The following is a 982,193-nucleotide window of genomic DNA, read 5'->3' on the forward strand; positions in this document are numbered from 1 at the left end:
TGTGGGACAGGAAGCTGTAGATTGGCAAAAGCAAAATTCTGCAGATGCTGGAAATCTGAAATAAAAACAGAAAGTGCTAGAAATGCTCAACAGGTCAGGGGGCAGCGGTGGTGAAAAAGAGAGTTAATGGGGAGAATTTTCTCCCTGTCGGGGGCTGCTGAGTGGGATCGCCGCCCGCGATCGGCTGCGCGCCACCATTTTGCATGGGCTGGCCGAATAAGGCCCGCCCCAGTGTGACACGCACCCAGAAGTGCTGAGCCCTCCCTGTGCAGGTGGGGAGGAGGGGGGAAGGCTGAGTTGGGGCCTGCGCTCTAGCGCAAAAGAGCGCAGAAATCTCCCTGAGACACGGAGCTGCCTCAAGGAGATTAGTTTGATTATGAAGATTTAAAATAAAGAAAAAAAAATATTCAGGCATGTCCCCTCATGTGATAGTGTCACATGAGCTGGGACATGTCAATGAATTTTAATAAAAAATTTTATTCAATTTATAAACACTTCGTGAAACCTCACCCCGCCCGTGGATGAGGTTTCATGATAAATGCGAAGGCCGCCTGGGCTCTTTGCCTGTCGCTAACCTTAAGGTCGGATGGGCAGCCCAGACAACCTGCTTCATTAGATCATTAACGTCCTTAGACAGCTCAGCGGGCGTGCAGCTGACTTCGGTGCGTTCCCGCCAAACTGAAGGTCTGAATGACGCGCGGTGATGTCGGGATGCGCGCCCGATTTCCCAGCGCATGATTTTACATGTTGGCGAGCAGGGCCCGCCCCCACATGCCAACCAGAAGATTCAGGCCTATATTAGCTCTGATCAAAGCCAATCAAAACGCACATTGTACGGTATGGGGTATAGGGCATAGGGTGTTGTCTTCAAGTTACTATTGCTTAATACTTAAAGACACAGAGGCGCAGGCAATCTCCCCAACTTTGTCCATGGTCAACCCTGACCCATCGGGGTTAAATTTGCATGTTTGCTGCATCGTCAGCGATCTGGATCTGTTCATCCAGTCATTACAGGACCGATTCATTTCTCACCCTGACACGGTGCGGGGCTGGAGGAGGTGATCTGCTCCACCAGAATAATGCGCACGTGGTGAAAATGAAAATGTAACCGGAAGCTTGACATACGTTTTCTTTGGAGAATCGGTTCATCAGCAGCAATGGTCAGGATTATATTGGGTCTTTGGGGTCAGGCTCAGAGGCAGGGAGGCTGGAAAGCTGCATGAGGAAGGCGTCAGGTGGCCTGTCCAACGACTTCCCGCTGCAAAGCTATTTTGCCAGAAGTGGGAAGGGTGCACAGCTCACCTGGAGACCAATTGAGTCATATACGTAGCTAATTGAGGGCCTCTTTCCTCCTTTGCTGGCATTTATCAGTAACTGGGGGTCCCTCTGTTGTATTAAAAGAACACCAGATAAACCCTGGTGGCCTTCCAGTAGACTCCAAGGGGAGGATTACTTCCATTTTAGGTGCTCTTTGGTGCAAAGATGGGGCCCTGGTGGTAATGGCTGCCATGACAGCATAGCACCCTGCCCTCAGTGACCAGCCCCTCCCCACCCCTGTACCTCTACCAGGACCTACCTGACTGTCCCCCCGGTGCCCCCAGGCCACACTTCCCTGGTTGTGAGGGTGAACATCCATCGACCTCCATCCCTCGTCCTGCAGGTGCAGTCCCAGCAGTGGCCACAGCTCCTGGTGGCGCTGTTGAGCCACCAACCTGCTCATTGGGCTGGCAGCTTTTGGGGGAGGGCTGCCTTCCTTAATAGGACAGCAGCACCAATAGTAGCCACTTGTCCCTGAGTCCCATCGCCAACCGAAGCATGGCCATTCGCCTTCCCCCAACTGTGACATCTGTCACTTCTGAAAATTCCCAGCTAATGTGCCCATCCCTAATTGCTCCTGAGAACTAAAATAATATTATCTATTTTCCCATAATAAATAATAAAGAGGAATGCGAAAATTCATGGAATGACAAAAATACTTAACTATTTCAGTGTTGCCCATTTTATTTTTGTTTTTACTCCTTACAATTTACTCCAAAAATTACTGTTACTATATAAAATTTAGTTCAAGTTAAATGACTCTGCAACTCAGTCAAATTCCATTTATTTGATCCTGTGCATTGGTTATGGAGGTGAGCTTCATATTCTCTTTCTTTCACTACTCATGTTATCAAATCATAAGTATTATTCTGCTAAGCCTGGAAATATAATTTGCCAATACACTCATGTTATTCTGTTGTACAAATGCATAACTCAGTGTCTGGTTAATGTTTGACTACAGACTGGCAAACTTCAATGTTAATAACTTGCTGGCACACTTAATTTCAAGACTCAACAAAACAGCACAGAATTAGATCAGAGAGGCCTGGCAGATTGTGGAGCAATATACTGGCTATAAACACAAGGCCTTCAAAAGCAAGGAGAACATTGCTGCTGTCCTGGGATCGAGGACATCAGTTGCTGTGCTGAAATAGATTTTTTCCCTGGGCGAGAGTTTGGTCTATGCCTCGAAAGCAAAAAGAAACAGTGTCACTCCGGGTGGGAAACCACACAAGGCTCGTGTCATTTGGTGGAGCGGGAGTGATCTGTGCTCATGGGTGCAGTCATCTGTTCGGTGCCAAGTTCAGCAGTGGCCCACCTGCTATTGGGTCGATCAAGGAATTAAAGCACAACTGTGTATAAACTGAAAAGAAATAGTGTAAGGCCAAATAGAGTCCAACTGCAGAAGCACCTCATGCAATTGTGAGAGTGTTGGTATGCTGCAGTAAAGAGTATCACTTACTTTCTGAGCCACTTAAATCAATTTCTTTTTCTGCATCAATAGTTCATAGAAACGCAGGTTAGTTATGGTGCAGGAGGCCATTCAGCCCATCGTGTCTGCACCGGCTCCCCGAATGGGCTACATACATTTTTGTGATTCATTCACTTTGCTTCTGATTTTGTTCTTAATGGTTTTCAGAGACAAATTGATCAGCTGAAATGTATTTGCCACTCAATTCACATTGGTTGACTAAATTTAAACTGTATCAATCTGAATCATCTATCAGTTTAAACCTTAAGAGAACAAATTGACTCTGATCCATCCTCTTTCTGGATTATTTTCCCATTCAGACACACACTTAGCTTTGCTTTGGAATGGTGGGGCTCCAGGGAATTAAGTCCACATTTTTAAATGAAGGAAAATATAAAAATTAAAATGAGATACTACAACTCGATTTGATAATTTACCGTTTAATTATTGTTTTATTATCCTAAGATGTCTCACAAAGTATGGGGAATTGGTCATGTTTGATTTAAAATTTTTAAATGCTAATGTATATGCTGCAGCGGCGTTTGAGAGAAGGGCTTTCACAGAAGCGAGTCTACCAAAACTCAGAGAGATGTGAACTGATTAAAGTGAAAGGAGAATATAGGACTTGAAAGCATTTATAAAAATTCCTGAGGTAGCTAAAGAGTGGAATTATGCCTCTTAATGTTCTATTCAAATTTACCTCCACAAAAGGTGATATAAAGAAGGTATAGAATCTAAAAACAAAAAGCTACTGCGGATGCTGGAAATCCAAAACAAAAACAGAATTACCTGGAAAAACTCAGCAGGTCTGGCAGCATCGGCGGAGAAGAAAAGAGCTGACGTTTCGGGTCCACATGACCCTTCAACAGAACTTAAGTATAGTTAGGAGAGAGGTGAAATATAAGCTGGTTTAAGGTGGTGGGTGGGGGGAGAGAGAATTTGAGGGTGGGGTGGTTGTGGGGACAAGCAAGCAGTGATAGGAGCAGATAATCAAAAGATGTCACAGACAAAAGGATCAAAGAGGTGTTGAAGGTGGTGATATTATCTAAGAAAAGTGCTAATTAGGAATGGATGGCAGCAGGGCCCTCAACCATGTCCGGCCCATATCCCGCGCATCCGCCCTCACGCCTTCTCCTCCCTCCCAGAAACATGATAGGGTCCCCCTTGTCCTCACTTATCACCCCACCAGCCTCCGCATTCAAAGGATCATCCTCCGCCATTTCCACCAACTCCAGCATGATGCCACCACCAAACACATCTTCTCTTCACCCCCCCGGCGGCATTCCGTAGGGATCGTTCCCTCCGGGACACCCTGGTCCACTCCTCCATCACCCCCTACTCCTCAACCCCCACCTATGGCACTTCCCCATGCCCACGCGGAAGATGCAACACCTGCCCCTTCACTTCCTCTCTCCTCACCGTCCAAGGGCCCAAACACTCCTTTCAAGTGAAGCAGCATTTCACTTGCATTTCCCTTAACTTAGTCTACTGCATTCGTTGCTCCCAATGCGGTCTCCTCTACATTGGAGAGACCAAACGCAAACTGGGCGACCGCTTTGCAGAACACCTGCGGTCTGTCCGCAAGAAAGACCCAAACCTCCCTGTCGCTTGCCATTTTAACACTCCACCCTGTTCTCTTGCCCACATGTCTGTCCTTGGCTTGCTGCATTGTTCCAGTGAAGCCCAATGCAAACTGGAGGAACAGCACCTCATCTTCCGACTAGGCACTTTACAGCCTTCCGGACTGAATATTGAATTCAACAACTTTAGATCTTAAACTCCCCCTCCCCCCATCCCCACCCCGTTTCTTCCCCCTCCCTTTGTTTTTTTTTTCAATAATTTATATAGATTCTTCTTTTCCCACCTATTTCCATTATTTTTAAATCTACAACTAATGCCTTGTCAGTCTTTCCACCCCACCCCCACTAGAGCTGTACCTTGAGTGTCCTGCCATCCATTCTTAATTAGCACTTTTCTTAGATAATATCACCACCTTCAACACCTCTTTGATCCTTTTGTCTGTGACATCTTTTTATTCTCTGCTCCTATCACTGCTTGCTTGTCCCTACAACCACCCCACCCTCAACTTCTCTCTCCCCCCGACCCCCCCACCTTAAACCAGCTTATATATCACCCCTCTCCTAACTATACTTCAGTTCTGTTGAAGGGTCATGAGGACTCGAAACGTCAGCTCTTTTCTTCTCCACCGATGCTGCCAGACCTGCTGAGTTTTTCCAGGTAATTCTGTTTTTGTTAAGGTATAGAATCTGTTTCACACCATGTAAATATTTCTATTGGTTTTTTTTTTCTCAGTAAACATGCTTCCTTTCACATGTTCAATCTTAAATTACATAAAATCCAGCTCCACCTGTTTGTACAGGCTCCTTTCAAGTGACTGTAATTATCGCTACAACAGAAAAAGCAGAATGTTTTGTAATTTATTCTTCTGTTAACGGATATATTCCAAATTTATTATGAACAAAGCAGGCAGTTAATTGACCAAAGTAATGAGAACTAGAAATAGCTCATTTTAAAAGCCTTCAAAGTTTTAATTATTACTTTGTCAGCTGCAACTGTAGAAAAAGGGATGGAATAATTGCCTAGCTTATTCCATTGTAAATCGACTATGTACCAATAAGAATTCAATCCCTTTTTCCCCACAGCATTTCCTTCATTTTACAGGGCTGAATTTCCCTGGCCCCACTTGTGAGGACTGGCAATATGGTTGGGGATGGCATTGGAAGGGGAGGTTGGCATTTTCCCACAGTCATTGCATATTGCCAAGGTCAGAAACCTTGGCAGCCAATTGAGCCACTTAAGTGACCAATTAAAGGACCCTTCCCACCGCTGCAGGCATTTTGCCCAGGTCAGGAGGGTCCTCCGCTGTGTTGTGAGATGGCCAGGTAAGACCGAGTGGTCTCCCAATGGTTTCCTCGGAGAGCAAGACCTCCTTGAAGGGTCTGCCTAACTGGTCCCGGCTTGCCCCTAACCTAACTCAGCTCTCCTTGAGGGCCCCTCGCCATTGAGGCACCCTGACCTTGGTGGGGCAAGCCTCAGCAGCGGCCACCGCTAGTGGTAAGGCTGCTGAGTTGCCAGCCCTCTGATTAGGCCAGCAGCTTTTGTGGGGGGCTGGCCACCATTCTCAATTGGACGGCAGCCTCTTAATTAGTCGCCGCTGGCAAAATGCTGCCCCAGGGTCCTGCGGTCCACCGAAGCATTTGGGGCCCTGCAAAGGGACTTCCAAGTAAGCTGAGAAATTCAGCTTATAACCTTGGAGGCATTAACCACTTTCATCTGCACCTGAGAGGACAAGCAAGAGACATCATTATTTAAGCAGAAAAGAAAAGAACAAAGCTGATAGCTGAGAATGATATAAATGGACAAGTTCCTATAGCACGAAATGGAAATGACCGTAGACTTAATTTATCAACGATACAAATGATAATGCATGCAACAGTGCTGTATATGTCCAAGAAAATTGCAATGTTATTTCGCAGTGAAATGGTTTCTTCTGGTCAGGTGACCCTATAAATTACCCTAGCATCATGATGTTGTCACTGGTAAATCTCATGAGCCCAAGTCTTTGGAATAAAATCTCAGTGGTAACGAAAAGCACAAAGCCCAATGGAAAATGTTAAAGAAGAAATCATCAACAGTTTTAAAAAGAAAACTAGATCGATATTAATCCTTATATTTGCAAAGGAGTTTTATCCCACGCTCATTGGTATAGACAACTCAGTCTTTGCTATTGTGGCGCATGATGTTATCCAGGTTCCTAAAATGTGTTGCAACCTTGAACTCACAAGGCATCCCATTTAGCCATCTGCTATTCTTTATATAAATGATCGTGACACTGATTAATATGGGTCTCTGCATTCACAGCCATTTTCTGCTATTTACTGTAAAGTTAAAACAAGAGTGGACTGGTTCCCCCAAGGTGGGGGCAAGATTCCCATGGAAAATGAAGGGTGGGGTTTGGGGGTGGTGGATGAAATAATACGGTGCTGTGGCACTATTCACAAAGACAGTAGGGAAATCTCCTGATATTCCGTAAGGCTAGTCTGTCAATGATTACAAATTGTATTTTTGCGCACTTATTAATATCCCCTCAAAATGTAAAAGAGCAAACTCTACACCCATATAATTTAAAGGGATTTCTTAGGCTGAAATATCAGCCGTTCATCCTGCAAGAATGTTATGTTACACACGTTTCCAGCTCATTACATTCTCACTGCGTTAAAATCAAATTTGATCACTTTGCCCTTTGCTCTGTTTCACTCTATCTCAAAGCTGTGGAATCGTCGCCTCTCTCAACCTTTTCTTCCTTGGGTTTTTTTTTTTAATTCCAAGCTTGGTGTCACTCAGTCGCTGCTTTCTGAATAACCCTGACTTTGCTTCCACTATTTTCAAAGTTGCTCATGTCCTACATTGTGAATTTCCAGCTGTAAGAAGCCACACAGCAGGACAGTAATGTGTATGCACAGGATATTCTAGGGCTTGTTTGTAAGGGTGGTAAATTCCATAGCCTTCGCCTGATGATGTGGTGCCACTATCCAGGCCCCAAGACTTGGTAGACAGTGACCTAATTGCTGCTTCTAGAGCAAGCCACTTTGACGATTATGCTGGCCAATTAAAATCAAGTTTTAAATTCATCTTAGAAATAGACCATTCAAAATTAATTTCTGGGTCTCCATGTTTTAAACTCTCGTATGAGAAAAAATCATTTCAGCGCTTATTCTAAAACATCACTGTTGTTGAATGCCTTTTACATAGCTTCAATCAAACCCACGTAGAATAGAACAAAGATAAAAGCAAAAAACTGCGGATGCTGGAAATCCAAAACAAAAATAAAAATACCTGGAAAAACTCAGCAGGTCTGACAGCATCTGCGGAGAGGAACACAGTTAACGTTTCGAGTCCACATGACTCTTCAACAGAAATGTTGAAGACAGGTTTTTCCAGGTATATGTAGAACAAACTTTCTTGATTCTCACATTTAAAATTTGATGAATATTTACCAAAACTTAAGTATCTCAGAGGATACCATTGTTGAACTATTTTCACAGTCAAACTAGTTACACGGGACAGAATTTGCCCCTCCAGCCAATGGTGGGCAGGTGTGCAAAATTTGGAAAGAGGCCAAAAATCGGAAACCCGCTGGTGGGTAAAAGGTTTGGAATGTTCCACTCACCACTTTCACGGTGGGCGATTGGCAGGTTCGGGGTTTCCTGCTGATCCCCATTTGCATACATTACCATCTCATGAATGCTCATTAAAAACGCTACTCGCCAGAATCAGGTAGCCCCTCCCAATCAAGCGCCACGTCAGTGGGAAATGAGACCGGTCTGAATCACGTTTGGATATAGGTGGAGTGCAGCTGTCGGCCCTCACTCAGTGCCCGACTTCAAGGTGTGCGCAGCACTGAAACCCTACCTGGGGCAGCGCCACTCCAGGTTCTCACCAAAGCCAGTAAGATGCCACACTGGTGGGGGTGTCGACTTGCGCTGCTCACTGCCTTCCTCCGTTACCCAGTAGGGTGTTCTCTGGGGGCTCAGGCAGGGCAGGAACCCAGACAGAGACCAGCGTTGCCACTGGAGAAGGGGGGCTTGTGGGAAGTGGGGGAAGGAGGGCAGGAGACATGGGGGACAATGGGAAAAGGTGAGGTTGGGGAAGTTGGCGGGGGGGGTAATGATGGCAGGGAGAGGGGAGGCTGAGGATGGGGAAGCTGGAGTCCAACATGGAAGACAGGGACACAGACACAGTAGGGAGTGGAATGAGAGCAGAACTACACAAATTGGAGGGGAAGCGCGCAAATTCAGGAATATGGGGGGGTTGCGTTAGTTTGGCACAAATGGGTAAGGCTTCCACAAAGACTCATGGATTGCACATGAGGGATGGTTGCACAGTGACTCTTGGAAGTGGGGAGAGGAGGTACACTGTGTTGTCAACAGTGAGGAAGGAATGAGAGAGCAAAGAGAAAGACATCCATAGTCCCTAGTCTGGGGCCAAGTAGTCATCATGTGAGAGTGAAGTCTGTCCTGGAGCTTAGTGCACCTAAAAGTCAGGGAGCCAGAGCGAAGTCAGTCCTGGGGTTTTGTGGGCCATGCTACAGGGACATGCATGGCTTGCACATCATCATCCCACTTTAGGAAGGGGCAATTTTGGGATAAGAAACAGCTTGGTGTGCAGGGTGTGGTCATAGTCTTAATGTTGCTGGCTACAGTTTTGTCTGCCTTGGTACTGGGCTGCAGATGGTATGATCAGGATTAGGGGAGACATCTGCAACCTGTAAAGGGAGAAAACATAACACAGGGGTGGGTATATGAAACTTTCCTTTGGTGGGGAGGGATGCGGGTCTCCTCTGTAAGTGACCATGCACGCAACATCAAGATGGGGAGGGGTGAAGTCCACAGTGGGCATTGGGACATTACAGTTATGGGTACAGATGAGAGGGTTGGAATATCGACTACCATTAGGGTGGGACCCAGGATTATTGGGGGAGGCTGGAGAATAACGGGGGGTATTTCCATGGGGTCCCTGGAAGATTGGAGGGACAGTAACAGTCATGGAGGGTGAGTTAAAGCTGGTTTGGGAGTAAAATCTGAGCACCACTGTCTTGTCCAGTCGAGGTTAATGGGCAGTCGGAAATCAAAATTGGAAAAGAATCTGGATGGGGCGGGCGTTTGGAGTCAGTGTGGGAGGGGCCAGGGCTTCACTAGGGGCCCCATTTCATGGGCCAGACTCAAACTGCCCGCACTCAAAGCATTGAAAAATTCAGTCAGAGATGAGAGTAAAGTGGAAGATCTCCTTTGAAGGTTCCATTGGAGCCATTGCCATTTTTATCTCTTTTAAAGAGACTGCAGGTGTCATGGCCTCACAAAACAGTCGCTCCATTTCACCATCAGCACCACAGGAATGTGAAAATTGGGAATGCAGGAAACCGATAAGGAGGCGCAGCTGCTGCATATCTGCCAGATCACTAATGAAAGCCTCTAATGTGCTTTCTCCAATTGGCATAGATAGTGGGCCAAAGGGCATCCCGTCATTACTCATGTGCAGGTTAACTTTAATCAGGATGCCAGAGCTGAGATTGGAGGAGTGAGTTTGGTAAGGTGGCGCATGTAATTAACACATCCAAACCTTTTCCAGCCTCTGTGGGATTGAGTCCGCGTTGGCATCTTGTTCACCTGGCTCTGGAGTTTGTGCCTCAGCTCCAAGGCTGGATCAGCTACAAGGCTAGAAGCACAGACACAGCCCGAGGCCATGACAGTGGCTTGTTGTTTGCGAGTGGGAGGTTTATAATTTTTCCCTGTTATTCATTACTCTGTTAGTCCACAGGGAGAATAATGGAGCCTGGGCTCAATGCTGCTTTCTTGATGGTATTCATGGAATGGAGGAGCAGAAGAAGGGCCCAGCGCCGCTGAGTGCAGCTTCAGGAGGAGGTCCCACTGAGGTCCAGGGTCTAGGCAGCCCCAGCAAGAACTAGAGGATGAGAGGGTTGGACCAATACCTTAGAGACAAATTGCTTGACCAAGGGTCTACCGAAGAAGATTCTCCTATCTGAAGATGAGTGAGGGACAATGCTGCGCACATCTGCACTTGTCCACAGGTCTGGTGGATCACATCTGCCACATTCTGTGGGAGGATCTAATGCCCCATGGAGCGGGAGGATACCCGCTGCCTGTGGCATTGAAGGTCAGCAATTTCTTTGCCTGTGGCTTGTTCCAGGGATCCACAGGGGTCTGTGTGGTATCTCGCAGGCCGCCACACATAAATGCATCATGAAGATGACAGATGCCCTCCACATTAAGGCTCACCGTTATGCAAGGGTCACACTTGATGAAGATAGCCAGGCTGCTGGATTTAATGGGTTTGCAGCTATCTTAGGCTCCCCTAGAGTGCAGGGTACAATCGACTGCGCACATGTGGCTTCGAGGGCTCCATGGCATCAGCCCCTGATGTTCATCAACAGGAAAGGGTTCCACTCCATCAATGTTAAACTGGTGTACAGTCATCAGAAGCACATCATGCACGTACCCTGGGAACTGCCATGACTCATACATCCTGAGACATTCCCAGGTGCCTCACATATTCGAAGGGCCTTAGCGATTACAGGGATAGCTGCTTGGGGATAAAGGGTACCCACTCAATGATTGCTCATGACACGCGTGCATCATCCCCAGAGTACCTTGGAGGAGAGTGTTATTACACAGCATGTGGTAAAGGCTGTTATTTAAAATCCCAGAGGGAAACTTTAAACAACTGTCATAACCTATATTTTCAATGGGTATGTTTGAGATGCAGCTCTGAATTCAGGAATAAGACCAACAGCTCTTAAGGGATTTTTATAGAAATATAGAAGCTAGGAGCCAGAGTGGGCCATTTGTCTCTTCGAGCCTGCTCCGCCATTCAATATGATCATGGCTGATCCTCTATCTCTATATCAAACTACATGAGACATTTATTAATTTACAACAAATTAAACATATACACGTTGCTACAAATTGCTACTATCATAACTGATGTCAAATTCCTAAATTAATCTCCATTAAGGTAACAACAACCCATAAACTTTAAGAGACACCACACAAAGTATTTTCACCTTACAAATTCAAAATGAGGTTACTTTCACTTTGGTTCCTTTGCAGACAGTTGTAGGCTTACAGCTGCTTTGATGTTACATGCCTCTGTTCTGCACACACAAAACAGCCTTCTGTTTTACCCAGCACTTATTTTTGAATGTAAATTCTCATTGTATCAACAGGCCCTTTGAATTCCACCTCTTCTAACAATAAAACTCCTTTCATAGTACCAATTTTGTTAGTAATATAAACATATTGCTTGGTCTCTCCTAGCTAGGTGCAAGATTTCACTCCAATCCTTGACTGCTCTATTCAACAAAATGCAAATGTACCACTGCCTCTGTTTACATCTGAAAATGACTATACATCAAAGCGCCCAGACTAGCTGGCTTTAATCCAATTAAGACACACAAGGACACACCCACAGACTAAACCTCAATTTAAAAAGAATAGTTTCCAATAACATTATATACATTAATAGCTTCATGACAAGAGGTACAAAAAAGCACATATTTCCACATGATCCGTAATCGAGCAGACCACTGGCATCCTGAAGATGTGCTTCTGATGTTTGGACAGGTGGGGTTCTGCAGTGCTCTCCACAGAGGGCCCCCCGCATAATCGTGGTCTGTTGCACCCTTCACAACCTGGTGCTTCAAAGGGGGTTCCCTTGCCACAGGGAGAAATGGAGGAGGCTGGAGCTCTTCAGACAATGAAGAGCTGGAGGGCCTGGAACCTGAGGAGGGAGATGAGGGTGATGATGCCATTGAAGAAGCACAATGTGGAAGATGTGCCCGTGCCACATTGATAGCCACAAGGTTCCAGGAAGAGTAGGGTGCAGACAACAGGATATGGCCACATCCCTCCTGTCCCTCAGTGCCATTCCATTGCTCAGAAAGGGATTTATAACCAGTCACATTGACAGCAAGTTCTGCATTAGCACTTGCACCTTCAACCCACATGATTCACCAGGCCATGGTCTCTGGAAAGGTCAGAGGTGAACGTTGCAAGTGTGCGCCCTGGGAAATGAAAGTCGATACAACAACACAAACACTGCCTCAAAGGGCTCGATGCAGCCGTCGCCACCTTAATGAGAAACTACAGCGGACACTGAGGTGAGTGCGTGGTTGGAGATATCATCATCTCGCCAGGTCTTGTGCTTTGGCACCACCAATGAGGATGCACAACTGCAGCTGCCCCTTCAGGCTGCTGAGCAGTCCTCACCCAATGTTGTCTCACAAGCAACAAGGTTACAACTTCATTTAGACACACTTCCAATAAAGATGTTGACACATCTCCCTGACATCGCACTGGGTTCTGGTAACCATCTTCAGTGGGGCTGACATCACAGGAATGTGAGGCTCATAAAGGGAGGTGATCATTGAGTGGGGGGATGGTCACGCTCACAATAAGAGGGCACACATATGAACACGCATGACACCTTCAAATGACCAAACCATTCTCATTGACAGCAAATGCAGTTACAAAAGTGCACGATATATACAGTGATTGAACACCCGTGGCCCAGAAGTGATGTTCATATCTCTTAATTTTCCTAACCCTGCTGCTATGCCTGGGTGCAGCCCTGACATCCACAGCAGAGGTGGAGGCAGCCTGATGACTGCTGCACCCTGGTGTCTGTGATGACCTTGCTGGACGTCCTCTGGTAGCACAAGGCCTTGCGGGGCTGTAGCCTGATAAGGGTCACCTGCTCAGGAGCAGATATGCCCTCCTCAGCCTGACCAGCTGGAGTTGATGGGGTCACAGGCAGAGGGGATTCTGAGCCGCTGGACCCCCTTGGAGTGTTCTATGTGGAGGCCCCCCGGGGTGTCTGGCTGATGCTCCTCCTCCCTGTGGGTACCTGAGGGCCCTTCCCTCACTGCTTGAGGAGAAGGGGCACCTGGAGTGAGGCCCCGCCCCCTCTCGCCTAGCCGCTGATGGATCCCACCAATGCCTATAGCCAAGGAGTGCAGCTCCGTATGCAAATCCGGCATAGCCTGCTGGACCAAGGTCCCCAAGGTGGTCACCCCCCCACCACCTCCCCCAACCTCCCATGGTGACCTTGAGGCGGTTGCATGTCAGAGCCACAACCTCAGATAGAATGCAGATGGACTTCTCCACCCTTCACTCTAGTCTGCTGAGTGACCCTCACATCTCTGCCAGATTTTCCGCAGCCTGTCGCTGGGGATAGAGCAGAGGTTGGGAAGCATGCAGGCCTCCTGTGTGAGGCCGGAACGGGGTGAGGATGGAGTCTGTGCAGCATGATAGATGAGATGGTGGTGCTGTGAAAGCAACCGTGAGACTATCAGTGCTGATATGCGCCCCCTGCTAATGTTGTGTGAGATCGCTGAAGAGTGTAACCCTTTCAATGCATGATGCTATGATAGGAGTGTCATACTGGAGTGAGCTGAAGGTTAACTTACCCTGGCGAAGCGGATGGGATCATTCATCCTCTTCCTGCATTGGATAGCGTTGTGGGGGCAGTTACCAGCTACGCTGACCAGCTCTGCTATCGCCTCCCAGGTCAGAGAGGTGAAGATAGCGTGCTTCCTGGAGCCATCCCTCGGGTACAGTACATCCCGGTGTTGGCACACTCCCCTTATCAAAGCCTCGAGGGAGGCGCTACTAGACCTGGGCGCAGCCTTCATCCTTTTTTTTTGCAGCCATCTCTATAGGTCTCCTGAAGATAGGCGGGCTGGAGAGAGTGAAATGTGTGTGCTCAGGTGTCATTTAAATATTGGCACCCAGACCTTCAACCCCATTAGGTAACGGCAGGAGAGATGGATCAGTTCGCAACCCGCAATGTGATTCAGAGGGATACTTGCCTCTGCATTTTTAATGAGCATCCGACCACGAAGTTGGGTGCAATTTCCCGCCATCTGACCAAAGGGTAATGCCCAGTGGACCCTGCCCACCACGGCACTTAGTTTCAAAAACTGAAAAACTGTGGGCAGAATTTTCCATGTGTTTGACAGGGAAGATAATACACTTTAGTAAAATTACTGTGCAGATTTATCAGATGACAAAGGCATGAGAATACACTGATAAATTTAAAATAGCTGGTGAGGGCGTACACTAGCTAGGTTATCATTTCTGATACATATGAGTTAATTGTAGAGGATGCATGTGGCACAGCCTAAGTAATTTTCTAACAACCGGGATGGGAGGAGAGCACAAATTAACAAGCCCCACTACTCCGCAGGCCCTACCATTAATTTAAATGAATAATTTTCTCACCAAAATGGTCAATTGTTTACCTATACTTCTAGTACCCAGGAGAAAGGAGAACCTGACCAGGTTTCTTTCAAAAAATTCAGAATGATTAATTTGTTATCAAACAAGACTCCTTTTAAACCAGCTGCGAGAACAGGTTGACACACGACTGTATTCTGTAAGTGTAACTAACCAACCCTTTTAAACTTCCCCAGTGCACACACGGACACACACACACAGGCAAACAAAAGACACACAGATAGTCTCGGCACAGTCAGGCGGATGGAAAAAAAAGCTTTGTTAGAAAGAGAAAAAAATTATAGTTCACGGAGGTTCGATGCTGTCGGTCTGAAGTTCCCTCGGGCGAAGATGTGCTGCTGGGCCCAGTAGACGTTGGGAAGCTCACCAACGATGCTTCAGCGTGGAGGAGAGTATAACTGGACCAATTCTTCCTGTCTCAGCTAGCAAGGTCAAAATTATGCAGGCAAACTACACTCAGATGAGGATTATCTGGGTTAAGGTCGAGAGCCCCACACGGTTTCACAGAGTAGAGAGCGAGTGACAGTGAGCCTGTCAGGGTAGCCTTCTGGTCTCAGCCTTTCCCCAACAAGACAGAAAGCAAAACTGCAGGTTCAAACTGAAGGTTTGCCACTGCCATGTTTTCGCCTTTGTGTCTTCCAGCTTTTCTTCAATTAAAGAGCTTTGCAGTTCAAAACAAACATGCAAACAATTCCTTCTCAAGTGCCATATAGCTCAGGTGATTTCTTGGCAGAAGCCTGCTTGTTGCCAGTTTCAAGGTGAACTCATGGCCCCTTTTTAAAAAAAAACTCTCGGGCAGCCTCCTAATGTCCAAATAACAAAATGCCCTACCATATTTAAAAAAGAAAAACCCAGTTTAAAGAAATATGATTCTAACAATTTTCACACTTTTAATGGGAACATCCAATTTAAAAAGAAAATATATTCATTACAGAATTAACTGTACATTAATATGCAAAATAAAATGATCTAGCTTATGCAAAGAATTTCAGATGCAGTTATGCTTTTATATAATCGATATTAAATATGTGTCGGAAGAGGTTCATTATAATTCCAAAAGATATAATAAGCACTTAGAAAACATTAAAATGTCATCAGCAGAGAGTCTTTAAAGTGAGCTCAGTAGAGCTATTTCAGACCCCCTTTATACAGTAGAGCTACTGCTATATGAAGGAGCTGTACCATGAGCTAGGGTTTTCGTTTCTCTTTAATGCAGAGTAGGGATTTGAGCCCCGGCACTAACTCAGAAATAACTCCATGTGGCATCGTCTCTTTGACGAAGTTTATGCTCATCTGGTCTGAAACCTCCTTATGTGACTTGGTGTCAAATTTTGCCTGGTAACACTTCAGTGAAGCACCTTGAGCTGTTTTGTTACATGAAGGGTGCTAAATAAATGCAGTTGTTTTTTTCAGGTGCTAGTGAACTGAGGAGATGTTAAATTGGTTCCTGCTGCAGGCTGATCTCCACCCTTGTACTATTCATACAGGATCATTAAATTTAATAGGACTGAATAAAGGAAATAATTTGCTTTCACCAAACTTGGTTTAAAGCTGGCATCTTATTGTCTGGACCTGTATTGCTGCTGGCTCCCAATGTTTGGGGTGTTAGCTCTCAACGGTTAGGTGTCACCTCTCAGTGGTTGTGTGCTGGATCCCAATGGATGGATCTGTCTAGTCATCAGCCTTAGTGAATCCATCAAGTTTACTTGGAAATTGCCACTGACTCTGTGTCACCCACACATCAGGAATCAGCAGCTTGAATGTGGTAGTTAAACCAATAACAACTTGTCTCTCAAATGTTTGTTTTGTAAACTGAACCCATAGAAAAAACAACACAACTGCAGACCATTGGTTATTTACAGTTACATTTATAAAATTATAAGTAAAATAATTGGGAAAGGACACAATGTATTTGGTGCCTGAAAACAAATTACTTTGTGAACAATGATTGGCTCAGAAAGGACACCTAACAGTTGCTAAGCACAATGTAATGTATGTTTTCTAATTAAAGCACGTTTTAGGATTATGCAGCCGACACCTCACCACCAAACTGATTTTATTTGAAAGTTAAATTTGAACAAGTTAATCTCAGTTTCCTGTGTATAACAATTATAGCTGAGTTTGTGCCATCCTTTGTCATCATTGTTCAATAACTAACGTTGCTGTTGTGTTATAAAAGCTCAACACAATAAATGTAATGACAATGTTCATTTACTGAGTTTCTGCTTCGTTTTGGATGAAGTAAAATTTGCATAATGGAATGTTAATAACTTTATATATTTCTCATTTCTCTGCCTACAGATTCAAATGTCTTCTTTATGACAAACCCTACTGTTACATTGTAGGAGGTCCATAGATAAATCCTTGCTTCCCTGTGAATTGTTTCAAATGCTTTGTGTGGGATTGCCTAAAAATTGATCCTGGGAGAATTGTGCATGTTCTGCATCTAAGCAACATGCCTTTTTGTGTACAGTAACTTGAAAGATTGTGTTTTACCAAGATAGTAAATTATTAGTTTTTGGAAATAATATGAAATACAGAAAATTGAAAAATTGCTATTTTGAAATACAGCTTGGCAATAACTGAGCTATAAAATGAATATTTCTATCAAAACACAACAATCATTTCATGCAGTTTGGGAACTGCAAAAACCAATCATATTAATTGATTTATTGCAGTGTCCCAAATGGCATTTTCTAAAATGCACAATGAATGTGATTCATTGCAAGAATTCCCAAAAGGGCTGGCCATTTATTTTAAGTAGGCGCATGTTTTGTACATGTACAATAGTTCTGTGCTTTGAAGCCTAATGCCCTCCAAAAATAATTACAATATTTTTTGAGACACAGAGGGCTAAGATGTATGAGAAATTACATTTAAAATTGATTAGCAGAAGCTTGAATGCCTGGAACAGGCTTTTAAAAAGAGTTCTTTCAAGGGTTGTTGGCGTCGCTGGCAAGGCCAGCATTTGTGGTCCATCCCTAATTGCCCTTGAATTGAATGGCCTGTTAGTCTATTTCATTTAAGAGTCAACCACATTGCTCCGGAGTCATATGTAGGCCAACCAGGAAGGATGGCAGATTTCCTTCCCTAAAGGTCATTAGTGAACCAGATGGGTTTTTACGACAATCGATGATAGGCCCAGATTTTCGTCATGAGGGAGGTGTTCTCCATCATGGCAAAAATCCCAGAAATGATCAAAAATCCCAAGTCCCACCCCCGAACATGGAATGCTCCATTTTTGCGGGTCTGGGAGTGGATTCGGGTCAGGTTACATATGCGCCTTTTAAGAAGACAGCTAGCCATTTAAACCACTACCTGGGATTCTGGTAGGCCAGGCATGTGAAACCTGGCGTGTGCAGGTTAGACCAGGTAAGAGGAGGTCTGAATTGGTGAATTCAGTTGGCAAGCAAATCTACCCCTTTGAAGAGCTAAAATACCCCTTTGGATCTGGTCCCAGGACACCTTTGGGGAGGTAAGGCACCCTTTGGGAGAAGTACACTTGTGGTGGGGGTGGGGGGTTGGTGGTGGTAAGGCACCCTTTGGGATTGTTAAATGTAAACATAGTCGTGTGTAAAAATTGCATAAACTAATTGGAACTGTCAAGCTGTCAAGGAACTGTCAAGCTCTTTAGAAACTGTCAAAGAACTGACAGCTTGTCAAAGAACTGTCAAGTTGTCAAGAAATTTTCAAAGAACTGTCAAGCTGTCAAAGAACTGTCAAACTGTCAGGGAACTGTCAAAGAACTGTCAAGCTGTCAGGGAACTGTCAAGCTGTCAATGAACTCTCTAGGGACACCAGGTGAATTGGAATGGAGGGAGCAAGAGTAAAGGGTGGTGGTTGGGTGGGCGGCACGAGTTGGTATAAATTGGCACTAAGCTGTCATAGTGGTTATAAAGGATCATGGTATGTGGGGGGCACAGGGGATATGAGGGACCATGGGGTGGGTAGCAGGGCATGGGTTGACATAGAGGGTATAGTGAGCCATGGGGGTGGTGGAGGGGCATGGATTGGCATAGGTTAGCATGGATGAGGCATGAGGAATGTATGGGGGTGAGGGGGGTGTGGGGTGAGGGCTGGTGTTTTTTTTATACAATTCAACACAGTGTTGGCGTACAGAGGCAGGCCTTCTGCCCAGCCAGTCTCCACAGCCGGCAGCCTCCACAGTCACTCAGGGGCTGTGGGCCTGACATCTAATCCAGCCTGCCCAACCTCAGAACAAAAATCTGACCTGCAGGCAGCCATTTTTGAAGGTCAGGTTCACAGAGCCCAGAATTCTCCCATCTCTGTGGATCGCACCCGGAGTGAAAATCTGGGCCGTGGTTTCATGGGGCAGGATTTCCCCCCCGTCGGGGGAAGGTTGAAGTGCGGGTGCGCAGAGGCAGGCCAATTAAGGCCCACCCAGCGTGACAATTAAGGCCTGCCCAGCGTGACATCCACACGGAAGCACTGTACGCTCCCTGTGCGGGTGGGTGGGGGGAATCCCTAAACCCGAGAGTGCGCTCTTTCGCGCATGCACGCAAGAGAGCACATAGATCCCCCTGAGGCTAAGTGCTGCCTCAGGGAGATCGGCACCAAATTTAACAATGGTCAATGTACAAAAATAAAATTTCCCTGACATGTCCCCTCATGCGACACTGTCACATGAGTTGGGACATGTCCATAACTTTTTAAAAAACTTTAATTAAATTTTTAAAAACCTGCGTGAAACCTCATCCCGCCCGTGGATGAGGTTTCATGCTTTTTCTAATGCCCACCAGGGCTCCCGGCCTGCCCGCCGACCATAAGGTCAGACGGGCAGGTCCATTAATTACTTAAATGACTCTGTCAATGGCCTCAATTGACATTTGACAGGTCGGCGGGCGCACAGCTGCATTTGCTGAGCCCCCGCCTGCCTGAAAACGCCTGACGTCACACCGCGTCGACCTGTGGGCCCCACTGCGCACTGACCGGTAAATCCTGCCCACGGTCACCATTACTGGGACTAGATTTCAATTCTAGATTTATTAGCTAATTAAATTTAAATTCCACCAGCTGCCGGGGTGGGATTTGAACCCATGGCCTCAGAGCATTAGCCTAGGCATCTGGATTACTAGTCAAATTTACAGGTAAATATTTATTGGAGCCATTCTGAAATATTAGATTAGCACAATCAAGATACTAATGTGTGCTCCAATTTTATTCATTTGAAGCAAGATGTCAGGCTTCGAGTATGGGTCCTATGTCTTCAGAGTTGTAGGTGCCAACCCTTAACTTTGGGAGAGTCATGACCTTCCCCACTTTAGTTAAGTAATAGGATGGTACAAATCTGTTGCTCTAAGTGAATCGTACAGCCCTATATTATTAATTATTTTCAAAGACAATCCCTGTGCCATGTTAACATACAAAAGCATTAGATATCATTGTGGTTGTCACTATATGTAATGCTTTAGTTTCAGAAACCCTCAATTATATGTTATCTGATAACACAGAAATGTGCTTTACACAAGACTACTGATAATCATCCTTTCTCCTCCTGCTATCTATTTCCGTTTTTCTTCCAACTGCAGCATCAATATAAACATCAATTGTCACCAAATTACTTACACTAAATGAACCATAGAAATACACTTTCAACTTGCCATTCAGACACGAAAGTGGCATTGAAAATCAGCCGTCTGTTATAGAAACCCTATGACTTTCATATCTGGCAGCATCTTTGGAGAGAGGAAATGGAATTAATGTTTCAGGTCTGTAACTGTTCATCAGAACTCTGTTTCCCTCTCCACAGACGCTGCTAGATTGGCTGAGTATTTCCAGTTTTTTCTGTTTTTATTTCAGATTTCCAGCATCCACACTATTTTACTTTTAATTTTCATGTCTATTGTTTAGGGAGGCCTTGTGGTGCAGCGGTAGTGTCCCCACCTCTAGGACAGATAGCTTTGGGTTCAAGTCTTACTTCGGGACTTGAAGGCGATGAAAGCTTTGTGTACAATGTGGCCAAACATTATCAGCCTCTAAATTGTTCTAACATGCCTGATGGCAGGCAGTAAGAGTGGGAGAGTTTCCTAGTCAGCTGTACTGCAGAAGGCAAAGGCATTGCAGTACTTTACCAAGCATAATCATGGACCAATCCAATGGCAGCCCATGGTCACCCATGCCCTCTTAGAGCATGGTACCTGAAGGAGGAGGATCTATTGGTTTCAGTGATACTGGGTGGTTTCTGTAATGGAGGCAACAGATTGTCAATGCTAGTCTTGCACTCCAAGTGGCAAAATCTAACTCCTTCTGCTACTCTTTCCCCATTCCTCCAGGTCTCACACACCAACTGCTTCTTCACTCTCTCTGATGGCAAATGATGTTGCCAGCAGCAGTGACTGGTTCTCTGGAAGTAGGCCACTCAGCCCTTCGAGCTTGCTCCATCATTCAACTCGATCATGACTGATCGTCTACCTCAACACTATCCCCATATTCCTTGATGTCATTAATCTCTAGAAATCTATCAATTTCTGTTTCGAACAGGCTCAATGATTGAGCTTACACAGCCCTCTGGGTTAGAGAAATCCAAATTTTGGAGACTTAAAAGGTTTTCTTGTTTAAAAATGCAAGCTACATAGGCAATTAACTGGAGTAATTTATGTGCTAATCTTGGTTCCAAACATTCATTTCTATCAAAGATTATGGAATTCAAGATTATGAATTTCACTAAATGTTTAAGCACGTGACTTGGCCTCCAATGGGGAAAGCCTAAGGGAGAGATGACTATTGGCCCAAGAAAGGCCAAAGGCAGTTTCAGAAAGAAGCAGAAAGATAGCAATGGACTAAACATGGATGGAACCTTACTTTCTAGCCCCTCAACACTACTGGATCCTGCATTTCCCCAAATCCTGCTAGACCCCTATAACCTTCACTACTGCCAATTAAGTCTGTAACTAATTTTGTTGGAAAGTCCTTCCCAGTTCCCTTGGTCTCCATCATTGCCTCCCCACACCTCCTTAACTCCAAGATCCCTGGAAGCTCTGCATTACTCTCAAACCTGTGGGATCTCCCCCAGTATTCTCAGATCCCGAGAATGCCTCTAACCCTACCAGATTGTAGGATCCCACCCCACCCGGCACCTCAGATCTCTTGCCCTTAAGGTTCGCAGACAGTGGGATTTACTCCCTAAAGTCCTGAGATCTCAGGCCCCTTTGTCTCGTGATCTCTGATCAGAAAACCTGCCCAGTGATCCCAGAACTCCTAACCACAGTGCTTCTGAACTCCAGGAACAACCTCTCCCCCCACCACCACCCCCACCATAAGAACATAAGAACATAAGAACTAGGAGCAGGAGTAGGCCATTCAGCCCCTCGAGCCTGCCCCGCCATTCAATACGATCATGGCTGATCTCATTCCAGCCTCAACTCCAATTTTCTGGCCTCTCCCCATAACCTTTCAACCCGTTACTAATTACAAATCTGTCTATCTCCTCCTTAAATTTATTCAGCATCCCGGCATCCATTGCACTCTGAGGTAGTAAATTCCACAGATTTGAGAGAAGTAATTCCTCCTCATCTCTGATTTAAATCTGCCATCTCTTAGCCTAAAACTATGGCCTCTCGTTCTAGAATGCCCCACAAGGGGAAACATCCGCCCCACGTCTACTTTGTCTATCCCCTTTAGCATCTCATATACCTCAATTAGATCTCCTCTCATCCTCCTAATCTCGAGCGGATATAGGCCTAAACTGCTCAATCTCTCCTCATAAAACAAGCCCCGCATCTCTGAAATCAATCTAGTGAATCTCCTTTGAACCCCCTCCAATGCAACCACATCCTTCCTCAAGTGCATAGTACTCCAGATGCGGTCTCACCAATGCCTTGTACAGTTGCAACAACATTTCCCTATTTTTATACTCTATTCCTTTAGCAATAAATGCCAAAATTCCATTTGCCTTCCTTATTACCTGCTGTACCTGCATACTAGTTTTCAGCGATTCATGCACGAGGACACCCAGATCACTCTGCACTGAAGCATTCTGAAGTTTCTCTCCATTTGAATAATAAGTCGCCTTTTTTTCCTTCCAATCAAAATGGATAACTTCACACTTATCCACGTTAAACTCCATCTGCCAGATTTTGGCCCATTCACCTAACCTGTCCATATCCATTTGTAAATTTCTTATTTCTTCATTGCAACTTACCTTCCCGCCTATTTTGGTGTCATCTGCAAATTTAGCTATAGTACCATCTATCCCTGAATCCAAGTCATTAATATAGATTGTAAATAGTTGGGGCCCAAGGATCGAACCCTGTGGCACCCCATTAGTTACAGCTTGCTATCCAGAAAAAGACCCACTTATCCCGACTCTCTGCTTTCTGTTGGTTAGCCAATCCTCTATCCAAGCTAATATATTACCCCTACGCCATGTGATCTTATCTTGTGTATTAATCTTTTGTGCAGCACCTTATCAAAGGCCTTCTGGAAGTCCAGATATACTACGTCTACAGGATCCCCATTATCCACTTTGCTTGTCACATCTTCAAAGAGCTCTAGCAAATTAGTCAAACACTATTTATTCTTCATAAAACCATGCTGACTCTGATGGATTGCATTTTGACTTTCCAAATGCCCCATATTACTTCCTTAATAATGGATTCTAACAATTTTCCAATGACAGGCGTTAAACTAACTGATCTATAGTTTCCTACTTTCTGCCCCCAACCCCCCAACTTTATGAATAAGGGCGTTAAATTTGCATTTTTCCAATCCACTGGAACCTTTCCAGAATCCAGGGAATTTTGGAATATTATTACTAATGCATCCACTATCTCCACTGCCACTTCCTTTAAGACCCTGGGATGTAGGCCAACAGGTCCTGGGGACTTGTCACCCTTTAATCCCAATAGTTTGCTCAGGACTCTTTCTCTATTGATGGTGATCGTTCTAAGTTCCTCCTTCTCTATACCCTCTGCATTACCTGTTATTATTGGGGTGGTACTAGTGTCCTCCACTGTGAAAACTGAGGCAAAATATTCATTAACTGTCTCTGCCACTTCTGTGTTCCCCACTATTAACTCCCCAGTCTCATCCTCCAAGAGACCAACATTCACTTTAGCTACTCTCTTTCCTCTTATGTACTTGTAGAAGCTTCTGCTATCAGTTTTTTACATTTTGCACTAGTTTTCTTTCATAATTTAATTTTGCTCTTTTTATATTTTTAAAATAACCCTTTGTTGATCTTTAAAAATTTCCCAATCTTCCAGCCTGCCACTGGCCTTTGCAATTTGGTATGCCTTAGTTTTTGCCTTTATGTTATTGTTAACTTCCTTGCTTAGCCATGGATGCTTTTTCCCCCTCTTAGCATCTTTCTTCTTCTTTGGAATATATTTTACTTGGGAGGAATTGAATATCTCCTTAAAAATCTCCCACTGTTCATCAACTGTCTTACCTTGTAGTCTTCCTGCCCAGTCCACTAGGGCCAAATATGAAGTTACCTTTGTTTAACTCCAGAACACTAGTGTGAGACTCAAGTTTCTCGCTCTCAAACTGAACTTGAAATTTTAGCATGCTATGATCGCTCTTTCCTATGAGATCCTTCACCATGAGATAATTAATTAATCCCATCTCATTACACAAAACCAAATCCAGTATAGCCTGCTCCCTGGTTGGTTCCACAACATATTGCTCCAAGAAACAATCTCTAATACACTCTATGAACTCTCCCTCGAGGCTACCCTTGCCAATTTGTTTAGTCCAGTCTATGTGCATATTTAAATCACCCATGATTATTGCCGTGCCTTTCTTATATGATACCAGTATTTCCTGGTTTATACTGTGCCCTACTGCTGAACTACTGTTTGGGGACCTATAGATTACTCCCACCAGGGACTTCTTTCCCTTGCTATTTCTTATTTCTACCCAGACTGACTCTACACCTTGCTCTCCAGTGCCTATATCATTCCTCACTATAGCACTGATCTCATCCTTTACTAACAAAGCTACACCACCTCCTTTTCTTTCCTGCCTATCTTTCTGAAACACTGAGTACCCTTGGATATTCAACTCCCAAACCTGTTCTCTCTGTAACCACGTCTCAGTAAACCATACCTATTTATCTCTATTTGCGCTGTTAACTCATTAGTTTTATTCCAAATGCTACGCACGTTCAGATACAAAGCCTTTAAGTTTGCCCTATTGTCAATTTTCCCTACTCTTACATGATTCTTTGGAGCAATATGGCGTTCACACACTCTGTCCCTTCCTTTCACTTTTGGGTAACAATCAGCCTCGTCACTAACCTGCACTCTTACCCTCTCCTTAAACTTTGATTTTTTATATTTCCATGCAACTGAACCCTCCCCCCCTCTATTTAGTTTAAAGCCCTATCTACAACCCTAGTTATGTGATTTGCCAGGACACTGATCCCAGCCTGATTCAAATGGAGCCCATCTGAATGGAATAGTTCCCTCTATTCCCAGTACTGATGCCAATGTCCCATGATTTCGAACCGATTTCTTCCACACCAATCTTTGAGCCACGCATTTACCTCTTTAATCTTATTGACCCTGTGCTAATTAGCTCGTGGCTCAGGTAGTAATCCGATTATTACCTTTTTGGTTCTGCTTTTTAATTTAGCCCCTAGCTGCTCGTATTCCCTCAGCAGAACCTCTTTCCTCGTTCTACCTGTATCATTGGTACCTACGTGGGCCACGACAACTGGATCTTTCCCCTCCCACTCCAAATTCTTATGCAGCCCAGATGAGATATCCTTAACCCTGGCACCAGGTAGGCAACACAGCCTTCTCGATCCTGGCTACAGAGAACAGTTTCTATTCCCCTAACTATACTATTCCCGATTACAACTACATTTCTCTGTTCTCCCCCAACTTGAATGGCTCCCTGTACCGCGCTGTTATGGTCAGTTTGCTCATCCTCCCCACAGACCCCGCTCTCGCCCACACAGGGAGCATGAATCTCAAACCTGTTGGATAAAGGCAAGGGCTGGGGCTCCTGCAGTTCTACTTCCTGGATCCCTCTACCTGCCTCACTTATAGTCACACCCTCCTATCCCTGACCACTGGCCGAATTTAAGGTAGTTAATCTAAGGGGTGTGACTGTCTCCTGAAACATAGCGTCCAGGTAACACTCCCCCTCCCTGATGTGCCGCAGTGTCTGAAGCTCAGACTCCAGCTCATCAACTCTGAGCCGGAGTTCCTCAAGCAACCAACATTTGCTACAGATGTGGTCACTGGGAACCACAATGGGGTCCACCAGTTCCCACATCATGCAACTACAACACATCGCCTGGCCCTGCATCTCTATTTTATTTAATTAATTTTTCAATTTGTTTTTAAATTTCCTATTGGTCTTTAGTTTATCAAGCTGTAAAACATTTATCCTATTTACCTTTAATCTGAAAGCAAGCTAGATTAGAGATTCAAAATACAGTTTTTATAATCAACTGGAACTCGCTCTCTCTGCTGAGTTGAAGCTGAAGTGTTAGGCCTCTGATCCTGGGCCCCAGTAGTCACCTTTAATCTGAAATCAACTTAGAATACGTAGTTCAAACTAACATTAACCTACCAACCAATGAACTTATGGTTCTCCTGTGATGTCGCTCTTTGTTTTTTTTCACTTGGCAACGGTGACTGCAGGGGACACTCTTCCCAGGCTGCTTCACGGCGACGGTGACTGCAGAGGATGCTCTTCCCAGACTGCTTCACAGTGACGGTGACCACAGGGGACACCCTTCCCAGACTGCTTCACGGTGACGGTGACTGCAGAGGACGCTCTTCCCAGACTGCTTCACGGTGACGGTGACCACAGGGGACACTCTTCCCACACTGCTTCACAGCAACAGTGACCACAGAGGACACTCTTCCCAGACTGCTTCACGGCGATGGTGACCACAGGGGACACTTTTCCCAGACTGCTTCACGGCGACAGTGACCACAGAGGACACTCTTCCCAGACTGCTTCACGGCGATGGTGACCACAGAGGACACTCTTCCCAGACTGCTTCACGGCGATGGTGACCACAGAGGACACTCTTCCCAGACTGCTTCACGGTGACGGTGACCACAGGGGACACTCTTCCCAGACTGCTTCACGGCGACAGTGACCACAGAGGACACTCTTCCCAGACTGCTTCACGGCGATGGTGACCGCAGGGGACACTCCTTCCAGACTGCTTCACGGTGATGGTGACCACAGGGGACACTGTTCCCAGACTGCTTCACGGCGACGGTGACTGCAGAAGACGCTCTTCCCAGACTGCTTCCCGGCGATGGTGACTGCAGAGGACACTCTTCCCAGACTGCTTCACGGTGACGGTGACCACAGGGGACACTCTTCCCAGACTGCTTCACGGCGACAGTGACCACAGAGGACACTCTTCCCAGACTGCTTCACGGCGATGGTGACCGCAGGGGACACTCCTTCCAGACTGCTTCACGGTGATGGTGACCACAGGGGACACTGTTCCCAGACTGCTTCACGGCGACGGTGACTGCAGAAGACGCTCTTCCCAGACTGCTTCCCGGCGATGGTGACTGCAGAGGACACTCTTCCCAGACTGCTTCACGGTGACGGTGACCACAGGGGACACTCTTCCTGGACTGCTTCACGGCGGCTGTGACTGCAGAGGACACACTTCCCAGGCTGCTTCCCGGCGACGGTGACCGGAGAGGACACTCTTCCCACCAATCCCACTATTTCCGTTAGTACTTTGTAAAATATAGTTCGACACAAGGACCTTTTCCCAGTACTGACATATCTCTGGTCCCTATCTATTACTCCCAGATACAGGGGCTGAGAAATCAATGTCCTCATTGATACCATTTGGAATCACACATTTATTCTTGGGAAGCCCTCAGCTCACTATGAGCAATGATTAGTGTCTTGAAGTGGAAAGAGATAGAGAAGCAGAGAGATTTAGTGAGGGAATTCCAGAGCTTAGGGCCCAGGCAGCTGAAGGCATGGTCATGAATGGTAGAGTGATTAAAATCGGGGATGCTGAAGAGGCCAGAATTAGAGGATCAAAGGTATCTCGGATGGTTGAGTGACTGGAAGAGATTGTAGAGATAGGGAGGGGTGAGGCCATGTAAGGCTATGAAAACAATGATGAAAAATTTAAAAACAAATCAAATCAATTAAAAACAAATAATAATAATAATAATCTGTGATGATTACACACATGTTTTTTCTTCTCTGGGAAGAAAGACAATTACAACACTTCACAGAAATTGTGGAATAATAAATGAGAGACCCCTTTCCACCTTTAAGATATTCCTTTTTGACCAAACTTATGGTTATCTGCCATGATATTTCATTATGTGGCTCGCTGTCATATCTTGTTTAATAATGCTACTGTGAATTGCCTTGGGATGTTTTATTACAACAAAGGATCTATATAAATATAAGTTGTTATTGTACTTGATACATAGGTTTGTTTATATAACAGGGACTTCACGTGGAAAAGTCATCCATTGGTTGCAAAGTGCTTTGGGACCATCCAAGGGTGTAGTGATGCACTATATAAATGCAAGATTTTCTTTATTATCAATGTTAGGTCTGCAAAGAATCATTGGATGCAAACCAATTAGCGATTTCAATTTAGCCTGAGAGAAATTCCACAAGGGATTGCAGGCTGCTAGAAAATGGTTTGGACCCTGTCAAAAAGAATTTAAACAGGTTATAATCTATTTTATGAATCATGGAATTGGGGCAGAAGTCCCATATTACAATGCGCTGTCTATTTAAACAGCTTCAATACGATCTGTATTCCAATTTTACCATTGCTAAACTATTAGAGAAGTAGGAAAAGACCTTCAATTCTGACCATATCATTAGGCAATGCCTGATAATTCTCCACTCTATGCATGAAAGAGTCTGGTTCAAAACACTGTCAGAATCAACTGACAGTTGATACACAACATTGATTACAGAGGCACACACACACACACACCTGATGCACTGAATATTGCTCTATAATGTATTGCAGTCATGGCATCATTCATGAAACTACATTCTTAGCATTACTTGGATGGAGACATCGCTGCTGAATTCCTTATTGGGTTTCTTGGTAACTATCTTACATTGATGGCCCCGAGTTATGTTCTTCCCCACAAGAGAAAGCATTCAATCTGTATCCACTCTATCAAAACCTTTCGTAAATTTAAAGACTTCTATTAGATTATCCCTTGGTCTCCTTTGTCAAACAGAGAAGAGACCCAGCCTGTTAATCCTTTCCTGATATTTATACCCGTACATTTCTGTGATCATCCTTAAAAATCTTCTCTGCAACCTCTCCGGTGCTTCTATATCCTTTTTTATAATATGGCGACCAGAACTGCACTAAAGCCCAGTGCTTAGTTTGCTTTTTTAATAAAAGCAAAATACTGCGGATGCTGGAAATCTGAAACAAAAACAGAAAATGCTGGAAAAACTCGGCAGGTTTAACAGCATGTTCTGAAGAAGGGTCATACGGACTCAAAACGTTAACTGTTTCTCTCTCCACAGATGCTGCTAGACCTGCTGAGTTTTTCCAGCATTTTCTGTTTTTGCTTTTTTTATGGCCTTGGTAACCCATGGCACAACTGTTGCTGAAGAAGGATGAGAAAAGAAAGGAGGAGTCTCAAGTGGAATGAAAACACCAACATATACAGGTTCAGCCAAATGGCCTCTTTCTGTGCCATATATTATATGTACAACAATCCTTTGTAATAACTTACTAATGAACATAACAATTTCTTGGTGATGAATATTCAGTTAACTTGTAGAATATTAGGTTAATTTGTTAAATATTTTCCAGGTCTCAAAACTAACATACATTACCACCATTTTGTTATTCACCAATCTTCTATTGAGATCAGTGACTCCTCTGTCACACATGCTGGTCTCCTTTTGGTGTTGTGTTCAAGGGCCACTGTGACAAAATAAAGCTTGTGCTCCTCTAAAGTATCATGTTATTGGTTTCATTTATTATGTTACAGTATGTATTTGGTTTTTAAATAGTGTTTCAAAAGACAAACTCACTTAGACAATGAGTGAATTTCTTGTGGTCCACAATAGCATCAGAAAAGATGTTGCGTCTGTGACATATATCTGAGGTGGTGGGGATGGGGACAAGCTACTCAATTAAAATACAAACATCCAATGGTCTTAGTTTGAATACATGTTTAATTGACATGTCTATTTGGATTCAAGGCATATTTAATTTTCCTATCAAATTTTGAATAACATGGCTAAGATAGAAGCATCTAGAGAAATTTAGGTAGGACAGAGAAATTCCATGGATGGCCAGCAAAAAAAGCATTTATGCAATATTAATATTTGGGACCCCGAGTCTGCATTAGAATTGACACGGCAATGTCGATGTTATTTTATATCTCCTGTGGAAGGATAGCTAAGCTTGCAACTATTGTAACTGTACAGTTCACTTATTCCTTCACCATTCAATTGGCCTGGAAGCTAAAATACAATGACATGGGTTTTCTGTCCGATTCATGGGCTCCCTGGAAATTACTTGGCTAAAAGTCATGTAAAGGAATATTCCAGCTCATAGGGAGTGAAGACTTCTTTATTGGACTGGTCCGACTTATTAAACCTGAGAAAAGTATCTGGAGTTATACCCTTGACAGTGCAAGTCACCAGGCTAATTAACAATGGGTGGTGGGGTGGGGAGGGGAGGTATCAGAATCAATTTTTGACTCTGTCTTAATCTTATATCCTCAACACATGCACTTTCAGAATTTAGTACAGGCTGACAGATAGAGATCAGGGGCAACAGTTTTAGATGCGTTTCCCTTCCATAATTCTGGAACAATTAAGTCAGCTGTACATTTCTTGCCATCCCTGGCTGACCACAGCTAACTCAACATAGAACAGGGATTTAACCTGTGACGTTCCTCACAAGTGGCTCAGATGCTCACTGCTTAGCCATTGTGGAAAGCTAACATCCATTTATTGTTTGCCTGTGGATTAAATTATTTCCAGTCAGGCTCTGGGAATCACAATTATCTTTCTGGTCTTTGTCTACTGACTGCTCGAAAACCTCAAAAAGCATACGAAAATATCGGCAAGTATGGATAATATTCTGATTTTAATGCATACAGAGTGTTAATTTAAAGATAAATTATGAGGAGAGCATTACACGCGCTCAGACTTCATCTATAGTCTCTTTCTCACCAGCAGTACTGGCTCCACATGCGGCGTCATAACAACAACTATAAATCAGGGCCAGTTACAAGAATGCCATAAATGAAATCACAGAAACACATGTTACCACTAAATTATAGGATTGGTTGTTAAAATAAAATGGGGTTGTTAATCTCCCAATGCAGCTGTGGCAGTTCTGCTTATCCACTTTCCACAAGCTAGAAGTTTGAAAGCCCACAGTGCAAAATGTCCCATGCTGAACATTTGGTGATCATTATTTAAATTCATTAATCCTCAACATTAGCAACAATTCTCCTTAAATAGGATTATATTTAGAGTAGGCACCAAAGATTCCTTTGAAAACCTCAGAACCTTTTGACATTTTCTAATGAAGCTAACTGACTGCCTGCCCAATATCCTGATGTCTCCTCTCATTATTCTGTGACATATCAGTTTGATGTGGAGGGACATGTGAAGTAAAGACTCGTCAGATGTGGAAAAACAGAGACAAAGGAAGTTAAATGATTTGGGAGATGGAGGGGAAAAGGGAATTGTGGGATTAAGCACTAAACCTCAGGCTGAAGGTAATGAATATCTTGGAGATGTGGGAAAGGTAAATGAGAGGGATAGGCTGGGCATGGAATCTTAAGACTCAGGGAAGAAAAGTGATCTTGAAATGGGGGGCAAGGAATTTCAGATTGGAGTAACTTAGTTCAAGAATCACAGAACTTTTGCAGCACAGAAGGAGACTATTCAGCCCATCTTGTCTGTGGCAGCCCCCTGAAGGAACAATTTATCTACTGCCATACCCCCATCTAGCCCCCATAATCCTGCACATTCTTCCTTTTCAGATAATAATCCAATTCCTTCTCAAAAGCCTTGATTGAACCTGCTTCCACCACACTCTAAGACAGTGCATCCCAGATCCTAACCTCTTGCTGCATAAGAAAAGCTTTTCCTCATGTCTCCATTTCTTCCTTTGCCATTTACCTTAAATCTGTGCCCTCTGGTTCTCGATCCTTCCACCAATAGGAGCAGTTATCTACTCTGTCCAGTCCCCTTATGATTTTGAATACCTCTTTCAAAATCTCCTTTCAACCTTTTCTTGTCCAAGGAAAACAGTCCCAGCTTCTCCAATCTATCTGTTTAACTGTTGTTCCTCATCCTGGGGCCATTCCTATGAACCTTTTCTGCACTCACCCTAATGCCTTCACATCTTTCTTAAAATGCGGCACCCAGAACTGGACACAATACTAAAAGCGTATCAAAACTTCCTTGCTTTTATACTCTATGCCCCAATGAATAAAGCCTAGGATCCCTTATGTTTTATTAAACGCTCTGTCAACCTGTCTTGTAACCTTCCATGATTTATGCACATATACACTAGGGTCCCTCTCCTCCTGCACCCCATATAGAATTGTATCCTTCATTTTATATTGTCTCTCTGAATTATTTTGACCAAAATGAATAACTTCACACTTCTCTGCATTAAATTTAATTTGCTGCTTGTCTTCCATTTCCACCAACTTCAACCTGTCTATGTCCTTTTGCAGTTCTACATTATCCTCCCAATGGTTCACAATGCTTCCAAATTGTGTATTATTTGCAAAATTTGAAGTTATGCCTTGTGCACCAAGGTCTAGATCATTAATATATATCAGGAAGAGCAAGGATCCCAACACCGGGTCCTGTGGAACTCCACTATAAACCTTCCCCTAGTCTGAAAAACATCCATTAACAATTGTATCCATGTTGCCACTGTCCCATTTATTCCATGGGTTAGTCTAGTTATTGCTGGATTATGGATGTAGTCTGTTGGTATGATCAACAGTAATGTCAGAAAATATTAAAGTATAACCAGCATATGCCAATCTATACTATATTGTTAATCATTTCTCCATCTCACATCATAATTGTAATTATTCATCTCTATTGGGTTCTCCATGAATAAACATGCATAGTGGAGGTCCTGCAACCAGCCAATAAATGTGCATGTTAACCATGAAAATTGCTGATGGTTCTTTCACCGTTTAGTTTTAATGACACATGTGCTGCTTTTTTGGGGACAGTTCAGACTCCAGGAATCAAATGTAACAAATGCACAGCGGAGGGAAAGAGTGAAAGAAGCAAAGAGGAGAAACAGTGAAAAAATTGAAGAAAAAGCAGTGAACAAAAAAATAAACTAATAAGATCAAACAGAAGACAAAAAAATAGCAGGAAAAGTTTAACAGAAACTGCAAAAGAGAAATAGGAGGGAGCAAAAACAAACAAGATGCCTGAGAAGAGGGCCAATGAGAGAGTTTAAAAAAATTATGGGTGTTACAACTTAACCTTAAACCTTAAAACATCATTGGTTCAATCACCAGCTAATACTGAGTTAACTTCTCTTAGTTATACAGCAAATTGCGGGTGGGAGGTGCAGAATAAGCTGGCCTTTCCATTCTGAACACTGGCCAGTGACTCCTGTTTGGAAGTCCGATAGTGGAAATGCAGGATGAGTGCAGGATCTCAGTCATGTCGCCTTCCATGGTCAATTGGCCTCCAGAACAGTTAATCTTTGGAAAAACAAATGAAGATTCATCACTTGGGTAAGGTCTCATAGATTTTCCGGCACCTATTTGTTCTAGTATGAGTCAGTGCTCTTGATGGTGGGAGGGGGGTGGGGTGAAGAAAAATGAATAAAAATTCAGTGTGTACATGAATCAAACATCAAATTAAAGCAATAAGACATAATAATAGTTTAATATGCCCTCTTACATTTCCACATAAAGGAATGAGAAAAATCAATGGTGGGGGAGATGATGGTGTAGTGGTGAAGTCACTGGGTTTATAATCCAGAAACCCAGGCTAATGCTTTGATGGCACAGGTTCAAATCCCACCCACCCATTGACACTGATGGAATTTAAATTTGATTAAATTGAAAAAACTCTGGAATTGAAAGCTCGTCTCAGTGATGGTGAACATGAAATGATCATTGATTGTTGTAAAGTCACATGGAGGCACATGTAGGCCATCCTTACCTGGTCTGGCCTACATGTGACTCCAGACCCACAGCAATGTGGCTGACACCTAGCTGTTCTCTGAAATGTTCCAGTAAGCTGCTCAGTTCAAGGGCAATTAGGGATGGGCAACAAATGCTGGCCTTGCCAGTGATGCCCACATCCCATGAAAGAATAAAAAGATTGGGGATAAAAGAGTAAGGGATTCAATATAAAAGCAAAATACTGCAGATGCTGGAAGTCTGAAACAAAAACAGAAAATACTGGGAAAACTCAGCAGGTCTAACAGCATCTGTGGAGAGAGAAACAGAGTTAACGTTTCAAGTCCGTATGACTCTTCTTCAGAGTAAGAGATTCAAGTTTAGAACCATAAAAAAGTTACAGCACAGAAGGAGGCCATTCAGCCTATCTTGTCCATGCCAGCCCGAAGACACCCAGGTGCCCTTTCTAATCGTACCTTCCTGCACCCGGCCCATAGCCCTGCAGCTTACAGCACTTAAGGTGCAGATCCAGGTACTTTTTAAAAGAGTTTCTGCCTCTATCACCAACTTGGGCAGCGAATTCCAGACACTCACTACCCTCTGCTTAAAAAAGTTCTTCCTCATGTTCCCCTCTACACCTGCTGCCACTTATCTTGAATCTATGTCCCCTGGTTCTAGAATTCTCCACCAAGGGAAACAATTTTATCCTGTCCACTCTATTTATTCCCCTCATAATTTTGTACACCTCAATCAAGTCACCTCTCAGCCTTCTTTGTTCTAAGGAAAATAACCCCAAACAATCTAATCTCTCTTCGTAGCTACACTTTTTTAACCCTGGCAACATTCTTGTAAACCTCCTCTGCACCCTCTCCAGAACTATTACATCCTTCCTGTATGGGGAGAAGGCGGGAGAATGGGGTTGAGAAACTTATCAGCCATGATTGAATGGCAGAGCAGACTCGACGGGCCAAATGGCCTAATTTCTGCTCCTTTGTCTTATGGTCTTATGGTCCTGTAATGTGGTGACAGAACTGGTGACAGAACAATAAATGTGGCCTCACCAGTGTTTTGTACAATTCCAACATTATATCCTTACTTTTATATTCTATACCTCTGCCAATGAAGGAGATCATTCCATATGCCTTCTTTACAACCTTGTCTACTTGAACTGCTGCCTTCAGGGACCTGTGTGGTATGTGGTTTGATGTGGTATGAAAACATTTTGCTATAGTAAGTCAGTGTGTTATACCCATTCTTTATAGTTTCATATCATGGAAAAATGTTGTTTCTGAATATCATCTTCTGCCATCCTAAACCATTGACTCAGGAATGGATTGAACTCCTGTATCCTGGGAGAAGAAGAGGATAATATTACAGTAGCCTGACAACAGGTTAGAGTGAGATTAAAACTGGGATATGACAGTCTGCAATGAAACAGTGCAGAAAGGAAATGCACTTCCTCATTTTGCAATAGGCCTGGTTAACGAGATCCCTCAGTGAGAATCAAGTGAAGTTATTGTCATTAGCTTCTATCCAGCAGGCTGGGAGACTGCTATCAGTCTTTTCCCCTGCTTTTCTGGTAAAGTCCTGGCCAATGGTGAAAATTGTGTGAAACAGGGACCAGGCTGTCGGAAAACGTGTGCACATAAACTGGGAGAAATGAAATAATCAGGGTACGAATAGTTTGACTTCGAATATTTGCGTGCTCACTACGTGCGAAACTAGACTGTTAGAGTAGGGGCTTCTGCTGACTAATGTCTCCTTGAAATCACCAAACATCGGAGAAGGGATTATAACTGATAATCGCTGACAATATTTCCACTGTGCACCAACACTTCCCATGGGAAGTTGTAATAGACACTATTGTGATAAAAGTTATTCCCTTTTAGGCATAAACATGTTGTCCATGTAAACATGTAAGTACATGTAAATGCAAAAGCTGTGTATAAACTGCGCGCACCTGTAGGGTGTAAACAACGATATTATTTTCTTTCCCACTCTACAGTTGATATTACTTGTTCCATTTTGAAATAGAATATACACAACGGTACTTCGTTCATTTCCTGTGCAGGCGGCGCTAAAGAAAATATCTCCGCGGTTGCCAGAAAGTTGATGATTAACCCAGGAAAAGGGCCAATCAATTGGCTCAGAGCAGGGGAATGGTCAAGATTCTCAGCTGCACTGGAGAATTGTGCAAAGGGACAAAAGGGACCTTCAGAGAGTAAAGCAGGGGCAGCGGCGGAACTGGACTACGTTAAAGGAATGGTGTGAAGGTTTCCCCCAGAGTCAATCACTTCATGCAGCACGGCTAAGGCGAATGGTCCTATTCAACGGGTGGGCTGGGTGGTGACCCTCAGGCTTGTGCTGAGCTGCCCTGGGCTGGGCTGCCTCTGTCACCGGGCACATTTCCCTCAATGGTCAGCGACCTCAGGCCGGGGACGAGGTGGCCAAGCAGCGGGATACACAGCAGGTTAAACTGCAACATTTAAACAAAACCCCCAAAAAAAAACAAACTCAGTTGGCGCCACTGCCTCTCCAGACACGAGGGAGTCGAGTGAAAATTAAATTAAATATAGGAAACCTGAGAACCCGCAGCTAACTTTGATACTCTCCCGTTGCTTGGCAACCAGGAGCGCCTGTATCTTTTCGGTTCCAGATCTTCCCACTTTTCCCTGGTTTTTAAACATGTTTCAATGGGTGAATCAGCACAGAGAAGCAGGTTGCCGAGTCAGGAATACAGGACGTTATCATTCGGTACCTTTTTTTTCCCCCCCAGCCCACTTGTTCCAGTTCTCCTAAATCCCCGTATCCTATGACACACTAAATGCATCGCCATTCACGGTCCAGTTATAAAATACTCAAGACAGGTTATGAAAGGCTCTAGTTAGGAGAGTTCCCATTGGATTCGAGCCCAGTTCTCCCTTAGAGAGACTCGTTCATTAATTTCAAATGATTGGACCATTCCTGCACTAAAACTGAACCAACTCATTCAGTGTGGACAGTCACCCACAGCCACCCACCCAGTCGGAGATATCTCCGGGAGCACAACGTGTTTCAGTCCACGCCATAGCACATTAGGATAATAACAGCCACTCCACGTTCAACCGGGGGGGTGAAAAGCAGACTCTCTCCGGGGCTAACAATTTCACCCCTGGGGAAGATGCCGCTTTGTCAAGGGAAACAAATCTTCAACAGCGAAGCATTGATGCAAAATCGTGCAAACAGTGTGTGGGTTGGAACATCTAGTTTTATGACTTAGTCATAACCTGAACCGATTCAGGTGCTTAAAGTAGGGGGTTGATGTACAATTAAAACACGCACATAGATATAGACATACACACCCACACACATTTCCACATACAGGCGTACACATACACACAGGGACATACAAATACACATAAACACACATATACACACATGCACATATACACGGACAGAAACATACACACAAACACACATGCACACACGCATAAACACATATATACACATCCACAGTCACACACATGCACATATACACACACACGCATAAACACATATATATATATACATACACATTCACATACACACACATACAGACATAGACATAGACACACGTACAAATATATACATATAGACACACGCATGAATATACACACACATGTACACACACACATACAGACATAGACATAGACACACGTACAAATATACACATATAGACACACGGATGAATACACACACACACATGTACACATACACAAACACGTACATAAACACATATATACACATGCACACACACACCCCTCTAAATGATAAGCATGGGGTCGAGTACCACAGTCGACGCTTAATTCGGTCACTTAATTCAAATTATCTGATAATTCAGTTTGTTTATTATCGCCGACTTCCCACTTGATTCTGGTTTTGATGTAGCTTCATTCAAATTATTGGACAATTCAAGCATTTTAATGCAATAAATAATATTTGCATTATGAAGAGACTGAGAAATCGCCCAACGTCCAATACGTTCCACCAAAGTGGTTATCCTAACTGATCATTTTCGAAAAGGGAACTCACATATCAAAACTTGTGGGAAAATGTAACAGGAGCCTGAGTTACGTATGTTGGTAGTAATGGTGTGAAATTAAAAAAAAGAGATGGGAGCAGTAACACTGCCACTTAGTGTCATAGTTATTCCTGTATAGGGAACTGTACTGATCTGATTAGAAATGAGCATTTGAGTGCACTCAGCTCTTATCGTCAAAATACACCACCTTCTGGTTTTTATTCAAAGTTAATATGTATTCATATAATGTGGACAGAAGCTGGAACCATGCAACGCCATGGGACCAAACCTCCTACAGAATTTACGGGGAAGAATTCTACTGATTGCAATGTACCCGATTCGCCTCTTTGGAAGCAATTGCCGGGTTGCTAAAAATTGCAACCAGGATAAGTCGAACGCTTTGAAAATCCAGTTAGGGAGAAGTACATTAGATCCAGTATTAACATACTAGTGACAGATCACATGCCCCACAGGGTGGGACAATGGTGGCAATTTCGCCATGTGTAGCGACATGCACATTTTTTTAAAAGATGAAAAAAATACCATGTTTACCAGTTCTGAAGAAGTCATATTAGAGTCGAAAGGTTAACTCTGCTTCTCTCTCCACAGATGCTGACGGGCCTGCTGAGTTTTTTCCCCCCAGCATTTTCTGTTTTTATTTCAGGTTTCCAGTATCCGCAGTATTTTGCTTCTATTGCCCTGTCCACCGCGCGGCTGAAACTAGAGGCCAGGGTAATTGTTCCTCTTGCCCCCCCAGTGTCCCATCTCACCCAAAATGTACTCGGCCACTGGAGCGCTGGGACATCTAACACTCACCCTCCCAGCAAATTGCTGGGGGATTGGATTGTTTTGTAACATCTGCTGGGAGCTGGATTACCCCCCACCCCCGACACCACCAACCCCCTCCTCAACCCCAATTTCCCACCCAAGATCGCTAAAGGTGACTGTCTAACTCCGATCCATCAGGCTGGAGAATGGAGGAGGCGAAGTGCCTGACATTGTGCTTACTTTCACAACAGATTGGATCTCCTCTGTTTGCGAGCAACCTGTTTATTATTTTTAAAAACATATATATATATATGCAAAGGAATCGACTTGAAGAGGGGCCACATTTCCATGTCAGCCTATGTATTTCCCTGGATTCAGTAGGGCCTGTACCCCAATACAGCAGCACATATTCACTGAGTCTTATAATAATCTGATGTGTAAATTACTTGCACTCGCTGCTCAGCAGCTTCACTGTAACAACATCGGCAGAGGCTCTTGTAGAGATTGGACTTCACGCCCCCGTGTTGTACATTTGGGGGATTTCTGAGTTTGAAGTGATCCTTTCCTGAGCTGCCCAATTCCCGCAATTCCAACTATCCCTCAAAACACCCTACCCCCCACCCCCCATCCACACACCAATCGGTACCCAACACATCGCTTTCACCTGGGCTAGGTTAAGACCGGTCCAGCTGCTGGTGCTGCAGCCTTACAAAAACCACAAGTTATCACTCCTGCACTCAACCTGCTACAGGACAACTCGGATTTCCCTGCAAATAAAGTTTTGCATTGACTCCCCCCACCCCAAGTATCAAGACTTAGAGCAGAAACTGGCCCGGGACCGCCTCTGACCAATAGTTCCACCAATTCTGATCAGTTCTTTTTTTTGTTTTAAAGTCAGGCACTGAGTTTTCATGAGATGGGAGCTTGGTCGATAAAGGATCGACTGTGACCTGCTGGGGTTAGTGTTTGTAATTCTTCCCCTCGGCTCCCCAATTCCCGGTACCAGCCCCACATCGATCTCAGGGAGACAGAACCTCGGCGATGCGGAGCTGATGGGGGTTTTTTCTCTTAAGTCTATATATTTTTTTTCTCTTTTGGAGGGGGGGGGGTGGGGTTGGTGTGGGTGGTTGGGGAGGGGGAAGGATCTTTAAGTAGAAGGCTGTAGCTGAGGCTGTGACGTTCTCTGGCTGGGTGAGCCGTGTGCGTGGGCTCCATTTGTTGGATGGATGGAGGTGGAGCCGGAGCGGCCGGGTTCCCAGCTGCTTCAGCTCGGCTCACTCACTCTCTCTCTCTCCCATCCCTGTGCCAACGTGAGTGTGCGACCAGGAGCGAGCGGAGGCAGCCCTGCGAACCGCGGTAAGTGCTGGCTCTCTCCCTCCCCCCAACCCCTACAGTCAAGAGCACCCAGGGCCACGGAGCTCGCCTTCAACTCACCCCAGGATCCCACAACAGCCTAAGGCACCCGCTCAGGCAGCCGGGATCCTCGGTCTCTTAAACTTAAGATCCCTCCCGCCTTCCATCTCTTTAAACCATGTCACTGCCCGGAGTTCTCTCTCTCTCTCTCCTGCTATTTGCCTCAATCTCTCTCTGTGTGTGAATGTGTGTCTGTGTGTGTGTCTCTGTGTGAATGTGTGTGTGTGTGTGTGTGTGAATGTGTGCCTGTGTGTGTGTGTGTGTCTCTGTGTGTGTGTGTGAATGTGTGTGTCTCTGTGTGTGAATGTGTGTGTGTGTGTGGAGTGTGTGTGAATGTGTGTCTCTGTGTGTGAATGTGTGTGGAGTGTGTGTGAATGTGTGTCTCTGTGTGTGTGTGAATGTGAGTGTGTGTGAATGTGTGTGTCTCTGTGTGTGTGTGAATGTGTGAGTGTGTGTGAATGTGTGTGTCTCTGTGTGTGTGTGTGAATGTGTGAGTGTGTGTGAATGTGTGTGTCTGTGTGTGTGTGAATGTGTGTCTCTGTGTGTGTGTGAATGTGTGTCTCTGTGTGTGAATGTGTGTGTGTGTGGAGTGTGTGTGAATGTGTGTGTGAGTGTGAATGTGTGTGAATGTGTGTCTCTGTGTGTGTGTGTGTGTGGAGTGAGTGGAGATGATTTTTTCTGCTCTCCCTATTCTGAGTTGGGTGCACCGCACTGTCTCTGTATCCAGCCTGTTGTCAGTGTGTCATAAAACGCCACCTCTCCACTTCACACCGCTCTAACCAGCTTTATTTTTTCTGTTCTTGTCTCTCCCTCCCTCCCCACCTCCTTTATTCTCTCCCACCCAATAGACCAATGGAAACTGGCAAGTGAGATTAAATCACCCGAGATGTGAGGAAATGCGATTCCAAACTTCCACATTCCGACAGAAAGGGAGCGATTTTCGCCTGGTATCGACTGACGGGATTTGGAGCGAACCCACCCTCATCGGGACAGACCCCAGGACCCTGATCTCCCTTTGCTGAGGGGGGAGGGGGCGGGTGGAGGGGAGGAGGTGGTTGGGGTGGGGGGAGGGAGGGAGGGGAGGGGGGTGGGGGTGCAGATTGGCCAATTTGCCGCAGTGGAGAGCGACTCCGTCTGATTTATCCCCCCCCTCTCTCACCCACCCCGTGCACATCCATCCCCATCCACCTCAGAAAGGGGGCGATGCTTCCTGCCAGCTGGTGGGCGGTGGGCGTGCGGGATCTGGTGGCCAGGCGAGCAACCTGGGAACAGGGCAGGGGAGGGCACCGCTAAGGGCTGCCCTTGTTTTTTTTTATATATATTATTTGGAGAGATCAACGGGGGAAGAGGAGCGCGTTTCGGAAGGGGAAGGGTTTGCCCCACTTGCCACCGACGATGCAGCATCTCCTCCTCTTGCTGGTCTACATGGACCCCCTGAGCCTGCTGGTCTGCGCAGGGAGGTCCAGGAACAACAGGACGTTGGCATCTCCCCGGCGCCAAGGGCCCAACACCGCCAGGGCGGCACAAGTCAACGCCACCGTGGTGGTGCCCGTCCTGCAGATCAACAGGATGAAGCCGCTTGTCCTGCAGCACTCCGAGAAATGCCGGGGTCACTACGACGTGGCCGGGCAGTGGGACCCCGACTTCGAATGCAACAGGACTTCCTACAATTACTGTTGTGGCACTTGCTACATGCGCTACTGCTGCCAGGACAAGAACTACCGCCTGGAGCAGAACGGGTGCAAGAACTACGTGACGCCCAAAGTGGAAATCCAAGTCACCACCGACCCGGATCTGGGCGAGCTGGAGAACGTGTACGACCCCAGCAAAGACAAGACCAACAGCACTGTCTACATCACCTGCGGGGTGATCGCCTTTGTGATTATAGCGGGGGTTTTTGGTAAAGTTGCCTACGACAAAGCCACTCGCCCTCCTCGTGAAATGAACGTGTCCAGGTAAGACCACCCCTTGTTTGCTTTAATATTATTATTTTGTGTGTGTGTGTGTGTGTGTTGATATGAGTGCAATCTGGTGCCGGGTTGGCCGCTTTCAAACTTGAGTGTCTGTGGGGGGAGACACACCTCTCAGTGAATGTTCGCAAATGTCAGGGGTCCCTAATTTCCCCAAGCTACCCAAAGGAGAGGAAAAATCGCTGCTATTGCTATAGAAATATTCTTTTGTTTTTTTTTTAAATGTCACAGACATGCATTAAAAAGGACACATTAAAAGAAACGTACAGGAATCTCATGGGGGATGAACAGGAATCGATCCGAAGACCTCGGGGACTGTTTAGGGTAGCACATCCCTCGCTTAAAAAAAATAAACACCCATGTGGTGCTATTTAAAATGTCTCCCGTATTCAAAGGTGAAATAGCCCCCTTCAATCTATGATGATCAGGATACTTGCCTGTGTTAACGCCTCTGGTGAGGGAACCCTGCAAGTATCAGGTGGGGTGAAGTTACATACAGTGCGCTGGAAGTGAACACTGCCCTTGGAGGCTTGAGGTGATTCTAACACAGGGAGGGAAAATTTCCCCTACAGCACAAAACAAGTAGAAGCACACAGTCAACCCAAAAATAAGTTAATAATCCACCCAAACAAAATAAGGTGAACTAAAAATATTTTAAAGCGTTGTGAGAACAATTTAAAAGCATGTTCCAACACACAGAAGGAAGTGTGATAACATTTTTGCAGCTTAACTGTCGTCGGGATGCCCTGCTTTGAACTTGGTAGTCTACTGCAGACAGTACATGATACTGCCCATGACTATGGCGTGCTGCTTTTACTTTTTGTCAAACTGCACAAATAAAGTTTCAGTAGAATTGGCCAATGATGAAAAACATCTGTATAAATGTACTGGTTGCAATAGGCTGTAGTGCCCCAGAATAATCATCTGACAGTTCACTTTAGTTGAATACTTCAAGTTTTAAGCACAAACTAAGCAGCACATAAACAGGACAGGCAGCATATTCCTCTTCATGTTTATCCCTAGTGTCACCTAATATTTTAGGAGTTCAAGGAAGGTGAATGTTCACTAGGTAATCCTGACACCACATTCATTGCCTAGACTGTCAGGTGATAACTAAAGCCCTAAAGAGAATTTGCAGAGATGTTGGAGCCATTGGATTACACTTTACAACAAACATACTGATCGATAGAAGTTTCAGACCTTTTCTTGTATATTTGCCTAATTTCTGCTCCCTGGTGAAACACCGGTTACTGTAATATAGTCAGGCAGCATCGTGAATTATTTGCAATGAATTGATACGTTTGTCACTATTTAAAAGTGTGATGTTACTTTCAATATGAAATCACAATGCCTTTTAATTTGCTGGCTTTAATAATATTCCCGTGGAACTTAGTATAATACAGTGAGCATGACCATTGCAATTAGACTGCAGATATACTGCCACTTTCATATTGATGCAATCAGGCTTGCACACTATTGCTAAAGTGACAATATACCTTGGAAGCAGCTCAGCCTCTGATCACACTAAACAAAGACGTGAGACCACCTTAGTTGGACTATCTCACATTGCATGGACTGGGTAACGTGTTGAAAAACTTGAGCCTCCTACAAAACTGCAGGCAGCATCTTATGCCTGCCACAAAGTGTGTAAACTTATGTTTCAATGCTTTTAATGTCTGGGGAAAGCTGAGGTTAGTCGTGCATTCTCCAAACATCAAAATAATGGCTGTATTACATTTGTACAAGCAAGCATTATAGAACTCCTTCATTATGAAGCACAACTGGGGGTCCAGCCAGCAGTATAGCCTGGGGATTGCCATCTGTGACATCATACTTTACAGATACTGGCCTGAAACTAGTAGCAGTTGTACAGGTGTAACCATAATCACATTATCTTTATCTCTGAGCCAATTGCTGTTCTTCCTTTTATTTTCCCAACATGTACATTACTTACAAACTTCACGCACTAACAGGAGGAGATGCAGCAAGTGCCAGCTTTAGCAATAAGTATGACCTTCTGTATTTCCTGCTGAATGAAATATGGCTGGCAGAAATATGAAGCAATACTTGCTTCAAAGGTATAAATGCACAATGTTGCTGATGCTGGAAATCTGACATAAAAGAAACAGATAATGCTGGAAATACTCAGCAGGGCAGACAGCATCTGTGGAGAGAGAAACAGAAATGTTTCAGATTGATGCCTATTTATTTCTCCACAAATGCTGCCTGATATGCTGAGTAGTGCCTGCATTTTCTATTTTTATTTGTAATTGAATCATAGGGTTTTGATGATTGAAACTCATTGAGCTTGGCTCTTGCAGTTCCAGCATCAGAATCCATTTATTTAAAAGTTGTCTTTTGCCTTATTATCAGCAACCTGTGGCCTACATTTATTTTCATGTAGAGGTGATGCACTCATGGATTTTAAAGACTCAAGTAATTAATATCCCATCAGTAAAAAATTGTTAGCACTGGTATTCCAACAACCAGCCAATTCACGAAACTGTAGCATCCCTGTTAATTCCTGCAAAGCACATAGGAATACAATTGGGGGCTTTGTTTACTAAAGCTGCCAACAGCTTACAAATATTCTTTTACTCTAGTAAAGGTGTTTTTAGCAGTAACTTATTATGAATTCAAACCATAAATATTAATGCTAGAGCTTGTGGAGGTTCCCAACACAATTTCAAAACAAAAGCCTTCTCATTGATTGGCTTGTTTCAGTTGAATTTGGTGAATTTCCCCTTCATTTCCTTTTGCACAGACTTTAAAAGTTGCTAATTTCTTTTCAACTTCTGGGTGGATTTCCTTTACAAGGTAAACTGGGTATTTTTTTGAAACAACATTAATGAAGTAAAAAATAAAGGGAAAAGTAATTAAATTTTATATTAGGGAAAATAAATCTATTTTTGTTTATGGAGTTGATTCCTGAAATGAAGCTGTTCCTCATCCTTTTGTATCAGGTGGGTGACTGAAGCATCAGGAAACCTGGTACACTGTCAGTGAAATATACAATGATTGAAGCATCAGGAAACCTGGTATACCGTCAATGAAATATACAATGATTGAAGCATCAGGAAACCTGGTATACCATCAATGAAATATACAATGATTGAAGCAGCAGGAAACCTGGTATACTGTCAGTGAAATATACAATGATTGAAACATCAGGAAACCTGGTATACCGTCAATGAAATATACAATGATTGAAGCAGCAGGAAACCTGGTATACTGTCAGTGAAATATACAATGATTGAAGCATCAGGAAACCTGTATACCGTCAATGAAATATACAATGATTGAAGCAGCAGGAAACCCGGTATACTGTCAGTGAAATATACAATGATTGAAGCAGCAGGAAACCTGGTATACTGTCAGTGAAACATACAATGATTGAAGCATCAGGAAACCTGGTATACTGTCAGTGAAATATACAATGATTGAAGCATCAGGAAACTATACTGTCAGTGTGGTACTGTACACAATGACTGGGTAGGGTACCCAGTGACAATCGTGCACAGGAGTAGAGCGCTAAAGCCTGGGAGGGTAACAGAAGTGCGCCTTCACCGTTAATTCATTAAAACACATGAGAGATTTATAACTGTTCCAATCTTAGTGCGAACAATTGTACTAACCAAAATGTCAAAATAATATATACAGCTTATTTAACTTCATTACTTTCATATGATTATTGAGCTAAAAATATTTCAACAGTTTGAGCAATCTTACGGTTATTAATTTTGAGAGAGCCAGCTGTGAATATCCATGTCACAGAATGATGGTGATGGAACAAGTTGTAAAGATGCTGTGAACATTGATAGATGGAGGCAGAAAGGAGCATAATGTAATAATTTCACTAGCAAAATCTACCAAAAAGGGAAAAAAAGAGCACTGTGGACTGAACTGCTTGGGTTCAATCTGGAACCAGGTTAAGAGAAGAAATCAGGCTTTTCAGACACCATCTAAATGAGAACAGATTGCATAACAAATGTCCATTGGAAAGAACAGAGTTCAAATCTGATCAATGAACACTCAGACTGATTAGCTTCAAACTTCCGTTCGCTCCTACACAGCAGATCTGCAAACCCGGAAGCACGATGGAACCTCTGCGATATGAAGTAAAGCTATTAAGTCTTTCAAAAGCCTAAAGCCTCAAGAAAATACATTCTCTATTAGGTGCCACTGACACAATACTAAATCTGTAACCTTTAGCTACTCAACTCCAACTCAGCCAAGCTAATAAATCCTGTACAATGCAAGTCCACATAGAAATGGAGCACAAAGTGTTATACTGAATTCAGTAATGGGTGATAAGATCAGTGTTATGGCTTACAGAATAATTGATGCAGGAGGTAGCTCAGATGTTAGTTTATTTGGTAAATACAACATCTGGTACAGTACTAAACTACACAGACCAGGAAGGCTACAGCTTAATCTCTGGTCTGTGCTGAGTTAGGAGGGAGACAGTGGGGACAGGATGATTGGCATTAATCCTCCTGTGCTAAGGAGAGGGGAATAAAAAGCCAGCCTGTTCCAGACCACTTTTGGAAAGTGTGCACATGTAAACATTTGATGAGAACTGAATAAGGTGTGTATTTAATGCTTGACACTTGAATGTCCAGAATCATGGGGCAGAGTCTTACCACTTCAGTCCCTGCCATAATGACAGGACCATTTTCCAGCTTGAAACTCAAGTCTCCGCACGTCACACTCGGCAGTTGCTTTTTACCAGAGCAAACCAACTGTTGTTCTGCCTCCACGTTCCCCATCCAGTTAGGATGGGCTGGACCTTTCTATCAGAAGAGGAATTTTAGTTTAAAGGGACTAAGATGCCTGTCAGAAAAGCTCAGCAACATCAGCGTTTTCTAGGCTGCAGCAATCACAGGAATGGTGAGGAGACCTGGGAAGGCTGCTCCCTCCCCACCACCCCCACTTGACCACCACCCCTGTCCCCCTGCCCCCAAACCCCTGGTCTCTCACTCTTATTTGGAGATCCTGCTGTGGGATCTAAGAGGGCACAGTGAGGTGAGCTCTTCCAAGGACTGAAGGTAGTGGACAACTTCTCCAACCGAGCAGACACGGAACAAAGTGACCACGGAAGTGAGCAGTAGGGGTGTGCTCTCTCCAACCTGGAGACAGTGTACCAAGAGGTCTCAGGGCCTCAGGAGGGCATGACAGGTGAGTGGTGCAACATGCTCAGGTGCCAAGCCCTGTGCTCTGACTTGCCCAGCATTCTCCTGTACACCATCTCTCAGATCGGCACACTTTGCAGCTCCACTCTCTCTGTAGGCACCTCCCAACCCCAGCTGAACAGTCAACACTCACATTCACCCTCAGTCTATTACCCTCGTACACCCATACCTCAAAGTCACTTCCAGAAATGATGTCCTTACTCTCCACATAGTCCATTACAAACCCTCACACCTCTCTCACCTTGCAGGAGAAGGGAGTACCCAACTTGACAAGAGGCAGAGAGCTGGGGGATGGGGGCTTGGAGGCATCTCTCCAGTTACAGGCATTTTACTGGCCATCGGCAATGGACGCCCACCTGCTCTGAGCCCTTACTTGGTTTCTGAGAAAATAATTTGTTTGCAATGCTTGTATGAACTATAAATGCATCACAACAAATCTGCATCATTTTAAATTCCTAGGGAGCTAACCATGTAGCCTATTGTATGAGGAAATGTTACTTTAAGAGGGCTATGTTACATTAGTGGAGTCTGTGCTCCATTATAGCTGATCTCTGCAGATCTAGTTCACACAAAAAATTAAAATTCAGTGAATTCATCTATATTTTGAATCTATATTGGCATCTTCTTATTTAAAGAAAAATCTATCCTCGGGAATTCCTATCTCTTCTTGGGTTTAGCTATTACTTTCACTTATTGGACCGTTAAAATCTGACCTAGTAATTTATCCCTCACAGCTGTGTTTGTCTTTCATTTTGTTTTGCTCTCATTGTCACCAACTTGCATTTGTATAGCAACTTGAACACAGAAATGTGTCGCGAAGTGATCACAGAGGCATAACCAGACAACTAGACGCTCAGGCAAATAAGGAGATAGCAGGTGTGGTCAAGCTTAGTCAAATAAATGAGTTTTACCCATCCTTGTGGAGGAGATGGGAGGGTGGAGGAGGGTTAGGGTGGGAACTCCAGAGTGTGGGACCCAGACCGCTGTTGACATGGCTGCCAATAGTGGTGCAAAGTAATGGTAAAGAGTTGGGGTACACAAAAGCCCAGAGTCAGAGGAATCGACTTTAGGGGTTGGGGGTAGGATGGGGAGAGGAGGCATGTGTGTTTTAAGGCTGCAGGAGGTTAAAGAGATAGAAATAAGCAAGATCACGAAGGCATTTAAATAGAAGGATAAGAGTTTAATTCTGAGACATCGCCCTCTTTGTCTGCTGTGGTTTCAGTTTTGCATTTTAACTGCATCCCCGTCTCCTCTGTGCCACGTTTGCAGCTCTTTCCCACTTAGTCCCTGCCTAAACATCTTTACTTCCTTCAGGTATTCTACAAAGGTTGAGAAAATACGGTTTTATAGACATATGCTTCTTTATATGCATTTCGCTGAGCAAGAAAATGAAGGCTTTTGCAAGTGGATTAAAAACATTCAGTGAAACCACAGCATCAGTGTCACCTCTGAACGGCTGTATTCATAACTCGTACCGCTGCCCGGGTGACTGGCAGCCTCACCCAATTTGAAGCTGAATTCATAATACTAAGCACAGAGAATATTAGTGTTTGTGCTCAGTTCAACACTTTTATGGCTCCTGCTTCTTTCCTTCAGAGATTGACAGCTGTAAAACTGCAACAATATAATCACAACTGTACTATTGGACGGAAGGCTGCACCAGACAGCATCTGGGCATAACGCACAGAGAATCAACGACAGATCTTTAATACGCTTACAATCTTACATATTTTTTCTGTTTGGTAGTTGCATTTTCCTGTACTTAGTTTTGCTCTACATGTATTTTGAGCTCTGTTTCTTAAGCTTCACATCACACAATCGGAATTACTTTTCTTTTGAACAATATCACATACAGCCTCACACATGTCATGAAGGGACGGTTTCATTGAATGACAATACAGTATATTGCCACGAAGATTTTCACAGTGCACCCTTCTGTACATATTGTACAAAGGATAAAAGTTGATTGTGGGTGTCGTTTGAAGCTGAAAAACACTTACAGGTTGAAAAAAATTTGATAATCGCAAGGAAATGTGATGATAATATACAGCGCCAAGCAGCTAGAACTGGGTCCGACCGATAGACCAACAGGCCACCTTCTGCGATGTAAATCTTATGATAGCGCAAGCAAAGGCAACATGTTTTAAATGCGTCATACATTGAAACACAAGCCTTGTCTTGTTTTTATAATGTGCACATTTCCCATCTCTATGTTTATAGTTAGTATTTATTATTCAATTAAGTCTTCTGAATATAACCAAAATTGTGATTTGAAGATCATGACACTAAAACATTTTGCATTTTTTACACCTGCTGACCAGGGGACATAAATATAACGACATGAGAAATAAGAGCAGGAGTGGACCATCTAGCCCCTTGAGCCTGCTCTGCCACGCGTTCAAAAAGATCATGGCTTCTCTGATTTTGGCCTCAACTCCACTTTTCTGCCTACTCCCCATAACCCTTGACTCCCCTATAGTTCAAAACTTTATCTATCACAGCCTTGAATATGCACACTCAGCCTCCGCAGCTCACTAGTTGGAGAATTCCAAAGATTCATGACTTTCTGAGAGAAAAAACCCCTCCCTCATCTCTAGCTTAAATGGGTGGCCTCCTTATTCTGAAACCAAGCCCCCTAGTTCTAGATCCTTTCACAAGGGGAAATATCCTCGCATCTACCTTGTCAACCCACCTCAGAATTTTATATGTTTCAGGAAGACCACCTTGTGTTCTTCTAAACTCCAATGAAGTATAGGCACAACCTGTTCAACCATTGCTCATAAGACAAAATCTTCATCTCAGGATTCACACTAGTGAACCTTCTCTGAACTGCCTCCAATGAAAGTATATCCCTCCTTAGATAAGGGGACCAAAATTGTATGTGATACTCTAGGTGTGGCCTCACCAATGCCCTGTACAGTTGAAGCAAGACTTCCCTACTTTTATCCCCTAACTGTTTTGCAGTAAAGGTGGGCATTCCATTTGCCTCCCTAATCCCTTGTGTACCTGCATGCTTTTGTGTTTCATGTATGGGGACATCCAGATCTTTCTGTACCGCAGTATTCTGTAGTCTCTTTCCAGTTAAATAATATTTTGCATTCCTACTCTTCCTGCCAAAGTGGATAACTTGTATTTTCACGCATCATACTCTGCCAAATTTTTGTGCACTCGCTTAACCTATCTACATTCCTTTGTAGACTCTTTATGTCCTCTTCACAATCGCTTTCTCACCTATCTTTGTTTGGTCAGCAAATGTGGCTATAATACACTGGATCCCTTCATCCAATCAGTACTAAAGATTGTAAATAGTTGACGGCCCAGCACTGATCCCCGAGGCACCCCACTAGTTATGGTTTGCCAACCTGAAAATGACTGATTTATCCTAACCTTCAATTTTCCATTGGTTAGCTAATCCTCTAGCCAGTCTAATATATCACCCCAACCTCCCCCACTGCCCGCCGCCCCATTACCATTGGCTCTTATCTTGTGTACTAACCCTTTTATGTTACTTAAGTTTGGAAACATTCTTTCATGTAAAAAGTGGCAGAAGCTTGGAACACTGTCCTGCAAAAAATGTAATGGTTGCTAACTCAACTAATATTTTAAGTGTGAGGTTGATAGGTTTTTGTTAACCAAAGTAGATAAATGGAGTTAGGATACAGGAAACCCATGTTCTCATTGAATGGCAGAATAGACTTTAGGGGTTGAATGACTCACTCCTCCTGTGTCTCCAGTATAAAGGTAGGTCAGAAATGAAGAGGTATTTGTTTTTTTGCAGAAAGTCATTGAGGTCTGGGATTAATTGGTGGTGAGTGCCCAAATTCGTTGCCAGCCTTTAGAATGGAGCTGCGTGAGTTCCTGTGAGCAGCAAACATAGCCACATGCAGAAGGGAGTTGGGACATTGGGAATTGCGCCAGTATGATCTCTGGGAGCTGGATTAGCTTCGGGGGTTGGAGAGCAGTTTCCCGGACATTTCTCCTGTAGTTGCTTGGCAGCACAGAACTTAAGTATTGCTGAAAAAAGAGGCATGCTGCCGAAGCTTTTTCATCTGGCATTCATCAGGACAGACACAAGAATGACAAATTTCAAAGAGAGTTACAATTTATGCTGCATGAGAAGAGGGTGATGATTGGTTGGCAGTGAATTTTGATTGGAAGAACTGTTGCCATGGAGAATGCGCCAGGGAACAGTTAACTGCCAAGCTTTTGTTTAAATTCAAACTAGGCAAGTTGATTCTGATTGGTCAAGGCATTGCAAGGGGGAATGAACCAGGGAATGGCTGTTCCCCAAGCTTTTGTTTAGTTGAAAAAGGTGCAACGAGTGGATGTGCTCTTCTTGTTTGTGTGTGAATATATGTAGCTTCTCGCACACATACATGGGCCACACTTCGAGCCCAAATGATAATTTTAAATTGGTTATTAGCATAATTCTTAGCTCACTAGGGATTGTTTGATAGATTGTTCAATTGCGGAAACATATCTAATGTTGGACACTGTATTCTGAGTTTTGCAAACACAGGCTGGTTGAGTATGGCCAGTACTTTGCCCGTTGTGAACAGCCAATGTTTGACACGATTGCCTAGTTGGGATGTATGGCCTACATACCTGGTAACACACTGGCATGGAAATTCATACACCACAGTTCTTATTTGTGTGTGAGGAAGAGCGTCTTTTTGACTTGATGGCAGCATCCTGTTAGTGGCGAATGCCACTCACCACTCTACTGCATAGTAGCAATGTGAAATGGCTAGCTTCACCTAGTCACTCAAATTTCTGAGATACCTTACCCTTCTGGGGCAACCTGAGGTAGACTGGGCATTTTTCAGGACCACAAGTGACGGCTTTGGGCCTTACTGTTCCCTGGTGCATCCTCCATCGCAACACTTCTACCAATTAGAGTTCACTTGCCAAGCAATCAGCACCCTCTTCTCATGCAGTATAAATTGTTGTTCCCTTTGAGATTTGGCATTCTTGTGTCTGCCCTGCTGAGTGCAGGACAGAAAGCTTTGCCAGCATGCCTCTTTTCGCAGCAATGCACATTTCTCCTAATTTGTTTCCTCCCAAGAAATCACATGATAGTGATTGGGTTCGAGGAGGGCATGAGAGTGATTGGGAAGAGCGCATACACTGTGGGATAGGCTTGAGTAACCAGCGAGCCTTTTCATTTTCATACGTATCTGGTCTTATTTAATCTGCAGGCTTTTAGAGCCCAAGTTTAGTGTCATCCAATCATTATTTTTGATTTATTTCCAACCTTGGCAATGACAAATACCATCGGCTTTGGCCGATTAAAATTGAGGTTTCCCAGTAAAAGCAGGAAAGGAAGAGTATTCCTGAAAATAACACATGGTGGCAGTTTACTCCTGCATGTATTTTATTATGACAAAAGCTCTCCAAAAAAAAGTCAGGCTAAATTAATTGCAAATTTTACAATTTAATTTTAGTTTATTTGAAATAATAGTAAAAAATGGTGAAAATGGACATTGATAACATGAACACTGATACAGGTTAACTTTCATGTGGGGTATGAACAGAATATATTATATAAATATATATTATTTATATATACTTAAATCACATGCTCATACACACTAAAGGACTTAAATAATTGATTGGTTATGAAGCACTTTTGGGCATCCTGAGAATTTGGAATTTTGTCTTTCCTTCCATGCAGTTATAGACACTGAACATCAGCAGCTCTACCAATATGTTTTCAGAGATGTTATTGCTGGCTGATGTGAGGAGTAAGAGTTGTTTGCAAACACCCCACTTATGCAACAACAGGTCTTTAAATTTGCGTATTATATCAACACACAAGTGCAGACGCGTTCATTTTGTGCACCTGAAATATGTCGCTCCCATCTCCAACAGATGCAATGTTTAGTCATAGCTGTCAAGATGGAGGAGCTGTTACGAATGGGGTTGGTGATCATCGAGTGAAACTGATCATCAGTTCATTTAAGCATATGGAGCTCGGGTTATTTTTAAGTGTTAAAAAAAAATCAAGAGAGGTCGCACTTTTAAATTAAATGGCTGAGATTCATTTCGTATGAGTAAGGCTTGGTTGGTATGACTACTGTTACCACAGGTGTGCTTAAGTTGAGCCAATGGTTTCCCTAACAACCACCTTTCTGCATGGCTTCAATTCGGAGGTAAGCCATGGGGAATCAAGAATTCTCAGACTAAATACTGGTGGAATAATTCCCCATAGGTGGACATTTGTTGACATTATTATGTCAGATAGCCATAAAAACATCTTTACCTCTTTATCTATCCTCGCAAGCAACCCTGGAAGACCCCAAATATGACATCAGGAACAAAAACCAGAAGGACAATACCGAGTAGGACATTAAAAAGTGTGACAGAACAAAATAGGGGGACAGTTTGTGCTGATGAAATGATTATTCAATTAAGTGTCCTGATGATTCACAATCAGAAGCTAAAACTTTAAAGATACAGAGAAGTCTGGCTATTTGTTCCTTGCTGCTAATTACATGTGTTAAATTGGTGATTTACTGGTGAAAACTTTCCAGGGGGGAATGAACAGCTCTCAGCTTTATTTTCTGAACTTCCCTCAGCCGGAACGCAGATTATTCTTTATCCTGTCCCAGATCATCATGAAAAATACATTTGGAAACTATCAAGAGACTGTCTTCACAGCTATTGAGCTACTGAGTTTCAGTCCCTTCGATCTTGCTACCTGTGCTTCATGAATATAATCTTATTGTCCGCAAATGCTTATCTTATCAGTGTTAAGAGGGAACATGATATGAGAGGAAAGATCATATTACTGCGTCAGCATATCAACATCTTAATTTCCTGGCAGTGAGAGGTCATCAAAGTTGTAACGAGTACAGTGAGCATGTAGGCATTACTTATATTTCATTAGGATAAAAGCACAAAACTGCGGATGCTGGAAATCCAAAACAAAACCAAAAATACCTGGAAAAACTCAGCAGGGCTGACAGCATCTGCGGAGAGGAACACAGTTAACGTTTCGAGTCCGTATGACTCTTCAACAGAACTAAGGAAAAATAGAAAAGAGGTGACTTATATTTCATTACTGTTTTAAAATATCTGATATAATAGTGCTCAAACTTAAGCTAATCAAAATGGGTCGACATAGTATTATTCCTTTTGTTATTTAGCTCTCTTTGCACCACAATGCTACTCTTTGACAGAAAGCATCAGCAAGTCATCTCTTTTAGGTCGCTGCCACTGCATCTTTCAGATGAAGCATTATATCGTGGCTGAGTTGGCCCCTTGAGCTGGGCAAAGAAGCTTCCACGACACTGCTGTGCCCTGACCAATATGGATCTGTCAAACCAACGTTACTGCAATTCCCCACATATGCTGCCCATCCTGCTGAATATTTCCAGCATTTTCTGTTTTTATTTTAGATTTCTAGCATCCACCGTATTTGCCTTTGAGTTACCAAAACAGATAGGCATTTATTTCCTTGCTACTTGTGGGACCTTGCTGTGCGCAAATTGCCTGTTGTGTTTCCTACTGTTCAATACAGTGACTACACTTCAAAAGTAATTAATTGGCTGTAAAGATCTTTAGAACGCCCTGAGGTCATGAGAGACATGATGCAAGTGCAAGCTCTTTCTTTCTTCCTCAGAAGCCACCAGCAAAAGTGCGGCTGACAACCTATAGTCATTTTCCTACTGTTTCTCGATCTCTCCTGAAATGATACTAGAGGGTAAAGCAATGGTGGGGTCGGTACTTGGCAATGCCTGGCTCTAATCAGTACCTGCACTCATGGGACCATCAAAATTAGGAAGTTGCAATGTTGGCGAGGAATGAGGAAAACCATGATCGTGACATCACACCCTACCTCTAAATCTTAAAACTACCCATGCACTGTGCCAGCACACTGCCCTAAAGCATCTTTTTAATAGGATAGAACTCAACTATTTTACTTAAAGCAAACTGGCACCACCCCCAATTCGCCCCTTTCCGACCCCGCTTTTTCCAATAATTTTTAACAAAATATATTTTTCTTTTCATACCTGTTTTTAAATTTATTTTGATCTATTGTTTTATATCCACCTTTTAGCCCATTTCGATCCCTTCCCCCCACCCCACCCCCACTAGGGCCATCTGCCACTAGCTTGTCCTGCTTGCTACCCTTAATGTCCCCATCAGCACATTCCTTAGATAATATCACCACCATCAACACCCCTTTGTACTTTTGTCTATGACATCTTTGGCAATCTCTTCTTGGCCTCCACCTATCATGGCCTCCTATCTAGCTCTACCTGTCCAACCCCCGTCTACCAGCTTATATTTCACCTCATTTCTCTATTTCCTTAGTTCTGATGAAGAGTCATACGGACTCGAAACGTCAACTGTGTTCCTCTCTGCAGATGCTGTCAGACCTGCTGAGTTTTTCCAGGTAGTTTTGTTTTTGTTTCAGATTTCCAGCATCCGCAGTATTTTGCTTTTACCACCTCCAATTATTTGGCTGCATTACTCTCAGCTCCTGTAATTCATTCCTATTGTCATTTGGTAGTACAGAACTTGAGTGTTGCTGAAAAAAGAGACATGTCAAAGCTTTTTGTCTTGCACTCATCAGGACACTTCACAAATGGGAAGAGGTACTTGCTGAGCTTGAACTCCTTTACTACCAACTATCCCACCACAAACCAGCATCCACTGAAAATGCTGAATCCTTGAAAGCGCGCCTAGCTGATCCAGTGCACACATATTGCGGGATTCCGAATGACCTGTCGGACTTTCACATGCAACCCAAATGTCTCACAGCGCTGTGAGGCCTTAAGATCAATCCAGACATATACATCAGTAAACCTGGCAAAGGGACGGGAATAGTCATCCTTAACAAGTGTGACTATATCAACAAAATGTACCCCATTCTTAATGACAGGTCCAAATTTGTAACCATTGGACCTGCTGCTCAACATGACTGGATAGCCTTGCTGGAAAGTAAGCTGAAAAATGCTTGTTGGACTTGTGTAAAAGCGATAAGTTACCACGTGATATATAGGACAAGACTCATCCTCATGGTTCGCTGCATCTGCATATGTATGAGCTGCCCAAGACACACAAAAATGATGTTCCTTTACACACTATCTTAGTTATGACTGGTTCTGCACAACGTGAATTGGCCAAATGGTTGGATGAATTCTTACAACCAGTTTTGAACAAGTTTCCCACATACGCGGTGAAGGACTCCTTCACATTTGCAAAGGCCATACAGGACTTGCATACCAATAGAAAAGCTGTGTCCATGCACTCATTTGACATTGCCAGCCTATTCACCAATGTTCCACTTAAGGAAGCCGTAAGTATTTGCGCTGCAGCACTATATCATGACGATCTACACCAGCCACCATTGCGTGAATCAGTATTTATTGAACTGTACTAGTTGAGAAATCTGCCAGGGGGTTCTCTACCATGGTCTACTGCAAGCCTACCTTCACTGGTCAGTATACGCATTGGGACTCTTACAGTTTCACACACTATGAGATTGGTCTTATCGGCAACCTTGTAAATAGGGCCTGAGCCATTTGCTCACCATGCAAGCTTGATGTTGAAATAGGGGCATCAAAGGCGTCCTGCAGGACAATGGCTACCCTGATCAGATTATTTCGCATTGTATATCACGCAAACTCATGCAAGGGTCTAAGGCTGTCACTTTCGTCCCTTAAAAGTGCCTAGTCTACCTCAGATTACCCTGGAAGGGCAAGTTATCTCAAAACTCTGAGCAACAGGTGAAGCTAGCTGTTTCACGCTGCTACTATGCGGTAGCAACATGAGTGGTATTCGCCACTAACAGGATGCTGCTGTGAAGCAAAAAGATGTTCTGCTATCACAGAAGTGAGTAATGTGGTATATGAATTTCAGTGGCAGTGTGATACTAGGTATGTAGGTCATACATCCCAAAGACTGCCGGATTGTATCAAACATCATGTCCCAACTGCTGTTCGCAATGGGCAAGATACAGACCATACACAACTAGCCCGCTCTTGAAAACTCAAAACACTGTGTCCAACATTAGATGTGATTCCACGATTGGACCACATTTGCTAAATAATCCTCAATGTGCTAAGAATGACGCAGAAGCCAATTTAAGACTGTCAGCTGGGCTCACAGTGTGACTCATTTGTGTATACCGTGAGCTACATATATTAATATACAGGGGCCTGTTCTTTGCAGACAGAAATAACATGTACACACATTGCGCCTGTTTCAGTTAAACAAAATAAATGACAGCCATTTGCTGACTCATTCTTCAGGGCACTGCCTTGGCCAATCAGGGTCAAGCTGCCTGGTTTAAATTTCAAGCAATGCTTGGCAGTTAACTGTTAGTCACCATCACTGGTGCATTCTCCATGGCAATGCCTCTACCAATCAGAGCCCACTGGCCAAGCAATCAGCACTCTCCTCACATACAGTCTAAATTGTTGTTTTCCCCTTATATTGGTATTCTTGCGAAGTGTCCTGATGAGTGCAAGATGAAAAGCTTCGACATGTCTCTTTTTTCAGCAATAACTCATTCCTGTAATCACTTTCACGATAAACTCCTGATATATTTTTGATGACTTTAATTGCATTTGATATTAAATATCATACATGTCGATTGCCTTTGTTCAAAGTACACTGTGCACAGAGCTGAAATATCAAGACCCAGGGCTACTACTTTTAGACTTAGATTGGTATTTAGCAATAAGGACAGAATTTAAAATAATAGGTGCTTTGACACTGCTTGCAGCTGATTGATGGTCTCCTGGCTATACTTGTGACTGGAATATATTACTGAGATCTGACCATGAATTGAAAACTCGTTATAGAAATAAAATTACTTGTGTCATTGAAAGCAATTTGCCGTGAGAGGAAATGAACAAAAAACAGCATTTGGAAAGAAGCAGAAAAAAAAAATCAATGCCCCGATTTGCCCCGTTCTCTAATTGAGGAAGATATTCTTAAAATCTCAACTAATTGAATTTTGCAATGTCAAACAATGCTAAACTTTAATTACTGATTGATGTGAAGAACATAAAGGGAGGTTGTAGCTACCCTAGTTAAAACATTTTCTGCACACAAGCCGTACTGTCCATATAAAAGACGTGAATTTACCTGTTGTTGTGTCTTAAAATTGTCAAATCTTAGCACCCATAGGTATAAAGTTCAAAGCCACTGCTGGGTTGGAATCCCAGTACATCTCCCTCTCTGTGGTACACAGCACATATGTCAGACAAAGAATTTGACAGGGCAGCACATGATTTGCTTTGTAAAGCTGGGGCAATGTAAGTGCCGGGAACATGGAATTTAACTTGCATCAGGGCTTTCTAATTTGAGTTTGATCACTCCTATAAAAATGACAAAAACATATTCCTTGTTCTCTTGCTTCATTGACCCATAGATGTCATTCATCACGAACATATTGGGAAAATGTAACTTTTGATGTTCATGCCTTGATGGAAAAACCATTTGAAAGTCATTCTACAAAACAAAAAATTGCTTTGATTTAAAGTGCCGGATCCCACCATGGAATGCCTAAGGGTGGCGTTGAAGGAAGTCGAGCACTTGGTCACTCAACAAACCAACACATGCCAGCCATTGGCATTTCATGCCAACAGTTATGCTCTCTTGGCCAGCCTCTCATCCTGCATTGTATAAGTAAACTTGAGCTCATCCAAAGCTCTAATGCCCATATTGTGACTCGCAGCAAATCCCTCACCCATCATTCTTTGCTCGATGAACTGCATTTGGCCCCCGGCCCAGCAACACCCCAAATTCTAAAATCTCATTCTAGTATTTAAATCCATCCATGGCCTCACCCCTCCCTATCTCTGTAACCTCATCCAGTCTGACACCCCTCCAAAAAAAATGTGTATTAGTCCAATTCTGGCCTCCAGTGCATCTCTGAGTTCTTCAGAGATATGGGTGCATGAATGGTGAGAAGTAAGCTTGACTTACTTGTTGATTCTAGGCACTTGGGCACATAGTGGGTTAGGGGGTGAGGCAGGGACAGGGGGACTGAGAGGCAGAATGCCAACATGAATTGAAAAAAAGAATGCTAGAGTGACCTGGAATAGAGGAATGGAATAAGAGTGCCACCACCAAGTCTAAATAAAGCAAGGTGCAATGGAGTAGGAACATTGGAACAAAGGTGGCTATTTATCACATTGAACCTGCTCTGCCATAATGGCTCATCTGTAACTGAACCTTGGGTTATCAGAAATCTATCAATCTCAGATTTAATTGAGTCAGCAAAAGCTGCTGATTGCAGAAAAACCTTCCAAATTCCTACCATCCTTTGCATTTAAAAGTATTTCCTAAGTTCATTTCTGAAAGGCCTGTCTCCAGTTTTTAGCTATGTCCCTTAGTCCCAGATTCCCCAACCAGTGGCAGTAATACACCTGAAAAGGAGTGGAGGAAAACCTAGAAGGGAGATTTAGAATTTATTTTCTCTCTAACTTACTTCCCTCCTTTCCTCAAAGTGTTGACTCAATGCTGTAGTTTTGCTCCACAGGTACTTTCTAGAAACTTTCCCGAGTGCCTGTTGCTCACAAGTGAACTGGCAAATGAGGACTAATAAACTGTTCTGCTACTTGGGGGACAGGTTTAAAATTACCCACATGATAAAAGATACGAAGATGGTGTCGTGGTCAATGATTTAATTGATCTGTGTTTGATTACGCGTCTGGCAACTGATCTATGCTCACTATGCTTGATTGGTTAAGCCTGGGAGTAGACTCAGAGCAAAGTAAACAGATAACAAAGAAGAGCCTAGAAGCTGAGCTGGAAGCATGGATGCAGAAATTTTGTGATGGCAGAGATATTTTAAAACTTTTTAAAATAAACCTGTTACACACTTCATCATCTCTGCATTATTCTGTGATATATATAATGTACAATAGGTGGGATTAAGGTAAATACCTTCTGAAATTAGGGTGAGGACAGAAGAGTTTCTCCTTGTCATTTTGATAACTTATCATGACAACTATACTTAAGTTAATGTTGAGAACAGAGATCAAGAACTTCAACTCAGAATGGGAGTATTTGCGGGAGTGGGTTGCACTTTGCAGATTGGCATTTTTTAGGGCCAACGTGCCTGTGAAAGAAGGAAAACTGTGCAAAAATGCAAGTCAGGCAACTGGGAGCAGAGCGCCATAGAAGGCAGGGGATAGGCAGGGGACAGGGAGAGGTCCCAAAGGCAGCCCCTGAAATTTCCCTTCACATCAGTGTGAGTGGCTAGAAAATTCTGGCCTTGGTTTTTGTAGTGTAGGTTTTCCCCAATAGAAGGGGCAAGATAATCTGGACGACTTTCCTTCTGTATATTTATCACATGATCTTACTTTCTGATTAATGAAATTTTTCAGCATGTCACAAATTTATTGGGATATCCAAGATATTGGAATGTTAGCAAATTCTTCATTTTAAACATATACGGGACAATACCCTAGAATACAAGTAGAAGCATTAACTTTCACAGCAGGACCAGGGTTTCATTCTCTCTCTGAATTTATTTGTATTTTGCTACAAAACAGCAGCATTGCTTTAGTTAAAAACGTTGGTGTTTTGCAAAGCATGTCGAAATAACTCCTTGACCAATCATGGCTTGAAGTTGACCTGATCAATAGTCAGTCTCTGTTTTTATGATCCTTGTTTTATTATAAAGGAAACTGATGAGGCTTGGGTCAGTGTGTAGCTCACTCTCTTAAAATAAGGTATTCAAAGGTCTCTCTCCATGGTCCTTGTTGTTAGGCCTTGTGTGCAAGTTCGCCACAAACCTGATAAGATTTGATTTTTATTCTGAGTTGAACTTGGTGAGTTCATCCAGAGTAGTAAGGCTGGTACAGTTGATCTCAGCATTGTCCAACTAGGAAGACAAAGATCAGCGTGCTCTTGATTCCCACCTAGTGACCTGGAAGGGAAAGTGTGTGCGACTCAGAGGTCAGGATAATGTGACTGGCTGGAATGTTCCTTATTAGGGAGGAATGAGACATTGCTCATTCTGTAGGTTCAGGCACGAAGAATGACTGAGATGAAAGGCAAAATACTGCGGATGCTGGAAATCTGAAATAAAAACAGAAAATGCTGGAAAAACTCAACACGTCTGACAGCATCTGTGGAGAGAAAAACAGAGTTAATGCTTTGAGTCTGTATGACTCTTCTTCAGAGCTCTAAAACGTTCAGGACTCGAAACGTTGACTCTGTTTCTCTCTCCGCAGATGCTGTCAGATGTGTTGAGTTTTTCCAACATTTTCTGTTTTTATTATGAAGAATGACTAATTGTGTTGGCCTCTGAGATTGGGACCCATTGGTTGTTGATGTCGATCATTGGCTGGAATTCCTGATTATCTCTCTGTATCCTGGGGTGGGGTTTAAAAGAAGAAATTTAACTTGCCCCTCCGTCTCACCCTTGGGAGGCCTGCGGAATGAGCTGAGAGGATGGGAGCACCTTGTAGAATGGATGCATCCTCTAGCATGGGTGCACCTTCTAGCATGGGTGCACCTTCTAGCATGGGTGCAACCTCCAGCATGGGAGCACCCTCTAGATGGGTGCAACCTCTTGCATTGGTGCAACCTCTAGCACTGGTGCACCCTCTAGCATGGGTGCAACCTCTTGCATTGGTGCAACCTCTAGCATTGGTGCACCTTCTAGTATGTGGGCAACCTCCAGCATGGGAGCACCCTCTAGCATAGATGCACACTCTAGCATGGGTGCAATGGACCTTACAACAAACACAGGTGCAGACCCAATTCCACCAGAAGTCCCAGGCCGAGATTAATTTCATTTGTCTTGACCCTTTTTTCCTGACCTCTGCCCCTGCAGACCAAGTGAAACAGCTCAGTCCTGGGCTCTGGGTAGCTGCCAGTCAGCAGAAACAAAGCAAATACAAATGCAATATTCTCTTAGTGTTCCCAATGTGGCTGGGAGCAATCGGTTTTACAGTGTGAAATCTGATGTAGCAGTTGTCCCCGTGATAAATCCGTTAACCTATATATTTAATGTACTGCCACATTATTTCATTCTTCATTTGAGGTATAACCATGTTATAAAAAGTTTAATACTTCATTTAATATTCTTTTAGCAATCAGTGAATAACTTCTTCGAAAGGCGACCTGATTTTTGACCCATAATTTATTCACATTTCTATAAGCTTGCCAAATTAAGCTTTTCCCTCTGTGCACACTGTATGTTCTTCCTCTATTTTTACCTAAATCCTTGATTGTTTTCCTACGTATATGTAATAGTAAAAAATGCCCCAGAAAGGTATGGGAACAATGAAAATTAAAATTGTACTGTGGGCAGTTTTGGACTCCTTACCTAAGAAAGGATATACTTGCCATAGAGGGAGTGCAGCGAAGGTTCACTAGGCTGATTCCTGGGATGGCAGGATTGTCGTATGAGGAGAGAGTAGCCCGACAAGGCCTGCATTCACTGGAGCTCGGAAGAATGAGAGGGGATCGCATTGAAACATCTAAAATTCTGACAGGGATGGACAGATTGGATGCAGGGATGATATTTCCTCTGGCTGTGGGGACCTATAACAAGGGATCAGCCTCAGAATATGGGGTAGGCCATTTAGGACTGAGATGAGGAGAAACTTCTTCATTCAGAGGATGATGAAACTGGAATTCTCTACCACAGAAGGCTGTGGAGGCCAAGTCACTGAATATATTTAAGAAGGAAATAGATAGATTTCTAGGCTCTAACAGTGTCAAGGTGTTTGGGGAGAGAGTGGGAGTATGGAGAGGTCACCCATGATCTTATTGAGTGGCAGAGCAGGCTCATAGGGCCAAATGACCTATGCCTGCTCCTATTTTCTGTTTCTATGAAATCGCCTTTGATGACTTTTTCCTCAAATGATTATTGAAGGGGGGAGGGGGAGTGCGGGGGTGGGGAGGGGACAGTGGAAAAGCATGGGCAGGCCATGAGGTTCATATGAGCGGTGCAAGCAAAGCTTGGCACCATTTTATATTCTGTAGCTCATAGGGTGTCCATTTTGGAATCTGACAAAAATTGACGGAGGCCTCAGACCCCACTGACTTTGTCAGTTTTGCTGCCTACCATCTTGCCTATAATTTCAACTTGCTTCAAAGTTGTTCCTGTGATCCCTCATGGGAGTGATGACTTGCAGGTAACTTGTCCAGTGAAGATAGCACCAGCTGCGGCCAAAAAATAAACACAGCTTCCTCCTAATAATTTACAGTCCGGCACATACTCCCTGCTTGTGTCAGTGAGGAAGCAGTATCCTTGTGCAGAGGTTCTGTGTTGTACAGGTCAGGAGGGATGCTATTGAATGAAGTTGGAAATTGCGTATGACTCTGTATCTGTCACACTGAACAGCGCTACCTTTACTAAGAAATGAAATTATCAGCACAGCATTACACCCACCCATTCTGCACCTTTCATTACCCTCTGCTTAAGACTGAAAACAGTACCACTTGCCTCAGAAAGGAACTCAGTTCCAATACCTAAGTAACGGGGCCATTGACATATGAAAATGCTGGGACTGATTTTTTTTTTTAAAAACTCCGCACTGTGGTTTTAGGCAGGTATTTGATGGCCAACATTTTAGGGTGACACGTATTTGCTGAGGCGAAGGGTTAATGTAGTGTCCTCAGCACTCCTGACTGAATTAATCAGCTTGTATTACTGCGTTGAGGATTGCAGTATGACTGCAGCAAAACCAAAAGCGGAACAAAATTTCAATATATTTTGCATCCTGTTTCTCGGCCTTTCCCTAATTCCAGTGGACACATTCGTCGTTAGAAATTTACAGGGAATGTTTTCAGTGTTTTGAAAGTTGGGGGAATGTTTGAAAGAATAATAATCTTGGCAGCAATTAGCTGAGAGGTAACCAGTTGTGTTGGGTCGCCTGAACCCTCAGTCAACCGATTTCTGAAATGGACACAGTTAGTAGGACTGACTTGCCCAAGATAAAGGCTGGAATTTAACTTGACCCGGTGGCGTGGTAGGGGTGGAGTTGGGGACGTGTCGCAAAGGACCTCCCGCCCAGGCCTGTGCCAATTAGCCGCCAGCCATCGGCGTCACTGGTGACTCAGTGCGTGGCAGTTGGGGAGGGTCGTGGCCTGGAAGAAAGGGTTTGCAGCAGGTTTAAAACCTGTCAGTGCCTGATAGCTCTGTGAGGTTGTGGATTGTGAGAGGATTCAATGCGCTGGACTACATCGCTGACCCAGGAGATTGTATGAGAGAACATTTCTGACTGCACCATCTGCGAAAGCATGCCCCCCTCTTCAGCCTTGGAGGACTGCCCTTCAGCTGCCAGTCACCACAAGGCCGCTCCTCTGGGCGGCCAGACCCAGGCTGAGTCCCCCTGGCTGACGACGGGCCTCTGGATAATCCATGAGGCAGCAGGCGCTAGAAGCCCAGCGTAAGGTGTGTGAAGATCTGGTGGAGATTCCAGAGGGTGTGCACACCCTGGCTTCAGCAGGGTGGAGAAGTCCACCCGGGCCCCTGAGCTCTAGGACATCTCATCTGCGTACATGGCCGCCTCCACTGAGAGATTGCTGAGCGCCATGGAGACCAGCCAGTGGCTGCCAGAGATTTGTGCTGGCCTACATACCATTGCCTGGTTGCCGAGTGCAAGAAACCAGTAGCAAAGCGAGATGGAGATGGGGAGCCAGGAGCCACCACCAGACCCTCAGCCCGCTTAGGTTAGCAGGGAGGCACAAGTGTGCCTTACGTTGGTGGAGGAGTGACAGGAGTATCTAGGGGCTCCTCTCAGGATGCCCTGAGTGTGGACATCACTTCCTCAACCCCTCTGCCACTGACACAAACACCTCAGAGAGTCACAAAGACAGACGAGGTGCAGGCCCCTCTCAATAAACTAGGGGCCTTCTGGCCTCAGGCAAGCAGAGGACAGCTGCTAGAGTCAAACCAGGCCACAGGGCAGCAAGGTCAGCAGCCTGCCTCCACCTCATCTGGCAGTGAAGGAGGAGTGCCTTGAAGGGGCACTCGTAAGATAATTAAGATATGTGGTAAAGTGGAGTGCCATGTACCTTTAAGAGAATGGAGTTAATCGACCATGTGACTATCGACCAATCGCTATATGGGCACGGGCTACTTTGATAACTGTAAATCTAGAGCTGGAGGTGATTGAAGAAGCACACAATGTGTTGATGCTCTGTCCTTAGTTCCAATAAACCACCAGTGTTTGTTAAGTAAATCAGTCTCTCCTATGTTGTTTCAAGCACAGGACTAATGTGTAGATATTAAGGGTGGGACACAGCGAACCTGATAATCCAAAACATAAAACTGGCGATGAGGATAAACTGGATTACTTGACGGCAATCAAGAAAGCCGCGATAAGCCAACTACGTTACTTCGCCACTACCTTGAAAGCTGTTTGAAAGCACGGTCTCCTTAGTCATCGAGTGTGCTGCAGTTTGGGCACCTTGAACCATTCGACTCCATTTCTGATGATTGGTCTCATTACCTTGAACACCTAGCGTTCTTCTTTAACACTAGTCACATCACAGGGGAGGACAAGAAGAGGGCGATTCTTTGGTCCGCATGCGGGAGCGAAACATATAGGCTGATCCGTAGCCTCACATCTCCTCACACCCCCGAAATGAAGATTTTCAACGAGTTAGTAAATATTGTAAAAATCCACCTGAAGCCAAAGCCCTCAGTCACTATGCAATGTTTTAAATTCAATTCGAGGAATAGGCTTCCAGAGAGACAATCGCTGGCTATGTAGCTGCTTTAAAGGAATTAATGGAATATTGAGAGTTTGGAACTTCAGTTAATGACATGTTGAGAGACAGATTGATATGCGGAATCAGGGACGATGCTATTTAAAAACGATGGCTATCTGAAACTAATCTAGACTTCAGTAAGGCATTAGAATTGGCAACAGCCATGGAGAGCACTGTTAGAGACTCGGAGGCAATAAAAGATATACAAAATGGCGCCGTCCACCTTGTAGGGCGAGGAGGGCCGGTAACAAATGGCGCAAAACTGTCGAACTCCACAGAAAGGCGGAAAACGCCCCCTATGTACAGACCATTGAAGAACAGCATTACAACAGTGAAAACCCACCACATTAATGAGAGAAATGCACCCAGGCAACCTGCAGGTGATCGACAGTTCAGAAATATCGAATGCTTTTTCTGCCACCACAATGGTCACATGATGCGGCACTGTCAAGGTCGGCTGAGACAGCATTTTAAAAACAAAGGTAGAAAGCGAGAAACCTGTCTCATTGAAGAACAAGAGGAAGCAGAATCTAATATCCATTCATTACACAACCTGAAAGTGGGTAGAACTGAGCCAACCCTGGTAGTCATGAGAGTCAACAAAGAACCCATCAAGTTGGAAGTCAATACTGGGGCATCATTGTCTGCTATAGGAGAACATACGTTCAGACACTTGAATAAGGGAGTCCATCCTTTAAGCTTGGAAGAATTGGGCACTAAATTTAAAACATATACGGATGAAGAAATAAGAGTAAAAGGGATATGTCAGCTCCTGGTGCAGTATGGGGACCAGTCTGCAAGTCTACCCATTATATTAGTAGCTGGAATGGGGCCCCCAGTTTAATTGGTCGCAACTGGCTCAGAAAGATTAAATTGCAATGGGCCGAGATTTTTAAAATCAGAACGAGAAACTTACAGGAATTGTTACGAAAGTGCGCTTCCATTTTCAGTGACGAGCTAGGAAGGATTCGTGGGCTACAAGCCAAAATCCATGTAGACTCTAGCGCAACCCCCAGACCAGTCCCTTATGCTCTACAGGACAAGGTTGAGACTGAGCTAAACAGGCTGGAAAGGTTTGGTATCTTACATCCAGTACAATTTTAACCGTGTGGGCGGCACCCATAGAACCCGTACTGAAGCCAGACCAAAATATTCACTTATGCAGTGACTATAAATTAACTGTAAACTGAGTGGCCAAATTTGATACACACCCGATATGAAGATTGACGAATTATATTTGAAATTGGCAGGGCCATCACATATTCAAAACTAGACATGAGCCACGCCTACCAGCAGGTAGAGTTAGAAGAAAGCTCTAGAGAATTAGTGACCATCAATACACATCGAATTGATACGGGTTGTATCAATATACTTGACTACCCCTTGGGTTCTCATTGGCGTGTGCTATTTTCCAACGTACCATGGAAAATCTGCTTCAGGGACTGCCCCATGATATGCCCCATATCAGGATGATGTCTTAGTCTTGGACTAACTCACGAAGAACACTTAGCTAATTTGGCTGTGGTGCTGAAAATCTTCTCACAAGTGAGGGTATGCTTGAAATGAGAAAAATCTTTTCCAAGCCAAAGAGGTAGTTTAATTGGGCCATAAGGGAGATGTGCAGGGCCTGCATCCTGTGGAAGAAAATGTCAAGGCTATTCACGAGGCATCTGCGCCGAGAAACACTACAGAACTAAAGGCCGCCTTAGGCTTGATAAATTACTATGGGTGATTTCTTCCAAATCTATCAACCGTATTGGCTCCGTTATACACATTGCTTAAGAAAAACCATAAATGGATTTAGCAAGCTCTACACCAGGATGCGTTTCTGAAGGTAAAACAATTGGTAAGGTCATCGGCCCTACTGGTCCACTTTGACCCAAAGAAAGAATTGATTTTAACTTGAGACGCATCCCCTTATGAAGTAGGGACTGTACTTTCACATCGGATGGCGGATGTCTCCGCATGACCCATTGGTTATATATCGCACACGCTCAGTGCTGCAGAGCGAGGATATTCTCAAATTCAGAAGGGGGGCTTGTCTGTCGGGTTTGGTGTTCAGAAATTCCATCAATACCTCCACGGTCACCTTTTTCACATTATATCCAACCACAAGCCTCTGCTGGGATTATTTGGAGGGGATAAGGCGATACTCCCCATCGCACCTGTTTGCATCCAGAGGTGGGCACGGATATTGGCTGCTTATGAATACACTTTTATTCACCAATCGGGATGCCAGATCACACATACTGACGTGCTGAGCTGCCTTGCCCTGCCAGATAACAATGTGAAGGTTCCAATTCCCCAGGAATGCGTCTTGGTGCTACATGTTTTGGATTCCTCCACAACAAAAACAGAATTACCTGGAAAAACTCAGCAGGTCTGGCAGCATCGGTGGAGAAGAAAAGAGTTGACATTTCGAGTCCTCATGACCCTTCAACAGAACTAGAAACGTCAACTCTTTTCTTCTCTACCGATGCTGCCAGACCTGCTGAGTTTTTCCAGGTAATTCTGTTTTTGTTTTGGATTTCCAGCATCCGCAGTAGTTTTTTGTTTTGGATTCGTCCCCTGTCCAGGCCAAACAAATCTGTGAGTGGACAAGCAGAGATCTGCTTTTGTCTCACGTCCAAGAGCAGGCCTTGAATGGATGGTCCGGCGAGCCCAAGTCTGATGACATGAAGCCTTATTTCAATCGCTGATATATGCTCACCTGCCAGGATGGCGTATTGCTCTGGGGAGCAAGGGTTATCATACCCCTAAGAGGGTGAAGGCCATTACTGGCCAAATTACATAGCGCTCACCCTGGCATTAGTAGGATGAAGATGTTCACACACAACTACTTGTGGCAACCAGGGATGCACATGGATATCAAAACCCTAGTCAAAAGTTGTCCTCAATGCCAGCAGGTGCAAAAGCTACCCCCCCTTAGCTCCGTTGCACTCCTGGCAATGACTGGGGCGGCCATGGGTGCGCCTCCACATCGATTATGCGGGGCCCTTCTTGGGTAGGATGCTCCTTTTACTAATAGACGTCCACTCCAAGTGGACGAAATCTGGTCACCCACGTCTGCTGCCACCATAGACCATTTGTGACAGAGTTTTGCAGTGCACGGGTTACCAGAGGTGCTTGTGTCAGACAACAGGACTGCATTTACCAGCGGGGAGTTCCACAGGTTTATTATGACCCTCAGCGGAATAACTTATATTAAAACCTCGCCTTACCAACCCGCCTCTAATGGTCTGGCTGAGCGGGCAGTCCAAACTTTTAAGCCCGGGATGAAAAAGCTGGATGGGGATTCCATCAGCACCGGATTGCCACGGTTCCTCTTCATATACTGGATGATGCCACACACGACCAATGGCATTGCCCCCATTGAATTACTGATGAAGAGACATCTCCGCACCCATCTAACACTTATCAGGCCGAATTTAGGAGGGAGGGTGGAGAGAAGCCAAGAGGCCCAGTAGACTAGACATGATGGCCATAATTATGAAAGAAATGTCACAGTGGGAGACATAGTACTCAATGGGCCCAATTGGCTATTAGGCAAAGTGATTGCCGTGACAGGACCCCTTTCCTACAATGCGTTGGTAAACAGCCGAATAATTAGACGATGCTTGGAACATCTCCGGAGAAGAGAGACAGCCCCACAAGAAGGAATGTAGTCATCATTTGCGTTTGTGTTTGCACCACATGTGGAAGAAATGTCACATAATTTGGAAGCATCGGTTGGGCCTGTTGGACCCAAGAGGGTCGAAGACCCAACTTGTCCACTTCCGCTGAAGAGCCTGGTGGACAGTTGGGCCCAGACAAGGGGGTCTCAGAAAAGCCAGCTGAGGTTGTTGAGCTGCAGCACTCAGCACTTCTGAGGACACCTCCTGAGAGACTTGGCTTGTAAATAGTTATTTGAGTAAATAATAGGGATGTTGTGAAGCTTGTCAATTGTACTTCCAAGTAAAGGGGGAGTTTGATAAAGTGAGGTACCCTGTTCCTTTAAGAGAATGCAAGTGTACTGATTATGTGACAGCACTGATGAATCACAATGCAGTGCGGGCAGCTGGGAACTGTAAGTCTAGCTCTGGAGGTTTCTGAGTGAGCACATCTGATCTGGTGCTCTGCCCTTTGTCTCAATAAATCACCACTATTTATTCTTACATCGGTCTCTCCCCATTATTGATTGCAAGAAGCAATTGATGAGAACATAGGAAGGCGTGCAGTTAGAGTTCGGTTGGCCAAAGAACTCATTTAGTCAAGGCACAAAAGGGAGGGATGTGGTAAAGTGGAGTGCTATGTACCTTTAAGAGAATGTAGGCAATTGACAACGTGACTGAATCGACCAATCGCTATACAGCACGGGCTATTTTGGTACCTGTAGACCTAGAGTTGGAGGTGATTGAAGCACCACACATGGTGTTAGTGCTCCATTCTTAGTTTCAATAAACTACCAGAGTTTGTTAAGTGAATCAGTCTCTCCCTGCCTATGTTGTTTCAAGCATCAATTAGTATGTAGATATCAAAGCGCAGCTTGCGTTTGTGGGACACAGCGAACCTGATAACCCAAAACGTAAAATGATAGCAATGTAACTGCGCTTGGGTTTCATGGCTATCAGATCAAATCTTGGGCCATGGATAATATTCCTGTGTCCCCTCTGTGACCTTCTGCCCACTTCCCCATCCTGAGGCTGCCCTCCAGAGATAGCTAGTGGGATGTTATTGTCTGTGACCACTTGCTTACTCCTCCCTCCTTCTGTGGTTCGCCTCCTCGCTGGCGGAGTCTCCGCAAGAACAGATGATGCCCATGCCATCTGCGTCCTGAATATATATTGGGGAGGCGCCCTTCCAGTGAGTGCTGAGAGTACGCGCAATCCTGCCCCTTCTCTTAGAAACCTCCTAAGGACGGCCCTGCGAGGAGAACCACTTGTTCACATGGGCCTGCCTGGACCCACCACAGATGTCTGCCTTTCTCTTTTCCCACTTAGTCAACGAGAAACCTCAGTGGCAGTCGCCCAAGTTCAGCCACTGCCCCATTGCTGCACTTATAAACTTGCTGAGACTCCAACCTCCCATGTTGCCAGTAAAATACATCCCAACTGCTTTTTGAACTACCCCAACTGTTTTTTTCTTGGAAGGCGATTGTAGTCCCCGTCAGGCTCATCGCCAGCCCAGGTAAAATGGCTTTCAGGCAGCTTGCGTTGGAGTCGGTTCAGAGGAGGTTGACTAGATTGATACCTGGAATGAGTGGGTTGTCTTATGAGGAAAGGTTGGACAGACTGGGCTTGTTTCCACTGGAGTTTAGAAGAGTAAGAGACTTGATTGAAATATATAAGGTCGTGAACAGTCTTGACAGGATGGAAAGGATGTTTCTTTTTGTGGGTGAATCCAGAACTAGGGGGCACTGTTTTAAAATTAGGGCTTGCCCTTTTAGGACAGAGATGAGGAGAAATGTTTTCTCTCAGAGGGTCAAGCGACTTTGGAACTCTCTGCCTCAGAAGGCGGTAGAAGCGGGGTCACTGAATATTTTTAAGGTGGAGGTAGATAGACTCTTGTTAGGCAAGGGAATCAAAGGTTACCGGGGGTAGGTGGGAATGAGCAATTTGAAAAACAGATCAGCCATGATCTTATTGAATGATGGAGCAGGCTCGAGGGGCCAAATGGCTGACTTCTGCTGCTAGTTCATCTGACTTTGAGGAAATGACCTGCATCATTTCACACTGTTTTGTGGTCCCTTCACCTCCGCCACCATCCATTTATCACCAGTAATTTCCAACCATGATAACAAAATGTCGGATAAGACTTCAGTATTTACTTTTACTTTAGCACTAAGTGGATCAGGAGAGATCACTAGCATGTCTAATCATTTTACCATTACTAGCTATTTTGAGTGTGAATTTCAGGTCAGCTGGACTAAATAGCAATGCCAATTCAGAGAGAAATTGAAACATAGGGGGAGGAGTTGGTCATTTAGCCTCTTGAGCCTCTTCTGCTATATAATGAAATCATGGCTGATCTGTGACTTAACTCCATATTCCTTAATACCTTTTGGTTAACAAAGATCTATTCATTCCTGTTTTACAATGAACCTTTGATTGAGCGTCATTTACCATTTGTGGAAGAGATTTCCCAACTTCCACCACGCTATGTGCATAGAGGTGTTTCCTAATTTCACTCCTGAAAGGTCTGGCTGTAATTTTTAGACTGTGCCTCCTAGTCCTAAGCTCCGAAACCAACAGAAATCATTCCTCTTTATCTACCCTGTATGTCTCCCTTACCACCTTGAAAACATCAATCAAATCATCCTTCAACCTTTTAAAATCCAGGGAATTCAGTCCTGGGTTGCATAATCTCTCCTCACAATTTAACCGTTGTAGACCAGGGGCAGGATTTCCCAGCTGGCGAGCGGGGGGGGGGGGCGGGGTGGGTCCTGCTCACCGATGCGTAAAATGACACGGGATGATGTCGGGCGGAACTCCCGACACCACCTCGCCTCATTTCAATTTCCAGGTCGGCGGGGGCTCAGCCGAATCAGCTGTGCGCCTGCCGATCTGTCAACGGCCAATTGAGGCCATTTGAAAAGTAATTGCAGTAGTGAAAAGACCTGCCTGTCCAACCTTAAGCTTGGCGGGCAGGCCGGGAGCCCTGGCGGGCATTAGAAAAAGCAGGAAACCTCATCCACTGGCGGGATGAGGTTTCATGTAGGTTTTTCAAAATTTAATAAAAGTTTAACTATAAGTGCTGGACATGTCCCAACTCATGTGACAGTGTCACATGAGGGGACATGTCAGGGAAATTTTATTTTTCTATTTTTAACATTTTTACATTTGGAGCCGATCTCTCTGAGGCAGCACTTAGCCTCAGGGAAATGAGTGCGCTCTTTTGTGTGCATGCGCAAAAGAGCGGACTCTTGGCTTAGAGAATCCACCCCCTGCCCGCAGAGGGCGTGCATAGCGCTTCCTGGTGGACGTCACACTGGGCGGGCCTTAATTGGCCCGCCCATGTAAAACGGCAGTGTGCCCCCGATTGGGGGCGCCGCCGATCGGATGCGTGCCTGCACGCGTCCACTCCTGAACTCCGCCCCCCCACCACCACCGACAGGGGGACAATTCAGCCCCAGGTATTTTTCTAAAGTATCTACACAGCACTCCTTTTAAAGAAGATGTATCCTTCTAAAGGAGGTTTGCCTACAGATGCTCACTGTAATCTAACCAGGGTTTTGTAAAGCTAAAGCATGACTTTTACCCCCTTGTATTTTGGGCCTCTAGATATAATGGCCAGTATTCCATTAACCTTTCTGATTATTTTCTGCACCTGCTCATGATGCTTTTATGATCTATCTACTTGGACCCTGAAGTCTCTTTGGACCTCCACTGCTTCTAGCTTTTCACCATTTAGAAAGTACCCAGTCCTATCGTTTTTTGGTTCACAGTGGATGACCTCACATCTGCCTACCTTGAAATGTATTTGTCACATTGTACATTCACTTAATCTATCAGTACCTGTTTGTCATTTTATGCTCCTCTTTGATTGCTTACAGTGTCGCCTCTTGTGTCATTGGGAAATTTGCATATGTGGCTTTTTATCCCATTATCTAACTCATTAATAAATGTTGTGAATAGACCAGGGGCAGAATATTGCGCTTGTCGGGGGGGGCGTGCGCCCAACCTGAATGAGCATAAAATGACGCGCAATGATGTCGGGCGAGCGTCCCGAAGCCATCGTGTACTCATGCGGTATTTCAGTTGGCAGGCTTGCGCAGGAGTCAGCAGCGCATCGGCCGACAAGTAACAGGCCTATTAGGCCATTAAACTTCTAATTAAATGAAATTTTTCACTGTCTGGCCAACCTAACGGTTGGCGGCCAGGCAAAAAGGCCAAGTGGTCTTTGGATTTTTTGCAAAACCTCATCCACAGGCGGGATGAGGTTTCGATCAGCGAGTTAAAAAAAAATTTAAAAATTTCAAACTAATTTGTTTCATGTCCCTGCTCATGTCACATGTGGGGACATGTTATTAACATTTTTAAATTCTTTATTTTTTATGTTCAAAAACCTTCAGCTCCCTGAGGCAGTTCTGTGCTTCAGGGAGCTTTTACTGCGCGCAAGCACGAATTTCCCCCCTCTGCCACAGCCCCCTCTCACCTTTCTTAAAGAGCGAAGTGGCCTGAGTCATTTTCCAACCTAAGGGAAGGTTCCCAAATCGAGAGAGCTTATTTGGAAGATTGAAGTTGGGGCATTTGGAATGTCTTCACCTACTTTGTTAAAAGCCCTCAGCAAGGTTCTTTATTGGTGAGATAAAAATGGTGGTCGCAACCCAATCGTGGGCGGCAGTCCAATTCGCGACCTCTCCCGCTGACCCCGCCCGACGACCAGAAAGTCCAGGCCCAAGTCCCGACATAGGTCCTTGCAGGACACCACTAGTCACATTCTGCCAACTTAAGGACCTGTCCATTATCCCGACTTCTGTGTCCCCTGCTGCCCAGCCAACTTCCTAACCGGTTCAATTATTTGCCTTCAATTCCATGAGCTTCAACTTTAGCCAACAGTTTCTCATGAGGGACTTTATCTAATGCCTTCTGGAAGTCCATACAAGTAACATCCGTCGATATTCCCCTGTCCACGACTTTAGTTACCTTTTCAAAAGATTGAATCAGATTCCTCAGACAAGACCTACCCTTTACAAATCCATGCTGGCCTTCTCTGATCAGCTGAACATTTTCAAGGTGTTCAGTCACCCTATCTTTAGTTATAGTCTCTAGCAATTTCCCAGTAACAAACGTTAGGCTGACTCGTCAATAAATCCCTGGCTTCCCTCTCTCACCTTTCTTAAAGAGTGAAGAGGTATGAGTCATTTTCCGACCTAAAGGATGGTTCCCAAATTGTGAGAGCTTATTTGAAAGATTGACGTTGGGGCATCAGGAATGTTCTCACCTTCTTCATTAGAATCCTCCAGCAGGGTTCTTTATTGGTGAGATAAAGATAAACATGCCAGGGTTCCGAAGGACTTGGCAGGTTCTGCTTAACTAAATTGACTGGGGTGTTGCTTTTACTGTTCAATGGATCAGTAACTTGGTGCATTTGAGAAATTTGTTAAATGGAGAGAGTTTTTAAAGAGCTGCATTCTGGTATTGTGAATGCTTCAATTTGGTCAATTGGAGTGATTTATAACCTCTGACCCCTTGTTAAGGTACTGTGAACAAGGCAGATTTATTTGCGAAACTACTTTTGTTTTTAATCAATGGCCTTTAACCCACTGAAATGGCCCTGACATGTTAACAAATGGTAGCCAGCAGGCAGTCATTTAAGTTTCCTAATTAATTGTTGACCACATCTCCTTAGGAGTGTTATGGTCAGAAAGGGGGTTAATTTAAGCAGCACTAATTTCTCCTCTCACCACCCATCCATAAACAGAAAGGTGTTTTTTGATTTGTTTCCCTCTTTATAAGTGGTGGTGTATTTCCCAACCCCTCGGTTTTGGTGTGATCCAATTTTCTATTATAACCTCACAGCAAACTCGAGATAGAATGAACTCAAAGGGTTAGGGTTAGGGTTATTTGCACACATGTAAAATGCGAAAAGAGGGCTCACAACATCCTCTTTGTATTCAGAAAGTAAAAGGAAGATTTACAGTACAGAGCACAGGGAAAAGAAATATTGTTTCGCATAGGTTCCAGTGTCTAGAATCAAAGTCCAATAAGTCATTCCTTCACAGAGGTCACAGAATGGGTTGAAATCCAATGCTGAATAATTCATTTTTCTGGTGGTGTTGATTTTGCATGTTGAGAGAGGCAGAGGTGAATCAGTATTGTAGGCACTGGTATAGACTTCCAGCAGAAGCAGGGTAAATGGGTTCAGGTGTCCAACCTGGGCTATAGGTCATTCAGTGTGGCCTGCTAGTTAGATGTTAAATAGCAGACCGAGCTTTTCAGTTCAGCAAGGAAATATTACTTGTTCCACAAGCCAGAGGCCCATGTCACATGACTCCCAGCTTTCCACCATCTTTGACAAAGGATGTGTATCCATTGTCTGGATTACAATGGCTTTTAAATGTCTCAGCCATTAGGAATTGAAAGGAAGGTTTCAGGGCCTTTGTCTTCGCAGATGACCCATCTCCTTTTGGACAGCCTGGGTTATTGAATGAAGATGGCCTTTGTATAGCTTTCTTTGAAGTTGTGCTATACAGTCCACAGTGGGTTGTTAGTGGCTGCTTAGAGATAATGAGGTGTGAATTTTCCTAAAACTGCCAAGTGGCATCATTTGTTCAGGGGTCACAGAGACACAGTTTCAGTTATTTTAAAAATCTTTGTTCAGTTTTTATAATTTGAGAAATAGTAATGAGCATCTCGATATATATTTTATAAAAATATACAGTGTGAGGTCTTAGTCCCTCACAGGAAAGTCAGGGTCAAGATGAGATCCATAATTGGGATTAACATTTGGCTGATTTCCAATCCCAGTGATCATAGATATTGGTCAATGGCAAGCACTTTCCATGCATTCATTTATGAATATAAGAGGAAATCAAAGTACTACATTAACCTTTGCCTGTTTCCGATGACATTGGATGTTACATTTGGCCAACCAAACTCTGGGGTGGGTGGAATTCAGAATATTTCCACCCGAGCTGGTCAGACCTTGACTTAGGCTTAAGAAGTGTTGAAAAATATACAATACTCTGAGTAGAGTTTATACTAAAATAGCCTTTTCTTTCTTTTATACTCCATAGAAATTCAGAGGAAATTTAATCTTATCTGATGGAATGGTTTTTCACACTGATGTTTCACATCCCCTCCTCTCCCTTAATTTAAAAAAAAAATGCATTCTTTCATGGGCTGTGGGTGCCAGCATTTGCTGCCCATCTGTAGCTGCCCTTGAACTGAGTGGCTTGCTAGGCTATTTCAGAGGGCAGTTAAGAAGGCACGTTGCTTTGGGTCTGGAGTCACCTATAGGCCAGACTGGATAAGGAAGGCAGATTCCTTTCCCTAAAGGACATTAATGAACCAGATGGGTTTTTACAACAATCAACAGCAGTTTCATGGTCACCGTTACTGATGTTAGTTTTTAATTCCAGATTTTATTAATTGGGTTCAAATTCCACCAACTGCCATGGTAGGATTTGAACCATTGCCCCCCAGAGCATTGGCCTGGCCCTACTAGAATACTAGACTAGTGACGGTGTCCATTATGCCCCCATTTAAAAAATTAACGAATTCCAAAACCATGACAAGAAAGTAAGCCAATAAGATTCTAAGAACACCTAGCTGTAGGGCTACTTAGAAAAGTTACAGAAAATCACATCATTAGACTTTTTCAAATTTGGAACTCACTTATCTTTGATTCAGACAACGCTGTCTCCAAAAATGAAAGACCATGTATCATGTAACAGTTACTGCAGCTTATCCTCTCTCAAACTTGTGCAGGGGAACAGGACAGAATGAAAACTTCCAGGCATTTGATATTGATAATCAGAACCCCCTCTGTCCGACCAATCCAAAGCCTAGTTCATATCATACTGCAATTAGATCTCCAATGTCTCATGCCAAGATTGAAAAGACCAGTGCTGCACTTCCTGCTTCCTTCAGCACAAGTGGATAAGGGGGATAGATATCCTGTTAAATTAGAATTATTAGCAGTCAAACTGCAATCCCAGCACTTTTAACACTGACTTGTAAAAACAAACAATCACTTAAAAACAAAATAGACTCATGAGAAGCCAAGGAATACTACCTATCCTTGTAGCAGGCCAGGAACAGAGCCAATGTTAGGAACTGTATCATTGGATTTAACTGAGGGTCAGAAGTGGGCTAATTAAATTTCATCATTGCCCTCTCTTGCTTTTTAATAGATGGATAGAAAACATAACAGCAAAAAAAAAATGTATTTTGTTACAAAACATGTGCAAGTCATTCACTCTTCAGTCAATGCCCAGTGTTGGGCAGACCTTGAGTTGAATGGAGTCCAGATCTATATCCTGGGCTTTTTCTAGCACTGTCTGTTACTTCCAGCAAGGAGAGAGGGAGGGAGAATTCCTCATATCCATTTCCCTCTCAGGGGATTGATTGAGTATAAGGCATCTTCTGTGAACAAGTTATCACCATGTCAGTAACCTCTCTCCCAACTGAGTTCATCCCACCCAGTGCTTTTGTCCTTTTATTTTTGCATTACTTGTCATAGCTATGTAATATTTGTACTAAATTCTTGGAAATGCAGTGGATGAATGTCATATGGAGAAAATGAGCCACATTTACCTAAATGCATTGATTAAATGGTCAAAAGTCTGTTGGTCATCAGATCATAAGAAACAGGAGCAAGAGTAGACTATTTGGCCCATGAGCCTTCTGCGCCATTCGATAAGATCAAGGCTCATCTAATTGTGTCCTTAACTGCCTGTCCCCAATAATCCTTAACTCCCTTGTCGATCAAAGACCTGTCTAACTCAGCCATGAATATATTCAATGGCCCAGCCTCCACTGCTCACTGGGGAAGAGAATTCCAAAGACCAATGACCCTCTGAAAAAAGAAATTCCTCCTCATCTCAAAATGGGCTTATTTTTAACTCTGCCCCCTCATTGTAGATGCCCCCAGGAGAGGAAACATCCTCTCACCATCTACCCTGTCAAGTCCCCTCAAAATCTTATGTGTTTCAACAAGATCACCTCTCACTCTTCTAAACTCCAATGAGCATCGGCCCAACCTGCTCAACCCTTCCTCATAAGACAACCCCTTCATCTCAAGAACGAGCCTAGTGGGCATGATGAGCATGGGTAACGCCATGTGAAATTACCTCAAATTGTGTTTTTAAAAAATAAATGAGTCTTGTTTTTCCAAAAACAATGCCACTTTACATTTTATAGTAGCCCTTATGTAGAAGAATATTTCAAAGCATTTTGCAGGGAAGGTGGGAACACCCTGGGCAGGAGACAGAAATTGAATTACCTTCAGCCCTTACTTTAAAGGGGGGGAAAGGAGGTTTTTATTGAGATAGAAAGATTGCAGCAACAGCTGTAGGACCCACCTCTGAAGGAGGAGTAGAGCAAGTGCCAGCCAAGCAATAGTTAATCTTTAATACAATAAAGATCTTAACTGAAAATAAAATTCATGGTTTGGAGTTTCTGGAACCTGGCGCTGGATGTTTTCAGTGCCCAGAATTGGAAAAGCCCAGAATAAAAGATCCAGGAATTTCAAGCGTAAATTATTTCCAGTGCAGATCAAGTTTACACAATCTTTTGCACTGGTTTAAAAAAAAAACATTGCACCCACCAAAAACCTGGCCCCGCCAACAAAATTGGCCAAGCCCCCAGGTCAAATCACCTTGGCAAGTTTCCGTTCATTTCGTTAATTAGCTTGGAGGCTTTTGCTGAGACTCTGTAAAGTAAGTGTTTTGATTAGGTGCAAGGGCACCAGCAATCATCATCTAAAAGCTTTTAAACAGTGAAAAAATATTACTAAAAAAAAAATTGCACTGATAATGAAATAAGTAAATAGTCCTTTGTTGTTTTATCAAGTCATTTTCAGTTACCCCATATTTAAAATCAGGTTTTTCACAGGGTGAAAGGCTAGGCACTGATTAAACGTGATTAAAAATAAAAGTTTCAATAATCTACAGGCATTATCTGGTTCGTGCTCACATTTTCTTTTGGTGATTTATATGTTTGTATACAAACCAGTTACTTCCATGTAAGAATGGATCAAGTGGAGCATCCTCTTGGCATTGAGTGTGTCTGGGAGAATGAACAGAGGTCACACAGAGCAGGACAAGTTGCTGGAAGAGGGAGGAGAAGAAGGGGGAGAAAGGCTCTCAGCAGGCAGCCATGTTGGCAGAGGGTCTTAAAGGGGCAGATCAGTTGGAAAACAGATTACAGGAGTATTGTGATGCCCTGGGAGAACCTTTGCTCATTTGCACCCAGAGGCATGGCGGCAGAAATCTGAACTTTTATGGCAGCACACTGAGATTGCATGACAGCAGTCAGAGCTTCCACTGCAGCACTCAGGATTTGGGTAGCTGCTGCTGGTGCTACAATGGAAGCTTCAACATGGACCATTAGTTGGGTCCACAAGTGTGTGAAGGGAGTCAGCCACAATTTTCATGCTAGAAAGTGTGGACTCCAAGCTTTGCGCAAGGGCCTGTGCTAAGTTGGTGCTGTACACTCCAAGATTTTGACACTGAACACAAACTTTCTAGTAGGTTTTCCAATGCACCAAGCACATTGTTGTGCATCCCCGTCATCCTTCTTCGGTAGGCTGTCCCACAGAGATGCTCATTTAAGTCCTTGGCTGCAGAACTAATGGGTGACCTCTCCCTCTGGTGAGCTGGCACCTCCGCAGGAGAGGAAACTGCAAAATCAGATTACAGGAACTATGGAGGAAGTCCCAAGAAGACCTTCTAGTCAAAGGAAGCAGCTTTTTGCTATGGGCATGTGAAGCAGTGGTGTGCTACTGGCGGCCGAGTTGGTGGGAGAGAATGTGTGGAAGAAAGTTTGAACGCAGGCGGTGACCCTGGGGAGAGGACCCTTGGAAGGAGAGTTCAAAACCCTGGAGGTGAACCCTTGCGGAAGGTGTCTGAGAGAAAGCATCGGTTTGGGAGGAGATTCCAAAGCGAGTTCTTAGAAAGTAGAGATTGGAAACCCCCTGGGTGAAAGGCGGAGTTCAGTGATACTGGTTGGCTCATGTTGTGACAAGCGTCTGGAGAGAGCTGATGAGAGATTCATAGCATCTGTTTGGGGTGGCACTTGTCACTTGGTTTCAGAGGGTGATGAGCCAATTGGTTTACATGGACTGTGTACTTACTGTGAACATTAGAGTATAAGATAGCTTTTGTAATTTGTGTTATCCTTACAAATCTGCATTTATCTGTAAAGGTATAGTTATAAGTGAAGGAGTAATGTAATATAGTTCATCTTTTCTTGTTGAATAAATGTTTTATTTGTCTGTTAAAAGTTCATCAGCTGACTCCTCTGACTCTGTTCAGTGGCCACTCCTCGTATCTAAACAGAACAATAAAAGTTAGGATTTATCAAGCCAGGTTCCACCCTGCGATCAGGCTTACCCAGTTGGGATCATAACACAAAGCTGCACAGAAGAAATTGGCCATCCAGTGCAGAAAGATCTCATCCGTGCTGCCAGGGTAAGGCAACCATCTCATCACTCTAAACTCACACCCTCAAGCCCATCACACATGCACTGGCTTCTCACTCACTGCCAGCTCAAGGGATATCAACACTCATTCCCTTACATACATTCTCAGATCTCCACCTGACCTCGCCTCCTCTGGAGACTGCCTCCTCAGCCTTTACCCTCTTAAGGCTACTTGCACAGATCAGGATACCCCCCTCCCCAGTAATGTCTTAGCCCTGTATCTTCATCACTTGCCTGAGGCCACTTCCCAAACAAGCCCTAGCCCTGCAGCCATTGAAAAGCCACCCCCGCCTTACACCTGGTCTCGTTAGTAGAGACCTGTCCATGAGCCCCCCTAAAAGTGATGTGATGCTGCCTGTGAAGCCTGGCACTGATGATCCGGAGTGCTGCCCAAAGCAAGGTGGGCAAACAAACCTCAAAGTCCTGAGTGAAGTGCGGCTCTCCAGGTGCACGTCGTTTATGTTCAGCTGTGAAACACGTCCAACGTACCCGGATCATCCAGTGTGGGGGGGGATGATTCTGGCGAGCAGAGCTTATAATGAGATGCAGATGTATTACAATGACGTTCCCGACATTCCCAATGTCCGGCAGCGGGAAACGCGGCCCACCATTGATGGGCAGAGCGGACGATCGCAAGCTGATTTCACGACAGCGTGAAACTGATTTTTGGCCTTCCCGCCCATATTTTCTGCTCATGCCCGCCAAGATGCCCGACGCCAATGAGAGTGAAAAATTCTGCCCTAAGTCTTTGTGGGCAGCTTTCCTTAAGGTTAGCGGCAAGCGTAGTCACTTCCCTGCTGACCGCAAAGCTTGGCCATTATTATTTCCAACTGCTTCTATTCCATCTGCTTTGATGTCCTGAGCTACATCCTTGCTTGCTTCCTTTACTGCTACCACACCCTGCAATGTTTCAATGAGATTACTACCATCCCCTCAGCCCTTTCGCTTGTGTTGTGTCCTGTATTATATTTTCATCTTGTGATCCTATCACTTATTCCTCTTCTACAAACTCTTCACCCTGCGGTTATGGCATTGAAGAACATTTTCCTCATGAGAGGAATCTCCAAGCCTATTCAGGTCCCTTTGTATTTGGTTTCTTTGTTTCATTAGTCGCAGAGCCCTTCAGTTTGTATTATCTGCAAACACAGAAAAATTAATTTTTGTCCTTACTTCCAAACAATGGTGCTAGTACTAATTCTTGAAGCATCTCAATGGTCACCTGGTCCCATTCTGATATACCTCCACATATAATGACTCTTTGCCTACTCTGTTCATGTCCATTTCTGATCCATTTCAGAAGATTCCCATCAATTCCATGTCATCACATTGTGACCAAAAAAGAGTAGCACTGTGTCAAATGCATTGTTTGAATCTAAACATATAACATGTCATGAGTTCCACTCGTCTGCTTAGATATCTTGGCTGCTCAAATAATCCCAACAGATTTGTCAGAAGTGGCCTCTGCCTCAAGGTAGTTGATTGTTCCATCCCCCATTGTGTCCTCCAATGCATTAACCACTACGAATGTTAGACTCACTAGCTGATAGTCCATAGGGCTACCTTTATAAATTTTTTACCTTTGCTCTTTTTCAGCTCCTGGACAATATTTCTGTTTCTAGGCATCCTTAAAACTGTTCATCATCTTTGTTGGTCACTTTGTCCTCTTTTTTGGCCTCAGCCTATACATTATTTTCAATTTCCAACTTTCTTAATATTTACTCATCCCTCCCTGACGTAGGCACCCCTCCCGACTGGAAAAATAAGATATAATTTCCTTTGAGAATACTGAAAGAAAGAAAAGATACTTGATCCACTAGATAATGTCGTCCTTGTAATCATTCAAGAGTTCTACAATTGCACTGACCACCTAATGCTCGGAATGTATGTTTCAGTGTTTTACATCAAAGCCCCTGCAGAGATTTATTGAGGCAGTATACACTACTCATCTCAACAACACAATTTGCATAAATTGCGATGCAAATGAAGCCTTTGTTACTCATCAAAGAACCGATAATTTGATTAACATGTCAAATTAAGCCTCTATATTCTAGTTAATCTGCAGATCAAAAAACTTTCCCATATCTTGAAGCTGGGCTTTGGTCTCCTTGACGTAAAGATGGCTTGCAGGTCTTCCAAATCACGACTGAGTTATGCGTGTCCAAAGAGAGCTACGTCCCACAGTTTTATTTCTGGAATTATATTTGAGATCACATATAAAGGTTTTCTTAGGCAAATAAATTAAAAATAATTGCTTGCCTACTTATCAGACAGACTTCAGAAATTAATGCAGGACCCAGGAGGATTTTCCTTAATGCATAGTTTTAATGGAACCTATCTTTCATTGTGGGAGTCGTCGATTAAACAGTGCAATTTTAAAATAATGAACTCAGGTAATTTCCAGAGAAAATGACAATCATAAGAGGAAAACAAATTTCCCTTGAATGATCAAATAGACTTGGAAATCAGATAAATGATTGCAATAAGGAAGTGATTCTGTGCAGCTGATAGAGTGGTTCAAAAGTGAAAAGGAAAAATTGTCTAAAGTGGAAGAAATTGATTAATGAACAAAGAGGACTTTGCAGAGCAGCAATATAATTATGGCAATATCAGAAGCAATGGGAGTGGCTTGGCCACATTGAGAGTGTCTAACTGGTCAGAACGACCTACTTATCTATTTTTTCAATGATGCTGCATTTTTGGGGTAGAAATTCATTGAGGGCAGTGGCGCAAAGCAGGCAGTATCAGATTGGCTGCCTGTTATATACACAGCATCTAATAATTCCATTGACTGCAATGAAATTGAATGAAAGTGCCTTCGTATGATAGGAGGCTGATCCAATATTGCCTGTGAGCAATTTCCACCTCATTGTGAGTTGCACATTTGTGGTGAGTCGCTTCAACTCAAAGTTGCACTGACTGTAACAATATAAGCATTGGGCTGCTTACAGAAATGATGTGATTGATAGGTATTTACACTGTAAACTCATGGTAGTGAAACATTGGATTAAGTGCGATGGCGATCACCCAAGCCACCTTTCGCTTTACCTGGAGGTCCAAAATGGATCATGTCCGCAGGGATGTGATGTACAAGCTTCTAGATAAAGGGGGAAAAAATGTGCCCAACATTGATTGCCCTCATCCTGATGGCCATCTTAGTGTGCGGCTGCATCAAGCTGTGCGTAGGCCCTCAGTACGCAAAAGCCAAGTGTCACTACATGCTGATGTTCTACCTGTCCCCGGTGTTGCGAAGGATGGGTCTGGCCACGCTGCCACAGAACGCTCCAAGTAGTTGGACCGTGCCATACCACCTGTCCCTCGTGGAAAAATTTATGCAGAGAAACACCTTTGACCACAAGTCCATCAGGCAGTGGTCGGCACGTAAAGTCTTAGAGGCCCTGCGGGAAAAGGAGAGGGTGGATCCTGTGGGATGGTTCCCCGAGCAGACTGTCAAAGTCATTTGGCAGAATGCCTCATCGCCAGAACTTTCCAACAAGCACCAAGATGTAGCTTGGCTGGTGGTGAGAAAGGCCCTCCCCGTCAAATCCTTCCAACACGCCAGGAGTCTCACCCCCTCCGCACGTTACCCTCGAGGTGGCTGTGGTGGGGACGAGACCGTTGTTCACTTCCTTGTGGATTGTGCCTTTGCAAAGAAGGTCTGGAAAGAGTTGCAGTGGTTTTTGTCGAGGTTCATCCTGAGCAGTTCTGCGACACAGGACTCTGTGCTCTACGGGCTGTTCCCAGGGACACACATCGAGACAAACATCAACTGCAGCTGGAGGATCATCAGCTCGCTGGAAGATGCTCTTTGGTCTGCCCGAAACTTGCTAGTCTTCCAGTGCAAAGAGTTGTCCCCAACCAAGTGTTGCAGACTGGCACATTCCAAGGCCCAGGACTACGTGCTGAGGGACGCACTAAAGCTTGGGGCAGCCACCGCAAAGACCCAATAGGGAAAGGTCGCTGTCTAAGACCTTTTGCCATAGTGCACCGAGGGACTGGGAATGGTATAGACCCCTCGGGCTGTACAGCTCACAATAAATGTATGCAGTGAATACTAATTGTATTATGATTGTACTGAAGCACCTCAGAGTGTAACATGGTGGATGTTGATAACTCCAATCCCATTGCACTGTCTGACTGTCTGCAATGAGCAAATTGAAATGACTGTAATATTCATTGATTGTATTGAAGCACCTCGTGATCCATGTATAAAAGTTGAATCTGATTGCACTTTTTGTGATGGCGATTTAGAAATGTTTTGTAATGTTCTTCCAGATATTTTATGAATAAAATATGTTTCAAAAAAAAATTATGAAGCAGAATTTTATGCCCCCCACCTCCCCTCTCAACCAGCGGGTTTGTAGGTAGGGGTGAGCGTACAATTCCTCTGGTGGTTTCCTGCTGGGTTCCCACCTATCCCAACCTCTCTGCAATTTTATGCTGGGATAGAGGAGGCCTTGACTGTCCCACCCACCTTTGTCCAATTGAGGCCATTAAGTGGCCAATTATTGACCACTTAAGGGCTGTTTCCTACCCAGCCTCAATTTTTAGGCTGGTGGGAGGAGTTCCGGGATATGGGGGCAGCCTGAAAATAATCAGATTCAGACCTCGGGCAGGAAAAGGGGAAGCGGGAGGGTCTCCGTCAGCAGCCATCTTTTAACATCAGGCACTTAAGATCCGGTAACCGCAGGGCCTCCCTCCCCTCCCAGCCTCTCCACCGACACTCCAAATCCCCACTGGCCACCTCCTCCCCCTGCCCCCACCCCCCCTAGCCCAGGCCTCCACTACCCTCCCCGCCCTGAGCTCCCTAAAACTTACTGGAATCCTAGGACTTAGGCTCTGGGGGGCTGCACGCAGTCCCAGCCTTGTGCCCTGCAGCTTCTGGCGCTGCAGGGACCAGACAGCTGTCAGCCAATCAGATTGGCTGGCAGCCCTCTGAGGCCGGACTTCCTCCTGAGTGAAGTCCCACCTCCAGCCAAATAATGCTCGCTGGCGTGTGAAACTGCTGCAGAACAGGCAGTGTTGGCAGGGATGTACTCCCTGCCGACTCTAGGGATGGCAGGAAGGGAAACCCGCTATCCTAAAAATCCTGGCTGTGGTCTTATATGGGTGTCAGTCGCGGCTCAGTGGTTGTACTCATGTCTCTGCGTTAGAAGATTGTGGATCCCAATCCAGAGACTTGAGTACATAGACTGGCTGCCCTGTTGCTCCACATTACAACAGTGACTACACCTCAGAAGGATTGGCTGCAAAGCACTTTGAGATGTCCTGCAGTTGTGAAAGTCTTTCTTTCTGTTATACTGCTGTACTTACAGTTATAGACTATCAGTTTGAATTGGGGAACTAGTAAAATGTTGAGCTACAGCATCATAAAAAGTGGACACAACCCCAAAAAACTGACAGTTCTAGAGTGACTGACATGCAAAAACAAGTCATTACAGGGGTTTTGTGACTTTAGCAATAGCTATAGACACCATTCCTTCACTTATCTTGGAGGATTAAAAAATAAATATATCTAAATGATGGATGGTGGAATCCAAATCTTGAAGATAAAAGATTCATGCTGAAACTTTGGTGGGTCTTATTCCCTGAAAGATTTTGAAATTTACACCATGAATTCTAGTTCATTATTTTCAGCATTATATTTCAAGATTATTAAGATTTTTAACATAAGTAGCATTTGGATTTTCAACTAATCCATCACGTTGCTCAAAATAATCTCAACAGACCCTGTCCCACATACAATCCCCTACAACTCTAGCTCACCCTCTCCCCTCTGTGCTGGGCCGAGTTTTACCAGCCTTTTGGGGACAGGCAAGCAAAATGGTGTAGAAAGGCGTTGGGTGGCATAGGATCTTAGTTGCCATTTTGGAAGAGAACTAGGTGGAGCATGTGCTGACCACTCTTCAAGCAGTTTCATTGGTGATAGAGCCCAAGAGGCCCTGAGAAGATTGTTATGATCTCTGCAGAGACCAGCAATGTTTTTATTATTTCAGAATCCAAAAACCAGGTACTTACTAAAAGAATGAAGCCACAAGGTTCATGGTTTTAGAATTTTACTGCGCCAAAATCAAAGAACATGAATCCTAATAACTACACTCTGTCTTAAGTAGTCAGCTATGTTAAAGATATCAGAAGTACAATGAACACAGTTACTTATAATCTGAACTCAGCCTCTTCACTCAACTTTCCTTTTATACCCATTTGATCTACACCGCCAATAACTTAAGTCAAATGCTTATCCAAAAATTGGAAGATTAATCACTTGGTCTGAATACTGTTTCAAAGATTCATAAAGAAGTTGAGATTTCTTGAGCCTGCTGCTTACTTCCGGCAAGGTTGTCCCTTCAAATATCCTTCAACTGTCCTAAAATTGCATGTTCCCTATTCAACACAGGCACCTCTAGCTTCTTAAGCATGGCCATCTTTGGACTGAACTCTCTTAGTTCTAATATCTTTCATTCTGGAGTTTTACTTCAAAAGTGCTCTCTCGCTTTCAGCTTGGCTATACCAGAAATTCAACTCACTGTTAGAAGTCCTTCAGTTAACAAGAGATTTTACTCTCTTTTGGCTAACCCACAAAATTTCAACTGAACTTTGAGGGAGGCATTTTCTTTTCTGCAGCCAGCTTTGTCCAAAGCCTAAAAATTAATCTGCTTGAGCACAGAACCAGCCTCTATAATTTACTTAAGTTGAGTTTTCTTTCTCTATTGTTTATCTCCTTGGCAACCTGGTCACATGATAATTCACTGGGAGCCAGGTGCTTTACCATAAGTCCCCTTTCAGAGAGTCCTAGATCCGAAATGGACCATCATCCCGCATAAAAAGTGTTTTTTTCCCCCCCACTTAAAGCACATGGACCATCTCAAGGGTAAGTTTGAAATTAATGATGCGGGGCCAGAAGGGGATAAAATAACCTGGGCCACTGCTATCAATGGGTTCTCCCCAACCCTCACTCCAGTCATCGCCACTCCTGCTCATCTAGGCTTACCTTGCTGTCTGCTCACGTCAGTTTGAATTTAATAAGGTGCTTTGGGCCATCTGTTTGTGCCGGCCAATCGCTGGCTCTATTTAAATGAGGGCTAGGTATTCAAAATGACTCCAGCCTCTTTGCTGTTGAAATGGGCTTCTTGCTGGTGTATTCTACCTGTCAGCTGCCCAAAAGTTGAAATCGTCCCTCACATGGCACAAGGCTTGAACATATTCCTTTAGTTTGCACAGAACAGGTCCCTGTATGAATGTATGTCACTTTATTAAAGCCTTGCACCTGTTTTGACTTATCCCGGAGCTTGGGGAGCCGAGAGCTCCCCATTGCTTTCTCCATGACAGTGGCTTGGCCAATCAGAGTCAACCTGCTAATCAGACAGCACCCTTTCCTTCTGTAGCACAAGTTGTTGTGATCTTTTGAAATTTGGCATTCTTGAATTTGTCCTGATGAGTGCAAGACAAAAAGCTTTTTTCAGCCAGATTCAAGTTCATTAATAATTGTTATGGCAAAATGGCGATCCCAGTGCCTCATGGGTGCTCTGATTTTTGATTTCAGTAAAGGCTCTTATTTTACTAATGTACAATTTTTAGAGGCTTGCATATCCCCACTGACCAATATACTTTGGGCTCACAAAATAACATAATTGTTGATTTGTGGCATAGATTGTAACGAATTTTCAGTGTACATTTATGCATCCATTTTGCTGATCTGTTGATCTTCTGTAGCAGACGAGTAAATGGCTCACCAGTAATTCTGACTTCCTGTTGGCTGCAATGGTGCTGACTACTTCAGCAGCAGTTGCCTTCCATACATAACATCGGATTACTGACAATCCCGACATCAGTAATTGGGAAAATGTTGGAATTTATAATTAGGGACGTGATAAAAGAGCATTTAGAAAGTTGTAATCTGATTGGACAGAGTCAACATGGATTTATGAAAGGGAAATCATGTTTGACAAGCCTGTTAGAGTTTTTGGAGGTTGTAACTAGCAGGGTAGATAAAGGGGAATGAGCGGATGTATTTGGATTTTTATAAAGCATTCAATAAGGTACCACACACAATAGAATTACACAAAATTAGGCCCTCGTGGGTTTGGTGCAATACATTAGCATGGGTTGGGGATTGGATAATGGACAGAAAACAGAGTAGTAATAAACAGGACATTTTCAGGTTGGCAGGCCATGGCTTGTGCCTTACTGCAGGGGTTAGCACCAGGGTCTTAGCTATTTAAAATCTATATCAGTGACATGGAGGAGGGGCCAGATGTAATGTATCCAGGTTTGCTGATGATGCAAAGTATGGTGGGAAAGTAGGCAATGAGGGGGATACATAAAGGATTTAGACTGGTTAAAGTGAGAAGGCACGAACCTGTCAGATGAAATGAAATGTGGAGAAATGTGATGTTCTTCACTTTGATAGCAAAGTTAGAAAAGCAGAATATTTTTTTGAAATGGTGAGATAGTGGAAATGGTGAAATAGAGGAATTAGGGTGAGCTTGTACGCAAAGCACTGAAAGTTAACATGCAGGTCTAGCAAACAATTAGGAAGGTAAATGGTATGCAAGCCTTTATTACAAAGGGATTGGAGTATAAGAGTAAAGAACTCTTATTCCAATTGTATAGGTCCTTGGTGAGACCACACCTGGGGGAGAATTTTCTCCCCGTCGGGGAGCTGGGCAGGAGCGGGCGCACCAGCCAATCACCGCCCGCGATCAGGTGCGCGCCGCCATTTTATGCGGGCGGGTCAATTAAGGCCCACCCAGCATGGCGCGCACCCTGTGCGGGCGGAGGGGGAGTAGGCTGAGTCGGGGCCTGCACTCTTTTGTGAATGAGTGTGACAAAATGCAGAAATCTCCCTGAGGCACAGATTTGCCTCAGGGAGATTAGTTTGCTTTTTAAAAATTGAAATAAAGAAAGAAAACATTTTTTTAGACATGTCCCCTCATGTGACAGTGTCACATGAGCTGGGACATATCTATGAATTTTATTAAAAATTTTTTACTTAAGTTTAAAATCCTTCATGACACCTCATCCGACCCATGGATGAGGCTTCATGATAAATGCGAAGGCCGCCTGGGCTCTTCGCCTGCCCGGCAACATTAAGGTTGGAAGGGCAGCTATGTTAATTATTTAAATTGCTATTTAAGTGGCCTTAATAGGCCTTTGACAGTTCGGCGGGCATGCAGCCGACTCTGGTGCGTGCCCACCGAACTGAAGATCTGAATTACACGCGGTGATGTCGGGGTGCGTGCCCGATGTCACTGCGCATCATTTTTCGCATTGGCGAATGGGGCCCGCCCCTACACGCCGACCTGAAGATTCTGGCCCTGGGGTACTATGTGCAATTTTGGCCTCCTTATGCTTTGCTTGCCACGAGGAATGAACTATCTTGACCAATCAGAGTCAACTTGCCAGATTTGAATTTAAATGAAAGCCTGGCAGTTAACTGTTCCCCGGTGCATTCTCCAAGGCAATGCCTCTACCAATCAGAGTCCACTTGCCAACCAATCAGCATTCTCTTCTCACGCAGTATAAATTGTTGTTCCTTTTGAGATTTGGTATTCTTATGAATCTGTCCTGATGAGTGCAAGACGAAAAACTTCAACAGCATCTCTCTTTTTTTCCAGCAATGCTCATGGTCTGTACTACCTAGCAACTACAAGGAAGGATATGCTTGCCTTAGAAGGACATCAACAAATACTGATTTCTGGGATAAGGGAATTGCCCTCTGAGGCGAGATTGAGCAGGCCCGGCCTATATTCCCTGCAGTTTAGAAGTATGAGATGTGATCTCATTGAAATATATAACATTTTTCAAAGGCTTGACACAGCAGACGCTGGAAGGATTTTTGCTCATGCTGGAGAGCCTAGAGCAAGGGGAGGGGTAGGGGTAGGGATTGGTCACAGTCTCAGAATAAGGGGTTGGCCATTTAGGACTGCGATGAGGAGAGGTTTATTGGCTCAAGTTTTTGATTATTCTTTCATGGAATGTGGGCATTGCTGGCAAGATCAGTATCTGTTGCCCATCCCTTGAACTGTGTGACTTGCTAGGGGGCAGTTAGAAGTCAGATACATTGCTGTAGATCCAAAGTCACATGCCGGCCAGCTAAGTTTCCTTCTCTAAAGGGGATTAGTGAACCAGATGGGTTTTTACAGCAATCACTGATAATTGTTATGGTCACCATTATTGAGACTAGCTTTTTTAATTCCAGATTTTAGTAATTGAATTTAAATTCCACTAGCTCTCATGGTGGGATTTGAATCCATGTCCCCAGAGCATTAGCCTGGGCCCCTGGATTATTAGTCCAGTGATGTTACCACTACATCATGCTCACCCCCATGGTTGTGAATCTTTGGAATACTCTACCGAGGAGAGAAGTGGATACTCAGTTGTTGAGTATTATTCAAGAAAAGGGCAAGAATTTTTGGATACTAAGGGAATCGATGGATATGGGGATAATGCGGGAAGGTGTAGCTGAGATAGTTGATCAGCCATGATCTTATTGGCTGGCTTGAGGAGCCACGAGGTCTCTCCTACTTCTTATGTTCTTATGAAGAAAGACCACAATCCATTTTGTTCTAAGACAAAAGAAAAATACCGCGGATGCTGGAAATCTGAAACAAAATCAGAAGATGCTGAAATACCTCAGCAGGTCTGACAGCATCTGTGGAGAGAGAAAAACAAAGTTGACGTTTCGAGTCCCTATGACCCAAAGAAGGGTTTGAGGGCTGAGTGTTTCCAGCATTTCCTGTTTTTGATCCATTTCGTTCATCTTTCATCACCTTAATAATCAGATTACATGATGATAATGGAGTTATTAGCTAATTATGACAAGCAATCTCTATCAATTAGTCTACAACAGAACTAGACAGGAGGTGAAGAAACCCCACTGACAAAGAACTATTAACCCATAGGTTCAGTCACCTGTTCTTCCCACACATGCTACATTTGCCAAATGTCATGTCTCAAACCACTCAATTACTGTATACTTGCATTGCTTCCTAAAAGGAATCGATCTTATTTGAATTTAAATGAATCATTACTATCTGCTTCCACCATCTGCCAAGGGAATCTGTTCCACAGATTTATCACGCGCTTGCTGAACCGTTTCTGAAGATTAGCTTTGGTATTTGCCCCTCTTCAAGCATAGGCCACATCTCCTGTTCTGGAAACATAAAAGAGCTTGTCATGGTCGACATCATCAAGTTCCTTTTGATTCCTAAAAACAGCAACCATATCGTCTTTCAATCTTGTTTTCCAGTGAGAACATACCTAATTTGCATAATTCCCCTCCTAATTCAATCTTTCCAATCATCCCCCACCAATTCTTGTTGCTCTCTTCTGTGTCCTTTCAAGAGCTTCAATTTCTATTTTGTACGATTGCAACCGGAACAGTGCTTTGTATTTTAAGTGGGAAGGCACCACTGAATTAGAAATTAGAAGCATCTTTACTGTTTGAGCTCAATACTGACCTTTTAATACATTCCAATGCCTTATTTACTTTGCTTGTTGTTCCCCAGTATTGTTCGATAGCTTCAATTTGTCAATCAAGGTCTCTGGATCTTTAATTTTCCACACGCATATTTTCATTCCATTTAAGTATTAGTTCTTTCCTGGTCATTTTGTTCCAATGTGAAGCACCTTGCATTCCTCTACAATGAAATTCACCTGTCCTTCCAAATATACTCAGGTCCTCCTGCAATTTATTTCACTCAGCTTTGAAGTTTACCACTTTCAATGTGATTGCAAATTTAGGCATTGGGCAAAGTGCTTCACATTTACCCACAATGATGTCAAGCTCACTGGGTTGTAGTTTCCAGCATCATTTTTGGTGCTTTAAAAAAAAAGAGTAACATGTGCCTTTCTCCAGCCCCTGGGCTTTCCTCCAATATTCAGTGATTTCTGGAAGATTTCTGCCAGAGTTCCTGCAATTTGCTCCCATATTTCCTCAAGGATCTTCAGATGCATCTTATCCAGCCCCTGAGATTTATTGACCTTCAGGTTGTACAGCTGTTCAGCGACCATGCCGAAGTAATGTGTAACTTACCTCTGCAGTGCAATATTCTTGTTATTGTTAGACTAATACAAAATACTTAATAGCCGGAATTTTCCATTCCCCCACGCCGGTGGGATCTTCCCGTGCTGCCAATGTGAAGGGAAATTTCAATAGCTCACCGGGGGTGGGGGGGCTGGAAAATTCTGGCCTATGAGTCTGCAGAGATAAATGAAACAGGAACTTTATTGGAACACATCTCACTGCTCCAGCTTACGTCTTCCACGAGGCTGTATGAGAGACCAAATCGTGTGACGTTGCATTTTTTTTCCTTTATGCCTTCATGGGATGTGGGTGTCCCTGGCAAGGCCAGCATTTGTCGCCCATCTCTAACTGCCCTTGAACTGAATGGCTTGCTAGGTCATTTCAGAGGGCAGTTAAGATTCAACCATATTACTGTGGGGGTCTGGAGTCACATGTAGGCCACACCAGGTAAGGGTGCGGCAGATTTCCCTCCCTAAAGGGCACTGCATCCTGTCATGATGCACACAGTATATGATTAGCGTATTAGACAATTAGACCTAACCCATTAACAACCCCCAATATCTAATATGGCACCCTACAATATGTGCAACACCATCTTGTTCTCTTTCCAGGTCGGATACAGGGCAGAATTTTTGGCTCGGTGTGAAACTGCAGGTGATGATGTTGGGCGAGTGTCCTGACATCATCACGCACTTGCGCGATGTTTCAGTCGGTGGGCACACACGCGAGTCGGAAGTGCACCCGCCAACAATTAAGAGGCCTATTAAGGCCATTAAAGTTGTAATTAACGGAGATTTCTCGTTGCCCGTTCAACGTTACGGCTGGTGGGTGGGCGAAGAGACCAGGCGGCCTTTGCAGTTTTCAGGAAACCTCATCCACGGGCAGGGTGAGGCTTCCCTTATCAAATTTAAAAAATAGAAATGTATGGACAGAATTTTCATCTCGTATACGTTCAGGTGGCTGAGTCTGATGCGTGGGCATTTTTTTCCAGATTTTAAAATCTGTTTTTATTGCATTTAAGTTCTTCAGCTCCCTGGGGCAGCTCTCTGCCTTCAGGGAGCTTTTCACCTGTGCTCACGCTGACTACAGCGCTGGCCCTCTCACCGCTCCAACCCCGGCAGCACTGAGCCTTTCAGTGTGCGTTTCACGTTGGATAGCCGTTAATCGGCCACTCAGCATGAAATCGCGGTTGGGGGCTGATCACGGCCGGGGTCCCTTCCCCGTCTGCTCCCTGGCCCCCCGATCATGGGCGCCTGCCAATCTAAAACTCCTGCCCACAGTAACCGTCCCTTCATTGGTAAAGACTGAAACAAAAAGTTTACTTAACATTTTTGTAGCCTGCATTGCATCAGTTGCTGTGACCTCACCTGAACCTAATTTCACTCACCCATTCCACCTTCATTTCTTATAATATGACAAAAAGACTTTGTTATTAACCTCCCTGTCTCTTGCCATGCTCAGTTTAGAATTTTTCATTTTGATGCGCTTTTTATATCTTAACCATCCCTTCTGGAATTTGTCTTAATGCTGTGCCATTTTCCTTCACAGCCTTAAAAGTCTTTTTTATTCATTCATGGGATGTGAGCAGCGCCGGCAAGGTCAACATCCCAAATGACCCTTGAAAATCTGGTGGTGAGCTGCCTTCTTAAGCCGCTGCAGTCCCTGTGGTGTAGGTACACCCACAGTGCTGTTAGGGAGGCAGTTCCAGGATTTTGACCCAGCGACAGTGAAGGAATATCAGTATAGTTCCCAGTCAGGATGGTGTGTGATTTGGAGGGGAAATTTCAGGTGGGTAATATTCCCAGGAGCAGCTGCCTTTGTCTTTCTAGGTGGTAAAGACTGTGGGTTTGGAAAGTGCTGTTAAAGGAGGCTTGGTGAGTTGCTGCATTACATTGTGTAGAGGCACACACTGCTGCCACTGTGCACTGGTGGCAGAAGGAGTGAATGCTGATAGTGGTGGATGGGGTACCGATCAAGTGGCTACTTTGTCCTGGATGGTGTTGAGCTGCTTGAGTGTTGTTGAAGCTGCACTCATCCAGGCAAGTGGAGAGCATTCCATCGCACTCCTGACTTGTGCGTTTTAGATGGCGGAGAGACTTGGAGGAGTCAGCTGTCATACAGAGCAGAATTCCTAATCCCTGACCTGTTCTTATAGCCAGAGTATTTATATGGCTGGTCCAGTTAATTCCCTGGTCAATAGTAACCCCCATGATGTTGATGATGGGGGATTCACTGAGAGCAACGCTTTTGAGTGTCAAGGGGAGATGGTTTGGATTCTTTTTTGTTGGTGATGGTCATTGCTTGGCACTTGTGTGGCTCGAACATTATTTGCCACTTACCAGGCCAACACTGCATATGGACAAGGACTGCTTCACTATCTGAAGAGTCACAGAAGGTACTGAAAACTGTGCAATCATCAGCAACCATCACCACTTCTGACCTTATGATTTCGGGAAGACCATTGATAAAGTGGCTGAAGATAATTGTGACTAGGACACTACCCTGAGGATCTCCTAGGGCTGAGAAGGTGGGCCTCCAACAACCACAATCATCATGCTTTGGGCTCCTTGATACCACACTCAGTTGAATGCTACCTTGATGTCAAGGGCAGTCATTCTCACTTCATTTCTTGAGTTCAACTCTTTTGTCCATGGCTGTCATGAGGTCAGGAGGTGAATAGTCTTGGCGAAACCCAACCTGAGTGTCAGTGAGCAGCTTGTTGCTGAGTAAGTGCCGTTTGATTGCGCTGTAAATGACACCTTCCATCGCTTTGCTGATGATTGAGAGTAGACTGATGGGACGTTAATTAGCCGGGTTGGATTTGACCTGCTTATTGTGGACAGGACATACATGGGCAATTTTCCACTTTGTCGAGTAGATGCCAGTGTTGGAGCTTTACTGGAACAGGTTGGCTAAGGATGTGGCTAGTTCTGGAGCACAAGACTTCAGTGCCAGAGCCAAGATATTATCATAGTCCATAGCTGTTGCTGTGTCCAGTGCTTTCAGCCATTTCTTGATATCAAATGGAGTGAATCGAATTGGATGAAGACTAACATGTCTAATGCTTGGGACCCAGGGAGGAGGCTGAGATAAAAGATTCACAAGGCACTTTCTTCTCTGAATTGCTCGTTAGTCCCATTCAAATAGGCAGGAGAGCCTTTAAGCTTGATAACTCTGCATTGCAACAGTACACATTGGTTCACTGAGTTCAGACTCACCCTCACGAAATAACTCCATAGTTCTTCCACTCTGCTACACATATTCAACTCCCAGGGCCTATTCTCAGAAAATATCTCAGCACTTAGATTTAATCCTCTTAAAACATGTTGAGGTGAAGCCCAGTGACATTTATTGTCTATCCTACCATTCAGGTCTCTTGTAGCTGAGCGTGATAATGTGATCTCCCTAAATCTTGAGATTGAAGGTCTTTGTATACTATACTGAATATGAATGTGTTTGCCATCATAAAGTGTGAGGTAAGAGAAATTAATAACTCTACGCAGTTTTATTTTTTGAAAAGAACTATACTTACAACCATTTAAACAACCAAGAATGGGGTAGCACAAATGTACTGATGATAAAGAAAGTGTGATGTGGGCTTGGGAGGGGGGATTTAAATCTTTGAAGATGCAGTGACGTTTTTTAAATATAATTGCAAATCACCATCATATCAAAACAAATCTTAAACACGGTTAAAGCCTGGATAGGTGAGGTCGCATTGGCTTGAATCCTCCGAGGAGTGGCAGTCACTGTAGGATTTCCACTCTGCTGCTATTTTTTTACACAGAGCTGTAGCACTGTCCTTTCTGGCACGGACTTTTGGACTGGGCCTCTTCAGAAATGCGGAGTGTACCTGTCCTCAAGGTTTTTTTCCATAGTGCAGGATCATCAGGGAAAACCAAGCCACAGCCCACTTTTTATGGCACTAGCTGCTGTATTTTGGTAAGCTTTCATTCACTAACACTGAAGAGATTTGGGACATTTAAGTAAATTTTCAGCGTGCTAGTGAATGAGTGTGCGAGGCAAGTGTGCAGGGTGGGTAGTGTGGTGGGTAGCAGAATGGGTAGAGTGGCAGGGTGGTATGTGGCAAGATGGGTAGGGTAGGTAGAGTGGGTAGGTCGCAGGCTGGGTACAGTGGCAGGGTGGTAGGGTGGTTAAGGTGCCAGCTGTGTAGGGTGGTGGGGCGGTGAGGTTGGGTCAGGTTGGGTCGGGATGATGTTGGAAGGTCATGGGGGAGTTAGAGTGGGAGATTTAGGAGGGAGCTAGAGGGTTGGGGGTGTTGGCGTGTCAGGATGGTTGAAGGGTCAGGAGGGGTCAGAGGGCTGCGGGTGGTTCAAGGGTCAGGAGGGTCAGAGGGCTGGAGGGAGACAGAGGGCCGGGGATGAGTTGGAGTTTCAAGGGGAGTCAGAGGGTCGGGGGTGTCGGAGAGTCGGTGGGGGGGGGCGGGGGGGGTGTTGCAGAGTCAACGTTTCAGTTGTATAGCTACTTAGCAGTTAGATATGTTTTTTTTCGAACATTTCCTGGATAACAATTCTGATAAGTGAATCAGAACCGTCCGAAGTCTCTAACTCTAATTCAGAGTTGGCAACTTTATCGGAGTCTTCTAGAGAACAGAACAATTGCGCATTGGAAACTTCCTGGGGTCCTTGCATTGAGACTGTGAAGGGTCCTTCAGTGCATATCCTAGGGTATCACCTGGGTCTGACCCTCGGGAGACTGGAAGATCTGGGTCATTGTATTTGGCTTAACAAGCAAGTGAAACCAATATGAGTTGCAGAAAGGGGTGATTCGGGCAGTTTTAAGGTTTGACAGCCTGACAGAGAGGTGGATATAGGGGAGATGGTGTACTGACAGCAAGATGCGTTGCAAGATTCTGTTTACCTTAACCTATATGCTTCACAGTAACTGTTAAATGAATACGAGCTGACAGTTAGACTATAAAGTTATAGTAACTGCCAATGAGATGGAACAGATACCACTTAGCAACGTATCTAGAATAAATGTAGAAACCAGGGAAAATGTCCACTTTCAGTACAAATTGTTGACGAGAGAAAGAGGCATTGCAAAATAAAGTGATTCCAAGAACAAGAGATCCATTGACAGCATAGTGCACCTTTCAATAGCTTTTAGCTCATTGCCAATGTCAACAGAGGGAATTCAGTTCGGTTGAGAGCACAAGGAAGTTTGCAATTGTATGTCTAACGACTAACAAGTGATAAGATGAGATGCATTGTAAATTTCTGTCTGGTAATATAAGTGAGAAAAATTACCCACCATTGCATTAAACAAAAATAACATTTTCCAAACTCAAAAGTCATTGCATCAGCCAACTTCTCTATTTCTCTTGGTTGTTAGATGAACTAATGACCGCTTCTGTTGGAGATCATAAGAAAACACTCATTTTCTTCCTGAAGCAATCATTGCTTTTCCCAGGAAGGGAAGCTGGGGCTGGAAACAGTAGAAACCCTGTTATCATTCTCATAAGGTCAACCATGTGCCTATGAACATTTACAAAAGGAAACAAGAGAGAAAAGGAAGACATTTATATAGCGCCTTTCATGTGAGAGAACATGTCAATGTGAGATCCCACCAAATCTTGACAACTTGAAAGGAGGGATGAGAGAGAATTCTCCCTCTCCCAGTCAGAAGAATATCAAATATGGAAATGGGAGGGTTTGACAGGGATGGGAGACAAGCAGAAGCCTAAGATAATATATGCTTTATTAACTGCATTGTCAAAGTTTCCTGCCACCTTCAATGACTTTTGTACATAAATACCCAGGCCCCTCTGCTCCTGCACCCACTTCAGAGTTATATCCTTTATTTTATATTGTCTCTCCATGTTCTTCCTACCAAAATCAATCACTTAACATTTCTCCACCTTGAACTTCATCTAAAACTTTTTTGCCCATTCCACCAACTTGTCTAGTTCCTCCTCACAGTTGCTTCCAAGTTTCGTATCATCCACAAATTTTGAAATTGTTCCTGTACACCAAAGTCTAAATTGTTAATATATATTGGAGAAATAAAGGGTCCCAGCACTGACCCCTGGGGAACTCCACTACAAACCTTCCTCCAGCCCGACAAACATCCATTAACCACTATTCTCTGTTGCCTGTCACTTAGCCAGTGTTGTAATTCATGTTGCTGCTGTCCTTTTTATTCCATAAGTTATAACTTTGTTCACAAGTCTATTGTGTGGCAGTGTATCAGATGCCTCTCAGAAGTCCATGTGCACCCTATCAACAGCATTGCCCTCATCAACCCTCTCCATTACCTCTTCAAAAAAACTTCAGCAAGTGAGTTAAACTCGATTTTCCCTTAACAAATCCATGTTGGCTTTCCTTAATTAACCCACATTTGTCCATGTGAGCCAACTTAGCCTGAGTGAGGGCAACTACTTAATAGGGATGAAACTAGTAAACCAGAGTAGATAATTCTCCATCCAGATAGAACTACAAACCAAGAAAAGTCTAGTCAATGTATTGGAGCAGCTCCAGGATGCGAACCTCCTGAAGACAGGTTGATCAACTCTTGCTCTGTTCTTCTGGTCAATGAATTAAAGATGAGGAGAGATACAGAAAACTCTCAATGATGAGGAATAATACCAAATTGTTAAAATGATACCGTTATGTCAAGTGCCTGTAAAATTGAACTTGAAGTTCATAGCTGGGAATGAAAAATCTGAGCCGGGGATTAAGAACCGCATGAATAACCAGAATTTACTGCTGGAATTGAGAAATGTGCCCAATGCCAGTTGATAGAAAAGTTATGGGAGAAATAAAGGAATAGCAATCTGAAATATCATCTACTCGCCTGTAATAGAGATGGAATGAGCAGTGTTCCTTTTGCGCAGGTAGAAAGGAGAAAACACATACATGCACCCAGCAGGATGCAATCAGACAACTGAGAGCAGAATGCCCTTTAAGGGAATTGGTGTAGTGCAAGAGGTCAAGTCAATATACAAGCAGAGATCTGCTCATTTACTAGAAAGATAAAAACAATTTGACCAGAGAGGAAAGACACATCTCGTGTATTACATCAATAATGCACTAGGTAGGTTAAAATGAAATAGTCTAAAGCAGGCTTGTCCGACCTGTGGCCCGCGAAGCCCCTCCTTGTGGCCCCCGGAGTGTTTGTTGAAAATGCCAGTAGGATGGGTCAGTGAGTTTGAAGATTTGTGCAGGGGACTGCTCCACCAATCACAGCCTCTTTCTCCCCTGCGTTTGCTGCTGCCCAGAGAGGAAAAAAAGTAGTTTGGACCAGTACGTTTATTTCCCCATTTTTACTGTTTTTTCATTCTGGGTGATAGGCTGACTATTGAACCTATCAGCAGCAAACATGGGAGAGAACCAGGTTCTCATTGGAGGAACACTGGCAACTCTGGAGTGCACGGGACTTCAGCTCACCATGCTTATAGTGCTTTGGCCCAGCTCCAGCCGCGCTTCCCCAATTCTCCCTGCATTCCCCAGCTCAGGACTCATTCATCCAGCATTTCCCTGATTCCTCCCTGCGTTCAACCAGCTCTCAGCATTTCCCTGGGTGGGCACCTGCGTTCGGGTGCTGCTGGGCCTCAGGCCTTGCTTCAGGCCCCTCTTCCGCTCTCATCCCATTGCCCCCACGGCTGATTTGGTTGTGAGGGTAAGTGGTTGAGTGGGAATGAGATAGGGTGGGTGAGGGAGGGATGGTGAGTGAGTGGGGGAGTGAGTGTGGGTGGGTGGGGGAGTGAGGGTGGGTGGAGGAGTAAGGGTGAGAGTGTGAATGTGTGAGAGAGAGGGTGAGTGTGTTTATTTTTATTCATTCAAGGGATGTGGGCTTTGCCTAGCTAGGCTGGCAGTTATTGCCCATCCCTAGTTGCCCTTGAGAAGGTGGTGGTGAGCTGCCTTCTTGAACTGCTGCAGTCCATGTGGTGTAGGTAAACCCACAGTGCTCTTAGGGAGGGAGTTCAAGGATTTTGACCCAGCGACAGTGAAGGAACAGCGATATATTTCCAAGTCAGGATGATGAGAGGCTTGGAGGGGAACTTCCAGGTGGTGATGTTCCCATGTATCTGCTGCCCTTGACATTAAAGACGGTAGTAGTCATGGGTTTGGAAGGTGTTGTCTAAGGAGCCTTTGAGTGTTCATGTATGTGGGTCTGAGAGAGACAGTGAGTTTGACTGTGTGCGTATGTATGTGTGTGTGTGTGTGTGTGTGTCTGAGAGAGAGAGTATGTGTGTGTCTGAGTATGCGTGTTGGTGTGTGTCTGAGAGAGAGGGTGTGTGTGGGCATGTGTTTGTGTATGAGAGTGAGGATGTGTGCATGTGTCAGACAGAGGGTGTTTTTGTGTGTGTGTGTATGTGTGTGTGTGTGTGTGTCTGAGAGAGAGGGTGTGTGTGTGTGTGTGTGTCTGAGAGGGTGCGTGTGTGTGTGGGCGCTTTTGTGTGTGTCTGAGAGGATGAGTGCGTGTATGTGTGTGTCTGAGAGAGAGGATGTTTTTGTGTGTGTGTGTGTATGTGTGTGTGTGTGTGTGTGTGTGTCAGAAATGGAGGGGTGAGACTGAGGGCAGAGTGTGTCTAGCTCATTCCCAGTCTCAGTGTTCTCATTCACCCTGAACCCCACACACCAAAAGGCACTGTCACCCACTCTCACAGTGGTGGGGATGAGTAATTGAGCTCCCTCAGTCTGGGAGTGAGCTGGACACACACACGATTGCACCCTTTCACACTCGAATAGTCATCTTAATTTTTTTTAAAATGAGTAATAAATAATCAATTTATTGTTGTGATTATTTTTGCTCAGCATGTTGCTTCTTTTCATAAAGAAGCTTTTTTTGAAATTCTTCTTTAATGTTGCGCCAAACCTTATCGCTCCAAAGTCTGCTCCTCAGCACCTCCCCAGCCGCCCGAGTGTGAGAAAAATTGAAATGTGGTCCGCCATGCAATAAGGTGGGACGCGCCTGACCTAGAGACAGATTGAATTTGTAAATAATGGTGTAAATTGGGCAAGACGTTTAACTCACATATAATAATAGAAAAGAAAGGATAGACTCCATTTATCCTACAGTACCTGCTGGTGCAAATTCCACTGGATAATGATGTCAATGAAGCTGTAAAGCATGAAAGGGAAGCGACAGTCTGACATGTAAAGTTTTGTTCAACTTCCTCAACAAAATCAAGTTGTATGTAACTGCTGTTTTTAGTCACAATTAGTAAACACTACTCAGAACCCTTATAATTATTTTTCTCATGATGTATAGTAGATTTTTTTGCATCAGTTGACTAGGAAAACATATTAAAGTCTATTGAACCAACAGAGGCATAACCCTTCAGGATTGTGTGTCCTGTCAAAAACTGAGGTATCAGCATCTGCTGAACTGCTTGAATAAAAAGCAAGTCTATTGTGATTTGGAATACTGCATTTCTTAATTCAGTAAAAAAAAGGACGTAAACACATGTGCAAATTGGGCTGTATGTACATAGTTCCCTGAAGATTTAAAACAATAGCACTAGTGATATAGAGAATTAATTCATCGCTTTAATTGGTTTTACTCATGGAATATAGAAGCCAAAGAGGAATCATGGTGAGCAACTGACAGAACACCTAAAAAGTATTTCAAAGTAGAAAATGAGTACATGAAGTGATAATGAAGGTGACAATTTGTACAAACTGTTTTCACACAAGGTAGAGTTCAGCTGTAACATACAACAGTGTTATTAAAAGAAAGAGCACAGTGAGGCAGTGTACAGTAACCCACCCAACCAAATGAAATACATGAGGGGTCAAATGAAGAGGGGGTACCACACAACATACATCTTTGGAAACATTCTCCTCCTCCAACCTCCCCTGGGTAAACAGAATAAATGCTAAGGTATGGTGACCAACTTTCTGAAGCTGTGAACTGGGTGTACGTCTTGAGAGCAGTAATTAGGCTGCATGTGGCTATTCGTAAGCGTGAGCCCCATACACAACTAATAAGCCCATTCTTTCCCCATTCTCCCCTTCTCTTTCCCATTTCTCATACTCCCTCTCATCTCAGTTCTCCCTCCCCCACCCCCCCACACCTCCACTGCCATCCTTCAACTTTCCATCTCCTCTTTCCCGGAGCTTAAAGACTTGGAAGTTTCAATCCTTTAATGTTGGAAGATAAGTAAGGAATGGTTCCAGATTGGTACAAAAAGATGACTTCTTACAAAATCCTTATAAGTGGGATCAAGCTTTTCCATGCTTCCGAGTTTAGGATGGTTAAAGTGCTTACAGGGGCTTGATAGACCTGATTTAAGGAACACATTTATTTTGGACGTTTGCCGATTTACACCATCTACCCATGATCATGCGCCACCGGTCAAAGTGTGCACTGCCTAATGCATATTGTACTTTGCATACTATGTATGGTGTATTGCCACTCTCTAATTGTATACTTGCCAAAAAAAAATGTGAGCAGCCATATCTTCAAGTTAATAGCAAAAAACTGCGGATGCTGGAAATCCAAAACAAAAACAGAAACAGAAATACCTGGAAAAACTCAGCAGGTCTGGCAACATCGGCGGAGGAGAGCACAGTTGATGTTTCGACTCGAAATGTCAACTGTGCTCTTCTCCGCCGATGCTGCCAGACCTGCTGAGTTTTTCCAGGTATTTCTGTTTCTGTTTTTGTTCTTCAAGTTAATCACTATTTATTACTGCCACTGCATTACAGAGTTTCTAAATATCAGACTGATACTTGTTAGTTAAAATGGACATAACATTTTTAATGAATTATACCTGCCAAAGATGCAGTAAGGGAAGTAAGTAATGTGACGTGTTCAAGTGGCTATAGCAGTTGCCATACAATGATGTTTCACCCAGTCGCAGCATTAATACTTACAACCACATAGTGATCCCAGCAATTCTTCTGAAAAACCTAGAAACACTGGGACACTAATAGCAAGTGAATGTAAACACATTGTGTGTGCTTTGTTGTAACCTTTCTTTTCTGTGAAATTTCACAGGGCCTTGGCAGACATTTTACGAAACCAGGGACCGATTCCAGTACCACACTACGAGAGAGAGAATATGACTGCAATAGATGGATCGCCCAAGGATAATTCACCTGTTAGAACCTCCAAAAACCATTTCACACCAGTGCGAACATCCAAAGGCAATCACGGTGAGCAGAACCTCATCCCAAAACTGAGATCTTATTTGTGTTTTGTGACTTCTATCATTGAAATAACAGATTTCTGCCAAAGCCTCTGCCACTGTGACTCAGCAAGGCAATGGTTAATGAAAAGCTGTAATTCACATAGCTTCTAATGCATTCGCCTTTGGGACAAGACAAACTAAGGCCTAACTCAGACCTCAGTGCACTAAAATTTGGACAAGTGCACACATTTGAGTTTGAATTTATTGTCATTGTGATATTGCTTACTCCGTGAGGATATTTTTCAGTTTATTTTTAACTAGGCTGACCTTTTATCGCTAGAAACTGATAACTGAGGCAGATCTGACTTAGACTGTAAGAGGTACCTTGCTGAAATTGCTGAAAGGCCAGCGACAAAGGGGCACTAGACATGTGTGGTTGGACTCGTTTGCAGAGCTCTGTTCTCCAAAACTGTCTGTTCATGTCTGGTGAAAGCAATGTCCATTTTCTTAATCACAACAAAATGACTGCAATGTGACATTCTTAGGTTTTTAGGAGTTTGGATGAATCACTTCACTACTTTCGAAATGCACCTGTCCATGCTGTGCAAATTCAAATGAGCCTCAGGCTCCCTGCTGGCAATTGTCTTGAAGTTTCAGCACATCTCAGATCCAATTTGGGAACTGACTTCCACAAGACAGTGCCGCTTGCACACCCAAAACTACCCTGTGTTAACACGAGGGAGACAGTTTAACTGCAAATTTATTGTTTTTGGGTGTAACTGAATAAAATATTTTGAGGTGGATTGAATCAGGGGTTCTTAATCAGTTGAATTCTTAAACTTATTTGTTATCTTTAATTAGGAGCAATTAACAATTGCAAAGTAATTACAATTTACTGTAGGCCAAAGCCTCATATTAACAAAACACAAGGCATGTCACTAACATTTCATTTATATTCCCGAATTGCATCTACTCTACAATAACCTTCCAAAATAAAAATCAATGATACATCTTCGTGTCAACTTCTACTTCGTGATCAGGTCTTTCTCTCTTTCCCCATTTCAAAAATAAAACTGTGTCAGTCTAACAACTGTCTTCAGTTCTCAATGTTCCAGACCAGTAATTCTAAATTCTAACCTCCAGGGGAACATAAAAAAGGCAGTACCTGAAGTAAAAGGAAAACAAAAAAAACATAATTGGGTTATAGCACTGTCCTTGTACTTTGGGGATCTAAGTTCAGATCCAGTCTAGACTCTTGGGATGAAAGCTTTTTCACATTCTGCTGCCTCTGAAATTCTTGAGCGTTAACCCACTTTTTGTACTGGAGAAGTGTGAGTGGCACAAAACTGTCCGTCACTCTGTACGAAACGGTCACCAAACTGGCAGTTTTGATCCAAGAGCAAGCATGAAAGCCGGGGTGGAGAATGCAATGTGAGACTGGTACAGTCTCAGTAACCGCTCTGTGGATGGAACTAACATGCATTGTTTGACATAATGGGCAGGATTTTCCACACCCCCTTCCCCCCCCACCGCCGCCGGGATCTTCTGGTCCCGCCGCAAGTCAATGGACTTCTGGCTGGGACGCCGTCTCGCCCGGGGTGGGTCCCACCCACAACAGGGCCGGAAAATCCCGGCCGATGCCAGATGAAGATTTATCCTGTATATGGCCTGTGCCATACCTAACCTCATCTGTTTAATGCTGGTGGCCGCTGCTGGGGCTACAGGCAGTGATCTATACCTCAAATCCATTTCCTGATGTTTGCTTCATATCCTTTGGAACTTCTGACCTAACAAAAAACTACTGATCTCAATATTGAAAAATGCAATTCACCCAGTCTCCACAGCCTTTGGAGAATATATCTATTACTCTTTGTGTGAAAAAGTGCGTCCTGGTTTCTTCATGAATGGCTTTGATCTACTTTTATCACCCCCTGTTCTGGACTCCCCCATCAGAGGAACTTGTATCTATCTGAAATCATTTTATCATTTTAAGGCCTCAATTAAATCACCTCCAAAACCTTCTTAACTCAAGGGGTATACAACTTCGCATAATCTAGCCCTCTAATCCCTGGTCCATCTTGTTCAAGGCCAGTATAACCTTCTTGAATTCCAGTGTCCAAAACTTAATGCAGTGCGAAAGTTTAACTTACGCCCCTCCCTATTCCAGGTGCCTTGAACTATAGCCTTTTTGCACCTGGGCACCTTTGAATCTCCATAGCTCTTATCTCACTCATTAAGAATTTGTTTTCCTTAAATCCAAAGCGGATAACCTCACACTTTCTCACGCTGACCTCCATCAGACATAGGGCTGAATTTTTCACTCAGCGGGCAGGTGCAGGCCCGAACCGAAAGGGACTAAAATAGTGCGGGGTGAGCGCCCCGACGGCATTGCGCATTTGCGCGATATTTTGCCGGGGTGCCAGAGCGGCGCCTGCTGTTAATTAACAGGCCACTTAAAGCCCTTAACAATCCAATTGTCTATGATTTTTCATTGCCCGTGTGATTTTCTGCTCGTCGCAAGGGTAAAACGGGCAGGTGGCCAGCCAACATTTTCTCAAACCTCATCCAAGGGCGGGATAATAAGGGTCAACAGCATTACCAGTGTGAGCATTGAGCAGTTTTGGAGATAGTTTACTGCTGGTTGCTTGTTGGTACTTGGCAGCTTCATCTCTGTTCAGGGCTTCATTCTTAGCATTTCCAGGTTTCATTTCAGGACTCACTGCTGTCTGCCAGGTACCTGGAGGATTCAGACCGTGTGGACGCTTTCAGGTATCAGACAGCTTTCCCTTACCCTGGGAATGGGGATTGTGGTCTCCGCTGGAGGCACCTCCTCTGAGGAGGAAGTGAGGGGCAGAAGGGAGAGGAGGCCAGGTGTCCCTCTGCAGCTTCCAGGGGAGGGACCTGTGGGAGGAGAGGTGCAGGCACAAGGGGCGCAGGGCCAGCAGGGAGTCCAAGGCAGAAGGGGCTGCAGAAGAGGCCACTATCCTGCTACCAGGGTATACAGGCGGCGAAGCAGCTACCTCAATATGTCTGAGGTGCAATGATGAAGGAGACTCCGCCTCTCCAGGGAGACCATGATCTCCAGTTGCCAGATGATTGGGACTGAGGTCAGCTCCAACTGTGTGGGTGGACACCCCATGCCTGTGGCTCTGAAGTCACAGCGGCCCTCAACCTCTATGCGTCCGGCTCTTTCCAGGGGTCAGTGGGGGGTCTGTGTGGCATTTCCCAATCAGCTGTCCGTAGTTGTGCCAAATGAGTGACAGACACTCTGTTCAGGCGGGTACTGACCTTTATTCTTTACCGTACGGATGAGGCCAGCCAGACTGAGCGAGCCAGAGGCTTTGCAGCAATTGCTGAGTTCCCCCGTGTCCAGGATGCAATAGACTGTACACATGTGGCCATCAAGGTGCCAGCGGGCCAGCCACGTGCCTTCATCAACAGGGAGGGCTTCCACTCCATGAGCGTGCAGATAGTCTGTGACCAAGGGATGCAGATTCTGCAAGTCTGTGCAAGGTACCTTGGCAGCTCCCTTTACATCCTGAGACACTCCCAGGTGCCAAAGCTCTTCAGTGCTCCAGCCCCACAGGTTGGATGGCTGCTGGGTGACAAGGGCTATCCATTGAAAAGGTGGCTTAAGATGCCTCTCTGCCACCCAAGAACAGAGGCAGAGAAGTGCGACAATACGAGTCATGGCTCCACGAGGGCGGTGGTAGAGAGGGCCATAGGTCTTCTAAAGATGCACTTCCGACGACTGGACCGTTCAGCGGGAGCATTACAATACCCCCCAGAGCGGGTATCACTGATAGTGGTTGCATGCTGCGCTCTCCACAATCTGGCACTGGCAAGGGGGGGACCCACTGGAGGAAGGTGATCTTGACGCAGCTGCACAGGCCACAGATGTTGAGTTCAGTGGTGAGTCAGAAGATGAGCACGGTGAGGAGAACGCTGAGGGCATGGAGGCAGACCTCGTCAGCCTTCAGGGAGGCAGGGACACCAGGGAAACCTTGATCCAACGCTCCTTCAGCTAGGCTGCCAAATATCAGCTTCAAACGCATACCAGGGCTGCCGCCTCCATCCCAGATATCTGAAAGGACCCTTTCATTTGAACAAAAAGAACACTCAGTACCTGTGCAATAAAATTCAGAGCCACTTACGTCCAGCATTACATATTGGCATTCCCTGCACCATTAAAACAAAAAGGTGAAGCATACTCAGGCCATGACAACAAAAACAAAGTTTATATCATTTTTACAATTACTGACTATTTACATCAACTTCCCTGGTCTTAGGTCCCAGAGCAGTATACATTAATTAAACATAAATGAACATAAAATCACCCGTGACCAGTCCCTCTTGTGCTTATGATGTCTTTAACTTATGCTTGTGAATGCTACATCCAGGTGCAGCCCCCTTGCTGGCACTGGCTTTGGAGACAGCCGGCTCACTCTTGTTGTCTTGTTGGCCTTGATGACCTTGGCAGTTGTCCTCTGGCTAGTGGAGCCTGTGCTGGCTCCACCTGGGAGGAAGCGGCCAGTTCCATGGCTGACATCTCCCCAGTCGCCGCAGCCTCGTCAGATGCAATGGTCACTGGTGGAGGGCAGAGGAGCTGATACCGTCATCTGGAGCATCCTGAAAGGAGCCTGCAGAGAAGATAGGCAGCTCGTGCGCCAATGCGAGGTCACTCCCTGCACACCATTGAAGGACGGGCACCTAGCTGGGATACCTGGTGTCTCATCCATCTCCTACATTGACAGTGACCACCTGAGCCCAGTGCCTGTGTGAGGGTTTGCAGGCCTGAGCGCAACCCAAGGAACCCCTCATTCTGTCCCTGGAGCTGCCTCTCCATGAGAGTCGCCACTCTCTCAATGGAGGGGGCAGTGTGCTCGGCCATGAGGGTCAACGCAGTGCTCACGCTCTGCGTGGACTCCTCCTTCACGGAGACCATGGCGCACAGACACTCATGAATCTCTGCCAGGTCCTCCCGCACATCTCGCTGGGCGTCCAGCATCTGCTGCCTGATGAACAGTTCCAGAGGCCTATCATCAGCCTTTGACTGAGCATCATCCTGATCCCCAGCAGTCCCCCGACTGCTGGCCCCCTGGGCACCCTCTGCCTCTGCCTGCACTTCAAGCAAGGGTGAAGTGCCCTCACCAATGTGCACCGAGATACTAGCTGCTGATCTAATGCCCACCAAAGTGCTGGTATGTGCGCTGGTGCCTGCTTCAGAGAGTGGGTGTAACACAGGTGACAGTGGTGCCTGGTGGTCCTCTGGCATTGGGGATGGCCCTTCGCCTAAAAGGGAGAAGAAGGACATGTCATTAGCTAAAGTCAACACACTGTCGCTGTGCATGCCAGGCATCCTGGTGAGACAATGGAGATCTGCATCACGGTACCATCGTCTTCCAACAATCAATGGGGATGCCAGGTTCGAGGCTCATATCAATGAAGAGACTGCACGGTTGCACAATCCGAGAGTCTCACTGCTGTGCACTGCGCTCATACCTTCATCCGGCACCCCCAGTCTCTCCACGCCCGGTTGCACGGGGAGTGTGCCGGCTCTCCAGTTCCAGGGCATCTTGCTCGAACCAGGAGAGCAGCAGCAGATTGGACAGGCCTCCGCTTGTACGTCACCTCATAGACTCATAGATGTCTGCAGCACAGAAGGAGGCCATTCGGCCTATCGTGTAAATGCCGGTCAACAAAGATCTGATTACACTATCCCATTTTCCAGTGCTTGGCCCATACCTCTGGAGGCTCGGCAATGCAAGTGAATATCTAAATACTTCTTAAATGTTATGAGAATTTCTGACTCAACCACCCTTTCAGGCAGTGAGTTCCAGACTCCCACCACCCTCTGGGTGAAAAAATTTCTCCTCAACTCCCCTCTTAGCCTTCTACCTCAACATAAGTCTATGCCTCCTGGTTATTGACCCCTCTACTAATAGAAAAAGTGCCTTCCTATCCACCCTATCTATGCCCCTCATAATCTTATCATAATCTATCAGGTGCCCTCTCATCCTTTGCTGCTCCAAAGAAAACAATCCCAGCCTATCCAATCTTTCCTCATAGCTCAGACCCTCCAGCCCAGCATCCGACAGCATCCTGGTAAATCTCCCCTGCACCCTCTCCAGTGCAATCACATCCTTTCTATAATGTGGCAACCAGAACTGCATACAGTACTCCAGCTGTGGCCTAATCATCATTTTATACAGTTCCAGCATAGCCTCCCTGCTCTTTTATTCTATGCCTCGGTTTATAAAGGCAAGTATCCCATATGCCTTCTTAAGCACTTTATCTGTCTGCCCTGCTACTTTCAGGACCCTGTGGATATGCACACCAAGGTCCCTCTGATCTTCAGTACTTTCCAGAGTCCTACAATTCATAGTGTAATCCCTTGCTTTGTTAGCCCTCCCCAAGTGCATTACCTCACACTTTTCCAGGTTGAATTTCATTTGCCACTACTCTGCCCACCTGACCAGTCCATTGATATCTCCCTGCAGTTTATGGCTGTCCTCCTCACTATTTACCACCCTACCAATTTTTATGTCATCTACAAACTTCTTGATCATACCCCCTATGTTTAAGTCCAAATCATTTGCCACAAACAGCAAGGGCCCCAGCACCGAGCCCTGCGGAACCCCACTGGAAACAGACTCAGACTTCCAGTCACAGAAACATCCTTCTACCCTTTGCTTCCTGCCTCTCAGCCAATTTTGGATCCAATGTGCTACTTTGCCTTGGATCCCATGGGCTCTTACTTTCTTGACCAGTCTGCCATGAGGGACCTTATTAAAAGACTTGCTAAAGTCCATGTAGACCACATCAAATGCATTACCCTCATCAACACTCTTGGTTACCACCTCAAAAAATTTGATCAAATTTGTCAAACATGACCTTCCCTTAACAAATCCATGCTGACTATCCCTGATTAAGCCATATCTCTCCAAGTGCAGATATATTTGGTCCCACAGAATTCATTCTAGGAACTTCCTCACCACCAAGGTTAGACTGACTGGCCTGTAATTTCCTGGTCTACCCTTGCCTCCATTTTTTAATAGTGGGACAACGTTAGCAGTCCTCCAGTCCTCTGGCACCTCACCTGTGGTCAGAAAGGATTTTAAAATTACTGCCAGGGCCCCTGATATCTCTTCCCTTGCCTCCCTCAACAGCCTGGGATACATCTCATCTGGGCCTGCGGATTTATCCATTTTTAAGGCTGCTAAACTCACTAGTACCTCCTCTCTCTCTATGTTAATTTCCTCTAATATTTCACAGTCCTCCATCCTGATGTCTATACCTGCAACGTCCTTTTCCATTATGAAGACTGATACAAAATATTCATGGGACTGCACCCATGTCTTCCGGCTCCACACAAAGATTATCTCTATGGTCTCTAATTGGCCTTTCTCTTTCCCTAGTTATTCTCTTGCTCTTTATATATTTAAAAAACCCCTTTGGGTTTTCCTTTATTCTACCCACCAATGCTTTCTCATACACTCTCTTAGTTTTCCTAATTTCCTTTTTAATTTCCCCTCTCCACTTTTTATACTCCTATAAGGACTCTGCCATATTGAGCCCTCGGTATCTGCCATCAGCTTCTCTTTTTTTCCTTCATCCTAACCTTTAAGTCCCTTGACATCCAGGGTTTTCCAGACTTGGTCCCCCACCTTGTCTTTACGGGAACATATTTGCCCTGTACTCTTGCTATTTCCTCCTTGGATGCCTCCCACTGCTCTGACACAGTTTTATCTGCAAGTAGCTGCTCCTAGTCCACTTGGGCCAAATCGTATAGCCCTTTCCCAGTTTAGAACTTTTATTCCTGGCCCAACCTTATCCTTTTCCATAACTATACTAAATCTAACTGAGTTATGGTCACTATTTCCAAAATGCTCCCCTACTGATACGCTTTTCACCTGCCTGGGCTCATTTCCGAATATTAGGTCCAAAACTGCCCCCTTCCTTGTTTGGCTTTCTAAGTACTGGCTAAAAAAGTTTTCCTAGATGCAACTTAAGAATTTTGCTCCCTGCCTACCTTGCACACTAAAACTATCCCAGTTAATATTTGGGTAGTTAAAATCCCTGACTATTGCTACCCCATTATTCTTACACGTCTCTGAAATTTGATTACATATTTGATCCTCTATCTCTCCCTGACTGTTTGGGGGCCTAGAGTACACATCCAACAGCGTGTTTGTCCCTTTTGTGTTTTTTACTTCTACCCATATGGCTTAATTTGATGAACCTTCCAAAATATCATCCCTTCTCACTGCTATAATTTATTCCTTGATCAATATTGCAACCCCCCATTCTCTTCTATCCCCCTCTCTATCGAGTCTGAATACCGTATAACTAGCAATGTTGAGCTGCCAATCCTGCCCTTCTTTTAGCCAAGTCTCCATCATAACTATGATATCATACTCCCACGTGCCTCTCTGCTTGGTTATGGCTTGTCTTCCTCTGAAAGGACAGAGGAACATTGATTAGTCCACTCTCTACCTGCAGCGCCATTGCAGCCTGGCCAACCCCAGCTGAGGAACACCTCATAGGGCATATCCAACTCATGGCCCTTGAGCCACAAGGCACTCACTCCTTTGGCCATCTCTGGCCAAATAGTACCTGAACTTAGTAAAATTAGCCTTTCCCCAGTTTAGAACTTTTATTCCTGGCCCAACCTTATCCTTTTCCATAACTATCCTAAATCTAACTGAATTATGGTCACTATCTCCAAAATGCTCCCCTACTGATACGCTTTTCACCTGCCTGAGCTCATTTCCGAATATTAGGTCCAGAACTGCCCCCTCCCTTGTTGGGCTTTCTAAATACTGGCTACATACTGATTGACAGTTGGCACTCAGACTCTAGCACTCCTGAGGTCCATGGGGGGACAGCCATATCTTAACACTTCGGCACAGTGACCCATGCCAACACGGTACTAACCCTTCCTCAGTGCAGCAGGTCATTGAACTGCTTTCAGCACTGCACCCATGTGCGCCACACCACGTCATGGCTGCTCACCTGGGCTGCCACTTCCTCCTGTGCCCTCTTGGTGAGGTGCGGTGGCCTCCTCCTCTCATCTCTGGGGCCAAGGATGTCCTTCCTGGCAGCCACCTCCTCCAGCAGGACTGCAAGGCACTTATCCGAAAAGCAGGGGGGGCTGAGTGCCCACCCGACCTGCCCTCCTGCCTGGCATTTGCTGCCACCCTCGGGTGCATCATCAGAACAGCAGCCAGACGTCCTTCCCTGGCAGGCTTTCTGGGGCGGCCTTGGCCTTCTTTATACTGGCTGCGGGTCGCCATTGGCCCCGCTCAGCCCTTCCCGGCCAGTGACGAACCACGTTTCACGCTGTGTGAGCCTTAATTGGCCCACCAGCATAAAATCGCTGTTGGGGGCCCAATCGCGGGCGGCAGTCGGTTTCGCGGCCACTTCTGGGCTTGCCTACTGCGCCCGCCTGACAAGGGCAAAATCCAGCCCATAGTTTTGCACAGCCACTTAGCCTGTCTATATCCCTAACTAAACTCCTGCTCCCACCTACCTAATTTACCATGCCTGCTTCCTTAAGTGTCCTCAGGAAACTTGCATATACAAACTTCCATGTGCCTTGCACTCATCAGGACAAATGCAAGAATGGCAAATTTCAAACGATCGTAACAATTTATACTCCGGGACAAAAGGGTGCTGATTCGTTGGCAAGCCAACTAGGATTGGTCGAGGCATTACCACGGAGAAAGGAATGGGAGAACTCTAAGCTTGCCAAGCTCCTGGGTAATTCAAAAAAGATGCAAGGCTTGAAAATATTCCTTTCCTTTGCAGAGAATGGGTGCCGTCATATGAATGTATGTCACTTCTGGCAAGTGTAAATGATCATTTTCTAATCCTTCATCTATGTCATCAATATATATGGGAAAAAAGCACAGGTGCCTGGGGAACAGCACTTGCTACAATGAGAGAATGTTCCCTTTATTCCTTCTGTCTGTTTTTTACTTTCCAACCAATTATTTCCAATTCAATTAGTTTTCGCTAATAATTTCTTGTGTGGAAATTTATTGAGTGCCTTTTGGAGGTCCATATGGACAACATCTATTAACACTCAGCTATTTACCATGTAACTTCCTCAAAAAGATTCAACTAGATTGGTTAGACATGACCTAGCTTTCATAATTCTATCTGCCTTTGATCAACTTTCCTTGTCCCAAATGCTCAGTCCTCCTGCCCTGATATTAGATTCCTTCCCCACAATTTAGATTTCCAGAACTTATTAAGTAGAATTCTATGACCCATTTATTAGTTACACTCTTTCTATATTATGGAAATGGGTCATAGAATTCCACTTAATAAGTTCTGGAGGTCTACAAATCATCAAACATGGTGTAAGGGATTTAATATAAGTAAAAAAGGCATTTTTTTAGTGCTGTGTACAACCAAGTCAAATTTTTAGACGTTTATAATAGAATTTGAAACATGCTTCATATTTGGTGTGAAATGAAGATAAACTGTAACATATGTCAAGAATTCAATTATAAGTATAAATCACGTGAAGATTGACTTTTTCAAAATAGACTAGTGAGTGAACAAAAAATAATCTTTCTAAACCAAAAGTGGGACACTTGCTCCCCACGGATTGTCAATTTCAGGGACGTGGTGTAGTGAACACAAGACACTTCCTTAAACCAATGGGATGTGCACATCCTTTCTTGCCTTTGAGTGAGAAAGAAAATAGGTCAAAGAAATGCACAGCCTTACCTGGGAAGCACAATGCTTGCAGTCTAACTGTTCAGCTTCTCAGTCATCATTTCCTGTTTCTGAGACCATTAAACACAGTAGCTTGTGACCAAGAGTAATAGGGTGTTAAAGCAACTGTGCGTGTGCGATTGTAAGTGTTACCTCGCAGAATTTTAAAACTGTGAAGAGGACAAGAATCCACAATAGTGGCGTATTAGGTACAGAAGATGAAAGGACACATAGTACAAGGCAATTAGGTCATATTTGCTTAACGCTATCCTAACCATAATGAAGCGACAGTAAGATTTTACTTAAAAAAATAGTTAATTTCTTCTGGATTTGGTGGGAAACCAAAGGACTATCCTCCTCACTTTCCCTACGAGAACTCAAATAGCCAGGTCACCAAGGATAGAACACTGGAGCCTAGTACTAATACATTTATTAGCTTTTATTTAGAGGCACACTTTGCATATCCTGCACCTCCAACCAACAGCCATACTTTCAGTGTGCTATGTATGGAAGCATAGGTGAGTCCACAATTAATATCCACCACCTAAATACAATTAATCCCCATCTGATATATAAATAATGTTTACCCACCTCCAGCCCCCCCAGCTAGCTCTTCCAATGCAGATAATATATCCCCACAACAGCATGCCTGGTAATATGGTGCATCTAAGGGCAGGTTTGCCTTCTCCAGCACCACAGGTTTGCAGTTGTCTGGTGACTGTTGCCAATCAGGACCTCCTTAACGCCCCAGAAATTACAGCACAACAGCCTGGGAGGGACTCAAATGTGTGTTCCTCACCCACAAAGAAAAAATGCTTATTCTCACATCTTTGGCCTGCTCTGCTACCCCGTGGATTCTCGAGTTGGTAAGGGCTTGGGGCCAAGCCAGGATGACATATTTTTACCCAGCCTTGGAAACCTAGTATGATGTAAGAGCGGCAGAGATACATTGGGCCAGGTCCTTGCACTTTGTTTTGACCTTTGCCCCTAAGGAAATGGCATTCCCTGGGCATAAATGTCAGGTTGATTATCATTCTGGTTTCAATATCCTTAAGTTTTTCTAAAGGTTCAGAATTGTTCTCTTTTAGGAGATTATTACGTAGCTGCAAAGAGTTCAGTCAGTGGCTGAGTGGATGATCCATCTCGGCCTCCTCCTGAGGCCCCCAGCATCACAGATGTCAGTCTTCAGCCAATTTGATTCACTCCACGTGATATCAAGAAACAGCTGAAGGCACAGGATAGTGCAAAGGCTATGGGCCCTGACAATATTCCAGCAATTGTGCTGAAGACTTGTGCTCCACAAATTGCCACGCCCCTAGCCAAGCTGTTCCAGTACAGCTACAACACTGGCATCTACCCGACAAGGTGGAAAATTGCGCAGATATGTCCTGTCCACAAAAATTAAGACGAATTCAACCCAGACAACCCATAGTAAGTCTACTCCTGATCATCAGCAAAGTAATGGAAGAGGTTGTCGACAGTGCAATCAAGCAGCACTTAGTGATAACCTGCTCACTGACACTCAGTTTGAGTTCCACCAGGGCTACCCTGGTTCTGACCTTATTACAGCCTTGGTTCAAACATAGACAAAAGAGTTGAACTCCCGAGGTGAGGTAAGCGTGACTGCCCTTGACATCAAAGCAACATCTGACTGAGTGTGGCATCAAGGAGCCCCAGCAAAACTCGTGTCAATGGGAATCAGGGAGAAAACACTTCACTGGTTGGAGTCATACCTAACACAAAGGAAGATGGTTGTGGTTATTGGTGGTCAATCATCTCAGTTCCAGGACATCACTGCAGGAGTTCCTCAGGGTAGTGTCCTAGGCCCAACCATCTCCAGCTGCTTCAACAATGACCTTCCTTCTATCAAAATGTCAGACATAGTGATGTTTACTGATGAATACACAATGTTCAGCACTGTTCATGACTCCTCAAAAAATGAAGCAGTCCATGCCCATATACAGCAAGACCTGAACATCATTCAGACTTGGGCTGACAAGTGGCAAGTAACATCCATGCCACACAAGTGCCAGGCAATGACCATCTCCAACAAGAGTGAATCCAACCATTTCCCCGTGACATTCAATTGTATTACCATTGCTGAATCCACAACTAACAACATCCTGGGGATTACCATTGACCAGAAACTGAACTGGACCAGCCATATAAATACTGTGGCTACGAGGGCAGGTCAGAGGCTGGGAATTCTGCCACGAGTAACTCACCTCCTGAATCCCCAAAGAATGTCCACCATCTACAAGGTGCAAGTCAGGAGTGTGATGGAATAGTCTCCACTTGCCTGGATGAGTGCAGCTCCAACAACACTCAAGAAGCTTAACACTATCCAGACAAAGCAGCTGCCTTGATTGGCACCACATCCACAAACGTTCAATCCCCCCACCACCGATGCACAGTAGCAGCAGTGTGTACCACCTACAAGATGCACTGCAGGGACTCACCAAGGCTCCTTAGGCAGCACCTTCCAAACCCGCCACCTCTAGGACAAGGGCAGCAGATGCATGGGAACACCGCCACCTGCAAGCCCCTCTCCAAGTCACACACCATGCTGACTTGGAACCATTGCTAGAATTTTACATTGCCTGTGCTGCCCACACGCACCCCCCCGCCCCCCCGCCCCCGGATGTGACTTTAAATAGCGCGTGATGACATTGGTGGGGATCTCGACATCATTGCGACGCAGTGCGAGATTACGCTAGGTGGGCATGCGTGAATTTTGTAAGCCCGCCTGACGTCAATTAAAGGGCCTATTGAGGCAATTAAAGGGCCAATTGACCGCAATTTTGAGAGGCCTGTTCACTATTACAGTCGGCACATGGGCAAAATGGGCAGGCGAGAATCACACATTGTCAACTGCCTACATCTAAGGCGGAATGGAACATAAGGCTCAGGAGGAATGGAGAAGTGCGGAGGCAGGAGTTCTAAATTCTTTTGGAAGCCTGGGCAGTACTGATTCATCAGTGAAGCATCCTGCTCATTTCCTATGCAGCTACAGAGGCATAAATCCTTTTAGAGGCTTTTACGGACAGGCCTCATCACAATGAAGGTTAAACCTCTGCAAAGCAGAAGGTTAAAAAATGGGCATTGTTTAATCAGCTGGAGGTACTTCCTCAGATAAGGAGGAGCAGGCAAGAAGGAGGAGGAGGCCAGAAGGAAGAAAGGGCAGGAGAAGGCACCGATACCCCACCGGAAGTGTCTACAGGATACGAGATGACTGAGTTCCAGTGCTGAAGAAGGATCCGCCTCTCAATGGATACAGTAGCCTCCATACGTGACATGATAGACCTCGTGATAGCATCCAACTGTGCAGGTGGGCACCCAATGCAGGTGGCGCTAAAAGTAACAGTTGCCCTCAGTTTTTATGTCCCGGGTTCATTCCAGGGCTCTGTTGGTGATCTGTGCGGACTATCCCAATCTGCAGTACACAGCTGTATAAAGCTTGTGACAGATGCACTGTTCAGAAGGGTCAACACCTTTATACTTTACAAGACAGAATAGGACAGCCAGACAGAGCGTTCCACAGGATTTGTAGATATTGCAGGCGTCCCAAGGATTCAAGGAGCACACATGTGCCCCTGAAGTCACCTTCCGGAGAGCCAGGGGCCTTTGTGAATCATAAGAGCTTCCATTCTCTGAACATCCAGCTAGTGTACTAGAGCCAACAGCAGGTCCTGCAGGTTTGTGCCAGATATCCTGGGAGTTGCCATGATCCATATATTCTCCGTCACTCTCAAGTTCCAAAGCTGTTCATAGCCCGTGCACACTTGGATGGCTGGTTGGTGGGGGATAAAGGATATCCTTTGAAAAGGTGGCTAATGACACCTCTCAGGCATCCAAGAATGCCCATGGGGGAAGAACAGGAGCTGTGTCTCCACAAGGGCTGTAACTGAGAGGACAGTCGGCCTCCTGAAAATGGGGTTTCGTTGCCTGGGCTGCTCCAGAGGGTCGCTCCAATATCCTCCACGTCACTCATTGTGGTTGTGCGCTGTGCCCTGCAAAATCTCGCTCTCTCATGAGATCAGGTGAAGGGTGAAGAGTGCGATGTACTTCCACCATCCGCTGAGGAAGATCCCAGCACTGACTCTGAGGAAGAACCTGCTCAGCCACAGGGTCATGATGACCCAGAAATGAGGCAACTTTTGGGAGCCAGAGAGATGAGGGATACTTTGATTGAAAGGAGCTTTCAGTAGGCCTTTAAAGCCAAGACTCCAAATCAATGCAAAGAACCAGTCACTTTATTGCTCGGAGCTCATGAGGCCCTCTTGGCAGCCTCTTTCTCTTCTGCCTCCTTCTGAAATACACCATCCTGCCCAATCAACGTCTTGCTCTGAGTTGCAGGCATGCTATCTTACTATCACGTCAAGCGCAATAAGGGCACATGAATGAGGTCACATTTTAATACATGTGACTGCAATATACAACATGAGACAAGTGGCAATGAGAAAGATTTCACACGTGAATGCCCTTCTTATTACAGCAATATTATAGCAATTTAACAATCCAGCTGTGAGCACTGCATCTAGGTGCTTCCCCCTCGCTGGCAGCTGCATTGGAGGCAGGCTGCTGACTCTGATGCTCCTTTGGCCTGGATGGCTTTGGCGGCCGCCTTCTGGTTGCCGGGGCCTGTGAAGACCCCAATTGGGCGGGAGAGTCCGGCACAATGGCTGGACACTCCTCAATAATGGCGGTCTCCTCAGATGGAACAGTCACTGGAAGAGGGGCAGAGGAGCTGCTGTCATCATAAGGAGCATCCTGAAAGGAGCCTCCAGATCCATGGAGCTGCAGGTCATCTGCCAACAGGAAGTTTGCTCCTACCTCCCTGCTCACCATAGATGGACGAGCAGCTAGCAGTCACTAGGTTCCCCATCCATCTCTCACATTGGCAGTTCCTTACTGAGGTCACTGCGAGTTTATGGGCTCACAGATCTGAACACAACCCCAGAAACCCTTGATTGAGCTCCTGGAGCTGGAGATCCATGAGAGTCACCACTTGGAGGATGCTGTATGTTCAAAGCTGAGGGTCAATGCAGTGCTCATACTCTGCGTTGTCTCCTCCATTGCACAGACCATGGCATGCAAACCCTCAGGAATCTCTGCCAGATTTCCACGTGCATCCGTTGGGCATCCAGCATTTGCTGCCTAATGGACAACTCCAGAAGCTCCTCATCTGCCTGGGGCGCAGCACTGTCCTGGTCTCTAACATTCCTCCGATTGTCAGAGCCCTGGGGACTCTCTGTCTCCAACAGCCCTTCAAGTAAGTGTGACGTGTCTTCTGCAGTGTGCTGAACCATCTTAGCTGGAGCACTCACGGAAGTGCCTGTATCTGAGGTGATGCAAGGTGCAGATCGAGCATGTAACCCAGGTGTATCTGGCTGTTCATCCTCCTCTGATGTCAATGGAGGGTCTTCCAGATCATCAGGTGGTCTTGAAGATGATCCATCTGATGGAGGAAAAACAAGTGTAAGTGTCCATGAACATTTAAGGTTCCGAGTAGGTGTATTCTACTGGATTCTGAAATTGGTAACCTAGCTCAGCAAAGAGTGGACGAACATGAAGGATTAATGGATTTCACTTGCCAGCCTTATACCCGTTGCCCTCCATTTCTCATACCTTCCCCCAATCTCTTCTGTGTCCACTTCACACTTACCCTCCTCAGAGACCCCTCCCTTTCCATGACCAGTGGATCTCACTCCGCGCTCGCACACCTGCTCCAGGATCTCCTCCTCCATTGGAGTTAGCAACGCCAGATTTGGTACTTCCCCACCAGTTCAGCTTCACTCCAGGGCATTGTGACTCCTCTTCTCCTGTAAGGACAATAGTGCTTACATGAGTCCCCTTCTATATGCCCATACATTGCATCTTCTTCCCCAATATTGCTGGTTTGAGTATCCAGCACATGGCAGGACTACCCCCTTCCAGACATGCCTGCCACCCTGTCTAGTCCCAAACAGTCTTCAAGGGCACAGGAAGATCTGCCAACTTTAGCTTGTGGCTTTACACCCTCTAACCCCGACAAACGCAAGCCCACACATACACGTTTAATCAAGGTGAAATGGGGCCTTATTACTCAACCTCGAAGAGCGGAGGAGGTCAATTGCCCTCCTGCGGCACTGCACCCAGGTCCTTCGCATGACCCGCCAACTGCTGACTTGTGCTGCCACCTTGGGCCTTCTTGGTGAGATGCGGATGCCTTCTCCTGCCGTCAAGTGGTAGCATTATCCCTCGGCGATCACCGACAGCGTTGATGAATGCCCACAGGCAGGCATCAGAGAAGCGCGGAGTTGCTTGGCCTCAGGCGTTTCCAGACCTTCTTCCATGGCTTCCAGCTCCTAATGACATTGCAATCTTCCTCCCACACTTACCCCCTAACTTTCAGTCTTCAAATGAACCTTTAACATTCAAGTTCCTCACCACTCTCTCCCAGAGTTATTCCTCATCTACTTCTCATCATAGCTCTTTTTTAAACCACTCCCCCCACCACCCCATCTGCAGCTGACTGCATTCAGGCCCCCAGCTCTTTTCCCGCTGTTCCTCCCCCACACCCCCCAGTCAGCGCTGGCTGTCTTTCCGAGCAAGTTTCCTGTTGGCCGGCTGTTAATTGGCCAGCCAGCGTGTGACTGCTGTCAGCTGCCACTGGAGTTCACATCTGCTTCCGCTCCTGCCGATTGCACTCGCGTGTTGACCTAAAAACTCAGGCCCATATCACCCTTCCTTCACTGTCGCTGGGTCAAAACCCTGGAACTCCCTCCCTAACAGCACTGGGGGTGCACCTACCCCACATGGACTGCAGTGGATCAAGAAGGCAGCTCACCATCACCTTCTCAAGGGCAACTAGGGATGAGCAATAAAAATGCTGGCCCAGCCAGTGACGCCCACACCCCGTGAAGGAATTAAAAACAGTTCTGTGAAACAAGATATCCCTGCAATGGTGAGTTTAGGTATTTAATTGTCACTGCCCTGTAAACCACCCTTGTTAACAAAGACCTAGCAGCTCATAACAGTTGCTGAAGCAGTAAATCAGTATTATTTGTTAATGTTAGATGGCTTTAGTTACCGCCAGTAAGTTGCATTTTGACAAGGATGATAAACATGCCTAAAAATGCAGCCCTACAGAGGGCAACCCCTCCAAAAGTTCTAGTTTTAAATCACTTGGATAGGGGAGATGGTGGCATATTGATATTGTCACTGCCCAGTATCCAGAGACCCAGGATCAATGCTCTGGGGATCCAGGTTTGAATCCCACTGTGACAGATGGTGAAATTTGAATTCAGTAATTAAAAGTCTGATGATGACCCTGAAACCATTGCTGATTGTCGTAAAAACCCATCTGGTTCACTAATGCCTGTTTAGGGAAGGAAATCTGCTGTCCTTACCTGACCCCAGACCCACAGCAATGTGGTTGATTCTTAAATGCCCTCTGGACAAGGGCAACTAGGGACGGGCAATAAATGCTGGCCTAACCAGTGATGCCCACATCCCATGAATGAATAAAAAAGGCATAAATAATGCACCACCAACCTGACAGCTTTGCTGGTGAGTAGATCCTTTGTTCTGAACTATATGTTGCCATTTAATATGTAAACGTTTGGCACTCAGTTGCTTGTGCTACCTCACCCTGCAGTAATTCTATGTGATGCGATATTGAAGCCATTTTGTCTTCTAAAGCGGCTCCTTTTCTTAATTAAAAGAGTGGTTTAATAAACGAAACAGCTAATTATTGAGTTTTTTTATGCTGAAAGATCCATAGCGCAAAGAAGCTGGCTGAAATTATTTATTATCCAGAACGTACAACACAAAAGATCGGTTTTATTTCCCTCAGCAGGAGAAATAAAAACTAGAAGGTCAAGCTCAGGTTTTGCTTTAGTGCATCACAACTTTCAGAGCCACTTGGGAGACGATGTTGTTTATGAGTAAACTGTGTTTTTTATTTCGAAAAGGATTTAATTATTTGTATTTCACAATTGGAATCGGACTCCTTGAATCCAGACTCAATGCTACGTTTGGCGTTTCGCCAACAAACAAGTAAATAATTAAAACAGAAGTGCAGCTTTTTTCTTCCTCAACTTTAAACAAACCTTGACGACAGGACAGAAGGTCAGCAATGGCAGGCCCCTGCTGTGAGGTGGGATATGTGGGCTGCATTCAAAAGTCCAAAACCATTATCCCCAACTGACCGAAAAGTCGACAACATATTGCACTGGCAACAACTGCAAAAAAACACCATCAGAAGTAGCACTGAGTATTAATAATGTGACTGCCCCCAAAGGAGAATCAGAAAACTGGGTCTCCATACATAGACATAAACATGGGCTACTATCTTTCCTTAGCCAAGAGGGAGGGAATAACTTAAATGGATGATAGTTTCTAACATTAATAAATGAGTTTAATGACTAATCATCAAACATAGCATTTAAGCTTTTGCACCTCCCTAAACCTCTCCGCCTCACTACCTCTCTGGCCTCCTTTAAGATGTTCCTTAAACCTCTCTCACTGGCCAAACATTTGGTCATTTGTCATAATAGCTCCTTATATGGTTCAGTATCAAATTTCATTCGCTAACGCATAAGTGAAATGTTTTGGGACATTTTACTATGTTAAAGGCACCATATAATACAAGTTACTACTGTTGTTGAACATATACTGAAGAATTTACAGGATTGCGTGTTATTAGAGTTCAGTGTTATGCTTTTTGGTAGAAATACAATGAGGCAAAACGTTTGTTTTTATATATCACTTTGTCACATCTTTCAGAAAGGTTCCAAAGCATTCACATACAATGAGCTATTCTGAAGTGCAGTCACTGTTGCTATGTGGGGAAACACAGCAGCCATTTTGCATGCAGGTGGACCCTAAGATGGTTTTGGTGGTGGTTGTGGAAAGAATGTTAGCAGGATACTAGGATAATGTCCTGCCCTTACTAAATTGGGCCATGGTGTAGAGTAAAGGGTTAATGCTTATGTTAATGAGACAATGATGTTAATGATAATGTAAGCAATGCACCAATGTCATGTGACCAAGAGGCTCAAGAGAGCAGGACTGTGTCCATAGAACCATGTGCTTAGAATGAAGTCTTGTAAATAGTATAAATAAATAGTTTCTAGAAACATTATGTACTGACTATCTCAAGTCACTCATAGAGTAAGTGAAACATCTGCAAAACAGATAGCTCTTGAATATCCACCTGAACCATTGGAGCATGACAATAGTCCTTAGCTTAATGTATCCTCCAAATGACTTCAGTTGTGGGAATACAGCACTAGCTCAGCGTTACATTGGAGTGTCAGACGGCACAAATCCTGGAGGGGTGCTTGGACCCAATTTTATTATCAATCTAGCCAAGCTAATACTCTTCAGAATATTTATGACAAAACTTGGAGGTGAAAAACCCGAATGCTGCTTTAAAATAATGGTTGAGGCAACAAAATATCCATTTTACATAACTGTTAGATTTATTGCATTGTGTTATTTTCTAAGCAAACTGAAATGGAAGTGGTCCACAAATGAACGAAAGTGATGGATCATCCGTGATATTAAGTTGCTCTGGTTGTCTGGAGCAACATTGCTACCTGTAAAGAATTTCATATTCAAAACTGTGGTGCAATCAAGTAAGGACTTAAAATTAGAATAATTGGAAAGTAATGTTACAGGGAAACCAAAAAATAGAATTATAATAATGCAGCATAGTGACACATCTATAATAGCCACAGTGGGGGACTCACTTTAAGAGTGATGTGTTCAACAGGGGGGGTTTCCTAACGTAGGTGTAAGTCTTAAGTTATTAATTGAAGTGACTGGAATATTTTGATGATCAAACTGAGTCCAGAATGAACAATAATAATAGTTGGGGTCCTTGAAGGGAAGCTTAAGCTGAGATCATTTGCTATTAGGTTTGGAGCTGTCAGGTGTTATTTTGTATGAACCATGAGCTGAATTTTTGTCATGTTTTCTTTTATACAAACCGTTAAACAGATCTCTTTTGTACCTTCTTTATATAAAGTGTGAGAGAAGGTTACCTCCCCTGCACTTCGACCAACTGGAATTTTGTCTTGAGCCTTTTAAGTATGCCAAGGCATTAGAGATTCAAAATTCAGCTATGATTGCCACTGTGATAGTAATCTGCGTTTATTGGGCAGTGTGATGCAGATATATTTCATAAATTCTCCAGTCCTTCATAATAACGCCTATGGAACAACCCCAAATTCCTTACAATTTTCCCTTAATAGAATATGGCGTCTTGTGGAAAGGAGGATCCCTCTGTGTTATTCCACAACAAAATCACATCAACACCAACCGTAATCAGTAAATATACTATATTACATCAAAGAATAAACCACTGTTGTGTTCAGATGGAAGGACTGTGATGAAGATGACAAAGTGCCCTTCGGGTCACTGACTATCTCTGAGTAATGCCACAGAAGAGCTGCTATGAATTATACTAAGAATAACACACTCCAGTGTATGTTCCAAGGCAACAGAACTCAATTTTAAGCTCTATTCTCACCCGTTGTGATGCCAACTCATGCCTTATATATTGCTGCCAAATACCACATTTTGAACAATGGGTTGTCCTGTGCATCAAACAACACCTTCTTGGCACCTGTTGACCCAAGCCCATTTTTTCATATGCCTCCCAAAAGCAGTTTAGTAGAATGCATGTTGCACAGCTTTATGAAGCATGTTCTCAGCACCTGTATAAATGCCACAGCTTCAGGCGTGAAGACATGCAGAACTGCTGCTTGAAGTGCCTCCAGATAATGTAAGATGCATCCTGAGTGTGTTACAATTGGAGACCTTTATTAAAATATACAGTTGCAGCAGAGACCCATCTCGGTCAGTGAATCCCCCAATTATGACATATTTTCAAATCCTTTCAACAAGGGAGTTTTAGGAAATCACTTATTAAATTATTCCTTGTCTCACCTGTACTGAATGTACATCCAAGTATTTCTGTTACTTAAAGCAGGCTAGGTGGATTGATAAATCAAGGTCATGCCCAACACATTACAACAAAGACATATAAAAATGAAAAAGCTGAACCCAGCATTTGCACTAAAGCAATTGTCTCTTGATCATGTCGGCTTTGAACTTCTAATCATCATTTGTTTCTTGCAGAAATTTTACTTTTCCATTGGGGCTAATTAATTGAGCCCATTTAATTGGTTTCTTTTACAAGACACTTATTACAGTGTGAAGACTTCATGCTGTCAGCAGAAATCACCAAAATAATGAAATAATACTCTAGATCTATGTAATAAGGACTTTAATACAACAATAATTTGCATTTATATAGCATCCTCGGTGTAGAAACACCTTTTGTAACATTTTGCCAAGCTTTAGAAGGAAAGTGATATAAGCAGGCAGGCTGCTTACAAAAAAAACAGAATCCTTTCTTAGGTTGGAAAGGCAAATTTCCAATTGTTATAGAGTTGGTTTTCTAGGCAACTTTTCTTGGTGGAAAGATTGAACTATATTTACAAGACAGCAACAGCAGCTACATGTGTGCATCCAACTCTATAACTAAAGAAGAACTCCCTCCTAGCAGTTCCCCACATTGCTAACTCATTGGTTTATACAGATCATGTGATCTTACAACACAGGATTATTCTTAAAGCTACAGTCCTATGTTTATCAAAACTATAATTACTGCATTCCTCCCCCTTTAACTTTTCTGTACATTTTGTATTTGCAAAGATATTTATCTCATGACATTACAATATTTACACAGGTCATGAAATTACAAGTTCAGTCTTTCAGGTGGTTTCCTGATCCGTGTGGAACATCATAGCTCCCTGACTTCCGATTCTTTTGCAGGAACCACATTCTCTGGAACAGCATTAACATCAGGTACCTCATTAGGCACAGTTTAGTGTTGTCCACTCTGACAAAGACACCTGGCATGTCTATCCTTAGTTGAGCAACTTCAACAGGAACCACAGGCCCAACAATGGTTACAGGTGGAACATCATTTTGTTGGGGTGTCTCCCTTCTTCTTAAATGATCTACGTGCTTACGGGTGATCTGAATTTCCACTTCCACGACAATAGCCTGGTCACCAAGCGTACTTTATGAGGTAACCACTTCAGTCCTCCACCAAAATTCTTTACATATACCGCTTCTCCAACAGTAAATTGTCACTCATGACTATGCAACTCATGAGTCGTTTTATGGTTCCCTTGACTTTTCTCCACCTTCCCTCCAAATTGGGAAAAATCAGCCTTGGTCTTGTTCGAAGACAGTGCTGCATCAGTAATTCTGCATCCTCTTCCTATGTGTCTTCTCCTTTCTACCACAGAGTTTAACCTCAGCCTTTTTGTTTTACTTCACTTTCGGCCAGACTTCTCTCAGGTGAAATCTCAACTTCTCTTAGTTCAGTAGTTGACCTACCCGTGATTTCATTATCTACTTGCATCTTGGAAAGTTCTATGATTTTTCCTTTCAAGACCCACTTAGCTTCATTCAGCTGATTCTTCAGCTCTTCTGTCTCCTTGTATCTGCTGGCTTCCTCCTGGAACCTTGGACATTTCTGCATCTTCTCTGCCAACTGGTTCTTCAGTGTGTTCAGAGTTAAATTCTTCCTGTTTCTCTTTGTAATTTTCCAGGGGCACAACCTCTGACCTGAGAGATCCTTGTCATGTGTGAAGGTCTTTCAACAGACTTTCCTTTCCTTTGCAAAGCTCACTCGCTTCATCTTGAATTCTGTCATTCACCAGAGTCTCCTTGAGTTTCTTCTGTTGTTCTTCCATATCATTGTTTAAGACGGTCTTCATTTCTTCAGGTTGCTGAATGGCTACACACTCCATTTTCATCTGGCTGCCGTCCTTGGACTCTCCAGGCTCTTTCCGAAGTACCTTGTCTTGTTTCTTTTCCAACTCGGGAACTCTTCCGGCTTCCTTTTGAAATCTCACTGGCCAATCAGGGTTAATTTCTCTCAACCAATTTCGACCTAGAAGGCTTGGTCCTTCACCTTCTACCACCATCGCTGGTAGTTGTGCTGCTTGGTGTCTAGAATGAACAGCTACTCTGGTGATAGCTTTTACCTGGATTTCTTCACCTGTGTACGTTTTCAACTTGGCAGAAGTTTGTTCCAAATTTAATTGTTGAGCACCTTTATTTAAGTATCTGAAAGTGTGTTCCCCTACTACAGTGGTAGAAGCACCAGTGTCTACTTCCATACTTAATGGTTTACCATTCACTTGCAATGTGACAATAATTGGCTCTGTCTTCCCAACTTCCATATTGAATAAGGAATAAATGTCAGATTTGGTTGTTTCTGGCTCTTCCACACTATATACTTCATTAGACTTTGTTTGTTGCCTGGAAACCTGTGTTAATCTCGCATTGCAACGTTTCGGTATGTGCCCACTTTTGTGACAAAAATAACACTCCACCTTTTTAAGTTGCCAATCGTTAGGAGTATGGTTGTTTCCATGTTGATAAAAATTAGTTTTATTTTTATTCACGGGGTGTGGGCATCGCTAGGCCAGCATTTATTGCCCATCCCTAATTGCTCTTGTTCAGAAGGCATTTAAGAGCCACCCTCATTGCTTTGGGTCTGGAATCACATGTCGGACGGCAGATTTCCTTCCCTGAAAGACATTAGTGAGCCAAATGGGTTTTTGTAACAATCAGCAATGGTTTTGTGGTCATCTTTGGTAGACTTTTAATTCCAGATTTTTATTGAACTCAAACTCCACCATCTGCTGTGGTAGGATTTGAACCCTGGTCCCCAGAGGATTACCCTGGGTCTCTGCATTACTAGTCCAGTGGCAATACCACTACGCCATCGCCTCCCCCTATTTGAACTTGCTGCTTAGCTGTTTCCTCTAAAGTTTTGGTTAGCAAGGGCTGTTTCCTGCTTTGGGGTGGAGTCCCGGCTTTTCAGGTCACTTTTAGCTGACCGTTCCTGCCCAACTAGGAAAACAGCACCATTTTGCGCACCTTGAATTGGTTGTGAATCTCTTACAGCACTTTCCACTTTCAGAAGCACTATTTCTGACGCTTTGTTAAAATCAAGATCCACTTCAGTCAGCAATCTTCACTAAGTAGCGCCCTCTTGCATGCCACAGACTAAACGATCCCTGAGCATGTCATTCAGGGTTTCACTGAAATCACAATATTCTGTTAAGTTGTTTTAATTTCACCACGTAGGTAGCAATGGTCTCCCCCGGGGCTCTATTCCGTGAGTGCATTGTAACTGAGGGTTTGGGTTGAAAGTGTCGCTTAACGAGGTCCTGAAGATCTTTGAATCTGGGGCACTGGGAGCTGTCAAGCTTTGAATTAAACTGTAGGTTTGAGGAGAATCGCTCTCCCCTTTCCCTCCCCCGTGATTTCATTGGCTTCAAAGTAGAACGCAAGACGTTCTGAATATTGAGACCAGTCATCTGTGGCTGGTTCAAAGGGATCGATTTTGCCAAACTGGCATCTCAGATGAGAATATCTTCCTATCTTTTTAATTATCTTATTTACTTACAATCGCTGGGCGAGGGACAGCACCAGATCTGATTTATCCTCATCGCCAGTTTGTTATAGAGTTGATTTTCCAGGCAACTTTTCTTGGTGGAAACATTTAACTTTACAAGACAGCAACAGCAGCAGCAGCTACATGTGTGCATTAAACTCTATAACTAAAGAAGGTCTCCCTCCTAGAGACTCCACACGCTGCTGACTCATTGGTTTACACGGATCATGTGATCTTACAACACAGGATTATTCTTAAAGCTACAGTCCTAAGTTTATCGAAACTATAATTACTGCACCAGTGAAATAATTTCCCTTACTATATTCATTGCTGTATCTGCATTTATTGCATTTGCAACCTTTTGATTCAAATCATGAAGGTTTACCTGTATCTTAAACGGTTTAGTTAGGACAAGTGAAAACAGAAGATGGCAGATGCAATGCCGAGATTAGAAGAAGAATGGACATAGCCAAAAGTAATTTTGTGAAGATGAAGAATGTGTGAACGACAAGAAAACTCAACAAGTAAAAACTCATAAGATGCTACATTCTATCCACTTCCCTGTGTGTCTCAGAAACCTGGACAATAAATAATGAACACTGTGTAAGAAAATAGAGGCCTTTGAAATGTGGATACTAAGACGTTTGCTACAAATTCCATATCCAGACCATAAGATAAATGAAGAGGTGCTTGAAATTGCAAGAACAAAAAGAACTCTAAAAAGTGACATCCAGAAAAAGAGAGCGTCAGTATTTCAACCATTTGATCAGAACTGAAAAGTTACAAGAGATCTCTTCTAGAGGGCAAAGTGGAGGGCAGCAGAAAGACTGAGGCATCAGTGGATGACGGACATCACAGAGTGGTTGCAGACGAGAGGATGTCTAGAGATGGTGCAAGACAGACGAGTGTGACATACCATGATAGATCTCCTTGCAGGAGCAGCAACAGCAGTATGATTAATTTATGACAATCCTGTGTCACTCCGTGCTTTGTCTTCACATGTCAAAGGGTCAATATCCAGGGCTGGTTTTGACTGTTGATCAATTTTCACTTGTTTTCCAGGTTTAGTTTGCATGAAAATCCCTCAATATTGTTACAAAGACATTTTATGGTCCTAACACTGGTGTCAGCAGCTGTGAACTCATGCTTTTCGCAGTTGCTCTCAGCAAATCAATGATTCAACCAAATAAGCTGCAGAGAGGAATAATCCCAGAGAAACATCATCAACATCTGATGTTTCTGGATGGCATATTCTCACTTACACATAACATTATAATAACAGGTGGTTACAAGAGAGGCAGAGCTTGAGATAATCATCAGAAACCCAGCAGTGACAATTTGTACTGCTGCTTGCTGTGAGAACAGTCAGTACCTGCAGGGAACAATTTGGGTGGAAAATCTCCAAGGGAGTTTAGACCTAATCAGAGATGTGTCACTCAGGCCCTCTGACAAACAGAATGAACTATAATAAACTAAATGCTGCAGCATTGTCTGTTCGGCTTTCAGGTAATAGAATCTAGTGATCAACTGAGAACCAAAAGAGATTTTCTCATTTATATTTATTTCTCCCCATTCTCTCTCTCTCAGGGCCCCCTCGCCACAAACTTTCAAAATATTTTGTCTCTCCCCACTTGAATCACCACTTCACCTTTGCACCAGCTTCCATGAGTGACTGACACGAATCACCTGCTTTGTACTGCTTGTCCCTGAAGATGCCAGTTTGCAGACAATGCAAATGACAGATAACGTTTTGCACCATAAACAGATTAAATAAGGCCGTGAGTTAGACAGCTGGGCAAGAAAAATTTCAGTGAAATAGCTCTGAGACCGAAGTTTGAGTGCTGCAGAGTAAACAATTTCAATTTGCTTTTTCTAGGAGGATTGCTTCACAGTTTGTTTGGAAGCGTTAACTATTACATGTAGTTGAAGTCTGATTAAATGCAATTATTTATGGCAATCTGTAGGTGGATGCTTTGGAAGGCGCTTGTTGGTTGGCAAGTAATACCATGAAATCTAAGGATATGTCTAATAATCAGTGTTAGAAACCGGAAGGGAAGGGAAAGACATTTAAGGATATTGAACAGGAGCTGGGTGACAATGGATCGATTCTCACTGAGCGTATTGAGATCTTCATTTTCTTTCTCTGTTGCCTCTTGTAACTGGGCAGTTTTAATTATGTTCATAGTGGGCACAAATATTGAGCCACTGAAATATCTGGCCTGGTACTATCTGGTGCAGCATCAAGCGCACAGATCACCTGTTTCCTCCCCTTCCCCACCCCCTTCCACACCGCAAGGAAACAAGCGAGAAATGTATTGAGAATGTTGGAGAAAAAAATAATGGGAGAATGAGAAATAGGTTAATAGTGGGAGGTGAAGAAATAGACAGACACAGGCAGTGATTGGGAATTTTCTGCGGGTATGTGTTGCCCTATAGCAACATTTAAAATGTCAGGCTGCCGAGAAATATCCTGTAAAATTTACAGTGCTGTGATGGACATTTTCTTGCTAATAAATTCTGGTGATTACATTTCAAAAATGTACTGTTGAGAAATTTAAAGGAGATTTTTCCTATCTCAGCCAAACAGTAATAATACTGCAATATTAACATGGTAAGTAATGGTGTGGACCCGATGAGTATTTCTGCAAAATCCCTGCTAAAACTCTCATTCTCTAGCTCCATATTTCCAGTTGTGTATTCTATATTGATACTCATTGATAGCCTGTTTCTGCAATTTACTCTTTAGAACTCCTCATTTAAACACATATGTCTTGTGGAGCTAAAAGCACCTCAATGTACAAGAGGAGTGACTGGTGATCAAGAATTTACTTTTCCTATTATTTCTAAAATTTGGGGTGTTTTTCTGCTGAAGCATCGTTAAGAATTGCCCATTGGTCTGCTTTGGATTCAGGCCATCAAATGCATTCCTGCAGAGATGAAGGCTGGGATTTTCCGGCCCCTTCATGGTGGGACCCACTGCGGGAAATTCGGTGGCCCAGCCAAAAGTCCATTGACTCATGGCGGGATCGGACGATCCGGGCAGTGGGAGGGGCCGGAAAATGCCACCTGAAGTGTGGGAGCTGGCCACTGCCTGCGCAGTGAGAGGCAACGGGTGTAGCATACACAGGCGCATCCTCGAAGGATCAACATCATGACATCACAGATGTCAACGGGCTGATGCAACGCACAAACGCTAAAATCGGTCAACAGCTCGGTTCAGGGAACGTCTTCGTTATTCATTCCCGAATCCTGGCACTCCCCCGCTTGCAGCACTGTGGGTGTACCTACACCACATGGACTGCAGCGGTTCAAGAAGGCAGCTCACCACCACCTTCTCAAGGGCAATTAAGGATGGGCAATAAATGTTGGCCCAGCCAGCGAAGCCCACATCCCAAGTAAGAATACATTGAAAAAAGCATTAGGATATAAGGATGGGCCTGCTCTGGGGCTGTTTAAAAGGCCATTCAACCCATTGCAGCTGAAGTGCTTTGGATTTACATGTGCTCAGGAGAATTTGGTGGAAACACTATAGTGAGTTGCTGGAGGAGTTAGGGCAGCAGTTGCAATGCCACTTTCTCTGCAACGTGAATAGGAATTGCAGAGGAGGAGGGATATTTGGGAACCTCTGCGAGGAAGGAGAAGGAGGGCTCTCCTTTGTGGGCCCTATCCTGAGAGGGTCTTCCGCAAACACCACTCCTACATTGCAATGAGCCAGGGGCAGTGCTTCAGGAAGCCTCGCTTCACAAGGGAGGTGGTGACAGAGTTGTGCGTCCACCTTCTCAACACCTCAAACCAGGGCAGAGACAGCCCACCCAGCAGCTGTGAAAATCACTGTTCCCTTTTCCTTCTTCGTAACACGTTCCTCCCAGGCGGGGGTAGGTGACTTTAGAAACATGCCACAATTTGTTGCTCACGTGCATCGGAGAGTCAACCGAGGCACTCGAAGGAGGAGACGGGACTACATCCTCTTCTCCCTCAGGACAGCAGAGCAGGATGAAAGGGCATGAGGGTCTACCAGAAAAGCAGGCATCCCTGTGCCATTAACTGTATGTGAGGGTCTGCAGGTCCTCCATGCCAACCGTGAGTGATACTACAAGGGCTGCCACACTGTTACTGTACAGTTGGTGTGCGACCACACCAAGAAATTCGTATCAGTGAATGCCCTCTTTCCTGGCATCACCCCCAATGCTGCTCTTATCCTGCAACAATCAACCACTCTCACTTTCCTTGGGCCTCCAAGGCGCCAGAAGGACAAAGGCAGTAGATAGATGGGAACACCATCACCTTGGAAGCTCCTCTCCAAGTCACTCGCCATCCTGACTTGGAACTATATCGCGGTTCCATCACTGTCGCTGGGTCAAAATCCTGGAACTCCCTCCCTAACAGCACTGTGGGTGTACCTACACCACGTGGACTGCAGCGGCTCAAGAAGGCAGCTCACCACCACCTTCTCAAGGGCAACTAGGGATGGGCTATAAATGATGGCCCAGCCAGCGAAGCCCACATCCCATGAATGGATTAAAAAAAATTCAGAAACTGGGTTGAGACTGCCAGAATCCATTTCACTGGGGACCACTGAAACCTGCAGAGAGAAGAGGATTCTATCTAAATATTTGGGTGCAACAGCATTGAGGGCTACAATGGGGCTCAATGGAACAGGGCTGAATTGTTGCAAAGATAAAACAGGCAATTGTGGATTGGCAGCGCTTTTTACATCACTCCCAGTTTTTTTATTTACAACAAGTTAATGGCAATGACAATTGGCAGAGATGTAATGGCTGCCAAACCATCATTGCCCATTTTACATGATTACACAAAGTCAAGATCGACCCCAATGTCCCAGAGCTACTCAGAGGAAAACTGGCCAGAGCTTCTAGTGTGTAGATCTTGGAAGAGGACATGATTAGGCTCATCTGTTGTGGTCTCCGTGCCTAACACCCACCGGCACTAATCTAGGCTCACACAGGAAAGATGACTACTCAGCTGAGGGAGTGGAAGGTGGCCCATTATGGAAATTAATGATTCACTGTGCAAAGAAGAGATGGGTGAGGGAGCTGCAAAAACAACGAGAACTGAATATAGCCCCAGAGGAACTAAGAGAAACTGTTTTTATAATTGGTAATTCACAGGGTGTGTGTGTTGTTGGCAAGGCCAGTATTTATTGCCCATCCCTCATTATCCTTCAGAAGGTGGCGTTGGTGAGCTGCCTTCTTGAACTCCTCCAGTCTGTGTGGTGATGGGACTCCCATTTGCTGTTAGGTGGGGAATTCCAGGATTTCGACCCAGCAACAATGAAGGAACAATGACAAGTAGCCAAGTCAGGATGGTGTGTGACTCAGAGTGGAATTTCAAGATGGTGCTGTTCCCCTGCACCTGCTGCCCTTGTCCTTCTAGGGGGTAGAGGTCATGGATTTAGGAGGTCCTTTCAAAGAAGCCTTGGTGATTTGTTGCAGTGCATCTTGTAGATAGTACATGCTGCAACCACATTGTACCAGTGGTGGAGGGAGTGAATGTTGAATTGGTTTTCGATCAAGCAGACTGGATGGTACATGCCAAACTCCCCGAGTATTGTTTGAACTGTACTCATCCAGACAATTTTGGATGATGGACAGAGTTGGAGGAGTCAGGAGGTCAGTCACTCACTGCAGGGTTCCCAGCATCTTGACCTGCTTTTTCAGTGACACTATTCATGTGGCTGGTCCAGTCCACACTCTGGTCAATAGTGACCCCAGGATGATGGTCGTGGATTTGATGATAGCAACACAATGATAACTGTGTCAGGGATCTTACATTATTTCCTTTCCAATGTATTCAGCCACATCAATGACACTTTTCTTCTTCCAGCTTCAGATTTTCCATTTTGCAACCTTTTGTACTTTAAGGAACTCTAATTGTTTTCTTCCCTCACAGCTGCTTGCTTCTGTCAGCTTTCCTGGGTTCATACAATGAATGGGCCATGGGCTTTTTCACAGTTTATCCATTGCATCGCTCAAATGACAAGAGGCACACTCATTAGAGACAAAGTGACTGTATTTCCCCAGGGTAGGATGTCACTATAAAAAACGCTGCTGTGTGATGTAGGGTTTAAGTGAAGCCTGGGTGGTTCAGAATGCTGGAAAACTATTTCAGCTCCATTGGGTCTTCAGATACACAAGATTAAAATCTCCTATAGCGATTAACTGTTATAGTCTGAATCAGATACAGCTGGGCAGTCTCAATTGTATCCAAGTGGGCAGAAATTGCCCCTAATTCTGCATTCATTTGTCAAAATAAGGTTTTTTCACTTCAAGCAAACAAAGAGGGAGCTGGTTTAGGAAATTGAATTGATAGGCCAGTGCAGTACATTGAACACTTTTTTGAACTGGAGGTCGATATATACCTTTGACACAGTTTCAGCTTCAACCACCCTTTGATACAATGCATTCCACTATCGTAGCAACTAACTATGTAAAAAAATTCCTCTCATCTCACCAAGTGGTTCTTTTGCTAAATCTCTTAAATCCTTATCGGCTCTCTTGCCAATAGAAATGGTTTCTCTTTAGTTACTCCATCAAAACCCTTCACAATTTTGAACATCTGTATGAAATCTCCCTTAACCTTCTCTTAAGAAGAATAATTCCAGTTTATTCAGTCTGTCCCTATAACCTCACCCCTGGTTTCGTGCTTGTAAATCTGCTCTGCATCCTTACCAAGATCTTCACGCCTCTACTTTTCAAGCCAAGGACCCAGCCTTAAAGATCTTGTTAATCAGCTTGTTCTTCCATGCTCAAAGATTTGTGTATGTGAAACCAGGTCTCACACCATTAAAATTATTCTGTGTTCATGTATTCATTTGAATAAAATGCCTTTGTCTGCTGATTCCAAAATAAAAGAACACCTCTGCTAAACAGGTATCCTTTGACAAAGGATTACATGAACACAGTAAAGACTTATACACAAACAACAACCAACATAATGATATCCCATTGGAATCCGAACACCTGGATTGTGAGTTACTGATTAGCTTATTCCATTTTTATTATATCACCAGTCAAGAATTTGTTATCATGTTGCTCAACCACAGTCAAACTAACAAGACTAATGAGTGAAACTACATTTATTCATGACTTGAAGAATAGAATAGAGAGACATCCAAGTTTGTTGATTATACAAAGATTGGTGACAGACTAAGGGTGGGATTTTCCACACCCGCCCACCGCTGTGATCTTCCGGTCCCGCCGCGAACCAATGGACTTCTGACTAGGGGGGGGCCACCTCGCCCGTGGTGGGTCCCACAGGCACCGGGGCAAGAAAATCCCGGCCTAAGTCGTGTAAACGGATGTATAAAGTTACAAAGAGACATTGATAGCCTGAGTGAGCTAAACTGTGGCAGATGATTTCAGTGCAGACAAGTTTGAACACATCCATTTCAGATCAATAAAAAATAGGTTCGAGATTTTTCTTTTAATTGGTGAATTGCTAGAAACAGTGGAGACTCAGAGATTGAGGAGTCCATGTACACAGAACACTAAAATGTAGCAGCCAGGTACAAAACGAATCAAAAAGACTAATGGAATGTTAGCTTTTATAACAAGAAGGCTGGAATATAAAGGAGAGGAAGTTTTGATCGAGCTGTACAAAGATCTGGTACAGCCACATCTGCAGTATTAGGTACCATTTTGGGCCCCACACTTTAGAAGGATATATTGGCTTTGGCCAGGATGTTAGCAGAGGTGCAAGGGTTAAATTACGACAAAGGATTACATAAAATAGGAAGTTAAGGGTGATTTGATTGAGGTTTCTAGGATTTGAAAAGGAATTGTTAGCCTAGATAAAGAAAGCTTATGTCCACTAGTGGGGGAATCTAGGACAAAGGGATATAAACTTAAAATTAGAGTCAGGCCTTTCAGAAGATAAGTTAGGAAACAATTCTTCATGCAAAACATGCTGCAAGTTAAGTCTGGGTCTCCATCCCACAAAAAGCAGTTGACTTAATTAATAGTAAGCCTTGGATTGATAGATTTCTGCTAGCCAAGGGACTAAGGGATATGGAGTTAAGGTGGGTGGACAGAGTTGGATACAATTCAGCCAGGATTTTATGGGGGAACAGGCTCATGGAGCTGAATGGCTTCTCTGATTCCTATGTTCCAAAACCATGAGACACTGGAATTAAGAATCAAGCTTCCATATAAGGTTGTCATGCTTTGCAAATCTGATTTGTTCTACGGGCAGAATTTTCCCCCAGTTGGGGGGGAATTTTAAGAGCAGGCGCTGGGAGGTCCGCCTCCGATCAGCGCCCCCGATTGGGTGCATGCCGCCATTTTACGTGGGCACGTGCACGAAAGAGCGCACTCATGTCCCTGAGGCTAAGTGCTGCCTCAGGGAGATGGGCTGTCCAATAAAAAATCTGAAAGATAGAAGAAAAAAAATTCCCTGACATGTCTCCTCATGTGACACTGTCCATAACTTTTAAATACACTTTAATTACATTTTTAAAAACCGACACGAAACTTTATCCTGCCCGTGGATGAGGTTTCATGCTTTTTCTAACACCCACCAGGGCTCCCGGCCTGCCCGCCAACCTTAAGGTCAGACGGCAGGTCCCTTAATTTGTTTAATGACTCTGTCAATGGCCTCAATTGGCCATTGACTGGTTGGCAGGCGCACAGCTGATTCTGCTGAGCCCCCGCCTACCTGAAAATTTAAATCGGGCGCGGTGACATCGGGAGTTCCGCCCGACTTCATCCCGCATCATTTTACGCTTTGGTGAGCAGGCCCTGCCCACCCGCTCGCTGACTGGGAAATCCTGGCCTATGACTTTTTAAAAATTCATTCATGGAATGTGGGTTTCGCTGGCTGGGCCAGTATTTATTGCCCATCCCTAATTGCCCTTGAGAAGGTGGTGGCGAGCTCCCTTCTTGAACCGCTGCAGTCCATTTGGTGTAGGTACACCCATAGTGCTGTTAGGGAGGGAGTTCCATAATTTTGATCCAGCGACAGTGAAGGAACGGTGATATATTTCCAAGTCAGGATGGTATGTAGCTTGGAGGGGAACTTCCAGGTGGTGGTGTTCCCATGTGTCTGCTGCCCTTGTCCTTCTAAATGGTAGTGGTCGTGTGTTTGAAAGGTGTTGTCAAACAAGCCTTGGTGAGTTTGTAGATGGTATACACTGTTGCTTATATGCGTCGGTGGCAGAGGGAGTGAATGTTTGTGGATGGGGTGCCAATAAAGCAGGCTGTCTTGTCCTGGATGCTGTCGGGCTTCTTGAGTGTTGAGGGAGCTGCACTCATCCAGGCAAGTGGGGAGTATTCCATCTTGTCAATGGTGGGCAGGCTTTGGGGAGTTAGAAAGTGAGTTACTCGCCGCAGGATTCCTAGCCTCTGACCTGCTCTTGTAGCCACAGTATTTACGTGGCTAGCCCAGTTCAGTTTCTGGTCAATGGTAACCCCCAGGATGTTGATAGTTGGGGTTTCAGCGATGGTAATGCCATTGAATGTCAAGGGGTGATGGTTAGATTCTCTTTTGGCGGAGATGGTCATTGCCTGACACTTATGTGGTCAAATGTTACTTGTCACATGTCCGCCCAAGCCTGGATATTTTCCAGGACTTACTGCATTTGGACATGGACTGCTTCAGTATCTGAGGAGTCGTGAATGGTGCTGAACATTGTGCAATCATCAGCCAACATCCCCGCTTCTGACCTTATGATGAAAGGAAGGTCAATAATGAAGCAGCTGAAGATGGTTGGGCCTAGGACACTACCCTGAGGAACCCCTGCAGTGATGTCCTGGAGCTGAGATGACTGACCTCCAACAACCACAACCATCTTCCTTTGTGCTAGGTAGGACCCCAACCAGCGAAGAGTTTTCACCCTGATTCCCAGTGACTCCAGTTTTGTTGGTGCTCTTTGATGCCACACTCGGTCAAATGCTGCCTTGATGTGAAGGGCGGTCACCTTCACCTCACTTATGTCTATGAAAAGTAAGAAACATCGTATTACTTCAATAACCTACATTCCAGCTTAGTGTTGGTAGAGAAGAGCAGTTACTGGTAACTAGGCAGGAGGGGAATTGGGAGGAGCTGCTTTGGTTTTACTGAAGATGATGTCACAGAATTCCAGAACAATCATTTTTCTCCAGTTTTCTCATCCGAAGTTGCTGCCTCCCACTGGGGTTGTGAATGCACAAGTGTCAGTGGCTATTTGCCTTGTCCAAATGCTCATTGTTTTGAGTTTCTGTGGAAAGCGTCAGTTTAGCCTGTTTGTCCATGAGGGCCACCTGAGCTGGATACAACCAGAGTCAGAGTCGGGCACATTTATATCAGTCTCCATATTGTATACATCTCAAAGAAACCTGTCTTTCAATCAAGGTCTGACTCACACGTTTAGAAAGGGCAGCTGAGGGTCAATTTGGATGGGGGAAGAAAGATGGGGAAGGGCTTTCAGCTGGGCGTGCAGGTGTGCGCCCAACACACCGAAGCGTAAAAGAGTGCGCGATGATGCCGGGCGAGCGTCCCGATGCCATCACGCACTCATGCCATATTTCGGTCGGCGGGTGCGTGTGGGAGTCTGCAGCATGCCCGCTGGCAACTAAGAGGCCGATTAAGGCCCTTAATCAGTCAATTAAAAGCTATTTTTCGCAGCCCGTCCATGAGGTTTCCAACAGTGATGAAGGAAAAAAATATTTTTAAACACCATTTTTAACATGTTCGTGCAACTGAGGCACATGTGGGGACACGTTTCTCTAATGTTTAAATCTTTAATTTAAGGTTTAAAATTCTTCAGCTCACTGAGGCGGTTCTGTTCCTTCAGGGAGCTGTGGGTGCATGCTCCCACCCCCTCCCCGTGCATGCGCAGACTTCCACGCTCGCGGTCCTCCTGCCCTAGCAGCGCTGAGCATTTCAGCGTGCCTTTCGTGCTGACTGGCCATTCATCGGCCAACCAGTGTGAAATCGCAGTCAGGGCCTGAGTGCGGGCGGTGTACCGTTTCCCTGCCATTCCCCCCCCACCCACCACGCCCACCCAGATGACCCGAAAACCCCACCCATGGTGAAATTTGGAAGAATGAAGGTAATCAGAATGTACCTCTAGATATAGGACTGCAGCAAATTCTCAAGTGGGAGCTCATGAGCTCGTAGCCTGCTCTGAAGAATACCGTGTAGAACCACAAATAGAAATGTTGGGCTGCATTTTACCAGCCCCCAGGACAGGGGCTTGGAGGGGGGAGGGCTGGTAAAATGGCGGGTGGAAAGTGTTGGGAGAGGAGCCCGATGTCTTTATGCCATCACCAGGTGTTAACGGTAGCCAAAACCTGAGTGGCATCAGGGGGCATCGCTGCTAGGGCACCTGCAACCCTGGCGGCCTCCCTGCAGGTCCCCAGCGGGGTTTGCTGGCAGCAATGCTCCCTCTGTGGCTATGGGGCCACTGCAGAAAGGTGCCTCTCCCAACCCCTTACCCCACTACTGATCGCTGGGGCCTGCCTGCATGGCCCCAGTATGGTAAGAAAACAAACTTACCTTGTCTTTGAGCGTTTTCTTCCTGTAGCCTCCAGAGTGGCCCTCTGATTGGTTCGGCCACTCTGGGAGGTGGGCATCTGGCCTTAATTGGATGGCAGTCCTGTCAATAGCCTCTTAATTGGCCACCAATGATAAAATGCCACCCAGGGTTCTACCGACCTCCTGTGTGGGCTCAGACCCTGCTTTCTCTCTCGGCCACAGGTCTACTTACCTTCCGAGAAAATCCCACCAGATAATACAGCCCCATCACAGGAGCACTGCTTCCTCAATGATGATGGGAATGAGTATTGAGTAGGTCCTTAAATTTCTAAACCTGTACACCCTTCTCTCCCTTTCCCACCTCACCCTTCACTGGTTAATTTGGTTGCAGATTCTCTTCAACCCTACAGCTAATCCTTTTATAATCCCCTTTTGTTTCCCTGTGTGCTCATTATTCTGTTATCAGTTTGGTCAGTGCTTTTACAGATACCATGACATTGCTATTCAGAATTATATGGATACACATCTATTGCCTGTGTCTGAGCCGAGGTGAGTATAACCAGCACAGAGATTTCATCCATTCTAGATCAATACGATTTAAGCTGAATCTAATCGTCAAACACTGCTTGTATTTTCATTTGAACCTGGGTTTTAAAAGCATACTTTGTGAGAAACAGGAGGATTTAGGAGCACATAATTTAATATCAGTTCGAGGAGGTAAAGAGGTCAGTTGGTATAAGACACAAGGGCAAATAACAGTCACAGTGCCTTTTTATAGAGAAACTCAGCTGGAGTGCCAAGTCCTCTCGTCTTTCGCATTAGGCAGTCCCTTAGGATCGAGGGTGACTTGCTTTGACTCCAGTTCGATAGGCTCTGAGATGGCTGATAAATCTAATGCATGATCTGCAGACTCTGCCACATGCGGAGCAGGCGGTGTTTGAAGGGTTGGGTAGATGGGTTGTTTGGAGATTTGTGCCAATGCCTTGATTTCGCCTCTGTACGTTCCCGACGAAATCTCTCGATGTGTTTGGTGCTTTTCCGAATGAGCCTTCTCCATTTTGGTTGGTCGTAAGCCAGGGATGAGTTGGTGGCTATGTTTAATCTCTCCAGGGATGCTTTGAGGACATCCCTAAAACATTTCCACTGTGTCCTGGGAGTCTCCCTGCCATGACCGAGTTCCATGTAAACCAGTTACTTCGGGAGTCTGGTGTCTGGCATACAAACTGCACATCCTGCTCAATAGAGCTGGATTTGAGTGATTAGCACCTTGATGCTGGGCAAGAAGGCTTAGGAGAGGACATTGCCCTTGCACTGCCTACCTTGCAAGAAAGGCCAAATTCTACAGCATAGGACAATACCAAGACTCGCTTGCAGGAGAGATCAGATAAATGACACAGTCGTTGCTTAACATTGATTTATTTTGCATTTTTGTGACAGAACAGTCTGCTCCCAAATGATGTTTCTCTTTCTTTCAGCACCAATGGTATGGTGCTGATGCAAGGGCTCAGAGGAGGCAAAGTACCCCAGAAGACAAGAGCAATGGGGATGTTTCCCTTTGGTTCTCATTGTCCTAAGTAGGGCTTAGACCAGTTACACTGTAGCCTGATGATTGTTGTATTCACTCTTTGACATCCTGGTGGAAAGTCTGCACATGCCGACTCAAGACAAGGTCAGAAAGGTACTTGGCTCTGATGTCTGCCTCATTAGACGGACACTCATTGTCTATGGTCATGTGTAAGGGATGATTACTAAAGGGCAGATGCAATGGTATCTGGACAGATACAGCTTTCAAGACAATGCAGGAAGGAAAAGGAAAAATATGGAGGTATTGTGAGTGGGGTTTGTTAATGGATTGAAAACACAATCAGAATGTAATCATTAAAACAAGCTTTCTCTTTACTTCTATATCATTGCAATCCATGACAGTGAGAGTCCAGCAAGGAACAAAGAAAAGGGGGCTCGTTTGTTCCTCTGTTTATTCCAGGGTTCTTGCAGTGATTGCAAAGCAGCAATCTAATAAAGGAGAGCTGATTTCAATAATCACTCAGGTTGATGTTTGCAGGGGAGGTCTTGTGGCACAATGGGTAGTGAGTCCCCCTCTGGGCCAGAAGCTCTGGGTTCAGGTCCCATTTCAGGACTTGATGGCTGTGAAAGGTGCCTTCGTAATCTGGCCAAACAGGTTGATTATCAGCCTGTAAATTCCCCCACAATACGCCTGATGGCAAGGGAGAGTTTCCTGGTCAGCCATACTGCAGAAGGCAACAGCAAACCACTGCAGGACTTTGCCAGGCATAATCATGGACCAATCCAATGGAAGCCCATAGATGCCAATACCCTCTTAGGGCTTGGTACCTGGAGAAGCAGGAGAATGTCTGTGGCAAGTGTTATGGCAGGCGAATGATAAATGCCAAGCTGCCCAAATCCCAGAGGGAAACTTGAAACAGCTGCCATGACTATTTGCAATTTGTATTTATTTTGAGATGCGTAAAATTCAGTAAAAAGGCCACCAAGCCTTATAGGTTTCTTACAAAACTAAATTAAACCTTTATTAATAGAATAAATTATTTTAAACACATACATAGATCTACAAATTGCTACTATGATAACTTCCAAATCCCCTAATTAATCTAAACCCCAGTTGCACCTCCATTAAGGCAACAGTGAGACACATAGATTTTAAAGACCCAGGTAAGGCAACACACAATACCCTGAACTGGCGAATCCAAAGTGAGTTTTTCTCAACTTCAGTTCCTGTACACAGCAGCTTGAGGCTTAGGTGCTGGAGGCTTTTTGCACTTGTGTTAGATCTTAGAATTCCTGCCTTTACACACAGCCTTTTCTCCTTTATACATATTTTCCCCTTTGAATGCAAATTCCCATTGTTTCACTATGTCTTTGGACTCCATTTCTCTAATAATAAAATCTATTAAAGTACCAATTTTACCAGAAATCTTTGGGAAAAATAAACACACTGTGTTTCTTAACTTGTCCTGGCTAGGTTTAACATTTCATTCCCTCTTTTGAATTCAAGTTAGTCTGGTTTATTTAAAAATGTAAATGTTCCCTGTACACCTTACATTCTAAAACTTGTCCCATGTTTACCTACATAATATTTCAAACCTGACTTATCTTCTGATACATCAAAGCCTTCAGACCAGCTGCATTTAATTCAATTAAGTCCCACACACACATAGGGCAGCATATTCCCCCCCCCTCCCCAATCTGGGGGGTTGTGCGGGAGCGGGCGCAAGCGGGCAGGTTCCCGATTGGCGCCCCCGGTTAGGGGCGTGCCGCCATTTTACGTGGGCTGTGTGCTTCCTGAGCGGGCAGGGGGGCGAGGGGATTCCCTGAGCCGGGAGTGCGCTCTTTCAGGCATGTACGCGAAAGAGCGCACAGCTCTCCCTGAAGTAAAGTGCTGCTTCAGGGAAATCGGCTCAAGATTCAAAAGTTCATCAAAGGTAGAAATAGATATTCCTGACATGTCCCCTCATGACACATGAGCTGGGACATGTCAATTTCTTTTGTTTAAACATTTTATACAAATTTTAAAACCCTCATGAAACCTTATCCCGCCCGTGGATGAGGTTTCATGTCTTTTCTGAAGGCCGCCTGGGCTCTTCGCCTGCCCGCCAACCCGAAGGATGGTGAGTGGCTTGGAGGGGAACTTGCAGGGTGGTGCTGTTCTCATGTGTCTGCTGCCCTTGTCCTTCTAGATGGTAATGCAGGTCAGGGGTTTGGAAGGTGCTGTCTAAGGAGCCTTGGTGAGTTCCTGCAATGCATCTTGTAGATGGTACACGCTGCTGCTACTGAGCATTGGTGGTGGAGGGAGTGAATGTTTGTGGATGTGGTGCCAATCAAGCGGGGCTGCTTTGTCCTGCTGGACAATGTCAAGCTTCTTGAGTGTTGTGGGAGCTGCACTCATCCAGGCTTGGAGAACATTCTCTTTTGCGTGGAAGTGGTGGACGATTCCATTCGCACAGTTGTGGAGGCAGCCATGATTCAGTGTCTGATGGCCGATGTTGTGGCTTCCATTGCAGTGCAAGCAGCAGCCAGCCAATCTTGAAGTGCTGCAGTGGACGCTCAGGTTGCTGCCATACATGGTCAGATTGCTCCCATCATGGCTGTGGATTACAAAGCGGCTTGTGGGAGGTTGGGGCAGGTCTAGCAATCCTCCCTCAAACAGGTTGCTAGGATTGGTGAGACTCCACCTCAGGGGTAGGGCACTGGCTACATGGAGCACAAAACTGCCTCGCTCAGGGTGACAGAATTCCTTCTTCCAGCCCTACCACACTCCACCAGCGCCCTTGCTGGTCAGCCAGCCAGCCCAGACTGCTGCCGCACCTGCAGAGATGGTGAAGTCTGCAGCTGACACTTGTAGCCCCAGAAGCTGCTCGGGGTCATCCTCCAAGGCAATCTGCAGTCTCCCCCACTGAAGGTCAGCAGCTGTTCACCATCCATACTGCAGTCTAGTGTAGTCCTGTGTCGGAGCAGTAGGACAAGCAAAGGCAGGCTTTAAGGGGATTCACCAGGATGATTTTTTTCATGGTTAGCCAGTCTGTTTTGGTGACCTCCTCTCTTCCTCTTGCTCCTCAGTTGCTCGCTAGAGCTGGTGGCAGTTGGGCTGTCCCCTCAAGATGGCGAGGTTGTGCAGCATGCAGCAATCCACAGTGAATCTTGACACCTGCTCTGCTGAGTACTGAAAGCTTCCTCAGGAGTGATCCAAGCAGTTGGAGCATTGTTTCAGCACACCAACAGCCTGCTCTATCTCCTTTGTGTGGCATCATGGCTCTCATTGTATGCATTATTCCTTGCTGAGGTTCAGGGAGGAGAACTGCTCACTAAATACCCAGGATGGATGTGACCTCCTCCTCCTTCTCCCCCTCACCCTTGCAGAAACATGTAGCTTATCCTGCTCTGCATGGCCTCTGCCAGTTCTCCGGGTCATGCTGTATTCTAAGGGATGCGTGCAATTGCAACCATGTCATGGAATAACTGGTTTGGGCAGAAGTCTTTAGCCCCTGCCACACCATTCCACCTAAACTTTTGCAACTTCAAACCACTATGAATTCACTAAACACTTGCAGAATCGTAGCAACAGCCAGGGAAATTCAACCAGCGCCTGGTCTGTGAGCTGTTAATGACGCCTTTAAATCACACTGGTGGTAGGTGGATCTTCATCCTGCTGAAATGTGCTCACCTGTCCAAGGTTGAAAGAGGGTGTTAACTGGAACGCTGAGCTCCAAAGTGGCACCGCTGGTGTCAGTCAGTATTGCATGCTGACTGGGGCCTTGATCTGTCTGCTCTGCATACCTGCGAACATTCACTGCCTGCGCACTAGCACCCCCACCAACATGGAGCAATTCACCCCACAAGCAGGTGCCACACATGCCGTAGGTGTCATTTTGGAGCTGGAAGCAGACTCAAAGTGTCCAAAAAAAAATCAAGCGCAGTCAATCCCAATTTCTCACCCTCGATATTTTCATTAATACATTTTGTGATTTCCGATGCAAATCGAACACATAGCTCAATAGCCACTTTCATTATTTATAGAGCCCAAATCCTTAATCGAATAATATATCATGCACTTCCAACATATACATGATGTACACTTACCCTGTTATTTCTCCACAAACCACCGGTAATGCTATCACAGATCCCTTATGAATTTCTTCAGTGAATATTGCACAGTCAACTGCACACTTAACAAAGAGAAAATGTAGGTTAAAGATTAAAGAAATTTAAAAAGTGTATATCACAAATGGCAATGGTTCTTTTATAAGTGTAACCTGAACAATGTTTTCCTCAACTCTCACTCTTACTGTTTTTATACATCAATAAGAAATTTAGTGTGCTTAGAGGAACAAAAGCTGTTGAGATGAAACTTGTGCACACCCTCTCCTCACCCATATTCACCACCTCACTGCATGGCTGCTCACATCTTCATTATTTCACAAAACAACCTCATATATTTCTCCATGATTTAGCTCAGTGGTGGCACTCATGCAACTGAGTCAAATTGTCATGGATTCAAGCCTCAATCGAGGATTTGAACACAATCTCAGCTGACATTGTAATGCAGCACTGTTGGGAGTGCTGTTCTGTTTGAGGTGCAGTCTTTTGGATGGGCTGTTAGGCTGTGGTGCCTCTCATGTAGATCCATAGTAGTTTTCAAAGAAGTGATGGGGATTTTCTGTGCTGTTCTGGTCAACATTTTTGACTCAATCAACATCACTTTAAAGCCATTTAATTTGTCGGTCACCTCAATGCTGTTTGTGGGGTCTTGCTCTGTACATTTCCCTACATTATAACAATGACAGTTGCTTCATTCCATGATCTTACATATCTTCATCACCTCACTCCATGACTGCCCCAAACTTTCATAACCTTATTCCATCAATTCACGTACTTTCATTAAACTCTTTCATGGCCCCACACCTCATTCTTCATCTCAATCAATGACCTCACATCTCTTCCAAGATGACAGCAGAAAACAGTTAGAAGTACACTGAATGAAGGTGAAACATGCAAAACGCTTACAATATAAATAATTACTAGCAGATAGTAGTTGCAAAGTTATAATTTAACCTTCAGATTCAGTTGACAAGTATAAGCTGCTGAGGTGTATTCTCATTGTTAAGATGGAATTTGATCGCCTAAATAGAGCAACAATTTTCAGTCACTCACTGCTATTTATATTCATAATTAAAGCTTTTATAATCCCATGTGTACAAAAGCAGTGATATTCACCACCAGTAGCTTGTAAAGCTTATCCATACAGATGAGGCATACCTATGTTTGATTCCCTGCATGTGCTCACTTAGCTGCCAACAGCTGGGTTGACCATAGAGGAATGATGACCCCTGGGATAGGACAAGCAAAATTAGGCAACTCGAGCAGCTCTCTAATGATGCTTGTTGGAAATCATATCATGATACAATTGGACAGCAGCAGTGGATGGCTAAGCCTTCAAGGTTGCATAGCCATCCTGTGACTACTTTCAGGGCTCCCAAACTAAAGGACAAATGGTACCCAGGGAGCCATACTCCAGCAGAGAGCAAATACTCAAAGAAGGTGATTTGGAGGAGAGAAAATTGGTATGGGGAAAGAAAATGGCATGCATTTGGAGTCTTTGACGGGTGAACCATGATGTGACCTTCTGATTTCGTGCACAATATATTGGAAAGAATGGGGCTAGAGTCACGGTTTAACCAACCACAGGCGACACCAGTGTCAAAAGCAGCAACACATTGTTAACTTAAAGCCCAGTGATTTTCAAGAAAACAACTCATATTTCAGTTCAGTCTCTTGGGCAAAAATGGTGTTTATCATGATTCTGGGGACTGCAACCATCCATAAGCTATTGGAGGAATACAAAGAGAGCACAGACACTAAAGTCACTGTAGGCTTCACTCAGATACTGGTTCTTCAAATTAATGCAGGAAAAAGAATAATGCAGCAGCAGCAAGAATTTTCACTTAAAGTAGACAATGAAAAGCTGTAACTGATTATGGCTTTGTGCAATTTATTAGATATGTGTTTGAATCATTTAAATTTGTGAGCTAACCAGATCACATATTTATCATTTTGCTCTTTTGTACGCTTTTCAATAATTCACCAACAGGTTGCATAACTAAAGGAAGAGAATTATATAGTCTTCAAGCCTATTGTTCTCAGCATTGTAAATGACTGAGCCTCGGCTCTTTGTCTACATCTCTCAGTTAAAAAAACTCAACTTTCCTAAGTCCCACGTAATAAATGTTGGAGACCTATTGCAATGTGGCAGCGAATAGAAGTTAATATCATGAAGTTCGCAAAAGGATGCTTTCATTGGGGCTATAAAATTACTATGAAAGACAATCTATGCATGGTAATTGTGCTTTAGAGAGACAACAAGGACACTCATTAAGGTCTTCTGCGCTGTGCTATGAAGTGAGGTGATATTGCACATCATAAATGCAGGATTGATGAGGCTATTGACAGAAGTCAATAAGTGTATGAGCATACCATTAGATCATTCACTCTTTCAGGTTATGAAAGGTCAAGTGTAAAGCGAGACACTACAGTTACTTTACACTATAAAGGATTTAATTTGATATTCAGACACCAGGAAGAAGGTGGCAACTTCTTATATAATCTTTATGCTGGTGAACACAGATCAGGAACAAAGCAGTGATCAAGTCCTTGTCCTGGGAAATGAGAAGGTTCCTCTCGTAGACTGTCTTCCTTAAATGTCGCGCATGTCTGTCTGGAAAGTCCTTGCAGGCTTGGATCTTTTATGCCTAATATTCCTCCAAGTCTGTTCCTGAGCAGAATATCACACTTAGGTTGGCTTTCAGTTCAGTAACTTTCATATCAATTCCCTGTGCCTTGTTCATTATCTCTGCAACTGTCAGCAGTTTTTACAAGTTTTGGCTGGGGCTTAACAGGGCTTAGCCAAACTTGCTAACACATCCTTTACTTTGCAAGCAGCCTGGACTGGGAGCAAGAACTATTATGCACTCTGAGAACTATTATGCGCTCTGATTATAAACATAGGGCGGAATTTTCTGGCTGGCCTGTGGGGGCCGGCCCCGGTATAAAATGACGCGCGGTGACGCCAGGCGAGCATCCCGATGTCACCGCGCGCCATCGCGATATTTCGTTGGGCGGGTGCGCGTTGATCTCCGATGCGCACCCGCCATTAATTAACCGGCCACTTAAAGCCCTTGAGGCGTCAATCGACAGCAATTTTTCGGCCCCCATGCAATCTTTGGGTCGGCGCACAGGCGCAGTGGGCAGGCGGGTAGGACACATTTGTATAAACCTCATCCACGGGCAGGATAAGAGGGCCCAGTGGGGTTGCCAGTGTGCACTGTCAAATATTGATTTCTCAAAGTTACTGATACTTGTCTGTGTGACCTGCAATACTTCAAAACACATACCAGCTGCTTGGTCTGGACTCACAACCTTCAGGTCAGCACTCTGCAGTGAGGAATCTTTTTTGGGCCTGCAGGTTTCAGGAAGCCTTCCCTTAGCCTGGGAATGGGAGCTGAACTCTCCACTAGAGGCACCTCCTCTGAGGAGGAAGGGAGGGCTAGAAGGGGGAGGAGGCCAGGAGTGCACATTCAGCCTCCAGGGGAGCCACCTTTGGGAAGACAGGCGCAGGCACAAGGGTCGCAGGGCCAAGAGGTAGTCCAAGGCAGAAGGAGCCGCTGAAGATGCCACTATCCTGCTGCCAGGGTATACAGGTGGCAAAACAGCTACCTCAATATGTCCGAGGTGCAGTGCCAAAGGAGGCTCCATCCCTCAAGGGACACAGTCAACTATATCTGTCAGATGATTGGGCCTGAGATCTCCCCTAACTGTGTGGGCAGACACCCCATGCCATTGGCTCTGAAGGTCACAGCTTCTATGCCTCTGGCTCCTTCCAGGGTTCGGTGGGTAATCTTTGCGGTGTCTCCCAATCAGCTGTTCACACTTGTATCAAGCAGGTCACAGACGCTCTGTTCAGGAGTGCATTGACCTTCATCCTCTACCGTTGGGACCAAGCCAGCCAGACACAGCGAGCCAGAGGCTTCACGGCCATTGCTGGCTTCCCCCGTGTCCAGGGTGCAATAGACTGCACACGTGTGGCCATCAAAGCGCCAGCAGGTGAGCCCGGTGCCTTCGTCAACAGGAAGGGCTTCCACTCCATGAACGTGCAGATAGTGTGTGATCACAGGATGCAGATTCTACAAGTCTGTGCAAGGTACCCAGGCAACTCCCGGGTGCCGAGGCTCTTCAGTGCTCCAGCCTGGCTGGATGGATGGCTGCTGGGTGACAAGGGCTATCCCCTCAGAAGGTGGCTCATGACGCCTCTCCGCCATCCAAGAACAGGAGCTGAGCAGCGGTACAATAAGAGCCAGGGCACCACAAGGGCTGTGATGGAGAGAGCCATTGGTCTTCTCAAAATGCGCTTCCAATGCCTGGACTGTTCAGGGGGCGCACTCCAGTACCCCCCAGATTGTGTGTCGCCGATTATGGTTGCATGTTGTGCTCTCCACAATCTTGCACTGGAAAGGGGGGACACTGTGGATGATGAAGATGTCGACGCAGTGGCTGTGGCTGCACACGATGAGTCCGAGGATGAGCACGCACAGGGAAATGCTGAGGGGGTAGACACTGACCCGGGCATACTCCAGGGAGGCAGGGACACCCGGGAGGCTTTAATCCAATGAACCTTCAGCTAGCACAACACATTTGGACCTCCATCACAAGCCTGGGCTGTAGGCTCCATACTCGATACCTAAGTGCAAAATCTGCCTGGTTAGGAACATTAACTAAGGTCCTTGTTAATCAAGCTGAATGTCCCACAAATCACTCATAACATTTTTGGAAACCATCCACCTGCAGAAGAAAAGACATACCCTCAGCCATGGTATCATGTCTGAATTTAATATTACAACCAAAGGAACTTAAGAAAACAAAATGACAAAGGTGTTAAAAATCACACCAACTCATAAAGACCTCATTGCGGGCCAACACAAAATCACCAGTGATAAACCCGTGGTGTGCCTAAGGTGCCTTATGTTTACATTTTCCGGGTGCTATGTCTTGGTGCTGACCCCTTGCTGGGACTGGCACCTGAGCCAGCCTGCTGACTCTGCTGTCCTGTTGGCCTCGATGACCTTGGCAGTTGTCCTCTGGCCCGTGGATCCTGTGCTGGCCCCGCCTGGGAGGGAGCTGCCAGTTCCACAGCTGGCATCTCCCCAGTCACCACAGCCTTGCCGGATGCTACGGTCACTGGCAGAGGGGCGGAGGAGCTGCCGCCCTCATCCAGAGCACCCTGAGAGGTGCCCGGAGAGACGACAGGCAGCTGCTGCACCGACGTGAGGTCGCTTCAGACCTCCCTGCTCACCATGGATGGATGGACACCGAGTTGGGAAACTTGGTGCCCAGAGCATCTCCCACATTGGCACTGACCAGCTGAGGTCAATGCCGATGTGAGGGCTTGCTGGTCCGAGCGCATCCCCAGGAAGCTCTGATTGGTCTCCTGGAGGAGCCTCTCCACGAGAGTCACCACTCTCTCCATGGAGGACGCATGGCACTCGGACATGGGGCTCATTGCTTTGGCGATAGTCCGTGTAGACTCCTCCACCATGGAGACCAAGCCAAGCTTAGCCTCATGTATCTCCCCCAGATGCTCCCGCACACCCGGCCGCATTTCCTGCATTTGCTGCATCGCAGACAACTCCAGAGGGACATCATCGGGCACAGACTGAGCATGTGCCTGATCCCCTGCAGCCCTCTGACTTCTGGCGCCATGGGCACTCTCAGTCTCTGCCAGCTCCTCCAGCGACTGTGAAGTGCCCTCATCACTATGCCCTGGCACACTAGCCGATTTTCTAATTCCCACCAAGGTGCCAGTATCTGTGCTGGTGCCTGCCTGGCAGAGATGGTGTGATGCTGGTGAGACTTCAGGGCCCTCAGATGTGAGAGGAGGTCTCTGCTGCTCCTCCTCCCGGTCCTGCTCCACAGATGCTGAAAGGAAGAACAAGGACATTGGATCAGTTAATGTGGAGACAATGTCAATGTGCATCCCTGTCCCCCGGTTCATTATGCGCTCATCCTTCCATAAACAATGGTCAAGCCATTTGCAAATTTCAATCACTGAACATTCAGCAATACCATGGCTGCTGGGAGAACAATGGTGACCTCACTGCTGGGCAAACATACTTGCCCGTGGCACCCCAGCCTCACTGACACTAGTGGACCCGGGTGCATGGTGCCTCTCCAAATCTAGCGCCTCCTGCTTGAAGTGGCTGAGAATTGCCAACTGTGCTGGGCCACCGCCAGTCCTCACCCGCTCAGCGGCATTATGTGCATTCTCCTCCTGAAAAGGAGAGAAGAGCATTGATTGGTACTAATTGTACCTGGACTCTCTTCGTGGATGCCCACCCCAACCAGAGTGGGACATTGCAGGGCTCCAGAACCTCCTCACCCCACTGCTGCCGAACACTCAAACAAAGATGCTAGGCCTGTCCCCCACCCCCTTGGCCAAATGCTTCCTACATCACATTTGGCACCACAAGGTCTAACCTTCCATAGCAAGGAGGCACAAGCACGTGGAGCACAGAGGGCAGCAGATCAATCGGTGCCAATGCCACCTTGAAGCTCCCCTCCCAGCATCTCATCACCCTGACTTTGACATGTCCTGGAGTTCCAGCCCTGCGCCCAGGTGCAGCTCCTCCAGGCTGCCCCCAAAACAGTCATGTGGGTTTTAGTGTACCACATGGGTAGGGGCAGAACCCATCTCTTCACCACCCTCTCAGGGTGACCTCGGCATGGGCAATATCTGCTGGCCCACCCAGCAAAGGACACAAGCCGTCAATGATTCAATGCAGCCACTAGACTCAGACTTGAGGGGTGGGGGGAGGTGCCGGGGGGTAAGCCTACCTGCTGGTTTAAGTGACCAATGTCAACATGGTGCTCACCCTTCCTGAGTGCAACAAATCGTTGAAGCGCTTGCGACACTGGATCCAGGTGTGCCACACCACGTCGCGGGAGCTCACCACCTCCGCCACCTCTTCCCAGGTACATTTGTTCATGTGGGGGGGGGGCCTCCTCCTCCCATCCTGGGGTACGAGCACCTCCCGCCTAGCTGCCACCTCCTCGGGGAGGGCAGCAAGGCAATCATCAGAAAAACGAGGGGCACAGTGTCCCCCTGCCCTACCCCCCTGCCTGGCCTGCTCACCAGCCGCGCTCTGGGGAGCCCCTCCACTGGGTGATCCATAGCCTTTGAAAGGCTGCAGCAACTTTTTAAAATAGGCCACCGGGGTCGCCATTGGACCCGGTGGTCACTGCAGTCCCACCACCGCCCGCCCACTCCCGCTGTCCTCGGAAGCTGCAATTCACGCTGGACGGGCCTTAATTGGCCCGCCCGCGTAAAATGGCGGCGAGGACCCGATCGCAGGCGGCAATCGGGTCCACGCCCGTGCCTGCTCCCGCTCCAACCCCCTGCCAGCCAGGAAATTCTGCCCAGAGGTACAGGTGTAGGGCATTTACCCCATCAAGTTTGCTCTGCTATTCAGACAGATCATTGCTGATATGCGACCTAACTCCAGATACCCACCTTCTCCCCATTTCTCTCAATAACTTTTTGGGTAACAAAAATATATCAACCTCAGGTTTATAATTAAATATTGACTTAGCATCAATTGCCACTTGTGGAAGATAGTTTCCAACTTCTGCTGCTCCTCCTGTGTCGAGGTGTTTCCTATTTTCACTTCTGAAGGTTCTGGCTTTAATTTTTAGATGATGCCCTTAGTCTTAGAATCCCCAAGCATTGGAAATGCTTTATCTCTCTACCCTATCTGTCCCCCTTAATATCTTGAAACCTTCAGCTCAATCAGCCCTTAAATTTCTAAATTCCAGGAAATATAACCCTAGGTTGTTTAATCTCTCCTTATTTAGCCCTTGAAGCTTAGTTAGCATTCTGGTAAATCTACACTGCACGCTATACAAGGACAAATATCCTTCCAAAGATGTGGCACCCAGAACTGTTCATGATAACTCCAAGTGTGGTCTGACCAGGGCTTTGCATACATGTTCCTGGACCTCCAAGTCTCTTTGGACCTCCACTGTTGCAAGCTTTTCACCAATTAGAAAGTGTGCTGTTCTAACCTTTTTAAGTCCAAAGTGGATGATGTCGTATTTACTTGCATTGAAATCCATTTGCCACAGTTTCGCTCCTTCATTGAATCTATTAATTCATTTTGTGATTTAATGCTTTCTTCTACGCTGCTTACAATGCTGCCTATCTTTGTGCCATCACAAACTCAGGCATGTGGCTTTCTATCCTGTAATCTCAGTCATTAATACATGTGCTGAATTCTTGAGGCTCCCGCACACACCCTTGCAGGGCACCGCTAGTCACATTCTGCCATTTAGATACCTGCCCATCATCCTGACTCTCTGTCGCCTGCCGCTCAGCCAATTTCCTAAGCAGATCTTTGGTTCCATGAGCTTTCATTGTGGTCAAGCTTCGTTTGCTGTTCTTACCAGAAGTGGTGTCGAAAACAAATCTAAAATATGTCAAACCTTCCTCAACTGTTAAGATGGAAAATTAGAACCAAGTTAACCCATTGTACCTCACTCAATGGGTAGGATTTTCTCTTGGGCTTTGGGATTCCGATATGAGGAACAAATGGCAGGAGCCAGATGGGCAGAGCCATTTTCCCAGAGACTGCCTCCTAATGAGAGGCAGCCTCCTAATTGGCCGCCTCTGCGACTACTGACCTTAGGACTCCCAGCAGTTCCAGAGCCTCGGCACCCCCACTGGGAGAGGTGGACACTGCTGAGGCAGGTAGGGGAACTCGAGGGCACCTCAAAATGGAGCCGCCACAGAGGTGTAAAAATGATTAAATATTTTAGAGGGGTGAAGGCTGTAGCCCCTTTGGATCAGAGAAAAAACCCTCTAGTTGGATTGTCAGGGCTGCAAGGAAGGCCTTTCTTGCCTGCAGTCCCCTCTTTTGGGGATGGACCTGGTGGTGCCATAAAATCTACTGTGGCCTCAATTATTCAGTTGCTGACTCTATGCAGCAGGCAGGCCGGCTTGGGGAATTTATCCAGTGGCAGGCATGTGTTGGGGAGCTGACCCAACACACCTTCCCCCACCCTCCCCAACCCATGTTCCCCACACCGACTCTACAGGGCTGGGAAAGTTCAGCCCAGTATTTCAGCACCCTAACAGGGCAGGCCTAGAGTGCTTCAAGATGATTAGCCAGATAGACTGGCTCATTAGGCAGACTTGAAGGGTTAGGGCAGTGACTGGTGGATGGGATTCATAACCTTCAACTCCAGGTAACCCTAGAGACCACCATCCAAGTGGCTTCCGGCTGGACATGCAGCATAAAACTCACTGATGATTTATGTCCGAAAGCTGTGTGGTTTTAGTAGGTTAAACTTGAGCTGTACCCAGGGGTACATTTTGAGGTTACTAAGCCTTGCATGTTGCCTATAAGTGCATAAACCCTTTGCACTTAGGTGAGCGAGATACACCCTCAGAGGAAGAGAATTTATATCTAGGGCAAAATAGACTCTAGCTTTGTGAATTGTTTCAGTAGCTTAGTTGGGATACACGTAACAGGTTCTCACATGTTAGACACCTGATTCACTTAAATAAACCGCCCACTGGGTTATTTACATGAAGTTACTAATTGGAAAAAAATTGAAAGGCTTCCATTTATATAATGCATTTCAGATCTTCGGTGCGAACCCAGGCACTTCTCATTAATGAACAATTTTCAGAGAGTAGCTCCTGTTGTCTAATCAAACGCAGCAGCAAATTGGAGAAGACTAAGGTTCACAAACAGGTGAATGAGAATCTGGACTGGGCATTGGTTGAGGGATGGATGATAACCAGCGCAGCAGATTAAATCCCCATTCCTCTTTGAAAAAGCATCATGGGACTTACAACACTCAGCTGAACACAAGCAAGGCCTCTTTTTAATGTCTCACCTGAGAGCTGAGGTCTCTGATAATGCAGCACACCCCCACACTGAGAAATCAGCCTAATTATGAGAACCCCTGGAGTACGTCCAATAGCACTAGTGTGCTACTAGTTTTACTGAGCAGACATCTTTGTCAGTTGTGGAAAGTCAGGATTTGATTTTAATTGGGTAGCAATGTGCAAAACTGGACAACGTAATAAAAACAATGGATGGCATTTAATGGAGGCAATTGGAGTCTCACTGTAGGCTGGAGAGCTCACAAGAGCCCCATGTTGCCTCCTTTAGGGAAATCTGCTGCATTAAGTGCCGGTGAGTTATTTATCCGGCCGGAAGTGGACCTTCCCCAAGATCAGGGACCCTCAGAGGCAGAAGTCTCGCTTGCCAAAAGCTGCCGGCCAGCAGCCCATCATTGATTGGTAGCGCCACTGGCGAGATGGTGAACTGCTGCTGGTACCACACCCACCTGAGGCCGAGGATCACCATGGGCCCAGGCACAGGCAAGTGATGGCAAGAGGGAGGTCACAGGGTGGGGGGTTCACAGCGGAGGAGTTTCGACAGCGAGGGCAGAAGGGTGTCTCTCAGCTGGCAGCCCCATTTCCACAGGCAGGTCCCCCAATCAGGCACTGAGTGCTTTAGAATGAGGAATTCCCTGCCCTACCCGAAAACTGGAGGCCCACAAGCAACCCCGACAGGGTTTACTTTTCAGGCTTCCCACGTGGCAAGTCCCCCTCCCGCCACTGGCTGAATACCACTGGTGGCAAGATTAAGTGGGCATTAATTGCATGCTTAAGGGCTTGAATTGGTGGCGGGGTGGGAAGGCTGTCCATGAGCTTTCTGGCCTTGGACTTAATTGGGACAGTGGCCTGAAGGTGGCAGGTCCCCCCATGCCACCCTCTCCCATGATTAAATGTCACCAAACTTGCTAAGGGGGAAGGTGTTAAATTCCACCCAAGGCAACTGGTAAACATTCTGGACACTATGAGCCCACAGCCTTCTGAATCAGAGGCAAGTGAGCCACCACTGGGCCATGCTGACACATATGTGCCATCTAATATGTGCCAGCCAGTGTGTACCTGTTTAACAGGCTCCTTTAGCCACAGATGACACTTTCAGATGTCTCCGCAGCTTCTGTAACTAAGCGCCTCGGTCACTCAAGTGTAATAATCAGCTGTCAGGTTATTATGCCCATTAAGACGGCAGAAACGTTAAGCCACATTCACATATCTGTCGGTCAGAGCTACAAAATTTGGAGATATGACAGCTACACCTGGTCTTACGGTAATGCTAAGTTCACAAGTTGCTGTTTCATTTTAGAATTCTGTAACACTCCCAAGGAACAGGCCAATTACTCAGCAGTCGTTCTTCACACTTCTAGAGACGCTCAAAAAGCATGACGTAAATCAAAGGGCCATCACTTTCCCTCAAGCAGATGGCTAACAACTGCAACACTGTATTTAGAGGGAGAGATTCTGTCATCGTTCAATCACTTTATATTTGCCTGGGTTGAGTATTCTGTGACAACTGTAACTGTTGCTTAGATCCTGTGATGTAACCTCATTTTTAGACAGCATTAACCAATTAAAAGGGAATCTTCTCTTTTCCATCACTTAAAAGACCAGAATGCAGAAAAATTCAGTGGCAGACGGGTTACAATTGGATTTGCCACTCATGCATGGGTGTAGGGCCAATGCTTCTCAATTACAGGAGTTAGACCAGCTGGCACCAAGCAACATTCATTTTAAAGCAGTCTACTTGACAAGATATCACTATACTGGTGTATGTGCCGCAAGCAATGGTTATCTTTCTGTTTGTGTAGCGTATAGATTGAGAGTATCACATATCTGGCCAGCTGGTTTATACGTCAACGATGAGTATATTATGACCACGAAAGGAGCCAAAAACGGGAGGGGGGGTCACAGTGAGGGATTATGCTGTGCCTGTTGCTGCTGATGCTAATTTAAATGATTATAGTGTGCAGCCAGCGCTAAGTGGGCTGCTTGCCAAAGCAGGGGACACAAAATCGTAAGAGGTGAGCATGAGGTCAACTAGTCTACAATACTAAAAGCCAGCCTGAACCTCTTAAAGGGGAGGTGCATTTTTTTTAAAAAATTTGTTCATGGGATACAGGCGGCGCTGGTTAGGCCAGCATTTATTGCCCATCCCTAATCGCCTTGAGAAGGTGGTGGTGAGCTGCCTTCTTCAACTGCTGCAGTCCATGTGGTGTAGGTACACCCACAGTTTCTTGTCAATGGTAACCCCCCAGGATATTAATAGTGGGGGATTCAGTGATTTTAATGCCATTGAATGTCAAGGGGAGGAAGTTAGATTCTCTCTTGTTGGAGATGGTCATTGCCTGGCACTTGTGCGGCACAAATGTTACTTGCCCCTTATCAGCCCAAGCCTGAGAAGTTGTCCAGGTCTTACTGCATATGAGCTTCAGTGTTGTGCCTGGACGAGTTGCTGAAAGTTGTTGTATAAGTTGTTTTGACATGGGGACCACTCAGTCATGATCATCTCAAGCTCCAATGCTGTGTTCCAAACAGAGGTGAAAGATCAGTTCTCCGAGGTGCTTGACACTATCAGTAGGATTCCTAAGTCATAACATCTTTACCTACTGGGGGATTTCAATACAAGAGTGGGTGCGGATCACGAGGCGCAGCCCTCCTGCTTTGGACATCATGGCCCGCGAAAAATAAATGAAAATGGACAGAAACCACTGAGCTTTGCTGCTACCATGAGCTTCATGTAACTAACTAACATCTTCTTTCAGAAAAAAAAACGCCACAAAGTGTCCTTGAGTATTGGCACCAGCTGGAACTGATCATCACCAGGGTGACTCTGAACAGCATTCTCGACAGACACAGATACCACAGCACTGATTGCCATACAGGTCACTCCCTGGCGTGCACCAGGATTAGAATGCAACCCTTGAAGCCTTTTCAGAAATTCCACCCTTGCATCAACGTCAGCCATACTGTCTCCCCATATAAAAAGCAACAATTCCTCAGCTCGATTGAACAGGTGCCCTTCAGCATTCCCACATAGCGTGCAGGAGTGAAATGGAACTTTGAGACACCATCTACAATGCCGCGCTCTCAATATATGGGAAGCAAGACCGGAAAGACGCTGACTGGTTCGAAGCTAACATCACTGCAATGGAACTTGCCATTGGGAAATATGCAGATGACACAAAAATTGGCTGTGTAGTGATGGTGAAAAGGATACCCTGTTGTCCCCTGAATGATATCAATGGTTTGGTTGAGTGGGCGGTAAAGTGGCAGAATGAATTAAATCCAGAAAAGTGTGAGGTAATGCATTTGGGGAGGGCAAATAAAGTTAGCGAGTACACAATAAATGGAAGGATATTGGGAGGGGTACAGGAAGTCAGACACTTCAGTATGCATGCCCACGCATCCCTGAAAGTGGCAGGGCAGGTGGATAAGTGTTAAAGAAAGCATGTGGAATGCTTTCTTTTATCAGACAAGGTATAGGGTACAAAAGCAGGGATGTAATGATGGAACTGTAAAAAACGCTGGTTAGGCTAAAGCTGGAATTTTGTGCACAGTTCTGGTCTCCACATTACAGGAAGGACATAATTGCTCTGGAGAGAGTACAGAGGAGATTTACAAGAATGTTGCCAGGGCTTGAAAATTGCAGCTGTGAGGAAAGATTGGATAGGCTGGGGCTGTTTTCCTTGGAACTGAGGAGGCTAAGGGGTGATGTGATTGAGGTGTACAAGATGATGAGGGGCTTAGATAGAGTAGACAGAGATGCCCTGTTTCCCCTAATGAAGAGGTCAATTACCAGGGGGCACAGATTTAAGGTGATTGGTAGAAGGGTTAAAGGGGACATGAGGAAAAACTTCTTCACTCAGAGGATGGTGGGTGTTTGGAATTCACTGCCTGGTTTGGTGGTGGAGGAAGAAACCCTCAACTCATTTAAAAGGCACCTGGACCTGCACCTTTAGTGCTGTAACCTGCAAGGCTATGGACCAGGTGCTAGAAGGTAGGATTAAATGGGCAGCTAGCTTTTTAAAAAAAAAAAAATTCTTTCTTGACTGGTGCAGACATGATGGGCTCTTTCTGTGCTGTAACTTTTCTGTGGTTCTATGAAGCCAAGTGATTCACTCTCATTAATTAAAAGAGTAATCGAAGTGAGAAGACTCTGAGTGCACTAAGAGCCACTGAAAGTAAAGCCCAGTGGACCGCTGGGTGGTGCACCAATGATCACTGGTTACAACTTCGCCAAAATATCCGGATGTCCTTTGACAACAGGCGATGTTAGGATCATTTATGAAGGGATCAAAAAGGTAACAGCAAAGAAAACAGCTCCATGGAAAACAAGGGCAACAGAGGTCATTACTGACTACAATAAACAGTTGGAGAGATGGGTGGAACACTACATTGAGTTGTGCTTTAGGAAGAACACTGTCACCGAGGAAGCTCTAGACACCATAGCAAACCAGCCTGTCCTGGCAGAGCTGGATATTGAACCTGCAGTGGAGGAGCTTAGCAAATATATTAACTCGCCATGGACAAAGCTCCAGGTGCTGATGCTATATCGCCTGAGCTCATCAAGCATGGGAAACTGGCACTCCTGCAGCATCTGCACAAAGTTCTCTGTCTGTGCTGGAGGGAGGAGGCAGTGGCCCAGGATAGATGTGATGCAAAGATTGTAACCCTGTACAGGGACACGGATGACCACAACTATTGAGGCATCTCCCTGCTGAGCATCATTGGAAAAGTATTTGCCAGTGTTGCCCTTGTCAGACTACAGGTCCTGGTTAGACCTGCATCCCAGTGTGGCCTCAGAACTCAAAGACCTACATTGACATAATCTTCTCAGTCTGGCAGTGGCAAGAGAAATGTCATGAACAAAGGAGACCATTATGTATTACCTTCAATGATCTCAATAACATATTCCACCACAGCTACCTTGACCACAGCTCCTCACACCCTGCTTCCTGTAAAGACGCCATCCCATTCTCTCAGCTCCTTCACCTCCGTCGCATCTGTTCCGATGATGCCATTTTCCAAAACAGTTCCTCTGACATGTCTTCCTTCTTCCTTAACCGAGGTTTTCCACCCACGGTGGTTGACAGGGCCCTTAACCGTGTCCGGCCCATCTCCCGCGCATCCACCCTCACACCTTCCTCTCCCTCCCAGAAGCATGATAGGGTCCCCCTTGTCCTCACTTATCACCCCACCAGCCTCCCCATTCAAAGGATCATCCTCCGCCATTTCTGCCAACTCCAGCATGATGCCACCACCAAACACATCTTTCCTTCACCCCCTCTGTTGACATTCCATAGGGATCATTCCTCCAGGACACCCTGGTCCACTCCTCCATCACCCCCTACACCTCAACCCCCTTCCACGGCACCTTTCCATGCAACCGCAGAAGGTGCAACACCTGCCCCTTTACTTCCCCTCTCCTCACCGTCCAAGGGCCCAAACACTCCTTTCAGGTGAAGCAGCATTTCACTTGCACTTCCCTCAATTTAGTCTACTGCATTTGCTGTTCCCAATGCAGTCTCCTCTACATTGGTGAGACCAAACGCAGACTGGGTGACCGCTTTGCGGAACACCTTTGGTCTGTCGGCAAGCGTGACCCAGACCTCCCTGTCGCTTGCCATTTCAACACTCCACCCTGCTCTCATGCCCACATGTCCGTCCTCGGTCTGCTGCATTGTTCCAGTGAAGCTCAACGCAAGCTGGAGGAACAGCACCTCATCTTCCGACTAGGCACTTTACAGTCTTCCGGACTGAATATTAAGTTCAACAACTTTAGACCATGAACTCTCTCCTCCATCCTCACCGATCCCCTTTTTTCTAATATTTATTATATGTTATTTTATATATATTTTTTTCTTTTCCCACCTATTTCTATTATTATTTTAAAAATTTATTTCCATCCATTGTTTTATCTCCACCTTTTGGCCCATTTCGATCCCTTCCCTCCACCCCACCCCCACTAGGGCCATTTGTCACTTGCTCGTCTTGCTTTCTACCCTTAATATCAACATTAGCACATCCTTTAGCTAAGATCACCACCGTCAACACCCCTTTGTCCTTTTGTCTATGCCATCTTTGGAAATCTCTCCTTTGCCTCCACCTATCACTGTCCCTCTATCCAGCTCTACCTGTCCCACCCCCCTTAAACAGCTTATATTTCACCTCATTACTATTTCTCTTCAGTTCTGATGAAGAGTCATACGGACTCGAAACGTTAACTCAGTCTTCCTCTCCACAGATGCTGTCCGATCTGCTGAGTTTTTCCAGCAATTTTTGTTTTTGGTTCAGATTTCCAGCATCCGCGGTATTTTGCTTTTAACGTATTCAACCATGCGAGCAGAGACTGTTTAAGCTGCTGGAGAAAATCGGCAGCCCACCAAAGATGCTCAATATGATCTCCTCTATCCATGACAACATGACGGGTAAGGTCAGCTCTGATGGAGCAACATCAAAACTCTTTGAGACCAACAGTGGGGTCAAACAGTGCTGTGTTCTGGCACTGACACTCGTTGGCACATTCTTCTCGTTGCTGCAGTCATACGCTTTCTGGTCATCCACAGAGAATGTCTACTTACATATCAGAGCTGATGGAAAGTTGTTCAACGTTCCTTGCCTGAGTTTCATGACAAAGGTGTGCCAAATCCTCATCAGAGAGTTGTTCTACGCTGATGGTGCGTCCCGAGGAACGCCTTCCCCGGAAATGCATAGACTTTCTCATGTCTGTAAGGAGTTTAGTTTGACCATCAGCATCATGGTCCAGGATGTTGCCATACCGCCATCACAGAGCATTGACAATGTGGCGCTGGAGGTTGTGGATAGCTTCACATATCCAGGCTCCACAATCACCAGCAATCTGTCACTTGATGCTGAAATCAACACACGCAGCGCAAAAGCTGCAGCTGTTATGTTCAAGCTGAGTAAGAGAGTGTGAAACAACAGCAACCTGACTGAAAACACCAAGCTGTGAATCTACCAAGCCTGCGTCCTCAGTGCACTGCCCTCCAGCAGCGAGACCTAGATAACATATGCTGGCAGGAGAAAAGGCTGAACAGTTTCCACCTTCACTGTCTCAGATGTATCCCTGGCATCTCTTGGCAGGATAAGGTCACCAACCTGGAGCATGCTAATTCCATCAGCATTCACTCATTACTAATCCAGTGAGGCCTGCACTGGATCAGCCATGTTCATCGGCCATATACCTAAAGACCTTCTGTATAGTGAACTGGCCACTGGGTCATGACCTCGTGGGCATCCATACCACCTCTACAAGGACACCTGCAAATAAGATCTGAAGATGGTGGACATTGACACTGAGAACTGGGAGCTAGCCACTGGGGGCGGTGAGCTCTGAAGGCTGACTGTTTGGAAAGGCATTGAAAGATGGGGATCAGAAACAAAACAGTCAGCTGGCTGAGAAGTGAGCCCAGAAGCCAGTGAATTGTGCACCTTCTCAGCCCACTGTCTCCCTCTGCAGCAAATGTGACAGTCACTGCCATGCCCGAGTGGCCACACCAGGCAATGCTTAGCCCAGAGATGACCACCATAGTGGCAACCATCATCTTACGAGACGGGAGGCTGCCATTTAGTTAGAACCTACCAAACATTTCTACAATGACAGCCAGTAGAAATCAAAATCACAGAATGGCTATAGCACAGAAGGAGGCCATTCAGCCAGTCATGTCTGTGCTTGCTTCCTGCAAGAACAACTCATCTAGTCCCACTTCCCCGCCTTTCTTCCTTATTGCCCTGCAATTATTTCTCTTTAGATAATTATTCAATTCTTTTTGAATGCCTTGAGTGAATCTGCCTCCACTACACTTTCAGGCAGTGCATTCCGGATCCTAACCACTTGCTACATTAAAAGACCTTTTCTCATGTCGCCATTGCTTCTTTTGCCAGTAGGAGGGGGAGTAGGAGAAGAGTTCTGAGCAGGAAGCCACAATCTGTCTGGCATCCTCAGGAAGCAAAAATGCCCCCCCCCCGCCCAGTCTTCGGAAGAAACAGTGTGTCAGACATGCCTGCTTCACTAAGGAGATCCTCACTGAAATCTGCCAGAGAAGAGTGAAATCAATCAATCAAAATCATTTGGAAGTAAGATGAAAGTAAAAGTGATCTGGAGGAGAATCATTTGGGCTTGAAATGTTAACTCTGTCTCTCTCTCCACAGATGCTGCCAGACCTGCTGAGATTTTCCAGCATTTTTGTCTTCATTTCATTTGAAAGTAGTTGATACCTTTAAATAGCACTGGTTAGGGGCCCCTTCCTGCTCATGAATGCATGCTCAGCTGTGCAAAGAGGGCATTAGATGGGCCATTGAGCTCAAAAATGGCAGCATCAGTGTCAAACCAGCTTTACAAGTAGATTGATGTCACAATCTGCCTACTCTGCACACTTCCAACAGGTGCTCCCTGCATGCATGCTAACACCTTCACTAAAATAGCCCCAGTGTGGCTTGCACCACTAAAGCAAAGGAGGGAGAAAAGTAGACTGACAGAGTTCTGTAAAATGTGGAATGGTCTGGTGGGAATTGACAATGACAAAACGTGAGATAGCCATCCAAACTACAAAGACCATTCGCTTCCAAGGCAGCGTATCAATAATCTTTCTTCCCAAGGACAACCCCACAATGCAACAAGCTGCCTTAGGGGATAGTCACAGCATCATCACTTGAAATCTTCAAGATCTGTCCTTAGATTCTTCCCGTTTATAAGTCTTTCGTTATCAGGGCTACCATCTCAGCAGCTCGTGTCTGATGTAACTCGTGCTAGCCATATAAATTTTGGCGGAATGCAGATGTTAGTCTGTTGATGCCGACACAACGGTAGCAGAAGCAAAAATGTGCAGGTGGGTGCTGCATTTTCAATGCAAAACAGCACCAAAAAATGGGGCGCGACGGAGCCGAATTTTACGGCCTATAAACTTGAAAGAGAGCTCTTAGATCTTTTGCTACGTTTGGGACCTCATGCAAATGGAGGAAGTTGTTTCTTTTACTCAGATTCATAGACCCTTTCTTCACAAATGTTTCAGGTTAATGATCAGGGATTATGAGCACATCGGGCATGAAGAACACAGATCCACTTCTTCATTTTTCAAAATCTTATGTCTAGCTTGAATCCATTAACTTCAGATATTCCACTTCAAAGTGTCAAAAAGTACTTAAAAAATGAAAAATAAAGGCTATCATTTCTCTCTGGTTTCTTCTGACCTGGAACCAGAAATTGATAGGTCACTAGCAATATGCAAACTTCCCTCAGCACCAACAAACAACCTATAACTGAACCTGTACTCCACCTGATTGTCGCAATCGATGGCCTTAAAGTGACATGCCATGTAAAATACAGCTCAGCCTGTGCAGCAGAATAATGCACTGTGCATTACATAGCATAACAGTTTTGCCACTATAACAGTGTATTATCTGCATTACTGTGAGTTACACGACAGGACAGCCAAAGTTGTAATCGATATACATGTAAAATAAGAGGTTTTTAATTCACTTCCTCATTTGCTAATTAATCCAAACAAAGAACCTAGACTGACTTGAGAAGAGAATTAAGGAAGAGCTGTGTCAGGTGTACAATCTCGACAGAAGCATTTGAGCTGTGCAATTAGCCCATGAAAGCTAAATTGGCTGAGATGGCAACTTACTTAAATTAAGTGAGTTAATAATATCCCTCAGCATAATTTCAGGCCTTTCATTTTTAGTTATGGGTTTAATTTCTTTATAAAGTAAACAAATATAAGAAGGTCCGGCAGTGTGAATGAGAAAAATGCCCTTTCCTCTCCGAAATTCAATTAAAGGTGGTAAATTAGTTCAGCACTGCCTCAATCCACATTCGAGCAGGTGGGTGTCTACAGCACAAAACTGTCTATAATTTGGAACTAATTAGCAGTAAATTGGAATCTCACTCAGAGATGTCACAAGGACAGCTGGTGTAAAAAAAGAGAGAAATGAATACGGACATTCATCAAGGTTTTGCTGACATATATTACCATGGTTTTGCTCTAGTGGTTTAAGATTTTATTAGAAATGTTCAACTATAGCTATGCCTTTAACTCACTAGCAGCCATCTTCCATTGGATGTTTATATACATTGACTGCACTGCAATTTGTAGGCTATGTCTGCTCCAAGCCTGTAGCTCAAATAAGCTAATGTATATATGGCATTACTATGTTTCCATAATACTTCGAATAATGTTTCTAATCAGTAACGTAGTGAAAATTCAATTTAACAATGTGATCCACATTGTCAATAAATTCAACTCACTCTTAAGGGGAACCTTCTTTACACTTAACTACAATGGCTCTGCCTTAATCCTGTTCTTTAAATGCTCATGATCGCCAACTAATCGTTAGTGCACACTAGAGCTCAACCTTAACGCTGGACATTCACAGGATTGTCAGATGGCTATAGTATTCCAAAATAATGCACAATGAAGCTGTGTTAGCCTCTCAGTCCATTGAAAGATACTTTATCCACAACTGAACATGAGTTTCCTCCATGTTACACACACTAAGCTATTATGAATCCATTGCTAAGTTAGATCAGTTATTTCAATACCAAACTTGGCAACAGCTTCATGGACCAATGCTCCCCCAAGTCCTGGGAAGTTTTCAACTAAAGTAGCAGCCTCAAAGGAGCTGTTGCAGCCAGCCTAGGATTAGTCAACAATGGCTCACAAGCAGAAAAACAGATGGCATTCATCAAGGTGAGAGATGTAAATGTTGCCAAATAGAAATTTGTTCGATTTTTGCCATTCGGCACTCCCAAGTCAGACATAACAATGCAAGACGCAAAGTAAAGCTCTTTCTGCCCTGGCCCAACAAAGTGCTTCAAAATAATGCTGTGGACCTACGGCCACCGAGAACAGGGTTGAGATGGTGTGGTGAAATTTATGAAGTATGCAGTGGATTTGACAAGATTCCAAATGTGATAGCTGACATTGTACTGGCTTATGTAGGGATTCAGATGTAGGAGGGAAATACATGTGTATGTGTTTCAGGATATGACTAGAGAGAGTAAAAATAATGCAAATGAAATCAAGGTGCATGGATAAGCAATCAGAAGGGTACTCACTGCATATGAAGAAACATCAAAGTCCCTTATTAATAAAAAAAACAATTTTATTTTGGGAAGAATGTAATTTGATGATTAATCACTGCCACTACTTGCCTCTTGAGACTCTAACCTCTTGTTGTTCAGACTGTTAATGGTCAGCGGCTGTCGAAAATTTCCTGTCTTGTTTCCAAATGCTGGAAATGCTGCCTTCTATACACACACAGTTTCTTCTTTCTGCATCTTTGCTGTGTTTCAGTTAAGGCACATGCATCACCATCTTTGCAAACTGGAGATCCTTTAGCCCTTAGAGTCTACAAGCCTTTTAAACCCAACTTCTTGATTTAAAGAAAAAATGTCTTGGCTAATCTTCCCATCCCTATTTGTGTCCTTCCCCCTGGAATTTGGCTGCTTCTCTGGGTTAAAAAAAATGTGTTATCAATGGTACCAATGGAAAATTTCAATAAAACAATTTTTTAAAAAAGTATTACTATTTGCTTTTTTAAAAAATAAACCCAATGTGTTGTGTTAAAACATCAGCTGTCCAATCCCTGTCGTTATTCATTGGAGTCCATTGTATGGATGGATTTCCCAATGCCATCTAATGATAGTTTGGGTTAGTCTTCCACTCACATCAATGAGTGCAGAACCAAGGTGGACATTTAGACAAGGACAAATTCAAGCAGTTGCTTAATGGCAGTCTTGAGGCATATGCTAACCATGATCCAAAAGGTGTCTAACATTTTATTTTTCCAAATATAAATTTTATAGTCATTAAGATGTCTGTGGAATAGAATTAATCCCACTGTTTAGAGTGGTGTCAGGTAGAGTTATACACTTTCCAACTGAATAGGAAGCAGAAGCAGAAATCGGATTGAATTTTCCCTTCACCTGGTGATGACGGAGCCAATGTTAATGTTGCCCAGCAGAGATTGGTTAACGACACTGACCAGGATTCGTACCCAAGACCCCTCTATTTGTATGGCTTAGCACTATCACATACAGCGCATTTATTCATCAAAAGATCAGGGATCAACGTATTTAATTTTATTTTTATAACTGATTGAATATGTTTTCCCCAAGTCTAAGAAAGTTTGAACATGATGGATCTACGGACTTTGTGGGATCTCTCCTTGTTTTAAACGGGGTCTGCTATCAAGGCAGAAGTTGCTTTCTGGATTGATGTGATGGCGCTGCATTTATCCACTTCGCTGTTATGTTTTACCTCTGAATCACACAACCCAGAGAGCTCTGCTCACAAAAAGAAATGAGGAAAACAATGACACAACAGACTGATATGAAGTAGCACAGACTCTGTTCCAAGAGTGACATTTAAGTTTGCTGATATAAAAACAAAAAGCTAAAAGCTACTGCGGATGCTGGAAATCCAAAACAAAACAAAAACAGAATTACCTGGAAAAACTCAGCAAGTCTGGCAGCATCGACGGAAATCATCTCCGCCGATGCTGCCAGACTTGCTGAGTTTTTCCAGGTAATTCTGTTTTTGTTTTGTTTTAAGTTTGCTGCTTGTTCCTCTTTTTCACATTGGTCCCTGGTGCTGATGCAACTCCAAATTAACCACAAAGGAGGCTTACAGAGATTAATCTCCCTCCCTCTCCTATGGTGAACGCCCAGCTCAGAGAAATTGGGTGAGGTGGGGGAATGGGCTACAGCTCTAACATACCTGCTCACTTCATCACTTGCACAAACTGAAACCATTCATGTAATCTTGCATGTTTGAGTTAATATTATGCGTGATGATATTTAGCTGATTTAAAATAATAGGCTGAGCATCTCTGGCTACACAACTGTTAATATTGTAATCTAACAATGAACAATCTATCAATTAATATATAATGTGTATAGCTAATATTATTTTCTTGGAATGCAACAGTTCATTTTGTCCTGTAAACGACAATGACTGCACTACAATCATTAATCCTCCAGGCTGGAAATCATGTGACTCAGTAAACCAGATATAAAATTGAATAAAACAAGCCCCCATAAAGCTCTTTGATGTTTTAGTGGGCAAAGTAAACACAACACCAGGAGCAGTACTGAACCACACAGACTAGGAAGTTCTCCGTTTCATTTCCAGTCTGTGCTGATTAACCTGATTTAAGCCACACAGTAATTGGGGCGTTAAATTGACATCAGCACCCTTGGACTAGAAAGAGACCAAAAAAAAGACTGCTGAAGTTCCTGCACTTGAATGCTATGCAGTGACGCAGAGTAAGGCTGTAATGATTCTGTGATTTTGTTGTTCTATATGTTTAGTTAAAACTTCATCCAATGGCCAAACAGCCTCATCAAACTGCTTGTATTTGGCTTCCTCTGTTGGTAAAGTTCCTTTGAATTTTGTCTTTTGTTTTTGCAGTTTCCCTTTTAGGGGCTGCCTTTTACTTTGTCCCTGATTTTTATCATTTAGTTTATTTGTTTGTGATCTGAAAGAGTTACACAGCTCAGTGACAATATTGTTTATTTCAAGACTTCAAATAAATTGCTTCTTCACGTTTCTTGAGAATCTAACTTGCAGCTACCTCTTACCATTGAAGGCTACCCTTTCACCCCTTCATCTATCAATGTTTTTAGCCTGACTGTCTCCTTCGAGTTTGTGTGGAACTCAAATAGCTCCTTCACTGTGCAAACTGCCTGTAAGAACTTAGTTGGGTCTTTATGCCAAGTATTTATTTTCAATTCAACAACTGTTAATTTGATAAAGGGAGAAGGTGGCTTACTATCATCTTCTCAAGGGCAATTAGAGATGGGTGCTGGCTTTGCCATGATACCCACATTCCACAAATAATTACAACTATGAAGGGGTTTTAAGGGTTGGAATTTGCAGCACAGAAACAGGCCATTTAGTCCAACAGTCTATCTCGGTGTTTATGCACAATATGAGCTTCCTCCCATCTTACCTAATTGCACCCAATCTACATATCAATCCATTCGTGTTTCTGTGCTGTAAACCCTACCCTATCAAATCAATATTATAAACCTCAGTCAGGTCATCTCTCAGATTTCCTTTTTCTATAGAACTGAGTGCCATCTTGACCAGTCTTTCCTGAGAGTTACAAATTCTCAGTTCTGGAATCATCGTTGTATTTTTTTAAGCTATTTGCCAGGAGTTTTGACTGACCTTTCACCAAAGTTATAGCAGGAAATCAGAAGAATTCCCGTGGAAATTCCTGGCCTCTGTGTCTGTTTCAAAAGCTGTGCAGTCAGAGGTTATAATAAATATTGAAAATTGTTGTTGAGCTTCTGACAGAGGAAGCTGATCGCTGGTAAAATGCCATGCACTTTCCGTTTGTGTGGAAGCAGAGGTCATAAATATAAGGTAATCAGAAATAAAGCCAGCACAGCATTTGGGAGAAACTTCTTTATTCAGAGAGGGGTTAGAATGTGGAACCTGTTACTGCAGGGAGGCAATTAACATAGATGTTTTTAAAGGAGAGCCAGATAAGTGCATGGGGAGAGAGTCATAGGAGAATATGCATATCGGGTGAGATGAAGTAAGATGGGAGGAGGCTCATATGCAGCCTTCATAAGCCTGTTGAACCAAGTGACCTGTTTCAGTGCTATAAAGTGTACATAAATAGTTCTGTAAATAGCTGTTAACGCTGTTTCTCCAGGACTTCCTGAATCTTCTTTCAAAGTTACAGGGAGAATGGGACCCCACCCCCAAACTGCAAAAATTCTACCTCATTCATTTATGTATAAATTTCAGAGAGGTTATGGTAACTGAGTCACTACGTGGCAATTATTTTCACAGGGAGCAAGTGATAGGGCCGATTCCCTAATCAAGCACTTGTGTTGATCAGAAAATTACTGGCCCAAACCTCAGATTTTTTATCTCGATTAATTTAAATGGATAGTAAGGTTGACCCTGATTGCGAGACCTTGATCAATGCTCCCTCTGGCATGTGATGAGGCAACCAGCCTTAAAGTGCAACTGCACATTTCTGTGTTAGCATTTTGAGGAGAAAGTATTCTCTTCAGATTTTTATGTCTCTTCAAGTTACACCAATCAATTATGCCACTGTCTTTTAAACAGAAGACTTTATTACACGCATGAGAATTCAATTTCTGCAGTGTGCTTCGTATCAACTTGTAGATCTATGAAGAAGCAGCCTCTGTCTTTCTGGGAGCTTGCAATGACTTTCTGCCCTACATCATTACACCACTCACTTCTTAATGTCGTTATTCCTATTGTACATTTAAAACAAGTAAGGGAGCACTTCACATATCCAAGCTATTGAATGTATTGCCATTTGAGGTTATTATGTACAAGGAGCAAAGGTCATGATGTTTTGCAGATTTAGAATTTACTGTTGGAAGATACCAATGTGTAAAATGGTAAGGGCCTAAATATTTCCGCTTTACTTCAAGATAAGCAGTTTACGGCCTAACGCTATGCCAGTTATGTTTCTAATGCATTGAGCACAACTGTTGCATATCCAAAAAGGGAATTATGAAAATAACTGTAGCATCTTAGTCTGAGGCATGCTGCTTCACAAAATGTCTGGATTATAAATTGATGACTATGTATTCTATGCACGGACTTGTCCAAAAGCTGAATAATGTGCATGAGCCCCAACAAAACAGATCACGGGTGCTTTTCACTCCCTAATTTCTTCAAAGCTGGAGAGTTGGCAAATCTTAACCCCTGGCCTTTACCTCAGTCGAACTGTCATTGGCACAATACAAACAGCCAGTAAGCAGCACAAGGGGTATAAAAAAAAAGGCATAATTTTATTCTCCATCCAACAAATAAATTGGCATTTACTGTTCCGGTGACTTGTTATATCAACATGATTGAGACTCTTGTCGGCAACAGCTGGTATAAGTCCATGGGCGGAATTTTACAGCCACGACGCTTTATGGCCATGTCACAGTGGGGGTGGGGCCATAAAATGCTGCGAGCCATTCAAATGTCCATTGATTTTGGCAGGACCAGAAAATCCCACTGGTGGGTGGGGAGGGGGGGGCATAAAATTCCACCCCATGTTCTATCATTCTACCATGTTCAGACTCCAATGTGACGACCTGGCATGATGCCATATTTCACTCCTTTTCCCTCCATTACTTCTTGCTGTTGCCACACAGTGAACATTGATGGCATGTTAAACTTGTATGAAACACTGGTTCGGCCTCAACTGGAGTACTGCATCCAGCTCTGGGCACCATGCTTTTGGAAAGATGTGAAGTCACTAGGAAGAGTGCAGAAAAGATTCATGAGAATGGTTCCAGGGATGAGGAACTTCAGGTACGTAGATAGATTGGAGAAGATGGGACTGTTTTCCTAAGAGAAGAGTGAAGTGATTAGATAGAAGTATTCAAAATTGTGAGGGGCCTAGTCAGAGGAGATGGGGAGAAGGTGTTCCCACTGATGGAAGGATCGAGAACAAGAAGGCACAGATTGAAGGTAATTGGCAAAAAAAACAATGGAGACATGAGGAGAAACTTTTTCACACAGCGAGTGGTTAAGATTTGGAATGCGCTGCCTGAGAGTGTGGTGGAGGCAGGTTCAATTGAGACATTCAAGAGCCAATTGGATGATTATCTGAAAAGGAAGAATGTGCAGCTCTTCTTCTGGATCCTTCCATCAGTGGGAACACCTTCTCCCTATCTACTGACTAGGCCCCTCGCAATTTTGAATACTTCTATCTAATCACCTCTCTCTTCTCTTAGGAAAACAGTCCCAGTTTCTCCAATCTATCTACTTACCTGAAGTTCCTTATCCCTGGAACCATTCTCATGAATCTTTTCTGCACTCTTCCTAATGACTTCACATCTTTCCAAAAGAGTGACGCCCAGAGCTGGATGCAGATCAACTTAACAAAGACAGCTTGGTCCTTGGTGGAGGCTGCTGTTACATCAGCCACATTGTTGCACTAGGTCAGGCTTGTCCAACCTTTTCGCTCGGTGGGTTGGGGGCTACATTTCCATTTTCTTCTCACCCAAGGGACCAATGTGCAAATTTCAGAAAGATAAGGTTTGGCACAACATTAAACACGGATTTCAAAATAAATTTGTGACATAAACAAAAGAAGTAATTGCTGAGCAAAATAAAGTAATGTCAAAGCAATAAATTGATAATTAAAGAGTAATTAATAAAGATCACCATTAGAGTGCGAGAGGGAGAGAGTCTGTTTGTCTGGCTCACTCCCAATCTCTTGATGCTCACTCACGCTTACCCACTGTGTGAGTGGTGCGATTGTGGTGTGAGGGGTGAGGGTGAGTGGGAATCCTGCAACTGCAAGTGAGCCAGACACACACACACTTCCCAAACACACTCACCCTCTCCCCCAAACACACACACACATACACTCACACTCACCCTCTCCCCCAAACACACACACACTCGCTCTCTCCCCCAAACACACACACACATACACTCACACTCACTCTCTCCCACACACATACACTTCCCAAACACACTCAGTCTCTCCCCAAACACACACACACATACATTCATACTCACTCTCTCCCACACACACACTTCCCAAACACACTCACCCTCTCCCCCAAACACACACACACATACACTCACAGTCGCTCTCTCCCACACACACACTTCCCAAACACACTTACTCTCTCCCCCAAACACACACACACTCACACTCACCCTCTACCCCGCACACACACACTCACTCTCTTCCACACACAAACAGACTCACTCGCTCCCACACACAGATTCACTCTCACACACACCCTCTCACTCTTTCCCACTCACGCACACACACTCATTCTCTCCCACACACACACACAGTCTCCACACACACAAACACACACGCAAACTCCCTCTCCCACACACACACTCTCTTCCACACACATATACGCTCACTTTCTCCCACACACACACAAACACACACACACACTCTCTCCCACGCACACATACACTCACTCTCTCCCACAGACCCACACTCACATCCCCACACACACGCACACACACGCATTCTCCCACACACACAAATGCACACACATTGTCTCCCACACACATATGCGCTCACTCTGTCCCACACACACACACACACGCACACATACACACACATACTCTCCCACACACACATATGCTCAATCTCTCCCACACACACACACTTCCCAAACACACAAACACTCTCTCCCACACACGCGTACGCTCACTCTCTCCCACAGACACACACATACTCACACTCACTTTCCCACACACGCGCACACACACACAAACGCACACACGCACACTCTCCCACACACACACTCTCTCACACACACACACACTCACTCTCACCCAAACACACACACACACTTACTCTCTTCCCCAAACACACACACTCTCTCTCTCCCACACACACACACACACTCTCACCCCCTGCCCCAAACACACACTCTCTCTCTCCCACACACACACACATACACACACTCGCTCACTCACACACACACAGACTCTCGCCCACACCCACACTCACTCTCTCACACAGACACACACACTCACACACTCACTCTCATCCACACACACTCACTGTCTCCCACACACATTCATCCATTCCCACACACCATCCACTCCCACACACACTCACTCCCTCACACATTCACTCAATCACACTCTCTCTCTCCCCCACACCCCTGGGCAGTGAGTCTTTTCATCCACATCACATACCACCCACCCCGCCACTCCTCCGTCTGCACCATCACATCCAGCCTCTTCCAGCCCAGCAGCGAGTCTCTCCTTCCCCCACCCGGCCAGGAGCGAGTCTCTCCTTCCCCACTCAGCAAAGGCAGCCTCTCTTTCTCTCTGTCCTAATACCTCTGTTTCCGGAGTTCACTCGCTGCCGCCAGTGAGTCTATCAGCAGCAAAAATGGAAGAGGAGCAGCCTGTGATTGGAGGAGCAGTTTCTTTAAGAATCTCCCACTGCACTTACCGGCATTTTAGAAACTACCTCCGCGGGCCACATTGGGATGCTTAGCGGGCTGCATCCAGCTCATGGGCTGGACGTTGGACAAGCCTGCACTGGGTGCAATGATCATTCGGAGAGCTGCACAGACACAACGGTCTGAATAGCCTCCTTCTACGCGGCAACAATTCTATGATCCTGCATCACAGCAACACTACTTTAGAGCCTGGCACTGGAGTAGTTTTTCGCCGGTTTAACGGTACCTAAGTAATGCGTAATTATTGATGTTCTGCCATTTTTTTTAGGGCGTGGCCTATAAAAGCAGAAGCCACCTTAATTTTCTAATAAAGTCTGTTACGTGATAAAAAAAAGTGATAATTAGTTATTGCTGTGTACAAATGCATCTGGATGCCAGTTAATCCAAAGCTTTGCCATATTTTTTGTGACGAAAATTGTGACCACTCTTCATCTTGCCAACAGGGCTACATGGAAAAGATTCAAGCGCCAGTCATGGCTATCGTAGTGGAGGACCAGACTTGCATAACTTCATCTCTTCAGGATTTGTGACACTGGGACGAGGACATCTCAAGGGTACAGTAGAAACCACTTCTTTGCAAAAAGTGCTTCATGCTTATAACCTGCCGTCCACAATCCCGCATGATGCCATGTTTGTGTGCCCATTAGATGGAAAGGGAATTTTAGTGTAGATTGGCAGGGGCACGGGACAATTAAAGTGATTGTTTGAGCACACGTGCAATAATAAATCTATTTCAGCTTCTTGTGTTGTGATTACAAAGCATGGGATTCATTCAATATGATGCTGGGCTTTGCATCAATAAAACCCATCTAAATGGAAAGCAATGTTCTGCAAGACTGCAGCCATATTGTAGCAATGCAGTTGCTTGTTTGTATTAAAGATGACATGTTGATGCAAAAAAAAATGTAATGCTATGTTGCACTGTGAGACAATAAATATATTTGTTCATAACTTACCAAGAGGAAGGTATGAGGCCTTCCAGATTGTGGCCGTGCTGCCAGGAAAGAGGTGTCAGGCACTGGCCAGGCGTTTCCTATTGTGATGGTAGCCACTCTTGTGTGTCTCCTAGATGTTGACAACTGATGTTAAAAAAACAGGGAGGGCAGAAATGTTTTTAAAAAGGGAATTCATGCGGGCTCCTCTATGCATTGCCACAACTGCACTTGGATGTTGGAATCTCCAACTCGGCTTCAGCATGCCTCCAAAGTATAATTGTTGTGCGAATCCCCTGTTTCTGATCACCCCAGTGATTCTCAGAGCAGAATGCTATCCTCTGGCCCTTCCCATGCCAGCGCTTCAAGGGCAATGTTTCACGCCTTGCCATCCCAGAGATTCCCAGCGCTTGGACGTCTAACCTTGTGAGTTTGAGATTCCCAGCCACTCCCTCGTGATACCTACACCTTGTGCTCGTAACCCTGGACATGGCTTTGCAGGATTGATGGCGAAACATAAAAGTCACTGCCTACACTAAAGCAAAAATGTAAAACGGTAAGCGAGAGCTTAATTAGCATTTGGAATTGATTTGGTTCCAAATAAGGATGTTTAATTTCTTTTTCTACCACACATTATCTTATCTGTAAGTTCACAAATTCATATAGTTATACATAAATAAAATATTTAAAGACAAATACACAGGTATGTGTCCATATCCAAATGGTTCCATATGCAATTTATCCATTTACCATTTACAAGAAGTGTGTTTATTGAGGTAGAGGGTCGGTTTATTGTAGTTTCTACATTTATTGAGACTTTGTAGGCAGATACCATGACAAACATGCTGTGTTTGATTGCTGCCAGTGAATCTTCGTCTTGTTCTGTGGATCATAATATTACAGACAACAGTGTTGATTAAAGCACGTTTCCTGAAAGAGTGTTTTTATGAGCTGTTTAAATGCCTATTAGAGCACTGTGATTTGCTTGATTAATTGTGGAGCGAATGAATGGACAATCAATTAAAGGCAGAAACCAAGGTTTCCATTTTACTTCTGCCACTTGCACCATCAATCCTTTACCGTGTCCGCCCTAACACTACTTCAGTCTCCTATGCAAAACACTGGATACGATTATTAGAGATTTTGTTGAGCAAAATGTATAGATTTTACTGAGTTTCAGAATTTCCCACAGCCTATAAAGAGCGATTTGAAAAATATCTCACCAAGATTTAGTCAGCCACCTTGACTTGCTGGCATGCCAATGCTTATTTGTTCTTAATAGGCAGATTTACAAAAGAAAGGTGGATGAAAAAAAAACCCTCACAAGCATAACTCGTCCGGTTCCAATGAAGAAGCATTTGGAATCTAGTTCACATCAGAGTGAAGAAGCGGAAAGCATTTCATTATCAATGCAGTGGACCAAGAAAGCTTGTTCTGTCAGCCTGACTAGAAATTAACATTCCACATTGGCATTCTAACTAAGGGAAGAGCTGCAAAGGTCAATTTACACAGGGATTTTTAAAATCTATGTTGGGTGATATGTAGTAATAAGGATGATGCTAGCAACGGATGATCAGGCCTTTGCTGGGAAAATGAAAACACTATGGAAGCAGTCTCATTTATATCTATATTGCACTGCTACTACGGCAAGTGGGCCAGAACAGTTTTCATACTGATATTTTCACAATTGCCAATTACAGGTGTTTTCATCATGGCCACAGAACAGAACATCTCTTTGAAAGTTTGGTTTCACAGCCATAGTAGATGAGTTTGTAAACGGGCTGTTTTATAAAGTTTTTTCTGCTCGTAAATGCAGCCATCAGTCAGAAACTCTGAAATACCAGAGAACCTTATTGAAGAGTATTCACTTTTCCAGCACCGTGGGCCAGTTTACTGCTGGGCTGTAGGTGCTACTAACGAATAAATTCATCAGCTGCCTTCTGCTCCTTTGGATCCTGAAGAAAGGAATGAAGATTGACAAGGATATGTTTCTGACATGTTCTGGCTCCAAAAGTTAACGTTTTAAGATAATCAAATGCCAACATTTGTAATCCCACCACTGAAATGGGACAATGGAGACTGGGGAGCAACAAGAACAATATAATCAGGTTAATATATAGAACAATAGTTAGAAGTCAGCAAAATGTTACATTAAAAAAATAGGAAGGCTGAGATAGTAAACAGGGAAGTGAAGCTAAGAATGTAAAATTATGATTTTGGCGTTTGTTTTTATTAGTGTAATAATTTGATTCATAATGCTTGAGTAGTTTTGTCATGGGAATATTGCACATCAAAATATGGTGAACCTCCATGAGAGAGACCAATAACTAAACCAATAACTGACGCACTTCCAGTTAGAGATTGGTGTTCCCAGTATTATTTACAGAGAGCTGCTATTCCAGCAAGTTTTATCAGTGTACCTGAGCCTTGCTGAGTCCAAATCTGATTTTTGGCCTCTGCTAATTGGCTAGCCTTAAGCACAGTGGTGATCAAGCACTGCAATAGTCTTTAGTATTCCCAAATTCATCAAGTTTCCCACCACTGATTGCTATCCAGGGCCGTCAGATCAAAGTGTGCATGTGTGCATATTACACAAGGCTCGGTTTGGACTCTGTCATCATATTCTGCAGTCTTCCTGATTCCACGAAAACCTGGCCCCCAATCGCTCGGAGGAGTTATCTTTCTTTAACCACTAATTCGCGGATTAAATAAGAAACGTAACTAGGCCTGTCCTGGAGTCCTCAAGTGTCCAGTTGGCAAAACCAACATTCATTCAAAGTCTGTTGAATTTTTAGATGTCTTCTCTAGCTGACTGCAGTAAAAAAAAATCTAGATAATGTTTAATTCTTATATTCTTTTTGTCCGCATTTCCTTTGTGAGTCTCACACGCACGTCTTAATGATTTATTCCTTTAGCCATGCCAATACCCCTCATTGTTCATGGTTGGCTCAAAGCTTTTTGAGGTTACTCCTTCATGCATTTCACTTCTTGCTGCCTGGTGATGTCTTATCTCAAGACTCAACCACTCCATCCTGCTGATCGCATAGCAACCCAAGACTTGTCCTTGGTTACCAAGCTGCTCTTGCCTGACAGATAACGTTCTTTTACATTCCTATTTCTCAGCTTGCACTTTAATATGGTTCAAGCATCATTAAGGTTCTCCTTATTCTTAGGGAGGGTTAAAACAGGTTTTCCTTTCAAAGTGCAGTGGCAAGTAATTTGTGCCAATAGAACTATAAACCAGCAAAGGTTGCGGAACTGACTGGGGGTTGTGGGGAGGGGTGGGGGTGGTGGAAAGAAAATAAGATGCACGAATGTTCCAATGTTGGGATCAAAAGATTAACAAGAATATTTATCGAGGGTCATGACAAATTTATATCCCTTTAATCTTATCAAAGATCAGCTTGAAGTTGACCACTGGTTTGAGCCTCAGAGTGAATGATGCTTAAATTTTGGTCACCAAACTTTCTCATGTAAACCAGTTTGATGATACTTTATTTGCACTTCCAATCTGCCATCAGGATCCACTGAAGCTAGTGAGCAAACAAATCAATACTTACATGCCAAAGGTGAAATCATGCAGCAAAGCCATTAACTAACAATTGTTTATTAATCTTGGAGTTGTAGGTAGCAGCAATTGAAGTTATAGACTAAGTAGAAAAATAATCAGTAGATGGGGTTAATTCAGAAGTCTGTGGCACAGTTGGTAGCATTCCTACCTCTGGGCCAGAAGTCCCACATCAGGACTTGATGGCCACGGAAGATGCATTCGTAACTTGGCTAAATGGGTTGATTATCAGCCTATAAATCCTTTCAGTATGGCAGGTGGTACAAGAGGAAGAGTTTGCTTGTCTGCCATACTGCAGTACTTTGCCAAGCATGGACCAATCCAATGGAAGTCCATGGTTACCAACACCTTCTTAGGTCATGGTACCTGGAGGAGAAGGATTAATTGACAAAGGGTGGAATTGTCCCAGATTTGCACTAAGTGTGGTACCATTTTTCCCACCAGCCACAATGGCGGCTTTTCATGACATATCGTCCCAAACCAGCCGCATCATTTATGTACTCCTGGGATACATGCCGCTCTGACTCACCTGCCATGCTGTCACCGCATCGCTTCATCATGCCAGGCACTGCATTTAAAGTACAGCTGTGCTCAGTGTTTCCAGCCCAGGACTGCAGCATAGAAGACATGGCCCCGAAAGGCAAGAAGCCTGCAGGCTTTGAGTGCCTTTTGGACACCATGGTGGCCCGCTGTGATGTCCTCTAACCCTGCCTGGCCAGGTGGGGCAGCAACATTACCACTCAGGTGTGGCAGGCGATGGCAGTGGTGATCACTGCACAGAAAAGGCTGGTTATCCAATGCAGATAGAGGGTGAATGATCTCATCCGTGCCGCCAGGATATGGCAACCATCTCATCAATCTAAACTCACACACTCAAGCCCATCACATATTCACTGTCATCTCACTCACTGCCAGCTCAAGGGACATCACCACTCACTCTCACACACATACCCTCACATCTCCATCTGGCCTCATCTCCTCTGGAAACTGCCTCCTCAGCCCTCACCATCTTGAGGCCACTTGCACAGATCAACATGTGCCCCCACACACACCCTGGGTTACCCTCCTTCCCCAGTACAGCCCTCGTCCTGCAGCCTCTTCCCTTGCCTGGGGCCAGTTCTCCCCCTTCCCCAAGCAAGCCCTAGTCCTGCAGCCATTGAAAAGCCACCTATATATGGCTGTTCTAGTAGGTAGAGACCTACCCATGAGCCACCCTAGAAGTGAGGTGTTGCTGTCTGTGAGTCCTGGCGCTGATGACTGCGAGTGCTGCCCGAAGCAAGGTAGACAAACAAACCTTGAAGTCCTGAGCAAAGTGCAGGCGCCACTTGTTGTTGTTGTGAAACATGTCGGTGTGTTTTCCCGCCAATGGTGGAGAATGAGACCAGCAGGCTGGCCTTATAATGATATGCTGATATATTACAATGAGGTTCCTGACGTCCGATGGCGGGGAACATGGCCCACCATTGGTGGGCGTAGAGGACAATCGCAAGCTGGTTCCGCGACGTCGTGAAACCAATTTTTGGCTTTCTTGCCATATTGTCCACTCAGGGCACCGGACACGCCCGACACCAGTGGGCACCGAAAATCCCGGCCAAAGTAACAAAGGTTTCAAAGTTACGTCCCTGTCATTCAGCATCAACTGCTCGCTGATTACGAACTCACAGAAGGGAGCAGTGTCCGGATTGACATAATTTGGCAGAATTCTCTAAAATGTTTAGGTATAAGTGGCCCTGCTCTGTTTATAGCAAGAAAATTAACCAATTTCCACCAGTTTTATGCTGAAACATGCGCACATGCGAATTTCTTCAATCTCGGTACTACTTCCTAAAAATGTCTGCTGAAAATTCCCTGTAGGTCATTTACACGACCCCGTCTCTGTACAGAAGGTCAGCTCACACCGGTTTCCTGGATTTACAGGAGTAACGGACTGAGGTAGGCTGGCACCCAAAATCTTCGGGTCAGCACGGCTGCAAGTCACCTGATATCAGTCAGACAGGTTCGGAGCTTGACAGCAGTTTGATTCACAATAGTATTTTAAAATCTTTTCTTACTGCAACCTGCATTTTACTTAAGCCAAGTGCCATAGATTTAGTGCAGCCTGAACCTCCAAATAAATAGACACGTGAGGTTGCCTGTTTACCCCCTAAGATTCTCAGTTCTTTGTTCACAAGGGTTTCACACAAGTCAAATAAGGGAGGATATCTTCTTATCTCCCTTAATGAGCCATTTCTGGGACCGACGTCCTGACTGCCTGCCTTCTATCCCTGTTGAGGAATATTTTATTACCTCTGTCACTGCAGGTGGGTGGAGGTCATATTTTCACCCCTGTTTGTTAGCTTATTCGTCTGTAAACAATATACCTCAAAAATGAATGGGTGGATTTTAATGAAGCTTGGTACATAGCCCAAGGAAGAACTGAAAGCAAGCATACAAGTTCAGCAGGTAATAGGGAAGGCAAATGGAACGCTGGCCTTTATTTCACAGGGAATGGAGTATAAAAATAGGGAAGTCTTGCTAAAACTATACAAGGCACTGGTTAAACCACACCTAGAATACTGTGAACAGTTTTGGTCCCCTTATCTAAGGAAAGATACACTGGCATTGGGAGCAGTCCAGAGAAAGTTCACTAGGTTGATCCCGGGTATGGAGAGATTTTCTTATGAGGAGAAGTTGAGTAGGTTGGGCCTGTACTCATTGGAGTTTAGAAGGATGAGAGGCAACCTTATTGAAACATATAAGATTCTTAGGGGGCTTGACAGGGTAGATGCTGAGAGGTTGTTTCCCCTTGTGGGAAAGTCTAGGACCAGGAGGCATAATCTCAGAGTAAGGGGTCGCCCATTTAAGACAGAGATGAGGAGGAATTTCTTCTCTCAGAGGGTAGTGAATCTGTGGAATTCTTTACTGCAGAGGGCTGTAGAGGCTGGGTCATTAAGTATATTCAAGGCTGAGATAGACAGATTTTTAATCAGTAAGGGAATCAAGGGTTATGGGGAAAAGGCAGGAAAGTGGAGTTGAGGATTATCAGATCAGCCAAGATCTCATTGAGTGGCGGAGTGCACTTGATGAGCCGAATGGCCTACTTCTGCTCCTATGTCTTATGGTCTTATGGATTATGGTTTTGTGAAGATGTGGATCCAGATGCTGGATTTTTTAAGGCTCCAGTAACATTGGGAGATAGAGTGCATTGACTTTTTAAAAAAATGTTGTTGATTGTTTTAGAATGTTGTGTATTGTCTGAACTGCTGTGCTGGAATTTGTCACAGCTGTCAAAATGTGAGCAGAGTTTTCAGAGCCGGTTGTTGGGTGTGGATTGGCCTGAAGCCTCCTCAGTAAGATGGAAGCTCTTAATAGAAAGATTTATTTTCTCTGCTTTGTAGTTACAGAACGTAAACTAGGCAAGGAAAAGCCTCGAGGAAGAGCTGCATAAATGTGATAAAGTTGAGTTGACACAGCGTAACGAATATATGCACTCTCCTGAGTGCCCTCTTCACACAATTGTATAAACTTTCATGGTTAATTAGCATTAGCCTTTCCTTTCCCACCATTTAGCCAGACTACAGACTCAATTTTAAGGGCACATTAAAGGCAATTCTTGGGCACTTCTCCTTTTATTTGGCTATAGTAGCACAAGCATATCATAAAAGTACCAAATATTACTTATATATTGTTTTGGTGGAATTAGAAAAATATTTTTAGAACTAAAATAAAATTTAGGGGTAAGAAAAATTAAACCTGGGCTACAAAGCTAGCAAGCAGCTGGACTGAAGCCAAATCTAAATGATTTGGGTCCCATCAGTAACTGAAATACTCATAAAGGCAGAGTATATGGAAGAGATATAGCCTGCCATTTCAATTTGCTTTACTTTATATGCATATGATGTCCTGTCAATGGAAACACAGATAAGCTCCACAATCTAACCCATAATGCGAAAGAAAAATGAATTCCTGCTACTGTTCCTTGTGTGGTTTTAATGGGACTTGCAATGTTGTTGGGCTCCTCTCCTCATTATTGCCAACAAAGCCGAAAATCTGGACACTGTCTTTGAAAGCTATGCACACACGGTCTCATAGGAAATCAACGTCCTCACATTGCCAAGTTCCCTTATACACTGATGAGTCCATGCGATTCACCAATGTCACCATAAATCTTCACATCAGTGAAACCAGCCACAGGAAATGATGCCTCGAAACCCTTATACTGTGATTCCAAAAACACAGCTCTGAGTACAAAATGATTGAATTCTCTGTCCTTCTTCCCATAATTACAGAAATGTGTTAAATCATTCATAAATGGTGTCATTAAACTCTCATGTAACATCATTAACGCTTTTAATTAGCTAACATTAGCAAAACAAACAAACACATTGCCTAGCAGTTCAGTAATCCTTGCAGTGGGGGGGTATTAAAGAATTGGGGCTCTATCCAGCATTATTCAACAGTCTTCAACCCATGGTCTTCAAACCTGATCAATACAGCTACTAAAGGAAGCTGAGATCTTATATGGAGAAGCTCAACATCACCATCTGTTTAATATCTTGATGCAGAAAATCAGTGGCCTGATTAATCTCACAAACTGCTGTTCAGCAGAGTTGCCAGCAGGGACTCTGCTGTCTGTTTTCGCACACTCACCCATCTTTCAATTTAACCTTTACCTTTTTGTTTTGATATTTTGTGGAAATTTTCTAGCTGCAAATTATTTTTATTTCAGTTTTTTTTTGCTCCCTCCTACAATTTCAATGCTTAGGGGCATCAATGACCAGTGTGGGCTCTTTTTGCTGATCTTAGCCAGGGTGGTCACAGGTGTGCTTGAAATAGGCCTCAAAACCCCAGGGTTAAGAGAAGATTCGGGGCGGTGGGTGGGGGGCAGGTGTTGGGGAGGTGCGGCTGGTATGGGGAATAGAAGAGATATAAGCCAATATTTCCATTCACCAGCTTATCATCTAATGGTTAATAGATACACACGTTGCGTGCGGAATAAGGTGTGGACTGAATGTCTGCTGTTCAGTTTTGATGACCCCGCAAGCCAATAGCTTATACCATTAGCACCCACATGAAGAATGACCACCTGGATGGACTGCCTAAGTGTAGTTGGCAGCCATACAACTGCATTCCAGCATGAACCAACATTTTCAGAAGGATAGGAAAGAAAAACTGGAGAGGGCAAAGTACAAAGAAGGTCCTCTCATTTTCTTTTTACAATGGATTTTCCTGCAAAATGTGGCATTGGACCAGCAGCTGGGTACCTCCTACATGCCTTATGGACATATCAGTCCATGATTGTTGATGATGAAAAAATAAGAAAGGTCCTCTTTTAAGATCCTACATTTTAACAACTAGAATTGTGATCTCTCCATCACCTCTAATCCCACAATCATTGTCAGAACCTCAGACATGTTCCCTCTCTTCAGGTGCCACACCTTGAAAGGGCATTGGTAACCAAGGACTTCTGTGTTGGTCCATGGTTATGCTTGGCAAGGTACTGCAGGGTTTGCTGTTGCCTTCTGCAGATGGACAACTGACCAGGAATCTCTCCCACTCTTACTGTCTGCTATTGGCATATGTTTGTAAGACTTACGAGTTGATGCTCAATCTGTTTCGCCAAGTTATGAACACACCTTCCTTGGCCATCAAGTGCTTGAACCCAGAGCCTCTGGCTCAGAGGCAGGACAACCACCCACCGCACCACAAGGCCTCTTCCTCAGCCATTACACTCTGGAATTTCATTGACCCATCTCCATCTTTTCCCAACTACACTGGACTCCTTAAAGTCTATTTCTTTGATCGGACTCCCCTAACATTTTTCTGAACTCCTCTGATTTCCCTTGTGGAACTTCTTAGGAGACTTGTTACAGGAAATTTATTAATATCTACCCATCAAGCACCCAATTCACACGGTGATTTAATAAAGAGGGAGGTGCACTGCCTCACATCGGTCAGCAGGGGCCAGATTTCCGCCAGTGAGGTGGTTAGCTCGAGTCAGGAAGCTTCCCGACACGCCAGACCCATCCTGGTAAAAAGCACCCTAACACACTCAATTTTTGCTTGGTGTTGGGGGACACGGGAGTGGGGACTTTGCTGCAGGTGCAGGATCGAGTTGGGCCCGCTGACCCCTGAAGCAGAAGATCGGCAGCCACAGAGGCACGAGTGACAGTCAAACAGACCTTGTCTGCCCTTCAAGAACATTTACGTCTACTCCATCAGTTTGTGATTCCCACAGCGTGGGTTAAGACCCTTGCGACAGTCAAACAGCCTGTCTGAACTCAATTTCCAGTGAGAGAACAAACTAATGTTTGTTGCCTTTTTGCTGCAAGAGGTTTAGAAAGCTCTACAAAAGAGATATACAATGCCTGGTGTGTGGTGGCCTGTGGATGAGTGGGTGAGGAGTTTGTTGTTTCCAATTTCCACTATGTTGCCATCAAGGGATAGAGGAATAATCAGGCGTTAGTGCTCTTACGCACTTTCTAACAGCTGTTTCAGGAGTGGAAGTGGGCAAAGCCCGGAAATAGGTCACCTTCTTGGAACATAAAAACACACAAGGAGGAAAATATAAACGATGAAAATAAAATGCCGCCTTAAAAAATGATCATTGTTTATAAGCAGATTTTTCTTTTGAAAATAACTGATCCTAAGGGAGCTGTCCATTTGTACTTGACTTAACATGAAGACCAACATAAGCACTGGATAGAACTCCAAACACAGTATACAAAATAGAATGACAAGCCACTGCAACAACATCTCACCTCTTGCCTCTCTCTTCTCTCTCCCTTCACAGCACCTTCTGGGTGTAGCTTTTATAACCAGTTTCTCCCACATGCCCCATCACCCCAGCTCTGTAAGGTGTGGTGTTCCAATGAGGTTTATAAGATTGTTATGTTTTTGGATTGTGTCTTTAACTGAGGATAAAATGAAAGGGGTTATGTGACCTGTTCTGAGGTCTGCCTAACAACAGGTCTGGACGATGTGACTAGCAAAGATTAAAGGGAGGTCTGGGTTATTTTTCTGGAAAGAAAGCGCAAGATGTTCACACTTGGAGACAATGACAGCTGCAGCTGTGCTTACAATGGTTAGACTGCTAGTCTCCAAAGTCCCAGGAAGGTGTTGAGAATGTTGGGTTGTGAACAGTTATGTTTTAAATTGCCCATTTATTTCCAGGATAAAAGAGAGTTGGGGTCTCCAGGGTAAATAATCAGCATTTCTAACTGGATATAAGGCCCATGTGATTCATGTTGCCATGGGAGATGAACATTGAGAGTGGGAGAAGTTAGTCTACCAGGGTCTGGGAGAAAGCAGAAAGTCTCTATGGTTCAGCACGCGGGAATGTGGATGGGAGCTCGTGCTTGAATTGATAAGACCAAATTTGCAAAGATTTGAAACAAAAGGCTGGAAGATTTGCCTAGCTTGAATAGTGAGAATTGCCAGGAAAAAAATCTCTTACTGTGAACGACAGTTCTAAGTTAAAAGTTACCAGGTTAGGAAAGGAAAGGAACAGAAGTCAAACCTTGGGAGCTAAGAATCAATTTAGACTGGGTCCAGGAAAATCGAATGATTACTTAAGGGGCAATGTAGAGTATATCTGCAGAGTGGGCTTTTTGGTTGTGTTAACAGTGAAAGGGGGAAAGTTCTGTTGTGTAGTTTAAAGTATAAGTTGCCTATAAAAGTACGTTTAGTCAACAGTGCTTTTAGTCTGGATTTAAAAGTCCTAAAACATGAAATTTTGTCATGGGCATCCTTTCGGCTATCAACTGGAGGTTTGAATTTCTTATCAAAAGTTAATGGTCTCCACAGTGATGGTAACAGTGGTTGGATGTCGGCCATGCCCCTGAGAGTCTCCAGTGAATTCATTCTTAAACTAAACCAGGCCGGTTCTGCACAAGGAGGGGAAATATAGAGAGAATCAGCGGAAAGGTTAAACCCTATACATTTTACATTTTGTTATGTGTCTTATCAACCACCTCAGCAGCAACGTAGACTGGGAAAAAGGACTAGCTGCCTACCCATCTCAATGGATGACCAGTATTTCGGAGATGGTCGTAATTGGTGGGGGCCAATTATTACAGGCCCAGGAAATTGTTGTAAGAGTTTCTCAGGGAAGCTTCCTCGCCAATGTGCCCCCTAAGTTTTTTCATAGTGTCCCTTTCATCGTTCCTTTTAGTACAAGGTATCTTTTGCAGTATCTAAAGCGAACAGCATGTGAGTGACCTGTGCAGTACCTTCCAGATTACTGCATGCACGTGCAGCTAACAGGGAACATTGGTCTTTGGCCCAACCATGTCCAGCTGCTTCACTAAAAAGCAACCCTCCATTGTAAAGTCAAGAGTGGGGCTATTCATTTACTATATCTGTGTTTAGCATCATTCAAAACTCTTCCAATAATAAGGCGCCCAAGCCAACCACAGCAGGATTTGGACAACATTCCGCCTTGGACAAACAAATGATAGGCAGCTTTCGTCCAACCATCTACCCCTAATTTTCAACCACACCATCACTGATGTTTCCTCAGTCATTAACACCCTGGGGAGTTACCATTGTCAACATTGTAGCTACAGGAGCAGGGCAGAAGCTGTGTACTCTGTGATGAATGGCTCAATTCCTTGTCCCACAAATCCTCTTCACATCTATAGAGCTCAAGTAAGGAGTATGAAGTAATCCTCACCACTTGCCTGGATAAGTGCCGCCACAACACTCAAGGAGGTCAAAAACATCCAGTGCAGAGCAGCCTACCTGATTGGTATCCCTGCCACTGGACTGAATGTCCACCCTCTCCATTACCCAGTGATCTGCAGGATGCAATGCAACAATTCATCAAGGCTATTATGGCAGCACAGCCCAGGCTGGTGACTTTTACCACAAAGAAGGACAAGAACAGAAAGATCATAGAAACACCATCACTTCTAAGTTACCCTCCAAGTGATACAGAATCGGATTTGGAGACATACATCACTGTCCCTTCGTCGTTGCTGATTGAAAATCTTGGAATGCCTGACCCAGCATCACAGTGGGCACATTATCACCACAAAGATTGCAATAAGGTGACCCAGCACCACAACCACCTTTACTGGGCAATTAGGGATAGGTAAGAAAATGCTGCCTTGTCAGCAGCACCTTCATACAGGAACAAACATTCTTTTTTTTAAGTGAAAACCTTAACTTCCGTCTCTTACGTGTAGAAACAAATCGGATCAGGCAGTATTTCATTCTTTACACCTCCCGCAGTCTCCTGAATTTTGATTACAAAGCAGTGTTAAGTCAAGCTGTGTAAAACCCACTGAACCTGGAATACATATGTCCTGTGAGAGCAACAGCACTGACTCTAGCATGACCCAAGAGGAGACTCACAGGAGGCAATAAAAGTTAATGGGGCGGAATATAAATGCAAAATCTCAAGTCAGTCAGGCAGCCACTGAGCAGTGCAGGCGTTGTGATATACAGCGGACCGCAGACTCAGAGAGACAAACCTGAGCCAGCCTGACTATTGGCATTTTGCAGTGGGGTTATCGAGTAGAAAGCGGAGGCAGGTGGGAGTGCCAGATGCACTGCCTTCAGCTTCATGACAGGAATGCGGCATTATTCCTTTTTGACAGTCAAAGGCACCGGACCCTGGTAAAAGTCATAAAAGCCACACTGCTGAATGGAGTACAGCGGCAAGTGGATCAATTGAATTTTAAGTGGAGCACATCAGTTTCACAAAGCCCAATAGCTGAAAATGGCCACAAGTATTGCACTGTTGATCAAAGCCGTCTGTTTTATTGAAATGAATGGGATCTGGACTCTCATTCATTTCTTGCACTGTCTCAATGTCGAAATGCTGCGGCAGCCAAACTCTACCACTATCTCCGTGTATCCAGATTTGCTGGAATCCAATAGTCAGGACAGAGTAATTTATTGAACGCATCATTTATTAAACAGTCTTATTGTAACAGTTCTAACTTCCTCTCCCCCCGAAGTCTAAAAACGTGTGTTTATAGCATGGAATTGCATTCTGGTGAATTAATCCTCTGAGTGTGGGCTTCCATTTATTTTTTTTAAATCGTGTAAACATATGCAAAATTCTATTTCAATTGCTAAATATCATCCTGCAGAATTAAATTAGATTGGATGAACTGAAAAGGGTGGTGTTTTTGGAGGGGGAGAAGGGTGTTTATTATTTTCATTAAACTGTCACATATGATGATGTGTTGGTACAGTTAAAGTGATTGCATTGAGCATTTGAACAGTTTGCCTTGCCAAACATCATGAAGGTGACACCTCTTCGAAGTGCAATGGTCTCTGAGAGAATCACAATGTACATCTTACATTGTAACAAATGTATTCAAATGACTTTTAGTCCTCATTGTTATGGAGGTTGTTGCAGGGCACACTTCACACATATGGTGCTCATATCATTGGGATTGGATTGTGGGACCCTGCACCCAGGGAGTGATAGTCTTAGTTCTTGATTGGAAATATACATGTTGAAGTCAGTTTTTGGTGCTGATTCAAGAGCATGAGTTTTCTTTCAGATTTTATTTATAGCATGGGAGGCTATGAGAAAATCAAGATTCTTTTATTTTGAACATGACTGAACTACAAGAAAACAAGAGACTAACAATGCATAGTTAAGATAAATGGCAACCCACAATTAGTTACATGGTTTTCAGACACCAAAAGCTCTGGGAAGTGTTTTAGTCATCAGACAAATAGGTGCGGGGGTAAATCTAAATATTCCTATTATTTCAGGCCTTGTTATCCAGTTTGGTACATGGAAAGTAGGATTTCACAAAGCCAACAATCCATATTCCATCGGAACCAACCAGTGAGACTTTGCAGAGCACTTGGGAACACAGATACATCTTGATTATTCCATGAAGGAAAAATATGTTGATCCACAACCAGCCTGGATTCGACACAATTGCCACAAACACTGCTGTTGCAAAAACCACCCATCACTTCAAATGTAAAATTCTTATCCTTGTATTTAAACCTGGCCTCAGCCATCTCTATTTTCTAATCCTCCAACAACCTCAACTCTGTCTTTTGTGCATTCCTCCCCCATCTCTTCATTCAGACATTAACAGTCATGCCTTCAGCCATCGAGATGACACACTCTGGAATTTCCTTCCGAAAGGCTTCTGTCTCATCACCTGCCACTCCTTTAAGACTGCTTAAAACTTTTATAATGAAGTTTTCACCACTCCTAATTGCTCTTTCCTCGGTTCAGCAATTTGGTAATCTTGAGCTTCCACAAAACACCTTGGGACATTTTTCCATATAAATACATGTTATTGTGAGCTGGGAGGAGGCTTGCATGGAGCATAACCACCGGCATGACCTTTCGGGCAAACTGGTCTGTATTTGTGCTGTAAATTCTATGTAATAGTTGGAGTCCAACGCTCAGAGAGATTTTGAAGATCAGGGCCAGTATGCAGCCAAGGTTACACTAATCACTTGCATTGCTCTTCCATGAGGGCTGAATAAAGCTCTCCTTGTAAAAAAAAAATGTTTTTTTTATTTTATTCTTTTCATGAGATGTGGGTGTTGTGGCAAGGCCAGCATTTGTTGCCCATCCCTAATTGATTTGAACTAATTGGCTTCCTAGGCCATTTCACAGAGTGGTTAAGAGTCAACCACATTGCCGTGATCTGAAGTCACATGTAAACCAGACCAGGTAAGGATGGCAGATTTCCGTCCCCAAAAGACATCAATAAACCGGATGGGTTTTTTTTTAACAACAGTTGATGATAGTTTCATGGTCATCATTATTGAGACTAGCCTTCAATCCCAGATTTTATTCATTGACTTAAAATTCCACCAGCTGCCATGCTGGGATTTGACCAGTGACCAGTGAATTCAAGATTACTGCCCAGTGGCATAACCACTATGTCACTTTAAAATAAAACATAGACAGCTCTCACCCTCCAGCTCCCAGTAAAATTCCCAGAGCGAGAAAAGGACCGGAATCATAATATTAGACATTTACAGCTGAGGGCCCAAGTTTTCTTTAAAAGTTTGAACCGTTGGCTTCACATTGGTGGCAACTCCACTGGCAGGATTAGTGAATAATGAGGGTGTTAAACCAGTCTGTTTAGATAAACATTTGAAACATTAGCATTTCTGCAGGTGAGAATTACTGCAATTCATCTAGTGGGTGATTGGATTATGTGAATAGACTACAGAATTATAAAGGGAATAAATATTATTCATACAATAATATTCAATGTATGGTGGCACAACTTGATGCCATGCACACGTTGAACACCTTTTCTTTTAGGGTTAGTATCAAATTGAAAGAAATACAATATTGCAAAGGTTAGTGGTAGGACAGAAAGTCGGACAAATTTTAGAAATTAGCAAAGAATGGCTAAAAAATAATGATAGAGTATGAGTGTAAGCTAGCTAGAAATATAAAAACAGACAGTAAGTATTTAAAAAGGAAAAGAGTAAATAAAATGTGTTGATCCCTTAGAAGGTGAGACTGGGGAATTAATAATGAGAAACAAGGAAATGGCAAAAGCTTTGAACAGGTATTTTGCATCTGTCTTCACTATAGAAGACACAAAAAACATCCCAAGAATATTTGAAAATGAAGGTGTTAAAGGGAAAAGGTGCCCGGGGAGCTAGTGGGCAAAATTTTGCCCTCGTCGGGCGGGCTCAGTAAGGAAGCTGACCCCTGCCTGCGATCGGAGCCAACTAAGGCCCGCCCAGCGTGAAATGTGTGTGACAGTGCTCAGCGCTGCCTGTGGGGGGGGTGGGGTGGGGGAGGAGAGCGAGCGTGCAAGTTCACACGTGCGTAAGTGTGCGCAGGAAAAAGCTCCCTGAGACACAGAGCTGCCCCAGGGAGCTGAAGATATAAAAAATGAAAAATAAAGAATTATAAAACGGTAAAAAAAAACATGTCCCCTCATGAGCAGGGACATGATTTTAATGAAATGTTAATGGAAACCTCATCCCACCCGTGGATGAGGTTTCACTAATAAGTGCAAAGGCCGCTTAGCCTTTTTGCCTGCCCACCAACTGTAAGATTGAACGGGTAGTGCAAAATAACATTTAATTGGGACTTTAATGGCTTTAATAGGCCTTGTAATTGTCAGCAGGCACACTGCAAACTCTCATGCGCGCCCGCCAATCGAAACATCATGCAAGTGAGCGATGATATCAGGGCAGTCACCCAACGTCATTGCACATCATTTTACACTTGTTCGGGTTGGGCGCACGCCCGCCCGACAAGCGTACTATTCTAGCCAGTAGAACTAAACGTAGACAAGTCACATGAACCTAATAGTCTGCATCCGAGGGCCTTAAAAGAAGCGGCTGCAGAGACAGTGGATGCATTGGTGGAGATCTTCCAAAATTTCCTAGATTCAAGAGCTAGTGGATTGGAAAATCACTAATGTTTCACCTCTATTCAAGAAATGAGGGAGGCAGAAAGCAGGAAATTATAGGCCATTTAACCTAAAATCTGCCAGAGGGAAAATGCTAGAATCCGTCATTAAGGAGGGAATAGCAGGACAGTCATGAGGAGCAGTGGGTAGTGTCCCTATTTCTGGGCCAGAAGCTCTAGGTTTAAGTCCCACTTCAGGACTTGATGGCCATGGAAGATAAGTTCATAATGTGGACAAACAGGTTGATTATCAGCCTGTAAATGCTTCCAATATGGGAGGTGGTAAGAGTGGGAGAGTTTCCAATTCAGCCTAATACAGAAGGCAAAGGCAAACCACTGCAGTACTTTGCCAAGCATAATCATGGACCAGTCCATTGGAAGTCCATAGTCACCAATGTCCTCTTAGGGCATGGTACCTGAAAGGGGAGCAGGACATTTAGAAAATCATAATTCAATTAGGCGGAGCCAACGTGATTTTGTGAAAGGGAAATCACATTTGGCTAAATTATTAGACTTTTTTTGAGGAAGTAACAAGCAAGACGGATAAAGAGGAACTTGCAGTTGTGTACTTAGATTTCCAGAAGGCATTTGATAAGGTGCCACATCAAAGGTTACTACACAAGATAAGATTACACGCTGTAGGGGATTATGTATTAGCATGGATAAAGGATTGGTTAGCTAACAGGAAGCAGAGAGTAGGGATAGATGTGTCATTTTCACTTTGGCAAGCAGTGCCACAGGGATCAGTGCTTGGGCCTTGGCAATTTACAATCTGTATCAATGACTTGGAAGAAGGGGCTGAATGTATGGTAGCTAAATTTGCTGATGACACAAAGATAGGTAGGAAAGTAAGTTGTCAAGAGGACATAAAGAGTTTACAGATGGATTTAGATAGGTTAAGCATGTGGGCAAGAATTTAGCAGATGGAGTATAACGTGGGAAGATGTGAACTTGTCCATTTTGGCAGGAAGAATAGAAAAGCAGTATATTATTTGAATGAAGAGAGACTGCAGAACTCTACTGTACAGAGGGATCTGGGTGTCCTGGTACATGAATCACAAAAAATTAGAATGCAGGTGCAGCAAGTGATTAGGAAGGCAAATGAAATGTTGGTATTTATTGCAAGAGGAATCCAGTAAACAAGTAGGGAAATGTTGCTACCGTTCTGCAAGGTCTTGGTGAGACCACATCTGGAGTATAGTTTTTGCCTCCCTATTCTTGGGGTGAAGGGGTTATCTTATGAGGAAATGTTAAGCAAGTTCAGCCTACACCCATTGGAGTTTGGAAGAATGAGAGGTGATCTGATTGAAACATCTCAGATCGTGAATGGACTTGACAGGGTGAATGTGGGGAGGATGTTTCCTATTGTGGGGTTGTCTAGAACTAGGGACAGTTTAAATAGGGGTCTCCTGCTCAAGACTGAGGTAAGGACAAATTTTTATCTCAGAGGGTCATTATTGAGTGGAATTCTCTTCCCCAGATAGCCATGGAGGCTGGGTCATTGAATATGTTCAAGGCCGAGTTAGATAGATTTTTGATCAGCAAGGGAGTCAAAGGTTATGGGAGCAGACAGGAAAGTGGAGTTAAGGCCATTATCAGATCAGCCATGATCTTAGTAAATGGTGGAACAGGATCAATGGGCCGATTGGCCTATTCCTGTTCCTAATTCTTGTGTGTTCTTGTATGTACAGTTGCCAGTCGTGCATTAGAGCAACTACCACTGTACCATGCAACCATTCTGAATTTCTCCTCAATCAGTCACCTTGACTCCCAATTAAGTGCCAATTGTATCGAAGTAACACTGCAGGCTGTGGGCACTTGCTCATTTGGAACTGGATGGAGACTGCTCAAACTCACTATGTGCAAGAATGTCAGCATTTACATGTTTCAATTTACCAGCTTCAATTATGTAGACACTTGTCAGGTAGAGATATGATCCCAAATGTTTTTTTTTTCTCTTCCATTTTGCCAAAAACATTAATCATCCAATTCAATGTTACGCAGTGTAAAATGTTATCTCATAGAAAGGGATGAAGATAACTATGCAAAAAAAAATGCAGATAAATCCTGGCAGAAAAAGTCATTCAAACAACTTTTGTGAATTAGGTGAAATGGTTTTGACAGCTGAATTTTTAGTGCACAAAATGTTGCTTAATATTACACAAAAAGCTATCTTTAGATCAAAAACAACTTGTGTCGTCCCTTTTTACAGTGCATTTTGTTTCAATTAAAAATATGAATTAGAAACAGCCTTCAGATGGATCATTTCCCGCTCGTTGGCTCCCCACTTGCCCGTCTCCTAAAGGTGCTGTCTGAGGTAAGGTCTGTAGGTGCCCGCTGCCCTCCAGTATGATGCCCAAGTTGTCAAAGCCCAGACAGCAGGTATCAACAGTGAAGAAACGTCAGAACCAAGTCCCATAAAGTCTTTGCCCAATGTCCACACATGATCATTCTTCCATTCAGAGCCTTTGAACTTCAATCAGGAGTTGAACTCTGTGGCTTTCTTCCTCCCCTACAAGAACAAGGCATTTAAACTCTTTTGTAGCTTTTGACTATCTTGGCTGAGATCAACCAACTGAGCACTGACTGCGCACCAAACCTCATACTTTCCTGATCTTTATGTCTCAGTGCCATACTGGGCAGTGCACACTGACAAATTGGAACAGATATTTTAAGTGAAACTCAACTGGTCTGACATGAAGGTCCACTTCAGCGACACCATGAATCAGAATAGAAAGCTGTCAACCCCAGATTTGATTCATGATTTTAATAATGAAAGCTCACTGTACCTTCAAGTGGAATAGACAGTATTATGACTGAAATCCTTGAAGCTCCATACTACAATATTATGTAAGAAAGTATGCAATAAGTCAAAGCCACTTGTCTGTCAAGCCTCCGGTTTCTGCAAACTGTATACATTCTGTAATGAATTCCATTGTGTTTAATTTTTCTGAAGGAACATGCTACAGTGTTCATGCTTGACCCCGAAATTATTGAAGTAAAACTTCATAACACCTACCCATTCTAATAATCTGCAACATAGCGGTTTCTGAGACAGAGAGTGGTGGATTCTGACCCCATTTTAGGATTAAGCACATAGTCTATCTAGGCTTACACTTAACTAAACCATAGGGAGTACAGCATTTGAAGTATCTTTTCATCCATGGCCTCACGAATCAGCAATCCCATTCCTAACCAGAATATTTATCCAGAGCATAATGTGGGAACCCATCGAAAGAAAGAATGAAAATGGTGCCCTGTTATCTTGTTATGTTCAAAGCTGAATATACACTGGAAACACAGAAGGGGCAAGGTGGGGAGAAAACAGCATAGATGAGGCAGAAACTTCACTGCGAGCAGTCTGGTTAAAAAAACAGATAAGCTGTGGGCACAGATAACCACTAGGACGTATGATATCATGTCCATTACTGAAATGTGGCGTAAAGAAACTCAGCAATGCAGCTCCCCAGGTCTGGCTACAGAGTCTTCAGATCGGATAGAGAGGGGTATAGAAAAGGAAGGAGTCACAATAAACAATCAAAGAAACAATTACTGTTGTGAGAAGGGAGGATTGTTACAGCACAGAAGGAGGCCATTCAGCCCATTGTGTTTGTGCTGGCCCTCTGAAGAGCAATTCATGTAGTACCACTCCCCTGCCTTTTCCCCGTAGCCCTACATTTTTTTCCTTTTCAGATAACAATCCAATTTCTGTTTGAAAGCCTTAATTGACCCTGCCTCTGCTGCGTTTTCAGGCAATGCATTCTAGATCCTAACCACTTGCTGCGTGAGATAGTTTCTCCTCATGTCTCCATTGCTTCTTTTTCCAATAACGTTATATCTGTGCCCTTTCATCCTCAATCCTTCCACCAATGGGAACCGTTTCTGCCTACCTACTCTGTCCAGACCCCTCTTGATTTTGAATACCTCTACCAAATTTCCTCTCTAACTCCCCTTTTCAAAGGCCAACAGCCCCAATTTCTCCAATACTTCGATATAACTGAAATTCCTCCTCTCTGGAACCATTCTCCTGAATCTTTTCTGCACCCTCTCTAATGCCTTCACTTCCTTCCAAAAGTGTGCTGCCCAGAACCAGATGCAATACTCCATTTGAGGCCTGACTAGTGTTTTATACAGGTTTAACATAACTTCCTTGCTTTTGTACCGTATGCTCCTATTGATAAAGCCCAGGAAATTGTATGCTTTATTAACCATGTTCTCAAACTCTCAACATTCATACCACACAAGTGTCAGGCAATGGCCATCTCCAACAAGAGAGAATCCAACCATTGCCCCTTGATGTTCAATGGCATTCCATCACTGAATCCCCCACTATCAACATCCTGGGAGTTACCATTGACCAGAAACTGAACTGGACTAGAAATACTGTGGCTACAAGAGCAGGTCAGAGGCTAGGAATAGTGCGATGAGCAACCCACCTCCTGACTCCCCAAAGCCTGTCCACCATCTACAAGGCACAAGTCAGGAATGTGATGGAATACTCCCCACTTGCCTGGATGAGTGCAGGTCCCACAACACTCAAGAAGGTTGACACCATCCAGGGCAAAGCAGCCCACTTGATTGGCACCCCATCCACAAACATTCACTCCCTCCATCATTGATGCACAGTAGCAGCAGTGTGTACCATCTACAAGATGCACTGCAGGAACTCACCAAGGCTCCTTCAACAACACCTTCCAAACCGACGACCACTACCATCTAGAAGGACAAGGGCAGCAGATAGATAGGTAGAACCTAGAAGTTCCCCTTCAAGTCACTCACCATCCTGACTTGGAAATATATCGCCGTTCCTTCACTGTCACTGGGTCAAAATCCTTGAACTCCCTTCCTAACAGCACTGTGACTGTACCTACATCACATGGACTTCAGCAGTTCAAGAAGGCAGCTCACCACCACCTTCTCAAGGGCAACTAGGGATGGGCAATAAATGTCGGTCCTGACAGCGAAACCCAAATCCCATGAATAGATTTTTAAAATCCTATCCTGTCACTTTCAATGACTTGTGCACATATACAGCCAGGTCCCTCTACTCCTACACCCCATTTAATTTGAACCCTTTATTTTGTACTGTCTATCCACATTATTCCTACCAAAATGAATCACTTCACAGTTCTCTGCATTAAACTTCATTTCTCCACATATTCCACCAACCTGTCTATGTCCTTTTGAAGTCTTACACTATCCTCCTCATTGTTCACAATACTTCTACATTACGTATCATCCATAAATTTTGAAATTGTTCCATATGTACCAAGATCTAGGTCATTAATATATAATCAGGAAGAGCAGAGGTCCTAACACCACTATAAACATCCCCCAGTCTGAAAAATAACCGTTTGCCACTACTCCCTGTCAATTGGTCAATTTTGGATCCATGTTGCTACTTTCTCTTTTATTCCATGAGCTCTAATTTTGTTCACAAGTCTGTTGTGCAGCATTTTATCAAATGTATTTCGGAAGTCCATGTACACTGCATCTACAGCATTACCCTCATCAACCCTCTCTGTTACCTCATCAAAAAACTCAGGCAAGTTAGTTAAGCACAATTTTCCTTTAATAAATCCATGCTGACTTTCCTTAATTGACCCAAATTTGCCCAAGTAACTACTTATTTTGCCCCAAGTCGTCGTTTCTAGAAGCTCCCTCAACACAGAGGTTAAACTGACTGGCCTCTGGTTGCTGGGCTTATCTCTATACCAGTTTTTGAACAAAGGTATAACATTTGCAATTCTCCATCCTCTGGCACCACTCCTGAGTCCAAGGAAGATTGGGAAATTATGGCCAGTGCCTCTGCAATTTCTCACTTCCCTCAGTATCCTTGGATGCATCTCATTGGGTCCTGTTGCCTAATTGGCTTAAAGTACAAACAGCCTATCAAGTTACTCTTCCTTATCAATTTTAAGCCCTTTTAGAGTCTGAAATACCTTCTCTTTCACCATGACCTGGGTAGCATCTTCTTCCTTGTTAAAGACAGATGCAAAATATTAATTTAGCACCTCAGCTAATCCCCCTGTCTCCATGTGTAAATCTCTTTTTTGGTCCCTAATCAACCTTACTCCTCCTTTTACCATAGTTTTAGCATTTATATGCCTCTGGAAGACCTTTGGGTTCTCTTTTAAGTTAGCTGTGAGTCTCTTCTCACACTCAATCTTTGCTTCTATATTTGTGTTTTCAATTTTTTTCTGAACCTTCTATATTTGGTTTAGTTCTCAATTGTATTATCCACGTGACATCTGTCATAAGCACACTTTATCTGCTTCTTCTCAATCTCTATGGGCAGAATATTGCTGTTGGCATGCGTCCCAACATCATTGCGTGTCATTTTGATATTTTGTTCGACAGGCAGTGCGCCCGCCGAACTGTCAACGGCCTATTAAGGCCATTAACAAAGTAATTTAACTTATTAACAATGCTGCCCATCCAGCCTTAAGGTTGGCGGCAGGCGAGGAGTCCAAGTGGCCTTTGCATTTTCCAGGAAACCACATCTAAGGGCAAGTTGAGGTTTCCTGAAGGTTTTATAAAATAATTAAATAAATTTTGCAAACTTCACAAACAAGTCCCAGCTCATGTGACATTGTCACATGAGGGAACATGTTTAAATAATTTTTTACTTTATTTTTAAAAAAGTTTTATTATCTACTTAATCTCCCTGAGGCAGCTCTGTGCCTCAGGGAGATTGTTGTGAGCACAGGCTACGGCTCTCCCTCCTCCGCCCACCTGTACGAGTAGTGCTGAGTGCTACTGGCCGCGCGTTACGCTAGGTGGGCATTAATTGGCTCACCCCGGTAAAATGGTGGCACGCAGCCAATCGCAGGCAGTGATCGGCTCCGCCCGCCCCCGCCCGCTCTCGCCCAGCCCACCTGCCATAGCAAAATTCTTCCCTATGTCTTTCATCATCCATGGAGTTCAGGATTTGTTTGCCCTACATGGGATTATACCTTGACTACACTTGAACTATCTCTTCTTTAAAGACAACCCATTATCACAGTTATGCCTGCTAATCTTTGATTCCAATTTATCTATAGTCAGCCTAAACCTTATGATACAATGATCACTGTTCCCTAAATTTTCTCCTGCTGACACATAATAACTACACTGCAATTCTTGCACTTCTCTGCAATTTGCTTGCAAATTTGTTCCTCTAGTGGGTGGCCTATAGACTGCACTGAGCAATGGAATTGCACTTTTTTTGTTCCTTAGCTCTCGGCAAATAGATTCAGCCCTTGACCCCTCTGCCATATCCTCTCTAGCACTGCAATGTTCTCTGTAATCATTACAACCACCCCAGCTCCTTTCCTTCCTTTCCTATCTTTCCTGAACACCCTGTATCCAGGAATATTTTACACCCAGCCCTGCCTTCTTTGACCCAGGTCTCTGTTATCAACAGAACATCATATTTTCACATGGCAATTTGCACCTGCAACTCACCAATTTTATTTACCACACTCTGCGCAACCACATACATGGACTGTTGCCCTAATTTTGGCTTTATTATTTTCCCTCTTACCCTGAACCTATCTGCTATCTTACTATTTCCTACCCTACTACTAGCTGTTTCTCCCAATACTCTTTGCCTCTTGGTATGCCTCTCTAGTATTACCTTCTGCTTCCCACACCCCTGCCAAGTGAGTTTAAACCCTCCCTAATGGCACGGGCAATTTCCCGCAAGAAAATTCATTCTGGCTTTGTTTAGGTGCAAACTGTCTAACCTGTACAGGTCCTACCATCCCCCAGAACTGATCCCAATATCCCAAGAATCTAAAGCCCTCCCTCCTGCACCATTTTTCCAGCCATGCATTCATCTGCTCTACCCTCCTATTTCTATACTCACTTGCGTATGGTACTGGGAGTAATCTGGAGATTACTACTTTTGAGGTCCTGCTTGCTAATTTCCTGCCTATCTCCCTAAATTCTTACTGCAAGATCACATGCCTCTTTGTACCTACATCATTATTATCAATATGAAACATGACTACTCGCTGTTCTCCTGCCCTCTTCAGGGTGTCCTTCAGTGACATCCTTGACTCTGGCACCAGGGAGGAAACATACCATCCTGGGTTCATGCCTGCAGCTGCATAAATGCCTGTCTGTCCCCCTAAATATTAAATCTCCGATCGCTATTGCTCTTCCAATCTTCCTGGTCGCCCTGTACAAGCTGAGTCAGCTGTGGTGCTGTGGACTTGACTCTGGCTGCATTCCCCAGATGAACCATTGCTTTCGACAGTATTCAGGAGCGAACACTGGTTAAAGGAAGAGATGCACTCAGGGAACTCCTTTACTACCTGCCTATTCTTCTTGCCTGCCTGGTGGTCACCGATTCCCTTTCTCCCTGCATACTCTTAGCTGCAGGGTGACCACATCAATAAACGTGCTATCCACTAAGCTCTCAACCTTGCGGGTACACCACAGTGATGCCAGCTGCTGCAAAGGCTCTAAAACCCAAAGCCTGGGCTGCTGCAGCTGACAACACTTTCTGCGTATATAGTTATCCAGGACACAGGGAACGTCCTGGAGTTCTCACTTGGAACAGGATGTGCACTCCATGGGCCAGAGCTGCCCTGCCATTACTCTATCTATTAGCTAATAAAACTTACTACTTAAAAGAATAAAGACTCACCAGCAACTCTCTTCTCTTCTATTGTCACTTAAATATAGGGAGATTAATTGAACTGCTTTACTTAATCCTTATCAAAAGACTTGAAGTTTTTTAACTTTCCAGCTCCTTAAACTAACTTCCCAAGTTTGGCAAACAACAATGTTCACCAAACAATCAACTGTGACGATGCAGTTTGATTTTTTTTCTCTCTCATTTCAATGATCCAGACCTACTTCACACTCCTCCTGTTCTGAGTTACAGTGATGCTGACCTGCTTCACACTCCTAGTGGTCTGCTTTACAATGACCCTGACCTGTTTCACACTCCTACCGGTCTGCTTCACAGTAATTCTGACGTGCTTCATACTCCTCCCAATCTGTTTCACAGTGATCCTGACTTGCTTCACATTCCTCCCGGTCTGCTTCACAGTAATTCTGACGTGCTTCATACTCCTCCCAATCTGTTTCACAGTGATCCTGACTTGCTTCACACTCCTTCCGGCCTGCTTCACAATGATCCTGACCTGCTTCACACTCTTCCCGGTCTGCTTCAAAGTGATCCTGACCTGCTTCACACTCCTCCCAATCTGTTTCACAGTGATCCTGACTTGCTTCACACTCCTCCCGGTCTGCTTCACAGTAATTCTGACGTGCTTCATACTCCTCCCAATCTGTTTCACAGTGAACCTGACTTGCTACACACTCCTTCCGGCCTGGTTCACAATGATCCTGACCTGCTTCACACTCCTCCTGGTCTTCTTCACAGTAATCCTGACCTGCTACACACTCCTCCCAATCTGTTTCACAGTAATCCTGACCTGCTTCACACTCCTACCAGTCTGCTTCAAAGTATTCCTGGCCTGCTTCACACACCACCTGGTCTGCTTCACAATGATCCTGACCTGCTTCACACTCCTCCCGATCTTCTTCACAGCAATCCTGACCTACTTCACATTCCTCCCAGTCTACTTCACAGTAATGCTGACCTTTCACACTTCTAGCGGTCTGCTTTATAGTGATCCTGACCTGTTTCACACTCCTACTGGTCTGCTTAACACTCCTCCCAATCTGCTTCACAGTGATGCTGACCTACTTCACACTCCTAGCGGTCTGCTTTATAGTGATCCTGACCTGTTTCACACTCCTAGCAGTCTGCTTTATAGTGATCCTGACCTGTTTCACACTCCTCCCGGTCTGCTTCACAGTATTCCTGACCTGCTTCACACTCCTACCAGTTTCTTTCACAGGTGATCCTGACCTGATTCACACTCCTCCCAGTCTGCTTCACAATGATCCTGACCCTCTTTGCACTCCTCCTGTTCTGCTTCACAGCAATCCTGACCTGCTTCACATTCCTCCCAGTCTGCTTCACAATGATCCTGACCTTCTTTGCACTCCTCCCGTTCTGCTTCACAGCAATCCTGACCTACTTCACATTCCTCCCAGTCTGCTTCACAGTGATGCTGGCCTTCTTCGCACTGCTCCCGATCATATGTCAGCCATAGTTCAGTTAGTGGCACTCCTGCCTCTAAATCACAAGGTTGTGTGTTCAAGTCCCATTCCAGAGCGTAGGCAAATTCAGGGTTGACATTCTAGTGCAATACTGAGGAGTGCTGTGGATAAGATTTTAAACCTAGGTCCCATCTGCCTGCTCAGGTGGATGTAAAATATCCCATGACATTATTTCCAAGAAGAGCAGGGGAGGTTTCCCTGGTGATCTGGAGAATATTTATCCCTTAGTCAACATCACAAAAATACAGATTATCTGGTCATTATCGATTACTTTTTGTGGGAGCAGAAATTAGCTGTCACATTTCCTACATTACAAACAGTGATGATACTTCAAAAAATATTTCATTGTTTGTAAAGCACTTTGAGATGTCTGGTGGACATGAAAAGTGCAATAGAAATGCAAGACTTTGTTTCATCAAATGAGGCCATATGGGTTGTACTGAAAAGGAACAATCATATTGCTGGGAGTATATTCTGGACCACTAAATAGTCAGTGAGGGATAGAAGAGCAAATATGTAGGTGAATTACTGAGAAGTGCAGAAACAATAGGCGAGTAATGGTCCCAGCATTGTAATTTCCCCATTTGTAATTGCCGTATTTTTGTTCCTCAGCTCAATCCATGTGGCATCATTTGATTATCCTTCTAACACATGATCCCTCCTCACATTGTTTCTTTGATTGTTTACTGTGACCATTCCCAGCAGCCTTCAGCCCATCCTGTTTTCTCCGCCTCTCTATCCCATCTGAAAACTTTATAAATAAGAACGTTGAGCTGCCAATCCTGCTATTCTTTAAGCCACGTTCCCGTAATAGTTAATATACCTACTCCCAAGTAGGACAGTAATGGCAGGGGATTACAACTTCAATAGTGGGGGGCACTATACACATCCCAAAGATGACAGATAAGCAAGGAGCTAAAGGGAGGAAAGATCTTGTAACAGTCTCTATCACGATGGACAAAGTTATTTGACAAACTAATGGGGCTACAGGCAGACAAGTCGCCTGGACCTGATGGACTGCATCCAAAGGTTTTAAAGGAAGTGGTTGCAGAGACAGTGGAGGCACTGGTCGAAATATTCCAGAATTCACTGGATTCCAGGAGGGTCCCAACGGATTGGAAAACCGCTAATGTGATGCCCCTGTTCAAGAAGGGAGGGAGACAAGAAGCAGGAAACTGTAGGCTAGTCAGCCTAACATCTGTTGTTGGGGAAATGCTATTGTCAATTATTAAGGAAGAAATAACAGGACATTTAGAAAAGCTTAATACAATCAAACAGTGTCAACATGGTTTTGGGAAAGGGAAATCATGTTTCACAAATTTGCTAGAATTCTTTGAGGATATAACAAGCAGAGTTGATAAAGGGGAACCGGTAGATGTAGTGTATTTGGATTTCCAGATTCGATAAGGTGCCACATAAAAGGTTATTGCACAAGATAGGAGCTCACGGTATTGGGGTTAATGTATTAGCATGGATTGAGGATTGGTTAACACACAGAAGACAGAGAGTTGGGAATAATGGGTCTTTTTCAGGTTGGAAAGACGTAACTAGTGGAGTGCCACAAGGATCAGTCCTAGAGCCTCAATTATTTACTATCTATATTAATGACTTGGAGGAGGGAGCAGACTGTAATGTATACAAATTTGCTGACAATACAAAAATAGGTGGGAGGGTATGTTGTGATGAGGACATAAGGAATCTGCAAGGGGATATAGATAGGTTGAGTAAGTGGGCAAAAACTTGGCAGATTTAATTTAATGTAAGAAAGTGTGAAGTCATGCACTTTGGTAGGGAGAATCAAAAGGCAGACTATTATTTAAATAGAGAGAGACTCCAAAAAAGTGCAGCACAGAGGGATCTAGGTGTTCTTGTGCATGAAGCACAAAAGTTAGCATGCAAGAGCAGCAAGTAATTAAGAAGGCAAAAGGAATTTTGGCCTGTATTGCTAGGAGGTAGGAGTTTAAAAATAGGGAACCCTTGTTACAACTGTACAGGGTGTCAGTGAGGCCACACCTGGGGTACTGTGTACAGCTTTAGTCCCCTTATTTAAGAAAGGATATACTGGCATTGGAGGCCATTCAAACGAGATTCATTAGGCTGATTCCTGGGATGAAAGGGTTGACTTATCAAGAATGGCTAAACGGGTTAGGCCTTTATTTAGTAGCGTTTAGAAGAATGAGAGGTGAACTTATTGAAACGTTCAAGATTCTGAGGGGGCTTGACAGGGTAGATGTTGAGAAGATGTTTCCACTAGTGGGGGAATCTCGAACTAGGGGACATAGTTACAGAATAAGAGGATACTCATTTAAAACTGAGATGCGAAGGAATTTCTTCTCTCAGAGGGTAGTGAATGTCTGGAATTCTCTACCCCAAAGAGCCGTGGAGGCTAGATCGCTGAAAGTATTTAAAGAAGAGGCAGATAGATTTTTGAAATATCGGGGGGTTGAGGGCTATGAGGAGCTGGCACGAAAGAGGAGTTGAGGCCTGGGGCAGATCAGCCAAGATCTTAATGAATGGCGGGGCAGGCTTGAGGGGCCAAATGGTCTTCTCCTGCTCCTATTTCTTATGTTCTTATGTACCTTGCTACTAACTGGAATGTAATCAGTGTAAAAGGTAGAGAAGGTGCAGAATTCTTAAAATGCATTCAAGGGAATTTATTTTTGGCCAGCTTATCACAAGGGAAGGGGCAATTCTGGACTTAGATTTGGGAAATGAAAGTGGGAAGGTGGAAGAGGGGAGAGCATTTTGGCGGTAGTTATCATAATTCCGTTTGTTTCAGCATAGCTGTAGAAAAGGGCAATGATAGTCCAGGAATAAATGTTCTCAATTGAGGAAAAGCCATTTTTACTAAGCTGAGTTGTGATTTTGCATAAGTGGACTGCAAACAGCTAACACTTGAAGATAAAGCAATGTCTGTGTGGTGAGGCATTCAAGGGGGACACAGTGAGAGTTCAGAACAGCATATTTTCCCACAAGGAAAAAGAGTGGACTCCGAAATCTGGAGCCCCTTGGTCAAAGAGCATAAAGGGTACGATATCACAGTAAAGGGAAGCTATGTCAGATACTGAGAACTGAATACTGCAGAAAGCCTAGAGAAGTATGCAAAATGCAGGGATTAAATTTAGAAGAAAATTAAGAAAGCAAAATGAGGCAAAGATTACTTTTTTGGTTTCCAATCGACCCTACTCTTCCTTTAGTTATCCTCTGGTACTTTATGTGTGAAGGAAACATCTTCAGGAAAAACCTGAGACATCTTTTTTTTATATGTAATGTTTAGGTTTCTAGCGTGGAAACTGGGGACAAGCAGAAAGATGAAGGGGCAAGGGTGGGTGAGGGTACAGAGAGGCGTCAGATTAAGGAACAGAGGCGGTTTCCCCAGCTCAAGGAGTGAAGAAGAGAAACAGTGAGATGCAGAGGAAGGAAGCATCAGAAAATGGGACAGAATATCTGAAGTTGTGCTTGTGAATTGGTGTTTGAGTGTATAGTCGGGAGCCCAAGGGAACGGAATCCCGGGAGATGAGATTGAAACCCTGCGAGCTGGTCTGTTGTTGATGCCATCCCAGCTGGAGCGAGTTTCGGAGAGAATTCCAAGGTTAGATCTTCACAGGTGAAGGCTGGAATCCTTCACGTAAGAGACTCTCAAAACCTCTTTGTCTACTTTAAACAAAACATTATTGATCCGTAACCGAATCTAACCAACTTGGGGGTCTGGTCTAGGATCACAACACAGGTCATTTCCTAAGATTGTGTCTGATAATTCCAATTCTGTTCAAATTGTAAAAGCGATGGTAACCAATGGATCTCAGGCATTTCTGAAAAAGAGACTGCATTTGACTCTCAGCTGCAGAACCTAATTTTATCTGTGGCATCCGTTGCTTAATCTGTTTGATCTATGGGATCTGTTGCTTGCACCATTCCTTGTGTGATGGAACAGACAGAAATGCAATTTTCAATTGCTGTCACATGGGACTATAACCTGGTTTGAAAAACAGTGAAGAAATATATAAGGCAGTGTCCCATTCTGTACTAATGTGTTAGATCAGTATCTCATTCCACACTATAGATTTCCTTTTGTTATCCCACACAAGATATAATTCTCATGTGTGTTATGCTGAAATAGATAAATGCACAGAGCTGATGAACCTTGAAGGTGCGACATTCAACCATTGTCATTCTTCAATGAATTGAAGGCAACGTTTCAATGAAGTTTAAATACAGCTTCACAGTGTATGCACAAACAGAACAGTTCTGCCCTCGTTAGAGAAAAAAGTTACTACCTTTAAGGAAACACACAATAGAAAAATATTGGAAATCAGCCAACGTCTGAAAAAGATACAGGTTAACATTTTAGGTGGAGCCTTCATTAGGACTGAAATTCCATCACAGTACAATGTAAGAATATAAAATATGAATGAGAAAAGGCCAGTTCATCGTATGTTCTCTTTGAGTTCTGAAGAACTTGAAATATTATCACTTTTTTTTAGCTCAGTTGAAAGCATTCGTGCCTTTGACATTTGTGGGTTCAAGTGCTAATCTAGCATTTGCGCAAATGCTCTAGGTTGACCATGGCAACGTGAGAACAGCATCTGCAATAATACAGTACCCTGTCAGTATTGCACTGGACAGTCAACCTAGATGAATCTAGATTAAAACTCCACTGAAGCACGACCACTACAATTAACTATTGTGTTAATACAACAGCCTTATTGTTGACCAGCTACTAATTATTGTGGTGTTACATTATACTCTTTTACAGTTATGTTAATCATGAAGTTCACAGCAATTACTCCTTGATCTTACTCCACCTTACCTAAATGATCTCTCTAGTCGTACACCCCAGCCTGGTCCCCTGCTCCTCTGACCACACGTGATTTTTCAGCATCTGTCCTCTGCCCTCGTGGCACCAATCCAGCTAGCTGCCTTAAAAAGCTTCCTGAAATTATGAGATTGCTACAGATGGAAGCGCAACCAACTGGTGAAATAGGAATCAGCCAATTGGCCAACAACAGTCAAAGGTCAACGTGCCGACCAGCTAAAAAAAGCAGTCAACATATCAGTCCGGCAATAAAGCCAGATAACCAGTCAGCTTAGCAATTTTTCAAATGAGTGGAAGGTTTTGGGTAGTATTTTTAATATATCTATTCCTTTTCGTTCAGCAGATCGACCTTTAATGTTTCATCATAAACACCTCACTGGACTGTTAATCTGCTTCCCGTGTCTCGCTGCAGAGTCAGGACCAATTTATTGCCAAGTGCCAAAGATAAAGATTCATTACCCAGAATTTTGCAGCAGTGCCTAGCAGAGCTCTTTATTAACTAATAGAACGAGCAGTGACACAATCCTAATATTAGTAACTGGACCACAGAATATGCTGCTCCAACCTTGTATTATCAATGCATCTCTTACTCCGTTGGGCACTGCCCTAATTGGTAAAGAAAAGAGCAGCAAATAAACTACCTTTGATTGAATTAACCATTTCGAGATGGGAACTGTTTCCAGATGTCCCTGCTCTGTTATGAATACCTCACGTTCACCAACAATTCCAACTTCATCTGGATTGCTGTGACATCAATTTTATCACTTGGGATTAATTAATAATTGTTGGATTATTTTATCCTTCTTTGTAAAGCTTCTGTGAATTGCCTACCCGTAAATACCACCCTCCGAAAAAAAATAATCCAAAACATGGCCCTTTTTTGTTTAACAAGTTATATTTATTTTGCTACCGCCCTTCCCCCCACCGACCAGACACTGACCTCAGTTAAGCTCTGTTATTGGCCCTAATTTTCATATTATGTATACCAGAAATAGGAGCGTGCAAAGTAGCTTTAAAAAAAGAATGAATAAACTTTTTAACTGCCTATTTTTGCATGTCCTCTTAAGTTAGTTTTTTATTTGTACAAGTGGTGGTATAAAAGCAGGCTGCACTATAGGCATCTGTAACTAGGGCAATTGTCTCCTGAAATTCACCATGGCGATTGTTGAGTACATCAGAGTGTCAGGAGTTGAGGTGCTGTTGTGCAATATGAGTAACGAGCACGATTTCAGCTCACTAAAGAATTATGTTCGAACGACTTCCTGTGCAACGGAGCATGCTGTGGCTGAGCAGTTGATATTAAATTCACAGCACCTGAATATCTTCAGAAAGGGAAAAGGGATTCCATGTGATGGCTCCATCTGGAGAAGAGGTCCACAGGCTTATCAAAGTTCACGACAGATGCTGCCGACAGAATGTCTGAATTGAACGCAGCATGCTGAGCTACAGTTACCCAGGAGGCTCATCGTGGTAGTATAACCACGTAGAGAGCATTGTGTCTGTTTTTAAAAATTTGTTCCTTTGATGTGGTCGATGCTGTCAGGACTGCATTTATTGCGCATCCTTAGTTGTCAAGGTGGTTTTGACAGACTGCCTACTTAAACTGCTACAGTCCTTGGCCCAGATTTTCATGGAGTGCAAGATCAGCGATGCTCACTGCTTGTTTAGCTACCTGGTGCACTGGTCTCACTCTTCATAAAGTTCTCCTTGGGCTGGATTTTACGGCCCCTTTGCCGCATGTGTTTTCAAAGGGGAGGCATGTAAAATACAAAGGATAGCAAGCCCATTGCCCGTCAGGTTTCCTGCAAGTGCAGGATTGTTATGATCCCAGCTGGGGTTACCCCTGGACAAGCCTGATCCCAGAGTGGAGTCTGACTTGATTGATCCTAACTTTTATTTTTTATTGTTTAGATACGTGGAGAGTAACTACTGAACAGAGTCACAGGAGTCAGCTAATGAACTTATAACAAATGAATAAAACATTTATTAAACAAGAAAAGATGAACTATATTGCAATACTCCTTCATCCACAACTACACCTTTACAGTTATATATAGATTTGTAAGGATAATACAAGTTACAAAAACCATCTTATACTGTAATGTTCACAGTAAGTACACAGTCCACGTAAACCAATAGGTGACCTGTGTTCAGACACACCACACTCTGAAACCAAGTGACAGATGCCACTCCAAACAGATGCTATGGATCTCTCATCAACTCCTCCAAGACGCTTGTCACACCATGAGCCAACTGGTCTCACTGAACTCCGTCTTTCACATGAGGTTTCTAATCTCCACTCTCAAAGAACTCGCTTTGGAATCTTCTCCCAAACCAATGCTTTCTCTCAGTCGCCTTCCGCAAGGGTTCACCTCCGGCATTTCTAACTCTCCTTCTGATGTTCCTCTCCCCTGGGTCACCAAGTTGTCTTCGATACACTCTCTCTCACCGACTCAGCTGCCAATAGTACACCACTGCTTCACATGCAAAAGGTTACAGACCTTCAGCCATCTCTTTGGACCTTCTGACTTCTCACAAGCCTTTATATCGCTCTGACTCTGCTTCTCTTTAACTTGAAGCTTGGAGCCTTTCTCTGCTCCTCACTCTTAACTGCACTTAACAAGACCTTTTCCGGGTTCTTGTCCTTCCTTTGACTAGAAGGTCTGCTTGAGATCTTTCCTGTTCCACTCCTCTGGATTTGGGAACTTGCTTATTTAGCTTGAGACTGACTATCTACCCCTTTTAGATTGCTTCTGCCTGGCAGCTGCTCCCAACTGAACTCAAAACTGCTGTTTCTTCAGTTTGTCTGTGTGTGTGTGTGCGTGTGTGTGTGTGTGTGTGTGAGGGGTCTGCCTCTCTGAACCCCTGTTACAAGGCAACAGCACAGTTTTTTCTACTCTTGTGTGTGCTTAGAGTCGGAAAACTCATTAGAAATACAGGCAACATTTTAAAGTGAAACCAAAAATCAACATGACCTTTTCTTAACACACAAATACAGAAATACAAATCAAACTTAAACTTTAAAGCTAAAACTCATTCCTAACACCCACAAATACAAATATAGCTTGCTTAAATTATCTCTATTTCCTAACAAGGGCGCCATCGACTGCACACATGTGGCCTCGTGAGCTCCCTGGAAGCATTAATAGAAAAAGATTTCACTTTCTAAACGTTCAGTTCATTCGTGGTCACAGAAAGCAGATCCAGCATGTTTGGGCTAGGTTCCCAGGAAACTCACACAGCTCATACATTTTGAGTCACTTCCAGGTGCCAGTGATATCTGAGGGAGGTCGGCACTTAGATGGTTGGCTCCTCAGTGATAAGTAGTACCGCCAGAAGACATGGCTGAAGGCGCCTGTTCATCGACCACAGAGTGCATCTGACAAGAGATACAATGCTGCACATTCCACCACAAGGCTCTTAATAGACTAGACTATTGGCCTATTAAAGATACATTTCTGGTGTTTGGACTGGTCAGTCAGGACCCTCTAATGCTCACTGCAGAGAGTATCTCATATCATCATAGTTTGCTACACCCTGCATAACCTAGCGCTGCAAAGGGGCGATGTGTTGTGAGAGGGAGACATGGAGGAGCTAGATGCTTCCTCGGACGAGGAGGACTTAGAAGGGGATGAATCTGAAAAGGGCGACAATTCAGACAAGCCACATGAGGATGCCATTGCACGAATATGATGCTTATATGCTGGAGCCACAACATCAGGCAGAACTTAGACGGACTCCTCCATCCTTGGTTCCAGTCTGCTGGTGCCCTCTGACAACTCTGCCTGATGTTTCCCTGCCTGTCTCTGCACCTTCAACATTTCCCTGAGGGCCGATTCCAAAGGCTCATCATTGGACTTGGACTCAGCAGGGGCCTGGTCTCCAGCAGTCCTCCGAGTGTCAGAGACCTCGGCTGCCACTGCCTCCGCCTGCTGCTGACGAGTCTCGGTGAGGCGATCACCAGGTTATAAACCCGAGCCTACCCTAGAATTAGGCCCCACTGCGGTGCGTGTGTCTGCTCTGGTGGAGGGTGCACCTCAAGCAGGGATGGGCCTTTATCTGGTGGTTGCGCTGTATCCTCATCTGAGGTGGTCTGTGGCTGGGACTGAGACCTTTGTGGCAGTCCTCCTCCTGACTTTACTTGCTGGTAGCTAGAATAGAGGGAAGAGATAATTAATGATTGATTAGTTAGGCTCCAACATTATGGGTCACTCACAGTCATTGTCCACATGTGGCCCATGTATACTGGGTGCACCCTCACTGGCTTGTTGAAGAAGGCTGATCTTGCCTTCTGCTCAGGAATGATCTCTATCCTCTCCAGCGAGCTCTGCTGCCTGCTGCTTGGGGGAGAAGAGTGTCCTCAGCTCTGGTGTTCCCTCTCTGGTCTTGGCTCTCACCCATCTGCTGTGGGAGATCCTGTCCTGCATAAAGACAGATGGATTGACTATGAGCACCCTGGATGAAAGAGCAATTCAGAAGCATGCATGCCTGTTGTCTCTGCTGAGCCCTCCCCAGTAAAGGATTAAGATACCATTTGTGCAGGATCTTACATGAGATGGTGATGTTAAGGTGGTTGGCAGACACTCAGTGCTGATGTCCCATCTTCTGCTGGTGTGTGACATCCCTGTGGGCTCGAACCCTTAGACTGCCTGATGCCCTTACGGGAGTGTGAGTTTGGAGTGAGTAGAAGTTTCACTTACCCTGATGGAGTGCATCAGATCATCCATAGGACAGTCCATTTTTGTTGTCTAGGGGCGCTGACCTCCCTGGTGACCTCCTCCCAGGTGGGCATGGTCAGGCAGCTGGACCTCCAACTCCCATTCCAAGGAAGGAAGACCTCCCCACCTTTCCTGGACGGCTTGGAGGAGAAGCCCCAGGGAGGCCTTGCTGGTTGTAGAGTGGAGGGCTTTGACCTTTTGGGTGCCAATGAGAAGTAGAACTAAACAACACAACTGGCCCACAGTGAGTGAATGTCTCTGTGTGGGTGCTGTTTAAATATGGTGCCTTCGACCCCATGAGATAATAGCGGGGCAGATGAATCCCTGCCCTGCCCCCCCACAAGATTCAACGAGCTGCTTGTTGATGCATAACTACTGACTTTCCAGCCCGCCACCACACTTAGTCTCCAGAATGGAAAATTCCACTGCATGCTGTGGGCAAAAATAAGTTACTTTTGTCTTTATGGGTCAACTTGGTTGCTTCTTTTCCAAGAGCAATATCTTACAACCACACAGAATTCTTCACATGACATAGATACAGTTTAGTAAGAAACTGAGTTAAAATCAATAGATAATTATCAGTAATGAATAGACAAAAATCAGTATTCAGTGTGGTAAACTGAATGCAGCTAAAATAATGTGCCATGTAGAAAGCATTTTCACAATGAGAGCAATCACTGCATGCATCAGTGAATAAAGTTTCTGTGACCTGCCATGTTTTTGGTTCCAGAACCCCACGGCATCTGTGAAATTGCCCTTTTGAAGATAGACTGACCAGATATTTATTCTTAATAAATGAATAATGCAGTTATGTTTCTTCATAGGAATATAGGTCAATCATAATATGAAGAAATGAATAATGGGCAGACACTCACTGTCAAATGTTTTGTTTATTGGTGTGTAGGGGGAGAGAAGGAGCCAGATGAAAAGATGTTAAAACACCACAGAATCTGGCCATGTTCTTCTCACAAGCAACAATCTTTGACCTCGTTTCTGCCATCTTCCTTGTCCTTTCCTGAAGCTATTGATTTTCATTAAGGCATGGGTCTCTTGGCATTGGATGTACTCTGATGTTTCTCCCAAACGTCCTTATGTCAGCAAGCTATTCAAATAAACGTTTAGGACCAGGATTCTTGGCTGATTTTCTCATTCCCAGTCATGGGGCACTGCAACCAATTGCAATGTGCATTGTGATTAAGATCAGGTAGCAGAATGTACCTCAGGAAACAAAGCAACACCTTATAACTGTTACAGTCAGGGCTGAGAGAGAACTGAAACTCTTGTTCCCTTCCCTTAAGTTTGCAATCAGTGTGTTTTTGAAAAAAAGGTGTGTGTGTTTCTTAATTCCTGAGCGTACGGTCAATTTGAATGACCACTAGCAAGCTTTCATGGGTTTAAATAAACAGGGTTATTTATTCACATGTTCACCCTGAAAATCTAACTCTATATCACTCACTTCGCCACACACACACACACATAGAGATAAGGAAAATACATTTAGAGCGAAGAGTGCACTTTTACAAGTTGTAAACCAAAGAATAGCTTGTAATTCATATGATTGCCTCGTCTTGAAAGAGAGCATGTGTTGCAGGACAGATGAAGAAGACATTTCCACTCTTGAAATGGAGTTTAGGTGGATTAAATAGTGGCAGCCATGTATCAGAATTATTGCAGGATTCCCTCGAAGAGATGGATTTTCAGCAGATCACAAAGTTAGTTACTTGTAGTCTTGATACCAAGAAGTTAGCTTTATGTACTGTTGACTTGAAAAAGAACAGGCTTGAAGACATTGCGATATTGTTGTTGCCAAGTCTAAGGGCATAAATGTTGTTGTCTTTTCTGCTGCTGCTGTTTCTTACTGTATTGTTTGCAGACTGACTGGTGTCTCCCTGCTTCTTGGAGTAAGCAAGATAGGATATTGGAAGATAGTTTCAGTCAGGTGACCACATGCACAATACTTGAATTGCCCACCTTGAAGTTCGAAGCCAATGTTACACAATGGGAGATGGATGGTGGCCATTCACATTTACTTATGATTTGACTGGCTTTTCTACAGCTAATTTAAGACAACGAGTCTAGGAGTCCATTGATTTTGAGTTTTGGGTATGTTCACAAACAATAGGAGGTGTGAATTCGTCTTGGTATGTCCATTCTAGGGAGGCACTCCACCCATGGACATTCAATTGGGAATTTTCCGGAGACTTGAGATTCTTCTGAGTATGCAGAAATTGTAAAAGTCACCTGACCCTCGACAGCCATATTAGCAGCTTTTTACTGTCCATTTTGGAAAGAAAATGTAGGTCTATAAAATTCTATACAGTCCATATTACAAGTTATGAATATGGCATGCCTTTACTGGGCATGACATAACCCATAGTTATATACTGCCTTTGTACAAAGGGTTACGAAGAAGGTTATGTCATGTTTTGGTAAAGGCCCTACTTGATTATAAAAGAACAAGAGTGGTTTTAGCTAGTTACTGATGCAAACCAAGAATAAAAACATTTGTGACGTAACAATAATAGGATAAAGCATTTCATATGATAGCGAGAGCTAAACAATCCCACACCAACGGATGAAAGCTCTGCAGTCCTGCCACATCCAGTTGTGGATGGTGGTGGACAATTGAACAACTCACTGGAGGAGGAGGCTCCACAAATACACCCATCCACAATGATGGAGGAGCCCATTAGTACAAAAAATAAGGCTGCAGATTTGCAACAACCTTCAGCCAGAAGTGCCCAGTGGATGATCCATCTCGGCCTCCTCCAGAGATCCCCAGCATCACAGATGCCAGCCTTCAACCAATTTGATTCATTCCACGTGATATCAAGAAATGGTTGAAGGCACTGGATACTGCAAAGGCTATGGGCCCTGAAAATATACTGGCAATAATGCTGAAGACTTGTGCTCCAGAACTTGCCGTACCCCTAGCCAAGCTGTTCCAGTACTGCTACAACATTGGCATTTACCTGGCAATGTGGAAAATTACCCAGGTTTGTCCTTTACACAAGAAGCAGGACAAATCCAATCCATCCAATTACCGCCCCATCAGTCTACTCTTGATTATCAGTAAAGTGATGGAAGGCGTCGTCAACAGAGCTATTAAGTGGCATTTGATTAGCAAAAACCTGCTCACTGATGCTCAGTTTGGGTTCTGCCAGGTTCATTCAGCTCCTGACCTCATTACAGCCTTGGTTCAAACATGGACAAACAAGTTGAACTCCAGAGGTGAGGTGAGAGTGGCTACCCTTGACATCAAGGCAGCATTTGGCGAAGTGTGGCATCAAGAAGTCCTCGCAAAACTGGAACCAATAGGAATCAGAGGGGAAATTCTCTGCTGGTTGGAGCCATACCTAGCATAAAGGAAGGTGGTTGTGGTTGTGGTTGTTGGAGATCAATCATCTCAATTCAAGGACATCACTGCAGGAGTTCTGAAGGGTAGTGTCTGAGGCCCAACCATCTTCAGCTTCTTCATCAGTGGCCTTCCGTCCATCATAAGACCAGAAGTGGGGATGTTCGCTGATGATCGCACAACGTTCCGCACCATTCGCGACTCCTTGAATACTGAAGCTGTCCATGTCCAATTGCAGCAAGACCTGGACAATATCCAGGCTTGAGCTGACAAGTGGCAAATAACATTCGTGCCATACAAGTGCCAGACAATGACCGTCTCCAACAAGAGAGAATCTAACCATTGCTGCTTGACATTCAATGGCATTACCATCGCTGAATCCCCCACTATCAACATCCTGGGGGTTACCATTGATCAGAAACTGAACTGGACTAGCCGTATAAACACTGTGGCTATAAGAGGAGGTCAGAGGCTAGGAATCCTGTGGTGAGTAACTCGCCTCCTGACTTCCCAAAGTCTGTCCATCGTCTACAAGGCACAAGTCTGGAGTGTGATTGAATTCTCTTCACTTGCCTGGATGAATGCAGCTTCAACAACACTCAAGAGGCTCGACACCATCTAGACAAAGCAGCCTGTTTGATTGGCACCCCATCCACAAACATACACTCCTTCCACCAGAGATGGACAGTGACAGAAGTGTGTACTATCAACAAGTTGCATTGCAGGAACTCACTAACGTTGCTTAGACAGCACCTTCCAAACCCATGACCACTACCATCTAGAAGGACAAGGGCAACAGATGTATGAGAACACCACCACCTCCAAGCCGCACACCATCCTGACTTGGAAATGTATCGCCGTTCTTTCACTGTCACTGGGTCCAAATCTTGGAACTCCCTTCCAAACAGCACTGTGGGTGTAACTGCACTACAGGGACTGCAACAGTTCAAGAAAGCAGCTCACCACCACCTTCTCAAAGACAATTAGGGATGGGCAATAAAAGCTGGCCTAGCCAGCGACACCCACATCCCACGAATTAATAAAAGAAGTGTGATTTATGGTCTTAGGAGCAAAGGCCTATCTAGTCATGTAAACTAATGACAAATTTGCCCTCTCCAGTTTGTTGACTGATGGGTTTGTTTTAACGGCTGTAGTTAATGATGTGATAACAAATAAACTCAGCGAACTGATTGCCGGATTTTATTCGAACCCACTAGCAATTGTCTGTTTCTCTAACTTCATGAATATCCATGTTGTCCAGAAGCAGTCTTCATTTCTGCGAGAGTATCTCTCCAACAACTACAACTTGAAGAACATCTTGTTTTATTAAGAAAGGGACAGTATGTCATGCAACACACACGTAGCTGGTACCTTTGAGGTCACAAGTTATAAATAGGCACATGTTCAACTTAATTAGAGGCAAATTCATCTGAGGTATACCCTGAAATCAATTGGAGGATAATTGGTGCCGTTCCACAGAAAAACAATAATTGTTTTGAGATTTTTCTTTTATCTGTAACACATCTGCAATGGCATTATTCATGGCAAGTTACGTGGTGTTAATAGTTTACACAGTTTGATAAGGATAATCTAGGCTGAAGTACTGAGGAAGTGCTGCACTGTCAGAAGTGGCATATTTCAGAAGGGAGATTAAAATCCTTCCTTCAGGTGGGTGTGAAAAATTCCTGGCAAGAAGGCACCAGTGAAGGAACAACAACTTGCATTTATATAATGCATTTATCGTAGTAAATCTTCCTAAGGCGCTGCACAGAAGCACTATACAATTAAACTTGAAGCAAGCCACACAATGAAATAAAGAGATAGGCTCTAATTTAGGGATTTAGGGAGGGAATTCCACAGCTTAGAGCACTGGCTGGTGAGGATTCAGCCACCAATGGTCAAGCAACTAAAATTAGGCAGTCTCAAGAGGCTATGACATGAGGGGTAGGATATGAAAGGGGGGCCTAGGTATGAGGATACCATCAGCTTCTATCATTTCAGCTCTGCCACTTGCCACAGCCTCAACAATGGCCGCTCCAATGATAGCTAGTACTGTTTCCTCCATTGGTGTAAGAACATGCAGCCATGCCTGTCCCCTGTCGGTTAGTGCCTGCTGCCTCCAGTTGCATGGCAACTTGTCCGACAAGTGATTAGGAAGTGTGTCAATGAGTGTGGTACAATCTGTTTGGGTGATATGGCTGAAGAGTTGGAGTGTGTGCATGCTTTGCCACGTGGGTGTGAGGCTTGCAGCAATACTAAGTGTGTCAGGATGAGGTGAAGCTATGAATATTGGGTATGAGCTCTGATGATAGAGATTGTTGGGAGATGAGTGATGGGGTACAGTGAATAGAGCAGTGTTTGAGGCTAGTTGGTGCCGTTGCTGGAGTATGATATTTGAACATCCATTCACTGACCTTGACCACTCATGCGATGTCATTGAGCTTTTTGCAGCAGTGCATCCAGGACCTTGTGGCTTGACTCCTGGAATTGATCAGTACAACCCTCTCCTCCCACCACCTTCTTAGAGTTTGCCTGGAGGGTCTCCTAGCCCTCTGTAATTAAAACTCATATTTCCTCCTCTGCACCTCCTCAATCCAGGCTTCCAGTGCAGCATCGGAAAATTTTGGAGCCCATTCTCTATCATGTTGCAACATTCTTCTCTCTTTCCCAGGTCATAATTAATTGTAGAATGACTTCCAGTACCTGCTCTAGCCATATTGCACTTCCCCTTTCAGAGGCATATATAGTGTTCAATGGTTTAATTGATCTGCGGTTGGTTATGTTAGTTTGTTGACTGATCTGTGTTCACTGTGCTTGGTTGATTAAGCCTGGGTGGAGCCTCTAAGAGCTGAAGTGAACAGAAACTTTCAGAAAAGCCTGAGTAGCCTGAGCTGTGGACATGCGTGTAGAGGTCGATTACTGAGATATTTTAAAGTGCTGTAAATAGATCCATTATAGACTTAAACTAATGTCATCTCTGCAGTAAATCAGATACATAAAGCATAAGACTAACTGGCATAGACACAACAGTATAAGCTAGTTCTAAGTGGTGTAGACTAGCATTAATTGTTGCTAGCCTTTCACAGTTTTGTGCCCCTTCTCAGGCATGCAGCCACTCAATCGCACAGTTAGTGATGACTGCATGCTACAATCATTTAAATTAGCAGGCACCATGAAGTTAACGTGCTGTCTACATCGGAAGCAACAGGCACAGGTTAAATTTGCATCACGGTCTCTGGCGGCATTCCGCAGGGACCGTTCCCTCCGGGACACCCTGGTCCACTCCTCCATCACCCCCTACACCTCAACCCCCTCCCACGGCACCTTCCCATGCAACCGCAGAAGGTGCAACACCTGCCCCTTTACTTCCCCTCTCCTCACTGTCCAAGGGCCCAAACACTCCTTTCAAGTGAAGCAGCATTTCACTTGCACTTCCCTTAATTTAGTCTACTGCATTCGCTGCTCCCAATGTGGTCTCCTCTACATTGGAGAGACCAAACGCAGACTGGGTGACCGCTTTGCGGAACACCTTCAGTCTGTCTGCAAGCATGACCCAGGCCTCCCTGTCGCTTGCCATTTCAACACTCCACCCTGCTCTCATACCCACATGTCCGTCCTTGGCCTGCTGCAATGTTCCAATGAAGCTCAACGCAAACTGGAGGTATAGCACGTCACCTTCCGACTAGGCACTTTACAGCCTTCCGGACTGAATATTGAGTTCAACAATTTTAGATCATGAACCCTCTCCTCCATCCCCACCCCCTTTCCGATCCACCCCTTTTTTTTCCAATAATTTATATAGATTTTTCTTTTCCCACCTATTTCCATTATTTTTAAATGTATTTCCATCCATTGTTTTATCTCTACCTTTTAACCTATTTCGATCCCTTCCCTTCACCTCACCCCACCCCCACTAGGGCTATCTGTACCTTGCTTGTCCTGCTTTCTACCCTTAATTAGCATATTCCTTAGATAATATCACCACCTTCGAGACCTCTTTGTCCTTTTGTCCATGACATCTTTTGTCTATTTCCACCTAGCACTGGCCCTCTATCCAGCTCTACCTGTCCCACCCACCCCCCTCCCCCCTTAAACCAGCTTATATTTCACCTCTTTTCCATTTTTACTTAGTTCTGTGGAAGAGTCATACGGACTCGAAACGTTAACTGTGTTCCTCTCCACAGATGCTGCCAGACCTGCTGAGTTTTTCCAGGTATTTTTATTTTTGTTTTGGATTTCTAGCATCCGCAGTGTTTTGCTTTTATCACGGTCTCTGTGCCCGTTTCCTAATTTTTTTCCCTTGATCTTTCCAAAAGGATTTGAGATTATAGAATTTTTCTTTAAATAAAGATAAACAAAGAATCTTCTAAATACTTTCACCTCAGTTTGGTTTTAAGTTTCAAAAGCATTTTTAGGTCTCAGCTGTTGATTAGAGACCAGAGTTAAACGAATGATAAGCTGTAAGTTACAATCCAACAGTCATTAAAAGAATAATAAGAAGTGGAGTCAGATTTTAGGAACACACTTCAGGGACAAAAAATAATTCAAATTACCTATAAATACATTAAAGCCATTGGTGTGCTTGTTCCGCTTGTACAAAATTTACTAATTAACTATTACACGTTTTGTGCATTATCCCGGGTAATGAATTAATTACACCATGTAATTAAAGAAAATACAGACTCACATCTTCAGGAATGTTGCTGTTTAGCCTTATGTGCTTTTACTTGAATGATGGGTTTTCAAGTTTAATAGGACAGCAGCCGCCAGTGTTTGTTATTAGTGAGAAACCATCAAGGAAAGTGGTGTTTCTCAAGAAGAAATGAGTGGGTGTGGTAGGGGCAGCAGGAGTAGAAAATGGTGCTGAAAAATATGGTTGTGAATACAATAGCAGGGACCTTCCAATAGGGCCAGGTCAATTTTATAAATTAAAGGAACAGTGATATTTTGTGTGTGGGATGAATTTTACATTTGCCCCTACTTCACCTGTGCTGGTGGTAAGGATACAAAGGCAAGTAATGTTTCTGTAGGCAAAAACAGAAATACCTGGAAAAACTCAGCAGGTCTGGCAGCATCGGCGGAGAAGAACAAAGTTGACGTTTCGAGTCCTCACGACCCTTCAACAGAACTAAGTAAAAATAGGAGAGGGGTGAATGGAGGGGGCCAAGGGAATCAATTTCCTGCCTTCTGTCTCCTCCTTCTCCACCTTTTGTCAATCTAATATTAAGCAGCCCAGAGGAACATGCTGACTGATTTTTAAGCGATTGTTTACTTTATGTAAGAGTGTTATGTAAAAACTGAAAACCACCATGTTTGTCAGACTGTTAAACCACTAGTGACTTTAGACCAGTTTTTGCCCTGTTGTGAAAATGCTTAATTTCATGATTCATATGTTGTAGGAATACCACTTGTAGTTTTGGGGAAATTAAATCTATAAATGTAAAGGTAATGGAAACTCAAATTCAAAAGTTGCCAGATCACCTAAGGTATTTTCACACCAAAGGTTTTACCATGTGTACTGGCAAGGACGGAGTTAGAATTGTGAAAACAGTAAACAATAGGTGGCCCCTTTTCTGAGTCTTCATAGAGATAAGATGTCCACAGTTGTCTCCATAAGGGGTTTAAATTGTTCATGTAGGTCTCAGATCAAAGAAAGGTCTTAAAGTATTCATACTTTTCAGATCAAAGTTTGAATTGCTTTTTAAAGGTTAATAGTCTCTCCTGAGATCACAAAAATCTTGTATCTTCATGGAATTGAATTAAGCATAAGGATCATGCATTAGAACGCAATTTATATGCACAATTAAAAAAAAAGGCCACAGACTGCAGGTATTGAAAAGGTGTATCGAAGAGAGACAGGCCAGTTTGTGGATTCCCAACCATTACAATGACAGCGAATGGTCTCATCCAAGGTTCATTAGCCACGATGGCCTCCAATCATATTCAGAAAATCAGCAAACATTCTGATTAAATCCACAGGAGTGGAGGGAGCCAGTTCTATTGACGGCTGAGTTTGGTGATGCCCCAGCTATAGAGGGCACACTTCCTGTATATACAATGCCTGTGATGTCAAAACCAGCCACATCCCAGGCAGCTGCCTGCATCAAAGATAGCACGGGTCTAACAGAGACAGGTCCACTGGTGAATCATTGCAGAGAAGCATTTAACATTGCAGCTGTACAGCTGACTGAGAAAATGGACAAATAGACATGGTGCCTGATCCTGGAATTAATGGCAAGGAGTCAGTTTCTGCAGTTAGGAATCTGAAAGAAAAATAATGCAGCAAACAAGTAAAAGTCAGCCGACAAAAAGGCCAGAGACTGTCTGATCTTTTCTACATAAAAGCAATGGCTACACTTCAAAAATACAAAGTAAAGTGCTTTGGGGAATCCTAAAGTCATGAAGGGTGCTGTATCCATCCAAGCCTTTCTTTCCTTCATTTCCTGTTCTGTACAATTTCGACCCATGTTCTTGAACAAAGGGCTGAGATTGAGCTCAGTAAATGGGATTTATGTTTATTATAGCAAAATAGGAATACAGGACTCAGGATCAGGAGTAGGCCGTTCAGCCCTTCGAGCCTGTCCACCTTCAATACAGTCATAGCTGATCTGGTTGTGGTCTCAGTTTTACCTTGCTCTCTATCCCCCATAACCCTTGACTCTCTGGTCTGTCAAAGACCTGTCAGCCTTGAATAAATTCAATGACCCAGCCTCCACTGCTTTCTGGGGAAGAGAATTCCACAGGTTAACGACCCACTGAGAGAAAAAAAATCCTCCTCATCTCTGTCTTCAACAGCAGACCTCTTATTCTTAAACTGTGTCCCCTAGTTCTAGTCTCTCCCACAAGTGGAAACGTCCTCCTGGTATCAAATCCCCTCAGGATCCTGTGGGTAGAAATTTTCGCTCGGTGGGACAGGCACGCGCCTAACCCGCTCGAGCGTGAAATGACACACCTTGATGTCGGCCAAGCGTGCCAACGTCAGCGCACGGTTGCGTGATACTTCAGTTGGCAGGCGCTCACCGAAGTGGGCAGCGCGCCCGCCGACAATTAAAAGGCCTGTTAAGGCCCTTAAGTTATCAATTAAATTAAAATTTTCGCTGCCCATCAAATCTTATGGTTGGCCGGGGGGGGGGCGGGGGGAGGGGTGTGGGGGGTGCAAAAAGGGTTTTTTTAGGAAACCTCATCCACGGGCGGGATGAGGTTTCCAAAAGCAAATAAAAATAAAATGAAAACTTTAGTTTTTCATTAATAGCATGTCCCTGACGGAGTCACATTGGTGGGGGGGGGATATGTTTTATTACATTTTTTAAAATTTGTTTTATGGCCCTTCATCTCCCTGAGACACAGAGCTGCCCCAGGGAGATTATCCAGTGCTCCCTCGCGCGCAGGCGCAAATTTTGTGCTCAGCCTGTTCGCACTCAGCTTCCTGACCGCCCCCACCCACCCCTGAAGAGCCCACCTGCCAGATTCTGCCCTGCATGTTTCAATAAAAGCACCTCTCATTCTTCTAAACTCCAATGGGTGTCGGCCCCGCCTGTTCATAAGATAAGCCCCTCATCCCATGCATGAGTTGACCAAACCTCTGAACTTTTTCTAACGCAATTATATTGTTTGTTTTCAAATAAGCAGACCAAAACTGTACACAGTACTCCAGACGTGGTCTCACCAATGCCCTGTACAACTGCAGTAAAACTTCCCTCGTTTTATATTCAATTCACATTGCAATAAATGCCAACATTCCATTTGCCTTCCTAACCACTTGCTCCACCTGCAGACTAACTGTTTGTTATTCATGTGCCAGGACTAATAGTAAATACCAGGACAACCAGATCCCTCTGCACCATTGAGTTCTGCAATCTCCCTCCATTTAAATAGTATAATGTTTTAATACTCTTCCTGCCAAAGTGGACAAGTTCACATTTCCCAACGTTGTACTCCATCTGCCAAATTTTTTGCCCATTTGCTTAACCTGTCGCCATCCCATTGCAGATTGTCCACCTCCGCTCGACAACTTACTTTCCTATCTTGGTGGCCAGAATCTTCTGCTCCGCACGCTAACGTGTAAAATGACGCGCGGTGACATCGGCCGTGCGTCCTTGACGTCACTGCGCCTCATTCTGATCTTCCATTCGGCGGGCATGCACTGGAGTTGGTTGCGCGCCCGCTGAACTATCAAAGGCCTGTTAAGGCCGTTAATAATCTAATTAAAGTAGTTGTCAGGACTGTCTGTCCAACCTTAAGGTTGTCGGGCAGGCAAAGGGCCCAGGCGGCCTTCACATTTTTCATGGAACCTCATCCATGGGCGGGATGAGGTTTCATGAAGGGTTTATAACTTAAACAAATGTTTTTATTAAACTTCATAAACATGCCCCAGCTCATGTGACATTGCCACATGAGGGGACATGTCTGAATAATTTTTTTAATTCTTTTATTTAATTTTTCCTGATGAAATTAATCTCCCTGAGGCAGCTCCGTGCCTCAGGGAGATTTCTGCGCTCTTTCACGTGCAGGCTGACTCTCCCTCCTCACCCCCGCCCACATGGGCACTCAGGTAGTGCTGAGTGATTCCGGGTGCGCGTCACGCTGAGCAGGCCTTAATTGGCCCGTCCACATAAAATGGCGGCGTGCAGCTGATCACGGGCGGTGATCGGCTCTATGCTCACCGGCGCCCGCACCCGCTCCCGACTGGCCCACCCGACGGGGAGAAAATTCTCCCCGCTCTCTTCGGTAAATTTAGCTACCATACTTCAGTCCCTTCACCCTAATCATTGATGTAGATTGTAAATAGATGAGGTCCCAGCACTGATCCCTGTGGCACTCCATTTGTTACAGCTTGCCAACCCAAAAAAGACCCATTTATCCCAACTCTCTGCTTCCTGTTAGATAACTAGTCCTTTATCCATGCTAATTTGTCACCCCCTCCACCATGTAATCTTATCTTGTGTAGTAACTTTTGACGTGGCACCTTATCAAATGCCTTCTTGAAATTCAAGTACATCACATCTACAGGTTACCCTTTATCCACCTTGCTTGTTACTTCCTCAAGAAAAACTCTAATAAATTAGTCAAACACGATTTCCCTTTCACAAACCCATGCTGACTCTGCCTGATCCCATTATGATTTTCTAAGTATCCTGCTATAAACTCCTTGATAATGGATTCTAGAATTTCCCTATGACCGATGTTAGGCTAACTTGCACTCAACCAGGTAAGTGAGGAGTATTCCATCACACTCCTGATTTATGCCTTGCAGATGGTGGACAGGCTTTGGAGAGTCAGGGGGTGAGTTACTCTGCACAGTATTACTGCTTTCTGTCTCCCTCCTTTCTTGAATAAAGGTGTTACATGAACTATTTTACAACCCACTGAGGGTCCATCCAGAATCTAAGGAATTTTGGAAGCTAATAACCAACTGTCTACCATCCCTGAAGCCACTTCTTTTAAGACACTAGGATGCAGGCCACCTGGCCCTGCGACTTTCAAACTTTAGGTCTATTAGTTTTCCCAGCACCTTATCCCTACTGACGATGATTGTTTTACATTCCTCCTTCCCGTTCACCTCTTCATTTTCAAGTATCTTTGGGAAGTTTTTGAAGTCTTCTACAATGTAGACAGACACAAAATACTTGTTCAACACCTCTGCCACTTCCTTGTTTTCCAATATCAATTCCCCAGATACCCTCTCCAGAGGACCAACACTGGCTTTGGTTACTTTATTCCTATTACTATATGTTTATATATTACTAGCTAGCTTTCTCTCATACACTTCTTTCTCCCTCTATTATTATTTTAATAATTCTTTGCTTGTTCTTAAAAGTTGACCGATCTTCTGACCTACCACTAATCTTTGCAGATTTGCAATGTTTCTTTTTCAGTTTGAAACTATCCTTAATTTCCTTATTCAGCCATAAATGATACACCCTTCTCAGAGATTTTCTTTCTCAGTGGGATAAATCCTAGCTGTGAGTTATTAAATATTGCCTTAAAAGTCTTTTAAAAAATTCTTTCATGGGATTTAGGCATCGCTGGCTGGGCCAGCAATTATTGCCAATCCCTAATTGCCCTTGAGAAGGTGGTGGTGAGCCACTTCCTTGAACCGCTGCAGTTTGTGTGGTGCAGGTACACCCACAGTGCTGTTAGGGAGGGAGTTCCAGGATTTTGGCCTAGCAATAATGAAGAAACGGCGATATAGTTCCAAATCAGGATGGCATGTGGCTTGGAGAGGAACTTGCAGATTGTTGGGTTCCCATGCATCTGGTGCCCTTGTCCTTCTGGGTGGTAAAGATCATGGGTTTGGAAGGTACTGTTGAAGGAGCCTTAATGATTTGCTGCAGTGCATGTTGTAGATGGTATACACTGCTGCCATCGTGCATCAGTGGTGGAGGGACTGGATGCTGAAGATGGTGGATGGGGTGCCAACCAAGCGGGCTGCTTTGTCCTGGATGGTGTCAAGCTTCTTGAGTGTTATTGGAGCTGCATTCATCCAGAACAAGTGGAGAGTATTCCATCACACTCCTGACTTGTGCCTTGTAGATGGTGGACAGGCTTTGGGAAGTCAGGAGGTGAGTTACTCTCTGCAGAATTCCCAGCTTCTGACCTGCTCTTGTAGCCACAGTATTTATATGGCTAGTCCAGTTCAGTTTCTGGTCAATGGTAATCCCCAGGATGTTGATAGTCGGGAATTCAACGGTGGTAATGCCATTGAATGTCAAGGGGCGAAGGCTGTATTCTCTTTTGTTGGAGATGGTCATTGCCTGGCACTTTTATGGTGTGGATTGCCCCTTATCAGCCCAAGCCCAAATGTTGTTCATATCTTGCTGTATATAACCATGGACTGCTTCAGTATCTGAGGAATCACAAATCATGCTGAACATTGTGCAATCAATAGTGAACATCCCCACTTCTGACCTTATGATGGACGGAAGGTCATTGATGATGCAGTGGAAGATGGTTGGGCTGAGGACACTATCCTGGGGAACTCCTGCAGTGATGTCCTGGGACTAAGATGATTGACGTCCAACAACCACACCCATCTTCCTTTGTGCTAGGTATGACTCCAGCCATCAGAGAGTTTTCCCCCTGATTCCCATTGACTTCAGTTTTGCTAGGGTTCCTAGATGCCACACTCGGTCAAATGCAGCCTTGATTTTAAGAGCAGTCACTCTCGCCTCGTCTCATCTCATCTCCCACTACATCTCTACTGTCTTACCTTTTAACCTAGTTTCCAATTCACTTCAGCAAGATCTGCTTTCATACCCTTATAATTTATTCAGGTTTAAAACACAAATCTTAGACTTACCCTATATGCTCAATGTGATTATGAAATAAAGCAACCTAGCCAATTGTCTCTATTTGTACTTATAGATGCATTTAAGTAGAAGCTAGAAAAATGTATCAGGGAAAAGAGAATGGAGGGATATGCTGATAGGGTTAGATAATGAAGAATGGGAAGGGGCTTATGCGGAGCAGAAACACCAACATGGACTGATGGTCCCCGTGGTCTGATTCTTTACTGTACATTATAACCAACCATATCTTACTAAATGCTTCTCAGTTTACCTTTGAAAAACTATCAGACAGGCAGCATGAGAACATGCACAACAGACATGCTGTCTAGTTCAGATCACACAAAGGTCCCTATTGTTATTCCCCATCACCATATGGTGCGATATTAGGTAAGGGTACAACCCTAAATATAAGTTCAGTATTGCTGAAAAAAGAGACATTTTTTGTTGAAGCTTTTTGTCTTGCACTCACCAGGACAATCTGCAAGAAAATACCAATATCAGGGGAATCAACATATTTATACTGTGTGACAAGAGAGTGTTGTTTGGTTGGCAGGTGAACTCTGATTGGTAGAGGCGTTGCCATGGAGAATGCAAAGTTACTGTGACTGACAGTTAACTGCCAAGCATTTTTTGAAATTTAAACCAGACAGCTTGACTCCGATTGGTCAAGACATTGCCCTGGGGAATGAACCAGTGAATGGCTGTCACTTATTTTGTTTAGCTGAAATAGGCGCAATGCATGTACATGTTCTTAATGTCTGTAAAGAAAGGCCCCTGTGTATTTATATATGTGGTTTCCAGTACACACAAATGTGTCACACTGTGAGCCCAACTGACAATCTTTCAGCATAATCCTTAGCACATTGAGGATTATTTAGCAAATGTCCTGATGAGTATAAGATGAAAAGCTTTGACAAAAAAGGTCTCTTTTTTTCAGCAATACTCAAGTTCTATACTACCTAACAACTAAATATAAGATGCTTAGAGCACTTAAACTCAGACAGATGGACAAGCACCAACGAGGAAACATGTAATACAATCAATAAACTTGTAACACTACCCCCAAAACATAATAATGGAAGATTCAATACAATTTTGGATAAGCAAACAAATCTGATCTACCAATCTAATTTCTGCTATATGGTACAATTGTGCATTTCACCTCATTCTCATTCCAAATTTACTGCAGCAGGAATCCAGAGATTTCAATCTGGTGACTCAGAATGCATGCTTAAACAGATTATAAAGTAGGGTAGAGTGATCGTGCAGAGCAGACTTTGAGTATGAACCAGGGATTAGTGAAAGGAGGATTTTTAGCTTGACTCTCGGGCAAGGACCAGTGTGAAGTGAATGGCTTTCTTCCTTTTTTTTAATATATGCATTTCACATTTTGAAAAGTCATTGGAAGTATGACACACAAAAGTTAACAGATATAGACGCTACAGAAAAAGTACTGTTTATGTTACCTCAGCATGTGTCTCAGGTGCAGCTTTTCATCTAAGTGACCAAGCAACAACAAAATAATCAATCACAGTGGCACTTTAGTCGCAGCTCAATTTCATAAGCCTCAAGAATCTTGACTGAAGGTGAAACTTCTGGACTGTGTCTCATTGCGAGGTGAATATGGAGTTCAGCCATCATATTACCATGGTCAATTTTCGCAGCAGCATGTTATGCCATGGTTCTGTGTCCATTCTTTCAATGGGAACATCACAAAGGCATAGAAATGTTGGGCCTAATGGCCTTTCCATGATCCTAAAAATTCTCACCTTGCTATGATACTCAAGGTCCTACATCATTTAGCTCATCAATAACATGATGAACATCAAGGAAAAAAGCCTTTATTTACACACTGTCAGCCAGTAAATTTAATACAAAAATTCACTGGCAGTTCTCTGATGCCCAAGGTGAGCTACTCAGTGTTTAGGGGCCCCTTCGATTGGATTAGTGTTACGAAATTCATTGTGCATTCAAATGGAGAGGGCTTTATTCACACTTAGGCAGATGAGCATTACAGCAACATTTCCATGGGTACTTGCACCTGTTTGAAAAATATTGCAGAACTTGGCAATAATTTATTTAATCTACTTGTCGAAATGCTGCCAGAGCCTTTAAAATATGCACTAATCATTACATTATTGTTATCCTTAAAGTGGGTTAAAAGGAATCTCCTACAAGTTGAAGATCCCCTGAACACAATATAGAGAAATTGTCCGTTATTTTGTTTAACAAAACAAATCATTTGATATCCTCAGCAGGTCTGACAGCATCTGCGGAGAGGAATTCAGTTAATGTTTCGAGTCCGAATGACTCTTCGTCAGAACTAAGGAACAATAGGAAAGAGGTGAAATATAAGCTGATTTAAGGGGGGGGGTGGGACAGAGCTTTGAGGACCAATTCAAGGTTGACGCTCCAGTGCAGTACTGAGTGAGTGCTGCCTTGTCAGAGGTACTGTCTTTCAGGTGGCACGACAGTACTTGAAGAGCAAGGGGGTTCTTCCCAGTATACCAGCTACTATTCCTGCCTGTGCCAACATTAATAAAAACAGATGATCCCATCATTAATTTCATTGCTGTTTGCGGGACATCGCTGTGTGAAAATTGGCTGCCATTTCACAACAGTGATTACACTTCAAAAGCACTTAATTGCCTTTGAAGTGCTTTAGGACATCCTGAGGTCGTGAAAGGCGCTATATAAATGTGTTCTCTCTTATGGATGCGTAGCTGTTACTCAATGTTCTTTTAGACTAGACATTATTATGGTCTAGATTAAATCTTTACTTTCAGGTGGATATATGGCCCGCATAGTTAAAGATGTTGGATGTTTTAGCCAATAAAGCATTTGGGCTCACCTACCATTCTGTCCACTTCTAGTCAAACTACCGTACCTTCCACAAGTTTTATTACAATTTTTTAGTTGATGCAGTAATATCAACAGCGTTACATTCTCTCCCTAATCTACTAGGATTGCCAACTTTCTAAGATTTTCCTGAAGTCTTCAGGATTTGATTAATCTGGAAGAAAATTATAGGAGCATTAAAGAATAATTGTGCATTATATAGAATTAATGGCACAGAAACAAACGATTCAGCCCAATAGGTCTATGCAGGTGTTTATTCTTCACATATCCTTCTATTCTTTGCTCCCTCATGCACTTAGCTCACTTCCCCTTAAATGCATCAAATGCACTGTAAACATTTAGGTTTAATAGTAACAAAATATTGAAGATGTAAACAAAGGTTCTTTAACTGTGTGGGGCAGCTGGAGGCGGGAGGTTATGTAATGAAACCTCCAGGAATGTTTCCAACCAGAGTTGGCAACCCTGCTGCCTACAGGAAATTATAATTAAGTCCAGTGTCTTATTGTAGTCAATGCACTCAGCACAGATCAAGGACCACACTAGGACCTGTTTGGTCTATATAACTGCAAGCCAAACCAGGCAGTGCACTTACACAGTAAATCAAATGATTTAAAAGCAAAAAACTGTGGATGCTGGAAATCCAAAACAAAAACGAAAATTTCTGGAAAAACTCAGCAGGTCTGACAGCATCTGCGGAGAGGAACACAGTTAACATTTCGAGTCCGAATGGGGCGTGGCAGGTAGAGCTGGATAAAGGGCCAGTGATAGGTGGAGATTGCCAAAAGATGTCATAGACAAAAGGACAAAGAGGTGTTGACGGTGGTGATATTAGCTATGAAATGTGCTAATGGTGACATTAAGGGTAGAAAGCAGGATGAGCAAGGTACAGATAGCCCTAGTGGGGGTGGGGTGGGGAGAAGGGGTCAAAATGGGCTAAAAGGTAGAGATAAAAGAATGGATGGAAATACATTTAAAAATATTGGAAATAGGTGGTAAAAGAAAAATCTATATAAATTATTGGAAAAAGAGGGATCGGAAAGGGGGTGGGGATGGAGGAGAGAGTTCATGATCTAAAGTTGTTGAACTCAGTATTCAGTCCGGAAGGCTGTAAAGTGCCTAATTGGAAGATGAGGTGCTGTTCCTCCAGTTTGCGTTGAGCTTCACTGGAACATTGCAGCAGGTCAAGGATGGACATGTGGGCATGAGAGCGGAGTGGAGTGTTGAAATGGCAAGTGACAGGGAGGTCTGGGTCATGCTTGCGGACAGACTGAAGGTGTTCGGCAAAGTGGTCACCCAGTCTATGTTTGGTCTCTCCAATGTAGAGGAGACCGCATTGGGAGCAGCAAATGTAGTAGACTAAGTTGACGGAAATGCAAGTGAAGCGCTGCTTCACCTGAAAGGAGTGTTTGGGCCCTTGGACGGTGAGGAGAAGGGAAGTAAAGGGGCAGGTGTTGCACCTTCTGCAGTTGCATGGGAAGGTGCCGTGAGAAGGGGTTGAGGTGTAGGGGGTGATGGAGGAGTGGACCAGGGTGTCCCGGAGGGATCGATCCCTGCGGAATGCTGCCGGGGGGGGTGAAGGGAAGATGTGTTTGGTGGTGGCATCATGCTGGAGTTGGCAGAAATGGCGGAGGATGATCCTTTGAATGCGGAGGCTGGTGTGGTGATAAGTGAGGACAAGGGGGACTCTATCATGGTTCTGGGAGGGAGAGGAAGGTGTGAGGGCGGATGCGCGGGAGATGGACCAGACACGGTTGAGGGCCCTGTCAACCACTGTGGGTGGAAAACCTCGGTTAAGGAAGAAGGAAGACATGTCAGAGGAACTGTTTTTGAAAGTGGCATCATCAGAACAGATGCGACGGAGGTGAAGGAACTGAGAGAATGGGATGGAAGAGCGAAGTACTGCACTGGAGCGTCAACCTTGAATTTGTCCTCAAAGCTCTGGATTGGGACTTGAACCCACAAACTTCTGACTTAGACGACAAGACTGCAACCACTGAGTCAAGGCTGAATCAGCATTAATTAAGGCCAGACTGGGAGAGAAACTCTAACACACCCAGCCTGACGTGCTGCGAGGGAACAGGGTGGATCAGGGAGCACCACCCTGACCATTTTGTAAATGTCACAAAGCTCTTTCGCCGAGGGAAATCTAGTCTTCATAGTCAGGTGGAATGAACATGATACTGCATTTCTGTAGGCATCCTGCGAGCCAGGGCTAAAGAAAAAGTGAATTAGAATCTTGTGAGAGGGATCGGAGCCAATTAGTAAACTCCCGAAAGATTCAGTCATCAGATCTGTTACTGGTTCATTCGAGAGTTGTCGAAAAATCACAGATTCCATTGCAAGGTTGACTGATGAGGTAAGTCCCCTCACACGTGCAAACTGGGGATGTAATACCTCATGGCCAGATAAGGGAGGAGATCCCACATACTGTAACCCAGCAGAAAGATTAGAAGTACAGAACAATACTAAATAATTGGGTTCTTTGTTCACCACCAGCTTGTTAAAGCTGTGATTGCTCTGTTTCCTCGATTCTGTGTACTGAAGTCATAACTGGGTGATTTATTGACAATTACTTGGTAATTAATAACGGAAGATGACTAAAGGTGGCAATTACTGTTAATTACTGTGTAATCAGCCCTATAGTAAAAGTGACAAAACCTGACTGATGGAATTAACTGGTGAGCTGAGACCATGTCATGCGTTGTTTACAGAAGGAAACAGCAAAGTTAAAATAAAATGTCGTTTCAGGAAAACATATTTATTACAGGAAAAGGAAACTCTGAATTGACTAACATTTTCAAATATGTTAATTCAGCCAAGGAACAATGAGACACAGTGGAGTTTGGTGTGTTGTAGCTGCAGTTTCAGATGTGCCATTATAGGATTGCTCAGAGCAGAAGCAAAGACCTTTCCAGAGGGAGTAAGGAAGAATTACACTCTAATTCTGTTGTGCACAAACACTTCCCATTGAATAATACACACTCTAATTCTGTTTGTCACAGTTGCCATGGTTTCAGTCCCATTTGCATTGCAGGGTAAATTCCATTGTCCCTGCCGCAATTTAAAATACAACTTACACTCACGAGGACAAATTTACACACACGGTCATAATCTTGACTTTCATTCCTGGGCGTGCCCTTTCCTCTGTTGTCTGGAGAAGATCTAGCTAAACCACATCTCTGTATGGGTAAGCAAAGTGGTCGGCCCACTAATGGGTAGAAAAGATTAGAGGGTAACAGAGGCCATTTTATAATTCTCATTCTCGTGTCAAGTCCCTCCATGGCCTCTGTACATACGGTGCTATTTATTTTTCAGCACATTTTATATCCCAGCTGTATGATTAGAAGGCTTCAGTAATATCCAGCCTTTATTGCACTAAACCTAAAGGTCATATTCTCATAATAACTCTCCACTTGAAAAAAGTACATTTCAATTTGCTGAAGAAAGGGCTATTTTACATTCACAAAAAGTGACTGATAATAAATGTCACTGATAACTAGTGGGCAAGCAAGAGAACGCGAGTGAATGAGAATACATAAATGAGTTCATATCTTGGAACCATGATATTGAATAAAATTGCCGAATTGTGTAAACATAAAGGATGCAAATAAGCAGCCAGCATCTGAATTCCTCCCATTGGTACTGGCTCGACCTGTTTATCAAGAGCTTGTCACCCTTTCCTTCTTAACAATGACCCTGAACTTCATTAAAAGAAAACATGCCTATTGTAAAATTAATAAAGGTGGTGAGATCCTGCACTATTTCGATAGAACAACTTAAATACTAAAATATGACTCAGTCTTTCGTGAGGATTATGATAGGTGAGTGATTGAGTATAAGTCAATTTTGATGCGGCACTGTTACAGTACCAAGAAATGAAGCAAGTCGCTTTGTGATATTCCATTGAGATGTATAATTTACCCTTAAATTAAACTGTAAAACTGCCAAAGCAGATATTGATTTCAGTTGCACAGCCAGATGGAGATAAGTTGACAGGAGCAAAGTTGATGACAAATTTATGCAGTACTTTGTGATTACACAGTCAAATTCAAATGCTAATTTCTAAACGTAATATGTTTTGGCATACTTGACCTAATTTAAGTTAGTACACCAGGTTCACAGTAAAATTGAGAGGAAGCTCTGTAACGTCCCTTGAACAATCCTGGAGCTATTAGTCCTGATTTCCCATGTCAACACCCACTTCAGTTGTGCCATTGTGGAGGTTGGTATGGGGAAGTCAGGCACTTTCGCACAAGGAGAGGAGGGACATTGGATGAAGAGCACACAGATGTGGATCACATAAAGTTGTTCATTAAGGAGCATAGGAGAAGCCCTGGGAGTAGGAATTGTGCTTCCCTCTCAGTTGGCATGCTGCGTGGCATGAGGAGATCGGAACAAGAATAGGAGGAAAATTATAAGTATCTTGAAAAATGTTTGCAGATGTTTTCTATCCCCCAATTGTCCTGCTGCTGGCAGATTCCCAGGCTCCACATTGCCACTTGGAACTAGCCTATAAGAGATCTGAGAATAAATGCCTTCTTGACAGCTTCCATATCAGATGGTGTGTGTGTGTGTGTGTGTGTGTGTGTGTGCAGCATTTGCAAAAATGGAAAAAACAAATTGATGCAAATGTCCTGACTCAAACCTTTAATTAGAAAGGGGGTTTAACAAAAAGTGGCTTAATATCTTATCACATAATGGTTATAGTGCAGAAGGAGGCCATTTGGCCCATCATGTGTGGATCAGCTCTCCAAATAAGCAATTCCTTTCGTGCCATTCTCCTGCCTTCTACCTGTAACCCTCGTAAGGCAATTTTTTTTTTCATATTACACTTTGCATCTGAATTTTTCACCGTCCTAAATCAATGTTGACCACCCTTTCAAAGGGTTATAGAAACCGGGTATTAACTCTAAATTATGGTGCCTGTCTTGGCCATTCCCTGAAGGCACAAACTCATATCATCCCATCCCATTCCTCCAAAGCATCACCAATGTAATATAATCGTGCGCAAAGCCTTTGCTGTACATAGCCCTTCATATTGACCCTGCATGGTGATACCGACACAACAACAGGTGGAGTAGGCTTTTCGAGGAACTGGGTATATATAAAACACCCAGTAACCAGTAACCTGTATCCAACAAAACTAGAAGCGAGAAGAGTCATCGGGAGAAACAACTGATGAGTGTGGAGATATGTTTAAGGAAAAGCTCCCCGCAGTGTGGACGAATACAAATTAATTTGTATTACTGAGAAACTCACCCTTTAATGGGGGAGGGAACTCAATGAAGAAAAATGGATTGAAATTATTTTTTATTAGGATGCTATCATTTCAGTTACTCCTTTAAATGACTTGAAGTGGTAGAATAATTTATTACTGGGATTAGATAGGTAGATTATCAGAATATTTGGCACAGTTAAATTTCACAGTAAAGTGCTGCAAGCCTCATCTTACTCTGGAAAGATTGTGGAAAATAAAATTCAAAGCAAAAGTATATTGGATTGTAATATGCTATTACACATTAGCTGGCTGGGCCCCAAATATCCAGACCTTTCAAAAGAATTGATGAGAAATTATGATCATTGAAATACTTATCTGTATTTTGGAGAGGCTCACATCCCCAAGCAATAAGGTGGATTTTACAGTAGATAATTGAAATCAGAGAATGTGCAGGCTACATAATATTGGCAATATTGGTTGCTGTATTTCATCTTGTTTGATCATACATCACTCTGGAAATCAGTAAGACATCAGGTATAATGATAATCACACATTGCAACATTGGGTAGGAGAACCCTTGAAAACCCCTAATCACAATGGTGTTAAACACCGTGACATTAATACATCAAGTATCAACTTTTGCTCAGTGGTAGCGCTCTCCCCTCAGAATAGGAAGGTTGTTGGTTCAAGCCCCACTCCATGACTTGAGCATATAACCCCAATTGACATTCTTCTGCATTACTGAAATATCGTCTTTTTGATGAGATGTTAAAGCAAGTTCTCAGCTGCCCTCTTAGGTGGATTTAGTGGAGCCCATGGCATGACAAAAAGAAGAGCAAGGGAGTTCTCTGAGTGTCTGGGCCAACATTTACCCCTCAATCAACGCCACTAAAGCAATTTAATTGGACATTTAACTCTTCACTTTTCATAGGACCTTTCTGTGTGCACATTGCTTGCTTTATTACAACAGTGGCAACACGTCAGAAGTGCTTCATTGGCTGTAAAGCATTGTATAATGCATGTTCCTTTTCTGTCAGTGTTCAGATACCATTTAAAAAATATTTCAGATTTGCTTTAACACTATAACCAGTCCAATCTTTTTATGAAATTTTTGCTTGGTAATTGCTCCCAAATATTCATTGTTCTCTGTGTCTGGTGTATTAGTAAATCTTACTTTAATCTATAGCTAGAGGTAACTTTGAAATATTGTAATGCCTGGCCAAGTCAATATATCTTAAGTTCTATGTCATTCAGTGAGTAAACTGATTGTGATTCATAACGATCATTACATTTATCTTTTAAGTGCCATTGGAAATCTTTTGTATCAACAGACAGCTTGAAAGATCACATCATACCAATTTTAAAAAAAAATCAAAAAGAAAACCATGCACTAAATGAATTTAAGGCACTAATTCTATTGACAATTAGCTCTTGTGGCTTGAGGTCTCATCTTAGCCCTTTGATCGGATTACTGTCTGGTAATTTACTTAGGCGGATCCATTAACTTTCAGCATAGTGACAGCTGGCAAACTAGCACAGGGAATTGATCAATGAGAAATTGGGCTCATTTTCACCTGTTTTTGGGCACTGTGAATGCCCTGAGAGCTCAGAAATTGAGTCTGTGATACATGCATGCAATTCAGGCACGAGTTGTGCTAGACAACATATTAGTATGAGCATTACTGTGCACACGGTGCACGGATGTCAGAAGGCGGCAGGATTACAACTAGTTTGTGGCAATGATTTGATGCCAAACTTTATCATTTTGGAGCTCCATGCCCCAAATAGTGACCTCTCTTCACCTGAACTCTACACACATTCAGCAGCTGGGAGGGCTACCCAACGGCACAATTTAAAGGAATCATCAAGTAATTTCGGGTTAGCTGTTGCTTGATTTCTTCCGAATGTTGCTAAGATAACACAAATGCTTGGCATCTTCTATTGTTGTTTCAAGTTGCAAAGTCTACAAGGAGCGGTGTGGCAGGTGCTGAAGGACATTTGTTGACTTCAAGGATCCACAGCAGAAGCCATTTTCTCCCAGACATGGATGCACTAGTAGACTTTCCTCTTGTAATACTGCATAACTCGGAGAATGAACAGAGGCCACACAGAGCAGGGCAGACTGCTGGAAGGACAGGAGATGGGCTTTCAACAGGAGATCATCTCTGCCCAGGGTGTTCAGAAAGCAGTACACCTACCTGAAACTTGGATGAGGAGTGATGTGTGAGACCTCTGTGACACAGCAAGAACATCTACCACAACTGCAACCTCACAGTAGAGCAAGGGAAGCATTGCCAGTGATTGTGAAGGTGACTGTGGCCATGCATGTTTATGCATTGGGATCCTTCCAGTTTGAAGCTGAAGATATTTGCAGTGTTCTGTTGTGTAAGGGGGATCACTAAGGCTCTCGATTCAAAGGAAGCTAATGACATTTCATTCTGAAATAAAAACAGAAAATGCTGGAAAAACTCAGCAGGTCTAACAGCATCGGTGGAGAGAAAAACAGAGTTAGCGTTTCGAGTCTGTATGACTCTGCTGCCCTTTGAAGAGTCATATGGACTCGAAATGTTAACTCTGTTTTCCTCGCCACCGATACTGTTAGACCTGCTGAGTTTTTTCCAGCATTTTCTGTCGTTGTTTCAGATTTCCAGCATCCGCAGTGCTTTGCTTTTATCTTGACATTTCAGTCTCTCTTGCCAGAGATCAGTGGGCAGAACAAACACACGGCTTTTCCAGGATTGCAGGCTTTCCCATGGTGCAGCTGTCTCCAAATAGCTTAACAGGCATCCCATGCCAACTCTGTCCTATTGTGGAACTGAAAGGGATTGCACTCCTTCAACATCCAGCTGATGTGCACCCAGACTCAACAAATCCTGCAGATCAGTGCCTGATATCCTGGCAGCACTCATGATGCCTTCATTCTGTGGCACTCAGCTGTGCCAGCTACATTTGAACCACCATGGCCAACCGAAGGGTATCAGTTGGACGACAAGTTCTATCCACTCACCACATGACTGATGACCTCAGTGCACGACCCACACACACATGGATGGAAATGTAACATTACAAAGAGATTAAGTGAATGGACAAAACTGTGGTGCGTTGATTTCAATGTAGACCAATGTGAGGTTTGGATCTATAGATCACTTCAGATCTATAAAGGATAGAACAAGGTACTTTCTAAATGGCGAAAAGCTATAAACAGCGGCGATCCAAAGAGACTTGGGGGTCCAGGTGCATTGGTCATTAAAAGCCATGAACATGTACAGAAAATAATCAAACAAAAAGCAAAATACTGCAGATGCTGGAGATCTGAAATAAAAACAGAAAATGCTGGAAAAACTCAGCAGGTCTGGCAGCATCTGTGGAGAGAGAAACAGGGTTAATGTTTCGAGTCCAATATTGACACTTCTTCAGAGCTGAAAATAATCAAAAAGGCTAATGCAAAACTGGCCTTTACATATAGAGGACTAGAATACAAGGGGGTTGAAATTATCCTTGAGCTATACAAAGCTCTGGTTAGACCACACCTGGAGAGCCGTGAGCAGTTCCGGACACCACAGGCTAGATTTTCAATCTGAGGTGGAGAACCTGATGAATGGGATCATTTCCGAGTCCTGGCCCCTCACTGTGTCAGTGACACAATGTGATTTTTAATTGACCCAGAGACACCCAATTGGTGGCACCGGAAGCAGCCAGGAAGCAGGACCTTCTGAGCAGGGGCAATTCTAAAAAGCAAACAGCAGCCATTATTGGCTTGTGATTGCCTGGAAGAATGGAACAGGCAGGATAATATTTGGCCAGTAACCTCATAGTCCACATAAATGCGCAAGCGCTCACTCCTCAGGTGCTTAAGCCACTCTGTTCAAGCGATGGTACGTTTGTGCCACTCCACAAACACCTCAGTTTGACTATCCCTTTTTTATCTGCGGTTTTTCATCAGGGTTTACAACGATTCATGGCTCTGCTTCCGACAGCTATGCACTTATGTGCCCCAGACTGTTCACTCTTCTAGTCACTAACATTGAAAGGATTGAGGGTCTCTCTTCAGCTCGTTAACAAGCTCTTCAACGAGCTTAACAGCAACTTAATTGGAGGCGTGCGGGTTGCCTGGTTAGAATGTAGAACTTGCTACTGTTTAGACAAATAAGCCTGTTTAATTGGCACCTCACCCACCATCAGCACACAGCAGCAGCAGCATATACCATCTGCAAGATGCACTGCAGCAACTTGCCAAGTCTCCTTCAGCGGTACTATCCAAACTCCATGACCTCTACCGCCTGGAAGGTCAAGGGCAGCATGTGTGTGAGAATACCACTGCCTGAAAATTCCCCTCTAAGCCACAGACCGTCATGACATGGAAATAAATTGCTGTCCCTCACTCACAGCCACTGGGTCAAACACCTGGAACTCCATTTTTTGTAACATTGTGGATATACCTGCAATTCAAGAAGACAGCTCACCACCTCCTTCTCAAGGGCAATTAGGAATGGGCAACAAATGCTGGTCTTGTCAGCAATGCTCACATCCCACGAATGAGTAAAAAAAAGTTGAGGCAAATAGCATAGGTGCATTTAATGGTAAGTTCGAAGTTACTTGTGGTGTCCTGCAAGGATTTATCCGTAAACTTCTTCATTTCTCACCAGCAAACTGCCCTCAGTGACCTCACCCAGAACCATAGTGAGAGTTTCCACAGCTCTACCTCCTCATCAGCTCAACTGCATTACTGCCTCTAAATTCCCTAACTGTCCAGGATCCAGTACAAAAGAAGGAGAAAGTTCCTCCTGCTAAGTATTGGGAAGACCAAAGCCATTGTCTTCAGCCACTGCCACAAATCTGTTCCCTGGTTACCAAGTCCATTCCCCTCCCTGGCTACTGTATGAGGCTGGACCATTCTGTTCACAACCTTGGTGTCATATTTGACCCTGAGATGAGCTTCAGACCACATATCCGCCATTATGAAGATTGCCTTTTTCTGCCTCTTTAACATGGCCCAATTCTACCGCATCTCAGCTCATCTGCTGTTGAAACCCTCATTTCTGCCTTTGTTAGCTATTGACTTGACTAATCCATTGCACTCCTTGTTGGCCCCCCATCTTCCACCATCTCCCATCTTTGTGAACTTGAGGTCATCCAAAACTTCGCTGCCATGTCCTGACTTGTCAAAATCCCATTCACCCATTATCCCTGTGCTCGTTGATCTACATTAGCTGTCAGAGAAGCAGCACCATCATTTTAAAATGCTCATCCATGTTTTCAAATCCCTGCATGGCCTCACTCCCTCCCTAACTCTATAACCTCCTCCAGTCCCACTACTCTCCGAGATACCTGCACCCATCGGGAGCTCCCAGGAAGTGGGAAATGAGGTGGATGGGGGCACTTAATTGTGTGGGATCTGAGATGTTGGCTTCCCAGCAGCAAGGATGAAAGTTGGGAAGTAGGTTGAACTAAATACGGACCGTGGTTCCTGACGGTAAGTGGCAGGAACCTATTTTTAATGCCATGCATATTCATTAAGACAGATAGTTGCCAGATTTAATTGTACCTTTGCAATTAAGTCAGGAACCAATGAGAAACACATGCCTTCAAATTGAAGCCTGGTTGAAGGTGGCATGCAGTAGGCAAGGTAGTATCCCTGGTGGGTTTGGAGTGAGTAGAAGCTGCTTTGCTTGTATGGGGATCTTTGTTGGACCAGAGGAGAGGGGGCTGAGCTGTTGCATTGAGCTCAGGTGGCGTTTGCCCCTGGAGGTTGGGGCATGGCTGTCAGAGGGAGGGAGATCAGGTCAAGGCGGACTTCAGAAGGCTCACTGGGGACAGAGGGAGGGAGCTGGATTGCAGAGGGAAGGTCAATCTCTGCCCAAGGTAGCACAAGCATGATAAAGGGGAGATCAAGGGTGAATGGGGGCAGGTCAATGGTGGAGGCTGGGAGAGTCGAGGGTAACTGAGCGCACATCAGGGTGATAGAAGGAGGCAGGAATGTGATGGCTGGCTGGTCGAGGCTGATAGGGGGAGGGGAGCTCCAGGCTGATAGACAGTTGATCACGGGTGAAGGTGGATGGCTCGAGAGTCACAGAAGACAGGGCTAGGGTGATGGAGGGAAGATCAAAAGTAACTGAGAGAGTGCAGGGTGATGGTTTGCAGCTCTAGGAATCCAAGTGTGGCAGGTGGGGAAGGGTTGGCAGCAGTTCCTGTTCAAAATCCTCCTGTCAGGCAGGCAGAATGACACTGTTAGCTTGCAGGGTGTGGATGCCAGTCCGGGTACCATTAAAATATGGCGCCCAGTTCTTCAACCTCTGTGAGATGATGGCAGGGTAAGCGACTTCCTGCCCGCCCCATGCCACACAATTGGCCATCACCCTCGACTGTGCAGAGCTAATTGGCTGGCAGCCATGTGATTGTGCATGGCCAGCTCCATCCCACTTCTGAACGGAAGTCCCGCTCCCTTCCTGTCCTGCCACCAGGACATTTGCCGCTATAACAAGATTCTGCCCCTCTAATTCTGCCCTCCTGAGCATCCTCGATTTTAATCCCTCCGCCATTGGTGGCCCTACTACAGCTTCTGAGGCCCTAAAGTCTAAAATTATCATCCCAAGTCTCTTACCTCTCTTTCCTCCTTTAAGATGATCCTTAAAATTGATCTCTTTGACCAAGCTTTCAATCATCTGCCCTAGCATCTCCTCACATGACTAGGTGTCAAATTCTGCTTGATAATGCTCTTGTGAAGCACTTTGGGACATTATATGACGTTAAAGGAACTACATAAATATAAATTGTTGCTGCAATTTTGTTCAAGTTATTTTCATAATTTGGCATTGTTTTCAGATTCATTTTTTCTATTTGCAGTTGGTCTTCATGCTAGGCTGGCTGATCCATTCACAAATTTATTATTCAGAATGGACTAGTGAGCTCTGCAAGAACAATGCAACCCAATGATGTCAAAAACTTGTTGCTACGAGCTCTTGGGGATTCCAGAAATAGTTCTTGGCTTCGAAAGTTTTCTTTGTTAAGGTTTAATCTCAGTTCCAGTTTGACTGGAACTGAGATCAAATTTGTACCCCTATCCAACTACTTCTCCTTTATTAAGATGTTCCTTAAAACTTTGTGACCATGGTTTTGGTTACCCTTCCTAATATCTCCTCCTTAGACCTGGCATCGATTTTTGTCTGATTACGTCCCTCTGAACTATCTTGGCATATTTTTCAATGTTAAAGGTGCTATACAAATGCAAGATGTTGTTGACTTTCTCATTACCAATTTCAGGAGAAAATCAACTGTTTCATCCCTGTTTTCAACGGTCTTAGATGTGCCAGAGTTTCATGCAGGAAACACTGGCAGTGGCAGATGTTACATCGCTGCCACTGTGTAGCTGGCCATGGAAGATAAACCCCCCCAATACAACACGCAAATGGGCCATTCTGCTCGTGCTCCACATGAGCCCCCTCCCACCCTACTTCACCTCAGCCTATCAGCACATCCTTCTCTTCATTTCGTCCTCCAGTGCTTATCTAATTGCAAATGTTCTACAGGGGTTGATCCATTTGATCAGCTTGCAATCCTCTTCTGCCCCCTTTTCTTTCCTCCTACCATCTACATGTATTGAAATCTTGCAAGTTTGGTGTTCCTCCTGCTGATTTTCTAGTCTTTTTTGACCTTGCTGGTGTCTTACATTGGGTCCTTAACCTGGGTTCTCTAGCAAGAGGAAAGAAAATGTGACAAATCACAGGCTGTAACTGCAGTTCAGGGAGTTGCCTTCACCAGACTTACTTTCAATTACTTCTTAAAATATTTTTTCTTGCTTTCAGGCACATGCTGAGGGAGATGGAACCTGCATCCCCACCACCAGATGTCTTTCACTAGCCAGAGGCACCTTGACCTATAAAATGTATTATTCACTTTAATCCAGTTTAATATTGAGACAACATCATTGAGACAAACCTGCTTGCGCTGTAAATTGGTCCAGGGACAAATACTTGTTGGTATTTGCATACACCAATTAGTTTGTGCAATTTAAAAAGTACATATACATATAGCAAAACATGCTACCAGCATGCCACACAGGTTAATTTTGGGTATAATTAAATAGTAACCCCAGGCAGCAGAGTGCATTTGAGTCAATGTGCGACTTGCACAAGTTGACCAAATGCCAGGGCCAACATATTCAATGATTACTCACGTGAGGGAAATGCTTTTTCTTCTGCTGCACAATGGTTACAATAAAGAATGAAGATTTGTGCTGAGGAGGAAATGGTTATTGCCTTTCAAAAGCCCAAGCAAACAACACTCTTTTGCAGCCCTTTGGCAAGTTCCATGTTTCTTCTAAGGCAGAATAGGTGACGTGTTTAATTATGTCTTTGGATAAAATCTGGTTGATGATGGGGCAGCATAGATTAGTTGGTCCGAAGGGTCTTCCTGTGCTGTACATTTTATTTACTTACTGATGCATCGTTGTGCCATGATTTCCAAAAATCATGACAACCATCCAGTTCGGAATCTCACTCAGAGTGGTCACAACGGCTAGTGAGGGAACTGGAAAACTCAGGACAATGTTAAGATGGAGGGAATTCTTCTACTGGGACTAAGGGAGTTGAGGGAAATTAACTGTGCTCCTGACTATGCAAAAGTGGATGTGTCTGAAGCTGACATGGGTTGCATGAAATGAGAGCTCGGGCTGTACTTTGTGCAGCTGCTAATCTGATCGGGTGCTACAAGGACAAGAAGGGGGTCGCCCATAAAATCTACATTTATTATTGAGAAGCTACAAATATGTACAGGTTATTGAAGCAATAACTGAATATGCCAAACCTGAACTTTTAGGGAAGGAATATGCTTGAATCACAAAGATATTGTTTAACCAGTCATATGAGTGCAGTCTAATACAGAGTGAAGGTCCATCTCTGCCTCAACCTCTGAAGGGTGTAGGGGGAGAGCCCACCCAACACCACTATTTTGGCCTGTTTTCTAATTCCCACTCTTAGAATTGCCTCTGAAAGTGAGCTTATAGGGCGGTTGCAGGGTTGAGGGGAGAAGTGGGGTTGGCTGGAAATAGACGAGGGGAAAAGCCCCTCCATAAGGCAGGTGAGCATTATTTTGCATGTGCTGAGTTTTAAGGTGACCCTCATGTCTGCTTGTATAAGGCCCCTTCATTCTTGCTCTCTATATGGTTTACTTCTAAATGGCTCTGCTCTTGTACCACCCAGTAGACTTTCACCTATTCTTCATTGTGCGCTGTTCTAGCTACCAGTAAACAACTCTACTTTTAATGATCCAAGTGACCAGTTCCCCAAGTACAGCCACACCACAGTTCCAAGCCCTGTCTGAGCTACCTTCTCTGGATTTCTAGTTCCTATATTATGACCTGATTTCTTCTGCATAATTGGATGGGGGTTGGTATAATCACTGGAGCCGTTTTGATGGCTTTCACAGCTTTTCGACCATTTTTTCCCGCCTTAATCCACCCACTCGTTTATTGATTCCCCCCAAGTGCTTCACCTTTTCTCCAGGCAACCGTTTACCTGCCTGTTCTGGCCTCCATCTGCCTGAAGACTCACCTGAATGCTAATCCATCCATTTTATTGATTTGTGATGATTCACTTACCAAGTCTACGATTATCAACAACCTTTGAACGCCGCCTTGCTTTGCCTGTCTCTGCAGCCTCACCTGAGTCATAACCCTTTTCTTAAGCTCTTTGATTAAAAAAAGACTCTTCTTCCAGCTGTAATTCCAGGCTTTCTAATATGTAAACATTACATAGCAAACACTGTCCTAAAAATGCATCACCCAAAAGCTTCCTTTCATTTTCCCTCTCGAAGGTGTCACCCCTTTTAATTTAGCTTCCTTCAGATGCTTCCCTTAATTTCTGACTCTGCATAAGGTTTCTCTTTTAATTCTTTAGTTGTCCTTTAAAGTTAGCTGATGCCACTGGGATGCTATAAGCTACATTTCTTTGGCTTACTCCTAGTTCCCGATATTTGGAGCTCACGCAACCGATGACAACACCAAAATAAACTTTTTGGCACTAATATGGCAGCAGCATAATAGCAGCTATTGAGAGAACGGTGCATGTGACTCCTTGAGGGAGTCATAAATAATGCATTCTGCTAAAAAGTGTGTGTGTGTGTGTGTGTGTGTGTAGGGATGATGCATATCAGTGATAGACCTCAACTGAATGGCTATTCCTTTTAGATGTATTTTCAAGAACAAAGGCTGGTGTTATTTTGCAGTTCATGTACAGGCAGCTTTTCATTAAATACTGTTCGACCTTTGAGAAATGATTATGTGATATAACAGGAGGCTACTTCAAGCTGTACCTCAGAATGCACTGGCCTGGATGAGTGCAGCTCCAGCAACACTCAAGGAGTTTAAGAACATAAGAACATAAGAACATAAGGAATAGGAGCAGGAGTAGGCCATTCGGCCCCTCATGCCTGCCCCACCATACAATTAGATCATGGCTGATCTGGCCAGGCCTCAACTCCTCTTTTATAGCCCTCAACTCCCCAATCTTTCAAGAATCTATCTACCTCCTCTTTAAATACTTTCAGTGATCTAGCCTCCACAACTCTCTGGGGTAGAGAATTCTAGACATTCACTACCCTCTGAGAGAACAAATTCCTTCGCATCTCAGTTTTAAATGAGTGTCCCCTTATTCTATAACTATGCCCCCTAGTTTGAGATTCCCCCACTAATGGAAACATCTTCTCAACATCTCCCCTGTTAAGCCCCCTCAGAATTTTGTATGTTCCAATAAGATCACCCCTCATTCTCCTAAACTCTAATGAATAAAGGCCTAACCTGTTTAGCCATTCTTGATAAGTCAACCCCTTCATCCCAGGAATCAGTCTAGTGAATCTCTTTTGAACTGCCTCCAATGCCAGTATATCCTTTCTTAAATACGGGGACCAAAGCTGTACCAGTACTCCAGGTGTGGCCTCACCGACACCCTGCACAGTTGTAACAAGACTTCCATATTTTTAAACTCCAACCTCCTAGCAATACAGGCCAAAATTCCATTTGCCTTCTTAATTACTTGCTGCACCTGCATGCTAACTTTTTGTGTTTCATGCACAAGAACACCCAGATCCCTCTGTGCTGCACTTTTTTAGAGTCTCTCTCTATTTAAATAATAGTTCCCTTTTGATTCTTCCTACCAAAGTGCATGACCTCACACTTTCTTACATTAAACTCTATCTGTGAAGTTTTTACCCACTCACTCAACCTATCTATACCCCCTTGCAGATTCCTTATGTCCTCATCACAACATACCCTCCCACCTATTTTTGTATTGTCAGCAAATTTGGATACATTACACTCTGCCCCCTCCTTCAAGTCATTAATATAGATAGTAAATAATTGAGGCCCTAGGACTGATCCTTGTGGCACTCCACTAGCTATATCTTTTCAACCTGAAAAAGACCCAAGTCTCTGTCTTCTGTGTGTTAACCGATCCTCAATCCATGCTAATACATCACCCCCAATACCGTGAGCTTCTATCTTGTGCAATAACATTTTGTGTGGCACTTTATCGATTGCCTTATGAATATCCAAATACACTACATTTACCGGTTCCCCTTTATCAACTCTGCTTGTTATATCCTCAAAGAACTCTAGCAAATTTGTCAAACATGATTTCCCTTTTCCAAAACCATGTTGACTCTGTTTCATTGCATTAAGCTTTTCTAAGTGCTCTGCTATTTCTTCCTTAATAATGGACTCTATTTTCCCAGTGACATATGGTAGGCTGACTGGCCTATACTTTCCTGTTTTTTGTCTCCCTCCCTTCTTGAACAGGGGCATCACATTAGCGGTTTTCCAATCTACTGGGACTCTCCCGGAATCCAATGAGTTCTGGGATATTTCCACCAATGCCTCCACTATCTCTGCAGTCACTTCCTTTAAAACCCTTGGATGTAGGCCATCAGGTCCTGGTGACTTGCCTGCCTTTAGTTCCATTAGTTTGTCAAATAACTTTGTCCCTAGTGATGGAGACTGTTACAAGATCTTTCCTCCCATGAGCTCCTTGCTTATCTGATATCTTTGGGGTGCTTATAGTGTCCTCCACCGTGAAGACCAATGTAAGATATTGGTTTAAATTATCTGCCATTTCCCTGTTCCCCGTTATAAATTCTCCAGTCACGTCCTCCAAAGGCCTCGCGCTCACTTTAGCCACTCTTTTTATAAACCCACAGAAGCTCTTACTGTTTGTTTTTATATTTCTTGCCAATTTACTTTCATAATCAAATTTCTACCTCTTTATTAGCTTTTTAGTCATCCACTGCTGGCTTGTAAAAAATTCCTAATCCTCTGGCCTGTCACTAGTTTTCACCACTTTATATGCCTTAATTTTTGTTTGGATATTCTCCTTGACCACCTTTGTTAATCATGGGTGGTTCATCCTTCTCATCGAGTCCTTAGTTTTGACTGGGATAAATCTATGCTGAGCGTAATGAAATATCTGCTTAAATGACTGCCACTGCTCATCCACTGACCTTCCCCTTAGGTCTATTTTCCCAGCCAACTTTAGACAACTGTTTCTTCATACCTCTGTAATTGCCCTTATTTAACTTGAGGATACTGGTTTGAGACCCAAGTTGCTCACCTTCAAACTGAATTTGAAATTATAGCATATTGTGATCGCTACCCACTAGATGATCCTTAACCACGGTATCTCTTATTAACCCCTCCTCATTACATATTACTAGATCTAAAATAACATGATCCCGGGTAGGTTCTGCAACGTATTGCTCTAAGAAACAATCCCTGATGCACTCTACAAATTCATCTTCCATGTTACCCCTGCCAATCTGAATTACCCAGTCAATATGCAGATTAAAATTACCCTTCTTACACACCTCCATTATTTCCTGATTTATTTTGTCCTACAGTGATGCAACTCTTTGGAGGCCCATAGATGATTCTCACCCATGACTTCTTCCCCTTGTAATTCCTTATTTCCACCCAAACTGATTCCACATCACAATCTATTGCACCTATATCACTACTCACCACCGCACTGATTCCTTCCTTTATTAACAGAGCTACCCCACCACCTTTTCATTTTTGCCTATTTTTCCAGAATGTTGAGTACCCTTGAATATTGAGTTCCCAGTCTTGGTCACCCTGAAACCATGTCTCTGTAATAACTATCAAGTCATATTCATTTATTTCTATTTGTGCTGGCAACTCATCTATCTTGTTACAAATGCTGTGTGCATTCAGATAAAGAGCCTTAAGCTTTGACTTTTAACCATTATTACTCATTCTGGTTCTAATTTCTGCTGCACTCTTCTGCTTATATTTTCTGCCTCTTCCTGTCACACTTTGATTTTCGTTCACCTCTTCACTACCCTGCACCTCTGCTCTCTCGTTTCTTTTTGATTTTTTAAACTCTTCTTCAATTGAGCCCTCCCCCCACCACCACCACCACCCCCCCACTGATTAGTTTAAAGTCCTAACTACAACCCTAGTTATACGATTCACCAGAACACTGGTCCCAGCATTGTTCAAATGAAGCCTGTCCCAACACAACAGCTCTCTCCTTCCCCAGTACTGATGCCTGTGCCCCATGAATCAGAATCCATTTCTCCTACACCATTCTTTGAGCCACACCTTTAACTCTCTAATCTTATTTAGCCTACGCTATTCACATGACTCAGGTAGTAATCTGGAGATTATTACCTTTGTGGTTCTGTTTTTTAAATTATCCCCAAGCTGCTCGTAGTCCCTCAGCAGAAGCTCTTTCCTAGTCCTACCTAAGTCATTGGTACCTGCATGGACCACGACAACTGGATCCTTCCCCTCCCACTCCAAGTTCCTCTCCAGCGCAGAAGAGATGTCCTTAACCTTGGCACCAGGTAGGCAACACAGCCATCAGGACTCTCTGTATTTGCTGCAGAGAACAGTATCTATTCCCCTAACTATGCTATCCCCTAATACTACTACATTTCTCTTTTCTCTCCCCCCCAATCCACTTGAATGGCGCTCTGTACCACGGTGCTGTGGCCAGTTTGCTCATCCTCGCTGCAGTCTGCGCCCTCATCTACACCGGGAGCAAGAACCTCGCACCTGTTGGACAAGGGCGCTGGCTTAGGCTCCTCCAAAGCTAAATTCTGGATCCCCATACCTGCCTCACTCGCAGTTACACCCTCCTGTCCCCGACCACGGTCCAAATCTGAGGTAATTAATCTAAAGGGTGTGACTGCTCATTTTATTAACTGGGCTGGATTTTATGGGCTATTGTATTGCCCACCCGCTCATTGCCCACCCCAACCCGCCTGCCATCTAAAACATCAGACAGGAGTCCATCCACCAAAAAGCTGGCTGTCCCAGAGCCATTTTTGCATTGGAAGAGGCCGAGGGCGGAGAGTTGAAGCGGGCTATGACCTTGGGGAGGAGGTGCTTCAGATCGGCAGAGGGGCCCCACAAAGGAGTCCCCCTCCCCGCCTTGCCCGCACAGTAAAAGTTGCCAGGCTACCCACCTGCCGTGGGCCTTCCCCTGCCAGGGGTAAAAGAGCAGTGGAGGTGGAATGAGGCATTTAAGTGGCTACTTGAGGACGTCAATAGGCCCAAGGGCTGGCAGGCCACTTGATCCCTCCTCTACTCACCAATAAATGGGAGACAGGCCGGGAGTGGATGGAAAAGCAGTGGAAAGGCCATGCAGTGTATTTTATGAGCACCCCCCCCCCTGCAACTTAACATGCATACGAACATAGGACCAAGAAGCAGAAGTAGGCCATTCAGCCCCTCGAGCCTGCTCCACCATTTAATAAGATCATGGCTAATCTGATAGTAACTTCAAATCTGCATCCCGCCTACCCCCAATAACCTATCACCCCCAATAACCTATCATCCCCTTGCTTACAAAGAATCTATCCACCCCTGCCTTAAAAACATTCAAAGACTCTGCTTCCACCACCTTTTGAGGACAAGAGTTCCAAAGACTCCTGACCCTCTGAGAGAAAAATGTTGCCTCATCTTCTTTTTAAATGGCAGACCCCTTATTTTTAAACAGTGGCCTCTAGTTCTAGATTCTCCCTTAAGAGGAAACATCCTCTCCACATCCATCCTGTCAAGACCCCTCAAGATCTTATATGTTTCAATCAAGTCGCCCCTTACTGTTCTAAACTCCAGCGGATACAAGCCTAGCCTGACCAGCTTTTCCTCATAAGACAACCCTCCCATTCCAGATGTTAGTCTGGTAAACCTCCTCTGAATTGCTTCTAACGCATTTACGTCCTTCCTTAAATAAGGTGACTGTACACAGTACTCCAGATGTGGTCTCACTAGTGCTCTGTATACCTCCCTACTTTTGTAATCAATTCCCCTCGTAATAAATGATAACATTCTATAGGCTTTCCTAATTACCTGCTGTACCTGCATACTAGCCTTTTGTGATTCATGCACTAAGGCACGCAGATCCCTCTGCATTTCAGAGCTCTGCAATCTCTCACCATTTAGATAATGTGCTTCTCTTTCATTTGTCCTACAAAATGGACAATTTTTGCATATTATACTCCATTTGCTAGATCTTTGCCCACTCACTGAATCTATCTTTATCTTTTTGTGGCCTCCTTATGTCCTCTTCACAACTTACTTTCCTACCTGTCTTTGTGTCATCAGCAAATTTGGCAACCATCCCATCCATCCCTTCATCCAAGTCATTTATATAAATTGTAAACAGTTGAGGTCCCAGCACTAATCCCTGTTGTACACCACACGTTACATCCCGCCAACCTGAAAAAGACTCATTTATGCCTACTATCTGCTTCCTGTTAGCCAGCCAATCTTCTATCCATGCCAACATGTTACCCCCTACACAGTGAGCTTTTATTTTCCGCAATAATCTTTGATGTGGCAGGGGACTGTAAAATCCAACCCACTGTGTGTTTCTTTCAACAGGGCAACCTGCTCTTTTAAACAGTTTGAAATTTATTTGTGAATAAAAAAAACTTCCCAACTGGTTGCCCAACTGACCACCTGGGAACACTCAGACCCTGGCTTTGTACTACTTGCAGTGTTATTGCAGCCTGCTTGACGGTGAAGGGATGAGAGATTATCTCTTCGGGGTATAACGCCACTTGGCAGAATTCAGCCTGGCTGACGTTGTGATTATATTGTTGCATAACTGATACTGTAAATGATGTAATCTAGCTGGCATTCCACGGTCAATTATTTTCTTCATTTATTTACCCCCATTGTCTTATTGTTTAATTTCCGGCCCCATCAAGGCAGGACCCTGTCGTGGGAGATTCAGCGGCCCAGGCAAAACCCATTGACTTTCGGCGAGTCCGGACGATCCTGGCAGCGGGTGGGGCTGGAAAAATCCCCCCCCACCCCGGCATCTTCACCCTTGGTTCACCCAGTGCTTATAGAAATCAAAAACTAAGAAATAAGTTACTCGAGAAAGCAAGTGTGGCTTTTAAGCAGGCACGTGGGAGCACAACAGCAGACGAGTTAAGATTCTAACGTGACATGAATAATAACTCGCACAAACAGAGAATATTGCACAAGCAAGAACAGAAAGGATAGAATATCAGAGCTCACACAGGTTTTAATTCGGATGTAAAAAGAACCGAGCACCACGACTGAGTGTAAGCAGATTTTGCTGACCAGTTGTGCCAGACACTTTAAGCTTTAATGTTCAGTGATGCAGGCCCATTGAAGCAAATTGCAAATAGCTCCAGCTATGGAAAAATATTCTATGTGGCAAAGCTATTTAGACACTGCTGTAATTACTGAGAGATGTGCTGCTACTCATGTACTGCATTGAAGTATTTTGAACTAGACCACATAAAAGATAATTGTACCTGGAAGTAGGAAAGGTTTTGTAAAATGAAATTATATTGAGTGGCACCCTGGTGCAGCACATTTGAGCTCTTGATGCGCTCACACACACTAGCAATCTCAGGCATTGCGTAGACATTGAGCAGAGGCCTGGGGGAGAATGGGAGATTTGCAGTCAATGCTGGCCACCTCATCTCAGGCAACTCAACAGAACCAGAATTTTCCCAACCCTGTGATCCCGCCTCAGTCTTGGCAGTGCCCGCCCACTGTATTTTCATCCCAAGGAGGCTGCCTCCCAAAGCAGGCCCGAGGTGGCAACGGATGCAGGTGAATGCTGAGGAGGGCAGGCTAATAGGCCGGTCTCCGGCTGCTGGGAAATCAGCCCATTTCTCTGCATGGTTTTCAGACCCCCTCGTCTCACACTTCACCCCCCTCACCCCTCACCCACATCCATGGACCCTCCATACCCCCATGCGTCCTCCATACCACCTATTCCCCTTCCAAAACCCCTGCACCCTGCATACCTACTCTTCCATTGTCCACTAGGTAGAGAACATGTGAGTCCTATAATAACACTGGCAAGTCTTTGAAATGCTCATAAAATTGTTAAAATCAACCAACAGGCAGTCAAAATCCTTCTAAAATGTAAAGAGTTAACTTCGGAAGCATACATGATGCTGATGTAATATTGATGTCAGATCACATGACAGAGAAGTAGGAGAGACCTGGAATGAGGAGAAGCTCCGAACTTGTGTAGAGGTCCAAATGTGTAAATACTTGTTGTAAGTAAAGAATAATGGTTAAATTATAGACTCGAGCAGCTTTGGGAGAATAGACAATCCCCCCAATCCCTGTCTGGACCCTGACCCTTTTCCTCTCTCTGAGAAATCGGAGATTCAGGAAGGTTACACTTTTCTTTTCTGAGAGAGCCACATAAACATAAAACTCATTTTTTTCTCTCTCAATGCTCTCTCAACTGTATTAATTTAGCCCAATAGTCAAAATTCAAATAGGTGAAAAAGTCCTTAAATTAGCCTATAACTGTTGCAAATCTTATTGGAGGGATTTTGCACTTAGCTCATAGACTGTACAGCTTGTAGGTTGAGATATGACATTATAATCCTGGTCCCCTGACGCTCACTTACTGTAAGCATTGGCTTCCAGCAGCAAGAGTAGAGTCGTAGACATTATACAAATATTAAAACACTTGTATCAAACTTTTCCCCCCAGTATTTTTACGTGAAGGGAGAGCAGTGTTAGGGTTTCACATTAGCAACCATGCATTCTAAGCTCTTCCATTACCTGTATAATTACAGAACCTTTTCAAAATCAACAGTTTTGGTCTCCTGACCCCCAGAAGGATACCTATTGCCCTTGAGGCTGTAGAGCAGAACAAGGATGATTCTGCCTGATGCCTATGTCAGTGATAAAGGAGGGTTAACGGAGTTGGTTTAAATAAGAGAAGATTTTGCGACAACCTAATGTAAGCTTCCAAGGTTGGGGAGATATTGGCAAAGCTGCTCCAGAGATTATGGCATGGGATTCAAATAGCAGGGTGTAAGAACTTTTTTTTTTAAATTAAGAAGATTAGGCAGAACTTTTTGATGAAATATTCTGTGAAATTCGGGGAAGGAGGAGGGAAGAATTTGCCTTTCTATCATGCTCTTCGTAGACTCAGGGCATCTCGAAAATCTTTGTAGCCATTGAAGAGAAGGCTGTGAAATCCAAATCTAGAAAGAAAAGGGATTGAGGGATAAACTGCAAAGTCAGGCAAGTATATCTCTCAAAGTGGAAGACAATGGGTAATGGTAATGGTAATGTCCCTGGGCTGGTAATCTAGAGGCCCAGGCTAATTCTCTGGTGACACAAGTTCAAACCCCACCATGGTAACTGGTGGAATTTAAATTCGATTAATAAATCTAGAATTGAAAGCTTTTTTATATTCATTCATGGGATGTGGGCGCCGCTGGCAAGGCCAGCATATATTGCCCATCCCTAGTTGCCCCTGAGAAGGTGGTGGTGAACTGCCTTCTTAAATCGCTGCAGTCCATGTGGCGTAGGTACACCCACAGTGCTGTTTTGACCCAGCGACAGTGAAGGAACGGTGATATATTTCCAAGTCAGGATGGTGAGTGGCTTGGAGGGGAACTTCAGTAATGGTGAATCAGTGATTGTTAGGAAAACTCATCTGGTTTACTAATGCCCTTTAGAGAAGGAAATTCACCGTCCTTACCTGATCTGGCCTACATATGACTCCCAACTGCCCTCTGAAATGGCCTAGCAAGCCACTCAGTTTGTGGGGAATTAGAAATGGACAGCAAATGCTGGCCTTGCCAGTGATGTGCACATCCCATGAAAGAATTTTAAAGAAGTATTATTGATTGGTCAAAATTGGATGTATTGTATTGATTTTAAAAGGCCCTCTCCTATTACTAACAATTCTTATGCACCACTTCCTTATGTATAACCAAGGCTATCACCCTCAACCAGTATCCTGCCATCAGGAAGTGACATTTCTACATCGCTTCCATTCACTTCAGTGCAGATGAATTGTGTGTACTCAGTTTTGCACTTCAGAACATGCACCATGCAGAGACATAGCAGCTAATATATTTAACAAATAGACCATGCACATATTTTTGAAATAATAAGCTGTAGATGAAGCAACCTGCAGCCTTGAATGGTAAGTAGCTTGTTGCACTGACAGGATCTCTCTGCTCTATTCGACCACCTCTGACGTTATACGGGATGACTCACTTATATTGATTTTCTTCTGTAGCCTGAGCACAAGTGAAAGCTGATAACTGATTTCATTGCGATGTTATTGAGCTTCTGTTTTAGATTAGATTTTAACCAAGATATCAAGTGTTAAACTCCTGTTTGCCTTGATCAAACTGTATCTCCATCAGAGTATAACTGCTGATGTGGCTAACACTCCACTGGAATGGAGGATAGTTTTGTGTCTTGGTTTAAGACCACTGAGGGGCAGGGGGAGTAGCGCCATGGGGTTGGGGGGGGGCGCGGTTGGTGTTATTTATCTTCAGCTGCTGAGCAGGGGTGGGAGGGGGGGAGGTGAGAGATAGCTTCAGCTCTTGGGGTCAGTTTAATATCTGAGCGGTGTGGGGTTGGGGGGGAGGCGGTGCACGGGAGGGGGAGTTTAGTGTGACGGGAATTGTTTACATTGCGGAGTTTCCTTTTCAAAAAAGAAACAGCTGCCTTTTCACAGACTTTTTTTTTTGCAGCAGACAGGCCTCAAAGATCTGTCCATTAGACTAGGCCCAGGGAGAGAAAAGAAAACACAAGGGGCCTCACAGTTGTTAGTATTCAGCCTAAGCACCACGACAGCTATTACTGCCTTGGATCTTGCGACCCCAAAATTTCATCTCGCGACCTCAATGGGGTCCATGACCCATAGTTTGGGAAGCCCTACTTAAGCTTGAGGCCTCATCTCCCCTCTCAGGTGAATATGAAAGAACTCTCAACACCATGTTCTCTCAGAGTGTTGTGAGACACTGGAATTCTCTTCCTCAAAAGGTGGTTGAGGCAGATTCCTTGAAAATCTTTAAAGGGAGGCGGATAGGTTCTTGATAAGCAAGGGGATGAGAGGTTATCGGGGGTAGGCAGGAATGTGAAGTTGAAGTTAGAATTAGATCAGCCGTGATCTTATTGAATGGTGGAGCAGCCTTGAGGGGCTGAATGGCCTACTCCTGCTCCTAATTCGAATGTTCGTAAGAGGAGAGTTCTCCTTGGTATTCTGGCCAAAAATTATCCATCAGCCAACATCATAAAAACAGCTTATCTGGTCCTTTGCATAATGACTACCTGTTGGACCATGCTGTGTGTAAATTGGGTGCTGTGTTTCCTTCACGATAATATTGATTATACTTTAATTGTATTTCATTGTCTGTAAAGCACTTTGGGGTGACCTGAGGTCATGAAAGGCACTGAATAAAATCAAGACTTTATTTTCTTTAACAATTGGATTGGTTTATATGTGCAATATCAAGACATATTGGAAGCCCTGGGTCAAACAGAAATTGTTGTCACTGTATTCAGTTTAATGAATATATCATGAGCTCTTTTGTGATCTACCAGTCTTTGCAAAGTGATAGAATTGATTCGCAATGCAGATCAGGCAACAAACCATAAAAACAGGTTTATTGAGAGTATCAGATACATGGCAGAAAGGACAATAAAGAAATTTTCAATGCCTACAAAACTATTTATTTCTCCCTGAATACAGAGTAAAAAATGTGACCCTTTGCTAATAATGCTGTTAACAATAACCTAAAGCGATGTGATTTGGGAACTCACTCCGCCCCATCTCCTCCTGCTTCCAATTAACCCATTGAGACTCTTGTCTTAGAATACACGCCCCAAGATATAACCCCAAAAACCATTACGTTCAACCAGGGAGAAAGGAAATTCAAGATGTAAGATCCAAAATCAAATAAAGCTAGAAGAAAAGAAAGTAAGAAATTGCATTCATAGGGCGTCTTTCCTAATCTCGGGATGCCTCGGAGCACTTTGCAACTAATTAAATACTTTTGAAGTGTAGTGATGGTTTTAAAGCAGCATCCAATTTGCACACAGGCTGCAATGCAATAGGGACCAGATAATTAGTTTGTGAAGTTGTTTGAGAGATCAATATCGGTCAGGATTGTACAGCAACTTCAGGTGAGGGTCGAATGTGCAGCTAAACTCAATGATCCAAAGTTTATGTTCGAAATGCACTGCTCTACCATTACCTGAAAGGCAATTAGGGATGGGCAATAAATGCTGGTCTAGACAGCGATATCCACATCACATGAACGAATATAAAAAAAAACTTCACAAAAATGGCACCTCGCTGTCTGCCTTGCTGTTGAAATGCATTGAAAGGTGTGAAGTTGCTGTATTTATATATAGGTCGGGATTGTCCAGCCCTGCCATGGCGGGACCCGCCTCGGGGGATGCGGCAACCCAGCCAAAAGTCCATTGACTTTTGACGGGACCGGACGATTCTGACAGTGGGCGGGGTTGGAAAATCCCACCCTTTGATATAGACTAAACTCGCTACTGAAAGTGAAGCTTTGCCATTTCAGTCAAAGTGCCTATCGAATGGCGTGGTAAGTGTTAATTATTGCCAGTCAAGCTCCTTGGCACTGAAAAATAACTATTACAAGTCTCATTTCTTCAGGTTTTAATTGTTATTGGACATTTTTAAAAACATTTCAAAAAAATATTTTAAATTTGCTCTTGCTTCCCTTTCTTCTTTGCCCCTTAATTGAATCTTTCTTTCATTCCCTTTATTTCTCTTTCTGCACCTGATTTGACATTGAATTCATCCATTTTGATGTACACTTCCTTTTAGATCCTTGCACTGTTAATTTCACAATCCCTCGTCCTGATTGGCTGAGGAGATATACATTTGCTTGCCCTGTTGACTCAGGTCCCATGCTTCATTACGATGTTATCAGCTCACACTTTCAACAGCTCGCTGCACAAAAAGTTCAAAACCTCTTGGGCAGGATTTTACCGTCGGCGAGCGGAGGTGGGGCCCGCTCGCCGATGCGTAAAATGACGCAGGATTATGTCGGGTGGAACTCCCGACGTCACTGCGCCCCATTCAAATTTTCAGGAAGGCGAGGGCGCAGCAAAATCAGCTGCGGGCCCGCCAACCTGTCGATGGCCAATTGAGGCCATTAACAGGATCAATTAAGCAATTAAAGGACCTGCTCGTCCAACCTTAAGGCTGGCGGACAGGCCAGGAGCCCCGGCGGGAACTAGAAAAAACATGAAACCTCACCCACGGGCGGGATGAGGTTTCACGTAGCGTTTTTAAAATTTTGATAAATTTGTTATGGAAATTATGAACATGTCCCAACTCATGTGACATTGTCATATGAGGGGACAGGTAAGGGAATTTTTTTTCTTCTATTTTTCATATTGTTGAAAGTAGAGCCGATCTCCCTGAGGCAGCACTTAGCCTCAGGGAGATGAATGCGCTCTTTCGTGTGCATGCCTGAAAGAGCGCACTCTCGATTTTAGGGATTCCCCCCCACCCGCACAGGGAGCACAAAGCCTTAATTGGCCCACCCATGTAAAATGGCGCCACGCCCCCAATCAGGGGCGCCGATCAGAAGTGTGTCCGTACCCACCAGCCCATCAACTTTCTGCCCCATGTGTAATGGCAAGTTTAACTAACATCATATACTGTTACATGACCTGGTGCAGCAAAATGATTGCCCATTGTTAACTAGTTGGGATGACAAATTGTCTAATTATCATCTCATGCTGGTAGCTATAGGTTACACTATTTATACGATCAAAGTGTTGAGTAGTGTCAGATTTTACATTCGCTGTAAGATGCCTTCTACGAACTTATTAAATGTTTATTGTGGGTGCCTTGTTCCCTTTAGGCTGTGGCACACTACACAACAAAGAGATATGACTTGCGAGGTTGCTGTGGCACTTGGCCAAGGTTCTTTGTGTTACTGCAGGGAGCATTAGATCAGCTACATTGTATAAATTATTTACAGCACTGACTATAATTCCACCTGTGCTGACTCTTCAGTCTAAGTGTCAGAAAAATCACTTTCTTTGTGTATATATTATGAGTACTTTTTCGATTGGTCTCTTATAAGTTTTATGAAGTTCCAACATTACTAGCATGGATGAAGTGCCGTGGTTGGAACAAAACATTGAAAATTTGTGGTGGTTTCATCTAATTTAAGCTCTCTATATCTTTGTTTTGATTTTTATAGGATTGTATTCTTTCCCTCCCAAACTAATTCTAAAGTATTGAGACATCTGACCTTTGTTATTGTCCTCCAAATAAACCCTTTCTACTTAAAGCCTATCAAATACAAACCAACTCTTCAATTCAATTCATAACCCAGGTAGCATTGGATCCAGATTTTACTGATCGAGTCTCTATCTTGTTAGCTTAACTGACCAGGTACTTCTCCCAATGATTTCCCCAACCAGTTAACAATCCACAACTCTACTATTTCCACCTATCCCAGCTTTCACAAATCAATCTTCTTGTTGGCTCTTCACAATGGGTTCTCCTTTGTGATCCTCATAGCAACTCTCAGTGACTTGGCCAGCGGTAGTTTTCTTAACAAGGAATTAGTCTTCTCAACTAGGAATTAGTCTTCTCAAGTCTTCCAGATAGATAACCGGCCAGTCTCTCCCCACCCTCCATTCCCCATTACATATTGCAGCAATAAGATTTCAACAGCATTCTGATAGTGCTGCAGTAAGTCAGCAACATACAGCTGGCTTTAGCTGTTACCTTTCAACTGAGAATGACACCACATGAAATTTTGTCTGAAACAGAAAGCTGAAATCCAAGCTTTAAAGCAAAAGATAGCAGAGATTTTACTTTCCAACCCAGAACTCATTCTTAAGCATCACTTGAGGTTCTTGGAAGTTCTACAGCATTATTGAGAAAATGATCAAACATTTCTCGCGTCATCTTGGGAAGTCAATTTGGAACAGTATATAAACTCTGGAGAGAAACTCTGCAATGAATACAAGGATAAAGGTTCAACATTTTACCTCATTATTACCATCAGAATTCAATTGTATGAATTGAAATCACTTCATTACACATGTTGTGGTCAAGATACAGACTACTTAATTTGGTTTGGGAGATGACAGTAGAAATATGGGATGGTTCTTCTTAAGTCATCTTAAGGCAGTTCTAATCTTGGCTAAGAACACAAATATTTTACTTGGGCACAGTGTACTTAAATAGACTGGATATTTGGAAACTGGAAAATCCCTTTTTGTTACTGAATTGTATACTCTGGTTGAGAAAGTGTAAGGTCATGAAGGTATTTAGCTCAAAAGCTGACCTTTCAAGCACCTTGAACGCTTTATACTTCTGTTGCACCTCTAGTTCTGGTGCAATAAAGCTGATTATTCACCCAATTCCATTATTTTTTAATGGACTTGAAGTGCCAATAGCAACTCTATGCAACAGGGGAAGGATGGAAATGGCTTGAAATACAAGACCTATTACATCCATGATATCCACTCAGAGGAAAATCGTAACAAAAATACATTTACTGTGGCAGTTGTAATTGGAGCAATCTTTTCTGAAGCCCCATTGAAAGGCTACTGGACCCCCAGGGAGTTTTAATGGATGGTAACTCAACCTTCAGTCACAGCCGTAATCACACGTGACAGTCCCTTGTAATGGGTTCAATCCATCATGAATGATAAATCATAGACTCTTCCTCAGTGAAGTTGTTAAAGGGGTTTGAAAATAGGGGCCTCAACATCTCTGTTCCCCACTTTGAACCTCCGAATATTTATGCAAAATGCTACCGAGATGAAAATATATTCACTGGGGTTTTCCAGTCCCCCACGATGAGTTTAATGTTGGGTGGGGGGGTGAGGAACAGTGCGGCAGGAGCTGAAAAATCGGTAAATGAGAGCGGGAGCGTGCGCTCCCACCCGTCATGGCAGGTCGTCATACCCCTACAGGGGCCGGTGTGAAGCCATGACCTGAATTGTCGCCTCCAGTCCAATTATCCGTGCCACCAGTGGGATACCACGCCAGCCCAGAACACGTCTGGACCAACAGACATGTCGCGAATCACGTGGAAGACGACCTGGGGCAACTTGCGGAGAGTGGAAGATGGAAGCCTTCATCGACCGTGGACCTTGGAACACCACATGCAGTAGTGGGTGGGTGGAGCATCCACCATGTGGATATTTGCACTGCATGAGGATGTGGAGCTTTGTGCTGCAGATGGGTGGCTGCATGCGGTACTGCTGGGCGAGCGGAGCAGCAGGTCAGCTTAACCGGGAAGTTTAAGGGGAACACCAGCATGTAGTGCTGACAATGCTAGGGGCAGGATTTTTAGATCAGCGTGCGGGCGTGATTGGTGGACTTGGGAGTGTCCGTGGAATGGACCGCTGCCCGCAATCGACTGCAATTTCACACTGACTGTGGCCATTTAACAACCAGCCAACGTGAAGCACACGCTGAAATGCTCAGCGCTGCCAGGGTGGGGCGGAAGGAGGGTGGGCGCTGAGGTAAGCGCAGGCGAGCGCTGAAGGAAGGTTTCCTGAAGGCAGAAGGCTCCCTGAAGGCAGAGAGCTGCCTTAGGGAGCTGAAGACTTCAAAACAATTAAATAAATATTTTAAAATCCGGGAAAAAAAAACGACCACGCAACAGAATCAGTCACCTAAACATATACACGATTAAAATTCTGTCCAAAAATTTTTATTTTTGTCTACTTAATAATGGAAACCTCATCCCGACCGTGGATGAGGTTTCATCAGTAAGGAAAAGCCTGCCTGGCAGAATTGCCCATCTGCCACCCGTAAGGTTGGATGGACCACAAAAAAATCGGGGACAATTGGAACTTTAACAACTTTAATTGTCTCCTTAATTGTCGGCGGGCGCGCTTCTGACACTCGCACGCACCCGCCGACCAAAATATCGCGTGAGTGCGGGATGACGTCGGGCTGGAGGTACAGCTGGACAGGGCTTCTTCTTCTGGCCTTCCCCTCCTCCTGCTGGCACCTGGAAGTGAGAGAGGGGAGAGAGGATGACCCTATGTTTCTACGTGACTACATTATGCACCGATCCTTAATGGATGGAGGCCGCCCGCCAGCCTCACCGTCCGCACAGACTCGGTCCGGTTCCTCCACTGTCAGCTCAGCTCAGCTACCCACTCCCCGAACTCAGTAAGACTCCTCAGTTCAAGTGGGCCCCCTCCTGTCTTCTCTCGCTCTCTCTCTCTCTCTCTCTCTCCTGTTGTGCTGTAACTTTTCCTGTGCAAAGAGAGAAGATGGGGTCGAGAGCAATTAAGTTTCATGTATTTTTCTCAAGCTTCCAGTCTTACAAATAACCCAGCGGATTGTGTGCCATGTGATTGATGCACGGCAGGTTGTCCACGAGGGAAGCTGGGCAGCACACTCCAGAGGGGTGAGGCTCACAGAAGCATGTCATTAGCAGTGGTTGCTGGTGCCCTCAACACCTAACCAACCACCCCCTCTCCCCCAACCCCCCCAGACAGCATCTGAGCTCTCTGTGTGGAAGGGTCAGGGACCCACAGTGGCCTCTCCACCTGCAGACTAGATGGAATGCAGTGGGGCTATGAGGCATCACCTTATCACATTGAGTAGCTCTTTAATGCATGGGCCACATGGATGATGCCCACTTGCCACTGAGGCCCACGTCCCCTCGACCATTCAGTGAGGTGAGTGTGAGCAGTTGAGGGCTCACTGACCCTGGCGGCGCGGATGAGGGTCATCCATCTATTTCCGCCACTGCAGGACAGTCCTCTGATGGAGGGCATGGGCACCGACCATGCTGACAACTTCCACCCCCGCAGGATTAGTTACACAGCTCGGCCTCCTGCTTCCATCCTCAGGGTACAGGACACCCCTCCTGGCCGTCACTACGTTGGGCAGCGCATTGCGGGGAGCGTCGCTGAATCTGGGGCCAGAGCTCCCTGGGATCGCCGGGCCATCTCATCCTTCCATAGCGGGTTCGTGACAAAGAAGTTGACGTCCGAGCGCTTTTTAAACGTGGTGCCCGGGTATGACAGTGGGATGTGCGTCATCCAGCCAGCTCCGCCGCTCAGTACATCAGGAAACCTCCAGCTGCACAATTAACAGGCCCAGCTTCGCGCAATTTGGCACGAGTTCCCAGCGGGTTCCGTGGCGGGAAATACTCTCGGTTCCCACCCCCGCCACAGGACTTAGGCTCAGATGGAAAATCCCGGCCATTAAACAGATGAACTCTGAAAGGGGCGTGACATCCCAGGATAGAAATTCATTAGTGCCCAATTTTGGCAAGAAGGCGGTTTATGTGGCTCCAATGCACACCCGAACCGGGGGTGCCCCACCCCCATCCCTGAGTCCAGCCCAAAATTGGGCCTAGCGCCTCAACTGAATAATCTGGGCAAGCCGCTGGCACCTTTGGCCTCTCCACAAGCAATTCGCTTGACCTGTGAATCGAATTCGGGATGCTATTCAGTGGCCTTTGGGGGCAGGGGCACAGGGAACGGGGACAACCAATAGTGGGCTAGGAATGCTTACCTTTCATTTCTAGCCACTGCTTAGGCCATGAGGGCTCCTGGAGAACCTTGATCTGGGTAAGCATGGACCATTTCCCTGCCTCCACTAGTCACGGAACATGGGCTTTGCTGGCAAGGCCATACATAATTGCCCTTGGGAAGGTGGTGATGAGCCGCCTTCTTGAACCACTGTCCATGTAGTGTAGGTACACCCACAGTACTTTTGGAAGGGGGTTCCAGGATTTTAACTTAGTAAAAGAATGGTGATAAAGTTCCAAGTCAGTATCCTGTGCGACTTGGAGTGGAATTTGCAGCTGGTAGTGTTCCCATGTAGCTGGCCAAATCTTTCTAGGTGGTAGGGGTCAGATGTTTGGACGGTGCTGTCGAAGGAGCCTTGGGAATATTAAGAGAGCTAAGATTCTCAAACTTACTATCTGTATTAATAACAAGTATTTTGCCAGTAAGTGGGTGACCATTCCACTGTCTCTTGGAGCCAAATATGTTATATAGAGCTATGATTTTATTCACCGTCGTCAATAAAGCAAGATGGTTACTCACATTCTTAAAATTCATCGCAGAACCCCCCAGTTCAACACAGATTAATGCACAAATATCCCATGGCGCTAAAGGCTTTTGTGCTCAGGGTTTGAGCACTAATTCAGGTCATTTTTGTCTGAAGATCTGATACATATTTCTTTCCTTTCAACTAATAGGAAAAATGCAAATTTCCTTCACATAGCTGTAAAATAATTAAGACAGTGGCGAGTCAATGAAGGTTACGACACAAATGTTTCAGTCTAAGTAATAGCATGGGCACATCAACAGCTTCACTGCATGTTTTGGGATGGTAGTGTCATGGCAGTGTTGCTGGACTAGTAATCCACAATTAACCCTGGACTAATGCTCTGGAGACATGAGTTCAAATCCCACCACAGCAGCTAGAATAAAATGTTAGTCTCATTAATAATGATCATGAAACTATCAGATTGTGGTAGAACCCCATCTGGTTCACTAAATGTGTCAGGCGAGGAAAGCTGCCATCCTTACCTGGTCTGGTCTGGTCTACATGTGACACCAGAACCACAGCGATGTTGTTGACTCTTAACTGCCTGTGGTGAAGGTACCACTGTGGGTGTACCCCCACCCCAGGGACAGCAGCGGTTCAGGAAGGCATCACACCACCTTCCTCTCAATGGTCATTAGGAATGGGCAATAAATGCTGTCCTCGTGTGCGATGCTCACATCCTGAGAATGAATTTTAAAAATATTGGCTGCAAAGCACAAGCAGTAGGTAGAGATGCAAAGCCATAGAATTAGAACCACCAGGATTCACTATTACTTTGAGGTGAAGTATACATTATCAATATTATATTGATCTATTTGATTCGTTGCTGCAATCGTGATGTGAAGGATGTCCTGCTTTGACATGCTGGTCACTACATGAAGATCAATTAAAGGATGCAGCAACAGGAAAGACTGGCATGGTTTTGCAAATGATACAACATTCCAAAGACACAGGATTGAGAGTGGCCATTCACGATTCCATTCAATATTCCATGGCTTCTATTAACAGGGAAGCCAATTAATTCAAAGAACGTCCAAATGGTCTGTGACTATTACTGAAGAATTTTCCATGTGATTCAATGCTTTGTAGGAAATGCCAATGACATCAATATCTTAAGGGAGCCATATTTTCTGAATGTCTTTCATTCTAGGCTATGGGCTGGTTCATTAGAGCTAAGGATTGCCTGCTTGAAATCTGTCTCACCACAGCACTACACAACCCTCCCATAAAAAGCTTTCAGCGATGTGGATTAAAGGGGTACAATTCATTGTAGAGGCATGTAGCATGCTTAAAGGCATAGGGTGGAATTTAATCCAGGATTGGAATGCTTCATTTAATGCAGGATGGGAAACATGGGGCAGGATTTTTATATTGTCGGGAGGGTGGCGGGGTGGGTGGGCCCGGGAACGGCCATGAGGCTGACCACTGGGGTGGGTGGGCCCGGGAACGGCCATGAGGCTGACCACTGGGGTGGGTGGGCCCGGGTGGGTGGGCCCGGGAACGGCTATGAGGCTGACCACTGGGGTGGGTGGGCCCGGGTGGGTGGGCCCGGGAACGGCTATGAGGCTGACCACTGGGGTGGGTGGGCCCGGGTGGGTGGGCCCGGGAACGGCTATGAGGCTGACCACTGGGGTGGGTGGGCCCGGGTGGGTGGGCCCGGGAACGGCTATGAGGCTGACCACTGGGGTGGGTGGGCCCGGGAACGGCTATGAGGCTGACCACTGCTCGCGGTCGGACCCGGCATGAATTTCACGCTGGCTGGCCAATTAACGGCATGAACCGTGCACTGCAATGCTCAGCACTGCCAGGGTGGGGACGAGAGGAGGGCGAGAGTGGAATTTTGCGGGCACGCAGTGGAATCTCCTTGAAGGCACAGAGCTGCCTCAGGGAGCTGAAGATTTATAAACTCATTGTCCCCTCCTGTGACTCTGTCACATGAACAGGGGCACGGAACAAATGAAATTTCAAATTTTTAATTTAATTTTTAATTGCTGTTGGAAACCTCAACCTGCCCGAGGATGAAATTTCATAAAAAACAAGGCTGCTTGGCCTTTTTGCCTGCCCGCTAACCGTCAGGTCGAATGGGCAGCGAAAAATTTCATTCAATTGATACTTTATTGGCCTTAATAGGCCTGTTAATTTTCGGCGGGCGCGCTGTCAACTCCCACACGCACACACGCCGACTGAAATGTCACGCAGGTGCGTGATGACATCAGGACGCTCGCACGACGCCATCGTGCGTCATTTTAAGCTTGAGCGGGTCAGGTGCGCGCCCGCCCGCCCAGCGAAAATTTCAGCCATGGCCCCACTTAATCATGGGAAAGGCCATCCATCTGTCTCCCAGCAGTGGGAAAACCTCCCTCAGTTGAGGTGGAGGCGGGAATGGGCCCATGCAGCAAACTCACCCGCTTGCGCAGGATGGCCTGTTGGCCTCGTTATTGAGCCGATTAACACCAATTATCCCTGAGCCCACCAGAGTTTAGCATTGGCTCCGTGATTAAATGGGAGTCACGGGGCTTTCCTGTGCCTCTTAAAGGCTGCCCAGCAACCCCTGTTGGGTTTGTCAGGGGAGCAACGGGTTCAATGTGGGGAGGGTGGGGTCCCGCGTTGCCAGGTGCTCACTGCTCATTGCCCAACTGGGGGATCCAACATGTAGGGGCGTGGGGGTGGTGGGGTGGGGGATGCGGGGTGCTGAAAGACACCATTCTGCCCCCACCCCCGCGACCCTCATCCTGCCCTCACTCACCTGAGCCTAGGGATCCAGTGACAATCCCTGCGTGTAGTCCCTGGAGCACTACCCACAGCAGCCAACGCCCCCACCGGCGCTACCAACAGTGGAGAGCTCCCAGCCTCTGATTGGCCGCCAGCTCTCAGGTGGCGGGTTTTCCGCCATTGTGGCCCTAAATCCCTGGGAAGGTCAGACGCTGGCAAGTTGTGGACCTGATGGGCACTTCATTTGGTTGACCCTCCCTCACTTAAGTGAAGCGAGTTTCTCACCAGCCCAACAACCAGTGGGGCGGGGCCCAGTGTAGGGAACATTAAAATCCAGCCCATAGTTTCAGTGCTGTAGAGGTTTTGTACAATACGCCTAAGAGAGTTGGTAGAATTACGGCAGTGTGCTTCATGAAGAAGAGGATGTCTTGAATGCTTTTTAATTTTGCATATGTTACAGAAAGGGACATTTTCAGTGGGGAATCACAGTCGCAGCTGCGATTTTACAATGAGGGAACGAGTCAAAATCTGTTTTTAGTGCATGGGATTCCAATTTTTTAAAGCTTTTGGTATCATATACCATGATTCTGTTCATTTATAATTAGGGCCATCGGATTATAGTTACTGAATAAGTCAAAGTCCATTTAAATTCCATGGGATTGTGAGATTCTTAAGTATTTTGGGAATCACATTCCATAATTGTGTACATTTTTCCATGAAAAGCTCAAATCAGTACTCTTGATTATAATCGGGCCACTCTGAGCAATACTGGAAGAGTCAAGTATCAATGTTTGTTAAAATGTTGGTACCTGAGTACTATTCATTACACACAACATGGAGGGAGAGACCAGAAATGAGGAACTGTTCCATCTGTCAGGAAATAGTGTAATATATACTGCAAACTAAAAGCAAGGGGGGAAAAATGAATTCCAAAGCAAAAATAGTCCTTGGGATTCAGCATGTGGATGCAGGGAAAGAAAAATCCAAATCCAAAATAAATCCCTTTACTCTGTTCATTCAAAAAAAATCCCAAATCATGTTCTAATACTTTGAACCATCTATTTTATGTTCAGTTATCAAAGGTTCCTAACATGGAAACAATCTACAACTTAAGTTACATCTGAAGGTGTCTGGCTTCAGTAAACGAGTCACGTATTGTACATTTGTTTTAGGTATAACGCATTAATGTGAATTATAGTTACAGTGGGCAAGATACAGCATCTGTTCAATAATTTTCTATTGCACTCCAGTGGTTCTTTTGACCTGAATAATTGCTTTGACCTGCCAATAATTCCATTAAGAATTTGCAATGTTCAATATTATATGCATTCTGGATTCACACAGCAGTGTGGAATTTAAGCTGTAGTGTACTGCTGGACCCAAGAATTGTGACACAGTAAACGTGAAATAAAAAATGTCATTGATGGATAAGGGCTGGGGTAGGCAGTAAAATATTACACTATTGAAAGATATTCACAACCAATCCACTTGAAAGCAAGTAAAGGCAGGCTAACATCTTAAGGCATTGGTATGACGAGTGGCTAAATTAACAGTCAGTCCGAAAAGCCTACTTGATTGATAAGCATGTACCCAAAGTGGCAACGTTTAGTGGGAGCACAGTCTAAAAAGATGGTCAGGAAACATTTCAAGACCTGGCTGGTGAAAAGTATATTTTCGTGGCTGAGGCTGGAAAATACTTCTGGCTTTATCAAGCTTTTAAAAATACATCAAAATTGTTCTCACGACAACAGCATCCATTTCTGTCTCGGTTTGAGAAGTGTCTAGAATTAATCAATAGGTTTATACGCAATCTTGATCTCTAAAGTCCCTGTTTAATCTGCAGTGTCCTTGGTTAAATGAGATATTAATGCTCCACTATGGTATCATCAAATCCTAACAGCAGATGAGCCAAACCCAGGAAACGAGGAGCCGATTAAAAAAAAAGCTGATTTAGCCCCAAAAAGTGGACTATTCAAAAGCAGCTTAATAAATACCTACAACATAAGAAGACAAGGCGTTGGACTAAGAATGAAGTGGGACATGGGCTTGGCAGAACCTCTGCTGCAGATAAACCCAATCTTCCATCAACTTAATCATTGTAGACCAAAAGTGTGCAGGAATGGCAGAATGGTTTGCGAGGCTGAAGGGGTGAAAGTTATTTTCCAGGGGCGATAGCGTAGCGAGGGGTGGGTGCACGTGCCTCTCCCTCAAGAACACATTGCTCTTGGCACATGGTTTGGCCTTTTCTAGCCAAATGTAATCCTGAGTGCGAATCTTGGCAAAACGAAGCAAAACACATCACTCCAATCTTTTTCCTTTTTCATTTCCAAACCTTCCACAAATACCATGACAGGCCTTGCCAAATAAACCTAGCTAATACATTCACACCAGGGAGCATCAAGTTTCCCCTAAACAAAAAAACCTCCGACTGATAATTAAATAAAGAAACCTTCAGACATGGCAACAGTCTGACATTCACAAGTAAATTAATCTTGAGGAAAAGCAGCAGCATTTTTTAGAATCTATTTATGAATTATAACTAAAATGAACTGGAAATCTCCGAAATCAACAACTCATTTTATTTTTTTTTCCCTCGAGTTTGTGAATGACAAACAATGGGAGGGGGGTTACCCGCGACTGATTCCAATCTTGTCCTCTCACCTTACCTGGTTCTCCCAGAATCCAGGCCCAAGTGATCTGATGACTTTACACAGATCACTTCCAGTAAAACGCCCGGACTTATCCTGACAAGCGCAGGAAAGCTAACACAAGGGGCGGGATATAATGTTATCTCCCAAGGTGAGTGCGGAGGCAGAAGGTGGGGGCGGAGGGCATTTAATCAGCCAGAAGGGTGCTGAGTGGGGATCCTACTACCTTCCTGCCTCTACCCTGATTCAGTCCGGGGCAAACCCTGAAAGCTCTATCCTGCTCTCACTTCATCTGTGGCCTGGGCCCCTCGCCGATCCTGAGACTGGTGGACGTATTGCCTGCGGATACCGCTGCTCCCCCCTGGCACTGCATGTAACGGACAGTTGCCAGCCTCTGATTGGCAGCTCTGAGGGGTGGGACTCCGGGGTCCTTGTGCCTTGAGTGCCGGCATCCCCCGAATGAGGCAATGTGGGGGGGTCTCACTGGCTCTACGGGGACACCTAGCTGGCTTCTGTTGGTGCACTTTGCAACTGGGACTGTTTGTCTTTTAGATCGGCCCCTGTACAAAGGATCTAAGCAGTCCAGGAGATACTTGAACATCTATCGAGATGAATGTGAATAAACATCCTAGTTTCATCAGGGTAACACCACTTTTGACTGACAGTCGGGTGGTGCGGGCATCTCACTTATTGCCCCATTTCTTTCTTTTGCTCTCAACTTATTTTCATATTCTCACCCACTTGTTTGTGAAAGGTGTTGCCATTGCAGTCTCAATTATTATGGACCTGCTTAAACCATTGGTATTTGTTTTTCATTTTTAAAATGTTATTGTACAGTTAGTGCCTTGAATACACACATATTGGAAACAAACCTCACAAATGGGAAACGCTGGTCTGGTGGTAATGTCACTGGTCAGCTAATTCTAAGACCTTGGTTAATGCCCTGGGGATGTGGGTTCAAATCTGATTAGAGCAGCTGGTGGCATTTAAACTCAACTGATAGATTTTTATTTTTTAAAAAGTCTGGAATTGAAAGCTAGTCTTAGTAACAGTGACCACAAAACTATCATCGAAGGAAGGAAATCATTCTTTCCTGGTCTGGCCTACATATGATTCCATGGGGTTAACTCTCAACTGCTTTCAAGGACCATTAGGAATGGGCAACAAATGTTTACATCGGCAATGCCCGTACTCCACGAATGATTGAAAACAAGTCAGCTGAATCTGTAAATTTTACCTCACCAAGAATAAAGTTAATCCCACAAACCTGCACTCTGCACAGGGACCATGATTTGAAAAATTTGGAGATAATCTGTTTCATCTTAACCTCCAGCGCACACTGCCTTTGGATCCAGTCTCCCTACTGGTGGTATCAAATCATGGAGTTATCCAATGTATTTTCAAACTCAAATATAAGTTTACACTCAGCAACACAGAAATTAGCGACCCTTTCCTCAGTTGACAGGGACTGATGTCTTGTGGTTGTGGCCATGAATCTGAAGTAGGAAAACATTTATGATTGACATCAGATTTGGGCAACATCAGTTTCAATTAGCGATATGAAGAATGCAATTACCAGGTTGGATCATTAGAGACAGCCTGATGAGGCAATGTTTCCAGGATCATCAATGACTCTAGGGAGACATGCTTTACAATGCACCCTATCATGAGGAGAGTGCAGAACGTTCTGTTCTCTGATGGATTAATTATTGCCCTGACAGCTATCTGCAGTTCTGAAGAGCACAGATTTATATTGCTGGTCATTAGCCATCATCAAAAGCGAAACCTTTTCAGCCACTATTGCCAGCCATTTGGATTGTTATTGCAATGAACAGTTTAATTGGAGGGACTGATGCGCTGATGGATAAGGAAGAAAGACGTATTGTATATCAAGTCAAGGGAAAGAAGCATTTAAAGAGGGGGACTGGAACGGGAACATTTCAACATCTGGCCTAAACGTGCACGAAGTCAGCAGAGCAGCCGTGTCGCCCACTCAAAGCTGGCATCAGGAGGCAGGAATCATTTGCCAGTCCCGGGTAAATTGTGGGAAACTCAATGAGTGCTCCACTGCAGCTTTCACACAGGTGGTGTAAGGGTGGGAGAATAGTCAGCCCCTATGTGGCCACCAGAGACAATGGTTTTGTCCCCCACTGACCAATCATACTTCAAAATAGCTACTGAGTTCCTCCAAATAGGAGGACCACAATTTGCATATTATAATTATGAAAATTACATTAAAACCACCTATGGGGAGATGGTGATGTAGTGGTAATGTCACTAGACCACTAATCCATTAGGCCCAGGCTAGTGCTCTGGGGACAAGGGTTCAAATCCCACCATGGCAGCTGGTGGAATTTAAATTCAATATAAAGCTAGCCTGAGTAACAGTGACCATAACAATTATCATTTTTTGTTGTTAAAAAAAAACATCTGGTTCACTAATGTCCTTTAGGGAAGGAAATCTGACATCCTTATCTGGTCTGGCTTACATGTGACTCTAGACCCACAACAATGTGGTTAACACTGAAATGGTCTAGCAAGCCACTCAGTTCAAGCAACAAATGCTAACATCCCATGAAAAGAATAAAAAGATAAGCTGAGGGATAAAGATGCTGACAGTGCTTTTAAACAAACCTAGAAATAAAAGTAACTTCTAATTGGTCTCATGAAGATCTTGCCAGTTTCCAGTTTGTAAGAATTAGGAGTCAACTTGGAACTTGGCAATGATTCAGTTCTCAACCTTACTCAAAAACCCAATGTTTGAGAAGGAACATAGGTTGGGAAAACTAACAAGTGGCAAGGTGCATTGACGACCTCCAATCTATTGGCCTACTAATCCGCTTCTATCTGAGAATTGAAAGTTTTCAAAGATGGGGGAAAAGAATAGAAATGAAGTATATCACAAATCCATTTCTGTACGGTATGGAGTATTAGCTGTTAACAATTACTGGAATGACCCTTCTTTGAACACAGAAAGGAAACTGAATGTGTAGAGTGGGAGGGGAGATCTTATAATGACTTTACTTGCATTGCACTGCATGTACTCTTGGAATAATCAATAAACCTGTTGAATTGAAGTAATAGGAGTCTGACTGTGTCTTTATACAGAGATTAGATTGTAACAGTTTTGACAGGCCATGTTGGTTGTTTTTAAAGAAGCAACAATCTAAGAATTTCACTGAACTTGGTCTGTAAATATAATGAGAATTCTGTGGACCATGGTTTTCAGTTGGATGCCTTAAGATTACAAATGTGCCATTTCGAGGCCACTCTTTGTGCTATTACTCCAATGTTTGCACTCATCTTTCAGCAAAGTTACAGTGGAAAGACCTCAGGAAATTCTACTCCTAGCTGTCCAACTTTACAGAGCAAGGTAAAAGTGTTCGATCTGCAGAAACATGAATTAGAAATTGATTAAATATACCAGCCTGTGCCAGGAGGGCACTTACCTATCTGCACTCTAGTGACCATTAACATGGGGATTTCAGCATTCTCAAGCAGTAAGCACAGTTAAAAGGCCCACTGCTGTTTGGCTGGTGTATGCTAGTTGATATATTTTAGCTCTCTAACTTGACTATGCAATGATTCTTGTTGATGAGGACACCAGAGTTTTGCAACTGTCACTAATCAAACACCTCCTCAAAAGACCAGCCGACAGGAACAGAGACGTGTCCTCAGTCAGTCTTGTCACTTTACTATTTTGGCACCTGAAAGACTAAAGGATCTATTGATCCTGCATTAGATCACTGTTGAAACAAAAGCTGTTACAGCCCTGGGACACACCCTTTGAAAATTCAGCATGTCTCTCAGGTTGTCAACTCTGGATGGACACATTCCCGGAGATTTTAACCCACGAACTCCCATCTCTTGATCAAACTTCACCCCCTCCCTCATCCCACCCTGTCTCCAATAATTTTAGAAATAATCCATGAAATAGTTGCTCGGTGGTACAGAATTTGAGTTACTGCTAAAAAAGAGACATGCTATTACAACTTTTTGTCTTGCACACATCAGGACGGATGCGAAAATACCAAATTTCAAAGGGAAGAACAATTTATACCTCCCAGGAAAAGGGGTGCTGATTGGTTGGCAAGTTGGCTCTGATTGGTCAATGCACCATGGAGCTATTATCCCCCATGCTTTACTTTATTAAAAAAAAGGTGCAATGTCTGGACATATTCCTTTTGCCTGCAGAAGACAGGTCCCTGCCTATGAATATATATAGCTTCTAGCAAGGGTAAGTGAGCTATATTATGAGCACGACTGATAATCTTAAATTTGTATTTAGTGTAATTCTTAGCACACTCAGGATTGTTCAGCAGATTGCCCAATCATGCAATCACATCTCACATTAGGCATTATGTTCTGAGTTTTGCAAGCATGGGTTGGTTGAGTATGGGCAGTACTCTGACTAGTGCAAATTGTCAAAGGGATGTGCTATTTGATATGATCTATCAATCATTGGCATGTATGACCAATGTAACCAGCATCACACTGGTACTGAAATACATATACCACATTACTCATTTGTATGGTTGGCAGAATGTCATTTTATTTTGATGGCCGCATCCTGTTAATGGAAAACACCATTCCTGTTGCCACTGCATGGTGACAGTGTAGAACAGCTAGCTTTACCTGTTGCTTAATTTTTTGAGACTCTTCACTCTTGCAGAGTAATTTGAGGTGGACTGGACACTTTTCAGGTCATGAGTATGCACGACGCACAGCAAGCAATGATCTGATTCGGGTATCCATTATCCCACAGGATATCTTTGAAGCACCCTATTTCAGCATCAAGCTTGCACAGTGAGCAAATGGCTCGGGCCTTATTTACAAGATTGCCAATAAAGCCAATTTTCTGGAGCTGTAGAAATCCCAATACATATATTGACCAGTAAAGCTAGGCTTGCAATAGCAGTAGTAGAGAACCTATTAGCGGATTTCTCAAGAACAGAGAGTTTAAGGGCAGTTACTCAGACTGGCAAAAGGTGAGAAGTGATGATCCACAGGATTGGTGCTGGGACAACCATAGTTCACAACTTACATTGTTGACTTAGTCTCAGAAAGCGGAAGAGCCATTTCTAGATTTGCAGAAACACCAATTCGGTGGGGGAGTTAATTAATACAAATGAACAATATGCCAACATACAAGATTATATTAATAATCTTGTAGAATTGGTGGTTAGTTGGCAAACAAATTTCATCATGGATAAATGTGAGGTGGTTTATCTTTGTCAGAAGAATAAGGAATCCACATACTGCTTGGATAATCACAGTCTAGATGGGGTAGAGAAGCAAAGGAATCAAGAAGTACAAATATACAAATTATGAAAAATACTGACACAGGCAAACATCATAAAAGGCAAAAAGATCATTGGGGTTCATTTCTAGAGGGATATAATTGAAAATCAGGAAGGTTGTGTTAAATTTGTATAGAACCTTAAAATACTAGCACCACATCGGCCTCCTTGCAGTGTATGGAGCAATTTCAGTCCCTAATAAGTTGTTAAATAGATGGGCAACAGGATCGCTGATCATAGCCCCATTTCTTTAAGCATGCCATCAGGCCTGGCATCCTGATCTGTTTTGAGATTCCTTATTCTATCAAGATTATACTTGTACCACTATTGTTTCACTGTGCAGTTGGGGTCTAGTTGGGGCTTTGGAGGATTGTCTCTCCTCTCAAAGTATGCTACTCAAGTCTATAGTTTCTCAAAACCATTATTCTTTATTTACAGCAAATATTTACACACGTGTACCTCGACACGAGGTCGGAGCTTCTCCTCCTTCCAGATCTCTCTTACTTCTCAGTCTTGTGATCTGGCGTCATTATTACATCAGCATTTTGTATGCCTCTGATTTTAACCCTTTACTCTACATCTCCCCTAGGTCTTTATCCCCATCATACTTACATCCTCGTACATCTCCCCACAAAGTCTCAGACTTCGCAAGGTTAGTCTCTGAGATGCCTTGACCAATCTCCCTAATCTCGTTCTGATCTCCTTTTGAAGCCAAGGATATTCCATACTCTCTCTTCTCTCAGTGTGTGTATTCTTCTCCTGGGTGGATGTAGACCTTGTAGTAGTTTTTTATCAGGATCTGAGCTGTTAGTTCACTTTTCTATTGGCTTTCTCTCTAAGGATAATAAGGCGCTACGGTTTCTCCTTATGATACCTTGGTCTGTCTCAATCCTGTATAAATCTTGGTTATGGAGTTTTTTTTCCAATGATTGTGCCTTCCTTCTGTTGGTCTCAGACCTATACTGTCTCCCTGGGCTTCGGCACTGTTAACTCACTTGCCCTATGCCTGTGAAGTTCTGAGCCTGGTTGCTTCCTCATGCTGTTTTACCCCCTCGTGGTCATTCATGGTGATGTTGAATTTGAATTTTTGTGTCAGAGATGGAAGCTGTGTTCTAAATGACCTACCTATTTGTAACTCTGATAGTGAGAAATCATTTAGCAGTGTTGAGGTTCAGTAACTCAGAAGAGCTAGTTTAAGGTATTTGGTTTTCTTCAATAAACCTTTGATGGTTCGTACCCATCTCTCAGCTGCTCCATTCACTTGAGGATAGTGTCATGACAATGAAGGAAAAACACTGAATTGCATCCAGAAATATTGGACTTTAAAAATAAGTGGGTTTTTTTTTAAATGCACACAAGCCCCTGAGTGGAATGCTGCAGGGTGACACCCTAAGAGAGGTAATGGAACCCCACCCTGTTGCCACATAAAGTACTTCTAAAGACATCCAGAAACTAATTGCTCTCTCCGGTAGAGACAATGGGACATAATGGGAGATGAGCATCATCTCATCAAGAAATCCTGTGAGCAATGCCCAGACAGATTTGTGAATTTGCTTCCCACTTGGAATGTACAAAGAAAGGGTTAAAAGTGAGCTGAAAAGCTGCCTCTGTGTCTGTCTGTTGGTGGGTATTCTGAGAGACAGCAAATGATGGAAGTTTGGCTCAGAAGTAACAGCCACACACAGTACCCCTGTAAATCGCCATTTTGCAGATATCCCGATCTTTCATCCTCTCTACCAGATTCAACACTACTAGAGCCTCGAAACGAACTATTTATCTACTGGAGTCAATTCTACTGGAATCTTTAATCGCAACAGCTGCAACACTCAATCTCCTACTCCCCATGAGTCAAGGACTGTTCCATATACCTTTTTAAAAAAAAATATATATATATAGATTTACTTACTTCAAGCTAACTTCTTACTATTAACCTGTATGACCATATATGGGTGTGTTTTATCCTTTCTTACCTTTAGTAGTTATTAAACTTACTCTTACCTTTAATACAAGAGAGTCTGATCAAATTGGCTCCTTCAAAACCAGAATGATTGGGTCTGGGGAAAAGGTACCTTGTTGCAACCAACAAAGGGGTGGAGGCTGAATAAAGACAGGGAGCCCGTTCTTCCCTGCTCACCCGGGACACAACAATTTGGGGGTGTCCCAGCCAGACTGTGACAAATTGAGGGGTTTCGCCTGGATCAACAACTTTGGGGAACCGCACCTAGGGGTGGGTCGTAACAATAGTGAGGTGAACTGGTTACGTGAACGAAGCCAAATTCATTTGCGAAACTGTGGATTGGCTCATTAGCAAATTGCAGCCCATAGTCGGAAACTACAATGTCCGGGATGCCAGGTGTTGCATAAATTCTCTTTAGGGATTGAGCGACTGGTCTTTACATTACATAATCCGTTTACTTCAATCCATCATGAGTAATAATCAATGACAATAAGGAAGGCTTTCCCCCTAAATTCAAATGAGCCCATTCCCAGGCTTTCCCACAGCCTTGCTGGGAATATAGTAGATAGGAGTGAAATCAGGTGTGGTGGTAGAAGGTTGGAACTTTCTTTCTCAAATGACAATTGATGTTAGATTAATTGTACATTTTAAGTCTGAGACTGATAAATTGTTAGCCAAAATCTTTGAGGGCTCTGGTGCAAAGGTGGGTGTAATAGTTAGGCCGCAGATCAGCCATGATCTCACTGACTGGTGGAGTAGGCCCAGGGAGCTAAATGGTCTCCTCCTGTTCCTTTGTTCACACTACTTAACAGTATTGGAAAAAAGAATGTTCCTAAAACATACCGTGGAATTGGTTTGTTGTCAGATAGTGCAAGGACATCGATTCAGAAAAGTACAGTTCCGCCTTTTTATTACTCAGTTCATTTGACCAGATCAAAATTTCAGTCAACTCCTTATTTTTATGCTATTAAAATATACTCACGAATAATTACAATGAGCACCCTCTTATTTTCAAGAAATGAGGGTGGCACAATGTGGAAAATCTAGCTCAATGATGGCCAGTCTCTTTATGATGTAACTTCTTTATTTGTTGGAGCTGAAACTTCCATCAAGCTTAACCATGTAAAATTGCAGAATCTCAGTGAAATCTCCTGATGGCCAACCCAGAGTTATACCATGCGTGAAGCTAAAGCTCCCGTGAAATTCTCCTAAAAGGCAGCAACTTGTATTCATACAGAACCTTTAATTTAACAAAATGTCCCAAGGCACTTCACTAGGAGTGTTATAAAACTAGATTTGACACATGAAGAGGCATCATGAAAACAGCCATAAGCTTTTTAAAAGGGTAGTTTTTAAGGAGCTTCCTAAACAAGGAAAGAAAATTAGAGAGATGTAGAAGTTTAAAGGAGAGAATTCCAGCACTTAAGGCCTTGGCAGCTGAAGTCACGGCCATCAAGAGCAGAATGATTAAATTCAGGCATACTGTAAAGGCCCAAATTGGAGGGGCACAGATATTTCAGTGGGTTGTGGGACTCAAGAAAATTACATAGCTGGGTGGGGTAGAGCCACGGAGAGATTTGAAAACAATTATAAGATTGGGTGTCGCTTAACTGGGAACCAGTGTAGGTCAGTGGGAACAGGGGTGATAGGGGGAAACAGGTCTTGGTGTGGGTTGGGCCAGAGTTTTGGATGAAGCCAAGTTTAGAAAGGATAGAACATTGGAGGTTGGTCAGGAATGCATTGTCATGGTCAGTTTTAGAGGTAATAAAGATATGGATCAAGGTTTCAGGAGATCGTGTGAGGCAGGGATAGAGTTGGATGATGTTATGGAGGTGGAAATAGGTCGTCTTAATCAATAGTTCCCCTAAGCTGGATGTGTGTGTGCCTACCTGCAGCAATCATGAAGGACCATGCAGGCCGGTCAGAATCTGCCCTGTTTTTTTGTGGCCATGCAAAATAGTTTAAAGATATCATGCATTGATATAAAGAGGCTGTATACAAGAAAGAATATTTAGTGGGAAAATTGTACTTACTGATGGTGGTCGGAAGTTCATTTTAGATCAGATATGACACCAAGGTTGTGACTAGTCTGCTTCAGCCTCACACAGTTGCCATGGAGATTGATGGAGTCAGTGGCCAGGGAATGGAATCTGTGGCACAGACAGATGACAATGTCTTCAGACATTCCCTATGCCGAGTTGAAGGAAATTTCTGCCCATCCAGTACTGGACGTTAAACAAGCAGTCTGACAATTAAGAGACAGCGTGAGAGTTATGGTGGAGTTATTGTCAGTGTACCTGTGGAAAGTGCCACTGTGTTTTTGAATGATGGCGCTGAGGGGCAGCATGTCGGTGAGAAATATGAGGGGGGGGTCAAGGATAGATTCTTGGGGAACACCAGAGGTAATAGTGGGAGTGGGAAGTAAAACCATTGCAGGCGATTCTCTGGCTATGATCAGACAGGCACAAATGGAACTAGGTGAGTGCAATCCCACCCAGATGGGTGATGGTGGAGAGGGGAGAAGGACAGCAAGGTCAGTCGTGTCAAAGGCTGTAGACAGATTAAGGAGAAATAGTTTGCCTTTATCACAATCACACAAGATGTCATTTGTGACTTTGGTAAGAGCCGTTTTGGCACTGTGGCAGGGGTAGAAATCTGATTGGAGGAATTCAAGCATGGAACCATTTCTGGGGAAAATACAAACTGATTTGGGAAATGACAGCACGTTAAACAATCAAAACTAATCAAGGTCAATCCTAGAATATCAACCTCAATTTACAACCCACACTACTCAACTCTGGCCAGCTGCATTCTACAGATGACACCTCCCATTGTCTCAGTAGCACAAGAGTGTTTGATCATCTATATCTGTGAAGCATGAACTACCTGAAAGACAGTTCTAAATGTACTCTTTAGCTAACCATTGGTTGTATCTTGTTAAATGCCCAGCTCTGATAATGTCAGCTAACTAGGCTATAATTCCTGATTGCAGTTTTTCAGAATACTAGGATCAAAATTTATATTCCTCAAGTATAGTCCTGTACTTAAGAGGATCCATAAAAATTAACTATTGCCTCACTTACTTCTCTCCAGGTCCCGTGGTTACATCCAATGAATTCTTTGACTTCTTTAATAACACATGCTTTATTACCCGATATGAACCTGAACTAAGTTAATTGAATCTACACCCCTCAGGTGGGAAGAATAGTGTGAAGAAATAATTCGGCATTTCTGACATCTCATGATCCTTAATAGTTCTAATCCATGAATCCTTAAATTACTTGGCAATGTAAAGGGAGTATTTTTGTTATTCATGAATTTTTAATAGATTCACGTATAGATAATAGCAAAACACCACAATTCAGATTTTAAAGGCTATGACAACATAGGAACCCATCAATAGGGTGAATAGGTAAAATCTAAGAGACTGTGGTTACATTGAGCATCTTGTCCATCCAGCAGTTATGAAATAGAATAAATTGATCAGGGGTGTGGCACACACTTAGATACTAAGTAAATTAAACAGTTATCCTGCCACTAGAGAAGGGCCCAACTCATTTATAAATTATAGGATACAAACATGGGCAGAAATAATTGTGAGAGAAACATTACAAAGCAGAAATGATAAACAGAAATATGAATACAATGAGGAATAAGCCTAACATCAGGTCTGGAGATGAGCAGACTATGATGTATGCTCAAAAACAACCGACTACAACACAATTGCAAATCACTAACAGACTCAATTGCTCAATAGTTCAAAATATTGGAACCAAACAACCTTGGAAAAGTTACTCTGGGATAATTTAAGTGAATTCATTGTAACCTCAAAATGGGCTTTCATTATCCTGATCCTGACCAGTCAGAGGAAAGCAGTCAACAAGCACAACGAAGGAAAGTCAGGAATAGTGAACAGTTGCCAACAGATGACTACAGAATCTCTTCATGCTGGATCCTGGGGGACACTTTCACGGGGATCTGAAAATATAAAGATATAAATTGAGCTCCAGTATGATGCTCAGTATGGAGAAAAATCATATCTCAATAAATTTGAACTTTTGGATATGTCTATATAATTGCAAATGGGGTATCTGTGCTCCACCATTTCCAACATCATTCAGAAATCTCAGGTTGTCACTATCGGAATCACCCTGACATCGACCATTAATGTTTTTTCTAGCTTTCTCATTAGCCTTGGCACAACAGTATGGTAGCATATGTTAATGGGCTAGTAATCCAGATGTGCAAGCTCAAATCCCACCACAGGAGCTGGGGAATTTAAATTTGATTAATTAAATACATCTGGAATGTAAAATCTAGTGGGAAACATTTACTTGCTTGAAGTGGCACTATTCAGATGACATTGACTCCCCAAGGACAGATAGTGTTGCCTTGCCAGCCCATGTGGTGCTCTTCAGTGGAGTGATATCAATGAGGAAACATGTGTTAAGTAGTAGCACGCAGTGTTGTCTGCTCTCACAGAAGCGATGCAAGTCCGCAAAGCAGTGCTACGTAAGTGAATTCCTTCCTCCCCATATCAGAAATAATAACCATAAAACTACTGGACTGCCTTAAAAAAAAACATCTGATTCACTAATATTCTTTAGGGAAGGAAATCTGCTGTCCTTACCTAGTGTGACTCCAGACCCACTGCAATGTGGTTGACTCTTAAGCATCATCTAGCGAGCTATTCAATTTTGGTCAAGGTGGAGGCTCAGCATCACCTTCCCAAGGGCAACTAGGGATGGGCAATGGAATGCTGGCTTTGCCAGTGATGCCCATATTCAGTGTAAGAATTAAAAAAAAAAACTGTTTATAGATTCACCTCCAACCCATATGTCCAAAGGAAAGACTTAGTTTGGCTACTCATACCTCATATAATTGATGCTAACTCAATGGCATGAAAATCATTAGGGCCCTGCTCTGCTGGCATAACAATGATGCAATGTAACCACCAGCTGACTAGTCCCATGCCAGAGATCTTATCCCGAATATTAGCAGCAGAGCTTTGGGTGAGCTGAAGTTAATGAAAGGTGAAGGTCAGCCATCTGGTTCACTAATGCCCTTTAGGGAAGGTGTCCATACCCGGTCTGGCCTACATGTGACTCCAGACCCACAGCAATGTGGTTGACTCTTAAATGCACTCCGAACAATCCGGAATGGGCAATAAATGCTGGCCTAGCCGGTGACTCCCACATCCCATGAATGAATAAAAAAATCTTCATGTTCCTAATTCCACACTGGAGGCTGCAATCACAAGGTTATGGCCAGCAGCAGTAACAGCGAACTCTCTCGATGAAATCTCTGAAAAGCCTCCATTGCCCTTCATATGCAAATTTCTGTGTCACACCTAAAAAGGAGTATTAGAAAAAACATAAAGAGACAATTCTAACCTATGGAGAAACTGGAAGTATCAGCTAATTATCTTAAGGAGTCACATAAAATGCAAGCATGAAGTTTAATTAATCAGAGGTTCTGCCTAAGAGCAATTAACCTCTAGCTGATCTGAAGGTGGCACAGCAATTGAACCTTGTTGTGCTACAGAAACAAGTTCTGTTACACACGGCTGCACTTCAATACAGTAAAACAGTTTGTGTTACATCATATAATGATCCTGTCCTAATACACAACACATCCTCTACCTTGAGACAAAAGCAAAATACTGCGGATGCTGGAAATCGGAAACAAAAAAAGTTGCTGGAAAAACTCAGCAGGTCTGACAGCATCTGTGGACAGAAAGACAGAGTTAAGGTTTTAAGTCCATGTGACTCTTCTTCAGAACTCACCCTCTACCTTATTGCATGCTTGTGTCATGGTAAAGTGCACAGGGCCTTACTTGAAGTAATACATTTGTGCTGTGTCTATCAGTGTGCTTCAGTGTATTTCTACTTACTTTATGTGATAGCCCTCTCTCTATGGGTAGGGTTGTTGTATAATTGACTCCACTCTTACCAAAAACAGAATTACCTGGAAAAACTCAGCAGGTCTGGCAGCATCGGCGGAGAAGAAATCAGTTAACGTTTCGAGCCTTCATGGCCCTTCGGCAGAACTGAAGCGTAGTTAGAAGAAGGGAGAAATATAAATTGGTTTAAGGTGGGTGGGGAGGGGGGCTGTGGTGGTGGGGGGAGAGAGAGACATTGAGGGTGTGGTGATTGTGGAGATGAGCAGATAATCAAAAGATGTCACAGACAAAAGGGTCAAAGAGGTGTTTTGTCTGAGAAAAGTGCTAATTAAGAATGGAAGACAGGATATTCAAAGTACAGCTCTAGTGGGGGTGGGGTGGAAAGGCTAACAAGGTTTTAGTTTTAGATTTAAAAATAATGGAAATAGGTGGGGAAAGAAGAATCTATATAAATATTGAAAAAAAAGCGGGGGGGAGGGTGGGGTGGGGGGGGAAGAAACGGGGTGCGGATGGGGGGAGGGGGAGTTTAAGATCTAAAGTTGTTGAATTCAATATTCAGCCCGGAAGGCTGTAAAGTGCCTAGTCGGAAGATGAGGTGCTGTTCCTCCAGTTTGCATTGGGCTTCACTGGAACAATGCAGCAAGCCAAGGACAGACATGTGGGCAAGAGAACAGGGTGGAGTGTTAAAATGGCAAGCGACAGGGAGGTTTGGGTCTTTCTTGCGGACAGACCGCAGGTGTTCCGCAAAACGGTCGCCCAGTTTGCGTTTGGTCTCTCCAATGTAGAGGAGACCGCATTGGGAGCAACGAATGCAGTAGACTAAGTTAGGGGAAATGCAAGTGAAATGCTGCTTCACTTGAAAGGAATGTTTGGGCCCTTGGACGGTGAGGAGAGAGGAAGTGAAGGGGCAGGTGTTGCATCTTCTGCGTGGGCATGGGGAGGTGCCATAAGTGGGGGTTGAGGAGTAGGGGGTGATGGAGGAGTGGACCAGGGTGTCCCGGAGGGAACGATCCCTACGGAATGCCGTCAGGGGGTGTGAAGGGAAGATGTGTTTGGTGGTGGCATCATGCTGGAGTTGGCGGAAATGGCGGAGGATGATCCTTTGAATGCGGAGGCTGGTGGGGTGATAAGTGAGGACAAGGGGGACCCTATCATGTTTCTGGGAAGGAGGAGAAGGCGTGAGGGAGGATGCGCGGGATATGGGCCGGACACGGTTGAGGGCCCTGTCAACGACCGTGACTTACTCTTGACTGTGAGCACTCTTACCCTGTCCATATAAACCAGCAATTTGATTTTCACAAAATTCCACAGGCAAGCTGAGTGTAAAGTTGCGCTCGAGATTTTTGAATGATTTTGGGCGCAGTTTTGAGATTACCACCAAGGTTCTGAATGTGTCAAAGTATAAATGATGCAAATTCACAGTCCTTTTATACTACAGTACCTGTAACACGATCTATTTTGATGTACAAATTGCATATATGTGGGTGGTACCATTTTATACCTTGTAAAGGTGAATGGGAACCAGTGGTATATTTTTTTACCCCCAGTGTTCTGGCATTTCTATGTATCAAAGCTCAAATGTGCAATCATTCTGTCAAACAATGTACTGCTGATTTTGACATTTAAAATGGTACTCCTGTTTTCTTGTGTGCAAATTCCTCATGTGTATTTTACAAATAGGCGGTGAGATGAGAGGGAGGAGGGGGCAATTTGAAACTTTGCACAAGCCAATTTACCCAGCAGATTGCACACACTTTTAGCAGCTTTGTCCTGCAGCATTTAAGATTGCCCATAATGAATACAGACTATGGGGGCAGTAAGTAATGATATGCATTTGACGCTTAAACATGTGTCTACAGGGTTGCGGAGTTCCACAGCACAACTCCTATCTCACAATCTCAGTTTGAATCCAAGTAGAAATGAGATGTAAATACTATTGTGCTAGTAAAAAAAAATTGTAATTATTCCTTTAGCCGTGTTTAATTCAATGTGACCCCCAGGATGTCATCTCTTTAATGCCATATTTTTGTTCCTTCTTATTGTTCACTACTCAAAAGCAAATGTCGACTATTAACAATTTAACAATGGAGTAAACAAATGGGATTGCAGGATAGCAGTCAGCAAAGAAGCAGGTCTCCAGAGAATGGTATGCAAATTGTAGCTTTAATATACACTATATGAACAAGATCAAATAACCAATTTCACTGGAACAATAAAATGACATACCCTGACATATCCTGTACTCAGTTGAAAGTAGAAACGAGGTCAGTAGAGTGGATTTTAAACCAGCAAAACATGGAAAATACATATCAGGCTTCTAACAGAGTAATGCACGACAGTGGTTAATAAGCAAGTACACCCTTGATCACACAGGCATACTAACTTCACAACATTTCAAGGAGCGCTTAGACATGAACACATAAAAGGATCAAAGCTAGAAAAGCTCAGGAAATCCTTCTTAAACATCTTGTAAAAAGTTCACTATATTAAAACAGATGCCAAATATAATCTTTCTTTATTTCTTATCATCATTCCACTGCCCCCAATCCATGCATCTCCCTGTGTTTGGATAGGAAATACCTGGTGCTAAATCGATGGGCCAAATGTTCTCCTTCTGTGGTGTACTCTCTGAAAGGGCTTCATTTTCCTTTATTTTCAACCCCAAGGAAAGCTTGATACTATATCTGAGTAGCAAACTTAATTTTGCTTTAAAAAAATTTTGCTCAGGGGAACACCATCACTGCTTAAATTTATAATCCATAACCTGGCAGAAGTGCTTATCCCAGATAAAAAATATCCAACCAGACAGATGTTTGGATGTGTTAACATGAATACAATGGAACTCCATTGGACCGTCATAGTTGAAGACTTGCATTGTGGATGATGTAAAAGGGTAAATAACAGCATTCCAAATTTTGCAAACTCTGAGCTACAGTAACAACTAGGCATAAAGAGGACAACAGCAATGCAAAAAGCAGTTTGAATTTAATTTTTAATAAAACAGAGAATGCTGGAAATATTCAGCAAGTCAGGTAGCATCTGCGGAGAGAGAAACAGAGTTAGCATTTCAGGGCTCTAAGTTTTCATCAGAACTAATGAAAGATTATTGACCTCAAATCTCAACTTTGTTTCTCTCTCTACAGATGCTGCCTGGCCTGCTAAATATTTCCAACATTTCCTGTTTCTCTTTCCAAACTCCAGAATCCACAGTATTTTGCTTTTGAATTTAATTCTCTGTTGGGCTGTGATATGTGTTAGGTCGCGAGGAATTGGTTTTTGCAGATTGTTTAGTGAGGCAATACCTCACAAAACTCTTTGTCTCGTGATAATTCTGGCAAACCTTCTGAATCTACGGCCTTTACCACCTAGAAGGGCAAGGGCAGCAGACTCAGGGGAACACCATCACCTGCAAGTCCCCCTCCAAGTCACACACCCTCCTTAATTGGAACTAAATCACCGTTCCTTCACTGTCGCTAGATCAACATCCTGGAACTCCCTTCCTAAGAGCACTGCGGGTGTACATGGACTGCAACGGTTCAAGGGAGCAGCTCACCACCACCTTCTCAAGGGCAATTAGGGATGGGAAACAAATGTTGGCCTAGCCAGCGACACTCACACCCCATGAAAGAATATGGAAAAAAAAAAGTCAAATAAATTGATGACGCAATTGATCACTAGGTTTTCATTTACACCCCCTTTGAGATGAAAGGAATTTATAATGTAATTAAAAATCAGTAGAACTTATAACAGCTTGATGCCCATTCTCGCTGCGCAAACAAACTTTCAAAAAAATCATTGCCAAGTCCTTCAATACAAACTGTGTTTACGTAATTTGCAGAATAGCCATTTTGGAATCAGCTCTCCAAACAGTTAAAAGCTTTCATTCGCATATTAAAAAGAATAAAAAGTTCACTAATACCCTAATTGTAAATATACAGGAGGTGAACAAACATTATAGCAACAACCCGTTTAAATTTGTTACAGAATTCAAATCACCAAGAATGGTAGGCCAGTGCAATCTTAACAGCTTCTAGACAGATCAGTTAGTTTGGTTGGGATAGAAAGCCTTTTGTTTAATTTTGTGTATTATTGTCAAAAAGGAATCCCATGTACAACTTGTTGGTACCGGTTTAAATGTTTTTTTGAATTTTAATAAGCATCACGTTCAGGAACTTAAGCCTGTTTGCTGTATTTGTGAGTCTGTGACCCAGGATTCTATTAGCAAGATCAATTGAATTTGTTTCACTGTCACTTAAATAAAACACTTAGTGCTTAAAGGCAAAAGCCTTCTAAGGTTTAATGTAATATTAATAATAATAATAATAATAATAATAATAATACCTGAAATTACCCCTGTTCTTGGGACAGCTCTGCTTTACTTTTTGGATATTTTTGTTGCTAGGGTTCAGTCTACTCAATCCCCACTTAAACGCAGGAGATTGACGATCTGGTCAGATCTCAGCAACGGCTTCCAGATGTTGTTGACTTCGGATGAGGCTACAGTCTCTTAGCTACATTTCAACTGAAAAGCAGAACAATGACAAAAGTAAGGAACATTGACCCCATTTCATCTCCCCACATTCTCCTCCAAGAACACCTACACTTGCATCGAAGCAGCTACTCAACACCTTTCGAGCTGTACAGTCTAGTGGTGCATGCACAATGCTCCTATTGCTGAACAACTCCTCCTCTTATTCTTTCACTCCACTCCCCCTGCCCCAACCTCCCCCCCCCACCCCACCCCACCCCCCAGCTCACTCAACAACAACAGTGAATGGCTGTGAGTGACAGACTAATACAAGGGTCAGTAACTGTGAGAGCTCATTTCAAATATCTCAATATAGTCAGTCAGCCTTTTGAGAAGAACCTGTGCAAGAAAAAGAAGCAAGTTTGAAAAAAAAATCATAGAACTAACAATCACAGATGTTCATTGTTTCCATCTGGTTGAATAGTATTCGTAAACAACAATTAGATTCATTTCATTCCATTATCAATTCAACCTCTCGAGGATTTTAAAATGGGATTGGTATTATTTCATTTGTTCAGAGAATAAACCATGAGTCACAAGTGTTCTAAATTTCTTCACCAGTTACTTTGTACTGGTAATCCTGTGAGAAATGCTAAGAATGGGGAACTTATTGATGTCTTCATTGGGAAAGGTACTCCACAGAGTGGAACTAAGTCATACAGACCAGAAAGCAATCAGGTTTGATTCCCTTACTTATAGTGCTCAAATTTATGAGGGATCATCATCCCGGGTTTCTTCCTTTTGATTGCTTCCCATTCTGTTCATGTTGCCTTTGGGAATGAATGGAATTCGGCTCAGCTTGAAGTTTACCACATGGCCAAAGAGCCAGACAACATTTATGGCCCAGGCTCAGATGCCAAATGGATACTTGGGTTATGCGCTGGACAGATGGCAGCTACCCATGGAGTCAGACCCTCATGAAGAGTCACCATACCTTCCAATAAGGTAAATATTTAAGGGAGGAGTTGGACAAGAAAGCCAAATGGAGATTGCAACTTTTAGAAAATATTATTAAATAAAGAAGTTAATGGCAATGCAGTAACGTTAGAAATTCAGGTGATGTGAAACAATGGAGCTTTGTTCTTCTTCCCCATGGCAATTCCTGAATTCCTTCAAAGGCATCACTAACTTGAAACTACTTGCCAGCTAGCCATTACCCTGTAGATACAGGTGGAATTTTCAGGGAGAAGAAAACTCAATAAACAATATAGAATATGTAAGTAAATCTTACAGTAACTTACCTCAGGTCAAAAAAAATAGTTGTACGTATGAAATGATACAATATGCAGTGTATTCATCAAGAAATCTTAAGTCTGAGTTTGAAAATATGTATTTTGTTTTAATTGTTAATGAGTCACTGTGCTAAGATATACAAGTTGGCCATATTTTGTACAGCAGGAGAATGATTAATACCGTCAGGTATTAGTTGGCACCAACTGTCGTCACTCGGGAAGAGTTACTGTGCCAAGCTGCCGTTTGCCAGCCCGTTAGCAGTTACCTCATGTCGCAAGTTGGGCAAGATGCTAATCAGCAAATAGGCACAAGTCATAGATTCTCTGTTGCCAATCAGAATGACTTTCTGCATGTTGCCAGTCTCTTATAGAACCATAAAGTGGTTGCAGCAGAGAAGGAGGTCATTTGTCCCAGTGAGTCAACCCTGGTTTTCCATGGACGGAATCTTCCCGGCACCACAGGAGCAGGCTTGAAGATGGCACTGGGATGAATTTCAGAGATATAAGCATCAGGCCAGTGGGCTTATATGTTTCCGCCTCAGGGTGATTTTTTTTTTCCTGAGGCAGGTCATCACCAGCAGAGCCTACCTACCAGGAGTGGCAGGTAGCCAGTCTGCACAATTAACTGCTCATGTGTGAGCTCATTGAGGATGCTGCCAATATCTTTCCAGTGGTGGATGGGTCCCCCCAGTAAGTCCAAGCCAGGCAGGTGCCTGGAGGCTGGCATCTGGCCTGGGGGGTCCCACGAGGCCTGCTGCACTCACTCCTCACCAGAGCCACAGCCACCAGTGGGTCATAGTGGGATACAGCTATTGGCCCTCCTGTGGGCAGGGTTTCCCCCTCCACAGAGGTGGCCTGGCAGCTGCGGCCACTGTTTATTTTGTCAAATTGAATACTCCTTCAGAGAGCGCCTCACCACCTCTACAGGGGTGGGGCTAATGTCCTCCCAAGGCTGCAGGCCCAATGATTGGACCTTCAGCCTCAAACAGCTGCCCACCCTTCTTATTGGACATTGGACCCAGAGACAGCCTCTTAATTGGCTACCTATGGGAAGGTGTCCCAAGCGGGTAGGAGCCAAAGCAGGATTGGGAGTCAGAAATGGTCCTGACTCATGCTCATTTCTTAAGAGCATAAGATTCCACCATATAAGAGTAACGTAGCTAGTTTCACTCCCATGTCCTTTCCCCATAGTCCTGCATTTTTGTTTTCCTCCAGGTGTTTATCCAATTTCCTTTTGAAAACCACAACTGGATGGGCAGAAATGTAATTTCCACAGATTTAAAGACAACTATATTATGAATCTCTCTCCTGAATGTCTCAAAGGAAGGGAGATAAAGTCAAAGAAAAACTCCAAATGCACAGGACCAAAGGAGCTTTGGGGCCTGGGGCAGCCTGGACTGTTCATCCTTACTTGGGGGTTGAAGCATAAAGAGATGAAAACAGAATCAGCACATTAAAAATTAGGGATAATATTTTAAAGAAACAGTTGGGAGCCACCCCATCCCCCATCCCCACCCCCAGCCCCCGCCATGACTAAATATGCCGAGTCATACAGACTAGGGAGATCCCTGTACTGTCCTTAAGATGAAAACTGTCTTCAGGGTGTGGGTGATGCTGGCAAAGACAAACCTATTTCTTATAAGATGGTCCCAAGTTTGATTCCTGGCTTGTGCATTATGAGAGACACAGGGAAAGCTACACTTATAACCCATCCCTAACTTAGCAGATCATTTCAGAAAGCATTAAGAGCCAATTATTTCACATAGGATAGGAGTCACATACCAGCCATACCTGATCTGGCCTATTTGTAACTCCCCTTCACCGATGATGATCAAAACCATTGTTTCACCTCAAAGAATCTCTTGGTTACTATTTAACAAGTTAAAAGCAAATTTTTCAAACTCAATTTTAGCTGATAAGAGAGACATGTTGCAGGAGCTTCTCATCAGAACAAATGCAAGAATGCCGAATTTCAAACGAGCAAAACAATTTCTCCTTTGAGTCAAACTATACTGTTGATATCTTGAATTTGGTCCTTGTCCCCCTGTCTTAGGTGTAGAAACAGTCGCTTGGTAGTAAGTTGCTGTGATCATTTGAAATTTGATATTCTTGCATTCATTCTGATGAGGGCAAGACAAAAAGCTTCAGCAACATGCCTCTCTTTTCAGCTATATTCAAACTCAAATTTTATAATCTGTCACAATGGGATTTGAACTCTTAACCTCTGAGTTACTAGTCAAGCACCATTACCTCTAGACTACCCTACCCTACTCAATCATTACAAGTTAGCACTATAATTTGCCTCAGTTTAGCCAGGCTAGGGAGCAGTTAAAAAGAGACAGAGCTACGTTTTCTCCTTCCTGCAGAGCAAGCATGCCCATTGAATACAGGATGGCGTTTGATTCTAACGTCTACTGTAATTGAAATGCCTACCAGCAATCGCTGTCTGAACACTGGCATCATGAAAGGTATTCAGGAGATATTGCAGAGGGATGCATCAATACCTGCAGGGGAAGAGACCAGAAAAACTGAGAAAAATGTTCTTAGAAGATTTTCTTCAAATAAAAAAAAAAGCAACAAATTAGCTGGCTAATAAAGCACAAATGTGCTTTATTACGTTTCAAAAGGCCTGTGATCATTTCCTAGGGGCAATTGCAGAACATTATTCTCGCTGAATGCAGAGATAAACAAAATGATCTAAAGGTTCCTAGCAGTAGACAACAAATTACGATACATACTGTCAAACAACGTTACCGACTGATACAGGTGAGAATGGCCAAAATTTGAAAATGCACTCACTTCAATCCAGAATGGGTAAAAAATAAACACAAGATTTCCCCTGACCTAGGATGAATGCACAAGAGGCATAAAGTACTGCACAATGCCTTTCATTTGCGCAGGCATATATGTATAACAAAAATTGGAATAGGGAGGGAGGATTTCCTCAGCAAAAAATGTACCAGATTGATGTCACAACTGATGAATGTGTAAATGTCTCAAGATAAATCAATCAACAGGATCACTGTGTTCTATTGTGACTGAATCACTCAAAATGTCACATTTATTTCTCAGCGTACATATTTCACAATTTTGCCTTTTTGTCCGTCAACAATGTGAATCCATGGCTTTGATCATTTGGATCGGTAGAAACTATTGTTCTAAATTGTGCTGATGTGAGTGAGAAGGGGGGGGGCGGGGTGGACAAATTGTCTCAAATTGGCATCGGAGTTGCGGGAGTCGGGCCAGCATCTTAAAGCATAATAAATGGTTTCATTGTAGCTTAAGTTATACTGTTGTGTGTATCTGGAAGCAGTTTAGCTAAAATCCCCCTCATGCACTCTGGCCAGATTATATACCCGCTACAGGCCTAAGGCATCCCCGAGTGTCATCTGAAATGCAAGCCACCATTATACATGTAAACATCACATCTTGACATGCAGAAAACATACCACGAGGAGCTTTGAGTTTGGAAGAATTGAGCTGTCAGAAAGTATAATTTAATTGTGTAAATATTAGATACACTGACTAATGCTACCAGACCCAGGAATCAGACTTGCTTATGACATGACATGCACTGAATTGTGTGTGATGTGGGCTGTAGTTGTTAGACTGGACCTGACAGGCTATCACTGTGTTGCTTAGCCTTGGGGATGTGGAAGTGGTGCATTTGAATGAGAGTAAGAATTAGGTGCCCCATATTGTGATTTACATACCAAACTGAACTTGGTGGAAAAATAGTAAAACTATAGTGCATTAATGACTCATGTAGGCCCAAATAGATTGTGTTACCCTGTAGGCCCAGCTCTCGCAAACATCTTTGTTGGGTTCCATGAGAAATGTATCTTCGATGGAATGGTCGCCCAACCTTCTGCCCTTTGCAATATATCCGAAATGTGGATGACACGTTTGCTGTATTTAAATCTGCAGCTGCATATAACAATTTCCTTGCATGTCTTAATGGGCTCCATCCTGTGCTCAAATTCACTTTCGGCTCTGAAAAGTGCACAGTCTACCTCACATTACCTTGGAAGGGCAAGGCATCCCAAAAATTTGAGCAACAGGTGTTTCACGCTGCTACTGTGCAGTAGCAACACGAGTGATATTCACCACTAACATCTACCTCCCTGATCATAAAAATTATCATAGTACCAATTTTACCAGTAACCTTTGGGAAAAATAAACACACTGTTTCTGAACTTCACCTAGCCAGGTGAAACATTTCACTCCCTCCTTTGAAACCAATCTAGTCTGGTTTATTTAAAAATGCAAATGTCCTTTTATACCTTACATTCTAAACTTCCCCCATGTTTACCTATTTAAGATTTCAAACCTAGCTCACCTTCTCATACATCAAAGCCTTCAGACCAGCTGCTTTTAATCAAGTTAAGTCACACACACACAGGGCAGAATTTTACGGCCCCGTTTCAGCAGGGACGGGGCTGTAAAATGCGGCGAGACATTCTAAACCTCGTTGGCTTCGGCGGGAACGTAAAATCCCGCGGCCGTAAAATTTGGCACACACACACACACACACACACACACACACACACAACTATTTTACAATAAGTTCCAATAACATTATTATATCTTCCTGACACAGGGCCCTGTTCTTTGCAGATAGAAAGAACATGTACACACATTGCACCTGTTTCAGCTAAACAAAATGAGTGACAGCCATTCTGGTTCATCTCTTAGGTCTGTGTCTTGACTAATCAGAGTCAAGCTGCCTGGTTTAAATTTCAAACAACATTTGACAGTTAACTGTCATTCACTATCAACTGGTGCATTCTCCATGGCATTGCCTCTAATAAGAGTCCACTTGTCAACCAATCAGCACTCCTTTTTTCCATACAGTATTAATATGTTGTTTCCCCCTGACATTGGTATTTTCTTGCAAAGTATCCTGATGAGTACAAGTTGAAAAGCTTTGACAAAAAAGTCTCTTTTTTCAGCAATACACAAATTCCACGCTACCAAACGACTATTTACATTGCATCACATCAAAGAACAAACAGGAATACATTATATATAAGATGGTGGAAACCAGCAGCAGAAGCCTTTTGTATGTATATGTGTTCGGAATGCTTTAGTATTGAATATCATTTTACTTGAAATATGAGGCAAGCCAAAAATTAACTGGGGCAAGTGCACTTCTCAGCAACAAGTGTTCCTTCTGAATGTTTTCAGCTCCACTGCCAGAGTTCTCCCTTTGTCAACAGTATTATTGGCAGGTCAGCTGTGGTATCAAATCTGATGTAATTTGCACAGAAAATCCCCCCTTCTCATTCTAATTTCTGCGAAACCTTATACAGATGGAACTGTACTTTATGCCAGATAACAGAAGAAACCTGGTGTACTTATCAAACCTGATCGACTCATCCTAGGAACAAGTGATGTTGCACCTTATCTTTCACCACATACAGGATAGGAACATCTTTAATTTCAGTCAGTCATTCACATGAGCATCAGTCAGTTACATTTTTTGACAGCATGTATTGTAATTTGTAGTTTAGTGCTGGGAGCCTTCAGATCATGTTGCTTATCTCTGGGTTCAGCACCTGAATAGCACTCTGAAACCATCTCTAGCACTGACACTTCGATACTTCTTCTACAGTTATGCCTTATTATTCAGCTAAGTTGTTGGGGGATTTCTACAGTTCCCCGCATCCACATTGGTATCAGCCTGCTTCAGTTAGTAGGACTCCTGTTCAGTTAGAAGCTTGATGGCAAAACTCATTAACATGCTGCCCAATGTCCCTGGTGCAGTTGTTCAGGTGGGCATAAATAATCTCATGGCACTAGAGAGGAGGGAGCTCTCCCAATGGCTCACCTTCTGCCTTCAGCTAATACCACCAAGTTAAATGGTCACTCATCTCATTACTCTTGTTGCAACAACAACTTGTATTTATAAAGCACCGTTAACATGAAACATCCCAAACGCTTCACAGGAGGTCATAAAACAAAGTATGAGACCAAACCACTGAAGGAAATATTAGGTCAGATTACCAAAATCTTGGTCAAAGAGGTAGGTTTTAAGGAGTGGCTAAAAGGAGGAAAGGGAGGTAAAGAGGTGGAAAGGTGTAGGGAGAGAATTCTAGAGTTTTGGGCCTACGCAACTGAAGGCATGGCTACCAAAGGTGGAGCAATTAAAATTGGAAATGCACAAGAGGCTAGAAATAGAGGGCTGCAGATATCTTGGAGAGTTGTGGGACTGGAGGAGATTACAGAGATAGGGAAGGGTGGGGCCATAGAGAAATTTGAAAAGAAGGATGAGAATTTTAAAATCAAGATGTTGCTTGACTGGGAACCAACGTGGGCCAGTGTGCACAGGGCAAGTAGGGCAATGGAATTCATGCAAGACAAACACACGGGCAGCAGAGTTTTGGATGACCTCAAGTTTGCAGAGGGTAAAATGTGGTAGAGTGTGGGAGACCAGTCAGGAACGCAATGGAATAGTCAAGTCTAGAGGTAACAATGGCATGCATGAGGTTTTCAGCAGCAGATAAACTGAGACAGAGGTGAAAACAAGCAATGTTATGGAGGTGGAAACAGATGGCGTTAGTGAATATAAGGTCGGAATATGATGTCAGAAGCTCCTTTTGGGGTGAAGTGTGGAACCAAGATTACGAACCGACTGACTTAGCCTCAAACTATTGCCAGGGAGAGGGATGGAGTCAGTAGCTAGGGAATGGAGTTTGGTGTGGAGACTGAAAACAATGGCTTCAGTCTTCCTATTATTTAATTGGAAGAAATTTCTGCTCATCCAGTACTGGATGTTGGATAAGCAGTCTGATAACTTAGCAACGATGGAGGAGTCACGGGTGGAGGTGGTGTGGTAGAGCTGGGTATGACAGTGTGCGTGTGAAAAACTAAGCCTTCAGATGATGTTGCCAAGGGCAGCATTGTAGATGAGAAATAGGAGGGGGCCAAGGATAGATCCTTGGGGGACACCAGAAGTAAAAGTGTGGGAGCAGGAAGAGAAGCCATTGCATGTAATTCTCTGGCTATGATTAGATAGATAAGAATGGAATGAGCATTCACATCCAGCTGGATGAGTTGAGAGGTGTTGGAGGACGGTGTGGTCAATCATGTCAAAAGCTGCAGACAGGTTGAGAAGAACAAGGAGGGAAAGTTTACCTTTGTCACAGTCACATTGGATGCTATTTGTGACTTAGATAAGAGCTGTTTCGGTACTGTGTGTGGGTATGGGGGCAGAAACCTGATCGGAGGGATTCAGGCATGGATTTCCATCATAGATGGGATCAAATTTAGAAGGTGATAACATGTTCAAGGACTTTGGAGAGGAAAGGGAAGTTGGGGAAGGGACAGTAATTTGCAAAGATTTGGAGGATTCTTTTCTTGAGGAGAGAGGTGATGATGGCAGATTTAATGGAGAGAGGGACAACAACAGAAGAGAAAAAGAACCATTAACAGCATTGGTTAACATGGGGCCAGGAGGGAAGTTGTGAGATCAGCACTTTAGTAAGAATGAGATCGAAGGAACAGGAGGTGGGGCTCTCAGGGGCACTATGGCCCAGAGGAGGCATGAAAGGAGATAGGAGAGAAACTAGAGGAAGATGCGAGTTTGTGGCTAAGGCAGGGGGGAGCATTAAAGGAAGTTTGGCCAGGTGGGTTACTGGAAGGGAGGGACATGGCCAAGGCAACTGATCAAATGATCTTGATCTTAATGACAAAGAGGCCCATGAGCTCCTTGCTTATTTTTGGAGATGACTGTGGAGGGCACAGGACACAGGGTTTCAGAAGATGGTTTACAATAGAGAAAAGAAGCCATTGGTTATCTTTGCAATAGGATGATCCTGGAGTAGTGAGTGAACAGTTTTAGCAGACGAGAGGAGGACCCGATTGTGTTTTACGCGACCCAACCAGATTTGGCAAAGAAAAATTGTTGCTCCAATTGCCTATGATTGGCAAAGCCACCATTTCTTCTATGTTAACTGTTTTAGCATGTTTCTGAGAACCAGAAAGAGCAGTACAATTGTAAATTTTTATTTTGGAAACATAGAAAATAGGAGCAGAAGTAGGTCATTAGGCCCTTCGAGCCTTCCCCGCCATTCAATATGATCGTGGCTGATTCTCTATCTTAACGCCGTACTCCCACGATTTTTTTTCTTTTTCCATATCCCTTGGCACCTTTAGAGTCCAGAAATCTATTTCCTTCTTAAACATGTTCAGTAACTTGGCCTCGGCAGCCTTCTGGTAGAGAATTCCACAGGTTCACCACCTTCTGAGTGAAGAAGTTTCTCCTCATCTCAGTCCTAAATGGTCTGCCCTATATTCTGAGACTGTGACCCCTTGTTCTAGACCCCCCAGCCAGTGGAAATATCATCCCTGCATCCAGTCTGTCCATCCCTGTCAGCATTTTATATGTTTCAATGAGATCTTCTCTCATTTTTCTAAACTCCAGTGAGTACAGGCCTAGTCGGCCCAATCTTTCCTCATACGACAATCCTGCCATCCCAGGAATCAGTCTGGTGAACCTTCGCTGCGCTCCCTCTATGACAACTATATCCGTTCTTAGGAAAGGAGACTAAAACTGCACACACTACTCCAGGTGTGGTCTCACCAAGGCCCTGTACAGCTGCTGTAAGACATCCTTGCTCCTGTACTCAAGTCCTCTCGCAAGGAAGGTCAACATACCATTTGCTTTCCTAACTGCTTGCTGCACCTGCATGTTTGCTTTCAGTGCTTGGTGTAGAAGGGCACCCAGGTCCCTTTGTACATCGGCATTTCCCAATCTATCACCATTTAAATAATACTCTGCCATTCTGTTTTTCCTACCAAAGTGGATAACTTCATACTTTTCCACGTTATACTACACCTGCCACGTATTTTCCCACTCACTCAATCTGTCTAAATTGCCTTCAAGCCTCTTAACATCTCCTCATCACTCACACTCCCACCGAGTTTTGTGTCATCAGCAAACTTGGAAATATTTCTTTGGTTCCCTCATCCAAATCATTGATATATATTGTGAATAGCTGGGGCCCAAGCACTGATCCCTGCATTACTCCACTAGTCACAGCCTGCCGCTCTGAAAAAGACCCATTGATTGCTTCAGTCTGCTTCCTGTCTGCTAACCAATCTCCCTCCATGTCAATATATCACCCCCAATCCCATGTGTTTTAATTTTGCACACTAACCTCTTACATGGGACTTTATCAAAAGTTTTCTGAAAATCCAAATACACCACATCCACTGGTTCTTTCTTATCTATTCTGCTAGTTACATCCTCAAAGACCTCCAGTAGGTTTGTCAAATGTGATTTCCCTTTCATAAATCCATGTTGACTTTGTCTATTGATATTTTCTAAGTGTCCTGTCATCACGTCGTTTTATAATAGACTCTAGCATTTTCCCTGCTACTGAGGTTAGGCTAACCAGTTTGTAATTCACTGCTTTCTCCATCCCTCTTTTTTTAAATAGTGGGGTTACATTTACCACCCTCCAATCTGCCGGGACTGTTCCAGAGTCTACAGAATTTTGGAAGATGTCAACCGGCACACCCAATATTTCTATGGACATCTCCTTTAGTACCCTGGGATGTAGATTATCAGGCCCTGGGAATTATTGGCTTCCAGTCCCATTAATTTCTTCAGCGCTATTGTTTTAGTGATTCTAATTTCCTTCAATTCTTCCTTCTCACTGGACCCTTGGTTCCCTAGCATTTCTGGGAAGTTAATTGTCTCTTCCTCCATGAAGACAGAACTAAAGTAGTTGTTTAATTGCTCTGTCATTTCCTTGTTTTCTATTATAAATTCTCCTGTTTCAGACTGTAAGGGACCTACATTTGTCTTCACTAATCTTTTTATGTACTGATATAAGTTTTTACAGATGCTTTTATGTTCCCTACAGGTTTACTCTCATACTCCACTTTTTCCCTCTTAATCAATCTCTTGGTCCTCCTTTGCTGAATTCTAAACTGCTCCCAATCCTCAGGCTTGCTACTTTTTCTAGCAACTTTATATAACTCCTCTTTGGATCTAATATTATCCTTAATTTCTTCGTTAGCCATGGTTAGGCCACTTTTCCTGTTGTGTTTTTACACCAGAAAGGAATGTATTACTGTTGCAATGCATACATTCATTCCTTAAACATTAGCCATTGTCTATTCACCATCATGCCTTTTAATGAAGTTCCCCAATCTATCTTAGCAAACCCATGCCTCATACCTTCGCAGAGTCACATCAACATTCACCCCTCCCTGTACTTTACAAGTGTTAACTGTTCAAGGCTAGCTGCCAGTCTCAGCTCAGTGATAGTCCAGTTATGTGAGAAAGTTCAGAGTCCAAGCTCTGCCCCCCAAATTTTGAGCAAATAATTCAGGTTGACACTTTGAACATGAAGCACTGCAGCACCAAGTCTGAAGTTTTTCAGGACAAGTTAAACTGATGCACTGTTTACCCTCTCAAATGGATATAAAAGATCCAAAGGCATTGTTTCCGAGAAGAGTAGGAGAGTTCTTCCAGTGTCCGGAACTATTTTTATCCCTCAAAAGACCTTCCATTAAAAAATACAGATCATTGGTCCTTGCTGTTTGTGGAACCTGTTTCACTACATTACAACAGTGAGTATACGTCAAAAGTATTTCATTGGCTTGAAAAGAACCATGTACTGAGATGGTGCAAGGTGCTATATAAATGCACATACTTTCTTTCTTTCTATTCTGGTTCTGATGTTGCACTTGAATAGAAAATGATCTCTCTCTTTCACAGCTTCACCTGAAAGGTTGAAGAAGGTTAATCTCAGAAGCTAGAGTGCGAATTGTGAATGAGACTGAGGTCTTTTCCTCAGGCAAGTTCAGTAATCTCATAGCTGCCAAATATCCTACATTTATACAATGCTTAAAATAGTAAGTGCAGAAAAAAAAATTATTTAAAAGCCACTGATGTCTGGGAATGCTGAAGCAACATTGACACATTCACTGTTTAAAGGTTTGAATTGCTTTTAAAAAATTCTTCATGGGTTGTGGGCAACGTTAGCTAGACCAACATTTATTGCCCATCCCTAACTGCCCTTGAGAAGGTGATGGTGAGCCACCTTTTTGAACTGCTGCAGTCCATGCGGTGTTAGGAAGGGAGTTCCAGGATTTTGACCTAGCAACAGTGAAGGTACGGCAATATAGTTCCAAGTCAGAATGGTGTGTGGCTTTGAGGGGACCATGCAGGTGGCGGTGTTCCCATGGTACCTGCTGTCCTTGTCCTTCTAGGTGGTAGAGGCTGTGGGTGTGGAAGGTGCTGTTGAAGAAGTCTTGGTGAGTTGCTGCAGTGCTTCTTGTAGCTGGTGCACACTCCTGCCACTGTGCGTCAGTAGTGGAGGAAGTGAATGTTTAAGGTGTTGGATGGGGTGCCAATCAAGCGGACGTTTTGTCCTGAATGGTGTCGAGCTTCTCGAGTGTTGTTGGAGCTGCACTCATCCAAGTAGGTGGGGAGTATTCCATCACACTCCTGACTTGCTTCTTGTAGATGCTGGACAGGCTTTTGGGAGTCAGGAGGTGAGTTACTCACCACAGGCTTCCTAGCCTCTGACCTGCTCTTGTAGCCACAGTATTTATATGGCTGATCCAGTTTATTTTCTAGTCAATGGTAATCCGCCAGGGTGTTAATAATGGGGGTTTCAGCAATGGTAATGCCATTGAATGTCAAAGGGAGATGGTTGGATTCTCTTTTGTTGAAGATGGTTATTGCCTGGCACTTGCGCGGTACAAATGTTACTTGATGTTCAAGTTTATTATTTGGACATTTTCTCTCCTCTCTCAGAATCATTATGGGTATAGTTCCATGGGCCTTTTTCTGCCTTAACCAAGTGAACACTCTTCATGTGTAAGCCTGATTAGCGAGTGCCGAAAGGCAATTCAACTACAGGAGGCAGGGCTGGGGGGCAAACCCAGTTCTATATTCACTGGATATTTGTACATAAAGATCTTCCAAGAAATCCTGAATGCTTAGTTCAGACATTTGTCAATGACTAAGAACATTTCTTGGTATATATTTGTAATTTTTGTGGTTAATTTTCAATGAACAGCATTCAAATTTTCTGATCCATGTAAAATTCCCAACTGGTCAATTATAAAAGTCCACAGGCAGCATGGAATTTAAATAAATGATGCCCTCTCATTAATATTAATTTAAAATACCCAACTGGAACAGGAGTCATCCAACATGCCTGTATTACTGTAGCAAAGAAATTGGAAAAACACCCAAATCAAATCCATAAGGTAATGTATTTCAAGTCACAAACTTCAAACGATGTTGGTGTGAGAGCTAGTTTGTTTATTTAATCAAAACAAATGCGAATACAATCTTACAGCTGAAACTGACATACTTTGGGGAATGGACACCAAGCACATCTATATCACTTCAATCAAGTCAGCCTCAAGGCATCACTGCAGAAGTTTATCATATCAGGGTAGTGTCCTCGGCCCGTCCATCTTCAGCTGCTTCATCAACAGCCTTCCCTCAAGCCATCATAATGTGTTTGCCGATGATCAAACAGCGTTCAGCTCCATTGGATACAGTCTGTTCCGTCATGCAGCAAGGCCTGGACAACATTCAGGTTTAGGCTAATAAATGTCAATAATATTCATGTCACGTAAGTGTCAGGCACTGAAGATCTCCAACAAAAGAGTCCCTTCACGTTGGATGGCATAACTATTGCCTAATTCCCCACTATTAACAACATGGGGATCACCGCTCCCCTGAAACTTAACTGGACCAGCCACATAAATATTATGGCTACAGGAGCAGGTCAGAGACTGGGAATTCAGTAGTGAGTAACTCACCTCCTGACTCCCCAAAGCTTATCCGCCATCTACAAGGCACAAGTCAGGAGTGTGATGGAATACTCTCCACTTGCCTGGGTGAGTGCAGCCCCAGCAATACTCGAGAAATTGATTCCAATTGGCACAAAGCAGTCTACTTGATTAGCACCCTACCCACCACCTTAAACAGTTCACAACTGTGGCTGCAGTGCGTACCACTGACGAAATGCATTGCAGCAACTCACCAAGCCTCCTTCAACAGCACCTTCCAAATCTGTGACCTCTACCATCTAGAAGGACAGCAGGTGCATGGGGACACCATCACCTACATATTGCCCTCCAAGTCAGATGCCATCCTGATTTAAGCATGTATCACAGTTCCTTCATTCTCACTGGGTCAAAATCCTGGAACTTCCTGATCAACAACAACGTGGGAATTTTGTCATCAGACAGACTGCAGCAGTTCAAGATGACCTTCTCAAAGGGAATAAAGGCTGGCTTTACCAGCAATGTTCACATTCTGTGAACGAGTAAAGAACTGTTTGATTGTAGGTGTTTTACATGTGATGGAAAACTGTTTAATGGACAACAAGCTGATAAGATGAAGGGTGAAAGGCTTCAGTTTCTCTTTGCATGTTTATCCTCACTGGAGGTACATTTCCTCAGCTATCCCCTGAACCTCCTCCAAGTAACGATCCTTTACATTTCAGTTTAGATAATGAGCGTTGGCATGTTATTTATCAGTGAACTTCTCAACAACAACTTATTTAAATAGCACCTTTAATGTAATGAAACATCCCAAGGCCCTTCACAGGAGCATTATAAAATAAAGTCTGACACCAAGCCACATGAGGTAATATTGGGTCAGATGACCAAAAACTTGGTCAAAGAGGTAGATTTTAAGGAGTGTCTTAAAGGAGGAAAGCAAGGTAGAGAAGCTGAGTGGCAGAGGGAATTCTGGAGCTTGGTGCCCAGGCAACTAAAAGCACAGCCACCAATGCTGGAGCAATTATAATTGGGAAATCACCAGAGGCTAGGATTTGAGAAGCGCAGATATCTTGTGGGTGTTGCAGTGTTGGAAGAGATTCCAGAGATAGGGAGGGATTTGAAAAAAAGTGAGAATTTTAAAATCACGACAAATCAACCCGATCAACTAACCCTTCTGAGTAGTTGTTCTTATCTTCAGATATTTTTAATTTCAAATGTAGAGGGCATCACAATTGAGCCTAATTTTGTTCTTACCTGATGTCCCCGCACTCACAAGAGTCAGTGCATAGCAACAAGGATTAGGAACCACCTGATGTTTCCTTTCCCAGACCCAGGAGCATGGAGGCCAATCATTGCACATGCTAATGGTGGTTAAGCCAGCACCCATTGGAAACCAAGACTGGGGCCTCCTAATCTGTTGGTTTTTGTACCACATTGGGCTGTGCCAAGACCCACTATGCCATTGGACAGTGAGCTAATGCACAGGATATTCCAGGAATCTTGCCTGATCAGTGGTCTGTGGCAGTCACCATCCCCACCCATCTCATTGCACCTGGACCCTGGCAGGTCATCTAGGATCAGGCTAGTTACAACAACTGCTAGCAGTTACCAGTCCTGCGTCCTAAGACACTGGTCTTAGGTTGAAACTGGGGGTGTGGTACAGGGTTGGGGGGGTGGGGTGGTCTAGAGGGGAAATCGCTGTGGCACAATCCAATTCAGTTAAAAAATCAATTTTCTTTTTAGATATTTACATTCATCCAGCTACTGGAGGGTTAATTGATCATTCTGCTCTGAATTGCACTGGTCTGTAAGCTCTCTTTGAATTGCAACTCTCCCTCAGCTGCAACACTCAATGCTGGGAATGAAAGTGTGGCGTTTGAAGCTATTAAATAAACAGCTTAATCAACGGGGTGAAACATACATTTATGCAGCAAATTTGCAAAGGTGCTGAACATAGAAAATATGCTGGATAACCTATTGCCACCCTCATTTCATTGTGTACACTTAGCCCCCACCATCACTTCCAGAAGCAAATCTCGGCCAGGGAGTCAGTGGAAAGACCATCTGACAAACTAACCAAGTAGCTCAAAAAAATCTAAAACATTGTTTTCACAGGCCCTGGAAATAATATTAAACATCATAATCAGATTTTTTTTTCTTAAAATCTGCAGTGGTTAAGTGAATGGCTTTAAATATCACTGGCATGTCTAAGCTTTTGTTTGAATTGCGGGTACAATATCATCTGGCAAAGTCGATGGCGTATCACTCGATCCAACTTCTAAACACAAAACATGCCTTTAGATTGCTTGATGGACTAACAGAGAAGTAGTTCAGTGAATGTGTTTACCAAGTAGCCAAGTCAGTCGGATCCCTGGTACAATCCCTAGTCTGTACTTAGTTAGCTAATTGTGGGCAGGGTCACAATAAGAGTGCAACAATTGGCTTTTGTTTCTTCCAATTTAAAAGTGGAATATTCTAATTGCTATCTCCCATCTCCTACTGTTGGTGCATGTTTAGATATGGGCTAAGGATAGGACTGGCCACACATGGCCCCATAGCCAAATAAGCCTGTGGACACAGTCAGGGTTCAGATGTGAACAATAGCAGCCAATGGGAGAGGCACTGGAGGAAAATTGGGACCTTGACATCATGAACCAGCAGAAGAAAACTACAGAAGAAAATTTAAAGAGAAAAATCAGGAAGCAGTAGCAAGTGACAGATTGTACTGTCCAGTGGTTGTATGGCTTGTAGCCTTTCTGAGGCCTTCAGGCTACCAACACTATATAGGTGGCGTCCATTCACCAATGTCATTAATACTGGAATATCATGCTACTGTTATTATCATATTGTTGCATTGTGTGTCCAACAGTTCAATTTGATGTGTCAAGTGTGTAAAGAGAGTTAGCATACTTCCCATTCTGTGTGCTAGTTTGTTTATCATATTTGGCCTACAGCACTGGCTAGCAGCAATGTGAAATGTAAGCCAAATGCATAAGTCTTTCCCTAACACACAGAAATGGGGTCCCTTGTAATCCCAGGCTAAAGCTTCAGAGGAACTCAGGAGATTTGGCCCCCAAAATTCAGTGCACTGATGTGTGGACATGCCCGGCACTCATGAACCAAACTCCCAGCTATGGGCAAATAACTCCAGGGCCTTGTAGATAACTTGGGAGAGTTGAAGATTAGGGGAGTAAACATTGACAAAAAAAAAGAATCTGGAGTGGAGCCCAAAGACAGACTGATATTTAAATGTGTCACCTTTCCAGCAACTCCTGCAACCAAGCCGGTGCAAAATGTAATGTTTTGCATTCCTTATGACCCAACCGGGGGTGCCGGAAGGGGGACCCTGACATTTGGGCAACCCAGGGTCCCTGGAAATTTTGCTCAGGCTGGCACCCTGGTGTGGACTCTCTAATTTCACTGCAGAGCATGAACACAACACAGGATACAGTTATGGGTGATAAACCCAGCTGGATTGGCGTAGAGAACAGGTGCTATGTGCTGTGACGGTGGGAGGGAGCATCACGTTGCACTGGTCAGCCACTGCCCACCTCAGATCAGACAGTCCTCGACTAGTCAGGCGCTGACCTGCCATCTCCACCTGCTTCAATGAGTGCTTTGAGTTTAGAATCTCTGCCCCACAGATGGATCGAGTTCATTGTACCAAGCAAACAAACAAAAAAAAGGGGAAGAAAATATCAACTTTTGAATTAGCGAGCTAGAATGTCAGGACGAGGTGCATGGGATTGATGGATGACTTGCAGCTGGTCGATAACTGGCACAAGACAGCTGTGATCGTCACGGAACCTCATAGTTACATCAATGTTCAGCCTTTCCTACAAGAAATAAGGCTGGCCAGGAAGGGATTACTGAAAGAAAAAAGTTACACTTTAATCTAGCAGGGGAAGAGTTCAGAGAAGCAGGGTGTAGGCTTCACTGTATGAACTCACTACTCTCATGATAGAATCCCCCCAAAAATGGTTCAGAACATGTTCTCTCCATCTACCTCTCAACTTGAAGAGGGCTGTTAACCTCATGAGTATCTGTACCCCAACGTTGTTTTCCATTATGGAAACAAAGGACCAGTTGTAGGAGGAGCTTGTTATTGCTATCAACTGAATCCCCAAGACAGAACATGTTTACCTACTGGGAGGATTTCAAAGCAAGACTGGACCATGTGGCCCTCCTGCCTCAGACATCATGGCATGGGAAAGATAAATGAAAAATGGACAGAGATTACTTGAGCTTTGCTGCTACCATGAGCATTGTACAACGAACATTTACTTTCAGAACAAACCAAGCCACAAGGTACCCTGGAGACATCCAAGATCAGAGCATTGGCACCAGCCGAATCTGATCATCACCTGCCATAACTCTGAGCAACATTCTCGACACAGACAGCTAGCGCAACAATGACTGTGACACAGATCACTTCCTGCTGTGCGCCTGGGTTAGAATGCAACCCCTGAAGCTCTCTCTCTTTCAAAGCAGAAATGTTGTCCTTTTATCAACGTCAGCCACATTGCCGTCCCAGAGAAAAGCCAACAATTCCTCAACTCGATTGAACAGGCGCTCTCCAGCATTCCCATACAGTGCAGGAGTGAAATGGAACACATTTTGAGACGCCATCTACAATACCACACACTCAATATTTAGGAAGCAGGAACATCACTGACGGAACCTGTCATTGAGGCGAAGCAGGCCACTCTCATTAGTTAGAAGAGAGATCAGCGAGAAGACTCAATGCACTAAAAGCTGCTTGAAGTAAACAGACTGCTAGGCACTATTGGTTACAATTTTGCCAGAATATCCAGATGTTCTTTGACACAGGGAATGCAAGTGACATGTATAAAAGGGATCAAAAAGACAACAAGTTCATCAGCAAAGGAAACAGTTCCATCAAGAACAAAGACAAGGGAGGTCATCACTTACATTAAACAATTGGAGAGATGGGTGCAACACCACCTTGAGTCATACCAATGTCTACTTGGAAGCTCTAGACACCACAAAAAGCCTGCCTGACCTGGCAGAGCTGGATATCGAACCCACAGTGGAGGAGCTTAGCAAACCTATTGACTAACTTGCCATGGGCAAAACTCCAGGTGCTGATGCTATGCCACCTAAACTCACCAGCACTCCAGTAGCATCTGCACAAACTTCTCTGTCTCTGCTGGAGGGAGGTGATAGTGCAGCAGGGTATATGCAATGCAAGGATTGTGACCCTGTACAAGAACGAGGGTGACCTCAGCAATTGCAACAACTATTGAGGCATCTCCTTGCTTGTCAAACACAGGTCTATCTACCTCAAATCCCAGTGTGGTCTCAGAACTGGAAGATCTATAGTTAACATGATCTTCTCAATCCAACGGCTACAAGAGAAATGCCGTAAACAGAGATTACTACATAATACCTTCATCGAGCTCAACAAGGCATTCAACCGTGTCAGCAATTGTGGTTTGTTTAAGCTGTTTGAGAAAATTGGTTGTCCTGTGAAGCTGCACAATGTGATCTCCTCTTTCCATGACAACATGATAGGTAAAGTCAGCTGTGACAGGGCAACATCGATCCCTTTGAGATCCACAGTGGGGTCAAACAGTTGCGTTTAAGCATCGACACTCTGGCCTACTCTTCTCTTTGCTGCTGACATAAGCCTTCAGGTCATCTACAGAGGGTATCTCCTTACATACCAGAATTGATGGAAAGCCTTTCAGCCTTGCCGTGTGATCCAACACAAAAATGTATCAAGTCCTATTCAGACAGTTGCTTTATGCCAATGCTGCAGCACTAGTCCTCCATAGAGGAACATCTTCAATGGCAAATGGATAGAGTCTCACACCAGTAAATGGTTAGGTTTAACCATCAGGAAGACTAATGTCATAGCCCAGAATGTCGCCATATTGTGTTCAGCATTGACACTGTGACATTGGAGGTTAATGATAACTTCACATATCTGGGTTCCACAATCCCCAACAATCTGTCACTTGATGTTGAAATGAACTCGGACAATGCAAAAGCTGCAGCTGTTATGTTCAAGCTGAGCACGGGAGTGTGGAACAACAGCAACCTGACAACACCAAACTGTGAGTCTACCAAGCAACCTCAATGCACTCTTCTACAGCAGCGAGACCTTGACAACATATGCTGAGCAGGAGAAAAGGTTGAATGGTTCCCACCTCCGCTGTCTCAGACGTATCCTCGGTATCTCTTGGCAGGACAAGGTCACCAACTCCGAGGTCCTAGCATAGGCTAATTCCATCAGTGTACGCTCATTGCTACGCCAAGGACGTCTGTTCTGAATCAGCTATGTTCGTCATTTAGATTATGGCCATTTACCCAAAGATCTTATGTAATGTGAACTGGCCACTGGGTCATGTCCTACTGGATGTCCATACTCCACTACAAGGACCCCTGCGAGTGAGATATAAAGACGGTGGCCATTGACACAGAGAACTGGGAGACAGCCATTGTGACCTTTGGAAATGCTCTGGAGGGGCTTTGGGAGAGGAGAGGAGAAATGGGAAGCTCAGCTGGCCTAGAGGAGAGACCATGCAGAGAAAACAGAGGCCAGTGAATCCTGCACCTTCTCAGCTCACTGTCTTCCTCTGCAGCAAATGCGACAGATGCTGCCATGCCCGAGCGGGGCTCCTGAGCCATACCAAGTGATGTTTAACACAGCTGACCACAGCACAAGCCATTACCTCCCAAGACAGAATGCTGCCAGGCATCATGCTTTCCAGTCATATTTTCACAAAGATTAGATGTAATCTGTTTTTGTTTTATCTGCCTCCATCTCTTGTCACTGGACCATCTGTCTCTTTGCAGAGCCAGTTTTAGAGGCTTATATTTTGTGTCACCACCGGGGGCCTTGAAGTGAGAGCATGTATCTGCGTGTAGAAGTCAGGCAGGTGTCAGGTCCAAAACGGTAAACGGAAATGATAAGAGTAAGGCTATGTGATTGTGAAGTTTGTTCAACTGGCAAAAATGAATTGAAAATATAAATAATTAATACAGTCAAAATTGTTTAAAGGAATTCTCTCTTGGATGACTGGTTGTGTCTCCTTCTCTCCAAAGATGCAATATTGAGAGCCTTCAGTCTTTAAGGCTATTTTCGTCCAGTGTTGGGATAAGGATCTTCACAATATTGTGAAACTCATACTTATCTGCTTGTCGGGAACGGAGGTCAAGAACTCCGAGTACCGACAGTCTTGGACCTCCCGCACATGCATAGGCCAGGAGCGGGCCGCCCATATTAGGCCAGTATCGTCACATTCTTCAGGCCCAGGACAGGCCCCGCACGCCCGCACCTGGAGGAAAAAAGGGGATAAAAATCCAGGTCAGGTGACCAGGTGTGACGTGCCATGTCCAGCAAGTCCCAGGTAGGAGACAAGGGGGAGGAGACAGGGAGAAATCCAAAGAAGTGTCCCAGAGAGAGGGACAAGGGGGTTGGGAAAAGGGAGAGGTCCCAAAAGGAAGTCAAGGTAAGGGACAAAGACAGGTGACATAAACAGGTTCCAGTTATAAGTTAAGAAAATTAAAAGGAGCAGAGAAACAAGTTCCAATTAGCAAAAGGGCTGCGGGGAGTAGACTTTAAGTGAAGTGGGCTCAGGAGAAGCCCTGATAATCAAAAAGAGGCCTCAGAAGGAGCCCTGAAGGCCCAAGAAGGCAGCAGAAGGTTGGTGATTCCCTGCTGTGGGCTGATGGGGCAAAAGGTACCCGTTTGGCCACGCCAAGCAGGACACCACTGACCCAAAGACCTGAAATTGTGTTTGTAAGCTGATGCTCGAGTGTATTCAGGAAGCCAGGGGAGCGGAATCTCAGAAGGCGAGATTGAAACCCTGTAAGGTGGGCTGTCGTTGAAGCCATCCGAGCTGGACTGACTGAGAGAATTCCAAGGTGAGACCTTCAAATATGAAGATTGGAAACCTTCGTGAGTGACACAAAGTTTCTTCAAAATTGGTTTTAACTCAGCGTTATAGATGTTTGGGTGGGTTATTGTGAAATCCATGAATGTGTTTTGATCACATTTGGCATTTATTGTGTATTGTGGTGTGTTTGACCACAGTTGGCTTCTTAATTCACATGACCCTCAATGTTAGAGCATAAGATAGATATTGTAAATTGTTTGATCTTTCTGACCTTGTAAAGTTTATTTTTGTTTGTTCAAAACCCATGGAATCTTGTGGCTTTCTTCACTTAGTAAATGTCTTGGATCTCAAACTTTGTTTACTTTAAAAAAAAAACATTATTGGTCCCTAACCAGACAAAAAGGTATTTGTTTCATATCTTGGTCGTGTGGCCTATCTTATCTTGAGTAACTCTGGTCTGACTCAGGTAGTTACTTCAAACTGCTTTATTTACATTATATACAAGATAGGCTATGAGTACTTATAACTCTCGGAGTACAGATTGTCCCATCTGCTCTTCAAAGTGTCTAGCACATGACTACTGATGTCACTTTTACATCATCATACATTGTTGTATATGCCTGCATGTCATTGTAATGTTAAAGGTGCTCAGCAGAGCAAGGGTTAATATGGGACTGGAGAATAGCACCACCCACAGTATGATGCATAGAGTTACGTGGTAATAGACTGAGAACAGTCTAGGAAGAATACTCTGGAACCAGCCTGCCTGGAGGTAAAAGCACCATGCATGACAATCACCTGGGATCTGTGAATAGTTAAAGACAAACAATAAAAGGGTTAATGTTTAAATATACAAGCCCCAAGACCTCATTGTTGAGACACCATAGTGCACCATGTTACAACCAAGTTGCTAAAAGTGACATAGATAGGTTAAGAGAGTGGGCAAAGATCTGGCAAATGGAGCATAATGTGGGCAAATGTGAAATCTATCATTTTGGCAGGAAAAATAAAAAAGCTTATTATCTAAATGGTGAGAGATTGCAGAGTTCTGAGATTCAGAGGGGTCTGGGTGTCCTAGTGCATGGATCACAAAAGGTTAGGATGCAGGTACAGCAGGTAACTAGGAAAGCTAATAGAATGTTATCGTTTATTGTGAGGGGAATTGATTACAAAAGTAGGGAGGTTATGTTTCAGTTGTACAGGGGCATTGGTGAGACCACATCTGGAGTATTATGTACAGTATTGGCCTCCTGACTTAAAGAAAGATGTACATGCATTAGAAGCAGTTCAGAGAAGGTTTACTAGACTAATACCAGGAATGGGTGGGTTGTCTTACGAGGAAAAGCTGGACAGGTTAGGCTTGTGTCCACTAGAATTTAGAAGAGTAAGAGGAGACTTAATTGAAATCTTTAAGATCCTGAGGGGTCTTGACAGGGTGGATGTGGAGAGGATGTTTCCTCTTGTGGAAGAATCTAGAACTAGGGGGCACTGTTTAAAAATAAGGGGTCGCTCATTTAAGACATATTTGAGGAGAATTTTTTTTAAAGAGGGTTGAGAGTCTTTGGAACTCTCTTCCTCAAAAGGCAGTGGAAGCAGAGTCTTTGAATTGTTTTTTAAGGCAGAGCTAGATAGATTCTTGATTAACAAGGGGGTGAAAGGTTATTGGGGGTAGGAAGGAATGTGGGGTTGAGGTTACATCCCGACCAGCCACGATCTTATTGAATGGTGGGGCAGACTCGATGGGCCGAGTAGCCTACTCTTTTTCCTAATTCGTATGTTCATACGTAACATGGTTGGCAGTGCTCCGATATCAGCATGATACAATACATCACATCACCAACTCATTAGCATAACTATTAACCAATTATACCACAGTATCCTCAGTCAGTTATCATTCTTCAATGATTAAATCAACTGTTAAACCATAATTACCAAGCGCACACATAATATGCAATAGGAAATTAGCAAATCTTCAGTGTCAAATTACCAGTTCCCAATATTTCAATGGGACATACTGCAGCTTATTTTACAGAGCTGAACGCAGCTCTGGAACAAAACAAGTTTCCAAAAATCAAAATGACTTTGAACTTCAACTCATCCCATGAAAAGAACAGCAGAACATAATTCTGTCAAAGCTGCATAATCAAATTCATAGGCCAGAATTTCATGTTCCGAGTTCGGGCGCGCACCCAACCAGAACGCGTGTAAAATTGCGCAAGACGATGCTGGGCCTGCATCCCGATCTCATCGTGCAATATTGAGGTCGGGAGGCGTGCGTGGGAGTTGGAGCAGCGTCCGCTGACAATTAAAGGGCCAATTAAGGCCATTAAAAAAGCCAATTGACTGATTTTATGTTGCCTGTGTGATCTTCAGCTCATCACTGAGGCAAAATGGGTGTGGGGTGGGGGGGGGATTTTGCGCTTTTACCATTTTCTCATGCATGGGCTGGATAAAAAGGAGCATTGGCACGTTTTCTGTCATTGCCAGTCCTTTGCTGTGCAAGTACAGAGTTGTCCCAGAGTTCTTTGGCATCTTGTTTGATTGTCAAGCCTGCCTTTCAGCATGTCAGGTCCTCATCTTCCCTGGAAGGATCCCCCTGAGTATTACAGCACAGCGCTCCTTCATTTTCAAGGCACTGCTCCTCTGCTTCCCATCTCATGGGGATAGTGCATTCTGCCAGTGGAACCTCCTCCGAAGAGGACGAGAGGGGCAGGGGGGGGAAACGAGGAGGCCAGGTGGGTGTGGGCAGCATCCCAGGGACAGACCTTTAAGAGGAGAGGCAGGGGCTCAGTTGGTGCAGGGCCGGTAGGCGGGAGGGCACGCCGAAGACGTCACTACTCAGCGTCCAGACAGCGCTCCAACCACTTCCAGATGGCCGAGGTCCAGTGCTGCAGGAGGCTCCACATCTCCAGGGACACAGTGACAGCAGTACGTCACATAATAGGTCTGAAAATCGCCTCCAACTGCATGGGCGGTCACCCCATGCTGGTGGCTTTGAAGGTCACAGTGGCCCTGACCCTCTCTGCCTCTGGTTCTTTTCAGGGCTTAGTGGGGGATCTGTGTGGTGTTTCTCAATCAGCTGCACTCAGTTATATCAAGCTCGTGACTGATGCTGTCTTTAGACACGTCCACACTTTCACCCACTTCCGGGCAGATGAGGCAAGCCAGGTGGAGAGATCACAAGGCTCCGCTGTGTTGGTTGGATTCCCCCGCACCCAGGGTGAAATCGATTGCTACACTCACGTGGTCATCAAGACACCAGCAGGTGAACCTGGAGCTTTCGTCAACAGAAAGAGGGTTCCACTCATTGACCGTCCAGATCATCTGTGACCACAGGACACAGATTCCCCAAGTTTGTGCCCATTACCCTGGGAGCTCACATGATGCTTACATATTGCAGCACTCACAGGTACCAAGGCTGTTCCTGGCTCCTGCACAAGTGGATTGATGGCTCCCGGGTGACAAGGGCTGTCCCTTGAAGAGGTGGCTGATGACCCCACTCCATCACCCAAGAACTGAGGCCGAAGAGAGATATAACAGGAGTCATGCCTCCACAGGGGCGATGGTGGAGAGGACCATCGGGCTGCTGAAGATGCGCTTCAGATGCCTGGACCGGTCAGAGGGAGCATTGCAGTATCCTCCAGAGCATGTCTCCCTCAATCATCGCATGCTGTGCCCTGCACAACCTGGCTCTGGCCAGGGGGAACCCACTGGAGTCTGAACAAAGTGAGGCAGCTCCACAGGCCACAGAGGATTCTCAAGTAATGGCTCAGAGGAAGGGCCTGGGGAGGTGCAGGGTAGGGCCTCGAGGCAGAGGACAGGAATCTTCATGGAGGCAGGGACTCCAGGGATGCTTTGATGCAGTGAACCTTCTGCTAGGCATTCAAGATATCAATGCCTCATCAAACCAATGGCACTGCCTCCTTTGCTAACAATCAATAAATGAGAACCCAACCCAGTACGCCAGCACCACACAACGCAATACTTTTACAAGCCTGTGCTGCATCTGGCATCTATTCATACCATCCAGCCAACTCATTAAAATAAATATTCATGGTACTTCACATGAACTGTTATGACTGATGCAGTTGGCAAAGCTGAGTTATTTAAAAACCTCAGAGGGAAGCTTTAAAATTATAGGTTTTGACAGTTGTTTAAATGTTATGTTTGAGATGCTACTCTAAATTCAGGAATCAGACCATCAGTTCGAGGTTTTAGAGTAAACTAAATGAAACATTTTATTAATTTACAAAGGTTAAAATATATATACACATGGCTAAAAATTTCTACTATCATAACTTTTAAGAAATTCCCAAACTAATCTCCATTAAGGCAACAGCAACCCATAGACTTAACTAGATACCAGGCACCATTTTCACTTTATGAATTCAAAATGAGGCACTTTTCACTTTGGTTCCTGTGCAGCCAGTTGGAGGCTTACAGCTGCCTTTTGATTTCATATTGCCTCTGCTCTGCACACCCGAAAACTGTAGTTATACCTACCACCGCCCACTGAATGTAAATTCTCATTGTATCACCAGCCTATGAACTAAACCTCTCTAACAATAAAAACCCCTTTCATAGTACCGATTTTATTAGTAATATAAACATATTGCTTGGTATCTGCTAGAAAGGTGTCAGTTTTCACCCCACTTCTGGAATGCTATATTCAAAAAAATGCAAATGCACACTCTCTCTCTTACATATCAAAACTAGGACACATCAAAGCACCCAGACTAGCTGGCTTTAATCCAATTAATACACAGATTAAACCTCTGTTTTAAAAGAAAAATATGTTTCAATAATATTACATACATTAATAGCTTCAAAGAACAAAGTGTCCATCCCTAACACAAGAGTTGAAAAAATTAACGCAAAAAAATGTCACCCATGACACGCACCTGCTGTGTTTAAAATGCCTTCAACTTACGTTTGTGGGTGCTGCTTCTTGGTGTCTCACTGACAGTGGCGTTGGAGGCAGCCTGCTGACTCTGCTGCCCTGTTGGCCCTGGTGATCTTGGCGGTTGTCCTCTGGCTGTTGGAGCCTGAGTAGGCTCCCCCTGTGGGGGTGGTGGGGGGGGGGGGGGTGCATCCAGCCCCAAGATTGGAAACTCCTCCGTCATCGTGGCATCATCAGATGCAATGGCCACTGGCAGAGGGGCAGAGGAGCTGGTGCCCTCGTCCAGAGTGCCCTGTGAGAAGCCCATAGAGACAATAGGCAGCTCGTCTGCCAGCATGAGATGTGTTAGCACCTCCCTGCTCACCATTGATGGATGGGGGCCTACCCGGGAGACTAGGTGCCTCATCCATCTCTCATGCTGACCTCCTGAGGTCGCTGCCTATGTCAGGACTTGCAGGCCTGAGTGCAACCCCAGGAACCACTGAGTCTGCTCCTGAAGTTGCCTCTCCATGAGAGTCACCACTGTCACCATGGAGGAGGCTGTGAGCTCGGTGTTAAGGATCAACGCAGAACTCATGCTCTGCATGGACCCCTCCATGATGGAGACCAGGCACGCAGACCCTCATGGATCTCTGCCAGTTCTCCCCGCACATCCCGCTGGACATCCAGCATCTGCTGCCTGATGGAAGACCACAGAGGCTCATCAACTTCCTCGGATGTAGCGTGGTCCTGGTCTCCAGCTGTGCTCCCACTGTTGGCTCCCTGGGACCTCTCTGCCTCTGCCAGCTCCTTATGAGTGTGTGATGTGCCCTCACCGTTGTGCATTACCCATGGAGCTGAATACTTAATGCCCACTGATGTGTGAGTATTTGCACTGGTGCCTGGTTCAGAGAGATGGTGTGATGTTGGTGCAGGTGTGCTGTTGTCCTCAGAGCTCAATGGGGGGTCCTCGGGGTCACTGGCAGTTCCTGCGGGTGGCGCATTTGTGGGAGGAAGGCAGGGGATCAGTATATTCAATCATCAAAGTCACTATGTATGGTAGGCGGGCTGAGGAGACAGTGGAGACCTGCCGCATGGTGCCATCTGCATTGGAGCTTCAGTGGGCTCTCTGGCTGCGACAGTTCAGTTTCTGGTGAGAGGAGCCCATTATGTTTCCAGTACCTACCACACTCGCATCTGTCACTTGCACTCCGACCTTCAAACCCGTCTCACTGCGACCGAAGGAGCGAGCTGGCCACTGGTAAGGAAGCTCCAGTGTATCACTCTTGTGCTTAGTGAGGATGCACAGATTTGGCCTTCCTCCAACCATTCTGCAAAGCTCTGACTCCTCTTCTCCCGACAGGGAAAAACAGCCTCATTATTGCTGTCTCCCTGAAGGTCCTTTCCTGGTTTCCACCCACCCTTCCACCCGGGTATTAGGCAGGCCATGTCACTGTGGCACATCTCACTCTGCAATGCACTGAGGCCAGTCGTGCTGACATCCCAGCCTTGGCGAGGCAAACTTAAGCGCCAGTTGGCATACACACTCTTGGACCCCTGAACATTCTGAGAAACAGGCACCCACTAAAGTTCTCAGCGCAGGTCCATGCCAATTCTGCACTTGCCCTTGTTGACCGCAGCAGATCATTGAATCTTTTGCAGCACTGAATCCATGTGCGGTGCACCACATCGTGCCCACTGACCTGGGCAGCGACCTCTGTCCAGGCCTTCTTGGTCAGGTGGGACAGCCTTCTCTTGCTGTCCCTGGGCATCAAGATATGCTGCCTGGCACTGACCCTCTTGACCAGCGCTCCCAGGCACACATCTGAGAAACGGTGGGGGGCATAGTGCCCACCCATCTTCCTCTCCCACATCCATGACCTCCAGTTGCTGAGGCCATGTCTGTACACCGGGACACTTGCACAGTTTTCAGACAGCTCCCTCAGCCTCCCTCACAACTCCTGGCAGCCTTCAGGGACTGCCTCTTCCATTTTTGAACACCCCACCGCGTCCCCATTGGATCCGGCACCCAAAGCATTCCCACCTCCACACACGGAAAACACACCCAGCAATCGCTTTTCATGCTGGGCAGGCCTTAAATCGGCCATCCAGCGTAAGATCATGTTCACAGCTCAATCTCAGCCGGGAGCGAGTTTTACACCTGCTTTCGTTTGCTCTGACTTTGTGCACACCCAGAGGGTAAAATTCAGACCATAATTATCCTTCAATTCTGTTTTAAAACTCCAGTTAATGACCCTGATTCCATTGTGTTTCTGATGTAAATCATCTGACATCTAGGTTATGAGCTAAATTTCGGGATTGCAATTTGTAATTGGACAGCAGCAAATTAACATCTCAGCAATAAAGACACACAGGAGCAGAAGAGTGACGCTCACATTAACTTAATTAATGAAAGCATTAATTAATGAACTTTTTGATACAGTTCTCTGTCATCGTACAACTAACTGTTGCAGCCTCGATACCTTGGAAATTGGGCCTTCATTCTACAGCCACTTCCAGCTTTTCTAGAAAGATCCGCTCTCCCAAATCCTGTGCATGTCACAGTACATTAACAATGCTATATATCCAAGCATAAGTTGCACTGGCTGTACTAGGAGGGGAATGGTGGATATAATGTAAAGCTAAGAAAAAGAGCTAAGAGCAAAGATCAGAATACAGAGAGAGATAAGTAACAAATGCTCAGGGAACAGAACAGTTATAGGAGGTAACAAAAAAAAGTGGTTAAAAAATAAAGGAATAATGAAAAATAACATTAAAATTCCTGTATAGCATCAGCAACAAAATGGTGAAATTGGAAGCAGTAATTAGAAGTGAGGAAACAGGTAGAATGTGGATAATGGAAACTGAGCCAGAGAAAGAACAGGACAAATAGGGAAATAGGGCTATATTTACAGATGATAGGGAGAGAGGGAGGGAGGGAGGGAGGAAGGGGTGGTGGTGTAGCCCAATTAATCAGAAATAACACACCACAGTGGTGGGAAAAGACATAGCTAATAAAAAGATTGAAACAGAAACTATATGGGTTGAGCTAAAGAATAGGAAGGAATCATTCACACTGTTAGGAGCCTATTACAGATAATCAAATAGTGAGAAGGAAGTGATGAGAGAAATATGAAGCTGAATGCGTAAAATGAATAAAAGCCAAGGAATCATAATCCACCCCAGGTGGACTGGGATGGTGATTTAACAATGTTTAAGATTCCTTCTTGTACAGCATAGATATAAGGCCACTTGTGCTGGCTCCTTCAAAGAGCAATTCAGCTAGTTCCACTCTCCAGTTCCTTCCCTATTTCCCTGCAACATTTTCTCCTTCAAGTATTTATCTAATTCCCTTTTGAAAACCATTTACTGAATCTGTGACCACTGTGCTATCAGGCAGTCTGCTTCAACTCCTAAATACTCATTACATTAAAAAAAATCCTATTAGAATCATAGAATCACATCAAGTTTATGGCACAGAAAGAGGCCACTTGGCCCATTGTGTCTATGCCGGCTGCAAAACGAGTCATCCAGCCTAAACCCACTTTCCAGCATTTGGTCCGAAGCCCTGCAGGTTAGGACACTTGAGGTGCATATCCAGACACCTTTTAAATGAGTTGAGGGTTCCTGCCTCTTCTACCATTTCAAGCAGTGAGTTCCATAACCCCGCAACCCTCGGTGAAAAACAAAATCCTTCTCTCCCCTCTAATCTTTCTACCAATCACTTTAAATCTATGCCTTCTAGTCACCGACCTCTCTGCGAAAGTAAATAGGCTCTTCCCATCCACTCTATCCAGGCCCCACACAATTTTGTGCATCTCAATCAAATCTCCTCTCAGCCTCTCTCTGTTGCAAGGAAAACAACCCCAGCCTATCCAATCTTTCCTCATAGTTGCAATTTTCCACTCCTGACAACATCTTCATAAATCTCCTCTGTACCCTCTTTAATGCAATTACATCCTTTCTGTAATGAGGTGACCAGAACTGCACACAGTGCTCAAATTGTGGCCTAACTAACGATTTATATAGTTCCAGCATAACCTCCCTGCTCTCAAATTTTATGCCTCGGCCAATAAACGTCTATCGTCATTAGTTCCATTGTTTCTAGTTCTTTTGTTATTCACCTTAAATTTATGTTCTTTGGTTATCAACCCTTCAGCCATTAAGAAACAGTTCTCTTTATTTACTCTATTCAAACCATTTATTATATTAAATACCTCTATCAAGTCTTCTCTTAGCCTTCTGTGCCCTAAGGAGAACAATTAAGCCCAGCTTCTCCAGTCTGTCCATGTAATTGTAATTCCTATTCCAAGCCCCATAGAGACGGATAACTTTAAAAGAAAGATTTTAATTCCCAGTGACCAAATTAAAGGAATCATACGATAAGATTTAAAGTTTTATGAGTTCTACTTTACAAACAACCAAAAGCAACATCGACTAAACATTACCTAGTCAACAAATAATAATCTAAACTACAGAAAATATACCACTTAATGCTTTTTAACACAACAGATAATCCCACACCGCATGCGTATACATTACAGCACACTCCACAGGAAACAATCCCCAGTCACTTCCAGTTTCCAGTGGGTTCATGCTTCCCTGTTTCACCGAGTTGTGACATCCCGTGAATGTCAGAAGGCACTTCCCTCAGTTACTGGAGAATTCCCAAACTGACAACCAGCAGTAAGGTTGATTCCTGCAATTTTTCCTCCAGCCCTTGCCAGGACAAATCATCCGGAGTCTTTAGATTCTATGGGATGGGTCTCTTTGACAAGAGATTCCCAAAGACTCGCAGGGATCTGCAGCTTTCTTCTCTCTAAGCACGCCAGCACCTTTATTTTTCCTGTGAGACACCTCTCTCTCTCATCTATCCAAAAACTTGGGGATTGAAAGCCTGTCCACAGTTAACCTCGTTGTTTACACGTTTGAGCATTTTATTATCCTGCTCCCAGTAAGTCTCAGCTGGCACCCGCCTCTTGCCAAAGCCTTATGTCCCTCCCAAATAATTGTGCCAGAATTGGATACAATACTCCAGCTGAGTTGAATTTGTGTTTTCTATCAATTTAGTATAAATTCCTGGCTTTTGAACTCTACAAGAGGAATTTTATGGAGGTGACGAGGCTCTTGACTGCTAACTGGAGAACCGGCAAGAGGCCGCATTGCCTCCTTTGGGGAAGGCCCAGAAAATTACGAGCCAATCAGGCAATTACTAGGCCACTAGTGGGTCTTCCACAGGATCAGGACCCTGGGAGTGGGAGGTCCCACCCAACAAGAACTGCTGGCAAATCAAAGGCTAGCAGCTCTGTTGCTCAGCAGCACCACTGGGGAGGCGGTGGTTGCTTCAATACATCCATCCAGAATCCCAGGATCGCAAAGTGATGCCAGAGGTAATTAACGGCGAGAGGGGTTTTGAGTGGAGTTGCATGGGAGGTTGGCAGCAAGAGAAGGGCTGTGGCTCTCAGGGGGCACCTGATGCTGGGTCCCTTGATCAGGCACTGATTTCCCCCCTTCCTACCTCCCCCCCAAACTGGGAGACAGCTAGTAACCCAACACAAGTTTCCTTGTTGTGCTCCCTGCACGGTGACTGGCCCACGTTCCACTGCTTTAATAGCAGCGACGGTAGGATGTGGCCTTAGTTGGGCATTGATTGCCCACATAAGGTCTTCAATTGGCAATGGGGCGGGATGACTAGCCTTGGGCCTTCCTGACATGGACTTAATCAGGATGGAGGCAGGAGGATGGCGGGGTCCACACCCGCCACCATCCTGCTCAATTAAATGCCCCTGCCACCAAATTCGCCTCAGGGGAGGGCATAAAATATTGCCCTATGTCTCTCTTTATATAAAGCCCAGGATCCCAGTATGATTTATTAATTGCTTTATTGACCTCCCCTGCCACCTTCAAAGACTTGTGCACAAACACTTCCAGGGTTCCTTTCCCTTGCACCCCATTTAAAGTTGGCTATTTCGCTTGTCTTGTTCCTCCTCAGCCTTCACACCAAAATATATCACCTTGCAATTCTCTGCTTTGAAGGGGAGGCTAGATCCATGCATAAGGGGAAGGGATTGGAGTATTATGGATGCAGGAGAGGAAAGAGATAATCAGAGTTGGTGGATGTATACAGACCAGCATAGACCAGTTAGGCTTAATGCTCCATTTTTGTGCTGTAGGTTCTCTATAATTCTGTGCAATGCCCAATTTGCAACTAAAATGATATTAAGATGCACAGAAGTGAATCACAAAAGGACAAACTCTTTGTGCCCCAATTCCCTAAGCTTTTACAGACCAGTAAAAGAAACAGTTTGACTTTTTCAGCATTTTCACGATGTTGTTATGGGGTGCCTAATCAATAAGCGGAATTCTACATTTATTCCAAATCCTCAGAAATAAAAATGACTGTGCTACAACCATTAATTCGCAAATCACCAGCAAAATTTGTCCTCTGCAGAGAGTTAACCAGAAGATGCTCAATGTGCTCCTATGAATGGTTGCAGTTTCTGAACTGATTACTTTTCTGAGAGCGTAGCTTCTCTCTGGTTAGTACCCTCGGCATGGAGGAACATTGTGAACTTCTCATGCACCGCCTGCTGGGTACAAAGTCCCAGGAAGCTTTTCAGGAGTAGTCAGACACCCAGCTGGTCAGGAAGGATGTGCTGAGTGAGATAATGCTCGTGATGAGCTCGATGTCATCCTGAGTCTATCAGCACCATAATGATCACACCTTCACTTGTCTTCTTCACCTTTAAGTGCTCTTCAGAACAGGAAGCAGGAAAAAAATAGCAGGGTTTGTACTGTACCTCAGGTTAAGTTTATACAGTGTAATTGAAGCGATCGCAATATTTCAGATTTCTGAATTCATCTGGTTTACATAATAGGCAACAACGAGGGGATACTTATGTACAACGCACATCTGCATGTGCAGTTGTTGCAAAGTCAGAATTTCAGCATTTAGGTTTCTGACCATAGGCCTTGCTTGATGTCAGTACAGTCCGGATGAGGCAAAACCTACCTTAACTGGCCCCTGCCATGCAGTGTTCAATTGGTGCTCACCTCAGTCGTAAAATTATAAATCTAAATATAGCATCAGGTGACAAACACTTCCATTAGACAAGCGGAACCTGATGTTGAATAATTGTCACCTGCTTTAAAGATAAGAATGATGACAAATTTATTTTAATATTGTCCTTCTCACTTCCAGAAGGCAATGAGCTGAGGAAGGGTATAAACTTTCTTGGTGGTGAAGGTCAGGCTTTAATGAGTGATGAATATATCTGACCTGAATCAGTAGTTGTGTTTGTTGATATTAAAAGAACTGTACTGTTTTTAAAGTCCATTGGTTTGAAAGTTCAAGCCAGGAATAAAGATAAAGATTGCTAACTTCTATGTTCAGCCCTGTGAAGCAACCCAGAAAGGAAACTGTAATTGATGGCAGACAAGATCAACCAAAGCAATTGAGAAAAAAAAAAATGACTGCAACTAAATGAATCTGAAAATTTTAAGCTGTTTTTAAAAAAAGTGATTTGTAATATTCAGGATCAGTTTATTTGAATTTGGGTGCTATTTTGCTTTTTTTTCTAAGGGGGGGGAACTGTGGAATGGGAATCGAGTGGGCAGAAATAAACTACCAGCTGGTTCTGCTATGTGATCATGTACAGGGCTGATATCTGTCAAGTTACAATGTATAATTGGGCACAGAATTTTGAGTGCAGTAAGATTGAGCACTGCCCTTGCTAATTTATCATATTGGAACCTCTAAAACCCATTTTTTATTGTCTTTGAAAGTCCTGAAAAATTGCCTTAGGCATTGGCAATTTTTGAGATGATTTCTAAAACTATTTAAGGATAACACACCTTGCTGAGAGAATTGTACCGACCATTAAGATGTAATTTACTAGTTACTTCATCAATGTATGATCTCTAGATTTAGTCTAAGAAATTGTATCCCACATCTGTAATTATGGTGCTGAAAGTAGTTATTCTACATTATAGGATCAGGACCCCTTCTCTTAAAAGTACAAGCATTCATCAGGCCTATAGTCATGAATCTTACTATTCCACTAAGTTAAATAGAGCTCAAGGAGTGTGTGACACATTGGTATACTGGAACATTGTGCTGTAGCGGTAGGTACCTGAAGGTTGTATTTTGCAGGGCAAAATGGTGTCAGCTCGAATTTTTCTTGTATTCTTATGATATAGTTAATAATTTGCTATAAGGTGACTGGCTGAGCTGATCTTAGCCAACATATCGTGAAGAGACAGTGGCCCGGATTTTGCAGTAATAAGGATGGTGAATTTGTCAGCGTTCGCTGTCATTATGCATCTGAAACTGACAGCAGCGTCAGCAGTCTGCTCATGTGTAGTCAAATGCGGAAATCAGGAAGTCAGGGTGTCAGTAATTCTACATGTCTCTGTAGGGTGCACTGTTGAATCCTTACAATTTTCAGTCAATTAGAAATTACTGAACTGATGAGAACTTGCCTTCTTTACATCAATAGTCTCACTGTAAAAACCCTTGAAAAAGTTAGGCCTTTTTGAATGAGGTGCAACTGAGTTTTTAAAACAGTGTACCAAGTTGGTGATTACTGCTAAACACCCACACCGCCCCTAGAAAACTAATTTTATGTTTTTGTGGAATGTCAAATTCCTCCATTATGATTAAAAACAATAAAACACGTGGGATTTATTTTTCTAAGTTTATGATATTTCACCTTAATTCTCTCTGTATATCCCGAACATTTATTTCACCGTCTGTAAAACTTTGATTAATCAGTAGGATTATTACTGAAGGATAATCAGTACATTTTACTTCCTGGTTTTCTGTCTGTGAGAATATTTCAATGCGTTTGAATGTTTATCCTACTTGATGTCATCATTGTTGCTGGATGTCTGGAGATTCCCTTGACTTGGAATCTGACATTCAAACCAATCCCGTAAAGGGGAAAGCCACACCACAAAAATCGCTAGCTTTCTTCAATGTCAACAGTGAGCTCTGTTGTTTCAGCACTGATCACAATATCTGAGCCATTGCATGGTGAACAGTACAGGACGCTTCTGAACAGGGAAAGAGTACAGATTGGAGGTTTTGGCCAGGCATATCTGTCAGGAAAGAGAGATAGTTTAAGTAAGTTATATTTGCATTTGTGGGTGTTAGGAACGAGTTCTAGCTTTAAAAGTTTAAGTTTGATTTCTGTATTTGTGGTGTTAAGAAAAGGTCAAGTTGAGTTTTAGTTTCACTTTTGAGGGAGGCAGTAGGTCTGAAGCTCTGTTGTATACCTGCATTTCTAATGAGTTTTACAACTCTTGAAGGTAAGTTAAGCAAACATGAGAGAGGCAGGCCCAACCCACACACGCACAGAAAAACTAAAGAAACAGCAGTTTTGAGTTCAGTTTTAAGACAGCTGCCAGGCAGAAGCAACCTAGAAGGGCCAGATAGCCAGTCCCAAGCTAAAGAAGAAAGTCCCCAAATCCAGGGGAGGGGAACAGGAGAAAGCTCCATGCAGATCTTTTAGTCAAAGGAAGGACGGGAACCTGGAAAAGATCCTGTTAAGTGAAGTTAAGAGTGTGGAGTAGAGGAAGGCGCCAAGCTTAAAGAGAAGAACACTTCAGGAAGCAGGTTAAAAGCTGAACGGCTTACAAGAAGCTCCAAAGAGGCAGCTGAAGGTCAATAACTCTTTGCTATGGGGGCTTGTGGAGCAGTGATGTACTGTTGCCAGCTGAGTCAGTGACAAAGTGAGTGGAAGAAAACTTGAATGCATATGGTGTTCCAGGGGAGAGGAACATCGGAAGGAGAATTCAGAACCCTGGAGGTGAACCCTTGCAGAAGGTGCCTGGGAGAAAGCATCGGTTTGGGAGAAGATTCTAAAGCGAGTTCTTGGAGACTGGAGATTGGAAACCCTCGTGTGAAAGAAGGAGTGCAGTGAGACTGGTTGGCTCACGGTGTGACAAACATCTAGCGGGGGTTGATGAGAGATCCATAGTATCTGGTTGAGGTGGCATCTGTCACTTGGTTTCAGAGTGTGGCGTGTCTGACCAAAGGCTACCAATTGGTTTATATGGACTGTGGACACTAGGGTAAGAGATAACTTTTGTAACTTGTGCTATCCTTACAAATCAGTATATATTTGTAAAAGGTATAGTTGTGGGTGAAGGAGTGATGTAATATAGTTAATCTTTTCTTGTTGGATAAATGTTTTATTCTTTTGCTAAAAGTTCATCAGCTGACTCCTGTGACTCTGTTCAGTAGCCACTCTCCACATGTCTAAACAAAAAAATAAAAACTAGGATCTATCAAGCCAGGTTCCACCCTGGGATCAGGCATGTCCAGTAGTAACATCAGCCGGGATCATAACGTATCATTCCACTGCCAGTGGATACGTGGTGATTGTTGCAGGCAGCCTGTTACATGTTAAGAAAATACTATTTGACACTGTTTTAATAATCCCAAAAAATTCATGTCACCACTCACCCACATGTCACAGCACATCAATCTTCTGAGAAAATGTTAATGGCCTAATTATTAAACATTATTTTCATAATTAAGAATGTTTCTTTGGCAGAAACATAATAGCTACGTTCAGAGGCATGCATCATAGCATAAGTATACTCAATTCAGACTTAACAAAATAGGGTTATTTAATTTGCTTGTCAAACTCCCAATGTAGAGCACACAGTAAGTTTCAGAGTATGGTCAGTCTCTGATGTGTTGGTACTCCTGTTTCATTTTGTGCCTCTCATTCTTTTCTCTACCCTTAACTTTCCTTTTGTTTCCTTCTCTTTTCCTTGTGCACTTCATGCTCTGTGCTTTTTTTCTTTCCTCTAAGCTAGAAAGTGATGGGTGTTATTGTAAAGGAGTCACTAAAAACTGCAGGTTGCATTGGAGGTGGATATTACAGGCAAATGTGGCTATCTTCTTATTCCCTCTCTCAAGCATTGGTCTTGTTCCCATCACTTCCCCAACCTCTCCAACTTACTACTAGTCATTTATTATCACCCTCCTTGTTCATCTCTAGCCCACCTGCCCCAAGGTGCAGCCATTATAAGCACCGCCCTGCTTGCTGTGCTGTCATTCATATTGCCCTCAACACTACCACTTGAAGTACCCCTCCCCAAACATGGAAATCAGCCAACACTCCTATCCCTCTATCCCTTCTGCTTCCCCTTGGGAAAGGACCACATAGTGATAATGTCACTGCACTAATAATCCAGAGGCCCAGACTAATACTTTGGGGATATGGGTTCAAATCCCACCATGGCAGCTGGTAGAATTTAAACTCAGCTAGTAAATTCTGCTATTGAAAGCTAGATGGTAGTGATGGTAATCAAAACTAACAGCAATTGTCATAAAAAAAGACCATCTGGTTCACTCATATCCTGCCTTTAGAGAAGGAAATCTGCCATTCTTACCTGGTCTGGTTGACTCTTGATGATTGATGATTGGTAGTGCCTTAAAGTGGAGAGGACACTTGCTATGGAGCTCAGGCCATGGTAAGAACCTGCGCACAGAGTCCTTTAATGTGGGGAGGCTGTTCCGCTGCAGCTACCACTCAGTTCTGGCTGACCAAGAGACTCACCCATTCTGTCATAGGCATATCTGAAGAATTTACAGGTTGACTATCAACCTGTTTGGCTATGGTATGAACACACCTTCCATGGCCATAAAGTCCTAGAGTGGGACTTGAATCCGGAGATTCTGGCTCAGAGGCAGGAATGCCACCCACTGCACCATAAGACCTCCCATGGTTGAGTCTTAGCTGCACTCTAAAACGGCTGAACAAGCCATTCAGTTTAAGGGCAATTAGGGACAGCTAACAAATGCTGGGCTTGCCAGCAATGCTCACATTCTATGAATAAGTTTTTAAAAAAACGTTTTATTGCTTTCAAGATTCAACTCTTTCAAAAGAAAGAGAGAAACTGCCTGCCTCCCTTTCTCTCACTTTCTCAATGTTGTTAAAAATTAGAGTCTCTAAATGTGTAGGTAATTAGCTGATCCTTTAGGTCCACAACATACAATTAAAGCTAATTAGTTGGCTTTAAAATTCAACCAGCATTTTAACTGAAACTTAATTAACTTAAATGAAGAAATGCACAATTACTTTCCCTCAGTTTAATAAACTTTTCAAACCATGCAAAACACAAGGCTGAATATCTGTTCAGCTTGTCCTCATTCTTTTCTCTTACACAACCTTTCCAATTTGGAAAAAAAATCAGAAGTTTTACCTCACTCAAGGTGTTTTTTTTCAAATGTGTCCTCTTGTTTTTCCAAGACTGTTTGAAGAAAAGCAATTGGGAAGAAAGTGTGAACAATGAAAGAAAATATCCCATCAGAAGAGCTGACTGAATAGCATTGATGTTTCCTGGGAAATGAGGTACACTGCACATGCTCAGACCAGACCATCCAAATTCAACTCAAAACATCACCAGCTCTGGGCTAGATATCAAGTTTAAGCATAGGCTTCTGGGAGAAGCTGAGACCTTCAACTAAGACTATAATAACTCAAAAGACAAAGCAATGGGTAAATTTAGTTATGCCACTGAAAAGTATATAAATTTTAAATTTCTGAATATATAGAAAAAATGGTGGGCAAAAAAATTCTAAAGAATTTTGAGTGATGTACATCAGGATTGGTCAATAACAGGGAGATAGACTCTTAACATTAAACAGCAATTTTTGTGATATATTTCACATCATATAAGTGTGACTGTGGTCCATTATCCCTCCTATTTCTTCTTGATGCGTCTGCAATCTTTGATATGTTTGGCCACACCATTTTCCTGCAGCTCCTCTCCTCTGTTGCCCAGCTGGGTGGGATTGCCCTTGCTCAGTTCCATTCTCATCGAAGACAAAAGCAAAACACTGCGGATGCTGGAAATCTGAAATAAAGGGCCTCGTTATGTTTGCTTGGCTGAGAACTCAGACAACCAATAGAGTACTAAAATACCTGTGCCTCCAGGGAAAACATTGTTTGATCGACAGTTCAAGCTCCCTGTTCTCTGCTATCCATTTCACAATGTTCACAGGAGTTAAGTGGTTCAAGGATTTGTGGTATTTGTTATTGATACTTTAAAGGGTCTGGATGATTGACACTTTTATTAGCTTACAGTGAAATTACTTGTTTTCAACATAGGTGAAATTTATGAATGAATTACTTTTTTAAAAATGTTTTTTTACACATGCCACTATACATTATAGAGTTCATTGGTTCTAGACAGTGTATAGTGGCTCACTGGGCATGGAAGTGCCATAATTAGACACAGAGAGCATGAGGGAGGTGGATGGAAGGGCAGAGCTTGGCATAGGGGGCATGAAGGGCCATGGAGGTTGGTGGTGTCATGAGGTGGCATGGATGGGGCATGAGGATTGATCGGAGGGTTGAAGGGGTATGAGGGGTGAAGGCTGGAAGGTCTTTATGTTTTCATCTCAACTGAGACAAAGTCCCACAGCACCAAGGCAGGTCTTTTAAACAGCCCACCTCCACACCCAGCAGCCCTTGTGGCTGCTTCCAAATTTTTTCCTGGATCAGCTGGTCCGACTCCAGCCTGCACCCAGCTCCTGGCAATGGAGATCCCACCTTTCCGGGCAATTGCTCCCGAGGCAGGTGGGCTGAGCCAGGAATTTTCCTGACTCCCCCCTGCCCGCCCTGAGGATGAAAATGCAGGCCTTCATATCCATGACCTTTGGTTAACTGTTTTTGTCTCCACAGGCAGAATTCCCCGCTTTGACTTGCAGTTGCAGCCACAATATTTATATGACTGGTTCAGTTCAGTTTCTGGTCACTGCTAACTCCCGGGATGTTGATTGAGGGGGAATCAGTGATGGTAATGCCATTGAATGTTAAGGGACAATGGTTAGATGCTCTTTTGTTGGAGATGGTTATTGCCTGGCACTTGTTGCTATGAATGTTACTTGCCAGTTATTAGCCAAGCCTGGATGTTATCCAGGTCTTGTGTTTTTTTATTCATTCATGGGATGTGGGCTTTGCTGGTTGGGCCAGCATTTATTGCCCATCCCTAGTTGCCCTTGAGAAGTTGGTGGTAAACTGCCTTCTTGAACTGCTGTAGTCCATGTGGTGCAGGTACATCCACAGAGCTGTTAGGAAGGGAGTTCCAGGATTTTGACCCAGTGACAGTGAAGGAACGGTGATATATTTCCAAATCAGGATGGTGAGTGACTTGGAGGGGAACTTCCAGGTGGTGGTGTTCCCATGTTTCTGCTGCCCTTGTCCTTCCAGATGCCAGTGCTCATGGATTTGGAAGGCGCTGTCGAAGGAGCCTAGGTGACTTCCTGCATTGCATCTTGTGGATGGTACACACTGCTGCTACTGTGCGATGGTGGTGGAGGCTTTGACACAGACTGCTTCAGTATCTGAGGAGTAACGAATGGTACTGAACATTGTGCAATCATTAGGGATGGAGGGAAGGTCATTGATGAAGCAACTGAAAATGCTTGGACCTAGGACATTACCCTGAGGAACAGCTGCAGCAATGTCCTGGACTAAGACAATTAGCCTCCAACAACCACAATGATGTTCCTCTGTGTTATTCCTTCGTGGAGAGTTTTCCCCCTGACTCCTATTGACGTCACTTTAATAGGGCTTCATACTTGGTCAAATGCTGCCTTGAAGCCAAGGGCAGTCACTCTCACCTCACAGTTTTCTCATACTACACTCACAAGAGAAGTGCTCATTTCTTCTTTTTCTCTAGGTTAGTGTCTTCCGGAATCACTCTTTATTTTCTAAATCTTTCACTTTTCCATTTTATTCAACTTTTCACTTTCAATTTCTATCACTCTTAAATAGTATTTCATCAGATCAAACTCCATTCATTTCAATTTTAATCAGATCAATTATTATTAAAGGCATTAATCTACTCTGAAAACCTCATATACATCAGATGGTCATTTTGGCAATTTCGCAAAAAAGAATCTAAAATGCATCAGATTGAACATCTACTCCACTCTGAAATATTATGGAGTGATTCTTTTTCCTAAGGCTATCTTGGCAATATTTAACAAACTGTGGGAAAAAATTACAATTTATTTTAATAAGCACAACTTGTGGGCATCAGGGAAGATATGTTTGAAAGTAAAAGAGAACGACATGGGTTTTGGTGAATGGTGGACAAGGAGAAGGGAGGGGGATGTGGCAAAGCAAACTGATTGGATGGCCTCAACCTCAGTGACAAAGGTGTCCATAAGCTCCTCTTATTTGTTGGAGGTGAGAGTGAAGGTGCCAGGGAAGGTGGGGTTGGGGGTTGGGGGGCTCATGGTGGATTGTGGTTAAGGAGGTAATTAATATTGTGTAGAGAAGAAGCCAGGGTTTATGTTTACTTGCTATGATTATCCTCGAGTAATGAGCAGATTTGACAGAGGAGTGTAAGGCCCTATTAATGCTTGATGCAGTCCAGCCAGATCTGTCAATAAATGGCTAAATCAGTTATGCATCAGTACAATCTCTGCTGCACTGCCAGTATTACATCCCAACTGCACCATTCTATCAAAAAAATGCAGTGGAAAAATGTTTTTCTAAAGAATATTCATAAACCCAAGAATAAGGAAACTTTTTAACTTTTGTATGTACTTGGTTCATTTGCTATTTATGTTTTTATATTGATATTGAATGTTCCTTGCACCTTGCTTTCCAGACTGTTCCTGAACTCAACCTACTCCAGTTTAATTTTCTGTTTTCAGTTATTTACCATCCTCCTGATTTTCGAGAGTTCAGTAGACATTACTGAGAGTCTGGATCTTTCTTGTTCTCCCAAGTTGTTATCTCTTCTCTTATTCTTATTCTCTCTTTGATTTGGGGCCATCAACTTCATTCCAAATCAAAAATATTCAAAGACTCTCTTCCTTAAGAGGCTGTGGAAGCAGAGTTCCAAAAACTCCCGATCCTCTGAGAGAAAAAAAATTCTCCTCATCTCTGTCTTAAATGAGCAACTCCCTATTTTAAAAGTGACCATCTCCCCTTGACAGTCAATATGAACATATGAAGATATGAATTAAGAGAAGAGTAGGCCATTCAGCCCCTCAAGCCTGCCCTCGCCATTCAATAAGGTTAAAGTTCTTTGAAGGAGTAACATGCGCTGTGGAAAAAGGGGAACCTGTAGACGTGCTGTACTTGGATTTCCGGAAGGCATTTTATAAGGTGCCACATCAAAGGTTATTGCGGAGGATAAATGCTCATGGTGAAGTGGGTAACATATTAGCCTGAATAGAAGATTGGCTGGCTGGCAGAAAACAGAGAGTATGCATAAATGGGCCTTTTTCTGATTGGTAGGATGTTACGAGTAGAGTCCCGTAGGGGTCTGTGCTTGGGCCTCAGCTTTTTACAATTTATATCAATGACTTAGATGAAGGCATGGTAGCTAAATTTGCAAACGACCACAAAGATAGGTAGGAAAATATGTTATGAAGGGGACATGAGGAGATTACACACGGATATAGATAGTGCGAGTGAGTGGGCAAAAAATCTGGCAGATGGAGTATAATGTGGGAAAATGTGAAGTTGTTCACTTTGGCGGGAAGAATAAAAAAGCAGAGTATTACTTAAACGGAGCATGGCTGCAGAATCCCAAAGTGCTGTGGGATCTAGGTGTTCTAGTGCATGAGTCACAAAAAGTTAGAATGCAGGTACAGCAAGAAATTAAGAAGGCTAATGAAATTCTACCCTTTATTCTGAGAGGAACTGAACATAAAAGTGAGGATTTTATGCTTTAGTTATAGAGGGCATTATTGTGTGCAGTTTTCATCTCCTTATTTAAGGAAGGATGTAAATTCATTGGAGACTGTTCAGAGGAGGTTGACTAGATTGATATCTGGAATGAGCGGGTTGTCTTAAGAGGAAAGGTTAGACAGACTGGACTTGCTTCCATTGGAGTTTAGAAGAGTGAGGGGTGACTTGATTGAAGTATATAAGGTCCTGAACGGTATTAACAAGGTGGATGTGGGAAGGATGTTTTTTTCTGGTGGGTGAGTCTAAAACTAGGGGGCACTGTTTTAAAATTAGGGGCTGCCCTTTCAGGACAGACATGAGGAAATGTGGTCTCATCATTTATGCATACTCTCTGTTTTCTGCCAGCCAGCTAATCTTCTATTCAGGCTAATATGTTACCCACTTCACCATGAGCATTTATCCTCTGCAATAACCTTTGATGTGGCACCTTATAAAATGCCTTCTAGAAATCCAAGTACAGCACGTCTACAGGCTCCCCTTTATCATGAATGGCCTACTCTTCTCTTAATTCATATCTTCACACGTTCATATTGCTCTGTCCAACTGAAACATAACCTCTCTACCTTTGTATTCAATTCCCCTCACAATAAACGATAACATTCTATTAGCTTTCCTAATTACATGCTGTACCTGCATACTAACCTTTTGTGATTCATGCACTAGGACACCCAGATCCCTCTGAGCCTCAGAGCTCTGCAATCTCTCACCATTTAGATAATATGCTTCTTTCTTACTCTTCTTGCCAAAATGGACATTTTCAAATTTGTCCACATTATACTCCATTTACCAGATCTTTGCCCAATCACTTAAGCTATCTATACGCCTTTGTAGCCTCCTATGTCTTCTTCATAACTTATTTTCCTACCTACCTTTGTATCATCAGCAAACTTAGTGACCATATCTTCAGTCCCTTCATCCAAGTCATTTATATAAGTTGTAAAAAGTTGAGGCCCCGACACTGATCCCTGTGGCATTACCATTGTTGAGTCCCCCAACGTAAACAACCTGGGGGTTACCATTGACCAGAAACTGAACTGGACTAGCCATATAAATACTGTGGCTACAAGAGCAGGTCAGAGGCTGGGAATTCTGCAGTGAGTAACACACCTCCTGACTCCCCAAAGCCTGTCCACCATCTACAAGGCACAATTCAGGAGTGTGATGGGATACTCTCCACTTGCCTGGATGAGTGCAGCTCCTACAACACTCAAGAAGCTTGACACCATCCAGGACAAAGTAGCCCGCTTGATTGGCACCCCATCCAGCACCTTCAACATTCACTTCCTCCACCATCGACACACAAATGTACTGCAGCAACTCACCAAGGCTCCTTCGACAGCAGCTTCCAAATCCATGGCCTCAACCACCTAGAAGGACAAGGGCAGCAGATGTGTAGGAACACCACCACCCGCAAGTTCCCCTCTTAGTCACTCACCATCCTGACTTGGAACCATATCACCGTTTGTTCACAGTTGCCGGGTCAAAATCCTAACTCCCTTGCTAACAGCATGATTGGTGTACCTATGCCACATGGACTGCCGCAATGCAAGAAGGCAGCTCACTACCACCTTCTCAAGGGCAATTAGAGATGGGCAATAAAAATGCTGGCCTAGCCAGTGATGCCCGCGCCCTGTGACAGAATTTTTAAAAATTAATCTAACCTCCTCACCATATACTTTTTTTCTTTTCTCCCTCACATGTTTATTTAGCTTCTCCTGAAATGCATCTCTCTTATTCACCTCAACTACCCCACAATCTAACCACTCTTTGGGCAAAGAAGTTTCTCCTGAATTCCCTCCTGGATTTATCAGAGACTAATTTACATTGATGGCCCGAGTTTTGGTCTCCCGACAGTGGAAATGTCTTTCATAACCTGAGGAACCTCTATCAGGTCATCCCTCAGCCATTTTTCTAGAGAGAAGGGTCCCAGCCTGTTCAATCCTTCTTGATTGGCATAACCTTTCAGTTCTGGTATCATCTGGGGGAATGCCATCTGAAATGGTCCAGAAAGCCTCTCAGTTCAAGGGCATTCAGCCTGGGCAACAAATGCTGGCCTAGCCAGCGACACCTACATCGCATGAATGAATAAAATAAAATAATTCTGGTAAATCCTTTCTGCACCTTTGTATTTTAGCAAATTCACTTCTAGGACTTGTATTTGAATGCCCACTAGATTGACCTGTGCATATCTTCTCACTGTCATCTGGAAGAGTCCTAAAGGTTTGGCCTCAACCCAGTTTCCTATTTCAAAACTGTCAGCAAATTAACGTTAAATTGACCATCTCATTTAAAAAGCCCATAATGATGTCGGAGCCTACAATAATTCACAGGGGAGCGTGACATTGACAATTTGCTCCTAAAATGTAGTATACAGTTCAGAACAAATATTAAAATTAAATCAGGCAGTCCTTTTCACTCTTACAGTCGAGAACCATCTGAGACTTTGACGATGTTACTCGAAGGTAATGCCTCCCAGATGCCCATTGTTTACCACTCAATCACTGTAATATGCCCACCATCACCATCATCCATCCTGTCACTGTCAGGTGCCATTTACCTCCCATCCAAGCCCCACTTCTCTGTTTTATTATTGCCCTGCTCAGATTCCACCAATGAAAAAAATCACAGTGAGGTCAGACTTCCCTGGCAGTATATATGCGGGATTTAGTCTGTTTATAGTAAAGGATTTGAGGAAGCAGCTGAAGATAGTTAGGCTAAGGATGTGTCCCGACAGAACTCTGGCAGCAATGTCCGTAGGCTTTCGTGGCTGACCTCCGCCAACTGCTGTCAACTCCCTTTGTAGCAATCTGACTCCAGCCTCAGGAGGATTTTCTTTCTGGCCTCCATTACTGTCAGTCTCCCTGACGCAGTTTCAGTAATCAGTCGTGGAGAGTGACAGTCGTTGACAACTGAACTTACTTAAAAGTGCATTTTTAACAGCAAAATAAAATTCATGTCTTACCGCCTAAAAAATAGAAATGAGGTGATGATTAAAAAATTAAAGTGTCATGTCAGGGTTGAGATGGTGGAAATAAATCATTTGGGCTCTACTGATCTTTTTTGATACTTTGACGACCTTAATTTCAACTGCTGCATTAACACTGTATGATATCCATTTTTTAATTCTTTCATGGGATGTGGGTGTCACTGTCAAGGCCAGCATTTATTGCCCATCTCTAATTGCCACTGAACTGAGCGGCTTGCTAGGTCTGAGGGCAGGTAAGAGTCAACCACATTGCTGCAGTTTTGGAGTCACATGTAGGCCAGACCGGGTAAGGATGGCCGATTTTCTTCCCTAAAGGACATTAGTGTACTAAATGGGTTTTTACAACAACCAGTGATAGTTTCACAGTCACCATCACTGACATTATCTTTATATTCCAGATTTATTAATTATATTTAAATTCCACCAGCTGCCATGGCGGGATTTGAACCTGTGCTCCCGGAGCATTAGCCCGAGCCTCTGGATTACTAGTCCAGTGATGATAATTGTTCAATAATACAGGCTACAAAACTATGCTTTTTTTTAATGGCAGCTAGGGATGATGTTCTGTCCAAAACAATCTTTGGGTTTTTCTATTAATATGAACCATGTTTGGATCTTGTGAGGTTTAAGGCTTGTTTGGGCTTCAGATGGTTTAACAACAGGCACATTTTTTTACAGCACTGTATCTGTCAATCCAAGGGCCACAAGGTCTGGCTCTGCACTGCCAGTAGTTTCAGCAGTACGGGTGCTGGTTGTGGTGAAAAATTGGCGGGAGGCCACTCATGATGTGGTCTACGCTGATTGCCACATTGTGGTGGATGATCGTGCAGTCATGACATGTGAGAGCCAGAAGTATGCAGTGCCGAATGCTGACCTGATGCCCAACCTGCCATTTTGACCTCACCATTCCAGTTAACACCTCTTACATATGCACAAATGAACAAGTGTTCACCTGCCTTCAGAGCTATTTAAAGCTCTATCTAACGTGCAGGTTAGTTTCTTCTGGCTACCTACTTTCTGTTGCAGAGTTAGTGGAAATATTGGTTGATGGAAGAGTTGAGAAAAGTTGACTAAGTCAGCAGGGATTGGTGCTGGACATTGGGAAGGTGCTTCTGAAAGGCCTCTGAAAAGCACTTGTTCTGAGCCCTGGAGGCTATAGTTGCCGTTGTTCTTGGTGCAGATTCAGAGGTAGGTGAAGCAGAGGCCGAGGACAAGACAGTCTGCTCATAGAGGGAGGAGCACAGGGCTCTCAGCAAGAGGCTTACCCACCTATGATCTTCAGGGAACATTTCCCCTACCTGCATGGAGAAGTGTGTTCGACGGCTAGGGTTCACTAAAATCTCACAGAACTGTGCCGCCTCTTGGATTCGGACCTATCCTATCAGCCTCAGAGCAGAGCCATCAAGGTGACCATGGCCCTGAGTATTTACACTAACAGATCCTTCCAGGCTGGAACATGTAGCATTGCAAACAGCTTGCAGTTCGCCATCCAACACTGCATCTGGGAGGTCACAAAGGTTCTGGAGAACAAGAGGAGATTTCACTGTCATCTCTCTAATGAGAGAGTAGCAGGAGGGGTGGATGCATGTCTTTCCCAGAATAGTGGGCATCTCTCTGGTGCAGGGAGCCATCAACTTCGCAGCATGTGGCCTTGCAGATGCCACATATCAAACAAAACTGTAAGAAGTGCCTCTCATCCAAGATGCAGTTGGTATGCGACCATGCACAGAACACTGGAGTTTAGAAGAGTGAGAGGTGACCTCATTGAACTGTACAAGTCTGGGCAGGGTAGATGAAGGAAGGATGTTTCCCCTGGCTGTATAAGGGGGTGGTGGTCTAGAACCAGGGGACACAGTCTCAGAATAAGAGGTAGGCCATTTAGGATCAAGATGAGGAGGAATTTCTTCTCTGAGGGTGGTGAATCTTTAGAACTCTCTATCCCAAGGGGCTGTGGAGGCTCAGTCATTCAGCATATACAAAACAGAGATCGATAGATTTCTAGATACTAATATCATCAGAGGATATGGGGATAGTGCAGGAAGATTACCTTGAGGTAGGAGATCACCTATGATCTAATTGAATGGCTGAGGTGGCTCGAGGGACTGAATGGGCTACTCATGCTCCTATGTTCCTATATTCCTAACACCATGGTGGTGAATGCCCACTATCTTGGGATGAGTCATGATGCTTTCATCCTGTATCAGTCAACTGTTCCGGCAATCGTCTAGCAACCAGGGTCAAACCAGAAGGTGGTTGCTCGGCAACAGGAACAAGCCACTGTATGCCTTGCTCATTATTCCTTTCTGCAGCCCCAGCCATGCACAGCCAGCACTCATTATGAGAGCCATGTTGAAATGAGAAAGATTGTGGAGCAGATCATTTGCTTGCGGAGGCGTAGACCTTTCAGGGGGAGCCCTCCAGTAGTCTTTGGAGCAGGTGTCCTGTGTCCTGGTGGTCTGTTGCATCTCCACAACCTGGCCATCATGAGATCCTCCACACTATCCTTACCCGACTGTCCGGGCTATAGCCCACTCATACCCCGTGGCTTACCACGCCTGGATCCCACCTGCATCCTTTTGATCAGGTGTGAGGTAATCACACATGAATTTAGCGGCTATCCAAATTAGCCCCCAGTATCTTTTATTATTGTAGAAATTCCAACTCCATTTTTACCCACCACCATAAAATTACGTGGCATGTACAGCACAGGAACAGGCCATTCAGACCAATTGATTTCCGCTCGTTTTTATGCTCCTCATGAGCTTCCCCACACCTTCTTTCATCCAACATATTATCATAACCTCTATTTCTTTCTCATGTATTTATCTGTGCATCAATGCTATTCACCTGAACTATTCCTTGTAGTAGCAAGTTCCACATTACAACCACTCTCTGCATAAAGTAATTTTTTCTGGATTCTCTATTAGATTTATTAATGATTAGCTTCTATTTATGACCCCTAGTTTTGGCTCCTCCCTTCCATAAACATTTTCATTACGAATCCTGTAACAAACTTATCATAGTCTTAAAGATCACCATTAAGGCATCCCCAGCCTTTTCCTTTCCAGGGAAAGGAGGCCTAGACTTTTCAATCTTTCCTGTTAGGTATAACCTCTCAGTTCTGACATCATTGTTGTAAATCTACCAGAAACATTTAGGCATCAAGCTGGCAGGCAGATCTGCTGATCTCTCTCACTGGCGGGCACATCTACTCATGGTAAGAAGTACTCAGTCTTCAATCTGCCACACAGCTTTACTGATCTCTCTGAGATATAGCCAAAAGCATCACACCTGTTCCCAATAAGAAACACTTAGCTGTCAAGCCGCCCCACTGAGTCCTCTCACACAGACAGCCACTCCCACTGAGAAACCTGGAGCCAACAAACTGCTCCAGTGATCCGCCCACACCTGTAAGGAACACTAAGCCATCAAGCTGCTTCACTGACACCATCTATACCCCTGGTAGTATTATTGCCTGGTGAAGCTCTCTCTTATTCTCTGCTCGCTATCGTTCTATATTCATAAATACTCATCACAGGAATCACAGAACTGCTTATTTAAATCTTTGTTTAAAAGTGGCTACCATACAATGTCCATAAACATCCTCGCCAGCTGAAGCTGACCATATGAGTCATGAGCAACTAGTATAATGACCTTTTGAGTGTAATGTTGTCATGGGGATGATCACAACATAGCTCTGAAACTCGTGTTGGAACTGGAATAAACATTAAATGTATTTTTTCAATGTTTAGAGTTTGAGAGACTCCATTGAAGTGGCTTCTTTTATTTGGCCTTTATTTTCAACATTTTCACAAGCAAGTGTTAAAAACATTTTGCGGAATTGGAGTGTCACAACGCAACTCCAAACTGTTATCGCTTCGGCAAATAGAACATAAGAAGGAGCAGGAGTAGGCCATTCGGCCCCTCAAGCCTGCTCCACCATTCAATAAGATCATGGCTGATCTGATTGTGGCCTCAGCTCCACTTTCCTGCCTGTTCTCCATAACCCTTGACTCCCTTATTGATCAAAAATCTGACTAACTCAGCCTTGAATATATTCAATGACCCAGACTCCACTGCTCACTGAGGAAGGGAATTCCAAGCACTAACAATCCTTTGAGAGAAGAAATTCCCCCTCAACTCTGTCTTATATGGGAGACCTCTTATTTTGAAAATGTGCCCCCTAGTTTTAAGTTCCCCCGAGGGGAAACATCCTTTCAGCATCCACCTTGTCAAGCTCCCTAAGAGTTTTATGCTTCAGTGAAGTCAAATCCCATCACCTTTTCTCTGTTATAAAAGCAAAGTACTGCGGATGTTGTAAAAAAGAAAATGGGATAGAAGGGGAATTTAAAAAGCGGATAAAACCATGAATAAATGAATAAAAATAAAAATAAAAATAAGTGGATAAAAAATAAAAATGAGTGTAGAAAAAAGGGGACTAAAAAGGGGTGAGGATAGAGGAGCGAGAGTTCATGGTCTGAAGTTGTTGAACTCAATGGTAAGTCTGGAAGGCTGTAAAGTGCCTAGTCGGAAGATGAGGTGCTGTTCCTCCAGTTTGCGTTGGGCTTCACTGGAACATTGCAGCAAGCCAAGGACGGACATGTGGACATGAGAGCAGGGTGGTGTGTTGAAATGGCAAGCGACAGGGAGGTCTGGGTCATGCTTGCGGACAGACCGAAGGTGTTCCACAAACCGGTCACCCAGTCTGCGTTTGGTCTCTCCAACGTACGGGGGACATATTGGCACTTTGGCCTTCTTCCCTCCTGATAAAATTAAGTTGAATTACCTCCATCTGCATGGTTTTATTTTCCTAATCTTATCTACGCTTCTAGTTTCCACCCATGTGACTTTCTTAAGTAGTCAAGCTCTGCTTCTTCTTCATCTATGGGTAAATCGTGTGAGTCTTTCTGTTGTAGATCAAAAAACTACCAGATGTTGTTTGGTTCTTCTGATTTCTGAGTTTGTCATATGTCATGCCCAATGAACCCTTTTCAAGCATCTGTTAGTGAAAGCATGCAGTCTCCTCCAGTACCTTGGTTACATTCCAAGTCTCCACACTGTGGACCTTTAGTGCCAGTCAACTGCTGTCACACAACTTTAATGCGGCTTTCAGCTGATGCCTTTATTTGCACCTATACACAGAGTGTGCATTGAGCAATGGCCTTAAAGTGTCCATTCTAGCCTTTACTTCCTGTTTTCTCTTCCCTCTATCGTCTATCAGCAATCTGCCAAGTGAGAAAACTGCTCCATTTTTTTCAATGTGAGAGCTATCCACTTGACCACTGGTCCTCTCATTTTGAACCAATTTCCCCAGCACTGATCTTACTCATGTTTTTAATCCAGGCAAGTCTTTATAAGTCAATGAAAAATGTAGAAAGGTCTCTTGAGCAGCTGCCTTCCCAGACTTGGATTAAACATTTAGGGCTGGATTTTCACAGAGTTGGGCTAGCTCCAAAGGCCTTTAAGAACGGCAGATGGGACAAAATTCCGGAATTCCTACCCCCATTCCCAACACTGGCAACTTTTGCTGGGGCTGGATAAGGGTGTGGGTTGTGAGCCCTGCGCTCCTGTCCTGGTGGGTTCCATTGTGGGAGTAGGCATCCCATACCCAAACCCAACCACCTGCAGTTTTTGTGGAGTTGGACCACCTTCTCAAGGATACGTGGTTTACAGTCCCTCAGAGCTGTTGTGAGGCATTGTCTGGATTCATGTTCTTGAATCCTCCACCAATGGTAATAGCTTCCCTGTATATATTATTTTATTATTCATTCATTCACAGGATGTGGACATGGCTGATATTTATTGCCCATCCCTAATTGCCCTTGAGAAAGGTGGTGGGGAGCTGCCTTCTTGAACCACTGCAGTCCATGTGGTATAGTGCTTTTAGGGAAGGAATTCCAGGATTTTGACCCAGCAACAGTGAAGGAACGGCGAGATATTTCCAAGTCAGGATGGTGAGTGACTTGGAGGGGAACTTCCAGGTGGTGGTGTTCCCATCTATCTGCTACCCTTGTCCTTCTAGATGGTAGTGGTTGTGGGTTTGGAAGGTGCTGTCGAAGGAGCCTTGGTGAATTCCTGCAGTGCATCTTGCAGATGTTACACATTGCTGCTACTGTGCGTCAGTGGTGGAGAGAGTGAATGTTTGTGGATGTGGTGCCAATCAAGCGGGCTGCTTTGTCCTGGATGATGTCAAGCTTTATGAGTGTTGTAGGAGTTGCACTCATTCAGGTGAATGGAGAGTACTCCATCACACTCCTGACTTGTGCCTTGTAGATTGTGGACAAGCTCCGGGGAGTCAGGAAGTGAGTTACTTGTTGCACGATTCCTAGTATCTGACCTACTCTTGTAGCCATAGTATTTATATGGCTAGTCCAGTTAAGTTTCTGGTTAATGGTAAACCTCAGGATGTTGATAGTGGGGGATTCAGTGATAGCAACGCCATTGAACATCAAGGGGCGATGGTTAGATTCTCTCTTGTTGGAGATGGTTATTGCCTGACACTTGTTGGCATGAATGTTACTTGCCACTTGTTAGCCCAAGCCTGGATATTGTCCAGGTCTTGTTGCACTTGGACATGGACTGCTTCAGTATCTGAGGAGTTGCGAATGATGCTGAACATTGTGCAATCATCAGTGAACGTCCATACTTCTGATCTTATGATGGAAGGAAGGTCATTGATGAAGCAGCTGAAGATGGTTGGGCTGAGGACACTACCCTGAGGAGCTCCTGAAGTGGTGTCCTGGAGCTGAGATGATTGAATTCCAACAACCACAACCATCTTTCTTTGTGCTAGGTATGAATCCAACCAGCAGAGAGTTTTCCCCCTGATTCCCATTGACTCCAGTTTTGCTGGGGCTCCTTGATGCCACACTCGGTCAAATGCTGCCTTGATGTCAAGGGCAGTCACTCTCACCTCAGCTTGGGAGTTCAGCTCTTCTGTTCATGTTTGAACCAAGGATGTTGTCAAGTTTCTTGTGTGTTGTTGGAACCACATGCACCCGGGCAAGTGGGGAGTATTCCATCATATTTCTGACTTGAGCATCATAGATGGATGACAAGGTTTGGGGAGTCAGGAGGTGAATTATTTACCTCTGACCTGCTCTTGTTGCCACAGTATTTATATCACCATTCTAATTCAGTTTCAGCTCAATAGTAACCCCAAGATGTTGATAGTCGGGGATTCAGTAATGGTAATGTGGTTGAATGCCAAGGGGACGTGGTTAGATTCTGTCTTGTTGGAGATGGTCATTGCCTGGCACTTGTAACGAATGTTACTTGCCACTTATCAGCCCAAGTCTGAATGTTATCCAGGTCTTGCTGCAGTTGTAGCAAAGCACAGACTGCTTCAGGAGGAGGTGCCAATGGTGCTGAACATTGTGCAATCATCAGCGAACATCCCCACATCTAACCTTATGGTGGTGGGAAGGTCATTGATGAAGCAGCTGAAGATGGTTGGGCTTAGGACACTACCCTGAGGAACTCCTGCAGCGATGTCCTGGGACTAAGATAATTGGTGTCCAGCAACCACAAGCATCTTCCTTTGTGTTAGGTATGACTTCAACCAATGGAAAGTTTTCCCCCTGATTCCCATTGGCTTCAATTTTGCCAAGGCTCCTTGATGCCACACTTGGTCAAATGCTGCCTTGATGTCAAGGGCAGTTACTCTTACCTCCCCTCTTGGGTTCAGCTCTTTTTTCCATGTTTGGACCAGGGCTGTCATGAGATCAAGAGCCAAGTGACCCTGGCGGAACTCAAACTGAGCATCAATGAGCAAGTTATTGCTATGTAAATGCCACTTGCTAGCATTGTCGATGGCACCTTCCATCACTTTGCTGATGATTAAGAGGAGAGGGGTTGGGTGATAATTGGTTGGATTACATTTCTCCTGCTTCTTATGGACAGGACATACCTGGGCAATTTTCCACATAGCCAGGTTATAGCAGTACTGGAGCAACTTGACTCTGGGCGCACCTTGTTCTGGAGCACAAGTCTTCAGTATTTTTGCTGGGATTCAGGACTACTGCATTTACTAAAATGGCTGCAGCATTGAATACAACTTTCAGCCGGCATTATTTAAAATAATTGAGGTTAATGTTTGCCTATTAACATGAAATCTCAAAACGCAGTTTAACTTTTTTCTGGGGAATAGTTTATTGAAAGTAATGATCCGCCGGGAATGGGGTTGATTGGGCACCAGGCATTCTCTGCTATCTCCACCAAGTGACCAACAATAAGTCGTTGACAACCCATTCAGGAGGCATTCCAGCCAAGCTTGATCCTGATCCTGATCCCACTCAACAATTGCAAATGTGTGCTTCCCAGCAGTGGATGCTGGCTAATGATCAGAATGGATTACTTTTCCCACCTATGGCAGGGATGCTGAGGTCAAATATTCTCATGTCTCAGCAGTCTTTTTAAACAATGATTTTGCTAAGAGCTAGAAAAATATAATCCAGTTCACCTTGGACTCCCTTTATGCAGTTCCCAAATAGCTGTGTGGCCAATTGGACTGGCACCAGTTTGCCTCAGCATTTCCTTTACTGAGAAGTATTGGAGGGCTTTGGGGAATGGGAGGTCAAGTTTGCAAGAAGAAAATAACACAAGATCCTGGCCAGTACATGCTTGCAAATAGCAAAGGGAGTCCATGTTGTCAGCGAGGCTGGTCTCATTAGCCAATGTAATGAACATGCTTTTGGACTGCTCAAGATCAGAGGAGTGTGCGATTCACCAGAAACCAAATCTGGGGACTGTCAACACTTGAGTGGTCGATCTAAGTGCAAGACACAGGAAACCTATAAAATAAATCCATGCAAAGAATTACACTGGTTGACAGCAATGCAAAGCAAGTAGTGTTAACTGATCACAAGGATGAGTGTTTTATGGATAATACCACAAATTCACAAGTTTTGTATCTGAACTCTAAGCTTGAACTGATTTCAAATATATCTTTTTGCTTTTATTCAATTATATCTTCTTTGGTAATTGAGTCACATATTTTGTGCTTCCACTTGTCTCCTTTACGAGGTGAATTTGTCGGTAATGTCGGGGCAACAAGCCCTGTATGAAGGCAGTGTAATTTTTGGCTATAACAGCAGATGTTAAGGCCGGAACTGGAAGGTAATAAATTATGGTGTGTCAGGTCCTCAGGTGCCGTATCAGTACATTCTGTGGATTGAACCAAGCATGTCTTGTATTGTTACCGTACATGCAGCCAAAAGTCCGATACAGAAGAGATGCCTAAGACACTTTCACGTCATTTCTATAATAAGCAGTGCATAACGGTAATGGATGATGCAGTTAGGTAACTGTGTCACTAATCAAATTTTCTGTTGCAAATTTTTTTAATTAAAAATATTCTGATGACATTCTTAAATAGGCAAAACCTGCATTACAGAACACAGCAATTATAGGAGCGCAGGTTGTGGATAGGCCAATTTTGTTCCGCCAATTTTGTACCTCACGCTCCTCCATGAAGTTCCATTCCACAAGCACAGCATCACGGAATGACCTTTTGGAATCTGGTCTTCCACAAACTCACCTGACAGTGTGGTGTTTTACGCAGAAACATTCAAAATTGATGGTTAGGCAAAGACCAGCTGCTCCATCAGCCCTGCCGCAGCTCAACAGTTACGCCTATAGAGACATGACAGCCTGCCTACTTTACCCTGCGAAAGCCCTTACTTTGTCTCACTTGCCACCAGAAACACTGCCAGATTATAAATGGGCAATTAATCATGTCTTTCTTTTAGTTTTTAAAAAAAAAATTGTTGTAACTAAGAGGCCCAAAGTTCAACATTCATTCATAAACTCTCAGTGGGGTATTACAACCTAAGTTGTCTTTGGGCAGTCAACTTGATCTGCAAATTGAATTCTAAAAATAAGTGTGCGTACAAAGGCTGTAGTCTTACTGAATGTCAACTCAGTCCCTTGGTTCAGCCGATGTCAGAAATGTGGCGCTGTGTTCACAAGACCCCTCCAACCAGGCAAATGCAAGAGGTTCAATGATCAGCCAGTTTGCTACCTCAGAATGACTGCTGCAAGATTCCCCCTGCTTTACAGGTCATTTGCACTGATATAACATGTGTATGTGTAGCTAGCTCTCTTTGTGTCCATCTGTCATAGTATGCTCCTAACCCAATTTCATGAGTATCATAAACTGGAGATTAACATACTTTGTTGTAAATTGTTGGCATTTGCAATTGACTGGTGCAACAGAAGCTGCTGGCTGAAATGAGACAACAGCTTTTCTCTCAGTGGTACCATTTCTGGGATGTTTAACAACAACACAGAGTCCTAGTAATTAAGGAAAAGGAGGCTGGCATGTACGGATCCCAGGGTTTTAACTGCTCAAGGGTGTGTAAACATGAGTCATTTGAAAATGCAAAATATGAGCTGCCTGTTAAGCGCAGAACTCACCTTAGATTGAATTTTTAGCCTTTGTAATCAAACAAAAGGCGAGATTCATCAAACCTGAGTGTTAACTTCTGTTGTGGGAAAAATGTTATTTCTGCGTGAATCAAAGATGATTGTGCCACCGATTTATAAATTAAATGAGGATTTGTCTGAGGCATTTTGTTTTTTTTTTTACAAAAGAAATGTATTTTTGTGTTTCCCAAACTACTCAATCTCACCTCTATTAATAGTTATTGTAGATTAGTGGCAGTGTTACCTTTGTCAAACGTACTTTTAAAAAACTAAACTTAGTCAACCATAAAATGATGGAAGTCTGGGGCAACAATAAGGTTATAACCTTGGTAAAAAGCTCAAGTAATAACATAATAAATAGGAACTGGAGTAGGCCATTCAGCCCCTCAAACCAGCTTCGCCATTCTATAAGATCAAGGCTAATCTGATTGTGGCCTTAATTCCACTTCCCTGCCTACCCACTCCACCATAACCCTTGACTCCCTTGTCAATCAAAAATCAGTCTAACTCAGCCTTGAATATATTCAATGACCCAGCCTCCACTGCTCTCTATGGAATAGAATTCCAAACATTAACAATCCTCTGACAGAAGACATTCCTCCTCGGAGACCCTTTATCTTTAAACTGTGCCCCCTAGTTCTAGATTGTCCCACGAGGGGAAACATATGCTCAGCATCTACCCTGTTGAGCTCCCCCAAGTGGAAACATCCTCCTGGTACCTACCCTATCAAATCCCCTCATGAACTTATATGCTTCAATAAGATCACCTCTCATTCTTCTAAATGCCAATGGGTATAGGCCATATCACAACCCCTCAACCATGAATTAGCCTAGTGAACCTTATCTGAACTGCTTCCAATGCAAGTTTGTGCCTCCTTAAGTAAGGTGGCCAAAACTGTATATATTAACCTTGAAATAAAAAAAGAATGAGCATAAATTTATATAGCATCTTTCCTAAACTCAGGACATCCCAAAGTGCTTTACTGCCAATGCTTTTAAAGTGTAGTAATTTTTACAATGTCTGAAACAACAGCAGCCAAGTTGCAGACAGCAAGATCCCACACACGGCAATGAGATAATGACCAGATAATTTGTTTTAGGGATGTTGGTTGAGGGATAAATATTGGCCAGGATACCAAGAAGAACCCACTTGCTCCCCCAAAGGAGCCATGAGATCAGTTCTGAAAGACAGCATCTCTGACAGTGTAGCACTCCCTCAGTACTGCAGAGGTGTGTTGCACGAACCTTGAGTGGTACATCACCAACATCATTTTAATTGGGAATCCTAGTGAAAGGCCAGGCCTATGAGTGCAGGGTGCTACCAAATGTTGACAAGAGAAGACAAGGTGAAGAAACAGTGCCATTAACTTGGCACTAATGTAATAAAAGTGTTGGAAAATGTAAAGGAAATTATTTTAAATTTAAAAAATGCCTCAGACACAACTGCAAGATTTTTTTTGGATCTGCACCATCCTTCCTTCCACTTTCTAACCAATTAAAGTGAAAGTTTGTGGTGTGTGGAAATGAAAACGCTGGTCAGTACCTATATGGTCATTTTTTTATTATTATTGAACAAGGGAAGTACGCTCAATAAGAAGGTGCTCCACTAAGGTGTCCTGTGGATCATTTAAACCACTCTGGAATCAATATTTCTTTGCCAGTGATAACTGCACTCTTGGAGGAGATGATGCATTGAAATCTTACATGAAAATAGCAGAAGGTCTACAAAATCAAGTGGCGTTGGGAGTCGGGGGGTGGGGGGTGCTTTGAGTGATATTTGCCTTTTAAAATCTAGGAGCCTGAAATTGAAACATAGGCAGAATAATGAATACCCTGGAGTTATGCAGAGTGGTAATCTAATCAAACTGCTTTCTCTAAGGTTGCTTAGTGCCAACACAAAGACCACAAATTCCAACTCTCAGCCAACACCTCGACGTCTAGCCCAGGCATTAAAACTCTTATAACTAACTTTGCTGCCTCCAGATTTGACTCTCCTTGCTGATCTTCCATCCAGAATTCTTTTAAAATTCCAACTTGCCCAAAACATAGTAAATGTTTCTGTAGTAATCTGATGTGTACTATGCCTTTAAGTAAAGTTATGTAATGTAAGATCACACGATCTTAATACCCAATAGCAGAGTAGTGCAGCCTACCATTGTGAGAGAGTCTTGAGCTAGACACTGAAGAGTGAAGAGAGAGTTTTGAGTTGTAAGCGCACAAGTGTAGCTGCTGAGTTTCATTTGTAAATAAACAGCATGTGTTTATCCTAACAACGATCTAATGATGTTCTTGGTCTCTGTACCAACTCGGTCACACCAAAACAAGTGTGCAACCCGGATCCTTTAGCCTCCAAAAACCAAGGGCACTGGATCCAACAGTTTCCCTTTCCATTCTTGCTGTGATTTCTGACCTACCCCCTATGCCACCAACTTAAATCTTCATCCTCATTTTTAAATCCTTCCCTGAAGTCATTCATCTACAAAATTTGTTCCCAAACCCCCATTTACTCTGACTCTGGTCTCTTGTGCTTCTACCCTGCCAATGCCCTGGGCAAATTCTTTAGTTGCCTATGCCCTTATTCTGTAAAATTAGCCTAAACCATGTCAGCCAAGGTTCATTTGCCAAGATTCTTCTTTCAGGGTCAGTAGATTGTGAGTTCAAGTCCCATTCCAGGGGTTTGAGCATATCATGTGTTGACGTTCTAGTGGAGTACTGAAGGAATGCTGCACTGTCAGATGTGCTGTCTTTCAGTAGTAATGGTAAACTACCTCTGATGGGTGTAAAAGATCCCATGGCACTATTTCAAAGAAGAGTAGGGGAGTTCTCCCTGGTGTCCTGGTCAATATTCACCATTCTTCTATTTTGTTCAGATTTGATTTTAATTTGGGAAAATTGTCCATTAGAACCGCCTTCAATCGTAATCTCATAATATCAGTGAGTAAGAGCATTTGGGCTGGATGTATAATATTGAATTTGACCGTAGTGATTTGGATTTTTTTTTGCACTGAATCCTGACCATGGTTAAATTTAAATGGTGATCAAATATCATGCTGTCTAGACAGCATGATATGTGATCACCATTTAAATTTAACCATGGTCAGGCACCTATAACTGGAAATATCCTAAGAAGGTGTTCTAGCAAAAACCCATCCTCAACCAGTAACAGCAGAGCACTCAGTTTCGCTTAATAATTGTTTATTTCCAAAACTATGATGACTAGACAAACATGGCAGTACCTCAAGTACCAGCAGAAACTGTGTTCAGCCAAAAGTAACAGACCTTGTCTGTACTGTATTTGAGAGCTAATAATGTATGCCTGATCAGAGGCTGTTCCCATTGGACTGACCTATGTATGCTCCATTTCCCAACTTAACTATTGCCACTTAAACATTTATGAGACACAAAAACTCTGATTTTATGGTCCGTTATTGTTCATGGTTGTAAATCCCAATGCATTCCTGCCAGGCTACTGAAAAAAAAGAGAAACTTGCATTAATATATCATCTTTCACACCGTAGGACATCACAAAGCACTCAAGTCAAAGAAAACATTTGAAATGTTAGAGTAGGATTTTCCTGTTGATGAGCGGGGGTGGGGCCCGCTCGCCGATGTGTAAAATGATGCATAGTGACGTCAGGCAGAACTCCCGATGTCACCGCGCCCCATTTAACTTTTCAGGTAGGCGGGGGCTCAGCAAAATCAGCTGTGCGTCTGCCAACCTGTCAATGGCCAATTGAGGCCATTGACATAATTAATGGACCTGCCCGTCCAACCTTAAGGTTGGCAGGCAGGCTGGGAGCCCTGGTGGGCATTAGAAAAAGCATGAAACCTCATCCACGGGCGGGATGAGGTGTCATGAAGGTTTTTAAAAATTTAATTAAAGTTTTTAAAAAAAATTGTGGACATCTCGCAACTCAATGTGACAGTGTCGCATGAGGGGACATGTCAGGGATTTTTTTTTCTCTATTTTTAATAATTTGTACAGTAGAGCCGATCTCCCTGAGGCAGCACTTAGCCTTAGGGAGACGCGCACTCTTTTGTGCGTACGCATGAAAGAGCGCACTTTCGGTTTTATGGACTCCCCCCCACCCCTACCTGCATAGAGAGCGCATAGCGCTTCCGTGCGGATGTCACGCTGGGCGGGCCTTAATTGGCCCGCCCGCACTTCAACTTCCCCTCCGATTGGGGTGGTGGGTGGGGGGGGGGGGGGGGGGGGGCGGTGGGGGTTGGGAAAATCCTGCCCCAAGTACTGTTGTAATATAGAAAACCTGGCCGCTAATTTGCATGGAGAAAACACCCACAAACAGTAGTGTGGTCATGTAATCTGTTTTAGTGATGTTAGTTGACTACCTTATACCCTAGGTTGTTACAAATATTTTGGGAGACCTTAAATGTCGCTGGCGGTATTGAATAGGAAAGAATAAGAAGCAAGCTGACCAATTATGCTCAAGATTGATCAACAACATCACAAGTTCAGTCATTAAGTACGATATGAACAAGTCATATTTCAAAATTTTTAATGCAATTACCACAATGATTCAGTGATGTCTTCTTGGTGGCCTTTTGGTGCAATGGGTAACCTCCCTCTGAGCAAGAAGTTCTGGCTTTGAGTCCCACCCCAGGACTAGAAGACCACAGAAGGTGGTTTTCTGATGTGGCCAAGAAGGTTGATAGTCAACTTGTGAATCCTTCCGATATGCTAAGGCAAGCAGTAAGAGTTTCCTGGTCATCCAGAACCGTGTTGTATTGGCAGCACAACAGCCACCCCATGTTAAATGGGATCCATGAAAAATGTCCTCCTCACTTCAAGGGACTGCTAGAGAGAGAGACCTCCATACTAACACAAATGCTTATTTTCTGTTAAGTACTGATGATTATTGCTAATTTTTTTGCAAAATTTGGAATGAATAGCTTGCAATTCATCCACACAGTGCCAAGTGGTCATGAAGGTTTATCGTTCAGATGAACAGAAACATAGATAAATGTTATTGGCATAATTCCAGATTCACACTTGTGAATTAATTGAAACCACTGCTATCAGTAATTGGTTTGAATCACCCATTGAAATCACCTGAACTCTACAAGCAAATTACTCCCCAAATTCCTCTCACTGCTGTGTTATGACGTGGCAGGTGATGTGTGCCAGATGGACCAAATCCACAAGGGAAATTTGGCCATCCTATCACAACAGTTTTGCAGTTTGTATTTATTATGAGAAGATTTGGGCACTGAGTTCAAAAGTAATGAGTCCACTAACACCTTTAGAGATTTTAAAAACTAAATTAAAACATTTATTAACAAAAGAAAAGATTGCAAGCACATACATAAGATTACAGTTAACTTAATATGATAACAAATCCCAAAATCCCTAATTAAACTGACTCCCACCTACACACCCCCTTTAAGGCAACATTCCAAAATAGATTTTTAATTTAAATAACAAGCCACAGCACCCACTCGACGGTGGAATTCCAAAGGCATTTCTCCAACTTTAGTTACTGGGCACAGCAGACATTTGCAAAAATGGCTAGAGACTTCACCAAGGCTGTTTTACCCATTCTTTTAGATCTTATATGCCCCCCCAACATAGAATTTCATTCCTCTTTATACATGTTTCTCTCCATTTAATCTGTAAATTCCATTGTTCTATGTGTCTTTGGAACTTTACTTTTCCCATATTATAAAACATTTTCCTGTTGCCAATATGGCCAGTACCTTTTGGGAAAAGTAAACATAATAACCTTGCCCTATTTATCTTGTTTGTTATAAACATCCTACCGTCCCTTTGAAACCCAAACAACTCCTTCACTTATCTAAAAAATGCAAATTTCCTTCGCACCCTACATGATACGACCTCATCCATGTTTACTCATTAGCATTTCAAATGCCTTTTACTCCTAACTTCTTTTTATAATTTCAAGCTTGCAGTCTACCTGACTCTAATTTAGTTAAATCACACAGACAGATCCATCTACACTCACACCCATAAACCTACTTTACAATAAACCACAATAATATTATGGAAAATATTATAGTTTCATGACAGGTGGCCATACCACATGCATAAAGTGCTTTCTACATAACATTAACCAATATTGCTGGCTGCATCACTATTGCACTATGGGGGTTAGGGAAAATCATTAGATTTAATTTCATCTCTGAGCATCATTGGTAAGTTGATTGCAAATAAAGATGATATTATTCAATAGAAATGTTCACAAAACGTTCAAGGGACGATGCCTTCTTTCACATGTTTCAGTACCCTCTTAACTAGATGAAGCAACCTGGGTCAAAATAATTTGTTGCATTAAAACCATGATCATGTTCATATTCATGATGCCATCGTGTCAATAATGATCCAAGCCTTTCTGGTCCATTCCCTTCACCATCCCTTCTGGATGCTAATGCAATGGTAGCTCTTGCTTCTGTTGGGTGCGACCAAAATTAAAATTACATTTTTGTCAATTTTTTGAGCGACCACCAGTGGTCTCTCCAAGGACCACTGATGATATTACTCAATGCCTAATACAAATGGGTGGAGCTTGCATTAGAAGAGATCTGTCCTTTTCTGAGAATTGCAATCAGGGTCCTACACTATAGTACAACAATGACTGCACTTCCAAAAGTACTTAGCTGATTAAAGCACTTTTTGACATATTGAGGCCATGAATGCTCTTTGTTAAAGCACGTTTTCTCTCTGCAATTGATGGAGGAACCCAGATTTAAGCAGTCTCACGTCTGTTTCTGGTGGCTGACTGCTCGTCCATTTACAAGCCCACCTGAAAATTGCAAAGGCAGATCTTAGGGCTTCTTTACCCTATTTTTAATTGCTGGCCACCAGTATGTCAGGTGAGTAACAAGTAGCAGGCAGTTGAAATCACCACCTCCCCATCTCTTGAATCCGTCAATTGGCTTATTTCACCAGCAATCTTTACATACTTGACTCTACTTGCTGACATTTGCTTCTGTTTCTCAATGGCCTCCCTGTTGGACTGTTAAGACTTAGAATCTTGAAAGTTTTGGTAAGAGCAACTCTAGGCAGGTGACTTAGATGTTCATCATCAAGAGTAGCTTGGTAGCATCACTAATGACTGAGCTGGTCAAGCCCTGAAGGACATAGCTACCAGGCTGGCCTGCAGGAGATGGTGAGAGAACCAACAAGAGAAAAACTTGACCTCATCCTCATCAGTTTACCTGTTGCAGATGCATCTGTCCATGGCAATATTGATAGGAGTGACCATTGTACAGTCCTTGTAGGGACAAAGTCCTACCTTCAGACTGAATATAGCTCCATTGTATTGTGTGATACTATTACCATGCTAATTTGTATAAATTCAAAACAAGTCTATCAGTTCAGAACTGGGCAACAATGAAACGCTGTGGGCCATCAGCAGCAGTAGAACTGTATTTCACTAAAGTATATAACCGCATGGCCCAGCATATCTCTCACTTTACAATTACAATCAAGCTGAGGCACCAACCCTGGTTCAGGAAGGAGTATGAAAGAGCAATGCCAGCAGCACCAGGTATACCCAGAAATGATGTGCCAACCTGGTGACCACAGGACTACATGCATACTAAACAGTGGAAACTGTATGCTGTAGCCAGAAGTAAGCAATCCCACAACCAGCAAATCAGATCAAAGCTCTGCAGTCCTGTTATATCCAGTCATGAATGGTAATGGACAATTAAACAACTAACAGGAAGAGGAGGCCGCTCAAAGAACATTTACATCCAGAAGTGCCAAAGTGGATGATCCAGTTTGGCTCCTCCTGAGGGCTCCAGAATCACAGATCACAGAAGTCATGAGCTATTTCAATTTACTCCCCGTTATATATCAAAAATGGCTGAGTGAACTGGATAAACTTATCTGGCAGCAGTGCTGATGACAAGTGCTCCAGATCTGCCCCCCCACACCTGTCCAACAAAGTGAAAAATAGGCCAGATACGTTCTGTCCACTAAAATACTGTCCAATCAGCCTTCCCTAGATCATCAGCTAAGTGAAGAAATGGGGTCAAGCACAGTGCTATCAAGTAGCGCTTCCTCACCAGTAACCTGCTCACTGAACCAAGGGCAACTTGGTTCCAAATGTCATTTCAGCCTTGGTTCAAACATTGACAAAAGAGCTGAATTCCAGAGATGAGGTGAGAATAATGCCCTTGACATCAGGGCAGTATTTGACCAGGTGTGATATCAAGGAACCCTAGTAAAATTGAAATCAGTGGAAATCAGGTATTTAACTCCTGACAGCCAGTTGGTGAAGTAAGAGACCAGAAGCTGGTCTTGACTCAGTTTTAGATTTAGTCACAGAGTGAAACATTGCAAGTATATAGCTCCTAACTCTACCCCCACACTAATGCCAATAAGTACCTCTTTATACTATTTTGAACACATTAAACAAATAAAAAAAATGGGGTGCTGTAATTTTACTGTAACAAAAAAAAAACTATAACAGGAACTTGACGAATGAAAGTGAAATAATATTTTGAGGAATAACAATACACTCCAGCCCTCAAGTGTGCTGGTGGGCACTACACGCTCTCTCTCCAGGGACACCCAGGCACAGAAGAGAGGCAGGCAGGATAAACAACCCCCTCAACCTGCATATGTTATTGAATTTAAATTCTAGCAGCTGACAGTGAGATTTGAGCCCATACCCACCCCCCCCAAGCATTAGCTTGGGTCTCTGGATTACCAGTCCAGTGGCATCACCACTACACCACCATCTCCCCATAGGGTTGCTTTATACTCTTTTGAGTAAATCAATTAAACAAATTAACTAATACACAAATTAACTAATTAGCAACAGCTTAAAGGGGCAATGTAACAAAAATCAAAATTTTAAAGGGACTTTATCAAATTAAAGTAATTTTCCCAGGGCTGATAATGCACTCCAGCCCCATGTATCTCTTTACACTCTTTTGAGTTGGTCCAGTTTTATACCCTTTTGTAAAACAAATAAACAAACAGAAAGTGTTTAACTAATTGAAAGTCCCTTAAAGGGGCACCGGAACAAAACACAAAAATCTTCCAAAGGAAACTGATCAAATTAAATTAAAATATGGTATTCGGGGCTGATGATGCACTCCAGTCCCTGCAGAGCCCACCGGTGAAGGAAGGCCTCAAACAGAGGTGGACACCGCGCGCTCCCTCTCTAGGGATCACCTGGACGCAAATGTAGCTGCGGAAGAGGGGCAGACGGTCAGGCCGAATGACCTCCGCAACTGTCTGCTGCCTGGATCTATTAACGTTCACCTTGGCCAGGCCTAGGAGCAGGCTAACGAGGTAGTCCACCATACCCACCCCACCGCTGCACTGGGTGGCCACAGATCAGGAGCGCAGGACTGAAGTATAGCCAAAACATGAGGAGCAGCCCCCTCAATTCATCAAAAATTAGCTGCAAACCCGCATCTGCGTGGAATTGTGTCCCTTTATATGTGCTCAAGAATCAGCCCTCCAGCTATACATAATTAACCTCAATTTATACATTTAACAGATTCCCTTTTTCTTTTAGTTTTCTTAACAATTAATACAAAGAATATTTCAAAACGAATCAAAGAAAAAAAATTCCGTATTCAAAAGATATGCAAAGGGTTACATCACAAGACCATACTCTTCTAGGATCCCCAATAATTTCTTGGTGTAAGCACTTATTCTTGTGAAACAATGAAGTAATTGATCACTTGCATAAACTCATTTGGTCCTGGAGATTTCCTTTCACTCGGACATTTGTTTCATAGTAGCAAAGTCAATCCTTAATCTTTTTTCACTTAGACTTTTTGTAGTATGTACATTATCCCCAAGGGGCAAATAACCAACAACATTCTGTAGGCAACCTATTTTCAGTGCACCCCTTTTATAGAATTTGCCCTAAATTATTTGACAAATAGAATCCCATATCCACTGCTTCGACAAGAGCCAGTGTTTCTGCTGCTAAATTATGTTTAACAACCCTTTATTACTTTTTTATCTTGCCAGGCTGATGGACAACATTTCTCATATTCACCCACCAAAATATTATGAATATCAGTTGCATTTGAATACACATCAGGAAGATTAGCATTTAAAGCATCACTAAAAGTGACTAATTTCATATCCTTTGTGTCATTCAAGGATGGAAACTTAAGTATGCATTTCTCCATATTTAATTTCTTAATGTTTTATTTGCCCTTAAAACATACAAATTAGGAGCAGGAGTAGGCCACTCGGCCTCTTGAGCCTGCTCCACCTTTCAATAAGATCATGTCTGATTTGAATGTAACCTCAACCCCACATTCCTGCCTACCCAAAATAATCTTTCACCCCCTTGTTAATCAAGAATCTTTCTAGCTCTGCCTTAAAAATATTTAAAGACTGCTTCCACTGCCTTTTGAGGAAGAGAGTTCCAAAGACTCACAACCCTCAGAAAAAAATTCTCCTCATCTATCTCTTAAATGAGTGACCCCTTATTTTTAAACAGTGACCCCTAGTTCTAGGTTCTCCAGAAAGAGGAAATATCCTCTTCACATCCACCCTGTCAAGACCCCTCAAGGTTTTAAAGGTTTTAATTTAGTCGCCTTTCCTTACAAGGCAACACGTCCATTCCTGGTATTACTCTAGTAAACCTTTTCTGAACCGCTTGTAATGTATTTACATCTTTCTTTAAATAAAGGAGACCAGAACTGTACACAATACTCCAGATATGGCTCTCACCAAAGCCCTGTACAACTGTAGCATAGCCTCCCTACTTTTGTAATCAATTCCCCTCACAATAACTGATAACATTCTATTAGCTTTCCTAATTACCTGCTACCTGTATACTAACCTTTTGTGATTCATGCACCAGGACACCCAGATCCCTGTGAATCTTAGAGCTCTGGAACCTCTCACCATCTAGATAATAAGCTTCTTTTTATATTCTTCCTGTCAACATGAACAATTTCACATTTTCCCATATTATAATTCCATTGTCCAAATCTTTGCCCATTCATTTGACCTAAGTTACTTTGTAGCCTCCTTATATCATCTTCACAATTTACTTTCCTACCTATCTTTGTGTTGTCAGCAAATTTAGCAACCATTCCTTCGGTCCTTTCATCCAAGTCATTTATATAAATTGTAAAACGTTGAGACCCCAGCACTGATCCCTGTGGTACACCACTCATCACATCCCGCCAACCAGAAAACTATCCATTTATGCCAACTCCCTGCTCCCCGTTAACTAGCCAATCTTCTATCCATGCCAATATGTTACCGCCTACATCATTCCTGCAAAATCCTTTGATGTGGCACTTTATCAAATGCCTTCTGGAAATCTAAGTACAGTACATGCACCAATTCCCCTTTATCCACAGCACATGTGACTCCTTCAAATAACTCCAATAAATTGGTTAAACAGGATTTCTCTTTTACAAAACCATGTTGACTCTGCCTGATTGCCTTGGATTTTTCAAAGTGCCCTGTTATAACATCTTCAATAATAGCTTCTAACATTTCCCTATGACAGATGTTAGGCTAACTTGGCTGTAGTTTCCTGCTTTCTGCCTCTGTCATGAAACTGCTAATGTATATAATTTTATTAGAAAATAATTTGCTTTTAAAATAGAGGTTTAATCTGTAGGTGTGTCTTTATTGGATTAAAACCAGCTACTCTGGGTGCTTTTATGTGTACTAGTTTTGAGATGTAAACAGAGAAGTGGAGGTACATTTGCATTTTGTTGAATAGGGCATTCAAGAAGTGGGGTGAAATCTGGCACCTAGCTAGCAGAGACCAAGCAATGTTTATATTATGAATAAAATTGGTACTATGAAAAGGGGTTTTATTGTTAGAAGAGGTGGAGTTCAAGGAGGTTGGTGATACAATGAGAATTTACATTCAATGAGATATGCTGGATATAACTGATGGCAGTTGTGTGTGTGCAGGGCAGAGGCAAAGTAAGATCAAGGTAGCTGTAAGCCTCCAACTATCTCCACAGGAACCAAAGTGAAAGGAACCTTATTTTGAATTCATAAAGTGAAAATGCTTCACCTGGTGTCTGGTTGCTGTTGCCTTAATGGAGATTAGTTTAGAAATTTGTTAAAAGTTATGGTTGTAGTAATTTGTAGCCATGTATGTGTTTACTGTGTTGTAACTTAATTAAATGTTTCATTTAGTTTAATATAAAACCTCTTGCGAACTGGTGGTCTGATTCCTGAATTTAGAGTTGCATCTCAAACATACCACTTAAAAATATAGGTTATGACAGTTGTTTAAAGTTTCCCTATGGTATTTTTAAATAACTCAGCTTTACCAAGTGTTGGGTCATAATAGTCACCCTCCCTTTTTTGAATAAAGGAGTTACATTTGCTATTTTCTTGTGGCAGGTGGCGAGGGAACCAACAAGAGGGAAAAACATACTTGACCTCATCCTCACCAACCTGCCTGCCACAGATACATCTGTCCATGACAGTATTGGTCAGAGTGACTGCCATACAGTCATTGTGGAGACGAAGTCCTGCCTTCACACTGGGGATACCCTACATCGTGTGTTATGTGGCACTATCACCATGCTAAAAGGGATAGATTTTGAACAGATCTAGCAACTCGGGCATCCATGAGGTGCTGTGGGCCATCAGCAGCAGAATTGTACTTGAACACAATCTGTAACCTCATGGTCCGGCACATCTCCCACTCTACCATTACCATCAATCGAGTGGATCAACTCTGGTTCAATGAAGAATGCAGGAGGGCATGCCAGGAGCAGCACCAGGCATACCTAAAAATGAGGTGTCAACCTGGTGAAGCTATGACACAGGATTACTTGCATGCCAAGCAGCAAGTGATAGACAGGGCTAAGCGATCCCACAACCAATAGATCAGATCCAAGCTCTGCAGTACTGCCACATCTAGCCGTGAATGGTGGCGGACAATTAAACTCACTGGAGGATGATGCTCCACAAATATCCCCATCCTCAATGATGGGGGAGCCCCACACATCAGTGCAAAAGATGAGGCTGAAGCATTTGCAACAACCTTCAGCCAGAGGTGTCGAATGGATGATCCATCATGGCCTCCTTCGGAGGTCCCCAGCATCACAGATGCCAGTCTTTGGCTAATTCTATTTACTCCACATGATATAAAGAAACGGCTGAAGGCACCGGATACTACAAAGGCTATGGGTCCTGACAATATTATCCTGGCAAAAGTACTGAAGACTTGTGCTCCAGAACTTGCCGCACCCCTAGCCAAGCTGTTCCACTGCAGCCACATTGCATCTACTCAGCTATGTAGAAAATTGCCCAGGTATGTCCTGTCCACAAAAAGCAGGACAAATCCAACCCAGCCAATTACCGCCCCATCAGTCTACTCTCATTCATCAGTAAAGTGATGGAAGGGGTCATCAATAGTGCTATCAAGTGGCACTTGCTTAGCAATAACCTGCTCACTGACACCCAGTTTGGTTCCACCAGGCCCACTCAGCTCCTGACCTCATTACAGCTTTGGATTAAACATGGGCAAAGGAGCTGAACTCCCGAGGTGAGGTGAGAGTGACTGCCTTTCACACCAAGGCAGCATTTGACTGAGTGTGGCATCAAGGAGCCCTAGCAAAACTGGAGTCAATGGAAATCAGAGGAAAAACTCTCCACTGGTTGGAGTCCTACCTAGCACAAAGGAAGATGGCTGTGGTTGTTGGAGGTCAGTCATCTCAGCTCCAGCCCATCACTGCAGGAGTTCCTCAGGGTAGTATCCTCGGCCCAACCATCTTCAGCTGCTTTATCAATGACCTTCCTTCCATCATAAGGTCAGAAGTGTGGATGTTCACTGATGATTGCATAATGTTCAGTACCATTGGCAACTCCTCAAATACTGTCCAAATGCAGCAAGACCTGGAAACTATCCAGGCTTGGGCTGACAAGTGGCAAGTAACATTCACACCACACATGTGTCAGGCAATGACCATCTCCAACAAGAGAGAATCCAACCATTTTCCCTTGATGTTCAATGGCATTGACATCACTGAATGTCCCACTATCAACATCCTGGGGGCTACTATTGACAAGAAACTGCACTGGACTAGCCACGTAAATACTGTGGCTACAAGAGCAGGTCAGAGGCTAGGAATCCTGCGACAAGTAACTCACCTCGTGACTTCCCAAAGCCTGTCCACCATCTACAAGGCACAAGTCAGGAGTATGATGGAATACTTCACACTTGCCTGGATGAGTGCAGCTCCCACAACACTCAAGAAGCTTGACACCGTCTAGGACAAAGCAGCCCGCTTGATTGGCACCCCTTCCACAAACATTCACTCCCTCCACCACCAAGCACAGTAGCCGCAGTGTGTACCATCTACAAGATGCACTGCAGAAACTCACCAAGGATCCTTTGATAGCACCTTCTAAACCCACAACCACGATCATCTAGAAGACAAGGGCAGCAGATAGATGGGGACACCACCATCTACAAGTTCCCCTCCAAGTCACTCACAATCCTGACTTGGAAATATATCGCCGTTCCTTCACTGTTGCTGGGTCAAATTCCTGGAACTCCATTCCTAACAGCACTGTGGGTGTTCCTACACCACATGGACTGCAGCAGTTCAAGATGGCAGATCACCACCACCTTCTCAAGGGCAACTAAGGATAGGCAATAAATGCTGGCTCAGTTAGCGAAACCAACATCCCATGAATGAATAAAAAAGTCTAATAGAACCTTGCCCAAAGTTAGGGAATTTTGGAAAATTAAAACCAATGTATCAACTATCTCACTAGTCACTTCTTTCAAGAACTTTAGGGTGACATCCGTCGGGACCTGGAGATTTGTCAGCCCGCAGTCCCAACAATTTCTTAATACCACTTCCCTGGTGATTGTAGTTTTCCCCGAGTTCCTCCCATTTCCTGTTTTACAGCTATTTCCAGGATGTTACTTGTGTCCTCTATAGTGAAGACCAAAGCAAAATACCTGTTTAATTCATCCGCCATCTCCCTACTTTCCATTATCAATTCCGCAGACATATTTTCTACAGAACCAATGCTCACTTTGTTAACTCTTCTTATTTAAATAGCTATAGAAACTCTTACTATCCGTCTTTGTATTACTAGCTAGCTTTCTCTCATACACTAAATTTTCCCTCCTTAATCTTTTTGTCATTCTTGCTGTTCTTTCTATGTTTTCCGATTTTCTGACCTGCCACCCGTCTTTCAGTTTCATACTCGCTGGGATTTTTGTGTCCGCTGGCATCAGGCATGTCCGGTGGCCAAAAATCCGATTCACGGTTTGCAATCGTCCACTCAGCCCACTGATGGCGGGTTCCGTTCCCCGACATCGGGAACTTCACTGTAATACATCAGCATGTCATAAGGCCAGCTAACCGGACTGACCCCCCTCTACTGACTGGATTGTCTGCCCACATTGGCGGAAAAACATGCCCGGTGCAGAACACGTCTTGACAAGTGTGGCGTGCAAAAGTCAGGACTTACCACCAGGGACTTGCTCACATCGCGGTCATCCGAGGAGCAGAAGATGCCGGAGCCTCATGGACTTGGCTCTTCTGCGAAGTAGCTCACAGAAGTAGGAAAGTCACCGTCGATGCTCCCAATGGATGATGGTCGAGGGGGTGGGAGAGGAAGATCTAGGATCAACTGGGAGAGGAAGAGGTGTTGAGGGGGGCGAGGTTGTGAGGTGGGGAATGAAGCTGCCAGGGGTTGAAGTTGGGAGCGGAGGAATGAAGGTGTCGGGCGGGGGGGGATGAAATGAAAATGTCAGCGGAGTAAGATTGGGAGGGGAGAATGAAGGTGTCAGGGGGGTGAGGTTGGGATCGGGGGAGGGAGTAAGGGAGAGGAGGGGGTAACGAGGAAGAAAGTGGCAACTTAGGAGATAGTTGTAAGGGCTTGGAAGGAGTAAGGGAAAGAGTTCGGAGAGGGGTTGAGGGGTGGGGAAGGAAGTGCGGAGAGGGGACGGAGTCCAGTGGGAGGAAAGAGTGCAGAATGCAGAGAGGGGAGGGAGTAAGGGTGGAGGAAGGAGTCGGGAAGGAGTAAAGCTGAAAGAAGTAGTGAGGGTGTCAGAGGGAGTCAGGAGGGACTAATTGTGGGGTGTCCAGGTGGAGGGGGGGCAGGGGGGGAAGTGTGGGAGGATTGTGGTGGGGGAAGGAGTTCCTGGGCGGGGTGGGGTGGGGGGAGAAAAAGGGTCCAGAAGGGGGGCAGGGAATGTCCAGGCGAACATTTGAGGGAGGGACCGATGGATCCATTACTGCATCGTGGGGGGGACTGAGGGGGGGTGTGGTATGAGGGAATGGTGAGGATGACCGAGGGCAGAGTGAGGCGGTAGGGTGGGAGAGTGAGGGTTCGATGGTAACGGTAGACGGGGTGGCGAGGGTGACTGGTGGGAACTTGGAGGCAGACTTGGGCCCTGGTGTTGGGAAGGAGGAGGAAAATGTGGATTAGGGCGGGATTTTCAGGAAGAAAGGGAATGTGCACATTCACCTGGACATTCCTGAAGGAAAAGGGTTGTGGCTGGTAGGTTACGGAGGGGAGGTGGAAGGTGCTGCCAGGGGAGGGGTCAACTGTGATGGGGGAAAGAAAATGGGTGGCTGTGGGAGGGGGAAAAGATGGGGGAGTGCAAGAAAAACTAAATCCAGACCATGACGTCTAAATCGAAAGTGAAATGAGAGTCGTGGTGGGCAAGATTAGGTGCTGCATGGGAGTGTGATCATTGGGTGGGAGGAGATGCAGGTCAGGCTCAGATGGACAACTGAAAGCAAACCCCAGCAGGCAGCACTGAAAATACTCAGGACATGGAGGTGAGAATGATACGTGAAGGATCCACGTGAGTGGGTTGTGAAAGAGCCTGCCACACACACACTTCTCCCTCAGGATCACTTGTGGGCCAGCGACTCCCTCTGCAGTGACAGAGGACGAGGTTGAGAGGCTCACAGACAAAGGGGACTCAGAGGGAGAGGACAGCCTCTGAGATTCCTGAGTGGATGATCCCGGGGCGTCCCGCTGCTGCTCCTCCTCCCCTTGGGTGCCCGGGGGCCCTGGCCTGACTTGTTGAGGAGAAGGGGCAGTTGGAGGGATGTCGAGGTGCCCCGTTTCCCTCTCGCGTTGCCACTGCAGGCACTCGCCCATGTCTCCCGTGATGGACTGGAGGTCTGCACACATCTCCGCGTTCTGCTGGACCAGGGTCTCCTTGGCGTCCACCATCCTCCCCATGCAGACCTCCAAACACACATGTGGGCACCATTTCCTCAGAGAGTTGGTGGACACACTCCTCCAACTCACATGCCACTCTGAGGGCCTCAAACAGCTCTGCGTGATGTTCCCACGCCTTTTGCTGGCTCTCCAGGATGAGTTTTGAAGGCCAAATCTAGAGGCTCATCATCTGATTTGGATCTCACAGATGCCTGATCCCCAGCAGTTTGCACAAACCTGCCTCCTGCTGTGCGGACATGTGTCCATGTGGTGACCACCAGATTATGAACCCAAAGCTGGTCTAGATCTAGGTTCCACCGAGGTGTGTGTCTCTGCGCTGGTGGCAGGTGTGGGTAAGCGCTGTGATTGGTCTTCCAGGCTGCTAGTTTCCAGCTCTTCAAAGGAGGAGTTTCTCTTGGCTGGAGGTGAGGACGTGGATGGAACTTAGGGACTGGCTGGCTGAGGGTGTTGGTCACTTGGCAGAGCTCCCTGTGAACCAAAGTAGAGAATAAGTGCATGGCAACAGAGTTAAAAGCAGGAGAGAGAACACTCACATTTGTGGTGAGGCAGGGGTGATATGGTGCAGGATCCTTACGAGGGTGTTCACCGCCGAGATCACTGTCATCGCAGGCACCGGTGCGTTGGCACGCTCCTCAAAGTGAGGGAGGAGTTTAATGTGGGCCATTCCACTCCTGGTTTGGGACCTCTTCCTGTTGTTGTGATCCAGCTTCTCCTGCATGAAAAGAGATGGGAGAATGTGAGCAGGATGAGTGGCACTGCATGGAATGTTTGTGTGATGAGCGGAGCCATGGACAGGATGAGGACACGAGCACAAGAGGGTTTGAACCTGATGGAGATGTGAGGGTGTGTGCCTTCACTATGAGATTATCAATTAATCCTATCTCATTGCTCAATACCAGGTCTGGAATAGCTTGCTGTCTGTTTGGCTCCAGAATGTGCTGTTCTAAGAAACTATCCCAAAAACATTCTATGAACCCCTCATCTACACTACCTTTGCCCACCTGAATTTTCCAGTCTATATGTAGATTAAAATCCCCCATGATTACTGCTGTACCTTTCTGGCAAGCTTCCATTATCTTTTTTTTTATACTCTGTCCTATCGTGTAGTTGCAATTAGGGAGCATGTACCACTCCCACAAGTGACTTCTTGCCTTTATCATTCCTCATCTCAGCCCAAACCACTTCTTCATCCTGGTTTCCTGAATTTAGGTCATTCCTCTCTAATGTGCTAATATCATTGTTAATTAACAGAGCCACACATCTCCACTTTTTCCTGCCTTCTGCCCTTCCTAAATATCACATACCCTTTAATATTCAGGTCCCAATCTATATCATCCTGTAGCCATGTCTCTTTAATGGCTATCAGGCCTTATTTATTTATTTCTGTTTGCTCTATCGGTTCATTTGTTTTGTTCCAAATGTTACGTGCGTTTAGATACAGAGCCTTTAGTTTTGTCCTTTCATTAATTTTGTAGCGTTTAGCATTATCTGTTGAATTACTCTTAGAATTGTACTCCATCCATTCCTGTGATGGTCTGTTCATCATTTCCCATAATAATACCTGTCTCTCTTGCCATTTCTCTACTCTGCTTTACCACATCTTTCCAAATTTGATCCTTGCCCTCACTATTCAGTTTAAAACTGTCTCTACTTCCCCACTTATGCAACTCAGGAGGAAACCAGCCCCAGTGCAGTACAGGTGTAGACCATCCCAACAGTACAAATCCCACTTTCCCCAATACGGTGCCAGTGCCCCACACGTCAGAACCCACTTCTCCCACACCAGTCTTTGAGCCATGCATTAATTGCTCTAATCTTATTTGTCCTAAGCCAATTTGCACACGGCTCAAGCAATAATCCAGAAATTATTATTTTTGTGGTTCTGCTTCTTAATTTGGTGCCTAGCTCCTTTTACTGACTATGCAGAACCTCCTACCTCATCCTGCCTATGTCGTTGGTATCTACACGGACCACAACCACTGGATCCACACCCTCCCACTGCAAGTTCCTTTCCAGCCCTGAGCAGATGTCCCGAACCCTAGCACTGGGCAAGCAAAAAAGCCACCTAGGCTCTCGCTCTTTGCTACAGAGAACAGTGTCAATCCCCCTCACTATACTGTCCCCTGCTACCACTACATTCCTTTTTGCTCCCCCCACTTGGATGGCTTCCTGTACCACGGTGCCGTGGTCAGTTTGCTTATCCACCCTGCATCCGCTGCTCTCATCCACCCAAGCTGAGAGAATCTCAAACCTATTGGACAATTGCAAAGGCTCACACTCCTGCACTCCTGCCCTCCGGGTCCCCTACCTGCCTCACTCACAGTCACACCCCCCTGTCCCTGGCCACTGACCAAATCAGAAGATCCTACCCTAAGTGGTGTGACTGCCTCCTGGTATAAAGCATCCAGGTAACTTTTCCCCCCTCCCTGATGTGTCACAGTGTCTGCAGCTCAGCCTCCAGCCCAATGACTCTGAGCCAAAGATCCTCCAGCCGCAAACACTTACAGCAGACGCGTTTGCCCTGGATCACAATGTTATCCAGGAGCTCACACATGCTGCAGCCTTGACACATCACCTTAATATGTTTTGAATAATCACTTAATTATATTAATCACTTATTTATGTTGCTTTCTTATATATTTTAACCTTGCCACCAAATTGTGTACCACTTTAAACATTAGAGATAGAATAGAACTTAACCACTTACCAGATACTCAGCAGCTCGCTCCAATCCCTGTAGTAGTGCACCAATTTCTATGGGGTGAGAAAGATAGAACAAGGAAACAAACACACCCTTGACCCCCTGACCAAACTCTAAGTCTGCACTCCGTTTGCAAAGGCTACACTAAAGAATCCTGAATTTATAGTAAACTGACTGGGGCTACAGTAACCAGACTCAACCAGTTAGCTAGTTAACTACTCAGCTCCAACAGATGAGAGTGAGTTTACCCTGTCTAAACTGCAAGAAAGAAAGAACTTAGCCTGCTTACACAGCACTTTCCAGATATTGCTAACTACAGATGAGATTAGATTTTAAGAGCAAAATTTAAGAACCAAATTAACACTTAAAAACTCCCCTCTCACCAAACGCCAAGTCTTTACTCAGTTACCTCAGCTGCATTCCATTTGCCAAGGCTGCACTAAAGAACCCTGAATTTATAACGTCTTCGACTTTAGGGTGTTTTATCACAGTATTTGGTTCCAATATATCAAAATTAGCATGGTCTTGTCTGAGTGCATAACCAGTTCAACTGACCAATCAAGCTTCGCAAAATTGGTGATATTTTCTTTAGATGTGGCATCATTTTTCTGCGATGACCCAGCATGCTTAACCATCATACGAGTAACTCTCTCGAAATAGGATTGTTGATTCAAAGCTACTCCAGACCTATTCTGCTTAATATCTAAACCAATAAAATTGGAAATCAATGAAGTCTGACTTCTGGTCTTAAATTCCACTTTAATCTTATGAGTAACACATTTCTCGAATTCCAAGTATCACCCTATAAGAAATTATCAACATGCATCATGAATATGCCTGAAGGTTTGATACCAATAAAACATTGCAGGGCTGGCTTTCAATTGAGCACAACCTACTTGCAGCAAAACAGATCTCACCAAAAAAAAAACACATGCACAAAACACCATTCAGGCCATAAATGCACCTGTTTAGATTCCATATTTTCCCTTTTGCATTGCCTGCCTCTTTAGGCAGTTTCATTCTGTAGAAACGCTGTTTTTATATCAATTGATCTACGTTCCCAGGAATTTGTGGCCAAAAGAGCTAAAAGGATTACTTTTCTCGCTGTGAAAGAGTCCACTCTAACATCTGTACTGTCCAATCGCTCTTCAAAACTCCTGAGTAACAAGCCTTGCTTTAGCCTTATAGGTCCCAGCTGCAAGGAAATTTCCCAAACAAATCCATCAATATGACACGACTGGCTGATCCTTATCTGGTGCATCAGAATAAAGTCCAAATTCATTCCCGCTATCTAATTCCTTTTGTTGTGCCTCTTATAATTTTATCTTCCAGTTTTTTTGGCAGTCATGGTCATGAGGCCTGCTGCTTTCAGTTTGGCTTTGAGACTGTTCTATAACCTTCATTTTATTATGTACATTGTTCAAACTACCGCCTATACATCAATTTTGATGTCTTTTGGAGCTGCTGTAAAATCTCTCCGTCTACCAAAGGCTGTTTTGCCAATATGTGATAATTTTCTAATGCGAGAGCCACTCCTAGATCCACTATTAGAACTTACACTCTACTTTCTTGCTTTCTATTCTTTTACCCCATTCTGACAGTCCATGGACCTCACTTCTTAGCCATTGAACATTTAACCAATATTGAAACATGATAGTTTTTTCCTGCACGTCCCAATTATTTTTTATTCATTCGTGGGATGTGGGCTTCGCTGGCTGGGCCAGCTTCCCGAATTGCCCTTGAGAAGGTGGTGTTGAGCTGCCTTCTTGAACTGCTGCAGTCCGTGTGCTGTAGGTACACCCACAGTGCTGTTAGGGAGGGAGTTCCAGGATTTTGATCCAGCGACAGTGAAGGAACGGCGATATATTTCCAAGTGAGGATGGTGTGTGACTTGGAGGGGATCTTCCAGGTGGTGGTGTTCCCATGTGTCTGCTGCCATTGTCCTTCCAGATGGTAGTGGTTGTGAGTCTGGAAGGTGCTGCCTTAGGAGCCTTGGTGAATTCCTGCAGTGCATCTTGTAGATGGTACACACTGCTGCCACTGTGCATTGGTGGTGGAGGGAGAGAATGTTTGTAGATGTGGTGCCAATCAAGCAGGCTGTTTTATCTTGGACGGTGTCAAGCTTATTGAGTTCTGTGGGAGCTGACTCATCCAGGCAAGTGGAGAGTATTCCATAACACTCCTGACTTGTGTCTTGTAGATGGTGGACAGGCTTTGGGGAGTCAGGAGGCGAGTTACTCACCTCTGACCTGCTCTTGTAACCATAGTATTTATGTGACTAGTCCAGTTCAGTTTCTGGTCAGTAGTGTTGTGGTGCCTTCTAAGAATCGACCACAGGAGACTCAGATACAGGTTAATGATCATTTTATTCAAGCAAATGCAGGGAGCGTGTGCCTTAGGCTGGCTAAAACAGAACTCTACCAATTACAGGAAAACCATATTTTTTATACACAACTAGTCACGTACACGTTGCATTATTCAAATTATAATCTTGCCAGTACATAGTCACATGATAAACAAATGTCCCTAGTCTCAGGTATGTATCTCTACTCATCCAAGTAGGGCCTCTTTATCTCGTTCTAGCCTGACTCTATCCATGGAATGGGACTGTTTGTCTTTACCCTTATCTGGTGATCCTCATTCCTCCTTCAGTATCCTAACCAATTAACCCTTTATGATCCCCAAGGTTTTCCTGGAGAGTTCTGCTGATATCGGCCCCTATGGTGTACAAGATTCACTTGGAGAATTCTGCTGGTCTCTGGTTTCACTAAGAACATAGAAATCCCTGTTTAACTCTTACAATGGTAACCCCAGGATGTTGACAGTGGGGGATTCAGTGATGGTAATGCCATTGAACGTCAAGAGTGGTTAGATTCTTTCTCGTTGGAGATGGTCATTGCCTAGTATTAGTGTGGCACAAATGTTACTTGCCATGTGCCAGCCAAAGCCTGGATATTGTCCAGGTCTTGCTGCATTTGGACATGGACTGCTTCAGTATTTGAGGAGTCGCAACTGGTACTGAACATTGTGCAATCACCAGTGAACATCCCCACTTCTGACCTTATGATGGAAGGAAGGTCATTGATGAAGCAGCTGAAGATGGTTGGGCCTAGGACGCTACTCTGAGGAACCCCTGCAGTGATATCCTGGAACTGAGACGACTAACCTGCAACAACCACAACCATCTACCTTTGTGCTAGGTGTGACTCCAACCAGCGGAGAGTTTTCCCCCCGATTCCCATTTACTTCAGTTTTGCTTGGGCTCCTTGATGCTACACTCGGTCAAATGTGGCCTTGATGTCAAGAGCAGTCATTCTCACCTCACCTTGGGAGTTCAGCTCTTTTGTCCATGTTTGAACCAAGGCTGTAATGAGGTCAGGAGCTGAGTGGCCCTGGCGGAACCCAAACTGGGCTTTAGTGAGCAGGTTATTGCTAAGCAAGTGACGCTTGATAGCACTGTTGATGACTCCTTCCATTACCACTTCACATTCATCCATTCACTGTGCACTACTAAAATATATGGCACGGATCTTCCGATGTCCAGGTAGTTGGGACCCCAAGGAAGTCTCAACATACTGACTCTGTGGGAATTGCCTGGGACATTTGAACTTCTGAGGAGCAATTCCCCTGCACCCCAGGACCTTCTGAAACTGTCTCTGACTCTGAATTAGAGTCGAAGACTTCAGACAGCTCCGACTTACTTACCTGAATAGTTACCCAGGAAATATTAGACAGAACAATCCTAGTCTAGTGCCTGGGTAACTGACACCCCCAACTCCCCCCCTCAGTCCCCTGATTACTCCCCTGCTCCCCCAATAAACCTACCCACTCATCCACCCTAGCCAGCTACCACCCTACCCACTTATATACCTGCATTCTCATCCGCCACTCACTCATTCACTAACACACTGAGAAGCTTGGGAACCTTTAAACACTTACCAGAATATGGTAGCCGATGCTGTAAAAATGGGGTGTGGTTTCTGCGCAGATTCTCTTCACTGCTCTCCCAATAGATTCCTGCACTAAGAATTGTATGCAGATAAGTGGGTAGTTTTCTGCCTGATTTGTGTCAGACACAGGGGTTCCGGCTCTGATCTATTTGGGCCTATGTCACCGATTACTCACTTTAGGCAATTAGCCTTTGGATGTGATAGCCTGTCCTGTGCGTCATGATCACTTAGCCCCACCATCATCCAGCCGCTCATCGATCAGATTCTGTTCCTCAGAATTGTCATTGCAAAACTCATGGTTATGTGAGGTAGAGGGTGCCTCATCACCTTCCATCAGCTGCTCTGATTCTGAGAGCTTTTAATCAATTCAGATTAACCATGAACCATGAACCTTCACGTTTGATTGTCATTTTGGATAATCACTGTTTTATCACCGTACCCGACTACTCTACCAGCACCTTTCCACTCCCTACAACCCTCTCTTTTATCATACCCCAAATCCCCAAAATTAAAGTCTACTGCACACAATCTTATACAAACCCTTAGAGCTCTCCGAATTTTCCCTGATACCTCAGCCTTGATGAAAGCCCTTCTCCCTGCATGTAAACCATTCAAATATGCAGAAAAAATTTAACTAATTGTAATCCCTCTCGAGCAAGGGGACTATCGCCCAGTAGCAAAGGCAATTTGTGATTTCTCCCATACCCAGTTGACAGGGACTATATCCTCCAACCACCTGAGGTAAATTCTTTGCATGAACCGCCTATGCCAGTGCAGTTGTCAACTTGCAGTTTCATTGTTCAGCTAAGATTTTATGCAGCATTTCATCTATCACCGTGTGATTCCTTTCTCAGAGTCAATTGCCAAAAGGGCTTTCAGCTGAGGTATTCATGAGCACAATATTCATGTTTTCACACATGTCTCTAAACTCATCATTAGTAAATTCCCTGTCATTATCAGTCAGGAACATAGCCAGTGTCCCAAGCCCAGTCCTTATCCATCTCCTGTATCTACAATTACTGTTTTAGCCTTGCCACGTATTACTGTAGAAAGACTAAATCTGGTTGCCATGTCTATGAAGTGTAAAATGAAAATATTTCTGTCCCATACCTTTAGATCCATGGCAGCCACCTCAGTAAAGTCACATGCCAATGGAAGACATGCAATAGGACGAGGTGGCATCCTCTGATACTTTTTACATATTTCACATTTTGCACTAACCTCTTCGATGAGCCTGGTATACTAATCAACCACACCTGCATCCTTTAGCAGGATTTTTAATCTTTGTAAAGAAGGGTGAGCAAATTGTCTGTGTAGTTTTGAGACAGTTTTTTTTTCCCTCTCTGATCCTTAATGCCTGAAACAATTAATACTTCTCTAACATTCTGATGAGAAACATTAGGTTTTGTTAAGGGAATATAATGAAGCCCTGACTGCAGCTCTGCTGACTTTCCAAAAACAATTACTTTTTTATGCTCCATGTCCAGTTTAATTTGTGCCTTTTTCGTGGAAGGCTTACTTAACAACAAAGGTTTCTTATTGGATATCGTAAAAGTACTAATAAAGTGGCTTACTCTAGCAATTTTGCATGGAATCAGCACTCTCTTGAGTGACCTCAATGTGTTGGCATCCCCAAGCATAAAACAAGGAGAACTCTCATATTCCCTGATCTTACATTGATCCTCACTACTGAGTGAATCTAGATAACATTTTACCTAATCAGTTCCACACACTATCAATGTGCAACCACTATCTAACACACACAGTTAAATGAATCCATGACTAACACACTCTTCATCGGACTAAAACTTCTTGCAACTAGTATAATTCTTTCAGACCAATCATTATCATCATCTTCAGCTGCTAAATTCTGTGCAATACATCACTTCAACAATCCTGCTGTCCCACTTTGGGTTGCTTATCGCATGATGATATTTTGAGTCACACCTGAAGTATCAGTTCACTGTTTCCTGCACATTCCTGGAGTTTGTTCATTTATTATTGCTGCTCCAATCCTGTTGTATGCTGTGGTATCAAGATCTGCTCGAGTGCTTTTATCCTCATTCCTTTTGTCTGTGTCTCTTCCATTGAACTGGCGCCTGCCTCCAGTATCTGGACGATCTCAAAATGCCGCAATTACTGATTTCTCCATCCTTTGTGACACAATGGAATGTCCCATAAATATGCCGCAAATGATTGCTTCCCTAGGATGTTTTTCAAAGCAGCAGACATCTGATCCAAAGCGGAGTCCCTTTCTGAGAACTGAACCTCAGTTAAGACCAGAAGCCTGTCCATATCCGACACCTTAGCACAATCCAGTAATTCAAATGCAAACACTGGACATGAAATCTCCACATTGAATTTCTTCAATATTTTATACAATCTGTTAAAATCCATGATATATTCCTCCATGGAATAGCTGCCCATCTTTCGAAATCAATCAAAGCCTTACTTTGCTTAACAGGCATCCAATGGATCATTTTTCTGGCAGATTTCATCTATGAAACCTCATAGAATAGCCAAACCTTCATCAATATCAAACTGATGGGCATCCACAAAACACTTTGCTTCTGATTTTACTCTTTTCAGGAAGCAACCATGCCAAGGCCATACCTTGTTTTCTCTTTGTGAGGGATGCAACCCGTGACCATGTAGCCACTTCATTCTTCCACTGGCCATAATGTTCAGAGTCTGAGAGCATTGGTGGGTAATCATACCCTCACAATTTCCATTTGCTTTCGGCTATTCTTCACAATGCTACTCGGATTGTAATTTTTTTTCTGATTTGTTTTTCTTTGTTCGCAATCTTCACCTTTAGGCAACCATCTCTGCTACCGTATTAAACTCTTGACAGCCAGTCAGTGAAGTCAGAGACCAGAAGCCAATCTTTAGTCAGATTTTAAGTTTATGCACAGAGTGAAACATTACATGTGCATAGCTCCTAACTCCACTCCCATACCAGTGTCAATAAGTGTCTCTTTATATGTGCCCATGTAATCATTCGGTCAAGGCCCTCTACCTATACACACTTAACCTTAAGTCATACAGTTAACATCAGGGAGAAAACCCTCCACTGACAAGAGACATATCTGGCACAGACAAAAATATTTGTCATCTTTGTAGGTCATTCATCTCAGACGTCAGACTGAGGAGCTCCTCAGGGTAGTATCCTAGGCTCAGCCACCTTCAGTCGATTCCTCAATGACCTTCCCTTCAACATTAAGTCAGAAGTGGAGATATTCACTGATGATTGTACTGTGTTCAGTTCCATTCGCAATTCTTCAGATACTGAAGCAGTCATGTCCATATGCAACAAGACCTGGTCAATATTCAGGCTTGAGCTGGTAAGTGGCAAATAACATGTGCACCACAACAGTGCCAAGCACTGACCACCTTCAACAAGAGAGAATCTAATAATCTCTCCTTGACATTCATGGCATTACCATCACTGAATTCTCCCACACTCAACATCTTGGGAGCCACCATTGACCAGAAACTGAACGGGACCAGCCACATTAATGCAATGGCCACAAGAGCAGGTCAAAACCTTTCTTCCATTTACAAAGCAGAAGTCAGGAGTGTAATGGAATGCTCTCCACTTGCCTGGATGAATGCAGCTCCAACAACACTCAAGAGGTTCAAAACTAACCGAGACAAAGCAGCCTGTTTGATTCACCAGCATAAGTTTTCCTCCACTGCCCAGCTTTACACTGTGGCTACAGTATATTCCTTCTACAAAGTACAATGCAGCAGCTTATCAGCTTCCACGAGAGGACCTCCCAAATGCACAGCTTTTACCATCTAGAAGAACAAGGGCTGCAGATGCAGGGGAACACCACCGCCTCCTAAATTTGCCTTTAAATTACACATCATCCTGATTTGGAACTATATCACCTTTCCTTCATTGTTCCAATGTCAAAATCCTGGAACTCCTTTCTTATCAGCACTGTGGATGTACCTATTACACATGGACGGCAGCGCTTTAAGAAGATGGCTCACCACCACCTTAAAGGGCAATTAGGGATGGGCAATAAATACTGGCCTTTGCATCGATGCTCACAATCCATGAATAATGAAAAAATACCTGCCCTGAGGTTTATCTTCTCCAATATAAACTTTCCAACCTTCCAAAGAAATTTTTTGTAGCTCCTGTGTCTAAATCCTGGTAAAAGTTTATTCCCCCATCTCTTTACTTGTCTAAAAGCAGGATGTCCCTCTCCATGGTAGTAAGGTGACCTGTAATTAATAAGAAGGGGAACAATTGAAGCTATAGATCAATTTCATGAAATTATTAATAGAAGTGCCAGGCAAGAGAGAGCAGAATATGCTTGTAAGCTTGTGAGCTATCTCAGTACACAGGCTAGCACATTTGGGCTGCATAAGTTTGATTCTTGCTCAATGTCTGCAAAGGTGAATATTGTACTCATATTGAAGTGGGTTTGCTAACAGCGATGATGAGTCGACATCGATTGAAATTAATTCCATTTCGATTGCTTCCAAAAAAATAGAATCTGAGGTTTTTAAAAAGATGCAGATAAATTGCTTTTGAAAGTACCATTCCATAAAAAGCCCCTTACAAAGCGAGTCAAGAGATCTTTATTGGAAGTTTATTTCCAACCAAAGTGTGTTCTGTTCATTAGCAACATTTACAAGCTATCAGTTAACAATGGATTTGTACTTAAACAAAAAAAAAACTTTTTTTCAAGGCTATGGTTCATTTCACTTTGGCAATTTTGTAAGAAATAATACCAAGGTGTGAAGGGGCACTTAAACTCGGTGGTAACGCCTTGCAGTCCCAAGATGGGGAATGAGCTGTGAGGAGGCGCTCCCTAGTGTAACGGGGAGTACAGTGCCTCTGTTAGAACAACAAAGCAGCTCAATATTGGAGTCAGTGAAATTCAACATTAATGCTGCTGATAGGGACTAATCAGCCTTTAAGCTTGAGTGATGCCGATTCTAAAGCCAAACTGCAGTACTGTGCCACGTCCACGCTTTCCCCAGAGCCCATTTTCTTGGCATTTGTGTAGTAAAGAGAGAGAAAAAAAATGCTGTTAGCAATTCCCTCACCTATTCTGGCAAAATTGAAATATCCTAGCTTTGCGGGGGCTCAATAATTGATCGCACAATTTATTAGTAAATATGAACCGGAAGTATCTGGCAAATATTAACCCTTACATGTTATGAATGCCTAGATCAACTTAAATTGTTGGTCCATGTTTTCTGGTAAAAGGCTGTCAAGGGTTTATCATTGGTTTGACATCAACTGAGCATTTCCACTGCCAGCCAGGAGTTCGTCCTCCTCTTTGCATCCTCAGTGCGTTCAGATCCAGGACCTATTTTCCTATTTTAATTCTTTCTGAGAATCTTTAAACAGTGTAACTCTTTCTATCAGTCTTTCCTCCCTCTCAAATTCCATTAGCCATTAAAATTAAATTTTGGCATTACTTAGCTCACCTCTCCTGTCATTTTGGACCTTAATGTCTGTTTGAGCCTTGGACCTTAGTCCTTCACCTAAACTCTCAATAAAATTTCCTATTGTTGAATATTAAAGTCTCTTGTCAGCAGTAGTCTAGTTTTTTTCTCTGTCAACAGATGCAACAATACCATTAATGGAAAAGCAAAACTGGGATTTCTACCCAGGAGGTAACCAAATGGAACAGAATAATTTAGATCTTTCAAGGCACAGCCAAATGCCATTGAGTCTCATTCTCAGTGCAGATAACACTCCAGACTTGTACAGAGATAAGCCCTTTTGGCAAAGAAAAAATTGCCATGTGAGGCACAGGGCAACACCCTTAAACATCACTGTATTTTTACATTTAGGAAAATAAAAAGGAAAATCAGCCAAGAACCTGTACTTCTGAAACCCTCCCCCTAATTACCCTCTTCTGCCCATGATAGGGGTTAGTCCACTCTCACCAGTGGATGCTCATGTGTAAATGATTTTACTACTAGGAAAAACTTTCAGGAAAATCACCTAAAGGATTTGCAGTAACAGCCTTCTTATTTGACCTGTAATCAATAGTTCCTCATCTGGGTTACATTCAGTGACTGATTACCATCCGTAAGAAACACAAACAAATAGTCAACAAATAGAATCAGCTCCGTTTAAGTCAATACTGTTGCCTAATGTATAGTTCACAGTCAAGATGTTGCCATCTATTCATAGGGGAGCCTTTTCTATTAAGTACAACTAAGGAGAATTTATGCAAAACACTTCAATCCAGATCCAATTCTAACTATGATACATGCTAATTTTCTCTCGAACCCAGAGCCTAGCAGTGTAAACATACTGTAAGCTCCTTAAGCACTCATGAGCTGTCATATTGCTGTAAATCTGATACTTCCATGCAAATTACTTTCCGTACAATAATTGACTTTCCATCGACCCCTTTTAATCTGTATATATCTACATGAATTTGCAGAAAGTGCATTATACATTTAAAAGGAGTACTGCAGGGAAGCTGTCGGGCGCAGATGATGTAGTTACGTGAATCGGGTGGATTCAATTGCTGACTAGAGAGATCATTAAACTAATCTACTGGTATGCCATTGGTTAATTGTGACTAGCTTTAATATAATTAGAACACTTGCCAACAAATCCCATAATGAAGGCTAGTTTTGGACATTTCCAGCACTAATGTATGTAGCATCCATGCCTGTCACAAACTGCCTCAGAGGGTTATTTTTGCAGTTACCTTTCAGAGTAAGCAAACAGAAACAGCTATTTGCTGACAGGTTTTAATAATTAGTCCGCTGACTTATTTTTTTATAATTAGCCAAAGTTTGTTGAATTTTCCACTCTCATTGGTTACTTGGTAAATATACTTTTAGTCATTTGGTAGTACAGAACTTGAGTATTGCTGAAAAAAGAGACATGTGTAAGCTTTTCGTCTTGCACTCATCAGCACTCTTGCAAGAATACTAATATGAGGGGAAAACTACAATTTATACTGTATGTGAAGAGAGTGTTGATTGGTTGGCAAGTGGCATTGCCATGGTGAATGCACCACTGATGGATGTCAGGCACCATCAAACCGCAGCACCATTTTCAAACCTGGTTATTCGAGTGGTGTCGGGGTTAGGGGACTATATCTGGTAAACAAAATGATGGGGGAGTGGAGAAGAATAGTTGTGTTTTATGTTCCACAAGCCAGGATTGTATTGCCTTGAGTATACAGGTTAAAGTGTGATCTTATTGAAGTGTTTAAGATGATTTAAGATGCTGGTAGGTAGATTGGGAGAAACTGTTGCCTTAGATGAGGGAGTTCAGAGCAAGGCTGTTCAGTGGGTGATATCAAGAAACATTTCTTCACACAAAGGATAGTAGAAATCTGGAACTTTCTCTCCCAAAAAGTTACTGAGGCTAGGTCAAAACTGAGGTTGACAAAATTTTGTTAGGCAAGGGATGCAGAACCAAGGCAGTCAGATGGGGTGATTTTTAATGCCCTCCTCTGCAGCAAGTTTGGAGGATGGAAGGGCATTTAATAGGGTGGGATGCTGACTCTGGGGACCCTGCCATCTTCCCGTCTCCACCCCCATTCAATCTGTGGTGGAAAGGCCTCCCGCCATCACTTACTTCTGGGCTGGGTCACTTCTCAATCCTGTACATCTGGTGGGTGTATTTCCTGCACCAGCCACCACCTCCCATGTGGCACTGCTGGGCAAAAGAACTGCCAGCCTCTGATTGGCCCACAGCTCCTGGCAGGTGGGACTTTCCACCCCCGGGGTCCTGATCCTGTGGAAGGCCTGTCGGTGGCCTGTTAATTGCCTGATTGGCTCGTAATTTGGTGGGCTTCCCTCAAAGGAGGCAACGCAGGTCTCTAACTGGATCTCCAGCCGGGAACCGAGAGCCCACTTGCCTCCATAAAATTCCCCCAATGGAGTTAAGATCAGTCATAACCTAAGTAAAAGGCAGACAGGCTCAAATGGTTGAATGGTCTACTCCTGTTCCTTTGTGGCCATGTAACTATTGCCCTCCTCTCCTGACTGTGATAGAAGATGATATTGGATTAATTCCATAGCACTGAGTGCCCTCTGGTTCCATACCTAAATGTCCATTCTTTATGTATGAAACAAGACCGTCAATGCCAGGCTATTTTTCTTTTAAGGCTGAGCCCAACCTCATTCTTGCCACATGTCTACACAGAGGATGACATAAAGCAGGTACACAGTGGCTGAATTTTCCTTTCTTTAGCCTGGCAGTACTGGGGCCAGTTCTACTGCAATGTATATCAACTAATTTAACGCAGGCAAGAAGCAGGATCAGTTGAGGATTGTATAATGAGATAAGGAGTAAGAAATTTCTGTGGTTTCAAAGATATTTAGCTTTATCTATTACTCACTTTTCCAGAACCACTTCATTCAATTCAGGGTCATAGGAAGTCAGAGCCTATCCCGACAGGCAGTGGGCACTAGGCAGGGTACACACCCAGGACAGGACGCCAGTCCATCACAGGGCACATACTCACACAGAAGGACAATTTACCATAGCCAATCCACCTAACCAGCACATCTTTGGACAGTGGGAGGAAACCAGAGCACCTGGCAGAAACCACACAGGCACAGGGGGAATGTGCAAACTCCACACAGAGAGACACCCGAGGTCAGGATCGAACTTGGGTCATGGAGCTGTGAGGCAGCAGCGCTAACCACTGCACCAGTGTGCTGCCCACTTTAGCTATTACTCCATAAGTTAATCTAATTTTTTTTAAAAGCATAATTTTAAATTTGGTATTGTCATGCCTGGAGTCACAGCCAAAAGTGCTGTGAATGTCTGTACCATGGGAGCTATTGGAAAGTGTATCCTATTTCAAAGTACTTGTATCTTGGCTAAGACTGAATACAATGCTTGCTGGGTAACATCACATTCTGTTAAAGGGGAGTTGTTTGCTAATGGCATGGTTGACAAACCATTACTTACAAATACAGAAAGGTACAAACTGTATTGATGTACGTCAGATGCAGAGGGGTGGGATTGAGGAGGATTGAGTGGAGCACAAACATTGACATGGACTAATTCATTCATCTGATCCCTGGGATGAAGTCATGAGGAAAGGTTGAACAGGTTGGGTCGATAACCACTGGAGTGAGGACAGATGGAGCAGGTTGGGCCTGTAACCATTGGCGTTTAGAAGGTCAAGGGATGATCTTATTGAAGCGTATAAGATCCTGAGGGGATTTGACAGGGTGGATGCTGAGAGGATGGTTCTCCCCTTGGGAGAGACTAGAACTAGGGGACAGAGTTTAAAAATTACAGATCTCCCATTTAAGACTGAGATTAGGAGTTTTTTTTCTCTCTCTTCAAGGGTTGTCAGGAATTCTCTTCCTCAGAGATGATTGGTGTCAGGACTATTGAATGTATTCAAGGCTCAGTTAGATATTTTATCTACAAGGGAGTCAACTGTTATGGGGGGTGGATAGGAAATTGAAATTAAGGCCACAGTCAGTTCAGCCATGATCTTATCAAGTGGCAGAGCAGACTTGAGGGGCCGAATAACCTACTCCTGCTCCCAATTCTTGTGTCCTTGAACTACACGGCCCGTTTCTGTGCCTTACATTCCATGGAAGCCTAGGTAATTCTACTTCTTGGAGAAGTCACACTGAAAATTACCCTGGACTCCTGTCACTCCTCAAGTAAACACTTTTTCAGGATGACCAGGACCTTTTATCAATTGAGAAGCTAAATACAAGGTAAGTGAATCCCATATTTATAGTCCTCTATTGTTTGCTGTGCATCATATTCATTCAGGACTTCAGTTCATTTGACAGATGTCAGTGACAGAAGACAACGTTAATTTCTTTTTGCTCATCAAGGTGTGTGCCCAGCTTGCAGAGACTAAAATTAATCTCTTAACCATGCTGTGCCATCTTGCCCTAAAGTTAAAATGTTTGACTACACTGGTCAATCTGCTATTGAATCAAAATACATGTTCAGTTCTCTGACCCACTTCACTTGTGGATGTCAATAATTTCTTAATTGCAATGTACTGAAATTATGTAAGTGGATAAATAATTCCCTGTGCGAAATAGATTTTATTTTTCAAAAAAGGAAATATTTCAAATGTCTGTGGCAATGTTTGCACTTTTAACATGTTGTATGACTTTTGAAACAATGAGAAGAGATGAACTGTAGTTATAAAGTGAGTTAGAACTAAAGACTAAAATTACAATTGGTTTGGGTTTTCATGTTGGCTTTGGCAGGTGCCAAATTTGATTATTCACAAATGGAAATCTGAAAAAGTACAAAATATTCAAACCATACAGCCTTAAGCAGGGGAAAAGTGATTCAAACCACCATCAACTTGAAGGTTAACACATGGGTTGAATGAATGTATCACTAGAACATGATTATCAACTAGGACCCTTCCCCCCACCTTGGTCTGATGGAAATATCATGAGCTTGAGGCCACCTACGACTATTCCTGCTGGATTACCAAGTGTCAGAGTCGTGCTCAGCCATCGCCTTGAGAAATCAGATGGCCTCTACCACACCATCTGTTAGCCTCCAACCACATGCAGCTGTTGCTCATTTGCCGTGTTCTATCGTGGTGAAGAAACCTGCGATACTCAGCTGGTTAAGGCAAAGGCGTTCTATCAGGGAGGTCCCAAGTTTAACTCTGAGTCTGTCCTGAGTTGTCTGATTGCAAACAGGACACATTATTGGGAGTATTGTAATTTACTTCAGCTACTCAGTTTGGAGGAGGAAGCCAAAAACAGGAGAAACATTAGCCAGAGTTTCCTGTCCTTACAGCTATATGTATCCCAGTGAGGACCAGGCTTGTGATGCTCAGATAACCTTACTACGCTCATACTGACTGGACTCATACGAGAAGAAAGCTACATGGTAGGGACAATGGGAGGGTGGATGATTCCTTAGCAAGAAGCAAGGGGGGAAATACATAGAGACAAGGCTCCTTTGTATCAATGTAGTTTTTGACAGACCTATTTAAATTGTTCCTCATTTAAGAAGTCTGCTCATCTCAGAAGTATTGTACTAAATGAATAGTTAATATCTGTGAATAGTGCACGCAAAACAGAAACTGAGAACTCAGCACCTGGAATGTAATCTGTTCACCACATTTGGAACAGAACAGTTTGAATCATAGATCGCTATCTGCTGTTCAAAGTTATTAGCACAAAGTGTGAGATTAATTTCCTGCCTTTAGGGAAAAAAATATTCAATGAATCTACAACATAATCATCCAGAGCTTGCTTTTTTGGTTGTTATTGTTACTGAAGAGAAAAAAGAAAATAAATGAAGACGCTTCAGAAAAATAAGCAAATCCTTAAAGCACATCTGGATTAGTCTTTGAAGCTTCCTTAAAGGTGATCTCCAGATATGAAACCTATGAGATCAAGGGAGTTGGAGAGTGGGAGAGATGGGTATGGGGGAGTTGGAGATCCAGGGAATGGAGGGAGTGGTAAATTGAGTGCAGGGTCGGGGGAGTTGAAAATTGGGGAGTCTGAGATTGCATAGGTGGAGGTGTCGGAGATTAGGTGGGGAGATTGTGGGTGATTGGGTGGGAGGGTAGGAGATAGGAAGGGGAACTGTGCAATCGAGTGAAGGAGTGGGAGATTCAGTGAGCAGAGCGGAAGATTCGGTGGTGGGTGTGGGAGACCGGGAGATGGGGTTGGGGGAGCGGGACATGGGAGATGGGGTGGGGGTGACAGCAGATGAGGTGGGGGGGAGTGGGAGATGGGGTGGGGGGAGTAGAGGATTCGGTGGGGGGGACAGTAGATGGGGTGGGGGGAGTAGGAGATGGGGCGGGGGCGAAAAGCAGGTGTGGTGGTGGAGCAAGAGATAGGGTGGGGGGAGTGGAAGATTGGGTGGGGGTAACAGCAGATGGAGTGTGGGGAGCGGGCGATGGGGTGGGAGAACGGGAGATGGGGTGGGGGGAGCGGGCGATGGGGTGGGGAGAGCGGGAGATCTGGTGGGGGGAGTGGGAGATGGAGTGGGGGAACCGAGAGATGGGGTGGGGGGAGCGGGAGATGGCGTGGGGGGAGCGGGAGATGGGGTGGAAAGAGCGGGAGATGGGGTGGGGGGAGGGGATATGGGGTGGGGGAGCGGGAGATGGGGTGGGGGAAGGGGAGATGGGGTAGGGGGAGTGGGAGTGGGGTGGGGGGAAGGGGAGATGGGGTGGGGGAGCGGGAGATGGGGTGGGGGAAGGGGAGATGGGGTGGGGGAACCGAGAGATGGGGTGGGGGGAGCGGGAGATGGCGTCGGGGGAGTGGGAGATGGGGTGGAAAGAGCAGGAGATGGGGTGGGGGGAGCGGGATATGGGGTGGGGGAGCGGGAGATGGGGTGGGGGAAGGGGAGATGGGGTGGGGGGAGTGGGAGTGGGGTGGGGGGAAGGGGAGATGGGTTGGGGGAGCGGGAGATGGGGTGGGGGAAGGGGAGATGGGTTGGGGGAGTGGGAGATGGGGTGGGGGAAGGGGAGATGGGGTGGGGGGAAGGGGAGATGGGGTGGGGGAAGGGGAGATGGGGTGGGGGAGCGGGAGATGGGGTGGGGGGAGCGGGAGATGAGGTGGGGGGAACGGGAGGTGGGGTTGGGGGGAGCGGGAGATGGGGTGGGGGTAGTGCGAGATGGGGGGTTGGCTGGTTGCTTGGGGCTGGGGCTTTACAGATTTGCTTGTTGAGCCAAGGGAAATTGCAGGTCCTTTGGACTCACAACACTGCTGTAAATTCGTTCATGGCTCCAGCCCTTCCTGCTTCCTGTTACCTGCCCCATGAAACCTGGCCTCCATGGGTTAAAGGTAAAAGACCTATTGAAATGGAGGCACACAGCTTTTACTGCCTGACCCACCTCCTGAGAGTAAGAGCCTGTCACCCAGCCCATCAATATTAAAAACAGAAATGTGAGTGGGATGGATTTGGACTGGGGTCAAACGTGTGGTTTTTGAACATGTTTACTTCCCACCTTCCCCCAACCCACCTCTCATTGGGATTAAAATCATGTCCCCCTTCCCACACCCACTCACTGTATCTAACTGATCTGAGGTTTGACGTAGGAGTGCGCAACTCTACCAGATGATCAAAGCAAAGTATTATGATCACCAGCAGAGGCAGGGTTCGCTTTTGATCCATTCATAAGTTGCAAGAACTCTGAAATAATATCAAATCAGACCAAAGGCAGCCATAACTTTAACCTTCATACAGATCCGACAAATGTCAAAATCAGACTGGATTGAACGAATTAAACTTTACAGAGATGGCAAACTTGTTGTATGTCCCAAAAGACGGTGACCTTCAAGTGTCTCATAACAGCAGGTTTAATTTTGTAGCTACTTTGCACTATGATAACTGCTATAAATCTATGAATTGGAGATATTCAACACACTGGTCAACAACGGATGATAACTGCAGTGTGTTAAAATGAATACGCACCATTAGTTTTTCGGAAGTTGGAAGGTTATCAAAGTCCTGTGTGCTAACATTACTATTCAGAACAGGTTCCTCTGCCACACAGCCTAGAGTGAAGGAGCTGCTAATGGGACAGGGGAACTGCAAGGGCAGAAGTTCACAGTTCCTTGCCAGTGGGCTTGCGGGCATCGGGGTCTGCATGGCCTTCCTACCACCCTCCTCCACTCTCCCGCCTGCCCCTGATCTGTCCATAATTTTATAGGGTATAGGAGAGGCCTGGGGCAACCTTGCCCGCCCTTGTCCCAACTCAGGCCCTTAAGTGGACAATTAATAACCATTTAAGGCCTGTTTCCCACCGGACCTCAATTTTGAGGCTGGCGGGAGGCATTCAGGAGTCGGGGGGGAAGCCCAGTACATCACCTTGCTTGGGCAGGAAGGTGGCGGTGGCTCCTCCCAAAATGCCCCTCTTTCCACATCGGGCACCCCCTCCCCCCCAGGGTCCGTGCCCCGCGCAGTCTCCCTCCCTTCCACATGGTCTCTCCGTGAATACCCCCACCCCTCCCCATCTTGACCTCCCCGGGCATCACCCCCCTACCCTTCCGCGTGACCAACTGCACTTGCCTTGTCCTGGAGCTGGACTCTGGGATTTTGAATCAGGAGACTGCTTGTACTGCCAGTCCTGACCACTACTGCCACTGGATTACAGGGCTGCCAGCGAATCAGATTGGCAGGCAGCTCTCCAAGGTGGATCTTCCTCCTGAGTGAGGGATGGAAATCCTGACTCTGACCATTATCACTCCATGGTGAAGACCAATCACAGAACCAACATAAGGGACTCCCATAAAAGCCTATTGGCTGAAGTTTTCTTTTTCTAAAGATATCTTTATACCCACTTTGGGGAATAGTAGCATTCCTGGGCTGATAAACAAGACCAGCCTGTTAAACTTCAGCATAAACACTCTTGCTGTGGTCAATAAGTCCTGGCATGGGATTTGAACCCAGAGTTTCAATCCCACAAGCAAAGACACTACCACTACACTACAGAAGTTCCATTAGTTAATGTGCTCTTCTGCCACTGATTAGGCAACTTCTATCCTTCTCCACCTGATCCAATGGAAATGGCCCTTTATGGGCTGAGGTTCTGGAATTTTACCATCATCTTGGATACCTTGGCTAACCTGTAGGCAATGGCATTGTGGTATTATCATTGGATGAGTAATCCAGAGACCCAGGGTGATGCTCTGGAGTACCAGCGTTCAAATCCTACCACAGCAGATGATGAAATTTAAATTAAATAAAACAAATTTGGATTTCCTATAGAAATGATTGTTGTAAAAACCCATCTGGTTCACTAATGTGCTTTAGGGTTGGTTGTGCATCTACCCATGGAATGTAAAATTCAGTATCATGGCATCAGGCCAAATATATGGGCCAGGAAACCTCCTGCTAATTACCATATACCGCCCTCCCTCAGCTGATGAATCAGTGCTCCTCCATGTTGAACATCACTTGGAGGAAGCACTGAGGAGTGGCATGGCCCAGAATGTACTCTGGATGGGGGACTTCAATGTCCATCACTGAGAGTGGCTCAGTAGCACCACTGCTGGCTGAGTCCTAAAGGACATAGCTGCTAGACTGGGCCTGTGGCAGGTGGTGAGGGAACCAATAAGAAGGAAAAATGAGAGAGCAGTGGAGAGATCAGAACCAGTGTAAGTGTGGGGAAGCTTCAAAAAGTGATGTCAGCACAAAGGTGATTGGTGGTTAGTGTTTTTCTCTAGATTAAGGAAAGGGTTCTAGTTTATATTTAAAGTACATAAATAATTTAATTTTTTTTTACTGTATTTAACTTAAAGTAAGGGTTTTTTTTTCAACTAGAGGCATGGCAGGGCAGCTCAGTCCCGTGTTATGTACCGCCTGCAATATGTGGGAAGTCCTAGATGGTCCTTGCACTCTGACCGACCACGTGTGCAGGAAGAACCACCTGCTACAGCTACCTGAGCTCTGGGTTTGGGAGCTTGAGTGGCAGCCGGAGGCACTGAGGAGAATTCGCGAGGCTGAGAGTTTCGTGGATAGCATGTTTTTCGACGTGATCACCCCTCAGCTTACGGAAGTGCAGACAGCAAGGGAATGGGTGACCAGCAGTCAGAAGAAAGGTGTTAGGAAATCCCCAGGGTGCATCTTGCTCGAGAAACGTTTTTCTGTGTTGGAAAACGGTGAGAGTGACGGTACCTCTGGGGGGTGCAGCCACGCTTATGGCACTGTGAGTGGCTCAGCTGCACAGGGGGGGAGGAAAAAGAGGGGAAGAACAATAGTAGTAGGAAACTCGATAGTAAGGGGTGACAGACAGGCATTTCTGTGGCCGTAGACGTGACTCCAGGAGGGTTTGTTGCCTTCCTGGTGCCAGGGTCAAGGATGTCACTGAATGGCTGCAGGGCATTTTAAAGGGGGAGGGCAAACAGACAGAGATCGTGGTACATATTGGTATCATCGACATAGGTAGAAAGAGGGATGTGGTCCTGCAAGCAAAATTTAGGGAGCTAGGAAACTAATTAAAAAACAAGACCTCAAATGTAGTAATATCTGGATTACTTCCAGTGCCACATGTTAGTGAGTATAGAAATAAGAGGCTGGTCCTGTGTGGCTGGAGAAATGGTGCGGGAGGGAGGGCTTTAGATTTCTGGGACATTGGGACCGTTTCTAGGGGCGGTGGGACCTGTACAAGGTGGACAAGTTGCACCTGAACCGGAATGGGACCAACAGTCTTGTGGGGAGGTTTGCTAGTGCTGTTGGAGAGGGTTTAAACTAACTTGGCAGGGGGTTGGGATCCTGAGAGGAGGTTCAGCAGGGGGAGATGCACAGCCAAAATTAGAAGAGCATGCAATTGAGTCTGGAAGGCACAGAAGTTATGGGCGAGTTAAGGCACAAGCAAGTTTGGCAAGGTTGGATGGTGTTTATTTTAATGCAAGGAGTCTGACGAATAAGGAAGATGAGTTGAGGGCACAAATTAACACATGGAAGTATGATGTAATTGCTGTCACAGAGACATGGTTGAGAGAGGGGCAGGATTGGCAGCTCAATATTCCAGGATATACGGTCTTCAGGCGAGACAGGGAAGGAGGTAAAAGAGGAGGGGGTTTCGCAATTTTGATCAAGGAATCAATTACAGCAGCAAGGAGGGATGACATCTTAGAAGGCTCCTCAAATGAAGCCATATGGGTGGAACTGAAAAACAAAAAAGGAGCAATCACGTTGCTGGGAGTGTACTATAGGCCCCCAAACAGTCAGTGAGAGATAGGAGAGCAGATGTGTAGGCAAATTTCAGAGAAGTGTAAAAATAATAGAGTAGTAATAGTGGGGGATTTCAACTTCCCCAAGATTAACTGGGTTAGTCATAGTGTGACAGGTTTAGAGGGAGCGGGATGCTTAAAATGCATCCAGGAGAGCTTTTTAAGCCAGTATGTAGAAGGTCCTACAAGAGAGGGGGAGGTCCTGGACTTAATTTTAGGGAATGAAGCCGGGCAAGTAGTAGAGGTATCAGTGGTGGAGCATTTTGCAGATAGTGATCATAACTCCGTTAGATTCAAGGTTGCTATGGAAAAGGTCAAGGATGGGCCAGAAATCAGTGTTCTAAATTGGGGGAAGGCCGATTTTAATAAGATCAGATATGATTTGGCCAGAGTGGACTGGGACCAGCTACTTTTAGGTAAATCTGCGTCAGAGCAGTGGGACTCATTCAAGAAGGAAATAGGGAGAGTACAGGGCCAACATATTCCAGTAAAGACAAAGGGTGGGACCAATAAATCCAGGGAACCCTGGATGTCAAGGGATAGACAGGATTGGATAAAGAGAAAAAGGGAGGCTTATGGCAGATACCAAGGGCTCAAAACAGCAGAAGCCCTAGAGGAGTATAGAATGTGTAGGGGGGGAACTTAAAAAGGAAATTAGGAGAGCAAGAAGGGGGCATGAAGATACATTGGCAGGTAGAATAAAGGAAAATCTTAAGTTATTTTACAAGTACATTAAGAGTAAGAGGATAACTAGGGAAAGAGTAGGGCCCATTAATGATCATAGTGGTAATTTGTGTGTGGAGCCGGAGGAGGTAGGTAGAGTTCAAATTAACTACTTTGTGTTGGTGTTCACGAGTGAGAGGGACGACGTGGGTATGGAAATCAGGCAGAAGGACTGTGATATAATTAAAGAAATTAGCAAGGAAAGGGAGGAGGTTCTAAGTGATCTGGCAGGCTTAAAAGTAGATAAATCTCCAGGCCTGGATGAAATGTATCCCAGCCTGTTGAGTGAGGCAAGGGAGGAAATAGCAGGGGCACTGGCAATAATTTTCAATACCTCTCTGGCCACAGGAGAGGTGCCAGAGGACTGGAGGACAGCCAATGTGGTACTGTTATTCAAGAAGGGAGGACAAGATAAACCAGAGAACTACAGGCCAGTCAGTCTAACCTCAGTGGTGCGGAAACTATTGGAAGCAATTCTGAGGGATAGAATGAATCTACACTTGGAGAGGCAGGGATTAACCAGTCAGCATGGTTTTGTTAAGGGGAGATCATATCTAACCAATTTGATTGAATTTTTCGAAGAGGTGACCAGGTGTGTAGATGAGGGCAATGCAGTTGACGTAATCAACTTGGGCTTCAGCAAGGCTTTTGATAAGATCCCGCATGGGAGATTGAGAACGAAGGTAAGAGCCCATGGGATCCAAGGCAATTTGGCAAATTGGATCCAGAATTAGCTGAGTGGCAGGAAGCAGAGGGTGATGGTCGAGGGGTGTTTTTGTGACTGGATGCCTGTGTCCAGTGGGGTTCCACAGGGATCGGTGTTAGGTCCCTTGCTGCTTGTGGTGTATATAAACGGTTTAGACTCGAATGTAGGAGGGTTGATCAGTAAGTTCGTAGATAACACGAAAATTGGTGGGGTGGTAAATAGTGAGGAGGATAGCCTTAGATTATAGGAGGATATAGACAGGCTGGTCAGATGGGCTGAGCAGTGGCAAATGGAATTTAATCCGGATAAGTGTGAGGTGATGCACTTGGGCAGGGCAAACAAGGCACGGGAATACACGATGAATGGTAGGACCCTGGGAAACACCGAGGATCAGAGGGACCTTGGTGTGCATGTCCACCGGCCCCTTAAGGTAGCGGAACAGGTAGATAAGGTGGTTAAGAAGGCATATGGGATACTTGCCTTTATTAGCCGAGGCATAATTTTGGCTTAATGGCTTAATTTTCCTTAATATTTCAAAGTGAAATTTCTGCTCATGTAATACTGGATGTTGAACAACAAGAATGAAAAACCTGAGGCAGTCGAGAGCTTGAGAGATAATGGTGGTATGTCCTGTACACAAAAAGCAGGACAAATCCAACCCAGCCAATTACTGCCCCATCATTCTACCCTTGATCATTAGTAAAGTAATGGAAGGGGTCATCAACAGTGCTATCAAGCAGCACTAGCTTAACAATAATCTACTCACTGATGCTCAGTTTGGGTTCCTCCAGGAACACTCAGTTCCTGACCTCGCTACAGCCTTGGTTCAAACATGGACAAAAGAGCTGAACTCTAGAGGTAAGGTGAGTGCGACTGGCCAAGACATCAAGGCCGAATTTGACTGAGTGTAGCATCAAGGAGCCCTAGAAAACTGGAGTTAATGCAAATTAGGGGGAAACTCTCCTCTGGTTGGATTAATAGCTAGCACAAAGGAAGATTGTTGTGGTTGTTGGAGGTCAATCATCTCAGCTCTAGGGCATCACTGCAGGAGTTTCTCAGGATAGTGTCCGAGGCCCAACCATCTTCAGCTGCTTCATCAATGACCTTCCATCATAAAGTCAGAAGTAGGGATGTTCGCTGATGATTGCACAATGTTCAGCACCAGCTACGACTCCTCAGATACTGAAACAGTCCATGTCCAAGTGCAGCAAGACCTGGACAATGTCCAGGCTTGGACTGACAAGTGACAAGTAACATTCACGCCATGCAAGTGTCAGGAAATGACCATCTCTAACAAGACCGAATCTAACTATCACTCCTTGACATTCAATGGCATTACCATCACTGAATCCCCCACTATCAACATCCTGGGGGTTACCATTGACCAGAAACTGAATTGGACCAGCCATAAAAATACTATGGCTACAAAAGCAGGTCAGAGACTAGGAATCCTGTGGTTGAGTAATTTACCTCCTGACTCCCCAGAGCCTATCCACCATCTACAAGGTATGAGTCAGGAATGTGATGGAATATTACCCATCAGCCTGGATGAGTGCAGCTCCCACAACATTCAAGAAGATTGACACCATCAGGACAAAGCAGCCTGCTTAATGGGCGCCTCTTCCACAAACATTCATTCCTCCACCACCGACGTACAGTGGCAGCAGCGTGTACCATCTACAAAAGACACTGCAGCAACTCTCCAAGCCTCCTTAGACAACATCTTCCAAACATACGACCACTACCATGTCGAAGGACAAGGGCAGCATATACGGGCAGCAGATAAATGGGAACACCACCACCTGCATGTCCCCCTCGAAGCCACTCACCATCCTGGCTTGGAAATATATCACCATTCCTTCACTGTCGCTGGATCAAACTCTTGGAACTCCCTCCCTAACAGCACTGTGGGTGTACCTACACCACATGGACTGCAGCTGTTCAAGAAGGCAGCTCACCACCACCTTCTCAAGGGCAATTCGGTCAATAAATGCTAAGCCTAGCCAGCGATGCCCACATCCCATGAATGAATTTTTTAAAAAAACTTCATTTGAAAACATGCCTTGTTCCTCATATATACTGACAAAACCCAGCTCCATTTCACCATTATCTCTCAAGCTCTCGACTGCCTCAGGTTTTTCATTCTTGTTGTTCAACATCCAGTATTACATGAGCAGAAATTTCACTTTGAAATATTAAGGAAAATTAAGCCATTGTTTTCAGTCACCATGACCAACTCCATTCCCCAGCCACTGACTTCAATCCTGTCCGTGTTCACTGTCGAAGGCTGAACCAGACTGTTTGCAACCTTGGCACCGTATTTGACCCTGAGCTGAATTTCTCACCCCATATCCTCTCCACCATCATGACCACCTCTGTAACATTGCCTGTCATTCCCTGTCTCAGCTTATCTGCCATTGAAATTCTCAGTCATGCCTTTGTTACCTCTAAACTTGACTATTCCAACATTCTGGCTGGTGTCTCCATTTCTGCCCTCTGTAAACTTAAGCTTATCCAAAACGCAAAGATCCTAAATCATGCCACATCCCAGTCACCCAAAACCCTCGTGCTCGGACCAACAACATCTGAATTTTAAAAATCTCAATCTCCTTTCCAAATTACACCATGGCCTTGCCCCTCCCTATCTCTGTTATCTCCTTCAGCCGTTAAAATCTCTGTGCTCCTTCACTTCAGGCCTCTTGCACGATTTTCATCACTCCACCATTGGCGGCCATGCCTTCAGCTGCAAGGGCCCAAAGCTCTGGAATTTCCTCCCTGAACCTTTCCCCCCCTTCTCTTCCTTTGAGATGCTCATTAAAACCTACCTCTTTGACACTGCTTCTGGCCACCTAATCTTGTGTAGTTTGCGCATCATTATGTTTGATGATGCTCCTGTGAATTGTCTTGGGACATTTTACTCCGTTTAGAGGCACCAGACAAATAGAAGCTGCTATACTTTTTAGATCACCTTGAGTGCTCCTTTTGCTGAGACCAGTAACTCATCACATCATAGATCCAACCTGCTCTACCTGATCAATGTAAGGGAAGGTGATGGTGTAGTGGTATTGTTGCTGAACTAGTAATCCTGAGACCCAGGGTAATGTTCTTGGGACCTGGGTTTGAATTCCCACCATGGCAGATGGTGGAATTTGAAGTCAGTAAGCACCTGGAATTAAAAGTCTATGATGATCATGAAACCATTGTTGTAAATTGGTTCACTAATGCCCCCTTTAAGGAAGGAAATTTGCTGTCCTTACCTGGTCTGGCCTACATGTGACTCCAGACCCACAGCAATGTTGACCCCCCTCCCTAAAAATTAGGGATGGGCAATAAATGCTGATACCCACCTCCATGAATGAATGAAAAAACAAAGTTGTATACTGGACAGTCTGTTTATTAGTGGTATAGTAGAATATGTTCACAGTCCAGACCTTATCTCTAAAACCTGTGTGAGCAGACAGCAGTACTGTTTTAGTGATCCTGCACCAGCACTAGATATGCATGGCACAACTCCTTCTGCCAATGTACTGCTCAAGTGAGAGTCAATGTTATGAAAAAGTACAGTGTGAATGTTAAATATATTTTCTGTTGGATTCTCACCTTCCAGACAGACTTTCTCTGACACCAATATCCCTTGTCACCTATAGAAACTGGAACTCCATATATTAGAGTTGCCAAAACCTTCATCTACAATTCAAATTTATATTCATAAAATTAATTTTGATGTAGCAGAGGGTTTTGCATTTCTATACATGGAGTTAATTGGTGCTGTACTGCAGGATGAGAGTTTCAGTGTGTAAAACCTAACACTGCTATGCAGAATAACGTGTGAACTGTAAGCCATTTGAACATGAGTGATGAATCATTTAGATAGGGGTCGTGTTGCAGCCAAGTCACCGCTATAACCATCTGAAATGTTACACACATGAATATTAGCTTTTCTATCAGCAGTATGGCTTGCCCTATTCTTATAGCAGTGATAATGATCAGCCAAAGGGGTCCTCTGCTCATTTCTCCATGCCTCACGGTCTTGCACTTAATTCTCAGTTGCTTCTAAGAGCCTCCCAGTTCAATGTCAATGAGCAGCATGACTGGGGGCAAAGAATACACGATGTGGTTCCTGTTGCCTTCCTCATGTGTGCTTAAAGGAAACACAAGTCGTCTTTCTGAAGGGTCCTCCACCTGTAAGCAGCTGTTTTCTCTCGAGGTTCTAGCTCTTCTACCATCACCACCGAAAATTCACTGGTCACGCCATTGGCCATGGCTGAGCATGGGACCCTTAACCAGGCCTGGGATGACCACCCCCTTAGGTCTCAAATGACCTATCTTAAAAATTCACTCCACTGATATGGCAGTTGTAGCATTACATAGAAGTTACAGAAAAAGGCCATTTGGCCCAATTGGTCCATGCTGGTGCTGATGCTCCGTAGGAGCCTCCTCCCACCTCACTTCATCTACTCCATCAGAGTATTCTTTTATTCCTTTCTGTCTGATGTATTTATTAAACTTCCCCATGAATACATTCATGATATTCATCTCAACTATTAACACCGTGGCAAATATACAACTTATCCATTTTACAGTGTGTACATGAAAAGGTTGAACCAATGCTTGCTCAAGCCATATCGAGCTCGACACCAGAGATGTATCCACGTTCACCTGTCATGAACAGTACAGTTCACTTCACCATCTTCCCAAAACAAAATGACAAGATCTCTATAAAAACGAGAGATTTTCCTTCTTCCTTTTTGCACCTTGGAGAGGGTGGAATGCCTAAGGAAAAGATGTGTGCTTAGAGTAAAAGGCACTAACGTAGCTGTCACATTGTAAGCCATTTCTCCATTATGCAGTGTTAGTAGCTAAGCAGAAATCATACATTCTGGTCCATCATTGGCAACACATGGTTTTGAATATTAACAACCACTTTCTGCAGAGGAGGAGCCACTGTCCAAATGCTTCATGATTTGAAAAGTTTTGTGGTAGTGCATTTGTTGCTACCTCCCTGCTCTTCAGGGTACAATCGTCACTCACATTGGCAAGATTTCAGCTACAGTGCTCTCCTGACGATGGCTCTTGAAGTTGCTTTCTTGATATCAGTCAAACCCTGACAGTGCATGCTAGGGCAAATATTGAATTACACCAGGGTTACAGACCTGCCACAAAGACCACAGCTCTGTACTACTAGTGAAAATAACAAATAAAGCCAGGAAACAGCCTCTGCAATCTGATGCTCTTAGAGGTACGGGAAAAAAAATTGTAGAATGATCGAATGATTGAAATGTGACTTGATGAATTGTTTGGGATTCTAATATAATTAATAACTAATAACATTAACTACAGGACAATAGCTCAGATTTTGTGGACAGCAAGCACATAACTGTAGCCCTTCATTGCACATACACTTACCTACAGACCTGCTCTGGGCTTTTACACTGAAACTTGGGTCAGGATTTTACGGTCGCTTCCACCCGGAGTGGGGGACATTACGGCCCCGCCGAACTAAACGGAGATTTAAATGGCTCACCGCATCCGCTGGGGAGAGACACGCGCGGTGGGGCTGTAATATCCCTTGTAGCTATTAGAAATCCAAAACAGCACAGCATCCTCTAAAGGGAGTGAAAACAGGGAAAGCAACTGTGGGCAGAATTTAATGCCCACCAAACTGACAGCAAGTTTGGGAGCACAGGGGCATTTAATTAGGCAGCAAGCCTCGTGGACAGCCTTCCCATCTGGACTCTGATTGAAAGGGTCTCACCCCACTGCCCGTGGTGTTCAACCAGTGGCGGATGGGGAGTCACCACATGAGGAGCCTGAAAAGCAAACCCTGTCGGATTTCCTTGCAGGCTCCAAGTCTGGTTCCGTTGTTTAAATGCACTCAGTGCTTGATCGGGGGACACGGCATCGAGAAAAGGGAGACAGCTAGGAGCCACCTCCCTCCCAGCAGCCCCCCCCGCCCGCCCCCAGCCAGCAACTGCCCCCCTCCACGCCTGCGAACCTGGGTTCCTTGCTGATTCTAGGCCTCAGGTGGGTCCATCACCACAGCCCGTGGTGCTGCCTATAATGGGGAGTTGCTGGACTCCAAATGCCCAGCAGCTCTCAGGGAGTGTGGTTTTCGCCCCTGGAATTCTAACTCCCAGGCAAGGCCCACCACTAGCTGGATAGACATTTAATATTGTGGGCTTCCCCCCGCCAATGGAAGCAACACGAAGCTCTCACCAGCTTTCCAGCCAATGAGCCAGACTCCCACCACCTGAATTAAATTCCGCTCCGTGTCTCCTTAACCAATCAGATTGACGAATCTTTACCGAGCCTGTCTAGCTGAATAGTCTGCATCAGATTGTGTGAGATAGAATATGAATTCAATCTAAAATCATAAACAGAAAGCAAAAGGGAAAATTATAGGATCGAGAGGGAGGTAAAAGAAACCAAAAGAGGAAACGAGAAACATAATTTTTATTAAAATAATTTAATTTTAAATTTCAGGCAATATAAAAATCTGTAGGAATGAGACTTCACACTTGTAAAAGTTAATAATCAGTGCTGCTATTCCTTGGCAGTGATTAAGCCTTATCACACTGTTAAAAATTTACTTATACTAGGAAGGACAACCCTTTACTTTTTCCAGCATTTTTCGTGGGTATCCATGTAAATGCTGTTAGCTTCATGCATTTCCATTTGTTTGAATGCTGAATACCTTGATGAGGTCCCATTATAGCAAAGCCTCTGGAGGAGTAGGGAAACTCAGATAGCCAATTCTTGAAATCTGCATTTAACTGCACGTGTCCATTCTCCGGAAGTTACTACTTGATTTGCTATTAACAGTGAGTGTTGCTATTTAACCATTATTCATTGTTATTTCTACCACAAAATCCTGCCCAATATACAATTATACAGCTTACATAATTCTATGTTTAACTTGTGCTTTATGAGTAAAATGAAGGGGAAAAAAGCACTAAGAGAAGAATATAAATGATCCAGGGATAGCAGGCAATGGCAAGTGCGATAATGGGCGGAATGGTCCATAAGACCATAAGACATAGGAGCAGAAATTAGGCCAATTGGCCCATCGAGTCTGCTCCGCCATTCAATCATGGCTGATAAGTTTCTCAACCCCATTCTCCCGCCTTCTCCCCGTAACCTTTGATCCCCTTACCAATCAAGAACCTATCTATCTCGGTCTTAAATACACTCAATGACCTGGCCTCCACAGCCTTCTGTGGCAAAAAATTCCATGTCCAGTCCCAATGGGGGCGGGCGTGAGCAGACAATATGGCGAGAAGGCCAAAAATTGGTTTCACGCCGTCGTGAAATCAGTTTGCGATCGTCCGCTCCACACGTCAAAGGCATTTCCTGCCGCTGCATGCCAGAAACCTAGTTTCAATATTTTAGCATCTCACTTTAAGCCCTGCTCGCTGGAATCATCCCCCCACCCCCCCACATCAAAGTTACCACCCACATTGGTGTGACTTTAGGGCAGTGTGCTTCATGCCTGTCCTTAAAACGCGTGCACCTGGCCAGCTGAACTTGGAGGGGAACGCGGAGGTGAGACCACACAAACTTGCACAGTGCTCGCGAGCATTGGCCATAGGACATCAAGGAGGAGGCACCACGCATTCGTGGGGGGATGTGGGGGGTTGGTTGGCATGGGGATGGGGTCATAGGCAAGTCACTTTTTTCTGGCTGGATTTCGGTGCGGTGCCGGGGCAAGGGTTCCAGTGTGGGTGAAGCCGGTGGTGCGGGGAGTGGGGGCGGAGGTGGCACAGACTGAAGGAAATATTCAAGCACATACCGGGTTTGGGAGGGTGGTGGTCGGGAGGGGTGGGGTGGGGTGGGGGGGAGGGGGCTGTGAAGGAAGTGGCCACTCACTTGGAAAAGCTGGTCAAGAGTGAGCATTCTTCCACAGCTGAGACTATTCAGCAGCAGCTCCATTGACAGGCTTGGAGTGGGGCCTCTGAAGCTTTTCTGCCCATTCAAGCAACACAAAAGCATGAAAGTGCCACCAAATGCTCCAGAATTTTTCACCCCTCAAGCGCAAACTGCAAATTAATGTGCATTTTAGGGGCAGCAGAAGAATTAGCCAACTGGGCAAGTCGTAGAACCCCCTTGCGAAAAGGGCCATGGCCCAGTTACTGGTGGAGGCGCTTACAGCCCCTTACAATGTCTTTATTAAGGTTTGGACCAGTATCCATTATGGTTCAAGGCTAACAGTGCAGCCTTGCAGTGTGGGTTAGGAGAATGCCTGTGCCTGAGCTGAGAGCACAGCATGCAGTCCAGTGGGTGAAGCTGCCGCCAATCGGTCAAGTGGAGTGGGGCGGAGGTGGTTGGGGTTTTGGACAGTCATGAAGTGCACTACACACTGACCAGCCAAGTGGTATCCAGCACTCTCCTGCATGTGTGAAGGGGCCTTCTGACCTAACTGAGAGAGGTTGTTCGGACACATATCCTATCCCACACATCTCTCTCCTCGATCCTACAGGAGGAGAACATCAGGATCATGGAGCCTGGTGATTTAGCGGTATGCCTCATGGCTTACAGGGAGCAGAGAAGAAGAAGAGGAGAGCGGCGGAGGTGCCTGGCTGGAGGAGCACCTCCCTCTGGATGAAAGGGTGGCAGGGCCTGCAGTGCATGCAGCTGGAGATCCATAGAGAGCCATCACTTGTAGGTGCTTCATTAGACCCAGAGTCATAGGTGGCATTCCTGCAGATGACTGAGAAACCAGTGTTGCCGAAGGCTGCGCATGTCTAGGGAACTAGTCAGTCATATATGCCACCTGCTGTAGGATTTGGTGCCATTGGGATATGGAGGGCATTCACTGCCAGTGGCCATGCCAGTGACCATTGCGCGCAATTTTTACACCAGTGGCTTCTTCCAGGGCTCCACAGGTGACCTGTGTGGGATCTTGCAAGCCTCCATGCACAAGTGTATCCAGGAAATCACGGATGCAATCTTCGCAAAGGAACAGAAATTTGTGCATTTCGACCAGGATCAAGAAAGCCAGGAAGCAAGAGCGCTGGTATTTGCGCAGGTGCAGGGTGCCATCCACTGCACTCACATGGCGCTTAGGGTCTCCATGGCAACAAGCAGTCAACTACGTCAACAGCAAGGGCTTCCACTCGCTGAATGTTCACATCCTGCAGGTCTGTGCACGATTCCCAGGGAGCATCCATGACTCCTACATCCTCAGCAGGTCTCAGATCCCTGACATCTTCCAGGGTCCAGAGAGACTGCAGGGTTGGCTCCTTGGAGACAAGGTCTACCCACAGAGGACATGGCTGATGATGCCTGTGTGGCGGCCTCAGACTGCAGCAGAGAGATGGTATAATGATGTCCATGCTGCGACCCGGACTTTGGTGGAGAAAATGATAGGCATCTTGAAAATGAGGCTCCGGTGCCTCGACAGGTCTGGTGGAGCACTGCAATACAGTCCACCTAGGGTGCCACGCATCATCGTAGCTTGCTGCATGCTACACAACCTGGCTCTGCAACAGGGGGAGGACCTGGCTGAGGAGGAGATGGAAGAGCTGTTCGAAGGGGATGACGGTGATGAGGTCCCCGAGGACATAGGATGCCAGGGATCAGGCCATCACACTGGACAGGCAAGGCAGGTGGGCTTGGGAGGACCTCATAGCTACAAGATTCATGGAGGATGATGACAAGTTTCAGTGAGGACAGTCCTGACATCCTCACCTTGCATCTGTGAATGTTTGACTCCTGTGTGGCTGATGGCAGCACACATACCCTCAGTGCTCAGGGTCATGTCATGGAGATGCAGAGGAGGCTCTGAAAGTTGCTCAATTGCAGGAGGATGGTGAACACATGTAGTGAGGACACTCCATAGATCTTCACATAGTTTCTGTGAATGTCTGAATCCTGTATGGCTGAGGGCAGCTCGCGTGCGCTCGGTGATCAGGGTCAAATCATAGAGACACAGCCGTGAAACTTTAAATGCATCTGATCCTTTGTCAGCCTTCAGCACCTGAGCCCTTCAGGAACACAGTGTCACCAGTCACAGATGCTGAAGAGATAAGACCATAAGACCATGAGACATAGGAGCAGAAATTAGACCAATCAGCCCATCGAGTCTGCTCCACCATTCAATCATGGCTGATAAGTTTCTTAACCCCATCCTCCCGCCTTCTCCCCGTAACCTTTGATCCCCTTACCAATCAAGAACCTATCTATCTCGGTCTTAAATACACTCAATGACCTGGCCTCCACAGCCTTCTGTGGCAATGAATTCCATAGATTCACCACTCTCTGGCTAAAGAAGCTTCTCCTCATCTCTGTTCTAAAAGGTCTTACCTTTACTCTGAGGCTGTGCCCTCGTGCCCTAGTCTCTCCTACTAATGGAAACATTTCCCCCATGTCCACTCTATCCAGGCCTTTCAGTATTCTGTAAGTTTCAATCAGAACCACCCTCATCCTTCTAAACTCCATCGAGTATAGACCCAGAGTCCTCAAACGTTCCTCATATGTTAAGCCTTTCATTGCTGGGATCATTCTCGTGAACCTCCTCTGGACCCTCTCCAGGGCCAGCACATCCTTCCTGAGATACGGGGCCCAAAATTTCTCACAATATTCTAAATGTGGTCTGACCAGAGCCTTATAAAGCCTCAGCAGCACATCCCTGCTTTTATATTCTAGTCCTCTCGAAATAAATGCCAACATTGCATTTGCCTTCCTAACTACCGACTCAACCTGCAAGTTAACCTTAAGAGAATCCTGGACTAGGACTCCCAAGTCCCTTTGCACTCCAGATTTCTGAATTCTCTCCCCATTTAGAAAATAGTCCATGCCTCTATTCTTCCTACCAAAGTGCATGACCTCACACTTCCCCACGTTGTATTTCATCTGCCACTTCTTTGCCTATTCTCTTAACCTATCCAAATCCTTCTGCAGCCTCCCTGCCTCCTCAATACTACCTGTCCCTCCACCTATCTTTGTATCATCTGCAAACTTAGCCAGGATGCCCTCAGTTCCTTCATCTAGATTATTAATGTATAAAGTGAAAAGTTGTGGTCCCAACACTGACCCCTGCGGAATGGGGGCCAGCCCCACCTCAGAGGTGCTGAGAGCACACAGAGAGAATGACGGAACTCTGTGATGTCTGCCCACGACATTCTGGTAGCAATGACAAGCACCATCGAGGTGCAGGTATCAGGAATGTGCCCAGTGAGTGTGAAGCCGGACCATCACTTCAGTTTGAAGGTTGCACACTGCACAGGGGAGAGGCCCTAAAATGAGACAACTGCCTTTAGCTTGTGCAGGAACCAAGGTTTCACATACGAATATACATACAAAGCTACGAAATAGGAGCAGAAGTAGGCCATTTGGCCCCACGAACCTGCTCCGCCATTCAATAAGATCATGGCTGATCAGTTTGTGTTTCGAATTCCACATTCCCATTTAACCCTGATAACCTTTGATTCCCTTGCCTAAGAAGAACCTATCTACCTCTGCTTTAAAGATATTCAATGACCCCACCTCCGCCGCCTTCTGAGGCAGAGAATTCCAAAGTCGCACAAGCTCTGAGAGGACAAATTTCTCCTCATCTCTGTCCTACAAGGGCAACCCCTAATTTTAACAAGTGCCCCCTAGTTCTGGACTCAACCATCAGAAGAAACATTCTTTCCACGTCCACCTTGTCAATACTGTTCAGGACCTTACAAACTTCAATCAAGTCACCCCTCACTCTTCTAAACTCCAGTGGAAACAAGCTCAGTCTGACTAACCTTTTCTCATAAGACAAATTCCAGGTATTAATCTAGTAAACCTCCTCTGAACTGCCTCCAATGCATTTACACCCTTCCTTAAATAAGGAGGCCAAAACTGCACACAATATTCGAGATGATGGCCCCACCAATGCCCTGTATATCTGAAGCATAACGTTTATGTTCAATTCTTCTCATAATAAAGGATAGCATTCCATTAGTGTTGTGACTTGTGAATCACACTTGCATGCTTGTTGTGGGGTGACCATGTTGGTACTTTAGATAGAGTAGTTCTACAGACATTTCTTAGGTGGAACACATTGTGTTTATTTACAAGGTACTCAGCTGCTACATATATGTGTTTCTACACCAAATTCTATCTACATACTTCTGCTGCTGACTTGCAGACTACTGACTTCCAACTAACTACAAAGTTAGCCTTCACTATTCCTCTATTGGTTACCTAAGATCATGTGATTTTCTTTTATAACATCCTTCTTAAAGATATACTGCTTGTTAGATAAAACCATAGCTACCACAATTAGCCTTCTTGATTACGTGCTGTACCTGCATACTAGCTTTTTGTGACTCATGAACTAGAACACCTAGATCCCTCTGCATCTCGGAATTCTGCAGCTGTTCTCTGTTTAAGTAATACTCTGCTTTTTATTCTTCCTACCAAAGTGAACAACTTCACATTTCCCTACATTATACTCCATCTGCCAGATTTTTTGCCCACTCACTCAACCTATCTAGTGACCTCTGAGTGACTGAACATAACCAAGGAGCCATAGACGAGGAGACATTCTTGGGAGTTTATTATAGTGAACATTATGTACAAATGATTAACATCCGTGCTCACTCTGTGAAACTATATCTTCTTAACCTTCCTAACTCTACCGCGACATCTTGGTGCTCCCCCAACATCCACAGCAGAGGTGGAGGCAGCCTGCTGACTGCTATGACCTGTCTGTGATGACCTTGGTGGAGGGCTGAGACTTGGAGGGCCCTGGCCTACTTTGCATGTCCTGCTGTGGGCCAGCTGCACCCTCCTCGGCCTGTGGAGCTGGAGATCTGGGGGTCACAGGAAAAGGGGATTTGAATTGGCCGGACATTCCCGGAGTCACCTGGGTGGATAGCCCTGGGATGTCGAGCTGCAGATCGTCCTCCCTGTGGGTGCCCGATGACCTCTGGCTGACTCCTTGAGGAGAAGGGGAAGCTGAAGTGAGATTGAGCTGCCCCACACCCCTCTCGCAGTGACACTGTTGGAGGCCAACTATGGCATCGGCTATGGAGTTCAACCCACACAGCAGTGCAGGGTAGATGTCCTGGACCAAGGTCTCATTGGCGGCCACCATCTTGCCAGTTCTGATCTAGATGCATTGGCATGCCAGCAGTAACACCTCGGTTTGAAGGTGGATGGACTCTTCCATCATCCCTTGCAACCTGAGGAGTGCACCAGACATCTCTTCCTGATGTTCCAGTGATTGCCTTTGCAGCTCCACCAAAGGATTGAGGACCGAGTCCAGAGGCTCATCATTTGATTCAGCCTCAGCTGTTTCCTTGCCTCCAGCAGTCCTCCAAGTGCCAGCGACCAAGGGTGTCTCTGCCTCCACCTGCTGTGGAACAGATTGTATGGTGTGCTCACCAAATTGTGATCCTGAAGCTACCCTACATCTAGGTCCTATCGAGGTGTGTTGCTGTGTTGGTGGAGGGTGTGGGTGAGTGCTATGATGGGTCTTCAATGGTGCTGCCCTCAGGGTCATCATCTGAGGTGCTCTCGGCGCTGAGGTTGGGGTCTAGGTTGCCTGGGGGTGACGTGTCATATGTGCCTGGGTCAGAAAGTGAAGATTATTAGTGCTTGGCATCCACGTTAAACACATAACAGTGGACTCAGAGTAGCATTGAGAGAGGGATGATGTGGTGCAGCACCCTCATGTGGGTGTTCACCGCCGACCTCACCGTTGTTGCAGGAATGGACGATGTCCTCTCCCGTCAGCTCCAACACGAGACTCTCGAACAGTGTGAGGACCTTGATGTCCAGCACTACAATCTCGGCGATTGCACGTGATCTTGACCTGCAAAAAGACAGATGAAGAGAGTGTGAACAAGGCGCATGCCAGGCCAAATGAGAAGGATGCCAGGCATGCGTGTGTGGAGTCATGGAAGTGATGAGGAGGCTATTTCCAGAGGAGATGAGGCCAGATGGAGATGTGAGGGTATGTATGAAAGAGGGTGAGTGGTGATATCCCTTGAGCTGGTGGTGAATGAGATGCCAACGATTGTGTGATGGACCTGTGAGTGGGTGAGTTGAGAATGATGAGATGGTTGCCTTACCCTGTCGACATGGGTGAGATCATTCATCTGTTTTCTGCACTGGATGGCCAACCTCTTGTGTGCAGTGTTGGCACTGACCACCTCTGTCACCGCCTCCCAAACCAGAACGGTGAGACTGATGAGCCTCCTGCAGCCAGAGTGGAGGCAAAGGACATCATGGTGGGCCTCCATGGCGTCCAAAAGCTGTCCCAGCAGAGTGTCACTGAATTGGTGGGGGGGGGGGGGGTGGGGGCTGCACTCTTCTTGGCTTTTGGGGCCATGTCTTGACCAGAACAATCCTGGGCTGCAAACATTGAGAAATGTGCGCATGGCTGCATCTTAAATATGGCACCTGGCATGAGGAAGCAGTGAGGTACCCGTGTGGCAGGCCAATCGTAGGCCGCTCGCCAGCCAGACTGCATGTTTCCCGTGACTGCACAATTTATGAGGCGGGAAGGGGACGATACAGTGTGAAAACCCACCATTGCGGCCGGCCGGTAAAACATCGTTTTTCACACCTAATACCGCACTTCGTGCAAATCTGGAACAATTCCGACATGTTTTTATCTCCTGAGTTACTTGTATAGGACTGTACTCCCAATGAACCCCATCACTTGTAATAATAATTGTAAATCTAGGCTTTAAAAACTGCTAAAAAAAGATATTTATTAAATCAATTTGCAGAACTGGAATTTCCGCAAAAAAATATCTGAACACCTGGTTAACATTTCCAATAAATGAGCTCTGAACACCTGGCAACCGTTTCCATGGAAATCCCTTTGACCAGTTGGCCACTGTTTCCATGGAAACTCCTCTGACCATTTTGCCAATGATTCCATGGATGCCTTTGGCAGTAATCTTGTAAATCCTTCCAATTACTCAAAATTTAGGGAAAATAATGTCAAATAATCTCTTTTGCAGTTCGAATCGTTAGATATCTTTATAAAGTTTGGAGGCAAAAAACCTTCAAAAAGATGGCAGAGGTAAATGTGCTCAAATGGAGCTTCAAATAGAATCCAGATTAAATATGGTACCTAAAAAGTAATGTGGGTAATTCATAAGAAACATAAGAATTAGGAGTAGGCCCTATCACTCCTTGAGCCTGTTCCGCCATTTAATCAGGTCATTATTGAGCTTCTCCACCAACTCTAGATTCGTGGTCAATCCACATATTCTGTGATTCCCTTATTGTCCAAATATCTATTGATCTCAGTACTGAATATATTCATTGACTGCTTCAGCCCTTTAGATTAGAAAATTCAAAAGATTGACAACCCTCTTGAGTGAAGAAATATCTCCTCATCTCAGTCCTAAATGGCTGACCCCTTATCTTGATAGTATAACCCCTTGATCTAGACTGTCCAGCAAGGGGGGATACAGCCTCTTAACATCTGCCCTGTCAAGGACTCTAAAAATGTTACACATTTTAATGAGATCGCCTCTCATTCTTCTGAACTCCAGTAACATAAGACTCATCTCTCCTCGCAGGAGATCCCACTCATCCCAGAATCACGATAATCTCTTCAGCAATTCAGTTTCATTTTATAATGCGGTTTAAGAAAGCTACTCATTGCTCCTCAAGGGCAGTTAGGGAGGACAATAAATACTGGCCGAGCCAGTGATGCCCATGGACCGTGAATTAATAAATTTGACAAAAATAACATTTGGTGGACTGAGCAGACTGGCCTGTACTTTTTGATAAAAACTTATGCTGCTCCAAGACTAACAATTTAATCCAGTGCCCAATTATGTTAATACATTTTAGAGTCTAGAGTGGACGTAGTTAAGTTTTATTGAATAAAATGACAAGGGAGACCAGTTTCAAGTGTTATTCAGTTGCTGAGTTGCAATCATAATGCAATTAGGGGCCTATCTGTTCATTCAATTCTACACACTTGTACCATTTAAATGCAGCCATGTGTCCTGGTGTGCTCAAGCTGATCAATCTACAGAAAATCATAATACATGGAAAGTACCCTTCCTCTCACCTTCTGCTGAACTCTGTTTCTCTAGCCATTACAATGTTATTTTGATGTTTTATTCACCTTCTATAAAATATTCAGAGCACACATTCAGATAAGGAGGAATTTAATTACAAGGTTAGAGTTCCAGGTTAAGTATTGGCATGTAATTTGTCTTCAAAAATGCAAGAAGCTGAACAGCAGACTGAGTGAGCAGTGCTGCTCTATCATTGGTTGCCTCTTTATAAAATCATAGATGGCAGCATTTGACCCACTGTGTCTGTGCTGCCTCTCTGCAAGCACTACTCAGCTCGTCCCACTCCCCCATCTTTTCCATGTAGCCCTGCAAATCTTCTCTATTTAGGTAATTATCCACTGCCTTTTAAAAGCTATGATAGAATCAGTCTCCACTACACTCTCATGCGATACATTCCAGATGCTAACCGCTCGCTGCATAAACAGGTTTTCCCTCATGTTGCTAATTCTTCTTTTGCCACTCACCTTGCATTAGTGTCCAAAGATAAAAGCAAAGAACTGCGGATGCTGGAAATCCAAAACAAAAACAGAAACAGAAATACCTGGAAAAACTCAGCAGGTCTGGCAGCATCGGCGGAGAAGAGCGCAGTTGATGTTTCGAGTCCTCATGACCCTTCAACAGAACTAAGTAAAAATAGGAAAGGGGTGAAATATAAGCTGGTTTGTGGGGGGTGGAGGGGGGGCGGGGGTTGTTGGGACAAGAAGCCAGTGATAGGTGGAGATAACCAAAAGATGTCACAGACAAAGGGACAAAGAGGTGTTGAAGGTGGTGATATTATCTAAAGGAATGTGCTATTAAGAGTAGAAAGCAGGACAAGCAAGGTACAGATAGCTCTAGTGGGGGTGGGGTGGGGTGAAGGAATACTAAAAAGGCTAAAAGGTAGAGATAAACAATGGGTGGAAATACAATTAAAAATAATGGAAATAGGTGGGAAAAGAAAAATCTATATAAATTATTGGAAAAAACAAAAAGGAGGGGGAAGAAAAGGAAAGGGGGTGGGGATGGAGGAGGGAGTTCATGATCTAAAATTGTTGAACTCAATATTCAGTCCGGAAGGCTGTTAAGTGCCTAGTCGGAAGATGAGGTGCTGTTCCTCCAGTTTGCGTTGAGCTTCACAGGAACAATGCAGCAAGCCAAGGACAGACATGTGGGCATGAGAGCAGGGTGGAGTGTTGAAATGGCAAGCCACAGGGAGGTCTGGGTAATGCTTGCGGACAGACCGAAGGTGTTCTGCAAAGCGGTCACCCAGTCTGCGTTGTTCTCTCCAATGTAGAGGAAACCGCATTGGGAGCAACGAATGCAGTAGACTACGTTGAGGGAAGTGCAAGTGAAATGCTGCTTCACTTGAAAGGAGTGTTTGGGCCCTTGGACGGTGAGAAGAGAGGAAGTGAAGGGGCAGGTGTTGCATCTTCTGCGGTCGCATGGGAAGGTGCCGTGGGAGTCAACACCTCTTTGTCCTTTTGTCTGTGACATCTTTTGCTAATCTCCACCTATTACTGGCTTCTTGTCCCAACAACCCCCTCCCCGCTCCCCTTAAACCAGCTTATATTTCACCCCTTTCCTATTTTTACTTAGTTCTGTTGAAGGGTCATGAGGACTTGAAACGTCAACTGTGCTCTTCTCCGCCGATGCTGCCAGACCTGCTGAGTTTTTCCTTGCATTGGTGTCTCCTAGTTCTTGGCCCTTCTGCCAGTAGGAACAGTTTCCTGTCTACTCTGTCTAGAGCCCTAATGATTTTGAACACCTCTATCAAATCTGCTCTCTTGAAGGAAAACAGTCGCAACTTCTTCAATCTATCCAAGTAACTGAAGTCCTTCATCCCTGGAACTAATTTTGTAAAACCTTTTCTGCACTCTTTTGAATGCTTTCACATCTTTCCTGAAGTGTGGGGCCCAGCATTGGAAACTCTAGGGAGTTCCCTTTATTTTGTATTGGTTATGCCATCACTCCATATCATTTTATGTACCAGTGCCCCATCAGTTGACTGAGAGACAAGAAAATGGACACCCTATCCTCTGACAGACAATTCATTATGTATGCTGCTTAAAGGAACTATTGGGAATAGTCAAAAGATTCACTAGAGCTAGTCTCTTGGACCTTTTGTCTTCTGTTGCGTCCCTGGTCAGCTTTGTGCCTAGCTGAGGTCAACAAAAACAAGGCGCTTGAAGGAAAAGATTGTTTAGTGCATCACAACCTTCCCTCTAAAAACTAAATACAATGGCAATGTAACAAAGCTCAAACTATCATAACAAAAGTCATATTAGACTCGAAACGTTAACTGTGTTTCTCTCTCTCCAGTTATCGCCAGGCTATTTTCTGTTTTCATTTCAGATTTCCAGCATCCGCAGTGTTTTGCTTTTACTCAAGCTATCAATACAGCATTAGAACCTACATTTGTCAAAGTTGACAAATTGACCTTACCAACAGCAGTTTTTCTTTTAAGAAAGTTATGAATGGCTGTTTTTTTTGAAGTTTTTCCACACTTGCCATTGTTACTATAGGGCTCATTGGTTCTGCACAGAGTGTATACTGGTTCAATGGTCTTGGAAGTGCATCGAGTTGGTATGGAGGGTATAAAAGGACATTGGCAGGTGGGTGTAGGGGCATGTATTGGTATGGAGAGTATGAGGGACCATTGGGGCTCAGTGGAGAGACATGGGTTGGCATGGAGGGTATCAGGGGCTATTGGAAGTGTGTGGGGCATGAGTTGGCATGGATGGGGTTGAGGGGTAAGGGTTAGAGGAACTAATATTGAGCAAAAAAACTGGGATAAAGTCGCGGAGGACCAAGGTATGCTATTTAACCAGCCTGCCTGGGCACTTTGCTGCCCCTGTGGCCACTTCCAATTCTGCATCTATGGGGGTGATGGGTTTGGTTCCAGCAGGCACCTGCCCCACAGAATGAAAATCACACTTTTCAAAGGATTTTTCCCAAGGCGGGCACGCCAAGCTGCAAGATTTCCTGACTCCTACGACCAGCTTCTAAGATAAAAATCCAGACCAGTATCACTGGACCAATAATCCAGAGGCCCAGAATAATGTTTCAGAGACATGGGTTTAAATCCCACCACAGCAAGTGGTGGAATTTCAATTCAATTAAAAAACCTCGAGTATAAAGCTAGTCTCAGTGACGGTAACAGATTGTTGTTAAAAACCCATCTGGTTCATAAATGTCCTTTAGGGGGAGGAAATCTGCTGTCCTTCCCCAGTCTGGCCTATACGTAACTCCAGACCCACAGCAATGTGGTTCATTAGCTTCCCCCTGAAATGGTCTAGCAAGTGACTCAGATGGCCACATGGACTTCAGTGGTACAAGAGGGCAGTTCACTATTGCTATCTCAGGGGCATTTAGGAATGGGCAACAAATGGTGATCTCTAGTGATACTCACATCCCATAAATGAATGAAAAAAAATACACGGACCTGGAAGTTGGCAGCAAACCTGTGGGGGCGGGAAGGGGCCGGCCAATTGCGATCACACGGCAGTCTGTCAATTAGTGAAAGTGACAGCGTGGCCCACCCATTTATAGGGCAGGGATGGACCCTTTTGCTGCTCTCACTGATAATGGTGCCTCTGGTAACAGACTCTCTAGTCGCTGCTCTGCTCATGCACCCATCATTGTAATCTCCATTCAAAACTTTGAAGGCTGAGTTATACTGTTCATAGAATGATCAGCATTAATCTTTTTCCATACAAGGGTGCCATGGATTACTCTTAATAGAAACACAGATAGGTAATTATATTCTATTGTGTTGTCCTGCTATTGGATCATTTTTGTCGTAAAATATATTTTTCACAACCCAGGCTCCAATGTCAAAGAAGTCATGCAGTACTAAGGTTAACTTGACAAAAAATGTTACTGGTTTTGCTGCCACTGGATTTCAGTTTCTGATCTGTGTTCCACAGACTGTTCCATCAGGCCCTCTCCCTCTGATCTGTGTTCCTCAGACTGTTCCATCAGGCCCTCTCCCTCTGATCTGTGTTCCTCAGACTGTTCCATCAGGCCCTCCCCCTCTGATCTGTGTTCCTCAGACTGTTCCATCAGGACCTCTCCCTCTGATCTGTGTTCCTCAGACTGTTCCATCAGGCCCTTTCCCTCTGATCTGTGTTCCTCAGACTGTTCCATCAGGCCCTCTCCCTCTGATCTGTGTTCCTCAGACTGTTCCATCAGGCTGTCCCCCTCTGATCTGTGTTCCTCAGACTGTTCCATCAGGCCCTCTCCCTCTGATCTGTGTTCCTCAGACTGTTCCATCAGGCCCTCTCCCTCTGATCTGTGTTCCTCAGACTGTTCCATCATGCCCTCTCCCTCTGACCTGTGTTCCTCAGACTTTTCCATCAGGCCCTCTCCCTCTGATCTGTGTTCCTCAGACTGTTCTACCAGGCTGTCCCCCCTCTGATCTGTGTTCCTCAGACTGTTCCATCAGGCCCTCTCCCTCTGATCTGTGTTCCTCAGACTGTTCCATCAGGCCCTCTCCCTCTGATCTGTGTTCCTCAGACTGTTCCATCAGGCCCTCTCCCTCTGATCTGTGTTCCTCAGACTGTTCCATCAGGCCCTCTCCCTCTGATCTGTGTTCCTCAGACTGTTCCATCAGGCTGTCCCCCTCTGATCTGTGTTCCTCAGACTGTTCCATCAGGCCCTCTCCCTCTGATCTGTGTTCCTCAGACTGTTCCATCATGCCCTCTCCCTCTGACCTCTGTTCCTCAGACTTTTCCATCAGGCCCTCTCCCTCTGATCTGTGTTCCTCAGACTGTTCCAACAGGCTGTCCCCCCTCTGATCTGTGTTCCTCAGACTGTTCCATCAGGCCCTCTCCATCTGATCTGTGTTCCTCAGACTGTTCCATCAGGCCCTCCCCCTCTGATCTGTATTCCTCAGACTGTTCCATCAGGCCCTCGCCCTCTGATCTGTGTTCCTCAGACTGTTCCATCAGGCCCTCGCCCTCTGATATGTGTTCCTCAGACTGTTCAATCAGGCCCTCTCCCTCTGATCTGTGTTCCCCAGACTGTTCCATCAGGCCTTCTCCCTCTGATCTGTGTTCCTCAGACTGTTCCATCAGGCTGTCCCCCTCTGATCTGTGTTCCTCAGACTGTTCCATCAGGCCCTCTCCTTCTGATCTGTGTTCCTCAGGCTGTTCCACCAGGCTGTCCCCCCTCTGATCTGTGTACCTCAGACTGTTCCATCAGGCCCTCTCCCTCTGATCTGTGTTCCTCAGACTGTTCCATCAGGCCCTCTCCCTCTGATCTGTGTTCCTCAGACTGTTCCATCAGGCTGTCCCCCTCTGATCTGTGTTCCTCAGACTGTTCCATCAGGCTGACCCCCTCTGATCTGTGTTCCTCAGACTGTTCCATCAGGCCCTCTCCCTCTGATCTGTGTTCCTCAGACTGTTCCATCAGGCCCTCTCTCTCTGATCTGTGTTCCTCAGACTGTTCCATCAGGCCCTCTCCCTCTGATCTGTGTTCCTCAGACTTTTCCATCAGGCCCTCTCCCTCTGATCTGTGTTCCTCAGACTGTTCCATCAGGCCCTCTCCCTCTGATCTGTGTTCCTCAGACTGTTCCATCAGGCCCTCTCCCTCTGATCTGTGTTCCTCAGACTGTTCCACCAGGCTGTCCCCCCTCTGATCTGTGTTCCTCAGACTGTTCCATCAGGCCCTCTACCTCTGATCTGTGTTCCTCAGACTGTTCCATCAGGCCCTCTCCCTCTGATCTGTGTTCCTCAGACTGTTCCATCAGGCTGTCCCCCTCTGATCTCTGTTCCTCAGACTGTTCCATCATACCCTCTCCCTCTGATCTGTGTTCCTCAGACTGTTCCATCAGCCTGTCCCCCTCTGATCTGTGTTCCTCAGACTGTTCCATCAGGCCCTCTCCCGCCGATCTGTGTTCCTCAGGCTGTTCCATCAGGGCCTCTCCCTCTGATCTGTGTTCCTCAGACTGTTCCATCAGGCTGTCCCTCTCTGATCTGTGTTCCTCAGACTGTTCCATCAGGCCCTCTCCCTCTGATCTGTGTTCCTCAGACTGTTCCATCAGGCCCTCTCCCTCTGATCTGTGTTCCTCAGACTGTTCCATCAGGCCCTCTCCCTCTGATCTGTGTTCCTCAGACTGTTCCATCAGGCCCTCTCCCTCTGATCTGTGATCCTCAGACTGTTCCATCAGGCTGTCCCCCTCTGATCTGTGTTCCTCAGACGGTTCCATCAGGACCTCTCCCTCTGAGCTGTGTTCCTCAGACTGTTCCATCAGGCCCTCTCCCTCTGATCTGTGTCCCTCAGACTGTTCCATCAGGCTGTCCCCCTCTGATCTCTGTTCCTCAGACTGTTCCATCAGGCCCTCTCCCTCTGATCTGTGTTCCTCAGACTGTTCCATCAGGCCCTCTCCCTCTGATCTGTGTTCCTCAGACTGTTCCATCAGGCCCTCTCCCTCTGATCTGTTTTCCTCAGACTGTTCCATCAGGCCCTCTCCCTCTGATCTGTGTTCCTCAGACTGTTCCACCAGGCTGTCCCCCCTCTGATCTGTTTCCTCAGACTGTTCCATCAGGCCCTCTCCCTCTGATCTGTGTTCCTCAGACTGTTCCATCAGGCCCTCTCCCTCTGATCTGTGTTCCTCAGACTGTTCCATCAGGCCCTCTCCCTCTGATCTGTGTTCCTCAGACTGTTCCATCAGGCTGTCCCCCTCTGATCTGTGTTCCTCACACTGTTCCATCAGGCCCTCTCCCTCTGATCTGTGTTCCTCAGACTGTTCCATCAGGCTGTCCCCCTCTGATCTGTGTTCCTCAGACTGTTCCATCAGGCCCTCTCCCTCTGATCTGTGTTCCTCAGACTGTTCCATCAGGCCCTCTCCCTCTGATCTGTGTTCCTCAGACTGTTCCATCTGGGCCTCTCCCTCTGATCTGTGTTCCTCAGACTGTTCCATCAGGCCCTCTCCCTCTGATCTGTGTTCCTCAGACTGTTCCATCAGGCTGTCCCCCTCTGATCTGTGTTCCTCAGACTGTTCCATCAGGCCCTCTCCCTCTGATCTGTGTTCCTCAGACTGTTCCATCAGGCTGTCCCCCTCTGATCTGTGTTCCTCAGACTGTTCCATCATGCCCTCTCCCACTGACCTGTGTTCCTCAGACGTTTCCATCAGGCCCTCTCCCTCTGATCTGTGTTCCTCAGATTGTTCAATCAGGCTGTCCCCCTCTGATCTGTGCTCCTCAGACTGTTCCATCAGGCCCTCTCCCTCTGATCTGTGTTCCTCAGACTGTTCCATCAGGCCCTCTCCCTCTGATCTGTGTTCCTCAGACTGTTCCATCAGGCCCTCTCCCTCTGATCTGTGTTCCTCAGACTGTTCCATCAGGCACTCTCCCTCTGATCTGTGTTCCTCAGACTGTTCCATCAGGCCCTCTCCCTCTGATCTGTGTTCCTCAGACTGTTCCATCAGGCCCTCTCCCTCTGATCTGTGTTCCTCAGACTGTTCCATCAGGCTGTCCCCCTCTGATCTGTGTTCCTCAGACTGTTCCATCAGGCCCTCTCCCTCTGATCTGTGTTCCTCAGACTGTTCCATCAGGCTCTCTCCCTCTGATCTGTGTTCCTCAGACTGTTCCATCATGCCCTCTCCCTCTGACCTGTGTTCCTCAGACTTTTCCATCAGGCCCTCTCCCTCTGATCTGTGTTCCTCAGACTGTTCTACCAGGCTGTCCCCCCTCTGATCTGTGTTCCTCAGACTGTTCCATCAGGCCCTCTCCCTCTGATCTGTGTTCCTCAGACTGTTCCATCAGGCCCTCTCCCTCTGATCTGTGTTCCTCAGACTGTTCCATCAGGCCCTCTCCCTCTGATCTGTGTTCCTCAGACTGTTCCATCAGGCCCTCTCCCTCTGATCTGTGTTCCTCAGACTGTTCCATCAGGCTGTCCCCCTCTGATCTGTGTTCCTCAGACTGTTCCATCAGGCCCTCTCCCTCTGATCTGTGTTCCTCAGACTGTTCCATCATGCCCTCTCCCTCTGACCTCTGTTCCTCAGACTTTTCCATCAGGCCCTCTCCCTCTGATCTGTGTTCCTCAGACTGTTCCAACAGGCTGTCCCCCCTCTGATCTGTGTTCCTCAGACTGTTCCATCAGGCCCTCTCCATCTGATCTGTGTTCCTCAGACTGTTCCATCAGGCCCTCCCCCTCTGATCTGTATTCCTCAGACTGTTCCATCAGGCCCTCGCCCTCTGATCTGTGTTCCTCAGACTGTTCCATCAGGCCCTCGCCCTCTGATATGTGTTCCTCAGACTGTTCAATCAGGCCCTCTCCCTCTGATCTGTGTTCCCCAGACTGTTCCATCAGGCCTTCTCCCTCTGATCTGTGTTCCTCAGACTGTTCCATCAGGCTGTCCCCCTCTGATCTGTGTTCCTCAGACTGTTCCATCAGGCCCTCTCCTTCTGATCTGTGTTCCTCAGGCTGTTCCACCAGGCTGTCCCCCCTCTGATCTGTGTACCTCAGACTGTTCCATCAGGCCCTCTCCCTCTGATCTGTGTTCCTCAGACTGTTCCATCAGGCCCTCTCCCTCTGATCTGTGTTCCTCAGACTGTTCCATCAGGCTGTCCCCCTCTGATCTGTGTTCCTCAGACTGTTCCATCAGGCTGTCCCCCTCTGATCTGTGTTCCTCAGACTGTTCCATCAGGCCCTCTCCCTCTGATCTGTGTTCCTCAGACTGTTCCATCAGGCCCTCTCTCTCTGATCTGTGTTCCTCAGACTGTTCCATCAGGCCCTCTCCCTCTGATCTGTGTTCCTCAGACTTTTCCATCAGGCCCTCTCCCTCTGATCTGTGTTCCTCAGACTGTTCCATCAGGCCCTCTCCCTCTGATCTGTGTTCCTCAGACTGTTCCATCAGGCCCTCTCCCTCTGATCTGTGTTCCTCAGACTGTTCCACCAGGCTGTCCCCCCTCTGATCTGTGTTCCTCAGACTGTTCCATCAGGCCCTCTCCCTCTGATCTGTGTTCCTCAGACTGTTCCATCAGGCCCTCTCCCTCTGATCTGTGTTCCTCAGACTGTTCCATCAGGCTGTCCCCCTCTGATCTGTGTTCCTCAGACTGTTCCATCATACCCTCTCCCTCTGATCTGTGTTCCTCAGACTGTTCCATCAGCCTGTCCCCCTCTGATCTGTGTTCCTCAGACTGTTCCATCAGGCCCTCTCCCGCCGATCTGTGTTCCTCAGGCTGTTCCATCAGGGCCTCTCCCTCTGATCTGTGTTCCTCAGACTGTTCCATCAGGCTGTCCCTCTCTGATCTGTGTTCCTCAGACTGTTCCATCAGGCCCTCTCCCTCTGATCTGTGTTCCTCAGACTGTTCCATCAGGCCCTCTCCCTCTGATCTGTGTTCCTCAGACTGTTCCATCAGGCCCTCTCCCTCTGATCTGTGATCCTCAGACTGTTCCATCAGGCTGTCCCCCTCTGATCTGTGTTCCTCAGACTGTTCCATCAGGACCTCTCCCTCTGATCTGTGTTCCTCAGACTGTTCCATCAGGCTGTCCCCCTCTGATCTGTGTCCCTCAGACTGTTCCATCAGGCTGTCCCCCTCTGATCTCTGTTCCTCAGACTGTTCCATCAGGCCCTCTCCCTCTGATCTGTGTTCCTCAGACTGTTCCATCAGGCTGTCCCCCTCTGATCTATGTTCCTCAGACTGTTCCACCAGGCTGTCCCCCTCTGATCTCTGTTCCTCAGACTGTTCCATCAGGCTGTCCCTCCTCTGAACTGTGTTCCTCAGACTGTTCCACCAGGCTGTCCCCCCTCTGATCTGTTTCCTCAGACTGTTCCATCAGGTCCTCTCCCTCTGATCTGTGTTCCTCAGACTGTTCCATCTGGGCCTCTCCCTCTGATCTGTGTTCCTCAGACTGTTCCATCAGGCCCTCTCCCTCTGATCTGTGTTCCTCAGACTGTTCCATCAGGCTGTCCCCCTCTGATCTGTGTTCCTCAGACTGTTCCATCAGGCCCTCTCCCTCTGATCTGTGTTCCTCAGACTGTTCCATCAGGCTGTCCCCCTCTGATCTGTGTTCCTCAGACTGTTCCATCATGCCCTCTCCCACTGACCTGTGTTCCTCAGACGTTTCCATCAGGCCCTCTCCCTCTGATCTGTGTTCCTCAGATTGTTCAATCAGGCTGTCCCCCTCTGATCTGTGTTCCTCAGACTGTTCCATCAGGCCCTCTCCCTCTGATCTGTGTTCCTCAGACTGTTCCATCAGGCCCTCTCCCTCTGATCTGTGTTCCTCAGACTGTTCCATCAGGCCCTCTCCCTCTGATCTGTGTTCCTCAGACTGTTCCATCAGGCCCTCTCCCTCTGATCTGTGTTCCTCAGACTGTTCCATCAGGCCCTTTCCCTCTGATCTGTGTTCCACAGACTGTTCCATCAGGCCCTCTCCCTCTGATCTGTGTTCCTCAGACTGTTCCATCAGGCCATTTCCCTCTGATCTGTGTTCCTCAGACTGTTCCATCAGGCCCTCTCCCTCTGATCTGTGTTCCTCAGACTGTTCCATCAGGCTGTCCCCCTCTGATCTGTGTTCCTCAGACTGTTCCATCAGGCCCTCTCCCTCTGATCTGTGTTCCTCAGACTGTTCCATCAGGCCCTCTCCCTCTGATCTGTGTTCCTCAGACTGTTCCATCATGCCCTCTCCCTCTGACCTGTGTTCCTCAGACTTTTCCATCAGGCCCTCTCCCTCTGATCTGTGTTCCTCAGACTGTTCTACCAGGCTGTCCCCCCTCTGATCTGTGTTCCTCAGACTGTTCCATCAGGCCCTCTCCCTCTGATCTGTGTTCCTCAGACTGTTCCATCAGGCCCTCTCCCTCTGATCTGTGTTCCTCAGACTGTTCCATCAGGCCCTCTCCCTCTGGTCTGTGTTCCTCAGACTGTTCCATCAGGCCCTCTCCCTCTGATCTGTGTTCCTCAGACTGTTCCATCAGGCTGTCCCCCTCTGATCTGTGTTCCTCAGACTGTTCCATCAGGCCCTCTCCCTCTGATCTGTGTTCCTCAGACTGTTCCATCATGCCCTCTCCCTCTGACCTCTGTTCCTCAGACTTTTCCATCAGGCCCTCTCCCTCTGATCTGTGTTCCTCAGACTGTTCCAACAGGCTGTCCCCCCTCTGATCTGTGTTCCTCAGACTGTTCCATCAGGCCCTCTCCATCTGATCTGTGTTCCTCAGACTGTTCCATCAGGCCCTCCCCCTCTGATCTGTATTCCTCAGACTGTTCCATCAGGCCCTCGCCCTCTGATCTGTGTTCCTCAGACTGTTCCATCAGGCCCTCGCCCTCTGATATGTGTTCCTCAGACTGTTCAATCAGGCCCTCTCCCTCTGATCTGTGTTCCCCAGACTGTTCCATCAGGCCTTCTCCCTCTGATCTGTGTTCCTCAGACTGTTTCATCAGGCTGTCCCCCTCTGATCTGTGTTCCTCAGACTGTTCCATCAGGCCCTCTCCTTCTGATCTGTGTTCCTCAGGCTGTTCCACCAGGCTGTCCCCCCTCTGATCTGTGTTCCTCAGACTGTTCCATCAGGCCCTCTCCCTCTGATCTGTGTTCCTCAGACTGTTCCATCAGGCCCTCTCCCTCTGATCTGTGTTCCTCAGACTGTTCCATCAGGCTGTCCCCCTCTGATCTGTGTTCCTCAGACTGTTCCATCAGGCTGTCCCCCTCTGATCTGTGTTCCTCAGACTGTTCCATCAGGCCCTCTCCCTCTGATCTGTGTTCCTCAGACTGTTCCATCAGGCCCTCTCTCTCTGATCTGTGTTCCTCAGACTGTTCCATCAGGCCCTCTCCCTCTGATCTGTGTTCCTCAGACTTTTCCATCAGGCCCTCTCCCTCTGATCTGTGTTCCTCAGACTGTTCCATCAGGCCCTCTCCCTCTGATCTGTGTTCCTCAGACTGTTCGATCAGGCCCTCTCCCTCTGATCTGTGTTCCTCAGACTGTTCCACCAGGCTGTCCCCCCTCTGATCTGTGTTCCGCAGACTGTTCCATCAGGCCCTCTCCCTCTGATCTGTGTTCCTCAGACTGTTCCATCAGGCCCTCTCCCTCTGATCTGTGTTCCTCAGACTGTTCCATCAGGCTGTCCCCCTCTGATCTGTGTTCCTCAGACTGTTCCATCATACCCTCTCCCTCTGATCTGTGTTCCTCAGACTGTTCCATCAGCCTGTCCCCCTCTGATCTGTGTTCCTCAGACTGTTCCATCAGGCCCTCTCCCGCCGATCTGTGTTCCTCAGGCTGTTCCATCAGGGCCTCTCCCTCTGATCTGTGTTCCTCAGACTGTTCCATCAGGCTGTCCCTCTCTGATCTGTGTTCCTCAGACTGTTCCATCAGGCCCTCTCCCTCTGATCTGTGTTCCTCAGACTGTTCCATCAGGCCCTCTCCCTCTGATCTGTGTTCCTCAGACTGTTCCATCAGGCCCTCTCCCTCTGATCTGTGATCCTCAGACTGTTCCATCAGGCTGTCCCCCTCTGATCTGTGTTCCTCAGACTGTTCCATCAGGACCTCTCCCTCTGATCTGTGTTCCTCAGACTGTTCCATCAGGCTGTCCCCCTCTGATCTGTGTCCCTCAGACTGTTCCATCAGGCTGTCCCCCTCTGATCTCTGTTCCTCAGACTGTTCCATCAGGCCCTCTCCCTCTGATCTGTGTTCCTCAGACTGTTCCATCAGGCTGTCCCCCTCTGATCTATGTTCCTCAGACTGTTCCACCAGGCTGTCCCCCTCTGATCTCTGTTCCTCAGACTGTTCCATCAGGCTGTCCCTCCTCTGAACTGTGTTCCTCAGACTGTTCCACCAGGCTGTCCCCCCTCTGATCTGTTTCCTCAGACTGTTCCATCAGGCCCTCTCCCTCTGATCTGTGTTCCTCAGACTGTTCCATCAGGCCCTCTCCCTCTGATCTGTGTTCCTCAGACTGTTCCATCAGGCCCTCTCCCTCTGATCTGTGTTCCTCAGACTGTTCCATCAGGCCCTCTCCCTCTGATCTGTGTTCCTCAGACTGTTCCATCAGGCCCTCTCCCTCTGATCTGTGTTCCTCAGACTGTTCCATCAGGCCCTCTCCCTCTGATCTGTGTTCCTCAGACTGTTCCATCAGGCTGTCCCCCTCTGATCTGTGTTCCTCAGACTGTTCCATCAGGCCCTCTCCCTCTGATCTGTGTTCCTCAGACTGTTCCAACAGGCTGTCCCCCTCTGATCTGTGTTCCTCAGACTGTTCCATCAGGCCCTCTCCCTCTGATCTGTGTTCCTCAGACTGTTCCATCAGGCCCTCTCCCTCTGATCTGTGTTCCTCAGACTGTTCCATCAGGCCCTCTCCCTCTGATCTGTGTTCCTCAGACTGTTCCATCAGGCCCTCTCCCTCTGATCTGTGTTCCTCAGACTGTTCCATCAGGCCCTCTCCCTCTGATCTGTGTTCCTCAGACTGTTCCATCAGGCCCTCTCCCTCTGATCGGTGTTCCTCAGACTGTTCCACCAGGCTGTCCCCCCTCTGATCTGTGTTCCTCAGACTGTTCCATCAGGCCCTCTCCCTCTGATCTGTGTTCCTCAGACTGTTCCATCAGGCCCTCTCTCTCTGATCTGTGTTCCTCAGACTGTTCCATCAGGCCCTCTCCCTCTGATCTGTGTTCCTCAGACTGTTCCATCAGGCTGTCCCCCTCTGATCTGTGTTCCTCAGACTGTTCCATCAGGCCCTCTCCCTCTGATCTGTGTTCCTCAAACTGTTCCATCAGGCTGTCCCCCTCTGATCTGTGTTCCTCAGACTGTTCCATCAGGCCCTCTCCCTCTGATCTGTGTTCCTCAGAGTGTTCCATCAGGCTGTCCCCCTCTGATCTGTGTTCCTCAGACTCTTCCATCAGGCTGTCCCTCCTCTGATCTGTGTTCCTCAGACAATTCCATCAGGCTGTCCCCCTCTGATCCGTGCCCCTCAGACGGTTCCATCAGGCCCTCTCCCTCTGATCTGTGTTCCTCAGACTGTTCCATCAGGCCCTCTCCCTCTGATCTGTGTTCCTCAGACTTTTCTTTCAGGCCCTCTCCCTCTGATCTGTGTTCCTCAGACTGTTCCATCAGGCCCTCTCCCTCTGATCTGTGTTCCTCAGACTGTTCCATCAGGCTCTCCCCCTCTGATCTGTGTTCCTCAGACTGTTCCACCAGGCTGTCCCCCCTCTGATCTGTGTTCCTCAGACTGTTCCATCAGGCCCTCTCCCTCTGATCTGTGCTCCTCAGACTGTTCCATCAGGCCCTCTCCCTCTGATCTGTGTTCCTCAGACTGTTCCATCAGGCTGTCCCCCTCTGATCTGTGTTCCTCAGACTGTTCCATCAGGCCCTCTCCCTCTGATCTGTGTTCCTCAGACTGTTCCATCATGCCCTCTCCCTCTGACCTCTGTTCCTCAGACTTTTCCATCAGGCCCTCTCCCTCTGATCTGTGTTCCTCAGACTGTTCCAACAGGCTGTCCCCCCTCTGATCTGTGTTCCTCAGACTGTTCCATCAGGCCCTCTCCATCTGATCTGTGTTCCTCAGACTGTTCCATCAGGCCCTCCCCCTCTGATCTGTATTCCTCAGACTGTTCCATCAGGCCCTCGCCCTCTGATCTGTGTTCCTCAGACTGTTCCATCAGGCCCTCGCCCTCTGATATGTGTTCCTCAGACTGTTCAATCAGGCCCTCTCCCTCTGATCTGTGTTCCCCAGACTGTTCCATCAGGCCTTCTCCCTCTGATCTGTGTTCCTCAGACTGTTTCATCAGGCTGTCCCCCTCTGATCTGTGTTCCTCAGACTGTTCCATCAGGCCCTCTCCTTCTGATCTGTGTTCCTCAGGCTGTTCCACCAGGCTGTCCCCCCTCTGATCTGTGTTCCTCAGACTGTTCCATCAGGCCCTCTCCCTCTGATCTGTGTTCCTCAGACTGTTCCATCAGGCCCTCTCCCTCTGATCTGTGTTCCTCAGACTGTTCCATCAGGCTGTCCCCCTCTGATCTGTGTTCCTCAGACTGTTCCATCAGGCTGTCCCCCTCTGATCTGTGTTCCTCAGACTGTTCCATCAGGCCCTCTCCCTCTGATCTGTGTTCCTCAGACTGTTCCATCAGGCCCTCTCTCTCTGATCTGTGTTCCTCAGACTGTTCCATCAGGCCCTCTCCCTCTGATCTGTGTTCCTCAGACTTTTCCATCAGGCCCTCTCCCTCTGATCTGTGTTCCTCAGACTGTTCCATCAGGCCCTCTCCCTCTGATCTGTGTTCCTCAGACTGTTCGATCAGGCCCTCTCCCTCTGATCTGTGTTCCTCAGACTGTTCCACCAGGCTGTCCCCCCTCTGATCTGTGTTCCGCAGACTGTTCCATCAGGCCCTCTCCCTCTGATCTGTGTTCCTCAGACTGTTCCATCAGGCCCTCTCCCTCTGATCTGTGTTCCTCAGACTGTTCCATCAGGCTGTCCCCCTCTGATCTGTGTTCCTCAGACTGTTCCATCATACCCTCTCCCTCTGATCTGTGTTCCTCAGACTGTTCCATCAGCCTGTCCCCCTCTGATCTGTGTTCCTCAGACTGTTCCATCAGGCCCTCTCCCGCCGATCTGTGTTCCTCAGGCTGTTCCATCAGGGCCTCTCCCTCTGATCTGTGTTCCTCAGACTGTTCCATCAGGCTGTCCCTCTCTGATCTGTGTTCCTCAGACTGTTCCATCAGGCCCTCTCCCTCTGATCTGTGTTCCTCAGACTGTTCCATCAGGCCCTCTCCCTCTGATCTGTGTTCCTCAGACTGTTCCATCAGGCCCTCTCCCTCTGATCTGTGATCCTCAGACTGTTCCATCAGGCTGTCCCCCTCTGATCTGTGTTCCTCAGACTGTTCCATCAGGACCTCTCCCTCTGATCTGTGTTCCTCAGACTGTTCCATCAGGCTGTCCCCCTCTGATCTGTGTCCCTCAGACTGTTCCATCAGGCTGTCCCCCTCTGATCTCTGTTCCTCAGACTGTTCCATCAGGCCCTCTCCCTCTGATCTGTGTTCCTCAGACTGTTCCATCAGGCTGTCCCCCTCTGATCTATGTTCCTCAGACTGTTCCACCAGGCTGTCCCCCTCTGATCTCTGTTCCTCAGACTGTTCCATCAGGCTGTCCCTCCTCTGAACTGTGTTCCTCAGACTGTTCCACCAGGCTGTCCCCCCTCTGATCTGTTTCCTCAGACTGTTCCATCAGGCCCTCTCCCTCTGATCTGTGTTCCTCAGACTGTTCCATCAGGCCCTCTCCCTCTGATCTGTGTTCCTCAGACTGTTCCATCAGGCCCTCTCCCTCTGATCTGTGTTCCTCAGACTGTTCCATCAGGCCCTCTCCCTCTGATCTGTGTTCCTCAGACTGTTCCATCAGGCCCTCTCCCTCTGATCTGTGTTCCTCAGACTGTTCCATCAGGCCCTCTCCCTCTGATCTGTGTTCCTCAGACTGTTCCATCAGGCTGTCCCCCTCTGATCTGTGTTCCTCAGACTGTTCCATCAGGCCCTCTCCCTCTGATCTGTGTTCCTCAGACTGTTCCAACAGGCTGTCCCCCTCTGATCTGTGTTCCTCAGACTGTTCCATCAGGCCCTCTCCCTCTGATCTGTGTTCCTCAGACTGTTCCATCAGGCCCTCTCCCTCTGATCTGTGTTCCTCAGACTGTTCCATCTGGCCCTCTCCCTCTGATCTGTGTTCCTCAGACTGTTCCATCAGGCCCTCTCCCTCTGATCTGTGTTCCTCAGACTGTTCCATCAGGCCCTCTCCCTCTGATCTGTGTTCCTCAGACTGTTCCATCAGGCCCTCTCCCTCTGATCGGTGTTCCTCAGACTGTTCCACCAGGCTGTCCCCCCTCTGATCTGTGTTCCTCAGACTGTTCCATCAGGCCCTCTCCCTCTGATCTGTGTTCCTCAGACTGTTCCATCAGGCCCTCTCTCTCTGATCTGTGTTCCTCAGACTGTTCCATCAGGCCCTCTCCCTCTGATCTGTGTTCCTCAGACTGTTCCATCAGGCTGTCCCCCTCTGATCTGTGTTCCTCAGACTGTTCCATCAGGCCCTCTCCCTCTGATCTGTGTTCCTCAAACTGTTCCATCAGGCTGTCCCCCTCTGATCTGTGTTCCTCAGACTGTTCCATCAGGCCCTCTCCCTCTGATCTGTGTTCCTCAGAGTGTTCCATCAGGCTGTCCCCCTCTGATCTGTGTTCCTCAGACTCTTCCATCAGGCTGTCCCTCCTCTGATCTGTGTTCCTCAGACAATTCCATCAGGCTGTCCCCCTCTGATCCGTGCCCCTCAGACGGTTCCATCAGGCCCTCTCCCTCTGATCTGTGTTCCTCAGACTTTTCTTTCAGGCCCTCTCCGTCTGATCTGTGTTCCTCAGACTGTTCCATCAGGCCCTCTCCCTCTGATCTGTGTTCCTCAGACTGTTCCATCAGGCTCTCCCCCTCTGATCTGTGTTCCTCAGACTGTTCCACCAGGCTGTCCCCCCTCTGATCTGTGTTCCTCAGACTGTTCCATCAGCCTGTCCCCCTCTGATCTGTGTTCCTCAGACTGTTCCATCAGGCCCTCTCCCGCCGATCTGTGTTCCTCAGGCTGTTCCATCAGGGCCTCTCCCTCTGATCTGTGTTCCTCAGACTGTTCCATCAGGCTGTCCCTCTCTGATCTGTGTTCCTCAGACTGTTCCATCAGGCCCTCTCCCTCTGATCTGTGTTCCTCAGACTGTTCCATCAGGCCCTCTCCCTCTGATCTGTGTTCCTCAGACTGTTCCATCAGGCCCTCTCCCTCTGATCTGTGATCCTCAGACTGTTCCATCAGGCTGTCCCCCTCTGATCTGTGTTCCTCAGACTGTTCCATCAGGACCTCTCCCTCTGATCTGTGTTCCTCAGACTGTTCCATCAGGCTGTCCCCCTCTGATCTGTGTCCCTCAGACTGTTCCATCAGGCTGTCCCCCTCTGATCTCTGTTCCTCAGACTGTTCCATCAGGCCCTCTCCCTCTGATCTGTGTTCCTCAGACTGTTCCATCAGGCTGTCCCCCTCTGATCTATGTTCCTCAGACTGTTCCACCAGGCTGTCCCCCTCTGATCTCTGTTCCTCAGACTGTTCCATCAGGCTGTCCCTCCTCTGAACTGTGTTCCTCAGACTGTTCCACCAGGCTGTCCCCCCTCTGATCTGTTTCCTCAGACTGTTCCATCAGGCCCTCTCCCTCTGATCTGTGTTCCTCAGACTGTTCCATCAGGCCCTCTCCCTCTGATCTGTGTTCCTCAGACTGTTCCATCAGGCCCTCTCCCTCTGATCTGTGTTCCTCAGACTGTTCCATCAGGCCCTCTCCCTCTGATCTGTGTTCCTCAGACTGTTCCATCAGGCCCTCTCCCTCTGATCTGTGTTCCTCAGACTGTTCCATCAGGCCCTCTCCCTCTGATCTGTGTTCCTCAGACTGTTCCATCAGGCTGTCCCCCTCTGATCTGTGTTCCTCAGACTGTTCCATCAGGCCCTCTCCCTCTGATCTGTGTTCCTCAGACTGTTCCAACAGGCTGTCCCCCTCTGATCTGTGTTCCTCAGACTGTTCCATCAGGCCCTCTCCCTCTGATCTGTGTTCCTCAGACTGTTCCATCAGGCCCTCTCCCTCTGATCTGTGTTCCTCAGACTGTTCCATCTGGCCCTCTCCCTCTGATCTGTGTTCCTCAGACTGTTCCATCAGGCCCTCTCCCTCTGATCTGTGTTCCTCAGACTGTTCCATCAGGCCCTCTCCCTCTGATCTGTGTTCCTCAGACTGTTCCATCAGGCCCTCTCCCTCTGATCGGTGTTCCTCAGACTGTTCCACCAGGCTGTCCCCCCTCTGATCTGTGTTCCTCAGACTGTTCCATCAGGCCCTCTCCCTCTGATCTGTGTTCCTCAGACTGTTCCATCAGGCCCTCTCTCTCTGATCTGTGTTCCTCAGACTGTTCCATCAGGCCCTCTCCCTCTGATCTGTGTTCCTCAGACTGTTCCATCAGGCTGTCCCCCTCTGATCTGTGTTCCTCAGACTGTTCCATCAGGCCCTCTCCCTCTGATCTGTGTTCCTCAAACTGTTCCATCAGGCTGTCCCCCTCTGATCTGTGTTCCTCAGACTGTTCCATCAGGCCCTCTCCCTCTGATCTGTGTTCCTCAGAGTGTTCCATCAGGCTGTCCCCCTCTGATCTGTGTTCCTCAGACTCTTCCATCAGGCTGTCCCTCCTCTGATCTGTGTTCCTCAGACAATTCCATCAGGCTGTCCCCCTCTGATCCGTGCCCCTCAGACGGTTCCATCAGGCCCTCTCCCTCTGATCTGTGTTCCTCAGACTGTTCCATCAGGCCCTCTCCCTCTGATCTGTGTTCCTCAGACTTTTCTTTCAGGCCCTCTCCGTCTGATCTGTGTTCCTCAGACTGTTCCATCAGGCCCTCTCCCTCTGATCTGTGTTCCTCAGACTGTTCCATCAGGCTCTCCCCCTCTGATCTGTGTTCCTCAGACTGTTCCACCAGGCTGTCCCCCCTCTGATCTGTGTTCCTCAGACTGTTCCATCAGGCCCTCTCCCTCTGATCTGTGCTCCTCAGACTGTTCCATCAGGCCCTCTCCCTCTGATCTGTGTTCCTCAGACTGATCCATCAGGCTGTCCCCCTCTGATCTGTGTTCCTCAGACTGTTCCATCAGGCCCTCTCCCTCTGATCTGTGTTCCTCAGACTGTTCCATCAGGCCCTCTCCCTCTGATCTGTGTTCCTCAGACTGTTCAATCAGACTGTCCCCATCTGATCTGTGTTCCTCAGACTGTTCCATCAGGCCCTCTCCCTCTGATCTGTGTTCCTCAGACTGTTCCATCAGGCTGTCCCCCTCTGATCTGTGTTCCTCAGACTGTTCCATCAGGCCCTCTCCCTCTGATCTGTGTTCCTCAGACTGTTCCTTCAGGCTGTCCCCCTCTGATCTGTGTTCCTCAGACTGATCCATCAGGCCCTCTCCCTCTGATCTGTGTTCCTCAGACTGTTCCATCAGGCTGTCCCCCTCTGATCTGTGTTCCTCAGACTGTTCCATCATGCCCTCTCCCTCTGATTTGTGTTCCTCAGACTGTTCCATCAGGCCCTCTCCCTCTGATCTGTGTTCCTCAGACTGTTCCATCACGCCCTCTCCCTCTGACCTGTGTTCCTCAGACTTTTCCATCAGGCCCTCTCCCTCTGATCTGTGTTGCTCAGACTGTTCCATCAGGCTGTCCCCCTCTGATCTGTGTTCCTCAGACTGTTCCATCAGGCCCTCTCCCACTGACCTGTGTTCCTCAGACTTTTCCATCAGGCCCTCTCCCTCTGATCTGTGTTCCTCAGACTGTTCCATCAGGCTGTCCCCCTCTGATCTGTGTTCCTCAGACTGTTCCATCAGGCTGTCCCCCTCTGATCTGTGTTCCTCAGACTGTTCCATCAGGCCCTCTCCCTCTGATCTGTGTTCCTCAGACTTTTCCATCAGGCCCTCTCCCTCTGATCTGTGTTCCTCAGACTGTTCCATCAGGCTGTCCCCCTCTGATCTGTGTTCCTCAGACTGTTCCATCAGGCCCTCTCCCTCTGCTCTGTGTTCCTCAGACTTTTCCATCAGGCCCTCTCCCTTTGATCTGTGTTCCTCAGACTGTTCCATCAGGCTGTCCCCCTCTGATCTGTGTTCCTCAGACTGTTCCACCAGGCTGTCCCCGCTCTGATCTGTGTTCCTCAGACTGTTCCATCAGGCTGTCCCCCTCTGATCTGTGTTCCTCAGACTGTTCCATCAGGCCCTCTCCCTCTGATCTGTGTTCCTCAGACTGTTCCATCAGGCTGTCCCCCTCTGATCTGTGTTCCTCAGACTGTTCCATCAGGCCGTCCCCCTCTGATCTGTGTCCCTCAGACTGTTCCATCAGGCTGTCCCCCTCTGATCTCTGTTCCTCAGACTGTTCCATCAGGCCCTCTCCCTCTGATCTGTGTTCCTCAGACTGTTCCATCAGGCTGTCCCCCTCTGATCTATGTTCCTCAGACTGTTCCACCAGGCTGTCCCCCTCTGATCTGTGTTCCTCAGACTGTTCCATCAGGCTGTCCCTCCTCTGAACTGTGTTCCTCAGACTGTTCCACCAGGCTGTCCCCCCTCTGATCTGTTTCCTCAGACTGTTCCATCAGGCCCTCTCCCTCTGATCTCTGTTCCTCAGACTGTTCCATCAGGCCCTATCCCTCTGATCTGTGTTCCTCAGACTGTTCCATCAGGCCCTCTCCCTCTGATCTGTGTTCCTCAGACTGTTCCATCAGGCCCTCTCCCTCTGATCTGTGTTCCTCAGACTATTCCATCAGGCTGTCCCCCTCTGATCTGTGTTCCTCAGACTGTTCCATCAGGCCCTCTCCCTCTGATCTGTGTTCCTCAGACTGTTCCATCAGGCTGTCCCCCTCTGATCTGTGTTCCTCAGACTGTTCCATCAGGCCCTCTCCCTCTGATCTGTGTTCCTCAGACTGTTCCATCAGGCCCTCTCCCTCTGATCTGTGTTCCTCAGACTGTTCCATCAGGGCCTCTCCCTCTGATCTGTGTTCCTCAGACTGTTCCATCAGGCCCTCTCCCTCTGATCTGTGTTCCTCATACTGTTCCATCAGGCTGTCCCCCTCTGATCTGTGTTCCTCAGACTGTTCCATCAGGCCCTCTCCCTCTGATCTGTGTTCCTCAGACTGTTCCATCAGGCTGTCCCCCTCTGATCTGTGTTCCTCAGACTGTTCCATCAGGCCCTCTCCCTCTGATCTGTGTTCCTCAGACTGTTCCATCAGGCCCTCTCCCTCTGATCTGTGTTCCTCAGACTGTTCCATCAGGCCCTCTCCCTCTGATCTGTGTTCCTCAGACTGTTCCATCAGGCCCTCTCCCTCTGATCTGTGTTCCTCAGACTGTTCCATCAGGCCCTCTCCCTCTGATCGGTGTTCCTCAGACTGTTCCACCAGGCTGTCCCCCCTCTGATCTGTGTTCCTCAGACTGTTCCATCAGGCCCTCTCCCTCTGATCTGTGTTCCTCAGACTGTTCCATCAGGCCCTCTCTCTCTGATCTGTGTTCCTCAGACTGTTCCATCAGGCCCTCTCCCTCTGATCTGTGTTCCTCAGACTGTTCCATCAGGCTGTCCCCCTCTGATCTGTGTTCCTCAGACTGTTCCATCAGGCCCTCTCCCTCTGATCTGTGTTCCTCAGACTGTTCCATCAGGCTGTCCCCCTCTGATCTGTGTTCCTCAGACTGTTCCATCAGGCCCTCTCCCTCTGATCTGTGTTCCTCAGACTGTTCCATCAGGCTGTCCCCCTCTGATCTGTGTTCCTCAGACTGTTCCACCAGGCTGTCCCCCCTCTGATCTGTTTCCTCAGACTGTTCCATCAGGCTGTCCCTCCTCTGATCTGTGTTCCTCAGACAATTCCATCAGGCTGTCCCCCTCTGATCCGTGCCCCTCAGACTGTTCCATCAGTCCCTCTCCCTCTGATCTGTGTTCCTCAGACTGTTCCATCAGGCCCTCTCCCTCTGATCTGTGTTCCTCAGACTTTTCCATCAGGCCCTCTCCCTCTGATCTGTGTTCCTCAGACTGTTCCATCAGGCTCTCCCCCTCTGATCTGTGTTCCTCAGACTGTTACACCAGGCTGTCCCCCCTCTGATCTGTGTTCCTCAGACTGTTCCATCAGGCCCTCTCCCTCTGATCTGTGCTCCTCAGACTGTTCCATCAGGCCCTCTCCCTCTGATCTGTGTTCCTCAGACTGATCCATCAGGCTGTCCCCCTCTGATCTGTGTTCCTCAGACTGTTCCATCAGGCCCTCTCCCTCTGATCTGTGTTCCTCAGACTGTTCCATCAGGCCCTCTCCCTCTGATGTGTGTTCCTCAGACTGTTCAATCAGGCTGTCCCCATCTGATCTGTGTTCCTCAGACTTTTCCATCAGGCCCTCTCCCTCTGATCTGTGTTCCTCAGACTGTTCAATCAGGCTGTCCCCCTCTGATCTGTGTTCCTCAGACTGTTCCATCAGGCCCTCTCCCTCTGATCTGTGTTCCTCAGACTGTTCCTTCAGGCTGTCCCCCTCTGATCTGTGTTCCTCAGACTGTTCCATCAGGCCCTCTCCCTCTGATCTGTGTTCCTCAGACTGTTCCATCAGGCTGTCCCCCTCTGATCTGTGTTCCTCAGACTGTTCCATCAGGTCCTCTCCCACTGACCTGTGTTCCTCAGACTTTTCCATCAGGCCCTCTCCCTCTGATCTGTGTTCCTCAGACTGTTCCATCAGGCTGTCCCCCTCTGATCTGTGTTCCTCAGACTGTTCCATCAGGCTGTCCCCCTCTGATCTGTGTTCCTCAGACTGTTCCATCAGGCCCTCTCCCTCTGATCTGTGTTCCTCAGACTTTTCCATCAGGCCCTCTCCCTCTGATCTGTGTTCCTCAGACTGTTCCATTAGGCTGTCCCCCTCTGATCTGTGTTCCTCAGACTGTTCCATCAGGCCCTCTCCCTCTGATCTGTGTTCCTCAGACTGTTCCATCAGGCTGTCCCCCTCTGATCTGTGTTCCTCAGACTGTTCCACCAGGCTGTCCCCCCTCTGATCTGTGTTCCTCAGACTGTTCCATCAGGCTGTCCCCCTCTGATCTGTGTTCCTCAGACTGTTCCATCAGGCCCTCTCCCTCTGATCTGTGTTCCTCAGACTGTTCCATCAGGCTCTCCCCCTCTGATCTGTGTTCCTCAGACTGTTCCATCAGGACCTCTCCCTCTGATCTGTGTTCCTCAGACTGTTCCTTCAGGCTGTCCCCCTCTGATCTGTGTTCCTCAGACTGTTCCATCAGGCCCTATCCCTCTGATCTGTGTTCCTCAGACTGTTCCATCAGGCTGTCCCCCTCTGATCTGTGTTCCTCAGACTGTTCCATCATGCCCTCTCCCTCTGATTTGTGTTCCTCAGACTGTTCCATCAGGCCCTCTCCCTCTGATCTGTGTTCCTCAGACTGTTCCATGACGCCCTCTCCCTCTGACCTGTGTTCCTCAGGCTTTTCCATCAGGCCCTCTCCCTCTGATCTGTGTTCCTCAGACTGTTCCATCAGGCCCTCTCCCTCTGATCTGTGTTCCTCAGACTGTTCCATCAGGCCCTCTCCCTCTGATCTGTGTTCCTCAGACTGTTCCATCAGGCCCTCTCCCTCTGATCTGTGTTCCTCAGACTGTTCCATCAGGCCCTCTCCCTCTGATCTGTGTTCCTCAGACTGTTCCATCAGGCCCTCTCCCTCTGATCTGTGTTCCTCAGACTTTTCCATCAGGCCCCCTCCCTCTGATATGTGTTCCTCAGACTGTTCCATCAGGCTGTCCCCCTCTGATCTGTGTTCCTCAGACTGTTCCACCAGGCTGTCCCCCCTCTGATCTGTGTTCCTCAGATTGTTCCATCAGGCCCTCTCCCTCTGATCTGTGTTCCTCAGACACTTCCATCAGGCTGTCTCCCTCTGATCTGTGTTCCTCAGTCTGTTCCATCAGGCCCTCTCCCTCTGATCTGTGTTCCTCAGACTGTTCCATCAGGCTGTCCCCCTCTGATCTGTGTTCCTCAGACTATTCCATCAGGCCCTCTCCCTCTGATCTGTGTTCCTCAGACTGTTCCATCAGGCCCTCTCCCTCTGATCTGTGTTCCTCAGACTGTTCCATCAGGCCCTCTCCCGCTGATCTGTGTTCCTCAGACTGTTCCATCAGGCCCTCTCCCTCTGATCTGTGTTCCTCAGACTTTTCCATCAGGCCCTCTCCCTCTGATCTGTGTTCCTCAGACTGTTCCATCAGGCTCTCCCCCTCTGATCTGTGTTCCTCAGACTGTTCCATCAGCCCCTCTCCCTCTGATCTGTGTTCCTCAGACTGTTCCATCAGGCCCTCTCCCTCTGATCTGTGTTCCTCAGACTGTTCTATCAGGTCCTCTCCCTCTGATCTGTGTTCCTCAGACTTTTCCATCAGGCCCTCTCCCTCTGATCTGTGTTCCTCAGACTGTTCCATCAGGCTGTCCCCCTCTGATCTGTGTTCCTCAGACTGTTCCATCAGGCCCTCTCCCTCTGATCTGTGTTCCTCAGACTGTTCCATCAGGCTGTCCCCCTCTGATCTGTGTTCCTCAGACTGTTCCATCAGGCCCTCTCCCTCTGATCTGTGTTCCTCAGACTGTTCCATCAGGCTGTCCCCCTCTGATCTGTGTTCCTCAGACTGTTCCACCAGGCGGTCCCCCCTCTGATCTGTTTCCTCAGACTGTTCCATCAGGCTGTCCCTCCTCTGATCTGTGTTCCTCAGACAATTCCATCAGGCTGTCCCCCTCTGATCCGTGCCCCTCAGACTGTTCCATCAGTCCCTCTCCCTCTGATCTGTGTTCCTCAGACTGTTCCATCAGGCCCTCTCCCTCTGATCTGTGTTCCTCAGACTTTTCCATCAGGCCCTCTCCCTCTGATCTGTGTTCCTCAGACTGTTCCATCAGGCTCTCCCCCTCTGATCTGTGTTCCTCAGACTGTTCCACCAGGCTGTCCCCCCTCTGATCTGTGTTACTCAGACTGTTCCATCAGGCCCTCTCCCTCTGATCTGTGCTCCTCAGACTGTTCCATCAGGCCCTCTCCCTCTGATCTGTGTTCCTCAGACTGATCCATCAGGCTGTCACCCTCTGATCTGTGTTCCTCAGACTGTTCCATCAGGCCCTCTCCCTCTGATCTGTGTTCCTCAGACTGTTCCATCAGGCCCTCTCCCTCTGATCTGTGTTCCTCAGACTGTTCAATCAGGCTGTCCCCATCTGATCTGTGTTCCTCAGACTTTTCCATCAGGCCCTCTCCCTCTGATCTGTGTTCCTCAGACTGTTCAATCAGGCTGTCCCCCTCTGATCTGTGTTCCTCAGACTGTTCCATCAGGCCCTCTCCCTCTGATCTGTGTTCCTCAGACTGTTCCTTCAGGCTGTCCCCCTCTGATCTGTGTTCCTCAGACTGTTCCATCAGGCCCTCTCCCTCTGATCTGTGTTCCTCAGACTGTTCCATCAGGCTGTCCCCCTCTGATCTGTGTTCCTCAGACTGTTCCATCATGCCCTCTCCCTCTGATCTGTGTTCCTCAGACTGTTCCATCAGGCTGTCCCCCTCTGATCTGTGTTCCTCAGACTGTTCCATCACGCCCTCTCCCTCTGAACTGTGTTCCTCAGACTTTTCCATCAGGCCCTCTCCCTCTGATCTGTGTTCCTCAGACTGTTCCATCAGGCCCTCTCCCTCTGATCTGTGTTCCTCAGACTGTTCCATCAGGCCCTCTCCCTCTGATCTGTGTTCCTCAGACTGTTCCTTCAGGCTGTCCCCCTGTGATCTGTGTTCCTCAGACTGTTCCATCAGGCCCTCTCCCTCTGATCTGTGTTCCTCAGACTGTTCCATCAGGCTGTCCCCCTCTGATCTGTGTTCCTCAGACTGTTCCATCATGCCCTCTCCCTCTGATTTGTGTTCCTCAGACTGTTCCATCAGGCCCTCTCCCTCTGATCTGTGTTCCTCAGACTGTTGCATGACGCCCTCTCCCTCTGACCTGTGTTCCTCAGACTTTTCCATCAGGCCCTCTCCCTCTGATCTGTGTTCCTCAGACTGTTCCATCAGGCCCTCTCCCTCTGATCTGTGTTCCTCAGACTGTTCCATCAGGCCCTCTCCCTCTGATCTGTGTTCCTCAGACTGTTCCATCAGGCCCTCTCCCTCTGATCTGTGTTCCTCAGACTGTTCCATCAGGCCCTCTCCCTCTGATCTGTGTTCCTCAGACTGTTCCATCAGGCCCTCTCCCTCTGATCTGTGTTCCTCAGACTTTTCCATCAGGCCCCCTCCCTCTGATCTGTGTTCCTCAGACTGTTCCATCAGGCCCTCGCCCTCTGATATGTGTTCCTCAGACTGTTCCATCAGGCTGTCCCCCTCTGATCTGTGTTCCTCAGACTGTTCCACCAGGCTGTCCCCCCTCTGATCTGTGTTCCTCAGATTGTTCCATCAGGCCCTCTCCCTCTGATCTGTGTTCCTCAGACTGTTCCATCAGGCTGTCCCCCTCTGATCTGTGTTCCTCAGACTGTTCCATCAGGCCCTCTCCCTCTGATCTGTGTTCCTCAGACTGTTCCATCAGGCTGTCCCCCTCTGATCTGTGTTCCTCAGACTATTCCATCAGGCCCTCTCCCTCTGATCTGTGTTCCTCAGACTGTTCCATCAGGCCCTCTCCCTCTGATCTGTGTTCCTCAGACTGTTCCATCAGGCCCTCTCCCTCTGATCTGTGTTCCTCAGACTGTTCCATCAGGCCCTCTCCCGCTGATCTGTGTTCCTCAGACTGTTCCATCAGGCCCTCTCCCTCTGATCTGTGTTCCTCAGACTTTTCCATCAGGCCCTCTCCCTCTGATCTGTGTTCCTCAGACTGTTCCATCAGGCTGTCCCCCTCTGATCTGTGTTCCTCAGACTGTTCCATCAGGCCCTCTCCCTCTGATCTGTGTTCCTCAGACTGTTCCATCAGGCCCTCTCCCTCTGATCTGTGTTCCTCAGACTGTTCCATCAAGCCCTCTCCCTCTGATCTGTGTTCCTCAGACTTTTCCATCAGGCCCTCTCCCTCTGATCTGTGTTCCTCAGACTGTTCCATCAGGCTGTCCCCCTCTGATCTGTGTTCCTCAGACTGTTCCATCAGGCTGTCCCCCTCTGATCTGTGTTCCTCAGACTGTTCCATCAGGCCCTCTCCCTCTGATCTGTGTTCCTCAGACTGTTCCATCAGGCTGTCCCCCTCTGATCTGTGTTCCTCAGACTGTTCCATCAGGCCCTCTCCCTCTGATCTGTGTTCCTCAGACTGTTCCATCAGGCCCTCTCCCTCTGATCTGTGTTCCTCAGACTGTTCCTTCAGGCTGTCCCCCTCTGATCTGTGTTCCTCAGACTGTTCCATCAGGCCCTCTCCCTCTGATCTGTGTTCCTCAGACTGTTCCATCAGGCTGTCCCCCTCTGATCTGTGTTCCTCAGACTGTTCCATCATGCCCTCTCCCTCTGATTTGTGTTCCTCAGACTGTTCCATCAGGCCCTCTCCCTCTGATCTGTGTTCCTCAGACTGTTGCATGACGCCCTCTCCCTCTGACCTGTGTTCCTCAGACTTTTCCATCAGGCCCTCTCCCTCTGATCTGTGTTCCTCAGACTGTTCCATCAGGCCCTCTCCCTCTGATCTGTGTTCCTCAGACTGTTCCATCAGGCCCTCTCCCTCTGATCTGTGTTCCTCAGACTGTTCCATCAGGCCCTCTCCCTCTGATCTGTGTTCCTCAGACTGTTCCATCAGGCCCTCTCCCTCTGATCTGTGTTCCTCAGACTGTTCCATCAGGCCCTCTCCCTCTGATCTGTGTTCCTCAGACTTTTCCATCAGGCCCCCTCCCTCTGATCTGTGTTCCTCAGACTGTTCCATCAGGCCCTCGCCCTCTGATATGTGTTCCTCAGACTGTTCCATCAGGCTGTCCCCCTCTGATCTGTGTTCCTCAGACTGTTCCACCAGGCTGTCCCCCCTCTGATCTGTGTTCCTCAGATTGTTCCATCAGGCCCTCTCCCTCTGATCTGTGTTCCTCAGACTGTTCCATCAGGCTGTCCCCCTCTGATCTGTGTTCCTCAGACTGTTCCATCAGGCCCTCTCCCTCTGATCTGTGTTCCTCAGACTGTTCCATCAGGCTGTCCCCCTCTGATCTGTGTTCCTCAGACTATTCCATCAGGCCCTCTCCCTCTGATCTGTGTTCCTCAGACTGTTCCATCAGGCCCTCTCCCTCTGATCTGTGTTCCTCAGACTGTTCCATCAGGCCCTCTCCCTCTGATCTGTGTTCCTCAGACTGTTCCATCAGGCCCTCTCCCGCTGATCTGTGTTCCTCAGACTGTTCCATCAGGCCCTCTCCCTCTGATCTGTGTTCCTCAGACTTTTCCATCAGGCCCTCTCCCTCTGATCTGTGTTCCTCAGACTGTTCCATCAGGCTGTCCCCCTCTGATCTGTGTTCCTCAGACTGTTCCATCAGGCCCTCTCCCTCTGATCTGTGTTCCTCAGACTGTTCCATCAGGCCCTCTCCCTCTGATCTGTGTTCCTCAGACTGTTCCATCAAGCCCTCTCCCTCTGATCTGTGTTCCTCAGACTTTTCCATCAGGCCCTCTCCCTCTGATCTGTGTTCCTCAGACTGTTCCATCAGGCTGTCCCCCTCTGATCTGTGTTCCTCAGACCGTTCCATCAGGCTGTCCCCCTCTGATCTGTGTTCCTCAGACTGTTCCATCAGGCCCTCTCCCTCTGATCTGTGTTCCTCAGACTGTTCCATCAGGCTGTCCCCCTCTGATCTGTGTTCCTCAGACTGTTCCATCAGGCCCTCTCCCTCTGATCTGTGTTCCTCAGACTGTTCCATCAGGCCCTCTCCCTCTGATCTGTGTTCCTCAGACTGTTCCATCAGGCTGTCCCCCTCTGATCTGTGTTCCTCAGACTGTTCCATCAGGCCCTCTCCCTCTGATCTGTGTTCCTCAGAGTGTTCCATCAGGCTGTCCCCCTCTGATCTGTGTTCCTCAGACTGTTCCATCAGGCCCTCTCCCTCTGATCTGTGTTCCTCAGACTGTTCCATCAGGCTGTCCCCCTCTGATCTGTGTTCCTCAGACTGTTCCATCAGGCCCTCTCCCTCTGATCTGTGTTCCTCAGACTGTTCCATCAGGCCCTCTCCCTCTGATCTGTGTTCCTCAGACTGTTCCATCATGCCCTCTCCCTCTGACCTGTGTTCCTCAGACTTTTCCATCAGGCCCTCTCCCTCTGATCTGTTTTCCTCAGACTGTTCCATCAGGCTGTCCCCCTCTGATCTGTGTTCCTCAGACTGTTCCATCAGGCCCTCTCCTTCTGATCTGTGTTCCTCAGACTTTTCCATCAGCCTATCCCCCTCTGATCTGTGTTCCTCAGACTGTTCCATCAAGCCCTCTCCCTCTGATCTGTGTTCCTCAGACTGTTCCATCAGGCTGTCCCCCTCTGATCTTTGTTCCTCAGACTGTTCCATCAGGCCCTCCCCCTCTGATCTGTGTTCCTCAGACTGTTCCATCAGGCCCTCTCCCTCTGATCTGTGTTCCTCAGTCTGTTCCATCAGGCTGTCCCCCTCTGATCTGTGTTCCTCAGACTGTTCCATCAGGCCCTCTCCCACTGACCTGTGTTCCTCAGACTTTTCCATCAGGCCCTCTCCCTCTGATCTGTGTTCCTCAGACTGTTCCATCAGGCTGTCCCCCTCTGATCTGTGTTCCTCAGACTGTTCCATCAGGCTGTCCCCCTCTGATCTGTGTTCCTCAGACTGTTCCATCAGGCCCTCTCCCTCTGATCTGTGTTCCTCAGACTTTTCCATCAGGCCCTCTCCCTCTGATCTGTGTTCCTCAGACTGTTCCATCAGGCTGTCCCCCTCTGATCTGTGTTCCTCAGACTGTTCCATCAGGCCCTCTCCCTCTGCTCTGTGTTCCTCAGACTTTTCCATCAGGCCCTCTCCCTCTGATCTGTGTTCCTCAGACTGTTCCATCAGGCCCTCTCTCTCTGATCTGTGTTCCTCAGACTGTTCCATCAGGCTGTCCCCCTCTGATCTGTGTTCCTCAGACTGTTCCATCAGGCCCTCTCCCTCTGATCTGTGTTCCTCAGACAGTTCCATCAGGCCCTCTCCCTCTGATCTGTGTTCCTCAGACTGTTCCATCAGGCCCTCTCCCTCTGATCTGTGTTCCTCAGACTGTTCCATCAGGCCGTCTCCCTCTGATCTGTGTTCCTCAGACTGTTCCATCAGGCTGTCCCCCTCTGATCTTTGTTCCTCAGACTGTTCCATCAGGCCCTCTCCCTCTGATCTGTGTTCCTCAGACTGTTCCATCAGGCCCTCTCCCTCTGATCTGCGTTCCTCAGACTGTTCCATCAGGCTGTCCCCCTCTGATCTGTGTTCCTCAGACTGTTCAATCAGGCCCTCTCCCTCTGATCTGTGTTCCTCAGACTGTTCCATCAGGCTGTACCCCTCTGATCTGTTTTCCTCAGACTGTTCCATCAGGCCCTCTCCCACTGACCTGTGTTCCTCAGACTTTTCCATCAGGCCCTCTCCCTCTGATCTGTGTTCCTCAGACTGTTCCATCAGGCTGTCCCCCTCTGATCTGTGTTCCTCAGACTGTTCCATCAGGCCCTCTCCCTCTGATCTGTGTTCCTCAGACTGTTCCATCAGGCCCTCTCCCTCTGATCTGTGTTCCTCAGACTGTTCCATCAGGCCCTCTCCCTCTGATCTGTGTTCCTCAGACTGTTCCATCAGGCCCTCTCCCTCTGATCTGTGTTCCTCAGACTGTTCCATCAGGCTGTCCCCCTCTGATCTGTGTTCCTCAGACTGTTCCATCAGGCCCTCTCCCTCTGATCTGTGTTCCTCAGACTGTTCCATCAGGCCCTCTCCCTCTGATCTGTGTTCCTCAGACTGTTCCATCAGGCCCTCTCCCTCTGATCTGTGTTCCTCAGACTGTTCCATCAGGCCCTCTCCCTCTGATCTGTGTTCCTCAGACTGTTCCATCAGGACCTCTCCCTCTGATCTGTGTTCCTCAGACTGTTCCATCAGGCTGTCCCCCTCTGATCTGTGTTCCTCAGACTTTTCCATCAGGCCCTCTCCCTCTGATCTGTGTTCCTCAGACTTTTCCATCAGGCCCTCTCCCTCTGATCTGTGTTCCTCAGACTGTTCCATCAGGCTGTCCCCCTCTGATCTGTGTTCCTCAGACTGTTCCACCAGGCTGTCCCCCCTCTGATCTGTGTTCCTCAGACTTGTCCATCAGGCCCTCTCCCTCTGATCTGTGTTCCTCAGACTCTTCCATCAGGCTGTCTCCCTCTGATCTGTGTTCCTCAGTCTGTTCCATCAGGCCCTCTCCCTCTGATCTGTGTTCCTCAGACTGTTCCATCAGGCTGTCCCCCTCTGATCTGTGTTCGTCAGACTGTTCCATCAGGCCCTCTCCCTCTGATCTGTGTTCCTCAGACTGTTCCATCAGGCCCTCTCCCTCTGATCTGTGTTCCTCAGACTTTTCCATCAGGCCCTCTCCCGCTGATCTGTGTTCCTCAGACTGTTCCATCAGGCCCTCTCCCTCTGATCTGTGTTCCTCAGACTGTTCCATCAGGCTGTCCCCCTCTGATCTGTGTTCCTCAGACTGTTCCATCAGGCCCTCTCCCTCTGATCTGTGTTCCTCAGACTGTTCCATCAGGCCCTCTCCCTCTGATCTGTGTTCCTCAGACTGTTCCATCAGGCCCTCTCCCTCTGATCTGTGTTCCTCAGACTGTTCCATCAGGCCCTCTCCCTCTGATCTGTGTTCCTCAGACTGTTCCATCAGGCCCTCTCCCTCTGATCTGTGTTCCTCAGACTTTTCCATCAGGCCCTCTCCCTCTGATCTGTGTTCCTCAGACTGTTCCATCAGGCTGTCCTCCTCTGATCTGTGTTCCTCAGACTGTTCCTTCAGGCTGTCTCCCTTTGATCTGTGTTCCTCAGACTGTTCCATCAGGCCCTCTCCCTCTGATCTGTGTTCCTCAGACTGTTCCATCAGGCTGTCCCCCTCTGATCTGTGTTCCTCAGACTGTTCCATCAGGCCCTCTCCCTCTGATCTGTGTTCCTCAGACTGTTCCATCATGCCCTCTCCCTCTGACCTGTGTTCCTCAGACTTTTCCATCAGGCCCTCTCCCTCTGATCTGTGTTCCTCAGACTGTTCCATCAGGCTATCCTCCTCTGATCTGTGTTCCTGAGACTGTTCCATCAGGCTGTCCCCCTCTGATCTGTGTTCCACAGACTGTTCCATCAGGCCCTCTCCCTCTGATCTGTGTTCCTCAGACTGTTCCACCAGGCTGTCCTCCTCTGATCTGTGTTCCTCAGACTGTTCCATCAGGCCCTCTCCCTCTGATCTGTGTTCCTCAGACTGTTCCATCAGGGCCTCTCCCTCTGATCTGTGTTCCTCAGACTGTTCAATCAGGCTGTCCCCCTCTGATCTGTGTTCCTCAGACTGTTCCATCAGGCCCTCTCCCTCTGATCTGTGTTCCTCAGACTGTTCCATCAGGCTGTCCCCCTCTGATCTCTGTTCCTCAGACTGTTCCATCAGGCCCTCTCCCTCTGATCTGTGTTCCTCAGACTGTTCCATCAGGCCCTGTCCCTCTGATCTGTGTTCCTCAGACTGTTCCATCAGGCCCTCTCCCTCTGATCTGTGTTCCTCAGACTGTTCCATCAGGCCCTCTCCCTCTGACCTGTGTTCCTCAGACTTTTCCATCTGGCCCTCTCCCTCTGATCTGTTTTCCTCAGACTGTTCCATCAGGCCCTCTCCCTCTGATCTGTGTTCCTCAGACTGTTCCATCAGGCCCTCTCCCTCTGATCTGTGTTCCTCAGACTGTTCCATCAGGCCCTCTCCCTCTGATCTGTGTTCCTCAGACTGTTCCATCAGGCCCTCTCCCTCTGATCTGTGTTCCTCAGACTGTTCCATCAGGCCCTCTCCCTCTGATCTGTGTTCTTCAGACTGTTCCATCAGTCTGTCCCCCTCTGATCTGTGTTCCTCAGACTGTTCCACCAGGCTGTCCCCCCTCTGATCTGTGTTCCTCAGACTGTTCCATCAGGCCCTCCCCCTCTGATCTGTGTTCCTCAGACCCTTCCATCAGGCTGTCTCCCTCTGATCTGTGTTCCTCAGACTGTTCCATCAGGCCCTCTCCCTCTGATCTGTGTTCCTCAGACTGTTCCATTAGGCTGTCCCCCTCTGATCTGTGTTCCTCAGACTGTTCCATCAGGCCCTCTCCCTCTGATCTGTGTTTCTCAGACTGTTCCATCAGGCCCTCTCCCTCTGATCTGTGTTCCTCAGACTGTTCCATCAGGCCCTCTCCCTCTGATCTATGTTCCTCAGACTGTTCCATCAGGCTGTCCCCCTCTGATCTGTGTTCCTCAGACTGTGCCATCAGGCCCTCTCCCTCTGATCTGTGTTCCTCAGACTGTTCCATCAGGCTGTCCCCCTCTGATCTGTGTTCCTCAGACTGTTCCATCAGGCCCTCTCCCTCTGATCTGTGTTCCTCAGACTGTTCCATCAGGCTGTCCACCTCTGATCTGTGTTCCTCAGACTGTTCCATCAGGCTGTCCCCCTCTGATCTGTGTTCCTCAGACTGTTCCATCAGGCCCTCTCCCTCTGATCTGTGTTCCTCAGACTGTTCCATCATGCCCTCTCCCTCTGACCTGTGTTCCTCAGACTTTTCCATCAGGCCCTCTCTCTCTGATCTGTGTTCCTCAGACTGTTCCATCAGGCCCTCTCCCTCTGATCTGTGTTCCTCAGACTGTTCCATCAGGCTGTCCCCCTCTGATCTGTGTTCCTCAGACTGTTCCATCAGGCCCTCTCCCTCTGATCTGTGTTCCTCAGACTGTTCCATCAGGCCCTCTCCCTCTGATCTGTGTTCCTCAGACTGTTCCATCAGGCCCTCTCCCTCTGATCTGTGTTCCTCAAACTTTTCCATCAGGCCCTCTCCCTCTGATCTGTGTTCCTCAGACTGTTCCATCAGGCCCTCTCCCTCTGATCTGTGTTCCTCAGACTGTTCCATCAGGCTGTCCCCCTCTGATCTGTGTTCCTCAGACTGTTCCACCAGGCTGTCCCCCCTCTGATCTGTGTTCCTTAGACTGTTCCATCAGGCCCTCTCCCTCTGATCTGTGTTCCTCAGACTCTTCCATCAGGCTGTCTCCCTCTGAGCTGTGTTCCTCAGACTGTTCCATCAGGCCCTCTCCCTCTGATCTGTGTTCCTCAGACTGTTCCATCAGGCTGTCCCCCTCTGATCTGTGTTCCTCAGACTGTTCCATCAGGCCCTCTCCCTCTGATCTATGTTCCTCAGACTGTTCCATCAGGGCCTCTCCCTCTGATCTGTGTTTCTCAGACTTTTCCATCAGGCCCTCTCCCGCTGATCTGTGTTCCTCAGACTGTTCCATCAGGCCCTCTCCCTCTGATCTGTGTTCCTCAGACTTTTCCATCAGGCCCTCTCCCTCTGATCTGTGTTCCTCAGACTGTTCCATCAGGCCCTCCCCCTCTGATCTGTGTTCCTCAGACTGTTCCATCAGGCTGTCCCCCTCTGATCTGTGTTCCTCAGACTGTTCCATCAGGCCCTCTCCCTCTGATCTGTGTTCCTCAGACTGTTCCATCAGGCCCTCTCCCTCTGATCTGTGTTCCTCAGATTGTTCCATCAGGCCCTCTCCCTCTGATCTGTGTTCCTCAGACTTTTCCATCAGGCCCTCTCCCTCTGATCTGTGTTCCTCAGACTGTTCCATCAGGCTGTCCTCCTCTGATCTGTGTTCCTCAGACTGTTCCATCAGGCTGTCCCCCTCTGATCTGTGTTCCACAGACTGTTCCATCAGGCCCTCTCCCTCTGATCTGTGTTCCTCAGACTGTTCCATCAGGCTGTCCTCCTCTGATCTGTGTTCCTCAGACTGTTCCATCAGGCCCTCTCCCTCTGATCTGTGTTCCTCAGACTGTTCCATCAGGCCCTCTCCCTCTGATCTGTGTTCCTCAGACTGTTCTATCAGGCTGTCCCCCTCTGATCTGTGTTCCTCAGACTGTTCCATCAGGCCCTCTCCCTCTGATCTGTGTTCCTCAGTCTGTTCCATCAGGCTGTCCCCCTCTGATCTGTGTTCCTCAGACTGTTCCATCAGGCCCTCTCCCTCTGATCTGTGTTCCTCAGACTGTTCCATCAGGCTGTCCCCCTCTGATCTGTGTTCCTCAGACTGTTCCATCAGGCCCTCTCCCTCTGATCTGTGTTCCTCAGACTGTTCCATCAGGCCCTCTCCCTCTGATCTCTGTTCCTCAGACTGTTCCATCAGGCCCTCTCCCTCTGACCTGTGTTCCTCAGACTTTTCCATCTGGCCCTCTCCCTCTGATCTGTTTTCCTCAGACTGTTCCATCAGGCCCTCTCCCTCTGATCTGTGTTCCTCAGACTGTTCCATCAGGCCCTCTCCCTCTGATCTGTGTTCCTCAGACTGTTCCATCAGGCCCTCTCCCTCTGCTCTGTGTTCCTCAGACTGTTCCATCAGGCCCTCTCCCTCTGATCTGTGTTCCTCAGACTGTTCCATCAGGCCCTCTCCCTCTGATCTGTGTTCCTCAGACTGTTCCATCAGGCTGTCCCCCTCTGATCTGTGTTCCTCAGACTGTTCCATCAGGCCCTCTCCCTCTGATCTGTGTTCCTCAGACTGTTCCATCAGGCCCTCTCCCTCTGCTCTGTGTTCCTCAGACTGTTCCATCAGGCCCTCTCCCTCTGATCTCTGTTCCTCAGACTGTTCCATCAGGCCCTCTCCCTCTGACCTGTGTTCCTCAGACTTTTCCATCTGGCCCTCTCCCTCTGATCTGTTTTCCTCAGACTGTTCCATCAGGCCCTCTCCCTCTGATCTGTGTTCCTCAGACTGTTCCATCAGGCCCTCTCCCTCTGATCTGTGTTCCTCAGACTGTTCCATCAGGCCCTCTCCCTCTGCTCTGTGTTCCTCAGACTGTTCCATCAGGCCCTCTCCCTCTGATCTCTGTTCCTCAGACTGTTCCATCAGGCCCTCTCCCTCTGACCTGTGTTCCTCAGACTTTTCCATCTGGCCCTCTCCCTCTGATCTGTGTTCCTCAGACTTTTCCATCAGGCCCTCTCCCGCTGATCTGTGTTCCTCAGACTGTTCCATCAGGCCCTCTCCCTCTGATCTGTGTTCCTCAGACTGTTCCATCAGGCTGTCCCCCTCTGATCTGTGTTCCTCAGACTGTTCCATCAGGCCCTCTCCCTCTGATCTGTGTTCCTCAGACTGTTCCATCAGGCCCTCTCCCTCTGATCTGTGTTCCTCAGACTGTTCCATCAGGCCCTCTCCCTCTGATCTGTGTTCCTCAGACTGTTCCATCAGGCCCTCTCCCTCTGATCTGTGTTCCTCAGACTGTTCCATCAGGCCCTCTCCCTCTGATCTGTGTTCCTCAGACTTTTCCATCAGGCCCTCTCCCTCTGATCTGTGTTCCTCAGACTGTTCCATCAGGCTGTCCTCCTCTGATCTGTGTTCCTCAGACTGTTCCTTCAGGCTGTCTCCCTTTGATCTGTGTTCCTCAGACTGTTCCATCAGGCCCTCTCCCTCTGATCTGTGTTCCTCAGTCTGTTCCATCAGGCTGTCCCCCTCTGATCTGTGTTCCTCAGACTGTTCCATCAGGCCCTCTCCCTCTGATCTGTGTTCCTCAGACTGTTCCATCATGCCCTCTCCCTCTGACCTGTGTTCCTCAGACTTTTCCATCAGGCCCTCTCCCTCTGATCTGTGTTCCTCAGACTGTTCCATCAGGCTATCCTCCTCTGATCTGTGTTCCTGAGACTGTTCCATCAGGCTGTCCCCCTCTGATCTGTGTTCCACAGACTGTTCCATCAGGCCCTCTCCCTCTGATCTGTGTTCCTCAGACTGTTCCACCAGGCTGTCCTCCTCTGATCTGTGTTCCTCAGACTGTTCCATCAGGCCCTCTCCCTCTGATCTGTGTTCCTCAGACTGTTCCATCAGGGCCTCTCCCTCTGATCTGTGTTCCTCAGACTGTTCTATCAGGCTGTCCCCCTCTGATCTGTGTTCCTCAGACTGTTCCATCAGGCCCTCTCCCTCTGATCTGTGTTCCTCAGACTGTTCCATCAGGCTGTCCCCCTCTGATCTCTGTTCCTCAGACTGTTCCATCAGGCCCTCTCCCTCTGATCTGTGTTCCTCAGACTGTTCCATCAGGCCCTGTCCCTCTGATCTGTGTTCCTCAGACTGTTCCATCAGGCCCTCTCCCTCTGATCTGTGTTCCTCAGACTGTTCCATCAGGCCCTCTCCCTCTGACCTGTGTTCCTCAGACTTTTCCATCTGGCCCTCTCCCTCTGATCTGTTTTCCTCAGACTGTTCCATCAGGCCCTCTCCCTCTGATCTGTGTTCCTCAGACTGTTCCATCAGGCCCTCTCCCTCTGATCTGTGTTCCTCAGACTGTTCCATCAGGCCCTCTCCCTCTGATCTGTGTTCCTCAGACTGTTCCATCAGGCCCTCTCCCTCTGATCTGTGTTCCTCAGACTGTTCCATCAGGCCCTCTCCCTCTGATCTGTGTTCTTCAGACTGTTCCATCAGTCTGTCCCCCTCTGATCTGTGTTCCTCAGACTGTTCCACCAGGCTGTCCCCCCTCTGATCTGTGTTCCTCAGACTGTTCCATCAGGCCCTCCCCCTCTGATCTGTGTTCCTCAGACCCTTCCATCAGGCTGTCTCCCTCTGATCTGTGTTCCTCAGACTGTTCCATCAGGCCCTCTCCCTCTGATCTGTGTTCCTCAGACTGTTCCATTAGGCTGTCCCCCTCTGATCTGTGTTCCTCAGACTGTTCCACCAGGCTGTCCCCCCTCTGATCTGTGTTCCTCAGACTGTTCCATCAGGCCCTCTCCCTCTGATCTGTGTTTCTCAGACTGTTCCATCAGGCCCTCTCCCTCTGATCTGTGTTCCTCAGACTGTTCCATCAGGCTGTCCCCCTCTGATCTGTGTTCCTCAGACTGTTCCATCAGGCCCTCTCCCTCTGATCTGTGTTTCTCAGACTGTTCCATCAGGCCCTCTCCCTCTGATCTGTGTTCCTCAGACTGTTCCATCAGGCCCTCTCCCTCTGATCTATGTTCCTCAGACTGTTCCATCAGGCTGTCCCCCTCTGATCTGTGTTCCTCAGACTGTTCCATCAGGCCCTCTCCCTCTGATCTGTGTTCCTCAGACTGTTCCATCAGGCTGTCCCCCTCTGATCTGTGTTCCTCAGACTGTTCCATCAGGCCCTCTCCCTCTGATCTGTGTTCCTCAGACTGTTCCATCAGGCTGTCCACCTCTGATCTGTGTTCCTCAGACTGTTCCATCAGGCTGTCCCCCTCTGATCTGTGTTCCTCAGACTGTTCCATCAGGCCCTCTCCCTCTGATCTGTGTTCCTCAGACTGTTCCATCATGCCCTCTCCCTCTGACCTGTGTTCCTCAGACTTTTCCATCAGGCCCTCTCTCTCTGATCTGTGTTCCTCAGACTGTTCCATCAGGCCCTCTCCCTCTGATCTGTGTTCCTCAGACTGTTCCATCAGGCTGTCCCCCTCTGATCTGTGTTCCTCAGACTGTTCCATCAGGCCCTCTCCCTCTGATCTGTGTTCCTCAGACTGTTCCATCAGGCCCTCTCCCTCTGATCTGTGTTCCTCAGACTGTTCCATCAGGCCCTCTCCCTCTGATCTGTGTTCCTCAAACTTTTCCATCAGGCCCTCTCCCTCTGATCTGTGTTCCTCAGACTGTTCCATCAGGCCCTCTCCCTCTGATCTGTGTTCCTCAGACTGTTCCATCAGGCTGTCCCCCTCTGATCTGTGTTCCTCAGACTGTTCCACCAGGCTGTCCCCCCTCTGATCTGTGTTCCTTAGACTGTTCCATCAGGCCCTCTCCCTCTGATCTGTGTTCCTCAGACTCTTCCATCAGGCTGTCTCCCTCTGAGCTGTGTTCCTCAGACTGTTCCATCAGGCCCTCTCCCTCTGATCTGTGTTCCTCAGACTGTTCCATCAGGCTGTCCCCCTCTGATCTGTGTTCCTCAGACTGTTCCATCAGGCCCTCTCCCTCTGATCTATGTTCCTCAGACTGTTCCATCAGGGCCTCTCCCTCTGATCTGTGTTTCTCAGACCCTTCCATCAGGCCCTCTCCCGCTGATCTGTGTTCCTCAGACTGTTCCATCAGGCCCTCTCCCTCTGATCTGTGTTCCTCAGACTTTTCCATCAGGCCCTCTCCCTCTGATCTGTGTTCCTCAGACTGTTCCATCAGGCCCTCCCCCTCTGATCTGTGTTCCTCAGACTGTTCCATCAGGCTGTCCCCCTCTGATCTGTGTTCCTCAGACTGTTCCATCAGGCCCTCTCCCTCTGATCTGTGTTCCTCAGACTGTTCCATCAGGCCCTCTCCCTCTGATCTGTGTTCCTCAGACTGTTCCATCAGGCCCTCTCCCTCTGATCTGTGTTCCTCAGACTTTTCCATCAGGCCCTCTCCCTCTGATCTGTGTTCCTCAGACTGTTCCATCAGGCTGTCCTCCTCTGATCTGTGTTCCTCAGACTGTTCCATCAGGCTGTCCCCCTCTGATCTGTGTTCCACAGACTGTTCCATCAGGCCCTCTCCCTCTGATCTGTGTTCCTCAGACTGTTCCATCAGGCTGTCCTCCTCTGATCTGTGTTCCTCAGACTGTTCCATCAGGCCCTCTCCCTCTGATCTGTGTTCCTCAGACTGTTCCATCAGGCCCTCTCCCTCTGATCTGTGTTCCTCAGACTGTTCTATCAGGCTGTCCCCCTCTGATCTGTGTTCCTCAGACTGTTCCATCAGGCCCTCTCCCTCTGATCTGTGTTCCTCAGTCTGTTCCATCAGGCTGTCCCCCTCTGATCTGTGTTCCTCAGACTGTTCCATCAGGCCCTCTCCCTCTGATCTGTGTTCCTCAGACTGTTCCATCAGGCTGTCCCCCTCTGATCTGTGTTCCTCAGACTGTTCCATCAGGCCCTCTCCCTCTGATCTGTGTTCCTCAGACTGTTCCATCAGGCCCTCTCCCTCTGCTCTGTGTTCCTCAGACTGTTCCATCAGGCCCTCTCCCTCTGATCTCTGTTCCTCAGACTGTTCCATCAGGCCCTCTCCCTCTGACCTGTGTTCCTCAGACTTTTCCATCTGGCCCTCTCCCTCTGATCTGTTTTCCTCAGACTGTTCCATCAGGCCCTCTCCCTCTGATCTGTGTTCCTCAGACTGTTCCATCAGGCCCTCTCCCTCTGATCTGTGTTCCTCAGACTGTTCCATCAGGCCCTCTCCCTCTGCTCTGTGTTCCTCAGACTGTTCCATCAGGCCCTCTCCCTCTGATCTCTGTTCCTCAGACTGTTCCATCAGGCCCTCTCCCTCTGACCTGTGTTCCTCAGACTTTTCCATCTGGCCCTCTCCCTCTGATCTGTTTTCCTCAGACTGTTCCATCAGGCCCTCTCCCTCTGATCTGTGTTCCTCAGACTGTTCCATCAGGCCCTCTCCCTCTGATCTGTGTTCCTCAGACTGTTCCATCAGGCCCTCTCCCTCTGATCTGTGTTCCTCAGACTGTTCCATCAGGCCCTCTCCCTCTGATCTGTGTTCCTCAGACTGTTCCATCAGGCCCTCTCCCTCTGATCTGTGTTCCTCAGACTCTTCCATCAGGCTGTCTCCCTCTGATCTGTGTTCCTCAGACTTTTCCATCAGGCCCTCTCCCTCTGATCTGTGTTCCTCAGACTGTTCCATCAGGCCCTCCCCCTCTGATCTGTGTTCCTCAGACTGTTCCATCAGGCTGTCCCCCTCTGATCTGTGTTCCTCAGACTGTTCCATCAGGCCCTCTCCCTCTGATCTGTGTTCCTCAGACTGTTCCATCAGGCCCTCTCCCTCTGATCTGTGTTCCTCAGACTGTTCCATCAGGCCCTCTCCCTCTGATCTGTGTTCCTCAGACTGTTCCATCAGGCCCTCTCCCTCTGATCTGTGTTCCTCAGACTGTTCCATCAGGCCCTCTCCCTCTGATCTGTGTTCCTCAGACTGTTCCATCAGGCTGTCCTCCTCTGATCTGTGTTCCTCAGACTGTTCCATCAGGCCCTCTCCCTCTGATCTGTGTTCCTCAGACTGTTCCATCAGGCCCTCTCCCTCTGATCTGTGTTCCTCAGACTGTTCTATCAGGCTGTCCCCCTCTGATCTGTGTTCCTCAGACTGTTCCATCAGGCCCTCTCCCTCTGATCTGTGTTCCTCAGACTGTTCCATCAGGCTGTCCCCCTCTGATCTGTGTTCCTCAGACTGTTCCATCAGGCCCTTTCCCTCTGATCTGTGTTCCTCAGACTGTTCCATCAGGCTGTCCCCCTCTGATCTGTGTTCCTCAGACTGTTCCATCAGGCCCTCTCCCTCTGATCTGTGTTCCTCAGACTGTTCCATCAGGCCCTCTCCGTCTGTTCTGTGTTCCTCAGACTGTTCCATCAGGCCCTCTCCCTCTGATCTGTGTTCCTCAGACTGTTCCATCAGGCCCTCTCCCTCTGACCTGTGTTCCTCAGACTTTTCCATCTGGCCCTCTCCCTCTGATCTGTTTTCCTCAGACTGTTCCATCAGGCCCTCTCCCTCTGATCTGTGTTCCTCAGACTGTTCCATCAGGCCCTCTCCCTCTGATCTGTGTTCCTCAGACTGTTCCATCAGGCCCTCTCCCTCTGATCTGTGTTCCTCAGACTGTTCCATCAGGCCCTCTCCCTCTGATCTGTGTTCCTCAGACTGTTCCATCAGGCCCTCTCCCTCTGATCTGTATTCTTCAGACTGTTCCATCAGGCTGTCCCCCTCTGATCTGTGTTCCTCAGACTGTTCCACCAGGCTGTCCCCCCTCTGATCTGTGTTCCTCAGACTGTTCCATCAGGCCCTCTCCCTCTGATCTGTGTTCCTCAGACTCTTCCATCAGGCTGTCTCCCTCTGATCTGTGTTCCTCAGACTGTTCCATCAGGCCCTCTCCCTCTGATCTGTGTTCCTCAGACTGTTCCATTAGGCTGTCCCCCTCTGATCTGTGTTCCTCAGACTGTTCCATCAGGCCCTCTCCCTCTGATCTGTGTTCCTCAGACTGTTCCATCAGGCCCTCTCCCTCTGATCTGTGTTCCTCAGACTGTTCTATCAGGCTGTCCCCCTCTGATCTGTGTTCCTCAGACTGTTCCATCAGGCCCTCTCCCTCTGATCTGTGTTCCTCAGACTGTTCCATCAGGCTGTCCCCCTCTGATCTGTGTTCCTCAGACTGTTCCATCAGGCCCTCTCCCTCTGATCTGTGTTCCTCAGACTGTTCCATCAGGCCCTCTCCGTCTGATCTGTGTTCCTCAGACTGTTCCATCAGGCCCTCTCCCTCTGATCTGTGTTCCTCAGACTGTTCCATCAGGCCCTCTCCCTCTGACCTGTGTTCCTCAGACTTTTCCATCTGGCCCTCTCCCTCTGATCTGTTTTCCTCAGACTGTTCCATCAGGCCCTCTCCCTCTGATCTGTGTTCCTCAGACTGTTCCATCAGGCCCTCTCCCTCTGATCTGTGTTCCTCAGACTGTTCCATCAGGCCCTCTCCCTCTGATCTGTGTTCCTCAGACTGTTCCATCAGGCCCTCTCCCTCTGATCTGTGTTCCTCAGACTGTTCCATCAGGCCCTCTCCCTCTGATCTGTGTTCTTCAGACTGTTCCATCAGGCTGTCCCCCTCTGATCTGTGTTCCTCAGACTGTTCCACCAGGCTGTCCCCCCTCTGATCTGTGTTCCTCAGACTGTTCCATCAGGCCCTCTCCCTCTGATCTGTGTTCCTCAGACTCTTCCATCAGGCTGTCTCCCTCTGATCTGTGTTCCTCAGACTGTTCCCTCAGGCCCTCTCCCTCTGATCTGTGTTCCTCAGACTGTTCCATTAGGCTGTCCCCCTCTGATCTGTGTTCCTCAGACTGTTCCATCAGGCCCTCTCCCTCTGATCTGTGTTCCTCAGACTGTTCCATCAGGCCCTCTCCCTCTGATCTGTGTTCCTCAGACTGTTCCATCAGGCCCTCTCCCGCTGATCTGTGTTCCTCAGACTGTTCCATCAGGCCCTCTCCCTCTGATCTGTTTTCCTCAGACTTTTCCATCAGGCCCTCTCCCTCTGATCTGTGTTCCTCAGACTGTTCCATCAGGCTGTCCCCCTCTGATCTGTGTTCCTCAGACTGTTCCATCAGGCCCTCTCCCTCTGATCTGTGTTCCTCAGACTGTTCCATCAGGCCCTCTCCCTCTGATCTGTGTTCCTCAGACTGTTCCATCAGGCCCTCTCCCTCTGATCTGTGTTCCTCAGACTGTTCCATCAGGCTGTCCCCCTCTGATCTGTGTTCCTCAGACTGTTCCACCAGGCTGTCCCCCCTCTGATCTGTGCCCCTCAGACTGTTCCATCAGGCTGTCCCTCCTCTGATCTGTGTTCCTCAGACTTTTCCATCAGGCCCTCTCCCTCTGATCTGTGTTCCTCAGACTGTTCCATCAGGCCCTCTCCCTCTGATCTGTGTTCCTCAGACTGTTCCATCAGGCCCTCTCCCTCTGATCTGTGTTCCTCAGACTGTTCCATCAGGCCCTCTCCCTCTGATCTGTGTTCCTCAGACTATTCCATCAGGCTGTCCCCCTCTGATCTGTGTTCCTCAGACTGTTCCATCAGGCCCTCCCCCCCTGAGCAGTGCCCCTTGGACTGCAACTTTGCGAACACCTTTCTTTCCTTTTGTGGAAGGCAGCAGAAAAGTGGCTGCCCTTCCACCTGCCCACTTCAACACGGCCAGCTTACACTTGTCCAGGGCCTGACGACCTGTAATTCCTGCTCACCGCTCACTTAATTCCAAAAGGCACTTATAATACCAGCCATCAGTGTGCAAATGAATGTTGACAGCCTTCCGAACTATCTTTTTTTTCTCTCTTTTACGAGATTTGGACATCACTGACTATAGGGCAGCATTTTTATTACCCATCCTAATTTCTTGAACCGCTGCAGTCCTTGTGGTGTAGTTATACCCATTGTGCTGTTAGGGACGAAGTTCCAGGATTTTGATCCAGCGACAGTGAAGGGACAGCGATATAGTTCCAAGTTAGGATGGTGTGTGACTCGGAGGGGAACTTGCAGTTGGTGGTGTTTCTGTGCTTCTGCTGCCCTCGTCTATATAATCAGCTTCCCACTGCCTTGTTGTGGGTTCACTACCTTCCCACCAGCCACCAGTTTCCACCAATCGGGATTCCTACTCACCCGCTCCCGCCCAATTCTATGGCCCTCCGCACCACCAAATCTGCTGTGGCGGGTTGCACTAAATTCTACCCATGTTGTGGTTGCCATTATAACCTGGCCTCAATCAGGCATTTGTTCAGTTGAAAGTTGTCTTCAGCTCTTTACTCAGTTCTTCCAGCTCAGGTATAATACAGCTTGGTGAATGGGGTTGGGTATGACCACTGACCTTAGGTACAAGGACCAGTGGGGACATGAGGAGGATTGTTAATACTGAATGAGTTCTTATGACTTGTAATGCACTGCCTGAAAAAAGTTTTTCAGGCAGGTTCAATAGTAAAGTACAAAAGAGAGCTGGATAAATGTTTGAAAAGTTATCTAGGGTCGTGGGGAAAGGGTAGGACCAAATGGATTGTTCTTTCAAAGAACCATAAGCTCAATGATCTCCCCTTTGTGCTGTATGGTTTGAGGATTCTGTCTGTACAGGTAGAACAATCTACAATTCATGAGTCTTGTTGTGAAGCTGCAGTGCATTGAATTTGCTTGTCATTCAGACTTATGATATCATTAGATTGTATCAACCACTGGCATTTTCTATACTTTTAATTGTTTTAACATTGGAGCTGAAATGCTGTCAGTGTCCCTACGGATCTTAATAAATAGAGTTTTAATTCAGATTCTTATGCATATCATATTTTTATAGACCATAGAAGTTATCAATTGAAGAAATGATCCAGACTAAGGCCTTGTCTCCAAAACAAATGTATATAAATAGCAAATTTTCAAATTAGATAAGGTAATTAGCCATAGTCCACAAAGGACCATAAGAATCTCTCTCCATTAGAAAGACTATTGTTTATGTACAGCTTGAGGGACATCACTGCAAGCATGGGGCAAGGTGAGGAGGCCTGCCTCCATGAACTATTACAATCAGCTAGGGAATGAACCCAAGCCATTAGTGTCATTCTACATCACACTCTAGCCATCCAGCCAACTGAGCTAATCGACCCCCAACTTGTCAAATTAATCTGTCATGTACTTGTCACATCCAAATAATTAAGGATACTCTGCGCTCCCAGTTAAATATACCTTTCCACAACATGCTCAGATCTGAATATGTCTGAATTTGTCTTAACTAATGGTAGAATGTTTCTCGCAGGTTGAAGAAAGTATATGAAAAGAACTTTAAAAGCTGGACATTGTTGAGTATTGTTAACCTCTATGGGTAACATGGAGTATCAGAAGCTTGTGTGCTAAGTGCTAAGGTGTCATGTCTCACTCATCATCCTCTCTTCAGGAGCAATGTGGCAACATGTGAGGCATCATTTGCCTTTCACAAAGATGTTTAGCGTTGATTTGAGTAGTCCCAGAAGTAGGGATTTAGGTGAAAGCTGTGTGAGCCCCAGATATTACATATAAAATAACAGTCATGAAATACGAGGTGTTAATTAAACTTAAGGAGCCAAAAACCTTGAGAACTAAGATTGAATAATTTTTAATCAGTAGATTTCCTTCAATTCATTTATTATTTTATGTCATTGCTAGTTGTAAGATGATGGCTAAATTGCTTAACCTAAATCCTTTTTTAGACAATTATCAAAACCGCAGTCTAATTCAGTCATAATGTTTTTCTTTGCCCATTCATAGATTTTCATACTAATTCAACTGAGTGAAAAGACTCATGTGGCAGAAAGCACTTGCAACTCTCAATCAACTACCTCAGTTTCCCGAGTCACTCCTTCACCTAAATATGCCATAACCGGCGTTATAAATAAAACAAAGAGTCACACACATGACCTCGGGAGACTGGCGCTTCCAACAAATTCAGGCACAAAATTAACCGTTGCAGCCATGCCAGAGGATCTAAGCACAGCAAGCGAATGAGTAAGTGCCTCCTCTGCAAGATTTATCTTGTAATAGATACAGCTTGTACATAAATGAGATAAGTTCACCATTTCTGATTCAATACAATAAATCATTTGAAAGCCATAGCACATTTTTTTTTAGTAGGCAACTTGGAATGGTTCCAGAACATTAGAACAGGGACACAGCAAAAGTTTTTTGACTGATGCAAGCACAAGCGACTTCAAATAAATTTTTGGCACTTGAAATGATGAAGACCTTCGAGCCAATTTTACAAAGAGCAACTCCCTGCAGGGAGCCTCAGCTGCCAGGAGCATGCATTCATTAAATCTTCCTCACGTGGAAATGCTGTGAGAAACTAGTCTGCCACATTTCTATACATTTGCTACTAAATTTAATTCGATGAACTCTGTGATGAGGTACTGATCTTACGTGACTGGATGATTTGGTTCGTAATGCTCTGGGATCGATGATCACTTTTTCCTTCTCTTCTTTGAGGGCAACAGTATGCCCAAAACAGAGCAGACATCTGCTCACAGTAGACATGGGAATCCCAAGTCCTAACCGAAATGAGCGGGGCTGAATTCTTTACGATGTGCCCATATATGCCCAGAAACTACTGCCAGCCATATGGGAGGGGGATGGGGGTGGGGGTGGGGGGGGGTGGGGTGGTGCAGGACAGGGGCGGCGTGGGGGCTGGGTGCAGTATGGCAAACAGAGGAACTAGGCTCTAACCCAAACTGGACTCCATCAAAACTAAGTTGGAATTCCACTCCTGAAGAATTTCCAATTAAGCACCTGTCTTTGAGCTGGCTTTGAGACTGGAGATTTATTGATGTTGTTAAACCACGAGGGCAACGCTTGATTGTTTATGCAGGTCAGATAATGTTGCAGTTCACTGCACATGTACACAGTGGTTTCTTTGGTTGGGCGGTTGGGGGGAATGGACGTGGGTCATGTGGGCCTAAATCTTTATGTTCATCAAGTCAAGGGTACTAGTTCTGAGAAATAGAATATGTCTCCACTTTTGACAGTATTTGGTCTCCAGGCAAGGCACATGGATTTGAAGGAGGATAAGGCTACTTCTCTACATCAAAACCACCTACTTTATCATTGTGACATTTCTTATTTTCACAGCAGACATCATGAAGGCTTTTGCCAGTAAGATTCATTGGTTTGCTACTCTGTGCCAAACGTCTCTGTACCCCTATCTAATGGGAAGAGTTGAAACGCTCTAAACTGTTAGGACTTTTACAGTGGGGGCAGTGGCCTTCATTCCATGGGCTAGATTTGAACCCTGGTACCAAAATAGGTCACAGGACAGTATACCAGCTACCAATAGTGCTCCTAAGGTGGTGCCCAAAGTAGGTTTGCTAAGACCAGACTCCAGTCCTTCCATCCAGTCCCATCACAACCAGAGATACTGCTACTTAATATCTGGGTATTACCTAGCAATACAGCACAGAAACTGGCCATTCAGCCCAACAGGACTATGTTGGTGTTCATGCTCCACATAAGCCTCCTTCTAGTTTATGCCATTTCAGCATTTCAAGCAGGGTATAATGCTCTCTTTCAAAGGTTCCTTTCTTACACTAATCATTTTAGCAAATAATTTGTGTAGTTTTCTCACATGAAAACTGTTTGGTTGAAAGTAATGTGCTGATTTTACCAAAATATTTACTATCCTAAATACATTCTGAAAGAACACAACATTCTTTCAGTGGCACCCTTGACTATAGATGGTTTGGCAGACCATAGAGATACTTCCCATTGCGATTCAAGTTTATCAAGACAAAAGAAAAACTAACACTTAATATTTTAACTCTTTTGAAAACAAGAAACGATACAATGGCTGGAGACATTGATTAAAATAAGACACACAAAATGCTCTTGACAGAACAAAACGTAGTTTCCAAAGTAGCCAGCCTTGCTCAGTAATACAATAAGCATGATTTGACATTTGCCCACCAGAGTAGACATAACTCAGGCTTCAACAGTGACCGTTATACCCAAGAGGTGTAAAACACTAAACACTTTTTTCTAAAAATTCTTTCATAGGATGTGAGCATTTGTTGCTCCTCCCTAATTGCCCCGGCTAGGCCACTTCAAAGGGCAGTTAAGAGTCAACCAAATTACTGTGGATCTGGAGTAACATGTAGGCCAGGCCTGATTTCCTTCCCTAAAGGAGATGAGTGTCTTATGATGAGTGAACCAGATGTACTTCTTACAACAATCAGTGATAGTTTCATAGCACCATCACTGAGACTAGCTATCAATTCCAGGTCCTGTTTTATTAATTAACTACATTTAAATTTCACCAGCTGCCATGGTGAGATTTGAATCCAAGCCCCTAGGGTATCAGCCTGGGTTGCTAGAATGCTAGCCCAGTGACATTACCATTACATCACCATCTCCTCCGAGTTTGATTGTCACACAGCACCCGACTCACCAATGCTGTGGAGAGCATGTTAGATTTGGTCAAAAACAAAAATACCTGGAAAAACTCAGCAGGTCTGACAGCATCTGCGGAAAGGAATACAGTTGACATTTCGAGTCCGTATGACTATTCATCAGTTCTGAAGAGTCATACGGACTCGAAGCATCAACTGTGTTCCTCTCCGCAGATGCTGTCAGACCTGCTGAGTTTTTCCAGGTATTTTTGTTTTTATCTAGATTTCCAGCATCCACAGTATTTTGCTTTTATGTTAGATTTTGTGTTCATTATTTAAGATCATACCACATCATTTACTGTGCAATCATTTGCAGTATGTAGAACAATAGCTGGATGATGAAAAAATGAAATAGCGGATGCAGGCAAACTGGAGTGTAATTTTGCCCTTTTGAACTGCCAAGTACCAAAGTGAAAGTCATAAATAACACTTGTCTTTCCCTGAGTATAACTTCACATTCTTATTGTTTTATTTCAAAAGTGCTTCAACATTCAATGGCTACAGGTCTCCTGGCCCTTACTAGCTTTTCTTCATGGTAAAGAGTTGGGTGAGGTGAGGAGGGAGAAAATCCTGACACAAGGATCTCCTCAGAGGATGTGATTGCATATAAGTACCAACCATGCCTATTTTACCGTTAGCATTGTGGAGTCACCGACCACTTGTCCACTAATGCAAATAAAAAGCAGAACTGCTTTTACAAGTCAGAATCACAGCTGATTTTAAAAAAAATCATAAGACAATTATACGAACAATTAGGAAATAACTGAACAGAGAGTACCATCATAAATCCACAATAAGACACAGGAAATTAGGGTGTTTGTCGCAATCTTTGCCATAGTCTTCCAGTGCACAAATAAAGAAATGTTACAGCTACTGTAATGACAACTCCCCTTTTCCCTCTCACTGTTACTATATAGCATGGGCCTATAGTCAGGAATGTCCTTAAATTGGCTGCTTTACACCACATAGAGATTAGAGGACAAGTGATTCATGGCTAACCTCACACATCCTCCAGGAGACAGTTGGGGATCAGAATTGACAGAGGCCACTCTCCTGGAGAAAGTCAATCTCTTAGCTAGGGAACGATTCTCAGCAAATGCCTGCTTAATCTAAGGGGAGCTGTGCCGTGCCCTGATGGAGAATCGGCAGTACTGTGTACAGGTCTGCTCAGCATATATAAGAACACCACTTGAGCCGAAGAGAAAAACAATGAGGCCAGTTGCTGTATCAGGAGGGAGAACAGGGTGGGACAGCTTATGTAGCTTGTACTCCTCACCCTCGAACAGCGAGGGTCTTAGAAATATCCTATAGGCAATAGAACAGAGTCAGGCTGAGACATCGAGCCGTGTTTAATGCAGCCCATTGTGGCGGGAACCATGACGGCTGGGCTCACTTAACCATGGGAGAGGCCACGTGGTCAGTCTCCCAGCGACGGCAAAATGTCCCCCGATTAAGTTGGAGGGCAGAGAGGACTGATGCAGGATTCCCAGCCACTGCAGGCAGGTTGTGAATTAGGCTCATTAATAAGCCCATTGCAATTTAGTGGTGGCTCAGGAATTAAATGGCGGCTGCACGGCTTTCGTGTGCCCTCGGAAGGTCGCTCTGTTGGGTTTTCCAGGAGCCACCCAAGAGGGGGGGGCGGGGGGTGGGGTGGGGGTGTGGGTGGTGGGATTCCCCCGTTATCAGGTACTCGAGGCAGCTGGCATTGGGAAAGGAGGGGGGCCACTGGAGTGTAATTTTGTCCTTTTGAACTGCCAAGTACCAAAGTGAAAGTCATAAATAACACTTGTCTTTCCCTGAGCATAACTTCACATTCTTATTGTTTTATTTCAAAAGAGCTTCAACATTCAATGGTTACAGGTCTCCTGGCCCTTATTAGCTTTTCTTCATGGTAAAGAGTTGGGTGTGGTGAGGGGCAGCCTGCCCCTGCCCTTGCCTCTGAAACCCTCCCATCCTCTCCTACGACCCACACTCCACAATCCCTACCCTGCATTCACTCACCTTTGGCCTGAGGTCACACAATAACCCTGGTGGGTGCATTGCTGCCAGCTGCCATCTATCATGCTGGCACTGGCGCCAACAGACACCTGTCAGCCTCTGATTGGCTAGCAGCTCTCGGCAAGTGAGCCTTAGACCACCGGGGACTTTAATCACAGGGAAGACCTGAAGGTGACCACTGCTGAAACCAGTTCTGATGAAAGGTTGCCTCAACCTAAAGGGTTAAACTCTGTTTGTCTCCTCAGCTGCTGCCTGAATAGCTGAGTATTTCCAGCATTTTTTGTTTTATTTCCAATTTCCAGCATCTGCAGGACTTTGCTTTTGTATTAGGACTCAAATTGACTGCACGCGCTGCATGGTGAAAAGGTTTAATCTAATTCAGTCACTTTAACAGTACCTCAGTTGTTGAAGTCACTCACAGTTGACCTGCCTCCCAAAACATCAATTCTTCGAGATCCCTTTCTCGCACCTTTATTTTTTTTCTTAATGTGCAATGTAATCATCTGATGGCTTTCCATATTAACCTACTCGCTTGCGAACCCTGACTAAAATTCATGCTAAAACCAAGTGTTTCATCTGCATATGGATTAATTTAAATATTCCTTTGAAATATCACTCGAGAGGAAGAACTTTGTTCAAGTGGGAATGTCAACTTTGACAGATTAGCACAGGTATCTTGGAATTATAAATAGGGTTGAATTATTCTCAACGTTTCATGGAATTTAACAAGCTTTAAAAATTCCAAAAAAACATGGGGGGGTGGGGGTGGAGAGGAGATTACCCTCACCTGTAGTGTCAATGTATTTTGAAGTTTCTGAAGCTGGATATCGAGTTTAATTTGTTACAGCAAGGTGGACCGAACTCTTAAGGAAATAATTCTATAATTTTTAGCAGGAAATGATCAGAAGCCAGTTAATGGAATCAGCCTTCTGAGGAGATAAGGTGTGGAACAGAGGCCTGAGACTGACACACAGTCTGAGTATCTCAGTTCTTTGAAGCTGTATTTTACATTAAAACAGTTGATTCTTTTTAAAGCAGCCTTATATACACGTTTCCTGAAATGCACAGAGAATGAAGTGCTGCCAGAGAATTTGATATAAATGACATGTTTCTGATCCAATTTTTAAAGCCGTTCAAAAACACATATCCTTTACGAAGGGAGTAAATCAGAAGCTGTAAGAAATTACAATTAAAAAAAGTCTATAATGGGGATGTTATAAAACAAGATTTTAGCTAAAGGAAAACTGGAATTCTTCAATGATATAACGGAGTGATGAATAGAAAATTCATTGATCTCAAAGCATTCAATAAGGCCCAGAGGAAACTTATGCCTGAAATGACACCCAATACTGTAAATTGGACTATTATTACAGTTGATATTGGGCCGAGAGGTTAATTAGATATGTTATGCATATATGTTACAACAGAAAATGATACCCAAATTTTCACCTCGACGGAGAGTCTCTCGTTATGGAGAAAATAATGGAAATGCCCAGAAATCGGAAGCCCCTGTCCCTGAACAAGGCATTTCCCATTTTCGCGGGGGTGGGATTGGGGGTTTTGCACTTGTGTGGTGTATGGAGGCAGCTGGTCATTGAAGTCATCAGCTGCCTCCACTGAGGTTGGATTTTGGTAGGCCAGGAGTGTGAAACCCGGCGTGTGCAGTTTAGACCAGGTGAGAGCAGGTCTGAACTTGGCGGATTCGTTTGGATAGCCTGGCTACCCCTTTGAAGAGGTAAAGTGCCCCTTTAGATCTGCTTCCAGGACACCTCTGGGGGAGGTAAGTTGCCCCTTGGTGGAGGTTAGATGCTCTTTGGAAATGTTAAAAGTAGGCATAAATGTGTGTAAAAAGTGCATAAACTCATTACTGCCAAGCTTATTGGAACTGTCAACAGTCTTGTCAAAATCAACTGTCAAAACTGTCAGAAGCACCTGTCAAAGGGACCTGTGACACTGTCAAGGCATTTAAAGGTCAGCCTTTTAAACCTTTGAGAAATAAATATCTAGAGTGGCAAAACAAATTATTATTACTTGCTATTTCACTTTATCTATTGACATAAGCCTGAGGTTTCTATTACTGGATTAGTGTTGTATGACTGATTTCACAGCCATCCATTATCACAGTAGGGTGCCTGTCATTCCACAGTTTGACTGGCAATTACAAATGCTTATAGACTCTTTGATGTGGGACAATGAATTCCAATGTGTTATGATCTCAGCTGATGTTACTAGTGGACAAGTCAGATCTTAGAGTAAAACCCTGGCTTGTTAGATCCTAACTTTTATTTTTTGTTTAGACACGTGGAGAGTGGCTACTGAACAGAGTCACAGGAGTCAGCTGATGAACTTTTAACAAAAGAATAAAACACTTATTAAACAAGAAAAGATTAACTATGGGCAGGTTTTTTCGGTTGGCGAGCATGGGCGGGGCCCGCTCACCGACGCGTAAAATGATGCGGATATAGTTCAGGCGAGCGTCCCGACATCACCCCGCGTCATTTAGATTTTCAGTTTGGCGGGCGTGCAGCTGAACTGTCAACAGCCTATTAAGGCCATTAAAAAACTAACTAACCTCATTGATGGACCTTCCTGTCCAACCTTAAGGTTGGCGGGTAGGCCGGGAGCCCTGGCGGGCCTCAGAAAAAGCATAAAACCTCATCCACGGGTGGGATGAGTTTTCATGAGGGTCTTTAAATTTTTACGAAAGGTTTCAATAAAAGTTATGGACAGTGTCACATGAGGGGACATGGCAGGGAATTTTTTTAAACCTCTTCATTTAAAGTTTTAAATTGGAGCCGATCTCCCTGAGGCAGCACTTTGCCTCAGAGAGATGTGTGCGCTCTTTCACGCGCTTCTTTTCCTGACGGGGGGAAAATGTTGGCCTATATTACAATACTCCTTCACCCATAACTATACCTTTACCAATGTGTACAGATTCGTAAGGATGACACAAGTTACAAAAGCTATTTTATGCTCTACTGTTCACAGTAAGTACACAGTTCATGTAATCACCAATAGGCAACCTGTGGTCAGGCACACCACACTCTGAAACCAAGTGACAGATGCCACCCCACACGGTGTGCTGAGTCTCTCATCCACTTACCCCCCTCTTCCCCACCCTAGACACTTGTCACACTGTGAGCCAACCGGTCTCACTGAACTCCGTCTTTCACACGAGGGTTTCCAATCTCCAGTCTCCAAGAACTAACTTTGGAATCTTCCCCCAAAGCGACACTTTCTCGCAGATGCCTTCCGCAAGTGTCCACCTTCAGGGTTTCGAACTCTCCATCTCGTGTTCCTCTCCCTTGGATCACCACATGCATACAAGCTATCTTCCATGCACTCTCTCTCACTGACTCAGCTTTGCCAACAGAACACCATTGCTTCACATGCCCATAGTAAAGAGTTACAGACTTTCAGCTCTCCCCTGGGATCTTCTGGCTTTTCCCAAGCCTATATTGTTTTAAATCTGCATCCTGCACCCTTTAAGCTTGGAGCCTTTCTCTGCTCCTCACTCTTAACTTTACTGAGCAGGACATTTCCAGGTTCCTGTCCTTGTCTTTTGACTTAACTGTCCTCTTGGGACCTTTCCTTTTCCACTCCCTGGTTTTGGGGACTTTCTTCTATGGTTTTTGGAAACTGCTCCTTGCAGTTCCATCTCCTGTCCTGCTTCTGCTGGCCACTGCTTCCAACTTTACTTTGGGACTTGCTATCTGTCCCCTTCTTATGCTGCTTCTTCTGGCAATTCCTTTCAGCCTTGAAGCACACTGATCAACAGCACTCAAACTGAACTGAAACTGCATTTCTGTCCCTATGGGACCTCCTGTTGCTAGGCAAAAGCACAGCTTTTTCTTTGTGTTTGTTTTACCTTCTCTTCAAGAGTTGTAAAATCCCATTCGAATGCAGGCACACAAACAAAGCCTTAGACCTGTTGTCTCCGCTCTAAAATGAAACTAGATCCCAGATTTCATCTTTTTAAACCCACAAATAGAAAAATGTACATTAAACTTAAAGCTAAAACTTAAACTCAAAGCTATAGCTTATTCCTAACACCCATAAATACAAATACAACTTATTTAAGCAATCTATTTCCTTATAAATGCTTGTTGTTATAAAATATTATGCACTTGAATGAAATGCTGGTTGTTCTAAGGCTTTATGTAGTTGAAGGAATGTAAATGTAGTAAATGACTTTTTAATGAATGAGAATTTTTTCAATTTTGTGAAGTCTGCAATTCATACTTAAAACTTTATTTTGTAGAGCATTATTTTATCTCATCTCTGTGTGAATTCTAAAGTCTGCCCATGGTGGATGCTAGATGAGTTGGCATGATAGGTGTTAGGGAAAAGCATGGTGGGTGGGGTCATGGCCTGGCATGAGTTGGCACTATGTTGTCATAGGGGCTAGAAAGAGACATGGGGGTGGATGGAGGGGCATGGGTTGGCCTGGAGGGTGAGGGGCCATTTGTGTGGGTACAGGGAATGAAGTAGCATGGGTTGGCATGGATGGGGTATGAGGAATGTGTGCGGATTGAGGGGGTGGGAGAGATGAAGGCTGGAGGGATGTTTTATGTTTTAATCTTCACTTTTTATTTTTGGACACTGTGGCAGAGTCCTGAAGCAGGCCTTCCACCCAGCCTGCCTCTGCACACGGCAGCCTCCTCACTTCTTCCAGGGTCACACACCCCAACCACTACTTTAGCACCCCCTCCCTCCCCACTCCTCCCACCCCACCGACCGAAAATCTGATGTCCAGGCAGCCATTTTTAAAAGGTTGGTCTCCTGGAGCCGTGAACTCTCCCCTCTCTGCGCACTCAACCCAGGAGCAAAGATCTGGGTCAGGATGTTCCACAAAACTCAATTGTTAGTAACACTTATTTAAGATCACAAGAAAGATATTGTCACCTCACGACTGAGATTGTATAAGACACAAAGTTGCATGGGGAGACACAGTAGGGTAAAATTGCCAACCCCACACTCCTAGTTGACATCCTTGCTCGAAGGGAGTCAGAGCGGAAGCTACAATAATATAGTGTTCCCTCTCTGACTGACACTGCCTTTGAGAGAGTCTCGCTTGTTGGGATTGCAAGATCAGTAAATTTAACATCGTATTACAGGAGGACAGACATGGGGCAGGGTTTTCCCTATGGGGTTCAGGACTCCACCATCAGGCTAAAACTGTGATCAGAAGCCTGCACTGTATGGGTAACAGTCTGTCATTTTCCTGGAATTGGCTAATTGATGGCCAGAGGATGATTTGCAATCCAATTAAGGAAAGCGGGCATACTCTTGAAGCTGGAGGGTCAATAGGAGGGCGCTCCAGCACTGAAGAGGCAGCGGGCATGTACTCTCAGATAAGTGAGAGAGAGGGAGCCCCAGATGAAGCACTCTCTCTTCCAACTTTTTAAAATTGAAAATATAAAAAGAGCCCTTAGCGGTCAGGCCACCATTCTGCAAGGGGAACCTCTTCACAGGGAACCCTTAGGCCGCAGCTGAAGCCAACAGGCAGGGAGGGCATCTAAGTCTGCCTGGGGGGGCTGCCCCAACATCACACCTTTCCCCTCCCTACCCCCACCTTCCTCAGTCTCCTGCCTCCAAGCAGCTACACTGTTCACCAACTCCTCCAGGGACGCGGAGGCCAATTGGAAAATTTCAGTCACCTTCCGACAATAGACCTTCGAAGGCTATAAACAAGCTCAAGTGGCCACTCGCTGCTTGTGGGCAGGTAACTCTACCACTGCCTCCACCCTCCCCCACCCCCCCTTCCTACTTTCAGGAAAGTGGCCTGTGGTGGGATGGTGCCTGGAAATCGACACACCAGCCAGCAGGCTGTATTTACCTACCCACCTGCCTCTGTTCCCATGCCCGTCGGGGCCTAAAAGTTGAGCCATGGTCTCTTCTTCCAAGTTCCGAAAGGACTGTGCATTTCATGTGCAACAACCCCTGGTGGAAAGTCTACACGAGTGAGTACAGGAGTGGACTCAACCATTATGTCGTCCAGGGGTCAAATTCACCATCCAGGTTTACATGGGATAAATGGCCAATTCAGTAAAATGAAAAGGGCTAATGGTACCAATGAAACCATTCCCAACATATGCCTTAAACAGAAGAAAGATGCAAAGGGAAACAAAATTGTGGGGGAAAGGGAAGAGTAATAACACTCAAATGCAGTTGAATTTTTGGATTCTAATATTTTTGCAAACTGTGACAGGATTAACAATGATATTTTTGTAACAAGTGCTTTTTACTTTTTTCACGCAGGCAAGATCATAGGGCAAAATATTGATGCTAAAAATTTGCGTTGACATTGTATTGCATTTTGACAGCGCAACCTTTTGGTATTTGCACTCTGCAGTTTTAAGTGAAGGGCTCTCTATTCAAAGTCATTGACATATGGAATGTTACTTTACTATAAACAGGCAGACCAGACAAATCCTCATAATATTATGGATTTACTGCAAACTTCTTATTCCGATTCCAAGTTTTAAAAAATCATATTTCAATTTATCATGTCCAACCCAACATGCACTAGTCCAATTTAACATGAACTTTAGGCTGGGTTCATCAGTTTAATTAATCCTTCGCTCTGCAAGATTATCTGTCTTGGATTATGTCATTTATTGCATTAGGAAAAACAACATTAATGTCCGTGTTTTATATAAAAACAGTTCTTTACACACCTGTGAATGTTCTTTGATTAGATTGAATTCTTTTATTTTCAATAATCTAATGGACTCTTATTTTAGTGAAACAGGAATAATAATAGCATGATTAGAGGCTGACCCCCATGCACCTCGCTATTGCTGACTGCTAACGCATTCTGTTACTGCAAAGGACATGACAGAGAAATAATGATGGGCTTGACTTAATAAGCAGAGGAGGTACAATCAATGATCACCACTGGCTCTTTGCCTAAGTTTTAATAAATGCCACTTCACATGGCTTCATGCCCCTCAAACTTTCAACCTCAAACCTTACTGAGTTGGCCCAAAGGTTACTTTCGAGGTAATCTCCTACTGTACAATCTTGTGGGAGGTTGGTGGTGGGGTGGGGGGGTGGAGTGGGGGAGGGGGGAGGTCAGCAGTCCCACGTTCTCACTCCTAATGTAACACTTAACCTCTGCCTTCCTAAATGTGACTTTGTGCTGTCTGCCAGGGTTCTGCTCTGCTTTGTCACCTTTCTAGGATTTTGTGTAACAATTTCGTTTAATGAGCATTCAAATGAGCCAATGCATCATTTGCATGCATTTTGGCATGTTACATGTGTTCACTAATGAGGAATGTGACTGCCACTTTGTACTGGACTAGCATAGTAAATATGGTTTCATTGGCATCAAAAAACCTTTTAGATTGCATACTTGGTTAGGCCCCGGCTATTTTAGTTGAAAATGATCCTCTCCAACAATGAGTGTACTACAGGATTGATCCTTTCACAAATACTGTACCTTTCTAACTGACTGATAGAAGTAAAGAGCTTAACTTTTCCTTTCTAAAGTCAACTGTAGCAGAACTGGCAGATGATAAGTGGTCTTTGACTGTCGCCAAACAGAGCCACCACTCATGTCCTTGTACGCAACTCATTGAATTCTCACAGAGCTTCTCTTGTGTATGGCAAGTAAGGTTTCTCCCTAGGTGCAGGCCTTTGCTAGTTGAAACAGTTCAGATAAAATGAAAGCGTGTGTCAGTCTGTTAAACAGCTTGCACTGGAGACCACCAGCCAGCGAGGAGGATTAAGAGCCAAACGCATGCCTTGGCTCAACATGTTTACAGGATGATGTCACTGCAGAGTTTCAGTCAAACTGCAGCTTAACATGTCTCCAAATTGGCATGCAATGTAGCCATTGGACATAGCTGTCAACTTTCTAACTCTTAGCAGTCTGCCTCTTAGTGAGGTATGCCTGTATTTTTGTTCACTTTTTTATTCTTTCATGGGATGTGGGCATCGCTGGCAAGGCCACTATTTTTTTTCCCATCCCTAATTGCCCCTTGAACTGAATGGCTTGCTAGGTCATTTCAGAGGGCATTTATTGCTGTGTGTCTGGAGTCACATGTCGACCAGACCAGGTAAGGAAGGTAGGTTTCCTTTTGCAAATGACATTAGTGAGCCAGATAGGTTTTTACAATCAATGCTAGTTGTCATGGTCACCATTACTGAGACTAGCTTTATATTCCAGATTTATAAATTCAATTTAAATTCAGCTGCTGTGGTGGGATTTAAACCCATTTCCCTATTAGTCTGGACCTAGAGATTACCACTATGCCACCACCTCCCCCAAACCTTTCAGCCAGATAAAATGAACATGAAATTGACAAGCAGAGAAAAATGAACTAGTTCGCAAACTCTGTCCCACACAATATGATAGTTGGTGCATAATAAACAGAGACTTCCCTGCCCACTTCCCCGCCATCAAATGCTAGGGAGTGTATACTGGGCTATTTCTTTTTCTGCTTCCCAATTTCAGTGTTGTTTCCCCATTCTTATTCTTCAGAAGATAGTCTTATAGTCAAGGGCCAATGCACTAAGTAATTGCTTTGCACTAAATACATTAGTTCTCATGCATTCAGGGCTCCATTCTTTTGTAATACTTACATGGAATGACAAATACCCAGCCCTGTTCAGATATTTTCCTGAAGCTTTGAGTGTGTATTGAATACATTGACCAATAACACACAAAATTGCTAGCATGTGAAACATAACTGATGTGCAATGCTGATACCTTTTAGTGAGAAGGAGTCAAAAACAGAAATGAATGGGGGGGTGGGGAAACTTCACGTTTGAATCATTCTGCATTTGAATCATTGAATATTCTGCATGAATCTGGTTTTGTATTGAGAATGATGCAGTGCATGGATTGTAAGTGATTTTATATGGAGCTAGTTTTTACTTGAGAATAGGGACATCTGCAAAATAGTTGGATTTTGAGAGATTGAAAGACAGTGATAAAAGTGTTAAAGCCAAATGGTGGATTTCTGTTGGTATCATTACCATCAGTGCAAACCTATGTAAGACAAGTAACTTGGTGTGGTCTGAGGCAAAAATTAGGAGAATAATGAACAGTGGATAAGTCATAGAAATAAGCAAGCAAAGTATCATCCATATTTGATGTTAGACCACTGTTATTAAATTGCCAGATCACATAAAGCATCACAAAGTTAAGATGGTTCAGTCACCTCCACCTAATCAAGGCAAAATAGATTGGCATCTGGTCCTGATACTATTACATTTATAATCTGTCAGATTAATGTTATCTCAGTAGAAGAGGCTGTTGGATTTTTGTAGCACATTTCAAGCACTTTGGACATCGCAAAGCATTTCACACTCAATAAGTTATTTTTCAAATAGTCACTGTTGTTTTACTAGGGAAACACAGCTGCCAATTTCCACACAGCAAGGAGTCACATAAAGCAAAGGGATAAATAGTCAACTAATCTGTTTTGGTTGGCTTGCTGAGGGATCCACCTTGGCCAACCTGTCTTCTTCAAATAGCATGATGGAATGTTTTACATGCATTTGATCAGGTGGAAAGGGCCTTAGTTTAATTAGCATGTGTTTTTTTATTCATTCACGGGATGTGGGCTTTGCTGGCTGGGCCAGCATTTATAGCCCATCCCTAGTTGCTCTTGAGAAGGTGGTGGTGAGCTGCCTTCTTGAACCGCTGCAGTCCATGTGGTGTAGGTACACCCACAGTGCTGTTAGGAACAGAGTGCCAGGATTTTGACCCAGCGACAGTGAAGGAACAGATGTGGCCATCATCATTGTGTAAAATGAGGCATACAACAGTCAATCAAAGCTACCTTATATTGGCTAAATACAATGGAGCCAAATTATAACAATAACTAGTATTTACATAGAGCCTTTAATATAAGTTAAATGTCTCAAGGCACTTCACAGGAATGTTATGAAGCAAAATTTGACACCAAGTCACACAAGGACAGGTGACCAAAAAGTTTGGTCAAAGATGTAGATTTTAAGGAGCATCTTAAAGATGGAGATAGAGACAGAGAAGTGGAAAGGTTTCAGGAGATAATTTTGGAGTACTGGAATTAGGCAGCTGAAGCCACAGTTGCCGATGGTGAAGCAATTAAAATTGCAGATACTTAAGAGACTAGAATTGGAAGAGCACAGATTTCTCAGACGGTAGTAGGGATGGAGGAGGTTACAGAGATAGGGGAGGGGCAAGAGCATGGAGATTCAAAGCAAGAGTGAGAATCTTAAAATTGAAGTATTGCCAGTCTGGGGAGCCAATGTAGGCCAGAGGGGACAGGGTTGATGGATGAATGGGACATAGTACAGTTTATAATGGATTGTGACGCTTTGTGCCAGCCCGTGTCCAGTGGAAGGTGACTGAATGCAAAGTCACAGCAAGGCCACTATTTGATTTAATGGATAAGGGCACCGTGATTGTCGCCTGTAGCCAAACCTGGCAGGGAGGTCCAAGGTCCAATTCCCAGACGTTGCTGAGCCTACTGAACTGAACCAGGGTGGCGACAGCACCCTTAGGGAAAGGAGGGGAAAAATAGGCAGAGATCTTGTAATGCTTCACTATTTCAGTGACCTCTGCTGGAACTATTTCAACAGACTTAATTTCAGGTTGTTCTGGTACGCACCATCGTGTCACGAATACAGCACTAAAACTTGAGTATAGAAAAAGTGACATTGCAACGTCTGTGAGAAACCCTTCCACAGCATTCACCACCGCTGAAAGTCCCTAAACTGTTAACGGAGAGTAAGTAATGAGTTGATGGAAACTTGGATAGTTTGAAGCTAATTGCCTCATTATTCAGCATTAATTCACAATACTGATTACCAGAGTCATTAGCATTCAGTAGTCCTCACTTGTCAGTTAGAATCTTCTTTCTTACATTATCTGCCATTTTTGGTGAGCAAACAGGAGCAGAAGAGGACTCGTTTTGACTTCCCAATTTGCTTTCGGTCCCCAAATGATTGCAAATAAATTTGCTGTTGGTCTCTGAGGCAGTTTGCTATAGGAAGCCTGCCCCAATTTAGTGCCATAATTAGAGCTGAATATATTACTGTTTCAGTGCCAGGCCTGACTGGTTATTCACATGATCAATCACCAGAATAGAGGCCATGTCAGGAGCAGTGGGAGACTAATACGTGCAATTGGGATTGTGCTGTGTAGAATTTAGTAAGTTCCTGCTGCTCCTCATGGGCCAGTGGAATTTTATTCGTTTAAATCACGCAGCACAAGAGGAGGCCATCTGGCCCATCACGTCCGAGCTGTCTCTTTGAAAAAGATGTCGGCCGGGGGTTTCCACTCCTGTTTGTGACGGGGGTCATAGCGGGCGGGAGCAGAAAATATTGGGGGATCACAAAAGTCGGTTTCACATCGTCGTAAAACCAGTTTGTGATCGTCCGCTCCGCTTGTCAATGGTGGGCTGCGTTTCCTACCGTTACATGTCGAGAAGCTAATTTCAATACATTAGAATCTCATTATAAGCCCCTGCTCGCCAGAAGCACCCCCGCACGATGGATCATGAGGTCATGTTGACGTGATTACGCTCAGACGTGTTTCACAATGGTACGTAAGCCACTTGCGCCTGGTGACCTACACTTTGCTCGGGACTTCTTGCCTATCTTGCCTTGGGAAGCACACCGGGCTTCACAGGCAGCACCACATTCGCTTTTAGAGGGGCTCACGGGCAGGTCTCCACCTACCAGACCAGCCGTAAGGCAGGGGTGGCTTTTCAATGGCTGCAGGGCTAGGGCTTGCTTGGGGAAGGGGGAGAAATGGCCTCAGGCAAAGGGAAAGGCTGCAGGGTGAGGGCTGTACTGGGGAAGGAGGGTATCCCAGGGTGTGTGTGTGGGGGCACATGTTGATTTGTGTAAGTAGCCTCAAGATGGTGAGGGCTAAGGAGGCAGTTTCCAGAGGAGATGAGGCCAGATGGAGATGTGAGGGTGTGTGTGAGAGAGTGAGTGGTGATGTCCCTTGAGCTGGCAGTGAGTGAGATGCCAGTGATTGTATGATGGGCTTGTGAGTGTGTGAGTTTAGAGTGATGAGATGGTTGACTTACCCTGGCTGCACAGATGAGATCATTCATCCTCTTTCTGTACTGGAGGGTCAACCTCTTCGGTGCAGCATTGGCACTCGTCACCACTGCCACCGCCTCCCAAGCCGGAGTGATGAGATTGCTGGATCTCCTGCGGCCAAAGCGGGAGTAGAGGACATAACGGTGGGCCTCCAAAAGGCATCCTAGTGATGGGTCACTGAACCCTCCTTGGCTTTCAGGGCCAAGTCTTCACTGGAGCAGTCCTGGGCTGCAAGCTTGAGAACTGTACGTGCGGCTGCAGAGTAGATATGGCAGTATGGCAGCCGGAGTGAGTAAATGGTGAGGTCACAGCCTGGCAGGTGATTCACAGGCCGCCTGCCAGCGAGACAGAGTGTTTCTTTTCACTGAAAAGTTAATGAGGTGGAAAGCGGACGCTATGGTGCAAAAACCAGCCCTTGCAGCTGGCGAGAAAAACGTCCTTTCTCACACCCACCACCGCACTTAGTACAATTCAAGGAAAATTCCGACCATCAATTTAGGCCCTCTCCCTTGCTGTTTCCTCATAGCCCAGCAATTTTTTTTTTCCCTTTCTCAAGAATTTTTCCAATTTCCTTCTGAGAGTTACTGTCAAATCTGTTTCCATCAGCTTTGCAGTTCAAGTCACAATCGTCACCTTGTCTCAAGTTTCCACCAAATCTCACCTGAGACTAGAGGTGGGCACCTCAATATACAGGAAAGAGGGGGACACATAATTTGTGACAATGTCACTACTACCTCCTGTTACTTCAAGTCAAGGACTTGCTTTTATATATTAAGCACTCTCAACTGGTCCAGGTTAAACAATCATGGAAGAAACATTGTTCATGGCAGTTTACCAAGTGTTGTATTTCTGTAAATGCAAAGAACAATGAAGAAAAATAACAACCATGAAGTAACAGTTATAATTGATGTGATAAAACATTCAGGCCAGAAGTATTAACAAAAAAGAAGATTTTAAAGAGAAACTTTAATACATGAGGCAGTGCTTTCAATACAATTATTCACCAGTCATGTTGAGGTTGCATTGAACTGGTCAAGGGAGCGATTCAGAGTTTTTAAAGCCCACTAGCCTAGCTCCACCTGGAATACTTTACACAATTCTGCTCAGCATCTTGAAAAAGACCTATGAGGCAAAAACCTTTGAAGAGATGCAATGAAAGACTACACTGCACAGTCGGCAACCATGTTGTCTGCTAAGGGTTAGACACCTGAGCTAGGGGAAGAAGTAGAAGCTGGAACTCCTTACACTAGAGAAAACAAGGCTCGGGGCAATTTTACTGAAACACTTGAGATCCTAAAGGGCCTAAAGAAAGAAAATGTCAATATCTTTAAGGCTGTCACAGATTTTACAAGAGGGTTTATAGAGACTGATGGGAGGGAGAATGTAAAGACCAGTTGGATTTATGCAATGGGTGGTTAAGGGGAGATGTAGGATAATGTAAATGATGTATTGAATAGAGCCAGAGGTTTGTTGGGTGGGAGGGGGGTGGTGGGCAATGTAGTGTAAAAGGTTAATGTTAAATATATAAATAAACAGCCTATATCATCGGTGATGTAAGATCACATGACGGCAGAGCCCACTGAGGGATGGTTCTGTGTGAAACCTCATGCTAAGCCTTATATAGTTAGAAGAATGTTGCCAGCAGCCTTGCCTCCATCAGTGTCTATTGATCCTAACCAAAGGCATCCTAACCAAAGGCAAACTAACCTAAGACCCACAACAATGATAATACCAGAAATATATGGATTGGACTTCCAAGAGAGGCAGTGTGGGCTGATTGCATGGGCAAATTCAAGGGAGATTCGAATAAGTAGCTGGAAGAACAACTGCACTATCATGAGATAAGCTAATTCCTAGACCCTGGGACCATCTAGCTGGACTGTCGTGATCCTTTTCGGTTTTGCACATTCGTACATTTCTATGACATTTAGATGCTATGGCCCAATATCCAGGACTGAATAGGATGCAATTGTTCTATTCTGTTTTTAAAAGCTACTTCTTTGGCCAAGCTTTTGGTCATCTGACCTAATAGCTCCTGAAGTGGATCGGTGAAACTTTGTTTTATAATGCGCCTATGAAGCACCTTGGGGAGTTTCATTATTTTAAGGGCGCTATATAAATATAAGTTGCTGTTGTGATTCCCTTATCACTTCTGAAACAATATATGAAATGAGCAGCTATGCAATGAACTTCAGTTTACAAAATGTCATATCTCAACGAGGCTGAAGAAAGATGGTTTAAATACGGAGTTTCCTCCATCATGTTAAAATAAAGAAAACAGTGACTTCAGTAGAGGACTACCTTATGTTCAAATAAACAATCAAATTGGGATGGTAGTGGTTCTAAGACCTTCTGGAATATTCCATCTCAAAAAACAAAACAATACAAGAGAGACCCTGGCGTGTAATCACTACGATATGCTTACTCCTATCAGAGAGTGTTCCCTTAAACAATATCCAAGTACAATGCACATCACTTCTAATATTACAAAATGAAGATAGTAATCCCCAAGTATGAGCCTGGTTAAGATCTTAAAGAAAAAGTAAATAAAGAATTCAACAACGACATCTTACAAAAACATGTTAACAAATCATAGCAAACTATCGGTAGTACTTTGAAATGATGGATTATGTTGGTAGCAGAACCATAATAAAATCCACTATACTCAGAACTTTCTGCAAATCTAATTGATTGGCAGGTTTCCATGACCATTTTGGGTATCTTCAAGTAGAATGGACAATGGATAAGATAGGACTAATAGCAGAAGCAGCAGATGAGTGTTGCTTAAAAAAAAGAGACAGGCTGTCTAAGCTTTTCATCTTGCACTCACCAGGACAGATCACAAGAATACCAACAGTAAAGGGAACAACAATTTATACTGCATGAGAAGGGAGTGCTGATTAGTTGGCAAGTAGACTCTGATTGGTAAAGGCATTGAATTCTCAGCCTCTCTTTCTTCAGCATCCAAAGGTTTGTCATCAGTTTGGTGGGGCTAATCTCATAAAGAACAAAATCACTGATTGCTGGCAAACTACCTGGATTTCTGGATACAGGCAGTTATGAACTGAAAACCAAGGAGAAATTTGCTGTCCTATTGCATCCTGCCCTCTTGACTGAGCACTTTCTACAGCTTTTCTTTGAAGCCATCCACCAGATTCTAATCATGACTTTCTTTGACGCTAATCACAGTAATTCCACTTTCAGAAACCATCTCGGACCCACTCTGCTGAGATGATACCACAGGTGCACTCAGGCTTACCTACTCATTGTGGTCTATTTTCTTAATTATGCCATACAATCCAATTCCACTGATGCCTTTTTCTTTAGAGTGTCAGGTACCTTCACATACCGGCATGATAAAAATAACTAAATATTCAGTGACAAGGTAGACAACAACCCAAGTAACATGTGTCCAGTAGTCAATCTTTTAACAATGCACAGTCCTTTTTCCTTGTTGCCACTGTTACATCTGCATAAATGAACACCTTGATGTGGTAAACCTAGTTCCCTTTATTTCCAGACTCTATAGAATATTCTGTTAAAGCATACCAAAATAATCTTAAGAGGGTTGTTGGAATGAAATTGCTAAAATGTGCGCCTGGTGTTCAGCTTAAAAAATGCAAGTACCATACATGACGGAATGGACTGGATGATAGATTAGCACACAACTCCTGTAATATCCCAACATCTGCTCAAGTACAGCCTGCAGTAATGGAATAAAATTCTCTCTTTGTGAGTGTCCCATGTGGAACGAGCCTCAACCCAGAATGCTAATACGACAACAGTTGGGCATAATTGGGCAGTTTCAGAGAAACTGTAAAGACCGTGCTGGAAATTTTACACTGGTATATTAGGCTATGTTCTTCTATGGCCACAAGACATTGGTACCAAATAGTAGGGAGGCTTACTCTACTTGATGTTTGCCTGTAGTAACCTGATTTACATAAAATGCAACCAAAGAGAAAAAGAGAAGCGACCTCATCTCCATACTATGGCCAAGGAAGGAGGAAATATTTTTATTTTATTTATTTATAATTCCATGGGATTCGAGCTCTTCAATTTTTTAATCTTACTTTATTTTGAAGATGTTGACGAAAATCAGTTGAGGTCTCTGCATTCAGAAGCTCAAATTGACTCTATCAATCTGCTCTTCCCCAAAGGATCTTTTGGCCCACACAAGTTGAATGTCACTCCTAAGTCATTCATTATTCTATCCCAGGCACCATGTGGGGTCCGAAATTCTCGGGGGACTGTTCTGCTGAGGATTTAGTCCCAGTGACCTACAGCTGTCCCACCTGATGTACTCCCAGGCCTGGCTGCATCAAACATGACAATAAAGTTGTAAGTCAATTAAAATTGGGGTCAATCATCTTAATCTCGAGGTAAAATTTGGAGCACTTCAAAAGGCCTCAATGAGACTTGCAATAGTTTTCAGCTAGTGTGAGTTCTGTTAAGAGCTAGGCCAGAAATGGCCTGCCCCCACCACCCTAATACACTCCCTTAACATGGGATGGGGGGGCCAGGGGCAGCATGGGTGGAAAAACTGGAACATGAAAATCCAACTGGGAAATGACTTCACTTGATTTGCCCACTCCTCTGCCTTGATTCAGGCTGAAATTTGAGGGCCTTGAAAATGAAAATTGTCAATATATCCTGCTGAATGCAGAAGCTGTTAGCGTTACAACACAAATAAATGGTCACGTTATTTACAGGCTTGTCAAAATTCCATCGCCGCTGTTAAAAGGAGCTAGGAAAGAAAGTGTGACACCTTTTTATTTTTGATCGTGGCAGGAGATGACATTATGATTGTCAAATAATGCAAGTGCTTACAAAGAAAATCTGAGGGTAAAGTGCAGTGCAGCGAGAGGTGGACCCAAGCCCTGCTCTTTTTTTGTAAACACCATTCAATCTGACAAGCAGGAGACTTGTTCTCACCGGTGCAGAGTAACTCCAACATCCATTCTGCCAATCTGGTCGCAAAGAGCTCACTCAGCCAATATCCTACTTTGTGTTTTGTTAGTAGTGAGAAAAATGGTGCCCGATCTAGATAGGTTAGTTACCAAAATGGTCAGGAGCTGTCTGGTGTATCGCCAGCACTTGGTAAATGGAAAACGCAGGCAGGCGCTGGGGGATGAACAACGGGACAGTTCCCTGGGTAGCTGCACGTTAACTTCGCTGAAAGATTTCTACTCAAAACCTGAACCTATCTTTCCCCTTTTCAGAAGTCAATCGAAGGGCATTTTCCGAAAAGATAACTTTAATAAAAAACGGACTTCACTTTAACGTGAAAGAGTGAACAGAATTCCTATTCCTATTGCAGTACAAAGAACTGAAGCGTTTTTAGGGATTCTCCAGAGGATTCAAGATTTGCGGGTTGATCGGATCCTATTAATTACTGCGGTTCCCCCAAACCGTGAAAAATATAAATTTCTTTGAATTAAATGGTTGCAAAATGCAAAAGGCAGAAAGACACATAAAGGTGTTTTCCTGCGTTTTTTTGCCCTTTTTGTCCCTGGGTTTTCCTCTGATTTTGTGTTTCTCCCAGGAGAGTCAATGCCTGCAAGAGGGAGGGGGGTGGGAATTGTTTAGTCATGATGCTCTAGCTATCATGAGTATGGGGAAGGTTTGATGGACCAGCCCATCAGCGTTATGTGTTATTATGCTTGTTTTACGTTTGTGTCCCGTTCTGGTCACCCCATTACAGAAAGGATGTGAATGCACTAGAGAAAGTACAGGGGAGATTTACGAGGATGTTGTCAGGACTGGAAAATTGCAGCTGTGAGGAAAGATTGGATAGGCTGCGACACAGGAGGCTGAGGGGAGGTTTGATTGCGATGTACAGATTGTGAGGGGCCTGGATAGAGTGGATGGGAAGGGCCTATTTACTTTCGCAGAGAGGTCAGTGACGAGGGAGCGTAGATTTAAAATGATTGGTAGAAAGATTAGAGGGGAGATGAGAAAAATCTCTTTCACCCAGAGGGCTGTGAGAGTCTGGAACTCACTGCCTGAAAGGGTAGTAAAGGCAGAAACCCTCAACTCATTTAAAAGGTGCCTGGGTATGCACCCCAAGTGCTGTAACCTGCAGGGCTATGGACTAAATGCTGGAAAGTGGGATTAGGCTGGATGACTCATTTTTCAGCCAGTGCAGACACGATGGGCCAAGTGGCCTCTCCCTGTGCCATGAACTTTCTATGATTCTATCAAATCATGTCACATTCGGGTGCAACCCACCCTAATATCAACATTGGCAGGGAACCTGTTCTTCCTGCTCCCCTAATGTAGCAATCCAGGAAACACATTTATTGGAGGGAAGCATTTATTGGGTGGCCAACACAGGGTCCAGCCTTAGACAGAGGGCAGCTCTGGCCAAGCTGTCTAAGTGAACAGAACCACTTCAGGGTTACAGAGTCCAAAGTGTCATTCTTGTATTACCTCTGCACAGCGACCAGCTCTATTCTTTCTCTGCCATGAAGCAAACTGCGCATTTTCTTCTACCATCTTTAAATAGCTCGACAATAAATCAATCTCAGGATGAGGGTGGAATCCTAACAAGCTCATCCGTCAGTCTGAGCAGTTGCAAACATGATGTTGACGTGCAGGATTCATGGACATAACTTCGCTCTGGTTCAAACATGTAAATTCTTATAATGAGATTTTATCAAGTCTGTTGAGCAGGTAGCAAACAATTGGCAACTGCACACATAGCATGCTTCAGTTCACCATTGCCACGCGCATGTGCTCAGTCAGTCTTTCACAGAGCTCGTATTGAGGTCGGAACAAACAGTGTTCCAGATGGAATTAACCTACATTTCTCTCTGCACTGTTAGCTTTGTTTATTTAGTCTGCACCTGCGGGACAGTGTGCGAATGAGATATAAATTAACCAGATGCATCTCAACAGGAATGAGAGTAAAATTGTAAAATAATTATCAACCGTTAACAGAGAAAAAAAAATCCAAGGTAATTCGGAAGCAACTACATCTCTATGCTCCACCAAGTGTCTTGCCTTAAGAGATTATTATTTCAGTACAGCCAATGTAAGCTGAATTGGCATGTGCTTATCTCATTGAGGTAGTCTTGCCCTGTCTGCCTAAGTTTAATGTTCATCAATTATGTTGTTTATTTTACTTTGACACAAGGTCAAATCTGCTTTGCACTGATATAAAAAGTGTACTCTAACTGACCTATTAATAGTGGGCTGTTCAGAAAGCAATGAGAATCAGACAATGGTTAAAGTACAGAAGAAGGTCATTTGGCCCATCATGTCTGTGCTGGCCCTCTAAAGGAGCAATTCACCTAGAACCGCTTCACCACCTTCTCCCCATAGCCCTGCACATTCTTCCTTTTCAGATAACAATACAAATCCCTCTTGAATGCCTGGAATGCCCCCACACTCTCAGGCAGCACATTCCAGATCTAACAACTGACTGTGTGAAAAAGTTTTTCCTCACATTTCCAATTGCTTCTTTTGCCAATTACCATAGATCTGTACCATTTGGGTCTCGATCTTTCTACAATAGGAACAGTTTCTCCCAAACTACTCTGTCCAGACCCCTCATGATTTTGAAGATCTCTATCAAATCTCTTTTCAACCTTCTCTTCTCCAGGAAAACAGTCCCAACTTTTCCAATCTATCCACATTACTGAACCTCCTCATCCCTGAAACTATTCTTGTGAATCTTTTCCGCTCCCTCCCTAATGCCTTCACATCTTTCTTAAAGTGTGTGCCCAGAATTGGATGCAATACTCCAGTTGAGGCCAAACCAGCGTTTTATACAGATTTGGGATAACTTTCTGGTTTTTATACTCTATGCCCCTATTGATAAAGCCCAGGATGTTGCATGCTTTATTAAGCATTCTCTCAACCCATCCTGCCACCTTCTATGATGGGTGTACATATACACCCAGATCGCTATGCTCCTACACGCTCTTTAGAATTGTACCCTTCATTTTGTCTAGTCATTCAGCATTCTTTGCAATGGGTTAGCTTAGTTGGCTGTACAGCTGGTTTGTAATGCAGAGTAACACCAGCAGCTGAGGTCATTCATGAAGGCCCAGCCTTCTAACCTTGCCCTTTGCCCATGGTGACCCTCAGGTTAAACTCACCACCAGCTATCTCGGTCTAATGAGAGAGCAGCCCCATGGTCCTCTGGGGCTACAGCAACTTTCATTTTCTTCCCAATGAATCACTTCACACTTCTCTGCATTAAATTACAGCTCATTCCACCAACCTGTCTGTGCCCTTTGGAATTTCAACACTACCCTTTTCACAGTTCACAATACTTTCAATTTTTGTATTGGCCACAAATTTTGAAATTGTGCCCTGTACACCAAGGTCTGGATCATTGATATATATCAGGAAGAACAGGGGTCCTAACAGGGATCACTGGGGAATTCCACTACATTGTTCCTCTAGCCTGCAAAACAATGCATTTTGGAAATCCATGTACACTACATCAACAATATCACCCTCATTAATCCTCTCAGAATATGCCAGATACAATGAAATACTTTTAAGTATAACTATTACTTATACTAACATGGCAACCATTTTGTGCGCAACCATGAGATGAATGAGCAGTTAACAATTGCCTGAGAGTGAAATGTTAACCATGGCACTTAAAGAGCTCCAGATCATCCTTGAATAGTGCTTTGAGATCCTTCATTGTTTGAATGAATCCTTAGAGGTCAAGTAACATCAGTGAACATGGTGATTAAAACCCTCTACCTCCTCATAGTTCAAATGAAAAAGTACAAAGAACACATTAAAACTATGTATAGCAGTCCAAATGCCATTTCAGCTTTTAAGCTAATGAAGTAATAAGTTAATACCAGCAGAAGGTGAACACTGTACAATACGCAACTGAAGAGATGAACATTTTTCATTGCCTAAACCTCCACTTGTCTTTGCACTCTTCATCAGTTAACTTAGATGCAAACATTTGAAAATGAATAATTCTTCCTTAATTTAATTAGCTAACTAGATAAATGTTGTCAGTGTGCCTCAGTTGGTAGCACTCTTAACTCTGAATCAGAAGGTGTGTTAATGGGCGGAATCGTCCCAGATTTTCACTAAGTGCGGTAGCAGGCGGGAAAAAGGACCTTTTACCCGTTGGGCGCAATGGCGGGTTTTTGCGCTGTATCACCCCAATCCCGCCTCATTAATCATGCATTCCCAGGAAACACGCCGTTTCGCTGGTGGGCAGTCTCTGAGTCACCCACCACGCCATCACCTTGCCACTTCCTCATGCCAGGTGCCATATTTATAGTGCAGCCGCATGCACACCTCTCAGTGCTTCCAGCTCAGGACTGCTGCGCAGAAGACATGGCCCCAAAAGGCAAGAAGACTGCCCCGATTTAGTGACACACCACTAGGATGGCTTCTGGACACCGTTGGAACCCGCCGTGATGCCCTCTACCCCTCCTCTGGCCACAGGAGGCCCATCAGTGTCACCATTCTGTCTTGGGAGGCGGTGGCAGAGGTGGTCAGTGCCAACACTGCACAGAAAAGGTTCGCCGTCTGGTGCAGAAAGAGGTTGAATGATCGTATGTGTGCCATCAGGGTAATGCAATCATCTTCTCACTCTAAAGTCACACTCACAAGCCCATCACACATTCACTAGCATCTCACTCACTGCCAGGTCAAGGGACATTGCCACTCACTCTTTCACATGCACCCTCACATCTCCATCTGGCCTCATCTCCTCTGGTGACTGCTTCCTCAAACTTCACCACCATGAGGCTGCTTGCACAGATCAACTTGTGCCCCCACACATACCCTGGGATTACCACCACCCCAAACTTCCCCAGTAATGCCCTAGCCTTGCAACCTCTTCCCTTGCTTGAGGCCACTTATCCCCTTTCCCCAAGCAAGCCATAGCCCTGAAGCCATTGAAAAGCCATCCCTCGCCTTAGGGCTGGTCTCATAAGTAGAGACCTGCCCATCAGCCCCCTTAAAAGTGATGTGGTGCTGCTTGCGAAGCCTGGTGCTGATGACCATGAGTGCTACCCGACCAAGGTAGGCAAACAAGCCTCAAGGTCCAGAGCAAAGTGCAGTTTGCCAGGTGCACGTCACTTATGTGCCTTTGTGAACCAAGTAGGTGACGTGCATGGATGATCCAGTGTGGGGGGGATGATTCCAGTGAGTTGTGCTTATAATGATATGCAGATGTATTACAATGAAGTTCCCGATATGCAGCGGTGGGAAATGCGGTCCGCTATTGGTGGGAGGAGCGGATGATTGCAAACTAGTTTCATGACTTTGTGAAACCAATTTTTGGCCTTCCTGCCATATTGTCCGCTCATGCCCACCAGCAGGCACAGAAAATTTCACCCAACGTCTTGTTAAATACATTGTTAAGGTTTGTTAAGGTTAAGAGAAACAGGTGCTGATTATTAACTGGCTTTTAGCACATATAAATAGGGGATCTGATGGTAGGGGCTAGAATGCATCACCAGCCCCAAGAACAACATTTTAATTTAATGAGAAGCTTCCTTTAAAGTTTTGTCCTTTGTTACAGTGCCCCTTTAAGGGGCTGTCACTTTGTTAGTTAGTTTATTTTATTGGTTTATTGTTTATTTAAAAGGTCATATAAATAGGGGATAGCTGGAACACAGGGTTGTGTGGGAGGAGAGCTGTGAGACTGAACAAGTCAATAACTTCTCCCTAAGAAGAAAATCTCTGTGTCTTTGTTTGGCTTCACTAACCAGCTTGGATCCTATTAACAGGTTGTGTGTTCAAGCCCCACCACAAGTTAATGCAGAATCTAGACTGGTGTGCTTCATATCAAAGGACGGGGTTCCGTCCTTTGGTCAGTGCTGGACCCAGTAAAGGGCCATTTTAAGGTCAGCCTCCATTTGGTTCCTATATGTCTCTGTGACATGTTTCCGATGGTTGGCCTGCCACTCTGTACAGTTCCGGCTCAGCGCCAGACATGTTGGCATTCTACAGTTCCAAGGGTCCTTCCTGTCAATTCTCTAGTTCGAGCCACCCATTGTTGATCAAACAATAACTGCCATTCTTGCTAACATTAATTAATTTATTGTGTGTGAATCACTGACAGATTTCTGCTAGATATGAAAAGACGCTATATCAATGCATATCTCCACTTTGCATTGCTCCAACATGTACTTTCTTTTACATTTTTCTCCACGCTACATCAAACTGTAACAATGGGGTACAGGCCACTGGGGGACTTCATAAGACTCGCGCCCCCCAACTCCCCCGCCGACCAATTCCCTTCCATTTATTGCCTCCTTCTGGTTTTCATTCCTCAGTCAGTTTTCTAGCTAGCTACCAGCTGATCTCCTTTTAAACCTCAACCAGCATTTTTTTTCAACGAGTGATTACATGTTCTGGATTATATTTAGGGTCAAACTCTTATCAAACAAATAACAGCAATAATTTTGTTCTTCATTACTGATGAAAGATTTGAACTGGGCAATGGCTAAAAACAAAACTTTTTTTTTAAATTTCTGCTTTTACATCTGTAGAATCCAAGCTGACATAACTTTTCCTGGGTTTCCTGTAGTGTTTACAGGCTAATGCGTACTGCCATCTGACCTTTTTCTGAATACTAATGTCTGAATAGAAATCTCTTCAGTGATGCACAGTTGCTTTTTTGCTCATACTATCCCCTTGACTGTCGATGGTTTCGTTCTTTAAACTAATGAATTTGTGCATCAGAGAGTCCTCTTTCACTTTGCCTAACATGTACAGAGCCAGCACTGTGTAACACTCTAATTATAATTTCCACGGATGAAGGGATGACTGAAATGAAACAGATCAACTGTGTTTGATCAGAGCTCCAGTCAGCGTGAACCTTAATCCAGCAGTCAGTCTATCCCACTGTCCCCTTCCTCCCGTGTGTCTCATACAATTAACACCCATTCAAAATTCATTAGAAGATTACAAGGTTTTGTTGGTAACTTTTTTGTTGCTTCCTTTCTCTTCTGTGTTAATTTCATGTTACTGTTGTTCAAAATAGCCAACATTGTCAAAACAACCACCACTGCGAACCGATTCTACATAATCGGCAGAGAGATCTTTCTCATTTAAGGGCCGTGGGCATGATTTTATCTTCAAACTAAAAGCTATAAAGAAGCTACTGTATACAAAAAAACTGATATTTCCAAAGCTGTGCAATAATTAGTCATACAGAATTAAATTTTCCACAAGTTATCTCACCATGGTGCGCACCTGATTAAATGAATGCAAATTTGCTTCTTGTATCCTGGGTGATTATTTTTCTTTCCTCTTGCATTGAGGTGTTGCTGTAGAAGAAAGACTTGCATTTATATAGAGCCTTTCGTGACCTCAGGACATCCCAAAGTGCTTTCCAGCCAATGAAATATGAGTCACTGTTGTAATGTAGGAAACACAAAAGCCTATTTGCGCACAGCAGGCTCCCACAAACAGCAATATCAAAAAGACCAGGTAATCTGTTTTAGTGAAGTTGCTTGAGGGATAAATGTTGGCCAGAACATTGGGGATAACCCACTGTTCTTTTTTGCAATAGCAACATGGAATCAGTCACGACCAGCTAAGAAGGCAGGAGGTGGCTTGGTTTAACATTTCATTTGAAAAATGGCAGTACAGCTCTGCCTCTGTACTGCACTGGAGTGTCAGCCTAGATTTTTTTCGCTTAAACGTGCCTCAAGGGTGATGTTGACATAGTGGTGATGTTACTAGACCAGTGATCCAGAGGCCTAGACTAATGCTCTGGACACATGGGCTCAAATCCCACCACGGAATTTAATTCAATTAATTAATCTGGAATTGAAAACTAATCCATAATGGTGACCATTAAACTATAACAAAAACAGAATTACCTGGAAAAACTCAGCAGGTCTGGCAGCATCGGTGGAGAAGAAATCAGTTAATGTTGGAGAAGAAATTAAACTATCTTTGATTGCCATAAAAACTCATCTGGTTCACTAATGTTCTATATGGAAAGAAATCTGCTGTCCTTACCTGGTCTGGCCAACAGCAATGTTGACTCTTGGTTGACTCTTAACTGCCCCCTGAGATGTCCCAGTAAGGCCACTCAGTTCAAGAAGGTGGCCCACCACCACCTTCTCAAGGGCAATTAGGGATGGACAACAAATGCTGGCCTTGCTAGTGAGGCCAATATCCTGTGAAAGAATTAAAACAAATCGCTGGTGTGGGACTTGCACTCACAACCTTCAGTATAGTACCGTTTGATGGACATTGCTTGAACAAGGCACTCAGTCATTCTCTACATGTGAGACTGGACAACATTAACAGACTATTTGTAATGCCCTTTGTTACTCTCCAGCACTGAATAGAAACTCTTGGTTAGCAGTATATCCATCAGTAGGATCTCTCCTAGGGCCAGTTGCTGATGTGACATCGCTGGAGGAGTGAGCAGCTGTACGGCGAGAACCGAAATAAGAGGCTGTGTTGGTGCGGAAGATTATAGGTTAATAAATTGTCTAACATTCTGGTTGACTTGATCACGGTGCCAAGGTTTTATTTTGGAGAGTGAGAAGATGTGAGGGGTACATTCAGTCGAAATACTTCTCCCCATACCGGTGTTCCTCTGTAAGGTTCATACATGGAAAAGCAGTTCCAATCAGCTTCCTAATGGATATAAGAGAGCAAAACATCCCCATCTCATCAAGATACCTTAAGCATCCCGGATTTGCAAAATAGAACAGGCAGTGGCATCCAATGGGGGTTAAGTCATGTTGTCACATTGAATCATCCATTATAGCTGACTTGTTCTGTGCCTGACTATGGAGCACTTCACGTTGTCAGTAAGCATATACTCCACACCCAACATTTGGTGAGCACAAATGTGCACAAAGGCAAAATACAGAGTAGCCCACCTATGAGCCCCTTTGACGAGCCAGACAGAATTATAGTTTTGAAGAATAAAGTTCAAACTGGGATTATGAATGTTACCTCAACCCAAGAAAAACTGGCATTACAGCCTGTAATTTACTCCCAGGGACATTCTTGAGAATACAGCCTGTATACATTACTAAATTTACTGGCTGTTTCTTGCCAGGGAGCAGGGTCTGTTACCATTGCCCGCGAGCTGTGAGGGAAATCAGCGTGACAGCTTGACAAATAAATGTTCTGGCAACTCGAAATGAAGACAGGGCTTTTTTAGCAAATGCAGCAAGTGACCTCGAGCTGTTTTCTAATGTAATGTAATGTAATGATATTTTCCATGTTTTAATGGGGGGATAAAGCAACATTGCTGAAATACTTTTTAACATCAAAATTTTACCATGGCAGACCTAATTTAAATAACATGAACTGAATGGTCCACTGTTTGACCCAAGAACTTCCACGGCTATCAACCGGAATTGTATTTATTTTTGTATTGCTGATAGAATACCAAATGTAAAGGAAACAACAATTTATACTTCATGAGAAGAGAGTGCTGATTGGTTGGCAAGTGGACTCTGATTGGTCAAGGTGTTGCCATGGAGAATTTACCAGTTAACTGATGACTAACAGTTAATTGCCAAGCTTTTTTTAAATTCAAACCAGGTAGGTTGACTTTGATTGGTCAAGGCATTTGCCTGGGAAATGAAACAGAGAATGGCTGCTGCCTATTTTGTTTAGCTGAAACAGGCATAATGTGTTTACATGTTCTTTCTGTCTGCAAAGAACATGGTCCTGGTGTATTAATATATGTAGCTTCTAGCACACATAAGTGACCCACACTTCAAGCCTGACTGATAATCTTGAAATGGTTGTCAGCGTAATTCTTTACGCACTCAGGATTACTTAGCAAACATTGTCCAATCGCAGAATCACATCTAATGTTGGACATTATGTTTTGAATTTTGCAAGCACGGGCTAGTTGGGTACGGTTAGTACCTTGCCTGTTGCGAGCAGTTGAAGGGACATGCTGTTCCATATGATCCACCAGTCTTTGGGACATACGGCCTACACACCTCGCATCACACCAGCACTGAAATTCATTTACCAATTACTCATTTGTGTGATAGGCAGAACAAACGTCTTTTTGGCTTGGCGGCAACATCCTGTTAGTGGTGAACACCACTCATATTGCTACTGCATAATAGCACCATGAAACAGCTAGCTTCACCTGTTGCTCAAATTTTGTTAGTTAGATGATGCATTCTCCATGGCAACACCTCTACCAATCAGAGTCCACTTGCCAAACAATCAGCAACCTCTTCTCATGGAGTATAAATTGTTGTTCCCTTTACATTTGGGTATTCTTGTGAATTGTCCTGATGAGTGCAAGACAAAAAGCTTCAGCAACTAATGTCTTTTTTCAGCAATACTCATGTTCTATACTACCAAACGACTATTTGTATTTATTTTTGTTGCACTGGTTAGCCAAAAGAGAATCTGGGATGGATCAAACTTGCACTGATCCTGTTAGCTCTCTTATTACTTGAATCTGTTCTCATTTTCATTCATTCAGGCTCACATGTAGCTGCATACAAGGTACAAATTGCCATCTTGTATATGTGTAGTCTATGTCCTGTCAAAGGTTGTCTACCACAGCATCTGTATTTCTAGCTGAAACCCCGGTGATAAAGGTATATGATCCTTTTGCTAATGTGTTTTTATTTAAGGCCTAACGTTCTGGATCGGGGTGGGATTATAGGTTGCCCAACTCTGGTAGTGTGATCCCCATTTACATCCTGGAATTCTTCTAGTGCAAATAGTTCCGCAATATTTTTTGAGGATATTGAGAACTTGCATTCAGTTTTTCAAAACCTGGAAGTGAAAAACCTGCAACAGTAAAAATGACCATGAAGCTGTAAGACTGTTGCAAAAACCCAAGAACTTCACTAATGTACTTCCGAGAAGGAAAACTGTTATCTTTACCAGTCTGATCAATATGTGACTCCAGGCCCACAGGAACATGGTCAACTCTCAGTTGTCTCCTAAAGCAGCCTAGCATGTATTGTAGTATGCCTTTAAGGGGTAGCAGCATGCCATTGTAGTATAAGGGTGTTTAGCAGAGCAAGGGTTAATGTGGGACTGGAGAACAGTACCACCCATGGTATGATGTAGAGAGTCACATGATAGTAGACTGTGTGGGTAGAGTCTGGAAGGAGCCAGCATGGAGACAGCACTCATGCATGGCATTACCTTAGATATGTACATAGTTATGAGTTAACAATAAATGGTTTATATATAACATACAAGCCTCCAGACCTCTTCATGAGACACCAAACGAACCTTTACAACATAGTGGCAGCGGTAGGATGGACCCCAAAATCCCAGAGAAGCTGGAGAAGGAACCCAGATTCTCAAAGCATGATAAGCTAAAGAACCTGAAGCCTGACCTGAGAGAAGGCTAGATTGAAGACAGAAGTTGGAGATCACCTAAAATGAAATTGAAGAGACAGTCGGAGGATGCCTAAATTAAAAACTCCATTACAGATGTGGATGCTGAAGGACACCGCCAGGGCATGTGGAGTTCAATTGCCAGACCTGATCGAAGAAGGCAGCGTCAAGGAAGCTGGCCAGATCACAAAACAGCTAAGCAAAATACAGTAAAAAGCTGAAATTACCTTTTAAAATGGGCTGCCGTCTTTATCAGCACATCCAGAGCACAGCCTCAGGAAAGCTGCAGTAGTGGCTCCCCCAGTGGGCACCATAACATGTGGTGGCCAAGCTGGTCTGAAAGGAAAAATAATGTTTTAAGGAACGGCAGGCAGAGTGCAAAAAAAAAAGAAAGAATTGCCTTGAAATCAATCTTCAAAGCTGAGAGGAATGAATTGCTGGCAAACCCTATCAGTTTTAAAGGGTTTTTTTTTGCAAAAGTTAAAAAAAATGGCGCTGTCAGGGTAACAGGAGCCTGCTGACAAATGTAGGAAGATGACACAGGGAAAAAAACTGGCAACTGTGGAACCATCTCGAAGAGAAAACCTATTAGGAAAAACAGCCATAGATAAAAAATTAAAACTACCAGACCCATTTTGGCTAATGCAAGGGCTAAACCAGACCCAGGATTAGGAGTCTCGGAGAAGATTTTTTTTTTTAATTATCAGAATGCATCAGGTCTAAGCACAAAATCTGAAGAAGTCCAGATTAATAGATTTTTATACTCATTTGGCGAACTTGCTGATGAAGCAATCCTAATGCAGTGCATTGATAAGTCCTCAACCAACTTTGGTGAAATATTAAATGCCCTTTTCAAATGTTTTAATCTTCAAGTTGAGGACCATGTAGAGCTTAAAAAAGAGGCATTGAAAGCCCACAGCAAAGCGACAAAAAGGCAGAAGACAGCCCTCAACCAAACCTCACAAAGGCACCAGAGAGAGACAGAACTTTACGGAAGTCCCAGGAATCTACCTTTTTGTGAAGTCCAAGACTGAAATCCCAAATGATTTCCTTTTCAAAGATGCAGGCATGTTTCGAGAATTGTCTCAGCAGCTGATAGTGAATGACAAGGAAAAAGTCTTGCGGCAGGCAGAGCAAGAGGAAGCAGAAATAAAATCAGAAAATCTTCATATCAAAGCTGAACTGGAAGATTTGGAGGGCAAGATTCAAGCTGGGTATATATCTTTGGAAACGTATGAGAGACTGCCGTCTTCAAAGAACCAACCTGTTTGAGATCTGAACAAACAAATTTCAGAGACCCAAAAGTACTAGGAGGAAATAACAACCCTCAATTCCATCGTTGGCAAATCAAATCGGGAATTAGGAAAACTCAACCAGCTGTGTAGCCAGGCACAACAGCAGGTAGAAAAGGCTACAAGGACATTGCAGCCCTGAAAGACTCTTTGAAGAATCAATATGTAACCATGGAAAAACGTGGGGAACTTAAACGGATGTTCAGTACTACTTCAGTAAAAGCAGTGTTGGAGCTATCAGTAGCAACAAAACAATGCACTGAAGTACAGCATGAGTTGGTAAGAGGTCAACAAGAAAATAAACGGCTGAAAGAACAGCTGATTGTCCTTCAAATCAAAAGTAAAAGGAATATATAACCTTTCACCTGCATGAAGAAATAAAGACAGTCCAGCTCTAGCTTACAGCTCTCTCCAGCTTTGTTTACTTTCCTCTGACTCCGCACCCAGACTTAACAAATCAAACACAGTGGGCATCAGTAGTAAACAGCCTCAAATAATCAAACACAGAACAATTGAACACTAGTATCTGCCTCATGATGCCATGAAGCACTCAAGATGTACTTGTACATTATGTTGCTGTTCACTGCACTGCATTCCCTACCGTTCTAGGAAGACCCTCATCTGAATCAGTGGTAAAATGAAGCTCATACATGAGACATAGTGGGCAGAATCTCCCGGTCCCACCAGCAGTGGGAAGATTGGCAGGAGGGGGAACTTAATTTGATGTGAGGGCAGAAATCAGTTTCCCAAAGGCAGATGAACTTTAGCAATTATGTTCTTGGGACTTTAAAGGTGGCTCGAGCTTCCCAATAAACAAAAGGGATTAGCATGTCATGCATGTTCATTAAAATGTCACCTCACCGGAATTAAGATCCCCTTCCAAATTAAGTTCTCTGCCAGTGTGTAATTAGAATATTCACTTTTATGACTGCACATAATTTTTTTTTATTCATTGGATGTGGGTGTTGCCAGCATTTATTGCCCTTGTTCAGAGGGCATTTGAGAGTCAACCACATTGCTGTGAGTCTGGAGTCACATGTAGGCCAGCAGATTTCCTTCCCTAAAGGGCATTAGTGAACCAGATGGATTTTTATGACAATCAGCAATGGTTTTATGGTCAGTCGTCATTAAACTTTTAATACCAGATTTTTATTGAATTCAAATTTGACCATCTGTTATGGTGTAATTCAAACCCAAGCCCCCAGGGTATTACCCTGGGTCTCTAGATTACTAGTCTAGTGACTATACCAAAATGCTATTGTCTACAGACTAGCCAAGGTACCCACGATGATTGCAACCTTCCAGAACCTCAGCCCATAAAGGTGGAGACGAATAGAAATTGCCTAATCAGCAGCAGAGCACATTAACTAACGAAAGTCTTGAGGTGTAGTGGTAGTGTCGTGGCTTCTGGGTTTGAAACTCTGGGTTCAAGTCCCATGCTAAGACTCATTGGCCACAGCAAGAATGTTTATGCTGAAGTTTAACAGGCTGATAATCAGCTTAGGAATTCTTCTGCTATTCCCCAAAGCGGGTATAAAGATACCTTTAGAAAAAAACATCAGTCAGTAAGCTTTTATGGGAGCCCTTTATGTTGGTTCCATGATTGGTCTTTACCATGTTTCATGGGAAATAGGCAAAAGTGTTGATATGGCAACTGCTAAACTGTGGGCATTTGTAAAGTTGGTGAAAATTGCCAGGCTGCTGTGCATTCTCCCTCTGTCCTGTCATAGTGTGCACCTGGCGAGTTTGACTTCCAACATGATTAACAGTGAGTTGCCGCTGCATTGTCCTCTTTGGGGAGCGTCTGTAAATGCCAGACTATGCTGGAGACTGGGTGGCAGCAGTGCAAGCTGTGTGGAGGATGACCAAGGAAAGGAGGAAGGGTTAGCTGGGAAGAGTGGAGCAGTGGCCGGGCAAAGGTGGGAGGGACAGTGCAGGCTGTCCGGGTGCCTTTTAAATATGGTGCCCAGACCTTCGACCCCCCCCGATGTGGTAACGATGGGGGTGGCAAATTTCTGCCTGACCACGCCACGAGAATCGGCGAGCTCCTCGCGGATACAATTTAACGAGCTGAACAGTGCAAGACCACGTGTGGTCAGCCATCCTGCCCCACAGTGGAAATCACTCCCACTTCCGTACCTGCCACTAAACCTAGCCTCCAGGATGGAAGAGTCCAGCCACTGTATTGTATCCCTTCATGTTCAAGTGTGTCTCTTGCATTAGCCACGGCATCACAAACCACACTTAAACATCTCAGTTCTATGTGCCGGTTCTTGACATAAAAAATAGAAAAGAGCCATTCAGCCAAACTTACAACAGAGCTCGTGTTAAATCATGCATTGCTCAGCAAAATGTGCATTGTTAGCAGGAGATGCTGTATGGTATGTAAATGACAAGAATCACCATGTATATGTATTGGGAAAAAAATGAAAATGGGAGCTACAGAAATTATAGCTTCAAGATACAATGACTCGTAACACTTCACAAATAGTGAATATAATTCTCAATTTAGATGGGTTTCGTCAGGGATTTTTTTTTTCCTGCCAGGTCTCAAGAGTGTTGCCGTAATTTTTATCAGCTTTGTACTTCAGGCCAGCAATTGCTCTTATCTCACTGCCTTCCATTGGTGTATGATACTGGAGCCTTGAAGTAATTAGGTGTGTATTAATTATTCATGAACGCAACATCATGAGAGTATCATATCACAATAAGACTCCCAATGTTTCAGTCACAAACCTCTTCTGTCGCTTGTATTACACTTGACAAATGTCACTGGAAATTGATACCTGGTGATGTAACCTCCCCGAAGAGTGTGACGAAAGTGAGTTCACTGCGGACAATCTCGAATAGCTTCATTGCTGATCCTGTGCAATAAGGTGGACAATGTCTTACAGTCTCAGTATGTGATCTATACAGACAAGAGAGCTAAATTAATTTTTGCAAAGTACAATGATTTTGTTCCAAACTCAATAATTTAATATGCCTAATGAACAATTTAAATGATAATGGTTTTGAGGCAGCAGCACAGACCCACAGACAGCAGCATATGGTATTGATCTTCTTGGTGTTCTGTGGAACAGAGCTGGAGCGCATGTGTGCCTTTTTACAGCATTGATCTTCTGGCTAACCCAAGAGAGAGATGGGCCTAGATTCAATTACTTTGCAATGGCATTAACAGATTACAGAATTTGTGTGCATACTCTTGAAAAGAGTCTTTTTTTCACCAGGTTATACAGCCTGCCAATTATTTTTTGATGCCAGCACAGATGTTAGAAGTTCCAGTTATTGTGTTTGTCGAAGGGGTGCATCGTTGTGCGACCCTTTCAAGAGGAGGAAAACAGAGAGTGAGAATGTGTGTGAGAGGTTAAAATGTAAAGCCCTGTCTACCTAATCTATTTTTATTAAAAATACTTGACCTGGTTGGTGGTATTTTTGTTTCAATTATCCATTTTCCATCTCATAAAACACTACAATTTCCAGTCTGCCCACTCTAATTGTCTCTGAAAAGGTATATTATTTGGCAGCCTTGGAGTTCTCAAGCTGCTCTATATAATACTGTGGAAATTGCCACTGTACATACATCTGTCTTTCAGATGGACCAAAGCCGCCTGTCTGCCTTCTCAGATGAATGTAAAAGATCCCATGGTACCATGTCAAAAAAGAGCAGTGAAGCTCTCCCTGGTGTCCTGGGCAGTATTTATCCCTCAAACAAAATAATTGAAAAAGATTATTATCATCACTGCAATGCTGGTCATTGTCGCAATGCTGTTTGTGGGATCTTTTTTGATTTTTTTTTTCACGTGATATGGGTATCATCAGCATTTGTTGCCCATCCCTAATTGCCCTTGAGAAGGTGGTGGTGAGTCACCTTCTTGAACCGCTGAAGTCCATGTGGTGTAGGTACACCCACAGTGAGTAAGAAGGGAGTTCCAGGATTTTGACCCAGTGGCAGTGAAGGAACGGTGATATATTTCCAAGTCAGGATGGTGAGTGGCTCATACGTGGTGGTGTTCCTATGCGTCTGCTGCCCTTGTCCTTATAGGTGGCAGAGGTGAAGCAAATTGTCTGCTGAGTTTCCTACATTATGACAGGGACCACCCTTCAAAAAAAAGTACTTACTTTGTCTTTAAAACACTTTGGGGTGTCTTGCGGTAACTTTTCCTTTAGCTGCTGCTATATTTTTGCTGGCAGGAAGACTGCTCTGGATAAACTTTCCAGCTGGTCCAAAGATCCAACTTTGCATTTGTGACTAGAGCTACGCAAGGAGAAGCATGAATTGCTCCAGCATGACACAAAGTGTGAGCAAAGACCCAAAATGAGGGCAAGGAAACACTCAACAAACATAACTAAACATAAACATGGCAGAAGAGACATTGAATGGTAGAAAAGTACAGCACTGAAGGAGACCGCTCGGCCCATCTAGAATACATTGGCTCTTCGAAGAGTAATCCAGTTAGTCCCACTCCGCAGCCCTTTCCCTTTCCTGCAACTTTTTCCTTTTTCAAGCATTTGCCCAATTCCCTTTTGAAGGCCACAATTGAATTCGTATCCATCACCTATTTGGACAGAACCACCTTCCATTTGAGAAGTGGGAATGAAATTTTAAAATTTGATTTTCAGTAGCTGAAAATAACTTAAGAGGGTTGTTTTAAAGTCAACTGAAAGCCCAAAACATGAAGACTGACATGGTTCCAGCATTAATGTGACTAGGTCAATCATGGACAGGTTTGTACATGAAATCCAAGAAGAGCTTGATCAATGAATAAATTGGCACTGGAAGGGTTAATTATCACCAGATACCGAAAACATATAAGTCATCAATATTAGTCAGTGGTGTCCACATCGACACAAACCAGCAAGTCTACATCTTCATAGACCAATGAATCCTAGGCTCTGCTCTCTCTGTCAATCAATAATATGGCAAGTACTTTATCATGAAAACATTCCCTTTAGCTTTTGTTTCACTCCAAGTTGGAATTTTTCATAGATATGGGCAGCATCCAGAAGTGGGAGATATGGAACATGCATAAAGCCTCTAGAAGCCATTATTCATTGCACGTCCTTCACAGTTTTTGCAGTCGTTGCTGAAGGTAACAGTGCCGTTGGAACATTCTTGCATTTTGTGTTCTGAACTGGTTTTCATTGCGTTTATAATATGTCATTATGTAAGTTCAACATTGGGAAAGGGAAGCATTTGTTATGCCCACTTTTGAGTAAATCAGAGAATCTGATGTGGGAAGCCAAAGAATTTTGATTTAAAGGATTTTAAGAATTTAAGAATTTTACTCAGTCTTGCTTGGTCAAACCTTTCCATTGACTCAGGGTGCTTTGGGAATTGTGACATTGGATCCTGTGAATTATACAATAGATATTAGAATTGGAGACCAGGTGAGGCTTCAATGAAAGGCCAGATGCCTATGGCTGGGATCATCCATGCCCGTTGGCGTCAGGCATGTTTGGTGGTGCGAGCGGACAATGCGGCGCAATCGGTTTCACGACAGCGTGAAACCAGTTTGCAATCGTCCGCTCAGCCCGCCAATGGAGGGCCGCATTTCCTGCCATCGGACGTCGGGAACCTCACTGTAATACATCAGCATATCATTATTGGACCCGCCCGCCGGAATCGTTCCCCCGCCTCCTCGCTGGATCGTTCACCCACGCCGGTGGGAAAGCATGCCAACGTGTTTCACAACAGCATATAAATGGCGCACACTTGGCGGGCTGCATTGTGAGGGGAACTCGGAGGTGAGTACACAGTAACACTGCACAGCGCTCACCTGGGACAGCTGTTGGACTTCAACTTGACGCGCATCGTGGGGGCAGGGGCAGCCCTGCAGTTGAGGTGACTTGGGGTGGTGGGCTCTAGGGCTGCCCTGCAGTTGGAGAATATAACGCACAAGCTTTCGGGATGGGTGTTAGGGTGGGCGAGGGGAGCGGTCAAGCATTTGGGAAACCTGTAGAAAGTGACCATTCCTCTGCAACTGAGACAGTTCAGGCACAGCCACATTGATATGATTGGAGTCAGGCCTCTAGCTTATCTGCCCACTCAAACAACGCAGAAGCATCAAAGTGTCACCAAGTGCTCCAGAGCTTTTCAGCCCTTGAGTACAGACTGCAAACTAATGAGCATTTTAGTGGACTGCAGAACAGATGTACAACTGCACACGTTGTACAACCTCCTTGCTAAAGTTGGCCATGGAGCAGTCGCTGCTGGAGGCGCTCATGGCCCCTTGGCAATATCAGCATCTCAGTTTGGACCAGTCTCCCTGATAGTTCAAGCTAACAGTGCAGCCTTGCAGTGTGGGTTAGGAGAATGCCTGCGTCTGAGCTGAGAGCACAGCACGCAGTCCAGTGGACAAAGCTGCCGCCAATCGGTCAGGTGGAGTGGGGCGGTGGTGGGTAGGGTTTCAGGCAGCCAGGTAGCGCCCTAATCTCTGGCCATCTAAGTTGTGCCCAGCACAATCCGCTATGCGTTAAGGGGCCTTCACACTTAACCAGGACAGACTCTTAGTACATCCATGCTAACTACGTCTCTCTCTTTCATCGTGCAGGAGGAGTACATCAGGATAATGGAGCTTGGTGAACTAACTGTATGCCTTGTGGCCTAAAGAGAGCAGAGACGATGGAGGAGAGAACAACTGAGGCACCAGGCTGCGCCGAGGGAAGAGCATCACCCTTAGGAAGAACCGGCAGCTGGGGCTCCCACACAACCCGCTGAAGAGCCACAGCGAGCTGTCACTGGTTGGCACTTAGGGACACCCGGGGTTTATAGACGCTGCCTTTCATTCCTGCAGATGAGAGAACCAGTGTCACCTAAGACTGCGCATGGTCAGTCACATCTGCCACCTGCTGCAGGACTTGGCACCATGGGGACATGGAGGGCATCCACTGCCAGTGGCTCTGAAAGTGACCGCGGTGCTCAATTTCTACGCCAGTGGCTCCTTTCAGGGCTCCACAGGTGACCTCTGTGGGACCTCTCAAGCCTCCACCCACAAATGCATCCATGAGGTCACGGATACCATCTTTGCATGGGCAACACAACTTTGTGCATTTCACCCAGGACCAGGACAGCCACGATGCAAGAGCGTTTGGATTCACCCTGATCTCGGGTTCCCACAGGTGCAGGGTGCCATTGGCTGCACTCATGTAGAACTCAGATCTCTGTCACAGCATGCGGTCAACCATGTCAACCTCAAAGGATTCAATTCGCTGAATGTGCAGCTGGTGTGCGACCACCACAAATGCATCCTTCTGGTGTGCACACGGTTTCCATGGAGTGTGCAAAACTCCTACATCCTCAGTCGGTCACAGACCCCTGAAGTCTTCCAGGGTTCACAGAGGCTGCAGGGGCTACCCACAGAGGCCATGGCTGATGACACCCGTGCAGCGGCCTTAGACTGCAGCAGAGCGACGCTATAATGAGGCTCATGCTGCAGCTCACAACTTGGTGGAGCAGACCATCAGGATGCTAAAGATCTGGTTCCGGTGCCCAGACCAGTCTGGTGGAGCCCTGCAATACAGTCCGCAGAGAGTGTCACGCATCGTTGTTGTCTGTTGTGCCCCTTACAACCTGGCGCTACAACAGGGAGAGGAGCTGGCTGAGGAGGAGATGGAGGAGCTGGAGGTCTCCTCCGATGAGGAGGATGCCAATGGCTGTGAGGATGAGGAGATCCTCGAAGGCGGCACTGACACGAATGAGGCCCTCGCACTGGCTAGACAAAGCAGGCAGACTTGGGAGGCCCTCATAGCTGCTAGATTTGGAGGATGATGATGCCATGCGGTGAGAAGACACCATAGATCCTCACATTGCATCTGTGAATGTTTGACTCCAGTCTGGCTATGGCAGTGTGAATACCCTCTGTGATAATGTTCCTGTCATGGAAACACGGTGGAGGCCCTAATAGCTGCTCGATTGCAGGAGGATGATGACGACATATAGTGAGGACACTCCATAGATCTTCACATAGCCTCTGAGAATGTCTGACTCCTGTCTGGCTGAGGGCTGCTCGCTTGCGCTCTGTGATCAGGGTCATATCATAGAGACGCAGCCATGAAGCTTGAGAAGCATCTGACCCTTTGCCTGCCTTCAGCACCTGACCTCTTCAGGAGCATAGCGTCATTGGTCACAGATGCTGAAGAGATGGAGGCCAGCCCCATCTTAAAGGTGCTGAGAGCACACAGAGAGAATGACGGAACTTTGTGGTGTCTGCCCACGACATTCTGGCAGCAATGACAAGGTGCAGGCATCAGTAATGTGTCCAGGGAAGTTGAGGCGGGTCCATCACTTTGGTCTGAAGGCTGCAGAAAGCACAGGGAAGACGCCTTGAACTGAGACACCTGCCTTTACCTTGTGCAGAAAGGTTTCACACCTGAGCGACACAAGCACTGCTCATCAGAACAAGGAACCATAGGCAGGGAGACATTCTTAGGAGTTTATTGACAATAGTGAACAGTATGTACAAGTGATTAACACCCATGCCCAGGCTGTGCAACTACATCACCTAAACTTTCCTAACCCTGCCTCTGTGTCTTGGCGCTCCTCGAACATCTACAGCGGATGTGGAGGCAGCCTGCTGACTGCTACGCCCTGTCAGTGACCCTGGCAGGCGTTCTCTGGAGGGCCGAGATCTGAAGGGCCCCAGCCTACTTTCAGGGTGCTGCTGTGTGGCAGTGGCACCCACCTCGGCCTGTGGAGCTGGAACTGCTGAGGTCACAGGAAGAGGGCATTCGGATGGGCCGGACACTCCCGGAGTCACCTGGATGGATGGTCCCGAGGGCAGGGCACCTGTTGATCCTCCTCCCTATGGATGCCCAAGCACCCCAGGCTGACTCCTTGAGGAGAAGGGGTAGCTGGAGTGAGATCGAGCTGCCCCACACCCCTCTCACATGCACATTGTTGGAGGCCAACTATGGCATCAGCGATGGAGTTGAGCCGGAGCAGCAATGCTAGGGCAACATCCTGAGCCAAGGTCTCCATGGCAGCCGCCATCCTACCAGTGTTGACCTTGGTACGTTGCAATGCCGGCGCTATCACATCAGCCTGAAGGTGGATGGGCTCCTCCATCGTCCCTTGCAATCTGAGGAGTGCAGCGGCCATCCCTTCCTGATGTTCCCGAGCTTGCCTTTGCAGTTCCAGCAACTGTGACATGATCGAGTCCAGAGGCTCATCATCTGACTCGGACTCAGCAAATATCTGGCCTCCAGCAGTCCTCCGAGTGCCGGGGACCTGGGAAGTCCCTGCCTCCACCTCCTGTGGATCAGAAAGTGTGATGTGCTCACCAGATTGTGATCCCAAGGTTACTCTAAAGCTAGGTCACTCCAAGGTGTGTGTTTCTGTGCTGGTGGAGAGTGTGGGTGAGCGCTGTGATGGGACTGCAGGGAGGGTGCTGCCAGATTCCTCTTCAGAGGTTTCTTCAGGGCTTGATTGGAGGCCCTGGGTCGTGGACTCCATTGGCTGTTTCCCAGATGTGCCTGCGGAAGCAAGGAGAGATAATTAATGCATGTCAGTGGCCTGTGAAACAGGACACATCACTCACAGCATGGTTGTCTGATGGATGTTGCAATGCTGGATCCTCACTTGGTAGAGCAGCGCCGACCTCACCGTCAGCACAGGACCGGTCCAGATCCTCGCCGGCCAGCTGGATGGCTCTGCTTTTAAAGTCTGTGAGGACCTTGATTTCAGACATTCCTCCACTGGTCTGCGACCTCTCCCTCTCCCTCTTGTTGGGTGCCAGCTTGTCCTGCATGAATAGAGATGGAGAGAGTGTAAGCCAGACGCCTGCCAGGCCAGATAATAAGTATGTCTGGCCTGTGTGGGTGGTGAGTGGTCCCATGGAAGGGATGAGGACAATGAATGAGTGTGAGAGAGTGAATGGTAATGTCCCTTGAACTGGCAGTGAGTGAGATCCCTGTGAATGGGTGATGGTTTGTGAGTGTGTGAATTGAAAGAGATGAGAAGAGTGACTTACCCTGGTGGAGCGAAGGAGATCATTCATCCTCTTGCAGCACTGGATGGCCGTCCTCTTTTGAAGGGCATTGGTACTGACCACCGCTGCCACCGCCTCTCAAGCCTGGTGGGTCACGCAGCTACCCATCCTGCGGCCACAGTTGGGGTAGAGGACATCGCTTCGGGACTCCACGGCATCCAAAAGGTGTTCCAGTGATGTGCCGCTAAACCTGGGGTCTGGAGCCTTTTTGCCTTTCGTGGACATCTTCCCTACAGCAGCCGTGGGCTGGAGAAACTGAGATGTGTGCACGTGGCTGGATGTTAAGTATGGTGCCCGGTGCGCTGAAGCGGCGAGGTGATGGCGTAGCGGGCAAATGAGAGCATCGCCCGCCACGAAAATGGCACGGTTCCCAAGAATGCGTAAGTAATGCGGCGGGTTTGGGACGATACGGTGTGAAAACCCCCCATCGCTACCGCACCTAGGGCGGAATCATCCCGGATTTGCACTATCCCTCTGAGGTAGACAGAGATGTTTAAGTTTACACATCCGTCAGTGACTTGCGTTTTGTAGACTCTGTTACTGTATTTGATAGTGTTTAGAGTTATTCTTTCGTAGCTTTCAATCCTAGCTCAAACAAAACACTATCAGTATCATTAGACTGACCTCGAAATGATACACTAGTGAGTATGTATCTTGGAGAACACCCAATGAACAGGATCTGGTGTTAAGGGGCTTTGTTTGCTTTTATAAGTTCATTCTTGGGATCCGGGCATTGCTGGTAAGGCTAAAACTTATTGCCCATCGCTAGTTGAACAGATGGTGGTGAGCTTTCGTGACTGTTGTGGTCTATGTGGTGAAGATAGCCCCACAGTATTGTTAGGTTTGGGAGCTCCAGGAGTGTGACCCAGTGATGATGGATGATATATAACCAAGTCAGAACGGTGAGTGACTTGGAGAGGATGGTGTTCCCATAATCCGGCTGCCTTTGTACTTCTAAGCAGTAGAGATCACAGGTTTGGTAGGTATTGCCAAAGAAGCCTTGTTGAGTTGTTACATACATCTTGTAGATAGTACACACTATAGCTCAGATATACCAGTGTTGGAGGGGGTGAATCTTTAGGTTATATAGTTAAATTATTTGTATTTTCTTCTGCGTATTTCAACTTTGTGTTTTTAGATCTGTTTAATATGTTGTATACAAGATATGTCTAGTCACCCTAAGGAAAAGGGGGAAAGCTGAAAATACCTGACAGGGAATTAAACGCAGAGGAGTGTAACTTGTCCGAAGGGTGGATTATTTGAACCTCGTACTGCTAGGAGGGAAGATGGATTTGGCAATTTGACTGAATCTCAGGTTTGCTAGATCACGTCATAACACTAAAAAGTATTTTGTTCTTTTGAATCTGAGGTGGTTGTGCCAACCCTTTTGAGGGTTCAGCTAGGCTTACGTTTAGAATAGAAACAATGCAGGAATAACCAAGAAAGAATATGCTGAATTTAAGTAAAATAAAACACAAGTACCAGCAGTCAGATGGTTTGATATGGAGGCTGGAGTAAGAAGAGAATACAATGGTTACACATTCTCATTGACTGGATGCTGCTGGATGACTGTCGTAGTATTATTTAGGCAGCCAAAGCGGCAGACAGGTTTGCTCCAGATTGATTAGGGTCTTGCAGCTGATATTAAATGGGTAGAAAATTATAGGATCATTCTACCAAGAGTGCTGAACCCCAGTGATATTTGAAAATGTATTGGACAGGTAAACTCAAACTACTTATTAGGAGTAATTGCTTTGAGATCTATATATAATATTATAGCAAGCAGAGCGTTTGATCGATGAGGAGAGGCTGGGACACAGGCCGAGAGTTTCTGCTTTGGACACCATCAGTAATCTGAGAGTGAAGAACTGGACTCCAATCAAACTCGTTTGGGTATCACCGAGCCTATCAGCAGAATTTTACAACATAATTTAAAAAACACTTGCATTCAAAAATACTCCTTGATGTATTTACTACAGCTGAAAATGGATTTATCATAAAAAAGAAAGCATTTTAGTCACATATAGTTCATCACCTGCGAGTAACCAGGTTTTAAATAACTGGAAATGACTTTTCGGTCGGCGGGTGCACGCGACAATTAAGAGGCCAATTATTAATTGTATTTTTTTGCTGCCCACTCAACTGTTCGGTTGGCGGGTGGGCGAATAGGCCAGGCGGCCTTTGCATTTTTCACGAAGCCTCAATCCACGGGCGGGATGAGGTTTTCAACTGTTACTAAAAAAAAAAAATTAAAATTTTTTAACATCATTTGTAACACGTCCCTCTTCATGTGACTGAGTCACGTGTGGGGACGTGTTTACGTCATTTGTAAAATGGTCATTTTTATATTTAAAATCCGTCAGCTCCCTGAGGCAGCTCTGTGCCTTCAGGGAGCTGTCAGTGAGCGCTCCACCCCGCGCAGGCCCAGACTCCAGCGCTCGCGCTCCTCCCACCCCCCCACTCCAGCAGTACTGAGGCTCTTAGCGCGTGTTTCACGCTAGCTGGCCGCTAATTGGCCAGCCAACGTGAAATCGGGGTACGGAGCCCGTTTCCTGTCCACCCGGGCCCGCTGATCAACTAGCGAAAAATTCAGGCCCACGTCCCTTCCCTGCGCTGTTTATAGAATAGTTTCTTCGGAGAGAGTCTAAAATACAGTTCCATGACAGCCTATGCAGCAGTCAAATCAGCTTTCATTCACAAATGGAGGATTTATTTGAAAACATCATGTCGTACAAATATTTATGAAAAATATCTTCTTATAATCCCATTTCTACTTTAGTACAAGCTCATGCTGCATTCAAATCTATGGAGCCAAAATCCTAAGTGCCCCAAAGCAGATGCAATACCAGCAGCACAAAGCAATGGCGCAATGTATAGAGCTGAGGATCGAACTCAGCTCATCTTTGGGCCCCATTGCTACAATGTAGGTGAAGTGTGACTGTCCATTAGGCACCTTGATGCAACTCACCTGTCTGAGCCTAACCAACTTTGTTCGGTGATGAAGCCTATAGGTACATCTGACAGGAAGTGGAGTAGATGTGATCAGGAGAGGGGCGGTGGGGGGGGAGAGGAGTGGTGGGGGGGAGGGCGGGCAGTGGTGGGGAGGGAGGGGCGGTGGAGGGGGTCGATATGGTGAGGCAGATGAAGGTCCAGGAATATTAATGAGAACTAACCTATGTAAAGCTCCAACTCGTCGAAACAAATTTAGGAGTCAGGTTCTGAAATGCGCACAAGGCCTTCCTTTCAGTTCAGGCAGACTCCACAGCCAATTAATCGAAGGCCCAGCCAATTTGGTGGGGGTGGTGTGAATACCTTTGCAAATGGAACGTGGGCTTTAATTAATAGCTGTTGTGCTTGTCTGAACTTTGTTGAGTTTGGGCTGTCATGAATTTATGTCACATTTTGGCCTAACATGGAAAACCATAAAGAGCGCTGTCTACCCAATGATCCTCCTCATCCTCTTGGTGAAAAGAGCTAGCATTTCGACCAAATCCGAAATTTTTGCCCACCCGGAATTCCACACCGTGTAATTCAGCTTCCCGTATCCTCCCTTGTTGCACAGAAATTGAAAATGGTAAGAAAATTCCAGCTGATGAACATGACAACAGCCGTTTCTCGGAGGTCAAAAAAATAACAGAAGATCTGCTGAACTAATTCTAGCAGATGGGAGATTTACTACAATCTATTAAAACTGTCGCAGCTCGCAGAATGCATTCTGCCTGGTTACTAACTTATAGAAAGATAACATCATTGAGAAGGTTGAGGACACTTGAACTAACAGAATAGCCAATTCAGTTTTGAAACTATTAACCATGGGACAATTGTTAATGATAACATGGACATAGACAGACCGACAATTTTAATTCTATTATCAATCTAACAGCTGTCAACTGCGAGATAAACTTGACAAAAACAAATGTGGGGGGTGGAGGGGAAGGTGGAAGTGACTTCATTGGAGAGTCAAAGCGGTGGGTTGTAAACCCCGGATTGCACAAGATCCTGTCAATCGCTCGATGGACGCATTAAATTGACATGGGCCCCCGTGCAGTTTGTTACCTTAATATCTGGCAACCTCGGCATCTAATTGTGACAGGAAAAACGACGAATGCGTTCTTTGACTACAATTTTGCTTCTCATCAATCTACACACCATCAACATCCGAGGCAAAGCAGGTTGTATGGATGGCCATTCAGCAAAAAAACAAGGGGTTGCTGAATGTGCAGGAGTTGCACTAAAACAGGTGCGAATGAAAAATGTTCAGGTCCACAGATGCGTATGAAATGCTGGGAATATGTGGTGGTTTCCTGTGCCTAGCCGTCTTATTAAGCTTTTTATTTTTAGTATGTTGTGGAAAGTATACTGTAGACATCGAGAAATGGCCCAGAAATGCTTGAAAGAGCAAAGGGGAGATTTGTCGGCCACTACAGAGGACAATTATTTTTCTATTACTAGTCTGAGAACCCTTAGGCAACATGTGCGTTACAGAAAAATTTGGTGAGAAGTACCCAGCTAACAAGCAAAATCGATGGTAAGTGAAGTTTCGTAGTCAGTTAAAGAGCAGTTTGGTAGCTGATGAAGAGGACCAAGCTTTGAAAGTGAATTCTCAAAGGTTCGGAACAGGAAGCCTGGAAGAACTGCCTGTCACATCGACCTCCACTACGACATCACGCGTAAGCGGCGTGATGACGTTTTTGCGACGCGATGACGTTTTTCGACACAAGTTACATCATCACGACGCGAATTACGTCATCGCGTCGCGTGGTTACGAACAGGAGGAAACTTTGCCTAGCAACAGGGCAACAACTGCCCCTTCCGAAAACCAAAAGGCAACCGAAGAGGAGGACGGACACCCAGGCAGCTGTGTTCACGTGGTTTAATATCGTCTTCGACGGCCAATCAACAAAGGCAAATTACTCTGGATGCTCCTGTGAGTGACTCCTGCTTAAGAAACCATATACCCTGGTTTGAAAATGCTCCACAGAGAGAGGCATCTGGACCATTGCTGAGTATAATGTTCCTTTGAACAACCTTGCTGAATCTACACTGAACAATGCCTGTAGGATGGAAGGAATTGGCTTCTCTTTCAACATTAAGCTAAATAAGAGCCTGCACACATTTCCTATACAGGCAAAAATGGTCTACCATCCGCCAACAGAACTGATATTCTCAGACTGAAAACCCATGACTCAGAAATGCTCCTTGAGAGACAGATTAGATTTATAGTTTTGTTTTGTGTTATCTTAATAAGACTGGAACACAATATTTGGCACTGATTGAGAAAATGTTACCGGAATTTCAACATTTTTTTTCCCTCAGGGAGGCTGCATTAAATTGGAGAAAACCGTATACTTGCTTTATCTGTTTTCTGTCTCTTCTATCCTAACCTAGCATGTTATTTCCAAATCACAAGATCATCAGGAAGCATAAAATGCAATGCGAAGAATTTCTTTTTTTAATATGACCGTGAATTGATTGACAAAGATAACAATAGAATCAATTCAGATGGAGTGATAAAATAAAAAAAAGTGCTGCGATGGAAGTGATTCCAGTAACACTCTGAAAATGGCAGGGACTGGTAACGGGAAAAAAAAATCTCAAGTCTCCGCTGATTGCTGGGCTGTACACGGAGGTAGAATATATGGAGAGACTGACGAGAGGTCAATGGCTTTTCAGACTAAAATGCCAGGTGATCCTGACAGTGGACATGATAGCAATCTCTCATAAAAATTGTGATAAACCACTTTTCTCCCGTTGCCTAGATAAAGCAGATGAAGCCTTTTACGTTAACACAGAGGCTGATATTGATCTTAAAAAAGAGTTTGACAACTGAATAAAAGATTGCATAAACTGCCCGATCCTCATGTTAATGGATGTTTTTTTTTTGAGCTTCCAAGTCTGGTGTAGGTACTGTGTCATTAGTGTCAGCAGTGCATGACAGTTATGAACAATCTTTACAAACTCTTACGCTCACAGGACAGCAGAAGAGACCATTGCAGTCTATCTGTCCCTGCAAAGATGGAAAAATGTCATACGCTGCCCCGTGTGGGTCATTTTGCAAGACTCTACTCCCAGTGCAAAGCCTCGGTGGACAGTAGGTATCTCTGGTCCGCATTCCTGCCTGGCAAAGGTTCCCACCCTGGAAACAAAGTGACACTTTTGCCCAGAGTTAGAGACAAAGCAAGGGTGCTCGCCACTGACTGGGGCAAAAAAAGCCTGTCTGCAGGATCAAGCAATCTCTCTGGTGAGAATGTTGCCTCTCTCACTGCAACTACAACCGATTTTTAAAATTCATTCATGCGATGTGGGCATCACGGGCTAGGCATTTAAGAGGCAACCACACTGCTGTAGGTCTGGAGTCACATATGGGCCAGACCAGGTCAGGATGGGTTTTAACAACAATCAGCAATGGCTTTGTGATCAGCAGGCTTTTAATTCTAGATTTTTATTAGATTCAAATTTCATCTGCCATGGTGGGATTCAAACCCAGGTTCCCAGAGCATTACCCTGAGTCACTGAATTACTGGTCCAGTGACACTACCACTCTGCCCCTCACTGGGCATCCATTGTATGGAGCAGCAGCAATGTCATCAGGCTGTCCAACAGCCAATCACATTCAAATATTTTCACAGGCTTCCAAACAAGAAACAGAAAGCAGTCAGATAAAATCACTTTTAAAAATGTTTACATGGAGCAAATTAAAGATTGGGCCATGCACATGGGGTGAAGTCATAATATTCTTAAATTTTTTTAAAAATTAAACAATTTAGCTTAAAAAATTGGCATACATTGGAAGGAGTTACAAGTTGATACTCAACCTGTTTGACTACGTTCTGAATACACCCTCCTTGGCTATCAAGTGCTGGAGTGGGATTGGAATCCAGATCTTCTGGTTCAGAGGCAAAAACTCCACCCATTGCACCACAAGACCTCCATCGCCAAGTATTTATATATTTCCATCTTGAATTTTCTACCTCTTCTCAGAATTCATATGTTATGCTTTACATTATCCATGTCAAAGTACTGAATGTTGCTATGCAGCTAAAGGGGAATGAGGGGGTGATCTGATTGAAACGTACAAGATTCTGAGGGGACTTGACAGGGTAGATGTTGAGAAGATGTTTTCACAAGTGGGAGAATCTCGAACTAGGGGACATAGTTACAGAATAAGGAGACACTCATTTAAAACGGAGATGCAAAGGAGTTTCTTCTCTCAGAGGGTAGTGAACATCTGGTGTTCTCTACCTCAGAGAGCTGTGGAGGCTGGATCACTGAAAGTATTTAGAGAGGAGGTAGTTAGATTTTTAAAGTATCGGGGGTTTGAAGGCTATGAGGAGCTGGCACGAAAGAGGAGTTGAGGCCTGGAGCAGATCAGCCATGACCTTATTGAATGGCGGGGCAGGCTGGAGGGGCCGAATGGCCTACTCCTGCTCCTATTTCTTATGTTCTTATGTTCTAAGAACACAATTTCCATTTGCTCTAATATAGCGCACAGCAAAGCAAAAAATACATCATAAAGTTCCTAGGACTCTTTTTGTTTTTGAATTCTTAAGGATCAGTCAGTATTTTCCCAGCTTGTAGAAAACAGCCTCAAGGTTTTGGCTCACAGCCTCAGCCTCAAGATTAGCTAAATTATTTTTCTACATCTTGTGATCTAATTGTTTGTCACTTTGCTCTCTCTCTCTCTCTCTCGCTGCTCTTGGCAGAGATTCAAGTTCTTCATCAGTTAGGCTAAAGACCAGACTATATTAAATTCCTTAACAAAAGCTTTTAGCTTGAAGTGCTGTAGTATTTCAATTGTACACCATGGATACAATTGCAAAACCATGGTGTAAAATTTACAGTAATCTTACCGTAAGCTTTACAGGGGGTTGAAAGAGGGAAGATGGGTTTCCTTCAGAGAAACATGACTAATGTAGAAGGATTGCTTTTGTCTGCCTGCAGGTTGTTTTCAGTCCTAAAAGGGTAGTTGTCCATGGTGTGAACGCTCTGGTGCAAAGGAGCTAAATAAAAAAGAAAGGATAATTGTTGATTCTGTGGCATGTCCTGCTGTTTGTGACATGTACAAAGCTTTATTCTTCCGATTATGGGGCATGGGGAGTGGTGGAGTGGTCTGAGGGGGGGAGGGTGGGCTGTGCTTACTGAAAATACTCTTGGCCGTGAACACAAATCAAACAATTTCAGGAGTTTGTCCAAATTGTGCTAAAGGTGAAACTTAACCTCCTAGTAACAAAACAAATGTTAATTTTCTTGTGTACCAACTTTTACTGCGAAACAGGAAAACAAATAAAAATGAATTCCCGTCTTAAAAAGTCGCGCATGTTAATTTGCCAGGGAAAGAGGAATTATCAGACTTGTGAATCCAGGACATCCATGTGCATCTCATAGCAGCAGGGGAGCAGTTAACCTGCCGCTGAGTCAATGAAGAAATATTGCTTTGAGGACATGAGTGTCTTTGGAGAGAGATTCCTGTGTTGGCTTGCTTCTCAAAGCTTAAAAAAATTGAAAATCAACTACATGGTGTCATTGTACAAAAGCAAAACAATTGCATTTACATCGCACCTTTCACAACCTCAGGACGCTCCAAAGCACTTGACAGCTAATGAAATATTTCTGAAATGTAACCCTTGTTGTAATGTGAGAAAACAGAGCAGCCATTTTATGCACAGCAAAGTGTAACAAGTAACCATGTCTTAATGATCAGAAGATTCAGGAGTGCACTTTGACTGAATAAAAGGGCAGGTTTCGGTCAGGTGGGAGTGGGTTTGGGGTTAAAATCTGAAAATTCGGTTTCCCAATCCAAATCCATCTCCGATCTGCCAGTTTCAGGTGAAGGCTGCGTGGGCAACCAATCCGATCCAAGAAGGCAAGTCACACTGTCATTCTACTTTTCGACTTTAACTATGGTTGGCCAGGTTTCCTGGCAGCTTCATTGACTGGGCAAATTCAGAGTGAAGTGCCTACACACCTACCTCCTGGATTTAGGTGCCTGCTGGGGGCCTCCTCATTAGGTACCTCACCCAATCCCATTCCCCTGCCCTCCCACCCCCCACAATTCCCAACAAGCGTCACTCCCACTGTCCAAGGTCTCAGCCCCACCACAAGATTCTTGATCCCTCCCGGACCAGCAACCCCCCCGATCCCTTCCCTCCCCTGTACCATGAGGTTTCTGACTCCCGTGCCTCCATGTCCCCAACTTTTCCCCATTGGCCTCTGATCCTCCCCTGGCAACCAAGCGCACCCCTAGAACCCCGGGATTGGCAGCCCACTCGATTCCACCTCTTCTCCCCAAAGCAAATCTTCACTAGCCCCTACCAGCCTCCAGGCCATCCTCAAACCTGGTCCTGTGGCCTACACCGACTGGCTTTCCAATCAGCTGGAAACAGCTTTCACGGTATGCACGGGAATCCTCTTTTCTGGGTTCTCCACAATTTTCGGATGTCCTGCCCCCCCGCGGGCTCTTTAAGTAGAAAATCATTCCTATGTTTCAGTGATGTTCACTGAAGAATAACCATTGGGCAGGGCGCTAGGGAAAATGTCCCTGCTCTTCTTCAAAATAGCATCACAAGGTCTTTATCATTCAACCAAAGGAGGCACATCTGACATTGCAGCACTGTCTCTGTACTTCACAAGGTTTTATGCTCAAGCCTCTGGGGTGAGACTCGAACCCAGAACAGGTTAACTTTGAGACCAGAGTGCTATCACTGAGCCACAGCTGACCACCCTTTCAGCCAGTCCATTCACAGGATCATAGAATGGTTACAGCACAGAAGGAGGTCACCCATCATGTCTGTGCTGACTCTCAAAGGAGTAATTCACCTAGTCGCTCTCCCTCACCTTTTCACTGTAGCCCTGCACATTTTCCTTTTCAGATACTGATCCAATTCCCTTCCGAATGCCACGATTGACCCTGCCTCCACCATACTTTCAAGCAGTACATTCCAGATCCTAACCACGTACTGTGAGAAAAACATTTTCCTCACGTAGCTATTGCTTCCTTTACCAATTACTTTAAATCTGTGACCTCTTGTTCTCGACCCTTCCAACAATGGGAACAGTTTCTCCATCTACTCTATAACAGGTAATAATTTAACGCATGAAGGATTTTCTCCTCATTTCACCTCTCACCCTTTTGCCAATTACCTTAAGTCTTTGACCTTCACAGACCCTTCCGCCAGTGGAAACTGGTTCCCTTTGTTTAGTCTGTCTAAACTCTTTTTAGTTTTGAATGCCTCGATTCAATATCCCTGAGCCTCCATGCTCCAAGGTGACAAATCCCAGGTTCCCTGGTGTCCCCACCTAACATTTTGATTTCTTTTCTTTATTCATTCTTGGGATGGTGGCATCACTGGTGATGCCACCATCTCAAGCTGTCCTTGTGCAACTGAGTGGTTCACTGCCAAGCTAGGCCATTCAAGAATAGCTAAGAGTCAAACACATTGGTGTGGCACTAGAGTCATGTATAGGCTGGACCGTGTAAGGATAGCAGCTGCCCTTCCCTGAAGAAAATTTAATATTTAAACACATATTAATTTTAAGCAAAGCTCCAAAAATAAAAAGGGTTTCTTATATATGTTTCACCTGGTCAAAAGTACATACATTATGAGAAGATAAAAGCAAAATACTGCGGATGCTGGAAATCTGAAACAAAAACAAAAATAGCTGGGAAAACTCAGCAGACCTGACAGCATCTGCGGAGAGGGATACAGTTAACATTTTGAGTCCGTATGACTCTGTGTTCTGATAAAAATTCATACGGACTCAAAATGTTAACTGTATTCGTCTCCGCAGACGCTGTCAGACCTGCTGAGTATATTATGAGAAGGATCATTTAGCCCATCAAGTGCTAAATTAATAACTTTAAAGTTATTTGCCGTCATTACATTGAACAGAAGTGCATCTAAAGAAAAAGGAAGTTGCAAACGTAGGAAATTGGAAATCAAGACAAAAAAAATAGAGGAATCAGAACAATCAGCACCCGTAGAGAGAAAAGTCAAATTAACACTTCTCAAGAAGTGTAGGGAGATGGTGAAGTAGTGGTAATGTCGCTAGACTAGTGACCCAGGCTAATGCTTTGGGGACATGGGTCCAAATCCCATCACAGGAGCTTACTGAATTTGAGTTCAGTTAATAAATTGGAATATAAAGCTAGTCTCAATAATGGTGACCATGAAACTCTCATTGATTGTTGTAAAAGTCCATCTGGTTCAATAACGTCTGCCATCCTTCCCTGGGTCTGGCCTACATTGGACTCCAGATCCACAGCAAAGTGGCTGACTCTTAACTGCCTCCTGAAATGGCCTAAGGAAGCCACTAAGTTCAAAGGCAATTAGGGATGGTCAACAAACGCTACCCTTGCCAGTAACACCCACATCCCTTGAAAGAATTTTTAAAAACCCAGACATGAATTATTTAAGCTGTTTAATTTTCCTTCCTATGTGCAGTCATTTATTTTTGTTAGTATTAAGTTGCCATTGTTCCTTCCATTGAGATATTTTGCCCAACTGTCTTCAATTCCTTCACCAATGAACTTCTCTCCATCGTAAGGTCAAAAGTGGGGATGTTCGCTGATGATTGCACAATGTTCAGCACCATTTACAACTCCTCAGATACTGAAGCAGTATGTGTCCACATGCAGCAAGACCTGGACAACATTTCAGGCTTGGGCTGATAAGTGGCAAGTAACATTCCACACAAGTGCCAGGCTATGCCCATCTCCAACAAGGGAAAATCCAACTTGACATTCAATGGCATTAGCATTGCTGAATCCCCCGCTATCAACATCCTGGGGGTTACCATTGACCAGAAACTGAACTGGACCAGCCATATAAATATAAATAATGTTGCTACAAGAGGTCAGAGGCTGGGAATTAGACAAGGATATAGACAGGTTAAGTAAGTAGGCAAAAAATTGGCAGATGGAGTATGAGGTGGGTAAATGTGAACTTGTTCATATTGGTAGGAAGAATGGAAAAGCAGTAGGCTATTTAAATGGAGAAAGATTGCCGAACTCAGTGGTACAGAGGGATCTGGGTGTCCTAGTACATGAATCACATGAAGTTAGTATGCAGATACAGTAAGTGATTAGGAAGGCAAAGGAATGTAGGTGTTTATTGCAAGAGGAATGGAATATATAAGTAGGGAAGTTTTACTGCAGCTGCACGGGGCCTTGGTGAGACCACATCTGGAGTAGTGTGTGCAGTTTTGGTCTCATTTAAAAATAGATGTGTTTTAGAAGCAGTTCAGGAAAGGTTCACTAGGCTCATTCCTGGGATGAGAGGCTCATCTTGTGAAGAAAAGTTGAACAGGTTAGGCCTTTACCCATTGGAGTTAGAAGAATGAGAGGTGGTCTTCTTGAAACATATAAGGCGGGATTTTCCACACCTGCCCACCACTGGTATCTCCCGGTACCTCCCGGTACCGCCGCAGGTCAACGGGCTTCTGGCTGGGGGGGGGTGCCATCTCATCCGTGGCGGCTCCCGCCCACAACAGGGCCGGAAAATCCCGGCCATACGTTTCTAAGGCGATTTGATGGGGTACACACCGGGAAGCTGTTTCCACTTGTGGGCTAGACTAGAACCAGGGAACACAGTTTAAGAATAAGAGGTCAACCGTTTAAGACAGAGATGAGGAGAAACTTTTTCTCCAAAAGGGTTGTTGGTGTGAGGAAGTCTCTTCCCCAAAAAGTAGCGGAGGCTGGGTCTTTGAATTTATTCAAGGCAGAGTTAGGCAGATTTTCTGTTAGGCGAGGGAATCAAGGGTTATGGGGGGCAGACAGGAAAGTGGATCTGAGACCACAATCAGATCAGACATGATCTTATTGAATGGTGGAGCAGGCTCAGAGGCCTACTCCTGCTCCTATGTTCCTATGTAACTCACCTCATGACTCCCCAAAGATTGTCCAAGGCACAAATCAGGAGTGCGATGGAATACTCTCCACTGCCTGGATGAGTTGCAGCTCCAACAACACTCAAGACACCTTCCAGAACAAAGCAGCCCGCTTGATTGGCATCCCATCCACAAACATCCACTCCCTCCATTACTGATGCAGTGTGGCAGCAGTGTGTACCATCTAAAAGTTGCACTGTAGCAACTCACCAAGGCTCCTTTGACAGCACTTTCCAAACCTGTGACCTCTACCACCGAGAAGGACCAGAGCAGCAGATGCAGAGGAACACCACCACCTTCAAGTTGCCCTCCAAGCCACTCACAATCCTGACTTGGAACTATATCACCGTTCCTTCGCTGTTACTGGGTTAAAATCCTGGAACTCCCTCCCTAACAGCACTGTGTATAGCTAAACCACATGCACTGTAGTGGTTCAAGAAGGTAGCTCACCACCACCTTTTCAAGGGCAATTAGGAATAGGCAATAAATATTGGCCTAGCCAGCGATGCCCACAACCCATGAAAGGATAAAAAAAACCTACAAAACTTTTCAAAAAGTTGATGAACAGTCTTAGAAAAGCTGATGTAGGCAAAAATTGCTGATAACTTTAAAAAAAACATGCAACTGACTAAGGCCTGTGACCAAGACCCTTGCTTCAATTTGGAATGCAACTGGATTTCCATTTAATGAGACAGTTAATCCTCTGCATTATTTAACTGGCACCTCATACAATATTTCATTTTCTCCATGTCCACATTGTTATGTTTGCACTAGGTTTCTATATATCTTATATGACTGAATGTTCTTAGAACAATGCAGTGATAACTCTAGTTCTGAATATTTATTTACAGTAGTTTAAAATTTCTCAGGACTTACAGGAATTTCAATACACATGTGGTCTTTTTGGAACTTTCCCAGTGTGGATTCAGTACTTAACTCACCATCTCCACCTATTGACTTAAGCAATCAAGCAAGTGTACAAGGATCAGTTATCAGACTAGCATAATCAGACACAGATGAAACAAACCATTGAACACTACAAACATTGACCTTCATGACAATCTTGTGATTTTATTTGTTACTTGAGATTTTTCAACTTTTCACACAGGGCAGAGGGGAATGAAGAGCTCACAACTTGGATCAGATCCAACGACTCTCTCTTACATTTGTCACACACACTGGTCAAAAGCAGAACCTACCCCTGTGGCTGGGAGTCAGCATCAACTGGTGCCTGGACATCAGGAGAAACCATTCAATGAGTTTCTAATGGTGCAAAAGATGGGAAACAATTACGATTCATACTCAAGAATAAATTATTTATGCATTTCAAGTACACTTCAAAATGATAGCAACTGTACTAACTTACTTTCTAGTTTCTGAGCAGCCTCCTCAGATTCAACCACCCTTCCCAATTTAGCAAGTGTGTGAAGTTACCTGATTTGAACTGAACTTCTGAATCCAAATAGTCAATGTAGATGGGAATGAGTCGGAGTTCCATCACCAATCCCTAGACACTCCTGCCAGTACCCTCCCTTCCCCATCCCAGGATAATTCCTGTAAAGAGCACTTTCTACTTTCTGGCCTTCTCATCCAATCCCAGAGTTTAACTAAAATCCCCAATGCTTTAAACGTAAGTAGTAGCCTTTCATGATTTGTTTTTGTGTGATTGCCCTCGTATATAGGGAATAACATACAGGGAGAGTTATAGTGAGGATCTGTTCTCTGCAATATTGCAAGATGCATATTTTCTACTGTGTATTTTAGAGGCCAGTCATCCAGATCTTTTTTCTCCAATTTAAATCACTGGAAGATGCAGAGAGACCATTTCTCTACAGTAACTTTGCCGATTTGAACGTTTCAACAACAGTACAGCGCCTGGTTTCCTGGTTCCTGAGGTCATAGGTGTCCAATGCTCCACACTTCCACTGGCTGTTGGATGCCAATTGAATGCACATGGAAACTTGCCAATGGAATTCAGTGACCATGGGAAGGAAGGGAGTAGTGGATTGGAGAGAAACAAGTGCTGAGGTGTGTATTGGATGGGGCTGCACTCCAACCCCAGCATGAATCAGCCATGTGTTAAGGCTCTGGTAATTAATCCACGAGATGGCTGGGTTGCCAACTCTGATTGGATATGTTTCTGGTTCCAAGGCACCCCATCTCCAATCATCCTACCTAGTCAAACAGTCTTTTATCCCCATCGCCAATATATTTGTAACTAATGAATGAAAGTGTTCATGAAAATATTTTTTTAAAAACAGAACTTATTTTTATCCTCGCCATGGTTTTATTCCCCTGGGTCTGTCACAGCAAAGTCCAGGAGATCAGTCTGTAACTCCTGGAGACTCTTGGAGTGTTGACAAGCCTAGAACCCTTAATTAATGGCTAATGTGTTATTATGCAATAGTTTGTGTTCCTGCCAGGCACTTTTCAAGGAACATCAGCATCTTAATGAATTGACCTACCTGCCATTTTGCGAGGTTTGTAAATTGAAGTCCACAGCATAATGGTGATGGCTAGACAACGATTATTGTGCCCCTAACAAAACCTGTTGGTTTCAGTGTGAAGTGTAACATTCAAACGTAATGCAACAGTTCACACTATCCAGGCCATCACAGCATAAATCCCAAAAGAGCCCTGACCTGAACTTTTGAAACAAACCTCTCCTAATCCACAATGATGTAACTTTTAATAAAGGATTACTTTTATTGCTGAAGAAAGAGACATGTCTAAGTTTTTTGTCTTGCACTCATCAGATGAAAAGCTTAGACATGTCTCTTTTTTCAGCAATACTCAAGTTCAGTTACTTTCCTGTACCAAGGTTGTATGAGGAAAATAAAAAATAGGACTGGATTTTTGTGAAGTAGATGGGAAGCAACATCAGGAAAGTTCCTGACTGCAGAAGTTCTGAAGAAGAGTCATATTTGACTCAAAAAGGTTGACTCTGTTTTTCTCTCTCCACAGATGCTGCCAGACCTGCTGAGTATTTCCAGAATTTTCTGTTAAAACCTGAATTAGATCACCCCTTAATATTTTATAATCAATGGAATACAATCCTAGCCTGTGCAGCCAGTCATCATGACTTAACCATTTTAGTGCCAGAACCATTCAGGTCGATCAGCAACGCGCTTCCCTCCAAGGTCAATATATCCTTCCAGAGGTGCAGTTCCCAGTATTTAATGCAATACTCCAGATGGTCTCTAATCAGAGCTTTATGTAACTGTAACACAACTTTCAATTCATACCAGAATGACGATTTGTTGTGATGCTGCCCATGGTAATAAAGCTGCCTCATATTCCAAGTTTATGCTCTCATATGCTGATGGTTCTTTGCTGATGACAGGCCAGCATTAGTTTAGTAGTGCCACATTTACCCCTGAGTCAGAAGGTTGTGGGTTCAAGTCCCAATCCAGAAATTTGAGCAAATAATCCAGCCGACACCCTATTGTAATACGGAGGGGGTGCAGCATTTTCAAAGGCGCTGTCTTTTAGATGGGATGTTAAACAGAGGTCCTGTGCGCACTTTCATGTGGATGTAAAAGATCCGATAGCCTGATTTAGAAGAAGAACAGGGGAGTTCTCCTCTTGGTATCTTAGCCTATACCTATCCCTCAATTAACATCAATAGAATATATGATGTGAACATTATCACAATGCAGTTTGTAGGAACTTGTTGTGTGAAAATTGGCTGTTACATTTCCAACATTACAACAGTGGCTAAACATCAAAGGTACTTTGTTGGCTCACCCTGAGGTAGTGAAAGGCAGCATTGAAATGCAAGTCCTCTCTTTATTGCCTATGGGGCATTATTGCAGGCTGAGTTAGTACCGTTAGGAGAGAAGGGGTGGAAATTGATGGAGAAAATAAATAGGACACGGATTTTCTCTGAGCTGAGGGTGATGCGGTTGCAAATTGGACAGCTATTTGGTCTGAATGACAGAACTGTCATGTTTCATGCAGAAACATCAAGCTGAATGTAAGAGCAGCTCATCCAAAACATATTTTGATGGCTGGAGGCTTAATGCTGCAATGGGGGGCGGGGGGTCTCCAGCTAATTAAAGCGCTCCAGCCCGGCTCTTTATTAAATTAGTTTTCTATCTCCCAGTCCAAACCTGCTGGATAAGTCAGTACAGAATCGCAGAGGGTTTAACTACTGTTGTTAACATTGCAGCTCAAATATTGCATCTGAATCCCTTGGCCAATCTTCTGCCTGGTAATTCACTTCCACCTGCTGCATACAGTGGAGGTTGGCCAGAGTAATCATTGACTGATAAATCACAATGGAATTACCAGGTCAGTCTGATCATTTTCTATAGCCTAGTTTGCTAATAATGAAGCCCATACATGTGTCAGTCACATCTCGGGAGGAATTCAGTTGCTGAACTAACTTGCTGGAGAGCTGACACCAAGTGCAGCATCCACTGCTCAATGGGGTAGGAAGGATCGGAAACGAACATTTTCTCATATTAATGACTCCTTTTTTTAGCATGTCAGAAGCTGCTGGTTGGTACGGCTTTAGCATGAAGCAGAAACACTTCACACTTGCTTCCCCCATCATAGATCTCCCCATTTTTAATCCTGTTTTTATTTCAGATTTCCAGAATCTGTAGTATTTTGCTTTTCTATTGTTGATAGATTTTTGTTAGCGCAGAATATGAAGGGAACCATGACAGGTTGATGAAGGTACAGATCAGTCATAATCTAAGTGAATGGCTAAGGCGCTGAATGATCTACTCCTATTTCGATTCTCTCACCGATGACTATGCTTTCCATTAGGGCCATTGCAAACAAGACCAGGGACCTCAACTGATGTTTACTCCTCCCCAGCCCAGAAGTCCTACAGTCAACTGCAGGGCTACAAATACAATCCTACTTAACATCAATCAATTTGGAAAAGATCAAGAACCAAAACAGTGGACTTCCCTGAATCTATGTGACTCAGCTCCACACTGAGCATGCTATTTATGAATCAAACCCTCAAGCAGAGCAGAAACAGCATGAACCTTCACCTAGCAGAACCTATTTCAAAATAATTCATTCTGAGGTACATAAAGAAATATTGTGCCAGTGCCAAGCTTCTACCCATGGAGAAAAGACTCTGAGCTGATTACAATGGTGGTGCTAGCTGTGTACATCAATCAGCTTTCTGTCCCTTATCTTTATGTAGAATTTATTCCACAGTAAGCTATAGCCTTATTTGACATTTATAGAAAACCACTATTACTCGACAGAAATCATGGACATTCTGAAAACTATGACAGAAATTCAATGAACCAGAGGAAACATGAGGGAATTTTTTTTAAAAATTCATTCATGGGATCAAGAAGGCAGCTCAGCACCACCTTCTCAAGGGAACTAGGGATGGGCAATAAATGGCTGGGCCAGCATTTATTGCCCATCCCTAGTTCCCTTGAGAAGGTGGTGCTGAGCTGCCTTCTTGATCCGCTGCAGTCCCTGTGGTGTAGGTACACCCACCGTGCTATTAGGGAGGTAGTTCCAGGATTTTGACCCAGCGACAGTGAAGGAACGGAGAAACATTTCCAAGTCAGGAGGTGAGTGACTCAGAGGGGAACTTCCAGGTGGTGGTGTTCCCATCTATCTGCTGCCCTTGTCCTTCTAGATGGTAGTGGTCATGGGTTTGGAAGATGCTGTTGAAGGAGCCTTGGTGAGTTTCTGCAGTGCATCTTGTAGAAGGTACACACTGCTGCTACTGTGTGTCAGTGGTGAAGGGAGTGAAAGTGTGTGGGTGTGGTGCCAATCAAAGCGGGCTGCTTTGTTCTGACTGGTGTCAAGCGTCTTGAATGTCATGGGAGCTGCACTCATTCAGGCAAGTGGAGAGTGTTCCATCACATGCCTGACTTGTGCCTTGTAGATTGTGGACAGGCTTTGGGGAGTCAGGAGGTGAGTTACTCATTGCACTATTCCTAGCCTCTAACCTGCTCTTGTAGCCACAGTATTTACATGGCTAGTCCAGTTCAGTTTCTGGTCAATGGTAACTCCCAGAATGTTGATAGTGGGGGATTCAGTAATGGTAATGCCATTGAACATCAAAGGGCGATGGTTGGATTCTCTCTTGTTGGAGATGGTCATTGCCTGACACTTGTGTGATGCAAATGTTACTTGCCACTTGTCAGCCCAAGCCTGGATATTTTCCAGGTCTTGCTGCATTTGGACATAGACTGCTTCAGTATCTGAAGAGTCACAAATGCTGCTGAACATTGTGCAATCACCAGTGAACATCCCCACTTCTGACCTGATGATGGAAGGAAGATCATTGAGAAGCAGCTGAAGATGGTTGGGCTGAGGACACTACCCTGAGGAACTCCTGCAGAGATGTCCTGGAGCTGAGATGACTGACCTCCAACAACCACAACCATCTTCTTTTGTGCTAAGTACGACTCCAACCAGCGAAGAGTTTTCCCATTGACTCCAGTTTAGCTCGGGCTACTTGATGCCACACTCGCTCAAATGCTGCCTTGATGTCAAGGGCAGTCACTCTCACCTCACAGCAAGTTGTTATGATCGGGAATGAAATGTGTGGTGGAAGCAGACTCAATAGTATTTTCAAAAGGGAATTGGGTAAATAATTGAAGGGGAAAGAATCGCAGGGCCACAGGGAAAGAACAGGGGAGTGGAACTAAATAGATCACTCATTCAAAGAGCTGGCACAGGCATAATGGGCAGAATGAGGTGTGGTAACCAATCTGCTCACAGGAGGCAGGCTTTCCGTGTAAATATTTTATTGAGGCTGCATGCCTCAACTTTGACAGTGATTCCATTTTTAATCACAGACGACTGAGTTTCCCAGGCCTCAAAATCCCAGCAAGCGAAAGGTGACACTTGGGGCTGAATCCATGGTGTTCGTGCCTTTACAGCACTGCTTGTGGGCCAAGAGGAGCAGGAGTGATTCTTCCCAGCTCAACAAGCTAGTCAGTAAACTTTGTTAGTGCTTTGTCTGCCCCCCTACCCCTCTAGCACCATTCCCAGTTATACAGGACCCCTGGCCCATTCATCATCCCCCCATTCTGCACCCACCCCCCTTCTTCGCCGGCCACCAGCTACTTCTGTGCTGTATCATCCTATGATTCTCTGACTCTATTTTAAGGAATGTCAGTTTAGTGGTGTAAGGCTTTAAGGATCATTAGTTTTGTGGTATAGCACCTGAAGTATTACAAGGTTGTTATCGATACTGAATGGTAAAATAATTTATTCCAAAATATTTATATTAATCATTGATGAGCTATGTGACTGTTGGAATAATGAGAGCTATAATACCAGCTGATGTGAAGCAGATCAGTGCTTCAGCTGAACTACTAGGGCTCAGAGTGAAAGCCTGGATGCCTTTGAGTTTTAAAGCAACCAATCTGAGCCACAGCTCTGAAGAAGAGTCATACGGACTCGAAACGCTAGCTCTGTTTTTCTCTTCACAGATGCTGTTAGACCTGCTGAGTTTTTCCAGCATTTTCTGTTTTTGTTTCAGATTTCCAGCATCCGCAGTATTTTGCTTTTATCAATGTGAGTCACAGTTGATTGCCTCAATCCATTACGTGCAGATTAAAGTTGGTGACATATCACGACATTCTGTACTCCCTATAGATCTCCAATCTGGTTTACAAATAGCCAAAGTAATGGGTTCTGCACAAAATGTGCATTCACATTCGCACTTTCATAAACATCATAAATCTCATGGATTTTCTCATTTTCACCAGTACATGTGCGACTATCTGATTGAAGATATTGAAACCAATCAGATGAGGGGAAAGGAATTTCATAGGCTTCATGGCAATTTATTTTTTCTGTATCCCCTTTAGTATTGATACACATTGTGAGTTAGGGTCACACTGGGGTGCACAGTTAATTTAAGTATCCCATGTCTCAGAGTGTAGCTTACGGGGGTTGGGGAAGAGGAGGAAATCATCTGGAATTCCTGTTCATGGTCATTATCCAGTGATTCCTGCCAAATGAAATGCACATGGATATAAAACTGCTTGGCTCCAGCTGTGCTACCTCATCCACAACACCATCGAAACTCCACAGAAATTCAACAGGGGCTTTTAACCATCTCCCCCCCCCCCCCCCCCCCTCCCCCCCCACCCACCCCACCCACCTACAAGGAGTGAGTTTGGTTCCAGATGGAGGTTAAAAAACTACAAATCTGAACTAGGAAACTGACCGGCCTCAACCCCTTCTGGTTTAGCAGCTAGAACAATGTGTGGGCAACCAATCTGCTCACAGGAGGGAAGTTTGTTATTTAAATATTTTATGCCCTCATTTCAATCACATTCATCTGGATTTCCCAGGGCTCGAAATGCTGTCAAGTGAAAGGAGACACAAGGGGATGAATCCACGAGATAAATGCCTTTATAGCACTGCTTGGGGGCCAAGAGGAACAGGCGTGTTTCCTCCAGGCCTAACAAGCTACCCAATAAATCCCAACTGCGATCCGTCTACTCCCCGCCCTGACACTGTTAGCAGACTCCCCCGGTCCCACTATTGGAGCTCCCCACAGCCTCCCCGCCACAATTTCTCTCAGACCATCCATTGGACCTGCCTGTCCTCATCCCAGGTTGGCTGAGTCCTTGTGTCACAGATTGTTCCACCTGACAAGTAGCAGAACTGTCAATTAGCCTATCAATCAAGATAGCTGTGGGTAGGAACACTACAGGAAAAGGTGTAAAGGTGTCCTACAGTTAAAAACCCATAGTTTTGGGTTTCCCAACCTCACAACAGTCTCTCTGCTCCCTCCTTACCTTCAAGCTAATATCCAATCCCCAATGTCTAAGCTCATGGATGATGGATGCCAATAGAGTGAGGTACCAGACACTCACTGGTAACCCATGGTAACCAGTAACAAACTAAGGCAGACGTATGAACATATAAAACTGACAGGTAGAGAAAGACCAGTTGGTCCATCAAACCCGCTCCTCATGTAATAGCGAGGCCATCATGATTAAACTCTTCCCTGCCTCACCCTGCAGCCAGGTTGTCTCCCAAGAGAGGCACAAAGAAGCCAGGACCAATACAGAAAAGCGTACTCAGTAAAATTCCTCCTCAACACCCTCAGACGACCAAGTGTTAGCTACGAAGACACTTACCTTTCAAACGATATGATCGCTGCCCTGGTCAAGAACCAACACCCCCTTCAAGGCATACAGAGGATACACAGGAAAAAACTAAATCAATTTTTTCTCACCTTGGTTTTGCAGGCTTCATTTTAAGAGAACTAGGAAGACACCATGATCCCCATAGTTATCTCGATAGTGGCCTGACTGCTTGCAGACATGGAATCCAATTTGTTGCATAGACCAGCCTATTCTGTGGCAAACCTTGGCTTCACACAATATTCCTCGAGTGTAAATAAGACAATCATAAAACATACCCAGAGACCTAAGCCAAAAAGGATAAATAAAACACATTTGCTCCTTTAGAATTTTTGATGACTGGTTTGTGGGAGCTAATTAGCAAGACTCTGGCAATATAAATAAACATTAAGCTGGTAGTCGTACTTTCAATATTTCCCCTGGGCTTGGATGTTACTGTGACCACAAAAATGAAGCACAAACTACTTTTTATTATTTGGATGGAGACAACAATTGCCTGTTGTCCCTCTGTCCTTGCAGTAACAGCTGTCAGCAATTCAAAACAGTTCCATCCGCAGCATTCAGCCAATATAAATTGAATGTTTTGAAGGAGCATGTGTTGGAAGAAATTTGTTATAATGCAAGTGAAATCCTGTTATCCAAGAGAAGCACTGGAATAATATTAACTAAGATGGCAACTAGAGCATAAGCTGGCATGACTTTCACAATCAGATCTTTAGTGTGATTTTCCATTGGAATCTGTTCTTCACACAGATCTCTCTCCTTCTGTGTCTGTACAGACCCCACCAGGATTACCAAAGTCTTTACCAGCCTAACCTCCTTCCCTAATCTCAGACCTTTCGGTCTATGAAATAGGAGCATGGAACTGAGAGAATGAAGGCAACTTCACCTGGCCAGGTGACACATTTCACTCCCTCCTTTGAAAATAATCTCGTCTGGTTTATTTAAAAATGCAAATGTCCTTTTATATCTTACATTCTAAACGTCCCCCATGTTTTCCATGTTTACATCAAAGCCTTCAGACCAGCTGTCTTTAATCCAACTAAGTCTCACACACACACACATTCCATTATTACTCTATTTACAATAAATTCCAATAACATTATGAGAATGGTTATATCTCCCTGACATCGGATTGACCCAGGCATTCTTATGGACACAGCAATGAGGAACTGTATGCTCCTCAAGCTCCCGGATACATAATGTCTTGGCCAATGTCTTGATGAGTGAAAGGCAAAAAGTTTTGGCAACATGTCTCACTTTTCAGCAATATTCAAGTCCTGTACTACCAAGCAACAATTTTATTTTTGCAAGTGCTACACAAGAGCTCAACCTGGTATCAAACCCACGGACAACTCCATGTTTATGGTGGTGATATGCATCGTTTCATTTCCATTTCAGCCCCCTGCAGACCTCTGTAACCTGCGAGGGAGCAGAGACACTCAACTGTATTGGCTCAATGCATTCGATAGGTTATATGCTCACATCTTCTGTTCATAGTAAAGTAGGAAAAGATAATAATTGCCCACAACTGATGACAAAGTGGAGCACTCAGCACTGTCCCCCAATCTGATCAGTTTGTTGCGTGAAGCATTTATCCATATCACTTGAATTCTGTAACAATCTTAGCAGAAAACTATTGATTTTTTTTTGTGTGTCTTAATGTTCTGAGGGGAAAATCCATTCAGAAGCATTTTGGTATCTTAACTAAGTACTCAAAACCTTCAACATGTGTGAAATACCAGTTTCATTCCCCTATAAATATTGGCCTAAGTCCATTGGGACTTTTCATTGACCGAGTAGCTTTGCTTGGCAGTTTGGCATTAACTTTAAGGTGAAGGATAAGGAGTTAACCAGCTGGAACCATAGGGGGCATTTTGAGAATGAAGACACCTTACGTATTGGGAATTATGGGGTGTAAACCTGTACGCAATACTCATGCAAAACGGGTAATATCACATCAAGAACCAGTTATTTGTCCCGACTGATATTCTTTTATTGTCAGTTGAACTGAATATCAGAAAATGGATATCACAAATAGTCAATTTAATACTTCCTGTTTTGTGCTCTAGCCCGAGATGAATTTCTACCTCTAGTGACCACATTCAAAGGGAGAATATACATTTCTAAAAATGATAGTACCGTTCATAAGTACCCTCTAATGGCCTCAGAATAACCGAGGCCCATTTATTTCAATGAGAAAATCCATCTCTTCTTGTATCACTGTCGACATGAAAGTCAAAGATTGGAAGATTGATGTCATGTTGCCAAGAGCAACAACAGACACGCTGCTACCAAGCAAGAAATCGATCTTGTGGCAATTGAGTTTCAGGTGTGCTGCTTGAGAGGAAAGCTATTGTATTTCTGTGAATCATTGCACTCACCTAGACGATTCATGCTAATTCTGGGGAACGGACCATTTACCATTTCCATTGTCAGCATCAGTCTCTCCCAAATCAGAGAGATGCAGAATAAATTGCTCTCTAGACCAGTCCCTACATGCCCCCACACAACTGCACCAACCCCAACTCCACCCCCAAGCAAAACCAACACAGTATTTTCTATTCGCCGCACCAGTGATTCTGTGGCCTCACTCAAAGAGTTTTGGCATCCATTTTATGTAGTGGCCCCATGCCCACCAGGAAGTGGCCATGATTGCAAGCTAGGACCCTCACAGCCAAACAGAAAAGACGTTTATCCCCTCAGTCTGGGTTGGATTTGACCTCTCAGAATCAGCGGGTCAATATGCTAACCCATTGTGTACCAACAACAATATTCTTTAATTAAATTTAATTGATCCCAGGGTGAGACGGTGGCACAGCTGTAATGTCACTGGGCTAGTAATCCAGAGACCCAGGCTATTACCCGGGGACATGGGTTCATATCCCAGCATAGCAACTGGTGGAATTTAAATTCAATTAATAAATCCGGAAAATAAAACTAGTGTCAGTAATGGTGACCATGACAACTATCATCATTTGTTGTAAAAACTTATCTGGTTCACTAATGTCCTTCAGGGAAGGAAATCTGCTATTGTTACCCAGTCTGGCCTGCATGTGACTCCAAACCCATAGCAATGTGGTTGCCTCTGAAATGGCCTGGCAAACCACTCAGTTCAAGGGCAATTAAGGATGTGAAATAAACGCTGGCCTTGCCAGAATGCCCACATCCCATGAAAGAGTAAAGAAAAAAATATAGGACTGAAATACAACAACCACAGAACACCACAAAATGCTTCAAAGTGTAGTCACTGCTATAATGTGGGAAACACAGTTTCCGATCGGTGCATTGCAAGGATATGGAGCAAAAGTGGGTAAATGGAGTTCAGATGGAGATAAGCCTAGATCAAATTGAATGCTAGAACAGGCTTGAGAGGCTGAAGGGCATATTACTGTTTCTATATTCCTAAAAGATTTGCAAAACAACACCTGCAAAAGTGTAACACTCCCTCAATGTTGCACTGGACTGCACAGACTAGATGTTGTGCTCAAATCTTTGGAGAGACACCTGAATGGAGGTGTGAGCACCACCACTGAGTCTCAACTGAGTTTCGTTCATATACAGCACGTTTCCCACCTTTGATGGTTCTAAAGTAAAAGAGTTAACTTGTGCCTGTACACTACAACAGCTTGTATCTTTCCTCGTATATTGAATTTGTTTTTACATGAGGTTACTTGGATTGAAATTACACTCTCACCATAAAATAATTAACTGTGGGCACAAATCCCAAGCCAATCTTTTCTATTTTAAAGCATGAATCTAATTCTGGGCTTTGGGTGACAGTTTGAAACCAACTCAAGCATCGCTTCTGTAGTTTATGACATCGTGTGAAATGTTTGATCAGATGTCCATCTTGCAATTGCCCCAGGAGTCCAATATCTTTTAATGATGTATTGCAAGGATTCAATTTTATGCTGACAAATGCATTTCAAGGATTCAATTTTGTGCTCAGAAATGTATTTGATATACAAGGCAACAGTGGTAAACAAGTGCCAGAATGCTCCTGATGTCAAATGGAATATTGAGTCATCTTTCACCTTGATTAGCATAGAAAAGTGAAGCAAATGGAGGCTTTGCAGACTAATAAAGCATAGACTGTTAGCAGCGGTACTGTCAATACCCAGAAAGCTTTATTGCCAAGAATAAACAAAATGTATTTGATGGAACAGGCCCTCTGAGGGTAACAGGCTTAGTGGATTTAGAAAATGCCGTCATATTGTTCCTAGCTTCAAAGTAGTACGGTAATTTATTTAATCTCAGGGATAAACCATAAACGGAGAATGAGTCTTTGTTGTGCGAAATTGCAATTAAGATGTATTTTAATGCAGATATTTTGCCAGTCAATATCACAGTGTCAGTTTTTGCTTCGTAAATAATTTTGTAATGCCAACATTTTTAAAAGATGGACAGGGAATGTCATTTCAGATGAAATTAAGAACTACTGGGCCACGTAGCTGGAAATACAACTAATATTAGTCAAATTAGTCCTGCCACATCTCACACCTCCTTGAGGCACATGGGTAACGCCTACTGAACCCATGGCAGGGTGCACATTGTATTATGTAACAGGAGCATTATGTATTGCAATGCACAACATACTGTCCTCCTGCAAATGGAGCCGGGTCCATTTAAATCCACAAAATCTAATTGCTTTAAGTATGCATGTTCCAGTGGTCAGTTATAGGGTACTTGCTTCCCTATTGATTAGTAGCTGGTAATATATCCCAGGCTGCTCCCTGAATCAGAAAACACCCAGAACGAATGACTGGCTTTCTTTTTTATGGTTGCTTTGAGTTTGTGGTAAACTATGACATATGTGGCACATTCAAAACACATAAAATAAATATACACAAGCATATATGTGTATGTATAAAACATAATATAAAGAAGCTGAATTTGTTGAAAAAATAATGCCGTCTGAACCATGCACAGCGCCACAAATGTGCAGCTCAGGCCGCAACATGTGGCAAGGAAGAGATATGCCATGCATTATCAATCTGCTGGATGATTTAAGCCATATTTCATGAAAATGAGATCTCACCCAAACCTCTTAGTGATTTACAGGAAGTTGCTGCATTTGCGCAAGCATTTTCCATTAAACTCACCGTAGAAAGTTAACTCTAATTAACAATGTAAGTACCCCTAATGACATGATAATTGTTATTGGCAGGCAATCAACCTCTCTGGCTCAGAAAGTGAGCAATTAAAAGTGTAGAGCCTCATTCTTCATGCTAGTGTAAATTTTTAAAGTGTTGAATTTTAGTTTTCTTTTTCCTTTTTTTCTCTCTCTCTCCCTCCGAACCTAATCTTTCTTCCCCTCTCTATTTCTCTTTCTGGACCTCATTTGACATCAAATTCACCCACTCTAATTCCCCCTCATTCTCAGTCCTTCCTTTGTTTCTTTCTCAAACTTAAATCTAATTGCTTTAAGGAGATGCACTGTTGGCCCCATTGCTCACCCAGGTCCTCGATGCCCTGTTGTCCTCGTTGCACTCTTCTCAACTTGCACTCCCAACAATACACAGGGAAATTCATTTCTGAATTGCAGGGTGCAGGGAAAGATCAAATTAAACGGGCATGCTGTGAAATGCCCAGCTCCAGCAGATTTCACTTTGTCACAAATTATGTTTTGGGCACAAAGGGGACCATTGAAATGTCTAATCTATCCTTCCAAAAACACATCAGTTCCCTACAATGATATTGGAACTGATCATCCTGTAGCGCTTTTACTGACAATTAATTTAATCCCTTTTTAAAGCCCGCAAATGATTTCCATTCCACCATGCCAATTGGTATCCTGTTCAACGTTCCGTGATGTTTTTTCCTAAAAAAAATTGATTAAATTTCCTATGTACTTTAACATTTTTAACTTTTAACCTTCTCTCCCATTACTTGGATCCTGTGTTTGACTAAAGAACCTCCCTGGATTCAAGTTCCTCACGCCTGTGAAAACCTTTAAATATATTCAGCAGTCTTCAATAATTCTCTTCTTTCCCAGTCAAGCATCAGACTACATTTCCTCATAGTACAACCTTCTATGTTCAGGAATCAACCTTGTAGCTTCCCACTGAACTCCACCCAGAATTCTACAATAGCTTCATTTTTTAATGGCCCTTTCTCAGGTTCTTGACTGACATCATGCTCTTATCTTAACTGGGAGACGGTAAGATTAAGTCCTGAAGGCTGCAGCCAGATTGGAGGGGGTTTGGGGGTTGTGGTGGTGGAGGGGGTGGGGAGAGGTGGGGGTGGTGGGATGGGAGGGTGTGCAGTGGTGCAGAATGGGTTGCTCAATCGCGAGCTGGTACCATCCATAGTAACACATTCATGATCTATAGATCCTCAACTTAAGGTGGATGTTAATTTTAAAAAGAACTTGCTGTTGGTTACTTGTGAGGTTGCAGAAAACATCTTAAGGCTCAAGTGGAGCAAATCAGGCACAAGATGCTCTGTTCTAGCTGCTCATTCTGGCAATTTCTCCAATGGGTCTTTCCTCCCCCAACTCACACTTTACTCTTAGGGTATCAACATCATCAACAGCAAAGGAAATACCGGAACTCTATCCATATCTCACTTTCTGCACCATTCCTCTCCATGTTTGACAACCGTATTGTGGAACCCAGGTTTATTCTAAAGTTAACATACAAAGTTACTCAGAAAAGAATTCAAGAAATAATGATTGTAATAAATTGTTCCACACTTAAAATCTTCCTGGCTTGCACTCCTGACACCAGCACATCTATGTTATCCAATATAGTGGGCAGGGCACCTCCAGTCAGAAATATATGCACATTTCCTGCCTGCCAGACTGGGAGCACAGAAGGCTGTTTAGCACCCGAGAAATGGGTGCTGTGCAGCTGAATTTCTAAGCCTATTTTAGCGTTGCTCTGATGTTACAACAGGACCTGCCCAGATGGAAAAAGCAGAATCAGAAACATAATTCTCTGCTTTTGTACTGGCAGATAAGTTGCTTTCCTTTTACGCAGCAAGACAAACAATATAATGCAGCTTATATCTAAATACACAAGAATAGTTCTTAATCCAATGCATGATTGGAAAGACCCTTTGAGAGTGAGACCAATGTACTTGAGCTGCAAGCTAACAGCACAAATCTCTTCTACATGAGGTTACAGGAGTGGATTGCTAGAGATCTGTTCTGCTTTTTGAACAGGAAACTCCATTTTCTAAGCAGGCTTTTAGGCAATTGTTCCCTATGGCCAAATAGGTGGCTGACATTCACAACCTTGATTCATAGATGAAGAATGGATTCCTGGGTGAGGTTTGGTGGGGAAGATAACACCAAAGAAACAGTGCCTTAGGGATGATAACAAACTCAGGAAGGGGCAGGGGAAAATTATAGAACAAATGAATAAGTAAAATAGAATATACAATATATTATCTTTTATATATATATATATATATATATATACACACAAATATATTTTTCCCCAACTTACATCTTACTCTTATGGTTTGGTGATGTTGGTAATTAAGACATTTTCATCAACCACAAAAGACCCTCAAGCCAAACCTCATTTTCTGCACCATCTCTATCCAGTATTGACAACCATGTTTTAGAACCCAAGTTTACTTCAAAGTTAACATACAAATTTAGTCAGAAAAATATAACTATTATGGACAGAGATGAGAGAGAACTGAACCTCCTATTCCACCCCTTTACTGTCTGCAATCACTGTGTTCTTTCTGAAGGAAGATATGCCTGTTTCTAACCGCTGAGTGTATGGTCAATTTAAATAATCAACAAGCTTTTACCAATAAGCAAGCTTTTGTGGGTTTAAATAAAGAGGGTTATTTATTTACACATTTACCCTGAAAACCTAATGCTACGTCACTCACTCACTCACCACACACACAAACACACAATTGAGAAAAAAGCAGTTAAAGAGGGTAGTGCACTTTTACAAGTTACTAACAAAATAATAGTTTGTAAGTCACATGATTGGCTCATCTCAGTGCAGGCCTGGTGAAGAAAAGGCCCTTTTCCACTCTTGAGGTGTAGCAAGATGAACTCAATCACTGAAGCCGTATGTCAAAGTCATTGCAGTATTCCTCTGAAGAGGTGGATTTTCAGCCAGGCACAAAGTTAGTTGCTTGTCATCTTATTACTAGCAGGTCAGTTTTCAACACTGGTGGCATTGAAAAGGAACAGGCTTGGAGACCTTACGATGTTGCAGTCTCTGGTCTTAAGACATAGACTTTGTGTTGCTGCTGTTTCTTACTGTGTTCTTTGCAGACTGATTTGTTTCTCCCTGATGCTTGGAGAAAATAAGATTGGTTATCTGAAGACAGTTTCAATCATGATCATTACCTATAGTACCCACCTAGAATGATTTCAAGCTAGAAGCCATGGCTACACGATGATGGATGGATAGTGGCCATTCACATCTACTTATGATGAATTGGTTTCTCTATAGTTCTCCTTGTTAAGTTTTGAGTTTGGAGACAGTGAGATAGGGAGACCGTGGATTTTGAATTTGGGTAAGACCACAAACAATAGGAGATGTGAATTCCACAAATGATTTTCTCTTCGTATGTCCATTCAGAGGAGGCATTCAACCCATGGTCATTCCATTGGAACTTTCCAGAGACTTTAAGTGCTTCTGAGCTTATGCAGAGATTTAAAAAGTCACCTAACCCTTGGCAGCCATCTTAGCAGCCTTTTAACATCCATTTTTAAAAGAAAAGGAAGTTCCAGAAAATTCTATACTGAATGCAGTCCATGCTAAAGTTATGAATATGACATGCCTTTACTGGGCATGACAATAACCAATTACAAATACTTCACAGGGAGACTCACTGCCCTTAGTTTAAAGAAATGGTCTTTTACTAAATTGCACACTAACACATTTCACTCAAATAGAAAGGCTTGGACAGTCCCCATACTTCTTTAGCACTTTAAGACACTGAAGTCCCAACATATGGTTCCATTTAATGGATTCAATACCGATTATTAATTCTTATGTACTGATTCTCTTTTTAAAGTAATGAAACAAGAAAGTGACAAGGTCTTTTGCACCACTCTGATCCCCTCTAAATAGAATGGTTCATTCTGTTTCTCAGCAAACCTGCAATGCCATCCTCTTACCAGTGATGTCCCTAATGCACAACAATAACATTTATTTCAGTGAATAGAATATACCGTACAAAATTAAGTGGAACTTTCACAAAAGGAACTATTTTGTGACCTATACCCATTTAATAAATTACCCAAATTGAACTGGGAATACTCCCTATTCTTTCTTCACCTTGAAAAGATTGCTCTGCCTTGCCATAATTACCTGAGAGGCTTCTATGTGTAACCAAGGCCATCTTCAAGATTGATATTTGAAAGATGTGCTTTAGATTTATCCTTATAACTAGAAAACTTTAGTGTAGCTTCCAGCTACTATCTGAAGCAAAGCTTATCTGATTTCATTCAGCACTGGCATCTCCTGCTTGATACTTCCACCTACCATATTCTCCTTCTGCACCTTGCATCACTTAGTATTAGGTGAGGGCGTAGTTGTATTGTCACTGAAATAGAATTCCAGAATGGGGACACTGGTTCAAATCCCACCACCACATATGGTGAAATTTGAATTCAATTAAAAGATGACCACAATTGTTGCCAATTGTAGTAAAAGGTTCACTAATGCCCTTTAGGGAAAGAAAACTCCTATCCTTACTTGGTGTGGCCTACATGTGACTCCAGACCCACAGCAATGTGGTCAACTCTTGCAATGCCCTCTGAACCAGGGTAATTAGGGATGGGCAATAAATGCTGGCCCAGCCAGCAATGCCCACATCCTATGAATGAATACAAAAAAAACCTGAGGTGTAGAGATGCTGAGTTCAGTAGTAATAGTTGCTCCCCTTGCATTCTGGAGTCAATTCACACTGACCAATATCTACTTATACTGTACTATAATGCAGAGTATGCAATATTGTAAACCCCGACCTCCCCCCCCCACTCCACCTTGACATACGAACTAGATTATCCGTCCATTTTCACGCTGATTCTCCTGCTGAGGGTCGCAGTGACAGTAAACTGAGCAGGGCCGACCTACTTCCCTTTCCTCAGCTGCAGATCCCAGCTCCTCCTGAAGGATTCCCAGGTGTTCCCAGTTCCCAGAGAGATGTAATTCCTCCAGCGTGTCCTAGGTCAGCCCTGAGGTTTCCGCCCACTGGGCCGTGCCTGGTACAGCTCCTGTGGGAACCTACCAGGGGGCACCCTTATCAGATGCCCAAATCACCTCAACAGGCCCCTCTCGATCCGGAGGGGCAGCAACTCTGCTCCGAGGCTCTCCCAGATTGCCAAACTCCTCACCCTGTCCCGGAGAGTACACCCAGCAACCCTGCGGAGAAACCTCATTTCCGCCACTTGTATCCACAATCTTATCCCTTTGGTCATTACCCGCAGTTAATGACCACAGGTGAGAATGGGGACATACATTGATCGGTAAACCGAGAGCTTCAACTCAGCTCCCGCTTCATCTCCACGGATCGGTAGAGCACCCGCAGAACTGTAGCCATCGCACCGACCCGCTGGTCAATGTTGCGCTCCCCTCTGCCATCACTCGCGAACAAAATCCCAAGATACTTGAATTCCTCCACTAAGGGAAGCTGTTCCCTGCTTGCCTGGAGAGAGCAACCCACTCTTTTTCCAGGAGAGAACCATGACCTCAGATTTGGAGATACTGATCCCATTTCACAATCGGCAGCAAAACGTTCGAGCGCACGCTGGAGATCATAGTCGGATGAGACAAGAAGCACAGCATCATCTGCAAACAGCAGAGATACCACCCTCAAGCCCCCAAACTGGGTGCTCTCTGTACCTTGGCTGCGCCTTGATATCCTGCCCATTAAAATCACGAACAGGAGTGGAAACAAGATGCACCCTTGGCGGAGTCCAGTGCCCACCTTGAACGAATTTGAGTTAATGCCGAGAATGCGGACACAACTCTTACTTTGCGAATAGAGGAACCTGGTAGCATGCAGAAGCAGCACCAGCACCTCATATTCCCGCAGCACCTCCCACAGAATAACTAACCAAAATAAATAACTAGATTATCACAACTTTAAAAATTGTACCGTTTTCTGGGCGTAAAACAAGTGCAACACCAATGCTCTGTGCTCAAAAGATGTCTGAAAGATTGAGTTATACTGAGCTTAAACTGTACACGTGTGGTCAATGATCACTGAATTTTTCTCCATCTTAATTACCTTTAGTCAACACTCACTTACATTATATTCTACATTCTAATTTTCTTTAAAATAAAAGCAAAAAACTGCGGATGCTGGAAATCCAAAACAAAAACAAAAGTACCTGGAAAAACTTAGCAGGTCTGGCAGCATCTGTGGAGAGGAACACAGTTAACGTTTCGAGTCCGCATGACTCTTCAACAGAACAGAGTTTTTCCAGGTATTTTTGTTTTTGTTTCTAATTTTCTTTACCTGGTGTTATGATCACCATAGAGACCGATAACTTTTAAAAGGAGATTTGAATTTCCCAGGGACCGATGCAAAGGAATCACATGACAAGATTTCAACTTTTAAAACTTTTACTGCAACGAACTGAAGTCAAGATCAACTAAACATTACATAATACTCGGAAACCATAACAGTAAAGTACAGGAAAGGTATTCCCCATTATCTTCTTAACGCTTTGGAACACCCCACAGCAGGTTTATACATTACACCACACTCTCAACAGAAATGCAGTCTTCTGTTTAAAATCCCAAGTTTCTCCTGGTTTCAACAGGATCTCTTCTCCCTGCCTCACTTGGGTGAATCCTCCAGTGTCCTTTTAAACAAAGCCCCTCTACCCTCAATCTTCTGAGCCTACTCGAAGTGACTTCCATTAGCAAGGCACCCTCTGGCAACTCCTTTGTCTTTGCCTTTCCACAAGCTCCATTTCTTTGAACAGGCAATTCGTTGTCACCATAGCACAATCGTGGTTAACCAAAAAAAACAGTTCTTCTGTCTGACATAGCAATACCTGTTGTAAGTCTTCTTGCCCCAATTTCTCTGTCTGGCTGCGTCTGTGAGTCTGCAGGCAGCAAGACCAGCTGCCTCCTCCTTTATGTCATGGTGATACAACTTGCAGCTCACTTTCACTAAGTTTGGATTTAAGTTTCTGTCTCCATAGCAAACAGATCACACGGGCTTGTCTCTGAGCAGACTTTGTAGGAGGTCATATTCCTTTCTCCAAACTACACATTTTATCTTGAATTAAAACAGACAGTTTAAAATATAACCATGTTATAAAGTCCAACATTCATGCACTATAGGCATAACTGCGTACATATCTACGTAAAGGATATTTCCTAAAGGATATTTTCTATTTATTGACTCGCTTGCTCATTTGTATCAAATAACTTTTGACTTTCTTCCTCAGGATTACTGTCTTTGTGTCTTCTGAAAAGATTAACGTATGTGCTTTCTGTCATTTCCTTCTGATAATCAAAAAATGAACAGAGAACCCCAGCTTTGAAGTATGGTGCACATCAATGGTGACCAGAACCTATTGGGTGGTTATTCAATTTTAAATCATCCTTTGCTGACAGCTCTTTAACAAATTTAAATCAATCTTCCCTTTCTCCCCTTATGTGAGGCCTGATTCTGTCATACAAACCCCCATGTGGCATTTTATTAAAAGCCTTTTGGAAATTTGAGTAGATGATATCAGCCAGATCTGCTAATTCACAATCCTAATTACCTCTTCAGTAAACTGGGTCGGGTTTGTCATATATGACCTTTGCTTTCCGAAGCCACGTTGAGCACTCTCTACAGTTCCTGTACGTTCTAAGTGCTCACGTACAGCATCTTTTATAGTGGTTTCCATTAACATCCCAACACTGAGGTGTGAATCACTGGGTGCATAGCTCCCATGATTTGGACTTGTCCCTTTCGAATGGTGGGAGGGTTGGGGGCGGGTTGGAGGGGGGGCACATGCATGTTCTTCCAAACTGTTAGCACTAAAACAATTCTTCACAAGCTAAGAAAATTTTATCCAGAGCGCAGTGGACTTCTGCCATTTCTTTCAGCAGCTGGTGATAGATTAATTCAAACCCTGCTGTTTTCCCTACATTGGCTCCTTTAATATATTTAACAGTAATTCCCCTGTAGCTTAAAATAAATTGATTTGGATTTTTGTCCATAAATAACAAAATAAATGTAAAACGTCTGTTCAACTCTTCTAACCAGGCCTTTATCGGCTGTTACTATTGCTCCCAGGGAAGCCTGTATTGGCCCTATTCGTTTTTTAACTTATTTTTTTTCACTGTTCTACCTATCGTTCACCATCCTCCTCTTGAGATTAACTTTAGCATTTCTTTATTAATACTGTTTCTTGAAACTTTTCCAATCGTAATTCTGGCAATAAATCCTACACACCTCTTCATGTGCCAGTGGCTGAATTCGTTCCCCATCTAAGCAGTGCCCTTCTCTCACCATTTATCCTTTTACATTTTTTTAGGGGTATATAAGGCTTATTAGGATTTTTTTTTTTGTTAAGGTATCTGTTTTTCCTGAATGCTGCGCTTAACTGCATGCAGGCCACCCTCCTGCTTCACCAATGTTTAAGTCAGAAGCATATTTGTAGAGAAAGAAATAGGTAGTTAGGATCTGAAGATGGTACAAATATCGTGGAGAGAATACTCAGTGCAAATACTACATGTGGTGCGTTACAACTTTGTGACTTGTTTCTTTAAATATTAATATTGATAAGCTTGCGCATTTAAGTTGTATTTGTATTTACAAATAAATTTTATTTCTAACTCGTTCAATGCATAGGACTATTAAAGAAGTAATATGGCTCAATTAGCATTGCTGCTAGTAGAATCACAAATATATCTTCAACTATCTGACCAAAAGTCTTCAAGAGTAAAATGTTATCTTAAGTATAGTAATGCACGCATTACCTCAGCAGATTTGTTATTTGGAAGCAGGAAGAATGGGATGTATGAAGGAAAGAACAACTTGCATTTGTATTAGTATCTCATATCTCTCATAACACCTCAAAGGATTTCAAACGCAGTGGATACTGTTAAATTGCAGTGACTATAATTATGTAGGTAAGGACAGCTTGCAAGGTACCACAGACAGCATGAGATAAATAACCAGTTAATCTGATTTGAAGGATTTTGATTAAAAGGGGAATGTTGGCCAATATTGGCAGGAAAACCCGCTGTTGTTTGACTAGTTCCATGGATTATTTATGACCTGTCTGTGCATCAGAGCAGGCAGGCTGAGCCTTGGTTCAATGCCTCATTTTTAAAGGATGGCATCGCTGACAAGTCAGCACTCCCTGCGAATTGTACTGCTGTGTTAGCAAACATATCTGCTCAAATCCTGGTGTAGGGTTTGTTCCTACAATATCAGGCTCAGAGCCGAAACTGTTTTAACAAATGAGCCAGGCTAATGTGTAAAGGAGCACAGATGCAGTATTGGCATTTAAAAAAAAAACAAAATGAATATTATCAATGAGGCAGGAGTGGAACTTGTCATTTTAACTTGTAGAGTCTCCAAACACAGGACAAAAAACTACAACAGACAGTGTCCTGGATGCAGTAGAGATATTTCTCCAACAAAACGCAGTGGGTGGAAAATATTTATATGATACGAATTACGTGTATAAAATCAATTCTAGTTACTCACAGTGGTTTTCAGGCACCAGTCCTTCGATTGACAGGGAAACTAACCAATCATCTCCAAATTGACTGGGACTTGGTGTCACCAAATGCAGCCAAGTTGCTGTGATGGAATATGGCATTGATTCAATACTGAATGCATGATGGCAGACTTTACAAATTTGTGCTCCAGGGAATTTGGGCGCAGGGGTTAGTGGCCCCACAAGACGTTCTGCCTATTTAAATTAATTCACACAACATATCCTACGAACTATGAGGCTGAGAAGCTCTTGTTGTGTCCCCTCCATAACACAAGGCAAATACAAAGCTGTTTATCACACAAGTATTTTTCGTGAGCCTGGTTGAGCAGGTTTTATAGACTTGGGGCCCCTTTCAAACAACAAGGCCTTACCACACGAGAAATCATTTTAACGGCTGCTTTGTGTCTAAACATTGAATATTGAGATAACACGAATGGAAAACTGGGATAGGAGAATTCTACAGCCCAAGAAGAGAAGCAAGCAATTTTGAATGTAAGCTGTCAAATGACACAATGCCCAGCAAAAACTTGCATTTATATAGCACCTTTAACTGAAGTAGTTAAATATCCAAAGAAGCATCTCACTGCATTTACATAGAGCCTGTAAGAGACTAAAACATCCCAAGGAACCTCACCGGAACATTATTTGCCAAAATCTGACACCGAGTCACCTAAAGGAATATTAGGACAGGTGACAAAACGCTCGATGAAAGAGGTAGATTTTCTGGAGTGATTTGAAGGAGTGGAGAAAGTTTAAGAGATTGAGAGGTTTAGAAAGGGAATTCCAGAGCTTTGGGCCTAAAGTCAGGGATCGCAAGAGGTCAGAATTGGATGAAGGCAGAGATCCCAAAGGATCATAGGTCAGGAGGAGATCACAGGGATAGGAAGTCCGCAAGCCGTGGAGGGATTTGAACACAAGGATGAAAATTTTCGCTAACTGCCATACTGGCATCGCACCTGACCCCCACCCTTTGCCATGTGGGTGCTGGGCCCTCAAGGCTGCTCCACAAAGTCATTTTGGGCTGAGACCGGCCCGGTTACGTGGGTGACCCAGCCACCAGGTGCTGGCCAGTGAACACCACCGTCAGGCCTGGCCTCAGGGGTGGGTCCTGGTGTCCCTGTTCCGGATGAGGTTCTCTGTGTTATTTCTAGAACCATCATGGGGGTCCTTGGTGGATCACTCTTTGTCTGGATCTTCACTTTGGACTTGTTCGCTAAGGGAGACCCTACCAGGAGTGCTAGCCTCCAGACGACATAGCTCCAAGGTTCATTGGATCTCACAAGCCCCCCACCCCCACCAAGGCAGGGTGATGTTCCTCGGGATATGTTGGGCGAGGTGCTGTAGGGATATGAGGTGCCAGTACCGCTCCTGCGTGCTATCAGGCCCCTCTATTTGCCGAGCGAGAATTGTGTCCACATTCTCGGCATTAAGTGGAATTTGTTCAAGGTGGGCGTTGGAGCCCGCCAAGGGCGCATCTTGTCTCAGCTCCTGTTTGTGATTTTCATGGGCAGGACATTAAGGCACAGCCAACGTACAGAAAGTATCCAGTTTGGGGGCTTGATGCTGGTGTCCCCGCTGTTTGCAGATGATGTTGCGCTTCTTGCCTCATCCGACCATGATCTCCAGCACCGCACTCAGAGCGGGACACGTCTGGGATGCAGAGCAGCACACATCTCTCGGCTGGGAATCCCCCAGGAGGAGCTGGAATCTGTGGCTGAGGAAAGGGAAGTAGGTCGGCCCTGCTCAGCTTCCTGCCACCACGACCCCCGGCAGGAGAAGCTACGTGAAGATGAGTGGATGGATGGATGGATGGATGGACGGACGGACGGACGGACGGACGGATGGATGGACGGATGGATGGATGGATGGACAGATGGATGGATGAAAATTTTAAAATCAAGGCATTGCTGGAAAGGTTAAGGCTGGATTATATACTGAGGGTGGGCTCCCCGCACCCCAGCGTAAATGTTAGGGGGGGGCAGCCCGCCTCCACTTGGCCAGCTCGCCCCACTTTGATTTTTTGGGTGACGGCCCTTTAATTATTAAGAGGCGGGGCTGCTGCCAGTCTCCGGGAGGACATCTCACCTCATAGAGCAGCCAGCCAATCAGCGGCCAGCTGCTCTGCACCCCAGCAGTGCCGACAGGATCGATGGCCACGGCCAGTACTGCAGGTAGGAAGGGGGTGGTGATGAATGATGGAGCTGGATATTGTGGCCAGGCTGATAGGCCCCGGCAAGGGAGGGGGTGCGGGGCCATGTTGGACAGGACGTGGGGTGAAGAATGGATGTTGGGAGGTAAAACTGTGGGGAGGGGGCTCTGATTGGCAATGTGGACCCAGCAAGAGGCTCTCCTCAGCTTTAACTGGCCAGCAGTGCTCAAGGCAACAGGTTGAGCATTAGCTCCCCCGCTGCCTGCTAAATCAGAGTGGTGTTGGGATGAGGCCCTTAATTGCCTACTTAAATGTCCCTCGTGACTTTAATTCTACTAATTTACTAAAAGCTTCCAACCAAGTTCCAGCAGTAAATTCCACTAAGGTTTAGTGAATTATTTCCCATGCTGTGCAAACATATTTTTGCCCATTCTAGTTTAACGATTTCCCCTGCAAAACATTGAGAAACCTGTATTGATTTAAATTAAAACCCGAACAGTCGTTCTGCACCATTTCAGGTGGAGAAAGTGTTAATAATGAAATTACAGCAGCTCTAGCAGCTTGGCAGATCAACTCAAGATGTTAGGAGGAGCAGTGGACGGCATCTCAGAGAAAATAAACCATTTTGAGAAAGCAATGCAGCTAAAAAGTCCAGCCCACCCACAGCCCCCCCCACCCACGGTGTGTTCACCCCCCCCCCCCCCCCCCCCACACCCCCCCGGGGCCAGCGAACCATTGAAATCTCCGTTCACATTGGCGGGAACAGAAGGTCCCTCCGGTGTGAGGGGCTGGAAAATTCTGGCCTTTAAATTTCATCTCCCACCCTCAAATTATTATTTTATAATTAATAGTAATCCCAACCTAAATCATTTTGGTAAAAATCATAACTGAAATCGCTGTTAATGTTTTAACATCTTGAGTGATTTTAGTGACACCAAACTTTAAGTTGAGCAGACTGAGGAGGTGAATAAATTCATGGTGATGTCTAGGCAAATATATGTACCTAATTTGCTGTTTATTGTATTGAATACTATTAGGTCTAGCACAAGCCCACGCAGAAGCACTTTACAGCTAGTCCCTGTTTAAAGAGGATCTTGCAGTAAAGGAAGATGAAGTGTTGGCACAGAGGCTTGTCAATAAATCATACAAAAAAGTGAAAGAAATCCATGTAATTCCTTGTTACAGGCTGTGGGCCCAGTGCATGAGATTGCGAGTAGCAGAGTTCACAGTCTGTCTTCCTGTGAGTGTATTTTTTGTTGCAGAGATGGCATCTGTCAGTACAAACAAGGAGAAAGAGATCTTTGGCTTCAAGGATTAAAGCCTGAAGCTTATGCAAACAGCAACACAAGAGACTGGAAACCTAAAGTATTGCTACTGTGCTTTGAATAGTACCCACAGTTCAAACTTTCCTTCCCAAGATTATGAGATATGGGATATAAAACAGGGGATGAAACAGAATTTTAAAATAGCAAGTAACAGTAGGGTACATCTCTCTCCTATGCATTGAGTGAAGTGCTCATGTCCAGCTGGGTTCTAGGAACAGCTTATTCAATGTTTCTTCAAAGCTGCCTGTGAGCATCATACTTTATGCAGCAAGCCTGTCTAATTGGACCTAGAGACAGGAATACTCACAAACATGCAGTTCTTAAACAGCTGCAGCTCAAATTTAAAGCATGCCACTTACAAATAAGAGGCAGCAAAAGGAAGTTACAATTCAAGGTGCTTTTTTAAAAAAACAGTTTGTGCCCTTTGCACAGGGTTCATTAGCCTAGATGGCTAGCATGTGGTCCTGGATAACACCAACAGTGTGGGTTCAATTCCTGCTCTTGCTGAGGTAGACTTGGGACCCTCCTCCTTGCTCGGCCTACACCTGATGTGGGCTGGTGCCCCTCAAGCTAATGGAGAGAGATGCCTATGGTCCCTCCAGGACTATGGACAATTACCTACCTGTTACTATGGAGAAGTGACAGGCAAAAATAAATTGCGGAAGGCGTAATGTGGAAACAGAATCAAGAATCTGTGGGTCGCACGACATCTGATCCTCTACTTAGTTTCTGTGAAGTGGAATAAAACAAGAAGTTGGTGCGAGGAGGATTGTCCTTTTGACATAACAAAATAAACACTCCTCCCACAGCGCATCCTGCCAGACAGAAGGTAGCATCCAGCCTGACTGTTGTGGGTACAAGCTTGGAAAAGATGCAAGGGGCTGGGTTTTATACAGTCCATCATGATGGGAAAGGTGGCATCAGGCCCACTTAATTATGGGAAAGGTCCATGTCAGTCTCCCTGTGGCGGGAATACCACCCCCCCTCCCCTCCGCCCGATGGGTGGAAGGGAGCGATGCGGAATTCCTAGCCACCGGTGGTGGGATGTCAGTTACGTTCATTAATGAGCCAATTGACACTCATTATCCGTGAGCCCATTGCAATTTAGTGGTGGCTCAGGGATTAAATAGAAGCCACACACGAGTCTCCTGCGCCCTCCGAAGGCCGTCCAGCAAAACCTGTCATTAGTCGTGGCCTCCCTGGGTGGGGTGAGTGGGGGGGTGCAGCGGTCCCTCGCTTTCAAGCACTTTGTTCCCAATCGAGGGACCTGGCATCAGGCAGGGGGCTGGCCATTGAAAGCCCTTGCCTTTGCCTTCGACCACCCTCCCCCCCACTCTCCCGTGACCCCCCATCCCGCAACCACTCACGTGTGGCCTGGGGTGCCTCCCCAGGCCCTGGGCCTCGGGTGTTGGCAGTGCCACCAGCGGCCACTGCTCCCACCGGCAATGATGAACTGTCAGCCTCTGATTGGCTGGCAGCTCTCAGTGGGTGGGACTTCCTCTACTAGGGACCTCAATCTCAGGGAAGGCCCAACAATGACTAATTAAGTGCGTGAAGGATACTTGATTCCATTGGATCTCCTCCACAGATATGACGTCCCTCCCCCCTCCATCCCCCCCCCCCAGTTCTCTGACTGGTGGGTGAGACCCACTTGGCCCAGGCCAGATAACACAGCATGATTGAAGGAAAGTGGCAAGGTAAAGCTACTCAAAAATATAAAATACCAGGCATAAAATGTTGGTTGTTAACTTGTCGCTTGACAACTGCTTGACCTTGCTAAATTCACAGACAACCCATACAGTTTTTTAATCCCATTGCATACATACCTGTACTTCAGCAAGGCACATGTTCATGCTGCAACTTTTTCCATTCTTTCGCAGGATGTGGGTGTCACTGGCTAGGCCAGCATTTGTTGGATACCTCCTAATTGCCTTTGAGAAGGTGATAGTAAGCCACCTTCTTGAACCGCTGCAGAGCATGTGGTGTAGGTACACCCACAGTGCCGTTAGGGAATTCCAGGATTTTGACCCAGCAACAGTGAGGAATGGTGATATATTTCCAAATCAGGATGGTGTGTGGCTTGGAGGGGAACTGCCACGTGGTGGTGTTCCCGTGAGTCTGCTGCCCTTGTCCTTGATGGTAAAGGTTCGAGTTTGAAAGGTGCTTGAAGAGTTGCTGCTGTGCATTTTGTAGATGGTACACACTGCTGCCACTGTGCGTCGGTGGTGGAAGGAGTGAAAGTTTGTGGATGGAGTGCCAGTCAAGCGGGCTGCTTTGTCCTGGATGGTGCCAAGCTTCTTGAGTGTTGTTGGAGCTGCACTCATCCAGGCAAGTGGAGAGTATTCCATCACACTCCTGATTTGTGCCATGTAGATGGTGGACAGGCTTTGGGGAGTCAGAAGGTGAGTTACTCGTTGCATGATTCCTAGCCTCTGACCTGCTTTTGTAGCCACAGTGTTAGTATGGCTAGTCTAGTTCAGTTTTTGGTCAATGGTAACCCCCAGGATATTGATAGTAGGAGATTCATGCCATTGGATGTCAAGCAGGGGTGGTTAGATTTTGTTTTGTTGCAGATGGCCATTGCCTGCCAAAATTTTTTTGTTCATTTGCTCTCCCCAGCATTTCATCAACTGTTATTTTTTCTGTCCAATGATCCTTCCCATTCTCCTCCAAATGCACATTTGGAATTTCAACTCATATTTAGCAAGTTGCTCTCCTCTTTCCTCACATCCACGCAAAACAACACCCCAAATTAAGCTCTTTATAAGCCACTTTTTGAGTTGTTTATTCAGCTTTCCAGTTAGCAACATCTCTTCTTACCAAATGTGACATTTCCCATTGCTATCCTTATTCTTATTTCTTTGATGCACCTTCCACCTGCAGATATTATGCTTCCAAAACACTTGAATGCTTGTACTTGTTATAGTTCTTTTCCTTCCATGAATATATGAATATTTCTTGATGATTTTGCGATATGCATCACTTTGGTTTTGTCAATGTTCACTTTCATTCTAAAGTTCATACCTGCTGTTACTAGTCTATCTACTTGTCCTTGTAACCCTTCTCCTGTGCTTGCTACAAGTGCTTTGTGATCTGCAGATCTAACTGATGTTATCATCTGCTCCTCAATCTTAATGATAAATTTTCAAATGCTTCTTTGATCATTGCTTCTGCATAGACATTGAAGAGGGCTGGTGATAAACAGCACCTTGTCGATCTCCTCTTCCAATTGCACATGGTTCCAATTCCCTGCTGGCCACTCTCACTGTTTCTGTTTGTCCCATGTACAGATTTCTTATGAGTCGCCTATCTCTCCATAAACTCTAATATCTTTCAGCACTGTCAAGAACTTAATGCAGTCAATCCACTTGAAATGCTTTTTAAAAAATCTATCAAGCAAGCATAATTCCTGCCCAAATTCTAAACTGCATTCACTCAATCATTTTATAAGACCAGTAGCCAATGCGGATGTGTGAGGTCTGCTACTCGTATCCTTATAGCCCACTATGACCGGTCACAATGGCCCCATCGCTGGCAACTAAACAGGCACCACAGTGGAAGGCAATGATGAACCATCACTGAAAATATCCAAGAAAATGGTTCAGGTTGGCATCAGCACCGAGAACCAACATTGTAGACAGGAGCCCCTGTCAAAGGACAAGTGATGTCATGCTCGGCAAGGGAGGGAGTGAGGCCTAGCAGATCGCCATCCAATGGAATCATCAAATATGCAAGCTTTATGGAAGTTTTGAAAGAATGGGAATAGTGGAGTGTACGAACAATGAACAGGAAAGGGAAGGTGGAGAACCTGAAGCAAGAAATGGGAAAATGAGAAATTAAACATTCTAGGATAATGTGAAATGCGATGGACAGGAGAAGGCAACGTCATGAGTGATGAAGTGAGAATGATATGCTCAGGAGGAAATGAGAAGGAATGGGATGGGGGTGGAGCTGGGTAGAAGTAATGCTAGACAAGGAAGCTGCCAAATGTGTGAGTGAGTTGGAAATGTGAGCCAGTTGGACTGATGCTACTGAAAATGAAGAGGCAACCAGTTGACATTACCATCATTCAGGTATATATGCCCACAAGAGAACATTCATATGAGGAGGTTGATCAAATGTATGATAACATTGAAAAACTATTTGAACAGGTGATTGGAAAGAGCAATGTGATTGTTATGAGAAATTGGAGTAGTTGTTGGAGGAGGAAGAGATGACAAAGAAGTAGGACCACATGGTCTTGGAAAAAGAAATGAGTGAGGCCAAAAACTGGTACATTGCTGCAGAAGAACAGGACTCATGATAACGAGCACATGGTTTAGGCATTTTAAAACAAGACAATATACATGGAAAATGTTTGGCAATACAGGAAGATTTCAACTGGACTCAATAATGGCAAGGCAAAGATACAAGGATAGTGTTAATTCGAAGGCTCAGCTGGGATCAGGTGCAGGATCAGATCATGATCTTGTGAAAATGGAAACTGTACTCCAGCTGAAGCGGATCCAAGGTGGAATACACAGAAAATGGTAGAAACTACAGAGCCTGAAGGAAGTAAACAAAGAATTTATAAATGAAGTAAATGCAGCACTGTCCAGAAAGATATGGATACCACCAGCACAAATGAGCAAAGGAAGCACATTAATGAGTCTGTCAAGGAAAGAGGGACAGACAGCATAAGGATCTTAAGAGGAAAAAGGATCAAGAAACCACGGGTGACAACTACAATGTTGCAAAAGGTGGAAAAAAGAAAACAGAAGAATATCAGTACTAAAAAAGGCAAACTGAAATACCGGCACTTAAATAATGAGTTAAGAAGAAAAACAGAAAAGCCATGAGAACAATGGTTAAAAGAGCAGTGTGATATACTGGGGCAATTGGATCGACTAGGATGGGTAGAACTTATGTATGCAAAAGCAAAGGAAATTAGTGGCACTCAGCATAAAGGATTGAAAACAGCAGCAATTGAGAGTAAGGAAGGATTTAAATTAACAACCAAAGTTTACAAACCAAAGCTTAGAAGCCATAAAACCTAGATACCATGAAAGAAGTCATCCTGCACATCTTGGCATATGAGGGCATGGGAACAGCAGAGAAGGGTGGAAACAACCACATCTACTCCAATTGAAGGGTAGTGCCATGCTGGTATTATATCTGATCCAACTTCTCACTCATTCCAACTCAAGCATGAACTCAAACATCATATATATACATCTTACAATGCAAACTCTGTTTGAAGATGTGACTGGTGCAGACATTCTAACATTTCTACCTTTTGTGTTATTGTAGGCTTGGAACACCAGAGTCTGAGTGACTCAGAACAAGGCAGGAGCACACAAAATAAACCCTACAAGCAGCTGCATAGCCACACACGTTCAGGAGGATACACTTAACGAGCTTGAGGAGCAAGAATAGTTAAGGCACAAGTGAGGAGAAATAGCATGGTAATGGTCAAAGACCAGCATAGACCTGTTAGTCAGGTGTCCACGTAGCCACCATCAGCCACCCCATGCAGTTTTTCATATGGAGCAGTGTGGTGAAATTAAGCAGTTCTATTCCCCTTCAGTGGGAAGGGAGATGAAAATTCTTCCCTCTGCTGATGAAGACATCAGTCAACTATTGGGTATATTTGTAGGCAGCACTTCAAGTGATAGTTGGCCAGCGGTAGAAGAGCTTATGATGGCGGTGACCTTGACTACTTGTGACAATGCTGCACTTGTATTGCAAGTTGACTGTAGATGGCAAAGTTCTGACACTGGTTCCCAAACTCTGTAGGGGGTAGGTAGTCCTTGGGCATCGCCACAGAGTGTACCCCTATTATGAATAAAAATTTCAGACTTGTTAAAAAGTTGGCAAGAAAAATTACATGGTGCTAGAAACATGCTGTAAATCTTGGAAGTAACTACATTCTAAAGCTTCTTTCACTTTAAGAGCTCCAGTGGACATCGATCTTCATTTGTGCCCATTCAAAGTGGGCCAAAGACAAGAGGGTAAGCCCATGACAAAGGTCAGGGAGTTACACCACACGACCATTTACTTATTCTGGAAGTATTTGCTCTGGTTAAGGCACAAGTGAGGAGAAATAGCATGGTAATGGTCAAAGACCAGCATAGACCTGTTAGTCAGGTGTCCATAGCCACCATCAGCCACCCCATGCAGTTTTTCATATGGAGCAGTGTGGTGAAATTAAGCAGTTCTATTCCCCTTCAGTGGGAAGGGAGATGAAAATTCTTCCCTCTGCTTCAATAAAGCCATGTGCAAAGTGCAGCCATCTGAAAAATTCCAGGCCATTAGTATCAGATGGACAATATGCTTGATCATAAGAGCACACGAAATAGGAGCAGGATTAGGTCAAATGGCCCCTCGAGCCTACTCTGCCGTTCAGTAAGACCAGAGCTGAACGTCACTGCGTCAGCCATATCCACCCACCCTACGCTTGACCAATCCAACAGAATTGATTGGAAAATCTATCTTCGTACCCTATCTGTGCCATGGTTCTTGACTGTGTTCATATCACCCCTCTCACCCCTGCCTCGCCCCATTCGTGATTTATTGAGACTATCTGCAGATGCAAAAATTGTGGTCACCATGGTAACGGAGATCACAAATCAGCCTTGGAAATAAAAGCACAATAATGCAACTGAAACTGGAGGAAAAGAATGCTCAACAAAAATTGAACAAATGTATTTGATGCTGAGAAGGAAGTAGAATCAATCGTAACATGAAGATCATAATTAGTCAGTTGGTAGCACAGAACTTGAGTATTGCTGAAAAGAGACACATGTTGTCGAATCTTTTCGTTTTGCACTCATCAGGACAATTCTCAAGAATGCCAAATTGTAAAGGGATGAGTGCAAGTCGAAAAACTTTGACAACATGCCCTTTTCAGTAATACTCAAGATCATAATTGTTTAAAATGATAGACCCTGTTGGATGGATTGAATGCACTGGCATGAATATCATCATGCCAGTAGGCATGTTACTTCATCTTGCTGAGTTCTATGATAATTTACATATGGAACTAATTTTTGGCCACTTAAATATGTAGTTAACTTTTTTTTTACCACTAGATTACATGCACAGAATAAAATGGTGCTCTCAGGTCACATAAATCACTGTTGCCTTAAATTATAAATGTGCAAAACAAATCACAAAGTAGGGTAACAGTCATGTGACCTGGCACTTGAGCAGATTAATGATGGAACAATTCTCAAAAAAGGCATAAATCAACTGTACGGTAATCTCATAAAAGAAAAGAATGTAGTAATTCACCATCCGTCATCAGTGAAATAGGACATTATCTTGCACCTGTATTTGGAAGGTGTGGGGGAAGCAGAAGGAATTAAGTATGTCCAAGTGATGTCTTTTTAAACCGAAGGCTTGATTCTAACTCAGTACCCATTTTCTGTTGATATATGGGCCAGTCTTTCATGATGGGCAGAATTGACTCCAATCCTTTTCCTTTTTTCTAGACTGTTTCAGAGATCCTTTCCAATATTCCAAACCAACAAGCCATAAGGAACAAATTGCATATCTGGACTGGGAGGCCAAAAACGTTCAGAGGTTTTCCCAAAGATACAGAGAACTTGGATCCCTTGGTATGTCAAATTTCTCAACTTCCATGCCCTGACCTCCCTTCCTACCCACCACCCCACCCCCCCCACCACCCCACCACCCACTCCCCAGAAGAATTCTCAGAATGCAAAAGGGTGCTAATGATATTTTCCCCCAATTCTCCAGCACTGTACACATTCAGATTCTCCGCCACTAACACATCGAAGAAAATCCATAAAATACCTTAAACTGTAGCAATCTAAGGCTCGAATTAACAAAAGCCTTAGTAAATGCACCAGGCAAAAATAGCATGGAGAATATTTAATGTGTTCAAGTGAAATTTTTTCCTTTGCTATTTAACACTTTAACTCATGTGAAGTAATCAGCTGGCACCTGGGCTAAAATTCAGGCAAAGGCGTTCAACGTTATCATGTTACCAAACTGTCGCATGAGACCAAAGTCAAGCGGTTCGACAGCTCAGTTAAAATCAGGTATTTACGATTTGGTTCTAAATGTTTTTTTTTCCCCTCTCTCTCTTGGTAAAGTTGGGGGGCTTTATTGGCAGATTCACAAGAACGTTATGAGCAGGTGCCTAAGTCTAAGATACACCTTTTCACATGTGCTGAAACAACACTTTGTCGCGGCAGCTTAATATTTTAACGTAGGTGAATCTATCTGGTTGCACATGAAATCTTCAAGGTAGTTTTCCAACCACTTTCCTGGTATATGCAGAGGTAAAGCTTTATGGGTGTGTCTGACCCGTGAACATGAGGTTACCAGTTCCTGCCAGTGAAGAGCTTGTATCAAATTTCTCTGCTATTTTGATGAGCATATTAAGTGTTCATAGGATGTTCCAACTGGAATCTCCAGGCTATAGCAACAAGCCCACACTTCACCCTTATTGATAAAAAGAGGCAAGTTTAGCAGTGTGTTTGACAGGCTTTAACCTTTTCCAGAAAATACCACTGATAACCATTACCTGTGCTCAGTTCCGCCTCACTCCTCTTTCATAGGCACTTCATGATTTCGCATTGTGTCATTTTCCTGTAAATAACTTTCTCTGAAAATAAAGGATCCTTGTCTGCTACCAGAAGAAATTAAACTTAAGCCTGAAATTTCCAGAGAAAATCATTAAAGGTTCAGTGGGTTTAACACTCTATCCTTGTACTTCTGTGACCTGGGATCTTAGAGTTAATTGCAGCCCGGGTCTATTAGTTGAATGAGTTTGACGGAGTCTTAACTCTGCTCCTAATGGGTGCAAGTCTGTAGCGACAACACTGCCAAAAATGAGGCAATTGTTGACACTGTGTGGAGTGCGAGTCAGAGAGGCCACAAGTAGGCTGCTGTGGGAAATGGGAATGACACACTTCTGCACACTGGAGTAATATTTTCCTCAGATTTAAAAGTGATTCGATGTGTGCTTTGCTGCCACTTTTCGTTTAAGATAATGTATGTGGAACTGTGAAGCCTAAGATAATGGAAGAATGTCTTACGTAAGGCCAGATTTTTCAATATGTACTGCTGGAGGAAACCTCTAGGCAGCACTTGTCCAACAATTATCCCCATGAAATTTATTTTTCTGTGACATGTGAGTTGAAGTGAAAGTATCACTTACCAAAACAAATTGAGATGAAGGATATCCCTATTAAATACTGCACTGCATGACAGAGAATAGATAGAATGGTGACTAATGTTTTATTTTCTCTTCATATTATATTTTGCAATAACCTTTTTTTTTAAAATAAGATGAGGAATAGGACAGCACAGTGGGCCAGTGCCTCAGGGAACGAAAGGGTAGCTCAGAGGTGTGGTATGTTAGAGATTCAATTTTATTCCCGAGGCGGGTGGATAGAGTTGGGGAAACCTCCTGCCTCACTGCAGCCACCTCACGGAAAAGTGCAATGAATGGCGGGATCTTTGTTCCAAGGTTGCAAGAGGGGGTGGATGTGGAAGGGAGTCAGGCCCACCAGCCCAATATGCATATCGGAGGCAGCCACAGGGGCTGCAGGGTGCCAAGACAGGCTGTTTAATGGGCCTGTCTTGGTTCTCTGGGACGCTGTCCCAGTTGTTTTGTTGAACATTAGGCCCTCTATCCCTCAGCCTTCACACCCCCTCACCCACCACCCATTCCCCATGTCCATACATGCCAGCCAATGCCAACTCAAGAGCCCAACCCACCCCATGGCCCCTATGCCATTTTGGCACCAACTCATGACTCCTGCTCCCATCCCCACCTCCCCCCCTCATATCCACCATTGGCATACATCAGGAGCCATGCTGAGTTTAAATAAAATAAACCTCTAAATGTGGGATTACAGACATAATTATAAATAAAAACACTCTCATTCATGAAAGCCCATTCAATGCATTTAATTCCTCCCTCAAGCACTCAACCCTTTATAAAAACAAATATTTGTATTCATAATCCCCACATCAAATACAGCAAATCCCTTAATAACATCTTTGAGTTGTCAATCTAACTGAGAACTTGTAACTCCACACTGATAATGACAGATTACAGAATGCAGTCAAGCATTGATATTGCTATAACGATAGTACTTAGGGTCATGTCAAAAAACAGCTATTGAAACTGTTGGAACAGATTTTCTAAAATTACCCTCACAGACAAAGACAGGCAATTCTGTTTTCATTGTTTAAAGGTCAGGGGTTTAAATAACATGACAGCTTCACAGTTCCACATACATTATCCAACCTTCGAGAGCATTTATGCCTGCTCTGAAAATTCCTAACTTACACATTGTGGAATAAGGCCCATGCTTCAGTGATAACTTTTTGAGATCAGCATGGAGTTAAAATGGCTCTGCTGAGTTCAGATTTGTTAGACAATCAGTCTGTAGCTCACTGGGACAGTGTGTTAGAGAATCAGTCTACAGCTCACTGGGACAGTCTGTGAGAGGATCAGTCTGTAGCTCTCTGGGACAGTGTGTTAGAGAATCAGTGAGTAGCTCAGAGGGAGTAGCTCAGAGGGAGAGTATGTTAGAGAATGAAATTTTCGCTCACTGGGACAGTGTGTTAGAGAATCAGTCTGTAACTCACTGGGACAGTGTGTTAGAAACTTGCTCAGTGGGTCAGTGTGTTAGAGAATCAGTCTGTAGCTCACTGGGACAGTGCGTATGAGAATTAGTCTGTAGCTCACTGGGACAGTGTTAGCTCATCAGCCTTTAGCTCACTGGGATTGTGTGTTAGATGATCAGTCTGTTGCTCGCTGGGATTGGGTGTTGGAGAATCATTCTCTAGCTCAATGGACAATGTGTTAGGAAAGCAGTCGGTAGCTCAGTGGGACAGTGCATTTGAGAATCAATCTGTCACTCAGCGTGACAGTGCAAGAAAATCCGTCTTTAGCTCACTGGGTCAGTGTGTTAGAGAATCAGTGTGTAGCTCACTGGGTCAGTGTGTTAGAGAATCAGTGTGTAGCTCACTGGGTCAGTGTGTTAGAGAATCAGTGTGTAGCTCACTGGAACAGTGCATTAGAGAATTAGTTTGTAGTTCAGTGGGACAGTGTATTTGATAATCAGTATAAAGGTCACTGGGACACTGTTTGAGAATCAGACTGTAGATCACTGGTACAGTATGTTAGAGAATCAGTTTGTAGCTCAGCATGAGATATGTTAGAGAATCAGCCTGTAGCGCAGTGGAACAGCGTGTTAGTGAATCAGTTTGTAGATCACTGGGACAGTGTGTTAGAGAATCAGTCAGTAGCTCACTGGGACAGTGTGTAAGAGAATCATACTGTAGGTCACTCGGACAGTGTGTTAAGAATCAGTCTGTAGCTCAGTGGGGTAGTGTGGTAGAAAACCAGTTTGTAGCTCAATAGGTGGTGTGTTAGAGAATCAGACTGTCACTCAGTGGGGCACAGTGTTACAGAATCAGTTTATAGCTCAGTGGGACAGTATGTTAGAAGATCAGTCTATAGCTCAGTGGGACAGTATGATAGAGAAACTGTAGCTCAGTATGGGGATGCGTTAGAGAATCAGCTTGTAGCTCAGTGGGACAGTGTGCTAAAGACCAGTCTGCCGCTCATGAAACACTGTGTTAATAAATCAATCTGTAGATTACTGGGACAGTGTGTTAGAGAATCAGTCTGTAGCTCAGTGGTACAGTGTGATAGAGAAACTGTTTGTAGCTCAGTATGGGGATGCGTTACAGAATCAGCCTGTAGCTCACTGAGATATTATATTAGAAAATCATTCAGTAGTTCAGTGGGACATAGCGTTAGTGAATCAGTCAGTAGCTCACTGAAACAGTGCTTAAGAGAATCAGTGTATAGCTCACTGTGACTGTCTGTTAGAAAATTAATCTGCAGCTAACTGGGGCAGTGTATAAGAGAATCAGTCTATAGCTCAGTGGAACAGTGTATAAGAGAATCAGTCTGTAGCTCAGTGGAACAGAGTGAAAGAGAAACTGTTTGTAGCTCAATATGGGGATGCGTTAGAGAAACAGCCTGTAGCTCGCTGGGACATTATGTTCAAAAATCATTCAGTAGCTCAGTGGTAGAGTGTGTTGGTGAATCAGTCAGTAGCTCACTGAAACAGTGCTTAAGAGAATTAGTCTATAGCTCACTATGATGCTGTATTAGAGAATCAGTCTGTAGCTCACTGTGACCCCGTGTTCTAGAATCAATCTGTAACTCACAGGGACGCTGTGTTAGACAATCAGTCTGTAGGTCACTGGGACAGTGTACCCAAGAATCAGTCTGTAGCTCACTGTGACCCTGTGTTAGAGAATCAGTCTGTAGCTCACTGGTACAGTGTTTTAGAGAATCAGTCTGTAGCTCACTGTGACCCTGTGTTAGAGAATCAGTCTGTAGCTCACTGTGACCCTGTGTTAGAGAATCAGTCTGTAGCTCACTGTGACCCTGTGTTAGAGAATCAGGCTGTAGCTCACTGTGACCCTGTGTTAGAGAATCAGCCTGTAGCTCACTGTGACCCTGTGTTAGAGAATCAGTCTGTAGCTCACTGGTACAGTGTTTTAGAGAATCAGTCTGTAGCTCACTGTGACCCTGTTTTAGAGAATCAGTCTGTAGCTCACTGTGACCCTGTGTTAGAGAATCAGCCTGTAGCTCACTGTGACCCTGTGTTAGAGAATCAGTCTGTAGCTCACTGGTACAGTGTTTTAGAGAATCAGCCTGTAGCTCACTGTGACCCTGTGTTAGAGAATCAGTCTGTAGCTCACTGTGACCCTGTGTTAGAGAATCAGCCTGTAGCTCACTGTGACCCTGTGTTAGAGAATCAGCCTGTAGCTCACTGTGACCCTGTGTTAGAGAATCAGTCTGTAGCTCACTGGGACAGTGTGTTAGAGAATCAGTCTGTAGCTCACTGGTACAGTGTTTTAGAGAATCAGTCTGTAGCTCACTGTGACCCTGTTTTAGAGAATCAGTCTGTAGCTCACTGTGACCCTGTGTTAGAGAATCAGCCTGTAGCTCACTGTGACCCTGTGTTAGAGAATCAGCCTGTAGCTCACTGTGACCCTGTGTTAGAGAATCAGTCTGTAGCTCACTGGTACAGTGTTTTAGAGAATCAGCCTGTAGCTCACTGTGACCCTGTGTTAGAGAATCAGTCTGTAGCTCACTGTGACCCTGTGTTAGAGAATCAGCCTGTAGCTCACTGTGACCCTGTGTTAGAGAATCAGTCTGTAGCTCACTGGGACAGTGTGTTAGAGAATCAGTCTGTAGCTCACTGGGACAGTGTACCCGAGAATCAGTCTGTAGCTCACTGGGACAGTGTGTTAGAGAATCAGTCTGTAGCTCACTGTGACCCTGTGTTAGAGAATTAGTCTGCAGCTAACTAGAGCAGTGCGTTAGAGAGTCGCTCTGTAGCTCACTGGGACAGTATGTTCGACAATCAGTCAGTAGCTCACTGGGGCAGTGTGTTAGGGAATCCGTCTGAGGCTCACTGGGACAGCGTGATGGAGAAACAGTTTGTAGTTCAGTATGGGGATGCTTTAGGGAATTAGTCTGTAGCTCACTGGAATGGTTTGTTTGAGAACCGGCCTGTATCTCACTGAGACATTATATTCGAGAACCAGCCTATATCACTGGGACAGTGTGTTAGAGAATCAATCTGTAGCTCAGTGGTACAGTGTGATAAAGAAACTGTTTGTAGCTCAGTATGGGGATGCATTAGAGAATCAGCCTGTAGCTCACTGAGACATTATGTTTGAGAATTAGTCAGTAGCTCACTGGGACTGTGTGTTAGAAAATTAGTCAGTAGCTCACTGGGACATTGCATTAGTGAATGAGTAGGTAGCTCACTGGAATAGTGCTTATGTGAGTCAGTCTGTAGCTCACTGGGACACTGTGTTAGAGAATCAGTCTGTAGCTCAGTGGAACCGTATGTTAGAGAATCAGTCTGTAGCTGACTGGTACAGTGCATTTAAGGATCACACTGTAGCTCAGTGAAACTGTGTTTTAGAGAATCAGTCTGTAGCTCATTGGGATAGTGTGTTCGAGAATCAGTCAGTAGCTCAGTGGGAAGTTGTGTTAGAGAATCAGACTGGAAATCACTGGGACAGTCCGTTAAAGAATCAATCTACAGCTCAGTGGGACAGTGTGTTAGAGAACCAGTCTGTAGCTCACTATGACAGTGTGTAAGTGAACCAGTCAGTATCTCACTGGGACAGTGTGACAGAGAAACAGTTTGCAGCTCAGTATGGGAATGTGTTGGTGAATCAGTAGGTAGCTCACTGGAGTAGTGCTTAATAGAATCAATCAGTAGCTCACTGGGACAGTGTGTTTGAGAATTAGTCTGTAGCTTAGTGAGACAGCGTATTAGAGAATCAGACTGTAACTCAGTGGGACGCTGTGGTACAGAATCAGACTGGAAATCATTGGGACAGTCCATTAAAGAATCAGTCTGTAGCTCGCTATGACAATGTGTAAGAGAATCAGTCTGTAGCTCACTGGGACAGTGTGTTAAAGAATCAGTCTGTAGCTCACTGGGACAGTGTATTAAAGAATCAGTCTGTAGCTCGCTATGACAATGTGTAAGAGAATCAGTCTGTAGCTCACTGGGTCAGTGTGTTAGAGAATCAGTCTGGAGCTCACTGGGACAGTGTGTTAAAGAATCAGTCTGTAGCTCACTGGAAAAAAAAGTGTTAGAGAGTCAGCCTGTAGCTCACTGGGTCCATCTGTTAGAGAATTAGTCTGTAGCTCACTATGACAGTGTGTAAGAGAGTGAGTCTGGAGCTCACTGGGGCAGTGTGTTAGAGAAACAGTTTGTAGCTCAGTATGGGTGTTAGGAGGAAATAAAGGAATACAGTATAGGGATACAGTAAGAACTCATTGAAGGGAATCAATACTTAAAATATCCAAGCAGGCATAACCTGTCTGCATAAGCAGTTAACAGTTAAAGGCCAGGCTGGACAGAGAGAAATCTAAACCTTGCATATTCTCAGAGCTTGTGAGTATCAGCAAGGCCATATTGGATGAAGAACAATGTAAATATGATAGATTGGGAGTTTTGGGAGTCAGACTGGAGTCTTAGGTTGAAAAATAACCAAGATTGAGCCTGTTTACAGCAGATAGGGAAAGAACAGATGGTCCTATAGGTAGGAGGGAGGGCCTCTGCCTGGGTGAGAAACAAATAGGGGCATAAAATGCATGTACTTGTCACCCACTTGTCTGTTTAATGTTTAATGTAAACCTATATGTTGACAAGATCGAAATGTGGAAACTGTTCTTGTACGTGACCGATAATGTATAAATATGATGAACACTTGTAGTTTAGCAGAGTACTGTCTCAAGCTGTATTGAGAAGGTGCTCTCCTTGCAATTGCTCGAATAAACGATCGTAACCTGTACCTGAGTCTCCTGTGGTCTATTCATCAAAGACACCACATCAATGTGGATGCATTAGAGAATCAGTCTGTAGCTCACTGGGACAGTCTGTTAGAGAATCAGTCTGTAGCTCACTGGGACAGTCTGTTAGAGAATCAGCCTGTAGCTCACTGGGACAGTCTGTTAGAGAATCAGCTTGTAGCTCACTGGGACAGTCTGTTAGAGAATCAGTCTGTAGCTCACTGGGACAGTCTGTTAGAGAATCAGCCTGTAGCTCACTGGGACAGTCTGTTAGAGAATCAGCCTGTAGCTCACTGGGACAGTCTGTTAGAGAATCAACCTGTAGCTCACTGGGACAGACTGTTAGAGAATCAGCCTGTACCTCACTGGGACAGTCTGTTAGAGAATCAGTCTGTAGCTCACTGGGTCAGTCTGTTAGAGAATCAGCCTGTAGCTCACTGGGACAGTGTGTTAGAGAATCAGTCTGTAGCTCACTGGGAAAGTATGTTAGAAATTCAGTCAGTAGCTTAGTGGGACAGTGTGTTAGAGAATCAGACTGTAACTCACTGTGACCCTGTGTTAGAGAATTAGTCTGCAGCTAACTAGAGCAGTGCATTAGAGAGTCGCTCTGTAGCTCACTGGGGCAGTGTGTTAGAGAATCCGTCTAAGGCTCACTGGGACAGCGTGATGGAGAAACTGTTTGTAGCTCAGTATGGGGATGCTTTAGAGTATTAGTCTGTAGCTCACTGGGATGGTTTGTTTGAGAACCGGTCTGTATCTCACTGAGACATTATATTCGAGAACCAACCTATATCACTGGGACAGTGTGTTAGAGAATCAATCTGTAGCTCAGTGGTACAGTGTGATAAAGAAACTGTTTGTAGCTCAGTATGGGGATGCATTAGAGAATCAGCCTGTAGCTCACTGGGACATTATGTTTGAGAATTAGTCAGTAGCTCAGTGGGACGCTGTGTTGGAGAATCAGACTGTAGCTCACTGGGACAGTGTGTTAGTGAATGAGTAGGTAGCTCACTGGGACAGTGCTTATGTGAGTCAGTCTGTAGCTCACTGGGACAATGTGTTAAAGAATCAGTCTGTAGCTCACTAGGACATTGTGTTAGAGAATCAGTCTGTAGCCCACTGGAACAGGGTGTTGGAGAATCAGTCTGTAACTCAGTGGGACAGTGTGTTAGAGAATCAGTCTGTAGCTCACTGGGGCAGAGATTTAAAGAATCAGTCAGTAGCTCACTGGGACAGTGTGTTAGAGAGTCAGTTTGTAGCTCCCTGGGGCAGTCTGTTAGAGAATCAGTCTGTAGCTCACTGGGACGGTATGTTCAAGAATCAGTCAATCGCTCAGTGGGACAGTGTGTTAGAGAATCTGTCAGTAGCTCAGTGGGACATTGTATTAGAGAATCAGCCTGTAGCTCACTATGACAGTGTGCAAGAGAATCAGTCTGGAGCTCACAATGACAGTGTGCAAGAGAATCAGTCAGTAGCTCACTGGGACAGTTTGATAGAGAAACAGTTTGTAGCTCATTATGGGGATGCATTAGAGAGTCAACCAGTAGCTCACTGGGACAGTGTGTAAGAGAATCAGTCTGGAGCTCACTGGGACAGTGTGTTAGAGAATCTGTCTGTAGCTCATTGGGGCAGAGATTTAACGAGTCAGTCTGTAGCTCAGTGGGACATTGTATTAGAGAATCAGTCTGTAACTCACTATGATAGTCTGCAAGAGAATCAGCCTGGGGCTCACAGGGACAGTATACCCGAGAATCAGTCTGTCACTTGCTGTGACAGTGTGTAAGAGAATCAGTCTGTAGTTCACTGGTACAGGATGCCTGAGAAGCTGTCAGTAGCTCACTGGGACAGTGTGATAGGGAAACAGTTTGTAGCTCATTATGGGGATGCGTTAGACAATCAACCTGTATCTCACTGGGACAGCATGTTCGAGAATGAGTAAGTAGCTCAGTGGGACAGTCTGTTAGAGAGTCAGTCTGTATCACTGGGAAAGTCTGTTAGAGAATCAGACTGTAGTGGGGCAGAGTGTTAGAGATTCAGTCCGTAGTTTACTGGGACAGTCTGTTAGAGAGTCAGTCTGTATCACTGGGACAGTCTATTAGAGATTCAGACTGTAGTTCACTGGGACAGTCTGTTAGAGAATCAGTCTGTAACTCACAATGACAATGTGTTAGAGAATCAGTCAGGAACTCACTGGGACAGTGTGTTAGAGAATCAGTCTGATTACTGGGACAGTGTGTTAGAAAATCAGTCTGTAGCTCACTATCACAGTGTGTAAGAGAATCAGTCAGGAGCTCACTGGGACAGTGTGTGAGGGATCAGTCTGTAGCTCACTGGAACAGTGTGTTAGAGAATCAGTCTGTAGCTCAGTGGGACAGTGTGTTACAGAATCAGCCTGTAACTCAGTGGGGCAGTGCATTAGGGAATCAGTCTGTAGCTCACAGGGATAGTGGATTAGAAAATCAATCTGTGGCTCAATGGGACAGTGAGTTAGAAAATTATTCTCTAGCTCAGTGTGAGAGTGTGCTAGGGAATCAGACTGTAGCTCACTGGGACAGTGTGTTAGAAAATCAGTCAGTATCTCAGTGGGACAGTGGGTTCGAGATTCAGTCCATAGCTCATTGGGACAGTGTATTAGAGAATCAGCCTGTATCTCACTGGGACAGTGCGTTAGAGAATCAGTCTGTAGCTCAGTGTGACTGCGGATTAGAGAATCAATTTGTAGCTCACTGGGACAGTGCGTTAGTAAATCAGTTTGTAGATCACTGGGCAGTGTGTTGGAGAATCAGGCTGTAGCTCAATGGGACTGCGGGTTAGAGAATCAGCCTGTAGCTCAGTGTGACTGCGGGTTAGAGAATCAGCCTGTAGCTCAGTGTGACTGCGGGTTAGAGAATCAGCCTGTAGCTCAGTGTGACTGCGGGTTAGAGAATCAGCCTGTAGCTCAGTGTGACTGCGGGTTAGAGAATCAATCTGTAGCTCACTGCGACGGTGTGTTAGAGAATCAGCCTGTAGTTCAGTGGGACAGTCTGTTAGAGAATTTGTCTGCAGCGCACTGGGACAGTATCGTAGAGAATCAGTCTGTAGCTCACTGGGACAGTGTGTAAATGAATCAGTTTGTGGATCACTGGACAGTGTGACAGAGAATCAGACTGTAGCTCAGTGTGACAGTGTGTTAGAGAATCAGTTTGCAGCTCAGTGTGGCAGTGGGCTAGAGAATCAGTCTGTAGCTCAGTGGGACAGTGTGTTACAGAATCAGACTGTAGCTCAGTGTGACAGTGTGCTAGAGATTCAGTCTGTAGCTCAGTGGGACGGTGTGTTAGAGATTCAGACTGTAGCTCAGTGTGACAGTGTGTTTGAGAATCAGACTGTAGCTCAGTGTGACAGTGTGTTACAGAATCAGACTGTAGCTCAGTGTGACAGTGTGTTAGAGAATCAGTTTGCAGCTCAGTGTGGCAGCGGGTTAGAGAATCAATTTGTACATCACTGGGACAGTATGTTAGAGAATTGATCTGTACCTCGGTGGGACATTGTGTTGGAGAATCAGTTTATAGGTCACTGTGGCAGCGTGTTTGTAAATCAATCTGTACCTCACTGGGATAGTGCGTGAGAAAATCAAGCTGTGGCTCAATGGGACAGTGAGTTAGAGAATCATTCTCTAGCTCAGCGTGACAGTGAGTTAGAGAATCATTCTCTAGCTCAGTGTGACAGTGGGTTAGAGAATCATTCTCTAGCTCAGTGTGACAGTGGGTTAGAGAATCTGTTGTAGCTCTTTGGGAAACTGTTTTAGAGGATCAGTCTGTAGCTCAGTGTGACAATGTGTTCGAGAATGATTCTGTAGCTCACTGGGACAATATTTTAGAAAATCAGCATGTAGCTCTGTCGGACTGCATGTTAGAAAATCAGTTTGTCCATCACTGGGACAGTGTGTTAGAGAATCAGTTTGTCCATCACTGGGACAGTGTGTTAGAGAATCAGTTTGTCCATCACTGGGACAGTGTGTTAGAGAATCAGTTTGTAGCTCACTGGGACAGTGTGTTAGAGAATCAGTTTGTCCATCACTGGGACAGTGTGATTGAAAGTCAGTTTGTTGTTCAATAGGACGTGTGTTAGAGTATCAGACTGTAACTCAGTGGGACAGTGTATTGGAATATCAGTCTGCAGGTCGCTGGGTTAGTGTGTTAGAGAATCAGCCTGTAAAATCAGCATGACAGTGTTTTCCAGAATGATTCTGTAGCTCACTGGGACAATATTTTCAAGAATTAGTCTGTCGCTCACTAGGACAGCGTGTTAGAGCATCAGACTGTAGCTCACTGGGACAGTGGGTTCGAGATTCAGTCCATAGCTCACTGGGACAGTCTGTTAGAGAATCAGTCTGTAGCTCATTTGGACAGTGTGTTAGAGAATCAGCCTGTAGCTCAGTGGGACAGTCTGTTAGAGAATTTGTCTGTAGCTTACTGGGACAGTATCATCGAGAATCAGTCCGTAGCTCACTGGAACAGTGTGTTAGAAAATCAGACTGTAGCTCATTTGGACAGTGTGTTAGAGAATCAGTGTGTAGCTTAGTGGAGCTTTGTGTTAGAGAAAATGTCTGTAACTCAGTGGGATAATGTTAGATCCTGCACCTTGTTGGGACTTAAGGAGCCGGGTTGCAAGCTTGTTTCGAGATGACCAAGTTGGTACAATAGACAGGGAAGATTAGTAGATCATTCTTAGAAGAAACACATTCTGTTTATTTACAAAAGGAACTCTGCAGCTACATCTGTGTGCTTACAACTCAAAACTCTGTCTTTACATTGACTCAAGGCTACTGACTACAGAGGTAGCCCTCGCTTCTCTGCTATTGGATACCAAGATCATGTGATTTTCCAATTCAACATTCGTCTTAAAGGTATATTACACATCAGATCACTACATCCCTCCCCCTGTGCTCAGAAATGCATTTGACAATTTTTTCAACACATCAAGTTTTTTACACAGATAATTAATTTACAAAGCCTGTCTTTCTGGGGGTTTCCTTATGAGTGTAGAACATCTCATCTCTACAGCTTCTGGTGTTTTATCTGGAACCTCCTTCACTGGAGTCATCTGAACATCAGGCTCCTTGGTAGGTACCTGCGAATCTGTTTCCTTGACACTTAGGGAACAGCCGACCCTTCAGACACATCTGTACTCAGTTGAGTTCTTTCAACAGGAGATGTTGATTCAGTCACGAACACTGGTGGTATCAATTCTGGGCATTTTGTTTCTCTTCTTATATGTTCCACATGCCTCCATATGACTCAGTCTTCCACTTTCACCTGGTGGGAAAAAGATCCCATTACTGCACTTATTTCACCAAACAACCATGTTGATCCTAAAATTCTTCACATATACCTTCTCTCCTACGTTAAACATCCTGTCATGACTGTGCCAGTCATGTCCGGTTTCCTGACTTCCCTGACTTCTTTCCACCATCCCCCCACCAAGCTTAGCATCATTAGGCTCAATCCCGATCGGAGATGGCGTTTCATCAACAATTCTGCAGCTGTTGTTGTATGAGGGGTGGTCCTATAATGGAAAAGAAAATGTACCAGTTTAGTCGCTATAGAATCTCCAGACAATTTCTTCATATCAGACTTGAATGTCTGAAACTCTCTCAGCCAGTCCATTTGAAGAAGGATGGTACGGTGAAGTTTTTACATGAGTAATACCATTGAGGCTGATAAATCGGTGAAAGTCAGCACTCGTAACTACATTCTGTTGTCTGATACGACCATTCCTGGTAGCCCATTGATTGCGAAACTTTGACGTATCTTGTCAATCGTAGCAGATGTTGGTGACTTCACTTCATATATGTCCATCCATTTCCAGTGAGCTTGTCGATGATAAGTAGAAACATTGTTCCCATAAAAGGTCCCACACAGTTACTGTGTTATCGTACCCAAGGCCTTCCTGGCCACTCCCAAGGGTGTAACGGAGCTGTTGAAGGTAACTTTTGCACTTGCTGACACTGCATACAACTTCCCACTAAGTTCTCTATTTCTCCATCCTTCCCAGGCCACCATAGATATCTGCGTGCTATGGCCTTCATTCGGGAAATTGCTGGATGTGCACTGTGAAGTTCAGACAACAATAGCTTTTGTCCTTTTGGAGGAACAATCACTCGTGCTATCCACAATAAGATACCTTCCTGGCTGGTTATTTTGCATCTCCTCTGAAAATACAGTTTCATTTCGTCAGATTCCTGTTCTTGTGACCGACCATGAAGAACTTGTTCTCTTACTTTGGATAAGACTGAGTCTCGACTTGTCCAATCCCTAATCTGTCTAGCACATATCGGTGATGAATCCAGGAAGTTCAATAATGAAATGAATTCTTGAGGAATTGGAACAACCTCATCGTTCACCTGCACGGGAAAACGACTAAGTGCATCAGCGTTTGCAATTTGATTTTCAGGTCTATGAATGAAAGGCTGTTCTGATCCATTGTCCATTCAATGGGAGAGCACTGCTCCCACTCCATAGGGAGATGCGTCACATGTCAACACCAACTCTTTCTTCAGGTCAAATGTAGTAGAAGGATAGATGATTGCAATAACTGTTTCACTTTTGTGCAAGCTTCTTCCTGTGGTGTTTGCCAAGACCATTGTTGGTTTTTCTTGTGCAAGTAATAGTGGTGTGAGTTCTATCTACAAATTAGACAAGAAACCCATAGTAATTGATCATCTCCAAGAATGATTTGAGTTCAGATGTATTCTTTGGTGCTGGTGCCTCTCTAATGGCTTTCACCTTTTTGTCAACTAGGTGTAGGCCTTGTGAATCTACCTTGTGACCTCTTTTGCTTGGAATGTGCACTTTTCTTTTCTCAAATGCACTCCCACCTGCGAAAACAGTTTTAAAACTTCTTCCAAGTTTACCAAATGTTCCTTTCCAATGAGTCCTGTCACCAGAACATCTAAATAAACTACAACATAGGGCAATCCCTGTAGTAAACTTTCCATGGTTCTTTGGATTATGGCGCAAGCTGAAGATACTCTAAAAGGTGAACGGGTATATTGGTACAACCCTTTGTGTGTATTAGTGGTGACAAACTTCCGGGAGGCCTTCTATAATTACAATTGTTGATAAGCATGACTCACATCAAGCTTCATGTAGGCAGTTCCACCTGCCAGTTTAGCGCACAAGTCTTCAAATTTTGGTGTGGGGTATCTGTCCACTTTATTGGCTGTTAATTTGTCGTCTCTACAAATTCGAATGCTTTGGTCAGGTTTGAGAACAGGTAGAATTGGTGTTCCCCATTGTGAAAACTGCACTGGTTGTATCACTCCTAGTTTTACTAATCTGTCCAGTTCGGCATCTACTTTATCCTGCATTGCATAAGGTACTGCTCTTGCCTTCATGAATCTGGGTGTTGCCTCTGGATCCACATGAATTCTTGCTTGTAGCCACTCAATCTTTCCAAGTTCGTCCTTGAAGACTGAGGCATATTTTTGTAGTAGCTCTGACAGCCTATTAGTTCTCAGTTGGAAGATTTCAGCCTATTCCAATTTAATTTCTTTCAGCCAGTTTTGTCCAAGGAGATTAGGCCCCTCAACTGCTACCACTATCAAGGGTAATTTCACCGTTTGACCTCTATAGTGTACTGTGACTTTACTGATACCCTTGACTTGTATATCTTCTCTCATGTAAGTTTTCAATTTGGCACCTGTTTCTTCCAAATTTGGTTTACATTCCCCATGATTCAGGTATTTAAAAGTATGCTCAGCTATCACTGTAATGGCTGCTCCTATATCTACCTCCATCCTGATGGGTTCTGTTCTTCCTACAATAAAATTATACAAAAAATAAATATCTGAATCTATTACTTCAGGCTTTCCAATGCCATAGATCTCCTTGGCTTTCTGCTTTTGCTTAAAGGCCTGCCTGATTCTATCTTTACAATGTCTCATGAGGTGTCTGTTTCGATGACAGAAAAATCATTCGATTTATTTTAAACTGTGATTCATTTCAAGGTTGACTGCTTCCACCTCTGTTACCATGATGCCATTGTGTCGTGACTAAGTTATTTTTTTATTTGTTTGCTAGCAGTGGCTGCTTCCCACTTCTGAGCAAAGCCTTGAACTTCGCTCTCTTTTTGGCTGAGGCTCCCCACCCAACATGGAGGACGGCGCCATTTTGGGCTCCCTGTATGCATTGCGCCTTCCATTGCCAGAGCAATTACCAATGCCTTCTGAAAATCCAAGTTTGTTTCAGGCAGTAATCTCTCTTGAATCGCATCTTCATTTATACCGCACACCAAATGATCTCTAAGCATATCATTGATAGATGCACCAAACTCGCAATATTCTGTTAACTGTTTCAGACTTGCCTTGTAACAAGCAACTGTCTTCCCCCCGCAGCTCTATTCCTTGAGTTAAATTTGAACTGTTGCGTTGTCAACAAGGGCTTTGGCTGGTAGTGATTCTTTACGAGGCTCACTCAGTCATCAAAAGTTTCAAATCTGGGGCACTGGGTGCCAAAACATTTTGAATTAATCCACATGTGGATAAGAGGATCGTGTGCTTCTTCTCCTCTCCCACTATGTCGCTCGCCTAGAAGAACAACACGAGGCGTTCAACATAATGAGACCAATCATCTGAGGCTGGATCGAAAGGTTCAATTCTTCCAATTTATGGCATGCTCTGGGGGCATTCATTCAACGATCAAGATGGAAATCTTTCTTTTCTTATAATTACCGTGCGAGGTACAGCCCGATTTCAGTTCCCTTGATTTCCGTCGTTCTTTCTTGCTTTTTCTTGTCCTTTTCTGTCTTTTCTTTTTGCTTTTACTCTCATCACCAGTTTGTTAGATCCTGTACCCTGGTTTGTTGGGACTTGAGAATCTGGGTTGCAGGCTTGTTTCCAAATGACCGAGTTGGTACAATAGACAGAGAGGATCCGTAGATTGTTCTTAGAAGAAACACCTTCTGTTTATTCACAAAAGGAACTCTGCAGCTACACGTGTGTGCTTACAACTCAAAACTCTGTCTTTACACTTCAGACTCTAATTCAAGACTACTGACTACAGAGGTAGCCTGCGCTACTCTGCCATTGGATACCAAGATCATATGATCTTCGAATACAACATTGGTCTTAAAGGTATAGTACACATCAGATTAGTACTGACAGTGTGTTAGAGGAATAGTCTGTAGCTCAGTGTGACAGTGTGTTAGAGAATTAGTCTATAGCTCACTGGGACACTGTTTTAGAGAATCAGTCTGTAGCTCATTGTGACAGTGAGGTAGAGAATCAGTCCGTAGCTCACTGGGACAGTGTTTTAGAGAATCAGTCTGCAGCTCAGTGTGACAGTGAGTTAGAGAATCAGTATGTAGCTCACTGGGACAGTGTGTTAAAGAATCAGTATGTAGCTCACTGGGACAATATGTTAGAGAATCAGTCTGTAGCTCAATGGGACAGTGTGTTAGAGAATCAGTCTGTAGCTCACTGGGACAGTGTGTTAGAGAACCAGTCTGTAGCTCATTGTGACAGTGTGTTGTAGAATCAGTCTGTAGCTCACTGGGACAGTGTGTTAGAGAATCAGACTGTAGCTCACTGGGACAGTGTGTTAGAGAATCAGACTGTAGCTCACTGGGACAGTGTGTTAGAGAATCAGACTGTAGCTCACTGAGCTCAAACCTGTGGCACAGTGAGAGTACAAGACATTGGTAATTAAGAACATCACTGCTGAGTACATGGTGAAGGTGGGAGTGGAAAGAAAGAATAGTAGGGTCAAACATTGCTCTTTTATCCCAATATTGTTCTGTGCTTTCTCAGCAGAATTATTCACATCACCTCCTTGTCTAATAGTATTTACTGTTGTCAGACATTGCAGATCAAGAATTGAGATAGTAATTAGATTAGGACAATGGCTGAATAGACATAAAGTACAAATACTTAACAGAACAAAACCACATAAATTAAATGTAATTATGCTGGACCATGAATATGGTCAAAGGTCTTGCATTAGTTGAATTTGTGGAAAAGTTGGATTCCTGCAGAATCTGCACTTGAAGAAGGAACGATGGAGAGATTTGGGCTAAGTTTGATCTGATACATTCCTCTGTGGGCTAATTTTAACCCACAGCCAAAGTACAGGTTAAGTTGAAGAGCTTTAATAAACAGCTGCAGACAATGGCAACACCCAAAAGTCCTCCCTCTTATCTGGGTTATTAACAGAAGTTCTGTGGGTAACTCCAGTTAAGTGGCAATCTTACTTAGCTCATGCAAAATCCTTATGCGTACAGCGTCCCACATTTCTCATACAATATTTTCCTGGAGGACGTACTTTGTAGCAGTGGGTTATGGAATTTCACAAATATAATGGAGTTTTGGCGCACACTGAATTATTTTGCCTCCATAGCAGCGTAGGGACTACATATAGAATATTACCACTGAGTTACATAGAATACAGGACATTTGACAAAATGAGTCCATGCCAGCATTTACACTCCACTCAAGCCTCCCCCCATCCTCCCTCATCTAATTTGATCAGTGTAACTCTCTATTACTTTCTCCCTCATAAATCGATCTGGCTTCCTCTTAAATGCATCTCAACAATTCACCTCAACGACACCCTATGATAGTGAGTTCCACATTCTGATCGTTCTCTAGGTATAGAACCTTTTTTCTAAATACTCTATTTGATTTCTCAGTAACTATCTAATATTGGTAGTCCCAAGGAACAGCAATAAGCTATTTAGTCCCTTGAGCATGTTCCCTAGTTCAGTGATGTAGTTTTGCTCTTCCCCACGAGTGGAAACGCCCTCTCTGTGCCCGTTCAATCAAAACCTTCCCTAACTTTAAAAACCCCTGTAAGGTCACCAGGCAGCCCTCTTTTTTCAAGAGTAAAGAGACCCAGCTTGTACATCCCTGATAGGTATAATCCCGCAGTTCTGGTATCATTCTTGTAACTCTTGTTTGCACATTTTCCATTGCTGCAATAGCTCTATTATAATTTGGTGACTAGAACTGTAGACAATACTCCAAGTGTGGTCTAACCAAGGCTCAATACAAGTTTAACATAACTTCTCTTACATGTTACTTCTATCCCTGTAGAAACACACGCTATTGCTTGGTCTGCTTTCTTAATAAATGGTTTTATTAACCTGCATCATTACTTGTAGTGATTTGTGTCGTACTCCCAGATCCCTTTGCTCCTCCACTCCATTTAGGTTCTTATTTCCTAAGTAATGTGACCTCCTTATTTTTCTTAACAAAATGTAATACTGTGCACCTATCTGAGTTGAAATTCATTTGCCAAATATATGCCTGTTTGGCAATTATTAAAGTCTTAATTTAATTTGTGGAGGTTCTCAGTATTGACTATCCTCTCCAAAAGTTTGCTATTGTCCACAAATCTAGAACTTGTGTTTTCATGTTTAAATTGTTAACATAAATTTATGAATAACAGTCTTCCCACCAATGGTCCTTGTGGGATCCCACATCCCACCTTCTGCCACATTGAATTGCTATCCGGATTTTATGAAGGTGGAAGAAGGCTGGAGGCTTGGCTTCTGGGTGCCTTGTTAGCCATTGCAACTCTGGGTAATGACAGCTATGTAGATCCCCATGCTCTAGCAAACAACTATTAAAAGGCATATGCATGAGCTAGAATCCTCGACTAAGCAAAAGTTTGCAATGCAAAGCTTTCAGATGTCTAGGTTGCTTAGGGGACCACTCCAGTGTGGATCAAACCAATAATTGTAGCGATATGTTGCATGCTGCATAATACAGTTATAGATGAAGATCCCACCCCCCTAGTAAAAATTGACAAGCAATATGACACCAGAGAGGTTGGGAGGATGTATTAGAGGTACAAGCCAAGGAACAGCCAGGAAAAATAAGGATTTTATAGCATCAGGCACTAATTGCTATTATCTTCCCTTGAATAATAAGAACAGAAGTCAGCCCTGCTCATTACAAAACAAATTGCATAAACCACATGAAGATTTCTCACAGTAAGGCACGATGCATGCAGCAATTAAGATTCTGTGGAACAATGCAGATCCCACACAATACATTTGCAGAACCTTAATTTAAAATTCTTAACTCCTCGCTTGGGCAGGTTAGCTCAGCTGCTTAGACAGCTAGCATGTCCAAAATAACACCAACAGTGTGGGGTTTGATCGCTGCTCTGGCTGAGGTAGACTTTGGACCTGCCTCCTTGCCTTACCCCTCTGACATCCGTTGAATAATCAAGGATGCTACCTGGAGAAAGAGAACTCCTTGCATATAGATTCCTCACTCTTAAGTCCATGTAGGCAGCCACACTATTTTTAGTGCTGGTGTCTGCTCTCCTGATAAGAACAATAAAAAAAGTAGTGACGTAAAACTTTCAACAAAATTAAATGCTTTTTATCATGTCTGGAACAATATGTTTTATGTTTAGTACAATGATGCTATCCCCAATGCTGACTGATTTGTACTGTGTGACCTACCTTGTGAATTAGGTCTAAGTGAGTCACCGATGGAAGGAGTAAGCACCTCTCTGCAATTGGGTTCGAGATAAGCTACAACGTCCATAGTCTTTCACTGGTGGCAGGAACGCTGTGCATAATTCTAGCTATTTGGATTTGAAGGCAGATTAGAATGGGCACTGTCATTTGTACAGATGCATGTACAAGCTCAGGTGGCAGAACAACTTGAAAGCCATCCACCTCTTCCTGGGATGGTGAATGCATATCGCTGCTGGAGGAGAGGTCCTCAAAGTGGCCACCAATCTGTGCCAGTGCAAACTACTGCCCTTTTGCAAAGCTTCCAACCCCTCCATAGTTGCCTATATCCACCAAGCAGGATACTGGGAGCTGGCCAAAAATGTTGTGAGGAAATTCCTGGCTTTTCTTGCAACGGCAAGACCTCGATTGCTCTCTCCATGGGAAGGAGTATTGTAAAGCACTGAAGATGGCACCTTTGTGGACATGAGAGCTCCTCGCATCTACACCATAGCTTATTTGAATTCAAAGTGTTTGCATTTAGTTACTGAATAGATGGCATTTGATCACAGAAATTAGACATGTCAAATGCTGGTTACCCAGGGAGTAGCCTCATTATGCAGCTGGCTATAATGTCTGTATTATGTCCTCCTCCTTCTTCAGGTGCCATGCCTTAAAAGGGCATTGGAAACCATGGACTTCCATTGAATTGGTCCATGGTCATGCTTGGTGAAGTACTGCAGTGGCTTGCCATTGCTTTCTACAATAGGGCTGACCAGGAAACTCTCCTGCTCTTACCACCTCCTATCAAGCATATTGGAAGGATTTGTAGGCTGATAATCAACCTGTTTGGCCATGTTATGAATGCACTTCCATGGCCATCATGTCCTGGTGTGGGATTTGAACCCAGAGCTTCTGGTCCTGAGGTAGGAACACTACCATTATGTCACAAGACCTTTCCCACCTATACTAGGTAAAGGAGAAAAACATTGAGAGGATGCCTTTTAATAGCAATGGATAATCCTCTGTATACAAGCTAGTGGCTACACTGGAAAGTCTTCAACAACAAAGGAGCACCAGGGCCTAAGTGCTTCAAAAGCTATTTGCTCTCCTACAATCACTAGCCCAACTTCAACACTCCAACTTTACAACTTTAACATAATGAAACAGTGCAGGTAAAAGGACAGTCACCAGGTACACAGGACCTGGGTGACTGAACTGAGTCAGTCAATGACTTTAATCGGTGAACCATTGATGACTCCTCTGCAAGATCCTAGAGATGACAAAAGATATTCAATTAACAGAGCTGTTAGAAAGCATGCTTCAGAATCGTCGGTTCTATGTTGAACGAGGTGGGAAGTGCAGCAGGTGGCGTATTCAGAAGAATGGTCTTCCTCAGGGAAGCGTGCTTACACCGCTGCTGTACAACATCTACATGAATGACCAACCTACAGACGATGTCACACGCCGTTTTATATATGCTGATGACTTATGTGTCACTGCCCAAAACACTGATTTTAACACCGTGGAGAAAACGCTTTCTGAGGCCTTGCAGCGACTAACATCCTACTATGAAGAAAACCATCTTCGCGCAAACCCATCAAAGACACAAGTTTGTGCATTCCATCTCAGAAACCGTGAAGCCAAACGCCAGCTTAAAGTAACCTGGTGTGGAGCAACACTGACACATTGCGAGCACCCTATCTACTTAGGTGTCACCCGTGACAGATGCCTCACCTTCAAGAACCACATCGAAAAGACAAAGGCAAAAGTGAGCGCACGAAACAACATCCTGAATAAGCTCACTAACACAAAATGGGGAGCAAGCTTGAAAACATTGCGAACCAGTGCACTTGCTCTTTGCTATTCCACTGCCAAATACGCCTGCCCTGCATGGGAAAGATCTACTCATGCTAAGAAGATGGATGCTGTTCTGAGTGCAAGCTGCCGACTTATCACAGGTTGTTTAAAACCAACAAACACCAACAGCCTATATATCCCGGTGGGTATCGCTCCCCCTGATATAAGAAGAACGGTAGCCAGCAAGAAAGAACGACTCCGTCAAACATCAGATGAGAGGCACCCTCTACATGGTCATACACCTACACCCAGCCGCCCAAAGTCAAGGAAGAGGTTCATGAACAGTGTCGTTCCATTACAATCAACCCCATCTGAAGCCCGTATCGCCTTGTGGAAAGACCGGCTCGCCAGTCTCGAACAACCCCCAGCGATGGAAATTCTACCGGATGAAAGCCTTCTCCCAGGAGCTAATTGCAACTGGGCAACCTGGAAGTGCCTTAACAGACTTAGGACTGGTGTAGGTCGTTCAAAGGTGTCACTAAGCAAATAGGGATATACAACCAGCCCGACAACTTGTGAATGTGGAACTGAGCCACAGACTATGCAACATCTCCTGTAATGTCTATCGCTAGAGGAACCCTGCACTGTTGCAGATCTTGCCGAATTCAACAACAAGGCACAAAAATATGTCTGGTTTTGGCTGGGCCATGTATAGACTGTCCATGGACACGATAAGAAGAAGACCTTAATCCATGTAACTTCCGCCTATACTGACCTTCAGTCCCATATGGCCAGCCACCATGTGGTGCATCTCCTGCAGCAGGAGCTCCAGCCCATCAACATCAAGAAGTGATGTTGTCAACATGACTCCCCCTGTACCGTTGTAAAAATCTAATCCATTTCCTGGCTTGTCCAGATCATTTTTTACATGTTTACAACCCTCAACACAATTGGGCATTTTCGTTCTGTCAGAGAACCCCAGCACTACCATCAGTTCTGTTCTAATCCGATTATCAAATATTATAAACATTAATCAAGATAAAGGTTTGCATAAAGCTAAAAGCATCAGCTAATGTCAGCTGTGTCTAGAGCACAGGCACCATCTCAAAGTAATTAAAGCAAGCACAAAACTGGCTTCGGGTATTTGCTCAATAACCATTTAATGCACCTTTATGGAAAATTGCTTTTAACAGACTGAGGAAACAAAGCAGATGATGATTGGATTCCCATTTCATATTAAAAGCCTGAAGTAAGTACAAGGAGACCCATGTATGTTCAAGCAAAACCGATGACGAGTGATGTGATTCAAACAACCATTACCTCAGGTTATGTTTGATCAATCACTTTTATTCATGACATGGGGTCAGATTCATAAATGTACCTGCAATTATTTTTTGCTGCAATTGATGACCTCACTTGTTAACAAGGAACATTTGCTCTCCAACATTATCGTGAAAAAATGTTCTTTACTTCCTTGGCCCACTTCAGCAATACTCTCCCATACCTTTGCCTCGATTCTTCAATCCAAAGGCATCATCATGACAAGGTTTAGGGAACATAGGAAGCGTGTCAGTCAAAGGCAATAAGTGGCCTAGTTGCATAATGGTTCTGTGATTTCCAATATTGGCCTCTCAACCTCTGAATCTTGGTTTCACTCCAGCATAGAATGAGGGGATGAAAGTACCAGCTCGCTGTAAGGATTTGAAGTGTAAGGATTTTTAACAGGCTCACACTGTTGTTGAGGAATGGCAATGTCACACTGGTACAGCACAAAATGCTCCTGAAGTGTTGAGGGGTGCCCGGGGGTGGGGGAGGGGGGTTGGGGGGGTGGTGGAGGGCTGGAGGGAAGAGTGGAGGGGAACATGGAGACATGTTGCTGGGACAGAGTAGAAGAAATTCAACTGCGTCTCCAAGTATACTGTACCTGACCCGGGAGTGCTTGATGCGAATAAAAGTTGTGCAGAATGGAATAGGATTCTAGCAGCCAACCATACGGTGTAACACTGTCACCTCTCCCATGGGATATGTCAATGTTCACATGTCAGCAGAGAACTGAAAAAAAAAACACACCCAGCTGAAGTGTTGGTAAGATTCATAGTTATCTATGGTGCCCAAACCCACAATCCTCTGGCTGGATATTAAGCTTCAGGGAATGGCTGAAATGTTCCAAAGCTGGTTTCATCCTTTCAGAGTATAAATGAATTTGTTTGTGTATTAAGGAGTCTTAAAGCAGCATTTTCATTTGCCTGAGGTGGGGGGGTGAGAGGCGGGTACGTCCACGATTTCCTGCTACCAGCTGGCATGACAGTCACTCTCCATGGTCCTGCCCCCAGGCCATTTTTGTTCAGGCAGGTTCCATGTGGAGGGGTGGAGGGTGTGGGGGGCCCAGTCTGGTGTAGGGTGTGGCAGCTCCCAAGCAGTGGGTAGCCCATGAGACATATTAAAAAGCCTATTGGAGAAACTTCCAGCGGGCTTTGAAGCCACTCCTTTGGTGACCAACACACAGCCAAGTTATGGAGGTGGTCTCCTGGCAACAGTCCAGGGTATGGGGGTGAGGAACACCACGCTATATCCCGCTAGGGACTCACCTCCCCACCATCACCACCCCCACCCCTGCACCTGTCATAGCCATCGGGCCAGAGTGGCAGTCATTGGCATTCAGTGGAGGAGTTGCCTTTCCTTGATGACAGCCTAGCAACTATAGCCCCTTTGAATTTAAACATTTATGCAAGCTCATCTTGAGGCACCCTTATCTACATTGGTAATTCCCACCTCTAACAGCAGAGATGTCAAATACCCAGTGCCGGAGGGCTGCCTATTGGCCCTCCAGTCACAGGAGCCCACTGCCCTTATTGGAAGGTGAGACCACACCCTGGCCACTAATTGGCCCGGTCATCAACAATCACATCGGGCATCAGCTATTCACGTGATCCCAGGTGGGGACCCAGAAATGCACCCAACACCTGGGTCTCGACTCCAGAAGGAAAATTCAACCCACGTTCTTAAATAAAGCATTGAAGCTCAAATAATGGAATGTTGCTTCACCTGCATGATCCTTCATCTTGTGAAAGCTCCTAAACTCCATGATACTGCAGGGAAAATGAGCAAAGCAGATGATCAATGCTAAATTAGTGGGTGAGTTGGCATTGTCATGCCCTTCATGTGAACACTTTGAGTAATAGGAGGCATAAATTGAAATTAGGGAGAAAATTCTTTAAAACAGGTGGAGGCCTCACCCCTAAAAAAATACTTTTTATTGCAAAGAAATGTACCACAAAATGCAGTAGGAAACCAATCAGAACAATGAACCAGTCACTTGATCAACATCAAATACTGCTGGCTTCAGTAACATTTCACCACACACTTAGCGAAAAACTTTTTAATCTTGTTTGTAAATTCTTCCACAATTTATTCCATCCTACGTCCTTCCTCATGTCCATTCTCCTCTAATTCATGATTACTGCTACTCACATTTGCTTCACCATTGAAGTCTAGTCTTTTAGGTACTGCCTCACCGACTCTATCACTACATCAGTTTGTCTTCATGCTTCCTTCTCATCCTTCAGCCATAACTCAACCACAAGCCTCCCATTTCCACTGCCCAATAATTTCCTCTCTCTACCCACTCAGTATCCATCTTTGCTTTCTGTAAATTGCCGTATTTTACAAAGGAAGTTGTTACTGACAGGAGAGAGATAGTAGGATGGTTCCCCCTTTTTCCACCTCTTGACTGGCCACAGATGGATGTTTTTTTTTTAAGGGAAAGAGTTTTTTCACCTTGAAGTATTGTTATTCCTGGGAAAAAAAATCAGACAAAGGTCAGGCTTTCTCGTAAGTTAAAAAAAAGGAAATGGTTATTTCTAAACATCTGAATGGATTTGCAGTAGCATCTATTCGTTAAACACACATACACACAAAACACACATACAACTACAAAAAAAGTTGATTACAAAGAGGGAAAATAGGTTTTTAAAAAGTCCAAAACGTCGCTGTTACACTTGAGTCTTTCAGAATGGAAGCTTGAACCTTTGTAAGCCTGATGATTCCCCTTTGGCTCACATAAGAAATAAAGGTTGGAAGTTTCCAGCAAAGAATTCGCAGTGACTTACAGACAGCAGCAGGTTCCTGGCTTTGCTCCAGCCAAGGTGCAGTCGAGACCCTGTAGCGAAGGCCTGGCTTGATTCTTCAAATTGGCAGGTAAAAGGCTAACCCCACTTCTTTGCCTGTCAATGGATTCTATTCAAGCTCCTTCCTTTCTTGAGCTGGACCTCTTTCTCCAAATCTATTTGTCTCCCAGACTGACTGACATGAGGCTGCTCTCTAAATGTGTGTTAATAAATGCTCCTTATCACAAGCTAGTTTCTGTCAGGTGGCCTTAGTATCTGTTTTAACACTGGCCACATAAATGGTCCCTGATGACTTTAGCATTGACACACAATAGGGTTTGAGTTTCAGCCATTTGCACCTCCTTATTATGTAATGGGTTCTCCTCACACCCATTCTGTGGGTTTCCCTTTTTTAGCCAAGGAATCTATGAAGGCCATTGTGCATTAATTTCTGCAAGTATTTGGACAATAGCATCCATTAACTCCACAGGAAGGATCTGTTGCATGTTAATGTCCTTTCAATGGAATGTCTCAAAAGGTAGTTTGTATTTTAATGAGATGACCAGACAAGCAGGCTAACTTCCAGCCTTGGGCAGTTATTATTAGCCAAAAAGGGAGGTCACCCGACCTCTCAAATCCATGTTGTTTTAATGCAGATTTCCCATTTTCCATTTTGTTTTAAAAATAAGTTGTTTATTTTCCATATATCTACGTGTACACCTACATGGACTTGACAAAGTTCTATATCAATGGATGCTACACAGCTGCACAACAGCCAAACCGTGACAACACAGCCAAGAATACGATCCTAACTACATGACATATTTTCTTGCAGAATGAAGCTGCAAGGAAACAGTCTTTTACCCCAATAGAAACTGCAGCACAGGTTTGTGGCAAATGACATTTTCATTACAAATTCGAAATGTATGGCATGATGGCCATATAGCTCACGTGGGCTTGGGAACAAATGATGCTTGTGTGCTGAAAAAGAACAAGACTGAGGGCCTACCAATTTATTAAGTGTATTGGAGTTTTTAATGTCTTCTATTCTCAAGGAAACTGTAGGGTTTTAACTTGAATATCTACATAAATGATCTTCTGTAAGCCTCTGGTGTGGAGATGTTGTAGATCATAGACAATTCAATTCACATCCTTTTCAAAAGATTAATGGGTAATTGTCTGGGTGTACTGTGACACTGACTCATAGAAATTGGGTTTGATTCTTGTTCAATGCTGAGTTATTCCATCTTAAACAGAACCACAACAGAGGCAACAGGCTTCAATGTCCCTGGGCAAGAAAGGAAGGAGATTATTGGCCAGGATTCCTGTTCACTACCTAGAATTTTTTTCTGGAAAGTTGGATATTAACACTGGTGAGCAGAATTAGGTATGACTATAGGAACAAGAGGAGGCCATTCAACCCCTTGAACTTTCTCCACCATTCACTTGGATCATGGCTGATCTGTACCTCCATTTACCCACCTTGACTCTACACCTCTTACCCTTGCCTTAATAAAAATCCAGTTATCTCAGCCTTTTGGGAAGAGAGGGAGGGAAGAATTCTTAATTTCTACTACCCCCTTTTGTATGTAAAATTGAGGCTTCTTTTAATGAATAACATGCCAAAAACTCCCCATCCAGATTCAGACAAGTAGGAAGTAAATATATGGATGGAGAGGCAGAATAGCCATGAATCCAAATGTCAGTAATAATCAAAAACTGCAAGAAGAAAGAAATGAGGGAGAAAATCATGGGAAGATCGAAAAGTTCAATCTGGCATGAATCTCCTCCAGCACTGAACGAATATTAACTGAATTCAGACGTCTATGCACCTGTGAAGTTCTTAGTGCAGAAACAGTTATATATTCAGCCAGAGATATTTGCAATTAGAACTGCATGAGCTGTTAAACATGGAGCCTTTTTTATTTATTATTCTCTTCCTAGCAGACTCCCTCTGCTGGTGCATGTGTATATGGTGGCCTCAAGTGGACAAAAAGCACAATGCAATTTTCAATACACTACAGCACCGGGCTTCCTTCTTCAATGGCCTGGAAGTGCATGCTTTAATTATAGAATTCCTTCTGGTCATTATCAATACCACAATCAGCAGGAGGGATACTGCTGCAGGGAAGAGCATGAATCATCTATGGGGTTCTTCAGGCATGTTCTCTAGTGACGTGGCAGAAATATATATTAAAAGGGCATGGATCGTCATATGGCAAAGTATTTTTAGAAGGAGGTTACCACAGATGCTTCACGGTATGTATGAATGGATGTATGCGTTCAATGACCTGAAATATTACCATGTCACCAATCATGTCTACACTGAATGTGTGCTTTTTATCTGCATGAAAACACTTTTCAACAGTGTCCTCAACAGATAGGTTCAACTATCGTGTGAAATTAACCCAGCAGCCTAGCAAATGAAGTTTCATAGCTGACTACTGCTGGATTTCCAGTATGTGAGTTAGCTTCAAAATTCACAGATGTAGCAATAATTTGCCTTAACCTGCACATGTAAAGAAAGATAAGCAGTTTGTAGTGCTAAGAAAGAATGAACATACTTGAATGTGTACGGCGCCATTTACAATCTCAGATTATCCTACAGCACTTCACAATCAATGAGTTTCTTTTGAAGTGCAGTCACTATTGTAGCATAAGGAAACATGGCATCCAAATGATGCATAGCAAGGCCGCACAAACAGCAACGAGATTAATAGCCAGATCATCTGTTTTAGTGATATTGGTTGTGGAATAAATGTTGGCCAGGACAATTCCCAGACAACTCCCCCACTCTTCTTCAAACAGAATCCTGTGGGGAAAGGCACAGCCGCTATTCTCATTTGAAAAACAATGCTTCACCCCAGTGTCAACCTAGACAAAGTGCTCAAGTATCTGGAGTGGGCCTTGAGCCCAAATACCTTCTGGCTCAGCTGTAAGAGTGCTATCTCCAAGTTAAGGCTGATATCTCAGGAATCAGCTTGTACCATTGCCAAAAGATCGGTCTTCATCTCTTTCTGCAGAATGAATTGTATGTGGTCTGATGGTTCGGAGATCCGGTCAACTCCAACCAGAATTATCTTATTAACAAATGCATCAAGAGAACACCACTGCTGCAAGTAAGTGCAGGGTCAGGAGGTTGGCATGTTGATCATGTTGAGTGAGCTTCATTTCTATTTTGCCTTCATCTTTTTGTGGAAGATTTCTTCGGCACCTTTTTGTGAAACCTCAGTTGAAAACTTTGCAATAAAGGAAGATGACTTGCCAACAGTGAGAAGAAGCAAGATTTTTCAGCAGTGTGGAGGGAGGAATCTCATTTTACTGGTGGTTTATTGGCAAGTAAATATGATCAACAATGCCAAACTATCAAGAGAGCAAAAGAGAGGGCGGTCACATAACAAGTTACTGAAGACAAGAAAGGGAGACCAATGAAACCGCTTGACAGTATATTTTCTGAAGATCTGTCCCTTCTGCATAACTTGTGTGCGCAATTGGAATAAAGATGGTGCCTGGGAGTTGGTATCTCATGTGCTGTAGCATTGTGGAGGCTGCATGTGTTGGGTAAATTTGAATTTTTCATATTGTGATATCAGAGTGTTGTGCTCCTCAATTAATTCTGTTACCCCATGGTGTCATGACTTCCAAATAGAAATCATCTCAATTCTGCAGTCTGCTTATTATGACAATCAGTTTGAAGAATACAGCTCGGATAAACAATGATGATTCCTCTACTACTCTACATTCAACTCTCAAGAGCTAACAATCGGGATGAATTGCTAATGGATGTGGCTGTAGCTCCTCCTTGATCTGGAGCTTGGATGTTTGCGAGTGGATTTGCAGATATCGGGTTTGCTAAACTTCACCAACTTTGTGAACGGGTTAGCGATTCTATTGCTTTAGTGCATGTGATTCACTGGAGTTGAAGTGGAGAAAGGCTGTTTTCATACTGGAGCCATTTTAATTCAGATTCGGAGGGTATAATGTCCATGAGCAAGACTACACATGTTTACACTGTGAAATCTGGCTCTTTCATCAGGCCTCCGACCAAAGTGAAAACTGGCTACAGAACTGTTAGCAGAATGATCTAACCTGATTTAGTTGCATAAATACTGGGATCTAGTTCATGGGGAGTGAAGTCTTGGGATCCAAATTAAAATGGCAGCAACTCAAGAGCAGCCAGAGAAAGATAATGGGCTGGGTTTTCGGACCTTTGACAGAGTAAGGTTCAGGGGTGGGCAGTGCTAAATATTAGTCCCTCTGGAAGCTGTGCCAATGCCCATTCAGGCTCCAAACCAACCCCAGGCGGTTTTTACAAAGGCAGGACCTGGCTGGCAGCGTTAATTACCCGTCCACACACAGCAGGCGGTCAATAAGACTAGTGAAAAGCTTCATTGAGTCTGATTAAGGGATGTCAACTGGAGTTTGTCAGGTAGTCATCAGGTTTTAGCACTGGTAGGGGCCAAGTTAGATGCCTGGAGGCAGGCACCTGGCAGCAAGATGGGGAATGGGTCCAGTCCCTGCCAATTGGGCCTACTGGCCTTCCCCACCTGTTTGGGTGGAAGAACAGCCACAGGCCGCCCTGTAGAGGGATTCCCCCCCCCTTCCCCCCACCCCACCGACCCCAGCCAACCCTACAGTGGTGGCTTGGCTGCGAGAACCAAATTTTCATGTAAAATTTTTAAAAGTTGAAGAGCGGGCACTTCCATGTTGAAGCACTTTCTCTCTTATTTACCCTTTTGTGCAGCCTGCTGCTCCTCTCAAGCTGGAAGGCCTATGATTGGCCCTCCAGTTTTGCAAACCAGCCCCACCATCTTTAATTGGACAGAGAACCTGCCTCCATTCCAATTGAGGTGGCGCCTCCATGAGGTCCCAATGAGCAACTGTTTCCTTCCAGGGGTTTGAACCTTTTCCCACTCACTTGAGGGAAAATCCAACCCAATTTTTCTTCCTTATACTATCGCAAATGAATTGATCGCAAAACAATGGAGGAATCAATAAATCAGTGACATTGCGAGCATTGGCTCTGTAATTTGCTGCATAAATGTGTACTGGCTCATATACAATGGAAATGATGTTTGTGGAGGAATAATTTGTTCATATTTAGCTTTACCCCTTGTTTCCTTATTTTGCAGGTGATCATCAACACGATTATAATCACTTGGGACTGATCAGTCCAACTCAAACTCCCACAAATGGTGAGTATGAAGTGTTTGTATTGTTGAGGCACAGGGTTCTAATTCAATGGGGCTTTTCATTCACTGCTCACCCTTTAAGTTGGCAGGGAGTAATGTTCGGATGTATATATTTGGGAATTGGCTGGTTCAGCGGATTGTAGAGTAATAGGTTAATGGTTATGTTAATTAGACAAGGAGGTTAATAATGATGTAAGCATGACATCAGGGCCAGGTGACCAAGAGATTCCAAAGGAACAAGATACAGAACAGTCCGTATCCAGAAGATAATGTTCTTAACATGAAGTATTCGATGTAAATAGCTGTAAGTAAATAGTTTTAAGAAAAACTTAATACAGACTATGTCCAGGTGACTCATAGAGTAAGAGACACCTCATCCAGCTAGAAGACAACACAAGTAAAAGGCAATAATCCAAACCACAGATTAGGACTGATTTCATGTTACTTCAAAACTAAAACAGAAGTTAGGAATCTACATTGTCAAAGTTTGATAAATATTCTTCTTTTTCAACTCTACACTAAATTTTCTGTTGTTTCCTGTGTCCTCCATTTCTTTATGCTAGACTTTGGGCAAAGGATATCAGTATTAAACAAAGGTGTTAACTGCATTGATCTAGCAGCTTATCCTCAAGATGTCCCAGCACTTTATAGCCAAGGAGTCATACCTGAAGTGAAGTTACTGTTGTAGTGCAGGAAAACCTAGCAGCTATTTGTATGCAGCATGTTCTATAAATGAAATGAATGAGAAGATAATAAATAGCCCCATTAATGTAGAAGCATATTTTTCTAACTAGTGGCTGGGAAATGTAAAGGGTTACCTATGTTTCTGTAAAGGAAGCACACAGGCCTCCTGCACAATAGATCTGCATCCTTTTAAAGTTGTTCAGTTCTGGTGTTTTACATAAAGCCCAAATTTGTTTGAAAAAATAAATGATTACGACACCTAGAGATGAGCAGTCCATTATGTTACCTGAGAATATTCAAAGGAAAGTGACTTGGTGATACAGAGCCACCTGGCCAGGTATGGTTCTCCCACCCACTCGAAGTTGTTAAAAGGTTACGCAAACACTAAGGTTTTTTTTAATATGCTCCCGCAACAGGTTCTCTCCTCACAACACCACAGGTTGGTGTAAGTAGCAAGATCATAAATCTATTAATTTTCTTTGTCAGGCACTTCTGTCAAAATGTTAGATACTATTTGGTCTCCCATTGTGTTGCGAGTAGAAAGGCCAAGCTAAGTAGGTAGTACAGAACTTGAGTATTGCTGAATAAAGAGACAGACTGTGGAAGGTATCAACCAATCAAATGGTTGGCAGCTCTCTTCTCCCTGCAGCGCCACTAGAAACAATGGCCATTGCTGGGACTACAACAGTCCCTATGAAAGGTGTTGACCGATGGAGCGCAGGCCCCAGCAGGGGGGAGGGGGAGACAGAGTGGGCAAGGGTGTGGGGGGGCACGGGAATGCAGGTGAGAGTTTACACTTTGGGGCTGGCCTCTGATGGGAACAAGGGTGCCCAGCCAGGAGGCTTCTCCTCCACCCATGTTGTCCACCATGATGTACTCATCAGGACAGATGATATTGTTCTATATTATCTGAAAACATATTTCTGTGTGAATACACCCATTGTGGAGGTATTTTAGGTAACTGTGTGGAAACTCCATCAACGAAAAGCTCACATATTTTGAGACCTGATGCCATACTTGGATTTATCATTCAAATCAGTCCTGACAACATCAGTGGGCTGCAGTGTTTATATTTCTAGGCATTTATGAGGGCATATTTACGATTAACAGTAATAATAAGGAATTGCATACATGCCCATGCAGAAAAATAACTATCAGGCACTTCAATGTGGTTACAATGAGACCAGTGCTATGTACAGAATGTAATAGTGAGTAACAGGAAGACCGTTAATTTATAGTGCTACCTGGCAATCAGTTTTCAATATCCAATCTGACCCACTTTCATAAATACACCATCCCATCTAAGGGTAATTGGACTATAACAGTGCTAATCAAATACACTCTCAGTATCAAAGCTGGGTAAATTTGTAGCACATTGGAACAGCACTGTTGGAACAGACGCAAGTGCAACCTCCAAGATTACCATGCCACCGCTCTTGGTCATTTGGCCCATTTCCAGTTATACTGACATGCACTTTGATCATCATGGTGACTCTTTTGTGAAAAACCATCACCATGTTTAAGGGCATCCAAATCAAACTACTGAGATACCTGGGACTAAATTTTATGGTGATGGCAGGATCCTCGCCCTCCTCGCCACCCGCACCCCTCCCCTCCCACTGCCATAAAGGTCAGGAGCAAGCCCACCTGTGCTTGGCCAGCTTCCCCTGCAGCCCTTTAATGGCCATCACACCTTTAATTGTCTTGAGGTGGGAGCCACCATCCGTGGGAAAATCCTGTATCAAATTGCTACCAACCAATCAAATGGTCGGCAGCTCTCTCCTCCCAGAAACGATGGCCATTGCTGGGAGTACAATAATCCATATGAAAGGTGTTCACCAATAGAGAACAGATTGTGAAATGGCTGGCAGGACCCAGCAGTGGGGAGGCGGGGAGACAGCATAGGCAAGGGTGTGGGGGGGTAAGGGAATGCAGGCGGGAGTTTTCACCTTGGGGATGACCTCTGATGGGAACAAGAGTTCCCAACCGGGAGGCTTCTTCCCCACCTATGTTGTCCACTAGGCCGACGGTTCCTGCTGGGTGGTCTTGAGACGTGGTGTGGGCCTACTCCACCATGGGCAATGGGACAAGGCCCTTAAGAATCCATAAATGGCCACTTAAAGGCCTCAATTGACTCACAGATGGATAGGCCACCCACTACTCCCATGCCATGTGTAAGCTACCCACAAGCCAAAAGGGCAGAGGTGGGCAAGCAATGGGCATGGCACCACTGGCATGGTGCCCAATTTTACACCTGCTATCCCATTCTGAGGGGTGATGTAAAATTCCAGCCTTGGGGTCTTTGACCCTTACTTTATAACCATGGTGAACTGACAGCACTCGCTTCTGACAATGAAGAAAGCTGTCCATGAAGATCTAATGATTTTTTTTTCTAGGGCTTTCATGGAAGGTGAGCATTGCTGGCTAAGCTTTCATTTGTTACCCATCCCTAATTGCCCTTGAGAAGGTGGTGGTGAGCCACCTTCTTGAACTACCACAGCCCATGTGGTGCAGGTACACTTACAGTGCAGTTAGGAAGGGTGTTGACCCAGCAAGAGGTAGGAACGATGAAATAATTCCAAGTCGGTATGGTGTATGACTTGGAGTAGATCATTAAGGTGGTGGTGTCCCCACACAACTGCTGCCCTTGTCCTTCTAAGTGGTAGGGATGGCAGGTTTGTAAGTTGCTGTCGAAGGAGTCTTGGTGCAATGCATCTTTTATGTGGTACACATTGCTTCAACTGTGCACCCATGCTAGAGGGAGTGGATGTTCAAGTTGATGGATGGGATGCTGAACAAGCTGCTTTGTCCTGAAAAGATGGTGAGCTTCTTGGGTGTTGTTGGAGCTGCGCTCATCCAGGCAAGTGGAGAGTATTCCATTGCACTCCTGACTTATGCCTTTTAGATGGTGGTTAGGCTTTGGGGAGTCAGGAGGTGAGTTCCCAACCTCTGACCTGTTCATGTAGCTGCAGTATTTATATGACTATTCCAGTTGTTACTGGGCAATCCTGGAATGGTGGTAGTAAGGGATTCAATGATGGTAATGCCATTGAATGTCAAGAGGAGGTGAGTAGATTCTCTCTTGTTGGAGAAGGTCATTGTCTGACACTTGTGTGGCACAGTTGTTACTTCCCACTTATTAGCCTGAGTCTGAATGTTGAACAGATGTTGTTGCATATGGACATGGAGTGCTTCAGTATCTGAGAAGTCATGAATGGTGCTGAACATTATGCAATCATCAATGAACATCCACACTGTTGACTTTATGATGGAGGGAAGGTCATTGATAAAGCAACAGAAATGAGTGGACCCAGCACACTACCCTGAGCAACTCTTGCAGTGATGTCCTAGAGTTGAGATGATTGGCTTCCAACAAACATAACCATCTCCCCTTGTGTTAGGTATAACTCCAATCACTATTGGAGTCCATTTGACTTCAATTTTGCTAGGGCTCCCTGATGGCACACTGGTCAAATCCCACATTTTTACCAACTCACCTCACCTCTTGAGTTCAACTCCATTTTTGGACCAAGGCTCGAATGAGGCCAGGAGCTGAGTGGCCTTGATGGAACCCAAAATGAGCATCAGTCAGCAGTTCATTGCTGCGTAAGTGCCATTTGATAGCACTGTCACTGACTCCTTCCATCACTTTGCTGATGATCAAGAGTAGACTGATGGGGGGGGATTAGACTGGATTTGTAGACAAGATATACCTGGGCAATTTTTCACATTGTCTTGTCTTCACTACTACAGCTGGGATGTTTGCAAGGCTGTTTACCCTTTGCTGTATCTAGTGCCTTCAGCTGTTTCTTGCTATTATGTTGAGTGAGTCAATTGGTTGAAGCCTGGCATTTGTAACGCTGGGAACCTTGGGAGAAGGTTGAGCTCTTTGGCATCCACTTGCCACTTCTGGCTGGAGATAGTTGCAAAATGCTTTAGCTTTGTCTTTTCCACTGATGTGCTGTGCTCCCCCATCATTGAGGATGGGGATATTTGTGAAACCTGCTCCTCCAATAAGTTGTTCAATTGCCCACCACCATTCATGGCTAGATGTGGCAGGACTGCAGAGCTTTGGTCCATTGGTTGGGGGATCATCACTTAGCTCTGTCTATTGCCTGATATTTCCACTGTTTAGCATGCATGTAGTCTTATGTTTTAGCTTCGCCGGGATCACACCTCATTTTTAGCTTTGCCTGGTACTGCTCCTGGCATGCCCTCCTGCACTCTTCATTGAACCAGGGTTGATCCCCTGGCTCGATGGTAATGGTAGAGTGGGCCATGAGGTAGTTAATGTGGTTAAATACAATTCTACTAATGCTGATGGCCCACAGCACCTCATGGATGCCCAGTTGGACTGTTTGATTTGTTCTGAATCTATCCCATTTAACATAGTGATAACACAACACGATGCATCTCCGTGGTCTGGATTTCACCTTTCCCAATGCCAATTTCATTCCAGTGTCAATAACAGGGAATCTCTGGCATTCGGCAATGGTGATATCATCGAGCAGGCTAAAAAAGCAGCCAATCTCATTAAAGAATTCTCACAGACAACAAACCAAGACATAAAAAACAATGAGCTGAAACAATTTTATAGACAGAAAAATAAAAATTGAGACATACACATGGGATTGAGGTAGAAGCTGAAATATTATAAACAAACTTTTAATAGATTTTTAACCGAAACGGAGAAGTTTTTAAGCAGTAATTATGACTTAGTACACAATTAAAAATGCAGTTTCACCTCATTAAATAAGGCATAACATTTTCAAGGGTTTTTACAGTGAAAATAATTGCATAGAAAGTGGAAGTTCACATCAATTCAGTGATTTCCAATTGATTTTTATCTTCAAGGTTTTCAATAGCTCAACCTGTAGAGGAGTAGGGAATAACTGACAGCAGCTTTTAGATTTCCACTTATAAATGTGTATGTATGAACACCAGAAGTTACTGTCAGTTTAACTGAGTTGCTGTACCAACACTTAATGAATAGACATTAAAGCTCATTTTCAAATAATGTTACAAAATAGCCTCACGAAGACATTATGCCAGTTTTCTAAATCATACACTCAGGTCTAACAAATACAATCAGTTTTTATGAAAACCGAGGAACTGAGTTAAACAACCTCTTAAACAATTCCCTACTCACGTCATTAGTGAGGGTTGGTTAGCTCAGTTGGCTAGGTGGCAGAGTGTGGTGCAGATTAATGCCAACAGCGCCAGCTCAAACCTCGTACAGATTGTGATAGTTCATGGAGGCCTGTCTCCTCACCTTGCTCCACACACGATGTGAAGTGGTGCCCATCAAGCTTTATAACCAATTTTCTCTCTCTAATGGAGAGAGATGCCTTTGGGCCTTCATGGACTATGGCTAATTATCTATCTACCCATGTCAATAAGTTGTTTCCAACTGCAACTGTCCAGTAGGTGGAACCTTACTGAATGCCTCCTGGACATCCATAACATCCACAGATACTCCTTATCTACCATGTCATTTACTCTGCTCAAAAATGTCAACCAACTTCATTAGAAATTAGATTTTCCTTACAAATCCATGCTGGCTCTCTCTTATCGTGTTTGTCCAAGCGCCCAGTGATTCTGTCCTTAATTATGGATTCTACTAACTTTGTGTGATGTTCACCTACTTTGCCAACCTGTTTAAATGAATAACTGTAAAGTGAATGCTCTTAAGGGAATAGAAGCTGAATCACACACGGGGCAGAATTTTATGCGCCCAACCTGATTGGGCGTAAAATAGTGCGAGAAGACATTGGGTGAGCATCCCGACATCATCCTGCAAGTGCGCAATCGTCAGGTCGGTGGGCACACGTGGGTGTCGGAGCCACACCCGCCATCAATTAAAAGGCCACTTAAGGCCATTAAAAACCCAATTGAAGCCAATTTTACGTTGCCCATGTGATTTCGCACTCGTCACACGGGCAGGTGGGCAGACCACATTTTGGCACAATCCGGCACTGGCAAGGGGGGACCCACTGGAGGAAGAGGACGTTGACGCACCTCCACAGACTACAGAGGATGAATCCAGTTGTGAGTCAGGAGAGGAGCACGGTGAGGACAACACTGAGGGCGTGGAGGCAGATTTCTGTATCCTTCAGGGAGGCAGGGACACCAGGATCACCTTTATCCAACGCTCCTTCAGCTGGGCTGCCAAAGATCCACTTCCACCTCATGCCAAGGCTGCCGCCTCCATCCCGGATGCCCGAAATGACCCTTTCATTTGAACCCAAAGTCCACTCAATGCCTCTGCAATAAAGTTTAGAGCTACTCATGTCCAGCATTACACACTGGCATACTCTGTGCCAAAAGAATAAAAAGATGACGCAAACTCAGGCCATTACGACAAAACCAAAACTTATCTCATTTTGACAATGCAAATAAATTAACTAGTCTTCATTCCCAGACCAGTAAACATAAACGTTAACATAACCGTAAACATAGAATGTTACAGAACAGAAGATAACCCATGACCAGTCCCTCCTGTGCTCATGGTGCCGTAAACTTACGTTTGCAAGTGCTACCCCTTGGCGCTCCCCCCTCGCTGGCACCAGCATTGGAGACAGCTGCTGACTCTGCTGTCCTGTTGGCCTTGATGACCTTGGCGCTCGTCCTCTGGCCCGTGGAGCCTGTGCTGGCCCCGCCTGGGAGGGAATGGCCAGTGCCACAGCTGGCATCTCCCCAGTCGCCGCAGCCTCATCAGGTGCCACGGTCACTGGCAGAGGGGCAGAGGAGCTGCTACCATCATTCAGAGTGCCCTGAGAGAAGCATGCAGAGACGACAAGCAGCTCGTGTGCCATCGTGAGATCGCTCTGGACCCCCCTGCTCACCATTGATGGACGGGCACCTAGCTGGGATACTGGGTGCCTCATCCATCTCCCACACAGACACTGACCACCTGAGCTCAGTGCCTGTGTGAGGGTTTGCAGGCCTGAGTGCAACCCCAGGAATCCCTGATTCTGTTCCTGGAACTGCCTCTCTAAGAGAGTCGCCACTCCCTCAATGGAGGAGGCAGTGTGCTCGGCCATGAGGATCAAACCAGTGCTTATGCTCCTTCATAACAGAGACCATGGCACGTATGCCCTCATGGATCTCCACCAGGTCCTCCTGCACATCCTGCTGGACATCCAGCACCTGCCGCCTAATGGACATCCCGAGTGCAGCAGGCTGTTAAATCTTTTGCAGCACTGCACCCATGTGTGCCGCACAATGTTATGGCTGCTGACCTGGGCTGCCATCTCCTCACAAGCTCTTTTTGTCAGGCGTGGTGGCCTCCTCCTTCCATCTCTGGGAAGACTGGCGGCCACATCCTCCAGGAGGACCGCGAGGCACGGTGTGAGGGGGGGAGTGCCCACACAACCTGCCCTCCCGCCCGGCATCTCCGGCTGCACTTGAGGCCATAGTTTCAGCCTTCAGAACACCACAGAGACATTCTTCCCTGGCAGCCTTCAAGGGAGCTGCCTGTGCTGTTTTTAAACCTGCTGCTGAATCGCCATTGGACCCAGTGGCTGATAGGCCCTCACTCTGGCCCACCCCTTCCCCACCATTGGGAGGATGAGTTTCACACCGACTGGGCCTTAATTAGCCAGAGCCAGCCAGCGTGAAATCACGGTCAGGATTCCTGACCGCTCGTGGGTCCTCTGATCACGCGCGCCTGCCAAGGGTAAAATTCAGGAACATTGTAATGTGCTTTACATTTTGTAAAACCTTTTAAAGCTGTTAAAAATATTTGCAAGAACTTCTGCAATGGAAATGCTTATTAGTATCTCAGCGTGAATTCCAGTTTAGCAAAGTGAATAAAATGCATAAAAGCTGGTTTATTCACTGAGCATGAACTGGCTGTGATATGAAATCTACGATGATGTACATTATTTATGGTTTCAATGTACCTTCTATTTCAAATCTCATGTTGCAAGACATTTTTTGTGCAGATGAGAATCCTACGGTGTTTTTCCACTGCTGATTCACAAATATAACAGGGTGGATTCTGGAGCAACAGAATTGTTCATTGCTGAATGTTGGCTGCCATTTATAAGCAATCAAAATACTTGGGACTGAACTCCAATCATGTTCAGTTTCAAAATAAATAGGTTTTAAAACATTGCACGCAATAATTGGCATGAACTCAAAGCAGCACACAGAGCAATTTCAATTCCTCATGCATGCTCTGCATTCCAACAACACCTTGCATTCATATAAGAAAATAAAAACATGCATTTCTATAGCCCCTGTCACAACCACGGGACATCCCAAAGCACTTTATAGCTAATGAAGTACTTTTGAAGCGGTTATTGTTGTAATGTAGTAAGTGTGACGGCCAATTTGCGCATAGCAAGATTCCACAAACAGCATCGTGATAATGATCAGATAATCTGTTCTGGTGATGCTGATTAAGGAGTGAATCTTGGCCAGGATAACTTTCCAGTTTTTCCTTCAAATATTCCACGTCCACCTGAGACAGTGTCAACCTTCCCAGCCACCGGAAATGGAAGGCAGGAATTATTAGGACAAAAATTGAGCAATTTTATACCACTACAAACAGAAAAGAAATGCTGGTGGAATTAGCTTTTTTTTAACAGCTGAATTATGGTTAGAGTTGAATAAACAAACCCCATTAATACAAATGGGGGTTTTCATACACACTGAAGCACTATCATCGGAAACCTTTATTTTAGAATTTGTTATATTAGTCATTATGCAGGCACACTGTGAATTGCTTAATGTGGCATCACGTTGTAAAGACAACTAATTAAATGTCCACCAGACAGTTTGATTAACACCAAATCACTCAGTTAAAAAGCAGGCAATGTAGAATTCTCCTTCACCCAGATGGACTATTAATATTTGAAGTTTACAATAGAGTCCTTTGCTGACCATCATTGCCATTTTCAATATCATGTCAGTTTTGGACAGGAGTTTTAAAGTATTTTAGTTCTTTGGTCGCAGTTTTACTTTTGAACTAATTCACCTTTTGTGCTTGAAATGACCCGAAGAGAAGCTGCATATCATTCTGAAATTGTGGGAGACCTCTCAAAATGATTAAATCCTCTTACTTGCAATTAAAACAGTGGTACAATTGTTGCTTTTGATTTTAATGAGAAAGCTGGGTGAAGAGTCAAGGGCTGCAATGCAGGACATCACTAAGGTTGGGAACAGTAGGGGAGGAAACTCAATAAATAAAGAAGTGGCAGTTAGTTGACACAAAGTCTCATAGAATCATTCAGCACAGAAGGAGGCGATTCAGCCCATCATGCCCTGTTGACTCTTTGAAAGGGCTGTCCAATTAGTCGCATTCTCTGCTCTTGCTCCACAGTTCTATGAATCTCTCCTTCTCAATGTTCTTGCAAGGTACAACTGAACCTGCAACATTCAACCTTACTGGCAGTGCACTCCAGATCATAACAAATTGTTGCATAAAAAACAATCCTCTCCCCATGGTTCCTTTGCCGATTTATTTAAATCTGAGTCCTCTGATCATCAACCCCCCTGCCAGTGGTAACAGTTTCTCCAAAATCTTTATTAAATCTCCTATTAAGCAGCACTGCCCTGAGGAAAACAATCCAAGCGCCTTTAGTCTCTTAGCGTAACTGAGGTCCCTCCTCCCTGTCACCTTTCTAACGAATCCCCTCTATACCCACTCCACGTCTATATTATAAAATTCTGTTGATTGTAGGAAGAGAAGGTAAATAATATCATTGCTTTAAGGTGCTTGAAAAGAATACATTAAAGTGAGTGACTGTGCAGTGATTTCAAATTAAAGGTTCATGGATGTGTAATTCATGCTAGTTCTTCATGTATCTGCAGAGGATTTGGCGGGGGAGGGGGGATACTCGGTTTCCAGGCACAAAGGAGAGGAAAAGAGGACAGATCCCACAATGTAGGACTCCAGCTGTTTTAGTTTGCATCAGAATTTGCAGTACATTCCTTGACAGTACCATTTGCGGTGCCCAAAGCTCTCTCCAACACCCCCCCTCCCCACCCCTCAACCCCTCCAACTCACCCCACCGCCTCTTAAATTGATGAGTTCAGTAAAGACAGGCAACATGGTCTGGGATGACTCAAAAGCTGAGTGAAACCCTTGATGCAGGTTTCCAATTGATCTTTGACTGGATGATCCCCATCGCTAGCAGCCATTTCTGGTGCTGCAGGCCTCCCAAGCCTATAGCACCATCTCAGTTTCCACCCCAATTTTGGGTGCAGGTCATGGAGTGGACCACCACCAGGAAAATATTGGACCTAAACAAATGGCCTGATTGTGGAAATGTAGGAGATGTCAGACGGTGCACTCTTCCTGACCTGCATCCCAACAGAAGGAAAGGTGGAAAACCAAGGCCATAGATTATTCAAGCCTGTAGGCCTGAGTAACAAATATGTTACTGAGAGAGTGTCGATTGACAAATGGGGGGGACCCAAACGTAATGGCAGATTCACAAAAAAGTGCTCACTTCATTCGTAAGACCGCAGGAAGATTGTTTGAGAAAAGCTGATGTGAAAAGAAAAAAAAAATCAGAAAAAATGTGATTGAGATAACTTTCATCATGGTTTTCAGATAGAAAATTGTTTGTTGTGGATCATATGTCCATTACACATGCCATCCAGTTTTCCTCTCTAATCAGTCGGGGTGTGAAGCGATTGGTCAATCCACAGCTATCAGTTTTCCACCCATTCCCCGAGTGAAAATTAACCCCATTGAATCTAATGTATAAATTTATGTTTCAAAGGTCATTTTTACAAACTAGGAAATCTGTATTTCTTTCATTAGACACTTCTCCATCAGTCAAGTGGGTGTGAGGTAATGATGGAAATGTGCACTTGTGGAGGCTTCTGTAGTGAGTCATCATGAGAACAAGATATATTAATATTAATTACACCTCTTTGGTATAAATGCTTCACATAGGATTTTTGAAGGAAGAATAAGAAGGTTGCACTTCTTGGAAAACAATTAAGGTTCTAAATGGGTAGAAGAGCAATGAGACCTCAGAGTATGGATACACAAAGCATCAAAAGTACAGACATTTTAAGGCCATGTTAATAAGCCCATGCCAAGAAGCAAAGCACTGAGGTTATACCTATAAGGATAGAATTGAAAAGCAGAGAAGTTATGTTGAGCCTCTATGGAACCTTTGTTCAGACACACTTGGAGTACCATACACAGTCCTGACCGCCATATTATATAAAGGATACAGAGACATTGAAAGCTCTGCAAAGTAGTTTTACAATGATTATATTGGAACTGAAAATTTATACCGATTCAGAAAGATTGAACTGGCTGAGGCCTTTTCTCTAAAAAAGAGAAGGCGGCTTGGTGAACTGATAGCGGTCTTAAAGATTATGAAAGGTTTTGATAGAGAGTGGTGAATCTATGGAATTCATTGCCACAGAAGGCTGTGGAGGCCAGGTCATTGAGTGTATTTAAGACCGAGATAGATAGGTTCTTGATTGGTAAGGGGATCAAAGGTTACGGGGAGAAGGCGGGAGAATGGGGTTGAGAAACTTATCAGTCATGATTGAATGGCGGAGCAGACTCGATGGGCCGAATGGCCTAATTTCTGCTCCTATGTCTTATGGTCTTATAGTCTTGATAGGGTAGGCTACCTCAGAATAGCTGTGGAGAAAAGGTTTCCAATTCAATGTAAACTATGTAAACATGTGGCAGAAATAATTTCACGGATGGAAATGATGTTTTGGCAATAAATGTAGCAATTATTTGGCAATATAAATTGATGCTGATGGGAGATAGAAGATCTTTTAAACAAAGATTAGTCAGCATTATCCATTGATTCAAATCCTATTTAGTTGTAATTCATGGTTAAAATGAGCTGGTATGTCCATGTGATGTGGGAGGGTGAATATTTACCTCAGCTGTTACTTCCTGAGGTTTTTCACTGTGGTAATGACACCAGATTTGAATGAGCAATGTATATTTTCAACAACTGAATGAACAGCTCTTTTAATACGAAGCAGGAAATTATTCTGTAATTCCTTTGCACCTACCTCCTGGATTTAGGGGCCTGCCTGAGGAGCTTCCTTGTTCCACGACCACCCTCCCACCAGCCCAGCAACCTTCCACCTCAAGGCCTCAATGGGAGGCCACTTGATCGACCCCCGCCCCCCCCACCACCATCGTCAATCGTCCGCCCTTTCTCTCCCCCCCCAGTCAACCCTCCTCCCCACAGGCATGGATTTACCTGGCTCTGTGGCCTTCACGACTGATTTGACTGGAAGCCAACCTGTCAATCATGGCGAGGAACCAATCACCCACAGACTTCCAGGTTTCCCACACCTATTGGATTCCCCTCCCAATCTGGTGGGTCAGTCAACTAAAAATGCAGCCTTAAAACCTGCAGATTGAACGAAAAAGTGAGAAAAGCCTTTTTCTTTATTCTTTCGTGGGATGGAGTTGTCACCAGCAGTACCAGCATATAAGGCCTGTCCCTATTTGCCCTTGAACTGAGTGTCTTGCTTAACCATTTCAGAGGGCAGCTACAAGTCAGCCACATTGCTGTGGGTCTGGAGTCACATGTAGGCCAGACCAGGCAAGGATGGCAGATTTCCTTCTCTAAAAGACATTAGTGAACCAGATAGGATTTTAAGATAATCTGGTGGTTTCATAGTCACCATTACTGAGACTAGATTTACATTCCAGAATTGTTAAATGAATTTAAATTTCACCAGCTGCCATAATGGGATTTGAACTTCCGTCTCCAAAGCATTAGCCTGGGTTACTAGTTTCGTGACATTAGCACTATACCACCAACTACCTATGCTACCTGAAAATAACGATATGTGAAATCACCCTATGGTGATTTGGCAGCACATTTTCCCTCCCAGGGGTGTGTTCACTTTCTCATGATGATCCAGTTAGGATTGAGAACTTGCCATGTGAGAAACCAATAACTTGGTGTTATGATCCCTGTAGAGACCGATAACATTTAAAGAGATTTGAATTCCCCATGACCAACTCAAAGGATCACATGACAAGATTTCAAATTTTAAGACTTTTACTGTAACAAACAAACTAAAAGTACATATGACTAAACTACAGAAAAGACATCCCTTATTAATGTTTTAACATATCAAAAACCCTATGCTGCATTTATGCATTATAGCACTCTCTCTGCAGAATTGCAGCCTTTACAGGAACCGGTCCAAAATTACTCCCAGCTTCCAATGGCTCACTTCTCCTCATTTCACTGAGTTGTAAGTCAAAAGTCATTTCCCACAGCCTTCCGAGAATCCCCAAACTGATGTCTAAAAGTGAAGCCCACTCTGGTGATTCCTTCTCCTGGCCATACAATAACAAATCTTCCAGTGTCTTTAAATTTTCACAGCATGCGTCTGTTCAACCAGAAACTGTCCTTGCACTGACATTCCATCTGGTAGCCAACAGAGAAACAGCCCTTTTCCCTCTACTGGCTACAACAGCTGCTGTCCCTGTCTCTTTCTCCAGGACTGTCTCCCTCTCTCCTATAGACGTTCAGTGTTATTTTTTAAACCAGACTGCCTGAGAGTCTGTAAGTCTACCGATGGCAAAGCCAACTGCTCTGTCCTTCGTTCTCAGGTATTAAACCTGGCACGTGGCTTTCAATAGCACTTTACCTGGGTCCCCTGTTCCCCCGGTTACCAGGTCACATCGGCTCATCACCAGGCAGGACTAGCAGAAGGTCAAATGCTCCTTTTTATACCTGGAATTCAAAGTGACAGTTTAAAACATAACTATCTTATAAAAGCTCACACTCTTAACAATGAAGCCTTTAAATTAGTAACTGATGCCAAACCGAAGAAGAAGACATGAGAGCAGGAGCCAAAGAGGTAAGGTTTAATCGGCTTTTAAAGGGGGAGAGTTTTCAGAAGAGAATTCCAGAGCTTTGGGCCTAGACCTTGTGAAGGCATGGCTCCCAAAAGTGGGAAAATCAAAACAATGATTCCTTTGAACATTCTGGTTGATGGAAAATTCCTTCCCAGTGTAGCTTAAGATATTAAGAATGCCCAGGAACAGGGAAAAGTGTCTATTAGGCCACAACACATCCTTTCCTTTATGTTTGCTTATTTGGAATTGAAACCTGGTAACCAGGCCTGCTAACTGAAGTGGTCCTCATGATCGCTTCGCAATTAGACGCCTGCTGTACCACATCCTTCATTGTGAATTACCTCTTGCGAGCTCCGTATTTGGAAATGGATTCCTAGAGAGATAACAATGTGTTGCCTTTCCGCAAATACTATTACAATTACACTGTACAGGTGTGGTGATTAAGTGAATGAATTATATTTGAGTTCACATGCTGCTGTAGCAAAAATATCTAATTAGTGCATACTGCGACATTCGCCTGCCATGGAAATGCACACAATCTGTGCATGATTTCAAGCAGGAGACATGGAAACTGTGGATAGTTACTCACAGCTCTGTTTACCGGTTGGCATGTATTCAGAGATTTGCAACAAAAAAAAAAGGGAAAATCTTGTGGCGCAGTGGGTAGAGTTCCTGCCTCAGGGCAAGGAACTCTGGATTCAAACCCCATACTAGGACTTGACGTTGAAGGAAGGTGCATTCACGATGCATGTTAACCTGCAAATCCTCCTAACACATGCCAATGGCAAGTGGTAAGAATGAGAGAGATTCCTGGTCAGCTGTGTGATGGAAAGGATGTTGGAGCCTCTACCGTCACAATCCATAGCTACAACATGCATGTAAAAGTGTATGTTTCCACAGCAACCTGGGCTCCTTGTATGAACTGTGATGCACTACCTACCACTGCAGAAAATTTCATGACAAGCAAAAGTGTAAAAAAAATTGGAATGAAACAGTCGTGTCCAGCCCATAGCCATCTTCTAATAAGGTATATAATTGTCTCTATGGGGGGTGGATTCATACCAGATACATCACAAAGCATGAATGGTAGCACATGACTACACCACATTGTTGTGCCCTGATGAGTGACAGAAGGTATTAGTGGACGGTATATACAGCTTATTATGGAAAAAGCATCAATATTGTTCAGTCAATGCTTGTTCAGTGGGAAATTTCACAAAAAATGTTGATAATAATATAGATGGGATGCCATTCATCATCATAAAATCAAAATACTGCAGATGCTGGAAATCTGAAATAAAAGCAGAAAATGCTGGGACCTGGCAGTATCTGTGGGGAGAGAAACAGATTTAACGTTTCAAGTCCGTATGACTATGTTTCTCTGCCATTCATCACCATTGCCTAGATTCATGCATAAGTAATACCCTCTTTGGTGAGGTACCAACAGTACTAGGGTCAGGTGGAACTAGGCCTCATTATTAGACAACTTCAGGGGAGGAGGGCAAAATCCATAGGTTGTATATGTGAATCATAAGCAGATTTTGTGGTTGCAACAAATATTTTGTTATTCCTGCAATTATTATAACTTCGGTGTGATTTAGCCCTGAGTGGTTTTAAACAATAAGCTTTAATATACATTGACTAATAAGAGAATTACTCTTAAATAATATTACATTAACTGACAAGCAATTAATACAACCAATTTCCTCTACAAAGTTCACGATGGTCAGACTTGTACCTTTGTGGGCTACTGCTAAGGAAAGCATGGACTTTCCACTATCCTGAGAGCTCTCATTTTTGGAACAAGCAGATGCTACCTGTATACTACTTGGCTACCTTGAGCTGCATGTACAAATACCACTATTGTTCATTACCCCATCAAGCTGACATGACACTATAGCAGTTTACACAGCAGCTTTAATCTCCTCAGTATCCATCTCTGTCTTACAAGCTTATTATTAATTGTCCTCTGGAATGTGCAGACCCTATCTGTAAGTGTCTGGCTCTTTAAAGTTTACTCTGTTATCTGTTAACTCAGCTAGTACACCACAAGGGCATTTTAATTTGCTGGACAGGAGTCAAGCTTTGATAGGAAGACAGTCAACTAGTAATGCTTAATATTCAAACATGAATATTCTGCTGTATTAATGATTGTATGTGTTGATTATATGCATGAATATGTGAGTACTCGAATAAATGTGTAAGTGCGTACATTCATATGCACATTTGTGCTTTTCCTATTTAGCCTTTAAAGAAAAGGTCAAGCCCTTCCTTGCCATCCTGCACATCATATAATTGTATTTATTGAAGCCTTCTTTATATTAAACATATATCAATAACTGGTGCCTCCCCTTTAACATACAATTCACACAGCCTTTGAGGCAACGCCAGGTTAAATCTTGAATTTCTGGAGTGTGGTTTAAGCCATGATAGCTCCTGTTTGTCAGGTCTGCCCTTAACCAATTACCAGTTCCTGCACTTTGATTGAATGGCCTGTTTTTTCATGGAGTCGTGGAGACCCTGATGACCTTGCAAAATGGCGGGTGCGATGACCCAGATCTGGACATCCCATCCCCATTTCCAACAGATCCTATTTTCACCAGAGGAGATGGGCAGCAGGATGTGATTTCCACATGTGGGAGTCCCAAATTCAGCAGGGCCATTTGAACTCAGAGATCAATTGGACTGAGATCCCATTTTTGCTGGAGCAAGAACCTTTTCCAGCAGTGAGGGAGTTACAAATACTTAGAGAAGCCATAAATGCTCTTGAAGGGTAGACAAGACCTGTAGCACTGTCAGGCTGTCAAGTTATTTAAATGGCCAGCCCTTTAAAAAAAACTGCCTGCCTTTGTCTGAGAGTTGAAAAGGTATCTGTTCTAGTAGTTTCAAAAGCTGTTTGTTGACATAATCCTAAGTGTCATCATTGTACCATTATTATTACTTGGCTGCTTTCCACAACCTATCATTGTCACAGTGGTAGGGGTGGAAGCTGGGGGTGAGGTTCCAAGTTCATACTTTGAAAGTTCAAAGATTATTAAAGGATTTGCTGTCTTTGATGTGGGGTTGTGAATACAAGTCTGTTTGTTTTATTAAGGGATTACATACTTGAGGGGATTGGGCTTTTATGGATGGGAGTTTTATAATATAGTGAAGGCTGTGATAGACATTTAGAACTTTGTTTTATTTAATCTCAGCATGGTTCCTGAGGTCTGCCAATGGTGGATACTGGGTGAGTTGACATGGTGGGTGTAAGGGCAAAGGGTGGTCAGTAGGGTCATAAATTGGCACTAAATTAGCATAGAGGCTGTAAAGGGCCATGGGGGTGGATTGGGGGGTGGGTGGCGGGGTCATGGGGTGGCGTGGATGGACACAGGAATGGGTGGGGAGGTGAGGGGGTTTGAGGGGTGAGGGCTGGAGGACCTAATATTTAAGAAAACAACTGGAATGAAGTCCCAGAGAATCAAGGCAGGTCTTTAATCAGCCCATCTCGACACTCAGTAGCCTCCGTGGCTGCCTCCAATCTGCGTCTGGGGGCAACGGGCCCCACTACATCCTGCACCAACCCTCCCAGAACAAAGATCCTGCCATTTGGGTCACTTTTTACCAAGTGGATGTAGCAAGCCAGGAAATTTCCCGAATCTCACTACCCGACTTAGGAGCAAAATCTAGGGCCGGGATTTTCCGTGCCTGCCAGTGTCGGGCATGTTCGGTGGTACGAGCGGACAATATGGTGGGAAGGCCAAAAATCATTTTCACAATGTAGTGAAACCAGTTTGTCATCGTCCGCTCCACCCACCAATGGCAGCTCATCGAACATCAGGAACCTCATTGTAATACATCAGCATATCATTGAGGTCAGCCTGATGGACTCATCCCCCCTACGCTGGATCACCTGCCCACGCTGGTGGTAAACACGCCAACGTGTTTCACAACAGCATATATAAGGCGGGCACTTGCCGGGCTGCATTTCACTCGGGACTTCATGGTTTGTTTGCCTATCTTGCTTCGGGCAGCACTCGCAGTCATCAGTGCCAGGCTTCACAGACAGCACCACATCACTATTAGTGGGGGCTCACAGGTAGGTCTCTACCTACCAGGTCAGCCATATGTGGGTGGCTTTTTAACAGCTGCAGGACGAGGTCTTGTTTGGGGAAGGGGGACTAATGGCCTCAGGCAAGGGAAGAGGCTGCAGGATGAGAGCTATACTGGGGAAGGAGGGTATCCCATAGGGTGTGTGTGGGGGCACAGGTTGATCTGTGCAAGTGGCTTCAAGATGGTGAGGGCTGAGGAGGCATCTCCAGAGCAGATGAGGCCAGATGGACATGTGAGGGTATGTGTGTGAGAATGGGTGGTGATGTCCTTTGAGCTGGCAGGGAGTGAGATGCCAGTGAATATGTGATGGGCTTGAGTGTGTGAGATTAGAGTGATGAGATGGTTGCCATACCCTGTCTGCGTGGTTGAGATCATTCATCCTCTATCTGCATTGGATGGCCAACCTCTTCTGTGCAGCTTTGGCACTGACCACTGTCGCCATCACCTACCAAGCCTGAGTGGTCATGTTGCAGCCCCTGCTGTGGCCAGAGCGTTGGGTATAGGACAGCACAGCGGGGCCTCCACGGCATCCAAAAGGCATGGGGGCTGCAGTCTTCCTGCGTTTCGGGGCCGTGTCTTCTTTGCTGCAGTCCTGGGCTGGAAGCACTGAGCACGGCTGTACTTTAACTGTGGTGCTTGGCGTGATGATGCGGTGAGGTGACGGTGTGGCAGGCGAATGAGAGCCTGCCCACCATGGAAACAACATGCTTCCCGGGAATGCATGGCGGGTTTGGGGCGATATGGCGTGAAAACCACCATTGCGGCTGAGTCCACTACCGCACTTTGTGCAAATCTGGGACGTTTCCACCCAAGGCCATTGTCTCAGTTTTTTAATCAGCTCTGATGCCATCAATTCCCCTGACCAAGCTCAAACAGCGGTTATCACTGCACTTACAATTTTATTTCTTTTAATTTCTTTTTTTAATAGCTGGGAGAATATTTTGAAACTTTGACTAGGGGGTTGTCTTAAAGAAGATTTCAAAATCAATTAACATGAACCACGCTCTGGGGAAAGAAAGCAGCTACAAGACTGATGTTGGCATGTATGTTTGAGGTGCATGGTTCAGGTAGAACTTAGTTCTGAACTGATGGGAGTGGTCATCAAAATAAATAAAAAGGGGAACACATTTGTGTTTTCCATATGATCACCTGGACTAGTTTAATTGACCCGGCTGGGCTGGGGGGGAGGTAAGGGAGTAATTTTCCATTGTATCTCTTCCCTTATTGGCCCTGGGATCTTCCTTAGGGGAAAAGTTCTCCTCCCGTCGGGGGGGATTGTGCGGGGGCGGGCACAAACCCGATCGGCGCCCCTGATCGGGGACGTGCCACCATTTTACGCGGGCGGGCCAATTAAGGTTCGTCCAGCATGACGCTCGCCCGGAAACGCTATGCGTTTCCTGTACGGGCGGGAGGAATTGCCGGAGTCGTTCCCTGCGCTCTTTCACACGTGCGCGCGTAAGAGCGCAGAGATCTCCCTGAGGCAGATTAGTTTGACAGGTGTTAATTTAAATAAAGGCAAAAAAAACCTTTTAAAACATGTCCCCTTATGTGACACTGTCACATGAGCTGGGACATGTCAAAGAAGTAATGTTAAAGTTTTTATTAGATTTTAAAACATTTCGTGAAACCTCATCCCGCCTGTGGATGAAGTTTCATGAAAAATGCGAAGGCCGCCTGGGCTCTTCGCCTGCCCTTAAGGTTGGACATGCAGCTCAGCTAATTAAATTAATTACTATTTAAATGGCCTTAATAGGGCTTTAACAGTTCGACGGGCGCACACCCGACTCAGCTGCACGTCTGGCGAACTGACAATCTAAATGACGTGCGGTGATGTCAGGACACCTGCCCGACGTCACCGTGCGTCATGTTACGTGTCAGCGAGCGGGCGCCACTCCCACTCGCCGACCGGAGAATTCTGCCCTAGGTGCTTTTGCCTCTCCCAGGAGATTACATGGTTGCAGGGTTGGGGGAGAGGCAGGGGAGATGGGGAGGTGGTAGCTAGTGTCTGGTCATAGAGCCCTAGAGTCACTTGTTTTCATTGATTCACGGGATGGGGGCTCCGCTGGCTGGGCCAGCATATATTGCCCACCACCAGTTCCCCTTGAGAAGGTGGTGGTGAGCTGCCTTCTTGAACCGCTGCAGTCCATGTAGCTTGGGTACACCCACAGGCCATTGCTAAGCAAGTGCCGCTTGAGAGCACTGTTCATGACCCCTTCCATCACTTTAGTGGTGATCGAGAGTAGACTGATGGGGTGGCAATTGGTCGGGTTGGATTTGTCCGGCTTTTTGTGTATAGGACATAACTGGGCAATTTTCCACATAGCCGGGTAGATGCCAGTGCTGTAGCTTGGCTAGAGGCATGCCAAGTTCCAGGGCACAAGTTCTCAGTACAATTGCTGAAATATTGTCAGAGCCCATAGCCTTTGCAGTGTCAGTACCGTCAACCGTTTCTCCATATCACATGGAGTGAATCGAATTGGCATCTGTGATGTGGGGACCTCCAGAGGAGGCCGAGATGAATCATCCACTCGGCACTTCTGGCTGAAGATTGTAGCAAATGCTTCAGCCTCATCTTTTGCACTGATGTGCTGGGCTCCCCCATCATTGAGGATGGGGATATTAGTGCCGCGTCCTCCTCCAATGAGTTTTTCAATTATCTATCACCATTCACGACGATGTAGCAGGACTGCAGGGCTTAAACCTGATCCGTTGGTTGTGGGATCGCTTAGCTCTGTCTATCACTTGCTGCTTATGCTGTTTGACATGCAAGTAGTCCTGTGTTATATCTTCACCAGGTTGACACCTCATTTTTAGGTATGCCTGGTGCTGCTCCTGGCATGCCCTCCTGCATACTTCATTGAACCAGGGTTGATTCCCTGGCTTGATGATAATGGTAGAGTGGGGAATATGCCGGACCATGAGGTTACAGATTGTGTTCGAGTACAATTCAGCTGCTGCTGATGGCCCACAGTGCCTCATGGGTGCTCAATCATGAGTTGCTAGATCTCTTCAAAATCTATCGCATTTAGCATGGTGGTAGTGCCACACAACACGATGGAGGGTATCCTCAAAGTGAAGGCGGGACTTCATCTCCTCAATGACTGTGCGGTGGTCACTCCTACCAACACTGTCGTGGACAGATGGATCTGCGGCAGGCAGGTTGGTGAGGATGAAGTCAAGTATGTTTTTGCCTCTTGTTGGTTTCCTCACCACCTGCCACAGACCCAATCTAGCAGCTATGTCCTCCAGGACTCGGCCAACTCAGTCAGTAGGGATGCTACCGAGTCACTCTTGGTGATGGACATTGAAGTGCCCGCCCAGAGTACATTCTGCACCTTTCCTTCCTCCAAGTGGTGTTTAACATGAAGGAGCACTGATTCATCAGCTGAGGGAGGGCGGTACATGGTCATCAGCAGGAAGTTTTCTTGCCCATGTTTGACCTGATGCCATGAGACTTCATGGAGTCTGGAGTCAATGTTGAGGACTCCCAGGGCAACCCCCTCCCCACTTTATACCACTGGGCTGTCACCTCTCCTGGGTCTGTCCTGCTGGTGGAACAGGACATACCCAGGGATGGCGATGGTGGTCTCTGGGACATTATATGTAAGCTGACTCTATGAGGATGACTATGTTAGGCTGTTGCTTGACTAGTCTGTGAGACAGCTCTCCCAATTTTGCCCCCAGATGTTAGTAAGTAGAACTTTGCAGGGTCATTTCTGGTTTCTAGGTTGATGCCGGGTGGTCCATCTGGATTCATTCTTTTTTTGTGGCTTTGTAGCAATTTGGTACAACCGAGTGGCATGCTTGGCCATTTCAGAGGGCATTTAAGAGTCAAGCACATTGCTATGGGTCTGGAGTCACATGTAGGCCAGACCAGGTGAGGACAACAGATTTCCTTCCCCAAAGGATATTAGTAAACCAGATGGGTTTTTACAACATTTATTTCATGGTCATCATTAAACTTTTAATTCTAGATTTTTATTGAATTCAAATTCCACCATCTGCCATGGCAGGATTCCAAACCCAGGTCCCCAGAGCATTACCCTGGGTCTCTGGATTACTAGTCCAGTAACAAAACCACTGCGCCATCGCCTCCCCTTTGGTATTTATGGCACAGAAGGAGCCATTCGGCATATCAAGCCTCTGCGCGCTCTCCGTGGGGCAATAAAGTCAATCCCATTCTCCCACTTGATCCCTGTGGGCATGCAAGTTTATTTCCTTAAGTGTCCACCCAATTTCCTTTTGAAATCATTGATCATCTCTACTTCCACCACCTTCATAGGCAGTGAGCTCCAGGTCATTGCCATTCACTGCACAAAAAAGTTCTTTCACATATTCCCCCTGAATCTCTTACCCAAGACTGTGTCCCCTATCCTTGTACCATCAGCTAATGGGAACAGGCTTTCTTTCTCTACCTCCTCTAAGTCTGTCATAATCTTGTACACCGCTATCAAATCTTGCCTTTCACTCCAAGGAGAACAACCCCAGCTTTTCCAGCCTAACCTTGCAACTAAAATCCCCCATTCCTGAAATCATGTCTTCAGGAAAAATTCCTAGCCAGGCCCTGCCATTTGAAGATGTGGCTGCGGAGATCATTAAGGAGGAAATTCACAGTAGAAATGAGATCCTCACTGCCAAAGAATATCAACAGGGACCACACCAAATTGGAAACACAAATGGTGAGAGGTGGCACAACATGTTAATGCCAGCAACATTTTCTCCAAGACCTCCCAGCCATCATGGCGTGGGACAGGTTTGAGAGTATTTTAGCCCCTGTCATTTTCTTATGTTCATAGTGTAACAATTCTGGATTAGGGCTACGCCATTTGCAATTCTCAATATTAAGGGCCATTGATGCCAATTGGATTTGCGACTGGCTGGTATTTCGCAAGGTTTTCTTAAGGAGGTGTTGTTTAGCTTCATTATTCAATAGTTAGAATGAAGGGGTGCCTTTGTGAAATTTAGAACATAGCTATATTTTCTCAAGGAAAGGCAAAGAGCTCATGTCAGAGAATGTGTTGTCATACCTACCTCCCAAAGTACATCATTCATCTTTGGATTTTGATTTAGAAATGTAGCTGTTCAAAATTCTGGAGGCATGTTTGTATAATTTTGGTAAAATGTTACTGCTATTCCACAACCAGAGAGAAATTTAGCAAAACAAAACCTAGATCTGCAGCTTAACCATGGTTTGAGGGCAGCAGTTCCTTTTTCTTGTAGCATATTCACAAGAAAACCATTGCAAGATTGCTCAGAATTGGAGATGCTGTGAGCAAATGCAAGAGTAAATCATAGGGGCACATAAAAATAAAGTGTATTTTAATGTTCATTCAACAGTCCTGCTTAATAGTCATAACATTATTGGAGATGGAGGAAAAATGTTTGACTGACAGACAAGAATCATCCAATTGGGTTGGAAGGGTCATTTAACTTGCTGATTAGCCTGGGAAGGGTGGGCACAAGGAGGGTGGACATATTGGCCAACCAATGAGAAGATCATGGAGGGGGGGGACAGTTGGAGGCTGGAGGTCATGTGATAAAATCTCCAGGAATAGACACAATCAAGGTTGGCAACCACACGACGTACAATGCAACCAACAGCTCCCACTCTCAGCCTGACTGTTGCGAGTACATGTTGAGCAGCACTGCATCTCTGCAATGATTGAGAATCACCTCTGCCTCCTGGCAAAGTGGTTATCAAACGAGATTGATAGAGGCCCAAGGTAAAGCCTGCGGCCCTGACTGTCTGTCTTCTCCAGTGAAAGAAGGATTTTGAGGCGAATGTAGAGAGACAAGAAAGTGCCCCCAAATTTACAGTTTCAACACATCCCTCAATTCATTGAATAATTGGTATAACCCAAACACAGTCACAGCAATTTTACCTTGGCCAATTTACTTAGCAAGGTACTAATGGCCTCAAAATGGGGTCAGTAGTCTTGCTGCCCTATTATTAATGATGTTTGGGTCACTGCCATTTCTGAAATACTGTGCTGCTGGTCAGCCAAAACGTATGCCTTTTTCAAGTGGCAAATCCTTTCCCTATGCAAATCAGGGTTGTACAACTTACATCCCACTCCAGCTGCCATTTTGGGAGCCAACTGAGCACACATGCTGTGTAAACTCTGCCTAGTTTTGCTGCTGCTATAGCAGAAGAAACACCAACAAGGTAAGTTTAAAAATAGGGTGTCAGAATGAGCAGCAATTCTCCTCCAAATTCCACCAGAAATAATCAAAGCTGCTGCGCTAACTGACTTTCCCCTCCCCACCCACGTTGACAGTGGGACAGGCCAAATCTAGTGAGCAGCATCGTTTGGCACCCACAGATCACCAGTTCAGTTCAATTGGAAACCTGACGTGGAAATGGCTCCAAACGCTTCACTCTCGGCAAGGGAAGGCCGTCGGTGTATTCTGCCGATCGACTAACTGATACGTCTAAATCGACCCCGGTGCTTCATGAGTGGAGAGGATTGAGGGCATCAAACTTGTGCATGAAAATTCTAGTCGATTTCTCTATTGACACACATAGCTGTGGTATGACATGCCCTCCCACCATTTAGCCAGTTTGATCAGCTGCATAAACCTCTACTGAATACTACTGTCACTTTTGCCAAATAGTAGCATTCACATTAGACCCCGTTTCACATCTGTGAAAATAAGCTTGCAGCCTCCATCTAATGCAAGGCTGAGTAATGAGGTATGGGCGGAATTTTACGCCGGCGAGTTGGGCACTCGCCGATGCGAAAATGACGTCGGGAGGAACCCCCGACATCATCCCGCCCCATTTAAATATTCAGGAAGGCGGGCGGACAGCGCGATCAGCTGTCCACCCGCCGACCTGTCTATGGCCAATTGAGGTCATTGACATGATAATTAACCCAATTAAAGGCCTTGCCCGTCCAACCTTAAGGCTGGCGGGCAGGTCAGGAGCCCCAGCGGGCTTCTGAAAAAACATGAAACCTCATCCACCGGCGGGATGAGGTTTCATGTCGGTTTTTAAAAACTTTAATAAAGTTTATGTAATATTTATTAATATGTCCCATCTCGAGTGACATTGTCGCATGAGGGGGACATGTTAATAATATTTTTATTTTGCTATTTTCTAGGTTTATTAAACTTTCAGCGCTCTCCCTGAGACAGCACTTAGTCTCAGGGAGCCGTGCGCTCTTTAGTGCGCATGAGTGGAAGAGCACACTTTGACAGTTGGGGAATCCCTCCCCCTACCCCCGCACAGGAAGCTCATAGCGCTTCCCATTGGGCAGCCCGCTGGGTGGGCCACAAAATGGCGGCAGGGCCCGTTTCGGCGGTGGAGTTCGGCTGCCCGCCTGCCGCTGAGCCGGTGGGGCCCGCCCACCCATCGAGGGCTAAATTCTGCCTGACGAATTTTGAATGGCTCACTGGATTTTACAGCCCTGCCCCCGTTGCGATGGGGCCATTGAATTCCCCCCTATGTCTACTTCCCCCCACATGCTAACAGTATCACAGTTTCCACTCTGAGGAAAGTACCTAGACGATGCATTCTTTACTACTTCACCCACACAATCTATAGGGGACTTTGAATTTGTCATCTGCTACATTGCATGTCTTCAGATACAATTTGTTTGGGTTTACATCAGATAAATAGATTTATTAAATTAGAGTTTTGAAATCCCTTGTAGCTTAATGGTTAAACCCACAACATAGTGTGTTACTAAGCTGTGCAGATTATTTAAACGTTCCGTGTTCGGACCCCAGTCTATGCTCAGTTATCTAATTGCAGCGAAGGTCTCAGTGGGAGCACTATCAACGGCCTCTTCCCCCGGCCCGCTCCCCAGCCCCCAACAGTGAGGGGGAAAGAAACTATTCCCACTGCTGGTGCGGAGATGAAGGTTAGATTGGGCCTGGTGTCTGCTTAGAAAGGTTACTTGGACAAGGTGTTAGGGGGCTACAGTGGAGCTACACTTCAATATGTGTCAGCCTCTTCAAGTGTGGAGTGGAAGAGAGAGAACATTGATTGAAAAGCTGTTGGGCTATCACCTTACCTGTTTTTACAAAATTCTTTCTTTTTATCTCTCCCCCTTACCTCCACCCCCCACAGAGAAACCTCGGATGAACAGTATTCTCACTTCTGCAACTGAACCGTATGATCTGTCTTTCTCAAGATCCTACCAGAGTCTGTCACAACTCCCACCATCTTATGAATCTGCAGTCAAATCTGACTTAAGCAAGTATTCTTCACTAAAACGATTAAGTAGGTGTTCCCATAATTTTCCATTAACATTATTTTGCATCATACCTAGGAACTCAAGTCTGGTAATCTATTTTATTATTAGCTGCTGCTACTTTTCAACTGCTTCAGTCTTGCAGTGTCCCAGCTGCTGCGTAAACAAGAGTGACAAACTGTTCAACTTCATGGTGAGCCATCATTCACTGATGGTTGAGCTCTTCATATCAGTAGAAAATCCCATTGGATAGCTCAGCTCATTGCAGGGTGGAGAAAGTTAAAGGGCTCCTACCTCAACTTACAGTTGTTGCAAGACCAGTATTTTTTTCAGGCTATGAGTAAGCTAATCCTTCAGCCTGTCCAAAAGATCAAGCGATGGGGTGTCTTAATTTCTGGCCTGCTTTGAACACCGGGGAAGGCCCAACGGTTGGGATACTGCTCTGTTGCTAATGGAGCCCTCCCTGAAATGTGAATGGAGCCCATTTCACACTGCCAAGAGTTCCAGGGTATCACAACACCACCTTTTCTTGAAGTAGTTCTTTCTGGTAAAGGACACTTGTTGCAGGCCCTGGAGCCTGATATCGTGTTTGCAATAAGAAGTCAGGCCCTGCAAGTCAAACCTTCCAGAGAACTCCATCCATGTTAACAAGAACAGTAACCTGTCCGAAAATAAGAAAAAAAGTATCAATGCTATAAGGGGTCAAAAGGAACCTAACAAAATAAAAATAAAATAACTGAAGATGAAAGGAAGGAAATTATAAGGAGAGAAATGGAACATAACAAAAAAGGTCGGAAATTACTGAAAAAGCAAAGAAAAAATGAATAAGAATAAAATAAGAGACTGAGGATTAGTGAATTACAATTACAACTTAGGGCAGAAAAGGAAAGCGAAATGGGGACACGTTTGGAAACAAGGAGAAATTCTACAAAGCGTAAGATATCAAGAAATGAAAAAAAAAATCTAAAAAAATAAAATAAGCAGAACTATCTTTTTAAAGTTCTTAAACCGCACGTATCTAAAAAGTAAGAATTTTTTAAAAAAAAGACAAATGTAGAGAACTAAAAATTGAAAGTAGGAAACAAATATTGTGTACTGAATGTAAGAAATCAGCAGGTACTAATGACCCTAGTGGTAGAATCTAACTGAACCTAACCTGTGACCTATTAGGAATTATTAGTAAGGCACAGATGGATGACTTGATATTGTCCATCTTTATCAACCAAAACCTCGAGCCCATTCCAAAATAGTGGGCTTACTGGAACATTTTAGAATCACTAAGTAAGGCTGAAGGTAGAGATAAAAGAAAAATACTACTGCAGCTGTACATGAACCGTGACTCATTCAGGTCCACTGCTCAGAAGGGATAAACAGGCACTTCAGATCCAAGTCTGAGCAAAAACTGCAGTACAAGTGTGGTTTAACCATGGAACATGGCACCAGTCACCCTGAGAATTGTAACAGTGCTTTGCTGGGAAAAAAAATAGGCAGATCAAGTTTCATATTGGACAACTGAGCAAAGGGTACCATGAGAGTTGCAGTTACTCTACTGATGCCTGTCTGCTTCTGCTATGTATTTTCATTGATACCTGTCCTCGTGGGAGACTTTCCTGTAAGAATGGCAACTCATGCATCCCACAATCAAATGCATTCGACATTACACATTTCTCTGCATGAATACCTAATGTATAATTCTGTTTATAAATGAAAACATAAATGACTGCTGTGTACGTTGCAGGCACAAAAGCCATATGTACATTATTGAGTACAGCCTCAAATCTGTTGTGGTTTCTTTGTCCTAAATAAAGTTGCAATTAGGGCTGCTGGATTTTTTGGCAAACCCAGAACTGGATAAGGAAGTCGGTGGTGGTGGGACAGTCAAGTGGGATAATGGCAAGAGATTTTGTTGGTTTATTTTTTTTTTTTTGCTGCCGGTGAAGATATGACTAACCAATGCCTCAACATCATAAGGCACAGCAAGAGCTGGAAAATACAGACTTCCTCTTTAGACTACTGGCATCTCGTTTACACTGTAGAAATTTACAGGCATTAGATTTAAAAATTGGACAAAACTGGATATGTGGCAGCCCTAACTGTGATATCTACTATCTTTTAATATTGTGAAATATTGAGTGGTTGACATAACAAAGCCATGCTAAAAGGTGATTTGCATCATTCCCGCAGGTGAAAAGGAGATTGATGAATATTATATGAAAAGAAGACACCTTCCAGACTTGGCAGCGAGAGGAACCCTGCCTCTCCACATTATGAAAGTGAATCAGGAACAGAGTAACACCAGGGAGAGGCCTAGGCGACCAGTGCGGGCAATGTCACAGGACAGAGTCCTGTCTCCAGAGAGAGACGTACCTCAAGAATGTGTCATGTCCTATGAGCGCATCCTGTCTGATGAGCAACTGTTGTCAGCTGAACGACTTCAATCCCAGGACCCTCTGCTCTCTCCTGATAAAGTTCTGTCCCTCAAACGCTCTGGGTTCCGTGAAAAGGCCATGTCCAGGGCCTTGTCCCAGTCCCACACAGATGTCTTTGTATCCACGCCCGTCTTAGATCGTTATAAGATGACAAAAATGCACTCGCATCCCAGTGCCTCAAACTGTTCGTACAATACCTTAAGTACAAATCAAACAAACCACACTGCTGCTAAGCGACATGCCTTTGCTTCACGTCGGCACAACACAGTGGAACAGCTCCACTATATCCCAGGACACCACCGTAATTACCATACAGCCAGCAAAACAGAAGTAACTGTTTGATCTTAAAACAAATGCGTTACCGATTCCATTATAACAAGAGTCTGGGATATTTGCCAGTGAGCCAGAGGACAATGGCATTGTCAGACCACACTAATTACTCATGCCCTAATTCCTGCCATGTTATTTGAGCAAATGCATTTGTTTTATCTAAACAAAGTGGCATACTATACGAGGCTTCAGTCTTTTCAGAGACACTTAACATCAGTTCCTTGTTTTATTCAAGGTTTTCATTTTAGTTGGTACATTAGCACAACAGATGGTAGCATACCATCCAGGTCACCTGACAGTTTCTATCAAAGGAAGCCATGTGGTATGGTAGTCAATTAAAAGGGCTTATAGAGTAACAAAGTCAATGGTTGAACTTCTAACCAAATGGTAATGCTACTTTTGGAGATTGAAGCTATTTGGTTGGGGGATACTGGATTTGTTTGGTAATTAGTCAGAATTGGTGTGTTTGTTCAATAAAAAACAAATGAAGCTTGTACCATATCATCCCAAATTAAACATATAGTATGTGAAAAAGTTTCCATCTTCTAAGCATGTACAGTAATATTACAAGTAGACCAATTCATGGGTGACCATTTCCAATCACAATTATGGGGCACAGTTGGCTTTTTCTCCATGTGTTTCTTTTGCCCCATCAAATGACGAGATGGTTGCTTTGAATTCTAGGCCTAGGGAGATAAGATGCCTGGGATAGTTTCACCTTAGCAAGAAAATAACTGCTCATTTCCAAGCATACCTCCACCATTTTCTATCAGTGGTGATGAGCTGAGTGGTATTTTTCTCAACAGAATGAAAGACTCTTTTTTTTTTTGCTGAGTGCAAGAATGCTGGAGGACTTTGCAGTATTGACAAAATATTGAGTTTATTCCATGGGCATGTGACTCTGCAAATGGATTTTTGAACCCTGGAGGCCATTGCTGACCTACTTTTTTTTGACTTCATTATTATCAAGTTTGCTGCTGGAGTATGGAATGCCAGTCACATGGGCATTAAAATCACCAATCAGGACAATTGGCTAAATTCAGTGACAGTTGATGTGAATCAAATGAAAATTTATCATTGGTGAGTCACTGCGAGCTTGTAGCCAAAAACCGTTAGACGTTCAGACAGATCACTACACTATTTGGCAATCCCCTAGAAGGTGGTAGAAGCAGATTTTTGTTCTATTTTAATGCCACAAGTGCCCTTTTTCCTGATCCGTTCCTCTTCTTTTGCCTTTAATTTCTCTCCCCCACCCTTGTTTCACTTATTTTTAATGGCACTGTGACACTCTCCTTCCCTTTCTCAGGATGTCCATTCTTCCTGAAAACATTATTTTTTTCTGCCTCCATTTTTCTGGTACTTCTTAAAATATTCATGCTTTTCCAATATTCCCTTACCTTCAATTTTCGAACAAGCTCCCCTTGCTCTATTGCATTTTATCATGTTTGTTCTCCTTTAGCGCTGATGATTTTTCTAACACTTCTGATCGGATAGGCTCTACACTGTATGTAGAGTGAAGCTCGCTGTGGAGACTTAGGCACTGGCACAATCTGATAATGAAATTTGGCATATTTTACAACTAGGGTGCACAGGATGTTTTGGGGCTGGGTCTGAAAATCCATATTCCCACACATTAGCATGTTAAATATTCAGACTTCTACCACTCACGTGGACGGAGTGTCTAGATTTGTATAACAAAGTTTGTGAAAATTGTGGTATGCAATTGAAGTTATATATAAATATTGGACCGTGTTGGCCTGTTGAGGAATTTATTGTACAGTGGTGAATGATTTATAAGTCATTTGACCTCCAGAATGAATGACTTGTGGTGACAAGTAGAAGTATTCGTATGATGCAGCAATGGTGTAATCTTTGATACTATCTGGGCAGCCTTGAAATGTGCTTGGACATTTCTGTGAAAAATAGGCCATTAAGCGATATTGAACTACAATAAATATGGATTTTATCTTCATTAGCAAGTTCCTGAGCAGTGAAAGCACTACAGGTGAAAATACAGTTGGCATAATTTTTGCTTGAATCCAAATGCTACTTTAATTATCTAGACACTTTCCAAACGTAATAGGCCCAGGGGATTCTCCAGTCATGTTCCCATGGAGACTTATGTCAAGCCATAAAATAGTCAGCAACATTACGCATTACGTAGCACTGTGTCTGAGATCACATTTCACAGCCTTACAACCAATTGGTGGCTGAGAATTGAAATTTGCCTTAGCCTAAAGGAAGGCTAGCCTGCACTCAAGTCAGCAAAGCATGAACATTTGGGTAGATCTTATGGTGGTGCTTTGAACTCTCAAGCTTGGATGCCATGGTTCAAATCTTGGTTTCCACATACATAAACTGACATTTTCCGTGTATTCAGCTAGATTTGGAGAGAAAGTTTTTCACAACAGTGGATCAATATAAGTTGGAAAGTTGGCAGGCAATGGGAAAGTCATTAAAGAAAGTTAACCTTCTATAATCCAATTGAGAGCAATTTTGATGACAGGGGAACAGACATCAATGATCCAGGTTTTCTGACTCAAAAAGGACATAATTAATACAAGGATGTAATTGAGATAGTGTTATAAAGGGGAAATTGTTTTTTGTAAAATGATTAATTCAACAGACATAATTTCCTCTTCAGTTGATGCTGCTTAATAGAACAAGTGAGAGTTTTTCTGACACCTTAAATCTTGTGGGTCAGTCTTGTGGCTGACAGCATGAGTAGCTAATTGCTTATAACATCCAGATATCTGTCCGGTTCTTTGTTCTCATCATTACAGTGAAATGGAAGACCAAACATAAAATAAGCCCAACAGAAAAAAGCCAATTGTTAAAGTATCTAAGTATCTATGTGACCAATTTTCAAGCGAAACCTGGTGCCTGTGTTGCTCACTACAAATTATTAGTCACAATGCTTAGAATGGCAAGGCCAAGCATCAAATCAGTGACTGACTCATCTGCTTTCCCTGGAGAGCGATTGTGTTGGTAAGAATTGCAATATCCCAGGTAGAGGTGAAAATAGGAGAAGGATACAAAGGTGGAAGGGAATTTGTAGCTTTGGAAGAATATAGTACACCTCTGTTATACTTTGTATATTATCCGTAAATAATACAGTGACACCAACTAAATAAAAGTGATGCTTTCAGGCTAATGTACATTTTATTGATTAAAGCCAAATAGTAGTTACAACTTACTATTTAGAAGATGGTGTTATAGTTCTATTTGACAATATTAAAGTGATGTTGCAAGTCTTAAATGGAATGTTAAAGCATTATTTAGGTTGTTGACAGATGGTATCAGACTGTGGAATCTACCAGGAGAGGATTGTAGGCAGGTGCTCTGAAGGAATTGCATTCTACAGTATAAATTGGGACAAATCAAGCGTGTAAAATGGAGACAGAGTAATTGTTTGAATAATTCTCAAATAATGGAGTAGTCAACTCACCCGTTGATTGAAAAATTGAATAATTGTTTTGGTAATTAGCTGACTACTCTTTCCATCGTAAATCATGTTACGAGGTAAGTTGTGCCAGCGATGGTTCTGGAATCAGAAAGTAAAGTACCTCCCTGTTGTCATCGCAACAATGAAGCTGCCTCACCTCGGAATAATGAGTGAAAATCAGTTAGTTGCCTCAGTCCACAAGCAGCTATCTTTGACAGTTACTAAGAGCTCCAACTGTCCTCGATGTGAAAAACACCCACCTTTCGATGTTATTGTTGCCCTTGATGACAGCTACTTTTTAAAATGTTTATTATCTATCCCAATTTACTGAGATAATTGCACCATTACCATGAGTTTAATCTGCGTTTCCACCAGTTGGAAGAGTTAGATTTGGAATACGTCCAGTTTAACAAGTCAACGTCAGATTCCTCCATTATTGCATCGATAGTTTCTTTAATAAAACATTTTCATTGCACTCCTAGTTATTTTCTCACTGTGAAACATTATCTTGTCCTTCTCTTATCCCCATTTGCATATTGCACCCCCACTCTTCACCTCAACATTTAGTGGGCAACCAGATATTCCCAAGTCTCCAGCTATGTTGTTCTCAACCAGAAGGTTTTACTCTCGGTTTTAGCTCTGCCACACTTGACAACCATATTGAGGGGGCCACAGGATTGGGAGCGTAAGCTCTGTATAGGGTGAGTGCATAGGTACTGGCTGCTCATGTTCTGAAAAAGTGACCCAGACTTCCTTAAAGACATATTGTCACCTGGCAAAATGTAGGACGGATCAAGTCCCAATAAATTCCCTGAGCAGATAGACTCTACTAAAATGGAAGGGAAAAGAGATGTCTAAATTTATTATATTAGACAGTGATCCAAGGACCAGTGACTTTAGGCTGTAAACTATGAAGTGAGACATAACACAAAGGGTGGACCACTCCAAATGGCAACACATGTTGAAGGGAAAGATTGTGGGGGAGTTAAATATTAACAAGAGTTAAGCAGTTAATTGTAACCTCAGTCCATGAGCCCAGATAGCTAACACTTTGCTGTCTAAATGTTACCAGATAGCACCAGAATGAAAACTGGGAGCACAAAAGACAAGAGAGCTAACACTGTAACATTTTGGCTCATTCAGTACATGCTGCACTCACTCTGCAATGATAATTCACTGGCCAGGAGTTGCAATGAAAGTGATCTGAAATGGCACATTTTGCAATGAACAAGTTTTTGGGTGTGATATGTGCCCTGCATCAGGTGACAGGATTAGTATCTGTGTCAATCCTTCTACTGGTGTTATTACCTTCGGAAATCTAGCAGTGCACCGTGAACGTGGGAGAAAAGTAGTGGAAGATCAGCAGAGGCAACAAAGAGAATGAAGAGGAAGGTAAGTGAGGAGGGAATAATACTGATCAATGAAAATATCAGGAGTTGTTAAATAGTGGAACGTGCAACATTGTAATCTGATTGTTCATCTCCTTCTTTTGAATTTTATATAAGACTGCCAAGTAATCTTTTAGATTAGCAAGCTTGTTCGATAAAGATTTAAATATGTACACCGCAGAAAAAAAAGTATCTTATGTGTTGTGAAACATTGTGGTGGAGGGTGAGGTTTGGAGTATTAAAGGTTTAAATTGTACTAAAGAACACTGAAAAGGTGCTGTGATTACACTACGACATTAGACATGCTGAGGTACAATTAGAGGGTTACTGCTCTAGTCAGATACAGTTTAAACCAAGACAACACATTTTCTTCAAGTCCTGTAATGGATTTGTGGCTTTGTTTGATGGAAACTGTGATATTTACTGCAAAGTGGATGCACCTCCACCTTGGGAAACCTGTATCATGTTATGTTCACTCTATTTATTATTAATCCAATCCAAATGATCTGCGAGATCTGCTACAATAGTATCTTTTTTTCCGCATACCTCTTCAATGTAGGATTTGTAGCAGCCATTCAGCCTTCTCACCATATATAAACTTGGGTGAAGTTTTATATCCACAGTTTTGAACTAGCTTCAGAACCAGTTGCAGTGTAATAGCTAATTATCTTGATTAATAAAAAAAAAATACAGATTAGACATTTTTGTAGCAAGTATTTAACTGGCTATAAGACAAACTATTGTTAATATAACATTTTTACTTTAGTATGGGGGAAATGTATTTGCTAAGAGAGAGACAGGTGGTGATTTTGTGTTTTTGGTCATTTTATGGATTGTTTATGGTAGTATACATGACAATGTACCTTTGTAGCTGTTACCTTGCACAAACTATTGGTTGAAAATTGAGTAAGCTTCAGGATGAGCAGTACTTGACTGTTTCTCTGTAACTTAATTGTTGTTCTAATTACCTGTAAAAGCACATTCTGTATGTACTGTATACAAAACTGTAATGAGTTTAGTAAAACTTATATAGTCTTAAGGACATTTTTTCACTTTGTCAGTTACAATTATTTATGGATTCACTAAAAAAAAATTAAACCAATTTAAACAAAATCAAACTGACTCTGCGTTTAAATTGTTGGACGGCTCTTGCTTTCAGCAAGGGGAAAGGGTATTCAGCCACATATCCATTCACACCTCACGTTAAAGTTTTATTGTCTGCCCTTTAACTGGCAGGGATGACCAGTAATAATTGTGTGATAGCTGAAGACAGAGCATGGTCCCAAGAGTTTGTAATCTTATGGCCGATGCAGTTGGTAAAGCTGAGTTACTTAAAAATCCCAGAGGAAAACTTTAAACGACTGTCATAACCTATCACTTTAGGTGTCATGTTTGAGATGCGACTCTAAATTCAGGAGTCAGTCAGCCAGTTCTCGAGGTTTGGCATTAAACCAACTGAAACATTTCATTAATTTACACCGGTTAAAAAAATATATATATACATAGCTACAAATTACTACTATCATAACTTTTAACAAATTCCCAAACTAATCTCCATTAACAACCCATAAGCTTAACCTAGACACCAGGCAAAGCATTTTCACCATATGGATTCAAAATGATGTCCTTTTCACTGTGGAGCCAGATGGACCAGTTGGAGGCTTACAGCTGCCTTTTGATCTCACATTGCCTCTGCCCTGCACGCCCGAAAACTGCTGAAGTTATACCCACCACCACTGATTGAATTCAAATTCTCAATGTCTCACCAGGCCCTTTGAACTTCACCTTTTAACAATGAAACCCCTTTCATAGCACCAATTTTATTAGTAATATAAACATGTGGCTTGGTATCTGCTAGATAAGTTTTCACCCCATTTCTTGAATATTGTACTCAAAAAATGCAAATGAACTCTACTTCTCTGTTTACATCTCAAACTAGTATAAATCAAAGCACCCAGACCAGCTGACTTTAATCCAATTAAGACACACCTACAGACTAAACCTCTATTTTAAAAGAAAAATGTTTTCCAAAATATTATATACATTAATAGCTTCATGGCAGTAACAATACAAAGTCTGATCCTTACATCCTAAGTGATGACAACTTCTATATAGCATCTTTAATGCAATAAAACACCCCAAGGCACATCACGTGAGCATTATAAAACAACGTATGACAGTGAGCCACATTAGGAGATATTAATTTAGATGACCAAAAGCTTGATTGAGGAGGTAGGTTTCAAGGAGTGTCTTAAAGGTGGAAAGCAAAGTAGAGAGGTGGAGAGGTGTAGGGAGGGAATTTCAGAGCTTAGCAACTAGACAACTGAAGGTGCAGCCACCATCAGTGGAGCGATTAAACTCAGGGATGCTCCAGAGGCTAGATTTATAGGAATGTAGAGACCCCAGAGAGTGGAAGGTTGGAGGAGATTACAGAACTAGGGAGGGGCAAAGCCATGAAAAGTTTCAAAAGCAAAGATGAGAATTTTAAAATCTTGACTGGGAGCCAGTATGGGTCAGCGAGCACAGTGGTGATGGGGGAATGAGACTTGGTGCTGGTGGCTAGTTAATGGTTCTGTTACTTTGGCTTCAGGGAGTCACAGCAGGAACATAAGTATGGAGCACTTATCTTAACTTGACTTTGCAGGAGAGCATTGCAAGACCACCCTGGAGGAGGTAATCACACAGATCTTGGGTTTGACATGTCATTTTGCAGCTCAGATAGGCAGTGTCAGCTCAGGCTTTATAAAGAGCTTAGGTGTCCTGGGCATTTTCTGAACTTACACATAATTATTTTTAAATGCTTTAAGAAAGTTTTAAATTTAATGAGCAGCTTGGAAATTCTGCGCATGAGTTTGATTATGAATAGGGGTGAAACAGTAAAACAATTAGGTTGTGGCAGAATTGAATTAATTCTGTAGCTAACATTTTCAGATGGTTCCAAACCTTCAAACTTTTTTATTCTACATCTAGCCGTAAAATCAGCTGGAGTTCGCTCAAATTAATATACACAACAAATAAAATCACCGTATTGACTGGAAGTGTTCTAGATGAGGCAACTTTGCAATTATAGATTAACATTTTATTCCCAAATGAAATTTTGTTGCATTTTCCAATGGAATTTTGCCCCATTCATGTATTTTGGAATGTCAGTGTCAGTAGTAGCACTTTTTCCTCTTGAGTCAGTCCCAGTGTAGAGCTGAGCACACAGTTTGGCCTGGCATTTGAGTTCAGCACTGAAGGAGAGCTGTATCATGGGCTTGTCGTCTCTCAGATGAGATATTAAAACCGAGACCTTGTAAGAGGTCCCCTGATAGTTTTTTTTTTGAAGAAGGGTAGCGTGTTCCCCCTGGTGCCCTGGCCAAATTTCATCCCTCAATCAATAACCAGCAAAATGTTTTGTCACTGACCATTAATCTCAGTTGCAGCTTATATGACTTTGCTGTTCACCAACTGGCTATTGTGCGAGCCTTCATGATAATAGTGATTGCATTTCCAAAGTATTGGCTGTCAAGCACTCTATAAATGTAATTTCATTCTTTCTAATGTAAAAGAGAGAGAATGTTTAACTCTAGTTGAGGTAGCTAATGGGTGATAGCTGGATCAGCCACCTGCTATACATACATTCTGTCCAACTTTCATTTCTATTGCCTTATTCATTATCCAAAAATAGATGACATCCAAATATTACTTGAGTATTGCTGAAAAAAAACACATTTTTTGTTGAAGATTTTCATCTTGCATACATACGGTGCTGTTACTTGCATACATCATGACAATTCACAAGAAAAATACCAATGTCAGGGGAAACAATGTATTTATACTGTATGGGAAGAGTGCTGATTTGTTGGCAAGTGGGCTCTGATTGGTAAAGGCATTGCCATGGAGAATGCACCAGTTTATGGTGACTGACGGTTAACTGCCAAGCATTGTTTGAAAATTAAACCAGGCAGGTCAAGACATTGCCCTGGGGAATGACCCAGCGAATGGCTATCACTTATTTTATTTAGCTAAAACAGATGCAAAAATATCACTGTTATTTTTAACAAAACAAAATAACAGATATCAATCATTTTATACAGCCTGTGTAACTGAGTGACTGTAAAATTGAACCATCATTTGTAGATATATTATACACTATCTTATATATACTTCCACACTACCATTGCAACGAAGCTTCTGATATTCACTCCACAATATTTGAAAGCCACAGCAATTTTTAAGCAATAAATGTGGATCTCAAAATGTAACAGGAAATCATATAAACAAGATACCTGGAGGTGTCCAAAGCATTGTTTATGATCTTTAGCAAGTCATGAGCTTTAAATGTCAAGAAACCTGCAGCTTGAAGGTGAAGCCAATGCATGCATTGATAACATTGCACTGATACAACTAGAAAAATATCAGGTTGACAGGTTGAAAGCTATTTCACGTATCACAATTGCCAGCACAAACCAGTGGAAGGAAATGGCTGAAACTTGTGCATCAATTTGTGTGAATGTCAATGTGTTAATGAAACACATTGCCACTTTTTTTGACCCAATGCCATCAGCCAGTCAGATATAGTAAATTCTAGGCGCAGGCTAAATCTCTCTCAAAATCAACAGTAATGTTTATCCAGGCTCAGCATTTCCTCTCATGCAATTAAACCTTTGTCTCCCACACCAGGGGCAGAATCTTCTGGCTGGCGCGCGGGTGGCGGAGCCCGCACGCCAGCGCTTAAAATGTCGCGCGAGCGTCCCAACGTCAGCACGCAGCATCACGATATTTCGGTCAGCGGGCGCACTATGCAGCCCGCCATTAATTAAAAGCCTTGTTAAAGCCATTAACTCTCCAATCGACCAGGATTTTGAGGGGCCCGTGCGAACTTCGGCTCGGCGCACGGGCCCAACGGGCAGGCGGGTAAGTGATTTTTTTTACAAACCTCATCCAGTGGCGGGATGAGGTTTGATATCAGGTTTAAAAACTTTGAATAAAGTGTTTGTGTTCTTTGCTAACATGTCCCATCTCGTGTGACATTTTCACATGAGGGGGACATGTTAATGATTTTTAAATTTTTTCTATTTTTAGAGTTTCACAGAGTTTCAGCGATCTCCCTGAGGCAGCACGCATACGCGTGAAAGAGCGCAGTCTGGCAGTTGGGGAATCCCCACCTCCCGCACAGGAAGTGCGCATAGCGCTTCCTGTTGGGTGACACGCTGGGCGGGCCTTAATTGGCCCGCCCACTTAAAATGGCGGCGGGGCCCATTTCGGCGGCAGCGATTGGCGGCCTGCCCGCCCATCAAGGGTAAAATTTTGCCCCAGGAAACAAGGTTGTCAATTTAGTTTTGAGTTCTGTCTCAGGGAACTGTGCCCACCAGGTTGGAAGTGAACAGGTTAATTTCTCACGGGATTGAAACAACAAATATTTTCATCCATCAGCCTCTGCTGGACATGGTTCTGGGTCACTAAGGCAAACAGGGAATATACTAAGCAACTGGATCATACTACCTCAATGCTGAATAAAAATGTTGCTTATAAAACTGACATGTTGCTCTTTTTTTTACTAGAAAGCTAAAGACAGTGTTACAATACTTTTTTTTTAAATTTGCTTCCGTAAGATCATGTGCAAGAAAGTTGTACCTTCAATGTATTAAAAACATTGAGTTTTTGTAAACTTCCAAAACAGGATTGTCCAACATACAGCCCGCAGGCCAGAGTCTGGCCCAACAAGGATTTCTATCCACTTGTGGACCCAGTGTTCAACACATAGGTAAATGGAGGTGACTGATTATGAAAGGAGCTGCTCCTCCTTTGTTGCTGATATCCTCACCCCTCTTCACCCCTCCACCCCTTGCTCCTTTTCACCCCTTCAACCTCTCTCAGCCCCTCACCCCCTTCAACATCTCTTCATCCCCTAAGCCCACCACCCCCCCTCACATCTTTGCCCTCTTCACCCTCCCTCAGCCTTCTCAATCTCTTCACTTACTCACCCAATCATCCAGAGCTTACAAGCCCTATAAGAGCACTGGGAAGTCTTTGAAAAGCTCATAACTCTGTCAAAATAAACAAGGATCACTTGGACAGGCACTTAAGAAACCACTATCTTCCTTGAAACTCATAAACATTTCCTCCTACACACCATTTTTGTACGGTCGTGCAGGGTTTTGAAACCCTAAGAGAGCTCGTGACCACTGGGCGAAACTTGCTGAGGAGTCCGGAACGTTCTGATAGGTAAGTGTAAAATGTTTTCACGCCTTTGAATGTCACTATTATATGCTGTATTGTAATGCAGATGTGTTTATAATGCAATGATTCCTCATAGGGATCTGTCCTGCAAAGGTAAGTTGACCCTTATATTTACCACCATTGTATAAGTATTGTCATGCATTACAGCACTTTTTCCATTGGAGAATGTGCCATAATTCATTAAACATGTAAAACAAAAAAGTCCTGTCAGCGTCAGCCTCTGTTGCCTTATTTTGTGTTATGATTGAAATTGACCGACACCTCAGGCTGTTAAAAAAACGTAGCTTTTGAAAATTGAAAAAAAAAGTCTCTGCACCTGCTCCCCTCCATTGACAGGCACTCTGCCTTGAAATAGAAATCAGGTACCATTCTGTTCTTTCAGTTTTAGGCAATGCAGCTAGAAGTCTTTATGACAGCTGTAGCTATTATGAATACTTTGCTGGGTTTCAAAAGTTAACAATAGCTTCAAGCTCAGCAGGTGCTCTATTGATCCAAGAATGATTGACACTTCTAACCAACTGTAATAACAGGGTATGCCTTTGAAGTGGTCTCTTGTTTGTTTACAAATGTAATAGCTACTTAAAGAATTATGTTTATTTTTACACTGGAGTAGATTATATTTTCTTCTCCGTATCAATGACTGTGTGTTTGAATTCAGTTTTATTAGATTGTTAGAGGGTTAATTTTTTTCCAATGATTTTGAAATAATTTTCATTGCTATTTCATGGCTCCTGAGGGTTATGCATAGTGGATACATGATGAGTGTTGGTGGAGGATACATGGGGAGGCACGGGGGAGCTGAGGGGAATAAAGGTGGCATTAGGTGGCATGAGGGAATCTGAAGGGGCATGCGGTGGCATAATGACCTGAGGGGGCATGGTTTAGCATGGTGTGTGGAGGGGCTCAGGGGGCACGGGGTGGCATATGGGTGATCTGAGGGGCATGGGGTGGCATGGGGTATGGGTGAGGGGTGAGATTGAGGGGGCCTTTAAATCATGCTGGGAGCCTGGCTGCTGTGTTAGAGAACTGAGGCGGGCCTTCTAACCAGCCTGCCTTTGCACCCACACTCTTCAGAAGCTCCATGCACTGCGGACACGGCCCCTATGTAAGAAGACAAAAGCCCTGGGCAAATTCGCACATGGATCGGGTGTGCAGTTTGGAAGATGAAGAAGTGTGCAGGACCCAAAACTCCAGGCCCCCATGTGCAACACTAGAAGAACTTGACTATTTACTACATATAAATTCTAGAACTCTACATTTCTATATTTTGCTAGGGCTTCTCTGCTAAAAAAAAAGTACAGCATTGTTAAAAACTTGATCTATAGCCAGGATTGGGGACTGCAGTGTCTCTTACTTCTCCCACTCTCTCCATTGTCCAATCAATAGTCCTCACCGACATGCCGATAAAATCCACACTGCAGTCACTGTGTCTCTCTGCATGTTAACCCCTGCTAGCTCCAGTGTACATAGCTACCCAGCAATTCTTTCCCTAGTTTTATCATCATTAGACATAAACATCGAAAACTAATCCTTTTTTTTCTGAGCAACAGCAATTGTGCATCTCTATTTGACAAACTGTGTTACCTTACATTTCTACAATTTTTCCATCACCAATGGAATGTTGCAAAATATAGAGGGGCTGTTATGGACAGGAGGTGGTTTAATTTAGAACAGCCCTGATTTCTCTTCTCACTATCTGTCCATAAACAGAAAGGTGTTTTTGATTTTGGGTTACCCCCTTTATAAGTGGTATAAGCGTATTTTATAAGCGTATTTTCCCCCACCGTAAAGTTTTGGAGTGATCCAATCCTCTATTAATAACCACACAGCATACTCGGGATAAGATAAAATAAAAGGGGTAGTTTATTTTACACGCACGCAAAACGCAGGAAAGGGGTTTTGCAACATCCGCCTCTCTTTGCATTCATACAATAAAAGAGGGGCAAGGGAAAGAAAGGGATTCAGGACAAAGATCACAATGAGAAATAAGAATTATGGTTCCATGTGAGTCCAGAGTTCCAGAATCAAAAAGTCCAATGGTGCATTCCTCAGGGGCTAGTCGGCTGAAATTGGTGCAGGGCGATCTGATTATCCAGAAGCCTTGACTTCCATGATGAAAGAAGCCACATTGAGATGAATTAGTCTCCTAGGCATAGATACAGAAGTTCAGATGTTCCAGTAGCACGCAGTGTAGGTGAGGGTCAGGTAATTTCAAACCTGGACAGAGCCTTGGTTCCATTGCTGCTCTGTTAGGTGGTAAGTGGCAGGCAGAGCCTGGACTCCTGTTTTTCTTCTGAGGTTAATCAGCGACTGAAGATAAAACCTAAAAGCTATGTAATTAAAGCAAGTTAAACAGCTAATTTTTCAGACATGCGACAGAGTGGTTTCGGGTTGAGCTGTTCAACTAATGAGTCCCCTTGTTAAAACCCATCTTGTTTTGAGCAGGTAACAGTAGAACCATTAGCACAATGTTGGAGATGAGTCACAAGTAGCTCTGCCTTTATCCATTGTTGACTGGTGCAGACGTTTCATCTATTAACCTTTTATGTTGGTTTGGCTGGAATGTTTGCACACTGCAAGTAGTGTTACATTCCAGGGGTTTGACGTGTTAGCCTTTGTCTATTTTTAAACTGCTCAGAAGCTTCCAGAACTACCACCATGTGGTCAGTGGGGGCCATTTTATCTGTTCAGCTCTTTGTCCATTTTTTAAAAACAGAATTTAAAAAAGAGAACATGGAAGAGAAACACATTTCTTTTAGATTTTTTTCTTCTTCACGCCATTTTGGCGGGACAGGGGCTGTGAAAGGAACTACTTAAATCCCACATTACGGGAGGTTTATTTTTGACAAAGCACCATGAGAAATGGGCTGCAGATGTGAATCCAAAATTGTTCACTCTCTGCATTCCCAAGCTTGAGTAACCATTTAAGGACTGGGGTCAACTGAAAGCTAGGAATAGTCCTATCGGAATAGAGGGAAAATCTGAGACTGAGCTTCCTCCATCTGTTCTGTAACAGTCTGGATTAAAGCAGCGCCATAACATACGATAGTAGTTTTTTTATTTGCTTCGCCAGTGAGGCTGTGACAAACTTGATTTGCCTTTTGTGAATCTTCCTTATGCATTTCTCCTTAAAGAAAAGCACTTATGTTTTTTTCTGGGCCTGTAAATTCTTATGTGGGGTAGGGTAGTGGTGGGGGTGTTAATGTTAATGTTAATTATATTATTAAGATGCCACAGATGAAGGGCATTGTTTAAATATGTACTTAGTGTACATATAAAGAGAGACTGCTGGGACACTAAGTAGGAAACAAGCATAGGTAATGCTACATTCTGTGATTAAGGCCATTATCAAGAAATGTGTTAATGTCTAGTTTCATATTTCACCAACTGCTTTGGGATTGAAATAACTGGGGGTGGGGGTGGTGGAGGGTGCAGACGGTGGTTGGTGAAAGAGTCATGCAAGTCCACCTCTCGGTCTCCCCGCCCCAGCTGCTAATGGCTTCTCATCTTCCTCTTGCCTGAGTGGGATTTTCAGAATAACTGCACCCCCCACCCCACCCCACTCCCCTAACCCCCACTCTTCCAGTAGCCACTTAGAATGTTCGCAAGACCTAACAGCTGCTGCAAACACTTTAAAACTGTCCAAGTAGCAAAACAACTAGTTCCCTAATGCAAGCAAAATGCCTTCTAAAGCTTTCAAGTCGCAATACCCCCCACCCCGCTGCCCCCTGCCGAGGATCCCTTTAAATAATTGGTGAAAATGGCTGCCTCACTTGATTTACACCAGTCATGGTTTGTGGGTGGAAGCAGCAGCTCGCAGTAGCAACATGTGCAGAGAGGAGAACAGTGTCAGGGGTCATATCTATGTCATTTCACTCCATTAGCCTATATTAACAAGGCTCCAATCTGTTTTGAGTGGGAGTTCTGGGTCACCTATAAACTGACAAGGTCAGGAATGAGCATTAAAGTTGGCAGTTCCATTGTGCAAGCTATTCTGTCCGTACCACCTTCCCAATTTGTAGCCCCCTTAGTCACAAAACTAACACTAATCAAACAGAATTATAAAAGCATTGTATTGTTGAAAAGAACCCAACGGAGAGATGAGGGGAATTTTTTTAAGCAGCAAGTTGCTCTGATTTGGAAAGCGCTGTCAGAAAGGATGCTGGGAATAGATTCAGAAGGAAATTGAATTCATGCTTGAAAAGGAAAACCTTCTCAAGGCTATGGAGAAAGAGTAGGGGCGTGGCATTAATTGAATAGCTCTTTCATAAGAGCCAGTACAGGATTGATGGACCGAATGGCCTTCTTCTGGGCAGCAGGTTTCTAACCAACCATGAGAATCAGATGCACTCTGCTAAATGGACACTAGAAAAAGACATTGGGGGAAAAATGTACTCATTTAACACCAGTTCTAGCAATATCACTGAAGTAATTGAAGAATGTTGTTCTTGTTGTGCAACTAGCATCTCCTGCAATGCTGCTTCTTCCCTGGGAATCAAGGTAAGGTAATGCAAATTTCTTCTCTATAATTTCTATTCCAGTCGCCACTAGGTGCCTAGGCAATCATGATATAAACAAGCCTTTGGCAACACAGACAAATTGGAATGAACAGCGAAGCACTTTGGCTTTTGTGCCTGCCCAATATTCTCTCATTCTCTATTTTTAAATGCAAAAGTGGACCTGAGTCAAACTGGTCTCAATTGGAATACACCATTCATGCAAATTAAATCAGTCTACCCGTGTTTCAGGATTACTATTTATCCCAGTCACAATTTAAGAGAAAGCCCACAAAGACTAAACATTGACAGGGCTCAATTATCCAATTAGAGCTTCAATATTATCATTTATCATTGCGCTTTGTTGCCCATCATGATGCCTTTATCCAATTTTCAGCTTTTCCTTTATCTCAACAGCTTTCATTATAGATGAGAGTCTCCACAAATACATTAACTGACAGTGCACGAGGCAATCACAGCCAGCCAGAAACCACAATAGCTCACTGGAGCAAATTCAAAACTGGATATGTTCAAATGGGCTGGCCAGTAAATTGGGGGTAATAGTAATGATATGGCATCTCTCAGCAACAGCCCGCAAAATTCTTACAGTGACACTTTGATCTTATGAAAAATTGAATGAAAATAGGCTTCAGTGTCAGCTAAATTTGCCGGCCACAACATGAAATATGTTTCTTCTTCAGTTCTCTGCCCAAAGGCAAGTTTTGATCCACAGATCCATGACCTTCCATCATGATGAGAGCAAGGAGGCAGGTCCCAAATCCATCCCAGCCAGACCAGGGATTGAACCAGTGCTATTAGTAGCAATCTGACACACACTGGTCGTCCCTCAACTGAGCCAACTGGCCCCCGAAGGAGTCTGAGTTGCGGCGGCAACATGTACTTATACATGCATGTTGTATTTCGGAGATATGCAAAGTGATAATAGAGGCTCCAATTGTCTTTCCATCCCAGGGCTGATCAGGAATCTCTCCCACTCTTACTGCTTGCCATCAGCATATGGTTGAAGGATTTGCAGATTGATACCCAACCTGTTTGGCCACATTATGTAGGCACCCTCCTTGGTCATCACATCCTGGAATGGGACTTGAACCTGGAACGTCTGGCTCAGAGGCTTGGATACTACACTGCACCACAAGACTTCACAAATGAAATATCCTCCATGGTCATAATCATATTAGTACCAGCCAATTGCAGGGTGGTTATCCCTAAATGTTGGAATCCCACAATCCACAAGTTAAAACAAGACCCCATCTGCCTGCTTCACTGCCAGGATCCCCACGTCACCCCTTTTCAGAAGGCCTGCCGCATCTTGTGCAACTCAAGCACTTAAGAAGCCAGCAGCAGGCCTTCCCCCGGAACAAGGACCCCAAGGTAAAAGTCCCAACCACTGAGAGCTTCCTGCCAATCAGTAGCTGGAACCCTTCTGTACTTAGCATGGCCACCAGGGAGCTGGTAGCTGCTGCTGGTACAACACCCATCCAAGGCCTCTATCGAGAAGGGACCCAGGCACACGTGAGTGATGGCGGCAAGGGGGTCATGGGGTGGGGTTATGGGGGAAGGGGTGGTAAGGGGTGTTGCTGTCAAAGAGCAAGGGGGTGGCTTTCAGTGGGCTCCCTTCACAATGCCGGGTCCCTCGATCAGGCACTGAGTGCCTTTGAATGAATGACTACCTCCCCAGCCCACCCCTCACCCCAACCCCAGGTTCCCGCAAAAAACATGCCAGGGTTTTCTCGTCAGGCTCCCTGCATAGTGGGCCTCCTGGGCACTGCTAATACTAGTGGCCGTGTGATGCGGCCCTTAAGTGGGCATTGGTTGCCCACTTAAGGGCCTCAATTGGCAGCGGGCAGAAGTCCATCCTCTGGCCTGCCTGCCACGACTTAATCAGGATGGAGGTGGGGAGAAGGCAAGGTCCCACCCTTAAATGTCCCCCCACTACCAAAGTTGCCATGAGGGAGGACACAAAATTCCACCCTATGAATCAGGTGTTACTCTCAGCTGAGTGATGGCAGAGTCAAAAGATTTGAGTCCAAGTCTGACTCCAGGACTTCAGTACATAATCTAGGTTGACACTTCTGTACAGTGCTGAGGGAGTGCTGCACTGTCAGTGGCCTCATCTTTCAGACAAGGCATTAAGCTAATGCTCTGCCTTTCCTCTCAATGCATCCTATATTGGTTGATGTCGTTACATATATTACTACAGTGGCTACACTTCAAAATGACTTAATTATCTGTGAATCATTTTGGAATAACCTGAGGGAATGACGGGCACTATAAAAATGCAAATAGAATCCCAAGATGCTGTGCACAGATTAAATAAATAAGCTATTTCATTGTATGAGGGACCTTGTAGTGTGAAAAATGTCAAGTAATTGTATGAGACACTACTGAGAGACAATGATAAAGCATCACAAGAATGTTGGTTTTAACTTTTTATAAATAGTGATTAATAATTCATAGCTGCGTAAGCATCAAACACAGCATTCCTAGAAAATTGCCTTGCAATAAATGTAAAACTGCACAGCAGGAGGGCTTTAACGCTAATTATTGGGATTGCAAGCAAAGTCTAAGATTTGTATTTGCATATATTGATTTCCAGTGAAGAATCAAAGGTTCCTTCCCATTCCTCAAATGCCAATAAAAGTTAGACATCTTTAAATAAATCATCGTAGTGCATGTTGAATTAGGCCAGAAATTCAGGTAGTTTGGCAGTAAAGGACAGATGATTGGAGGGGCCTTTCTGACTGACTTCATCGATGAAAGACCTTCAAAACTTCTGTTGTGACGGTTCAGACCAGAATATAGAATAGCATCCTCATTTCACCAAAGAGTTTAGTTAATCAAACACGAACTGTCTTGTATTAATCTGATTTGCAACGTTTCTTATATTGTCCATTGCACTTCCCTCTATGTATCGTAGCCCAGAAGTTCTATAATTCCTGAATTAGACTGACATTAATTATTCTGCAGCCTCTGCAACATGCCTTGTGCTCAAAGAGCTGGAACATATTTCTGCCACAGTCCCCAGGTTACACTCTTATTTTTTTCTAAGTTCTGCTGCCTCATGAACTTTCAAGGTCCCCACCATTTTAATGACAATTTCACTACAAACCCATCAGCTGGGATTTTTCTCACATTCTTGTAGTCTAATAGTACAGAGAATTCTACTTTTAGTAGTTTTTAACCATACAATCTTTATGTGCCATTATCATCGAATAATTATTTCAGCTAAACTCCTTATCCTACCCTCCCATTTACTTCACCTCTTGTAGCTGTAGACATCTCTCCCTTTTCCTTAATACTTTTCTTGCTAAGCATATTTTTCCTATTAGCTTTTGCATTTGTTTTGTTGACTTTTAAATCATTTATCCATGAAAATATTAATGTTTCCATTGGCTTTTGGCCTATGACAACATATCCAGGGGGAAATGGTGGCGTAGTGGTAATGTCAATGGACAAGTTAGCCAGAAAACTAGACTAATGCTTGGGGGAAGGGGGAATATGGGTTCAAATCTCACCATGGCAGCTGGTGGAATTTGAACTCAGTTTATAAATCTGGAATTGAAAGCTAGTCTCAGTAATGGTTTTACCATTATCATTGATTGTCATAGAAAACAAAGCATTTGGTGCACTAATGCCCTTTAGGGAAGGAAATCTACCATCCTGACCTGGTTTGGCCTACATTTTACTCCAGACCCACAGCAATGTGGTTGGCTCTTAACTGCCCTCTGAAATGGCCTAGCAAGCCACTCAGTTCAAGGGCAGATTAGGAATGGGCAACATATGCTGACCTTTCCAGTGATGCTCACACCCCATGAAAGAATAAAGGAAAATAAATAATGTACAGGTATATACTGTAAGATTTTAGGGTTCAGGTATAAAACCCATCTAAGAAAAATGTCTATGTACTGAATTCTGAATTGTTAATACTAGGGCCCTGAGTTGTGGCTGACCTAACAAGGTACAAATAGCTAGTATTTATGAATCAAGTAGAGTTTATTAAGCGAGACTTTACATATAATTAACAAAAAACAGTGAAGACAACATGGAAGTTCCTCATCCCTCAAGTTCCTGGGATTTCTTGAGTGTTGCCAATATAGGCGATGTCTTTCTCTTCCCTGTTTTTGAAATGACGTTGAACTGTGTCAAGAAGAATCATACCCCAGAAGCCATGGTAACACTGTGCCAACAAAGAATCCAATTTTCCAACTTTTATCCCCTCTTCTCATTATTCCTGAACCCCTAATTTGGAAATAGTCCCACATTCACTTCTCCCATTGGCTTAGGATGCAAGTCACCTGATTTCACCCCATCTCTGTAACTAGAACAGGGTGGATGTGGAATTGGCTGTTTCCTCTTGTGGGAAAATCTAGAATTAAGGGTCACTGTTTAATAATAAGGTATCACTCATTTACGACAGAGATGGGGAGAATTTTTTTCTCACAGGGCCTTGAGTCTTTGGAACTCCCTTCTTCAAAAGGCAGTGGAATCAGAGTCTTTGAATATTTTTAAGGCAGAGGTAGATAGGTTCTTGATAAGCAAGGGGGTGAAAGGCTATTGGGGGTAGGTGGGAATGTGGAGTTGAGGTTACAATCAGATCAGATCTTATTGAATGCTGGAGCAGGCTCAAGGGACTGAGTGGTCTACTCCTGTCCCCAATTCACATGTTCGCACATCTTGATTTTTCACAGGCCACTGTATGCTTCATGAATTGATGTCCCTCTCCCACGATGACTTCCTCAAATGACCCCAAAATCACCAGCTTCCGATTCCACAATCCATTTGTCTTTAATTTCCTCCAACCATTAATTTTCTTCGCTTAACCTTACAGATATGTCCTAATTGATACAGATTTGTCCTTCTAGAAAGTGAAATAAGTTTATTGCAATATAACATTTTTGCTGATCCTTTTCTTCAACCAGGTCTCTGTAGCTGTGAGGATTTCCCCCCCAACTTGGTGTCTGGTGAGCTACTGCACAGAATCTAGTTTGCAGTCCTAATATTTGAAAGGAGTTTCTGTTGTGCTTCCCAAAAATATCTGGTCATTAGCCTAATTAATAAATGAGAATCTAGTGTGAGAAAAGGTGTCATTGTTTTAAAGTTAATCCAACACAAGTTTAATTGAAAGCTTCCAAACCGAATGAATTGAAGTTGGTACTGGAGTCTGAGCGAAATTCCTGCTGATAATTTACATAAACTTTCCTATCTGATGTTGACATTTTTTTTGCTGGAATTGTTGAGAGTAAGAATCTCACAGTCTGGGAAGCTTTACATCAGAAATTACTAAATATGTCTTTCTTAGGAATGATTTTGCATTTCTTTTCAAGGAGGATTTACATTATGGGAATGAGAGGCAGACAGACAAAGACAGAAAGAGACACAAAGACAGGGAGGGACAGCACATAGAGATGGATACAGAGAAAGAAACAGCTAGTTACAAACAAAATCTGACCCCACTTCATCTTCAGTTTTGCTTTTTTCCAGTCTTCAGATTCCTCTTAGACTGATCCTTAGCCCCAACAATAGAGAACTGAATTTTTAAGAAAGACTCGGGCCGGAATTTTCCAGCCCCTCACGCCGACGGGATCTTCCGGCCCCGCCGATGTGAACGGGGATTTCAATGGACCCGCTGTGGGGGAACCTGCGGAATTCCAGCCTTGACACATTTGGACCTTTCAGCTTTGAAAGGAGGCACTGAGGAGGTTGAATAAGCTTATGAGGCATTATGTCTGGAAAAGGTAAATTTAGAAATTTACTTCACATAAACCATGATGTTAAGAGCACAGGGTGCACATCCAAACCAGGTTAGAGCTGATGTCGGGAACTTCTTCATGTGAAGAGTGCTCTGACATGTAGAGTGAAATTTTAGGTGGGCTAACAGAGGCATAAACCCTAGAATATTTTAAGAAACGGTTGAATATTGTGATGGTGAACTGTATATGTTTTTCTGGGTGGTTGAATAGCCTTCCTCACTGATCTCCATCCTGTGAGCTTATCCCATCCATTTCTCCATGACTCATTGTCACTCATAAACTTTAAGAGTTTTTATTATTTTCAGTAGAAACTCAAAACTCTGAGTTTTTGAGTTCAGAATGAATTCACAGCACTAGGGACAAACAGGAAGTGACATGGGCAGGAATGTCACATTGGTACAAAGTAAAGAGGAGTGCATTCACACCCCAACCTTAATATTAACAACACAGTTTCCTTTCCTTACCCTGCTTGACTCATCACTTCATCATGTCTCTTTCACTCCCTTTTTTCTAATGGGGTGCCCACAAGTATTCAAGTTAAAAGCTTAATTATGTTACTCCAGACCCATGCTAGTACTGGCCCCCAGTGCTCAGGTCTTGCCTAGCTAGCTACAATCCAAAAGTAAAAACAGAAAATGCTGGAAAACCTCAGCAGGTCTAACCGCATCTGTGTAGAGAGAAAAAGTAGAGTTAACGTTTTGAGTCTGTATAACTCCTCTTCACAGCTCTGAAGTAGAGTCAAAAGGACTCGAAATGCTAACTCTTTCTTTTTCTCCACAGATGCTGTCAGACCTGCTGAGTTTTCCCATCATTTTCTGTTTTTGTTACAGATTTCCAGCATCCGCAGTATTTTTCTTTTATTACAATCCAAAAGTAACTGGGTGTGACTCATTAGGACCTGATGCTGGAAAGATCCAATTAAAACATTGCAACAAGTCACTCATCACCACATAGTGGGATCTGGCATCACCAATGAGATCCTCAGTGCAATATAAATGTAACTAAAATGTTAGTGGTTCTTTCCCCAGCTCATCAGGTGAAACCAACGGTTTTTATCTGGACTAAGGAATATTAGGGAGCACTCACCTCAACCCCACCGATCTTGATCTACAAGCTTATTTCTCTTATCTACCTGCAGTTGAATCTCACCTGATTACTTTATTTTCCAATTTGTCCACATGTATTTGAAGTCCCTCTTAGCCATCGTTTCCTCATGAAGATCTGCTTTAAACAAACAAAATGAGTGTTTTACAAGCGAATCCACTGACATGAAATCTTCTTCAGCAGGGGGTTTGTTTTGCTGTCCCATGTAAATAGCACTTTGTCTACCTGTTCAGGTGGACACAGAAGAAAACTGCAGCAGTATTTTCGAGAGGAGCGGAAGTACTCCCAATGCCTTGACCAACATTAAGAACAGGGGAAAACAGGATCAGCCATGTAACCCCTCGAGCCCATCCACCATTCATTAACATCACGGTTGATCTGCATCTTAACTCAATCTACCCACCTTGGTTCTGATATCCTTACCTGAAATAGTTCCCTGGTGCATTCTCCATGGTAATGCCTTGGCCAATCAGAGTTGACTTACCATCCAATCAGCACCTTTTTCTCATGCAGTATAAATTATTGATCCCTTTGAAATTAATACAGGGAAATGTGAAGTAACCGGTGACATTTAATTTCTAAATTGGAGGTAATGCCACTCCTGAGAGCAGTCGATCAATCAGAGGCCAGCAATTCTGCAACACCAACAACACCAACAGGAGTGCTAGTCACTGCCAGTGCAACACTGGGGACTACGCAGAGGATCGCCAAAGGGATCCTCCAGTCTCAGGTAAATGGGGTGGGATGGGCTTCCCAGGGATGGGCCGCCAGCGAGGAGGGTCGACAGCAAGGCAGGTAGGTAGCATCCTGTGGACCCCACCACCCCCCCCGCCCTTCCCAATGCCAGGTTCCTTGATCAGAGTGCCTGGGTACGCAGGACCCCTCCCCACTCCTCCCTCCTCCCCACCAATAAAGCCACAGGAAAAGCCCACAGGGTTTGCTGTGTGATCTTCCTGGATGCCTACCACCGGTACAATCCCAGCAGCCGCGGAATGAGGCGCTTAAGGGCCACTTAAGAACCTCAGTTGACCCCCAGGGGAGAAGGCCGCCCGCAAGCGTTCCCGTCCTGGGCTTAATTGGAGGGATTTGGGAAGGTGACAGGACCCCCAACCCTCACACGGCCCCATCGCCCCTTAACTCACCTCCAAAGGAGATTTAAATCCCATCCTTAGTTTTGAACTTAACGAAATCTTTCTCAAACTCAATATAAAGTTATTTCATATTATGATCATTCTTCCCCAGGGGCTGGTTTACTACAAAATTGTTAGTTAGCCTACTTTCATTGCACAATACTAGATGTAAAATAGCCTGCTCCTTTAGTTGCTTCCTTAACAGACTGATCTAGAAATCTATCTTGTACATATTCTATGAACTTGTCCACATTGCTATTATTGCACATTTGTTTTGCCCAGTCTACTTTGTTTTAAATTTATTATTTCATGGGATCTGGCCATCCCTAACTGCCCTTGAAATGAATGGCTTGCTCGACCATTTCAGAGGGTATTTAAGGGTCAACCACATCACTGCGGGTCTGGAGTCACATGTAGGCCAGGCCAGGTAAGGGTGGCAGATTTCCTTCCCGTTAGTGAACCAGGTGGGTTTTTCACAACAATCGACAAGGGTTTCACGGTGGCTATTGCTGAGACTAGCTTTTCATTCCAGGTCTTATTAATCGAATTTAAATTTCACCGGTTGCCCTGGTGGGATTTGAACCTGTGCCCCCAGAGCATTAGTCTGGGCCTCTGGACCAATAGGCCAGCGAAACTACTACTACACCCCCATCTCCCCCTATATGAAGATAGAACTACCCCATGATTATTCTATTACCCTTCTTACATGCACCTCTATTCTCCAATTTATCCTTTGCCTAGTATTACAACTATTGTTTGCGAGTTCTATAAACGACTCCCACCGGTGGTTTCTGTCACTTGTTGCTTTCTACCCAAACTGATTCTACATCATGATTTACTGGACGAAGCTCCCTTCTCTCTGCTGTCTTTATCACATCCTTTATTAATTAGCCTCTTTTTCTTGTTTGCTGTTGAATGAACTTTGCTGTGTACAACTTGTGTGTCTGCCTTTGTACTTTGCACTGTAGTGCATAGGGGCTGAATCAGTATGAAACACAAGGTTAAAGGTGTCTATGATTATGAAAGATGTTGAAGAAAATTCTGATTCGTAAGGAGAGATACCATCAGCAGCCAAGATTAAGGAGTTTTGACGGAGGGAGATGAATCTGCACTGTGACCTAGATTTGGTAAACTCATGAGCCCGGGGTGCCTGGGGATCATGATTTGATTACTGTGTTGTTGGTCCAAGCAATATTTTTTGCCTTGGGTTTCTGTAACATAACGTTTATTTGCCTCCAGCAGCACCCTGGTATCGCTATTATCTTTTAGCCCAGTCATTACAATCGCGGATTTCAAATGCTCTAGCTTTTCAAGATCAATAAGCTTATCTTTTAAAAATTAGACTTGCACATGGTGCTGTTGTACTTATTTTCTCCCAGTTGCTCCATCAGCTCCCAAGGATTCCTTTCGCTGCCCTGACTGAAATATTTATCGCAATAAGAGGATGAAGGATCACGCCGCTTCTCAATTCTGTTACTGAAAGGCTCGGGGTGGACTTCACTGGTTATAAATCACAGCTTTAAAGCAATTTACTGACAGGAGGAGAAAGTCATTTTACTTCAATCCTGGGAGGTGGAAGCAGCTCTTCTTTTCCAACACAATAGACCTGCTCTGTACCACCACCTATGGGACTCCAGGAAAAACACGAGCAAGGGTGTTTTGTACCATTTTTAAAAAAATCTATTCAGAAACTATAAACCATGTGTCTTACCATAGGTTATTGTGCATCAGGGATGTTTACTTTGAGGAGACCTATATAAGGTTTTATTTTAACTCTGGTATCTTCCACCTCAACCAAGGAAGTTATGCAGCCCATCGTAATGCTTGCACTAACTTTCCCCGAGGTGCCATTTAGACACTTTCTCCTGCCCTTCCCCATAACCTTTTGCATTTGTCAAGTATTTGTCCAACTACTTTTAAAAGCGGTTATGAATTATGCCAGCTAAAGAGAATGATCAACATTCTTCCCTGACCGATTTCGTCAAAAGCAGTCTGGTGATTCAGATGTTTTTGTGAAGCAATGCTGACCCAAATTAACGCTATGTTTTCCTACATTAATATAACATATCAGGATATCAGTTTGAGTCAGTGAATTGAAAAGCATTCCTTTTACACCAGCAATCAGATAGCCAGTTAGATCTAGACCAGTCAGTAAGTCTATAAAGGTGGAGGGTGTAAGCAAGCAATGAGCTCCTGAATGTTTTTTCACGTTAAGTTATTTTCGATAGATTATGAGGAACCCTTGCAACTATCAACATACACTTAACTTCAAAAGTGCTTCATTGGCTGTAAAGCACTCTGGGGATCCTGAGTTTATGAAAGGCACTATTGAGAGGGCAATTAGCAAAGCACATAGTTTCGTGGGCTTCAAAAATAGTGGCATTGTGTACAAAAGCAGGGAGGTTATGCTGAACCATCATAAAACTCTGGTTAGGTCACAACTAAAGTATTGTGTCCAGTTCTGGTCACCACGTTCTAAGAAGGGCGTGAGGGTCCTTGGGAGGATGCAGAGGAGATTTACCAGAATGGAGGATTTTAGCTACAAGGTTAGACTCGAGAAACTGGGGTTGTCCCCCTCGGAACAAAGGAGATTGAGAGGAAATTTGATAGAAGTGTACAAGATTATAACAGGTTTAGATAAGGTAGACAAAAAAAAACTGTTCTCATTAGCTGATGGCACAATGACTGAAGGGCACAGATTTAAGGTTTAGGGCAGGAGACACAGGTGGGATATAAGGAAGAACTTTTTTACACAGCGAGTGGTAATGACCTGGAACTTGCTGCCTATGAGTGTAATGGAAGGAGAAATGTTCAACCATTTCAAAAGGAAATTGGATGGGCACTTGAGGGAAATAAACTTACTGGGCTGTATGGGGATTGAGTGGGGTATTGGGACTGTCTGGATTGCTGTACAGAGAGTGGCATGCACTTGATGGGCCAAAAGGTTTCTTTCTATGCTGTTATGACTCTACGATATAAATGCAAGTATTTTTCTTTTGTACAGTGACACCAAGTAGTTAATTCTCGGTTATTTTAGGCTTTGAGGAGCCAAGCCAATACAGAGATTTTCTGACCCATTTATTTCTTCATTCACCCTCTAACTCCCAAAGCAATATTTCTTCATCGAGAAAGCAGGCAGGTTAACTGCTCTCGTGTTGCTCTGTGATGCACATGGATGTCCTGGACTCATGAGCCTGATGATGATTTATCTCTCCCTGGCACAATAACACAGTATAGCAGAGCACAAGATGGCTTTTAAGAACAGAAATTCTAATATTACTTTTCCTTTCAATAAGTTTAATTAGCAGTAAAGGTTAACGTAAAAAAAAACATTTGTCTTGCTACTAAATGGTTAAAATTACCCTCTGTCGCTCGGCTTTCTCCAAGATTGCTTTCTTTGCATTTACAGCAGAATGCAGTCTTTTCTTTTAACTAGTGTGCATATTTGGCATGCAGGGAGTCTTCACATGCCACTTGAAAACATCACGTACAAAGTTTCCACAGTACTTACTTGATTGGCTCAAAGTACTGCAATCTGGAAAGTTATCTTCATCAGATAGCAATTATCTATCTGTTGGTATATTGCACTCATTTTGCAGGTCTCTTTGTTGTGTCTTCTCTTTACCTCCTCCAGCTTGTTTTTTTTATTCATTCACTGGATGTGGGCTTCGCTGGCTAGGCCAGCATTTATTGCCCATCCCTAGCTCCCCTTGAGAAGGTGGTGGTAAGCAGCCTTCTTGAACTGCTGCAGCCCATGTGATGTAGGTAAACCCACTGTGCTGTTAGGGAGGGAGTTCCAGGATTTTCACCCTGCGACAGTGAAGGAACAGGGTATATCTCCAAGTCAGGATGGTGAGTGACTAGGAGGGGAACTTCCAGGTTGTGGTGTTCCCATCTATCTGCTGCCCTTGTCCTTCTAGATGGTAGTGGTCATAGGTTTGGAAGGTGCTGTTGAAGGAGCCTTGGTGAATTCCTGCAGTGCATCTCATAAATCGTATACACTGCTGCTACAGTGCGTCAGTGGTGGAGGGAGTGAATGTTTGTGGATGGGGTGCCAACCAAATGGGCTGCTTTGTCCTGGACGGTGTTGAGGTTCTTGAGTGTTGTGGGAGCTGCACTCATCCAGGCATGTGGGGAGTATTCCATCATACTCCTGACTTGTGCCTTGTAGATGGTGGACAGGCTTTGGGGAGTCAGGGGGTGAGTTACTCGTCACAGGGTTCTGACCTGCTCTTGTAGCCACAGTATTTATTTGGCTAATCCAGTTCAGTTTCTGGTCAATGGTACCCCCCAGGATGTTGATAGTGTAGGATTCAGTAATAGTAATGCCACTGAACATCAAGGGGCGATGGTTAGATTCCCTCTTGTTGGAGATGGTCATTTCCTGGCACATGTGTGGCATGAATGTTACTCGCCAATTGTCAACCCAAGCCTGGTCTTGCTGCATTTGGACATGGACAGCTTCAGTATCTGAGGAGCCGTGAATGGAGTTGAACATGGTGCAATCATTAGTGGACATCCCCACTTCTGACTTCATGATGGAAGGAAGGTCATTGATGAAGCAGCTGAAGATGGTTGGGCTGAGGACACTACCTTGAGGAACTCCTGCAGTGGTGCCCTGGAGCTGAGGTAACTAACCTCCAACAACCACAACCATCTCCCTTTGTGCTGGGTATGACTCCAACCAGTGGAGAGTTTTCCCCCTGATTCCCATTGACTCCAGTTTTGCTAGGGCTCCTTGATGCCGCACTCGATGCATCTTCATTGATACTTGGTCCAGGGCTATTCCAATGGACCCACACCATGGATTCAGAGAGCCTTCCTCTGAATAGCTGCAAGTTAGGCAGAGACACTAGCCACTGCTGTTGGCCCTTGTAGGGGTAAGGTAAAAATTGCATCCCACCATAAGCTCATACAAGGAACTGTGACTTAAAGTCTAGTGTCCCTGCCTAAGTTGCACCCATTCAGAGGGAGGTTCTCCGAATTCTTGGCATGGGTCCGTTGAATTAGTAATGTGCCAATTATCTGTGAAGGTATACCAACAGATTGGGAGAGATAAAGAGGAGACACAACAAAGAGACGTGAACAAAGTGTGAAACACACCAACAACTAGATCCCAATGAGAATAGCTTTTGAGAGCCATAAACAGAGGAATAGTGGAAGGCAAACTGAAAGCCATGGAACATAAGAAAGAAGTAAAGTAAGAGAGAAGGAGAGAGATGGTTGGAGGGAAAGAACTTGCTTTTTAAAATTCTGTTTGGTGGATGACAGCACAATAAATTAATTGTACTATATAATGTAGTGTGTGTTTCATAGTGTCACATCTTAGCTGTGTTATTTTAAAAAAGCATATCCTCCAGCTGACCTTAAGTGTAACAACATCATAATGCCACTGCACTTCAAAAAGTAATTAATTGTGTTTTGAAATATTTTGAATTTAAAGGCTGCATAGAAATACAAGCCTTGAACTGAATTAGCTTTCTATCATGAGGCTTTGTCTAATTACTTCACATTCTGCATTGCAGGGTCACATATTTATGTATAAACTCCCTGTACCTAGGGGAGAAAAATAGGTTTCTGTCAGGATAAGGTTGTACATTATAGGAAACAAATCTATAAGGAAATACAGTAGCAAAACAAAAAAAGATAGTTCAGAATTTGAAAAAAAATCATTCTGTATTTTTTCTCAGTGAAAAAATGAAATGAGTGTACAATCCTTTAATATCTACATGAGCTATTATTATGTAGTTACTGTTCCGAAATCATTAGCTAAAACATAAATATGTTGTGGGGGATGTGTCTATAAAGACCCCATCCTCCCAAAGTTGTACCTGCTTTCTTCAGTGCGGGTAATTATCTACCCTTGAGACAGTCTTATTGTCTCCTCTGGCTTGTAATGACTTCCGAGCTCAAAGGCTGCAGTTACACAATAGCTGTTGTTCACGGATTGACAGCTCCAGTGTTTATTTGCTGCAGTCAGTGCCATGCTCATACTCTCCGGCTGTGGGTTGGACTGACAGACTCAGGAGAGAGTTCTGCGTCTTTGCGCTCAGATACTTACGCAGAGCTCCAATCCCAGGTGCTCAGGCAAATATGCTGAGAGTGTAGGCAGATGCACCTGCACCATCAATCCATTTGCAGCAATTCGGGGTAAGCTAATGAGGTGATCAGCAAGTCCAATGGACCCCCGAGCTTTTTATAATCACCTTTTGACATTATATTTGTTTTATCCTTAATGCCATGTCAAACTCAACAAGTAGGAGATGGCCTTCCCAAGCAGTCATGCCACTTGCCTCCAGAGCAACCTATAGCTTTAATGTCACTGTATAGCTTTGCAACAATGCTTAAGATGAAGTTCAACTATAGCCAAAGAAATGTCATAGAGTACAATTTTGTACTTACACCCAGTCCCTCTTTTAAAATAACCACTTTTATTTCTCAATGTGTTAAGATGGAGTATGCCACAACTTTAAATATAGTCTCACCATGGGATGAATATTTCATGTTTTACTTTACTTCCGTTCCTTTTATAAAATGAAAAATTCTCCCACTTTTCAGATCCCCTGCCCCAAGTGCACAACAATCCCTATTTCAAGAAACTCAGAAAATAATCGATTTGTTCCAGTTTGTGTGCCCTTGTGGTCACTCCTCACTTTCCAATTTACACGCCTCTAATCCTCCCAATCCAGAATCCTCCCACCAACTCCTTCTAACGACCTGGTCGAGATTAGGAACGCTCTTGAGTGGGCAATCACATAAATAAATATTATTTTGAACAAATTTATGTATTTTGGTGCTTCCAGCTCCTGAAGATGATAGAATTATTGAATGGTATAGCACAACAGGAGGCCATTCATCTCATTGTGATTGTGCTGGCTCTTTAAAAGAGCTACCAACTAGTCTTAATCCCCCATCACCTTGTAATTTCTTTCCCTTCAAGTATTTATCCAAGTCTTTTTTTGAGTGTTACAATGGAATCTGTTTCCACCACACATTCAAGCAGTGCATTCCAAATTGCAATTATTTGCTCTGTGAAACAATGGGCTGAATATTACAGGTAGGCTGGGGGAGGCAGGGCTGAGGGCTCAACACCCCCCACACGCCCCGGAAGCAAAAGTCAGTGTGGAGCTGACCCGCTCCACGCTGGCCCACCCTGCAACCATAATATGCTGCATGCGGCTAAATAAGGGGAGTGTGGGACTTCTGCCCCTCACTAGGGAGGAAGTCCAACACTCAGGAGCTACTGTCCAATACAATCAACGTAAAGCAAAAAGATCAATGGTCCCAATGCTGACCCCTAGGGAGCATTACTGTATCCCACCCTCTGGCTTGAAAAATGATAAAAAAACAAGGTTATCAATTCATTGGGAATGCCACACAGACACCAAGGTATCGTGCTTTAGTGATGCTTTAATGCTTCTGATTTTATAGAAGCTGATTTTAAACAGGAGAAAAAGTGAAAGGTATCATTTACTGCTTGACTACAAAATGGAACATTAACCTTCAAATGTCACACAACTATGATGAGATTTTTCTGCACAATTTGGAAGCACGAAGTCTTTGGTCTATGGCATATTTCCTTCTGTAATGATTTTTCATTGCAAAAGGCTGCCTTTTGTTCATTCAACACCTATTCACTCCTTCCCTCCACAGAAATACAACACATGGGCATATTGAGTTTTTGAATGGAACTTTGCAAATATTTGTATCCAGAACAAGGCTTGGTGTTTTTGTTGTAAGTGATAAATGTGCTCCACAAATCCTTTTCTCTCCTGATGGATTGTAAAGCAGCAGTTTACACTTTGCTCAGAGAGCAGCACCTTATATATTTTAGCTATTGATTTTGAAGGCTTCAATAATTGAGACATTCATGAAAACTACAGTCCGATCTCCAAAGAGACCAAGGCCCAGTCTTTCGTCCTCAGGTCGGTTTGGCAGAGTCAGGTGATATCTGGTCGGATATTCGGCCAGTAGCGGGGGGAGGTGCGAGTTAAAAGAGGAGTCGGGGCTGTCAACCCCTGAACAAATGCACAGGCTGCCGAGTGCAGAGGCAGGATGGGCACAAGGCCTGCCCCTGTGCCTCGGCACTGCATTTAAATAAATAATAATAAAACAAAAAAAAACTCCTCCAGCCTTGCCCCTCACCCCCTCACTGCTCACACACGCTCTATGCCCCATCCATGCCAACCTATGACAACCCATGCCCCCAACCACCATTATTTGCTCTTACCCCCCCTCCATGCCTAGTATCTCACCTAGTATCCTTGGACAGTTCATTGACACTTCCTGAATAGCTTTGCCAGGTTTGATAGCTCCTTAACAGTTCCTTGACAGCTGGATATCTCCTTGACAACTGGACATCTCCTGGGAAACTGGGCACCTCTTTTATAGCTTGACAGTTCCAATGAGTTTGTGTGTAAGAAGTGCATAATCATGTTCACTTTTAATAATCCCAAAGGGTGCCTTACCTCACCCAAAGGTGTCCCAAGACTCTACCCAAAAGGGTACCTTACCTCTACAAAGGGGTACCCTGGCTATCCATAAGGATCTACCAAGTTCAGCCCTCCTCTTACCTGTTCTGATCTGCACACAGCAGATTCCACGCTCCTGTTCTTCCAAAACCCCACATCAGCGGAGGCAGCTGGCCATTTAAATCACCAGTTGCCTCTGCGAGTCACACATGTGCAAACCCTAGCCCACTCCTGTTCTGCCCCCGTGAAGTTGGGAAAGGCCAGGTCCGGGGGCGGGACTTCGAATTTACTGCATTTCTGGGATTTTCGCCACAGCGGAGCAGCTTCCTGTCATGGCGAAAATCCGGGCCAAAACTTCCCAACAAGAAGCAAAGTGGTATCCTTTCTCACCAAGTTAATAAACATAGATATATGCTAATCAATCAGCCACCAGAAACTCTCTGCATGCTCATTGCTAGATAAGTGGAAGATACAATGCGCTGAACCATGAAACCAGAGAGGTAAATTGATTCAGAACCATTATAAAGCAGCTGGTGATCAAGTGACCAGTCACATCTAGCCCTTAACCACATCAACAGGGCCTGAACACTTCTCTGATCTAAATCTGTTGGATACCAGCAGTTGTTTCTGGCTTCCTTAAACTTCTACTTTCATGGCTTTATGCAGAGAGTGGTCCAGCAGTAAACCTACACAGGACTGAAGAACTGGAGTTCCACAGACACTTTACCATCACCCCCAATTACACTGACCTACAATTTTTATCTTTGTGTTTTAATTCCTTCGTGGCACCACGTCTCTCTTTGGGTGGAGTTTAATGCCCTCCTACAAGGCAAATTTGGTGGTGGGGGGTCATTTAAATGGGCAGGATGGTGATGAGTGGGGGACCGTGCCACCTCCCTGCCTCTACCCCAATTAAACTCTGGGTGGGAAGACTTGCGGATGGTCTTCTTGCCCCCACTCCTACATTTGAGGCCCTTAAGTGGCCAGATAATACCCACTTAAGGGCCTCCACCCACTGCTGGGTGGAGAATTGGGGAGCTCACCATGTGGGGAGCACAAAAAGCAAACTTTGTTGTGGTAGCTTGTGGGCTTCTGGCAGTGGAGGGGGGTCCCTCGTTCAAAGGCACTCAGTGCCTGATAGAGGGACCCAGTATTGAGAAATGGGGGCCCACTGAGAGTAACCCCCCTGCCCTTGCTGCTGACCTCCCTCCCCACCTCTCCTGCGACCCCCACCCCACGGCCACCATCCCACCAGAACTCACCTGTGACCTTGGTCCCCCGGCAATCCAGGCCTCTGGTGGATGCATTGCTGGCAGCTACCACCACTCCCTCAGTGGTGTTGCCAACCATTGCACAGCTCCCAGCCTCTGATTGGCCAACAGGTCTTGGGAGGCAGAATTTATGCCCCTGGGGTCTTTGATCTGGGCGGGCTGCCTAGGCAGGCCTTCCCAAAAGGAGGTGATGCGGAGCTCTTACCAGTTCTCCAGCCAACGGGTGAGATTCCCGTCACCTCCATTAAGTACTACCCTATCTTTTTGACCCCCTCCACTGTTACAATGCCCCACAAAAATCTCCAACTTTTGCCTCTTGTGCATTGCCCCCTCTCTTTGCCCATTAACAGCTAGGTCTTCACCTACCTAAGTCTGATTCATAGTCAGGATACGGGTATCACTTGCAAGGCTGGTATCCATTTCCTATCCCTAGTGGCCTTGCTTGAAACAACTGAATGACTTGCTAGGACACTTCAGTTAAGAGTCCACGACACTGGTGTGGAAATGGAATCTTATATAGGCCAGATGGGTAGGTTTCCTTAATTAAAAGGACATTAATCAGTGAACCCTTTCGATTTTTACAACAATTACTGACACCAGCTTCGTATTTCCAGATTCTTGAGATTAAAATTAAAATTCTCACACGGCCTTGGTGGCAAAAGAGCTCTCATTCCCAGATTATTAGTTTAATGAGATTAACTACCACGCCGCCCTACTTGGTTTATAGCACTCTAGTGAGTATAGCACACATAGTAGATAGATCCTACACAGCCACTGGCAACTCTGAAGTAAACTCACTGGATGTGTGAAACAGACCCATTCTCCTTTAATGAGGTCTCAGCAAATCCAGTAAATTTACTTTGGAGCTGGCGAGGACTAGTCCTCACAACCAAGAGTGAGGAGACTTTCCAGTCTAGAGACTGAAATTCTTTGCATTGGAACATCAGGTGTAGCTTTAATCCTTTGCGCCCACTCCATTATTTTTTTCCCCCGGATCACGTTATGGTTTTCTTTCAAAACTAATAATCTTCATCTGGAGGGACAGCAGCTTGTGGCTTTCTGCCTACTCAGCTAGTCGACTGAGTTCTTGAGCTCCCAGGAACAGATTTCTGCACAAGTACAAGAGACGATGGGACGTGCGACATCATACGGACTGTGTGAGATGGTGGACAGATGTTTTAACAGTACCTAGCAGCGCTTGTATCTCCTTCAACTTACCGTAAATTGATTAAAGGTTCCAACAGGGTTTAAAGTAGAAATTTAAATATTTTTTTACCAAGAATGGATGAAATGAAGAAACTCTTGCTGGGAGCTACAAAGGTTGAACAGCTTCAACTGTCAGTTTTCACAAGCATTAAACAGGAAAGAAATTATTTCACCTTCTTCCCATTGTGCAATGTGAGGAAGCAGACCCACTGGTACATGGCAATTAAGAGAATAATTGGTTGAGGGTAAATCTGAGGTGAATTCTAATGCAGAACACACAGTACTGTTGACATCTGGCAGCAGCACTTTAAACCTTATGTCATATTAAATTAACTCCTGGTAGAAAACCAGTCACTAATGTGCTCCTGTGGCTGAGTGCTGAGATAGCAGGTTTGTTTCTTGCGTATTTTACTTTAATGGGCCATTATCTAACACCTTCAAATGAAAAAGAAAATGAAAGCCATAAAACAGAGACGGGCAGCATTAAAAGAACAAAGATGGATCCAAGGACCCCTCTGTTTGCAAAATGTTTGCACATTTTATTTGAAAAAAAGGGATTTAACTGGAACGTAAACCCTAAAACAAGATTGTGATGGGTGTTTTCCAAGAGTAAGTGTGTATCTGTTCTTGTATTATCTATTTCATCTAAAATAGAATTAAAAACTTGTTTGAATGTAAGGGTGTAATTGAGGTACCCTTCAACCAGTCAGACCCTGGAAACACAAAGAATTGTCTTTCCACCCAATTGCATGCAAGGGTATTGAGCAATAGGATCCCAGAGATTTCTCATGGGGTCTTTGTAAATTATGATCTTTCCAGGCAGGTACAAGTCTTTTTTTAAATTCATTTTTGGGGTGTGAGTGTCACTGGCAAGGCCAACATTTATTGCCCATCCCTAAATTGCCCTTGAGAAGGCAATGCTGGGCCACCTTCTTGAACTGCTGCAGTCCATCTGCTGTTGGTAAACCAACAGTATTATTAGGGAGGGAGCTACAGAATGTTGACCAAGCAACAGCGGGGTAACGGCAATATAGTTCCAAGTCAGGATGGTGAGTGACTTGGAGGGGCACTTGTAGGGTGGAGATGTTCCCTTGCTCCTGCTGCCCTTGCCCTACCAAGTGGTAGAGGTTGCAGGTTTGGAAAGTGCTGTCGAAGGAGCATTAGCAAGTTGTTGTTCTGCAATATATCGGTGATCAGTGGATAGTAACTATAAGGAAAAGCAAAATACTGCGGATGCTGGAAATCTGAAACAAAAACAAAAATAGCTGGAGAAACTCAACAGGTCTGACAGCATCTGCGGAGAGGAATACAGTTAACGTTTCAAGTCCGTATGACTCTTCATCAGAACTAAGAAATATAGAAATGAGGTGGAATATAAGCTGGTTGAAGGGGGGTGGGACAGGACATTAAGGGTAGCCTTAATGTAATCATTAGAACATTCCTCAGCTAATATCACCACCGTCAACACCCCTTTGCCCTTTTGTCTATGACATCTTTGGCAATCTCTTCTTTGCCTCCACCTATCACTGGCCCTCTATCCAGCTCTACCTGTCCCACCCCCCTTCAACCAACTTATATTCCACCTCATTTCTATATTTCTTAGTCCTGATGAACAATCATACGGAGTCGAAACTTTAACTGTGTTCCTCTCCGCAGATGCTGTCAGACCTGCTGAGTTTTTCCAGCTATTTTTGTTTTTGTTTTAGCAACTATAAGTGATGTTAAAACTTTATTATTTTTGTACAAAACGGACATGAAACTTCATCCTGCCAGTGGATGAAGTTTCATGAATAATCAGAAGCCCGCTGGGGCTCCTGGCCTGCCCGCCAGCCTTAAGGTTGGCCGGGCAGGTATTTAATTATCTAATTGGCCATTGACAGGTCGGCAGGAAGACAGCTGATTTCGCTGTCCGTCTGCCTTCCTAAAAATTTAAATGGCCCAGGATGACGTCGGGGGTTCGTCCCAATGTCATCCCGCGTCATTTTCCCCTCGGCGACCAGGCCCCACCCCCAAATCGCCGAGGGGAAAATCCTGGCCAATGTTAATATTTGACAAGTTAGATCCCAGGGTGGAACCCGGCTTGATAGTTCCTAACTTTTATTTTTGTTTAGATACATGGAGAGTGGTTACTGAACAGGGTCACAGGAGTCAGCTAATGAACATTTAACAAAAGAATAAAACATTTATTAAACAAGAAAGGATTAACTTTATTACAATACTCCTTCACACACAATGATACCTTTACAGATATATACAGATTTGTAAGGATAACACAATTTACAAAAGCTATCTTATACTCTAAAGTTCACAGGAAGCACAAAGACCTTGTAAACCAATAGGCGACCTGTGGTCAAACACACCACTCTCTGAAACCAAGTGACAGATGCCACCCCAAACAGATGCTATGGATCTCTCACCAACTCCCCCTTGTCATACTGTGAATCAACCGGTCTCACTGAACTCCGTCTTTCACATGATGGTTTCCAATCTCCACTCTTGAAGAACTCGTTCTGGAATCTTCTCCCATACAACGCTTTCTCTCAGACGCCTTCCACAAGGGTCCATCTCCAGGGTTTCAAACTCTCCTTCCGATGTTCCTCTCCCCGATCGCCATGTGCATTCAAGCTTTCTTTCACACACTCTCACTGAGTCGGCCATGCCAACAGAACACCACTGCTTCACGTGTCCATAGTAAAGGGTTACAGACCTTCAGCTGTCCCCTAGGATGTCCTGGCTTCAAGCAAGTTGTTTTTGCTTTAAATCTGCATCCTGCAGCTTCCTCCCTTTAAGCTTGAATCTTGGAGTCTTCCCCTCTGCTCCTTACTTTCACATCCACAGAACAGGACATTTTCCAGATTCCTTTGACTGGACTGTCCTCTTGGGACCTTTTCTGTTCCACTCCCCTGGATTTGGGGACTCGCTTCTTCGGTTCCTGCAGTTTTTTTTCCTGTCCAGCCTCTCTAGAATCCTGGCTTCAACTGAACTGAAACTGCTTTTCTAGTTTTCTCTGCTCTGTGGGTCTCTTTCTGTGGACCTTTGTTGCTAGGCAACAGTACAGTTTTTTTTTTACCTTGTTTGTTTTAACTTGCCTCAACCACTGCTCCCCCCTGATAACACAGCTCTCCACTTCAAGGGTCATAAAATCTCATTAGAATGCAGACACACAAACAAAGCCTTAGACCTCCTGTCCCTACTCGAAAATGAAACTAGATCCCAGGTTTCACCTTTTAAACCCACAAATAGAAAAATATAAATTAAACTTAAACTTAAAGACATACCTTATTCCTAACACACCCAAATACACATACAACTTACTTAAACTGTCTCTATTTCCTAACATTTTTAAAATTCTTCCATTAACGTTACCACTCTAAGGTTTTCAAAATCTTGCTCAAGCATCAGAGCTCTACACAGTCGATCAAATATCATTTATTTTTTTCTCTAGAAAATCCCATAAACGCCTGATTCTGTCTTTTCCTCAGATTTCTAAACTTTTGTCTGGAAGCTTCTGGAACTAACTCGTGTGTATTAAGCACAGTGGGCCGAACTGTATCCTTATCAGCAGACTGTTCACCTGAAAGGCTTGAATAAATATCCCAATGCTTTCCCCACCAAACGCTCTGTAATAAAATCAACCAAATTTCTCTCTGTCATTGTAACTTGGAGCAGGATTCTCCCATCCGGAACTAAGCCCTGTGCCGGGGGCAGGAACAGGGAGTGTTTCCCGCTTTGGAGGCAGATGGGAAATCCCGCGGTATCTTGCGGTTCCAGTGTCATTAATCATGCAGCAGTGGTTTACCGGCATCTTTCACGGCAGTGCGGGCAGGATGGCCCCTCTGTCATATCCGGGCACCATATTTCAAAGGTGCCCGCACGTCCTCACTGGCAAAACAAACCTTGGTGATGTCTGGAAGTGGAGGTGAAGGTCCAGCACCAAAGTTCAGTGATGACTCTCTGTGCATCCTCCTGGACCATGTGGAGGTCCGGAGGAATATATTGTACTCGGCTGATGGGAGGAGGAGGCCTAGCAGGGGAGCCAACGCTGCATGGGCACATGTGGCTGATGCCATCAGTGCCCAGGCTGTATAGAGGAGGTCAGCAATACAACGCCACAAAAGGATGAATGACCTCATTCGCCCCGCCAGGCTAAGTTAAGCTTCAGCTGCTCGCACCAGCCAGAACAAGACCAAAGTGTCAGGGTTCGTGGGTCTCAGTAGCAACAGCATAGTCGTGCCTCACAGCCCCATTACAGTGCACCCACTCTGTGGTGGGGTGACCACTCTGTCTCCTTTAGCCTTCCACATACAGAGATCACTGTATGGGAGGCAGGCCGGGGACTGGGTGGCTAGGGAGAAATGGGCTTAGGCGCAGAGGGCACCAGCAACCTCCGCAAACCTGATACCTGTCTGAGCCTTAACCTTGCATGTGGATGGGCTCAGTGCTCTGGAGGGAGCTGACCTCCAACCTTCCTGGACAACTTGCAGTGCGGTAATGTCATGCCACACAACAGTGGGCTCCTTTAAGAGTGCAAGAATGAGAATGGAAAGTGGAAATGTCATGTACAAATGGATGTAACATACAACTCCTCTTTTCTGTTGTCTTTTAATACCTGGAATGGGTGGGTTGTCTTATGAGGAAAGGTTGAACAAACTAGGCTTGTATCCGTTGGAGTTTGGAAGAGTAAGAGGTGACTTGATTGAAGCATATAAGATCCTGAGGGGTCTTGACAGGTTGGATGTGGGGAGGATGTTTCCTGTTGTGGAAGAATCTAGAACAAGGGATCACTGTTTAAAAATTAAGGGATTGCCCATTTAAAACAGAGACAAGGTGAATTTTTTTTCACTCAGAGGGTCGTGAGTCTTTGGAACTTTTTTCCTGAAAAGGTGGTGGAAGCAGAGTCTTTGAGTATTTTTAAGGCAGAGTTGGATAGATTCTTGATAAGCAAGGGGGTGATAGGTTACCGGGGGCAGGCAGGATGCAGGTTTCATGTTCCTAGCAGATCGGCCATGATCTTATTGAATAGCAGAGCAGGCTCGAGGGGCTGAATGGCCTACTCCTGTTCCTTGTTCATATGCTCATAACTTCACATTACAGCCGAGATTTCCCGTTCCCGTCTGCAGCGAGAATCCTCACCGGCAGGATGGAAAATTTGATGGACCAGCCAAAGGTCTGTTGACTTTGAGCGGGAATTTCCGGTCCTGTGGCAGGTGAGACTGGAGAATCCCGGCATATCTGTTTTCCCCAAGTGGGGAACGGCACCCACAGGGAGTGCATTTTGCGAAATGGTAGCCTTGTAGCCTGCGATTTCGAGTCCATGCAGAGTCGAAGAGTCAGATAGAGGGCCACCCTTCAAGCAGAAATGCTTTTATATGAATGGAATTGTACTGGGTAACAGTGGAAAAGCCACAGATTTCCTGAAGCTCAACGAATGCTCTGACATTGAGCCGACAAAAGCCATGGTAAACTCGGCACTTCAAAAAGAATCAGTTCAGTTCCACAAATGTGAAGACATCATTTGTGAGTTACCTCTACAAGCAGGAGATAGAGCTAGTCAAGCTTTGCAGCCTGTATCCTGTGGGGGTTTTAACAAGCTGTGTGAACCAGTGACAATCTCTCCCAGTAGCAGAAATTGTACCATAACAAAAGAAATAGAGAAAAGAGAGGAAGAGAAAAAGAGAAAGAAAGAAATAAAGAATTGGCTTTGTGCAGACTCCTTCATGATTTCAGCATGTTCCAAGTGCCGTCCACTCAATTAAATCATTTTTAAGTGCAGTCACTATTGTAATGAGGGAAACACTGCAGTCAGTTTTACACACAGCAAGCTCCCACAAATAACAAGCGGCCGGATTTTCAGCCCCGCCCAGCCGCCAGGATCGTCCAATCCCGCCAAAAGTCAATGGGCTCCTGGCTGGGCCGCTTCATCCCCTGCAGCGGGTCCTGCCAAGGCAGGGCCGCAAAGTCCCGGCCAAGGTGTTACTGTCTCGATGATTGTGTTGGCTGAGGGATAAACATTTTTCAGCATGCGAGGGGAGATCTCCCTTGCATTGCAAAATCGTGCCACCAACTCTTTTACATTCAGTTGGGAGGGAAGACAGGGTCTCAGTTTAACGCTTCATCAAAAAGGTGACACCTCTGACAGTGCAGCACTCCCTCAATGCTGCACTGGGGAGTGAAGCAATATGGAAAACAGAATATATTCGGAGAGGAGACAACTCTAACTGGTAACCTGACTGTGTCAACAATAAGAGCAAGAGACAGGCATTCAAACTGAAACATTTTTGCTTTCATTCTTGAATTGAAGACCTTTTTGCTATTGAACGGTTCGAGGTCTCCCACTGCTCTCTACTGTGTGAGCACAGACTGACTCCCTGCCCTTTGCTGTGTAGGGCAGACTTTAATTGTGCTACTGTCACAGTCTTTGGCCCTCTAATGGGGGGAGCTTGGCTCTGTTTTCTCTTTTATTTTCATATGATAAATATCCAGTTCCTTCTGCGCTCTCTTTTGAATTGTTTTACTAAGAGTTTCAGTTGTGTTGTGAGAGTGGGGTGTGAATGTCCAACTGTAACACATTCACCATGGCTTGCAGTGTGCGTGTGTTCCAAGTACTTCTGCGTTGTATAATTCTTCTGCTTTTACACCTGAAAATTCTTCTATAGCCTTGTCTTTAGTAATCGGCCTAAGTTACTTCAGACCATAAGACGTAGGAGCTGAAGTAGGCCATTCGGCCCATTGAGGCTGCTCTGCCATTCAATGAGATCTTGGCTGATCTGATAACCCTCAACTCCACTTTCCCGCCTTTTCCCCATAACCCTTGATTCCCTTACTGATTAAAAATCTGTCTATCTCACTGGTCTTTCAATAAGCTGAGACATGGTGGCTCAGCATCCAATTTTTTTCAGACAGACTGAATAAATTTGCAGCTTAGTCCCCATGGTGATATTAAATAAACTTCTATCATGGCATTCTTAACAAAAACTGTAAGCAAAAGTAACCATTCATGACGTTTTGGTGTGCAGTTTCTTTTCATTGCCCGTGGTAAAATGGTTCAATTTTAGCACTGATTTCCTTGGTAAACTTAATATCTGGGTGTGTGAAACTGAGCCATTACAGATGAAGCCAGTTTCTGCTCAATCCCCAGCCTGCGGCGCTGTGACTAATTGCACTCATGGAAGAGGTGCTGTTACTGTCTTAATGCCCTGAGTCTGGGAAGGGGATGGGGTATAATCAGGGGCTCCTGGCCCAGTCACTATGCTGGAGAGAGGGAGAATGGACTTCTCGAAGATGCGTTCCCTCCATCGTGAAACGGCCGACAGACTCCCACAGGAAGAATAGGCACAGGTGAGGTGCTAGAGATCAACAACCACCCAGGGGATTTGGACTCCATTAGGCATGGCCAAAGCAGGAGAGGAGCAAAGGAAGACAATTGGAGGGTGGGCATGGAGGCGGGTTGGGAATTCAAGCCACCATTGTTTTTTTGTGACATGTTTTTTGATTTTACTGTTCAAATCAGTAAATAAAGGTGGTATTCTACAACAGACAATGGTCTGCTCACAGGGCTTCTAATGCTACGTTGGCAGGTCCGGGTTACACAAGGCAGCAGTGAACGTGGGGAGTATGTATGTTCCCTGCTCTGATCAAGATCTCAGCTGGTGGGTGAGCACCCGACTCGTTCGAGCGTAAAATGACGCATGTTGATGTCGGGCGAGCGTCCCTATGTCAACGCGCAATTGTGCGATACTTTGTTTGGCGGGCATGCGCTGGAGTTGGCAGCCCGCCCGCCGACAATGAAAAGGCTTGTTAAGGCCATTGCACTTTTTAGGATGGACAGGATGAGGTTTCCTAAAGCAAATGAAATAAAAATTTAAAATTTGATTAATAACATGAGGGGACATATATTATAACATCAGTTATTTCTTTTTTTTGAATATCCTTCATCTCCCTGATGCAGCCTCAGGGACATTCTGAAGTGAGCATGAGCAAACTTCGCCCTCCCCCCGCTCACACTCCCCTCGCTCACACTCCCCCCTCCCCCCGCTCGCACTCCCCCTGCACGCACTCCCCCCGCTCACACTCCGCCCGCTCACACTCCCCCCGCTCTCACTCCCCCCGCTCACACTCCCCCCGCTCTCACTCCCCCCGCTCACACTCCCCCCGCTCTCACTCCCCCCGCTCACACTCCCCCCTCCCCCCGCTCTCACTCCCCCTGCTCGCACTCCCCCTGCTCGCACTCCCCCCGCTCGCACTCCCCCCACTCACACTCCCCCGCTTGCACTCCCCCCGCTCGCACTACCCCGCTCGCACTCCCCCCCAGCCCCCGCCTGCAGAGGCAGCTGCCGCTCGTGTTTCATGCTGGGTGGGCCTGAATCGTCCCGGCAGCTCGAAATCACCTTCCGGCCGCGATTGCGGGTGGCGGTCAGCTTCCCGACTGCCCCCGCCAAGTCTGCCCGACAAGGGTGAAATTCTGCCCCTGGTTTACTTTACCTGTTAGGAGTGTCAGGGAGATATAATAACATTCATCATGTTATTGGAATTTATTGAACAGTAGAGTAATAGTGGGGTCTGTATTTGTACGTGTGCGCATGTGTGTGCGCATGTGTTTGTGTGTGTGTGTGTGAGTGTGTGTGTGTGTGTGTGCACGTATGTGTGTGTGTGCACGTGTATGTGTGTGCGTGTGTTTGTGTGCGTGTGTGTGTGTGCGCGTGCATGTGTGCGTGCGCGTGTGCATGTGTGTGTTTGTGTGTGTGTGCGTGTGTGTTTGTGTGTGTGTGCGCGCGTGTGTGTGCGTGTGCGCATGTGTTTGTGTGTGTGTGCACGTGCACGTGTGTGCGTGCGTGCGTGTGTGTGCGTGTGTTTGTGTGTGTGTGTGCACGTGTGTTTGTGTGTGTGTGTGCATGTGCACGTGTGTGTGTGTGTGCGTGTGTGTGTGTGCATGTGTTTGTGTGTGTGTGTGCACGTGTGTTTATGTGTGTGCGCGTGTGCACGTGTGTGTGCGTGTGTGCGCTTGTGTGTGTGCGCTTGTGTGTGTGCACGTGTTTTTGTGTTTGTGTGTGTGCGTGTTTACGTGCGTGTGTGTGTGCATGTGTGTGCGTGTGTGTGTGCGTGTGTTTGTGTGTGTGTGCGTGTGCACGTGTGTGTGTGCACGTGTGTTTGTGTGTGTGTGCGTGTGCACGTGTGTGTGTGTGCACGTGTGTTTGTGTGTGTGTGCGCGTGTGCACGTGTGTGTGTGTGTGTGTGTGTGTGTGTGACTTAATTGAATTGAAGGCAGCTGGTCTGAAGGTTTTTATGTATCAGAAGAGAAGCTAGGTTTGAAATGTTAAGCAGGTAAACATGGGTGAAGTTTTAGAGCGTGAAGGGAACATTTGCATTTTTAAATAAACCAGGCGAGCTTGAATCCAAAAATGGGGGGGGTGGGGCAGTTGAAATGTTTGACTTATCCAGGAGAAATTAAGAAACAGCGGCCGGTATTTTCGCATCAGTGTGTGAGGGCAGGCCCCGCACGCTGACGCGTAAAGTGGCGTGCAGTGACGTCAGGCGAGCATCCCGACTTCACCGCGCGCCATCACAATATTTCGTTGGGCGGGTGCGCGATGATCTCCGATGCGCACCCACCATTAATTAACGGGCCAATTAAGGCCCTTGAGGCAGCAATTGTCGGGGATGTTTTGGGGCCCTTGTGATCTTCAGGTCGTCACACGGGTGCAACGGGCAGGCGGGTAGGTTTTATAAGCCTCATCCACGGGTGGGATAAGAGGGGTGAGTGGGGTCACGAGTATAATTTGTCAGACATTTAATGCTCACAGTTACTGATACTTGCCTGTGTGAGCAGGAATACTTCAAAAACTTCAAAAATCTTCACAGCTGCTTGGACAGGAGTAACGGGCTTCAGATCAGGACTCTGAGTAAATATAATTTTTGGGGCCTTGCAGGTTTCAGGAAGACTTCCCTTAGCCTGGGAATGGGAGTTGTGCTCTCCACAAGAGGCACCTCCTCTGAGGAGGAAGGGTGGGCCAGAAGGGGGAGGAGGCCAGGAGTCCACATTCATCCTCCAGGGGAGCCACCTTTGGGAGGAGAGGTGCAGGCACAAACGGAGCAGGGCCAAGAGGTAGTCCAAGGCAGAAGGGGCTGCAGAAGATGCCACTATCCTGCTGCCAGGGTTTACAGGTGGCGAAACAGCTACCTCAATATGTCTGAGGTGCAGTGCCAAAGGAGGCTTCGTCTCTCAAGGGAGACAGTGACCTCCATTTGTCAGATGATTGGCCCTGAGATCTCCTCAAACTGTGTGGGTGGACACCCCATGCCAGTGGCGTTGAAGGTCCCGGCTGCCCTCAACTTCTATGCCTCCGGCTCTTTCAAGGGATCGGTGAGTGATCTTTGTGGTGTCTCCCAATCAGCTGTCCACACTTGTGTCAAGCAGGTCACAGACGCTCTGTTCAGACGTGCATTGACCTTCATCCACTACCGCTGGGACGAGGTAAGCCAGACACAGTGAGCCAGAGGCTTCGCGGCCATTGCTGGCTTCCCCCGTGTCCAGGGTGCTATAGACTGTACACATGTGGCCATCAAGGCGCCAGCAGATGAGCCCGGTGCCTTCGTCCACAGGAAGGGCTTCCACTCCATGAACGTGCAGATAGTGTATGATCACAGGATGCTGATTCTACAAGTCTGTGCAAGGTACCCAGGCAGCTCCCATGACGCCTACATCCTCAGGCACTCCCAGGTGCCGGGGCTCTTCAGTGCTCCAGCCCGGCTGGATGGATGGCTGCTGGGTGACAAGGGCTATCCCCTCAGAAGGTGGATCATGACGCCTCTCCGCCATTCAAGAACAGAAGCTGAGCAGCGGTACAATAGGAGCCAGGGCACCACAAGGGCTGTGGTGGAGAGAACCATCGGTCTTCTCAAGATGCGCTTCCGATGCCTGGACCGCTCAGGGGGCGCACTCCAGTACCCCACAGATCATGTGTCACTGATAGTGGTTGCATGCCGTGCTCTCCATAATCTGGTGCTGGAAAGGGGGGACACAGTTGACAAAGAAGTTGTAGATGCAGTTGCTCCGGCTGCACACAATGAGTCCAGTAGTGAGTGCGAGGATGAGCACGCACAGGAGAACGCTGAGGGGGTAGACGCTGACCCGGGCATTCTCCAAGGAGCCAGTGACACCCAGGAGGTTTTAATCCAACGAACCTTCAGCTAGAACACCACAGATGGACCTTCAACACGCGCCAGGTCTGCGGGTTCCACACTCGATACCTGAGAACAAATTCTGCCTGGGTAGGAACATTAACTAAGGGCTATGTCAATAAAGCTCAATGACAAACAAGTCACTCATAACATCATGGGTAACCGACCACCTGCAGAAATAAGGAATCACCCTGAGCCAAGGCAGCATATCAAAATTTAATGAATTAACAAAATGAAGCAGAAAATAAAATTAAAGAAAAGGTGTTACACATCACACCAACTTGTCATCAACTAATAGCAGGGCAACATAAAACCACCAGTGAGAAACACGCGGTGTGCCTAAGATGCCTTAAGTTTACGTTTCTGGGTGCTACGTCTAGGTCCTGTCCCCTCTCTGGCACTGGCATCTGAGCCAGCCTGCTGACTCTGCTGTCCTGTTGGCCTCGATGACCTTGGCGGGTCGTTCTCTGGCCCGTGGATCCTGTGCTGGCCCCGCCTGGGAGGGAGCTGCCAGTTCCACAGCTGGCATCTCCCCAGTCACAGCAGCCTCATCGGACCCCACGGTCACTGGCAGAGGGGCAGAGGAGCTGCTGCCCTCATCCTGAGTGCCCTGAGAGGAGCCCGCAGAGACGACAGGCAGCTCGTGTGCCAATATGAGGTCGGTTTGGACCTCCCTGCTCACCATTGATGGATGGGCACCCAGCTGGGATACTTGATGCCCAATCCATCTCCCACACTGGCACTGACCAGCTGAGCACAATGCCGCTCTGAGGGCTTGCTGGTCAGAGCGCATCCCCAGGAAGATATGATGGGTCTCCTGGAGGAGCCTCTCCACGAGAGTCGTCACTCTCTCCATGGAGGAAGCATGACCCTCGGCCATGAGGCTCATTGCATCGCTGATGCTCCATGTGGACCCCTCCAGCATGGGCACCATGCCAAGCATAGCCTCATGTATCTCCGCCAGATCCTCCCGCACACCCTGCTGGACTTCCAGCGTTCGCTGCCTCACGGACGACCACAGAGGCCCATTATCAGCCATCGGCTGAGCATATGCCTGATCCCCTGCAGTCCTCCGACTGCTGGCACCCTGGGCGCTCTCTGTCTCCGCCCGAACCTCAAGTGAATGTGAAGTGCCTTCACCGCTGTGCCCCGGGATACTAGTCGATGATCTAATTCCCACTGAGGCGCTAGTATCTGCGCTGGTGCCTGCCTGGCAGAGATGGTGTGATGCTGGTGAGTCTATTTGTTCAGGGCCCACAGGTGTGAGAGAGGGGGCCCCTCTGCCTCCTCCTCCCGACTCTGCTCCAGTGAGGCTGAAAGGAAGAACAAGGACATTTGATGAGTTCAAGTGGAGACAATGTCAATGTGCATGCCTGTCCCCCAGATCAGTATGCGCTCATTCTTCCATAATCAATGGTCAACCCAGGTTGGAAGCTTGAATCACTGAACATTCAACAGCGGTTTGGCTGCTGGGACACACATGGTGACTTCAGTACATGGCAATCTTACCTCCCCCTGGCACCCCAGCCTCACCGCCACCGATGGACCTGGGCACATGGCACCTCTCCAGGTCCATCACCTCCTGCTCGAATGGTGATTATGGCCAACTGGGCCTGGCCTCCGCCAGTCCGCATCTGCTTGGTGGCATTGTGTGCGGTGTTCTCCTGTAAAGGAGAGAGGAGCATTGATTAGTCCACTCTGTACCTGGATTCCCATCACATCCCTGCCAACACAGCCAGAGTGGGACCTTGCAGGATTCCATCACCCCACAGCTGCCGCCCACTCACGCCAAGGAGCCAGGGCTGACCCCCCCTTGCCCACATGCTGCCTCCATCACGTTTGCCACCACACGGTCTAACCTTGCAAAGCAAGGAGGCACAAGCACGTGGAATGCCAAGGGCAACAGATGGATTGGTGCCCTGCCACCTGGAAGCCCCCTTCCCAGCATGTCAGCACCCTGACTTTGACATGTTTCCCAGTCCCAGCACTGCGCCTAGGTGCAGATCCTTGAGGTTGCCCCTAAAACAGTACTCTGGGTGTCAGTCTAACACATGTTGCGGGTGCTGAACCTATCTCAGGGTGAATTAGGCATGGGCAATATCTGCTGGCCCACCCAGTGAGGGAAACATGCAGTGAAGGATTCAATGCTGTAACTGCACTCAGAGTTGGGGGTGGTTGTGGGGGAAGAGCTTGGGGAGAAAGCCTATCTGCTGTGCTAAGTGGCCTCTGCCAACATGGTACTCACCCTTCCCGAGTGCAAGAGGCCATTGAATCGCTTGTGGCACTGGACCCATGTGTGTCGCACCACTTCACGGGTGCTGACCGTGTCTGCCACCTCCTCCCAGGCATGTTTGGTCAGGTGGGGGGGCCTCCTCCTCCCATCCCTCGGAACGAGGACCTCCCGCAGTGCTGCCACCTCGTCCAGGAGGGCATCTAGGAAACCGAGGGGCACACTGCCCCGCTACCCTACCCTCCTGCCTGGCCTGTTCTCCAGCTGCGCTCTGGGGAGCCCTCCTGCTGGCCATGATGAACAGCCTTTGCAAGGCTGCCTGTGCTCAATTTGAACAGGCCTTTGGACCCGGCAGTCATTGCACTCCCACCACCGCCCGCCCACTCCCACTATCCTCGCGAGCTGCTCTGGGCGGGCCTTAATTGGCCCAGCCATGTAAAATGGCGGTGCGGAGCCGATTGTGAGTGGCGATCGGCTCCACACCCACTCCCAAACAGCCCGCCCAATGGGGAGAGAATTCTCCTCAGTGTGTTTATTTTTCCCAATGATTACTGGTAAAATTGGTACTATGATAGATTTTTATTATTAGAGAGGTAAAGTCCAAGGCATAGTGACACAATGGGAATTTACATTCAAAGGGGAAAATATGTATAAAGGAGATGAGGTTGTGTGTAGGAAAGAAGGAATTCTAAGATCTAACAGGTGTGAAAAGCATCCAGCCATGTGCCCAAACTGCTGTCAACAAGAATTGAAGTTAAGAAAATTCGCTTTGAATTCGATGTTCAGGGTATAGTGTTACTTTGCCTGGGTCTTTTAAAGTATATGCATTTTCACTGTTACCCTAATGGAGGTGTAACTGGGAGTTACATTAATCAGGGGAGCTAGAAGTTATTATAGTAGTAATTTGTAAACCTATGCATGTGCTTAAAATCATTTTTAAAAAATTTTAATAAAGATTTAATTTAGTTTTTTAAAGAAGCCTATAAGTCTTGGGGGCCTTCTTTTTGCTGAATTCAAAGCCCGCATCTCGAAATAAGTACAAATTACAAATACCTGTGGCAGCTGCTTCAAGTTTCCCTCAGGAGTTTGGGGAGCTCGGCATTTACAATCCACCTACCATAACAGGAGGATCCATTCGGGAGGATTGATTCTCTTCTGCCACTAACGGCAATGGAACAAGTTTCTAAAATACCCAACCCGTCGTGCCAGGCCGGGGGATATTACTGTATCCAAATTGTCAGACTCAATGGGAAGGCAGTTTAAGGAACTGGGTGCGGATGTCAGCACAACTGATTAACGATGCCATCCAATTTTTAGAGCATTAAATCGATGATCGGACAGGAACACTGCAAATTGGGCATTCGCTCCCATCGAGTGAGTCCACCTGCTAGACGACTTGCTTGAGGGTGGCCTCACACCCCCAACTTAAGCCTGCTCAAGAATCCAATCAGGGCCTGAGGCATACTCCCACTTTCTTCAGAAATGGCCCCAGGATGGCACTGTAACAGATGCCTTGGTTCTGGTGGTGATTGCCCTGAGCCTGATGATGCCCTTGCCTCTAAGGAGGAGAGGGCGATCAAATATTTCCTGGAGTCTTATAGATGTTTCAAATAGCTGTTGTCATTTCAGTATTAATTATATCAATTAATTAATTACATGTTGGAATTCAAACTCAAACCATTCGCTTATCCATTCACTTGCAGCTGTGGGGCTTCAAGAACCTGTTAAAAAAAAAAATCAAAGCTGCAAGCCTATGTAAACTCATATATTGATAATGTTCAAATTCTGCCTGTCTTATGGAGGAGCCTAAATTTAACTTTCTAATCTAATTTTGCAGCCATATATTCATATTCACTGTGTGATCTAATAAAAATAATTGTGAATTTGCTATCTGTAGTTTCCATCATAAGTCCTAGGTGAGCATGTTCAGTTTGTTGCCATAGTGACAGGTAGCATGCTCATGGATATTGGAAATAACTTGAGAGGTTTTGGTTTTTAATTTGTCTCAGTTGTTTAATGTTCGTGCATTTTGTTGGTGATACTGATACCACAGAAAGCTCAGTGGCAGTTATTTAGTGAGAGTTGCTATGGTTACAACCAGCACAAATAGAGGATGAAAGCAGACATAAAGCTGCTTCAGGTTTTACTTCCAAATGGGGAATGACTCCAGTTCCAGTCAGGTTGTGATGTTACACATGTGCAGAGACGTGGTGATCCATCAGGGTGGGAGGCCTGGGGCTGGATCTGAAATGAGGAGATCCAAGGCACAGCAATGAGACCAATTTAACTCGGGGGGGCTGGGCCAAGCTGAAAGGCAGCCAGCACTGTGATATATTTAGTGAGATATGATTAATTGAAAAGGGTGAGATGTGTAAATTCAATTAGATGTAGAAGAGTTAAATTGCTTGAGGAAAATTAGAGTGTGATTGGGTTATAAGATACCAAGATGAGATATCAAGTAATATTGTAGTGAGGGTGTAAATAAATATCAGAACATATATTATAACTGTACAATAGGAGTGCTCTGAGGTCAATAAATGTTCTTAGCTTTATTATTAGTGTCTAGATCCCTATCTAAGGCTTTACATTTTTTAAGGTTTATTCTTTCATGGGATTTGGGCATCACTGACAAGGCCAACATTTGTCGCCTACCCCTAATTGCCCTGGAACTGAGTGGCTTGCTAGGGCATTTCAGAGGGCAGTTACTATGGATCTGGAGTCAAAAGTAAGCCTGACTGGGTAAGGATGGCAGATTTCCTTCCCTAAAGGATATTAATGAACTAGATGGGTTTTTAACTATCGTGGTCACCATTACTGAGACGAGCTTTCAATTCCAGATTTTATTAATTGAATTTAAGTTCCACCATTTGCCACGGTGGGATTTGAGCCTGTGTCCACAGGCAGTAACCTGGGTCTCTGGTTACTAGTCCAGTAACAGCACAACTACATCATTACCTCCCCTCAAATCTTTACATAATTATGTATACAGTACCGAACATAGGCCTGGAATTTCCTCCCTGAACCCACCAGGAAGCTCGGCCTGAAAATGCTCCCGTTCCCACATCTATTCTGCTGACGTCAAGTTATGCTCAAATTTCCTACAGGTGTCATTAGAATCCACCAGAACATAAACCAGGTGTGGCTGGGCAGAAACAATATAGAACCCTTCTTTTAATGTGAAAGTTAAAGTTTCAAATCATTTAACCATTGATCAGACGCACTGATCAAAACATGGTTAGGAACCTGCAACTCGGGAAGCTATTTAATTTTTAGTGTAACTTAATCTCACGCTAAAAGTGCATGGAAGGAAACAGAAAATGCAAAGCAGGTCTCTATGTGCAAATAAAATTGCAGGAAACCTGTATGAAACTCTGTTACTGAGTGGGTAGTTTAATGGACATAATGGGCATAAGGCATTGGGTGAATTGTACTTAGGCGTGTAACTTAATTACCCCCAAAATTCTATGATCTTTTCAGCCACGTTATTGATTTACATTCTGGTTATGTGTTTCTTTGGATCAAATATGAAAGGCCTACAATTAAGGCCATTGTAACAAACAGAATCTTCTTATGAGTAAACATATACCAGTTCAATGGTATTTACTGATAGGCTTTCCCAATGTTTCATATCCTCTGAATAAAGCTTCATAGATTAAGGCAGTATCCTCTTCTTTGGAAGACTGATAGCCTTAATTTCTCCAGGATAATTACCAATCTAAATTGCTCTGGCTGACTGACAAATGACATTCTTATGGATTGGCAGTATGATCTTTTCATTCCCTTCTTATCCCTTGTAATACTAACTTCTTGTGTCAATAATTTCAAAATTATAATATCCCATGATGCATCTAGTAGACACCAGCTAATAAAGGACAGTAGAGGACGTGATACAAGTCAGTGGAACAGGGTTAAAGCACTAGCTTATAATAAGATTTAGATATGCTTTGCAATGCTCTTGTTTTATTTAAATTCTCAGCTATGGCTTGTGAAAGGAGAACATTTTGATTAACTTCCATTTCAGCCAAATACATGCAGTAAATCTGTAGTTTTTCTACACAACTTGTCCAATCAGTGACAGCACTTCAGTAATCAAATAATGATGGTGTTTCTCATCACCTCACCTTTAAGAGATATGAGACTTAAAAGGTGTAAAATTATGTTTGGCTTGGGACACAACTGGACAATAGACAGATCAATAATCATTTTTGACTTCATTTTCTACACCCTATTATTGAAACTCACTAAAGCATTTGCATGTTGGCAAAGGGGAGAGAAGATGAAATCACACAGTACAGGAGAGGTGACCATTTCACCCACCCTGTCTGTGCCGTCTCTTTGAAAAAGCCAATTAGTTCCACTCCCCTGCTCTTGCCCCATTGTTCTACAAATTCTTTTGTTTCCTTTTCAGGTACATATTCAAATTACCTTTGCGAATTAATATCGAATCTGCTTTCACCAGCCTTGCAGGCAGTGCAATCTAGATCGCAATAACTTGCTGAGTTTAAAAAAAAAGCTCCCTAAGTCTCCCAGTGCTATTGCCAATTATTTTGAACTGGTGTTCTCTGGTTAATGGCCCACCTGCTAGTGGAAATAGTTTCCCCTCTACTGACGTTATCAAAACTCCTTGGAATCTACAACAGTTCTGCTAAATCTCCGCTTAACCTTCTCTGCTCCAAGGAGAACAATCCCCAGCTTCTCTAATCCTGTGCAGATGCTTGGATAATTGCTATTACAGCTGCCACACTAACCGACACAGGAAAAGGACAGTTTCAGTAATGACTCCCACCAGCGAGGAATGAATAATGCTATTACAGACTGTTAACCAAGTAACTCTCCAGGCAATAGAACCACCAGGGGAAAGCACCTCTTCCCCTTAGTGAGTACCATAAAAAGGAAAATGATTGTACCTTGTCTCTATGTGTGCCCCATTCAGGGTATTGATTAATCAGAGCCAAGGCATAAGGCTTTGTGGCAAGCCAGGCAATGTCTCTGGTACTATTAGGAAACTTACAGAAAGGGACCTCACCAGATGTTGAGTGATGGTGCAGAGTGGGCTGAGCTGTGTTGGGAATAATTATTTGCTCCCCAGCTTGCTACAGTTTTTCCTCTGATTCTGACAGACTCAGGCTACCTAAAGATCCACATGTGGAAGGTGAATGGTTTTTGAGTTGTTCCAAAATTATATTTCCAAATCCCAAGGCTGATGTCTCTTCCTGAAGAGGAATGTTGCTCACAAGTAAGGAAACAACAGCAGTGCAGTTAATGGTGAATGGCCACCTACAGTAAATGTGACCAAGTTCATTCGGACCAATGTGCACCTCCAATTTGTCAGCAAAATCGTCAATTATTAAATATCTGTTGATTCACGTTAGCAATACTATAATATCAAAAAAGATTTTTAAAAATGAAGTGCAACAATAGTATCTTATTACTGCACTAAACCTAGGCATCGCGGACCGATTAGAAAATAAATTTCCTGAACCATTTGAGGACAAACAGCATCAATATATGACAAAGTGGAATCAGTCTGTCACTGGCCATGACTGAGCCATGTTATCCGTTTGCAATGTGCGTCTATAATTAATATATTTATATCACTAGTATTTTTATTGTTCCTTTTCATGCAGACAAAAGATAAGCCCATGGGGTCTGATAGAATCCGAGATTTCTACAATGAATGAGAACCAGCCATACAGAATGTAAGCAATGAGGCTGGCAATATCCAGTGGGCCTCATGGGTTGCATTGTACAGTTCCCCCTGCAGTATATGGTCTATCCAATGACAGTACTGTGAAATGTCTGTGCTTTCACTGAATAAATGACATTTCTTCCGGAATATGTATAGAGTTTAGCTTTATGTGAGTACCTGACATAGGCCAGTAATGAACAGAAAGCCTCATTGAACCTTCAGATACTGCTTTACACTATTTCCTTTAAAATACTGAGTAGTCTTAACTTTTCACAGCAGACAACATTCATCTGCATTTTTTTTTTAAATTGAAGTACGAGTCATTCATGGAATGATCTCTCATAGAAAGTGATTTTAGTTGCCGATTGCAATTCATCCATCATATTCTAATCTGCCTCAACAAAAGTCTTCATATCTTCTCTCCATTGTTATGAAGCCATGCTTTATTTTTTTTTAAAATAGCTTTATGAGTTTACTAGCTGGAAACCATTAATTGAATTTTTAAAAGGACTAAAGCTACATTCCAATGACTTGAAATCACATTTAAAGTTGACTGAAAATTTGCATCACTGTACACAATAAATCCCAAAGCCTTTAAGTGGAGGCTACCTGTCTGTAAGAGACCATCAGAGACAATTAGCTCAGAGGAATATAAATGAACCACATCGCCTGTCCCCTTCGCAGGGCATCCAGGCTCAACTGGGTGAGGAACCAGCAATAATCACTCTGGAATAAAGGGCTCTGGTTGAGAGAGGAGTTCCCAGCCACAATCTAATCAAGTTAAAACTGGAATGCACTAGTCATGACCATATTTGAGTTACTGGCAGGTGGAGAGAGAGGGTCATGTGACAAGCCAGCTAACCCTTTGTGTGTTTAAGCACCAGTTTTCCCTGCAGACCAGCACAAGCAAATGAGACACTGACAAAGCAAGATCCCTGTGTGGGTCTCTCTCCCTCACCACTTATTTCTACAAGCTCGAGCCCTGTCTGCTACTTGTTGACTGTCCATGTGCCACAGACAGAGATTTTAAGAAGAATCTGAAGCTGCTATCTTCAGAAGAACAGATAAGTTATCCATTTACAACTTTAACCCACTTCAACGCCAAACCAGCAGGGCCACTGAGTTCAGCCGGAAGCAACCCGAGTCACCTGTTTCATTGTGTGGCTGGGGTCTAGAAGGAGGTTTTGAGAATTGTCAATTCTCCCAAAGTATGCTGCTTGAGTCTGCAGTTTCTTAAAACCCTTACTCTTTATTTACAGCAAGTATTTACACATTTGGACCTCTACATGAGATTGGATCTTCTCCTCCTCCCAGATCCCTGCTTCTAAGTCATGCTACCTGACATTATTACCGTACATACATCATATATGCTTCTGATTTTAACCCTTTACTCTACATCACCAATCTTCAAGAGCCGTATACTCTTTAACTTTACTGGACCTTAATCTGTCCTCCTTCCCTGGAATCTATTTGTCTATTTGTGAACTTTGAATTTGTGAGTGTGTGACAGTTAGAGCAGTTTTACTATTTTTCTTAGACAAGTCAAGTACAATAAATGCTGGTCTCTTTTATTAGTAAAAACTCAAGGAAATTTGCCTTTTTGTGTCTTTTATAGCCACAGTTAATAAACAGTGAAATAAACACTGAATTAGCAAACATATCCTTTTAGAGAAAAACCTGTTGCGGGCAGATGAGCGATGGAAAAAGAGGAGAGCCCTCCTATCCCTCCTCACCTGCTTGTAACCATTCATGAATAATATAGGCTTCCAGCACAGAAAGACAGGCTTCAGAAGCATTTAAATTTTAACGCGACCTTGGTCAGTACTTCTGCCAATTAATGTAGATTAATTTCCAAATCCTAAGGCTTTCACTGGCAAAATAACTCTAGCATTGGTGTAAAGCAGTTTTCATTTCACACTGGCGACAAACTCATTGGGGGAGATGTTGACTGTGGGTGGTTGTGTAAAATGGGCAATATCGGATGACTCAACTGTCATACACCTCTCCCTTTGACATCATTGGAAATGAAAACTAGGAGAAAGGTACATAAGGAGGCTAGTCTAATAATGCCCATTTTACATATGCCCAAAGTCTTGTACTGTGTACATTTTGAGTTAAGACTCAACAGTACATCACAATGAGTTGTCCTCCATCTGGGAGCCTTGCTCTGCTTTGCTGTTAGAACATTGTGGCACTGATTCCAGAGTTCAGCCACACTTACGCTATAGGATACATTTTACAAGGCAAGACATCTGACGCTTGGTCAAGCAGAATACAAATGGCAGGATTGAACACAGCCGTCAGTGTGTCTGATTCCAAAAACAAAAAGAAAAATACCTGGAAAAACTCAGCAGGTCTGGCAGCATCGGTGGAGAGGAGCACAGTTGACATTTCGAGTCTGCATGACTCTTCAACAGAACTCACGGACTCGAAACGTCAACTGTGCTCCTCTCCACCGATGCTGCCAGACCTGCTGAGTTTTTCCAGGTATTTCTGTTTCTGTTTTTGTTTTGGATTTCCAGCATCCGCAGTTTCTTTGCTTTTATATCAGTGTGTCTGATTTGTCTGGCTCCCAATGTTCTGGCGATTAATTTAATTGAATAGAAAATCAGGAGTGTCATGATTCTGGTGTGCTGGCCTCTCCACCTGATATGTCAATCTGGGCTTCCATTAAGGGAGGCTCCGTCGGTTGTGGGGGGGGGTGGAAAAATGTGAAATATTTACACTAAAATGGTACAAACTACAGCTGTAGTGTAATGCACCCTTAAATCTCAGGGGGTGGATTTTATGGAGCCCGTGAGAGCGGGAAATGTGGGATGCGAGGCGGCTTAATTAGTGGGAAGCAAAATTTCAATTTCCCGACAGCCGGTTGAGATGCAGCGATAATGTCAGCCGCGTGTTCGCGTTGTGTCGCCTGGCACCAGCCTGCGGCAGTTCACACTTGGAATACATTTTCATGCCATGAATACTCATTAGCATAAAACCTTTTAAAATTACGTCCTACCCTCAAGATAAAGTCAAAGGCGTATGGGAATCTCCTTGCACCCGGTTCATGCTTGTTTAAAGATGGCCTACACCCAGTCGGCTTTGTGCAGTTGCTTAACTCCACAGCACAAGGGAGGGGTGCAGGAAAAAGCCAGCTTGCATGAGGGCTCAGGCCCGGCAAAGGTGAGTCAGTGGCGAGGGAGGGGGGGTTGTGTGGAATGGGGTCGTGAGGGCATGGAAGAGTGGAAGAGGAATCCAGGGGAGGCCAGAGGGTGGGGTCAGGGGCATGGAGGAGTGAAGTAGGGAGGACCTGGTGTACTAGGTATGGGGGAGGGGCGGTGGGAACAGTCAGTCAAGGTAGGAAAATTAGGGGCTTAAAGGGCAGTGTCAGTACTGTCCAAATGTGGATCAATTGCAGGCCGTTGGCTTGCAGGGTCCTTACTGGGCTTTGAATTTACCTACAATATTTCAATTGTCCTCGCTGAGAGGGATCTTGAACCATGTCCTTTACAATGTACAGAAGGGATGACCAGCTGAGCCTGTAAGCTCTGCCATTTCACACAGAATGTCAAGTACAACACTGGACGCTAACATCAACCAACCAACTTGGCCCAAAGAAAAGCTACTGAGAAACACCTCACCTGCAAATTACGGGGTGGTTCTTTAATTAGCACAGCCCAGGTCCCCATCTTGCAGCCGAATGCCTGATCGTTGTTGAATGATGTACAAATCGTGGGCTAAACACCCATCAGCCAAATTTCCAAACCTGGTGCTGCATCAGCTGGTTGAGCTGTGTTGTCAAAATAGCGTTAGCTCAAGGTCTTCCAGCGCATACAGGGGAGGTGCCTGCCTGCAGCCTTCTTCTGCACTTACCCCATGCGCAGGAAGAGGCCAGTGGCATGGCCCATGCTCAAAAAGTGGCACAAAGCCTCTGTATCTCCATAGTGCTACGTGAGCCAAATTTGCAACCGCAATGTCTCTAGTGTAAGTAACTAGGCGATGGAACTGCTTGTGTCAGCAAGCCAGGACACATCCTTCCAAAGGCATAAATAAGAGCAGAAAGCACTGGAAAAACCCAGCCGATCTGGCAGTACCTGGGTAGAGAGAAACAGAGATGATGTTTTGAGCCCAATAATGACTCTTCTTCAAAACTGAGAGAGGTAGAGATGTGTTGGCTTTATGCTGTTGAAAAAGGGAAAGGAGCAGATGCAGCAAAAGAGAAGAAGGTGGAAAGGTTAGAGGGCTGGGGAGATTAAATGGCAAAGATAGCATGGAACACAAGGCAAAGGAAATGGTCATGGTAGTATTAAAGACACAAAGCATTGGTCCAGAGTAGGTGTTAATGGCAGAATAAAGGTCAGCACGGTCTGAAAACAAAAACATGAGAACAAGATACAGACGGGTACTTGGGGGAAATCTATTCAAAATGGAGGGCAGAGTTCATGGTCTGAAATTGTTAAACTCAGTGTTGAGTCCAGAAGGCTGTAAAGTGACTAATTGGCAGATGAGGTGCTGTTCCTCCAGCTTGCGTTGGGCTTCACTGGAACATTGCAGCAGGCTGGGGACAGAATTATGAGCATGAGAGCAAGATGATGAATTAAAATGGCAAGTAACCAAAAGTTCAGGGTCATGCTTGCAGACTGAGTGAAGGTGTTCTGCAAAGTGGTCAGGAAATCTGTGTTTGGTATCCCAATTGTAGAGGTGACCACATTGTGTGCAGCAAATACATTAGACTAAATTGAAAAGAAATACAAGTAAATCACTGCTTCACCTGTTTGGGGAGTTGGACAGTAAGGGGAGAGGAGGTAAAGGGGCGATTGCATAGGAAGGTACAATGAGAAGGGGTTGAATTATTAGGGGTTTCTAGAGGAGTGGACCGGGGTGATGCAGAGGGAATGGTCTCTTGGGAATCCTGACAGGGGAGGGAATGATGTGTTTGGTGATGGCATCATGCTGGAGTTGGCAGGAATGGCAGGGGATCATCCTTTGAATAGAGTCTGGTGGGGTGGAAAGTGAGGACAAGGGGCACCCTATCGTGGTTCTGGGAGGGAGAGAGAGGGGTGAAGGCAGAAGTGCGGCAGATGGATCGGACACGGCTGAGGGCCCTGTCAGTGATTGTACGGAGGTTGAGTCCTTGGCTGAGGAAAAAGGAAGACATGTCGGAAGCCCCATTGTGGAAGGTAGCACCATCAGAACAGATGTGACGGACATGGAGAAACTGGGAGAATGGGATGGAGTCCTGACAGTAAGCAGGGTGTGAGGAGGCATAGCTAAGGTAGCTGTGGGAGTTGCTGAGCTTGCAATGAACATTGGTAGACAATCTATCCCCTGAAATGAAGCCAGAGAAGTCAAGGAAGGGAAGGGATGTGTTGGAGATGTGAAGGTGAGAGGGAGATGGAAATTGGGACCAAAATTGGTGCATTTTTCCAGTTCCTGATGAGAGCACGGAATGGCACCGATGCAGTCATCAATGTACTGGAAAAAGAATTGTGGGATGGGCCTGAGTAGGACTGGAACAAGGAATGTTTTGCATACCCCAAAAATGTACAAGTATAACTAGGGCCCTGAGGGCACTCAAAGCCACGCCTTATGGAGGAAGTGAGACAAGTTAAAGGAGAAATCGTTCAATGCGAGAACAAGACCAGCCAGATGGAGGAGAGTGGTGGTGGATGGGGATTGTTCGGGCCTCTGTTTGAGGAAGAAGCGGAGAGCCCTCAGACCATCCTGGTGGGGGGAGGAAGTGTGGAGGGATTGGATATCCATGGTGAAGAGGCGGTGGTTAGGGCCAGGGAATGGAAATTGTTGATATGATGCAGGGCATCGGAAGAATCACAAATGCAGGTGGGAAGAGACTGGACAAGGGGAGAGAGAATGGGGACAAGATAGGAAGAAATAAGTTCAGTGGGGCAGGAACAGACTGAAATGATGTGACTACCTGGAGAGTCCTGTGTGGACTTTGGGAAGGAGGTAGAAGCGGGCTGTGTGGGTTTGGGGAACTATGAGGTTGGAGGCTGTGGAAGGAAGATCTCCAGAGGAGATGAGGTCAGTGACAGTCCTGGAAACAATGGCTTGATGCTCGGTGATGGGGTCGTAGTCCAGGGGGAGATAGAAAAAAGCATTTGAGAGTTGCTGCTCAGCATCTGTAAGATTGAGGTCGGTATGCCTCTATCTGGCAGGACTGTCCTGGCAGATCCATCATACCTCCAAAGGCATCACTTGCTGAAGATTAGGGAAAGTGCAGATAAGGGAGATGCCACATTTTGTCTGGTGCAAGGGACTGAAATCAAAGCGAACCAACCAATAATGAAAAGCTCTAGATGAAAATTGAGTTTTAAATCTATGCAAAGGCTGGACCATAGATAGAGAGGGGGAGGAAATCAATTAATTGTGATCTGCAAGACAACAAGTTAAAACAAAGAAAGGACAAATGTGGTGAAAAATAATTTATGTAATAGTAGGTTAAAATCTGCAAGGTTGCCAAGGGGAAAGAGAAACTCTATCAAAAAATGTTGGAACTTACATCCAACACCAATGTAAAATGGACACAACGAACTTCCTTGTTACTTCTCCAGCAATGAAGCTAATATTCTGGTTACATCCCGTGGGCAGGCATGCGCCCGACCCGAATGGACATGAAATAGCGCGAGATGATGTCGGGTGAGCGTCCCAACATCATCGCGCGCTAACGTGACATTTCACCCGGCGGCTGCACACGGCAGTCTGAAGCGCGCCCGCCAGCAGTTAAGTGGGGCAACTAAGCCCACGAGCGAGGCAATCAACAGCGATTTCACGTGGCTCGTCCACATTTACGGTTGGCAGACGGACCATTCCCCCAGGCGGCGTTCCCATTTTTGCTCAATGCTCAATCCGGGGCTGGATGAAATCTCCGCGGGGAAATAAAATAACAAGAGATATCTGGGGACTGGTTTTTTTTTCTGAGGTTTTGTTTTCAGGAGCTTGATTGTGCTGCATGGAGATATTTCGCAGCAATTTTGTCGTGTCCTTTAGTCTGTGCCAGGTCTGAAGTTCCCTGGGGCAGTTGTGTGCCTTCAGGGAGCTCCCTTGAAGCGCTCACCCAAACCTTCGGTCACATCGGTGCCTGCCCTCTTCCTGCCCCCACCCACGCAGCACTGAGATTTCAGCGTGCATTTCATGCTTGCTGGCTCTTAATTGGCCAGCCAGCGTAAAATTGCTGTCGGGGGCCGATCTTGGCCAGTGGCCCATTTCCCATCCTCTCCCGGGCCCGCCAATTACACACGCCCAACAACCGAAAAATTCAGGCCCAGAATTATGTACAGAAGCTGAAATAATCTGTTTGGTTTCATGCCAAGGACAAAGTAACATCTTTTGTATTGCATCGCTTTGACTGAGAAGGTCAAAGAGTAAACCTTTGCACGTTTGTGAAAATTATGGTAATTTTGGAGCCATTCTTGGAGATATTTTCTTAGGTTGTAACTGACGACCAGGGTATGAATGTTAACTACCTTTTAAAAAAATATCATAGATTTCCAAGGAGCCGGGGTCAGAAGAACCTCACGAACATTAAACTGACGATTGGTTCAAGATTTTGATAGAGTTTGGGGAAGGATTAAAGGTTATTTCAGCCTCCAGTATTTTACAAATGATGTATTATAAAAAATGGATACTGTCTTCGTGTTGATTTTAGCTGAGAAAATGATAGGAACAAATATATTTGGAATACAGAAGATACCAATTTGGTTATCAGTACCCACTGTATAGAGATGAGTAGTAGAAATGAATAGAATGAAAAGTAATTCTTCATTATCCTGTAGTCTGCAAGATCCACACTCTATGCACTATATCGGCCAACACTTGCGTAGCATTGTGCTTGGTGGAGTAATTTAATCCAGGCCGATTGAAAATAGAAATTCCAATCCTTAACCAAAATACATTGTGGGCGGAGAAAAGGGAAGAGTGTGGAACTGGAAAAAATAAGTCAAAGTCTGTCTGCCCAAGATAATTCAAATGTTTAATAGCTGGATTTTTATTCATGAGTAAAGCTTCCTATCTGTACTTATCCAGCTGGGTGAATAGAACATTGGTGTGTATCCCACCAAGGCTGACTGAGCTCTAATCACCTTTCCATGCTGCTGGACCTTAAAGAGTGAAATTGTCCTCTCATCGCAAAGTTGCTGCTTTGGCTTTGAACTATTTTGGCAGTTATCGTCACTCTGTCCTGTTTAACGCATCAAATGATTGCGTAAAGTACACGAGCCCAATTAGTCAGGTCCCAGTTAAACAAATACCTAATGGGCAGAAGGGGTCAATATAAACTATTTGAATTTAAATCGCAGAATCGTGGAGCACAGGAGGAAACCATTTGGCCCATTGCCATTGTGCTGGCTCTTTGAAAGTGCTATCCAAATTAGTTCCACTTCCCTGTGTTTTCCTTGTCAGATGATCACAACTCACTGTGAAAAAAAATCACATCTACCCTTTGGCTTTTTTTGCCAGTTGCCTGTAATCTGTGTTCTTTGGTTATCAAACCTAATGCCAAACCTAGTGGAAATAATTTCCCCTTCTTTGCTCTATCAAAATGTCTTATAATTTTGAATACCTCTAATAAATCCACCCTTAAACCGTTCTGCTCTAAACCGAGATCCTCTAGTCCCTGAAGTCCCTCAGTCCTGGTATTATCAATATAGTAAACCTCCATTATACCCTCTCCAAGGCCTTGGTGTGCTTCATAAAGTGTATTGCCCAGAATTGGACACAAAACCCCAGCTGAGATCTAACCGGTGACTTAAAGGTTTAAACAAGTGCATGATTAAGTCGTACTTGTAATAGAGCTCAAGAACTCCTGTCTGGAGAATAAGTGCTTATATTGCATATATATTGAAAGGAAAGAGCAAAAGAACTTGCATTTATATAGTGCCTTTCAAGATCTCAGGACATCCCAAAGCACTTTACCGCAAATAAAGTAGTATCAAAGTGTAATCACTGTTGTAACGTAGGATACACAGCAGCCAATTTGCGTACAGCAAGCTCCCACAAACAAAACACAATCATGGCAAGATAATCTGCTTTTAGTGATGTTGATTGGTGGATAAATATTGTCCAATGCTCAGAGTTTTGCATCAGTTTAACATCTCATCCAAAAGACAGCACCTCTGACAGTGCAGCACTCTCTCAGTACTGCACTGGAGAATCAACAGAGATTGTGTGCTCAAAAGTCAGTGCAGTGGGACTTAAACCCGCTGTCTTTTTACTCAGAAAGCGCTACCAACTGAACCATGGTGGGCACACATATTGCTACTTTTTGGAGTGGCTATGTGTTGGGCTGTAGCTGGCAGCGTTCAGGAATTTGTCCATTTTTTTTACCCCAGGGCCAGTTTCAACAACACAAGAACAAACAAAATGGTTCTTGTAAAGGTGCAAATTCAACTTTGATACTCAGGCCATGAACTTCACTGACATTGGCGGTAAAACCACATCATGACATTCAACTGACAACTGAATGCTCGGTCTCTCTGTGACTATAGCCATCCTGTTCAATGTTTTTTTAAAATTCAATCATGGGATGTGGGCTTCGCTGGCTGTGCCAGCATTTATTACCCATCCCTAGTTGCCCTTGAGAAGGTGGTGGTGAGCTGTATTCTTGAATTGCTGCAGCCCCTGTGGTGTAGGTACACCCACAGTGCTGTTATTAGGGGGGTTCCAGGATTTTGACCCAGTGACAGTGAAGGAACCGTGAAATATTTCCAAGTCAGGATGGTGAGTGACCTGGAGAGGAACTTCCAAGTGGTAGTGTTCCCATATGTCCCATATTATCCTTCTAGATGGTAGTGGTCATGGGTTTGGAAGGTGCTGTTGAAGGAGCCTTAGTGAATTCCTGCAGCGCATCTCATAGATGGCACACTCTGCTGCCTCTGTGTGTCGGTGGTGGAGGGAGTGAATATTTGTGGATGTGGTGCCAATAACATGGGTTGCTTTGTCCTGGACGGTGTCGAGCTTCTTGAGTGTTGTGGAAGCTGCACTCATCCAGGCAAGAGCAGAGTCAGAGTCAGACCATCACACTCCTGACTTGTGCCTTGTAGCTGGTGGGTAAGCTTTGGGGAGTCAGGAGGTGAGTTACTCGGTGCAGGATCCCTAGCCTCTGACCTGCTCCTGTAGCCACAGCATCTATATGGCTAGCCCATTTCAGTTCCTGGTCAATGGTAATCCCCAGGATGTTGAGAGCAGGGGAATTCAGTGATGGTAATGCCATTGAACATCAAGGAGTGATGCTTAGATTCTCCCTTATTGGAGATGGTCATGTGTTGTGGTATCTTTGAAGAACGAGCCACAGGAGGCTCAGGTGCAGGTTACAATCATTTGTTCGAGCAATTGCAAGGAGAGAGCCACCTCAAAGTAGCTTGAGGTAGAACTCTACCAAATCACAAGTATACAGCTTATTTATACACTACTGATCAGGTACAACAACATTGCTCAGATTCCAATCTTGTCAACATATAGGTACACACATCCCCCTACATCCAGGCAAGGCTTTCCCCCCCAATCTAAACTGGAACCCTCTGGCCTTTCCTTATCTGTTGAAGAGCACACTTAATCTATATTATTTTCATCCTCTGACTCCAGTCCGGCTCCCAAGGCCTTTCTGTTGTTTGCAGGCCCTAGGGCTGTGCAAGGTTCATCTGGTAACCTTTAACTGTTAATGTGCTTGATAGCACTGGCTGCCTGGAGATTTTAAGTAATTCATTCCCTTTCAATAAATTCTTACTGTATTTCTCCGAACAGCCCCATATTTTGGCCCTTGGCCTAGCCCAGGGTAGCCAACTACAATGATACTGTCCGTCCCTTTACATACTGCCACCCATTGATACTGGCTAGGTATCCAGCTTTGGATCGTAAAGGTACTAGGTCAGACCCTCTGTATCATCTGTCCCTTCAATTCAGACCTCTGACTTGCTAAACCTCTTCTCTGCCTGTTAAAATTCCCCCAGCACCACCTCTTTGACCTTCGGGCACGATGAATCAAGTATGTTAAATATATAACTAATATCAGCTGAATCACATGGGAGATAATCTGAATCCACTGGTGTATTTGTACATTTGAGCCACAATTCCACAGATCCTCCCACCATGTGGAGGAGTCTATTTGCTCGATATCCTCTTTTAAGCCTCCAACCTGTTGCTGCAGTGTATAGTAAGTTCTATATATCTGCTGAGCCTGCCTCTAACTCGCGGTTAGGTGCTCTGGTCATAAGGGAATTTCGTAGGAGAACTGGTTCAAATACTGTGTCAGGTTATCCTTAAGGCTTTCCATAACCTGAATAGTAGCCACTCCTCTCTTACATATTTCAACCAGTTCCACCTTCCCCACCCTTGCCGGCACCTGCGGGTGTAGGCACGCTGAATGATTGTGGACGGGGCACATCTGGTTGCTCCCGTACTGGATCTTTTGCTGCTACGTGGTAAAACAATATCTCCCATTCCCTGCATATGCAACATGAGTCAGTTCTTTTGCAGCCCATATAGTTTCCATTGTACAATTTGCTGCTGCTTTAAATCTGCACCGTGCTTCTTCCGTCTCGTGTATTGGATGTACACATACTACTGCGGTGGTCTCTATACCACCCCCTTCTAATGTGGTGCTAACTATATTCCCTTCTAAGTCTACTGCATATGGCGGAATGTCATGGTACCTAATATAGTAATCCCCCCGTATCACCCCAATATTTTCTACTCCCTACAATTTTCTGCCGGGTGTTGACATGGGTATAACAGGTATCACTAAGACAATGCCTATTAGCACATTATTATTCACTATACATTCAACATTCATTCTATATACATGTGTTAAACCTCTGAGCTGGCAACTAGTCAAGTCATGACCCTTATGTCATGAAAGATTAAATAAATGTTCATTAGTTACCCATAAAGGAACCACCTCTTCATTAATTTGTCTTAAATTCTCTCAGGTTTGTTCCTGTGCTCAGGATCCATAGGTGCTGCAAACATCATTTCTGCTCGCTTCATCTGAAATATTTTTCCCTATCCCAATCAGTTTATTGATAGTCCCTGTATGACTTTCGAGCACGGTAGCCAGGTTTTGGATTAACCGTCTCATGTCCTGGTCTGTATTTAGTTGGGTGTTGTGAATTCCCTGTTCCTGTTCTAAAATTTTCTTAAGCTTGGAGCACAAGGTCTGGACCTTCTGGTCAACAGTTGCTAGTTAGTCATTGATGTCCCTGTATTAAATATTGTAGCATTCATTCATCAGGCTGCGCTTAACTTGGTTCCCTCCCATACCTGGAGGTATAACCATTGATTGCATCCCACCATTGAACTGAACCGCTTCAGTCATCAATTGGCCGATTAGAGCCGTATAAAGTGCACGGCTATGGACTGAGCACCACTGGGGCAGGGCTATACCGGATATGTTCAAGACTACGGGTACTAGCTCATGTTGTATGTTATCGTACAAAACTTTATTATGATTAACCAATATGAGACTGTTCGTCGGACCTGGACTCACAACCGGACAAGGTCGGTCGGTTGGTGTGGGTTGAGAAGCTTCAATTGTCTCTGCTCGGATTGTTGATACAGTTGTGGGAAGTGGCTGGGTGGTGGTACTAATCTTCCCTCAAGGGTGTATCTCCCATGTCCATCTACCATCGCTATTTGTCCAAGTCAGTACATCGTTATCGTTTAGGCCACAAATGTTCCATTTGGAATTCTTAGGGTGGGAAAGAGCAATCATCGGTGCAAGTATCAAGCATGCTGCATAAACACAACTCTCTGTTTCACTAAAAATAATCGAACTTCCCTGCCCACTCTTTATGCTTAAAACACACAGTAGTTAAATTTGGAAACTGAACATAAGGGCCAGTTTTCCCGAACAGTCCCCACCAACCGCCCATACATGTCATATCCCTGACACTCCCGCGCCTGACCTGAAGCAGACCCTTGCTACAGTTCAAAATCACTTGTTCTCCTACAGTTACATTTAGCATTCCTCATTGTGTGTCGCATTCGGCACTGTCCGTGCTGCACCAAAATCCCTCCTGCGGTGCGGGGCGAACCCGTGATAATCCCCGACCTTGTTGCCGGTATCGCCATGCCCACGAGCGTCGACGTTGCAATTAACATTCTGTGAACTTAAGCAGATAACCGTCTCAGTCATCACCAGTCAGTTGTTGAGATTAGTTCTGTGAATAGAATCAGTTAAGAAAACGCTTCAGTTGTGACCAGTGCTCCCAGCGCCCCTTTCCCCTAAAGTCCACGCACGCGCTTGTGTCACCGATCATGATGACCTCATATGGTCCACCCACCTGGGTACAAACCCCGTTCATTCTGGGTTTATCTTAACCATCACCTTTGTCCCCACCTGGGGGGCGTCTGTTGTTGCCTTTCAAATTCATCTGTTTCCATATCCTTAGTCATCTGTCGGTCCCTGACTCCCTTCCTTAACTCATGCAATTGCTGACTCATTTCCCTCACATAGTCTCGCACCCTTCCCTTTAGTGGTCCTACATCTCCCCCTCCTACTATGATTCCCTCGGGTAACTGCTTGGCTCTCCTTGTCATTAGTTCAAATGGGGTGAACCCGGTAGTCCTGCTTGGGGTAGTCCTAAGGCGCATCTGACTATTGGGTCAGTTAGCAGTTCCCTGTCTCTTGAATTGCTTTTGCTATTGACGTTTTTTTAAAAGTTCGGTTCATCCTTTCCACCATCCCCGAGCTCAGTGGGTGGTAGAGAATGTGGAATTTCTGTTTAATCCCCATAAATTTACACATTTCTTTAATGACTCTTCCTGTGAAATGAGTTCCCTGGTCTGAATCCATCTGGGTAGGCACCCCTCCCACTCCTTCCAGTCCGCTATCTCCTGTTGCTGTCCCACGTCGGACCTCAATTCCTTAAGTCTACACAACCCTACAATGCACCTTCTTATCCTATCTTTCAATGGCTCAGTATCTTCACTTCCAGTGGCTGTTCTCTCTGGGAGCCGCTTAACTCTACCTGTCATCAGGTCGTTAATCCTGTGGTCTTACTTTTTGTAGCTCGCAGGCATATTAATGTAGTCAGTAAAACATCTATCATCTATATAGCCTTTTTCCAGCTTTCGTTTTACCTGTATCCATCTTGTTAACTTTTATTTCTCCTTACCTTTCAATTGCCTCAGCTACAGATTCCACATAGTTTTACCTCTAAGGTTTTTTTTCCCTGAACATGATCATCCTAAGATTCTCTTGAGGTCAGTTTCTCTATTGTCTTGATCATTTTAAATCTTTCCTTACTCTTTAGGCCATATTAACTATTCCATGTTAACGGGAATCTCTGTCTCTAGATCTTTGCTTGCTTATCTACCCCTGTACGGTTTCAATGTCTCAGCTGATGGCCAGATTATCGAAATCAGTTCCCTTAAAACAGTTTGTATATTGTGTCCTCTTTCCATAACTCTTTCTCCTACTTTCCTCATACCATTTTACACACGCAATAGCTACCATCTTATCTTGTTCAGGTTGTCTGAGGAGACTTTACAGTCCAATAAAGTATTCTCATAATAGTTTTAAAACAGAAATCAGGCATTGACATGTTTTGTTTCCTTATCTTCTTCTCAAACAACATTTTATTGTCTCAAAAGTAACCCACTAAATTATGCCTGACCCCTTTTTTTAGAATTATCCCAGATTCATTGATTCGGCCAAAAAATTGGATTTCTGCCAAACTTTGTCAAGGTCTTGAGCTTAACTTTATATCTTGGGAACAGACTGACAAATACAAAAGTTTGCAGCCTTTGGATTAGTGTCAATTGTTGTCAAAACTTTTTTAAATAAAAATTCCCTTTTGAGAACTTTATCAGGAACCAAACAACAATTTTTTAAACTTAGTAAGAACTATAATTTACACTATCAAAATTAAACTACCTCTTTCTCATGTGTATTGATTTGTATCCAGATTAAAGGTCCCATATGTTTATCGACACATTCTTTATCTTGGATAGCATCCTAATTATTCAAAAGTAACCTAAATTACACTGCTCTATTCACCTCAAGGTTGTCCCAAATTCAAATAACAGCGCTGTTGGGATGCAGATTTCCTTTCCTATTTAACTCATCTCTTCAAAAGAAACCCCTTTTTCTAGACCGTGTGTTTATGTCTTCTAGTTTTCCTAGAATCCTTTTGAATTTCAGGTAATTTTTTTCCCTCAGAATTTTAGAATACCAACTCGTACGAGCTAATGTAACTGATATTTATCAATCCCAATCAGCTTGGAAGCTGGTGATACTAGTCTGCAAGGGGGCGATACAAAGGTTGGTTTATCTCAAACAAAGGCAAACCCTTTTGTCTTTACGATACCTTTAAATTGCAATTTTTGCCAGAAATGTCAACTCGAGCCTCATACTCAAAACTTTGGAATGTTTGAGTATACTTCTCCTTTAATCTAATGTGGGGCTTTTGACTCTAAAATGCTGAACTACACACACAAATGACAATTCAGGGAAGAAAACACATTAAAGCTCACATACAAATGCGTCCTTGCACACATACACATATATATAAAGGTATGTATTTATGTTCCTATAATATTGAACTTAACGATTTAAAACTCTCATACTCTAAACAAAACTTCAAGTAGCCATGGGGGGAATAAAGGGATCTTGGAGGCTCCACCTATAGGGACAATCAAACTGACTAAAGCTCACATTTCCTCTGCTCCTGCCTGTCACTGCTCATTAACCCCCTTGGGGTGCCCGTTTTCTCTCTCTCTTTCTCTCTTCAGCACAAACAGCTCTTGTAACTTAGGTCAATTCATTTTTTTAAGTTACAAAAATTCAGTAGGGGACCTTTTGTGTCCCAATCATTTTTCCACATATTCCAATTCTCTGCTGTTCCGCTATCAACCTTGTGATGGAGTCCGCGGCTCCCCAGTCGTGTTCCATAGCACTTTCCTGTTTCCCTGACGGCATTCTGTTCTTATATTGTCTGACTCTGCGCAGTTAGTTCGCGTGGCGCTGATTCTTAATTACTTGAGGTCTACTTGTTTTCTCCAGGTCTGGCCTCCGTGTGGCTTCAACTATGGCTCTATTTCAAACCATAGCCCACCAGCGCGGCTCCGCTCCCTCTCACGGTAGTGGTCCAGCCTCCCCGCGCGGCTTCGGCTCCGCCAACCCAGCAACGCAGCTCCGCCTCCTACCCCGGCACCTCCTGTCCCGAGTCCTCCTCCCGATTCTTTTGATACTCGACCGGACCGTTCTCAGGTAGGCTTTACTGCACTAACTACGGGTGATAAATAAAGTATACTCACCCACTTTGCAGAGCCGACCCGAGGACCCGGTCCGAGTATCCTGCAGACTACGCCAAACTGGTGTGGTATCTTTGATGAGCAAACCACAGGAGGCTCAGGTACAGGTTACAATCATTTATTCAAGCAATTGCAAGGAGAGAGCCACCTCAAAGTAGCTTGAGGTGGAACTCTACCAAATCACAAGTATACAGCTTATTTATACACTACTGATCAGGTACAAGAACATTGCTCAGATTCCAATCTTCTCAACATATAGGAACACACATCCCCCTACATCCAGGCAAGGCTTTCCCCCCACCCCAATCTAAGCTAGAACCATCTGGCCTTTCCTTATCTGTTGAAGAGCACACTTAATCTATGTTATTTTCATCCTCTGACTCCAGTCCGGCTCCCAAAGCCTTTCTGTTGTTTGCAGGTCCTTGGGCTGTGCAAGGTTCATTTGGTAACCTTTAACTGTTAATGTGCTTGGTAGCATTGACTGCCTGGAGATTTTAAGTAATTCACTCCCTTTCAATAAATTCTTACTGTATTTCCCCTAAAACCCGGCACGTGTGTGGCGCAAATGTTACTTGCCACCTGTCAGCCCAAGCCTGGATATTGTCCAGGTCTTGCTGCATTTGGACATGGGCTGCTTAAGTATCTTAATGCTGATGGAGCAATATCCCCTTACAACACAGCCAAAAGGCTATCTCTTGAAGTGGTACTTCATGCAATTAAAGGCACCGAAATGCAACAGTAGCAGCAGCAGGTCCAGGAATATAAATGTAGCATTACGCAAAAATCAGCGAGAGCTGCAAATTACGGAACTGGTGAAATTCACTGATAACAACTGTAATCCTTCTCAGCCAGGAGTGGTGTACAGTGCAAGGGAAACGAGGAAAGGAGGAAAATAGATAATAAACTGGGTTGATTCATCGTGAGCAGATTTTCACATTCGCTGTCCATGGCCATGGGTTTCATAAGAAGAATAACCACTTAAGATGATGGGATTCAGTTAAATGGGGTTTATTATTATTTTATTGGAACAAATTGATGGAGTTATACATGAGCTGTAAATTCATCACTGTCTAGTTTTTTTGCAATTATGGCAACCAACTGTAAAACTAATTTCACAATAGACTAATGCTTTATACCCTGTGTCCTAACAACAAAGAAATGATTATCAAATATAAACAAATGATGCACTATTTTCACTAAAAAGCAATGTTCAGAAAAAGGAGGTCTCTGATTACATTGTTCTAGAGCAGGCTGCAATCTGAAGCACACTTGTAATGCTTAACTGCTAAGATAGAGATTTATGAAACATGATTTGCTCTAGTAAGGTACTTCATAGGAACATGCCTATGAGTGGACCATTTAGCTCTGCTCTGCCATTCAGTGAGATCATGGCTTGAGACCTAACTCTGAAAATTACATGGGCCTTTATCCCATATCCCGTTAATAACTTTGGTAACAAAAATCTATCAATCTCAGATTTAAAATTTATAATTGATCTAGCATTGATCGTTGTTTGCAGAAGAGATCTCCAAACTTCTATCACTCTTTATGGGCTGAATTTTCAGGATGGTGGGGGCATGCCCCCCCCACCCCCCCTCAAGCATCTGAAGAGTATGTGGGGAACATATCCCTGTCAACTCCAGCAGCCCCAATGTCATACTGCACTCTAACAAGCATCGATTGGCATAAGGAGAGGCTTCTGACCCTCGGGAGAAAGTCCTGCCTTGGAGAGCTGCTGGCCAATCAGATTGGCCGGCAGCTCTCCAATCCCTCCAGGCACAGCGCTGTAGTGGCCAGAAGAGGCACTGCAGGGAGCTGCCCGGCACTAAGCCCCGGGAACCAGAGGACAGGTAAGCGGCAATGATCCCGGGGCGGGGTGGTTAGGGAAGGCCTAAGGTGGGTTGCGAAGGGGCTTTTCAGGGTATTGGGTGATAGGCCGTGGGGGGAGGGAGGACTGGAGGTCACCAAGTCTTAAGGCGAAGGTGCCCTCAGTCAGAATGGGGCTTCTGTTAAAGGCGCCCCCACCCGGAACTTCCCACCTGAGATCGAACTTAATTTATTGTTGCATTTCACCCTCTGAGTTGTCATCTGCCCACTAGCCTAAAAATTGAGGCTGAATGGGAAATAGCCCTTAAGCGACCATTAAGTGGCCGTTTAATGGCCTTAATTGGGTCAAGGGCAAGCTTCCTATTGAGGCCCTGCCTGCCCCAGGGTAAATTCTCTACCAGGTCAGGACGGGTGGGAATCTGGAGGGAGTCCCATCCATGCATTTTCACGCTCCCCCAAATCCACCTCAGAAGTTGACGGGGGTGCGGGGGTGGTGGGGGGAACGTAAAATTCTGGCCATTGTGTAGAAGTGATTTCCAATTTCACTCATGAAGGATTTGGCTCTCATTTTTAGGCTATGCCCCTTAGTCCTAGCTCCCCAACCAGCAGAAATAGTTTCTCTCTATCTATCTTGTCTATTTATTTATTTTTTTTAATTCATTCATGAGTTGTGGGCGTCGCTGGCTAAACCCACATTTATTGCCCATCCCTAATTTCCGTTGTTCAGAAGGCATTTTTAAGGATTCACAGCCCTTTGAGTGAAAAAAATTTCTCATTTTTTTTCTTCTTTCGGCTTCTCCCATTTGACTTGGGATCGCCACGATGCTGGTTAATCACCGTTCTCCCTCTCCTCCTGTCACTCACCCCCATTCCCCTTCCAATCCCGCTGCATTTAACTTTCTCCCCACTGCATCTTTTCACCTGGTCTTAGGCCTACTCCTTCTCCTTCCTCCTGGCAGTCCCATCTCCATCACTTGCCTCACCACATGTCCTCTCTCTCCCTCCACAACACACGATCGTACCATTTCCATCTCTACTTGGCTCCTTTCTTAGTTGCTCCAAAAATCTTCACTGACCCCTGATGTGCTGGTTCCTGATTTTGTCCTTTCTCATTTCTCCACACATCCATCTCAACATCCACATCTCATTCGCATCCAGCTGTTGTTCCTCTCTTCTTGACGTTGCACAAGTTTCTGCACTGTATAACAAGGCCGGTCACTCAACTGGCTTGTAGATTCTTCCATTCAGGTTCAGTGATACTTTTCTATCACACAACACTCCACTGCACTTCTTCCAATTACTCCAACCAGAGCTAATCCATCGCTTAATTTCCATTTCCATTCTTCCATCTTCAGCCACCACTGACCCCTGGTACTTGAAACTATTCACTTCCTCCCAGTCTTCACCCATAATCTTTACACCTGCCCTCTGATCCTCTTCTCTAGGCTCAAACTGACAGACCATAAATTGGGCTTTTGGTTGACTGACCTTCACACCCCTGTCTTCCTAAATAGCCGATTTCTTATTCTGACCCCGTGTTCTCGATTCCCAAGCAATCCCAACACTTTTTCAGCATCAATCCTGCCAAGCCCCTTAAGAATTTTAAATGTTTTGACTAGATAGCAACAGCACAGAAATCTTTTCAAACCCTCAAAAGTTCACTACAAGTAAACAGTGCAACTCATTCCTGCCTCACTTTCCTTTGGTTCAAAGGCAATGGGAAGGGAAATTGGATGGGTTGTCCCACGAACAAACAAACTGACATCGCCTGTTATACACAATTGCCAAAAATTAACATGGCCCCAAAGAGTTACTAAGTGGTTGTTAGGGAAAATTAAACAGCGACTATAATCGTTGAGCTTACAACACAGGCTGTTGGGACATTTGACATGTACATTAGCTTAGAGAAAGATTACAGCAAAACTAGCTGAAGGAAAGCTGTGGTTAGCAGTAACCGTTAGCAATAAAGGTAAAGCAGACAACTTGAAACAGGTGAGCACCCAGCAGTCACAAATGACCGGGGCAAGGATGGGTATGTGGATGTAGCTTCTGGAGAAATGGCAGCAGATGTCAGTCATGGGAATGCCAAAGGCATAACGAATGTGACAGTTGTGGCTCTGATTTGCGAAGGGTCACAGATCTCCTGCATATGCTGAATAAAGACTCTTGAATGTGAGACGCAGACTCTGAGTGCTGATTTCATTGAATCTTCACAACAAGGTAAATCAGTGAGTGAGTCTGCCTTAGCCTGTATAACTTATTTTTCATAAACTATTGAATCTTATCAGGTACCTTTGATGGAGTCCTGGCTGGCAAACACCAGGTGACACAGACTAAACTAAACGCATATCAAAAAATCAGAACCATTGGATTACACACAACTAGGGGAAGAATTTTCCCCCCGTTGTGGGGGTAAGTGCAGGAGCGGGCGCGCCACCATTTTACATGGGTGGGCCAATTAAGGCCCACCCAGCGTGACGTCTGCCAGAAAGCTCTGTGCACTCCCTGTGTGGGTGGGGAGGGGATTCCCTCAGCCGAGAGTGCACTCTTTTGCGAATGCGCACGAAAGAGCGCACTCATCTCCCTGAGGCTAAGTGCTGCCTCAGGGAGATTGGCGCCAAATTTAAAAATGATGAAAGGGCAAAAGTAAAATTTCCCTGACATGCCCCCTCATGTGACACTGTCACATGAGCTGGGACATATCCATCACTTTAAAGCATACATTTATTAAAAATTTAAAATCCCTCATGAAACCTCATCCTGCCTGTGGATGAGGTTTCATGCTTTTTCTGAAGCCCCCCCCAGGGCTCCCGGCCTGCCCGCCAACATTAAGGTTGGACGGACAGGTCCATTAAGTATCTCGATTACTTTTTAAATGGCCTCAATTGGCCTTTGACAGGTCGGCGGGTGCACAGCTGATTTGGCTGCGCCCCCGCCGACCTGAAAATTGAAATGATGCGGGGTGACGTCGGGAGTTCCGCTCGACATCATCCCGCGTCATCTTACGTGTCGGCAAGTTGGCCCCACCCCCCTCCCCCTCGCTTGCCGACCTAAAGACCCTGGCCTAGAAACTGAGATTGAATTTTCCACAAAGTGTTGCATGATTGTACACTTTTTGCAACATGTCAATTAAACAAAATTAATTATGTTGTCCCAGTTTGACTAGCCAGGTAGTGATCAATGCATTCCTTCACTGTTAATTAACATTCCAGCGCCTATTGATCTTCCTTTTAATTTGCAGCCTGGAAGCAACCTCGAGAAAAATAATAATGCTTTACTTACTTGTTTATTTATTTAAAAATTCAATCATTTATTGATTCGTACAAGAAACATGTATGTGAAACATAATGGGATCATGCTTTTAGGCATTCCATCCTTCCTCTGAATTAAAATTTCTTTTCTAAGAACAAAAACAATTTCTCTTCCAAAAACTAAGAATACCTTGTGGTGCAGTGGGTAGCGTCCCTACCTCTGGGCCAGGAGCTCCAGGTTCAAGTCCCAATTCAGGACTTGATGGCCATGGAAGGTGCATTCATAATGTGGCCAAGCAGGTTGACTATTAGCCTGTAAACCCTTCTGGTATGGTAGAAGGCAAGAGAGGGAGAGTTTCCTGGTCAGCCATCCTGCAGAAGGCAACAGCAAAACACTGCAGTATTTCACCAAGCATAATCATGGACCAATCCAATAGAAGCCCATGGTTTCCAATGCCCTCTTAGGGTATGGTGCCAGGTGGGGGAGTTAACAACCCACCAGCAAAATTACATACACAGAAGTCACAGCTTTCAAAGCTACACACTCCAACAATCATCAGGTCTAATTGCAGGTGAAAAACGGTATTCTCCTGTTTCTAGCTCTTCTACATCCATGTACCTGCATTAACTAGAATGGCTGCAAGAGGAATATCATTAGTTACTAAACCAGGGCCTTTGTGTATTTCATGGCTTGTCCACTGTCCCTTCAGGTACATGCATATACACACAATAGGCAAACATGATACACACTTTGATTGCACATAGATTTCCAACTGACTTCACAATGCTGGAAAGCTAGTTGTTCATTATTCTCTGCTAAAAGACATTATTTTACTCCTCTTTGTTTTTGTCTTGAGAACGTGTGTCAAGTACTGACTCATTAGTGCCTTGACATTGCTACTATCCAAAATCTCCCAGTACTGCCTGCTCTACTCTCTGTTCATATAGTCACTGCACACCCAGAGTGATTAAGTGTCTGAAGCAATTTGAGAAGATTCATTCTGATAAGGGGCTATATCAATGCAAGAATTTATTTTAAAAATACACATATTGCACATTAATAGCTAGAATATTTGCAGAATTAAAAAAGAAGATTCACTTCACACTATGTATATCAGAATGACAATGCTATAAAAACAATCAACTGAAATTAAGTTGTAACAGGCAAACAATAAGATTAAGCAATTAACAATAACTTTGAAAGACAACATAAATTAAGGCTGGTGATATCTTAGTAAATGGTTATACAATGACTAAGCCAAAAAGAGCAACAAGAAACTTTCATGTTGGATGTGACAGGACTGCAGAGCTTCAACTTGTCCCGTTGGTTGTTGGGTTGCTTTGTGTTCCAATGTTTGGTATGCAATCATCTTCAGCCAGATGTGCTGGTTGGATGATCTGTCTCAGCCACCTCCTGAAGTCCCTAGCTTCACAGATGCCAGTCTTCAGCCAATTCAATTCACTTCGCATGATTATCAAGAAATGGCTGAAGGCTATGGTACCTGACAACATTCTGCAGTAGGACTGAAGAATTGTTTTTTTTATTCATTTACAGGATGTGGGCATCGCTGGCTAGGCCAGCATTTATCGCCCATCCCTAGTTGCCCTTGAGGAGGTGGTGGCGAGCTGCCTTCTTGAACTGCTGCAGCCCATGTGGTCTGGTGCACCCACAGTGCGGTTAGGGAAGGAGTTCCAGGATTTTGGCCCAGCAGCGGTCAAGGAATGGTGATATATTTCCAAGACAGGATGGTGAGAGGCTTGGAGGGGAACTTCCAGGTGGTGGTGTTCCCATGTGTCTACTTCCCTTGTCCTTCTAGAAGGTAGTGGTCGTGGGTTTGGAAGGTGCTGCCTAAGGAGCCTTTGTGAGTTTCTGCAGTGCATCTTGTAGATGGTACACACTGCTGCCACTATTGGAGAGAGTCAATGTTTGTGGAAGGGGTGCCAATCAAGCAGACTGATTTGTCCTGGATGGTGTTAAGCTTCTTGAGTATTGTTGGAGCTGCACTTATTCAGGAAAGTGGAGAGTATTCCATCACACCCCTGACTTGTGCCTTGTAGATGGTGGGCAGGCTTTGGGGAGTCAGGAGGTGAGTTACTTGCCACAGGATTTAGCCTTTGACCTGCTCTTGTAGCCACAGTGTTTATATGGCTAGCCCAGTTCAGTTTCTGATCAATGGTAACACCCAGGATGTTGATAATGGGGGATTCAGTGATGGTAATGCCATTGAATGTCAAGGTGTGATGGTTAGGTTCTCCCTTGTTGGAGATGGTCATTGACTGGCACTTGTGTGGCGTGAATGTTGCTTGCCACCTGTCGGGCTAAGCCTGGATATTGTCCAGGTCTTGCTGAATTTGGACCTGAACTGCCTCTCCACTTGCCATGATCAGTGAAGCTCTAACAACACTCAAGAAGCTCAAAACCATCCAGAAAAAGCAGCCCGCTTGATTGACACTCCTTCCACTACCTTAAACATTCACTCCCTCCACCAGTGGCAGCAGTGTGTACCATTTACAAGATGCACTGCAGCAACTCAACAAGGCTCCTTTGGCAGCACGTTCCAAATCCGTGACCCCTACCCCCTAGAAGGACAATGGCAGCAGATGTATGGGAACACCACCACCTGCAAGTTCCCCTCCAAGCCACTCTCCATCCTGACTTGGAACTTTACTGCCGTTCCTTCACTGTGGCTTGGTCAAGTCCTGGAACTCCCTCCCTAAAAACACTGTGGCTGTGTCGACACCGCATGGTCTACAGTGGTTCAAGAAGGTGGCTCACCACCACTTTCTCAAAGGTAATTAAGGATGGGCAACAAATGCTGGCTTAGCCAATAATGTCTACATACTGTGAAAGGATAAGTAAGGAAAAAAAAACCCATGAAATTTAACCTGGGAATGATCTTGTGCATGATCAAAGTAACAATCTAAAAGGAATCACTTCAGAAGGAGGCTCAGGAAAGATGGGCAAAGCATATGTTGAGTAGAAGAGACACACCCAGCTGGCTTTGTACATGGGATGGAGGAGCAAAGAAGTTACTTAAGAAAAGTACTTAAGAACTGCAGTAGTCTGTGTCTGGAACAGATTCAAGGGCCAATTAGAAATCATTACCAGTGCAATCAGCGCCCAATCCTTTATTTGTGAACAAATTTTGTCTGAATGAATTTTGAAAAAGAGACTACAGTTCTCTCTGACTTCAACTGAGCCACCTTCTATAACTGCCTCAAACATTGAAGAGCGTGAAGCCTACAACACTTAAACAACAGGAGATTGATGAAATGATCTGTTTATGTTTCCAGTGGCACCTTCACAGGATAAGGGAATGGATGAGGTGCTATGCTGTTTATGTGCCGTCAAATAGAGAGCAACAGTGTACTAATGAACAAGCCCAGAACATATGTGAGCAGAGCCAGTTCTACACCTGCACTATCTGTACATATTTTTTAAGCAAGTTTAATTTGCTTTTAGAAAGCAGAAATATGTCTAAGCCAGGAGCGGAGTTGTACATCAGAGCATGGAATCAAAGGCTCCTCTCTGACAGCTTAATTATGTTTGGATAGTCTCATCTAGGTACTGAACAGATGCAATAAACTATGCTGCTCTCAATGGCTCAAAAGGAAACCAAATTAGCAACTCCAGTCAGAGAGGCTGAATTATTTGGTGTTTGGTGTGGAAAATACACTGATCAGTAGGAAAGCTACTTCTGCAAAACTAATGTTTAGACACAGTTGTTGGCCAACAGTTAATAGAGATTTATTGTGCTATGACAGCTTTAATTTGGAGTGGCATGAGAATTCTTGATAACATGATTGAGTGACCAGAGCTAAAATGCTTTCCATTTCTCATTAAGTAATGGGAAATTAGCTGGTCAGATTCAGAAATGTAAGTGGGAAAACAGACAAAGCATGACCCCACCCCCCCGCAATCTCTGGCTCCTCCCGACCACATCTCCACCCTCTCCCTCCCCCTTGATCACACCTTCTGTCTGTAGGCTAGTTGTCAAGTGGGAAATCAATTGAAAGAATTTTGAAATCTATTCTGATGTTAATTTCTGCAGGACATCCGGGGAACTCCTGCTTTTCCAGCCCAGAGTTCCTCTCCTGCAAAACTCTCACTTTCCCGTAAATATCTGGGCCAGAGTTTTCATTTTTAACATCTACACCTTGTGCAATTCAACAGCACATGTGCTTTATCTCTGAACCACAGTATGTTCATGTAAAGGGGTAGCAAGTGATGAGAGTAGTGGGTATTTGTTAGAAAACATGGATACTGGAAGTTCTGCTTCCAAAATTAGAAAAAAGTTATTTAAAAAATCATGTATAGGGGAGAAATCCTATTTGGTTACCATGTTGGTTTTCATCACATCAAACATTTTAGTACATGTTGAATAACTTAATCACTCACGCCTGACATGCTACTATTTTTTGCCACCAGTATTTCGCTACTATCACATGCTCATGATTTTCTTCATTTAAATGTTCTTCAATCCGGTCACTAAGTGTGAAAACTATAATCACGTCGCATCAATTCAAAGTCACTATCTGTTACAGATTACAGAACCACAGAATTTTAACGGCACAGGAGGAGGCCATTCAGCCCTTCGTGTCAGCACCAGCTCACCAAATGAGCATTATGACCTAGTGCCATTGCCCTGCCTTTTCCCCGTATCCCTGCACATTGTTTCTATTCAAATAATCACCTAATGTCCTCTTGAATGCCTCGATTGAATCTGTCTCAATCACATTCCCAGGCAGTGCATCCCTGACCCTAACCACTCGTCGTGTGAAAAAGTTTTTTCTCACGTCACATTTGCTTCTTTTGCAAATCACTTAAATCTGTACCCTCTCGTTCTGGATCCTTTTACCAGCAGGAACAGCTTCTCCCTACCTACTCTGTCCAGCCCCCTCATGATTTTGAATGTCTCTATCAAATCTCCTCTTAGCCTCCTTCGCTTCAAGGGGAACAGTCCCAACCTCTCCAATCTATCTTCGTAACTGAAGTTTCTCATCCTTGGAACCATTCTTGTAAGCCTCTTCTGCACTCTCTCCAATGTATTCACATCCTTCCTATAATGTGGCGCCCAGAGCTGTACACGATACTCCAGCTGAGGTATAACGAGTGTCTTATATAAATTCAGCATAACCTTCCCACTCTTGTACTCTATGACCCTATGTGCTTTATTAACAGCTCTCTCCACCTGTCCTGTCACCTTCAATGATCTATGCTCATGTACACCCAGGTCTTTCTGCTCCTGCACACCCTTCAAAATTTCACCCCTTTATTTTATATTGTCTGTCCATGTTCTTCCTACCAAAATGTATCACCTCACACTTCTCCACATTGAACTTCATTTACCACCTATCTGCCCACTCCACCAACCTGTCTATGTCCTTTTGAAGTTCTACACTGTCCTCCTCGCAGTTTACAACACTCCCAAGCTTCGTATCATCTGCAAACTTTGAAATTGTGCCCTGCACACCAAGATCTAGATCATTAATAAATATCAGGAAAAGCAAGGATCCCAATACCGACCCCTGGGAAACTCCACTACAAACCTTCCTCCAACCTGAAAAATATCCATTGACCATTACTCTCTACTTCCTATTTTTCAGCCAATTTTGTATCCACTTTGCTACCGTCCCTTTTATTCCATGAGCAATAACTTTTCTCACAAAAGTGTGATACAGTGTGGCACTGTATCAAATACCTTTTGAAGGTCCATGTACACAACATCAACAGCATTACCCTCATTGACCTTTTCTGTTAACTCTTCAAAAAACTCCAGCAAGTTAGTTAAACACGATTTCCCCTTTAGAAATCCATGCTGGCTCTTCCTTATCAACTCATATTTTTCCATGTGACTACTATACCGAATAATTGTTTCCAGAATCTTGCCCACGACTGAAGTTAAACTAATTAATTGCTGGGTGTATCCTTACAACCTTTTTTGAACTAGGGCGTAACATTTGCAATTCTCCAATTCTCTGGCACCTCCCCTGAGTCTAGGGAAGACTGAATAAATAGTAATAGAATAAATAATTGCAGGGGCCAATTCCCCTGCAATTTCTACCCGTACTTCCTTCAATATCCTTGGATGCATCTCGTCTGGTCCCAGCGCCTTGTTAACTTTAAGTACCAACAGTCTATTCAACTTCCTTCTTATCAATTTTGAACACTTCTAGTGACAGAGTTTCCTCATCTGTCACCATGGCCTGGGTAGCATTTACCTCCTTGGTAAAGAGGGATGTAAAGTATTCATTTAATACCTCAGCCATGGCCCCTTCATCCTTGTGTAAATTCCCTTTCAGGTCACTAATTGGTTCTATTCCCCCTTTTACCACCCTTTTACTATTTATTTGCCTGTAGAAGACTTTGGGATTCCCTTTTATGTTAGATGCCAGTCTTTTTTCATAATCTCTATTTGCTTCACTAATATGCTTTTTCACCTCCCCTCTGAACCTTCTATATTCCTCTTGGTTCTCATTTGTATTTTCTACCTGACACTGGTCATAAGCACACTTTTTTTGAAGGTAGCCCATTCTTCAGCTACAGTTTTCCCACCAAACTTTGGTTCCAGTCTACCTGGCCTAGCTCTGTTCTTACCTCATCGAAGTTGGTTCTCATCCAGTTAATTATTCTTACTCTGGATTGCCTATCATCTTTTCTATCATCATCCTCAAACATACAATACAACGATCACTGTCTCCTAAATGTTCCCCCACTGACACTTGATCTACTTGGCCCACCTCACTTTCAAGAACTAGGTCCAACAGTGCATCTTTTTTTGTTGGATTGGACACATACTGCTGTAAAAAATGCTCCTGAACACAATCTAGGAACTTTTGCCTCTCTCCGCTCTTTACACTACAACTGTCCCAGTCTACATTCGAGTAATTAAATTTCCCCATTATAACTACCCTAATAATGTTTGCATCTCTCTAATTTTCCTGCAGATTTGTTCTTCTACGTCCTTCTCGCTATTTGGCGGTCTATAGACTACACCGAGCAATGTAATTGTACCCTTTTGGTTCCTTAGTTCTAGCCAAATTGATTCTGTCCTTGAACCCCCTGGGCCATCCTCTTTCTCCAGCACTCCAATGCTCTCCTTAACCAATACCACCACCCCTCCTCCTTTCCTTCCTTTCCTACATTTTCTGAACACTTTGTACTCGGGAATATCTAAAACCTAGTTCTGCCCTTCCTTGAGCCAGGTCTCCGTTATCGCCAAAACATCATATTTCCACATGCCAATCTGCACCTGTAACTCCCCAATCTTATTTGCTATACTCCGTGCATTCACATACATGCATAGTAACCCCGATTTAGATTTGTTACTTTCCCCCTCACCCCGACTCCACCTATTAAATTACTATTCTCTATACTAGTGCTATCTGTTCCCCCCAGTATTCCTAATATTTTCTCTTGGTTCCCACGCTCATACCGAGTTAGTTTAAAGCCCTGCCAACAGCACTAGCAAAATGCCCTGCAAGGAACTCAGTCCCAGTTCTGTTCTGGTGCTGTCTGGCTTGTACAGGTGCCATCTCCCCCAGAACCAGTCCCATTGTCCCAGGAATCTAAAGCCCTCCCTCCTGCACCACCTTTCCAGCCATGCATTCATCTGCCTTATCCTCCTATTTCTGTACTCACTGACACGTGGCACTGGGAGTAATCCAGAGGTCACTAAATTTGAGGTCCTGCTTGCTAATTTTCTGCCTAGCTCCCTAAATTCTGATTGCAGGACCACAACCCCCTCCTTACCTAATTCATTGGTACGAATGTGGACCGTGACCTCAGCATGTTCACCCTCCCCCAGAAGAATGTCCTGCAGCCGCTCTATGACATCCTTGACCCTGGCACCAGGGAGGCCACCTACCATCCTGGAATCACATCTACGGCCACAGAAACGCCTGTCTGTTCCCCTAACCAAGGAATCCCCTACCTCTATTGCTCTTTCTTTCTTCTTCCTCCCCTCCTGTACAGCCGAGCCACTCGTGGTGCCTGCCTACCAACAAAACCCAATTGTTTAAAAGATTGCTCTCATAGGTTTGTGCTCCTTAACTCCTCTGATCGTTCCAAGTTCAGGGGTAAAGAGGTCTCTGAGTTCATACTCGGCTTCCTTCACTGTTGGTGGACAGGGCAGGAGATGGGTTTCTATGAGGTAAAATTTGTTTGCTGCTGGGTATGTCTCCTCACTGCACAGCATGGGTCAATAGTGCATCTATCATCTGGGAAAGAGGATAGGGTAAACCTCTACAATCCTGCAAGTGTGCTAAATGCAGAAGAGGCAGTGCTGGATATTACCATTTATGTTTGGTCTAATGGAACTTATGCTCCAAAAGCAACATGGAAAACCCACTGAAGGCACCAGTGTTGCCTCCATATATAATAGAGCAGTTCTTCTAAATGCCACCTTGAAATGAACCATGAGCAAGGCAAACAGCCCAATGAAAGCCCTTCTTGCTCGCTGCCTCAAGAAAATCTTCAGGAAAGTGTCAGGCATGTGGAGAGGGTTAAAGTGACAGTGACTGGGAAAGAACAGGAAGCCAGTGGTGAGAAGGAGTCATGACTGGGGCCTGGTGATGGGAAGGGGTATAGGTTAGATAATATATTTTGAGTGGCTAACACCATAATTTATTTTGTACAGTTATTTCATATGCCATATTTGGATTACAATATATCGCACTGCAGTTGTCTGAAGGAAAAAGAATCAGGGTTATAGGGAAAAGGACAGGGGAGTTGGATTAGATGAGTTGCCTCTTGCAGGGAGCCAGTGTAGACATGATGGGCTGAATGGCCTCCATCTGTGCTGTAACCATTTTATCATTTTATATAATTTTACCATTTGATTTGAGTCTTTACCTGTTGTAAGATTAAGACATTGCACTTAACACAAGACGTGGGTTCCCAGGTTATGCCATCTCAGACATCAGCAAACAAGGGTCTCCAAGGCATCATGATCATCAGTATCACCTCCTCTATGTTTTGATTCTGAGTTATATTTCAGACCAACAGCAACCATTTCCACTGAGATAGGGACAAAGGGCCACTGGCCCTTTGGGACTTGAGCACATTTTAAAAATAACCGTGGTTCTTATAAACTGTTAAAATTCCAAAATGTATCCATCTAAATTTTGTACAGTAAGGCCCTGGCAGTTAGTTCCTGATAAGAAGCCTAAACGGAGAAAAAATAGCCAGGTTTCACACTCCTGATCACAAAATAGCTGGAATGTGTACAATGTTTGCTGAAGGCAGCCAGTGAAAGTGAGTGGAAGCTGTGTTCTCATAGTCAGACCTGTTATCCCATACACCACAGGCCCAGGCTGTCTGGAATTTGTGCATGTGTGCATGTCAATTAAGGACATAAGGAGGCCTGACTATAATGCCCCAGTCATGTTGTTTGTTGATTCAGGCTGTGTTGACTCTTGGATGAAGGTTTCTTGGGTAGGGTACAAAAGGCTGGATCTATGCTCAATGTAAACTAGATCTCTCTGGAGATGAGGAGTGAAAAGTTTGGAAAGGCATTAAAAAAAAACACAAGCAGAGAAATTCATTAGGTTGCTGAATAGCCAAGATTCTTCATTTTCTGTAAGTTTATTACAGAAACTACTGATGACCCCGTAACTAGCCTCTTGCATCTATGCCAAAGCTTTAATTTTGGCCACACGTTCAGGGTGTCATCAAACTTTTGGTCTGCAGCTTATTCAAATATGTGCTTCATTCACAGAAACTCATAAGTTGTGAAGGTGGAACAGTCAACAGTTCCACCGTCAAGCTTTTCATCATCCTGGAAGCTTTACGTTCACACTTAACAAAAGACAGTGCCAACATACTGTGTTATATTTACTCATTAATTTCACAGTGTAAAATCAACTGGCAGCAAGATCCAAATGTGCATCATATAAAAGCACTATATTAATGGAGGATTGGAAAAAAGCTCTTTATTGAAGGGACAAAGGCATTTAAATGTCATATAACAAGAAAAAGCCTCAAATTATATTTGCATGTGATTCAAATTGAGAAATCACAAATAAAGTGCAAAATTTGTTCTGAATATTCACAGAACCCTTCACTATTATGTCATTTTTTTTTACATTACTAAAAAAAAGTCTATAAATTTTTCATACTACATTGAGAGCTCTAAATTGGAGTGACATCACTAAGTGGTCTTTCCTGCCAGTGTAGTATAGAATGTGCAAACTCTATTGCTTAAATTTGCAGAAGTAGTGAGACTCCAGCCAGCACCCATTTGGAAGGTTTCTCCTTGGTCTTCAGATTGAAGGTCCAGACGTAGGTTGGGCCTCGGAGGCGTGTTTTGTAAACCGGGCAGGGGTATACATTGCGGGTATCCTGCTTGTCCACAGGGATAGCTTTGAGGAAAATGACTGGCATGGTCGGGGTCAGTTCCTTTAAACGAGCGTCAGCAATAATTCCACCCTGTGAAAAACAAAAGAGACCGTTAAAATGATGTAGCTCAAACCTGCCACCTTGCAGGATTTTATAGCTGCATTTTCTGGCAAATAGGCACAACAGAGTCTGTGTGCTTGTTCAGTAATCTCAAGTCCCCTGAGAAACACACGCTGTAATTACCTCATTGGAACCCGCCTTGATCGTTTTTACATTAAAACAGTGACCACACTTCAGAAGTACTTAATAGGCCGTAAAGAACTTGGGGACATCCTGAGATTGTGAATGGTGCTATATAAATGCAAGTTCCTTTTCATGTGATAACTTCTGACAGAAAAAGTGATTTGCCACTTCAACAGGCACAATTCAGATTGGGTAAACGTAGTAATTATAGTTTTGATAAACGTAGGACTGTAGCTTTAAGAACAACACTGTGCTGTAAGATCACATGATCTGTGTAAACCAATGGGTTAGCAGCATGGGGAACCTAGAGGAGAGAGTTCTTCTTTAGTTATAGAGTTTGATGCACACATGTAGTTTCTGTTGCTGTATTGTAAGTAAAAATTAATGTGGCCACCAAGAACCGTTACCTGGAAAATCAACTCTGTAATAGTATAGTTCCACTAGTGCTAACTTCACTCCAGCATTTGTGCCGGGCAGCGATTATTCACGTGAGAGCCAAGATAGCTAATGTTAGTAATCCTGAGAGAGAAAACTTGCCATTTCCGTCCCATTCTAGGCAAGGTCAGTGATATCCCTCATATAATAATCGCTTTCGGCCCTAGCCGGAGTATTGCGGCCAATTCTAGGCACCACACTTTAGGAAGGATGTTAAGGCCTTAGAGAAAGTTCTCAAACAGAAGTAGGGATGAAGCACTTCAGCTATGTGGAGAGACTAGATCAGCTGGGATTGTTCTGCTTAGAGCAGAAGTGAAGAGGAGATTTGATAGAGGTGTTCAATAACATGAAGGGCTTTAACAGAATAATTAAGGAGTAAATGTTTCTCCTGGAATAAGGGTGGTTCAGCAGAAAGTTAAGATAATTTGAAAAAAGACCAGAGATGCCATGAGGAAAACAACATTAACGGAGCAACTTGTTGTGATCTGGAATGCACTGAAAGGGTAGAGGGAGCAGATTCAATAATAATTTTCAGTTGGGAATTGGACAAGTCTTGCAAGGATATAGGGAAAGGACAGGAGACTAGGACTAATTTGACAGCTCTTTCAAAGAACCAGCACAGGCATGATGGGCTGAATGGACCTCCTGTGCTGTATCATTCAATCAATCTATGATCAGTGGTTGAAGTGGCAAAACAACAGTCAAGAAAATGCATTTCACTTTCCAGTACATTTATCTCTTAACCAACATCACAAAAACAGATGATCTGGGTCATTGCTGTGTGTAGGTGTCAGTCATGTGTAAATTAGCTGTGGAGTTTCCTACATTACAACAGTGATTACACTTCAAGAAGTATTTCACTGGCTGTAAAAGTGCTTTGAGACATCCAGTGGTCAAGAGAAGTGCTATAAAATGCAAATCTTTCGTTTTTCTTTTCATGTACATGGTTTTGCCATCGCTGAGTTGTGAGAGCTTATTTGGGACAAAAATTGACCATTTTGGCCACATATTTTAATTGTGCATGTTTCTTAGTGCTTGACAGAGTTTGAGAACTGGTATTGTGCACAGCAATGTCTATGGCTGAAATAAGCAAGATGGGCTATAGAGAGCACAGTACTTACATGATCTTACAGTCTCATGCTTAAACTCTGCTGAAAATGTTAGACAGTGAGCCCATCCTTTGGCCTTGGGAAAACATGAAGAGCAAGTTCGACCAAAGTGCATTTTACTTGGGCACTCTATTCATAAGTCAATATTACACTGAGGGACATTACATTACATGTCCCTCCCTTGACTTCTCTGGGCAGAATCGTCCCAGATTTGCACTAAGTGCGGTAGTGGGCATGAAAAAAGATGTTTTACCCGTCGGCCGCAATGGTGGGTTTTTGCACTGTGTCTTCCCATCCTGCCTCACAAATTATGCAGTCACTGGGAACACACCAGATCGCCGGCGGCTGGCCTCCGATTGGCCCGCCATGCTGTTACCTCGCTGCTTCCTCACGCCGGGCGCCATATTTAAAATGCAGCCGTGTGCTCACTTCTCAATGCTTGCAGCCCAGGGCCTGAAAACCAAGAAGAGTGCAGCCCCCGATTTAGTGACGGATTCCTGGGACACCTTCTGGGGCACCGCGGAGGCCCATCGCAAAGTCCTCTACCCCTGCTCTGGTGTCCATTCCTGCGGCGATGGTGAGGTCGGCGCTGAACACCCACGTGAGGATCCTGCACCACATCATCCCTCTCTCAGTGCTGCTCTGAGTCCAATGTTCTGTGTTCAACACGGCTGCCAAGCACTAATAATATCCACTTTCTCCCAGGCAAATGTGACATGTCACCCTCAGGTAACCTTGACCCTGACCCCAGTGCCGAGAGGGCCTCGAATGAGGACCCTGAGGGCAGCACTGTTGAAGACCCGTCACAGCGCTCACCCACACCCTCCACCAGCGCAGTGACACATCTCAGTGGAACCTAGATCTAGAGTAGCCTCAGCCACGATCTGGTGAGCACGCCACCCAATCTGTTCCACAGCAGGCAGAAGCAGGGACATCCTTGGTCACTGGCACGCGGAGGACTGTTGGAAGCAAGGAAGCAGCTGAGTCCATATCAGATGAGGGGCCTCTGGATTCAGTCCTCAATCCATTGTTGGAGCTGCAGAGACAATCATGGGAATATCAGGAAGGGATGTCTGGTGCATTCCTCAGATTGCAAGGGACGATGGATAGGTATCGGACACCCATAGGGAAGACGACCAGCAACTCGACACCCTGGGACCATCCACCCAGGTGACTCCGGGAATATTAGGCCGATCCAAATCCCCTCTTCCTGTGACCCCCTCAGCTCCAGCTCCACAGGCTGAGGAGGGTGCAGCTGGCCCACAGCAGGACACCCAAAGCTCGCCAGGCCCTCCAGGTCTCAGCCCTCCAGAGGATGCCTACCAAGGTCATGACAGACAGGGCGTCGCAGTCAGCAGGCTGCCTCCACCTCCACTGTGGTTGTCGGGGGAGCACCAAGACGTAACAGCAGGGTTAGGAAGGTTAAGAAGATGCAGTTGCACAGTATGGCACAGGTGTTAATCCTTTGTACATAATATTGGCTACTGTAACTAAACTCCTAAAAATGTCTCCTTGTCTGTGGCTCCTTGTTGTGATGAGCAGTGTTTCTGTCACTCGGATGCGGAACCTTGGTTCTTGCACAAGATAAAGGCAGGTGTCTCAGTCCAGGGCCTCTTCCCTGTGCTTTGTGCAGCCTTCAGACCAAAGTGATGGTACGGCCTCACACTCCCTGGACGCATTACTGATGCTTGCACCTCGATGGTGCTAGTCATTGCTGCCAGAATGTCGTGGGCAGACATCACAGAGTTCTGTCATTCTCTCTGTGTGCTCTCAGCACCTTTAAGGTGGGGCTGGCCCCCATCTCTTCAGCATCTGTGACCAGTGATGCTGTGCTCCTGAAGGGGACAGGTGCTGAAGGCGGACAAAGGATCAGATGCATTTAAGGTTTCACGGCTGTGTTTCCATGATATGGCCCTGATCACAGAGCGCAAGCGAGCTGCCCTCAGCCAGACAGGAGTCAGACATTCTCAGAGGCTGTGTGAAGATCTATGCAGTGTCCTCACTGCATGTTGTCATCATCCTCCTGGAATCTTGCTATTAGGGCCTCCACTGTGTCTCCATGACATAAGCCTGAGCACTGAGGGTATGTGCACTGCCATCAGCCACACAGGAGTCAAATGTTCACAGACGCAAGGTGAGGATGTCAGGACTGTCCTCACTGCATCTCGTCATCATCCTCCATGAATCTTGGGGCTATGAGGGCCTCCCAAGTGCCTGCCTCATCCGGTCAGTACGATGGCCTCATCGCCGGCATCCTCGCCTTCAAGGACCTCATTCCCTTCGACATCCTCCTCAGCGGAGGAGATGTGCAGCTTTTTCATCTCCTGCTCAGCCAGTTCCTCCCCCTGTTGCAGTGCCAGGTTGCGGAATGCGCAGTGATTGACGATGATGCGCGACACAGTGCTTCATTGGACTATCGAGACACCGGAACCTCATTTTCAAGATGCCTATCGTTTGCTCCACCAAAGTCCGGGTTGCAACATGAGCCTCATTATAGCGTCGCTCTGCTGCAGTCTGAGGTCACTGCATGGGAGTCATCAGCTACATCCTCTGCAGGTAACACTTGTCCGCAAGGAGCCAACACTGCAGCCTCTGTGGAGCCTGGAAGAAGTCAGGGATCTGTCCTGCTATGGATGTAGGAGTCATGGATGTTCCCTGGGAATCGTGCGCAGACCTATAGGATGTGTTTGTGGCGGTTGCACTCCAGCAGATAATTCAGTGAGTGGAAGCCCTTGCAGTTGATGTAAGTTGACTACTTGTTGCCATGGAGATCTAAACACCACGTGAGTGCAGTCACATGGCACCCTGCACCTGTAGGAAACCTGAGATCTGCAGAAATCCCAGCGCTCTTGCTCCCTGACTTTCCTAATCCTGGTCAAAATGCACAAATTTCTGTGCCTTCATGAAGATGGCGTCCGTGACTTTCTGGATACACTTGTACGCGGAGGCTTGCGAGATCCTGCATAGTCACCTAGGAGTCCGGGAAGGAGCTACTGGCTTCAAAGTTGAGCACCACGGTCACTTTCACAGCCACTAACAGTGGGTGCCCTCCATGTCAGTACATATATCACATACAAACAGTAATAGGCGAGAACTTAGAAAACATTTAAGAGAAGAGTTTGTTTATATTTTCCTAGTTAACTTTTAGATAATCGTGAATTTGATCTTAATGGTTGAGCTGATTAGCTAACACCGGAATACTGTGCCCTCTTTGAAGGAGCCTGAGATCAGTGCTAAATTAGGGACAGAACTGTACTGTGATCTATATCCACTGGAAACTGATTTCTCAACATCACCTCATGGAAGAGAAGTATCCTTATATCCAAGAAACAGAGGAGACTTCAGTGCATCAGTTTGAAATGGACTGAACCCAGGCCTCAGAATGAATGGCCACAATAAGGGGACTGTGTTCGGGCAGTCTCAGTCCAGATCCTGCTGGGTGTGGCCCACAGCACAAATTTAATCCATATTGGCAATAGCTGATCAAAGCATGAGCTATCAGTTTATTGTTAGCCTCAAAAAATCCCTTTCCTGTTCCCAAAACTTAAGTTACTGGTGTCTATGCCGCATTCCTCAACAGAAAAGGACAGGGATGGGAAGTTCTCCCTGCTGTCCGATAATATTGTCACAGATGAGATGAGATGTACATCGGTTTTACTTAGGCTTCTAGAGAACATAGGACTGTTGACATATTGCTAGTGCGTTCTCTTGCCAACCACTGCTGAGTTGAATCTACAAACATACCATCATAACAGCTGCTTAAATGAGCCTGCTCCCGGACTCAAACATTTTCCATTCCTTCCTCCTTTGACAGTTACCCTTTCAATCTGGTCTGAAAGAATTGATCACTACAATACTTTTGTCCCTGTGTGTGTCCAAGTGTCAGGATTAGTGTGCATAGGTGTCTATAATTACAACAGTGTGCATGAATTCTTTGTAACTAGAGCTGATGTTTAGCCATTGTCCTGTCTCCACGGAATAAGTTAGGTGGAAGTGCTTCACCACAAACATTACCATAAAATGTGGACCATCAATTAAAGGGTAGATACTCCGAGTCATTTGGTCTGACACTATTGCAGGTGTGAGATGTTCAGAGAGGACACAGTATAACTGGTGTAGGAATCGAGAAAGCATCATAGCAGTGCAGACAAAAATGCTTCTCCACAGTTGGTGTTGAGATACATTGTTGGGGAAGAGAAGGAAGAATGGCCCTCTCTATCTAACCCTGCTATACCTAGTCTGGGAATAGTGTCAAGGTGCCCAAAAGTTAAGTTTTCCATTCCACAGCACTAGCACCCTTCACCTGGATAAACACATGCTCAGAAACACATTACATACACAACTTTGGAACTAAGTTTGTTCAAACAGGGTCTTTTCTTCCGAAGCAAGTCATACACACACAAAGAGGCCATTTTACTCATCAGCTCAACCATTAAGATCAAATTCATGATTATCTAAAAGCTAACTGGGGAAATATAAACAAACGCTTCTCTTAAATGTTTTCTAAGTTCTTGCCTATTACTGTTTGTGTGTGATTATATATACTCAATCATGTTTGATGGCAAAATGGTTAACTCAGTCTGTTAAATTTGAAATAAATTCAACAGGTAAACAAAAGTCCAATCAAAGCTCCCATACGGCTTCGTTCAGCTTACTGAGATCAATAGTACCTCATTATGCCTACAGAAATCATTTAAGACTGATGATTAGATTATGTCTAACTATATTAAAGGACCATTTGGAGGAGCTTAATAGAATCAACATTTGCTAAAGAAAGCGCCAACAACTGTAGGGTTTTAACCTGAAATGACTTAACCTATGGTAAGTTTTTTTTTATAATTCCCCAAAAGCTTTCCTGCCAGTTTTGAGCATTGACTTTCTGTCAGGAGGTAGTTCCCAGGGTGCTCATTGTTCTCTGACCATTCCCAGTGGCTATGATTCATGAGACCCTCAATGATGAGTACTAGCAGATTATTTACTCATGGGGAGGACACCACAGCCAAGCTTGATTCTTTCCTCACCTGATATCTGCACACACCTACTGTTAGGATCTCCATAGAGACCAATAACATAGAGGGAGGAATTCCCCCCCCACCCCCCTCCGTTGGGGGGGAAGAGCAGGAGCGGGCGCGGGCAGGCGCGCCGCCATTTTACGTGGGTGGGCAAATTAAGGCCCGCCCAGCGTGACGTCTGCCAGGAAGCGCTATGCACTCCATGTACGGGAGGGGTGGGGGGGATTCCCTCAGCCAAGAGTGCGCTCATTTGCGCGTGCGCGTGAAAGAGCGCAGTCATCTCCCTGAGGCTAAGTGCTGCCTCTGGGAGATCGGCTCCAAATTTCAAAATGGTAAAGGTTCAAAAACAAAATTTCCCTGACGTGTCCCCTCATGTGACACTGTCACATGCTTTTTCTGAAGCCAGCCAGGGCTCCCGGCCTGCCCGCCAACCCTAAGGTGGGACGGGCAGGTCCATTAATGAGGTTAATGATTTTGTCAATGGCCTCAATGGGCCATTGACAGATCGGTGGGCGCGCAGCTGATTCGACTGCGTCTCTGCCGACCTGAAAATGGAAATGATGCGGGGTGACATTGGGAGTTCCGCCCGACATCATCCCACGTCATTTTACACGTCAGCGAGCGGGCCCTGACCCCACCCCTCGCCAACCTAAAGATCCTGCCCATAAAAAAATCAAACTTCTAGTTGATAGCTGAAAGGATAAAAAATAAGATTTCATATTTTAAGATATTTACTGTAACAAAAGAATTAAAGCCCCTATGACTAAGCACTATCATTGCAGGTCACTTACACTTTAAAACACAAAACATAACATTGCCTTTTTTCTCATTGCACAACTGTAAATACACTTTACAGATACACTCTACATGGTCCTTTAAGTAGACATTCAATTCTCTGGGAATCTGCCCAAGTGATTCTTAGCTCCTGGGCGTTTACTTCTGTTCTTTATGTTTCTCAGCCTGGGAACGTTTAATCTCTGAACGGAGATTCTTCCTCTGGCACAAGCTAGACAAATCTTCCAGCCTCATTTTAATTCATCATGAATTTGGTAGGAATGCTGATTTGCTATACTTGAGACCCCAACTTTCTTTTATCTTGGAAGTAAATGGACAGTTTAAAGCACAACTGTTTATAACCCAACAATCTCAACACTTTTCTGGGACTTTGGAGACTCACAAACTATCTGCAGTTTGCACACAGACTGTTGTCTCCAAGTGTAATCACCTTGCACCTTCTCTCCAGTAAAACAACCTGGGCTCACCTTAACCTTTAACATTCAAGCCACCCAGACTTGCTGTCAGGCAGATTTCAGAACAGGTCACATGACCATCTTCATTTTCTTTTAAATTAAATTCACAGCCATAAAACATAACAATCTTATAAACCTCACAATTGTAACACTATAGTAGTGGCTTCCGAATAATGGGTTTGTAACTCTGATACATTTCCCCTTCCACAACACAGGAGTGCCGAGGCTAACAGTAGCACCCCTCCTTAGCGGAGATCAGCGAGAGATCAAACCTGAGACGTTAATGGTCTATGTGGCTTGCATGGGATACATTTAATTCAGAATGTCTTGTGATGTCAAATTAGTACAGATATCTCACAATAATCCATTTACACCTGCAAAACTAATGGTTTTCCATGAACCCTAAATGAAAGAAATGGGATTATACTCAAATGTGCCTTGCACATAAAATAGGAATGAATAAAATTGGTGTATTAGATATTCTATGCTTGAATAACCAGGTGGGATGCAAAATTTAATATGGGCAATAGTAAAATAATGCACATGAGAAACAAAGAGCTGCATTAATACTTCATGAGTAATGTTGGAATAGCTACCTGAAAGAGATACAGATTTGATGTTTTCAGATTGCTTCACTGCAGAGAAACAATCCACAAAGCAAATAATACATCTGGCCAGAATATTCCTTGAGTACTACATACAGTTCTGGTCAGTGAGACATAAGGGAGACATTCAAGTCATGTAGGCGGTTCAGAGAAGAAGCACAAAGCTGACTCCGAATATCAGCATACCAACCTATGAAGAAAGATTCTAGAAACTTAAGCCTTTAGCTTTGAAAGTAAGTGATCTTAAAGACATTAGGGGCTGGATTTTATGGGGCGCCATGGTCCCCCCCTCACTGACAAAAACTTTGGGTGGATCTCTCCCACGATCCCGACAGCCGCCCCGCGATCATTTAATGCTGGGAGCAGCGTTAATTGCTTTAAGGCAGGACTTCTGCCTCTCTCCAGAGGAAGCCCCACATTAGAGAGCTGCTGGCCAATCTGATTAGCCAACGGCTTTGTAGTCCCAGCAGCGCCACCAGGAGCCACGGCTGGAACTAAAAGCAATCCCTAGTGCTGAGGAGTCTGATGACAGATAAGTCTGGGGTTGCCGGTCATGGTGAGATGGTGAGGGGCATGAGTGGGGATTGGTCGTTGGTGGGAGGGGTGGGGTGGGGGTGTGGTGCCTGGACGGGGAAAGTGGAGGGCCAGGTTCATGAGACCAGAGCTAAGGAGGGGATGTCCTTGGGTGGGGGGTTGCCTCTGAAGGGCCGCCTAAGGAGATTCCCATAGGATATCCTCCCCCCTCCTTGCCCAACCCCAGCCCGCACAGCTAAAGCTGCCAAGCTTCCCGTATAGCCTTTGCCTCCCCCAGTCATGAGTAAAATACCGTCTGGAGTAGGATGAGGCCTTTAAGAGGCCATTAAGTGGCTGCTTAGGGCTTCAAAATGCCCATGGATAGGTAAGCCATATGCCCCACCCTCACCCCCATAAAATTTCAGATGCCTTGGGGCAGACAGGCAGTGAGAAGGCCACCTACTAGATTCTATGTGGCCCCACCCCACCTTCAAACCCGCCAGCGGGGGAGTATAAAATCTAACCCAGAATATCATAAAGAATGTGGAAAAAGTAAGTCTGAAACAAATTAAACCATGACTGGAGGATGACATAAAACACCAGGTAGATAAAGGAGGACCTGTAGATACAGTGACTCGGATTTCCAAAAGGCATTTGATAAGGTGCCACATCAGAGGTTACTACACAAAATAAGAGCTCCTGGTGCAGGGGGTAACATATTAGCATAGATAAAGGATTGGTTAGCTAACAGGAAGCAGAGAGGAGGAATAAATGGGTCTTTTTTGAATTGGCAAGCTGTAACTAGTGGAGTGCCACAGGGATCAGTGCTGGGGCCCTAGTTAGTCACAACCTCTATCTACGGCTTGGATGAAAGAACCAAATGTATGGTAGCTAAATTTACTAATGACATCAAGATAGGTAGGAAAGTAAGTTATCAAGAGAGGTAAAGAGTCTAAAAAGGGATATGGACAGGATTAGTGAACAGGCAAAAAAATGGCACATGGAGTATGATGTGGGAAAATGTGAACTTGTCTACTTTGGCAGGAAGAATAGAAAATCAGTGAACTACTTAAATACAGAGGTGGTTGCAGAACTTGGTGATATGGAGGGATCTGGTTGTCCTGGTACATGAATCATAAAACGTTGGTATGCAGATACAGCAAGTGATTAGGAATACTGATGTTTATTCCAAGGGGAATGGAATATAAAAATAGGGAAGTTTTACCAAAGCTGTACAGGGCCTTGGTGATACTGTGTACAGTTCTGGTCTCCTTATTTGAAAAAAGGATATAATTGCATGAGAGGCCGCTCAGACAAGGTTCACTCGACTCATTCCTGAGTGAAAGGAGTATCTTATGAGTAAAGGTTGAACAGGTTGGGCCTGTGCCATTGGAGTTTAGAAGAATGAAAGGTGATTTTTTTTTTATTCGTCCATGGGATGTAGGCATCTATGGCTAGGCCAGCATTTATTGCCCATCACTAATTGCCCTCGTTCAGACAGCATTTACAAGTCAACCAAATTGCTATGGATCTGGAGACACATGTAGGCCAGACCAGGTAAGGATGGTAGATTTCCTTCCCTAAAGGGCATTAGTGAACCAGATGGGTTTTTATAACCACTGACAATGGTTTCATGGTCATCATCAGACTTTTAACTCCAGATTTTTTTTTTTCCCCCTTATTGAATTCAAATTTCACCATCAGCCATGGTAGGATTCAAACCCTGGCCCCCAGAGCATTACCCTGGGTCGCTAATCTAGTGATTATACCATTACACCACCGCCTCTCTTCCTTTCTTATTGAAACCTATAAGATCCTGAGGGTGCTTGATAGGGTGGATACCCGGAGGATGTTTCATTGCATGTGGGAAGACTAGAACGAGGGAATGTAGTTTAAGAATAAGGAGTTTCCCTTTTAAGACGGAGATGAAGAGAACATTTTCTCTCAGAGAGTCGTTAGTCTGTGGAATTCTCTTCCCCAGAATGCAGGGAGGCTGGATCATTCAATTTATTCAAGGCTGAGTTAGATAAGATTTTTGATAGTCAAGGAAGACAAGAGTATTGGGGACAGACGGGTTGAGACCACAGTCGGATCAGCCATGATCTTATCGAATGGCAGGGCAGGCTCGAAGGGCCGAATGGCCTATTCTTGGTCCTAAGTCCTATGTTCCTGTGACGAGTGACATGGGTTCAAAATGGTGAAAGGCACATACAGGACTGATTCAGGAGGTTTTTTTTGTACACACAATGAGCACTCCATGCCTGAAATAGACTTCCAGGTAAAGATTAAAATCAATGAGTCATTCAGGTAGCAGTTGGAAGCTGTGATGGGGGATGCAGAAAGGACTTTCTGGATGAAGGCACTAAGATGGAGCGAGTATCTATCTTGTAATCCAGAAGCAGTGCTTGTAGCTGCGGAACTGCAGAATTAACCCCTGAAGTGTCTCAAATTGTGTAGCAAAAGACGTGCATTTAGATAATGGTGGAGGAAACACAGAGCAGAATTTTCTGTTTGACGTGTAGGGGGCGGACCCTGGACGTCAGGGCATAAAATGACGTGCGGTGATGTCGGACGCGCGGTGATGTCGGGTGAGTGGTGATGTTGGGCGAGCGGTGATGTCGGGCAAGCGTCCTGACGTCACCGCGCGCCATCGCGATATTTCGCTGGGCGGGCGCGCACCCGCTATTAATTAACGGGCTAGTTAAGGCCCTTAGTTCATCAATCGACGGCAATTTTTAGGCGCGCGTGCAATTTTCTGGTCGGCGCACAGGCGCAATGGGCAGGCGGGTAAGAGACTTTTTTATGAACCTCATCCACGGGCGGGATCAGAGGGCTCAGTGGGGTTGTCAATCTGCTTTGTGGAGTATTTATTAGAGAAAGTATTTTAAACTTGCCTGTGTGATCTGTAGCAGTTCAGAGCGAGTTCCAGCAGCTTCCTGTGCACTTTGAACCTTCAGCTAAGCTCTCTGCAGGCAGGAATCTTTATCGGGCCTGCAGCTTTCCAGTGGCCTCCCCTTAGCCTGGGAATGGGATCTGACATGTCCACTGGAGGCAGCTCATCTGAGAAGGAAGGGAGGGCTAGAATAAGGAGGAGGCTAGGAGTGCACATTCAGCCTCCAGGGTAGCCACCTTTGGGAGGCCAGGCGCAGGCACAAGGGGCGCAGGGCCAAGAGGTTGTCCAAGGTGGAAGGGGCCGAAGAAGATGCCACTATCCTGCTGCCAGGGTTTACAGGCGGCGAAACAGCTACCTCAATATGTCTGAGGTGCAGCGCCGAAGGAGGCTCCGACTATCATGGGAGACAGTCAACTATATCTGTCAGATGATTGGCCCTGAGATCTCTCCGAACTGTGTGGGTGGACACCCCATGCCAGTGGCTCTGAATGTCACAGCTGCCCTCAACTTCTATGCCTCTGGCTCCTTCCAGGGCTCGGTGGGTGATCTTTGCGGTGTCTCCCAATCAGCTGTCCACACTTGTGTCAAGCAGGTTACAGACGCTCTGTTCAGGTGTGCACTGACCTTCATCCACTTCCGCTGGGACCAGGCAAGCCAGACACAGCGAGCCAGAGGCTTTGCAGCCATTGCTGGCTTCCCCCGTGTCCAGGGTGCTATAGACTGTACACATGTGGCCATCAAGGCGCCAGCAGGTGAGCCCAGTGCCTTTGTCAACACGAAGGGCTTCCACTCCATGAACGTGCAGATAGTGTGTGATCACAGGATGCTGATTCTGCAAGTCTGTGCAAGGTACCCAGGCAGCTCCCACGACACCTACATCCTCAGACACTCCCAGGTGCCGGGGCTCTTCAGTGCTCCAGCCCGGCTGGATGGATGGCTGCTGGGTGACAAGGGCTATCCCCTCAGAAGGTAGTTCATGACGCCTCTGCACCATCCAAGAACAGAAGTTGAGCAGCGGTACAATAGGAGCCAGGGCACCACAAGGGCTGTGGTGGAGAGAGCTGTTGGTCTTCTCAAGATGCGCTTCCGATGCCTGGACCGCTCAGGGGGCGCACTCCAGTACCCCCCAGACCGTGTGTCAGTGATAGTGGTTGCATGCTGTGCTCTCCACAATCTCGCCATGGAAAGAGGGGACGCAGTGGATGATGAAGGCATTGATGCAGTGGATGCGGCTGCACACGATGAGTCCAACACTGATTCTGAGGATGAGCAAGCACAAGGGAATGCTGAGGGGCTAAACGCTGACCTGGGATTACACCAAGGAGGCAAGGACACCTGGGAGGCTTTAATCCAACGAACCTTCAGCTAGAACAGCACAAATGGATCAGCAGGACCAGCCTTGCCTGGCGCATCCATACTTGGCACCTAAGTGCAAAATCTGCCAGGTCATCAGCTGCAACTAAGGGCTTTGGACATAAACTTGAATGTCCAAACAAACACTCATGACACTTATCTTAAACATACAAATGCAGGATAAAGGAACCACCCTTAACCATGGAAACACATCTGGTTTTTATTTTAAACATCAGATGTTCTCACAAATCCAAAACAAAATGTTAAGCAACCAGAAAAAAAATTATAAGGACTTAATCTCGGGCCTACACAAAAGCACCAGTGAGAAACCCGTGGTGTGCCTGAGGTGCCTTATGCTTTCGTTTACGGGTGCTACGACTTGGTGCTGCCCCCTCGTTGGGAGTGGCATCTGAGCCAGCCTGCTGACTCTGCTGTCCTGCTGGCCTTGATGACCTTGGCGGTCGTCCTTTGGCCTGTGGAGCCTGTGCTGGCCCCGCCTGGGAGGGAGCTGCCAGTTCCACAGCTGGCACCTCCCCAGTTGTTGCAGCCTCACCGGATGATACGGACACTGGGAGAGGGGCAGAGCAGCTGGTGCCCTCATCCGGAGCGCCCTGAAAGGTGCCAGCAGAGACGACAGGCAGCTGCTCCGCCGACGTGAGGTCATCCCAGACCTCCCTGCTCACCGTGGATGGGCAATGAGCTGGGAAGCTTGAAGCCCACACCATCTCCCACATTGGCACTGACCAGCTGTGGCCACTGGCGCTGTGAGGGCTTGCAGGTCCGAGCGTAACCCCAGGAGAAGCTGCTTGTTCCCCTGGAAGCCCCTCTCCATGAGAGTCGCCACTCTCTCCATGGAGGAGCATGACGCTCTGACATGAGGCTCATTGCATCACTCATGCTCTGTGTGGACTCCTCCACCACGGACACCAAGCGAAGCAAAGCCTCATGTATCACTCCCAGATGCTCCCGCACACCTGGCCGCATTTCCTACAGCTGCTGTGTCGTGGACAACTCCTGAGGTGCATCATCAGGCACCGAGCTCTTCCGGTTCTTGCGCCAAGCGAGAGTCTGACAGGTACCATGGCTGCCCTAAGACCACTTCTGAAGCCAGACATTGTGAAGAAACGCAGGAAGAAGTTCATTTGTCACCAGTCAGATCGCTATGTGAAGATTGCGCATAACTGGAGTAAATCCAGAGGGATTGACAACCGAGTGCGCAGAAGGTTTAAGGGTCAGATTCTGATGCCTAACATTGGTTATGGCAGCAACAAGAAGACCAAACACAGGCTGCCCTCGGGATTCAAGAAGTTCCTGGTCCACAAATGTCAAGGAGCTGGAAGTCCTAATGATGAGCAACAAGACTGACTGTGCCGAGATCGCTCACAATGTCTCCTCCAAAAACTGCAAGACAATTGTGGAGAGGGCAGCCCAGCTTGCAATCAAGATCACTAATCCCAACGCCAGATTACGCAGTGAAGAGAATGAATAAAGTGTCCTGGCGTAGCTACATCTCCTTAATAAAGGTTTAAAGTACAGAAAAAAAAACCCAGGCACCGTACTGAGCATGTGCCTGGTCCCCTGCAGTCCTCCGGCTGCTGGCACTACCGACACTCTCTGTCCCTATCAGCTCCTCCAGCGATTGTGACGTGCCCTCTCCATTATGCCCCGGGACACTGGCCGATCTTCCAGTGCCCACCGAGGTGCTAGTCTCTGCACTGGTGTCTACCTCACAGAAATGGTGTGATGCAGGTGACAGTTGAGGGCTTTCAGGTGTGAGAGGGAGGCATCTGCAATTGATCCTGGTCGCCAGGCTCTGATGATGTTGAAATGAACAACTAGGACAGTGGATCAGTTAGCGTCCACACTGTGACACACTTCATCCCTTTCCCCCTGGCCCATTATGCACTCAACCTTCCAGACCCAATGGACACGAACACTGGTGAGGTGGCAAATAGTGAGGGGGATAGCCTTATATTACAGGCAGATATAGATGGGCTGGTCAGATGGGCTAATGATTGCCAAATGGAATGTTATGTGGATGAGTGTGAGGTGATGTACTTGAGCAAGACAAACAAGGCACGGGAGTACGTAATGAATAAGTAAGGAGGATCAGGGGTTCCTGGGTGTGCATGTCGACAGGTTCCTTAACGTAGCGGGACAGGTACATAAGGTGTTTAAGAAGGTAAATGCCATACTTGCCTTTATTAGCTGAGGCATAGAATATAGGGAGGTAATGTTCCAAATGCAGAAAACGCTGCCTAGGCCACAACTATAGTTCTGCGTGCGGTTCTGAAATGCACTTCATGGGAGGGATGTGATTGGAGTGGAGAGAGTGCAGAGGTCATTGACCAGGATGCTGGCTGGCCTTGAGAGGTTGAATTGAGGAGACATAGCATAGACTGGGGTTATTTCCCCTGGAGCAGAGGAGATTGAGGGGTGACATGATTGAGGTGTATAAACTTATGAGGGGCATAGATAGGGTCGAAAGAAAGGAACTTTTCCCTTTGGCAGAGGGATCAGTAACCAGGTGGCATCGATTTAAGGTAAGGGGCATGAGGTTTACAGGGGATGTGATGAGCAACTTTTGCACACAGAGGGTGTTGGGAACGTGGAACGCACTGCCTGAAAGGGTGGTAGACGCAGAAACCCTCCGAACACGTAATAAGTATTTGGATGTGCAGTTGCGATACCTTGGCATAAAAGGCCATGGGCATAGTGCTGGGAAATGGGATTAGGAGACTTAGGAAGGTGTTTGGCCCGCACATCCTCGAAGGGCTGAAGGACCTTTTTCTTTGATCCACACTCTGTCTCTATCACTCTGTGACCGAGCAATGTTGCAACAATAACAAATTAAACACTCATCAGTGCTATGGATGTTGGGAGGACATTGCGGATCACACTGTTGGCCTCAAATACCTGGCCGTGCCATCCCAGCCTCACCAACACCAGTTGACCTGGGTGCATGGCGCCCCTCAAGCTCCAGGGCCTCCTGTTCGAAGCGGCTTAACATGAGGAGGTGAGCCTGGCCGCCTCCAGTCCTCGCACGCTCCGTCGCATTATGAGCATTTTCTACTGAGAAAGACAGAACACCATTCATTATGGAAAATTGCACATGGACTCTGCACACGCACGCTGCACCCCAACCACAGTGGACCATATCAGGCCTCCAGTACCTCCTCTCCCCGCTACTGCTGATCAGTCACACAAAGATAGTACGCCTGCTCCCAACTCCCCCAACAGCCACATTGGACACATTCTGCGGACATCACTTTAGGAAACATACAATCTTTGCTCCCATAGCAAGGAGGCACAACTACGTGCAGTATCGAGGGCAGCAGATGGCTCTTGGCCACGACACCTTGAGGCTCCCCTTCCACAATCTCATCACCGTGAATAGGACATGTGTTGGAGTTCTGAGTGTGCGCCTAGGTACAGCTCCTGCAGGTTGCCCCCAGACTAGTCATGTGCGACTAAGAGCAACACATGGTGCGGGGGAGAACCCATCTCCTCATGAACCACTCAGGCTGAGCTAACCATGGGCACTATCTGCTTGTCCACCCAGCGTAGGAGAAATGCCCAACATGATTCAATGCAGTCACAACAGACTTAGAGAGGGAGCCCTCAAAGGCTAAGGCTACCTGCTGGGTTAATGCCCAATGGCAACATGGTACTCACCCTGCTAAAGTGCAACAAATCATTGAAGCGCTTACGACACTGGACCCAGGTGCGCCGCGCCACGTCGCGGGAGCTCACCACCTACGCCACCTCCTCCCAGGCAGGTTTGGTCATGTGGGGAGGGGCCTCCTCCTCCCATCCTGGGGGATCAACACCTCCCACCGTGCTGCCACCTCCTCGAGGAGGGCAGCACGGCCGTCATCAGAAAAGCGAGGGGCACATTGGCCCCCCTCTGGCCTACACTTCAGCCTGCCCTGCTCCTGGGGCTGACCCTGCAGCCTGGCCCTGCTCCTGGGGCTGACCCTGCAGCCTGGCCCTGCTCCTGGGGCTGACCCTGCAGCCTGGCCCTGCTCCTGGGGCTGACCCTGCAGCCTGCTCTGCTCCTGGGGCTGACCCTGCAGCCTGGCCCTGCTCCTGGGGCTGACCCTGCAGCCTGCCCTGCTCCTGTGACTGACCCTGCAGCCTGCCCTGCTCCTGTGACTGACCCTGCAGCCTGGCCCTGCTCCTGTGACTGACCCTGCAGCCTGCTCTGCTCCTGGGGCTGACCCTGCAGCCTGGCCCTGCTCCTGGGGCTGACCCTGCAGCCTGGCCCTGCTCCTGGGGCTGACCCTGCAGCCTGCCCTGCTCCTGTGACTGACCCTGCAGCCTGGCCCTGCTCCTGGGGCTGACCCTGCAGCCTGGCCCTGCTCCTGGGGCTGACCCTGCAGCCTGGCCCTGCTCCTGTGACTGACCCTGCAGCCTGGCCCTGCTCCTGGGGCTGACCCTGCAGCCTGGCCCTGCTCCTCTGCCGTTCCCTCCAGGCTGCCCTGCTGAGCTGACCCCCTGCAGTTGGATCTCCAGGTGGCCATTGTGAGCAGCCTACAGGAGGCTGCCAGGCCTTCCTTTAAACAGTCTGCTGGGTGGCCATTGGACCTGGCGGTCTGTGCACACCCGCCGCCCGCCCACACACTCCCGCTATCCACAGGAGTCGGAAATGCGCTGGACGGGCCTTAATTGGCCCGCCCGGGTAAAATGGTGGCGCGGACCCGATTGCGGGCACCGACTGGGTCCACGTGCCGCCCGCGCCCGCTCCAGCCCCGCCCGCCCGACAGGCAGAAAATTCTGCCCGCCGTGTACATGAGGTGTTTTAACATGCACAAGACAAAGGCCGGGATTTTCCCAGCCCTGCCTTAGTGGGACCTGCCACAGGAGATTCGGCTGCCCAGCCAAAAGTCCACTGACTTATGGTGGGACTGAATGATCCTGGCGGCGGGCAAGGGCAGGGAATCCTCCCCTAAGTGGAGAATTAAGACATTGTTACCTTGGTAACATCTCTGATACAGATGATGGCTTGAAGCTCATTAATCCCTCTGACCACAATTTCACCACCATATCCATGAAAAGACACAGGGCTTGAAATGAGTCTTGGAGGTTAGTATGAAATGGCTGACAGTAAAGCAGCAGCCTGTTAACCCTGCACAATGTTCTGTTGCCTTCAATCACTGCAAGATGTCAAAGTGTCAACTTCAATTGCTGACAAAAACCTCAAATCTGCACTGAAATGTGTTCTGTGGGATAAACTCATGCCAGCATTTCAAACATTGGTTGGGAGGGGTGGGGGGTGGAGGAGGTGCATCGGGGGAATGAAGATGAATCAGGCCTGTGGAGGGCGGAGTTACAGAGGTTGATCAGGCCTGAGTACAGGGGGGGGCAAGTCACCTCGGGCTCGGGGGGAGGGGCGAAGTCGAGTGTGTGGGTGATTTAGAGAATGTGACTCAGTGAATGTGTGGGGGAGGAGTGCAAGAGACTGAGTGTGTTAGGGGAGTGCAAGAGACTGAGTGTGTTGGGGAAGTGCAAGAGGCTGAGTGTGTTGGGGAAGTGCGAGAGACTGAGTGTGTTAGGGGAATGCGAGAGGCTGAGTGTATTGGGGAAGTGCAAGAGGCTGAGTGTGTTGGGGAATGCGAGAGACTGAGTGTGTTAGGGGAATGCGAGAGGCTGAGTGTGTTAGGGGAGTGCAAGAGGCTGAGTGTGTTGGGGGAGTGCGACAGGCTGAGTGTGTTGGGCGAGTGCGAGAGGCTGAGTGTGTTGGGCGAGTGCGAGAGGCTGAGTGTGTTGGGGAAGTGCAAGAGACTGAGTGTATTGGGGAAGTGCAAGAGGCTGAGTGTGTTGGGGAATGCGAGAGGCTGAGTGTGTTAGGGGAGTGCAAGAGGCTGAGTGTGTTAGGGGAGTGCGAGAGGCTGAGTGTGTTAGGGGAATGCGAGAGACTGAGTGTGTTAGGGGAATGCGAGAGGCTGAGTGTGTTAGGGGAGTGCAAGAGGCTGAGTGTGTTAGGGGAGTGCGAGAGGCTGAGTGTGTTGGAGGAGTGCGAGAGGCTGAGTGTGTTGGAGGAGTGCGAGAGACTGAGTGTGTTAGGGGAATGCGAGAGGCTGAGTGTGTTAGGGGAGTGCAAGAGGCTGAGTGTGTTAGGGGAGTGCGAGAGGCTGAGTGTGTTAGGGGAGTGCGAGAGGCTGAGTGTGTTAGGGGAGTTCAAGAGGCTGAGTGTGTTGGGGAAGTGCGAGAGGCTGAGTGTGTTGGGGAAGTGCGAGAGACTGAGTGTGTTAGGGGAATGCGAGAGGCTGAGTGTGTTAGGGGAGTGCAAGAGGCTGAGTGTGTTAGGGGAGTGCGAGAGGCTGAGTGTGTTAGGGGAGTGCGAGAGGCTGAGTGTGTTAGGGGAGTGCGAGAGGCTGAGTGTGTTAGGGGAGTGCGAGAGGCTGAATGTGTTAGGGGAGTGCGAGAGGCTGAGTGTGTTAGGGGAATGCGAGAGGCTGAGTGTGTTAGGGGAGTGCGAGAGGCTGAGTGTGTTAGGGGAGTGCGAGAGGCTGAGTGTGTTAGGGGACTGCGAGAGGCTGAGTGTGTTAGGGGAGTGCGAGAGGCTGAGTGTGTTAGGGGAGTGCGAGAGGCTGAGTGTGTTAGGGGAGTGTGAGAGGCTGAGTGTGTTGGAGGAGTGCGAGAGGCTGAGTGTGTTGGAGGAGTGCGAGAGGCTGAGTGTGTTAGGGGAGTGCGAGTGGCTGAGTGTGTTAGGGGAGTGCGAGAGGCTGAGTGTGTTGGAGGAGTGCGAGAGGCTGAGTGTGTTGGAGGAGTGCGAGAGGCTGAGTGTGTTAGGGGAGTGCGAGAGGCTGAGTGTGTTAGGGGAGTGCGAGAGGCTGAGTGTGTTGGGGAGTGCGAGAGGCTGAGTGTGTTGGGGGAGTGCGAGAGGCTGAGTGTGTTAGGGGAGTGCGAGAGGCTGAGTGTGTTGGAGGAGTGCGAGAGGCTGAGTGTGTTGGAGCAGTGTGAGAGGCTGAGTGTGTTGGAGGAGTGCAAGAGGCTGAGTGTGTTGGAGGAGTGCGAGAGGCTGAATGTGTTTGGGGAGTGCGAGAGGCTGAGTGTGTTGGAGGAGTGCGAGAAGCTGAGTGTGTTAGGGGAGTGCGAGAGGCTGAGTGTGTTGGGGGAGTGCGAGAGGCTGAGTGTGTTGGGGAACTGTGAGAGTCTGAGTGTGTTTGGAGAGTGCGAGAGGCCGAGTGTGTTGGGGGAGTGCGACAGGCTGAGTGTGTTGGGGATCTGTGAGAGGCTGAGTGTGTTTGGGGAGTGCGAGAGGCTGAGTGTGTTTGGGGAGTGTGAGAGGATGAGTGTGTTGGGGGAGTGCGAGAGGCTGAGTGTGTTGGGGGAGTGCGAGAGGCTGAGTGTGTTGGGGGAGTGCGACAGGCTGAGTGTGTTGGGGGAGTGCGACAGGCTGAGTGTGTTGGGGATCTGTGAGAGGCTGAGTGTGTTTGGGGAGTGCGAGAGGCTGAGTATGTTGGAGGAGTGTGAGAGGCTGAATGTGTTTGGGGAGTGCGAGAGGCTGAGTGTGTTGGAGGAGTGCGAGAGGCTGAGTGTGTTAGGGGAGTGCGAGAGGCTGAGTGTGTTGGGGGAGTGCGAGAGGCTGAGTGTGTTGGGGAACTGTGAGAGTCTGAGTGTGTTTGGGGAGTGCGAGAGTTTGAGTGTGTTTGGGGAGTGTGAGAGGCCGAGTGTGTTGGGGGAGTGCGAGAGGCTGAGTGTGTTGGGGAACTGTGAGAGTCTGAGTGTGTTTGGGGAGTGCGAGAGTTTGAGTGTGTTGGGGGAGTGCGAGAGGCCGAGTGTGTTGGGGGAGTGCGACAGGCTGAGTGTGTTGGGGATCTGTGAGAGGCTGAGTGTGTTGGGGGAGTGCAAGAGGCTGAGTGTGTTGGGGGAGTGTGAGAGGATGAGTGTGTTGGGGGAGTGCGACAGGCTGAGTGTGTTGGGGATCCGTGAGAGGCTGAGTGTGTTTGGGGAGTGCGAGAGGCTGAGTGTGTTGGGGAGTGCGAGAGGCTGAGTGTGTTGGGGGAGTGCGAGAGGCTGAGTGTGTTGGGGGAGTGCGAGAGGCTGAGTGTGTTTGGGGAGTGTGAGAGGATGAGTGTGTTGGGGGAGTGCGAGAGGCTGAGTGTGTTGGGGGAGTGTGAGAGGATGAGTGTGTTGGGGAAGTGTGAGAGGCTGAGTGTGTTGGGCGAGTGCGAGAGGCTGTGTGTGTTAGGGGAGTGCGAGAGGCTGAGTGTGTTAGGGGAGTGCGAGAGGCTGAGTGTGTTAGGGGAGTGTGAAAGGCTGAGTGTGTTGGGGGAGTGCAAGAGGCTGAGTGTGTTGGGGGAGTGCAAGAGGCTGAGTGTGTTGGAGGAGTGCGAGAGGCTGAGTGTGTTGGAGGAGTGCGAGAGGCTGAGTGTGTTAGGGGAGTGCGAGAGGCTGAGTGTGTTAGGGGAATGCGAGAGGCTGAGTGTGTTAGGGGAGTGCGAGAGGCTGAGTGTGTTAGGGGAGTGCGAGAGGCTGAGTGTGTTAGGGGAGTGCGAGAGGCTGAGTGTGTTAGGGGAGTGCGAGAGGCTGAGTGTGTTAGGGGAGTGCGAGAGGCTGAGTGTGTTAGGGGAGTGTGAGAGGCTGAGTGTGTTGGAGGAGTGCGAGAGGCTGAGTGTGTTGGAGGAGTGCGAGAGGCTGAGTGTGTTAGGGGAGTGCGAGTGGCTGAGTGTGTTAGGGGAGTGCGAGAGGCTGAGTGTGTTGGAGGAGTGCGAGAGGCTGAGTGTGTTGGAGGAGTGCGAGAGGCTGAGTGTGTTAGGGGAGTGCGAGAGGCTGAGTGTGTTAGGGGAGTGCGAGAGGCTGAGTGTGTTGGGGAGTGCGAGAGGCTGAGTGTGTTGGGGGAGTGCGAGAGGCTGAGTGTGTTAGGGGAGTGCGAGAGGCTGAGTGTGTTGGAGGAGTGCGAGAGGCTGAGTGTGTTGGAGCAGTGTGAGAGGCTGAGTGTGTTGGAGGAGTGCAAGAGGCTGAGTGTGTTGGAGGAGTGCGAGAGGCTGAATGTGTTTGGGGAGTGCGAGAGGCTGAGTGTGTTGGAGGAGTGCGAGAAGCTGAGTGTGTTAGGGGAGTGCGAGAGACTGAGTGTGTTGGGGGAGTGCGAGAGGCTGAGTGTGTTGGGGAACTGTGAGAGTCTGAGTGTGTTTGGGGAGTGCGAGAGGCCGAGTGTGTTGGGGGAGTGCGATAGGCTGAGTGTGTTGGGGATCTGTGAGAGGCTGAGTGTGTTTGGGGAGTGCGAGAGGCTGAGTGTGTTTGGGGAGTGTGAGAGGATGAGTGTGTTGGGGGAGTGCGAGAGGCTGAGTGTGTTGGGGGAGTGCGAGAGGCTGAGTGTGTTGGGGGAGTGCGACAGGCTGAGTGTGTTGGGGGAGTGCGACAGGCTGAGTGTGTTGGGGATCTGTGAGAGGCTGAGTGTGTTTGGGGAGTGCGAGAGGCTGAGTATGTTGGAGGAGTGTGAGAGGCTGAATGTGTTTGGGGAGTGCGAGAGGCTGAGTGTGTTGGAGGAGTGCGAGAGGCTGAGTGTGTTAGGGGAGTGCGAGAGGCTGAGTGTGTTGGGGGAGTGCGAGAGGCTGAGTGTGTTGGGGAACTGTGAGAGTCTGAGTGTGTTTGGGGAGTGCGAGAGTTTGAGTGTGTTTGGGGAGTGTGAGAGGCCGAGTGTGTTGGGGGAGTGCGAGAGGCTGAGTGTGTTGGGGAACTGTGAGAGTCTGAGTGTGTTTGGGGAGTGCGAGAGTTTGAGTGTGTTGGGGGAGTGCGAGAGGCCGAGTGTGTTGGGGGAGTGCGACAGGCTGAGTGTGTTGGGGATCTGTGAGAGGCTGAGTGTGTTGGGGGAGTGCAAGAGGCTGAGTGTGTTGGGGGAGTGTGAGAGGATGAGTGTGTTGGGGGAGTGCGACAGGCTGAGTGTGTTGGGGATCTGTGAGAGGCTGAGTGTGTTTGGGGAGTGCGAGAGGCTGAGTGTGTTGGGGGAGTGCGAGAGGCTGAGTGTGTTGGGGGAGTGCGAGAGGCTGAGTGTGTTGGGGGAGTGCGAGAGGCTGAGTGTGTTTGGGGAGTGTGAGAGGATGAGTGTGTTGGGGGAGTGCGAGAGGCTGAGTGTGTTGGGGGAGTGTGAGAGGATGAGTGTGTTGGGGAAGTGTGAGAGGCTGAGTGTGTTGGGCGAGTGCGAGAGGCTGTGTGTGTTAGGGGAGTGCGAGAGGCTGAGTGTGTTAGGGGAGTGCGAGAGGCTGAGTGTGTTAGGGGAGTGTGAAAGGCTGAGTGTGTTGGGGGAGTGCAAGAGGCTGAGTGTGTTGGGGGAGTGCAAGAGGCTGAGTGTGTTGGAGGAGTGCGAGAGGCTGAGTGTGTTGGAGGAGTGCGAGAGGCTGAGTGTGTTAGGGGAGTGCGAGAGGCTGAGTGTGTTAGGGGAGTGCGAGAGGCTGAGTGTGTTAGGGGAGTGCGAGAGGCTGAGTGTGTTAGGGGAGTGCGAGAGGCTGAGTGTGTTAGGGGAGTGCGAGAGGCTGAGTGTGTTAGGGGAGTGCGAGAGGCTGAGTGTGTTGGGGAGTGCAAGAGGCTGAGTGTGTTGGGGGAGTGCGAGAGGCTGAGTGTGTTGGAGCAGTGCGAGAGGCTGAGTGTGTTGGAGGAGTGCAAGAGGCTGAGCGTGTTGGAGGAGTGCGAGAGGCTGAGTGTGTTGGGGGAGTGTGAGAGGATGAGTGTGTTGGGGAAGTGTGAGAGGCTGAGTGTGTTGGGCGAGTGCAAGAGGCTGTGTGTGTTAGGGGAGTGCGAGAGGCTGAGTGTGTTAGGGGAGTGCGAGAGGCTGAGTGTGTTAGGGGAGTGTGAAAGGCTGAGTGTGTTGGGGGAGTGCAAGAGGCTGAGTGTGTTGGGGGAGTGCAAGAGGCTGAGTGTGTTGGAGGAGTGCGAGAGGCTGAGTGTGTTGGAGGAGTGCGAGAGGCTGAGTGTGTTAGGGGAGTGCGAGAGGCTGAGTGTGTTAGGGGAGTGCGAGAGGCTGAGTGTGTTAGGGGAGTGCGAGAGGCTGAGTGTGTTAGGGGAGTGCGAGAGGCTGAGTGTGTTAGGGGAGTGCGAGAGGCTGAGTGTGTTAGGGGAGTGCGAGAGGCTGAGTGTGTTGGGGAGTGCGAGAGGCTGAGTGTGTTGGGGGAGTGCGAGAGGCTGAGTGTGTTAGGGGAGTGCGAGAGGCTGAGTGTGTTGGAGGAGTGCGAGAGGCTGAGTGTGTTGGAGCAGTGCGAGAGGCTGAGTGTGTTGGAGGAGTGCAAGAGGCTGAGCGTGTTGGAGGAGTGCGAGAGGCTGAATGTGTTTGGGGAGTGCGAGAGGCTGAGTGTGTTGGAGGAGTGCGAGAAGCTGAGTGTGTTAGGGGAGTGCGAGAAGCTGAGTGTGTTGGGGGAGTGCGAGAGGCCGAGTGTGTTGGGGGAGTGCGACAGGCTGAGTGTGTTGGGGATCTGTGAGAGGCTGAGTGTGTTTGGGGAGTGCGAGAGGCTGAGTGTGTTTGGGGAGTGTGAGAGGATGAGTGTGTTGGGGGAGTGCGAGAGGCTGAGTGTGTTGGGGGAGTGCGAGAGGCTGAGTGTGTTGGGGGAGTGCGACAGGCTGAGTGTGTTGGGGGAGTGCGAGAGGCTGAGTGTGTTGGGGATCTGTGAGAGGCTGAGTGTGTTTGGGGAGTGCGAGAGGCTGAGTGTGTTGGAGGAGTGCGAGAGGCTGAATGTGTTTGGGGAGTGCGAGAGGCTGAGTGTGTTGGAGGAGTGCGAGAGGCTGAGTGTGTTAGGGGAGTGCGAGAGGCTGAGTGTGTTGGGGGAGTGCGAGAGGCTGAGTGTGTTGAGGAACTGTGAGAGTCTGAGTGTGTTTGGGGAGTGCGAGAGTTTGAGTGTGTTTGGGGAGTGTGAGAGGATGAGTGTGTTGGGGGAGTGCGAGAGGCCGAGTGTGTTGGGGGAGTGCGACAGGCTGAGTGTGTTGGGGATCTGTGAGAGGCTGAGTGTGTTGGGGGAGTGCAAGAGGCTGAGTGTGTTGGGGGAGTGTGAGAGGATGAGTGTGTTGGGGGAGTGCGACAGGCTGAGTGTGTTGGGGATCTGTGAGAGGCTGAGTGTGTTTGGGGAGTGCGAGAGGCTGAGTGTGTTTGGGGAGTGCGAGAGGCTGAGTGTGTTGGGGGAGTGCGAGAGGCTGAGTGTGTTGGGGGAGTGCGAGAGGCTGAGTGTGTTTGGGGAGTGTGAGAGGATGAGTGTGTTGGGGGAGTGTGAGAGGCTGAGTGTGTTGGGCGAGTGCGAGAGGCTGAGTGTGTTGGGGGAGTGCGAGAGGCTGAGTGTGTTTGGGGAGTGTGAGAGGATGAGTGTGTTGGAGGAGTGCGAGAGGCTGAGTGTGTTGGGGGAGTGTGAGAGGATGAGTGTGTTGGGGAAGTGTGAGAGGCTGAGTGTGTTGGGCGAGTGCGAGAGGCTGTGTGTGTTAGGGGAGTGCGAGAGGCTGAGTGTGTTAGGGGAGTGCGAGAGGCTGAGTGTGTTAGGGGAGTGTGAAAGGCTGAGTGTGTTGGGGGAGTGCAAGAGGCTGAGTGTGTTGGGGGAGTGCAAGAGGCTGAGTGTGTTGGGGAAGTATGAGGGACTGAGTGTGCAAAATTTGCTCATCAGCCCCTTGAGTGAGAAAAATATGTAAATGTGGTGCCCTGAACATAAAGGCTGAACAAGCCTGGTGTAAGGCACCTTCTACTAAATTTGTGCTAGGGGATAAAATGCTGTTACCTGTGTCTAGTCTGCACCATCTCTTAGACAATACAAGATTAGTTTAACAGGTGTTGAACAAGATTCCGTCAGTCCAAAGCAATTTAGACTCAAAAATATTAAACAGTTTAACATTAGCAAAAAGCTCATTAGCTCTTCACTAAAATTAAAACATTAACTGGCACCTGATTCTGGTGAGTGCAGTTTGCATTGCCTGGCCATAGAATAATGCAGAAGTGACAGTCTCAACCAGCACTGCTGGCTACAGAATGCTTTCTGTACACAAAGATCTTAAAGTGTTAGTAACTGTATAACAGCAATGTTAGTGTTATCAACAACTTCATCCTCTGGATCGTGAAATACAGCATGTCAGCAAACCATAGCAGTCATGATGAAGACAAAAGACTCAAACTACTCATTCAAAACAGCAACATAACTTGCCAATTGTGTGTGCTATGGAAATAAATTATACTCAGAATCTGAGAGTTGTAATACACAACTTCATGTTTCATAGTTGAAGGGCTTGATTATTGAGGTTATAATCAAAACCTTTTAGCTGTGCTTTTTAAAAAGTTATTCGTTCAGGTGGGTGTCACTGGCTGGGCATTTATTGCCCATCCCAAATTGCCCTTGTTCAGAGGGCATGTGGGTCTGGAGTCACATGTAGGCCAGACCAGGGAAGGACAGCAGATTTCCTTCCCTAAAGGACATTAGTGAACCAGATGGGTTTTTACAACAATCGACAATGGTTTCATGGTCATCATTAGACTTTTAATTCCAGATTTTTATTGAATTCAAATTCCACCATCTGCTGTGGCAGGATTCGAACCCAGGCCCCCAGAGCATTACTAACTGTATAACAGCAATGTTAGTGTTATCAACAACTCCATCCTCTGGATCATGGAATACAGCATATCAGCAAACCAAAGCAGTCATGATGAAGACAAAAGACTCAAAACTCTTTTAGTCTCTGGATTACTAGGCCAGCAACAATACCACTGTGCCAGTGCCTCCCCTACATTCATGTAACATTCTTGTAAAACCTTGCCAGAATTGGTTGTTTCTTGGACAATTGGACAGAACATTTTAGGAGATTCTGAAATTAAAGGGTTAATCCTTATCCTCTATATTAAAGGATATCTCTTAAGAAATGCGAGGTCTAAACGCAATCTAGTACAGTCAGGCGTAACTAATTAGCATCCTTGCACCAACTGGAACTAGGGGAGTGTCAACACTGCAGATCAAAGTCAACTGATGTCTCATCGTTGGTGGACAGCTAGCTCTTAATGAGGTCTTGAAAAATAGCTTGTTATTAGATCCTTGTCTCCTCCCCACTATTTAGGCACCAGGAAACAAAAAAGAGAAAAGAGATAATTGGAAATATTTTAAATTTAAATCTGATTTCTGATGCTTATCTGTTTAGTTGAATGACAGCTTTGAGTGTGAATCAGATGGCTAGGTTGACCACCTTGAATGGTCATGTCACTTGGAGTGGACTTCCTGCATGATATTTTAAGGAATTTCAGGTCAGTCAACCTTCACCAAATTGGAAGGTTCTCAGAAGGAGGTTAGAGGGCCCCAGTTAATCTTTGGATGCGCAGAGAACCCTGGAACTCCGTCTCTAACAGCACTGTGGGTGTACCTACACCACGTGGTTCAAGAAGGCAGCTCACCATCACCCTCTCAAGGGCAATTAGGGAAGGGCAATAAATGCTGGCCTAGCCAGCGACGCCCACATCCCATGAATTAATAAAAAAAAGAGGCTGTGGAAAGAGAGTAAGGTTGAAGTTTTTTGAGTCTTCAGATCAAACATTGTAAAAAGAAGTGTAGTGGCACAGCAGGGTATTAAAGAACATGAAATAAAAACAGAAACTGCTGGTAAAATGCAGCCAGTCTGGCAGCATCTGTGGAGGAAGAAACAAAGCTAACGTTTCGAGTCTAATCTGACTCTCCTTCGAAGAGCAGCACTTGACAGCAGCTTGTGCTCTATGGAGCAAACGCATGGACGCCATTTTGAAGAACCCTCATAGCAGCCATATTGGCGCCCAATGTCTCACCTAATATCTCTTGACTGATGTACAGTTTGAAGATAGCCATTGTATATGAGAAATTAGACATGAATAGTAAATCCCCATTCTAAATCTCTCGTGCATAAAAAGCAATAAAAAGAAAGATTTCTTATACCAGTCATAGAATAAAGATTACATAACTGGGTTTTTGAGAATATATTTATTACTTAATGTGAGGGATTTAATAGTCTTGAAGATTACCGTATATACTTGAGTAATAGTTGATTTTGTCTAAAAATCAACCCCTGACTTTTGGCCAAAAAATCCTTACTTTTTCATATACCTCATGTATAAGTCGACCCTAGTTTTTTGAGGGATAGTGTGGGTAAATCAAATCTATAAAGGGAAACCTTTTGTGGAACTGGGGCCATAAATTAAAACTGGGGCCGAATGGAAATGAACTGGAATTGAAGTTAATTATTACATAATAGCAATGATATGAATAATTCCTGATTTGCGAATTCGAATTGAAGTACAGCAAAGGAAATGCAATGTGCATCACATAACTGGAACAGTAAAGAAAGTCTTGGATGCAGAGAGGCAACAAGGAAGTGGAACAAGAAAATAAAAACTCCTCTCAGTAAAATACTAATGGAGATCTGCAACACTCACTGTTGCCATTGTTCTTCTCGAGGGTTCTGGCAAGATCCACATGAAGTCGTCTCCATTTTTACAGTGGAGTCTCTTGGACTCCTCGAATGATCCCAGCAGGAAGGGGCTTCTGCTGGCATCAGGGAGAGTGGGTAGGGTGCTGAGCCATCCTGTTCCAGTCACCGCTGCCATGTCACAGGCCACCTCAGACTCCAGCTGCCCCCCTCCCTGGCACGGCCGCCTCCACTCACCCACCTCTCTTCCCTGTCTCCGAGCAGGGAGGCTTTCCTTCCTTGCCCATTCAACACCACCCCCCACCACCCCCAACAACACTGCCCTGGCTCCCTGATCCTTTTCTCAAAAGGTGACTGTTGAGTTTTTATAATCACTCGTAAGGGATTAGGTAAACACATTGCGGGTTCATTTGTTAAGTCTAGGCACATGAGAACAGATATCCATGGGTATAAAACTTGAAGACATCAAAGTTGTGCTGTGTTCTGTTCATAGGCAAAAGTGAAACTGAGACTGGATCACATGACCCACCTCCCTTCTTGTGATGATATGTAACAAGCATCTGGGGGGAGCTGAGGAGAGATCCATAGCATCTGGCTGTGGTGGCATCTGTCACTTGGTTTCAGAGTGTGGTGTGTCTGACCACAGGGTGCCTATTGGTTTACATGGGCTGTGTACTTACTGTGAACATTAGAGTACAAGATAGTTTTTGTAACTTGCGTTATCCAATGTGGGTGAAGTTGTATTGTAATATAGTTCATCTTTTCTATAAATAAATGTTTTATCCTTTTGTTAAAAGTTCATTCACTGACTCCATTCGGTGGCCACTCTCCACATATCTAAACAAAGAAATTAAAAGTTAGGATCTATCAAGCTGGGTTCCATTCTGGGTTCAGGCTTGTCCAGGCGTAACTTCAGCTGGGATCATAACAAAGTGGGGGGCTCATCCGGGATTTGAAAAGCAGGCAGTGGGTGATTGGACACAGAATGATAATTGGTTCGGGATTATCATTATATGGTGGGATTGGAAATCCTTGAACATTGGTAGGATCTGTGAATCTTGATAAAATTAGTACGTGAAGGTAAAGAGGACATAGGAACTGGAGTTGCTGTGAGGTCTATTATATGGGTTGGAATTGGAAATGGCTTTAGAGGTTGCTAAGACTTTTTTACAGATGGATAATGAAACTCTGGTTTACAGAAATTAATCAAGAGTAAAGTAATGGAATTGGCGGATAAGTTGGAGTTAAAATTACCCAAAGGGGTGAAGAAAGCTGACATAGCTGAGATAATAGCACAGCATGTAAAACTGGAAAGGATCCTAGAGAGACCACAATCTCCAGGGGCTGAGTCACAGCTGGAGGTAGTGAGACTTCAGTTACAGATGAAGAAGCTTGAACTTGAACAATCAAAGGAACTGAAAATAATTGAACCAGAGGCAAAAGGAAAAAGAAAGAGAATTGGAACTGAAAAGGCTAGAGGCAAAGGAAAGAGAAGAAAATGAATAGAAAATGCAGAAAAGGAAAAGGCATTTAGGAAGCTGGAACTGGAATTTCAGACAAGAGAGAAGAAACGAGTAAGGTAATACCAGCTTAGAAAGCTGGACCTTAAACAAGAAATCTCAGATGCTGAGGAAGGTTCTGATGATGAAAAAAAACTTCAACCCAAAGCCCAGTGATGAGATGTTTAAGTTTGTGTAAGCGTTCCCAAAATTTGAGGAAAGGGATGTAAAGGCATTCTTTATTTGATTTGAAAAGGGAGCTAGGCAAATGAAGTGGCAAAAAGAAATCTGGACATTCCTTTTACAGTCTAGGTTGGAAGGTAGAGCTCACTAGGTTTATGCATCGCTGTCAGAAGAGGTATCGGTGGATTATGATGCAGCAAAAAAAGGCAATTCTGAGTGCGTATGAGCCTGGAAAGACCTATATTGAGTTTTAAAGGGTAAAGCAAAGTAATTTTGACCATTGGATGTGGGCATTAAAGGCAGAGACAACATATGAAGCTCCTAGAGAAATAATTCTCTTGGAAGAATTAAAGATTCATTTCCTCTTGTAGTTAGAACCCATGTTGAAGACCAGAAGGTTAAAACAGCTAGACAGGCAGCAGAGATGGCTGATGACTATGAACTGGTCCATAAATCTAAACCTTTTTTCTGCCATGCCCACAAACCTAAGAAGGATAGAAGGTGGGAAGGTGAAAGGAAAGCAAATGGCCAGGGAAGAGAAGGGACAGCTGGGACTTGTCAGGAAATTTCTCTTCAGGCCAGAAATGAAGGTACTAAGGGTGGAAATGACATTCAAAAGCCTAAGTGTTTTCATTGTAACAAGATGGGACATGTTAGGGCAGGCTGCTGGAAATTAAATGGTGGACCTATTGCAGTAGTAGGAACGCCTAAGGAATCCTCAGGAAAGGTTGCAACAGAAAAGGAAATAGTTGTTAAAACTGTAGCAGTGGGACAGATGAAATGTGATCCCTCAGGACATACAGGAAAGGGGAATATGGTTCAGGATAGTCCAGACAATTCTTCTTTGATTACTTGCGAAGGAAATCAGGCTAACAGAGGTTCTGGGTGTTTTGTGTTGAAGGGAGAAGTGTTCCCTTACTCTTCCAACAAAATAAGTAAACAGATTAAAATTTTGAGAGATACAGGGGCAGATCAATCGTTGATGGTGGCTGATGATACAATTTGTGTTCCAGGTAGCTTTATAAAGGGAAAAGTATTAATCAGGGTTTTTAATGGAATTCATGAACATGTTTCTTTGTGTGAAGTCAACTTACAAAGTCTCTTTGTAAATGGAATTGTTACGGTGGGAATTATTCCTAAATCACCCATTGGAGGGGTGGATTTTATTCTGGGTAATGATTTGGCTAATGGAGATAGTAATGTGGCAACGACTCTATTGCAGCAAGTAGCTGATCATGTTGATCCTAACCAGCTTCAGAAAACTACTGTGAACAAAAATGAAACACTAATTGCAGATAAAAAGCAATTGAAGGAAAACCTGATTAACATAGAAAACCAACTTTCAATTATGAAAGAGGAGTTTGCTAATGAAAGAAGAGAATTGGTGAGAACAATTGAGAATCAGCCACGGAAAGTAGAATACTTGACTGAGGACTTGAAATGTCTAAATGGTAAACTTGTAGAAGCAAACTTAACAAAGGTCAATCTTCAGTTAAAACTTGTTGAGCTTCAAGCATCAGAGGTTGCTACGGAATACCGAAGAAAATGCCTTGATCAGGAAAAGGAATTGTTGTTAAATCAGAATAATTGTTTGAATGCTGAATTAAAAACCAAAACTAACAAACTGTTAGAACTTCACTGGGAAAAGAGTAATGAGATTCTTGAACTTCAATACAAACTGGAGAAGATGTGTGGGTATGGAGTGTCACAGTTCAAAAGTTGTTCCTGTTTTTTCTTGCTAAGTTATGGTCCAGTTGAGAAAATAACTGATTCAAGTAACATTACTGATATATCAACCTCAGTAATGGACAATGTGAAAACAACTGATGTGCCTGCAGAATTGGAACTTAAGAATTGTCAACATAAAGGACTGAAAAATGGTCTGGAAAAGTCAATGACCAGAGACACTGATTTACAAGTGCTCACTGATGCTAATCACAAAGTACAGCAGTTGGAATTCAGGCAAGTGGACAGTTTTCAAAAGACCATTCCAAACCTGTAAAGGAATGGAATGATACAGTTCATGGATTATGCAAAAGAATTGAAGGGTTGGAACGAACTATGAAACTCCATAGGGAGAATATAATTGACACTGCTCAAAGAGAAGTGGAAAAGACCTGTTCAAAATGGAATCTGGAGAAACAACAATATCATAAAAAGTTTAAAGATCAAACCAAGCAGGAGTACAAAACCTTTTGTATGAACATAAGAAGCATCTCAGTGATATCCTTGAAACAGCAAAAAGAGATTTTGCCCAGAGAAGGAATGAGATGGTAATGTACAAAAATGCCATTCTGACTTTGTTAAATCGAAATGAGAATTTACCACATTTGAGTTTGGAAAATGAGCTTGAAGATGAAATTACGCCTACGGTGAACAAAAAGGACGATTGGGCTGTAGACTTAAGTGAAACATTCTTTGCTGAGTTAAAAATAGGGAACAAGAGGAAAAAGAAACATAAGGGTTGAGTTATGATTATGCTGCGATGTACAAATTCTGCTAATCTTGTTACATTTATTGACTTTGTTTAAGTATGTTTTTGTAACTGTACAATATGATGTGTAGTTGTGAAACAAAATGGATAGTATATATAAGCTATTTTTGGAGGTTTATAAAGTTACGTTTGTGTGAGGCGAATGTAAGGCCATTGTAAAGAAACCTTCGCTGCTGTGAAGCTTTCTTTCCTCCAAGGTAAATAGAGATAGTTTAAAAAGTTGTATTTGTATTGTAGGTGTTAGAAATGAGTTTAAGCTTTAAAGGTTAAGTTTGATTTGTATTTCTGTAACTGAGTGCTAAGAAAAGGTCAAATTAAGTTTTAGTTTATTTTAAAGGGTGCCTGCATTTCTAATGAAGGTTTTACAATTGTTGCAGCTAAGTTAAACAAACAAGAGTAGAGAAACTGGGCTGTTGCCTAGCAACAGGGCACCAGAGAGGCAGGTCCCTCCCACAGACACACAGGGCAGAATTTTTCTCTCATTGGGTGGGTGTGTGCCTGACCTGAACGGGAGAAAAATGGTGCACGATGACATCAGGCGACTGTTCCGACATCATCGCGCACTCGCACGATATTTCGGTCGGCGGGCATGTGTGAGAGGTGGCGGCGTGCCCACCAACAATTAGAGGGCCTACTAAGGCCCTTAATCAATTAACTGAATTTAATTTTTCACTGCCCATCCAACATAATGATTGGCGGGCAAATAGGCATGTGGATAAGGTTTCACAAAAAATGCAAAGGCCGCTTGGCCTATTTGCTCGCCAACCATAAGCTTTTGAAAGTAGCTGACATGAGAGACTGGAGCAAAGGGGACAGTTAGTCAGTTCCAAGCTAACGAAAGGACTCCAAAAATCCAGGGGAGTGGAATAGGAGAAAGTCCCAAGCAGACCTTCTAGTCAAAGGGAAGGACAAGAACCTGGAAAAGGTCCTGTTAAATGAAGTTAAGAATGAGGGGCAGAGAGAAAGGCTCCAAGCTTCAGATTTAAAGAGACAAAAGCTGCAGAAATCAGATTTAAAGCAAGAACAGCTTGCAAGAGGCCAGAAGGTCCAAAGACACAGCTGAAGGTCTGTTACTCTTTGCTATGGGCATGTGAAGCAGTGGTACTGTTGACAACTGAGTCGGTGAGAGAGTGTCTGGAAGAAAGCTTGAATGCATGTGGTGAACCAGGGAAGAGGAACATCAGAAGCAGAGTTCAAACCTCTGGAGGTGAACCCTTGCAGAAGGTGTCTGAGAGGAAGCGTCGGTTTGGGAGAAGATTCCAAAGTGAGTTCTTGGAGATTGGAGATTAGAAACCCTCATGTGAAAGATGGATTTCATTGAGACTGATTGGCTCATGATGTGACAAGCATATGGGAGAGGGTTTGGGGAGTTGAAGAGAGATCCATAGCATCTGGTTGAGGTGGCATCTGTCACTTGGTTTCAGAGGGTGGTGTGTCTGACCACAGGGTGCCTATTGGTTTACATGAACTGTGTACTTACTGTGAACATTACAGTATAAGATAGTTTTTGTAACTTGTGTTATCCTTACAAATCTGTATATATCTGGAAAGGTATAGTTGTGGGTGAAGGAGTATTGTAATATAGTTCATCTTTTCATGTTAAATAGATATTTTATTCTTTTGTTGGAAGTTCACCAGCTGACTCCTGTGACTCTGTTCAGTAGCCACTCTCCACCTATCTAAACAAACTAATTAAAAGTTGGGGTCTATCAATCTGGGTTCAGACTTGTCCAGGGGTAACCTCAGCTGGGATCATAACACTATTGTTCATGTTTAGTTACCACTACATAAGTGTATAAACTGGTGAATTTAAGAGTCTCTAGAGACAATCTGCTAGTACGCCCGGAACCTGTAATGGTAACCTTGTCTGGAGGTTTCTTTAATTGCTCACGGTTTCTGTGGGGTTGTTTTTCTTGCATGTTGTTCCTGGTTGCATTACCGGGCATTAGTGTGGCGTAAATGTTACTTGCCACTTATCAGCCCAAGCCTGAATGTTGTCCAGGGTTTGTTGCATGTGGGAATGCTTCAGTATCAGAAGAGTTGTGAATGGGACTGAACACTGTGCAATCGTTAGCACACATCCACACTTCCGACCTAATAGTGGAGGGAAGGCATTGAAAAAGCGCCAGAAAATGGTTGGGCCTAGGGCACTGCTCCAAGGAACTCCTGCAGTGATGACTTGGGGCTTAAACAGTTGACCTCCAACAACTAGAACCACCTTCCTTTGTGCGAGGTATGACTCCAACCAGTGGAGGTTTTCCCCCTAATTCCTATTGACTTCAATTTTGCTAGGGCTCCTTGGTACCTTGATGTCAAGGGCAGTCACTCTCACCTCACCTCTGGAATTCAGTTCTTTTGTCCTTGTTTGGACCAAGGCTGCATTGAGGTCCAGAACCAAGTGGTCCTGAGGGACCCAAATTGAGCATTAGTGAGTCAGTTATGGTGAATTAGTGTTGTCTGTTAGCACAACACCTTCCATCACTTTCCTCATGTTTGAGAATAGACTGATGGGGCAGTAATTGGCCAGTTTGGATTTGCCTGTGCTTTGTGGATGGAGCATAGCTTAGTAACTTTCCACATTGTCACATAGATATCATTGTTGGAACAGCTGGCTAGAGGCCTGCTAGTTCTGGAGCACAGGTGTTCAGCACTGGGATATTGTCGGGGTCCATAGCCTTTGTGGTGGTCCTTGTGCTCAGCCGTTTGTTGATATCAGGTGAATTGAATCAAATTGTTTGAAGACTGGGTTCTATGATGTTTGGGGACCTCAGGATGAAGTTTAGATGGATAATCCATTTGACACTTCTGGCTGAAGATGATTGAAAATATTTCAGCTTTGACTTGTGCACTAACATGCTGGGCTCCACGACTATTGAGGATATGGATGTTTATGGAATCTCTTCCTCCCCCACCATTACTGGCTTAATTGACCACCATCATTCACACTGGATGTCGTAGTACTGCAGAGCTGTGATCTGATCTGTTGACTGTTGAATTGCTCAGCTCTGCATATAGCTGCTTCTGCATTGTATTCTGCATAGTCCTGCATTCTAGCTCACTAGGTTAGCACCTCATTTTAAGGTACATATGGTGCTGCTCCTAGCATGCTCTCCTGCACTCCTCATTGAGCCAGGGATAGTCCCCTCGCTTAATGGTAATGGTTGAGTATCCTAGGCCATGTGCTTACATATTGTACTGAAATACAATTCTGCCACTGCTGATGTTCCACAATGCTGCATGAAGACTCAGCTTTGAGCTGCAAGGTTTACTCTGAATCTGCCATTTAGTACTGTGGTAGTGCCACACAACAAAATAGAGGGACTTTTCAGTGTGAAATCCGGACTTTGGCCAGGATTTTTTGGCCCCATCATGGTCGCACCCGACACAGTAGATTCGGTGGCCCAGCCAAAAGCCAATTGACTTTTGACGGACCAGATGATCCCTGTGGCGGGAAAATCCTGCCCTTCGTCTCCAGAAGGACTACGCGGTGCTAACTCTTACCATTACTGTCATGGATAGATGCATCTGCACCAGGTAGATTGGTCAGGAAAAGGTCAAGTAGGCTTTTCCCTCTTTTTGATTCTCTTATCACCAGCTGCAGACCCAGTCTAACAGCTATGTCCTTCAGGAATCAGCCAGTCTTGGTTTTGGATGTTGAAGTCCCCCACCTCATGTTCATTCTGTGCCATTGCTACCCTCAGTGCTTCCTCCAAATAGTGTTCAAAATAGAGGAGGACTGATTCATCAGCTGACGTGGGGGAGGTGGGGGCTGTAAATGGCAATCAGTATGAGGTTTCCTTGCCCATGTTTGACCTGATGCCAAGAGACTTCATGGGGTCCAGAGCCTATGTTGAGGACTCCCAGGGCAACTCATTCCTGACTGCATACCACTGTGCTGCCACCTCTAGTGGACCTGTCCTGGTGATGGAAGGGTTTGGGACATTGGTTGTAACGTATGATTCGGTGAGTATGACTATGTCAGACCATTGCTCAAATGGTCTTTGGGATAGTTCTGTCAATGTTGGCACAAATCCCCAGACGCTAGTGAGGAGGATTTTGCAGGATTTACTGGACTGTGTGTCCCCTTAATGTCAGGTTCCTAGGTTGATACTGGGTGGTCCATCTAGTTTTATTCTTATTAAAATTTTCTGCAGTGGTTGGATAGAGCTGAGTGAATTGCGAGATGATTTCAGGGGGCAGTTAAGAGTTAACCACATTGCTGTGGGTCTGGAGTCACATATAGGCCAGGCCCGGTAGGGATAACTGATTTTCTTCCCTAAAGGATATTAGTGAAACAATTGGGCTTTTAACAACAATTGCATAGTTCCATAGTTGTTATGACTGATTCAGTTGGCAAAGCAGAGTTATTTAAAATCCCAGAGGGAAACATTAAACAACTGTCATAACCTATAATTTTAAGTGTTATGTTTGTGGTGCGACATTAAATTCAGGAAACAGACCATCAGTTCTCGAGGCTTTACATTAAACTAATTGAAACATTTTACTAATTTACACAGATTAAAATATATACACATGGCTACAAATTACTTCTATCACAGCTTTTAACAAATTCCCAAACTAATCTCCATTAAGGCAACAGCAACCCATAGACTTAACCAAATACCAGGCAAAACATTTTCACCTTATGAATTCAAAGTGCAGTTCTTTTCACTGTGGAGCCAGTTGGAGGCTTGCAGCTGCCTTTTGATCTTACATTGCCTCTACCCTGCACACCCGAAAACTACTGAAGTTATACCTACCACCACTGATTGAATTCAAATTCTCCTTGCCTCACCAGCCTCTTTGAACTCCAACTTTTAACATTGAAACCCCCTTCATAGCACTAATTTTATTGATAATATAAACATATTGCTTGGTATCTGCTAGATCGGCGTCAAGTTTTTACCCCACTTCTTGAATGCCCTATTCAAAAAATGCTAATGCACGCTATCTCTCTCCCATATCAAAACTAGTACCCATCAAAGCACCCAGGCTAGCTGGCTTTAATCCAATTAAGACACGTTCGCAGAGTAAACCTCTGTTTTAAAAGAAAAATATTTTCCAAAATGTTATATACATTAATAGCTTCATGACAATGGTCACCATTACCAAGAGTAGCATTTTATCCCAAATCTGTTTGATTCATTGAATTTAAATTCAACAGCTGGTGTAAAGGATTTGAATTCATGTCTCAGATGATTAGTCCAGACCTCTGAAGTTCTAGTTACTCTGCTACCCGGCCCCATTTAGCCCTCACATCATCCAGTTGTGTGTTGCATCATGTGGCTACATTCTAAATCCCGTACCTGTGGGAAATTGAACTCTCTTTTACCAATGCTTCAAGTCTGCATTTCCGTTCTAGATTTGAAATCAAATCAGGTGGGTCAAAATCGAAAAATACTCTTTCTTAAAGTATGTCTACAGTGAAAGCACACGTATGTCTCCAGGAGAAAGTATTCATTTCAGAAGGGCACTTGCCCTCTTTCAAAGATCAATGCCAATTTTTACTATCATGTCCAATTTCTTCATTCAAACCCACTTGGTTAGAAGGCTTTTATCTCAGTATGCAAACTGATTCAGAGGCAAATCAGTACAAGAAAACGTAGGAGAATTCTGTCTAACGTAATAGGCCAGGACTGCTAGAAATGGCAATATTGAATAAGGCCCAGGCTTCCATTCACAACCATTTAGTCCATCCACAAAGATGTATGTAACTGCACCATTGTTAAGCTATTCAAAAAGTACTGCATAAAAACCTGCAGATGCACAGACAGGTGCCACGGCTAAGATGACTGCATTCAAATTGCCTTCATTAGTAAAACCGCAGAGCTTTCAACCAATCACAGATGAGTTACTGCCCCATAAATGCCAGCCATGCTTCTCTCGATGTGATCTGAGCATTTTCTTTTAATACCAAAGGTGACCTACTGGGATAATTATTTCTTCCACATGGCACACAACAGTCTCTCAGGGAGATTGAAACTGGACCCAGCAGAGCAAATTTCAATTACTTAAAAAAAATTGGGTTAACAAAAGGCAAATTCAGCTTAACGCTGAAAAGTGTGGACATTAGTATCTCCCTGTTTGCGGCCTGACTATGCTCTGCTCCCATCACATCTATCAGCACTGCCAGGTCCTCTCCATGCTTTCATTTACCAATTCAGTGCCTGTCATTGTATATGCCCATTGTACTTTATTTTAAATAATGTGTAGTTTCGATGAGAGGTTAGCCTTTGCTTGTGTCACTTCCTGTAAATCAGAAACTAATGCGATCAAACGTGTTTAGTTCGGCTTCATCTTTTTTTGAGCTCCCACAGAGGCCGATGAACAAATTCAATCGGGGTAATTTTCATCTTCACCTTCGCCGCTTGGCAAGTAATCTGGCAGAACAGATCACCCACCCGATTGTAATTAAACAATGGGAAGGCTATCTGCTTTGTTAGTTTGCTATCCGACACTCAGGTACCGAAGGTGGAAATAACCCTCATGCAAGTAACAGGAATACTTTGACAGAAAGACAGTTTGGGGTCGATTTTCACGTGCTAGCAAAATTCCATCCAGGATGTTTGAAAGAACTGATACAAATCAAGCCAGGAGTCAGTTTGTTAATAGCATGTCCTTTACCTGGATCATAAATATTCACAACTCCAGGTTTAGTTTATGTTGATGTTGGTTCAATTTAAAGGTATACCGCCACTTAACAGGATGTGGTCAGATTGGTCCAAATATGCGTACAGCTGTTGGAAAGGTCAATTGTTGTTAATGGTAGGGGAGGTGGGTTGGGGTAAAGAGTGACAGGCTAAAGAAAACCTGTGTGTTTCGGCACATTTTGCAGTCACAGGGCAAGTGATCAAGTGGCCCAGCGGTGAAATGCTACCAGGAGTGGCTGCACAAAACTTGCCTCATAATGTAACATTTCGGCAAGTAACATGACATAAAAAAGGTCAGGGTTGAAGTGATCGTAGTAACCATTGGTTCTGATGTATCATGGTGTGTACTTTGTCACTGAGGTCAGATTGCTGCAGGCTATCAATGCATCATTACATGGAGCAGAGCGTTACAGATCACATCAACATGGTATCCAAGGGTTAACGGCTATTTAAATCCATTAAACAGACGTATCTAAACATTTTGAGGGAAAGCGGCAGTACGCAGACTATATAAATTACAAGTGACTTTCTTCAACGATATCAATGAGGAATGCCGTGGAGACTGCTTAAGTAGCAGATCATTGTGTTGTCTGCCTTGAGGGAATTGATGTTAGTCTGCATAGCACCACTTCTAGGAACAGTTATTTCCCCCTTTATCTTAGTGAATCATTTTGTCACATATCAAGAAGCCCTAGAGGTTCCATACAATGAATTACAAAAAATAACAAATTTAAGGAATATACATAGAATGTACTTCCTCCTCCAAACTAGGTTTCAATGGCTGGAATTTGGCATTTCGAATCTGCGGCTCCATAAGGCAGAGATTACAGAAGCTGGGTCACTGACTTTGGGGGCTGGATAGCACAGCACATGTGGTGACTCACAGACATCATCATCGCCATTAACAATAACTTATAGTAATATAGTTCCTTTAGTGTAGTAATCCAAAGACACTTAACAGGGGTGTTATCAAACAAAACACGACACCGAGCCACATAAGGAGATATTAGGGCAGATAACCAAACATTTGATGATCAGAGGTTTTAAAGAGCAAAGTATATGAGGAAAGAAAGACAGAGAGGCAGAGAGGTTTAGACGGGGAATTGGAGAGCTTCCGGCATTGACATCTTAAGGCACGGCCGACATTGCTGAAGTGATTAAAATTGAGGATATTCAATTGGCCAGAATTGGAGGAGTGTAGACGTTTTGGAGAGTTGCAGGGCTGGAGGAGATTACAGAGGCATGGAGGTAGGGAGGGGTGAGGACCTGAAGGGGTTTGAAACCAAGGATTAGTGTTTCAAATTGAGGCATTGCTTAACTGGAAGTCAATGTAGGTTAGCAAACACTTAAGGGGTGATTGTTGAATGACATTTAGCATGAATTAAGACATGGGCAGCAAAGTTATAGATGACCCCAAGTTTACAAAGGGGGAAGAGTGGGAAGCCAGCCAGGAAGGCATTGGAGTAGCAAAGTCTGGAGTAAGCTAAGGCCCGAATGAGGGTTCAGTGGCAAATGGGCAGAGGCAGAGTGGAGTCGGGTAATGTTACGGAGGTCGAAACAAGTGATCTTAGAAATGACCCGCCTTAAGTGGCATGGAGCTCATCTTGAGGTCATACCTGACACCAAGGTTGAGAACAACTTGGTTCAGCCTCAGTCAATCGCCAGAAAGAGGGATGGAGTCAGTGGTTAAGGAGTAGTGTTTGTGGTGGGGAGCAAAGACAATGCCTTCAGTCCTCCCAATTTTTAATTGGAGGAAATTTCTGCTCATCTAGTACTAGATGTTAGACCATAAGCTCAGCATTTCTGTCATTAGGAAATATCCAGTTTGACATCAGCTAGAGCACATGTACTAAAGGCAGTCAGAGGTAAAAAAACACAAGAAGTGAAGTGTCTGCATGTCTGAGAATCTAATATCCTTATACCCTTTAGGGAAGGAAATCTGCCATCTTTACCTGGTCTGGCCTAGATGTGACTTCAGTTCCATTGTAATGCTGCTAACTCATCTCTGAAATGGCCTAGTGGGCTACTCAGTTCAAGGCCAATTAGGGATGGCCAAAAAATGCTGATCTTGCCAGTGACACCCAGATCCCATCAAAGAAGGGAAACTAATAATCAATTATCATACTTTACTCCTTCTATTACACTAAGCCTGGTGTTTTAATATGGTCTCCTATAACTCTGCTACACAAGGAATGCATATGCTGCTTGTCCTATGTGGCACTTAACAGAAAGCTGCATTTAAAACCCTGGGATTTATTTAATGGGAACAAATTCAAATTAAACAGCACTGTCAACTCAGTATTAATTTAAATCAATTTGCATCTTCACTTTGCTGGCCAGACTGGAAAATGGAAAATGGAATAGTTTACAGTGGAGCAGGAGGGAGTGCTTTTCAAACCTTGGAGTTAAGGTACATGGCTGGAGAGGAGTACATGGGAACTTTAATTTGAATTTGACTGTCCTGGGATGCTGATACTGGGCACTTATAATTGAAGCACATGTTTCAACCTCTAGCACTGGTATTCCTCTCGCTAATGGCTAGAAGACTCAGCGTTAGATGACTATTGCTACGATGATAATAACTGGTAGTAAGTTCAAACCTGAGGGAAGGTTTTGGTTTCACAGGTAATGTCAAGAAAGCTATTAGTTATTTTCACCAATTATCACACTAAATCCACTTGATAAATCATGGAAGGATCTGGAAACAGCATCTAAACATTTGTTTCAAATCATCATAGTGATTGTCCAAGTAGCAGCATTAAGGACAATGGGTGTAATTTTACACCCCACTCCAGGGCTATTCTACCAAGTGGGGGGACATAAAATTGGGTCCCATGGCAGTGGCACTGTGCCTGCGCGGCCTGAATCTGCTGGCATTTTACCAGTGGCAGGGGGGACGCAGTGTGTTCTGCCAGTCCTTGGGCCAACTGAAGCCATCAAGTGGCCAGTTAATGACCAGTTAAGGGCCTCCTCCTGCCAACACTGACATTTTACTATTTGGGGAAGGGGGTCAAACCTGGGAGTCTTTTTGCAGGCTCCTGTTCAGCCACCTTGTGCCCAATGGAGGACCCCTCCACGGTATTCCCCCCATCCCATGTGTTCCCTGCCCTCCCAAACCTGGCCCTCTTCCCCCTTAGCTGGGGCCTGCCAGATTAGTCCCAGTGAAACTGCCCACTCACCTTTGAATCCAGCCTCCATGGCCCCTTGGCATGGTGGACGGGCTGCAGTCCCGGCAGCAGCCACACTTCCTGGTGGCGCTGCTGGGACTAGGAGATGGGTCCTCCTCCCAGGTGGGTACGGAAGTCCCACCTCGAGCCAACCAACGGCCCGACGGGACATACAGAGGGGCTCAGGCTTCCCGGTCACATGGAGGCAGGCTCAGCTGGGGCAGGGGCACCTCCTCTGTGTAAAATCCAGCCCAATGTCTTAATTTAAAATATGAAGTAGGGTATAACTTGGACCTGGAAATATTTGGGTGAAAAATAATGTGGGGGACATTGCATACAGCTAAAACCACAAGGCCAATGCTGCCTTTCCTGCTGTGCTGAAACACTCCATTACCTTAGAGTCCTATATTTATACTCAGCACTTAACGGCTAAAAGTTGGTCAGCATTCTTCCTGCAGAGGCAAATTTTATAAAATTTGGAGTTGAGAATATTAATTCCCTGAGCAGCAACAAGGCATTTCTTTTTATAATAATCTGTTTTTGCCTTATTAAGCTATGATTAAAAAAAAAGCAGCAAAGCAAGTCTTCATCAATATATATGAATATTTAACCTGATGGCTCATCTGAAACGCTACTGTTGCTCTGCAGACTTTTTGCTAAGTGCTCCCAAATATCACATTCTACACTGCATTTGTCAGAGGAATTTTGTTAATCTGTATACCACAGGATGAATAAATGAAAGCTTTTGGTTGCTGAACGCGATGTGGAGATAATGAGAATGGAATGTCAAGTCTCATCCACTTTACTTTCTTCCAAATATGCAATCTTCCACATTTAATGTGCATTGTTTAAATGTGAGGTAAACAGCCAGGTTTACATTAAGAACTGAAGTATCGACTCCACCAATGGATACAGTCCTAGAAACGCAACTGTGGCCCTTTATGCATTCAAATCTTAAGCAAAACAAAGGCCCAATAGCACTATCACTTTTCATAGATTATAGCCCCTCCAGTCTGTTACTAAATCCTTCAAACCCTTCTCAATTACTGTCAACTGTCATGGCATGTTTAATGTTGATGCAGAATAATCTCAGCTTCACGCTGACACTGAATGTGGCTGAACAAATTACAAAGTGAAGCAGAGTGAGCATGAGTATCATTTCAGCTCTTGACTTTGGATTGGATGCATTTGCACTATAACCACAGTATCAATGTGAAGTGCAATCTCTTCATAGCAACACTGCACTTGCAGGCCATTGACACTGTATTCCACCTGTATTCCACCCCACTCCCCCCACCACTGCCCACGCACCCCGCCCACCCACCCTCCTCACTAGAAGGAAAAACAGTAAAAACTGGGAAATAAGAGTACTGGTCCAAACTGTTTTTTCCCTTCTGGGCCTCCTTTCCTCACTAGAAACTCAACAAGACTCTACCACATGAAATGATAGCTAGGAAGGTGGTGGAATGGTGGGGGTGGGGGGGATGAGGACTGTTGGAAGTGCCTAAACAGTGATTTTTTTCCTGCCTACCTGTGTTAGCACTCCCCAATGACCCTGGAAGTATTCTTAATGGCCCTGGATAACCCTGCAGAGCAGCCTCTTCCTCCAGTTTGACCCGAAGGTCCAGTGTCTTGGCCAAGGCCTTCAGTGGGACATTACCCTGAGCATCAGGAAGCTTCTACCACTTTAGGTTCCTCACTGGCTCTTTAAGTTCTCCAGCAGCAGTGTTCACAAACTATTGTACAGGTGGGCTCTAAGTTGCAGTGAGATTTCCCCGAGGAGTCAGCAATGCACAACTGATGACTCCTCAACCCCCACCACCCTCATCCCCCAGTTAGGAAAATGCAGCAGATATAGAGTTGGGCAACTCTCCTGCTCTGCCAGAACTCTGCTCCAAAGAGGAGAATTCCAACCATAATCTCAGTGCACCTTAAATTACCTCCTGAATATCTCAGATTAACACAGAGCAAACAGGCAATAATGAATATCTCCAAGTGAATTCAAGGCACAGCATCAACTCTGGACCTCACTTGCTGTCCATTGGCACCTGTTTCATAGCTCGTGGTGTTACCTAAACCCCTTTTTTGGATTCTTGTGCTGAGTATCATTTAAATTAACATCTACCATGTCCCCGAGACTTCTTCACGTTCTACACTCCATTGCTGTTTTATGAGCGAGACACTGAGCTTGACTTACTAGTGTTTCATTGTTTCAAAGATAGCTGTACTGATGGACTGACAGAGCAGTGCATCATATAATCCAAGTGATGCATTAGACTGGAGTACAGAGATTGAAACTTAAGAGATTCCGTCACCACTTTTGTTCTGTTTATCTGCCCAAAAGGGACCTAGGAACATTGGACTTAGGAGCAGGGATAGGCCATTCAGCCCTTTGAGCCTGCACTGCCATTCAATAAGATCATGGCTGATCTGCTGGTGGTCTCAGTTCCACTTTCCTGTTTGCCCCCCACAACGCTTGACTCCCTTGTCTATCAAAATATCTGTCTAACTCTGCCTTGAATAAATTCAATGACCCAGCCTCCACTGCTTTCTGGTAAACAGAATTCCCCATACTAATGACCCTCTGAGTGAAAAAAAAGGAGGCTCATCGGACCTCTTCTTCTTTAACTATGTCCCCTAGTTCTGGTCTCTCCCACAAGTGGAAACATCCTCCCAGTATCTACCCTATCAAATCCCTTCAGGCTGTTATATGTTTCAATAAGATCGCCTCCCATTCTTCTAAACCCCAATGGGTAGAGGCCCACCCTGTTTAATCTTTCTTCATCATCCCAGGAGTGAGTCCAGTGAACCTTCTCTGAATTGATTCTAGCGCAATTATATTGTTTTTCAAACAAGGAGACCAAAACTGTAGCTCAGTGCCCCAGATGTGGTCTCACAAAGGCCCTGTAGAGCTGCAGTGCATTCCCCTTGCAATAAATGCCAACATTCCATTTGCCTTCCGCATTCCTACCCTGTCCTCAAAACCTACAATAGGGAGTTCTTTTAGCCCTCGAATATTTGTTCTATCAATCTGCTCAGTTAATAAAGAATCGTGCTCCGATTATAGATTCATGTCACAATTTGCTGGAAAAATAATTCAAATATGCTTCAACGAGAAAAGCAGCGGCCAACAGATAGTGAGAATTAATTTGTGATTGTGAATTAACTTGTTGATTGCTGCCAGATTTCCAATCTAATCTTTTTGTTTATTTATTTATATCTGGCAGCAAGCTGCTAAAAGATGTAAACAGGGATCGGGGATTAATATTGAGTATGTGCCACGAGAACAACCAGTTCTGTACTTTCACATTGTATCACGTGGATACGAGTAGAAGCTGCGCATTTTAAGGAGCGTTCTGTGCTTTAACTGAGACTGACATCAGAAAGCAATGTCGGAAACAAAGGGCTGCATCTTCCCGACGTCACCCCGCGTCATTTAGATTTTCAGTTCGGCGGGCGCGCAGCCAAATCAGCTGCACGTCCACCGACCTGTCAAAGGCCTATTAAGGCCATTAAAAAAACAATTAAAGTGATTAATGGACCTGTCCGTCCAACCTTAAGGTTGGCGGGCAGGCCGGGAGCCCTGGGGGGGTGCTTCCGAGAAAAGATGAAACCTCATCCACGGGCGGGATGAGGTTTCATGAGGTTATTAAAATTTGTATGAAATCTCTAAATAAAAGGAAATTGACACGTCCCACCTCATGTGACAGTGGCACATGAGGGGGCATGTCAATAATTTTTTTTCTCATCTTTATTTAATGGTTCAAGCCTGAGCCGATCTCCCTGAGGCAGCACTTTGCGTTCTTGAGTGCGCTCTTCCGTGCGCGTGTGCGAAGGAGCAAACTCCCGGCTGAGGGAACCCCCGCCGCTCGCACAGGGAGCTTCCGGGTGGACGTCACACGCTGGGCGGGCCTCAATTGGCCCGCCCACGTAAAATGGCAGCGCGCCCCCAATTGGGGGCGCCAATCGGGAACCCGCCCACTCGTGCACATCCCCCCCAGCGGGGGTGGGGGGGAATGTTGCCCAATGCTAAAAACAATCAACCCAAGATATAATCTCACACTGTTTCAAGCATTGCTGTGGTTTTTTTTTGATTAATGTGTGTAGTTCTGCGAGAATTACATATAAACATCATTTACATTTGTATTACATTAAATCTTCCAAACGTAGGCTCTGTTTTGATCAATTCCAAGGAAGATAATTTAGTTGAGATAGCAACGGTATTAAAATGTACAGAAGTGCTGCTGGCTCCTATTTAAATGGGTTCCTGTTGTGACTCCTGCATGCTCAGCCCACTCGTGCCCTCCTGCAATGACCCAGGCAACCGCAGTTGCTCTAATTGAGCAGGGGTTGAACTTCCAACTGTTATGGATTTAGTTCCTAGTCTTGGGGTCTGTTTACAAAAAAAATTGAAGAGTTTTGGATGATAATGAGCTCCAGTGAAAGGAAATATACTGGGTACCTGAGAATCAAAGCGCGCACCCTCCATGAACAGACCGTGGACGTAGGCACCTTCACGGGGCGGAGCACTGCAGTCCTCGCGGCTTTTCTTTGTGACATCACACTGAAGACACATTTTGTCTAAAGGCCACTCATTCCTCCTGGCCATAGACTGCATGATGGCAGTCAGGAAAGACTGTGGGTTGAAGAAGCCGGCAAGCCACACTGCGGAAGGGAGGGCGAAGTCGGATGTCCAGGTTTCCAGTTCCTTAATGCGGCTGAGGAGGTCCACAAACCAGTTCGCTAGACCGGCCATCGATGGGTAGGCTCGCTTACTCCAAGAATCTGGTACTTGATCAAAGAAGATGGCATTTTGCAGATTCTCCATGTCACTCGTCATGGTCAGTTCTCCCTAAGAATGAAAAGCAGCGGGAAGGAAACATTCAGTGAAAGTGATTGACTCAGAGCATCGGGGTTCATGTCTATTTTTTTATCACCTTTGGCATAACATTTGGCCAGAAATATCACAGTGACGTGAGAAATTAATTAAGAACATTAAGTGTGAGCATTTGTTTTGATTATCTGAACCGTACCATTACATGCTTCAGCCATACATGAAATACTCAGTCCTTGGAGGGAGAAAAGGAGGATAAAGTCCCCTCCTGACAGAGCAGTACAGAAAAGAATAAAATGGTGAAGATGCCTCTGTGGCTGTCAGAGGAACATATTTGTTCCCCGAAAAGTTGTGGAAAAACATTCCCAGGTGGCATATAAAGGCTCATGTCTGTTTTATTGAGCTTCATCAATAGACACATGGGCTCAATTTTAACACATTCAAAACCTATCCACCTACACAGAGTTAAAATAGTGGAGAAGTGTGTGCAGGAGCCCTTGGAATACTATCTAGGGAACTCAGGCTGTAACTTTGAATTTGGACTGTCGTTTAAAACAGATGAATTTGATGAGCTGCCTGTTATACACTCCAAATTCCTCTTTGGCCTTATACAGTCTGCAAGTGTTTACATATCTAACTGTCCCTGTATACATCTGGACAATTGCAGAGTTGCCTCTTAAACAGTTCAGCTTAAGCCAGGCATGAGACAGGCAATGTAGACATTGTTTGGTTTGGAGGAGATTCAAATGCACTGTAACTGGTTTATAGTTCTTTAAACATAAGTTTCTTCACAGTGGCTTATGGCACAAATCAATAAGTGCAGGCATGAGTTCCAGCTTTGCATTATCACCTCAGAAGATGAGAGGTGAAACGTCATTCCAGGTGTTCAGCATTTCAGCGCAATACTGAGTGAGTGCTGCATTGTCAGGGGTGCTTTAAAATGGGGTGTTAAGCCAAGACTTTATTTGCCTGACAGATGGATGCAGATCATCCGTGGCACTATTTAGAGAGGAGCAGAGGGGGGGGCTTTCCTGCTGTTCTGGCCAACATTTATCGCTTATTAACCCATCACTTATCTCATTGCTGTTTGCAGAACCGTGCTGTGCATAAATTGACTGCACGTTGATCTATGCAACAACACTGACATTGCTTGGAAAGTAATTGTAAACTGTAAATTTATTTGGTACATACTGGAGTCATGCAAGATTATTCTTTCTTTGTAAACACTTGCATTGATTGTACATTTTATTAAATTCTTCCGTGGCAAGAAAATGCTGTATAGTAATTGATTAATTCAAGCAGTAACAGTTATATAAGGGGTGACAATGGTGTAGTGGTAATCTCACTGGACGAGTAATCCAGAGGCCCAGGCTAATGTTCTGGAGACGTGAGTTCAAATCTCACTGCAGCTGGTGGAATTTAAATTCAATCAACAAATCTGGAATATAAAGCTAATCTCAGTAATGGTGACCACAAAACTATCATTGATTGCTGTAAAAACCCATCTGATTCATTAATGTCCTTTAGGGAAGGAAATCTGCCATGGGGCATATGTGACTCCAGGCCAACATCAACATGCTTGACTCTTCACTTCCCTCTGAAATGGCCTAGCAAACCACTCAGTCCAAGGGCAATTAGGGAAGGGCAACAAATGCTGGCCTTGCCAGAGAAAACCAAATCCCATGAATGTATTTTAAAAATACATTATTGGATAATTTTACAGAAATCAGTAATTTCCGTGAATCTGTTTTACTTCCCCCCTCACCACCACCCCCACCCCTAATCATAAACACAAATGGTTTTATTTAGCCATTGGGATGTTTTGCAAGGTACCTTTAATCCCAGATCCAGCTCCTTCAGTGAGCGCTTGATCTCGGAGGTAAGAACGTTCATTCGTTCACACTCCTGAAAAGCAACCACGATGTACGGAGTCCGCTCCTCTGCCTTGTTCATCAACTCTGCGATATTAAACTCCTCTGGTAATTTTTCCATTACTTCATCCAAAGTAGTCTTTACCTGGAATGCCAAAGAACGGGAAGGAGAGCTGTGAGGATGTCCACCTGATTGAGCCCAGGCAGCTTTCTGAATAATGGGACAGAACTTTGGCTCTTCGGTCACTGCTGAGATTTACTACTTTGAAGAAGATCCACTTTCTACTCTGCATTTGGCGCTAGGGCGTGACAACATTATTAATGACCAATTCAACAGCGGATGCAACTTAAAAGTCAGCGCTTTCCAAAGTGAGAGAGAACTGCAAGTTTTGAAGAGCAGATTAAAAAACGGATGACAGGTGAGTCAGTGAGTGCATCGGGGGGAAAAAAACTTTCAGGATCCATGGAAGAATTTAATGCCTTCTCCTGTGGTGAGTTTGGAGGTATAAGAGGCATTTAATGAGGCAGGAGGATGGTGGGTGGGGGATCCTGTCACCTTCACATCTCCAATCTGATTAAGTCCATGGCAGGAAGACCTGTGAACAGTTTCCCACCCCGCAGCCAATTGAGGCCATTAACAGGGCAATTCATGACCCCTATCTGCCTCCAGTAAATATCGGCCCACATCTCTATTCAACTGAGTTACTGAGATTGTTAAAAATTGTTTAATACGAATGCATGTTGGGGGAGAGTATATTTGCAGTTTCACTAACCGGTGTAACATCACAACTGAGATCTTAAATTTCATAAAGCTAATTGTTCTCTGTTTCTGCTTCTTCAGCTTTTCTTTCCTTCAAAAGGTTTTTTTTTTCAGGTAATGACTAGTTCGGTTACAGAGCGTTTGTTGAACACAGTCTAGTCTGACAGAGCTCTCAGGCTAGATTTCTTGGTCTCCCTGTGGAACCTGCTCATGTTTCTCTCTCTTGCCCCCTCTTCTCAGTTACCTTTTCTCCTCGGTTGCTCTCAGTGTTCTTGCTCATTTGCAACCCTGTTCGGGTAGAGTAGAAGAAGCTGTATGGTGCATCAGTTCCATGTCAACCTTAGCTACAATGTAAAGGTATTCTATGCTCTAGGGTTAATAACCTCAGCATGTTAAACTTTAAAGCTCACCAAAAAAATAAATTTCCGTGAACATCCTACCCATCAGATTTGGAATTAACCACCTTTAAACTGATGTTGACATTTAATAAAAGGAGTTGGTGCTGCTATTAAATGTGCTCTATCATCCTTAATGGTTTCAGGTTAGCATCTATACACTGAGCAATTGTGGAGCTGACACTAATTTGCTCTTTGTTTTCACTATATTGTATTGCATGTTAACATTGTCCTATTTTGGTTGACATATTAGAATGTATACTTTTGATCTATCCAGCAGAACCGCAGCAACAACTAGAGTTTAGCAGTGATCTGGATTCTTGTTAGGGATATTGAAAGAATAAAGGGAGAAATAATTTGCTTGTGTATCTTTTTGCCTACATGTACTTCACCATGGGATGGATTTTATGAACCCCCCACCCACCACCTCAACCGGGTATGTTTTCAGCACTGGCAGGGAGGGTGGTGGCATGTAAAATATGTTGGGTAGCTAGCCTACCACCTTCCCACCACCCCTTACCTGGTCCCCATAAAACTGTAGGTAGATGGGAACCCAAATTGGCAGCTCGCCATCTGCCATTTAAAAAAAAATTAATTAACAGGCAATTATGCCACCAATGCCATGATACAGTTGGCATGGACAGGCAGGAGTCAGAAAGCCACTTTTTAAACTACTTTGCTAAAAAGGCAGGAAGCCAGAGGGGCACATCGTGCAGGGGTGCCCTGTGCGCACTGGGGGCAATCCCCAAAGATGTAACCCCCACTTTGTTCCTCCTTGCCTGGCCTTCAAAACCTACCCCCTCCAAGCCTCCTCCCCAACCCTTCTTGTCCAAAACCCCAGACTTCCCTGGGTCCATCTGCCCTGGGTCTACTTGCAGTCCCAGCAGCACCCACTGCTCGGTTCTGGCGCTGATGGGACTAGAGCTAGAGCTGCTGGCCAATCTGATTGGCCAGCAGGCCTTGCGGGTGAATGAGGGGCGGAGCTCTGACCCGTGCCTCCTCAAGGTGCCCAGAGTGCATTATTGCTGCTGGGTATCCTTGTTGAACTCCGGTTGGTTTGGCTTCAAAGTTCCTTTATGGGGGGTGGGGGGATTGGGGCTTGAGCAGTGAGCCCTCCCCTGTAAAATTCAGCCCCATGTTTCTATTGTGTTCTCACTAGTTAATAGTTTCCATAAGCAGCTTGAATGTGTTATGGACTTAAACTTGCATCTTTGTCATCACTGTTTTCAGGTTAGAATGGTCAAGTTTGATAATTAGCCCATAATAGTAGTGTTTTGCTCAAGTGAACGCAAAGAGAGAATAAGGGAAAACAATCTATATTCCATCTCTTTTTAAGAAAACGGACTATCGGATTCAAACTGGTTTCTGCTAATTATTTTCTGAAGGTTTCGTGCTGTCTGAGCAAATTCACATTCATATTTGCCCCAATCTTATCTCACAGGTGGGGAGGGAACAGGGCTGGAGGGTGCTATTTTGCAATGGGGAAACATGGAAGAACAGGCCTCCCTCAGCTGTGCAGTAGTCGAAAGAGACATGTATTTGCTGGAGCAGAACAGTTGGGGATTCAGCAAAACAGTAGCAGATGGATTGATGGCACTGGCACTGAAAGAGAATACATTCCCCTTCAAAACTTGCCACACACCATTTAAGAAAGCATACCAAGGGCTTGTGTTTCATTCCTCCTGGAATTTACATTTGTCACCAGACACAGACACTATTTACACACATTGTTTGTACTGGCTTGTGCATAATCACATTTGAACACAAAGAGATTGGGGGACTTTAATAAGAGATTTATTAGTTAAATTTGCCATGGAGTAGCATTCATTATCCACACCAATTTCACCCAATGGAATGCCAACTGCTTAGTCTGGCTCATTATTTCTTGGGTTCAGAACCCCAAAGAACAATGATGATGAAGGTCAGAAAATATGAAGAACCGGTCACACATTAACTCTTTAGCTGGTGTGACCCCACGTTTATATTATATTATATTATATCATATATATATATATAATATATATATATATTTCTGGGGTAGCGGCAGCTATCTCATAGACATAAAGTGGATTGAAGGATTTTCATAACTGAATATATTAAAAAGAATAAAAATATGATCCCCATTAGGAGATCCTCCAAGTACAATCTATTAGCAGATACAATTTAGATTGCACATTTCCCAGATGCTCATGCACTTCTGCACACCATTTGCCACTTGTTTATGCACCTCTGCCAATTTCTTGCCTGTCTCCTTGGCAGTAGGATATGCCAGTCTTAACTCACTCTCCAGTTTCTACTGTGGTGAAGCCCTTGACCTTTGGTAGCCCTCGTCATGCGCCGATGACATGGCAGTGACATAGAGCTCTGTTTCTCATAGAAGCTGAGCGAATCTTGTATTGAACTCTATTATGCACAGTTTGTTGGCACCAGGAGGCTCAGAATCAGTTTAGATACCAGGAGACAAGTTGCTAACATAATAAATCCTGATCATGTTTCGTGTACACACTAATTGCTCCTGTCTGAATATGAAGGAACATTATTTACCACTAGATGCATGGATAAGAATGTTGGATCAATGTAACAATGCACATTTATTGAATGTCAATCACTGTTCTACATGACCACTTCCTAGCCATGCTCCATTTAAGGTAACATGCAATCTCTGTAAACTGAAATATGAACGTACGAAATAGGAGCAGAAGTAGGCTGTTCAGCCCATCAAGCCTGCTCCGCCATTCAATAAGATCAAGGCTGCTCTGTTTGTGTTTTGAGTTCTACATTCCCATCTACACCCCCCCACCGCCCCCCACCCCCCACCGATAACCCTTGATTCCCTTACCTAACAAGAATCTATCTACCTCCGCCTTAAAAATATTTAGTGATCTCGCTTCCACTGCCTTCTGAGGCAGAGAGCTCCAAAGAAACACAACCCTCTGAGAGAAAATATTTCTCCCCCTCTCTGTCCTATAACGGCAACCCCTAATTTTCAAACAGTGCCCCCTAGTTCTGGACTCACCCACAAGAGGAAACATCCTTTCCACGTCCACCCTGTCAAGACCATTCAGGGTCTTATATACTTCAATCAACTCTTGTAAAGTCCAGTGGAAACAAGCCCAGTCTGTCCAACCTTTCCTCATAAGACAACCCACTCATTCCAGGTATCAATCTGGTAAGCCTCCTTTAAACCACCTCCAATGTATTTACATCCTTCCTTAAATAAGGAGACCAAAACTGCACACAGTATTCGAGATGCGGTCTCACCAATGCCCTATATAACTGAGGCATAACATCCTTACTTTTATGTTCAATTCCTCTTGTAATAAAGGATAGCATATAATTCGCCTTCTTGATTACATGCTGTACCTGCCTACTAACTTTCTGTGACTCATGCATATATCTCCCATAATAATTTCAGCAGGTATTTGGTAGATAAATCAACAGTTGAAACAATGTCATGTTTTATTTGAAAACCTAATATTTTCAGTTATGATGAGTTTATTCTTTCTTTGGGATTTTTAGTCATTCATGAATATTCCTGAATAGGGAAAGTCAAAACCTGTGGAGACATTTAGCACATAAAATTGTTTGGGAGCATGCCCAGTCTTCAACCATTTGTATAGTGAGAGACAGGCTGGAGACCGAGTTACACTGGTACATTGCTCCTGATTTAAGGAAGAGTAAACTATTAAGAGGTAAATGCAGAAAATGCTGGAAATCCTCAGCAGGTCAGACAGAACCTGTGGAAAATAATCAATATTAATATTTCAGGTCAATGGCCTTTCACCAGAGCTGGGGAAAGTTAGAAATGTGATAGATTTTAAGCAAATGAAAGGCGAGAGGATGAGAAAAGGACAGAAGGGAAGGTCTGTGATTGGGTGGAAGACGGGAGACATTAAATGACAAAGAGTTGCTGGTGCAGGGTCAAAGGGAGTGGCAATGGGACAAGTAAGGAAACAGAAGATGCATCTGGATGGCAGAATGCTGAACCGCTGCCATCCAAAAGCAAAAACAAGAGAAAGGTTGAAACATTCAAAGAAAAGAAAAGATAATAGGGCCGAGGTTACGGTCTGAAATTTTTACACTCAATGTTGAGTCCAGAAGGCTGCAAAGTGTCAAATTGAAAGGTGAGGTGCTGTTCCTCAAAATAGTGTTGAGCTTCACTGGAACAGTACAGTCACCGAGGACAGGGAGGTCAGTGTGACTCCAAGGTGGAGAATTAAAATGACAGGAAGCTCGGGGTCATGCTTACAGGCCGAACAAAGGTTGTTTCTTTGCTTGACCCTTTGACACTCCCTTTGGCCCTCCACCGCAAGCTCTTTTGTCAGTCCATGTCTCCTGTCTTCCGTCCTATCATGCACCTTCCCTTTTGTTGTTTTTCCCACCCTTAATCATTTCACCTGCGTGAAACCTATTACATTTCTAATATTTCCCAGTTCTGATGAAAGGTTATTGACCTGAAACGTTAACTCTGTTTCTCTCCACAGATGCTGCCAGACTTGCTAAGTATTTCCAGCATTTTCTGTTTTTATTTCAGATTTCCAGCATCTGCAGTAATTTGCTTTTGTATTAGTATTAAATCGATGAGGGTTTATGCTACTAATTGCTGAGCTGGCTTCTGATATTAAGACTCTGATTCTAACATTGAGATGCGCTGGGAATGGCTGGGGTCCAATAGCAGCATGAGAGTATGTCCAGTGTATCTGTCAGTGGCTTTTAAATTCAGTCACCTCATTGTCAAGTTAGTTTCTAGTCAATTGGCAGCAGGCATGTGTACCCACACAGTGCAAGCTCAATGCCTGTATTTACAGGGTCAATCCAAACATGCAAGTTGAGGGAACTGGAGATGTCCAACAGTGAACTAGAAGTTGCAGTATGGAGTCCAAACAGAAACAGGCCGTGTTCTGTTTTGCTGAAGTCTCCCTGGATATGTTGCTGGTGACTGTAAGGAGTAGGAGAGAGATGTTCTTCCCTAGCAACAGGAGGAAGGAGCTTGGCAGCAGAGACCAAGAAGGTATGGTTGGTGGTTCCAGAGGAGGTCAGCAGCAGACCCGTGGTGTCACACTCCTGGATTCAGTGCAGAAAGAATGTCCAATGTCCAAACCAGCTCAGGAAAGATGATTACAGTGCATTCACCTGCATCCTGCTGTGCTTATCACCCCATCTCTAAACTTTATCTTCTCAGCTGAACTCCAACTCTTCACTCCTCACACCCACTTACCTTGCAGGTGCACCCACCCTTCTCTTTCTGTGCACTTCCTTAGATCCCCAGCTAACCACCCACCACCTCCCCCTCAACCTCAACCTAATCCAATGCCATGCCTCTCCCTCATGGGTACCCTCATCAAACGCACCCCATCCATCCAATGAACACATGGTATAAAGAACTGCACTTAACAGCACCAATGCCAGGAGTCCATATAAACACTTAGGGCTGAATTTTCCCCCATCAGGGGGGAATGTTGATGGGCGGGTGTGTACGGGCGCACTTCCGATCGGCGCCCCCAGTGTCACATGAGTTGGGACATGTTCACAATTTCCAAAAAAACTTTATTAAAAATGTTAAAACCCTACATGAAACCTCATCCCGCCCGTGGATGAGGTTTCATGTTTTTTCTAGTTCCCGTTGGGACTCCTGGCCTGCCCGCCGACCTTAAGGTTGGACGGGCAGGTCCACCAATTACTTGAATTGCTCTGTCAACGGCCTCAAGGTCGACGGGCGCACAGCTGATTTTGTTGCGCCCCCGCCTTCCTGAAAATTTAAATGGGGTGGGATGATGTCGGGAGTTCTGCCTGATGTCATCCCGACGGTAAAATCCAGCCCTTAGGCTTCTGGAACCTCAAAATGCAGGCTTTGGCACTGCTCTGAACATCATACAAGATATGTTTATAGAATGAGGGGAGTTCTTCTCATCCCCATTACAACAACAATGTAGATTTAAACAAGAGCAAAATACTGTGGGAACCTAAGAAACAGAAAATGCTGGAAATACTCAGCAGGTGTGGCAGCACCTGTGGAGAAGGAAACAGAGGCTGGGATTTTCCAGCCCCATCGTGGTGGGACCCACCATGGGAGATTCGGCGGCCCAGCCAAGGGTCCATTGACTTTCAGTGGCGCCGGATGATCCCAGCGGCGAGCAGAGCTGGAAAATCCCGCCCCAAGTTAACTTTTCTGGCCGATGACCCTTCGTCAGATGTAGACTTAAATCCTGCCTTTAGTGTGGAAAAATTTATCAAAGTATTTCCCAGATACGGAAGTTAAAAATGCTCAAGAAGGAGATTTGGAAGATTGACTAAATGCATGGTATAAGATGTAGGTTTCAAGGAGGGCCTTAAATAAAGGAGGACATAATAACATAAGAAATAGGAGCAGGAGATGACCATACGGCCCATCGAGTCTACTCTTCCATTCAATAAGATCATGGCTAATCCTGGGATTCAGCTCCACTTTCCCGCCTGCTCCCCATCCATTGATTCCCTGAGAGACCAAAAAGCTGTCTATCTCAGCCCTAAATATATTCAATGATGGTGCATCCATAACCCTCTGGGGTAAAGAATTCCAAAGATTCACGACCCTTTGAGTGAAGAAATTTCTCATCGTAGTCCTAAATGATCGGCCCCTTATCCTGAAACTGTGTCCCCTTGTTCTAGATTCCCCAGCCAGAAGAAACAACATCTCAGTATCTATCCTGTCAAGCCCCTTCATAATCTTGTTTGTTTCAATGAAGTCAGCTTTCGTTCTTTTAAAACTCCAGAGAATATAGAGCTAATTTACTCAGCCTCTCATCATAGGGCAACTCTTGCATCTCAGGGACCAATCTAGTGATCCTTTGCTGTACTGCTTCCAATGCAACTATATCCTTTTGTAAATATGGAGATGAAAATTGCAATCAATATTCTACGTGCAGAATTTTACGAGTTGGCGAGTGGGGGCAGGGCCCGCTCACTGACGCATAAAATGACGCACGGTGACGTTGGGAGGAACTCCCGACATCACCGCGCCCCATTTAAATTTTCAGGAAGGCGGGAGCGCAGCAAAACCATCTTCGCGCCCGCCGATCTCCCAATGGCCAATTGAGGCCATTGACAGGGTCAATTAAGTAATTAAAGGACCTGCCCGTCCAACCTTAAGGTTGGCGGGCAGGCCGGGAGCCCCAGCAGGAACTAGAGAAAGCATGGAACCTCATCTACAGGCGGGATGAGGTTTCATGTAGGCTTTAAAAAATTTAAATAAAGGTTTTGCAAAAATTATGGACATGTTCCAACTCATGTGACATTGCCACATGAGGGGACATGTAAGGAAAATTTTATTTTTCTATTTTTGTCTTTTTCACTTTTAGAGCCGATCTCCCTGAGGCTGCACTTAGCCTCAGGGAGATGAGTGCGCTCTTTCATGTGCATTCAAAAGAATGCACTCTCGATTTTGGGATTCCACCCCCCCCCCCCGCCCCCCCGCCCGCACAGGGAGCGCATAGCGCTTCCGTGCAGACATCACGTAAAATGGCGGCACGCCTCCGATCGGGGGCGCTGATCGGAAGTGCGCCCGTTCACGCCTGCCCATCAACTTCCCCCCCGACTAGGGGAACATTCAGCCCTATGTGTGGTGTCATCAAAGCCCTGTGCAATTGCAGCAAGAATTCTTTCTTCTTGTATTCCACTCCCTGAGGAATAAAAACTAACATGCCATTTTCTTTCCTAATTGCTTCTTTTATCTGCTTACTAATGTTTGTGTTCCTTGTATGAATACACCTGTCTCCCTGAACATCAACATTTACAAGCTTTTTAAAAAAGCTTTACACTTTAAAAAAAAATTCTGCTTTTTTATTCTTACAACTAAATTGAATAACCTCACACTTCGCCACATTATACTCCATCTGCTACTCTGTTGTCCACTCGTTTAACCTGTCTACATCTCTGCGGTCTCTTTATGTCTTCCTCACAGCCTGCATTCCCATCTAGCTTTGAATCTTCAGCAAAATTAGATGCATTACTCTCTGTCTCTTTGTCTATGTCATTAATATAGATTGTAAATAGCTGAGACCCCAGCACCGATCCTTGTAGCATTCCACTAGTGACAACCTGTCAACTTGAAAATGCCCCATTAACCAATGTTAACCAATCCTCTATCCATGTTAATATATCATCCCCAACTCCATGAACATCTTGTGTATTAATTTTTTGTGTGGTATCTTATTAAACGCCTTTTGGAAATTCAAGCATACTACATGTAATGGTTCCTTTTATCTACCCGATTAGTTATATCCTCAAAAAACTCTAATAGATTTGTTAAACAGATTTCCCTTTTGTAAAACAAAAACAAAAATACCTGGAAAAACTCAGCAGGTCTGACAGCATCTGCGGAGAGTTATACAGTTGACGTTTTGAGTCCGTATGACCCTTCATCAGAACTAAGAAATATAGAAATGAGATGAAATATAAGCTGGTAGAGGGGGGTCGGACAGGTAGAGCTCGATAGGGGGCCAGTGATAGGTGGAGATCAAGAAAAGACTGCCAAAGACGTCATAGAAAAAAGGACAAAGGGGTGTTGACGGTGGTGATATTATCTAAAGGATGTGCTAATGGGGACATTAAGGGTAGAAAGCAGGACAAGCCAGTGGCAGATGCCCCTAGTGGGGGTGGGGTGGGGGGAAGGGATCGAAATGGGCTAAAAGGTGGAGATGAAACAAAAGATCGAAATAAATTTAATAATAGGTGGGAAAAGAAAAATATATTTGTTAAAAAATTATAAATTATTGGAAAAAGGGGGATCGGAAAGGGGGTGGGGATGGAGGAGAGAGCTCATGATCTGAAATTGTTGAACTCAATATTAAGTCCGGAAGACTGTAAAGTGCCTAGTCGGAAGATGAGGTGCTGTTCCTCCAGTTTGCGTTGAGCTTCACTGGAACATTGCAGCAGGCCAAGGATGGACATGTGGGCATGAGAGCAGGGTGGTGTGTTGAAATGGCAAGCGACAGGGAGGTCTGGGTCACGCTTGCGGACAGACCGAAGGTGTTCCGCAAAGCGGTCACCCAGTCTGCGTTTGGTCTCTCCAATGTAGAGGAGACCGCATTGGGAGCAGCAAATGCAGTAGTCTAAATTGAGGGAAGTGCAAGTGAAATGCTGCTTCACTTGAAAGGAGTGTTTAGACCCTTGGACAGTGAGGAGGGGGGAAGTAAAAGAGCAGGTGTTGCATTCTGCAGTTGCATGGGAAGGTGCTGTGGGAGGGGGTTGAGGTGTAGGGGGTGATGGAGGAGTGGACCAGGGTGTCCCAAAGGGAACGATCGCTACGGAAACCCGCTGTGGGGGGGGCGGTGAAGGGATGTGTTTGATGGTGGCATCATGCTGGAGTTGGCGGAAATGGCAGAGAATGATCCTTTGAACGCGGAGGCTGGTGGGGTGATAAGTGAGGACAAGGGGGACCCTATCATGGTTCTGGGAGGGAGAGGAAGGTGTGAGGGCGGATGCGCAGGAGATGGGCTGGACATGGTTGAGGGGCCTGCCAACCACTGTGGGTGGAAAACCTCGGTTAAGGAAGAAGGAAGACATGTCAGAGGAACTGTTTTGGGAAATGGCATCATCAGAACAGATCAAATGTATCCCTCTCCGCAGATGCTGTCAGACCTGCTGAGATTTTCCAGGTATTTTTGTTTTTGTTCTAGATTTCCAGCATCCGCAGTATTTTGCTTTTTTTCCCTTTTGTAAAACCATGTTGACCTGTTCTAATCATACTACGCTTTTCTAAATGTATTGTCAAGACTTACTTAATAATAGATTCCAGCATTTTCCCAATGACTGATGTTAGGCTAAGTGGCCTGTAGTTCCCTCTTTTTTATCTCCCTCCTTTCGTGAATAACGGTATTATTTTGCTAACTTTCAGTCTGCTGGGACTGTTGCAAAATCTGGGCAGTTTTAAAAAATCATAGCCAGCACATCCACTGCCTCTGCAGCTATCTCTTTTAGAATCCTAGGATGTAGGCCATCGGGTCCTAGTGATTGGTCAGATTTTAGTCCCTTGTGTTACTCCTGTATTTATTCTCAGATTATATTAATTACATTAATTTCCTCAGTTTTATTAGCCCCTAGGTTACCCTCTATTTCTGGTATTCAACTTGTATCTTTTACTGTGAAGACAGACACAAAATATTTGTTCAATGTCTCTGACATTTCCTTATTTCCTATGATTATTTCTCATGTCACTGCTTCTAAGGGACCAAAGTTTACTTTAGCAACCCTCTTCCTTTTTATACACTTATAAAAGCTCTTACAATCTGATTTTATATTGCTGGCTAGTTTGCTCTCATTATATTTTTTCCATTTTGTCAACATTTTGGTGCCCCTTTGCTGGTTTCTAAAACACTCACAATCCTTAGACTTACTAATATTCTTTGCAACATTATAAGCCTCTTCTTTTAATCTAATACTATCTCAACCTCTTTGAGCCACGGATGGGTCTTTCTCGCTTCAGTTTTTGTTTTTTTCAAGAGAATATATTTTTGTTTCTTTCCATATTTACCACTGTTAATTTATTGCCATACCTTTTAATCTATTTATCCAATCAGCCTTAGCCAGTTCTCCCCTCATACCTATGTAAATGGCTTTGTTTAAGTTTAGAATTCTTGTTAATGCTTGAAGTATATCATTTTCAAACTTAATGTGGAATTCAATTGTATTATGATCACTACTTCCCAGTGGATCCATTACTATGATACTACTGATTAACCCTGCCTCATTGCACAACACTAGATGTAAAATAACTTTATCCCTCATTGGCTCTACAATATCGTTCCAAGAAATTGCCATGAAAGCATTTTACAAGCTTATCTTCCAGACTACCTTTGCTAGTCTGATTGGTCCAGTCTATATGGAAATTATATTCCCTCACAACTATTACATTGCCTTTGTTACAAGCTCCGATAATTTCTTGTTTAGTCCTCTGTCCAATGGTATAACTACAGTTTGGGGTCCTATGAACTAATCCCACCAGTGTTTTCTGACCCTTGCTATTTTTAATCTCAACTCAGAGGGTGATGGAGATGTGCAGGGGTTCAGGGCGGGAATTCAAGAGAGTGGGATCAAAGTGGTTGAGGCACTCTTGCCAATAATATGGAAAAGAGAAGAGAAGGGAAGATTCCCAAGAGGCCAGAGTGAAAGGAATGGGGAGTTCAGTGAGAAAGTAGGGCTGGCTGAAATTACAAAGATAGAGAGGGATGAGGCCAGGGAGCGATTTGAACAATGATGTGAATATTAAATTAAGTATATTGGGAGTAGATTGAGGTCAAAAAAGTTAGGTGTAATAGGTGAGCAGGAATTGGTGTGAGACAGGATATGGGCAGCAGAGTTTTGCATGAGTTCAAGTTTACGAATGGTGGAAGATGCAAGGCTGACCAGCAGTTTGGGGTATTTGAAACTAGAGACTGATAAAGGCACAAATCAAGATCTCAGTGCTACCCAGCCCAATTTCCAGGCAACTAGCTTTGGTCTTCTCACTGTAGAGGTTAATGTTCAGTGGTTGTCGATATCAGTCAAGCAGTCTGACAGCACTGGGGTAGTTGGGGGGCTTCGAGGGAGGCAGTGGAGAGACAGAGCTCACTGTTATCAGGATGCAGATGGAAGCTGACCACATGGCTTTGGAAGTATCATCAAGATGGAAAGGTCTCCAAATTTACATTTCTTTTCTATGCATCAACTCATTAGGATGAGAGCGGATAGGAAGCGTTGGAACTGTTCTTATTGCACAAGCAGTAGGGAGCTAGTTCCTTAGCAAATCAGAACACACAAACTCCAGTTTCATCCAACCTATTATCAAAATGATAAATGAACAAGTGTGGGTTTAATTTGCATCTTGGGTGACAGCGGCTGGCTGGCAAATGGAACGAACACCATCGATCTTTGGGAAGGACAATTTCACTCCTTAAACTTGCATTTTACCTTTTCTTCACGTGTGGTCCCTCCACCTTCTCCACCGCTGCTGTCCCTGGGCTGCATTTCCAGAACAGTGCGGAAGAGCTTCTCTGAGGTCAGTGTCAGGAACCCAATCTCTGCATTGGGATGGAGACCATACAGGTAGGGAGACTCAGGTGGAAGCAGGTCATCAATGTACTGACAAAGAAAAGAAACATATTTAAAAAATACACAACTGAATTAAAGGCTACATTGTGGGTCATATAAATAGTTTTTGATGCATAAATGCACAATTTTTTATATTACTAGACTTCCACATGGTCTGCAGCATGGTTGTGATTCAGCTGCTGAGCTGGGATGGTGTTTACCCTAGTCTATCCCTGTATAGCTATTACTTGTAGGCTCAAAGCACGTACATCCTGAAGTGACATCTGACCCACTTGTTGAAGGAGGATTTGCAGATTGACAGCTTTTCATAAACTCCCAGTCTGTTTTCAGATGTAGGACAAAATCTACAAGAAACAGGGTTGAAACTACCCAAATTCTTATTTTGCAAAACAACCTCTTAAATCAGGAAAGAGGGCAGTTCAGCCTCATCACCCTCTTCTGGAGCTCAACCCGTAGCCCACGGAAAGAAAAGATTGTGCAGCCCTGTGTTTATGGGGGATGCATACTGTTATAAATGATGTCCAACTGTGGAAATTATGCAATTTGATGTGCTCCATTGCTATTGTCCATGAATTGGCCCATAATCAGCCCTATGTGCTGCTGTTCTCTTACTTTCAGAGCCAGCATTCATGGTGCATTGTTTAGACAACAGGAATCATAACGTTTAGAAAGTTCCAGGTGACTCGGAGGGAGGGTTAATAAATCCAGCTGCTAAACGTTAATGTTGAAATGGTAATAAAAATTAATGGGAGTGCAAAAATGCGTGCCTTAAGGAATGGCCAAAAAGCCAAAAGCATTAAATTAATTTAAGGTAGGAAATGCTCCATTACCATATCCTTGACTACTGAAGGCAGAGTTCGACAAAAGAAAATCTAATAATTTTATTTTAACAAGAGGAAATTCAGACTCAGAGGAGTCCGATTTGGGGGCGGGGCCCGCTCGCTGATGCGAAAATGATGCGGGATGTTGGGCGGAACCTCCAATGTCACCGCGCCCCATTTAAATTTTCAGGAAGGCGGGGGCGCAGCAAAATCAGCTGCGGGCCCGCCGACCTGTCAATGGCCAATTGAGGCCGTTGACAGGGTAGTTAAATCAATTAAATGCCCTGCCCGTCCAACCTTAAGGCTGGCGGGCAGGCCAGGAGCCCCAGCGGGCTTCTGAAAAAACAGGAAACCTCATCCACCGGCAGGATGAGGTTTCATGTCAGTTTTTAAAAAAGTTTAATAAAGTTTTGTGCACTTTATTAACATGTCCCATCTCGTGTGACATTGTCACATGAGGGGGACATGTTAATGATTTTTTTTATTTTTCTATTTTTAAACTTTGACAACCTTTCAGCGATCTCCCTGAGGCACCACTCTCGCATTTGGGGAATCCCATAGCGCTTCCCGTCGGGTGTCACGTTGGGCGGGCCTTAATTGGCCCGCCCACTTAAAATGGCGGCGGGGCCCATTTCGGCGGCAGCGGCGATCGGCTGCTTGCACGTCAAGGGCAAAATTCAGCCCAGAAGGTTGCAGGTTAGCAACAGATTGAAGTGATATTCAAATATGTCACCACAACTAAGGGATTACTGAAAGCAAATATGCTAGCCAGTCAAGGGTGTGGATCTACAAGTACATGGGGAATAATCATCTACCTGATGATAGCCATTGTAGTCTAAATTAGGAGGAAGAGGGAACCCTGCTGCCAATAGCACTTCTCCTTCCATCATCTCTGGTTTAATAAACTCCTCCAGGTATGTTTTGCATAGCCGCCTATCCCAGTCATCTGTGATGTGTCCTCCATACATAATCTCACCAAACAGATAGCGCAAGTCATCATAGGGAACCTGTAATGAAGCAAATATTTATTTAAAACAGAAACTGCTGGAAATGCATAGCAGATCCATCAGCAGATTTGAAGATAAATGACGGGCTAATTTTCCATTGGAATGTCAACTAAACATGACCCTACCGTTCCTTCTACAGATGCTGTTGGACTCGCTGTGTGTTTCCAATATTATTTAACTAATTTCGATGGTCAGTATCCCAATATTTTTCTTTTGTTATGTTTCCTATATTTATTGTTTGCTTTCGTAGCAACCACATCAAGTCTTCGAGTCTTGATAATCTCTCATGAACATGTTCCAAACAACATAACTCATTGAGCTTCTCTTTCCTGTCCAGCCCCAACTATGGAGATTCATCTTAAGAATAGGCAATGAATCAATTACACAAGATGAGAAAGACTTATTTATTTCACAAAAGTTCTCTGGATCATCCATATTTGATTACAGAAAGTACTAGACTGCCTGTGGTTCTTTTCACTAGTTAAGAGTTATAAAGAAGGCAAGCACATCTTTCTTCATTCACAGTCTGAGCTCTGACAGGTTACGCAATCAGCCAAGCCATAGGTTTACATTTTTTCACTGAAAAATAGATGAATTGTCAAGCTTAACCTCCAAACATCAGTTACAAAATAAATTCTGGAGGAGTGGAAAATAAAAATGGAATTGAGTTTATTTAGTCACTTTTTTTTGATTCTTTCATGGGATATGGGCATCGCTGGCAAGGCCAGCATTTGTTGCCCATCCATAAATGCCCTTGAACTGAGTGGCTTGCTAGGCCACTTCAGAGGGCAGTTAAGAGTCAACTACATCAACGTGGCTCTGGAGTCATATCTAGGCCAGACCAGATAAGGACAGCAGATTTCCTTCCCTGGAGGACATTAGTGAGCCAGATGTTTTTTTTTTAACAACAATCAATGATAATTTCATGGCCACCATTGCTGAAACTAGCTTTATATTCCAGGTTTAATAACTGATTTCAGCAGCCATAGCGGGCTTTGAACCCATGACCTCAGAGCATTAGCCTGGGTCTCTGGCTTACTCGTCCATCAACATTACCACTCTGCCACCATCTCCCCTGCCACCTTATGCTATGTGACCGGGTAATAAAGTGGTTCCTTATATAGAACCATTTTCGGTGAACATTCTTTCCCAAACGTAGGCATTTGAATAAAAGATTTTGTGGAATTCAGTTCATTTAGAAGGGAGTGAAAAGGGACAAAGCAAAGGTCTGATTTCTCAGTTCTTTTCTGAGTAGGAACCTAGATGAGTTATTCGTTCTGTAAGCATCTCCTTAATCCTCATTTATTTTTAACAGCTTCTGGTGCACAGGAGAAAAGAAACTGACTGTCCTTAATGAAACCCATTTGTTCACTATTGTATGGGTCTGTGCAGCATGGAGGTAATCCACTTCCTCTTATAGCACTTTAATTTTTAGGCCACCTCAGAACAGAGCAGTTTTCTGCCCACAATTCAGGAAGAAACAAGCATATTTCACGATAAGTGTCATTACGGTTGAACTAGGTGCAGATGCAACATGAAATGCATTGTGAAGAAAAATATATTCTCAGCTTAATTAGGACTTTTACTATGTTCTGCTACAATGGGCACATTGCTCTACTCTAGACGGTATGTTGGAGTTAACACTGGTGAAAAGGTGTTATCAGCAGAGCAGTGATAACTAAAACATCCATGTTTTAATTGGCAAAGTTTAAATTCGGCAAAACAGAAAGAAATGGCTTGCATTTATATAGCACCTTTAACAACTTTGGGATATCCCAATGCACTTTACAGCTGGTGGAAGGTCATTTTTTGAATTGTACTTGCTACTGTAATGCAGGGAACATGCAGAACAAGATCCCACAAGTGGCAGTGGCCTGATAATCTGTTTTTAGGTGTTGAGTGTTAATTATTGACCAGTACATCATGAAGAACTCCCCTGCCTTCTTCAAATCATACAGCGGGATCTTTTATATCCACGAAGGAGGGCAGACAGGATGTCTGATTATTGACTCATCCAAAAGCCGACACCTTCAATAGTGCAGCACTTCCTCGGTACTGCACTGGACTGCCGGCCTAGGTCTTGCACTCAGCTGACTCTGAATCCATGACAGGGACAGAATTCACTGTGGTTCATTTTTCTTGTTGAATTTCTTGTTCAGCAGCTAATACATGTTAAAAGCAGGTCTCAGTTGGTATCTACGAAACCTATCACTTCATCCTTTCAATTAAGGGAAAATCAGGGAGCCCAGAACTTGGAATCCATCTCTCACCTGACTGCACCACAAACGCTGGCTGCTTAGAACTCCGGTTAACCGGAAGTTGGGAGTTTCATCTGAGGTGCATTAGGCCCAATTATTCCTCTGAAACCAGTATTTTTAGGCATTCCAGTCTGTAACAAAAATAACTCAGCTAACTAACTGCCTTGGCTAGAGTTTGTGGACGACACTACGATGGTCCTTTGTCATACGCAAAAATGATTTTTAAAATTCATTCTTTCATTGGAGGTGGGCATCGCTGGCAAGGCCAGCATTTGTTGCCCCTTCCTAATTACCCTTGTGCTGAGTGATTTTGAGTGAGGCCATTTCAGAGGGCAGTTAAGAGTCATTGATGTGGGTCTGGAGTCACATGTAGGCCAGACTGGGTAAGGGTGGCAGATTTCCTTCCCTAAAGCACATTAGAATGTAATTATATAATTTTTTAAAAATATATCTTTTCTTAAGTTTTGTTCCACAGATTTTGGAGTCATCTTCACTAGAAACCATCTAAAAGGGGACTGCTTGCTCGTGCTGTTTGACAGAAGCAAATCTTCTGGCCTTCAAAATCAGGCAAGGACAGAGGTACATTTTCAGCACGTACAAGTGGCTACATGTAGATACCCCTGCTAAAATTCTCCTCCACATCAGCCAGGCCTGCAAATTCAATATGAACGTGAAAACACATCAATGATTCAACGTGTATAAACGCTGTAGACTGTCACAGTCAGAAGCCAGATACAAATGTGCCCCTTCAGCACACGCTGAGTTAGCTTGTTGTGTTAATTATGCGTGCTGTCTATTTAGTTAAGTAGGTAGATGGACACCTGAGTAGCAAATGGCATTTGCCATACAGGCCTGATTAAGATACATTAAGATTCGGCTTTGGAACATTATCTTGGAGCACTTTTGCTCCAAACTTTTACTGAAGTCCAAAATGATTAGTATTCTTGCTGTGCTAGGAGCACTGCAGCTTTATTTCTCATTGATGTGAGAAGCTTCTGAAAATGTAAAGCAGTCACCAGGTAATGAAGTTGGGGGAAATCGAACTGAAATGCACTACTAGTCTGACAGAGACGAACATACAGATTTATCAAAAGTCCACAATGATTAAATGAGGGGCCAATATTACACATTGCATTTAGCCATTTCACAAGCTGAATTCATTTTGTTACAAGCTAAAATGCTTATGGTTTTGGAGCAGAAATGCTATGTAATGAGATTGTGACAAAATAAAGCAGCAGCTACATATCCACTGGCAACACTTTGTGAGCTGTTTTTCAGATTAGATACATTAAAAATATCTTAAATGTTGCTTCACATAAATGCTTGAAAACACTGTTCTCTGTGACTTTCACCCCAGCTTTCCTCTCTTAGTCAGCGGCATTTTATTGAGATATGATTCCCAAGGTGACAATCTCCTCAGTAATTTTCCCAACTTGCCATTAGTCTTGACACTCAACTGTGACGGGTAGAAATACCTATTGCTGAACTCAGATATGAACGATTAGCGATCACGTAGTTTGTTTTGTGTGTGTTGTTATTACATTGCCATGTTTTACATAGATTAATACCTCGTAAAGATAACGCAAGCAGGAATGTTGTACAAGTTTGTTAAACATTTACACGTGACCAACTTTGCTTGGAATTTGACCATTGTCAGCCTGCCTGATTGTAGAGAATATCACGGCCCAGAAATTCGACAGCATTCTTACTTGTGTGCACAGGAGTAGGGGCAGAGTGTGGCTGGGGGTGCAGAGGGTAAATGCCCTGTCCCAGAATGGTGCAGCTCCCCAGATATTGTACCTTTAACCTCAATGTAATAAAGCCAGCACAAACCGGAGAGAAATTATTGCGGTACCCCCTCAGGAAAGTGAGTCCAGGGATTAGGGCCAGAATTTTACATCCTGCAGGCGGTCGGGAGCCGATCGCGATCGGGGGTCCGTTTCCCAGCCACTCCCAGGCCCGCCGATCGCGCACACCCACCGAGGGCAAAATTCAGGCCTAGGTTTGTCTTTCCTCAATATGGCAGGCGGCGCACTTCCAACTAGAAGCGCGCACGTACATCCTCTCTGCTTTTTTGGGGTCTTTAGGTGTTCATGGGGCGCCCTGAAAATAAGTGTTGTGCAATGCAATTTCTAGCCCCTCAAGCCCAGACCTGGTACTGCCTGTGGCCCACGTCCATTGCCTTCCAACAGAAGTCGCTGCGCAGTCATTAGCAACAGAATGGGTGACATTTCCTCACTTCACCCAGAGCACTGTGAATCATTGCAACCCCATGACCAGGGAGGGCAGATGAGGTCAATCCTCGGACTTCCTGGTTTTTATGGCTCAAAAACAGCAAACTTTTGCCCTCGGTGAGCTCATGAACGTTTAATGAAATCTTTTCTAGAAAGCCTGTGTTCCCGCAGGTTGTCTCTGCAGACCACGCACTTCACTGACAGGCTACAGAAGCAGCCAACGTCTTGCAGCTGCCTTCCATACAGTTCAAAACCATGAACAGCAGTAGGCTTGACTTTCTCGATGATTATGCTCACCCGGCACCATCAAAGAGCTGCGCCCCACACTCTGTCACCATAAGATTGTGAAGGAACGTGCTCCAGAACAACTCAAAGTAGCTGTTGGTCAAATTATGTGCACCGTGTCTGTACAGAGTTTGGAATAAGGCCTGTAGAATCAGCAATTAAGATGTCTCTTAAAATCAATTTAAGTTTCCCCTGTGAAAGGCTTCACAGTGAAGTAGCTATATCTTACAGCTTGTTGGTTGGAACCAATCAGCACTCACATCCAATATAGATTGTTGTTTCCCCCCTTATACTGGTATTCTTGTGAGTGTCCTGATGAGTGCAAGATGAAAAGCTTAGACATATCTCTTTTTTCAGCATTACATGAACTTTATAACACTTGTCTGACCATATGGCACTCTGAGGTAACCCACTGATATTCTTGTATCTCATATCAATGGGTATCAATACCTTATTTTGTGTGTGTGTGTGTGTGTTCCCACAATTGCAACATCCTAATTCAAGGTGAAAGCCTGTGGTTACTGAATAAGGTTTCAATCTCCAGTCAGTGATTACACTCTCTCCTCTGAGTCAGAAGGTCATGGGTTGAAGCTCCACTCCAGACACTTGGACAGAAAATCTTGGCTGACACTCGCAGTGCAATACTGAGGGAGTATTGCATTGTCGTAATATCCAGAGATATTACATTTCTTTTCAATTTAGTCCATAGCAGCTCATACTCCCTCAGCAGAACTTTTTTCTTAGTCCTACCTGTGTCGTTGGTACCTACATGGACCACCACAACTTGATCCTTCCCCTCCCACTCCAAGTTCCTCTCCAGCCCGAGGAGATGTCCTTAACCTTGGCACCAGGCAGGCAGCACAGGAACATAGGGAATAGGAACAGGAGTAGGCCATCTGGCCCATCAAGCCTGCTCCACCCTTCAACTAGATCATCTGCCTCAACGCCATTTTCCCATGCTATCCCCATATTGATATATATATCATATAGAAATCTATGATTCCCTGTCTTGAACATTCTCAATGACTGAGTATCCACAGCCCTTTGTGGTAGAGAATTCAAAAGATTCATCATCTTTCAAATGAAAAAAAAAATCCTCATCTCAGTCCTAAATGGCCTCTCTTATTCTGAGACTGTGTCCCCTGGTTCTAGACTCCCAGCCAGTGGAAATATTCTTCCTCCACCTACTTTATTGAGCCCTGTAAGAAGTGTGTATGCTTCAATGAGATTACCACTTATGCTTCTGAACTCTAGAGAATACAGGCCCATTCTCCTCAACTGCTCCTCATAGAATAACCCTGCCATCCCACAAATCAGTTTAGTGAACCTTCAATGCACTCCCTCTATGACAAATATATCCTTCCTTAGTAAAAGAGACCAAAACTGTACACTGTACTCCAGGTGCAGTCTCACCAAGGCTCTAGATAGTTGCAAGAAGACTTATTTACTCCTGTACTTAAATCTTCTTGCAATAAAGGCCAACATACCATTTGCCTTCCTAATTACCTGCTGCACTTGCATGTTAGCTTTCAGTGACTCATGAACAAAGACACCCAGGTCCCTTTGAACATCTACACTTTCTAATCTCTCACCATTTAAGGAATACTCTGCATTTCTGGTTTTCCTTTCAAAATGGATAACTTCACATCTTTTTTTACATTATATTCCACCTGCCATGTTCTTGCCCACTCTCTTAGCCTGTCTAAATCTCCTTGAAGCCTCTTTGCATCCTCTTCACAACTCACATCCCCACCTGGTTTTGTGTCATCAGCAAATTTGGAAATATTACATTTGATCCCCACACCCAGATCATTGATATAGATTGTCAACAGCTGGGGCTCAAACACTTGTCAAAGTGATCCCACTTGACAAAGCCTGCCAACCTGTGAATATTTACCTGTTTATTCCTACTCTCTCTTTTTTGTCCTTTATACAATTTTCATTCCATGCCAGTAAATTATCCCCGATTCCATGTGCCCTAATTGCTGACCTCTCGTGTGGGACATAATGAAAAGCCTTCTGAAAATCAAAATACACCACATCCACTGGTTCCCCCTTATTTATTTGATATGCATATTACATCCTCAACTACACAGCCTTTGGGATTCACTAGCTATTCTATAGAGATCAGTATCTATTCCCCTAACTATACTGTCCCCTACTGCAACCACATTTCCTTTTAGTCCCCCACTTGAATGACCCCCTGCACCATGGTGCTGTGGTCAGTTCGCTCATCCTCCCTGCAGTCCCTATCCTTGCCCATATAAGCTGTAACAATCTCGAGCCTGTTAACATCTTGGGCAGTAGATGCAGGGGGAATTGAGAAGAACATTTTTGCGCAGTGAGTGACAATGAACCTGAACTCTCTGCCCATGAGGGTGGTGGAAGCGGAAATAATCAATGTCTTTAAAAGGAAATTGGATGGATACTTGAAGGAAATAACCTTGCGGGGCTACGGAGATTGATTGGGAAAATGGGATTGACTGGATTGCTCCAGGGTAGCCGGTACAGGCTCAATGGGCTGAATGGCCTCCTTCTGGGACTGAAATGACTCTGGTGATCCTATGACAATTTCCTACGTTACAACACTGACAACACTTTAAAAGCACTTCCTTGGCTCTAAAGCGTTTTGGAATGCCCTTAAGTCATGAGAAACACTTTATAAATACAAACCCTTTCTTTCTGATCTGATCTAAGAGCTCAATCTGTAGCAAGATCTGATCTGCAACATTTGATGTCTGAATTACAAACTTGCCTTGGAATAAATGAAAATGGTTACACACTTGGAAAAGAGTAAATTTTTTAGAAAGATTTGATCTTATCTCAATTGGCTCCTTCACATAATAAATGTGCTGAGGAAAGACATTACATTTCCTGATCTCCACATCTTTCCATTCACAGACTGTGTTCTAAAACTTAAATAGTTCAGACTGCAAACTGCTAGATTGTTTATAAAGATGAACTAACAGTTCCTGAAGCCAATTCCTAAAACGTCCAGGCTAGTGAAGGAAGGCATTGCTGGAGAAGTTAAACTTATTCATTTTCGCTTGCTCATTATTACTGTTGTCAATCTTTTCTATGCTAAAAAGGAAAAGGTTTCCTCATGGTTGTTGCTGATTACATTCATAGGATGCTTTCACGCCCGCCTGGACAGAAAAGCATAAGAAGTCATTGTATTTTCTTCTTAAGATATTCAGAATAATACTCCATCAGGAAATAAAAATGAAAACTCTAGATTGGGACTTAAATAACAACAAAAGTCATTCTATTCAGCAGCATCTTTATACAGTTTTTTTTGTGAGCTGCTGTCATAAATTGAAAAGCTGTATTTAAATATATTAATATTCTTTACTCATGATGTTACACTCAGTGGTCCTTATGACTTAGTAATTTCTATTCAGCAATGATGGATGAATAAAATGTCTAAATTATTAATGATCAAAACTCATGCTTCCCCACTTAAAGAGGGCAGGGAGTGAATTGGAGGTTTAATTGCTCAGTATAAATGGCTTAGCGCATGTTGTCAATTTTCCCTGATGTCCACACTGCCTTAATTAAGACAATAAAGTTTGAATGAAGAATTCATGAGCAGGAGTTAGATATGAATTCACATTATTCTCAGGGCTTCACATCTTCGGAATAATAATTCCAACTGCTTTATGTAGTCATTATTTAACTTGTTGTTTATCGACATGTTCAGTTTTGATTAGGTTCCATTTTATGGTCAGCATCTTATTTTACATTAGGCTCTTTGTTGAAAAATCGAGAGTAGGGCTAAGCAGAGAGTTTATAAACTTCTAAGCAAACTGTAAAATGAGGGACTTAGCCTATTCTCACAAGTGGTTTATGGAGTGTGAAACATTTTTATGGTTGACAAGATCCCAGATCTCTACTTTATGAGCATTATTAAAGGACCAAATAGTGGGAATTACACATTATTGTCTGAATGTGTGAACAATTCATAACAAAACCCTATGTTTGCTATGAGCCAGGAAATTGAAAAGCTGGAAGACACTATTCAGGAAGTTCCAAATCTTCATCAGTGATCAGAATGAGTAGAAATGAGGGGTAAAAAGTTGTGTAAAAATTTCCAAATGATATAAAATTGAGGGGAAAAGCTGACCGCTCATTAAAAACAAATATATTTCCTGATTTCTAGCTCTTTCCACCCCCTTGACTCTGTTCTGAAACTTTAGCAGTCCAGACCCCAGACTGTTGGCATTGTTGGCAATCAGGATGGATAAACAGTTAGCCAATTTCTAAAGTGCGCAGGCCGGTGAAGCCATGGCAGGCATTGCTGGAGAAGATGAATGTTTGATTTCAGTTTTGCTTGCTTATTATTGCTGTTGTCAATCTTTTCTAACCTGCAAAGAACAAGGTTTCCTTCTTCATGATCGTCACTGATTATATTCATAGGATGTTCCAGAAAGTCTGAATACTTAGATAGCCTTTAGGAGTGGTCTGAAAGGTAAGTTCATGTATAGTTTGTATGTAAAGTTAGCACCATTGGAAATTGTACAAAAACTGTGATCTGAGGATAACAGGGCATTTTGATTATCAAGATATTTGAACTGCTTTGTCATTTAAAGAACATTTAGAAGGTGAACAAACATTAGAAGTTTAAGCGTAAATCAAATCTGTACAATGCATTAGCCAGCTAACTTGTTGTCTGGTTCCAGGTTAGGTAAGGAGGTGGAAGGAAGTAAATGGACCTCTGGCACAGGCCAATTATATCAAATTGAATGATGGCAAGGCACAAGAGGCTGAGTGGCCTACTACTGTTTCTATGCTCCTGCTACTAAGTTGGTATAGCACTCCGAAAAGAGTATCAAGTGGAGCAATGAGTATAAATTCTTGCTTAGGTCCAAGAGCTTGGAGAACAGATTGGTGTTCTCAGCTGGGTTCTTCACTACAAATTAAAAAATGTGAGAGGGGATATTATACTTCTGTGAAGCCATACTTTTGAATTTATTATTATTTTTGAATTATTTTTGAATTTACTGGCTGGAAACCCCTAATTGATTTATTTTCAAACGACTAAAGCCACATTCCAGTGAGTTGGGATCACAGTCAACGAAGGCTGCATATTTGCAACACTGTACCTTTGACATTGCAAAACCAGTGAAATGGAGACTTGTCTGCAAAGCTACACTAGGAACAATGGCCTTGGAGCAGCATGAAAGGGGGCGTCACCTCCTATCACATTAGCAAAGCATCTAAAGAATCACCTGGGTATTCAACAAACCATTAGACATAAACAGTTGGACAATGGGACACTGGCTGAGAGAGGAATTCCTAGCCATGATCTAATCAAGGTAACTGGAATAAACTGGCCATGGCCATATTTGGGTCACTAGGCAGTTGGACAAAGAAGCTCATATGACAGGCCAGCCTTTTGTGTGTTTAAGCGCCCACTTTTCCTACAGAACAAGACAAGCTACTGAGACGCTCAAGGAACAAGACTCTGGGTGGGTTCTCATTCTTTTTCTCTCCATCCAACTTGCAACCTTTGAACCCTGTCTGCTGATTGTGACTATTCAGGTGCCGCAGACAGAGATTTTAAAAAACAGGACTCAACCCAGTACTGCTGTCTCTAGAGGAACAGATCAATCATCTGTCTACATCGTTAAACCGCTCAATGGCAAAAGCAGCAGGACAGCAAGTTCTGCCTGAAAACAGCCAAGTCACCAACCTTCAAGAGCCATATATCCTTTTAAGTTTACTGAACTCTAAATTGCTTAATCTATCCTCCACCCTGGCATCGATTTGTATGTGTGAACATCGAATCTGTGTTTGAAAGTCAGGGTATTTTTATTATTTTAGTTAGACAGGGTTAAGTACAAAATTATTCTCTTTTCTTTTTAAAGACTTAAGAAAACCTGTCTAATTGTAACTTTTATGGTTACAGCACCCAAACAATTAGTCACTCATGGAATTGGAAAGTGTATACTTTGTTAAAGAAATAAAACGAGGAGAGGGAAAAGAGGGGAGCCATTCAAGTCCCCCTTACTTGATTGTAACAATACAAATACTTAAATAGCAAAAGGAAAAGGTAGGATACAAATTAGTGAACTGTTAATCTGAATATAGGGCCTAGAACAAGAAGGTACAATGGCTCATTATGGAAAGAACAAGTATAACACTGAAATTATACATCACAGCCTCTCTTGTAGAAAATAAGATGCATGAAATAAATTGTGACCTAATATGGTTAATGGAATGACAGTCGAAATGGCGATGAACTTTTGTTTGGGACAAGAAGCTACAGGAGTCTACAGGAGAGGGATATTCGTTTGGTAGCGATCTTTTTGCTGGATCAGAAGGTTGTGAAATCAAATCCTAACTTTGGAATGTGAGCTTACTCCTAAGGCAAAGTTTTTAGCTCAGTGGGCGGCACACGCCCGACCTGCTCGAGCGTAAAATGACACAGGTTGACGTTGGGAGAGTGTGCCGACGTCAACGCGCAGTTGCGCGATATTTCGGTTGACAGGCGTGCGCTGGAGTTGGCAGCATGCCCGCCGACAATTAAAAGGCCCGTTAAGGCCATTAAGAAGGTTATTAACTTATTCTTTTCACTCTCTGTCCAACCTTACAGTTGGCAGGCAGGCAAAAAGGCCAAGCAGCCTTCATGCTTTTTAAGAAACCTTATCCATGGGCGGGATGAGGTTTCCTAAAGCAAATAAAAAATTTAAAATTTACTTAATAACATGGTCTGCTCATGTGACAGAGAACAATGAGGGGACATGTCGTATTACATTTTTCATTTCCTTATTTTTTTTTTTTTGAAAATTCTTCATCCCCTTGAGGTAACTCGGTGCCTCAGGGAGATTTTCAAGCGCACACAGTTCAGGCTTGCCCCGCTCACCCACCTCCCCCCACCCGCACTGAGCGCTGCCGCTCACGTTTCATGCTGGACAGGCCTTCATTGGCCCAGCAGCATGAAATCACCTTCCGGCCTCGATCGCGGGCGAGGGTCAGCTTCCCGACTGCCCCCGCCCGCTCCCGCCAATCCCACCCAACATGGGTGAAATTCTGCCCCTAATATATGTTATCACCCCAGTGAACCAAGCACAGGGAGCACCATTCTTTACATAAAACATCAAACTGAGGATCCATTTTCAGACGTGGTCAATGGTAAAATGAATTCCTTGGCACTGATGACACAGGAGTAGAGAGTAAACCCAGTGTCGAGATTGGGAGCTGCCTGGTTCGCTTTTTTCCCTCTTGGATCTCGATGATGTATAACCGAAACGTACGGTCAAAGGTCGAAACGTGCTCAATGATCTCATTACACATCAGCTTATACATGTCGCTGTCGCTTCAAAAACTGTGGGCAGAATTTTACATTCGGCCAGCAGGCGTGGGCCCAACATGCCGGAACGTAAAACAACGCGCGGTGACATAGGGCCTGCGTCCCGACGTCATCGCAAACTCGCGCGATATTTCGTTCAGCGGGCGTGCGCTGGAGTCGGATGCACGCCCACCCGACAAGTTAAAGGCCTATTAAGGACCTAATTAAGCTGAAATTCATGCTGTCCGTCCAACCTTACGGTGGGCGGGCAGGCGAAAAGGCCAAGCGGCCTTTACATTTTTTAAGTGACCTCATCCACAAGTGGGATGAGCCTTCCTAAAGCGATTACAAATTAAATAAAAACTTTCTTTTGAAATTAAAAACATGTCCCATCTCATGTGACACAGTCACATGAGATGGGACACGTTTCATTAAATTTCTAATAGAACCATAGAACACTACAGCACAGAAAAACAGGCCATTCGGCCCTTCTAGTCTGTGCCGAAATATTATTCTGCTAGTCCCATTGACCTGCACCCAGTCCATAACCCTCCAGACCTCTCCCATCCATGCATCTATCCAATTTATTCTTAAAACTTAAGAGTGAGCCCGCATTTACCACGCCAGATGGCAGCTCGTTCCACACTCCCACCACTTTGAGTGAAGAAGTTCCCCCTAATGTTCCCCCTAAACCTTTCCCCTTTCACCCTAAAGCCATGTCCTCTCGTGTTTATTTCTCCTAATCTAAGTGGAAAGAGCCTACTCACGTTTACTCTGTCTATACCCCTCATAATTTTGTAAACTTCTATCAAATCTCCCCTCATTCTTCTACGCTCCAAGGAATAAAGTCCTAACCTGTATAATCTTTCCCTGTAACTCAACTCCTGAAGACCCGGCAACATCCTAGTAAATTTTCTCTACACTCTTTCAATCTTACTGATATCCTTCCTGTAGTTAGGCGACCAGAACTGCACACAATACTCCAAAGTTGGCCTCACCAATGTCTTATACAACCTCACCATAACATCCCAACTCCTATACTCAATAGATAAAAACAAAAAACTGCGGATGCTGGAAATCCAAAACAAAAACAGAATTACCTGGAAAAACTCAGCAGGTCCGGCAGCATCGGCGGAGGAGAATAAAGTTGACGTTTCGAGTCCTCATGACCTGTTGAAGGGTCATGAGGACTCGAAACGTCAACTTTATTCTTCTCCGCCGATGCTGCCAGACCTGCTGAGTTTTTCCAGGTAATTCTGTTTTTGTCCTATACTCAATACTTTGATTTATGAAGGCCAGTATGCCAAAAGCTTTCTTTACAACCCTGTCTACCTGTGACGTCACTTTCAGGGAATTATGTATCTGAACTCCCAGATCCCTTTGTTTCTCCGCACTCCTCAGTGCCTTACCATTTACTGTGTATGTCCTACCTTGGTTTGACCTTCCAAAATGCAATACGTCACACTTTTCTGCATTAAATTCCATCTGCCATTTTCTGGCCCATTTTTCCAGTTGGTCCAGATCTCTCTGCAAGCTTTGAAAGCCTTCCTCGCTGTCCACAATGCCTCCAATCTTAGTGTCATCAGCAAACTTGCTGATCCAATTTACCACATTATCATCCAGATCATTGATATAGACAACAAACAACAATGGTCCCAGCACAGATCCCTGAGGCACACCACTAGTCACAGGCCTCCAGTCTGAGAAGCAATCATCCACTACCACTCTCTGTCTTCTCCCACACAGCCAATTTTGAATCCAGTTTACAACCTCTCCGTGGATACCAAGTGTCTGAACCTTCTGAACTAACCTCCCATGTGGGACCTTGTCAAAGGCCTTACTAAAGTCCATGTAGACAACATCCACAGCCTTTCCTTCATCTACTTTCTTGGTAACCTCCTTGAAAAACTCTACAAGGTTCGTTAAACACGACCTACCACACACAAAGCCATGCTGACTATCCTTAATCAGCCCTTGCTGGCTGTCCAAATAATTGTATATCCGATCTCTCATAACACCTTCCAATAATTTACCTACTACTGACGTCAGGCTCACTGGCCTGTAATTACCTGGTTTACTTTTGGAGCCTTTTTTAAACAACAGAACAACATGAGCTACCCTCCAATCCTCCAGCACCTCACCCGTGGCTAAGGACATTTTAAATATTTCTGCCAGGGCCCCTACAATTTCTACACTAGTCTCCGTCAAGGTCCGAGGGAATATCATGTCAGGCCCGGGGAATTTGTCTACCTTTATTCGCTGTCAGGCAGCAAGCACCTCCTCCTCTTTAATCTCTATATGTTCCATGACACTACTGCTTGTTTCCCATCCTTCCTTATACACTATGCCAGTTTCCTGAGTAAATACTGATGCAAAAAAACTGTTTAAGATCTCCCCCATCTCGTGAGGCTCCACACATAAACGACCACTCTGATCTTCAAGGGGACCAATTGTGTCCCTTACTATCCTTTTACTCTTAATATACTTGTAGAAACCTTTCGGGTTTACCTTCACATTATCTGCCAAAGCAACCCCATGTCTTCTTTTTGCCTTCCTGATTTCCTTCTTTAGTATTTTCTTACATTTTCTATACTCTACAAGTACCTCATTTGCTCCTTGTTGCCTATACCTGCTATACACCTCTCTCTTCTTCTTAACCAGATCGCCAATATCCCTTGAAAACCAAGGTTTCCTATGCCTGTTAACTTTGCCTTTAATCCTGACAACAACATGCAAACTCTGCACTCTCAAAATTTCGCCTTTGAACGCCTTCCACTTACTGAACACATCCTTGCCAGAAAACAACTTATGCCAATCCACTCTTCCTAGATCCTTTCTCATTTCCACAAAATTGTCCTTTCTCCAATTTAGAATCTCAACTCAAGGACCAGACCTATCCTTATCCATAATTAACTTAAAACTAATGACATTGTGGTCACCGGACCCAAAATGTTCGCCTACACATACTTCTGTCACCTGACCTGTCTGGTTCCCTAATAGGAGATCAAGTATTGCCTCCTCTCTCGTTGGTACCTCTATATATTGATTTAAAAAACTTTCCTGAACACATTTGACAAACTCCAAGCCATCCATCCCTTTTACAGTGTGGGAGTCCCAGTTAATATGTGGAAAGTTAAAATCTCCTACTATCACAACTTTCTGTTTCTTACATGTATTTATAATAATGTATTCATTTATTTTTTAAAAAGTGCTTGAATCTCCCTGAGTCAGCTCCGTGCCTCTGGGAGATTGAAGTGCTCTTTTGCGAGCGAGGCCCGGCTCTCCCTCCTCCCCCACACCCGCGCAGGTAGCGCTCAGCGCTGTTGCTCGCGATCCACGCAGGGTGGGCCTTAATTGACCCGCCCATGTGAAATCGCAGTGCCCCCGCCCACTCCCCGCCAAGCCCGCCCAACGACTGGAAAATCCTGGCCCATGTAAATAAAACTTGATAGCCCTGAAAATGGGCGCAGGGACTCCAATCCATTCGATGCAGGCAGCACACCAACTTTGTGCTGCCTGCTAATTTAAATGATTGCTGTGTGCAGTCTGTGCTAAAACATGCTGCTGAAGTAGCTGCATCCTCAGCAGAAGGGTCAAGTTTGCATTAGGCTAGCGTCACTTAATGTTAACCTGCCTTGTATAAAGAGAGGGTGCATTCTAGCTGGAGAAGGTGCTGGAACTGTTTGTGAAATAGAGTCAGGGCAGGAGAAAAGTGAATTATGGTGCAACAGGGGAGAGAGCATGCACCAAAGTTCTCTGATGCTGCAATGGATTCCTTAGTGGGAGAGATTGAGGGGAGGAGAGATCAGATCTATCTATAGGGGGCTAAAAGGCCCTTCAAACAAACTTTGCAAAGGCAATGGGACCAGACAGACGTAGAGGTGAATGCCATGAGTCAAGCCCTGTGAATCTGGATGTAGTGCCACAAAAAAGTTCAATGACCCCACATGAGAGTCAAGGTCAGTGAATGTGTCTTCAAATGCCACATCCCACCAACTGCAACTCTAGCCTCACAGACTGCTTACTGTAACCCCCTCCCCAATCATCCACTACAAATAATCTCCAACAATAACAACACTCATACCTATAATGCATAGCTTGACTTCATCTTCACACAATTAGCACTGCTGCATGCCTCACACCCACATCTCACAATTTAGAGACACTGTCAACTATTCAACTATGACAGCCACATTACCAGAGCAAACTGCAACATGCTCACAGACACCCTTCCCTTTCTTTTTTGCAGGACAGAGTGACATGTAACCGAAGGCAGCAGGAGCTACCTAGATGGAAGAGGTGGCGTCTGTTATCATTCGTGCAGCCTTCACTGAGGGTCATGGCTACCAGTGGGGCTGAAAATACCAAAGATGATGATATCCTTAAACCTAATCCTCCTTCTCACATCATGCTGCCCCTCTTCCCACAATCTCTTCTGATGTATAAGTTGCAGATAATGCTTTTTAAAATTCCTTCGTGGGATGTTGGCCTCATTGGCAAGGTCAGCATTTGTTGCCCATCCCTAATTTCCCTTGAGCTGAGTGACTTGTTTGGCCATTTCAGAGGGCAGTTAAGGGTCAACCATATAGTTTTGGGTCTGGAGTCACATGTGGGCCAGACTGGAGAAGGATGGCAGATTTGCTTCCCTAAAGGGACATTAGTGAACCAGATGGGTTTTTGCAACAATCAATGATAGTTGTCATGGTCACTATTACTGAGACCAGCTTTATATTCAATGTATTAATTGTATTTAAATTCCGCCAGATGCCATGGTGGGATTTGAACCCAAGACCCTAGAGCATTGTTAACAGTACGTTAATAATATTGTTAAGAAACACAGATAAATGGCATGATTTAATTAAACACCTAGAGTACTTGTAAAGAGAAACATCCTCTGCGACTTGTGGGCACCACGAGGGCTGGGGTGAATTACCAACCCCCAAAACGACATTCTCCTTTAATTACGTAATGTTCCTTTAAATTTTCTTTTAGTTACAGCGCCCTTTAAGAGGCCAACAATTTGTTTAATCAGTTTGTTTAATGGGTTAATTTGTTAATTGTTTTATTTTTATCAGTATACTCAAAAGAGTATAAAGAGAAACTGCTGGGACACTGGGTTAGTGGGTAGGAAGCAGGCATATGTAATGCTGTATTTTATTATTTGTTCCTGGGATGTGAAGTGTCGCTGACTAGGTCATCCCTAGTTGCCCTTGAGAAGGTGGTGGTGAGCTGCCTTCTTGAACTGCTGCATTCCATGTGGTGTAGGTACACCCACAGTGCTGTTAGGAAATGAGTTCCAGGATTTTGACCAAGCTACAGTGAAGGAATGCTGATATATTTCCAAATCAGGATGGTGAGTGGCTTGGAGGAGAACTTCCAGGTGGTGGTGTTCCTGTCTGCTACCCTTGTACTTCTAGATGGTAGTGATCATGGGTTTGGAAGGCGCTATCTAAGGAGCCTTGGTGAATTCCTGCAATGCATCTTGTAGGTGGTACACACTGTTGCCACTGTGCATCAGCTGTGGAGGGAGTGAATGTTTGTGGAAGGGGTGCCAATCAAGCAGGATGCTTTGTTCTGGATGGTGTCAAGCTTCATGAGTGGGTTTGGAGCTGCACTCATCCAGGCAAGTGGAGAGCATTCCATCACACTCCTGACTTGCGCCTTGCAGATGGTGGACAGGCTTTGGGGAGTCAGGAGGTGAGTCACTTGCTGCTGCATTCCTAGCCTCTGACCTGCTCTTGTAGCTATAGTGTTTATATGGCTAGTCTAGTTCCGTGTCTGGTCAATGGTAACCCCCAGGATGTTGATAGTGGGGGATTCGGTGATGATAATGGCATTGAATGTCAAGGGCGGATGGTTAGATTCTTTTATATTGGAGATGGTCATTGCCTGGCACTTGTGTGGCACAAATGTTACTTGCCATTTGTCAGGCCAAGCCTAGATGTTGCTCAGGTCTTGCTGTATTTTTTGGACATAGACTGCTTCAGTATTTGAGGAGTCACAAATGGTGCTGAACATTGTGTAATCATCAGCGAACATTCCTATTTCTGGCATTATGATGGAAGGAAGGTTATGGATGAAGCAGCTGAAGATGGTTGGGCCTAGGACACTATCCTGAGAAGCTCCTGCAGTGATGTCCTGGAACTGAGATGACTGACCTCCAACAACCACAACCATCTTCCATCGTGCTAGGTATAAATCAACTATCAAAAGTATTCATGTCTAGTTCCATACTTCATCAACATGTTTGGAATCATTTAAACATCAGTCTCCATTGCAGAACAAACAGAAGCCACCCATTTCTGGGTGCTGCTGGGCAATCTCAGACTACTACCATCAGAGCTGCAGATATCAATGTTTAAAGGAACTTGCAGTGTGTCACAGCAAACTGTCCTCTGACAAGTTACTAGGATTACTGAGACACTGCCCCTGAGGAGTGCCAGTAGCTCCCTGGAGCATAAATCTTTGGACTTCTCTTAGGAAACAGCATTCATGCTCCCACCACTACCATTCCTCCAGTGTCCTCACTGTTGCCTGTCTGCCAGCCTGGACTGTACTCCAAAGCCAGGCCTTCTCATCACAATGCCACTCGAGGTTAGCATCCAAGGTCATCTGTGGTCTCCCCCATTGAAAGTCAGCAGCCTTCCACCAGCCATGGTGCAGCAACTGAGGTAGCACTGGGACAGGCTATGGCACAAAGAACAAAACACAAGATGCGGGAAATACTTGGCAGGTCAGGCAGCATCTGCGGAGAGAAAAACAGCTCATGTTTCAGGTCGATGACCTTTCATTAGAATCAGGGTGCCAAATTTTCGCTTATATGATGCGCTGTAAATGGCTGCACACCAGTCAGACATTGAGGGGGTGGAACCCAATTTGAATAAAGTTGATGATCATTTTAAATAGCTGGGGGGGGCGGTATCATTCATGCTGCTGAACATGTGTTCAGCTGTGTGTGTTTAAGAGATGGCGTTAACTGAAGCTTTGAACTCCAAATTGGCAGCTCTGCTGTCAAATCAGCATTACACACAGATTGACATCATAATCTTCCTACTCTGGAGACTTCTGATGGACCCTCCGTGTGTGCACACTAGTGCCCTTGCCAAAATAGTGATCAGTGTGGCACATACAAAAAAATATGCACAATGCTGGTAGATGCCATTTTGGATCAAAAACAACGTATCAAAAATCTGACATGAATGAATCAACTTTTGGGGCCAGTGTCTGTCATTCACTTGCCATCCATCTATTTTGTTTGTGAGCACTAAATTTTCTATTATAAATTCCTGCTTTCATTTTTACGATAGAAACTGTTTATGTAAAACTTGTCAGGTTGCAACTGCAACACTGCATCACCCCAGCCCCAGTGAAGCTCCTGCAGCACCACCACTGACAGCAGAGGGTAATTACTATGTGACAAGTTTACATAGGCAGCTTACATTATAAATTTGTAGATAGATATTGATACTGGAAAATTAAAAATAGCAGAATATCTTACTTTAAAATTGGGTTAATTATATCTGTTCATCCCATTCTAACTTCCCCTCACCCTCTAACTCTATTCACCTAAAGACTCCAAACGGTTTTGACTGCCCACAGGAGCTCAAGTAGTAGAATATTAAAATTACATAGCACAAGTAACATTTGTGCCACACAAGTGCCAGGAGATGACCAACACCAACAAGGGAGAATCTAATCACCTCCCCTTTACATTCAATGCCATTACCAGCTCAGAATCCCTAACCATCAACATTCTGGGGTTACCATTGACCAGAAACTTAACTGGACCAGTCAAATAAATAACGTGAATAAAAATACCTGGAAAAACTCAGCAGGTCTGGCAGTATCTGCGGAGAGGAACACAGTTAACGTTTCGAGTCCGTATGACTCTTCAACAGAACTAAGTAAAAATAGAAGAGAGGTGAAATATAAGCTGGTTTAAGGGGGGGTGGGACAGGTAGAGCTGGATAGAGGGCCAGTGATAGGTAGAGATAACCAAAAGATGTCACAGACAAAAGGACAAAGCAGTATTGAAGGTGATGATGTTATCTATTCCTTAGATAATATCATCACCTTCAACACCTCTTTGTCCTTTTGTCTGTGACATCTTTTGGTTATCTTTACCTGTCACTGGCCCTCTATCCAGCTCTACCTGTCCCACCCCTCCACCCCTTAAACCAGCTTATATTTCACCTCTCTTCTATTTTTACTTAGTTCTGTTGAAGAGTCATACAGACTCGAAATGTTAACTATGTCCCTCTCCGCAGATGCTGCCAGACCTGCTGAGTTTTTCCAGGTATTTTTATTTTTGTTTTGGATTTCCAGCATCCGCAGTTTTTTGCTTTTAAATAAATAACGTGGTTAGAAGAGCAGGTCAGAGGCTGGAAATTCTTAGGTGAGTATCTCAGATCCTGACTCCCCAAAGCCTGTCCACCATCTGCAAGGCAGAAGGCAGGAGTGTGATGGAATATTCTCCATACATACTCAGGATTAGCACAGATACAACACTCAAGAAGCTTGACACCATCCAGGAAAGTGCAGCCCACTTGATTGCCACACATCCACCACCTTAAACTTTCAGTCCCTCTACCACCCGTGCATACAGTGTGTGCATCGATAGCAACTCACCAGGGCTCCTTCACTGTCCAAAACCATGATCTCCATCACCTAGAGGAACAAGGGCAGCAGGGACACAAGAACACCATCACCTGCAAGTTCCCCTCTGAGTTACGCACCACACTGACCTAGAGTTATATAGCTGATCCTTCACAGTTGCTGTGTAAAAATCCTGGAACTCCTACCTAACAGCACTGTGGGTGTACCTACACCACGTGGACTGCTGCAGTTCAAAAAGGCAGCTCACCATCGCTTTCTTAAGGGCAATTAGGGATGGGCAATGAATGCTGGCCTTGCTAGCGACACTCATCACCTTCAACATCCATTCCCTCCATGACCGACACACTAGTAGCAGCAGTGTGTACCATCTATAAGATGCACTGCAGCAACTTGCCAACCTCCTTCAACAGCATCATCCAAACTTGTGACCTCTACTACTTAGAAGGACAAGGGCAGCAGACGCATGGGAGCACCACCACCTGCAAGTTCCCCTCCAAGCCACACACCATCCTGACTTGGAAATATATCACCGTTCCTTCACTGTCGCTGAACCAAAATCTTGAAACTCCCTCTCCAACCCTCTTGGAAATGGTCACTGCCGGGCACTTGTGTGCCATGGAAGTTGCCTGCCACTTATCAGCCGAAGCCCGAAAGTTGTCCAGGTCTTGCTGCACATGGACACCGACTGCTTCAGTATCTGAGGAGTCGCTAATGTACTGAACATTGTGCAATCATCAGCAAAAACCATACATTATAGTGGCAGAAACATTATACCATGCAACGCAAAATGTATGATTATGCTGCTCAGGTACAACTGTGTTTAATCTAGCCTGCCCCTTTAAAGGATCAACGTGTAACTACCACAAGTGCTCTGTGGGTATCCCTACACTACATGGGCTGCAGCGGTTCAAGAAGGTGGCTCACTACCATCTTCTCAAGGGTAATTAGGGATGGACAATAAATGCTGGCCTAGCCAGCAATGCCCCCATCTCATGGACAAGTAAAAAAACGGAACATCGTTTGATTTGTCTTGAATAACACATTGTGCCTGAAATTCCTCGGCATCGGATTGCCACTCTGCTCCCGGCTTCTAACCTGAAACCTTGACTCACCCGACCTTCTGACTCAGGCTGGGTGAGATCCAGATAATGCAGCGCATCCCTGGGGCCTAGCATCGAGTGCAGCTCTGTGGGAGACAAATAAGCCACGTCCCCCTTTTTATGGCACTAGCTGGCCTTGGTGAGGGGTGTGCGGAGGTGAGGGTCAGGCCTGGTTGCGTGGGGAGGTGGGGAGAAGGAATCTCCATGAGGGTGGGGGGAAACCCGTGGATTGGTGAGTTCCTGTAGGAGTGTGTAGTCCCTTTGGGGTGAGGGAGAGTCCCATTGTGGTGGGGGGGGGGGGGTGTAGTCGGGGAGGAGGGGTGGAGAGAGTCCCGTGGTGGTGTTTGGGGGTGGGGGGGTCCTGTGGGGGTTCTGTCTAGGGCTGTGCAATAGTTACCCAGAAGTTGGAAGAGATTTTAATTCTTCTAACTTTTTCTGGGTAACTATTGATGTAACCCAGTCAGAACCGTCCAAAATTTGTGATTTAAATCACATTTTTGTATGGTCCCCCCAAGGCCTGAACACCTACCTCCCCACCCCAAGACCCGACAGCTTCCCCAAAGCCTGACCCACTGCCACCCCCTCACCCCCGCCAAGGCCCGACAGTCCACCTCCCCCGAGGCCTGACCCCTCCACTCCAACCCATTCGAAATTTGCGATTTTAATCACATTTTCGGATGGTTCCCAGTGCAGGGCAATTCCCTAGGAGGAGTTTGTACTTCTGGGTAATTACCATGCGAACCTTAGCTGGGAAGTTCCAAAAGGGATTCCCCAGCACATCTTTGGGGTATCCCCCACCCCTGCCAATACGACACCCTGGAGCCGGGAAGTTACAGCCCGAATTCAGGAAGTCATTCGTGGAGAGAGAAAGAATTTTTAAATAGTGAGTGTGCAAGATGAATTCTAATGCTATAATTTCAGGGTTAAGGTGTCAGCTATGACAGTTTCTGAAACTCCTCAACGAAATCACTGCTGGATATCCATCACTCTCTAGATAATTGCCCAATATGTGTTTCAACAGCAGTTTGTGATGTTCAGAGATACACAGGAAGTCATTCTTAAAGTGTGATAATTACAGCATCTTGTTGACTTGGTCCAAGGCGGGGAGTTGGTGCCTTCGCTTGTGCAGTTTACGTTAATATGCTTTCCACATCAGCACACTGTTTCTACTCTCAAAGTTCCTGACTCCCTTTCGCTGTGAATTTCTACTGAGCCAACACAACAAAGATATCTCGCAGTGATGTTGGTAGCATATTAAAACACAGGAGCACCAGCAGCTGCAACCTTATTACGGAGAGAGAATTTTTTTTGCAGATGACTCAGCCTCGTTTCAATATTTCCAAGGCAGGATGGAGCAACTGCTTAAAGTGCAGCATACCTTGCAGATATATGCACAAGGAATACGTCTCTAAGAATGAGAAAAAGGTTATCTTCTCTGCAAACAGTTCATTTTTAGGCTAATAGCATCAGCAACATTCTAAACAGTGATAACTAAACTACACTGAGCAGCTTAGCAATAAAAACTAGGCCACGTTAGTGCAGTGGTTATGTTATTAGGTTAATATTCCGAAAAAAGCAAGATCAAATTCCACTGTGAATTCGAATTCAGTTTAAAAAAAAATCTAGATTCAAAAAGCTACGATCAGAAAAACTCACCATGAAGCTATACAATTGATGTAAAAACCCAACTATTTTCTTATTATCCTTTGAGGAATGAAACCTGCAGTCTCTACATGATCTGGTCTCTATGTGATTTGAGTAAAGTGATCCAGCAAGACACTCAGTTGCCTCAACGTCCATCACAGCATCTCAAGGCAACTAGGGCTGAGCTATAGATGCCAACTTTACCAGTGATGTCCACATCTTGGGAACGATTATTTTAATTTGACTAAATTCGCTGAGATCAGCTAGTAGAGTAGGCTGCTACAGTTGACCTCAGCATCTTGGAGCTAGCAAGAGTAAGAACAGCCAGGATTCTTGCTCCTATTGGCTGTTCAGTGACTCTTGCTCAGTGAAAATGTGTGTATGTTGTGTGGGAATAGGATCAGGCTCTGCCCCATACCATTGCCACTAGTATGAAGACTCACACGTTAACAATAGCTGCTTAGGCAATATACCAGAAATATCATTGGAAATGTACCTAACAGCATTATCAAGGCTTCTGGGTAAGAGATGGCCAGAAGAAAACTGGTGAGAAAAAAGAACATTTCCACCTAGATTGCCCTGGTGCATAATTTACCTACAATTAAAGAAGACTTGCATTTATATAGTGCCTTTCAAGACCACAGGGTGTCGCAAAGCACTTTACGGCCAATGAAATACTTTTGAAGCATAATCACTATCATAATGTAAGAATTGCGGCAGCCAATTTGCACATAGCAAGCCCCTCCAAGTAGCAATGTAACAATGACCAAATAATCTGTATTTGTGATGTTGTTTGAGGGATAAATGTTGGCCAAGACACCGGGAGAATGTGGCTGTTTTCATTCGAAGTAACATGGGATCTTTTAAACCCACCTGTGGGGGCAGACAAGGCCTTATCTGAAGCCAAATCAAGCCAACATAAAAGATAGGGGTATTTTAAATGCAGTTATGTCCAGCGCCAATCGAGTACCAGTAATCTTTTGCACTGGTTTAAAAACATTGCGTTAGAAGCCGGCCTAGGAGACTGCCACAATTCTGATCAAACTAATCACCATGGCAAGTTTCTGCTGATTACACCTACTCGCAGGTCCTGTAGAAGGCTCTTCAAATCATGCTACTTTTTTTAGGCTTTAGCACATTATGCACCTTTTAGATTTTTAAATATTAAAAATATTTAATTTACTAATGAACTGATCAGTGTATGTATCTGAATCTTGTAAATGGTCCTGTATAATTTTTTAAAGTCATTTACAGGCATTCACAATCGAGTTACTCAGAACTGGTGAATTGCGTATTTTGATTTTTTTTTTAACAATGTAGATCTTCAGCTGCATTAATCAGGTTAGCACTCTCAAATACATCAAACAATATTTTTAAACAAATATCTTTTGAAAAATACATTCTAAACCATTGCCTGATTCTGCTGGTTCATGGAAGATGTTGCATTCACCAATATGCAAATAAATCTGAGTGGAAATTTGAGTAAAAACTTCAATTCAGGAATCTAGCGCAATTTGCGTCTGAATTGGGGATTATGTTCAAAGTGGGGACTCTACCCCTATATACTGATTGGATTTAGCTGCTTCTTTTTCTGAAGATTTTAGGATGCATTTAGATACATATCATGGTGAGGGATGTCAGTGGTATACGATCAAACCAAGTCAGCTAGACCTCAATGTGCAGGATAAAGCTCTCTTCCTGTCACCACATGAATGTATCTTATGCTAATGTATATTAATTGAGTGTTCAATTATATTTGGGTGGTTGACATTATCTGGGGATTCACTTGTGCTCTTATTTATGTTGGGTCAAACTGAAACGGTTGGTTTGGAGGTGCCTATTTGCAATGTGTTTCTCTATGAGAATTTGCTCTCCTTGGAACTTGCAGCAGGAGACTCCCAGGAGGACAGCGGAAACGCTTTAGGGATGTCCTCAAAGCAACCCTGAAGAGATCAAACATCCCTGCCGACTCGTGGGAGACTCTGGCTTGTGACCAATCAAAATTATCCAGGAAGGCACTGAACACATGGACAGACTTCGTTGGGAACGTGCAGAGGCAAAGTCGAGATATCGGAGGAAGCGCACAAACCTCCAAACAACTCATCTACCTAACCGTCCAAACACCACATGCCCCACATGTGGCAGAGTCCATAGATCGGTCATTGGACTTATCAGCCATCTCAGAACCCATCGAACTGGAGTGGAAGCGAGTTTCCTCGATCCCGAGGGACCGCCCAAGAAGGAGAAGACGTTTTCCTAGTAAATAAAAGCTTATGACTATGTGATGATGAGGTTCCAGTTCTATTCTTCGCCTCCTGGCTAGATGTGGTGATGGCACTTTATCCCCACCCCTCAAACAGCACTCCCTACTGTGCCAGTATATGGGCAATTCCCATAAATATACACTGATGATGTCTGAATGAAATCAATTTTGTAGCAAATCATGGATAACTGCACGATGGGGGCTTGGCTGTTTCAGATAAATAATCACATTACAGGCAGCAGAAAGAGACTTTTATCCCACCAACCTGATTTAATTTCAATCCCAGAGTCAAAGGGCAAGGTGCCGATTCCGTGACACGCCTGATTTCCCCGTCCCATACAGTCCCGGCATTCACTTCTTACCTTTGCGTTTGCCTCCAGGTAGTTGTACAGCACGTTGACCGAGATGGTGAGGTCGCCTGTGTTGAATGGGTAAGACCGGTTCCAACCTTGAGCCCCAAACTTACGTCTCTCGGCCACAACTGCATGGAAGTAGCAAAGAGCAAACAGAATGCTCTTGAACTCGTTCTCCCGGGCACACATTTCCAACGTGTCCTGCGAGATAAAGGGCGCAAAAAACATTTCACCGGAGATGGAACATTCGCAGGTAATTCTATTTCTCCACTGAGAATTTTTTTGGCTGCTCACCGCAGACCAGTAGAATTGGCTTTAACAAATCTGTGGTCAATTTAATGTATTCCAAGTCCACTCACTTCTCTGAAAAGTACAATTATTTTGTATATATATTTTTTTTCCAAATATCTTTATAGCAATATACATATTTAATCATATTATAATGAGGCCCAGGAAAGTACGATTTGTTTCTCTGAGTCAGTTACAGGCACCAGGGTTTTAACAAATTCAAGATATCAATCCCTGTACGGAATTTCCATCTGTTCAATCATCTGCAGGATTTAAAACTGGCCAATTGCTATTTACCATTGAGATCTATTTGACTCCAGCATCAAAGTGCAGCAACCTCCTGTCCAATTAAATGGTCGCAAATGTCAATAAAATAACATGTACGTTTTTCACTTTGAAACTTTTTTAAAAAAATTACAATCTTATTACCTTCTTCCTAGTGCAGGCATGTGTTCAAAGGAGAAAGAAATATCAGATTATCAACGAGACAGTTCTAATGCAAAAATTGTGGACCCATTTATTATATGCAATTGAACCTATCAAACTTTCAACAAAAGGAACATAATCGACTTTTTGGCAACCTGCCAACACAAAAAAAAATATATGGTCAAAGCAACAGCAGTTTGAACTTCCAGAGGAGCTGAATGTATCTTTCCATGCAGTAAAGTGTTAGACACATCTAAATACCAGTCTGTCCTGAGTTAGCATTAGGGCTCTCTTCCCTCTAGGCTGAGAGTAAAAACCAGCAAGGGTGTTCTTCCTGTTCACCATGCAATAGCTTACAAGGATAAATACATTGTCAAGCGCAACATTTAGGCTCACAGGACATTGTGACAGGGTACGTGGCTGCTGTGAAACCAGAACGCGTCAGCAGCATTAGGCCCGGTGCAGGAAGGTGGGATTAGAAAGGGCACCTGGGTGTCCTCGGGCTGGCATGGACAAGATGGGCCGAATGGCCTCCTTCTGTGCTGTAACTTTTCTATGGTTCTAACAGGTGAGAAAATCAGAAGGTCAAAGACCGGGCAGAACTTACAGGGGGGAGAAAAAAAATGAAAAGTGGAGATTTTCATCCCTGGGTCAGGTCGGGTGTTGATGCACCGGAGTGTACTCCCACCAGTTCAGCGTTTTACTACACTGGAGTGTGTTTACACCTGCTCATCAAGTTAATACGCTTAGATGAGTTCTTTGAAGCATGCTTGCAAAAGATATAATAGTTATCTGATTTTTGGAACATATAAAATAGACTTAATAGAATTCAGCGTCACAGAAAGTGATTTTTTTAAGAACCCAAATTAAGCTGAGAAGTTTCAGGCGGGGATTTTCCGGCCCCGTCGCGAGTGGGACCCGCCACGGGTGAGGCGGTGCCCCGGCCAGAAGCCCATTGACCTGCAGCGGGACCGGAAAATCCCCCCCTCTGTTTTGCGATCAGGCGAGAAACGGTGTCACAGCGTGTAAACCAGGGAGTACCTGATTGAAGTTATCCAGGGACTTGTGTAAGTTGGCATGCATCCCTGTTGGCGGCTCATTGGTGATCTTGATGGAGTTCTCCAAGATACCCTGAGGGATGATATGGCCGTCAGGCGAAGGGGCTGGCTCTGCGCTAATGAAGACGCGGAAATTCTCGTGGCTACCCACACTGTGCTGCTCCATTTTCTTCTCCAGAGTACTGAGCCACTTCGCCACCAGATGGATATTCTGGACAGGAAAAGGTTGAGTCAAGTGATGGCAATTTAAAGCTAATATTTGTGCAGCCTTTAAAACTAACGAAAATGAGGCAGCTCAGCTGATGCTAGTCCACGGTGTTCTGTAACAGGTACAGTTTACAGTTGGTTCATTTAGACACTGGTGAAAATGACTCACTAAAAACTGCTCAGCTATGTCATTATTTAACTGCTCATTTGAACAATGTAGCTACAAGGCAGTACAAATAGCTTGCAACTAAGAACAGGCATTTTGAATTATATTTTCTTGAACGTTTCTTTTTTTTTCTTCCTCCCACCTCCCCTGTTGGCCTCCAAGCAACATTTACCACCCCCAGATCCCTGACTTGTGCTCAGCAGTTGTTGTCAAGAATGGACAAATTTTCAACATCTGATCTTCAACCACACACCAGGACCGGCAACACTGAGTAAACTCTCTGTAGGACGTTTTCAGTCACAGACCATTTAGTTAAGAGTTTGCCTCCTGCTAGAAGCAAAGCGATTTCAAAGTCCCAAACTGCATCCATTACATTTACTGTAGGGGATGGCCAAATTTCATTAACACATTCTTCTCTCTTGCCTATTTCTCCATTCTTTCTATTCTTTCTCTCTTTTTATGGGCTACCTGACCGTTAGATCTGAGAGTATTGCACTTGCTCAAGAACCAGAGGAAACAGGAGCAGCCTGATGGCTGGGCTTCCGTAGCAATAGTGAAGTAACCCCACCCCTTCTCTTAATCCATAAAACTACAGAGAACAGAAAACTACAGGGAGACTGCCAGGAATTACTGGCCTCAATCCTTACACATACGAGTATGTCACTGTGAGGGTGGAGAGCAGAAGGCCACAATCTTATGAATTGTCCCTCACCTAATGTGGGAGTGTCAGTAAGCCTGCACATACCCTGGGTATCTCAGCTGCTTTCCACTCCCACCACTTTCTTTAACCAGACAGCTACTTTGCCCGCTTCTCACGTTCTACACTACACCATTCTCAAATTCCTGCTTCCTTCTTCCTCCTTCTCCCACTCACCTTGTTTTCCCGAAGATGATGAAATCCATTCACACTCCTACAAAACGAGTCCCTTATCCTGCTTGGCTATTCAATCAATTCAGCCCTAATATTGATTAGTGTTGTACCTGAACTGAGATCAAGGCCCTGTGATATGGTGACAAACTGTGATATGCCTTGAGTCATGAAGAGGACACCAAAGGAGTTCTTAAGGAAGCATCTCAGAAATGGTTCTTGTCTTATGCTTTAATTATTTCCTTATTTGAACAATGATGGTATCAGTGTGAGGAAATGAGCCGTGTCTGGCTGTTTCAGTGTCAAGACAACCTGGTACTTCTGTTCCAGGACCTCAGTACGAACTTCAATGGTGCTAGAGACTACATCAGTACAAATAATTAGATCACTTGAAATCGGGTTACTGATCTGGACCTGCTCATCGCTAAACCCAACAATGGAAACCAGCATCAAACTCCGCATCCAACAAGTTGAGCACCTTGTGAATAATGATGGAGGACAATGTGTGGATCCAGAGGTTCCTGAAGCCTCATCTCTAGCTGTGCAAACTGATACACAATATAGGTCAACATGGGTTATGAGTTAAGTAAAAGACTACGGGCCGGATTTTCATCTCCCAATGGAGGTATGAATCAGGTCACAAAGTGCTGAACTTAGTGTTCTTTTACTGGGAAAACAATTTTCCTCTGTCTTCCTGACCTCCCACCATTTCCGTGTGACCTTTTGGCGGGTCAGGAAGGCCTTGGGTGCAAAACGCACACGTTCCCTGTCGTGAGAATCACAAGGAAATTGTACTTCCTCTCGCACACTATGTTTGCGCACTGGATATGGATTCTGGAAGTCCTAACAAACTGCACTTCCTTGGAGAGATTGTGACCACCAGGGGACGCCTGCTGAGGAATGCAAAATGCTTGGAAACCTTCAAATGTCACTATTGGATGCTGTATTGTAATCTGGATGTATTGTTAATGCAGTGATTCAACATAGGGATCTGCCCTGCAAAGGTAAATGGATTCTTACATTGATCACCATTGTGTAAGTGCTGTTGTGCATCTAAACGATGTTGGGAGCTGGGCTGCTGTGTTGGGCCTTCTAACCGGCTGACCTACGCACCCAGACTCCTCACACGCTCCATCGCAGCTCGCTAAATGCACTGTGAGTCCAACCCCTGTGTGAAAAGACAAAATTCCTGGGCAAAGTCACGTGTGCCTTTCGGAAGATGCAAAAGTGCACAGGTCAGGTCTTCCCGAGTCACACAAAACCCGGGACTGCTTACGGACTGATTTGGATGCTCAGATAAATTGAACTTCAAGTTTGATAACTTCCTACGCATCAGTTGGCATCAATTGTATTTTGCCCTAAGCGGGGGTTTGGAGTAGATTACAGAGTTCAAATTTCATGCGACAATGAATATATGTATCAAAAGAATCTGAGGAGGGTCATAGCAGTTGACTTAAATTTTAAGGTCAGCAGCAAACGTGAGCTGGCAGCTTCTGTATGGACTAAATGGATCGATTTCATTGATGTAAACCCCAGCCGACTGATGTTTAAGAAGCTCACAGGTGCAGTACAAAGTGCTGCATGAGGGTGTGAGCTGAAAAGTACTCCAGAAAACTTGGATAAAAAACCTTTGCTCTGTGATCCCCAATTTTGAACAGTTTTTAAAAAAAGAAATAAGACAGAAACCGATAAACAGTTTATATTTAGAAAGACGACAGAGGCCTATTGCTGACATGAAGAAGAATCAGAATGTGACCAGAATGAAGTATTTTTTGCCGAAAATCCTTTTCGAGAATGTATCCCAAATAGTTTGCACAATGCAACCACAGCAAAATATACTAACTTGTCGCAGAAGATTAAACAGAATTAGGAAGAATCAAATAAATAGAGAACCTAGTCGTGTAAGCACCAACAAAGACAAAAGTAGACTACATTGTGGCATTCTCAAGCATTTTAACTGGTACGTCAAATAATGACCGGCTACAAGCATGTCATTCAATTAGCCCCAGGTTAAATTTCTGATTTCATGTCCTCTCCATCAGCCTCCTAACAAAATCCTCCTCTCATGCCGACATCTGGGCATCTGCTGTTTAAACCCTCATCCATGTGGCTGTCAATTCCAGACTTAATTATTCCAATACTCTCCTTGCTCCCTTCCTTCACCCATAAACTTCAGCTCATCTAAAACTCGACCGCCCGCACCCTATCCTGCACCAAGCACCATTCACCCATCTACCATTGTCCCCACTCACTCAGATTCATTCTCAGTCACCCATTGGGTGGGATTTTCTGTGCTTGCTGGTGGCGGGCATGATAGGTGGTGTGAACAGACAATGTGGCGTGATTGATTTCACGATGGCGGGGAGGAAGGTCACGGTTGTCCGCTCAGCCCGCGGATGGTGGGCCACGTTTCCCGCCATTGGTCATCGAGACCCTCATTGTAGTACATCAGCCTATCATTATCAGGCTATCCTGCCAGGCTCTTGCACCCCCCGCGGGACAGCACAGAGGCGACGTGTACTTGGCGGCCTACACTTTGGGTGAGCTGGAGGCGGGTGCACAGCAACGTTCTGCAGAGCTCGCCAGGGTCGCCTGTTGCTTTGCAGCCTCCAGGGGCTCTGGGGAGGGGTCAGGGTAAAGTGCCATCTTGCCTCGGAGGCGACTGGTGATGGTGGGGGGTTGCAGGGGGCAAGGGCAGCCCTGCTGTTGAATATAGCGCACAAGCATTCAGGGTGGGGAGTAGGGTGGCTGAGGGAAGTGGCCACACATTCGGGAAACCTGTAGAAAGTGACCATTCCTCTGCAGCTGAGACAGTTCAGGCGCAGCCACATTGATGTTATTGGGGTCGGGCCTCTAGCTTATCTGCCCACTCAAGCAACGTGGAGGCATCGAAGTGTCACCAAGTTCTCCAGAACTATCCCCCACTGCCACCCGACCACACAACGGCACAGACCGCAAATTCATGAGCACGTTAGTGGACTGCAGAGCAGTTGGACTGCACACGTTGTACAGTCTCCTTGCTAAAGTTGGCCATGGAGCAGTCACTGTGGAGGCGCTCACAGCCCCTTGACAATGTCAGCATCCCGGTTTGGACCAGTCTTCCCCATGGTTCAAGCTAACATGGCAGCCATGCAGTGCACTGATCTCTGGCCATCCAAGTGGTGACACCACTCTCCAAGAAGCGTTAAGGGGCAGTCACACTGAATAAGTCAGGTTCTTAGTACACACTTGCTAACCATGTGTCTCTCTTTTTCATGCCGCAGGAGGAGTACATCAGGATCATGGAGCCTGACGGCCTACAGAGCGCGAAGACGGTGAAGGAGAGAGTGACTGAGGCTCCTGGCTGCGCAGAGGCAGGAGCAGCAACCTCAGGAAGAAAGGGCAGCTAGGGCTCCCACACGCTGTCCAAGAGCCACAGTGAGCTGGCGCTGGTCAGCGCCTAGCGACACCACCTTTCATTCCTGCAGATGACCGAGAACCTGTGTCGCCGAAGACTGCACATGTCTAGGGAACTGGTCGCTCATATCTGCCAGTTACTACAGGATTTGGCTCCGTGGGGCCATGGAGGGCACACACTGCCAGTGGCTGTGAAAGTGACCGATGCACTCAATTTCTATGCTAGTGGCTCCTTTCAGGGCTCCACAGGTGACCTCTGTGAGATCTCACAAGCCTCCACCCACAAATGCATCCATGAGGTCATGGATGCCATCTTCGCAAGGGCACACAACTTTGTGCATTTCACCTGGGACCAGGACAGCCAGGATGCAAGAGCAATGGGATTCGCCCAGATTTCAGGTTTCCCACAGGTGCAGGGTAGGTTTGACTGCACTCACGTGGCGCTCAGATCTCCATTGCAACACACTGCAGACTACATCAAATGCAAGGGCTTCCATTCGCTGAATGTGCAGCTGGTGTGCAACCACCAGAAACACATCCTGCAGGTGTACGCACGGTTTCCAGGGAGTGTGCACGACGCCTACATCCTCAGTTGGTCACAGATCCCTGACATCTTCCAGGGTCCACAGAAGCTGCAGGTTTGGCTCCTCGGGGACAAGGGCTACCCACAGAGGCCGTGGATGATGACACCTGTACAGCATCCTCAGACTGCAGCAGAGCGACGCTATAATGAGGCTCATGCTGCAGCTCACAACTTGGTGGAGCAAACCATCGAAGTGCTGAAGATGAGGTTCCGGTCCCTGGACCGATCCAGTGGATCTCTGCAATACAGTCCGCGGAGGGTGTCATGTATCATCGTCATCTACTGCGCCCTTTACAATCTGGCGCTGCAACGGGGGGAGGAGCTGGCTGAGGAGGAGATGGAGGAGCTGCACATCTCCTCTAATGAGAAGGACGCTGACAGGGATGAGGATGAGGAGGTCCTCGGAGGCAACAATGATGGGGATGAGGCCCTCGCACTGGCTAGACGAGGCAGGCGCACTCAGGAGGCCCTCATAGCTGCTAGATTTGTGGAGATGACGACCACATGCAGTGAGGTGACACCATAGATCTTCACATTGCATTTCTGAACGTTTGACTCCAGTCTGGCTTATGGCAGCATGAATACCCTCTGTGAGAATGTTCATATTGTGGCGACGCGATGGAGGCCCTAATAGATGCTCGATCGCAGGAGGATGATGACAACATGTAATAAGGACATTCCATAAATCTTCACACAGCCTCTGAGAATGTCTGACTCCTGTCTGGCTGAGGGCAGCTCGCTTGCACTCCATGATCAGGGTCATGTAGAGACACAGCCATGAAACTTTAGAAGCGCCTGATGCTTTGTCCTGTGAAAAAGGACACATCACTCATGGCATGGTTGTCTGACGGATGTTGCACTGCTGGATCCTCACTTGGTAGAGCATTGCCGACCTCACCATGAGCACAGGACCGGTCTAGATGCTCTCCGGCCAACTGGACGGCTCTGTTTTCAAAGTCCATGAGGACCTTGATTTCGGGCATTCCACTACCGGTCTGTGACCTCTCTCTGTTGTTGTGTGCCAGCTTGTTCTGCATGGAGAGAGATGGAAAAAGTGTAAGCAGGACGCCTGCCAGGCCAGATGACAAGTCTGCCTGGCCTGTGTGGGTGGTGAGTGGTCCCATGGATGGGATGAGGACAATGACGGTGAGTGTGAGAGAGTGAATGGTGATGTCCCTTGAACTGGCAGCGAGTGAGGGCCCTGTGGATGTGTGATGGCTTTGTGAGTGTGTGAGTTGAGAGTGATGAGATGAGTGACTTACACTGGTGGAATGGTGGAGATCATTCATCCTCTTGCAGCACTGGGTGGCTGTCCTCTTTTGCAGGGTGTTGGCGCTGATCACCTCTGCCACCACCTCCCAAGTCGGATTAGTGCTGTCGCTGCCCATCCTGTGGCTTGACCGGGAGTAGAGGACACCCCGGCGGCCTCCATGGCATCCAAAGGTCACTCGAGGGATGCGTCGCTGAACCTGGGGGCCGCAATCTTCAGTTTCAGGGTCATGTCTCCCGTGCGGCAGTGGTGAGCTGGAAGCACTGAGATGTGTGCTTACGGCTGGATTTTAAACATGGTGCCCAGCGTGATGCTACGGCGGGGTGATAGTGGGAGGGCAAATGAGAGCCCGCCCGCCATGGAAACAGCATGTTTCCTGGGAGTGCATAAATAATGATGCGGGTTTGGGACGACGCAGGTTGGAAATCCGTCGTTTTACCCGCCCGCTACCGCACTTAGTGCAGATTTAGGAAAATTCCGCGCATTGTCTCAAATTTAAAATTCTCTTTAAATCTAACACCCTGCATCTCCCTCTCCCTGTAATCTTCACCTGAATTCATCAATCCTCTGATTCCGTGCATTTTATGCAGCGCCTCCATACTTACCATTGACAACCGTGCCTTTAGCTGCCTAGGCCCCAGGCTCCAAAAGTTCATTCCGTAAACTTCTCCATCTCTATATCCTACTTTGTTCCTTTAAAAACTCCCCTCTGCTCTTTGACCAAGATTTTAATTTTGTTCTGATCCCTCTGTCCTTGTTTGGGCTGAGCACCTGGTTTCTCTGATGTACCCCCGGAGTTCCTTGGGGTGTTTTTTTCTATGTTTAAGGTGCTATATAAATGCAAACTGTTATTTGTATGGTGAAAGAGTTCAATCGGTTAGTACTGAGTTGCATGGAGGTGGAGTGTGAGGTGACGTAGTCAATAGTCCACGATATTCCACTGTCACACCACATTACTAACCTCCTAGTAATGCCATTCATTATCAGAGTCAGCGGATGACTAGTTCTGCGCCAATTTCATGGAACAATCTCCATGCTGCTTATCGAGTCACAGAATGGTATTATTATTCCTTTTACAACTGTCGGATTCATTCTTTCTAGAAAAGGAACTTCACTGAACCAAATCAAATGGCTGGATGAGTAGAAAATCGCAACACAAATTATAGAACATTTTCTAAGCTAAGCACCCATTTTGCTGGAAGAATAACAACCAGAGGAAGCATCTATTATATCTTCAAACAGCTATTTAACCAGATATCTCCCCTTGATGCGAGGCATAGAGCAAAAAAGCATTACCTCAGTGACCTTTACTGTCTTGTGAAATAACTATTACCAGAGACAACTGTAATGAGAGCTGGAGGTGGTTGCAAACTCCCCATTTTGCCAGCAGAATATAATTCAAACAGAAGGGGATGGGCAGTGTTGAATGAGCTGATGAATTGGAATGATTCTGCAGGAAAAACTTGATTAGCATCTATCATCCAACTGGAAGCGTGTTTGTTGTTTAATTTATGACAGGAACCGAAGCTAACAAAGCAACAATGAATGAAAGTTAAAGCCATTCATGGAATAAATTACATTGATTGTCAAATAATTGAAGTGATTTTTTTCCCGAAAATGGCTGTGTGGTGAAGACCCTCAGGTTCAGCAGCCTGCTACAAAATGTCATTGCTACAAAATGTCACAAGGGCCTATTTCACTGTCAGCATTTATAAAACTTCCATGTTCACTCTCAACAGACATACCATTGGCATGGCATTTGAAAATGGAGTTTTAAAAATATTTACTCATGGAATGTGGGCGTCGCTGGCTGGGCCAGCACTTATTGCCCATCCCTAATTGCCCTTGTTCACAGGGCATTTCAGAGTCAACCACATCGCTGTGGGCCTGGAGTCACATGTAGGCCAGACCAGGTAAGGACGGCAGATTTCCTTCCCTAAAGGGCATCATTCTAAAGCATTCTAGAAATAGTTACTAGGAAATAATGACATCTTTTGTTTCTTGATGCTGAAGATTTAAGTTTTGACTTTCTGACTGTCAGCAGTAAGCATCTTTTAGAGTTTATGCCACATTAACTAGATTTGGCTATCTTCCATTTGGGAGTTTTGCAATCCCACTGTGCAGCTGTAACAGGTCCAGTTGTAAAACAGGTAGATTTATTGTAATTAAATGCCTAAGCAAGTGGGAATCCAGAGACTTAACTCCCATAAGATACTCAGCAGCAGAGCTGAAAAGAAAATGTACAAGGCCAATTTTACTGATCAGCAGGAAACCTAAGTTGTGGGATAGAGTTTATGACTAGGGCGAGATAAAAAAAAAAGAGAATGAAAGCCAATTCTGTCCTGCCCCTCAACTGCACCTCCTCCCCTCAACAAAAAAAAACTACTCAGTAGGAGAAATACCTGGAAAAACTCAGCAGGTCTGGCAGCATCAGCGGAGAAGAGCACAGTTGACATTTCGAGTCCTCATGACCCTTCAGCAGAACTAAGTAAAAATAGGAAAGAGGTGAAATATAAGATGGTTTAAGTGGGGGGGGGTGGGGGGGTGGGGGAGCTGGGACAAGCAAGCAGTGATAGGAGGAGATAACCAAAAGATGTCACAGACAAAAGAACAAAGAAGTGTTGAAGGTGGTGATATTATCTAAAGGAATGTGCTAATTAAGAGTAGAGAGCAGGACAAGCAAGGTACAGATAGCTCTAGTGGGGGTGGGGTGAAATAATACTAAAAAGGCATAAAAGGTAGAGATAAACAATGGGTGGAAATACATTTAAAAATAATGGAAATAGGTGGGAAAAGAAAAATCTATATAAATTATTGGAAAAAACAAAAAGGAGGGGGAAGAAACGGAAAGGGGATGGGGATGGAGGAGAGAGTCTTCCCCGCCCTTTTTGTTTTTTTCCAATAATTTATATAGATTTTTCTTTTCCCACCTATTTCCATTATTTTTAAATGTATTTCCACCCATTGTTTATCTCTACCTTTTAGCCTTTTTAGTATTCCTTCACCCTACCCCCACTAGGGCTATCTGTACCTTGCTTGTCCTGCTCTCTACTCTTAATTAGCACATTCCTTTAGATAATATCACCACCTTCAACACCTCTTTGTTCTTTTGTCTGTGACATCTTTTGGTTATCTCCACCTATCACTGGCTGCTTGTCCCAGCTCCCCCCCACCCGCCCCCCTTAAACCAGCTTATATTTCACCCCTTTCCTATTTTTACTTAGTTCTGTTGAAGGGTCACGAGGACTCGAAACGTCAACGGTGCTGCTCTCCTCCGCCGATGCTGCCAGACCTGCTGAGTTTTTCCAGGTATTTTCTGTTTCTGTTTTTGTTTTGGATTTCCAGCATCCGCAGTTTTTTGTTTTTCTTCAGTAGGAGAGATATCACAATGATTCATAGCAATTTCAATGAAAGAATCAAATTCATCAAGGCAGACAAAAGATAGAAAGGACAGCAGTGACCACTGGTGATGTTAAGAATTACTTTGCTAAGCATAATCATGGACTTAAGCATTGGAATTCCACGGTTGCCTTTTAGGACATGGTCCCTGAAGAGGAGTACTTTCGAGCTAATATCATGAAGACCGTGTGCTCCACTATTAAAATGCACCCTTTCCCCCTCCACAGGCAAACCAGGAGCATCTGGAGTCTGACAACGCACAGAATTACACACGTCACAATCAAGGAGAATCAGGCTGAGCACTGCACTTGTAATTCTTTTGCTGGCTTGCAATCAAGGCCCTCATGTGCAATTTGCTTTTATTTGTATACAGCAAATATATTCCTAGCAAAGTATTTTATGTGATTTTCATTCATAGAATGGAACAAAAATGCAGCAGTAACCTCTATTCTGGAAGAATGACTTTCAGTAGCCACACATTTTCTGTATGGTCTTGCTGAATGTAAACCTCAACATGACTAGTTGTCTTAATGATATATACCGAGTGTAGGACTCTAATTGCTGTAAACTACAAAACAAATTAATTGCAACCTGGCTAACTTTATTTCACTACAAATCAACTCAGCTTAACAAAAAAAGATTTATTTAACATGGAGAGCTGGTGATTGAGTTTATCTGTATGTGGTGCAACTAAAAAGAGAGGTCTGAGCTGTTGGACTGATCACATATATATATATGAACATACATAAGAACATAGGAAATAGGAGCAGAAGTAGTCCATTCGGCCCCTTGACCCTGCTTCGTCTTTCGATAAGATCATGGCTGAACGGTTTGTGTTTTGAATTCCACATTCCAATCTACCCTCGATAACCTTTGATTCCCTTACCTAACAAGAATCTACCTGCCTCTGCCTTAAAAGTATTCAACAACCCTGCTTCCACCACCTTCGGAGGCAGAGGGTTCCAAAGTCGCACAACCCTCTGAGAGTGAAAGTTTCTCCTCATCACTGCTAAAAGGGCGAACCCTAATTTCAAATCAGTGCCCCTTAGTTCTGGATACACTCACGTGCGAGTGGTACACAGCATCCTTGGCCACCTGAGTATGGATCTCCCATTTGGAATCATATTAAAATTCAGGTTTTAATCCAGCGCCCTATCCACAGCCATCGCCCTGCTCCCCCCACCCAACCCCACCCCACCTCTCCCTGTCAAGATAATGACAAGATGGGTGCAATGCTCTAGTTGTGCTTTACTCTACAATTAAGTCAGTGAAGAGTGATAGTGGTGGTGGAGTGGGCGGCGGTGGGAATGGTTGTAAAACCAGCATTCCACCCAATCCCATGGGTATCCTGTCTGGACAATTAGGCTAAAATCACTTCCAGAACATCGCGAAACTTCTCCAGCGCATTAAGCTTTTCAAATCCCTATACCGGGCTCTGCACTTTTCACAAATTGTACAGATCTGTTTGTGTTAGCTCCAGAGGACAGCTTTTGTACATCAATGTCAATAACTAGGCTGGGAACCATTAGCAATAATGAAAGAGGAGGAGAGGACTGCCTCTTCCATCTTGACGCCAGCCTGGATTCACAGAATATCAGTTCTGAGTAGCACGCGCAACAGCTCCAATTAAAAGGATACTGTCCACATTAAGATGGCGCAGAGCAGCTATCACAACATCGTAATTCTCCACTTAAGAACAGGAAGCATCCAGAGGATGGCACCCTCGATAATTTGCAGTGGCTGTTTTGTTTAAACCTTATCTCAGGCCACAGGGCCAAGCACAAGCCCAGACAATCAGTTCTTCTTAGCAATACATCCAGACAGTAGCAGGGGAGTGTTACGCACCTGTAGAATAACCCAGTGGCCTTCTTTGGCAGCCAGGTCGAGGGCTTGTTCAGCTACCACCTCCTGGCCTTGTCCAAGCGAGACGTTGTGGAAGTTTCTATTATTGAATGTGAAACCCAGCTTTTTACCTGTGGTTGAAGAACAGCGGTGAGCACAGAGAGTATAAAACACTCCATCCATCGCGGGTATGATCTACTTCTCTTGACCAAAAAAATGTTGAGCCAGCATTTATGGCGAAAACAATACTAAAAACAATATATTGGGTTTCTCTTACATTTTAACATGAAACCATGTGCAAAAAAATAAAGAACCAATATATTTTATTAAATTTTGAGGTGCAATCAACTTTTGTTGATATTGGATACACTGCTTTGACAGGCAATTTAATCTTCAAATGGTCATTAGCCAAATCACATGCTGCTGCTAAATTTAGGTTTATAGAACTAAATTGATCTTTGAGATTCATTGCTTCCTCAGTCAAACCAGAAACATATCCTGGGGCACAGTTTTTACCTCGGCGGGCGGGCGTGCGCCGGACCCGCTCGAGCGTAAAGTGACACGTGTTGTCATCAGGCAAGCGTCCCGACGTCAATGCGCAGTCGCGCAATATTTCGGTCGGCGGGCACGCACGGGAATAGCCAGCGCACCCACCGCCAATTAAAAGGCCTGTTAAGGCCATTAAAGTCTCAGTTAACTTACATTTTTTGCTGTCCGTCCAACCTTACGGCTGCCGGGCAGGCGAAAAGGCCAAGCGGCCTTGCATTTTCTAGGAAACCTCATCCACGAGGTTTCCAAAAGTGAATAAAAATACATTGACCTAAAACAGCACAACCCTTGGAAATATTGGGCAATCTGCAACTTTAATGTCAGGATGTGCACTTGAAGCAGTGTTTTATCTTGTGACTTTTCATGAAAGCAAAGAACAGCATGACAATTCTTCAATTAAAACAATATAGCTGAACGCTGCCTCTAACATAAATGATGTTGTGTAAAAACCTGAAGTGAATTTAGAGCACAGCAATCAACAACAATTTACACATTCACTTGGAAAATGTGGAGCATATGGCTCACAGAGGCAGCCATTGCAGACCTACATGGATTGTTTTGACAGCAAGTGACATAACATAAGTGAATAATGATCTTCACCAAGGCCAAAGTAAAATCTATATCTGATTTGTGGACTGGCCCCTTATAAGTTATGACCAAGATGTGATTTGACAAAATACCTGACCCTCCTGTATGCAACATAAATTTGATAAAATACCGCTTGTAATATTTTCAGGTGCTTTCAATTTGTCACTTACTGATTACAAGCTAGAAAGATGGTGCTTTATCTTCAGTTTATACACTTGATCCGTTAACTTTGATGTTCAATTCCATTGCTCAATGTTACTAATACTGCCTCAAAGATTCTCTCTGCAATAATGAACATTTGTTTCAGAATTTTACCTCTTTAAGAACTAGCAATAAAAACAAGTGAAATATTACCATGTCTTTCTACATCCTTGAGTGGATCGACACCAGGAGAAAGGATAAAAAACATCGGTATGGCAGGCCCAGACTCTTCAAAGGACGTTGAAAAATCCAATGACCTGCTCGTAACATATTTGCTGCCCAATTTTTCTTCAACAAAATCTCTGAGGGAAGAAGGACAGGTTTTTTTTTAAAACTGCATCACAATATGTGCTGATTGTGTTATTTGTCAGGATTCAAATACAAATTAACATGTGGCAAACATCCATCAGTGAAAGCTTTGATCCATCTGTGTGAAGGGGAACTATGCTGAATAAACATTTCAGGTGCCTGGATGAACCTGAGGGTGTAGCGCTCTTCCATCCGGCTCCCATCTCAAGAATGGTGAGAGTGCGCCGTATGCACCATAATTTTATATTATAGTTTCTTGGAAAGTATCAGTGCCTGGTTTCATACTTCACCAACTAGCTTGGGGCCAATAAACAGTCATGATACAGCACAACTCTTTACCTCATCTGGCCACTGCATCAACTGTCATGTGCACATGCAAATTTCTTGACAGAGTTTGCTAACAGGTACTGAGGTACAGGAGGGCAAGAAGCAGAGTGCAACTGCAACTGACACTTGCCCTCCCAATCCCCCATATCAGACAGTACTCTCTATTGTTTATTTCACCAGTACTTGGAGAGACTCTTCCCCTGAAGTAAAAGTTTGGAATCCATCTTCTGCCACCTTTCTTGGGTTTGTAGAAAATATATGCAAAAAGTGAGAATTATCTCTGGTTCCCATAACGTGTAATAAATAAACCAGCCTTCAGCCCAGGAATAGGCTGTAATGACAGATGTGCGCATCAAACAATTACATTCGGGCCTTTTGGCAGGGCAGGGGTTCCCAAACTGTGGGTCGTGACCCCCTGGTGGGATGACAGGACAAGTAATTGGGGTTGCGAGCTCCGGGGTAACAATGGCTGCACCAGCAGAGTCTCAGATTTGATAGTCCTGGGAAGGGCTGTGAGGTCCCCTTAAATGTAGACGATATTTTTATGCCCGTTGGCGTGGACTAATCCAATAAGTTCCGAGGCCTGATCGCTGACACCAACTGAGCCTGTAAAATTGTGGGTGTCTTAGTCAAGTTTTTTCTGTGCCTCTGTCCCTGGTGTTTGAACCCTCACTCCACTCAACAACTCTCCACCACCCTCGCCAATTTCACTCTTGGGTCATAACAAGCATTAAAACAGGGTCACAGCAGAAAACATTTGGGGAGCACTATGGTAGGGTGAAAGCATGTATTTGTACATCTTTAGAAAGTGAGCAAAAGAACGCCTCCGGTTGAAGGTTGAGGTGTAATGGACACTACTCTGCAGCCTAAAGGTTGAAAACTCTTTGGGCGAGATTTTCCGCGCCCACCCCACCCCCAGGGTCTTCCGGTCTTGCCGCAGGTCAATGGACTTCTGGCTGGGGGGAACCGTCTCGCCCGCGGCGGGTCCCACCCGCGATAGGGCCGGAAAACCCCAGCCTTTACCACATTGTAGCGGACCATTATTCTAAGAGGACAATGTACTTACTGAGCACATTCATAGAAGTGTAGTTAGCTTTCCTGACCTTACTCTGCCGATAGGTTTGTTAAACCTTTCCTGACACAGGGTTGCATTGGGTGGGTTTTGCAACTGTTATTAACTTTTTTTTAATATTCTTTCATGGGATGTGGGAATCATTGGCAAGGCCAGCATTTGTTGCCCATCCCTATTGGCCCCTGAACTGAGTTGCGTGCTAGGCCATTTCAGTGGGCAGTTAAGAGCTTGTTGCTGTGGATCTGGAGTCACATGTAGGCCAGGTAAGGGTGGCAGATTTCCTTCCCTAAAGGACACTAGTAAACCAGATAGGTTTTTAATGACAACGATCTGCCCAAGGTTGGATTTGAACCCATGTCCCCAGAGAATTTTTCTAGGCCTCTGGATTACTAGTTCAGTGACCGAAGACCTTTTAGAACAGAGATGAGGAGAAACTTCTTTAGCCAGAGAGTGGTGAATCTATGGAATTCATTGGCACAGAAGGCTGTGGAGGCCAGGCCATTGAGTGTATTTAAGACCGAGATAGATAGGTTCTTGATTGGTAAGGGGGTCAAAAGTTACGGGGAGAAGGCGGGAGAATGGGGTTGAGAAACTTATCAGCCGTGATTGAATGGCGGAGCAGACTCGATGGGCCAAATGGCCTAATTTCTGCTCCTATGTCTTATGATTCAAACAAAATGAACAGGGGAGTGCTCGTTTTCGCTGATTTTTATAACAGGCAGTATAATTACAACTGCACTGTGATCAGACAAAGAACAAAGATTATAGAGTTTCCAACATTCGCGATGATTTTAAAATATCCCAATAACAAACACTGCTCTTACCTCACTGCGTAGGTCATTCGGTCAGGCCGCAACGCCCTCATCATACACAGCTGCTGTAACGTTGTCTTGTTCTTCCATTCCTGTGGAAACTTCTCTTTTTCTGGACATTCGGACTCTGCAAACTTCTTCCATCGCTTGGCAGAGCCTTCGATGTCACGGTCAAGGTTTCGAAACTCCTCCATAGTCGACAGTGCCTAATATCAAGAGGTTACAATAGATTTTTAATTAAAGTTTCTTGCAATCTTTTTTTCATCTCAGTCTCTGAGTTTTCCAGCTCCCTGCATCCTCACACTATGGAAATCAAAGCACAGTGGCTATCCCTCAGTCTCTCTCCTGCCTACAATACTTAAGCTTATTGCTTACTTTCACGTATGAAAAGATGGCAGCCAACAGCACGGTATTGAGCAATTAATTTGGCATTTCTGCTGAGATACCTGCAGTGGGTCTACCCACCGGTGACACATTGCTCTGAAAGAATCTTTGAACAGAAAATAAGAAACTGTTTACATGCTGAGGGAGGAAGAAAGCTGGAGGCAATGTCTATAATGAATAACTACCATGTGCTAAACTTCAGAGTGCACAGCGTGCATTGAAAAGTCATTCAAATGTTGTAGCATAATAAAAGGCCTATTTTACCCTTTTTTCTGTCAGCGATTTTCCCTCCCCACCTCGCTTCTGAAATCATTGATTGTTTGTCAGGTACAGTCCTTGGTTGTTCCTTGTCCTCAGTCGTCATCCTTCATGTTTGAACTTAAATAGCAATTTGCAGCAGTTCATCTAACCAGAAGAACATCCCTGACCTCACTGGATGTCCACATACAAGTGCTATTAACACAGAGTATTACATAGCAGTTAGCAGTAATGATCCTTCTGATCTGCTTTTGCATGGCAGGGCATTGTTCAGGTGAACTGCAGCACTCTCGTGCCACCAAATCAACTAATTGGCACATATCAGCGATCAAAACTGGGCCTCTTCTTATTTCAGGACTCAACTTTTCACTGCCTTAACAGCTGAGCTACTCTGCTTATCCTGATTCCTTTATATCATTAGTTAGCTATTTATCATCACATATGGAAACATCAACTCCTCAATATGGACAGAAGCTGGCTTTCCATTTATTGAGGAAGATGGACTACAGACGACTAAAATAAGATGGGACGCCTCACCAGATGCCTGGTCTAAGTTCTGCTGAAACATATCACCTGTATGTTGGTTTCCCTGTTTTAAGAGTCAGCCATTGTCAACCCACCTGCATTTCGGTGCAGAGAACATTTCATTTATTTTTAAACGTTTATGAGAAAAGATAAGCTCACCATCATGCGTATTAGTGCCAGAAAATCTCTTGGGACATTTGGCTTGTACATTTGTTTGAAAGCACACGTGCTCTCCACTGTCCACGGTACAGTAACATCAGCTCAAGTGCATTGATGCTGATTTCCCTAACTGTAGATCCACAGAAAATATCCATTTTCCTGGCAGATAGGTCAGGAAAAAGGGAGTAGAGCCCATGGGACTGGGTCTCCGTTCCCTTTGCACTGCCAAGGGATTTCCAAGACCTCCTCCAAAACATGGAGAGCAACTTGCCCCTGGAATAGATATAGCCCCTTAATGCTAATAAGGGGAGGGGGGAATTTTCCCAGATTCCCAAATCAATTTCCCATTTTTGGAGTCCAGGTGAGTGCAAGTGCAGGGATATCCTAAGAAACCGACTATGTGAGCCTTACGCCCTCACAATGGGTGGCCTAAGACAGTCTGAAGGAAAGCTCCAAGGTCACTGGCCAAGAACACAGCTGAAAGCCTCTGAGGCCTTTCCATCCCTGTTTTCCAGCACATGGCTGTACGACGAGGTGGACCTGCCCCAAAGATATAGCCAGGCCTTGCTTATAATAGGGCCCACCATATTTAGACTCAGAAAATGCTGGAAAAACTCAGCAGGTCTGACAGCATCTGTGGAGAGAGAAACAGAGTTAATGTTTCAAGTCCGCACAACTCTTCTTCAGAGTCAGATGCACAGTTAAACACAAATATGCAAAAGTTGTTAGTCTGTTCTTCTGCCATAAACTTCACAAAAGCAGCATTTCAATGTGTGACTCAGTATTGTCATGGATTGCATATTGTGAATTTGCTGTATTTGCACACTGTAAAAGAACTGAAATGGCTACAGATATTCAGGGCTATCAATTTTAATGACATGATACGCCTTAATGACTTACAATCAACCTTTCTGGCATTAAAAAAATAACTATTATAAGGTTTTTTTTATTCATTCATAGGACGTGGGCATCACTGGCTAGACCAAAATTTATTGTCCATCCCTAATTGCCCTTGAGAAGGTGATGGTGAGCCCCCTTCTTGAACCACTGCAAACCATGTGTTGTAGGAACACATACACTTCTGTTAGGGAGTTCTAGGATTTTGAGTCAGCGTCAGTGAAGGAATGACAATATATTTCCAAGTCAGGATGTGTGACTTGGAGGGGAATTTGCAGGTTGTTCTCATGCACCTGCTGCCTTTGTCCACCTAGGTGGTAGAGGTCACGGGTTTGGAAGGTGCTGTCGAAGGAGCCTTGGTAAGTTGCTGCAGTGCATCTCATACATGGTACACAGTGTTATTACTGTGCATCAGTGGCGGAAGGAGTGAATATTTGTGGATGAGGTGCCAATCAAGTGAGCTGCTTTGTCCTGGACGGTAAAAGCAAAATACTACAGATGCTGGGAATCTGAAACAAAAATAGAAATTGCTGGAAAAGCTCAGCAGGTCTGACAGCATCTGTGGAGAGAAAGACAGAGTTAATGTTTCGTGTACTTATGATACGGACTTGAAACGTTAACTCTGTCCTTCTCTTACAGATGCTGTCAGACCTGCTGAGTTTTTCCAGCAATTTTTGTCTTTGTCCTGGATGGTGTCCAGCTTCTTGAGTGTTGTTGGAGTTCCACTCATCCAGGCATGTGGAGTGTATTCCATCGCATTCCCGACTTGCACCATGTAGATGGTGGAAAGGCTTTGGGGAGTCAGGGGGTGAGTTACTCGCCGCAGAATTCCCAGCTCTTGCCTGCTTGTGTAACCACAGTATTTATATGGCTAGTCCAGTTCAGTTTCTGGTCAATGGTAACCCCCAGGATGTTGATAGTGGGGGATTCAGTGATTGGATTCTCTCTTGTTGAAAATAGTCATTGCCTGGCACTTTGGTGGCACGAATGTTACTTGCCACTTATCAGCCCAATCCTGGATATTGTCCAGGTCTTGCTGCATATGGGCATGGGCTGCATCAGCATCTGAGAAGTCGCAAATGGTGCTGACCATTGTGCAATTATCAGTGAACATCCCCGATCCTGACCTTATGATGGAGGAAAGGTCATTGATGAAGCAGCTGAAGATGGTTGGGCTAAGAACACTACCCTGAGGAACTCCTGCAGTAATCTCCTGGGACTGATATGATTGACCTCCAACAACTGCAATCATTTTTGTTTGTGCTAGGTATGACTCCAACCAGTGGAGAGCTTTCCCCCCGATTCCCATCGGCTCCAGTTTTGCTAGGGCTCCTCGATGCCACACTTGGTCAAATGCAGTCTTGATGTCAAGGGCAGTCACTCTCACCTCACCTCGGGAGTTCAGCTCTTTTGTCCATGTTTGTACCAAGACTGTAATGAGCTCAGGAGCTGAGTGGCCCTGGCATAATCCAAACTGAGCATCAGTGAGCAGGTTACTGCTGAGTAAGCACCGCTTGACAGCGCTATCAATGACATCTTCCACCACTTTACTGATGATGGAGGGCAGACTGACGGGCGGTAATTGGCCGGTTTGGATTTTCAAAAATTCATTCATGGGATGTGGGCTTCGCTGGCTGGGCCAGCATTTATTGCCCATCCCAAATTGCCCTTGAGAAGGTGGTGGTGAGCTACCTTCTTGAACCGCTGCAGTCCAAGTGGTATAGGTACACCCACAGTGCTATTAGGGAGGGAGTTCCAGGATTTTGACCCAGCAACAATGAAGGGGTAGTGTTTTTATTTTCAAGTCAGGATGGTGTGTGACTTGGAGGGGAACTTGCAGATGATGGTGTTCCCATCTATCTGCTGCCTCGTCCTTCAAGGTGGTAGTGGTCATGGGTTTGGCAGGTGCTGTCGAAGAAGCCTTGGTGAATTCCTGCATTGTGTTTTGTAGATGGTACACACTGCTGCTACTGTGCATCAGTGGTGGAGGGCGTGAATGTTTGTGGATGTGGTGCCAATCAAGCAGGTTGCTTTGGCCTGGACGTTGTCAAGCTTCTTGAGTGTTGTGGGAGCTGAACTTATCCAGGCAAGTGGGGAGTATTCCATCATACTCCTGACTTGTGCCTTGTAGATGGCGGACAGGCTTTGGGGAGTTAGGAGGTAGGTTACTGTTATGAGACAGCCTTTCGGTAAAGCTGAGTTATTTAAAAATCCCAGCGAGAAACTTTAAACAACTGTCACAACCTATATTTTTCAGTGGTATGTTTAAGATGCAGCTCTAAATTCAGGAATCAGGCCATTAGTTCTTGAGAGGTTTTTATGTTAAACTAACTGAAACATTTTATTAAGTCACAACACATTAACCATGTACACATGGCTACAAATTACTACAATCATAACTTTTAACAAATTCCCAGGCGAATCTATATTAAGGCAGCAGCAACCTATAGACTTTCAACAGACACCAGGCAAAGGACTTTCATCTTACAAATTCAAAATGCGGTTCCTTTCACTTTGGTTCCTGTGGAGACAGTTGTAGGCTTACAGATACTTTGATCTTACATTGCCTCTGCTCTCCACACACAGAACTGCTATACCTAGTACAGCTCATCGAACGTAAATTCTCATTGTATCACCAGCCTCTTCTAACAAAAAAATCCCTTTCATAGTACCAATTTTATTAGTAATATAAACATATTGTTTGGCCTCTGCTAGCAAGGTGCCAGATTTCATTTGCCTTCTTGAATGGTCTATTCAAAAAATCCAAATACACTCTACCTCTCTTACATCTCAAAACTAGGACACATCAAAGCACCCAGACTAGCTGGTTTTAATCCAATTAAGACACACCCACAGACTAAACCTCTATTTTAAAAGAAAAGTATTTTCCAATAATGTTATATCCATTACTAGCTTCAGGACAGTTATTCGTCGCACGATTCCTAGCCTATGACCTGTTCTTGTAGCCACAGTAGTTATATGGCTAGTCAAGTTCAGTTTCTGGTCAATGGTAACCCCTATAATGTTGATAGTGAGGGATTCATGATGGTAATGCCATTGAACATCAAGGGGCGATGGTTGGATTCTCTCTTGTTTGAGACGGTCATTGCCTGGCATTTGTGTGGCGTGAATGTTACTTGCCACTTGTCAGCCCAAGCCTGCATATTGTCCAGGTCTTGCTGCATTTGGACATGGACTGCTTCAGTATCTGAGGAGTCACAAGTGGTGCTGAACATTGTGCAATCATCAGCGAATATCCCCACTTCTGACGTTATGATGGAAGGAACGTCATTGATGAAGCAGCTGGAGATGGTTGGGCCTAGGACACTACCCTGAGGAACTCCTGCAGTGATGTCCTGGAGCTGAGTTGACTGACCTCCAATAACCAAAACCATCTTCCTTTGTGCTAGGTATGACTCCAACCAGCGGAGAGTTTTCCCCCTGATTCCCATTGACTCCAGTTTTGCTAGGGCACCTTGATGCTCGTCAAACGCTGCCTTGATGTCAAGGGCAGTCACTCACACCTCACCTCGGGAGTTCAGCTCTTTTGTCCATGTTTGAACCAAGGCTGTAATGAGGTCAGGAGCTGAGTGGCCTGGCGGAACCCAAACTGGACGTCGGTGCGCAGGTTATTGCTAAGCAAGTGTCGCTTGATGGAACTGTTGGGGCTGCGCCTTCCAGTTGCCGAGCGGGGGGTGGGGCCTGCTCACTGACATGATGTTGGGTGGGTGTCCCAACGTCATCCCGCGTCATTTACATTTTCAGGTTGGCGGGCACAGAGCCGATTCGGCTGCGCGCCCACCGACCTGTCAACAGCCACTTAAGGCCATTAATAATGTAATTGAAGTAATCACTGGACCTGCCCATCCAACCTTAAGGTTGGCGGGTAGGCCAGGAGCCCTGGCGGGGTTCTGAAAAATCATGAAACCTCATCCACGGGCGGAATGAGGTTTCATGAGGGTATTAAAATTTGTATGAAATGTCTGAATAAAAGAGGTTGAATTGTCCCAGCTCATGTGACAGTGGCACGTGACGGGACATGTCAATAACTTTTTTTCTCATCTTTATTCAATGTTTCAAACCTGAGCCGATCTCCCTGAGGCAGCACTTTATCTCAGGGAGATCTGTGCGCTCTTTCATGCACATGTGCGAAGGAGCGAACTCCCGGCTGAGGGAATCCCTCCCACCGCCCGCACAGGGAGCGCAAAGCACTTCCTGGCGCACATCACGCTGGGCGGGCCTTAATTGGCAGCGTGCCCCCGACTGGGGGCGCTGATCGGGAGCCCCCCTGCTCACGCCCGCTCCTGCACAATCTCCCCGGCAGGGGGAAGATCCTGCCCTTGATGGCCCTTTCCGTTACTTTACTGATGATTGTGAGTAGATTGATGTGGCGGTAATTGGCCGGGTTGGGTTTGTCCTGCTTTTTGTGTACAGGGCATACTTGGGAAATTTTCCACATTGCCATGTAGATGCCAGCGTTGTAGCTGTACTGGAACAGCTTGGCTGGGGACGTGGCAAGTTCTGGAGAACAAGTCTTCAGTGCTATTGCCGGAATATTGTCAGGGCCCATAGCCTTTGCAGTATCCAGTGCCTTCAGCCGTTTCTTGATATCATGTGGAGTGAATCGAATTAGTTGAAGATTGGAATCTGTGATGCTGGGGACCTCAGGAAGAGGCCAAGTTGGATCATCCACTCAGCACTTCTGGCTGAAGATGGTTTCAATGCTTCGGCCTTGTCATTTGCACTGATGTTCTGGGCTCCTGCATCATTAAGGGTGGGGATATTTATGTAGTCTCCTCCTCCTGTTAGTTGTTTAATTGTCCACAACCATTCAGGACTGGATGTGGCAGGACTGCAGAGCTTAGATCTGATCCATTGATTGTGAGATAGTTTAGCTCTGTCTATTACTTGCTGCTTATGTTGTTTGGCATGCAAGTAGTCCTGTGTCATGGCTTCACCAGGTTGACACCTCATTTTTAGGTATGCCTGGTGCTGCTCCTGGCATAACCTCCTGCACACTTCATTGAACCAGGGTTGATCTCTCAGCCTGATGGTAATGTATAGTGGGGGATATGCCAGGCCATGAGGTTACAGATTGTGGTTGTGTACAATTCTGCTGCTGCTGATAGGCCACAATACCTCATAGATGTCCAGTTTGAGTTGCCAGATCTGTTCAAAATCTATCCCATTTAGCAAGGTGCCACACAACACGATGGAGGATATCCTCATTGGGAAGATGGGACTTTTGTCTCCACAAGGACTGTGTGATGGTCATCCCTCCAGATACTATCATGGACAGATGCATCTGCAGCAGGGAGATTTGTGATGATGAGGTCAAGTAGGCTTTTACCTCTTGTTGGTTCCCTTGCCACCTACCGCGGATGCAGTCTAGCAGCTATGTCCTTCAGGATTCGAGCAGATTGGTCAGTAGTGGTGCAACTGAGCCACTCCTGTTGATGGACACTGAAGTCCCCCCACCCAGTGTACATTCCATGCTCTTACCACCCTCAGTGCTCCTGCCCAGTGGTGTTCAACATGTAGGAGTACTGATTCATCAGCTAAAGTGTTTGGGGGGGTTGGAGGGAGGCAGTAGGTGGTAACCAGCAGGAGGATTCCTTGATCATGTTTGACCTGCTGCCGTGAAACTTCATGGGATCCGGAGTCGACCTTGAGTACTCTAAAGGCAACTCCCTCCCCACAGTATACCACTGTACTGCCACCTCTGGTGTGTTTGTCCTGTCAGTGGGACAGGACATTCCCAGGGGTGGTGATGGTGTTGGGACATTGCCTGTAAGACATGATTCTGTAAATATGGCTATGCCAAGCTGTTGTTTGACTAGTCTGTTGGTGTGCTCGGCCCGTTTTGGCACAAGGCCCCAGATGTTAGTCAGGAAGATTTTGCAGGGTCGACAGGTCTTGGTTTGCCATTATCGTTCCTGGTCCCTAGGTTGATGCCGGATGGTCCATCTGGTTCCAGTAGTAGCGGTTTGATACAACCAATTGCCTTGCTAGGCCATTTCAGAGGGCATTTAAGAGCTGACCTCATTGCTGTGGATCTGGAGTCACATGTAGACCATACTAGGTAAGGACAGCAGGTTTCCTTCCCTCAGGGTCAATATTGAACCAAATGGGTTTTACAATAATTGACAATGGTTCCAAGGTCACCATTAGTCTAAGTTTTGCGGGTAAAATGGTTCGGGAGTCTAGAACCAGGGGACACAATTTCAAAATAAAGGGGATGCCACTTAAGACCAAAAGGGGAGAAATTTCTTTGCTCAGACGGTTGTGAATCTTTGGAATTCTCTACCCCAGAGGGCTGTGGAAACTTAGTCATTGAGTATGTTTAAGGTAGAGATTGATAGGTTTCTGATTAACAATAACATGAAGGGTCATGGGGATAGTGTGGGTAAAAGGCATTAAAATGTTCGATCAGCCATGATCCTATTGAATGGGGAATGCACCAATTGATGGCAACTGACAGTTAACTGCCAAGCATTGTTCGAAATTTAAACCAGGCAGCTTGACAAAAAGCCTCAACATGTCTCTTTTTTCAACAATTCCTAACTTTTAATTTCAGATTCATGAATTGAATTTTAATTCCACCAGCTGCCATGGTGGGATTTGGACCCATGTCCCCAGAGCACTACCTGGGCCTTGGAATTACCAGTCCAGTGACATTATTGCTATGCCACCACCACCACCACCACTTCCACTCTCTGGCAATCACAAAGCCCACAAAAAGTCACGTTAAACTGGTTAAAGTCACATTTTCCCCAAGGATTATCTGGATGATTAAGTTGGAACTTACATTAAAACAAGTAAGAAGTGATCTAACTTAGAAGAAATCCTAGATTCTATATTTGCTATACAACTTAAATGCCTTGTCATTTGGTCTTTATCTTTGTATAAATGTAAAAGATGGGCAAAATAACACAGCTGTACTTCACAAGGGCATCCAATGCCACTGGAAATGATTACATGACTGGATGGGGAAAGCATATTGAGAAAGGCACAATTGGATGAGGGAGAAGCAAATGAAAATGCTTCTCCTATTTATGTGGTTGAAATGGAAAATGCAGTTTTGAATTAAGTGTTTCAAACCCAATTAATCAAATCAGCAGTGTATGTAATATTGACTATGGCTGATATATTTATTTTTGTTACTCTATGTTCCTACGTTGATTTACCTAAGCATGGTAAGAATGTGCTTCCCATTAGTTCTAATCCTTGGGGAAATTTTGAAAAATCAATGTACATTTACAACTAGAAGAATGATTACTTTGTGCTTAACTGTAAAATAAAGACTGGACGTCAACTAACATTTAAAACATTGAAATGTAATTGGTGCAATGCAGTCCAAACATTTCAACTTTATTTCGTTCAAAGTGAGTGGATATTCAGAAAGTATGAATTAAAATATTTAAGAGTCTCACTTTGTTCAGTTAAAAAAAAAACTATTGTTTTAAGGAACCCACAAATACTTGTCCATCTGCATGGAGTAGTGGGGCAGAGTGGGCTATAGGCATTTGTAACTTCAGGTGCTTTGAGCTTCTATAGTGCAATCACAGGAAAGACAAGGACGTTTTTGGTACCAATTAGCACACTTGGTTTTTTTTAACGTTCTAAATGAATTTTATTACAAAGTAAATTCAACAGATTATTTCTGACCAACTATTCATGACCTGCCTAGCAATGGGTGTTAACAGTATATTAATTGTGTTCAATTGTATGCAGGTGGTGGAAATTAATTGGGAAGTCACTTGAAACTTCCATGTCCAAATGTAGCAAGACCTGGGCAATATCCAGGCTTGGACTGACAAGTGGCAAGTAACGTTCATGCCAGACAAGTATCAGGCAATGACCATCTCCAACAAGAGAGAATCCAATCATTGCCCCTTGATGTTCAAAGGCATTACCATCTCTGAATCCCCCACTATCAACATCATAGGGGTTACCATTGACCAAAAACTGAACTGGACTAGCCATATAAATACTGTGGCTACAAGAGCAGGTCAGGGGCTAGGAATCCTGTGATGAGTAATTCACCTCCTGACTCTTCAAAGCCTGTCCACCATTTACAAGGCACAAGTCAGGAATGTGATGGAATACTCCCCACTTGCCTGGATGACTGCAGCTCCCACAATACTCAAGAAGCTTGACACCATCCAGAACAAAGCAGCCTGCTTATTGGCACCACATCCACAAACATTCACTTCCTCCACCACCATCGCATAGTAGCAGTAGTGTGTACCATCCACAAGAGGCACTGCAGGAATTCACCAAGGCTCCTTCGAACGCGCCTTCCAAACCTGTGTACACTACCATCTAGAAGGATAAGGGCAGCAGATACATGGGAACACCGTCACCTGGAAGTTCCCCTCCAAGTCACTTACCATCCTGACTTGGAAATATATCATCGATCCTTTACTGTCGCTGGGTCAAAATCCTGGAACTCCCTTCCTAACAGCACTGTGGGTGTACCTGTACCACATGGACTGCAACGGTTCAAGAAGGCAGCTCACCACCACCTTCTCAAGGGTAACTAGGGATGGGCAATAAAAGTTGGCCTAGCCAGCAAAGCCTACATCCCGTGAATTAATTTTTAAAAAAGATCCTTATAAATAGACACGGATTAAATCTGTACTTTTTAGTTTAGGAGGTGTATGCTTGCAATGCGTAACTCTGTAAATAAATATAGATTGGTTCCATGTCTATCCTCCACCAGCTGGCTTTCTGGATTAGAACAATGGGGTGCTGACTAATCTGGGATTTAATGCTTATTGCTGCAGTTTGTTTGCTCTCTAGTAACAGAACATTTATAAAAACGAATACACCACTTATAAACTTGTCTTACCATTGAGTTCAAAAGTAACTAAAAGGAATGGGATTTTTGCAAGAATTATTAAAAAATAATAGGTAGAACAGTGGATGTGAAGTCTTACATGAAAAAAATGAATCAATGGTTCTCATTGGCCTTAGTGCTGGGTGGTATAATAAGGTAAATTTACAAATTTACTATCAGCATGAACCTAGCCTGTAATTAAGGCTCAGATCATCAATAAGATAGAGATTCGTTCGGTTCGGTCTGGATGTTTCATCTAAAAAAAAAATCAATCTTGGCTCTGATTGGGAGACAAATGAGCAGTTACATTTTAATATATTTAGATATAAAACATGCTTCAATTTACCACTCTTAGGAGCTGCTAATGTCTACCAATGTCTAACACAAGCACAAAGAAAATAGCAACACAGATCTAAATGAATGCTGGACACCAAATACAAAAAGGCACACGGGGTGGTGCTGGGTGCCTGACCGTAATGGAGAAGAAAGCATAGAGCAATCCTTGTATATCCCTACACCCTTGAAGGCTCCATTTGTTTGAGAACATGGGCATTTAATAAAAAGACAATTGGACCGTAACTTCCTTGGAGTGGAAATCAGTGTCGGATTGTGGATACAGCAAGTGTGTGCTTCTGGGCAATTATCATGCAAATGTTTACCTGTGAAGTTCTGAGTGGGATTCCTCAGTGCATCTTTGAGATACCCCCCCAATCCAACTCTGGGGAGCTTTGGAGGTTATGGCCCAATGATTTTTTTTTACTTTCAACAATTATATTCATTAAACTGGCCAGAATTTGAAGCCAACATGTGTGACTACTTCAGACTTGAGTCTGAGGAAAATGGTAACATTTTCCATCAAAGTAGGATTTGGTGTGTAAAGATTAATAAAGTGAGGCTAAGTGCTCTACTGTTTTCAGGTGGATAAAGGCACTGAATACTCAGGGAATCCCAAGCAATGTAGGCCCAGAATCTCATTTATCGTAAATACGTTGTTATTTATAGCCGCTGTCTTCACCGATCACTCCAACAGGAGGTTACATGGGTGTTTCCTGCTTATGCTGCAATGTAAAGACTTGAATGGAATTTTAGTATAATCAAAACCAAGTAAACTTGAGTGCAGTATTATAGAAGCACTGTTGAAATGCCATTCTTCAACAGCACACTTGGACGAAGAAGAGAAATGTCAGATACTGCTTTACTCTTGCGCTTCCAAGAATTGTTTTCTATGTACAATGTATTTTTAGTGTCTCAACAGCATATTTATTTATCTTTTCAGAGAGATGTGACTACCAAGCGCCAACTATGCCTGTGGAGCAAACAATCGAAGGCAGCCAGGAGCAGGACTTGCAATTTCGCTGATGGAGATCTGTAACTCATCCTAGGGGAGACTGAAATGAGGAGAAACTGACTTGTAGGTAGCAGGATGGCCAAGCTGGCAGGATCATCAGTCATGACGTATGAGGGAGGTGGCACTGGTACAGAGTGCCAACTGTTTTACTCCCAGGAGCCCAGACTAGTGCAGGAAGAGGTTCAATGATTTAACCAGAGATAGAAAAGTATATCATTCACCATGCTCTCCCTTTCATCCTTGCTCACCCTTCCTTACATCACTTACACATTCCCTTTCCCTATGATCTCAGCTGTAGTTCAGTGAGTAGCTCTCTATTCTGAGTCAGAAGGTTATAGGTTCAATTTCCAGTCCAGAGATAAAAATTTAGGCTCTCACGCTAGTGTGGTACTGAAGAAGTGCTGCACTGTTGGAGGTGCTGTCTTTTGGATGAGATGTGAAATCAAGGCTCTATCTGTCCTCGTAGGTGGATGTAAAAGATCCCATGGCACTATTTTGAAGAAGCGCACAGGGCCTTCTCCCTGGTATCCTGTTCAATATTTAACCCTCAGTCAATGTCGCTAAAGCAGATATCTGGTCATTAATACATTGCTATTTGTGGGAGTTTGCTGTGTGCAAACTGGCTGCTGCATTTCCAACATTATAGCAGTGACTACATTTCATTGGACATAATGCTTTTAATTGGGACATCCTGAAGTCATGAAAGATGCTAAAGAAGTGCAAGTCTTTCTTTTTTTCTTTCTCATTGTAGGACAAGTGGCACACAATCCCTGTCAAAGGCAGACCAACAGAGGAGGAATTTGCTCTTTGTAAACTGATTTCTCCCTGCACCTCCCCGAATATATGAGCATCCGGCAACTGGGCTCTTACACTGCGGGGACCCATCATGCGGTAAATACCAAAGCCCCTTATCTCTTCATGGCAGCACTCTGGCACATTACACTTGGCCTTACATCTCCTTTCAATATATACTGCAGCCAAAAGGGGATATGTTTAACTATTCTGACTGGATACTCTTTCTCCTGCACATCCAGCATTGCAGCTGGAGAAGGACCAGCTGAAAGAAGAAGCAGGAGGCAACGTGGACCCAGGTGAAGAGAATGATGAGGAAAAAGCTGAACACCAGTGTCCCATCCTTAAGTCCTCCTTTAAGAACACACCATCCTTAAGAATGCCAAGCCCCTCTGTCTTAATCCCCAAGTCACCCCTCTCACTTGTCCAGGCAACCAGTGCACAGACTGTTGTCAGGGAGGGAGGAGCCTGTTATCCATAGCGAGGAAAGCTCCCTGAGTGAGACATAAAGCATGGGGGACCTAGAAAAGGGATAAATAGGGGAGAAAGTGGATAAGCTGTGTCCTGTCACGGAGGCAATCAGAGGCCAAAGGCCTCTGAAATCAGGTGTCCCCCAAAATAAACGGCAGCTTCAAGCAGTGAAATGTCTAAGTACAGATCATGTTTAGGCACAGGGGCCTGCAGCTCAGGATTTTCTGGTTTATATCCGAACAGAGATTTCATCCCACCCTTGGATGCGATTTCATCAAAACTGTAAAGGCCGCCTGGCCGATTGGCCTGTCCGCCAACCTTAAGGTTGAACGGGCCACAAGAAATTGCTTACAATTGTGCCGATAATCTGGATGGTGGCAAAGGCTTCCTTTGGTACCATTGCGCCATTTGGTTTGATGTGGGGAATAAAATAATTCTATATTAACACTGATATTAAGATGTGCATCAACAGCTTTCAAAATAGACAAATGTAGTTATTAGCATTAGTAGCTTTAAGTGTAGTTGTAAGAGTTCTTCCTAAGGGATGGTACTGACGGAACCAACTTAAAGACCTTCACAGCTTGGGTAAATAAGGCACTAAGGACATAACACAAACAGACAGGGAGTCATTAAATCACAGACATGAACACATCCCTGCTAAGGCAGAAATGCCACAACTGTTGAGATAACAGGGGATATCTGCAGAAGGCTTTTGATTAAGTGATGTACGTGTAAGAAATAGTGTTTTGCTGTAACCCAGATCTATAAATGTGCTACAGAGGCGTTGTATTATTGAGAGATGTCCTCGGAAAGACAGTGAGGACTGATCTCCAGCATACGCTTGAACTAAAGACCTTGTTTACTGGAACTCTCAAACTCCGGTGGTCTCAACTTTAAACCACACCAGATTGGCGCTGCGAGCAGAGTCCCCAGTATCGGACACGGGCATCGGATCGAAGGTAGGCAGCAGAGGATGGGTGAGGACATTCATTTACCACCCATTAGTTAGGGCATTTGGCGTTTGAAACGGAAAGCCGGTGGGCAGTCTAGGGATTAGAGCCAGCATATGGGTCTGAGAGTGCAGTAACTAACGGTAGTGTGGTGCCATGAGCACTTTTGGTTCCTTGGTTAAACAAGAAGGAAGGGATTATTGTAATTGTTTCCAGGTTAAACTAAAAGTGTAGTGAGAAAACCAGTGCTATAAAATGGTATTGACCGTTTCCTATTGTCTGGTGTAGTGAGAAAACCAGTGATGTAAAACGGTATCGACCGTTTCCCAGTGCTCGGTGAGGTGAGAAAACCGGTGGTACGGGGAGGGATCTGACTCCTGGTAAGGAAGCAATAATAGTCGTTGGACTATAAACATAACATCTGCCATAGCAGACAAAAAATTGCAGTAGGGACCCGAAAGATCCACCACTGAATTTTTGGTCAACAACTTAAAAAAAAAATTGATCTAAGTCACATGCTGTTTGTTCTGGAGAGAGAGAAAGAGAGAGAGAGAGAGAGAGACAGAAAGTGAGAGAGAGGTACCTGTGGGAGGTTAATGAGCAGTGACAGGCAGGAGCAGAGGAAATGTGAGCTTCAGTCGTTTCGATTGTCCCTGACCCTTTTATTCCCCCTGCTGCTACTTGAAGTTTCGTTTAGGGTATGAAAGTTTTAAGTTGTTAAGATAAATGTTATAAGAATGGAAATGTATACCTTTATATGTATGTGTGTTTGTGTCTGCAAGGAAGAATTTGTATGTGAGCTTTAGCGTGTTTTCTTCCCTAAATTGTCATGTGTGTGGGGTTCAGCACTTTTGAGTCAAACACCTCATATTGGATTAAAGGAAAAGCATATGCAAACATTCCAATGTTCTGAGTATAAGGTTCGAGTTGAGGTTTCTGTCTAAAATCACAATTTGAAGATATTGTAAAGATAAAATAGGGTTTTCCTTTGTTTGAGATGAACCCATCTTTGCACCACTCCCTTGTAGACTAGTGGGGAGTAACTCTTTCCACCAGCCTCCAAACTGATTGGGATTAATTAATTTTAGTTCATACGAGTTGATATTCTAAAAATTCTGAGGAAAAAATTACCTGAAATTCAAAGGGATTCTAGGAAAGCAAAACGACATAAACACACGGTCCAGGTGGTTTTTATGGACAAAAAGGGGTTTCTTTTGAAGAAGAGATGAATTAAATATGAAAGGAAATCTGCAGCACAATAATGCTGTTATTTGAATTTGGGACAATCTTGAGATATGAAAAATATGTAATTTAGCAAGTTACTTTTGAATAAATGGGACGCTATCCAAGATAAAGAATACGTGTTGATAAACGTGTGGGACTTTTAATCTGGATACAAATTTCTACACATGAGAAAGAGGAAGTTTTAACTTTAATAGTGTAAATTACTGTTATTCAAGTTTAAAAATTTGAGGTTTAGTTCTCGATAATGTTCTCAAAAGGGATTTTTTTATTTTAAAAGGTTTGACAACAATTGACACTAATTCAAATGCTGCAACCTTTTTGTATTTGTAAGTCTGTTCCCAAAATATAAAGTTAAGCTCAAGACCTTGACAAAGTTTGGCAGAAATCAAATTTTTGGCAGAGATAATGAATCTGGGATAATTTTAAAATGAGAAAAAAATGGTCAGACACAATCTAGTGGATTACTTTTGAGAAAATAAAATGTTGTTTGAGGAGAAGAAGATAAGGAAGCAAAACATGTTAATGTCTGGAATCAAATAGAAATGTTTGATTTCTGTTTTAAAAATGTAATGAGAATATTTCATTGGACTGTAAAGTCTCTCCAGACAACCTGGACAAGATAAGATGGTAGCTATTGCATGGGTAAAATGGTATGAGGAAATGATTAAGGGTAGGAGATAGAGTTTGGGAAAGAGGACACAATATACAAACTGTTTTAAGAGAACCGAATTTGATAATCTGGCCATCATCTGAAATATTGGAACCACACAGGGAGAGATAAGTGAAGATCTAGAGACAGAGATCCCAATTGAATGGAGTGGTTAATATGGCCCAAAGAGTGAGGAAACATTTTAAATGATCAAGGCAATAGAGAAACTGACTTTAAGAGAATCTTAAGATGATCATGGTCAGATGGAGTAAAAAAAACATAAGGAATCTGTAGTTGAGACAATTGAAGGGTAAGGAGAAATAATACTTAACAATTTACCACAAGATGGATACAGGTAAAGGGAAAGCTGGAAAAAGGCTAATTAGATGTATTATTGACTATGTTAATGTGCCTGCGAGCTACACAAAGTAAAAGCACAGGATTAGCACCACAAGGACAGACAGAGTTAAGCAGCTCCCAGAGAGAACCGCCTCTAGAAGTGAAGTTATCGAGCCATTGAAAGATAGGATAAGAAGAGTTGTGTAGCCAGCTTAAGGAATTGAGGTCCGAGGTGAGGCAGCAGCAGGAGATAGCGGAGCAGGAAAGAAGTGAGGGGGAGCAGCTCTCCAGGGAATGCCAGAAGTGAGGGATAAGGTAATGGTTAAGGGGACAACAGAACGATTAGGATCTATCCCGCGATGGCAGGGACCTTACTGGATAATGATGACCAGTGACATGTGGACGTTTGGAAACATCGGTCACAGGTGAAACCTTATATCTCACGTACTGTTTCCGTCAGCAGGAAAGCAACCAGCAGCTCGTTGAACTATGTTCTTTCTGGCGAATCCCCAGAGCCAGCCAATGTGAAATCACAGTCAGGGGCCAATCGCAGTCCATTTTCCATCTGCTCCCAGGCCCGACGACCGAAAAATACAGGCCCTGAAATGCTCAGCGCTGCCGGGGTGGGGGCGTGAAGAGGGCAGGTGCCAACCTAACCGAGGGTGAGGCTGAGCACTTCTAGAGGGCTTCCTGAAGGCACACAGCTGCCCCAGGGAGCTGCAGGCCTCCACAGACTAGAGGAGACGAGAAAAATGCTGCAAAGTATGTCCATGCAGCACAATCAAGCACCTGAAAGCAAACCTCATAAAAAAAACCAGTCCCCCAGATACCTCTCTTTTTATTTTATTTCCCCACGTAGGTTTCATCCCGCCCTGGATCGAGGTTTGAGCAAAAGTGTGAATGCTGCCTGGGAGAATGGCCCCTCTGCCAACTGTAAATGTGGACGGGTCACGCGAAATCAGTGTTGATTGCATCGTTCATAGGCTTAGTTGCCCACTTAATTGTCGTGGGCGGGCTGCCGACTGCTGTGCGAACCTGCCGAGCAAAATATCACGCGAGTGCGCGGTGACGCTCGGTTCAGGCTCACACTCGCCGGTGGGACATAAAATTCTGGCCATAAGCATGATGGGGTGGTACTGTGGCAACTGACTTGATAACCTTCACAGCTTGGGTAAACAAGGCACTAAGGAGATAACACAAACAGACAGGGAATCATTAAATCACAGACGCAAACACATCCCTGCTAAGGCAGAAATGCCACAACTGTTGAGATAACAGGGGATATCTGCAGAAGGCTTTTGATTCAGTGATGTACGCGTAAGACATAATGTTTTGCTGTAACCCAGATCTATACATGTGCTCCAGAGGCCTTGTCTTATTGAGAGAGGTCCTTGGAAAGGCAGTGAGGACTGATCTCCAGCATACGCTTGAAATAAGGACCTTGTTTACTGGAACTCTCAAATTTGGGTGGTCTCATCTTTAAACCACAACAGGTTCTTTGATGTTCACCCTGTGGAATGTTGGCTCACTTTGTGCATCGATGTTCTGCTTATCCTTATCATCTGACCGTGTAGCTTGGTGTAAAGGGAATATAATTTTTCTTAATATTACTGTGGGATACTGGAGCAGGCTTGTGGGGGCTGTGTATGTGTGGCGTGTGTGTGACTAATTCACTTAAACTAAAGACAGTCAGGCTCCAAGGTTTAAACCATAAAAGGGATTAGGTGAAATGGAGATGGGCAAGCGAAGTTGCGATCCCAGTAGATACAGTATGAATGGGAATTTGCAGGAGATAAGTGGAGAGTGAAGTGTTAGCTGTTTGAATTTCAAAGAGATGTGACTGGAAGTTGTGCAACTGTCAAAATAGTACATAAATAAGGCAAAGTGATTAAGTTTATTTTTCCCGAAAGTGCTGGCCACCAGCTCTGCTGCTGCAGGTAGAAGGGTTAAGGTTTGTATACTGATCAGTCAAATATTCAGAAAACATGCTGCCACCATATTACATTATTCTATTCAACGTAAAAGTACAAATCATATGACAAGGATAGTTAAATAATAATCTGGGTTCTTTATTCTGAACATAAGTCCATATAAACACAATATTAATTGGGAGGCGGTGAGGCACATCTGATCCTGACTGCTGTTGCTGCATACTAAGTTTTGATTCAAAGGGTTGCACATCACATCCTGTCCAGAGCTTAGTAATTATTGACAGCAGTTTAAGATATGCCCCTTTAAAGGTACATGTACATCATATCACAACATACTTTCCAGAAGAGCATTGGAGTTCTTCTCAGCATCCTGGCTGATAATTATCATTTAATCTACATCACCAGAAGCTCATTATCTAATCACATCCGACATTACAACAGTGAGCATTTGGCCTCCCAGCTCAGCTGTTCCTTTACAGAGCTGCAATTCCCAAGTTTCTCCTGTCTCTTGAGGCTAGGCAGACTTTTTTGGTTTCTCAGGGAATAAAGGGATATGGGGAGTGGGAAGGAAAGTGGGAATTGAAGCCCAAGTTCAGCCTTGGGCACATTGAATGGCGGAGCAGGCTCAATGGGCCATATGGTCTTATCCTGCTCCGATTTCTTATGTTCTTATATTCCAGTCTTACTCCAGAGACTTTCGCAAATAACCCTGTCTAAAATTTCAGTTCTGTTTCTCAGGTGACATGTTAAATTGAGGCCTTATCTGCCTGCTCAGGTGAATGCAAAAGGGCGCTTAGTACTTTTAAAGAAGATAAGGGGAATTCTTTTGAATGTGCTGGCAAGCATTCATCCCTCAACTAACATCACTAAAGATAAAACAGCTTCTCTGGTCACTTAGTACTGCTTTTGGGACCTTCATTGCTGTGGTTGTCCGTGACTACACTTTAAAAACATTCTATTGGCTATAAAGTAGCTTTGGGACCTCTAGGTGAACAATTGTTCTTTCTATTTTCCAATAAAGCACAGGCCCTTTGTACCTCTTTTCTTATTGTGGTTAGGCTCAGCCCCGTAGTGCTTTAATAGAAAATGTCCTCTCATCAGCCTCACCCTATTAGGCCACCTCATAACCCTTTTGGATGTCTTGTGGCACAATGGGTAGTGTCCCTGCCTCTGAACCTAAAAGCTCCAGGTTCAAGTCCCACCCCAGGACTTGATGGCCAAGGAAGGTGCATTCATGGTGCACCCAAACAGGTTGTGTATAAACCTGCAAATCCATCCAGCACATACCAATGGCAGGTGGTAAGAGTGGGAGAGATTCCTGGTCAGCCATGTGTGGCAAGAAAATTAGAGCCTCTACTATCACTATTCGGAGCTCTGGACTACAACATACATGTAAAAGTGCATGTGGCCAGAGCAACTCAGACTCAACACCACCACAATCCTGTTCTGTCATTACCACTGGGGTGAAATTTTAGTGGTGCCACAAAATGACATGTGGCAATGAATTATTAAAACGGTGCTAGGAAAAAAGTTAACGATGCATTGCATCACACTGCTGGACTTTATTATGTAATTAGTCCTCCGGTAACTTCTGTACTTAATTGGCATCTTTCCTTTTATCAAACTCATGTCGTATTTTACATTCACATTCAAAAGGATCCTAGGAATCTATATCCTGACAGAGAGCTGAGTCAGTACCCTAGCAACACATTTGTGTTATAGTTTCACTAAGATTGCTGCTGAAGGAACAAAACTCCCCAGGCACCAAACATTTATGTGCTAAATTAGTATTATCTTTCATGCACAGTAAACCCCAATGAATGTTCAAAACTATCAAAAACACTTCAATTAATTTAATTTACAGTAGTCTGCATTGTCCCCTGCTGCAGTAGCATGTTCCAAATACTGAAAGCAAGATGTTGAAAATACCTTTTTTTATTTTACATCGTTCTAATCTTCTTTAGGAAATGTAGTGGCTATTATTGATAACATGGGTTAAAAGGATTTTTAAATTTTTAAATGTAACATGTACTAACAGATTAATTACCTAAGAGTTGATTACCCTAACTAAATTACACAAAGCATGTGGCTAGTATTCCTATTGAATTTTTTAATATAACTTAAACAAAAAAGCCAGAGGATCTACATTATCAATCAATTTCCCTATCCGAATCTTGGTGAGGAGCAATGCATGAGATGTCCCTGCATTCAGTAAGTATGTCTGCAATGAAATCTGACACTTGTTGTAGCAAAAACTGCAACCTCGGAACAAGTTAAGGACCATATTGTCAGAGTTCACTTAATAGCCACTGGCAAAGAGCTCTTAGGCTGGAACTTCTGATATTTGCAGCATTTCAGTTTGTTGTGCACTGTTGCATAAGGAATGCCACTTGTTATGGCAAGGCTGATGGTAAATGCCAAGCTGTCCAAATCCCAGAATGAATCTTGAAACAGCTGCCAAAAAGGTTTTGCAATTTGTATAGTATGAGGGGAGGTTCTGAAATCAGGAAATGATGCCCCTGACTACTTGTGATGATTTTATAGTAAACATTTATTAAAAGAAAATAGAGAAAAAATATACAACTACATTTAAACACAAGAATGGCTTCACATTTTAAAATAGTTCCACAAGGTCTTACCTACCCTCAGAGCTAATCTTCCTCTTTTCTGTTGAGTAACTATCCTTATAGATTTTCAAAACCTATAGAATTTAAGTAATTTTTACCACACACTGCCTTTATTTGGGGGGGGGGGGTGGCCTCTGAGGCTGACAGCAACTGGGTCTTCAGGTCTGGCTTTGTTCACACTGTCTTCTAGGAGTACTGTCCAGGTATCCTTCTGTCTTCTGGGTGATCAAACCAGCTACCCCCACCTAGGCATCAGTATTTCCTTAAATGCATTCCCTCCCTTTGATCACTCTATTGTCTCAACCAGTCTCTTCAGAAATGCTTCTTTCCCAGAATTAATTAAACTTGTTTCATTACCCCAGCTCTTAGACTTGTAAAAACAAACTTACCCTATCTTTACCTTATTTACACCTTTTACAACCTACACATATCCCCTTTTGAACTAAAACAACTCAATTCAAAGACACTCCTCTTATTGCTTTATCAATTCCTCTTGGTTCATTAACATATCAAAACCACTTCTTCCTGTTGGTTTTAGACTCGTGCAGTCACTCTGGCTCTTAATCCAGTTACCCCCAATTGCTTGTCTTCCGGTACATGAGAAACCACATTTCATTCTCACTTACCACAGACATGCAGAGAGACCAAGAAAGCGTCTTCCCTAGGATTGCAGATTTCCCCAAGTGCAGGGTGCCGCTGACTGCTCACACATTGCTTTGTGGGAAGTGCATGTTAATTCTGCCCTATATCAGAACTGAAAGGGATTCCACCATCCACATCCATTGCTGAATAACCATAAGGAACAAATCATACAGCTCAATGCCCAGTATCCTGGCAGCAGTTGTGATATCTTTATTCTGTGGCACTATATGCCAGCTGCATTTGTGCCACCACAGGAAACCAAAGGGCAGCCATTGACCACATGACTGATGACTCCAGTATGTAACCCCAACACATGTGCGCAACATAAATATAATGAAATTCATGCTGCCACACAAAATGTAATAGAGCAAACCATTAGGGTGCAGACACAACAATATCTGAGCTAGTGGCTATGGGCGTAGCCTCAGAGACTAGTCAAAATAAAGGTCAACAGGGTTCATGGGTTGATGGTTATGGATTTAGATATCAATCTTTATCATCCCAGAACATCACTGCTAGAGATCTTCAGGGCAGTGCCCTTGGGCAAACAACATTCAGCTGCTTCATTAATGACCTTCCTTCTGTCAGCTCTCAGGGTTCAGCTGTTTTCCACTAACTTCTCCTCTATAAAGAAATAGCTTATGCCAGCCTACTGCAAGACCCGAATAACTTCCAGAGGATTTGTAAGTAATATTTATATCACATAAGTGCCAGGCAATGACCATCACCAGCAAGAAATGGCCCAACCACTTGTCCTGACTTTGAAAAGCATCACAATTGCTGCAACTCCCACTGTCAACATCCATATCAATGCTGCGGACACAGGGGCAGGCCAGGAGCTGGATACTCTGTGGTGAGTGGATCACATCTTGAATGGCTTTCCAGCATTTACAAGGTTTAAGTCAGGAATGGGATGGAGTGCTCACCATTCACCTAGCGCAGCTGAAATACTGAAGAAGTTTAACACCTTTCAAGATAAAACAATTTGCTTGATTGGCACGTCTCCAATTGATTGCTATGTCAGCTCACTCCACCATTGATACACTTGATGCAGTAGGTTCTATCCACAAGATGCACTGCAGCAACTTGTTAAGTTTACTCCGACAAGACCTCAGCTCCAAAACCTTTACCAGAGGAAAGATTAGGGCAACAGCATCCTGGGAATGCCATCGCCTCCAAAGACACACGCCATCCAGACTTGGACATTTGTCATCATTCCTTTGTCATCACTGAGTAAAAATCTTGGAATTTCCTACCTTAAGACATCATGGGAATACTGTCAGCACAAGGACTCCAGCGGAATGGGGAACGCTTTCTACCATGATAATAGGACAACTAGGGATGAGCCGGGAATGTGGCTGTGCCAGCAACCCCCACAGCCTAAGAACAAATTTTTAAAACATAGCCAGCAATGAGGTGTTTATTAACTTACTCAGGTTGAGAAATAAAGCAACATGGTACCTTACAACTAACAGCAAGGGCGAGAAACTCACTCGCTTAGCCCCACTTCAAATGGTGCTGCGTAGACCTACTGCCATTTTCTGGGTGGCCACTTTCTGCAACATGTGAGGCTCCACTTCCACTTCATCAAGTTTCCCATCGCAACATGGACTCACCATTCAGCACAGTCGCATCCATCTCACACTCCCCATCACAATGTCACTTTGGCCAATATCTAACAATAAAAACTACCAACAGAAACCTTCGCAAAACATCTTTAAAACACAACAGATCCAATTATACAAACAGCAATGGGCAACGGATAATCCCTTCATGCCTGACTTGCTTGTCCTGGTGCCTCTATGCAGCGCTATCCCAGTGGTTGCAGCATGGCTGGTGTAAGACTTACACCGGAGGAGACTGCAAATGGCCTTGCAACACACCCTTGAGCAGCTCTGGGCATTTGAGGCCCCGTTTGAATCTGCACCATCTCAGCATGGGAGCAGCTGTCTTGTCAAAGGTACAACAGTGGGAATGATGGGAGCATGAACAGTGGGAATGATGGGAGCATGAACAGTGGGAATGATGGGAGCATGAACAGTGGGAATGATGGGAGCATGAACAGTGGGAATGATGGGAACATGAACAGTGGGAATGATGGGAACATGAACGCGAGCTGTCACCCTGAGGGAGGACAGCAGATTCATCCTCCATGAGGCGACTGCCACTCTCTTGGAACTGTATCTCAGCAATCAAGAACAGATTGCTAGGTTGTTGTGAGAGACTGAGTCCACTGAGAACCACACAGTCTGAGCCTGCTTAGCAGAAACTAGGGATTTCACGAACTCCATCAGAGCTTCCACTGCAGCACTCAAATGTCAGGAGGATTCCACATGTGCAGCAGTAAAACCTGAGACTGCAGCTTCTAGACTTGGAAGATGGCTGGGTCTACCAGTGTTGTCATGGAGCTGACCACCACTTTCACACTGGGAAAGATGGGCCCCATACTCTGCGTGCCCTCTGTCATGTTGTAGCCAGACTCCTCCATTTAGATAGGAGACTGTGGGTCAGGCCTACCAGTGCCCCAGTCATCTCAGTGTCAATCATTATCAGCATCTTCTATATGCCACTCCATCACACCCTTCCTCTGATTCCCCCGCAGCACAACTTTGTGGTTGACCTTTCCTCCAGGGAGCTGACACACAGGTTATCTTTTTCCTCTGCCCTGGCTGCAGTCTATTTGTGCCCGGTGCCTCACCACATGCTGATCCCCACTCAACACTACCCTCTAAAGTTCATGGAATGCCAGAGTCTGAGCTGGTGGCTGAGACTGTAAGATCATTTCCATTCAATTTCACTTTATTCACAGGGAATTTCATTTCAGCTGCATTGCTTCTTCATTCAAAAATTACATATAAATAAATAATAACAATAAAAAAAAATTACCCTATTAGAAATTTCTAATTTAAATTAAAATGTATTAAAAACTATTCCAATGCGTTCAAGTAATCAATCAGTGAGTCCCATCATGACTGCATGCCCTTGTCCATTCATCAAACTCCTGCTAAAGGTTCTTATAAAGAAGGGCAGAAAAGTGTTCAGGAACTGATTTTTCCTGCATCTGAGGGCTTGTAGCCATTTCCCTGAACGCATCTTACAGTAATACTGAAACAGTTGGTGATTTTCACTGTTCATGATACTCTTTACTCTTGTTAAAAGTCTTTGAATTCTTCTTCAAATACCCTCCCTGCCTGGCTCAACAATTGCTGAACACCTAGAGTCTACTTTCTTAAGACCACAGAGACACATCCGAAAAGGATAGCACTCTCAACTACAGCCATTTAGTAGAGTTCCATTATTGTGGGAGCTACTTGAAAGGATTTTAATTTCTGGGATACTTTCAATATGTATGTCCTTTGGCTCGCACATCTGTACACTGTTGCCTCCAGTTCAACTTATCATCTATTCATCTATTTTGCTAACTGGTTGTAGCTGGTAACTACCTCAATGTCCACGTCATGAATTTTCATGGGAATATATCATTAACTGGCTTTTTCCTGAAGTCTATAAGTGGTTCTGTGCTTCTGCTGCCCTGTCATTGGGTTGCTGCCACTTTGCCTCCTAGCTCTGCCTAGGCTTCTTGGGCAGCAGTTGTTGGGTTTCTGAAAGCATATAGGCAGAATTGGAGGCTTGGGGTGAGGGACAGGGGATGGGGGAGGACAGCACGAGTTCCATGGTCACACCATCTTCAGCTTCCAGTTGATGCCACATCTTGGAATGAGGGTGAGGAGGGAGTTGAGAAGGGGCGTAAAGCAGTCACTTAGCGTCATCCTAGACAGCCTCTGCAATGCCAGATGCCAAAGATTGCGTTGCCTCTGGACCCATGATCCTGAGCACCGGTGTCTCAAGGAGGCTCAGGTGATGGAGCCATGCAGGCACCCCCACCTCCCCACCTTCGTTTCTTCAGCTCTCCCTGGTATTGTGTGCAGTTTTCTTCTGCAAACTGTCAGTAATAGTGTGGCACTGCGAGCACGTATGAGGATGCATTCACCTACCTTACCTTGGCTACCTATGGCGAGGTCATTGTACTTTATCTGGTCCCTCTGCCATGCCCATGGCACCAGACTTCGAACACCACCTCCCTGACGTGCTCCCACTTCTTCCTCTTGCTGGTGTGTGAGGGCTTGCTGCCCCCTCCTGCAGTCTGCCTCGTTTATCAGAGCCTCCAGGGTGGTGATGCTAAGCCTAGAATCATGTTCCCTTATGTGCTGTGGCATTCTGCTTCCTGCAATCTTCCCAAATGATTGACCAGCAGCCTTCGTTTCAGCAGTGTAGCTTCCCTTTAACAGGGTGTCTGCCTTTAAGGAGGGAAGGCTGGCTGGGACCAGGTGGCTTGTTAACAAAGAGCTCCTCTCCCCCCTCCCCCCCCCACCAACAGCAGAGTGTAAAGGGTCCAGGCAACATTTAAGAGAGAAGAGTGGGAGCCATTCAGGCCAATCCACAATCTGTCAGATGAGGTGGGTGGACCAAGTTCAAGTGTTGCCCACCGCAATCTGAACGGGCAGGGGCAGGATGTAAATCGCAACCTCCATGCACAAAAAAATGGGGCTAACCAATTTCTAGCTCCAAATCACAAGTCCCTCCGAGCTGCACCCCCTTGTTTCTTTCTGTGCTTCCCTTGGTTCTGGATTCCTTTGCACCAAGTTGCGACCCATTCTTGCCCCAGTGATTGGATCTTTGTCAGTTCTAAATACTCATTTTATTTATTCAATTTCAGACTAAATTCACCCACATTAAAGCATGGACAACAGTTTTGCTCAAATGGAAAAATCAATTTAGTTCCATTAAAGAAAACAGTCCTTCCCAAGTGACCAGTTAGTTTCAAAGCTCGTTTCAAATATTGGCTATGGCACTCAATCCAGAACATCATGTTATGAAGACAGTAACTCGTTACAGAGACGTCAATAAGAATGCTGTGTTCCTGAAGAGAAATAGCCTATTTATGCTGGGTAGTAGTGAGATAGTTATTACTCTAATATGAACCCAAACTTATGCACATGATAAATCTCCTGCTGTTATTATCAATTCCAGAATGAAATACCACACTGGCTTCAAATAAAAAGGATAGCATAAATTGTGGTTAATGGGCATTTCCAGTCCCCTTATGTGGATATCTATCTGTCTCAGTCTTGAAAATTTTAATTCAGTCAGCCTTCATTGTTTATTGGGGGTGGGGGGCGAGTTCAGATATCAACTACATTGCATGAAAAAAAAAATGCTTCTTGCTTTCACTATCAAATTGCCTCGTTCTAATCTCTTTTGTGGAACCTTATCAAATACCTCCTGAAACACAGAAAATAGAAGCAGGAGTAGGCCATTCAGCCCCTTGAGCCCGCTCTGCCATTCAATGTGATCATGACTGATCCTCTATCTCAATGCCATACTCCCATGCCCTCCCCATACCCCTTGATGCCTTTAGTATCCAGAAATCTATTTCTTTCTTAAATATATTCAGTGACTTGGCCTCCACAGCTTTCTGTGGTACTGAATTCCACAGTTTCATTACCCTCTGAGTAAAGAAGTTTCTCCTCATCTTAGTCCTAAATGGCCTACCCCGTATCCTGAGACTGTGACCCTTTGTTCTGGACACCCCACCAGCCAGAGGAAACATCATCCCTGCATCCAGTCTGTCCATCTCTGCCAGAATTTTATACGTTTCAATGAGATCTCCTCTCATTTTTCTAAACTCCAGTGAGTACAGGCCTAGTCGGCCCAATCTCTCCTCATACGACAATCCTGCCATCCCAGGAATCAGTCTGGTGAACCTTCGCTGCACTCCCTCTATGGCAAGTATATCCTTTCTTAAGTAAGGAAACCAAAACTGAACACAATATGCCAGATGTGGTCTCACCAAGGCCCTGTACAGCTTCAGTAAGACATCCTTGCTCCTGTACTCAAATCCTCTATCGATAAAGGCCAACATACCATTTGCTTTCCTAACTGCTTGCTGCACTTGCATGTTTGCTCTCAGTGACTGGTGTACAAGAACACCCAGGTCCCTTTGTACATCAGCATTTCCCAATCTATCACTACTATCACTCTGCCATTCTACTTTTCCTACCAAAGTGGATAACTTCACACTTATCCACTTTATACTGCATCTGCAACTTGTCTAAGTCACCTTGAAGCCTCTTAACACCCTCTTCACCGCTCACATTCCCATCTAGTTTTGCGTTGTCGGCAAACTTGGAAACATTGCATTTGATTCCCTCATCCAAATCATTGACATATATTGTGAATAGCTGGGGCCGAATCACTAATCCCTGCGATACCCCACTAGTCACCACCGGCCACTCCGAAAAATACCCATTTATTCCTGCTCTCTGTTTGCTGTCTGCTAGCCAATTCTCAATCCATGCCAATAAAATACTCCCAATCCCATGTGCTTTAATTTTGCACACTAGCCTCTTATGTGGGACTTTATCAAAAGCTTTCTGAAAATCTACCTTGACAACTTCCATTGGCACTCTCCTATCAACCATTCTAGTAACTTCCTCAAAAAATCAACTAGATTATTCAGACATGGCCTTCCCTTCAAAAATCCACGCTCTCTTAGAGTAGCTGAGGCCCTTTCTAAAGCATTCAATCACTTTGGATGAAATTTTCCGTGCCCGCTGGCGCCAGGCGTGATCGGTGGCCTGAGCGGACAATACGGCGCGATCGGTTTTACGATGGCGGGAAACCAGTTGGCGATCGTCTGCTCAGACCGCCAATGGCGAGCCGCGTTTCCGCCATCGGGCGTTGGGAACCTCATTGTAATGTATCAGCATATCATTATCAGGCCAGTCCGCCGGGATCGTCCCCCTCCCATTGGATCATCCCGTCCACGTCGGCGGGGAAACCCGCCAACGTGTTTCACAACAGCATAGAGAAGGCATGCACTTGGCGGCCTGCGCTTTGAGGGGAACTCAGAGGTGAGTACACAGTAACGTTGTGCAGTGCTCACCAGTGGGGGGGAGGGGGGGGAGGGGCAAGGCCACTCTGCCATTGATTATAGTGCACAAGCGATCAGGGTGGGGGGTAGGGGGGGGCGGTGAGGGAAGTGGTCACACATTCGGGAATCCTGTATAAAGTGACCATTCCTCTGCTGAGACAGTCCAGGCGCAGCCACATTGATATGATTGGAGTTGGGCTTCTAGCTTATCTGCCCACTCAAGCAACGCAGAGGCATCAAAGTGTCACCAAGTTCTCCAGAGCTTCCCCCTCCCCTCCCCCCCGGCACAGACTGCAAATTCATGAGCATTTTAGTGGACTGCAGGACAGTTGGATGACTGCACACGATGTACAATCTCCTCGCTAAAGCTGGCCTTGGATCGTCACTGTGGAGGCGCTCACACCCCCTTGGCAATGTCAGCATCCTGGTTTGGACCAGTCTCCCCCATGGTTCAGGCTAACAGTGCAGCCTTGCAGTGTGGGTTAGGAGAATGCCTGTGTCTGAGCTGAGGGCACAGCGTGCAGTCCAGTGGGCAAAGCTGCCGCCAATCGGCCAGGTGGAGTGGGGTGGAGGTGGGTGGGGTTTCGGGCAGCCATGCAGTGTACTGATCCAAGAGGTGCCAGCACTCTCTGGGAAACATTAAGGAGCCATCACACTTAACCAGGGCAGGTCCTTAGTACACCCATGCTAACCACGTGTCTCTCTCTTTCATCCTGCAGGAGGAGTACATCAGGATCATGGAGCCTGGTGAACTAGCTGAATGCCTGATGGCCTAAGAGAGCGAAGACGATGGAGGAGAGAGAGACTGAGGCTCCTGGCTGGGCAGAGGCAGGAGCAGCAACCGCAGGAAGAAGGGGCGGCTGGGGATTCCGCACACGCCGCCAAGAGCCACAGCGAGCCATCGCTGGTCAGTGCCTAGCGACACCCAGGGTCTATAGACACCACCTTTCATTCAGGCAGATGACCGAGAAACCAGTGTTGCCAAAGACTGCGCATGTCTAGGGAACTAGTCAGTCACATTTGCCAGCTACTGCAGGATTGGACGCCACAAGGACATGGAGAGCATCTGCTGCCAGTGGCCATGAAAGTGACTGCGGCATTTAATTTTTACACCAGTGACTCCTTTCAGGGCTCCACAGGTTATATCTGTGGGATATCACAAGCCTCCACCCACAAATGCATCCATGAGGTACAGGTGCCATCTTTGCGAGGACACAGAACTTTGTGCATTTTGCCCAGGATGCAAGAGCGATTGGATTCGCCCAGTTCTTGGGTTTCCCACAGGTTCAGGGTGCCATCGACTGCACTCATGTGGCATTCAGGTCTCCATTGCAACACACGGTGGACTACATCAACCACAAGGGCTTCCATTCGCTGAATGTGCAGCTGGTGTGCGACCACCAGAAACACATCCTGCAGGCGTGCGTACGGTTTCCAGGGAGTGTGCACGATGCCTACACCCTCAGTTGGTCACAGATCCCTGGAGTCTTCCAGGGTCCACAGAGGCTGCAGGCATGGCTCCTCGAGGACAAGGGCTACCCACAGAGGCCATGGCTGAGGATATCCATGCGGCGGCCTCAGGCTGCAGCAGAGCGACGCTATAACGAGGATGCGGAAGATGAAGTTCCGGTGCCTGGACTGGTCTGGTAGAGCCCTGCAATACAGTCCGCAGACAGTTTCATGCACTGTCGTCATCTGCTGTGCCCTTTACAACCTGGCACTCCAACGGGAGATGAGCTGGCTGAGGAGGAGACGGAGGAGCTGCACATCTCCTCCGATGAGGGTGCCGAAGGGGATGAGGGTGAGGAGGTCCTTGGAGGCAACGACGATGGGGATGAGGTCCTTGCACTGGTCAGATGAAGCAATCGTGCTTGCGAGGCCCTTATAGCTGCTGGATTTGTGGAGGGTGATGACAACATGCAGTGAGGTGACCCCATAGATCCTCACATTGTATCTGTGAATGTTTGACTCCAGTCTGGCTCGTGGCAGCGCGAATACCCTCTATGAGAATGCTCCTGTCATGGAAACGCAGTGGAGGCCCTAATAGTCGCTCGATTGCAGGAGGATTATGAGAACATACATTGAGGACACTCCATAAATCTTGACATAGCCCCTGAGAATGAGACTCCTGCCTGGACAAGGGCAGATCGCTTGCACTCTGTGATCAGGGTCATATCATAGAGACACAGCCATGAAACTTTAAAAGCATCTGATCCTGTGTCCGTCTTCAGCACCTGAGCCCTTCAGGAGCAGAGCTGACGAGATGGGGGCCAGCCCCACCTTAAAGGTGCTGAGAGCACACAGAGAGAATGAGAGAACTCTGTGGAGCCTGCCCACTACATTCTGGCAGCAATGACAAGCAATGACCATGAGGTGCAGGTATCAGTAGTTGTTCCACAGAGTGTGAGGCCGGACCATCACTTTGGTCTGAAGGCTGCACAAAGCACAGGGAAGGAACCGAGGGCTGAGACACCTGCCTTTATCTTATGCAGAAAGGTTTCACATCTTAGTGACAAGAACACTGCTCAACAGAACAAGGAGCCACAGGCAGGAGACATTCTTGAGAGCTTATTGACAATAGTGAACAGTGTGTACAGGTGATTAACACCCGTGCCCAGGCTGCGCAACTAATTCTCCTTAACTTTCCCAACCCTTCCACTATGTCTTGGTGCTCCCCAGACATCCACAAGTGGAGGTGGAGGCAGCCTGCTGACTGTGACTCCCTTTCTGTGATGACCTTGGTGGGTGTCCTCTGGAGGGCTGAGACATGGAGGGCCCCGGCCTGCTTTCGGGGTGCTGCTGTGTGGCAGTGGCACCCTCCACGGCCTGTGGAGCTGGAACTGCTGAGGTCACAGGAAGAGGGGAGTCAGATGGGCCGGACTCTCTGAGTCACCTGGATGAATGGGCCCAGAGTGTGCAGCTGTGGATTCTCCTCCCTATGGGTGCCCCAGGCTGACTCCTTGAGGAGCAGGGGTAGCTGGCGTGAGATCGAGCTGCCCGGCACCCCTCTCATGTACACACTGTTGGAGGCCAACTATGGCATCAGTGATGGAGTTGAGCTCACTCAGCAGTACAGAAGCGAAGTTCTGTACCAAGGTCTCCATGGCAGCCGCCATCCTACCAGTGTTGACCTCGGTGCGTTGCAATGCCGGCGTTATCACCTCATCCTGAAGGCAACGGACTCCTCCATTGTGCCTTGCAATCTGAGGATGCAGCGGACATCCCTTCCTGATGTTCCCGAGCTTGTCTTTGCAGACCCAGCAACTGTGACATGACCGAGTCCAGAGGCTCATCATCTGACTTGGTCTCAGCAAAGTTCTGGCCTTCAGCAGTCCTCCGAGTCTCTGCCACTGCCTGCTGTGGATCAGAAAGTGTGATGTGCTCACCAGATTGTGATCCCAAGGCTATTCTAAAGCTCGGTCCCACCATGGTGTGTGTCTCTGTGCTGGTGTAGGGTGTGGGTGAGCGCTGTGATGGGACTTCAGGGAGGGTGCCTCCAGATTCCTCTTCAGAGCTTTCTTTGGGGCTTAACTGGAGGCCCTGGGTCATGAACTCTGTCAACTGTTTCCCAGAAGTGCCTGCGGATGCAAGGGGAGATAATTAATGCATGATAGTGGCCTGTGAAAGAGGACACATCACTCACAGCATGGTTGTCTGATGGGTGTTGCACTGCTGGACCCTCACTTGGTAGAGCAGCGCCGACCTCACTGTCAGCACAGGACTGGTCCAGATCCTCGCCGGCCAGCTGGATGTTTTCAAAGTCCACGAGGACCTTGATTTCGGGCTTTCCACTATCAGTCTGCGACCTCTCCCTCTTGTTGTGTGCCAGCTTGTCCTGCATGAATAGAAATGGAGAAAGTGTAAGTAGAACGCCTGCCAGGCCAGATGATAAGTTTGCCTGGCCTGTGTGGGCGTGGTGAGTGGTCCCATGGACGGGATGAGGACAGTGACCATGAGTGTGAGAGAGTGAATGGTGATGTCCCTTGAACCGGCAGCGAGTGAGGGCCCTGTGGATGTGTGATGGGTTTGTGATTGTGAGAGGTGAGAGTGATAAGAAGAGTGACTTACTCCGGGCAGAATGGAAGGGATCATTTATCCTCTTACGGCACTGGGTGGCTGTCCTCTTCTGAAGGGCGTTGGCGCTGACTACCACTGCCGCCATCTGTCAAGCTGGGTTAGTGCTGTTGCTGCCCATCCTGCAGCCAGAGCGGGGGTACAGGACATCCCGGCGGGCCTCCACGGCATCCAAAAAGTGCTCGAGGGACACATTGCTGAACCTGGCGCCTGCAGTCTCCTTCAGTTTCAGCGCCATGTCTTCCGCGCATCAGTGGTGGTCTGGAAGCACTGAGATGTGTGCTTGTGGCTAGGCTTTAAATATGGCGCCCGGCGTGATGTGGTAGCAGGGTGATGGCCGGCGAGCGAATGAGAGCCCGCCCACCATGGAAACGGCATGTTTCCCAGGAGTGCATAAATAATGTGGTGGGTTTGGGACAATATATACGGCGCAAAAACCACCATCGCGGCTGGTGAGTAAAATGTTGTTTTACCCACCCGCTACCACACTTAGTGCAAATCTGGGACGATACCACCCTCTGCCTCTGATGATAGATTCCGTAACTTCCCCATAGCTGATGCAAAATAGACAGGTCTGTAGTTACTAGTAGATCCATCCCCCCTTAAATAATGGAATGACATTTGCAACTTTCCAATCTAATTGCAAAAGTCATCAATCTAATCTAGAAAGTTTTGGAAGTTCTGAGTACTGCATCTACAATTTCTTCATCAATTCCATTTAATACCCTGAGATGGAAACCAGCAGGTCATGGGGGCTTGTCTATCTCAAGTTCCAATATTTTCCAAGGGAATTGGTTATTCGGAGAGCTGGTGCAAACACGATGGGCCGAACGGCCTCCTTCTGCAGTCTAACGGTTCTGTGATTAAATCTACCAGGTAATCCTCTTTGAACTTTATTTTCATCTTGGTTTGTACCACTGGCATGTTGTCCAGTTCTTCCACTATGAAAACGGATACAAAGTACTGATTTAAGAGGCCTGCCATTTTTCAATCATCTATTATAGTCCTTCCTCCATTTGTCTTGAATCAGCCCTTTACTATTTATTGCTCTTAATAAATTTATTACAAACCTTTGCTTTTGTTTCAATATAACTTGCAAGTTTTTCTTTCGTATTTCCTTTTGTACATCTTGGGCTTGATTTTAAGGGGCATCATGGTCCCCACCAACCCCCCGCCCCCGGCTAAAAGTTGTGGCGGGGGAGCTTGCCCTCAATCCCGAGATCTGCCCCACAGCAATTTAACACCGGGAACAATGTTAATTGTTTCAAGACAAGGCTTCTACCTCTTTCTCAGGGGGGAGCTCCTGGCTTTAGAGAGCTGCCGGTCAGTTGGATTGGCCAGCAACTCTGCAGCCCCAGCAGCGTCAATGGGAACGGTGGCCACTGCAGGGACTACAGCCAGTCCTCAATGCTGAAGAGCCCGCTCAGTTCAGGGTCGGGGGTCTCGGTAAGGGGGTGAGAGGAATGGGGTGGGGAGGATTAAAGGCGGGGTATTGACCTTGCAGTGGGTGCCCAGGGGCTCCTCAAGGTGGATCCCACACCCCCACCATCACCAATGCCTGACATCAGACCATGCAGCTATGGCATATCCAGTGTGGCATAGCAGGCCTGCCCCTTCTGCCAGCCAAATACCGACTGGTGTAAGCCAATGTTTTATTTGTGAATGTCTGAAATTCTCTACCCCCAGAGAGTTGTGGAGGCTAGGTCACTGAAAGTGTTTAAAGAGGAGGTAGATTGATTTTTGAAATATCGGGGAGTTGAGGGCTATGGGGAGCTGGCACGAAAGAGGAGTTGAGGCCTGGGGCACATCAGCCAGGATCTTATTGAATGGCGGAGCAGGTTTGAGGGGCCGAATGGCCTACTCCTGCTCCTATTTCTTATGTTCTTATTTACTTCCTTTTAATGTATTAATTACATTTAAACAATGTAACTGTTTCTTTTTCCTGTATATTAAGTAAAATGGACCAATTGTGGTGGAATCCTGTGTTTGTCTCATGGTGGTAACATGGAACATCGAAGTGAAAGAAGAACCCAGACCGGAGATATCTGAAGAAATGTACTGAACTGCACTGTGGGCCCACACCGCAAAGCACGATGGTCAATTTCATCAAGTCAAATCATTGCCAGAATTAGCAGGTCTGCTAAATGAATTAAGCTGCAGGAGAACTGGCCTCGAACTGTGAGAAAGATAGACCCCCTTTTTGCCCTTTTGTGCTGGTTAGAAGTAGTTAAGCTGTCTGTCTGTACCAGCCTGGGGATTGATAACAGTGTAAGAAGATAACAAAGCGGAGCCAGGCTGGTTCTATTCCTTCAAGCATAGCCTTGTGAGAGGCCCAGGACATAAGGGCAAGGGAAAAGACACTGATGTAACCAAAAACCAATTAAATGGGCTAAAAACAGGTATTATCTTATATGACACAGGGCCATAGCAAAAAAATTGGTATAAAGAAAGAGTCCACAAACATATCTTTGCTGCAGTGTGATTTGGTCAATCACTCAGAAGTCGGGCATGGAGAACTCATCATAGGTCTAACCACCGAGATGGACTCCGGCACGCAGGGAAACTAATCAGCCAGTGTTATGGTGAGCATGTGGACTTGCTTAGTGGTTTAATGAAGGTGCATTACATTTGGTGGAATCACATCCAAGTTGCTGCGTGCTGCTGTTATCCAGAGTAGAGATGGAAGAACCTTTAGACCAGGAGGAGGGTCTTATAATGAGGCCCTTAAGTGACCATTAATTGACCACTTAGGGGCCTCAAAAGGCCCTCGGTCAGTGGGCTGCCCGACGCTTTCCCCTTCACTGGTAAAAGTTTAGGCAGGCTGGGATGGATGGCAGGTAGTGGGAAAGCCATCTGCTGGATCTTATGTGTCCCCTCTGCAAGAAAACCCACTGGCCTTGTGATGGTAAAATCCAGCCCCTCATTACTTTCTTACTTAAATAGCAACCAAAATATTTTTAAAAATGTATTATTTCATGGGATGCGGGCATCGCCAGCAAGGCCAGCATTTGTTGACCATCCCTAATTGCCCTTGAACTGGATGGCTTTCTGGGCCATTTCAGAGGGCAGTTAAGAGTCATTGATGTGGGTCTGGAGTCACACGTAGGCCAGACCAGGCAAGGGTAGCAGATTTCCTTCCCTAAAGGGCATTAGTCAACCAGGTGGGTCTTTATGACGATCGATGATAGTTTGACGGTCATCATTACTGAGGCTGGGGCCAGGGTTTTCCGGCCCCCTTTCTGGCGGGACCCGCCGTGGGAAACGCGGCGGCCCAGCCAAAGGTCCATTGGCTTTCGGCGGGACCAGACTGATCCCGGCAGCGGGCAGGGGCGCAAAGTCCCACCGGAGGGTTCCAATTCCAGATTTTATTAATCGAACTTAAATTCCGTCAGCTGCCGTGGTGGGATTTGAACCCATGCCCCCAGAGGACTAGCTTGGGCTGCAATGAGATTCCCACTATACCACCCGCCTCCACAGTAAGTGAGGACAAGTCCTCTAATAGGAAATGGTGAAACGGAATTCATTAAACATATGGTCATATAATCTGGATGCTTGAATGAGTTGAGGGAAAAAAAAAGGTTTGGGTCTTATTTTGTCCACCGGAACCAATCTGAAAGACAGGTAAACATGTAGGAGACAGAATCGCTGATTTACTACCATTAAAGTGATGGTGTTTGTAAATGCCCGTTCATTATTGCAATGCAGTATTCGGCAAACAATAAAAGTTTACCAAACACCATCCAAAATAACACTGCTTTAATACTTAATAAAATTTAGCTGCAGTCATGTTAATATTTTTCTGCTTTTTATAAATAACTTATGCTCTGTACTACTGTCTCAAAGTGATAATCGCTGCGTGGGAAATAATTGGATTTCAACCTCCTTAATGCATCTAATAGGGGACACAAGAAAGGAGATTGTATTTTTATTATTTACAACTGCGTCACAAAGAGTTCACTTGGGCTTGCTCTATGCGCACAACAAAATGCTATGATTACATCGTAGCTCATTCATTAACATCCAGCCTGAAAGTTTAAGGATGGTGAGTCATCATCCTACTCCCCATGTGTTTTTCTGATACTTCAGGATTACTTGAAGGAAAAAATTGTTTTTCTCACCGCCTCGCTAGATAATTCTTTTTTTTTTACTTCGAATTACCATCCAAGGAAATGTTTTCTTTTATGTTAAGGTAACAGAAGGCTTGAGGGTATAAGGTAGAGGATGGAATCTTGTCCCCTTTAAAAACAATAGTGGGTCCGAACCATTTCTGGATCCCAACCCTGCGCTTGCCACCAGCACTCCCGTCCACGCGATTTTATGGGCGGCTGCCCCTTGATTGGCTGCCTCTGTGTCCATTGTCCAATTAAGCAGAGTGGGTGGGTTCGGGGCGCCTGCAGTCTTGAGAGGGCAGCAGTCCCAGCAGCAGAGGTGGGCACTGCCCGAATAGGATAGGGACATTGAGGGCGTCACCATCATGAGACGGCCTCTGAAGAGGTCATTCATTCTTTAAGTTATAATGTGGTTACAGCTGCTGAGACACCCCACCACAGGCTGGCCATTGGCCACGGCCGCGTAGCCATGTGGTTCCTGTGCTGCCGGTGCGGAGCAGTCAGGGGGATCTGAAAGAGACCTCGTGGGGACCCCAGCGAGCTGCCTTCAGGCGCCTGCCAGGCTTTGGCCTCAGTAAGGGGGCCCATCCTGTGCCCAATCAACCCACAATTGGGCACTTAGCTATTTAAATTGCCTGCCCGCCGTTGCCTTTGACGATCCACCTCCGGCAAGATCGCCCAGAGGCGCAAGTGTGTCCGGCCACTGACCTGATGTCCTCACAAGAAAATTTCCTCCCAGTCCCACCCTCAGGCTCACTTCCAGGGGACCAAGAAGGTCCCACCCACAATAATTGTCTCACATCTGTTTTATGTTTAAATATGAGGCCTAAAAATCCAGAGCTGTATTCTTAGAACGCTTTTTCGCTTGCTGTGTTTTTTGCAGCCTGTGCGAAGCATTGAAAGAACCATTGCTGACAAGCCTTCCTTGCAAGAGAAGCTGGGGAAGGGATTGAATTGCAGTTTTTAATCTCCCTCTCCAATTTTTCCTCATTCTCCCATTGCCTCTCCTTAGGTTTAACTAAGACTGGAAACTCACTCTGTGCCAAATTGCAGCCACAATGCAACTATTACTGTGCTATGCTTAAGACAGCGTTTAGAATATAGGCGTGCTAGGTTGAATTAGCAATGGATTAATAGCAGTGAAGGCATGACTGGTCTAACTGAACAGTATGTTCCAACACCAATGCATTCTCACTGCATAGTCCCTCAAGGCCATAAAGGTCCTTTGTAGACATTATGCAAAGGGTCTCAAAAATCACTATGGGCGGGACTTTGGGACCGGGAATTCCCGCCCAAAGTCAACGGACCTTTGTTGGTCCGTCAAATTATCTGTCCCGCCCGCTATGATTCCCACCACGGGTAGGACCATAAAATTTAGGCCTATGGCTGGGAATTTTATAGAAAGGAGGAGACCATCATGCCTGCACCAACTCTTTGAAAGAGCAAACCAATTAATCTCATTCGCTGCCTCTTTTCCCATGGACCTGCAAGCATTTCCCCCTCAGGTACCTAACCAATTCTCTTTTGAAAGTTATGAGTAAATTTGCTTCTACACCATTTCCGTGCAGCCGCCCTGGCTCCACTGCCATTAGATATAAGATCCTGAGGCCACTTGACAAGGTGGATGCTGAGAGGATGTTTCCCCTTGTGGGGAAGTCCAGGACATGGGAACACAGTTTAAAAATGAGGGGTCTACCATTTAAGACTGGGATGAGAAGAAGCTTTATCTCTCAGAGGTTGGTAAGTCTGTGGAATTCTCTTCCCCAGAGAACACTGGAGGCTGGGTCATTGAATGTATTCAAGGCTGAGTCAGGCAGATTTTTGATTGACAAGGGAGTCAAGGGTTTTGGGGAGCAGGCAGAAAAGTGGAGTTAAGGCCACCATCAGATCAGCTATGATCTTGTCAAGTGATGTTTGAGACCATTTGCATAATGTCTACAAAGGACCTTTATGGCCTTGAGGGACTATGCAGTGAGAATGCATTGGTGTTGGAACATACTGTTCAGTTAGACCAGTCATGCCTTCACTGCTATTAATCCATTGCTAATTCAACCTAGCACGCCTATATTCTAAACGCTGTCTTAAGCATAGCACAGTAATAGTTGCATTGTGGCTGCAATTTGGCACAGAGTGAGTTTCCAGTCTTAGTTAAACCTAAGGAGAGGCAATGGGAGTATGAGGAAAAATTGGAGAGGGAGATTGAAAACTGCAATTCAATCCCTTCCCCAGCTTCTCTTGCAAGGAAGGCTTGTCAGCAATGGTCCTCTCAATGCTTCGCACAGGCTGCAAAAAACACAGCAAGCGAAAAAGCGTTCTAAGAATACAGCTCTGGATTTTTAGGCCTCATATTTAAACATAAAGCAGGCTCGAGGGGCCGAATGGCCTACTCCTGCTCCTACTTCCTGTGTTCTTGTACTTTGCCAGAAGTATGGAGGAGCCTCGCTTACGCACTTTTAAGCACTTTTTTCCGCTGTGTTTTAGGTCAATTTAAGGCAGCGAAGCAGGGCCAGCTCTGCGGAACTTACCGACCTACATGATCAGGATAGGTCAGGAAAACTTTGGGAGTCACTTTAACTTCTCTCGCTGTGTGGAAAACAGATGTTGGCAACTCAGTTGTCTATTTTACACATCACCCAGTTTTCTTTTTCACTGGCTTCAATGGGGAGCGGGGATGGGGTCCACAGCAGGCTTCCGATTTGCTGTCACCTGTTTTTCATGCAGCGCTAAAAGTTAGAATGACCCCCTTTCTTCCTGCAGTTGTTTTATCAATGAAAGCATTTTTTTTGCCAAACCCTGTTTCTGCAGCTTAGAAGCATTTTGGGGTAACGTTCCAGTACAGAGCTGAGGGAAAGCTACACTGGCAGAGGTGCCAATCTTCACCCAAGACAATCAAATCAAGGCCGGGTCAGGCTGTTCTGGTTAAAATTGATGTCAACCATCCCATTCAAAGTGCATTTGTTCCCCTGGTGTCTTGGTCAATGTACTTGCCTCAATCAGTGCCACCAACAGCAGATTAATGAAAATCATTCATGTCATTATAACTTGTGAGATCTTGCTGTGTGAAAAGTGACAGCTGTTTTTGCATGCATGACATCAGCCACTGTCCTTCAAAATAATCCACTGCCATTAAACAGTTCCAAAGGCAATGTATAAATGTACATCTTTCCTTTCCTCAGAAGAAACAGGCCTCAAAGGAAAATGAACCTCCCTCACTGCTTGGCCCTCTGTTAGGCTGACAGCTTTTCCAATTTATCTCAGAGAGTAGCAAAGTCATTGAAATTGGTCACAGATAAATAGCTGTTGGCATCACCTTTGTGTACAATAAAGAGACAGTGATGTCAGTGAACAGATGTACAGCCCTAACCCTGTGTCTCTTAGCAGCCCAAACACCTCCCAGTTGCTCTTACAGATTAGTGTCAAGGCCACACGTCTGCGCAAGTTGAAAAAATCTGTTAATCTTTTGCAACTCAAGAAATGCATTCTCCTCTACAATATTACTTTAGCTTGTAAAGAGGTTCAACATCAGCAAAACCATTTTTGTTTTAAAATGGTCGACCTTGGTTGCAGGTTGAGTAATGCACCACAACGCTAAAGGAAGCCCCCCTGCCTCTCCCCAACATCAGAAATATGTGCATTATACATTGTGGTACATCAGTTGGAGAAAGTGATTTTTGCCTCTGCATAATGCTGGAAAAAGATCAGCAAGTCTGGACCTCTTCCTCTGCATCCACACAAGGGGAGTCAAGCTGGTATGAGAATACACTTCCAGGCATTCCAGGCAGCGCAAGGATAGTGACTCAACTCAATGACAGTTCAGATGCCTCACCCCTGCCCAGTTACCCTGTCAAAAAACACTCTGATCCTAAAACATGCAAACAAACCTGTACCAGCCTGCACAATGCCCACAGGCTTGTCACATCGGTGTAAGCGTCTGTGAACGCTGTGCATGCAAATTATAACAGCTGTATAAATAGGTAAATCGGTGTGAAACAAGGGGCAAATTTATCAGTGAGGACAGTGAGGGTACAGACTGATGGTGAGCTCAGCTTCTACAACACCTCTGCTGTGATTATAAACAGTCGGCACTAGCAGCCTATTTGGCTGTGAGGGGATTTACAACTAAACCTGATCCTGCGGTCATCCAATGACCATATTCTTCAGCAGGGAATGACTGTTGAATCCATGTCAGATTTTTTCCCTTCCCAAAGCCCAACGATGCGTTATTCTCTTTCTGTAGTCCAAGGGTACTGACACCAAATGCAACGTGCCGATTGACACCACAGTTGTATATCAGCCAATTCAGCAGTCTTGAGACAAACTAGGACTTTCCTGCTCTCTGGTGCTCAGCCACTCAGTGGACAGTGGGCTGATCAAATGAGTTAATATTCCAGGGATTCCCAAACTGTGGGCTGCGGCGCCATCCCACCACCCGCACTGCCCCTAACCACCCACCACCCCCCTCCCTTCCCCCCTCCCCCTCTCCGCCCCAGCCCGGCCGGGGACACGGGATGAGATTTTGGGGTCACGACCTCTGAGGCCACATGGCGGCCGTGGAGTGGAGACTCTGCCGGGAAAGTCACCGGACCGGCTCTGAGGCCCCGTGACATAGGCGCCCAATTTTATTTCTCCAGGTTTGCAGTTTGTGGGGAGGGAAAAGTGAACGAGTGACGCACAGGCACCCTCAGTGTCGGCCGTGAGCGGGCCTTTTCCCTGGAGCCACTCTCAGCGCCTCCCCCCCCCCCCCCCCCCCCCCCCCCCACCCCCCCACCCCCGTCAACAACTCTCGCCACCCTGCAGATTTTCAACCTGGGGCCACACAAAGTCTGAAGCATTGAAATGAGGCCACAGCGGGAAAAACTTTGGGAAATACTGGGATAAACTCCATGTACCAACCTGCGAACTGGTGAATTGTGCGGGTGAAGTGAGCGAGACCATATTAGAGAGAGAGGGCCCACTATGGAATTGTGCAAAATGTCAATGGAGTGAGCAATGGAGTGCACATTACTCAAGTGTCTTCAACGGGTGTTATAACTGAGAAACGTGAGAGGTTAGTTTTTGCCTGCGCTGCCTGGATGGGAAGCTAACAGAGCAGATTGTTCCTCCGTTATAAAACCCACCCAGTTTTCAGAGTGCAAATCAGGCAATCCTACCATGGGCTGGTGATCCGCTCTGCCACATTACCACCCAGGGGGGTGAAGATAAATTCCACACTGCACCCCTCCACCCTCAACACCTCCCCGCAAGGTGTAAGAGAGAATCACTGAAGGTGCTTTCTCTTCCGATCAAAACTTGGCTCCGTTTTTGTAACATGTGGCAGTGGGCCTGATGTCTACAGTGACAGCAACGTAGGAGTAAGGAATTGGTACCTTTATGCCGCCCCAGGACTGGTTGGAAAGGAAATCCACAGGGCTGGAGACTCCTGGCTGGGCTGGATATCGAAGCAGGAAGTCCAGCTCCTTTGGGTTTATTTCTTTATTAATCAGAAGAACCTGTCAAATTGAGGGGAACAGAAAAAGACATAAATATTAGTGGCATCTATTCATTCCTCCGCAGCATCCATCTGATAAAACCCATCAGCACTGACCAGTTTCTATGGGCCCCACAAGAATTGATGTTAATTTGTAACTGGCCAGATAAAACATCAAATCTGCTCTGATGCAGCCTTGTTTCTATAGCGTTCCGTAATTTTATATGATTATAAAGGGTAATATAACACAAATGTCTCACTTTTTGATTCTTGCCTACTTTCGTTTCCCATTTAATTCTAACATTCTTACTTCATGATCGACAGACACCAAGCCTGTGAGTCATGGCTGGCATTTTGAGAGCGCTCAGCAGGGCTGCTTTCAAATGATCCCAAAAGCAGAAGGTTACAATGGAACAGCGCACTCCAAAACATTCCTTTTGAACCTTTCAGCTTTTTAAATTAAGACCCACTTAAATGCTAGGAGGAACGTGGCCTGGTACAGCTCCATCGCGGTCAGCTGCAGCTTTTACATGCGCTCAGCTGGTCTAGTCCGCGGGGCTGCATTTGCAAAGCCCAATGGAAACGAGATTGAAGGCAGGGGGCAGAAAAAAAAATCGCCATGGGCAACCAGCGCGTCAGTTTGCAGACATCGTCCCGCCTCGGGGCTGTTATCAAAGAGGCTGAGCCCGAGGCGCAACAACTGCCCGCCTGCAGTTGGCGGGTAGCCAGTTAAGGCAACTATGGGGCCCGTTAACTCCCTTCTCCCCACCGACTGGAATTTTCCAGTCAGCAAGCAAACAAGCCGCCCCTGCTGGCCGGATCACAGCCAGTGAGAGGACGCAGCCTCCCAGCGGCAGACAGGGGAGGGGTGGATGATGGCCCAGTGCTCCATGTCACATTGGTAACCATCCCCTCCCCACAGCTGACTTATAAATGGCCACGATTAGTCTGTGGTGCCAACACAACTAAAGCAGAAGAAGCAACGGCAGCAGCTGTGGACCACAGGCTGGCCTGTGGAGGACCCCCCTGCCCCTCTAAAATGGTGATCTGGCAGCCACAGTCATTTTGAATTTCAACCGTTTTAAAAATGTTGACAGAGTCCCTCCATCTTGAAGCATCCTCTCTCTCCTTTACCTGCACTGACGGACGGCTGCTCTCTCAGTGCTGGAGGGCCTCCTATTGCCCCTCCAGTGCCGCCTGCCATCTAGACACTGAGCCCACCCTCTGTGCATTAATTAGCCAATCCTGTGAAAATCCTGATGAGGGCCTATTCCTGGCAAAAGTGCGGAGTTGGGAACCTGGATTTGATCCCGAAACCGGGTTCCTGACCCAAAATGGAAATTTCAGACCCTGAAGTCAGAGTTCTTGGTGTTTCAAGTGCAGGTTCAAATCAGACATCCAATAAATAACATCAGAGAGGCTAATATTCTCATGTCAACTTGTTTTTCTCTCGCACCCCACCTCAGTGTTCTTCTCAGGGCTCATGTTCCAATGCAGATTCATAGATGGCCCTTTGGTGTTTTGTCCAAGTGCCCATTCCCCCGGTGTGAGGTGGCTATCTGATGGTGCGGGATATCGGAGCCAAGTTGACCCTGTCCTCATCTGCCATCTCATACAGATGTTTATTGGTGACAATGACCGGACAGTCATCAGGAGCAACAAATCTACCAGATGTTTTATCTCCCCAGGTGCAAGGCAATGATGTTAACCACAACAACTGGTCGCAGCTAATTCAGCACATGGGAACTGAATCAAGGGCGTAGTGCAATTTTCCAATCTAACTGGAATTGCTCCCAGCATTGAATCATTGTTGAAATCTACAATATGCCACAAGGCAGCAATAAAAACAGGAATTGCAGATATGCACTGAAGTTTGATCTGCTTTTAAGTTCATTGGAAGGCTAATCTCTCAGTTTCAGATGTTGCCTGGCCTGCTATTTACTTCCATCATTTTTCAGTTCAGATTTCCAACTTTGCCAACTCTCTAATGATTCAGCTCCAGTCTGTCCAAACTCACCAATGAGAGCAGGCAGCTATCAACAACCAATTTCGACACAGTGACAACAAACACCTGAATATTGTTAGATTACATTGCACACTTAATTACAGACTTACATTAATCCCATTGACACAAAATTATTTCACAATTAAAGGATAAATTGGATTAAGGTCTGTCGATGGCAATCTTGATTGTTGCGAGATTTTGCATAAAACGACAGATGCTTTCACTGTCAGTCTGTTCCTATCTGTCACCATTTCCTTGTTTACTTTCAAAGTCATATACATGCATAGTATATTGATACCTAAAATTAGAAAGTTGAGTGCAGGCAATGTCATTGGTGTCAGTGACTAGGAAGAGTTACCAAGCTCCATAGGGGTGAGGTTAGGAGTAACACACAGAGTTAAAATCCCTGAAACTTCCAGGGCTAATGCCTGTCTCGTGCCCTTGATTAATTCCACTTTCAGCCTTGGTAATCCTCCTGTTATTTTATCAATATTTTAAACTAGGCTACTCATGGAGAGCGACAGAAGTATCCTTTAGTCCCCTTTAAGTGGAGCAGCATTGTTCAAATTCAAATAAAAAGAATATGATCAGAAGCTGATATATAGGTTAATGGTGCTGGAGACCCTGTGGTCAAACCTAAATAGATATAGTGTCATTAAATAAAGAGGTGCCCTGGGGCACAGGAATGTGGGTCACTGAGGAAACTCCACTTCAGAAATTAACTTTCTTTGTCATCCATTAACATCACGCTTTCGTGCACTATCCTCATGAATAGAGCTAGATTTTGAAGATTAAAGAAAAAGCGACTGCAGAGAATGTGGCTTTAAGGAAGTCTTGTTACATCGGAGCAATTCGGCGAAGAGCAGACATCATTTTCAACAAGGGATGCATTTCATGGTCAGCTTATGTTTTGAGGACATCTTGGGCTGGATTTCCATTCAGTGAATGCGACGGGTTTGGAGGTGGGCGTGCTAACAACTTCACATTACTGGCCAGTCTGCCAGCATGTTCCCGTTTACGACCTATTTTGATGAAGGCACGTTCCAGCCTCTGGCAGCGGGTACCCATTAAGACAAATTAAAATGCCTAGTGAGGGCACTCTTCACAAGCCGTCTGGAATTTACCATAGGTGGCCTTTGGGCTGAGGCCAAAGCCCGGCAGGTGGCTGGACGTGGCTGCAGGTGGTAAGGCTGAGGGTCCAGCTGTAGGCCCCAGGTCATGTTGTGGAAGAGTTTCCCCTCTACAATGTTGGCCTGGCAGCCATGGCCCCATTTTATTTTTAAACACTGAAAAGTCTTCAGAGGGCATCTCCATCTTGAGGTGCCCTCTCGTCCTCCCATTTACACTGTCAGCGCCACCTCTCAGCCTCCCAGAGCCTTTGGCGCTCCGGTTGGCCTTCCCGGATGCACAGCCTACCCACCACCCTTAATTGGACGGGGCTCCTGGAGACCGCCTCTTAATTGGCTACATCATCCAAAATCTTTCTCAGGGTCCCACCAAGGGCGTTTCTGTGTTCCCAACAAGATTTCGATCCCAACAGTGGGATTGGGACTCAGGAATGAAAATCTAACCCCTTATTTCTGATGAGGCCTGTGTTAATAAGGATTAGGATTGGCATGTTCAAGGCAGGGAAGTATCTGCCTCCATTTTAAGCACCCCTGTTTGGGCAGAGAACCAGCTAAATGAGCGTCACCTTTCCCTCTATAGGGCATCAGTGATCGCTCTACATCTTCAATAGCACTTCAACCTCAAACTTAAAAAAAAACACCTTTAACTTGCCACTGCAGCATTTCCAGTTTCCATTATCAGCTGTTACTATTGCCCTCCAAAGTGAAGCTGTCCGATGAACGCTATGGATAACTTTGTACTGATTATTTAGGTATGCTGGAGCATGTTGCCCCAACCTCACACCCCCTGACTCCACCTCAACCAACCATCAGAGACAACAATGCAGTTCCATTTATCCAGGCTTAATTTATGTTACAAAATTGAAATCCCTGTTTAAAAAAAAACACTTTCCAGGATTAAAAACAGCTTCTTTCAGTGTCCGCTGTTTTTTTTTAAAAAGACTTCAGCGGCGGGGCTGTGCAGGAGCGAACACTATTAAAGGATCAACGTACTGCATCACCCATAGAACCATAGAACCATAGAACACTACAGCACAGAAAACAGGCCATTCGGCCCTTCTAGTCTGTGCCGAAATATTATTCCGCTAATCCCATTGACCTGCACCTAGTCCATAACCCTCCAGACCGCTCCCATCCATGTATCTATCCAAGTTATTCTTAAAACTTAAGAGTGAGCCCGCATTTACCACGTCAGATGGTAGCTCGTTCCACACTCTCACCACTCTCTGAGTGAAGAAGTTCCCCCTAATGTTCCCCCTAAACCTTTCCCCTTTCACCCTAAAGCCATGTCCTCTCGTGTTTATCTCTCCTAATCTAAGTGGAAAGAGCCTACTCGCATTTACTCTGTCTATACCCCTCACAATTTTGTAAACTTCTATCAAATCTCCCCTCATTCTTCTACGCTCCAAGGAATAAAGTCCTAACCTGTTTAATCTTTCCCTGTAACTCAACTCCTTAAGACCCGGCAACATCCTAGTAAATCTTCTCTGCACACTCTCAATCTTACTGATATCCTTCCTGTAGTTAGGCGACCAGAACTGCACACAATACTCCAAAGTTGGCCTCACCAATGTCTTATACAACCTCACCATAACATCCCAACTCCTATACTCAATACTTTGATTTATGAAGGCCAGTATGCCAAAAGCTTTCTTTACAACCTTGTCTACCTGTGACGCCACTTTCAGGGAATTATATATCTGAACTCCCAGATCCCTTTGTTCCTCCGCACTCCTCAGTGCCCTACCATTTACTGTGTATGTCCTACCTTGGTTTGTCCTTCCAAAATGCAACACCTCACACTTTTCTGCATTAAATTCCATCTGCCATTTTCTGGCCCATTTTTCCAGTTGGTCCAGATCCCTCTGCAAGCTTTGAAAGCCTTCCTCGCTGTCCACAACGCCTCCAATCTTAGTGTCATCAGCAAACTTGCTGATCCAATTTACCACATTATCATCCAGATCATTGATATAGACAACAAACAACAATGGTCCCAGTACAGATCCCTGAGGCACACCACTAGTCACAGACCTCCAGCCTGAGAAGCAATCATCCACTACCACTCTCTGTCTTCTCCCACATAGCCAATTTCGAATCCAGTTTACAACCTCTCCATGGATACCAAGTGTCTGAACCTTCTGAACTAACCTCCCATGTGGGACCTTGTCAAAGGCCTTACTAAAGTCCATGTAGACAACATCCACAGCCTTTCCTTCATCTACTTTCTTGGTAACCTCCTCGAAAAACTCTATAAGGTTCGTTAAACACGACCTACCACGCACAAAGCCATGCTGACTATCCTTAATCAGCCTTTGGCTGTCCAAATAATTGTATATCCAATCTCTCTGAACACCTTCCAATAATTTACCTACTACTGACGTCAGGCCTACTGGCCTGTAATTACCTGGTTTACTTTTGGAGCCTTTTTTAAACAACGGCACAACATGAGCTACCCTCCAATCCTCCGGCACCTCACCTGTGGCTAAGGACATTTTAAATATTTCTGCCAGGGCCCCTGCAATTTCTACACTAGTCTCCCTCAAGGTCCAAGGGAGTATCATGTCAGGCCCGGGGAATTTATCTAACTTTATTCGCTGTAAGGCAGCAAGCACCTCCTCCTCTTTAATCTCTATATGTTCCATGAAACTACTGCTTGTTTCCCTTCCTTCCTTATACACTATGCCAGTTTCCGGAGTAAATACTGATGCAAAAAAACTGTTTAAGATCTCCCCCATCTCGTGAGGCTCCACACATAGACGACCACACTGATCTTCAAGGGGACCAATTGTGTCCCTTACTATCCATTTTTTTACCCAGTGGTAAAATTTTGTTTGTGGATGTCTTTGGACAACACGGCGAGAGGCCCAAGCACAGTTTTGTTGGTCACCTCATCCCCCAGTGTGTTTGGCTAGTTACAAACTTGGTTGTCATAGTATTTGGAGGTTAGCTTCTTCTCCATAGGAATGGGGGGGAAACAGAGTCTAGTGTCTCCCAAGATCACTCTGAAATACTTCCAAACAGTCAGTTATTGTAAGACATTGGCAGAAGCCAATTTACCTAAACCTCATCCACCCCACCCCATCTCCCCCACCCCCCATTAGCCTCTAGCAATCACCCACTCCTTTGCCTTGGTCTGGGAAAGTATAACTGGAAAGGAATTTGGGTTAGGATTCATGAATACTTACTTCGAACTTAGCAATGGTTTATAGAAAAAAGCTCATGATATACCAGGACCTGATTGGGTCACATGAAAGTTACATTTTACAGCAACTGAAGCAGCGCAAACTGCAGGCATTCAGCTTCATGTTGTGTGCTCCATGGGACTAGTATATTCCTTTCTGCACTGTTAAGCTTTACTTGATGTTTACAAGGAAAGACACTAAAGCAGAACAACATGAAACATTTTGAGTTCAATGACTTTTCAGAAACTGAAATGGTATTCAGGCAAATCCAATATGGGTACAATAATGTTTTTGTGCCGGCGTTAGAGTAAAGACACTGAATATTTCAGGCTGTCATCATTGATTCAAGCTTATGTTTACAAAAGACATGTTTGTAAGGAGCTTCAATGAAGTTGGTGCAGGGCATGTGGTACCGGATCGCGCAAGCATCGGCATTTCCAGCCATGGTGTGGACGCGGCATTTATAGAATGCTCTGCTTTTAGCACCAATACCTTCAGAGTTGTTTTATTTAAAAGAATCCAGGAGACCAGGGTTTTCTGTATCCCGGGCGTGATGGGCGTGTTCGGCGGCGAGATCGGAGAACCTCGCAAGAAGGCCCAAGGCCCGTTTCCTGGCGACGTGAATCCAGGAAGCGATTGCCCCCGTCAATGGCAAGCCGCGTTTCTCACCGCCGAATGTCGGGAACTTATTTGGAATGTATTTGCATCTTATTATTGTGGCCACACGCCGGAATCACCCCTCCCCCCCACCGACACTTCAACCTTAAAGCCCACCTCAGCATGATTTTACCACCGCGTGATTTACAACGTCCTTTAAGAGGCATGCACCTGCCGACCTGAACATCGAGGGGTACTTGGAGGTGAGCGCACACCACTTTGCGCAGCGCTTGCGATGATCCCAATGCAAGGAAGTGGCTCTGCAGATTCGGGGGTGGGGCAGTCACAGGGAAGTATCCACAGCAGCTTCTTCGTGGCTGGCTTGTAGTACTCGGGCAAGGACGACAGTGCAAGGGGGGGGAAGGGGGAGAAGGGAGGCTTGAGGCAAGGGCGGCAGTGCCAAGGAGACGGGAATGTTGGGTTAAGGGCTTGCCTTAAGGTCAAAGTGGGGGGCTCATGGCAGCACAGGCTGAAGTTTGAATTCAAACACATGCTGGGGGTGGGGTGGGATTGGGGGGACGAAAATGGCCAAGCAAATGACAAAGCATGTCGAAGGTGAGCACTCTTCTGCAGCTGAGAGCATTTAGCTTGAGCTCAATAGACATGCTTAGAGTCAGGCTAGTCAAGCAATTGCGCCCACTATTATGATATGGCAGGTGGTAATTGCCGGGCTGACCAAATCTCAAAGGGTAACTTGACTAAGCTATTACAATGATTGTGCAATTTGCATTTTTATTATGAGAAGAAATGTGCATTGAAGTCACAAGTAAAGATTCCACTACCACTTTTGGAGGTTTTAAATAGTAAATTAAAACATTTATTAACAAAAGAAAACAAACACAAAAGATTAAAGTTGCACAGTTAAATTTAGTTTTATAACATTTCCCAAAAGATTTCTACCTAGCTAGACTCACAAATAAACACCCTTTTCCAAGTAACAGTTCCTATAGATTCTTAATCTATAAAACATTCAGTATTATTGCTGCAAGACACCCACTGCTGCTATAAGGGAGATATTTCACAAGCTTCTCTCTCCCTCTCACTCGACAATGGAAATCCTAGGCTTGTAACAAAACTTGCTTTCTGGACCAACCAGATACTTCTATGGGGTGGCTAGAAGCTGCTTCTTTCACAAGACTGTGCTCGCACAGCACTCTCTTCAAGAACATATGGCCACACACCTCAGGCAGCATTCAATCTTTCCTTAAATACATTTCTCTCCTTTCAACTTTAAACCCATTGTTCTTAACTGTCATTTGAAAGTTACCTTTCCCAGAATCAAAAACCTTTCATGTTGTCTTTATGGCCATCACTTTCGGGAAAAATAAACTCATTAATGTTGCTTTATTTATTTATGATCTTTGCCAGTTGTAAAACTTCCTTTTTACTCTCTTTTTGAAATTCAGTAACTAAAAATTCAACTCTTCATTCATCTCCTAATGCAAATTCTTATTCATGTTGTATCTACTTGTATTCCATCTTAGCTTATCCATTTCCACTTCAAAATGCCTGCTTTTACACATAACTCTTTGATGATTTAAACCTTGCAGTCTGACTGTCTTCAGTATTACTAAATTAGTCGCACACACCCAGCATACACACAGCCCCCACAAACCTGCTTCACAGTATCCCACAGTAATATTGGAAAAAAGGATACTTTCTTTACACCACCCAAGCAGCACCAATTCCTGACATTGCCAATGATTGCTCCTCTACTGTTAACCCTTCATGCGCACACTTCAAATGAGGGCTATGGTGCTGCAGAGCCATTGGGGAAATTGTCAAGCTTAAGGCTCCTCTTGGGAAAGGTGGCCATCGAACACTGATGGAGGGCTGCACTCCGAGTCCCTTGCATTATGTTTCAGTAGACATTGAAAAGTCACCCTCATGGTCTAAGCAAACTGTGAAGCTTTGGAGTGCAGGTTAGGACAATGTGTTGAAATGAGAGTTCAGGAGGGAGTGGAGTGCCTGAGGTTCGCTCATGTGGTGTGGGGCGGTGCTGGGTGTTGGCATGGTGAACCATCATGCACACTAAACACTGGGCATCCATGCGGTGGCCTGGACTCTCTGCCAGGCATTAAGCGGCCTGAGAAGCAGCCGCATGTGATGGCCTGACCAAAAGTGGTCTTTAGGAGACAATTGCTGACTGTTGCATCTCTATCTTTGATACTGCAGTGGGGAGACCATCAGGGACATGGAGCCCGGTGACCTTGCTGTCTCTCTCATTGTTTAAAGGCTGGAGAGAAGAAGGAGAAGGTAGTGATGGAGGCGCCTGGCTCGCCAAAGGGAGGAACAGATCCCTGAAGACTAAGGGGTGGCACGGCCTCCTCTGCACGCGGAGGATGAACCCCACAGAGCTGTCGTTCGTAGGTGCATTGCGAGACCCAGGGTTTACAGAAGGCGCATGTGCTACCTGCAGATGAACGACGCCTGCGCATGTCAAGAGAACTGGTCACACATATATGCCACCTTCTGCAGGATCTGGCATCATTCAGATTCGTAGAGTGTCCATTGCCAGTGGGAGTTAAAGTTACCGCCGCTCTCAATTTCTTCTGCAGTGGCTCCTTCCAGGGGTCCACTGGGGACATTTGTGGGATCTTACAAGCGTCCACTCACAATGTATCCAGGAGGTCGCGGACGCTCTTTTTGCCAAGGCACACAACTTTGTTCATTTCGGCAGCGATCAAGGGAGCCAGGGGGCAAGAGCGCTGGGAATTGGTGAGATTTCCAGATTCCCACAGGTGCGGGGTGCCATCGACTGCACTCACGTGGCGCTTAAATCTCCCTGGCAACAAGCAGTCCAGTATGTGAACCGCTATGGCTCTCAATGTTCAGCTGGTCTATGACGATAACAAATGGATCACGTAGGCACATGCCAGATACCCCAGAAGCATCCACGACTCGTACATCCTCAGTAGATCTCAGATCCCTGACATCTTCCAGAGACAACACAGGATACAGGTCTTCACATGGTCCATCTCTGACACTTCCCTTCCCTTCCTTGACCTCTCTGTCTCAATTTCTGGTGATAGACTGTCCACCAATATCCATTACAAGCCTACCGACTCCCACAGCTACCTCGACTACAGCTCCTCACACCCCGCTTCCTGTAAGGACTCCATCCCATTCTCTCAGTTCCTTCGCCTCCATCGCATCTGTTCTGATGATGCCACTTTCAAAAACAGTTCCTCCGACATGTCTTCCTTCTTCCTTAACCGAGGTTTTCCATCCACAGTGCTTGACAGGGCCCTCAACCGTGTCCGGTCCATCTCCCGCGCATCCACCCTCACACCTTCCTCTCACTCCCAGAACCATGATATGGTCCCCCTTGTCCTCACTTATCACCCCACCAGCCTCCGCATTCAAAAGATCATCCTCCGCCATTTCCGCCAACTCCAGCATGATGCCACCACCAAACACATCTTCCCTTCACCCCCCTGGCGGCATTCCGCAGGGATCGATCCCTCTGGGACTCCCTGGTCCACTCCTTCATCACCCCCTACACTTCAACCCCCTCCCACGGCACCTTCCCATGCAACCGCAGAAGATGCAACACCTGCCCCTTTACTTCTCCTCTTCTCACCGTCCAAGGGCCCAAACACTCCTTTCAAGTGAAGCAGCATTTCACTTGCACTTCCCTCAATTTAGTCTACTGCATTCGTTGCCCCCAATGCGGTTTCCTCTACATTGGGGAGACCAAATGCAGACTGGGTGACCACTTTGCAGAACACCTTCGGTCTGTCCGCAAGCATGACCCAGACCTCCCTGTCGCTTGCCATTTCAACACTCCACCCTGCTCTCATGCCCACATGTCCGTCCTTGGCCTGCTGCATTGTTCCAGTGAAGCTCAACGCAAACTGGAGGAACAGCACCTCATCTTCCGACTAGGCACATTACAGCTTTCCGGACTGAATATTGAGTTCAACAATTTTAGATCATGAACTCTCTCCTCCATCCCCACCCCCTTTCCGATCCCCTTTTTTTTCCAATAATTTATATAGATTTTTCTTTTCCCACCTATTTCCATTATTTTTAAATGTATTTCCATCCATTGTTTTATCTCTACCTTTCAATCCCTTCCCTTCACCCCACCCCACCCCCACTAGGGCTATCTGTACCTTGCTTGTCCTGCTTTCTACCCTTAATTAGCACATTCCTTAGATAATATCACCACGTTCAACACCTCTTTGTCCTTTTGTCTAAGACATCTTTTGGCAATCTCCACCTATCACTGGCCCTCTATCCAGCTCTACCTGTCCCATCACCCCCCCCTCCCCAAACTACCTTATATTTCACCTCTTTCCTATTTTTACAAAGGACTTGGCTGATGACGCCCATGTGGTGGCCTCAGACCCCTGGTGTGGAAGGTGCAGTGAGGCTTATGCCACAACCCAGAGTTTGGTTGAGCACACCATTAACATTCTGAAAATGAGACTCTGGTGCCTGGGCAGGTCTGGCGGAACACTGCAGTACACTCCCCAGTGGGTGTTGCACATCATAGTGGCTTGCTGCGCGTTGCACAACCTGGCGATACAATGGTGGGGGACGACCTGGATGATGAGGAGATGCAAGAGTTGCATGTCTCCTCCGATGAAGAGGAAGTCGAAGGGAATGAGGATGATGAGGTCCTGGAAGGTGAGGGTGCAGGTGACGAGGCCATTGCACTGGCCAGATGAAGCAGGGGGTGGTGAGGCCCTCGTTGCTGTCAGATTCCAGGAGGATGATGAGGAGATGCAGTGAGGACAGTCCTGAGATCTTCACATTGCATCTGGGAATGTCTGACACCTGTCTGGCTGAGGGCAGCACACGTGTGCTCTGTGAAAAGGCTCATATCATGGAGGTGCTGCTGAGATACAGCAGGCACATGAACTTTAAGGCAACTTGATCCTCTGGCAGGCTTCAGCATCTCCTCCGTTCAGCATCACACCTTCACCTGTCAGGAATGGTGCTGTGATGGGAAGGCACACAGAGAATATCACAGAACCCAGTGACCCTTGGGTATGAGATTCTTGTAGCAATTACAAGCCGTATGGAGGTGCACACATCACTAATCTGGAGAGTGACTTTGAAGCTGAACAATCACTGTGCTCAAAAGGTTATACTCTGCACAGGGAAGAGGCTCTGGACTGCGACATTAGCCTTTGTTTTGTACGGGGAGCAAGGTTTCAAATCTGATTGACACAAACACTGCTCATCATAACAAGAAGCCATAAACAAGGAGACATTCTTGGGAGTTTATTTACAATGGTAAACATTAAGTACAAGTGATTGATATCCGTGCCCACATTATGCAACTAGATTTTATTGACCTTTCTAACCCTGCCACCACCTCCTTGACCTGTGGAGCTGGAGCTGCTGAGGTCACAGGAAGAGGGGATTCGGATGGGCCGGACACTCCCGGAGTCACCTGGGTGGATGGCCCCGGAGTGTGCACCTGCTGATCCTCCTCCCTACGGGTGCCCGATAGCCCCTGGCTGATTCCTTGACAGGAAGGGAAAGCGGGAGTGAGTGCGAGATGCCCCCCCATCATGTTGACACTGGTGGATGCCAGCAAGTGCCTCAGTGATGGAGTGCAACTCCTGCAGCAGTGCAGGACTGATCTCCTGGATCAAGGTCTCCATGGTGACCACCATTCTACCAGTGTTGACCTTGGTGCATTGACATGCAGGTGCTATCACCTCAGACTGAAGGCAGACGGACTCCTCCATCATGCCTTGCAATCTGAGGAGTGCAGCAGACATCCCTTCCTGATGTTCCTGAGCTTGTCTTTGCAGCTGCAGCAACTGAGGTATGACTGAGTCCAGAGGCTCAACATCTGGCTCTAGCTAAGCAGATTTTTGGCCTCCTGCTGTCCTCCGAGCTCCAAGTGTTGGACACCTGGGAAGTTCCTGTCTCTGCCTGCTGTGGATCAGAAAGTGCGATGTGCTCACCAGATTGTGACCCCGAGGCTATTCTAGAAATAGGTCCCACCGAGGTGTGTGTCTCTGTGCTGGTGGAGGGTGTGGGGGAGTGATTTCGGTTTCTGCGGATTTCTCCTCCGAGATGTCTTGGGGGCTTGAGTTGAGGACCTGGCTTGTGGAGCCCCTCAGCTGCTTCCCAGATGTGCCTGTGAAAGCAAGGAGAGATAATTAGTGCATGGCAGGGGACTGCGGAACAGGGGAACTGACTCACAGCATGGCTGTCTGATGGATGTTGCACTGCTGGATCCTCACTTGGTTGAGCACCGCCAACCTCACCGTCAGCACAGGAACGGTCCACATTGTGGTCAGGCAGCTGGATGGCTCTATTTTCAAAGTCTGCAAGGACCTTGATGTAGGGCACTCCTCCACCAGTCTGCGACCTCTGCCTTTTGTCCTGTGCCAGCTTGTCCTGCATGAAGACAGATGGAGAGAGTGTAAGCAGGATGCCTGCCAGACCAGATGACAAGGATGCCTGGCGTGTGTGGGTGCTGAGTGGTGCCTTGGACAGGATGAGGGCCCAATCCACAGGGTGGACGTAAGAGTGTGTGAGAGAGTGAATGGTGATGTTCCTTGAGCTGGCAATGAGTGAGATCCCTGAGGATGTGTGATGGGTGTGTGAGTGTGTGAGTTGAGAATGATGAGAAGAGTACTTAACCCGGCAGAAGGGAGGAGATCATTCAACCTCTTATAAAACTGGCAGGCTGTTCTCTTTTGGAGGGCATTGGCACTGACCACCTGCTGCCACCACCTCCCATGCTGAATTTGTCACCTTGGATGAGGTAATTTGCCCAGAGCAGGGTAGAGGATATCATGGCACACCTCCACTATATCCAGTAGGTGCTCAAGGGAAGCCTCGCTAAATCTGGGTGCAGCATGTTTCCTCTCTTTGGCAGCCATCAGATCCCAGCAGCTTCTTATCCCTTGGAGAGGGCCAGCTCTGTGCAGGGGCGGCCTTTAAATATGGTGCCCGGTTTACTGAAGGCCTGAGATCACAGTGGGGCAGAGGGATCAGAGACCAGCGATCCGATGTAAATCCCGTGCCTCCCAATTTTTTTTTAAAATAGCGCTTGATACAGCAGAAAAAGCCACGGCTGCCGTCGGCGGGTCACATGCCCAATTTCGGATTGTGCCGATGTCTGGGACAATTCCTTCCGTAATCTTAAAAAAAAAGTGATGCTTTACATCACCTCGGGCTGTCTCCGTGTAGAGATGGGTGATCTCCAGCACACAAACAGAACTGCAGGGCTAATGACTAATGCTGTATAACTTGCTTCCACAGCACAAAGATTCTGGACTTTCCAAATGCTTTATTGGGTAAATATGACCATCATATACCATGGAAAAACCAAAAATGCCAAGTTTTTACCAGCCACGATAGAGGAACATTTGTTTGCTTCTGCTACTCAGTTTTCACCATTCAGAAGTTGTGTTATTTTAATCTGAAAGGTTTGTTTATTCTTCACTGAGGTGTCTTTTGCACAGCAAAATGAAAACCAGAAAAACAGACAGGCAAGTTCAGAAACTGAATATAAAATCAACTTGTAGATCAGAAAACGAAGACAAGAAATCTTTCGGATGAGACATTAAGATGAAGCCACGTCTTCTCTCTAAGGTGGAAATAAAAGATCCCATGGTCGTATTTTTTAAAAAGGGCAGGGGGATTCTACCTGGAGTCCTGGCCAATTATTATCCCTCATTCCAACATCACAAAAACACATTATCTGGTCATTATCACGTTTGTCTTTTTGGGAGCTTGCTGTGCTCAAATGGCTGTTGGTGCTTCCCAGATCACCAAAGGGACTACGCCTGAGAATGTCCTCCATTGGCCGTAAAGTGCATTTGGTTTGAATGTAGTGCAGTAAGTTCTCCGAGATTCCAAGCCCGATTTACAACACTCATGATTTCCCAATAGTTTAGATCAACAACACCACCTGGAAGTTCCCCTCCAAGCCACACACCATCCTGACTTGGAAATATATCGCCGTTCCTTCACTGTCGCTGGGTCAAAATCCTGGAACTCCCTCCCTAACAGCACTGTGGGTGTACCTACACCACATTGGGTTGCAGCGGCTCAAGAAGGCAGCTCACCACCACCTTCCCAAGGGCAATTAGGGATGGGCAATAAATGCTGGCCTAGCCAGCGACGCCCACATCCCATGAATGAATAAAAAGAAAACATTAAGAGCTTTTGAATTGGGAGCAGCGATCTCCATGGCTGATTTATCAAGCAACACTCTGGCAGACTGCGATTCCTGGCAGGCATGGAGTCTTGGAAGATTTATCTTATTTTGTGCAAAGTTCTACGGGATCATTCCACTAAGCTAGGCATGGACAGGCCGGTAGAATGAAAAGAGATAAAATGAAAAAATAGCATAGCTGGGAATCTGAAATAGAAACAGAAGCTAGAAAAAATGAGGATACTCTATAGAGTCTCTGCTGCAAGGAGAGTGATTATTATTCTAAGGAGGACCTACAATAATAATTTTCAGGTTATCTGATCAAAATTCTGTGATCATTCACCATTTTTGATTTTAATTTTATATTATAGGCTATTACACTATTCAACAATGATTCAGAACAGATGTGCTCTTCTCTGTAATCACACTGTCAGCAATGATTCACAAGACAAATTACATGTGCTTCCTCTAGGAAATATCCCAAGCAGAGCACAAAAGTTTGGATAAGAAAGTCTTAAACTAAACTCCTGATTCTCTCGTTACACATAATCCTTTTCTGCCTTAAGGCACTGACTTGCTGTGATAAGGTTATAAATGGCATCGGAGGATTTTTCTGCACAGGGTATTCTTCATGTCCTAGCACAGGGACATGTTGCAAGCTGTTCAACAGTGGAGGCCTTGACACCTGAGTTCCTGCCCTCACCCAACGCCCACAAATATGCTTCTTTTCAGTATGGGTCAGTGGACAGCAATAAGAAGCAATAACCGTGGCTCGAGATTGCTCTCAATAGCCTAGGCTGATTGTCGCACCCAGGCTAAGATCAGCAAGCATTGAGTGAAAAGGAATTCTGGTAACCCCAGGCGGTGCATTGATCCAGTGTGTCATTGGGGAAGCCAAGCTCTAATTTACAGGCATCACTTTGTAAGGGTGAGTGTTGAAATGAATGTGGATTAAATGAAGAGTTGTAGAATTATTTACCTGGAAAGTAACCTGAGCTGCATAGGTCAGCTTATCGCACTCAAACAGTCCTCTTGTTGTGTATTGGAACACAGAAAATGTGATGCTGTCAATCAAATTGGCCACTCTCTGCTTGAGGACCTCATCAGCTGGTGCCTTTTTCACTGCCATTTGGAACACAACGCTAAAAGCCTGAAAGAAAGCAGCAGCAGAATTTATTAGCAAATTATGTTATTGAACATTATATCACCAGCAATAAAATCCTCATTCTATAAACATGCCAAAGCCTAGATTAGATTTAGCTCTTTATTCCTCAACGGCAATTTAATATCAAAAAGCAGTTAATTTCTGAAACATAAAATTGCGTAAAAGCCCCTCGGAATAATTCCTTGATCACTCTCTAAAACAATGAATTATGCACTTGGTAAGATTATTTGACACCTGACCTATGTTTCCAATACAATAATGCGAAAGAGTTTAGAACAATGGGGACACATTTAAAAATCTACACTGTTTATTGAAGCAGTTCATCTGCTGAATTGACCAACGGAGAGTGCAGGGAAACATCTGGTGGGCTTGTGCTGACATACCTTCAATGAGAATTGGTACATGGGGTGGATTTTATTGAGGTCGTTCATTATGAAGTACAATAGAGAAGCTCGACCTGCAGCAAGTCGGTAGTGTTCCCGCGCCTCATTAATCTTAATCTCCGTTACCTTGGCCTCTTTAACCTGTAATAAAAAGGAGAGCATCAAATGGTAAGAAATGGGCGATTTTACATTTTTTTTTGATATTCATTCACGGGATGTGGGCATCGCTGGCTGGGCCAGCATTTGTTGCCCATCCCTAATTGCCCTTGAGAACTGAGTGGTTTGCTAGGCCATTTCAGAGTCAACCACATTGCTGTGGGTCTGGAGTCACATGTAGGCCAGACCAGGTAAGGATGGCAGATTTCCTTCCCTAAAGGACATTGGTGAGCCAGATGGGTTTTTTTTTTAACAACAATCATTTCATGGTCATCATTAGACTTTTAATTCCAGATTTTTTTTTATATATTGAATTCAAATTTCACCTTCTGCTGGTGGAGAGATTTGAACCCAGGTCCCCAGGACTTTACGCTGGGTATGTGGAGTGCTAGCCCAGTGTCAATGCCAGTACACCACCGCCACAATGAAACAAGTGATATATATGTATATATGTGCCTACAGAAAGGTAGGGCAGACTTTTATTAGAATTGACCTATTTGCAGTGGGTGGGGCTGTATATGGGCCAAGAAGCTGATCATTGCGACAGTAGACTTCGCCCTGGCTCATCAACTCAGCCGTAGTATTAGCAGATCCACCTTCGAGTTTCCTGACCAATCACAGAGTGTGGGGTCTGATATGAACCGCATCTGTCAATGAAGGGACCTTGATTTAAAGGGATCCCGAGAAGGGATCAGAGTGGCGGCATCCTGCATTGGATCAGGACTGTTCTGCAAGCAAAGCAATGGAAGTGAGACTCGAGAAGGTCACGCTTTGTGCCCAACACCACCCCCCACCCCACTCCTCCCCACCGCAGTTCTTTGACTCTTCCCTGGAGGTGATGCTGGATGTATAACCGCTACAGATGTTTAGTCCCCCCACTTGAATGGCTTCCTCTATCATGGTGCCATGGTCAGTTCGTTCATCCACATTGCAACCCCCGCTCTCGCCCATACAAGCTGTAAGAACCTCGAACCCGTTGGACAATTGCAAGGGCGGGGGCTCCTCCACTTCTACCTTCTCAACCCCCTTACCTGCCTCACTTGCAGTCACACACCCCTATTCCTGACCACTGACCAAATCAGCCGACCCTATTGTAAGAGGTGTGACTGCCTTCTGGAACATTGTACCCAGGTAACTTTCTCACTCCCTGACGCGTCACAGCTCTGCAGCTTGGCCTCCAGCTCATTGACACTGAGTGGAAGCTCCTTGGTCCGCAGACCCTTACTGCAGATGTATTTGTTGTGGATCACACTGATGTCCATGAGTTCCCACATACTGCATATACAAGCATGCGAATTAGGAGCAGGAGTAGGCCACTCGGCCCCTCAAGCCTGTTCCACCATTCAATGAGATCATGGCTGATGTGATTGTAACCTCAACTCCACATTCCCGCCTACCCTCAATAACCTTTCACCCCTTTGGTTAGCAAGAATCCATTTAGCTCTGCCTTAAAAATACTCACAAAGACTCTGCTTCAACTGCCTTTTGAGGAAGTGAGTTCCAAAGACTCACGACCCACTGAGAGAAAACATTTCTTCTCATCTCTGTCTTAAAAGGGTGACTGCATATTCTTAAACAGTGACCCCTAGTTCTAAATTCTCCCACAAGAGGAAACATCCTCTCCACACCCACCCTGTCAAGACCCCTTAGGACCGTAAATGTTTTAATCAAGTCGCCTCTTACTCTTCCAAACTCCAGCGGATACAAGCCTAGCCTGTTTAACCTTTCCTCACAAGACAACCTGACCATCCCTGGTATTAGTCTAGTAAACCTTCTCTGAACTGCTTCCAATGCATTTACATTGTTCCTTAAATAAGGAGGCCAATACTGTACACAGTACTCTGGATGCGGAATCACCAGTGTCCTATACAACTGGAGCATAGCTTCCTTACTTTTATATAATCAATAGCATTCTACTGGCTTTCCTAATTATTTGCTGTACCTGAAAATTAGCTTTTTGTGATTCATGCACTAGGATCCCTGGATCCCTCTGCATCTCAGAGCTCTGCAATCTCTCACCATTTAGATAATATGCTTCGTTTTTATTCTTTCTGCCTAAATGAACAATTTCACATTTGCCCACATTATACTCCACTTGCCAGGTCTTTGCAAACTCACTTAACCTCTCTATATCCCTTTGTAGCTTCCTTATGACTTATTTATGACTTACTTTCCTAGCTATCTTTGTGCCATCAGCAAATTTAGCAACCACACCTTTGGTCCCTTCATCCAAGTCATTTATATAAATTGTAAAAAGTTGAGACCCCAACAATGATCCCTGTGGCACACCTACATCTGTCAACCAGAAAAAGACCCAATTATGCCCACTCTCTATTTCCTGTTAACTAGCCAACCTTCTGTCTATGCCAATATGTTACCCCCTACACCATGAGCTTTTATTTTCCGCAATAACCTTTGATGTGGCATCTTATCAGCTGCAGTATATCAACTGCCCTACTGTCCTTATTGTGTTTTAATTAACTAATTAGTTACTTTCTTAATCAATTTTGCCTCCCAAACACCAAAGGGGGTAACATGGATAGAAGACTGGCAAACATTTGCCTTCAGAGGAATGGTATGATCAGAGTGGAGAGTGAGAAAAGGGTGTGAGTGAGATGGGAGGATTTCTGGTTGTGCGAATGAAGTGTTTTGAGGGTGAAGTGAGGAGCAGCGGGTTTAGCATTGCAGTGCCATATGGCTTCACGCACCCAGATTATCTGAAGCATGCCGGGATGTGGCAGTGTCAGGCTTCCCTGATAGCCAGGTATGCCACATTTGGCTCCCCCTCCTCAAGTGGTCAGCTTCCTTCTTCCTCCTGCAGCTCTACTCCTTCTTCCTGTGGTGTTTAGCCCATGGCACAACAAAGCACTACCATTCTGGACACCCTCACTGGCAGTGAAGGGCACCCCCAGATCTGTCCATGTTAACAGGATCGCATCTTCGGCAGCCCATTGCTTGCTCGATAATTTTGGGGAGGCGGTGGCACGGTGGTATTGTCACTGGACTGGTATTCCAGAGAATCCCGGTTAATGTTCTGGGGACCTGGGTTCAAATCCCACCATGGCAGATAATGAAATTTGAATTCAATAAAAATCTGGAATTAAAAGTCTAATGATGACCATGAAACCATTGTCGATTGTTGTAAAAGCCCATCTGGTTTCCTAATGTCCTGTAAGGAAGGAAATCTGCTGGTCTGGCCTACATGTGACTCCAGACCCACAGAAATGGGCTCTTATTGCCCTCTAAACAAGGGTAATTAGGGATGGGTAGGAAATGCTGGCCTAGTTAATGATGCCCATATCCTGCAAATGCATAATAATCTTTTGAAAATTGTCCTGGTCCTCCTTTGGGTCTTGATGTATCTTTCTCTATATCAGTAAAGAGCCCCTCACAGATGTCATCCACCAAGTCCACATAGTGACTCTCACAGAATGAAGTAATCATGGCAGTTTCTAGAATATTTTGCATGGATATGTGTAAAGACCTTCTGTTGGCCACATACCTGAAGAACATTGATGGAGTGGAATCCCTTCCTTTTGCTAAACTCTCCAAAACTATCTGAAGGCACCTTGGCTACCACACATGTGCAGTCATTGACTCCCCGTACCTGTGGGAATCCTGTCACTGCAGCTAATGCGAGATCCCTCTGTGTCTGGCTGACTTCATCAATGTCAAAGTGGGCATAAGTGGTAGCCTTGCCAAACACAGCATCGGTCACCTGCGAGAAATAGCTGTGGGCAGCTGATTGCGAAATCCTGCTTATGTCACCAACAGATCCCAGAAAGATGCTGGAGGCAAAGAAATTCAGAGCTGTGGTGGCCTTGGCGGCCACAGTATGTGCCCGCCTGCCCTCTTGGAAGGAGGTTGGGTTCCAGGAGGCTGCAAATGTCAGTAATTACCTATTGCGAAAGCCTTAGCCTCTAAAGCACTGTTGCTCTGTCATGTCATGGAAGCCGATCCTCTTCCTCCATTCCCTGTGCAGGGATATCACCTTCTTTGAGCTGGAACTCTGTGCCCATCCCCTCTGTCCAGTGGAGAGGTATGTACCTGTGGAGGAGGCAGCTGCTGCTATTCTTGCTACTGCTGCTGGTGTTGTGCTGCGGTTGCTCCTGACATTGATGTGGCTGTTCCTCCTGTTCCTCATCAGAGGTCCATGGTTTAGCTGCATAAGCTGCTTCCATGCTGCAGTGAAAGCTGACAGATCAAAGTGGGCAAAGTTCAAGGTAGGCGAAATGCCTTCCAGAAATTTGGAAATCACCCGTAAAGCAGCGAAAGCACACTCTTGGGAGAAGCCTTGTGAGCACAGGTTTTTCATAAAGGCAGGCTGGCAGCTATGTGGTTTCACTGTTTAAATGCTTTCCAGTCTGTCTGATCAATGACTCCCTGCTGTGCTCTCGACTTGTTGGCCCTGGCGAGTTCCACAAAGCTCGGGAAACCTGTGCACTGACTGTTGAAGTTGGAACCATGGGTTAAAGCCTCAATTAGCTGGATATTTAAATATTTAAATGACTGATCGACGTTACTTTGGGGGTTTCTCGCTTGCCTGGAAACATGCCCCGGTAAAAGCCGGAAATTAATGGGATCCTGTTGGAATACCAACACACTGGGAATTTAACCCTGCCACCCTTACCCAAACCCATTTCCCTTCAGCAGTTCAAACTTTTCCCACGGATTTTGAAAAGTGCCAATTGGGGATTATTTGACCTTTACTTCCATTTTCAGGCACAGGAGGACATGTTCAAAAAACCTTCTGTATTTTGAGATATCTCAGGCAAAACAGAGGCGATGAAAGCTGTCACTTGCCGACAGCGTTGATGGTTTACATACAGATATCTAGGAGAGCATAACTCGAGCAGTTTCAAACAAGAGAAGTATCTGCCTTACAGCATAGCCTCGTTTAGACTTTAAAAGGTAGTTATCTCCAGTCTGCTCAGAGCTGAGATTTAGGTATACAGGATGGAAGGGCTGTGGCTCATTGCAAACCTGAGGTCTGCTGACCTTAGGGGTAACTCCTTCCATACCTGAGCTCCACAAACATTTATATCCCACAATCATTCCAGAGTTTGTTTGAGTTACTTTTCACTGTGCCAAAATGCAAACAATGCCATCAAAAGTTGTGACCCCCTCACTTCACAGCTGAGGCTCATTCTGTGTGTTAGCAGCTCTTTAAGAGTGACTGGACATCGGGCCTAATTCTCAAAGGCCCTAAAATTATACAGCGAGAATATTATTGTCCTAATCACAGTCCATTTGCCTGTAATTCCTCTACGCTATTTTGATGAAACTGTTTTAAATTGAAGCAATGTTGAGTATTTATCTCCTATCATCCCATAGCGTAATTTGAGACACAAGAATCTTTGGGTACACATTTTATTCTTTGGTGTTTGGCTATGTTTTAGCTGCTTTGATATCCGGCTTGATCAAGGGAAGCAACTGAGAAAACCTGCCTTTCAGCTGCACTACAATTTATTATCTTAATGAGCCTCACACAAAACAGATCGATCCTTAACTTAATTGTAAATTTCGAGGCGAGTAAAAGTGTCTGTCAGAGCTGTTGGATATTCTTCATCACCAATACAGCTCTCCCTGCTCTTTTGAACATGTATTTCTTAAATATGTCTTACTTCTAAGACGGCATCTTTCAATTCCTGATCTTTATTCATGGAATTCTCTAGCTAAAGACAAAATGGGGAGAATGAATCAAAAGGGGGCTTCAAATGATTACTTTAGAAGCAATTGCAGAGCTTCACACCTGAATATTTAATGCGCTTGTATGATGACATCCCTGCATCTGTGTTATCTTACACTGACATTAACGCAATCGAAATAAAACTGAGCGAGAATTTTTACATTTGAAATTATTGCCCTCAAGAAGTAAATAATATTTTATGGGAGTTTTAAAATATTTTCCACGAGTTAATCCATAACCAAAAAAGCAAAAACAGCATTTTATTGAACAAATTTTGAGAGCGTTATTCATTTTCTTCATATGTTATGATGTGAACTGACTGTTGTATTAATACCACAGAGGACATGTGGAATTTAAAAGTTAAATAGGCCAGATATGTTAAAAAAAATGTCCAGTTATATTCAAACATTCCGAATCCACATACTAATCTGAGCTCACAGATTGCTTTCCAGACTGAACTCTGAGGAATATAGATAGTTGGCTTTGGCAGAAGGCAAGGCAAATGATATGTTATTTTAGTTCCTTCTGAACTGGTTACAGTGTTCAACAAGTTTCTCAAACAGACTGAGAATTAATACATCCCCTTTCTCGTCATAAATCACTTCTAAATGTGTCTGGAGGCATGTTCTCTGTCTAAATGACATTCACTTTGTAGCCTGACATGGGCTCACCTTCTCTTCAATCTCAGCTGCAGTCCTCTTGGTAGTTTCCAGGTTTTCTACCAAGGCTGTGTCTCCAAGGAAGTTTCCAGAAGCAGAGGAAAGGCGGGAAAGCAGATTGTCCTCCAAGGTTTTCAAGGTGATTTTGAAGCCATTTTGCTGCTTTGTGAGGTTGGACTGCAAAGAGAATACCACAGAGACCTCAGTCATATTTTAAGAACATCACCTGCACCATGAGTGCAAAACTTGCAAAGAGACAAGCCTTTTAAGAAAGCCTCAGTCGATTAAAATTACAAACGACTGCAAAAATGAGGTTACTGTCTGCATGATACAATGCGTGTTTGGTGATTTCATTCTAACATCACTCCTGTGACCTAATTAGAAGATCAGAGCAATTACAAAAGTGCAGAATTTTTATTACTTTGCTAATTAGAATGGGGTCAATAATATATTATTCATATCTTCACTGGAGTGGAACAGTACTCTGGGGAGGAAAGGAATACATGATTTACATCTGTTCCAATATTGAATGAAGCACAAATGACATGTCACAACAGTATATTTGAAGTATTACCCTCTTAACGAAAGAGATAAGACAGGGAGTTCTTACATAGGATCTATGGCACAGACGCAGGTAATCTGTTCCAACTGGATTATGCTAGTGTTTATTCTCCACAGGTTTGCTCCAACTCTAATTATCTCTTAACACCATGTGTCCTTTCCACTTGTCCATGAAGCTTCTTCTTAAGTGGACCAATGCTATCCACTTCACCCAGTCCAAGTGACAATGAGTTGCACATATTCACTATTCTCTGTGTATTTTTACATCCTTTATTTGACCTATTTGTGGCCATCTTTTATTTATGCTCCCCTTGTTCTGGACACATCCACAAGTGTAAACAGTTTCCTTATAGTTTAACGATCAAGCCCTTTCCTAATTTGAAAGACCTCTATCAGGCCTCCTCTTAGTTTTCTCCTTTCTAGGAGAAAAGAAACCCAGGGCTGAAATCTACTCTTCCCCACTGGCGGGTCTGAAGATAGGAGGTTATGTAAAATCTAGTGGGTGCTGCATCGCCACCTCCGGCCCAACTCTGCCCCGTCCACGGTTATATGCGGGATGCGGGAGCCTTTAGGCGGCCTGCCAATTAATGACCATTTAAGGGCCTCAGCCTGCCACCACTGGTGGTTTTCCTGCGCTGGGGGAAGCCCCAAGCCATGTGGGAAGCCTGGCATCTTTTGCTGCGCAGGCTGAAGTCAAGCAAGGCGTGGGGTTGACCTCTTTTGCAAACACTCTGGGCCCATTGGAGACCCCACAAGTCATAAACCCACCCCCCACCCCCTTTTACCCTCCACCCTCCCCCTTGGCCTCTGAAACCTGGCCCCCACCCCTGGCCCGCCAGCCTGGCCTGACCAAGACACAAGGCTTACATTTGACTCCAGGCACCTCTTTGGGTCTGGCTGCGGTCCCAGCATTGGCCACTGCTCCTGGTGGCACTGTTGGGATGAGAGAGCTGCCGGCCAATCAAATTAGCCAGCAATTCTCTGAGGCAGGACTTTGTCCCCAGATAGGGATGCAAGTCCACCTTCAGCCACCTAACGCTGCTTCCAGTGTTAAACAATAGCAGGGCAGCTATCGGGAGTGGTTGCAGGCTCCCCCTGACATTTTAGCTGAGGGGTCATAGACCACTGTGCCCCACTAATTATAGTCCCCAGTCTTCTAGATCTCACCTGGCAATTCCACCCTCCGAATTCTGACAACATCCCTGTAAATCTCTTCTGCACTTTCTCCTTTGCTTCAGTTTCCTTTCTACATTTTGGAGACCAGAATTGCCCACAGTTTTCCAAGTCTGGTATAACCAAAAGTTTTATGAAATTTAACATTGGCCAGAATTTTTCCGTCGGCGGGTTGGGGGCGGGGCCCGCTCGCCGAGGGGAAAATGACACGGGATGACGTTGGGAGGAACCCCCAACATCATCCCGCCCCATTTAAATATTCAGGAAGGCGGGCGGACAGCGAGATCAGCTGCAGGCCCGCCGACCTGTCAATGGCCAATTGAGGCCATTGACAGGATAATTAACCCAATTAAAGGCCCTGCCCATCCAACCTTAAGGCTGGCGGGTAAGCCAGGAGCCCCAGCAGGCTTCTGATAAAGCATGAAACCTCATCCACTGGCAGGATGAGGTTTCATGTCTGGTTTTAAAAACTTTAATAAACTTTATGTGATATTTATTAACATGTCCCATCTCGTGTGACATCGTCACATGAAGGGGACATGTTAATAATTTTTTTATTTTGCTATTTTTTAAGTTTATAACACTTTCAGCATTCTGCCTGAGACAACACTTAGTCTCAGGGAGATGTGCGCGCATGCGTGAAACAGCACACTTTGACAGCTGGGGAATCCCTCCCCCCCGCACAGGAAGCACATAGCGCTTCCCGTCGCGCAGCCCGCTGGATGGGCCTTAATTGGCCCGCCCACTCAAAATGGCGGTGGGGTCCATTTCGGCGGCAGAGTTCGGCTGCCCGCCCGCCGGCGAGCCAGTGGGGCCCGCCCGCTCATCGAGGGCTAAATTCTGCCCATTAACTTCCTGCCTCTGACTGTTATTTCTTTACAAATGAATCCTAGTGCTTTGCTTGCCCTCTTTATGGCTTTAATAACTTGTGTTGCTTCTTTTGGACATTTAGGTTATCATACTCCCAGATTTCTTCACTGAAATGCCTGAAAAATAAATTGTAATCTAATTCCCAAAGTAAGCTCTTAAATCAGGCACCGTCTGTCATGCTGAATGTTTTCTAATTGTTTGCATCTTTAAATTCTTGCTGGAATGAGATGCTGGATTAGTATGGCAAACTCTGTAGTGAAGGCATCTTGGTGGAGATGCTATGATGCCCTTGATTAAGACTTAAAACAACATTCAATAAGCAACGTGCGATTTAATTGTGTAAACCACATGTAGGTACACATCCTACACCTCTTCATGCTAATCGCATTGTTGAATCAAAATGAAATCGCTGAAGGCTCAGTTGACAAATTAATTGAACAAAGTGGAAATAATTCATAAAGATTGGTCTGAGGTTGAACAGAGGATCTCAGTAGCGATGGCAAAAGGAAATGCAATATGTGTCCTCAACCCTCTGGAATTAGAGGGGGGAGAAAATGTATCCTCCAAGTGCATTCTTATGTTTGCTATTAAATGATCCTTGTTGGAGAGTTTGTGGGGGTAAATTTGGATGGCCCCCAAAATTGGACTCAAAGCCATTCGCCCCTCTTGCACCGAGGTACATTATGGCTGCAATGGGGACTGGAAGTGCTGAAAGAGGAGTTGGAGACCAGGGGGAACATTGACAGAGGGCACAACAGGTCAGAGAACATGTATCTAGGTTCTCGGTTGCAGTGGTGGAGGTGCACGGGAGGAGAGAGGTCCTCTCCCCTCAGGGACTAGATGGACCTCCAGACAGACACTGCAAAGGGAGTGGGAATGATGAAAGTCAGCAGTCTAGCCCTGAGGGCCTGGATGCAGTACCACAGGATGCTTAATGACCTCATACAAGTAGTCAAGATCAGTGAAAGCATCTTCATATGCCCTATCCGACTAACTATATAACTAACTGTTCATCACCGTAACCCCTTACCAGAAATCTCAATCAACCATGGAGCATACCTCACATTCATAGCCTCCCCTCATCTTCACACACTTCACACTGTTATAGTCACTTCTCACAGCTGGCACACACTGCCATCTATAAATCTGTGACAGTCACATCTCTACACTACACCATATTCACTCACTGATACACTTTCCTCTCTCTTGCAGGGCAGAGTGGCCCACAATTGGGGACAGCAGCACCTAACTGTTGTGAGATGATGACAGTAGTTTAATATGCTCCCTTAAAGGCGCATTGACAACATCTCACAACACTAACTGGCGGGGGATCGGCATTGTAGCTTGTCCTTACTCCGTGCACCTTCGATTTAGGGGAGGAAATTTTCTGTCCTTACCTGGTCTGGCTGACATGTGACTCCAGACCCACAGCAATATGGTTGACTCTTAAATGCCCTCTGAGTAAGGGCAATTAGGGATATGCAATAAATGCTGGCCTAGCCTGTGACGCCCACATCCCTTGAACAAATAATTTTTAAAAATGCTCCAAAAAGGTTTGTGCAATTTGAGTCACATATTCGTTAGGTTCGTGCATGGGCACTCCTGGGTTGGCTTCTATGTGGTCAAAGTCTTTCAGTGTTTTTGTGCTCCGGTGCACATCAGGAGGTGAGTTTTTGGGAGCCTTCAGGTGTCTATCCACATTGATGTGTGTTTCTAAGCATTTTGTGTGGCTGCTCTCTGCCCACACAGGGGTGCAGTATTCTGTTGCATTTATTGCCCATCCATAATTGACCTTGAGAAGGTGGTGGTGAGCTGCCTTCTTGAACCACTGCAGTCCATGTGGTGTAGGTACACCCACAGTGCTGTTAGGGAAGGAGTTCCAGGATTTTGACCCAGCGACAGTGAAGGAACGGCGATATATTTCCAAGTCAGGATGGTGAGTGACTTGGAGGGGAACTTGTAGGTGGTGGCATTACCATGTGTCTGCTACCCTTGTCCTTCTAGATGGTAGTGGTTTTGGGTTTGGAAGGTGCTGTCGCAGGAGCCTTGGGGAGTTACTGAGGAACTCCTGCAACAGTACAAAGTTCCTGGGAATCCAGATCTTGTTACTGAACACTTGGAATCTCTGGACATGTCCAGACTACAAAGATGGCAGTGTATGGATGAGCTGAATTTCACTCACTCAGTTAGAAATGCTTGGAATCTACTCAGAAATCTTGGAGCTGCTTCACCTGCTCACCATCAGTCTTCCAAAGTATCAGGGAATGCTTTTGTTTCTAGGTTGCTCCACAACTCTAGGGCCATCTCAACAAAGGAAGCTCATCATGAAGTTCAGAAGGAACTCCCCAAAACCATCTCACCAACTTCTCCAACATCCCTGCTTTCTTCTCCCTACACCAGAGATGACATTGACAAAGGCCATCCCTCCACTAAACGATGGAAGGCAGCAGGAATCAATAGCATCTATCCTGAATTCCTGAAGAACGCAGGACCTAATGGATGTGACTGGTTGGCTTCCTTCTTCATTAACATCCATGCAACTGATTTAAACGATTTAAACTTGAATGTAGAGGGTTGATCAGTAAGTTCACAGATGACACAAAAATTGTTGGGGTGGTAAATAGTGCGGAGGATAGCCTTAGATTACAGGAGGATATAGACGAGCTGGTCAGATGAGCTGATCAGTGGCAAATGGAACTTAATCTGGATAAATGTGAGGTGATGCACTTGAGCAGGACAAAAAAGGCATGGGAATACACGATGTATGGTAGGACCCTGGGAAGTACTGAGGATCAGAGGGACCACTGGTCCCTTAAGGCAACGGGACAGGTAGATAAGGTGGTTAAGAAGGCATGTGGGATATTGCCCTTATTAGCCGAGGCATAAAATATAAGAGCAGGGAGGTTCTGCTGGAACTGTATAAAACACTGGTTAGGCCAAGCTAGAGTATTGCGTGCAGTTCAGGAATCCACATTATAGGAAGGATGTGATTACACTAGAGAGAGTGCAGAGGAGATTTACCAGGATGTTGTCTGGGCTGGAGAGTTTTAGTTATGAGGAGAGATTGGATAAACTGGGGTTATTTTCCCTGGAGCAGAGGAGATTGAGGGGGTACATGATTGACGTGTATAAAATTATGAGGGGCATAGATAGGGTAGACAGGAAGGAACTTTTCCCCTTGGTGGAGGGATCAATAACCAGTGGGCATAGATTTAAGGTAAGGGGCAGGAGGTTTAGAGGGGATGTGAAGAAGTATTTTTTCACCCAGAGGGTGGTGGGAATCTGGAACTCACTGCCAGAAAGGTTGGTAGAGGCAGAAACCTTCATAACATTTAAGAAGTATTTGGATGTGCACTTGCGATGCCATGGCATACAAGGCTATGGGCCTAGCGCTGGAAAATGGGATTAGAATAGTTAGGTACTTGTTTGACTGGTGCAGGCTTGATGGGCCGAAGGGCCTTTTTCTGTGCTGTAGATCTCTATGACTCAATGACTCTAGGTGAGCATCTCCTTTGAAATCACAGGTGCTGAACCCACTATTCCTGGCTTGGATGGAGGTAGGAGAAATGTTCCAGGAAAACCCTAGGTGGGTATGGGCCCCTGCTGAGAGCCCTTACTATTTGCCCTCCTCCCTCTGTGAGCGGCTTGGTTCTCTTACTTGCTGTCTCTGTACCCTCTCCCTCTCATGTTGCAGCCCAAAGGAGAACGCTACCTATAGACCCCATCAGTGGGATTCAATGATGCTCTCAGAGCCCTTTCAACAAGCAACACCTTGTTTTGTGGAGGTTTAACTTAGCCAATGAGTGACTTGAGATAATCGGTATATAGTTTTCTTAGAAAATATTTATTTACACTATTTACAAGACATCATAAGAGTACATGTTTTCTGAGGCACAGACTGCTCTGCATCTTGCTCTCTTGCAGTCTCTTGGTCATCTGACTCTTGATGTCACACTCGTATCACCGACAACATCCTGGTCTCATTAGCATAACCATTAACCCATTACGCACAACCTTCCCCATGAGGAGCACCACTACTTACAGATTTTATTCAATGTAAGCAACTTCTCAAAACACCTGGTGATCCACAACATCAAACAGACCCAGCAAAATGTAATCAGCAATTAACTAATGAACCCTTTAAATACCGAATGCAGGTGGTGGGGGTGGGGGGGTGGGGGGGAGGCGTCCTTGTGCTGCTGAACAGATTCAGCTATGCATGTTAAGTTGCGAGATTCAAAATGGCAGGTCTGACATCAGATCAGCATCTGATGCCTACTGATGTCTACTCTGCATTACTTCCGGTGCACACTCATACCACTCGCGCTAATGGCCTCACCAAGATGGCGTTCAGCATAGGCTGCAATGGAAGTGATGGATGCAGCATTTTGTTCTAAAATGGCACCTGCAGCATCGAAACTACGGGCACTACAGGGCCTGATTTTGTAGCCTACGAATTGACGCAGAATTGGTTCGGTTGTGATCTGTTTTAAGGTCAAAGTTCAAGCCCAGCTTCACAAACTGGAACAGGGGAACCTAAGGTGGCCAGCTGCCTGTTAAATCATATCGTCTGGTTTAGAGAGGAGGGAGGAGTATAGGAAGGAAAATAAAAATCCAAAAAAGTGATAAAGCTCCTTTCTAACACAGCTAATCAAATAGCAGTGAAATACCTTCTTCATTTTCTGCAACAATTATGACATTTTAGACTCTCAAATGTCAGATTTGTGAATCTTGCCTGAAGCTTATCTCTGGTCTCTGAATGAGGTTCAATGGAATCCTTTTGCAATAACTTTCACAATCCCCAGAAGCAAAGGGTATAAATGCTGATTATGATTTTCAAAAATGCAGTTGACAGAGTTTGGAAATTAATTGCCGAACACTGTATGGGTAGACTTATTTAAAAGCGCAGGGAAAGAACCAATATTACAATTTTAAGGCGATCCAAACATCTTGCAGCAGCTGGAGTATAGAGATCAGAGGCTAATGGCTCTTACCTGCAGTTTTATTGTTCCTTTCTTAAGCAATTAAATACTTTAATAAGTCTAATGGTTATTGTACTACGCCATGCAGAGAAACAGGATGGATAACAGTATGGGTATTCCAATTAACTTCTGTGTCCTGGGCTAGGGATGGGCAAAGATAATTTCAGCCATGGTCCCCATTCCTGATCTCTATCCAGTGACACTGACCATAGTCACCAGTTGACCTCTTTGTCACTAAGATTGAGACCATCCAATCAGCTGCTTCTGCAACTTTGCTCCTTTCCCCTAGCCCACTGGGCCAAACTTCTCCAGAGTTTCCCCCTGCTCCGGCCCCATGAGCTTGCATCTTTCTCCAGTTTCTCTCCTATCTCCCTTCATGCCCTCTCCAAGCTCACTTGCCCTTGAGGCGAAGATGAGCTTCTGTTGACATATCTTTGTCACCACAAAAACTGTCTACTTCCACATCTGTAACATCGCCTGGCATTCTGCCTGTCTCCACTCCTCTGCTTCCGAAATACTAATGCCTTCCTTTGCCTAATCCAGTCTTGACTATTTCAATGCTCTTCAGCCTGGCCTCCAATCTTCCACTAAACTTCAGCTCATCCAAAACTCTGGTGCGCATTTCCTAAATCGCACTAAATCCCATGCATCATCATTGTTATATTTGCTGAAGTCTATCCATTTCTAGTCTGCTCTTGATTTTAACATTCTCATCTTTCTTTTCAAATCCCCCCGTGGCCTCATCCCATAGAACCATAGAACACTACAGCACAGAAAAAAAGCCATTCGGCCCTTTTAGTCTGTGCCAAAATATTATTCCACTAGTCCCATTGACCTGCACCCAGTCCATAACCCTCCAGACCTCTCCCATCCATGTATCTATTCAATTTATTCTTAAAACTTAAGAGTGAGCCCGCATTTACCACGTCAGATGGTAGCTCGTTCCACACTCCCACCACTCTCTGAGTGAAGAAGTTCCCCCTAATGTTCCCCCTAAACCTTTCCCCTTTCACCCTAAAGCCATTTCCTCTCGTGTTTATCTCTCCTAATCTATGTGGAAAGAGCCTACTCGCATTTACTCTGTCTATACCCCTTATAATTTTGTAAACTTCTATCAAATCTCCCCTCATTCTTCTACACTCCAAGGAATAAAGTCCTAACCTGTTTAATCTTTCTCTGTAACTCAACTCCTGAAGACCCAGCAACATCCTAGTAAATCTTCTCTGCACTCTTTCAATCTTACTGATATCCTTCCTGTAGTTAGGCGACCAGAACTGCACACAATACTCCAAAGTTGGCCTCACCAATGTCTTATACAACCTCACCATAACATCCCAACTCCTATACTCAATACTTTGATTTATGAAGGCCAGTATGCCAAAAGCTTTCTTTACAACCCTGTCTACCTGTGACGCCACTTTCAGGGAATTATGTATCTGAACTCCCAGATCCCTTTGTTCCTCCGCACTCCTCAGTGCCCTACCATTTACTGTGTATGTCCTACCTTGGTTTGTCCTTCCAAAATGCAACACCTCACACTTTTCTGCATTAAATTCCATCTGCCATTTTCTGGCCCATTTTTCCAGTTGGTCCAGATCCCTCTGCAAGCTTTGAAAGCCTTCCTCGCTGTCCACAACGCCTCCAATCTTAGTGTCATCAGCAAACTTGCTGATCCAATTTACCACATTATCATCCAGATCATTGATATAGACAACAAACAAAAATGGTCCCAGCACAGATCCCTGAGGCACACCACTAGTCACAGACCTCCAGTCTGAGAAGCAATCATCCACTACCACCCTCTGTCTTCTCCCACACAGCTAATTTCGAATCCAGTTTACAACCTCTCCATGGATACCAAGTGTCTGAACCTTCTGAACTAACCTCCCATGTGGGACCTTGTCAAAGGCCTTACTAAAGTCCATGTAGACAACATCCACAGCCTTTCCTTCATCTACTTTCTTGGTAACCTCCTCGAAAAACTCTACAAGGTTCGTTAAACACGACCTACCACACACAAAGCCATGCTGACTATCCTTAATCTGTCCAAATCCCTCCCTATCTTTGTAACCTCTTCCTGTCCTACAACCACCTGAGATTTCTGTGCTTCTTCTGTGTCTCCACTTCTGGCCTTTTGGTCATTCCTGGATTTTAATAGCTTTATAATTGGTGGCCATGCCTTCAACTGTCTAGGCCCTAAACCCAGAAGTTCCCACCCTAAAGCTCTCTGCCCCTCCACTTCTCTCTCCTCCTTTAAGAAGCTCCTTAAAACCTAACTATTTACCAAGTTTTTGGTCATCTGTTCGAATATCTCCTTATATGTCTCTGAGTCAAATGTTGCTTGATAAAGTTCCTGTGAAGTACTTGAGATGATTTACTCTGTTAAATGCATTCTACAAGTATAGTTTGTATTTGTTGTTGTTGAAAGGATTGGTTTCAGCTACAATGTCTCATCCAGTTAAATTTCCTGCTGTTAAGGCTCACACATGAACAATAGCTACATGGGCAAGCTACCCTATGGAACTATGTCTGAAGAAGAGCCAGATAACTTTTACAGAGTTCAGCACATTTAGAAAATAGAAAAATGGGAAGGGGCAGGAAGCAAGACTCACCATGGTTGCTCCATATTTCATGAATTAAGTTCAGCTTAAGCTAGTCAAGGCAAAAAGGCACTTTGAACCATTTGGCTTTAATTTAGGGGCTCCTACTGCAGAGATCAATGTCAAGCTGTTTACTTATCCTTTGCCCATGCCAATCGCAGATCTCGTACTTGAATGGGAATCTCTCTGTTTAGATTAAGGTTAAGATGGGAGACCACTAGCTGAGTGTACAGACGGCATTATGCTGACTGCAATCTCCAATGTACACATAGCATTATATTTTAACTGTACCTAATTTATGTATGCAAACTAGAATAATTAAAATATATATTTTTCCATAGAAGTTAAAAACTGCAAGCTGAGCATTTGTAAAACCTGAAAATTATTAGGACAGTGGGGAGAATATATTGATAGTCTAAATGATCATATTTGACTATATTAATAACATAAATAATATCATAATTAAGAAGCAGACATGTCATAACTTAATTTAAAAATAGCAAGGGTTATGTTTGTGAAACTTTAGTAGCTTCATTGGAATACTATTAAGGGGAGCATTTTGTTAATTAGACAACATTTGCATAGCAAAATTGTTCATTTCCTGCAATTCAAAACTTACCTTAAAGAAATGTGGAGGTAGGAGAGACTACTTTGCTCAACCAGTGTTCATTAGTGAAAAGAAAATGCGTTTCAATCTGCCTTAAATTAAATGCTTATATTTTATATATTGTTATATCAATTAGGGAGATTCTCATTTTAAAAAATTCATTGTTATGGGATGTGGACATCGCTGGCTAGGCCAGCATTTATTGCCCATCCCTAATTGCCCTTAAGAATGTGGTGGTGAACTGCCTTCTTGAACTGCTGCAGTCCATGTGGTGTAGGTACACCCACAGTGCTGTTAGGGATGGAGTTACAGGATTTTGACCCAGTGACAGAGAAGGAGCACAGATATATTTCCAAATCAGGATAGCGTGTGGCTTGGAGGGGAAATTGTAGGTGGTGTTACCATGGGTTTGCTGCCCTTGTCCTTCTAGATGGTATTGGTCACGGGTTTGGAAGGTGCTGTCTAAGGATCATTTGAGATTTCCTACAGTGCACCTTGTAGATGGTATACACTGCTGCCATTGTGTGTCAGTGATGGAGGGAGTAAATATTTGTGGATGGGGTGCCAATCAAGCGGGCTGCTTTGTCCTAGATGGTGTCGAGCTTCTTGAGTGTTGTTGGAGCTGAATTCATCCAGACAAGGGGAAAGCATTCCACCACACTCTTGACTAGTGTCCTTGTAGGACAGGCTTTGGGGAGTCAGGAGGTGAGTTACTCATCGCAGGATTCCTAACCTCTGACCTGCTCTTGTAGCCACAGGATTTATATGGCTGGTCCAGTTCAGTTTCTGGTCAATGGTAACCCCCCAGGATGTTGATAGTGGGGGATTTAGAAATGGTAGTGCCATTGCATATCAAGGGGCAATGGTTAGATTCTCTCTTGTTGGAGATGGTCATTGTCTGGCACTTGTGTGGTGCGAATGTTACTTGCCACTTGTCAGCCCAAGCCTGGATATTATTCAGGTCTTGCTGCATTTGGACATGGACTGCTTCAGTGTCTGAGGAGTTGCGAATGGTGCTGAACATTGTGCAATCATCAGCAAACATCCCCACTTCTGACTTTGTGATGCAAGGAAGGTCATTGATGAAGCAGCTGAAGATGGTTGAGTCTAGGACACTACCCTGAGGAACTCCTGCGGTGATGTCCTTGAACTGAGATGATAGCCTCCAACAATCACAACCATCTTCCTTTGTAGGTGTGACTTCAACCAGTGGAGAGTTTTCACCCTGATTCGAACTGATTCCAATTTTGCTTGAGCTCCTTGATGCCGCACTATGTCAAACACTACCTTAATGTCAAGGGCAGGACATTCTCACCTCACCTTAGGAATTCAGCTCTTTTGTCCATGTTTGAACCAAGGCTGTAATGAGGTTGGGAGCTGAATGACCCTGGTGGAATCCAAACCGTCAGTGAGCAGGTTATTGCTAAGCAAGTGCCGCTTGATAGCACTGTTGATGACCCCTTCCATTACTTTACTGATGATTGAGAGTAGACTGATGCAGCGGTAATTGGCTGGGTTGGATTTGTCCTGCTTTTTGTGTACAGAACATACCTCTTTCACATTGCTGGGTAGATGCAAGTGTTGTAGCTGTACTGGAACAACTTGGCTAGGGGCACATAAGTCTTCAGTACTATTGCTGGAATATTGTCAGGGCCAATAGTCTTTGTAGTATCCAGTGCCTTCAGCTGTTTCTTGATATCACATGGAGTGAATCGAATTGGCTGAAGACTGGCATCTGTGATGCTGGGGACCTCTGGAGGAGGCCAAGTTGGATCATCCACTTGACACTTCTGACTGAAGATAGTTGCAAGTGCTTCAGCTTTATCTTTTGCACTGATGTGCTGGGCTCCCCCATCATTGAGGATGGGGATATTTGTGGAGCCTCCTCCTCCTGTGAGTTGTTTAATTGTCCACCACCATTCACGGCTGAATGTGGTAGGGCTGCAAAGCTTAGATCTGATCTGTTGGTTGTGGAATCGCTTAGCTCTGTCTATCACTTGCTGCATATTCTGTTTGGCACACAAGTAGTCCTGTGTTGTAGCTTCACCAGGTTGACACCTCACTTTTAGGTATGCCTGGTGCTACCCTCCTGCACACTTCATTGAACCATTGATCCCCTGGCTTGGTGGTAATGGTATAGTGGGAGATATGCCAGGCCTTGAGGTTACAGATTGTGGTTGAGTACAATTCTGTTGCTGATGATGGCCCACAGAGCCCCATGGAAGCCCAGTCTTGAGTTGCTAGATCTGTTCGAAACTAATCCCATTTAACACAGTCGTAGTGCCGTATAACACAGTGGAGGGTATCCTCAGTGTGAAGATGGGCCTTTGTCTCCACAAGGACTATGCAGTGGTCACTCCTACCGATAATGTCATGGGCAGATGCATCTGTGGCAGGCAGGTTGGTGAGGGTGAAGTCAAGTATGCTTTTCCCTCTTGTTGGTTCCTTCACCATCTACTGCAGACCCAGTGCAGCTCAATTAAGCCCTTTAGGACTTGGCCAGCTCAGTCTGTACGGGTGCTACCAAGCCACTCTTGGGTGATGGATATTGAAGTCCCCACCCAGAGTACATGCTGTGCCCTTGCCACCCTCAGTGCTTCCTCCAAGTGGTGTTTAACATGGAGGAGCACTGGTTCATCAGCGAAGGGGAGAACAGTACGTGGTAATCAGCAAGAAGTTTCCTTGCCAATGTTTAATCTGATCCCATGAGACTTCATGGGGCCTGGAGTCAACGTTGAGGATTCCCAGGGCAACTCCCTGCCGGCTGAATACCGCTGTGCCACCACCTCTGCTGGATCTGTCCTGCTGGTGGGACAGGATATACCCAAGAATGATGATGGTGGCAACTGGGTATGATTCCGTGAGTATGTCAATGTCAGGCTGCTGCTTGACTAGTCTGTGAGGCAGCTCTCCCAATTTTGGCACAAGCCCACAGATGTTTGTAAGGAGGGCTTTGCAGGGCTGGCAGAGCTCAGTTTGCCATTGGCGTTTCTGGTGCCTAGGTCCAGTTTCACTCCTTTTAATCCGGTTTGATACAACTGAATGGCTTGTTAGGCCATTTCAGAGCCAATCACATTGCTGTGGATCTGGAGTCACAAATAGGCCAGAGCAGGTAAGGATGGCAGTTTTCCTTCCCTAGAGGGCATTAATGAACCAGATGGGTATTTACAACAATTGACATGGGTGGTCACCAATTCAAATTCCACCATCTGCTCTGGAGGGATTCAAACCCGGGTCCCCAGAGCATTATCCTGGGTCTCTGGATTACTAGTCCAGAGACAATACCATGACATCACCGCCTCACCCGTTGTTTGGAAAGACTGAGTCCGACCCTACTCTTGTTAGCCCCGGGTCCCTTTCTGGAGTTTTTTTTTTGCCCCTCTCAAGGGATTGCCTGGCTCCAGATTGCTGGTGGTGGGGAGTGGGTAGGGATGTGGTTGCAGAGTGAGGGACGTGAACAGGATGCGCCTCGTTGCGATGCTCCAGTCTTCATGAGCGTGCGGCAGTTTTGACAGAGCAGCCAATCTTCTCTTGCCTGTCATTTTCATTTGACACCTTAATCATAACAGCCAGAGTAATGTTTGAGGCCAGCTATCAGATATGGGGTGATGGCATTCTAATCTGATTCATGGAGCAGCAGCAGCCTCGTTATTATGCGCAGAAAAGAACTGGCTTACTTTGATATTTCTCATTTTGAAGTGCTATCAATATTGTCATTGTCTCAGATGCCTAGATTGGATATATACTTGTGAGGAAAAAGGTTATACAGCTATGGGGAAAGAGCAGGGAAGTGGGACAATTGGATAACGCTTGCAAATGGTAGTACAGGCACGATGGGCCAAAAGCTTCATCTGCACTGTAAAATTCTAAGTCAGATAAATCAACATTATTAACTAGCATAAAAGCAAAAAACTATGGATGCTGGAAATCCAAAACAAAAACAAAAATACCTGGAAAAACTCAGCAGGTCTGGCAGCATCTGTGGATAGGAACACAGTTAACGTTTCAAGTTGAAGGGTCATTTGGACTCGAAACGTTAACTGTGCTCCTATCCGCAGATGCTGCCAGACCTGCTGAGTTTTTCCAGGTATTTTTGTGTTTGTTGTTATTATTAACTAGCAGATGTCCCTGTCGGACAATGGAAAGAGTTTTGTGCTATGCAGTGTTTAGATAAAGAAAGAAGTTAGATTTATATACCTTCAATTCTTCCAAGTCTGGCCTCTCCATACTGACTACGGCAGCCAGAAGTTGGTCCTCTAAGCCATCTCTTGTGACAGTGAAGTTAATGAGAGTACACTGGGCTTGCATCTCAGGCTGGTAGTGAGGATTTGCCAGTTTAGTGTGAAGAATGAGGCGGAAGCTGGAATTGTACTCACATTCCTTGTCTCCAATTTTTATGCATCTAGGTAAGAAAAGGCTTCCTGTTAGTCTCAAGCACAAACAACACTGGTATAATTAGATTTCATATCACTGTGATAATTCAAGAGATAACCAATGCCAATGGCATAAGGGGCTGGATTCCCAATCCAGGGTTGGGAGCCTGGCACACGGAACAGTCTGGGTTCTGACTCCAGGCCATGTGAGCATCAGTGAGGCAACATGAGTTTAAAATGCAAAGGGCCAACTGACCCAGGGGCGAGTTTGATGCCGGGAGCGCCATGGAGGCCTACGGGGTAAGGGACCTCTTGATGTGATGCATTAGGCACCATGGGGCTGGCTAGGAAGATCAGCTATTTTTTCTGATGGGCTTTTGTCTGTTTCTAAGTTTTATAATGAGACCATTCAAAAGATCAAGCTTGAGATGTTTCACCATTGCTTCCCTAACCAGACCCCTGAGGTCAATCTATTTTGATGTGTTTTGTCTAAACATTTGTCACAAAGAATCAGAATTGAGTAAGTATTAGTGATATGATTGGGAGCTAAACTTGCACCATGGGCTCCTGTGCCACAATGATCTCAGGGCAGACCTGGATGAGTTCTGATGAGGCTTCAGATGTTCCCCAGAAATAACTAAGAACAGCAGAGACAATTCTTAAGTTTCCCTCATTTTCTTACCTGCCCTTTTTTATGGTTTCTCGACCCAATAAAGGCCCCAGCACAGGATCCACTGATTCTTCTAGGTTTTCAATTAGTACTGCTTCACCTGCCCCAAGAGCATGTTCCATAATATCTAAGTACCTTAAAATAAAACCACAAATACATTCAAATGTCTCATATGTCTTCATTTACCATGATTCATTAAAGCTCTGCCTCACACAAACTTATTGTGGCTTCATTATTATTTGAAATAGATGACCATCTTTGCCTAGAGGCTTTTCAAAAGTCTAATCTGAACATTATCTTCGGAAACAGCTCAATGAACCTTCCACATTAATTCAAAACGAGTGGTTTAAAGCAGTATTACTCTCAAGAAAAGAACTGTGCTGGACCATCTGATGTATTCTTTGACCTTCCCCGAGTAAACATACTGAAAAAGTCAATTCATTTGTGAATGATAATACACCCAAAAGTCATTGAAATTCTAAATTATGAGAGAAATCAGTCCAGGAACAACTGGAGGGTTAGAATCTGGTTGCTCAGTGAGTTGTACACGATACACTTCCTTCACTTCTATGGAATGAATGCTCGGTGTTCCAGTTCATTGTATGTGGCGTAAGATGTAATTTACTGAACGTCCAGAGTTTTTTGGGGGAAGAGAATTCCAGGTTTCCATGGTTCTTTGTGTGAAAAAAATTCTTCCAGATTTCATTTCTAAATGGTCTAACTCTAATTATTAGACTATAACCCAATGGCTTGGGTTTCCTAACAAAGAAAATTGTTTGTCGTTTTCAATCATATCCAATCCCTTTATCATTTTAAAGCCCTTGATTAGAGCACAATTCAACCACGTCTACTCAATAATGGAAAATGAACATTGTTATGATATGGCAGGTGGTATTTGCTAAGCTGACTAAATCCCAAAGGGAAACTTGGCCAAGTTATCGCAGCAATTTTGCAATTTGCATTCATTACGAGAAGGTTTGTGCACTGGAGTCAGAAGAGTCCGGAGACTTTAAAGGTTAAATTAAAATATTTATTAACAAAAGAAAAGAAAACTTATACACACAAGATTACAGTTACACATGTAAACTTAGTCTTATAACAGCTCCCAAAAGATTTCTACTTAACTAGACTCCCAACTTCACACCCCTTTCAGGCAACAGTCCAAATAGATTCCTAATCTATAACACATCTAGCAATATTACCACAAGCACCCACTGTTGCTATAAGGGAGGTGTTTCACAGCTTCTCTCTTCCTCTCACTCGACAATGGAATTCCAAGACTTTTAACAAAACCTTACTCTCTGGAGCAAGCAAACACTTCTCTGGGGTGGCTAGGGGCTGCTTTTTCACATGTCTGTTTCACCCAGTCCACCTTTCACGATCTCACATTGCCACTCCCCATGCAGCTTTCCATCTTTCTTTAAATATATGTTCTCCCTTTTGATCTGTAAATCTTATTGTTTCAACCTTTCTTCAGAAGTTACTATTCCCAGTATATAAACATTTTTCATATTTCTATCTTGGCTTTGCTTTTGGGTCAATAAACATGATATCCCTACTGCTTGTTTGCCTGTGGACTCCTGAAAGGTGCAACCATTTTCCTTGTCACCTTCTAATTCTCCTTTGAAATTCAAACAACCTCTTAACTTATCTACAAATGCAAATGTTAGCTTCTTCCTTCCAGTTCAAAATTGCCTGTTTTCACACCTAACCTCTTTGATGATTTAAACCTTGCAGTCTGACTGTCTTCAGTTTAAGTAAATTAGACACACACAAACCACTCACAAGACTGCTTCACAGCATCCCACAGGAAAAACAATGATATTTCCTTTGCAACATGCAGACTAATGACGGAGTGAAAGTTGTCCAAGTAGAAAAACTTCAGTTTGTTCTTAGCTGGACTGATAAGTTTAGACTTCTCTTGGGAAGGAAATGTTCCATCTCACCATGTAACAGGCACAACTCCTGGTGGCTAATAATGGTGAAGCATGAGCAGTATGTCAAAGTGGCCTCAACACAGCTCCCACTGAAGGGGGAATAGAGACACCACAAAGAGGGGAGAGATAAGACCTAGATCAGCATGTACAATAGCACTTCTTAATGTATTCTTCTGCAGCTTTACTGCATTGTCAAAAAGTATCACAAAGAACTATTGATTGATAAAGTGGAGTTTAGCACACTAATATAGACAGGTAGGATGATGCAGAAAACAGCCAACACCCAATAGATCAATAGATGATAGGAGAGCAAATCCAGTCCGCATACACTTCAAAGCAGCTCAGAGAGCTCCAAATAACATCACCTCTCTATTTCTGGCTGCATGATGAAATGGTAATTACTGCAGGCGGAGGAATTAAAATTTTAAGGGTGATTTTGGTTGACTGCATCAGCTGCCAAAGAAGTAAAGAGGTGATCGAGATGGATCTTAAGCTGCAATGCCAGTTTAGCCAGTGGTAGCACAAGGTACCATCTTGGTGAAGGAGTCGAATCCATCGCGAGGAACAGCTGCCCTGAGGATCATCACTGATTGATAATTGTCTGCTCGTGTTCATTAAAGAGGCTGCAATTGTGGAGGATAATGCTTCATTTAATGACCTCTCCATCAGCAGCCAGCTGAACAGGAGTAAGCAAGTTATTGCTGAGTACTTTGAGTGCTCCTTAAAGCTCAGATCAACTTTCATTATCCACTTGCTGATTGAGACTGACTGATTGTGTTTGAAGAGAGTTTTTGAAACGCATCGGGGGATGCTCTGGGACACTTTGTCGCGTCTTCACCAACACTCAAGCAACATTTATTGCCAATATTCTCAGTCTTCATCTAAAAATAGTGACTACTGTGCTACTTACCTTACGGACACCTTACAGGTGTTACCGAGCTTGGGGGGCCTATAGTTCCTCATTACTTTCTCCATGGCAACACCTCAACCAATCAGAATTGACTTGCCAACCCATCAAGACTCTTTTCTCTGTAGTTTAAATTGTCATGATTGTTTGAAATTTGGCATTCTTGCATTTGTCCTGATAAAAAGCTTCAGCGACACGTCTCTCTTTTCAGGAATAGAAAAGGAATAGTTGGTCATGGACATTTTGCAAGAATTCCCATTTGGTCTGCAGGAGGGACTGGAGATGATGAGGCCAGGTAGGCCAGTTGCTGCAGGAGAGATGGACAGGAGCCTCAGGAGGGCTCTAAGCAGAATACCCGCACAGGATCTTTTACCTCCAAGTATTTAAAAGGCAGGATGTGTATCATTGAAACATCATGGTTTTCACAAAGCTCCAGCCCAGAGAAAAAATAAATATGAATATACGAAACAGGAGCAGAAGTAGGCCATTCGGCCCCTTGAGCCTGCTCCTATTAAATAAGGTCATGGCTGATCTGTTTGTGTTTTGAATTCCACATTCCCATCTACCCCTGATAACCTATGAGTCCCTTGCCCAACAAGAATTTATCTACCTTTGCCTTAAAAAATATTCAATGACCTGCCTCCACTGTCACATGTAGGCCAGACCGGGTAAGGACAGTAGATTTCCTTCCCTAAAGGATATTAGTGAACAAGATGGGTTTTTACAACAATCAATGATAGTTTCATGGTGAAAAGTCCCAAAAAAAAAGTCAGTCAACCATGGCCGACAAAGGAAATTAAGGATTGTATAAGATTAAAAGAAAAGGCTTATAAAGTTGCCAGAAGTAATAGTAAACGTGAGGAATGGGAGGTTTTTTAGAATTCAGCAAAGGAAGACCAAGAAACTGGTAAAGGGAGAATAAAATATGAATGCAATCTAGCAAAAAATATAAATACCGAATGTAAAACCTTCTTTAGGTATATAAAATCGAAGCATTTGTCTAAGACAAATGTGGGTCCATTGTAGGCAGAGTCAGGCGAATTCATAATGGGGAATAGAGAAATAGCAGAGAAGCTAAATGATTACTTTGTGTCTGTTTTCACTGAGGAAGATACAGGAAATCTCCCAGATGTAGAGATCCAAGGGACTAGGGAGAATGAGGAGTTGAAGGAAATTAGTATAAGTAAGAAGGTTGTATTGGAAAAATTAATGGGACTGAAAGCTGATAAGTCCCCAGGATCTGATATTCTGCATCCCAGAGTGTTGAGAGGTTGCTATCGAGATAGAGGGTGCATTGGTGATCATTTTCCAAAATTCTACAGGTCCTGCAATGGTTCCTAAAGATTGGAAGGTAGCAAATGTCACCCCACTATTTATGAAGGGAGGGAGAGAGAAAACAGGGAACTACAGACCTGTTAGCCTTACATCAGTAGTGGGAAAAATGCCAGAATCTATTATTGAGGATGTGATAAATGGATACTTGGATAATCATGATCTGATTGGGCATAGTCAGCATGGATTTGCAAATGGGAAATCATGTTTGACGAACTGGTTGGAGTTTTTTGAGGATGTTACTAACAAAATTTATAGACAGTCGATGGGGGTAGTATACTTGGATTTTCAGAAGGCTTTTGATAAAGTCCCCCACAGGAGGTTGATTAGCAAAATAAAAGCACATGGGATAGGAGGCAATATATTGGCACGGATCAAGGATTCGCTAACAGGCAGAAAACAGAGAGTAGGAATAAACGGGTCATTCTCATGTTGGCAGGCTGTGTCCAGAGGGTTACCGCAAGGATCAGTACTTGGACCCCAGCTGTCCACAATACATATCAATGATTTGGATTTGGGGACCAAATGTAATATTTCCAAGTTCACAGATGATATAAAGCTGGGTGGGAATGTGTGTTGTGAGGAAGATGTAAAGCAGGAGGATTTGGACAGTCTTAGTGAGGGGGCAAGAACATGGCAGATGGAATATAATGTGGAAAAATGTGAGGTTATCCACTTTGGTAGAAGGAACAGATATGCAGAGTATTTCCTAAATAGTAAGAGGTTAGAAAGCGTAGATGTTCAAAAGGACCTGGGTGTCCTTCTCCATAAGTCACTGAAAGCTAACATGAAGGTGCAGCAAGTTATTAGGAAGGCTAATGGAATATTAGCCTTTATTGCAAGAGGATTTAAGTACAGGAGTAGTGAAGTTTTGCTTCAATAGTATAGAAGCTTGGTTAGACCGGACCTGGAGTAGTGTGTGCAGTTTGGTCCCCTTACCTCAGAAAGGATATTATTGCCGTAGAGGGAGTGCAACAAAGGTTCACTAGACTTGTTCCAGGGATGGCGGGACTGTCTTATGAAGAGAGATTGGGCAAACTGGGCCAGTATCCTCTAGAGTTTTGAAGAATGAGAGGTGATCTCATTGAAACCTACAAATTACTTAAAGGAATAGACAGGGTTGATGCAGGTAGGATTTTCCCCTGGTTGGGGAGTCTAAAACCAGGGGACACAATTTCAAAATAAGGGGGAAGCCACTTAGGACCGAGATGAGGAGAAATCTCTTTATTCAGACAGTTGTGAATTTTTGGAATTCTCTACCCCAGAGGGCCAAGGAAGCTCAGTCATTGAATATGTTTAAGGTAGAGATAGATAGATTTCTGATTAACAATAACATAAAGGGTTATGGGGATAGTGTGGGTAAAAGGCATTGAAGTGTTTGATCAGCCATGATTGTACTGAATGGTGGAGCAGGCTCGATGGGCTGAATGGCCTTCTCCTGTTCCTATGTCCCCATTACTGGGACTTGCTTTCAATTCCAGATTTATTAATTGATTTATTAATTTTACCAGTTGCCGTGGTGGGATTTGCATTAGCCTGGGCCTCTGGATTACTAGTCCAGTGACATTATCACTACATCACTATCTCTCCCACTTGGAAGGGAACTAGGGCTTGGATGGGAACTTGCAGGCGGTGATGTTCCCAGGCATCTACTGCCCTTGGTGGTAAAGGTCACGTGTTTGTAAGATGCTGTTGAAGGAGCCATCATAAGTTGCTGCAGACATCTTGTAGATGGTACCCACTGCTGTCACAGTGTGTTGGTGGTGGAGGAAGTGAATGTTTGAGGTGGTGGGTGGTGTGCCAATAAAGTGGGCTGCTTTGCCCTGGATCATGTAGAGCTTTTTGAATGTTGCTAGAGCTGCACTCATCCAGGCTAGTGGAGAGTATTCCATCACACTCCTGACCTGTGCCTTGTAGATTGTGGACAGGTGCTGGGGAGTCAGGAGGTGAGTTACTCGTCACAGAATTTTCAGTGTCTCACCTGCTCTTGTAGCCACAGTATCTCTATGGCTGGTCCAGTTCAGTTTCTGGTCAATAGTAACCCCCATAGTGGGGGATTCAGCCATGGTAATGCTGATGAATGGGAAGGGGAGGCCACTATTACATTTTTCCCCTTAGTGTTTAACCTTAGTGGCTATCTAGTGGCATTTTTGCAAAATCTGGCATTTCTACAAAGTGAAACCCCAATGACAGCAGCAGGAGAGGTGAATGGCTAATGAGAATCTGAAGAGGGAAGATTGGACATCCTTCTGGGACTCCCTCAAGAGGTTGTGGCCCCACATCAAACTTCAACATTTCTGTATAGGCTTCAGCAGCCTGGGCCGCTTGGCTGACCGGCAATGGCAAGGGCAAAATGCAGTAACAGGAGACAAAGCATCCAGAAGGAGGCCCATATGTTCCTGCTCTATTATTTCCATGTCACAATCTCAGGGTCTCTGTTCAGCCAGTCCAGTAATCGGGTGGAGAATAGATCAGTGGGCATTGGAGACATTTTGCACGACCCTTTCAACCAAGGGGCCCAGAGTAACCTGCTGTTCCATGGTGTGGATCTAGAAGTCGCCAGTCTCCCTATGGTGGAGGGGATGGACACCAGGCCCTTTGTCCAACTGGAACAAGGTGGAGGCAGACTCCTCTTCTCATCTAGCCTCTAAACTGCATGTGGTGTTGGTTTCTCAACTGGTGCCTATGACAGTGGTAGCCATTGACGCAATGCATTCATTTTTTGTTCTCCTCTGAGGCAGTGAGATGTCTCTTTCTCTTTCTGAACCTGCTCCAGCAATGATAAAGCTGGAAAGGCTAGTGGCAGCATGTGCGGTCACTAAAGGAGGATGTGTGTGAGAAGACCATAATGGAGCTTTGAGAGTGAGATAGCTTTGGGTGATTAGAGGTCAGGAATAGTTCTGCATCTGTAAGGAAGCTCCAGTGGCCATATAAGTCTCTGCAGGTGTCCCCTGCACTGTCTCTGACCAGCTTTGCCTCCTCAAAGGGGATGCTGTCACGTAGGCATCTTCACCTCACTCAGTCAGCTCCTGCTGCGACCTGTTATGTACTAATTCCTCCCAAAAGAGAATGAGTTGTGAGTGATAATGAACGTATGGGCAGATGTAGTTGTGTGTATGTGATGCCTCACATGGTTGAATAGCTATGGGATATGTCTGAGTGAGTCATGCCTGTGAAGGATGCAATAGTATGAGGAGTGTGAATGGCAGTGTACAGTTTAATAATGGCAGGTGTGTTGAGGTTATGATGCTGGTGTTGGTGCAGTTATTGAGAAACCTGTGTTTGTGAACTGGGATCTTACCTTGACCACTCATGTCAAGCCATTAAATTTCTTGCAGTACTGGAGCAAAGTACTGGGAGCGGAACTCCTGGTTCTGACCTCCCAGGTGATGTGGCACATCAGCTGCCTCTGTGGCCTCCTCCCCCCCACCCTTGCAGGTTGAGGACATCCCTCTTCCTCTCCACCTCCTCCACCAGGACCTCCATACCGCATCAGAGAACATAGGAATATAGGCCTTAGGAGCAGGCGTAGGACATTCAGCCCTTCGAGCTTGCTCTGCCATTCAATAAGGTCATGGCTGATTTCATTGTGGCCTCAACTCCACTTTCCTGTCTGCCCCCCAAAACTCTTGACTCCCTTGTCTATCAAAAATCCATCTAACTCTATCCTGAATATATTCAATAACCCAACATCCACTGCTTTCTGGGAAGAGAATTCCACAAACGACCCGCAGAGAAAAAAATTCTCCTCACCTCAGTCATAAAATAGAGACCTCTTATTCTTAAACTATGTCCCCTAGTTCTAGTCTCCCCCACAAGAAGAAACATCCTCCTGGTATCCACCCTATCAAGCACCCTCAGGATGTTATATGTTTCAATAAAAAGACTTCTCATTCTACCAAACTCTAATGGGTATAGGCCCAACCTGTTCAAACTTTCTTCACAAGATAAGCCATTAATTCCAGGAATCAGTTCAGGGAATCTTTTCTGAACTGCTTCTAATGTAATATCCTTTCCAAAAAAGGAGACCAAAACTGTACACAGTATTCCAGATGTGGTCTCACCAAGACCCTGTACAGCTGCAGTAAAGCTTCTCTATTCTTATATTCCATTCCCCTTGCAATAAACCCCAACATTCCATTCGCCTTCCTAATCACTTGTTGTACCTGCGTACTAACTTTTTGTGATTTATGTACCAGGTCACCCAGATCCCTCTGTACCACGGAGTTCTGTCATCTCTCTCCATTCGGATAGAACTTGGCTGTCCTCGTTCTTGGCCCTTGAGAAATCCTTCGCCTTCCGGCCATTGCACTCCACACTTTCAATGGAAGTGAGTGAGCGCAGGCAGCATGTACAGTTCCATTAAAACTGTATCTAATCAGTGTTTGAATGGTATACCAACAGTTGTTGGTTCCTGTGCCTACAGTCACGTTCAAATCATCAATTTGCTGAAAACTGCGTCCTAAATCCAGACTTTCAAACAGGGGTGTCTTATTAACACAATGTTTAAAATAGCCCTTAGATTGCTTTAAAAAAAATGTATTCTTTCATGAGATGTGAGCTGGGCCAGCATTTATTGCCCATCTTAATTGCCCTTGAGAAGGTGGTGGTGAGCTGCCTTCTTGAACCGCTGCAGTCCATGCGGTGTGGGTACACCCACAGTGCTGTTAGAAAGGGAGGTCCAGGATTTTGACCCAGTGACAGTGAAGAAACAGCGGTATAGTTCCAAGTCAGGATGGTGTGGGGCTTGGAGGGGAACTTGCAGGCGGTGGTGTTCCCATGCATCTACTACCCTTGTCCTTTGAGGTGGTAGAGGTCACGGGTTTGGAAGGTGCTGTAGAAGGAGGCTTGATGTGTTGCTGCAGTGCATCTGGCATATGGAACACTCCGCTGCCACTGTGCACCAATGCTGGAGGGGGTGGATGTTAAAGTTGGTGGGTGGAGTGCCAATTAAGTGGGCTCCTTTCTATGGTGTCAAGCTTCTTGATTGTTTTTGGAGTTGCACTCATCCAGACAAGCGGAGAGTATTCCATTACACTCCAGTTGTGTCCTGTAGATGGTAGACAGGCTTTGGGGAGTTAGGAGGTGAGTTACTGTCCGCAGATTTCCCAGTTTCTGACCTGCGCTGGCAGCCACAGTATTTATATGGCTGGTCCAGTTCAGTTTCTGGTCAATGATGACCCCACACCCACTCTCCAACCAACCCACCATCCCCCCAACAAATGTTGGTGGTAGGGAATTCAGTGATGCTAGTGCCATTGAATGTCATGGGGAGATGGTTAAATTCTCTCTTGATGGAGATGGTCATTGCTTGGCACTTGTAGGGCGTGAATGTTACTTGCCACTTGCCAGCCCAAGCCTGAAAAAAATTACACAGCAATACTTTAAATCAATAGGACATGAGACACAAGGGATTAAGACTGGGATATCACCACGTCAGGTTCGAAAACTGAATTCCTCACAAGAATTCCCCACTGATGGTGACAATTGGAGGTAGATTTTTCATTACAAATAAGCAAGTCGTGAAATGGTTTACCCTCTCTGGCCAATCCTCACAACGCGGAGATCTTCTCCATACTTGTTCTTGATCCATTTGATACCTTGCAACTGGGGATCAATCACCAGTGGCCAGCGCTCACAGCTGGTCAAGATGGTAGCATTCTCTGTAGACATTCTGTCAGCAGGGAGGCTTTCGTTCTGCCAGGTGGCAACATCTGCATCATCTGTCAGCATGGTCAAGGGATCCAAATCAGAGGTTACCGGTATTGGAACCTGAACATGGGAAAAACATAGTGTTTAAGCCACTAACATTAAGACTGTAGTATCACAGCACAACATATGTAAGGCCTTTGCTTTCTCTTCAACAACTGTTTTTTTTTAATCCGCTTGCTCTTTCGAAACTGCTAACTTTCCAGAAGTACAGTGGATGTAATGTTTATGGATTTACTGAAAGCATTCAATAAGGTTTCTCACACGAGGATCGTTAATAACATATGAAAAATGACAGACATGTAAAGAACTGCTGATCTATCAAACCTGTCCCACGGCCTCATGCATCACAGACACAGACTTCCTTCCCCACTTGGAGGCAAAGAGCCTCCCAGAAGAGCTGGAAAAACAGGTGTAAACCCAGGTTAATGAGGGGGAAATTTCTGTACAATTCCCCTCCCAACTCCCCTGAGTGATTGAAACTTGTACAGGAGACCAGCTTGGCCCTGAATAACATTACAAGGCAGGTACAAAGCATCAGCCTTATGGTGCAAGAGGAAATGCAGTAGCATGTGTAGAAAATTATCTGATTGAACAGGAAAAAGAGAATTAGTGGGAATGGGCATTGCAATGATTCAAAAAGTGTTAGAAATGGAACAGCACAGAGGTTATCAGTGCTGGGTTCAATTTAGTTCTTAGCGCAATAAAGATGATTTGAACTATGGATTAGGATACACAATCCAAAAACTTTTTGACAGCACAAAAGTAGGGTGTTTGAAAAATAGGGAAGAGAACTGTAAGCGACTTCAGGAATGCATAAGACAGTTTAATTTAATGGGCCAACTGTTGGCAGCTGCAATTTAGTGTGGATAGGTGTAGATAATACAGCTGGGGAAGAAAAACTAGAAATGGGACTACACAATCAAAGAAAGGTGTAGATGAACAAAGAGATTTAGAAATTCAAGTATTTAATTCTCTGAAATTGTAAGTGCAGTAAAAAGGCCAGTTTATTTGTATATATATTACACACATATGTAAACAGTAGCATTTTCATTATCCAAAACAAAAACAGAATTACCTGGAAAAACTCAGCAGGTCTGGCAGCATCGGTGGAGAAGAAAAGAGTCGACGCATTTTCATTATGTCTGAAGACTAAGTGGTACAAAAGATTTGTTGGAACACACTTAGAGTGCTGTGTGAAGTTCTGGAACTCACATTTTTCAAAAGGTATTAAAAAACTGGTTCAATACGATGACACAAGGGAAGAGAAACAGTGGTTAGGAGGAGAGTCCTAGATAGTGTGATTATTTCCAATGAAGCAGAGAAGGTTAAGGAAGAGTTTTTAGAGGTGTTTTAAAAATAAGAAGGATTTTGATGGGCTGAATATGGAAAGACTATTTCTTCTGGTTGGGGAGTTACGACTAAGAGAGTCAGGAAAGGGGTTAGAAGACATTTCTTTAGGAAGAACGCTGTTGGGGCTTTGCCGCAGGGAGCAGATGAGCCACAGAAAACTGCATCCTTTCAGGGAGACTCAAGTACACATTTGAAACAGAGAAATATACAGGTTTTCAAAGAACAATGGGAATAGTTTTGGATTGCTCCAATCAAAAGCCAGCACAGGCACAAAGGGCCAAATAACCTGATTTTGTGCTTTTGTGTTTAACCTTTTTTTGACCCACAACTGAGATTGGCTAACTTAGCACAGAGTGTGGATCAAACAGGGAAGTTCATCAATCCACATGGTTCAAGAATGTCTGGACAGGGAATTCACCTGCTAAACCACTTAGAGGAGTTTCACTTTTACTTTCAATGTTAACACCACGTTTGTCATTTGATAACGTGTGTAGGAGTTACATTAGTTAATCACAGGTTTCAAACAAAACACAAAACTTTCTTCCTGTGGCTCTATTTGTTCCCTAAATATTGACACAAATAATAAATTACAAAATAATTCCAATTAAAGTTCGACATGTTATTCTCTGCTGTGACAGTAACATTTCAGCCCATCAGAGACTAAAATTTCTGTAGGATTCATTGTTTAAGTCCCACCTACAGAGATGTTTTACATACTCTGAATATACGGGAGAAAGTTGCATGAAAGTGATTGGTACAGGTGTGAGCAAAACACAGCAATATTGGGAAATGGTGCTTGATTATTGGGGCTGGAATTTTGGCCCCTGCCTGGGCTGGTATTGGAGGTGAGTGGGAGTGAAAAATGGCCCTGCCAAATTTTCTTCTGGTCCCCCGGCTCTGTCCTGTCTCTGGACCATTTTTGCGGAGGTGAGATAAGGGCCGGTAGGGCTAGGGGTCACGAACGGTGGGTAACATATCAAACTCATTGTAGTAGCAGCCTCTTGTGGCCATTTGTGTATGACTGTATATATGGTCAAAGCGGAATAAACTAGTTTTCAGTTGGGTACTTTTGAATTCCATTTGCTGCACACAGTCTCTTTTCTGTCCTGCAAAGAAAGCACAGTCTGGCAACGAAGTGGGATTGTGGATGTCCCTAGCCAAACAAATTTGGTTAGAGAAGCTTCCTGTAAACCAAGAGCTGCATTGTGGGATTTTTTTTTTTGCTGGGAAATAGTTTTAAAAATCCAGTCTTGGTGAAAAGGCCATTTGGACAGGTGGGTGTTCTGACCTTCCAAAATGGCTGTATCAAAAGCGTAATATTTCTGACTGAAGCAGGCCCAGAAGGGTGTGAAATACTCGACAATTTGCTCGTCCTGGTAAAGCCAAAAGACACGCCACTGTCAGACATTCTGTGTAAGGTGGCAGCATTTCAGTCCTAACCCACTGGAGATCGCAGAGAGCTATCAGGAATCGGTTGTGCTGCATAGATATCTCCATAAGCTCTACCCAGTGGATTTAAAAGATCGCACGACACTCTTTCGAAGAACAGTCTGGGAATGCTCCTTGGTGTCCTGGACAATAATAATCCCTCAACCAATAATCATTGAAACAGATTATCCGGTCATTATCACATTTCTGTTTGTGGGAGCTTGTAGGGCGCAAATTGGCTGTTGTGTTTCCTACCTTACATCAGTGACAACACTTCAAAAGCACATCATTGACTTAAGCACATTGGAATGCCCTGGGTTTATGTAAGGGAACTATATAAAATGCAAATACTTCTTTCTTTATTTAACTGGAGGGGGGGTTAACTTCAGTGAGTTGAAAAGTTTAGAAGCAAAAAATGGGTAAGGAAAAAATATAGCTGAACCAGTAACCAAAGGAAGAATAGGGACAAAGAAGGAGATATTCTTCTGGGAACAGATGGCACGGGTGAACTACAAAATGAGAAATGAGTACTTTGCATCTGTACTCTCTATAAGAGAGTATGCTGCAAATGTAGCTATAAAGAAGAGGCAATAGAGAAACAGTATAGAACAAACATTGATGTAGAGAAAATGCTTAAAAAGCATTACTCAGAGTAAAAATATTCACCTGATCTGGATGGGATGCATCCCTGTTTACTGAGGGAAGTAAGGGTAGGAATTGCTGTGGCTCTGACCACAATTTTCCAATCCTCCTTGTTATGGGGACAATGCCAGAGGAATGGAGGCTTTCAAATGTTACGCCCCTTTTTAAAAAATGGGGAGAGGGATAAACCCAGCAAACTTCAGACCAGCCAGCCTAATGTAAGGTGATTGGCAAAAGAATCAGAGGCGACATGAAGGAACATGTTTTATTTACACATCAAGTTGTTGTAATCTGGCACTGCCTGAAAGGGTGTTTAAAGATGTTTCAATAGCAACGTCCTAAAGAGAATTGGATGAACACAAGGGGGTAAAAGGTTTACAGGGCTTTGGGACAAAGCAGGAAAGTGGGAAAAATTGGGATAAACTCTACCAAAGAAATAGTGCAGACACAATGGTCCAAATGGCCTGGCCATATATCGTAATACTCTATGATTCTAAGAAGGGGGTGTCATGCCTGGCTGATCTGTGGAATATCCCGCAGAGAGCTACAGAAGGGGCATTGGAGACCCTCTGGATTAAAGGAACAAGCAAGGTTCAGCATGCAAAAAAGATATGCAACGTGGAAACATTTACTTAAGCATCCGTAACTATAAATGAAATCAGCAAATTTAAATTGGGGAACATGAATTCTATATTGGATTTCACAGTAAAGTTTTGCTGCTTTGAACTGAAAACACATAATGCAGTGGAATCAAAACTATATTAAAGATATACAACTTGTTACGTGTTCAGATTTACCATAAGGTTCAATTGAAATTTAGACCATAAGACATAGGAGCAGAAATTAGGCCATTCAGCCCATCGAGTCTTCTCCGCCATTCAATCATGGCTGACAAGATTTTCAACCCCAATCTCCCGCCTTCTCCCCGTAACCTTTGATACCCTTACCAATCAAGAACCTATCTATCTCGGTTTTAAATACACTCAATGACCTGGCCTCCACAGCCTTCTGTGCCAATGAATTCCATAGATTCACCACTCTCTGGCTAAAGAAGTTTCTCCTCATCTCTGTTCTAAAAGGTCTTCCCTTTACTCTGAGGCTGTGCCCTCGGGTCCTAGTCTCTCCTACTATTGGAAACATTTTCCCCACGTCCACTCTATCCAGGCCTTTCAGTATTCTGTAAGTTTCAATCAGATCCCCCCTCATCTTTCTAAACTCCATCGAGTATAGACCCAGAGTCCTCAAATGTTCCTCATATGTTAAGCCTTTCATTCCTGGGATCGTTCTTGTGAACCCCCTCTGGACCCTCTCCCGGGCCAGCACATCCTTCCTGAGATACGGGGCCCAAAATTGCTCACAATATTCTAAATGTGGTCTGACCAGAGCCTTATAAAGCCTCAGCAGCACATCCCTGCTTTTATATTCTAGTCCTCTCGAAATAAATGCCAACATTGCATTTGCCTTCCTAACTACCGACTCAACCTGCAAGTTAACCTTAAGAGAATCCTGGACTAGGACTCCCAAGTCCCTTTGCACTCCAGATTTCTGAATTCTCTCCCCATTTAGAAAATAGTCTATGCCTCTATTCTTCCTACCAAAGTGCATGACCTCACACTTCCCCACGTTGTGATGTTATCCAAGCAGCTTGGACCCTCCCCATCCATAGTTTTACTAAATGATTAAGTTAGAGAAGAGACTGGTGTAAAATATGATATATGAAGGACGCTGTGGGCATTTCTGAATGATGTACATTGGAAGTCACCGGTCTGTCTTGCACTGAAGATTTTAAAAGGGTGGAGGCAATAATAATCACAAGTCTTGAGCAGACATTGGCCAGGATTTTCCGGCCTCCGCTGACTTTCAGCGGGACTGGACGATCCCGGCGGCGGGCATGGTCGGATAATCCCGTCCATTGTCTTCAGTCCTCTGTTGGGTCAGAATGTCAAATGAAGGATAGTATGATCCGAGATCCAAGTGCATCATTTGTCGATTACTGAGCATTATTTCAGTCAAGATTGGGAGGAGATAGTTGACCCACAACCTTCTCTGCGTAACATGGGGAGAGAAGTACATCCTTTGATAAAGGATAAAATAGGTGGGAGTTTATAAGCAACATAACAATTTAACAATTAATCACTTGAATGTGACTGCCTTTAAGACAGCCAGGCACTTTAGAGTCATTGCCTTGGGCTTTGGGATTTCTTCCATATTAATTATTTTCATTACTCTGCCTAATAATGTGGTAGAGTTATGATTTATTTCAAAACATGAAAGTTCCATTGCGAGGAAGATTGATTAAAAACATATTATTACAGTAAATAAATGATAACATTTTATTTATGTATTTTCAAGGCAGATAATGTAGGCCTATTAATCACATTGCTCATAATTGTGTATCTTAACTCTTTCAAACTCAAAGCTGTGTGTTGTATCACCATGGAAACCACTATCTGCTAATGGTTGTTGACACAGTATGTCAAAAAAAAAATGAACCACAATCTTATTAGACACATAAATCTCAGTTTCTCACCAAAACTCGATGGTGCTTATGCCAGATACATAAAGAGAGATATTTTAACATTGCTCAGTGACTACACTGTACAACTAAATTGGTGGCTCGCTTTCATATTACTTAGTGTCACATCGCTTTAGCAATACTCTCTAACATACAATGAGTAGGTTAAATCCTAAGAAAATACCATGCGGAGTAGCTCATTAATACCTTTTTGTGAACATCACCATGCATCAAGGATATGGGCACTCCAACAGCCCCTGCTGCCATTAAAGGGATTGAATGTAGATAAAACATCATCCAAACTAAATAGTATTTATTCTTTTTTCAAGGAAAACCATTAGGGGCTTAGCCAAACACTCCAATCTAATCTCAGTTTTTGCTGATGGTTATGAACAATTTCTGACATCATCTGAACCTCCTGATTAGACCAGGGCCTTCTACACGACATGCTGGAGTGTGGGTTAAAGTGCTGTGCAGCAAAGGTTTTGACCCAGAGGCTATATTACCCAGTTTGTAAGGCTTCCATAAGAGTTTTAAAGTAAAGTCCACTAAGCTGATTTTGGTAACGTAGTCACACTCCATTATTCAGAAGGAAGGCGATTGTCAAATGGAGGATGAGAGGTCCAATTTGTATGGCGCTGCTTTCGTTACCATGGCAACTCAACAACTGACAACGAACACACCAACAGAAATTGGTCAATTATTAGGCTCCACCAGACACACCAACGGCATCAGCTACAAGTGCAACCAAAAGTACATCACTTCTGATAACCCTCTAAAGATAGAGAAGTTTTGTAGTTTCAGACAGCAGATAATTAAGCTTACAGCAGCAATTTAATTTTTGAAATATTAATGCAAAATACAGAAAGAGTAAATAGCTGCCTCAATTCAGGGAGCACAAATGTATTGGTTACAGTGCTCTCTCTCTTGAATCCATTTGGTTCTATCAGCTAGCAGCTATGCTACCTATACTCTTGCCTAACTCACCTTGCTTTAACCAGAATGGTAAAACCATCTCACTGTTACTTGTCTCGTTCCAAAAAGATTATCTGCTGAAACATCTCCTTTCTACACAACCAAAGCAGGCATGTGTCAGGGCATCACTCATTGTTATGTCTTCTGCTTCCTATAAGTTAGAGTTAATCACACTTTAGGCTCAAAATGCTGGAGCTTCATCGAGTGCGTTCCTTGCTGTGCTCCAGCTAGCTGCTATGTAGACTGATACGATGGCCCGAATCTTCTGAGGATCGGCAATCACCATTGGATTGCCGCTCTACTCGTACTTTTCTGCGCCAAGACAGAGCTCCGCATTTCCCGCTGGGTCTTCCGATCCCGGCTTCTTCAGAAATGTGGAGCGTAGTTTCAGTCCGGTCGCTTCCCTGTAGCACTGGGTCGTCAGGGGAAGACAAGCTATGCCCCCTTTTCATGGCACGAGCTGCTGTTTTCTGGCAAGTGTTTAAAAGTCCCCAAGCTTCTCAATGTGTTTATGAGGGGCCTAGATAGGGTAGGCAGGAAAGACTTGTTTCCCTTAGCTGAGGGGTCAATTAACAGGGGGCATCAATTTAAGGTGATTGATAGAAGGGTTAGAGGGGGCATGAGGAAAAGCGTTTTCACCCAGAGGGTGATGGGCGTCTGGAATTCACTGCCTCAGTTGGTGGTTGAAGCTGAAACTCTCAACTCATTTAAAAGGTACTTGGATCTGCATCTGAAGTGCTGTAACCTGCCAGGCTACGGACCAGGTGCTGTAAAGTGGGATTAAAAGAGCAGCTAGTTTCTGGTTTCTCTTTTGGCTGATGCAGGCACGATGGGCTGAATGGCCTCTGTCTGCATTGTAACTTTTCTATGGTTCTATGGAATGGGTGAGTGTGTAGGTGTGTAAGTGGGTAGAGAGACAGTTGGGTCAGGTGAAAGGTGGATACGGTGACAGGTGGGTAGGGTGGCAGGTGAGTAAATTACACAGCCAGGCAGGGTGGCAGGTGAGTAGGATGGCGGCTGGGTATATTACACACAGCCAGGTAGGGTGGCAGGTGGGTAAAGTCAATCGGTGGGTAGTCAAGTCAGGAGGGGAGTTCGAGGGGGTGGGGTAGGTGGTGGGGGGTGGGGATGGTGGTTGGGGGGGGAGCCGGGTGGTGCGGCTAGTCAGGCTGGGTCGGGGGGAGAGGTTGGGGTTTGGAGGGTGGTAAAGTAGGGTTGCTGGGGGAGTCAGGGGGTGAGTTAGCTGGTGGAGGCTAGTTAGGTCAGGTCTGGGTGGGGGAGTCAGGGGGGTCGAGGTGGGAGTCACAGGTGTGGGGGGATGTCAGTGCGAGTGACTAGAGAGGTCAGTTGTATAGTTACCCAGGAGTTAAACTAGGATTTTTCTGCCTAACATTTTCTGGGTAACTTTCCAGGTAAATAAGTCAGAACGGTCTGAAGTCTCTGCCTCTAAGTCCGAGTCAGCGATTTTTTCCAGAGGGTCCCAGAGAGCAGGGGAATTGCCCATCAGAAGTTCAAACTTCCTAGGCAATTCCCATGAAGTCGGTGCATTGGGACTTCTATGGGGTCCTGAAGTGCATTTTGCGGGGGAGGGAGGGTGGTTTATGTCTGGCCTCCAACGATCCAGAGACTGGAAGATCTGAGCTATTGTTACTCGCCGCATTACAGCAGTGCAACAGTGAATGTGGCACCCCAGCGTATATATTCACATAACAGTTAGTTCCTAGCTCTTTACAAATACTATAACAATACAACACTCGCACAGAAATTGCAGCTTTAATAAAGCTGCCACTCCACTCTTTTAAGTAATGATTTTCCTGCCAAAAATGATTGTGTATTGTAAGAATTATGCAAAATACTACAACAACATACTGACCAGTTTAACAGAATCTCACTAGTGTACAGAAATTTTTAATCATGGTAAGATGTCTAGGTCACAACTGGAAGAATTTATGATGTTACATGGCCGTACATGGTTTGTGACAGGCACATTCATTTATGGTCTTATCACGGGGCTACCTAGGCTACTCATTTAGTCAATACACATTTGAAAACAGTTGTCTTTTTATATTCAGGCAGCAGGAATGAAGTGGATAGTTATGCATTCGGGAAACCCGAGGAATGGGTTTCCTTCAGACCCTGCCACATTCAACAGAAGGACCATGTTTTTCTACCATTTCCCAGCTGCAGCCAGTGAGATTAAGGGAAGAGAGGGATGTGGGGGAGTTTGAAGGCAAGTATTGGTGGATGTCAGAGTGGAGGAAAGATTGGAGACCTGTGTTGGTGGAGATCAACAGCTGTTGCTAGGGGAGACAGGAGGCCAGGTGGCCAAGGCGGGAAAGAAGATTGGAACGGCTGAGGAGGAGATCAGAAGTTTCAGAGTCCGGGGGGGGATTGGAAGGCTCGGGGATAAGATCAGGAGTGTCAGTGAGGAAGATTGGAAGGTCCAGGAGTTGATTGGAAGGGTCATGAGCAGAGATCTATAGGGTTGTGGGGATTACGAAGATTGGGTGGAGGTTGGGAGGGTCAGGTGAAGAGATGAGAATGGCTGGCATGGTAAATTGGAAGGGTCTAAGGGAGATCGGAGGCTGCAGCCAGCAATTGCAGAGAAGAGAGGAATCAAAAGATTGGAGAGGCTGGGTTGGAGATCAGAAACGCTGGGTCAATGTGGTTCAGGTGCGGGGGTAGATTGCATTGACAAAGGGTGAAAGGAGCAACCAATTGTGGGGACAAGCTGATCTTGGGGTGGGGTAAGCAAATTAGCTTGGTGATCCAAGAGAGGCACTCAGTCCTGCACTGGAGTATCAGCTTTGAGTTTTGTATCTCAAACCCTGGGGTGGGGCTTGAACTCGAAATCTTGTGATGCAGAGGCAAGAGTGCAAGCACCTGAGCCATAGCTGACATGAGGGGTGAATTAGTGTGCTGGGAGGAGGGCAGGATTAGGATGTCTCTCGGATGCTTCAGGATCATGAGTGTGGAGCAGATTCAAAAAGGGCAAACAGTGGCATAGTGGTAATGTCATTGGATTAGTAATCCAAAGTAATGCTGGGGGCATGGGTTCAAATGATAGCTGGTGGAATTCAAATTAAATTAATTTATAAAGTTTGGAATTATAAAGCTAGTCTCGGTAATTGTGACCATGAATCTATCATTAATTGTTGTAAAAACCCGTCCGGTTCACTGATATCCCTTGGGAAAGGAAATCTGCTGTTCTAACCTGGTCTGGCCTACATGTGACTCCAGACCCAATTTTAACTGCCCTCTGAAATGGCCTAGTAAGCCTCTCGGTTCAAGAACAATTGGGGATGGATAACAAATGCTGGCTTTGCCAGCGACACCCACATCCCATGTTATGACACAGCAGTTGGCTCAGTTGTTTAAATACCAGGGGGAAACAAATCCCCAAATTATTCAATCCCAGGTAAATCTTCACTAAAGCAACATTAACCCATAGACTTTAAACAGACACCAGGCAAAGCACATTTGACCGTACAAATTCAAAATGAGGTTCCTTGCAATTCAGTTCCTTTGCAGGCACAGTTGTAGGTTTACAGGCTGGTTAGATCTTAAATGTCCCTGAATTACACACACAAACTCCTTCTTGTTTATACCTAGCTTTTCCTTTGAATGTAAATTTTCCATTGTATCACCAGGCTTTAAATGTTACATCGCCTAACAATAATATCCTTTCATTCCACCAATTTTACTAGTAAATGAAAAAAATAAACACATTGCTTGGCATCTTCTAGCTCGGTGCAAGATTTTACTCCCACTCTTGAATTCTTTATTCAACAAATGCAAACTTACACTTTACCTTCTATCCTCCTTACTGTTTATCCAATTAACACCTCAAACCACTACACATCAAAGCATCCAGACTATCTGGCTTTAATCCAATTAAGACACATACAGTCAAACACGTAGACACAGACCCCACTAAAATTCCATTTTAAAAATAATTTCCAATAATATTATAGACATTAATGCCTCATCATGACACCCATGAAAGAATAAAAAGAGAAAAAAATTTGACTTTCCAACTAGTCTGTCATTTTCATCTGTTCCGACCATATGTTCACAGTGACACGGGTGCAAATTAGTAAAAGTTAAATTGATAACCGACATCAAGAAGTCCTTCTTCACAGGTGGAGTGAGTTGCATTAAGTGAACTTCAGACAGAGTGGTGGAGGCAATGATGTTGGAATCATTCAAGAAATAGGATACGGCAGTGGAGAGACAATCACAGTTACTTTACAGTGCGGAAGGAGGCCATTCAGCCCATCGAGTCTGCACTGGCTCTCTGAAAGAGCATTCCACCTAGTCCCACTCCTCTGCCTTATCCCCGTAACCTTGCACATTCTCTCTTTTCAGGTAGCAATCCAATTCCCTTTTGGATTCCTTGATTGAATCTGGCTCCACCACCCTTTCAGGAGGTTTGTTCAGGACTCCAACCACCCTCTGGGTGAAAAAACTTTTCCTCACATCACATTTACTCCTTTTGTCAATTATTTTGGATCTGTGCCCTCTAGTTCTTGATGTTCACTTGAGCGGGAACAGTTTCTCACTATTTGCCCTGTCCATACCCTTCAGGATTTTGAATACCTCTAGCAACTCTCCTCCCAGCCTTCTTTTCTCCAAGGAAAAAAGCCCCAACCTCTCTAATCTATCCTCATAGCTACAGTTCCTCATCCCGGACTAGAGTCTTTACGGTCAATTGTCCATCGCCATCTGTAGCTCCCTACTGAATCTATCTCATTGTCTTTTTTTAAAACCAGCATCAGAATGATTGCTCCACTCAGCACTCCATCAAAAAAAAAATCAAAGAAACTGTAACTAAAGAAGAATAAAAATCTGACAGTGAGTATATGTATTGATCTGATACTGGGATTCTGATTTTGATTGTAAATGGTGTAGGAACATTAAAAATGAGGTTTATAACAAGTTTGACAAGTGCGCAAGCCTTGCCACAGTGATTTATGACGTCACTAAAACAGTTGGCTGAGATGTCACTTTGCTAACCATTAGCTCAGGTTATTTTTTTGCTGATGCACTCTTCTGCTGATATAAGTAATAAAACACAAACCATTTAAAGTAAAATGCCAGAATAAAGGAAAACTAATAAAGAAGAAATGTTTCAAGGGGAAATAAGTAGATGACAGTCCTTGAGCAGAATAAATGAGAGCTTTCAATTATTAAAAAAAGCAGTACACAGTTTATGAAGCATTTTTGTCTTCATTTCCATTTAGCTGAATGATATGCTTTGCTAAAATATTTATAGGAAAAGAATTCCTGATATGCTTTAAACAGTAAGTTGCTTTTGTTCATAACTGTGGCACTTAATCAGATTTACCAAGAGCCATTGTTGCAGCTGAACATGACTTGCTATATAAATGTGCGGACAATTGGCTGATACCAATTCTACATAATGCTAATAATGCAGAGCTGTCAACTGTCCAATTTTCCACTAGTTATGTGAACAAAAAATGATAATGCTACTTTAAATCCTGTCGCATCATGCAAATTTGAATGAAGTCCAAACTGATTAAATGAAAGCTTCCAAACTCTGCTGACTGTAAGCATTAAGCACATCTGGCCAGCTTCAACCTACTTTCAAGTAGACATTAATTCTACAGATTAGAAGTGTCCAGATTTCATCAGATTTCTTAAATACAGAGTGGGAGGAAGGTGGTGGGTCGGGGTGGGTGTAAGGAAAACCCACATTAAATGGCATGGATGAATTATCAGAAGGTAGAGGTTAAGAAGTAACTAGCACTGGATGAGCAATGTTGCCTTGGGCAAGATTGATGGCTCGTGCTGGCATTACTTCTCAGAGGGCCTGTAGAAATGGACTGTTGGCATTTCATAAAAGCAAAAAACTGCGGATGCTGGAAATCGAAAACAAAAACAAAAATACCTGGAAAAACTCAGCAGGTCAGGCAGCATCTGTGGAAGGGAGCACAGTTAACGTTTCGAGTCCGCATGACTCTGAGTCATGCGGACTCGAAACGTTAACTGTGCTCCCTTCCACAGATGCTCCCTGACCTGCTGAGTTTTTCCAGGTATTTTTGTTTTTGTTGGCATTTCATCTTGGACCAATAACAAAGGTCTTCTACCAAAAGATGCCCTGTAGGAAAATACTCCTTTCTTTTGGCTTTTTGATCATTCAGATCACAGCGTCTATGAGTCAAATCCCCATGTTTAAATTCCACAAAATGGCGATCTTGTCCCGTTAACACTATAGGTCCAGTTTTTGCAGTTCCTCAAATTCACCACCAGGATAAGAGAGCCAAAATAGCAACAATGTCAGTGCATTGATGCAAGCAACTATCAAAGCAAAAGGCATATAAGGAACTGTGAACATGTGATGACTCAACAAAGCAGACATGTTTAATCAAGAAACAGTTAACTTTATTACAGATAGATCTACAGATGCCTTCACACTCGACTAGGACTCTCGTCAGGAAGCTCCGCCCTCCCGGATTGCCCGCACTGTAAGATCACTGGTCAGAGCCCCTGCAGTACATCATGTGACCCCTGATTGATAGAAAGGAGGGACTATACTCCCAGTTACCACAGAACAGTAATCTGACACACATCTCTAGTTGTTTTTACATTGGCCTTGCTTTAGTTTGGATTATAGGAAACTGTTATCCATTAACCAGCTTTCAGCATTTAATATGGATTTTCATCAATCCACAACTCTACTACTAGAATTATGGAACCAGCATCAGTGTCAACAACTGGAGACCAACTGCTGGATGGAAGTCACCCAGGGTACAAACTAAACATGGTCAATAACAAAGCTGCTAATATTGAAAGCAGAAGTCAAAGGGTTTTTTTTGCCAGGATTTAGCATCTCATTGAAAAGGAACAGTAACATAGAGGACAGCACTGTTAAAAGAGTGAGCCTGTTTTATGCTTGAAACCCAGTAACAAGTCAAGGATGATCAAGATAACAAGCCAAAATACCTTGGAAGAATACTTACATGGCAGTGAAAACCACAGGAAGTGATGTTTTGAGTTTTATATACATCGGATATTCCGGAATAAGCAAATATAAAATTGGATGTTCAAAGGTTCTCTCAAAACTCACTTAAAATGTTAAAACTGTATGAGTATTAAGCAAAAGATGATAAAAATAAAGATTTAACTAATAATTTGCAAAAATAACAACATTTATATGACATTGCAACCATAGCATTTGTTTACATAACGTATAGATGTAACTAAATATCATCTGTGGGGAAAGGTTTACTCAGGTAACAAACCAAGTCAATTTCTTAATAGGTAGAATTGTTGAAACTTCTGCATGATGCACTCCTTACTTTGAGTTGCCCAAGATAAGGCTTCCACATTCCATCCATTAGATCCTGTCTGTACTTCTTGGTGAAGTAGCCCAGATATGAAACAAAGGCAGTGATGAGGAGCACATCTCCACACAGCGTGCTCTCCTGTTGCTTGAAGGTACGCACAGCTTCAGCCCAACGTACATTTTCTGAGGCCAGGCCACCAACCTATGAAGAATACATTGCTTTGAAACAGGTCACACTGAATGAATAATGGATATATTTCCAAAGCAAACTAGCTACTTAAGGTATAGGAACCACTAGTGCTTTGACAAGGCTGTAAGCAGGGGGTATAAAAGAAACATTTAGGGCCAGATTTTCATCAAGGAGATGGGAAGCAGGAGCCAGGAAATTTCCTGCTCGGTCCTGGAGGAGCCCACCCACCTTATTTTTGTGCCGGGGAGGGGAGTATGGTCTGGAGATGAGTCCACTGCTTCCAGAGGCAAGCCTGAGGCGGCAACTGAGGCAGGAAGATGATGAGTTTGGCTGGGTCATTAGCCCTGTTATATTCATGTCATTAGGTCCTTTTGCACTCATCCCTCAAGCATCACCCCCATGTCCCATCCATGCCCTCATGGCCCCTCGTGTCTCCCATGCCCCCTCCCAATATGCACTTGGTACACAACCAACTATATAATACTGTTAAGTCTTTGGAATGCTAATGAAACTAATGAAGCAGCTATTCAAAAATCCCTTGAGAAACATTGTCTGTCCATCTGGTCAGCTTCTGTTGCTACAGTTGCCAGATCTAAATGTTTGGGCTGAGCTCTAAGAATGACGAATAGACTCACCCTGGAAGGGGTTTATTTACGCAGTTGCAAAGGGGACTGCTAGCTTTGTTTGATTGACAGATTTATTTCCTTGTAATAACTTGAGTTTTGTTTGAAGTGCCTGTGTGTTAATTTGGACAAGATTAAGAGGTGTAAAGTGATTAAAGGTTTCCTCAATGGGACTTTGCCTGTGCTTGACAACTTCATGAAAAAGATAAGAGGGGCAAGGTTTTTCAAAAGGGATATTGAATGTCTGTTTTTTTTTGGGGTTCCCGACTCCAGACCAGGGTCACCCCGCGGCTCCCAACTCCTCCGAGGAGCCATGAATCATGTCTCCTGCAAAAGCTGGCCCAACGCCACCAAAAGTGCCAGAGTTCTGAAATTCCCGCTCCCACAATGGCAATGGCAGGAGTGCCAGGTGTGGGTTCACTCCCCGCACCAGCAAAGATTACCAGAACCGGAATGGTGGCGGGAATCCCGGAATCGGGTCCTGCCTGCCATTTCTAAAGCCCTTCCGTCTTTATTCAGAAATGGACGGCGGCATGAAAATCTGGCCCTAAGGCAGCAAATCTACTGTCATTGAAAGACCAAAGTCAGGACAAGATACGATAAATTGATTATTTCTTTCAAAGCAAAAGAGAAAAAAATGACTGTTTAACTCAAACAACCAACATTTGATGAAGTGCTTCTTTCACATTACTAAAGCTGGGGGGATTGAAACATGATGCATATTAATACCTATGCATAATGAGCCATCAGGTAGTCACAATGGACTTTCCTGATCAATAAGGAAAGAATGAAATTGCACTTCACATCTTTCAAAACTGATGTTTTGATGTCCCAAAGTGCTTTCACTTGGTAAATAAGTGTGTTCTGATACAGGTTTTAGCATAGTTTTATCAAGAAGATCCTGAGTACACAAAGTTAGCTTGAGTTAGAATACATATACGCAGTTACTTAGTGTAATAGGATTTTGCTGAATAAAACCTGCTGGAAGAATAATACATGTTTTGAGCAAATCAGGCAGTCCAGATATTTAAGATTAAATAAGAAGAAGCAGTGCGGCATTGGAAATTACTGGACAAAGAAAGAAATTAATTCGGTCTGCGACCTTGAGGGAGCTCAGGTAAGAATGAAGTCTTTGCAGTAGCCAAGGTTCTCCTCCTGTATTGTGAAAGTAAATCTATCTGCCACACCTGGCTGTCAAAGGTAAAAACAAAAATGGCTGTATAAAAGACTGGGAGCAGATTCGTTAGCCTGCACATCAAGGGAACACGGTATTGATCCAGACACAGGCAAGATGCCGCATGTTGTGAATATGCAATGGATGGACGAACACAAGCTTGTCCTAAAACAAGTATTACAGGATGTAGATCTATGAATATAATGGTTAATTGGATTTGGATGGACTATGGGATTGTAAATAAAAACAGAAAATGCTGGAAAAACTCAACAGCTCTGACAGCATCTGTGGAGAGAGAAACCGAGTTAACGTTTTGAGCCTAAATGACTCTTCTTTCTGTTTTTATTTCAGATTTCCAACATCTGCAGTATTTTGCTTTTATAGAATTGTAAAGTTATCCACCAAGTTAAATGTCTTGTGAGTTTCTTGAATCACCTGGCATGTCACCAACACAATGAGGTATCGTTGAAGTGCAGTCCCTGTTATAATGTAGAGGGCATGGCAGTCAATGGTCCGAAGGACTAAGATAAACGAGCAGGTAATCAGTTTTAATGGTTGAGTGATACATGCTGGCCGGGATATCAGAACTCCCCTGCTTTTCTCTGAAAAGTGCCAGCGAATCCTTTATGTCCCCTTGAGAGGACAGGCAGGGCTTAAAATCTCATCTGAATAACAGCACCTCCAAAAGTGCGACAGGGAAGCATCAGATTATGGACTCAAATCCCGAGAGCAGGGTTGAACTCACTATATTATGATTCACATGTGAGAGAGCTACCACACAACCAAAGATAACAGCTCAGTACACATCACAAAGTGTAGTCACTCTCACTAAGGTGTTAGGTAGCCCCCCCTATTCCATTTTCATATGTGTGTGTATCAACAGGCAGAATCAGCTACATTTATTTTCCATATCAGTAGTCCTCCTGTAGGGGAAGGGTCGCTGTCTAAGACCTTTCTGCCACAGCGCACCGAGAGACTGGGAACTGTTTAGAGCCCCTCGGGCTGTACAGCTCAAAATGAAAGGCTGTAAATGATTGTAATATTGTTTGTACTGATGCACCTGGTGTTACATTTGTATAAGTTTAACCTGGATTGTACCCTTGTAATGGTGTTTTTGAAATGGTTTGGAATGTGATTGAAGATATTTTATGAATAAAGTATATTTTTGCAAAAAAAAAAGTCCTCCTGTAGTGTTGTGTACCATGAGTTTTAGGGATTGACCTATTACAGGATGGGTTGCTGAAGTGCAAAAGTAGGGAAGGAAAGTACATCTCGAGTGAAAGAATTTGGGAAGAAATTTATAAGAGATCTCCTCAGAGAAAGTAAACTTTTGAGAGGAAGAAAGGTGTGTCATGAACCAGGGTTTTAAATTTAGGTAAGGCTATCTCTACAAGGGTGAGCTAGAAATTGATCACAGGAACTGGGCAGAATCATTTGTGGGCAGAACTAAAGGTGAACAGTGGAAGTGTCCAAAAAAGTATTCAGTACAAGACCTGCACATGTGCCTAAAGGGGAAGAGCTCTGCTTTTATGATGAAAACCTTGGTCAATAAAAAGATCATAAGAAATAGGAGCAGGAGAGGGCCATTTAGCTCCTCGAGCCTGCTCTGCTATTCAATAAGATCATGGCTACTCTGGTCTTTTCTGCCTGTCCACCATAACCCCTGACTCCTTATAGATCAGAAATCTATCAAACTCAGCCTTGAATATATTCAATGAAACAGCCTCCACTGCCCACTGGGGAAGAGAATTCCAAAGGCTAACAGCCCCCGAAAGGAGAAATTCCTCCTTACCTCAGTCTTAAATAGGAGACCACTTATTTTCAAACTGTGAGCCTTAGTTCTAGATTCCCCCCAAGAGGGGAAACATCCTCTCAGCATCTACCCTGTCAAGCCCCCTCAGAATCTTATATGTTTCAATAAGATCACCTCTCATTCTTCTAGACTCCAATGAATTTAGGCCAAACCTACTCAATCTTTCCTCATAAAACAACCTCTTCATCCCAGGAATCAGCCCAGTGAACCTTCTCTGAATTGCTTCTAATGCAAGTTTCTCCCTCCTTAAGTAAGCAGACCAAAACTGTACACAGCACCCTAGGTGTTGTCTCATCAGTGCCCTAAAGTTAAAGCAAGGCTTTGCTACTTTTCTACTCCATTTCCCTTGTAATAAGGTCAACATTCCATTTACCTTCTTCATAAATTGCTGACATTTTGTGATTTATGTCCAAGGATCTCCTCTGTACCTATCTTTGTATTGTCGGAAAATTTGGCTACAATACATTTAGTCTCATCATCCAAGCCATGAATATACATCATAAATAGTTGAGGCCCCAGCACTGATCCCTGTGGCACCCCACTACTTGTAGTTTGCCAACCTGAAAATGATCCATTTATCCCAACTCTGTTTCCTGTTAGTTAGCCAATCCTCTAACTAAGCAAATATATCACCCCAACATCATGAGCTCTTATCCTGTGCAGTAACCTTTTATGTGGCACCTTTCTGAATGTCTTTTGGAAATCCAAATACACTGCATCCACTAGTTCCCCTTTATCCATCCTGCATCCAACATCCAACATCCTCAAAGAATGCAAACAAGAGCCCCAAATTTGTCAAACATGATTTCCTTTTCACAAAATCATTTGACTTTGCCTGATTATTTTATGGTTTTCTAAATGTCCTCATCTGCTACTACGTCCTTAACATTGGATTCTAGCATTTTCCCAATGATAGATGTTAGGCAAACTGGTCTGTAGTTTCCTGCTTTCTGTCTCCCTCCTTTCTTGAATGGAGATGTTACATTTGCTGTTTTCCAATCCACTGAGATCTCTCAGAATCTAGGGAATTTTGGAAGATTTCAACCAATCCGTTAACCATCTCTGCAGCCATTTTTTAAAGACTCTAGGACATAGGCTATCAGGTCCTGGGGAACATATGAAAATGATGGACCTACATGCTGCCCATGTAGCCTATCTTACACAAGTGTGATGCCTTATGCATCATGATTCAGACATGCCTAGCCAGGTAATCTCCTGGGAGAGACAAAAAAACCATGAAAAAATCCTCAGGCCAATTCGGCAAAAGCTCTGGTAAATTCTTCTTCGACCATTTAAGCATAAAGAATATTTGCCTTCATTAACCAAAGCAGTGAATATTCAAGCTGGGGGGATATGCTGGGGTTGTATAAAACACCAGTTTGGCCACAGCTGGACTACTGCGTGTAGCTCTGGTCACCGCGCTATTAGAAAGATGTGATTGGACTAGGGAGATTACGAAGATGATTTATGAGGACATTGCCTGGACTGGAGAAATTTAGTTACGAGGATAGATTGGATAGGCTCGGGTTGTTTTCTCTGGAACAGAGGAGGCTGAGGTGTTACCTAACTGAAATGTATAAAATTATGAGGGGTCTAGATAGAGTGGATAGGAAGGCCCTATTTCCTTTGGTTGAAGGGTCCATAACCAGGGGACATAGATTTAGGGTAAAAGTTGGCAATTTAGAGGGGATTGGAGGGGGAAATCCTTTTACCTAGAGGTTGGCAGAAAACTCCCTACTGAAAGGCTGGTAGCGGCAGAAACCCTCAAGTACTTGGATGTGCACTTTAAATGCTGTAACCTACAAGGCTATAAACCTGGAGCTGGAAAATAGGATTCGGCTGGATGGTAACTTGCCAGCTGGCACAGGCATGATAGGTCAAATAGCCTCCTTCTGTACTGTGAACATCTAGGATTCTATGTTAAGTAATGGGAACCAGCCCCGGTGACCAAACTAACCCTGATTTATATTACAGGGTCAAAAAAGAATAAGATTTAAATGTTACATAATTTTAAAAAGTATATAGGATGAAGTGGTAATAGATATGCCAAGATTATAAAATCTAGTCATTCATAATGCATTCGTAAGTGAATGGTTTTATCAACAGACTTTTATGAGGAACGTTTGAGGACTCTGGGTCTATACTCGATGGAGTTTAGAAGGATGAGGGGAGGATATGATTGAAACTTACAGGATACTGAAAGGCCTGGATAGAGTGGACGTGGGGAAGATGTTTCCATTAGTAGGAGAGACTAGGACCCGAGGGCACAGCCTCAGAGTAAAGGGAAGACCTTTTAGAACAGAGATGAGGAGAAACTTCTTTAGCCAGAGAGTGGTGAATCTATGGAATTCATTGCCACAGAAGGCTGTGGAGGCCAGGTCATTGAGTGTATTTAAAACCGAGATAGATAGGTTCTTGATTGGTAAGGGGATCAAAGGTTATGGGGAGAAGGCGGGAGAACGGGGTTGAGAAACTTATCAGCCATGATTGAATGGCGGAGCAGACTCGATGGGCCGATTGGGCTAATTTCTGCTCCTATGTCTTATGGTCTTATGATGTTAATTAAACTTAACCTAAATGGCATGAATGAGCTGTTTTTCCAGTATTACTATTATTCAGTGTGTTAGAGGCTCTGACTTCCATGATTAAAAATGACGTTTGTCTTTGAGATTTGTTGCCCAAAATTGCATATCTGTTGAACTTTAAAGAAATTATCCAAGCAATTTTGTTCTGGTTCTAAAAGGATAATGATATTCATTGCTTAAGTTAACTGTTTATCAATATGAATTTTGCCATTATCAAAAGTGCCCTTGAGAATTCCAGTCAGGCCTTGATTAGGTCAATGTAATTCAGAAACTTATGCATGGCATCTCTTGTTCAACAGCAATCTCATCAAAGTGCTTGCAGCTGCACTGAGGAGGGGTTTCAATCCAACCATTTTAATTTCTACCTTCTGGAAATGAGAAGCAACAGCTTTTTGCTGCAGATTCATAACTGTGAGTAAAAAAGCGTGTGATCTCCATCATTCATTTGGGGCAATCTGGAACAAGATCATTCATTCAGAAGGCTTTAAATTTGTGGTCACTAAGCGTGGTGCACGATGCATTGTAATTTGAGTTAAAGAAGCTGACAGAACAGATAGGCTGGCAGAATTAAAAGGACACTAGAGGCTATCTCCTCTTTTTTGATCATGTGTACTTTCCACTGTCAGCACATTCAACCCAGTTAGAAGTTATATAGAAATAAAACATACTGCTGTGATTCAGTGCAGATCACAGGAATTCACCGCCTTTTGGCAGTGACCAAACAATTTGTTGTAAGGTGGCATCAAGCACAATGTGACCTTTCATTGAATCATCCTTCCAACTTTCTAAGATAAGAGCCTTTGACATATTGCATTGGGCACAAATTAAACTTGCCTTAAATCAATGGTGCAATACTACTCTCTATTGAAACATCACAAGATACTTAGGGGTCAGACCTGATTGGGAGCAGGAGGGTCTTTAGGGAGGTAGCCAAATTGCCGTTGAAAAGATGGCTTTTAACAAGGCCACTGGAGTTGGGAAGGAATATACCGAGATTAGGGAGTTACAAATGGTAGAGCAGAAGAAAAGTAAAACACACAATAGACCAGAGTTGAGCAGATGGTGCAAGCAGGGATATAGAGCTGGAAGAGGTTGTAGAGACTGGTATGACCACAGAGGAATTGCAAGACAAAGATGAGGATTTTAAAATCATGGTCCTGAAGAATGGCGAGCCAAGAAAATAGCATACTATTATGGCACAGATTTTCTGTCGAATGATGGCAAAACTGTCAGCAACTTTTAGTGTCCACATTGCATAGTTAAATGCGCAAACCCAGAAATTGTCATTGGTGATTCCTTACTCCTTCACAGGATGCATTGTTGAATTGCAGATAGAAATCAATTAGAAATCACTGATATGAGGTGAACTACTTATTACACTGCTCGCCTAACTGCGAAAACATTTGAAAAAGTAATGTCTTGTGGAACGAAGTGTACTGGGATTTTTGATGGCTTACCAAGTCACAATTACCACGGAACAACCTCTCTATGCCTGAAAAACCAACTTTGTATTTGTGGGATGTCAAATTGTAGAGTTTAAAATAATAAAATATATATTTTTAAAATTTTGTTTATGATATTTCAAATTCTACCTTCATATTAAGTGTATGTCCCAATCTTCATTTTGTTTTCTGTAAAATTATACAGACGTAAACTATAAAACCTGCTTCTTGCCTCTGTTTTGCTGTCTGAGAATTCCTCAATGTGATTGGCTGCTTGACCTGCTTAATGGCATCACTGTTGTTGGATGTCAGGCATCCCCTACTGCTGGCACCAGAATGACAATATTGTTGGGAAAGGTGAAATGTGCACCACAAGGCTGCTAGATCTTTGTGGGCAGCTTTCTTTCAGATCAGTGGCAAGCACCATCACTTTGCCACTGACCAGAAAATCCAAGGCAATGTGCATAGATAATACTAATTTTCATCTCAATACCACACTATACTTTTTTTAGCTTTTGACTCTAGGGCGTGGCCCGTGCTGAGATTTAAAGAAGAAGAAATAGGAATTGGAGTAGACCATATGACCCATCGAGAAGGCTCCGCCATTCAGTATGATCATGGCTGATCTTGGGCTTCAAATCCACGTTCCTGCCTGTTCCCCATATCCTTCAATTCCCTGATAGGCCACTAATCTGTCTATTCCAGCCTTAAATGTATTCAACAATAGAGCATCCACAACACTCTGGAGTAGAGAATTCCAAAGGTTCACAACCCTTGAGTGAAGCAACTTCTTCTCATCTCAGTCCTAAATGATTCATCCCCTAGACAACCAGATATGCACCAAGTCTGGCAGCATCTCTGGAGAGAAACTCCAGTTGAGAGGCTGAATTTTACGTGCCCCCTGGCGGGCATGTTTCCTGTAGGCGTTGGGGGTGGGGGAACATGTAAAATGCAGTTGGCACCCGATTTCCACCCCCGAGCTAACCCCCATAATACAGGTGGGGGGAGGGCTGGTGTGCAGGCACCAAAATCAGCAGCCTGTCTGCCATATTTTAAATGAGCTATTAAGGATCAATTAGGCTTGTTATCAAGCCGAATTGACCGTGATAACAAGCTGCCGATGCCATCAAACATTTATATTGGGCAGCAGGACGGGTGCAGGAAACCCAATTGTTTACCTCAAGGGTGGGAAGGAAGGGGGTGGGTCACTCTTCAGGGGGCTGCCCTTTGCCAATCACGGGGTGGCCCCCACCCCACCCCGCCCGACCCTTAGGTTGAACCCCACCTTTCCTTCCCATCTGCTCCCTCCCTTAAACCCACCCCCTCCCCCTACCCCACCCCCATTGCCCCTTTCCCTAACCTACTCAAACCCTCCCAGCCAAGGCCACAGACTTATCTGCCCCAGGGATCCAAGGTCTTGGGGTCCTTTCTTCTCCAGCGATCCAAGCGGTGGCCGCTGACACCTTCCTGGTGCTGCCGAGACTGATGGAACCGCCGGCCCCACTCTGCCCTCCTCAGTCCACCCCGCAGCACTTTACCGCCGCGGGGTGGGTTGGCATGGAGCGTGTTGCGGGGGTGGTGGTGGGGTGGGGGTGGGGTCCGCTCCCCCTGTATTATTTAGCCCAATGTTTTTGGTCAACAACCATTCAACTGAACAGATTCTGATGAAGGGTCATCATTTAACTGACACGTTAACTCTGCTGCTTTCCAGATGCTCCCTGATCTGCTGAGTTTTTCCAGCATTTTCTGTTTTTATTTGAGATTCCCAGCAATTGCAGCATTTTGCTTTTGTGTTGAATTCCTGTCCTACTACCACCTCTTTGCACTACACCCGCCAAGGAGTGAGCTGCCTGTCAGTGCTTAAAAAAAGAATTAGAAGCAATATTCGCACGCACGGGAATACATAAATTTCACATCATACTTGTATGGGCCTAGAATGTGTTATTCTTAATGCATACCTGAGTGACAATCAGGAAGAAACCTTGCAGTAACTGCGCCAAATCACCAATAAAACCTTTAACAGCTGGGCAAGAACAAGCAACATTAATAACTCACAGTACGTTGGTGCAGCCATAGCATGTACAACTTTGAGTGCTGGTCAAGGGTGGAAGGCATATTGAACCCTACTTGACAAAGTGGCAAGGCAAATTATTGAGAATGGCAAGGGAGATGATGAAATGCCCTCTATCAAAGTCAATCCACAAGAAGTGAGGAATCCAGAAGGCATTAAAAGCAACCATGTGGAAGAAGTTGTCTAATTTGAGCAAAAGCAGCAAGTGTTGCAGCTCACTGTCAATTATCTGACACTGCTATGTCTGGTTATGCCTGTCAATTATTTTAAATTGCTGTATGCGGTGTCGGAGTGCCACATATCATAGAAATGGCTGCTCAGGAAGGTCACTTTACAACCATCATTGGAGATAACAATTTGAGAGGCCGGAAGGTTGACAAACAAAAAGTTTTTGGGGAGAAGTTTACGTCCAAGAGAAAAAAAATAAATCGTTTGCAGTATTGTGGCCTGTTCAGCAGGGATGTTTTATGGCCACAAGGTTTTCAAAGCATAACATTGGATGATCAGCAGCAAAACGATTAAGATGAATCTGCAGACGCTGTACTGTGGTGGTAAAATCCTGAAGCGGTTTTCACTGAGAAGGGCAGGGGGCTACGCATGAGAGAAAAGTTATAAAGGACATGGGAATGGAAGACATTGCTTAATTTGTCAGAAGATGCTGTTCAGTGCGTGTTCCAAGAGCATTTCTGGACACCTTGCTTAAACTCTTTCTTGAGGGTGATGAAATGTCATGTAGGTGTGTGAAGGCTGTAATTAAAAAGCGGAAGATGCACTCCTGTGATGGGACCTGTCTGAAGTCAGGATCAATTTAACACAGGATGATCACAAACCTTCCCTGATACGTAACAATGTTTGTTGCAGATCTATTCCTCACAGGTCGTGATGGTAGAGAAATCAAAGCCTCTGTGATAAGAGATGCCCAGCTGATTATTGTGAGATATTGGAGCAGCTTAAAATGAGCAATGACTCCAAATCTGCCACGTAAACCAATTCACTCTAGGGCTCAGTAAGTCCTTCAGTATTCCAATCAGTACTCACTGTTGAAGCAGAATTCTGCACATAATTGACTCACATTGCTGACCAGCACAAAAGTAGTATGATCATAATAATTATTTATCGTTTTGTTTTAAAGTGACTCTGATGGTGAATGTTTACATTTAGCTTGAAAACACATAGATAAAAAGTGTAGGTTAATAATTGGCAATGTAACCCATTGAATGTCGCATATTTCAGGTCACAAAAGGAAATGAGTTTGCCACATCTCTGTACCTGCCTCCGACTGCAATTTGTCTCAGCTTTTATTTGTTAGCCTTTTCAAATCAAAGCCTGTCTCCTAATTCAAGGCCCTAACTGAGTCAGGAAACTCAGTTACAGCATATAGTCTGGGGCTGAGGTGCAGTATGTTATATATGTCCTTTGGTTGGATAGACATCTACCTACCCATCCATCTCCAGGAGTTGCTTGTACTGGTTCTATCATTGTAACCACTCTATCTTTGATCCTTTCTTTGAAATGTTGCATATGGCTCCATACAGAGACATTACCCAAAAGCATGGGTTCAGTTTCATTGTGCTGCTAGCAACCTTTTCCCACCTCTCTCACCACCAACCTCTGTTTTGTGTGAATGCCTATAGGGCATAGAGCCATGTATAACCCAGAGCTTTCTCCTATTGAATACTGAAAAACCAATGTCCCCCTATTCGTCTCGCACCAAAACTCTGTGCCTTTTCTCCTCCACTCCATCTCCCTCCATGGATACTTTTTTACGTTTAACAAGATCATACAAAACCTCTGTATTCCATTTGATCCCAAATTGAGCTTGAAACCTTACTTCAAAGACCTCTCACTTCCAGCTCTGCCCACCTTTGTCCTTAAATCACCTCACTGTTGTTGAACTCTCAATCACACTTTCATTAGCACAAGACTCAACCTCATTGATACACTCCTCACCAACTTCTCAAGCTCCTGGTCCGCTATCCTGCGATTCAGAATCCTTTTCCATGTTTACAGATCTCCCCACGGCTTTGCTCCATCCTATTATGCAATCTCCTGCTGCCCTACATCCCTAGCCTGTGCCTTTTGATCTCCTGTGTCTAGCATGCTATGCATTGCTGACACCCTCATCCTCTCCTTTCCTTCCTATGACTCAGCCCTGCTCCCTGGGTCTCCCTTCCTAATCCTCCTGTGGCCTTAAAAGCTTCCTCTTTCCTGCTACTTTCCTTCACTATACTTTTGATGATCACCCTCAATTCCTCTATGATGTATTAGTGTCCAAGCTTTATAAATGGCCTTCAAATGTTTAATAGTTTAATGGCGTTAGTCAAATGCAAGTTGTAGTTACTTGCTAGAGCAGGCTTGTCCAACCCACAGCCCACAAGCCACAATCCGGCACGCCATGCCTCTCTAACCAGCCCGTGGATGCAGTGTTCAAAATACCGGTAAGTGAAGTGGAAGATTCTGGAAGAAGCTGCTCCTCCAATCACAGGCCACTTCTCTCCAGCGTTTGCTGCTGATAGGCTCACTGGTGAGTAAGTGGGCAGCCTGACACTGGTAACGAGCCAGACACACACACTCTCACCCTCCAATGGCCTTGTTTATTAATTACTCCTTTTTAAAAAATCATCAATTTACTGCTTTGACATTCCTTTTTTGATCAGCAAGCTGTTTCTTTCCTATACACCGCAACTCTTTTTTCTGAAATTCATGTTTAATATTGTGCCAAAACATAATCTTTCCAAAATTTGCTCATCAGCCCTTTGAATGAGAAAAAAAAAATGTATTACGCCCCCCTGCAGCCACGCGAAAAAGTTGGATAAGCTGTGCTAGAATGTTTATGGCACACACATTTTTCCCAGGTTAAAATAGTTGCATGGATGAGACCTACTCTAATAAGAAATTAGTATATAGGATACAACAAACCATTAAGCCAGTGGTCAAATTCTACTTCTAAATACAGCTCATCTTAGTACAGTTGCTGTAACAATGGTTGTGTTATTGAAGTGAGATGTAACTCTTTCGAGTACATTCACAGTTCTTGACTTTTTTTTTGTTCAAAGTCCTGGAGTGGGACATGAACCCACAACCTTCTGACTCAAAGGTGAGGGTGCTATGAACTGAGCCACAGCTGACACCTCTGAAGTGAGATGTAACTCTTTCGAGTTATCAACAGTCACAGATTGTAACTCTTTCGAGTACATTCACCGTTGTTGGTTTTCGGGAGTGGGACATGAACCCACAACCTTCTGATTCAAAGGCGAGGGTGCTATGAACTGAGCCACAGCTGACACCTCAAAAGGAAACTCTTTCGAGTTATCGACAGTCACAGATTGCAACTCTTTCGAGTACAATCACAGTTCTTGGTTTTACGGGAGTGGGACATGAACCCACAACCCTCTGATTCAAAGGCAAGGGTGCTATGAACTGAGCCACAGCTGACACCTCTGAAGTGAGATGTAGCTCTTTCGAGTTATCAACAGTCACAGATTGTAACTCTTTCAAGTACAATCACAGTTCTTGGTTTCCGGGAGTGGGACATGAACCCACAACCTTCTGATTCAAAGGCGAGGGTGCTATGAACTGAGCCACAGCTGACACCTCTGAAGTGAGATGTAGTTGCATTGTTCAAAAAGCTTGAATAATTTTGCTCGTTGGCTTGGATAAGATTCAGAAAAGAATTGGTGATCATTACTTTCAAGGCAATTGCTTATTTTAGTCATTACCACTGATTACCTTGATTAGGGACATGAAGTTACATTTTTTTCTAGACTCTAATGCACGAGTAAACACTGGTGAGATTATAACATCTCTGTTTAATATTACAACTGATCTTTTCCACTCACGTTACCACCTATTCTAAAAACTGGCATGCAACTCATTAATCCCAATATCAATTGCCTTATCGCAGTTTCTTCCATAAGAATAGTAATGAAACTGTTCAAACAAAAATAAGTTCCACGCTGGAGCAACTTAAAAAGAACCTTGATAGCCTCTGAAAAATAACAACAGCAGTTGTTAATGGTCTTTTTTATCAGGTTAGTTAAATCTGACTTGTCACTATACGGAGATAATACAGAGGCTAAAATGTTAAATCATAAAGCTAATCCAGACAGATCACAGTTAGGTTTCAAAAATGCTATGAAAGGGTTGAGTCACACCACTTCGTCTTCAGATCATATACAGTATTACTGCAACAATTAGGGGGAGATGTTGTTGTAGCGGTCATGTCACCAGATAGTAACCCAGGGGCCCAGGCTAATGTTCCGGGGACAATTAATCAATTTGGAATATAAAGCTAGTCTCAGCAATGATGACAATGAAACTATCATTGATTGTCGTAAAAACCCATCTGGTCCATTAATGCCAAAGGAAATCTGCCATCCTTGCCTGATCTGGCCTCCATGTGACTCCAGATTACAGCAACGCGGTTGACACTTAACTGCCCTCTGAAATGGCCTAACAAGCCACTCAGTTCAAGGGCAATTAGGGATGGGCAACAAACAATTCCCACACCCCATGAAAGAATTTTTAAAAATAGACACAAGTGACACATTTAATTACCCATTTTAAACTTTAAAATGATCCCAGGTCATGTATCAGCCTTTCTATAGTTTTTCATGGGTAACACTCCTTAAAAGGGCAGCCAGCTTTCTACAAACATTAAAGATTTTACCATCGTTCAGACTGATATGTTTCATTGTGTATTCACAGAGTTCTGCTTAGATTGGGTATCTTGTGGTGTGGGCTGGACAGTATAACTCAATGCTGCGTTCTCAGGGCAGGTACCAGTGTGAGATGGCACTTGCAGTAGAACAGCAATATTAATGTTGCAACATGAACACATTCTGACAATTGTTGGCCAGCATCAGTTATGGCTAAAGCTCAGCCAACTCCATCCAGTCATTACAGAACTGCTTACGGGATAAGAAAACTCACCAGTCGATTGGCAAGGGCAATGGTACGTTCAGTCGATTCAGCTTCTTGTTGGCATTTCAGTTTATCTGCTGTTGCCTGCTCAAATTTCGCTGTTAGTTTAGCCAAGTTTTCATTCAATTGCTATTAAAGAACAAGAAAACAGATGTCAATCAATATTAGATCAATATGTAACACCAGTCCATCACTGCATAAAGGCTCTTAATTTCTTTTCTTGCTGCAATTTTTCCTTACAATTCTGGGAAACTAATCTGTAGCTTGCCAAACACTTTTCATTCTTAACGTTTGGATTATTGTGTCCAATTGCATTCTGAGCTCAGTAGCTGAATTAGTCTAAATATTGTTTCCAGCTCTTTGAAGTGGCCTGTCTCAAAAGTCATGGTTGTTTCCTGAGGGGATTTGATAAGGTGGATACCGGGAGGATGTTTCCACTTGTGGGAGAGACTAGAACCAGGGTTCGCAGTTTAAGAATGAGAGGTTTACCATTTAAGACGGAGATGAGGATAATTGTTTTTCTCTTAAAGGGTCATTAGTCTGTGGAGTTCTCTTCCCCAAGAAGCAGCGGAGGCTGGGTCTTTGAATTTGTTCAAGGAAGAGTTGGACAGATTTTTGATAGACCAGGGAATCAAGGGTTATCGGGAGCAGATGGCAAAGTGGAGTTGACACACAACCAACTAGGATTAATCTTACTGAATGGTGGAGCAGACTCAAAGGCCTGAATGGCCTACTTCCGCTTCTAAGTCCTATGTTCCTATGTACCAACACAGACATGATGAGCTGAATGGCACCTTTCTCTGCTGTATGATTCTTTGTTAAGACATCACCATTTTTCATTGGGGCTGGGCATTTGTCCTAAAGGATGATATCATTTGCTAGATGATAAAATTCCAAGTGTATTTCAAAGCTTAAGACTTTACAGATGAGCATAATTGAAAGCTCTTCAATATTGCCTCAATAGTACAGCAACTGCTCATTTTGAAAAATATTTGGTATAATCTTTATACGATGTGGAGATCTTCAACCAGCCTTTATTAATGGTTAGAGCTCTGTGGTCAATAGTTTTATTTAACATCTATATGAATCTTCCATGTTAATGAAGTACCTTTGGTTAGGAATGCGCTATTGCATTCTGCAATGTTAAGGTCAACACCCAGGGCATAGTGGTCAATGTAAATCAGGTCATTTCTTTCTACTTACAGTTATCTTGGCTTTGATAATTGCCAGTTTATCCTGGGCGGCAGCTAATTCCGCATTGGCTTTGTTTAAAGCTTGCCGCTTAGGCTCGACATCACAATAGACTTCGTAAAACTTCACGATGTTGACAACCCAGGAGCAAAGGCCAGCGGCGGCTAGAGACTTGGATGCAATAAACTCTGGGTTGAATTCCGGGTCATGCATGTATGGCTGAATAGCTTTGAGGCAGTTCTCGTGGATGTTCTCCTTATTGAAGTTGATCAGGGAATCAAGGAACCCATCGACCTTTGCCATCATGACCTTCGCCGACTTCCAGCTGCGGTCTTTGGGTACCTTGCCTCCGAGCGCTGTAAGCACCAACACAGCGGCGGTGACATTTGTCACAGCTGAGGGAGGTGAGCCAAAGGACTTCAGTTCTGTCAGATTGTTCTGAAGGAAGAACAAAATAGTGAGTGAAATCCAATGAATTTTTCTTTGCGGTCAAGTACTAATAGGTTGTTGAGTTATCAATTTGAATGCGTTGCTTTGAAGCCTGGAGCTATAGTCTGAATTTTATATAACATGAGTCATGAAATGCAAGGCAATGAAACCCCCTGGTGGTAACATAAATCTCTGATGGCTTGTTAGCTGTGAAGTTGCTGAGTCCCCATTGCGTCCTATGGCAGTTGATTCTAACGTGATTAAGGGAATCAAAAGACAAACGATCAGCAAATTTGTGACAATCCTTGTATAACTGACCTAGTTTAGTGCTTCTGAAGCCTTTCTAATTAAGTAAACCCATTTGACATGAAAATTTGGACTAAACATGAACATTGGGGGCCTAATAAGAAAACCTGTGGAAATACAAAGTAAACCATCAAATTAATTGAGTGAAATTTGAGTTAAAAAGTTACTGTTAATTTAACCAAACAGATTCCTGTCAGGAAATCTTGTCAATGAATAACAATATCAATTTCTGACTCACACAGTCATGTTTACTTGAACCATCTTTTCTAAGGAGCAGCTAGCACATAAAGCCCCCTAAAATTAAACGTGGTTTAGTTTTTCTTCAAATCACTTCGATCATTGCAATTCTGTAGTATCTCATTGTGCTTAAGATCAAACATGTCTACCAAAACTTGAGCCGCGTATGTGTCGGTGTGGAGATTTTTACTGCCCATAGTTGGAGGGATTTAGAGTTACAAATAGTTTATTTCAAAGTCTATAATATCACTGAAAAAGTTAATAAGCTCATGCTCCACCTTGACTTTGATGTTTTATACTCTCAATATCCTATAAAATGATTCCCTTGGAGGCTTTAGTCAATCATCTTCATTTAAAAGGAGGCTTACAACACAGTATATGTCCTGGGCAGCAGCTAATTCTGCATTGGCTTTCTTCAAAGCTTGCCACTTAGGCTTGACATCACAATAGACTTCACAATTTTGACAACCCTGGATCCAGTGGCAGCTCAAGACTTGTCAGTGATTTCGATATCTTCTGAGAATGGTTATGTCTGAGTGCTCACTCCACAGAGATATTGCACATTCTATATAGTTTATAAACAGCAACTATCTTTTCCCACAGCTTTTTAAGCCACCTGTTCTTCTTCCCTTAGCATGAACTGTCAATGAATCGTTCAGGGTTGTAAATCAAATTCAATTGATTTAGCATCAACTCAAGAAACATCTAAACAGGATGTTGGCCTTAATAATTATGGCCTTGCCAAGACAAAAGGCTACATTTTATCTTCCTAAGTGCATCAAAGTAAATCATATTTCCAGAGCATCGGTGACCAAAACATGCAACTTAACGTTACATTATTTTACTCAGTTTAAGAGGATTTATATCCTACTTCAAGAAAAGTTAAAATAAGATAAACTGGGAGGAAGCTGTAATATTCCCTTAATTTATGTGCACTTGGTACAACTGCTGCTTCTTCTGTGTGATAGATATTGATGCTGGAAAGTGACACAAGGTGTATGATCGTATAATATGCAGATTGTGAAGAAGAATAAAGAGTAATCTTTGTGCCACAGCTCAGAGAGGCAAAGTTATGTTCATAATGTCTCTTAATCAACATTGTACTCAAGAAGCAAATTACATAAAATGTTAGTCTGTATCCATTAGCAGGAAATAAAGAACTTGCATTATATAGTGCCTTATGATAGTCTTAAGGTTCTCGAGAAATGCTTTATAACCAATGGATTACTTTTTAAAACACAACCAGTGCTGTTGGTTGATTTGCATACAGAAAAAAAATATCAATGATCAGATAATCTGTTTGCTTGCTGTTAGCCAGGATACTGGGAGTATAGCCTGAGCAGTGATGGGGGGCCTTTTAGTTGGTCGCAGCAAGACAGGAGTTCAGATTGGGCTCAATAATGATGCCTCCATGGTCACGTTGTCACTTGTCAATAATTGCTCAGGTCCACACATGGTCAACACCCTGCATATCTGTCTTCATGACTTGATGTTTGTTTCCTTCTTTACAATTCTGTGAAGCACCTTGGGACATTTTTCTACTTTCGAGGTGTTAAATGGTTACAAGCTATTATTTTTCTTTTGATTGCATTGAAACTCTTACCTTATTCAAAGTGTTGAGGGCTTCCTGAGCAGCAATGAGGGCAGGCTCGGCTTTCGTTAAATCCTCCTCACAGTCTCTCTGTGTTCGGGTAACTTCCTCAGCAATGAGAGCCACCTTCTGTTCTTCCCCATCTGCAATGGCTTTTTCTTTGCTTACTTTCTCTGTTTCAACTCCAACTACTTGAATCAGCTTGTCAGCATCTTCGTTTTTCTGCTTCAGCTCAACTTCCTGCGCAGCCAGTTTGGCTTTCAGATCATCTACCTGATGACGGAAGTTAAATATAAGGGAGTAATCACAAAATGGCTAAAGGCTCCATTTGTACCCATGTTATATTCCTATGATCTGAAAGCGTTAAACTATTTTTATTAGTGACAAAATAATTAAGGATAAGAAGGGCATTGGCTCTTCGTCCATCTTGAATAACCCTGATGTCTTCCAATTGCAGTATCTAATCAGTTCTTAAAAGATTCGGGGTTATTAGTTGAAACATCTTCACAAGATCTGCTATTCAAATCTAGAAATGGTTCTGCTTGATCCAAATTAACCCAAATCTGTGAAACGCAAACAGCGCGCTAGCTATATTCATCATTCTTTCTATTCTACCAGACAGGAAGCAATTTATTGCTTTCCAAATCATGGCCAGTTCAAATATATACAGGTCAAGTATCCTTTACCTGTAAATCTGAAAATCGAATGGATCCAAATACCACACTTTGAATCTCACCAACCTTAAGAGCGGAAAGTCTAGTCGTTTGTCTGCACTGTTTGCCTTATGATTTTTGTGGACAGCATGTCAAAAAGAAGCTTGTTACAGGAACCCTGTATTTATTGTTTAGTGATACGTCTTACTTCTCTAGCCATTTTATTGAGTCTAGACTATAGCTAGCCTAGGCTTAGGCTATTGTAATGTAGTTTAATATGTGGTATCTGAAAACTGAAATTATCTGAAATCCAAAATGCAATCAGCCTCGAGGGTTTTGGATAAAGGATACTCAACACGTAGTTTGCACGATCTGTCCTTATTTCACGTTCCATCTGTCAGCATTCCCATCAGTCTTTTACCAAAACATTCTGGACCACTCCAGCAATCTCTAACCACAAATCCTAACTGTGGATAATCCCAGTTTTTCTACCCATACACATTCCTTCTCTGTATTTTAGCAGGATCTAGTCCAGGTCTCATAATGTCAATTATAAGTTTCCTTTCCCAAATCTCTTTCAAGGAATTACCTAAATCATGACAGCTTGGACAAAGCAGCCCAACACATGTCTATTCCAATTTGGAACCCAAGATTCACATATATTCCCATAACAATTGAAGGTAGTGAAGTAAGTATAAAACTGCAACTGGTTACAAGGAGGGGTTACAATATTCAAATTGCTCTTTCCTATGTAAAAATAAAATTAACTTCAGAAATTTCACATTTATGCCAGGATGCTTTGAGATAAGCACACTGAATACACCTCTTAATTCAAAGTTGTTCAATTCAAATCAACTGAAAATTCAATGAGCTTGCACTATATTCCCACTTGGCTGCACTATAAGCATTGCTTAATTCAAAGGATTGGATAATTCAACATTTTTAGTGCAAACATTAACCTTGAATTATGTAGAACAGACTGTATTTAAATATACGGTTGTATTGCATTCACAGCCAACCAAACATGCCTTTATTATTAGGGGAAGGTGGTGGTGTAGTGTTACTGAACTAATGATCCAGAGACCCAGGCTAATACCTCAGAGGAAGAAGTTCAAATCCCACAATAAATCTGGAAAATAAAGCTAATCCCAGTAATGATGACCATGAAACTATTATCAATTGTTTAAAAAAAAACCATCTGGTTCACCAATGTCTCTTAGGGAAGGAAATCTGCCGTCCTTACCTGATCTGGCCTACATGTGACTCCAGACCCACAGCAATGTGGTTGACTCTTAATAACCCTGTGAAATGGCCTATTAAGCCACCCAGTTCAAGGGTAATTAGGGATGGACAACAAATGCTGGCCTTGCCAGCAATGGTCACATTCCATGAATGAATAAATTTTTTAAAAACAGCCATAACATCTATGTCACATTTAAGGCTATGGTACGTCACATGGGCCTTAAAAATGGGTTTTACTGTAAAAATAATAACACTAATGTATTTAATATTCTTACATGGTATTTTCAATTAATTACAAGGGAAACAAAAACAAAGGCTGGTTGCTTGGGTAAGAGGGCTGATGCTATTTTGGAGATACAACTTGAACTGGTCTTAATGAGGACAGTCCATCAAAATGTGGACAATGTTACCAAACTGACAATAATGTTCGCATAAATCAATGAACTACAAGTTCAAGAACACAGCAAAGCTGAATAATTCAGTAGCACGATCTGGAAACTTATTGTCTGGTATTGACTTTTACTCCATATTATTTACGGCCTTTCTCTTATGCTATCAACATCAGGATGTGATGCTGCAGATCCACCAGGATTTATAGGGTTACCACTTTTAAAAACCAAGTCAGCTGAGGGAAATGCATACAAAGCATGGATCGAGTTTTTCAATCCATTGCTAACCCAAGCACATGAATAAGGGAGGAAGATGCTCAGTTGTTAAATATTTTCAAATCAGAGATCGATCATTTTTTTTTTTGGATACTGAGGGAATTAAGTGACATGGGGATAGCTGCAGCAGAGGTAGAAGATCAGTCATGATCTTTGCTGAATGGCAAAGCATGTTTGAAGGGCCAAGCAGCCTATACCCACTCCCATTTCTTATGTTCTTATTGCGCTCGGAGGTTTTCCGCAGCATTTCAATTGCTCCAAATGTCAAAACAAATGCAAGGGGTACTGCTCTCATGAAGCATTGTTTCTTTGTTTAGGATGACGTAAATGCTTTCTCGCAATGCCGTGATTTCCATTGCTTCATGTATTTTCAGTTAAATTGTTCAACACCTTTCTCGTGAAGTGTCCCTTTAAAAACAACCAGAACCACGTTTTGTTATGCGAAGGGCTCAACAGTAAACAACGTTGTGAACTTCTTTTAGTAATTTCAGACGTGTACTTGTGATTGGACATGTACGACATTGTGGTTCTCTAGCTCACAGCTGCTCAGCTCTTTCAGCTTCTTCTCACTTCTTTCATCTTTCACTCTCAGACTTCAATTATTTTCTTCCCCCCACAGCTCTCCATTGCTTGCACCTCAAGAGATGTTACCATGGAAACAGCCTAAACGCTTTATTTGAGGCACCATCTTTATGAATATATCATCTTTAAAGGATAACAAGCTGTCACTAATTAACAATTGTACATTTTTCTAATCACTCCTACATGTTCAATGCTGTTAACGAATGCATATTTCCATTCTCTCTCATTATTTTCACTCCAAAATGTGAAATCATCAAAATTACAGCACAAGAGAAGCCCATTGGCATTTGCATCCATGTTAGTAGCAACTCTTCGACCGGAGACACATGTATTCTTATCCCACTTAAGCCAGACACTTCCCTGTACCTTCTTTATATTCCTTGTTTTCAAACATCCAATTCCCTTGACGATGGTACAATCTCCAGAGAGGAGGGAAAGACACAGATTAAAATGGTGGCTGGCATTTTAATGAAGCAGGAAGATGAAGGCAATCAGGAAATAAACAGAAGACAAAAAAGAGAAAGGTAACATGGAAACAAATCAGGGTTGCTGCTGGGAGGCAGACATTGGAAGCATCAGGAGAATGAATTTATCATGAAGATCAATTTGAACCACACAAGCCCTTAGAGAAGCAAAATCCTTAACCAATCTTTGAGAAAAAATTGGCCATAAGATTCAAAAGGATTATCTAATTAAGATCAACTCGACTTTTCTCATCTGCCATCCATGGGATATTGAAAATATTTAAAATTGCCGTTATCCCCATGAAAAGCTTTCCGTCTCAATAAAAATAATTGACCATACAACCTCCATATTTGCATTGCCTTCCAACATTCATCAGCGTTGGCATTGATCCTTTTCACAATTAATTAGTAATCATAGGATGTCTAATAAAAAATTCTTGACATCGAGAGAAACCTTTCAAAAGGATTTTTTTTTATTTGCAGGACATAGGAGGAAAGATCCAAGTAAAACATGACGATAAATTATTGAAAACATTCAAATAATGAGATTACTTTAAATTATCAGGCCAAGGGTGCAGGAGTAGGGTACGTGATGCAGCTTCTTATTAAGTCAGGATACGCATGCTGTATACATTGTAAGCCTTTCAAAGGCAAGACATGGGGCAGAATTTTATTGCCCTGTCGCGGTGGGGGGGCGGGTAGGGCCAGAAAATGCGGCAGGCCGTTCAAAACGCCATTGACTTTGGCAGAGCAAGATCCCGCCAGCGGGAGGGGCCATAAATAACTGTCCAAAAATTAAAATGGCTGGCAGAAGTGAAAGGAAATGTAGACGCCTATTTAAAACTGAACAAAGCCCGTACTCTAGTTTTGGTCATGTCAAGGTGATTTGGGAGGAACCTATCTGGTGATAGGTTAAAATAGTTAATATTAGATCGGCCACCTGGTAAATCGTCTCTCAACCGCCGTTTGCAATGACATCAATAGAAAGAAGAATCTGGTGAGGTGTATAACAGATGGTCAATATAATATCACTAGCGTTATCCTATTGTCAAAAGTTAACAATAACTGCACTGTCTTTGGCCCTCAAACCTCATGCTTTATTTACAAGGATTCATCATTTCTCCACACCAATTCAGAAGAAGCAATCAAAGGTGTTTTATTCATGCACTCATTACCAGGCTAACGTTCTGCCTCCTTTGCTTTCTTTGCTGATCCCATTGGACATTAAGATTAAATGTAAAAACATTCCGTGCAATACTGCATGAAGCAAAACATAGTCAGAGGGAAGGAGCTGGATCCAACGCAATGTTCCACATCTTGGTAAACGTGTCATCAAAGACAGATTTAGCAAGTTAATCCTAAATTAAACTCAGAATCATGTGGGCATATTTGTCTCAGCTCCTAATGAAGAAGTGTCACGATAGTTCTTATATAATAGTGAAATTGGTCTGGTCATTAACCTTTGACTAGTTTCCATTGATATCTATCACAACGCAAACAGAGCACTTTTATTTTATCAAGGGAATGTGAAAGGTAGCTCAGTGATAGGTGCAGGTGCAACATTTGCCTTGTGAAGGGTTTGTTTGGGGTCCCCACGTTTGACAAAAAAAACTCATGACTGGATCTGCTTAGAGCCCCTGATTTGGGGCTCTGTGTGATTGCACGGGTCGTGTAGTCCTAATGCCATCCCCAGACACAGATAAACTTTTCAAGCATGAATAGTAGAACAACTATCTGTCAGGCAACATAAGAGGTGGGATCAGGAAATGAGATGGCACCAATAGATGCCAGAACTGGACTGGGTTCTCCGACCAAGCTTTTGGTCACCCCTATTATTATCCTCTTCTTTGCCACACCAGCCTATTTTTGTCTGATTATGCCACTGTGTATTGCTTTGTGAAAGGCAAGTTATTGTATGGGTAACCAAAACAGTCTAACCACCGGGTCCTTTTCTGCTGTAATATGTTTCAGCGAGGTCTGGGACAAATAACTTTGGACAGGAAGGGGAATAAATGAAGAAACAACAACTCAGTTAGGCTAATGTCAATGGTGGAGAAAATCAGAGACAGACATAAATAGCACTTGGAAAAATATGGGTTGATAAGTGAAAACCAGCAGGAAATTTTTGAAGGCAAATCATGTCTGATTAACTTGATTGAGTTCTTTGATGAAGTAACAGAGGGGAATGTGGTTGATGTTGTGTATGTGGACTTTCGGAAGGCATCTGATAAAGTGCCACACGATGAACTTGTTCCCAAAATTGAATTAAAGAGGCAGCGGCTCTGTGAGCACAAAATTGGCAAAGGGACTAAAAGCAGAGAGTGGTGGCAACTGTGTGTTTTTCAGACTGGAGGAAAGTGTATATTGAATGTCACCCCCAGGGGTCGGGTGTTGAGACCACTGCTCTTTTTAAAAAGACCCAGAGTTGGGTAAACATGTCCTAATTTCAAAGTTTGCCGAAGACACGAAACTCAGAAGTGTGGAGAACAGTGAGGATAGTTACAGACTTCAGGAGGACAGACTAGTAAAATGAGCAGACGCATGGCAGCTGCAATTTAATTCATAGTGAAGTGATTCATTTTGGGAAGAAAGATGTGAGGCGATTTAAATTATCCGGTGCAATTCTAAAAGGGGTGTACACAAGTCTAGACAGATGACAGGACAAGATGAGAGACTGTGGGAAAGGTGTATGAGATCCTTGTCTTTATTAATAGAGGTTTGGAAGTTGTACTAAATTTATAAAATACAGGTTAGGTTTCAGCTGGAATATTGGGTGGAATCTTGTGTCCTTCCCCGTGGTGAGTTTGGTTGCAGGTATTTAATCAGGTGGTAGGTGGGGACACCGCTACCTTATTATCTCCACCCCGATTAAGTCCATGATGGAAGGCCCATTGACGGCCTTCCCGCCCCACCACCAATTGAGGCCCTATATGGGCAATTAATGTCCATTTAAGGATCTTATCCTGCTGGCACTGTTATAAACTCAGTAGCAGGTGGGAGGCTCACCATACAGGCCCCTGGCATATTGGCATGCCTGATCTTGAGAGGCCCCTTGTTCAAAGGCATGCAGTGCCTGATTGAGGGGCCTGGCCTCAGAAAGTACGGGGTGGGGGGGGGGGGGGTGGCGCTACTTAAAGCCATCCCCCTGCTCTTGCTGCCAACACTCTCTCCCCTCCCCTGTGGTCCCCGTCCCCACCCCACAATCCCCATCCCTCAATCACTTACCTATGCCTGAGTCTCTCCTCCGCCTGAGGTCTTGGGTGAGTGTAGTACTGGCGGCAGCCACCACCGCCCCAGTGGTGCTGTTGAGTACAGAAGAGCTGCCAGCCTCTGGTTGGCTCTTGCTGGGCCGGCCATTGGCCTGTTAAGTGCCTGAGCAACACAAGATGCAGCGGGCCTACTCGATAGGCAGCAATGAAGAGGTCTCGCCTGCTCTGCAGCCGTTGGCCGAGACCCTGGTCGCCTCCACAAGATTTTTCCCATTGTAGCCAATTTTGGGTGCTTCACTTTGGGAAGGATCTTAAGGCCTTAGGGAGGGTGTACAGGAGATTTACTAAAATGGAACCAGGGATTTCAGTTATGTAGTGAGACCAAAGAAACTAGAACTGTTCTCCTTGGAGCAGAGGAGGTTAACGGGAAATTTGACTGAAACATTATGAAGCATTTTGTATAAATAAGGAGAAACTGTTTCCAGTGGCAGAATATCAGTAACTAGATGTAACATAATTGGCAGAAGGCAACATGAGAAAAAACATTTTACTTAGTGAGATGTTTTGATCTAGAATGTCCTGTGTGAAAGGGTGGTGGAAGCGGATTGAACAATAACTTTCAAAAGGAAATTGGATAAGTTCTTGAGGGGGAAACCTTGCAAGGATATCGGAAAAGAGTAGGGAAGTGGAACTAATCGGATAGCTCTTCCAAAGTGTCGGCACAGCCACCATGGGCTGGATTTTCACCACTCGGATAGCTCAAGTCTGGAAATTTCCTGACTCACCAAACCCACCACGGTAGAACGGACACCGAAAGTCGTGATCTTCTCTCAGGGAGGGTTGGGGTGGGTGCAGCATAGAGTCAGTCCTACAGGCGGCCATGGTTGCAGCTGAGTGCTGAGATGGGCTGGTTAGAAGACCCACCTTGGTTCTCTGGGGTTTTGTCCCAGTTATATTAAAAGATGTTAGGCCCTTACCCCTCACACTCCCACCAACTCTCCAAGCACCTCCATGTCCTCCATGTCAATGCATCCTACCTACCCGTTTCCATGGCCTGTTATAGACCATCCAATTCCACTGAAAGAGTTCTTAAACTCTGTCATCATTTTACATGCTTTGATAGAAAGCCTAGACTCGTTAAAGGATTATCTTGGTAGGGGTTGTTTTGACAACTGGAGAGAACTGTTGACTTTGCTTGATTGACATATTTAAATGGTTATAATAAATTGTTCTTTTTGTGATCTCTTTTGTCAATGTCTCAACATTTATTTGTACCAGATTAAGAGGTGTGAAGTGTTTGAAGTCTCTGTAACTGATACTTTAATGGTCTGCCTGATTGACACTTTTATAGGCTTGTCGGACAGCAGTTTTTTTTCAAAAGAAGATTTGTGAATGGGTTTTTGTTTTTTCTGAGCAGCTCCACGCATGCCATTGTTACTATATGTCTCGCTGGTTCTGTACATCGTGCATACTGGGTGAATGGGAATGGACAGGCCATAAGTTGGCATGGGGGCTATAAGTGCCCATGAGGGTGGGTGAGGGGCATGAGTTGGCACTGAGTTGGCATGTAGGAAGCTATGAAAAGGGCATGAGTAAGACAATTTGAACTTACTTTTCAAAAGTTTCCTGAACCCAGACTATAGCTCATGACTTCTCTGAGAGGCCGTGAACCATGTGTCATCCCTCGCTACCCACATGTTTATCCCACGCCGGCAAAAATTGGGGGATGCCAGGAATAGGGGCGGGAATCTCGGGGTCGGGTTGCACCCGCCATTTTTAAATGGCTCCTGAGTGGTTCTGACTCCAGGAAACTCCGGGCCACCAGGTTCAATGGTCTCCTTCTTTCCTTATCATTTTAGGATTCTATGAGTACCTGACCTGCTTCACTAATGTCGCTTGGGCTGGGGATCAGGTTATTACTTTTACTTTACAGCTTGCTGGAGTGTCCTGTCTCAAACTCACAGTGTAATTAGAAACAACAGATTTTGAATAAGGTGTTAATGGTAAAGTGACACAGACTAATCCTGTGCATATTTATTAGTGTGATCATACGCAGGATGTAATTATTGTTCTTAAGGTCGCTATATTTGCTTTTAGAAAGAGCCGTGGGACATTTTACTGTGTTAAAGGTGCTGTATAAATTCAAGTTGTTACTGTTGCAATGCACTGTACAGCAGGAAACCAGATAAACTGCAAAATTAAAATATGGAAATCCTGGGTATAACAAAATATTAATCACTTTCAAGGACTGGGTGGAAATGTCTCTATTCCCTTTGAGACGTACGTTACAATTCACTCTGCACTTGATGGCATGAACATCTTTTCTCTTGAACTGCCGAAGACATGAATCTGGGCAGTCGCCCAAGAAATCACTTCCTTGAGGCATGGAGCTCGAGTGAAAAAATGCAGCCTAGAATTCAGGACCAAACTGAAAGACACACACATTCGGATTTAGATAAAAGGAAAAAAGGACTTGCATTTACATAGCGTCTTTCACAGCCTCAGGGTGTTCTGCTGCTTTACAGCCAATTAAATATTTTTGAAGTGTAGTCACTGTTACAATTTAGGAAATATGGAAGCTAATTTGTTCACAATAGGGTCCCACAAACAGCAAAGGGATCTTTTACCTCCATCTGAGAAGACCTCTGGATGTCTCAAAGCACTTTACAACCAATGAAATACTTTTGAAGTGTATTCACTGTTGTAATGTTGGTTTAACATCTCTTCTGAAGGTCAGCACCTGGTGTGCACAGGAGTGTCAACTTTGATTTTTCTCTTAAGTCAATGGAGTGGGACTTGAACCCATAACCTTCTGACTTACAGTCAGGAGTGAGTCACGACTGGTATCTATACAGATTCCCTCAGAGGTAACAGTCGGGAGCAGACTCCACCTCTTGAATGAGGGTTTGGGTAATGTGCCTCTCAATTAATCAGAATGGCTGCAGTTTATCTTTTTTCTGTCACAAGATTAGCTATTATAGAGGGGTAAATGTTATGTGGTGCACAGGGAGCTGTTCCCCATGTCCAGCCTATGCTGTACAGGACCTCGGAATAACTCATACTCATGCTGGCATCCAAAAGAGGGAAAAGGCTCCTGTTTCCCGGCACAGCTATACTTTATCTTGTTGTGTGCAACTACAGGACTTAAACAATTAATTCTGTTAAAAAGTCAATAATTTACAAACGCTGTAATAAACTCGTTAGAGAACAGGAGGACAAAGCAGTCTGCTTGATTGGCACCCCATCCACCACCTCCAACATTCACTCCCTCCACCACCAATGCACAGTGGCAGCAGTGTGTACCATCTACAAGACGCACTACAGGAACTCACCAAGGCTCTTTTGACAACACTTTCCAAACCAGTGAATTCTACCACCTAGAAGGACAAGGGCAGCAGGTGCATGGGAACACCACCGCCTGCAAGTTCCCCTCAAAGCCACACATCATCCTGACTTCGAACCATACTGCCGTTCCTTCACTGTCATTGAGTCAAAATCCTAGAACTCCATCCCGACCAGCACTGCCGGTGTGCCTACACCACACGGACTGCAGTGATTCAAGAAGGCAGCTCACCACCACCTTCTCAAGGTCAATTAGTGATGGGCAACAAAAATGCTGGCCTAACCAGCGATGCCCATGTCCCGTGAAAGAGTAAATAAAAGGAGGGAAAGGTTTGCACTCTGGGCACTCCCCAGTTGCAATGTGAGCAAGTCATATCACAAGTGGACTCCATCAAAATTAAACCCTCTGTGCCTAAATGTCCTCTTGGGACTAGGCAGCATACAGAAGGCGTGTACCAGGTGCACACAGTAGTGTCCCATTGGCTACCCATGAATAAAGAAGAGGAAAGAAATAAAAAAAGAAAGATTTGCATTAATATTGCACTTTTCAAGACCACTGGGCGTCTCAAAACACTTTCCAACTTTTGAAGTGTAGTCACTGTTGTAAGGTAGGAAATGTAGCAGCCAATTGTACACAGTGAGGTCCCTCAAACAGCACGGTGATAATGACCAAATAACCTGTTTCTTTGTGACGTTGTTTGAGGGATAAATATTGACCTACGCCGGGGAAAACTGCCTTGCTCTTCTTCAAAATAGTGCCATGGGATCTTTTAGACCTACGTGAGCAGGCAGATGGGGCCATAGTTTAATGGTAAAAATGAAAAACTACTGCGGATGCTGGAAATCCAACACAAAAACAGAATTACCTGGAAAAACTCAGCAGGTCTGGCAGCATCGGTGGAGAAGAAAAGAGTTGACGTTTCGAGTCCTCATGACCCTTCAGCAGAACTGAGTATAGTTAGGAGAGGGGTGAAATATAAGCTGGTTTAAGGTGGGGTGGGGGGAGAGAGAAGTTGAGGCGGGGGGGTGGTTGTAGGGACAAGCAAGCAGTGATAGGAGCAGATAATCAAAAGATGTCACAGACAAAGGAACAAAGACGTGTAAAAGGTGGTGATATTATCTAAGAGAATGTGCTAATTAAGAATGGATGGCAGGGTCTTGTCTTAAAGATAGCACCTCCATCAGGACAGCATCCCCTACTGCACGTGTGTGTGCGTGTCAGTATTGATTTTTTTGCTCAAGCCTTGGTTTGGGGTTTGAACCCAGAAGCTCGTGACTCAGGAGCAAGAGCAGTGACTACCCACTGTGCCACCGCTTGGAAATCTGAGAAATTCAGAAATTACCTGAGAACAGCAAATAAATTGTTCGTTCATTATGATCAATAGATCTAGCAAAACTGGGCTGCCATGAGGTGCTATGGACAGTCGAAGGCATCCAAATTATATTCCAGCACAGCATAACCCTCACTGCCGGTGCCATCAAGACAGGCGATCAGCCCTGGTTCAACGAGGTGTATAGGAGAACATGTCAGGAGCAGCACCAGGCAAACCTGAAAATGAGACGTCAACCTGATAAAGCTACAATTTAGGACCACAACTGCAGAAGCAGCATGCTACAGGCAGAGCTGAGAGATCCCACAAGCAACAGATTCGATTAACGTTCTACAACCCAAGTGTGTAGGGTGATGATCTTTAAACAACCAGCCAGAGGAGGAAGCTCCAAGAACATCCCCCTGTCTTCGACAATGTCAGAACCCAGCCAGCTCTTGACTACAAAAAATAAGGTTGCTGCATTCACAACCAGCTTCCGCTAAACATGGATGATCCCTTTCAGCCTCTTCTTGCTGTCCCCACCATCACCAATCCCAGTCATCAGCCAATTCAATTCACTCCATGTGACATCAAGAAATGGCCAAGTGCACTGGCGCCAACAACATCATGGCTGTGGCGCTGAAGATTTCTACTCCTGAAGATTTCAGCTCCAAAACTGGCCATTCCTCCAGTCAAGCTATTGCAGTACAGCTACAGCACTGGCATCCACCTGGCAAAATGGAACATTGTCCAGATACTCGCTTTTGCGGACAGGACCTCCACAAAAGCAGAACAAATCCTACCTACCCATTTACACCCCATCAGCCTTTTTTTAAATTCATCATGGGATGTCAGCATTGCTGGCAACGCCAGGGTTTATTGTCTGTTCCTAACAGCCTTTGAGAAGGTGGTAATGAGCTGCCTTCTTGAACCAGTGCACTCCAAGTGGTGAAGGTACACCTTGAGTGCTGTTAGGTAGGGGAGTTCCAGGATTTTGCCCCAACGACGGCAAAAGAATGGTGATATATTTCCAGACAGGAGTGGAACCTAAGCTGTTCTAGCCGGTCAACCATTCTCAAACTGCGATAAATTTTACCTCATCCAAAACTCTAGTAGCAACCAATAACCTATTGAGTACCTAGGCCTGAATTTTGCGCGTGCGATCAGCGGGCCCAGGAGCAGACAGGAAACGATCCCCCCTACTAAGAACAGCCCCCAACCGCGATTTCAGGCTGGCTGGTCAATTAGTGGCCAGTGTGAAACACACCCTGAGAAAGGCTCAGTGGGGGCGGGAAGAGGGTGGGCGCCGACGTCACCGCGGGTGCTGGTGAGCACTCCCGGTCAGCTTGCTGAAGGCAGGGAGCTGCCCCAGGGGAGCTGCAGACCTCCACAGAATAAACAAAACAACAAAAAATGCTGCAAAACATGTCCATGCAGCACAATCAAGCGCCTGAAAGTGTACCTCATAAAAAAAACAGTCCCCAGATATTTCTTTTTATTTTATTTTCTATCGGAGGTTTCATCCCGCCCTTGGGTGAGGTTTCATTAAAAATGTAAAACCCGCTTGGCCAATTGACCCATCCGCCAACCATAAGGTTGGACAGGCCGCAAAAATTTGCTTTCAATTGGGCCATTAGTGAGCTTAATTGTCAGTGGGCGCTTTTCCGGCTTTTGCATGCGCCTGCCAAGCAAAATGGCGTGTGAGTGCACGATGACATCGGGACGCTCGCCTGACATCATCTACTGTGATTTTGCGCCCATTCGGGTTGGGCGCGCACCCGCCTTGAGGACCTAAAATTCTAGCCCAAGTCCCATTCACCTTTCACCCTTGTCCTCACTGACTTACATTGGCTCTAAGGCCCAACACCACAAATTTAAATTTCACATTCTTGCATTTAAATCTCTTTGTGGCCTCTCCTTCATTTTCCCTGTTACCTTCTGCAACTCTACAAGCCAAACCTCACCCAGCCCCCCTTGAAAGCTCTTCATTCCTCCAACATGGATCTGCTATTTGTCACCTCCTTGACCCCACCATAGCGGCTTTGCCTTCAGCAGCCTAGGCCTCATGCTCTGAAATGCCCTTCCTAAACCCATACACCTCTCTCTCCCCCTTTTAAGATCCTCCTTAAAACATGCTTTCAGTCACCGCCCCCAAGCCCCTCTATAAATCTCCTTCTTTGGCTTGGCATTCACTTTTCATTATGTCTGTAGTGATGTGGCTTGGGGCACTTTTTTCTACATTATCATATAGCCATCTAAATTGAAGGTATTGTTGAGTGCTTGGTAACAGCAATAAAAAGCTAAAGTGCATTTATTTGAACATGATATGACCTTTTGAGGAAGAATCCACATAGCGAGTTAAAAAGGTGAAAACTGCATTTAAACATTTATTGACAAAACATAGACTCATGGAGTGGTTACAGCATAGCAGGAGGCCATTCTGTCTATCACATCTATGTCAGCTCTCTCCAAGAGCAATTCCCTCCCAATGAGTCATAATATATATTTTTATACAAAATGTTCTCATGTCCACCTTCAATTTTGCTGTCCCCATGCGTGCATTCTCTTAAATAATATCCACCACACAGATTGCCGAGCACATGCCATTAATTCCAGCCAGCGGTCAATCTGCCAACAGGTGTGTTTGACTGATACAGTAATATTTACCTCACCCTACCACCCCCCCCTCTCGTACCCCTCCTTCCCTCACCCCCCTCCACACTCCCAAATTGGTAGACTTTGCACACATCAAAGGCATAAGTCTATCACTCTGCTACAGATGTGTTAGGCAACCTCAGACTGATGCATTTCTGGAACCTTCGGCTTGTGTGTCTCTCACTCTTTGGGTTTTTGCCATTCTCTGTGATGAAGTAATACATCGAATTTTTCTCTCTTTTCCCCGCAGTGAAACAGCCCACCGGTGTGTCTACTCTGTGACAGTCCAAAATCAATTATAACCTGACACTGACACATTCTTGTACTACTTTGTTCCTTCCTCAGTAAAACAGAACCCATTGGTCCGCAGGTTGTAGATTGTAGCCTGCAGTCAGTCAGTCAGGACAGCGAGTTTCTATTAGAGAAATATGTACTGAGTAGGCTTGGCCTGTCTCAACGATTCACACTGCAGTTAGAGCATGGCAGGGGAAAAAACCTAAAATTGAAGTTAGTTTCAATTTACACCATAACTTTCCCCCTGAATTTTAATCACCTACCGCCCCCGCCCCCCACGCCACCACCCCCCCCCCACCACCCCAGCACCCACACGTCGCCCCACCATGACAGGAGCTCAGATTGTTTTTTATTCGTTGACGAGATGTGAGCATCGCTGGCAAGGCCAGCATTCATTGCCCATCCCTAATTGCTACAACTGAGTGGTTTGCTAGGCCACTTCAGAGGGCAGTTAAAAGTCAACCACAGGGCTCTGGTGGTTTAGAGTCATACATAGGCCAGACCAGGAAGGGCAGATTTCTTTCCCTAAGGGGCATTAGTAAACTAGATGGGTTTTGAATGACAATTGATGAAAGTTTCATGGGCGCCATCACTGAGACTAAATTTGAATTCCAGGGCCAGAATTTTACACTCCCCCCGCACCCCCACCCCCACCTCCCCCCCAGCAGGTTCTGAGGGGGGGCGTGAAATTGCATGGACGGGAATCCGTCCGGGTTCCCGCCCGCTCGACTTCAGACCAATTTTACGCTGGGGCTGACAGGCCTCGGCCCACCCTTGGCCCAGTTAAAGCCTTTAAGTGGCCACTTAGGCCATTTCCCGCCCAGCTTCAATTTTTAGGCTGGCGGGCGGATGACAGCTCTGGGGGGGGCCGGGGCGGGGGTGGGGGAGCAAGCTGGAAATAAAGGTAGTTAAGATAGTTGGATCTCAGGCGGGAATTGGGGGTGGGGAGCACCTCCATCAGAAGCCCCTTTCTGACTGGGAGCGCCTTCCCCTTCACAGGCCCAGTGACCTGTGAACCTCCTTTACCCCCGGCCTATCTCCTGAGACCCCGATCACCCGCCTCGCGACCCCCAAGTCCTTCCCTACCCTCCCTGCCCTGGGACCCCTGACACTTACCTTGTCCTCCGGGTCCTGGGAATTAGTGCCACCCAGCCCCTTGCAGTGCCTCTTCTGGCCACTGCAGCGCTGTGCCTGGAGGGACAGGGGAGCTGCCGGCCAATCTGATTGGCCAGCAGCTCTCCAAGGCGCGACTTACGACCGAGTGAGAGGTGGAGGTCCCGCCTTATGCCAACCAAAATGCGTTAGAGTATAATATGGCATCGGGGCTGCTGGTGTCGGCAGGGATGTGTTCCCCGCCAACTCTTCGGATGGTGGGGGAGATGTCACTTTGAAATTTCAGGCCCAGGTCTTTTATTAATTGAGTTTAAATTCCAGCTGCTGTGCTGGGATTTGAACCCATGCCCCCAGAACATTAGCCTGGGCCTCAAAATTACTAATTCAGTGACATCACCGCTCGGCCGACATCTCCCCTCACTAGTAAAAGGTCTTCTGAATGACTGAAAAGACAGGTCATTTCGGGCACCACGAAGTATATACTACCGACCTCTGACAGTTTTGTTGAATTTCTTGCTGGTGGCTTAGAGATTTCCCACCAGGAAACCAATCCGTATTAATGCTTTGAACAGGATCCTAAAACTAGGCTTCTCGGTCCAATTTTCAGGAGTTCAGTGTTGGACTGAAAGGAGAGAAAGTAATAAAAACAGGGAATGCTGGCATTCCAGCATTTCCTGGCTTTGTTCCAGATTGCCAGCATCCGCGGCATTTCGCTTTTATCTTGGAGAGAAAATAATGATGTTTGCCCACAGGGGCCATTAGGAAGCTTTTTAAATAATAAGATCTGCTGACAAGCAAATGTAGCAGTGACAGAATATCAATAGTACATCAACCTTTACTTCCATCATATTGACAGGTGATTCAAATTGGAACTTCTAATCCATCCTTTGGTGTCCAGTTAGACTATCAGTTAATCAGTGGGCAGATGGTGAGATTCAACACTGACCCCAAAAACCTGTCTCTATTATTTATTATTGTTTTCTATTATTTAAAGCAGTTCTTAAATGAAGGACATTAGTAACTTGGGTTCAGACACTTAATTAAAAAGGGGTCAAATTCACGAAGTCAAACTGGGGTCAGTGGGGGGTAATGGGGTTATTGAAACTGAAGAGGTAGCCTTGGAAACACAAAATGAATTGTGCAAGGCGTTTAACTGGACAGAACGATGACATGAAATTTAACACAGAGCGGTAAATATTGCAGATAAGCAGGAAAAGCAAGGTAACACTTAATGAAAGTGTTAGAATAACAGAACATAAGCTTAAAAACTATTTAGGTGGTTTAACAGATTTGGGTCTCTACCAGCCCAAAGAATCCACAGTATCAGTGAACAAAGCTGAAAGAATTGTGAATAATACAGCCAAGACTCAACAATATTGCCATGGTGATGAAAAGCAGGCTACAGCCACTAATTACTTATGGGCATATTGAACTTTTTTAAGGAAGACTTGCGTATTTTTGAAGAAATACTAACAAGGACATTGAGCAAAAGATGGCCGGTAATGTAAAGTGACCACTTTCTGGGAAATTCCTGTGTGGATTATACTTACAGACCTGTCCTGAAAGAACATAGAAGGTTGCACCTGAAAAGGTTTCATGGCCTTCTTCAAGCGGAAACACTTCAAAGGGAGATAGGAAAGGTGAGAAAGACTGAACTTTAATCTCCTCTGGTTGCGGAGACAAAAGGCTGATCACCACGCCTCGGCAGTTGTCGAAAATCCATCTCCTGTCGATTTATATCTCAGAGTGTGTAAATTGGTTGGAGATGAAAGAAAACAGATTTCAGGCGCAAGGCATGAAGAAGGATTTTCCTCTTGTCGGGGGGGTGGTGGGGGTGTGACAGGCGGGCCCGGGTGTACAACGGTCTGATCGGGCCCCAACTGCGATTTCACACTGGCCGGCTGGGTGAAGGGAGGGAGGAGGGCAAGCGCAGGAGCTTGTGCATATGCGCGGGGGCACTCACAGAAAGCTCCCTAAAGGCACAGAGAGCCTCAGGGAGCTGAAGATTTATAACAATAAATATAAAGATTAAAAAAATTAAGGAAAACATGTCTCCCTCATGTGACTCCATCGCCTGAGCAGGGGTATGTTGCAAATGAGTTCTGAAAACCTTTATTTTTAATTAACATTGGAAACCTCATCCCGCCCGCGGATGAGTTTTCCTCAAAAGTCGAAAGGCCGCTTGGCCTATTCACCCACCTGCCAACCGGAAGGTTGGACAGGCAGGGAAATGTTCTGTTTAATTGATCAATTAATTAATTAAGCCCTCTTAATTGTCAGTGGGTACACTGCCAACTCTCGCATGTGCCTGCCAACTGAAATATCGCACGTTATTTCACACTTGTGCGTATTGGGTGCATGCCCGCACGCCAGGGTGAAAACTCAGCCCATGGTTTTTTTGTCCCTTTAAAGTAATACACAGGGAAAATGGGTTAAAAAGCTAGGTGCAAAGCAGTGCAGTGTGAGCTGCTGCGTTGTGAGAGTGACAGCACAAGAAGACCAACTAGTCACCCCTGCAGTTGCAGGTAAAGTCTCTCTTTCTCTCTCTCTGCTGCTAGAGGCAAGGCTCAGCAGAAGCCACAATCAAAAAGGAAATAGGACAGCATCTTCAGCTACCCTGAAGAACCCAGTGTCTCCAAACTAACTGCAGAGCTGCCAAGGTCAGCGCTACCAGATCGCCTAACTTATTGGCCACAACGTACTGCCATCCACACCTCACAGACAAGCCAAAGACTGATTAATATTATTTTTTAAACTTTTATTTGGACTCTTAACTTCTCGTTTCTGATCTACGTGTACTTGTGTTGCGTTCTTATTATTTTCTCGGGTTTTAGTAACTAATAAACTTACCCCTTTTATGACTCAAGAAAGCCTGGTTAAGTTGGCTCCTAAAAATAAATACATTTGGACCGGGAAAAGGTATCCACGGGGGAAAGGATCCTTTTTAAATTAACCTTGTTGCGACCAACTGAGGGGGTTCAAGAAAGAAGGGGAGCCAGCTCATGCCTCCTCACCTGGGAACATGACAAAATCCGGGTCCCATTCGGGAAGTTAACAAATTTGCCCGGGGACCAGTTGTAACACCATGTTAAAACATATATAGTATTACATAGATCACACTGAGTACAACTTGTAATTCAGGTCACTAATACACAAGGGGAACACTCAAACCTTGGAATCAGTCCAATGAAAAGCTCCAAGGTTGCTCCCTGTCATCGGAAGGCTGAATTATGAGGCAACACTAGAGTTTACTATAAGAGATGACCTCGCAAAAGAAGAAAGTTTGCATTTATATCGTGCTTTTCAGGATCTCAAGAAGCCACAAAGTGCTTTACAGCCAATCAATATTTTGACATGTAATCACCATTGTAATGCAGGAAATGTGGCAACCAATTTGCACAAAGCAAGCTCCCACAAACAGCAACATGATAATGTAATGTGCTTTTTAGTGATGTTGATTGAGGGATAAATATTGGACAAGGTACTGGGAACAACTTACCTGCTCCTCCTTGAAATTATGCCTTGGGATCTTTTACATCCACCTGGACAGGCAGATGGGTCTAGATTTAACATCTCATTCAGAAGATGGCACCTCCGACCGTGCAGCGCACCCTCGGTACTACATTGGAGCCCCAGCCTTGAAATGTGTGCTAACGTTCTGGAGAGGGACTTGAACCCACAACTTTCTGACCCAAAGGCAAGTGTACTACCAACTGACTCATGGTTGACATTCAGGGCATGAAATTCATTCAGCCTGATTGTTGAATGAGGGTGCCACGATGCATGGCGATTCAGTGGCTGGTGGACTCGTTCAGACTGAGGTGGGTAAAACATAAAATTCATCTACCCATCTTACCTAAATGATTGGGTGCAAATTCCTGAACCTCCAGTATTGGTCTCCTTTGTTCAACACTGCTGCAGAACTCTGTAAACAGCAGGATGCACCGTAGCGTTGCTACACACTGCATGGGGCAGGCAGCCTGTTTTTCTTACAGGCAGGCTGACTCTTAAAAGGAAGGTAGAGAAAAGAATTGCTATAATGGCAATTCTTGCAAACTAAACCACCAGAGTGTTCAGAGGGATCCAAACTGAGGGTTGTGATGCTGGTAGCATTAATGGTGCAGGTGGGCCAGAGCAGAGAATAAATGGCCCCCATTGGGAGACAGGAGACCCCCAAGGAACACCCTCAGAAGACAGTAGGTGCAGGTGGCCAGAAAGACCAACTACCCACATCTGAGTCCGATGACCTGGCAGCAGGGCCACAAGAAGCCGAATGATCACACATGTGTGGTCAACATGAGTGAATGCATCTTCAGAAGGCATCTCCTACGCACCATAACACCAACCTCTCATACTGCTGAATGCACCACACCCCCATCACTCACCCAGCAGCACCCATTGGCACTCTAGACCCACGCTGAACACCCAGATACTTCCACTCACCCTCACACACTTATCAATACTGACAGCCTCACACTCACATGTCATTTACGCCACGTATCTCTAGCTATTCCGCTATTGGAGGAACATCACCCAAACACAGTGCTATACCATCACTGTCAGTCCTCCCTCTGTCTCACAGCAAAGTGGCAGACATTAGAAAGGAGAGAGCAAAACCAGTGAGGGTAATTGAGGTCTGTAGCTCCTGAGCCTACAGTAGAGATGGCTCTCTGAAGCATGGGGCTGGCTACAACTGGGCCCACAGCTTCTGAGTGTGGCTGAGAACATGGACGATGATGGCATCTTCCTCCATGCACACCCACTTCCTGATATCGGGCATGATGTGAAAGTTGGTGTGACCACAGACCTCTTGTCCCTCATACCACCCCTCTTCCTTCAAGAACAAAGGGACAGGACAACAGAATGGCACTGATGAAGAGGCCCCATCTCTTGATCTGACACTCGCAAACACCAGCTCAGACACTCGGAGGCTGGTATCGAGGCAGGATCAGCTCATGGTAAGTCACTGGGCATGAGTGAGCTGCAGCCAGGCCAGAGGGAAAGGATAGTTCATTTCACTGGAAGGTGAAGTGCCAGACAAGTACCGCTACGTAGGATTCAGATGAGGACCTCTATTAGATGAGCTGCAGGAGAGTTCTGAATGGACATGCAGGCTGAGATACTGTCACTGTCACTGTCAGGGAGCATGGAGGAGTCCGGCTCCAAGTTGGCAGAGGGCACAGCACAGGTCTGTCCCTCTCTGCAGCCTCTACTCCAACTCTCTTTCATACCACAGACCCAGAGGCACTCACACTGTTGCCCACACACCCGTTGCAGTCTTTGTGTGGACAGGTCACCTAATCCTTTACCACATCCATGAGAATGCAGCAACATTCACTTCCAAATGAGCCAAAGCACCTTGGAAAGCACTTGAGTGCTTTTAGACATTTCCAATGGGAAAAAAACACGTTTATTTTACTTGCCAGCAAAAAGGATGTTTGACTCCTTAAATAACACTAGCACAGGACCCACATTGCTGCTTCATGCTTCTTACTCCAGGAGCAGACAATGCAGCCGTGGCCAGGAACTGTGTTGGCCAAATTTGGAATCTTGGCATCACATTAGCCAATTGGGCGCCAACTCAACGTATTTGTGCACAAGTAGGGGAGCAGCTGCATGCACCCGTATCAATGAGGGATTCTGCACAAGATGCATAGTTAGTGATTGTTACAATTTGCTGCTCATTCACTGAGTAAAGGAGGAGTCTGGAGCCAGTCTTTTAATAAAACCCAAAGGACTCAGACTCAGGCACCGACTCCCTCTTTCGTCTCCCCCGCAGGTGGAAACCGGTTCTTATAGATACTTAAGAATAATGCCCGAACCTTTCCCCAGTTAGTAACAGCTGCTCTCACTTACAACTAGAGCAAGCACTTCATTGTGACAGGATCCCAACAGTGACAGTGCTTCACTGTACTGTTAGACCCACAAGGCAGCAAGATAGGCCTGCATGGCACTGTTACAAATTCATTTCTCACCCCGGATGTATACGAGATAATGGGAAAACTCCGTCTACATTACTAATTCACAAGAAAAGTGAAGGGGACACAGATTCAAACCAGTGAAAAGGTTAATTTGGGACAGATATCATAAAGTTCTTCAAAGAGAACATGATCAATGAATGGAATTGACTACAGAACAGCTGGATATTTGACAGGCAGGTGTATGACCTTTCTGGATGCCTGTCCGCCTATACGTATCCTGTGATCTTGTAGCTGGTTGCAATGGGAAATATTGATTTTCTTTTATCTAGTTGATCACAAGCACCTCCAGAAATTGTTCCACTATTTTCAAATAATACCATTTTAAGGAATTCCAAACAACAATTGAATGATCTAATTTTACGAGCTGTACAGAGTTGCAATTAGTGTTGTTTCACATACCACACAGCAGCCGGAGTTCACTGCCTTGAAATTAGGCCCTTCAAATATTAGTGTATGAGCACCTAAAGTGCGCATGTACATTTCATCTGCTCACCATTTTGATGGTAGCGTTAAGCCTATTTAAAGTAAACCCATTAGTATCACTGTTAAAATAGTGAATATAAGGGAAACTAATATGTGCATTCAGCATTCACACACATTCAAAGGATCTATATTTCAAAGCACATGTGCCCAATGGGACATTATTACAGGTAGGCAGCTCAATTGGCAAAAAACAAAAGCAATCGGTACTTGTTTGAGCCTACAATTAAAGGGAAATAAATGTCAATTGAATTTTGGATTTTACTCAATGCAAAGCAAATGATATCATCAATACGCATAGATCCATAAAACGGGATTCCTGGAAGCAAAGGGATCTGTGAAGTGATCAAGATCAACTGATTTCTGTCTATTTGCCACCAGTTTTCTAAATTTATTGCTATTTCGTGATTTACTGGCAGAATTTTCAATTCCTGTCAGAGGCAGGGGGGGGTTATTCACACGAGGGCCTGAATTTTAACTTTGGCGGACGGGCGGGCGTGATCGGCGGGCCCGGGAGCGGTCAGGAAACGGGCCCCTGACTGCGAACGGCCACCAACCGCGATTGGCAAATTAATGGCCAACCAGCGTGAAACGCGCGCTGAAAAGATCAGCACTGCCGGGTTGGCGGGGGGGTTGGGGGGTGTGGTGTGGGGGAAGACGGCGGGCGATGATGTTTCCGCGGGCGTGGGTGAGCATTGCGAGAAAGCTCCCTGAAGGCAGAGAGCTGCCTCAGGGAGCTGCAGGCCTGAAAATGCCCAAAGAAAGGTTTCGAAAGCTGTAAAAAAAAATGTCCACGCATCACAATCAATCAGCTGAAAATATAGTTGTGAAAAATGCTGCCAGGCACAGCTATTTATTTTAATTTTATTTAATAGTGGAAATTTAATCCCGCCCTTGGGTGAGGTTTGATGAAAAACGCAAAGGCTGATTCGTCCGTCCCCCGACCATAAAGGTTGGACGGGCCACGAACAAACTGAGACAATTGGGCCGTTAATGAGCTTAACTGGCCTCTCGATTGTCGGAAGGTGCGCTTCTGACTTTTGCGCGCACCCACCAAGCGAAATTTCGCGCAAGTGTGCGACGATGTTGGGGCGCTCGCCCAATGTCTTTTCGTGCGATTTTATGCCTGATGGGGTCAGGCGTGTGAGTGCCCACCTGCGGCACTTAAAATTCAGCCCAGGAGGTTGGTAAAGCACTGAGATTATGGATGACGTAGGTTTTCACAAAGACACAATGCCATATGGCACACGCAAGCTGCAGCATGCGTGTTAGGGCATGGTTTAACGCATGCGTGGAAAGGGAGGGGCTTAAAAAATATACGAAACATCACAGGAGGAGAGGATGAATAGCAGTAACATGGACATGTAATCGTAATACAGTGCAAGTTGTTTCAAAATCTATCTATCTAACATGGAATGGCAATATAAACCACTTTGAAACAAAAGATGTTCAGAACAGATCAGAATTGGAAAGATTCATCAGGCCACCTTGCTTTCAGGATTGTACTATCTCCTGGTTTTGCTATCTTGCTTTAATGACACAGTGAGGGACAAGATTTCAGTCGTCTGGTGTTGGCGTCTGCTATTAAGCACAAATGCCCATTCTGTAGCCCCTGATGGAAGCCTGGAGCGAGTCCGAGGATCCCCCACAGGCAGAAAACATGCAGGTCGGGATATTCCAGCCCGGCCCACAGCGAGTGTCATGGTGGGCGGGAGCGGGAAAATTCTCGAGATCGGAAAAAAATCAGTTTTCCGCCGTTGTGAAAGATGTGCGGGATCGTCCGCTCCAGCTGTTAATGGCGGGCCGCATTTCCCGCCATGGCATGTCGGGAATGTCTTTTTAATACATTTGTGTCTCATTATAGGGGCTGCTCGCCGAAACTCATCCCCTCAAATCATCTCAGTTCCTGGCTAAACATTTTCCCTCAGGTGGATTCCAAAGAGTGCGGTATCGGAGTGCAGTGAATGAGTGCCTAGGCGTCCAATTAGATGGGCGTGTTTCACAACTATATCTAAGTGACGTGCACCTGGCGACCTGCACATCGCTCCTGACTTCGAGGTTCGTTCGCCTACCTTGCATCACACAGCGCTCGCAGCAACTCAGACTCAACGCCAGGCTTCTCAGGCAATACCACATCACTCTCAGCGAGTGTCAGAGGCAAGTGGCTCCCTACCAGACCAGCAGTAAGGCTTTTATTGTGCTGCAGGGAGAAGGGGAGGGAACAGGCCTGAGGCATGTGAAGGGGCTGCAGGGAAAGGTCTCCAATTAGTGGGGGTAAGGGTGGGGAAGGTTGCACTCAGACACATGGCTGGGGGATGTGGGGTGGCAATGGAGGAGCGTCCTAAGTGCCAGGATGGGGAGACAGTCAGTTACAGAATGACATTAGTGGCTTTGGGCCAGGATGGGAGGATCGCTGAGTGAAGAAGCGCTTTAATGTTGAGCTTACAAAGCCTGTCCTTGCCCCAGTCCAGGCAGGTGGGAGGGCCTGTCAGTCCAGTCTCAGTCGTGCCCAGAATGTTGTGCGCAGGGCACTGTCGTAACATCACGCGCGTTGGCCCAGGAGGTTTCTGGCATCATATTGAGCTGCAGATGGCACACTCAGTCAGGGAGTCAGTCGAGGAAGTTTGGTGTGAGTTTGCTGGGTGGAGTAATATATCTCAGAATGTGCAAGTGGCCTCAAGATGGGGAGGGGTGAGGTCCACACGAGGCATGGGCACATCCACCTCACCATGTTCCAGGGGTAATAAAGGGATATCCACCACAATCATGAAGGGGTCAAGGAACACACGGAGAGGATTGAGGGGTTCTTGGAGGGAGAGAAACCTGAACATTAATCTCCTGCAGGACAGAGGGAGGGATTTCCCCACTCACACAGGGAGGGTCCAAGCTCGTCTGGTAGTAAGAGCTCAGCACCACCATCTTCCAACGTGCAGCAATGGCACAGTACAAAATTAAAATGAGGAGATACTCTGCTGGTGAGCGCTCTGAGGGCTGATTGGAGGGCAGGGCCATGCACTGGGAGGCTGATTAAAGGGGCTGCGCATTCCCAAATGAGGAGACATGTTAGGAGCCTTTCAATGACAACACAGAGAATCAGGGAAGTGAAGCTATGATGTGCTTTCCTGTGAGACTAACCCTGCAAAGTGGCACTAATCGATCTCCTTGTATTAACCCTTTGTTTGCAGCTTGGAGATTCCCAGACTGATAACGAACTCCAGAGCAATTGGGTGCCTGGACAAGCTTCAGATACATGTTACAATCATGGTGCTGGCAACTTCACAGAGGAGAAGCCTCAGGATCCCCTCAAATAATCTCAGTTCCTGACTAAACATTTCCCCTCATGTGGATTCCAAAGAGTATGGTATTAGAGGGTAGTGAATTGGGATCCAAACGCCTAGGCTAAAAGCAGCACATTCAAGCGCCTGGGCAAAGCAATCTCTTAGCAGTCGATCATGTAAAGTTGGGTGGGGGGAGAAGGTGCACCTTGAAACAAACCTGGTGCTGGCATGGAGGGGTTGCACATCTCCTCCGATGGGGATGACATCGAACGGGATGAGGACGTGGAGTTTGAGGGAGCTTAAGCCTGCAGGGGAAGAGGCCATAGCACAGGTCAGATGAGGCAGACGTGCACATGAGGCCCTCATAGCTACCAGATTCCCGAGGAGGATGACGAGTTGCAGTGACAAGTGCAGGTGCCCTCCTTCGTGCATTAACAGCAGTGTTGCTATTCCTCTCATTTCAACCCTGCACTTCGATGTGAGTGTGAATAGTTACACCTCAGGCTCACATTGTCCTGATCCTCTAAAGGATGATGAACCCTCGGGAGATGTGTCCTTGCTGAGATGAGGTGCTAACTGGAGGAGGGAGTCCCTGCATCAGACATCAGAAGCTGCTGCCTCTTCAAGTGTCTCTCCTGCAGCCCAGTCACAGCAGCAGCCTACAGGAACCAGGAGCTGTTCACTATCCTCAGTCTGCCTTCATTGTGACAAAGCTCCTCAAGGAGATCCATCTCCAGCAATGGGATACCACATTCTGTGTAACCTCGATGGTGAAACTGATAGATGACACTGGGCCAAGGCAGCTAAGGACGTTCCGCAGTGTGCATCTAATCAGAGATGACTCAATCCTCTGTGTCACCTTCTTCTCTATCACATTAACATCCGGCACCCTCAGTTAGGGATACTGGTCTGCTTTTATCCTCACCTTACTATGCATCTGACCACCTGGTGATGAGGATGTTCAAGCACTTGTGTGCCAGACATTAAAATGCCTCCTCTTTAAGACACACGTTGTGCCCTCATGGCCACACCTGGCCCTTTCAAACTTCAAGATGCTCAGGCAACATGAGGCCCTCTGCTTCAATCTTACACAGCCAAGAATAAACATGACATGACCCTGCAAAGCATATGAGCGAGGTTCGTTCACAAGCGCACTTAACATTAAGGTCAAGGCATCACTGATGTCGAGAATGATGTGTAAAAGGGGCACACACTGTGGTGACATTGAAGCACATGACATAGATGAGGTAGCCATAATAGTGACATCGACGCTAAGTTAGGGGAGGGAAATGGTCTCACACCTGATTGACAGCAACACAGTTCATCATAAAAAGCAGACATAAGAGGAGATGTGAAATGGGTACGTTTCTATTTACATTTGTGAACATTATATACATGTTGTGAACACCCGTGCCACTGTTGTGCTCCTAAATTTTTCTAACTTTCCTAACCCCACTGCTACGTCTTGGTGCATCCTCGATATCCACAGCAGAGGTTGAGGCAGCCTGCTGGCCTCTATACACTGTTGCCTGTGATGATTTTGGTGAGCATCCTCTGGGGGGCTGAGACCTGGGGGGTCCCTGGCCTGCTTTGGGGCAGGTGCACCCTCCTCAGCCTGTGGAGCTGAAGGTGATGGGGTCACAGGAAGAGGGGATTGGGATCAACTGGACCCTCCTGGAGTCATCTGGGTGGATGGTCCCAGGGTGTCCACCTGCTGGTCCTCATCCCTTTGGGTGCCTGAGGGCCCCTGGCTGACTCCCTGAGGAGAAGGGGCAGCTGGAGTGAGATCGATGAGCGTCACCTTCCTCCCGCATGGCCACTGATGAAGGCCACCAATGGCTCCAGCGATGGAATGCACCTCCTGCTCCAGCACAGGACTAATGTCCTGGACCAAGGTCTCCATGGTGGCCGCCATCCTGCCAGTGTTGACCTAGGTGCATTGGCATGCCAGATCTATCGCATCAGACCGAACGTGGACGGACTCCTCCATCATCCGTTGCAATCTGAGGAATGCAGCTGACATCCCTTCCTGATGTTCCTGTGATTGTCGCTGTAGCTCCACCAACTGATTTAGGGCCCAGTCCGGAGGCTCATCATCTGACTTGGACTAAGCAGAATTCTGGCCTCCAGCAGTCCTCCAATTGCTGGTGACCTCGGATACCCTTGCCCCCTGCCTCCTCCTGCTGTGTTTCAGATTGTGTGCTGTGCTCACCAGACTGTGACCCTGAGACTGCTCTACAACTAGTTACTGAGGTGTGTTTCTCTGCGCTGGTGGAGGGTGTGTGGGTGAGCGCTGTGACAGGTCTTCTGCTGTGGCGTCGTCAGGATCCTCATCCAAGGTGTCATCAGGGCTCGAGCTAAGGGTCTGGCTGGTTGAGGCCGTTAGGCGCTTGACTGAAGTTCCTGTGAAAGAAAAGAGAGATAATTAGTGCATGGCAGGTGACTCTAAAACAGGACAATGCACTCACAGTATGGTTGTCTGAGGGATGAGCGGGTAGAGGACCCTCACGTGGGTGTTTGCTGCCGACCTCAGTCAGCGCAGGCACAGTCCACATCCTCTCCTGCCAGCTCAATGGCTCACTTTTCGAACTGAAAGAGGACCTTGCGTTCCGACACTCCATCCCTGGTCTGGGACCTCTCCCTGCGAGTGTGTGTGTGATCTTGTCCAGCTTAAAGGCAGATGGAAAGAGTGTGAGCAAGATGGACGCCAGGTCAGATGATAAGAATGCCTGGCATGTGTGGGGGAGCCATGGATGGGATGAGGACACAATCTCCAGAGGAGATGAGGCGAGATGGAGATGTGAGGGTGGATGTGAGTGAGCGCTGATGCCCCTTGAGCTGGCAGTGAGTGAGATGCCAGTGAACGTGTGATGGGCTTGTGAGTGGGTGAGCTGAGAGTGTTGAGGTGGTTGCCTTACCCTGGCGGCACAGATGAGATCATTCATCATCTTTCTGCATTAGATACCTGACCTCTTATGAGCAGTGTTGGCACTGACCACCACCTCCCAAGCCCGATTGGTGAGCTTGCTGGCCCTCCTGCAGCCAGTGGGGGGTAGAGGACATCGTGGTGGGCCTCGACTGCATCCAAAAGGTGTTCCAGTGAGGCGTCACCGCATCTGGAGGCTGCCATCTTCTTGGCTTTCGGTGCCATGTCTTCAGTGGAGCAGTCCTGGGCTGCAGACGCTGTGGGCGGCTGCACTTTAAATATGGCGCCCGGAGTGAGGGCGTGGTGAGCTCATGGCAGGGAGGACGAATCAGAGGCCGCCCGCCAGCGATCCGGCATGTTTCCCATGTGTGCATATTTAATGAGGCAGGAAGCGGACGATACAACACAAAACCCCGCCATTGCGTCTCTTCACGCCTGCCGCCGCTCTAAGTGCTCTGAGGGGAAAATCCCGCCCGCAGGATCTGCTTGTCGCTCTCACCATAGAAAAATCAGCTCTTTTATCCCAGTTGCAGAATGAACTTTTTGTAACACTGTCAGGGTAGAGGTACAGACATTTATCCTGCAGTGCTTAGCCAACAGAAGGCACTGGGTATACCCCTTTCTCAGCTGCACTCACATGTAGAGCTGCTAGAGACAACTAAGCTAAAGCATATTAAAAAAGTCAGGCCTTGGATATCTGATGTGCTGGTGTCACAGATCATCTGTGCCTTCAGGCAGATCTTATAAACGAGGCGGATCTCACGGTACATTTGCAAAATCCTATCAACTTTAGCAGCCAAGCAAGTGACAAGCACTGATGGAATCAATAATTACTTGGCTTGTGTGGCTTTGTATTAATGCATTATGCATGTAGTACTTTCAGAGGAAGTTACTATCTCACCCAGCCAAAATAGCCAACTTGCTGCAGAAAATTTTATTTGAAATAAATAAATATTCCACCAAAAAATGTGAATGAGAGACTCTTTGCGTAAAGATGTTTTGCCTGAGCTTGGTTCTAAATATGTTCACTCTAAACCAGGAAACCTGTCTCTTTACAAAACCAAGCCTGCCATTTCTATAGGCTGCATATAATCTGCTTTATTGAAGTATTGAAGACAGGCTTGATCGCTTTCAGGAAAGCTTTGAAGAGCTTCACCCTGATTTTAAATGATAGTCAAACAAGAGCCCACAGTATATTTCTACATTGACACTTCCATTATGCAAGGCTTACAACTTCCTTGGAACACTTCAATCTTCCTCGCTGTACAAAAGCTATCACATTCCTTCTTTGTCTTTGTCTATAGTCAGAGCCTGTAATTCTACAAAGGCTGCAGCTTTCCATTCTCTCTGAATTATTTATTAAGGTGAGCCATGGGAAACTCAAAACGCGCTCGTGTTGATTGTAGGTTCCAAATGAGCTTTAGACTTGAAGCAACAAGATATGTCAAACCAGAAACGCACAACCTGTGCACTTGACCTTCTCTTTCATATCATTGGAGATTTATTGACTCCTCAGTGAGTTTTTGGTAAAGTTTTAATCACGGAAAAGGTTCCTTGGAAGAACTCTGCTTTTGTCCTTGGTACAAACACGATAGGGGCGTTCTCACAAAGTGCGCAGAACAAATCGCAGACTGGGCTCCACCATCCCCGCCTCTGTTACCTGAAATTACCCACAGAGAGTGAGGGATCACTGAACCAATCCTTACATCTCAGCCAGCTTTTACAACACAGTTTGAAAAACTGGGCAAAAAGATAGAAAGATAATGGTGGCGACGATTGGCAACATTGCCATTCCATCCCATCACATATCAGAAATGAGCCATTTACAAAAATGATGCCTCATTCCCCAGCCTCTCTAACAACTCACTGAATCCATTTCAGAGTAAAAGCAGTATAGCTTTCGGATTATCATTCATTTCCCAGACGTATGCAACTTAACTTGCAAAGAATGCAAGACAGGGGACAGTCCACCGAGCACTGATCTGAAGGAGAAAACCTTGGTTCTGTTAGTAAAGCATATTGAGACTGTGTTTTACCTGTGCTGATGTACTGTTCAATTTCTGCAGTCCATTCTCCAAACGCTCCATCTTGGCAGTAAGTTCTTTGCTCTTCTTAGCCAGCAGGCTCTGATACAACTTGATCTGTTCAAGGAAAGACTTGGGTGTAGTATAATTGTAACGCCGCTCATTAACCAAGTAGGATTTGGATGTCTCATTGACACTAACGTGGACATATGCCATGAACTTGCTGACAGATTCCTTTATTGCAGGCTAAAAGAAAAAGTAAAGTCATAAGGGAAGTTTGTATTGACAACATTTTCTAGTGACAGGAGATAGAGTATTTACATTGTTAGTAAAAATGTTATAAAAGACAAAACTGCTAAATGATTGGCATTTACAAACGCAAGCAACACTCCATTCACCATGAATCACATAGAAGACATCCTGTTTTGTCAAAATATATACTATGGACAACATGATTTTGTTTTAAATTGCAGGACAGCATTAGTAACAAGCAGCACTCTGAAGGAGTTTGAGACATTACGATTGTCAATTTTTAAAAAATTTGGCAATAATTAGAACGACCGCCCTGTTTAATGTTTAAAATGTTGGTGTTCTAATTGTTTGCACTAGCACAGCACTGTATTTTCAGTACAGCTCATAACAGATTGTGCTGCACTAGAACCCAAATAAATAGAATGTTCACGATATTAAACCTTTGCTTTAACCAATTATACCTGTGCAGGAAATGAGAAATAAATTCAAACAGGATCAATTTTCCTTTAAAGAATGAATCACAATACAAGCGCCTCTTCTAAAACTCAAGTCATTATTTTCAATATTGAAGTTTAGGTATATTACCAATACGGTTAAGCTATGGTACAACATAACCATAAGATTAGGGCTTAGTTATTAATGAGTAAGCTGCAAAAGCATTAAAAGATTGCAAAACACAATGGGCAGAATTTTGCCCTTGGTGGGCGAGCGGGCCCCACCAGCTCAGCGGCGGGTGTCAACTGTTAATGACATGTTAATAAGAAACACATAAAGCTTATTAAATTTTTTAAAAACGGACATGAAACTTCATCCCGCCAGTGGATGAAGTTTCATGAGTAATCTGGAGCCCGCTGGGGCTCCTGACCTGCCCGCCAGCCTTAAGCTTGGACGGGCAGGGTCTTTAACAAGGTTAATCAGCCTGTCAATGACCTTAATTGGCCATTGACAGGTCGGCGGGCGGACAGCTGATTTCGCTGTCCGCCCGCCTTCCTGAAGATTTAAATGGACCGGGATGACGTCAGGGGTTCCGCCCGATATCATCCCGCGTCATTTTCCCCTCGGCGAGCGGACCCCGCCCCCAAATCGCCGAGGGGAAAATCCTGGCCAATGCGATGAATATAAAATGAAAACAGAAAATGGTGGAAAACCTAACAGGTCTGACAGCGTCCACAGAGAGAAAACCAGAGTCAATGCTGCGAGCACTCTGAGGAAGGGTCATACAGACTTGGAGAGTTGACTCTGTTTCTCTCTCCACAGATACTGTCAGACCTGCTGAGTTTTTCCAGTATTTTCGGTTTTTATTTCAGATTTCCAGTGTCCGCAGTATTTTGCTTTTATCGCGATGAATATACATATGTTTATATTGTTTAAGCAGGAAAAAGTGTAAGAAAAGCAGCAATATTTACATTTGTTTTATTGATTTAGATAAGATAAATCCAAATTAAATATGACTCCAGCTAAGATAAAAGCAAAATACTGCAGATGCTGGAAATCTGAAACAAAAACAGAAAATACTGGAAAAGCTCAGCAGGTCTAACAGCATCTGCAGAGAGATAAACAGAATTAAAGTTTCGAGTCCGTGTGACCCTTCTTCAGAGTTAAAGAAGGGTCATTCGGACTCAAAACATTAACTCTGTTTCTCTCATGACTCTAGCTAAGTGTGCCTTTGGGATGTCAATGCAAATTTGCTTTGCTCTGTGGCAAAGTTAGTCAGGAAATAACCAATGCATGTCACTACCTACATGTGAATAGTCTGTGCCAATTAATTACATAAGAACAAAAAAAAATTTCTAGATAAAAAAGATCACAGACCATCCAGTTCACCTTCTAACATCCTCATAGTCACATGGTACAATGATAATAGAGTTGTTGACTAATCGTAGCAATTAACCTACACCAATTAGTCTACAACAGATCAAAAGATGACATAAGGAAGTCCCAGTGGTGTATAACTTTGGGAACCATAGGTCTAATTCCTAGGCCTAGGTCAGGTGGTGGTGTAATGGTAATGTCATTGGACTAGTAATCCAGAGACTCAGACTAATTCTCTGGGGGACATGGGTTTCAAAGCCTACCAGAGCAGCTGGTGGAATTTGAATTCAAGTAATAAAATCTGGAACTGAAAGCTAGTCTTAGTAACAGTGACCAGTAAAACCTGTTGGTGATTGTTGTAAAAACCCATCTGGTTCACTAATGCTCTTTAGGGAAGAAAATCAGGTACCCTTACCTGGTCTGACCTACATGTGACTCAAGACCCACAGCCATGTGGTTGACTCTTAACTGTGTTCCGAAATGGCCTAGCAAGCCACTCAGTTCAAGAGCAGTTAGGGATGGGCAACAAATGTTTGTCCTGCCAGTGATGCCCATATCCCATGACAGAATAAATAATGGCCAGGATTTCCCGGTTGGCGAGCAGGGGGCGGGGCCCGCTCACCGACATGTAAGATGATGTGGGATGGCATCGGGCGGTACTCCCGAAGTCACCCCGCCTCATTTCAATTTTCAGGTCAGCGGGGGCTCAGCCGAATCAGTTGTGCACCCGCCGACCTGTCAACGGCCTATTGAGGCCATTAACAAAGTAATTAAAGTAATTAGTGGACCTGCCCGTCCAACCTTAAGGTTGGCAGGCAGGCCGGGAGCCCTGGCGGGCATTAGAAAAAACATGAAACCTCATCCACGGGCGGGATGAGGTTTCATGTAGGTTTTTAAAAACTTAATAAAAGTGTATTTAAAAGTGATGGACATGTCCCAACTCATGTGACAGTGTCATGGGACATGTCAGGGAATTTTTTTTTCTGTTTTTAAGATTTTTTATTGTGGAGCCGATCTCCCTGAGGCAGCACTTAGCCTCAGGGAGGTGAGTGCGCTCTTTCATGTGCATACACGAAAGAGCGCACTCTCAGTTCAGGGAATCCCCCCCCCCCTTATCTGGCCCGCCCACATAAAATGGCGGCGCACCCCCAATCGAGGGTGCTGATCGGAGACACACCCGCTCCTGAACATCCACCCCCCCCCCCCCCTCCCCCTCCCAAAGGGGGGAAAATTCTGCCCAATGTGATGTTTCTCCCTTCTACATATCATGTCTCAAATTATTAATTATCATTTTTTCAGAAAGGAATCCACATAATTTGCATTTGAATGAATCAATACCGCTTCTACCATCTCCTGTTTTCCATAGATTGACCACTCATTCAGTGAAATAAGATGTCCACAGATTAGCTTTGAGTTTAACCCCTTCCAAGCACAGGCTATATTCTCTGGTTCTGGACAAGGTAAAATAGTTATTCATTTTCTACATTATTTAGTCCCTTTAAAATCCTAAATGCAGCAATCACATCACTGTTCAACCTTCTCTTTTCCAGTGACAACATGCCTAATTTATATAACAGATACTTAGAATCCAAATCCTCCATCCCTTCAATAATTCTGGTGGCTCACATCCCTCCAGTAGCTGCAGTATGCTTTTTGCACTGTGGTAAGCACTGTACATTCTATTGTAAATGCGGCCTCAATAATGACATATAACGCAACGTGAATACTTTTGATGTTTTGCATCCCTATTGGGCTGCCCAAACTACAACTAATCACTTGTTTCCAGGGGATCATCCCTAAGAGATTTTATGTGGCTTCTGCTCGGCACAAGCTAACTAAAAATGTAATTTGCTCCACTGATGTGTTTTTATAATCAGCCCAGCTGGGAAAGTGTGAACACCACCTAGAGGCTTTGGTTGGTCAAGTGTTCAAACCATTAATTTATTGCAACTGATTGCTGTTAAAAAATTGCTTGAATTTCAAAAAAAATAAATCCAAGGACTGTCTAATGATTGACGGGTTCCTAGTTACTGCAATTGTATGCACAGGAGCAACAGGAGTTTTAAAGAACATGCTTAATATCAGTGTTTCCACTGACACTCTAACACTTTTTATATATGGTGTATATTGTATAATGCCTATCTTTCTGCAAAGGCCCATGATTTTATCTATAAATAAATCTGCATAAATTGTTTGGTTATTGATACACATGCTGAACTGACAAGAGATCATGGTGAACAGTTCATTATTCACCAGTAGAATTTACCGCAGTTCTGAATTAATTGGTCAATCTGATCTATGTTGGCCCAAATATAGTAGATAATAAAATTATAACTTTTTGTGCATAGTGACTTAGTTTACATTTGGAAACTTGTTGCCCAGCTACTGAGAAAAAAGCCCAAATTTTGGCACTGATAGTGCAATGTACCCGGTGGACTTCATTAACTGTGTAAGTACTCATAAGCATCTTACATCAACGTTGTCAGTCTCCTGTAAGAAGCGCAGGCTGACAGACTCCAACGCCTCTTGGGGCCACTCGTGGAACCAGTCGATTGCAGTGCAGTTCACGACAGCAGGGAACTTCCTACTGCGAATGCGCAGCTTGTTACCAACAGGTGAGAAACACAAAGCGACCTAAGAGACAACATCGGCAAGTCATAATTGTGTTTTACAGACAGGATACATACCTGTGATTCTCGCCGCAGAAGTTGTGCTGTTGTTTCCAGTGTCACTGATCAAATAGTAATGGTTAGTCTGGAATTAATACTGCACAGGTTTAAAGACTATCTCACTGTTCATTAACTTTTACAATTATGCAAACACCATTTCCCAGTCTTGGATCAGTGATGTAGAACATATTATCTGAACAAATTCCAAAATTATACAATAGCATATGACCATTTGTTCTATGTGTGAAAGACAGGCTGATTGATGGACAAGATTGGCAGTTTTCAATTCCCTGTACAGAACAGATAGCGAATGCACTCTATTACTGTTACTGAACCACTGATCTATATAGTTAGGAGGAAATACTCTTACTTCACTGCTAAATCTAACATTTCTCTGCAGTTAAGCTTTTTTCCCAGCATATTCTGCTTCAAATATCTGGATTACAAATAATTTATCCTTTCAAACTACAAACAAGTATATAATATAAATAATTTGTGTAAGCTCGCTGTCACTAACTTCGCTTTTTTTCCCCATGTGAGCACTACCACATAAACACCACAGGATACACTTGACATCTACACAGATGTGCAGTAAGACCCAAATGGATTATACAGGCATGATGGTAGATCGAGAAGAATAGACTGATTATCATATTGTTATCTCATTTCAGTGATTCAGCTGATAGTTGTAACTGAGTGCCTACTTCAACTTCTGTTCAAGCTGAAATGTGAAAAACTCCCTCACATCCCCCCCCACACCCCCCACCCCCCCCCCCCCCCACGCAAAGTTACAACTTGCACCCGGGGCTGGATTTTTGCTCCCGAGGCGGGTAGCTCAAGTTGGTAAATTTCCTGACTTGGCAAACCCACCTTGGTTTACAAGGTCCTATTTAGAGCCAATTTACAGTCCCGGGAGAAAGGGTTGGGATGGAGCCTGTGCCCAACAAGCCCGGAAGCAGATTGTAGGCGGTCGCAGAGAGGGGCAAGTGCCAAAGCGGGCTGATTAGGCGGCCTGCCTCGGTTCTCTAGAACTTTATCATGTTATTTTAGAAGCCATTAGGTCTTCTAGCCCTCACACCCCTTCAACACACACCCACCCCCATGCCCACTCATACCCCCATGCCACCTTCATGCCAACTTGTGCTCTCACCCACCTCGTGCCCTCTCATACCATCCATTGCAACTCCATAGCCACTGACCCAGTATCCATCATGGGCAGTCCTCAGGAGCCACATGGAGAAGAAAACAAATCAACTTATAACAATCTAATGCAGCTCTCACTCATATACACTTAACAGTGAAAAAAACAAGCTCTCATTCATGAAGCATTCGAAGCTTTTAAATCTCAAGTAGTTAATCTCTTATAAAAATGTACTCAGTTCAATGCAGTAGCCACAGAGACAGCTAATCCTTTAATAGCCTCTTTAAACTGTCGATCAAACTGTGACCTCGGAACCCCCACTGAGATAACTGTAGCTTTTGAAACTCAGCCAAGAATTTGTAATGGCATAATACCAACCTATGAGAAATGTCAACAAAGAGCTTAATTGAAACTGTGGAACAGTTGGCCAGATTTTTTTCTAACCTACACCAGATGGCCTGTTAATCAAAGCAGCTCAGTGGATGGCATTCTTTTTTTAAGCCTTTCACTGTCAGCTTAAGTTTTTTTTCTCCAAGTTTAAAGAGCAGGCAATTTTAAAAAAACTTCAGATCATGACATTGTTTCCCTGCTGAGTTCATGTTTCCTGTCTGTGTGAGTCATGCCCCATCCCCTTCCCCTGCCAGAACAAAACTGGATCTATCAGAAATGGGGGCAGGACTTCCATATCCGGCTTCCACCTGCCATTTTGAAAGGTCCACAGGTTCTTCCAAACTCCACAAGAATCAGGCCCTCAATGTTGAGATATCCATCTTTCCCTACGTTTAAATTCTGCAGTCAGTTGGTAACAGTCAGGAGAGCAATTCCACATACAAATATGTTCCTTTTTGACAAGCTTGGATGGGCTCTTAAGTGCTGTTAAAGCAATTAGCTATAAGCCTAAGTTAAAAGGATAAAAGAGATAAATTATGTTGGATTGCCCAAGTCTGCTGACTATTTCTGGAGTAAAAAACAAAATGAACTCCAGCACTCAGGGTGTCAACCCTGCAGGCATGTACATCAAACTTTACATGGCAGAGACCTGAGGCCATTTGCTTTAATCAAGTTCTTCTTCTGTAAGCTATGACACAGATCAATGACAACCCAAAGGCATGAAACTGATGAAAGCTAGATAAGTCTTGCGACCCTGGGTCACATTAATTCTTCTCAAAAATCCTGTCATAGTGTGACTATCATTGGGCCCACTCACAAACGCGGTGAGATTTAACTCAGAGAGCAGCATCTTGTCTTTTCGCACTCTAAATCAGAATTAAACCTCAGCTCAGCTCAGTCCTATTTTGCTTCAGGAGGCAGAATAAAGCATTTAAGAACTTTTAGGGCTCTAATATGCAACACAATCTATTTTCTGAGTTAACCATTGGCGTGCCTGGTGCAGGCACTGGCTGTGCTGAAACTAGTTGCAAGCACATGAGTTCTAAAAGCCAGCAGGTATCTCATAGATCATATTTGTAATGTCCATCCTTTGTCAACTCAAAAAACTTAAGTTAGCCTACTTTTATTTTCAGAACGTTGTCCCCTTAATTCTCTTCTTATTGTGCATTTGAAGTTAGCAGTGAAATGAGCAAACCAATGCAATGCGTCTTCCGAGAGAAATTTGATTAGAATATACTTAGAAGGTGAAAAAATGCTAACATAAGCAACCCAAAGTCCACATATGCCATGACTGTATTAACACTTCTGTTATAATGCACTGCATCTAACTACCCATATGTTTTAGGATCTGCAACCAAGGAGTAGATTTAGGTGGGAATATTAATCAAACACTGGGTTCAGAGTCTCCCAAGTAGGGTAAGACATTGGGCAGAATTTTCTGATTGGTGGGCGGGCATGACCAGCGGGCCCGGGATTGGTCGGGAAACGGGCCCCACCCATGATTGGCCCACGGCTGCGATTTCATGCTGGCGGGCCAATTAAGGCTTGCCCAGCAAGAAACGCGGCTTCCCAATGGTTGGGAAGGGGCAGGCGAGTGCCTGTCGGCCGCCGGGTCCAATGGCAACCTGGCGGCCAGTTTCAAAATGGCACGGGCAGCCCCTCGAAGGCTGCCATGGAAGAATGTATCTTCTGCGTTTTCAACAGGAAAGTTATTGCGGCTGCAAACGCCAGGCGGGAGGCAGGTCGGGTGGGCACTCAGCCCCCTGCTTTTCAGGTAAGTGCCTCGCAGTGCTGCTGGAGGAGGTGGCTGCCAGGAGGGACCCTTGTCCCCAGACATGAGAGGAGGAGGGCACCGCGCCTCACAAAGAAAGCATGGGAGGAGGTGGCAGCGCAGTCCAGCAGCCATGACATGGCGCGGCGCACATGCGTGCAGTGCCACAAGAGGTTCAATAACCTGCTGCACTCAGGGAGGGTGAGTACCATGTTGGCGTGGATTAGTGTGCAGAAGTGTTAAGGGCTGGCCATTCCCCCCTTGGAGCTCAAGGGTGGTAGAGTCTGTGTACCAACTGTCAATGACACCGGAGCTGGCCCAGGGGGGGTTGGCCCTGGGTGCTTGGACTGAGTGTCTTGTGGCTCGAGGGCCATGACTCAGATGTGCCCTATGAGGTGCTCCTCAGGTGGGGTTGGCCAGGCTGCAATGGCGCTGCAGGTAGAGAGTGGACTAATCAATACTCCTCTGTCCTTTCAGGAGAAGACAAGACATAACCAGTTGGGGAGGTTGTGGACAGGCAGAGGCCCGCCCAGCCTGCTGCTGCTCACCAGGTTTGAGCAGGACGCCCTTGGAGCTGGAGAGCCGGCACACTCCCTGTGCAAGGTCACAGAGAGGCTGCGGTGTCAGGCGAAGGTAAGAGTGCGGTCCACAGAGGTGACAGTTTCGGATTGTGCAACCATTCTAGTGTAGTCTCTTAATAGATGGGAGCCTCAAACCTGGAGTCCCCATTGATCATTGAAAGACGATGGCACCACGATGCAGATCTCCATTGTCTCACCAGGGTGCCTGGCATGCACAGTGACAGTGTGGTGAATTTAGCTAATGACAAGTCCTTACTCTCCCTTAGATTCGCCAGCACGCACTCACCCTCTGGACCCCGCAGGGCCACCCCTGATGCCAGAGGACCGCCAGGCTTCATCTGCACCTGCGTCCCACCTGCACTCTGAACCAGGCACCAACAGAGATACCAGCACCTCGGTGGGCATTAGATCATCGGCTCCATTGTCAGTGCACAGCAGTGAGGGCACTTCACACTCGCTAGAGGTGCAAGTGGAGGCGGAGAGTGCCCAGGGCGCTGTCAGTCAGAGGACTGCTAGCAATCAGGACGATGCTGGGTCGAAGGCAGATGATGGGCCTCTGGAGTCATCCATTAGGCAGCAAATATTGGCGGAGATCCATGAGGGTCTGTGTGCTGTGGTCTTCATTGTGGAGGAGTCCCTGTGGAGCATGAGCACTGTGTTGACCCTCATGGCCGAGCACACTGCCTCCTCCATTGAGAGAGTGGCGACTCTCATGGAGAGGCAGCTCCAGGGGCAGGATCAGGGGTTCCTGGAGTTGCGCTTGGACCTGCAGCCCTCACACAGGCACTGGGCTCAGCCGGTTAGTGCCAGTGTGGGAGGTGGACGAGGCACCCACTATCCCAGCTAGGTGCCCGTCCATCAATGGCAAATAGGGAGGTCCAGAGCGACCTCACTTTGGCACATGTCTTGTCGTCTCTGTGGGTTCTTCTCAGGGCACTTAGGATGATTGCAGCAGCTTCACCACCCTTCCACCAGTGATCATGGCATCTGATGTGGCTGCAGTGACTGGGAGGATGCCAGCCGTGGCTGCTCCCGCCCAGGCGGTGCCAGAGGGCGACCACCAAGGTCACCAAGACCAACAAGACAGCAGAGTCAGCAGACTGCCTCCAATGCCGGTGCCAGTGAGGGGGGAGCGCCAAGATGTAGCAGTTGCAAGTGTAAGTTTAAGGCACCATGAACACAAGAGGGACAGATCACAGGTGATGTTCTGTTCAGTTATGGTTACTTTATATAGCTCCTTCTGTGGACATCAACACCAGTAATGGTCATGTCAATGTGATTTCAATGTGACAATAACATTAAATTTGCTTTTATTGAGATGGCCTGAGTATGCTTCACCTTGTATTTTTGGTGCAGGGTACACCAGTACATAATGGGGGTGGCTCTAAACTTTATTGCACAGGCACTGAGTGGACTTTGGAATCAAATGACAGGGGCATTTCGGACCTCCTGGATGGAGGCGGCAGCCCTGGCATGAGGTGGGAGTGGTTCTTTGGCAGCCTAGCTGAAGGGGTGTTGGATCAAGGCATCCCTGGTGTGTCTGCCTCCCTGGAGGTGATAAAGGTCTGCCTCCACGCCCTCAGCATTCTCCTCAACATGCTCTTCTGACTCACTACCAGATTCATCCTCTGTGGCCTGCGGAGCTACGTGAACACCTTCTTCCTCCAGTGGGTTCCCCCTTGCCAGTGCCAGATTGTAGAGAGCGCAGCATGCAACCACTATCAGTGACACCCGCTCTGGGGAGTATTGTAGTGCTCCCCCTGAACAGTCCAGGCATCGGAATTGCAGTTTCAGAAGACCAATGGTTCACTCTGTCACTGCACTTTTGGAGGCATGGCTCCTATTATAATGCTGCTCTGTCTCAGCTCTTGGATGGCAGAGAGGCGTCATAAGCCACCTCTTCAACAGACAGTCCTTGTCACCCAGCAGCCATCCATCCAGCCGGGCTGGAGCACTGAAGAGCCCCGGCATCTGGGAGTGTCTGAGGATGTAAGCATCTTGGGAGCTGCCAGGGTACCTTGCACAGACTTGTAGAATCTGCGTCCTGTGCTCACACACTATCTGGACGTTCAGCGAGTGGAATCCCTCCTTGTTACCGAAGGCACCTGGCTGACCCGCTGGCGCCTTGATGGCCGCATGTGTGCAGTCGATGGCACCCTGGATGCGGGGGAACCCAGCAATCGCTGCAAACAGAGCTGGACGCAGCTATGGACAGCTGATTGGGAGGCTCCACACAGATCCTCCCCTGAGCCCTGGAAAAAGCCAGATGCAGAGGTTGAGGGCTTCTGTGACCTTCAGAGCCACCCACACAGTTGCAGCTGATCTCAGGCCCAATCATCTGACAAATGGAGGTCACTGTCTCCATGGAGAGGCGGAGCCTCTTTTGGCATTGCCCCTCGGACATAGTGAGGTAGCTGCATCACCGCCTGTAAGCCCTGGCAGCAGGATTGTGGCATCATCTGCGGCCCCTACGGCTTGGACTACCTGCTGGCCCTGCGCCCCTTGTGCCTGCACCTCTCCTCCCACAGGTCCCTCCCCTGGAAACTGCATTGGGACACCCGGCCTCCTCTCCCTTCTGCCCCTCTCTTCCTCCTCAGAGGAGGTGCCTCCAGCGGAGACCACAACCCCCATTACCAGGGTCACAGAAGGCTGACTGATACCTGGAAGGGTCCACATGGTCTGAATCCTCCAGGGGCCTTGGAGACATCAATAACTCCTAAAATGAAGCCTGGAAATGCTAAGAATGATGCCCCGAGCAGAGATGAAGCTGCCAAGTACCAATAAGCAACCAGCAGCAAACAATCTCCAAAACTGCTCAATACTCACACTGGCAATGCCGCTGACCCTTTTTATCCCGCCCTTGGATGAGGTTTTGCAAATTGTTGTCTGCCCGCCTGCCCGTTTTGCCCGTGCGACAAGTGCGAAATCGCACAGGCAACATAAAATCTTGGTTGGTTACCTTTTTAATTGCCTTAACTAGCCTCTTAATTGATGGCGGGCGCGGCTCCAATATCACGTGAGCACAGGATTACATTGGGACATTCACCTGACGTCATCTCGCGCGATCTCACGTCCAATCAGGGCGGGCGCCCACCCAATCAACATAAAATTCTGCCCATGATTCAGTTAAATGGGGTTTACCCTTGAACTCTGGATAAAACCTGCTGATGGAATCTGATGGCAGAACACTAATATTGCCTCAACTCTCATCATAAATTGACAGTCCAAATTGAGCCTCCAATTCTTTTTGTTGTGTAAAGGATTTAATGTCCTACCCACCAATAGTGAAATTGTAAGCTCTACCAAGGATCAGTATAGGCTTAGTCCATTTAAGATCATTAGGACTTGGCATCAACCTTTGCAGTGTTTGGTATAGGTTTCGGACTTCAGCTTAGACTTTATTTGTCCGAGGAAAATGGGTGCTATTCTATGCTTTCATCTGTGGAAATATTTCAGTACAACCCTGACTGACGGTGAGAATGTTTCTCTTTCTGCTGGCTGTCAGGGTGTTACATGAAATAAGTTTGGACAATCTTAACCCCAGTTTCTAGCAGATGCAAACCGCTAAAATTGGCAATTTCATTTGGAGAAGCCAGAGTGGAAAATTGTCATGATGTTTTAATTCTTCATCAGAAACATCTCATCCATCTTGAGGTGCTGACTCACCTTGTTGGGCTGGGATGTGTGTTGTATTTTGATTACACAAACGTGACTCAGTATTAGATCAAAGTAACCCAAACAATCTTCCTTTTGATTCCAATTTCTTTTTACAAATCCTCAATGTAATGTTTACTTTCAACTGTAAAATCATTTGGTAGTTTCTTCTTTTAATAACAATTGGCAAGCTAATCGTTAAATTAACGTTAGATTTTCTTGGCCTTTGAACAAACTCTCAATCATTGGGGTGATTTTGGAACCAGAAATAAATAGAGAAGGAACTTTGTTAGGTTTAGAATTACCTTTAGTTGCCTCCTGACACGATCTATGAAGAATTTCCAGCAATTCTCCCTGGTGTCCATCAATCCCTGCCCTTTGACCTCATTCCGCACATTGTTGATGACATTTTCCACTTCTTCATCAGGTAACAGGTCAGGGATTTCACCTGTGGGTGGGGGATGGTGCGGGGTTGTGGGGGGTTGTAGATTCCAATAGGAAATTTGTATAAAATAATGTTCAATAATCAACAATATTGATGCTTGATAAACAAAATCCAAGCACATCCTGAGGTGCCCATTAAAACTATGTGGTGCCCATTTCTCATTAGTACAAAAATTTCTGCTGGAGGAGAAAAAAACAATTTGCATTTATTTATTTATTAAGAGATATTTATGCAGTTAAGATAGAAAGTTCATTTATAATGGCTTTCTGCCCAAGGGCACCTTACAGATACAGCACTGACGATAGAATGGGAGTCACACAAATCAAAGTGATACATGTGTTGACATTTTGAACTGCCTACTTTATTGCCGCTGTCATCTAACAATAAAATCTGATGCTATTTTAGCCCTGCTTACACAGTCACATCAGTGTGAACGAAGGTTGAACAAGCCACGCCATTCAGCCTTCTGTATTGACAATCAATACTCTCATACCACATTACTTTCATTATTTCAGACAATTGTATTTGCATTTTCCTGGAAACTGTTCAATTGCCATACCTAACGTTCACTAAAATTAACTGAGTTATTGCTTCAAGAGGGAGCTGGACCAATTTGCGGCGGGTGCAGAGATTGCATCACATAGAATTGGATTAATAGATTATATGTGAAGGGTCGATGCAATCTCCTGGACAGGGTGCAGCCATCTGAAGGGGTCAGAGATAAATTTCCTGAGTTTTTTTTTCTCCATTATCAGCCCTGGATTTTTTTAACCATTCTTGGGGGATTGTTTAGCTGTGGGGAAAAGGGGTAGGGAGTATTTAGTCATGGTGTTCCATTATCATGAATGTGAGGCAGGTTTGAGGGATCAAGTCTTTTCCTGTCCAGCATTTTCATATACTTGTACAATGGAGCAAACCCATTCATTTGTTTCTCAAGGCACCAGAAACACAATACCGGTGCATATTAATGTCCGGGGAAGTGTAATCTTTTTCGGTGTCTGGATCTCATGTGTGTTTTTTATTCTTTCATACGATGTAGGTGTTGCTGGCTAAGCCAGCAATTATTGCCCTTCCTTAATTGCCCTTGAGAAGGTGGTGGTGAGCCATGACCAATGAAATACAGCACCCAGAATATCTGAAGGGAAAGGGGTTGAAGGGTTATGGGAACAAGATGGGTAAATATAATTAGAACTAGTTACTTACGTGGAGGGTAAATGTTGACATGAATTGGTTGGATTGAACTGTCAATGTCTTGTCAATTATATTATTAAGGTTTGTTAATGCCAATTACATTGTTAAGGATTGTTATTGTTAATTACATTGTTAAGGGAAACAGGTGATGGGTATTTGAACTCATATAAATAGGGGATATCTGGGACACTGGGTAGAGGTGAAGAGTGTTGACACTGAACAAAGTCAATAAACTCTCCCAGCAAGGAAAGGCTCTGTGACTTAGTTTTGACTTCACCCCTTAGGTGTGCATCCTATTAACATGAATGGCCTATTTCTATGTTGTCACTTTTTATGTATTTGTATGAATGTACTGCTGGTTTCACTGGGCTATTGATAAAGTACCAAAGTCATCCTTGGCTGTTTGAATGCATTGTTAACATTTGTTTTGTATTGAGTTTCAAGGTTTGAAATCCTTTCTGTTCAGTACTTGGTATGAAATTATTAAGGCGATAGTATTTTATTTACATTAAATTGTTTTATTTTTCAAAGATTGCTACTACTGCATGAGAGAAGAGTTCGGTGTCTTAGGAATGATATGATAGCATAATCAAGCAGTCAAGGCGCTTAATTCATTAAATGTATCATCCACGTAGTATCTATATCACTTCTCAGGATAACATTAGGAATAATTTTCCCGGAATCCCAACCTTCCCACCATGTGATGCAATAGATCCTCGTTTTTTTAATGCCAACTGTTGCCATTTAATGTCTTCTCTGACAATTGGCACTATTTTCAGTCAACTATCAAAGTAGACATTACAGAAAATGTAGATTCCAGTCCAGTTTCTACCACTACCTATTTATGATCCAATCTCTCTGTCAATCGATCTGTCTACATATTAACAATGTTTGAGCTACAGTGTATAAAGTCATTTCTAGTTCAGACACTAATCACAAACAACCCAATCTTCACTCTTAGGGCTCAAGACCTCATTAGATCTCTTCAATTAGATTCCAGGTTGGTACACATTTCAACCCAAATTCTCTTCTCTAATCTGTTCAAATAATGTTCTTCCAATTGTAGTGAATATGAATACTTAACATTACTTTGATTTGTCCATGATTTTACCGTTGAGCAGCTCATTGTATAATTGGGTTAACACTTTTGTTAAAATACCAGAGAGAAAAAATTCCATAGAGGCACATTGAGCATTTGTATGCTATTATTTGAAGTGTCTACTTTCAGGATACATATATTTTTCAGTCAACTCTTAAGTTTCCAATAATCCTACATTTATCTGCATTACTAATCTTGAGCAAGCTCTGTAGAGAAGATCTTGTTGGTTCATGGCATTATTGATTAAAGTGGGAGGCTCCACCTTGTTTAAAAAAGTCATTTACAAAGGACGATGATTGATATTCGCATATCTTTGAGCTCTTAAAATAAAAATGTAAATTCTCATTTGGCATGTGGTAGTATAAAATGGAAAAAGATAGATAAAAGGATGAAAACACTTTAAAAAAGAGAAATACTCCCTTCGAATGAACAAGATACCTCACCTGATGCCAGCAGGTCATTCACGAGCACTAAGAACTTTTCATCAGCTACTTGAGCATCTGTCATTAGGAATACAGTGCCCACGTTCTTGACTCCGGCATTTAAATACAGGTTAGCAAGATCAATCTGTAAAGGGAGAAGCCAGGTTATTGACAAAGATGCAGAGTTTGAAGTTTATCTTATTGGACTGCTAAAGAAAGACCGCGTACTTATATAGTACATCTTAAATGTTTAAGACAATTAACAGCCATGAAATACTTTTGAAAGTGTAGTTACTACTGTTCTGTCAGGGCATGTAGCAGCCAGACATGTACACACATAGCAAGGTCCCAGCATTGAGATAAATGATCAAAAAAAATCTCTTTTTTATTGGTGTTAGCTTATGGTTAAATGTTGACGAAGATACAAGAACCCCCTGCTCTTCTTCAAATGGTGACATGGGATCTTTTAAACCCACCTGAAAGATGCTTGACAGAACCTAAGTTAAATATCATATCCAAAGACAATGCAGCACTCTCCCAGTACTGCCTTCAAGTGTCATCCTAGATTATGTGCTCAATTCTGTGGAAGTTTGAAATTTTGACTCAGAGGCAATAGTGCTATCACTGAGCCAAAGATGACCCCCAGGTACAGGATAACATGTAGACTGGAATACATTACAACAAAGATAACAAACAGGTTAATGTATAATACAGAAGATAACAAATAGACAGACGTTTACATAGAAGACGACGCAAGCTGAAATGAGTTATTAACACAGAGGTAAAAACAAAAAGCTAAAAGCTACTGCGGATGCTGGAAATCCAAAACAAAAACAAAACAGAATTACCTGGAAAAACTCAGCAGGTCTGACAGCATCGGCGGAGAAGAAATCAGTTAACGTTTCGAGCCTTCATGGCCCTTCGGCAGAACTGAAGCATAGTTAGGAGAAGGGAGAAATATAAACTGGTTTAAGGTTGTGGGGGGGGGGCGGGAGGGGAGAGAAGTTGAGGGTGTGGTGATTGTGGAGATAAGTGGTGATTGTGGAGATAAGCAGTGATAGGAGCAGATAATCAAAAGATGTCACAGACAGAAGGATCAAAGAGGTGTTGAAGGTGGTGATAAAATATCACCATCTTCAACACCTCATTAACACAGAGGAGTGGGTTATACAGAAGATACCGTGCAGACATTAGGAGGATATACAGAAAATAACATGTAGATGGAAATAGGTTGCACCGAAGGTAAGATCAACAGAAATGAGTTGCACAGTAAATACCACAGAGAGGAATCAGTTACAGAAAGCAACAAACTGAGGAATTTATCTGCCATTATTAGCAGCAAGAGTCAAGTTTCAGCCGTTTACGAGGGTGGAAACCTACTGGTCCTGGGGAGGTGGCTTTGATGCGAGGACGTGAGGAAGGTAGGATGCGAGGATATCAGGTCAGACTGACGAGTTTCCACCATCAGCCATCTTTCTGGATGTGAGGTGGAAGCAGCAGGGGCTTCTCTCCTCCACAGTGGTGGACTGGCAGCTGTGGCCACAATTTTTTTTCAATGAATCGTCTTCGGATAACACCTCAAGGTGGAGGTGGCATCATGGTCCCTGTCCTACAGTGGCAGCACCCATGTCTACCAAAAGGGCTGCCATCCTTCTAAGGTTGCACGCTCTCTGATTGGGTCTCCAGCCCCTGAAACCCACCCACTCTCCTTACTTGAATGACAGTTGTGGAGGCGGCCAATTAGGAGGCCGCCTCCTGTAGGATTGGACCAAGTTTGGGGTCGGGATCCAGAAACAGTCTCAGCCAGCGATTATTTCTAAAATGGTTAAGATTCTGCTCATAAACCTTGCTTCAACATACAACCAAATTTGAGTTATTCAGCACCATATGGACAGAAAATTGACAGAATCAAGATGAATCAGGGTGAGAAATATTGCCATTCAGTATTCATATTCAGTTTTACAATATATCCCACTGAAACATGTGACATATATATATAAATATATATATATATAAAATATATATAAAAAAGTAATACTCAATCCAATGATGTTTACTACGTCTCATTGCTGTACAGAGGAATTATATTTTGTTTAATAATACCTTCCATATGGTGATACAGTGGTTAGCGCTGGCTGCCTCACAGCTCTAGGGACCCGGGTTCAATTCTGATCTTGGGTGTCTGCATTTGTGGAGTTTACACATCTCCCTGTGTCAATGTGGGTTTCTCCAGTTTCCTCCCGCCGTCCAAAGGCATGCTGGTTAGGTGGATCGGCTACGGTTAAGTTGCCCCTCTGTGTGTGTGTGTGTGTGCTCTGTGATGGACTGACATCCTATCCTGGGTGTACCCTGCCTAGTGCCCATTGCCTGACAGGATAGGCTCTGAGTCCCCACTACCCTAGTTTGGATAAAGTGGCTCTGGAAAAGTGAGTGAATACCTTCCACCACATAGTTCTCAAGAGCAGATCGCTGTTCGGAATGAGGTTTATGGTCATAAAAAAATGAGAATTATCACAAACCCAATTAAACATATGGAGCTGGAACAGTTTTTAAATGCGAGATCGCCAAATGTGTGATGCATACAACTGGAAATGGCTGAAGCTCACTTTATATCAGCGAGACCTGATAAACGCTAATAGAATGTTGAGGTTCTTTTCTTTTCTCTTTCTGTCTTTCTTTACTCGCCAATTTTGCCTTCTGCTTGAAAAAGAAATATTTTCATTTATACCGGGTATTCCATGAACCCAGAATGTCCCAAAGCATTTTACAGTCAATTAGTACTTTTTTGATGTGTAGCCATGATTGTAATGAAGGTAACGTGGCAGCCAATTTATAGACAGTAAGCTCATACAAACAGCAATGTGACACTGGACAAATAGTCTGTCTGTTCCAGTGATGTTGAATGAGGGATAAATATTGGCCAGGACACAAGGGAGAACTCCCCTGTTCTTTGAAAAAGTGTCATGGGGTTTTTTACATCCATCTGAGGAGACAGACTGGGCTTCAGTTTAATATGTTGTCCAAAGGACAGCACCTCTGGCAGTGCAGCACTACAGTGAAGTGTCACCTAGGTTTTTGTGTTCAAGTCTCTAGAGTGGGATTTGAAGATACAACTCTCTGGCTCCAAGGTGAGGGGATCACCGACTGAGGCACAACTTGGAAGGTTTGAGAAATACAATTTCACATTGCTGCTTAATTGTTACTTTGCAATTGGCTGACTGACATATACATTTCCCTCCCACCTCCACCTTGAAGCAGAATACTTTATCATCATTAAGTGCTCCATCTGGCTCCCTGCCTGACAACTGGTAAAGCTCCAACAAGGACAGGGGAGTTCATGTTTGTGGCTAAGATCTCGACTCATTTCTAGAAGTTTATGCTTGGGTACATTTTTCTTCCCAATTAAAATTTTTATTTAAGTCAAATATTGAGAAATTGTTATTTCAGTATGCAGCTGAAGTGAATCATCAAATGTACTACTATTCAGAATACTTGTGCCCAAACCATGCTATATCAGTTCCATGGAAAATTCTTAACATACATGACGTGACTGTCTAACTTACATACATGACATCTTCCACAATAACTCTGAGGCACCATCTCATCACATCTCTCAAAACATTTTCCAACAGTTTGAGGTACAGCTGCTGTTGGAAATGTGGCAGCCACTCGGCACATGGAAATATTGCCCTGTTGTGATGTGGCAGGTGATGTGCCAGGGGGACCAAACCCATAAGGGAAACTTGGTCGTGCTATCACGATGGTTTTGCAATTTGTATTTATTATGGGACGTGTGCACTGAATTCAGAGGTAATAAGTCCACCAAGACCTTTAGAGATTTTAAAAATTAAATTAAAATATTAATTAACAAAACATAAAAGATTTCAAGCGCATACATAAACTGCAATTATTTACTACTATAATAACTCCTAAAATTCCTACTTAACCTAACCCCGAGTTACACTCGCTTTAAGGCAACGGTAGATTTTAGATTTAAAACAGAATCGGCAAGTTAACACAGTACCCACTTGATAGTGGAATTCCAAATGGCTTTTCCCCAACTTCAGTTTTGTTATATAGCAGACTCATGCACAAATGCTAGAGGCTTCATTCAAGCTATTTCACACACTCCTGTTAAATCTTACATGGCCTTCTGACACATAGCCTTTCATTCTCCTTTATATATGTTTCTCTCTTTTTAATGTGTAAATTCTATTGTTTCATATGTCTTTGAAACTGTATCTTCCTCATAATATAAAAACTTCCATGTTGCCAATATAGTGTCAGTAACTTTTGGGAAAAATAAACACATTCCTTAGCCTTGTTTATCTGGATAGTTGTAAACAGACTAAGATCCCTTTGAAATCCAAATCTCCTCATTTATCTAAAAATGCAAATTCCCTTCACATCTTACATACTAAGCCATGTTTACTCATTAGCATGTCAAGCAGCTAGTTTCTTCTGATGATTTCAAACTTGCAGTCTCATTGACTCCAAATGTAATTAAATCACACAACTATACTTACCCCCATAAACCTACTTCAGAATAAGCCAGAAAAATATTATGAAAATTATTATACCTTCCTCACACCACAAAGTGTGCTATGATGAAAGACAAGCTAATCTATATTTTGTGGCAATTTTTGAGGGAGAAATCTGTCCAGGACTTTCGGAGAACTCACAACTGGCAGTTTCATAAAATTGTCACCGAGGCACATGTGGTAGAATTTTCGGGGTTGGCTTGCGGCCGTGATCGGTGGCCCAGGAGCGGCCGGGGAATAGACCATTGACCGCGATCAGCCCCCAACTGCGATTTCAGCTGGTTGGCCAATTAACGGCCGTCCAGTGTGAAACGCACGCTGAAAGGCCCAGCATGGCCAGGTTGGGGGTGGGAGGAGGGCGAGCGCTGCGTGGGCACGGGGAAGCGCGCAATGATAGCTCCCTGAAGATGAGAGCTACCTCAGGGAGCTGAAGAATTTAAAACCAATCAATAAAGATTTGAAACTGCAAAAAAAAAATGTCCACACATCAGATTCACTCACGTGAAAATACAGATAATGAAAATTTTGTCCAAACATTTTTTTTTGATTAATAGCGGAAACCTCATCCCACATTTTGATGAGGTTTCATCAAAAAGGCAAAGTCCGCCTGGCAAATTCGCCCACCCGCCAACATAATGTTGGATAGGCAGAGAAAAATTACCGTCAATTGCTACTTTAATGGCCTTAACAGGCGTCCTAAGTGTCGGCAGGTGTGCTACCTATTCTTGCTTATGCCCGCCGACCGAAATATTGCATGAACGTGTGATGATGTTGGGACGTTCGTCTGATGTCATCATGTGCTGTTTCACGCTCGAGTGTGTCGGGCGTGCGCCCACACGCCGAGCGGAAAATTCTATCCATGATTCAAAAGACAGACATTAAACCAAATTAAACAAATGGAGGCATGCTTACTTAAGAGTGAGGTTTGCCTAACCAAACTGAGCAAGCCCCTGATGGGTTGATTTTCATAACTGAACGTATTTGTGAGTAAGAGCTGAAAACATTTAGACTGCCTTTTCTTGTCACCCTCTCATCACTCCCAAGCAAGTGATTAGCTTTCACAGCCTCTGAAGGTTCTTAACTCAGGTTCAATTTGGCATAAAAGGACTAATCTGGAAAATAAATAAAAGCTTTGGCAGAGGAGCAGTAGCTAGATTAAATACAGAATCAGCTTTCTTCACAGTAAATACGAATGAACCCTAGGACCTCCACTGCCGACTTGCATTATATTCGCCTATTTTTATGCCAACTTCCGACAATGTAGTTACATCCTTGTACCAAAACAGCTCCATTTTAAGTTGCACTTTAATCCCCTCCAACACTTTGTATTCATTTTTTCTAGTGGATGTTGGTGCAAAAGCATTTCAATTAAATGACACATCTAGATCATATTAAATGGTAAACCCCTTCATATAATATCAATACATCATATTTAGTCAACAGTTCTTTGAGGAATAAATGGCTTCCCTGACCCACAATCACTTGATTAGTGTCCCTAATGCACATGCCATTTGGAAGATTCTGTTCTGGAAACAGACTGTTCATCATCTTTAGGCAGGTTAATTCTGTGCATTAAGAAACACACAAAAAAAGCAAAGCACATACATTTCAGGTCATTTAACTGATCCTTAGTTGAAGTCTTGAATACTCTCAATGTCATTGGTACCATTTAATAAGGTGGAGGTGAAACACAATTAAAGGGGTCGTCTTTTTATAAGGGAAGCCTTGTCAGGGGCCAGTTGATTTACAATGGTGTTCAATTGTTACTGATATATTTTACTTAATGGGGATGGTCTGTTAAATAGAACAATTTAACATCAACCTGGGCATATCCTAATTAACTTCTAAAAGGAAGGGTGTAAAATCTTAATTTACTGCACAAGGCATCAAACGTTAAGGGGATTCATTGATAGTAATGAAGAGGTTTATACATATCAAAGGCTGTTTAAAATATAGGGTTGAGATCACTAGGGACCGTCTTATATTATCAACACTGGAAGAAAGAAGGATTCTGGTAGGAGTTCACTAAGTACCAGCTATATTTTGGTGTCTTTTGATTTATCATTGGTGATCAGGAGAAACATTCATTTTTCCCCAGTTGTCTCTCATGTTTTGAAGTTACGGGTCCACATTGAGTTTTGGTTACACAGGTGTATAGCTACCGTTTAGTGTTGTACCCACGTGACCATTATTTGGAGCAGGTGTCTCTGCGGGTTCTTTCCTTGGTGGGCCTAGAGAGATACTGAGACCAATTTTGGCAGCATACATGCAGAGTGAAGCTGCTGTACTTTGCTTAAACTATGTGTCTTACTCTGCATTTAGGTTGCTACCTTGACCCAAGTGTGCTTAATCACATGACCTAGTGTCAAAAAGTGTGGGGAAAGAAAAAAATCTACATCTTCAACTTGAAGAGAAAAAGAAAACACAAAAAGAGGAAATATAATAAACGAATAATGACCTATCAGTTGCAACGAAAATATTGGCCAGTCCCTAACATGATACTGAACCACGTAGATCAGGAATTACCAGAATCATTCCTTGATGGGTTCCGAGATAGCAGCTCTCAGCCATATTACAACTTGGGCCACTACACTGTAGTGCTAATGAATTATTAGTTCCTGTTTGAACCTTGCATTCACCCAGGCTCAAGGAACAAGGTTGAGGCTGGTCAAACCAACTTCGCAAAAGACGTCATAACCAACTGAGTGAAGTGATTTGCATACCATTTGTTTTGAGTGGATGCTTATAAGAGGATATTCTGATTCATTGCATCAGGTGTCATTGTCCCATGCAGTATCTGGCAATAGTAGCACTCTCATCTAGTGCACTGGTAGTATAGTCTTGTGAGATTCTGAACAAAGTCATGTTGCTTACAGCAACAGGATCCCGCTAGGGTGGGTCCGGAAAATTCCAGCCAATAATGCATCAGCTAATCAATTATTAAATCCATTCAATTTAATTGGTCACTGTTGTAGACATTTAACAAAACCCAACATGCCCTAATTAGAGCAATGGGAGATTTGACAGAGGTGTACAAGGTTATGATAGGCTTAGATAAGGTAGACAAAGAAAACTCTTCCCATTAGCTGATCATAGAAGGGCTAGGGGACAAAGATGTAAGATTTGGGCAGGAAATGCAAGGAGTTTGTGAGGAAGAACTTATTATTTAGTGAGCAATGGTGACCTGGAATTTGTTGCCGAAGCGGGTAGTGGATATGGAAACATAAGAACATAAGAACTAGGAACAGGAGTAGACCATTCGGCCCCTCGAGCCTGCTCCGCCATTCAATAGGATCATGGCTGATCTTCTTGTGTTTTGAGTTCCACATTCCCATCTAACCCAGACAACCTTTGATTCCCTTGCCTAACAAGAATCTATCTATGATAAAAGAAAAATACTACAGATGCTGGAAATCTAAAACAAAAACAGAAAATGTTAAAAAAAAACTCAGCAGGTCTAACAGCATCTGTGCAGAGAGAGAGAGACAGGGTTAACGTTTCGAGTCCGTATGACTCTTCTTCAGAGCCATTTGAAGAAGAGTCATCTCTGAAGAAGAGCTCTGAAGAAGTCATACAGACTCAAATCATTAATTCTGTCTTTCTCTCCACAGATGCTGTTAGACCTGCTGAGTTTTTCTAGCATTTTCTGTTTTTGTTTAAGAATCTATCTACCTCTGCCTTAAAAATATTCAATGACCCAAACAATCAATCATTTGAAAAGGAAATCAGATAGACACTTGAAGGAGGTAAACTTACAAGGCTACAGGGACCAAGCGGGGAAGTGGGATTGACTGCATTGCTCCATAGTGAGGCAGCATGGATTCGATGTGCTGAAAGGCCTCCAACTGTGCTGTAAATGACTATGACTCTAAGTGCTACTTGCAGGAAAAAACATTAACAAACACGTCTCTTTGGTGGCAGACGTACAATATCAATCCCAAGATATCCTTGTGTCACTTTGCTCATCATCATTGTAAGAGATATGGAGCACAGCTCTCCTCCCTTCCCAGACCAACTCAATAACTTTCCATAAAGTTAATCCCAGTTGAAAATCGCACCATTTTTAATGATTTGCCCGCCAGCTTCTAAACTGTGCACACTTTTTGTTAAAGGTCCTATTCACAGAGGTGGGTTTTCAATTTCACAAATATTGTCTTTTCTCTCTAACTTTGGCTGAACAGTCATTTTGCAATCAAGGTTCTCAGCAGCTTGGTCATCACAACTTGAATTTCACAAATCAACCAAACATGCCACTAATCAGCATTCTGTGGGTCAAGTATCAGCCTTTTCCGAAAAAATAGCCTGTACCATTAAGACCCCTCTCCCCCACCTCACCGAAAGGCCTATGACTCTGGGTGGTAATGTCTGGGATTGGCGATTCTTTATGCTGTAGTCCGGAACCATTGTCAGAATGGGAGTTACAGCCTATTGTATAAAGAGGCTGAGATCTTTGTAATTGGTGCTCGGATAAATACTAAGGCTCTGGTGTGTTACCAGTCACTTTCACATAGCAACGGGACTGAGCATGTGGTGTCGAAAATGGATATCGGTGAAGAGGGAGATGGGCGGACAGTGGATGAGAAGGGAGTCAATAGCAATGAGAAATAGTGAAGAAGGGGGAGTTGATGGCAGTGAGTGAGACGAAAGTAGATGTCAATGAAAGATCAGGGGAAGCAGCACTGCGGGTGTCCCTACGGCACATGAACTTCAGCGGTTTAGGAAGGCGACTCATCATCACCACCTGAGATGGGTAATAAATGATGGCCTACCCAGTGACACCCACATCCCATGAACAAATAAATAAAAAAGAAAGTGGATGGTAGTGAAAGACAGGGGACATGGAAGAGGGGTCAGAGGTGTGGTGTTGGATGAGGGGTTGGATATCGATGAAAATCGATGGTGGTGAAGAGAGAAAATAGTTGACAATGACTGGCTTAAAGTATTTGGCAAAAGAGCCCGAGATGAGATGAGATGAGATGAGATGAGGAAATAGTTTTCTGCAGCGAGTTCTTATGATCCTGAATGTACTGCCAAAGGATGGTGGAAGCAGATTCAATAGTAACTTTCTAAAGAGAATTGATTAAATACTTGAAGGAAAAGATCAGAGAAGTGGGACCAACTAGACAGTTATTTCAAGGAGCCATCGGGGACACAATGGCTGAATGGCCTCCTTCTGAGCTGAAATGGGGAATGGATGGCAATAAGAGGGGAGGGAGGAGGAGAAAACAATGACAGTGAAGGGGAGGGAAATGGATGGTAATGACAGGGATAGGGAAAGAGCAGGAACTAGGAATGGCACTTGGAGTGGGGGGGTGCAGGGCAGCAGTGGTTGGAGAATGCCACACGCCTGACTAAGAGGGAATGGGTAGGGAGAATGCTTGCTTAGATTTTTATAGGGAAAAGACGCTAACATAAAATCTGGAGGGAGAGATTGAACACCAGCTTGAACTGAGGGAGTGGAAGCAAACTGCTATTTTAATTAAGTAGGAGAAACTACTGAATTGATGGGAAGAGTAAGAGTACCAGTATGAATTGGGAAGGTTGGAGGAGAAAAGAGTGAGTGTCTCTGTGAAAGGATGGGAGATTGAGGCAATACAGTACCTCTGTGGACTGGTACTGAAAAGGATCTTGAGCCTTTGTGAACTGTGATGTTGGGTGAGTTGGATGTAGAAGAGTGACTGTTGAATAAATGACGGTCTGGATGTTTAATTTCCTTTGTTTGTCCTATTTCTTAGATTATAAATATATTAACAGTGATGTATAAAATTTCTTAAAATTAGCCCAAGTACAGAATGAGCAATTGATTTGCTAGTTTTCTAGATTTGCCTGTACAAGCGACTTACATTTCTATTTTAGAATGGTTTTCTAAAATGGTTGAAAAATAGTTCGTCTTGCTGCTGCAAAATTATCAGGGTAAGAATTTCAGTAAACCCTTCAATTATTGGACCATAATTGGGTTGTAATTATATCAGACTGTTCCTTTACATCTGTCGCAGCTGAATACTAGTGAACATTCCAATGTACTTCATACTGAAAGAGGGATCTCATAATGAAGAAAACGCTAATCTTTGCATTATCAGGCTACCCCTAGGCAACAGCACGGAAATATCAGTTTCCACATATACATTAATGGTGCCCAGCTCTACCTCATCCCTACATCTCTCAACCCATCTACTATCTCTATATTATCAGACTGCTTGTCTGACAGACAATATTGGGTGAGCAGAAATTTCCAACAAAACATTGGGAAGACCAAAGTCTTTGTCTTTGTCCTCTGTGACAAACTCCTTTCTCATGCCACCAACTCTATCCCTTTCCTGGCAACTGAACCAGACTGCTTGCAACTTTGGTTTCCATTTGAACTTCAGATGAGTTTATGACCACATATCCGCACATTCACTAAGACTGGCTATTTCCATCTCTGTATCATCACCCAACTCTGCCTTGCTGTTGAAGGGTCATGAGGACTTGAAACGTCAACTGTGCTCTTCTCCGCCAATGCTGCCAGACTTGCTGAGTTTTTCTAGGTATTTCTGTTTCTGTTTTTGTTTTGTTTCTGCCTTGCCTCAGTTCATCTGCTGCTGAAACCCTCATCCATGCCTTTGTTTTCCTGAAACTTGACTATTCCAATGCTCTCCAGACCAGTCACCCACGTTCTACCCTCCATAAACTTAACGTTATCTAATGTTCTGCTGCCCCTGTTCTAACTCACACCCAGGACAATTCATCCATCACCCCTCTGCTCACTGACTTGCACTGGCTTCTGGTTAAGCAATGCCTCATTTGTTAAATTTCTCATTCTTGTTTCAAATCCTTCCATGACTTTCCCCCCTTTCCGTCTCTCTTATCACCTCCAGCTCTACAACTCTCCTGCACTCCTCTAACTCTGGCCTCTTCGGCAACCCTGGTTTTAATTTCTCCATCACTGGCATCAACACCTTCAAGTGCCGAAGTCTAAAGCCCGGAATTCTCTTCCTAAACCCCTCCGCCTCTCTCCCTCTTTCCACCTTTAAGACAGTCCATAAAACCTACCTCTTTGATCAAACTTTTGTTCAGATGACATCTAAACATCTCCTGACGTGCTTCACTGTCAAAGCACCTTGAAACTGCCTGCTACACTAAAGGCCCTTTTTAAAATGCATGAAATTATTGTTGTTCAGAAATGTCTGTTGTAAATTAGGTTGACATGTAGTACATGGCTGGAATCAGTTATAAACTAGAAATGTGAGTGTGATCATTGATGACCTGGAACTTGCTTATTATTGCCTGAGATTGATGTAGACTGGGCAGAATTTTACGCCCCGTGGGCGGGCGCATGCCCGACCCGATTGGGCATAAAATCGCTCGAGACGGCGTCGGGCAAGTGTCCCGGTCTCATCGCGCACTCACGTGGCATTTCACTCGGCGGGCGCACGCAAAATTCGGAAGCGTGCCCACCGACAATTAAGAGGCCGATTAAGCCCATTAACGGCGCAATTGTCTCTGATTTTTCGTGGCCTGTCCAACATTACGGTTGGCGGACGGGTGAATCGGCCGGGCGGCCTTTACATTTTTCATCAAACGTCATCCAAGGGCCGGGATGAGGCGTCCATTATGAAGAATAAAAATAAATATCTGTGGACAGCATTTTTATGAGGTAGATTTTCAGGTTCTTGGTTGTGATGCGTGGACATCTTTTTGCAGCTTTTTGAAGCTTTATTTGATCTTTTGAAGGTCTCCAGCTCCCTGAGGCAGCTGTCTGCCTTCGGGGAGCTCTCTCGCGGGGAGCGCTCACCCAGGCCCGCAGTGACGTCATCGTCCGCCCTCTTCCCGCCCCCACCCTGGCGGCGCTGAGCTCTTCAGCGCGCGTTTCACTGGCTGTTAATTGGCCAGCCAGTGTGAAATCATGGTCGGGGGCTGATCGCGGTCCTATGACATTGTCAGCTTCATTTAACCTCACAATATAAATGTAGTCAACACGGACTCAGTAAAAATGGGGAAATGGAAGTAATTATGTATATACTACTGAAGTTCAAGTTTAAAAATCTATTTTTTTCACTATGATTACCTTTGATGGTACTATTGGTGGCTGTGAGGAGTTTATAAAGGAGCAATCAGTTTGTAAAGTTAGAATATACCTGTGGTATTTGCAATAGTAAATGGAACATTGATTAAGTACATTTCGCTATGGGAACAACGTACTTAATTAAGGCAGTTAATCAGTTGCACAGAAATTGGTGGGCTTTCTCATGCTGTTTAGAAACCCCAGCTGAATCACTCCATGAGCAACACTACTCTGCAGAGCCTGTAAGGGTTTTAAATGTTTTTCTGTTTGTTCCAGGGCAGCACCATTGCAGGAGTGTTCAGCAGCAGCAGCAAGGTGGGAGCATTAATTTCAAGCTTTCCTGTACTTTTAACCCCCAACTACTGAACCAGATCTGAGAGATGTCACAATAAGAACCAAGAATGAAGCAGGTGCATGGACTCTCCTTCCCTCATCTTGCAAGATCCAACCAGCAATGAAAGAAGTCAATTTTGGAAATCTCGGGAGAAAATCAAGAACAGTACGAAAATCAGGAGGACCTGTACTGGAGTAGCACCTTAAATCACTTCAATTCCTGACTGAGGCAAACTAAGCATCTCCAATAATTGGAAATTTAGACAGACTAAACATCATACAGTAATTAATGGGTACAGGCAAAGACAAACAGACACCATGATTAGTGGGAGACAGAGATAGATCCCTATTGAGGAAGAGGTAGATTAAGCTCCTTTGTGTTAAGCAGAAGCAGACAAGGGAAACAGAACAGTGAGAAAGAAAGAGACTTCAACAGTTTAGATAGGCACTAGTCCACAAGCACACCTAGCTGAATGTTTTTTTTTGTAACACACAGGCCCAGGTTGTCATCCTTGAGTCGGGAGCACAGTCGGGAGATTTCCTGGCTCAGCGAACCCAATCTTTGAAAGTAGCCACCTGCGGATGGGATATTCAATCGGGAGGGAGAGGGGACAGGCAAAAACAGGAGTTGCAGTGGCCAACCCTGGAACAAATGCGCAGGCTGCCGGGCGCGGAGGCAAGCTGGGCGCAAGGCCTGCCTCTGTGCCCCGACACTGTATATAAATAAAAAATAATAACGAAACAAAGGACGTCCCTCTGTCCCTCACCCACTCCCATGCCCTATCCATGCCAACCTATACCAACCTATGGCCCCCACCTAACCCCCATGGCCCTCAGACCTCTATGCCAATTTAGTGCCCCTCTATCCACCTCCATTCGCTCCATACCTCTATGCCAATTTATGCCAACCCATGCCCCCCCTCACCACCCTTTGCCTTTACTCCTTCCGTGCCAACTTGCCTAGTTTCCTTGGACAGTTCCTTGACAGGTTTGACACTTCCTGGGTAACTTTGACAGATTGGAAAGTTGGAGAGCTCCTTAACATTTTCTTGACAGCTGGACATCTCCTAGACAGCTGGACATGGACACTTCTTTGATAGCTTGACAGTTCCAAAGAGTTTGTGCATAATCCCAATCCCAATTAACAATCCTATAGGGTGCTCTCCCAAAGGGTGCCATACCTTTCCCAAAAGTCTCCCGGAACCCTATCCAAAGGGGTACCCTGGCTATCTATAAGAATCCACCAAGTTCATACCTCCTCTTACCTGTTCTAATCTGCACTCTCTGGATTCCACACTCCTGTTCTTCAAAAATCCCACTTCAGTGGAGGCAGCTGGTGATTTAAATGGCCAGCTGCTGCTGTGAATCACATATGCGCAAACCCTGGCCCGACTCCAGTCCCTCCCCCGCGAAGATGGGAATTGCCAGGTTTGGGGGAGAGACTTAGAAATTTTGGCCAATTCCGGGGTTTTCGCTAAGACAGAAAGACTGTCGGACGTGGCGAAAATCCAGGCCGTAGTCAGCACGTACAGAACAAGTATTTAGTCTGAATCAGATTTGTGATTGTTTTGTTTCAAAAGCACTGTCATAATTCAAGTCTCCTTATCAAAGGTTAAATTTTTATTTGCCCTCCAACTGTCTCCCTCGAATCCTGAATCTCTAAACTTTTGTTGTCCTTTCAGCTCCACAGATGACAGAAGCCATTTATTACTTAGTCCCGTTCCAATGAGTGATAGCAACTTGTTCGATCACAGGAAACACATAGCCTCTCTTAATTCTCTAAGGCTTGATGCCTCCCCCCAGCTTCCACTCAAGCACAGTTAGATCAGTCGCAGGGCACCGGACTGAGATTTCCCGGCACTCGGCCAAGTGAATTAATGCCAGTTCATTGCCAGTGCTGCTCCAAGTGAGATAAGATAGCAGCTCAGGAATAGAACATGGACCGTCTTGATCATTTATTTTGTTTTCTGAAATCTTAAATTAACAGGAAAGAGATTTAGTAGCTTTTACTTCCTGGTTTGCTGTCTGTGAGGATACGTGAATGTAATTGGCTGCTTGCTGACACCAGAGCACATTTGCAGACTCCTTCACTTGGCACCAGGTTTAAACTACTGTCCGGAAAAGAGAAAACTACGCCACAGAGATTCCAAGATCTTTGTGAGCAATTGACTTCGATTTCAGCGGTGAGCACTATTGCTCCTCCACTGATTATAAAATCCAAGCCATCCTATGTAACACTCCACTGCACTGGTTTTAGACGACGAAATGATTTAAAAGATTAGGTCTGCAGCTATCAGACATCAGATTTTGAAAATATCCCTACTCTTTTGAGGGATGGGGATCCTTTTTCTCTTCCCGACGTATCTGACTCATGCTAAGGTAGGATTGCATTAGTGACAATGATCCTCACCCCACTGGTGTGGCTGAGTTTGTGAACATACGAACAAGGAGCAGGAGAAGGCCATTCAAGCCTGCTCCACCATTTAATAAGACCATGGCTGCTCTGATGGTAACCTCAAATCTGCATCCTGCCTACCCCCGATAACCCATTATCCCCTTGCTTAACAAGAATCTATCCGCCTCTGCCTTAAAAATATTCAAAGGCTCTGCTTCCACCCGCCTTTTCAGAAAGAGTCACGACCCTCTGAGGGAAATATTTTCGCCTCATCTCCGTTTTAAATGGGCGACCCCTCATTTTTAGACAGTGACCCCGAGCTCTAGATTCTACAACAAGAGGAAACATCCTCTCCACATCCACCCGGTCAAGACCCCTCAGGAGTCATGTGTGAGCCATGGTGTTGGCAGGCCACTTAACTGAGGCAGCCGGGCCTGGTAATATTTTCAGCTGACATTCAGTGCCCTTGTCTATCAGCAATAACATGATGAGTTGTTAGGCCAGAACTTGAATATTGCTGATAAGAGAGAGATGTTGCTGAAGCTTTTCATCTTGCACTCATCAGAGCAAATGCAAGAATTGTCAAAAATTCATTTGAAATTTGGCATTCTTGTGTTTGTCCTGATGAGTGCGAGATGAAAAGCTTCAGCCACACGTCTCTCTTTTCAGCAATATTCAATCAGTTGTGGTCAGCTCCTGAATAAAGCTTTTGGGAGTTGAAACGTTTTCATTCAGCTGCCATGACTCACACACCTATCATATTAAACAGGCATTATTTACACTGAAATCCAACTGGACTTCAATTCATGCTGTGGGCCTATCCACCGAATCTAATGGATAAATCACAGTGTCTCACAAAATGATGACTGATACCTCATGCCCAATAACACTTGAAACTGGCCAACCAAATTATCACCATCTGACTGATTCTGACAGTCTCACTTCAGTGGGTCATCTCTCTCTTGAGAAGGAAAAGGCCAGTGAGCGTCTGAAAGCTATCATTACGTCTGTGATTTATTGACTCATAAGATTATCCTAAAGCTGTCAAGAAATCAGACAGATTACAGCACGTTTTAGGTATCTGTTGTTCAGCTTGGTCAGTTTGTGGCCTTTTCTCTGAAATAGATGTATGAAGCAGCCTGCCATCAAACCAGCTCATTCTACCGGTTACTGCAGTTAAAGTCAGCAAACTCTCCCAAATATTATTCGACCCAAAAATCCGCAGGGAATGTGTCAACCCACAGCCGTGTCTGATCCTACTTTCCAGGGGTTTCCAATATACCTGGTGAAGGGCAGAAGCTCCATGTTGACACATACCGAGCAAACGCTACCAAGGCAAGAGGATGGAGACAGGGCTAGGGAGTCTTCACACAAAGACTTCCCACCGATCTGATGAATCCCTGGAGGCTGGTAGCCAAGTGAATTGAACTGTACTGGCCCTGGGTAAAAACGATGGGTGAAAATGTTGGGACCCAGCCGGGGAAATTGGTTTGGATCCCCCAAAGAAAGAGATTTATCTCTTTGTGTTTTGTTTTTTTTTTCCTGTTCGGCCCTTGTTACCTGGGCTAATTGAGTCATTGCTGGGGTTAGACGGAGATCAAGGCAACCATTGCCAATAGTGGGGGGGCGGGGGGAGGGGGGGGGTGCTGAATTTTGTGGACGCTTGGGGTAGGTGGGCACCAGAGCTCTGCCTGTCTCGCCCATGCAAATTCAGTATCTTCCCTGCAACCCCCCACCCTCAATTCAATGGGCAGCACGGACAGCGGAGGTAAATATCAGAAATAGACAAGCCGCAATCAGGGATCATGACTCAGAGGATTTCCAGGTCATTGTGTCTTGTGAATTGAAGTTCTGTCCTTTTACATATATACCCTTCATGAAATATTCAGGTTATGTATTGTATGCATGTGAACATAAGCTTCTTGGGTTAGTGTGGGTCTGTGGGGACGAAGAACATGAATTAGACACAGTCCAGGGCTAATTATACTGAGTGTAGAGTCAGTAGCTAGAAAAAGGGGTGAAAATAGCTCAAGCTGGTGTGAGGAAGCAGGATCAAATATGTGATTAAGGGTGAGACATCGGCCAGCAAACAGGGCAAAAAACATTCCATTAATGTGTTCTCAGGTCGTAGTGATGCTAAGGTCAAATTAATTGAGAAGGTTGTAAGAGTTCTCCTTGGATTGGAGGCAACTTGCAGGTGATGGTGTTCCCGTGGCGTTGTTCCTTCTCACCTGGGCTGACAGGAGCAGTTGAGATAACCTTGCTGAGTTGCTGCAGTACATCCTGTAGATTGTACACCAGGCAGCAACATGGGAGAGTGGGGGAATACTGAATTCATTGGCAGGAATTCCAATGAAACTGGCTGCTTTGCCCTGCCTGGTGTCAAGCTTCCTGAGTGAGGCGAGTGATGAGTATTCAATCACAGTCCTGACGAGCTTGTCATGAAAATATAGTAATCTTCATAATATTATTGTGATTTATTGTAAAGGGAGGTTAATAGTTGGGGTTTGGATTAGTTTTCTGTGTGGATGTGTGTGGGGGGATTTAATTGAATTGGAGACAGTTGTCTGAAGCTTTTGAGTTATCAAAAAGGAAGCTAGGTTGAAATGCTAATGCACTTGCTTTAGATAAATTAGGGCAAAGAGACCATAAGAAGTTAAGCTTATTTTTACAGGTAATATGAAAACTACAAATTGTGAGAAAAATAAAGTTACAAAGATATATTGGAACAACGGAATTTACATGAAAAAGGGAGAGACATGTATAAGGAGATGAGGTTATGAGTAAGGGGGAAGGCATTCTGAGATTTAACAAGTGTGATAAGCCTCCAGCGTCTATGCATCAAGCTGCTGTCTACAGGAACTAAGGCTAAGAAAAATCACTTTGTCTGGGTCTGTTGAAATCTATGTTGTTTTACTGTTGCCTTAACGGATGTGTGACTGGGAGTCAGATTAATTAGGGAATTTAGGAGTTATTATAGTTGCAATTTG

At 44.7% G+C, this 982,193-nt stretch overlaps 2 protein-coding genes and 1 pseudogene across 3 annotated transcripts in view; 2 read left to right on the top strand and 1 right to left on the bottom strand.

Moving 5' to 3' along the window:
- Positions 1-41,326: 41,326 nt before the first annotated feature.
- LOC144699628 (protein shisa-6-like) lies at positions 41,327-601,661 on the top strand. Its single transcript, XM_078570705.1, has 10 exons — positions 41,327-41,897; positions 103,926-104,083; positions 175,626-175,736; positions 342,416-342,445; positions 399,822-399,830; positions 571,122-571,184; positions 581,125-581,137; positions 595,930-595,965; positions 597,876-598,009; positions 600,165-601,661. The coding sequence occupies exons 1-10, from the start codon at positions 41,338-41,340 to the stop codon at positions 600,749-600,751; spliced, it is 1,701 nt and encodes a 566-aa protein (XP_078426831.1). The 5' UTR covers positions 41,327-41,337; the 3' UTR covers positions 600,752-601,661.
- An 83,943-nt stretch (positions 601,662-685,604) lies between these two features.
- Positions 685,605-982,193, bottom strand: part of dnah9 (dynein, axonemal, heavy chain 9) — a 563,627-nt gene continuing 267,038 nt past the window's right edge. For both annotated transcript variants that reach the window (XM_078570706.1, XM_078570707.1), the window contains 25 exons: positions 963,912-964,035; positions 961,039-961,181; positions 953,000-953,161; positions 948,476-948,709; positions 918,258-918,518; positions 915,695-916,120; positions 914,501-914,620; positions 899,684-899,872; positions 885,276-885,511; positions 875,576-875,698; positions 874,718-874,922; positions 859,740-859,904; positions 853,224-853,364; positions 852,655-852,825; positions 836,467-836,589; positions 793,937-794,130; positions 791,558-791,706; positions 790,070-790,197; positions 778,319-778,546; positions 776,573-776,764; positions 750,328-750,519; positions 748,551-748,721; positions 735,433-735,615; positions 733,228-733,617; positions 685,605-686,104 (listed from right to left, as the gene is read on the bottom strand). In XM_078570706.1, coding sequence (XP_078426832.1) covers positions 685,877-686,104; positions 733,228-733,617; positions 735,433-735,615; positions 748,551-748,721; positions 750,328-750,519; positions 776,573-776,764; positions 778,319-778,546; positions 790,070-790,197; positions 791,558-791,706; positions 793,937-794,130; positions 836,467-836,589; positions 852,655-852,825; positions 853,224-853,364; positions 859,740-859,904; positions 874,718-874,922; positions 875,576-875,698; positions 885,276-885,511; positions 899,684-899,872; positions 914,501-914,620; positions 915,695-916,120; positions 918,258-918,518; positions 948,476-948,709; positions 953,000-953,161; positions 961,039-961,181; positions 963,912-964,035 — 4,878 coding nt within the window. In that variant the 3' untranslated portion in view covers positions 685,605-685,876. The remainder of the gene's footprint in view (positions 686,105-733,227; positions 733,618-735,432; positions 735,616-748,550; positions 748,722-750,327; positions 750,520-776,572; positions 776,765-778,318; positions 778,547-790,069; positions 790,198-791,557; positions 791,707-793,936; positions 794,131-836,466; positions 836,590-852,654; positions 852,826-853,223; positions 853,365-859,739; positions 859,905-874,717; positions 874,923-875,575; positions 875,699-885,275; positions 885,512-899,683; positions 899,873-914,500; positions 914,621-915,694; positions 916,121-918,257; positions 918,519-948,475; positions 948,710-952,999; positions 953,162-961,038; positions 961,182-963,911; positions 964,036-982,193) is intronic.
- LOC144699553 (large ribosomal subunit protein eL32 pseudogene) lies at positions 700,467-700,972 on the top strand (annotated as a pseudogene).

This window comes from Cetorhinus maximus, chromosome 24 (genome assembly GCF_964194155.1).
Source record: "Cetorhinus maximus chromosome 24, sCetMax3.hap1.1, whole genome shotgun sequence".
Classification (NCBI taxonomy): domain Eukaryota; kingdom Metazoa; phylum Chordata; class Chondrichthyes; order Lamniformes; family Cetorhinidae; genus Cetorhinus; species Cetorhinus maximus.

Excerpts from the sequence above, each read along its gene's own strand:
- LOC144699628 (XM_078570705.1), top strand. The coding sequence starts at position 41,338 with ATGCAGCATCTCCTCCTCTTGCTGGTCTACATGGACCCCCTGAGCCTG. Across the intron at positions 595,966-597,875 it reads AAGGTAAGTTTAAAAATAGG|TATTCTCACTTCTGCAACTG; the intron begins GTGTCAGAATGA and ends TCGGATGAACAG. Across the intron at positions 598,010-600,164 it reads TTCTTCACTAAAACGATTAA|GTGAAAAGGAGATTGATGAA; the intron begins GTAGGTGTTCCC and ends TCATTCCCGCAG.